The following is a 1,153,433-nucleotide window of genomic DNA, read 5'->3' as shown; positions in this document are numbered from 1 at the left end:
AAACCGGCCGTCAAGAATCCACCTCAGGAGAGTCAGGTGAGGAGAAAGGGGAGGTAGAATCAGATCCTGACAGAATACAACGCCTGTGCAATACCATGGCCTCCTTGGAACAATACCAAGAACTAGTGGCAGCTATGCAGAACCTAACTGCAGAAGTCCAAGCGCTGAGGACTGAGAATATCGCCCTCAGACAACAGGTGGTCTTACACCGTGACGACCGCGGGGATCTACCCGCTATGCCCCTTTCTTTTGGCAAGTACGATGGTCACCCAGGGGGATTAAAGGACTTCCTCGACGCTTGCAATGTTTATTTTGCCTTTCGCACCCATGCCTATGAAGCCGCCAAGTCCAGAGTCGGATTTATTATTGCCAACCTCATTGGCAACGCACTGGCTTGGGCTACTCCCCTGGTAGCCAGAAATGACCCCTCCCTGAACGATTATGATCGTTTTGTGGAAGCCTTTAAGGATAAGTTTGACAGACCAGAAGTATTCTACTCTTCACTGGAAGCTATATTGGAAGTCACTCAAGGGAACACAGACGTCCAGACCTACATATCCCGCTTCCAGAGATTGGCGGCTAAGGCAGATTGGCCGGACTCTGCTCAACAAACAATATTCCGAAGAGGGCTACACGATGAAATCAAGGATGAGTTAGCTCGTGTAGCTCGACCGGTGTCCTGCCAAGGATTGATGACTCTATCTCTACAGATCGAATTCCGTCTATCAGAACGGAGACAAGAAAGAAGACGAAACAGAGGCACCCCTCAGACTGTCGGCCTACCTGCTCCTTCTCCCTCATCCAGGTCAAACCTCACTCCTGAAGAACCTATGCAAATAGGAGCCACCCGAGGGCCTCTCACACCTGAGGAACGCAAACGAAGAAGAGAAGCCGGATTGTGCATGTACTGCGGTTCCTCTAAACATTTACCAAGAAACTTGTCGGAAGTTCCTCCTAGGCGGAAGGAAAACTACAGCCCCCGATCTGCCGCAAGGGAAGTCTCGGGGGAATTGCCAAGTACCCTTGCAACTCCTCAAGAACCATGAATAACCCCGAGGAGAACAGTCTGATGGTGTTCCGAGTCAAATTGTGGCTATCTGACTCGAGTCCCACCGAAGTTCTTGCTATGTTAGATTGCGGAGCAGCCGGAAACTTTATGGACTCCAATTGAGCTAAGGAACATCAGGTGTCCACTAGACCAAAGACAACTCCCATACCTGTAGAAGGTGTGGATGGGAGGCCTTTGTCCTCCGGACCTACTACTAAAGAGACTATACCCTTGAAGATGGAATTGAGTCACAATTCTGAATATTTGGTGTTCGATCAGATCCGAGCTGCGCACTTTCCATTGGTAATTGGTATCCCTTGGTTAAGACGACACAATCCTCAGATCAACTGGAAGGCCAATAGAGTGAGCTTTAATTCACACTTTTGTAAGTCCACTTGTATGAACCAGTCTATCGGCTTAACTCACCATGGAGGGAGGTCGGGTCCTGCTCTAAGTCCGGCTATCATCGTTTTGATTCCAACACATTACCAAGAGTATTCGGAGGTGTTTTTAGACATCCAACCACGTGAGTTACCTCCTCACAGGGCAGAAGACTGTGGTATCGACTTACTTCCGGATGCTGTAGTTCCGTTTGGACGGATGTATCCCTTGTCTCTCCCTGAAAGAAGAGCTCTATGGAATTACCTAGACTCCAATCTTCAAAACAGGCTTATCCAAGAGTCCAGATCCGCTTGTGGTGCCTCCTTGTTCTTTATTCCGAAGAAGGATAGTGCAGAATTACGTCCATGCATAGACTATAGAGGTTTGAACAAGGTGACGATTCGGGACAGGTATCCCATGCCTTTGATCCGAGATATTCTGGAGGCAGTACAGGGGGCTATTTACTTCACCAAACTGGATTTAAGGGGCGCTTACCACCTCCTAAGGATAAGAAAAGGGGACGAATGGAAGACGGCGTTCCGCACCCCATTTGGACTTTTCGAGTACAGGGTGATGACGTTTGGCCTTGTCAATGCCCCAGCCATTTTTCAAAGATACATGGACAAGGTATTCGCGGACATGTTGTTCGTATTGGTTGTAGTGTACTTGGACGACATCATGGTATTCTCCCAGACATTACCCGAGCATAGGATACTGGTTAAGAGAGTACTGCAACGTCTTCAAGAACACAAGCTATTAGTTAAACCGGAGAAGTGCCAATTCGAAACCACCTCAGTATCCTACCTAGGATTCCTTTTGTCAGGAAGAGGCATAGAGATGGATCCAGGTAAGATTAAGGCCAACAGGGAATGGAGAGAACCCAACACCGTCAAGGAGCTACAAAGCTTCTTAGGGTTAGCCAATTTTTACAGGAGGTTCATTCCCAACTTCTCCAACCTAGTGCTTCCTCTTACCTCCCTGCTAAAGAAGGGTGTCAAGTTTGCCTTCGGAGAGGAACAACAGAGGGCTATTCTAACCCTTAAGGAGTGTTTTTCTTCTGCTCCAGTTCTGGTACAACCAGACCAAACCAAGCCTTTCATTTTGGAGACTGATGCGTCGATAGGAGCGATAGGTGCTATCCTATCGCAGAAGGCCGCGGATGATTATGAACACCCAGTGGCATACTTTTCTAAGACCCTCACCAGCAGCGAACGCAATTACTCTGTTCTGGAAAGAGAGCTGTTGGCCATCAAATTAGCCTGTCAAGAATGGCGACATCTTCTACAGGGCGCTGCCCATTGTTTTGTGATCAGAACTGACCATCGTAACCTTCGGGTTCTCCAACAAATGGAGTGTACCAATGCCCGACATGCCCGGTGGGCTTATTTCTTTTTGCAATTCGATTTTGTGTTAACCTACATTCCCGGCTCTGAAAATAAGAAGTCGGATGCCTTGTCACGAAGCATCGGGGACAGCTCAGGGAATTACGAAGGGCATGACCGTATTTTCCCCAATCTTAAGGTTTTAGCAACTACTGTCTCCTTCCTCCAAGACCTGATACCTCAATATCAGGCTTGCACAGAACTCCCGTCTTCGGTCCGATTAGGTAGTGATGGGTTGTACTACCATGAAGACGCATTTTTCATTCCCACTAAAAGTCTGCAGAAACTCATTCTTTCCTGGTGTCATGATTCTCCCTTGACAGGACATCCCGGTATCCGAAAGACCTATGAATTGCTGCAACGAGGTTTCTGGTGGCCAAGGGTAAGAAAGGATGTGCACCAGTATGTCACTTCATGCTCTATATGTGCTTCTAATAAATACCGCACTGGCAGACCACTCGGTCTCTTGCAGCAGCATTTCTTACCATCACGACCATGGGAACACGTGTCTACAGACTTCATTGTTGATCTCCCTCCTTCTAACATCATGACAGTAATCATGGTCACAATAGACTCCTTCAGCAAGCTAGCCCACTTTTCTGCATTCAGGCAGATACCATCCGCTTCTGAGACCGCTGAGGTCTTTCTTCGAGACATTGTCCGACTGCATGGATTACCCCAGACTATAGTATCGGACAGGGGACCTCAGTTTACGTCCAAATTCTGGACTTCACTTTGTCAGACTTTGGGAATCCACTGCGCTCTTTCCTCGGGTTACCACCCTCAGAGTAACGGGCAGACAGAAAGGCTGAATGCCAGCCTAGAACAATACTTGCGGTGCTTCTGCAGTCCACAGCAGGAGAGGTGGTACCATTTCCTCCCGCAAGCAGAGTTTGCATACAATAACACTCTGCATACCTCTATCCAAATGAGCCCCTTTTTGTGCACATATGGGTATCATCCTCAACATCTACCGGGCCTTAGTTCTCCAGCCACAAAGATCCCTGCCTTGGTTGGTATCTTGCAGGAAATACATGAAATACATGGTCTTGCCAAGAAGGCACACCAGGCCAGTCTACAGACTCAAAAGAGATGGGCAGATAAGAACCGGGGATCTAATCCCAACTGGGGTGTGGGACAACTGGTCTGGTTGTCAACCAAATTCCTACCTAGATGGGTTCATGCTGGGAAGTTTTCCCCTCGATTTCTTGGGCCGTTTTCTATCCTTCAACAAATCAATCCGGTAGCCTACAGGCTCAGACTTCCGGACTACCTCAAGAGAGTTCATCCGGTTTTTCACATATCCTTGCTTAAGGAGTATAAGGAAGATCCGTTCCTTAGACCCATCCACAAGGGTCGCGCCCAAGTATGATGTATTCCGGAGGAATACGAAGTGGCTTACCTGGTGGATTCCAGATACCGCAAGGGCAGACTCCAATACCTGGTACACTGGAAGGGCTATCCAGTGGAAGAAAGGTCCTGGGAACCAGTTAGCCACATCCACGCACCCAGACTTCTCAGGAAGTTCCATTGTCTCCACCCGGGCAAGCCTGGGGGTCCCCCGAGAGGAAGGAGGTATACTGTCAGGAACCAGGATTGGAAATGCTGGAGTCGATGGAAGTTCCGACCCCGAGGATCTTTCTAGTCCTCATCCAGCATGGCGCGGTGCCTTTAAAGGCAGGCTCCGACCCCCGGCTAGGCGCGTTGTATCTGTTGCTGTTTCATTCAACGCTCCGAGCGCTGCTTACTCGTATCTTCGTTCCGTGCTTTCTGCTCCTTCTACAGCCCTCCCGTAGCGAGCCTGTACTACGCTTGTTTCCTTTCCTCTCTTACCTATCTATCCTTTTTTCTGTGTTTCCGTCTTCCTACTTTTGCCTCCCCAGTTAACTTTCACATTCTACCTTGTCGCTGTCGCTCTGTACTGTCAACAATACTTTCGTTTGCTTAGAGCGCCTTACTATCCGCCAGCAGTTTTGGTTCAACTTCCTACCTTTTGAACGCAGTGCCATTTCTTCGCACCGTGTTCTCTATTCTTTTCAGCTGCCTTTCGTCCACTGCCAGCTCGGCAGCTCCCTTCTTACTTGATTCTGTACCCCCAGTCATATCTGTGTTTCGCTCGCCTCTGCAAAGTTTAATCTAGTTTACCATTGGATTGTATTTCACCTCTCTGGATCCACAACAAGAGCTGCTGAGCATCTGTGCCATCTCTTCGACCCATCATTAAGACCATCTATGAACTAGGGTTTTTTCTGCCTCGTGCTTTTTCCCTAGATTGGAGGCTGGCCCCCTGGGGTTCCCCTAGGACAGGTCTTTGCCTCTGTCAAGGTGGCCTCCGGAGGGGCTAGACCTTACCTGCACGAAAAGAAGGTTCGAGCACCCAAGGGCAAGGGTGCAAGGATTAAAAAGAGACTCCAGAAGACAGAAACCGGCCATCAAGAATCCACCTCAGGAGAGTCAGGTGATGAGAAAGGGGAGGTAGAATCAGATCCTGACACCAAGATGGAACAGGAGCTGAAGGAGAGACTGAAGATTGGTCAAGGCCGTCTGTGGGCAAAGACTGCGCAGGAGGCAATCGTATGGATAAACATGAACCCTCTGCAGTTTGAGGAAAGCTGCAATGACCAACATCATCTTCGTAAAGACATGCAGCGCCGAGCTGAGACCAAAAGGGAGTGCACGAAACTGGAAGTGTTCCGCTCCCATGGAGAACCGCAGATATTTTCAATGCGTATTCCAAATTAGAATGTGCATGTATGCATCCTGGAGGTCTACGACACTGAGCCAGTCGCCCTCCCGAAGAGAGGACTTTATCTGGCAATGGGTGATCATCTTGAATTTATCTTGGGGCAGTGGTCGAAGTGTACGAAAGGAAGTAGTGGAACTATGTTCCCTGCTGGCCTGCCTCTGCTCCCCACAAACCCAACTGCCACAAGCCCTCCCACACACAATACACCTACCCCCAAACACTTGCACCTGCTGTTTAAGGGAACGCTAAGTGCAGTGCACTTAAAGTGAAGGTTTCAACTTCTTCCTACAGTTTTATTTTAAAACAAAACCATTCCGGAACGGTTTCTATTTAATATAAAAGTATAGGAGCTGTACAAGGTCATTTTAAAAAGTATAGGAGCACCGCTCCCGACCGCTCCCGCTCACTTCGACCACTGTTTTGGGGAAGAGAAAGATTGAACTGGGAAAGATCGAGGATAGTGCGGAGGCCAGCCTGGTTGGGTTTGGGCACTGTGAACAGATGGGAGTAGTAGCCCTCCCCTTGCTCCCCGAGGGGAACAGGCTCCACCGCTCTGAGGTCTAGAAGTTTCTGTACCTCGGCTCTGAGGGAGGGCAACCCAGTCTGCTGGAAGAGAGGGTTGAAGGGTGGAGTAGGGGGAGGGGCAAGCAGAAGCCCGCCCAAGCGATTGACCATTGGGTAATGGTCTGCCACGCCTCCAGATGAGACAAAATTCGTCCTCCCACCGGAGTCTTGTACGACCGACAATAAATATTATTTGGATAATTTGTCGGCAGGGAAACTACCTGTCCCTGGAGAGGAGGCTGATGCCCGAGAGAAAAACCAGCCACTTTGCCGCTGCTGCTTACGGCAGGGCCCGCCAGCTGGAGCCTCTGATTGGTACACACAGCGATCCTGAAAACCCCTGAATCCAGAGAAGGACCATGTTTGGGACCCTGATTTGTGTATAAGGAGCCTTTGCTGGAGTCATCGCCAGGACCGATAAAGACTTCGCTGTCTGAGTGCTCGCCTTAGTCTTTGTGAGGTCCTCATATGTGGAGGAGAGGAACAATTCCTTGTCATCAAAAGGAAGATCCAGCACCTTGTCCTGCACTTCCTTTGAGAACTTCGTAGCATGGAGCCATGCTTGGCGGAGATGTCGACCCTGGCCATGAGGCCTCGAGCAGAGGTATCCAGGTGGTGTGCTGCAGCCTCTAGTAGATCCTGTGCCAGCACTTTGGCATCCGACAAACCGGCTTTGAAATCCTCAAGCCTATCCGCAGGAATACATTCATGGAAATCGGCCAGCTCCCTCAACAACTTGACATTGGACGGCGCCAGGATAAGCTCGGCGTTAGCCTGACGAAGTTGCAGCGCCGAATTGGAAAATACTTTCTTGCCAATGGCATCAAGGAGCATGTCCTTGGAGAGGATTTGGGCTGCTGCTTTGGAAGATGTAGAGGGTGGCTTGGACTGCATGGTGGCTGCTGCCGACAAAGATATGTATTCTGAGTTATGAACCTTGTATCTAGCGTCAATCCTCTTGTTGCAATGCTGGCCGGAATGGGGTTTTTCCCAGACCTTGCGGGCCTCTGCCAAGACATCCGTCTGGAGGAACAGACCAGTGCGCTCCTTAGGCGGTAGAGTAAAGGCTCCAGAAAGCACCCCTTCATGTGAAGCGGGGGCCTCGGGTACTGGAATGCCAAGCAGGGCCTTCATATCCAGCACCCAGTCATGAAATGCTCTAATAGAGCGGGCGGGTCATTGCTGTCCTGGTCTGCCTGGTCCTCATCCAGCGAAGCGGGAGCAGAAGGCTGATCCGCTGCACGTGGTGCCCCAGTGTCAAAAGTGTTGTTTGGCAGACCACCCAACGTCTTTTCTATCAGGGACAGCGGAGGCAGAGGAGAAAGTGGTGGAGGTGGTCCTGCAGGCAGAGGTGGAGGAGGTGGCAATACAGGGGGCTGCGTTGGATCTGCCGGAACCGGCGGCAGTACAGGAGGCTTGGGATAAAACTACCTAAACAGATCATTAAAGGACACCTTCATGGTATTAGAATACATCAGCATCTGAAATCTCCCAAAAAACACACTCGCGAACCAGCATTTGCAGGATGAACAGGTGACAAATCCCAGACGCTCCGGCATAGACGGAGGACTAGATGACTGTGGAACCGGAGCAGGGAGGAAGGACAAAGGGAATAAAAAGAAAATATTCCCGGTGATGCTAGTGCGTCAGGCCCCGACCGCGCAGAGAAAAGGACTGAAGGGCGATGCGGAGGGCTGTGTTACGGCCACGTGTGGGGGCCCCTCATAAAAATAAAAGAAGGACAAACATTTCAATGTTTGAAGCTTTTTGACAAAAGTGCTCTGGTCCCGAAAGACGGAATGTCCCACAAGTATTGAGGAAGGGGACGGGACGTAGGAGTACTAAGGACATTAAATGCAACTACCACGTTAGACATAATGTTTTTCAATATCAGTAGCAGTATAGTCCATGTATCACAGTACTGTTAACTAAAAAAATACAGGACTCAATAATATGATGGGGAGCCTCTCAGCTGACTGCCAAAAGCTTGCTTAAAAAAATTGTGGCTTTGTTGCTTTAAATGTAAAATGGCATCATGGTGTAAAATGTGCACTTGCCACTAGCTAGTGACAATTCACTCTTGGCGAGTGAGAAATGGTGTGCTGTCTGCATGTATAGAATTAAGGTGGAATGATTTTTTCATGGCTGGTAGTGACTTGAAATTTTGCACCCTGGTGGGAATGGCTGCCAAACAAGAATGAGAATCATCCAATGTGTGTTTTCCATTTTTTGATATTGTGTACTATCGGCTGCTCCCTGGTTCCAGACATCAGTATTGGAATTTCACTGTTGCCTACAGCAGTAATTGCTCTAGGCATATCCCACAAACATAATTTCTTGAGACTACGCACCATCTCTCCAATTATATATTATACTTATAGATTTTATAAGGATACACAATATGTTACAGCGGCACAACTTTGGAATAAGATCATGGAAGGACAATAAATGCCATTTATTTTGGCTACTGTGAGGACATATTTTCTGATAGTATTAATTGACTCAGATCTTATGTCTCTAATCCATTGATATATTTTGAACAGAATCCTGAACCTATTCTTTCTCCTTTCCTATATCTGTTTTTGAACATATTAATGAAATAATAATGTAATTTTATTGCTGTGCTTATTAATGTTGAACAGAATTCTGAACCTGTTCTTTCTCATTTTCTGTAACTGTCCTATGTAAAGCGCTTTAGATTAAAGCGCTATATGAAAATCAAAGTATTATTATTAGTGAAGTAATAATGTAATTCTACTATTGTCTTTATAAATGCATTAATGGTGAAAGGTTTCATATTAAACCATATCACTGATAAAAGAAATGTTACAAAATTATATATATTTGGTAAACTCATACTGAGAGGCAGATCTAGGGTATACAGTACTTTGAGTGCAGGATTGGGATTATATTTCGCTCGCACATCACTCTTTGCTAACTGGAACTTTCTACATCTTTGGACAAGAGGAATTTACTTCTCACCAAAGGTAAGCATGGAAATGCAAACTGCAACGTCCCCACTGGGTAACTTCACAGTACAAAGCTGTTGCTTTACTGTACACGCTATGCATGGATACTATGCAGAGTGTGATTGGATGAGGTCAACCTACCACTCGAACAAAATAAGTGCCTGGGCACAAATCTGTTTTTTTCTGATGTGTATGTTTATCAAGACACAAAACAATTTGAAAAAATGTTGTTTTTCATTTGTCTGGCCAGTTTCATGAATTGACTGTCAAGAATAAATCACTCTGAGAAGATTGAAAGAATGTTATCCCATGCCACCCAGGCTTTGTTGAGGAGTACACATAAATTAAACACAAAATAATTTGAATAACAGGCAATAATAGACCTTCATGGTGAAACAATAAAGTGTATAGAGCCTTTTCACTTGTCTTTTTGATAAACTTGAGAGTATCCTCACTCCTACTAACCCTGGATCCTCTTCTAAGGTGGCCAGGGAAAGGCCACCACTTTTGGATCCTGACGCTAGGGTTGGAGAAGCGAGGGAGGATCAACTGGCTGGAGGGTCCTTGGGGATTGGGAGTGGGGTGCCCACAGACTGGACTTGGTATTCCCCTTTCCCTTCTGAAAACCAACTTAACCCTCCCCGGCCTTTGTAGACTATTGTAAAACAACTCCCCTAATTTTTCAACATTTTTCCTACAACAGTACTGGGACGAGGAAGAGGCAACTAGGAGTAGTGAACACTAGTAATTAATTTCACCACTCTAGTACTGTGACGAGGAAGATACCTGCAGAGTATTGTGAAGGTCAGGCAGGTCCATCTAACCACAGTCAGGCAAGCCCAATTGAGAGCTCACACCTACAGGTGTATAAGAGGAGAGTAGAAGAGCGACAAGAGGACGAACAACAGGGAGGCCTGTGGGGGAGAGACCTGCAGGCAGTCCTTTCTATGATGCAGCAACTGTGGTGGGTTCTGAAAGGAAGCCAGGACGCCGGCAGACGACTCAGATGACCTGTGGAGCCCGGGGCGAGTTGGGCAGCTAGAATTCCACAGGTGTGGGAGCCTCCGTGGTCAGAGAAGAGCAGCTGGAGCTGTGGACAAAGGAGAAGGAAGAAAACTCGCTGCAAGCGTCCACGGATGGAATGCAGAACAGCCAGCAAGTGCAGAGAAGCACCCAAAGTTCTAGGAGGGCTTGCAGTTATTGGCAAGCCAGCTGGAGAAGACATGGAGCAACGCAGCTGCTGGGAAGGAACGCCGAGGACCGGTGTGTGCAGGGGAATAACACTCGAAGCCGGGGCGCTCCTAAGGGGCTGCATGTAAATGAGAAATGGCGTATTAACCAAATAGAATATCGTATGAAATGATAAGCACAGATTGAAATAACACCTGAGCCACAGGCTGAATATGAATTAAATGGTGAGGTTAAATCACAACTACTGAAAACGAAACTGAATGACAACTTTGGGGGCAAAGCGGCTAAGTGGATGAAAGTTAAATATGAAAGTGCCCATTTGAAAGAAATATATGAAATAAAAGCGCAAGTGTGCAAGAGCATGACAGAAAGGTGGGGAATAGATAAGACCACCACAAAGTGAACTTTATGAATGAATACAGTGCGGCAAGGCCAAAGACTGGCAGAGCATGTATGACACATTGTGGCAATGCCAAGAGGATAACCAGGAGAAGCCAAGAGAGTGTGAATCTGCACATAAAGCCAAGAGGTCCATAAGAAGAGAAGCTAAGTGAATGTGAAGTTGTGCACAGGGGCAAATTCAGAAGAATCTGTGCTGGCTGAGGTGCCTAGGGTTCCTGGTTGCACAACCTGTGATGGGTGTACCGTGTGGTCTGACAACTGCACCTAGACCAGGGAAGCCTCAAATGTAAAACCCAAAGTCATTGTGAAACAAAGCAAGAAAGAGCACTGCAAATGAACTATTAATACAATCCAGAAGGAGTGTCAAGTTTACCTGGAATTATGGTGAACCTTAAAAGATTGAAAGCAAGTATAAGTTGATACGCTGGAGTCTTGGGGAAGGGAACGCTGAGGCTTGATAAACTGCAATTTATCAAGACCCTTTTGTGTGAAACTGTGTTGCCTTGGAATTGGGGAAGGAAACCCAGAGGTTTGTGTGGCACTGGGTTGCCTTGAACTTGGGGAAGTGAGCCCCAAGGATTTGTGGAACTGTTTAAACCTGGGAAAGGTAATCTCAAGACTTTTGTGGAACTTTCTTGAACTTGGGGAAGGGGAGCTGAAAAGGAAGTTAGGTTTATCACCATTTCTTTTATTATGGACATCCCTACACATTGAGCCTCGTTATAATGTTGCCGGTTTGGAAACAAGGGTTCCGGTAAGCTCACTGGCATCCTTGTTTCCAAACCGTCAAACTACAAGTCTGCCTGCCGGAGCCGCTGTGCCCGACAGGTCTGACCCTGCCCGGCGCAGCTGCCATGGTAGGTAGACTTGTCACAGGAGCACCGGCACCACTGCTAACGGTGCCGTTGCTCCCGTGTCCCCACTCCCATAGAGTCTTATAGAACTCTATGGGAATGGGGATTATCAAATGTCCTGACGCCTGACTTCCCGGCCGCCGGACTTGTAATAGCCCGGTGGCACCGGGAAGTCAGTTACCGGTGAATTATTACAGTCCGGCGCAACCCACAGGTAGCACCGGCAAGGTTACCGCCAGACCCGTAATGAGGCCAATTGTTTATCTTTAGTTGTGGGGGCAAGGATAGGTTTTGGACACAGACAGACTTTTAAGATGGACCATCCTTAGTTTCTTTCAGTAGAGAAAGCCCACATTAGCATAGGGCAAGTTAGTCCTTCAACCATCCTGACATTTGATTTAATAAACGATTGTAATGCTTCATGATGCCTTCACACTTCTTCATATTTAATATGACTTGATGTAGATGTCAATGGCTTCTGAATATATCTTTCTGTTGTGGTTATTCTTTTTGCGTACAAATATTTGACTGAGCCTAAATATCTGATTGTAGAGCCTTTATCGGTAGATTGCAGATCAGTATGTCCGATACCTTTTGCACAGAGAGCATGCTTTATTTGCTAAACGATTTTGTTGCTCTTTTAGTACTTGTTTTCTCATCAACAATTTTCAGCTTTGGTACTACTTAGCACTATCTCTTGGCCTTTTACCCTTTACTGTGGTACATTGCCTTGTGTTTGTTTGTGCACCTGTTGATAGTGTACGTTCGGTACAGTCATTTGATTTTGCTGCAAGCAACAGGTGCGGTATGCAGGAGAAAGTGCAGCAGCACCTGCCCCAAAAGGATGTTGAACGGTTGCTAATTTCTTTTCAGACAGGGCCTGAGATGGAGCTACTTAGGACAAGCCTTAGCACTCTTACACGCCACAGCGGGACCAACAACACATGCATAAGAAATATGCCAAATATGGCAAAATGACACGATTAAAGGAAGACAAACTATATGGAAGTGACACACTGGCACAAAGTAGAAAGGTGAGCAGATGTGCTAACTCTGACACCCTCCACCTGCACTTAGCTCAACCCACAGGAGTGATGATAGGTTGACTAGAGAAAAAAACAAGTCTGGAGAATTACATAGATTTAGCCTGCGCACACATGTACCACAAACCTTCGCTAACAGCCCAAAAGACCCTGACACAGAGCCCACCCCCGAGCAACGTGTACCTAGCCCAATCAAACAGCATACCTTAGACCAGACGTCCTCCACACACGCTTCCAATAATATACTTGGAATAAGAGAGCACACTTACTGGGAGGTTCAGGTGCACACACCTCCACAGAGATCTGGGGGTTGCTCTTGGAACAACAGTGGCTTTTCCAGAATAAGCAGGCCTCCCTCTTCATCCTTACTCATCCTTTCTTGATGGAAATCTAGTTAGTACGTCTTAAGCTTTGCGGTGAAGTTCCCACCAGACATTTCTCAGTGGACGCAGATGGGTGTGATCATTATATAATGGAGCTGCTCTCTTGAAAGGGATTCTGAATATTTGTCACTTAACCTGTGTTTCTATGTTTCATCTCATCCTTGTCCTCTGTGTCTTTGCTCCAACAGAAGTTAAGAAATCTCTATAAAGTCAAGGCAGGTTCTCTGGGTTTGGGATTTGTGGTGGGTGCTTGTTCTGCCCTCCACATTGTTGTGAGGAATTCGACCATCCACACGGCGGTTATGCACTTGCATCATGTGCTTTTTTGATGTTTTTTTAAGAAATGGAATGATGGGAGATCAACTTCGGAAAAAAATGTGGGTAGCTAATCCATGCACATTTTCCTATGCTCACCACACAACGAACAGTCATGTGTATTCTGGGGGGACACAGCCTACAGGCGCAGTCCTCCCTGTCACATTTAGTTGGAAAGTGACAGCCAGGAGTACATGAAAAGCATTAAGAGCAGGAAGGTAACACCTTCATCCTTCCATGGCCAGCCTAATTAAATATCAAAGGGTCCATGGAGCCGCCCTGCCCATAGTAGTTCTGTGTGGTGGCAGCACATACTGATGAGTTAATAGAAGCAGGCCTGCGAAGAGGCCTGGTCACAGAACTAACAAAGGGCAGGAAACCCCAACACCTCTTTGATATGCAATGTGTCAGCTTGAAGCTAGCTCCCACCCCTTTGTATGAAGGGCAGTGAATATCATGTCTGGGACAACTGTTTACAGTAGGCAACCCCTGTAAGGGGACCCCCTTTCAGAAGGAAGAAGGATGTGATTTGATGGAGACAGTCTGTTCTTGCCATAAACCTCTAGGGAGACATGTGCTTTGATCAGGAGCCACAGAGAGCTCAATTAACCAGAGAGACACTTTGATCCATAACAGACAAGAAAATGGGTGGGACTTAGTAGTACATGTTGTCACCCCTTACCTTTACTGTTGCAAAGCACTCTGGTTATGACCTCACACATAACGGAAGATTGTTGGTGGGGACCCAGAATTGGTTAATTAAGTTAGGCTTAGTCTGCACCAATCACTGGGGCCCATCTGGGTTTAAAAGAGGGTTGAGCCCCTCTTTTGGCAGATCATCCAACGACTTTGAAAGGAGTACGAAGAAGGACTCATTTGTTTATTTATTTTATTAATTGTTTATTTATACAGCGCTTATACACTGGTGAAGTGCTTCAAAACTCTTCAAGGTGGGACGGGAACAAGGGAATACAGTAATCATTCTTAGGCCTTGAAGATTCCAAATGATCTAAACAGAAAACCTAGAGTACTAGGCCTGACAACATTTCTCCTACTGCAAGTGCATGAAGTGTTATAGTTGCGATGAAGCTCGTTGGGGAGTGGGGGAGGCGTGAGGAGGTGGGTTGACAGGACAGACAACTAACTGGTCCTAATATATTTAGATAATGCATAAACAGACGGAGGGGCGGTGTATGGAAGGACAGGTCTATAGGACCCCCTCCCTGTCATACCCCTCCTCCGTGAGGCTCGTGGCTCGTCAGCGGCCCACTATGCACCTGTGCCCGGGAGGCAGGAGGGCTGCTGATCGACACACATGGCCAATCGATTTGTACTGTAACATACCATAGACACCATTTTGAAAGCATCAAAACTCCATTTTAGATATAAACGACCAAAGCCCAAATGAAACAGCCTGCCTGCGAAAGCTGCAACTTGGCCCCCGCTCACTGCGCGCAGGGAGCCATGCACTCCCCCTGCGCCTCCACCCCATGGCAGATCCGCTAAAGGCCCGTTCTCATGAGCAACCAGACACGAACGAGTATCAGAACAAACACTGTATCATTTACCTTCCGCAGTACATCACTGTCCCCGAAGTGACCTGACTCGTGGTTTGAGTCTGGAAAATAACAAGAACCATCCCAATTGAATAGGCCTCGAACCGGCATCTAACCCCTAACATTTAAAATATATGATGTCAATAACCTTCCTGTATGAACCCCTGCCCACAATCCCCCAGGTGAAATGTTAACTACATACCAAAGCCCAACGACTTACAGGGGTGTTCGTAAATTATAACACGGGTGTTGGAAAGGGGTAAAGCTTACAATGGTAATAGAGCAAGGATGACCCCCGCCAGCTGTAAGATACCATGTTCCTGAAGGCTTAATGAAAGGGCTTGATAGAGCCCACCTAATGCTAACTAATGACTGCTGCTAAAGTACAAAGGAAGGCGATAAAGCATTACTAAGAATACTTGTGTGTAATACAGAAGTTGTTATAAATGAGAATGCAAATGCACAATTATACATGAACGGATTGCTTCTATGCTCCTGAATAAATGACCCAACCTGATGCTACCTCATGTTGTTATTCATTTGTTGCCTTACGAATTACCAATATGTGTTCAACTAATGTTATGTAATGCATGTGCCACTGTTGGACCCTCATTGCTATGTATGAAGAAGTAAACACATTTATAAATGATAGTAATATGTAATCATCCGATTGCTGCTAACTTTACTAATTTTTCCCTCGTATGATATATTGTGCAGCCCAGGCACAGAGAATTGCTTAGAGCCATAAGGCCACCCCCCCTCCTCCCACCAAGGCCCGCCAGGGCTTGCTGGTGCTCGAGCAGCACAGCCTCACATCCCCTCATTCTGCTGGACCCACTTCAAGTATTCACCTCCCCCATGTCCGAGGCCGCCACAGTCGGCCAAAATAATTATTTACAACCCGGTCCTAAACCCCACCACCTTAAGGGGCCAGAGGTGTGCCCTCACTGATCCAATAGTACTCTAGTTCACCCCAAGTTAATGGGCCTTGGAGATAGGTATTGAACCCTGTACTAACATCTCATAAAGTAATCCCTCACCACATCTAACAGAACAACAATGCAGCTGACCTCGTGCCCTCTGACAAGACACCCAGACTTATGACACCTGGTCAATAGGTCAAAAGTAATTGTGTAATGATGTATTGGTGAAGTTTCACATTGCATATTGTTTCTCCTGTCTCCTAAATATTTCTAGAATAACATATTGTAGGATTTGCAGGACAACAAGAGTAATTTAAGGAATGAGTGTTTGTGTGTGTGTGGCCACAAGGGCAACGTGTTAGCACAGTCACCAATCAGCGACACAGACCACGCCTGGCATGGCTCCACCCCGACGAGCCCAGCTGACCCGTCCAAACCCACATTGGCACCATGCAGATGTCCACCAATCCCGCAGCGGCTCATCGTTGTATCACCTTAGTCAACGCCACCCAATCCCCGAGACAATGTGCCCCCTATAGCTCACAGGATTTATGACGTGGTTTTGTAATAAATATGAGTGTCTTTGCTATTGTCAGACAGAGCGCTCTCAGAGCTTGCAGAGTCCTTTGCATGCCCTACATTGATTATATAAAAACCCCTTTTACATCACCCGCACTTGGTCCTGGTCTCATTCCCTTCTTGGGTGTGTCATTATTGCCTCTCATTGTGGGGAGGTTACTGCCTTTTGGGGACGCTTGCTTTCAGTGGTGACCCCGAGGGCGTGATATATTTTTATTGTCCCCTCTGGCACGAGAAGTTCCAGGCGGCAGTGGAGATGCACGGTGAGCCCGCTCAAGAGAGCTGCCCGCCTACGGCAACTGGTACGCTTAGACGTGTGCATGCAGTAGGCCAAAGGGTACGGGTCCCGTTCCAAAAAACCCTTAAGTACCGCTCGCCGGAGCCAGAGTGGCCATTGAGTGTGAGGCAGCGCCGCCTGGACGGACCCAGTCCGGAGAATCTCGAATCAAGACGGGCACGTGAATATTAAGTGCGAGTGATCATAAAAGGAGAAGGGGAGGGAGCCAGATTATACGAGGTCAGTTAATGGGTACTTTCAACTATTAATGCTATTTTCTTTCTCTGCATATGGCCATTAGGACAATAAGGTGAAATAGGGGAAGATAAATACGGGAACGTAGCGCTGCAAGGGGGTAGAAGGCGGCGCCGCGTAGTGCTATCTTGACTAGTACTGGGAATAAGTTGAACAGTGGAGAATAAAATCAGGGTGTCTGAGAATAGGGAGACACAGTGTATACATTAGAAACTACTTTTTCTTCTTCTTTATTCTGGGTCCCTCAATACTAGAAAAAGTGGCATAAGTCATAAGGGCGGAGGGAGAAATATTGGGCGAGGGTCTGAAGGCCTGGTCAAAGAGAGAAGTACAGGGCAAGAAAATGGGGAATATTTGTTATGTGTTGTATGTTAAAAGTTTGTTAAATGTCAGCTCCATGTTGTCTGTGCTAAGCGCGTAGCATTTTAGAGAATTGTAGTGCACAGAAATGATGTTGAATTAGTGATACTGAATAGTTCTGTGGTATGGTCATTGTAAGTGTGACCCGGTAAAATTTTAAGATAGTAATATTGTGAACAAGTAAAAAATAAATTACAAAAAAATAAATAAATGACCAAGAATTGTTAGAGATAAGAGACACACACGTACACGAGTCACAGTGAGAGTTACAAGCAACACAGGAAAGTGAGCAATGAAAAGACAGTGTGGGGGCGGAAACACCCCTGGCCCACATTTGCAAAAATCTACCTGGGTATGCAGAACGAATAAACAAATACCATGACCAGTGGGTCACAGGATTAAAAGGAGAGCGACTACCCCAGGTATGGATTAAAAGGAGAGGGACTACCCCAGGTATGGCCACAAGGGGGATCATTTGATAAAAGTGTCTTGGATATGGTAGCCACATGCATATTCATAAAATGCAAGGGAAAGCAATTTCACAATAAAAGAGAGATATTAGATCTGTGGAGACTATTTGAAGAAGTGCCTCCACTCAAAAAGAGATAGCACCCGATCAGCCCACCACCACTAACACTCCCTTAGCAGCATGTTATGTTATGTTATGTGCGTGCTTATTATGCGCCGGTAGCCCGCAGGCATCAGGGCGCGGGAAACCAAGAAGATCAGAAACACGAAACACCTCATTAAGATAGGTAGAAAACCTAGGGAAACGAAGCTCTAATGCTCGTTGAAACAATGAGGTTTTTAGTGATTTCCTAAAACTCTGGTAATTAGCTTCAAGCTGTAATGCCATCGGCAACTTGTTCCAGAGGTCTACTGCTTTCGCTGGGAAAGATTTGCCTTGCCTAAATGCGGACTTAGCCCCAGGTCTGTTCAGCGTGCCCCTGTCGGCTGATCTTAGACATCTTCCAGGAGCATAGAAAGAGAAATGTTTTTTGAAGTAGCTAGGGGCCTCTCCATATAGGCATCTGTGAATTATAGTCATAGCCTTGATCCTGACTCTCTCCTCCACTCTTAGCCAGTGTAGTGCTCTTCTCCCTGTTGACACATGTTCTCTATTATTTATGTTTTTAACTATGCGAACTGCTTCGTTTTGTATGACTTGGCACTTTTGAATCTCCCTTTTTGTGGCTCCTAGCAGGAGAGCGTTGCCATAGTCAAGTCGCGACAGGATGATGGCCCTAGCGATTGTCGCAGCATTGACTTCATTAATGAAGGGTCTTATTGCTCTCATAAGTCGTAGATAGTAGGTGTTGTTTTTCTGCAGGTATCTTACCTGTACCTCTGCGCCCACTGAGGCCTCTACCATCATCCCGAGAGTTTTAACATGTGGCAACACCGGGATGTTAGCGTCCTTGATGGTAAAGGACTTATATTCATTCCCTAGTTTGCATCTGGCCTGTCGCGTGCCGAAAATCAGCAGCTCTGTTTTGGCATTATTTAAACACATCCAATGATGTTGCATCCAGTGGTCTATACTGTTATAAACCTCTGAGATTTTAGCACTATCAGTGGTGTAATCACCAGTGAGTTCAAAGCATATGAGAATGAAGGTGAAAGTACGGGGAAAGAAGGGTCGATTGAGGTAACTCGGTTGTACCCCCTCCTAAACAAACCAGTGCCAGCAGAAGGGTATAGCAATCCCACATATGTGCCCACCACTGCCCCTACAGCTACCCCACGACCAACTGCACCACCACCATATGAGTGCCCCAGACAGCGTGGACAGGTAAGTACTCCAGCGGTAGATATTGAAAAGTTAACAGAGGCCCTAGACTCTAGGCTCTCAATGGCCAGAGATGAGTTATCGAGAATAAGAGATATATGTGAGCAGAGTGGAACAAGCGTCGCAAGAACAGAGCAAACACCTATGGCACAGACGCTCGACAGGTCATCTGAAGAAGGATGGAAGAAAGGGGAGATACTATTTAGAATTCAGGAAGAACCAACTCGAATAATAGAACTGGGACCACATGAACTGGAAGAAAACACAGGTGAGGAGGGAATGGGCACTGGGGGGGTGGAAGAGCTGTGGTGTGACATCGAGGATGAAGAGCAGGAAAATGGAAGGTTGGGTGTGGCGGCAGGAGGGAGATCAGGTAGAGTAGATGAGAGAGGCACCCCTGGGAAGAACCATGGAAGAGGAGTGGATGGGGAGACTAAGGAATAGAATGGGAAGAATGGCCATGTTAGGGAGGAAAGGATTGAAGGTGAGTACAGGCAAAACAGCAAAGAGCAAACTGCAACTCCCATTGATACAAAGGAGGTGGGAGGCCGAATTACATACCCTGGGCTCAGATGGACAAAGCCAATTTGTTAAAGTCCTTGCCTCTGCTATTAGGGGGGGCAAGTAAGTGGATATATGCATTTGAGAAGCATACTGCAGGAGTGCCATTAGCGGTAGGTGATGTTAAAAGCTTACTGGTGTCGGCAGTAGGTGACCAGGCAGATAGAGTGTGGGCAAAAGCTGGTTTCCCGGGAGTAACATTGGATTGTGATCGCCATGATGGAGCTTCTTTTAACACACTGCGCGCGAGAGTATGGGATGCATTGAGTGAAACATTTCCAGACACACCAGATTTACAGTCAGTGATGCAGTGCACCATGAATGATGGGGAGGATGCTATGGATTTCATTTTTCGGGTGCAGATGTGGAGAGCTAAAACGGGTACGGCCTGGGACCAGTCAACGTCCCTATTCTACTTTATAATTAAGAGAGGGCTCCCAAAAGAAGTGCAAAAGGCACTTGTCAAAATACCGGGGATAGAAGCAAAAGGGTGGCCAGAAATTCAAAGCATAATAGTTCACCACTGCAAAAGAATAAAGGAAAGGGAGAAAGAAATTGCACAAAAAAGGTTGGCAGATTAGGCGAAGTTAGTACAAACGAAACTGGTGAAGGTCGCTGCAGCTGTAGCGGCACTCCCCCAAGACAGGGAGGGGGGGAGGAGGAGGGACTGGTAGCAATACAGGGGAGGATGGCAGAAAATTGGGCAGGCAACGGGCAGGCACAGTGGAATGGACAGGAGCAGTACGGAGGACCGCAGTGGCAAGTGTGGGCCCCCCGCAGAGGACGAGGTGGGTACAGAGGACACAGAGGGGGTGGTCAAGGGTATGGGGGAAATGGCAGGTACGAAGGGCAAGATCCTAGAGGGGGCAAGGGAACTGTTGGAATTGTGGAAGGTGGGGACACATCTCACGGGTATGTAGAAGCAGACCAAATAACATGTACCAAGAGGATCAACTCTATGGTCACCCACACCTGGGAAGCCCATACAGATTACCCATGGGAGGGGCACAAGCGCAACCAGAGCAAGGGTATGTACAGCAATGAAGGGAACAACCCCAGAACGTACAACAGCACCCACAAAGCTGCGAGCATATGCCATACACACAGGGCAAGACTTTCGCCACAACAGCTAACAGCCCACCTGCACCATACAGTGGAGTGGCAGTGGTATCAGATAATGTCTTCAGCCAAGGGGGGAACACAAGACACCCAGCATAGGACTGCCCACAGGGAGCACTTGCGTGTCCTGTACTATCTACGACCTACAATGCAGCAGAGGAACCATTGATAGGGGTGCAGATAGGGAATAAACAGTTCATATTTATGGTGGACTCGGGAGCTGAAAAATCATGTTTACGTGAAGGCTGGTTTCCGCTATCTAATCGTAAATTGGAGACGCAGGGGTTCTCTGGGGCTGTTGTCGAAGTTCCTTATACAGAAGATTTAGAAGTGACAGTGGGGGGAAAGACAGTAAGGGCACCCCTAGTGTACTATGAACCGTCCCCGATTAACTTACTGGGTAGGGACCTCCTCAGTAAGCTTAATATGACTATCTCCTTCACGGAAAGAGGGATAGTTTGTTCAACTCCAGGGATCTGCCTCATGCGCGTAATGCTGGTGGTGCATGCACGAGCAACAGCACTGGAAGTGCGCGGCATACCGGTGGACCTTGATGTGTTCATTCAAGGACTAAAAACATTGGCACGGGTGGTACCAGAGTTGAAAAATCTAGAATGGAGGGTACCCGCGGAGTTCATCTTTCGATCGATAGCACGCCCAGAGATTGTGCCTGGGACAGTGATGTCATTAGATCTGCATGCAGTTCAGATCTCAGCTAAAAGAATAGCCGTCATTGCAAAGGACATACACGGCTGTGAGTGGCGCACGGTATTGTGCATCAATGCCGATATTGCATTGCGAGATCTATCAGACGAAGACCTTTTCTCAGACTCAGAAAGTGATGGTGAGATATTCATGGAGATAGCCATACCTTGTGATATTATGATACAGGAAAGACAAGTGCCTGTACAACTGATGGCAGTGGTAGGAGCACTTCCTTCCTTTTTTGATGATGACATGAAGTCAGTGCCCAGTAACCTGTGGACCACAGGCCCCCACGATGTGGGACTGTTGCATGGGGTCACCGCAGTTAAAATAAAACTCAAACCTGGAGCTATATTACCCAGGGTAAAACAGTACCCCCTGTCCCGAGATGCAGAAGAAGGAACAAAAGAAACAATCAGTGCATTACTGGCCCAAGGTATAATAGTGCCCTCAAATTCGCCATGTAATACTTGCATTTACCCGATCAAAAAAGCAAAAGGTGGGGCGTGGAGGATGATCCAAGACCTACGCCCCCTCAATGACGTCATCCAAAAAGAATTCCCTTTGGTCCCTAACCCGGCATCCATCCTGTGCAGCATCCCAAAGAATGCGTCACCTTTCACAGTAGAGGATTTGAAAAATGCTTTCTTCTCCATTCAACTTGCAGAAGAGTGCAAATATCTAACAGCATTTACGTTGGGGGGAAAGAGATACGAGCATTGCAGGTTACCCAACGGGTACTGCGAAAGCCCCAGCATATTTAACTGCATCCTACATGAAGATCTAGGGAATATGACAGCAGAGAGCACGATTATTCAATACGTAGATGATCTACTCATCTGCGCAAAAAATGAGGATGAATGCAGAAAAGACTTCATTGCTCTCTTGACATTGCTGGCCCATATAGGCTACAAGGTCGACAGAGGAAAACTACAGTACTGCCAACGAGAAGTGTTGTATTTGGGACAACTAATCTCACAAGATGGAAGAAAATAATACCAGACAGAGTAGCTGCCATCACAGCAGTAAGAAGGCCAAACACAGTGAAGGAAATGCAAACATTTGTCTGCATGTGCAATTACTGCCGAGCATGGATATTAGATTATGCAGCATACACAAGGCCATTATTGCAAGCACTCAAGGAGGCCCAACGAGAAAATACAGAAATACAATGGTCTGTAGAACTCAGTGACGCATTTACGTCACTCAAGGAACTGATCTCGAGAGCGCCAGTGCTCGCGAACCCAGATTACGAACGCAAGTTTTACCTGTTATCCCACTGTAAGGGGATCCTCATGACAGCAGTGCTGACACAAAAAACGTCCCTAGGACACAAGCCTCTTGCCTACTACAGTGGCACACTAGACGCAGTAATTCAAGGACAATTGGCTTGTGAGCAATCTCTCGCAGCCTCAGCGTTCGCTATCAAAAAAGTACAACAATAGTGACACTATTTGTGGAACTCTCCCTGTTTGCTATCTTGGAAAGATCAAAAAGCACATTCACAACACAAAGAGCCACTGCCTATGAAATAATACTATCCAGTGCAAACATACACGTAGTGAGATGTAAAACAGTAAATCCTGCAAGATTCCTCACAGAACCATGCACATTAGAAGACATGCAGGCACACGACTGCACAACTTACAAGGGGGAAGAAGGAGAAAGCACTGTGGTGAGTGAAAATGCATTAAACGAAGGAGAATTTTCTTCATAGACAGATCAGCATCAATAAACCCAGACACAGGGGAAAAACACATAGGGATAGCCGTGGTGAGGATGGAAGAAGGTGATTATGAAGTGATAGTACAGCAGCGCCTGCCAGCCCATTACTCAGCCCAAGCAGCAGAACTCATAGCACTCATCGAAGCATTACATGCAGCAAAATGGTGCGCAGTCACCATCTACACAGACTCAGCCTATATGACCACTACAGTACACAGGGGATTAGCAAGGTGGGGGCGCAGGGGGTTCCACAGGGCCGATGGGTCCGGGGGCAGCGGGGGTGCAAACAGATAGGCCGCACCACGATAGGCACGGGAAGCGCTCGCTCGGCATTGGTGAGCAGCAAGCTGCGGCGAGAGGCGGCAGATGTCGGCGCGAGGGGCCGTGGGCAAGAATAAGAATAAACAACCCACAATGGATATTTTTGCCAAAACACAACATTCTCCTGCGGCCATCGCACCCAAAGGCCCGATGGTACCAGCCGAGGGCTCCACAGCGGCTGATAATCATCAGATTTTAGAGGCCATCACAGAGCTGAAAGACTCTTGGGGGGTTGCGATGTTGGACATGCGCACTTCCCTGGAGGCTAAAATTGAAGCAGTGGGCATTGAAGTCTCCCTGCTGAGGCAAGATGTCAGGGGGCTGGCGGAACGAACAAGCAGCCTGGAAGGTGCAGTGAAAACTAACACGGACACCAGCACTAACAATGCAAAGGAGATCCATGTCCTTAAACAACAGTTGGCTAACTTGGAGTCTCGAGCAGAAGAAGCAGAAGGGAGAGCGAGGAGAAATAATATTTGCGTGGTGGGCTTGCCGGAGGGTGAGGGCCAGGACCAGACAGACTACGTCAAGAACCTACTCCTACAAGGAATTGGGGTTGGCAAACTCTCGCAGGGATTTGCAGTGGAGCGTGCACATAGAGCCCTTATGAGGAAGCCGAGACCAGGGGCCCCTCCACGGGCGATAATCGCCAAAATATTGAACTACAAAGACCGCACGAAAATACTGGAGTACTTCCTAAAAGGTGGAACATTCGAAAGGGCCTCGAGCACCATCACGGCGTATCCGGACTATACTATGTTGGTCCAGAGGCAACGGTACAGCTATGTGACCATCAAAAGGAGGCTGCGTGCGGCTGGGATAAAATATATGCTTCTGTACCCTGCGAAATTGAAGGTGGTGCACAAGAGCAAAATGTAGTTTTTTGATACTCCGTAAGAAGCAACGACGTGGCTGGATCTGCAGGGCTGCCCGGAACAAGACACAGAAGAGACCCAAGATGGACGCGATAAGTGACTGGGATACGGTATGCATACTGTTAAGGCGGCGAGTGAGCATCCCAGGGGTGCCTAGACGAAGGCTAAGAACAATGGGCGCGGCTGTAGGAGGCTGATATTTTGATAAAATACCGCTGATTGTAATGGACTTGAAGGAGTGGAATATAGTGGCGTGTACATATATTCAAATTGTATAGCAATGTGTAGTCGATCCGATGTGCCATAGGAGCGGCAGGACCCTACCCCTTGAATTATAGTTGTAGTAGTAGTGGGTTGGCCACTAGGGCGGCCTCACCCTGCGGAGCTTCAAGTACAGGCGGGAGCCAGAAAGAGCTAGATGTGGGGGAGCCTGAGATCCAGGGATGGAGCTGGGCAACAGTTGGGGGGTGTGATGTTGGGGAAGGGACGGGAGGGGGAGCGGGAAGTTTGGTGTGTTTTTGGTTAAAGGGAATTGAGAATGGGATGCGAGCCTACACAGATTGGATTGGAATTCTAAGTCAAACTGCACCTGTGGGAGAGGGAAAGGAACTGTAACAGGCCATGGGGGACCTTAAGATACTTACATGGAACGTGCGGGGGCTCAATAGCTACATAAAAAGGAACAAAGTTATGTTGTACCTGCGCAGGCAGAAAATAGATATTGCATTGCTGCAGGAAACCCACCTTACACGAGAGAGGATGGACACAGTCGCAGGGAAGTGGAAAGGGGTGCCAGTGGGCTCATCGTACTCTGCCTATGCAAGAGGAGTGCTTATAAGGGTGGCGCCACATGTCCCTTTTCAGCGATTGCAAGTGGTGTTTGAGACAGATGGGATGATGGTTATGCTGAAGGGACTGGTGGAGAACAGGGAGATAAGCATTGTTAGCACGTATGCCCCGAACCAGAACACAGCGGCGTACATTAGGACATTGAGTGCGAACCTAAGCGCATGCGTAGGAAGCGCGGTGATCTGGGGAGGGGACTTCAACTGCGTATTGAACCCGAGGGTGGACAGATCGGATGGGAAGAGGGATAGACCGGCCCCTGCAGCTAGGGCGTTACAGACATTGCTGGATGACTTTGGATTGGAAGATGCATGGAGAGTGTGGCACCCCCAGAAAAGGCAATATTCACATTATTCTGCCCCACAGCAGTTATCAACGAGGCAGGATTATGTCTTCGCATCACCTGAAATGATAGCGGAGATTGTACATATAGAGTATAAGGCCAGGGTCCTCTCGGACCACTCTCCCCTGATTCTCGCATGGCAATACTGCCCCCCGAGAGCGAGGATCCCAGCATGGCGCCTACGAGCGGAGGCGTTGCGGGACCCCTTTTTTAGAGAGGACTTGAGGGAGGCAATCGTAAATTATTTTGAAACAAATACTGGAGTGTGGACTCTGCGGGAACACTATGGGAGGCCTTCAAAGTTGTCATGAGGGGAGTGGCCATAGCGAAATCCAAGGGCCTAAAAGGTGGGGTTTTGGCTGAACTGCAGGAGACGGAAGAAAAATTAGAAGAGGCCTTAAAGGGCGGAGACGATACAGCGGAGAAGCTAGAATTGATACTTAGGCTACAGCAAAAATGTGCGAAATATTGGGAGAGATTGTGTAACCTTAATTATAAAAAATAAATAGAGAGACAGCATGCGGGAGACAATAAACCGGGGAGATTTTTGGCGTGGTTATATAAGAGTGAGACCCCCAGAGTCACAATCAGAACTAAAGAGAGAGAAGACGGTAGCGTAGAGGACACCCAGGAGGGAGTTAATCAAGCGTTTGTGGATTATTATAAAGTATTATACGGAGATGATGGGGAAAGTAGCCGCGCTATGATGGAAGAAACGCTTGAGGATATGGGGTTGCCCAAGATAAGCGAGGAGGGGAGAGAGGAACTAGACACCCCGATCACCTTGGAAGAATTGGGGGAGGTGGTGAGGCAGCTGCCTACTAATAAAACCCCAGGGACAGATGGGCTCCCAAGTGAATTTTACAAAGTATATATAGAAGAGGTCCTCCGCCCACTGATAGAGATGATAAACGAAGCGTTCGAGATGGGACGCTTACCGGAGTCACTGAGAGAGGCTGTCATAATACCTCTCCCCAAACCTAATAAACCTGGGCACAGCTGTGGTTCCTTTAGACCCTTGTCAATGCTGAATCAAGACGGCAAGATATTAACTGCTGTCTTAGCAAATAGACTGAAGAGGGTTATTAGCAAATGAATACATCCGGATCAAACAGGCTACGTCCCTCATAGAAACATTACCAATAATCATAGGCGACTCCAGAGAATCATTGAGTTTTGCAGAGAAAGTGATGAGGAAATTGCAATCGTGTCCTTGGATGCGATCAAGGCCTTCGACTCTGTTAAATGGTCATGGCTGCTGGCGGCCCTGAAGCACTACGGGTTAGGGCCTGGATATGTAAGGTGGGCGAAAATGTTATATAGCGAACCGCTGGCTAGAGTTAAGACAGGATCTGTGATATCGGAAAGGTGGCAGCTCAGCAGGGGTACTAGACAGGGATGCCCGTGGTCTCCAATGCTCTACATACTGGCCCTGGAACCTCTAGCAATATATCTGAGGCAGCAATATGACAACATAGGCATTGAGGTGAAAGGGGAGCGGCATTTGATCTCCCTATATGCAGATGACATGTTGCTGTACGTGCGATTCCCAGAAGAAAACCTCCAGTACATTCTAGAAGTGCTGGGGAGATACGCTGTGCTGTCCGGCATAGCGGTGAACCCCCAGAAGTCTAGCTTGTTCCCATTAGGGGTGTACATGGGGATTCCAGTGGAGCGGTTACCTGTATTGCAGGTGCCGTGGGCGGTTAGCACATTTCGGTACCTGGGGATAGGCATATATCACACAGTGGAGGAAGAGCATAGGTGCAATACAGAAGTAGCCATCAAAAAAATCAAGAAGTGCATGCAGTTTTGGCAAAGCTGCCTTTGGTGATGATGGGGCGGGGAGCAATGCCAAAGATGGTGGTCCTGCCGAGGCTCCTACACTACTTCGGGAACATACCATACCTGATTCCTAAGAAGTTCTTCACCAAATTGAATAACATGTGTAGGGGTTTTTTGTGAGGAGGGGACCGAACCACAGGATGCAGAAACTGAAGGTTTAATGCAATAGACTCGTAAAGGGGGGTGGGTTAGAGCAAGTAGTGGTTAGAAGTTAGGAAAGTGTAATGAAACTGTTGGAACATGCACTGTGTGTTTGGTTTGTATTGTTTGGTTGTTTGTAAAATTCAATAAAATCTTTAAAAAAAAAATACCAAAACCAACAGGTCCCTTCAGAGAGCTGCATATTGATTATGCAGATATGGGAGAAAGATGTAATGGTTCACGTTACATGATAGTGGTAGTTTGTCCGTTTTCGAGATCGGTTGAAGCAGGGCCCTGTGCACGTCCAGATGCCAAATGCGCTGCAAAATTCTTAGTGAGGGAAGTATTCCCATGCTGGGGAATTTGTGACGTGATTCGCTCGGATAATGGCACACATTTTGTCAACAAACTCTTCAAAGAAGTTACGGCCTGTTAGGAATTAAACATAAACTGTGCTCAATTCATCATCTGAAAAGTAATGGGGTGGTTGAGAAGATCAACGGCCTCCTAAAGTGGAGGCTCTCAAAATTGTGCTTCTCCCTTAAAAGAAATTGGGTGCATTGCCTGCCTTTGGCCCTGTTCGAGCTGAGAAATCAGCACAGCAAGGACCATTATCTGTCACCCCATGAAATAGTGACTGGAAGGCACATGCACACCGCACACTCCCCACTTCGCAGACATTCAGATGCCCACAAAAGCGCAACAATATTAGAAGAAGAATTTAATGAATACCTCAGCAGAGCAGCCCACCTGATATCAAGACAGCTTGCGCCACCATTTACTCGTGAGGAAGTAAATGAGGCAGTAAACTTTATAGAGGAAAGCCCACAAGGCCAGTTAATGCCAGGTGAGATGATATATGTGAGGAGCTTCGTACGTAGGTGGAATGCCCCAAGATTTCATGGCCCATATGAGGTTGTGTATTGCCCACCAACGGCTGTAAAAGTGAAGGCCCTGAGATATTGGATACATTTGACAGACGTACGTAAAGCCTATGACAGTGTCAGAGAAGAACAAGAGGAAGAAGTACAAAGCACTGCAGAAGTGGCAAAATAACAAGAGAAAACTAAGGATAGATTTATCCTACCTGAGCACAGGATAATGCATGTTACAAGAGAATGTATTGCAAAAAATATTTTCCGAAAAATAAAAAATGTATATAATATTGAAATGTAAGCATTGAACTCTCTCTTTCTCTCTCTCTCTCTCTCTCTCTCTCTCTCTCTCTCTCTTCTTATGCCAATGATAAAAACACAAAGTATCTTTTGAAATGTTGTAAAACGAAAAAACCTGCTACTCAAGATCGAAAGGAGTGATATGCTTAATAGAACCTTTTTTTTGTGATTAAAGGGACATTGTTTTTGGACAATAAATGGAAAGATGAAGTAATATCATGCAAAGCTGAAGCACTATGAGAACTGACGAGAGAAAAACTACAATGGATCGAGAAAACCTGCACACCAGTTTGGAAGGAGCACATCACGAAACTGACCTGGGTGACTGCCATAGAAAAACCGTTCAAATTACAGAAAGAAATATCATATGATCTGTGCTTCCATGGCGAGGGGAAAAACATAATGGGTGCAAACAAGAACTGCAACAGGACACTCATTATCCCGGACATGAAGAAAGGAACAGCAGCACTCATGGACACTTACTGGGTCTGCGGTAAACAGGCGTACTTACACCTCCCACAATCCTGGAGGGGCACATGTTCTCTGGCAACGCTGCATTCAGCCTTGATGGTAATCCCGGAAAGCCACATTGATGGAGGAAAAGAAGTGCCAGCTGCCTATCGTGAACAAAATACACAGCCAACAGAAGAACCACAATTGTATGTCCTGTCCCCAGGCAATGTGCAAGATGTGTTATCAAGGCGGCGGAGATCATCCAACTACATATCCAAACCTCCTCAGACCTGTTGGCACAGATTCCAGACAAGTACCGGCTGTTCAATTCTGCAGAAACCTTCTTCGTCTCCCTTATCCCAAGTATCCAGGTCCGAGCAAAAGCAAAATGGCTCCAGATCATGCACTGGGCGCTGATCCAGCTGGCCAACAACACTGAAGAAGAGTTCAATGTGATCAAGGTGGAGCTAAGGGCCCTATGGTTGATGACCATGCAGAACAGGTATGTCCTAGACCTGTTAACAGCGATGGATGGAGGTGTTTGCTGACAAATCGGGGGCGCGTGCTGCACATTCGTACCTTCTGAAGATGCGGATAATGGGACGCTATCACACGTCATTGCTGCAGTGCACAACTTGGGGGAACGAATGAAGAACGAAGGCAGAGTAGACACAAGTACCTGGTTTGACAACATGTTTTCGTGGGTACCATCCTGACTGGGGCTGACCGTCAAAATGTTGATGCCCATCGTGGTATTTTTACACCTGACTTTTTGCGTGTGCCAGTTGGGTCTTCGATGCTGCGCAAACGCAGTACCTAATGGAGCAATGATGATGGTGACAATGGGCAGTGGGAGGGATTGGTACGGTTGGGACGGACTGTTGCATGACATAGGCCCCCCCCCCAAAGGTCCATGTCTCCATGGACTACCAGGGAATTCTTTGTGAAAGCGGGAAACCAGGAGAGGTGCATGAGCTTCGCTAGCGGGCTCCCAGGATCTCTCCTCCGGCCCATACCCCAACCAGTCCACCAAGTAGTACAGACATCCCTTACAAACACGAGACCCAAGGATAGCACTGACCTCATACTCTACATCCAAACCCTTAAGAACAGGAGATGAGGGAAGAACAATATGCATGTTAGCAGGACAGGGTTTAAGGAGGGATGTGTGGAATACCGGATGGATATCCCATGTATCAGGTATGGACAACCTATAGGCCACAGGATTGACAACTTTTGTGACACGGTAAGAGCCAACAAAACGGGGCAGTAATTTATGACAACCAGGTATGGGCAAATGTCTAGTAGAGAGCCAGACCCTGTCCCCCACAGAGTATGCTGGAGCAACTGCACATTTTTTGTCGGCTGTCTGCCGCATCAGGTATTGAGACTCTTTGAGGTGCATTATAGTCTGGGAGTGGATTGCCTTCATATCTTTGATGCAAGAGACGACAGCAGGCAGGTGAGTCGGTGATGGATCCGGGAACGATAGGACATGAGGGTGCTGCCCATATAGACAGTAAAAGGGAGAGAAACCTGTGGATGTTTGGGGTGCATTGTTATAGGCAAACTCGGCCACATGCAGGATCAAGTGCCAGGAACGCTGATGTTGCAACGAAAGACAACAGAGGTACTGCTCCATAGACTGATTGACCCGTTCAGTCTGCCCATCCGCTTCCGGATGGTACGATGAAGAATATCAGGAATCAATGCCCAGTAATCGTGTGAGGGATCTCCAGAACCGGGAAGTGAATCGTGTACCCCTGTCTGATATGATGATTGTAGGTAGACAAAAAAGACAAAATATATGGCAAAAGAACAAGTCTGCTAGGGTCGCTGCTGTAGGAATGCCAGCACAGGGGACAAAACGGACCATTTTTGTGAAAGAATCAACCACAACCCAAATGGTATTGAATCCAGCCACCTTGGGCATGTCTGTAACAAAATCCATGGTGATAGTGTGCCATGGTCTGGTTGGTGGTGGTAATGGTTGCAATAGGCCTGATAGGCGACTCTTTTAGTTTTTGCATTGAGCACACTCCGAACAAGAGGCCAAATACGAGACCGTGTCTTTGTGCATTGATGGCCACAAGCACCGGGTTTGTCCCGTGTGTCCTGTAAGATCAAGGTTAAGATCAAGGTTAAGGGAGCGATCTATTGCCTGACGGGACCGGAAACAAGGGGAGACCCATCCATTGCCTTTTTAGGGCTCGGGTGCATTTTGTCTGCAAAGGTAGATTCAAAGAAGCGGCCAAAGATATATCTATGTAATTCCCTGAGGCTCCGGAGTCAATAACAAAGTGAACCTGATGCTTGAGGTTCCCTACGGGGCACAGATGCGCTTGAAGGTTCCAGGGTCTAGAAGTCTCTGATAATGCTGGGGGAGTATATGAATGTACCAAATAGCTCGTCCACCCCCCGTGTCCTAGGGACGAGCCTTCTGAAAACCTGATGTCTTCAACTTGGGTCTTCTGGGACATTCCTTCACGAAGTGATCAAGGGTTCTGCAATAAAAACAAGCGTTGGCTTGTCTACAGCATTCCCGTTCTGCGGGTGATATGGGACTACATATACCCCCAATCTGCATGGGTTCACTGGTATCTAAGGTTGTTGGTGATGGGGTAAACAGAGGAGCAGTCTTCCTAGTTTCTGTCTTTCGTTCAGTGTGTCGGGCATCAACTTGGAGAGCAAGACCTACTAAATCGAGGTACTTAGTGGGTAGTGCTGGTATAACTGCAAGGGCATCTTTCATCTGGTCGCTAAGACCCCTGTAAAACACTACGGATTTCTTGTCCTTAAGCCATGCGGTCTCTACAGACAATTGATTAAAGCCTGTGATGTGCTCAATTAATGGGGATTTCCCTTGTATCAAACACCCGTGTCATTTCGGCTACTAGCTGATCAAAGTTGTAGAGGACGGGATTGTCATTTTCCAGAAGCGGGTTCACCCAGGTGGTGGCTATCACGCTCAGGTGAGATGGGGTAAAGGCAGCTTTGGTTGTGGAGTCGGGGAAGGCCTGCAGACGACATAGGAAGTGCATCTTGCACTGGTTTAAGAAGCTGCATAATTTGCGGGGGTCACCCTGTAATTTCTCAGGAGCTGCCAGAGGAAATGGGGTTGGTACATATAGTGGGGTTGGGGGCCACAGCCGCGACAGGAGGTTCTGGCTGGGCAGCAGCGTCTTCAAATTCTTCATCAAAGGGTAAAGTATGTCTCTCGTTTTGGATGGCGTCTAAATGCTGCTGTATAGCTGCTGTGGCAGCAGTCATATCAGCCCTAAGGACTGTGATAGCCTGTACTAGGGCAGCCACCGGATCCCCTGCAGAGGTATCCATAACTAAGCGGAAGAAGGCTTCTCAGTCTATCAAGATCTGAGCTCCACGAAGTTAGGTATACCTCAGTTTGCAATCACCAGTCAGAGAGATAAGAATAACTCGCTGACCGATTATTGAGACCACAAATGGTAGGGACAGGAACACCGGCTCCCGGGTGGCTGCAAGAAAAGAATAGGATTAGGCAAGAAAATGCAACAAGTACAAATGCTGTGGCACTAGAAAGGCTAAGGACACCTACCCGTGGGGAGACCGAAGTTAACTTTACACCTAGATGTCCCTCCTTGGGAATGGAAGATGTGGAATAACTCTACCAGGGCCCACCTGTGGGTTCTTTTCGTGGTTTGCAAGACTGGAGTATGAGGTAGACTCCGAACAAGTAATAGAAGGGGTCCTGTGGTTCATAAGAGTCCAGAAAAGTTCTTAGTTCACCAAAATCGAAGGGGCAAACAAAACAGTCCAAAATTCCAAGTCCAGAGTTCAAAACCGAGTAGAAAGACAAGCTAAGCATCCAAATCCAAAAGGGTAATCCAAAGCAGTCCAAGATAAAATAAAAAAACAGGTTCCAAAGTTCCAAAATACAAGAAGGCAGTTCGGGAGCAGTAAATGGCAATGCGCCGTGAAAACAGCTGAGAAGCGTTTGACTAAGTGTGGGCATTACATTTATGGTGTACTTCCTGGTCATGTGATTTGCTTAGACTTGCCCCTGATTGGCTCTGGCTCGCATAACATGACCCACAAGTAAGCGTAGTTTCTAAATACTACGCTCGTGGTCACGTGATCGGCCGGGATGCCGGAGGGTCCAACGGGACCACAAGCGCCATGGCTGCCCCCATCCGTGTCAGCGCCACGGACGCTGTGATGCCAGAGCCGCTGGAGCCGCCGCACGTCGCCGAGCCCTTGAAGGCAACAGCGAACCGCGGCCACTGTGGTCCAGCGCCGAAGGCAGATGGCACTCCTGCCGACGTTGGGCTGGATCACCTGTGCACCGCTGCCGCAAGGTAGGTGTGGGCGGGATCAGGACGTCGGACGGACTGTTGCATAACACCGTTCCACAAGGATGCATCTGCAGAGGATAAGGATCTACCCCCAAGTCTCTGTTTGTGAAAGAGGCTTACCAGTAGAGAGTTGGATGAGGACGATTAGTGGACTCTAGAGGGAGAGTATTTAGGAAGAGAGAGTTGTAGATAGTGCGGGTCCCAGCCCCAGAAAGCCTTGTGGATTATGCAGAGGATCTTGAACTTAATACTTGCAGCCATGGGGAGCCAGTGGAGGGATTTCAGCACTGGGGAGATGCGGTACCAGGGCTTGAGGCCAAGGATAAGTCTCACGGTTCTGTCCTGAATGAATTGTAGAGGACAGAGAGTAGAAGTAGGAAGATTGAGAAAGAGGCTATTGCAATAATCCAGCCTAGAGAGAACCAGTGCTCTTGAGGTGATGATCCTCTGGGGGAAAGTGAGAAAGGTAAAATACCTCTGAGGAGGTGCAGTTGGTAGATTAACTTTTTGGAGATGTCTGAGATGTTAGAAGAGAAGGAGAGAGCAGAGCCGAAGATGACCCCGAGATGTTTTGCCTCATTGGTTGGCGAGGGCGCAGGGCTAAGGGAGGCAGGACAGTGAGAAAGTGGAAAAGCGGGAGCAGGGGTCCCAATGAGTACGATCTCTGTCTTACTGGCATTCAGACAGAGATTGTTAGCAGCACACCAAGCCTGAATTGCGGATAAGCACTCAGGAATGAGCGAGGAGGGGGAGGAGGCCGAGGGGAGCCTGAAAGAGAGCTGTGTGCCATCCGTATAACACTGAAAGTTAGAGGTAAAGGTAAAGATCCTGCAGGCCAAGGAGGCCCTGTAGATATTGAAGAACCAGGGGGAAAGGTTAGATCCCTGGGGGACACCACAAGTAGAAAGAGTGGTAGAGGAGAGAAAGGGCCTGAGTTCCACCTGGGAGGGCCGGTCAGAGAGAAAGGAGGCGAGCCACGCCAGGGCCTGAACTGTGAGGCCCAGGGTATCACGGAGACGGGTGATCAGGATGTTGTGGTTTACTGTATCGAAAGCAGTAGAAAGGTCGAGAAGAATGAGGGCAGAGGGAGAGTTAGAGTCAAGATTTGAGAGCAGGTCTTCACAGGGGTTGAGAAGAGCAGTTTCCGTGCCTCTGGATGCTCTAAAGCCAGACTGATGGTCATGGAGAGAGCCAACAGATTCCGTATGGACGATAAATTGAGTGATTGTCATGACCACTGTGAGGGGGCACAAGTTGTGCCACAAGCAGGCTCCCACCGGAACCCTGAGGGCCTTAAAACCACTGGAAAAGGGCTCCATTGAGCCAGTCCTGGCGCCTTTGGCACCAGGCTCATATGTAGGAAGGAAGGGCTGTACAAACCATTTATGTACATGGGCCTTTAAATCCAACATGGAGGCACCCACACAGTCTAGTTCTAAGAACCAAGCCATGGGGTCTAGTGTTTTGGGTGTGGCAGGCCTGGAACTACTTTCCCTGGTACTACTTTACCTGGGCTATACCACACCCTGACTGCAGAACACGCTTCGTGTTATTCTGCAACCAGCAGCGTGACGCTCATCGTGTCCAGCTCCTGCTCTTCAGCATCTCCCTGTAATCCTGCAGGAACAAGAACAAGATTATTCTGTTTTACCTGAGAAAACACCATCCAGCACTCAGCATCTCAACTGGTCTGCAATCTGTGGAAACCGAGAGAAGAAGAAACATCATTCACCTGTGAGTACTAGCTTAAGGACTTCCGGCGAACCGCTACCACAGCTGCTGTTCGAACATTGCAACCTGCAATAACGAGAAAGGGAAAAACCATATTAGAACGCATGCTTCCAAAACATCGAATTCCATCAGTCTTACCTGAATTCCATCGCGCTACACCACGCTTCCATCTGGAGTACCACAGCAACATCTGCAAAGGAAAAGAGACATATTCAGGTTCGCTTTCAATATTAAACAACCGCACAGCGCTGTACTTACCTTAACGGATTCTGGGGGCCTGTTTTTCATCGCCCTCTCATCCACTCGCAGCAACACAGCGGCCTGTGAGGAGAAGAAGAAGAAAACATAGGTTAGCTTTAAAAGACAATAAAGGCACTGTGCTTCGCGTTTTCTCTTACGTAGAACACGTGCCTCATCCATCCGGCACGCCAGCATCAAGCATCAAGACTTTGCATCTGAAAAGAAGGAGATAAAGACATTAACGAATTCCCACCATAAACAGAGCAAAGACTTACAATTAACAAACCTACCTGCCTACCAGCATATCTGGGGTCACAGCAGGCCTGAGCCCACGGAAGGCGTGCTGCACCAGTGAAGCAACTCGGGCAGCTCGCCAATAAACATCAAGAGCCCTGCACAAGAAACGCAGGACGGAGAGCTCACCCAACAAATAACTAAAGTGAGAAAAGAACCCAGTGGGAAGGGAATCGGTCAGAGGGAGGTGGGAGATTCACCGATTAGAGACAGTTATCACAAATCCTCCCTTCTGTAATTACAGATTCATTATTCAGCACTGGGCAACTATGCATCCAGGGTTCCAGATCTCAGAGCCTTCCAGACGTCCCCGGGGATATCAGGTAAGCGTAACAGAACACAAAGCATTTAAACCTTATCCACATGTGCGTCATGGAGACATCTGAAACTGAGTTAACCCAGCTTTTGGGACAATTACGCGCCGAGGTACACGCAGCCCGGCAGGAAACCAATGCCTTAAGACGAGAGTTAATAGTCACAAAAGACCGTACTGACGAACTAAGCAAACAGCTACTACAAACACAGGCGTTGCAGGCTCTATTGCCCGGATTCGCCCCATCCGTCGCTACACCATCATCAGTCAATCCAGTACAGATAATGTTGCCTCGAGCAGTACCCCTGGCACCACCAGAACGCTTTAATGGAGACCCCAGAAGGTACGCAACATTAATGAACCAGTGCCGCCTAAATTTTCTTTGTAGGCCTGGGGCTTTCCCAAACGACCAGGCGAGAGTGGCCTTTGTGTTATCATATTTGAGTGGAAGTGCCGCAGACTGGTCGGTACCTTTAGTGAGCCGGGATGACCCATTAGTGCAGAACTTCAGGGGTTTTCAAGAGGAGTAGAAAAGTTATTTGCTCGACACTTGCATGGACAAGCTCTTGATAACAAACTCCTGCCCCTCCGCCAAGGGAATCAAGATTTGCTGACTTATATTGCCACCTTTAAAAGACTGGTTGTAGAAGCGGGGTGGCCAGAAGATAAAAGAACCACGTTGTTTCATCGGGGCCTACGAGGAGACCTGAAGGATGTCCTTGCTCAAGTGGTAGACCCACCTAAAGACTGTGCAGAGTTTATCAACCTGGTAGTTCAGTTGGACCACAGATTACAGGATCGAAGAACAGACCGAAGTAGACTCAAAAATCGTGCCATGTACGTATGTTCAAAAGATAATGTTCAACGTCCATCAGAAAATACCACAGAACCCATGCAGATTGTAGGAGTAAGACCCCCTTTAACCAAGGGTGAAAGAGACAAGAGGAGACAGCTACAGTTATGCCGATACTGCGTTAAATCGGGTCACTACCTCAAAGACTGCCCAGTGAAACCTCCAAGGAAGGTGGTAGGCACTACAGAGAAAGAAGATGATGGAAAGGAATTGGAAAACTACCAGGCCCGGCAAGCGTAGAGGTCCGCTTGTCAAGTGAGAAGGATGAGTCACAGACCTCACATTTCGCCCTACCAGTAACCTTGATCAATCACCAATGACCGTCACGGATACATGCCATAGAGGCATATAGAGACAGCGGAGCAGTTGGTAATTACATAGATTGAGATCTGGCAACAGAAATGGGACTTCCCTTATGCACAAAACCAACAACTGAAAAGGTAACTACTGTTGACGGTACAGAAATTGCTTCGGGACCAGTAACCCAAAGCACAACAGAATTAACCCTTCTGTGTCAGGATGGACATCAAGAAGCAATCACGTTTGACCTCATCAAAGCTCTTCAGTTCCGGTTGATCTTAGGGATGCCATGGTTAGTAACTCACAATCCCACAAAGACTGGCGTGCAAAGAGACTGACCTTTTCCGACGAATGTGCCCACGCTTGCTATCAGAAATCTATACCACAGCCAAACCTGAAATCTGTTCAAGGAATAGCATCGGGGATCGCGGAACCAATGAACACCTTACCAAAAGAATATCAGGATTATCAAAATGGTTTTCAGAAGGAACAGGCTAACACATTACCGCCACATAGGCGCTATGGCTGTCAGATCGACCTGATACCTGGCGCACAGGTTCCTTGTGGTCGAATTTATGCACTTACGGAAACAGAAAATCTCCACTTGAAGTCCTATCTGGATCAATACCTGGCTAATGGGTTTATCCGCCCATCAAAGTCACGGGCAGCCTCTCCCTTATTCTTCGTACCCAAGAAGGAAGGAGATTTGAGGACTTGCATTGATTACTGCGCACTTAATCAAATCACAGTAAAAAACACTACCCTTTGCCCCTTATCCCGGAATTGTTGGAGCAAGTCCAGGATGCCCGAATCTACACCAAACTAGACCTCAGAGGAGCATACCACCTTGTATGTGTTAAGAAAAGGGATGAATGGAAAACCACGTTTCGCACCAAGCATGGCCTGTACGAATATCAGGTAATGCCTTTCGGGCTGTGCAACGCTCCCGCAGCGTTCCAATACTTCATGAATGATGTATTTCAGGAATTAATCAATGTCTGTGCCCTGGTCTATATTGACAACATCCTGGTGTATTCCCCCTCTGAAAGAGATCATGTGGAACATGTTTGCTCAGTCCTTGCAAAACTTCGCCAGCACAAACTGTATGCTAAACTCGAGAAATGCTCCTTCCATGTCACTGAAGTTGAATTCCTCGGTTTTGTTCTCTCGCCAAAGGGAGTCAAGATGGATTTACACATCAGTAGATGTCATCCTTAACTGGCCCTCACCTTCTTCACTTAAAGGAACCCAAAGCATGCTCGGATTTGCAAATTTTTATCGCCGATTTATTCCAGATTTCTCACGGATAGTCCACCCAATCACCTCGTTACTGAGAGAAAAACAACAAAAAATTCCAATGGACTGAAGAGGCGGAACAGGCCTTTCAAGAACTCAAGAAAAGATTCACCTCTGTGCCAGTTTTACAACATCCATGCCCTGGTCTCCCCTATGTAGTGGAAACTGATGCTTCCAGCGTAGATATGGGAGCAGTTATCTCTCAAAGAGATCCAGAGACAGGCCAAATACACCCGTGGCCTTTTGGTCACGTAAATTCTCACTACCAGAACTTAACTATGCAATTACAGACAAAGAATTGTTGGCAATAAAATCAGCCTTCAAAGCCTGGCGACAGTATCTATTAGGTGCCAGACATACCATCACAGTAATCACAGATCACCGAAACCTTCAATACCTAAAGTCAGCAAAAGCCCAATCGTCACGACAGTTGAGGTGGGCTCTATTCTTCGCAGAATACGATTATGTAATAACATACCGACCAGGAGTTCGGAATGGGAAGGCCGATGCCTTGTCTTGTCCAGTGAAGCAACTCGGGCAGCTCTCCAACAAACGTCAAGCGCCCCTGCACAAGAAACACAGGACGGATAGCTCACCCTACAAATAACTAAGGTGAGAAAAGAACCCAGTGGGAAGGGAATCAGTCAGAGGGAGGTGGCGAGATTCACCCATTACAGATAGTTATCACAAATCCTCCCTTCTGTAATTGCAGATTCATTATTCAGCACTGGGCAACTACGCATCCGGGGTTTCAGTTCTCAGAGCCCTGCAGATGCCCCCGGGGATATCATGTGAGCGTAACAGTGATAGCCAGCTTCTCCAGGAGTTTTCCCAAGAAAGGGGTGATGGACATCAGACGATAGTTTGCCGGAAAAGACGGGTCGGCAGAAGGTTTTATTGAGCAGAGGGTGCACGAGAGAGTGCTTGAGAGGAGAGGGGAAAACTGCAGTGGCGAAAGAGAGGTTGCAGAGGTCACCAAAGCTGGAGCCAGGGTGTCAATATTGTCCTTGATGGTTTTAGAGGGGCGGGGGTCCACCTGTTTGGAAGAGGCTTTCATAGACCGGACCTGTCTAGCAACCTCATCATGTGTGACAAAGGGGAGGGAGGAGAGTAGAGGGCCCCACGGTGGTGCCGGCCGAGGTGCAAGATGTTGGTGCAGTGGAGGAGCAGAGGAGAGTGAGGACATGATATCCTGTGTTTTGGTGGTAAAATGTGTGGCATGGGTAGGTGTAGTAGAGGATGCAGCTGGAGTAGGGTTGACCAGTTCCTTGCAGGCTTTGAAAGGTTTGGCAGTGTTGTTATATGCTGTGGAGATATAGGCTTGAATGAAGACTCTTTTCTTGGAGAAGATGCAGAGTCTGGATTGCCTATGAAGAAGGAGGCAGGCCAGTTTGCCAGAGGGTACACCTGAAGATCCCCATTTCCGTTCCGCCGCTCTGCACTTGCAGTTAAGGACAGCCAGATCGGAGTCGTACCAAGAGTTTCTTTTTCTGGCAGGCTTCAGTCAGACCCTTATGACAGGGGCAAGGATGTCAAGACGGTTGGAGATGGAATGTTGAAAATTGGAGAGGGCTGTATCAGGGTGGGAGTCAGCCTCAGGAGTAGAAGGAGGAGAGTCGGTGGAGGCAAAGGCAGCCACTGACACTCTTATCATGGGTCGGATGACTGTGAAGGCAGGCGGTGGTGTAGGGTGTGCTATTGCCAAAGGAGAAGAGAGCTTCAAGTGAGAAGAGAGAAGAGAATGATCTGTCCATGAGAGTGAAGTAGTGAGAGGAGTAGATAGTGGGATGTCTGGGATGTATTTGGACTCTGGGTGAAGGTGTAGTCTGCCTTCTAGCTTCCGCCAGTGAAGGATGGCCAGGATTTCCAAGAGGGAAGCAGGATCCCTCCCCTAATCCTCTCCCAGGGACCAGAGGGAGATAGTGACCTCAGAGGACCCGTCCAGAAGCCCTAATACCAGTAACCAGCCAGCACACAGCATGCCCTGCTAAGTTCTGCCAGCAAGCTTCCTAGGTGGGAAGTGCCAGGGAGTCTCTGACCAAAGGACAAAGCCATTGCCTGCAAACACTCTCCTCAGCTCTGGGACGTCTGCCTTAGAGGATGCACAAGCCCTGCGAAGAAACTAGGAAGAGTGCCACGATAAGCATCAAGCACAGCAACAACAATTCTCAAACCCTAGCTGCTGTGTAGGTCAGCCTGCAGTAGTCGGTCCAGGCTTGCTTGCCAAACTGCCTGACGTCTCATATCCACAGCTGTCTCCCATCCTGAACTCTGTTGCTGGAGCGGCAAAGCATCCTGAAACCTACTCGACGCTGTCGAGCTTCTGTCCCCCCGGTCCTTCTCCGAAGGGCCCTAGTGACATTTACAACCCCTTGCTCCCTTGGTGCTGAAACCAAATGACCTTGAACAGTTAAGACTGGTTGCTTTACCGACTACCCTTAGAAGCCAGGGAGGTTAGGTAGAAGACCCCAGGGGACGGGCTGGGCACCATGTAATCAAATGAACAAGACCTTCCGGAGGGGTAAAATAACAAGGACGACCGCATGAGCAGTGTTTCTCACCAATCATCCCGCTGGGGGCAAGTGTGGTTTCTCAACACTCCAGAGTGTCAGTGAGGACAGCGTCTTGTGCGGCATCCCGCAGGTCCCAGGCCTCAGCACAGTCTCTGAGTGGCCCAGTAATTGTACCAGCTATTAATGAGGTAGCAGCTAGAAAGCTCCTGCTAGAGGAGAGAAAACTAGCGCTAGAGGAACAGAAACAATGGGACAACGTCACTATAGAGCTGCGCAAAGGAGGCCAACAGATCCACCTTTAGCGAAAGCAGCAGTAGTGGCTCAAACCAGAGTGCCTGGGATAAGCCCTGACGACACATCCCCAAAGACTTAGTGCAGGCTTATAAAGTGAGGAGGGATATTTTTGACTAGTTTGAAGCACTTGAGCCGCGGTGGATGAGGTACTGTGGGGTGCAGCCCTGATGAGTCGCTTACCGACACCAAGGACTGATGTAATTCTTCAGTTAACTCCTGAGGAAAGGCCCATTTATGAGAGCATGAATGCAGCCCTACTCAGGAAGTCCTGTAAAACGGCAGAATAGTATCTCAAGAGCTTCAGAGAGCTCAGAAAGAAAAGTGGGAAGACATCTGAAGCGTTCACACACTTGTCGTTGAAATATCTGGCCGGTGGGTGACTGATGACAAAGTTGACACATTTAAAGGGAAGTACAATTTGATTGCTTGTGAGCATGTATTGAAAATCTGTGAGGTTGACATACACCAGCACTTGTGGACAAGACTATCAAAGACCCTAGGGAGCTTGCAAAGGCTGCCGAGTGGTTTGTGAGTACTCAAGTCCAGAAAAAGGCTCAGGCAAACACACCCAAAGCCGAAGAGAAATCGGCGGACAAAAAAGTGAACAAGAATGGGAAGGACAAAGGTCTAATTCGAAGTCAGGTCCCCAAAAGAACAAAAGGAATTTCCAGGACTCTAGTTCAGCTGTTCACACCAAAAAGAAGAACGCAGGCACCTCCAACACTGGGACACCTGCTTTCTCACCACCCAAAGGCTGTTTTGTGTGTAAGGCCCTGGGCCATAGGAAAAGGGCCTTACACACAAAACTTGCAAGTGCTTGCCCAAACAAGCCACAGTGAATGTTGGACTCGTGGAAGAGGCCATTATTAGTATGGGTCTCTTATAGGAGGACTTCCTACTAGGCCAGGGAGTGGCCGGATGTGGATTGGTTACACTGAGTGGGAACGGTACCAGGTCTCCATTAGAGATCCCAGTACCCAATAATACTCAACTCTATCTAGAACATGTGTATATCAATGGACACAAAACTCCTGAGATACGAGACACTGCGGCTAGCATCACTGCTATCACCCAGCAGTGGGTACAGCCAGGTCAGTATATTGATGGGCCAGATTGTAGCATCAGTGGGTTTGACGGAAAGAGTAACCGCCGTTTGGCGATAGTAGAGGTCAGCAGGCAAGGTGAAATCACCCAGAGGCGTGTAGCGGTGAAAGACTACATCCCTATCCCATGTCTGTTGGGTAATGATCTTCCTGATCCCGAGATAGTCACAGCGGCTAGCCGATTGAGGGCCGAAGAGACTGCCAAATTGAAGACTCTCAAAGCATTAGGGTGTGGAGTGCTTCCAGAGGGCTTGGTGGAAGGACCGGCGTGGCAGGTAGCCCCTAGTTCAGTTCCACAGACAGCTGAGTCGCCTACCCCTCTGGAAGAGGGGCCAGTAGCCACTGAGGACCCCACTTTGGTAGCAGGGGACTTAGTGACTTCAGAGTTGCATGGTGCAGCGCAGGCACCTGAGGTGTCCCATTCTGGCGGCTCTGCGGAAGCAGATAGAGGAGCAGGCTAAGGGCGAGGCCCCTGGCCTGTTCAAAATGTACTGGGAGGATGTACCCCTGTAAAGTGAGCCAAAAGACACTGAGGGTGAGGGAACCAGGAGATTTGTGAATCCCCAATGCCACAGAAAGTTACATTTGGATTTGGCTCACCAAATTCCTTTAGCCGGTCACTTGGGAGCTCAGTGTAAAGGTTAAGGAATTTGTCTGGTCCTGTCCGACATGTCAAGCTTCTGGCAAGTCGGGTGGTGCCACAAAGGCCCCCTTAATTCCCCTAACCGTGGTTGGACTGCCGTTCGAGAGAATAGGCATGGATATTGTAGGTCCTTTGGATCCTCAAACCAGCTCAGGGAACAGATCCATCTTGGTGGTGGTACACCATGCCACAAGATACCCTGAGGTTGTCAATCTGAGGAGCATCAAATCCCCTGTGGTTGCAATGCCTTGGGCAAGTCTCCCATGTTGGATTCGGCAAGGAAGTTGTTTCTGACAGGGGATCAAACTTCATATCAGCGTATATGAAGGCCATGTGGGAAGAGTGTGGACTCAACTATAGGTTCTCTACATACTTACATCCACAAACAAATGGGCTTGTTGAGCGGTTCAACAAGACCCTGAAAGGCATGCTAGGTGGCTTGGAAGAGCACCGGAGGAGAAAATTGGGATATTCTCCTGCCATGCCTTCTGTTCTCCTACAGGGAGGTGCCACAGAACGGAGTAGGGCTTAGCCCCTTTGAGCTTCTGTTTGAACACCCTGTACAAGGTCCACTCAGTCAAGTGAAAGAGGGATGGGAAAGCACACTCTTATCCCCTACACGAGATGTGGTGGACTGTGCACTTGGCCTTCGGTCTAGAATGGCAAAGTACATGGAGCAGTCGACAAAGAACCTGAAGGCCCGTCAGTAGCGGATGAAGCACTGGCATGACCAGAAGGCCACATTGACAGTCTATTCTCCAGGGCAGTAGGGGTGGATTATGGAGGCTGTAAAACCCAGTGCCCTTCTGGACAAGTGGACTTGGCCTTGCTGTGTGCTGGAGAAAGTCAGTGAGGTGAATTACCTCACTGACGTGAAAGGACCAAAACAGATGTGCAGGGTCTTTTATGTCAACCGGCTAAAACCCCATCATAGCCGGGATGACTTGGTCATGGCATTAATGACTGACGGAGAGACTGAGGAGACCAATCCCCTCCCAGACCTCTTGCACACTGAAGCTACAGATGGGTCAGTTGAAGGGGTCCACCTTGCAACGGACAGGTCAGAACAGCAACTGACAGACTGTGGCCGTTTACTGGGACAGTTTGCCGGTATGTCTTCTGTGACTACAGGTCGCGCAGATTGGTGCACCCATGGTGTGGACACTGGAGACAGTAAGCTGTTCAAGAATAGGATTCACCGGATTTCCGATAATGTCAGGGACACCATCAAGGAGGAAGTTTCCAAGATGCTGTCCCTAGGAATGATAGAGCGATCCTGCAGCCCCTGGGCTAGCCCAGTAGTACTGGTCCCTAAAAAGACCAGTGGTGGGAAGACTGAAGTTTCCTTTTGTGTGGCCTACCGGGGGCTCAATTCTGTCACAATGAAAGATGCTCACCCCATTCGTCGGGCAGATGATCTCATTGACATGCTTGGCGCTGCCAAGTACATGAGTACCTTTGACCTGACAGCAGGGTATTGGCAGGTCAGCTTGACAGATGGAGCGAGAGAGAGGTCAGCATTCTCAACCCTGTAAGGACATTATCAGTTCACTGTGATGCTCTTCGGATTGAAGAATGCCCCTGCTACATTTCAGCGGCTGGTTAACCAGGTTTTGTTGGGTCTGGAAAACTTCAATGTCGCCTACTTATATTACATTCTGTCTTCAGCCACACCTGGGAGGATCGCTTATCCCACGTGAAACTGCTTCAGGAGCTGCATAATACAGGTCTGATTATCAAGGCCACAAAGTGCCAGTTAGCGCAGGGTACCATGACTTCCCTAGACCACCTGGTTGGTGGAGGTAAAAAACAACCTCTGGAAGCAAAGGTACAGGCTGTAAAGGATTGGGACATCCCCACCACACAGACACGGGTCCAAGCCTTTTTTGGTCTCACCAGGTACTACCGGTAGTTCAGCAGAGGGTATGGGACCATTGCCATGCCCCTGAATGATGTAACTTACAAGAAGATGGCAAAGAAGGTAACTTTGACCCCCGCCTGTGCAACCTCCTTTCAGGATTTAAATGATGGATTGTGCAGGGCCCCAGTTCTGAAAGTGCCAGACTATGGTCAGGAGTTCATTATCTAGGCAGATGCCAGTGATTTTGGGATTGGAGCAGTGTTAATTTGAACACTGAAGGGGTAGAATACCCTATCACATACATTAGCAAGTGGTTGACAAAAAGGGAAGGGATTGGGCTGTCATAGAATAAGAGACATACGTGGTTGTGTGGGCTGTAAAGAAGCTAAAACCCTACATCGTTGGGTCTCACTTTACGAACCTGCCAGACCACGGGCCTCTGCGATGGTTAATGGTTATGCAAGGGGATAACCCTAAGCTTCTGTGTCGGGCCATATCCCTACAGGGATTAGATACAGACATCCAGCACAAGTAAGGCTCCCAGCATGTAAATGCAGATGGCTTCAGCCAGTACTTTCGCCCTGATGACGAACTAGGTCCTCAGTAGGGTGGTGGTTCACATGTTGAGGCTGGGGGGCATGTGAGGAATTCAACCATCCGCACAGTGGGTGTTCACTCACCTGGGCTTTTTTGATGCTTTTTTAGGAAATGGAATGATGCAAAATCAACCTTGGAAAATACGTGGGGCTAATCCACACACATTTTCCTAGGCTCGCTGCACAACAAATGCATAGTCAATTGGGGGGGACACAACCTAAAGGAGCAGTCCTCCCTGTCACATTTAGTTCATATGTGACAGCCAGTAGTGCATGAAAAGCATCAAGAGGAGGAGGGCAATACCTTCCTCCTGCCATGGCCAGCCTAATTAAATAGTCTTGTGTGGTAGCAGCGCATACTGATGAGAGTTCATTGAAGCATGCCTGCGAAGAGTAGTCACAAAACCAACAAAAGTCAGGAAACCACAAAACCTCTTTGACATGCAATGTGTCAGCTTGAAGCTAGCTCCCACCCCTCTGTATGAAGGGCAGTGAATTTCATGTCTGGGACAAATGTTTACAGTAGGCAACCCCTGCAAGAGGAGCTCCTTTCAGAGGGAAGAAGTATGTGATTTGATGGAGACAGAAAGTCTGTTCTCGCCACAAACTTCAAGGGAGACCTGCGCTTTGATCAGGTGCGACAGAGAGCTCAATTAACCAGAGAGACACTTCAATCCACAACAGACAGGAAGACGTGTGGGTCTTAGTAGTACATGTTGTCACCCCTTACCATTCCTGTTGCAAAGCACTCCGGTTATGACCTCACACATAAAAGATTGTTGGTGAGAACCCAGGATTGGTTCATTAAGGTAGGCTTAGCCTGCACCAATCACTGGAGCCCATTTGGCTTTAAAAGAGGGTTCAGACCCTCTTTTGGCAGACAACCGACGACTTCAAAGGGAGTAAAAAGAAGGACTCATTTGGACCTTTGCTGAAGGTATAGTCTGCCTTACAGCTTCCGCCAGTGGAGGAAAGCCAGGAGTTCCAAGAGGGAAGCATGATCCCTCTCCTAACCATCTCCCAGGGAACAGAGGAAGATACCTCAGAGGACCCATCCAGCAGCTCCAGAACCGGTACCCAGCCAGCACACAGCGTACCCCACAAGCTTCTTAGGTGGGAAGTGCCAAAGAGTCTCTGGCTAAAGGACAATGCTGTTGCCTGCAAACACTCTCCTCAGCTTTGGACCGTCCATTTTAAAGGACGACGCAAGCCCTGCGAAGAAGCTAGGAGGAGTGCTACGACAAGCATCAACCAGCGTCCATCTTTTAAGGACTTTTTCGAGACAGTCGAGCCCTTGAACCATGACCGGCTGCACCACTGACTGTTGTAGCACTGCATTCACTAAAGCCGTACGAGACACCTCGACCAGAGTTCTAGGTCTGCCAACCAGCACAGTGACAACGATTCTTGACCCCGAGCCACCGTGTAGGCCAGCCTGCAGCCGTCCATCTGGCCTCACTTGCCAAACTGCCTGCTGCCTCATACTGCAGCTGTCTCCTGTCTTGAACTCTGTTGCAGGAGCTGCAAAGCATCCTGGTACCGACTCGATGCTGTTGAGCAACACGATCATCTCAAGCACTAGGTACATTGTGGTTCTGTCCCCTTGGTCCTTCCCCGAAGGCCCCTAGTGACATTTACATCCCCTTGCTCCCTTGGTGCTGAAACCAAATATACCTTAAACAGTTAAGACTCATTGCTTTACCAACTACTCTCCTGTCAGTATCAAGAGTGCATCCTTTTCCTTCATGAAACTGTCGGTCCTCTGTGTTCCTTTAAAGGGTGGGTTGTATTTTGTAGTGGGATAGAATTGTCTGTTGTAGTAAGAATAAAGTAGATATGTGTATACAGTCTTGACTGGACAGTCCCTTTTATAATTGGTTAATAATTATATTTTCGTTGTGTTACAACTAACCAACGTTCCACGAACTTGCAGAGATAAGTCTGCTTTTCTGTCCACGTTACCATGTTACCAAAATTGGACAAAGAGGGGGCGCTGTTGAGCAGCCTGCAAGATGGCTGCCTAGCTTTCAAGCTCCGTGCCCGACTGCTGTATATCCGCCCGCATCAGCGGTTCCCTGCACCATCTGACGCTGGGAGTGAGCACATCGTGTTTGCCGTCCTCGGAGCGACATATTGATCCATGTCGGGGTGAAAAACGTAACTTTATCACCGAGCAGGACCCTTCTTTCTCTTGACCCGGCCCCCCGCTCACTGAGGCCTACCGGGCCGCATGTTGTTGCTGCAGGCCCGGCCCCTGTATGCTGCTGCGATTTCGGCTTCCTAAACCTGGCGGAACGGCTGTATGCATCTGGTGCCCTGTAGAGCCGCACACTATCGCCGCGGGGTTGGCCCTCCGGAGGCCGCTGGAGCGGCTTTCTATATTTCCTCCTTGCCTGGCCGCCTGCGTACCTGACCCTCTGCCCGTCGCTTGGGCAGAGCTTCTCTCCCGGTCCTGTACCCCCTGGGGCGAGGGGCGCCTGAAGTTGTTCTCGAGCGGCTCCTCATTGTTGGCTCGCCCTGAGGACAGGCGGGCGCGGCGGATGCGACCGGTGGTGTGGTGGTGATTCCGACTGGTGGCTGCCCCATTGACTCATCCACTCATTCAGCCCCACTGGGGCTGCCAAGGCGATACCGCCGCCCCGGAGATAACACAGCCTCCCCCGCCTGCGCCCGGCCCGCCGTCCGCCCCCCCACGAGGTGCCTATGGTGCTGTGCTGACTGCTGCCACCGGCCATGAAATTGGACACTGCGGCCCACCCGCATATCTTCTCCTCGATCCCCTGAGAGCATTCCGGGGCGGCTGAGGCCTCGGCCGCGGCTGAAAGACTTGAACTGTGTGCCACCAGGTGAGGAGGTGGGGACTGCGGTTGGTGTGTGCTGAGCCCCTGTGTGCTTAACCCGCGCTGGGCTTGCCTGCACTGCAACGTGAGTCTCACCGGATCTGAGGTCCCTATACTTTTCAAACTGCTGCGGAACCGTAGGCCTGGGGCGATAAACTGGACTTTGTGGCCCCTCTGGCCTGTGATTTGGTGTGACGCGGCCCCCCTGCATGACCCTCGACTCCGCTGTGGATACAGCCCTCCTCCTATTGACCCAACGCCTTTGGCGCTGCTGGGGCTTCCCTAGACCAGGGGGTGCGACACCACCGGGGACCGACCCTGGCCGCATCCAGCCACCCAAACCCTGTGCCTGCCTGGCGGCCTCTGTCTACGCCCTCCTCCTGCAGCTGCTACTGAGGTCTGTGGTCCCGTTCTGGAACATTGTCGCCCAGTGAGCAGCTCAGCCCTACCCCTACACCGAATTTGAATTCCTGTAATGGGAGATTGAGGCACCCCTTTTTGTCCTGATACTGCTGTACCCAAGGGGCCCGAGGACCACGGACTTAATACCCTGCAAGGGCTGCCCTGTGGTGCTCCAGTGCACTCCCGTAGCATGCCAAGCAAATCACGCGGGACCAATAAGGCGGGAGCAATGGACAAATACACTAAGTCGCTTCCCAGACAGGAGCGAGGAGGGTCACCCCTGAACCAGGACGATTCTGAGCCACCTCGTGCCCCCCTGACCTCACCACCTTGATGGAAACCATGGCGAAAAACTTTGCGTCATTCCACGAGAAGCTGGATGACATTAATGCAAGTGTTGCATCTATGCGGGCCAAATTGGATCAGCATGGTACCAGGCTGGAGAAGGCCGAGACACGAATCGGAGCCTGCGAGGATGGAGTGCACACTCTCCAAAACACTGTCTCTGAACTGGTGCGTGACATGAAGCAAGTGAAGGCAAAATGTGATGATTTGGAGTCCAGGTCCCGTCGGAATAATCTCTGCATTGTGGGGGTCCCAGAGTCCGCCCTCAAGGGCAGGATGGAGCAGGCTGTTGAAAATCTGCTGAGAAACCTCCTGGGTAATCCCCAACTCTCCCCGTTCTTCACGATCGAGCGCGCTCATCGGGCGCTGACCCCCCGTCCCAAGCCAGGGGACTTCCCCAGGCCGATCATTGCCAAGGTATTGAGTTTTCGGGACAGAGACCATATACTACGCTTGGCCTGGGAGAAGGGGGAACTGAAATTCGAATCTCAAACTATTAGAATTTTTCCAGACTTCTCCATCAGTGCGCAAATGGAGCGCAGGCAGTTCAACAGGGTGAAAAAGTTGCTCAGGGAGAGGAAAATTGAGTATGCCATGCTGTTCCCGGCACGCTTGAAGCTTACTCATCGCAATAAGATATACTTTTTCACGGTGCCGGAGGAAGCAGTGAAATTCATCGAAGCCCACATTCCGCTTCCCGACTCGGTCGAGGAGCCAATAGCTGATGGCTGAAGAGGTGAACATCAACCCGCACAGGTGGTCCACCCTAGGCGCTGCTAACACATGCATCGTCTATATCTCCCTTGTTGTACTCATGAACCTTGCATTCTCTATATCCTCTGCTAATTCTAACCTGTTGTTATGGCTCCCTGAATTGCACTAATAGATACTGCTACATGATACATGGTGCGTTGCACCAATCCCACACTCAAGTTGGGTTAACGGCAACAGCGACCCCCGCTGCAGCTGCAATGCCGAGTTTGGCATGTTATGACCGCTGGATGCACCTCAGTTGGGCGCGCATGCATGTGTGCCCCTGTTCCGTTGAGCGCGCCTCCTTTGGGTCTTGGGGCAGGTTTTTGTGCACTGCTTGGTTGGGGAGGGCAGTGAGGGTGGGGGGTGGCAAGGTCGAGGGATGTTATCTCAAAAAATGGCAAGGAGAGTGTGGCTTGGAGGGTGGAAAGGTGTGTCACTGCACCGATAATCATCACATGGTCATCAATCAAAGCTATGCGATGCTGGGATGTCCCATACAGGTGTAACATGGCTATTAGGCTAATGTCTTGGAATGTTCGGGGGCTCAGTAATTTCACTAAGGCCTGCAGGATAACGGCATACGCTCAGAGGCATGGGGCCAATATTCTCCTTTTACAAGAAACCCAGGCACTTGCGCATCTCTCCTCCTCTCTGGCACCGGCATGGGGCGCCAATAAATTCTACACTGTATATTCCTCTCAGTCCAGGGGTGTTCTAACCTTGATTCACAAATCAGTGGAATTTTCCTTACGCACTAGCCACATAGATCGAGAGGGTAGATACGTGATCCTCCATTGTCTATTAGCTAACACGGAGTGCCTGCTGGTCAACAAATATGCCCCAAGCATAGACACCCCCAACTTCTTCGATGATATCAATGTCCTACTTCTGAGATACATCGGGATCCCGGCTATTTGGGGGAGGGACATGAATCTCATACTAAACACTGAGCTTGACAGATCAGGCACTGCACACAGGACGATGTCCAGAGCCGCTCGTCGGCTCCAGGCACACATGGGCCCAGCTGGCCTAATTGACGCCTGGAGAGCACTCAACCCACTGGCTAGGGAGTACACGTTTTACTCTTCTGCACACAACAGTCATTCCAGAATCGATCTCTTCCTCCTGTCGGCCGGGTTGATGGTGAAGAACCTCAGCATGCAGATATTACCATGCATACTTTCAGACCACTCCCCAGTGACACTCGACATTACCCTGCAGCCTGCACTGCCTCGTCACTCCAACTGGCGCTTTAAATCTGAGGCACTACATGACATAGTTTTTAAGGCCGACATCCTTGCGGATATCAATTCGTTTTTTGACTACAATAAACGTCATGACACAACTGATGGGGTCCGGTGGAAGGCTTTCAAGGTGTTCATCAGAGGGATGTGTATCTCTAGGGAAGCAGGGTTCCTGAAAGACATTAGGAACTCTTTACAATGCTCCGAGTCAAAACTCAAGGAACTAGAGCGTGAATACGCCTCTGCTCCCTCCCCGCCCAAATTGGCACAGATACATGCGGAATTGGAGACCTTTGAGGCACATGCCCTTAGGGAGATACAATATTATGCACAACCCATTGCGGCTCATAAGTATGGCAAGGGGGAAAGACCCGGTCGAACCCTGGCCAGGCTGGCCAGGATTGAGGGGGGCAGAACCCTTATTGACAGTATTAGGAGCAAGGACAGTGTCCGACATTTGGCTGACCAACCCATTCTTGAGACCTTTTTGGAATTTTATGCTGCCTTCTATGCCCCGCAGAGTGAGCATAGCCCTCAGGACCTGGATCGTCTCCTTGACAGTATCCCCATGTCCTATATATCCCATGCCACTAAAGAGCAGCTGGACGCTCCCATCTCTCTTGATGAGATCACTGAGGCTATTTCCGCCCTCCCCAAGGGCAAGGCCCCCGGTCCGGATGGCCTGACCGCTGAATTTTATCAAGAGCATGTTGCTCTACTGGCCCTGCGCCTGCATGAGGTGTGGGACGAGTCCCTCCGCCTTGCCACTCTCCCCCAATCCCTATGTGAGGCTATTATCACTGTACTCCCCAAGCCGGGCAAACCCCCGGAGGAGTGTGGCTACTGCAGACCTCTTTCTCTTATGAATACAGACACCAAAATATTCGCCAAGATCATTGCGAACAGGTTCCTCCCCATCATGACGTACCTAATCCACCCGGACCAAAGCGGCTTTGTCCCTGCCCGCTCCACTGTTTTAAATATCCGGCACCTATTCAATGTCATCTCTAGAATTGACCCTAAAGCTAACGCGGTTGCCGTGACATTAGATGCCCAAAAGGCGTTTGATATGGTTTCATAGCAGTACTTGTGGGCGGTGCTGGAGAAGATGGAAATCGGCCCACGCATGCTCGCCTACATCAAGCTGCTTTACACAAACCCAGTGGCCAGAGTCCTGGTTAATTCTCATCCCTCAGCACCCTTCACCCTCCACAGAGGGACGCGCCAGGGGTGCCCATTTTCCCCCCTACTATTTTCGATGGCTATCGAGCCAATGGCAGACAGTGTAAGAGACAGGCCCGAAATTATATCATTGTATGCGGACGACGTGCTTCTGTATATCAGGGACCCCTTGGTCCACTTAGACCCAATCATCCGTGAGATAATCAAAATAGGTACATTTTCGGGCTTCCCTATAAATTACACCAAATCAGATATCTTCCCTCTCACACCTGCAACCCCTCGAACATCATGAAAATTCCCACTCAGGTGGGCCCCAGAAGGTATTAAATATGTCGGGGTTCAGGTCTCTCTGTCTAGAGCCTCCGTACTGGCTGACAACTATGTTGCTGCTGCGCAGTACGCGGAAGCTAGAATGAAGAGGTGGAGTAGTCTCCCCCTATCCCTAGCGGGAAGACTGTCACTAATCAAAATGATTAGAGTTCCAAAGCTCCTATACATATTCGCCAATGTCCCACTCTAGCCCGGGAAGCACTATTTCACAGAATTACACGCGGGGTTTGCCAGGTTCCTGTGGTACTCCGCTGCCGTCCGCAGGAAATGGCAGCATATGACTTTACCATACGAGAAGGGGGGTTTCAACGTGCTGGATATAGCTCGATGCTGGATTGCTGCACAAGCCCAACACGCAACTCACTGGTATAAACACCAAGACCCACCTCCTCATGTCAAACTCGAGATCCTGGCAACCGAGGAGATAAATGTTATGTCCCTGATCCTCTTCCACTCGTATCAATCCGACGCCCCGGCTGACCCAGTGGCCACCACAATCAGGGCATGGAAACAGATGCTGCAAACCCACTCTGACCTCCGTCTGTACTATAAATGGCTGCCCATATGGTCATTCCCAGGCCTCGCCCCCACACAGGATAAACTCCTCATGCGACACTGGCTGGACCTGGGGTATCGGGCGCTTTCTGACCTGTTCCCCGAGGGGAAATTCATCATCCCGCAGACATGGAGGCCAGGACACACTGGCTCACCAATGGAGTTACTGCAATACTTTAGACTCAGAGCGGCAGTGCAGGACATGTGGCCCTCATACCCGGACGAACCCCCAGAGTCCACCGAAATCTGCTACTTTGCTAACTCTGCAGGGGGTAGGGGCATGATATCCGCCCTTAACAAAATGTTGATAGAACGTACTGCAGAACCATCCTATAAGATTCGGAATGCATGGAGCCAGGAACTGGGGTTGGCAATCATTGACGAGATGTGGGCGAAAATGTGTACACACACACGTAAGGTCTCCCTCAACTCTAGATTTAGATGTGTGCAATTCAAACTCCTTAATCGCCTGTATTATACTCCTCATGTGGTTCGGAGGTTCGCACGAAATCAGCCCCACGTTTGCCAGAGATGCAAATCCAACGAGGCGGATCACGCACACATGTTCTGGTCCTGTGGGGCGGTGGCCCCGTTTTGGGAGGCTGTGCTCGAGGCCCTGTCGGAGATGGTGGGGTTCCGGATTGATCCTGACGCCCTGGCTGTGTTGTTCAGGCGGTGGGAGGGAGAGGGGGCAAGACGGGTTGCTACATTTTTTAACGTGGGAGCCATAGTGGCCAAGAAATGCATTCTGCAGTGCTGGAAGCAGCGATCCCCCCCCTACGCTAGAAATGTGGCTAAAGGCTCTCACTTGGACACAGGTGTGTGAGGAGGACTATATCAATACATTGCCTGTGAATGCTCGCCCCAAAAACATGTGGACAGTGTTCTGTAGCTATTTGAACAGCAAAGCTGATCTGGAGCTCTTAACCTCACCCCCATCGCCAGATCAGACAAGGGTGTAGGCTGAACTGTGGGTCCCCTCACTGGACTTGACTTGTTTTTGTGAATGTGCCTGACCTGTTACTAATGCACTGATTGTTTGTCCGTACCCTTAAACATGTAACACTTTTTGTTGATGTAGTATGTAATGCACCTGCTACTGCTCCTTGCCAATAAAGAGAAGTTTTAAAAAAAAAAATGGACAAAGAGGTTTATAAATTACTTGAGTTTCCAATCTGTTTGGTTCCCTTCTGGTGTACTAGAGGTGTGAGGCTGATTGATGGTTTAGAAACCAATATTCATCCCTGGACCACTGGTCCCCCGGAAGTTGATTTGTCACAATTGTTTCCCTGAGACCATAGATGCAAACTTCAAGACCACATGACAGACAAGACATGGAATGAGCGAGAAGGAGTACTCCTCCTCCAATATCAACTTCACTGTCCACCTATAGGATTCTGTCTTTTCCTCTCTTGCCAGTCCCTCCTTGCTTCCATGTAGGACCACCTCTCCTTACACTAGGATCCGAACCTCAATACCTTTATTATGGCCCCACCATCCTCCCGTGATCCGTGTCACCTTCATTAAGACTGAAGATGTTGAAAGTAGTATAGCACCCTTGCAATGGGTAGTACTGTTATTACCCTGTTCTTCATGATCCATAGCCCCCCCAGACCTCATTATCTTTGAATCCTCTTCAGCTGAGTCGCACACTTAAATAGTCTATCTTACTCTCACAGTTCAGGTAAAGTTTTTTTTCATGCTTTTCGTACAAAGTATTATTGCTAGTGTTCGCGTAACATACCCCGATGCTCCAATCACAAGGATGTCAGACTATACCACACAGATGATCTCCAATTAGACCCTCCAGGATATTGCGGCACAAAAAAGCTACGTTTGCAGCAGAAAACTGTAATTTCTGCTGCATTTCTAATTTGAGGTTGGTGCTCGTTATGGGGGTGGGGGCACTGATTCTGTTGCCCAGGACAGTGGTGTTGGTGTACCAGTAGTACTGCTCAGGCCAAGGTTGGTAGTGGCACTGCCTTTTAGGCCCTGGTTATGTTGTTGGTTGCAGTGCCAGCAATGTCTGTGAAGATGGTGTTCGCCGTGGGGCTGGTGCTGCCTCTACTGCCAGGGGTTGTGGTGTTGGTTGTTAGTACCCTTAGGGAACACCACATACAATTAAGTCTACAAGTGATAGTACAATTTCACCTTTGGTACAAGCCTGAACTACACAGTTATAGTGGTAGCAGTAGTGGAGCAGCCAGACTTATCTAAAGAGCAAATGAGCAGTACTAGAGATTACACAAAGGTCTACAATTACTGTGACTCAAACAAACACTGACTCAAGGTTTCTGGTTAAAAAAATATAAGTACATTTATTTTTAACGATCTGTTCACAAAACACTTCACTTCTATTAAATAAAACTACACTCTAAATATACTACACACAAACAATTCCTCTTGTTCAGGTCAGTTCAAGGTAAGTACATTAGGATTTGACAGACCAGTGTTTCGAAAAAACGAAGTTACTGTGGGTTAATACGCGATCACTATTTGACAGTAATGACAGTTCGGTCTTACGAAAAGAAAGCGTACCCGCTGGAAGAAATACACCCGAAGTTAAACACACTTGGGACATAGAATTAAAACAAGGGAATCATGGATAAAAATCATAGGCAATACTTTTGTCAAGGCAATAGAATCAGAGGACGTTTTCTAAGAGGCAGATAAAAGTGAATAGGCCTGCGCCAGTGTCACAATGGAGCAGATTGCTCTGTTATCACACGGTTAGAATAGCTCACGATTAAAGTTTGCCAGGAGTACTGGATTTTGTCAAAGGGAAGCAAAAGTTATAAGAAGGAAGGAAGAAAGGACAAGCCTTCGGAAAGGAAAAGGGTTCACCCCGATTCCTCATGGTCGGACGGAGAGAACGACCAAATGGACACAGTACCTTATTCGAATGAAGAAAACTGGTGCTACGGCAGTTGTTCCTGGTAGTTCCTGCAGACTCACGGTTCCTAAAGCTTCAGTCGTGGGGACAAGAAGGAGGACGTCTGGAGTGATCTGCACTACTCAGGCATGAAGCCAGCAGCAGCAAAGCAACAATGAATAAAAGGTGCACTCCTTAAAAACAGGAGAGGGCTCTTCTGATGGCTATCCGGACCACTACAGCTCAGTGCAGAGATTTCGACCCAGAAGAGGATTCTCTGGCTGTTGGAGGTGAGCTGGTTGATCCCACCAGGCTCAAGGGAAGAAGACTCCAAACTGGATCTTCTCTGTCGTTGAAGGGTAGATAGCTCAGGAGTGCAGCAGGGCTTCACCGGGATCCAGGAGTTGCAGCAGCCGTCTTCTTCTCCGCCTCTCTTCGGTTCTTGTAGTTCCAGTGGTGACTCTGACTTCCAGCCCAAGAGTCCTGCCTTTTATGCTAAAATCCCCCATCCACACAGCCTGGCTGTCAATCACACAGCAGGGGGGGTTGTCCAGCCCGGACAATCACCTCAGCCAATCGACACAAAGTGCGACTTAGGTCCCCAAGGAGACCCTGTGCAGGGGGTTACTAAACCCCTCCCTCACATTCAGCCCACCTAGACACCCAGACGCCAAAGCAGGGCTTCTGTGCAGAAGCCCGCCAAAGGACGGCAAACAAGGAAACCAAACCTGGTTTGGTGCGAAAAGCAAACAACAAGAAAGACCTTTCCAACACGAAATGGCGAAAAACCACGCTAGGACCCAGGATAAAAACGATATGGGGTAGCAGGTTTTATGTTCACATCTGTCACCACAGCTAGAACATTAACACGGGAATCCACGTAAAAATGATAGTTACCACTGCCACCAGCCATGTCGAGTCGGGAAGGGGGACACAAAGTGCCCCTTGAGTTACAGAAGGACAGGGGAAAGATATTCCCCTCCAATACTCCATTGTAAGATGGTGTGTACTGGATCTGTATTTTAAAAGACTATTAAAGCCAATGGTGACTTTACATGTTTCTGGGGGACAGTAGTCATCCCCAGAAAATGGAGTTCACAAGAGAAGTCTAAAAGACATCCCTCTGTCACTGCACTAAAGGTGCTGTGTGACACATAAGTAACAAGATGATGCCTAGGGAGTTGGTGTCACTCCATAGCCCATGAGCACAAAAAAGTACAACACACACAAAAAGATACACTGTAAGAGTGGGGAAAAAGGCTCACACTCTTACTAGGTGGAAAAAATAAACCCCAGAAATCCAGCAAAGCTGCTGAGGGACTCACTAGGCAAGGGAAATTAGCCATAAATGAGAATTCTCCCTAACATTGGTTTGGTCAGTGCTTCTGCTGAGGGCATGGTTGGTGATGGTGGCACTGCCATTCAGGGCATGATTGATGGAAATGATGTGCCTGTTAGGCACCTGGCCCTGGGTGGTGGTGGCAACAGTGGGGACGGTGCTTCTGCTGAGGTCCTGCATGGTAGTGGCGCAGCTGTCTCTGCAGCCATGGGTGGTGTTATTGATGGGACAAGTGCTGACACTGTCGCCCATGGTGAGGTGCGCGAGGGAGGATGCATGTGAAAGTGTGTTGTATCATGCGTTAGAGGGTGCCTATGAGATGCCATATAATGTTGAGTGAGAGAAGGTATGTGCAAGGATATGAGTGTGAGAACATGAAAGAGTGTGTGTGAGTGCAAGTGTGAGAGCGAAAGTCCTCATTCACGACTGCCATATTTACGTTTTCCTAAAATAGGCATTTTTCTTGTAATACTATCTTTCATGGTAGCTAGAAAAGTAGCATTTGTATCAAGCAGTCTTCACGTTATCGAGGTCCTCTTTATAGAAGGTGCTTCTCATACCACTGGTTCAAAACCTATGTCCTGAGCAGTAGGGCTGGCAGAGAGGGTCAGACACATGCATACCTGGTACTCCCTACTCTTGTTTGTAGGGGTTATTCCCCAAATTATAAGGACTACAATAGACAGGTATGTCCCTTATAAAGTGCCCTGGATTACTCTCAGTAGGTTGTGTTGAAGATATTGGAGGTAGACACGGAGGCTTATTGGCCGTCTGCCCTGTATTTGGAATGGTAAATATTAAGAGCATGTAAACTGCTTTCAAAAACAATCAATTTGTTTCAAATGAATAATCCTTCACTGTTGACTCAGCGCTTAACACTAGCAGTCATTGCCCACACAGGACAACAGAAATTTGTAGGCAGTGAAACTCAAACTAAACCCCTAACTTCAAAGAAGGAACACAGTATCGCTAGATGCAAAGGTTTCTTTGTGCTGGGCGAAATGCCAATCAGGGCTCAGGAACTGCTTTTTTATTTGCTCTTCAATAATGAGCTATTTATCTTAGAGGACAAGATTTTGACCGGGGCAAAGTCCAATCCCAGAGAGTCCATCTACTTCTTCCCGTCATGTGCTGCAAGTAATGACATCCAACTAAATTTAAAAAAGATAAAAACTTTCCATTTGAATTATAAAGAGAGATTTTTCTATCAGATGAATTTTCTGCCCCACCGCTCTCTTCACATTTTGTCAAGATAGTGTTTTTTGAGAGTGAGAAATCACTGTCTTTTATCTAGGCTACTATTCAGGTGTCTCTAGAAAGTTGTCTCTTGGCTTACACTTATTTTAATGACACTAGCAATGATGCCTTTGAGCATCAAAAAATGATGACACTCTTGCAATGTTATTTTCTGTGACGTCCCTTCTCATGATGTCAACACATATGCAAATTAGTGATCTGCATGTCTTTTGCCACAAAGGGCTTTGGAAATCCCAAGCCAGACAACATAGGCCAATTATTGATCTGCATGACTTTTGGTGCACAGGGATTTGGAAAAACCAAGCAAGACTCTGAACAGAAATCTAACAAGTCATTAAAGTGCTACATTATAATGTTTTCTGTGTGTATGTGTTACAATGCCTTTTACCACAAAAGTACATTAGAGGGCAAGAGAGGCGCCAAGTATACCATACGAAGCCATGCATGCGACTCAAATAGCATCTACAGTCTCCCGAGAAACCATTTATAAAGTTGGCCACCTTAGTTCGGGAACCACCACTTTTACTAGCCCAATATCATTCAAAATACACTATTTCAAATGACGAAAATGGGGCTTCAGAGACCACGCCAATTAAAAACAATTTGGTGCAACATCACATACGGTGATTCAACAAGGCAAGCAAGCCATTTGAATTCTTATTCTCAGGCCTACTTTTTCTCACACTCCAACCTATGAAGTAGATCTGTTGTAAGCCAAGCTTTCTTTTGTCACTATTAGCATGGACAAATCTCGCCCCCCAGTGTTTTCCTAAACCTACCATGTGTCCCCCCTCTGCTCATCTAAGGATATCCTGTTAGGGAACCTGTCAGCGAGACGTTGAGGCCTGCTGGCGCCCCTGGAAGAGACGTAGGCCATTTCTCCCCTCTGCCCTGGCATTGGCCTACTAGAGCGCCGGTGACGCAGATGAAAATACAGCCCCACGTGCTTCCCTCCTTTATTCTCTGTCGCGCAGGCCATTTCTGACGACGTCACTAACGCGCCCGCCACTAGAGACCGAGGACAGAACACACCTTGGGCCTGTCAATAGATACGCCTAAGCGCTGCGTATGCCTGACTGCGGAGTGGGCCGCAAAGTGACGCCTGGCGCCGCAGCCAGAAAGCGCCTTCTGCGCATGCGTGCGTTACGGAATGTTTAACGTTGGGGCGTGTCTCCCCCCCCCCCCCCCGTGCCTTGCCTCTGTTGCTTGTGAGCGGTCTGTGTCACGTGGCTGGAGTGGTGCAACGGTAGCGACGCCATTTTGAAGCTGAGGCAAGTGCGACCCGCGATGTCCATGCTTCGGCCGTTTTCGCCAACCGTCACACCCGTACACCCGCCCTACAGCCACAGCATTCTTGGGAATTAACACCGAACAACCGTTTAAAACCGAATGTGTGGGGCCTGACAGCAGCCTACCCACACGCCAACATTGTTTAGCCCCCAAGATTTTACCACACAAATCTGAAAATGTAAATTTCCCCATTGGACACTGCATTTTGGTGGGCATGTATGGCTAAGGCATGCCATTCTAGCTGTCCCCAGTGCTTTAAGTGGGATTGGAAATCGGGAGGTAAAAGAGGTGAGCTGGGGCACACTGGCATTATTGGGGTGGGCAGGGGGGTAGCTGGTAAAAGAGGTGAGCTGGGGCACACTGGCATTATTGGGGGTGGCAGGGGAGTAGCTGATTAAAGAGGTGAGCTGGGGCACACTGGCATAATTGGGGGTGGGCAGGGGAGTAGCTGGTAAAAGAGGTGCGCTGGGGCACACTGGCATTATTGGGGGTCTGCAGGGGAGTAGCTGGTAAAAGAGGTGAGCTGGGGCACACTGGCATTATTGGGGTTCTGCAGGGGAGTAGCTGGTAAAAGAGGTGCGCTGGGACGTAGCTGGTAAAAGAGGTGCGCTGGGGCACACTGGCATTATCATACATGCCAACATTCAGAGCCACCTGAGAGGGAGATTTTCACAGGGAAATCGGGAGAACTACATCTCCCCAGAGGAATGCATTGGGGCTAAAGTAATTTTAGGCGGGAGAATGTGAAAAATAGCTATATTTTTCACTGAAAAATCGGGAGTCTCCCGCCTAAATCGGGAGGGTTGGCATGTATGCATTATTGGGGGTGGGCAAGGGAGTAGCTGGTAAAAGAGGTGAGCTGGAGCACACTGGCATGATTACCTTTGGGGGTGGGCAGGGGAGTAGCTGGTAAAAGAGGTGAGCTGGAGCACACTGGCATTATTACCTTTGATGCGTCTTCCAGCCCCTGCTTTTAAACAAAAGAAGAGGCTGGGCGCACCAACAGGTGTGCCCCAGCTCGCAGGCAGCCCTTTCATTCAAGGAGCCCGCATTAACCACAGGCTCCTTGAATGAAAAGTCTGCCTGATGCTGGTGTCTCTGTACTTGAAACAGGAGGAGGACGGGAGTGCCCAGTCTCTCCTTTTGCTTCTGAGTAACTAGTCATCACCCAGCTGAAGCCAAGTCTTCATGCTGGGTGATGACCAGTTACTTAGAAACAAAGGGATAGCTTGACCGTCCAGCCCTCCTCCTGGTTCGAGTACATAGCCATCAGGCAGCCCACACTGTGCAATTACACCTTCTGCTTGCAGGTGTCGGTACTTCGGGCTGCCTGAGGTGTCGGCTTGCTGGGGCTACTCGGGGGTGAGCCCCGGCAGGGCCCCTGCTCGGGAGCCCTTTCTGGAGACTGCTGGGGCTTGGCCCCAGCTGGCCGCGGCTCACTTAAAGCCCTAGCTGTGCCCTTTTACCGGTACCTCGATCATGCCGCTCCTCCACAAATAGTATACTTTATTATAAAATGCTCCTTAGTCAACATACTCACATGCTACATTTTCTGCCTCTAAAGCTGTATAGTTAAAACAATTGGCTCTTTTCTACTGTAACACTCCAAAGTAATCCACACAAATGAAGTACAGTTTTAAGTTCAAGGTGGGACAACGTTTCAGTACCAGAAACTCTGAGAAGTGTTGTGCTATGTGCCTCCTGAATTATGCACATTTGTGTTAGCTTCTGTGCATGCTACTTCTTCTCACGCATTGTCTCCCTTTCTCTGCACCTTCTTTTTACAGTGTTTGTCTCAGTATTTACCCACCATAGCTCTCAACTCGCCAGCAATTAGTGGCTGTGACCCACCTTGCACTCATTTCATCCTCAGGACACGACCCATACTCAGGGGTGGACTGGGAACAAAAAGAGGCCTTGAAAATCATTTTCAAAGTGGCTCTATAGAACACATTTTCAGCTAGCCCCACCCCTTTCCTATGAGAAAATGTGGAAATAACACACAAAAGATGCTCAGGGTGCAGAGGCCTACCAGCAAATTTGCAGAGTTCCCTATAGGCCAGTCCACCCCTGCCCATACTTCTCTGTGGAGGTAATTGGGCTCTCCTGTACTAAAAACTGAAAATGCTTGATTTCCCCCGGCAACTTCACCAGTCTCACAGGTATGAATTCCTTTACCACATTCCTCCGTCAATGCCCTACTCCACATCTCTTTATTACCTTTAAGTTTCTGAGTCTCTTGTGTCACTTTCTACTTTTCCGTTTCGGAGTCTCCTGCTACACCTTCTATGCACCCATATTCCCTTCTTCCCCAGTATTCTTCCCTTTTCTCTTCTATCAATATTTGACTCCATCACATTCACCTTCTCCCCATTTTCTATCCAACTCACTTTTTCTGGCTCCCTCAACATTGATCCATAACCCTCTTTCATTCATTTCTCTTTCATATTTCCTCTCCTCCTGCCTTGTTTTGGCATACCCTCTATTTTTACAACCCATATTTTTTTCTCATTGCCACTTCCCCTTTTCTATTATGTTTCTTCCCCCAGATCATCCTCTATTTCTTACCCACTTGTTCATTATTTCTCAACTTCCCCTTTCTTCCTTTTCTCAATAACTCAGTCTTCCTTTATGCTTTCCTGTCCTATACTTGTACTTTTCCTATTCACTTTTTTCTGCTCTCTTTTTCCTCTCTTTCGCCACCCTCAAGGCTTCATTTTTCACCCTTGTTTTTGGCTAGTTTTCTTTCTGATGGCCTATTTTGACCACCTCTCAACACTTTCCTTCTCCTCTTTTTGTGTCTATCACCTGACCCCCTTAGCCGCATCCAGTTCTTCCCGCTTCTATGGCCCTCCTCTTCTTATCCCTCTTTCTTCTGGACAAACCACTTCATTTTTGCATTTCCACTACCACCTTCTATACCCAGAAACCCTTGTTACACATTCTTTTAGTATCCTGTGCCACTCCTTTTCTTCCCTTTTATGCATTCCCATACTCTATACGTCTTCATTTGTTCCTCCTAGTCAGTTGCCATTCTTTTTTTCCTTTCTCATCTGGAAATCCCATTTCCCGCTTTCTTTGTGTCTTCTCTTTGCAGATTATTCATCATCACTGCAATTGTCTGTTTCTTTTATCTTTGAATTTCCTTTCCTTTTACATTTTTATTTCACAGACCATTTCTGTGCATGCCTGTCAGTGCTCAACGACAGTGCTGTCCACATTTTGCAATTGTCTGTTTTTGGAAAGGAATGATCATCCTTTGAACTCACGCGTGGGGAGAAGGACGGGGGAATATATCTTGCAAAGCTTGTTGTAGTGACCCTTTTGTTTTTCCACTACTAAATAATTCTATTTTTTTCCCTTCACTTTGGCAGAGTTTTACAATAAATCGTTTACACATCCGAACGTGATATTAATTTGTCAAGGATGGCACAAACCTCGCTGGCCTTTATGCCCGTCATTGTAAAACAAGGTTGTAAAACGATTGGCTTCTCCCTCTTGTCTGCTACCGCATTTAAACCAGGAGCGCGCCTGCAGACCCGCTTTGCTTGAGCAAATTGGGCAGGGCCCAGTGCCAAGGCAGGTCCTGGCACCGGAGACAAAAGGGGCATTACTTGTGAAACACAGCAACATTGATGAGAACAAGATGGATAGCTCTTTCTTGGAGGTTTCTGCCCAACCTTCACCAAGTCCTCACAAACAACTCTTTAAGTTTGAAGACCATGGCGCTCTGATCCATTGACATGGCGGCAACCTTTGAAGCTGAAATAAAGAAACAAGTTGCCAAGAGGAGTCCTTTGCGGAATGGAAGATGACACTTGGAGAATTCAGCAGAAGAATGTGCAACCCACCATCTTCTGGCCATCCAGTGATCTCCAATAATGTTACTCAGCGATGCCATGCCTTGCAGCCATTTCATATTGCATCTTGGCAACAGTACAATACTTAAGGAACGTCACTCCAGCTGGCTCGGTATGTATAACACATGACCATTCACTTTAAAAGTATCGAAACATAAACAAAACAATGCTATCTATTAATTAATTACGTGGATTTTGGGAAAGCCATGCTGTTCTACAATCTTAGACACAATAAACCGATGGGGTGACTTGGTGGAGTAAAGCTCCCATTTCTCCAAATCTGTATGTGAATTTAAGCATATTTTACTAGTAGTGAGACAAACTCAGACTTTCATCTGTCTGAAGTATCAATAGCGTGTGTACTGCTGGAAGTGTAATAAAAATAGCAACACCTGATATTAGCATTGTTAATAAAGTTCAGCAATTTATGTAACATGCAGTACTAGATATATACAAAGGTATAACTACATCTATTGTTGCTTTTACTTGAGCTAGATTTAGCAATAATTTAAAATGCTCCAAAATATTTGTTAATTTTCATTTTTGTTTCAAATGCCAAAGTTTTCCTGTGTATCCAAAACATCACCTGATGCTTGTTAAATCCTCCCTTAGGTGAATACCACCCTTCTTCGGGAAATAACGTGCTCCTTGTCACCCACCTTGTTTAATTTTCAAATCTCAACAGCTTGATGCTTTCTTTAGACTTGAATGGGATCACATTCTCAGAAAACCTTTATTGCCCTGCAAAAAATATTAATTCCAGACTTCAATGGTATCATCTTCAAGTGCTCTTGAAACATAGTACCTAGGAAAAGACCCACTCTCCGAGCTCATAGTACCTAGGAAAAGACCCATTCTCCGAGCTCAGGTTACATCCCTTTCTGCATGTATCCACTCAACAGAAAAGCATAGTAGCATTTTCCCTCTCCCCCCACTAACCTCACCATCTCCCCTCTTTCTGATCTGCCAGAACATCTACATACCATGCACATGGCAGCGTTGGGTGGTATAAATCCCAATAACATCCTCAAAAACATTGCACTCTACTTTCCTTGGAAACTCGGCGGGTTGTAAGTTATCCACACATGTGAATGTTTTGTGCTGATTCATGTTAGTTATCATCAAACCTTTTTTGTATATCTCGTTGCCTTAATTTTAGTATTCAGACTTTTCTGATATTATTTCAGTTGTTGCATTAACTTGCTGAGATTTTATTTAATGATGTTTTGAATGCATTCACTTCACATTTTCCTATTTGGATATTTTCTCAGGATTCCGAAATTGAAGTTGTAAAAATATCAAGCAAAGATACAACAGAGTTCGCAATTTGAGTTTAAAGCATCTTTATTTACTATATGTGGTTTTAGGTGTCCAGGTTGGACAAATGTTTACATGGCCCAGGGAAATGATGCATTCATATAAGAGAACAACTCGAGTGTCAAGGATTGGATAACAGAAACTGGGATCTCTGGGTGCTCCCAGGACCTCGGTATTTTCAGTTCTGTCAGCATAAAAGTGTAATGATATGATATGATATGATATGGCATTTGTAACGCGCCTATACACAAGTGTTTCAAGGCGCGACGAGGCAGGAAGGGGGGAACAAGGGGAAGACAGACAACAATCCTACTAGGCCAGGTGTCATTCAGATCGCGCAAGTGCAGGGGTAGGAGGAAGGGAGAAAGTGCAAGGGGAAGGGGAGGGGGGAAAGTGCAGTACAAGGTAAGTAGAGTAAAATAAAATAAATAAGTAAGGGGGCCAGCTGGTGGCAAGTGCAAGGTAAGTGCAGACAAGTGCTGGGAAGGGGGGGCTGTAGGGATACAGAGACAGTCCCGCAGTGCAGGGGTTGCCAGGGAGGCAGTGCAAGTGAAGAGTGGCTGGGCCCAGGACCGGGGTGAGAGTGAGAGTGGCCCAGTTGCAGATTCAGTGCAGTTTCAGCGAAGAATTAGCAGGAAGAGGGAGAGAGGGAGAGAGAAAGCAGAAGCAAAGAGGAAGGTTTTGAGGTGCTTCCGGAACCGGAGATGGTTCTCCTCAAGTTTCAGGGAGGCAGGAAGGCTGTTCCAGAGGGAGGCCCCTGCCCTGGAGAGAGATCTACCCCCAGCTTGTTGCTTCGAGAAGCGGCTGACCCTGAGGGAGTTGGAGACGGATGAGCGAAGGGCTCGGGAAGGAAGATATTTAGGAAGAGAGAGTTGAAGGTAGTTAGGCCCCAGGCCCCAGAAGGCCTTGTGGACAATGCAGAGGGTTTTGAACTTTATCCTCACAGCCACTGGGAGTCAGTGTAGAGATTTCAGTCCTGGAGAGATACAGGCGGAGAGTGGAGGCAGGCAGATTAAGATAGAGGCTGTTACGGTAGTCCAGCTTAGAGAGAACCAGGGCTCGGGAGACAGTGAGCTTCTGGGGGAAGGAGAGGAAGGGAAGAATATTCTAATGCGAATATGATGAGTTTCTACCCCTCCATTGTCACCCTATTCTAATCAATAAAGCCTGAAGATGATGGGCAACAGAAAAGTCGAATCCCATCACAAGTCCTTCAGCCACCTGGCTAATCCTATGCTTTCAAAGAAATGTTAACAATTCTGACCAAGAGACATTTTTTACAAATCTCTTCTATAAAGGTCTAACCCATGACTATAACAAAACACACAATGCTCCCCTGCACAGCCCCTTTGCAAAGTTACTCACAATTCTGGTCTTCCACATTGATTGCACTTCTGAACAACTACTTCCTCAGACCTCTCCACAGCCTCCGGCTCTCAGTATTGTTCTTCAAGGTCTCCACGAGCTCCAATTCTCAACTCGGCTCCCTCCACATTTATCTTAGGCCTCTCCTCAGCCTCTTGTTCAGTTCCCAAGTTTCTTATGCCTCTCCACAGCCTACGCTTCAGCATCAACAATTCTCCCGTGCCTCTTCACAGCCTCTTCTCTCGGTATGGTAGAAAGAGTATGTCACTACAAAGGTCTGGGTCGTTGCCAGGCAGCTGATATTCTCACTCTCCTTCCAGGGGTCTCTCCTTCTCAGTTTCTTTCTTGTTTAGGCTTCTTCTGGGAAGGTATGACCTCTGGCTACCCTTCTCCTCTGTGTCTATGGCAACACTGCCACACCGTCCCCAGCATGGATCCTAGTGGTGGCGATTCTTCTTTTCCTATGGCAGAGTTTTTGTTGGCCCAACTCAGTCTGTGTAACAGTTCTCTTGGGTGTGGTGAAAGCATGTCTGCTTTTCCAGCTTATCCCTTTAATGGTTCCTAACATCCCTTTTTATCCACCTCGGCCCCCTTTATTCTTTGTAAGCCGACATGGAAAGGTCTTTACCTTAGATGGCCCATTTCAAGTCTCTATATTATTCTCGCTGCAATGGATATTTAATTGATTTGGAAATGTCGAATTGTTAACACCTTCATACTAGGTAAATGTCAGTTGGCCTTTATTGTTCTCAATTATGTTTTCCAAATCTTTAAATGGGTGGCAATAACTCAGTGCTATCTTGGAATTCTTTGTATGTTTGTTCACAGCTTCACAGTAATAAGTATGTGTGGTCAGAATTGGTGTGGTGCTCCGGCTGGACTGCACAGTTAATCTTTTTGCTTCACTCTGATTCCACAGGTACATTCGATTCATCAAGCGTTCATAGGTCAGGGAACAAGTTAATTCCGCCGACTGCCCCCAGTTCTGTAGATATATTTGTTTCCGCGAACATGCCCAATTCAGGAAATATCTTTGTTTCACCGAAATTTCACTGTTTGGGAAATATTTTTGTTCTACCAAATGAACAGTAATATGTTTGTTGTACCGTATGCTCACTGCTTGGGATCTTCCCCAGCCTTCAAAGCCCACGGCTGAATGAACTTTAAGTTCCTTTTCAATGGTTGTGTTTGGGGTGTCTTCCAAGATTAAGTATACTTAGCGTGTTTCAGAGGTGGTGACTATACCAGGGAAGTCTTCTCTATGCACCCTCTGGGAGGCTCACAAAGTAGCAGCCAAACCATCCCAGTTCCCTGTGACTCTGACCCCTCATACCAAAGGATGGGAAATTCCTCAAACTCAACACAGAGTATTTTACTCCTTATTTTTTAAAGAAGAGAGTACAATGTTTTTTAGGGAGTAGAAAAGTAAGTCTCATTTCCAATGGTGGCATATGTTAGACGAGTAAAAGTATATTTTAACTTTAACGCAGGTATTTTGTAATGTTTGCTTTTTTGCACCTAATAATTTATGTGAAGGATGCATTTTTACTTTAAACTACCAATACCAAAGAGCTTCAAAACATATCTGTTTCTCCAAACATAATCCCGCCCTTGCAACTTCCTGCTACCACTTGTCAATTATAATCTTTCCAACATATCTTAAAAACATTTAGTAAATTCTGTTTCACCTCCCACCTTTTCGACCTTTGAACTGTGTAATCTCTGAGCCCCTCTAAGAAGAACCAACACTGAACACAAATTATAATAAATATACAAATCATAAAGTAATAACATTAGAGCTCCCTCCTGTGGTACTACTTCTCTGGTACCACTGACCCATTCCAAACATATCCCTAGAACGGTGTCGGTGAAAACAGGTGGCATGCTCCTAGATGGCCTTGTTTCCTATTTTCACTGGGAGTACTTTTACTCTATATTTTATTTTGTGGAGAATATTTACCTGTTTTTAGGAAGCAACAGCAGCTTGTACACCCCTTATCCATAGGGCTGATTCTAGGTGTTATTTGGAAGGCTTCCACCCCAGGTGTGCTAATTTCAGAGAAACAAAAGGCAAACAACATAAGACCAGTCAGGCGGGATGATGGCACCTCTGCATATGTACAATTTAGTTGGTCTTTCATCACTGAATACATATAGGCTGCACATTATCCTCATGTGCCTGTACCTCTGTGGGTTTCTCGTACTATCTTTCACTTAGGAGGAATGTGTGCTCCGTTTGCTTGATCTGTTTCAATTACTATACCCAAAATGTGATTCTGCATTGACCTAATTTGCCTGACCCCTGAAAAGTGGTGGACTAAATCCCGTTTGACCAGTTCCCTAAAATGACGTTTATTGATGTAACTCTAGAACTTGACGAATTCTGGCCTTGCTTTTACTGAATTTCCTTCCTTGGCCTTCAATTGATGTATTGCCTAGCCCAGCTCCCTATGCACACTATCTTGCTTAATCTTCCAAAGGATCTGAATTATCCAAGTCTATTTCTCCTGTTAGCATCATTAAGAAGTCACCACCAACCACTTATTTTTTCTCACTACTTCAGCTTCAGATGAGATGAGTATTACAACCATCCCACCCATCAATCCTTTTTTGTAGCACTTGCTCGCACCACCAGAGATAGGTTTAAATCCTCGCTCTGACAGACCTTGTGGGGAAAAAATCCCATATTTATGAAGGGGCATTTGGAATAGTGCTTGGATAATATTCTTGCATAGAAGATTAATGGATGGATGGTGGGAGAGATGGATGGATGGATGGATGGATGGATTGAAGGCTGGATAGACATAATTTTTTTCATGTGATTGGTTTAGATACAGAAATGGAATTCAAAGAAGGCACAGGTGAGTGTGAGCAGTTTCAACATAGGGTAAGTGGGAGCACTTGGATGATGTTTGCTATTACAGCAAATAGCGATAGGAGGAGTAAATAGGCAGGTCCTAAAATTACTATGTTTGACTGGTCGCAGGGTTAGAGTTTTGGGGAAATGACTTGCAGCAAAAGGAACAAGATGAGTGAATTAAAATCAAAACAATGCAGGTAGGCCAGCGAGCTGTCAGGTGTGTGAGGGGTCAGAAATGAAAGCCGGGCACAAAGTTGTCATGTTTTTGGTCAAGGATAATTATTAAATAATAATGTGTTGGGAAATGCCTCTCTGATCCTATTCTAAAGAGAACCCTCCCTACCTAAAACCAAAAACTAAGGATCTGTCTGTGTCAGTATGTCAATGACTGAAAAGTGTCCTTTTGTCCATAACGTCCTATCCCGACCATCACACTACAAACAAAACAATAACATGTGAAAGGAAATGTCTTCAACTTGCTATTGCCAAAAAAGTGTTCACAATTGAAAATAAGTATGGTTCCAAAAAAATGCTCTCCAAGGTGATAGTCCTTGGATCCAGAGAGTGGACCCCTTCCCCTGGATTCTTAAGTAGGATGGCGATTTTCTCTGTTACTAACACTTCCTTTATGTCTCTCCTTGATTCACATGGTTCCTGTTTAGGCAGCAAGTTCTCTAACAATCTTTAGCACACATTTCTCCTTTGTTCTAGAAAACGCTGTCTTTCTTTAGTATTTCTGGAAGATTTCCAAACCACCTGGCATACCACCCTGCTAGGACTCTTTATGCAATTCCGACTGCCTGCTGTACTATCCTGCCAGGACATCACTTTTGGTTTTCACTGCCTGGTATACTCCCCTGCCAGGACTTCTTATGTGATTTAATTGCCTGGTTTTCTTCCCTTGCCAGGACTTCTTATGCGTTTCAAAGCCTGGTGTCTTTTCCTTGCCAGTGCTTCTCATGTGATTCATAGTTCCTCTGTATCACCAACACTGTATATATAGCTCTTTGCTTGGTAAATATGTATACAGTAAGATTTGTTCAAGCTTTGCCCCACCCTTGCATCTCATGCATCCATGGCTCATTGTGGATTGTACTTTGCCTTTTTGGCATTCAAACAATCGTCTTGTAGTTTTAAAAATGATATCACATTTAAATTGTCTTTGGCGTGATCCCCTGAACTTCCCAGAGTCCCCACTGACTTCGGGTAGACTCCTGGTTCTCTCCAGCGTCTCCTATCTGGTTCGCACTTCTGCAGCATGACTTTTTCACTGGTTTTCCACACAGCAGTGTGCAGGCGTCCTTCTGACTTCCTTCGTGTTACTCTGCGGTCACACGCTTGCTTCTCTTCAGGCTGCGGAATGGAGAACGCTGCGTCTTCGAGCTGCCGAGTGCCCAGGACCTTTCTCGTGGCTTCCGGCATCTTCACAGCACTTCTTTTCTTTCGCACAGCCTTTCCCCTTCTGTCTTAGTTGCCTTCTGTGATCCGCCACACCAGTGTGTGTTTCTCACGTTCCTGAGCATCTGTGTAGGAACCAAAGTCTTCTCATGTACTGCCACACTCAGTATTGCGGTTTGCATCTTTAAATGACCTGCGCACAGGTGATTTGGAAAAACAACTAGACTGCATGTTGCGCTTCAAGCTCTTGTTACCTTATACAAAGCCCTTCATCCTCCTTATCTCAGTACTTGTGTGATTCTGTGAGTTGAAGTATTTGGGACATGGTGTTTAAATAGTTATTCTCAGTGATTTTACATAAGGGTACCTCAGAAGCAAAAAGTGTTGTGTTGAAGAAGAGGTTTCTTTACTTCCTCTTAATGTCTTGGGTATTAGAGGGTCTTCCGCATGGAAAAAGTTCTTGGGTATTAGAGGGTCTTCCCCGTGGGAACGGGAGAGATACTGCGTCTTGCCCAATGAAGTCATTACATCTGCCCGGTAGTTGTCTCCAGCCTGGTGATCCTCCCTCATAAAGCCGCCCAAGGGCCAGGATCAGGTAGCAGCTGCGGTCCCCTGGCCACATTGGAGGAAGTTACAGCCGGAGAATCCGTGATGATTCCCTTGGATTCATCACCAGTGGCAGTAACAAATTGTGTGTAAAACCACAGAAAAAAACATGTGAACTACTTGCCTGCCTCCCATTTTGTTCCTTTTTGCAATTTCTACATGAGGTTTGTGCATTCTGATCCACTTACATAGGCTCCACTCCTTGTGTCTGTAAAACACCTCTTGACACTTGTCCTTTCATGTCCTGTTTGATCTCATTTTAATCACGTTCTGATGCAAGAAATTCCCTCCATTTAACACCTGATATCAATTACTTCAAAAACAAAATAATAAAAACGAATCACCCATACGTTCCTTCTTGGAGTGAACAAAACAGGGAAATAACCTCTGTGGCTCCTAACAGCTGTTTTCTAATCACTATGGGCGAAGTGGGTTTTACATAGCAACATTGTACATCAAATGGTCGCTAGGAACATCACAGACCATGTGAAGGCTGTGTGGTGGACAATCTTTAAGTTTGTTTTCTGGAGGTCAGGTGATCGTGTTCTTTGCCAATTATTTGTATTTGTAGAATTGAGGGTTATGACGAATCACAGGTGTTTGTCCCTTGTCCCCTATGCAGAGACCCCCCCCCCCTGCAAGGCTAGGGAGGTGAGCCCGCTCCGCAACACCCTCCCTAGGGGTAGAGGCAAGTGAGAACTCACCGGGAGAGACTCCCCGTTTGGGGTCAAGGGCTCCCGTTCCTGTGAACAACTCCCTAAGACAATCTACCATAGCCACATATATGGGACTGTCTTCTATGAAAAATACTATGGCTACTTCATGTTTAGCTGAAGGCAATGTAAAAAGAAATCCATGTGGAGGAAATAAGGAAGATTTCTCTTTAAACAGAGAAATGTATTTAACTGCGACAAGTCTCATAAAATGGAGAGAAGGACAGTGCTATGAGCAACGGAATCCCCTTGCCCTCATGCCTTATGGAGGTGGAGCCCAAGCAGATTGGGGAGCCCGCAAATTTTGAGGAACCAGAGCAGCAGAGTGTGAGATGCCGGAGCCCCAGTGTGAAGGACTACAAAGGAAGTGGTACGAACAAGATGAAAAGAAAGAAGTGCCTGGTAGTGACGCGCTCCTGCATACAGAGTGGCGGGCAGGATACCCATAGAACAGCGCCAAGACTAATGTGACAGGAAGTCTGAACACCTTTCAAGCACCAGCGTCTGCAGATGTCTGGCGAGGGGAAACCGAAGAACAGCGAATAGAGCGACAAGTAGTACCCGAGCGAGAGCTGAGCCCTGCAACCATTCCCCGTATAACAAGACATACCGGGGGTATTGGGAACAACACGAGGCCGACAGGGAATCATTATCTACTGTGAAGGAACTTGTCCTAGTCCTAAGGATGAATGAATAACGAGAAAGTTGAATAATTGGAAATGGAAAAATCTACGAGAATGAATAACAAATTACCAACTAGGGAAAAACCCTATGCATTCAAAGTTGAAGCCTGGAGAAAGCGTAACCCTGAAATATATAATGAGAAAAAGGAAATGCGGCTCGCAATTGAACAGGATCAAAGAACAGTGAGCCTCAGAGAGAGTATCATTGGCAAAGAAAGCCTGAGAGGAAAATACAAGTACATATAATTTGAAATAGGTTAAGCAAATAGACTGTGAAGAGCATATATGTGGTGACAGGAGTGTGAGGAACTGTTATAAGGAAAAGTACTAAAAGGAAAGCACAAGATGCAAGAGTTATCTTCAGGAACTACAAAAGTTGACAAGAAAGATTATCAATGGAGTGTAAGGAACTCATGGTGGCAACAGAATAGACAGCCACAAGTGATAACAGTTCAAAGGTGTTTATTAAACTGTATAGATAGATTGGAAAAATGCCTAATCCAAACCTAAATGTAAGATGGGAGCAAGCTTTGACCATCAAACAATAATAAGGCAGTCCTAGTGGTGTCGTTGTCAAATAAAAGGGCCTATGCTAAAAAACGTATTGCCAGTCCTTACGCTAAATACAAAAAAAAGTGTGGGATAATGTTCTTAAGAAAGAAGGAAGTGTTCACAAATAATGAGTCAGGATGCAGTACTTGGGGTCTCCCTTCCCCACGTTTTCAGCATGGTACAAGGTAGGACTTTGGATCACAGTACATGCTCGAGCTTTCCCAGCACGAGCTATCAGTTCTGCTTTCATCAATCAGGGCTTTTGGTGGTTAAGTCTCTTTTTAACCAAAAAGTCTCTTGCCGCCGTGGGCCTGATGTATTCAAATAGCAAACAAAGAGTTCCTTTTCACATATACATTGGTTGATGCCTTTTCCATCCCCGAGTCACCCTCTTCCGGGTTGGGACCCTTCTCAATTGTTAGCCTCCCTCCGCCGGGTGCACTATAGCTCTCAACACAATCTGTTTTGTAACATTCATGAATCTTAATGTCTTTCTGTACAGTTCACTGTGGACATCCCTCAACCGCTTCACTCTTGCCAACACACTGTATTTCGGGACTTAAGACTTCACCCCCTCTTTATCGACATCCCTCGTTCGGGTTCACTCTTGCCAATCTTCTCAAACGCACCTTTTCCATTCAACCGCTACGATGTGGGATTCACTTCCCTTAGTTTCACAATCATCTGTCGGTCAAAGACTTTCGACTGTACAGAGGATTTTACAAGACCCCTGTATGACCACTTAAACCCACTTCTCGCCTTTCCCAAGGCCTTCTAGTTATGGTAGTTGCAACAATCGGGTAATCACCCAGAGTTTCGTGAGTGAGCACCCACGTGGTGCCAGACTATTCTGTTGCTGGTTTTCCCCCTCTTAGCATCAATAGTTCTTTTAACCCTTCACAGTTTGATTAGCCGTTTGCTACTTTTCTTTCAACACAGTTCGGTTTCTTATTGATTCTCCCCTCGACGCACTGGCTGTGATTTACGCTTGGCTTTCTTTCTCGGGGTCAAGATTGGTACCACAGAGATAAGCGTCTCTCCCTGGCTTGGTTATCAGTGGAGGAGGGTCTTGTGTACCGTTGACATCTGCTGCAACACAAGCTGGCTATTGTTTGGGAAGTTACAAATCCTTCTGCGGAAGTTTCACGGGCCTTGATAGGAAAGGGTGTAGGTGCCTTTCCCCGGCTTACTATGTGTGAGAGAAAATAAAATAACCAACACCACCCCTGTTAGGGAAGGAGGCACTGAGACCCGGCTGCAAGAGTTCAAAGGATGGTTTATTTCTCCAGCTAGGAAATAACCCAAAAAACCCTACCAAACATTTACATCATACTCGTATATATATCAATTAAAGTAACTCTAACAAAAAATACTAAACGGACCCGATTGGCCAGGAGGTGTGGTGCTGTAGGTGTGGGTGGCATCTCTTCCTTCTGGTTGGCTGAGTGGCTGACGAGATGACGGACGTCAAATATCTTGTGCTCCACGCAGGTCAGGGTCCGGTCACTGTGGTCACTACCTAAGCTAATATGTTGCATCCGAAAAACACTAAATAACAAATTATCTAAACATTTTATGTTACATTTCATATTTCTTACACAAATCACTCATAGTTTTTATTGTCAGTACAGTTGGGACATGTGTGGCTTTAATTGGAGGCCTTGACCTTTATTGTGCATGTAAAAAGAGTCAAACTGTGTTTCACATATCTCCTAAGCTTTAGAACTATTAGTATAAGTAAAAACATATATTGTGGTAAGATGCTTAAGGTTAGTAGTGGGTGTGTTGGGTGGGTTTCGCAGCACAGGCGAGGGTCTGGCGCTTGAAAGAAATACCTTACAGGGAGCGCAGGGTCAGGATGGCAATAAATTGCTCTAAATGGGGGTGGGTGGCTTGCACGTTTATGGGGACGAACGAGCAGAAAGTGCTTAGCTCATCCTGGTTCACATGCTGGTTCTCATGCTAGCAGTGATCTCAGAGGAAGAAAACTGTATCATATTGGTTGTTGCAACTTTCTCCGGCTTCAGCGTGAGAATGGGAGCGCAGAGCTTTCCTTCACAGGGGGAGTGCAAGGGTGGGGGCCAGCCAGCTGCCTGCGCGCCTTGTGTGTGTGTGACTCTGTCCTTGGCTGCTGCGGTGGAAGGGGAGCTGAGCATTGCTGTACTATCGCAGTGAGGCCTGTTTACCCAAGATGGAGTCGAAAGGGGGCACAAAAGATGGATGCCCCGTGTCCTGCTCAGTAGTCCCATCTATGTAGCAGTCAACCGTGGTTAACTTTACATAAGGGCAAGGGGCAATCCCACTACCGGAGGCACGTGGTCCAAGCCTTGTACTGAGGAGTGTACGGCGCGAGGGGGCCTGGGGGCCCCTCACTCCTATACATTCCCCCCTTTCGTTACATCTAAGGTAACAAACTACTTATCTCGTTCTTTCCGTTCTCCCTTCGGTAGAGCTCAGCTTCAGCCACAGCCTCATCCCAAGCGGGTGTACCCTTTATTGGCATCCATGCTTTGCACACACTTCTTAAGCTGTTACCTCTTCTTGCGTATTCTTCTGGGATGACCATTAAGTATATCCCACCATCCCCATCTAAATCTATCCAAACCTCGTTATACCACAGCAAGTCTCTTGGTTCTTTAATGGTAGTGTGATGTAGATTATCGACCACATCCCCATACTGCCTATAGATGGCAGTCATTCTATACTGCGTTGTGGTGTATTCTCCAGTTTGTACTTGGGCATCTATCATGGTAGCCACCGTTGTCTGTCGGCCCACTGTTACCATCATCATCGCTGAATTAGGCATATTATTTTCACAGCATCTTAGTCCCAGTTGGCACACACAGAATATTAGGAGAAGAAAGACAATAATGGGAATGAGTATCTTCGCTGCTAGGTTCACCCATGATGGTATCCAGCTGAACAGATTGTGGAACCACGTGTTGTTGTCTGCTCCACCTTCTGTTCTCATTCTTTCTCCTAAATTATGCACTGCTGTTATCACGTGTGACAGTGTCCCGTTATCAGCATCTGAAGTTGGTACGAACGTGCAGCACACCCCCCCAATTTTTTTGCAAACACCGCCGTCCATCGCCGTGATAAGATCTAAGACATATCTGTTTTGCATCGTCATCAGGCGCAGTGCACGGAGCTCTATTTTTATGATGATGAATCCTTCTTCAGTGTCGTTAGCCAGCTGGATGAGCTCCCAGCGTGTTATCTGCAGCCATTTCGCGTTTGTCCTTGCTTGAACGCCTGGTGCTAGAGATGATGCAAAAAATGTCTCTGCAGATGAGAAAAGCTTGTACTTCTGCGGGATTTCAGCAAGGAGTTCTGACGATTTGGACGAAATATAATTGGATCTTTTTCTGCGTGACAACTTGGTTCTCAATGTTTCTTCTGACAATAGTTCGTATGCTGGGGGCTCTGTGATTGTCTCATCGGGCGCTGTCGATGGTTCAGCCGATTGCCCTGCTGCCGATATGTCAGCCGATTGGCCTGCTGTCGAACTGTCAGCCGAAGGCCTTGCTGTAAACCGACCGTGGCTCTCTGGTATCACCATTAGTGCTGAGGGAAGTGTGGCTAGGGCACAAGTGCCCCTCCAGGATGCTGGGAGATGCAGGTAAGCTCGTTTGCCACAGATCCAATATATGTCCATTAATGCAGCAGTGCCTTTTTTCATATCTGGTATTATTAAAGTCTTATTGCACTGCTGTGCGTTTCCCATATTCACCTTCCCTTCTCCATGGAAGCAAAGTTTGTGCGGTATTTCCCTTTGAATCTTTATGGGTCTCTCCAGGGGTGTGACCCATGTCAGCTTGGTGACATGCTGTGACCAGATGGGGATGCACGTTTCTTTTGCCCACTCGTATGTTTCGTCTGGCAGCCCTCGAAGCCCCTCAGCTTTGCATTTAATCGTTTCATCATGCCACTTGTCGTCTGCATACCTTGTCCCTTTTATGATGAAAAATGGCTCTTGGAGGCAGATTACTCCTTGTCGTCTGCTGGTGCATGTTTGTTCGTTTTCCAATTTTTCCATGGTGACTGTGTGTGCCTGAAATGTCTTTTTTATTCTACACAGCATCAGATGAATCAAACATTGGGCCTCAGACAAGGGTACTTTCTGTGGAACTAACATTTTTGGGGTTCCAGTTGCATGAGGAATAAGTGAGCACACATAGCAACTTTCATTACTTGCTTGCTTTGCTGCGGCGCCCATGTCTGAATACCATTTATTTGATTGGTCAAGGTGTCGGGGGTCCTCTATTTCAACTAACACCAGGTTGTGATAAATATCATATCTGTTTCTTCCTGCCCCCCTTTTTCTCCTCCTTCTTTTGTTTTTTAATTGGGTACCAACTCGTTGATATTGCAGCGGGAATATTCTGGACCATGCATCATCAATGTTGTTCATGGTGACATGTGTGTATTCAGTAGTGGTTTCTGGTGCCATGTGTGTGTGTGCATGCTTGTATTTCTGGAGTTAGTCAACCAATAGTAATCGTCATTTACATTCCATCCAAGCTCTATTTCCTTGGCCATAGTATTACTCAACAATGGAATGGCAGTTTTGTTCACATGCAATTGTTCATAGGGTGGCGTTGCATTTATGCTATTTGATTCAACGTTATAAGTGTCCTTCAAAATGGTTGTTACTCCAGTCCATATTAGTTTAGACCCTGGTTTTGTCATATTAGCCCCGCTCCCCCCTTTCTTCATTTCATTTTCCACAAATAAAACAACGTTATACCAAATAAAATAAAACATCATTATTGCAAATAGTATGGCAGCATATTTTATAACGCATTCTACATTGCTCAGTCTACTGGCCCTAGTGGCATCCCTATTTCTATCTAACATTTCAGCCTGCTCAGCCGTTTCGTCGCATTGGCTCATGTTGAACCTATGTGGGCGAGACAAATTCATCATGAAAAGAAACATATTTGCAATTGTTCATTCTTTTTCATCTTTTTGCTCAATGCGGCATTTAACAATTTTTTTTCTTCTTTTTTTCTTTTTCATTTATCATAAAAACAATGAAGAAAAATAGAAAAAATAACACGATTCATATGAGATTTAAAAGGAAAAAAGAAAAAAGAGAGAGAGAGAGAAAGACAGAATATATAAAAAAAAAACATTTAGCTTTTTCACTATTCTTTCCCTGTCTTAGTTGCAGTTTTCATCGTGTCAGACTGTGTTAGAGATGCCATCCACACAGTCTGTTTCATTTTGGGGGAGTGCGACACTGTGCGCCCAGTATTTCAGTCCCTTCACTTTAACTGCGGTTGGGGTACTGTACACCACTGTGTACGGACCATGAAATCTTGGTGAATTCCACCTTCTTACAAAACTTCTAACATAGATGTGTTCCCCTGGCATTAAAGGCCCCTCCGGGCTATCTGCTGCCGGCATGGAGGTGTCTGTTGCTACATCTTCAGTAAATGGCAGAGCAATTTGTTTTGCTATGCTGCGTACTGCACGCGTTAGCTGTGCTAGGTATTCCTTAAACTCTTCCCCCAACACTGTGGCAGCCCTGTGTGCATCAGACGCCCTCCTAACAGGAGAGAGTGGCGTGTGCATTCTTCTCCCCGTCACGATTTCGTGCGGGCTCAAATGGTGATCCTTGCATGGTTGATTTCTGAGTTGGAACAGTGCTAGGGGCAGACAATATACCCAATTTTCCTTCAACGTGCTGCATAATTTCGATAAATTGCTTTTGAGCAGCCCGTTGATCCTCTCCACAACTCCATTGGCCATTGGATGATAAATCGAACATAGTTTATGTTTCTCCCCCAGAAGGGAGGTTACTTCTTCGAAGAGATCATTCACAAAGTGTGTGCCGTTGTCTGAACGGATCACGTCACAGATTCCCCACCGCGAGAATACTTCTCGCACAAGGAACTTGGCAGCACATTTTGCATCAGGATGGGGGCAGGGGCCCGCTTCCACCCATCGTGAAAAAGGGCATACCACCACAATCAAGTATCTCGCTCCATTACATCTTTCTCCCATATCAGCATAGTCGATATGTAGTTCTCTAAATGGACCTGTAGGGCGTGGCAAAGTTCCACGCAGAGTTCGTAATGTCATTCCTGAATTGTAAGTTTGGCATGTAGTACATTCAATCACAAATTTAGACAAGTATTCGTGCAGATTGGGAACAAACCAATCCTCCTGAATGTCTGAGGCGATGTGTTGTTTTGCAACGTGAGCTGGGAAGTGCAGTTGTTGGAACGCTACTTCTAATAATTCTACAGGTATCACTACCTTGCCTGTCATTTCCTGTCTCCAAATGAGATCTGTGGCTGATTGTTTACACCCTCGTTTGCCCTACAACTCCTGCTCTTCCGGAGGGGCCCTTCTCTGGAGTTCTATCAATTGTGCTATGGGCGTGTTACTGTATGTTTCTGCTGGTTGTTCTGCTGTGGCTGTTTTTACAACATACTCTGATGTTGGTGTCTTATTGAAGTACGAGGCTTCCTTCGCTGCTGTGTCGGCTGCCGCGTTCCCCAATGAGACAGCGTCTGCGTTATTGGTATGGGCTTGGCATTTAACCACTGCTACTACCGATGGCTCTGCTAAAGCTTCTATTAGTTCATTTAGCAACGTGACATGTTGTACGGGGGACCCGTCTGCTCTTCAGAACCCTCTCCTTCGCCAGCGTGATAGCACCTGTGGTGGTGGCGTAAGCTGAGTCTGAATATATTGTTACTGCACAATCTTTGGCTGTGTGTAATGCGCTGATTAGTGCAGTCAGTTCGGCTGCTTGTGCAGAGTAATGTGAGGGGAGGCGCTTTTGAACAATCACTTCGTATGTGTCTTCTTCCATGTGCACTACTGCCATCCCCACATGTTTCTTTCCTGTCTCTGAGTTTATTGATGCTGACCCGTCTATGAAATAGATTTCTCCTTCTGTAAGGGCATTTTCTCTTGCTTTGGGAATGTCATCGCCCTCTCCCTCATACATGCTACAATCGTGTTCCTGTAAATCTTCAGTTGTGCATGGCTCTGTAATGAATGTGGCTGGGTTCACTGTCTTGCATCTGACCACGTGTACATTTGGACTGGATATTATTATTTCATAAGCAGATGCTCTCTGTGTTGTGAGAGTAGATTTTGATCTTTCCAAGATAGCAAATAATGAGTGTTCCGCATATAGCGTCACTGAACATCCCATTACGATCGTGGCACTTTTCTCAATGGCGAAGGCCGCTGCAGCGAGGGCCTGTTCGCAAGCAAAATGTCCCTGCATTACTGGGGCTAATATTCCACTGTAATACGCTAATGGTTTGTGGCCTAACGATGTCTTTTGTGTCAATACTGCTGTCATCAATGTTTTATTGCTGTGTGAAAACAGGAAAAATTCCCTTTCATAATCTGGATTTGCAAGGACTGGGGCATCTGCAATAAGGTCTTTTAATCGGGAGAATTGGGCAATTGTCTCATGTGTCCATTTTATTGGGGCCCTGTTCTTCTGTACTTCCTTCAGTGCTTGTAGCATTGGCCGTGTGTATGCTGCATAATCGAGGATCAATGCTTGGCAATAGTTACATATGCCAAAAAATTTCTGCATATCCTTCACTGTTTTTGGTATGATAATGTGTCGAATGGCAGCAGCTCTGTCTGGTAGTATTCTTTTTCCATCTTTAGATATTTGCTGGCCGAAATATACAACGTCTGCAAGGCTGTATTGTAACTTTCCTTTGTCCACCTTGTATCCCTTGGCAGCCAATACGTGAGCAGTGTTATCGAGTCTTCTCTACACTCTTCTTCTGTTTTGCTGCAGACGAGTAAATCGTCTACGTACTGTATAATGGTGCTCCCTACATCTATGTTGCTGATGTCTTCTCGTAGTACGCTGTTAAAAATGCTTGGGCTCTCGCAATACCCCTGTGGGAGTCTGCGGTGTTCATATCTGCTGTTTCCTAATGTAAAGGCTGTAAGGTACTGCGATTCTGGTGCAAGTGGCACAGAGAAAAAAGCATTTTTCAAATCAATGACAGTGAAGCAAGTTGCCTCTTTTGGTATACTGCACAATATTGATGCCGGGTTAGGCACTAATGGGAACTCTTTTTGGATGATGTCATTGAGTGGGCGGAGGTCCTGGACCATTCTCCACGCCCCTCCTTTCGCTTTTTTAATCGGAAAAATCGCTGTGTTGCATGGGGAAGTTGATGGCACTAAGATACCTTGGCTTAGGAGTGCATTCACTGTTTCTCTAATACCTTCCTCTGCTTCTTTGGATATTGGGTATTGTTTCACTCTGGGTGGGAGGGCACCTGGTTTCAGTTTTATCTTTATGGGAGTCACCTCATGCAACAATCCCACATCGTGTGGCCCTGTAGTCCAAATTTCAGGTGCTATCCTGGCCATGTCTTCCTCAAATATTGTCAGTGGGGCCTTTATGTTAGCCATGAGTGGGTTGTGTATTTCTCTGTATTGGATCATAATGTCACATGGTATGCTTATTTCCATTATTATTTCTCCATCCACCTCGTAATCGGTAAACAGTTCTTCATCAGTTATATCTTTTAGCATTATGTTCGGCTCTATGCATAGCACACTTCTCCACTCGCGTCCCTGTGCGTCCAGGCCTATGACCACAATGCGTTTGTTGGAAACTTGAACTGCCTCAATGTCTATAGATATAATTGTGCCTGGCACTACATCTGTTGGTGTGATTGGGCGGAATATGAAGTCTGATGGTATTCTCCACTCTTTTTGTGTTATTTCAGGCACTACTCGGGCTAATACCTGTATTCCATAGACAAACATGTCCATGTCAATGGGGATCCCTCTTACTGCAACTTCCTTTGTAATCGTGCTTATTATCAGGAGTGCTCGTACGGAGCATACCCCTGGCGTCGAGCACACTATCCCTCTTTCAGTAAAGACTATGGTCATGTTTAACTTACTGAGCAAGTCTTGTCCCATCAAATTGATTGGAGCGTCTTCGTAATACAATAAGGGTGCGCGCACTGTTTTTCCCCCTACTGTTACATCAAGATCTTTTGTGTAAGGAACTTTTAAAATAGCCCCAGAGAACCCCTGCGTCTCCAAATTTCTTCCCGAGAGCTGAAACTGCCCTTCTGTGAGACATGATCTTTCTGCTCCAGAGTCTACCATAAAGATAAACTGCTTATTTCCTATCTCTGCCGCCACTAGTGGTTCCTCCTTTGCACTTTGTGTGGTGGATAGGACTGGACACGCAAGTACTCCCTGTGGGCTGTCCTAGTCTTGGTATCTTTGCTGACCTGGCACTGAAAAAACATTGTCACCTACGACCGTTACGCCACGGTTGGTGCAAGGGCACCGTTTGCGGCCGCTGCAAAAGGGTTATTGTTTATGTTCCCGACTGAGTTTTGTCTTGCCATGGGCTGTCGTGCGTTTTGCTGTTGTGGCTGCTGCTGTTGCTGCTACTGATATTGTTGTCCCCCCTTCCCCAATGGAGCTCCACAAGGACTACCTGGGTGTGGGCAGCCCCACCCCTGTTCATTGTTCATGGGCTGCTGCTGCCCCTGAAAATACCCTGATGGTCGCATTCTACAATCTCGTGAATAATGTCCCCACTTTCCACAATTCCAACATGACCCCTGTTGTCCTCCTCTTGGTCCTTGCCCACCATATCCTCTGTTTCCCATTCCTCCGTATCCTCCCCTCTGCCCACGGTACCCACCTGTTCCTTGGGCCGGCCTGTTCTGCCACTGTGATCCTTGGCATGGCTGTTCCTCTCCGTTCCACTGTCCTTGATTCCCTCCAATCCACTGCGCTGCTATCCCAATGGGTCTTCCTCCCGCGTTTTCCTCTCCTTCGTTTCCTCTGTCTGCAGTTACACTGGCAGTAATGGCGGTGACCTTCACTAATTTTGTCTGCACTAGTTTTGCTTCATCGGCCAGCCTCTATTGTGTGACCTCCCTTTCCTTCTCTTTGATCCTCCTCCAATGGTGTACAATTATGCTCTGAATTTCAGGCCACCATTTGGCTTCGATCCCAGCTATTTTGTCCAAGGCCTTCTGCACCTCTTTCGGCAACCCCTTTTTAATGATAAAATAAAATAAGGCTGTTGATTGATTCCATGGCGTACCAGTTTCACTTCTCCATAAGTCTTGCACTCGCAAAATGAATTGCGCAGGATCCTCGCTCTCCTCCATCGTGCAATGCATCACTGCATGTAAGTCTGGAACGTCTGGAAATGCACGCCGCGATGCATCCCACACTTGTGCTCGAACATTGTTGAATGGTGATCCATCGTGGCGATCACAGCTCATTGTTACTCCCGGGAACCCTGCCCTTTTCCAGATTGTGTCTGCTTGGTCCCCGATTGCTGATAATAATAAGCTTTTCACATCACCTATAGCTAACGGCACGCCTGCCGTGTTTTTCTCAAATACATGTATCCACTTACCTGCTCCTCCCGTCAGCGGGGGGAGGAGTTTTAACAGGTTGTTTTTGTCCATTTGGGCCCACGGAATATAGTTTGGCCTACCTGCTCCTTTATGTATCAGTGGCATTTGTAGTTTCTGTTTCTTTCCTGTTTTGCTCGTTCTCCCTTTTTTCGTTTTACCTACCAGTATGTTCCCTGTCTTCCCTGTTCGTTGTCTTAATCTACCCTGCCATAATGGTGGTGATAGTGTGTCTGGGTAACGGCAGTTTGGCAGTGGGGAACCCTCTGCGGCAGCTGCCTCTTCGTATTCATCTAAATCATCCCATACTTCTTCTATTTCTGAGTCTAGCTCGTTATTATCCTCCCAGTTTTCCTTAGGTTCACTTCCTTGTCTTTCACCCTGATCTCCACTTTGTTGACTCTCCGGTGTATCTGGGCGTATAATTCTCACTGGTTTGTTATTCAATTGGAACAGGAACTGGCCTGACTGCCACTCTTGTTCTTGTCTTTGCTGTGATGACGTCCCTTGTGATGCTATGGATTGCCCTGATACTGAGACTGCTGGGGTTGCATTTCTTACTGCCCCTATCGGGGGGGTGAGATCTGCCATTGACAGCGGGGGTACCGCCCCTCCCCCTGGCAGCATTTCCCCTTTGTCACATAGAGCTCTTAACCGTGTTATTTCCATTTGTGCGTGTGCTAGCTGGCGATTTAAATCGCCTGTTAAACGTGCTATGTTCACAGGAGGCGCACTCGTGGGGCCGTACAAGCCTCCTTTGTCATATGGTGGGAGTTTGGGGGCTGTTGCCCCGCACTGAGCAGTGGGGGTGGGTGGTATATACAGGGGCTCACTAAACCCTACTGCTGGCCTGGTCATTAAGGGATAGATTTTTGTTACTTCGTTCTCAGTTGTAGTTGTTGAGCGCTCCCCTTTTGGTGTCCCGCGTACTTCTTCAGGTATTTTCTGCTTTTCTATCATTCGGCTTGTACCTACCTCTGCCGTGGGGGTAACTTCCTCGAACATTCGCCATAAATCTAATACTTCTCTCCGGTTCTGTAACTGTTTCCCTTTGTATCATGCTAGCAAATGTGTTGATACTAGGTCCAACACTCTTTTGTCGAATGACCCTCCTTCTGGCCAAATTGGTATAACCCCATCTCCTTTTATTTCAGTGATCCACTGATCGTGATACTTCTGTATCCTGTCGCTATATAGTGGAAGGTGCTGGCGAATATGTGCCAGTGGCGTTACTCCCCCCATGGCAATGCTTTTATTCCTTTCTTGTGTGTTCTGGTACCCTTGAGTCCCTTCCCACCTCTCACTTGGTATGTCAGTTACAATATGTGAAAATACGTTGTTTATCAATGCTCGCAATTATGGTATGTCACATTAGCTGTTCTTTCTGAGAGGTGTTATCTGGTCACCTCTCACAATATATTTCTTTGCCTATTATTCATTAATCACAAGTTACTTGTACTGAAATACTTTGGCGTGTTCAACAGGACATATACACAAAGCAGACCGACATACATATAATCATGCAACATACACATGCACTGCCTGCGTGCATTTGTTCTTTCCCTATTCCCGTTACTGTCCCCGGTTTTTCTTCTTCCCTTTTCTACCTACTATTTCGCATTCACTCCCCACCTCTTTCACCTTTATTATGTCTCAAGATTTCTTACCTCCACGGAAAAAGAATATTCTAAAACTACTCCGAGTCTACTCAATATACAAGACCCCTACTATTTTCTCTTTATCTCTATTCTGCACTTGGTCGGGACAAATGCTACGCGGCGCCGCCTTCTACGCCGTACGGGCTAGGATACCACTTCTCTTCTTCTCACTTCTTACAACACCTAATGGCCATATAAAGGATAGATCAGAAAAGCCTCACCGTCACTCACACAGACCCTATTCTTAACTACCTTCCCTTTGTTTGTTAATTCCCTTCTTCCTGTATTTTCCCCTTACCTTCCTTTGGGGTCTTTGCAACCGGGACTCTGCGTGTTCAGTCAGGTACTCCGAGGATCACCGCTCACGGCCAGACCTCTCTCGGGTCCATCCCCCAACCAAGCCGTGGCCTGCCTTGGCGAGCAGCCTTTCCGATCGGGTATTCGTCAACTGGGAACCCTTGACCCTTTCTTCTTGGTGTGCAAAATTTGGTCAGCCGCGGAGGCGATGGTTTTGCTGGGGGTGTCCTGGATCTCGCTGCCGGGCGGTGCAGGCCTCGAGGCACCTCTCTAAATCACGTTGCGGGGGTCACCAAAAATGTAGGTGCCTTTCCGCGGCTTACTACGTGTGAGAGAAAATAAAATAACCAACACCACCCCTGTCAGGGAAGGAGGCACTGAGACCCGGCTGCAAGAGTTCAAAGGATAGTTTATTTCTCCAGCTAGGAAATAACCCAAAAAACCCCTACCAAACATTTACATCATACTCGTATATATATCAATTAAAGTAACTCTAACAAAAAATACTAAACGGACCCGATTGGCCAGGAGGTGTGGTGCTGTAGGTGTGGATGGCATCTCTTCCTTCTGGTTGGCTGAGTGGCTGACGAGATGACGGACGTCAAATATCTTGTGCTCCACGCAGGTTAGGGTCCGGTCACTGTGGTCACTACCTAAGCTAATATGTTGCATCCGAAAAACACTAAATAACAAATTATCTAAACATTTTATGTTACTTTTCATATTTCTTACACAAATCACTCATAGTTTTTATTGTCAGTACAGTTGGGTCATTCGTGGCTTTAATTGGAGGCCTTGACCTTTATTGTACATGTAAAAAGAGTCAAGCTGTGTTTCACATATCTCCTAAGCTTTAGACCTATTAGTATAAGTAAAAACATATATTGTGGTAAGATGCTTAAGGTTAGTAGTGGGTGGGTTTCGCAGCACAGGCGAGGGTCTGGCGCTTGAAAGAAATACCTTACAGGCAGCGCAGGGTCAGGATGGCAATAATTTGCTCTAAATGGGGGTGGGTGGCTTGCACGTTTATGGGGACGAACGAGCAGAAAGTGCTTAGCTCATCCTGGTTCACATGCTGGTTCTCATGCTAGCAGTGATCTCAGAGGAAGAAAACTGTATCATATTGGTTGTTGCAACTTTCTCCGGCTTCAGCGTGAGAATGGGAGCGCAGAGCTTTCCTTCGCAGTGGGAGTGCAAGGGTGGGGGCCAGCCAGCTGCCTGTGCGCCTTGTGTGTGTGTGTCTCTGTTCTTGGCTGCTGCAGTGGAAGGGGAGCTGAGCATTGCTGTACTATCGCAGTGAGGCCTGTTTACCCAAGATGGAGTCGAAAGGGGGCACAAAAGTTGGATGCCCCGTGTCCTGCTCAGTAGTCCCATCTATGTAGCAGTCAACCGTGGTTAACTTTACATAAGGGCAAGGGGCAATCCCACTACCGGAGGCACATGGTCCAAGCCTTGTACTGAGGAGTGTACGGCGCGAGGGGGCCTGGGGGCCCCTCACTCCCATACAAGGGCAAGGTCGCTTCTCTCCTTGTCACCCTCCGGTATCCCCCTGGAAGAAGGGGGATACCCCTTCTCACCCATCAGTGTCCCACTTCCACTTACCGAGGAACCCCCATTCAGGTGATCCTCCCTCACTGGTCCACCCCCAGGAACTGAATCCAATAGCGATGGCCCGTGTCCTGGCCACCTGGATGACAGACCCACTGGGACTAGTCAGGGAGACACCTTCAGGTTTCTCACAGGAGATTACGCTTAGAGGTATCTAATCCAAAATGAAACCTGTATATTAAAGGACTATCCAAAGCGAAGAGAACCAAGGGAAGAAGAGACATTCGCTTGGCCTATTTACTTCAAGTATATTTAGTGGTATGGTCAAATAGGGTTAGTTTGGACAGAGGACATATTTGCTGTATAATAAAACTCTCAATAATGCCATAGACTCCATTGCACCTTTAAAAATGCGCAAAAGCAAACCAAGCGCACACCTAAACACCTGGTTCACCCGAAACCCAAAGACCTCAGGAAAGAAAAAATAAACCATGAAGCCATATGGAAAAATAACCCATCTGCCACTAATAAAGAAACCCTTCTAAAAATCGCTGCCACCTACAAAAATGAAATCCTTACAGCAAAAAGTAACTCCTATAATGAAAGGATTAATAAAGCCAGTTCTAGCACCCGAGAACTCTTTACCATCCTCAGAGAACTTGAATCACCCACTCCACCCACAGATCTCTGTGTCAAGGACCAAACTTGGTGCACAAAATTTCAGGATGCATTGGCCAACAAAATCACACTGCTCCAAAAAGAAAATCACTAATAAAAAAACTCTCCTTGCCACTGCAAGACAATTCCCAAAAACAATGCCCTAAAATTCCCATTTCAACTCAACGATTTCAGTTCACTCGAGTAACAGCCCAAGAGGTGCTTAAAATCATAGCATCCCTCAAACCATCTAACTGCCAGAGAGACTCCTGTCCAGACACTGTCATCAAGGATGCTGTGAACCTCCTCGCTCCCTTTATTACATCACTCATCAATGCCTCTTTCCAAAGCTGCACTGTACCAACCAGAAGAACTCCTGGGTGCTACCTCTCCCAAAGAAACCCTCTCTCGACCCCAACATATCCATTAATTCAGATCCATTACTACCATCCCTTCCCTGGTGAAGATCTTAGACAAAGCCGCCAACAACCAAATACAAAAGTTCCTAGGATCTAATAATCTATTAGGCCTCCGTCGATGAGGCGTCAGGCCACAACATGGCACTGAAACTGCCCTGATTGACCTAAAAACGCAAATAGACGACCTCAAATAGACGACCTTGAAGATAAAGGAAACTCAGCCCTTCTGCTGTTGTTGGATCTATCTCCGGCCTTTGACTTGGTTGACCATGAGATCCTCTGTAACCACCTCTCCTCAACTTCACACTTCTCATCAGAAGCCACTTCTTAGATTAAATCTTTTCTAAGCAACAGATCGATGAGAGTGTTCTCGACATCAGCGGCTGCAATACCGATCCCCATCACATGTGGAGTCCCACAGGGATCGTGTGTATCACCGACTATGTACAAGGCATTTACCAAACCTTTGTTTGATGACTTGGATCATATGAGTGTCACCTACACAAACTATGCGGATGACATCCAAATCCTCTCCCATTGACAGGTGTCTACGCGAACGACCTAGCCCTGATTAACAAAATGTACCTTATCATTCAGGCATGGAAGGCCACACACAGTCTCTGCCTGAATGATGAAAAAACTGAACTCCTCCTCCCCATGCCCAGTAACATCTCCAAACTTGGCGATCAATACCAATCAATTAACTTTGATGGCAGCATCATTAAAGTTGCTAGCGAAGTAAAAACATTGGGTTTTTACTTAGACTCCTCCCTCAATCTGAAGAAACAGGTCAGCGCCACTGCCTCGGCAAATGCTTACACCTGCAAGCTCATTCGAGCATGTAAACCCTTCCTCTCGACAAAAAGCTGTATCACTCTGGCTAGAGCCCTAGCCCTCTCAAAAATCGACTATTGCAACAGATTATATCTTGGAGCCAACAAATACATCATAAAAAAATTGCAACTCCTGCAGAATAATGACCTCAGGACAGCTCTGAGTCTCTCGCAGACAACATATCTCTGCCATAAGAAGGGACCACAATTGGCTCTCCATCAAATAAATAACTCAACTTAAAACTGCATCCCTAACCTACAAATGCCTTAACAACACAGCCCCACAATACCTCTCTCATAAATTCACCTTGAAACAATACGCTCGCATTACTAGATCTGCTAACTCAGGCCATTTCCAAATTCCCAGACACAAACTCAAAAAAGTAGAACTCAATAGCTTCCCAGTCCTTGCTGCCCAACTCTGGAACTCACTCCCTCCCAATTTTAGAACTAACCAATCCTTCCACTGCTTCAGAAAAACGATGAAAGATTGGCTTATTACCAACGATGCCCCTCAGTAATACACCTGCCTCTCCTATGTATATATGTAAATATCACCTGCACCAGTGTAATAATGTGACACTCTTTATACCACTCTGCTTTTTATAACCACGAATAACTTCCTTAATATTTTTGGACATATGTTAGACATATATCTGCCTGCAACTGTGAACAGATGTGCTACCCTATATGTATTTATGTTAGATTCTGTGTGCCTTATCGAGCCTGTAACTGTGAATAACTTTCTTACCTGTATATGTACACATGTCAGATTTTGTGTGCCTTTTTTCCCTTGTATTCTGTGTAACCAAGAAACTGCATTATCTTGTACTGTGCCCAGATACCCCTGGGTGAGGCACGCATTATAAATAAATAAAATAAAATAAACTTTGGACTTCCTGTCATCTGACGAGCACCTTTAGTTTATTTGGATAGGTAGAGTATTTCCTTTAGTCATAGGGAGAGATAGGCATTATTCCTAAATTTTAAGAAAGGGAATACAGAATGTCCTCAAAGTGTCTGACTCCTTCTTCCAACCCACCACATATGGTGTTAGAAGTGGAATTTCATCCAGCTGATAGAAGTTGGGGACCTGTGCTGTTTATCAAAGTAAGCCCTAAAGCTAGATCAGCTACTGCAGCTACAGAAGATTGCATAGGCTTTATATTACAAAGCACTGTAGAAATAGTTATCCCACAAAATGAGAGACAATTGATACACACAGGACTTACTCTTGCCCCACCCCAGGGTACCTATATTTGGCTAGCCTGAAAGTGAGGGTTAGCCCGGCGATCTGAGATTAGATGTATGGCTGGAGTCATAGAACCTTACTTTAGGTGAGACATTAAAACTCTACTCCACAATCACGGTAATCATCCATATACCGTTAAAGAAGGTTGAAAAATAGACTAAGTTATTCAATAAAAAAACTTGTTTCCAGTTCTCCAGGAGACACGAGAGGTAGGAGAAACCGAAATGGGTTTGAGTGGTTTTGGAGGAGACAACATTCCCCCAGGGGAAACCTGTCGGGAGGAAATAGAGGAAGTTGCACCTCTATCAGACCTAGCCAATGCCCAATGGAATGACACGGTTCTTACCGAAGCCTTCGGCGAGTAATTACAGGGGAAGTGGGACGCAGCCAAGCAGGACTTTTCATCTACCTCGCGAAGGGCTTGTTATACAGGAGAGGGTTGACAAAAGATGGCTCTACTAGAACACAATTGGTGGTTCCCGAAGCCATAGAAGAGTGGTGTTAGAATTAGCACATGCACACTTGATGGCCGCCCCTCAGCGGAGTAGCTAAAACCTAGAGTCAAGTTAGTCCCGGTTCTGGTGGCCAGGAGTTTTTGCAGAAGTTAAAAACTATGTATTGGTGTGTGACAGCTTTCAGAAAACAGCAACCACTTCTGTCCTGATAGCACCCCTACCGATTATTGAGGCCCTTTTCTCGAGGATAACAATGGGCATAATAGTTCCGCTATAAACATCCACATTGGGCAACCGTTACATGCCGGTGATTGTGGACTATGCCGCCCAATATCCAGAGGCATTTCTACTTCGTAACAACACTAGCCAACAGACATTGAAACATCTGCTGCCCTTTTTGTCCAGGGTTGGGTTTCCAAAGGAGATCCTTATGAATCTAGGTACCACCTTTATGTCCCGTTTAATGAAAGATGTAAAGGAGTTGCTTAAAATCAAAATGCTCCCTTCCTCCTACTACCACCATCCCCATACTGGATTGGTAGAACGGTTTAACCAGACCCTAAAGAGTATCCTTCAAAAGTTGGTGGAAACCGACAGGAACAATTGTAATATAATGATAACCTGGGCCCTCTTTGCAGTCGGGAAGATCCCTCAGACTGCCCTGATATACTCCCCCTTGGAGTTACTATATAGGAGGGAACGTCGGGATGTTTGACATATTGTGACAGGTCAGAAGAAGGACGCAGACACTGATGACATTTCCACTAGTTATATATTAAATGATAAGAAGAAGGCCTATCTTTCCCTATTGCTATACAGGTGTTCCCTGTCTATATAAATAACAAAGGTGTTTGCCAGTCATCAGAAAGTCTCAAATGAATCAGTCTGCTATCCGAAACTAGTTCTAGCTGACCCTACCACTATCTAACCAACTTAAATAAGATCAGTAGGATGTCTCTCTCCTCCTGATGATGTTCTGGCAATGTCTTTCGTTTTCTACAGGACCCCTTGTTAGAAGGCTATTCTTAAATAGTTTCTTAGCACGTTCTGTATCAGTTCTCGCAACTCTTTCACAATGTCTTTGGGTCTGCCTCTCTCTTTAGAGATACTTTTCCAGTACCCTATATTTGGTCTCTTGCTTCGTCTCAGGTTCCGGTTGCTATACCCTTTTTAGTTCAGTAACATATAGCTTCTTAGCTAGGATATACTGTCTTGGAGCTTAGGGTTCCCGCTTTCCTCAGGCCGTTGACTCTGAGTATCTTTCCCTTAAGTGGTTCCCTTAACTTCTCTTGGTCTTCATATACGTCTCCCTCTGATATTCTCCACTCTTTACTTCACCCATGAGAGGGACCTGACAGGATAACGTAGATGGTAGTATTTGGATGTGATTCCTTACAGGATGCTTCAAGTAGCTATACTGTAAGTAGGAACTATAATGATCTGTAGCCTCTTCAGAATATCTGTTGAACTTGTTGAACTACTTATGGATACAAATGTACTAAGTGCTATATATGTGCTGACTTAGGTTATGTTCTGTCTATCTGATACGCAGGATAACGTATCAAGAATCTATTCGGTGAGTCCCCAACTAGGGCACATTTACTCTACTCGCCCACAACCAATATGGCATCCGTGCAGCATAATGCACAATTAGGGTGTTTTTAAATTACTATTTAAATATTATCACATTGGCTTTGATTACAGCACAATTCCCTCTGGGAGAATGGTCCACTTAAACCCACAATGTTACTCAATATGGCTATCTCTGATAATAACAGTCCATATATATATGCATGGCACCGCTAATGTTACAAGGCAAGCCTCAACTCACATTCTAGGGTGATTTATTAACCAAACCTAAATTGGCATCAAAATGTACTAATAGTAATACTGTGTCCATACATTTTTTCTTTCCTCTATCCGGAATCCTGCCTCTGTGGTGTATTTACATATTGTTTACATACACTTGCTTATGCTTTGTTACATATTATGTTTATTCTAGGATTGTATATATCCTTACCATGCAATTGATTGCTCTAATATGCAATATGATTTCAATGCCAATATTGCTATTCTTGCTTAAATTGTCAAAATGTGAACATACAGCCTTGAGAAAGACATTGCGTCGAAACACGTGTTGGCTAGTCTTTTGCATAAGAAAATAAATTGGACTAAACAGCCCACCCAAGACTCTGAGTCTTTAAACTTAAACTTTACCATATGATTTTGTCAAATACATTGTAGAGCTGCATTTACCATGCGCGAAGTGCGAGGGGTTTTTCTTTACTTAGTTTCAAGTGGCACAAGGGTTGCCATTTATCCCTCGCCTCACAGCTGATAGTCTATACATTTAGGAACCCAGGGTAATTGGAGACAGTTTACCCGTACTCTATATAGAAAGGGACAATATAGAACAAAGAGAACCAAGGGAAGAAGAGACATTCTCTTTGCGTATTTACTTTAGTTATATTTTGTTATAGGATCAAATGGGGTTAGTTTGGACAGAGGACTTATTTACTTTGGACTGCCTAACATCTAATGAGCACCTTTTGTTTCTTTAGACAGGTAGGGTATTCCCTTTAGCAGCAGGGTTAAATAGGCATTATTCTTTCACTTTAATAAAGAGAGTACAGAATGTCCTCAAGGTGTCCGACTCCTCCTTCCAACCCACCACAGGATCCTGGACTTCAAACTCTATGCAGACTTTCCAACTATTTTCTCCATCTCTGCTGCCTACTGTCTTGGGTTGCAGTAACAACACCTGTACACTTCTATTTATCTAAACCTCTGCCAATGTTGTTCATCATTATGGTGCCAAAACACAGGGTCCCAAGTACAGTTCAACAACACTACCAGCACCATTCAAAACACAACATTGTCTATCACCTTATGAATGCCATGTTACAAAGTACACACTGATGTTTACCTTTGGCCTAAATGCTCAGCAAAGTCATTAAGGGTAGTTCAATGCTATTAATTATGCATTGAGGCATTTTTCAGTTAAAAGTGTACATTAAAATGAGCACAACCATATTTATATCATGGCTTGAACTTCAGTTATATTAATACAAAAACCACCAATTTAATTGTTATGTTAATACAAAAAACACCAATTTAATTATGTTAATTGTGTTTTGGAACATAAAGTGTTTCTTTAAATCAATTTCATTGGTACTGAAGCAACCGGAGAAAGAATACACTTTACCATGCCATGAATAGTGTCGTGACTTGCCGCGTAGTGAAGAGTAATGGACCTCTGTCCACAAATCACCCACAGGGATGAGTGAATAAACTCCCTGTGCGAGCTTTGAGGCCACAGGTGGTTTGTTGGTTCGCCGGATCTGATGACGCCCAGGACCCCGGAGGCTAAACCCAACAGGGATGATACTGGGGTGTCGGGGATCTGGTGCGAGGGAGCGCCGTAGATCCGGACAGCCGTGTCAGCCGTGTCCCAGATGGTAGTTGCCGGCTGTACCTGTAGCCTGACGGTAACTTAATGGGCACTTGAGTTAACCACGTAGCGCCAGTGGCCGAAAATCGTAGAGTCAAGAAAGGGCAATCCGAAAACAATCCGTTAATCAAAGCCGAGTGTCCAATGTACCAATATCCGAGCAACAAGATCCGAGGAGTAAGCAAGCCAGTCCGTGATTCATAAGCCAAGGTCCAAATCCGAAGTATCAAGGTAACGTGAATGCTGCAATTGCCGAACAGAGTCGTGAAACAGCTGTGAAGCGGTGAGTAAACTCGAACTTCCCGGTTTTATGTGTGCCGGCTCCCGATCACGTGAGCGGAACTCTGGGCACGTGATCGGGAGAGCACTGCGGAACCAGGAAGTAACCGCAATCGGGTGTTCCAACCCGAACGCAGTCTCCATGGGAGTTGCCAATGGAAACGAGGCAACAAACCGGGTCGGACTTTCCGCACTGCCCGCCCTCGTTGACGATGGCGACTCCCTCGCACCCTAGGTAAGGAGATGTCTCGGGAGGTGGGCTGCAACCCGGGGACAGTAACCGTGTGTGCTGGTGTATCTGAAAAGGTGCATGGTGGCGGGACTGGTTTGTTGTGTATGACAGAGCCCCCCCTCAATGGCCCACGACCACGTGGGTAGGAAGGGTGATCCCGGTGGAAACGTGAAACAAGTCTCGGGGCATGGACGTCCCCAGCAGGAACCCAACAACGCTCCTCGGGGCCAAAACCCACCCAGTCAACAAGATACTGGAGCCCACCTCTGATAAAGCGAGAACCCAAGATAGCAGAAACCTCATATTCCACGGAGTCACCCACCGCCACAGGGCCAGGCGTAGACCGGAGACGAGTAGGGGCCGGACAAGGTTTCAACAAAGAGGTGTGGAAGACGGGGTGTATGCGCCAGGAAGCAGGGACTGAGAGGCGATAGGCTACAGGGTTGATCACAGCAGTAATTCTATACGGGCCCACAAAACGGGGTAAAAGCTTGCGACAACCAGGTAGCCTAAGGTGACGAGAAGAGAGCCAAACCCTGTCCCCCACAACATAGGAAGGTGCCACCGCCCTCCTTCGGTCCGCTGCGGCCTTCATGGATTCCCGGGCCTCCTGAAGATGAGTAAGGGTCCGAGCCTGAACAGCCGTCAAGTCGCGGGCACAGGCGACAGCAGCTGGGTTGTCAGAGGGTGCCAGGTCCGGGATAGGTAAGGTGCGGGGGTGCTGACCATACAAAACATAAAAGGGAGAAGAGCCAGTGGAGGAATGTGTGGAGTTATTGTACGAAAACTCAGCAAGATGCAGCAAGCCCAGCCAGGACTGCTGGTGTTGCAAAATCAAACAACGCAAATATTGTTCCATGGCCTGGTTCACCCTCTCAGTCTGGCCGTCCGTCTCCGGGTGGTAAGCGGAGGAAAAGCGAGAATCTATACCCAGGAGAGCCGTGAGAGCACGCCAGAACCGAGAAGTGAATTGGGGCCCCCTATCCGAAACAATAATCGTGGGCAACCCAAAGAAACAAAAGACCGATTTAAAGAAGAGATCGGCCAAAGCTGGGGCAGAAGGGATGCCAGAACAAGGTATGAAGCGAGCCATTTTGGAAAATGAATCGACCACCACCCATATGGTGTCGAATCCCTTTGTCCGGGGTAGGTCAGTTACAAAATCCATGGAAACCGTGTGCCAGGGTCTGGGGGGTACAGGTAACGGAAGCAGGAGCCCCACCGGACGCCCCCTACGGTGCTTACACTGGGCACATATAGCACAGGTGTTAACATACCCTTCTACGTCGCGTTTCATGGAGGGCCACCAACACCAACGTCTGAGAATGTCCAACGTGCGTTTCTGCCCCGGATGGCCATTGATGGCGCTATCGTGGGACCATTCCAGAGCAAGATTGCGAGTGTCGGTCGAAGGTAACCACAACCTGTTTTGGATATAGGGCAACCCTTCATGAAACACCGGATCCCACTCGGTGACCTGATCGGGATGTAGCGAAACCCATGTGCGAATTGAGTCTAACAGAGACAAAGGAGGGGTGCAAAGGCAAATAACATGTTGGTTTAACAGGTTTTCTGGGAACACAGGTAAGGATACCCCACCCGGAGAGCGAGATAATGCGTCCGCCTTCCCGTGGGACAGACCGGAACGATGTCTGATCAGGAAGTCAAAAGCCGCAAAAAATAAATGCCACCGCACCTGCCGACTGTTAATGCATTTGAGCGAGGCCAGATCCTGGAGGTTGCGGTGGTCGGTGAACACCGTGACCGTGTGCCTTGCCCCCAACAGGTGATGCCGCCAGACTAAGAAAGCATCTTTGATGGCGAGCAGTTCTTTCTCCGTGACGGTGTAATGTATTTCTGTAACAGAGAATTTCCGGGAATGAAATGCCACCGGATGCAACTGACCTGAATGAGGGCAACGTTGGGACAAGACCGCCCCGAGAGCGAAAGAGGACGCATCGGCCTCCACAATAAATGGGAGTTCTGGGTCGGGATGTTTCAGGACAGGAGCAGTAGTGAATGCAGACTTCAGGGCGTCAAAAGCCGCCTGGTGTTCTTCCAACCAGACAAAAGGCGATTTGGGGCTGGTTAGAGCAGTAAGGGGAGCTACCAGAGATGAGAAGTCCTGGATGAAGCGCCTATAGAAATTCGAGAACCCAAGGAATGATTGCAAGGACTTGAGATTGCTGGGTTTTGGCCAGTCCAAAACCGCACGGACCTTGGACTGGTTCATGGCCAAACATCCAGGTGTAATGTGGAAACCCAGGAATTCAACGCTTTCAGTGTGAAACTGGCACTTCTCGGGTTTGGCGTAGAGTGAGTGTTGGCGGAGGCGGGACAGTACTTTGCGGACGTGCACTATATGTTCTTTTATGTCCTGCGAGTATATGAGGATGTCGTCAAGGTATACTGCCACGCATACGTCCAACAAATCATGAAATACTTCGTTCATGAAACGTTGGAAGGTAGCAGGGGCATTACAAAGCCCGAAGGGCATGACCACGTATTCGAATAATCCGTAACGTGTACAGAAAGCCGTCTTCCACTCGTCTCCGGAGCGGATTCTGACCAGGTTATAGGCCCCGCGGAGATCGAGTTTTGTGAAAACGGTAGCATGGCTTAACCTGTCTAGTAAGGGGGTGATCAATGGTATTGGGTATCGATTCTTGATGGTGATGGAATTAAGTCGGCGGTAGTCCACACAAGGACGCAGATCGCCCTCCTTTTTCGGGACAAAGAATATGGGGCTAGCAGCCGGAGAGGTGGAGGGACGTATATGACCGACCTTCAATGCTACCTGGATATAATCCTTTAATGCCTGTTCTTCTGATGGAGATAAGGAGTAGATGCGGCCCGAGGGAATCACGGAATCAGGAATTAGGTCAATGGGGCAATCATAGGATCGGTGTGGTGGAAGCACCTCTGAGGAACCCTTGTCAAATACCTCATGGAAATCACTGTAATCAGTAGGAAAACCAACGGCAACAGCCCCCACTACATGAGGCTCGAGAGCCATAGGGATAACCTCGTGTAGTGTGAGCTGTGCTATGCCCCCTAGGGCCCGTGGGGGTGATTCTGCGTCGTCAGGTGCGGTGAGACAAAAATTCTGGCACGTCTCAGATTCAAAATGGACCTGCCCTGACTTCCAGTCAATCAAGGGGTTATGTAGATGTAACCAAGGAAGACCCAGGATGATTCCGAACTGTGGCATCGTAATCAGGTCGAATGTGATGATTTCCTGATGCGTGTTTTGTATAGTGAGGGTGATGGGGGCGGTTTGTTGCTTGATAGGGCCTGATATCAGTGCTGTACCATCCACTGCTTGTACTGGCTCAGGATGTTGCTTGGTGATCAGAGGTAGGTTTAAGGATCTGGCCAAAGTTATATCGATATAGTTGCCTGTGGCGCCTGAATCGATGTAAATCGAGACGACATGGGACATGTCGGGTGTAGGGTTAAGTGTGGCCTGTACCAACACTGGCCTGATCCTGCCAAAAGTGGGGTTCCTATCCGGGGAAATGGAAGTATTGCTCGATCCCGTCCCCGGATCTAGGGTCGAGCATTCGGAAAAACCGGATTCTTGAGCTTAGGGCGTCTGGGACATGATTTTACAAAATGACCATTTAGACCACAGTAAAAACAGGCATGGTCGGTTCTTCTGCGTTCCCTTTCTGATTGCGTGATGGGGCTGCGAATGCCACCTATTTGCATGGGTTCGATGCCTGTACCAGAGGAAGAGGAGGATGAAGTGGCAATGGGGATTCCTGTTTCAAACCGACGTTCGGAACGTCTTGCGTCGATTTGTAATGCGAGGTCCACTAACTCAGTGTGGGTCGTGGGCAAAGATGGAACCACAGCCATAGCATCCTTCATGGTGTTATTAAGCCCCCTATAGAAAACGACCGCCCTCTTTGGTTCAGGCCAGGATGTCTCAGCGGCTAGCTGATTAAAACGAGCAATGTATTCAAGGAGAGAACTCTTCCCTTGAGTCAGATCTAACAGCTCGAGGTCCCGAGATTGGGCTTTGTGACGCGTGTCGAACACACGGGACAATTCTGTGACTAGTAGTTCAAAGTTGTACAGGACGGGGTTGTCGTTTTCCAATAAAGGGTTGGCCCATTCTGCCGCGGTGCCGGCCAGGTGGGACAAGGTGAACGCCGCTTTAGTGGTGGCGTCAGGAAAAGCCTGAGGTCTACAGAGGAAATGCAGTTTACACTGGTTTACAAATGTGCGAAACTTTCTAGGGTCACCGTGGAACCTTTCTGGAGCAGCCAAGGGAAAAGGCGTGGACATGAGTATTGGAACCTGAGGTGCTGCAGGGGCAGGAGGAGGCTGGGGTATAATCGGCTGAGCAGTTGGGGGTTGCGCTGCGGCAGCAGCCTCCCCGAACTCAGCATCAGCGGGCAAGGGATGTTGTGTGCTCTGGATCAAGTCTAACCTCTGGTGTATTGTAGCAGTAGCGGCAACCATATCTGCTCTTAGCAGTGTGAGTGCCTGTACCAAGGCAGCCACGGGGTCCTCAGGTTCCATACTCTCCACGACGCAACGGCTTCACAGTCTGTCGTGACTTGCCGCGTAGTGAAGAGTAATGGACCTCTGTCCACAAATCACCCACAGGGATGAGTGAATAAACTCCCTGTGCGAGCTTTGAGGCCACAGGTGGTTTGTTGGTTCGCCGGATCTGATGACGCCCAGGACCCCGGAGGCTAAACCCAACAGGGATGATACTGGGGTGTCGGGGATCTGGTGCGAGGGAGCGCCGTAGATCCGGACAGCCGTGTCAGCCGTGTCCCAGATGGTAGTTGCCGGCTGTACCTGTAGCCTGACGTTAACTTAATGGGCACTTGAGTTAACCACGTAGCGCCAGTGGCCGAAAATCGTAGAGTCAAGAAAGGGCAATCCGAAAACAATCCGTTAATCAAAGCCGAGTGTCCAATGTACCAATATCCGAGCAACAAGATCCGAGGAGTAAGCAAGCCAGTCCGTGATTCATAAGCCAAGGTCCAAATCCGAAGTATCAAGGTAACGTGAATGCTGCAATTGCCGAACAGAGTCGTGAAACAGCTGTGAAGCGGTGAGTAAACTCGAACTTCCCGGTTTTATGTGTGCCGGCTCCCGATCACGTGAGCGGAACTCTGGGCACGTGATCGGGAGAGCACCGCGGAACCAGGAAGTAACCGCAATCGGGTGTTCCAACCCGAACGCAGTCTCCATGGGAGTTGCCAATGGAAACGAGGCAACAAACCGGGTCGGACTTTCCGCACTGCCCGCCCTCGTTGACGATGGCGACTCCCTCGCACCCTAGGTAAGGAGATGTCTCGGGAGGTGGGCTGCAACCCGGGGACAGTAACCGTGTGTGCTGGTGTATCTGAAAAGGTGCATGGTGGCGGGACTGGTTTGTTGTGTATGACAAATAGAATCTGTGGCCCGCACATTACCAACCAAGTAATCGCGAAGAAATAAACACCCTATTTTATTCCCTTCAAGTTGTCTCTCGCACAGTGTCACTCACTGTCACTTTCTCTACCATTCTCATCCTCAATCCATCCCTCTCCATGCTTCTCTGCCTATCATCTCTTTCTGTTATCTTTTCACTTTCCAACCATCGAGGAAAGGCAAAGAATTCATCTCCCACTTAACCTTTCCCAGGGACTGCATGTTTGTAGACACAGGGAATTACCCGCTCCGGAAACACAAAGGGAACGAGAACTGTGTTCACACCTGTGCCCAAGCAACTATTATCCCTGTGTTTGCAGCAAATATTTAGGCTCTCGAGAGAAAGAGACCTTATTGCCTTTTCCACAGTGGCCCTTTATTGATTTGTAATGAGCACTGATAAGAGACTTTCGCTAACACAGCTTCTAAATGTCTGAACGGGCCTGTTCAATGTGATGGTGGGCGGGAGAAAGAAAGGAAGTACTTTGAATCATATATACATCTGCCATAGAGATTAATGAATAGAAGCAGTGCAGACATGAATGATGTACAGTGTGGATTCAAGTGGAAAGTATTACTAAAGCTGCGTATCAAAACCATATACTTTTGTTATGAAATGTATATGTTTGCTAAACGTGAAAAAGTTCAAACAAAGGATTTTTCTACTGAGAGGAGCGCTGTGCCCAATCTCCTCATTCAAGCAACTCCCCATCAGTTCTTACTTTGTTGACCTCCCAAAGCGTACATATCCAATCATATTTTCAGAATGACTAATATAAATATGCAGGTAATATCCGCTCAATTCCATGGTATTTATATATTTCTCAGAATATTGATTCTGGATATTCCAAGCCTTGACACAATTTTACTATTCAGTGGATCGACACACCCTGGGCCACTCTAGTTTCAAACCTACATTCATTCTCCTTTGCTCACTCCTCTCCCCTCCAGATCTATACACCTCCTTTGCTCACTACTGTCCCTTGCAGCTCTATTCAGCCCTTTATCCATTCATCTGCTCTTGTTGCTTCTGGTGTGTGTACCAGCTCTGTTCAGCCATTTCCACTCACTAGCCTTCCTCAACTTTCTGCTGAGGGTCTCTTACCCTGCAGGTGAATTTCCTGATAGCCAGTCATCCCAGAAAAGCAACTTGCACTCTGCCTAGCTTGAAATCATTGTTGTTTGATTGTGGACCATAGATGGTGGGAACCCAAGGCAGGTTATCTTCTTGAGCCCTGCTGCCATGAATCAAGACTCTTGTGTATAAGGCCAGTGACCATCACACCTTGGCAATACATGTGAAAGACAAGCCTTTTGTGCCTTACGCATATGTAGCTCTTGCAAACATATCTGCACACAACAGCACTTTGGGCCTGTAGGGACTTTAGCATGCTTGGTGGATGATAGTTTTAAAGGAGAGGGTCAGGGTGATAAGTGAGCAAAGCTTTATTTGCTGTATGGCTGCTCCAAAGAAGTAGGTGAATTGTTTCTGGTCAGAGGGGCCATGGGTTTGTTGAAGTCTTTTATTGACTTTATAATTGCCTTTATAACTGATTATTTACAATGTGCTTAATACCCACAGGTTTCTAAGCGCGGACCTAGGGATCGAAAGTGTGCTGCTCTGTGAAGTCTTGCTTCCAAGACGAGTGTGTTGCCCCTGAGCTATCCTCCCGAGTGGTGGATTATGGGGTGTTCTGTATGTCCTCTTCCCAGCAGGCTATTCCCTTAGTTCCTGTCTCTTCTGGCTAAGGGTATCTTGAGTTTTGGTGGACACATATTATTTCTTAGGCTGCTGATGGACTGAGGAACATGGGCAACACGCACAACATTGCCCTATATCACTTAATGGGTTTTAGCACCCTTCTCCCATGGTTCTTCCAGCCTGATCGGTCAACCGAATACATGCCTTCATCAGTGATCCTAGATTGAAAGGGGTTGCAGAGCCTAGTGCTCTCAAGGTAGCAAGTAATTTGGTGAAAGACTATCCATTCTAGAATTTGGGTAAACACTATCCATTCTAGAATTTGTGGAAGTATGAGGGAGAGGGGTGATTGGTTGCTGGTTTGTTGGTTTCAGCAAAGGTTTTTAAGTATGGGTTAAACGGCACTGGTAGGGCATTCTGAAGCTGGTGGGGGACATTCCCATGGGCAGGGAGTGGTTGAAGAGAATGGAAAGTTTAGAGCAAGCGATGGGTGCTAGATTTGAAATCGTTTGAGATGTAAATGGATCGGCAGGACCACTTCATGGCATTACTATCTGAAAATTGGAGGGGTGAGATGAGGTTTCTGTAATGATTGGATTTAGCAGTATCTTGGGCAGGCACAAGAGAAGAGCGATGGGCCTTTAAGGCAACAAGGAGTGCAGGACCGGGGGATGGCACATTTGTGAGTGGCTAGATGGATCTGAAATGCTCGGGTGAAGGTGGGGGGACAATGGGGGCCAGGGACAAACATCAACTCCATGATGTAAGCCACAGAGGCAGTATATTGGGATCCCCAATGCTCCCCAGCGCATGCCTAGTCTTGTATGTATTATGGGATTCATAAAGGTTCTATCTGGCAGGCCTCAACATTTACAGTCACTGTTAGACAATGACTTGCAAAAATGTAATCTTGGTGAGTAAGAATTGATGGGCAGTGTGTAGGTGGAGAATTGTGGGGTAAAGTGGCTTTTTATTCCTGGCCAGGGGCTGTATCTTGAAATGTTTAGCCCTGTAGTTGGGCTCCAAGAGACTGCTATACATAGGTGACGCACCCAAGGTGTTACAATCAAGGGTGCAGGGATAGCAGAGGAGATGAGTTGCATCGTGGGACCAGGGGAGGGAAAGAACTTCAGGGGGGATTAGGATTGAGTGGAGAGATCAGAAATGTGCAAGATATTTTTGGAAGAGTAGAGTTTTTCTTGTCCTCCTGAAGTCTGGGACGGAGGGGGCAGTCTGACATGTTATGTTATAGGAATTTATGTAAGCGCACGTACACCCGGAGGCATCTTGGCGCTGAGGAGGCAGGCGAAAGCTGGAGCGCAGCTAGAAAAGCAAGGCGAAGTGATCAGAGATGTCACGCAGAGGAATGGGAAGGTTGTTCCACGAACTTGCAGCAGCAACTGAGAAAGCACAGCCACCCTTGCGGGCCAGCTGAAACTGGGATACGGTATCCCGCCGGGTGGTTTGAGTGCGAAGGGTACGAGTGGGTTGGTAGGGAGTGAATTTTCTTTGCAGATATTACGCTCCGGTTCCATGAAAGGCCGGTGTACAATACACATGGACTTGAACAAGATGCCCTGAGCAACAGGGAGCCAGTGAAGTTGTCTCAGTAGGGGAGTCATATGGGCTCCAAAAGGCGGGCGGATGATAGAACGGTCAGCAGCATTTTGAAGTAGCTGCAGACGACCAATCAGGTAGGCAGGTTGAGCCAGGTAAAGTGAGTTGCAGTAGTCCAGGACACTGAGGACCAGGGCACCCACCACCAATGCCTGACTAGCAGTGGGAATAAAAGGAAGGACTTTCCAGAGAACCCTAAGTTTAAAATGACCCAATTTGCAAACCCCTCCGACCTGCTCATCCATGGTCAGAGTGGCGGAGAAGCGAACTCCCAGGTTCCTAACTAATAGAACAGGTAAAAACATTAGCCTGATCCCAATTATACAGAGTTAGCATGGTGCTGCTGGGCCATGCTTGCCAAGGGCAGAGGATGTTCTGTGAAAAAGCTTTTTGTTAATGTAACCGACTAAATATTTCATGCCCTTTTCTGTACAAACGCTGTTGTTTAAATCCCTGTGGTGCTCATGAGTCTCATTTTTACAACAGGGTTTTAGGAAGATTTTCCCTCAGGCCCTGTGTTCATGATCCATGGGTACTTCTGCTTGACTCTGGTAGTACTAATGATTCCCACAAGCTCAATTGGTAGTCATGACAGAGCAGCCCATGCCTATCTGAAATGAGGTGCAGTGGGTTGGTTCACAGGTGCAGCACAGATACACTAACAATAGCAAGCAAGTCAACTTTTTAAAATAGAGGTCACAAAGTAGCAAGTCGATATCCGTTTTTAAATAATGGTTCTTTAAAGTCCTTCCTGAAAAGAAACAGTAGTGTGAGGGGTCAGAAATGCAAAACAGACACAAAGGTATTGTTTTCTTGTGTCTGGGGTTGCTGTCGGTACTCTTTTTCAGAGACGAATTGCCTGGTATTTCAGTGCTGGACTGCCCCAGGACAGGACAAAGACTGATATGTCATGGATATATCTCCTCTGTGAAATAGATAGTGAGCTAAAGAATCTGGGTAAGACTCTTGAAACCGGTACTCATTGGCCGGCAGAGGGACTCCCAGGACCCCCTTGTTTTTGCATAGCTTTCTCAATGCCATTTATTAAATGAAAAAAGGGTGAGAAAAACACCTATCTTTCCCTATCCTAACAATAATGTCCATGCCTAGCAAACTAAAAGTAGAGAAAATAGACCTAGTGTCCAAAATGTCACTGACCCTCACACTTATAAATACAACACAATCATATAAGGAATATTTGTCTTTCTTCAATGCAAAAAAAACAGTATAAAAGTTCAAAGTTATAGAATTTAGGAAGTGCCCCTTGTGGCCAGGGTTGGAACCCTCCCCTCTTTCCCTGGATCAATTCAGGAATATCCTTGGCAAAGTTCTGATTCAATAAAGTTCTGATCAGTGTAGCACAAAAGTATTTTCCATCCACCACATCCTACCACTTGATAAAGGAAAAATGTACCTTTCATAAACAATGACTCCAACTTCAAAACGGTTTTTGTTTCCCATAATATCCTTCATGGCAAAACAAATGTTTCTCTCTAAACACAAGTTCATAAACCAAGATAATTGTTCTCAGGATACAAAACAATTATTTGCATATTACAGTGTTTTCTTAATGCACTACTTTTGTCAGGATAGCACAGCAATAACTTTTGGTGATGCACTAGTTTGTAAAAATTATGATAGGTTTAACAAGTTCTTTCCACCACACCTTTTTGAAAAAACATACTTCTACAAATCATCTTCTTCTTTGTTATGTTAAGTTATGTTAATTATACTTGTACAGCGCACATTCGCCCAAGGGCATCTTGGCGCTAAGCAGCAGAGGTGAGGCAGTAGAGAAGAAGAGAAGTCCAAAAATAAAAGGGTCTTCAAAGAACAGCGAAAGGCTAAGTGGTCAGCAGTGGCTCGGAGAACCCAGGGCAGAGTGTTCCAGCCCCTTGCTGCAGCCACGGAGAAGGCACAGCCACCCATCCGCAGCAATCAGACCTTAGGAACGCAAAGCAGAAGAGCAGACTGGGGCCAAAGTGGTCGAGTAGGATCATAGTGGGAGAATTTTTCCTGTAGATATTCTGCCTCTATCTTGTAGAAAGCCCGATGCACAATGCACATAGATTTAAACAGGATCCGCTTCTCAATCGGGAGCCAGTGCAGTTGCCTTAGAAGCGGGGATATGTGCGCAGCCACCTGCTCTGCCATAGAGAGAGAGGATGTATTTTTACTGTAAGGTATGGCAGGGAAACGTGCCTAAAGAGATGGGCCAAAATACAGGGGTCCAAAAAGATAGGGGACAGGTCGTGCCAACAACAATAACCTCTGTTTTATTGCCATTAAGTTTCAACCAGTTGGCAGCCATCCAGGCACCCAAGACCTCCAAGCACCGCCTACTCCTAGACGCAGTGTCAGGACGAGAGAGGTCCAGGCGTACCAGGATCTGTGTGTCATTGGCATAGGAATAGTACCTGAACCCATGAGATAAAATAAGAAGGAGAAGAGGATGAATATAAATGTTGAACAAGATAGGTAAAAGAGCGGACCCCTGAGGGACCCCACAGGAGAGTAGCAGCACATCTGAGCAAAAAGGGGGTAGAGAGACTGACTGGGACTGATCAGCTAAGAAAGTGGAGAACCAGTCAAAAACTTGACCCCCCCCATGCCAGCGTCTGACAGCCGGGAAAGCAAGATGGAATGATCAGCTGTAATGAACGCTGCCAACAAGCCACCCTGGTTGACAAGGCGGGTCAGGTCATCTAACACGGAGATAAGCACAGATTCACTGCCTCTCCCTGGCCGAAAGCCAGACTGAAAGACATCCAGAAACCCTGAAGATTCAAGGAAAGACGACAGAAGAGGAGGTACAAGAGCTTCCAAGACTTTCATCAGGGCTGGAAGAAGAGAAATAGGCCGGTAATATGCAAATACTCCGGGATCAAGAGACGTTTTTTAAAATAATGGAAGCACACAAGCATGTTCCAGAGCACTAGGAATAGACCCCTCCTGAAAGGAGATGTTGACTGCTGACGTGATTTGGGAAATCAAATCAGCAGAGATGTCTTTAAATAGAGCGAGCGGGATGGCGTCAGCAGGGGAGGCAGATTTCAGGCCATGAATAGCCCTGAGTATGTCCTGATCAGAGAAGACAGGGAAGGAAAGCCATGAGCCTGTAGGAGCAGGCAGCTCAAGTGGGTCTGGACATCGGAAAGCTTACCAACTGCTTCACTTATATGATAGCGAATGGACTCAATCTTGGTATGGAACAATGAAGAGAGAGAATCATGAAGAGCCTGCGAGGGGGCTACGGAAGAGCCTACTTTGGAGGGTGTGTAGAGAGACTGACCCAGCTCGAATAAGGTTTTAGGCTTCTTAACCGCACTTTCTAACTTCTTGGCAAAAAAAGATTTCTTTGCCATAAGGATGGCTTTTTGGTAGGCAGTCAAAGCTAGTCGAAAGGCAAGCTTATCAGCAGACAGATAGCCGGCACGCCATTTCCTTTCGGCCTGTCTGCATCACAGATTCTGAGCTCTATGTTCGGCCGAAAACCATGGCTCTGATTGATGATTCCTTTCTTTACAGAGTCTAACAGTGCCAACAAGTCGGCAGCAGCGAGGAGAGACTCCTCCAAACCTGCTAAGGTGCATGGACTCTGCCTGACACAGTATGATTGAAGGGAGGCAACCAGCCCCAGGGTTTCCACCTTGCGCCAGTTATATTTAAGAGTGGAGTGTTTAAGGTGGCGAGAGACAGGGCCTGGCTGAGAAATAGAGAAGGAGATCAAAAAATGATCAGACCACAGCACAGGACAGGCCAATGAAACTGAGATAAGCAGCTCAGGTGCACAAATAAAATCCAGAGTATTCCCCAGTTGGTGGGTGGGTTCCCGAACCAGTTGGGGAGGCCAAGATCGGACATCAAAGAAAAGAAGTTGGCTACTTGGCCAGTATAGGTTGTACTCACAGGGAGATTAAAATCCCCAACCACCCACAGATTAGAATGTAAAATCTGAAGTGAGGATACGAATTCAAGGAATTCTACACAGAAAGCGGCATCAGCGCCAGGAGGAAGGTAAACTAATAATACAGTATGTGTCACCATAGAAGAGAGAGAGATACAGCCCATCATACATTCCATTTTAAGGGAATGAGGAGGGACAATGCAGACCAATTTATATGAGGATTTATGGATAATGGCCAATCCACCCCCTGGGTGACTCGAGGAGTGGTCTACGTGTGCTAGGTCAGAATTAGGGGGCAGAGCTGTACGATCGAGGGCCCAGAAGACTACTGCAGTCTGGTCTCCGTTAAAAACAGGAGATCTGGCTGGAAGTTAGCTACGAGGTCATAGTAATCCAGGATATGTGCCACTAGGGAGCGGGTGTTAAGTAGGCCGCTCTGAAAGGTTGCAGAGGCCGGTACAGTGGGCAATAGAGGAACATAGTCAAAGCCCACAGGTCACACGGTCTGAGCAGGTGCTAAGGATAGCAAGAGGCGTCTATCCAAGATGCCATTGAGTAGCCCATGCCCTGCCCTTGCACGGACGGGCACAGATGGGCTTGCTTTAAGCGCGCCTTTGGCACGCTGACGGCACGCCCGCTGCGCCCGTCCGCTGCGTGGGTGAATTAATCTGCACATAAATGCTGTGCAAAGAATGGAAGGCGGGAGGCTGCCGATAGACAACAAGAAAGAGGTCTGCCTGGGAAAGCGGCGTCCTAATCAGTTTCACTTTCACTAAATACACTGTATCACATCATAAAAATAAAACTCCTAAGAGTAAATGAGTCAAAGCAGTAATATTAAAATCCTAACAGAGCAACAAGCAAGTGGCTTTAAATGGAATTCCCTCAGGGCGACCTCACCTCTCGCCTTTGGTATAATTGCCTGCCAGGACAAACTACTCTAATCCCATTCCTGGTGTACTTGCCTGCCAGGAAGAAAACTACTACAACTACAGTATATTTCAGTGGCAGTATTTGTTCCGTTATTCTCCACACCAGTATCCCTTGTGAGGAGTGCTGGACAATGGTTGCCTCTCTTTACAGTCTCTTCACTCTTGGCAAAGTGAGTTCCAGGTTTCCCCAAGCTGGAAACTCAAGAAAGGAGAATTGCGCCCAAGTTGCTGCTAAACCACTTTGTTACCGTCTCTTGGCTGTTGGCAATGTGGGTTACAAGTTTCCCACATTTGGTGTCCCATATAAGGGGAGTTGTGCCCTTGTCACCTCTGTTTGTTTTCTCTACAGCCTCTTGGCTGTTGACAAATGGGTTACAGTTTTCCTCAGTTGGTGTCCCATATAAGGAAAGTTGTACCCTTGTTGCCTCTGTATGGTTTCTCTGCAGCCTATTCGCTGGTAACAATGCGGGTAACAGTTTCCCCTAGTTGGTGTCCCATGTAAGGGGAGTTGCACCCTGGTCGGCTATTTACTTTACTTGTTTTGTATTCAAAATGGTTATTTATCATCAATTGTCCTGCTTGCAGCGCCCCTGGGTCTACTCTAGCTTTAAGCCAACTCACTGTTCTTCTTTGTCATCTCTGCATTGCTGTTTGTTGCTGTGGTGGATCTCCGGTGTCCTGCCCGCTCTGCTGCCAGCTCCTGCGTGCCTTCAGAGGACTGCACAACTCTTCCTTGGACTCTGACAGCTCTGTTGATCATCCATGACTTCATTGTCACCAAAGCACCGCACGCTGGGTTGGGAGCATGTCTCCCACTTTTCTCTTCTCAGAGCCTCTCCCTGTTGCTCGTACTCTGCAATGTCGCACACTTTCACTTCTCGTGTCAGCATAAACTGGCGTTCTTCCTTCTGCGGCATTCACAGCTCTCCGGACTGCCTCTGCCTCTACTACTCCTCCTGCATCGCTTCTCCCCAGCTGAAACTCCTTCCAGAGTTTAAATGTCCTGCTCAGGTGTCTGGCTCTGCAGAAAGTAGACAGTACATTCTGGTCACTAGCACTTTCAATCCTCACTAACTCTGAGCCCTTCTTCCTTGTCCCAGTACCACAGGCATTATGGATTCTGAAGTCCATAGTGTTTCTGGTCCTTTTATATTTGGTTCGTTTTGACTGCTTTGTGAACTGAACGTTGTTAGAGTTGGGGGGATGTCATGAAAAGGGTTTGTGACTTAACATTGGAGTGAGGACCCCTGCCTACAGCAGAATCATGACAATTAGAGGATGTCATCTCTAATTCCTGAACTCCCAAGGTACAAACTTTACTCTCTTTAAAGGACTTTGCATAGTATGTTCTTTGGGTATTTTCATGGGAGGGGCTTGTGTAATGATAGCATGCCATTAGATATTCAGGAATTGTAGGACTCTCATCCCCATAAGAAGATGAATTCTGCATTTCTTCCAAAGGAGTCATCACTTCCCCTTGATAGCCATCTTCCCCCATGTGATCCTCCCTCATGCTACCACACCCAGGGTTACGATCAGGTAGCAGTTGCCTTCCTCGGGCCACATGGGAGGAGAGCTCAGGCTGGGGTCCAGTGATGATTCTACAAGAATCATCACAGGAGTAACAGTTATTAAAAGCTTTTCAGTTCAGGTAGGCACAGTCTCAAGAGGCCAAGAGGCATCAGCATAGCAAATAGGGGCAGTCTTTGGCTGGAGAGAGTTACTGCAGTTAGAAAGTGTGCCCAAGGAACAGTTTCTGGATTTCCACAGGAAGGAGACCCCAGGAGTCACTGCAGATGAAGCAGAGGCACAGGGATGTAGAAAACAACAAATAAAATGCCTGGCAGCAGTGGCGGCAGATCAGGTACCATGTAGGCAGTTCTGCAGAATAGGGTTGGCAGTTTCTGGAGGCGGCTGCTATGCACACTGTTAAGCAGCGCTGAAGGCTCAAGTAGTGGCACACCTATGCAGATGGGACCTGTAAGGGCAGCATGGTATAAAAACTAAGACAGACATAAAAGATAAGTTTGGAAAACCGTTATTGTTATCGAAAAAGGGGATTGAAGAATGCCTATCTTGCTCTACGACTAGGATTGGAGCATGCTCAACCATCAAATGATAAATAACACTGTCCTAGTGGAGTCTGTCAAAACAAGATGGCCTATACTAGCAAAACCTAATGCCAGCCCTTACTCTAATGTAACAAAATGTGGGTGGGAAAAATGTGTATGCAGAAGGAATAATGTGTAAAATTATAAAGAATCAATGTGGCTGAGTCAGCTCTCCTCCCAATGTTGAACAGCACAGGGGAATGTGACCCCCGCAGACAGGATGACACACTCTGGCTCAGGTTCTTCAAAATTAAAGGGTGTCCAAAAGTTCACGCTGGTCTAGCTCAGTCAGGCTTGGACCATTTTCAAAACACAAAGTTCAGGTAGGTCTCCCTCTATCGGGCTCGAACCTTTTAAAGCAAAAATGTTCACGTTGGTTCCCCTCTGTCGGGCTCAGACCTCAAAACGAAATTCACCTAGGATTACATCTGTCGGGCTCAGACCTCTTAAAAAAAAGTCAACAAGACTGGCAAGGGGGCTCCCTGCCCCAAGCTTATTACACTTCGGGTCTCACTCAGTCAGGCTCAGACCGCTTTCGGATGTCGATGGCTTGCTTTACAGACCTCTGAATGTCCACTTCGACTAACAGTTAATTCTTTTTCTCGTTACAAACAATGCACCTTTCACAGAGACTTTCAAGTGGGCTACTCCCTTTCACCGGACCACTGCGTTACTCAGTACTGCTGATTTCACAGCTATATTTTTGCTTCAAAGTTCATTCACAGGTCTGCCACTTCAATCTTTAACACACACCGGTCTCGCAGGTCGCTTGCAAACTCAACGGCTGTGTGCATTTCTTTCTTGGTTTTTAGAATAAAAGGAAGGACTTTCCAGAGAACCCCAAGTTTAAAATGACCCAATTTGCAAACCGCTCCGACCTGCTCATCCATGGTCAGAGTGGCGGAGAAGCGAACTCCCAGGTTCCTAACTAATAGAACAGGTAACATGCATTGGTAACTTGTTCCAGATAGAGGGTTTATAGCAGGAAAGGCCTGTTTGCTGCTTTTTCCTCTCTTACAGTTCTTTATTTTCTGCCAGCTCCTTTGTGGCTTTTGGTGGTGCACTAGCCTGCAGAGTTGTTTCTCCTTCAAGTAGAATGTGTGCAATGTCATATTTTGTAGTTGTAAGCTCCAAGCCCGCCATAAAAATCCACTCACCAGTTTAATTCTACACATACACAGCACATTATTTCTTACTCGTCCAGCGTCATTTTTCACTAGCAAATGGCTACTGGGGAGTGCACATTTTGCACCGTAGGTGGTTATGACTACTTTGTAGGTGTCAAAACAATAGCATTTTATATATTTCTTAGAGCGATGCTTTTGCATGTCTCAATGGCAGAGAAGCACAATGTAGTAGCATTATTGGCTGTCGAAGGTGATGAGAATGTAAGGCTTTGCGGCTGTGATGTTAAACTTTACCCGGGGTTCAAGCATGTTCAGTCTTGCATGACCCATCAACCATGAAGGCAAGGTACATTCACATGAGAACCGGAATAAGGGGTGACATGTGTGCCAGTCACACGACCAGGACCCGTTATGTATGATAGAAAGTTCTACTGCCGGTAGAGATACTGTCAAGTGGCTAGCCTGATCCCAATTATACAGAGTAAGCATGGTGCTGCTGGGCCATGCTTGCCAAGGGCAGAGGATGTTCTGTGAAAAAGCTTTTTGTTAATGTAACTGACTAAATATTTCATGCCCTTTTCTGTACAAACGCCGTTGTTTAAATCCCTGTGGTGCTCATGAGTCTCATTTTTGCAACAGGGTTTTAGGAAGATTTTCCCTCAGGCCCTGTGTTCATGATCCATGGGCACTTCTGCTTGACTCTGGTAGTACTAATGATTCCCACAAGCTCAATTGGTAGTCATGACAGAGCAGCCCATGCCTATCTGAAATGAGGTGCAGTGGGTTGGTTCACAGGTGCAGCACAGATACACTAACAATAGCAAGCAAGTCAACTTTTTAAAATAGAGGTCACAAAGTAGCAAGTCGGTATCAGTTTTTAAATAATGGTTCTTTAAAGTCCTTCCTAAAAAGAAACAGTAGTGTGAGGGGTCAGAAATGCAAAACAGACACAAAGGTATTGTTTTCTTGTGTCTGGGGTTGCTGTCGGTACTCTTTTTCGTAGACGAATTGCCTGGTATTTCAGTGCTGGACTGCCCCAGGACAGGACAAAGACTGATATGTCATGGATATATCTCCTCTGTGAAATAGATAGTGAGCTAAAGAATCTGGGTAAGACCCTTGAAACCGGTACTCATTGGCCGGCAGAGGGACTCCCAGGACCCCCTTGTTTTTGCATAGCTTTCTCAATGCCATTTATTAAATGAAAAAAGGGTGAGAAAAACACCTATCTTTCCCTATCCTAACAATAATGTCCATGCCTAGCAAACTAAAAGTAGAGAAAATAGACCTGGTGTCCAAAATGTCACTGACCCTCACACTTATAAATACAACACAATCATATAAGGAATATTTGTCTATCTTCAATGCAAAAAAAACAGTATAAAAGTTCAAAGTTATAGAATTTAGGAAGTGCCCCTTGTGGCCAGGGTTGGAACCCTCCCCTCTTTCCCTGGATCAATTCAGGAATATCCTTGGCAAAGTTCTGATTCAATAAAGTTCTGATCAGTGTAGCACAAAAGTATTTTCCATCCACCACATCCTACCACTTGATAAAGGAAAAATGTACCTTTCATAAACAATGACTCCAACTTCAAAACGGTTTTTGTTTCCCACAATATCCTTCATGGCAAAACAAATGTTTCTCTCTAAACACAAGTTCATAAACCAAGATAATTGTTCTCAGGATACAAAACAATTATTTGCATATTACACTGTTTTCTTAATGCACTACTTTTGTCAGGATAGCACAGCAATAACTTTTGGTGATGCACTAGTTTGTAAAAATTATGATAGGTTTAACAAGTTCTTTCCACCACACCTTTTTGAAAAAACATACTTCTACAAATCATCTTCTTCTTTGTTATGTTATGTTATGTTAATTATACTTGTACAGCGCACATTCGCCCAAGGGCATCTTGGCACTAAGCAGCAGAGGTGAGGCAGTAGAGAAGAAGAGAAGTCCAAAAATAAAAGGGTCTTCAAAGAACAGCAAAAGGCTAAGTGGTCAGCAGTGGCTCGGAGAACCCAGGGCAGAGTGTTCCAGCCCCTTGCTGCAGCCGCGGAGAAGGCACAGCCACCCATCCGCAGCAGTCAGATCTTAGGAACGCAAAGCAGAAGAGCAGACTGGGGCCAAAGTGGTCGAGTAGGATCATAGTGGGACAATTTTTCCTGTAGATATTCTGCCTCTATCTTGTAGAAAGCCCAATGCACAATGCACATAGATTTAAACAGGATCCGCTTCTCAATCGGGAGCCAGTGCAGTTGCCTTAGAAGCGGGGATATGTGCGCAGCCACCTGCTCTGCCATAGAGAGAGAGGATGTATTTTTACTGTAAGGGATTGCAGGGAAACGTGCCTAAAGAGATGGGCCAAAATACAGGGGTCCAAAAAGATAGGGGACAGGTCGTGCCAACAACAATAACCTCTGTTTTATTGCCATTAAGTTTCAACCAGTTGGCAGCCATCCAGGCACCCAAGTGCTCCAAGCACCGCCTACTCCTAGACGCAGTGTCAGGACGAGAGAGGTCCAGGCGTACCAGGATCTGTGTGTCATTGGCATAGGAATAGTACCTGAACCCATGAGATAAAATAAGAAGGAGAAGAGGATGAATATAAATGTTGAACAAGATAGGTGAAAGAGCGGACCCCTGAGGGACCCCACAGGAGAGTAGCAGCACATCTGAGCAAAAAGGGGGTAGAGAGACTGACTGAGACTGATCAGCCAAGAAAGTGGAGAACCAGTCAAAAACTTGACCCCCCCCATGCCAGCGTCTGACAGCCGGGAAAGCAAGATGGAATGATCAGCTGTGTTGAACGCTGCCAACAAGCCACCCTGGTTGACAAGGCGGGTCAGGTCATCTAACACGGAGATAAGCACAGATTCACTGCCTCTCCCCGGCCGAAAGCAGACTGAAAGACATCCAGAAACCCTGAAGATTCAAGGAAAGACGACAGAAGAGGAGATACAAGAGCTTCCAAGACTTTCATCAGGGCTGGAAGAAGAGAAATAGGCTGGTAATGTGCAAATACTCCGGGATCAAGAGACGTTTTTTAAAATAATGGAAGCACACAAGCATGTTCCAGAGCACTAGGAATAGACCCCTCCTGAAAGGAGATGTTGACTGCTGACGTGATTTGGGAAATCAAATCAGCAGAGATGTCTTTAAACAGAGCGAGCGGGATGGCGTCAGCAGGGGAGGCAGATTTCAGGCCATGAATAGCCCTGAGTATGTCCTGATCAGAGAAGACAGGGAAGGAAAGCCATGAGGCTGTAGGAGCAGGCAGCTCAAGTGGGTCTGGACATCGGAAAGCTTACCAACTGCTTCACTAATATGATTCCAAATGGACTCAATCTTGGTATGGAACAATGAAGAGAGAGAATCACGAAGAGCCTGCGAGGGGGGCTACGGAAGAGCCTACTTTGGAGGGTGTGGAGAGAGACTGACCCAGCTCGAATAAGGTTTTAGGCTTGTTAACCGCACTTTCTAACTTCTTGGCAAAAAAAGATTTCTTTGCCATAAGGATGGCTTTTTGGTAGGCAGTCAAAGCTAGTCGAAAGGCAAGCTTATCAGCAGACAGATAGCCGGCACGCCATTTCCTTTCGGCCTGTCTGCATCACAGATTCTGAGCTCTAAGTTCGGCCGAAAACCATGGCTCTGATTGATGATTCCTTTCTTTACAGAGTCTAACAGTGCCAACAAGTCGGCAGCAGCGAGGAGAGACTCCTCCAAACCTGCTAAGGTGCATGGACTCTGCCTGACACAGTATGATTGAAGGGAGGCAGCCAGCCCCAGGGTTTCAACCTTGCGCCAGTTATATTTAAGAGTGGAGTGTTTAAGGTGGCGAGAGGCAGGGCCTGGCTGAGAACTAGAGAAGGAGATCAAAAAATGATCAGACCACAGCACAGGACAGGCCAATGAAACTGAGATAAGCAGCTCAGGTGCACAAATAAAATCCAGAGTATTCCCCAGTTGGTGGGTGGGTTCCCGAACCAGTTGGGGAGGCCAAGATCGGACATCAAAGAAAAGAAGTTGGCTACTTGGCCAGTATAGGTTGTACTCACAGGGAGATTAAAATCCCCAACCACCCACAGATTAGAATGTAAAATCTGAAGTGAGGATACGAATTCAAGGAATTCTACACAGAAAGCGACATCAGCGCCAGGAGGAAGGTAAACTAATAATACAGTATGTGTCACCATAGAAGAGAGAGAGATACAGCCCATCATACATTCCATTTTAAGGGAATGAGGAGGGACAATGCAGACCAATTTATATGAGGATTTATGGATAATGGCCAATCCACCCCCTGGGTGACTCGAGGAGTGGTCTACGTGTGCTAGGTCAGAATTAGGGGGCAGAGCTGTACGATCGAGGGCCCAGAAGACTACTGCAGTCTGGTCTTCGTTAAAAACAGGTGATCTGGCTGGAAGTTAGCTACGAGGTCATAGTAATCCAGGATATGTGCCACTAGGGAGCGGGTGTTAAGTAGGCCGCTCTGAAAGGTTGCAGAGGCCGGTACAGTGGGCAATAGAGGAACATAGTCAAAGCCCACAGGTCACACGGTCTGAGCAGGTGCTAAGGATAGCAAGAGGCCTCTATCCAAGATGCCATTGAGTAGCCCATGCCCTGCCCTTGCACGGACGGGCACAGATGGGCTTGCTTTAAGCGCGCCTTTGGCACGCTGACGGCACGCCCGTTGCGCCCGTCCGCTGCGTGGGTGAATTAATCTGCACATAAATGCTGTGCAAAGAATGGAAGGCGGGAGGCTGCCGATAGACAACAAGAAAGAGGTCTGCCTGGGAAAGCGGCGTCCTAATCAGTTTCACTTTCACCAAATACACTGTATCACATCATAAAAATAAAACTCCTAAGAGTAAATGAGTCAAAGCAGTAATATCCTAACAGAGCAACAAGCAAGTGGCTTTAAATGGAATTCCCTCAGGGCGACCTCACCTCTCGCCTTTGGTATAATTGCCTGCCAGGATAAACTACTATAATCCCATTCCTGGTGTACGTGCCTGCCAGGAAGAAAACTCCTACAACTACAGTATATTTCAGTGGCAGTATTTGTTCCGTTATTCTCCACACCAGTATCCCTTGTGAGGAGTGCTGGACAATGGTTGCCTCTCTTTACAGTCTCTTGACTCTTGGCAAAGTGAGTTCCAGGTTTCCCCAAGCTGGAAACTCAAGAAAGGAGAATTGCGCCCAAGTTGCTGCTAAACCACTTTGTTACCGTCTCTTGGCTGTTGGCAATGTGGGTTACAAGTTTCCCACATTTGGTGTCCCATATAAGGGGAGTTGTGCACTTGTCACCTCTGTTTGTTTTCTCTACAGCCTCTTGGCTGTTGACAAATGGGTTACAGGTTTCCTCAGTTGGTGTCCCATATAAGGAAAGTTGTACCCTTGTTGCCTCTGTATGGTTTCGCTGCAGCCTATTGGCTGGTAACAATACGGGTAACAGTTTCCCCTAGTTGGTGTCCCATGTAAGGGGAGTTGCACCCTGGTCGGCTATTTACTTTACTTGTTCTGTATTCAAAATGGTTATTTATCATCAATTGTCCTGCTTGCAGCGCCCCCGGGTCTACTCTAACTTTAAGCCAACTCACTGTTCTTCTTTGTCATCTCTGCATTGCTGTTTGTTGCTGTGGTGGATCTCCGGTGTCCTGCCCGCTCTGCTGCCAGCTCCTGCGTGCCTTCAGAGGACTGCACAACTCTTCCTTGGACTCTGACAGCTCTGTTGATCATCCATGACTTCATTGTCACCAAAGCACCGCACGCTGGGTTGGGAGCATGTCTCCCACTTTTCTCTTCTCAGAGCCTCTCCCTGTTGCTCGTACTCTGCAATGTCGCACACTTTCACTTCTCGTGTCAGCATAAGCTGGCGTTCTTCCTTCTGCGGCATTCACAGCTCTCCGGACTGCCTCTGCCTCTACTACTCCTCCTGCATCGCTTCTCCCCAGCTGAAACTCCTTCCAGAGTTTAAATGTCCTGCTCAGGTGTTTGGCTCTGCAGCAAGTAGACGGTACATTCTGGTCACTAGCACTTTCAATCCTCACTAACTCTGAGCCCTTCTTCCTTGTCCCAGTACCACAAGCATTATGGATTCTGAAGTCCATAGTGTTTCTGGTCCTTTTATATTTGGTTCGTTTTGACTGCTTTGTGAACTGAAAGTTGTTAGAGTTGGGGGGATGTCATGAAAAGGGTTTGTGACTTAACATTGGAGTGAGGACCCCTGCCTACAGCAGAATCATGACAATTAGAGGATGTCCTCTCTAATTCCTGAACTCCCAAGGTACAAACTTTACTCTCTTTAAAGGACTTTGCATAGTATGTTCTTTGGGTATTTTCATGGGAGGGGCTTGTGTAATGATAGCATGCCATTAGATATTCAGGAATGGTAGGACTCTCATCCCCATAAGAAGATGAATTCTGCATTTCCTCCAAAGGAGTCATCACTTCCCCTTGATAGCCATCTCCCCCCATGTGATCCTCCCTCATGCTACCACACCCAGGGTTATGATCAGGTAGCAGTTGCCTTCCTCGGGCCACATGGGAAGAGATCTCAGGCTGGGGTCCATTGATGATTCTACAAGAATCATCACAGTAGTAACAGTTATTAAAAGCTTTTCAGTTCAGGTAGGCACAGTCTCAAGAGGCCAAGAGGCATCAGCATAGCAAATAGGGGCAGTCTTTGGCTGGAGAGAGTTACTGCAGTTAGAAAGTGTGCCCAAGGAACAGTTTCTGGATTTCCACAGGAAGGAGACCCCAGGAGTCACTGCAGATGAAGCAGAGGCACAGGGATGTAGAAAACAACAAATAAAATGCCTGGCAGCAGTGGCGGCAGATCAGGTACCATGTAGGCAGTTCTGCAGAATAGGGTTGGCAGTTTCTGGAGGCGGCTGCTATGCACACTGTTAAGCAGCGCTGAAGGCTCAAGTAGTGGCACACCTATGCAGATGGGACCTGTAAGGGAAGCATGGTATAAAAACTAAGACAGACACAAAAGATAAGTTTGGAAAACCGTTATTGTTATCGAAAAAGGAGTTTGAAGAATGCCTATCTTGCTCTACGACTAGGATTGGAGCATGCTCAACCATCAAATGATAAATAACACTGTCCTAGTGGAGTCTGTCAAAACAAGATGGCCTATGCTAGCAAAACCTAATGCCAGCCCTTACTCTAATGTAACAAAATGTGGGTGGGAAAAATGTGTATGCAGAAGGAATAATGTGTAAAATTATAAAAAATCAATGTGGCTGAGTCAGCTCTCCTCCCAATGTTGAACAGCACAGGGGAATGTGACCCCCGCAGACAGGATGACACACTCTGGCTCAGGTTCTTCAAAATTAAAGGGTGTCCAAAAGTTCACGCTGGTCTAGCTCAGTCGGGCTTGGACCATTTTCAAAACACAAAGTTCAGGTAGGTCTCCCTCTATCGGCTCGAACCTTTTAAAGCAAAAATGTTCACGTTGGTCGGGCTCAGACCTCAAAACGAAATTCACCTAGGATTACATCTGTCGGGCTCAGACCTCTTAAAAAAAAGTCAACAAGACTGGCAAGGGGGCTCCCTTCCCCAAGCTTATTACACTTCGGGTCTCACCCAGTCAGGTTCAGACCGCTTTCGAATGTCGATGGCTTGCTTTACAGACCTCTGAATGTCCGCTTCGACTAACAGTTAATTCTTTTTCTCGTTACAAACAATGCACCTTTCACAGAGACTTTCAAGTGGGCTACTTCCTTTCACCGGACCACTGCGTTACTCAGTACTGCTGATTTCACAGCTATATTTTTGTTTCAAAGTTCATTCACAGGTCTGCCACTTCAATCTTTAACACACACCGGTCTCGCAGGTCGCTTGCAAACTCAACGGCTGTGTGCATTTCTTTCTTGGTTTTCTTCATGGGTCTCCCACAGTCGGGCTTGGATCCCCTCCAAAGGTCACAGATGGGTTTCCCTCAGTCAGGCTCGGACCCCCTCCAAAGGTCACAGATGGGTCTCCCTCAGTCAGGCTCTGACCCCCTCCAAAGGTCACAGATGGGTCACCCTCAGTCGGGGTCGAACCCCTCTCAAAGTTAAAAAAATAAATGTCTTTGGACTTCCAGTCCCAGATCCTTCATTCAGATTTTGCTCCCACTTCCCTAGCTCCCCCTTTTGGCACTCTGGTAGTTTTGGGAGCTGCAGGAGTTTATGGGGATTCTTGTCGAGGTCAGGGTCTCCCCACCTGCCCCTCAAAGGCCTGGGCATGCCTGTTTTGTCCAAGGGAGGAGCTCTGGTGTGGGCACCGCCAGGTAACCCCAGCTGCTCCTGGTTTGGCTTCCTGGAGGTGCTGTTCCCTTTCAACACTGCAGCCTTCCCTGTACGCACAGGCCCAGCAATCAGGCAGTCCTTCTTCCTCCAGGCCTTCCATGGTCTCTCCAGCTCGCGTTTTCTCCCTCTGGCTTCCGTGCACCATTCAGCATCCCCAGCTCACTCAGAGTGTGCCTCTAAGCTCTGCCTTTTATAGTGAGGGGGAGGCTTAATAGGTTTTAGGTGAGACTGATTCTCAAGGGAGGCCTGACTTTGCCTGTCCTTGTTAAGGGGACAGTCTGTTGGTAAAAGGGAAGAGTCTGTCTTCTATGTCTGTGTGTGTTTGTTCTCAGCAATCTTCATTCTCTCAATCCCTCTCTTCTTCATCTCAGTGTTTATATAGAAAAGGGAGGGGGGTTGGGAAGTCATAGGGTTTTCTGGTAATTATGGGAAAACTGGCTTTAACATATCCTACGTAGACTGAGGGGGTGTCAGGTAGGGGTGTGTCAGAAAGCAGGGAATATTGCGTCCCTCCCGAAAGTATTCCTCCCGCAGTCCCCAAGGACACCCTTTCCAGGTGATCCTCCCACACTGGTCCACCCATAGCGTCTGGTTCCAAAGGCGATGGCCATGTCCTGGCCACTTGGACAAAAGATCGTCAGGCTCTATCCGTTTGAACACCCTTGGGTTTCTCACAGAAACCAGCACACTTTCAAAAGGATGATTAGGGAGATTTGGAGAATCCCAGGTCAGGGGCCAGAATAAGAGGAGCAGGAGGATAAGACGTCTGATGTTGGTGATACATGATGGACAGTTCTACTTATCACACATGCCTGCAGATATTTGTTGGTCACATGCACATGTCCCTGGTTGTATGCACACATCTTTCATTCCCTCAATGTGTGCTGTGCCATGGTCTTATGGTGTAGATTGCATCTTCAAGATGATACACGGTATACATTGCCTTGATGTTGCTCATGCATTGTGGACGCATACCGCTGTGTTTGTGATATATATGTGATGTCTGGTGTTCTGTATGATTTTCTAACTGGCAGCGTTGGCAGTAGTCTCTGCATTTTTTGGCAATCAGCGCTGATTATTCCCATGGTGACATGCTGCACTACTGTAGTGGTGGCCCTGTGCCAAGCAGTGGATTCCCTTGGGGGTTTTGTTTAGTGCAGTCTCATGGATGCTTGCCCTGTGTAGTGATTTTCTGCAGACATTTACATAGTGAATACTCACAACATGTTGCTGGATTGTTTTACGGAGGGTGAGGTCGGATGATGGGTGGTGCACGTGTTGTGGGGTGGTTTTAAGTTTTACATGTTGTGATAGGTGTGCAGCTTACTTCATTGCTATGGAAATTGGTTGTCATGTTCAGTTTGGGATGCTTCGGGGCACAGTGTTTTGGGATGGGCACATCGTGCTGTCACCACAACAATGACACCACGGTGGTGTGTGCATCTCTCCCCCCCATTTCACTGCCATATGCCTGTCATGCAACTTACCAAGGAGCCAGGCACGTCGTCCTGCATGTCGCTCCATGTAGCGTAGTAGCGTGGAGTTGCGCAGGACCATTCAGTCATGAGTTGATCCGGGAAATCGGGCACAACAATGTGTGATGATCTCGCTGGAGTCACGTACCATCTGTAGATTGATTGAGTGATATAGCTTACGATTGCGGTACACCAGCTCTGTTGCATGTGGGACCACTAATTCCACATGGGTGCAGTCAAGTGCGCCAATACAATTTGGCATGCCTGCCAGTGCATGGAAGCCAACTTTGGTGTCAAAGATCTCCTGGGGAGTCCGTGGTAGGGATAGGTAGTCCCTTGTGTGCTTCAATAGGGCATCCAGCACTTGGTTCAGCATGCGAGAAAATAAGGGTTGTGATATGCCATGCATGTGCCCCACTGTGTGCTGGTAGGTGCCTGTGACCAGGAAGTGGAGCACCAACACTACCTTCAGTAGAGGGGGGATGGCGGTGCGTATTTCAATAAGGCTGACAATGTTGTTGTGTATCATGCCCACAATGGTGGTGATGGTGTCCCGGTCCAGACGGTACAGGGTGTGGATCTGCTCAGGGATTAGGTTGAATGGACTGGCTCTGATGCGAGGGATTGGGGGCCGCCTGCGTGGTACCACTGGCTGCACTGGTGGGGCTTGTTGTGCCTGTCTCACCCTCCTTCTCCTCCTGCGTCTCCTCTGTGGTGCCTGCTGTTGTTGTTGTTGTTGCTGGTGTAGCAATGCAACCATGTCCTCCAGCCCCAGTATTGCTACTACTAGTGGAATCATTTTGGTGTGGAAAGGAGTATGGTGTGTGGGTGGGCTCCTTTTGTGCTGGCCCAGACTCCATTGCCTCCACCTGTGCTGATTGTGTGCACCTGTGGCAGTTGGGAACACTGCACATAGCAGTTTATGGGTGGTTCGCAATGCCGGTATTGCCGGCATGCCGGTATCCCGTATTAGCGCCTTCATGATGCCGGTATTTGCATGTACGCCTGACTTATAATCTCCTCCTGTTAGTGGCATCCCGGTATTGACGGCCCGCGCCCATACCGCTATTAGCGACAACGTTATTAGCGCGCCGCTAATACCGGGTTCTTGAGTCGGAATAGCCCAGAGCAGTATGCGGTGCCGGTAATCCTTTACCGGCATCGTTTTTCCATTACCGCCAACCTCGTAATGACCCCCATTGTGTCAGGATACTTATCCAGATGGTCAGCACTTTTCAATTTCTGGGCTAGGTCCATTCGACCTGCTCTGAGCATGGCTTCCCACATTCTCTGATAACTTTCCACTGTGATCAGAACACCACAAAGCTTCAATGGAATGCCCTTCTCATCTGGCCTAAGCATTATCCCATTTCTGGTCCGTGAGGACCCCCTTAAGCCAGAGGCAGTCAAATATCGAAATCGATTCCCTTCCCAATGTGGCACTGATCGAGTCATAGTCAAAAAAGCAACCCTCTCCAAACAACTGCCCTGCTCTTTCCAATCCCACATCCGACCAGGTCTACGCTCCCAGAAAACCTTGTTGCCCAAGTCCTACAAGGGGACCACACCGATGTGATGGGAGGTGGCAAGACGGACAGCCGTTCTGTGAACCCTCCATGCTTCCACAAGTGCTAAAGGACCCCCAGCATTGGGTGGTCCCACAGCCCCCCTGCAACTCCGCGCGGGGGGCCCACAACAAGTCATGCACATTTGCCGGATGAATAATTATATCTTCCAAATACATCCAGAAAGTACCCAGATCATCCCTCATGTGCTCTATAAGACTATAAGAACCCGCAATTGGGTCGCTAAGTAAAATAAGAAGAAATCGAGATATCCAAAACAAAACCTCTGCAAAACCTTTTGCAGTCCACGGATGGAATTAGGCACCACATACAATTGTTTATTGATTCTGTTGCCACTGGCAATTATGTAGACATCTCCTTAGCTACCTCTCTCAACCTGCCCCTGCAGAACAAAAAACACCGGAACCGGTACAAGTTGTAGATGGGTCGTCTTTAGTTTCCCGACCCATTAGACAGCAAACGGTCCCTTTGACCATTTATGATACCACAAAGAAACCATAGCTTTCAATCTAATCACCACGCCACAGTTCAGTCTGATTCTTGGGATACCCTGGCTCCGGGTACATAACCCAGTCATAGACTGGACTCAGGGTCAGGTGTTTTTCGAGTATTCCCATTGCCAGGCACTATGTCTCGTGTCCTCTGAAAACATGTGTGCACCCGCTCAGGCACTAGGAGCACTTGCACAGATGACGTTAGAAGATCCCCGGGAAATGGATCTTGATTCCCCAGGCCATGTTGTTGGTGCTGTCGCCTCTTGTATACCCACGGAATATCACAATTTTCTCAAGGTATTTGACATGGGGTGTGTGGAACATCGCCCGCCTCACCAAACCCTACGACTGCCCCATTGACTTGGTCCCTATGGCGGTCATCCCTTGTGGTCATATTTACTTGTTGTCCCCGATGGAAGACCTTGCATTGAAGGAGTATTTGCAAACCTCCCTCTGATTATGGCACATCTGACCCGAGAGGAAGGGCAACCTACGTCCCTGCGTGGACTACAGACGGTTGAATCAAGTGACGGTGAAGAATAGGTATCCCATACCCCTCATCACCCCCTTTCTTGATAGACTAACTCATGCCACTATTTTCACCAAACTCGATCTACGAGGGGCATGTAACCTGGTTCATATCAGAAGGGGTGATGAATGGAAAACAGCCTTTTGTACACGGCATGGCCTGTATGAGTATACAGTCATGCCATTTGGCCTATGCAAAGCTCCAGCCACGTTCCAGAGGTACATGAACGACCTGTTCGACAACATCATAGATGTCTAAGTAGTCATATACCTAGATGACATCTTGATATTCTCCCCATCCATGCAATAACATATCGTACGTCCAGGAAGTTTTGACACGGCTGAAGGATAACACCCTTTTTGCCAAACCTGAGAAATGTTTGTTCCATGCCACAGCTATGGACTTCCTGGGCTTCCATATAACTTCTGGGGGGCTTTCTATGAATGCTACCAAATTCTGAACAGTGCTTGATTTGCCCGCTCTAGCTAACTTTTATCGTCGATTCATTTCGGGTTTCTCAGCCATCGCCGCCCCATTAACCAGGCTTACCAGTCCTCGTATACCTATTGTTTGGTCCCAAGCACAACAAGAGGCGTTCGTGGCTTTGAAAACCGCCTTTACTACAGCCCCTACACTAAAACACCCAAACGAGGAGTTGCTGTTTGTGGTAGAGGCAGACGCCTCCTCCTACGCCTTGGGTGCCGTCCTGTCACAAACTTGCCCTGCCACCGGTCTCCTTCATCCCGTGACCTACCACTCCCGCAAATTCACAACCACCAAAGCCCATTATACAGTCACTGAGAAGGAGCTCCTGGCGGTTAAATATGCATTCCAGAACTGGAGACATCATTTACTGGGAGCCAAGCACCAGATCACAGTGTATACTGATCATCATAATCTGCAGGACCTCGCGGCTATGAAATGCGCCAATAGCCGTCAGGTCCAGTGGCACCTCTTCTTCTCCTTTTATGATTTTGTCATTAGGCATCGTCCCGGCTCCACCCATGGTAAAGCAGACACCCTCTCCCATCTGCCAGGTGGTGAATCACTTCCCGTTTTTCCTGAGACAGTTATCGACAAACAACACGTTATATGCCTGTGTACTCCTCTTGCTTGCATGCTAACTACTTTCCGTCAATGGGTTTCACTTCATCCCGAACAAGCACGTGAGTGGGATCCGATATTCGTGGATGGCCTACCCTTTGTACAAAACAAGCTATACCTACCAAGCCATGACGTCTGCAGACACGCCCTAGAGTGGTCACACGATTCCCCTATCAATGGGCACCCAGGTCAGGGACGCACACTAGCCCTGTTACAAAGATGGTGCTGGTGGCCTACTATGCATAAGGATGTGCAGGATTATGTTGGCAACTGCTCTATCTGTGCCCATTGCAAACACCACAAAGGGCGCCCTCTGGGCTTGTTGCAACCATTACCCCTACCACCCAGACCGTGGCATACAATAACCATGGACTTTATTACTGACATGCCCCGGGTACAGGGGTACAAATCCATATGGGTGGTAGTGGGCTCTTTCACTAAGATGGCTTGCTTTATTCTTTGCTCTGGCATTCCTTCTGCCCCTACATTAGGTAAACTGTTTTTCCGTTCAATCTTTTGCCTCTTTGGTCTTCCCATTGTCATAGTCACAGACCGTGGAACCCAGTTTACCTCCAGGTTCTGGCGGTCCCTCACGAAACACCTAGGTATTGATGCTCGGTTCTCCTCATCTTACCACCCGGAGACCGACAGCCAGAAAGAACGAGTCAATCAGACGCTCGAGCAATATCTCTGTTGCCTATACCGACAGCCCCAACAGTCATGGTACCACCTACTATACATAGCTGAGTTTGCCTACAACAATGCCCCACATACCGCCACAGGCTTTTCACCCTTGTATGTGTTATTTGGTCAGCACCCATGAGTTCTCCCTTTTTCAGATCTCCTTGCTTCCCCTACTCCCTCAGTGGATGCATGTCTTACAGATCTAACTGCTATCCAGGACCAGGCAATCCCGCATCTCCAAGAGGCTCAATCCGTTATGCGGCACGCAGCTGACATGAGACGTGCTCCCGCTCCTCTACGCGATCGGCGACAAGGTCATATCCCAGGTTGCAGGAAGCTCCTTCCTCGCTACATCGGACCCTACAGGGTCACCAGGATAATCAACCCTGTTGCCTACCGCGTTTCTTTGCCTGCTGCGTAGCGCATCCATCCTGTCTTCCACACCTCCCTTCTAAAGCGCTGCACGCCTTCCACACGTATTGTCCTACCTCCTGCACCCGTCCTTCCAGGCTCCTCTGATGAGTATGAAGTAAATGAGATCCTTGGTTCCCGCATCATAAGGGGTTGTTTGCATTACCTGGTAGACTGGGTGGGTTTTGGTCCCGAGGAGAGGTCTTGGGAACCTGCAGCGAACGTCCATGCCCCTGTCCTGGCAGCCCCGTTTCCAGAGGTCCAATCCCTTTTGCCCACTGGGTCGTGGACCTTTGGGGGGGTTCTGTCATGCACACACGAAGAGCGCAACAGCATACAGCTTTACGCTCACCATAGCAGGTCACTGGTGCCAGTTGCGCAGCACTCGATTCAGATCACGGGGCAGTGGCACGTCCTGTTGTTGTCCAGGGTTGCAGCATCTCCCCGGCGCTGGGATGGTTGCCCTGGCGGCTCTGGTCGCAGTGGAGGTTGCCATGGAGGCAATACGGCAATCACCATTTGCGGCGCTGTTCGGACGTGATGCAGGTCTGCTCACTTGACCCATCAACTCTGCAGACCCGCTCACGTCAACGTTCTTCCATGACAACGGCATAAAGGACCACTGGTTGCCATGCGCCGTGCTTTTCAGCTGTTATTCGTACCGGCAAGTGGCATTTCTAGATTTACGTGTTTCCTGGACTTCGACCCTCAGATTTCTGTTACTGTACTTTCTTCCGCTTGACCCTTGGCTACGGTGCTACTACTCTTTTGGATTTTGCTGAACTGCTTGACTTCTGCATTGTTTCATGGACTGCCTAACATTCTAATTTTGCCACGACTTGCTTCTGGAACACTTTTGTTTACAAACTTGGGCTCTACTTGCATTGGTGTCACAAAGGCCTTTTTCCCACCATTGGGGTTGTCCTTCTGGAACTCTACTTTTGGGTGACTTCCCAGCCAATCTCCATGGGACTTACAACATCTGCTCCCTTCTGGTGACTCTACATTCCATCACCTTGGCGACAATACTCGCATTGACTACAGGGGGGGCAGGCTCATATACTCCCCAGATATTCATCTCCCACTTAGAACACTGGTAGGTGCCCTGCAGTTTGTTCTTGTGTCACGTAATTGATTCTCCTTTACTGTACTGTTTAACCCATACCTTGCCTGTTTTCATTGCAGCTACCTTTGGACCCAGTGCACTTGTTCCAGTCACCTGTGGCCTCAATAACTGGCCAGCATGTATTTCTGTATTTTGCTGACCGGTGCTTGGGAACAGAGGTATACACAGTCTACATGGACCTCGAGTCTTGACAACCTGCTCCTCTCCTCCTACCCTTCCTAACCTCCTCTTGCATCCTCATTCTATTCCCCATCCTGCCCCCCTCCTCCTCCCCTTCTTCCCCCCTCCTTTTCTTATTTATCATTTTAGGCAAATTGTTCTACATACTGTTTTATTGGTTTGATTCATGATGTGTAAACTGCTTCTGCTGTTGTTATCTTCTATGTATCTTGTTATAATGTAAAGCGATTTGCTGTAAAGCGCTATATAAACATAATAAATACAAATACAATGGAGGGGAGATTCCTTTCGCTATTACTCCTCATTTGGAAAGGCGAGAAGGATGGCCGGTCAAAGGGGCTAACGTAAGTTTCCTTGTGGTGGGCGAGGTAGGAGTGCCAAAGCCGCTCAAGCAGCTTGCCTCTTTGCCATCAGGCACTGCCGCCGCCACTTCTAAACCGCTCGCAGGCCTTGAGTCATTGTTCACCGGTGGGGGGCAGACTGTCGCAGCATCTCAAAGAGTGGCGAGCCATTAGTTCAGATGCATGGGCTTTGGATACCATAGCCCACGGTTACTGCCTACCTTTTTTCAGCCGGCCTCATGAAAATACACTGGGGAAACACTGTTTGAAGGTTCCGGATCCGCTCCTTGTGCAGGAGATTTTAACTCTGCTGGAGAAAGGCACTATAGAACCACTGCCTGTGGCAGAGAGGAACAAGGGTTGGTATTCCCCTTATTTCTTGATTCCCAAGAAGGACGGGGGACTGCGACCCATCTTGGACTTAAGTTCTTGAACAAGTTCCTCTGGAAGGACAAGTTCAAGATGGTCACTCTTTCTCAGATCCTTCAGGTCCTCCAAATTCAGGATTGGTTGGTGTCATTGGACCTGCAGGATGCTTATTTTCATTTCCCGATCCATCTCAAGCACAGGAAATATCTGCGGTTCGCAGTGAGCTGCTCGCACTAACTGTTTCGAGTCCTGCTCTTCGGGCTCGCCTCCGCTCAAGGGTCTTCACCAAGCTCATGGTGGTGGTGGCAGTGTATCTCAGGAGAGAGGGGATTCACGTCTACCCCTACCTGAACGATTGGCTGACCAGGGCGCATTCTCCCGAACACGCCTTGGATCATCTCAGCGTCACCTGCCACTGCCTTCACAAGCTGGGCTTCTCCTTCAACTTCAAGAAGTCGCATATGGCACCTTCCCACAGCTCCAGTACATAGGAGCGTGTTGGACACGTTCCCACCGCCGCCGTTTAAGGTACTGGTCTGGGACTTTGGTTCTGAAATACTGGATGGGTGCTCTGTTTGAACCTTTGCACTCTTGCCCATTAAGATTGTTGACATTTAAAACAGTTTTCTTAGTTGCAGTTACTTCTGCTCGAAGAGTGAGCGAGTTGCAGGCACTTTCTTCTAAGCCACAAGGACCGGGTTGTATTGAAAGTACGTCTGTCCTTTCTATCTAAGGTAGAGTCAGAATTTCAATTGAGTCAGAAGGTGGTACTCCATGGTTTCTACCCTCCTCCTCATCCTAGTAAGGAAGAGGAACGGCTCCATCGGTTGGATCCTAGAAGAGTCTTGAGCTTTCAACTTTCTAGAATGGCCAAACTCAGAGTGGATGACCAGCTCTTTGTGGGGAATACGGATCACCGATTAGGACAGGCTGTTTCTAAGCAGACCTTGTTTTGGTGGATTATCCTCACTATTTTGGAATACTACCGGTTGGCTGGTAAGGATCCTCCTGAGGGTTTGCAGGCTCATTCCACGAGGGGCATTGCTACTTCGACAGACCTGCAGAGGGTTTTGGCGGTGAAAAGTATCTGTGATGCTGCAATGTGGTCTTCTATACACACGTTTGTTAAGCATTAGTCCCTGGATACTTCCCATGCTCAGGATGTTGCCTTTGGTAAGGCAGTGCTGTACTCTGCCATTTAATTGGGTATTTCTAAATTCTTTTCCCTCCAATCATGATTACTGCTTTGGGAGTCTGTCATAGATGAGGAATACATTGGAGGACATAATCCATTCGAAGAACAAGTTACTTACCAAACTGGTAATGTTCTTTCGACTGGATGGATGCTCCTCCAATGTATTCCTCATCGCCCTCCCAGCCTACCCCTCTCAAGAATTTCCCATGCCATTACAGCTTCCATCCGGCAAGGCTAAATGCAGTCGATGCTGTGTTCTGGGCATGTGTGCCACACTTTGTGAGGGGGAAAAAACATGAACCGAGGCTACGGGCGCTGTGCGTGCTACTTATAACGTCCGATGACGTCACGCTCAACGGAAGCCTTCGAGGGACATCGAACCGACGCCATCGCCGCAAAGGCGCCCTCTGCCAAAATGTTTCCGAAGTAGCACAGTTGTAGACATCATATGTCATAGATGAGGAATACATTGGAGGAACATCCAGTTAAAAGAATGTTACCAGTTTGGTATGTAACTTGTTCTTCTAGCTCAAGGGTTGACCCAGTGTCTTGGTCGGACCATGATTTGGTGAGGGTGGAGGTTGGGCATGGTTGGGGAGGGCCATGTAGGGAACAGTGGAAATGTAATAACTCACTACTTCATGATAAAGAGTGTGCCCAGACCCTGCTTGCCAAAATTATATAGTACTTTGAATTTAATGATAACGGGGAGGTGGGCCCGGCCATATTGTGGGAGGCCTTCAAGGCTACGATCAGGGGTGAGCTGAAAGGGATGGGGACTAACAAAAACCAAGCTATGCTGAGGGAGGAGGAGGCCCTGAGAAGTAAGATTGTGACGGTGCAGCCAGAGGGGTGCCCTCGGGGAGTTCTGAGTCCAGATCTGGTAAGGAAGCTTCTAGAATACAGGTCACATCTTGAGGAGTACATTTTGTATGATATAAAAAAGCAATTATAGATTTTTGGGGTGTTGCAGACATGATTCAAGCCTGTGGGGAACACCGTGATTTGAAATTTGCTGCTTGTTGTCGCTGGCCTACTACTCCAAGTGTTGTGTCTGCCCAATAGCTGTTTGTTAGGAGAAATATAGAGAAAGGAGCACAGTTATCGCGCCAACTGTAGATTATAACAGAGTTCGGGTATTCTGCCGGGTCAAAAAAAATAACAGTTGAGTCACCTGTTCTTGTGATTTACTTGTTTAATCGTGCTCTTGATAAAAATGAATACTTAAAGGAGAGAGGTAAAGTATAAATCTTTTATTTATGAATCCTCTACATGTGTTTCACCAACAAAAAGAATGATGGCTCATCAGGAGGAATTAGCAGGATGAGTTTGTATACAGCAAAGCAGTTCATTAAGCTTTTTTTTTTAATAAACAATCAATTTCCTTTGTAAGTATAATGATTCATGGATGTATCTGAGGTAAGTGGATAACAGAAAAGAAAGGAAAGGATAAGTAAAAATAAGTGAATCAACCGTGAGTTAAAATCTACAGCCTAATAAATTGTAATTCAAAATATGTCATATACGGAATTGAATGTCTTTGCAACAAATGGTACATTGGAAGCACAATACGAAATCTGAAAACAAGACTAATGGAACACTGCAGAGCAGTAGAAAACAAAGATATAAGATATCCTCTGGCATTACATTTAATTACAGAACATGCAAAATCACAAATCTTAAATTTTGTGGGTTTAGGAAAATTAGACATGCCGCCATGAGGAGGCAACAGAGAAAAACTACTCATACAGAAAGAAGCCAAGTGGATTACCACTATGGACACCTGTCTATCAGGCCTAAACCAAGACAATGAACTCTTCAATTACCTATAAAGCAACCTCTGTACTGGATATATCTGTATACTAGCTCTAAAGATTGTCGAACGCTCTTAAATCACTATAAAAAATTGTGTATTTATAACTGCATCTTTTTGTTTGTTTTCCTATGTGTACTACTGAGTATTATATAGTTATAACTGATTACTAGCTTAAGACAGTCACTTTCAAGACGCCCATTTTAAGGCAAGCACTCCCATCATTATTGTGTTTGGGAACCGCACCTCCCCTTTTAGGCAAATAAACCCCCACTTTTTATTCAAATTGTTTTAGCATTATGATATTCTTTGAACGCTATCTTGCCATCCTAGCGGCACATTCCTAGCTACCAAATTCCTTGTACCCACCTTCCCATTTTGTACCCTTATGGGCAACCTGCAAGATCACGTTCCTTATTTATGAAACAAAAACCATACTTTTTCAAGTACTCTCAAGAACCCCTATTGAGGGCAACCCCTCCCATCATATCGTGCTTGTAAACCCCCCCTTTATCACATTCAAATTATTGTAGCATTATGATTTTCTTTAAACGTGCACTTACCATCTTACCAGCACGTTATTACACGCTCATTCCCTTGTCCCTACCATTCCATAGGCACTCGCATGGGCAACCTGATTGATTGCCTTCCCTATTTTTGAAACAAAAATCATATTTTTTCATCAAGTCCATCTAATATGGGGGGGTGTCTATTTATTGGTAGTGTCAACTCACTTCACGCACCCACCACTGTATTGTACCCTTATTATTCAGACAACATCTTTGCTTTTTAAAGTCCTTTTATCAACATAAGGACACATTCCAACAATAAATTTGGACTAGCCATTATCATAAAATAGGCGGACTTTGGTCTCACATTTTACACTTTAGCATCTTATAAATTTGCTCTTGACATTACTTAATTATATTTGCTGACATCTACTGAACCATCGCGCTTTGATGCACCGGATGCGCTGTATGTATGACCAATTAGGCCAACAGTTCCCCACCAAACCTAGCCCATTAGGCTTGTTTACATTCGCGAACGCTATGTGTACCGACATCATCACGAATTTGTGGACCAATACGTGATGACATCACTATATACTCAACACAATGCCATTTTTTCAACATGCCAAATTAAACCGGCTCGCTGCACTTTCCTCTACCGCAAGGTCTTTGGAAGGATTCTTGTCGGACAGACAAATCCTCGATAGGTAAGCCCTTTTTTCCTTTTTACTCTGTAAGAACCCAATCTGTGATTAGTCAAGACATTTGACTGTATCTTTAGCATGAATAACTTGCTGTGCATCCCTGTCTCTTTACACTGCCTTCTAAAATGGAATCAAAAGCTGATTTTGAAAAACCTTATTTATCCTTTCAATAGGGCGCTCCAAATTATAGGAAGGATATGGAGCTCTTTGTTTAAATAAACAAATAAACTTAGCCTGCTAGTATGCCATTACTGCTATTGTTTGCAATATGCCTGCTGTATTGCTACCCATTACCTTAGCCTACTCTTTTAACAGATTTAGACTAAAACTTAAAGTGACCCACCCCACACTGTGACTCTTATTTCTGCACGATCTAACTGGGTCCTGGCATTCCCTGAACCCCGTCTGCCCTGGCAGGCCTGTCACCAATGCATATCTGACTGGAGGTGAACCTACTGACTTAAGCGCACACCCGTGCCTGTTCACTGTATTCTAGCCCATATGCTAGCAAATTGTATTCTATGTGTATGACTACTACTCTATAACTATTATTGCCATGTGTAGATACAACCCTGTTCCCACTGCATTTGCTGAAAGTTGATTCTAGATGTATTTACAACTAAATTATTAAGCTGTCTAGGATCACTCCAAGACACAACCTTGTCCAACCAGCTCACATTGCATATGCTGAAATTCGAACTTAGATATACTTACAACTAAACTAATAAGCTTAGTTCTGCCTCCAATGCGCAGCGCACACCCATGCCTGTACACTGTATTCTAGCCCATATGCTAGCAAATTGTATTCTATGTGTGTGACTACTACTCTATAACTATTATTGCCATGAGTAGATACAACCTGTTCCCAATGCACATGCTGAAATTCGAATCTAGGTGTACTTACAACTAAACTAATAAATTACTTATAACTGCTCTCATACCTATGACCGCCATAAACAGGCATTCCAGTGAATTTGGTTATACCTACTTAAAATGGAATCTAAGCATGTTCATAGTTCAGACTAGATACTAGTCTGATATTCGCCTAGATATCTGTGGATTACACCACACCGTTACGACCTAACCTAGGTATTCCCACAGCATTAGCCAAGTAACTGCTAAACACAGTATGGTGCTAATACTTCTGAGGTCCGCCACCACCTCCATCCAACACACTCAGTAGATTCAGAGTACTGCCCTAGACAGATCCACTCAACACATCATGCACGTGACACTGGCCAACCTAGTACTCCAGGGCACCCTACTTACATTAATAATACTCTATACAATGTCCTCCTCTGGATGTCTAATAAACATGGCCAAAAACCAACTACCTGCGCCTAAACTAATCAACTATCAACCTACGCCACTATACCAAACGACACTGTGCAATATACTTCTTAGAAACAATAGACTAAGGGCACAACTACCAAGAATTTCTGATCCTCTTATCAGATATGAGACCAATACCATCCGAACAAAAAAAGTATCTGAACCTACATCTAAATCTAAATACCATAACTATAATAGCCACAACAACCTACTGATAAAAAGTGATAGAACTATGAGCTGTCCAATAAATCCTCCTCCCCCAGTCAAACCCACACCTAAACTTAGAGGTGCCCTAATAAACGCCAGATCTCTAGTCGCCCATGCCATAGAAATATTTGAAGTCATCTCCACTGAAGATTATGATTTCTTAGCAATTACTGAATCCTGGCTCCATGAGGCATCAGGCCCAGCATTATCCCTAGCCATACCTAACAACTACACTATCCTCAGAATGGACAGACGTGAAGCTTGAGGCGGCGGCATCGCCATTATTGCCAAAACTGAGCTAGGCATGAGGCTCTCTCCATCACCTATCACTGAAGCGTGTGAAACACTGTCCATTAAATTACCAACAGCAAACTCCAAAACATTGAACAGTCTCTTGATATACAGACCCCCGGTCCCATCAAGACATTCATAGAAGAACTATCCACGATTCTTTCAGAAAACTTAAAAGACACATCCCAAACATTACTGTTGGGTGACCTAAATATTGGCTTCAATGACACCAATGACCAACATGCCATAGCAGCATCCAACATTCTGACAGAACTAGACTTCACCCAAAGAGTGAATGAGCCAACCCACGACAAAGGGAGAATTTTAGATTGGGTCGCAGACCATAATTGTAATATCTCTACCCTAACTATTTTGCCTCAAATCTGGACAGACCACCACTTTATATCCTTTACAATAGACACTAAAACTGCCACCCTCAACAACCCCTGGCACCACCTATACTTACCAGAAATAAGAAGAATATGACAGCAGACAAACTAATCCCAGGGATCCTGCCCACCCTTAACGCACTATCTGCCAACTTAGATCCCAACCTTCTAGTTGATGAATACAATAAAATTATGAACAAGACTCTTGATAACATCGTCCCTCTCAAACTCAGAAATAGTAAACCTCTTAATCATTTGAACAACTGGTTCACTCCTTACCTAAAAAAACCTTAGACTAGAAAAAAGAAAATGCACTAACATTTGGAAACTCTCCCCCACACCTGAAAATAAAATAAAACTACAAAACATTTCATCACAATATAAACAAGAGACCTATAACAATAGAATCACTAAAGCTAACTCCAGTATGAAGGAGCTATTTTCCATACTCAGAGAACTTGAAAGTCCCATAACTGCCCAAGACAATTGTATCAAAGACAAAACTTGGTGCTCTGAAATCCAGCATGCACTAGCGAATAAAGTCCTAAACCTCCAAAAGAAAATAGAATTAAAAAAAGAGCTACTGGCTACCACAGTTTCTCCTAAAACCATAGTACCGCCCAATACTAACCCCACACCCAATTTCACTTCTCTAAAGTTTCCATAATTGAGGTTGAAAAAGTAATACTTGGACTCAAACCATCCAACTGCAAAGGCGATCTATGACTAGCACAATTGATCAAAGACGCAGCTAGGGATCTAGCCCCATTTATTACTAAACTGATCAATGCCTCCTTCACCACTGGCACTATCCCTAGTAACTTAAAGGAATCATAGGTACTCCCACTTCTCAAAAAACAAACCTTCTCCAGCATGGGGTCTGGCATGGATTCACATGATCATGAATATTCCCCATCGTCAGGCTGGGAATCCTCGGTAAAGAAAAATCAGTATCAGTTTCGTTTCTGATCTGTCTTTCGTAGTAGTAACCAATCACTGATCTCTGCGTCATACTGACCACAGCCAATGACTGCCATCTCCCTAAGCCCCGCCTCTGGCAGCCATCTTCAGATTTTGACCGCACGTTCAAGTGTTGGGAGTCCTCGTGCTTAGCTCTCGAGCTTTTGCTGCGTGTTTCGTGCTTTTTCAGGTGAATTTTCAAATTTTTTCGGTTAATCGAGCCTCTAGCTCCACCGTTTCTACTCCCGTTAACGGGTACCCGTTGCAGGATTTTCCTACGCCCCTCAAGGGTGAAGATTACGTCGAATCAACCTCTTGGAGGATTCCAGAAGATTTGCGGCCTACTTCGAGATGGCCCAGGACGCGAGTTCGTCACCCGGACCCAAGCTGGATGCGGGCTGCAGAATGTGTTTAAGGAGGACGAACATTCGCGATGCCTCTACTGTCTTCATGGGGACAAGACTCATGTAGAGAAGAACTGCCAGTTCGGCAAGAACTTGTCGGAGCGGACCATGAGGGACCGTCGATCCCGTCTTGCCAGCTGGTTGGAGAAGGGCTCAACGGGTGAGAAGAAGAAGAAAGGGTCCGAGCGGGCTTCTAAGTCCTGTGCGGGTGCCCCGGCGACGGGGGCCCAACACCAGGCAGGCCAAGCGCCGCGAGTCCGCTGGCTCCGGGAGCGCCGAAAAGTCGGGCTCTTCGGTCGCCAGGCAGGGCGCACTTTCCCCGGCACGTCAACCACGAGCCAGCGCTCCGGTTCGGGGAAGAGGAAGTCCGAGACCCCGGGTAAACTTCGGGAGAAGCCCCGTCCGATCTCGGGAGAGGGGGAGCGAGGCGTCGCCCCTCCCCCTAAGGAGAAGGCCCAGGACGCACCTAAGGTGGTGAAGGCCCCTACCCAGCAGGCAAAGGCCTCTATCGAGGCGATCGCGGCGACTCTGGCCAAGCTGGCAGAGACCCCGCCAGCTGAGACTGCCTCCGGGACTAGAGTTTCCCTGCCGCCAAGGAGGGAATCCTCTTTTCAGCCCATCGTCATGGCCCCCGTGATGGAAAAAGGGGGGGCACGGTAGCCTCCTCGAGCTCGGAGTCAGCCTCGGAGGGGGAACTGACCGAGGTCGCGAGGAATCTCGAAGTCCAATTCGAGAAGGTTCGGTCCCGCAAGGAAGATCCTCGGGAGATAACCGAGGAAGACGACGATGGCGAGGAAGAGCAGCCTTCCCTTCCGGCGCAGCCGGAACCTAGGCCTCAGGATAGCTCGGCGGCCATTTTGTTTGTGATCCAGTCCTTATGCTCTGAGATAAGGACGAGATTACCACGGCCCAGGCCGGAGGACCCGCAACCTGGCCCGTCTGGAAATCCTCAGAACAAACGACAGAGGACCCAACCCTCTCCTCCGCTCGCCCCCGTAAGGCCTGCAGTTCCCTCCTCATCCTCCCACGAGTCGGGAGATGACGGTGCGGTGGGCTCGACGACGGGTTCTGAGGGCGACGGCGACGACGAAAGAACGGGTCTCCCGTTGCACGGGCATCTCCGCCCGACGAGATTGGCTCATTCCACCCCATGATCGCCAGGGCGTCCGAATTGTTCCAGCTCTGCCCGGAGGACCAGAAAAAGGAAGGTTTCCTCTATCAGCGCCGGGAGGCCAAGAGGAAGACTGTCATCGCGGTGCCTCTAATTAATGACATCTGGGAGGAGGGCCTGTCGGTACTCAAGAACCCCTCCACGGCACCAGCCAAACGGGACCGGTACGAGAAGAAGTACCGGGTCCCCGAGACCGCTCCCCTGTGCCTCAGGGCCCAGCCAATGCCAGACTCGGTCGTCTCGGCGGCGGCGAAGAAGAAAGCGGCGGGGTCAGGAGCCTCAACGTCGAATTCCCTTCCGGACGGCGAGGGAAGGAAGTTGGACGCCATGGGGCGACGGGTCATTTCGTCGGCGGCGACGACGATCAAAGCGCCCAACGCCCTGGCGATCGTGGCCCGTTACGACAGGGAGCTCTGGTTTAAGCTGGCCCCCATATTGGACTTCCTACCCGACGACAAGAGGTCCGAGGCCCTGGAAATACTTCAAGAAGGCGAGGTGGCATCTGACCACGCCATAACGGTGGCAACCGATATTGCCGATACCGGGTTCCGCCAGCTGGGCAACAGAGTTTGCCTACGACGACGGGGTTGGCTCCGGGCGACCGACTTCCGTCAGGACGTCCAGACCAGGGTGTTGGACATGCCGTTCGACGGCAGCAACTTGTTCGGGAAGGCGGTGGACGAATCCCTCCAAGCCATAAAGACGGACACGGAGATGGCCCGCGCACTAGGATCCCTTCAGCAACGACAGCCCTTCCGGAGCTCCGGAGGCAGACAGGGGGCCTCCAAGGGATCCAGCAGTGGCTCGTCGTCCTACCGCCAGGCGGCACGCTCCTCGTCTCAGGAGGCCTACAGGGGTCGCGGCAAGCAGGGAGCGCCTCGCTGCCGTCGGCAAGGTGGCCAGGGCGGCAAGGCCACCACCTCCAAGCAGGACTGAACCGGCCGTGGCCTCGGGCCCCCACCGAAGCACCCCGGTGGGAGGCCGGCTGACGAAGTTCGTCGGCGTGTGGAAGTCCATCTCCACCGATCGTTGGGTGCTGGATACCCTGGCAAGAGGACACTCTATCGAATTCCTGAAGAAGTGCCCTCAAAGTTCAGGATGGTCACCTTCCAGCACGTGCTGGGACAGCTGGAGGAAGGTGACTTTCTATCGTCGCTGGACCTGGAGGATGCTTCCACGTTCCCATCCTCAAAAGTCACCGAAAGTTCCTCAGGTTCGTCGTCCAGGGACGCCACTACCAATTCAGAGCACTGCCGTTCGGATTGAAGTCAGCCCCCAGGGTCTTTACCAAGTGCCTAGCACCTGTGGTGGCGCGGCTGCGCCTGCAGGGGATTCACGTCTACCCCTACCTGGACGACTGGCTCATCCGCTCAAGGACGAGGGAACTCGCCGTCGAACACACTGCGAGGACCGTCCAGCTACTCACAGACCTGGGATTCGCCATAAATTACCCAAAGTCTCACCTGGTGCCGTCGCAGGTGGCCCTGTTTCTGGGAGCGAAGCTCGATACAGTGAGGCGCCTGGCGGCACCGTCGGAAGAACGGACGAAGACCATTCTGGGCAAAGTGCAGCGCCTGCTAGCCACGGACGTGGCCAGGGTGAGGTCCATCAAGTCCCTCCTGGGGATGATGTCCTCTTGCATCTACCTGGTGCGCCTATGCAGACTACGGATGCGCCCTCTTCAAGAATTTCTCGACGCCCGTTGGATGCAGGCGACGGGCGCCTTCGAAGACAGGGTCCCCCTCAACGAGGTGTTCCGGCGGGCGATTCAGTGGTGGGGCGTTCGAGCGCACCTCACGGCGGGCAAGGACTTTCAGACGCCGGCGTACCAGGAGACGGTGACGACGGACGCTTCCCTGGAAGGTTGGGGCGCCCACACCGGAGATCTCCACACAAGAGGCCTCTGGCTCCCGGAGGAGAAGCTCCTGCACATCAACATCCTGGAACTCCGAGCCGTGTTCTGGGCTCTCAAATAGTTCCTCCCGTCGCTCAAGGGCAAGGTGGTGCGGATCTTCACGGACAACACCACGACAATGTTTTACATACGGAAGCAGGGAGGCACCAGATCCCCAGCCCTATCCAAGGAGGCACAGGATCTGTGGCACTGGGCGGTCGCCCAGGGGATGTTCCTGATTCCCTTCCACCTGGCAGGAGAAAGAAACACCATCGCCGACTCGCTCAGCAGGGAGCTAAGCGCTTGTCACGAGTGAGAGCTGCGCCAGGATCAGGTGGATCAACTCTTCCGACGATGGGGCAAACCCCAAATCGACCTGTTCGCAACAGCGACGAACTCGAAGTGCCAGAGGTTCGCCAGCAGGTTTCCCCAGCCGAGAAGCATGGGCGATGCGTTCTCGTTCCCCTGGGACAGCCTATACCTGTATGCGTTCCCTCTGTTGCCGTTGCTGCTTCGACTCATCAACCAGCTCAAGAGGTCCCGGTGCAGGATGATCCTCGTCGCACCGGCGTGGCCGAGGCAGATCTGGTTCCCGGACCTTCTGGACTTGTCAACGTCCTCATCCATCAAGGTGTCGGCGGACGCGGATCTTCTCTCCAGAGAAGGAGGCGCCATCTTCCACCACGACCCGGCGTCGCTGAACCTGCAGGCTTGGCTCCTGCAGCGCTAGAGTTTGGAGGGTACGATATACCGGCCGACTGCAGAGAGGTTCTTGCAAAGGCCAGGGCGTCCTCGACTCTCAAATGCTACGGTCACAAGTGGAAGAGGTTCTCTATCTGGTGCCGAGCACAGAAGATCAACCCCCTATGGATTACGGCCCCTCAAGTGCTGCCGTACCTGCTATCGCTGGCAAAGGCTGGGCTAGCCCATGCCTCCATTAAGATTCATCTGGCGGCGATCTCCAGATATACCAGAACCACAGGACTTACGTCCCTGTGGTCCCATCGACTGGTAAAAGAGTTTATGAAAGGACTGTTCAGGTCGTTCCCGCCGGTGAAGGCCTCGGCCCCGGCGTGGGAACTTAACGTGGTGCTGACCAGGCTCATGGGGCCCCCATTCGAGCCGATGCACTCCGCACCGATGAAGTTTGTGTCGTGGAAGACTGCATTCCTGGTGGCCATTACCTCCGCACGACGAGTGGGAGAGATCCAGGCCCTATCCTGCAAAGCACCGTACTTGACTTTCCATGCCTCGAGGGTGGTGCTTAGGACGCACCCCTCCTTTATGCCCAAGATGCCGTCGGACTTCCATCTTAATGAGCCCCTGGTGTTACCTGTTTTCTTCCCGTCTCCTTCGTCACTGGCTGAGAGGACTTTGCACTCGCTGGATGTGGCTAGAGCGCTGAAGTTCTACGTGGACCGCACGAAAAGTTTTCGGAGGACATCACAGCTGTTTGTGAACTTTGGACTTGTGAATCAAGCGAAGGCTCTCTCGAAGTCTTCTATTTCCAGATGGCTCTCCGGCTGCATCATGCACTGCCATCGGTTGGTTAACCGACTGCTGCCAGGCCGTCCGAGAGCCCATTCGACCAGAGCGATCGCTGCTACTACGGCGTTCCTATCTGGTGTGCCCCTGCTGGACATCTGCAGGGCTGCTACGTGGAGGTCGACGCACACCTTCACGAGATTCTACTGCGTTGATCGGGATTCCAGGGAGGAGTCCAGGGTCGGCAAAGCAGTGCTGTGCAACCTGTTCGCTTAAGGTGAGCCTGGTGAGGAGGTAAGAGATGCTTAATGTTGAGTCGTTGTATTGCTTAATGTTGAGCCTTTTGCCACCTCCCGTGGTTGTGCATGTGTGTACTGCTATGTATTCTTATATTCATGAGCATGTGAATCCATGCCAGACCCCATGCTGGAGAAGGAACAAGTTACTTACCTGTAACTGTTGTTCTCCAGCATGGGTCTGGCATTGATTCGCATGCGAACCCTCACGCCTACCCCTTTGCGGCTCGTCACTTGGTCATACTGCCACTTCACGTGCTACCAAATCTGAAGATGGCTGCCAGAGGCGGGGCTTAGGGAGATGGCAGTCATTGGCTGTGGTCAGTATGACGCAGAGATCAGTGATTGGTTACTACTACGAAAGACAGATCAGAAACGAAACTGATACTGATTTTTCTTTATCGAGGATTCCCAGCCTGACGACGGGGAATATTCATGAGCATGTTAATCCATGGAAGACCCATGCTGGAGAACAACAGTTACAGGTAAGTAACTTGTTCCTTAGACCCAACTGTACCCCCCAATTACACACCGATTACAACTGTGCCATTCTTGCTGAAGATTCTGGATAAGGTAGCCTACATACAAATCCAGAACTTCCTTGAAGCGAACCAGCTACTAGGCTCCCGTCAATCTGATTTCTGCCCTTTACATGGCACGGAAACTGCACTCATTGACCTCAAAGCACAAATAGATAAATTAAGAGACAATGGGAACCCTGCATTTGCTCCTCCTACTAGATCTATCTGCGGCATTTGACCTAGTAGATCACAAAGTCCTATGTAACCACTTGGATTCAGCAGCTCACTTTTCTAGGGAGGCAATAGCATGGATTCAATCATTCCTTAGTGACCGTACCATGAGGGTCTTCTCGCCCTCCGCGGCTGCTGACCCTATCCTCATCACCTGTGGAGTGCCACAAGGCTCCTGTGTATCACCAACACTATACAATATCTTCACCAAACCCCTGTTTGATGACTTGAACCATCTGGGTATCACCTACACTAACTGATTATACCCAGATCCTCCTGCCACTTACAGGGGACTACAGTGAGGACCTTGCAATGGTGAACAAAATCTACAGTATCGTTCAGGCATGGATGGCTACCCAAGGCCTCTGCATGAACAATGACAAGACAGAGCTTCTCGTCCTGGGCACTACAACCTTGCTCAACAAATTAGGCTCAAGTTACTCGGCCTTCATCATCGATGAGAACGTAATTCAAGTAGCTAAGGAAGTAAAAACGCTAGGCGTATACCTAGACTCCACACTATCATTCACCAAACAGTTAAATTCTCTAGCTTCATTAACAGCTTACACCTGTAAACTTATCAGAGCAGGCAAACAATTCTTATCATCGAATAGTTGCATGACACTAGCCAGAGCTTTGATTATCTCCAAACTAGATTATTGTAATGCCCTTTACATTGGAGCGACCAAATCCACTATCAATAAAATACAGATACAGCAAAACAATGCTCTCCGAGTTGCTCTGAAAATCCCCAAGAGAGAACACATCTCCGAAACAAGAAGGAAGCATAAATGGCTCTCCACACATGAGAAAATTAGTCTTAAAACTGCCGCCCTGACACACAAAAGTCTAAACAACAAAGCCTCTCAATACCTAACAGACAGATCCTCTATAATAGCATCCTCCAGACTGACTAAATCAGCAAACCCTAATCGCCTTCAGGTACCCCGATTCAAACTCTCCACCGTTGGAGGCTCCAGCTTCCCTGTCAAAGCCGCCTAACTATGGAACAATTTACCCAGCTCAATGAGAATGGAACAATCCTTCTCCAAATTTAGGCAAAACCTGATCAGTTGGTTAATAGAAACTAATAACAAATAAACCTACAAACGTATATACCTCCAATCATGCTTCAATTGTTTTATTTTGTCTAACCTAATTGCTGTATTGTTTAATCTTGTTTAATCTTGTTCATTACCGACACTTCTATACTCTGTATCCTGTCACTAAGCTGCACGTTTTCTTTGTAACCTGCCACTAAGCTGTACGTTTTCTTATTCTCTTGCGCCCATATACCCCCGGGTCTGGTGGGCACAATAAATTCTAAACAAACAAACAAATAAAGGAATAACCCCTCACATATATCCACCTAGCAAGCTAACTTAGGGTAAATTGGCAATATGCTCTATTTTTGCCAAAATCTCAACACAAAAATAAATAGAGTTCACAATTATTCACAACAGAATCTCTCTGTATTTTAACTCATGGTTGAGTTACTTATTTTCCCTATTCCCTCCCTTTCTTTTCTTTTATCCACTTACCTCAGATACGTCCATGAATCATTATACTTACAAAGGAAATACTTTGTTTATAAAAAAAAAAGCTCAATTAACTGCTTTGCTGTATACAAACTCATCCTCCTAATTGCTTCAGGTGAGCCATTATTCTTTTTGTTGGTGAAACACATGTAGAGGATTCAGAAATCATGGATTTATACTTTACCGCTCTCCTTTAAGGATTAATTGTATCAAGAACACGATTAAATCACAAGAAAAAGTGACTCAACTGTTATTTTTCTTTGACACAGCCAAATAACCGACTCTGTTATAATCTACAGCTGGCGCGAGAACTACGAAAAATAAATTAGTCTTCCTGAAGCAAAAATATGAGAAGGATGATCGAGCAGATAACATTTTGGCATGGAAATTGAGTTAGGGCCAGAAGAGTAAGATGCTGGATATTATTAAGACGGATGATGGGATGTCTCACTATGATGCAGAGGGTATTGGGGCTCATTTTAGGCAGTAGTACGAGGGATTATATACATCGGAATATGAGGGGGACGGGTCACTTATTTCCGAATTCCTTGATCTCTTGCCAATCTCAAAACTTTCAGGAGACTAGGGATTTCCACTGGACGAATTAATCAGCGAAGAGGAGGTGATTTGGACAATCAAGTCCATGAAAGTGGGAACCACTCCTGAGCAGGATGGGTTTTCTGTTAAGTTCTATAGATTATTCAGTTCCACTCTTTCTGCCTATTTGGTACGGGTGTTTAATGTGGTACTGGAGGGGGAGGCACTCCCAAGCGCGATGACGGGTGCAATCATTGTTGTGATTCCCAAAGAAGGTAAGAACCAAACGCAATGCTCCTCCTACCGACCCATTTCTTTGCTCAACCCCGATGTTAAGATATGACCCTACATCTGCTCAACACCCCCACACCCTACATCCGCTCAACACCCTACATCTGCTCAACACCCTACATCCGCTCCACGCTATCATCCACTCCACACCCTACATCCTGGCTGTCATTGCAGCGCTCCCCGCGGGGGTTACCCAGCAGAAAGGAAGCTTTCAGACGCCAACGGCATGGTGGAGCAACATAGGCTATGACATCAGAGGAAAAGCTACAGTTTATTTAACTTCCAAACACCCCACACCCGCACAGAAAAACAGCGTATTGAGCCCTGACCGTTCATCAACATTCTGCATGACTGAGGAGGTGCGGTCGGGGTCTAGGAAAACACACAGCTCATGCATTAATCAGCCGACCCCCCACCCAGCAAGGGTAGGCTGGAACACTCCACAAACGCCAGGGGAGTGGGGCAGGAAAGATGGGAATGTAAGCTTTGGAAAAGGAGGGCAGGGCCCACCTTATTCTCATGGATACCATGGATTGCCCCTAAGGAATGCTATGTCTTACTATTGCCATCTAGCATCCCTGCCTGCATCATGACATCCCTACCGGGACCACCCGGTCACTGCTTACCTTCGACTGCATCTATGTTTCAACCTATATCAACTGTTTCACTCCTTGTATGTACCTTCTTCTGTAACCACTTCTGTAATTCAGCTTCATAATGTATTCTGTAATGTACTGTTGTAACTAAGCTTTTAAGTATACTTGTAATGCTCGCGCCCAGCTACCTGAGGGTCTTGGTTTGTGCTATATTAAATAAACAAACAAACAAAAACAAACAAACAAAACGTGAAATGTGGCGCGGAAGCAGCTCTACAGACATGAAAACAGATGGTGCGGTGCTGCCATCATCGAGCAGGCTACACCGATGATCCAGCACATCACTCTCCTCTGCGTGAGCTACATCCCGCCGAGCATTCCTACCAGTAGAGTGTGGAGCGGGTGTAGAGTGTTTAGCGGGTGTAGAGTGTGGAGCGGATGGGTGATGTATGTGACGGAACGGGTGATGTATGTGACGGAACGGGTGATGTATGTGACAGAACGGGTGATGTAGGTGGAAGGAACAGGTGATGTATGTGATGGAACGGGTGATGTAGGTGGAAAGAACGGGTGATGTATGTGACGGAACGGGTGATGTAGGTGGAAGGAACAGGTGATGTAGGTGGACGGAACGGGTCAAGTATGTTGAATGGAACGGATGTGGAATGTGGAGCGAGTGTAGAGTGTGGAGCGAAAGGGTGATGTAGGTGGAAGGAACGGCTGATGTATCTGGAAGGAACGTCAAGTATGTTGAATGGAACGGACGAAGTATGGAGTTGGAACGGGTGAAGTATGTGAGTGGAACGGATGAACTGGGTGAGACGGGTGAAGTATGTGAGTGGAGCAGATGAACTGGGTGGAACGGATGAACTGGGTGGAACGGGTGAAGTGGGTGGAACGGATGAAGTATGTGGATGGAAAGGGCGAAATTGGTGGATGGAATCGGGGGAAGTGGGTGAATGGAACAGGTGAAGTATATGGATGGAACGGGTGAAGTATGTAGATGGATGGAATGGATGAAGTATGTGGAAGGAACGGGTGAAAAATGTGGAAGGAACAGAGAAAATGGGAGGATGGAACGGGTCAAGTATGTGGATGGAACGGGTCAAGCGGATGGATGGAACGGATGAAGTGGATGGATGGAACGGATGAAGTGGATGGATGGAACGGGTGAAGTATGGAAGGACGGGTGAAGTATGTGGATGGAATGGGTGAAGCATGTGGATGGAACGGGTGAAGTATGTGGATGGAACGGGTGAAGTATACGGATGGAGCGGGTGAAGTATGTGGATGGAACGGACACACTGGATGGAACGGGTGGAGTGGGTGGAATGGGTGGAGTGGATGAAACGAATGAAGTGTGTAGACGAAACTGATAAAGTAGGTGGATGAACGGATGAAGTAGGTGGATGAACGGATGAAGTATGTGGATGGAACCAGTGAAGTGGGTGGAACCGGTGAAGTGGGTGGAACAGGTGAAGTGGATGGGACGTGTGAAGTGGGTGGAACGGAAGAAGTGTGTGGATGAAACGAGTGAAGTGGGTGGAACGGATGAAGTAGTTGGATGAACGGATGACGTATGTGGATGAATGGATGACGTATGTGGATGGAACGGGTGAAACAGGGTGTACGGAACGGGTCAAGTATGTGGATGGATGATGCATGGAGAACGGCGGATAACGTGGAAATGAGCAGACCGGATGATGAAGGAATAACATGTATAGATCGGACGAAGTGCATTGATCAGAAGGTATACATAGAACTGATCGAACTGACACTGTGCATAGAACTGAGCGAGCACATGCAACGAATGGAATACACGGAATAGATAGAGGGCACGGAATGGACATTTAAAAAAATGATTCGAGTGCATGGAACGATCTGAAGTGCATAGAATGGTTGGAGTGCATAGAATGGTTGGAGTGCATAAAATGGTTGGAGTGCATAAAACAGAGTGAATGGAATGATCTGGAGTGCATGGAAATATTGGAGTGTGCTCGATCTCAAGCACCTAAGGTAAACCACCTTATCACCTCTCCACGCTTGCTCTGTTCCTTACACCACCACTCAACTAGAACACAGCGATACTATGACACCATTCGGTATAGCTGTTCTCATACGATCACTTGCCTCATACTCCCCATCATCCTAACTAAACACAGCTGGTTACACACCCTCCAGCCTAGGCATTCTCCTCAGGCCTAACGCAGCCAGAATCGGTCTGGATAACAACCTGCCAGAATGAACACATACTCTTGATCTCCCAACCACCACACCTACCGCTAAGAAGCAGCTATCACACGAATGGCACACCTGCTGCACACATATCTGGTGCTCACACGCACCTTATGACTCTCTCTCTCTCTCTCTCTCTCTCTCTGTCTCTCTCTCTACTGACTTGAACTTCGGTTCCCGAGGCCGTTCAACCTACCAGTGCCTTGAGATCATACCAGTGTTACATAAGGCGCTATATAAATGCAAAATAGCATAACATAACATAACATACTGGCGAAATTGCTTGGAAATAGGTTGGGAGGAACTCCACCGTTTCTTGGTTCATGGGAATCAGGTGGGGTTTGTTAGAGGTCAGCAGGGTTCAGGTAATATTCAGAAAACCATCGACCTGAACACTGATCATGAATCTAAATGCCTCGATGGACCAGATTGACTAATAGTGAGAATCCAGTTGTGCTGACGTCATTAGTGACACCACGACATAGTCACGATAGTCATGAAGCAAACTCTCACCCATGCACAAGGTTAGACGGACACACACATGCTCACACGAAGAACATGCTTACACAGTTATGTAGATAGAGGACAGATGCATATGCATACTGTCAAAAGCTTTTATTCTTTTGTCTCATTAGCCAAGTGCAGAGAGCGGGACGCAAGGCAAAATAAGAGATGCAGAGCAAGCCTGCAGATGCTTATCGCAACTAACCTTATGGAACCACAGGATCATATAGAAAACCTGGAAGAGCTGAATACTACTAACCTATAGGAAGCATAGCACACTATAGATGTATAAAAATCATAGTATACTATAATGAGGTTACTTGAGGCCACAAGCCACAGGATGAGAGATGAAGGAAAGCAGAACCAGGCTGCACAGAACAGCAGGCCAGGGCTTGCAGCCAAGGTCAGAGACAAACAACACATTCCTAAGCCAAGAGACAAAGAGCCATCTGCAGAAGAGCAGTATAAATCCTCATAAATTGCAGACCAGAGAGCTTGATTTCTCAGTCCTCAACCACGTGATGCAGCCGAACCAAACAATGGTTCGGCTGCATCACCCGCGGTGGAAAGACGAACGGTTCTCAGCAACATGACATGAAGTGAAACATGGATTCTGTAACAACGTTGCAACGCTGAGGGCACCCTTGCAGGCAAAAGTGGGTAGCACTAACAGTTACATTGGGAACACCTCACCTTGAGAAGGTGCACTGAGTGCTGAGAACAGAGCTGGGTCCCAGGCCTTGGGAGCTCAGCTCCAGCCAATGTGGAAATAGAAATCTTGGGGTGGATGGCAGGGGGCATGGGCCAATGGTAATCCTGCGACCCTGCAACAATGTAATAGATCCCAATCCCGTCTTCTCATATGTTTTTGGGGGAAGAGCCCACGTTGTGACGAAGGAATCAAACAAAATGGCTCGACACAGGCTTAGGAGTGGTGAGTCCGGGAGATTTCAAATGTCCTTTACGATCCCTGTCTGTTTATGTAATAAATGATAGTTCTAACTTGCCCTTGGCTGAGTCCTCCGTCTGTGCACTGGGGGAGGGTTTGTTGGGCCCTGAGAGCTGGAACAGTGAGCTTGTGGTGTGACCCCCAGTCCCTATGGTATACCTAAGCCAACAAGCCAGATTTAATGGCTTCTTCTAAGATTTTAGCTTTCTCAGCATAATAATAGCAACGGACCAGGACGGAACATGGTCCTCCAGTTCTGCCCCAAGCCCTATGTGCCCTGTCAATGGTCGGCTCATTTGTCGTATTGTTACCAAACATAACCGGACCACGTCTTTGACTGCACAGGCAATATTCATTTAGTCTTAGCATCTGTCTCCGGAAAGCCAAAGAAACAAAGATTGTTCCTTCTTTTCCTGTACTCAATGTCGTCAATCCTGAAAGCTCTCTCCTCATCCATCTTCTTCAGGGCCACCAATCTGGTGTCAATCTGCGCTTCTAATATGTCGACTGAGGACTGGTTGGACTCCAATTCTTGTATCCTATCTTCCATTGTGTCCACCCTGAAGGCAGTTTGTCTAATCAGTGGCCAATGTCGGACCTGATTCCCCTAATCTATTCCAGCAAGTCTGCAATGTCCCCCTTTGTCAACATTGTATCCTCCACCTCTTCGACCATGACCGGTGGAGCTGGTGCTCCCTGCTCTACGGAAGTCTCGCTAAAACGGTATCCTTGCAGGGCCTTCTTCCAGATCATCAAGGAAAGCCAACCACCCACACCGGACCAAGCACTACAAAGTGCCGCGCCCACGCCAAGATTTAAAGCCCAGGCCAATGTCAATGGCTGCAGGGAATCCCACCAGAACCGCCACACTCACCAATTCCTACTAGAGAGTCAGCGCCCGCCGGCTGAGCTTCCCAATCACCAAGGTCTCATTGACAGAGCTCAGCAGCTCCCACCTGTAGGAGCGATGGGGCTTCGGATACAACGTGAGTCAGGCCACATGCACCGTTAATCCACAGGGCTTCATCCCCCAGGGGTCTGTTGGGGAGCAGGGCTACCCCGTCCCGGATGCCCACAGCTGCGGGTGGGGTGCGAAAAACCACAAAGACCTCTCTACCTGCCAATTCCCCAGCACAGTGCCCTGGTGGGGGCCTCTGCCAAACCCCTCCAGAGGCAGCACCAGGTTTCCACTCCTCAGCAAGCCAAACTCCAGGCCCTAATTGCACAGACCATGAGTCGCCTCCCTGGGTAGGATGGGAGAGATGGGATCCAACCCCACTCACAAAGGCGTTGGAAGGTAAATTATGCAGTAGAGTCCTGTGGGTCACAATCACAGTAGTTCCATAGACTGTCTCAATAGGGCTTGTTCTGTTGTCACAGTCCTGTTGGTGAGCTTCAAGTACTTGGTGTCCAGGAGGTGTTAGGCAGTAGTGCTGAAAACGAGTAGTAAGGATGTGGTGTGGCGCTCTGTGCCTTTGTTGGGCCATAGGGCCCCCCGCTCCACCCTACCACTGCCACTGCCGGGGCCCTGGCTCATCTGGGGGAAATAGGCGGTCCCCAGACACGGTAGGGAACCTCCACCAAGTCCTCCGAGGTCCACAACCCTGTGCCACTTCGGGCCCAACGGGGCCCCTGAGCTCTCCAATGTGCAGCCAGTTCCTCTCCTCAGTACGGAAGGGGCTGGGGGAGGTTGAATGCTCTCCAGGTTAAATGTGCTCAGACTGCAGGTGCCGCCCACTGCCCCCCCACCCAGATGGCTGTGGCATTTGTGTCTGCAGCCTCCGTTCTCCATTGCAGGGGCCCTCCAGAGACCTCCTCCAAGCTCCACGTCCCTTTCCGCTCAGTGCATCGGATACCCCTGATATCATTGGCTTGGCGCAGCCCGAAGCAGATGTCATCAGCCCAGGCACTTCCTGGACCCAGGCAATGTTGCGTCCTCAGGAGAAACAGCAAACCCTCGCTGGTGCCACGCTTGCCCCTCATCGCCTCATCATGGGGGAAAATGATCAGCTCTGAGCTCCACACCCAAGAGCTTGGAGCAGGGAAGCCCCCGTCGGGCTGAGCGGCTCTGTGCAAGCCAGCCCTAGTGCTCCCTTCTTTCTTCGTTCTGGGAGCAGGCTGCCCCACAACCGGCAGGCCACGCTCCTGCCTCGGCTGCTAACCAAATGGAGCTTGTTCGTGGATCGGGGACCCAGTCTTTCCCGGTCCTCACTCCCACTATCAGCACGCCGTTATGTGAAGGGCTGCCACAACTTCAACTGCAGAAAGAATTGTAACTTTTCTTCAACCAGCTTTTACAATTCTTCCCCAAATGTCACAACTCAACATGTTGTTTTCTATTAGTACCACTCTTCAGCACTTGCACCTTCTACTACCCGGTTTATCCGCTCACCAGGTTTCTTCTGGGCAATCACTTCTTACCCTACAGGTATACTCGCCTGCCCGTCTACTTCATCAAAACCACAACAGAAAAGTGCTTGAATGGTAATTTTCAGATGAGAATAAGAACAACTTCAACAGTCTGCTTTGGTATCACACTGTTAGCAGCTTTCAGGGAACAGAACATTCATTCACATTGATCCATACCAAAACCTGTCTACAAATGATGCTCATCTCCCTCTGGATGGCTTCTTACTGAAGGGCAGCCTGTTTGCCACCTTTATTTCCCTTCTTGAATCAATACCAAAATAGCGGTTAGGTTAAAGTGTTTTCCCGCTTCTGCCTTGGCTGTGGCAATCTGTTTAAGTCAACCACAGTTATAAATGTCCCAGAACCTGAGTCATAACCTCGACATCCCTGGGCTTTTGTAACATTCCCTTCTTGTGTTTGGCAACATCTGTTAGACTGATATTGCCTGTTCTTTAATGTCTCTTGGCTTGGATATTGGTGGTATGCCTGATATTTTAATAAAGCCTCCCCACCCGGTTGCTAGTGTTTGTTCAGGCCTCCATATCCAGTTTTAGGGTTCTTTGGATTTAACTTAAGCATATTTTGTAAATGTTAGTTCGGTATTCGTAATGCTTATTAGCTTGCTTTTGTGAGTTTTCAACAGTTCAATATTTGTAAACGCTTGTTAACTTACTTACAACAACAGTTCGGTATTCGTGAAGCTTGTTACTTTGCTTTTCACTCGCTCTCGAGTGATCCTGCCTGCGCTGAACAAGTGGCCGGCACTGGAGCGCACCAAAGTCACTCGCTCGTCTCAAACTCACCAGATAAGTTGCTTCTAGGTGCTCCACTTCATGTTCACAGGACTGCTAGTCCAGTGGCTTCTCTTGACCAGGCGCACCCTCTCTCTTTGGTTGCTGCAGCTTGCGCCTCGCTGGTTTGGAGTCGCTCTGAATCCTGTGAGTCTCTGGTGCATCCCAGCCACCTGAGATCTCTCGACTGCTGCTACCACATCTGCTTCCCTCTGCGCAACCTATAAACAACGTAGTTTCACGGGGTAAGCTTTTCTTCTCCACGCTTCCCGCTGTGTGACTTATGCAGTTTGGAGTTTTAGAGGCACACTGTGAGGAATTTGAACACGCCACGGGGAGAGTGCGCTCACCTGGGATTTTTTGATAAATGAAAATGAATGATGGGAGATCAACCTCAAAGGACTGTGTGAGGCCTTTCCACACACAGTCCATCTGCTTCCCGCACAAAACGTATAGTCACGTGTACTGCAGGAAGACACAGCCTACAGGCAATGTCTTCCCCTGTCATATTCAGTTGGAATGTGACAGCCCCGGGTACATCAAAGCATCTCAAGGAGGGCAAAGGAACACCTTCCTCCAGCATGGGTAGCCTAATTTAAATATCAAAGGCTCCATGGCTCTGCTCTGGCTCTGCATGTCTTTTGTCCTAACGAGATAATTAAGGCAAGCCTTCTGAGAGGGCTTGGTTGCCGAAGAGACATCAGGAAGGCAGGACTGACACCCCTTTGGTATGCAATGTGTCAACTTAGAGCTAGGTCCCACCTCTCTGTATGAAAGGCAGTAAATGGCCTGTCTGGGTCCAGCAGTTACTGCAGGTGTCCCTGCAGAGCAGACACCTTTCACAGGGGAGAAGTTTGTGGTTTGGGGAGACAGGAAGTCTGCTCCCAGGACAAACTTCAAGGGAACCCTGCGCTTTAATCAAGAGTCACAGAGGGCTGTTATCCAGAGAGACACTTTGATCTACAACAGATAGGGAGATGGGTGGGACTTAGGTATATGTTGTCACCCCATTGTACTGTTGCAGAGCACTCTAGTCCTGACCTCATGCATAACAGAATATTGTTGGTGGTGACCCAGGATTGGTTCATTAAGGTGGGCTTAGCCTGCACCAATCACTGGGGCCCATTTGGCTTTAAAAGAGGGCTGAACCCCTCACTTAGCAGATCATCAGAAGACTTTGAAAGGAGTAAGAAGCACCCCTCACTTAGCAGATCATCTGAAGACTTCGAAAGGAGTAAGAAGAAGGACTCATTTGGACCTGAGCTGAAGGTACTGTCTACCTTACATCTTCCGCCAGTGAAGGAAGGCCAGGAGTTCCAAGAGGGAAGCAAGATCCCTCCCCTGAGTATCTCACAGGGAACAGAGGGAGATACCGGAATCAGAGGACCCGTCCAGCAGCTCCAGAACCGGTACCTAGCCAGCACACAGCGTGCCCTGCTAGGTTCTGCCATCAAGCTTCCCAGGTGGGAAGTGCCAGAGAGTCTCTCGACAAAGGACAAAGCTGTCGCGTGCAATCACTCTGCTGTGCTTTGGGCTGTCCACCTTGAAAGGACGATATGAGCCCTACGAGGAAGCTAAGAGGAGTGCCACACAAGCATCATCCAGCATCCATCTTTTAAGGACATTTTTTGAGACAGTCGAGTCCTCGAACCGCATCCGGCTACACCAGGGACTGTTGTCACGATGCAGTCACCAGAGCCGTCCGAGAGGCCTCGAACAGCATTCCAGATCCACCAACCAGCACTGAGACCACGATTCTTGGCCCCGAGCCGCCGCGTCGGACAGCCTGCAGACGTCCGTCAAGCCACGCTTGGCGAACTGCCTACAGCATGGTACCCGCACATGTCTCATTCCAGTAACTCTATCTCCAGGGCTGCAAAGCGCCCTGGAACCACCTTGACGCTGTCGAGCACCAAGAACTTTTTCAACACCAGGTACATTATGGTTCTATCCCTGCCCCTGGTCCTGCTCCGAAGGCCCCTAAAGTCAGTTACGACCCTTTGCCCCCTTGGTGCTGAAACCGAATAACCTTAAACTGTAAAACTAATTACTTTACCATCTACCCTCCTGTCAGTATCCAGAATGCATCCCTTTTCCTTTGTGAAACTGTCTGTCCTCTTTGTTCCTTTTGCAGGGTGGTCCTATTTGTAGTGTGCTGGAACTGTCTCTTGTAGTAATAATAAAGTAGATATATGTATACAACCTTGACTGGACAGTCCCTTTTATCATTGGGTATTAATTGTATTTTCGCTGTGTTGCAACTAACGAACGATCCACAACCTTGTGGAGATAAGCCTGCCGTTCTGTCCACGTTACCAAAATTGGACAAGGTGGTCTTATAACTCACTTGTATTCCAATCTGTTTGGATGCCTTCTGGTGTACTAGAGATGTGGGGTTGATTGATGATTTAGAAACCGATATTCATGCCTGGACCACTTGTGCCCCGGAAGTTGATTCGTCACACACAGAACCTCTCGGACCCGTCCTGGTCCGGTGTCTTCTTGCTCCTCTGAGAAACCTGAAAGTGTCTCACCCGCTAGCTCCCAGGGACCTGTCATCCAGGTGGCCAGAACACGTCCATTGCTTTTGGATCCAGTTCATAGCGGTGGACCAGTGCGGGAGGATCACCTGGATGAGGGGTCTTCAGGGAGTGGAAGTAGGACACCAGTTGGTGAGACGGTATCCCCTTCCCTGTAACACCTTTCCCCCATCCTACCAGGTATCCTAGGTGTTGTCCTACCCAACCCGCTCCTTCCCCCCCACCCTTTCCTGACACAAACACTTTCTCACGGTCGACTCACCGTGAGCGACAGCGGACTAACACCAGAGCCGTACACCTGACATGTCCCAATATAATGGTCAGGCAAGGTCAGGTAAAAACTGATCCTTATTCACACCTGACTTCCATCACGCTTCCCCACATGGATAAAAGGTAGAGCACAAAAGCACACTCTGAGCGAACCAAAGCACGCGAGGAGACAGCAGTTCCAAGATGACCGTTTACTACGGGGAAAAAGACGGCAAGACCATGGAGGGTTGCAAGGAGGGATGTGCCCTTGACCTTTTCAGAACGTTACTTTCGTGAAACTTGGAAAGTAAGAAACCTAAAACTAAAGCTGATCAAACATACACAGTGTTTCGGAGGTACTCGGGGCTTTCCTACACTGATAACCAAGGCGTGGAGGAGCAATTGCTGCCGCGGGACTGTCCTTGGCTCCTACAACAAAGCAGTGTCAGTATAGACAGCACAGCTGGTGAGTCGGAGAGACTGATACCAAACCAGCCTGTGTTTGAACCAAGGTTGCAAGCGGCAAAAATAGTATGAAGAAACCTAAAGAGAACAGTGTGTGAAACATATTTGACGAGCGACGCAAATATAATTAGAAACCAGGAGTGACTGAACTTTGGGAGGCCAAGAAAAGATACTGTAGATAGAGTGGTCCAGCGCCACATGGGGGCTCATTCGAAAGTCTCTGTTAGGCATCCCACTGATGCTAAGTGTGAGAAAAGGGAATCTTGAGATCGAAGTGGTCCTGCAACGGGTCAAGCTTAACCCTGTGCACATTCTAAAGTCTTCGATAGTTTAATATAAACTGCAATTGGTCTGTGCCTGGCTGTGGGAGACAAAATGGATAAAAGAAAAGTATCTGCACCCGGCTGAGGGGGATCCACGGTGAACCGTGAGCTACCGTAGAAAGAATATTCTCTGAACATTGTAATAAGGAGATCTGAGCCCGGAGGAGGGGGAACGTTTCATATTTATTTTTTAAAGGGATCTGAGCATGGCTGATCGGGATCCAGGGTGAACCACCATATTGAATACTTGTAAGAAGAAAATAACTTTTGTATATTGTTTTTGTATATCAGGCCCTCTGAATCAAGAGACTTTTAAGAAGGAAAGACACTTGGACACAGAAGGTCCTGATGCAGGTACTGGAACTGTATCCTCATGCCACAGAAGCCAGAGTGTGTGCTTTGCTCGAGTGAACTGACTTGCCCCAAGCTGAAAACGTGGGGAAGGGAGGCCAACAGCCCGAACATCCTGACATATAATTTTGTGAACACTTCTTTATTTTTCATGAAAACTACCCCACACTATTTGTAAATTAGTGGTAGGGATTGGTAATAGTATTTTGTAGGATAGGCCCTTTTATTTTGACGAGACTCCACTAGGACTGCATTTATATTATTTGATGGTCATAGCTTGCTCCCATCTGTAGATTTAGGTTTAGATAGGTGTTTATCACACCCTTGTGAAAGTTAAACAAACAACCCTTGAACTGTGGTCACTTGTGTCTGTCTTACCGTTGATAGCATGCCTTCCTTACACTCCTCTACTTCTTCCTTCCACTGCATGCACGGCCCACACTGGATTCTCCAGTTCTGCTTCTCTTCTGCCTGCACCCGAGGGGGCCTTTTTTTCTTTTCAGTCTCCCTCAGGTGTAGGTCATTTTAACTAATTAGATGACCACTCCTGCATCTTCGCTCCTCTGCATCCTTCTTCCTCATTCCAGTACTGAGGGAATTATGGGATTTGAAGTCCCTAACAAATATGTTTGTTTTCTTAATATCTTCTGCTTTACAATTTGGATTTCTACTTTCTAAGACATTCAACAAAGGAATATCACAAAAATCAGGCATAAGGCAGGTTTGAGAAGAGGAATATGACTCTTTGGTCTTAAGACTTCTATTACTGTTCAACTTCCTCTTATTATGCTTTTGGGAGCTAGGGGAATTTATAACCAGGTGCATTTCTTGAGTTATAATAGAATGTTTATTACTTTTAACACCACAGGGTTTATGGCTTAATTCATTCACATTCAAATGGCCCACTTGTGGAACAATTGACTAATTGTGGGAACAAGCCATTACATACAGTGGTATTTCTAGGATGTCTTCTTTTGAAGAGGTTGAATACCACATCTCATCCCACAAGTATCCTCGCTCCCCTGACCATTTTCTCCTTCAGGGTGATCCTCCCACAGTGCACTACCTCCAAGGTCAGGATCAGAAAGCGTATGCCTTTCCCTGGCCACCCGGTAGGATACTTTAGGCAGGGGCTCAATGAGGGATCTGTAGGATTAATCACATACCCTTGCTCTAAAGACCTGAACTCACGGATAAGTCCTTTTTCTCTCTTCTGTAACTTTAGCCTCCCCGCATTTTTAGTGGTTTCACATGGTTCCCAGTCCCAGACTGGGTCTTCCGTGAAAACCTCTTCTTGGGTCCAAGAAGTATGAGGAGAGTACTTTACTTGCTGATTAACTTGTTTAAATGACTTCCTTTTCATGTATGCTACTTGGAAGTCCCATTCATCAAAATGGGGAATTTTACTACCCAAGATCATAGGAGTAGGAAGGTCAGATATTACTGCCACTAATACTGACATAGATTTTCCCAAAATAGTAACGTCAAGTCTAGTTAAGGGGTGTCCTTCAGTTTGTCCATGAACACAATTTATAGCTATTTCTCCCTGCACTTTCCCAGTGTGGTGGAAGAATATTAGCTTCTTCTGCTGAACCACTGCTGCCTGTATCTAATTGGGCCCAGTTTGTATCAACTGATTCTGATCCCACCACTGACACCATATATGAGGGGTCAGAAATGTGATGCAGACAACTTTGTAACACGTTTTCAACTGTTGCCATTTTTATTAAATAAACAGATTGAATAAACGATTGAATAAACGCCTCCCTATCCCTACCCTGATGAGGATTTCCCTGCCTAAAATAAAGAAAATGGAACACTCTAACCAAGGGATGTCTAACCATCACACTTATAAACGTATACACCAATCAGAGAAAAAAGGAATTATATGGCCATTCAATTCGACAAACAATATATAACATATGACCTGCTTCACAATGTGATCAATGTCTCTTGTCATAGTCTGGGCGAACTTCCCTTCCCCAGATCCAAACAAGGGTTTTCTCCACAGTTCAAATGAAAAAAACAAGGAAATCTGTTTTAACACAAAGTTCCGATATAGTTCTCCACAGTTCAAATTCACAATGTTCTGTTGGTTAAATAGAGTATCTCGGAAAAAAGTCATAAGTTCTCACTCCTCCTAGAATAGAACTGTCTCCTTTATGTAGCAACAGCAAACAGTTTGATCAGGATGGTTCACACCAACTTCAACTACAGAAAGAATTGTAACTTTTCTTCAACCATCTTTCACAATTCTTCCCCAAATGTCACAACTCAACATGTTGTTTTCTATTAGCACCACTCTTCGGCACTTGCACCTTTTACTACATGGTTTATCCTCTCACCAGGTTTCTCTGGGCAATCACTTCTTGCCCTACAGGTATACTCGCCTGCCTGTCTACTTCTTCAACACCACAACAGAAAAATGCTTCAATGGTAACTTTCAGATGACAATAAGAACAATTTCAACAGTCTTCTTTGGTATCACAATGTTAGCAGCTTTCAGGGAACAGAACATTAATTCACATTGATCCATACGAGGACCCGCCTATAAACAATGCTCATCTGCCTCTGAATGGCTTCTTCCAGAAGAGCAGCATGTTTGCCACCTTTCGTTCCCTTCTGCATCAATCCCAAAATAGTGGTCAGGATAAAATATTTTCCTGCTTGTGCCTTGGTTGTGGCAATCTGTTTAAGTCATAGCAAAAATAAAGAGGTGATGGCTGGAAGGTTTAGAATTAATCTTAACCACTGGCAATGCTCTGGGCAACCCTCCAGACCACCGTTCTTCGCCTGCGAAGCCATTACAGAAGGGAAATACCATATGCAAATCAGGCTTGGCCCCACCCCAAAAGGGGCAGTCCAGCCCGAACTGCTAGGCCACATCCCTTCTGCACGAGACCACAAGCATCCCCAAACATGTTTCGCCCTTGTTGGGGCTCATCAGTGAGGAGTAGCTTGGGTCTCTAGGCCCAGCAGGCACGGGACCCACGTCTGGGCATACCCTTCCCACTCGGGGTGACATAGCAAAAACAAAGAGGTGATGGCTGGAAGGTTTAGAATTAATCTTAACCACTGGCAATGCTCTGGGCAACCCTCCAGACCACCGTTCTTCGCCTGCCAAGCCATTACAGAAGGGAAATACCATATGCAAATCAGGCTTGGCCCCACCCCAAAAGGGGCAGTCCAGCCCGAACTGCTAGGCCACATCCCTTCTGCACGAGACCACAAGCATCCCCAAACATGTTTCGCCCTTGTTGGGGCTCATCAGTGAGGAGTAGCTTGGGTCTCTAGGCCCAGCAGGCACGGGACCCACGTCTGGGCATACCCGTCCCACTCGGGGTGACATAGCAAAAACAAAGAGGTGATGGCTGGAAGGTTTAGAATTAATCTTTACCACTGGCAATGCTCTGGGCAACCCTCCAGACCACCGTTCTTCGCCTGCCAAGCCATTACAGAAGGGAAATACCATATGCAAATCAGGCTTGGCCCCACCCCAAAAGGGGCAGTCCAGCCCGAACTGCTAGGCCACATCCCTTCTGCACGAGACCACAAGCATCCCCAAACATGTTTCGCCCTTGTAAGCCTGATTTGCATATGGTTTTTCCCCTTCCCTTCTGTAATGGCTTGGCAGGCTGAAAAACGATGGTCTGGAGGGTTGCCCAGAGCTTTGCCCGTGGTTATGATTAATTCTAAACCTTCCAGCCATCAACTTTCTGTTTTGCTATCTGTTTAAGTCAGCCACAGTTATAAATGTCCCAGTACCTTAGTCGCAACCTTGACAACCCTGAGCTTTTTTAACATACCCTTTGAATAGATTGTGCCCTCCCATGTATTCCTCATCTTTTGATATTATCTTTTCCAGCTTCAGCTGCTTTGGAAAAAATGTCAGCATAGGGCGCTGTGGGTCAATTCCGTCAACTCGAAGTCCGTCGAGGGCCTCCGTTTCAAGGTCGACGTCATCACCAGTATATATAGCACACACAGCGTCCGTTGGCTTCAGTTCCATTTTTCCGATGCAGTTTTCGGTTTGAGGGAATTATGGGTATGCTGCTTCCGTTTTTTGGATAAAAACAACAACACTTCCGAAAAATGTCTTCATCATCAGCCCCATCGCCACCGAATACAGGTTTCAAGAAATGTCATAATTGCGGTTCCAAAATGTCGATTGCTGACCCTCATCGAGTGTGTCTGTGGTGTCTGGGCACAGAGCATCAAACAACTGACGGCGTCTCCCGTCAGGCGAGATCCGGTAAGGCGCTAAAAGAGTGTAAAGGGAAACTAGCAGCGGGTGGCACCCATTCGCAATCCCCTTCATCCAAATCTAAACCCGATCTTTTGACGAGCCGAGAGGAGACTCTCCTCAGAAGAAATCATCCAAAAAGTGATCCTGCTCCAGGAGTGGGTCTCACCATTCTTCGTCTTTGACTAAGAAGTTGAAAAAGAGTTGTCAAAGGTCTCCATCACCCTCTAGTGATTCCTCTTCTGAGAGACTTCCATGTCTGGCCAAATCCTCTACTCCTGCCCAATGGGAAGAGTTTCAGAGAGAAATGTTGAAAATATTTGAGCAGGAGGCCCGGCCCACTCGAAGGACAAGGAGAGAAGGTATGCTACGGTTGCACTGCATAAAGTGACAAGGTACAACCAAAGGCTAAATCCTGCACGCCCTCGAGCCCGGGACTTAAGCCATCGCCCCATCAAGAGCCGTCGAGACCTCGACCCAATGACATTTTGCCAAAGACTCTTTCGAGTCGAGGGTCTAGCCCTTCGAGAGCGTTGTCTGCAAAACGGCTTCATCAACACCATCAGTGTAGAGGCCATTGATGCTGTTTGCATCAAAGTCGTCGATGTCTCTAGTGTCAAAGACGTTGACGCCATTGATATCAAAGAAACTGTTGACATTAGGCTCGAAGCTTTCAACGTCTTTAGCAAAGCAGGTGGAGAAATCCTACGAACCTGTTCTGAGAAAAGATTTCTTCAAATCTTTATCTTCAATTTATGAAGAGCATGAACCTTCTGTTGCGGACACTCCACCCTTTGGCCTGGAGCTCAGTACCCTTAACGTGCCAGAGGCAATGGTGTCAGAAGAGTCCAGGTTGAAGGATTTATATGAGACCCTCCAGACAGCCAACAGCAGTGATGTGAATACATCACCTGAATTGGAATTTGCAAAACCAGACCCTTCAGACCATGCAGAAGCCTCCTATAGGCGACACACGACCAGGGTGGTTGACTTTCCAGGTTGGAGCACCCCCATGTGAGCAGGACGATTTAACAGATATCCTGGACAGGGTCCACAAAAGGATCAATCCTTCCCTTTCACATTGCCCTTCAGAAAAAGGTTAAGACAAATTGAGAGGCACCCGAGACAATTGCTGCAGTGAACAAGAACCTCACCAAAAAGTATAGGCCATCTAGCAGTGACTCTGAATATTTGGCAAAGCACCTCACGCCAGAAAGCCTGATGGTTCAGGCGGCAACGTCCTCGTCCAAACAGGACAGCATATATCACTATTCCTCCAGACAGTGGCGATAAAAGAGTGGATGATTTGGCAAGAAAGATATTTTTGAAATCGGCCAATGCCACTTGCGCCTTAGCAAAATTCACGTTCATCCTGTGGGATTGTATAGCAATGGCAGCTGGGCATATTCCTGAGGGGGGGGGGAGAGACGGCTTCCTGTCGATCATAGGTTACGGAAAAGAGGCTATGTGCTAGTCTCTACAGTCAGGACTGGACAGATTTGCGTGGTTGAAAAAGTCGGGATTTGCACCGGTCGTACAGTCACTCAATATGCCTTTTGACGGCTCTCACCTGTTTGGCAGCGAGGCTGACGAAAGCCTGGAGAAGCTGCAGACGGCAGCAGCAAGATCACTTTGCATCGCACTCAGACAGCCTCAACAATCTTACCCCAGTGGGTCTTCTTGGAGGGGTATTTGCTTTTGCTTCTATTGCTCAGTCCAAAGAAGATTCCCTCGTGGTGGACGAGGGAGAGGTTCTAAGTCTGTGGAAACAGAAAAATTGATATGAGGCCGGGAAGCCCAAAAGGAAACACACCAACACAGGTTTCAAAGGACATACAAAGCGCTTTATTTCAAAGTTACAAAGTTACCAAAAGTCAATTGACATACGGATAGCTATTCGGCCCTCAGACTAACAAAACGAACCATCAACGTAGTTCGCCGTGGAAGTGTGAGAGACCGAACATCGGGATACTTGGGTTTTTATACCTTTTGTCCAGCATTGGCCAGCCCTCTCGCAAGTTAACCATTCTTGAAACCAAACCTAGGGTTCGTAGCCAGGTCAATCCCATAATATATGCGATTTGATCAGTTCCGCTGATACAGTTGTTCATTTACACATGGGTCAGAGAGGGGACAAGGTCTTAGTTCGCGACCCTAACAAATGGCCTGCGGACATATTATTTATTCACGTGTGCGGAGGTCACAACGGCCAGAATCCCACTCGAAATGTCATTCGGCCTCCATTTTGTTGTTCAGGGTGACTTCCCCACTGCAAGAGTACCTAAAATGGTGTCTTAATCCAAGATGGCGGTTTGCACAATACATTAAGGTCAGGACCTTGCCGCGGAACCTATGTACATGATGTTCTTTAGACAGCTTGGCGTAGGCCAACATACATTTAAACAATGCAACTAGAGGTACAATATTATTTCGATTTCCACAGACCCTCCTTTTGGCCTATGCCAAGTGCTAAACATCATCTCTAATACTTTTGAAAACGACTCCAAGTATTATCATCCATAGGTTCCGCATCATTGTCTGTAATGTCAATAGCCATAAGGTCGTTCATAAGAACCTCTTGCAACATGAACTCTTTAGATGCTGTCTCTGGGGTATATATCTTATGCCCTATTGCGCTCACTACTTGAGCACAACACCCTCCCATCATTCCACATATACTTGGGAGGCATTGAAAACAACAACAAAGAAATAACAAGATCCCTAAAATAACTAGAATAAAGGAAAGCACTTTCCAACCCCAAGATCGCAAAGAATCCCAAAACCACGTACTAAGGTTCCAGTCTCCTACAGGGATATGGACTTCAGAACTGAGAGTATGCAAGTTCTGAATTGCTTTAAAAATTGTTGGCGAGGAGTCTGGTACGAAAACACAACAAGCGGACCCCACTAATTTACATACTCCACCTCGTTCTGCCAAGATGACATCTAATGCCATCCGATTTTGAAGCGCTACCAATCTTATCGCCTTTTGCTCTAAGGTCATATTGTAGAGTATGTCCGTGGTCCGGTTGATCGTTCTCTCCAATACCCTCGCTAATCCCCTAATATTTTCTGAATTTGCTATTTGTCCCCAAAAGGGCACAACTGATTTGGCTATGTCCCCGAACACTTGCCCAGGGGTATCTCCATTGTTGTCTCGTCGTGGGCGAGCCTTAGATACCTCCAAGGTACTGGCTATAAATACCCCGGGTAACAATATTCCTAAATAACAAGTCCCTTGCCAATCCTTGGGCAACCAGGGAAATGCTAAATTACCACAAACAAAATAAACGGGTCCACCTACATACAGAGGCCTATTTTCCCCAGTCAAATTTACAACATTTTTACAAATTTCAAAGTCTCCCATTGGCCTAGTGCCATTCCTCTGTACACAGAAGGGAACCAAGTCAGGACTATGATTCACAGAATAAGAAGGAGGCATGGCATCCTTATTGCCTATCAGAGCCATTTTAAAGGAAATCAGATTTTGAAAAGGAAGAGATAGTTTGTCAGACGGCCTAATAGAAGCAACGTTAGGTTTACTTCTATTTGCGAAAAGCGAGCATCCCAGGGGAGTCAATTCACGTCTCTCAAAATCATTTAAATTAGTCCCATCGAAGTTCCCTGAGATGCTATCATTCCATCGGCCAAAGAATAGTGCTCTAAGAAAGGCATAGCAAGAAGTCGTTAGAGGTAGAGGATGTATATACCATCCCAGTCCTTTGTTCCCATGTTGCGGTAAGTGAGTACAAATCCAACAATTGCTCTTATTAAAAATGGCATGAGTAGCATTCATCACTATCATCAGGGTGTTATTATAATACTTTTGTCTATGTTGGGAGTCTCTAGGGGACAGAGTGTGAAGGTGTACAGAGGGAGTCAAAACAGTTGGTACGATTTTGGTCGGTAATAAAGGTTTCAGAGGATAGATTTCTTCGAAATACCAAAGTCCTACAGCAGCAGTTGCAAAAATAACAATAATCAAAATTAAAGCACAACAGTACGTTTTCGGGGCCCAGGCACATTGTTCATTGTTCGATTTGGTCACCCCTTATCTAAAAGTCCAGTGCGGGGAGCAGCAGTGAAGGCGGCAGGCATCGTAGTTTCTCGATCGACGGCCCCAATGTTCGTTGCTGGCGACACTTCGGTCGCGTGATTTCTTAGTCCTTCCCAACCCTAGCCAGCAGAATCCCCTTTTTGTTTCAACGAAACAAAACAATTTTCTGATCACTTCTTTTTCCAGATGCACGACACTCGTGTCGTGGTTCTATTTCCGTGGGCGAAGGTTGTACCTGATGGTACCCAAATTTGTCTGATCTAAAAGCAAAGTGTCGTCACTTCCTGAGGGAAGCGACGTGTCGGTGGCGACGGAAGTCACGGAGCTCGAAACAGGGTTTTCCGGAACTGATTGATCAAAAGAGTGCGGAGATGAAATGGACTGTCCCCCAAGCTCCCCAGGCTCAGAGAACTTCTCCGACGCACTCACAGCGCTGTTTGCTACTCCAGGATCAGAGATTGTAGCATCAGCGAGGGGTTCTGCTTCTTATGTAGAGTGTGGCGTCGGGTGAGGAAGTTTCTTGACGTGCGTCGCATGAATCCAGCTCTTCTTTCCAGCCACCCGCACTGCTGTCCTGGTGACCAACAGCACCTGGTAGGGTCCACGCCAGCGAGGCGCAAGACAGGAAGACCTCTCGTAGGCCTTTATAAGGACCCAACTACCGGGCTGTATATCGTGTCCTGGGCCCGTGAACCGTACAGGTAAAGCAGCATTCACCTGGTGGTAAATGAAATACAGGTTTTTAGTTAACTGGTTACAGTAGTCTACAAGCAATACATTTTCCACCTCCCTCAGGGCTTTAGGTTTTGGGAGACCCCAAATATTAGCAGGTCTTCCCATTACCACCTCAAATGGAGAGAGCCCAGTTCTAGTCTGGGGTGTGGTGCGCATGGCTAACAACACAATAGGCAAAGCGTCTGGCCATTTTAGTTTAGTATCGGCACATGTTTTTGCGAGTTTATTCTTCAGAATACCGTTGTGTCTTTCCACCAACCCAGCACTTTGAGGATGTCTAGCTGAATGAAATCGTTTCTCAATGCCTAAGGCGGCACAAATTTGCAAAATTACTGCTGCGATAAAATGGGGACCATTATCCGACCAAATTATCCTCGGGAGCCCAAATCGAGGAAAGAACTCTTTTACCATAATCTTTGCAGTGGTCATGGCGGTAGCATCTTTGACGGGAAAAGCCTCGACCCATTTGCTAAAAGCACAAATAATGACAAGAACATATTTCAAATTATTACATCGCTCCATTTCAATAAAATCAAAGTGAATGGCTTCAAAAGGGACAGAGGGCGGCCCAAAACTTCCCCTTGGAGTCACTGTCCCTTTACCCACGTTATGCTGTAGGCAAATCATGCAGTTATGAACATGTCTCTTTGCAGTTTCCAGAATTTTGTCATTCACCCAAACCTGTTGCAATATCTTCGTAATTTGCTGGGCACACACATGCGTAGGACCGTGTGCCATTGTAACCATTGCCAATACATAATAGTCAGGAAGCAACCATTTCCCTTCGGATGTATCCACCCAACACCCTTCGTCATCCAACTTTCCCATTCCTTCAGCCCACTTTCTAGATTCTTCCATCGAGGCATCAGTCTGAATATCTCGTACAGACCCAATACCTTCGTCTATTATGCAAACATCTCTCACTTCCCTCGAGGTATACATGTCCGTGCTAAGGTCTGTGGACGTTTGTCTGGCTATCAAATCTGCAAAAGCATTCCCTCTGCCCACATCATCTATGACCTTGCGATGTGCTGCACATTTCATGATTGCTAATCGTTTAGGGAGTGAGAGCGCTGAAAGTAGTTGCACTATTAAAGGACCGTGCTGAATCTTGGTCCCATGTGAGGTCAGGAACCCTCTTTCCGACCAAAGTTTTCCGAAGTTGTGAGCCACCCCAAATGCGTACTGGCTATCAGTATATATATTTACTCTTCGCCCTTGGGAAAGTTCACAAGCACGGGTCAACGCTATAATCTCTGCGGCCTGCGCGGAGTTATGCGAAATTCTCTTAGTTTCAACAATTTTGCTCAATGTAGTAACTGCATAAGCAGCTGTAGATGTACCATTCGAAAGTCTGAAGCAGGAGCCATCACAAAACAGCTCCCCTTCTGCATTATCCAAAGGAGTATCTAAGAGATCTATCCTGCCCTTTGTTTCTTGCTCGGTGGTATACAGGCAGTCATGTGATCCTTCATCACCGCAAACAGTGTTTTGCGGGAAAGGTAAAAGTTCAGCCGGATTGAGAACACAACACCTCTTAATTTGGATATGAGGGGCAAACAGAATCAGTTCATACCTTGTTAACCGTGCAGAGGTGAGGTGTTGCGTTTGGGATTTATTCAATAGAATATCAACAGAGTGAGGTACCATCAAAATCAAGTCATGGCCTAGGACCATTCCCTCACTCTGTTTTACAGACGCGGCAGCAGCAGCAACAGCGCGCAAACAACTTGGCAAAGCGCATGCGACAGGATCAAGGGCGGAGGAGTAGTAGCCGCACGGCCTATTCTTCCCTCCGTGTTCCTGTGTTAACATAGCCAAAGCACATCCATCACATTCATGCACAAACAACACAAAGGCCTTGTCATAATTTGGAGTACCCAGAACCGGTGCCGAACATAGCGCGGTTTTGAGAAGCTCAAATGATCGTTGATGTTCCGATTCCCATGGCAGTGGCAGAGAAATGCCCTTCTTCGTCAAAGCCAACATCGGTTTTACCACTAGTGCGAAATTCGGGATCCACAACCTACAGTAGGACGCCATCCCTATCAGGGCTCTGACTTCCTTCTGCATCTTTGGGACAGACATGCCAGAAATGTGTTTTATTCTTTCAGGTGTCAATCTTCTCCCCTCCTTTGACAGGAGGTAGCCTAAATAGGCAACCTCCTGACAACAATATTGAAATTTTTTAAGCGAAGCTTTGTGACCATTTTTAGCTAGATGAACAAGCAACAATATAGTGCCTTCTTTACAGGCTTTCTCGGAGTCTGCAGCCAAAAGTAAATCGTCAACATATTGAAGCAGCGTGCAAGTAGGTGGCAATTCAAGGGTGTTGAGCTGCTCTTTTAAAGCTCTACTATAAATACTAGGGCTTTCAGTATACCCTTGAGGTGCCCTTGTAAATGTAAATGAGCGTCCCCCCAAGGTAAACGCAAACAGATATCTGCTTTCTTTATGTATAGGGATACTAAAGAAGGCGTTTTTTCAGATCCACAACGCTAAAGTGCGTAGCCGTAGCAGGGATCATTGTTAATATCGTCGTCACATCGGGCACAATTGGGAATTGTGGGGCGACTACTCGGTTAATAGCACGAAGATCTATTATAAACCGGTATGGAATTGCATTGTCGCCTTTCTTATATACTGGTAAGATCGGACTGTTACACAAACTACCTGTAATCTCTTCGATCACCCCACGATGTACAAAATCGGAGACAATGCATTTCAAAGCACGTTCACCCTCAGCTGATATTTTATACTGCGGAATGCGTGGCAGTTTTACCCCATGTTTCAGGACTATTTTAACAGGCTCAATGTGTAATACTCCGACATCATTGTCGTCCACTGCCCACAAACATTCCGGAACAATGCTAAACTCGGGAGGTAGGGGTCGGATCAAGAACTGGGAGTTAAAAGGTTGCTGTGGTGAAACCGTCAGCCTTATTCCATCCGAAGAACAATGAATGACTGCGTTCAATTTCTTTAACAAATTCAACCCCAGCAAATTCTCTCCACAGTTTGAAGTGAGAAGAAAAGGGCAATGGTCCGTGAAGGGACCCAAAGAAACAGGCACCGGCGCAGAAACCGGACAGACGGTTGGTATACCAGAAAACCCCACGGAAACATTTGTTTGCCCTGACAGTGGAATGTTTGGAACCCTGGAATGATCAATGGAGCACTTCTGTGCTCCAGTGTCGATCAAAAACTGGTGTTTCCTATTCCCCACTAATAGTTCAACGTAGGGGCCTTTTTGATTAACGGGAATAGGCAAAGGTCCCAAACCCTGCTTCGGGCAATCCTAATAAAACAGAACCTCGTCAGAAAGAAGTTCTTCAGAAAGGTAGGCAGCAGAAGGGTGATCAAATATGTTTCTCGAGTCCATACTCGAGGTCTGATTTTCCCGTGAAAAAGGTTGCTGGGGATCTTGCAAAAGCTGACCTCTGTCAGGGCCCCCTGCTCCAGGGCGGCCCCTAGGTCGCCTACCCATACCCCCAAACGTACCGCTTGACCTCTGGCGAAGGGCAGGGCACTGTGCTCGCCAATGACCTTCCTGGCGGCAATAAGCACATTGATTAATATTTATAGGACTTGGAGGAGCATTTCCTCTTGGAATGTACTGACCTCTAGTCTGTGTCGTACCTCCTCTGGGGTTTCTAACAATTTGCTGCAACAACACCTTGGTTTTCAAATCACCCTTTCTCTTTTCAATTTTCTCCTTTTCGTTATTCACACGGTTCTCATAATATTGAGCCATGTGCAAAACCTCAGATTGAGATTTTGCCTGCCAAGCGCTCTCAGAGGACATAATTTGTGACTGGATGTCAGGCAACAATCCACGTACAAATTTGTCCACAAACAACCTCTTCCCCGACTCTGTACCTAAATCCTGCCCACTGAAGTCAGAAAATACCTGCTCGAACCTATTGAAAAATTCGGTAGCACCTTCAGTTTTCCCTTCAACACAGGCCGTAAGCTTGTCCCAAATAATCCTTTTTTCTGGAATTATAGTCTTTAATTTAACGACAATCCTATCAGGTAAAGTAAGTATTACCTGGGGCGGTTTTTCACCAGCTGGTCTTTCTCCATCAATTCTAGTCAGATTTGCCCACGTAACTCCCAAGCCCGGCACATCGTCTATTGTCCGTACCTGTTTCCATACATCTACGGGTAGAAGCACAGGAAATAACAAGTCAATGTCACTCAAGGTGAACACGGAGGACTGTAAGACGGACTCTATTTCTTTATAAAACCCTGTCGGGTTTTTCCTAATATCAGGATTGTCTAATCGTGTTCACTTCCTGTCGCGAGAACGGGACGTGAAAGAACTGCGATACATAATGTGCAGGGATACCCACCGCGGGGGCACCAATCGCCGCGTTGGCGGGGATCTCAACTTTTGGGACAAAGGTCGGAGGAACCTCTCTCATAGGCAACTGAGATATAGGTGCCTCTGACCGCTTACTAAGCAATAGAGCCAGGTCGAGCGCTAAGGCAGCTGTAGAAGTGTCGGGCGAAAAAGCCCTTTTACAAATACCCAATAATTCTATGGGGCAACTAACCTTCTTCCTTACACATTCCTCTTGTAAGTGCTGTACCATCACTTGAATTACTTTCCTTTGCATTTCTACTGTGTACTGACTATATGTGTCATACACTTGGTCTGGCGGTTTCGATGAATCTGAGATCCATCGAACCGCATCTTTGGTACAAATTCGTACTTCCTCAGGTGCTGTTCTTCGGCACGGAAGGAACCGTTTCTGTACATATATTCTATCGTCCTCATCATCCTCATCTCGTGATTTTTCAAAGTCTCTCCTAAACTCGAACAATCTTTCAACATGTCCATATACTTTCTGTTCTGTATCCCTCGAAAGTGCCAAAGCATTCAGATCTCTCACCCCTTGTGGAAGATCCGAATTTTGCAATCTACCCCACATCACACACAATTGAATTCCCAAACCTTCGATAAAAACATTTTTCTCGGGAAAACTATGCAAATTAGATAATGTAGAAAAAACTTTAGTTTGATCACCTTTCTCCATGCAATGCTTAGCCCACGCAAATAATTCCTGTTTCCTGCCTGCAGGAACAGTACTACGAGTCACGATCTTTGACCCTGCACCAGGATCGACTCCAATCAATGCGGGGCCACTCGGGAGCAAAGGTGTAGGTAAATTTAGCAAAGGTGCAGGTGCAGGGGGAAGGGGAGGTGCGATAGGCGGAGGGAAGACAACCATAGAACTAGAAACAATAGGCTGCGCAGGGGGAGCAGGAATAGCAACGGGAACAACAGCAGGAACGGGCAGAGTGCCCGAGACAGGAGCATACGGAGGTGGCGCTGAGACATCAGGCCTGTGTTCATTCAATAATTTCTCGATAAATTCCTCAGAAACATGGAAATCTTTAGAGGGGTAAATTTTCTGGACCCCGAGGGAAAACGCTCTATCCATGTTCTTAACTAATTCTGACCGCTTTTCTTTATCATACAATAATGCCTTTTCAGCGTTTGTTTTGTGACGACGTGCATGTTTATCCCTACTTTTAAGCTGCTGCAATGCTTCTTTCTTCCAATTTTGTAACACATCAAAGGCCGCTGGCCTAGCCTTTTTCTTTAGCAAGATCGATTCTAAGTATTCAATACGGGGGATCTCAAAACTACCGTTGATTGGCCACTGAAATTCGGAGGCATGTCTGGTCTGTCTGTGCCAAATGTCATTAAATACAATACTACCAATGCCATACTTACAGTACATAGTACACGCCGGCGACCCCTCCTGTGGTGCCGGGCGGCTAAATTCCAAAGATTGTCGATCGCTGCGGAACAGAGCCCTAAAACAGCTAGACAATTTCCCAGGCATTTCTCAAAAAATTGGTGTTACCTGGTCCAATAATTGTGTCTGCAGATACAATACGCCAAATTCAAATTGTCAGGGTTAAATTAAGAGCCGGGTCACGACTGCACCTGACCAAACCTAAGGAGGACCGTACGGTTTACAAAGGACTTACCTAACAAATTTTACCTTGCGTTTGGTGGTTTCGGCAAATCTGCCCGCCTCAAAATTGGACCCTCGTCAAGATGCCGTGTCAGACCACACGACTATCGTCCAAGGATCGGATCGTGCAGCGCTGCCGAGGTATCGCGTCTCGATCGGTCGGGCCCACAGAATCACACCGTCCGATCCCGGTTCGATAGTCTGCGTCAACCTTCAATGATCCGGCATCAATCTTGAGGGTCCCTATTCGGGCGCCAACTGTGGAAACAGAAAAATTGATATGAGGCCGGGAAGCCCAAAAGGAAACACACCAACACAGGTTACAAAGGACATACAAAGCGCTTTATTTCAAAGTTACAAAGTTACCAAAAGTCAATTGACATACGGATAGCTATTCGGCCCTCAGACTAACAAAACGAACCATCAACGTAGTTCGCCGTGGAAGTGTGAGAGACCGAACATCGGGATACTTGGGTTTTTATACCTTTTGTCCAGCATTGGCCAGCCCTCTCGCAAGTTAACCATTCTTGAAACCAAACCTAGGGTTCGTAGCCAGGTCAATCCCATAATATATGCGATTTGATCAGTTCCGCTGATACAGTTGTTCATTTACACATGGGTCAGAGAGAGGACAAGGTCTTAGTTCACGACCCTAACAAATGGCCTGCGGACATATTATTTATTCACGTGTGCTGAGGTCACAACGGCCAGAATCCCACTCGAAATGTCATTCGGCCTCCATTTTGTTGTTCAGGGTGACTTCCCCACTGCAAGAGTACCTAAAATGGCGGCTTAATCCAAGATGGCGGTTTGCACAATACATTAAGGTCAGGACCTTGCCGCGGAACCTATGTACATGATGTTCTTTAGACAGCTTGGCGTAGGCCAACATACATTTATACAATGCAACTAGAGGTACAATATTATTTCGATTTCCAGAAGTCCACCCAAACAGCGGTTGCTTTACCATCAGCCACTGTTCCAGCAACCTCAAAACCTCTCTGAGGTATTAATCCACAAGACCCCAGTGAGAGGCAGACTGTCTCTGCATCTGCATCTGCAAGAATGGCAATACATTACTTCAGATGCTTGGGCATTAGAAACTAGCCCATGGTTACTGTCTCCCATTCATAACAATACCTCAGAATCATCCACCAGGGCACCACTCACTCAAAACTCCAGATCCGTTCCTTGTGCAGGAATTTTTGAGCCTGCTAGAGAAAGGTGCTATAGAACCAGTACCTGGAGTGAAATGGAACACAGGGTGGTATTCCCCATACTTTCTGATCCCCAAGAAGGACGGGGGTTTGAGACACATCTTGGACTTGAGATACTTAAAGAAGTTCCTCAGGAAGGACAAGTTCAGGGTGGTTACCCGTTCTCGGATCCTTCAGGCCGTCCAGCTTCAGGATTGGATGGTGTCATTGGACCTTCAGAATGCTTCCTTTCATGTGCCTATCCATCGCAAGCACAGAAAGTACCTGAGGTTCGCGGTTGGCGTTTCTCACTATCAGTTTTGAGTTCTGCTATTCGAGCTGACCTCCACCCCAAGGGATTTTCACCAAGTTAATGGCAGTTGTGACAGCAAGTCTCAGGAGAGGGGGGATTCACATCTACCCCTACCTGGACAATTGGCTGACCAGGGCCTGTTCTCCTGAACAAGCCCATGAACATCTAAGCATCACCTTCCACTCTCTCCATAGATGGGGCTTCTCCGTCAGTTTCAAGAAGTCCCACATGATGCCATCATAAAGACTCCAGTTCATCAGAGCAGTCCTGTATGCATCCTCTGGGAAAGCCTTGCCGTGCGAGGTAATGACTCAACACATTCTGGGCGGTTAAAGAAGTGAAGGTAAGTTCTAACCTATTATCGCTCCTGTAGGAATAATAATTGTTTTCTAATTATGGACGTTGAATAGTGGGATCAATGGTCTTACTATGCCATTCACTACAGGAGAGAGCTAACTCCATTGGTTCTTTTGGGGTATCGGGCGGGTTGAAGGTTTTAATTGGGCAGTAGCCGAGAGGGTCAAAGCCCCATAAAGAAAGGCTAGACCTGCTACCTTCTAGTGTACTCAGTCCGCTAGTAGTGAAAAGGCCTTGAGTCAGTCCTTTCTGAAAATTGGGCATAGTGGGGCTATTAAAGGTTCTGGTTAGGTTTGGGGTCCCCCAGCTTGTGTCAACTGGACAGCATCTAACTACTGACACCATATGTAAGGGTGCAGACGTAACGCTCAGACACAATGGTGGCATATTTTTGGGTACAGACTTTTATTAATCAAGAAAGGGATAAAAAATGCCTTTCTAGCCCTGAAGCTAAGAGGGGTTTCCCTGCCTCAAAGAAAACTAGTGAAATGATCAGGATGTCCAAACCCCAAAAGTCTGTTACTGTCGTGTCTCAAAAGCCTACTTCTGTCTCTAACACTAATAACTTAAACAAACTGTGCAAGGATGATCTCTTCCCAAAGCAAAGTGTTCATGGTGGTTCCAACCAAACAGAAAAGTACCCAGTATCTCGGGTAATGATTCACAGTTCTTTGTCCACCAACTTGGCACCCTTCCCTACCAAGCTTAGGAGTATATCCTTCTAATTAGTCCTTTTCAGTTCCAGGGTTCTTGACCCACTTGTTCCCAAACTCTCATATGGGTGCGTGTCCCAGACCCTTTAATATACTGAACGGCGCGGTTTACTATCCTGCCAAGCAGTTGTCCTCTCATGGACAGTCTCTCTTTCCAGTTCCAGGGTTCTCCACCCTTTTATTCTCAACCTCTCATGTGGGTGTGGGTCCCTGAATCACAATATTCTGAACGGATTGATGTACTCCCATGCCAAGCAATTGTCATCTCATGCACTGTCTCCCTTTCTCTCATGGGTCCCAGACCCTCTTATTCTTTGTTAATTTAGGCGTTAGCCTTTCACGTGGGTGTGGGTCCCTGACTCGCAATGTAGCGGGGTATGCACCTGGTTTACTCCCCTGCCTAGCATACAACTCTGCCTTGATTGCTTCTTTTGCATTCAGGGTTCCAGACCCTCTTATTCTCGGCTTCTCATATGGAAGCAGGTCCCAGACTTGCAATTTAGCGTTGTATCTGCTTGGTTTACTCCCCTGCCAAGCAGACAACTCTTCCTTGTTAGCTTCTTTTCCAAATCTGGGCTACAGACACTCTTATTTTTGGCTTCTCATATTGGTGTGGATCCCAGACTCGCAATCCGTTATTGTATCTGTTTGGTGCACTCTGCTGTCAAACATACGATTCCTCTTTTTCTGTCTTGACTGTTCTCTGGGTCCAAGACCCTCTTATACTTTGTCTTTCATATGGGTGTGAGTCCCAGACTAATAATCTCATCTCAGGGTCTCAGACCCCTTTGTTCCAGCATCTGCTCTTACCCCTTTGCTTCCCCGGACCTCAAACGCCTCTCGGGTAACCCGTTTACCTGTTCATTTCTTTGTTGCTGGTACCAGCATTTCCCCAGCATGCTGCGTTGCTTCTCAAGGCACTGGTAGCGTTCAAGTTGCCGGCGGGGTCTGCAGCGGCCTGCACATGTCGGATTCTGCCCAGCTGTGCATCCTCTTGCCGGGTCTTGGGACAGCCAGCGGTTCGTCTCGCCAGCGGCCGAGTAGTCCTTCCGTCTTGGACTATCTTCGGGTTCTCCATCTCCTCTGTTCACAGCTTTGTTTTGGCTCTCGTCTGCTCGCCCGGTTGCACGGCTCCCACAGTTCCTCCTTGGAGGACAGTTCTCTAGCGTCCCAGCTGAGTTCCTTTTGAACTCTTGTGCTGGATTGTTGTATTCGTTTGGGCCAACCACCTCCCATGAGAAGCTAGACCGATCACTCTGGTTGACTAGTTCTCTGTCATCTTCGCAGTTCTTATTTGAAAACCAAGTGCAACATACTTGGTATTCTTTAATATTTTAGTCTTGTCAAATATATTAGGTTGACTGTCTTGACAACAGAACACATTGGCTCTATAGAGGGGAGGAGGATTTGGAATTGGAGAATGGGTTGGGTGTATTGAAGCAGGGGCATATTGTGTTCTCAGATAATAGTCATCCCCAATCCCATAGGGGGCATCCTTCCTAATGTGATACTCCCTCTGTACACCACCATGGGGGGGACTATTATACTGTGGTCGCACCACCCTGGACTCATGGTAAAGGTCTCCCCCTATGGGAGAAGGGACAACATCCTCGGATTTGTTACAGCACTCATAGTTTGCATAAAGTCTCTTTCTGACATTGGTTAGTACAGGTTCTGGAGCATTTTGACCATTTATGAGAGAGACTTTTAGCATTTCCAAGACCGTGCAAGGAGAGAGTTGTTTTCCTGGGAAGAAACACTGGAGAATGCAGATTTGATGGTAACACAGACACCTGACTCTAGGCAAACCTATTTTCTGTGCCCAGTAGCCTCTGCAAAAGTAAATGTACAATTCATAGTGAATAGAACAGCAAGTCTCATTTGCTTAGATGCAATGCACTTGCACCGTCCAAGGACAGGCTTCTTCGCCAAATGGGAGGAGTGTATATTCAGTAAATTCCCTAACTGAATATTCATTTTTTTGTTTTTTACTAAATCAGACATGGAAATACATAGATTTTAGTGTAGAAAAACAGGGCTCAACCTGGTTGCTTAGGTCCATGTTTTCCTAGCAATAAAATGGTGCAGTAAGCACCTGTGTATTTTACGAGCTTCTGACAGGTCCTCTTGAATGTGTAATTAGCTACTGGAGCTGATAGTTGATCCTTACCACATCATCGGCTGATAAGGCACCTGTCGGCTTCTGGTGGCTGCTGGAATTGTGATTACCATCCATTTATCTTAATCTGCTTCCCACTTCAACCTTCAACACAGTAACACTTCGTATAATACACAGCACATTCAGAGAACTCTCTGCAAAGAGGAAGTTTATGATGAAAGCAGAAAAAAGCAATTTGGTTATGTTTGGAGTAAACAGCGGCCATGAGCGATAATGTTCTCTCTGTCACTTGCCGAAACAAGCAGTTATTGACATCAAGAAACAATGAAACCCACCCTCTTAGGGGTGATCTGTCATTAGAGCAGAAACAGTGAATTCATTATAGCTTTTGAAAAAGTAAAGACTGGCGCACATAATCATGTGTGGTTGGGCGCACAAAGTCAAGGCACAGTGTTATAATTCCTATTCATTCATCAACCTATGAATCCAACATTCTTGCTAGTTGTTTGAAACAGTCAAGTCATCCATCCCTCCATTCTTTATATATACCTGACGGACGATCAAAGAAGACACCTTGCTCTGGGTTGCTTTGAGAAATGTTTCCGCCTTCAGTAACACAAGGAATGTTTTGTATTTGTAGATGGAATGTTTAAATCTAGTGAGTGCTCCTGCCGTAGGCAAGAAGTAGCCACTTGCGACACATCTGATGAAAAGTGTCGTAAATCGCCCAATATTGTTAAGGTGTGCTAGCGCTATCATGGCCAATTCGTTTCATGTGGGAGGGGGCTCAGATAATAGCAGCAAGTGTAGTTTCAGTCTGTACTTTTCTGTGGCAATATTAACCTTACCTTGGGTCGCCACCTAATGGTCTTTTAAGATTGTAGCAGGGTGTGCATCCATGAACAAGTGCAAAGAAGGTTCACACTTGATCAGAAAAAAGTGTTGGTTAGTAGAGATGCGGCAGTGCTCAGCGGTGTAGAAAGGCAGAGTAATGGGGTAATGAGAAGCGGTGTAGAAAGGCAGAGTGATGGGGTAATGAGAAGCGGCGTAGAAAGGAGAGTGATGGGGTAATGAGAAGCAGCATAAAAAGGCAGAGTGATGGGGTAATGGGAAGCGGCGTAGAAAGGCAGAGTGAAGGGGTAAGAGGCAATGTAGAAAGGCAGAGCGATGGGGTAATGGGAAGCGGCGTAGAAAGGCAGAGTGATGTGGTAATGAGAAGCGCCGTAGAAAGGCAGAGTGATGGGGTAATGAGAAGCGGCGTAGAAAGGCAGAGTGATGGGGTAATGAGATGCGGCGTAGAAAGGCAGAGTGATGGGGTAATGAGATGCGTCGTAGAAAGGCAGAGTGATGGGGTCATGAGAAGCGGCGTAGAAAGGCAGAGTGATGGGGTAATGAGAAGCGGTGTAGAAAGGCAGAGTGATGGGCTAATGAGATGCGGCGTAGAAAGGCAGAGTGATGGGGTAATGAGAAGCGGCGTAGAAAGGCAGAGTGATGGGGTAATGAGAAGCGGTGTAGAAAGGCAGAGCGATGGGGTAGTGAGAAGCGGTGTAGAAAGGCAGATCGATGTGGTAAGAAGCAATGTAGAAAGGCAGATCGATAGGGTAATGGGAAGCGGCATAGGAAGGCAGAGCGATGGTGTAATGAGGAGCAGCGTAGAAAGGCAGAGCGATGGGGTAATGAGGAGTGGCTTAGAAAGGCAGAGCGATGGGGTAATGAGAAGCAGCGTAGAAAGGCAGAGTGATGGGGTAATGAGAAGCGGCGTAGAAAGGCAGAGTGATGGGGTAATTGTTAAGTATGAACATCCGGACAACCGCAAGTTAAAGGAACTGTTTATTTTAAGTTATATTTATAATGAAAGGACCTCCAGCTGCATAACACTACAACCAGGCACATAAGAAAGCAGCAACAGATTCACTTGGAATGCCAACAAATGTAAACAGCAGCATCATAGCAAAATAGAATGTTCTCTTACAGTATGACATCCCTCCATTCCAGGCTACATTGAGTAGACAGGGCTGTATTCTTTCCATGGCAATACTTGCTTTCCATTGTTATTGAACACAACATTTAACTTGCTTATATTTCTATATCTTGAACCTACATCTTAATTGACATATATATATGTCTCATAAAAGCTACACCATAACACATCTCCCTCCTTTTTTTTATTCCAAAAACATCATCCACCCCTTTTCACAAAAGCAACACGATTCAAGTTCCACACTTGTCCTCCCACTACCCGAATCGCTCCACGCAGCACAGCAATTACCTTTACAGGATCAGAATAAAGTGCTTCTCCTTTGTTCTTCAACACCCCTTTCTTTATCCTCACGATGTCTCCACATTCAAGTTTTCTTCCCTCTCCTTGCATTCTCATGCGCTACCCATTCCTTCTTTTTCTTTTTCAAATCTTTGCTCACACCATCTACCACATAATCACTTTCTCTGCTTCTTCCCAACCATGGGGGACTGACCACCGTGTTTGGTTTACGTCCTCTCATTAACTCGAAAGGGGTTATTCCCGTAAATGAATGAGCTGACATGCGCAGACCAAATATCCTGTCCTGGATTGCAACTTTTCTATCACATCCTGTTTCAGTTGCCATCCTAATACTTTCCATGATACATCTATTCATTCTTTCCACACACCCATTTGTCTCCGGGTGATATAACGCAGTCCTCTTGTGTTTGATTCCAGCCTCTTTAACATATTTTGCAAAACATTCACCAACAAATTTAGGACCATTGTCAGTCAGAATACTTTCAGGGACACCTTCCCTAGCAAATATCTGCTGTAACTCCTTTACTAAGGCCTCTCCGGTGGTCTCCCTTACTATACTAAAATCACACCAGAGCGAAAATAGATCAACTAGAACAAATATAAATGTTCCTCTTCCATACCCTAAATCAACTGGGCCCAGGATATCCACTGCCACATCTCTCCAAACTTCACCTGGTACTTCTACCTCTACAAGGGGTTGTTGTCTAGCCACTTCTCCTTTTCCAATCTTAGTACACATAGGACACTCAGCCAGTCTTCTTTCTATGTCCCTATCAAATCCAGGCCACCAATAATCATTACGTAAAACACTTTTTGTTCTGCTAATGCCAATGTGTCCTACATGAGCTAAATCAGTAATTCTGTTTCGTAACATTTTGGGAACCACAGCACGCTCCCATCTGAATAAAATACCACCTACCACACTTAGATCATTCCTGACCTCCCAAAATGGGACGGTATCTTCTTTCAATTCTGTTTTCTTGGGCCACTCACCCGAATCCACATATGTAATAACCAACTTTAAACACTTGTTCTTGTCCATTTCCTCCAACCATTCTTCCTTGGACACTATGCCCTCAGTATTAATGAAAACCATTTCCATTTCCATATTCTCACCATATGAATCATTTTCATTCTCTTGTTTCCTTAACCTTGACAAACTATCTGCTAGTATGTTTTCTTTACCCGGAATTACTTTAACCACGAAACTGTGACATTGCATGCAGGTAATCCATCCAGCAACCCTCCTGGACACCTTATATAGGCCTTTATTCTCTAAAATTTCTTTAAGTGGTTTATGATCAGTGCACAGCATAAAACATGTTCCCCATATAAAATTTCTGAATTTCTCCATGGCCCAATACCAGGCTAAAGCCTTTTTTTCAAGGATATAATATCTTAATTCAGCTCCTCTTAACCCTTGATATGCATGTGCTATAATCTCTTCCTTTCCCTGATCATTCACTTGAGACAACACTGCACCAATCCCCAATTCGGATGCATCAACAGTGACTTTACTCTGTCGGTACGTATCGAACTGTCCTAATGGTTGTGCTAAATCTATTTCCTTCTTCAATCTGACAAATTCACTCTCACATTTGGACGACGAGACAAACTCACTTCCTTTCTTCAGCAGTTTTCTCAATTCAGTCACCTTACTAGCATAGTTGTGTACAAACTTCTGATAAAATGCAGTCATCCCTAGGAATGATCTCAATTGTGCTTTGTCCTCTGGGCTTTTGATATCTTTTATGGCACTTACCAAACTCTCTTTTGGCTTTAAACCATCTGCCGATATTTCATGGCCTGAATATTCAACTTTAGAGACACCAAACTTACATTTTCCTTCCCTTAACACTATGTTATTCTTTTCAAATATCTCCAAAACTCTATGCAGTGTGTTATTGTGTTCCTCTTCACTCTTCCCACAAATCAAAACATCATTCTGAAAACAATATACACCTCTGATTTTTACAACTAATCTGTCCATAACCTTTTGAAAAACTGCAGCAGCAGATACAAGACCAAAAGGCATGCGTTTGAACTGGAAAACTCCCTCATGGGTGACAAATGCTGTGAGCTTTCTGCATCGTTCTTCCAATTCTACTTGATGGTAAGCAGAAGCCATGTCTAATTTCGAGAATACCTTTCCTTGCCCAATTCTCGAAAGCATCTCTGACAGAGTAGGTAGAGGATGGCAATCTACCAACACACACTTATTGAGTTGACGTTAGTCTACACTCAAGCAGAGCTCACCTCAGCTTTTCTTAACTACCACTAGTGGAGAAGTCCAGTCTACCCCTCCTGTTCTTTCAATAACAGCTAGTTTCAACAATTTCGCCAGCTCCTCTTTAACTCCTTCTCTAATTGCCAAAGGCACTGGCCTCAATTTTGCAACCACAGGGAGTATCCTCATTGCCAATGTTAAGTATGAACATCCGGACAACCGCAAGTTAAAGGAACTGTTTATTTTAAGTTATATTTATAATGAAGGGACCTCCAGCTGCATAACACTACAACCAGGCACATAAGAAAGCAGCAACAGATTCACTTGGAATGCCAACAAAAGTAAACAGCAGCATCATAGCAAAATGCAATGTTCTCTTACAGTATGACATCCCTCCATTCCAGGCTACATTGAGTAGACAGGGCTGTATTCTTTCCATGGCAATACTTGCTTTCCATTGTTATTGAACACAACATTTAACTTGCTTATATTTCTGTATCTTGAACCTACATCTTAATTGACATATATATATGTCTCATAAAAGCTACACCATAACAGTAATGAGATGCGGCGTAGAAAGGCAGAGTGATGGGGTAATGAGAAGCGGCATAGAAAGGCAGAGTGATGGGCTAATGAGAAGTGGCGTAGAAAGGCAGAGGGATGGGGTAATGAGATGCGGCGTAGAAAGGCAGAGTGATGGGCTAATGAGAAGTGGCGTAGAAAGGCAGAGTGATGGGGTAATGAGATGCGGCGTAGAAAGGCAGAGTGATGGGGTAATGAGATGCGGCGTAGAAAGGCAGAGCGTTGGGGTAATGAGAAGTGGTGTAGAAAGGCAGCGCGATGGGGTAATGAGAAGCGGCGTAGAAAGGCAAAGCGATGGGGTAATGAGAAGCGGCGTACAAAGGCAGAGCGATGGGGTAATGAGAAGCAGGGTAGAAAGGCAGAGAGATGGGGTAATGAGATGCGGCGTAGAAAGGCAGAGCGATGGGGTAATGAGAAGCGGCGTAGAAAGGCAGAGCGATGGGGTAATGAGAAGCAGGGTAGAAAGGCAGAGAGATGGGGTAATGAGATGCGGTGTAGAAAGGCAGAGTGATGGGGTAATGAGATACGGCGTAGAAAGGCAGAGCGTTGGGGTAATGAGAAGTGGTGTAGAAAGGCAGAGCGATGGGGTAATGAGAAGCGGCGTAGAAAGGCAGAGCGATGGGGTAATGAGAAGCGGCGTAGAAAGGCAGAGCAATGGGGTAATGAGAAGCGGCGTAGAAAGGCAGAGCGATGGGGTAATGAGAAGCGGCGTAGAAAGGCAGAGCGATGGGGTAATGAGAAGCAGGGTAGAAAGGCAGAGCGATGGGGTAATGAGATGTGGTGTAGAAAGGCAGAGCGATGGGGTAATGAGATACGGCGTAGAAAGGCAGAGCGTTGGGGTAATGAGAAGCGGTGTAGAAAGGCAGAGCGATGGGGTAATGAGAAGCGGCGTAGAAAGGCAGAGCGATGGGGTAATGAGAAGCGGCGTAGAAAGGAAGAGCGATGGGGTAATGAGAAGCAGGGTAGAAAGGCAGAGCGATGGGGTAATGAGATGCGGTGTAGAAAGGCAGAGCGATGGTGTAATGAGAAGCGGCGTAGAAAGGAGAGTGATGGGGTAATGAGAAGCAGCGTAGAAAGGAGAGTGATGGGGTAATGAGAAGCGGCGTAGAAAGGCAAAGCAATGGGGTAATGAGATCTGCAGGATCTGGTTTGTTGAAGTTGCAATGTGGGGTTTTACCAGTAATAAAAACAATTGGGTGTATATGGAGGCAAACCGAACATGTCTTTGGGTGTACCATAAATCTTCCATAATTCTGGCATAGTATTGTCAGCTCTTGCTAACTGGTAGAGTATGGTAAAGAGAAGCAAGCATCTAATGCTCTTTTCATAGACTATTGAAGCTTGTTAATATGATGCCAGTAACCATTGGGTTCATAAAGTAGGCCCTATCTAAGTGAGATGCTGTTGTGAAAATAGAAGAACGATGTAGCTCACTTATTTAAATTCTTGCTTCAAACTGAATTCGGGCATTAGCTCAGATGCAACTTAAAAGTCCCTATGCAACAGTGGCTTCACTTAGCTGTATTGCAACTTAAAAGTCCCTATGCAACAGTGGCTTCACTTAGCTGTATTGCAACTTTAAAGTCCCTATGCAACAGTGGCTTCACTTAGCTGTATTGCAACTTAAAAGTCCCTATGCAACAGTGGCTTCACTTAGCTGTATTGCAACTTAAAAGTCCCTATGCAACAGTGGCTTCACTTAGCTGCATTGCAACTTAAAAGTCTCTATGCAACAGTGGCTTCACTTAGCTGCATTGCAACTTAAAAGTCCCTATGCAACAGTGGCTTCACTTAGCTGTATTGCAACTTAAAAGTCCCTATGCAACAGTGGCTTCACTTAGCTGTATTGCAACTTAAAAGTCCCTATGCAACAGTGGCTTCACCTAGCTGTATTGCAACTTAAAAGTCCCTATGCAACAGAAGGGATTTAAACATATTTGAATGTACCGCATAATAATGGATAGAGATATGTTTGTCTTAGTCAACCAGCCTGCAGTGTTGGAGTTGCCATTGTGGAGAGTTAAGACGCAAGAGGCCCTGGGTACCCTTTCACTGGTTTGCCAGCATTGTGAGTGGCTAATAGGAAAAGAGGCACACATGCCGCCAACCCATCTGATCTCGCCTCAAGAGCGGGTTGTTTTTCTTCCCTTGTTTTTCAGCGCCCGCGCCTGTCTGGTGGATGCGTATGCTGCGGGATGGTGGCCAACATGACAGGAAAGGATTAGATGAAATCGGAGGATAAACCAGCAGGAGAACAAAACATGTCCTGTAAAGGGTTGCGCAGAGAATTCTCTGGAAAGTTTAGAGGAGTGGAGATTGAGAGGGATGAGACATTCCAAAGGCGTGCGCCGCTGAGCGTCTGCTGTCACGCCTGGCATTAATCCACTGGAAGGCACGGGATGAAGCGCTACATGACGGGAATGAGCCTGTCTTGTGCCAGGAGCTTTTTGCAGATCTATTGGGGTGTGCATTTTGGGGACTGGAACATGGTGTTGACAGGGGGCAATCGTCCACAGTCAGTGGCGTCGCTCGGGTGGGGTCAAGGGTGGCCCGGGCCCCGCCACTGAAATCCTGTGGGGGGGAGGGAGAGGGTAGGGAGGGCAAGACAGGGACATTTCTCAGTGGGACACCTCTCCCGTTAGGCACCTCAGTGAGGGTGCCCAACCAGAAAGGTTAGCAGGCTAGCAGGACAATGTGTGGTAAACAATACCTGCTCGGCACACTCATTTTCCTGGCAGCAGGACACCTTACCCTTTCAGAACGGGAGAGGTGTTCTGCTGCCAGGGCAATGTCTCAAGGAGCTCTGAGCAGCAGAGGGGCTCACACGTTGATCTGTGTCAACAGACCATTTCAATGTGAGCCATTAGGAACTGATGGAGGGGGCAGGTGGGGGGACTATTAGCAGGGACTTTTGTACCTTTAGAATGGGAAAGGACTGGAGTGAGCAGAAGTGAGAGGGTCCATATTGTTGCATGCTTTATGAAAGTATTATGGCTTTAAAACCCAAGGAGATTTTGTTAGGCTACATTAATCTACAGGATGCTATTGTGACTTTGCATGCAGGATGGGGGAATTAAAACTAAAGCCATGCTCTTATTGCTCAACGTACTTCTATGACAATGTATATAGTGTATAGTTAGTTTACTATGAAAGGATAGTTTATTATGTAATGTGGTTTGCATCCAAGGCATTGCTATAAATAAAGTATTATTTAAGAACATGGAATGCAAAGCAAAACCTTAATAAACTTCTACAAAATCTATATCAACTAAACCTGGGAAGATGTGCTCAGTTCCTTAAATTGCTGACATCCCAGTTTCACCATTTAACCAAAGTGTGTGATCCTGGGCAAAACATTTAATCACACTGGGCCTCATTACGAGTTTGGAGGTAGCCATGCTCTTAATGAGGGGCTCAATGGGAGAGGGGACGTTGTTAGCATGCTGGGCCGCCCCCAGGACCTGCTAAGGACGTCTGATAAAACCAGGCGCCCAGAGCGGGCCCCGCAGGCAGACCTCGTAATAGGGCGGTAAGGGGTTAACGGCTCCGGGACGTTTACGGATGCCGTTAACCCCTTAGCGCCCACCTCGTAATGAGGCCCACTGTGTCTTATCTGAAGGTCTGTAAGTGATTTATTTCATAGCTTATGTTACAATATCATGCTGTTATTAAAAAAAGGTTAATGACTATAGAGTTGCTCCATATATAATAATAGTGCAATTTAGGTATTTTGCACCATAAAGTTATTTGCCACTTGGCTTACTTATGGCAACTTATTCTAAAGTCACTTCCATGGTCCCTCCAAGTATCAAAGACTTCTTGCAATGTCCATTTCTGTTGGTGCAATCCATATGCAAATTAGGAGGTCTGTATGTATTTTTCCCCAGAGCGCCTGGACAGAGCTCTAATAGATGAGTTTCTGGGATCTGTTATTATTCTAGAGTTAAAATGCCATCTGCCACTAATGTTAACAAAAAAGTAAAATGAGGCAGGGGTGGGTGGTTTGAGGGCACGAATGAGACCTTATGAAATTGGGTGCACTGCATTTGAGGGGGAAAGTATCAGGACATTTTTCGTGGCTCTCACCCCACTCTTGCAATGCTGGAGACTCCTCAAACCCCCTACCTGGGCTACTCTGCAGTGCTGTCTGTGGACCGCCTGCACGGCACACACACAAGGCCGCAATACACATGGCCTCAATGCTGCAGCTGGGGCTGGGTATGGACACGGTACATGCAGTGAAGAACGCACCATAAAGGTGCCACAGAACAGCGGCACAGGTGTGATGGTCAGCAGTCGGACTACAGGGCTTGCCATTGCTACTGCATGCATGCGCACGCATGCGCAGCTAAATGAAAAGGCAAGCCCTGCCCCCTGCCCTGCCCGAGGAAGTGAGGGCACAGTGAGGGCACAGTGAAAAAAGACCCCAATTTGAATTTCAACCAAATGGCCGGCTCTGGTGTCAATTGCTGAAATTCAAAGTGGGGTCTTGGTGGGTATTTCGTCCCTGACAAGGGTTTCCCGGCTGAGCCCATTGCTTCGCTGAGGGAAGCAGGGGGCTTGGTGATCTAATCTGCTGTCTTCCTTCCCCCAGCCGTCACTTGCACGTTTGTGTCACTTGCACATTCGTTTCGCTTTTGCTCAGCCTGTACACCCGGGCCCACCCGGATGGGAGGCCCGGGGCCGTAAGCTGGGAGGTGGGGGGTTTGTGCTAAGTCCGGTGGGGCAGTGCCTTTTGGCGCTGCCCCACTTAGCATGCACATGGTGGGGTCGGGCTGCTGGGTCCCTTTACAATGGGAACCCAGACAGCGCGTCTCCAAGACAGGAGGGTGAGGTGAGAGGGGCAGGTGACAACCGGCAGTCGCTGCCCCCTGTCACCTCGCCCTCCATACTTCAAAGACCCCCCTTCCCATCCTGCGGATGCTGAGCGGGGGCCTTTTGAAGTTCAAAGAAGGGGCCGCCTTGCCCCCAGGCCGAATTTTGCCTTTATCTGGCGGGGGCAAGGTGGCCCTTCTCATGCTTCCTCCCCGTCAGCCACGAACAGCAGCAGGACGGCTGCAGGGAGACTGGAAGCAGGACGACACGAAGCACCGAACGAAGTAGCTCAGCAGACGTTTCTTTGCAGCAGAGGACACAATTGGGATCCGTCATCATAATACTGGCATCAAAGGGATCATGCGGTGCGCGCGTCGGCTCAGCCACGCAGGCATCATCAAAGCAGGCGAAGAACACTGCTGACGGAGGAAATAGGGAAAATTACTGCCATATCTAAGATTGGCAGGCCGATTTCCAGTGACCAGGCAGCGCTCTAGTAAAAGTTTCCAAAGGAGACGGGAGAAGAGATCGGCCGAGTGCGGCGCATTAACAGCTGGCATTCCTGACTTTGGCACTGGGTTTCTATGCATGCAGCAGTCACATTGCAGTGTCGTCATCATTCAGCATACTAATAGCAGTAAGGAGGCATTTGGCCCTTGTGTCTGCATGGAAAAGTGCTCTGGAAAGTCCGTTTTGGCAAAGCTGGAATTTAAGATCACAGGAAGGCCAGGTCTGGTGAAGATTGCTGCTGCCCAGTGTGAGGCACTCCGAGGGCACAACCGGTCACACGCATGACACGGACCGCAGCCGAGGCATCTCCCGCTGGACGGTAATCACTTTACATACACGGAAGCGAGCGGTAGGGCGGAATTCTCACCAGCCCCTCCAGCACCACTGAAAGCCTGCCAGCAGCGCAGGACAACCCACAGGGAACGCTGCTCGAACAGTTATAGAATCGGGCAGCCCGCGGACAGAGCAGAAGCTATAATGGCACCTGGTTGGAAGCAGGTCGACGCAGAGCACCCTCGAGGGGTCGGGGGGAGAGGAGCTGCATGGACAAATCCTCTTTACCTTAAGCAGGCCACACCATCACAGGGCAAGCACACAGGGGAGCAACCGGGGCCATTTTCTTTCACAAACCACGGTACCGGCAGGCGTTAATGAGAACCCCTACAGTGCGCAACGCTGCGAGAGCCGCAAATCTGTGTAAGCAGGAAGATACAGAGCAAGAAACTTACCTAACAGGTAACTGAAAGGAGAATAAAAGGTGCCATACAGCATTTTTGGCGCACACAGGAGCAAGGCACGCCGAGTGGGCAACACATGAACCACCTATTACAAACCAGCACACAGAGGCCCAAAGAGGAAAGGGATGGCTGACGCTTTATCCCTAAAAGAAACACTACTCCTGGAATGGACCAAAGCAGCAGAAGCTGTCCATGGCATGGATCTGGTGCAGGAAAGAATGGCGGAGCTCGCATCAACCAGTTTCAATGCTGACAACGCAGGCGCACTAGGTGATGAAGATGTCGGCGATGATGAGCCAGCAGGAATGGAGCAGCCGACCAGGAAGAAGCAGCGCCTCGATGTCCGCAGCATGCCCGCCTCTTCAGAAACCCACCCGACACCAAAAGAAAAGCAAAATCAGGTACTGTGAAAAGCAATGTTTTGGGGCCAATGCTAGAACAATTTTTAAAATGGCACAAGGATGGGGGTGCTGTAAGAAAGAAGAGACACAGGGATGACTCGAGCAGCTCCAACAGCAAGAGTGACAGCACGGATACAGAGTCTGATTCTGGGGGCGAGGATGTCCAGGGCCACCTTAAAGCGTGGGTTGGGCCTAGCAATGATGTTGTGTCCCCAAGCCCAGAAATGACTAAATATGGGAGGCGCACAGCCGGCAAAAGCGTGAATAGAAGTTTAAAAAAGACTATTGCATGGCACATTGAGCGCAAAAGTAAGAGAAAGATTTGGAAGAAGCCATTTATTGATATGTTTTGCCTATTGGAATAAGAAGAATTAGGTTTCGGTATTTCAAAAAAAGATAAGAAAGAAGAAGAGAAAGATAGGGCGAAGAGGCCTACTTTGGAAAAGAATATCCAGAAATGGGAGGCCTCTTTTCAAATCCTGTCAACAATCATTTTAGAAAAATTCCCAGAAGAGGGCACTGCACTGATTGCCTATCACCACAGAATTTTGGAGATTCACAATACCTTTTGGGGGGGAATCATGGCTGAACTACGATAGAGAGTTCAGGAAGGAGATGCAGAAATTCCCTGATCTGGGCTGGGAGGAGGAAGAGCCCAAACTGTATATTTTCCATGTATTAAATGAAATCTCGGCTAGGAGCGCTCAGAGAAATAAAGAACATGAGCATCAGTATAACAGAAGAGGTAGAAATAGGCAGCATAACCAGCGCAGGCACCAGCAAGACAGTGCACAGGCCAACAAAAACAAACCCCCTGTTTCGAAGATCGCCCCCAGGGGGGCAAAACCAAGGGCAGTTGGCCAACCGCAGCACCGGTGGGGCCAAAGGGAGCACCCCGGGGACCTGCTTGTATTTCAATAGAGGGTCCTGCAACAAGGGCTCTGAGTGCAGATACAAGCACCTATGCAGCACATTCAATGGAGGCCACAGCAGCAACAACTGCACAAAAGCCTCTCCCTCCAGGCCCAGCCCAAAAGTCTGAGGGTAAAACATGTACTAGTAATAAAATGGGAGCCTCACCAACAGAAATTGACCAACTAATAAAAATGTTAGAGAACTAGCCTGACCCTGCAGCTAGATAATTCTTGGGTCAGGGCTTCAAAGATGAGTTTCAGATCCCATTCAAGGGCCAGGGATCTCCCACTATACCCAAAACCAAAAATCTGCTTCTTCCCCAGCCAACATAATAAGAGAATAAAGTGGTAAAGAGCCAAACCTAGGGAGGATTGAGGGTCCCTTCCAACTCCCTCCTTTCATTGAGTTTTTATGCTTCCCCCTGGCCATTGTGCCCAAAAAACAGCAGGTGGAGTTTAGGACGATCCACCATTTATCTCACTCACCCGGAATCTCTTTCAATGTTGGCATCCTTGCCACTGAGGCTACTGTCTCTTACAGCGGCATGCAGGATGCGGTTGACCTAGTAAAACTGTCAGGTAGACACGCTCTCATGGCGAAAGCCGACACTAGGTCAGCATTCAGGCTGCCGCCTGTGCACAAGAACACCTTCCAGTGGCCGCGTTTCCATTTTTTGACAACATATTCTGTTTTGATAAACGCCCCCCCCCCCCTCCCCCAATGGGCTGCGCCATCGCATGTGCCTACTTTGAACAGTTCAGTTCTTTCCTACAAAGGGTACTCCAACAGGCCACGCCTAGAGCCAGAACGGTACACTATCTAGATGATTTCTTCTTCACTGGCCCAGCAGGGTCTCCCATAGGCAGCGCATCCATTAAGTTACTCAGTGAAACCAGGCAGGCATTAGGGGTTCCACTGGCGCCTGAGAAGACGGTAGGACCCTCCACCACCCTGCCATTCTTAGGCATAGAGATTGACTCTTCCAAGAGGGAATGCTGCCTACCCATAGACAAAATAGAGGACCTTCTAAAGACAATAAGGTTGATGACAGGCAGGGAATAGGCGACGCTGCGGGAAATACAGTCCCTTGCTGGGAAGCTCAATTTTGCTACCAGAATCATGTTCCTAGGCCGGATCTTTAACAAGAACGTGGAACTAAAAATGAGGGTGGGTTACTAAGCCACACCACCACATCAGATTGGGCAAAGAAATAACACTAGACATGGCCATATGGGAATCATTTCTTAACAATTTTAATGGCCAGGTGATATGGCGCAAAACCATGAATGGAGCAGACAAAAGGTCGTTGTTCACAGATGCGGCTGGCAGCAAATGATTTGGGGTATGTTTTGGTAACAAGTGGTGCGCTGAGCACTGGCCTCCCTGCTGGCAGAGGGGGGGCTGGTTCAGGAACATCACACTGCTAGAGATATTCCCCATAATGGATGGCACTCTATTTAAGGGGGGACTTGTTGGCCAGCACAGAATTGGTCACACGGTCAGACAACATGGCGGTTGTACACATGTTAAACAAGGGTGCTGCCTCCTGCCCTCTGGTGCTAAAAGTGTTGAGAGAAATGACAAAAAGCCACCCTGGAAAATAACATGGTAATAATTGGGCGGCACATTGCAGGCAAAGATAATAAGGCCGCTGACGCTCTGTCCCGTTTTTCAGTTCTCCACTTGCAAGGCACTAAACCCACAGGCAGAAGCCAGGAGGACAGCAGTTCCAGAAGAGGTTTGGGCCACCATGGACACATCCAAGGCAACCCCCGCCAGCCAGCCGGTCACAGCTCTCCCATCTGGCAGCAGTTTCATATTACACTAGATTAGCGGTGGCACCCGACCCCACCCACGGCGCACTAACCAGATATGCTCTCAACGGTTGGTCCAAAATGGAAGGGGTCAAGACAGACACCAGGCGCCCCCTGAATTTTGCTAAATTACAAAATTCTGCTAGACACCCTCCCTGCAGTATGCAACAATGCCTACGAGAGCTCTCTATTTAGAGCTGCCTTCACACTCAACTACTCTGGGGCGTTCAGGATCGGCGAGATAGCCTTCAAAAACACAGGATCAGAGGTAGGGCTGTGAAACTGTGTAGGCCCAAAACTGACCAATTAGGAAAAGGGAGGATAATCAACCTGTACCGCATTGAGGAAACAGAATATTGCCCTATCTGCAGCACCAGGGCCTTCACGAACAAGCGCCCCAGCCGGGGGGGGGGGGCAATTATTCACACACAAAATTGGGTCTGCCCTCAGTAGATTCCAGGTGAGGTCTGTCCTCAGGAAGACTATAATAGCTATAGGATGGAATCCTACTGAGTTTGGATCCCACTCCTTCAGGAAAGGAGCAGCCACTTCAGCCTGGATGGGGGGGTTGCAAGAGAAAGCCATAAAAGGGAGTGGGGGTTGGAATCGGGGGCTTACAAAAGATACATCAGGAAATACTTGATTTAATATTATCTGCCTCCCTCCCCCCCCCTGATTATCTCCTCATCATCCACCCATTTCGGGGGCAATGACTTGCCTCAGCTGGGCAGGACGTTTTTTCTGGCTCAAATCGGCACCTCCCTCAGATCCCTGGCACGCATGCTAAGACTTCGAACAGAAGTGAAGAGGTCAGAAATCATCCCTCGCCAACAGTGGCATGAGGCAGAGTGCAGCAAAGCCATGGAGATTTCTAAGCGCAAACTGAACAAAGCCGTGGCCAATTTCTGCCTTTTTTATCAGGCCTCAAATTTATTAAACATGGGATCTCGGTACACAACCAGGCCATGTTCTGCAATGACAGGGTTCACCTGTCCATTGAAGGTATGGACATTTCACCAGGAATATTTTCTGGTCCCTGGCAGCCAGAGGCTGTACTTAATTCATAAGCTCTTATTTTGGGGGGACCTGGGAGACGCCGGTCAGCATCCCCTCAGGGTGGCGGCGGGGATCAGCCTCGAGCGGGCCCCTAATTGGGATTAGGGCCCCCCGCTCACCTGTTCCCTCTGTCCCCAAAATATAGTATTGTTATCCTTATGTGATGTTATGGCTGGTTTTTCTTTTGCACCATGGCTTGTACTAAAATAAAGCTTGTGGCCAAAGTTTTTTCCACCTCACATCATGGTCGTCAGTCTCCTCATTTCTGCAACTGACATTCCGTATTGCCTGTCTTGTCACACTTGTCATCCATCCGTGTCACCCGCATGCCACTCCCCAGCACAAAAACACTTCCAGGCTTATACACCCGGGCCCACCCGGATGGGAGGCCCGGGGCCGTAAGCTGGGAGGTGGGGGGTTTGTGCTAAGTCCGGTGGGGCAGTGCCTTTTGGCGCTGCCCCACTTAGCATGCACATGGTGGGGTCGGGCTGCTGGGTCCCTTTACAATGGGAACCCAGACAGCGCGTCTCCAAGACAGGAGGGTGAGGTGAGAGGGGCAGGTGACAACCGGCAGTCGCTGCCCCCTGTCACCTCGCCCTCCATACTTCAAAGACCCCCCTTCCCATCCTGCGGATGCTGAGCGGGGGCCTTTTGAAGTTCAAAGAAGGGGCCGCCTTGCCCCCAGGCCGAATTTTGCCTTTATCTGGCGGGGGCAAGGTGGCCCTTCTCATGCTTCCTCCCCGTCAGCCACGAACAGCAGCAGGACGGCTGCAGGTCTAAAAAACCATCCCTCCCACCCTACAAATAACCGTAAGGAAAAGCTATAGCGAGGGCCAGGTAGAAAATGGAACACAATCATAGCATCAGGGGAGGCTAAAACGCCTCACTTCAAAAAATAATCATAAAAATTAAACTCCAAGAAGGGCCTTCTTAAAATACCGGGGGGTCTTTTTGTCTATTAGTTAATATTCCAGGAAAATACAGTTATAGAAGACCCAGGCGCTCAGAATCCACCAGAGAACATCAATACAGATGGGAGCCCTAGGGGTATAACAAAAGTGAAAAGGAGAGAGGAACTTGAGCAGAAACATGTACTAGTAAGCCTCAAGTATCCACCTCCATGCATGCAGAAGGGGGGGTCTCACCACAAGTGGATCAGGAGCAGGGTAAGTTCCTAGTAAGGCTCCGGAACCCACCCCCTCACAATTTTGTTTATGCAAGATAAGCGCACTGGGGTACGCAAGTGGATCGTGGGCGGGGGAAGTTCCCAGCTAAGCCCTTAGAACCCACCCCAGCAGCAAATTAGTACAACACAAGCACTGAAGGGGTCTCACAACACAAGTGGATCGGGAGCAAGGAACATTCTAGTAAGGCTCTCCTTTTGAACCCATTCCAGCTGTAAAAACAGGCAGCCTTAAGCGCTGAGGGGGTCTCACAACGCAAGTGGATCAGGAGCAGGGTAAAAACCCAGTAAGGCTCTTTGAACCCACCCCGGCTGTAAAAACAAGCAGCTTCAAGCGCTGAGGGGGTTTCATAATGCAAGTGGATCGGGAGCTGGGTAAAAACCCAGTAAGGCTCTTTGAACCCACCCCTGCTGTAAAAACAAGCAGCGCTAAGCGCTGAGGGGGTCTCACAAGGCAAGTGGATCGGGAGCAGGGTAAAAACCTAGTAAGGCTCTTTGAACCCACCCCGGCTGTAAAAACAAGCAGCTTCAAGTGCTGAGGGGGTTTCATAATGCAAGTGGATCGGGAGCTGGGTAAAAACCCAGTAAGGCTCTTTGAACCCACCCCTGCTGTTAAAAACAAGCAGCGCTAAGCGCTGAGGGGGTCTCACAAGGCAAGTGGATCGGGAGCAGGGTAAAAACCTAGTAAGGCTCCTTGAACCCACCCCGGCTGTAAAAACAAGCAGCTTTAAGCGCTGAGGGGTCTCACAATGCAAGTGGATTGGGAGCAGGGAAAAAACCCAGTAAGGCTCTTTAAACCCACCCCGGCTGTAAAAACAAGCAGCTTTAAGCGCTGAGGGGTCTCACAATGCAAGTGGATTGGGAGCAGGGAAAAAACCCAGTAAGGCTCGTTAAACCCACCCCGGCTGTAAAACAAGCAGCCTAATGCGCAGAAGGGGTCTCGTAGCACAAGTGGATCTGGAGCAGGGAAGACCCTAGTAAGGCTCCTAGAACCCACCCCCGAGGAAACAACTAGCCCGCAAACGGAGCGTGGGGGCTTCAAAAACTCAAGTGGATCATGTGTGGAGAAAGTGCCAAATTCATCTCCAAAGAGTGGACCAAGAGGCTAAAACGCCTCCATCCGTGGAAAAGTACAAAACACATGACCAAAAAATCAAAATGGCTCCAAGAACACATCCCGCGGAGGATAAGGTGAATGGCTTCACAATGCGGGGTTTTGTTTTATCAAGAAATACGGATCAAGAGCCATAACTTCAGCGAAAATCACCCTGTGAGCAAGAGAGGGCGCAAGTGCTAAACCTGGTCAGGTTGGACATCAGTAAAAGGCACACAAGCGCACACCTACCCACCTCACTTGGAAAGGACAAGAGAAAGCAGGATGAACCTGCTCCAAAGACAAGCAATTATGAACATGTCACAGCTCACACGCTGTGGCCAAACAATTGTCACAAGCTTTCATATGAATGGCGGCGGGGATCAGCCTCGAGCGGGCCCCTAATTGGGATTAGGGCCCCCCGCTCACCTGTTCCCTCTGTCCCCAAAATATAGTATTGTTATCCTTATGTGATGTTATGGCTGGTTTTTCTTTTGCACCATGGCTTGTACTAAAATAAAGCTTGTGGCCAAAGTTTTTTCCACCTCACATCATGGTCGTCAGTCTCCTCATTTCTGCAACTGACATTCCGTATTGCCTGTCTTGTCACACTTGTCATCCATCCGTGTCACCCGCATGCCACTCCCCAGCACAAAAACACTTCCAGGCTTATTTTCTTTCTTTTGAACTGAAAGGAAAACACTGCCCTCGAGACATTAGAGTGGCTCCATCTCTGCAGAAGACACTGCTTCAAAGGATCATGTTGTGTTGCTTGTTGACCGCTGTTATAGCGCGCACACTCACACACACTGTGCTCCTCTAGTTTATACGCCCGTCTGGATAGTCTCAGTGCTCTTGCTACATTTGCACTAAAAAATGTCCACACAAAGACACTGCTGAGAAAGGAACCCACGGCCCTAATTGCGATCTGCGCAGACCTTCCAGTAAAGCACCCGCAGCCGGATGCGAGATGCACAAAAAGGCATTGCAAACCATGGGTATTAATGGCACACTTGTGAAAGGCCCCCTACAGCAGTTGCGATCAGGACACAATATGGGCACTGTATCATTCCAATGCCAAAGTGCATAGATTGACAGGTGCCGATTACCAGCCAATGACCACAGGCAACATCTGAACAAATTGCCCATGAAGGCTCAAAATCAGGAGTGAGCTTAACTGGTGCAGGGCGATATACCGAATTTTGGAGATATACCAATATATATTTTCAATATCAATATAGGATGAGACAATATTGGTAACATCAAGATATATACATATATACAACAGAATTGCTTGCTGTATCAATGCACGATTTTTACCTCCCCCAGGCTACTTTGCCTACGTCAATTTGGGAAGAGCATACACATTACCCTTTTATTGGCGCCCCCCCCTACTTTTGGCTGTGGCCCCCTCTCTGTCCCCCCTAAATTTGATTCCTGGAGACGCCACTGTCCACAGTAACATGGAATGCAAGACTATGTCATGACTACTGAGTCTAATACAGTCTACATTTTGCTGCCTGTTAAACACATGAATTATTCAAGACCCTAACCTTTTTCATTGTTAGGTTAGGCCTACCAGTTTCCACTGTATGTCCAGACGCTGTATTGAGGCAGAGTGGGGACTAATGAGACACATAGACCAAAGTGCCTGTTTAGATGGGTTTCATTCAGAAAGCAACAGAAGTGAAAGTGGTTCAACTCAAATACCGGGATGGCTCCTCCTTGGGTTGAAAGGCAAAACCAACCTGAGAACAACTACTAAGACAGCTTCACCTTTAGAGTTGATACAACGAGTAACCCTGAAATCAACAGTCTGAAAGTGTGGGTCCCACTGCTAAGAATGACAGATATTCTGTTAGTCAGCTGTATTTCAAGTGCCCTCAACATTTCTTTTCCCAAGTCCTGTACTTTCCACCCTCTTCTTCTTTAGTGGCCCCATATTTGGTATTTTTATTAAATAAAATGTTTAGTGTGACCTCCAATCTTGGAAGCTTTTATTAAGGGTACCAACCAGAAAAGATAAATTACACCAGAAATATCAAATTGAGAAGAGGACCCAGTGACAAAATGGAAAGACATTAATTCATTAGTTCATTCATTTTGCCATTTGTATAATGCATTTCACCATCATCATGGTCTCAACGTGCTGTTGGTTGAACGCCTTTCGAGTGACCAGAGTCCAAGTTTGGGATAATTGGGAGGTGCTGTTATGCGTGTGTACATTTCAGCCATTTAAAGTTATGTGAGGGTGGCCAAGACCCTGCTAGTCACCAATATATGAATGGCATTTGGATGAGTGCAGCAAGGGAAAATATGAACTAAACAGGGGTGGATTTTATTTAAGGAGATAGGGAATTATGTGACAAGATATAGTTTGAATTCATTCTTATGGCAAAGGTGTTGTGCAATAGTGTTTGTGTTATATGTGAGTGCCGGGTGTGTGGAATGAGCCTGCGCCTTCCGCTAAATTACAAAGGTGCGGTGTGCGAGGGTAGTAAATGGGTTAGCTGTACAAACAACAATGTCTACATCCTGGGCTCAATCTAAGTACAAAGAGCAGTGCTATGTTTCACAGACGATGTAAGTGGTAAATGAATACATGATATTCACCCTTGGAGAGGATCTTTGAGTGATACATTGCCATCACTAGCTCCTGATGGTGCAAACAAGAAGTCCCCCCCTTTCACATTTTCTTACGGCGGCATGGCCGAGCCACATGTGCTTTAGAGTTACTTACAGTGCCAACTACAACAGAGTGATCCTATGTGCCTGATTGTCCTCCTGAAAGATCTGGGTGTTTTTCTTAAGGTGCATTTAATTGCAATGCATTGCTCACCCTTTAAGCACATATGAGTGCAATACCCGGCCCACTGTCAGGAATCTTAACGTGTGCAAGTTACTCAAATACCTTCTTGAGTCCTCCGTATGCGGTTGGCTTCGCCCCAGGCAGAGTTTCAGGAGGCAGAGCACAGAAAATGGAGGAGAGATGAGGCAGGTAGCTGACAGAGGGGCATGTTAGGGGGTGTGTGCAGGGAGGGGCGGCTGGGTGAAGCTAGTGTGGGAGTGGAGGCGGAGTGGGTGTGGGAAAGGGGGGATCAGTAGGTGGGAGGGAACAGCCAGGTTTTGAAGTCTTGCCTGAAAGCCAGATGATCCTCTATGTCATGGGTGCACAAAATACGGCCTGTGGGCCAAGTGCGGAACGGCATGTTATTTTTTGCCGCCCGCGGCAATTAAGGACTTTTCTAATGGAGAGCAGCCTGCAATCAGCAACGGCCGCCCTCCATTAGGAAAGTCTTTGTTTGACTTGCCTGGCTCATTTGAACTCAGCAGGGCTGCCAGAATGCAGGTTCTGCTCCCTGGAGCAAGGCTTTCAAGTTTGCTATAGATTGCCCAGGGCAGTTGGCTGCTGCCTCTTGTAAAGGAGGGGCAAAAGCCATAAACATGTAACTACCCAATAAAGTAGATTGGGGCGCCCATATGCGCCTGGGGTGATGGCTGCTTTCCTGCCTATAAAGCGCTCTGAGACTCAGAGAGTCAAAGTCACACCCCTGTGTGTGCCGAGAAAGGCGCATGCAGAATGGTTGTTCCATGCAGCGCCTGCTATGGTGTCTACATGTTGTGTGCAGATCACTCGGCCTCAAGAATACATAGCTAACAGCGGGACGGCTCCACTATTGAATAAATATTCCCCTGCAATAGACATGAAGCCCCAGCTTGGGTGTATTCCACACGATCTGCCCACACCCCTAAAAGCATTGTGCTTTCATTTTAAACGGCATGCATGCACATATATATAACTGGGATATCTACCCGATAGCAGACAGCTAGCATTATCACGCATGTTTTCTGCGTAACAGACAAACCTGCTGAACAATAGACAGTGAATCGCACCGACAGCGGATATATGTACAAAAAGTTAACATTGTCAGAGATCGAAGTGGGCGGGAACGGTGATCCCAAACTTTTTATTTTTAAACTTCACTGTTGCTATACTTTTGTTTTTAAAAAGAAACGTTTCTGGAATGGTTTAGTTTTAAAATATAAGTGTAGGAAGAAGTTGAAGCTTGCAATTCAGTGCACTGCACATTTCCATAAATAGCAGGTGTGTTTGTTTGGGGGTTTGGATTGTGTGTGGGAGGGGGCGCAGGGATGGGGTTTGTGCGGGGCGGACTAGCAGGGAACATAGTTCCACTTCTTTTCGTACACCTCGACCACTGAACAATGTAGGTTGCACAGTGCAGAGATATTTTGATGCCAATGCCATTTAGCAGACTCCCAAAGGAACAACCATCTCTGCTTTTCTTATCTGCGTCCTTGAATTGTTTTTGCCCTAATCCCCTCACCTCTCTTCTGTGTGCACAAATGGAAGAGTTCACGATTCTCATGAACTGTTTTATAGCAGACCTCTCATAATCCACACTTATGTGTGTTGAGAGCTGCCACCACGGCATTCTAAGCATCCTCCTCAGTAAGAACACTAACTACCAAAGGCATGGGGATGATGTTTGTTGTGGGGGTGAGGAGGCATGGGGATGGTGTTTTGTTTTTGGGTGCATAGTGTTTGGTTGGGGATGGTGGCCATGGGGCATATCGTGGGGGTGGGGCCATGGGGGCATAATATTTGGTTTTGCAGGGTGGTGGTCATGGGGCATAGTGTTTGGTTGGGAGTGGTGGCCATGGGGCTTAGTGTTTGGTTGGGGATGGTGGCCATGGGGCATAGCGTGGGGGTGGGGCCATGGGGCATAATATTTGGTTTTGCAGGGTGGTGGCCATGTGGCATAGTGTTTGGTTGGGAATGGTGGCCATGAGGCATAGCGTGGGGGTGGGGCCATGGGGCATAGTATTTGGGTCTGCGGGGTGATGGCCATGGGCATAGTGTTTGGTTGGGGTGGTGGCCATGGGGCATAGTTTTTTGTTGGGGATGGTGGCCATGGGGCATAGTCTGGGGTGGGGCAGTGAGGCATAGTATTTGGTTTTGCAGGGTGGTGGCCATGGGGCATAATATTTGGTTTTGCATGGTGGTGGTCATGGGGCATAGTGTTTGGTCGGGGGTGGTGGCCATGGGGCACAGTGTTTGGTTGGGGATGGTGGCCATGGGGCATAGCGTGGGGGTGGGGCCATGGGGCATAATATTTGGTTTTGCAGGGTGGTGGCCATGTGGCATAGTGTTTGGTTGGGGATGGTGGCCATGGGGCATAGCGTGGGGGTGGGGCCATGGGGCATAATATTTGGTTTTGCAAGGTGGTGGTCATGGGGCATAGTTTTTGGTTGGGAGTGGTGGCCATGGGGCTTAGTGTTTGGTTCGGGATGGTGGCCATGGGGCATAGCGTGGGGGTGGGGCCATGGGGCATAATATTTGGTTTTGCAGGGTGGTGGCCATGTGGCATAGTGTTTGGTTGGGAATGGTGGCCATGAGGCATAGCGTGGGGGTGGGGCCATGGGGCATAGTATTTGGGTCTGCGGGGTGATGGCCATGGGCATAGTGTTTGGTTGGGGTGGTGGCCATGGGGCATAGTGTTTTTTTGGAGATGGTGGCCATGGGGCATAGTGTGGGGTGGGGCACTGAGGCATAGTATTTGGTTTTGCGGGGTGGTGGCCATGGGACATAGTGTTTGGTTGGGGGTGGGGCCATGGGGCATAGTGTTTGGTTGGGGATGGTGGCCATGGGGCATAGCGTGGGGGTGGGGCCATAGGGCATAATATTTGGTTTTGCAGGGTGGTGGCCAAGGGGCATAGTGTTTGGTTGGGAGTGGTGGCCATGCGGCATAGTGTTTGGTTGGGGATGGTGGCCATGGGGCATAGTGTGGGGGTGGGGCCATGGGGCATAGTATTTGGTTTTGCGGGGCAGTGGCCATGGGCCAGAAGGTGGGTGCAAGGACGGAGAAACAGACACCTCCTAGTCTGGAGAACTTGTGGGGGGGCACCAGGAGGTGTGCAGAGCCTGATCTGAGGATTCGGGTGGGGCGGTAGCGTGTGAGCTTGTTTTGGAGGAATTCAGGGCCTTTCATTTGGATTGCGTGGTGGGTATTGCACATGGCTTTGAAAGAGACCCGTCAGCTGATGGGCAGTCATTGAAGTATCCTGAGTGCGGGGGAGATGTGTTCTCTGGGGGAGAGTGCAAGGAGCAGCCTTGCTGCATAGATTTGGGTCAGTTGGAGCTTTCTGAGTTGATATGTAGGCACGCCTAGGTAGAGGGAGTTAGAGTAGTCTAGGCAGGAATGGGGTTGGAAGCCTGTGGTGGAAATGTTCGAGGGAGAAAAGACTAAAAGTTATTTTTTCCGAAAATAACTTTCGGTCTTTTCTCCCTTGAACATTGAAACTTTTTCCCCACCCCCCCTACTTACCTTGCGGCTGCACATTTCACTATGTGCCACCGACTCACTGTCCCTGCGACACATGTTCCGTTTAACTTCTGTGATCAGGAACCGGCGCCACAGGGACCTTTCCTTTTTTTAATTTTTATTTGTTTGACTTCTTATGGGATCAGCTGCGGGGGACACCCCCACAACCCCTACTCACAGTATAGTGAATAAGGTTGCAGGGGATTCCCCCGTAGCCGCCACAGCCCTTGCCACTGAATGGGGGCTTTGGTCAAACTTTTCGGCCGTTTGGAATTTTCAAACGGCTGAAATTCGGCCAAATCTCCCATTCAGGATTATGAACTTGGTCTTTTTGGACGTTTCCGTCTAGGCACGAGAGGATGATGGCCATGATTGCAGAGACTTTATGAGGGTAGGAGAGATATGGAAAGATCCGCTTCAGAATGCAGATGTGGAAGGTGCATGATCTGGAGGCTGCATTTATGTGATGGCAGAGGGTCAAGTCTGAGCTAGAAGTGCATCCTAGGTTTTTTTTATTAAGGGGTATGCACAGGGCACAGGTCCTAATGAAGGCGGCCAATGGATAGGTTGGGGAAGGAGAGCTGTTTTGCCACAGATTAGTATTTTGGTTTTTCCGTGGTTGAGGAGCAGGTGGTTGTTCGTCATCCAGAGGGCAATGTCTGAGAGGCAGGATGCCAGGTTTGGGTGGGGTGCGGAGGGGGAGTTGGTAATCTTGAGGATGATCTGAGTGTCATCAGCATAGTTGTAACATGTGAGATTGTGGGAGCGGATTAGGAGGAATAAGAGGTACAGGTTGAAAAGGAGAGGGCAGAGGTAAGGTTCCCGAGGGTGTCCGTGAGGTACTGGGCAGGTGGCAGAGGAGAAAGGATGGATAAAGATGTTTTGGGAGTGGTCGGAGAGGAAAGAGGAGATCCTTCTGAGGGCGGAGTCCCTAATGCCTAGGTCAAAGAGTCTGTTTTTTGAGGATAGAGTGGTTGATCATGTTGAAGGCTGCTGAGAGGTCGAGTGCGGCACGGCCCTCAGAATCTGCTGTTCTTTTCAGGTCGTCCCAGATAGAGACAAGGGACGATTCAATTCCATGGAGGGGTCTGAAGCCAGACTAGGTAGGATATGATATGATATGGCATTTATAACGCACCTGTACACAAGTGTTTCTCTGTGTGAAAATCAAGAAGGCTGTGGGATTTGGCGAAGAGACCGAGCTGAAAGTATGCCGTGCGATCTAGTAGTTTGGCTATGAAGCGATTGTTAGAGATGGGGCAGAAATTGGAGGGGAGGAGGGGGTCAAGAAAGGGGATTTTTTTAGTAGAGGTTTGACGTGAGAGGTTTTGTAGGCTGTATAGAAGATCCCAGCTGTTAGTGAATGGTTGATAATTGATCTGGCGAGAGTGCCTGCACAGGTGAAGGAGATCATGTTTTTGAGGAGGGCCGGGAGGAAGGGTCTCCCGGGGATCCTGAGGGGTGGCTATTGGAGAGAAGCCTTGAGAACTCTGGGGTTGAAGCGCTTGATAGTTTAGCGTGGATGGCAAGGTTTCTTTCAATTGCTTTGTTAAAGTAATGGTCAGAAAGGGTGTCGCACAGTGCTTGGGACACGGGACAGAGAGGAAGAGCGGGGGGTTGAACTCAGAGATGATGTTGTGGAGTTATTTGCAGGCGTTGTTTGAAATGGAAATTATGTAGGTGTAGAAGGCTTGTTTGGCTTTTCTAATTTCAAATCTGTAGGCTCATTCAGCTTGGGCACATATTTACACTTGTGCAGCAGTTCATGGGGGACAAACATGTAATGGGCACCACAGGACAGGCAGCGTTGTTGCTCTCCTTCATGCAGCCAAAACCAGATGACACTTATGTTGTCCTCCTCACATATGCACCCTACGATCCTTTTCGTGTTGATAGAGAGAACGACATGAGGCTCATCCTTTGTCCCAGAATGTCTGGTGGTTTCAGTATACTGTACAGATCCTTTCCTTTCTCCGTAGCCTTCATGACCTTCCTCTCCAAACCAGTGGCCTGCTCCACATCTTTGGGAATGCCTTCTCCAGACATCACCCTAAATCAGAGGGGGCGCTGCACCACCCCGGTCACCGACTCAAGACCCGCAATGTGCTGCACACCAGTATCCTTAAGGCTATGTCTGCACCTCAGTGACCGGCCAAGCGACTGCTCGAACTGCAGGAAGACCCCCATATGGTTTTGGTCCAGGGTTTGCATACTAATGTAATTAAAATATGGGGTATCACTGCTGCAATTAAAATATGGGGTATCACTGTTAGGAAGGTGAGGGCCACCGTGTGCAGTAATTGTAGTTTATGCCTGGTATTTGGTAGGTTCTCTGGGGTCTCAGATGGCAAGAATTCTGACTTTAGCTGTGTACTCCCTAATTTCCCTTCTCCTCCCGGCTGTCCTCCTTGCGCTTCCCTAACAGTCTTGTTCCTTTGGGTTCTTTGTCTCCTTTTTTTCACCACTTCCTCCGTCCTTACTCTGAACTCCTATCTCATCCTCAATACTCTACTCTTTGCTTGTACCTCCCCCTGTCCCTACTGGTCCTCCAGATACTGGCCTACCAGAAATAGTGTATATGTGTGAGATCTTCCTGCTTTGCCTCTACCTGCCCATACTTTCCCTCTTGTCTCCTCTTTCTCCAGCCACTACTGCAGCTTCATCCTTGAGTTCCTTTTTGACTCTTTCGTCCTCCCTTCTCACCCTCTCCTTCGCGGGGTATCTCTTGCTTCACATTATTTTCTCCTGTACTCAAACATGTTCTTGAGGTTCTTTTCTCTCTCGCTCTACTGGGTCTTTCACTGCATCTCCCCTTTGCCATCCTCCCCATCCTTCTGAGTGTCTCTTCTTCTTCACCTCTTCATTCCTCCTCTCAAACCAACCTCTTTACTCTTCTCCAAGTCACCTTCTCCACTCTTCCATTCACCCTCTTTCCTTTCCTCCAACAGCCACTAAAATAATGTTCTGCACACTTCCTATCTCTTCAAACTCCCACAGTACCCATCCTTCCACTTCCAGTCCTGATGTGGTTGTTCTCTGGGCTTCAAATGTGTATATTCTGAACCCCGGAAAAATGATTGGCCTTTTTCTTCCCAGTTGGTCCTTCCTTCCTATTCATGTCTCCAGCCTCACTCCTTTCCACAGACGAAGATTCTTATGCGTAGTACGCCATCTTGGATTTTAAGCCCATGTGTGTGGACAGAGGGATTGTTTGTGATCTGCAGGCCATGAGCGTCATTCTCCTGTTTTCGTGATACGCAGCAGTAATGGGTGAGGGAGTGGGGTTTTCAGATTTTACTGGTCACTGCATACAGGTTGCAAACACGTTTGTTCAGATACAGGGCCTGCAAACGTCCGCTATGTAAACATGCACTTGTAGGGGTCTCTGCCCTGAGTTGTTCCTTTCTCTGTGAGTGTTGACTTTGAGTCTTTCTGAAGCTCTAAATGCTGATAAAGGCTTCTAATGAGTTCATGCTAATAGTTAAGCCCTCGGTAGAAGTCCCTTTAACTTTGTGGGAGGCGTTGGAGTCGACCAAGGGATCCCCCCCTCATACCCCCTGCAAGAAATAGTGGTACGCAGTACCTGGCCTCCTTGGCCATCCCATCTCCAATCCCTAGAGCGAGGCAGGGCCCTTTTGCCTTGAGAAAATAAATACCCTTGAATCATTCTTTGTAGTTTGGGAAATGTGTGGAGCCCCATTTGACACATAAAAACTGAGGATGTTGATACGTACCCATATGTTATGCTTCACATAGGGGAGGCTAAGGCTCTGCTGATGTAAATAACTGCCTATCCCTAATGTTCTAGCACTGTAGAATCTACAGTAGATAAGTTTCAACCTTTAGCAGTTTGTCAGTTTTCATGTGAACCCAGACACATGCTTATACATTTCAGCATTATCTATGCCTGTGATTTTTGTTTTATGTTGATTGAGTCACCCTTAAAACAGGTATGTACTCAACCCAAACAGATTATATTGGTTTGCTTCTCAATGGATTTTTCAGTTAATATGACAGAAGTATTTTTTTGTTATATTTTTTCTCTATAAAAGCTCAGATTCTTCAGGACGCAAAATAAGGGAAACCCAGAATTGAGGAGTGAGAGTCATGTTGACAGTGAAGGCGCACAAGACCATAGCATGGCATAGTGGGCCAGAGAGGTAGTGTGGACTAGCACAGCACTTCTTTCGAAGAGTATCACCACTATGGAAGCACCCTGCCTTGTGCTGATTAATTAATTTACTGTGTACATATCTCATTTGAAAATGAGTGTTAGTTTCTGCAGGGGTGGTGTTTTTTTTTGGAAGCGGCAGATATAATCCTGGAAGCCCAACAGCAGGTCAATCCATTCTGTAACGGCCCAGGGCTTACAAGCTATTCTATATATACATAATTCAATCAATGGTTGGGAAATATTAACCGCACAAGGAATCCTCTCAAACACAACTTAGATATAACACTGCTCCCACAGTTTGCATCGGTGAATTTGCCCTCGTGGAGAGTCCATGCAAGTAGGGTGTTTGTGGGGTGGTTATCACTTCTTGTTCCCTCTTGCCTTTCCCTTTTTGTGGCTCCTAGCATTCACTCACTTGCACAGCGAATCCTTGTCTCTATCACTTATGACAGCTGGTCTGGTTCTCCCAGATTACATCCCTGTGGTTTTGTAACTGGCACCTATAAAATGCTACCTGCCAATTTCTGTCCTCCACGCACTTCAAAGGTTTCTCGAGCAGATGTAGAGGTCATCACACATCCATGCTCCCACAAATTCTAGTACGGTCCCTGAAGATACTAGAACAGATACTAAAAAAATACGTGTCTTATATTCCTCTTTTCTTATTAGATTTCCCTTTGATACAATGACCATCTCTGCACATGCGCCTCGACCTACACCACCCCATTCCCTCTACTCTCAACCCTACTGTCTCTTCCCCTCCTGCTTAGTAGTGTTCGATACATTCCCATTCCTTCTTTCCGCTACCATCTGACTATTGTCCTGCTTTTCTTTCTCTTTACCCAACAGCCTACAATCTGGTTTACCCCAGGCATAGGCACTATATGCCAACATCTCAGACAAGGTGGCTGCGCCATAAGACCTCACACTGCTGATTGGAACAGTGTAAAAGCTTTATAACATCACATAACATAACGAGACTCCCATATCGAGTTTCTCAATGCAGGTACTTTGATAATGCAATCTCCTACTGAAGACACATCTTATGTTATCGGTTTCCACACGCTATAGCAGACTCTCCATCAACACATTTTTCCCAGTGAAAGGATTGTGCTATCATGAACAAAGACCGGCGTGTCTACTGTGATCTTCAATAAAGGAGACCCCAGTAGATTTTATGACAGCAGGAATACATATCTGGGAGTCACCTACATTCCCTAGGATTGAGGGGTGCAAGAGAGACCCTTAGTATTTTAATGGTACAGTGCTAGCAGTCTATGGAAAAGAGCCAATTCCACTCCTGCCACTGCCAGCACTTCCACACGTATCACACCGTACTAGAACATCAGGGAGAAGTAGCATCTTGCGGGGAAATCCAGAAGGACAGAGCTGGACCCCAAAACTAAATGTAGAACCATGTTGCAAAATTTAGAGATCTCAAAAACAAATGGAAACGAACAGACCCTGTGATATATTTCAACTAATGAAACAGGTAGAGATTTGTATATCACTGCACAAGGAGTTCAATAATGGGACCACAGCCATTCCAAATGGTGAATCATTGCCTTCAGTCTGATTGTGGTTTCTTTCTCAGCCAGGTCGGAAACAGCCCTGTGAACTGTAACCTCTTGGTCTCTGCATCCCAATTTGTAGATATCAATACTTGTGGGTGAGAATTGGTTACAGTAGCTACAATCAATATTTTACAGTTGTAGATTAGCTATAAATACCTGCCTGATTGCAGCCCATTTGTTTATTCATTGCCTGTAATTAGCGTTATTTGTATGCCATATATCTTCAAGTATCAGGCATTAACAGGACAGGATAAGCTGCCTGCACCCAAAGCGATGACTTGCATCCCTAAGGTTCCGCTTTCCTGTTAGCTCTGCATTCCCAAGTTCACAAGCAAGACCTGTAAAAAGGCATGCAGTATCCAAAACAGGCAGAATCAAAACAAAGGCACTAACCTTCAATTATGTAGAAGTCCAGATTTTCAAATATTGTTTGCTGTTTTCTGGATGTTCCCTTGCTTCTACAGTGCTAGCATCCCCACCCCCGAATGATGAATGGCTGGATTTCTTTCTATAAAAACATGACCATAACACAAGTATCTTTGAAACGTCACTAGTGCACTATCCCATAAAAGGAATTTCTAGTTCAGAACTGCCTGTCAGCTAATTTTGCAGCGGTCTGGAAAAACGAAATTCCATCAGACATTTATTTCATATTGTTAACTGCTTAAAAATGTAACCTCCTTCAAACATCAATTTTGTATTTAGGCCTCACAGACCTAACAAAATACTTGAGACTGCCAACAAAAACGTGCTCTCCATGCCATAACAGGTTTACAGGTTGGCACAACAGATGCTTTGCTGTACATTCTCACCTTTAGGAAAGCCTGCTCCCTAACCTGTTGCAGTATTCTCCCTGGCGAGCTCCTCTTTTTCTGACGTTGTTGTACATGTTTCTACAGACATATTAGTTCATAGGGTGCGGGATATAAGCCTAACATAAAGATAAATAGGTAATTCAGTCATTGTTTTGTTCCCCAATAATTCTTTCCACCACAGTCATCCCATTCACAGTGAGAGTGCACATTACAGCAAGGTGAAGCAACCCAAAAGTCATAGGGCAAGAATTTTAGACCAACTCTGCAGACTTCCTGCTAGGAAATCATTCCCACGCATGGAACTGTCTGCCATCGCGAGAAACATACCATGTTCCATTGCTGTGGTGGCTGAAACATAGCCAGACAATGTCATCTACTCAAAGAACAAAGGTGTGTAATCCGAGACACTGCTGTGGTGTACCGGTCCTCACCCTGCAGGAGTAATCATGAAACTTCTATTTCATCTGGCTGTGTCCAAGATCCCTTACTTAGTCCCAGGGCAAGTCTGTATGACACCTCAAGCAAAGTGTCATTTTGGCACCTTCCTTTCCTTGCAGTTATGCTACATTTGCCATATTTTTTATCAATGTGATGTCCTTTTGTTCCTGGTTGCTGGTTGTGCTCTAGACGGCCGACTAGAATACACTTTTTGTTGATCTGCCCCTGCGCCTTTTCCTTTGTCCTCCATGTTACTTGTAAAATTCTCTGCCATGCGTTTTTCTTTCAGTGAACTTGCTGGTATAGACTTGCACTATGAATTAAATCTACCGAGGACAAAGGCCAGTCTTGAACTAATCAAAAGATTCCAGAAGAGTGTCCAACACGTGACTGTTCATCAAAGGAAGTGTCTGTCCAACCTCGACCTCCGGACCTGCAAATCCTTTGCAATTCTCTGCACCCATTTATTATCTTTCTCCACTTGCCCCCCTTTCCATTCTTCCCTGACTATCTATCTTTCTCTTTTCACATTCCTCAAAGCTGTCCTGCCAAATTCACTGGCACTGCCTAGGCTTTCACTTTTTCGCTTTATCTTTTCATCACTTTATCTCTCTCCCTCCGCCTCTCCCACATCTTCTTTAACAAGCTGTTCTTGCCTTTCATTTTTGTTTCTCCAACTCTCTTCGCACACTTTGCACTGTTTCCCTTTCGTACTCCCTTTACACCTACACGTTTTCTCTATTCTTATTGTACCCTCTCCTACCCTCCCCCCTCTCCACCTTTTATTTGCTCAATCTGTCTTTTCACACATTAGTTCGCCCTTTTTACCCTAAAATTCGACCCTTTCTCACTACAAGTACATAACAATTAAGACCCTCAAAGTCGGTCAAGCTGGGTCAACCCCCTCTAATAACCCCAATTAAAGCAATTTTTCACAAATTCATAACTCTGCACAGTTTATTCGCTTATCCCATATCTTGCATTTTAAAATAAAGTCAAACAAAGGCACTGTACCATGTCTCAAACATATTTTTTTTACATGAAACATATTTAATTTGTCGTCTTTCTTTTCTTACTATCGTACTCCTTTTTCTCTGTGACATCAGAAGGATGGATGCAGAAGGCATGCTGTTGTCCTACTGCATTGCACCTTTCCGGTGACTGGATGGTTAAATAATGTGACAATATTGTTATTTATTGAGGTTGGAACTGATTTTAAATTTGGTCTCTACCTATTAGTAATTATTCCAAAAGTTAAATCTGCCAAGGAGAATTTCAAAACCTCTTTACGTATTTTAGATTGGAAATCATTGTTAAGTGCTTCTATTTGTTTATCCAGATTCAAAAATGTATTTAATTCATACCGCCATAAAGAGAAAAACTGGGTTTTTTCTCCGATCCAGTATTTCATTATTTGTTGTTATGCGACTATCATCAGGCCTAATCTTCTTCTGCAGCTCTTTGGAAAATCAAGGTTGCAGTTGGAAAGAGCTTTCTTGACGAGAAGTCCGAACAGAGCAATGTTTGGAAAGCCTGCTAAATTATGTTCTGCTTTATATATACATTTTATAATTTCATGTCTAAAATGACCTAATTCTCATTTGCATCTAAACAATAATTTGAAAAAACATTTTTGAAAGCACCCCTTTTTGAATGAGAAGAATAGAAATGTATGGAGCGACTGAAATTGGCGAATGAGACTTGCAGTCATTCAAGTGCATACAGAAGTAACTTTAGTCAAAGGGCACTTCAAATAAGACTTCAAGATATTATCCCGAAGGAAGGTACTGTCCACGTATGGGCAGAGGATCAGTGGCACACCATAAAATGCTGGGCCAGGGAATCAGAGGCATTGGATGGTGGCCAGAGAATGGGGGTCGGGAGCAAAAAGGAGCAAGGGTTACAGGTGGGCTCTCCTTTGAATAACGAAGAAGAGGATTCACTGAAGCCCCGGAAGGAAGGGAGGATGTGTGAGGCAGGTCAAGTGAAGTACAGGGAGCATGGTGTAGTGGATGGAAGTGAAGGTTTGAGGGAGGAAAATGTGATCACATAGGTGTGGGCCACTAGGGGGTAAAGGGGAGAGTGGAGGAACAGTAAAGCAAGGGTGGATGGGATTCGAAAATGGGAGAGGTCCGGAAGGCAGAAGTTGGGAAGAGAGTCGAACAGGTTAGTGTATGCCAAATTTGTGAGAGGATTTACTGGTCCTTTTCACAATGAAAACATCACACAAAAAAACATCCCAAATAGAACTGAAATAGAGCTGGTCGAAAATGTGACCAATAACCTATCTTCATGATTCAGTCATTACTAAACTAATTTGGAACTTAAAATGTAGAGTTCAAGAAAATATCTTTTTTTAAAACAAATCACAGGGTTAGGGTGGACTGATGAAAGAATAGGGAACCTTCAAAAGAAACTGAAAAGAAACAATTCACAACATTTTCACTTACTGGCAGTTAAACAAAAGTCACTCAATGTCAGTGGTATGTGAGACAGGCATGGTATCAAGAGAGACACAGACTCAAAGATGATCTTTAAAAACCTTTATTTACTACAGATTCTGGGTTGGTGTAATGCGTAACTGGCCATAACTCTAAAGGGATGGTTCCCTTAACTGATGTTTCTAAGGGCTGTTGAAGTCTGAAAGTCCAAAGTAAAAATCCGTCTTTGTCTACACCTATGCTTGCCCTCAGTCTTTGACAAAATGTGTTAGGAAGTCTCTTAAAAGAAAAATATAGTGATTCAACAGAAAATAGGAAACCAAGGTTGGTTTCAGGTGGTCTTCTCACCAGGTGTAGGTTGGTCAGTATCACAAAAATTAGTTCAATCAAAAAGAACTGTTCATAAGACCTTCTCCACAGTTCTTGTAGTAGTCTCAAACACATTCAATGACTTAAGTTCCTTGGGAATCCCTTTCCCAGGCTTTAATTCTTCCAAGTTCAAAACATAACATATATATATAATATACTACCATATCACATTGCCACGCTTACTCTCTTCATCACACCACCACACAACTAGAACACAGTGATACTATGACACCATTTGGTATAGCTGTTCTCATACCATCACTAGCCTCATACTCCACATCATCCTAATAAACACAGCTGGTTACACCCCAACCCAGCCTAGGCGTTCTCCTCAGGCCTAACACAGCCAGAATTGGTCTGGACAACAACCTGCCAGAACGAACACATACTCCTGATCTCCCAACCACCACACCTACCGGTAAGAAGCAGCCATCACACGAATGCCATACCTGCTGCACACATATCCGGTGCTCACATGCACCTTATGACTCTCTCTCTTTGCTGACCTGAACTTCGGTTCCCGAGGGCGTTCAACCTACCAGCGCCTTGAGATCATACCAATGGTACATAAGGAGCTATATAAATGCAAAATAACATAACATAACAAACAGAAATATACACAGTTCCTCTTCAAGCTCCTCTGGGTTCCCTTGCCCAAGCGTTTAACTTCTTTAGCATCCCAAACCAACAGGTTTCAACTTGGTTAGGCCTCTCAGGGTTCCCTTCCCCAAGCTTAGGCCCCTCTTGGATTTAAATACAAGTTCAGTTTGTCAGGATCTACCTTTTTCTCATATACAGTTCTATCACACATACTTCACTTGTGGGGTACAATCGGAGACTTTCGAATCTGCCAGGTTCTTTGTTCCTTCTAGACATGAGAACTCTGATCTGTAACCCTTCTCGTGATGCATTGCACTCTTTTGCACATTTGCACCTTCCTTGCTTTCTCGTGAACACTTATACTTTCTTTGCTTTCTCGTGCACACTTGCACCTTCTTAATGTCTTTACTTTCTATCTACGCTGCTAGCACCCTTTTCCTTTTTATTGTTTTCCTTATCTATATCTTGCGCGTTCGAAAGGACTGTGTCCTCCCACGCAAGGATGTTGGTCGACTTGATGTCCTTCCGAGGCCTCCGTCTCGATGTCGACATCATCAATGGTCCAAAGCGTGCGCAGCGACCGATGGCTTCAGTTCTGTTTTTATGCGAAAGTTATAGCTTCGGATATGGTAGACTTCGGTTCCCTATCGATAATCTTCAAGTATATTATTGAAAATGGCATCATCATCATCAGCATCTTCGACTCTGAGATCGGGGTTTAGGAAGTGCCAAGATTGTGGGGTAAATATGTCCCTTACGGACCCCCATCAGGTGTGTCTGTCATGGCTTAGTTAATCTCACGCTACCTTTGACTGTTAGGCCTGCCTATCGATGACGGCAAAAGCACTGAATGAGCGAAGAGGAAAATTAGCATCAGGCAGGTAGGGCAAAATCCCCTTCAACGACTATGTAAAAAAAAGTGGCTTCAGACGAGTCGAGGCATTTTTCTCCTCGTCGTAAAAAGACAAAGAGATCGCAATCACGCAGTGGTTCTCACCACTTGTCATCTTCACGGCAGTCGAGGAAAAGGCACCATAGGTCGCCGTCTTCGTCGTCGAGTTCCTCCCCAGAATGGGTTAAATGTCCGACAAAATCGGCCTCTCCAGCTGAGTGGGAGAAGTTCAGAATAAAAATGATGCACGTTTTTGAGAATGCGGCCTTCTCTTTCTAAAAAAGCTTCAGAGAGTCATCCACCGGGGAACAGCTCCTTCAAAGTTCCAGATCCACTCCTTATGCAGGAAATATTAACCCTGCTAGAGAAAGGTGCAATAGAATGAGGACCTGTAGCGAAGAGGAACAGGGATTGGTACTCCCTGTAATTTCTCATTCCGAAAAAGGACGGAGGATGGAGTCCCATCTTGGATTTAAGAGACTTGAACAAGTTCCTCAAGAAGGACAAGTTTAAGGTGGTTATCCTTTCTCAGATCCTTCAAGCCCTCCAGCTTCAGGAGTGGATGGTATCATTGGATCTTCAGGATGCTTACTTTAATGTGTCAATCCATCGCAAGCACAGAAGTTACCTGAGATTTGCCGTTGGCGGTTCTCATTATCAGTTTCGAGTTCTGCCATTTGGGCTGACCTCCAGCCAAGGGTTTTCACCAGGTTAATGGCAGTGGTGGCAGCGAGTCTCAGAAGATGGGGGATTCACGTCTACCCCTACCTGGATGATTGGCTGATCAGGACATGCTCGCTCAAACAGGCCCTGGAACATTGCAGCTCCACCTGTTACTCAATTCACAAACTGGGCTTCTGCCTCAACTTCAAGAAGTCTCACATGATACCTTCTCAAAAGCTCCTATTCATTGGCGCAGTCCTAGATGCATCCCTGGGAAAAGCCTCACCACCCGAGGTGAGGGCTCAAGACATTCTGCAGATGGTCACCACCAGTGCCCAGCGTCTACTGGCCTTCAACTTTCTGAGGTTGCTCGGCCTCATGGCATCCTGCATTTTTCTGGTACCAGAGTACGCGCCTGAGAATGAGATCTCTCCAATGGGCTCTCAGGACTCAATGGTCTCAATTCTCAGTCAGGATGTCAGATCTCCTTCAGGTACCAAATAGAGTCGCTGAGGATCTCCTGTGGTGGGCCTGCAAGGACAACATTTTGAAGGGAGAACCATTTTGGCAACCATGGCCAGAGATAAAGGTAGTAACGGACGCCTCACTCAACGGGTGGGAAGCACATACCAACGACCTGACAATCAGCGGTCACTGGTCTCCATCGGAGTCCAAACTATGACACAATGATCAACCTTTTGTAGGTTACACAGGCCACAAGTTGGGTATGGCAATTTCAAAACAAACCTTGTCAAAATTGATTATTTTGGCAATAACTGAATGCTACAGATTAGCTGGAAAGGATGCCTCTGAGGGTCTTCGAGCTCATTCAACCAGGGGCTTGGCTAGCTCCTCTGCATTACAGATGGGTGTTCCTATTAGGGATATTTGAGCGGCAGCCACATGGGCGTCGGTACACACCTTTACCAAACGTTATAATTATCTTGACTCTTCCACAAGCCGAGAAGGTTCATTTGGAAAGGCAGTGCTACATTCTGTGCACACAGACCTATGAAGGAACTACTAAATTATTATGGCCCTCATTACAAGTCCGGCGCTGGACCATGGTGCTATTAGCACCATGGTCCATGCCGGACTCCGGCGTGGTAGATGGCGGAATTACCGCCCCATTCTAAGGTGAGTGGGGCGGTAATTCCCCATTCACCATTTGCCCTTCCCCATTCCCATTTTTGCCCCATAGGGCATAATGGGAATGGGGAAAGGCGCTAAGTACGGTGCCGCAAATTGCGGCACCGTACTTAGCACCAAGGTCACTTTGCGGCATGGGTTTTAACGCCTGCAAAAAGCAGGCGTTAAAACCTGGGACCTCTTAATCAGGCGTTAAGGGTTAACGGCGCCGACGGCGCCGTTAAACCCTTAACGCCTGACTTGTAATGAGGGCCTATGAGTCTGAAAACTCTTACTCCCTCGTCCAGGAATACTTACACTGCTTTGGGAGTTTATCATAAGATGAGGAATATGTGGGAGGACACAATCCATTCGAAGAACAAGTTACTTACCCATGGTAACGTTCTTTCGACCATATGTTCCTCCCATGGATTCCTCATCGCTGCTCCCAACCTACCCCGCAGTAGAATTTTCCATGTGATTGTAGTCTTCGCTCTTTCAGGAAAAGTAACTGTCGAGTGTAGGTTATCCTATATGTGCTCTAAAAATGGAACTGAAGCCAAAGGTCGCTGCCCGTACTTTATACCATCGATGACACCGACATCGAGACGGAGGCCTGCGAGGGACATCGAGTCGAAAGACATCGACGCACAGGGCCCTCTGCTTGAAAAAATATCCAAAGCAGCTGAAGCTGGATATGGAAAATATCATAAAATGAGGAATACATGGGAGGAATATCCAGTCGAAAGAACGTTACCATGGATAAGTAACTTGTTCTTCTGTCTTTCTCATATTTCCTTTCACGTTTCCGCTCTGTGCCACTCTATAAGATTTCTCTCGCGTCTTTCCACTTTTCCACTGTATGCCGCTTAATAAGCTTTCTCTAGCTTTTTCACTTTTCTGCCCCATGCCGCTTTACAAGCTTTCTCTAGCTTCTTCAGTTTTCTGCTCCATGCCGCTTCACAAGCTTTCTCTCACTTCTTTCACTTTTCCGCTCTGTGCCGCTTTACAAACTGTATCCTTCTCCTGCTCTGCTCTAGTCAACCGCATGCTCCCGAATTTCTCTCTCTTTCACATGAAACTCTCTGGCAGCATCACGTTGATGAGCGGTTCCTTGGATACACAGGGTTGAGGTCAGGGTCTCACCACCTGCCCCTCAGACATCCTTGGACAGGCACAAGTCCCAAGGGAACACGCACTTTTCCAGCCGCCAACAGCACGATGCAGGGTGACTCACTCATGATCCTTGGAGACACAGCTCCCTAGCCACGCTGCAGCTCTTTTCACACACCGGGTCAGCGTCTCGGCCCGCCGTTCTCCTCCAGGCTTCAGGTCCTGCTGCTCTCTGGTCCAGACAACATCCCCAGCTTGCTCATTCTTTGGAAAAAGACCACATTGTTTATAGTAGAAAAAATAGTCAAGTAGATACAGGTGTGAATGATAATTAGTATATGCCTGACTCTGCCTGACTCTATTAGTGGGACAGTTTTAGTTCTTTCCGTAGTCGGTTTCCATTACATTCCCCATGTTGTTCCTATGGGGAATAGTCACTACTCCCGGTCGCCTCTTCTTCATCCCAGTATTGGTTGCAAATGGGGAGGGGGAGATGGAATGGGTTTGGAAGTACCCTATGAAAGCTGAGGGAGAGGGTTTTGAGGTGAAATGGGGAAGGGAGAATGCCAATTCTCGCCCATGGGCGTCCTCTTCCCAATCCACTGTGACACTCCACTCAGATGACCCTCCCTCACTTCTCCACCCGAAGGGTCGGGGTCAAAATGCAATGGCCCTTCCCAGGTCACCTGAATAGAGGATCCTGGGGGACTAGGTGGGAGAACACCGTCAGGTTTCTCACAGATTTTATAAGTGTCCCCTGTGTTCCTTTCGTGGTGGTTTGGGTCTTTCTGCAGTCAGGTTTCTGCCGATTTTGCTGTAGTCATAACGCTCAGCTTTCCTTAGGTAGTCCTCCCCACTTGCTGGAGTTATGGCGTCTGAACTTCGTTTAGGACTTGCGTGTCAGGGACACGCCCTCACGGCGCATCAAGCCAGGGAGAGGTGCCGCAGCTTGCTTGCTTGAATGTGGACATCTCTGCATAACACACATTAGACGCAAGCTGTTGCAGCTGTCTACTCTTTTCTCAGACTCCTTATGGCATTTAGCCCAAACACTGCACGTGGCAAAGCTGTGGGATGTCTGCTCTCCTGCAGCACACACTGTTCCCTCCATTTACACTTTCCCTGTTTCCTCCAATTTTCCTCATGCTCACACTTTCTTGTTTCATTCCTATTCCTCCGCCTCTCCCTTGCTCTACTCTCCTTCCTTCTTCATTTTCCCCGTTTTCTGCTGCTCACTTCCATCTCTAGCTTGATACTGCCCCGAACTGTGACCCAGCTGTTCGTGGACCTTTCCTGCAGTTTCCTGCTCCTGCAGCACTTTCTTGAGAAGTTTACCCCCCCCCCCCAATTCTGTGGTTTCCCTCATTAGGACATCTCCCCACATATATCCCTTCCTAGACATCAATTGTGGTGAGAGCCTGCTCACCGGTGTCGAGAGGCCATGGGGAGGGTTTTGCAACTGGCGTTCTCGCTGGACTTGACCATAAAATGGAAGTTGAGCCTCTTAGCGTACCAAAGCTAGGTTTCGATCGGCTACATGTGGGATATGCCTCTCTGGAAAGCTTTCCCTCCAGAGGACAGGATGAATGATCACGCCCATCCGTGCAACAGTTTAAGGAACTCTGTGTCCCTTCTAGCGCAGATGTTTCAGAGGCTCTTGACCCACAGTCAGCAGTGATGCCAATCTCGTCAGATGTTGTGGGCACTATCTTTTAAACCCGGACCCTTTTTGCTCAATCCCGACAAATATGTCTCTTTTGGGGTGGGGCGCAACTTCGGGTAATTTGCTACCTCATGACATTTGGTTAACTCAAGAAAAGTTACTACACATCAACATACTTGAGAGCAATTTGACTGGCTGTTCAGGTCTTTCCGTCCTCTCTACAGGGCTGCAGTGTGTTTGTCCTCTCTGACAATATGATGGCAGTTTTTTAGTTTCTGTTGGACAGGAGTATACTAAATTATGTTTGTTTTCCAGCAGGCCAGTCACTTAGTAGGAGCCCTCATCAATCAGGCAGAAGCCCGGAGCAGACTGAGAAACTCCTCTTACGAGCGGGAGCTGAACAGTGGCATTGTAGAAATGTTCCTTTCTCATGTCCAAACCCTCATAGATCTGTTTGCCATGGAGCTGAATGCCTTGTCCCCTCGCTATGCCTCACAAGGCCTACAGGGGTCTTACTCTTTAGTGGACCCCTTCTTGATACCATGGGATTCTCAATTTTTGTACACCTTTCCCTGATTCCTATGGTGAGCAAAGTCATCCACAAGTTCAAGAGGGTTCAGCATTGCAGGATGCTCCTGATAGCCCCATACTGTACTCAGGGGTCTTGGTTTCAGATCTTCTGGCGTTGATAGTCCATCAGATTCTTCCAATTACTCAAAATTGTATCATTCAACAGGAGGAACGATTTCTTCATCCCTTCCTTCACTCTCTTACATTAGCTTTCTGGTTCCAGAGGACATAGTCTAAGTGTAATATGTGGCTTTTGGAAGAGAATATGTTGATTCTTCAGGCAGCTTGCAAGGGATCCACTAGAAGGCAATATGCCAGCACATGGATAACGATTTGTCATTGGTACTGGGCAGGGGTACTAACCCTCTTTCAATATCCTTGGACGGTGTGTTGCCATTCATCATGGGTATAGCCTCTTCTGGAATAAACCTAGATTCATGCCATACTTACTTTTCCACTTTTGCTGCATATTTCATTTCGGGAACCACACATCTTGTACTCCAGAACTCAATTGTCAAGAGACATTTCAATAGTCTCACCAGGCTACGCCCCCTGGCGTGTCAATTTTGACCACAGTAGGATCTTAATTTAGAGCATGGCCTCTACAGAGTTAAAGATGATCTCTTGATAAACAGCACTTCTGGTGGCGCTTACTTCAGGGAGATGCATAAAGGAGATTCAATCCCTTAACTGTAAGGAGCCCTTCATTCAGTTCTTCATGGAGGAGGTTGTGTTGCATACCCAACATTCCTTCTTCCCTAAGGTTGTGGCTGAGTTCCACCTCAAATCAGGAAATTTCACTACGAGATTTTTCCCTGACCCTCTTGATGACTTAGAAAACATGTTGCATAACTTAGATGTGGTAAAGGAGCATGACATTTTATTTGGAATGCACTAAGACTTTCAAAACGTCTGACAGAGTTCTGGGCACCTTTGGGGATACTGGGTTGTGATCACAAGCAACAAGGGCCCATAATGGGTGGTTTCTTGCATCCTTGTCTTAGTGTAGACTCCCTCCAAAAGGCCTCCACAACACCTGTTCAGAGTCAAGTTGGAGGTGGTTGTATTCCAGGGATACATCACGCTCAAAGACATTTGAAAGGATGTCACCTTGGCAATGCCCCACGCTTTTTGTAGACACTACTCCCTGGGCTCTAGCTCTCAGCAGATGTCATGTATAGCCAGGACATTTGGAGGAACCTCTTCATTTGATTCTCTCTCAGTTAAATGTTGGATGCTTGTCATCATTCTGGGATCCCTTTGAGGCCATCCTCACATCATCAACTTGCTTTGGTAGTTCCCTAACGGTATCTAGGGAAGGGGACAGTACTTAAGTTCAAATTACTCACTGTAGTGACTACTGTACAGCTAATCCATTGTCATCTTTCTTCCATACGGCCTTCCGACTGTTCGTGCAAATAACACTTTCTGCAAAAATGACTGAAGATTGGGAGATGAGCAGTGTGCAAGGGAGGGTCTTGTGCATGGGAGTTGCCATGCATGCACCCTTGTTACCTTTGTCAATTATCTGATTTTCAGAGTGCTCAGGCCCCGTCCCCATACAGAGGACATCCCAAAGGTTTGGAGGAAAGGGGACTATAGACCAACAGTACAGTAGTCACAAAGGTGAGCAATTTGAACATACTATTCTCACTGTGAAAGTGCTAGCACTTCCACGAGTGGGGGGGAGGGGTCAGCCATTGGGGCACCCTTCAACTTGAAATTTGTGATTTTGATTTTGATTTTCAGACTGTAATTTTGGTGGAGGATACCCTCTTAGAGGATTTGAGCTATAAACAGAGCTGCTGGTTTATTAGGGCAGCCCTTTCAGCAAAAAAATACAATTCAAATGGATTGTGTCCTCCCATGTATTCCTCATCTTTGATATTCAATATCCAGCTTCAGCTGCTTCGGAAAAATGTTTACGCCAGAGGGCGCTGTGCGTTGATGCAGTCGACTCGATATCCCTCGAGGGCCTCCGTCTCGAGGATGATGTCATCGAAGATATATATATATATAGCACGCGCAGCGCCCGTTGGCTTCAGTTCCATTTTTCCGAGTGAGCATACGCTTCGAGAACTACAGTGCGTGTCAGTATTTCTTTTACGAAATATACCAAAATGTCTTTGTCACCGACGACCATGAAGACCAGGTTTAAGAAGTGTCAAGACTGCGATGCCAGGATGTTGCTGACCGATTCGCATCGAGTATGCTTGTGGTGTCTCGGTGTGGAACACAAGACCTTGCCCTGTTCAAAGTGTTAATCGATGACCGGAAAAGCTCTGAAGGAGCGTAATGGGAAATTGGTGGTAGGTAGATTCCCTAAGAAATCCCCATTGACTACCCCGTCGAAGAAACCTTCTGACAAAGCAAGATGCGACTCTCCTTGAAGAAAGAAGGTCAAGGAGTGGCTCCCATCACTTCTCGTCATTGTTGAGGAAGTCAAAGAAGAGGCACCATAAATCACCTACTTCGACGTCCTCCTGAGAGAGCTATATCCTGTCCCACTAAGACCTCCACTCCTGCCAAATTAGAAGCATTCAGGCAAGAAATGCTTAAAATATTCGAGAGCCAAAAACCCTCGACAAGCCATGCTCCTACTGTGCCTTCTAAAGCCGGTAAGGAAAGGGCTCAAGCCAAATCGTTCATGCCCTCAAGCTCGGAACGAAGGCCAGATCCACATCGAGGGCTGTCTAGGCCTCGGCACAGTGAGAAATCATCAAAGGATCCTTTGAGTCATAAGTTGAAAGACAGGTCAAGGTCGATGATGCCAGCTGCCCCATTGACGCCAGCTGCGCCATCAACGCCAGTGGGCCCATCAACACCAGTGGCGCCATTGACGCCATCGAAGCCTTTGATGCCATCAAAGTCAAAAATGTCTTCCTCAAAGACATCGACGACTCCATTGGGCACCAGGCTCGAAATATTCGAAGCCTTCAACGTCTTAACCCGAAAAATCCTTCACTTTACCAAGAAAGGATTTCTTTAACTCTCTGAACTCTATTTATGAGGACAATGAACCATCTGATAATGAGGTGCTGTTTGGTTTGCATTAAATGTCCCTGATAGCTTAATTTCAGAGGAGTCCAGACTGAAAGATCTACATGAAAATTTGCATACAGCCAGTGGAGTGGACACTTCACCGGAATTGGAATTTGGAAAGCCGGAGTCAGATGAGCATGCAGATGCCTCTTACAGGCAGTTAATGACCAGACAGTGGATTACCTGTGATGGAGCAGACCTGCCCTCCCTATCAAACAAGATGACCTTACAGACATCCTTGATAAAGGTCCCCAAAAGGATCCTATCTTTCTTTTTCATATTGCTCTTCAGACTGGAGTAAGTGCCTATTGGAATGCACTGGAGTCAAGTCCGGCAGTAAATAAAAACTTGACAAGAAAATACTGTCCATCAAGTAGTGACCCCAGCTACTTATCGAAACACCCTACCCCAGAAAGTCTGGTGGTGCAGGCAGCAACCGCTATCTCAAAACAGGCAGCCTATCCGACCATCTTGCTGGATAGGAATGATAAAAGGGTAGATTCCTGGTCAAGAAAGGTATTTTCTTCTGAGTACATGGCTCTTAAATTAGCCAATTCCATATGTGCCTTGTCAAAGTTTTCATACACTCTATTGGACTGCATTTGTATGGCGACTAAGCATATTCCCGAAGGGGATGAAGGAGAGGGTTTCTTGGCCATTGTTAAGGATGGCAAGGAAGCTATGTGCGAGTCTCTTCAATCAGGTCTGGATTCTGCTGACAGTATCGGCAGAGCCATGGCGGTAAGCACCGTAATTCGCAGATGTGTGTGTTTGAGCAAGTCTGGATTTGCACCGGATGTGCAATCTAGACTCCTTGACATGCCTTTTGATGGGTCTCACCTTTTTGGCAGCAAGGCTGACGAAAGCCTTGAGAAACTGCAGACCTCGAAGGCGGCAGCCAAATCTTTGTGTGCCACTATTAGGTATCCTCCGCCTTTTCACCCCAGTGGACCGACTTAGAGTGGTAGATCCTTTCGCTACTACTGCTCCTCAGTTGTTAGAGTGAGAGGAATGGCTGGTCCAAGAGGCCAAAGAAGATTCCCTTGTGGCGGACAAGGGAGAGGGGCAAAGCTCAAGCAGTAGCATTTTTATTAACAGCCACTGCTTCAGCTGCCTCAAAACCTCTCTGAGGTCTTGAGTCACGACACCCCAGTGAGAGACAGACTGTCACAGCATCTGAAAGAGTTTTGAGACATTACTTGGGATGCTTGATCATTAGAAACCATAGCCCAAGGTTACTGTCTTCCCTTCATTCAGAGACCTGAGAACCATCCAACAGGGAGCCATTCTTTTAAGGTTCCAGATCTGTTCCTTGTGCAGGAAATTCTGACCCTGCCAGAGAATGGTGCTATAGACGGGTACCTATAGCGGAGAGGAACAAAGGATGGTATTCTCCATATTTTATAATCCCCAAGAAGGACGGAGGACAGAGACCCATCTTGGACTTGAGATACTTGAAATACTTGAACAAGTTCCTCAGGAAGGACAAGTTCAAGATGGTCACACTTTCTCAAATCCTTCAGGCCCTCCAACTCCAGGACTGGTTGGTGCCATTGGACCTTCAGGAGCATCCTACCAATCCATCTCAAGCACAGAAAGTACCTGAGGTTCGCCGTTGGTGGTTCTCATTATCAGTTTCGAGTTCTGCCATTCGGACTGACCTCCGCCCCAAGGGTTTTCACCAAACTGATGGCGGTGGTGGCAGTGAGTCTCAGGAGAGGGCAGATTCACGTATATCCCTATTTGGACGATTGGCTGATCAGGGCGCATTCTCCCAAACAAGTCCTGGATCACCTTAATGTCGCCTGCCACTCTCTTCACAGACTGGGCTTCTCCCTCAATTACAAGAAGGCCTTATGACACCATCTCAAAAGCTCCAGTTCATTGGGGCGGTACTGGATACATCCTTGGGAAGAGCTCGCCACCTGAGGTGAGGGCCCAAGATATTCTGCAGATGGTTTCCAAGTTTCAGAGTGCTCAGCGTCTCCCAGCCTTCGACTTTTTGCAGTTGCTCAGCCTCATGGTGTCATGCATTTTTCTGGTGCCAGAGGCTCGCCTGAGAATGAGATCCCTTCAATGGGCTCTCAGGACACAATGGTCTCAATTCTTGGGCAACGTGTGAGACCTACTTCAGGTTGCAAGCAGAGTCGCACAGGATCACCTGTGGTGGGCCTGCGAGGACAACATTTTGAAGGGAGAATCCTTTTGGCAACCATGGCCAGAGATAACAGTAGTCACGGATTCCTTACTCAAGGGGTGGGGAGCCCACGCCAAAGATCTGACAATCAGTGGTCATTGGTCTCCATCCGAGTCCAAACTACACATCAATCTTTTGGAGCTGAGAACATTCAGACTTGCACTGAAGGCTTTTCTGCCCTCTGTACGGGGAAAGAATGTCCTGATAATGACTGACAACCCAGTGGCCATGTGCTACTTCAACAAGAGAGGAGGTGTATGGTCACTGCCACTGTACGGAGAGGCAATGCAGCTCTGGTACTGGCCAATTCAAGAAGCAATCTCCCTATCAGCAGTTCAGCTAGCCGGGGAGGAGAACACAGTGGCAGAGGTTATGAGCAGGTGGAGCGCAGTCGCCCACAAGTGGGAACTAGCTCAGGAAGTCCTTCAAAAGATCTACACCCTTTGGGGAACACCTCCATTGGATCTGTTAGTGACGAGTGTCAACTGGAAGTGCAAACTGTACTGCTCCAGGGAATTTCCCCCAAAAGGTGCTCTAGGAGACACGTTCGTGGTGGACTGGGAGTTTACACTCCTGTACGCATTTCTGCCAGTCCCTGTCATTCCTCATGTGATCAAGAGTTTGAGAAAGTTCAGGAAATCCATGATCCTAATTGTCCCGCATTGGGTCAGGAGGACGTGGGAACCGGACCTTCTGGGCATGTCCACCTGCCCTCCAATACATCTTCCACAAAGAGAGGACCATCTCTCGCGAGAGGAGGGTCGGGTTCCCCATCCAGAGGTGAAGATACTCAGCCTTCATGCATGGCTTCTGAGTGGCTGACACACAAGGATTGGGACCTCCCGGATGCTGTAATGGAGATTTTGCTTTTGGCCAGAAGTCCAGCAACAAAGTCTTTGTACCGCTGCCGTTGGAACAAATTCTGCAGCTAGTGCAGGGACAAGAATGTGGACCCTTTGCACTGTCACTTAGTCCAAATGTGAATGAACAAACCAACAATAGAAATTGGATACCCCTGTTGGGTGAGATTTAATTGAAAACATACGGGTCTTATTAGTTGCCCATTTAGAGACCAATTACACATAAGGATCTTATTTGTTGCCCTTGTAAAAGCCCATTAAGAAGCCTTGCTATGCAAAACTGCCAACCTGGGTCTCCAGGTTGGGACCATTAAAGGTTATTTGGCGGCGCTATCCATCTTCAATCGCTCGTCTGAGGAAACTTCATATTTTAAGTTCTGATGCTTGTGAATCTACTTAGAATCACATGCTATGCATATAGTCCGACATCTAGAGGTAACCGCAGAGTATTGCATCTTGTCTTTCGAGGATCTAAAGGGGACGTCGACATGGGCGTGCCTGTAACACTATCCCTAACGTGACGTGTAGTGTACCCAAAATCCCTCACACGTCGATGTCCCTCAGATTGTTTTCTTCCGCCCAGCTAGCTGGTCGCCTCATGCGGAGCTCTTACAAATTGCAAAATTATATTCTTTCCCGACCTCCAGTCATTTATATATTATTCGTCCCTTCTTCGACAATCACTTCTCAACCACCGTCGATGACAGCGTAAGAATAGACTTTGACGGCTGGTGCTACGGTCGATGCTGTCGACCGCATGGTTGGGTCTTCTGGCCGACCTATACACTAGAGAGAGTGGGGTCAGTAGGTCTTTTTCTTTATTAAGAATGTCTTTCCTTCTCCCCTCTCTTTGCCCCTGTGGTTTTGCTGTCACTTTAATACACCTGAGCTATGGACAGGACACCATTTAAATGTTGCCCTTCCTCTAAGGGCAAGTACCCCTGGAAGGATACGCACCGGAGATGCAATAAGTGTCTCCCTCATGATCACCACGAGGCGTCCTGTCGATCTTGTCAGCTATTGCGTCCTAAGATGATCAAGGAGAGTGGAGTCAGTGGGCGGCCTACGCCACGATGCAGGCTGAGGGTATCTCCCCCATCGCCGCAGGCATCGACAGTGGTGAGGAGGTAAGCGACGGCTGTGGCCTTGATACAGATGCAATTGACCTCTCATCGGAGCGATCGCACTCCGAACCATCCTTCCCCAGCCCCACCAGGTGGGACGATAGTTCTGCTATGCTGAATGTACACCCCGGCGACAGGGATGCACCGCTACTCATAAAAGCAAGCACACAACACCCAGTACCGCTTCAACGGATTTGTCGAAGCCGTCTAAGGCACCAACGGCAGTCCTCCCGGTAACCGCGTAAGCGCCATGCTTCCAGACACTCTGCAGATAAGGGCGGCCGCACCAAAAGTTAGAAGGCCGTCGAGACGCTTCCTAAGAGCGCGCCGAAGCATAAGGTTCAGGCTCTGTCGAAATCTACACAAGGCCACTTAAACAGCCTAAACACCTCCCGGAAACCCCGAACATCTGCTAGAGTCTCGCGAAGATCGTTTTGACGGCCAGTAAACCCAAGGACAAGTCGAGAGACACGTCCACATGCCGGGAAGCACAGGATGAATATTCTGAGAGTCCACAGCCCTTATCTAGTACTATATCAGAACAATCTCACTGCTCTAGGCAGGTAGATCCCCAGGAGGAGGCTTTTCACCCTCTGGACCCCTTTGGCTCCTCTTTATGGACCAGGGGAAAATTTGAAGACTGGGTGAATAGGCTTGCAACATTTGCAGACGTCTTTGAAAGGTTCATGCCCAAAAGGCCTAGTGAAGAAGACCTTTACCCCTCAGGGGCCAAATTCCAGAGAAACTCTGGCCCTCTTCATGAGGAAGTTCCTCTTGACCTCTATTTGCAAAGAGAGGATCCCTTTGAGGATCCCATTGACCTGGCCCAAGATTGGGGGGAGGAGCCACCGTGGACAACCCACCATGGCTGTCACCTACACAGACCCCGGATCCTGACACCATATGCATAGATCCCCCATCCTCCCCACCCCTGCGTCAGGCATCTCCTATAGATGATCAGATGGCGTTTAAAGCCATTCTGAAAAAAGCAGCCGTACTTCCAGATAGCCACGCAAGAGGTGGTGCAAGACTCAGATTTTGTCGAGGATATTCTAAAGGCTAGCCAGGCTATCCCTTTACTTAACTCAATAAAAAGCTGCAAGGAATGGAAAAAACTGTATGCCTTAGGGAAGCGAATTAATACTGCGGCAGCATACTCCACCTGGATTGCCAACAATACCACGCAGTCGGCCAGCTATTCGGATGTTTAATGGAACCTGCCACAAGAGGGCCAGCAGGAGGACCCCGAACCAGTGCGTTCTCTTCTGCTTACAAGAGTAAGCAAGTAAACCATAACATCCTTAAAACACCTTAGATGCTGCAGAGACAGCAGGGAGAACCCTGGCCAAGGGCCCTTTTGAAACCTCATGCCTTGTTGAAGAACTCAGGGTTCAAGCTGGAGACACAAGCGTCTCTCATCAATAAACCGGTGGAAGATTCTAACCTGTTTGGCAAGGCTGTTGATGAGGCGCTAGAAACTGCCAAAAAATAACACAAGATTTTGAAATCTTTGAATCAAATCACTCAAAAGCCCTTTCAAAAGAGAGGGGGATGTTCTCGCCACTCCTTTCGCGGACAGTCCTATTCTCATTCCCCGCATAACCAATACAATACGGGTAACACATGGTCCTTAGGACAAGGGTCTGCTTCCTCAAATCAGTATCCCCGTAGAGGACAATGCTGTGGGAAAAGAAGAGGTCGAAATGCCACCCCTAGAGGCTCCCCTGCCTCCAGTCAGAAATGACTCTCAGATCTGGGTCCCCTCCCATGCTTCCACAGTCAGGGAACATATAACATCTTTCTTACACGCACGGAGGGGATTATCACAGATCAGTGGGTGCTCAAAACCGTCACCCACGGTTATTGCATCGAGTTCAGCCAGCCACCTCGATTCAGACCACTGAAGTCCAGTTTCTAACACCGGAACACCTCAGTATCCTGCTGCAAGAGGTCGAGATCCTGCAGGAAAAGGGCACAATCAAAGTCGTCCCCGTTCTACAGGTGAACAAGGGTATTTATTCAGTGTACTTCTTTGTACCCAAAAAGGATCTCACCATGCATCCTGTGCTAGTACTGCGTCCAGAGAAATAATTTGTCAAACCACAAACGTTTTTGATGGTAACACTGCAAGAGGTAATCCCTTTGCTAACACAGGGGCATTACATGGCAACATTGCACATGAAAGATGCATACTTTCATATTTCAATGTTGCCAGTGCACTGGAAATACCTAAGATTCATGATAGAGGACAAACACTATCAATTCAAGGTCCTCCCCTCGGCATTGCCTCAGCCCCAAGAGTATTTACAAAGGTACTGGCAGTTGCAGCAGCTCACCTGCGCAGGTAATCCATCCCAGTATTCTTACCTCAACAACTTACTCATAACAGGGGATTCCTACAGAACATGCCTGTCAAACACCCAAAAGACGATAGACCTACTCTTCAGCTTGGGATTCTCCATAAGCGAGAAGAAATCCAGCCCAGACCCTAGCCAAGTCAAGCAGTTTATGGGGGCCTTAATTTGGACAGAAGACTGCCTTGTCTTCCCCTGCAATGAGAGGGTTCAAAACATGCTCTTTCATATCCCTCAGTATGTAGCCGGTTGAGAGGTGACGGTACGCAAGACCATGCGACTGTTAGGAATGATGGCGTCATGCATATACTTGGTCCCTCATGTACGTTTGCGCATGCACCCCATGCAAGAGTGGCTCAACAGCCAGTGGTGTCAGGCCAGCGGACAATGGGACGATTATTGGTTGTCTCGGCAGCCCTCGTTCTGTCTCTCCAGTGGTGGTCGAGGGAAAGCCTCTTGAATGGGAAAACCTTCACCAACCCGCAGTAGAAACCACTTTCACGACAGACGCATCTCTCACGGGGTTGGGGGCTCACCTCCTTCAGCAGACGGCACACTGCGTTTGCTCCCCAGCAGTAGCCTCCAACCACATAAACCTGTTGGAGCTGTTAGCAGTGTTCAAATCTCTGAAGGCTTTTCAGACACAGTTGCAGGGAAGGACGGTACTGGTCCTCACGGACAGCACCACGGCCATGTTCTACCTGAACAAGCAAGGGGTCACTCACTCTCCAGGGCTATCCAAACTGTCCCAGAACTTTTGGAATTGGGCTCTCAACCACAAGATGTTCCCACTGTCACAATATGTTCCAGGGGAACTCAATCTACTGGCAGACGTGCTCAGCAGAGACTTCCCACTACCCTTAGAGTACAAAGGCGACTACACGAAAGACATCGTCTCCAATGTTTTCGCAGAATGGGGCTTCCCAGGGATCGACTTGTTCACAACTCTTGAGAACTCACAATGCCCGGAGTACGCCTCCAGGTACCCTCATAACCGATCCAAGTGAAACGGTCTCTGGAGAACATGGTCAGGTAAACTTGTTACGCTTTTCCCCCGACTCCCCTACTCAACAATATTGTGCACAAGATGCACCAGGAACCAGTCACCATGATATTGGTGGCCCTGCTGTGGGCCCACCAGCCCTGGTTCTCCCATCTGATGTAGATGTCACTCTCTCCTCTGATGAAACTACCTTGCCCATACAACATGCTATCTCAGGACAAGGGGCAAACACTTAATCCATGCCCGCAGACTCTCAAGTTAGCGGCCGGGCTCCTGAGGTCATGGAGTTCAGGCATCTCCAACTTCCTTAGAGATGCATGGATATACTTAGAGAAGCAAGAAAGCCTAACACCAGACATTGCTACTCCAATAAATGGAAACTCTTCGTCATCTTGTGCAATTCCAAGAGCATCAATCCCATTGATTGCTCTCCTTCTCATATTGTACTATACCTGGCTCACCTACTAGACTCAGGTCTAGTTTTTAATTCCTTGAAGGTCCACTTAGCTGCACTTTCAGCCTATACCACGTCCCAGCATAAGGTGTCCTGGTGGAAGATCATAGTAATCAAAGCTTTCATGGAAGGGGTTAAAATAATGAATCCCCCTATTTCTAACCCGGCTCCCAGATGGGACCTAAATGTGGTATTAACCAGACTTTTGGGGTCTCCCTTTGAACCTATGCACAAGGCAAGCCTCAAAGCACTCACTTACAAAACCGCCTTCCTAGTGGCAGTCACTTCAATAAGGACAGTCAGTGAACTACAGGCACTTTCAGTTCTAGACCCCTTTGTCACAATTCACAGAGATAAGGTGGTTCTGCGCACTCACCCACGGTTTGCGCCCAAATTGATTTCAAAGTTCCATGTGAACCAGTCAATAGAACTACCCACATTCTTCCTGAACCCCACTAACATGGTGGAAAGAAGCCTACACACACTGGATGTGTGCAGGGCAGGCATGTACTATCTGGAAAGAACTAAACCATTAAGGAAAACAAACCAGTTTTTCGTTTCAGTGACAGCTGGTAAAGAAGGGGACCCTGTCTCTAAATCAGCCATCTCAAGGTGAATTGTTAATTGCATCACACTCTGCTACACTCTTGCCAAGAGAGATCTGCCCTTCAAGCCTAGAGCACACTCTACTCGGGGCACTGGGGCTTCCATAGCATTAATTGCAAATGTTCCTCTCAAGTCCATTTGCAAAGCGGCAACCTGGAGTTCTGTACACACCTTTACAAAACACTATTGCTTAGACACTCATTCTAGGTCGAAGTCTCAGGTGCGACAGGCAGTACTAAGACATCTTTTCACTACTGTTCCTTCTCACATCCTACCACCAACTCTGGGTACTGCTTGCTAGTCTATGCACAGCATGTGATTCTAAGCAGATTCACAAGCATCAGAAGACATGCATTACTTACCGTAATAGCATTTCTGATAATTGTATCTGCTTAGATTCACGTTAGCCCACCCTTCCTCCGCGCTCAGATGGAAGGAACATAGACATCTTACTACTTCTTCTTTCTTTCTTTACTCACGATAGTCATAAGGCTACCTCACGGCAGAAAAAATGCAATCAGAGGGACCTTGATGCGTGAGTGATTTTGGATACACTACATGTCAAGTTAGGGATAGTTTTACAGGCACGCCCATGTCGACGTCCCATTTCAATCCTCAAAAGAAAAGATGCAAGACTCTGTGGTTACCACTTGATGTCGGACTATATGCACAGCATGTGAATCTAAGCAGATACAATAATCAGAAATGCTATTAGGGTAAGTAATGAATGTCATAACTTTGGTGATACAATTTCTGAAAGGACTCACTAATGTGTTCCCTCCATCTCCCTTTCAGGTTCCCACTTGGGACCTCAATCCGGTGTTAACATTTCTTATGTGTGCACCATTTGAACCTCTCCATTCATGTCCCTTAAGGTTACTAACTTTCAAGAACATCTTGTTGGTAGCACTAACTTCAGCTAATAGAGTGAGTGAGTTGCAGGCACTATCTTCTAAACTACCATTTACAGTGTTTCACAAGGACAAGGTCATCCTGAGGGTTAAGCCTTAATTTTTACCTAAGGTCATTTCAGACTTTCATTTAGGACAAAAGATTGTGTTACCCACTTTCTAACCTCCTCCTCATCCTGGCAAGGAGGAAGAGAGGTTGCACAGGCTCGATCCACGTGAGGCTCTGAGCTTCTACATTTCAAGGTTGTCAACGTCTGCATGACCAACTATTAATAGGTTATACGAATCATAGAGTGGGTCAGGCTGTAACAAAGCAGACCTTATCCAGATGGATTATAATAGCTATTTCAGAATGTTACAGACTGGCAGGCAAGGATCCTCCAGAAGGCTTGAGGTCACATTCCGCTAGGGGCATGGATACTTCCACTGCTCTGCAAAGAGATGTTCCTATTAAAAACATTTGTGAGGCACGTACGTGGTCCACAGCACACACTTTTTCACTAAGCATTATTGCCTTGATGCTACCCTAAGTCAGGATGGAAGCTTTTCAAAATCTGTCCTCCATTCCGTTCATGGAAACCATTGATGACAAAATTCTTACTCCCTCACCAAAACTAACACTGCTTTGGGAGTCTATAAAAGATGAGGAATACGTGGGAAGGCACAATCAATTCGAAGAACATGTTACTTACCCCTAGATGTTCCTCCCCCGTATTCCTCATTGCTCTCCCAGCCTACCCATCAGTAACATTTCCCATGCTGTTACAGCTTTTGCTCCTTCAGAGGCTAGTACGGTCAAACCCGTGTTGATGCGGGTAGTTCTACTTCAGAATGACACCAAAAAACATAACTGAAACCAACGGGCGCTGCGCATGCTCTATATACCTTTGATGACATCATCCTCGAGACGTAGGCCCCTCAAGGGACATCGAGTCAACTGCATCGACGCACAGCGCCATCTGCTGAAAAGAAAATTATGAAGCAGCTGAAGCTGAATATTGAATATCAAAGGTGAGGAATACGTGGGAGGAACATCCAGTCGAAAGAACGTTACCAGGGCTAAGTAACTTGTTCTTCTGAGAGACTGGAAAAAGTCACTGTTCCTTGCAGGCCTGCCTGGATTGATGATTTACATAAGATGCCTTTGATGGAGAGGGTAATCTTGGGCAGTCAGAAGAAACTGAATCTGTATGTAGGTATTTGAGGGAGGTTCTTGGAGATGTTATAATTTATGGACTTGTGATTGGCCGCCCCGGACGGTATTCATGTACATTTTGATGTATTATTGTGTTATAGCCTAGAAACACTTGTGAACAGGCACATTATAAATATCATATCATATCATAATACATCTAATAAAAATGTAAATACAAAAACAAAAAGAAGTTTGTGATTAAAAAGAACAGCCGGCTTATTCTTCATTGTAATACAAGCCATTGACAAAGTTCCAGTTTTTGGGGTCTATTAAAGTACCCCCACTCTTGTGAAATAATCTCTACATGGATCTTGTCTTCTCCCAGGGTTTTTGCCAAGGCCATTCTTCTGACTTATCTTCTCTCCGGAATATTGCCCAAGTCACTCTTCCTACTTTTCTTCTGTCCAGGTTAGTGGACAGGTCACTCTCCCTGCTTGTATTCGATATTAGTGACCATCAAGTTAGCAGTCCACTTCCCCATATGCCATGCATCATCCTGCCGGTTGCAGGTTTTCCAATTTGTTAGAAGTGTCTGCCCAAGTTATTGGTGCTGAATTCTCCCCCGACCGACTATGGTGTTTTGTCTCCCTTCTGTTTTCTGCATTCATCCCCTCCTAGGTATATCTGTGACTTATATCTGATAAATTCAGGTAAAAGCCCTGATGCCAAAGATTTCAACGACTTCTGTCGCCCAGTTGTTCTCCAACATTCTCTCTTGGGTTTCACCTGGGGATGGTGGTCTTTTTTTCATCTCACTTCGCACTACCTCTCACGAGATTCCTTTCCATCAGGCTCCAATTTTGTGATTTGCTCCTTACCCTCATAAAGTCCTTCTTCTCCCCGTTGGAACACTCTTCTTTCTGATGGTGGGGTCTGCCACTTTCTTCTCTTGCTGTGTTCTTCTCCTGCAAGGGATTTAATATGACAGCTTTTCTGGCTCTCACTCCGCTTATTCCCAGCAGATACTGTAGCTCATCTTCTCTGATTTTTAGGCCTCACTCCTCCTCCTGAGGTTTCTTTGCAGGCTCTCTATCTCTCATGTCTCCCCCTTTATTGGCTGAGATTCTTTCTCTTCCTGCATTAGGCCATCCCAATATTTCCCAGGGTAAGGGTTCTCATCCTTCCTGGCCATTCCTTCTAATTCCTACACAAGTTCTTCCTGGCCTAGCAACTTTTTTTCTTTCAACTTTTCCTCTTCTCTTTCAGGTCCGCTTCTACTTTCTTTCCTTGAAAATGCAGAATTCCTCTTCTCCCCCTTCCCTCTAAGTCCTTTTCTTTTGTTTCCTTTCCACCCCTCCATGTCCCTTCCGTTTCTCCTCCTTTGTTCTTGTTTCTCACCTTCTCAGCTTTCACTCCTTTAGTTTCTCCTCCTCTCCTTTCTTAGACCTTGTCGCCTGTCGTGCATTTATTTTCCTTTGTTCCTTTATTCTTCCCTTCCCTAGTTGTGGACATGTCTCTCCAGCCTCATCATTTGGCAAGCTATTTCCTCACGTCTCTCTTCTTCCTCCTCCTAAATCTATCTGCCTCTAATATCCAACTGACCTGCAATGAATGTCTTCCCTCTCATGACTCCTCTACCCTTCTCTTTCTTCTGCACTGTTTTCCTTCTTGCCTCCAAACTACTATAAACTTGCCTCTGCCAGGTTCTGCCTCTCTTGTCCTATCTCCTTTCCCCCACTCTATTCTTCCTTGTGGGCTCATTCTCCCACCATGAACTTCTGCTGAATCCTTTTCTTCACATTTTCCTACTACTCTCGTCTTTGATTCTCCTCCCTGGCAGTTTCTCTCTTATCTCAGCAGAGGTTCCTGGTCTTTCTTCCTCAACCTCCTCTCCCACTGGCACAGCGCCTCTATCTCCCTGTCTTCCCATAACTCTCCCAGTTTGGTGTCAGGCTCCTTTTGTCTTACCTCTGATTGGCAGTTAAGTACACACATACTCCTCATTCAGCACACCTGTGTTGCGCTACTGGAGACATGGGGCCTCATTACGAGATTTGTGGTAAAAATACAGTCATTACCAGCATGGCGGTACTAGCGCGTCCGTGTTCCCTTGATGCCGCAAATAGCAGCTGATTACGGGAGTGCGTGCGCTCGCGTACCTCCATGATGGTAATGGCTGCACCGCCATGCCGTTAAAGACCCCCCAAATCCCTGATAGCGGCATCACGAAACCCGCTGATACCGCCTCCTCCCATGAGCAACTCCTAAATAACAGACCCGGCTATAACATCATGTTAATACCGGGTCTGTAATACCGGACCCGGAAGTAACGTCATCGCACCAGAACGGGAAATGCGCCAGCGGCCATCTTAAAAAACACAATCCATCGCAATCCTCCGAACACAGTACTGGTACCGACTCGAGAACAGCCCGAATCACCTGAGAATGTCGAAAGCTACCAGGAAATCCACCCCCGCCTCCGCAAGAAGAGGTGTTCTGATGAAGAGCTAAACATGTTGGCCGAAGCGTTGGTTGCTCACGCTGATGAAGTGTTCGCAACAGACCTAAGGCGCCCAGCCCAACTGCGCAAGAAAGACATTTGGGAGGAGGTGGCGAGGAAGGTCACTGCAGTCGGCACCACCACCCGCACTGTGAAGGACGTGAAGAAAAGGTGGGACGACCTACGTCCCCGCATCCGAAAGATCATGTCGGCCAACCGCAGGGAGGGCCTAGCAACAGGCGGCGGGGACCACTCTCCCACAAAACTGACAAGGTGGGAGGAAACTTGCAGCAGCACCATTAGCATGGAGTCAATCGAGGGATTTGGAGACGTGGAGTTGGGAGTGCTGTCATCGGCAGATGGAGGTGAGTGTCGCCACAAACCACAGATAACCAAAGCATGACGTAGCCCAACTAATGTGATAGTGATGTAAGGCAATGAATGTCCCATCATACACACATTAACATATCCATGTCCAGATGGTGGCCCAAACACTGGCACATTGATATGCATGCTGCATGCCAATCCCATAACCAATAGACACCCAACTCACAGCAAAACAGCACATGTCACACATCACGCAAACCGCAATACAACGGTAGGCCACACATTACACATCAGTGCTAAAATGTGAGTACCCGACGCATGCCAATATGCCCCCCCATGGCAAGCACCAAGTCTGCCACACCAACAAGTATGCAATGCATCAAATGGAAACAACTGAACAACACCAATGTATGCATCATGCACGTACTGCCATCACTGATGCCCTGCCTCTCTTGTCCCCCACAGGCACGGATGCTGACATTGACGGCCAGGAGGCTGCCGCACAGGCCGCGACACCCGCCAAGGCATCCAGGCCCAGCCAAGAAGGCACCAGACCATCAACCTCTAGGGCAATATCAATGCCCAGACTGCCACACAGAGCAGCACCACCAATACAGGGCAGGCCACAGGAGAGGCAAACACCATCCGAGACACCACCTGATGACACAGCTACACTGGACTTGTCCACTGTGGTGGAAGCAGAGGCGGATGGGACACAGTCTGCTGCCACCAGCTCAATCGGGGAGGTCGCTGCCTCAGCCCCCCATAGCGATGCAGAGGCAGAGGGCCACGGTGATGACCAATCAGACATGGACGGCAACCTCCATGGGGATGGCGCACATACGCCAAGCCCCAAACACACCACACAGGGCACCCCAGTCAGCACCCATCAACACCAGTGTGGAGGACTGGGGAGTCCACATCTTTGGTCGCCACCAGAGGACAGCCCTGCATTGGGCCCCCCTGCAAGTGCCCCGTCCACCTCCACGGCCACCTGTGACATGGAGGCCCGCATGACAAGGTTGGAGGCCTGCCAGGATCAGATGATTGAGCTGGTCAAGCAGTACGTTGTGGAGGGAGAATTGACCCGCCGCGAAATCCGTGAGACCAATGCTTCACACATTGTGGCCATGAACAAAAACACAATGCTGATACATGAGAGTCTAGAAGCAATGACCCAGGTCCTGGGCAGGATTGCCGATCACTTGCAGCAGCAGCGTCCTGCACCGACAGATGCACAAGCAGGCACGTCGACTTCATCCAGCACACCTGCCAGCTCGGCTCAAACCAGCCCTGTGCGATTGACCAGGCGCAGTGCACGCCACACTGATCCGCAGCCCCCAGAACATAAGAGAGACTGCCACTAGCAGGGCCACCCTGCATCTGCTGACTGCAGTTTGATGTAAAAACATTTATGGCACATCATATGTGGGATGTTAATGAGGGAGGTGGTATGGGGTGTTGGGGTTTTGGGGGGAGTGGGGAGGGTGTGTGTGAGGTGGAGGGTTCATTCACAATGATGTTGAATTTTCACACAGTGCCCAACTCCCCACACACCCTTTGTCCATATGCACACAATCCCAGTGCCCAGTGTAGTACTAACACAGAACCATCAGCATCCCAGTGTTTCAGAAGAAATCGTCAATCACTGATTGACGCACAGCACGGCCATCTTGTGCATCGCGACCTGACAGGGGTGGTGCTTCTCCTCCCTCATCATCTTCACCCTCATCCGGTGCATGCAGGTCAATGTCAGGTGACAGTGGTACGTTTCTCCGGATGCACATGTTGTGCAGCATGGCACAGACCATGGTGATCTTTTCCACCTTCTCAGGCCCTTAAAGGAGTGCTCCACCAGACCTGCTGAGGCAGCGGAACCATGCCTTCAACAGGCCAAAGGTCTGCTCGATCACAACACGGGTACGGGTATGAGCCCGATTGTAGTCCTCTTCGTGCCTGTTCTGTGGGTTCCGAACAGGGGTAAGGATCCACGGCTTCAAGGGAAAGCCAGCATCACCTGCATGGGAGCACAATGAGGTATGTGTGAGTCAATTTCTGACATGACACCTGTACTTATCACTCTCATGCCTGCAGCTATTTGGTGTTGACATGCACATGTCCATGGATGTCTGCACGCATGTTTATTTGTCACAATGCGTACTGTACTATGGTCTGCAGGTGTGGATTGCGTTATCCAGATGATGGAGGGTGTTCAATTGCATGCTGTAGCAGATGTACTGTGGATGCCTACCACTGTATTTGCATTTTAATAGGTGATGTATAGTACTCTGTATGTATTTCTACTAGCAGCATTGGCACAAGACTTATCATGATTTGTCATTCATCGTTTGGTATTTCCATGGTGGCATGCAGCATGACTGTGGTGGAGGGCCAGTGACAATCAGTGTATTCCCTTAGTGGGATTCATTTGTGGGCACTCATGGGTGCATGCCCTGTGTTGTGCTTTGCTGCAGTCATGCTTGTTATGCATACTCACTGCATGTTGCTGAATTGTGTGGCATATGGTACGCTCAGATGATGTGCAGTCAACGCGTTGAGGGATGTGGTCTGCTTGAAAGTCTGGCATATTGGCATTGGTGTGCAGCATTGATCTTTTGTTTGACATTGATGTGTCATGTTCAGGTTGGGATGTTTTGGGCCACAGTGTTTTGCTGTATGGGCATTGTCCAGTCACCACCCCAAATCGCCCAGGTGGAGTATGCATCCCCCCACCACAGTCTCACCCAGGTGGAGTATGTGGAGTATGCATCCCCCTCCAATGTCACCCCCCTCGATCTCACCCAGGTGGAGTATGCATCCCCCCCATTACACTGCCATGGGCCTGTATGGCGACTTACCGAGCAGCCATGCACGTCGTCCAGCATGTCGCTCCATGTAGCGTGTAGCAAGGAGTTCCGCAGCACCATCGCATCATGAGTAGATCCGGGAAATCGGGCACAACAATTTGTGATCATCTTGCTGGAGTCACATACATACATCTGCACATTGATGGAGTGGTATAGCTTACGATTGAGGTACACCACCTCCTTGGCATGAGGAGCCACCAATTCAATATGGGTGCAGTCGAGGGCACTGATGCAATTGGGCATGCCTGCCAGTGCATGGAGACCAACTTTAGTGTCAAAGAGCTCCTGGGCAGTCCGTGGTAGGGATATGTAGTTGCTTGCGTGCTTCAGGAGGGCATCCAGCACTTGGTTCAGCATGCGTGAAAAGAAAGGTTGTGATATGACATGCAGCTGCCCCACTGTGTGCTGGTAGGTGCCTGTGGCCAGGAAGTGGGGCACAGACACTACCTTCAGTAGAGGGGGGATGGCAGTGCGGATTTCAATCAGGCTGACAATGTCATCAGGTATCATGTCCACAATGGTAGTGATGGTGTCCCGGTCCAGGCGGTACAGGGTGTGGATCTGCACAGGGGTTAGGTTGTAAGGACTGGCTCTGATGCGAGGGATTGGTGGCTGCCTATGTGGTACCACTGGCTGCACTGGTGGAACTTGCTTGGCCTGTCTCACCCTCCTTCTCTTCCTGCGTCTCCTCTGTAGTGCCTGTTGTTGTTGCTGGTGTAGCAATGCAGGCATGTCCTCCAGCCCCAAGATTGCAACAGCAAGTGGGATCATTTTGGTGTGGGAATGGGTGTGGTGTGTGGGTGTGCTCCTTTTGTGCTGGGACAGACTCCATTGCCTCCACCTGTGGTGATTGTGTGCACCTTTGGCAGTTGGGAACACAGCAGATTGCTATTTACGGGTGATCCGCGATGCCTGTAATACCGGCATCGTGGTGACCCTATTTACCGCCTTCGGGATGCCGGTAGGTGCACCCCCCGCGTGACTTGTGATGTCCTCCTGTTAGCGGTGTCCCGGTATTGCCGCCACGAAGGGCGCGTGTACGCGCGCATGCCGGTACGAAGGGCCACGGTCTAGGTGGTGCTGGTAATGCCGGGTTGTCGACTCATAATGGCCCGGACCGGTAGTCGATGCCGATATTACCATTCTGCCTTCATTTTTGGCTTACCGCAAATCTCATAATGAGGCCCATTGTCACCTTCCACATGTCCTGCTTCGTCCCAGCAACCAACATCCTACCCGGTAAAATCTCATCCAAGTTGTTACAGTGTGCTCCAGCAATTTTAGTGTCAGGCACTTAGATACCACTCCTGAATCTCCAGGGAAAACAGTCCAACCCTGCACGATCTGTTGTCCAATTCCCTGGGGCACTGAGACCAGTGACAGGAGCCCTGTGTGTCCTCTACCTTAAAGTGGGCGCCCACCTCCCACTTTAAGGTATAGCTGTGATCAGCTATGGACATTCCCGAAACCAGGGTCCCTACTCCCAAAAAACTTAATAGGATATTTGTTCCATATAGACAGGACCCCCTTCTGTCTACATTTGCCCTAATATGTGGAGGCTAAAGGCTGTAGACCCTTCTCTCTCAGACATTACAGGTGACCTAAACGGGAGTAATCTGATCATCTTGTTGTACCATTCCTTTCTCCTGATGACCGATCAGTTCTTGTTCTCAATCTTCCCTTCACTACTCCTCTCTGCTCTGCCTCGTGCCTTGCGCCTTCTCGCTCTCCTCCTCCCCTCGATCATGGACCTCTGCTTCTATTTTTCTCATCCCTTTCAATCTTATTCCTTCTGTCCCTACACTCCTCCCTCCCGATCTTACTACTCCTTTCGCTCCTCACTTTCCTACTGTCCTCATCTCACCTGATCTTACTCTTACTAACACTCCATGTGTCTTTCTCTCCTCTTCCTCCTGATCATGCTCCTCCTCTCACTACTCTCCTTTCACTCCTGATCTCACTACTCCTCTCCCTGTCTCTACATTCCTCCCCCCTCCTGATCTTCCTCCTCCTCTCAATCATGTTGCTACGCTTTCCCTCCCAACTGATCTTAATCTTTCTCTCACTCCTATCTTTTCTCTCCTGTCTTTTCTCTCCACTTCCATTCTAATCTTTATCGGGTAGGTCGCAGTCTCCAATACACTTTTGGGAAGTTTTTTCTGGTCTCTCCTACTTCCATGCAGCTCCCTGCAGCTCAACCTCTGCCACTGCTTCTACACTGTTGCCTTATAGCAAGTATGTGGACTTTGTAGCTGGTTTTAAAGCTCTCTTTCGGTGCTGAAGTGGATTAGGATAGCCCATTTTCATCATGGCAACTATTTCTTTCCCTCTGTGCTGGGCCAGGTTTTGGCCTCTAGATGCAGGTGCATTATTGTACTCGTAGTCCTTGTTGTTGGTCTCTGGAAGGTGCTTCTGCCTGGGGTTCACTAGCCATACCATGGTATAAGGCGTGTGGTTCATGCTGGTAGCTGTAGTCTCTGGGTCTTGTCTGTAAACAAGGCTTCTCTGCTCCCTATTGCTCTAGGGCACAATCTGAAAGATGAAAGTAACCTAGCCAGGATAAAGGCTGCTAGGCACAGAGAGAAAGAGAAACCAATGCACATACATGAGAGCTTGAGACTGGGGTCTCTCTCAGCTTCCTCACACTTGCTCTGCGGTAGGTCTGGCTTTGGCATAGCTCTGGTAGGCCTCCCACCCCAGGTTGAGTGGGGTCATTGGCTCCCCCTGGTAGGCTTATACCAATGACCCTGTCACAGATGCCATTGGTTAGCCAAGGATTTGGCCTCTACCACCCACCATGCATGTCACAAATAGGGCTACCCTGTCATTGAAAAGGGATAGGGGACTTGAAATTGACATATACAATAGAGTTGTTCAAATGGAGGTAAATCCAAGGTGGTAGCGTATCTCATTACATGCAGCCCAATTCACAAAGCGCAACTCAATCCGTGCCCATTTTTCACGCATTTGCGTCAATCTGGGGTGTTTCTGCAGTTATAAAAGCACATCCTGAAGAAAACTGAGGCAACTACCTGCACCAGTTTGGAATGAACAGAGGGTGGTGTACATTGTGTGACAGGGTCCTGATCCTGCAATTTTTTAAAAGTGAGACAACTGAAGTATGAACCGTTGTGGGCTAAATCTCATTTCTGTCCCTCAAACAGGAATAGACTTCTTTTTAAATCACATTTTTCAGTGACCGACTCTTTAAGGGCCCATCATGGTGAAATGGGCTAGGAGCCTGTAGAACATTAGTGTAGAGACAGTGGCCCTCATTACGACCATGGCGGAAAGTAACTGACCTGACCGCCATAGCGTAAATAGCGTTTCCGCCATTGCACGACGGAGTAAAGTGCGGCTAATTCCGACCCATCGGGCACGAGCACTACGCCATGGCGGAAGTGCAAAGTCCGCGATGGCGGAAATGACCCCAAAACGCCCCTCACCGCCGTCGTACGGCGCCCTAGGTGCAATTCCGCCACCCATCATAGCGGTCACCGTAATGAGCGGCAATCGGAAAATACGGTGACCGTAAATATACGGAAACGGAAGTAAAAACATGGTCCCGGAACGGGAAACAGCACGCCGTACACCTATAAAATCAGAATTCCCACACAACCATTAAAAATACTACCCTGAGACACATCCCAACCCATCATCCACCCTAGTGAAAACAATAAAAATGGGAAAAGTAGCGAAAAAAGCGTGCGACCGCAAGCGGCAGGTCCACTTCTCCCGTGAGGAACTCACCGTGCTCACAGAGACCCTCCAGGAGAATGCTGCCGTCGTCTTCTCGACGCAAATGACCAGGACGGCACTTGCGAACAAGAAGGCCATATGGGCCCTGGTGGCACAGCGGGTAAGTGCGGTGGGGACCGCACCCCGCAACCCACAGCAATGCAGAAAGCGATGGGACGACTTGCGGATACGCGTACGGAGCATACTATCCGCCAACCGTAACATTGCCACAGCTACCGGGGGAGGATCGGAATCACCCATCAAGTTGACCCCCTGGGAAGAAATCTGTGCCTCCACCATTGGAATGGAGAGTATAGAGGGAGTCGGAGGGATGGAGAAAGGAGTGCAGACATCCGAAGAATCAGGTAGGTGGCCCAAATAAAACAATGCGAAATCCACAATGTCCAATCATGTGAAGTACCATGTGTCCACATAGTGCAACAGAAACACATGGCCAGGAGAACGTCCACATACATTGGCCTGATAGCGCACTTTAAAAGTCACATTAAATACATAAATAATTAAAAATCCTAAAAACACCCTCTACACGTGCAGCAGGCACACCCTAACTGCAGGCTGCAAAACAACTGCATCCTCAATCCACACAAAAATGAAACCACCTCCAAGGCCCTGACCCAAATCACCCTCAGGTACCACCCCAATGCATGTGATACATTGCCATTCCAATTTCCACAGACCCATTAATAACGCTCGCCCTCCTTTACTCCACCACAGGGTCCGATTCAAACGACGAGCTCCAGGACACCCCTACCAGCACACCTGCAAAGAGGGCCAAGACCAACGGCCTAAGACCCTCCACCTCAGCTGCACGGATCAAGACACAGCAGCAGCACAAATCAAGTGGCAGCACACAGGAGGGGACTTCAACAGGCACCCCAGCAGCCAGCATGCCCACAACAGCACCACCACAGGTCCCCCCAATGGATGCCACAGAAGGCACTGCTTCTGGTGGCAGCAGCACCATAGGTGACACTGCATTAATGGCAGCATGCTCCGACACAGAAAACGGTGATGTCGATGTAGGATCCATCCATGACCTGTCTCAATCCCCCTGTTTGTTTCATCCCGTACACCATGAGGACACCACGCAGGGGCACCCACAAGACGACGACTGGCCATCCCCCACAAGCCCTGTGGCAAGGCAACATGAGGTGATCAGCCCCTCTGTGACACCACCGCAAATGGCCATGGCACAGCAGAGGCAACAGTCCCTCGACCAGGTGATCGTGCAACAGCAGCAACTGGCCACGCTCCTCAAGGACCATGCTGATGAATGTGGGGGTACTAAGGCAGCCATAGAAACATCAACTGAGACACTTAGGGCAGAAATGGAGAGAAGTACAGAGACACTAAGGGCACAAATGGAGAGAAGCACCGAGAGCCTGAGAGTACAAATGGAGAGAAGCACCGAGAGCCTGAGGGGGGAACTGCATGCGACGTCCAAAGACGTATGTGCTGAACTTGCCGCTGTGCGCCGTGTGCTCACTGAGGTCTCACAAACCCTTAGGGACATGCATGGACGTGAGCAGGCAGAGACATCATCCGTTGCAAGTTCCGTCCAGGGCAGCCCCCAACGTAGATCTGGGAGGAACCTGCGCTCCACAGGCAGGGGTGCCCCTGATACCCGGAGAGGGGGCTTGCAATAGCGTCTGCCCACTGACAATGAGCATCTTTGGACACTGGTGTTCGGGGGGGAGGTAGGAGGGTGGAGGGGGTGTGTTGGGCTCACTTGGGTGGCGGGTCGATGGGGTGTGTAACATAATTTCACATATGCTATAAACATTGCACAATCATCCAATGAGATGTGTGGACATTGATCTTTGTGTACGAGGCCTTTATAGGCGTACAGTCCATATTGTGCATGTTCCAGACACACACAGTGCCACAAGTCCCGTGTCCATGTATCAGCCACCAGGCGTGAGTGCTAGAAGCATGAATCTATGAGAATCTGACGAATTTCACGGCCCTCCTGTGCCTCGCGGACTCCTTGAGGTGCTGCCACATCCCCACCCTCATCATGACCATCTTCAGGTGCTTGCAGTTCTGCGTCAGGGGGCATGGGCACATTTCTACATACGCACATGTTGTGTAGCATGACACATGCCATGACCATCTTTGCAACCTTCTCATGGCGGTACAGGAGTGCCCCGCCAGACCTGCTGAGGCAGCGGAAACGAGTCTTCAGTAGACCGAATGCCTGTTCTATGACTACACGGGTACGTGAGTGGGCATGGTTGTAGTCCTCCTCATGCTGGTTCTGTGGGTTCCGGAGTGGTGTAAGGAGCCATCTCTTCAGTGGATACCCGGCATCACCTGTATGTGGACAATAAAGGATGTTTGTGGAATGACATTGCTACGTACGCACCCCCCCCTTCCTGCCAGGTCATTGCCGCATCACATACCCCACATTATCATGCATGAAATGAGACTCACCAAGTAGCCAGGATCTGTTCCCTGCGTGTCGCTCCATGTAGCGTGGTATTGTAGAGTTCCTCAAGACCATAGAATCATGGGTTGATCCAGGAAATCGGGCACAACAATGTGTAATGATCCTGTTGGAGTCACACACCATTTGTACATTAAGAGAATGAAATTGTTTTCGGTTGCGGTACTGGGCCTCCATGGCATGTGGGATGACCAATTCCACATGGGTGCAGTCGATGGCACCAATGCAACCCGGTATGCCGGCAAGTGCATGGAATCCCACTTTTGTGTTCGTAATTTCCTGCTCCGAGCGTGGTAGAGAGATGTAGTCGTCTGCGTGCTTCAGGAGGGCATCGAGCACTTGCAATAGTGTCCGTGAGAACAGTGGCTGTGAAATGCCATGCAACTGTCCGACTGTGTGCTGGTAGGTGCCTGTGGCCAGGAAGTGGAGTACAGACACCACCTTCAGTAGGGGTGGGATGGCGGTTGGGCTATCTATCATGCTGACAAGGTCAGCGTGTGTCATGTCCACAATGGCGGTTATGGTGTCCCGGTCCAAACGGTAGAGGGTGTGGATCTGCTCATCAGTGAGGTTGAACGGATGAGCTCGGAGGCGTGGGATTGCGGGCTGCCTGCGTGGTGGTAGTGGCTGTGCTGGTGGGCCTTGCTGCCCCTGCCTTGCCCTCCTCCTCCTTCTGCGTCTCCTCTGTGCGGCCGGTTGTTGTAGTAGTTGGTGTTCGTCTTCTTCTTGAAGTTGGAGTACTTGCAGTGCTATCAGGTCCCCCAGGGCCAACATCGCTAGTCCTGCCAGTAGCATTTAGGAGTGGGTGTGGTTGTGGGAGGGGGTTGGGTGTGCAATTTATGTGTTTTCAGGCTGTATAGCCTCCACCTGTGGTGATTCATTCCACCTGTGCAAGCTGCAATCCCCTTTGGGCGAGCACGTCCCGCACACAACGCTGCAATTCGACGCATGGCATCTTGCTATTACAATCATGTATTTAATCCCGGTGGCAATGAAATATTGGTTCATATGTTCATTCTGCTATGGTCCCATTGTTTCACATACTATCTTTGCAGTCGCGAACAAACTTGTGAAGGGTCAGTGGAATGTAGTACTCGATTGACGGTGGACCCTCATGCAGCACTGTACCGAGGTTCACCGACGGGCGGGGCGTCCCATTTGTGAGTGAAGCCAGTTGCCATTTTCACACACTGCCGCACTACATGGATGGATTTGTGATTTCAAGCGGTCACAGATGCCTTTTCAACGTGATGTTGCAAATGAGGAATTCGAAGGACAGCGCTTTCGGTTTTCAGCTAGCGGCGAGGAGACGCCCACAGGTCTGACTGCAGATATGAAGTTCTATTGTTTAATGTCCTTCGGACAGGGGCCATGGCGAGAATGCAATGATTGATATGAATAGAATGGGATGCGCAATAGCGTAGTGGACGATAAGGCAGGACGTTCCCAAATACATGTTACTTCACAACACTGGAATTCCGGCCTGGAGCACAGTGGATTTTGCAGACTGCATTACGCACAGACTCAATGGAAATTTCACATGTTATGTGAGTAAATAATCAGGCGTTTTCATACCGGGATGAGGGAATGATGTATGGATGCATGGACAGATGATTTAATGGAGAGTTTGCCATGTACAGGGCTTTTTGGAATCTATCCACTTCCCCTGCGCTATGTGATGCAGGGCTGCCATAGTGGGACCATCGTCTATCTGCCCTTGTTGAACCCTCCCTGTCTCGACGCGCCTTCAAACACTTGTGTCTATGCACGTTACTAATCCCATCTAATGGATTCTGTTTTAACAGACGCATGCACACAAACACTCGTTTGTAATAGTGTTTTCACCTCGATTTATATAGTTATGATTCGCATGTGAATTTTGGGTGGGAATAATCCTTTGGAGTGGGCTAGCATGCATATGGCTGTGGATTTAGTGTGATCATTGAAGTGAGTAATTCAAATGAAGTTCTGATGCCCATACTATTCTTTTTCATTTCATTTGGGTGACAGGTATCTCCTCCCCTTTTGCCGCTGCCATCTGTATGCCACTCCTGCAGATGGCTTTTACTCCCGACACCTGCTGCTTCGTGTTAATCAGTGGAGCACCATTACGATCTTATGGGACACATATAACATATCTTATGGATACATGCCCTTACGCAGTACTAGTGGCTAGGAGCAACATATCGACCTTTCAGCTGAACTAGTGCCTACCTAATGGGACGGCCCTGCGGTTCTAGGCGCTTCCATGTTGCCTTTTTGAACGTGAATGTAGCCCCTGTGTACCATGAAGGAACAGGGCGTCACACAAGAAGAAGCTGGTCATTTATTGCGGATGCAGCCCACAATAATGAAATATATTTTGGAGTTCATGACCTAATAGCTGTATGGGCTTGGTGATTTTGTTGTGCATTAAATTTTGATTATGATATTGACCGTGTAGTGTTATTCTTTGCAAGTCATGTAGCATATTCCTATTTGTGGAGCGATGTATTGTGAGAAGATCTGCATTGGGTTCCGCCTTCTGAGTATAGTTGCGTGGTACTGTACTGGGCGCGTTTGCCTACGAAGCCCATTGAGGTCAGGGATAGGGGCTGCCATTATGACTGTTTTAATGATGTCATGCTCAGGGGCGGGGGATTAGCTTTTGTGTAACAGATGCCGGTCAGCCAGGTGGATTGGTGGAATGATGTGATTATCAGAATATGGCTGGTCACAGGTGCCTGTGTTTGCGTGCGTTTCTTGGAGGGAGACTGAGGTCATGTCCATTGGAATAGCTTCTGTATTCGTGCCATCTGTGCCCTGCAGCTCCCATTGGCCCCTCTTGAGATGAGCCTGGCTGCTCAGTCACTCTGCCAACTTGTGTGGTACATGCTTATGCTGATGGTTGGTTTGTTTACTGGCAGGAGTACAGGGCTGGTGCAGTCTCCCTCAGGATACTGCTTTGAATGTTGCCTTACACTGGTGTCAAGCGATGGGGGGCCTGTTTTTGTTTGTCTCATATTTCAGTTCATGTTGCTGGACTTGAACCTTCACATGCCTGTGCTGCATCAGTACGGCAATGGTGCCATGGCAAATATGGATGGCCACTCACAAGGCACTTGGAGCCCCTAGATTCATTTGTTCGTTGGCATGCATGGGTGACTTGTACATTTCACTGGTTGCATTGTGACTTCATTGCACCTACGAGGAGTTGTGCAATGTGGCCAGGGAGTGGTGTACAGGCACTCAGTAGGGCCTTCTACGGTTGGTTCGCGATGCCGTACTTCTCACCATGGCGGAATGGTACTTTCCGCCATGCTTGATGGAGTTAGGTATATGTCCGCTAGGGTCAGAATTCGCGTACCGTTGCGCCATGGTGGTAATTACGGTTTGGCATGGCGCGCGTGCGCGTACTTGGTGCAGTTAGCTTTGGCGTTCACTACGGTGTCGCTAATGGCATCGTACTTTACGGTGACGGGTCATAATCGCACCGAGCGCTATTCGATGGCGGTATTGCATTTCCGCCATCGTTTTTCGATTTCCGCCAGGGTCGTAATGAGGGCCAGTGTATTCAGGGGGACTGGCCAGCACATTATTAGCGCTACAGCTCAGCCTCCTAGAAATGTGCAGGTCGATGAACCGTTGTGGGCTAAATCTCATTTCTGTCACTCAAAAAGGAATAGATGTTTTTTAATCACATTTTTCAGCGACCCATCATGGTGGAATGGGCTAGGAGCCTGTGGAACATTAGTGTTGGGAGTGTGTATTTAAGGGGACTGGCCAGGACATTACTAGCACTACAGCTCAGCCCACTAGAAAAGTTCAGGTCGTCTTTGAGAATAAGGTGACCTGCTTATTTCCAAAAATAGGGCATGTAAAAACAGTGTATACTCCACACATTATTTTAGATGCGCCATTTTTGAGAATCTGGCACAAAATCTGCATTAACATTTTTTTATAGTCACAATATGGGGGTGAAAAGAGAGGGGGGGCAGCAGGTCAGAGTGGTAGCAATGGGCCAGATGGGGAGTGATGGGAAAGAAAGCTGAGGACAAGCAGTAGACTCGGGTGTTTTTGGTGGCAATGAAGCAGGGAGGGTGTGGTGAGTCCCCAGGGAGCAATGGGCAAGAAAGATGTGAGGGAGCGATGGTCAGAGGTGGGGGGTGAACCAGGGAGCATAGGGGGAGCGGCGTGCCAGAAAGCAGAGAGGGAGCAGCAGACTAGAGTGGGAGTGGTGGACTAGAAAGTAGAGAGGGAGTGTTGGGCCGGAAGGAGGGACCTGCAGATTGGGAGAAAGGATGGGGGAAGAGTGCAATAGATTGGTCGAAAGGATACAAGATGCAGAAGGCGCAAGAAAGAATGAAGGACTGCAGGAGGAATTTGGGAGTGTAAGCTGTAAGTTGGGAGCATGGTTGTGAGTGTGGCAGGGCCTTTTGAGCACGAGTTGTGATTTGACAGTATGTTACGTGAATATGCAATATGCACATCCCTGGCAGAGTGAGAAGTTTGGGTGGGTAAGTTGTAATGGAGAATTGTTAAGTGTGAGGGATGTTGGCGAGTGGGGGCTGTGTGGATGCTTGGGGGATTGAAAACATAGAAGTGCAATGTTTGTTTGTTTGTTTGTTTGTTTGTTTGTTTATTTGATAAAGCGCAACCAAGACCCCCAGGTAGGTGGGCGCGAGCATTATAAGGATACTTAAAAGCTTAGTTACAGGGTAGTAATATACATACATGAGTTGCAAAACATAGTTACATACAATGATAGACATAGTTATTATACAATAGTACCAGAAAGGTCCCAAAACATAGTTACATACAATGATAGACATAGTTACTATACAATAGTACCAGAAAGGTCCCATAGGATACACCGAAGAGTGGAGTCAGATGGTACAATGGAAGTATGTACAGAAGGAAAAGGAGGGCCTATCGATCATAATGAAATGAGATATGCAGTCTCGGAGTGGGATCAGCTAGGTGTTGAGGAGGTCAGCAAAATTAATTTCAGGCATCGTTGGTCCATAACCAGGATAGGACTTTTTGCATAAATCTAGGGTAGGGTTGGTCTGTTCTGAGCTCTAAGGGGAGTCCATTCCAAGATTGGGCAGCTATGACCGGGAAACTCGAACCACCTGCTGTAGTCCGTTTATATCTGGGGACCTCTAGGGTGTAGGCATTGGCCGACCTCGTGGGTCGGTTGGAAGTTCTCTTGTTTATTCTATCTACAAGGTACGGAGGCGCTATGTTATTTAGGCATTTAGAGGTGAGGGACAATGTTTTGAGGAGAATCATGTCCTTAATCTTGAGCCAATGGACATCTCTTCTGAAAGCAGAGATATGATCTCTGTTTGGAATGTTTAGCGCTGCTCTGAGGGCGTTATTTTGGAGTCTTTGCATTTTGTCCATAATGTACTTATTGGATCTCGCGTATAATGCGTTACAATAATCCATTCTAGATAATATAAGTGCATTGGCAAGGGTGAGGCGGCTAGTTTCAGAGATGCACCATTACAACTGATAATGATCAATGAAGTTGATAATATAATAAAGCATGCACATTAAACCAAAACAGTAGAGCAAAGCAAACACTGTTCTGTTAAATCAGGCACATTTTAGACTCTTTCTATTAAATTGTTAGCATACCCCACATACAAAAGGTGCAAATAATGACCACCTGATTCTCTTGCAGCCTCACACATACTGCCTCTTTCTAGCAATCTGCCACTCTTCCACCCTGGCTCCCTATCACTCTCCAGTCAATAATAAATGTGGTGCAAAAAGGCTGCAACAATATGATATTATTTTGCAAAATGTACTGTTTTTTTTTGCAAAATGTTAAATTGCATGCCGCAATATGCTCGAGGGTCTGATTACGATATAATTATACTGCTAAAAAGTTGTTGCTACATGATAATAAATCACTAGTCTAAATGCAAAGCATTTTCAAATGTCACCAGAAATACATAGCACTGTTCATGTAACTTTATATTACATCTAAAATAATCTAGCCATCCTATGAGTGGAAATCCATCATCTTCAGGTCCGGTACATCCTGTCCCCTTATGTGTACCCTGTACAGGAAATCAATATTTTCTTGCAAAGTTGAGGAATTATTTGGAATGTCGTAGGCAGACACTGCTCTTCGCGTGCAGATTCTGCACCCCCTATGCATCTACCGGCTTCCATACCGCTGTCTTTTCTCTATGTTCTGAACGACCAGACGCGTCGATCCATTTATCTATCCATTCATGCATATACCGACTGGCCTCCATGTGATGAATCAATTCCCAGGGCACCAGTGGTCCAGGGATGAATATCGGTTTTTAAACCATCAATCAACCCCACACTTCTAGTACACCAGAAGGGATCCGAACAGATTGGAATACAAGTGATTTATAAGATCTCCTTGTCCAATTTTGGTAATGTGGATGGAACGGCAGGCTTATCTCTGCAAGGTCGTGGATCATTGGTTAGTTGCAACACAGCGAAAATACAATTATTACCCAATGACAAAAGGAACTGTCCAGTCAATGTTTATACAAATATCTACTTTATTATTACTGCAACAGACCGTTCTAGAACTACAAAATACAACCCACCCTGTACAAGAACACAAAGGACAGACAGTTTCACGAGGGAAAGGGATGCACTCTGGATACTGACAGGAGGTTATTTGGTAAAGTAATCAGTCTTATTGTTCAAGATTACTTGGTTCCAACAACAATAGGGCAAAGGGTCATAACTGTCTCTAGGGGCTTTGGAGAATGACCAGGGGGGTAAAACAACAATGTACCTGGTGCTGAAGAGGTTCTTGGTGCTCGACAGCATCGAGGCGGTTCCAGGGCACTCCGCAGCCCTTGAGACAGAGTTAGTGGCGGGAGACAGCTGCGAATCCCACGCGGCAGGCAGTTCGGAAAGCGAGGCTGAATGGACATCTGCAGGCTGTCTGGCATGGTGGCTCAGGGCCAAGAATCGCTGTCTCTGTGCTGGTTAGCGGATCTGGAATGATGGTCGAGGCGGCTCGAACGGCTCTTGTGACTCCGGCGTGACAACAGTCAGCGGCGCACCCGGATTCGGTTCGAGGACTCCACTGTCTCAAAAATGTCCTTAAAAGATGGACGCTGGATTTGGCACTCCTCCTAGCTTCTTCGCCGGGCTCGTGTCCTTTCAGGAGAGTGATTGCAAGCAATGGCCTTGTCCTTTGTCCAGAGACTCTCTGGCACCTCCCACCTAGGAAGCTTGCTGGCATACCTTAGCAGGGCATGCTGCGTGCTGGCTGGGTACTGGTTCTGGAGCTGCTGGACAGGTCCTCTGAGTCTGGTATCTTCCTCTGTTCTCTGGGAGATATGTAGGGGAGGGATCTTGCTTCCCTCTTGGAATTCCTGGTCATCCCTCACTGGATGAGGATGTAAGGTATGCTGTACCTTCAGCCCGGGTCCAAATGAGTCCTTCTTCTTACTCGTTTCAAAGTCGTCTGATGATCTGCTAAGTGAGGGATTCAGCCCTCTTTTAAAGCCAAATGGGCCCCAGTGATTGTTGCAGGCTAAGCCCACCTTAATGAACCAATCCTGGGTCCCCACAAGCAATCTTCTGTTATGCATGAGGTCAGGACCAGAGTGCTCTGCAACAGGACACACAAGGGGTGACACCATATACCTAAGTCCCACCCATCTTCCTGTCTGTTGTAGATCAAAGTGTCGCTCTGGTTAACTGAGCCCTCTGTGACTCTTGATCAAAGAGTCACAGAGCACTTAACCCAGGGCCCTGCTGGACCAGACTCTTTGTCCCCCTAACCCTCCCCCATCTCTGCACCTCAGTGTGTACATATTCATGACCTAAATGTACTAGGACCAGTTAATTCGTGTGTCCTGTTCTCCCGCCCCCCACCATTTTCCACCCCCCCTCCCGAGCTTGGTCACCACTGTACCACTTCATGCACTTGCACTAGGAGAAATTGTTGTCAGGCCTAGTATGCTAATGTTTCTGTTTAGATCATTCGGAATCTTCAAGGCCTAAGAATGATTAATGTATTCCCTTGTTACCATCCCGCCTTGAAGCGCTTTGAAGCACTTCACCTGTGTATATGTGCTATATAGATAAACAATAAATAGATAAAAGCACAGGTTTCCCTTGAAGTGTGTGGTGGAAGCAGACTTCCTTTCTCCCCCAAATCACATACTTCTCCCCTCTGAAAGGGGTCTGCTCTGCAGGGACACCTGTGGTAACTGCTGGCCCCAGACAGGCCATTCGCTGGCTTTCATACACAGAGGTGGAAACTAGCTTCAGGTTGACACATTGCACACCAAAGGGGTGTTAGTCCCGCCTTCCTGTTGGCTTATTTGGCAACCAAGCCCCCTTCCGGCTTGCCTCAATTATCTCCTTAGTATGCACTTCCACCAACCAAATCAGACAAAAGGAATGCAGATCCATGGAGCCTTTGATATTTAAATTAGTCTGCTCATGGCTGAAGGAAGGTGAGCCTTCCCCCTTCTTGGAATGCTTTGATACATCTGGGGCTGTCACATTCCAGCTGGATATGACAGGGGAAGATGGTGCCTGTAGGCTGTGTCTTCCCGGAGTACATGTGACCATGCGTTTTGTGCGGGAAGCAGATGAAATGTGTCTCGGAATGGCCTTGCACATTTCTCAGAGGCTGATCTCCCATCACTCATTTTCATTATTAAAAAATCAAAAAATCCCAGGTGAGCGCACTGTTCCCATGCGGATGGTCGAATTCCTCACACTCCTTTCATCACCACTGCTCTTTTCTCTCACTTGATGCCTTTCTCCCTATGTCATCCATTTTCTATCTTTCTTACTACTCTTACATAATTCGATAATATTTTTTTCTAATTCCTCTTCTCTCTGCCACCTTGTACCCTCACATACTTGTTTCCATTTCCCTTGCCAGCTCTATAGTTGCATGTGTGTTACTCATCGTTTTCCTCCCATCTTTTCTACCCCTTCTTCATTCCTGTCTTCTTCTTCACATGCATCCTCCCTCTCTTCTTTCTCAGGTATGTCTTCTTCGTGTGTAGCCAACAGGGAGTGGCAGGTAGGTCTCTTTCCTCGGCTGGTGCCTCCCTTTGGAACAGCCTTCCTGACCCTCTCAGACTTGAGCCGGATCTCCTTAAGTTACGGAAACTGCTCAAAACCCTGCTCTTCTCTAGCCTTTCCCCCTCTTTCCCTTCCTTGCTAATCTCCCCACTGCCGCTGTGACCGGGGGCCTGATCCTCATGATCCTCACAGGATCTCAGGCCCTTCCTCCCAGTCAATACCAACACCCCTCACCCCCCCCTCCCACTGCACTGACCTGTAGGCCCCTGCCTGGTGACTCCACATACCACCCTTGAGAGTCGCCTGTGCACTTAGCCTGAGGCTCTCCTCCTGGCTCCCCTTAGCACTTCCCTCCCGAACCTTTTCCAGCACCTGTCCACTCATCTGCTCCCCCTTCCATCCCCTTCTCCTGCACTTCTCTTCAATGCTCTTGCAAGGCCGAATGCCAGAAGGTCTAGTAGGACCACGACTGTATATATATATTACTGTTGTTTTTTGTGTGTTTTTTTTTGCCACTGTTCGTATTTCCCCTGTTCCCTTCCCATTTACCCTTGTGGCACTTTGAAAAACAATTCTGTCGTATAAAGTGTCTTACTCTTTAAACAGCCCCACCCAATAGACTCTCTCCACCCTGCCGCCATTAGCTAACGTACTGCTTCCCAGCACAATTGTAATAATTCATCCCAACAGTTCCTGTTTCTGTTCTACCCTACTTGGGTATTTATCTTACTAATTAAATAATTAATGACATAATTATATTAGAAAATGTGCCTAACCCTGGCTCCTGGTTTATCAATAGAAACAAGAAGCCAACACTTCTGCTTTCTTTATGACAGCATTAGTTTTCGGTGGAGGAAAAATGGCTGTCGATACCAATTTTTCATTAATAATGTTCACGGCATATCAATGTTTATCTAAACCTTGGTCCTGAAAAGAAGAAGTCTGTTTTGTTTTCCACAAGATACAGAAATAGATGCGTGACCCGTGCAATCACCCGCGTTAAAAACATCAGCAAATGTTCTCCTTGACCCCCCAGTCTTCCCGATTATGATGTTGGGCACAATTTGCAAACATCAGCTGATGGCTCTCTTCTTTGACCCCCAGTCTACACGATTGTGATACTCGGCGCACGGAGCACCATTTGCAAGCGTCTGCGTGTGCAGAGACGTGAGTGCATGCCCTCTCAGCTATGCACCCTGTTGTGCCGCCTTGCTATTTTCCTGATTCTTTTGCCCCACTAGAGATGGTTGTTCTTTACCTTCTTGTTAGGTGCATGCAGGTCAACGGGACAGATATAAGGGCTTGGTGGCTCCAGGGATCAGAATGTTTGGTGAAATGAATAGAACCCACTTGTGAAGTTAGGTTCAGTGTACAATGTCCATGGGAACAGCCTCATTTCCCATCCTCAGGCTCAGTGGTCATGGTGGGTGGGGACTGAGGGGGCAGCAAGTATGAATTGGGAGACTCTCACCTAGTTTCCGTTGCTGCCCACGGAGGCACCAGTGGGCACTGGAATTTGTCATCGAGATTGTGGCACTGTCAGCCACAGGCTCCGTCCAGTCTTGCATATAAATAGACTATTTTCCCTTTCAATAGAGCAGTTGAAGTTCACAGCAATTTTCTTTTGTTTGTTGATATACATTTTCCTCCCATAACTGCTTCCACCAGTCGAACGGTACAAGCATAAACAAAGAGATGGTTGAAGGCACGGATTATATTGGTGACATATTGGTCAAAAGTATCACTGTAGTAAGTAAATCGAAGTAGAAGATACACAAACGATAGGAACGGCGTGTTTGGATCACAGTATCTTGCTTGGCTTGTGACAGAAGATGTTATGCGCAGCATCTATCCTACTCACTAGCACAGAAGGTGATGGCTCAAGTACCTGCGACTGAAGCAGCAGGTCCTCCTTTTGGCTTTGGGATCAACTGGCAGAGAAAGGCAACGTTTCCTTAGTGGTTCACCTACAGCTTTTTAAGGAGTGATAGGTTGTGTGGTGATCCTGGGAACATGAGGTTGCTGACTCCTAGGATGCATTCTATGTATTGTACGATGAGTAAATGACTGGCACAGTTGCCTTTTTTCCCTCCCAAACACAATACCCTTCCGTCACTCGTTCCAACCGCAATTTTTATAATTACGCTGCCACGATAGCTCAGTTGGCTAATGCATTTACTGCCACTATCTGTGTTATATGAAGGTCACAAGTCTAAGCCCAGTCAACCGCTCACATGTACAAGTTCAGGAAGATGAGTGCCATTGAGTAGGGTGATAATAATCCCTGTTATCAGTGCCTTATGAAGATTAATTTCATAAAGTGCCCTACATATGCTCTTTCCAGTTTGCCAATTGACTTTAAATCTACTGTGATGTTTTTGTTATATTTTGTTTTGTGTTATTTGTTTTAAAAACATTTTTAACGGATGTATTAAGATTTGTTTCTGGTTTATGCTTGTAAAACTGAGGTAAAACTAATAAGAATGTAAATACAAAAAAAGTGTCCTATAGAGGTGTATTATCAAGCCTCTATTATGAGGTCTTCACTGACCGCACTGTCGTTACCCCACAGGGAGTGGCAGTGAGCACTAAATGACTCCAACAGATGAGAGTGATTCCCATGCCTGCAGTGAACGCATGAGGTTTTGGTATTCTGCTCGATCAAACGTTGTTAATCGAGTCCCAGATCACACAGCTGGTCATGCAAAGTAACCTCATATCCCAAATCATAAGAAAGCTTTTGGGGTACCTTTTCAACTGAGCACGCATTTTTGATGTAAGAGCCTTCATTGTTCGGTCACGCTTGGATTATGGCAACAAGCTGTACCTGGCCCTTCCCGAGATTTTGCTGCATTGACTCCAAAATTCCAGAACAAGGCTGCTGAGCAGATATTTCCACTCAGTTCTGCGGAGCATATTAATCAAGCCTTTAAAAAACCTTCAGAGACACGATGTGAAGTACTGTATCAGTGTTAAAGTTCTCATTTTTACAAAGATTCTTAGGTGTGAACATCACTAACTACGAATCTGAGGGGCATGCTGCAAGCCAGTTAGATCCCCTTAGATTTAGCACTCAAATTGGTTCAGTGCTCCCGTAATTCAGAAAACTAAGGAGCTTGAGTATGTTGCTAAGAGCTGACAAATCACTGCTCTGGAACACTCTGCGACCATCTCGGCATGAATAGATCATACCACATTTAGAAATGGGTTGAAAACACCCCTCTGGAGTCTAGTGAGAAGCAGCATGCTCGGCCTGTTAGAAGGAACTCGCTTGATCTCAAGCAGTCTACGGGGACCTCTAAAGTGCTGCTAAAAAACGTTTGCTCATTGATCAGTGTTGTCGTTCCCCAATGCATAACTGATAGATCATCATTCCATGAGACCAGCAACTACCGCGCTCAGGCACTAGTAAAAGACATGTAGGCCTGGGTAGCACCTGCTTATTGCTGACAATATATTGCAAAACTACGCACTGCTCATGTTGCATACCCTGTCCACTTCATGGGACCCAACACATAAAACACACACAACTCATCCCTGCACCTTTCTTCATAGAGCTAAACAGAATAGATAGAGTCAGTTGTCTCTTTGTGGCATAAAAGGCTGCAGGTTTATTATATGGACACAGCAATCGGCTAATTCAAAACTACTACATGATTGTCATCACTGCAAAAATACACTTTGGCAAAAAATGTTATTCTTGTGCAGCGACCAGCTGACTAAATCACAAATTCCTTGCTTCCCCTTTATTTCCAACCAACTTCACTTCATTTGTTAAGCCAAAGCTCCCCCAACCTAATATTTCCTCAATCTGCCTGCCTTCGCAGGGATCATGGGCTGGAGTAGTGCCGTTCCTGATAGGGGAAGCTGAGCACTCATCCTTTCCTCATGCCCCCACCCCTCTGGACCTCAGAGGGGGGCTGGCCCAGCGAGGAGCGAAAAACCCCTCCTGATTACTACTAAGCTCACTTTATAGTCTTTACAGTCCAACTAGCCACTTACATACAGAAAAGATTGGCTGGTCAAATAGGCATAATAGCATTCGAACTTCTACCTTATGTGCCTTATCTAAAAAATCAGAATTATATGATTGGATTGAAAACTATGCACATTTGGAAGAATTGAAACAATATAAATTTGTCCAACATATGAGTTAAGAAACCGGTTCCCTATCTCTCTCTATGCCCCTCTCCGCGATTAAGACGTTTTATTATATTATTGCGGACGGACCAACTGCCGGTATTGGCCATCAGCGGAATTATGAGTAATCTCACCAATATAGAACGATCCTGTCGATTATGCATGAACAATATGGTGATTGAAACAGGAAAACATGTATTAACTAGATGCTCGGCCATGCAAAAAACCTATGTAACTTGCTATGGGGATTTTGTCCACCATTCGGATCATATTTGCAGCAAAGATTTTTGGCTTAGAGCGCTCAATGGCTCAGGAATGAAGCTCTATATTGCTGTATATAATGTATGGCTAACAATTGAAAAGTTATTAGAAATAGCTATATAGAGACATTTTACCTATTTTTATTATTGTAACTACAACTAGTCTTATGGCTGTCTGTACTAGTTAAGGTTTATACGAGCTATTGACATGCAAGTCTTATAATATAGCTTGAAGGTCTATTTTATAAGTTACATTATTATTACTATCAGATATGAATTAATGATATTATTTTTGTTTTATCTAAATAGAATTTTGTTCTACAAAATGTTTTATTGATTTATATGTGAAAAGCTTATGTTAAGCTGTTAACACATTAATAAATAAATAAATAAATAACATACAGCCACGCCCCAGAAGGGTCTACGCCCTTCTTTGGCTCTCTACGGGTGTGATATTTCATAATTCTATCAATTTCGTGCTTATGTTTCAAAAGAAAAGATCCATGCGGCTCTTTGATAGGTGCACCCCATCTCCTTCATAATATTTGGTGACTTTAAATTGATCAGCCCATGGTGGATCTGTGAGAACCCCATGCCTTTGCAAAGCTTTGCCATTGCTCCATTCAACTTTCTCCAAGACTCCTTGATCACCTGATGTGACTCAGCACCTCTCCATTTTCTCCATGGTATAATCTCTGACCACATAATTTCTGTGTCTCCCAAACGAGCACCTAAACTTTGCAAGGTTGCCATCATTTCTCTAAGCAACACTCCTCTCCCCAGGCTGGTAAGATCGTTTCCCCCCAGATGTACAAGCAAGACATCTGGTTTGGGCAACTCTGTAATTGCCTGTTCACTGATCCAGATGGCTCAAAAAAGTGCCAAGGAAAATGCTGCTCTAAACAAAGAGGCTTTAAAGCTGTCTCTGCATATTCTCCCTAACCATGCGAGCATGTCACATAGTTTTACAATATCTATGGGGCACCTTGTGTCTTCTTTCTTTCCTGTTTGTCTGGCCCACCCCTTCACTGCCACCCTAGCATAATGCTCCTTTGTTGGATCCGTCTTTCCCCCTAACTTGTGGTAATGGGTGATTGCTGCCAAATGATATTCTGCCCATGCCCTGGTCTTGTGATTGCGCCACGGCCACCCGATGAATGATCTCACCAGCGCCCTTCGCTGCTCCCCTTGAAGTCCTTCCTTGAAATTAGTAAATGTGTCCCAACAGGCCTTGTACCTCTTCACCGTGTTTGGAGAAAGGGCTATGCCGGCAAGGGAGGTCAGATCTTACCAATTCACCCCATAGTTCTCTGAATGGGGTCATCCTTTCACTCGCGTCTGGCCTCGTTTCTCTGAACATTCAGGTCTGCACATGTTCTTATACCCGGGGATGCGCCTCACATGGACCTCTGTGTTTAAACTGAGTCTCCCTGAGTAAGCGTAGCACTCTGACACTGCTTGTGCACCCTTTATTTATAACCTGTACTACTGCTAAGTTGTCAGACCATAAAATAACCCTTTTGTTCCTGAGCTGGTCCTCCCATAGTTGAAAGGCTACAATGATGGGGAACAACTCTAGAAGCATGATGCCTACTGCGAGGCCCTGCCTGTGCCTATTGTCTGGCTATGGTTGTGCACATCACTCAGTCCTCAACATTGCCCCAAAACCGCGCTTTCCAGATGCGTCAATGAAGAGTCTTATGCTGTCGCTGCTTGCCTACTAATCTCACCACAAAAGAATGCTGTTACATTTGTCCAAAAACATGGCCCACATTTTTAAGTCCTCTTTCATGTCTGAGCCCAGGCGTACGTACTGTTCTGCCTGTTGTAGCCCTGCTGTTCTGATAGATAGGCTCCTCTTCCGGCTAACACTGCCTGCAAAATTCAATTTTCCAGCTAGTGACTGTAGTTCTCTCAACGTTGCTTTGTTCCTTCCCAGCAACAAACCAATTGCTTCCTTTAAGTCTCTGACCTTCTCCCCCGGTAGTCTGGTCTTCCCCTCTACTGTATCTATTTCATCCCAAAAACTGTTAACCTGTTGAGGGGACCAATTGTTTTCCCTTCTGCTAGAGGCAGTCCCGGTTCCTTAGATAATAACACAAACTGTTCCTTTAGCTCTCTGGACTCCTCTGTCCCTTTTGTACCTGTGAATAAAAAGTCATCCAGGTAGTGCAAAATTCTTCCCACCTTTGTCCTCTGCTTCAGGACCCCTTCCAAGAAGGTGCTAAATTTTTCAAACAGATCGCAAGATATTGAACATCCTATTGGCAGGCATTTATCATAATAATACTTCCCCTTGAATTTGAAACCCAGCAGGTTATAACTCTCTTGGCTTATAGGCAAGAGCCTGAATGCTGACTCAATATCTGCTTTCCCCATGAGAGCCCCCTTGCCGCTGGCCCTGACCATTTCCAATGCATCGTCAAATGACCCATAGGTCACCCTGCACAACTCATCACCTAGGCTGTCATTTATTGACTTCCAAGCTGGGAAGAAGTGGTGGATGAGACGAAAATGCCCCTTCTCCTTCTTCGGTACTAAGCCAAGCAGAGAATGGACCCACTACTCTGCCCAGTAATAATTCCTTTTCAATTTCTTGTCTCACTGCCTTTGCTGACCTAAGATTCTCTGCCTCGCTGGGCCCAATGGTCCCTGAGTAAGGAATATTAAAACCCCTTGAAAAACCTTCCCATATTATCTTTGCATCTGTGAGGTTGTGGTACACATTTTGCAGCAGGAGTATTTTGTACAGATTTATCAGGGAAGGCAATACCGTGATATCTGCTAACCGGGTCTGCCCAATTCCTTTTGCTTTGCGCCGGAGGTCTTCCTTCATGCTCCACAAGAGCGTGTGCCCCTGAACACTTGGTACATGCGTGTTTAAATCTACTCATCTTGCCAAAAGGGCAAGATCCGTGTTCAATTTTCCAGCAAGTCGCTTGCTCCCCCTGCTGATAGCTGGACCTATTATTCCAAGAGAAACGCCCACAAAAGGGCCCCCTTCTTCTATCACCATATGCCCATTTCTCCTCCTTATAATAGGGCTTCTCAGAGTGCGTCCTGCTCCCAAACTCTTTAGCTGCCACCATTTTCTCTATAAACCCTGTGACTTCTACCTCATCCCAAGCCATAGTGGGCCAAATCCGCATTTTTAACCTGAACCCTCTGTCATACTTGAGCCATGTATCACCCCAGTAAGTTAAATAAGCATCATGTATGTATTGCTCATAAGCCCATAATGCTCCTGTGTCCCCAGGGTATTTTTCCAAAACTATGGATGCCAGCATCCTGAAATCCGCTAGCTGGTCATGTATGTTTTCATCCTTTACCCTGTCTCTCTCCTTTTTCTCCTCATCCTTCTCTGACAACTGGCTTATATCTAAGCCTGTTTGATCTAGTACCAGGAGGGTGAAAATGTCAATGCACTCTTTCTGACAAATCCTTTTCTTAATGTGAATGGGGATATGCCACACCAATGTGTTCCCTTTAGCCCTTATGGGTGCAAATCCAGGCATACCCATCCCATAAACTGTGCCGCTGTGGACGCTGCCTCCCTGACATTGGCTGTTGCCTGCCATCTTTTGACTTGCCTGTAGGAGTGGAACTTTCCCCAGAGAAATTGTATTTGCTTGCTGACTTAGTGTAGTGGTGCAGCCCACCAGCCCTGCCACGGCAGACAGCAGCAAAGCAGATATGTTGAAACCCCAGATGGTGGGTTCTTTTATGTCCATGGCAGGACAAAGCCATGTGTGGCAGGCCCCACCTCTTGCCCACACTTCTTTTCCCGGGCTTTTCTCATGGTTTCACGGTCTTATGGCCTCATTTTACGGGCTCCCGCCCTCACCATGTATGGATGGGCCAGGCACCGGTTATACTTGTGCCTCTCTGAGGAGGGTCTTTACCCAACCGTTGTCACTGCCATACTTGTTAACACATTCACAATCGCATGTGCGTTTTATCTATGACAGGATCTAGTGAACTGGATACCAGTTCATTTAGATACATTCAACCATTTTAGATATTCACTTTCCGAATCATGAAATTTCTTCTCTGTATTGTTTCTACTTTGTGATTGTCACTTTGCTCATGTGCCCTCAAGAATATGGGAGGTTTCTATGAAGTGAAATCAACCTCCTTGTTTTGCCTGCAGGTTATTCGGTTATATGTGATATTTCTGCTTTATAAAGGCTGCACATTAAAAAGACCGATTCATTTCAGCGGTTTGTGTGCAGTCCTTAAAAGCGGAAATAGCATACTACTGGAGGTGTGGGGAGGTTTCATCCCCCAAAACCCCTCAGGAAGCCATACCCCTGAAAACCCCCACACCAGACACACTGATCCATACACACAAACATGCATACACACTCACTTTTAACTGCTCCCCCTCCACCTCCCTTCCACACTCCACAAAAATTCCCCCTCCTCTGCCGCAGACACATGCAGACACTCACTCACACCAAAAACACTTACCTCGGGCTACTGATTCTCTGCACCTTTGGGTCAGCTGCGTCTGTCAGCTTCTGCGCGTACTCGTGTGTGTCACAGGAACTGACAGTTCGATTTGGAAAGACCACTCAGAGCGGTCGCCGAGCAGTTTAAAAAAAACAAATCAAGTTTTCCTCCATGAATTGAGATCTTAAAGGGGTTAAATATTTAAATAGTACATTGCCCTCCCCCTTTCTTGACACCCTTGGGCAAGCTGAAGGAGTGCCTCACCTTTGACCAGATGGGTGATGATGCCATCGCTGGGGATGTATTCTGACCCGAGTCCCCCGCTCCGGCCTGGAAGAAAGCCTAAGCCCACATCCATAAGGGCAGGCAATGCTTCAGTGTCTAAAGTCTCATCCTCCTGGCATATGTGCTGGGGGAGTCTCTGCGGCTCCTCCACCAGTTTTGCTTTAGTCTCTTGCAGCAACACCACCTCCTCTTCCCTCATCTGTCCTTTGTCCCATGTACCAAGTTACATGTCCTCCTTCTACAGGTACTCCTAGAGTGACATTGCAGCTATGACAACCTCTTCCAGATCAGTAGCCAAATCCTCCTGCTGATTCTCCACCTGGCCCTCTTCACTACTGTCTCCACTTCCTCAACCACCATCCCATACACTCCAATGGCTGACCACCTTAACCTCTAGCATTGATGTTGAGGAGTAGTTCAGCTCCTCATCTTCTCGCCTCAGCAATCCGTCCAAATAAAAAGACATGTTGCCTAAAGTGTCAATTGGCAAAACACAAATGTCTCTCTGGTTTCTAAGCAGGTGTACATGTACAAAACAAGTGACAATGACTTAGACATTGTTTGTTGCAAGACTCACAAACACACAAACAGTGGGGAAGGAGACTGACACCTCAGCACAGGAAGACTTTTCAGGTTCACACAAAACACACACACACACAGGTTTCTCTACAAACACAGAAAGGGAAAGGCGTAGAAAATATTTCTTTTTTTATTTTTCATTTTTACGGTGACACAAGGGGAATAGGTAAAAGTATAAAAGTGCAGTTTTTTAAAAGGAAGTCCACGGTAAAAGGGGATGTTTAGTAAAGGAGTCTATAGAACCGGTGTCAGAAACATTACTTCTCCAGCATTGGATCTTTCATGGATTCACATGCTTAGAATATTCCCCGTCGTCAGGCTGGGAATATTCTAAGCATGTGAATCCATGAAAGATACCAACGCGCGAGAAATGGAGTTACAGGTAAGAAACTACTCCCATACAACCAACAAGCTCCTGCAAACACTCCTAAACCCTCCTAAGTCAGCAAAAGCACTCTAGAAGTCCCCAGAACCACCATTCTGTGAGCATGTTCTGTCCACTGCTAACTCGAAAGTCAAAGGGAAGAAAGGAAGCAGGAAGCAAGATGGGCCTTTCAAAGGCACTCTAACCAGTTTTACAATGGCTCATGGTCTCTTATTGTCTGGTCAAAATCCCTCTCGAGTCTCAGGCCTCTTGTATTTAGATAACAGGCCTCAAACCCTGCCTTGAGACCCAAGACAGGGCTCGACTCTTAGGAAATCCCATGGCAATCCCAGACGGTGGGTCAAGGCTGCCCAGAAATGCTTGGCCTTCCCACAGGCACCTTTTGGGAAGTTTGAGCACCATAGTCGCCACCTAAACATCAGCAAAATGTATAACTTAAAAGTGCTTTGCAACATTAAAACCATTCTTGTCCCAAACGCCTACTATGTTCCTCCAGGAACACGAACCACACTAGACACCCAACAAATTTAAAATAAAAGAGGGGTCTTAGATGACAATATGTAAGCAAATGCTCATCAGTGGTGAATGCAGCATAAACATGCAGGATGTCCGTCCCAGAAGAGCATTCATGGACTCCTCAGTTGACTAAAGCATTCTTATTCACTATTGAAACAAGTGTGAGGAATTCGACCATCCGCACTGTGAGTGTGCGCTCGCCTTGACTTATTGGAATTTTTAAATGAAATTGAATGATGGTATAGCAACTTCCTGAAAATGTGTGGGGCTAATCCACACACATTTTCCTATGCTCACTGCACAACATAAACATAGACCTGCATACTCTGGGTGAACATAGCCTACAGATGCCACCCCCCCTGTCATATTTAGTTGAAATCAAGGCATCTCAGAAGGGAGAAGGCAAATCCTTCCTCCTGCCGTGGCCAGCCTATGTAACTAACAAAGGCTGCATGAATCCGCTCTGTCCTTTGTTAGCTGCCGGAGGCAGCTTTGCATAATAATCAGAGTTAATTCAAGCAGGCCTAGGGGAGGCCTGGTCGAAGGACTAACACAAGACCGGAAAACCCCAGCAACCTGTGATGTGCACTGTGTCACCCTGAAGCCAGCTCCCACCTCTTAGTATCAAGGACAGTGACCTGTCATGTCTGGGACTATGTATTTACAGTAGTCATCCCCGCCGGAGGACCCCATTCAGAAGGTATGAAGGTCTGGTATTGCCGCAGCTTCAAGGGAGACCTGCCGCTTTAATCAGGAACCACAGAGAGCTCAACTAACCAGAGACACCCTTTGATCCACAACAGACAGGAAAATGCATGGGACTTAGTAATAGATGTTTTTACTCCTTTACCTTTTCTGTTGCAAAGCACTCAGGTTATGACCTCATGCATACAGGAGATTGTTGGTGGGGACCCAGGTTTGGTTCATTAAAGTAGGCTTGGCCTACAACAATCACTGGGGCCCATTTGGCTTTAAAAGAGTTTCAAGCCTGCTTTTGGGCAGATCCTCTGAAGACTTCGCAAGGAGTAACTAGAAGAACTAATTTAGACCCTGGCTGAAGGTACAGTCTGACTTACAGCTTCCGTCAGTGAAGTGTATCAAGGTCGCTTCGTAAAGCTCACCAAAAAATTACAAAAGTTGTCAAAAAGGACTGTATGCCAGTGCAAGAAGTAACACCGTTTGTTTCAGGGCCACAGATGCAGCTGTGACAGCAAATTCAAAAAGATCGCGGAACAGAACTGCATGAAAAGGCGCTGTCAAAGAAACGCCCCTAAGGTTAGAACTTTTATACAATTCAAGTAATTAGTATTCGTGGTCGTGCGAAATGAAACAATCTCCCCACCAAATCTGATTGGACTTTGCACTTTGAACCCTTATAGATAAACATACATTGTGATCAATTATTGGCTCAACAAACCTTTCCACACTGCCCTCATTTACACCATGTGACATCACAATCCACCCCCAATTCCCACAACACAATGTTAAGTCATTAAACATTTGAGATGACCAGCAGAACTTGAATCAACTGCCTTGGTCGCCTCATCCTGATTCTCACGAGAAGCCTTGAACCACGGACGTAATGCTACACAAATGTTGCATATCGGGGAAACACCAACCCTTTTCCCAGGGTAAATGACCTATGGGGCAATTTGAAACCGCTGTAGTTCTTTTCGGCTCTATTAGAGAATCGTATTTCATAAATGATTTTGAATTATAAAATGGTCTTGTATTTATTATTTGTTGGCATAATCTGTGAACTCTAATCTGTGACCTCGAAACATAACAACCACTGTACATTTCTTTCAGCACTGACCTGGAATCTCAGACTCTGCACTAAATCACTAGCTACAGTTGCCTATGCCGCAAACAAAATGCTAACACACGTTTAGAGCAAAAGCAAGCTTTTAGGGCCTATCCACCATGTTGCATTCTAGCACTAAGTTTGATTATACTTACCTGTACCCTAATATTTATGGATTCATTTTATTAAGGATTTTATTTCACAGATATCAGGAAGAGCCCCAACCCCTTTTACCGTGCTACTCTCACAGCTGATAAGTGTGTTCGTTCATACTGCATTGGACTTGCATCTTTATTGCATTATTCCCCCCTTTTATTAATTCATTAATAACTAAATCTTTTTGGGCCTCCCGTTCCTTTTTAGCAACTTCATCTTTATGTATCCACATGTTTTCCAATCGTGTCATGTCTCCCCCAGTCTCCTCCCAACCATTCAGGTCCTACCCAACCCATATACACTGTGTCCCATCCTTTAGACATATAATCCAGAACTCTATATATAATGTTCAACATCTGCAGTCTGTGTAAAAACCCATCCATCAGGATGCTCCTCTTCATCTTTCCCTAATATTTTGTTTATACTCTTCATTTCAAAACCTTTTTTTGCAACACTCGAGGGTAACATCCAATGTCCTTTTTGCTTGTTAAGATATACTTTTGAAATGTTCTTAAATGTGCATAAGGTGATGAGAATCAGTACTAACACAGGGAAACTCACTCGATACAATACGGAAAGCCAGGGGGGTACCCATGTGAAGACGTTGTCCAGCCATTCTTTTGCTTGCATTCCAGTAACTGCGCTTGTCATCTTCCCCTGGAGTGCCCGTGGGCCTCATCACGAGTCGGGCGGTATCCCGGCTGCCGGGATACTGCGTAGGCTAATAGCGTTACTGCCAACCGGCCCAGCGCTATTAGCGCCGGATCAAGGGTTGGGCGGTAATGGGTATTCCCCATTCCCCATTCATTTTCAGAACAATGGGCGTTACATTGAACCATTTACCCCCAGCTTAGAGCTTGGCGTAAATGCTGCCAGACTCGAGAGTGGGCAGACCCTTAAATGTGGCAGTAATAGCGTTACCGCTGCATTTAAGGGCTACCACCCAACTTGTGATGAGGCCCCGTATCTCTTATATAGCTGCATTTAAAGTTCCATTTGAGGCCTCACCATCAGGTACGGCCATGCAGCAACTTGTCCCAAACTTGGTGCAGACACCTCCTTCCATGGCTTTTGGGAGGTCTAGAGCAAACCTATTTTGAAGTGCCACCAAGCGCAAGGCCCTCATCTCTTCTTTTATTGCATTCAAACCTTTTGCTGTTGAGTGGGCCAGTTGCAATAACTCATATCTAGTCAGCTGCAGCCATTTCAAATTTGCTGCAGCCTGTACTCCTGCAAGCAACAAAAAAGTGAAAAAGATGGCAGCCGTGGAAAATAAATGGTACTCATCCGGGATAGCAGCCAGGTTCTCTGCGCTCTTTCTTGAGAAATAATTGCTTTCTCGTTTTCTTCTCCTCATTATATTTTGCTGCTCATTTGGCTGTGCCATTTTTCCCTGCAGTGCAATCTTCATGGCAGTGCTATTTTGGGGCACCACTTGTGCGGGGCTGTGCAAGGTGAAGAGAGCAGATACTCCATTCCAGTCAGGCGGAAGCTGGGCATATGCTTTGGATCCACAGGCCCACCAATATTCCATAACTGCTGCTGTTCCCCGCGTCAGTGCTGCATTTTTCACCACCTTGGCGCAGCCCAAATTAGTCCCCACGAAAATGGACCCACTTGAGCTGAAACACAAAGGGAATCATGTAAAGCTCCTTATGTCAACTGGTTGATGTTTTTCATGTAGTCAAGTTAAAGCATGACCATTTTTCCCCCAGGTTGCTCGGCAGCTGTCATTAACATTGGCTGCCACGTTTCGCTCATAACCCGCCAATCCTTCAGCACAACATTGCATTATTCCCCCCTCCCATTTGTCCCCATACCAAACTGCTCCTTCTATCCTCATCAGTGAACTAGTGTGACACCAGGGGACACTGTTCCCTTCTTTGGTTGTGGATTGCAATCTGTGATGGTCTCTTGTTTGTAATACCCATTGTGTAGGACCATCAGTGACATACTCCAACACCTTATGCCGGGTTTCCCTATTTTGACGCATTTGTTAATTTTACAAAATTGTCTTCATACACATTTTCCCCTTCATCCACCCAGTGAACTGCAACTTTTTTTCCTTGGAATAAACTTCTAGTTCTACAGAGAGACAGGTGCATTAAGCATTCTGCCTCCTCATAGGACACTGCTTGGGGCAGGAAAAACTTGGACACTCCCACTGTGTGTGGAATAAGAGAACAGACATAGCAGGTGCCATTTTCTCTCCCTCTTCCCACACGTATCATCTTGTCATACCAAATGTTTCCCGTTAATTAATTATGCTCCTCTTCAGTGGGATGGTGGAAGCTCTCCCATTCATCATATTTCTTTTTCCCATCTTTCTTTTTTCACTCATTTGTGTTTCACTTTTTTCTTTAAACATCAAATAAAACAAAAGTATTAATACTATACTAAAATATGTGAACATCATTACGCTCCAAAAACCTAAAAAATGTCTTTTTCTTTGACACCCATTTAGCATTATAAACTTCTTCAGCACCCTGCTTCGCTACCTTTTTATAAATTCTAAGGTCTAGTAGAAAATGAAAAGAAAGTTCAGTTATACTTCCCATTATGTTGTGCTTTGCGAGGCAGTGCTTTTGTCTTTGCGAACGTCCATTATTTGGACCCATCCACGTCGTCTGTCGATTTTGACAGCAGTGAGTGTTGAACAGATGACGGTATGTGGGCCAGTGAAGAGCTCCTCTTCCACTTCTTAATTTGGTTTCGCACAAGGACATGGTCACCTGGATAAAGAGGTACTGCTGGTGGGAAATGATCACCTGATTGTCCAAATTGGTTTTTAGGCCTCCTCTGCAAGGAAATATATTTAGGGGACTTATAGTTATTTAAGCTATGAATTAAATTCCCCCCCAGAATAGCAGAGGTTCAGTGAGCATAAGAGATTGTACATGACGGCGACATTCACCACCCTGTAACAATCTTGTGAGGAGTCAGGTGATGATGTCCTCCAGGTGTATTTCTCAGCGCAAACAAAAAAAGAGACAAGCAGTGCACCCATGATTTTTCAAGCGTCTGCGTAATCTTAGTCATTCGCATTTTAAGTAGTCATTCATCTTCTCTACCAACCGTTGCCTTGAGGATGGTAAACCGTACATAGTTTATGCTCTATCCCCAGGAGTGCTGTCATCTATTTTATCAAATCATTGGCAAGTGCTGCCCATTATAAGAATGAATTTCATCTGGAATCTGCCACCTCGGGAACACCTCCCTCACAAGAAATGTTGCTGCAAAGCTGGCATCATTGTGGGCACAGGGAGCTGCCTCAATCCAATGTAAGAATGGACACACAGTACAAGCATGTACTTGTAAGAAGTACACCTCTCTTGCATATCAACGTAATCGGTATGCAAGTGCCGGAAGGGGCCTTCTGGTCGCTGCAATCTTCCCTGTACAACTCTCAATGTGTGACCTGGCAGAAACTTCTGGCAGGTCATGCAGTTGTTTACATACTCAGTGACATGTTCATACAGATTTGGCACAAACCAGTCTTCGCTTACCCCTGCAGCCACATGCTTGTTTGATACATGGGTAGGATAGTGAAGCTGTTCCAATGCCAGTTGTAACCATTTTTCAGCTTTACAACCTTTCCTGTGCTCCCATGTCACCAAACCAAGTCAGTTGGGGACAGAGAGCATACTCACCTTTTCCACAGCTCTTTTTCAGCATCTGATGCTTCTCCCTGCAATTCAATTATCTGCAATATTGGGTTTGCATTATAGTTTTCTGGCCATGCATCTTTTTCTTTGCTCACTTTTAATACTGCTATCGGAGTTATATGTTCTTCTTCACCAGGAAACAGCACATGTGATCCTTCTGGCATATATACTGCTTATTTTGCTGTTCTGTCCGCTCTTTCATTTCCAAACGATATACAATCTTGCTCTCCTGTATGGGCTTTACAGTTTATAAATGCTAACTCTACTGGGAACAGTAACGTTTCTAGTAGTTTACTCAGTAATGCTGCATGTTGAACGGGAGTACCATCACTTTATTTAAACCCCGTCCTTTCCCATCTTGCTAATCCTGAGTGCACTGTAGAGGTGACATAGGCAGAATCAGAGAAAATGTTCACTGCTTGGCCCTCTGACATCTTTCGTGCTTCAATCACGGCCCCTAGCTCTGCTGCTTGTGCAGAGGAATATTTTGGTAGTTGTGTCTGTGAGTATTGTAAAGAACTCATGGTGGCAACAGTAAAGAAAGACACAAGTGATCACAGTTCAGGGTTGTTTATTAAACTGTGAATGCAGGGAGGAAAAATGCCTAACCTAAACCTAAATCTAAGATGGGAGCAACCGTCGACCATCAAATGAAAATAAGGCAGTCCTCATGGTGTTGTGTCAAAATAAAAAGGCCTATACTAAAAAAAATAACTTGCCAATTCCTTACAACTAATTACAGAAAGAGTGTGGGATAGGGTTTTTAATGAAGAAAGAAGTATTGACAAATAATAAGTCAGGATATGATTGCCAGGGGTCTCCCTTCTCCACGTTTTCAGCAGGGGACAAGGTGGGACCTTGGAGTACAGCACACACTCGAGCCTTCTCAGCACGAGCCAACAGTTCCGTATCAGCTATCAGGTTATTCGACGGTTAAGTTTCCTTTCAATAAAGGTCTCTTGCCTACAAGGGCCTGATGCATTCCACAAACAAACACAAAGTTCTGTTCCACATATACTTTGGGTGACAGTTTCACCCCTGGGTCCCCCTCTTCTGGGCGCAGACTCCTCACTAGTCGTATTCCACAAAACAACTAAACAGTTCCTTTTCTCAATGAACTTTAGGTGATGACGTTTCACTCCTGGATCTCCCTCGGCCGGATTCGGACCCAACAGACAAACAGACAAGGGGGACACTTCCCTTTTCCTTGTCTTGCAATGCTCATTCTTTCATCTTAATGTTTTTTTTACACAGGTTTTCAGCTCTTGCCCCTGGTTGCTCTTTCCCCTGGTTGTCGGCTTCCCTCTGCCGGGTTCACTCTCGTTGACTTTACAAGAATTCCTCATGGGACTTTTGGAGGACCCCTGTATGACCACTTTGACCATTGTTTGTCTCTTCTCAAGGCCTTCTGGTACAGTAGTCTTTTACTGTTGGGTATCACCTAGAGATTCTCGAGTGAGCACCCACGTGGTGCCGGACTCCTCTACTGCTGGTTTTCAGTTCATTGTTTGTTCAAAGTTGAAATAGCCACTTGCTACTTTTCGTTCAACGCAGTTCCGTTTCTTATCGGTTCTCCCCTCGACACACCGGCTGTGATGTACCGCTTAGCTTTCTTTCTCCTTGGAGTCAAGGTTGGTACCTCCGATACAAACGTCTCTCCCAGGCTTGGCAATCAGCGGAGGAGGGTCTTGCGTACCGTAGACATCTGCTGCAACACGTGTTGGCTATTGTTCCCAGACTTATGATTCACTCTGTGGAAGCTTCACGGGCCTTGCTCGGAAAGGGCAAGGTCGACTCTCTCCTTGTCACTCTCTTGGTCTGCACCCTGTTTCTGCTACTCTTGAACTGCCGTGCTGAGTTAGCTCTTACGTTGTGCTGTCTGCCTTGCTCGTAGGGTGCTGTCGTGCTCCACCCTTTATCTCTGTTGGGAAGGGAAAGGGCCATCAGGTGTGTGTGATTCAGTTTATAGTGAGTATTTCAAATGTTATTTTTTCGAATGCCATTTTGTCGAAGCCAAAATGCCGGAAAAAAAAGTTGAAATTTTTTTTTTTTTTTTTTTTTTTTTAATGGGGGGATCCCCCCAACCCCCTGTTTTTTTATTTACACTTTTCTTTTTTTTACTAGCAAAACTAAAAAAAACATATAACACAAAAAAATACATTCAATATTTTTTTTAGGCACATTTTTTTACGATGAAATAGCATTCGAAAAAAATTATTTCGACATATTAACTGGATACTGTGTGATTCAGGTCAATTGCCTGACTTTGCCTGACCCTTGTATTGGGACATGTCAGGTAAATGGCTCTGGTGTTAGTCTGTTGTCTTTCATGTTGTGCGAAAGTGTTTGTGCTGGAAAAGCGGGGGGCAGTGTTTTGGAATATTCTATGGGGTAGGATGGGGAAAAGGTGTTAGGAGAAGGGGGATACTGTGTCTCAGTAGTCGGTTTACCACTCCCCAAGGACCGCCCATCCAGGTTATCCTCCCTCACTGTTCCACCCCCAGGAACTGGATCCAATTGCGATGGCTGTGTCCTGGCCACCTGGATGACAGATCCCCGGGGATAGTTAGGGAGACACCTTCAGGTTTCTCACAGTACACTATCAACTCCTCTCCTTTGTGTATTCCTTGTCTATGCCCCACCACTGTGCAACCTGAATGCCTTTGCCCCATGGTTTGGTCAATGCTTGAATTTCTGTCAATGAAAATCATGTCCTCCCTTCAGTCACTTCTTCCTTAACCAAGGGATTACCTTCACTCCTGTCTATGCATGCTATGCAGTCACGTACATAATCCCCTTCCTCGATTTTCTCTGCAATGAATTCGGCTTGGTTTATGGTCCTGCATCTCGCCATTCTATTGCTGGGTTGGTTAGTATCACCTCATACCTTGAAGATCTTTGAGTTGACAGTGTTCATTTTGTTTTCTCCAGCATTGCAAGTAACGCAAGTTCCATGAACAAAACTACTGGATACCCCATAGTTATTGTGCAAGCCTTCTCAATAGCAAATGCAGCAGCATCAAGTGTCTGCTATGTGGGCAATATTCCTGCATTACTGCACCCAGTGACCCACTGTAATATGCAAGTGGCTTGTGTCCTTGTCCCTTGTTCTGTGTCAGTACTGCTATCATTACTTTTTCATCTGAATGTGAGAACAGGTGAAACCTTTCTTTATAATTGGGAGTTTCTAACACTGGTGCATGTGCTAACTCGTGCTTTAGCTCATCAAATCATTCGCCCATATCAGCTGTCCATTTTATTTCTGTTTTATTTTTCTGTGCTTGCAACAATGGCCTGGTGTATGTGAAGTGATCATAAACCCAGGCTCCTCAATAGTTGCACAAACCCAAAAACTGCTGCCTTTCTTCACTGTTTTTGGTTGTGGCGTCGTGTGTATGGCCTCTACTCTTTCCGGTGTTATTTTCCTCCCATCTACTGACACAATCTGACCCAAGTATACCACCTCTTTTTGACAATATCACAACTTCTCTCTGTCCACTTTTTATACTTTGTCTGCTAGCAAAGTCAGTAGTGTCACTGAGTTCCGCCTGGACTCCTCTTCTGTTAGGCTACACATCAGTAAGTCATCAACGTACTGTATTACTGTGCTAGCAACCTGCAAATTGCTCAGGTCCAGTTGTATTACTCTGTTGAAGAGGCTAGGCCCTTCGCAGTACCCCTGAGGCATTCTAGTATGTTCGAACTGGGTCCCGCGATACGTAAAGGCGGTAAGATACCTGGAATCTGGATGTAGTGCAATGGAGGAAAGGGCATTTTTCAAGTCAACTACTGTGAAATAGTGTGCCTCTGCAGGAATGTTACAAAGAATTGTCGCGGGCTTAGGGTCCAGTGGATATTCTGCCTCAATAATTTCGTTTAGCAGGCGTAAATCCTGTATAAAATGCCACGCCCCCTCGCTTTGCTTTCTTGATCGGGTCTATTGCTGTGTTGCAAGGTGATGAACTCACTTGTATTATGCCTTGCTGCCATAGGGCATGCATTGTCTCGTATATGCCCGCATCTGCTTCTCGAGAAAGTGGGTACTGCTTTACTTGTGGCAACAGTGCTCCTTCCTTCAACTTGACGTGCGCTGCCCGAGCCCCTTTCAGAATTCCTGCGTCATGGGTCCTGATGTTCACACATTTGTGGGCACTTTTTCCAAATCTTTGTGCAGATATTGGGCTCTCTTTTTTGTTATCTGAACAATCTGGGGCACTGCCCTTTCTTTTATATGTACTGGGCAAGATATGCTCAGTTCGAAAACCATCTCCCTTTCTTCTTTGTCTTTTGTTGCAAATAACTCTGTGTCACTTACTCCTGTCAATGTCAGTGTGGAGTCAATACATAATATTGAGTGACCATTCCATGTTGTCTCTTCAGTGGCAACCAGTATAATCATGTCTTTTCGGGCCACTACTTCCTCCCAAGTACAGTACAGTGTGTGTGCCTGAGCTAACTGAGGAGGGATAGTGTGGCCTGAATTAAACTGTGTTGGACAGCCGGAACACCTTCCCTTCAACTCCTGGCAACCATCCCAACAACACGTGTACCGATACACAAACACCTCTATGTGTGTGGGTATCCATCCCATTGTGCTGTGTGCATAGTATGCCTGAATCAGTACTGCCACCTGTGAGAAATCTGAAGGTGTCTCACTCACAGTTCCCCAGGGATCGTTCATCCACGTGGGCAGGACATGGCCATCGCTATTGGATCCAGTTCCTGGGGGTGGACCAGTGCGGGAGGATCACCTGGAGGAGGAGTCTTCGGGGAGTGGAAGTGGACACCGAAGGGTGAGATGCAGTATCCCCTTCCTTATGACACCTTTTCCTAGCCCTGCCAAATAGGATATATAGAAACTCTACCCCCGCTTTTCCTACACGAACACTTTCTCACACTGTGAGTGACAACAGACTAATACCAGAGCCGTTTACCTGACATGTCCAAACACAAGGATCAGGCAGAGTCAGGCAATTACTGACAACTATACACACCTGACTGCCCTTTCCCTTCCCCATAGGGATAAAAGGTGGAGCACGAGAGCACACTCTGAGCAAGGCTGAATGCACGAGGAAGCAGCTATTCCAGGATGGCAGTTCAAACGGAGGAGAAAGGCAGCAAGACCTAAAAGGTTGTCAAGGAGGGAGTTGTGTTTGCCCTTTTCAACTCAGACCCGCAAAGCCTCCAACAAAGGAAACATAAGACCCTGAATCGCAGCTGGTGAATGGTGTGACGGTTGTCAGCAGTACGTGAAACCCTCCTGCACTGATAGCCAGTGCAGGGAGACGCGGTTGCCATCGAAGTACCATCCTTGATTCCAGCGGCCAAAAAAACGCCAACGAGTTCAGCACAGCCGGTGAGTCGGAAAATTCTGATAGTGGACCGGACTGCGTGAGGTTCAAGGTTGCAGTGACAACATTAAGAGAAATAGACAGAGGTCTTTTTGTGAACGAACTTGGCACCAGAGATAGAGTGGTCCAGCACCACGTGGGTGCTCAATCAAAGTTCTCTAGCTGGTACCCCTCTCCTGAAACTACAAGTACCAAGAGGCCATAGGGAAGGCCGGCGTGAAGTGACAAGGTGGTCATACAAGGGTTGAGCCAAAACCTTTGTACAATCGAAAGTCCTTGACACATTGCAGAAGTTATGAGTATTGTAAAATAGTGAACCTGACAGGGAATTGTAAAACAGGTGTTTGCACCCGGCTGAGGGGCATGCAGAGCGAACTATGAGTTTGTAAAATCCTGCACTTGCCATAGGCTAACAGAGTAACCCAGCGAGACGAGATCGCCCTTCGGAAGTCTCTGTTCAAATTGCCAAGTGCTCGTGGAGGTTGACACTGAGAGAAGGATCGGAGCCCGGCTGAGGGGGATCCTAGTGTGAACGATAATCACCCAACGTGAAGATTGATTGAAGGGACTTTTGTTTTGTTGTTTTGACATATCAGGCCCTCTGAAGCAAGAGACTTTACATGAGAAGAAACTTGGCCACAGAAGGCCCTGATATATAGAAAAGGAACTGTAAGCTTGTTATGTTATGTTATGTTATGTTACTTGGCATTTATATAGCGCCTTGTGTATCATTGGTATGATCTCAAAGCTCTGGTAGGTTGAACGCCCTTGGGAACCGTAGTTCAAGTCAGTAAAGAGAGAAAGAGTCATAAGGTGCGTGTGTGCACCGGATATGTGTGCAGCCTGTGTGGCAGTTGCATGGTAGCTGCTTCTTAGCGGTAGGTGTAGTGGTTGGGAGGTCAGGTATATGTGTTCATTCTAGAGGGATGACGCCCAGACTGATTTGTGGCTGCGTTAGGCCTGAGGAGATGCTTAAGCTAGCGTTGTGTGCTCAGCTTGCTGTGTTAATTAGGATGATGAGCAGTATGTGGCGGGGTTAGTATGAGAACAGCTATACCGAATGTGTCATAGTATCGCTGTGTTCTAGTTGAGTGTTGGTGTATAGGAGACAGTAAGCGTGGTAGTGTAATATGGTGGTTATCTGTTAGGCACTTGAGATCGAGCACTCCATCTATTCTATCTGTTTTGTTTACGCTGTCCGTTCATTCCACTTTGTCAGTTCATCCATTTCATCTGTTGCATCCATCTGGTTATCAGTAAGGCGTTTAAGATTGAGCACTCCATCTGTACCATCTATTCTATTCGTTTTTATTTACTCTGGCCATTCGTTCTACTTTTGTTCATCCATTCCATCCTTTTTATCCATTTAATCTATTAGTCCTTCCATCATTCCATCCAGCCAACACATCGTCCACATAGCTTATTCCATCCGTGCCAGAGAAGCCCAGTAAACTCTGTGCTCAAGAGTCCCGCCTTGCCCCGTGCTAAAATAAGTGGGGAAGGGAGACCCTGGCCATAACATCCTGACTTATAATTGTGTAAACACTTCTTTCTTTTCTTGTGAATATAGTACCACACTATTTTGTAGCATAGCAGTAAGGATTGGCAATAGGTTCTTCTTAGTATAGGCCCTTTTTATTTGACTAAACTCTACTGCGAGTGTATTATTATCATTTGATGGTTGAAGCTTGTTCCCATCTTAGATTTAGGTTTAGATTTAGACTGTTAGAACAGAACACACTTGCACTCCCTGTGGGCACCCCTATTGTGAAAATGTGTTTGCTGATGACGTAAATGGGTTACTGCCCACCACTATCACTCCTGTGTATTGGGGCATGGTATTCTGTCTCAATATTGTTACCCCTTCTGGTATTTGTGTCTGTACTGGTGCCTGAAGTATGGTCACTGTACCTTGAGTACCTGCCTTTTTTCCCCACCATGTACCTGTACTTGTCCCTGGGTAGCAATACCTTGTGTTTGTGCGGGCTGTATCTGTATTTGCTTTTGCTGTGGCATGACCTGCACCTGTTGAGGAGTCTGCTGCATGTATGTCTGCTGTTGCTGCCCTGCCTGTGCAATAAGTGGGCATGTTCATGCAAAATGTCCAAAGTTCCCACATGCAAACATTCCCCTTCCACGTGCATAGTATCCTCTACCTGTCTGATACTGTCCCATGTCCCTATTACTCGTGTCTGCCTGCATAACCACTGGCTGATGCTGCTGCACGTTTATTAATGCAATTGCTGCTGCATCTGTACCGTTCCCCACTGCTGGTTGTGTGGCACCTGAGTGTAACCTGCAGGCTGTATTACCGTGGCCATTGGGAGCCCTCCTTGCTGAATTTGGGGAACGACAACTGGCTCTGTGAGTATTGCTCCTTCGATATGTATTTTTGCCATTTTTTCTCAACCAATTTGTTTTCTGCTTTGGTTGCATTATCGAATGTCTCCTTATCCTTCTCCTGTTTGCTTTTGCAATAGTGTACAATTGTCACCTGTATCTCAGGCCACTCCTTTTCCTCATTTCTCACTATCTTTTCTAAAGAGACCTGTACATCTTCGTGGAGCCCCCTCACTAGAATGTGGTAAAACAAAGGTATTTTTTTCATCCCATCAATGTTTATTTTCCTGCGTCCACATTTCTACTCTGCGGGATCCTCATCAGGCTTCATTTCACAAGTCAATATAGAACCCATGTCTGACTTGTATGGATACAGCTTCCTTAGAGCCTTCCAAATGTGCTTGAAAGTTCTTAAAGGGTGCTCCAGCGTGTATGTTAAAGCTTAATGTTACCCCTGCGTATCCAGCCTGTTGCCATATTTGGCACTTCTCTCCCTGACCAATCCCTGACCAATACTGCCAATAAACCTTTTATGTCTCTTATGGCCAATCGGATTCCCGTTGTCTCTTTTCAAAAACATAAATCCACTTGCTCGCCCCACCATCAATGAAGGTAGACTATAAACTAAATTGCCCCTGTCCATTGTCTGCTATGGTATGTAATGAACCTCGCCTCTCGCTTTCTGTAAAAGGAGCATTTGTATGCGAGCTCTGCGTTTATTGTCACATTGTGGTCTCTTCGCTACCGCTATTCTGGTTTTCTTGCTCCAGAGTCTGTTTCCCCAGTCACCAGTGATTCTTCTCTTTCCTCCTCTTCTCTCTTGATTCTTCTCCCTTCCCTTCTCCCGTGTGTCTGTTTCGTCATCCCCATGATCGCTGTCACCACTGTCTTCCCTGTCTGTTATGGTGTGCCTTTCTTCTGCCCTATCAGTTTCACTATGGTCCGAGTCCTGTCCCCAATTGTTTATTGTAAACGTTATGCGTCCTACTGTGCACCCCTGTTCATTGGCGCCCTTCTCGTGTTCCTTTCCTTTCTCCTGTTTCCCTTTCCATTGATTTTTCTGCTTCCTTGAACACACTGTCAAGTTGCTGCTGTGCGCTCTTTTTTATGTCAAGTAAATTTTTCCTATTCCCTTTCTCGACCTTGCTGATAATGCTTATGTCGCCCTCTTCTTTCTTTTTATGTGTTCCTTCTTTGGCTTGAGACACTCGTGCAGGATTCGTATACCCTGCAGCTGGTTTTAATAACAGGTATAGCATTAGGAGGGGGTGGTGCACTACCTTGCTCCTCTTCCTCTTTCCCTTTCTGTCTCTTTTCCTTTTCTTCGTATAGTTTCCAGAGCCTGGGAATGTCCTGTCTCTTTTTAAGCTTTGCCCCTTTGCATGTAGCTGCTAAATATGAATACATACTTTCGAAGGGATTGTGTCCTCCAATGTATTCCTTATCTTTGATAATACGTTTCCAGCTTGCTGGCCTCGGAAATTTTTTCTGTAGAGGGCGCTGCGCGTCGACGTCCGCCGAGTCGATGTCCCTCGACGGCCACCGTATCGGCGCCGACGTCACCATGCCCATAAATAGCCACGCGCGGCGTCCGTTGCTCAGTTTCGTTTTTCCACGCTTAGTGGTGCCTCGGAACATCGTTGCTCAGTTCAGTCAGATAATCTAATCTACATCTACTCGAAATGTACCAACTCGTTCTCGATGGCATCTTCATCGGAACCGACAACGCTGCGATCCGGCTCCAAAAAATGTCGAGACTGCGGTAAAAAAATGTCGATAACGGATCTGCTTGTGGTGCTTGGAAGCCGAGCACCATTGATCGGAGTGTGAGGGCTGCATGTCCATGACGGCGAAAGCCTTGAAGGAGCGCAAGGGGAAGCTCGAGAGAGGTAAGTCAGTCAAAACCTCCTTAACAGTTTCTTCGGCCGAGTCGAGGCATTCGTCTCCTCGCCGTCGAAAACATTCCCATTCTAGATCTCGAAGTAGCTCCCACCATTCATCCAGAGCAAGACACTCAAAGAAGAGACGTCGAAGATCCCCTTCCTCGTCGTCTTCTGTTTCCCCAGAAAGGGTCTCCTGCCCCACAAAATACAGCTCTCAGGCTGAGTGGGAGGAATTCAAGAAGAAAATGTTAAGCGTCTTCGAGAAAGCGGCCTCGTCCCCCTCGAAGACAGCTGAGGGTGATACGCCGGGTGAAAAACCCAAAAAATAAAAATGCCGCGAGTCGCAGCACCCGGCGAAACATTCCACCTGAGAGCTCCACGGCCATCGGGTATGAAGGCACCGTCTTCAACGCCGTCGTCGAAGTTTCCTTCGACGCATGGATCGGCGCCATCGACGCTGTTGTCGAAGGGTTCTTCGACGCATCGGTCGATCGACTCGACGCCATCGTCGACGCCGACGTCGACGCCAATGAAAGAGAAGACCACGACTACTCCACAGCCAATGGTGATTCCAAGAGCCTCCGGCACGGCGCCGAGACCGTTGTCGATGTCCTTGAGTAGGATCCCGATCCTCTCGAGTTCTTCAAGGCCTCTTCCGGTTTTCTCGACGCCTTTTTCGGCGCCTTCGAAGCCTGTCACATCGGCGTCAACGACATCGACGTTTTCTCGCCCAATAATGACAAATTTGGCTCCTTCTGCCTTAGAAATGGGTTTTATACCATTTCAGACGTCAGAGTACCCTGGATTATCTTCAATTTATGAAGAAGAGGAAGATTCTGACCAGGAATCCTTCGAGTTGCAGAGGACCACACTACCTGTGTCAGAGGATTTCACCTCTGAGGAAAGAAGGTTGAAAGACCTACAGGAGTCATTACATGAGGCAAGTGGGCTGGACACTTCCCCAGAAGTGGATTTTGTTAAGCCAGACCCAGGGGAACATGCCGAAACACCCTATAGAACCCTGATGGCAAGAATGATTGAATTCATGGGTTGGTCTGCGCCTTCGCCTGTTTTTCAACAGGATGACCTGACAGACATATTAGACAAAGGTCCACAGGAGGATCCTGTGGTCCCCTTCCATACAGCCTTACAAAGAAAAATTGCATCTAACTGGGAAACTCCTGAAGTTATCCCTGCTGTCAACAAAAGATTATCAGTCAAGTATAGGGTAGCTGCTGCTGACCCTGAATACTTATCGAAACACCCGACTCCAGAGAGTCTGGTGGTCCAAGCGGCAACTTCATCAAGCAGCAGGACCGCTTACCCTACTGTCCCACAGGAAAGAGATGACAAGAGGTACGATTCTATGGCAAAGAAAGTCTTCTCTGCTTGTAGTATGGCGTTGAAGTCCATCAACGCCACCTGTACGCTCGCCAGGTTCAGTCACACACTGTGGGAGTGTGCTTCATCAGCGGCTGACTGCATACCCGAAGGAGAGGAGAAGGAAGCCTTCCTTAACATTATTAAAGATGGCAAGGATGCCATTTGCGAGTCACTTCAAACTGGCATCGATTCCGCTGACAGTATCAGCAGGGCCATGGCGGCAAGTACAACAATCCTCAGGCATGCGTGGTTGCGAAAGTCTGGCTTTGCTCCAGATGTACAGGCCAGACTTTTGAATATGCCCTTTGACGGTGTCACCAAGATTGGTGATATCCTCGTCAGAGAACGTATAATCCGATTCGCCAACCTCCCCTAACTCCTCACCTTCGTCTCTTCTTCCAGTACCCTTCTTCCCTTTACTTCTTGGTCGCTCCTTTTTTTTATGTAGGTAGGGGCGCCCACGGAAGGAAGCCACCGTGTACTCAAAAAGGGTTTCCGGTGCTTCCTCCCGGGAACGCCGGTAAGGGGAAAAAGCCGAAAGGCACAAAAAACCCCGAAGCGACCTGCGTGACTCTCCTTCGGAATTAGCTGGAAAGTGCTGGAATGCAGTCGGCTGAAGCAGATACTCCGAGGTATCAGGATGAAGCCCCGATGGAAGGTAGGCAGTCCTTAAACAGGCCGGGATCTGGTACACTGGGAATCACAGAGGAAGGTATCCGAATCAGAAGAAATCCGCAATCCAAGAAAACAGGCCTAGGTCTGGTACACAAAGAGGCTGGCAGGAGGAGAAAAAACAGGAAGGGCAGAAGGCAAGAACAAGGGGAATAGGAAAAAGGACCCGATAGAATTCGGGTATCCAGCAGTGAGTGAGAGCAGGCGAAAAGGCAGACAGCACTAACGGAGGAAACCGGAAGCGTTGCAACGCGTACACAACCCGGAAGGAGCTGTATTTATACTCCGGGCCGCGTAAGCGCGCATACGCACGGGCGGAACTGAAAGTGGGCGTGACAGGCTACCAGCGTGCACGGCCGGATAATGTCCGCGCCGCCAGCGGTTCCACAAGCGCCAAGTACCGCGTGGCATGACAGACGGCTCTTCATTATTCAGAAAAAAGGCTGATGACAGTCTGGAAAAGTTGCAGACATCTAAAGCAGCAGCAAAATCTTTAGGAGCTGCTATCCGCCAAACTCCTTTTCGCCCCTCAGGAACCTCTGGGAGAGGAAAATCCTTTCGCTATTATTCCGCATTCGGGAAAGGCAGAGGACAGCCGGCTCAAAGAGGCCAAAGAAGATCCACCCGAGGTGGACGGGTCAAAGGTACTAAGGCCGCAGCAGCAGCAGTTGCCTCTTTACCCTCGGCATCTGCATCAGCCGCCCCCAAACCACTCTGAGGTCTTTCCACACAAGACACCTGTAGGGGGCAGGTTAACTCACCATCTGACGGAATGGCAGGCTATAACGTCAGATACTTGGGCATTGGAGACAGTTGCCCAGGGTTACTGCCTACCCTTTCTACACATCCCTCAGAGTCATCCACCGGGGAACAGCTCTCTAAAAGTTCCAGATCCGCTCCTCTTGCAGGAAATTATAGACCTGCTAGAGAAAGGTGCCATAGAACCGGTACCTGTAGCAGACAGGAACAAGGGCTGGTACTCCCCCTACTTTCTCATACCAAAGAAGGACGGAGGACTGAGACCCCTCCTGGATTTACCAGAATTGAACAAGTTCCTCAGGAAGGACAAGTTCAAGATGGTAACTCTCAGATCCTTCAGGCCCTCCAGCTCCAGGACTGGCTGGTATCTCTGGACCTTTAGGATGCTTATTTCCATGTGCCAATCCATCCCAAACACAGGAAATACCTGAGGTTCGCAATTGGTGACTCTCATGATCAATTTCGAGTTCTGCCATTTGGGCTGACCTCCGCCCCGAGGGTCTTCACCAAGCTAATGTTGGTAGTGGCTGCGAGTCTAAGGAAGGAAGGGATCCACGTCTACCCCTACCTAGACGATTGGCTGATCAGGGCTGTATCTTCGGAACAAGCTCAGACCCAGCTAGATTATGTCTGCCACTTCCTTCACAAACTGGGCTTCTCCCTCAATTTAAAGAAGTCACAGATGATACCATCACAGAGACTCCAGTTCATTGGAGCGGTCCTGGACACTTCCCTGGGAAAAGCCTCGCCACCAGAGGTGAGGGCTCAAGATATTCTGCAGATGGTCAACAAGTTTCAAAATGCCCAACGTCTCCCAGCCTTCAACTTTTTGAGGTTGCTAGGCCTCATGGCATCCTGCATCTTCCTTGTGCCAGAGGCTCGCCTGAGAAAGAGATCTCTTCAGTGGGCACTGAGAACTCAGTGGTCGCAATTCTCAGGGAGAATGACAGATCTCCTCCGGATTCCGGACAAAGTAGCCCGCGACCTTCAATGGTGGGCCTATCCAGAGAACATCTTGAAAGGAGAACTGTTTTGGCAACCATGGCCGGAGATAACTGTAGTCACAGACGCCTCACTCACGGGGTGGGGAGCTCATGCCAACGACTTGACCATCAGCGGTCGTTGGTCTCCATCGGAGTCCAGACTACACATCATCCTATTGGAGCTGAGAGCGATCAGACTAGTGCTGAAAGCTTTCCTGCCATCAGTACAGGGGAGAAATGTCCTGATAATGACGGACAACACGGTGGTCATGCACTACCTCAACAAAAGAGGAGGCGTAGGGTCACTGCCACTGTGCAGAGAGACAATGCAGCTCTGGTTTTGGGTAATTCGAGAAGGAATTTCTCTATCGGCAGTCCACCTAGCGGAGAGAAGAACTTGACAGCGGACGCTTTGAGCAGGCAGAGCACAGTGTCCCACGAGCGGGAGCTAGCTCAGGAGGTCCTTCAAGAGATCTTCACCCTTTGGGGAACCCCTAAGGTGGATCTGTTCGCCACAAGCACCAACCAGAAGTGCAATCTGTTCTGTTCAAGGGAATTTCCCCCAAGAGGAGCTCTAGGAGACGCGTTCATAGTGGACTGGGAGTTTCCACTCCTCTACGCGTTTCCACCAGTCCCTGTTATTCCTCAAATGATCAGGAGGTTGAGAAGATTCCGGAAAACCATGATCCTAATTGCCCCGGACTGGGCCAGGAGAACGTGGTACCCGGACCTTCTAGATATGTCCATCTGCCCTCCAATCCGTCTTCCACTCAAAGAGACTCTTCTCTCGCAGAAGGGAGGTCAGGTTCTCCATCCAGATATCAGAACCCTCAACCTTCACGCTTGGCTTCTGAAAGGGTGAGGTACAAGGATTGGGATCTCCCTGATGACGTCATGGAGGTGTTGCTTTCGGCCAGAAGGCCAGCAACAAAGTTTTTATACCGCTGCCGTTGGAACAAATTTTGCAGCTCGTGTAAAGAAGGGAATATTGACCCTTTTTCATGTGGTACACCAACGGTGTTATCCTTTCTACTCTACTTGGCAAACTCAGGCCTTCAAGTTGGCACTGTAAAAGGCTATCTCGCAGCGCTTTCAATCTTCAAGCGCACTGCGGAGGAACCATCCTATTTCAAACTACCTCTAGTGATACAATTTCTCAAGGGATTAACTAATGTTTATCCTCCAAAACCATTCCAAGTTCCCTTATGGGACTTAAATTTAGTCTTAAACTTCCTAATGGGCACTCCATTCGAACCACTTCACTCTTGTTCGATGAGATTTCTCACGCTTAAAACTGTCCTATTGGTAGCACTAACATCTGCTAGGAGGGTGAGCGAGCTACAAGCTCTCTCCTGTAAACCCCCACATACAATTTTCCACAAGGACAAAGTTGTCCTACAGGTGAAGCCTAATTTCCTCCCAAAGGTGGTTTCTGAATTTCATATTACTCAGAAATGTACCTTACCTTCGTTCTACCCTCCTCCCCATCCGGGGAAAGAGGAAGAAAGGCTACATAGGTTGGACCCAAGGCGAGCTCTCAGCTTTTACATCAGCAGAATGGCTAGGATCAGGCAAGCAGACCAACTGGTTGTAGGATACTCAGGTCACAAGTTGGGACTACCCATAACAAAACAAACCATTTCCAGGTGGATTATTTTGGCCATTCTGGAATGTTACAAACTGGCAGGGAAAGAGCCACACCAAAATCTTAGGGCTCATTCAACCAGGGGTATCGCAGCCTCTTTGGCTCTCCAAAGAGGGTTACCGGTCAGAGACATATGTGCGGCTGCCACATGGTCGTCCGCACATACATTCACAAACTTTTACGACCTGGATTCCTCCACTAGTCAAGAGACCAGATTTGGCAAGGCCGTATTACATTCGGTCCATCCCTAAAGGTATACATAACATTCTTTCTCCCACCTCCAATTGCATGCCACTGCTATGGGAGTCTATCAAACATAAGGAATACGTCGGAGGACACAATCCCTTCAAAGAACAAGTTACTTCTTACCTTGTAACGTTCTTTCGACGGGATGTTCTTCCGACGTATTCCTTATCGCCCCTCCCATCCATCCCCGCAGTAATACTTCCCTTGTGGTTGCAGCTTGCACTCCTTCAAGGTCAATAACCAATTCAGGCATGACTTTTCTTATGCTACAAAACGGAACTGAGCAACGGACGCCGCGCGTGGCTATTTATGGGCATGGTGACGTTGGCGCCAATACGGTGGCCGTCGAGAGACATCGACTCGGCGGACGTCGACGCGCAGCGCCCGCTACAGAAAAAATTTCCGAGGCCAGCAATCTGGAAACGTATTATCAAAGATAAGGAATACGTTGGAGGAACATCCCGTCGAAAGAACGTTACAAGGTAAGAAGTAACTTGTTCTTCTATGATATCTTTATCGATTGTTCCCGCTCCAGCACATTCTTTATACCACTTCCCCAGTGAGTTGTGTACCCACTCAAAATGGTACTTTGCTATTTTATCACGATATTGGGGCAATTTTTTGCACATGTGATTAAACGGAGCACCCATCCAATAGGACAACATTGTCTTTGCCTTATTCCTTTCTTTTAAAATATTCTTCTCTCCATTTCCCTTCCTTCCCCTTATTATTTTAAAGCTTTAAACTCTCACACCCTCTTCAAACAGTCCCACTCGCTCAATTTTTATACTTACCAATTTGCTTGATCGCCCTAGTTTCACACGCTCCGGCCTTCTCCCCAGGCCCTGCCCTTTCACACCACGCACTCAATGCTTGCCTTCTCCACAGGTCTGACTTGTTATATAGTGTTAGTACAGAAATGGCCTTCTCCCCAGGCCCATCACCTTAAGAACGTAGCCCTATGTTAGTTAGCAAGGAAAAAGCGGCTACTCCTCTCGATCAACTGCATCAGTTACTCACACTACGCAGCTCTGCACTATTTACAAGTTATTTCGACTGTGGCTCGTCCGTTTTTGCCACAGCAACATAAAACGAATACTGCGATCACTTTCCACAACACTAAAATCAAACTGCCCTACTCATGAAAAACGTGCGCGCATGTACCCCAAAATAATTTTTCCCCAAAGAAATGAAAATGGTGCATCTTGCCTGCACTACGCGCAACTTTTGCCTAACAAGGTCCGCCACTTACTACGCATCCCTCTGCTCTAGCGCAGATGCGCCATTGTCTACCTGCTCCCTCTTGGAACGGCAGACTTAACATCTAATACTACTTCAGTCAATCGCCCTCCACCACTTATGAGGGTAGACCCTATACACCATGAAAATAGTTCCTCCCGCCCCTAGCGCTTTCATGCACAGGTGCACTCATTCTTTTAGGAGTTTCTTCACTTCTCTCGACCTCTGAGTCTCCCTTTAAAGGCCTGCACTTCAGTCGTAGTGAAGGCAGCGCCGGACCGGGCATACTTTTGGGAAGTGACGTCCATGGACCTCTTCTGGCACGAGCTCTTAGTACTGGCCAACGGACGCTGTCCTGCACTCCTCCGGGGGTACGGCTGGAATACCCACGCCTTGGTCAAATGGCAGAAATATCTTGCTGGGGCTTCCAAAAATGTATCGGGGTTGCCTCGTAAAACTCACCAAAAAATTACAAAAGTATTCAAAAAGGAGTGGACGCCGGTGCAAGAAGTAACACCGTTTTATTCAGGGGCCCAGAGGCAGCTGGGACAGCAATTTTAAACAGATCGCGGAACAGAACTGCATGAAAAGGCGTTGTACAAAAATCGACCAGGAAACAACCAAAAGTTAGAAATTTTACACAATGCAAGTGATTATTGTTCGTGGTCGTGCGACATGAAAAAATCTCCCCACACAAATCAGATTCGACAGCACACTTTTGAACCCTTACAGAAAAACATACATTGCGATCAAAAATTGGCTCCACGAACCTTCCCAAACTGCCCTAATTTAAACCCTATGACGTCACAATCCACCCCCAGTTCCCACAACACAAAGTTAGGTCATTTAAACATTTGAGACGACCAGGCGAACTTTAATCAACTGCCTTAGTTCTAATCCTGATTTTCACGAGAATAGCTGTCCACCATGTCACTTCCAGAGCCTTGAACCACAGATATACTGCTACACAAATGTTGCATATCGGGGACACTCTAACCCTTTTCACAGGGAAAATATTCTAAGGGGCAATTTGAAAGCGCCATGGTTCTTTTCAGTTCCATTAGAAAGTCATATTTCATAAATGATTTTGAATTATAAAATGGTCATGTATTTATTATTTGTTGGCGGTACCTGTGAGCTCTAATCTGTGACCTCGAAAAATAACAACCACTGTACATTTCTTTCAGCACTGGCCTGGCTTTCGCAGTCTCTGCACTAAATCACCAGCTACAGCTGCCTTTGCCATGAACAAAATGCTAACAAATGTTTAAAGCAAAAGCAAGCTTTTAGGGCGTATTTTCTGAGTTTCATGCTATCACTAAGTTTGATTATACTTACGTGTGCCCCAATATTAATGGATTCGTTTTATTAAGGATTTTATTTCACAGATATCAGAAAGTGCCCCTTCCCCTTTTACCTTGCTACTCTTGCAGCAGATAAGTGCGTACATTTTTACCGGGCTGGACTTGCATCTTTATTACAGAAGGAAGGCCAGGATTTCCAAAGAGGGAAGCAAGATGCCTCCCCTAAACATCTACCAGGGAACAGAGGGAGATATTGAATCCAGAGGACCCTCCAGCAGCTCCAGAACCGGTACCCAGGCAGCATACAGCATGCTCTGCAAGCAAAGCGTCCTAGGTGGGAAAAGCTTGAGAGTCTCTGAACCAAACCCAGAATAAGTCCTGTGCTTGCAACACTCGCCTCAGTTTTGGGCCCTCCTCCCTAAAGGACGACACAAGCCCATTGAAGAAGCTAGGAGGAGTGCCTCAACCAGCGTCTGCCTTAAAGGGCATTTGCAAGCCAGTTGAGCCCCTCAAGCTGCAACCGACTGCACCACTGACTGTTGTTACGCCACAGTCGTTCACGCCGTCTGAGATGTCTCGACCAGTGTTTCAGACCCACAAACCAGCACTGAGACAACGATTCCTGAGTGTAGGCCAACCTGCAGCCGTACGTCCAGCCTCGCTCGCCAAAATGCCTGCCACCTTATACCTGCAACTGTCTCCCATCCTGAACTCTATTGCAGAAGCTCCAAAGAGCCCTGAAACTGACTCAACCCTGTCGAGTACCAAGAGCTTCTCTACAAGCACAAGGTGCATTGTTCGTTCCGTCTCCCTTACCTTCTCCGAAGGCCCCTAGTGACATTTTACTGCCCATTGCTCCCTTTGTGTTGAAACCAAGTATCCTTGAACTATTTTGATTAATTACTTTGCAGAGTACCCTCTTGTCAGTATCTAGGGTGCATCCCTTTTCCTTCTTGAAACGGTCTGTTCTCTGCATTCCTTTACGGGGTGTGTTGTATTTTGTAGTGTGCTAGAACTGTCTGTTGAATAATAATAAAGTAGACATTTGCAGACAAACTTGACTGGACAGTCTCTTTTATCATTTAGTAATAATTGTATTTTTGCTGTGTTGTTACTAACCATTAATCCACGACCTTGTGGGGATAAGCCTGGCTTTCTGTCCACGTTTCCACGTTACCAAAATTGCACAAGGAAGTTTATAATGCTTGTTTTTTCTATCTGTGCAGATCACTTCTGGTGTACTAGAGGTGTGGGGCTAAATGATGGTTTGGAACCCCATATTCATCCCTGGACCACTGGTGCCCACGGAAGTTGATTTGTCACAAAAAGATACTTCTGAGCATAGACCTGTGGCTCTAGTGCATATGTGCCTGCTACCTAAACTGTTGGCCTAAGCAGCACCTTCAACATAAAGGACAATTGCTATAGCGCTGCCTGATCTAAAGACTTTCAATTTAGGAATTGCTCACTGTTAGGAATCTTTGCAGTTGAGGTCTTGCAGCCTAGCCCCATGATCTAAAAAAAACCTCTAAAAATGCATTGTATTCTTCACTTCCAAAAATTGGAAGTCAAATACTCTTTACCTGGAATTCTGGATTGGAATCCCGCATAGAACTCTAAATACTTCATTCCCCAATGACAGCCAATGAGACTTCGGAATGGGGAATAACGATAACCTTATAATTAGGCTAAGACGCCACTGTTGCCACCGGTGGTGACATTGGTTCAGTGGCATGCGTTCTACACAATGCACTGTATATAAAGCATTGATATGTTTCTGGTGCAAAGCCCCTTTGTTTCTGGTGCAAAGCCCCTGTTTCTGGAGCATTGATATGATTCTGGTGCAAAGCCCCTTAATACATGTGACTACAAGCAGGGGTCTGCATAATATGCCTGGATATTCTGGTGCTCCCGGCGCCCCCTCCGCTCTGCCGGGGTCGCTCGTCCATGTCACTTCCTCTGACCTGGAAATGAGAAGGCCCCAGCGCTCAAGTAAAACCACTGGGGCCACGACCCAATACAAAGAGTGCCTTTGTCTCCCCAGATCCCTAGACTGTCGCGACCGATGGAAAAGGGAGAACACTTAAAAGCCAACGGGCAAGATGGATTTCAGCCTGTAATTTGTACAAGCACCAGCTCCCCCCTCACTCCCCCCACACCCCCCCCCACCTCCCCCCGTACCCCCACTAGCAGGGATCGGAGCACCACCCACATGGCAGGACGAAAAGTATAAATGGCGGGGCCCTGCAATATAGGGCCGACGCAGAGTTAGCCGTCTTGTAATTGCTGCTCATTTTGTAAAGTAAGGGGTCTGAGGCACGGCGAGGTTCCATTTAAAGCATCTTTGGTAAAGAGGGCCACTTCATTTAGTACTGGAAATGGGGCTAGAGCACTAGAATATATATATAGATCACTGCGCTGGTCATGATGGTTATGAGTGGGTCCCGCTGCCAGTAATTGTAACGCAATACATGAGGAGTCTGTCACTTGTTTCTAGGGTATAACAGTGATTTATTACACACTTGAATCCGACACGTGTTTCGACCCGACATGGGTCTCTTTCAACGTGTGTGACACCTTGAAAGAGACCCATGTCGGGTCGAAACACGTGTCGGCTTCAAGTGTGTAATAAATCACTGTTACACCCTAGAAACAAGTGACAAGACTCCTCATTTATTCCGTGACAAGTTAAGTCATAACCCATATTGCCAGTATTGCTGTGCCCGGGAGAACAGGGTTCTTACCAAAAACGCACGGCACCTTGTTTTGCTTCCAGTTTTGTTGTGAGGATTTCCTCCCAAACACCCCAACATTTCCCTACCTATCCGCTTCACTTCCATAATTATATTTCTTATTTTAACCCGGTAACGCCTTCCTCTTGCGACACTGTTTTTAGGTCGTCCTTTCAAATAACCAATCATATCTTATCATACCAAAGACAATATTCAACAGAGGTCCAAGTGAACTAATAGGTACGATCCACCTGTACTTTTTGGTAAAAGCAGCCTGCGTTCCCTCACCTTTTGTCGTTCGCCATGGGAACCGTTCTCGGACGCCAGGCGAGGGCACGTTTGTTTTTCGCTGCCTCCTTACTGGGGATTCGAACCCCTGCACTGCTGGATCCACGTTCATGCCACATCCCGTTACGGTTAAAGCATTTAGTGTGCAGCCGCTGGCTTATTGTTTATTCCCTAGACTGAAAGCCATTTCACAGTCCCCCTCATTGTCCTGCTCTCGCGTTTGTCTATTCGCGTGAACTTGCTGCAGGCACATATGTGTGCGTGTGTGTGTAGAAAATTGGTGGGTTAAAGGTGGGTTGGTGGGTGGGAGGGGGGTGACTACGGGTTGGCCTGTCCCTTAGGTGTAGTGAATGGTGTATGATTGGACAGGGAAGTGTGTATGAAGTTGCACACTAGAGGGGGTGGGGCGTGGGCGAAAGGGGGGAGAGCGAAATTAATGGTGGTCGTTCAAGATGAATTTTCACGTTACCCATGGTGAATGCAAGCATCTTTGCAAAGTCAAATTTTCAACTATCTGATGCGGTAAGGGCAATGGCTGGGTGCCTTTACTGGTTTCTTACTACTTCTAAGCACTGTAATAAAAGGTTGTATTATTACCCTCTTTAATCGTACTCAGTGTTTGGACTTCAGTGGGGTGACGGGGCTGAGTTTGCCCTGCCACGGCGGTATCCTGAGCAACTGCCTAGCATAGCCCTAGATGCAAACCTGCCCAGGATCACACAGTGTACACACTAGGACGTCGGCGTTAAGAGTGAAGTCGCCTGGTTCCACATTGGACAACTTAGCCCCCACACCCCACTTCCTTCTCTTCGCAAAGGCTGTGAATGTGCGCTATTGTCCCGACGGCTCAGGTGTATATAGAACATTTCCGAGCAAGATGGAGGGGAGGAGGGGGAGAGGAGAGAGGGAACAAAAAAGGGGCTGTTCGATTTCCTCTCTCCTTATCAGCCGCTCCTATCTCCTTGCATCCCGCTGGCCGGGCCGCTCCTAATCACCTCCCCGCGAGCCAATGGGCGGCCGAGCCTCGCTTGCTTATAAATGCCCGACTCGTTAGATGCCACATTATGGAAGCAGCCGCCGACACCTCTACCTCGTTGTAACCCTCCGACTGCCTTGGGAACTGCAGGCCACTCCACGCACACCTGCTTTGCCATCCTGTGGGGCACAGGTAAGCACAGAGTGCCTGCGCTGCCCGCCCCGCCTCAGCCTGCTTATAGGACCTTTCCAGAAACCCGCTTACTCGGCGAACTGGAACCAATCTTTCTAGTATGTGTATGTATAGTGCTCTAGTGACTATCTGGGGGGGGGGGGGGGCGAGGCTTGTGTTATTAAAAAGAAGGGATTGCCTTTAAACATTAGACACATGCAAACATTCAAGAAACGGGCTTTTTATCTGGACTGAGATAAACTGCATTGAAAAGGGAAGCATAAATAAATGGGTAGCTCCGAGTTTAGGAGAGATGGCTGGGTTGCTGTGTAAAACGAGATATGTGTATCCACACGTTTTGGCTGCAGGGTGTGCATCCAAAGCTTCGGAAGTGTCTCCTCCAGGCGGTGTCAGGGGCCATGAATCGTGCGCAAGCCTGTGTGGTGATGCGCAAGCCCCTTTCACCCATTGCCAATCATAGCACACCCGTAGCGTGAAATGTACATGAACGCGAACAGCCGCCATGTACATAGGGGAAGGTGCATCAAAAACGATAAATGCAGCCTACAATCACGTATATATCGACTTGGAAACCAGATCACGTGGGTTGCAAGACCGACTGCACCGTTAGTCCAATTGTGTGATCTTGCCTACATCATTTTATCTCCTTGTACCTCTGGTCTCTTATCTGCCCATGTACAAGCATTCCAACACAGCCAACACACTTACTAATGAGTATTAAATAGCAAAGACTGGACACGTGCCTTCGAATAGTGTTTCCATTTTCCAATTGTGCAGTACAAGAAGCTTGATTCCTATTCTAGGTATGTTAGTGGCGTGAGAGCTCCACTGTCAGGAACCAGCAGAAGATCTGGATTTAGTAATTAGCGAGTAGTAAACGGCGCTGGACCCGGGGGTCCACCTTGTTCATTTGATACAACTGACCTCCCTCGCACCCTCAGTGTTTTCCTTGGGACCCTGCTCAAGCAGGGGGTGTACATAAAAACCCATTTACACTTTTGTAAGATAACGTCACTAAGCTGTAGGGAGAGGTGTTTAAAACGTGTTTCCTCCGCCAGACGCAGTTTAGGCAAGCTGGGACGAGAGCGCATGTGTACTTATGAAACAGCTGCGAAGGTAACTTCCAGATTCCCATTTTCTTCTTCACCAGTCCACGGCCGGAGGGGGGCGGGGGGTGGGGGAATGGGCGTGGCGTGAGGGAGTGAGGGCGTACTGAAACAGAGCAGATCTCCCCTTTTCTGATATAGATTTCAAGAACAAATTGGACTAGAATTTCTCCAGGAGATGAAGAAATGGTTGTTTAGCAAATGGAAGGAATGTGAAACAAACTTCGGGGGCAGATTCACATAAACTAGCACACATAAAAAAGATAAGTGCAGTAGCACAGGGGAGCACATTTCACAGTGTCAGCCCATTAAAGAGCCTGCCACTGAAATATGACGACTAAATGAAAGCATATGTCTCTATTTGGGGTTCATACCACTGCTGTAAGGGTAAAAAAAAATACATGACAAGGTTAGGAGTGAACATTTGCAAACAGGCGCAGCAGGATGTCTTTCTTTTCTGCACATTTCAATGTGCATTTCATTTCTTTCATTCGGCCTGAGCTTTCAAATGTATATAAAGGCCCCCACATGTGTGGATGGAAAAGAGGCACCTGCATGTGTGAACCAATGATGCTCTCAGTGCATCGCCCAAAAACATTTTGAGAATCCGGGCCTTAGTTTTTAGGTCATTTTTTTATGTGTTTATTGAGTTTCAGGGTTTTAGCAAAATCACTACATTGATACCAGATTTGTTTTTGGGGCAAGATTGATGACTCATATTTCTCCCCCATCCAAATCTATAACCCAGTTTAAGACAATCACGTAAACCTGTAATACATCCAAAATGTTACATCGTGCCCAGCAAATAAACAGGCTACTATGCAGTTAAAAGTACATCGTTTCCCAAACGACAATAGGTCATGTGACCAATATCTTAAAAAGACTATCTGTAACCTTCCACTACCCTTCCCGATCCATATGTCTACAAAGCTGGGCCTTCATTGATGCTAACACATATCTCGCTCCAATATGATCACAGATTGCACATTCTCAAAAGTCTTCAATAAGAAGGAAAGTTGAGTCCAAGAAGGTATTGGCTTTTTGGCAAATTTCAAATTAGCAGCATTTGACTTTCTGTGAGACGTGGGTTGACGTTGATTAACCAGGAACATTGGCAAAGGCTGATGCATAGATACTGGCCCACCACTGACACTGAGCAAACCTAAAACCCAAATGATGGATCGATTTCGAACAACGCTAGCATCTCTGAGAACGTTGCCTCTGCGCCTATACAGTGATCAATTTCCATACCCCACTGTAATTTTTGCATGTGCTCCCTGTTCTAGAGATGCAACTCCTTGAAAGATCTCCATATTTTACTTGGGTCTATGCACCAAAACTTTTATGCAGTCCTTTGGAAATGTCTACCTACTGGAACCTCTGACCACAGCACCGCATCTGGTTAAAAGTGCAGAGTTTCCAAAGCTTCGCAGAACGTCAGGTTCATTTGCATTCCTCCCAGAGACAATGACAGTGAATTCCGGAAATATGCGCCCGCACTAAGAAGGCCCAGCTAGGACTAGGAGTGTAGGACACATTTAACATCTCACCAACTTTAAAGCTTGTTTGTTTTATTTGCTTCTATAGCCCCTTACGCCAAGTCGCTTTAATTATGTTAAAAAATGAATGAATCGTCACAAATCATGATATGATGGCAACGAAATAACAGCGATCGAATGGAGAGAAAAAAGAACAAGAGTCACCAAAACGGAGGCGAAATGACATGACATACCAAAGAGAGTTAAGCAATATGGTGGCCGTTGCAGGACCCAAACATGCCAAACTGCACTAAAACAGGCGAAAATCACTCGACGTACCACGAGAGTTAAGCAACATAATGGCCATTGCAGGACCAAAGCATGCCAACACACACCAAAACAGAGGCCAAAATCACTCGACGTACCAAAGAGAGTTAAGCAACATAGTGACCACTGCAGGACCAAAGCATGCCAACACACACCAAAACAGAGGCCAAAATCACTCGACGTACCACGAGAGTTAAGCAACATAGTGACCACTGCAGGACCAAAGCATGCCAACACACACCAAAACAGAGGCCAAAATCACTCGACGTACCACGAGAGTTAAGCAATATAGTGGCCACTGCAGGACCAAAGCATGCCAAACCGAACCAAAAGAGACGAAAATGATATGACGAACCATGAGCGTTGAGTAACATAATGACCATTGCAGGACCAAAACATGTCATACTGCACCAAAAAATACTAGCAATATGGGGAGGGGACATCCTAAAATCTTCAATAAACTAATAGTCCAACACTTACCAAAAATAAGGAAGGCGTTGGCAGTCAACATCCACCACCTCCCTCCTATGGATAGTGTATCCTTGGTGCTGGAGTCCGTGCAGCACTTGTATTGCATGAGGGAGATAGCAGAGGGTGGTCTTCTCGGTAACCAGCCACCTCGTTACGGCTGTTTCACTGCATTTGGTGAAACGGCCATTTTGCAGCATTCCTTGTGGCATTTGTTTATTGGGGGTCTGCTTAGGGAACATTTACACATTATTTTTGGGTTATGGAGGGGTTAGAAGAGGGTCTGTGTTGGAGGTATGTATCGGGGGTTTGCCCCACATTTGCAGCACAAATGGCCATGTGGTGAGGTCGGCCAGGTGTGTTCCCTCTTCCCGGTGTTCGGTGCACTTGGTGATATGGCAATTGACCTCTGCTTGTCCTAGCTTTATCTGCGGGCCCCGATAACTCTCGAGGCATTCCCTGGCCTGCCCCCACTTTCCTGAAGCAGGGTTGCGATTTTAGCAGCCGTTCCTCAGACACGGCCGCTAGCAGGCCAGCACCAGCCAGGCCCCTGCTCCAGGTTACAGGGGCTCCCAGATTCCATTAGCCCGGGAGACAAGGGGTCGGCCATGGGATGCGGTGGAGCAGGCCCTGGGGTCCCCAGTGCCGCTAGTGGATTTAGCTCAGCGGAAGACGACTGCTCTCCAGTGAGGTTCCGCTCGGGGACCTCCAGCCAGCTTTAGTGGAGCCTGGAGTGTCCTGATGTACTACCTCCATTGTCTCCCCCTCCTCTTCCATTGTACAAAGCTATGATTTATGAGAACACATTTTTTAAAGCTAGAAAACCTCTCCCTTTCTATCCTTGACATTCATCTTTAAATGGCACTCTCGTGACAAGTCAACTTTATAAGTGCCCTTTATCCTGAAGGCCTTGGAGCTGCCCTCTGTGGCTGTCAACATAATGACCTACACAAAGGCGGCGAAAATATCTTATCTCGAACCAAACACAACTCGCAGAGCTTATTGATACCAGGTCTTTGTGTCAGGCTCAGACTTTGTCAAGGTGATATGGGCCTGGATTTTTCCAGGAAAGCCTGGAGGGCTGGTAGTGAACCTATCCAAGAGCTGCCAGGAACAGTCTTCTCACTCTATGAGTGGGTAGGTTTTTGGAAGGGTATAATCAGCACCTTGAATGTTCCTCCTGGAGAGTGAGAGATGCGAGAGTGAGAGATGCGCCAACCCTTCTTTGAATACACACGTCTAGACCATGTCATTCCAACTTGGAACCTCCATTCCATACACATTGGGACACATTGGGACAACGTGGGTGTTTCATTTAGATGTTTTGATGGAGCTCTGGCTTTTATACGAGTCAAAAATATATAGCGGCATGTGCCTCACAGGAGGAGGGGTTTCCTGAGCTTGCTCCGTCTTAAAGCTATTTTTTTGTACATATAGTGGTTTCACGCGAGCGTGTTATATGGGAGCATGCTACATAGCATAATATGTTACATTAAGGAAGAGGTTTTAAGGGCAATGGTTTGATGCATTGACCCGTTTTTTATATGAACAATATTTCATATGAGCAGATGTGTAATAAGGGACATGTTTCACAGGGCCTTTCCTTCATACAGAATTGTTTCAAGGCTTTCTAGGGTGGGTGTTTAATTTTGGTGAATGTTTTATTGTCCAAGTGTATGATAAGGTCAAGTGAAAACACAGGATCCATGTTGGACCTTCCCCGTCGCACCTTCTCAGTGATCCTGCTTATTCTTCATTCAGGGTTATTCCTAGCGTCTCACTCATCCTCAATGATCACTCAAGAATCCCACAGTCGAAGTCACAGAACACCTGTCCATCCTTGAACGTAGGCTGTTGTGAACAGTAAACACAAGTTTAACTCAAGAACTTCGGCGTATGTGAATTATATGAATCAAAAGACTTTGCATTGTTGCGGAAACACAGTAGATTACTTTGAAACACATTAGAAGGTAGCCAGATCAGTTCCAAAATGGACACTAGAGCATCCATTTTGGGACATCCTAATTTCTCTTCCCTGTGCCAGCTTCTCACTCTTCAGTGATCTTTCTCCCTCATCATTTTTAAAAATTATTTCCCACATCTTCCTCATCGTCAATCATTTTTATCCATTAGGCGTCAGCTGCAAGCAAAGCTGCTTTTTGGCACCACCCAAAGAACAGGTAAGGGGCACATACAGGACAGCTGATCTTTCACAGGCTAGTCGGATCAAGCACATGCAAGGGGAGGGCATGGGAAAAGAGCGTATTTCATCTTATAGAAGTGCACAGGATAAAACAACCCGATAGATACGTGCCATCAACTAGGAGTGAACACGTGCATAGCTGAGGAAGGATGGTTAGTAACAGTCATGAGGTACTAATGCGACATGTCCACTTATGATTTCACCAAAGGAGCCTCAGGAGGGGAGTGCAAAGGATTCTTGGAAGTGGAAAGTCTTATGGCTGAAAAGGTCTAAAAGCCAGAAAGAGTTCCTTCCATGCAGATGCTCCAGCGTTCTCTATTGTGCCTCCTCTGTGTCTCTGCTTCCTGAACATATCAGCAACAAGGGCTTTGGAAGTGACCCATCTGAGACATGCAGGAGGACAATTTATTTTGGTCTCCTGGGTGAGGTAGCCTTGACCGAAGTTCCAGAAGGATGTGTGAATGATGCATGGAGTCTTGTATTCTATGCTGTCTGAGAGACAGGAAGCCGATTCAATGCAGGGGTCTTGTGGTCATGATGTTTAGGGCCCATGGTAGCCACACAGTCTCATTATGAATTTCCTCCAGTTGATGCGTCAGGCGATTAAGAAGGCCCAAGTAGAAACGTTTACCATCACGACAGTAACTTGAACTTTCTGTGACATTTTCAGCAGTGGTAGAATGTGGTTCGCAACATGGGACTGGAAATGTGACTTCTTAGCGATCTCATGAGTCTGTTGGGAGAAAACCATGAGTCCATCAAAAAACACTTCCAAATGTTTGCCTGTGGAATAGAGGGAGGGAGCCTTCCTGAGAGCAATAGGGGAGGAAAAGGGAAGTGAAACAAATAGATGCCCTAGGTTTTAAAGAATTCAAAGAAATAATTCAAACAAATTCTGTTCAAGGCTCAACAATAATTTTGTTTATGCAAAGTTACTATCAGTACTATCGTGTAACTGCCATTTATTTGGGTTTCATAAGCAATTCCCAAATACAACAAGGCATCCAAAGGATAACTTTACAGGGCTATGACTTGTATAGGTTTATTGTCGTAGGTGTTCCAATGGGAAGCCTTTTTGTAGAGTTCTGCTAGGGGGAGCCTTTTGGGTAGGGGTTCACATCGTAGGCCACTCCTCCCACATGGATAACCAAGCAGACTGCCCAACCAATTGCATATACTGGTAATAAAATAAAGGGCAGGGATCATTTAGCTGCAGAGCAAGCATCTTGATCAGGTTGAGATTAACACTGACAATTTACTGTTGTGACTTGTAGTAGAAGTCCATCGAGGTTATTTATAAGAATAAGGCTGGCCAGATTGCAGCAAGTCGATCATGTCACCAGCGGCTTCACTAAGTTTCATCCTCTATTATTCAAAATATTTTGAGACTAACCTCCACTGCCACATTTTGCAGTTGTTGGGGTAATGGCACAACCCATTACAAATAATTTCTTTTGAAGAACAACTTTTAGTGTTTTCTCTAAGATAAGTAACTGGCTATTTGGCGATTTGAATCTACTCACAAATTATAATTTAATGTTTCCACAAAACGTGCAGACTTTTACAATGAAAAAAACCCATTCCTAAATTTGAATGGTCTATGACTCCATTCCCATCCTGAAAGCATGGAATCAGACTTTTACATGAGTTCTAAGAACGGTCACTCGACGGCAGATTCAACAAGTCTCTATAAATAACACGGATCCTTCCATCTTCTGCGGGAAATAGAACTGGACCACAAGCACCACAATCATTGACACTTTGGCTGGGCTGTTGGAACTGTCAGAATTCTAAGGGGGACGTGGGGTGTGCCAGCAAGCACTGGCTCAAAAGACAAAGCAAAAACACCACATTCTGACAGACAAGGGGATATAGGTAAGATTTCTCGAAAGAAAACAGGAACTGCATACAAGCAGAAATGCAAAAAAGATGGGGCATTGCTCACCTCTAGAGTGCGTCACTGCAAAGAGAGTGTCAGTCTAGATGGGTGTGTTAATCTACAAGTAGTACCAATGTATAGAAGAGTGTGACTCTAAACCATATGAGCGCTTGGGTCTGTAAGAGTGTTTGAATTTTGAGGTGTACCAAAAGTGATTGTGAAGCATAAAGTGATTGTGAAGCATAGGGCTTGTATATTAGAAGTGATATTTTAAGATTATTACCTGCTATTGCTCAGTGTTTTTAGTCCTACACAAATATTTTTCTCACTAGTGCACTTTTAGGCATGTTTGTAAAGTGATGACGTAACCACTAGCATAAAAGACGTTTTTCTGGCTGTTTTTACTAGTGGTCTGGATACAATTTGAAAAGATTACATCAATGTTATCGGTGCCGTCCATATTCAGCTTGGGGGCTGGCTACAGAAGGTGGGCCTGCCCAATTACAGGTGCATACAAAATGTGCCTTTTGACAAATCTCTCAAAGACTTGAGGCCTGGATTTTTAAGAATGGATTATCATTACAATTTGTTAAAATAAAGGATCGTGGTCATCAGCAAAGTAACCTCGGTCAGCAGAACACTCCCCTTGCTACGAGCGAAAAACCAATAGTCAAAAGACATTAACCTGGTGGTCAGCAAGTGGACTTTTATCCTGGTCGCTTCAAGATGTCTGAAAGGGTATGTGAACAGAGAGAAGGATATTGCTTCTCAATGCTAATATGTTGACAAGGCTGAACAGCCCAAATGCAGTGTTCACAACTGCTCGCTCACACTGATACATATGCTGCAAGAAATCGAGAGCAAAACATCTAGCCCGGGTCTGGATCTAAAGCAAAGACATAACTAAAAGCCCTCCACTGGTGTTGAGCTCTATCCAGGTTATCATTTAAGCCATTTATGCTGGAACTGAAGATCCATCCATGTACGTACACTCATACATTACAAAACCTTATCCCACCCACATATTATGATTTTCAACACCAGCTGGTGCCATCACGTACCTGAAAAAGGAACATTCTCGACATCCATTGGTACTACTAAGGCACATGAGAGGTATGATCGCCCTTACCCAGTATCCGACAAAAGCAAGCGACTAGAGAAACTTCTGGGGAACATTAAAGGTCTGTCAATTTCACATAGAGTGTAACTGAAGTGAATTTCCAAATCTGAAATCGGCCCCGAAATACTCATCAAACATAGGCTACCGTGTTCCAAGACCTGCACTGCGAAATGGCTTCAACGGCACATTGAACATTGTGTGTGCACTTTGTGTATGCAAAACTCTAGCATTTGAAGTAGGTCAGCACATTGTATTCTAAACGTTTCTGGGCAGAGTTATTCTGGTCAACTATTACCCACATTTCCAGGTGTTCCAAGTTCACACGAATTTTCAGTAATCTGCTTAAAAATATTGTTCTAGGAGGGCACACGTATGTGATTGTTTCTTATTTCTTTTCCATATATAGCATGAGCCCACGTGCCCAAGAAATCCCCAAAATGTTTTCTATTGATAGACATTAGAAATTGTATTTTTGAATAGTCTAGCACACAAAAAGCCGGTTGGCGGTGTGGTTCTAGAGCTCCAAAGCACAAACCAATATTCAGGGCAATCTCTGAATTTTATGTTGTACCCTTGAATATCTCAGGGCCTGTTTGTAAGTTAGCACATACTACCTGTTAGAAACCAAAGGGTGTCTCACCTGTTAGTCCCCGGGGATCTCCCTCTCAGGTGGCCAGGGCACAGCCATTGCCTTCGGATCCAGACCCTGGGGGTGGACCAGTGCGGGAGGGTCACCTGGCTGAGGGGTCTTCAGGGAGTGGGGGTAAGGCAACCAATGGTGAGATGCTGTATTCCCCCCTTTTCCGTACCCATGCCCTATCCTATTTTATAGGATTCTCCAATGTCCCAACTCCCACCCCCCCTTTCTGCACAAACACTGGGCTGAGCAAGAGGGTGACTGAGAGTAAAGAGGTAAAGAGGCTAACCCTTACATATCTGATTGGGCATGTCCTGCAAATCGGGTCAGGCAAAATCAGGCAATTGACTTTAATCACATACAATTGATACCCATTAGCTCTCTCCACACGGATAAAAGGCAGAACATAGAGACACTCTGAGCAAGGTGGAACACGACAAGGTGCAGATTTTCCATGGTTAAGGTGAACCCACTGGAGCAAAACGACCGATCAAGGGACGAGAGAAAAGGTTAGGGAAACCCAGGCGATCTCTGCAGGAGGTTGTTGCCTCCTAAGAGCTGTGAAAGATATGCAGAGAAGGCCAAATCCCAGACACGAAGACTGCATTGTGTTTCAAAGACGCCAGCGACCCACCCGGGTGAACGACAGAGTTGGGGAGGCGAGGCCAAGCCTGCGGTATTAACCTTGACTCATGAATTAAAGGCGCAAAGGCGAGAAAGGAATGCACACAGCCGGTGAGTTTGCGAACAACATGAAAGGCCGGTGTGTGTTAAGGAAAGATTGAAGCGTCAACAGTATATGTCACAATTGAAGGCTGCACGGGTGCTGAGTAGACGCAACGGAAGGCAGACCTGTGGTGAACTTTAAATTACTGATAACTGTGAAGCCAGTGATACAGAGTAGCAGAGTGGTCCAGCGACAGGAAATAGCCCACTCGAAAGTCTCAGCAAAAGATATTATATCTTCTTATAAAGCAGCAAAGTGAACAGATTACTTTAAGAGAACGATTTCTATGAACATTTGTGCTTTTGGTATTGAACTACCAGGACCAAGAGACAGTGGGGCAAATACCACAAGAGTGTGAGCTGAAGAGAAAGTCGAAGTGATCCTGCAGAGGTCTATAGTAAAAGCCTTGCACATTTGAAAGTCTTCGACATCTGTGAAAGGTCTGAGCCCGACTGAAGGAGACTGTAAGTGTGATAAGTTAGGGGACGGAAACCCCTGAACGAATGTGAATAAAGCTTGGGGAAGGGAATCCCTGCCAGTGCTGTGATTGCAAGGTCTGAGCCCGGCTGAGGGAAAGCTGCGTTGAATCAGGTACTTTTTGGTTGAACGGTCCGAACCCAACCAAGGGAGACCTACGTGAACTTTTTGCTTTGAGAGGTCCGAGCACAACTGGGGGAGACCTGCGTGAAATTTTGTTGAACTGTGAATTAACTTTTGAAAGCTGGAATAAGTGACTTTAACGTGGAAGGCCAAGCGGACCTCGATCCAGGTCTTGAACTGCCTTTGTTTTGAGGATCTGAGCCAGAGCGTGTCATCCTATTTACAGGGTACGCCTTACTCAGTGCTGTCCAACGTGGGAAGGAGAGTTGACTCAGCCACATTGATTCTTTATGAAATAACACTGACTTTCCTTTGCATACATGTTTCCCTTTACTCACCTTTTGTATAAGAGATTGGGCAGGCATTAGGTTTTGTTAGTATAGACCATTTTGAATTGACATAGACTGACTAGGACTGAATTTTCTTTATTATTGGATGGTAGAGACTACTCCCACCTTAGCTATAGGGCCGAGTAGGAGCTTCTCCAAACCCCAAAAAGATAATAACATTTTTGAAAGTTATAACTCTTGTGTCAGTGTCATACTTGTGATACCATGCCTCCCTTTCATACCCTAAACCTCCAGTGTAATCCCACCTGTCGTATCCACGTGCACTGGAAGAAAAAGCAGACACAGCGTAGAGCCGCTGTAGCAGAAATAATAGTGTGCAGATAGAAAACTACTTACTGCCTGAGATATGGCAGCAGTGGAAAGGTTTTGTATACATCGGAAACTGAATGAAACAATATTTGAGCAGTGAATGATGTCACAGTTTCTAGGCTCACAGGTGTGCTTCTAGTAAACATGATATAGACCCCAGTTAAAGGCACTGGCCACAATGTTTATGCACCGTTTAACAACAAGTTAGAAACCACAATTTCTTTAAAGTCAGAGGCAGTTATCCAAAAGAAAATCTTGAGCTGCTCCAATGGAAGCCTGGGGCATTCCCTGGTCACCTTAAAGTTTCAACTGGTACTTAATTCATTTTTATTTTTATTTATTTACTGTTTTATTCTGCGCAAGCCTGCAGAAAAAACACTTCTGGGCTAGGGGGTAGAGGGAAGGGGAACAGCTAAGGAGTACATCCTATTCAACCCAGGTCCATAGGCCAGAGATGTGAAAGATCCCTGCCTTCAAGGCATTTCAGCGCATCAGGTAAAGGCAGGGGACTCACTGTTCTCTGGTATCATAGTAGCGCTGGGAAGCAACTCAGAAGATATGCGTGGCTGAGAATGGGTGTGGAGGAAGGGATTCAGACCACAGGTTATACTAGGGTGTTGTGGCGGGCCCACTTAGAGAGGCAGTAGGGTCCACAGGGTACATGAGTGAATATGGGAGTTGGGTTCAATAGTAAACGAGTTGGCCATAGACCCAGATGGGATAGAGGGCAGCATGGTGGGAGACGAGGGAACGCATTTACAAACAGTGGAGATTGTAATTGCAGAGGCAGTGGTTTACCTAGAACATAAAGTCAAGGAGTAAGCTGGTCAAAATGCAAGGCCCAAACACTCTCATTCAGAGGCCTCCTTAACATCTCCTTTTGGATTTCGTGGGCACAAGGTACACCAGTATTAGAGGGCCTAAGGTTTCCTGATGGCCAGATCACTCCGTGCATTGCAGAGGGATTTGAATTCCGCTCTTTGATTCATCGGGAGGCAGTAAGTCCAGTGATATGTGATTTTTCCTTTTGAGGACCATAATCACCCTGCAGATCTAACTGAATGAGTAATAAGGGGCGCTCTTATGCAGGCTGTTAGAGTGATCTAGTCTGGACATGATGAGTACCTGGATTGGCCTGGGAAGGGGCAGATCTGACAGAGTGCTTGGAGGTGAGAGTGGGCACTGTGTTTATTTGGGAGCGAAATGATAGATCTATATGAAAGACCTCTCCCTGGTTAATGAAAGTGTTAGGACACCCCTACTTGAAAGAGCAGCAAAGAACTGTACAAAACCATAAGTACAGCAAAAAACACACAAAGTGACTACAAAATAGGGGCAATGCTGGAGCCCTTCAGAAAGTTGGGAGGGGGAGCCGGGCAGACCGTTACAAACCTGCCAAGCCGTTCTTAAGAAGGCACAGCTTGCTAGTGTTAGATGACGCAGTCTTGGCAGCGTGAGTTACGTTTATTAGTTTGCGCATGTCCGTCACATATAACATGTGACTGGTGACTGACACCTATCTCAATACCTCAGTCAGTAGAAGAGCTCTACTGCGAATGGTAAAGCGCTGTGCCGTATAATCAGACCAAGTGCGACCACACTGTGTTTCCTCAGTGCACATGTTGTCTCTTATTAGTGGGCACTGCACACATTATGTTTCAGTCTTCTGCACACCTCATTTTCCGACTAATCACACTCAATTGTTTCAAGGGACACACCGTACTTTCTGCTGTGTTTTTTTTATTGCACTTGCTCCGTTTACTGATAAACATCCTGGAATGTATTAGTGTACTTTTTTGTAGCGTGTCCGTATTGTGTTTTAACGGAAGCTCCACTAGAATGCAGTCTAGAAGTAGAGTGTAATGCTCTTCATTCCTTGTGTTATGCAGCCCGGACATGCTCCCTCTAGGCTGCCGCACTGGACTTTCAGCCTCAGTGGGCCAGATTCTCAAACCTTCCCTGGGCACAAGTCATGAGATGCACTAGCCCAACTCATCACTTGCGCCAAAGAGTTGCTCCCCAATTCACAAAGGGCATCTGAAGTGCACATCATAGGTGCACACATGCATATGCGCAAATAAAGCAGTGTGCTTTAAAATGGACACAAATCAAAGACATTTCCTGGCACCAGTTTGGAACAGGTGCCGGGTCAGGCCCAACGCCACCTGTTTGGAACAGGTGCCGGGTCAGGCCCAACGCATGGGAGGTTCGTTTCTGAGCCTTTCACGCATTTTCTTTGCAGAGGAAAAGCAGCAGTGTGAACCGCTACACTCTCACTTGAATTTCCGTTCCTCAAAGTAGGATAGAAATGCTTTTCTTTTTACAGCATTTCACTGTGACAGACCCTAGTTTAGTGCTGTCACTGTAGAATGCGTTCCACCCAGCACCCACAGAGGTAATGGGAACCGGTCATATATTAGAGTAAGGGTTAAGGGGCTGGCCAGCACATCTTTTGTGCTGCTGTCTAGGCCCCCTCGTTCCCGAAATGCGCAGGTGACCTTTGAGAATAAGGTGACGTGCACATTTATAAAACTAACGCAAAGAAGAAAAAACCTCAGAGGTTGTGTTAATATTCTACACAGTGAGAATGGCATCACAAAGATTAATAGCGGGATTCATCAAATAGGCTTATGTGTAGCAATCAAAGACTGCCTAAAGTAGGCTGGCATTTAATGCTCCACACACAGCCTTTTAAATCGAGTTGCATGGGAGCAAATGAGGAGAGGCTCATGACAATAACATGTAAGCACCTGCTTCCTTACGCCCGATTCACGAATCTAAAACTGGAGCAAATCATGCTCATATGCAGATGCCTGTTTGCAAAGATTTGCTCAAAGGCATCTGAGAGACGCTCCAAGATTTGTGAATCAGGTCTAACATAACAAGAGCAAATTGGTATCAGGTGATAATATCTCTATATATATGGTCGCCGGGAAAAGGTTGTGGCGACATTATATAGGTGACCATATATATATAGGAACAGGGGCAGCGGGGGTGTCCCCCGCTCCCCATATAAAATAAAAAAGCATTTGGGGTTGCAGGGGAGTCCCCCCGCATGTTCCATGTAATAATTTCCCCACAAAAAATGGCAATTTTTCAGCGATTATTTTGCATGGCGATATTTTTGAGGGGACATTAATAGATGGAACCCACAAATCATAGTTGCTCCAGGCATCTCCTGATGTGCTCCAGTTTTCGACTTTCTGACTCAAGTAAAGGGTAGGAGCACAAAGGTAACACGCTCAAGGGAATCCCCTGGTTCTGCATCAGTGCAGAGTTTTGTAAATCAAACCCATTGTTTCACATTTAACCTCTGGACATTTCCCACTGACCATTGGTAGGGAGAAAACAATCACAGAGAGGGGCATGCACTCCACGCCACTACACACTTCTGGGTGCCATTTAGTATTCCGGCAGAAGTCATTCCCTACATTGGTCTCTGCACCTGATCATGATGGTTCTGATCCAGAGTCTCTGTCAGTGGACAGCAGCCTCCTCCAACAACTCATCCCAGTTGCCAACTCCTCTGTCAGGGGTTTGCGCAAAGTCCAGAGTTTTCCTCTTCTCTTCATTTCACATGCAGGTAAATGCTTGTTCTGCTGTAACGTTTCCCATTGTCTTTTCTCCTTATACGTCAGAGGTATAACTGTAGCACGGACTGCTGAGTTCTGGTGTAGCTCTGCTACTCTCATGACAGGTTATTTTCCAAGACGCATTAGCCTCTCAGTTGCCCCAAACCTTGGGCATTGGACCTGTCCTTCTGATGGTAGAAGAAAATCATTTCAGGGGTCCGCATCCCTAACTTATGTAAGCCATAAAGCAATGGGCACAACTCGGAGGATAGCTCAGTGAACGCATTTGTCTTGGAAGCAAGACAACGCAAACCAACACAGGTTGGAGCTTAGAGACTGGTCTCCGATAATTAGCGCATTCCATAAGATTGATTAATAAACGGTTCGTCTGGATTGAACATGATGAAGAGGGCTTCTGCAGCTTCCCCCACCTCCAGAAACCTCTGAGCTCTGGCCCTAGTACCCTAGTAGGTCAGCTACTCTTGGTGGTAGAGACCCTCTTGGACTTGCAATAAAGGTGATGACTCAACTTTGTTGCGCCCGACAATATATGGGACTGTAGGGGCAGGATGCACAGACTATGCATGAAATCAACTTAGCATGTTCAGTAGGTTTGATTTTATTCCAGAATGGCTGGCTCCTCCTTGTATTGTGGCATGGTCAATAACATTAGTGCTACTGGGTTGGGTGCTTTTCAAATCAAGGGTCCAGCATCTTTATGCTGAGACATACTGTCCCACTTTGAGTCTAAAAATTCGGTCCATCAGAAATAGAAAACCTCAAGGACCAACATTTCGTTGGTACTTCAGTGTCTGGCTTCCAGGCAGTGCTGAACAGACTTTCATTGTTATCTGCACCATCTAAATTCACCAACCTTTGTTACTTTTATTGCACCACAATATGTAGCTCCATTATGAGTCCGGGTAACTTCTCTGCACCCTTAGATCCCCTACCACATGGACATTAAAAATAAATCTTGCCTACCATAAGTGGACCCTTGTAAGACCTGGTCAACACATTTTTCGACAGAGGCATCTATCCAGAATGCTTCAAAAGTAGGGGCTGCAGGGAAATCACTCCTTTTGAAAAAACCCTCGTCGGTAGAGTACTATTTGTCCATTTCCTAACTACCCATCATGGCACGCATGCCCCACGGGCTGTTAAATATCCTGCAGTCTGGTTTTAGACTCTGAAGAGGGATGGAAATCGCAATCCTGGACATTAGAGGGGCATTGTTAAGGCAGGGAGGTCTGGGTAAGTCAACAGCACTGCATTTGATACCTGTGACAATGGGATCCTCCTCGACTGTCTCACAACCCACTTAAGGCTTTCTGGACCGGCCTGATTTTGGGTCACGTTCATCGTGGTTGGGAGGTTGCAGCAGGATATGGCTTGGAGAGCACTGGGCAGAGGAGGCTTGTGTGGCCTGCCACAGGGCTCAGTATTTCCCCCCCCCGATTTTCAATGCTGACCTGCACCACTCGCTGGGCTGATAGAGGCATATCACATGAGCTTTAAGATGACAACCAACTGTTGTAGATTTGAATCTGACTAAGAGCAATGCGACAAAGATTACTATTATTATGCTATTTACTGAGCGCAGACATAGCTTCAAGAAGCAATAGAGCGCTTTACAGAGGTATACAGTACAAATACAGATCGGAGCGCTTTACAGAGATAACAAAAGAACTGATGTAGAGTGGGGGTAGGATACAGAGGGGCAAGGAGGAGGGGTACAGCTCTACCGGGTGGCGGGTGGAGAGGGGCGGGCTGCGTCTAGCAAGTCAGGTGGCGCAAGGGGCGACGTGATGGCCTTTGTGTTGAGGGGGAGAGACTTCTTGAAGAGGTGGGTCTTGAGTTCTTTTCTGAATTGTAGGAGCGTGGGGGCGAGTCTGATGTTGACAGGGAGGAGGTTCCATATTCTTGAGCCGTAGATGTAGAAGGCTTGTTTTCTGGTCCTTTCCTTTTTGTAGCATCATATTTCAAGTCTGCACGTGTCCTGGCTTCTGGTGGTGCATTGTCCACTGGAGATGCTGAGTTTCTCTGCGAGGTAGCTGGGTGACTTGAGGGTGACTGTCTTATAGATGATGCAGCAATACTTGAAGCTGATTTTTGCATGCAGTGGGAGCCAGTGAAGGTCGATGAGGGCCGGGGTGATGTGGTCGTATCTGCGTAGACCCTTGATGAGGTGTGCGTGTAACGAATTAACTTCCGGCGCACCAGTGGTCCAGGGATGAATATCGGTTTCCAAACCATCAACCAGCCTTACACCTCTAGTAACCAAAAGGGATCCGAACAGATGGGAAACACAAGCAAAGTTTAAACCTCCTTGCCCAATTTTGGTAACGTTGACGGAACGGCAGGCTTATCTCGAAAAGGTTGTGGATAGTTGGTTAGTTGCAACAAAACGAAAATACAATTATTATCCAATGAGAAAAGAGACTGTCCAGTCATGTTGTATACAAATATCCACTTTTTTATTATCACAACAAATAGTCAGACAGTTCTAGCAACACTACGAAATACAACCCTCCCTGTATAGGAATGCAGAGGACAGACACTTTCAAAGAGGGAAAATGGATGCATGCTGGATACTGACAGGAGGGTAGTCGGTATAGTAAATAATCGCAACAGTTAAATGATTCTTGGCTTCAGCACAAAGGGAGCAATGGCTCTTAAAATATCTCTAGATGGCCATCGGAGAAGGAACAGGGCGACAGAACCACAATTTACCTTGTGCTTGTAGGTGTTCTTAGAGCTTGACCGGGCCGAGTCGGTGTTAGGGCGCTTTGCAGCTTCTGTAACAGAGTTCATGATGGGAGACAGCTGCAGATATCAGGTGGCAACCAGTTCGGCGGACGAGGCTGGATGGATGGCTGCAGGCTGGCCTACACAGTGGCTCAGGGTCAGGAATCGTCTCAGTGCTGGTTGGCGATTGTGAAGCACTGGTCGAGGCGTCTCGCACGTCTTTAAGCGACTGCAGCGTGGCAGTCGGTTGCAGCTCGAGGGACTCGACTGGCTCGAAAATAGACAGAAGATTTGCTGTTTTCGGTCCAAAACTATGGAATTCACTCCCATTGGAAATAATGACTCTTCAATTACTGCGCCAATTTTGGGGGGCATTGAAGACTTTTATGTTAGATAGGCTCACCGGTTTGCCCCTTTTTAAAAAAAAATAATTTATTTTATTGCAGGCTGTTTCACTTTTTGGATTCAGATTTTGCCTCGTATCAATGATTGTTACATCTGTGCCTCTATACGGTTTATTCTGTCATGTGCATGTTACAAATGGAAAAAATCAACATCGAAAATGTCCTTAAATGCGGACGTCAGTAGATGCTTGTCGAGGCACTTCTCATAGCTTCTTCACTGGCTTGTGTCATCCTTTAAGGGGGAAGGTCCAAAGCTGAGGAGTGTGTTGAAGGCAGCTGCCTTGTCCTTGGTTTTTGGTTCAGAGACTCAGACACTTCCAACCTAGGAAGCTTTCTGCTGAGCCTAGCAGAGCACGCTGCGTGCTGGCTGGGTTCCAGTTCTGGAGCTGCTGGAGGGTCCTCTAGATTCAGAATCTCTCCTCTGTTCCCTTGGAGATGATTAGGGGAGTGATCTTGCTTCCCTCTTGGAGGTCCTGGCCTTCATTCACTGGCGGAAATTGTAAAGCAGACTGTACCTTCAGCCAGGATCCAATGCTGAGTTCTGTTTTCTGCTTAATGCGAAGCCTTCAGATGATCTGCCAAAAGAGGGGCTTGGCCCTCTTTTAAAGCCAAATGGACCACAGGATTGGTTCATTAAGGTAGGCTTAGCCTACACCAATCTCCTGTATGTGTCATAACCAGTGTGCTTTGCAACAGAAAAGGTAAAGGGGTGAAAACATGTAATACAACCCAGCAATCCTACTGTCTGTTGTGGGTCAAAGGGTCTGTCTGGTTAATGGAGCTCTCTGTGGTTCTTGATTTAAGCGATAGGTCTCCCTTGAAGCTTGAAGCTGCGACAAGACCAGACTTTCTGGCTCCAACAAACCTCATACTCGTACATTATGAATGGGTTCCCCCTGCGGGAGGAGTATTGTAAATACACAGTCTCACACTAGACAGTTCACTGTCTATCGATACTGAGGGCGGGAGCTGGCTCAGGTTGACACAGTTGCATATTAAAGGTTGTTGGGGTTTCCTGTCTCCTTTGTTAGCCTCTGCAGCCAAGCCCCATGTGGGCCTGTTTGAATGACTCTCTGATTAGTATGGAAATCGCGGCCACCAGCTACAAGGCCTAACAAAAGGACAGAGCGGATCCACAGAGCCTTTATTAGTTAATTAGGCTGGCCATGGCAGGGGCAAGGTTTGTCCCTCCCCCTTCTGGATATGCATTGTGGACTCCTCCTGTCATATGCCAACTAAATATGACAGGGGGGAATGTGCCTGTAGGCTGTGTCAATCCAGAGTACATGGTCTATGAGTATGTCATGCAGTGAGCATAGAAAAATGTGTGCAGATTAGCCCCATACATTTTCCGGAGGTTGATCTACCATCATTCAATTTCATTTAGAATTTCTAAAAAGCCCTGGTGAGCGCACCCCTACCGTGCTGATGGTTGAATTCCTCACAGTGCGGCCACGTGTAGGACACTTCTCTGGGGCACAAGGGAGGATGACGAGAGGCCTTTGAGGAGTACATTGCCACCAGATGGGATAGGACCAGTGCTTGAACGGTAGATCCAAAGATGTCCGGAGGCAGGCAGGGCTTGACTCTCTGCAGGAGGGTTTTGGTGAGGTCTGGTATGCCAAAGTTCAGGGGGTTACTACGAGCTCACCCATTCAGGTCCCAAGGGCCCATCAACCCTTCCCCCAGAACAAACGGAGGATTCAGCCAAGGGGAAGTTAGACTGTCGTTTATTTTAAAAAAAACGATAGGGATCATACAGGACATTCAAAAATCTCCAGAGCCACTGCTCCCAAACCCGTGTCAATCCTTTTTGATACAGAAGGTCGTCACAACCTGGGCCCTCCCCAAAAAACCTATCACACTTTCTGGTTGGGTGATCAGAGTGGTATACAATATGTATTGCCCCTATAGATCCCAATTAATTGGCCCTTTCATGACAGGTGACTGACCTGCCCCTTCCCCAAGAAACGACTTATTACATTATTGCAGGGTCGCAGGATAACCATTGGCCCTTGCCCCCTGCCATCCACCTGCGAATTACTGTCTCCTGATTGGCTGAAACTGGTCTTCCCAGACGGCCTTGGACCCAGCTCTCTTCTCAGCCTTCTGTGCACCTCTTCAAGGCAATGAGAATGACTATGTGTTCCGAATGTATCTGTTTGCAACACCACTTTTGCCTATGAGAGTGCTCTCCACATTGCAACTTTGTTATCTTGTTCATGTTTCCTTTCATGTCTGTGTTGCTGAGAACTTTTCCTCTTCCCACCGCGGGTGAATGACCATTGTCTAACTCTGCCGCATTACATGGTTGAGGACCACAAAATTGAGCTCTTCTGGTCTGCAATTATGAGGATTTATTCTGTTTTTCTGCAGATGGCGCCTTGTCGTTTTAGGTTTGGAATGTGCTTCTTGTCTCTGACCTTGGCTGTGAGCCCTGGCCCTTCTGCTCTGTGCAGCCTTGTTCCGCTCTCCCTAGTCTCTCGTCCTGCGGCTTGCGGCCTTATGTGATCTTCGTTATACTATGATATCTGCACATCTATTTCATGCTATGTTTTGTATAGGTTAGTCATATTTGGTCCCGCCAGGCTCCTTATATAGTCCTGTAGTTCCATAGGGTTAGTTGCCATAAGCATCTGCAAGCTTGCTCTGCATCTCTTTGTTGCCTTGCGTTCAACGTTTCTGCACTTGGCTAATGAGAAAAATAATAAAAGCTTTCGACAGTATGTATATGTATGTGTCCTATCTACAGAAATGTGAAAGCAGGTTCTTCGTGTATACTAGTGTGAGTTTGTTTAAAGTTGTGCATGGTTGCGAGTGTACTTAATGACTAACGTGGAATGGTATCAGCACAGTGGTTTCTTGGCATTAGTCAACGTCATCCATGGAGGCATTTGGGTCCACGGCCACTGTTGAAGCACCTGTACCCACAAAGACATTCACTGGATAAGGTTTGAATGGCTGTCTGAGAGACTATTTCTCTGCATGTGTCAGTCACTGGTGCTCCTGGGGCCTGTCCGAATAGTGAGTGACTTTGTGCGTTTTTGACTCTTTGGGCTGTCATGTTCATAGGGGTGAGGAGGGGCATTTCTGGCACCCTCTCTTCAAGGAAAGCTGATATCAAACTGTCTGAGTTTTCTTAGCTATGTGCGTCTTGATGGAGAGGTGTTTGTCGATGTGGAACCCAAGGGACTTGGCACAGGATGTGAGCTCAGGTGTGAAGCCCTCAGACTTTATGGTTGATAGCCAGGTCTGTATGTCTGGGTGTTCTGTGTTGTTGGTGAGGAGCAGGAATTCGGCCTTGGAAGGTTTGAGCTTCAACTATGCACTGGCTGGATCAGTGAGAGGCAGATTTTGAGCCATTGGATGTCCTTGATGGAGTTGATCTCTTGAGGTATAGCTGTGTGTCGTTGGCGTATTGGTGGATGTGGGTGTTGTGTGTCCCTTTGAGAGCTCCCAGCAGCTCCATGTGTAGATTGAAGATCACTCGGGAGAGGATAGAACCCTGCGGGACTCCACAGGTGAGGGACTGAAAGATACAAGATTCTCTTCTGCAAATCCAGAGCTGAATGTAAGAGAACTGGGTGTGTCTCAATGTAGGAACGTCTGAGGTCCTTCTCACAGGTTTGGGAGATCAGCAAAGACTGCACCCTGTCCAGCCCATCTGGGGACTTAGAAAGCACGAACATGTGTCCAAGAGGAAAACGTGGCTTTCTCCCATCTAACAGAGCAGATCAAGCTCAAGGCTCTGACTTCCTTTGGAAGGGTCACATGGGTAAGAGCCCGGTCTTTCTGAAGAATTGTGCAATACCATATACCAGCCCCTGTCTCTCTTCTACTGAAAATAAGTTAATTACCTTCAAAATGTGGACTGTCCGATGTGGAGGGACATTTTTACAGGCAGGAAGGCAGGAAGCGGGTTTGCCGGAGGAGTGGTAGTTTGGTATTTGGTAGTTTGGTATTTGTTGTCTTTGGATTATGTCACTATTTGCCTAAGACATGTTTCTAAAGCAGGTTGGAGCACACCTACTTGAATTGGGTTGTACTGTGGTATTGGTGGGCCTTCTTCTTATTCAATCCTGACCCATGATAGCATATTTGGACATTTTGGTGTCTGCCTTAGCTTTGCCCCAGTTATTTTATGTTCTTATGTTGAGAGCTTTGAAGTAGAATTGTTTTGGTTATTGTGCGCCTAAGAATTGATTTCTATGCAATAGCAAAACCTAGAATTTAAAATGTCAAGATGCATTTCGATGTAGTCATTATTAATTATAGGTTATTTAATCTTTGTCTTAATCCCGATGGAACTGATAGGGTCAGTAAACTAAAAGCATAACATAACTATCCTTACGATTTGGGGAGATCCTCTTTATTAAACCCAGCCAGTCTGCCAAGAAGAACGATCAGTGGAACACCTCAGAAAAAGCACTGGTAAGTCAAGGGAAGTTATAAAACCCAGGAGAAGGATTTGTTCCAAAGCAAACAACAGGAGCGTGCACCCACAAGTGTTGTGTACAGAGGAGATGAAGTGTTTGAGTACCTACTTCAAAAAATACAATGAATATATTTTCTCTGAAGTCATTGGCAGGTGCACCCTGTGCCTTCTGGTGCCAGGGAGCTGAGAGGCACTAACAAGCAATCTCATTGCTGCCAGCCCTCACACACTTGGCTCCTTCAGAAGGTGGAAGTCGTTGCACTGGTGTTTGCATTTGTACTACATATGACTGTGACAAAATCACAGGCCGAATGCAAGAGGGGTAACGGCTGTATGATCAACAAGCTCTGTTTGAGTTTCAACAACACCCTGTTTCAACTATTCACAAACTGAGGTAGAATTAAAGCCTTCCAAAGTACCTTAGACTCATCTAAAGGTAGCACAGGGTGAGCTCATCATCTAACATGACACAAAGATTACATTACAATATGCTACTAAATAAGTAACTTAGGGTCTACACAATATCATAAAGGAAAATGAATTAACAAACAGCGTTCAAAAGATTTGGGGTGAAACAGAACGGTTATTGTTACGCATTAGATTGTGTAACCAGGAATCCTAGGTTATAATCATGCGTTGAGGACTTCACTAAATTAAAAATCAGTTTATCTTCATATGTCCCATTGCCCTTTTTTTGCAACATCAAAATGTCACCTTATAGACGGGTTGAATCTATATCACTCCTACGTCCTGTCCCCTTTCCTCCATACCTATGGGACATTCTGTCCTTGGGGATGGGACCGAAGCACTTTTTTGTAGCACCAAAGATTACAAGTCCTTCTTTATTATTGCATGAGGGCCGGCAAATGTGCAGCCTTATCCCTGCCTTCCTCTGACCCTTCCCAAGCCTCTTTGCGATTCAGTCCTTTTCTACGCGCAGTCAGGATCGAACACGCAGTAGCACCTTTGGGTTTTTTCCACCTTTCTTTGGAGTCTGGGCAGATTTTCTTTTTTTCATGTCCAGCTCCTGAGGTCATCCTTCTTCCTCCACCTGTTCTGGAGTATAAATGGTTTGAGTCGTGTGTATCCTGTGGGAATCTCTATGTGGTGGTGGTTCTCCATAACTTATGCTTTGAGTGTCTTAGTCCTTACCATCTGTGGAGCTTGCATTATTATTGTGACTCATTAGGCTCCGAAGAAGCTAGCAGTGGGAGGAAGTTTTCCATAGCATCATCCTGCTCACCTGAAGGAGTTCATCGAAGAGAAGCACTATCGACCAATAAGCACTCTTCTATTCAGGGCATCCGGACCAGGGGACTCCTTTAGGGGTCCTTCTGGTACACGGATGGGTCACGCAGACCCATAATCTTAGCAGCACACTCATGCCGAGGTACCCCACTAGGGGACTAAGCTGGAGACCAAAGCTACTGGGGTGAGCCACTCTAGCCTTCTAGGGGCTCACATGTTTACCAGCAAGGCAGAGGCTCCCTGTCATGGGGAGAAACTCACCAGAGTGGTCTCAGAGGATCCCCTCCAAGGATCTAAAAAAATGACTGGCAACACAAAGGATCCTTGAAGGGCTAGAAGGCCAGAGGTTTGTCCGAAGGCACAAATGTGAGGAATTCTACCATCCACACATGGGTGTCCACTCACCTGGGCTTTTTGTTTTGAAATTGTATATGAAATTGAATGAGGGTAGGTCAACCTCTGGAAAATGTGTGGGGGTAATCTGCATACATTTATTTGTGCTCTCTGCACGACACACACACAGAGCTGTGTACTCTGGGTGGACGCAGCCTACAGGTGCAGTCCTCACTGTCACATTTATTTGGAATGTCACACCCAGGAATACATCAAGGCATCTCAAAAAGGGGAGGGCAAAACCTTCCTCCTGCCATGGCCAGCCTAATTAAATAACAAAGGCTCCATGGATCTGCCCTACCCTTTGTTGGCCCTGCTGGTGGCAGTGACGCATACTGTGAGAGTAAATGTAAGCAGGCCCATAAGAAACCTGGTCACAGGGCTAACAAAAGACAGGAAACCCCAACACCTTTGATGGGCATCTGTGTCAACCTGAAGCCAACTCCCGCTTCTTAGTATCAATGACAGTGAGCAGTCATGTCTGGTGCATGTGTTTACAGTAGGCAACCCCCGCAGGGGGACCCCATTCAGAGGGTAGGAGTATGTGATTTGATAGAGACAGAAATTCTGATCTTGTCACAACTTCAAGGGAGATGTGCTTTTAATCAGAAACCACAGAGAACTCAATTAACCAGAGAGACCATAAGTACATGTTTTCACCCCTTTACCTTTCCTGTTGCAAAGCACTCTGATTATGACCTCACACATAACAGAAGATTGTTGGTGGGGACCCAGGATTGGTTTAGTAAGGTAGGCTTGGCCTACAACAATCACAGGGGCCCATTTGGCTTTAAAAGAGGGTTGAGACCCTCTTTTTTGGCAGATCATCTGAAGACTTTGCAAGGAGTAACAAGAAGGACTCATTTGGACGCTGGCTGAAGGTACAGTCTGCCTTACAGCTTCCGCCAGTGAAGGAAGTCCAGGATTTCCAAGGAGGGAAGCAAGATCCCTCCCCTAAACATATCCCAGGGAACAGAGGGAGATACTGAATCCAGAGGACCCTCCAGCAGCTCCAGAACCGGTACCCAGCCAGCACACAGCATGCTCTGCTAGGCTCTGCAAGTAAGCTTCCTAGGTGGGAAGTGACAGAGAGTCTCTGAACCAAACCAAGGACAAAGCCGTTGCCTGCAACACTCTCCTCAGCTTTGGGCCGTCCGCCTTAAAGGATGACACCAGCCCTGCGAAGAAGCTAGGAGGAGTAGACCGACAAGCATCAGCCATTGTCCGCCTTAAGGACATTTTCGAGTCAATCGAGCCCCTCGAGCTGCAACCGACTGCACCGCTGACTGTTGTCAAGCTGCAGTTGCTCGCGCCTCCGAGACGCCTCAACCAGTGCTTCAGACCCACCGACCAGAACTGATACAACGATTCCTGACACCAAGCTGCTGTGTAGGCGCGCCGGCAGCCGTCGATCGAGCTTCGCTCGCCAATCTGCCTGCTGCCTGATACCTGCAGCTGTCTCCTGTCGGTGTCGGTGTCTCCTGTCTTGAACTCTGTCGCAGGAGCTGAAAAGCACCCTGAAACTGAGTCGACCCTGTCGAGCACCAGGATCTTCTACAAGCACAAAGTACATTGTGTTTCTGTCCCCTTGGTCCTTCTTCGAAAGGCCCCTAGTGACATTTTGCGCCTTTTGTGCTGAAACCAAGTACCCTTGAACTATTGCGATTAATTACTTTATCGAATACCCTCCTGTCAGTGTCCAGAGTGCATCCCCTTTCCTTCTTGAAAATGTCTGTCCTCTGCATTCCTTTACAGGGTGGGTTGTATTTTGTAGTGCTAGAACTGTCTGTTGAATAATATTAAAGTAGATATTTGTATACATCATTGATTGGACAGTCCCTTTTATCATTGGGTAATAAGTGTATTTCGAATGGATTGCGTCCTCCCACGTATTCCTTATCTTTTATAAATCCACTTCCAGCTTGCTGGCTTCATAAAAAAATTCACAGTAGAGGGCGCTGCGCGTCGACGTCCCTCGAGTCGGTGTCCCTCAAAGGCCTCCGTATCGGTGGCAACGTCACTGTAGCTATAAACAGTTTGCTCAGTTCTGTTTTTCCGCACTTAGTGAGCCTCGGAGACACAACGCTCGGTTCTACACTATTCTTCGAAAAATCTTCAAAATTACTCGAGAATCTAAAATATCTACGATGGCATCTTCGTCCGAACCATCGATGCCACGATCCGGCTTCAAAAAATGTCGAGATTCTGTAAAGAAGATGTCACTAACGGATCCTCACAGGATCTGTTTGTGGTGCCTAGGATCAGAGCACCAGTGTTCGGAATGTGAGGACTGCATGTCTATGAGGGCAAAAGCCTTGAAGGAGCGTAAGGGGAAGTTAGAAAGAGGTAAGGCTGTTAAATCTTCTACCCCTTCAAAATTGTCCTCGGCTGAGTCGAGACATTCATCTCCCCACCGTCAAAAGAAACATTGCTGATCGAGATCTCGAAGCGGTTCCCATCACTCTTCGAGATCGAGACACTCTACGAAGAGGCGTCATAGATATCCCTCTTCCACTTCCTCAAATTCCCCGGAAAGGGTCACCTGCCCTACTAAACACAGCTCTCCGACTAAGTGTGAAGAATTTTGTAAAAAGATGCTTAGGATCTTCGAGAAAGCAGCCTTGACCCCCTCGGAGATGCCTAGAGGTGATACCCTGGGTGAAAGACCCAAAAAACAAAAACACTCGAGAGCGTCATGAACCCTCGAGTAAAGGTAAAACATCATCGGATAAGGCTGCGTCATCGATGCGATCGTCAAAGGTACCTTCAACGCACAAATCTGAGTCATCAACGCCGTCTTCGACGCCATTGTCGACCCCGATGAAGGATACGTCCTAGAGGCCTCAAACCTCAACTACGCCACAGACAGCAGGGGTGTCGAAGGTTCTGGCCAAGGCGTCGAGAGTGGCGTCAACAACTTTGACGACACCGAGTAGGTTTCCGGTCCTCTCGAGTACATCGAGGCCCTTTTTTGATGTTTTTGACGTCTTTTACGGTTTTGTCGAGACCTACAACGTCTCCGTCGACAACCACAACGTTTTCACAAGCAGTAACCACCAATTTGGCTCCTTCTTCTCTGGAAATGGGTTGTACCCCTATCCAAGATGTGATTATTTCAGAGCTTTATCCTCTATATATGAGGAAGGGGAGGACTCTGACAATGAGAGACCTTTTGGGTTACAAAGAAAACAGTACCCATTTCAGAGGAACTAATTTCAGAAGAAAATAGATTGAAAGATTTACAAGAGTCTTTACAAGATGACAGTGGCATATATACCTCTCCAGAGGCAGAATTTGCTAGACCAGAACCTGGAGAACATGCAGAAATACCTTTCAGAGCCCTTATGGCTAGAATTATTCAATTTATGAGGTGGACTACACCTGCACCCTCTTTCCAGCAAGATTATCTTACTGATATCTTGGATAAAGGGCCCCAAGAGGACCCTATCGTCCCTTTTCATGCTGCATTGCAGAGGAAAATATGCGCAAATTGGGAGACACCTGAAGTTATCCCTGCAGTAAATAAAAAACTCTCTGCTAAATACAGAGTTTCCGCTTCAGACCCTGAATATCTAAGCAAGCACCCAACTCCAGAGAGTTTAGTAGTGCAGGCAGCGACGTCGTCAAGTAGTAATTCGGCATACCCCACTATACCACAAGACAGAGATGACAAAAGATTTGATGCCATATTAAAAAAGTCTTTTCAGCATGCAGTATGGCGCTTAAGTCTACCAACGCCACTTGCACGCTAGCAAGATTCAGTCACACCCTATGGGATTGTGCTTCATCAGTGGTTGACTGTCTCCCGGAAGGGGAGGAACGAGAAGCATTCTTGAACATCAAGGATGCAATGTGTGAGTCCCTCCAAACAGGCATTGACTCTGCTGACAGCATCCGCAGAGCCATGGCAGTGAGTACCACAATCCGCAGATTTGCATGATTGCAGAAGTCTGGTTTTGCTCCTGATGTGCAAGCCAGACTTCTGAATATGCACTTTGATGGCACTTCTCTATTTGGCAAAAAGGCTGATGACAATCTGGAGAAATTGCAGACATCTAAAGCAGCAGCAAAATCACTTGGGGCTGCGATCCGGCAAACTCCAAATCGCCCCACAGGTACATCCTGGAGGGGGAAGTCCTTTTGTTTTTACTCCGCATTTGGAAAAGGCAGAGGACAGCCAATTCAAAGGGGCCAGAGATGATTCACCCGTGGTGGACGGGTCAAAGGTACCAAACCCACATCAGCAGGTGCTACGTTACCCTCAGCATCTGTGTTAGTCGCTTCTAAACCCCTCTGAGGTCTCCCCTCACAAGACACCAGTAGGAAGCAGGTTAACTCAACATCTGACAGAATGGCAGGCTATTAAGTCAGATGCTTGGGCATTGGAGACAGTTGCCCAAGGTTACTGCCTGCCTTTTCTACAAACTCATCAGAGTCATCCACCAGGGAACAACTCTTTGAAGTTTCCAGACCCGCTCCTTATGCAGGAGATTTCAGACTTGCTAGAGAAAGGTGCCATAGAACCGGTACCTGTAGCGGAGAGGAACAAGGGTTGATATTCCCCCTATTTTCTAATACCGAAGAAGGTCAGAGGATTGAGACCCATCTTGGACTTGCGAGAATTGAACAAATTCCTCAGGAAATACACGTTCAAGATGGTAACCCTTTCTCAGATCCTTCAGGCCCTGCAGCTTCAGGACTGGTTGGTATCTCTAAACCTTCAGGATGCTTATTTCCATGTGCCAATCCATCTCAAGCACAGGAAGTACCTGAGGTTCGCAATTGGCAACTCTCATTATCAATTTCGAGTTCTGCCATTTGTGCTGACCTCCGCCTAGAGGGTCTTTACCAAGCTAATGACGGTTGTGGCTGCAAGCTTAAAGAGGGAAGGGATTCACATCTACCCCTACCTAGACGACTGGTTGATCAGAGCAGTGTCCCCGGAACAAGCTCAGATTCATCTAGATTATGTTTGCCATTCCCTCCACAAGCTGGGCTTCTCACTCAACTTAAAGAAGTCACAGATGATACCATCACAGAGACTCCAGTTCATTGGAGCAGTCCTGGACACATCCCTGGGAAAAGCCTTGCCACCAGAGGTGAGGGCTCAATATATTCTACAGATGGTCACCAGGTTTCAAAATGTCCAACGTCTACCAGCCTTCGACTTTTTGAGGTTGCTCAGTCTCATGGCATCCAGCATTTTCCTAGTGCCAGAGGCCCGCCTGAGGATGAGATCTCCCCAGTGGGCGTTAAGGACCCAGTGGTCACAATTCTCAGGAAAGATGTCAGATCTCCTACTAATCCCAGACAGAGTAGCTCAAGACCTCCAGTGGTGGGCCTGTCGGGAAAACATCTTGAAAGGAGAACAGTTTTGGCAACCATGGCCGGAGATAACAGTAGTCACGGATGCCTCACTCACGTGGTGGGGAGCCCATGCCAACGACTTGACCATAAGCGGTCGTTGGTCTCCATCAGAGTCCAGACTACACATCAACGTATTAGAGCTGAGAACGATCAGACTAGCGCTGAAGGCTTTCCTGACATCAGTGCAGGGAAAGAATGTCCTGATAATGACGGACAACACAGTGGCCATGCACTGCATCAACAAAAGAGGGGGCGTAGGGTCACTGCCGCTGTACAGAGAGGCTATGCATCTCTGGTTTTGTGCACATCAAGAAGGAATCTCTCTATCGGCAGTTCACCTAGCCGGAGAGAAGAACTTGACGGCGGACGCTCTGAGCAGGCAGAACACAGTCTCCCACGAGTGGGAACAAGCTCAGGAAGTCCTTCAAGAGATCTTTGCACTTTGGGGAACCCCTCAAGTGGATCTGTTCGCCACCAGTATCAACCGGAAGTGCGATCAATATTGCTCAAGCGAATTTCCTCCGAGAGGAGCTCTAGGGGATGCGTTCGTAGTGGATTGGGAGTTTCCACTTCTGTATGCGTTTCCTCCAGTCCCTGTCATTCCTCAAATGATCAGGAGCTTGAGAAGATTCTGGAAACCCATGATACTAATTGCCCCAGATTGGGCCAGGAGAACATGGTACCTGGATCTTCTAGACATCTCCATCTGTCCTCCGATTCGTCTTCCACAAAGAGAGGATCTTCTCTCGCAGAAGGGAGGTCGGGTTCTCCATCCTGATATCAGGACCCTCAACCTTCACGCCTGGTTTCTGGAAAGCTGAGATACAAGGATTGGGATCTCCCGGATGACGTAATGGAGGTGTTGCTTTCAGCCAGAAGGCCAGCAACAAAATCTTTATACCGCTGCCGTTGGAACACTTTTTTCAGCTGGTGTAGAGAAAAGAATATTGAACCCTTTTCATGTAGTACACCAATGGTGTTATCTTTTTTGCTATATTTGGCAAATTCAGGTCTTCAAGTTGGCACAATCAAGGGCTACCTTGCAACGCTGTCAATCTTCAAGCGCACTGCGGAGGAGCCTTCATACTTCAAATTGCCCACAGTGATTCAATTTCTGAAAGGATTAACTAATGTTTTTCCCCAACTCCTTTTCAAGTTCCAATGTGGGACCTAAACCTAGTCTTGAAATTTCTAATGGATACTCCATTCGAACCCCTTCATTCCTGTTCATTAAAGTTTCTCACTCTTAAAACAGTCTTTCTAGTGGCTTTAACTTCGGCGAGAAGTGTGAGCGAATTACAAGCTTTATCTTGCAAACCTCCACATACAATCTTTCAAAAAGATAAGGTTGTGCTCCAAGTGAAGCCGAATTTTCTCCCAAAGGTGGTCTCAGAATTCCACATCACACAAATGATAACATTACCCTCGTTTTATCCTCCTCCCCATCCAGGGAAAGAGGAAGAGAGATTGCACAGGCTGGATCCAAGGCGTGCCTTGAGTTTTTACATTAGCAGACTTGCAAGGATTAGGCAAGCAGACCAATTGTTTGTGGGGTATGCAGGGCACAAATTAGGTTTACCTATTACAAAACAAACTATCTCAAGATGGATTATATTAACCATTATAGAGTGCTATAAATTGGCAAGAAAAGAGCCCCCTCAACATCTCAGGGCTCATTCAACCAGGGGTATCACAGCCTCTTCAGCTCTCCAAAGAGGAGTTCCAATTAAGGACATATGTGCGGCTGCCACATGGTCGTCCGCTCACACTTTCACTAAATTCTACAGTCTTGATTCCTCCTCTAGCCAGGAGAAGGAATTTGGAAAAGCTGTGTTGCACTCTGTGCATCTTTAAAGGGAAACATTTCACTTTACTCCCGCCTCCTCTATATACTTCTGCTATGGGAGTCTATCAAAGATAAGGAATATGTGGGAGGACACAATCCATTTGAAGAACAAGTTACTTACCAACTGTAACGTTCTTTTGACTGGATGTTCCTCCCACGTATTCCTTACCGCCCCTCCCATCCTTTGCCATAGTAAAACTTCCCTTGTAGTTGCAGCCTACGCTCCTTCAAGGTTATTAACCATTTCATGCAAAGCAAAACAGCACCTGAAAACAGGACTGAGCAACGGACGCTGCGCAAGACTATTTATACCTATGGTGACGTCGGCACCAATACGGAGGCCTTCAAGGGACACCGACTCGAGGGACGTCATCGCGCAGTGCCCTCTACTGTGAACATTTTTTCCAAGGCCAGCAAGCTGGAAGTGGATTTATCAAAGATAAGGAATACGTGGGAGAAACACCAGTCGAAAGAACGTTACAGTTGGTAAGTAACTTGTTCTTTCGCTGTTTTGCAACTAACCAACGATTCATGACCTTGCAGAGATAAGCTTGCCGTTCTGTCCACATTACTAAAATTGGACTTGTGTTTCCAATCTGTTCAGATCCCTTCTGGTGTATTAGAGGTATGGGGCTGATTGATGGTTTAGAAACCGGTCTTTATCCCTGGACCACTGGTGCCCCGGAAGTTGATTTGTCACAACAAAAGACTGCATTTCAGAGCATCCCGCTCATAGGGCTCAAGAATTTTCACTAAAAAGGATTTCACACAAGTTTTGAATCCTCAGGGAAGTCAAGCAAAAGCTGCAAAGTCAACGGCTAAATCTCCGGTCTTCTCAGGTACAGCTATTATTCAGCTATGATTCACTTCACAACGCCAGCTTTCAAGATGGTGGCACCTCAGAGAGAATCTGTGACAGCCATTTTCTGGATGCCTTGAGCACCTATTCTTGTTGAAACCAAACCTAGATCAGTGCCATGTGCATCTCTAGGCAGAGATCCCTCTGGGCCTAGGATGAAGGGATCAACACACAAGGATGCTGTTGAAATCTACAAAATATCTTCCTCCTAGATCATACCCCTGAAATACATAGACCCGTGGTTAGGAGGGCTTTTGTAGTAACCAGTTTCTCTTGAATCTTGGAGGCAAAACCCCTTTACGAGGCCCATTCCTGTTCCTCAACTACAACCACAGTCTAGGCATTCCTCTCAGGAGGCCTTCCTCACAAGGTTACAGGCACTGATGCACTCAAAGCCCATGATGTTTTGTTTTCAACACCTTTTCAAGGATCTGATTCCACAGCCACAGGAGCTCACCAAACCTCCAGACATACCTCCTCCACCGGCCAAATGCAGCTCCACAGGAATGCCCACCTGAGCCAAAGGAGGCTGAGCCTCCACAGCCAATGGATCTAGGGGAATCACCTGCGGATAAAGGCGATACTAATACTCAGTGTGTGCATTTCATGACCGGGTGCTGAACCTCCTTTGAGGTGAGGGCGCTGTCTTGTGCCATGTCCCTTAAAGTGTCTCAATGCTTGAGACTTATTTTGCTGAACGATGTTCTGTCATAGGCCAAATAAATATTACAGGAACCACATTCCGGAGCTCACATCAATCACAATGCTGACGGAGGTTATAGAATGTTTTCTCTGAAAGATACTGTGCTAATGATCTGTCATCAGCCATCATCAACAGTTCCTGCTGCAGCCACTATCTATTCAAAGTCTTCTTCATTGTGATCTTCCTCTACCTCACAGCTGTTGAGTAAAGAGGCAAGATTTTAGAGGCAGTAGGTAGGAATGTCTATTTCAATTCAAACCTCCTTCTGAGGCAGGCGGCAAACACCGAAGCACTCTTAGTTGTGGCAAAGTTAAAACTCTGAAAGGAGGTGTTGAGTTGAAACAATTTATACTGCTGGAATAAAATTGAGCATTTTAAAAGTGGCCTATCAGTTGCAAAGGCACTAGCCCAGGGTCGATTGGAGTTTACGACCGAACATGTAGATACCTCAACGAGAGATCTTGCAATTGGGGTAGACATCTGCCGGCAACCATAGATACACAAACACAAAGTTTACTAAGAACATGGAGGACATGGCCTGAGATCTTCCCTTCGAGGGAAAGGATTTTTTCATTCTGCAACAAAAAATTAGCTCACGAAGAGGAACGCCAGTACTCTGATTGCTAAATCCATGTCAGTCCTCTTGAAACACACACAAGCCAGCCTTCTTCCAGCAGCCTGATTTTCGCTGGAAAGCCTTTGCAGGTTTTTTTGGCTTTCAAAATCGCAAATGCATGCAACCAGATCGGTCCCCAAGTGTCCAGAGGCGAAAGCAGCAAAGAACCGCGGGTACAGACTTTTTCTCTCATTTCTCGTCCTCCTTAGCGAAACGTCTGCTGCATACACTGAGAGAATTACAAAGTGATGGTCACGGCTGGTCCCATGGAATGCCATTGATGGGACGCATTCTAGGAGGACCATCACCTCAGATGAATGGGTCCTTTCAGTTGCCTTCAGAGGCTTCGCTCTGTCTCTCCCTCTTGTCCACTTCTTTCTCAGGATGGCTTACCAGCACTAATGAAAGAAGTAGAGAAATGTTCTCGCTAGGGAGAAATAGAGGATGTCCCACTGACAAGGAAGGGCAACAGATTTTACTCTCGTATTTTTATAATGCCAAAACCCAGCCAGGCTAGCCTGCGCACAATATTAGACCTGTCTGATTTCAAATCTTCACCAGGAGAAATTCAAGATGATCTCCCTGCAGATCTGATCTACTCTCCAACAGGGATATTGATACTGCCCAGTGGACCTGAAAGATGCATATCTCCACATCCCGATTTGGCCCATACATCGTTAATGTCTTCGCTTTTTAATCTGTAAAGCTCATTTTCAGTACAGAGTTCTCCCTTTTGGTTTGAGCTCGGCTCCACACATTTTATGTCGGCTTTGGCAGCCCACCTCAGACAACAAGGAGTCCATGGGTATCTACACTTGGACAATTGGCTGCTAAGGCCCCACTGCCCTCACCTAATGGCTTTCCACCTCGAAATCTTGGTTTACCTGCTTTACCGCCTAGGCCTATTTGTGAACTGGGTGAAATCCTCAATTACTGTCTCACAGGAACTGCATTTTTTAGCATTCTACTGGAATATGATGATGGCCAGGGTTTTTGTCATGCACAGCCAATATCAGACCTGCATGCAACTTTTCTCTTTTCCTACAACCTTCTCATATGACCGATTGGTGTTTTCAGATGGTGTTAGGGCTAATGGCACCCTATGTTGTAGTGGTACCTTTTAGCGATGCTCAAAATGAGAAGAACCTAAATGACATTGAGACAGGCCTGTGTCAAGCATCAGATCTTCAATCCAGGTTAATTCCAAATCCATCTGAACTGAGATGTGATCTTATCTGGTGGTTGTACCCAGCCAACATAGTGATGGGAGCTCTCTTCTTAGAACCTGTCCCTCAGGTTTCCATTACAACGGGCTCCTCTTCTCTACGATCAAGAGCAATTCTAGACCACCTGGAGGGTTTAATCTTTTGTCGCCTGCAGAGGGGAAGGAACATACACATTTTCTGGAGTAAAGAGCCATTTTCTTTGCCCTTAAAGCCTTTCAGCCAACCATAATGAACTAATGAACACAAAACTGTTTGAATTCAAACTGACAATGTGGTATCAATAGTTTTATGTGAACAAGGAAGAACCAAGTCTTACCCCATAGTACTGCTAGCGGTACAGATTTGGGAATGGTCGATACAGAGAGGCATATGACTGCAGGTAGTTCATATTCCTGGGAGTAGAAACTCCTATGCGGACTCACTCATATACGGGGTGATTGCGAACCACGAGTGATAATTCAACATTGATGTCTTAAATCTAGTTTTCAGAGTCTGGGCAACTCCCCAGATTGACTCCTTTGCGAGGACCGACAACAAGACATTTCAAACGTGTGTCGAGAGAGAGAGAGAGAGAGAGAGAGAGAGAGAGAGAGAGAGAGAGAGAGAGAGAGAGAGAGAGAGAGAGAGAGAGAGAGAGGGCCTCGGCCCAAATTCACTAGGAGATTCTCTGGAGATCTCATCAAACAACATGTATGCTTGGTGTTCCCTCCTCTATCTCTAATCCACAGATAATTGGCGAAGCTGAGAAAAGCAGGGACTGCAACCTATTTTTCATAGCCCCTGTGGGCAGCAAGATTCTGGTTTTCAGACCTGCTAAACCTTTAGTGTCTTCTCCTTTATCAGAACAACGTCCTAATATTACATTCTCCAGCATTGGATCTTTCATGGATTCACATGCTTAGAATATTCCCCGTCGTCAGGCTGGGAATCCTCGGTAAGTTATATAGACCTTTTCCATAGGAAAACTTCCGACACTTTTGTGTCCTATCTACATCGTTTTGGGCCGCGTGCGGCAGCGCCACTAGGACGTAGAGGTATAAGTAGCCCCGCCCCCGCGGCTCCCTCAGATTTCAACCGTCTTCCAAAGTAGTGGGATTACCTCGAGTATCTACTATTTTATTAGGTTGTGCGTTCTTCTTCTTCGACTGTTTCTTTTCGAAGAATGTCTGGAAAGGCGTTATTTCGTCCGTGTGCTACATCCGGTCTTAAGAAAGTAAATGAAGGAGACGGGCATATGGAATGTATTTACTGCCTTCACCCTCATCATACGGCGGACACGTGTGAGATCTGTCAGGGCTTCTCACAAGAGACCCTAAAAGACCGCAACAGACACCTGGTTACTTGGCTCAATGACGGAGCGGGGGCGTACCCGGCATCGGAGGTCGGCTCTACAGCCTCGAGATCTAAGTCTCCTGTCCCCCCTTGTCGATCAGTGTCGGCGGAGCCTCCGGAGAAGAAATCGCGCTCATCTGAAAAACGCGCCTCGGAGAAACATCCTGCAAAGTCCTCCTCTTCACATAAGGCTTCGTCTTCTCCCTCCGCATCTAAAAAGGAGAGAAAAGACTCATCGAAATCCTCCTCAGGAGACCATCATAAGTCTACCTCGAGTCGAGAGTCCTTGTCCCACAAGTTGAGGTCAAAAACAGCGGGAACGCCTCAAGACCCTGCTCCACAGACTTCATCGGCGACGATCCGGTCGTCGACGCCTGCTTTGTCTTCGGCGACGGCTCTTCCAACGGCTATTTCGTCAGGTCAAACAGCGCCTATGGAAAAGATGTCATCGTCGACGGTGGCCCCGTCGGTGGGTTGGCAACTGGAGGTTTTCGATCCGATCCCGCCTGAGGCCTTGCTGCAACCAGAAGCGGCTTTCTCCATCTCGTCAGCGGAGGATGACCGTGATCCGGTCGCACATCCAACCGATCTGGGATTACAACCAACTGGTTCGGGGTCGCTCTTTAGTGGAAGTGCCATTCTAGTTACCTCTTCCTTACTGAATCCCCAGGCTGTTCTGTCCCTGGAGGTGTTGAACACATTACAGAAGCTGTTGGAGCGGTTGGACACTCGGTTACCTCAGCTTGTCCCGACAGTGTTACAGGCCTCGCCAGTCGTCGACGAGCCAGGCCCGGCTCCTCGCCCTCCATCCAGAATTCCTACCGCTTACCCGGTTGAGGAATATCGTTCTCGTCCACAGGAAGAAGGAGAACTGTCAGAGTCGGAACGTGAAGGGTCGGGTTCAGACATCTCGTTATCCCCCTCAAGGGACCCTACATGGGACTCTGAAGCGGAGATGGAAACTCCAAAGAGTCCGGCGCAGCCATCACCACCTGATGATGTGGGTGCTTTCCATGCCATGATGGGTAAGGCATGTGCGAAGTTTGGCCTAGTCCCAGAAGAAGAGAAAAAAGATTGTTTTCTGTTCGATCATATGGGCAAGAGAAGAAAGGCGATATTTGCTATCCCCATTTTAGACCATGTCTGGCAGGAGGGACTAAAAACCATGCGTCAACCTTTTTCAGAACCGGCAGTAAAAGGTCAATTGGAAAAGAAATTCAAGGCTCCGGAATCGACTCCCAAGTGCTTGACGTCTCAACCTGCACCGGAATCAGTGGTATCCGCCTCGGCGGCCAGAAAGGCAAGGTTGCAACACAAATGCACGACCCCGCCAGACAACGAAGCCAGGAGACAAGATGCTTTTGGGAAGAAAGTGCTATCGGTTGGAGCGACTACAGTTAAAGCAGCCAACTCCCTGGCTATTATGACCAGGTATGATAGGGAGATGTGGCATTGGCTAGCTACTATCTTGGACCATCTGCCGGAGGAACACAGGCAGTCTGCCATGCTGCTCGTACGTGAGGGAGAAGAAGCTTCCAATCATTCCATTAACATTGCTGTCGACCTGGCAGAATCAGGCTTTAAGCAAATCAACAATGGCGTAGTGTTACGAAGGCAAGCCTGGCTTAAGTGCACGACGTTCAGACCAGAGGTACAATATAAGGTAATGGATATGCCGTGCGAAGGAGAACACCTGTTTGGGGAGAAAGTGGATGAAGCCTTGAAGGGCATGAAAGAAGATTCTGACACGGCTCGTTCCCTTGGAGCCCTCCAGAGTGGTAGGAATTTTCGTTCCTTTCGTCTCTTCAGAGGAGCATCAGGTAACTCCCGGTTTGGATCATCTAGAGACCGAGGTTTCAGCAGACCCTCCTACTTTTCCCAAGGCTACAGACATGCAACCCAAGCTACTCGTAAAGGCAGAGATTACCAAACCTCCAGACGACAAGGCGCCTACTCCTTGTCGACGAAGGATAAACAGGCCAAAAGCCAGCAATGACAACTTACAGAACGTCCTGGGGGGCAGAGTGTCTCGTCACGTCGACGAGTGGGCACGCGTAACAACAGACCAATGGGTTTTGGACACGATACATCTGGGCCATTCTTTACAGTTCAAGGGCAAGCCACCACGCATTCCACTGGTGTTCTCGACGCAGCCCAACCTTCAAATACTAATGCAAGAGGTGGCGCTTATGCTGCAGAAAGGGGCTATAGAACTGGTCCCGGTGGCAGAAAGAGGACAGGGAGTGTACTCCCGTTACTTTGTCGTCAAGAAACCCAATGGAAAATGGCATCCCATTCTAGATCTACGAGCTCTCAACAAACTGCTCAAGAATCTAAAATTCAAGATGCTTACACTCCAAGAAGTGATCCGTTCGATACAACCGGGAGATTATTTGTTGTCGCTAGACCTTCAGGACGCATACTTCCATATCCCGATGCGTCGACGACACAAAAGATTTCAACGGTTCGTCGTCGGACGAACCCACTATCAGTTCAAGGTCCTCCCATTCGGACTGAAATCGTCTCCCAGGACGTTCACGAAATGTCTGGCTCCAGTAGCAGCATGACTAAGGAAAGAAGGTCATCATGTGTACCCTTATCTGGACGATTGGCTAGTGAGGGGATTGTCTCCGGAAAGGGCACAGGAAAGTCTGAATGCCACCATGTGCCTCCTACAACTTTTGGGCTTCGCGATAAACTTCGAAAAGTCCTCCTTATCGCCATCAAGGACCTTGGTCTTTCTGGGGGTGGAGTTCCAGACGCAGCCACAACTGGTAAAGCCATCAGTCGAAAGGGTTCTGAAACTGCAGCAAAAAGCATCGGATTGGAAAGTCGACACCAGAGTGTCAGTGCGAAGGTACATGTCCCTACTGGGGAACATGTCGTCCTGCATACCCTTAATCAACAATTGTCGTCTCTTCATGAGACCGATTCAGGAATTCTTGGTGGATCGATGGGCACAGAGTCAAGGGTGTTGGTCGGACAAATTGACCATCAACAGCAAACTCGTGCAGGCGCTTCAATGGTGGAGAGTTTCCATAAATCTGACAAAGGGAATGCCCTTGCTGGAACCGGTGTTCCAGATGACAGTGGTGACGGATGCTTCTCTAACTGGATGGGGAGCTCATCTGGATTCCCTACAGGTTCAGGGTCGTTGGTCATCGGAGGAGTCCAGCCTTCATATCAATGTGCTGGAATTAAGGGCGGTGCGTTGGGCCCTGAAATCCTTTCTTCCACGGATAAAGGGATCAGCTGTACGGATTATGACAGACAACACAACAACAATGTTTTATCTAAGGAAACAGGGAGGAACTCGCTCCAGAACTCTGTCGACCGAAGCCCAGGAGATCTGGCATTGGGCCCTTCAGAAGAAGATATATCTATTGGCGTTCCACTTGCCAGGAGTCAAAAACGTGCAAGCAGACTCTCTCAGCAGGGAGATGAATCGACTACACGAATGGGAACTGAACGACCAACAACTACACCGTGTCTTCGAGAAATGGGGTCGTCCGGCCCTCGATCTCTTTGCGACGAGAGACAACAAGAAATGCCCACAATACGCGAGAAGGTGGCCACAGAAAAACTCACTAGGGGAAGCGTTCTCTTTCCCGTGGACGGACAAGTTTCTGTATGCCTTTTCCCCTTTTCCGCTCATACGTCGGACGCTGCAATGGATCCACAGATATCCATGTCGGTTGATCCTGGTGGCCCCGTACTGGGCCAGACAAGTGTGGTTCTCCGATCTACTCCATCTTTCAGCTGCAGAACCAATGAGGTTCCAGAAAATCCCGAACCTTCTGTCTCAGGAGAAAGGGGTTGTTTGGCATCACGACCCCGACAGCCTCAGTCTGACAGCCTGGGTCCTGATTTCTCCGAGTTTGGTACGTTAGAGATTCCAGCGGACTGTCGTCACATTTTGCAAGCGGCGAGGGCGCGGTCCACGAACGCTTCATATTCATACAAATGGAAGAGATTCTGCATATGGTGCGCAGGTCAACCAGGTTTGGTCCTGCTTAATATCACACCGGAACAGCTTCTACCATACTTGCTACTCCTAGCTCAAAAAGGCTTGTCTGTTTCATCCATAAAAGTGCATCTGGCTGCCATTTCGAGATTTACTCGGAAGAGACATTCAACTCCGTTATTTAGTGACCGGCTGATTAAACATTTCCTTAAAGGATTGTTCCGAACCTTTCCTCCCACAAAAAAGTTTCCTCCAAGCTGGAGTCTTAACCTGTTCTGGCAGCGCTGATGAAGGCCCCTTTTGAGCCGATGTCATCGTCATCATTGAAATTTTTGTCGTGGAAATTGGCTTTTCTGGTGGCTATTACTTCGGCTCGACGACTGTCAGAAATGCAAGCTTTAGTGATCGATCCACCGTACTTGAGGTTTTTCAATAATAAAGTTGTGTTGGCTACTAATCCTCATTTCATTCCTAAAGTACCTACCATGTTCCATAAGCATTCTTCTACAGTGCTGCCGACGTTTTTTCCAACACCTTCGTCGGTTGCGGAGAAGACTCTCCATACATTGGACATGAAAAGAGCTTTAAAATTTTACCTCCATCGCATTCAAAGCTTCAGAGACATGAGACAGCTATTTGTGGCTTATGGCCCTTCGGCTAAAGGTAAACCGATCTCAAAACAAGGACTAGCCCGATGGGTGTCGTCTACTATTTCCTTTTGTCACTCAAAAGCCGAAAAACCGCTGGAGAAGCGTCCAAAGGCCCATTCGACGAGATCCACTTCTTCGTCGATGGCATTGTGGTCCGGAATTCCGCTGGGAGATATCTGTCAGGCGGCTTCCTGGTCGGTACCACACACGTTTACCCGGCATTATTGCCTCGAACAGCAACATGCTGAGGATACACGGATGGGTCCTGGTTCAATAAGGTAAGCCCCAATTAAGGGGTCACATCCTTCGGCTAATGTACTTTGAAGTGTGATGTTTTCACTGTTAACATACTATAATGTGATGTTTTGCCATGATAAATATGCATTATGGTTATTGTGATATTGGTTTGCATACACACCTCCAATGTTGGGGGATACTGCTATACAATCTATTCTAAGCATGTGAATCCATGAAAGATCCAATGCTGGAGAAGGGAATCGTTTCTTACCTGTAACTCCATTTCTCCAGCATTGGTATCTTTCATGGATTCACATGCGCCCGCCAGCCTCCCCTACGCATGCAAACCAGATATCCCCCCATACTACTTTGGGGGTCGAAATCTGAGGGAGCCGCGGGGGTGGGGCTACTTGTACCTCTACGTCCTAGTGGCGCTGCCGTACGCGGCCCAAAACGACATAGATAGGACACAAAAGTGTCGGAAGTTTTCCTATGGAAAAGGTCTATATAACTTACCGAGGATTCCCAGCCTGACGACGGGGAATATTCTAAGCATGTGAATCCATGAAAGATACCAATGCTGGAGAAATGGAGTTACAGGTAAGAAACTATTCCCTTCCTCCCCACAGTCACTCAGCTTGGCGGTGAGTTTCCTGAAATCAGATGAATAGGTCATCTTGCGCTTTCAATAGAAAACCTTCATATCAATCAAATAAATCCACAGTCATCCACATTAGATTAAGGGGGTTAAATCCCCTGTCAGCCATATTAGATCAAGTTCTTTCCGTCATATTGGGTCTTGCAGCTACAGGGATTCAGATAGATTCCTGCAAGACCTATCTTTCAGCCTCTGGTGCATATCAGAGTTCAGTATCCTTCACATTTTCCTTGACAAATCCAGTAGTGAAACACTATTTTGCTTGGCTATGTAATCTTTATCCTCCTGTTAAGTCTCCGCACATTAAGTGGGATCTTAATGTGGGTCTTTACGCAATCTGCAAGAAACCCTTTCAGCCCATGGCTGCTACTGATATAAAACTGGTTTCTTGCAAGGTTGTGTTTTTTGTTGCTATGTCTCCTGCAAGAAGAGTGAGTTAATTACACGCTCTTTGCGCTGAAGACATTTTCGTAACCTTGCATCGGGACAAAGTCGTCCTTTGAACTCTTCCATCCTTTTTGCGGAAAGTAGTTACAGAATTTCATATGAACCAAGACATTTCCTTCATGGTTTTTTTCCCCGGAACTATCTTTGAATGCAGGGGGAGTCCTCCATAACTTAGATGTTAGAAGGACGCTCAAGGCATTCTTGACAAAACAAAGAACTTCAGGTCATCCTCAAGTCTTTTTTTCATGTTTGACAATTCCAAGAGAGGTGCACAAGCATCTAAGGCCACCATCTCCAGGTGGATATATTCCTGCATCTCTGAGGCTTACTCTTTTCAAGGTCCCCAACCACAGAAAGGTCTTCATGCCTTCATGATGACTAAAGCAGCTTCAGTAGCCTTCTAGAAATATTACCCCTGGGAGTCCATTGCAAGAGTTGCCACTTGAGCTACTCCATTGACCTTCTATAAACATTAGGACTTGACTTTAGTTCCAGAGCTGATGCTCATTTCGAGCAGGCAGTTCTCAAAAACCTCCTTAATTGATATTAAATAAGGGCCATCCACTCATTAATAATATTCCAGTGCTTGGGAATCTCTCAAAAGTATGTGGCTAATGTACACCTTGTCCATAGTCCCTTTTCCTTCATACGCCCGCCCAACTTTCGCTCTAAAAAGATCCTTAACTGTAAGTACATCACTGTCCTTTCGGAAAAAGGACTGAAGGGCAAGGCTCTGAGGGCATGGGTAGGGGGTTCTCAGGTTATCCTCCCTCTCTTACGACGACCTTTGCTTAAAAATACAAAAGGACTCATATTTCTTGGTTCTACAAAAAAGTATTCCCATCCTGAAAGATGGAATTCCCCCTAAATATGGAGGAAAAGGGACTCTGGAATAGGACTACCTTAGTCACTACAGTCAGTAACTTTGTGTTCACATTAGTTTATGGCACTGCAATTTCCAAGGACATAAGAGGCACAGAGACAGTGCTATTATCCCACCCAGTTGTTCTCAACTTCTATTCAACAATCTGGAGCTGGTTGCGCTGCGACTGAGGTTCAAAACCACCCATACCTGTAAGTCTGGGTCTGCCAGGAGATATGTAGCAACTTCAGGAGTTTTGATCACTGCTGAGAATGTGACTTTACCGGACTGCCCATTCCAAGAAGTTGCCTGGTACTCAATTTCTACGGCATGCCACTGCTTTTATCCTGATGCAAGCTGGCCTAAATTTGTTTCCAGGTCACCGTGGACAATGCTGCATTGTCGTGCTCTATAATAAATTGGTGATGGTGTGCCAGATGCCTCACAATGCTCATAACTTACACTTTTTGACTAGTTTTTCATTTATCCTGATATGTTTTGCTTCCTGTACTGATGCTGGTTCTATCATGTTCTCTTATCTTGTGCTCGCTTCAGCCTCTTTCCTTTATATCTGCAATCAGCATCTCCTTACCATTAAAATCAGAATATTCTGCATTTTACTGCAGTGGAAACTCCAAGACTATTCATTTTTCACTGAATAAAAACACCAGAATTCTTCAACTTCATCTAGGCTTCTACTTCCAATAAAAATGCCAGGATTCTTAATCTTCTTCCACCATCTTCCTATCAGTTTATCCTCCTGGAATCTGCATCTTTCTCTAGCATCCTTTTACCACTGAAAACTCCAGGAATCTCTGCCTTACTGTAGGAACTTCGTCAAGTGAAAAGTCAAGAATTCTTTATCTTTCTCCAGGATGTCACTACCGGGTAAAATTTCAGGATTTCTTCCTTTCCTCTAGTGAAAACTCTGAGATTCTTCATAGTTCTCCATGATCTTCCTACTACGGAAAATCCAGGTTTCTTTATAATTCTCCATCAGCTTACTACTAGGGAAATATCCAGGGTTCTTGCAAAATCCAGATTGTCCTAGATTCCGCATCTTCTATTGCTCCTTCATACCTGATTGCCCCAGTGTCATCATCTCGGCAACCAAGATTGAAGGTTTTCCCCCCGAAGGGTTTCTCCATCTAAGTCTACTCTGGAATTCTTTCTCTAAAGTACTCTCCTGACTGTTCGGTTTAGCGAGTGAACTGGCCTCAGGTAAGGGTAGCTCTTTCCCCTATCTACAAAAAAAGATGGCAAGCATTCGATTGTCATGCATCAGACGGCCTTGCATCAGAGACAAAAACAGCACTGCACAGGGAAAGCAGGCACTGTTAATTTAAAAAAAGGTGTGGGCATGGAGGCATTAAGCATGCAATCAGCACTGTACAGAGGAAGATGGCCCCTAACAGTCACAGAGAAGCACTGACCAGGTGAAGCAGGCCACAATTAATTGCGGAAAGGAGCACTCACAGCCAGCCTTATGTCACACAGGATAAGTAGGCCAGTGCCAAGCATTGGAATGAGTCAGCAGAGACCAGGCACTAAGAGCAAGGTGGCCACAATCAGTTATGGAAAGGTGCAGACATCAGGGCATATAGGTAGCACTGCACAGGGGGAACCAGGCCATCATGAATTATGGAATGAGCAGGCACAGACAGGTAGCAGGCCATTGCCAAGCCTTGGAAGGAGTGGACACAGCCCAGACACGAAGGTGAAGAAGGCCATTATTAGTTATGGGAGTGAGCAGGCAGAGCATGAGGTGGATCAGCAGCTCCTTTTTTAGTTTCCATCAGACATTTGTATAAAAATCCAACTCCTTTGATGAATTAGTAAATCAACCAAGAGCTATCTTCAAGGTCTTATGGCCAGTCTTGACATCCAAGAAGGTCTGTTGGTCATTTTGTATATGATTTTGGGCATGTTTTCCTGTTCACCGCTGCAGACACAAGCCTGGTTATGTCAGGTGTGGGCCAACTATTTAATCTGGACATGACTCAGCGCTAGGAGACTGTGTCCCGGTCCCAACAGGTCGTGAGCCTTCCTTTCATGCACTTTCATTTCGGAAGAAACGGGTGCCTCGTTTGCTCCGTTCTACAGCTTCTCCCTTCTGCCATCACTGGAGGTTGCCATGGTGATGCGCCATGCATAGACGCTCCTTACAATGCTGCGTTTCATTGCAGCCCCATGCTTTCGCCAGAGCTATCACGTGATTACTCCTGTCTGTTTCACTCTGTACGCTCCGCACATTGCATTAGCCTAAAACGTTCCCTACTAGTCGGAACTGTGCTTCTGATTGAAGTTAGTATCATTCATTCATTCTGACTCAACCCTTGAAGCTTTTTGATCTCGTGCTGTTTTCCGGACTCCCTTTTGCCTAGCGATTCTGCCTACATTGCGACCGCGTGTTACCAAACTCCTGCCTATCCCCTGGACTGTTTTCTGCCTGTCGGAAGATGGCTGTGTGTTCTTGCTCGCATGGTAACAAACTCTGCTTATCCCGCGATTTGCCTCTGCAGACTGAGTCTGTTTTGTTTACAACCACAGACTTGCTCATTCCCACTTACGTGATTTGGATTCCTTTATTCACTCGTGCATGAACTGACCTTTTGCATTGGACTGCCTACAAGGACAAGGAGTGCACTATTCCTGGACACTCTGCAGTGAGAACATACTGCACCACCCCGAATCTAGTGCATCGCTAGTGCGGTTCAGGTTTAGTCCCATACTAACATTCCCCTTTTTTCCTTACGTTTGTTTTCCTTGCGGAAATCTTCCACCTGTAACAAACTTGATACTGTTCACACATCCGTCGTCTGGGAAGACCCATGCTTTTGTCTGTTATGCTCGACATTAGGGGTTCCGATCACCTTGTGATCTAAAGTGGGAAGTAGTACAATTCTATTCTTTGTGTTCTTTAGTGGGAAAGAACCGGGTTGGAGAGCTTGCTTCACGTCGCCCAGGTTTAGGCAAGAAACCACTCTAAATTAAGTAGGTTATTCTTCCATTTCCTGTCCTACTTTTGATAACTGCTGTTTACCTTGACCTAAACTGTTTCTTTTTCCTTTACAGCCTGGCATCTTGGCAGTGTTGTTTGCCCGCTCTTTCATTTGATTTACCCCTCTGATCTGATGACTACTAATCAGCAGAGGGGCATATCAAGGGAAAGATCTCCCTCAGGGAGGAGACCTGGGCTAGTATTAGCACGGGTTACACAGCCTAGCGGTACCCATATTGAATATCTGGCCAGGAAGCTTGGTGAGTACTGACAGAATCATAAGCTATGGACGCATCTGATACTCTCGCTACCGTCATGCAAATGGTCGCTGATCTCTGGAGTGATATGTCCCTCGCTCATGACGCCTTACGTCATCAGATCGATTCTTTGCAGGATCTAGCGCACTCCACGACACGGGGTGACAAACCTATAGGTGCCAGAGCATCTAGATTGGTTTACCCTTTACCAAGACAGGAACCCATGCCGGTCCTCATGTCAACCCATTTTCCATTGGCACCACCAGAGAGGTTTACTGGTGACCCCAAATCTTATTGCACATTCATAAACCAGTGCAAGTTGCATTTTCTTTGTCGCCCGCATCATTTCCTGACTCCACCACCAAGACGGGGTTTGTTCTGTCCTACCTTGGGTACAACGGGTGCATGGGCTAACCCCTTAATGGAATCCAATAGCTATCTTCTTTACGACTGTGTTACATTAATCACAGCTATGAATAGGGTTTTAGACACAAGATACAGACCTAGAATTCCTAAACCTCCTCCGGGGGTCACCCCTTTACTCACCTACCTCGCCAAATTTAACCAGTTGGCGGCTGAGACTGGTTGGCCGAAGAGAAAAAGGCGGCCATATTCTACAAGGGCCTCACAGATGACCTAAAGGACACCTTATCAATGGTTTCGGTAGTTCCAATGGGTTTCCCAGAGTTGTTGGATTTAGTGCTACAGGTCGACGTGCGGCGAGGTAAAAATAGGTCTACACCTCAGACGGTATCATGTCTTGATGCTTCTCTCCCATCTCAAACAAGCTCCAAGCCCATGCAGATAGGAGTAGTTCACAGTCCATTGTCTTCCGCCAAGCGAAAACATCAGCGCAAGAACAATCTCTGCATGTACTGCGGTTCTTCAGAGCATTTCTTGCACAGCTGCCCTAAAAAGCCTCTCCGTAAACCGGGAAAATCCAGGGACCGGCAATAGAAGGGGTCCCTCTGCCAGGTGGGCTATTGTTGGACTCCCACACTCCCAATGTTTCTCTTCAGTTCTGTCTCTCGATCTCCCTGGTGGGGTCCACCGGCCCCGCTCTAGGGACCCACTTAGTTCTCGATTCAGATGCCACAGGTAATTACATGGATCATCAGTTTGCCTGTGAATCCGTGGTGCCCATCCTTTCCAAATCAAAACCGGAAGCAGTGAACGCTGTTGATGGCACTGCATTTGTTTCTGGCTTGGTGACCGAGCAGACCCTCTCACTGCGTATGTGCACCGACGACAGCCATTCAGAATGCACCATGTCAGCCATTTCTCGAATCGGCTCCATTGGTTGGTTCCATTTCCTCGAAACCCATCTCTTCGATTCCGTCTGAGTATAGTGCCTTTGTGGATGTCTTTGACAAAGGTGGGGCGGAACAGTTGCCACCACATGACCCCTATTATTGTCCCATTGACCTGCTCCCTGGCTCCAAGATTCCTTCCGGTCCGGTGCAATCCCTCACGTTAAAAGAGGATCAGGTGCTAAAGGAGTATATCGACAAGGCTCTTGTCTCAGGCTTCATACGTCCCGCCAAGTCTCCTGCCGCCTCTCCTCTGTTCTTTGTTCCTAAGAAGGAGAGAGACCTGAGACCATGCATTGATTACAGGGCCTTGAATGCCATCACGGTCAAGAATCAGTATCTTTTACCTCTCATTTCTGTCCTCTTGGACCAGCTGGGTTCTTTTGCAGTATTTACCTAACTTGACTTACGAGGGACCTATAATCTGGTCCGAATCCGAGAAGGAGATGAATGGAAAACAGCATTCAAGACCCGTTATGGGTTGTACGAGTATCTCATGATGTCGTTTGGTCTTTGCAATGCCCCTGCCACGTTTCAATATTTTATTAATGACTTTTTCCGTGACATGTTAGAACAATACGTCATTATCTATCTTGACGACATCCTGGTCTACTCTTCCACCTAGGAACAACATGTTGCACACGTTAGTTCAGTCCTTCTGCGGTTAAGGGAGCATCACCTCTTTGTCTAAGCTGTGTGGAATGTGTTTTCAATTCCACTGAGGTGGAATTTTTGGGATATGATCTGACTGACCATGGGGTTCGAATGAACTATTCAATAGACAAGGCTGTACTCCATTGGCCGATACCCACCTCAGTCAAAGCCTTACAGTCTTTTCTTGGTTTTTCCAACTTCTACCATCGGTTCATCCATTCCTACTCCTCCGTTGCTGCTCCTCTGACTGCTTTGACCAGCTCTAAAGTGCCTTTTCATTGGAAAATTGAAGCACAAACAGCCTTCGACACTCTGAAAGCAGCATTTACCACCGCTTCGGTCTTCCAGCCTCTTAATTCCGAACTCCCGTTTTTTGTTGAAACTGACGACTCCGACATTGCAGTAGGTGCCATCCTCTCCCAGCGGTGTGCCGGCACCGGTGACATCCACCCTGTTGCTTTTCATTCCCATAAGCTCACGCCTTATAAACAGAACTACACTGTCATGGAAAGAGAGTTATTGGCAGTCAAGGATGCTTTCACGGAATGGAAACATCATCTGCTGGGTGCGCATCATACTGTTACTGTCTTTTCTGATCATCGCAGTCTTTTGGCCTTTAAGACTATAAAGTGTGTGACTGCCAGACAGGCACATTGGCAACTCTTCTTCTCCCTATCCGACTTTGTCATCACCTATTGTCCAGGTCATCTACATGCCAAAGCAGATGCTCTCACTCACCTACATGCTGACCCTGCCCAAGCTACCTCAGAGGTCTCACTTGTTCTTCCTAACCAAGTCACTTACGGTTGTACTCCGAAACCCTCGCGTATGAAAGCGATTCAATACTGGGTTTCCCTTAATCCAGCCGAACTCCAGGAAATGAAACTGGATGTCTGCAATTGCCTGCCTTGCATCCAAGAAAGGATCTATATTCCCACTGACGAGACCCGTTCCCGTACCTTGCAGTGGTCCCACGACTCATTGTTTGCCGCACACCCTGATCGGCATAAATCCCTGGACCTATTGCAGAGATGGTGTTTGTGGCCTTCAATGGGCCGGGATTTAGCAGACTACATCTCCTCATGCGCTGTCTGCGCTCACAGTAAGCCAGTGGGGTTGTTGCAACCCCTTCCAGTGCCTTATAAGCCATGGAACATGATTTCCATGGACTTTGTTGTAGAACTGCCTCAAGTGCTAGGGTTTGATACCATCTGGGTGGTGGTCGACTTCTTTACTAAAATGGTACTTTTCATCCCTTGCAATGGCCTTCCTTCGGCTCCTACACTGGTTGATCTCTTTCTCAAACATGTCTTCTGTTTCTTTGGCTTACCCTCGATCATTGTCACAGATAGGGGCTCTCAATTCACTTCTCATTTCTGGAAAGTCCTGAGCTCCTCCTTTCACATCGAGGATAGATATTCCAGTGCATACCATCCACAGGCCGATGGACAGACCAAGAGGCTTAATGCTACTCTAGAACAGTACTTTAGTTGCTTGTGATTGCAGTATCAAAACACTTGGTTGATGGTTTTACACTGCGCTGAGTTTGTTTATAACAACTCTCTCCATTCCTCAACCGGTACGTCCCTTTCTACGCTTTGTATGGTCAAAACCCCAGAACCCTACCTCTGTACCAATCCGCTCCAACAGATAATTGAACTGCACAGGCCTGTGTAGGTGACCTGGTCTCCGTACAAAAAAAAAAAATCCTAATGCATCTCAACCTTGCACAGGAGCAGACTAAGCGATTTGCAGACGCTTGCGCCTCGGTGGGCCTATATTACCAGGTGGGCATGCATGTTTGGTTGTCCACCCGCAATCTAAAGATCCTCAGCAAGAAGTCTCTTATACCACGCTACGTTAGTCCCTATACCATCTCTTCCTTGATTAATCCGGTTGCGGTATTATTGGACTTATCTGAGGGTTGGCGTGCGCATCATGAATCATTGAAGTTAGTATCATTCATGAAGTTAGTATCATTCATTCCGACTCAACCCTTGAAGCTTTTTTATCTCGTGCTGTATTCCGGACTCCCTTTTGCCTAGCGATTCTGCCTACATTGTGACTGGACCGCGTGTTACCAAACTCTTGCCTGTCCCGCGGACTGTTTTCTGCCTGTCGGAAGACGGCTGTGTATTCTTGCTCGCACAGTAACGAATTCTGCTTATCCCTCAATTGGCCTCTGCATACTGATTATGGTTTATTTACTCTGACATTCTTTCTCACACGGTAACAAACTCTGCTTATCCTGCGATTTGCATCTGCAGTCTGATTCTGTTTTGTTTACAACCACGGACTTGCTCATTCTCACTTACGTGATTTGGGTTCCTTTATCCGCTCCTGCATGAACTGACCTTTTGCATTGTGAGGTATAAGTAACCCGGAAAGAGACTGCGCCAAATCTTTGCAGAAAAATGTTTATTATTCAAAAGAAATGCCCTTAAAAAAGATGACACGTGTTTCGGTCCTCCAAGGACCTTTTTCAAATCAGGGCTAATAGTTTGTCTATAACACCATATATTCATAAAACGAATGAAAACATAACAGAATAATCACATTATGGACATGTGCATATATCGAAATTAAAAATAGCAAAATAAGGTTAATTGTGCATCCAATAGCAAAGTGTAAATACATGAAACAAATATATACATGGATACCAAAAATAAAAAGACAGACAAAAATGGGGTGGGGAAAAGGGGGCAGAGAAAGCAGGGGTGATAAGTGGAGGGAGATAGATGCAAAATAAATATTAATTGCGATATATTTAAATAAACACTATTATATTCATTCATATATGCTCATGTCAAAAGGTGTGTAAAAAGGTTTACCTTGGAATCATGTGAATGCATCTGTCACTCAAAAACAAGCTTCCATATATTGAATGGGTTAATCCCTGTAAATTGTAAAATAATATCATATTCAAATTGCTGTCATACATGATTAGAGAATCTTGAAATTGAAAGTTTACACTTAGTACTTGGTTTCAGACTCAATTAAATCATAGTGCACGTTAACATATGCCAAATTACACGTATTCCTAAATTACATGGTCTAATAAGTGAAAATCGAGCGTTCGCGTGCGCGAAAATACACGTAAAGTTGGGTTTCCACGTCTAGCAAGTTGTAGTGCACTTTCACGTGTGTGGAGTATACATATTATTAGAATGAGCGGTCTGGTAAGTGAAAAATGCACTTACACGTGCATGAAATTGCACGTATTGGTGAGTTTACAGAATCTAAATGAGTGAAAGCAACTGGTAAGTATTTACGCACGTACGCGTGCGAGAAATTATATATATTAAAAGGGTTTCCAGTCTAGTGAGTGAAAGCGCACCTTCGCTGTGCGCGAAATTGCACGTATTGGCAAGATTACAGAATCTAAATGAGTGAAAGCAACTGGTAAGTATTTACGCACGTACGCGTGTGAGAAATTATATATATATTAAAGGGTTTCCAGTCTAGTGAGTGAGAGCGCACCTTCGTGTGCGCAAAAAAAGTCGTATTAGTAGTTTACACAGTTTAATGAGTGAAAACGCCTGTTCGCGTGCTCGAGAATTACGCATATTAGCGAGTTGCAGAATCTAAGAAAGAGACAGTGCACGTTCATGTGCGCAAATTTACACGTATCTTTGAATGTGGTGAGCCATGAATTGTCAGACGCTCTCTTACCTGCTCATCCCAATACAAGCGTCCGATCGCAAAGTTGCTAAGAATCTCGAGGGGGCGCCATTAGGCGTCCTCTCCGTGATTATATCTGTTGCTATTGTGATGAAAACCTTGGTCTGTCCTTCCTCCATGTCTAGTTGCGTGAAAAACTGCCGGCTAACCCTACAAAGGAGATTGTACAGAAATTGGAACTTAAAATTCTTGAATGGCATCGAAAAAAGGTCTTATCTCAGACAATGAAAAGAGCTTTCTCATAATCAAAGACCCAACTATACCAATAATGTATTTCTTACCTAAAGTTCACAAAGATTATGACTTGATACCAGAGGGCCGTCCTATTGTTAGCGGGATAGGTTGGTCAACTGAGAACATCTCACAATATTTGGATAACATTTTGAGACCCAGAGCCACAAAACTAAAGGCATATCTTAAGGACACAACAGATGTTATCATTAAGCTACAATCTTGGAACTGGGAGAAAGACTGCCTTTTAGCAACCATGGATGTGAAAGCTCTATACACATCGATTGAACATTCATGGGCTTTGAAAACTATTGACCATACCTTCAGGGAGGACTCAGCCTCGATGTACCATCAAATTGCAATGATTAAGGAAATGTTAGAACTATCCTTAGAATGTAATATCTTCAACTTCAACAATGTATATTTTAGGCAAACTAGAGGTGTTGCTATGGGCACAAAATATGCCCCAGCCCTAGCGAACCGCTTTATGGGCCTTTTTGAGGACACAGTTATCTACCAGGACAAAGCTTATCAGAAGGAACTTGTACATTGGTCAAGGTATATTGATGATGTGTTGATATTATGGAGAGGCACAGAATGGGAGTTTACAGCTTTCCTAAACAGAATCAATGTTAACGAAATGGGTATCCAATTCACTGGTGTCTGCGATGCAAAGAGTATAGACTTTCTAGATCTCACAATATATACTGAACAGAAGCAGATCAGAACATGCACTTTTCATAAACCTATGGAGGTCAACGCCACCTTACATGCCACCAGTTGCCATCACCGACCAACGATTCTCAACATACCATCGGGGGAATTTCTGAGAGCAAGAAGAAACTGTCAGACCAGAGAACATTTTGAGAAAGAATGTAAACTTTTACAATCAAGATTCCTAGCCAGAGGATACTCAAAGAAATGCGATACCAAAGCCTTGGATAAAAGTTTGCTAGTAACACAGGAACAAACTCTGGCTAAAAAGAACAAGACTTTGGAGTCACCAACCATTGGCTTCATTAACAAATTTGGCAACGATCATAAATATGTTAGAAACATTTTGGCCAAACACTGGCACCTTCTGAAATTGGATGATCACATTTCTAACTTTGTTGACGAAAAACCCAGAATTATTTTTAAGAAAGCACAGACACTTAAGAACAAACTAAATCCTTTGAACCTACCAGATCTTACGCAGGAAACACCCAACTGGTTAAAATCCACCAATGGATTTAGGAAATGCGGGACCTGCACCATGTGCAAATATGCACATGCAAAAACAGATTGTTTCTCGAGTGGCAGTAACACAACCCTGAAAATCAAACAACCCATAAACTGCAGGACGAAATATGTGGTATACGCAATTATATGTGTATGTAATCTGGTTTACATTGGGAGCACCATCAGGGAACTCAGGACCAGGGTACGTGAGCATCCTGCCAAAATTGGAAGTCAGGACCCTAGACTACCTCTTGCCTGTCGTCACTGGCAAGAAAAACACCAAATGGATAATAAAGCAGACATCCGGTTTATTGGTCTTCAAAAAGTGTCCCTCGGAAGACGTGGAGGTGACAGAGAAAAGAAACTCAGACAATCAGAGGGAAAAATAATTTGTAAATTTAATTCAACAGTATTTGGCCTCAACACAGACAATGAAATGGTGTCCTTTTTGTAAAAACTTGATTAACAATTATGCTGTGTTTACTGTGACTTACAATATGTTTACCATCTCACTCATATGATGCACTGGGGGCCTTTCCCTTGTAAATAAGAACGACATTATTTGATAGTTTTACGCTAAATAGATTACCTCACGTTCGTTTTTGCTTAGAAAAAGCTTAATGCATTAACATAATTACGTGCAGACCTTTAACCAGATTAACTACTTAACTTACCGTAAATTACTACACTTGTCAAGTTATCTCTTACTCCCTTTCAATAGGGCCACCTGTGAGTAGGTGACTAGACATGGAGGAAGGACAGGCCAAGGTTTTCATCACCATAGCAACAGATATAATCACAGAGAGGACGCCTAATGGCGCCCCCTCGAGATTTTTAGCAACTTTGCGATCGGACGCTTGTATTGGGATGAGCAGGTGAGAGAGCGTCTGACAATTCATGACTCGCCACATTCAAAGATACGTGTAAATTTGCGCACGTGAACGTGCGCTGTCTCTTTCTTAGATTCTGCAACTCGCTAATATGCGTAATTCTCGAGCACGCGAACAGGCATTTTCACTCATTAAACTGTGTAAACTACTAATACGCCTTTTCTCGCGCACGTGAAGGTGCGCTCTCACTCACTAGACTGGAAACCCTTTAATATATATAATTTCTTGCACGCGTACATGCGTAAATACTTACCAGTTGCTTTCACTCATTTAGATTCTGTAAACTTGCCAATACGTGCAATTTCGCGCACAGCGAAGGTGCGCTTTCACTCACTAGACTGGAAACCCTTTTAATATATATAATTTCTCGCACGCGTACGTGCGTAAATATTTACCAGTTGCTTTCACTCATTTAGATTCTGTAAATTCGCCAATACGTGCAATTTCACGCACGTGTAAGTGCATTTTTCACTTACCAGACCGCTCATTCTAATAATACGTGTACTCCACATACGCGAAAGTGCACTTCAACTTGCTAGACGTGGAAACCCAACTTTACGTGTATTTTCGCGCACGCGAACACGCGATTTTTACTTATTAAACCATGTAATTTAGGAATACGTGTAATTATGCACATGTTAACGTGCACTATGATTTAATTGAGTCTGAAACCAAGTACTAAGTGTAAACTTTCAATTTCAAGATTCTCTAATCATGTATGACAGCAATTTGAATATGATATTATTTTACAATTTACAGGGATTAACCCATTCAATATATGGAAGCTTGTTTTTCACATTGTGTGACAGGGGCATTCACATGATTCCAAGGTAAACCTTTTTACACACCTTTTGACATGAGCATATATGAATTAATATAATAGTGTTTATACAAAATATATCACAATTAATATTTATTTTGTATCTACCTCTCTCCAGTTATCACCCCTGCTTTCTCCGCCCCCTTTCCCCCACTCAATTTTTTGTCTGTCTTTTTATTTTTGGTATCCATGTATATATTTGTTTCATGTATTTACACTTTGCTTTTGGATGCACAATTAACCTTATTTTGCTATTTTTAATTTCGATATATGCACATGTCCATAATGTGATTATCCTGTTATGTTTTCATTCGTTTTATGAATATATGGTGTTATAGACAAACTATTAGCCCTGATTTGAAAAAGGTCCTTGGAGGACCGAAACACGTATCATCTTTTTTAAGGGCATTTCTTTTGAATAATAAACATTTTTCTGCAAAGATTTGGCGCAGTCTCTTTCCAGGTTACTCACAATATCTTTCAAGGGGTCTTTCACTTGGCTAAACCCTGCACCTGGTGAGACGCGACTCCATGGATTTTATGTACTGATTAAAGCAACTTTGATTTTCTTTCATCACTATCAGATGTCACCAAGTTAGACCAAACCTTTTAAGCCAAGACTTTTTGATGACCTTTTGCATTGGACTGCCTGCAAGGACAAGGAGTGCACTATTCCTGGACGCTCTGCAGTGAGAACATAGTGCACCACCCCAAATGTAGCGCGTCCCTCATGCGGTTCGGGTTTAGTCCCATACTAACATTCCCCTTTTTTCCTTACGTTTGTTTTCCTTGCGGAATTCTTCCACCTGTAACAAACTTGATACCGTTCACACATCCGTCGTCTGGGAAGACCCATGCTTTTGTCTGTTATGCTCGACATTAGGGGTTCTGATCACCTTGTGATCTAAAGTGGGAAGTAGTACAATTCTATTCTTTGTGTTCTTTAGTGGGAAAGAACCTCGTTGGAGAGCTTGCTTCACGTCGCCCAGGTTTAGGCAAGAAACCACTCTAGATTAAGTAGGTTATTCTTCCATGTCCTGTCCTACTCTTGATAACTGCTGTTCACCTTCACCTATACTGTTTCGTTTCCCTTTACAGCCTGACACCTTGGCGGTGTTGTTTGCCCGCTCTTTCATTTGATTTACCCCTCTGATCTGGTGACTACTAATCAGCATAGGGGCATATCAAGGGAAAGATCTCCCTCAGGGAGGAGACCTGGGCTAGGACTGGCCCCGGTTACACAGCCTAGCCGTACCCATATTGAATATCTGGCCAGGAAGCTTGGTGAGTACCGACAGACTGCTATGGTGGCCGCCGGTGCCATACAAATCGCAATTTTCTTTCAGCACAGAAGTAATCTGTGCTGTGGGTCTGGTGCTTGGAGTCTATTCTGAAGCTCGTGTAGGGAAAGAGGTGAACAGTGCCTGGAATCTGTTGAAATGTTCATCTTCTCCTATGTCTGATGGGAACTAATAAAGGAGCTGCTGCTTCACCTCATTGCCTGTGGTCAGGTATCTACCTTCTCCTTCCTATAACTCAGGGTTCACTGCAGAACCCTCCTAATCAGCCTGCATTTCTGTATGCACTCTCCTTCATATCGCAGAGGGCCCGGACCTGCCTCGTCATGTACAGCTTTAGACAAGTAGGTCTAGGACTCAAAAAATCCATCCACTGTAAATATTTCTGTTTATCAAGAAATGTGTAATCACTGCTGCGCACAGTAGACAGGGTCCTGGAAGAGAAAGCAAAAAGGTGTACATGTAAGGGATTGGTGTAATCTAAAGTGGCTACCTGTATGCACTTCTTTGCTGCCCCAGTAACGGGTATCCCACCCTATGAATTTGGATGACTACATTGGAATCCAGTGGGCGCCTCTGTCCATGGGAGATGAGAGCATTTGGCAGCGCCATAGAGCAGATTGTTTTCTGTGCCCTGCCGGGGCACCATGCCTCCCTGTCGATGTAATGTGCTATGACGACACCTTTAAGGCATCGAAGCGTGATTAAATGCCAGACTTCACCATTCTTCTCCAGCATTCCGTTTCGATGAAATAGAAGAGAGCCCTGCCCAGGTGTGGATAAGTGCCCATGGCAGGACTGGATTAATACCCAGTGCCGAAATCACAAGATCGGCATGGCGGAGAATAAAGGGGTGCGGTACCTGTAACACAAAGGACTCGATTAACAGTGCTTCATTCATTAGAGAGAGAGACGAGGCTATTGGTTCAAGGGGGTAAAGTTGTGTGCTACAATGTCCTGTTTTGTTCTTTCTTTTTCTCTATCTTTCTGCCTCGCGTACTATCACCCCCTGTATATCTTGCCATCTGTCTGCCCGTCCGCCCTTGCATTTCAAGACATACCAGTGGGAATAAACGTGGCACAATAAAACGTGCAATTGAGGACAGAAAATACCAATAAGCGCACATTCACCCAGGAATCCAGGCACATAATAGTGCTCTGCAAAGTTCGATTAGCAGCTTGTTGATCCATCTCAGCCTTCACGTGAAGAAAACAGGATGGCATCAAACATGTATTACCGCTCTTCTTTTCCTCATTGAGTAAAGAGGACCATAACCAACCTGGGGCTGTTAATACCGCCTATCACCAGAGAAACTGCACTGATGCCTGCAGTAGTCCCCACGCGACCCAGTGTGGGCAATGCATCCACTGGATTATTTCAGGTTTACCAGTCTTCACACGTAGTAGACAGTGGCCTCACTGAATGGGGTGCAATTTAGGGGCACAAATGAAACAAGGTCGGCGGTGGCGGCACAAACAAATAAGGGTCCACAGGCCACAGCGGTTTAAGAAAGCATATATTTTACCAATCAGTTTGTACTCACTACAATGTGAATTTTTGAAAGTTCGGAGTGGGTTTAATAAAATACAAGGTTTGCATCAAGTAATTACACAACATGGAGAGGTAACTTATGTTGTTTGGTTGCAAAAAGGGCCCAAAAAAAGCTTCTAGGGACATATGATCAAAAAAGAGTTTTACTGTGCGTCCTGCGTCTTAGACGGGGCTGGCTCTGACTTTTGACCTGGCGAACCTTAGACGGGGCTGGCTCTGACTTTTGACCTGGCGAACCTCCTGCCCCAGCGGAGGATTCAAAACTCTTTTTAAGTGATACATATACAAGTGCCAGGAGAGACAAAGAGGTATCTGTGTCCTGGGCACCTTTGCCATAGGTGAAACCTCTTCAGGAGATGTTGATGGTATTGGACCTGCTTCAATTGCCTTCTTTTGGTGATAACATACTGCAGTCCCTCATTGGTCTTCAGTCCTCTTTCCTAGTCATTGGTCATCAGTCCTAGTAAAAGTCCTAGTGCACAATCACCAGCCCTCAGACATCAGGCTCAGTAATCCGTTCCAGTCATCAGTCCTAATCCTCAGACGTCATTCCTGGTCATCAGTGCTACTCATCAGTCATCATTCCTAGTCTTTAGTTCTACTCATAATTGCTACGCCCTAATCATCACTCCTACACCACATTCATCACTCGGAGTCCTCAGTCCTAGTCTCAATCCTCATTACCTGTCTGCGCTATTTGTCTTCAGTCATCTGTCCCAGACATCAGCGATCAATCCTATTCTCCAGTCATCATTCCTAGTCGTCATTTATCAGTCCTCAGTCAGCATTGCTTCTCCCCAGACTCATTCCTTCTCCTCTGCCCATATAACTAGTCCTCAATCATTATATCTTGTCCTCAATTAACATTCCTACTCAAGTCATCATTCGAAATCATCAGCCACCAGTCCTAGTCCTCATTTGTCATCATCAGTCTTAGTCATTGGTCGTCATTCATTGCCCTTAGTCCTCAGTCCTACTCCACAGCCATTCTAGCTAGTCCTCAGTCATCATTCCAAGACCTCAGTCTCATCAGTCATCATTCCCAAATCTCGGACATTCATCAGTCCTAGTCCTCAATCATCAGTCCTAGTCCTCAGTCATTCATCCTGCTCCCCAGTCATCATTGCTAGTGCTCAGTTATCTGTCCTACTCCTTAATCCTAGTCTTGAGTCATCATTCCTTCTCCTCAGACCATATCCCTTCTCCTAAATCGTCATTCCCAGCCATCAAGCATTATTCCTTGTCGACAGTCACCAGCTTGTATCTTCAGACATCATTCAAAATCCTCAGTCCCCAGTCCAGTTATCGGTCATTAGACCTGGTCCAAAGTCACTAGTCCTCCTGCTCCTCTCTCATTGCCCATCCCAACTCCTTTCGTTTTCCCAGTTTAAAGCATACCCCCTCCACTCGAATTGGCTTGTATTGACCAAGGAGCACATTGCTTTCTTTTCTGTACTATGTTACAAAGCCCTATGAGGCGCACAGACCTTGCAGCACACAATTTAGAAGGTAAATCTGCACCAATACATTGAAATTGCGGTGTTCCAAGTCACAGGCTTTCGTGTTTTACGTCTGCTAAAACTCTACGCCATGGGAAAACCTATTTTCAGTGCCAGACTGGATGGTCTGCTGCTCACACATTACATGGGAACACTTGGCTCTTCTATCTCTTTTCTGTTTTTTCTGTACTTGCCAACACTTTCATTTCAAATAATGTATAACTAAGCTGTGCATGCAAGTCTAGAGTAAGCAGAATTATGTAGGGATGTACTGCCATACCACCCACTCAGCGTTATGCCTTGTATCTGGCAACTCTTGTGGGTTGAAATATGCACTCTGCACACCCCTGAAAACCTCCTCCGTGCAGGGGGATGTGTTCACCCGAACACAGAAAAAGAAATTAAACATTACCCTGTGTGCCCTCTACAGTTTGACACCCCTCCTCTTGTAGATGGATTCTCCCAGGAACTCCATTTTCTAGGACTCGTTTGGCTAAATCAGTTCCAGGGGCCCAGGAGCTGACAGCTAAAAGTCCATTGCCATCATCCTTTTCCCATGCTTAGTACCAACAGCTGAGAAGTACGAAGGGTGTTTCTTAGTGGTGGGGGCTTCTGAGGAGACACTTGAAGTTTGCAGGAAGGTATTCGAGCCTACAGAGTATTTTACCTTTAATCCTAACCTAATCTCTATAGATTTGCTCTTTTTTCTTTCAGAGGATGGATGTGTTTCTATTGATGTCTGATTGAAAAGATAACAGGGCAACAGGCCTTCTAACTCTGTTGTGGTGTCAAAGAGCTGTTTCACAAAACAAGGGGAATTCGAGAATCATGATGTATGCCTAGTTACTCTTCTCGTTGGAGATGCTCTTGAAAGATGTTTGTAAAATCTGACGTTTATCATGTTGTTTATGCCTGTAATTAATGATGCATTCTTATTTTTCATGAGACCTGTTTTAAAAATCAGTACTGTAAATGTTGTTTTTATATTACCGTATTTTAGTTACTCTGTCTACTCTAATCATGTTCAGGCATATAGAGGAACTGAGGCAATCAAATATAGATGCATATTTCAGTAAGATCACCTGAAGTGTTCACTTTTTTGTTTGGGCTATTAGCACCACCTATATGCCACAACTATTGCATTAGAGTACAGCTAGGGAGAAATGGCATACGAGGAGGTACACATAGCTAGTATGTGTGGTTTGGTTATTTACCCACCCATGATTTGTCCATAGCCATGCTAATCCTGATGGCCATTAACACCCAGTTCCTGCCCCTCCCATCCAAAACACCTCCTCATGGGATCACTTTGAGCTAGCTTTATCAAGCCTTACTATCAAGCGCAGAGCTCAAGTTGCCTGCCAGTGTTTTTTGAAAAAGCAGTCTTCTCAGAATAATGGCTTAAATGGAGCTGTACACCTGCTACTGGTGTAACAAAAATGTCTTAACCAGGCCTGCCTTCAGCCACTCGATTTAAAACATGATGTGTCCTTCACGGAAGTCCTGTTAAAAACAAGCATGTGTGTGTATAAGTATTAGGCATTTGCCAGGCACTGCTATTATATGTCCAGGTAGTCACACCCTTTTGCAGCTTCTTCCATCGATGGCCACTTACTACCACTACAGCAGTGCCAGGCCAATGACTTTCCCATGACTACACATCATTGTTTTAAACAAGTTATCCTCCTCTTGTAGCAATGGCTTTTTTTGCATGAATTCTAAACAAGTGTCAGTGTGTTAGATGATAAGAGCCAGGCAACCTCCCTCCTGTCCTCTGAAGGAAGCCTGGTCTTCTTTTTTGGGAATATGAATGACTCATTATGATGCATATTGCTTTTTCCAGTGAACATAATCTCTGCCCAGAGCTCTCAGGGGGAGTGAGGTTTCTTGAGTGTTTTTCTATTATATGAGGCACACTAAACCTAATTACAGGGCCCAGGCCTTCATAGGCCTTTGGACCTCCACGTAGAAACCTGATGGCGCCCCATTATTCCGTGTGTGCTGCTGGCAATGTTGACCAGGGTCCCGGCCCGGTATCCTGTGCATGTGTCCGTTTTCACTTATGTGGCTGACCAAATATATATCCTAGAAACTCCTCTGTTGCTCACAGGGATTCGCGGATGTGGCCCCATTTATTTCTTGTGCAGGTTTATTTCTTGCCGCAGTCCGCTATGTGTTTATAATTTGAAACATACTTGAAGTAGTTCCCAAGGATCACATGATATAGTAAAGCTATTCAAAAGTGCCTGTGGTCAAGTGAAACTATGCCCTGGTATGTTTCAGTGGAAAAACTTCATAACTCCATGGAAACTTTTCAAATGGTGCCGACATTTTGGTGGAGGTCACTTATCACTGGGGCTGATTTTGGCATTTCTTCCAGAACTTGGTAACGCTGCTGAAGTCACCTGTGTTGGACCTGGGAGCGAGACTTAACACGCTGCAGCGTTCAAGCTGCGCTTTTCATTTCTAGGTGAGTGCATTCCGTATGCATCTTTGCACTGACTGGATCTATCTTCAGCGTGCCTGGTATCTGGTAAGGATGGGAGCTCAGATAAAACAAAAAGGCAGCTATAATCTCTGAACTAGGAATACAACTAAAGGGGTGTAATTCTTCTTGCTCGGAACACCTGCTCACGAGACGCGAGACTCCTGGGCACAAGTATGGGCATAAGTACACAACGACCCCTAGATTCTCTCGGGCCAGAGCAGGAGGGAGATCTTTTTCGGTTCTCGTCCCCATGCTCTGGAACTCCTAACCTCCCGACCTTCCTAAGCCTCAAGAGTTTTTTCCATTCTGTAAGGCTTTAAAAACCCACTTATTTTCAGCCTAACCCCCGTTAGCTTCTCTCTCACCCTTCGCGCCTCCATACCTTCCGGTCTTTGTGCGCTCTACAAATACCCCATACAATACATACGTGATTCCCGATAGGAGTGACCCCGGCCAAGCACAAGTGCAAGGAGACTGAAAGTAACTACTGTAGTTGATTACAACTCCTTGCGCAATCTGTGATACACTCTGCAGAACGAGATTGCTGGTGGCCTGGGGGAGAGAGATTGGTGCCTGGGGCAGTGCTGGCGGTTCTTGGGGTCTCCCCCAGCAGGTCAGAGTCTGTAATCGCGGACCTACCTGGCAAAGAAGATGGTAAAACGGATGTTGCACCTTGTATAGGTAGACTTTCGGCCTCTCCTGTAATGTTTGCTGCAAGTCCCTGTGTGCACAATGTCCGCGAACGTTTGGAATGCATGGCAATTGATAGTGCTTCATTGGGTACTATGCAGTTTTCCCTCAAAGTTTTGCTAAAATTGTGCAGCAGGGTAAACGAGGAGCTGAAAGGCCACGGTGGACATGCTATATATGTTAGTCAAACAGCATGGCACTTCCGGATTTTACTTGCCCTGTGCCAGTCCCCAGATATAAGGATCTGCCCAGTGGTGCTGATGGAGCTATCAATAGCTCTAGGAGTTCAGCGACTGAATGTCAAATCATCTGTGTTGCCACTGAGCAATGTAACAGCACTGCTATCAAATCAGCTGAAGCTGATGGCTTACATATGACCCGCAAGGAGAAGCTATGTATAAAAAAGGCCAATTTAATCAAAGCCAAAGCTGGAAGAAAGAAATGCATTAATGTTGAGGAAACGGTTGTTGAGCATACTGATGACGACCCCCCCCCTAGAAGCAGACGAGAAATAAAAGGAAGATCATCAGTAGGAGACGGCGAAGATCTGTAGCCTGTAATGGGAAGTTAACGAGATGGGTAATTAAAGACTCACTCCCTCGCATATTGGAAGGGCAGACCGTCGAGGTCGCCGAGTGGCTGTTCAAAGACGTCAGCACCTAATTTAACAACAAAAATATTACTATAATGCCAGGGGAAAAAGCTATGAACACCCCCGATGTGGAGACAGTTAATGGGAGGACACTAATATCGATTTGATGGATTGACCTTGACTACCTGAGAATTAAATGAGGTCTATTGATGGTTCAAAGTCATTTGTAATCACTAATCTATTTCCCAAGAGTGAGGGCACTTGACTTAACAGGTCTCACATCCTCTGTATTTTTGTCCTTGTCCCATCGTTGCGTGTATTGCATTCTAGGGATGTTGATTATGTTGACCTTCTCAAATTTGAAGGGAAACTGATGACCAGGGTACATTGTTATTCTTGTGAAAGAGTTGAACTAGTAATGTCTTATATGAGCAGTATCCTGAGAACGGGGTTACGACATTCAGGTGGACTAAAGGATTGAAGGTTGGAAAGTCTGGCTCTCGGTTAAGCCACACTCAGAGGGTAACCGCAATTAACACAGAAAGGGTTGTTACCGGAGGGCTTGGAAATGCTGATCCTAATAAGGAAAAGTGGGACTGGTTAGCTTCACTTTTATTAGCTAAATCTGTGAACAACCCATGAATGTGCAAGATGTTAGTCTAGAATATGTGCTGTGGTTATATAGAGAGGTTCACTATATTCCAGAGGTATACGAGGCGAGGCCTACTAGGAAGACCTGCTGGTGGCCTAATGAATGGGTTGAGCAATCACTACAAAGTGGTCGAAGTATCTACTACAAGTGTGATATCAAATTTATTGGCAGTAGAAATCGACCAGGTGGGGGTCACTGCTATATATATGGGTATACAATCCTCCAGGATCAGCACATACAGAAACTATACTGGAGGATCTGTACAGCATTATGTTGGCATGGAGTATGGATCTCACTGATGGGATGAGAATAGTGGATGGAGACTTGCATGCTGGGTGTCATGATAACGCCTGCGTGACTGAGTCATCATGTGTCAATGCCAAGAGTTGTTTAGAAAAGCCCAAGTACAATCGTAAGGGCAAATGTTGGGTGGAATATTTTGAAGACTGGACCCTAGCGATGTTAAATGGTCGTATTAAGGGAGACATTCCGGTGAAATGTGCATGGTATAACGGCACCAAGTGTGGCACTCTTGATTACATATTGGTGAACAAGTCATTGCTAGGACTAATTAGGTTTCTGCATTTTATCAATACGCCATACAGCGATAATGCTATGCTACAAGTGAATATAGATATAGATATGACACTCATGATGTAAGATAGAAGTGATGATGTGGGCGTTAGGAATGAGAGGAAGAGAATGGTATGGTCAGAGAAGAACTTAGTGTGTTTTGGTAACTGTCTAGTGGGTCAGCAACAGAAATTGCTTTCTCAGCTACCCCACATGACTCTGGGGGAAATTGTGGCCTGGATCTCTCGATTAGTACAGTCTATACCTGTGACCGAAGGTAATTATAAGGTCCTTCAAAGTAGTAGTTATATAAATATGATGAAAATATCAAAATGAATAAAAGACAACTCAGACAGGAAATAAGACATATTAAAATATATTAGCCCAATGAGGGTGACATAATGAAAATTACAAGAGCCTCTGTAAATGGATACCACAATTGGGTGAAGAGAAGGAGATGGTCTATGCGTAATGCTAAATGGCAGGGATTCATCTTGACGCTATGTAGGGGTGGACCCAAGACAATCTGGAGAGCATTGCAACAAGTAAAAGGCAGTAAAGATCACTACTTGATGAATCCCATAAGTAAAGACAAGTGGGAGGAGTTCATAGATAACAAATATGGGGAAGGCTGTCAAAGGAGTACTTACAGAGAACAGTCCTTATAGAGGCCCTCAAGGCAATTTTTTAATCGACACGGAATGAATTAAAACAACTTAAAAAGTTGAGAGCTCCTGGTCCTGAAGCCCTCGCAAACGTTGTCTTAGCACAAGACCCTGAAACCTGGGCGGAAATCCTAACTGCTCTCTATAATAGAGTTGCAGTGGAAGGCGCAATACCTGACACTTGGCTCAAGGCCATTATAATACCTGACCAAAAAAGCAAAGCAGGGATGATCCCAAGAACTATCGACTCCTGTCCATGCTGGACGTTACTAGCAAGGTTTTGGCTAGTCTATTGCTGCTAGATTGGCAGAGTTAGAAAGATACCAATAGAGTCTTACTTGATTTCCAGATGGTTTCGTAAGGGCTCTGCCTGCACCCATTATCTGCTTACTTTGAATTCCCTTATTTGTCCTATTGCTACTGTGGGAATCCCTCCGTTATGTCTATTGTTCGTAGACTTTCGATCAGCATTTGATACCGTTAGGAGAAGCCTTCTATGGAACAAAGTGACAAGATTTAGTATAGACCCGGAGCTCCTACACTGTATCAAGATGCTGCATGCAAATGCCATGTCAGTGTGCAGTTGGGTAGCATGGGGTCCTGTACTGATGATATTAACACCCTTGGTGGTTTGAAGCAGGGGTTTATACTGGCTCCCATGCTCTTTAATTTGTGATTGTTACTGTTTTTTCATGTAAATTTAATGACCTATTGCTCAAAATAAAGTATTGATTGATTGATTGATTGAATTTGAATGTGACCCATCTGTCTCAGAGACTTGAGACTGTTAGTTGTAAACCACCCAAAATTGGTGGCCAATCTGTGAGATGGTTCTCCTATGCCAATGATGTCACGCTGATTGATTGTACTTTGGCTGGTCTAAGGAGAGCGGCAGGAGAACTGTTTGGGTACAGAAAATTGGCGAAAACTAAGTACATGATCATTTTAAAAACCAGAGACATTAGTAAGAAGATGATTTTAGACACTGGTGTTGTTGAGTGGGTGGCCACCCATAAGTACCTCGGCTATGCTATTGGAGAGACATCTGGCAACAGTGAATTATTTGTGGCCGGTAAGAAGGGGCGTGCCTTATCTCTGATGAAAATGACAAAAATGTGCAGAGTAATCAGCTGGGTATACGTTGAAAGGTGTGATTACAGTATATAAACAAGCAGTGGTTTTTGCTCTATGCATTGGATGCTAGCTATTTAAGAGATTTTAAATGGTTGGACACGCTGGAAGCAACAATATGGCGGCGCATACTGGGCTTAGCACAGTGCATCCCGATTGAGGCTATTAGGATCAAACTGGGCCTGATGTCTTTGGCGGGGATGCTGAGGCTAAGGAGAGGCACGCTGTAGGTTAAGGCCATCAAAAACCAAGTGTGCCCACTATTAAGGCTGCTTGGTGCCAACATGAAGCATCCTAGCATGCTTGCAATAGAACAGTTTAATAGTTAAAAACGTATCTATTTGAGGCCATTGATTGGAGCCCTGATTTGTCACTAGAAAACTACGAATTGTATGCTCAATTTATATATATACTGTGGATAGGGATTGGAATTTGAATAATCCCCATCTGGACACTTTATAATCTAATATTAGGCACGCTAGGCATACCTGCAGGTATAAAACTCCCCAACATTATCTGATTTTTAATCTTAGATTAAATATATTACCTGCGCTATTGTTTATTGGCATTGGAATAGGGATTGCCAGAGAGAACAGGAAATGTCGATTGTGTACATTGAATCTTTCTATGTAGAGAAATGGATATTAACTTGTGCAGCTATGAGTGATCTGTAAGGGATATATATCTTAAAAAATATGTGCACGATATTAACTGGCGAGGGGAAGATTCTTTCTGGGAAAGATGCATCAGGGACTTTCAATTTCCCTAAATATTGCTTTCTTTGGTATATGGCAGAGAGTGAAGAAGGTCTGCCTGAGCCATTTGAGTGATTTCTCACTGGGGAATATTTCCCTGCACATTACTTTGGCCCACACAGATGTACTGAATGTGTAACTGCACTATGGACAGCACTTTGATAATATTTTGTATATCATCATAATGATGATCAGGAGGTAATGGACGATTTTACTAGTGTTTAATGATTTAATGTAAAATGTCGAATGATTTTTTAGATTGGACATTGCAACGTTATGTTCATTTGCTGTTGCATAATGACGTTTTAAATTTTGTATAACGTTTTAGTTAATAGGGTATGATGTTCCATTTGTGTTTAAGGGCCTCATTACACGGAAGGCGGTAATGGTTAACGGCCACCGTTAATGGTAACGGTGACCGTTAACCATTACCGCCTTACTACGAGGTCCCTTAGCGGGTTGGTGCTTTAACGACTGCTTTTTGCAGGCGTTAAAAACCAACCCGCTAAGGGACCTCGGAGCTAATTACGGCACCGCAAAATTGCGGTGCCGTAATTAGCGCCTTCCCCATTCCCATAGAGCCCTATGGGGCAGAAATGGGAATGGGGAAGGGCAATGGCGGAAGGGGGATTTACCGCCCCACCAACCTTGGAATGGGGCGGTAAATCCCCTTTCCGCCAAGGCGGTGCCGGTAATTTACCGGCATGGTCCAGGGTGCTAATAGCACCCTGGATCACCGCCTTCCGTGTAATGAGGCCCTAAGTGTATGTGAAAAGTTCCATTTTTTAACTAAAAACATATTAAATGAAGAAAAAAAATTATTTGCAAACTGTTTATGAGCTTTCTGCAAGAAAGGGCCTTGGGCTGATAGCTTTTAAGGTATTTTCCAACCTGAGGTGGAGATTATTCATAGGTAGTGTCGATTGGACGGTCAGTAGATGTGCTCAATGGGAAAGATCCTAGAAGGTTAGAGATAATGGCCCTCATTACGACCCAGGCGTTGGACCATGGTGCTAATAGCACCATGGTCCATGCCGGTAACTTCCCGACTCCGCCATGGCGGAATGGGGAATTACCGCCCCATTCCGAGGTTGGTGGGGCGGTAATTCCCCATGCCACCATGGCCCTTCCCCATTCCCATTTTTGCCCCATAGGGGTCAATGGGAATGGGGAAGGCGCTAAGTATGGTGCCGCAAATTGCAGCACCGTACGTAGCACCAAGGTCCCTTTGCGGGTTGGTTTTTTAACGGCTGCTAAAAGCAGGCGTTAAAGTGCCACCCGCAAAGGGACCTCGTAATCAGGCGTTAAGGGTTTAACGCCGCCGCCACCTTTTACGGCGCCGTTAACCCCTTAACGCCTGGGTTGTAATGAGGGCCAATGTCCAGACACACAGCATTCCCCCAAGCTCTACCAAAAATGTAACAGGTTTCCTTTAAATCTACTTACACTTAGATACCTGCAAATACGTAAGGCTGAAATGTATTCCAAGAATAGTGGGGTACCTGTGGTTTCCATGTGAGTTTAACGATACATTTTATAATGCACTTTTTTCCATTTTGTTTCCGCAAAATGTAGTAGGAGATTCCCTGCATCACTCTTTCGCATCCAATTTTTCGCTCACCCAAACCTACCAACTACTTCTTGTGGCACAAGAACGGTAAACTGTCCCTTTAAGGGAAGTAGCATGCGGCGGAGTGACATTGCACTCCGCCGCATGCCGTATAAATAAACGGGGCGTGCCTGCTCGCAACAGTGCGACGGGGGAGCCAGAACCCAACGGATGTCTGATGCCTGAGTCTGCAAGGGGGTGTGGGGGTTTACGGGCATCGCAGAGGTGATCAGGATACACCTCCAACAGTGGCGACGAGTCCAGATGTCGGCCCAGGCCCGCGGTGATCATCTATGGAACTTTTGATTTTGTTCGAGCAACGGATCTCGTTCGTTCTATGCCGCGGGCCGGGTGCTCACCACTTGGCGGCGGCCATTTTGATTACTAGGATTGAGATATTCATGGAGCTCTGGTGAAAACCACGAGGACCATCCAAACATAATTTTTGGAGATATGAGTAGCAAACAGCTATATCTGCCCAGATTGATGTGGAATTCTGCGGAAGGCCTGCTGTTCTCCTGCATCTGTCCCGTGTCTGCCTGGCTCAATTTTTGGACCATCCTGCTGGACTTTGGCCCCATCATGGGCATCCTGGCTGCTGCCTACCCTGACATCTCTACAGGCTGCTGATCTGATCTGCGGTCAGGATCTTGGACTGGTACTTCTCACAAGGTGGGAGGCCTAATCTGGCTGGGTGAGTTGAGGCCCCTATTCCAGTCAAGTGGTGTGCTCGTGCGCTTGACTCATGAGTCATATTGATCAAGACTTGGGACAACCTGTTGACCAACAACTGCAGCTGGGTCAGCCTCCACCTGTGATTCCACCAGGCGTCCAACCTGCTCCTCAAGCCATGGCACAAATGAGGCACCCAGCGGCACTCCAACCTATTCCTGAATTTCGATGTCTCGGGCCCTCCATCCAGTCTGGGGCCCAGATGGAAGCGGTGGGTTGACCGCCTGGACATGTACTTCAGGGCTACTATGGAGACTAACGACGACAGTAAGTTGGCGACACTGTTGTATGCCGCAGGGCCTGCTGTGCAAGAAATATTTGAATCGCTGCAGCCTACTGATGGCTCCTACGATGCCGCAAAGCATAGCTCTCCGCAATCACTTCCTTCCATTAGCCAATGCAGACTATGAACATTTTGTAATGCTGTCGGCCCGCCAGAAGGAGGATGAGACGCTGGATACTTTTTATGGCCGTCTCAGGCGTCTGTCGCTGGCGTGTGCATGGGGCGACCCCAACGACATGATTAGAACCCTGCTCATTCAGGCGTTCCCATCGGGGAAGCAGCAAAGGCAGGTGCTGATGGAACCAGGGATCACCCTGGCTCGCATCCTATAGCTGGGTCGCTGCGAGGTCTCGGAGGCACACGCGTCCAGGATGGAGGCGGGCACACGTCCTGTGAAGGCGGAGGAGTTATGCGCAGTGAGGTGCAGCGGCAGAGGTGCCAGGAGACCCAGCGGCAACTTCCGCGAGAGGGGCGGAAGGCCCAGAGAAGCATGTCAGAGGTGTGGCTGGAACGACCTGTGGGAGATGTGGCCTCGCTGACCACTATGCACGAGTATGCAGAGGGTCTCTACCGTGATGGTGCCCAGAGGCCCCGTGGGGTCTGGCTTCCTCCAGCAATCCCGCCGCCCAATGTTGCCCAGGTCGATCAGGGTGAGGAAGACGCACAGCTCGATGAGGAAGAGGAGGAAGAGGAAGAGAACATCTTTGTTGTGTCGCGTGTGGAGGCACTCAAGTCGAGAAGCAGGCAACATCGTTGCAGTGAATAAATCTCCTGTCCCTGTGTTGGTGGACACGGGTGCGTCTGTCAACGTGATGGCCGAGGACATTATGATGCTATGGACAGCCCCTCAAAGCTGGCTACCTCCAGAGCTTGCATATTCACCTTCGGAGGGTCCCAGCTGATTCCCCTGGATGGGGCGTTTGTGGCCAAAGTAGAACCTGCTGGGTCGAAGATAACAGCACGATTCTATGTTACACTGGTCAGCACCAACACGCTGCTGAGTTGCGCAGCTGCGGAAGCCCTGGGTATCGTAAGCTTTGCTCATTCGATATACCTGGAGGACATTCATGACCTGTTAGACAAGTACTCTCGTCTGTTCCAGGGGATTGGTCAGATGGCGGGCGAGCCAGTATGATTTCACATCGATGAGTCAGTGCAGCCTATCGCTCTGAAGCACCGTAGAGTGCCCTTCCACCTGAGAGACCTAGTGGACCAGGAATTGGACAATCTAGTAAACTTGGATATCATCGAAAAGGTAGAAGGCCCCACTCCATGGGTGTCCCCCATCGTGGTGGCAAGAAAGCCCAAACAGCCCAACTCGGTGAGAATCTGCATCGATATGAGGCTCCCCAACAAGGCAATACGGAGAAAGCGACACCTAAAACCGACCATTGATGACATTATCACTGAACTGCAGGGGTTCCGATTTTTCTCAAAGCTCGATCTCAGGGCCGGAGACCATCAGGTCGTGTTACACCCTGAATCGAGATCTATCACAACGTTCACGACCCACAGAGGCCTGTACAGGTACAAAAGACTCAGCTTCGGGGTGTCATCGGGGGCCGAAGTATTCCAAAACATGATCAGAGGCGCTTTGGCAGATCTTGATGGCGTATTGAATATCAGCGATGATATCCTCGTATTCGCAAAGACTGAAGTAGACCATCTACTCAAGCTGGCCAAGACTTTTGAGCGGCTGCAGTCGCTGGGCCTGACTCTCCATCGGGAGAAATGCACATTTCTGAATCCAACCTTGAGTTCTTTGGGTTTGTGTTCAAGGAAGGTGGCGTGTCCCCGGACCCCAGGAAGGTGAAAGACATCAAAGACGCCCGCCCTCCTGAGAACTTGTCCGAGGTGAGGAGTTTCTTAGGGATGGTGACCTACTGCGGCCGCTTCATTAAGAACTTGGCGTCCAGATCAGAGCACCTGAGGGCCCTCAACAAGAAAGAAACGGTGTGGCAGTGGGGTCCGTTCGAGCAGGCGTCATTTGAAGACATCAAAGGTGCCCTCACGGCGGGGGACACAATGGCATTCTTTGGCCCCGCCCTCCAGTCGGAGATAATCGTGGATGCCAGCCCGTTCGGCCTGGGGGCCTTGTTGACGCAGATCAGCCCGGAGGAGAGCGTCCGCCCAGTGGCGTATGCCAGCAAGGCGTTATCGGAGACCGAGCAGCACTACTCCCAAATCGAGCGGGAGGCCCTTGCTCTTCTGTGGGGTTGCAGGCATTTCAGCTTGTATGTGCTGGGCAGACCCATGACTGTTGTGACAGACCACAACCCTCTGCTCCCTATCCTGGCTGGGTCGCCCTCGAAACCACCGGCGGGAATTGAAAGATGGATGCTCACCCTGCTTAAGTATGGGGTCTCGCTGGTGTACAGACCCGGCTCCAACAATGCAGCAGACTACCTGTCCCGCCATCCGGGGAGTGGAGACACCATGGAAGATTTTGTGGAGGAAACAGACGACCATGTGCAGATGGTGGTGGAGGCAGCAACCCCGAACGCCTTACCACTAGAGGAGCTGGAGGTAGCAGCTGCTCAGGATGAGGGTTTTTTCGCATCCTAAAGACTGCCATGCAACAGGGGTCGTGGAAGAGCGTGCTCGAATCCCTGGTGGGGCGCACGCAGGAGGCAAAAGCGATGCTCGAACAGCTGTGGAAGGTGAGGGAGGAACTATCTTTCTCTGCCACTGGTCTCCTGCTGCGAGGCGACCGGATTGTTGTCCCTCAGGCCAAGATCCAGGAAGTCTTAAGCCTGGCTCATCAGGGGCATCAAGGGGCTGCGAAAACCAAGGCCAGACTACACCTCAAGGTGTACTGAACTGGAGCGGCCGGTGGATGAGCATGTGGCCGCGTGTGTCTGGTGCCAGGCAGCCTCCTCCACCCAACGACAGCCTACCATCGAGGTGATGCCAAGAGGCACGTGCCCGTGGGAGGTGGTACATGCTGATTTTGGATCCACCATGCAGGGCACACACTTCCTGGTGGTGGTGGATGAATACTCCAGGTATCCGGAGGTTGAGTTTGTGGAGTCGGTGGCATTCGAGCATGTGGTGGTGGCCCTGGAGAAGATCTTCGCCTCTCACGGTTTTTCCTCATACCCTATGCTCAGACAATGGAGCGCCATTCCAGGGTGAGCGGTTCGCAGAACTGATGGACGGCTATGGGGTTCAACACCAGTAGATCACCCCTCTGTGGCCAAGAGTTAATGGGGAGGCGGAAAGACTGATGCGGACTCTGAACAAAACATTCTGCATAGCGCAAGGCCATGGCCGATGCCTGAGAGGGCACTCTACCAATTTCTGAGGGTCTACCGGTCTACGCCTCACACATCCACGGGAGTGGCCCCTGCAGAAGTGTGTTCAAGTGGTGCCCAAGGGGGCTGCTGCCAGAGGTCGGGGAAAATGAACCAGCGGTCAATGACGACCAGCAAGTGGAGCGAGATCGTCGGCTGAGGACCAACAGGAGAACGTCAGAAGAGGCCTACGGCCCCAATACCTGGTGCCCGGGGATGAGGTGCTAATCCGAAATAGACATCCCCACGGGAAGCTGTCCCTGCCCTATGAGCCAGAACCGTTGGACGTTGTGGCCGTAAAAGGCTCGATGGTGACAGCCTCCGATGGCAGATCATCAGCCATAAGGAATGTGAGTTTTTTCAAGAGACTGGGAGAAACGAGAACTGATATACCCCAGGGCCAGGACAATGTGGAGGTACCCGACGAGGGGGGGTGCTGGACCCCTCCCTCCGTCTCCAGCCGATGGGACGACTGCTGGTGGATCTCCCAGGCCGGAGGCGAGCAGGAGGTACCCCCTGAGGACAGGGCGAGGGAAACCTGTTTGCCTCAGTGACTACATGTTAGGACAGGTATCCTGAACGCCCGGACGGGCGTGGTAGTCAGAGGGGGACCCTGGGCGGCTGCCATTAAAGGGGTACCGTGGTGTGCTTTGTTATGGTTATCTTGGTTAATCTGTTTGGATGCTGTGTGAGTTTGGAAAGTGAATTTGTTGTCCTCATGAAAAAGGAGGAGTGTGGTGCTGTCCCTTTAAGGGAAGTAGCACACGGCGGAGTGACGTTGCACTCTGCCGCGTGCCGTATAAATAAACGGGGCGTGCCCGGCCGTGACAGTGCGACCGGGGAGCCCGAACCCAACGGATGTCTGATGCATGAGTCTGTAATGGGGTGTGGGGGCTTACGGGCATTGCAGAGGTGATCCGGATACACCTCCAACATGCCCTGCACTCTGCACTGAGTGAGACAAATTCAGCTGGTATAATACCCGTGAATGGCTTCCTGCAAACGAAAAGCCAAACCACTGCAGAGCAGAATGGAGAAGCATGGAGCAGAGAAGTGACAACAGGAAAGCTTGCACAGGGGAGACCAGCATGCAAGGGGTGGCGCCGGGACCAGCACAACCAAGACGGAGTGCATCAAGTGACACTGAAGACTGAAAGGACCAGTAGCACAACTGCTGTCCTATTTTTTTAAATGCTTGAACCCTGTTAATTTTGAAGATCTGAAAAATGGCTTACTCCCTTGCCTCAAGACCTCTCAGGTAAATAGGTTCTATCACACTATAAGGCCATCCAACAGTAAACGTAATCTGCCTTGTCTGCCCCGGGGCCAATACCTGCTCTTACTTGGCATCCTTGGAAATTGCTTGGAGTTTATTTCTTTTGACAGTCAAAATCATTCTTATCTGTAGCTTTTGAAATAAAAGCATATACTAGTTTTGGCAATATGGCTAAATATGTAGACAATAAAATAAATACATTCGTGAAACGTCTGCAAAAATAGCACTTAGCTTCAGTTAGCAAAATACAATCACCATATTGTTGCAATGCCTCCTATGGTTAGATGATGTTTTCAAACCAAAGTTTCAAAAATACCTTTTGCAAACAATATTTCTAACAATTACATGTGGGAAGCGATGTGTTCAAGTGCCTGAATTGCAGACTTGTGTCTCAAATCCTGGCTTCACCACTTAACCAAATTGCATGCTCCCGAGAATTCAGCTCACACTGTCGGCCACTCCAAAAAAAGCCTCAGTGCTGATATTGCCACACTGGTAAATATTAACACTGACACGCCATATACTGCACATCACTGTTTATTAATTTAACTTCTCATGATACCTTTGCGTATTAAGGACTCATTCTGTAATAGCATCGTCTGTAATATCACTGATATCACTATTTAAGCAAATAAAGGGGTCCACACATCCATTGCCACCCAGTGCCCGCAAATCCTAGGGCCGACCTTGAGGGCGAGTGCCAAACAGTTGTGCACCCACTGAGTGACTGCAGAACTCAGAGACTGGGATGTAGGCCATTCATATTCCCCACTCAACCCAAAGGACCCTCGAAAAGCAAATCCAGGCCATCTACTCAGGGCTTACCTGAGACCAGGACAAGGTTGAGGCTTACCTGAGACCAGGACAGGGTTCAAACCTGAAGGCACAGTGAGTCAAAGAATAGAGAGGGGTGGGCTCCCTAAGGGGGGCTGGGACATACAACACTCACAAAGGAAAGATCAGGGGGAGAGAAGCAACTCAAAGACATTCAATCAGAGATAAGAATGGCACTGCAGGGTGGAGTTGAATAAGAGGAGGACAGAACCTAAGCAGTCGCTGTCGAGAGCCCTGGACGGTTGCAAGCCAGAGAGCGTTCACCCAGATTTCATCCTTATCGCCACAGATCCCAGGAGGAGGACAGAACTTAAGCGGTCATTGTTGAGAGGCCAAGAAGGTTGCAAACCAGAGAACTGCCAACCATATACCATAGCTATCAATGCAGATCCCAAGGGGAGGGCAGAGCCTAAGCAGTGATTGCCGAGAGGCCAAGAAGGTTGCAAGCCAGAGAACGGCCACCCAGATACTATCCCTGTAATCGCAGTTCCCAAGAGGAGGGCATAGCTTAAGTGGTCGTTGTGGAGAGGCCAAGAAGGTAGCAAGCCAGAGAGCGTCCACCCAGATTTCATCCTTATCGCCACAGATCCCAGGAGGAGGACAGAACTTAAGCGGTCATTGTTGAGAGGCAGGAGGGTTGCAAGCTAGAGTACGGCCACCAGATACCATCCCTATCATCACAGATTACAAGAGGAGGACAGAACTTAAGCGGTTGTTGTTGAGAGGCCTAGAAGGATGCAAGCCAGAGAACGGCCACCCAGATACGATCCCTATCAGTGCATATACTAAGAGGAGGACAGAACCTAATCAGTCGTTGTTGAGAGACCAGGGAGGTTACAAGCCAGACAACGGCCCCCCAGATACCATCCCTATCATCGCAGACCCCAAGAGGAGGACAGAACCTAAGTGGTCGCTGCTGAGAGGCCAGGAAGGATGCAAGACAGAGAATGGCCACCCAGATACCATCCCTATAATCACAGTTCCCAAGAGGAGGGCAGAACTTAAGTAGTCGTTGTGGAGAGGCCAAGAAGGTAGCAAGCCAGAGAACGTCCACCCAGATTCCATCCCTATCACCGCAGATCCCAAGAGGAGGACAGAACCTAAGCGATCATTGTCGAGAGGCAAGGAAGGTTGCAAGCTAGAGAACGGCCAACCAGATACAATCCCTATCATCTAAGATCCCAAGAGGGGGACAGAACCTAAGCAGTTGTTGTTTCAAGGCCAAGAAGGATGCAAGCCAGAGCACGGCCACCCAGGTACCATCCCCATCATCACAAATCCCAAGAGCAGGACAGAACCTAAGCGGTCGTTGTTGAGAGACCAGGTAGGTTACAAGCCAGAGAACGCCCACTCAGCTACCATCCCTATCATTGCAGATTCCAAGAGGAGGATAGAACTTAAGTGGTCGTTGCTGAGAGGCCAGGAAGGTTGCAAGCCAGAGAACGGCCACCCAGATACCATCCCTATACTCGCAGGTCCCAAGAGGAGGGCAGAACTTAAGTGGTTGTTATGGAGAGGCCAAGAAGGTTGCAAGCCAGAGAACGGCCACCCAGATACCATCCCTATACTCGCAGTTCCCAAGAGGAGGGCAGAACTTAAGTGGTTGTTATGGAGAGGCCAAGAAGTTAGCAAGCTAGAGAAATTCAACCCAGATTCCATCCCTATCGCCGCAGATCCCAAGAGGAGGACAGAACTTAAGCGGTCATTGTCGGTAGGCTAGGAAGGTTGCAAGCCAGAGAACGGCCTCCCAAATACCATCCCTATCATCGCAGATCCCATTCAGTCCTAATGACCAGTCCCGTGGAAACGCTGCAAAAATACTTTAAAGGTCACCAGAAAAAGAACCCCAAGAAAGTTTGTATAAGAGAACAAGAGAAGGTACCTAATGGGGTTCCCAAATTGATAACTTACACCAATTGCAAAGGCACCATTAAAAAGGCGCACAGAAGTGGAAACAAAGCCTGAAACTGTCCCTGAAGATGGTTGTTAGGACCGAAATGCATTGGACACACACAAGAAGGCCTTTTGTTGCTGTAAAATAAACACTTTTGATATTTCTTATGTACACACCTATGTGTTTGTGAAAAGGAACTCTTTTTTGAAAAATATGGGAATATGCAAAACTGTATGAATGCAACAAATGTATGCAAATTATAAGTGATATCTCACGCAGGTCCTTCTAGTCCTTTGACTTAATCCACCCAAGCAAATATTTTCCGTAATCACTTTGCATTCCACTGTGCAAGTGGAGCTTTTTCTGGCAACAGGACCAAATCATTTACAGAAAAAGAATCTACACGGAAACAGATAACAAAATTATAGCAGTGCCACTCAAAACCGAGGCATTCATTAAGGCCTACTCAGCCCTTCCTTCTACTGAGGTCTGTTAATGGAGAATTATTACATTTGGTAATAACACTTATTATAGCAGCACTGCCAATGGACTGGCTCTGCCAAGCCCAAATGTCCCTTTTCCTGCAGCACCAAATTACAATATTTGTCGGATTTACCACTGATGGAATTACCAAGTGGTAAATCTGCCGATTCTTGGAGCTTTTTACTGGAGATAAATTCTTCGCTTTTTCTTATAAAAGCGGCAGATGTACCACTCAGTAATTCCATCAGTGCTAAATCCGCCAAAAGTCCACAATGGAGTCTTATGGACTCCAGATAAATGGGAATTTTCATGCCTACCACAACTTGTAATCCAGTGGTAAACCCATGGGACAAAGTGGCGCTAACAGTAAACCCATTTGGTGGTATTCTGGCAGATTTACCACCAGAATACTGCAAGACTCATAATAAGTGCTGATATAAAGATCTGAATGAGGCACAAGAAAGTGCATCAACCCATGCAAGTGCAGGGGATAAAGAGCACTTGCTAGGAGTCCTCAGAATTTGCAACTCAGGAAGGAGATCTGAAGCTGGGAGAGCTAAGTCACTGTTGCCCTCAGGAAGACGTTCAAAGCAGCAGCGGTCCCTAGGCTACCTGGCTAATCAGCCGGATATTATTGGAGTGTCTGGCAGAAGTGGTTTATATTGAGTGCTATCCTGAATATCAGATGAGTAGGCTGGAGTCTCAAGGAACCTCTGGCACATTTTATGGACGATGAAAGCATCCTACCACTGATGCATTTTTCGTTGTAGGTGCCAAAGTGGATATTAAACACAGACAAGTGGCTCTGCCCTTGACAGCCAATCACGCATGAAATCAATGTATCTCCTGAATGAATAGCTAAAACGTTAAGTCCTCGTCTCTAACATGGGCAAGCGTGCACTTCTGCATGTTTCAATCACAGCTCGGACGACTCAGCCCTTTAATCCTTTTAAGGTTCAAAAAGTGGAAACAGTGAAATTCGGTACCATTAGCAGCTATTTTTTCTACAGCACACAGAATCAGGATGAATCTGGAATGAAAAGCTATATAAAAAAATCAATATTTGTAATATGTTGGTGTAAAACTAAAGTTGGAATGGAAGGAAATGTGGTTGGCTGGCTAATTTTCAGACTGTAAAGACCGGTCACTTCGGCTCAAATTCTAGATTCTCCACTTGACCGGATTGTGTATTCCGTATCAAAATTTTCCCTGAAACGGCCAAATTTTGTAGCCGCTAAAATTGGAACTATGTCTAAATACCAGCAGAACAATGCCGGTCATCCTCAATACCAGCATCATTCTAACGGCATCATCATGCCGCTTTAGCCCCATCTTCGCTTGAACCCTGGCAGGTCTCTGCTGCCGGCATCTTCTGGCATGCTGCTTTTCCTTTTGAGGTCTGTACCTCTGTTTTTTCTTCTGCCCACACCCCACTGACAACCTTCTCTAGTCCACCCCTCCATCTTGTTTCCTCTCCTCCCACAAATATATACCTGTGTTTCAGCCCGATGCTCCACCAACTACTGCTATATGTCTTCTGGGGGTGCGGGGTCGATGCATGAGTGTGAGGAATTCGATCATCCGCACAGTGGGCTTTTTTGAAATTTTAAACGAGTTTGAACGATGGTAGATCAACCTCCGGAAAATGTGTGGGGCTAATCCACACACATTTCCCTATGCTTACCACACGACATACACATAGTCTTGTGTACTATGGTTGGACGCTGCCGCCCTGTCATCATTAGTTGGAATATGACATACAAGAGTACATCAAGGCATCTCAGAAGGGGGGAGGCAAAATCTTCCTCCTGCCATGGCCAGCCTAATTAACTAAAAAAAGCCTCCATGGATCCGTCCTTTCCTTTGTTAGTTGCTGGTGGGAGCTTTGCATACTAATCAGAGTTAATTCAAGCAGGCCCATGGGAGGCCTGGTCGCAGGACTGACAAAAGACAGGAACACCACAACAACCACTGATATGCACTGTGTCAACCTGAAGCCAACTCCCGCCTCTCAGTATCAAGGGCAGTGACCTGTCATGTCTGGGACAGCTGTTTACAGTAGTCATCCCAGCAGGGAAACCCCACTCAGAAGGTACGAGTATGTGGTTTGGTGGCGACCGAAAGTCTGTTCTCGCTGCAACTTGAAGGGAGACCTGCCACTTTAATCAGGAACCACAGAGACCTCCATTACCTAGAGAGATCCTTTGATCGACAACAGACAGGAAGATGAGTGGGACTTAGTATTACAGTTTTCACCCCTTTACCTTTTATGTTGCAAAGCACTCTGGTTTTGACCTCACACATACAGGAGATTGTTGGTGGGGACCCAAGATTGGTTCATTAAGGTAGACTTTTCCTACACCAATCACTGTGGCCTATTTGACTTTAAAAGAGAGAAGCAAGATCCCTCCCCTAAACATCCCCCAGGGAACAGAGGGAGATACTGAATCCAGAGTACCCTCCAGCAGCTCCAGAACCGGTACCTAGCCAGCACACAGCATGACCTGCCAGGCCCTGCATGCAAGCTTCCTAGGTGGGAAGGGCCCGAGAGCTCCCCAGCTTTGGACTGTCCGCCTTAAAGGACGACACAAGCCCAATGAAAAAGCTATGAGGAGCGCATTGACAAGAATCAACCAGCGTCCGCCTTAAAGGACATTTTCACGCCAGTGGAGCACATCGAACTGCAACTGACTGCACTGCAGACTGTTGTAATGCCACAGTCGCTAACGCAGTTTGAAAAAACTCGACTAGTGCTTCAGACCCGCCAACCAGCACTGAGACAACGATTCCTGACCCCGACCCACCGTGTAGGCCAGACTGCACCCATCCATCCAGCCTCAGTCATCGAACTGCCTGCCACCTGATAACTGCAGCTGTCTCCTATCTTGAACTCTGTTGCAGAAGCTGCAAAGCGCCCTGAAACCGACTCTACACTGTAGAGCACCAGGAACTTCTACAAGCACAAGGTATATTGTGGTTCTGTCCCCATGGTCCTTCCCCGAAGGCCCTTAGTGACATTTTACAACCCATTGCTCCCTCTCTGCTGAAACCAAGTATCCTTGAACTATTGCTATTAATTACTTTACCGACTACCCTCCTGTCACTATCCAGAGTGCTTCCCTTTTCCTTCTTGCAACTGTCTGTCGTATGCATTCCTTTACAGGGTGGGTTGTATTTTATAGTGTGCTAGAACCGTCTGTTGTGATAATAATAAAGTCGATATGTGCATACAACCTTGACTGGACAGTCCCTTTTATCATTGGGTAATAATTGTATTTTCGCTGTGTTGCAACTAACCAACGATCCACAACCTTGCAGAGATAAGCCTGCCATTCCGTTCACGTTACCAAAATTGGACAAGGAGGTTTATAATTTGCTTGTGTTTCCAATCTGTTCGGATCCTTTCTGGTGTACTAGAGGTGTGGGTCTGATTGTTGGTTTAGAAACTGATATTCATCCCTGGACCACTGGTGCGCCGGAAGTTGATTCGTCACAATGAGTGCACCTTGTGTCAGTCATGGAAGCGTTCAATGCCAGCACCTTCCAGCATCTTTCAGCCCACATACATTAACAGTAAATCACTGGGAGTGGTTCAGTTCAATTGCCAATATTAAAGCAAACACACTGACCCATTTATCTCTAAAAACATTATTGTCACACTCATGGCCAGCCAAAATCCACCAGTTGATATTCCAACCATATCACCTGCTCCATTTCAATCCCTGTCCATTCCAGGCCCTTTTTGACATTCTTGTCAAGGGGCACTTTATCTTAATTCTGTTTCTTGTTGGTGAGCCACTGCGCGCTCAGTGGCGTGTGGTTTGTTTCTTGGCAAACAAGATAACGCTAGGCATAGATTGATAGCACCTTTGCAAGAGAGGCTGGGCCAAGCTTCTGGTTATATTTAGCATATTATAGCCACACCTCGAATGCAAGGTTCTATCTTGCTTAAGATAGCAGTAACTGGTCATATGACAGTGGACTGGCATATAAAGGCAGGACCCCCAGTCTTCAACGGTTCTGCTAGGTGTGCTCTTGGCATATCAGGAATATATGGTTGAGAACTAAAATAACTTTTTGTTGGTTTTAGTGCTATTGATTATATTGGGTTTTGTTTACATTTGCAACCTAATCAGGACCGCAGGGTCTGTGACATCACTTTTTTGTTGTTGTCAATAGTGTGGGGCGCATTCAAAGGCCCCAAACAAACATCCCTTTCACATGAGCTTCAGGATTTTAAACACTGAACCCAAAACTGTTTGGCCTTTGTTTTCTTTTAAGTAAAATTGAAGAGCCATGTGGAAGAATGCTTTTCGTGTCATCACCAAAGGAAAAGCAGCATTTTAATTCACAAAAGATGGAGGAATCAAAGATCCCTTTTACATGGAAAACAGGATTTTTAAACAGTGACACAATAAACGGCTTGCATAGGTGTGTGCAAGTAAAAGCATTGTAAATATGAAAATGAATCACTGCTCACAGAAATATGTCAGGGAAAAGACATGATGTGCGGGTTGACAAAAAAGCAAAGTATATTATGTTTCACATTCAAAACACCAGTGACATTTGAAAAGCCACTTTGTTTTCATGGGAGAATGTCAGGTCAAGACAAATACGTTTTGTTGGCTGTGGGAAATTTCACAAGGAAATCTCCCATGTTACATCTCCCATCTAATTACCAACTGCAATAAAGTGTCCTGCCAAAGGTGCCAAAATTCAGTGTTCTACAGACCTGCTGGCTCTGAAGCCATTGACTGCAGGAGAAGTTACCCTAGGCTGGAGCATGACTAATATGTGTGAAAATGGGGGCAAAACATCAAAGAGAAAGCTTCCAACTCAAAGAGACTGATAAAAAAAACTCTGGGTACAGGCTGACTCATTAAAAACAAATGGCCGGAAGGCAGTAGAATGGCCAGTTGTCTCACATGAAGATTCACAATTAATTAAAAGGACTATTATAATTTAGGCCTTTTTCTCAGCAACCATAAGACGGATTTTCTTCATTTATGTACTCGTTTTTAGGATTTTTCTTGGGACTTTGGGAGATATAAAATTCCTCCACCTGTGACTCAGGAAACTGTAATGACCAGTTCAACTAGGCTTCTGGTTGATCTGAACATTTTCCAAATGTGAGAGTTGATGAGCGGGTGGAGAATAAAATTAGGGATATGAGTAATAACTTATATATTCATCCCTGTTATGCTTTTTATGAAAATGGCAGAAAGCTGCCACATGTCTGTTCTATATGGTATGAACCTGGTGGTCGGCTTATCTAATTCCCATGATTAGCTAAATCAGAAAATATGTACATTATAGCAGTTGCTGGTAAAATTATGAAGTTGTGATACATAAGTAGATTTGGCCAAACATTTAAAAGAACAAATGGTAATTAATAATGGGACTTACCATATGATGCTCCAGACACCTAAACCAATCCTGACATGGAGGCTGGGTTTGGGAGGAGATAGAAGAGTACCTGTCCAATCCTAGTTGTGGGAATTATTGCAGGGTGCATCAGGCCTCAATGTTGACTGGGTCCTATGGTGGAGAGCGGGAGGCCATCTTTGAGAGTGGAGTGACCAGACCCCTGCCCTATCTTGCAGGGTGTCCTGAGATGCAGCTGGCTTTCCTCAACTTTAAACAGAGGCTTTCTATGTAAGTAGAACTGAGCGCTATGAAACCAAAAGGTGGAGGAGTCTGCTTGCCTTGGAATCTTTTTCCTTTATAGTGGGTGGGCGGGGGCAAAACTGTTTAGATCCTTAGCCTATTTAACCAGAAATATTAATGTAATTAATTCCCCCTTTGACACAACACAACAAAGCTCACTTCCCAGTGTGTGCTGAAAACTATAGCTTGTAGATTAATTGGGTAATCCTTCTAGTCCTGCTGACGTCGACTTCTTTAAGGAAGAGGGGAGTCTTTTGTTCTTAAATCAGTCCAACCTTTTCATCGAGCTTCCTCAACACAGGCCTTTCAGTAGAGGGGGGTCTGAAATCCAAGAGCTCCCAAATCATTCCAATCTTTCTGTCTGACTTCCCCAACATAGGCCAAAGCGGGAGAGGGGGGGCTCTGAAAAACAAACCGCTAAATCACCCTGTGTTTATTTTAAACCAAAACTGTGGGTGAAATAATAATTGCCAAATGCATTTGTACCCATCTTTAATCCCTACTGCTAGCTTTTTAAGCCCACAGGAAAATCTAAATTGCATAGCACCACATTATTCTGGGTTATTGTTCAGTTTAATTATTTCTTGAAGTGAAATTTATAGCAAGTGAGGAATTGAGATTGTGTTCTTTTCAATTCACTTTTGTGATATATTCATGCTGAGAGAAGTTGATTGTGTTGCGCCCCGGATAAAGTGGTGTTTGACATTTTCGTGCTAATTTCTATTACATTTATTTAAATAAATACCAATATATTTCCTGTACACCGGCCTGGTTCTTGGCTCATTGTTAGCTCAGGGGGAGGCATCCAAGGGGCATGATATGCGTCTGAAGTAGGGCTGAAGAAGAGAATCTGTTAAATAGGTTGCTGTGTGACACCTTGAGTGGGGAGGGAAGGAACTCTCTTTGTTGAGGGTGGTATCTCAATAAACCGTTACAGTAGGTAAAGGGCATGTGATGACACACCATTGAATATTATCACGTGTGAGGTACCCCTCGTATTTTGGTGAACTGACATTCCTCCATGTCATGGGCAAGTCCTTTATTTCGCAGTCCTGCTTTTTTGTTTACACTTTCGGTGCCTGTAGTTTTGATTTCCCATTGGGTATTACAAAACTAGAATTAAATGGGGAAAAAAACAGGCCCTCCAACTGCAAAGGACTTTTTGAGATTTCGGTGTCAGAGCTTTTCCACCAGGAACAAGGACCTGATATATTTTCTTGGCAAGTGAGATTCCTCTGAGTGAGACTGGTACAGGGTTCCCTTAGACCAACTGACATTAGCCCTCTTCACAGTGTCACCGTCTTAGCTATTCAGGCCATGGCTCTTAGTCGCGCTCCATGCATCACGCCCACCTTGATGCCTCTAGTATGGCACAAATTTGGGCACACATTCCTCAATTGACGCTGCATGCGCCTGCCTTGTAATCAAGTGTACACCACATGTTGTTACTTAATAACTGTAATAAAACGATCATTGCTTTATTAGTGCAATACAAGACTTCTCACTATTGCAATCTGTTTGAACTTGAAACTGAAGCAGTCCTTATCACAACTCACACTGACATATTTCAGACTGGCTCCAGATTCTGTTTTCAGGGCACAGTGAGGTGCTCACCAGCAGTAACTTGTTGTTGGCCCATAGTTGCGTATAGAGGGAAGTAAAATGCCCCTGTGAAGGCGGCCATTTGACTTATACCTGACTTTTTAAAATGAGCCAATGTTCGCAGAAGGTTATTGTGCCCTCGCACATATGGAGACTCTTGTGCCCAAATATCGGAAGCATCGTTATTGGCTCTTGAGCCTAGAAATGGCTTCACGATGCTACAGAAGAAGATGATTTTATATTTGTATTATTATTTCCCAGGGCAGGGTCGTGTTCAGGGAAACTAAGATGACAGTCTTCTGAAATGTTGGGCACCTGGCCCTTTTGTGCTCGTAGAACTGGGCACCTTGATTTTGTTGGGTATGAAGAAGATTGTGGACAGGCAGTAAATGGCCAGATAAAGCGTTCTACGTCATTGCGCTGGTGCTTTGAGACCTTTTGTAAGAGACACCTTTACAGGTGCACATAAAAGTGAAGTTACTTGTGATATAATGTAAGGTAACTGGGTCTTCTGACGACGTGCAGCTGCCCTCATTTTTGGGGGGCCTCGTGTTGCTCGGTCCTGCAAGATGAGGGATGGGAATGTTAGTGCTGAAAGAGGCAGCGATGACTTTTATGTGCTGATGTGTTTGATGCGTTGATGTGAGCAGATCAGAAGAACCCAGTCTCGCCACGATTCAACTCCTAGGTATTTTGGTGGGTGCATGTCTCCAGAAAGACCCCAGTGTTATGAGGCCAGTTAATAGGATAGGATGATTTCTGTCCAAGACTGCACAGAATGTCAGATGGAACACAAGAGACGGGACGAGAGAGCGCGCCTTTTTGTCCCTCTAGCTGTTCGGCAAATAAAGGGCTTGAAACGCTGTCCTTTTATTGTAGGGACATTTATTTATAGGACAATCCCTGTCACACTCCGTCTAAAAATAGCATACATTTTAAGTACCCCGAGTCTTTAAGTGCCCAGCAGTCCCCAAAACCTGGTACCAAGCCAGGGCTTTCTATGTAACCCTTGAACACATTTCTCCCGTGCGTGTGTCCTTAACCTGAAGGCACACTCTACAGGAGACTCGCTGTAAGTGAGAACCCCTCTTAAGCATGTACTCATTCTACTCAGTACTCGGGCAGAGCAGCACAATCCCTTACTTGGGCCGTGGACTCATTATTATTCTTATTATGATGATGGTATTCATTGAGTACACGCCTAGCTTTGAGAAGTAACAGAGCGCTTTACAGGGGTAAACAGCAATGCAGATACACAACAGAGCGCTTTACAGGGGAATGCAACAGTACAGATGTACAACAGAGCGCTTTACAGGGGTGTGCAACAGTACAGATGCATAACATAGCGCTTTACAGGGGTGTGCAACAGTACAGATGCATAACATAGTGTAACATAGCGCTTTACAGGGGTGTGTGCAACAGTACAGATGCATAACATAGCGCTTTACAGGGGTGTGCAACAGTACAGATACACAACAGAGCGCTTTACAGGGGTAAACAGCAATGCAGATACACAACAGAGCGCTTTACGGGGGTGTGCAACAATGCAGATACACAACAGAGCACTTTACAGGGGTAAACAGCAATGCAGATACACAACAGAGCACTTTACAGGGGTAAACAGCAATGCAGATACACAACAGAGCGCTTTACAGGGGAATGCAACAGTACAGATGTATAACAGAGAGCTTTACAGGGGTGTGCAACAGTACAGATGCATAACATAGTGTAACATAGCGCTTTACAGGGGTGTGTGCAACAGTACAGATGCATAACATAGCGCTTTACAGGGGTGTGCAAGAGTACAGATGCATAACAGAGCGCTTTACAGGGGTGTGCAACAGTACAGATGCATAACATAGCACTTTACAGGGGTGTGCAACAGTACAGATGCATAACATAGCGCTTTACAGGGGTGTGCAACAGTACAGATGCATAACAGAGCACTTTACAGAGGTGTGCAACAATGCAGATACACAACAGAGCACTTTACAGGGGTAAACAGCAATGCAGATACACAACAGAGCGCTTTACAGAGGTGTACAGCAATGCAGATACACAACAGAACGCTTTACAGGGGTGTGCAACAGTACAGATGCATAACAGAGCACTTTACAGAGGTGTGCAACAATGCAGATACACAATAGAGCACTTTTCAGGGGTAAACAGCAATGCAGATACACAACAGAGCGCTTTACAGGGGTGTTCAACAATGCAGATACACAACAGAGCGCTTTACAGGGGTGTGCAACAATGCAGATACACAACAGAGCACTTTACAGGGGTAAACAGCAATGCAGATACACAACAGAGCGCTTTACAGAGGTATACAACAGTGCAGATACACAACAGAGCGCTTTACAGGAGTGTGCAACAATGCAGATACACAACAGAGCGCTTTACAGGGGTGTGCAACAATGCAGATACACAACAGAGCACTTTACAGGGGTAAACAGCAATGCAGATACACAACAGAGCGCTTTACAGGGCTGTGCAACAGTACACATGCATAACAGAGCGCTTTACAGGGGTGTGCAACAGTACAGATGCATAACAGAGCACTTTTCAAAGGTAACAACAGAACAGATATACAGCGGTGGGTAGGATACAGATGGGCACAAAGGAGGGGTACAGCTGTACAGGGTGGCGGGGAGGAGAGGGGCAGATGGTATCTAGCGAGTCAGGTGGCGCCGGGGGTGATGTGATGGCGTAGGTGTTGCGGAGAAGAGACTGCTGGGGTTCTGCCCCACTTAGGGCCCCCGAGGTGCCATTGATGTGGGCGATTACTAGGGACTGGACGATGCTTCTGAATTTCCTGGAAGGAAGGATTTTTCTTACGGAACAGGATTAGCTGGTACCAGGACCTTTTCGTTGATATGTTGTCAGAAGGAGAGAGTTCACAATATTGAATAGTCACGTGGCTTTTGCATCTTTGTGACAGAAGCAATCTTAGTCACCAGCAGGCTTGGGTGCCCATTCTTTCCACAGTTTGCCAATAAAAGGTGTTATTATTTTATTCACCTCTGAAGTATGAACGGCTAAGGTAGTCCTGGTATTTCAACCCTGTTATCTTGTGGTGACACAGGGCCTCATTACGACCCTGGCGGAGTGGGTTTACGCCAGCGTTATTCGCGGCGGACCCGTCCGCCCTACTACGAGTTCCCGTAGCGCCATGGAGCGTTTTCCGCCTGGTTTTTCCGGGCGGAGAAATCCATGGCGCTACGGGACCTTGTTGTTAATTACGCCACCGTATTTTACGGTGGCGTAATTAACGCCTTCCCCACTCCCATCATACCCTATGGGGCAAAAATGGGAATGGGGAAGGGTAAAATGGGGGATGGGGATTTACCGCCCCGCCAAGGTCGGAATGGGGCGGAAAATCCGCCAACCCCCATGGCGCTATCGGCAGCTTTCCGCCGTGCTCCATGGTGCATTTTGCACCGCGATTTCCGCCAGGGTCGTAATGAGGCCCACAGACTTTTGCAGCAAGCTACCACACTTAACATCTCAGTACAGCGGCTAAATGTCTTCCAAGCAGAAAGGGTTACACACATTGTTTTCTTTAAATGTTGAATATGGCTCGTGTTGCATGTACGCGTCCATAGGTGAAATCGTGAAATATGCAGTAAGTGTAACACTTACAGTAAGTGTAATAGAGATATCAGAGATGCAGAACTGATAATGTAGTGACGCTAATTAAGCAGAACACACACGCTTACGTCTTCCTCTCTGCCAAGTTTCCTTTCTGGAAATTGGGATAAAAGCATATGTTAGTGCAAGGATGTGGGGTCAATGTTTCACCCAGATTCTTTTAATATAGTGATTATAAGCATATGTGTTAATACATGCAGTATTTGTAGAGCGCACGTTCACCCCCAGAGGGACACCTTGGCGCTATTAACAGAGAACAGGTTTTATTATAACCCAACTTATGGCTACTCATTTTATCGACTGTGGAAGGATGAATGGCTGTGTGGACGTGGCGGGTTTGTGGACCTGGCGGGATTTCAACCTGTGACCATGAGGTCAAACACAGGGCCCTGTAGTGGATGCATTAGTCAACTGAGCCACAGACCCGGCAAATAACTATTTCCCTGTAAGATAGAGAGCAGCAGGGGACCCATACTATAAGTGCACTTATAGACATACTCTCTAATTTGAAGAAATCAAATCTGATTTTGATGAACTTTCCGCGTTGCCTTCCAGCAACTCCTTGCATCTACTTACTGTCAGTAGAAAATATGAGACTGTCCCTCTCCCGGACACACGCATCTATGTGTGCTGTTCCCTGACGTGACACAGAAGTGCATTTTAAAGACTGTATTACCCTTGTCATCATGCGGGTGAGGGAAACGGCTATAGTTTGTACGGGTTTTCTGCAACAATATGGTACATTCTTCTCCCAAAGCAGTCTAAACTAGTAGTGTTAGTGTGGGTTAAATTAATATCAGAGGTCTTCTATCTACTAGAGATACCAGTCTCTCTATGTACTGCACTGTCTCAGGGATACGGCCCACAGCATGTTTCCTGGCCATAATCACAGTCTCAGGGATATAGCACTCAATATGCTTCTTGGCTCTCAAAACACACTCTCAAGGAGCAAGACCTGAGCCCGCTATAGGTACTCATTGCAGGATTATAGTACCGGCTCGGCCGCTCCCTTTTGCTCCGAGGGCTATCCCGCCCAGACCACCTTTCAGGGATATAGCACCCAGCTCACTTTCAAGCCCCAGGAATTACGGATGCCCCTGTAACCTTAAAGGGATTTCGTGCTTAGCTCCATTGTAAGGGCTATAGTGCCCAGCTCACATCAAATGATATGTGACCAGAGCGCTGCTAAGCGATATAGTGCCCAGCTCACACCTTAGGGGCCCATGGATATAGTTCCCTGCTCACGTTGCCACTGCCCCAGGAATTGAAGGTCCAGGATTCGTTAACAGTTACAGGTAATACCACTCTCTGGCTGTTCACCCTCCTGGGCAATGTTCTTCTATTCAGCTTTATCTGGAGTCCAGGTCTCCAAGGTTCCTTTGCCTCTACAGCTTCTCCATGCTCCTTGGATCTCTCTCGGTCTCCTTCTTCTCTCAGCTTTCCTGGCCCTCTCAGATCTACTGTTCCCCTCCGCTCTCCCATGACTCTCACCTGCACCTGACCTCTCAGCTGACAACAGATTACTGCCACTTGTTTATCCCGCCACCAAACTCGTAATGAACACATAGTGCCCAGCTCACTCCCCTCATGTTTCAGGGATAGCCCCCTGCCCCACACCCCGCTTTCTCTGCCACATTCCTGGGATGTAGAGTCCAGCATGTTTTCATAGGTGAAGATGTCAGGTTCTTCGGTACTGCTCTATATCAGGAATCAAAGGACTCTTGGGTTCTTCTGCCTCTGCTGCTTTGCTAGGCCGTTTGACATCTTTGGGTCTCCTTCTTTCAGCTCTCCCAGCCCCATCTCTCTCTTCAGCCCCTCACACATCTCTGGCACCTTAGCTAGCACTGGTGCTTCAGTTCAACGTGATCTGAACACTCAGTGCTATCTAGCCCCTCAGCTCCTCTCGTGTTCGGATGGTTTCACCCTTGGTCCCCCAGGACCCACCTTCACTCCTGCTCCTCTTCTCCCTAAAAGAGGCAACAAAGTGCCTTTTATAATGCCATGGCCAGATATCGATTCGCTGATTGACTGAGGATGTTAGGTGTTTATGGCAATTATTTCTTTTGGCCATGAGGTATGTAGTTCCACACTGTGGGTGGAAGCCTTTAGTGGCCATTATGGATTTTGACTATGTGGCTTCTGTGTTTGTTTGGCTGGCAGTCTGTTTACTCCCAGCCTGGATTCCTGAGCTGTTTCTCAGTAAAAGGGATGTATAGTGTGGTGGTTTTGCATTTTTGTCTCTGTTTTCTGCCCCTTTCCCCTGTGAAGTTTGATTTGTTTCTCCCCATTGTTTTGGAGGGCACTCTTAATATGTAATTCAGCCCATGCTCTTGTTAGATTTTCTCTGATCAAAAGAGCAACACTTATTGTGGTGGCCCCAATGAGCACAAGACACTTGAGGTTGAGGCGTTATTGAGACACCTTACAAAAACAAGGAGTGGGGCTGGTATTCACAGTTCAGTCTCTGAAGCTCAGTCCACTTGGCTTCACTTCACTGGTAACCCAGTGTATTGTATTTACAACCTCTCACTTGCTAGAGCTCCCACGAGGCTTACTCTCAGCCATGGCAATACGCTCTGCAAGTGGAGGAACCTGCTTATGGTTGCAGGCTGGTGTTCAGGAGCTGTCTCCTTGCTTGACAGGAGGAGCTCTGGGGACACGACTATCCTCCTGATCCCTCACTCCGGGTCTGCCGTGCTTCCGGCTCGTTGCGCACTTCTCGCGAGATCTCGGGCTCCCGAAGATCTTGCTTGTCCTCACACTTATGGTTTACATAAGTGTTTGTTTCTTCTCCGACCCCAAACAGGAAATGTAAAAACTGCATTTGCAGTAATGGGCCCTTCTAATGTCATACACTGCAATAGCACTCACCGACCCCACCTGGGTGTGGGTCATCTTCTCTGATAGTCCCTGACAAGTCCCTCATGGCACCAGATAGATCCACAATTGTAAAACATATTTGTTGCTGGATAGGAGGGTTGTCACCTGGTGTCTAATGAAGGCATGCGTCCCCAACCAGCACGATCCTCCCCGCAATGAGAGACAATGATGGACTCTCCCAAAATGGGAATAAGGCCAAAACAAGTGCGGGTGAGCGTAAATGAGAGTTTATCAATCAGAATAGGGCATGCAAAGAACTCTGCAAACTCCGAGAGCGCTCTGTCTGACAATAGCAAAGACAGGCGTATATATTTACAAAAAACGTCATCAGAACTTACGTACTATAGGGGGCACAAGTTCAATGGGATTGGGTGGCGACGACTAGCTATAGGTGCTGCTGCGATGTGGTTGGCCTTGGCTGGAGGACGTCACTGGTCAGCCTCGTGGGTTGGGCTGGGCCTGGCAGGTCAGCTGGGTTCATCCGGGCGGGGTTGTTGTACCACTGTGGCCAGTGTCAGAGATGATTGTCTTTTCCTGACTTCTTTGCCCTAGGCCATGCACACCGCAGTCATTCAGTTATTGCAATATTATCTTCTTTAGTAAATCCTCCAATAGGTTATTCTACAGGTTAATGCAACACAGGAAGAATGCACCTTGAGAGGGGTTCGATGGCGATTCATCAGTACATGGTTACCAGTGTCCTGTTGACAGGGTACCATAGGTCGTGGGGCTGGGTCTCAGGGCATGGGACAGACGGTACATGTCCTCCTGTTTTGTTAGAAGTCGTTATGAATGTGTTGCTGTAATGTTGCCATAATATTGGGGGTCCTAATGTTACAGGGGCCATTAACCTAAGGTGATCCGGTGGGTTGTGGGGTTTAACAGGGGACGCCTCTGGATTTGTGTAATCAGGCGGAGGTTTACTGCTGGGCTGTAAATAATGCAGGTGGCGGGCCGTGGCCTTCGGTGCTGCAGAGGGAACTACAAATCTTTGAAGCGGCTCCAGCCTAGTTGGGGGAGGTGGAGCAGCGCAGCGCTGGCCTCTGCTCTCTCGTCTGGCAGGCTTCGCAGGGAGGGAGGGGGAATGGCCTTGCTCATATTCACAAAGGTATCTTCCTCGTGTGTTGCCGACCTTAGGTGAAAGCATCATAAACATTCGAATACTATACAATACTCATTGAATCATTCCAAAGCTTACATTTTAACTTTGCTAAATGCCTCTCAAATATAGCCAGTCCGAGCACATTATTTGTACACTATGTTTTAACAACTACAACATTTTGTTATATGCATATACATTTACAGTAAGTGAGGTAGTAGTGAGGTTGGTGGAGCACATAGAAAACGACTCGCCACCGTACGTGACGGTAGTGGCACATAAGGGGCTTGGACATACACACATGAAGGGTGCATTCTCGCACGTCCTTCACATGAGCCCTCAGTATGGTTGCGTTTGTCTTTCTTTGCACTCTAGCAGCATTAGTTCGGTTATGGCGCGGGACCGTGGGGTGTAAACATTTCAATGATACGCATAACAAATAACCCCCCGGGACGCTCTACTATTTGCACATAACTGCAGTGGTGTGGGTGCTTCATTGCTAATGCCATGTGAACATGTATTCTGCCATATTTGTACATTTTACAGGTTTTCTAATCAAAGAGGTTTGTGGAGAAAATGCGCCCATTGCAGGTAGTTTTGGCATTAGTATTTGGGAACTTCTACTTTTATCTGATTGCCATTTTACAGTTCTTTTTCCACCCGGCTCTGCTGGCCGGGTCATGTTGGGAGCAGTGATACACTGCGGAAGGTGAAATGTTACAGTGTTGGTATCTTACACTAGCTCATGTCCGTCTTGTTCGTGGGAACGGGCTCACAGCGGATCTGCCAGGGAGTTGCGGCCACAGGGATAATTGAAACTCTCCAAAGGTGGGGGCCGTGCTGCAGTGCGCCGAGCTCACACCATCTTCATTAGACAAAATGGTTTCTGAGGCCTAGCTAAATTTAATACGTTTGGGCAATGTCTTCAGCAGGTGAGCCATCCACCACCTGGGCCCTGGTGGTAAGGAGGGGACGCCTGATGAGCCATGGCCCTCACCTGGGGAGGGGATGTAGGCAAGGGGGGTCTTTTGGACCAATCCTCCCCTACATTTCCCCCCTTTCGTTACTTAAGTAACGAATTCTTTAAATCCTCCAATCTCCTGCACTCTTCTTCGTCAATTATTGCGTCATCCCATGCAGGTGTGCCTTTTATGGGCATCAACGCTCTGCACACCCCCCTTAAGCTCTCACCTCTCCTAGCATACTCATCTGGGGTACAAGTCAGGTATATACATCCGCTCTCTCCTTCCAAATCTACCCACACCTCCTTGTACCATTCTAGTACCCGGGGCTCTCTAATGGTGGTATGCCACAATTTATCTACGATATCCTTGTCGTGATACATAGGCACTAGCTGATATCTTGGTGTGTCATCTGTTCCTGTTTGTACCTGCACTTCCTGCATATTTTGTATTGTACCACGGGTGTTGCCCATTGTCACCATCATCATTGCACCATTCGGTACTGCGTTAGCACAACATCGAAGACCCACCTGGCACAGGCAAAAAATAAAGAGGAGGAACACCACAGCCGGCATCAAAAATTTCACAGTCATTCCCAGCCATGATGGAACCCAGGAGAAAATATTGTCGAACCAAGTGCTTTCTTCCGCACCACCTTCCATTCTCATTCTTTCTCCTAGGTTATGTACTGCTTCGATCACATGGGACAGGGAGCCGTTGTCTGCGTCTTCGGAAGGTACGAAAGTGCAGCAGGCACTTCCGATTTTTCGGCAAACACCTCCATCCATCGCTGTCAACAGGTCCAAGACATACCTGTTTTGCATGGTCATCAGCCGTAATGCTCTTAGTTCCACTTTTATTACGTTGAACCCTTCTTCAGTGTCATTTGCCAGCTGGATCAGCTCCCAACGTGTTATCTGGAGCCATTTTGCATTTGCTCTTGCCTGGATACTTGGGATGAGTGAGGCAAAGAATGTTTCTGCCGAGCTGAATAATCGATATCTGTCTGGGATCTGTGCCAGCAACTCTGACGATGCCTTTGATATGTAGTTTGATGCTCGTCTGTTTCGGGACAGCGCCTCTTCCTTGTTCCCGGAAGACAGGACATAGATTTGTGACTCTGCAGTGGGCTGGGCCGCACTCTGTTGGGTGTTTTCTTGCGTCCTTTTGCTCCCATCAATGTGGCTTTCTGGGATTACCATTAGTGCTGAGTGCAGAGTGGCCATTGAGCAGCTGCCACTCCATGATTGTGGGAGGTGCAGGTATGCCTGGTTGCCACATACCCAATACGTGTCCATCAGGGCCGCTGTCCCTTTTCTTAAATCTGGGATGGTGAGGGTCTTGTTACAGTTCTTGTTTGTCCCCATGGAGGCTTTCCCCTCTCCTTTAAAACACAGTTCATAGTCTATTTCCTTCTGCAGCTTGAAGGGTTTTTCAATGGCTGTTACCCAAGTTAGTTTTGAAATGTGTTCCTTCCATACTGGTGTGCACGTTTCTTCTATCCATTGCAATTTCTCTGGTGCCACACCCCTCAGCGCTTCAGCCTTACACATTACTTCTTCGTCCTTCCACAGTTCTTGTTTGTCCCCATGGAGGCTTTCCTCTCTCCTTTAAAACACAGTTCATAGTCTATTTCCTTCTGCAGCTTGAAGCGTTTTTCAATGGCTGTTACCCAAGTTAGTTTTGAAATGTGTTCCTTCCATACTGGTGTGCACGTTTCTTCTATCCATTGCAATTTCTCTGGTGCCACACCCCTCAGCGCTTCAGCCTTACACATTACTTCTTCGTCCTTCCACTTGTTGTCTGAAAAAAGTGTCCCTTGTATTATAAAAAATGGTTCTTCCAGACATACCACTCCTGCTGTCTTTGGATAGCAAGTTTTCTCGTTCTGCAGCATCCTAAAAGTAACCTCATGTGCCTGGAAGGTGTTCTTAATTCTGCACAACGTGAGATGAAGGAGACATTGGGCATCTACAATAGGCAACTCTTTGGGTAACAATACCTTGGGCGTGCCTGAAGCATGGGGAATGAGGGAGCAGACATAACAGCTTTCATTGTTTGTTTAGCTGTCGCACTCATGTCCGCATACCATTTATTTGTCTGGTGGGGGTGTCGCGGGTCTTCCATTTTATCTAGTCCTAACCCATAATACTCATCATACTTCCTCCTCCCCGCCTCCCTTTTTCGTCTGTTATTTTTGTTCCTCATGTACTTCCCAGCTTCATGGGCGATGGACAAAGTGGGCCCCCCTTTCTCCTTCCCGCCTCCCTTTGCCCAATCATCATATAATATTTCGTGTGTTGCTATCATTCTTTCATTTTCCTCCTTCACGTTGTCTGTCAGTGCGCTTTTTGCTATGGGGGCAGGCTGGCTGGTGGGGGTGTCATACAACCAAGATATGGCGGAGGGGTTTCAGTCATTTAAGCTGCGGGCATTGTAATTAGATATTTTTGGTGGAGACACTGTGTTATTTTGCATTTCTCCCTGTAGCCCTTCATTTTTCGAGATGACAGCATTGGATGGTGTGGTGTAATATCCCCATACAAGTTTAGTTCCGTCCCATACCAAAAAATCACCTTCTTTAGTATTTACACTTGCTGTTGCATTGGTCACAGTAGTGCTGTTAATCCCTCCCCACTCGTTCATCTCGATAGAGATGAACGCTATGAACCAATATGTAACCAGGCCAAACATTATTGTAAAAAACAATGTGATGCACACAGACAATCCACACTCATACGAGTATCTGCATCTCTCAGCTAACAATTCTCTAAATCTAATAAATCTATCCGTTGCAGGCTGCCCGTTAGATGCCATGGTAGCTCCTGTTTGAGATATAAAAGTGCATTAAGTGCATGAATGTAAACATTTTGTTGGCACTACCAGTGCCAGTATATATTGAAAGGGAATGGAAGCGGGTAGGGCTGTAGGGTTGGGGATGCACAGACAAGGGGGTAGACACTACATATTTTTATCACATCATTAATTACATATAAATTCACAAAAAGACATTTTTTTTAATGTTTTTTAAATACCCTTAAATGTAATTATACTTGTCAGCCACTTTCTCAATCAGGTGCATTTCTGCCACACACACAAGTTCATATTCACTCATTCTTTTCATTTGCATTGTTTGCTGTTGTCTGTGCCCCCTCATCCACCTCTTCCTGCACATTATTATATGCTCTTCGTACATCCGTCAAATGTATCCAATACTTAAGGCCCTTCACTTTTACAGCCGTAGGTGTGCAAAACACCACTTCGCCATGGAACCGTGGTGCATTCCACCGGCGCACAAAGCTCCGGACATAAATGAATTCACCCGGCGTCAGTTGTACCTGGGCTTCAGGCTCTGTAACTGACCCTGTTGTGTTCCCTTCTTCTCTCGTGAACGGTGGTGAGAGCTGCTTTGATATTGCGCGCGCTGCCCTTGTTAATTTTTTCAAGTAGTCCGTGAACTCATCTCCCAGTATCACAGCGCTTCTGTGTGCATCTGAGTGTTCGCGTAGTGAGGAGTGTGCTGTGTGCATTCGTCTCCCGGTCACTATTTCGTGCGGGGACAAATGGTGGTCCTCGCTTGGCTGATTTCTCAGCTCAAACAGTGCAAGGGGTAAACAGTAAATCCAGTTCTTTTTTAATGAAAAGCATAGTTTCGATAATCTTCCTTTTAACAGGCCGTTCATCTTTTCTACCATGCCATTACTTTGAGGATGATAAATAGAGCACAACTTGTGCTTTATTCCCAATAGCGTCGTTACTTCCTTGAAGAGTTCCTTTACAAAGTGGGTGCCGTTGTCTGAGCGAATCACGTCACAAATTCCCCAGCGCGGGAATACTTCTCTCACTAAGAATTTTGCAGCGCTTTTAGCATCAGGTCGTGCACATGGGCCTGCTTCCACCCATCTTGAAAATGGGCACACAACCACAATCATGTAACGTGCCCCATTACACCTCTCTCCCATGTCCCCGTAGTCAATATGTAGCTCTCTGAATGGCCCAATCGGTCTTGGAATTGTTCCCCTTAGTGTACGTAATGTCATTCCTGAACTGTATATCTGGCATGTTGTGCACTCCAATGCCAATCTTGACAAGTGCTCCTGAAGACAGGGCACGAACCACTCTTCCTGTATTTCTGCTGCAATGTGTTGTTTCGTGTTGTGCGCTGGGAAGTGTAATTGTTGAAACGCTAATAACTTTACTGGCATTACCACCTTTCCTGAGTTATTTTGTCGCCACAGTAAGTCTGTTGCTGATTGGCTGCACCCTTGTTTTACCCACATCGCCTTTTCATCTGCACTTGCTTCTTCCTGCAACTCTAGTGTTTGTGAGATAGGCATTGTATTGTATCCTTCTGGAAGCTCCTCGTTTGTCTTCTGCTGTAGCATGTACTCACCTGCTTCATATTTCTCAAAGTATGAGGCTTCTTTGGCAGCCGCGTCCGCTGCCGCGTTTCCCAAAGACACAATGTCTGTGTTGGACGTATGTGCTTGGCACTTCACTATTGCTACCATCGTGGGATCTCGTAGGGCTTCAATTAACTCCTTCAGTAATTCTGCATGTTGCACTGGAGTCCCATCTGCTCGTCTAAACCCCCTCCGTCCCCATCTTGCCAGACCCCCATGTACTGTTGTCGTCATATAAGCTGAATCCGCGTAAATTGTCACAGCGCACCCTTTAGCTGCGTGCAATGCTTCTATTAGGGCAATGAGTTCTGCTGCTTGTGCTGAGAAATGTGATGGAAGGCGTTACTGCACTAGTGCCTCATACTCACCGTCTTCTAATTTCACCACTGCCATACCCACATGTTTTTCTCCTGTGTCCACGTCAATTGATGCTGATCCGTCTACAAAGTACACTTCCCCCTCGGTCAGGGCATTCTCGCACACCACTGTGTCCTCCCCTCTTTCTCCTGTGTAAGTCGCACAATCGTGTTCCTGCATGTCCTCTAGTGTGCATGCTTCTGTAATTAATGTTGCCGGATTCACTGTCCTGCATCGCACTACATGGATATTGGCGCTGGACAATATTATTTCATAGGCGGTTGCTCGCTGTGTGGTCAGTGTGCTCTTTGACCTTTCCAGTATTGCAAATAATGAATGTTCCACATACAATGTCACAGGGCATCCCATTACTATTGTGGCACTTTTCTCAATTGCGAACGCGGCTGCAGCGAGCGATTGCTCGCACGCGAAATGTCCTTGCATCACAGCATCCAAAGTGCCACTATAGTAGGCCAAAGGTTTGTGTCGTAGGGACGTCTTTTGTGTCAGTACAGCTGTCATGAGTGTCCCCTTGCAGTGTGAGAACAGGTAAAATTTGCGTCCATAATCAGGATTTGCGAGCACTGGAGCGCTTGAAATCAACTCTTTTAATGATTTGAAGGTGGCGCTCATTTCTTCTGACCATTCTATTTTCTTGTTCTCCTGTTGGGCCTCCTTGAGCGCTTGCAGTAAGGGTCTGGTGTATGATGCATAATCTAATATCCATGCTCGGCAATAGTTGCACATTCCCAAGAATTTCTGCATCTCCTTCACTGTTGTGGGTTCTCTTACTGATCTTATTGCTTCTACCCTGTCGGGGATTATTCTTTTTCCATCTTTTGATATTAGCTGTCCCAAGTATAGCACTTCTGTCAGGCAATATTGTAACTTTTCCTTGTCTACTTTGTACCCCTTATTGGCCAACAGGGTCAGGAGTGTTATTGAATCTTTTCGGCATGTTTCTTCATCCTGTGCACAGACGAGTAAATCGTCTACGTATTGAATGATTATGCTCTCAACTGATAAGTTTCCCAAGTCTTCATGTAATATGCGGTTGAATATGCTCGGGCTCTCACAGTATCCCTGTGGTAATCTACAATGTTCATATCTCTTCCCTCCTCCTAGTGTAAATGCTGTCAGGTATCTGCTCTCTTCGGCCAAGGGGATGGAGAAAAATGCGTTTTTCAAATCGACCACCGTGAAATGTGATGCCGTTTTTGGGATGCTGCATAATATTGATGCAGGGTTCGGGACCAAAGGGAACTCTTTCTGTATTACATCATTTAGGGGGCGTAAATCCTGGATCATCCTCCAAGACCCTCCCTTTGCTTTTTTAATTGGGTAAATGCATGTGTTACATGGGGAGTTTGAAGGCACTATTATCCCTTGTGCTAGTAGTGCATTTATTGTCTCTTTTATACCTTCTTCAGCTTCACGGGACAATGGATATTGTTTCACCCGGGGTAGAATCGCTCCTTGTTTGAGCTTTATTGTCACTGGTTGTACTCCATGCAACAACCCTACGTCATGGGGGCCTGTTGTCCACAAATTATTTGGTACTAGCCTCATGTCATCATCGAAGAATGACGGTGGTGCTCCCACCACTGCCATCAGCTGGACAGGGATTTCTCTAGCCTGAATCAAAATGTCACAGGGCATTGCTATTTCCATTACTATTTCACCATCCCCTTCCAAATCTGAAAAGAGATCCTCATCAGTTAAGTCTCTCAGGGCAATATTGGCATTGGTACACAGTACTGTACGCCACCCACATCCTTCTATATCCATTCCAATCACAGAGATCCTTTTTGCAGATACCTGTACAGCGTGCAAGTCTAATGATACCACTGATCCTGGTGCTATGTCAGGGTGCACTTTTGGGCGGAAGAGGAACTCCGCCGGTATTCTCCAATCCATTCTTTTCAGCTCAGGAACTATAAGGGCCAGCGTCTTTAGTCCTTTAATAAACATTCTCTCGTCCACTGGCAAACCACGTATTTCTGGTGCAGTTGTGTGAGCCTGTACTACCAGCATCACACGCAATGGGCATATTCCTGGTGTTGAACACACTATACCTCTCTCAGTGAATGATATTGTCATATTGAGTTTGCTAAGAAGATCCCTCCCTAGTAAATTTATTGGCGAATGTTCATAATACAGTAAGGGCGTTTTTACAGTTTTACCCCCTAAGGGGTAATGCTTCTGTATAAGGAACTTCAATTACAGCCCCAGAGAACCCCTGCGTCTCTAACTTCCGGTTAGATAACGGGAACCGGCCCTCCCTAATACATGATTTCTCCGCTCCCGAATCCACCGTGAATATGAACTGCTTGTCTCCTATCTGCGCCCCTACCAATGGTTCCTCTGCTGCATCGTAGGTGGTAGATAGAACTGGACACGCAGGTGTTCTCTGTGGGCTGTCCTATGGGGGGTGTCTCATTGCCCCCCCTTGGTTGAATACGCTCCCTGAAACCACTGACACGCCATTATAGGGGGCTGGTGCTGGGGCTCCGTTGGCTGTTGTTGCGAAAGGGTTGCCTGGCGTGTAGTGCATAGTGTCATTGTTTTGTGGGTGATTCTGTGTTCTGTAGTGGTGTCCCTGTTGTGGCTCGTTGTACCCCTGGCCTGGGTTTCTTTGTTGTTGTCCCATCGGGAGACCATATGGGCTCCCCGGATGGGGATGGCCATAATGTTCTGCCTCTGGAAATCCGTTGTTTGGTCTGCTTCTGCACTCCCTAGAGTAATGTCCCCACCTCCCGCAGTTCCAACAACTCCCTTGCGCTCCTCTGGGACCCTGCCATCCATTTCCTCCCATTCCCCCGTACCCTGGTCCACCTCCTCTTCGGCCCCTGTACCCACCTCGTCTCCCTCGAGGGGCCCACTCTTGCCACTGCGGACCTCCGCCCTACTCCTGCTCGTTCCACTGCTGCTGTCCTGCTCCTGCCCAATTAGTTGCCATCCTTCCTTGTATTGCTACCAGCCCCTCCTCTTCCTCATCTCCCTCCCTGCTGTGTGGGAGCGCGGCTACTGCTGCTGCGACCTTCACCAACTTTGTCTGCACTAGTTTCGCTTCGTCTGCCAATCGTTTCTGCGCCACCTCCTTCTCCCTTTCTTTTATTCGCTTACAGTGGTGCACTATTATGCTCTGAATTTCAGGCCATCCCTTCGCCTCAATACCTGCTATCTTGTCGAGCGCCTTTTGCACTTCTTTTGGGAGCCCCCTCTTTATAATGAAGTAAAATAACGATGTCGATTGATACCAGGGCGTACCCGTTTCTGCTCTCCACATCTCTTGGACCCGAAAAATGTAATCCATAGCATCTTCCCCGTCATTCATTGTACACTGCATTACTGACTGTAAGTCTGGGGTATCTGGAAACGTTTCCCGCAAAGCATCCCACACCCTTGCGCGCACTGTGTTAAAGGAGGCCCCATCATGGCGATCGCAGTCTAATGTTACTCCTGGGAAACCAGCCTTGACCCATACTCTGTCGGCCTGATCCCCCACTGCTGATAAGAGCAAGCTCTTCACATCCCCTATTGCTAGAGGTACCCCGGCAGTGTGTTTCTCAAAGGCGTATATCCACTTACTCGCCCTTCCGGATAACGGGGGCAATAACTTTAGTAAATTGGCCTTATCCATTTGAGCCCAGGGTATGTAATTTGGCCTCCCTCCTCCCCTATGTATTAGCGGGAGCTGCAACTTTCCCTTCGTTGTCGTATCTGTACCTGCCTTCACTCCTGATTTTCCCAATGATGCCATTTTCCCCACCCGGTTCCTTAATCGCCCCGTCCACTCATCATCCAGTGTTCTCATTGAGCATGCACCATCCAACCCTTCGCTTCCCCCTCCCATTGCCATACGCAACCTGTCGCTTTCTTCCAAATCGTCCCTTATATCACATAGTAGCTCCTCCCTGTCCCCTATAGGCCTCTCTTCATTGTCAGTACATCCCTCTCTTGTCTCTAGTTCAATTATTCGTGTTGGTTCTTCCTGGATTCTGAACAGTATCTCGCCTTTTTTCCACCCTTCTTCAAATGTTCTACCCTCGCTCTGCGCTCTAGACGCGTGCTCTGATCTGGCTGCATTAAGTGCGGTCCGCTCACATATGCTTTTTATCCTCGAGAGCTCGTCTTTCGCTATGGAGAGCCTTGATTCTAGATCGTCTGTTAGTTTTTCTATGTCCACCCTCGGTGTGCTCACCTGAGCTCGCTCCCTATGACTCTCGTTTGGAGGGGGTGCTGTTGGCCCTTGGGTTGTGATAGTTGTCGGTGGGGGCACATAAGTAGGGTCACTGTATCCCTCTGCGGGCACTGGCTTGTTTAGTATTGGGTACAACCTTGTTACCTCTATCGGTGGCTCTTCTTCTGGCAATACTTTATCATCTTTTTGTATCATTAGTGGATTATCAGTGGTAGATGGTAGACTAAGATCTAATTCCCTTGCCTTAGGTGGCGGTATCTCTTCAAACAGCCTCCAGAGATGTAATATTTCTCTCCTATTATGCAACTGCTTCCCCTTGTATTTCAAACAAATGCATGTGGCTTCCATATCTAGGACACTCTTGTAAAATGAACCCCCTTCGGGCCATATCTGAGGCAACCCCTCTCCCTTCAACTCTGTGATCCATTGGTCATGATATTTCTTAATCCGTTCCGCGTACCCAGGTAGGTTCTTGCAAATATGTGATAAGGCTGTTTCTGCCCCCATACCTTGTGCCCACCTGGTACTTGTGTATCTCTATGTATCTCGATATCTCAATACAAACGTATCACCATGTGAGTTTGCGTATTTTATGTCTTACTGAATCGTGGGGACCTTCGTGTTCCTCCCTCCGCCTGCACACCATGAGATTGGCTGCGCACAGCCTCTATTCTATTCTTTTTGGGGGCACGTACAAGAGCAAACCATCAGTCATCTCAACAATGTTAACCCAAAAATCAGAAAGGTACACACTCACTTCACCGTATTACTCTTGTCTTTATGATGCTTTGTCTTGTCTCACTTACCATGACCACTCAATGGCTATACATTTCTGACCATTTGTACACAACCATTACACCAAATTGTCTCTTGACACATACAATGTTCACACACCCCTCTGTAACACTCTATTCACAGTTCAATTTGTCCTCCCTTTCCTCCCTGGCCGGCTGTCCCTGTCCGTCTTATTCAGATATATGTATATATATATATATATATATATATAAGTTTGATCTTCAATTTTAGGGTAAAACTCTCTGTCTCTTTACTCTATCTCTTTGGTTTTGTACTGACCCACTTTTATTTTTCCCGTAACCCTAAAGAAAAGAATAGAAAGAATAGCAGTCACTAATATATTCTCCGTGTCTCCCTTTGCCAGACACTTTTATCTTATTTTCCACTTCTTCATATATTCCCAGTACTAGTCAAGATAGCACTATGCGGCGCCGCCTTCCACCCCCTCTCGGAGCTAGGTTCCCGTCACTTTTATCTCGTAATCACCTCTTAATCCTAATGGCCATATGCAAAGAAAAGCAAAGAAAGTTTAAGATGGTCCTTAGTAGACCCAATGTGCCCCTTTTTACCCCGCCTCGTTCCCTGTCCTAAATTTCCTCCTCTACTCCCTTTATGATCGCTCGCACTCAATACTCACGTGCCCGTCTTGAACCGAGAGTCTCCGAAACTGGGTCCGTCCAGGCAGTGCTGCCGTACGCTCAACAGTCAGCCCCGGCTCCGGCGAGCGGTACTCAAAGGGGATTTTTCAACCGGGATCCCGTACCCTCTCTCTGTTGAGTGCGCACTTCTGAGCGTACCGGTCGCCGTTGGCGGGCAGCCTCCCGGTGCCGGCGCACCGTGCGTATCCCTTTTCGACCGGATATTTTCGTGCCAAAAGGTAGGGATATGTTGGGAAAAAATAATAATCATGCTTTCGGGGTCACCACTGAAGGCATGCGTCCCCAACCAGCACGATCCTCCCCGCAATGAGAGACAATGATGGACTCTCCCAAAATGGGAATAAGGCCAAAACAAGTGCGGGTGAGCGTAAATGAGAGTTTATCAATCAGAATAGGGCATGCAAAGAACTCTGCAAACTCCGAGAGCGCTCTGTCTGACAATAGCAAAGACAGGCGTATATATTTACAAAAAACGTCATCAGAACCTACGTACTATAGGGGGCACAAGTTCAATGGGATTGGGTGGCGACGACTAGCTATAGGTGCTGCTGCGATGTGGTTGGCCTTGGCTGGAGGACGTCACTGGTCAGCCTCGTGGGTTGGGCTGGGCCTGGCAGGTCAGCTGGGTTCATCCGGGCGGTGTTGTTGTACCACTGTGGCCAGTGTCAGAGATGAATGTCTTTTCCTGACTTCTTTGCCCTAGGCCATGCACACCGCAGTCATTCAGTCATTGCAATATTATCTTCTTTAGTAAATCTTCCAATAGGTTATTCTACAGGTTAATGCAACACAGGAGGAATGCACCTTGAGAGGGGTTCAATGGCGATTCATCAGTACATGGTTACCAGTGTCCTGTTGACCGGGTACCATAGGTCGTGGGGCTGGGTCTCAGGGCATGGGACAGACGGTACATGTCCTCCTGTTTTGTTAGAAGTCGTTATGAATGTGTTACTGTAATGTTGCCATAATATTGGGGGTCCTAATGTTACAGGGGCCATTAACCTAAGGTGATCCTTTGGGTTGTGGGGTTTAAGAGGGGGCGCCTCTGGATTTGTGTATTCAGGCGGAGGTTTACTGCTGGGCTGTAAATAATGCAGGTGGCGGGCCGTGGCCTTGGGTGCTGCAGAGGGAACTACAAATCTTTGAAGCGGCTCCAGCCTAGTTGGGGGAGGTGGAGCAGCCCAGCGCTGGCCTCTGCTCTCTCGTCTGGCAGGCTTCGCAGGGAGGGAGGGGGAATGGCCTTGCTCATATTCACAAAGGTATCTTCCTCGTGTGTTGCCGACCTTAGGTGAAAGCATCATAAACATTCGAATACTATACAATACTCATTGAATCATTCCAAAGCTTACATTTTAACTTTGCTAAATGCCTCTCAAATATAGCCAGTCCGAGCACATTATTTGTACACTATGTTTTAACAACTACAACATTTTGTTATATGCATATACATTTACAGTAAGTGAGGTAGTAGTGAGGTTGGTGGAGCACATAGAAAACGACTCGCCACCGTACGTGACGGTAGTGGCACATAAGGGGCTTGGACATACACACATGAAGGGTGCATTCTCGCGCGTCCTTCACATGAGCCCTCAGTATGGTTGCGTTTGTCTTTCTTTGCACTCTAGCAGCATTAGTTCGGTTATGGCGCGGGACCGTGGGGTGTAAACATTTCAATGATACGCAAAACAAATAACCCCCCGGGACGCTTCTACTATTTGCACATAACTGCAGTGGTGTGGGTGCTTCATTGCTAATGCCATGTGAACATGTATTCTGCCATATTTGTACATTTTACAGGTCTTCTAATCAAAGAGGTTTGTGGAGAAAATGCGCCCATTGCAGGTAGTTTTGGCATTAGTATTTGGGAACTTCTGCTTTTATCTGATGGCCATTTTACAGTTCTTTTTCCACCCGGCTCTGCTGGCCGGGTCATGTTGGGAGCAGTGATACACTGCAGAAGGTGAAATGTTACAGTGTTGGTATCTTACACTAGCTCATGTCCGTCTTGTTCATGGGAACGGGCTCACAGCGGATCTGCCAGGGAGCTGCGGCCACAGGGATAATTGAAACTCTCCAAAGGTGGGGGCCGTGCTGCAGTGCGCTGAGCTCATATCATCTTCATTAGACAAAAACGGTTTCTGAGGCCTAGCTAAATTTAATACGTTTGGGCAATGTCTTCAGCAGGTGATCCATCCACCACCTGGGCCCTGGTGGTAAGGAGGGGACGCCTGATGAGCCATGGCCCTCACCTGGGGAGGGGATGTAGGCAAGGGGGGTCTTTTGGACCAATCCTCCCCTACACTAATGACCGTGCAACATTTCTTCAGGCGACATAAAAATGCATGTCATTCTCTGTATGCCATCTGTACATCTGTTCATTTATTTGGTGTTTTTTACCTGGGACATTGCAAATAAAATCACTTCAAAATGTAGTTGGTGTGGCGCAAGACTTTTGCTGAATAGCCTGAAAGCACATTGCAGTTCTTGACAGACGGGGTGGGGGGCAGAAGGGGGCAGAAGAGCGAGAGTCAGAGCGACAGAAAGGGAGGAAGCTGGAGTAAGATGAGCCTAGAAGGCCACATTCCAGAACCTGATAAGGGGGAACAGAAAGTAAGAAAGTGGGTGGGGACGAGGCACAACGTCTTTATTTTCCAGATCCAGGTCAAGAGCAATATGGGGGGGAAAAGCAGGAGAGTGTGGCGAGGGTACAACCGAGGGGTTTGGGAGAGGATGCAATGAGGAATTCTGCATTACATTACCTGACTAGGGGCAGGAGAGCAAAAGACAGCAGAGGATCAATAGGGTAGGACCGAGACAGGGATGTTCATGGCTAAAGCCCAAAGGCTGCATTGCAGTTCCTGACCGGTGGGGTGCACCAGAGAAAAAATACCTGATAATAAGAGGAATGATTATGACTAAACCCAAGTTAGAGGAAGAACGAAGAGGAAAGGATAAATTAGGGGGGGAAGGACTAGCAGATCATACACATGATTAAACTTGATATCATAATTTGAGGTTAATGTGCTGGTGAATGAGCCTTTAAAATAAAGTCTTAGCTGTACGAATTCAATACAATGTGCAGTTAAACTGCATTATGCCGGAAGCCGATGAGACACCAGTGCCATCTGTATTCTAAGGCCCTAGTCTTCTTTCATGGTGAAGGAGGTTCTATGTGATAATTTCGCTTTTTGTAGGTCGCCCAACAAAAAGACCAAATTTATTTGCCCGATTGTGGGCAGCCTACAAAAAGCGAAAACATGCCTCCCACCGCCACCCCTCTCCCGCACCCTTCGCCACTCTCCCCAATGGGATTTAAATATCGTGGGTTTCACCCCGAACCCCTTCCCTCAGCACCCCTCACACTCCCCAACACTCACACAAACACGCAACACACACGCAACACACACACTTAACGATTCTCTGTCACAGGCGCTTCAGGTTCCTGGCTGCCTGTCAGCCCCTGCGCGGACAATTCGATCTAGAAAGACTGCTCTGTGCGGTCACAGAACGGTCTTTCAAAATCATTATCTTTTTTATTCAGTATTTTTTTAAAGGTCTATTGACCTAATACCAAATTGTTCTACATGTTATATAATCTAAGCATACAAATCAGCCAGCACATGTTTCCCCCATCTTGTGTCTCTATGAAGGCTGAGAGTAATATTTTGGATGAAGTAGGACCTCAAAACGTTGGAGCAAATTAAAACAGTTGCTATTCAGGCAACAGACCCACTACCCTAGGATAAGTCCTCTTAACCAACACAGAGAACACACCTTTCCAAAGATCACCCTTCCTTATAGTAAAAGTAGATATGTTGAGGTATTGAGTGACTCCCCAGAGTTTACAGCTTTTGTTAATGTTTATGAGCAGAGCAATCCATGTTGATTTGCTGCATGTGGGGCAATTGAGATAACAACGCTACCAAAATGCATCTTTCGAATGGATTGTTTCCTCCCACGTATTCCTTATCTTTGATAAATCCATTTCCAGCTTGCTGGCTTCGGACATTTTGTCACAGTACGGGGCGCTGCGCGTCGACGTCCCTCGAGTCGGTGTCCCTCGAAGGCATCCATATCGGTGCCGACGTCACCAAAGGTATACATAGTTTTGCGCAGCGTCGGTTGCTCAGTTCCATTTTTCTGCGCTTCGTAAGCCTCGGAGACGCAAAGCTCGGTTCTACTCATCGAAAATCTTCGAAAAATACTATATCCTATGATGGCATCTTCGTCCAAAACATTGACACCACGGTCCGGCTTAAAAAAATGTCGAGATTGTGGTAAAAAGATGTAATTAACGGATCCTAACAGGATCTGTTTGTGGCGCCTGGGATCCGAGCACCAGTGTTCGGAATGTGAGGACTGCATGTCTATGACGGCGAAAGCCTTGAAGAAGTGTAGGGGGAAGCTAGAAAGAGGTGAGACAGTTAAATCTTCTAGCCCTTGAAAATTGTCCTCGGATGAGTCGAGACATTAGTCTCCTCACCAGTGAAATAAACATTCCCGATCGAGATCTCGAAGTGGTTCCCACCACTCTTCGAGATCGAGACAATCTAAGAAGAGGTGTCTTAGATCTCGCTCCTCTTCATCCTCGAATTCCCCAGAAAGGGTCACCTGCCCCAGTAAACACAGCTTTCCAGTGGGAGGAATTTTGCAAGAAAATACTTAGGGTCTTCGAGAACGCGGCCTTGACCCCCTCGGAGATGCCTAGAGGTGATACCCCGGGTGAAAGACCCGAACAACAAAAACGCTGTGAGTCGTCGAACCCGGCGAACAAAAACCCTCGAGAGCGTCATGGACCCTCGAGTAAAGACAGAAAATCATTGGCTACAACTGCGTCATACCTTTGTTGCACAAATCTGTGTCATCGACGCCGTCATCGACACCGTCGTTGACCCCAATGAAGGATACGTCCTCGAGGCCTCAAACCTCAATTACGCTACCGGCAGCAGAGGTGTCGAAGGTGCTGGCCAAGGCGTCAAGAGTGGCATCGACAATATCGATGACAACGAGTAGGATTCCGGTCCTCTCGAGTACATTGAGGCCCTTTTCGAGTTTTTCTACCCCATTTGCGGGTTTGTCAAGACCTGTAACGTCTACATCGACAACAACCTTTTCCCAAGCAGTATCCACTAATTTGGCTCCTTCTTCTCTGGAAATGGGGTTTACCCCTTATCCAAGATTTGTTTATTTCAGAGCTTTATCCTCTATATATGAGGAAGGGGAGGACTCTGACAATGAGAGACCTTTTGGGTTGCAAAGAACAACAGTACCCATTCCAGAGGAACTAATTTCTGAGGACAATAGATTGAAAGATCTACAAGAATCTTTACAAGATGCCAGTGGCATAGATACCTCTCCAGAGGCAGAATTTGCTAGACCAGAACCTGTAGAACATGCAAAAATGCCTTACAGAGCACTTATGGCTAGAATTATGTAATTTATGGGGTGGACAACACCTGAACCCTCTTTCCAGCAAGATGATCTTACTGACATCTTAGACAAAGGGCCTCAAGAAGACCCCATAGTCCCTTTTCATGCTGCCTTGCAGATTTGCGTGGTTGCGTAAGTCTGGGTTTGCTCCTGATGTACAAGCCAGGCTTCTGAATATACCCTTTGACGGCACCTCTCTATTTGGCAAAAAAGCTGATGACAGCCTGGAGAAATTGCAAACCTCAAAGGCGGCAGCAAAATCACTTGGGGCTGTAATCCTCAAACTCCAAATCGCCCCACAGGTACGTCCTGGAGGGGGAAGCCCTATCGTTTTTACTCCACATTCGGAAAAGGCAGAGGGCAGCCAGCTCAAAATGGCCAGAGATGATTCACCCGTGGTGGACGGGTCAAAGGTACTAAACCCGCATCAGCAGGTGCCACTTTACCCTCAGCATCTGCGTCAGCCGCTTCTAAACCCCTCTTAGGGCTCCTCGCATAAAACACCAGTAGGAGGCAGGTTAACTCAACATCTGACAGAATGGCAGGCTATTTCGTCAGATGCTTGGCATTGGAAACAGTTGCCCAAGGTTACTGCCTGCCTTTCTTACACACTCCTCAGAGTGATCCACCAGGGAACAACTCTTTGAAGCTTCCAGACCTGCTCCTTATGCAGGAGATTTCAGACCTGCTAGAGAAAGGTGCCATAGAACCGGTACCTGTAGCGGAAAGGAACAAGGGTTGGTATTCTCCCTATTTTCTAATACCGAAGAAGGACGGAGGATTGAGACCCATCTTGGACTTGAGAGAACTAAACAAATTCCTCAGGAAAGACAAGTTCAAGATGGTAACGCTTTCTCAGATCCTTCAGGTCCTCTAGCTTCAGGACTGGTTGGTATCTCTAGACCTCCAGGATGCTTACTTTCATGTGCCAATCCATCACAAGCACAGGAAGTACCTGCGGTTCGCCATTAGCAACTCTCATTATCAATTTCGAGTTCTGCCATTTGGGCTGACCTCCGCCCCGAGGGTCTTCACCAAGCTAATGGCGGTTGTGGCTGCAAGTCTAAGGAGGGAAGGGATTCATGTCTATCCCTACCTGGACGACTGGTTGATCAGAGCAGTGTCCTCGGAACAAGCTCAGATTCATCTAGATTATGTTTGCCACTTCCTCCACAAGCTGAGCTTCTTCCTCAACTTAAAGAAGTCACAGATGATACCATCACAGAGACTCCAGTTCATTGGAGTAGTCCTGGACACATCCCTGGGAAAAGCCTCGCCACCAGAGGTGAGGGCTCAAGATATTCTACAGATGGTCATCAGGTTTCAAAATGCCCAACGTCTACCAGCCTTTGACTTTTTGAGGTTGCTCGGCCTCATGGCATCCTGCATTTTCCTAGTGCCAGAGGCTGGCCCGAGGATGAGATCTCTCCAGTGGGCGCTAAGGACCCAGTGGTCACAATTCTCGGGGAGGATGTCAGATCACCTACTAATCCCGGACAGAGTGGCTCGAGACCTTCAGTGGTGGGCCTGTCGGAAGAACATCTTGAAAGGAGAACAGTTTTGGCAACCATGGCCGGAGATAACAGTAGTCACGGATGCCTCACTCACGGGGTGGGAGCCTATGCCAATGACTTGACCATCAGCGGTCGCTGGTCTCCATCGAGTCCAGACTACACATCAACCTTTTAAAGCTGAGAGTGATCAGACTAGCACTGAAGGCTTTCCTGCCATCAGTACAGGAAAAGAATGTCCTGATAATGACGGACAACACAGTGGCCATGCACTACCTCAACAAAAGAGGAGGTGTAGGGTCACTGTGCAGAGAGGCAATGCAGCTCTGGTTTTGTCAATTCAAGAAGGAATCTCTCGATCGGCAGTTCACGTAGCTGGAGAGAAGAACTTGACGGCGGACGCTCTGAGCAGGCAGAACACAGTCTCCCATGAGTGGGAACTAGCTCAGGAAGTCCTTCAAGAGATCATCGCCCTTTGGGGAACCCCTCAAGTGGATCTGTTCGCCACCAGTATCAACCGGAAGTGCGATTAGTATTGCTCAAGGCGATTTCCTCCAAGAGGAGCTCTAGGCGACGTGTTCGTAGTGGACTGGGAGTTTCCACTTCTGTACGCGTTTCCTCCAGTGCCCGTCATTCCTCAAATGATCAAGAGGTTGAGAAGATTCCAGAAACCCATGATCCTAATTGCCCCGGATTAGGCCAGGAAAACGTGGTACCTGGATTTTCTAGACATGTCCATCTGTCCTCCGGTTCGTCTTCCGCAAAGAGAGGATCTTCTCTCGCAGAAGGGAGGTTGGGTTCTCCATCTGGATATCAGGACCCTCAACCTTCATGCCTGGTTTCTGAAAGGCTGAGATGCAAGGATTGGGATCTCCTGGATGACGTAATGGAGGTGTTGCTTTCAGCCAGAAGGCCAGCAACAAAATCTTTATACCGCTGCCGTTGGAACAAATTTTGCAGCTGGTGTAGAGAAAAGAATATTGAACCCTTTTCATGTAGTACACCAATGGTGTTATCTTTTTTGCTATATTTGGCAAATTCAGGTCTTCAAGTTGGCACAATCAAGGGCTACCTGGCAGCGCTGTCAATCTTCAAGCGCACTGTGGAGGAGCCTTCATACTTCAAATTGCCCATAGTGATTCAATTTCTGAAAGGGTTAACTAATGTTTTTCCCCCAACTCCTTTTCAGGTTCCAGTGTGGGACCTAAACCTAGTCTTGAAATTTCTAATGGGTACTCCATTCGAACCCCTTCATTCCTGTTCATTAAGGTTTCTCACTCTTTAAAGAGTCTTTCGAATGGATTGTGTCCTCCCACGTATTCCTCATCTTAGATATATATCCTTACCTTTAGTTTCGCCTCGGAAAATGTTTCCTCTCTCCAGCAGAGGGCGCTCCACTCGAGGCAGGGACGTTCATGTCCCTCGGCGGCCTCCATCGAACACCGACGTCATCTGTTGTATAAAGGCCTCGAGCGCGCCCGTTGGCTTCAGTTCCGTTTTTCCGTTAGCTTTGCTTCGGATCGAGATAAAACGGCTCTTCAGTCACAGCGAATTATGTCGTCTACTCCGAAAACGGGTATTAAGAAATGCCTAAGGTGTGGAAGAAAAATGTCGCTGACCGACCCTCATCGTAACTGTCTCTGGTGCCTCGGGTCTGTACATCGGATCGACGACTGCGGTTCTTGTCAATCTATGACCCATAAGGCCTTGAAAGAAAGACGACGTAAACTGGCGGTGGGGGAGGAATCCTCGAAGTTTTCTTCGAGAGGGAAGAAAGACTCGGCTGAGTCTTCGGCGAAATGCCATAAAAAATCCACATCGAGGAGTAGATCAAGGAAGTCCTCTTCTTCTTCGTCCAAAAAAGCGAAGAAAAGATGACACCGATCTCCCTCTTCTTCTTTCTCGACTACATCGGAGGAAGTTATTACTTGTCCAACAAAACATGACTCCCCTAAAAAGTGGGAAGCATTTAGAGCATCAATGATGAACATTTTTGAGAATGCGGCCCAGACCCTCTCAAAAATGTCTGTTGAAGATCATGCCTCTAGGCACATAAAAAGTGACAGGGGAAGGTCTAAAACTAGGAAATCGGACAAGAAATTGTCAAGGGTGTCTTCTAGGGACTCTTCCCAAACACCTAAAAAGAAAAGCCTTCCAGTGCATAAACAGGAGGCAGACCTTAACAAAAAGACTTTAGACGTTGATACGTCATTAAGAACCTCGACGAAAACATCTTTGAAGCCTCTGTCGAAGGCTGTCGAGTATAAGGGGTCGATGACCCACCCGAAAAAAGTTACGTCGAGTACTTTATCGACGACCTCAAAGACTCCTTCGATGGCGTCGATTGTTTCAAAGGCTCCTTCAACGACGTCGATTGCCTTGAAGATTCCTTAGTCAGCATTTGCAGCGCCTTTGAAAAAATTGAAGAATGCCTCGATAACAGCAAAGGTAACGGCCACGACTTCGACGCCATCGACGCTTCTGTCGACGTCGACACCAATTACAGGGGTGAAACCTATTCCTGAGAAAGTATTTCACCCAGAAAGCAGACATGATTTTTTCCAAACTATGTCACCTATATATGGAGAAATACATACAAGTACAACTAAGTGATATTCAAAACACCTTGAAATGGCTGGCTGACTCACTCCCTATGGTCCTCCAAAAGCAATGAACTTGATGATACTCGAGGCTTCACTCATCTTCTTACCTCTCAGGGTTCCTTTCCGCTTATTGGTACTCAAGATTTTTTCCTACTCCAGGAGACTTGGCTCATGTCACCACTTCTCATGGACGGTTATGCTATGCACTACTGTCCAGCTAAGAAAGGACCCAGGGGTCGCCCATATGGTGGATTATTGATTGGAGTGAAGAATACCATCTCTAGTGTCAGGCTAACCACAACCTATGAGGACTACATTTGTGCAATTGAAGCAGTATTAGGGATGGATGTCACAGCGATAAAAGTGCTCATAATCAATGTCTACAACCCCCCAGGTGCTAAGCATCGAGAACTAATACAAGAAGCACTTCACGATTTAATTGGCAAATGGAGAATGAACACCGGGTCTAACCACATTATTCTTGCCGGCGAATTGAATTGTCATATTATTGGGGACCGGGGATCTGTTCACAATAATGGCCTACACCAAGACAGCAGAATGGAGACTGTATTAGAGGATACCGAGGGTGAATGCTGGCGTCTATTCTTCAAATGTTGGGACTTGGAGATAATGAATGGTCGAACCCAGAGTGATAGACCAGGAAAGAGTACCTGGCATCAGGGACTGCACCAGAGTACAATCGACTATATTTACACCAGTACCGAAGTGGCAACTAAGGTCCTCGATATGTCAGTAACCCAGAGCCCTTGGAGTGATCATAATCCGCTTATTTTGACCATAGATACTATTCTCTCCATTCCTCAGAATACCCATAGCAGTGAATTAACTGTAAACTATCCAGCAAACCGAATTATCTGGTCTGACAATAATATTATCAAGGCCTCTAGGGTTACTGACCAGTGGAACTTAGATTATGCAACAAAACTAGGTGCCATGTCGCCCGATGAAATTGAAAACTGGATAACCAGTTTCTCGGGGGAACATGCGATATGCAGACGCCCATTGGCACTGAAGGAAATGTCCTCGAATCCCCCATTTGATAAGATAATTCGCAGTGCAAAACGTAAATTTAGGGGAGGTATAAGGAAACTCAGAACCACTAATCATTCTTTAAACCTTATTGTCCTCAATACCCGAAAACTAAAAAATAAATACCACACTTGGTTAAAACATTATTAAAAAAATCTGAAATTGGGCAACTGGTGTAAAACAGTAAGTGTGCTTTGCTCCAGAAATTCCCGTAACATTTGGGCAATCCTAGGGGGAGCAAAGAGTAAAGGGAGAATCCCAATGCTGAACCCAATAGGTGCCCAGGAATGGGTTTCCTTTGTTGAAATGCGTAATGGAAGTGGCGCTGGGTTTGAAGAGTCATCTGGTTATATCTCACTAATACCTTCCCCCTTTACAATCACTATTAATGATCTATTAAGTAGCATCAAGAACTTAAAAGCTTCTCGTGCCCCGGGACCCAATGGACTTTCCAACGCAGTCTTAAAGAGTAATCCTCTATTTTGGGCACACTTAATGAAGTTACTGTTCGAGAAAGTAATAGCTGACGGTAGAGTGCCGACCACATGGCAAAGGGCCATTCTGATACCAGTTTTTAAAAAGGGTAACAGACTGGACCCTTCTAATTACCGACTCCTCTCAATGGTAGATAGCACTGGAAAATTATTTGCTTCGTTCCTACTAAAAATGCTACAAGCATGGGTGGAAAAAACGGGGATTTTAGACCATTTTCAGAGTGGCTTTAGACCTGGTTACTCAACGTCACACAATTTGTTAGTCATGGATTAATTTAGGAACAAGGCATTACAGCCCAATAGTCCACCTTTATATGCTCTTTATGTCGACTTTAGGGCAGCTTTCGACACAGTCAATAGAGCTTTACTCTGGCACAAACTTAAAAGTTGGTCTTGTCCTCCAGCTCTCATTTACTATTTAGAGTTACTTCACACAAACACCTTGGTACAGCTACGCTTAGATAATGCAGGTAATTTAACACGCCCAGTTACACAGTTAAGGGGTGTAAAGCAGGGCTGCGTTACTGCTCCCCTGCTTTACAACCTCTTTGTCTCAGACATACCTGAATACCTTCGGGGCATACGGAATTGTCCCCCAAAAGTGGGTAAGACCCAGTGTACTAGCTTGGCCTACGCCGACGATGTTGTGATTTTTGATCACACATTCAGTGGACTTCAGAGATCAGCGGTTAGGCTGTGGCAATATGCAGAGGCGAATTAATTGACCATCAATCAGAATAAAACCAAAGTACTTCTATATACTGCAGGTAAAGTTGAACGCCCCACTATGTATGTTGGCATGCTTGAAATTAATTACACAAACTCCTATAAATATCTAAGAGTGGAGTTTGATAATAGAAGTAACTATACACTCTGTATCCAGGCAAGAAAGATAAAAGCAGCTCAACTTACAGCTTTAATATGTAGGTTTACCCAGGATCAGAGTGGCTATTCAATCTGGGGTGCAAGACAACTTTATGTGCAGTGTTTCATACCTATGGTCACCTATGGGCTAGAATCATTGACTAACATGAATCTAGACTGGCTTCAGCTCTTGGAGGGGAAATTCTGGAGACGTATACTTGGTCTCCCCCAATGTATCCCGGTGGCAATATTACGTTTAGAACTAGGGCTTCTTTCCCTTAAATCTATTGTATTGCGTAAGAGCTGAGCTTTACATTAAGATTAAGAACAATCCAACTAACCCCTTATTGAAATGCGTAAAAGATCATATGGGAGGCTGTAAACAGTCTAAATTGGAGCAAGATATGTTGGCGCTGAGTGAGGCAAGCGGCTGGTCCCCGTGTTGGGGCCAAGATAACCAAAAGATGTTTTACTGTCTGCAGAAGTCCATCGCACTTTGGGACTGGCAGGAGAATTATGTGCATTTGGCTACCTTGAAAAGTTATAGTTTTGTGACTTATGTCCTCTATACTTTCAAGAAGAGTCAACTATATCTCAATCTCTGTCCTTCCCTTGCGTTGAGACGTTTCATTTGGCTCCTGTGCATCAATTATCTACCCACATCAGTAAATAGACCTTGGGTTGATGTGTCTCGACAATCTATAAAAAATTGCAGAGTTTGTGGTATTTCATCTAACCCTGAAACAGCAAGGCATGTGTTAACACGGTGCTCATCGATGTGTCACCATTATTTCAAGTATGTCAGAACTTATGTACACAAAATGGATCATCTGGGATCTCATGAGTTCTGGAACTATTGTATTAACACACTTAACTCTAGGCTCCATATCGCACTATTCAACATCTGGTTAATTGCCGAAAAACTAATGAGTAGTTGTGATCAGTAAGAGGTATCATTCTTCGCTCTGATCTTAATGACCTGCCCTAAGATTTGGTTAATTTGTATACCCCCTTCTGGGAAATCTGCTTATTGAGTGTGTTACTAAGGTTCTCTTCTTTTAATGTACACATTAAGTATATGTATTTATACGAGAAAGTCCAATGAATTGATTGACATTTGATGTATTGATGTATTAATTATTAAGTAAGTATTCTAATTTCTTGTGTCTTTCTGTAAATCTGTGTTAAATGTGTAAAGTTTTAATTTCTTTAAAACTGTATCACATTACAATAAATAAATAAATAAATAAATATATGGAGAAATGTCTTCAGGAAATGAGGAGGATGAAGAAGAAGATGAACCTGAGGTTTCATCAGCAGGGGTAACATATGGTGCAAGGGAGGTCCCTGACTAATTAATTGATCCTCAATCAAAAATGCAAGACATGTATGAATGTTTACAGTCTGCAAGTGGACTAGATACGTCCCCTGAATACGAATTTGAAAAACCAGATCCAGCAGAACATGCTGATTTGTGCTATAGAAAACTTATGAACAAAGTAACAGAGTTTATGGGATGGGGTAGGAACTCACGTGTATACCAGGATGCTGATAGGACAGATATTTTGTCAGGAGGTCCTCAACCAGATCCCATACTTCCCTTTCATAATGCCCTGCAAAGGAGATTAAATGCTGCTTGGGAAAAACCTGAATCCATTCCAGCAGTGAATAAAAAATATGTGGCAAAATACAGACCTTGTAACTCTGATCCAGAGTATTTTAGTAAGCGTCCATCTCCTGAGAGTCTGGTAGTTCAGGCAGCCACATCAACAAAAAATGCTGCATACCCTACAATTCCCCCTGATAGGGATGACAAAAAGATTGATGCATGGTCGAAAAAGGTTTTTACATCAGGGAGCATGGCTCTAAAATCCACGAATGTATCTTGCACTCTGGCGAGATTCACTTATTCTCTGTGGGACTGCATGTCAGTGGCAGCTCACATCCCAGAAGGAGAGGAACGTGATGGTTTCCTGTCCATAATTAAGGATGGCAAGGAGGCTTCGGGAGAATATCTTCAAGCGGGTTTGGAAAACTGCTGACAGTATCAGCATGTCCATGGCGTCTAGCGCAGTGCTACGCAGATTTGCGTGGCTATGGAAGTCAGGTTTCGCACCAGATGTTCAATCTAGACTTCTTAATATGCCATTTGACGGCTCGAGGCTGTTTGGCAGCAATGCGGATGAAAGTTCGGAGAAGCTGCAGACCTCCAAGGCAGCGGCAAAGTCACTCAGTGCCGCTATAAAACAACCTCAACAACGCCCCTACACAGGCTCATCTTCCTGGAGGGGTCGTCCCTTTCGTTTTTACTCCTCATTTGGGAGAGGAAGGGGACAGGCCAGTCAAAGAGGGCAAAGGAAATTTCCTCGGGGGCGAGGAAGAAGTGCTAGATCTGCCCCAGCAGTGGCATCTGTCCCTTCAGCCGCTGCTGGAGCTGCCGCAAAACCACTCTGAGGTTTTGACTCACAAGACCCCAGTGGGAGGCAGGATCTCACAGCATCTGAAAGAATGGCGGGGCATTACTTCAGATGCTTGGGCGCTGGAAACAGTATCCCAAGGCTACTGCCTTCCCTTTCTAAAGAAACCTCAGAATCACCCACCGGAATACAACTCTACCAAAAATCCAGACCCGCTCCTGTTGCAGGAAGTTTTTACCCTGCTACTGAAAGGTGCAATAGAACATGTACCTGTAGCGGAAAGGAACAAGGGTTGGTATTCCCCATATTTCCTCATTCCAAAGAAGGACGGAGGACTGAGACCCATCTTGGACTTGAGAAACTTGAACAAGTTCCTCAGGAAGGACAAGTTCAAGATGGTCACTCTTTCTCAGATCCTTCAGGCTCTCCAAATTCAAAACTGGTTGGTATCATTGGACCTTCAGGATGCTTACTTTCATGTGGCAATCCATCTCGAGCACAGAAAGTACCTGAGGTTCGCGATTGGCAATTCTCACTATCAGTTTAGAGTTCTGCCATTCGGGTTGACCTCCGCCCCAAGAGTTTTCACCAAGTTGATGGCGGTAGTGGCAGTGAGTCTCTGAAGAAGGAGGATTCATGTCTACCCCTATTTGGACGACTGGATGATCAGGGCACATTCCCCAGAACAAGCCCGGGACCATCTATCCAAGACTTGCCACTTCCTTCACAAACTAGGGTTTTCTCTGAATTTAAAAAAGTCAAACATGATACCATCACAGAATCTCCAGTTCGTAGGAGCAGTCTTGGATACTTGTCCGGGCAACGCCTCGCCTCCCGAAGAGAGAGCTCACCACATTCTGCAAATGGTAACAAAATTCCAGAATGCCCAGTATCTATCGGCCTTCGACTTTCCCAGGTTGCTCGGTCTCATGGCATCCTGCATTGTGCTGGTGCCAGAGGCCAGATTGAGGATGAGATCTCTTCAATGGGCTCTCAAGACTCAATGGTCCCAGTTCTCAGGGGAAATGTCAGATCTTTTACAGGTTCCAACCAGGGTGGCACAGGATCTACAATGGTGGACTGGCAGACAGAACATCCTCAGAGGGGAATGTTTTTGGCAACCATGGCCAGAGATAACAGTAGTGACGGACGCCTCCCTTACGAGATGGGGAGCTCACACCAACAAGTTGATGATCAGCGGTCGTTGATCTCCATCGGAGTCCAAACTGCATATCAACCTATTGGAGCTGAGGGCAATCAGACTAGCACTGAAGGCCTTCCTGCCAGCTGTACGGGGAAAGAATGTCCTGATAATGACGGACAACACAGTGGCCATGTACTACCTCAACAAGAGAGGAGCTGTAGGGTCATTACCACTGTGCAGAGAGGAAATGCAGCTCTGGTTCTGGGAAATACAAGAAGGGATCTCTCTATCTGCCATTCACCTAGCAGGAGAGCAAAACACAGTGGCGGACGCTCTGAGCAGGCAGAGCACAGTCTCCCACGAGTGGGAGTTAGCTCAGGAAGTCCTTCTGGAGATCTTCACCCTTTGGGGAACCCCTCAAGTGGATCTGTTCGCGACCAGTGTCAATAGGAAATGCGAACTGTTTTGCTCAAGTGAATTTCTTCCGAGAGGAGCTCCAGGAGACGCATTCGTAGTGGACTGGGAGTTTCCACTGCTATACGCGTTTCCTCCAGTCCCTGTGATCCCTCAAGTAGCAGGAGGTTGAGGAAGTTCGGGAAAACCATGATCCTAATTGCAAATCAAGGGGGAGGGGTCTGGGAATCTCTCTACCAGCACGGACACAGCCCAATGACCTGTTCTTGAATGAGTAACCCCTGGGAGAGACTCTACCAAGTCTTTAGCTCACTGTCCCTTTCACAGAGAAGGAATTCCCCTGCATATCAGTCTTTGTCCTGCCCAGGGGCAGTCCAGTCCGAAATACTAGGCAATTCTCCTCTGAACAAGAGTACCAACAGCAACCCTATACACGTGTTTCAGCCTTGTTGGGCATCATCATTGAGGTGAAGCTGCACCTCTCTAAGAACAGTGAGCAAGGGGTCCACGTCTGGATTGCCCTTTTAACTTAGGGTGAGACCCAAAGTTAATTTATGCAAAACAGGGGGGGGGGTCTGGGAATCTATCTACCAGCACGAACACAGCTCAATGACCTGTTCTTGGGTGAGTAACCCCTGGGAGAGACTCTACCAAGTCTTTAGCTCGCTGTCCCTTTCACAGAGAAGAAATTTCCCTGCATATCAGTCTTTGTCCTGCCCAGGGTGTCATGACCCGGTGAAATTGCCCCTTCTGGACCTCATGGTCATTGTCACGAAGGGCTTGTACTCCTTGTTCCTCCCAACATGGCCGTACCAAGCTCCGTGCTACGCACTAGCTTTGACGTCATGGCACGTACTATAAATTGATCACGCCCCTGCGGGTCCGCGCGTCTCAACGCTATCTTCGGTAGTGACCCGACGTGTGTTTACTCTCTACATTGGCTTCCTTTGATCCTCTTACTTCCTTCCTTGCCTTTTATCCTGTTCCTGGATTTCCCTCCCTACTTACTCGTTCATCGCTATCCTGGATACCCTGGAACCACGAACTTCCCGGAACTCTGAACGTGTCCTGCAACCTGACGAGGCTCGGGCGAGCCTATTCAAGACCCGAACCATCCACAGGAAGAGTTCTGCGGCCGAACAAGGGAGATCCCGATCAAGGTGAGACGGGGGGAGATTTACGACAGTTTGAGACGCCAAACGATCAATACGGATTCTACCATGGAGAATGCTATTCAGGACCTAATGCGCGGAATGCAAGAACTTTCCACAGAGATGCAGAATTTAAAAGCCGAGAATGCGGCGCTAAAACAGCTTGTCTTGTCACGTGACTCCGCGAACAAGGACAGCGTATTATTGGGAGGAGTGGTTGATAAATACGACGGTTCAACAAAGACCTTACGTGGATTCCTGGATTCTTGTTTGGTACATTTTACCTTCAAGCCCTACTATTTCTCAACTCCTAGGGCTAAGGTGGGCTTCATAATATCGCATCTTTCTGGTAATGCCCTTACATGGGCCACTCCTTTACTCAATTCAGTGGATGCTCTCCTGGATGATTATGAAGGGTTCATCGCGGAACTCAAGACCATGTTCGAACGATCAGAGCTGGTCCACGGTGCTCAAGAGAAGTTACTTGACTTCCAACAAGGATCCCAAGACATGTTGACCTATGTTACCAGATTCATACAGCTAGCCAAAGAGGCGGACTGGCCCATGGAAGCCAGTTTTACCTTGTTTCGCAGAGGTCTAAATGAAGAGATCAAGGACGAGTTAGCCAGGGTGGCATGTCCTAGTTCATTCCAGGCCCTCCTGGACTTGTCTATGCAAATAGACTTCAGAATCCAAGAAAGAAAGGCCGAAAAGAAGAAGAATAAAGTCTCAATTCAAAGAAACTCCCCAGAGAATACTACAAGGACAGAATCTGCCAAGAATCCGAGCACTGATTCTGAACCCATGCAACTTGGAGCCTTTCGTGGACCAATTTCCCTGCAGGAAAGGTTAAGAAGGATACACACAGGCTTATGCATGTATTGTGCCTCAGATAAACATCTAGTTAAAGAGTGTCCTCTGGCTCCTCCCAGACGCTCGGGAAACGCCAGCTCCCGATCCTAAATGGAGCAAGGTTTCGGGAGAGCGATGTTTGCTCCACACCAATTCCATCCTTGAACTCTCCTGGACAAAACAAATTGGTGATATTACAGGCCTTTTTATCGCCATCCAAGGACAAGGTCTACCCCATACTGGCCTTGGTGGATTGCAGAGCAATGGGAGTCTTCATTGATCAAGATTGGGTCAGAAGTCATAACATTCCATATGAAGCAAGAAGTTTTTCACAGCCAGTGGAAGCAATTGACGGAAGACCTCTTTCCTCAGGACCCATAAGTCTGCAAACAAGGGAGATCCATCTTTCCATAAATCATCATCAAGAAAGAATTGTGTTTGACATTATAAAATCAGCCCATTACCCCTTTGTTCTGGGCATGCCCTGGTTACAAAGGCACAATCCATATATTAACTGGACGGCCGGATCCTTATTCCTGGGCTCGGAGTTCGGTATGAACCATTGTTTAAACCTGGATACCTCAGTCACAGCTCCTATAAGTCTACCAAGGTATCCAGAGACACCACTCATGGTTTCCAATATTGTACAAGTTCCAGAGATCTATCAAGGGTATGCTGATGTATTCTCTACTGCCATTGTTCAAGCCTTATCTCCAGAGAGGAAATTTCTTCTCTGTGAAAGGGACAGTGAGCTAAAGACTTGGTAGAGTCTCTCACAGGGATTATTCACCCAAGAACAGGTCATTGGGCTGTGTTTGTGCTCGTAGAGAGATTCCCAGACCCCCCTTTGTTTTGCATAAATTAACTTTGGGTTTCACCCTAAGTTAACAGGGCGATCCAGACATGGACCTCTTGCTCACTGTTCTTAGAGAGGCAACAGTTTCACCTTACTGATGATGCCCAACAAGGCTGAAACACGTGTATGGGGTTACTGTTGGTACTCTTGTTCAGAGGAGAATTGCCTAGCATGTTGGCGCTGGACTGCCCCTGGGCAGGACAAAGGCTGATATGCGGGGACATTTCTTCTCTGTGAAAGGGACAGTGAGCTAAAGACTTGGTAGAGTCTCTCCCAGGGTTTATTCACCCAAGAACAGGTCATTGGGCTGTGTTCGTGCTGGTAGAGAGATTCCCAGACCCCCCTATTTTTTGCATGATCCTAATTGCCCCGGATTCGGCCAGGAGAACATGGTACCCGGACCTTCTAGACATGTCCATCTGCCCTCCAATACGTCTTCCAAAAAGAGAGGATTTTCTCTCGTAAGAGGGAGGTCACGTTCTCTATCCAGAGGTCAAAATACTCATCCTTCACGCATGGCTTCTGAGAGGTTGAGATACAAGGATTAGGACCTTCCGGATGATGTTATGGAGATCTTGCTTTCGGCCAGAAGGCCAGCAACAAAATCTTTGTACCGGTGTCATTGGAACAAGTTAAGTAACTGGTGCAGGGATAAGAATGTGGATCCCTTTGAATGTGATATTCCAATGGTATTATCTTTTCTGTCACATTTAGCTAATCTGGGGCTCCAGGTTAGGACGATAAAATGATACGTAGCAGCGATATCTATCTTCAAGCGCTCGTCAGAAGAAAAATCTAATTTTAAGATACCTTTAATAATGCAATTTCTAAAAGGTTTAAACAATGTTTTTCCACCAATACCTTTCAAGTTCCTGTGTGGGATTTAAATTTGGTACGGAAATTTCTGACATGTGCACCCTTTGAGCCTTTACATTCTTGCCCGTTAAGGCTTCTTACTCTAAAAACGATACTTCTAATTGCATTGACATCAGCCCTCAGAGTAAGTGAGTTCCAGGCAATTTCGAGTGGTCGTCCTCACACCATCTTTCATAAAGATAAAGTTTTACTTCGAGTCAAGCCCTCTTTTCGGCCAAAAATAGTTTCAGACTTTCACCTGTCACAGAAAATAATTCTACCTACATTCTACCCTCCTCCTCACACAAGTAAGGAAGAGGAAAGACTACATAGGCTACATCCTAGAAGGGCTCTTAGCTTTTATATCTCAAGATTGTAAAAAATACATCAGTGTGACCAACTGTTTGTGGGATACACTGGTCGTAGGTTAGGACTACCTGTAACTAAACAAACATTATCAAGAAGGGTAATCTTAGGCATAACAGAGTGTTATAGGCTAGCTGTAAAAGATCCCCCTGAGGGTTTAAGAGCTCATTCAACTAGGGGCATGGCAACGTCAACAGCACTTAAAAGGGGTGTTCCTGGACAAGATATTTGTGCAGCAGCCACATGGTCATCCATGCATACTTTCATAAAACATTATGCTTTGGACTCAACTACCTCTCAAGGAGGTCTATTTGCCAAATCTGTGCTACATTCAGTACATGACTAAAAAGATATCTGTACTCCCGCCTCCAACAGAAAACTGCTTTGGGAGTCTATCTAAGATGAGGAATACGTGGGAGGACACAATCCATTCGAAGAACAAGTTACTTACCAACTGTAACGTTCTTTCGATTGGATGTTTCTCCCACTTATTCCTCATCGACCCTCTCAACCTACCCCACAGTACAGTTTACGTGGTTTACACTCTGATTTCTTTTGAGGCTGGGGTCAAAAGAGGCACGCTTTTAACAATGGTCATGGACTCTGATATACGGAAAAAACAGAACTGAAGCCAACGGGCGCGCTCAAGGCCTTTATACAACGGATGACGTTGGTGCTCGACGGAGGCCGCCGAGGGACAACAACGTCGCCGCCTCGAGTGGAGCGCCCTCTGCTGGAGAGAGGAAACATTTTCTGAGGAGAAACTAAAGGTAAGGATATATATCTAAGATGAGGAATACGTCGGAGGAACATCCAATCGAAAGAATGTTACAGTTGGTAAGTAACTTGTTCTTCTAGTGGCTTTAACTTACAAGCTTTGTCTTGCAAACCTCCACATACAATCTTTCACAAAGATAAGGTAGTTCCCCAAGTGAAGCTGAATTTTCTCCCAAAGGTGGTCTTAGAATTCCACATCACACAAAAATAACCTTACCCTCGCTTTATCCTCCTCCCCACCCAGGGAAAGAGGAAGAGAGATTGCACAGGCTGGATCCAAGGCGTTCCTTGAGTTTTTATATTAGCAGACTTGCTAGGATTAGGCAAGCAGGCCAGTTGTTTGTGGGGTATGGAGGGCACAAATAAAGTCTACCTATTACAAAACAAACCATCTCAAGATGGATTATATTAACTATTATAGAGTGCTATAAATTGGCAGGAAAAGAGCCCCCTCAACATCTCAGGGCTCATTCAACCAGGGGTATCACAGCCTCTTCAGCTCTCCAAAGAGGAGTTCCAATTAAAGACATATGTGCGGCTGCCACATGGTCGTTTGCACATTCTTTCACAAAATTCTACAGTCTTGATTCCTCCTCTAGCGAGGAGACAAAATTTGGAAAAGCTGTGTTGCACTCTGTGCATCTTTAAAGGGAAAAAATGTTTTTGTTACTCCCGCCTCCTCTACACATTACTGCTTTGGGAGTCTATCAAAAATAAGGAATACGTGGGAGGACAGAATCCATTTGAAGAACAAGTTACTTACCAACTGTAACGTTCTTTCGACTGGATGTTCCTCCCACGTATTCTACCCCTCCCATCATTCCCTGCAGTAAAACTTCCCTTGTAGTTGCAGCCTACGCTCCTTCAAGGGTATTAACCATCTCATACAAGGCAAAACAGCACCTCAAAACGGAACTGAGCAACGGACGCTGCGCGAGACTATTTATACCTATGGTGACGTCGGCGCCGATACGGAGGCCTTCGAGGGACACCGACTCAAGGGACGTCGACTCGCAGCGCCCTCTACTGTGAAAACATTTCCTTGGCCAGCAAGCTGGAAATTGATTTATCATAGATAAGGAATACGTGGGAGGAACATCCAGTCGGAAGAACATTACAGTTGGTAAGTAACTTGTTCTTCTGCCTCAGAATATGTATGCCCAGCAAGGTAGGCTCTGTGGCAGCCATTCTAGGAGACTATTGTAGGACTGCGCTATCTAGGTGGTTAGTCTAAACTAATCTCAGGAGCGCTGTCTGTGAATTCTCTGCAAGCTCTGATAGGGAGAATTCTCTCTTTAGGCTGAATTTCCTAACCTAGTGAGTCCCCCAGCAGCTTTGCTGGATTTCTCGAGTTTGTTTTTTCCTCCTGCCAAGAGTGAGACTCTTTTTCTCCCCCTCTTGGACATGATTTATGGTATTCCTTTGACTGGTAATGTGTTTGAATGGGCTATGGGGTCCTTTACTCCATAGGGTCTCATGCGTTTTTCCTATGTGTGTTACACAGCACCCTACGTGCAGTAACACAGGGGTGTCATAGTGCCACCCCACCATAGACTCCATACCCTGGGACTGACTACTGTCTCCCAGGGCATGTAAAGTCACCATTGGCTTTACTAGTCCCAAATTATTAACAGAAACCAGTACAAACCATCATATTGTGGATGTACTGGTCGGGGCAATTCGATTGCCCCGGGGTCTGTTAGTCGAGGGGGCACGTCTCCGTCCCCCCTGATCGAGTTTTGGCTGGTGGCAGTGGAAACTACTTTTTATATTCGACCGCGAATATTTCCCTATGGGATTTTCCCATTGTTCGAGGCTACCAACTTTAATTATTTAATTCTCATAGCCTCGAACATACCGCCGGTTTATTTAATTAATATTAATTCTCCGGTTGGTATTTTTTGCCAAGACTCGATTCTAAAATGGCGTTTGTGTTCTCTTCTGTGACTCCAACCCAAGTCGAGCCCTTTGTTCCACTTTTTGGCGGGCTTCTCCACAGAAGCCTCCAAACGTGGTGCCACTCTGTCTGGGTACCACATGGGGTGTGGGAGGGGGTTTAGGTAACTCAAGTCGCACTCTTGTGTGATTGGCCCAAGTAGTGAGCCGGCAGGCTCACCACTTAGCATGTTTGAGTGACAGCTAGGCTGAGTGTGAATGGGGGTTTTCTGCATAAAAGCAGGGCTTTGGGGACTGGAACTTCAGAAGTCGCCACAGGACCTGAGAATCCGACGAGGGAGAAGCTGAGCCGACCTACCACGACGACACCACCGGTGGAGCCCTGCAGAACCGACTCACCACTTCCCGACGACAGAGAAGATCTCCCGGCTGGAGAGGCTTCTTCCCCTGACTGGTGGGCACAATCAGTTTACCTTTCTTTCTTCGCACCCCAGCCCGGTTTGTGGTCGAACTGCCCGTGCCAAGCACCCCGGCAGCCGGATAGCCACTCACCACTGAACCGCGAATCAACGGACCGCTCCTTGTACCTGAGAAACTCTGCGGCTGGTTTCTTCCCTGGCAGTGCAATGGACTCCTGTCTTCCTCCACGACGAGATCCTCTCTTACCCCGGACGAGGCACAGACTTGCATCCGCTGCCAGGAACAACTGCCCCCGCTGGAGCGTTCTCACCACTTTAAGGTACCGTGTCCGACAGGCCTTCCTTTCTAAAGATTGCAACAAGGTAATAATAACTCCTTAACCTTCTGGACTGGGCTGGCCGCCTTGACCCTCTAACTGGTCCCTTTCTTTGATCCAACTCCTTTTTGAACCATTACAAGACTTTTGTGCACTGCAACCGTGTGACCTTGGACACATTTCGTTTCGATCCTCTTAAAGCGGATCCGGCCTACTGACTCTAAATTCACGGTTTTACTTTGCCTTCCCCTCTTGTTCTGTTCTTGTAAAAGTGTTGGGATCTGTTTCAAGTTGTTCTCTGCTTTTCTCTCCCTTTTTAAAAACGAATTATTAGAGTGCCATCGACGTTAAGCGCTCACCGCTGTCTGAAAATAAGTGGGGCTTTACTTAAGACTTGTCTAATATTCTTTTAAGGGAGTGTATATCTTTTAGTGACTGTGTTTTTGAATTGCTTACTATTAGTGCCTGTGTGTTTTTCTAGATGTGGTTTTAAATAAATATTTATCTCTCTTTTACACCAAGCCCTGGTCAGTGTTTACTTGTTCTATTGTGTGCTCTTGACCTATTGTGAATACTCTGTATACTGCGTAACTCTTCTTGAGGGAAGTCTGACTGCTCAGCCACAGCTATCAAAGTGAATCTGTGTGGTACAGACTGCTACCAAGTGGGTTTACTGCCAAACACCTGTAGTCTTAAATCTTTTGCAGTGGTCCCAGAGGGAACTGCACAGGTTTCTACCTAACAAGCTCACCTTGTAGATCTTTGTAGATCCATCCAGGAAGAGAGCTCAGCATTCTAGAGTCAAAAGAATAATGGATTGCTCTTTCCAATGTTTGCTTTAGTTAAAGCCATGTGGATTTCCGCCTTAGGTGTGTGAGAGAGAGAGAGAGACAGAGAGAGAGACAGAGAGAGAGACGAGAGAGAGAGAGAGAGAGAGAGAGAGAGAGAGAGAGAGAGAGAGAGAGAGAGAGAGAGAGAGAGAGAGGGAGATCACAGTCTGTCTTATTTAATACATGGGATAATGTGGACATTTTTCATCCGCTAGCATCCCTCATTTTTGGTTTGATTTAAAGGGTGTGATAAGGTGGCCTGATGGGTTGGTGTGTTACATGACTATGGGGATGTCAGGGGTATAACGGACACCCCTCAGCTCTTGCGCCACAGCCCACTCCACCACCACTTCTCAGGGGCCCCACATTTCTAGAAGGACAGTGCATATTTGTGAATGGTGGCCATCTGAGAAGTCCTTCGCTACATTTTTCAGGGCACCTCCCACCCCCTCGCCGCCACCTTCACTTTCTGTAACCATCACTGATGGATGCTGGAGCAAGACAGAAAACCTGTTGTTGCTCATGGGGTTGCTTCATTTGAAAAGCAAATTGATAAGGACATGTAAATTTTGTTTAGCCAAAAATATTTTTATGATCGCAAGATAAACTCTGATTTAAGGGAAAGAGCAGTGTGTTGTTTTCTAAATTTTGCTAATGCTCCTCAAAGCTAGTGGCTTTCTGACACCACCCTGAGTCATCCACATTGTCAAAAAACAGTAAGACTTTCTGCGACAACTGGACTAAGTGCTGAATTCCTCATATTGTTGGTTTATTTGGTCACATGAATTTCGTTCAAAGATAAAGAAAGCCGGCACCTCAGCCTGACAGTATTAATGTCACTGAAGTGTTTGCTCAACAAGGAATTTAATCAGGAGCCTTTATTTTTCCTGTTTGATTTGGCCAAGAGATCCTGCTTTAGAGGTGACGTTTTCATGGCAAAAGAATGACCTTCAGGCTGAAAGACACTTGGACCTCAAGAAGGAGATGGCAGGGCTTTGTAGTTTGACTCATTAGTTTGTCCGAGCTGTGTTATTTTGTAATGTGTAGAGCAGTTTCAGTAGAAGAGATGTCTGCTTCGTTATATGTCGACGAGCATTCGAACGAAGCGCACCAACAAGGTATTACAGCAGGAGCGGTCGCCCACCGCCATCACCCCCCTTTGTTTGCTCTTTAAATAGCGTGCTTGTGAAGTTGAGTCAGTGGTATTCCTGAAGCATAGTTACATGCAAACCAGAGTTTCTATACCTCGTGCAAACAAACCTTACTCTTAGCACAGTGCATGTTATTTTACTATTTTTGTATGCAATATTCCAGTGAGGCCAGTAGGTGCCCACGGGCCGTGGAGCAAGGTGTATAGTGAATCCTATTTTGCTCTTTTTGCATACCCCATGTGCAAGGGCAGCATTTAAGGGAGGCTACCTACCAGCTACCACCTAGGCCAGTGACTCCCACCTGCAGTCCTCAAGGCTGGCGCTGTCCTCTTGGGGACTTTCAAAGCGTCCTGGCGTTTGATGACTCCTGCCTCAAGCTCCTGGCAGGTGGTAGCAGGCCCATTTGAATGGTACAAGGAAGGTGTAGCGCGGGGATGAACTTTACTGTAAGATGGATCATGTCATATATCTTTCATATCATTTTCAAAAGATTTCTGTTTTGGGCACTGGGCACATACATCCTTGCCCTCAGGCATGCAGAGGGAGCGGTAGAGGCGGCACACAAAGTGGAAGCTAGAGTTGTAGAGGGACAAAGAGAGAGCAATAGGGAGATACAGAGGAACAGAAAGAGAGAGAGAGAGAGAGAGAGAGAGGGAGAGAGAGAGAGAGAGAGAGAGAGTGAGAGAGAGAGGGAAAGAGAGGAGTTCGAAGGAGAAGGAAAGAAACACTGAAAGAATAACGGGGTTAGTGAATGAGAAAAGGAGGCCGTACGGACCGAGAGGGTGCGCGTATACCAGCTTCTCCTGACACAGAGCCGGTGTGCACAGAGCCTGCAAGACCACACTCATATAGTTAGAGAGAAAGAGACAGACAGACCATATTGACAAAGATAAAGAGAAAAAAAATGCAAGAACACCTAGAGAGAGATAAAGCGACAGAGAGAGAGAGCATGCATGATAACGCGACTCTCGCCAAACAGACAGCAAGAACCTGAGAGAGAGCACTAGATTGGCGGGCAATACATTGTGTACAGCTACTTTATTTTGTTTTATTTTTTCTAGCACACCAAATTGCAGTACAACCACTTCAAAGCATGTGGGAGGGGCAGATTCCGAGGAACATGTAGCATAGGAGACAGGAGAAAGTGGACGCATCTGAATTTAGATTCAGTAGATTACTATGGGTAACAAAACAAGAATCAATTATATGAGTGACAGAGATGGGCAGGCAAGGAGTCAGCAGATAGTCTTCACTAATCGCAATACTTGGACGCAAATCGTAGTAAGAAAAATAAACAATACAGTGCTGGGAAGTACAAAATATGTTTGAAAGAGATCAGGGCCAAAAGTTATATCAGGTGGTGTGAGTTACACATAAGTTCGAGTAGTATCGTAAGCCTCACCACGAGTTTGGCGCTAACCCCAGCAGTATTACCGCCATGGCCATAAGCCCTACCGCCAAACCCCCGATGCTATTAGTTCCGGATCACTGGTTTGGCGGAATGGTAAGTCCCCATTCCCCATTGGGCCCATTGGGGAATGTTTGGCGCTATTACCGCCGGCGGTAATAGCACCGAAAATTGGCAAAATTGCAGTGGATTTGCCCCCAGCTCAGAGCTGGGGTAAATCCACCAAGCCCGTGATTTGGTGGACCCTTAAATGCGGTGGTAATAGCATTACCGGCACATTTAAGGGTTACCCCCAAACTCGTGATGAGGCCCTGTCTTTACAAAGAGATAGACAGCAAGGCATTGCCAAACCAGTGAGTAGACAAGGACAGCTAGCCGAGGTGTCTGACGGACCAGAAAAATATCGATCAAAAGGAGTTAGAAAGTCAGAATGTCTCAAGTCTTGAGGGAAGGGTGGCGTGGCGGGCGTTGGTGGGGTTGCGGTAGGATTGTTTCATTGGGTTAGTGCAAAGACAAGTCAGGGGGTGTGAGCTTCCTATGGAATGGGCCTCATTACGACCCAGGCGGAAAACCATGGTGCTAATAGCACCATGGTCCATGCCGGTAACTTACCGACTCCGCCATGGAGAAAGGGGGAATTACCACCCCATTACAAGGTTGGCGGGGCGGTAATTCCCCCTTCCTCCATGGACCTTCCCCATTCCCATTTTTGCCCCATAGGGCATAATGGGAATGGGGAAGGCGGTAAATACGGTACCGCAAATTGCGGTACCGTCATTAGCACCAAGGTCCCTTTGCGGGTCCATTCCTTAACGGCTGGTAAAACCAGCCGTTAAGGTAGGAACCCGCAAAGGGACCTCGTAATAAGGCGCTAAGGGATTACCGGTACGGGTACCCTTACCGGTACCGGTAATCCCTTAGCGCCAGGTTCGTAATGAGGCCCAATGTCTTGATGGATGGTTCAGGGAGAGTATGTTTCAATAATGGTAACGAGAAGCTGACAATGTGTACCCTCTAAGACTATTTATTTATTCTGAACTTGGTTGGGTGTGGGAGGCGGAGGGCGGCAACAACAGATACTTGGAAGCCTATCTCATATTCCTGCCAGTGATGTATTTACTGCTTCAGTGGCTTGACTGATAAGACTTGCAGCCTCCTTTTAGGCACATGTAGATGAGGAATTGAGACTTTATTTAAGCCCATGTAGAGGGAGTTGCATTTTTTTTTTATTAAGCATTTAGTGTATAAAAATACAAACTTTTTGCTTTTTCTTCAAGAATGTTCTTTTTGTGCCTTCTTTTAGGAGCCAAGCAGCGATTTCTCCTCCTTGTGCCATTGCTTTGATGATGGTGAACAGTCGCATCCAAGCGTTAAGTTGCTTGGCTATGTGTCAGTGTGGAGTCATACTTTCCTTCATCGTGGGATGTTGATAACTTGGTCAACATTATTTCTAAGAATACTCCCAGAGCTCTAATCACTTTTTGATTAGGATTTGTGTACAGAGCTTCCCACCATAAGTCAGAGTCCAGACCACAAGATGTTGGTAGGGCTTTACTCAAGATGGTTGTTCTTTCTGCCTCTAGCTTTCCACAGTGCATCAGTAAGTGTCGCAATGACTCTACTTGTTGATGACAGTCGACAGACATTATCATTCACCAAACCATATTTTTTGAGATTTTGCTTTGTTCTCAAGATATTCAATCTGAAGCGCAAAATCAAGTCTCTGTACTTCGGGCTGGCACTTTTTGCAAGATATTTGGGCAGAATCTTAGGATTGTTAATTATGGTTTTTGTTAAAGTGTGCCCGCATGAAGCTGCCCGCGTGACTTCTGATTGTGACCAGTCCAATGACATGATTAGGATTTTGACCCGCTGTGGATGGGTCCGTAAAGTCTCTTGATTTGTGCTCAGTTGTCTTAAGAGTTCATTACACTTGTGTCTCCACGCAGTCAGAATCCAGGAAGGTACTTTTTCTTTCTCCTTTTTTAGAATTTCATATTGTGGGGGACAATCAATGAGCTCTATTTTTCGAAACGTAGTTAATGTTTTCCAGATGATTTGCACGTGAAGAGAATATAAACCCAGTTCATGGCGTATCACGCCAATGGGAACATTATTTGGTAGTGTTAAAATTCGTCGCCAAAATGTTCCCTCTAGTTTGTCCCATGTTTGCCAAGGAATCCTTAGACCAGTGTCGCCTGTATATGTAATTGCAGGTACTATTTTCAGGTTGTAAAAGTCCACAAGTACTTTAACTGAAAATTTGCCATAACGCCTTTTCAGGATTAGGGCTTGAGCTGTTAGTTGGTTCATTTTTGACTCTAGGTGCTGAATCCAAGGTTTGTCTCCCCAATCACTGCTAATAATGGCTCCAAGATATTTTGTGCTTTTGTTGACAGGAATTGGTTGATTATCAAGGCACCATTTGAAGGGTTTTCTGATAATTGTTCGTGGATTTTTGATGATGACAATTTCAGATTTTGCAGCGTTTATTTTTTGATTGTTTTCATTCGCCAGCTGTTGTAAAGCATCTAGCTTTCGTTGTAGACCAATTGGTGTATTATCAAGCAGGATAAGATCGTCTGCGCATAATAAATGGCCTAGGCGCGGCGAGCATGATCTTTCGGGTTCCATTTTGTCTTTTATTTCAAGGATGAAGAAGTTATTTAAAATTGATGCGAGGGGGCACCCTTGCTTTAGGCCTCTTGTGGTATGGATGTCTTTGCTTAATGCCCCAGCTTGATTTAAACGCACCTGCAATGTCGTGTCGGTGTGTAAGCTGATGATGGCCGCTAAAAGATCTCGCGGGCAGCCTTTGGTCTCAAGTTTTTCCCATAGCATTTGTCTATCAACCCTGTCGAAAGCCATGGCCATGTCAATGCATGCTAGGAATAGTGTTTTCTTTTCCTTTAGAATCTGTATCTTTAGCAGGTTTAATATTAGTAGGTTTAATCCGCAATCCACTTTTTCGACAAAGCCAGCTTGTCTGGGATCGTAGTTTTTGCTGGCTAAGATCCACTCTTTCAATCTTTTGAGTAGGATGCCTGCGTATAGGTTGCCCAGAACGTCCAGCAATGATATTGGGTGATAATTTGCAGGTGAAGTTCGATCTCCTTTCTTAAAGATGGGCATAACCACTGCTCGCTTCCATGAGTGAGGGATCTGTTTGTTTAAATTTATGCGATGGAATAAGGTGTCGCACATCTTGGCCCAAAGTTCTGGCGCTTGTTTTAATAGATGATTTGTTATGATTTGTCCCATCGGGACCTGGGGCCCGAGACGTGCTACTTTTTTTGATCAAGGTTATTATTTAATTTTTGTTGAATTTGATTGCCCAACAATTTTCTTGCTCTTTTTGTGACCATGAAGATTTGATGTTGGGACTTTGTTTATAGACCTGTTTAAAGTGCTCAGCCCATTTGGATTCTATTATTGGATTCAGTTGGTTGAGACTTTGTGTATTTTGTTTTTTGTTTATTAGGGTCCAAAAGAAAGTTGCATTTTTAGTTTCTAGGGCCTTTAACATCTCTTCTGAATCCTGTTGGTACAGAGTCGCTCTGTGTGTTTTTACCCACTGGCAATATCTTGTCTTGAGTTTTTTTCCCAATTCGTTTTTCTCTGTTTTTGTCTTGTTTTCCTTTTTTATTGCTCGAAGATCCTTGGCTAGTTGTTTTTTCTTTATGTTCAGTGTGTTGTCATAGCAATGTAACCTTTTCATTCTGACTTTGTTTGTGTATGGACACTTGGTCTCTCAGAACATTGTTAGGCGCGTTTCGTATTCCACCTTGTTGTTTTCTTCTTCTTGCCATTTTTTGATTTCAGAAGTTAGGAGGGGGCGATTCTTGTCTGTTAATCTCAATCGATTTAATCCTTGGTTTACGTTGATTTTGTGTGGCCACATTTCCAAGTTATTGTTGTCACATTTATTGTTGTGGTCTCTAGTACATGCTAGAATTAGAGGTTTATGATACCTTTTGGTTGTTTCTAAAATCTTTAGTGATGTAATTTTGGCATATGTAGATTCGTCTACAAAAAAGTAGTCTAAAGTTGCTTTGGCGTTAAAAGATGTCCATGTAATGGCTCCTTGACGATCACCTTCTAGATTGCCATTTACCATGTGCAAGTTTCTTATTTTCATTTCTTTTAGCCATGTCTGTGTCCTGGAGTTTTTGAGGATATTGTGTGATGACAAATCTTGGGATTTTGATATTCTATGGCTGTCTATGTTGAAGTCTCCACAGATAAAAAGAGATGGATTATCGTATTCTGCTCGTAGATCATCTATATGTTTAATGACAGTAGGTACACATTTTGCTTCAGCTTTCACTTTACTTTTCCAGTACAAATTGATTATAATTTGTATAGTGTTTGATTCTGACTGATCACATTATAGGACTATTATTTGAATAAGTGGTGATGGTTGGATGATTTTTAGCAGTTTTCTGAGGTGAGTGTTTTTAATGATTATAAGTAACCCAGCTGAAGGGCTTCCTTTCACTCTTTTGACTGCTTCATTCAAGCAACAGGTGTGTCCATGAAATGTTGGGGCTTCTTGCAGCCAACATTCCTGAATGCAAATAACTTCAGCTGTCATTAAATCCAGGTCGATGTTTTCAAATAAGTGTTTGAATCCTCTCGAATTCCATGAAGCTATTCAGAACTCGTCAGCAGTTTCCTGATGTTCGGTCTAGGCTTGATCTGCTGAAGACAGAGTATTTGCAAGCCAGTTCCAAGATGTTTGTTTGTCGGGCCTTCTTTCCAGGCACGATTGATTCTCATCTGGAGATTTGTCATCTGTGTTGCCCTTTACCATGATCTTCAGGGCGCATGGACCTCTCGGGACTGTCGGAGAGAATCTAATTGGTCTGTGATCCATTTAATCGTCCTCATTGTTTTCTGCTTCACGTTCTTTGCATATTTGTTTGGTGTTGCTATAGTAGTCTTTGTGCTTGTCATGCTTTTCTGATGGTAATATGGGTTTTAGATCGAAGCCCAAGACACGCAACTCATCAATAGCTGATAAGAGTAGCTTTGAGGTGGATTTAGTTGTTAAATGTAGATGGATCAAATCTGTTTCTGCTTCATTCGGAAAAGACACAATTTTTATGTCTCTTGGTTCCACTACACAAAGTTGTGGGATGTTATGTATCAATCTCATTAGATTTGATCGATTCATAATAAGTCCATCCTTGGCCTTTAGGACTCGTTCTAAAGATAATTTGTGTATGTTTAGTTCTTCCTTTTTTATATCATCTTTCAAGTGTATATATTTTTTTTTGTTTGTACGTGAAGGGGGTGTGATTGGATCCCTCAAGTTCAATTTTCGTGATGTTACATATTTGGATTGTGTTAAGCGTTGCTGTTTGGAATGATCAATCAAAGAGTCAAGCACCTTAACTTGCTTAGGTAACGTTTTGTTGATTGTATTTAGTTGTTCTCGTTTTTGTTGCAAGGTCACAAAGCCACAGGTCTCCTTCTCTGGGAATTTTGATTCCTCTAATTGATCGTTGGACTCGTCACCTTCACAATCTGTGAAACTTTCGTCGTCATACACTGATATTATGGACAGCCTTTCTTGTTCATTTTCTTCTGGATCCTCATCCCTCTGGTCCAGTTCAATGATTTTTCGTTCGAATTGCCTTTGAGTTTTTAAATGTGATTGAGCTGCCTCTTCGTTCTGAGCATTTACAGTAAATTTTGATTGTTGTTGAGTTAATGTGGGAGTTTGCAAAGGTTTAAGGTTTCGAATAAAATTTCTTGTACCTGAAGTCGTTGTTTTTAGTTTTGGCAAGTTTTTGGTTTTTTTTTGGTTTCTCTACTATAGTTCTTTTTTTTTGCTCCTAGTTCTTTTTCATGTGTTCCAATTTGTACTTCCTGGTCAAAGATGGAAAACATGTCTTTGGGTTGCGTCAGTGATTTCGCTGTAATATCTTTTATGTTAGGTGTCTTTGTTCCAGAGTCCTTGATAAAGAGTATTTCGGGCTTTGTGTGTCCTGTTTTCAAAGGCTGATTTATTTGAACCTGATTAATCTTTGGGACTTCCTTTTCTGGATTTTTGGTTGTGGCAGCATTGTCAATAGTGGGATTGACTCTTAGTGGGTTTATTTCAGTAGAATTTACAGTTTGAATTGGGTCCGTCTCAGGTGTAGAGTATATGTCTCTATTTGTTTGTGATTTGAGCAAGTTGACTGTAACGCTGAAGCAACTTAAAAAGGATTGCTTATCATCACGAGCCTCTTCGATCAGGGCAATAAGTGTATACTAGTTTTGTTAGCATTAAGGCTAGTAGTGTTGCTTGATCTTTGTAGTTCTCGTGCAAAGTTTCATACAACTTGAAGTACGGTGCCAATGTTATGGTCATCATGGATCCAATCGCAGCTTGTAAATTAGCGTTCTGTTCTCTTTGTGTTTTGATAATGTCCGTCATTGAAACTGCTTGTTTGCATTTGTCCTCTTTGTATGGTTTGCGAGGTCTTGGAGCAGGTCCATCTTCTTGTGGTTCGGATCTGTTAGAAAATTCTTCAAGCAAGATTTCATTGTCGCTAATTATTGAGGTATTTGTGTATCTTGATTCATTGTACTTGTCAGTCCTTGAGCTCTCTGGCACTTGATTTCTTTCATTTACATATGTATTTCTTTGCGTGTCTTCTTGCTCTGCGAATCGCTCTTTGCTTAAAGTTGTTGATTTAGCTTTCTTTCCAGGAGCCATATTCAGAGTCGATTTGCTTAGGTCCACATCTGTTATTGTTCTTTTGTTTCTTCTTTGGTGTAAAGTCGAAATATTAATGGGACTATTTATCTTGGCTGGTAGACATTTTAGGTGTGGAGTTGAAAGATCTGTCTGCGAGTCTTTGTCTCCTTGATTTAAGATGTCCTTGACATGTATTTTAGTTCCATTTGTTGATTCAAAACGCGTCAGGTCACTTACTTTATAACTTGATGAGATTTTATTTTGTTCAAGATTTTTGTTTTCAGTCGTATTTTGTGGGTTATTCGAGCCCACAGTGAGGATTGTGTCATGTTGCCCTGAAGCCAGTAGTAAGTCTTTGTCCTTAATTTCTTCCCAAGCACATACACTTTCCTGTGTTTTTGTGGTTGGTTCTTTTGTTTTGGTTGGGCTTAACTGGATACATGGGGCTTCTTTAGCTTTAAAATGCCAACGTATTGATTTGACATCAGATGTGGAAAATGATTTGGCTCTGTTTTTTGAATGCAGGCCCTGTATTTTTTTTCATTGTATTTCTAGCCCTTTGTTTGACTCTGAGTGATGTTCTAATAATTGGGCACTTTGGATCGTATTTCCACTATTTGCAATGTTGGCCACTTGGCTTTTCTTATTTTCTTGGTCGAGTTTTTCTGGGTTTTTTCCAGTTGCATGAGTCATGTTATTTTCATTTTGAGGTCCTGCACATCTTGAAAGTGTTTTAGTAGGTGCATAGATTGCATGAGGCTGCACTATTTCTATTAAGTCACATTGAGCGTCCATGTAAATGGGAGAATCACAACTGCTTTCATTCTCCTCATGGGTTTGTTTATTTGTTGTGTCATTCTTTGGTATGGAAAGAGTGTTTTCGGGGACCACAGTTCGACCACGCTCTTGCATCAAAACTTCTCCGCATGCTGCCGTCGCTGTCTCGAATCGAGACAGCCCTCCCATGCTCCCCGCCCGGTCTGAGGCCCTGCACGCGCACGCAAGCTCCTCCGCGGGCGAACGCCCAGCTGCGGGAGCGGCTGCGTAGCTCCCCGGCAGCCCCGGTACCTCGCCCGTGGCGCCCCATAGCTCTCAGGGCCCCCCCCGAACGCAGTGTTAGTCTTTGTGTGTGTTGGGGGAGGGTATAGTAGAGGGGGGGAGGTACGGAAAAGGGGGCAAGGCATATTGCAAGATAAGTGGCACACGATTGACGTACCTTGAGTTTCTTCCTGATCATTTAAGACTCCATTTCCATTTCGTGGCTCTATAGTTACTTTTGATGTTTTGCCAGTGGATGCACGTGGGTTGGTGTCACCTAGCTTGGGAGTCGATTCAGCTAAATGTTCCATCGACGCGTCTAACATGCCGTGTGTGGGCAGATTGCTCTCATTAGTAATAATTTCAGTGCAATACTGGATTGGTACTCTACCAGTGTTAGCATCGAGTTCAGCGCCGTTTACATTCTCAGGATTTTCAGAGTACATACTCGAGTGTTTTGTTTGACTTCTTGTTCTCGGGGGTAATGGGTAAGCACCCTTTGACATCCCCTCGGCAAACACTCTGCCAACACTCTGCGCACGCTATGCGTGGAAGTGGAGGTTTTATAGGAAAAGAGTGGAAATGAAAAAAATGTTCAACACCAGCAAATGGTCACTCCTCTCTCCTCTGTGTTCCTACACTCTGCCAACATTCCGCGCATGCTCTGCGTGGAAGTGGAGGTTTTACAGGAAAAGAGTGGAAATGAAAAAAATATTCAGCAGCAAATGGTCACTCCTCTCTCCTCTGTGTTCCAACACTCTGCCAATACTCCGCGCACGCTCAGCGTGGAAGTGGAGGTTTTATAGGAAAAGAGTGGAAATGAAAAAATGTTCAGCAGCAGCAAATGGTCACTCCTCTCTCCTCTGTGTTCCAATACTCTGCCAACACTCCGCGCACACTCCGCGTGGAAGTGGAGATTTTATGGAAAAAGAGTGGAAATGAAAACATGTTCAGCAGCAGCAAATGGGCATACCTCTCTCCTCTGTGTTCCAACACTCTGCCGAGAGTTGCATTAGAGTCTTGTCAGAATCAGGTCTTGGACAGCTTCAATCTCTGGATGCATTATCAGATAAGTGATCATGTTCCTTATCATACGGAACAGGAGATGTCATTTTTGGCCAACCTGGTTGTTCTGGGAAGTGCATGGTAGTGAGCTGTTGAAAGGAATCCCTGGTTGCTCACTTTTTCAGAAGGCATTGGCGGTAAGACCCAAGACAGGGGCCATTTAAAGGGGAGGGTGAGTGGCTCACAGATTCCAAAGCGGAAGATTTCTCTTTTTCCAGGATTCAGGCAAAGGTTATTGTGTATTGTCCAACGTTGTAATCTTTGGAGGAAATTGGTGAAAGCGATTGGCATAATATACAAACATACCAAATAGCTATTGTAAGGGTGTCTAAGATGGAAGCTGACACAAGGATGGTATGTTTGTTGTTATAGACCTTTATTGATAGCAAAAGAACCCTCACTATCCCTATCTCTAAGAGGGATTTCCCTGCCTCAAACTCACAGTAAAGGGTCCGTCAGATTGTCAGTCCAAATGAAAGTCCACTGTCCTGTGACACAACCTACTTCTATCCCTTACACTACAACTAAAAACTAATATAATCCAACAGAAAGTTCTTTCCCCAGGAGAATGACTCCCTTCTCCTGACATATGGGTGGTGTTCCCAAAAGTTCCTCTTGTAAACAAATGCCAGAGGGAATGACTTCCTTTCTCTGGCTGGTAGTTGCAGCACTTTGTACAGTCAACTATCTGGAACAGGAGAATGGCTCCCTTCTCCTGGTACTGGTCTGCACTTTCCGATCTAGTTCACAACAAGTACAGGGGTAATGACTCCCTTCCCCTGGCGTCTCTTCAGTGTACTTCAGTTTTCTCACCAGGAGAATGACTCCCTTCTCGTGGTGTTTGAGAGTTATTTTTCAAATTGGGTTTTATCTTGACACTTAGTCCTACTTATATCGATGCCCCAAACCCTTCTCTGGTGGTCAGTGGGCTTATCTCTGCCACTGGTACGAGGAGGATTTCCTTGGGTGCTTGTCTCCTTTCTATTGGGGTCCCAGACTGTTCTCTGGTGGTCAGTGGGCTTATCTTTGCCACTGGTAGGAGGACGAATTCCTCAGATGTTTGGTTCTCTTCTGTTATGGTCCAAGACCCTTCTCTGGTGGTTAGTAGGCTTATCTCCGCCACTGGTACGAGGAAGAGTTCCTCAGATGCTTTGTTCTCTTCTGTTAGGTTCCCAGACCCATCTCTAATGGTCAGAGGGATTATCTCCACCACTGGTACGAGGAAGATTTACTCAGATGCTTTGTTCTCTTCTGTTAGGTTCCCAGACCCTTCTCTGGTGGTCAGTGGGATTATTTCCACCACTGGTAAGAGGAGGATTTCTTTTTACGCTTGGTTCTCTTCTGTTAGAGCTCCCAGACTCTTTTCTGGTGGCAAGTGGGCTTAACTCAACCACTGGTACGAGGAAGATTTCCTCAGATCCTCTCTACACCTTGTTTGGAGTCCCCAACACTCAATGACCCTCTGATAGTACTTACGCTTTCGCTGGCATGAAGCAGAGTCCTCTCTACTCCCCCCACGTCCCAATCGGTCTGCCCATGCTTCCTGTTACCTTCAGGGACTTGCATGCATGGCGTCGGTCTCCCCGGCAACCTGGCCAGTCACCTTCCTGCTTCCTGCAGCCTTCTTCTTTGGCACTGCTTCTGAGATGGCTCTGCAAGTTGTGGCTCCTTGCAGTCTTGGCTCCTGGAGCTCATGCCACTGCCTCGCCTGTTTCCCGCTGGGCTCGCTGCTGCCTATGCAGGACCAGTCGGAGACTCCCCCAGCCAATCGGCGATGTCCTCTGCAGAGCCCTCCCTTTGGGTCGAGTGTGGACTTTGAAACTCCCACGTATCCCAACGAGGAGGAAAGATGTGGAGTACTTCTTCTCTTTCCTTTTTATGGGGCTTGCTCCACGCCAGCGTAACGTCAACACCTGTTGTCAATGGCTCCATGGAATTCCTCAGGCCTCCTGTGAGCCACCTTGTATCAATACTAGCACAGTCATCATTCCTCATGTTTTCTGTGCTATTCTTTGTACTAGTATTTTCTGTCTTGGCTGTACCCCAGGTACTACAGGAATACCCCTAGGGGGAATATTTGGTATTGGCCACACCTCCCTAGCCTCTTGGGAAAGAGCTTCCCCCTCGAGATAAGTGACGATACCTGGCAAATCGTCACACTATTCTGTAGAGGACTTTCTCCTGTCTTTCCCAGCAGACCTCATCCCATTGGGAAACAGAAGCTCTATTTGTTCTCTAAAAAATGTGTACATTAGCAGAAATATCCTATTGAGCAAGCACTCCTTTGCCATAAGAGTTAAAGGCGGTCCCACAGTTTTAGTCTACTACAATATAACAATATAATCAATTCAATATCTGCTTTTATAGGCCTCCGGGTAATACTTTCTCATTCTGTCGGATATGGAGGTACTGTAGTTGGGAAGACCTGGCACAGGTCAATTGCAACATGCCTACATTTTATCCCAGTGCATTGATTTAACCCCTTCTGGCTAGGTACTAATACAGTGGCCTACAACAGGAGAGAAATAAGCAGGACATGGGGTAAACATGAAAAAACATAAGTGTTTTAATCATCATCAGAGGATCATCAGATCTTGCTGGACAGGCTTACATCTGAACTAAAGCTTTACTTTAGGACCAAGAAATGGTGACACTGCTTCCTTTGTGATACCCAGTCATCTTGACACCCCACATGGCTCTTGCCTCTCACCCACCTTACTCAATGCCTATATGAAACCACTCTGCGCCTTGTTATTCCAGAAATCAGATATTGTTCCGAACGGCATGCAGATCTGAATAAACTAGCAGGCAAGCCCTCTGACAATTGTGTGCACTTGCACCCTTTGACACTGTTGAGCCCTGGATGAGAGAAACATGGTTGAGCCTTATCCATAATAAAACGGAATGTATCTTGCTTTAACTGCATCACCTAAAGACACAGAGGAAAACCCTATCCCCGAAATCCCTATTGTGCATCCTAAGAATGACACAGTGGATAACGCCAAATCATTAGAGGCCACATTGGGCTCTAGCCTTTCTATGTCTTTACAAGCCAACAACACTATGAGCTTATCTTCTTATTATTTAATGCTACTTAGGCAGATCCGTCCCTTTCAGTCAGTAGACAAGTCGGCAACGTTTTCCCCTCAAAATAATCTGTGTGAGTGTAGAATTGTAACTAATAGACTAGCATACTCTCACATTGGCTGCCCTTAGAAGCCTCGCTCAAATTTAAATCACTTACCCTAATGCCCAAAGCTCTTTATGGCCATAACCTAATATAAAGGCAAGTTCAAATAGCACAATTCTAGCAGAAACCTTTGTTCTGTGTACAAATATATTATCTTTGTTCCCCACTTTAAATGAAAAAAAGCTATGGACAGCTCTTTCCACGCCATGGCTGTTGTGCGGTAGATTACACCACCTCTTGAGATCTTTAAGGTAGATACACTCTTGTCTGACCGCAAAAAACTGAAAACATTTGTATTACAGCAACACCATTTTATCTCTGCCTCACCTTTCTGAGGACATATATTTAACTAACTAAAAAGAACTGTGGTTCACACTTTAAAAAACTGTCTGCAACGTCCAGGAAATTGTTATGGAAAACAAATGCCTGACAATGTTACAACTCCGACTTAGCCTATCAGAGCTTTGCACTCATGATCAACTTCAAAAGAAACAAACATTTTTCATTGGCTGCTCCCCTCCTTCCCACAAGACTCCATTCCTGTCTTCATCCGTCTAATTCCTGAGCTATTGCTCTTTTTAAAGCTTTTCACATGTTTGTTACTACACGATTTCCTTTCCTCCAGCCTTACTATACTACTGACGCCTATCCATTTCGACCATACTTCTATATGGTCAACATGGAAAGGTGACTAAAAATGTCCAAAGAAAAGAAAAAGATAGAAAAGGTGGAGGTAAGGGGGTGCAACGAAAATGAATACTGTAGTGGAGGGGAGGACATGGAGATAGGGAGAAAGGAGGATGTGGCGGGGTGAAACCCTCATTAAGGACAAAAATGAAAAAAGGAATACAAAAAATGAACGTCTAAAATTGTGCTCATTTTTCATGTAGTCACTTAAATGGATAATTCACACTTCTGGTATACAAAAGGGGGCAAATAGCAACTGGTTGGGTTCCAGTCTGTTTTGCATAAAATCAAAGATAATGATGTGAGCAAAAGAGTTACTGGGCCTCATTACGATTTTGACGGTATAAAAACAACAATACCGGCATGCCGGTGCTACTGTGTCCGTGTAGCACTGCTGCCGGAATCTACGGTAGATTCCGAGTCAGCGTGTCCACACTCATATCGGCAAGGGAGAGCCTGGTCACAGCGGGTTCCTCATCGCTGCTTGTAATACTCCGGTCCAGTAAACAATATTGATATTGATATTTTATTTCTTTCGCGCTCGTACACAAGTGTTTCAGAGCGCGACAAGGCAAGGGAGGGGAACAGGGGAGAACAAAACAGCGATCTTACTAGGCCCAGTGACATTGAGAATGCGCAAGTGCATGGGAGAGGGGGAGGGGAAAAGTGCATGGAAGGTGGAGAAGTGGAAAGTGCGAAGCAGAGGAGAAAACAGATAAATAACAATAAATAAATAATAAAGGCAACAAACAGTGTTAGTGCAGCCAGCAATTTGCAAGTGCTAGGTTCAAGGCAGCAGACAGGGTAGGTCTGATAAGTGCAGGAAGAAAATGGGGGGGGGGCTGTATGGGTACAGATACAGACCCCAGTGCAAGGGGTGGCCCGGAGGCAGTCCGGAAGGGTGGCAGGGTGAGCAGGTACCTGGGCCCGGAGGACAGAGGGTGGCCAGGTGCACGGTGCCAAGAGAGAACAGATCAGCAGGGGAGAGGGGGAGCAAAGCCAGAAGAAAAGAGGAAAGTCTTGAGGTGCTTCCGGAACCGGAGATGGTTCTCCTCAAGTTTTAGAGTGACAGGGAGGCTGTTCCAGAGGGAGGCCCCAGCCGAAGACAGAGATATACCCCCAGCTTGTTTCTTTGAAAAACGACTGACCCTGAGGGAGTTGGAGGTAGAGGAGCGAAGAGCTTGAGAGGGGAGGTATTTGCGGAGGGATAGCTGAAGGTATTTTGGACCTATGCCCCAGAAAGCCTTGTGGACAATGCAGAGGGTTTTGAACTTAATCCTTGCATCCACTGGGAGCCAGTGGTGAGATTTCAGAGCTGGAGAGATACGATCCCAGGGCTTGAGGCCAAGGACAAGTCTTGCAGTCCTTTCTGGATTAGCTGCAGAGTGCAGAGAGTAGAGGCAGGTAGATTTAGAAAGAGGCTGTTACAATAGTCCAAGCTAGAGAGAACCAGAGCTTGGGATACCATGAGCTTCTGGGGGAAAGAGAGGAAAGGCAGAGTAGCTCTGAGGAGATGCAGTAGGAAATTTGACTTTTTAGAGACCTCAGAGATGTGGGCGGAGAATGCAAGGGTGGAGTCTAAGATGACCCCGAGGTTCTTAGCCTCGCAGGTCTCGGTAGGAGGAGGGCCAAAGGAGGCCGGACAGAGAGTGAGGGGAAAGGATTGTGATGGTGTGCCGATGAGGAGGATCTCCGTCTTGCTGGCATTCAGACAAAGACCATTAGCGGCACACCAATCTTGAATGGCAGTTAGGCAATCAGAGATGAGAGAGGGAGAGGAGGTGGCAGAGGGCAGCCTGAAAATGAGTTGAGTGTCGTCAGCGTAGCACTGGAAATTTGAGCAGAAAGTGGCAATGCAGTGGGCGAGAGTTGCCAGGTATTGGTTGAAAAGCCAGTGCGAGAGGTTAGACCCCTGGTGAACACCACAGGTAGAGAGGAAGATGGATGAAAGGTAGGACCCAAGTTGGATCTGAGAGGAATGAGGTCAGCCAGGCCAGAGCCTGATCAGTGATACCCAGGTTTTCACGGAGACGGTTGAGCAGGATGGTATGGTTGACTGTGTCGAAGGAAGAAGAGAGATCGAGGAGGATGAGGACAGATGGAAAGTTAGAGTCAAGGTTGAAGAGCAGATCTTCACGGATGTTCAAGAGAGCAGTTTCCGTGCTTCTGGCAGCTCTGAAGCCAGACTGGTGGTCATGGAGACAGCCAACAGAATTGGAATGAAGGTTAAGCTGAGAGATGGCCAACTTTTCCAGGAGTTTGCCCAGAAAGGGAGTTGTGGCTCCTTGCAGTCTTGGCTCCTGGAGCTCATGCCACTGCCTCGCCTGTTTCCCGCTGGGCTCGCTCCTGCCTATGCAGGACCAGTCGAGACTCCCCCAGCCAATCGGCGATGTCCTCTGCAGAGCCCTCCCTTTGGGTTGAGTGTGGACTTTGAAACTCCCAGGTATCCCAACAAGGAGGAAAGATGTGGAGTACTTCTTCTCTTTCCTTTTTATGGGGCTTGCTCCACGCCAGCGTAACGTCAACACCTGTTGTCAATGGCTCCATGGAATTCCTCAGGCCTCCTGTGAGCCACCTTGTCTCAATACTAGCACAGTCAGCATTCCTCATGTTTTCTGTGCTATTCTTCGTACTAGTATCTTCTGTCTTGGCTGTACCCCAGGTACTACAGGAATACCCCTAGGGGGAATATTTGGTATTGGCCACACCTCCCTAGCCTCTTGGGAAAGATCTCCCCCCTCGAGATAAGTGACGATACCTGGCAAATCGTCACACTATTCTGTAGAGGACTTTCTCCTGTCTTTCCCAGCAGACCTCATCCCATTGGGAAACAGAAGCTCTATTTGTTCTTTAAAAAATGTGTACATTAGCGGAAATATCCTTTTGAGCAAGCACTCCTTTGCCATAAGAGTTAAAGGCAGTCCCACAGTTTTAGTCTACTACAATATAACAATATAATCAATTCAATATCTGCTTTTATAGGCCTGCGGGTAATACTTTCTCATTCTGTTGCATATGGAGGTACTGTAGTTGGGAAGACCTGGCACAGGTCAATTGCAACATGCCTACATTTCATCCCAGTGCATTGATTTAACCCCTTCTGGCTAGGTACTAATACAGTGGCCTACAACAGGAGAGAAATAAGCAGGACATGGGGTAAACATGAAAAAACATAAGTGTTTTAATCATCATCAGAGGATCATCAGATCTTGCTGGACAGGCTTACATCTGAACTAAAGCTTTACTTTAGGACCAAGAAATGGTGACACTGCTTCCTTTGTGATACCCAGTCATCTTGACACCCCACATGTCTCTTGCCTCTCACCCACCTCATTCAATGCCTATATAAAATCACCCTGCGCCTTGTTATTCCAGAAAGCAGATATTGTTCCGAACGGCATGCAGTATCAGGACTGGCAATATTGGCTACGGGTTTTGCTAGGTGATCAGCTATATCTTCGTCTTCACTCGATTTATAACCCTCCCCAGTCTCTTCCTCCTCACCTGAATAGTCCAGTTTCTTCCGACGGGTAAGTCCTGTGTACGGCTTCTTCTTTTTTAGAAGATATGGTCTACCTCGGAAAGAAGCCACCGTGACTCTCAGACAAAGAAACCCCACGGTGACTCCCCTCCGCGACAGCCAGAGGGGAAAAAGCCACTGGAACGGCAAAAAACCCCTGGATCCAATACAGACGTGAAGATTGTGGGAGTCGTCAGCACAGTCGTAGGTTGAATGATCCTTCACCGAAAAACCCAGACAATAGGTAAGGTCGGCGATTCCGCTAATCGAGGGAATAGGAGATGGCAGTTTACAGGTAGGTACCCCTCGGGGTGGAGGACAAGAGTGAACGGAGAAATCTGAGAGCAGTATCTCTTAGAGCGAAGAAAATCTCAGCAGAGATTCAAACATGGGAACAGAAACACAGGAGAAGGCAAACAGGATACAGAGGAAAGGGGGGGGCCCGTAGGGAACGGGAGGTGATGAAATAACAGGAAGATAGCAAGTAGACTATCCGAAGGGAAAACTAGCGCAAGCAACAGGGCGTGGAAATAAACACAGTTGCAACGCGCCGAACCGCCGGCAGCCGAGTGATATATATACAAACGGCGGCGGCCATCTTGAAAACAACTAGACCGAGTCTGATAGACGAGGAGGAACGTAATGGAACATTTTAATGGCGTCCTCGCGTCCACCTTCGCCACAAACGCCAGTCGCTGGCGGCCGTGACATGCAGATCTGAATAAACTAGCAGGCAAGCCCTCTGACAATTGTGTGCACTTGCACCCTTTGACACTGTTGAGCCCTGGATGAGAGAAACATGGTTGAGCCTTATCCATAATAAAACAGAATGTATCTTGCTTTAACTGCATCACCTAAAGACACAGAGGAAAACCCTATCCCCGAAATCCCTATTGTGCATCCTAAGAATGACACAGTGGATAACGCCAAATCATTAGAGGCCACATTGGGCTCTAGCCTTTCTATGTCTTTACAAGCCAACAAAACTGTGAGCTTATCTTCTTATTATTTAATGCTACTTAGGCAGATCCGTCCCTTTCAGTCAGTAGACAAGTCGGCAACTTTTTCCCCTCAAAATAATCTGTGTGAGTGTAGAATTGTAACTAATAGACTAGCATGCTCTCACATTGGCTGCCCTTAGAAGCCTCGCTCAAATTTAAATCACTTACCCTAATGCCTAAAGCTCTTTATGGCCATAACCTAATATAAAGGCAAGTTCAAATAGCACAATTCTAGCAGAAACCTTTGTTCTGTGTACAAATATATTATCTTTGTTCCCCACTTTAAATGAAAAAAGCTATGGACAGCTCTTTCCACGCCATGGCTGTTGTGCGGTAGATTACACCACCTCTTGAGATCTTTAAGGTAGAAACACTCTTGTCTGACCGCAAAAAACTGAAAACATTTGTATTACAGCAACACCATTTTATCTCTGCCTCACCTTTCTGAGGACATATATTTAACTAACTAAAAAGAACTGTGGTTCACACTTTAAAAAACTGTCTGCAACGTCCAGGAAATTGTTATGGAAAACAAATGCCTGACAATGTTACAACTCCGACTTAGCCTATCAGAGCTTTGCACTCATGATCAACTTCAAAAGAAACAAACATTTTTCATTGGCTGCTCCCCTCCTTCCCACAAGACTCCATTCCTGTCTTCATCCGTCTAATTCCTGAGCTATTGCTCTTTTTAAAGCTTTTCACATGTTTGTTACTACACGATTTCCTTTCCTCCAGCCTTACTATACTACTGACGCCTATCCATTTCGACCATACTTCTATATGGTCAACATGGAAAGGTGACTAAAAATGTCCAAAGAAAAGAAAAAGATAGAAAAGGAGGAGGTAAGGGGGTGCAACGAAAATGAATACTGTAGTGGAGTGGAGGACATGGAGATAGGGAGAAAGGAGGATGTGGCGGGTGAAACCCTCATTAAGGACAAAAATGAAAAAACGAATACAAAAAAGGAACGTCTAAAATTTTGCTCATTTTTCATGTAGTCACTTAAATGGATAATTCACACTTCTGGTATACAAAAGGGGGCAAATAGCACCTGGTTGGGTTCCAGTCTGTTTTGCATAAAATCAAAGATAATGTTGTGAACAAAAGAGTTACTGGGCCTCATTACGATTTTGACGGTATAAAAACAACAATACCTGCATACCGTGTCCGTGTAGCACTGCTGCCAGAATCTACGGTAGATTTCGAGTCAGCGTGTCCGCACTCATATCGTCAAGGGAGAGCCCGGTCACAGCGGGTCCCTCATCGCTGCTTGTAATACTCCGGTCCAGTAAACGATATTGATATTGATATTTTATTTCTATCGCGCTCGTACACAAGTGTTTCAGAGCGCGACAAGGCAAGGGAGGGGAACAGGGGAGAACAAAACAGCGATCTTACTAGACCCAGTGACATTGAGAATGCGCAAGTGCATGGGAGAGGGGGAGGGGAAAAGTGCATGGAAGGTGGAGAAGTAGAAAATGCGAAGCAGAGGAGAAAACAGATAAATAACAATAAATAAATAATAAAGGCAACAAACAGTGTTAGTGCAGCCAGCAATTTGCAAGTGCTAGGTTTAAGGCAGCAGACAGGGTAGGCCTGATAAGTGCAGGAAGAAAATGGGGGGGGCTGCATGGGTACAGATACAGACCCCAGTGCAAGGGGTGGCCCGGAGGCAGTCCGGAAGGGTGGCAGGGTGAGCAGGTACCTGGGCCCGGAGGACAGAGGGTGGCCAGGTGCACGGTGCCAAGAGAGAACAGATCAGCAGGGGAGAGGGGGAGCAAAGCCAGAAGAAAAGAGGAAAGTCTTGAGGTGCTTCCGGAACCGGAGATGGTTCTCCTCAAGTTTTAGAGTGACAGGGAGGCTGTTCCAGAGAGAGGCCCCAGCCGAAGACAGAGATCTACCCCCAGCTCGTTTCTTTGAAAAACGACTGACCCTGAGGGAGTTGGAGGTAGAGGAGCGAAGAGCTTGAGTGGGGAGGTATTTGCGGAGGGATAGCTGAAGGTATTTTGGACCTATGTCCCAGAAAGCCTTGTGGACAATGCAGAGGATTTTGAATTTAAGCCTTGCACCCACTGGGAGCCAATGGTGAGATTTCAGAGCTGGAGAGATACGATCCCAGGGCTTGAGGCCAAGGACAAGTCTCGCAGTCCTGTTATGGATTAGCTGCAGAGGGCAGAGAGTAGAGGCAGGTAGATTTAGAAAGAGGCTGTTACAATAGTCCAAGCTAGAGAGAACCAGAGCTTGGGATACCATGAGCTTCTGGGGGAAAGAGAGGAAAGGCAGAGTACCTCTGAGGAGATGCAGTAGGAAATTTGACTTTTTAGAGACCTCAGAGATGTGGGCGGAGAAGGCAAGAGTGGAGTCTAAGATGACCCCGAGGTTCTTAGCCTCGCAGGTCTGGGTAGGAGGAGGCCGAAGGGAGGCCGGCCAGAGAGTAAGGGGAAAGGATTGTGAAGGTGTACCGATGAGGAGGATCTCCGTCTTGCTGGCATTCAGACAAAGACCATTGGCGGCACACCAATCTTGAATGGCAGTTAGGCAATCAGAGATGAGAGAGGGAGAGGAGGTGGCAGAGGGCAGCCTGAAAATGAGTCGAGTGTCGTCAGCGTAGCACTGGTAATTTGAGCAGAAAGTGGCAATGCAGTGGGCGAGAGTTGCCAGGTATTGGTTGAAAAGCCAGTGCGAGAGGTTAGACCCCTGGTGAACACCACAGGTAGATAGGAAGATGGATGAAAGGTAGGACCCAAGTTGGACCTGGGAGGGTCGATCTGAGAGGAATGAGGTCAGCCAGGCCAGAGCCTGATCAGCGATACCCAGGTTTTCACGGAGACGGTTGAGCAGGATGGTATGGTTGACCGTGTCGAAGGAAGAAGAGAGATCGAGGAGGATAAGGACAGATGGAAAGTTAGAGTCAAGGTTGAAGAGCAGATCTTCACGGATGTTCAGGAGAGCAGTTTCCGTGCTTCTGGCAGCTCTGAAGCCAGACTGGTGGTCATGGAGACAGCCAACAGAATTGGAATGAAGGTTAAGCTGAGAGATGGCCAACTTTTCCAGGAGTTTTCCCAGAAAGGGAGTTATGGAAATTGGGCGATAGTTAGCTGGACAGGAAGGATCAGCTGTGGGGTTCTTGGGAAGAGGATGCACAAGGGAGTGCTTCAGAGGGGAGGGGAAGGATCCCGAGGCAAAGGAGTGGTTGCAAAAATCAGCAAGGGTCGGTGCAAGGGTGTCAATGTGGGCCTTCATGGTTTTAGAAGAACAGGGATGAACCTGTTTTGACAAGGCTTTCATAGATTGGACTTGTCTAGTGAACTCGTCAGGAGAGAAAAGAGGAAAGGACGAGAAGGATGGTGGGGGGTGGCTAAAGGAGGGTCAGGAAGCACAGTTGGAGAGGGGAGAGGTGGGGTGTGGGTGGAGAGGGTGGACAGGATGTACTGGGTTTTTTAAATGAAGTGAGAGGCAAGGACATTGCAAAGAGCCTGGGAGGCAAGAGGAGGGGTAGAGACTGCAGCAGGGTTGGCCCGCTCCTTGCAGATTTTAAAGAGTTTGGCCGAGTTGTTAGATGCCGCAGAGACACGAGCATGAATGTGGACCCTCTTCTTGGTGAGGACAGACAGTCGGTATTGCCTTTGTAGCAGACGACAGGCCAGTTTGTCAGAGGGTGAACATGAAGTCCTCCATTTCCTCTCAGCCACCCTACACTTACGAGTATTTTGTACTTACGGTATTATCATACCGGCATCGATTTTACCGGACCGGCAACCTTGTAATGAGGCCCACTGTCTTTCTAGTTGATAAATATGGTTCTGATAAAAGGGTTGCATTCTTGAAACACTCATACATAATGCACGTTGGGTTTAGAGCGCATTTCATTTTTCAAAAACCTCACCCTATCATTAAAATGAAACATTGAAGCATATATTCTGATTTTGAAAGCCACAGGGTTTGAATGTAAGAATAAGTGGCTGCAGCATCAATTGCTCCATTGCAGTCTCCTTTGAGCATCCAGCCTTTGCAGAATTTTAGCTGGGTCTCAGGGTAAGTGTGGCTGTTAACATGCTCCATTCTCAGCCATCCTAAGAGAATTACCTATTCATGCAGGATGTTGTTATGCAGCACATTTTATCCTGAGGTTGGTGGATCTGACAGTGTCTGCCTTTGCTGCCCGGGTTGATTCCCTCCTCCTTGATTTCATTGAGGAAGGATTGTCGGAATCAGCTGTAAGCCTCAGTTGCAGTGCACATTGATGTCCTCATTCAGATGGTTGGGTCCTTTCCTCTACTCTACCCTCATGGTGTTGATGAAGAGCTAGCTGCAACTGCTGAAGCTGAAGTGTTCTGGCTGTCCAGTGTGCTCGCGCCGTGTTCGGTGGGTTGGTGCCCCTGGGCACCGGCGTGTTTTTACTCCGGTGGGGCAAACACTTCAGATAGCAGCTATATGAAACCAGAATTAATTGGTCCTTTGGGTATTTTCATCTGCGAGTAACTGAGTGCTATGCATTATTAATCTTACAATACTAAAGAGAGTACATCTCCCCCGGTATCATGTTGGCAACGAAAAAAAAGTTCTGCGCATAAAAAGTAATTGATTCATTCAACAATTAATAAATCTGTCCTGACCTCCCCAAGGCATGGTTCTGAAGCCACAGCAATCAATCCTTTGGCTGCTTCTCTAGTCTGTAACAGCAACAGTCTATCTTAGGTTCTTGCGTTGAGTTCACGTAGGAGGCAGAGACTTTATATCTCATTATGAGGGTGCCAGTCCCGAAACAACGGTGCCGGTAAGCCTACCGGCACCCTTGTTTCCAGACCAGCACACTATGGGCGGGTGCGGTCCTGGCCGCCAGGGTCAGAACTGGCGGGCGGAACGGCACCCACCTGCAGAGTTTCACGGAAGCAGCGGCACAAAATTACCTGCGCCTGACTTCCCGGCCGCAGGAGTCGTAATACCCTGGTGTTACCGGGAAGTCAAGCATCAGTAATTAATTACGGGTATGGCGGCAACCTGCCGGTTTTACCAGCACGGTTACCGCCAGACCCGTAATAAGGCCCTATGCCTTGGGAGAACTGATATGTTTCCTGATATTAGTGGTGTCCCTCGGGGTGTCTCTGATGTGAACAATGGAAGTAAGGAGTCGTCTTGCCAAGTAAATAACCTGGTAACTATAGGGGCCGCTAATGCCGAAAACTATCCTATGAATAATAAGGATCTAATGGCGTCCCCCCCATTGTAATACGCCCCTCTGGAGTAAAGGAGATTAAGGCTAATCCTGAGCCTTAGATACACGCCACATTACAGCCACTCAGGGATTTAGAGGGAAGCCTACAGAAGCATTTTTCCTCTGAACAATGGATGCAAGTTAAGGCTAATATTTTCAAGGAATTGAATATGTGTAACAACTTTTCTGACTTCTGTGCATGGCTGTATTTACTGGATAAGTGAGTTGAGAAATATCACCTGGTTAACACGGATAGATCTTTCCAAACTGATTATCCATCTTCACTACTGATATTCCAGCACTCGGGTAAAGTGGATAACTCCTGGCAGACAGATTGCCGACGTGAAAAAATGTATACGTTTTCACAAACTATACAGAAAATACCTGAATGTTTGGTTTTTGAACAACCCGCATACCCTTCGGTAGCAATACCCTTCCCATCCCCTGAAGTGCGTGAGCAATTGCTGACCTCTAAGATTCTTCTTCTGGTGGATGCAAGCAAATCTAAGTTAAGTCCCGTTTGTTGCTGCTGATTTGTGAGCACTGCCACCTCCAGAAAAGTCACAAATGCTGGCGCCTATGATTGAGACCACAAGAGATTTTGTTATGGATCACAGGAATTTAATTATTACTAGTATTGAGAAGCCATGTGGGAAAGAGCGGCGAGAGACCTTATGCAACAAAATATTGGCATGGCTTTGCCAAAGAACCGGGCCAGGAGTGCTTAGAAGCTCTGATTTGAAGATCCTACGTAGACTGGAGATAGACATTTGGTGTGCCTGGGAACATAGGGACTGTGTTTTGGTAGGGTGCGGGGACAGTAATCTGCCACAATTCTGAAGTATTTGTCGATACTTGCCTAAAATCTCTTCGAACTTAAGACTCATAGTTGATCAGACTTAGGTCTACATGTATTATTTAGAATGATTTTAATTATGACAACCTGTGACTTGATGTTATCTTTTCTCTCCTCTGCTCGAAGTCTTTGTGTATATGTAGCACCCTGATGCCTGCAGGCTTTGGCGCTTAAGAAATAAATAAAATAAAATCCTCATCAAGAATAAAGAGCAGTATATCTAATTTAAAAAAAATGTATAAATAATAATACTAATAACAATAATTCCTCTTGATTTCCCTGTAGCCGAATCTGCCTTTCAGTGAAAATAGTACTATTAGAAGCCTTTACATGCTCACTTCTCAGACAGAAATGATTGCTCAGCTAGCAGGTGCTACACCTTGAAGGCGTGTCATGATATTCTGCCTGCACTAGGGATTGATGAAGTAGCAGGCCTTATGTAGTCCACCGCGCTGAGTGCTTTTTCACTTTCCACTATATATATGCCAAAAGAGACCCATAAAAACACCCCTCAGAGAATAACAGCAGTTCCTGGGGGTGTTGCAGTAGTATCAATCAATTCTAGAAATAAGGATAGGTGGTCAGTATTCTCACGCCTGCTACCCATGTTTGTTACTTCTGTAGATTTAAATGAAGAGAAGATGAGCCAGACCAGACCTCGGTATGTCATAGACCGCACAGCATATTCTCTGGGCCTCTTTGATGAAGAATTTGAGAAGAAGCTCCGCAGTTACCCCATTGGCGGCAAAGCAAAGAAGCTGTTCAGGTAACTCATTTACTGTTTGTTTTTATAACAGACCAACAAGTACAGTTTGCTCATTGTTAAAGTTTTTTTTCAAGGTATGACCCTCTGTAGTCTAATAAATCTAGACCGCTGGCGAGTCATTGCTACATTATGGATTGAGATATAGGTCTCTGCCTTTTTCTACCCAGGAAGCAGCAGTTCACATCGCTACACTCATCAACACGTTAACACCAGCCGGAAGCATGGTTTGTAGTCTATGCAGACTCAGGAATGGCCGAGCACAAACCGCCTGTGCTCCTGGGTGGTATGTGCAACCTGCCCGCTATATTCATAATGAGGCAAAGGACACTTACTGATTCCCATGATAAACTGTGTTAAAACAGTGTTTCTCCGGCTCTGCAAGAACACAGCACACCCTCCTTACATAACCTAAAGGGGAAGAAAGGGTTTACTAACAAAAAAGGTTACTTACATTCTGTAGTGTTCTTTCTGATTGAAACAGTGTTCCTCCCACATATTCAATATACAAATGCAGAGGAACTGCAGAACTGCTATCTGAGTTAAAAGGTATTCTTATCTCAATGAATTGCTTTTCTCCCGCAGATTCCTCATCTTGATAGATATCCCTGCACAGCTCTGCTATTCAGAATCTTTTTCCACAGGGGGCGTAGTGGACCACAACTCGGCCGTCGATCATCGATCCATCTTGCACGGTGGTCGATTGTCGGCTCCGGAAGTGACATCAGGCGCCATACATATGCCACATCACTACGCCCCATGCCTCAGTTCCTTTTTTCCACGCGCTCACACGCTGCATCAGGTAATTGCTCGAGTTTGACTCTATGTTTTTCAGTACATTTTTTCAATTTACCTCAACAATGTCTTTGCACCGGATCGCAGTTTTCAAGCAATGCTTGGATTGTGAGGCCAAAATGTCAGTGACAGACCCACATGATGTTTGTTTGTGGTATCTGGGTTCCACTCTCAACACTGAGGCATGCGCGTCGTGCGCCAAGATGCAACCCAGGTCTTTGCGAGTCAGAGCCGGTAAGCTGACCCTGGGCTGACCGTCACTGAAGTCTGAGGCCGAGACTAAGGAGCCCACTTGTCCTGACGAGAGCCGGCACTGCAAGAAAACAAAAAAGAGGTCCCACTCCAGAAGCCATTTCTCATCCTCTTCCTCGCAGAAGAAGAAGCGACACCACCATCAGCGGGAACCAGTTTCTTCCTCGGAGCGAGGTAAGCCCTCTAATGGACCGACCACTCGGGAAGAGCGTGATTTGTTTAAAAAAGAAATACTTGACATGTTCCGTCAGCAAGCGCTGTTGGCGTGGCTCCCTCACCCGTCCAGCAGGCCTCAGCAGCAAAAGCGGTGCTCGGTATCCCCGACCCCACGATGACCAAAAAGTCAACGCCTTCGGTGCTGACTGAGCTTTCGAGCTGCATGGCCTACGGGGCTAGGAATTCACCCTCTAGAAGCCTCTCCCACGGCACTCATCACCCGTTGGAGCTACCGGCTCTGGTATCTACCCCTTAGCCTCTAGCCCCTTAGCCTCTAGGTTTCTGCTGCAGATACCAGTGGGTTGGACACATCTCCAAATCTTGAGATGCAACAGAAACAACACTATACTCACTCTCATGTCAAATTCAGGACATTGGTAGAGAAAGTGGTTGACACATTCCTCAATTCGTCCGTCATTCCCCATCAAGGGTATGACAAGACAGACATCCTGGATGAGGGCCCGGCTATTGAAAACAACATGTCCTTCAATCAGGTCATAGCTGACCCTTTGGCTTCCATCTGGCGGACCCCAAGCACTTTGCTCCCGCGAGTACCAATGTCACAGGGAAGTACAGGCCGGCAAGAGGGGATCCCTCTATCCTCTAAACACACCCTTCCCTGTAAGGTTTGGTAGTTACGGCTGCCACTATATACCGCCAAGCCCACATCATCCACGTTGAATCTCCCTACAGACAGGGAAGGGAAAAGGATTGGCACTTTGCCCAAAAAGATGCTTACCTCCGGCAGCATGGATCTTAAGGCCACAAACGTAGCTTGCGGTTTCGCAAAGTTTTCTTACGGTTTGTGGAAGGCAATAGAGCATGCAGCAGAATACGTCCAGGAAGGTCATATTCGGGACGGATTTATACAGCTGGTGGAGGATGGGATGGAAACTGCCAAGCAGTCCTTGCAAAGAGGCCTGGATATTGCTGTGTTTGCCGCTCCATTTAGTCAGCAGTAGTTATGAGAAGGTAGGCCTATTTGAAAAACTTCTGCCTTCTTGACATGCTTTTTGAGGGGGAGATGCTTTTCGGACAGAAGGCAGATGAACCTTAGTATAAGTTCAAGGAGTCTAAAGTTGCTGCTGAGTTGCTGGGTCTAGCTGCTCAGCCCACTAAGCCTGCTTTCAGCTTTGCCTCCAGAGGCAGAGGCTATAGGCACTATGTACCTTATGGCAGGAAAGCGCAGCCCCCACAAGCCAGGAATGGGCAGAGACGTTTCTCACGTCCCGGAAGGGGCAGAAGAGCTTCTAAGGGCCAGCAAACAGCAGCTGCGGCGGGAGCGACAGCGCTTAGATTTTTCCCTCCCACGACAGACCAGTTGGTGGACGTTTGGCAGGGCATTGGTCCCAGTGACAGGAGATAACCTCTGATGCCTGGTCCCTGCAGTTAATTTGGTGAGGTTATTGGCTCTCCTTTTTGAGAAAACCACCAGACAGACCCCTGTCTTCACCGATACAACCGGGACAGGAGGTCCAGGAAGAACTCAGAGCCCTCCGTACCGGGATGACTGGCTGTTCTGGGGGAAGTCAGCAGAGCAGGTTTTGACTCATCTAGATGAAACCTGTCGGCTATTGCACAGGGCTTCTCCCTGAACTTCAAGAAGTCCCACATGACACCGGTCCAAAGGCTCCAGTTCATCGGGGAAGTCCTAGACACTCGACTAGGGAAGGCCTTCCCTCCCAAGGAGAGAGCCAACAACATACAACATATAGTCCAGTTGTTCCGGAACCACGCCACCCTACCAGCAGCTTCCTTTTCTCTGCCTTTTGGACCTCATGGCCGCCTGCATTTTCCTGGTGCCAGAGTCCAGACTGCACATGAGATACCTTCAGTGGCTCCTATGGAAACAGTGGTTTCAGTTTCTGGTAGCTCTCTCGGATCCTCTCAGGGTGTCCAGCCAGGTAGTTCGTGGACTCGGCTGGTGAGACATGCACACGAATCTGATGGCGGGAGAACCCTTCTGGCCTCCTTGGCCTCAGGCCTGAGTGGTCACGGATGCCTCCCTGAAGGGTTGGGGCACTCACTGTGAGGACCTGCAGGTTGAGCAGCCCGTGGACTGTGTCGGAAGCCAGGTGGCATATCAACAGGATAGAGTTGGGAGCCATCAGGCTAGCTCTGAAGACTTTCACCCCATTGCTCAAGGGGAAGCATGTCCTGATTCTGACGGACAACACTGTGGCCGTGCATTACTTAAACAAGCAATGTGGAGTGGATTCCCAACCTCTCTGCACAGAAGCGATGTAACTGTGGTTCTGGTTGCTAGAGAATCAAATCTCAGTCTCTGGAGTACATCTGGTGGGGACAGAGAACAGATTGGCAGATGCTCTGAGCAGGCAGAGCACAGTCTCACATGAGTGGGAAGTGTGTGAGGAAGTCCTGGAGGAGGTCTTCGCTCTCTGGTGTACCCTAGCAGTGGATCTGTTTGGCACAGAAGCCAACAGGACGTGCAAACAGTTTTGCTTGAGGGAATTCCCAGCAAACGGTGCACTAGGGGATGCATTTCTGGTGGATTGTACCTTTCCTCTCCATTACGCGTTCCCTCCAACCCCCGTCATTTCGTGGATTCTCCGGAGGTTGAAGAGGTTTCGAACGACCATGCCCTTGATCGCCACGGATTGGGCAAGAAGGACGTGGTACTCCGACCTCTTGGATCTGTCCATCTGTTCGCCTCACCAGTCACCTCGGCGGCCAGATCTCCATACCCGATCCCGGATTCCCTCAACCTACATGCGTGGATCTTGAGCAGATGAGGTATGATGAATGGGACCTCTCAGAGCAAGTTCTTGTGGTGTTGATGGCTGCACTCAGACCATCTACGAGATCTCTGTATGCGTGCAGGTGGAAAAGATTTGAGGCATGGTGCAGGGAGTTGAGGTTGACCCATCTCTTTCCCTACCACAACAGTGATGGAGTTCCTGTTGTCACTAGCCTCTTCAGGCCTTCAGGTTGCAACAGTCAAGGGGTATTTGGCGGCCCTTTCTGTTTTTAAAAGGTCCCTAGATCAAGGTTCCTCTTTTACCATACTGGTCATAGCCCAATTCCTGAAAGGCCCGCTCAACAAATTTCCGCCAACTCCCTTTGTTGTTCCGGATTGGGACCTTAACCTGGTTCTCACCTTTCTGATGGCAGCTCCGTTTCAGTCTATGCATTCTTTTTCACTTAGACTGCTGTCCCTTAAGATTGCCTCTTTGATTGCCATCACATCGTCCAAGAGAGTTAGTGAGCTGCAGGCCTTATGCCGCAAGCCTGTTACGCTCACCTAGTATCCACGGGGACGCCACCCAGCCCTGGTTGGATGATACCCCTTGGTAAGGCCTCTGGTTAAAGATGGGTCTGCAATATAGGAGAGCTGGATTCAATACCAGATTGTCTTTATGTTTTCCCACCTCCCTTGGCCTCATCTCCTTCCTCCCCCTTGGGCCCTCTCGTCACCTTAATATTGTAAAAGGTGGATTCTCCGTCCTGCTCCTCGTGGCAGGGGCGCATAGATGTGGGGGGCGAGCAGCGACCAAGTTTCTTCACTGGTGCAAGTCCCCCTGTGGGAATCCAGGCTTGCTGCGACTCCGTAGGTTTGCTGCTTTACAGTCTTTATATGCAGCTCGTATGTTCCTCTTAGTTCGAATAATAATGTCTTGCTTCTTTCCTTTTAGGTATGGAAAGGTAATTTGGTGTTGTCATGCAGTTTGAAGATGAGCACGGGCCGGTAGGCGAAAGCGCGGTGTGCGCGATGCTGTCCGGTGAGTAATGTGCGATGCGTGGCGCTGTTTCGCCTTTTATATTGTTAACCTGTGTCTTTTCTTTCCTTGCAGGTTGCGATGTGCCTCGCCGAGCGCCGTAATGTTCCAGCAATGATACTGATACTGACCAGGAGATGACTACCCAGATAAGAATTGTGTGGCTTTCTTCATTGGGGAGGAAACATGAGTAAACGCTTACTATTGCTGTCTTTCTTTCTCCTCTTCAAACTGGAGGGTAAACACCTTGCACTCAGTATCTGCAATGAGAATTAGCTAAATGTAGCTCTCTATTGTAAAAAGAGAGTTGTACTTTGATTCCCTAAGTGGGTACTTTTTCTTGTCCTTATTTCTTTCTCCTCTTTCCAGGTAATGGTATTCCAGGATGCATGTGGTGCTAGATGATGGAGTTCGTACCTTCAGGTGAGTGGAACTGAAGTCGGCGATGGATTGAAGACATGATACTGTTCCAGGTAAGTTTCTTAGTGTTCTTTCTCTCTCTGCAGGTCCTTGGTTTCAGATAAGCTGGCATCAAAGAACTGGACACGGTGAGCGTTACGCTGCCCACAGCAGAATAACGCAAAGCATGTTCTGCTGTTTGGGTGCGGTTTAAATAGTCTCAGGTAAAGTAGTCCCAGGCCTGCCACACCCAAAAGACTAGACCGCATAGCTCAGTTCCTTGTAACTGAGCTATGTGTGTGCCTCCATGTTGGCTGAACCCCACCAAGTTAAATAGTCCCAAGTAAATAGTCCCATTCTAATGTTGGTATTCATGATGGTTATGAGCCTGGCGCCAAAGGCCCCAGGACTGACTCCAGGAGAGTCTGGGGTGAGGTTTTAAGGCCTTTGACCTGGCCCTAAGTGGAAGGCTGACTTGCCAGTGAGGGCCAGGGGCAAGGGTCATGACAGCACTCCCCCCCAAGGCCCCTCTCACGGTGGCACTTCTGCCTGGTCCTGGTTTGGCTGGGTAATTCTGATGGAACTTTTTAATTAAGCGAGGTGCATGGATGTATTCACTAGGTTCCCATGATCTGTCTTGATGGCCGTATCCTTTCCAATCAACTAAGTAGTATAGTTTGGATCTGGTGTATTTTGAGTCTAGGATATCCTTTACTTCAAACTCTGGTTCTCCGTCAACTAATACTGGTTTTGGTGGTGTTGTAACCCGAGTACCGGGTTGTACCGGTTTCAGGAGTGATCCGTGAAACACAGGATGAATCTGCATAGTGGGTGGTAGGGCTAATTTAACTGCCACTGGATTTATTATGGATTCAATAGAATAAGGTGCCAGATATCGGGGACGAAAGGTCTGAGTCCCTTTTATGGGCACATATTTTGATGCTAACCAGACCTTGGGGGTCATTTCGAGTTTGGAGGTAAGTAACGTCCCTTACCGGCATTGCGCAAATAGTGTGTCCGTGCTGTCACCAGTCCGCTAATAGAGGACTATTACGACTTTGCGCCGACCCATGCCGGTAAGGTATTTAGCGCCGTGCTGTAAAAGGCTCCCAAAATGCCCTCACCAGCATCAAGCATAGCGCAGGTTACACTACCAACATTGTTCAACGTGGCATTAGCGGTGACTGTAAATAGCGGTGACCGTAATTAGCGGTCACCGCTATTTACAGTCACCGCTAATAAGTGAAACCGGAAGTAGCGTCATCGCACAGGAACGGGAAGGAGCACAGCGGCAATCTTTAAAAACACAATCCACTCCCATCCACACCACACAGGACCTATGGGACACTGCTGATTGTTCAGAAACATCCAAATCCAAGAAAACTATGTGTATTGCCCTGAAGAAGCGAGCTGCCCGCCTGCGAAAAGAACGTTTCAATGAGGATGAGTGTCATGATGCATACCCCCGGGCATCCGGATCGAGTCCATCAGCCCCGGGAGCAGGCATCCAGATACTCATTAAAACCCCAACAGCCCCGGCTGGGGGCTGTTTGGATTCAGTCCTGGTGCCTTAGGCGCCAGGCTCATCATAGAAATCAGTCCTGGCGCCATAGGCGCCAGGCTCATAGACTTTACTTACCTTATGCAGACCATGCTGCAAATGAGTCCAAGCCAACGTGAGGCCTGGATGGGACTATTTTATTACAGGGACTATTTTTTACTCGGGTGTGGTTCTGGGGAACTTCTTACCTGGGACTACTTTGCAGGCTATTTAAACCAAGCCCGAACAGCAGCTCATGCTTCTTGTTATTCTGCATCCAGCAGCGTAACGCTCACCGTGTCTGCAAGTCAGCATCCAGTCTTCTGCCACGCCCGCCTCGAATCCGGAGCTCCTAGACAAAAGGAAAAGAAAGGAGAAGAGGTTAGATCACGAACATTATTTGATTCCTTACCTGATTCCGGACCCAGCACATCTCCGAGCCTGGAAAGGACATTATTTCAGCACGCGTCACTTCGCCAGCAGCAGCGCCGCGTTATACTCACCAGTCCATCTCATCTTTCAACTCGGCTCTGCCTCCATCATTTTCTTCGTCGAAACCCAGCACCTGGGGGGAAAACAAAAGGAATAACAAGGTGAGCCGAGAAAACCGACAAAGACAATCTCTTTGCCACCATAGGCTTACCTGCTTTACCACCAGAGGTATTATCCTTTAATTCGCCGCATCTTTCTATGCCGCACCTATAAAAGGGAGAGAAAACAGCAAGTTAAACTCATGCAACTTTTACCTGACAGTGTTTGGTAATACAGACTCTTACCTGAACGCCATCAGCTGCCTTCAAACCAGTGAAGTAACTGGTATCTACGCGCCCCTGCATGCCATGCAGGATGGAGAGCTCATCATTTAAGAACATAAGGTGAGGTTACCAAGAGGGGATCTCAGAGCTGATTAGTGGGGAGAACGAGAACAGTTGGGGGGGGCATCACTAATGTCCACGGGTGGCTAAATCCCTTTCTCCACTTGCAGGAGAATACTTCTACGAGTCCAGCAGACAAGATTAGGTGGGCCAGTCCAGACTGTCATCTCTTCACTACGCATCACGTTGGTGGAGACCGCAGCTGTCCGAGTCCGATCGACGCCCCTGTGGGAACCAGGTGAGCGTAACAGAACACAAAGCCTATCTACAAATCCCCACCCGGGCGTAATGGAGACCTCAGAAACCGACCAACTAGCCCAATTGTTAGGAGAACTTAGGGCAGAAGTGCACTCTGCGCGCCAAGAAACTAATGCCCTCAGGAGAGAACTGATTTTGTCAAAGGAGCGCACTGATGATCTTGCCAGACAACTGCTGCAAAACCAAGCCGGGCAAACACCACTACCTGGACTTGGGGGGAATTCAACCCCCGTTTCATCGAGCAGCCCTGTGCAAGTGGTTCTACCAGGGAGCATTCCTTTAGCTCCACCCGAACGCTTTGCTGGGGACCCGAAAAGGTTTGCCGTGTTCATGAACCAATACCGCTTGCACTTTTGATGCAGACCAGGAGCTTTTCCAAACGACCAAGCCAAAGTAGCCTTTGTACTGTCATACCTTAGTGGCAGCGCAGCGGATTGGTCAATTCCATTAGTCAACCAGGATGACCCTCTTCTTCTGGATTTTCAGGGTTTTCAATTGAGCATGGAAAGACTATTCACCAGACATTCACAGGGACAGGCCCTGGATAACGAACTTCTATCCCTACGACAAGGAAACCAGGGCCTGCTAACTTATATCGCAACCTTCAATAGGTTGGTGGTGGAAACTGGATGGCCATAGGTAAAGCGAATTACATTAGTTCATCGTGGACTTCGGGGTGAACTCAAAGATCTTTTGGCCCAAGTTGTGAAACCACCTCAGGATTGCGCAGAATATAGACTTAGTGGTCCAGCTAGACCACCGACTTCAGAATAGAAAAGCTGATCGAGCTAAGTTCGAGAATCGGGTATTGGTTAAACCCAATGTTACTCCCAAAGGAACAGATGCATCAGAACCAATGCAGATCGGGGGGGATTAAGGGACCCTTAACTCAAAAAGAAAGAGAAAGGAGACCACAGATGCAGTTGTGTCTGTAGTGTGGGGCCTCAGGAAACTTTCTACAGGATTGCCCTATAAAACCATCCAAGAAAGTAGTCGGAGTTGCTGATAGAAATCAAACAGAGCCTGATTCGGGAAACGACCACGCCCGACAAGCGTAGAGGTCCGCTTGCCGAGCTTAAAGGAGGACACTCAGACCTCGCACCTAATCATACCAATGGTCCTTATTGATCCAAGGCAGCCATCACGTATGCACGCATTTAGGGCATACATTGATAGCGGGCCGTAGGAAACTATGTGGACCACGAATTGGCTTCTAGGATGAATCTACCTCTCTGCAAAAAGACCACTTCGGATGTTATCACCACAGTCGATGGAACTGAAATTGCCTCTGGGCCTGTAACTCATTCCACCACAGAGATGACACTGTTGGATCAAGATGGGCATCGAGAGACTATTGTGTTTGGCTTAATAAAAGCCCCGCAGTTCCAAATAATACTGGGGATACCTTGGTGTGAAACACATAATCCTTGTATTGATTGGCGAGAGAAGAGAGTAACCTTCCCGGAGTGTGCACACACCTGTTACCCGGAAAAAACCTTGAACAAAAGCCTGGCCACAGTCGCTAATCCAGTCATGCAGTTACCTCAGGAATATCAAGAATTCCAGGATGTTTTCCAAAAAGAACAGGCAAACACCTTACCACCTCATAGATCATACGATTGTCAAATCGACCTCATACCCGGTGCACAACCTCCATGCAGTAGGATCTACGCCCTTACGGAACCCGAAAACCGTCACCTACGACAATACTTAGACCAATACCTTGCTAATGGCTTCATTCGTCCATCTAAGTCCCCCGCATCTTCAGCCTTATTCTTCGTGCCCAAAAAGGAAGGTGACCTCAGAACGTGCATAAACTACCGCGCATTAAACCAGATCACGGTGAAGAACCGATATCCATTGCCTCTGATCCCCGAACTACTAGACCAAGTAAAGGATGCTTGCATCTACACTAAATTAGATCTCCGAGGGGCATATCATCTGGTACGTGTAAAGAAGGGCGACGAATGGAAGACCGCTTTTCGCACCAAGTACGGATTATTCGATTATCAGGTTGATGCCCTTTGGGTTGTGCAATGCACCAGCAGCCTTCCAGTATTTTATGAACGATGTCCTTCGTGAACTCATTGACGTCTGTGTTGTCGTATACATAGACGATATTCTAGTGTACTCCTCCTCAGAATCAGACCATGTTAAGCACGTTTGTGCAGTCCTTGAGAAACTATGCCAGCACAAGTTATATGCAAAATTGGAAAAATGTGTTTTTCATGCTACAGAAGTTGAATTCCTTGGATTTATCCTGACTCCAAAAGGAGTCCGAATGGCCTCTCGAAAAGTGGACGCAATTCTCAAGTGGCCATCACCCAGTTCAGTTAAAGGGGTGCAAAGCATGCTTGGATTTGCTCATTTCTACCGCAGATTTATTCCTGACTTCTCATATGTTGTACACCCCATCACAGCACTTTTGCGAAAAAACAAACGCTTCTTGTGGACTGAAGAGGCTGAAAAAGCCTTCCAAGAACTGAAATTGAAATTCACATCGGCACCTGTCTTAAAGCATCCACGCCCCAAGCTCCCATACATAGTTGAAACCGATGCATCCAGTTTAGCCATGGGGGCTGTCCTGTCCCAGAAGGATCTGGAAACCGGTCAACTTCATCCAGTAGCATTTTGGTCCAGAAAATTCTCGGCCTCTGAATTAGACTATGCGGTTACCGATAAAGAGTTGTTAGCCATCAAATCCGCCTTCGAGGCTTGGCGGCATTATCTTCTCGGTGCCAGGCATACCATTACTGTAATCACCGATCACAGGAACTTGCAGTATTTAAAAACAGCCAAGGCCCAATCATTGCGTCAACTTCGATGGGCCTTATTCCTTGCCGAATTCGATTTCGTGATCACTTATCGACCAGGTTGTAAGAATGGTAAGGCAGATGGTTTATCCCGAATTGGGATGGGGGAAGCATATTCAAACCCGGAACCGGTGCCTATAATTCCTGAACAAAGAATTCTTGGGATAACTACTCTACAGACCTTAGAAGATATTCATTTAAAGATCCAACAACGTTTCGATTCAGCAGCCCTGCAGGACTGGGTTAAAAAGGGCCCAAATTATTCAGTTGTCAATGACCTACCTTACTATCAAGGGCGTCTATTTCTACCACACAAGGAACTACAAGAACAAGTCATCTCCAATTACCATGAAGCTCTGATGGAAGGGCACCCAGGTATTGCAAAAACTGAAGCTAAAATTAAAAGACAATTCTGGTGGTCCACCTGGCGAAAAGATGTAAAGTCATTTGTACTGTCTTGTGGCATCTGCGCCCAGAACAAAAGTCAAAAGAAGAAACCAGCTGGTCTTTTACAACCTTTAGATATTCCACCTACACCATGGCACACTTTGTCTTCAGACTTTATTACAGATCTACCGCCATGTAATGGATTCAACACCATTCTAGTTATTGTGGATCTTTTTTCCAAGATGGCCCACTTTATTCCTTTAAAAGGATTACCTTCTGCTTCAATCTTGGCCAAGGAATTTCTCGAAAATATTGATCGAATTCATGGATTTCCTTCCGTATTGATCTCTGACCGAGGTAGTCAGTTCATTTCGCAATTTTGGCAGAAGTGTTGTCAATTGGCACAAATCGACATAAGGTTATCAACCAGTCACCATCCCCAAACCGATGGTCAGACGGAGAGGACCAACCAGACTCTTGAACAATACCTACGTTGTATGCTCCACCAAACCGAAAGTAATTGGAAGGACATTTTATGGATTTCTGAATACGCATACAATAACTCTGTACATTCAGGAACCGGACAAAGCCCCTTTTATACCATATATGGACATCATCCTCGAACCTCAGAACTCGATTCGCCCCAGCATTTAGAAATGCTGGCAGTAACTCATCTGCATTCTACTATTACACAAGCTTTTAAAGAGGCAACAAAACATTTGAAACAAGCAAAAGAGAAATACAAGAAAAATGCTGATCAACATAGAAGTGAGACCCCACCATATCGAATCGGAGACCAAGTTTGGCTGGCTAAAAGACATATACCTCTGAAAGGAACTCGGACTTTTAATCCTAGATATTTGGGACCTTACACCATTAAGGCCATTATCAACCCAGTGGCCGTCAAATTAGAATTACCCTCTAATATGCGGATTCATCCTGTCTTTCATGTTTCACTTCTAAAACCATTTCAACCCGGGACAAGATTAACCAAACCACCTGACCCCATCCTAATAGATGGAGAACCTGAATTCGAGGTAAAAAACATCCCGGACTCTAAAATGGTTAAATCAAGACTTTTTTATTTAATCGACCTGAAGGGTTACGGACCACAAGAAAGGTCATGGGAACCTAGTGACCACGTTTATGCTCCTCGATTGGTGAATAAATTCCATCGGGGCTTCCCAGACAAGCCAGGGCCAAGGGGAAGAACAACTTTAGGAGGGGCCTTGTGGGGGAGTGCTGTCATGATGCCTACCCCCGGGCATCCGGATCGAGTCCATCAGCTCCGGGAGCAGGCATCCAGATACTCATTAAAACCCCAACAGCCCCGGCTGGGGGCTGTTTGGATTCAGTCCTGGCGCCTTGGGCGCCAGGCTCATTATAGAAATCAGTCCTGGCGCCATAGGCGCCAGGCTCATAGACTTTACTTACCTTATGCAGACCATGCTGCAAATGAGTCCAAGCCAACGTGAGGCCTGGATGGGACTATTTTATTACAGGGACTATTTTTTACTCGGGTGTGGTTCTGGGGAACTTCTTATATTACAAACACTATCTAGAGACTAGGAACCAATTTAATGACGTGGTGACCAGGTTCCTGAATACAAATTCGGGACAATCCTAACACAAAAGGTCAAACCACGTCACTCTGTTACTACCTCCTATATCCCACAGGTCACAACCAACCAAGTGCTTTTAACAAATAGGCACTTAGTCACAAACATAATTCATAGATCATAATTTTAATTTCATAAACACCACATAATTGGATTAAAATTTGCAAAAATACATAAAAACCTTTTTACGAAAAATTCAGATAAAACAATTCTCATATGTAAATCACCTCTAACATGTTCACCCTTACATCACCTGCCTATACAAAACTTAATAATGTGCAACATTTCGGGTAAAAACTCACTCTAAAGAGATCAAATGGTCAGTAGCTTGTTAGTTCCCTATAAATTAAGGATACTAATCTTCAAGACTTCTATCTTTAAGGTATGCTCCTAACCCCATCTGTGCTACCTTGGGGAGGATAGGTATCCGAATAAAATCGGAGATACTGTTTAACTTGTCACTCAATCACAATATACTCTATTGCCCAACATGTTTCGTTCAGAGCTTTTTACTTTGACCAAGTGTAAAAAAACTTCATCAGGAGGACCATCTGTACCCTTCGCCAAACTCTCTTCAAATGAGGTAGATCAAATCTTAAAAACAATGCTATTTTTTGTCTTTGTTGTGCACCACTAACTCTGTGCCACAAAATTCATGACCTGGGGAAACACAAGGAGGGAAGACAACAAAGAACAACAATCAGTATCAATAAATTCACTGTCATTCTTCCTAGCCAGTGCCTCAGTTTACTGTAACTAGGGCTTACCGTGTTATTCTTTATCAAAATTACTTCAACAACGGTTACGGTAGGGGAGTTCCCAAACACATATGTCTGACTGTTCAAATCCTGAAAAACACGAGAAATGCCAAACAACTCAAGCCGGTGCATAACGTCACATATGGACTAAGTCTCAAACACTTTCAATGCAGAATGTGTGTCACACATACTGCTCATTAGGAAGATCAAAAATACATTCATTTTACTTCCTCTTTCCATCGCTTTCCTATCATGTTGGTCATATCAAAACACTACCCTCTAATCAAGTTACTTTCTTTCCTAATTCAATCTAATCAAATGTTAGCAAACATTTCACTACATTGCTTTAAAACTGGCAAACTTACAGGCATAGTGCTCTGTTTTGTCGTTCCCTAGGTGTGACCTTAATAGTACAGTAATTACCTTTTTATAGGCGGCCAAAACAGAACAGAACTTCCGGCAATCACAATCTCAATTTTTGTGTTGTTAGTCCCGTGTAAAGTAGTTCTTCCGTCCGCGTGGTGGCGTTACACCACCCGCTGTTTTAAATCAGTCTACTCCGGGAAACCTGTGTAAAATGAAACCAACCATTACGTGAGTGGTTTCAAATGTCACCGTGACGGCATTCGCACACATCGTTAAAGGCAGTGGCAGTGCTACGCAACCCGCTGCTTTAAATCAGTCTACTCCGGGTGACCTATGCTAAATGAAACCAACCATTATGTGAGTGGTTTCGCATATCACTGTGCCGGCATTCACACACCTTGTTATTGACTACGCCACGTATCTGGAGTTACATACAGAAAAGCTTACCCCTTCTGCGATTCAAAAGTGTATCCGTTCATCATTTAGCATTTCGTGCAAAGAGGCTCTCCACATACTCAGTATTCGAGAGGTCTATTGGTCCTTCCGTACTAGTCACATGACCAATCTACTGTCACGTAAACACATCACGTGGTTTTATACGAATCCAACACTCGTTCTATGTACCTCAGGTATCATTTTGAGAACAAAGTATAATCTTGACGACACGTGACTACATCCGTTCTCACGCATCTTCAATTATAAAATTAACCCTATGACCAACTTGTGTCTAAATGCAGCACAAACCTTGCACGTTATACTGTCAGCAGCTGTCAGAGCAACGCCTGACAGTGGACAGCCATGTTGCACAACTGTGAGTACATATGCCCACGGAGGTGTCTGTCTTAATTAAATTAATGGCCTCACTCCTCTGTGAACGACACACCACTAGGACTACCAATAGTATGAGCCATCAAGATGATACCAAAAAGAGACTATAAATCAATACTAGATGCATTTGTCTGGGTATACGAACCTCTGGGCAAACAAAACACGAATGTAACTACCTGTACACGTAAATCTATGGGGCAGGCAAAATCAATGTCTCCAATTAATCTCTTCATTGAGTCCTGTAACCGTTGATTTTGTAAGAAAAATCAACCATTGTTCTTTATACTGCAATTTTTTTAGGTCTGCTTCAGCATTCTTAGTCCTATCTAGTCGCCACAAAATAGTCAATTTTAACTGATCTGGATCGTGATCCATTACCAAAAAATGACTAACCATCGGTGCCTGTACATTCCGGTTGCGAATGCAACTTCTATGTTCACCGATCCGTATGGTGCCCCTGCGTTCCGTCATTCCAACATACATTTTTTGGCACGGACACCATACTGCATACACAACATGTGATGTGTTACAATTAGTGAGACTGGTTTGTTGCCATAACTTTGTAAGTCCCAACTCCACTTCTTTTGTTCTACTAGTGTATTTACAACTAACACATTTACCACAGGGTGCGTGTCCTACTGCTGAAGGTAAGCCCCACGCTTTTTTGATGCTGATCTGCTCTTTCCCTTTTAGGGCAATATCATTTTTGGTCAATAGTTCTTTTAAATTAGACGCTCTTTTATAGGCACACATAGGGCTGTCTAACAGGCTCTCGCCTCCTGCCAGAACGTGCCAATTTTTCTTAATAATTTTAATGACTTTGTTGGTTTTCTCATTAAAAGTGCTCACAAACACGATGTTATTGCTGTCCTGATTTCTAGACCGATATTAAAGCAGTCCTTCACAATGGTTGTTAATTGATCTTTTAAATGCTCTTTTAACGATTTTCTTAGTATAGTGTCTGTTGATCAACTTCACTTTCAATTGAGCAGCTTCTGTGTGGACGGTAGAGTTCAGAGTACTATTTCTCTTAAGCCTTATAAACTGACCGAATGGTAAATTTTCGCGAGTGTGCCTCGGATGAAAACTATTAAAGCTCAACAAGGCATTCTTGTCAGTTTTCTTATGGAAGGGTTTAACTTGTAGTATGTTCTGATCTTTGTCCACCCAGATTGTTATATCTAGAAAATCAATTTGTTCAGAGCTATAAGTACATGTGAACTGTAAAAATCGATTCTGTTGATTAATCCACCCAAAGAACTCTAAAAATGAGTCGACTGTGCCATCCCATATTATCAGGATGTCATCAATAAATCAACGCCACAAAGCAATCTTCGAAAAGTAGGGATTCGTAGTTCGATAAATAAACTGCAACTCAAAATTTTCAACATAATGGTTCGCTGCTGTAGGTGCAACTGGGGAGCCCATGGCCGTACCATGAATCTGATGGTACAGTTCATTGTCAAACATAAAATAATTTTCGGTGAGGGCCATCTCCGCGCACCAGAGAATGAAACTATTCGGTGTGACTCCTGAGTTTCTTTTCGCTAGCAATACATTCTCCAGTACCTCCAATGTATCTTGTTGGGGTATACACGTATACAATGCCACAACATCCAGACTAACTAACAGTTGGGTTCTATGATCAAAGGACATATGTTCTACGCTATTAATCACCTCAGTGGTGTCCTGTAAGTACGAGAACATATTAAGGACAAACGGTTTAAAGAATTTGTCAGCAAATTTCGCAAGTGGTTCGAGCAATGACCCTGTGCCAGAGACTATTGGACGACCTGGAGGATTGAGTAATGACTTATGAATCCTAGGTAAGGTATAAAATTTCGAGACTGATGATCGGGGTACGTTAAGATAATTGTAATCCTGTCTACAAATCCAATCCCTTTCAAGTGCTTTCTCGATTTTATCTCTGATGAGCGCTGATAGTCTTGCGGTGGGATCGTTCTTCAATTTACGATAATAGGTACTGTCACCCAACTGTCGTTTACATTCATTAATATAGGCGGTTCTATCCTGAAGCACCACTGCCCCTCCTTTGTCAGCTTTACGAATAATAATGTTCTGGTTCTTAGCCAAAGATGTTATAGCTTTCCTTTCGATGTTACTTAAATTCTGAAATTTCCCTGTAATGTCCTTTTTCTCCAGAACACTCAAGTCGTGCCAAACTCTCTTTGCAAAAACTACTGCCTCCGGAGTATAACTGGCTACTGGTGGTTCAAAATTCGAATTCTTTTTTAATCCACTCTCGTTGACGGTCTTCTCAAACTCTTTGTCCATCAAGTACTGCTTACGATGGATCTTCCGAAGAAGCTGCTCAATCTCAATTCTGGTTTGGAACTTGTCATAATGTGTGGTGGGAACAAAGCCCAGACCAAGATTCAGAACTGTCATTTCAACAACGCTGGGATTGTAACCTGACAAGTTGACTAATAAGGGTAGTTGCTCCTGGTCCTTCGTTCCTCTGCTGCCCACTGATTCCCTTCCTCTCGCTCGTCCAAAAAAGAAACCCCGGATGTTGTGGTTTGTTGTTGTTGTGGTGGAGGGCCCGTGTTGTATTGGGTATTTCTACCTCCTCTTCTTGGTGCTCTCCTATTCCCAAAGTTTCCTCTTTGTTGTCTACCTCTACTCCTGTAGGGTCTTTGGCCTTGTGCACTGTGGAAGCTACCATCATTAGAATTGTCTGAACTATATGATGTATATCCACTCCTTTTTTGTTTCTGTTGTCGGTATGTCTTTTGTTGTTGTATTCCTGAGGGTGTGTAACCATCCTTAGTGTACGGATATGCTTCTTCATGTGAAAAATGTATTAAATCCTTTTTCATCCGTGCAATTCTATCCTTGGTACAAAAACTTTTGAACTCTGTCATTTTGCGTGTGATTTCTTCCAGACGCTTTTTGTATGTATCAAGCGGTACCAATTTCTTAATGGCTTCTCCCATTTTGTCAAGGTCACCTGTAATTTTTAAAGTCATTTCTCTCGCCGTGTCTATAATCAGAATTACCCAATCCCTACCACACTTATTAGCTATATAGCTCCATTGTATGATAAACTCTTTATTGTCCAGAAATAAACGTAGTTCATTCCGTACAATTAAACCGGTTGGGAGGGCACCTGACCGTAGGTACTCAATCATTATGGACCCATGTAATTCGGTACGAATTGGCCTTTTCTTCAATTGTACTAATTCGTCCCAATTACTAAGGTTAACCGACAATGGTCCTTCACCTTCCTCAGCAAAAAAGGAAGCTTGTGCCAGTAGTTCTTCAACATATTTCGCGTCGTAACTCTTCGTCTTGTCTGCTGCCATTTTGAAAAACAACACGTCTACTTGGATTAGATGTCACACTCGATCCGGGAATTCACACAATCAACTGTTGTAAATGGATTATCAACTTACTAAACACCGTTATTAGTTTGGTCCTGACTCGTGTTTTTCAATTTCTTAATACAATACCCTACTCACAAAACGTCTCACGGGATTACCCGCGCTTACAATACAAACACTATCTAGAGACTAGGAACCAACTTAATGACGTGGTGACCAGGTTCCTGAATACAAATTCGGGACAATCCTAACACAAAAGGTCAAACCACGTCACTCTGTTACTACCTCTTACCTGGGACTACTTTGCAGGCTATTTAAACCACGCCCGAACAGCAGCTCATGCTTCGTGTTATTCTGCATCCAGCAGTGTAACGCTCACCGTGTCTGCAAGTCAGCATCCAGTCTTCTGCCACGCCCGCCTCGAATCCGGAGCTCCTAGACAAAAGGAAAAGAAAGGAGAAGAGGTTAGATCACGGACATTATTTGATTCCTTACCTGATTCTGGACCCAGCACATCTCCGAGCCTGGAAAGGACATTATTTCAGCACGCGTCGCTTCGCCAGCAGCAGCGCCACGTTATACTCACCAGTCCACCTCATCTTTCAACTCAGCGCTGCCTCCATCATTTTCTTCATCGAAACCCAGCACCTGGGGGGAAAACAAAAGGAATAACGAGGTGAGCCGAGAAAACCGACAAAGACAATCTCTTTGCCACCATAGGCTTACCTGCTTTACCACCGGAGGTATTATCCTTTAATTCGCTGCATCTTTCTATGCCGCACCTATAAAGGGAGAGAAAACAGCAAGTTAAACTCATGCAACTTTTACCGGACAGTGTTTGGTAATACAGACTCTTACCTGAACGCCATCAGCTGCCTCCAGGCAATATTCTTTTGGACCCAGCTGCAACCTAACGAGGGAATGGAACAAGAGTGAACATCGGACATATTGAACTCTTTGAACTTTATAGAAACTGGAGTCAATATTCCTCCGGAACTCCTCCAGTACCTTCAAACCAGTGAAGTAACTGGTATCTACGCGCCCATGCATGCCATGCAGGATGGAGAGCTCATCATTTAAAAACATAAGGTGAGGTTACCAAGAGGGGATATCGTAGGTGATTAGTGGGGAGAACGAGAACAGTTGGGGGGGGGGCATCACTAAAGTCCATGGGTGGCTAAATCCCTTTCTCCACTTGCAGGAGAATACTTCTACGAGTCCAGCAGACAAGATTAGGTGGGCCAGTCCAGACTGTCATCTCTTCACTACGCATCACGTTGGTGGAGACCGCAGCTGTCCGGGTCCGATCGACGCCCCTGTGGGAACCAGGTGAGCGTAACAATGAGCTGCAGATGCTGGTGGACACACTGCAGGAGCATGCTGCCACAGTCTTCTCCAGCAACATGAAGAGAGAGGCAGTGCTAAGGAAGAAAGGCTGGGCACTTGTTGCCCAGAAGGTCAGTGCTGTGGGCAACACACCACGCACAGTAAATACTGTTGCAAGCGGTGGGGCGACCTGCGACTAAGGGTGCGCAACATCCTCTCTGTTCATCGCAGCCAGGCCATGGGAACAGGAGGAGGTCCCAGTTCCCCGATAAAGCTCACCCCATCGGAGGACATATGCGCAAGCATGATAGGGATGGAAGCCATGGAAGGTGTAGGCGAGATGGAGTGTGGCGCCACAACATCGGGCGATGGAGGTGAGTGTCCAAAGTAAACACTGCTATGCCAAATCTGATGAAAGTCAACCATAATGTCAGTTCGAAGAGTCAAGCTATAGTCGCCCACACACACACACTTCCACCAAAGTAGGCTGATGCATTACAGACACATGCAGATGCCTGGTACAAGGCAATATCGTACATGACACATACCACACAAACTTGGAAATGCCACAAGACACACAGCGTGCATGCCCAAAATACTATGCATGTCAGATATCACTACTCCTGGCCAACATGAGTGACTCCGATGTATTCCAGCATTAACCACCCATGTATGAAAGAATGTGCTCATCCAAACATAAATGCCCATTACCCCCAATTGTGTGGATGAGCAATTGTCCCAATGTATGTATGATGCCTATCAAAACATCACTCATGCGGTCCCTCTCTTCCACCCCCACAGACACTGACCATGACAGTGAGGGGCAGGATGCAACCCCTGCACAGGCCACAACCCGGAAGAGGTCCCGGGATGACACCAACCGGCCGTCAACCTCGACGGTACAACCCAGGGGGCGCCATGCTGGTGCATCCAAGCCACCCCAGGTACCCATTGCACCTGTGCCACCAAGGCCCGTGGAGGGCAAAGCACCACCACCACCTCCACCCACAGGTCAGCCTGATGACACATGCGAGGCACCACATTCGGAGGAGTCGAGTTTGGCTGGGGGGGGTGGCAGCCACGGCACCCCTGATTGTGGATGACACACAGGAGGACATCTGGGTCTCCATGGAGGACGATCTTACGGATGTGGTCCATAGCCCAACTCCACCGGCATCCCCCCAAGTATCGTGGTTTGATACAGAGAATGCCACCACCCCAGAGCAGTCCGGTCATGAGCACACAGAGGGACACTTCAGTCCAGTTTCCAGGGCTTGGGAGGATGAGCAGTCTGGGCATGACAGCCAGGGGCCCAATACCTCCACAGGTGCACCCGCAGGGCCGCAGCGGGCTGACCTGCTAACTGCCCTTGTGCGTGAGTTCGTCCAGGACAACAGGCTGGCCAGAGAGGAGTGGCGTCAGGACTTAGCCGCACTAAGAAGGTCCATCACGGACAACACTGCCTCCATGGTGAAATCTTTCTTGGACAACACCAGCCGCCTCTGCGAGGAGGTCTCGGCCCTCCGGCAGGTATAAGGCCGCATTGCGGATGCCATGGAGGCAGGGCATCCCGCCACACAACCACAGCAGGCGGCCACATCGTCGTCTTCCAATTCTACGCAAACAAGCCCACTCCGCAGGTCGGCCCGTACACAGCGCCAGCAAGACATGCCGCCCCCTGGGCCAGGGAGTGCCGAGTAATTGTCATGGCAGCCTCATGTAGGCTTTGGGGAGTCAATGAGACTTGTGTGGGGGAGGGGGAGGGGGTGACGGTGTGTGGGAGAGTTGTGGGGGAGGGGGAGGAGAGTGAGGGTGTGTGGGGAGTTGTGGGGGGAGGCGGAGGGGGGTGAGGCTGGTTGAGGGTTTTGTCACTTTTGGTTACTTGGTTACATTTAATACACCGGTTGTGTGAAAAACAAGACCTGAGTGGACATTCATCATTGCGCATGTGTCATTTATTCAGTTACAGTGCATGGTGTAGATGTACCGCCACACCCAGTGCCCTCTGTCCAACCATCATGTCACCCTCTACTGCCATGTGTGTCACAAATATTGTGCAATCACTGACTTGCGCACAGTATGGTCCTCCTGTGCATCGCCACCCCGATGATGTCCAGCCACATCTTCTTCCTCCCCTTCATCATCACCAGGTGGTAGCAGTTCTATGTCAGGGGGCAGGGGCACGTTCTGGCAGATTGCACATATTGTGCAGCTTAACACATGCCATGATGATCTTGGCCACCTTCTCATGCCTGTAACTGAGTGCCCCACCCGACCGGCTGAGGCAGTGAAATCGTGCCTTCAACAGGCCAAAGGGCTGCTCGATGTCCACACGGGTAAGGGTATGGGAACGATTGTAGTCCTCCTCGTGCCTGTTCTGTGGGTTTAGGACAGGGGTGAGGAGCCACGGCTTCAATGGATAGCCACTATCACCTGCATGAGAGGCAATTAAAGGTAAATGTCATGCAAAGAATGATGGACAGCTGTACTAGTCACACATGCCGGCAGATTATCGTTGGTTACATGCACATGTCCCTGGTTGTATGCTGGCTATTATTTGGCCCTCAATGTGTCCCGTGCCATGGAATAATGGTGTGGGTTGCACCTTCAAGATGATACACGGTGTGCTCTGCCGTATTGTAGCTCATGCATTGTGTGCGCATATTGCTGTGTTTGTGTGAATTTAGTGATTTGTTGTGTTGTGTAGGATTTTCTGATGGTGAGCGTTGGCAGTAGCCTCTGCAATTTTTGGCAGTCTGCGCTGATTTTTCCCATGGTGACATGCAGCATTCCTGTGGTTGATCCGGGATATTGGCCACCACAATGTGTGAAGTTCTTGCTTGCGTCACCTTCCATCTCCACCTGTTTGTGGTGGTATGGTTTGTGATTGCGTTAATAATGGGCATATAATCACCCGTAAGTATAGGGGTGCGTGGTGTATTTGACAATTCAGTTGCTACAGTCACCCTAGTAGCAGGTTTTAAATGCAGGGTAGACAATCAATAGGTACGTGATTTATTAGACACCTCCAAGAAACAAAGATTAGTGGTTGTTTGGAGTTGCTACCTACCAAAATGTTACTATACACTAGGGATACATTTTGTGTTTTGCTCCGTGTAGATTTGTATAGGCAGGAGCTTTTTTTTTAGTGTATAAGTGACACTTAGGCAGGTTGTTGTTGTTTTTTATCAGTTTTTTGTTTTAAAACTGGTTTGAGTATGTATTGTGTTTTTGTACTTGATGTTTTAGTAAAAGTGCACTATGTTTTACACTTTTTTACAATGTTTTTTTTATTTCATTTTATTGTATATTGTATTTGAATAAAATAGTATTTTGTTACATTTATCTTTTCAAAAAAAACTCCATGGACCGGGAGTGGGCGGATAGGTTGAGCTGTATGAGGAGAGAGACGGCTGGTTCCTTTTTTGTTTAATATTGTCCACAAGGCTTCCCTAGGAGTGCGGAACAGGCGTCTTTAAACCACTCCGCTAGTCTCTTGTTGTTGTTAGTTGTGATTGCGTTAAACCACCTCCATGGCATGGAGGCCACCTTTTGTTTCTATTATCTCCTGGAGAGTCCGTGGTAGAGATATGTACTCCGTTGTGTGCTTGAGGTAGGCGTACGCCACTTGCTTCAGGATGCAAGTGAATGGGGTGGGGATATGCCATGCATGTGCCACACTGTGTGCTGATAGGTGGCTGTGGAAAGGAGGTGGAGCACTGACACTACCTTCAGTAGTGGGGGCATGACGGTACATATTTAAATGAGTCTGACAGTCGTGTATCATGTCCACAATGGTGTTGATGGTGTCACGGAGGGACTGGCTCTGATGTTTGGGATTGGGGCTGCATGTGTGGTTAAGCTGGCTGCACTGGTGGGGCATGCAGGGCCTGTCTCACCCTCCTTCTCCTGCTGTGTCTCCTCTGTGGTACCTGCTGTTGTTGTTGGTGTAGTTGCTGGTGTTGCAATGCATGCATGTCCTCCATCTGAAGTGTTGATGCTGCTATTGTATTGATCTTGGTGTGGTAAGGGGTGTGGTGTGTGGGTGTGCTCATTTTGTAGTGGGGCAAACTCCATTCCTCCACCTGTGCTGATTGTATGCACCGGTGGCATTTGGGATCACTGCACATGGTATTTTACGGTAGGTCTGAGAGGCCAGTGTTTATGGCATGCCGGTAGCCACTTTTAACGCCTTCATAAAGCCGTTATTTGCATGTCCGCTTACCTTGTGATCTCCTCCAGTTTGCGGCATGCCGCTATTGCCGGCAAGGTGGGTTGCGTGCCCGCGCCTAGACCGCTATTAACGGCACTATACTTTACGATGCCGTTAATAGCGGTCGGGCTGGTCAGAAAAGCCCATAGCAGTATTCGATGCCGGTATTCCTTTACCGGCATCGTTGTTCCCTTAGCACCAACCTCGGAATTACCCCCCTTGTCTCCAATTTGATAGGCGGGTGCTTTACTATGATGTTGGTCAGCGAATTTCTTTTGTCTGTTCTTGGCTTGGAGTAAATGTTCTGCTGCTTCTTTGAAGGCCTGGGAAATAGTCGTATGTAGGGTTTTAACCGCTGGCATTTCCAATGGGGTTGGGAGATCCAATTCTGAAGTGCGTGGATGTCTACCATATATAGTGTAGAAAGGGGTTTGTCCAGTGCTGGTGTGTAATGAATTATTATAGGCATATTCAGCTAACCATAACAAGTCCTTCCAATTTCTTTCCACTTGATATAACATGCAACGTAAGTATTGCTCAAGGGTTTGGTTTGTTCTTTCTGTTTGGCCATCTGTTTGAGGATGGTGACTTGTGGATAGTCGAATGTCAATTTGGGCCATTTAACAGCATTTCCTCCAGAAGTTGGATACAAACTGATTACATCGATCTGAGATCAAGACCGATGGAAACCCATGTAGCTGTACTATTTCCTCCAGGAATACTTTTACTAAATTGGATGCATTTGGAAGACCCTTAAAAAAATAAAGTGTGCCATTTTAGAGAACAAGTCTACAACTACTAAGATGGTGTTAAATCCTTGACTGGGAGATAGATCTGTAATGAAATTCAAGGTACAGTGTGTGCCATGGTGCGGGAGGAATTTCCAATGGTTGGAGAAGACCAGCTGGTTTCTGCTTTTGGGACTTGTTTTGTGTACACACACCGCAAGATTGGATACATTGTATGATGTCTTTACGCCATGTGGGCCACCAATAGTTTCGTTTTACTTTAGCTAGAGTTTTGGCATTTCCAGGATGACCTTCAATCAGGGAGTCGTGATAAACCGAAATAACCTGCTCTTGTAAATCTTTACTTGGCAAGTATAGAAGGTTCCTAAAATGTGGTAACTGGTCTTCAATGGTGTAATGTTCTCCTTGAGTACACCACTCTTGTGAGAAAGTGGGATCCATTAAGAGTTGGATCTTGTTTTCGAGTTCACCCTGTGTCAATCTTGTCGTAAGACCCAGGAGTTTGTCTTAAAAAATGATGGCTACTGGATCTGGAGTTATGTATACCTTTTCATCAACACCCATGTGGGAAAAGGCAACAGCCTTTCCGTTTCGGACTCCTGGCCGGTAGGTGATCACATAGGCATATTCAGCAAAGAAAAGAGCCCACCGCAGTTGACGGGATGACTGAGCCTTTGCTGTTTTTAGGTATTGCAGGTTTCGATGATCAGATATGACTGTGACAATATGTCTAGCACCAAGGAGATAGTGTTGCCATGCTTTGAAAGCTGATTTTATAGCCAAGAGTTTTTTGTCTGTGATAGCATAGTTGAGTTTGGGAGGTGAGAATTTTCGTGACCAGAAGGCCACAGGTGTAACTGGCCAGTTCCTGGGTCCCTTTGTGAGAGAACAGCTCCCATAGCCATGCTAGAGGCATCTGTTTCAACTATATAAGGGAGGTCTGGGCATGGATGCCATAGAACTGGAGCAGAAGTGAATTTTTTCTTAAGTTCTTGAAAGGCCTTCTCTGCTTCTTCGGTCCAATGCAACTTTTTATTGTTTTTTCTCAATAGTGATGTAATTGGATGCACTATTTGGGAAAAATCTGGGATGAATCGGCGGTAAAAGTTTGCAAAGCCCAACATACTCTGGATTCCTTTAAATGAAGTTGGTGACGGCGAGTTAAGAATGGCATCTACCTTGTGCCTATCCATTCTGATACCTTTTGGTGTGAGGATAAAACCGAGGAACTCCACTTTGGTGACATGAAAAGAGCATTTTTCAAGTTTAGCATACAATTTATGTTGGCGGAGTATAGTAAGGATGGAGCGGACATGCCTGACATGGGCCCTCATTACGACCCTGGCGGAAAGTGACTGACCGGACCGCCACAGCGTAAATAGCGTTTCCGCCATTGCACGATGGAGCAAAGTGCGGCCCATTCCGACCCATCGGGCACGAGCACCACGGCATGGCGGAAGTGCAAAGTCCGCGATGGCGGAAATGACCCCAAAACGGCCCACACCGCCGCCGTACGGCGCCCTAGGTGCAATACCGCCACCCATCCTAGCGGACACCGCAGTGAGCGCCAACCGGAAAGTACGGTGACCGGAAATATACGGAAACGGAAGTAAAAACATGGGCCCGGAACGGGAAACAACACGCCGTACACCTATAAAACCACAAAATCCACACAACCACTAAAAACACTACCCTGAGACACATCCCAACCCGTCATCCACCCTAGCGAAACCAAGAAAAATGGGAAAAGTAGCGAAGAAAGCGTGCGACCGCAAGCGGCAGGTCCACTTCTCCCGTGAGGAACTCACCGTGCTTACAGAGACCCTCCAGGAGAATGCCGCCGCCGTCTTCTCCACGCAAATGACCAGGACGGCACTTGCGAACAAGAAGGCCATATGGGCCCTGGTGGCACAGCGGGTAAGTGCGGTGGGGACCGCACCCCGCAACCCACAGCAATGCAGAAAGCGATGGGACGACCTGCGGATACGCGTCCGTAGCATACTTTCTGCCAACCGCAACATTGCCACAGCCACCGGGGGAGGATCGGAATCACCCATCAAGTTGACCCCCTGGGAAGAAATCTGTGCCTCCACCATTGGAATGGAGAGCATAGAGGGAGTCGGAGGGATGGAGAAAGGAGTGCAGACATCCGAAGAATCAGGTAGGTGGCCCAAATGAAACAATGCTAAATCCACAATGTCCAATCATGTGAAGTACCATGTGTCCACATAGTGCAACAGAAACACATGTCCAGGAGAACGTCCACACACATTGGCCTGATAGCGCACTTTAAAACTCACAATAAATACATAAATAATTAAAAACCCCAAAAACACCCACTACACGTGCAGCAGGCACACCCTAACTGCAGGCTGCCAAACAACTGCACCCTCACTCCACACACAAATGAAAGCACCTCCAAGGCCCCGACCCAAATCACCCTCAGGTACCACCCCAATGCATGTGATACATTGCCATTCCAATTCCCACAGACCCATTAATAACGCTCGCCCTCCTTTACTCCACCACAGGGTCCGATCCAAACGACGAGCTTCAGGACACCCCTACCAGCACACCTGCAAAGAGGGCCAAGACCAACGGCCAAAGACCCTCCACCTCAGCTGCACGCATCAAGACACGGCAGCAGCACAAATCAGGTGGCAGCACAGAGGAGGGAACATCAACAGGCACCCCAGCAGCCAGCATGCCCACAACAGCAGCACCACAGGTCCCCCCAATGGATGCCACAGAAGGCACTGCCTCTGGTGGCAGCAGCACCATAGGTGACACCCCATTAATGGCAGCATGCTCCGACACAGAAGACGGGGATGTCGAAGTCAGATCCATCCATGACCTGTCCCAATCCCCCTGTCTGTCCCATCCCGTACACCATGAGGATACCACGCAGGGGCACCCACAAGACGACGACTGGCCATCCCCCACAAGCCCTGTGGCAGGGCAACATGAGGCGAACAGCCACTCTGTGACACCACCGCAAATGGCCATGGCCCAGCAGAGGCAACAGTCCCTCGACCAGTTAATCGTGCAACAGCAGCAACTGGCCACGCTCCTCAAGGACCATGCCGATGAATGTGGGGGCACTAAGGCAGACATAGAAACATCAACTGAGACACTTAGGGCAGAAATGGAGAGAAGTACAGAGACACTAAGGGCACAAATGGAGAGTAGCACCGAGTGCCTGAGAGTCCAAATGGAGAGTAGCACCGAGAGCCTGAGAGTCCAAATGGAGAGTAGCACCGAGAGCCTGAGAGTCCAAATGGAGAGAAGCACCGAGAGCCTGAGGGGGGAACTGCATGCGACGTCCAAAGACGTATGTGCCGAACTTGCCGCAGTGCGCCGTGTGCTCACTGAGCTCTCACAAACCCTTAGGGACATGCATGGACGTGAGCAGGCAGAGACATCATCCGTTGCAAGTTCCGTCCAGGGCAGCCCCCAACGTAGATCTGGGAGGAACCTGCGCTCCACAGGCAGGGGTGCCCCTGATACCCGCAGAGGGGGCTTGCAATAGCGACTGCCCACTGACAATGAGCATCTTTGGACACTGGTGTTCGGGGGGGAGGTAGGAGGGTGGAGGGGGTGTGTTGGGCTCACTTGGGTGGCGGGTCGATAGGGTGTTCAACATGATATCACATATGCCATAAACAATGCACGATCAACCAATGAGATGTGTGGACAATGATCTTTGTGAACTAGGCCATCATAGGCGTACAGTCCATATTGTGCATGTACCAGACACACACAGTGCCACGAGTCCCGTGTCCATGTATCAGCCACCAGGCGTGAGTGCTAGAAGCATGCATCAATGAGATGCTGACGAATGTCACGGCCCTCCTGTGCCTCGCGGACTCCTTGAGGTGCTGCCACATCCCCACCCTCATCATGACCATCTTCAGGTGCTTGCAGTTCTGCGTCAGGGGGCATGGGCACATTTCTACGTACGCACATGTTGTGTAGCATGACACATGCCATCACCATCTTTGCAACCTTCTCATGGCGGTACAGGAGTGCCCCGCCAGACCTGCTGAGGCACCGGAAACGAGTCTTCAGTAGGCCGAATGCCTGTTCAATGACTACACGGGTACGTGAGTGGGCATGGTTGTAGTCCTCCTCATGCTGGTCCCGTGGGTTCCGGACTGGTGTGAGGAGCCATCTCTTCAGTGGATATCCAGCATCACCTGTATGTGGACGATAAACGAATTATGTGGAATGCCATTGCTACGTACGCACCCCCCCCTTCCTGCCAGGTCATTGCCGCATCACATACCCCACATCATCATGCATGAAATGAGACTCACCGAGTAGCCAGGATCTGTACCCTGCGTGTCGCTCCATGTAGCGTGGTATTGTTGAGTTCCTCAAGACCATAGAATCATGGGTTGATCCAGGGAATCGGGCACAACAATGTGTAATGATCCTGTTGGAGTCACACACCATTTGTACATTCAGAGAATGAAATTGTTTTCGGTTGCGGTACTGGGCCTCCATGGCATGTGGGACGACCAATTCCACATGGGTGCAGTCGATGGCACCAAGGCAACCCGGTATGCCGCCAAGTGCATGGAATCCCACTTTTGTGTTGGTAATTTCCTGCTCCGAGCGTGGTAGAGAGATGTAGTCGTCTGCGTACTGCAGGAGGGCATCGAGCACTTGCAATAGTGTCCGTGAGAACAGTGGCTGAGAAATGCCATGCAACTGTCCGACTGTGTGCTGGTAGGTGCCTGTGGCCAGGAAGTGGAGTACAGACACCACCTTCAGTAGGGGTGGGATGGCGGTTGGGCTATCTATCATGCTGACAAGGTCAGCCTGTGTCATGTCCACAATGGCGGCTATGGTGTCCCGGTCCAAACGGTAGAGGGTGTGGATCTGCTCATCAGTGAGGTTGAACGGATGTGCTCGGAGGCGTGGGATTGCGGGCTGCCTGCGTGGTGGTAGTGGCTGTGCTGGCGGCCCTTGCTGGCCCTGGCTTGCCCTCCTCCTCCTCCTGCGTCTCCTCCGTGCGGCCGGTTGTAGTTGGTGTTCGTCTTCTTCTTGGAGTTGGAGTACTTGCAGTGCTATCAGGTCCCCCAGGGCCAACATCGCGAGTCCTGCCGGTAGCATTTCGGAGTGGGTGTGGTTGTGGGAGGAGACTGGGTGTGCAATTTATGTGTTTTCAGGCTGTATGGCCTCCACCTGTGGTGATTCATTCCACCTGTGCAAGCTGCTCTCCCCTTTGGCCGAGCACGTCCCGCACACAACGCTGCAATTCGAGGAATGGCATCTTGCTATTGCAATCATGTATTTGTACCCGATGGCCGTGTAACATTGGTTGATATGTTCATTCGGCTATGGTCCCATTGTTTCACATACAATCTTTGCAGTCGCGAACAGACTTGTGAAGGGTCAGTGGAACGTAGTACTCGAGTAACGGTGGACCCTCATGCATCACTGTACCGAGTTGCAACGACGGCCGGGGCGTCCCATTTGTGAGTGAAGGCAGTTGCCATTTTCACACACAGCCGCACTAGATGGATTAATTTGTGATTTCAAGCGGCCACAGATGCCTTTTCGACGTGATGTTGCAAATGAGGAATTCGAAGGGCGGCGCTTTCGGTTATCAGCTAGCGGCGAGGAGATGCCCACAGGTCTGACTGCAAATATAACGTTCTATTGTTCAATGTCCTTGGGACAGGGGCCATGGCGAGGATGCATGACTGATTTGAATAGTTTGGGATGCGCAATAGCGAAGTGGACGATGAGGCCGGACGTTCCCAAATACATGTTACTTCACAACACTGGAATTACGGGCTGGGGCACAGTGGATTTTGCAGGCTGCATAACGCACAGACTCAATGGAATTCTCACATGTTATGTGAGTATGGAAACAGGCGTTTTCATTACGGGATGAGGGAATGATGAATGGATGCATGGGCAGATGATTTGATACAGTGTTTGCCATGTACAGGGCTTCTTGGAATCTGTCCGCCTCCCCTGCGCTATGTGATGCAGGGCTGCCATAGTGGGACCATCGTCTATCTGGCCTTGTTGAGCCCTCCCTGTCTCGACGCGCCCTCAGACACTTGTGTCCATGCACGTTACCAATCCCATCTGATGGATTCTGTTTTCACAGACGCATGCACAGGTACACTCGTTTGTGATGGTGTTTACACCTCGATATAGATAGTTATGAGTCGCAAGTGGTTTTGGGGTGGTGATGATCCTTTGGAGTGGGCTAGCATGCATATGGCTGTGGATTTAGTGTGATCATTGAAGTGAGTTGTTCGAATGTAGTTCTGATGGCCATTCTGTTCTTTTTCTTTTCTTTTGGTTGACAGGTATCTCCTCCCCTTTTGCCACTGCCATCTGTATGCCACTCCTGCAGATGGCTTTTACTCCCGACACCTGCTGCTTCGTGTTAATCAGTGGAGCAGCATTACGATCTTATGGGACGATCGCCAATGGGCCACATGCCCTTACGCAGTACTAGTGGCTCGGAGCAACATTTCGGCCTTTCAGCTGGACTAGTGCCTCCCCATTGGGACGGCCCTGCGGTTCTGTGCGCTTCCATGTTGCCTTTTCGTACGAGAATGTGGCTCTGTGTACCATGAAGGAACAGGGCGTCACACAAGAAGTAGCTGGTCATTTCTTGCGGATGCAGCCCACAATGGTGAAATGTGTTTTGGAGTTCATGGCCTAATGGCTGTATGGGCTTAGTGAATTTGTTGTGCATTAAATTTCTATTCTGATATGGGCCGTGTAGCGTTCTTCTTTCCAAGTGATGTGGCATATTCCTATTTGGGGAGCGATGTATTGTGAGGAGATCTGCATTGGGTTCCAGCTTCGGAGTATAGTTGCGTGGTACTGTGCTGGGCGCGTTTGCCTACGAAGCCCAGTGAGGTCAGGGATGAGGGCTGCCAATATGACTGTTTGAATGATGTCATGCTCAGGGGCGGGGGATTAGGTTTTGTGTAACAGATGCCGGTCAGCCAGGTGGACTGGTGGAATGATGTGATTTTCGGAATATTGCTGGTCACAGGTGCCTGTGTTTGCGTGCGTTTCTTGGTGGGGGACTGTGGTCATGTCCATTGGAATGGCTTCTGTATTCGTGCCATCTGTGCCCTGCGGCTCCCATTGGCCCCTCTTGAGATTCTTTTGTTCGTTGGCATGCATGGGTGACTTGTACATTTCACTGGTTGCATTGTGACTTCATTGCACCTACGGGGAGTTGTACTATGTGGCCAGGGAGCGGTGTACAGGCACTCAGTGGGGCCGTTTACGGTTGATTCGCGATGCCGTACTTCTCACCATGGCGGAATGGTACTTTCCGCCGTGCTTGATGGCGTTAGGTACATGTCCGCTAGGGTCGGAATTCGCGTACCCTTGCGCCATGGTGGTATTTACGGTTTGGCATGGCGCGCGCGCGCGTACTTGGTGCAGTTAGCGTTGGCGTTCACTACGGTGTCGCTAATGGCATCGTACTTTGCGGTGACGGGTCATAGTCGCACCGAGCGCTATTCGATGGCGGTATTGCATTTCCGCCATCGTTTTTCGATTTCCGCCAGGGTCGTAATGAGGGCCATGGTCTTCTTTTGTAGCAGAATACACTAAGATGTCATCAATGTAAACCTTGGCGCAAACGTTGATTAACTCCTGCAAAACATCATTCATAAAGCACTGGAATGCAGCAGGAGCGTTGCAAAGTCCAAAAGGCATTACCTGGTATTCATACAAGCCGTATTTGGTACAAAAGTCGGTTTTCCATTCGTCTCCTTTCTTCACTCGAACAAGATGGTACGCCCCCCTAGATAGGTATAGATTTTGGCGTCTTTGACTTGATCCAATAATTCGGGAATAAGGGGCAGTGGATAACGTTTTTTCACTGTGATCTGGTTTAATTGCGCGATAGTCGATGCAAGTCCTCAAATCTCCTTCCTTCTTTGGTACGAAGAATAAGGGACCTCCTGCCGGTGATTTAGATGGGCGGATAAATCCATTTGCCAGGTACTGATCAAGATAAGATTTCAAATGGAGGTTTTCTGGTTCAGTAAGTGCATAGATTCGACCACAAGGAATTTGAGCACCAGGTATGAGGTCGATCTGACAATCGTAGGGCCTGTGCGCTGGTAGAGTATTGGCTTGTTCTTTCTGGAACACGTCTTGAAAATCTTGGTATTCATTTGGTAGAGTACTAGTCACACCTAGTACAATCGCCACCGTACTGGGGGTAGCAGATGTACATAACTCTGTTTTCCCCTTTTCTTGGTAATAAAAGGTGCGAGCACAATCATCAGAAAAGGCCAACTTCTTGGCACGCCAATCTATTAGAGGGTTGTGAGCTACCAACCATGGCATCCCTAAGATTAGTCGAAACTGAGGAGCTTTGATGAGATCGAATGCAATAGATTCTCGGTGTCCATCCTGGCACAGTAGGGTTAGTGCTGCTGTGCATTGGGTTACTGGTCCGGAAGCTATTTCTGTCCCATCAACAGTAGTAACTTTTTCAGTAGTCGACTTAGAGCATAAGGGAAGCCCCATCTCTGCTGCCAGATCTTGGTCTACATAATTCCCAACTGCTCCGCTGTCTATGTATGCTTTGACAGCATGCATCGGAGAGGTTGTTAGTGATTGATCAAAATTACTAGTAATGCAAAGAGTGAGGTCTGTGGCTCATCCTTCTCGCTCGACAAGCAGACCTCTACGCTTGCCGGGCTTGGTAGTTTTCCGACTCCTTGTTATTATCTTCCTTCTCTGTGGCTCCAACAGTTCTCCTTGGTGGTTTCACTGGACATTCTTTGAGGAAGTGGCCTGATTTTCCGCAATATAAGCATAATTGCTGTTGCCTTCTCTTGTCTCTTTCAGTTTTAGTTAAAGGGGGCAGTACACCTCCGATTTGCATGGGTTCTACCGTGTTTTCCAATGTACGTGGCACATTATCCTTTGATCAGACATACACAGCTCGAGTGTCTAACCTTATCCGGTCCCCTTTTCGGTCTTGTAATCTGTGATCTAATTGCACCACAAGGTTGATGAATTCTCCACAGTCTTTAGGTGGGTTAACCACTTGAGCAAGGACATCCTTTAGTTCCCCTCGTAGACCCCGATGAAATAGTGTGGTCCTTTTTTCCTCATGCCACCCAGCTTGAACGACTAGTCTGTTAAATGTTGCTATATATGTAAGCAAGTCTTGACTTCCTTGACGGAGTGACAAAAATTCATTGTCTAATGCTTGGCCTTGGGTATGACAAGCAAAGAGTTTTTCCATTTCCATCTGGAAACCCCCAAAGTCATGTAACAACGGGTTATCCTGACTTACCAATGGTACCGACCAATCCGCAGCACTGCCACTCAGATATGACAAGACAAAAGCAACCCACGCTTGGTCGTTGGGAAAAGCCCCAGGTCTGCAAAGGAAATGAAGATGACACTGGTTCATGAACGTTGCATACTTCTTGGGTCCCCTGTAAATCGTTCAGGTGGAGCTAAAGGAACTTTCCCAGGAAGGGTTATTTGTACTGGATTGGTGGAAGAAGTTGGTACAGGTGCTGGCGGAATGTTACCAGGCAATGGGGTCTGTCCTGCCTGTGATTGGAGCAATTGTCTACTTATTTAGTCAGTACGATCCTTAGTAACAATCAAATCCCTCCTAAGAGGTTTCTTGCCTGGCTGAATGTACTTCAGCACGTAATTGTCCCAATAACTGAACTAACTGGTCAGTCTCTGAAATCTCCATGACACCCAGGTGGATAATATTATTGAGTCTTTGGGTTCTGTTACGCTCACCTGCTATCCACGGGGACGCCACCCAGCCCTGGTTGGATGAAGTGCACTCTCGAACCCTCTCCCGGTCCCTTGGTAAGGCCTCTGGTTAAAGATGGGTTTGCAATATAGGAGAGCTGGATTCAATACCAGATCGTCTTTATGTTTTCCCACCTCCCTTGGCCTCAACTCCTTCCTCCCCCTTGGGCCCTCTCCTCACCTTAATATTGTAAAAAGTGGATTCTCCGTCCTGCTCCTCGTGGCAGGGGCGCATAGATGTGGGGGGCGAGCAGCGACCAAGTTACTTCACTGGTGCAAGCCCCCCTGTGGGAATCTAGGCCTGCTGCGACTCCGTTGGTTTGCTGCTTTACAGTCTTTATATGCAGTTCTTATGTTCTTCTTACTTCGAATAACAATGTCTTGCTTCTTTCCTTTTAGGTATGGAAAGGTATTTTGGTGTTGTCATGCAGTTTGAAGATGAGCATGGGCCAGTAGGCGAAAGCGCGGTGTGCGCGATGCTGTCCGGTGAGTAATGCGCGATCGGTGGCGCTGTTTCAACTTTTATATTGCTAACCTGTGTCTTTTCTCTCCTTGCCGGTTACGATGTTCCTCGCCGAGCGCCGTAATGTTCCAGCAATGATACTGACCAGGAGATGACTACCCAGGTAAGAATTGTGTGGCTTTCTTCATTCGGGAGGAAACGTGAGTAAACACTTACTAATGCTGTCTTTCTTCCTCCTCTTTCCGGGTTATGGTATTCCAGGATGCATGCGGTGCCGGATGATGGAGTTCGTAGCTTCAGGTTAGTGGAACTGAAGTTGGCAATGGATTGAAGACAGGATACTGTTACAGGTAAGTTTCGTAGTGTTCTTTCTCTCTCTGTAGGTCCTTGGTTTCAGGTAAGCTGGCATCAAAGAACTGGACACGGTGAGCGTTACGCTGCCGACAGCAGAATAACGCAAAGCATGTTCTGCTGTTTGGGTGCGGTTTAAATAGTCTCAGGTAAAGTTGTCCAGGTAAAATAGTTCCAGGCCTGCCACACCCAAAGTAGTCCAGGTAAAGTAGTCCCAGGCCTGCCACACCCAAAAGACTAGCACGCATAGCTCAGTTCCTTGTAACTGAGCTATGTGTGTGCCTCCATGTTGGCTGAACCTCACCAAGTTAAATAGTCCCAAGTTAATAGTCCCATTTTAATGTTGGTCTTCAAGACGGTTATGAGCCTGGCGCCAAAGGCGCCAGGACTGACTCCAAGAGAGTCTTGGATGAGGTTTTAAGGCCTTTGACCTGGCCCTAACTGGAAGGCTGACTTGCCAGTGAGGGCCAGGGGCAAGGGTCATGACAAGCCTCCCTTTTTGTGTTTCTTCAAAGAGAAGGTTTCTCTTAGGGTCTGACCAGGGTTTCTTCCGAAGGTTGCTTTGGAATTTTATCTTTCATAGTCTATTGACTTGCCAGTGTTCTTCCCTCCTCCCCACCCTTCTAAGGAAGAAGAGCGGTTCACTGCCTCCATCCTAATTTGATTTATTTAATTTATTTATTTTATTTATTGTCACTTGTTAGGCGCTTATACAATTAGCAAAACTGTTTCAAAGTGTCCACAGAGCAAACAGGGTTGGGACAGGGGAAGGTAAAATTAATAATACATACAAACAGTAATGAGAGTAAGAAGGGAGAGGAGACGAACCTACCATGCCTTGTGAGTGTTCAGAACATGCAAGTGCAGAGGGGGTGGGGGTGAGGGATAGGTGCTATGGCGCTCATGGAGAAGTGCGCAGGGGGTGGGGGTAGAGGGATAGGTGCTATGGTGCTCATGGAGAAGTGCTATGGGTAAGTGCTAAGAGATGAAGAACGTAAGTGCAACCACCAGTGGGTAGGGTGAGCCTAAGTAAGTGCTGTATAAAGACAGCGGCTCGGATAAGAGATGTGGGTGGTCAGGGCCCTGAGGGCACATAAGGGCCCTGCACATCAGTGACACTACTGTAAGATTAGCAGGGAAGAGAGGAGGAGAAGCAAGAGGTAAAGAGAAAGATCTTGAGACTTTTTTCAGAACTTGAGGAGATCAGCCTCAAGACGCAGAGAGAGAGGAAGTCTATTCCAAAGGAGGGAGCCAGCAGAGGAAAGTAATCGCCCACCAGCTCTATGTTTAGCAAATTGCTCAACACACAGATAATTGGTGCCAGAGGAATGGAGGAGTCTAGAAGTGGAGTATTTGGTCAGGAAGCCCTGAAGATAGAGTGGTCCCCGGCCCCAGATAGCCTTGTGGATGATACAGAGGTATTTTAATGTAATCTGTGCTGAGACTGGGAGCCAGTGAAGGCTTTGAAGGGCAGGGGAGATGCGGTCCCTGGGCTTGAGGCCAAGGATAAGTCTTGCTGCACTATTTTGGGTTAGCTGGAGGGGTCGCAGGGTGGACGAGGGAAGATTAAGGAGGAGGCTATTGCAGTAGTCTAGTCTGAAGAGAGCCAGAGCATGGGTAACATTGAGTCCCTGGGGGAAGGTGAGGAAGGGTAGAGTTCCATTGAGAAGGAAGAGCTGAAAGTGGGACTTCTTGGCAATGTCCTGAATATGAGGGATGAAGGAAAGGGAGGAGTCGATAGCACAGTCCGATAACACAGCGAACAGAGCGCTCGCTTTGACATCTGTGCAGAGCCTGCTGACGCAGGTTCAAATGCCGTCAGGGCCAAACTCAGCCTTTCATCCTTCCGAGGTCGTTAAATGAGCACCACACACCGTGGGTAATAAGCAGCGCTCAGATACCTGAGGGTTCGTAGCGCTATACAATAATAATAATAATTATTATTATTATAAATGCAAACATTATTATTATGACCCCGAGATGCCTGGCTTCAGAGGAGGGAAGGGGGGGGCATGGAGGAAGGCCAGAGAGCAGAAAAGAAGTAGGGTGCTGGGGACCCAATAGGGAGAATCTCCGTTTTGCTGGTATTGAGGCAGAGGTCATTAGCAGTGCACCAGGCCTGGATGGCAGAGAGGCAGTCAGGGATGAACGAGGGTGCAGGGTGTCAGTGGGAAGTTTGAAGAAGAGTTGATTATCGTCAGCGTAGCACTAGAAGTTGGGGGAGAAGGAGGGAATTAGTCATGCCAGCCGAGAAAGGTATATGTTAAAGAGCCAAGGCGAAAGAATGGATCCCTGGGGGGCGCCACAGGAGGAGGAGGAAGTAGGGGAGGAGAAAGGGCCTAGAATGGTTTTGGAGGAACGGTCAGTTAGGAAGGAGGTAAGCCAGTCTAGTGCCCACTCTTAGATGCCAAGGGTGTCATAGAGCCTTTTTATGAGGATGGGATGGTTCACTGTGTCAAATGCAGAAGGGAGATCAAGAAGGATGAGGACAGCAGGGGCGTTGGAGTCAAGCGAAGCGAGCAGTTCTTCACAGGTGTTCAGGAGAGCAGTTTCCGTGCCTCTGGATGCTTGGAATCCAGACTGATGGTCATGTAGGCCACCAACAAGTTCGGTATGAGAGTTGAGTTGGGGGAGGGCCATCTTCTTAAGCAGTTTTCCCAGGAAGGGGGTAACAGAAATGGGGCGGTAGTTGGCTGGGCAGGAAGGGTCTGCAGAGGGTTTTTTAAGGAGGGGGTGCACAATGGAGTGCTTGAGGGAGGATGGAAAAAAACAGTTGCAAAGGAGTGGTTGCAGAGATCAGCAAGTGCAGGGGCGAGAGAGGCGATATTTTCCTTGATGGTCTGGAGGAGCACGGGGCAACCTGCTTGGAAGAGACCTTCATGGCATTGACAACTCATTATGACTTCTTCAGGGGAGACAGGAGTGAAGGAGGGGAAGGAAGAAGGAGGAGGGAGAGTGGTAGGAGAGGGCAGAAGGGGGAGGGCTGGGTTAGAAGAGTGTGTGATAAGGCTGTTCAGTATGACCTGGGTTTTGGAAGTGAAGTGAGAGGCGAGTGCATTGCAGAGGGCCTTGGAGGGAGTAGGGGCAGAAGATACTGCTGATGGGTTGGCAAGTTTCCTGCAGATTTTGAAGAGTTCAGCCGGATTGTTGGATGCATTGGAGACTTGTGCCTGAACGTGGGCACTTTTTTTTACACAGATGGAGAGTGGGTAGTGTCTCTGGATCATGCGGCAAGCCAGTTTGTCAGAGGGTGAGCATGAAGTATGCCAGTTACATTCAGCAGCACTGCACTTACGTTTTAGGTCTGCGAGATCAGAGTCACACCAGGTGTTACGATTGAAGGCAGGTCTCATGACTGGGGCAGGGGTATTGGTGATGGACAGAAAGAAGTTGCTGAGAACAGAATCAGCGGTAGTGTTTGAGTTGGGTAGGCATAGGGGAATGAAGGTGGAAGAGAACACCGCAGCTGACCCTCGTTTCAACTGTCAAGTGTTCGTGAATGAGGTTGGCAGAGCTTTATGAGGAGTTGTTGCAGGGCCATAGGGACCCAAGTGGGAGGTCAGGAGAGAGTGGTCAGACCAGGAAAGAAGGGTGACCAGGAGAGAAGATAGAGTGAGGTTGAAGTTGATGATGGCATCTAGTGTGTGTCCAGCAGAGTGGGTAGGGATAGAGGGAAGTGGGAAAGGGAGGAGCAGAGGTCAGTGAAGAGTGAAGTTGTTGTGCAAGGGGAGTTTAGGTGGATGTTGAAGTCACCTAGTAGTAGTAGGTTGGAGGTGGTAGAGAGTAGGGAGGTACAGAAGTCCACTCACTCATATAGCAATAGAGAAGAAGTGCCAGGGGGCTGGTAGATCGTTGCAATGGTCAAGGCGGAGGGTGGAGAGATGACCAATTTGCACATTAGGCTCTCAAAGGACCAATAGTGCTGAGTGGGTAGGATGGTAGAAGGAATGCACTCTGGGAAGATTAGGGTAACTCTACCACCAGCACGGTGGGGCGAGGTTTAGAGGTGATCTTAAAGACATCCGGGAGGAGTGAGTCAAAGGAAATAACTGAGCTGGCATTGAACTAAGTTTCTGTGAGTGCGAGTATGTCCAGGTCAGTGTCTTCAAGGAGAAGGCAGATGTCAGCAGAATGTTTGAGAGTTGAGGGTTGCCAGATGGGGACTATTGCTGCCTTTGACGGTTTTTTGAGGCAGAGTGTCGAGACATGGGGCATCCGTCTGGAGTGGTAGAGTAGAGGGGATGGAAGGGGGAGAGGCAGGGTAAGGAAGGAAATTGATGAGAGAAGGCAGGAACCGGTCCGATAGGAGGAGGTTGGCCTCAGGGCCTTGAGACAGGACTGTGCCCGTGATGTAAACATTAATACAGCAGCAAGATGAGAAGAAGCCCGCAAGGAGGACTTCCCACTTGGTGCTGCCATTAATGGAAGTTGAAGAGTAAGGTGAGAGAGTGGCAGTGAGGTGAGAAGTCCATAGTTTGGGAGATGGGACGGAATAGAGGATGTCAGTGAAGATTTTGGTGTCTGCAATTGGGAGGCCAGGGTTAGCAGCAAGAATGTCTTTTTTATGCTTTTCCTGTCCAGATTTAATGAGAGGGGGAGCATAGGTGATGGCGTAGCAGTTGGAGTAGATAGGGGAGATGGAGAGTGCCATCTCAGAGCAAGGGAGGAAGACAGAGGCAGAGAGAGAGTGAGAGGTGAGGCGGGGGTGAGTATGCTGCAAAGCACAGTTCTGTACTTGTTCCACTTTCCACAGGTGGCCAAATTGGTATTAGGTATACAAAATAAACAAGTGGGGTAAAGGCACAGCTAAAAACGATTTTCACACAAACAGGCAGTTCAATGCAGGATAGAGGCACAGCTAAAAATTATTTTCACACAAACAGGCAGTTTCAAAGCAGGATGGAGGCCCAGCTAAAAACGACAAGCAGTTTCAAAGCAGGATGGAGGCACAGCTAAAAACGGTTTTCACACAAACGCGTAGTTTCAATTCAGGATAAAGGCACAGCTAAAAACGATTTTCACACGAACAGTCAGTTTCAATGCAGGATGGAGGCACATCTAAAAAGAATTGTCACACAAACGGTCACAGACTAGGAGGAATGGCACAGGAAATGCAGCACAGCAATACAGTAGGTAGTGTCAGTGAGACTGAGTCACAGTGAGTGAAGGCAGAGTAAAGAGTCACCGTAAAACATGGGGCAGCTGCAGGGTGGGTGACTGGAGAAGAAGAGGAAGTGAGTTTGGTGGACCCGAGGCAGCCACTAGGTAGCAGTACTCATGTAAAGGCACAAATACAGAAATCACAGTCAAGAGGTCAGCTGAATGAATATCCATCAATAAGGAGCATTTTTCTCTTTTTTTTTCTTTTTCTTCACTGTCGATGTCAGGAAATGGGGCCCGGGGCACAGCCAGGCACTGACAGGAACAGACAGGGCCTTAGATGTGGGCCTTTAAAGAGGGGGCAGCTAAAGCCTGCCTCTTCCCCAATAGGCCAAAAGTAGATTTGGACAGCCAATCAGGATGAGTGGAGTCGAGTGAGGATGACTCCAAGGGGCCTTCTAGGATGTGAAGAAGGTGGCGGCCATCTTGGAAATGCAGCGAGGTGCAGGTAACAAAGGCACACAATTGCAGAATTAACCCTCTGCCCTAGTGCACACTCATGAGAGGGCTGGTGGGCAGTGAAGTGAACATAAGAGGCATCTAGTGGTTAGCATAATTGAAAGGGATTTTGTTAAAGATAAAAGCACTTTTTTACAAATCCAAAATTTGGTAATTATTCTTTTTTCTTAAAGAACGCTCCTACTGCATGTGCTGATTAAATGGAGTGAAAGGCAGGCAGGCATCGAGGCCTCAGGGATGATCAGCAGGCAGGGAGTCCACATCCACTTAACTCTTGGTGCTGAGAGGAAGAGAGCCCTCAGCTTTTATATTGCCCGCACAGCGGAGTTCAGGAAGACGGACCAGTTGTTCGTCGCCCATTGTCTTTCACGCAAAGGTCTTGCGATTACCAAACAGACCATCTTGCGCTGAATCATTTTATGCATCGCTAAAATCTATCAGTGGGAATTAAGTCCTACTGGGTATCAGGGCCCATTCCACCAGGGGAGCCTCTGCTTCCACAGCCTTTTAGAGGGGGATCCCTGTTCGGGACATTTGCCATGCTGCCAAGTGGTCCTCTATATATACTTTCATGAAGCATTATGCTATGGACGTTGCACGTGGGGCTGATGTACGTTTTGGCAGAGTGGTTCTGCAGAACCGGCTTGTGTGATCCTTTCTGCCCTCCTCCTTTGCCTTACTGCTTGTGGAGCCTATCAAGTTGAGGAATCTACAGAATAAAATTATCCATTGAGGGAGAAATTAACTACAATCCTGTCTAGATGCGATATATGCCAAGGTTCATAGTTCTTACCAAGTGTGGCATTGCTAACAATCACAATCCTGTCTAGATGTGATGCATGCTAAGGTTCAAAGTTGCTACCAAGTGTGCATTGCTAACAAACACAATCCTATCTCGATGCGAAGTATGCAAGGATCAAATTCTTTTTTTACCAAGTGTGGCATTGCTAACAATCACAATCTTGTCTGGATGCAATGTATGCTAAGGTTCACCTTTTTAAACAAGTGTGGCATTGCTATCAGTCACAATCCTGTCTGGATGCAAAGTATGCTAAGGTTCACCTTTTTACCAAGTGTGGCATTGCTAACAATCACAATCCTGTCTGGGTCTGGCGCAGGCTAAGGATTCATACCTCTCACTAAATGTCAGGCTACTTAATAATCACATTCCTTAGCCTGCAGATTGTTGTGGGGATAGGGAAAGCCAATCAGGGTTGGTCCGCGGGTTGGAAGGCGGGAGGGTCGCCGGAGGAGGAAATGAATTATGGGAGAAGCGGCTGGGGGAGCGCGGTGTATGCGGTGCCTGGGGGAACCAACATTTTAAAATATGGGCTCACAAGATCGCGGGGCAGTGCGGCTCACCTGGATGCAGGAGCTGAATTATGGCAAGCACCTCCGTGTGCTCGTTGGCCTGCAGATTGTTGTGGGGATAGGGAAGGCCAATCAAGGGTGGTGGGCGAGTTGGAAGGCGGGAGGGACACGGGAGGAGGAAATGGAGCCTGGGAGAGGGGGCTGGGGGAGCACAGTGCACGCGGTGCCTGGTGGCACTAACATTTTTAAATATGGGCTCACGAGGTCGCGGGGCAGTGCGGCTCACTTGGATGCAGGAGCTGAATTATGGCAAGCACTTCTGTGTGCTCGTTGGCCCGCAGATTGTTGTGGGGATAGGGAAGGCCAATCAGGGGTGGTGAGCGGGTTGCAAAGTGTACTCTCTGCTTGTTTCACTCAATGTCAAATTGAACAGACCTGGTGTATTCTTCTTGCAGGAACTGTTACACCTAGCATATTTTGTAACGTTTATTCCCGCTTCTACATTCTGTTTGTTATCCCTTTCGGCCTCCTGGGATATTGGCATGTGTCTGTCTATCTTATTTGGTGCCCTCTGTGTCTCACCATCTGGCCCAACCCTTTCTCTACCTTTGGGAAATGTTGTTGTGGTCTCTGGTCTGTCCTGGGAGTAGAGTGGGGCTTCTGCTCTGCTTCTGCGTTCAGCGCCCTGCTCTCGACGGCTTTGCAGATGTACACTCTCTCTCGTGTCCTCGGCTGTGCGTATTTCTCTTGCTTTGGCTTTCCCATTCGAGTTTCCTCTCTCTCCGTGACCGGATAGGCTCCTGCTCCACGGAGCTGCTGGAGACACTCGTCCCTCCTCGGCATCGTCTTGTTCTCTTTCGAAGGGATTGTGTCCTCCGACGTATTCCTTATCTTAGATATCTCCTTCCAGCTTTGCTGGCCTCTGAACATTTTTCTCTAGAGGGCGCTGTGCGTCGACGTCCGCCGAGTCGATGTCCCTCGACAGCCGCCGTATCGACGTCGACGTCATCCTGCCTATAAAGGCCGCACGCAGAGTGAGTTGCTCAGATCCGTTTTTTCGCGCTTACTCAGTGCCTCGGAATATCGTTGCTCAGTTTCGTAGAGAATTTATCCTATTTACCTCGAGATATTCGATCCATACTCGATGGCTTCCTCGTCGGAACCGACGACCCCTCGGTCCGGCTTAAAAAAATGCCGAGACTGTGGGAAAAAGATGTCGCTGACTGACCCTCACAGAGTTTGTCTGTGGTGTTTGGGAGCTGAACACCATTGTTCGGAGTGCGAGGACTGTATGTCCATGACAGCTAAGGCCCTGAAGGAGCGTAGGGGGAAGCTGGAGAAAGGTAAGACTTCAAAAGCTTCTTCTTCCTCGACGAAGTCGAGACATTCGTCTCCTCGTCACCATTCGCGCTCCAGGTCTCGGAGTGGGTCCCATCACTCCTCGAGATCTAAGCACTCGAAGAGGAGACGTCGAAGATCCCCTTCTCCGTCTTCCTCTTCCTCTGTTTCTCCTAAGAGAATCCCTTGCCCCATGAAACATAGTTCCCGGGCTGAATGGGAGGAATTCCGCAAAAATATGATGAGCGCCTTCGAAAAAGCGGCCTCAACCCCCTCGAAGACTGCCGAGAGCGATGCTCTGGTCGAAAGACCCGAAGGTCAAAAACGCAGCGAGTCGCAGTACCCGGCGAAGGAAGCTTCTGGAGCGCGTCACGAACCCTCGAGTAAAGCTATGACCTCGAAACCTTCTTCGAAGGTTCCGTCGACGCCATCGACGAAGGTTCCGTCGACGCCGAGGTCGGTGTCTTCGACGCCGTTGTCGAAGGGACCTTCGACACACGGGTCTGTCGACTCGACGCCATCTTCGAAACCGGCGTCGACGCCAAGGAAAGTCACGGTTGCGGCGCACCCAGTGGCTATCCCCAGGTCGAGGCCTCCGCCTTTGTTTTCGACGCCACGCCCGAAGCCTTCGACATCGGCGTCGACGACATCGACGTTTTCGAGGCCGATTACAACAAGTTTGGCACCCTCTGCCTTGGAGATGGGTTTCATACCCTTTGTGAGTTCAGAACAATTGAGAACTATGTCCTCAATTATGGAAGAGGGAGAACTATCTGACCAAGAAGAGACATTTGAGTTGCAGGGACCTGCAACCCCAGTTCAAGAGGAGTTATCCTCAGAAGAACGCAGGTTAAAGGATCTCCATGATTCCTTACATGAGGCAAGTGGGTTAGACACTTCCCCTGAGGTGGAGTTCGCTAGACCAGACCCGGGGGAGCATGCTGAAACCCCCTATAGAGCCTTAATGGCCAGGATCACAGAATTTATGGGGTGGTCAACACCTTCACAGGCTTTCCAACAAGATGACCTTACGGATATTCTTGATAAAGGTCCACAGGAGGATCCTGTAGTGCCTTTTCATAAAGCTCTTCAGAGGAAAATCATGACGAACTGGGAAACCCCAGATGTCGTCCCAGCAGTAAATAAAAAATTGTCTACTAAATACAGGGTATCTTCTGCAGACCCAGAGTTTTTGTCAAAACACCCATCCCCAGAAAGTCTGGTGGTACAGGCAGCATCTTCTACTGACGTCAAGACTGCTTACCCTACCGTCCCACAGGACAGGGACGATAAGAAATATGATGCTATGGCAAAGAAAGTTTTTTCGGCATGTAGCATGGCGTTAAAATCTGTTAATGCTACTTGCACCCTTGCTAGATTCAGCCATACACTTTGGGAGTGTGCTTCTACAGCGGCTGACTGCATCCCGGAGGGAGAAGAAAGGGAGGCGTTCCTAAATATCATACAGGACGGTAAAGACGCTATGTGCGAATCCCTCCAGACGGGCATTGATTCATCTGACAGTATCAGCAGAGCAATGGCGGCAAGTACAACAACCAGGAGATTCGCTTGGTTGAGAAAGTCTGGTTTTGCCTCAGATGTGCAAGCCAGGCTCTTGAACATGCCATTCGATGGCTCTTCTTTGTTTGGGAAAAAGGCGGATGACAGTTTAGAAAAACTGCAAACATCAAAGGCAGCAGCAAAATCCCTAGGCGCTGCAATCCGTCAGACACCTTTTCGTCCCACAGGAACCTCTGCAAGGGGCAAGTCCTTTCGCTTCTACTCCGCATTCGGAAGAGGTAGAGGACGACCGGCTCAAAGGGGACAAAGAAGAACTACCCGAGGTGGACGGGGTAGATATTCAAAAGCCGCAGCAACAGCAGGTGCCTCTTTACCATCGGCATCTGCATCAGCCGCCCCAAAACCACTCTGAGGACTTCCCTCACATGACACCTGTAGGAGGCAGGTTAACTCAACATCTGGCGGAATGGCAGGCTATCACGTCAGATGCTTGGGCATTGGAAACAGTTGCCCAAGGTTACTGCCTGCATCTCCTACGCATACCTCAGAGTCATCCACCGGGGATCAGCTCTCAAAAAGCTCCAGATCCGCTCCTCTTGCAGGAAATTTTAGACCTGCTAGAGAAAGGTGCCATAGAACCGGTACCTGTAGCGGAGAGGAACAAGGGCTGGTACTCCCCTTACTTTCTCATTCCAAAGAAAGACGGAGGACTGAGACCCATCTTGGACTTGCGAGAATTGAAGAAATTCCTCAGGAAAGACAAATTCTAGATGGTAACTCTTTCTCAGATCCTTCAGGCCCTTCAGTTCCAGGACTGGTTGGTATCTCTGGACCTTCAGGACGCTTATTTCCATGTGCCTATCCATCTCAAACACAGGAAATACCTGAGGTTCGCAATTGGCAACTCTCATTATCAATTTCGAGTGCTGCCATTTGGGCTGACCTCCGCCCCGAGGGTCTTCACCAAGTTAATGTCGGTAGTGGCTGCAAGTCTAAGGAGGGAAGGGATTCACGTCTACCCCTACCTGGACGATTGGTTGATCAGGGCTGTATCTTCGGAACAAGCTCAGATCCAGCTAAATCACGTTTGCCACTCCCTTCACAGACTGGGCTTCTCCCTCAATTTAAAGAAGTCACAAATGATACCATCGCAGAGACTCCAGTTCATCAGAGTGATCCTGGACACTTCCCTGGGAAAAGCCTCGCCACCAGAGGTGAGGGCTCAAGATATTCTACAGATGGTTACCAAGTTCCAAAATGCCCAACGTCTCCCAGCCTTCGACTTTTTGAGGTTGCTAGGCCTCATGGCATCCTGCATTTTCCTAGTGCCAGAGGCTCGCCTGAGAATGAGATCCCTCCAGTGGGCACTGAGGACTCAGTGGTCACAATTCTCAGGAAGAATGACAGATCTTCTTCAGGTTCCCGACAGGGTGGCTCGAGACCGTCAGTGGTGGGCCTGTCAAGAGAACATTCTGAAAGGAGAACAGTTTTGGCAACCCTGGCCGGAGATAACAGTAGTCACGGATGCCTCACTCACGGGGTGGGGAGCCCACGCCAACGACTTGACCATCAGCGGTCGTTGGTCTAGATCTGAGTCCAGACTACATATCAACCTGTTAGAGCTGAGGGCCATCAGACTTGCGCTGAAGGCGTTCCTGCCAGCTGTACAAGGGAAGAATGTTCTGATAATGACGGACAACACAGTGGCCATGCATTACCTCAACAAAAGAGGAGGAGTAGGATCACTACCTCTGTGCAGAGAGGCGATGCAGCTCTGGTTTTGAGCAATCCAAGAAGGAATCTCTCTATCGACAGTTCACCTAGCCGGAGAGAAGAACTTGACAGCGGACGCTCTGAGCAGGCAGAGCACAGTCTCCCACGAGTGGGAACTGTCATGATCACTGCTTCCAAGGAGTCAGGACCAGCCCAACGTCCTTGGAAGCAGGCCCCTAACCCTGATCCTAGGCACCAGCCGGTCCCCACAGGGACCTTTTGGACCTTGTCCTGGCGCCGGTGGCACCAGCCTCATCAGAAGCATCGGTCCCGGCACTGGAAGCGCCGGGCTCATCATTGGTGTGAAGGTGCTTGGGTGGACTTACCTGTGGCAGACCATGCTGCTTACTTACCAGACTCTTAGAAGTCCTCGGTGAACTGGGACTACTTTCTTACCTGGGTGGGGCAGCTCCACTCCCTGGATACAGCACTGGAACTCTTCTGGAAGCAGGAACTCTTTTCTTACCTAGGCGGGGCCGTGGAAGGAGACGCCTCATCACTCCTAGGCTATTTAAACCACACCCGATTGATGAAACGTGCTTCGCGTTATTCTGCATCTGCAGCAGAACGCTCACCGAGTCTGTTCCAGCCTTTCTTCTTTGGATCCTGAACCTGCAAGAATTATACTTACCATTCCTGTACCCGATCAACATCAGCACCTGCAAAAGACCAGAAACAACAGGTTAGCAGAACGAACTTTAACACGCAGTGCTTACTTACCTGATCCATCGGCAGCGGCCGTGTCTCACGCTGCACCTTCGCCGGCAAAGATAAACAGCATTTCCATACTCACTGGCACGCTGTGCATTCCGGCTTCTTCACGCTGCATCTTCACCTGCAAAGATAAACAGCATTATCATACTTACTGGCACGCTGTGCATTCCGGCTTCTTCACGCTGCATCTTCACCTGCAAAGATAAACAGCATTATTCTACTTACCGGCACGCTGTGCATTCCGGATTCTTCACGCTGCATCTTCATAGACCACAGCAGTGTTACACTTACCGGCACGCGGCGAATTCCGGATTTCTTCATTCTGCATCGTCGCCTGCAAAGACAAGGAAAGAGACAGTAAGAGCGCTTGCCATACTTACGCAATTCCAGGCGCTTCACCGCCACGCATAAAAAGACTATAAAGAGTAAAGGTGTCCAGAAACTTACCGGTCGTGCAGACAACGACGGTACCCATCCTCTGAAGTCAAGAGGCCAACGTTTCACCAGTGAAGGAACTGGCAACGGCACCCTGCACTAGACGCAGATGGAGAGCCCAGCATTCACCTATCTAAGGTGAGCACGTTGACCTGGGAGGGGGGCTCAACAGTCAGGCTGAGAGGAGAGAGATAGGGACATTCACAACCCAGACCTTTAACCCCCATATTATTTCACCTGCAGAAACCTCACCCTTCGAGTCCGACACTCAGTGCGGAGAGGTTCGACCCCAGAAGCCAACCGAATCCTGCACATCACGTTTCGTGTTACAGACTCCTTCCTGCCAAGACCCGCGCCTCCGTGGGAATCAGGTGAGTGTTACAGGAACTAGCTCAGGAAGTCCTTCAAGAGATCTTAGCCCTTTGGGGAACCCCTCAGGTGGATCTGTTCGCCACCAGTGTCAACAGGAAGTGCAATCTGTTCTGTTCAAGGGAATTTCCCCCGAGAGGAGCTCTGGGAGACGTGTTCATAGTGGATTGGGAGTTTCCGCTTCTGTACGCGTTCCCACCGGTCCCTGTCATTCCTCAAATGATCAGGATGTTGAGAAGATTCCGGAAAACCATGATCCTAATTGCCCCGGATTGGGCCAGGAGAACGTGGTACCCGGACCTTCTAGACTTGTCCATCTGCCCTCCAATTCGACTTCCACTCAGAGAGAATCTACTCTCACAGAAGGGAGGTCAGGTTCTCCATCCAGACATCAAAACCCTCAACCTTCATGCTTGGCTTCTGAAAGGCTGAGGTACAAGGATTGGGACCTCCCTGATGATGTTATGGAGGTGTTGCTTTCGGCAAGGAGGCCAGCAACAAAGTCTTTATACCGCTGCCGTTGGAACAGGTTTTGCAGCTGGTGTAGAGAAAAGAATATCGACCCCTTTTCATGTGGTACACCAATGGTTTTGTCCTTCCTACTCTATTTGGCGAATTCAGGCCTTCAAGTTGGCACCATTAAGGGCTATCTCGCAGCGCTATCCATCTTTAAGCGCACTGCGGAAGAACCATCCTATTTCAAGTTACCCTTGGTAATACAGTTTCTAAAGGGGTTAACTAACGTTTATCCCCCAAGACCATTCCAGGTTCCCCTATGGGATTTAAACTTAGTCCTAACTTTCCTGATGGGCACACCTTTCGAACCACTCCATTCTTGTTCGTTAAGATTTCTTACCCTTAAAACTGTTTTATTAATAGCACTTACATCTGCTAGAAGGGTGAGCGAGTTACAGGCTCTTTCTTGTAAACCCCCTCATACAATCTTTCACAAAGACAAAGTTGTCCTGCAAGTGAAGCCTAATTTCCTCCCAAAGGTGGTTTCTGAATTCCATATCACTCAGAAGATTACCCTGCCATCTTTCTATCCTCCTCCTCATCCGGGGAAAGAGGAAGAGAGGTTACACAGGCTGGACCCAAGAAGGGCTTTAAGTTTTTACATCAGTAGACTGGCTAGGATAAGACAAGCAGACCAGCTGTTTGTAGGCTACGCAGGTCATAAGCTGGGGTTACCGATAACTAAGCAGACCATTTCCAGATGGATCATTCTAACCATTTTGGAATGTTATAAACTGGCAGGAAAAGAGCCCCCTCAAAATCTTAGGGCTCATTCGACCAGAGGTATTGCAGCTTCATCGGCCCTCAAAAGAGGAGTGCCGGTTAAAGACATATGTGCGGCTGCCACATGGTCGTCGTCCATACCTTTACACGATTTTACAACTTGGATTCCTCCTCCAGTCAAGAGACTAGGTTTGGAAGGGCAGTATTGCACTCTATTCATCAATAAAAGGAAGCATGAAGTCAGTACTCCCACCTCCAATAACAGAATACTGCTATGGGAGCCTATCTAAGATAAGGAATACGTCGGAGGACACAATCCCTTCGAAGAACAGGTTACTTCTTACCTTGTAAAGTTCTTTCGATGGGATGTTCCTCCGACGTATTCCTTATCGACCCTCCCATCCATCCCCGCAGTACTACTTCCCTTGTTGTTGCAGCTTACGCTCCTTCAGGGTGATTAGTCTAGTCCAGAAAGAAAAATTGTGGGCTACAAAACGGAACTGAACAAGGGACGCTGCGAGCGGCCTTTATAGGCAGGATGACGTCGACGTCGATATGGCGGCTGTCGAGGGACATCGACTCGGCGGACGTCGACGCGCAGCGCCCTCTAGAGAAAAATTTTCCGAGGCCAGCAAAGCTGGAAGGAGATATCTAAGATAAGGAATACGTCGGAGGAACATCCCATCGAAAGAACGTTACAAGGTAAGAAGTAACTTGTTCTTCCCTCTGGTCTCTCGACACTTAACCGGTATCTGGTATCTCGCTTCTTCAGGGCCGTCTTGACAAGGTACAAAGTCCTTCCTTTCTTTTTATCACCAGAACTGTCTTTATCAGACTATACCGTGTATGTTGGTTTTGCGATGAGCTTATGTCTCCTTGTCAGATTTTCTTCGTATCAGTTATTTTATGCCCTCCAACTCGGTAAAAACCTCCTTCTTCCTCGTCCCAGTATGATCTGCCTGAATGGAATCCTCTACTCTACAGAGATACATAGAGGTGTGGGGCACCACAGGAAATTGGGGACAGAGATGAAGGTGGCGAATACCACATTGTCCTGAGACTATCGTCACTGGTCCCATGAAGGGCTTCCCTCCCCATGACATTCACACGCTGAGTACCACCCCAGAGGGACTTTCAGGTAGCAGCCTCACCTCCCTGGCCCTATGTGAAAGGGCTTCCTCAATGGAAGAATTGACAATACTCTGGGATTTGTCACATACCCTTCCCATCATGCCGCTGGCATCTCCATCTGGTAAAGGAAATTGGGACAGGAAATCAATATTACCCTGTTCCTTACCTTTGCCATGTTCTATGCTAAAACAAAAGGGTTGCAGATCGAGAAACCCGCGCATGATGCATTTATTTGTGTCTTTTCTTAAACTCTGCCACGTAAGGGGCGACTGTTCTGTCATTAAAGAAAACATTCTTCCAGTGAGGTAATATTTTAGATGTCCCACGGAACACTTGATCGCCAGCACCTCAAGATCTATTGTGGCATAGTTTTGTTCCCTAGGAAACAATTTCTAACTAATATACATTACAGGATTTTCTATTCCCTCATATGTCTGTGACAAAACTGCTCCTATGCCTACCCTAGATGCATCAGTTTATGATTTGATATGATAAGTCATTTATAACGTGCCTGTACACAAGTGTTTCTAGGCATGACAAGACAAGGAGGGGGAAACACAAGGAGGACCAAACAACAATCATACTAGGCCTTGTGTCATTCAAATTGCACAAGTGTGGGGAAGAGGGAGGGGAGAGTGCAGGGGGTTGGGGGAAGAAGTGCAGGTAATTCAATAAGTGCTGCCGGAGAGTGACTCATAAGTGCAGAGAGAAGGGACTGTAGGGTTTCAGATACAGACGCTTAAGTGCTGGGGGAGCCCAGAGGCAGTGCAAGGGCAACTGGACATGCAGGGGCCTGGGCCCTGAGTTTAGTGGGTGGCCATGTGACCAGTGTGCAGAGCAGTCAGGGACATTAGCAGGGGAGAGGAAGAGAGAAAGCAGAAGCCAAAATGAAGGTCTTGAGTTGCTTCCGGAACCAGAGGTGGTTCTGCTCAAGTTTGAGAGAGGCAGGGAGGCTGTTCCAGAGGGAGGCCCCAGCCGAGGAAAGAGATCTGCCTCCCACTCTCTGCTTGGAGAAGCGTCTGACCCTCAGAGAGTTGGCGGTGGATGAGTGGAGAGCTTAAGAAGGAAGATGTTTAAGAAGAGAAAGTTGGAGGTAGTGCGGTCTCAGCCCCCAGAAAGCTTTGTGGACAATGCAAAGGGTCTTGTAATTTATCCTTGCAGCCACAGGGAGCCATTGGAGATATTTCAGAGCTGGAGAGATACGATCCCTGGGCTTGAGGCCAAAGACAAGTATCACAGTCCTCTTCTGGATAAGTTGTAAAGGTCGAAGCGAAGAGTAGAGACAGGCAGATTTAGAAAGAGGCTGTTGCAATAGTCCAGCCTAGAGAGGACCAGGGCTCTAGACACAGTGAGCTTCTGGGAGAAAGTGAGAAAAGGCAGAATACTTCTAAGGAGCTGCATTTGAAAGTGTGACTTCTTAGAGACGTCAGAGATGTGTGGAGAGAAGGAGAGGGTGGAGTTTAAGATGACACCACGGTTCTTAGCCTCACAGGAAGGAGCAGGAAGAGGGCCAGGGTGGGCGGCCAGAGAGAGAGAGGATAGAAGGGAGCTGGTGTACCTATGAGGAGGATCTCGGTCTTATTGGCAATAAGGCAGAGATCATTGGCGGTACACCATTCCTGAATTGCAGCCAGACAGTCTGGTATGAGAGAAGGAGCAGAGGTGGCTGAAGGGAGCCTGAGGGAGAGCTGGGTGTCATCCGCATAACACTGAAAGTTGGAGCAGAATGTAGCGTTGCAGAGGGCAAGAGGTGCCAGGTAGTGGTTGAAAAGCCAGGGAGAATGGTTAGACCCTGGGAAACACCACAAGTAGAGAGAGAGATAGAAGAAAGGAAAGACCCCAGTTGGACCTTTTGAAGAGTTTGAAGTATAAACTCTTTATTAAAGTTAGGGACCTTAAGAACTGGTTCACTGCAAACAATTGTTTTAAGGTTATCAAAAGTGTAGCCCACTTTATTTTTCTGATGTTTTGCATTTCTTAGTTTATTGGTTAAGCAGGCTTTGATAGATGAAAAATTGGGAATCAAGCGTCTGTTGTTTCCTACCAATTCCGAGAAATCCCTTAGATCTTGTTTGGTCTTTGGCACAGAGGTTTCCTTTACGGCTCTAAACTTTTCTACCGAGGGTTGGACCAACCCATTACCCACAAAGAATTCAAGATATTTCATGGAGGATTGGCCAATGACACTTCTTTATGTTGTCAGTTAGCCGGGTCTGTTGTTGGGCTTTAGTAATTTTATACAGGTGTGTCATAGGCGCCTCACAGGTTTTGCTGTGGAGGATGATATCATCTAAATAGGCTCCACAAAAACCAGAATAAGGTCTTAGTACATGACTTATTAGCCTTTGGAAGGTTGCTGGTGCACCATGAAGGTCAAATGGAAGTACTTTACATTGAAACAATCCTACAGGGATGGAAAATGCAGTCTTTTCATTGTCTTCAGGGTTCAGAGGGACCTACCAATAGCTTTTGGTGAGATCAATCGTGGAAATATAAATGGCTGCGCCCAGTCGATCAATCAAGCCATCTATCCTCTGCATGGTATAGTTGTCGAACTGGGAGACATCGTTTACTTTAAAAAAAATCAATGCAAAATCTCCACGATTGATCTGACTTAGCTACTAAGACTATCGCTGAGGCCCATGTACTCTGAAAGGGTTCTATAATGTGGGCTGTTAGCATCTTCACCATTTCCTAGAGGATTATTTCTTTTCTGGCTTCTGGGATGCTGTATGGTTTTAGAATCACCACTTTTCCAAGGGGAGAACGGATGCAGTGATAAATGCCCTTAACCCTTCCTGGTTCCTCGCTGAAAACATCTGGGAACTGGTGTAAGAGGTCTTGAACGTTATGCTGCTGGGCTAAGTGAAGGTCAGATGGGGTTAGATTATGTTTCTCCCCTTCCTCAGTGAATTGGCTCGCCATCACTACCGAAGAAGACTATACAGGATCTTCCTTTCATTCTTTTAAGATGTTAATATGGTAGATCTGAGGCTTGCATTTTCTATGCGTTTGGGACACTCTATAATTACATGGACCAGTCTGTTCTAAAACCTTGTATCAACCATGCCAGTGGGATAACATCTTGTTTTCGGATGTGGGGAGCAATGCCAATACCTTCTGTCCAATGGAAAAAGAGCAATCAACCATTTTCCGGTCGTACATGCCCTTTTCATATTCTTGAGTCTTGGAGTAGATCTCGAACAATGCTCATATGTTCATTTATTCTATGGGCGGTCTGGGATAAAGGTAATGCAGCTTCCTCCCTCTCTTCCCAGGACTCTGTAAACATATGTAATACATCCATCAGTTCGTGTCCATATAAAAGTTCAAGTCTCTCTTTCTGGGTATGATAAACTGACGTGCAAAGCATCTTAATCTAAAGGATCTCCTTCAGCTCGGCCCATCAGTTTGCTCATAAAATTGGTTCCTTGATCTGTGAGGATTTTCCTATGGAAACCGACACGGGATAGGAAGGCAATGAGGTGTTTAATAAATTTGGTGGGGTGAACTGTTCTGCATTGGCAAGGCTTCGCGGTAGCAGGTTGCATAGTCGAGAATGACTACGATGTATTTATTTCCAAGCCGGGATGGTTCAAAGGGACCTAAAATATCTACCCCTATGTGGGAGAAAGGGATATCTATAATGGGCAAAGGTTGTAGGGGGCATGGGGTGGTAGGTGCTGGGTTGTCTTCTGGCACAGTGAACAGTTTGCAGTAAACCCTGTTTGATGAAAAAGAAGGGAGTGTCTCTCGTCCTTCCTTCTTCTTCCAATATCCCCTCTGGAAGACCCCGGCTAAAATGAGATCATTGCGCTGAGCAAATGCGTGATCTGGCATGATTTCAATGTCCTTAGCCCGTGGGGTAGAAGTTTCTTGTTTGGGTTCCTTCCTTATGTCCGCTTCACCAAATCCTTTTTTTCCATCTATCAGTTTGATCTTGCTCATGGATTTCCAGAAGGTTTTGGAGTACAGCCTTTTCTAATGTCCCTTATGCAATTGTATCTCCAATTTTAATGTGGTAAGCCTGTTTTCCATTGTTTTGTATGATGATCTTAACATCTCCACTATGATCGGGGTCCACCATCCCAGCTAGTACATCCAAATCATATTTCCAAGCTAAACAAGCTTGGTAAAGAGTTTGAAGAATTCACTATCAAAGACTCAAGCATCAAGGTGGTCCCCCATGTGAAAACACTCGGGATGATGCTGGAGGCGTCCTTTGGATCTGAATCCCAAACCAATTATCTCCATAAAAATAACGCCTACTATATCAGGCTACTGAGATCCATATGTCCACTACTAACAGAAGACAATGCGGCCACAATTGCCAGGGCCATTATACTGGCACGCCTTGATTACGGCAACTCATTGCTACTGGGAGCATCAAAAAAGTGCATAAATAAATGCCAGATAATGGAGAACAATGCCGTTCGGATCATAAAAAAGATCGACAGAAGAAGCCATGTGACAGAGGCCAGAAGATCTCTCCATTGGCTCAGAGTAGAAGAGTGGCCCCATCCTATCTCAGAGCCAAATTCACCTGATATATGCCTAACCGGGCTCTAAGATCCCAAACACAAGGCAAGCTACAGATACCTCAGGCACTCCGAGCGACTGGCGCTGGGAAATCCTTTCCGACTCGTGCTGCTCAACAGTGGAACAACCTCCCAGTTTCCATGAGGGCATAGCCAAATCTGCAAATCTTCAGAAAAAATATGAAGACTTATCTTTTTAAATAATGTGCCATCCCTCAACTGTTCTTCTTCCCACGGCTTGACATGGACTGTCTCTCTGCGCCCTGATGCATGCGGGCTATCGACGCATTAAAAAATAAACAAATCAAATCAAATCAACCCTGACTTGGTTGTCAACTTAATGTAAGGTACCCTTGGGAGCTGAAAAGATTAAACCAGTAGATATAATTTGTCTTTCCCCATATTCTATAATACGATCTTCACTGCTGGATAAGTCAAACCCAATTGACTCCAAAGTGGCCACTGAGGGGTTGGAGGCCCTGTCACTAAGTTTGGTAAACTTTAGGGTTCCCTGGTTTGGGTCAGCCAAGTCAAATCCCTCTTCTGACACCATATTTAAGGGTGCAGAAGTACAAGTCTGACACAGTGGCGACATGCTTGGTGGCAAATACTTTTATTTTATAGAAAAGAAAATGAAAAACCTATCCTGCCCTATTTTTATGAGGGGTTGCCCTGCCTAAATAAAACACTAAGGACTCTGTCAGGATATCATGTAAAATAAAATGTCGACCGTTCTGTGTCCAAAAATATTTCTGTCTTGTCCCTTTAAAAGTGCACCGAAAATTTTTCACAGCCCCAGCACACAACATGAAGAAACCTTAAGTACTGGAGGGCACTTATATGCACAAACACTCAGCTAGACTGGAAAATGGCTTTTATATGGCCTCTTTATTCACCAAAAACTTACATACATGAATAAATGCAACACGAGTAATAATTAAATGAATGAATAAAAGTAGTTTAGATAAAATACATCATCATCAACACAGCTGCAAAGCACATAATCTCGCCAGAACTTCACTGAAAAGCTGCCAAAAAGGCAGGCAGAGAGACATCCTCGCGTCAACGTGCATGGAAGCAGTGCGGCCACTCTTCCAAAGAAGCTTTCTCTCTGTCTGACCTCTTCTGTGCCCCTAATTTTAAGCCATCCAAAAATGTCTCATGGCATTTTCCAGAACTTTCTGGCTTTCAAAGTCTCTACCTGTTGACAGTTCCTATGTACCCCCGGCTGGAGTGACCCATGGCAACCTCAAGAGGCAAAACACTTCCCTTTCTCATGAAAGCGTGAAAACAGCCACGTTGCATTTCTTCAGCTTTGTGTCACGGCCCGCTGCGCAAAGGGAAACTCGCGTGGCAGACGATTTTGGCTTCCTTGTTCTTTATTACATAGGTGGAAGTTGCCATGGCATTTACGGCAACGCTCTGAGCGTAGGCAGGCTCTCACTGCACCTGAACGCTTTCTTCGAGTAAAATACCTTGTAACCATGGTTACCCGACCCAACACCGAATGACCTCCGGAACACCATAAAGGGGAATCACTTCCGGGTATTGGCGCTTCTAATTGAAGTTGACGCCATCACGTTACGCTGCTTGTGTTCCCAGCATCCCTATTCAGTTCCTTGTTGAATTGATTCCCGAATTTCTGCATTCTTGTTGCCATCCTGCCCTTCATTGCGGCATACAAACTCTGAGTATCCCACAGATTGCTGTTTTCTGATTGCCGTACTGTCACACGGAACTCCAACCTTATCATTTTCAGGGACTACCATGATTCCTTATTATTGTTTGCCCTTCCCGCAGAATACCAATACCACATTGCCGTTTTCCCTTACGGCATATCAACGTAAAGACTATTAAGGACTTCTCTTCCGGGCCTCAACTGAATTGTTCGCGGACTGCCTTACATGATCGTGAATTCAAACGCATATTTTTTCCTTTTGTTTTGTTTGTTCTGCCTGCTTGAATCCCGACAGACCTCCATAACATTACAGATACTTGCTTCCTGGAATCAAAGATTCTCTGCTGTACCCAAGAGACGCTGAGAGTCGTTAGATCGTCCTTGTGCTGTTCGGGGTAGGTCCCTTCTGATATTCCCTTTTGTTGTTTTATGCTCTAAGTCCTCTTTGGATTCTATCTCATGTAATGGAGGACTCTTGTTATTTACTGCCAGATTTTTAGGATTCGGTTCTTCATTTAATTAAGGGAAGTGAAGGGAGAACCTTAACAACCACTGATAGGACAAAGGATTTACACCCTTGATCTCAGGTTTGTTCTATCCCTTTAGTAAGCTAAATTACCCTCATCCTTTTCTAATACTAAATCTCTTCCTTTATTCTTTACAGTTTGGTGCTACCAAGGTGTGGTATAAGATGCACTTTTGCCCTAATTATCATCCTGTCTGGAAGAACAGATAGGACGGTGCTTAGAGAAAAAGGTCACCCTGTATTCAGGAGACCCCGTCTTATGGGTTTAAAGTAGAAGAGCAGATTGTAAGAACCTTTATAGCTTTATATACTGTGAGTATAGCCGGTGGCGGTGGTGTCAACAGATTTAGAAGCCACACATGAACACTGCAGAGGCCCTGGCCGCCGTCACTCAGTTAGTGGTGGAGTTACATAATGACATAATCACTGCTCATGACAATCTCCATCACAGTATGGACACTTTTCAAGACCTACCACGTTCTAAAATCCAGGATGGCACCCAAGCCGGTACCTCAGCATGCGGGTCTTCCTACCCTGTTTCGGGTCAAAAGCCTGTTTCGGTCTTAATGTCCACTCAATTTCCCTTGGCAACTCCTGAAAGATTTCATGGCGATCCCAAAACCTATAGAAACTTTATAAACCAATCTAAGCTACATTTTCTATGTCGCTGTGCCCTGTTTCCTGACTCCTCTACCAAAGCGGCATTTGTACTGTCGTACCTCGGAGGTGTGGGAGCAGCCTGGGCTGACCCGTTAGAAAAGAACAGTGACATGTTATATGATTGTGATGCCTTGATCACAGCCATGAACCGCGTCTTTGATACCAGATACAAGACACAAGCCACTGATTTGGAGTTCCTTAGCCTCACTCAGGGTAGTTCTCTGTTGCTTACTTATTTGGCTAAATTCAATCAACTAGCTGCAGAAACGTGATGGCCGGAAGACAAGAAGGACGCTGTATTCCACAAAGGATTGTCTGAGAGTCGCAAAGATAATCTTGCTACTTGTCCGGTAGTGCCCATCGATTTCCCCCCAAATTGCTGGATCTGGTTTTACAGATCGATGCAAGACGGGCTGAAAGAACAGGGGAATGCAGAACCACAGTTCGAACGGTGGTAAAACCTCAGGACACAATCATTAGCCACACTGATTCTGAGCCCATGCAAAAAGGGGCAGTACGTGGGCCCTTATCCAGTGCCGAGAGAGAACACTGCTGCAAGGCTAATCTGTGCATGTACTGTGGCTCTTATGAACATTTATTACATGAATGTCCAAAAAAACAGTCAGGAAGTCGGGAAACTACAAAAGTCTGCGGTAAAAGGAGTCCCCCTGCCGAGTGGTTGTCCTTTGGACTCCCAATTAACCTCAGCTTTATCACTTGTGTACCTCCCGGAGACATTTCAGTATAGCCACGATACGCCTCTGCAGACCCGTGCTGTCATCGAGTCTGGTGCTACTGGCAATTACATGACTTGCGGTTTGCCAAACAATCAGGTATCCCTATACTGCCTAAAGACAAAGCAGAGGTTGTTAATACAGTGGATGGTACTACACTCATTTCTGGTCTGGTAACTGAACAAACTGCTTATATACAGATTTCCACTAATTCGCGACATAATGAAAAAATCGCGTTGACCTGGTAACAACGCATCAATATGGTGTTATCTTGGCTCTGCTCTGGTTACAAATTCATAGCCCACAGATCAATTGGGTAAAACAGGAAGTGTCCTTTCCTTCGGACATCTGTGATTCCCATTTTCTTTCTTGGGATGTGCCTCTTCTACGATCGCCTTGTTGTTGCATTCTGGACTCAGTCCCTTCTTTAGGGGCTGTTGTTAGGAAACCTGATATCCAGATCCCAGACATGTATCTGGAGTTCTCTGATCTGTTTGACAAAAAAAGGGCTGAAAGACTTCCGCCTCACCGGCCATATGACTGCCCTATTGAACCTGGTCCCTGGTTCTAAAGTCCCCACTGGACGGATATACTCCCTTACGCTCAAGGAGGATGAAGTCCTCAAAGCATACATTGAGGATTCATTGACACATGTGTTCATCCGTCCTTCGAAATCAACTGCTGTCTCTCCACTATTTTTTGTGCCCAAAAAAGGGGGTGATTTGAGAGCCTGCATCGATTACAGAGCATTAAATGCAATCACTATCAAGAACCAATAACTGCTGCCTCTCATCTCCATCTTACTAGACCAGTTGGGTTCCTCTGTGATATTTTCCAAACTGGATCTCAGGTAGGCTTCCAGCCTAGTACATTTACGTGACAGAGATGAGTTGAAAACTGCATTTAAGACCTGCCATGGTTTGTTTGAGTACGTGGTACTGCCCTCCGGGCTTTGTAATGCTCCTGCAACCTTCCAGTTCTTTATGAACAACGTTTTCTGGGACATGTTGGATCAATGCGGTGTCATTTACTTGGATTACATCCTGATTTACTCTCAGTCATACGAACAACATGTCGAACATGTCCATTCAGTGTTATGCAGATTATGAGACAACGATCTGTGTGCAAAGGCTAAAAAAATTGTTTTCAACACTAATGTGTTTGAGTGTTTGGGATATGGCCTAACTGATAAGGGGGTTAAGATGAACAAAGCTGAGGTTAATACAGTGTTGGACTGGCCTGTCCCAACTTCCGTTAAATTATTGCAATCATTTTTAGGCTTTGCTAATTTCTATAGGAGATTTGTCCATTCCTTTTCCACCATAGCATCTCCTTTGATAGCTCTTCCTAGCACTAAAGCTCCTTTTCACTGGACCCCGGCTGCCCAAGCAGCCTTTGATACATTTAAAATGGTCTTCACGACTTACAGGATCCAGATCCCTTACAGCCTTTTTTGTTGAAGCCGATGCTTCGAGCATTGCAATAGGTGCTGTCTTATCCCAGAAATGGCTGGGTACGGGCAGGGTGCACCTGGTCGCCTTTTTTCCCCGGAAGCTGAACTCTGCAGAAAAGAATTACACCATCACGGACGGTGAACTGTTAGACGTTAAGGCTGCTTTTGCTGAATGGAGACACCACCTGCTGGGAGCTCGGTATACCGTTACCATGTACACAGGCCACACAACCTTTTGGCCCTGAAGACCTTGAAGTGTTTGTCAGCTCGGCAAGCACGCTGGCATTCCTTCTTTTCGTTGTTTGATTTTGTTATCACCTATCGGCCAGCTGCTCTTCACTCAAAGGCTGATGCGCTTTCCTGTATAGGCGACTTCACTGCGGTTCCAAAGGAGGACCTGTACTTCTTGTTACCCCACCAGGTGACCTGTGGATGTACGCCACAGTCCTCGCTTAGGGAACAACTCCAGACATGGGTACTACAGTTGCCCAAAGAGCTCCTAGACCTGAATGCCAGTGTCTTAAATGGCCTACCGTATATTCAGCAGAAGATCTATATGACTACTGAAGAGACAAGAAGGAATGCTCTCCAGTGGTGTCATGATTCTTGGATAGAGGTATACCCAGGCAGACATAAAACACTGGATTTACTGAGAAGATGGTGTTGGTGGCCCTCCATGATACGTGATGTTATTTATTATATCGCCACATGCTCTATATGTGCCCAATGTAAGAACCAATGTACAAAGCCCATGGGTTTTTGCGCCCCCTTCCTGTTCCCCATAAACCCTGGTATATTGTGTCTATGGACTTCATTCTGGAACTCCCTCCCGTACAGGCTTGTGTTACTATTTGGGTTGTAGTTGGTTATTTTGTCAAAATGGCCATTTTTGTTCCCTGCCTGGGGATACCTTTAGCTCCAGTATTGGCAGATCTGTTTTCAAAGTACGCATTTCGGTATTTTGGATTGCCATCCGTTATCATTTCTGACAGGGGTTCCCAATGTACCTCGCAATTTTTGAAGGCTTTGACCGCCTCATTTGACTTTGAGGATCGCAATTCCAGCGTCTATCACCCGCAAACTGACGGGAAAAAAGGAGAGGTTGAATGCCACTTTAGAACAATATCTCTGTTGTCTGTGCCTCCAACATCAGGACAGCTGGTTGTCTGTTTTACAGACAGCTGAATTTGCATATAATAATTCTCTACGTTCCTCAACTAAATCTTCCCCTTTGTATGCTTTATATGGCCAGCATCCTTAATCCATTCCTCTGGATCCATCCCTTCCACTGGACAATCCTGCTGCTACTGATTGTGTCCGTAGCCTGTCTTCACTACACAGCGATGTCAGGGATCATCTGACATAGGCCCACCATCGGGCCAAGAAATTTGTGGATACTCGCTGCACCCCTGCTCCTTTATATAAGACAGGAATTAACATTTGCCTCTCTACTAAGAATCTGAAACTGCTGTGGAAAACAAAACTACTCCCCCGCTACATTGGTCCTTACATCATTGTCCGGGTCTTGAATCCTGTGGTGGTACGTTTTGACCTACCCAAGCACTGGTGTATCCATCCGGTGTTTCATGTGTCGCTGTTGAAGCCCTATCTGAGCAACACCAGGGTACTTGAACCTCCTGCGCCGATGCTAGTGGAGGGATCTGAGGTGTATGAAGTCAGTGCGATATTAGACACTAAATTGTATGAAGGGGTATGTTTCTACCTTATTGACTGGAAAGGTTATGCCCAGAGGCAAACACCTTGTGTGACCAATTCCTTTTGGAACAACCGAGTAATGGTATCAGAACCAGTGAATAATCTTTGAATCTTTGCAAACATCCCATTTGGGTTTTCTTCTTATCAAGTAAAGAAAAGGAGAATCAGATTATCTGAGACACATATGGATATGGAGACAAATCTACAGGACAGGAACATTGAAATTAGTTGATGTAGAAGAGAGGACACCGCAAGGAAACTAAGAGAATCAATACGCAGCTCGAGCTCAGTTTGGATAACCTTGCAGCTCAAACACACAACAGGGATGCCAACCGACAGATGAAGTTTTGTTCGACACCACAATCAAAAATATTTCTATAGCTAATTTATTGAGAATTGTACATCTTCTTGAAGACACAATTAAGTATATGAATGCAAAATGTTATGGCGCAATTTGTCAGCATTACCTTATTTTCTGTGTAACCAATTAGGAAGGTTAGGGGTTCATCCTCATGCTGATACTGCTGCAAATAACATACTTACAGTGTTGGGTCATAGCGCACCTTACCCTGGTTATACCCCATTCTCTAATTTAACTTGCTGTTACCAAGTGGTATAAAACGCTTTTTTGCCCTAATTGTCGTCCTGTCTGGAAGTAAGAACAGATAGGATGGTGCTTAGAGAAAAAGTCAGCCTGACTTCAGGAGACCCTGTCTCAGGGGTTTCAAGTAGAAGAGCAGGTCAGAACAACCTTTATACCCTATGAGTATAGCCTGTGGTAGTGGTCTCAAACCTTAGCAAGATGTCCTTGCAACATTATCAACTACCAGCTGGCACCTTCTTCAAAACAGTCCTTGAAGCAATGCAGAAGCAAGAAAACATGTTTGCCAGTGGAATAATACAAACCACGTTACGAGTTCACATCAAATTCAGCTTTAACTGAGGCCTGAAGAAAATGTACAGATTTCACTGGGGACTGAGGAGAATGCAATGCACGCAGACGCCATGTTTTAGTCAAGAGCATTACAATCCACCCTTGGACATTTGACTTCCATTACTCAGTGGCACTAAAGTCGGCTTCTAAAACTGACAAAACATCATAACTAAACAAAAAATACATTGAATACAACAAGAGAAAAGTATCATAACAATTATACAAATACAAGCAAAGACATAACGCAAAGTTCCTCCAACATCTGGAATCCAAGAAAACAGCCAATCCCACCAATTGCTGGTATTATATTGGCTTATCTGTTTCATTAAGTCCTTCAAACTTTCAATAGACTGGGAATGATCACTTAAATTTAAAATGCACATTCCTTCACCTGTGTTAGAGCCCTGGTTATGCAATAGATAATAAATAGCAGCTTGATTTTACAAGGTTGCTTTTCTAATAGCATGGCTATCTAAAAGCAGTGTCTCTAAGGCTTAGGAGGTATGATTCAACCCTTTCACTACTAAGCATGCTAACTTAATCAATCAAAGATTTATAGGCCCCAGCAGCTAATCCCCAAACTCCCACCAGTGAATATGCAAGAGCCAAAACCTCTGATTCTAATAACAAATGCACATTTGATTCACAGTCTGGGGATAGACCTATATATTCAAAAATTGATCTTCTCCTGCGATGTACTGCTGGATGCAAAGGAAACACCATTTAGCCAAGCTGTGTTAAAGCACATGGTTCTACAGCCTGTGTCATTGTTTCTTGTGCTTGTACTTGGTGTGTTCTCAACGCTTTGCGAATTCTATTTTTCATGCCTGCTGCGGCTGGTGTGTCAGCGTCCGCATCAGGCGACCTCCTAACATCATTCCTCAACATTGTCAGACTCACATTGGTTGGCTGCGCAAATACGACATCTTGTGTTTCTTGCAGTGTGTCGTTTGACCCTTCCAAATGGAGTACATTTAGTATCACAATTACACCAGCCAGACACAGGTTCTACAAGGCAAACCCAGAAAAGACAAATCAGTGTTGATAATCATTCTCTTAAATAGAATTTGTCTGCGGGTACATAGTCCTGTTTTTCCTTGCCAGGCTCCATTACTAAAACTACTGGGTCCCTGCTAGAAGCTATGACATCTGTGGGTACGGGTGTGCCTCTTGGTTTTTCTACCCACACCTTTGCACCCGATACCATGTGGTCCAATGAGGCAAAACCACGGTCCACACAAGTAGTTAACACTGTAGGGGTCTTCCCCTTGCTGATCATGGACACTTTGACAGGAATGACTATCAGCTGGGATATTCTGTCTCCTACATGGATAGGCAGTATTTGGTCTCCACTGTTCATTAAAATTACTTTAATTTCTCCTTGGTAATCAGCCTCTATCACTCCTCCCAGTACTTGGATGCCCTACAATACTAATCCAGATTTAAGGGCAATCAATCCCATGTGTCGTGGTGGAATCTGTACTCCAATCCCAGTTTGAATTACTATTATACCTCTGGGATCTAATCTGATTTCTTGATAAGAATGCAAGTCTAATCCTGCAGATTTTGGAGTTGTGCGTTATGGAGCTAAAGCACCTGGCACTATCTGAATTAGGTTGTATCTGTAATGCAGATTTCAAAATTTACATCAAGGGTGTCTCATTCTCAGTCAATGGTCTATTATTCAAAATGTGCACAGCATCAAACACACAATCACACCACCCTACCAGACTGCCATTACCTGATTTGCACAATTGTTCTTTCAACAAACCATTAATGCGTTCAATTAAAGCCACTGCTTGCGGGTGATACCGTAAATGGTAAGGCCACTCAATGTTCTTCTCCTGGCAATACTCCTGAATCAACTCGCCTTTGGAATGCGTGCCATTGTCACTCTGAATTTTCAAGGGCACACCGTAATGCAAAATTATTTGATCTAACAGCTTAATAGTGTTCAATTGTGTGGCCCTCTTTCATGGCAGCACCATAAAATATCCCGAAAAGGTATCCACAATCGTACATGCATATTGACAACTTTTGCTGATTGGCAAAGTTCCAATATAATTTATCTGCCAGATTTGACCCGTCACTTTACCTCTTTGTAAAGCGCCCTGGACAATATGAGAGATGGGTCTATGCTACTGATGTTGACACACAGGACATAGCAAAATGATTCTTTTCACTACCTCTAAAGGGATGTTAATCCCCCAAGTTTGTGCCACTTGCTCATGTAGTTTCGCATCCCCACCCTTTTCTGATTTTGCTCTGTCTTCAATATACCATTTCCACTTGATTATACTGGCTTCTTGAGCATGTCCTATCCTATGTGTCTTACGAGAGTTCAACACCCATTGCATAATCGGTATTTCGGGCCTGATCAATACATCATGACCCACTGTCTTGGATACATTCAATTCCACTTCTCCTGACTTCAAAGGCCACAAATTGAGCACACCTGGCACTGTGTCTTTTGCCAAATCAAATGCCCTCTGCTGCTCCTTGCCCCACTCAAACTCATACTTCCTTCGCATCATTATGTAAAGTGGGGCCAATATTTGCCCTATATGTGGTATATGATGTCTCCAAAATACAAACAGCCTTATAAACTGTTGACCTTGTCTCTTCTCCACTGAAGTGGTAAATTCAAGTACTTTTTGTCTGGTTTTCGGGAACCATTTCTCGATACCCCTTATGCCAGTGAATTCCCAAAAATACCACAGTCTCGGCTAGCCATTGAATTTTGTTAGGGTTAATCTCACAGCTTTCCTTCAACCCGTGAATGATCTTTCATGGATTCACATGCTGTGAATATTCCCTGTCGTCAGTCTGGGAATCCTTGGTTACTTTGATTTACTGCTTTTCCTATGGAAAATGTTGACACCTTGCGTGTCCCATCAACGTTGTTGTGATATGATATGATATGGGATTTGTAACGCGCCTATACACAAGTGTTTCAAGGCGCGACGAGGCAGGGAGGAGGGAACAGGGGGAAGACAGACAACGATCCTACTAGGCCAGGTGTCATTCAAATCGCGCAAGTGCAGGGGTAGGTGGAAGGGAAAAAGTGCAAGGGGAAAGGGGAGAGGGGGAAGTGCTGAACAGGGTAAGTAGAATAAAAAATAAATAATAAATAGGGCCAGCTGGTGGCAAGTGCAAGGTAAGTGCAGACAAGTGCTGGGAGGGGGGGGCTGTAAGGGATGCAGAGACAGTCCCGCAGTGCTGGGGTTGCCAGGGAGGCAGTGCAAGTGGAGAGTGGCTGGGCCAAGGACCGAAGTCGGTGAGAGTGGCCCAGGTGCAGGTTCAGTGCAGTTTCAGTGAAGAATTAGCAGGGGAGAGGGAGAGAGAAAGCAGAAGCAAAGAGGAAGGTTTTGAGGTGCTTCCGGAACCGAAGATGGTTCTCCTCAAGTTTCAGGGAGGCAGGAAGGCTGTTCCAGAGGGAGGCCCCTGCCGCAGAGAGAGATCTACCCCCAGCTCGTTGCTTCGAGAAGCGGCTGACCCTGAGGGAGTTGGAGACAGATGAGCGAAGGGCTCGGGAAGGAAGATATTTAGGAAGAGAGAGTTGAAGGTATCTAGGCCCCAGGCCCCAGAAGGCCTTGTGGACAATGCAGAGGGTTTTGAACTTAATCCTCGCAGCCACAGGGAGCCAGTGTAGAGATTTCAGTCCTGGAGAGATACGGTCCCTGGGCTTGAGGCCAAGGACAAGTCTCGCAGTCCTGTTCTGGATGAGTTGCAGAGGGCGGAGAGTAGAAGCAGGCAGATTAAGATAGAGGCTGTTACAGTAGTCCAGCTTCGAGAGAACCAGGGCTCTGGAGACCGTGAGCTTCTGGGGGAAGGAGAGGATGGGAAGAATACCTCTGAGGAGGTGCAGCTGGTAGTGAGACTTCTTAGAGACGTCAGTAATATGAGGAGAGAAGGAGAGTGTGGAGTCGAAGATGACCCCGAGGTTTTTTGCCTTGCAAGTAGGAGCAGGAAGCGGGCCAAGCGAGGCTGGCCAGAGCGCTGCAGGGAAGGAGGGAGTGGGTGTGCCGATGAGTAGAATCTCAGTCTTACTGGCATTAAGGCAGAGGTCATTGGCGGCACACCATTCCTGGATGGCAGACAGACAGTCGGAGATGAGGGAAGGAGAGGAGGAGGCCGAGGGTAGCCTGCAAATGAGCTGGGTATCATCCGCATAGCACTGAAAGTTGGGGCAGAGAGTGGCGATGCGGTGGGCAAGGAGTGCCAGATACTGGTTGAACAGCCAGGGAGAGAGATTAGATCCCTGGGGGACACCACAGGTAGAGAAGAAGATGTCAGATGGGAAGGACCCCAGTTGGACCTGGGAGGGTCGGTTGGAAAGGAAAGAGGTCAGCCACGCCAGAGCCTGACCAGTGATACCCAGGTTATCACGGAGACGGTTGAGCAGGATGGCATGGTTGACAGTGTCAAAGGCAGAAGAGAGATCAAGCAGAATGAGAACACACGGAGTGTTGGAGTCGAGGTTTGAGAGCAGGTCCTCACGGATGTTCAGGAGAGCAGTTTCCGTGCTTCTGGCAGCTCTGAAGCCAGATTGATGGTCATGAAGACTACCAACAGATTCAGCATGGAGGTTGAGCTGGGAGATGGCCAGTTTCTCCAGGAGCTTGCCCAGGAAGGGAGTGATGGAGATTGGGCGATAGTTAGCTGGGCAGGCGGGGTCGGAAGAGGGTTTCTTAAGAAGAGGATGCACAAGGGAGTGCTTAAGGGGGGATGGGAAGACTCCAGAGGCGAAGGGTGGGTGCCTTTAGTCCCCACCAATAGGATGTCGCGTGCACAGCCCTGCCCCAGCAGCTTCCCCTCAGATTTCAACCGTCTTTCTAGCTGGTGGGATTCCTCGAGTGTATCTCTTCAAGAGAAATGATCTTTTCAGGTGAAAAATATATTTTCCCACACTACTTTCAAGCGGAACAAAGCAGCAAATCTGGCGACTCTTCTACGGTGTCGCCTATGAACATGGAGACCACTGGTCCAAAGAAATCCTTATTCAGGCCCTGTGGGACGTGCAGCAGCCTAAAGAACATCTACGAAAGTGGCAGGCATGTAGATTGTACATACTGCCCTAACCATTACTCTGAAGATTGGGAGAATTGTCAGGGTTTTTCCAAAAATACCCTCAAAGACAGGAAGGATTGACTAATATGTTGGCTAACTGAAGGGGAATATCTGGCGTTGGAAGTGGGCTTGCCAAGGAGCAGGAGAGCTACCAATCCCTCTGACAAGCGTTCACCATCATGCCACAGGCTGAGGTCAGAAGAGCGACCTACGAAAAAACAAAAAACAGGTGAGCCAAAATCGCCGATCAGCCAAGATAGGGCTACCACACGACCCCAGTCTCCTTCTAAAAAGACACCGGTCAGCAGCGAAGGCTGTTGGTCCATGTCCAAACAGTGGGCGAAAATCCCGTCAATGAAAACATCATTGTCAAAGACGGATAAGGACTCATGCCCGTTAACAAAGTCGACCTACCATTCGTCGAAACCATCCTCCCCGACGAAGGAGAAACATAAAGCCAAGTCATCCACGAAAACCCCATCTTCGTAAACAAAAAAGAAACACTCCTTAGCATTACGAGTCCCGTAGACATAGGTCCTCCTCGGGACAAGAGCCGTCCACGAGACATCCCCCATTAACGAAACAAAATCATCCACGGGACATGCTGCGACGAAGAAATATGGCCATCTGTAACGCTCACCTGATTCCCGCAGAGGCGCCGGTCTTGACTGGGTGAATGCCGTATCTTCAAAGGTGATGTGTAACACACGGTTGGCTCTTTGGGCTGGACCTCTGTGCACTGTATGTCTGACTCGAAGAGTAAGATGTCTGCAGATAGAAAATATGGGATTAATGAACTGGGGTTATTGGGTGCCTCTCTCCTCTTCCCTTTCTCTTCTCCTGTAGAACCCCAAAGGTTAACGCCCTCACCTTAGGTAAGTGAACGCTGAGCTCTCCATCTGCCTCGGGGCAGGGTGCCGTAACCAGTTTCTTCACTGGATAAGGGTGCAGGCCTCTTGACCTCAGAGGACTGCTGTCCGTCGTTAACTGCACGAACGGTAAGTTCTGGGCACTTCAAATGTCTTAAAAGTCTTTTGTAATGATATCTCTTGTTTTGCAGGGTTCCGGCGATGGCGGATGGCGGGCTGATGAGAGTTGAGGATCGAACCCGCGTGAGGAATAGAAGCGCCTGGAAGCACGTAAGTAAGCGCTTGTAGCCTGCTTCACGATGCGCACTAACTGTCCCTTTTATCTTGCAGGTACAAGTTCGGAGCTTTAGAGAAGCTGAAGGGTGCTGGAATACCCACTGGATTTGGCGTGGGAAGGAGTAATGGCACGTGAGTAATAAAGTTGCCCAATGTCTTTAAACGCACCTTCTTTTGTCTTTCAGATGCGGGATGCAGCGCCGAAGGCCTCCGGAGCGTGCGAAGAGCTGGTAAGCTTTTGTCTTTCAGATGCCGGAATGCAGCGCGAGGCGTTGGTGACAGCCGATGGACCAGGTAAGAGATGCGCTGCCACTGAAGACCGTAGTGCTAACCTGTTCTTTCTTTGTCTTTACAGGTGCTGCTGAAGACTGGATTCCAGGATGGTAAGCCTTTGTTCCCTTAGGCCCAGGATCAGAAGCAGAAGACACGATGAGCGTTCTGCTGCAGAGAATGCAGAATAACGCAAAGCAAGATTCATCCATCGGGTGTGGTTTAAATAGCCTCCTGTAGTGCTTAGGTGTCTCCTTCCACAGCCACGCCTAGGTAAGAAAAGAGTTCCTGCTTTCCAGAAGAGTTCCAGTGTTCTGAACCTAGGGAGTGGCTCCTGCCCCACCCAACAGGAAAAGTAGTCCCAAACAGAAGAGGATCAGGGGTTCAACTGGCAGGTAAGTAAGCAGCATGGTCTGCTGCAGGTAAGTCCACCCAAGCATTATGAGCCCGGCGCTTCCAGCGCTGGGACTGGGCATCTTTATGAGCCTGGTGCCACTGGCGCCAGGACATGGTCCAAAAGGTCCCAATTGGGACTGGCTGGCACTCGGAACCGGGGTTATGGGTCTGCTTCCAAGGGAGTCGGGCAAGTCCTGATCTTTTGGAAGCAGAGATCATGACACCATCACTCGTCGACACCCCCGTCAATGACGAAAAAACGCAAATCTCCAGCGGGTGTCACTGTAGATCACCAAACCCTTCATTAACTTCGACCATGGCTCAAATTATAATTAATTCTGAAAAACCTAACCTCCTGCTACAAGTAAAGGAATATTGCAAACTCCAACAACTGAACCAACGGAAACCAAACATCTCCCTCTTGGTATGTCACCCATAAGCTTAACAGAAATCATGCCTGAAGAAATCATTCAGCATGAAATAACATCAGACTTTGAGCCGCCCAGAGAGGAATGCCCAAGGGTCACGGATTTTGATTCCGAGGAATGCAGGATCCAACCCCAGGCACAAGACAGATCTTCCAGTAGACCATAATCAAGAGGGGAAGGAACTCCAAAACACAAAGTGCAACCCTTGGTTTTTCCCCTATACCATCGGGAACAGGAGGTATGACTCCAACATACCCTCTTATTAATTCACAATCTTTGCTATCCCTGCAAGTTCTTTCGACTCTGCAAAGTCTACTTGGACAGCTCAATTCTAGACTTCCACCACCTCAACATCGGGGCATCCATTAATGCAGAGACCAGGTTCCTCCAGGTCTACATGCATTACAAGGAAGAGATCAAGGGCACTCATCCAGGGACCACACCAAGCATCCATGGTCGGCGAAAAGGTTACACTCTCAGCCCAGGCCTCCACCTCCACGAAGAAATAGCCAGCTAATAGTCGAGCAGGAAGAAGGGGAGCTTGTGAATACAGATCATGACACTGGTCCCTGGGACACAAGCTCCACCTCCTTGGCCATCTCCCCTTATCATGACACTGATAGCCCAGCCCAAACCTTTCCACCAGATGACATTGGTGCTTTCCACGCCATGGTATCAAAGGCATGCCAAGAATGTGGGCTAACTCCTGCAGAGGAAAAGGAAGGTTGCTTTCTTTTTCATTAAATGGGTAAGGGCAGGTAGGCTGTATTTTCAATACCAATCCTGGACCAATTTTGGCAAGAGGGGTTGTGGACCCTGAAGCATCCTTTCTCTGAACCCGCTGTAAAAAGAAGGCTAGACAATGCGACCCCAAAATGTCTAACCTCCCAACCTTGCCCAGAGATGGTCGTGTCAGCTGCGGAGACTTACAAGGCGTGTACCCGAAACAAATGCGCTACACCTCCCGATAATGAGGGCAGGAAAATCGATGGCATTGACAAGAAAGTGCTTACCATTGGGGCAACAACAGTTAAAGCGGCTCGCTACAACCGTCAAATATGGCACAGATTTGCCCTCATATTAGCGCACTTGCCAGAACAACAACGGAAGGAGGCCATGGCATTGGTACGTGAAGGGGAGGGAGCCGCAAACCACAGCATCAATATTGCAGTTGATCTCACGGAGACGGGATTCAAGCAAATCGGTAATGTTGTCGTCCTAAGAAGACAGGGATGGCTACGCTGCACTGACTTTAGACAGATGGTACAACATAAATTCGTTGATATGCCTTTTGAGGTAGTGAACATTTTTGGTGACAAAATCGGCAAAGCCCTTAAGGCAATGAAGGCAGACTCCACTGATACTGCTAGTTCATTAACCACTCTACAAGGCAGAAGGTTGTTTTGTACCTTTCGAGGAGCCTCAAGCCACATCAGATTGTCGCCCTCAAAGGACAACAAGACCTAGGGAAGATCCGGCTACTACTCTCAAGGATATACACAAAGCTACCAGTCCTCCCAACATAGCAGGAATTACCACAAAGGTCAACGCAAACGCAGATCGGCCACCTGGCAAAGAGGTAGGCAAAGCAAAACCCAACATTGACTGCCTCGGGGGCAGACCAGTGAGGGGAAAGATTTCGACAGATGATAGGCAATTACAAAGGACAGATGGGTGCTAGATGCCATCCAACATGGCCACCTGTTGGAGTTCAAACGCAGGCAGAAACCCTTTCCTCCTGTAAAGATGTCACACCTGCACCTTCGAGTTCTCAAGCAAGTAGTGCAGCAAATGTTACAAAAACGAGGAATAGAAAGAGTTTCTCCTTCATCTAGGGGAAAAGGAGTATACTCGAGATACTTTGTAGTAAAGAAGCCGGACGGGAAATGGCATCCAATCCTGGACCTAAGAAAATTAAACAAAAACATCAAAAAACAGAAGTTCAAAATGGTCAGACTTCAAAATGTCATAAAGGCAGTACAGCCTCACAAAGATATAGTGGTTTAGACCTAAAAGACGCTTACTTTCACATCCCAATACACCTGAGACATCGGCAGTTTCTCAGATTCAAAGTCGGCAAATCAGCCCCCAGGATGTTCACCAAATGCCTAGCACCAGTGGCAGCTTCTCTGAGAAAACCTTTCCACCATGTCTACCCTTACCTAGATGACTGGTTGGTCCGAGGCTCAACACATCAAGAAACTGTGGCTTCTCTGAGGGAAGCGGAAACTCTTCTACAACAGTTGGGATTTGCAATCAACTACACAAAATCCTGCATAATGCCATAGAAAACTTTGGTGTTTCTGGTTGCACAATTTTCCACGGAACAGATCCCCATCAGTCCCTCAGCTTGCAGAGTTTGTTTATTTGTTTGTTTATTACTTATATTGCGCTTCAGACCCATAGGTGTCAGGGTGCATTGCAGAAGAAGACTTACAGCTTAGTTACACAACGTCATCGTATTATCCAATTTACACTACACATCAATATTAAGGTGAAAATTACAATTGAATAGGTACAAAGAAGAGTGCTCTAATGAAAACACACTATGTATTTGATTGAGTTTGCATTACCTACACGACTGTTGTGTCAAACTATGTGACCCCATGTGTTTGTAAATATATCCTATAAGCCTGTACGGTTGGTTTCATTAAACCGTGTGATGTTATGCTGTTTGGAGAACTGTTCACTCTATGTTGATTTTTTCAACTGCATAGATAAACAAACTATTATTTTCTCCAAACAACAAAGAAAGTGAGTTTCTTTCTTTTTCTCCTTTAATGCAGAGGGTAATAAGAGGGGAAACAGTGTGTTTTCATTAGAGCACTCTTCTTTGTACCTATTCAATTGTAATTTTTGTCTTAAAGTAACCCTCCTGGGTAGAATAGGTCCATAACCAGGAGCCCATTTTTTGAATCAATATTAAGGTGACATAATATCATACAATTTACCTCTCATCTACACAGTAGACAAGATAGTGTGCTTATATACAGGTTAGTTACACATCAATATTACAGTATCATAGAATCATATATAATACAACTTAGCTACACTGTAGAGGTGATAATGTACACATTTTACAGAGTGGTTCATAAATCAGAGTGGTTAGTCCGGCAAGGAAGTGACGTTGGGCATTATTTGTCGGAATCTTTGAGCCATGTTATAAAATTCTGATGGAATTTCAGGTATGTTTGATCCACGTGCAGAGGCGGGGGTAGAGAATTCCAAAGTAACGTTGCTTTAAACTGGAAACATAGTCCCCCTACTCTAGACAGTTTGAATCTAGGGACTAAGAGACTGTTCAAGCTAGATGATCTGGTATGCCTAGTGGAGATGGTTTTGATGAATCTGTCTGCGAGGTACCAGGGTGCTGCATTGTTCAGGCATTTGAATGTGAGTGAGGCGACCTTTAACTGGATTGTTTCATAAGTAGAGAGCCAATTATTTAGTTTACTAACTTCGGATATGTGCTCTCTCCTGGAAATACCAAGAGCTGCTCTCAAGGCGTTGTTCTGGAGGAGCTGGATTCTTTTAATGGTTGCCTTGTTGGCTCCAATGTAGAGAACATTACAGTAATCCAACTTCGACAGAACAAGCGCTCTTCCCAAGGGAATACAACTGTTGTTGGAGAGGAAAGCTTTACCTGCTCTGATTAATTTACAGGTATATGCAGTGGAGGATGCCATTGAATTAACCTGTTTATTGGAAGTGAGGGTCGAGTCCAAGTAGACACCCAATGTTTTCACCTCTTTGGCGGTTTCGATGAGTTTATTGTCTATGTTGAAGGGTGAGTATCTAGGTTCTAGTTTTTTTAAGAGTGGAGGGGGTGCCCAGGATGATAATCTCTGTCTTGCTTGTCATCATTCAGGCATAGTCCATGAGTGGCCATCCATGCCTGGATGTTGAGATACACAATATTCACCAAGGCCAAATCCTTTTCATAATCACCAGTAAGAGGTAGGAGAATCAGGGTATCATCTGCGTAATTAGTGTAGGTGATACCAAGATGGTCCAGATCATCGAAAAGGGGCTTCGTGAAAATGTTTTATAGTGTGGGAGAGACACATGAACCTTGGGGAACTCCACAAGTAATGGGGATGGGGTCTGCGGAGGCTGTGGGGGAGAAGACTCTCATAGTCCTATTGTTAAGAAAGGATTTGATCCATACCACAGCTTTGTCAGAGAAGTGGGCAGCCGTGACTAAGTGGTTGCAGAGGACCTTGTGATCCACACAGCCGAATGCCGCTGACAGGTCCAATAGGAGGAGTAGGGCTGATTTACCCGTATCTCTTAGCTTATCGATTTGGTCCTTTAGGTCGATTAAGGCTGTTTCAGTTCCCTACTGAGGGCGAAAGCCAGACTGGCAAGCTCCTAGCAGGTGGTGAGATTCCAAATAGGTCTGTATTTGTGAGTATGCCATTTTGTCTATAATTTTTAGAAGAAATGGCACTGTAGTGATTGGGCAGTAGTTAGTAGCTTTAGCGGGGTCCAGCATCTGTTTTTTAAGTAAAGGTAGCACCCAAGAATCTTTGAGGTTACTTGGTATGGTGCCCGTGGAGAATGACGCATTAATAAGTTTGGTGATAAAGGGAGCCAAATCTCTGGCTGCATCCTTTATTAGTTGGACAGGGCATTGATCTCCCTTACAATTAGAGGGTTTGAGCAAAAGGATAATTTTTTCCGTTTCCTTGATAGAAACTTTAGAAAATTTGAAGCGCGTACGGCAAGGAGAGGTGTTGATGGAGGAGGGTAGCAGGGAACTGTTGTGGGAAGGGCTGGTAGTAAGTGATGCTTTTTTTTGGCAGTTTTGACTTGTAGGGTTGTAACTTTGTTGGCCAATACTTGCTGTATATTGGAACACCAGGATTTATCTTTTACACAATTGCCAGGTAATGGGGTAGGCGTTTCTAGTTCCTTCAAAATGATGAAAAGTTATTTAGAACTAGAGTTAGCTTTAGAAATTCTAGTATTATAAGTGTAACGTTTGGCCAGTATTATTTCCTTTTTGAATATAGTAGTTATATTACTTAGATTGGTTTTCTTTTCATCCGAGGGTAGTAATCTCCATGCTGCTTCGAATTGTCTTTTTTTTGTACGTAGGGTTTTTAATTGTGGCGTGTACCATGAGTTAAGGTGGGCTTTGGGTTTACCTTGCCTCAGTTTGATGGGTTCGATTAGGTCAAGGGAGGTGGACATAATTTTGTTATACTCATTCACCAAGGCTTCTGGGGCCAGGGTATCTGGTAGAGAGTTAAGTTTAGGGATAATAAGGGGGAGTAAATTATCTGTGGTAATGTTCTTTTTGTTTCTTGTGGGAATAGGCAGAGCCATTTGGATGAGGGTGGGGGGTCGGTCTTTGAGACATTAATGAAAAAAACACTAGGTAGTGGTCAGTCCAAATTTGGGGGGAGATCGACATCATGGAGGCATTACAAATATAGTCTGCCACCCTTTGTTATGTCTAGGGTGGAGTACTCTTTGGTTAAAGCCAAGTTTAGTCAGAATGTTGGCAATGACTTTGGAGGAATTATTTAGGTTCTTCGACAAGATATTAGATAGATCCTCAGCAAAGGTTCCCATGGGGCCTGGAGGTCGGTATATCAAGTGGATAGTGAGAGTCTGGGAGTTATTGATGAGCATCTTAGCTGTGAGGCTTTTGCAAGATGTGATGTCAGAGGTTGGAGCTAACCTAATGGAAAGGTAAGATTTGGCAATAAGGGCTATGCCACCTCCAAGTGCTTGACGTCTGTCAGATCTTAAGATAGTGTAGCCGCTGGGGATAGATAGCATAAGGGTAAGGCCTGCTGCATTGTGCAGCCAAGATTCAGTGTTAGCCAGAAAGTCAAAGTTGTCATTCTGGATAAGGTTGGCTATCTCTGTAGCATGTGCTACCATCGATCTACCATTTATTAGGGCTCCTTTAAGGAGAAAGCTGGTCGGTATTGGAGTAACAGAAGTTTCTGGTGCAGTGGTCTTAGGTTTGAAAGTAAAGTGGGTATTTGTCTCAAAAGCTTTGGGAGGGCTCAATGGTCTTTTGGTCCTATTATAGGCTATGTTGTTGGGCGGCGTAGGCTTCCTGTCATTAGTGGAGGAGAGTGTTCCAGCTGGAGGTTCGAAAAATTTAGATAGTCTAAAGCGTAGTCTTTTGTTCCTAGCAATTGTATCGCATGGTTGGGTGTCGTAGATAGAAGGCAAATGTGGGCTTGCCCAATTGTTGATAATGATAGGTAATTGGGTGTTAGTCTGGCTTGACTGGGCCATGGTGGTAAGATAAGGTGGGAAGAAGGGGGACAAGCACAAATCTGTCCAAGTATTGTGAGAGCAGGCTAAAGTTATGTTCAGTATTACTACAAGTGGGGGGAACTTTACAGCATACATTTTGTAGTGGCACAGTAGTTTGCTAGGCTTCTTGTAGTGTTATGTCTCATGCAAATGGGCTTGTAGCAGTTGTATGTGAATGCAAAATTATTTGTATGCAATTTTAAACAATATTAGGACATGAGGGATAAGGCTAAGTTAGTACAGGAGCAACCAGTGTCTAGATCAGAGTAGGGGATATACACTGCAGAAAGTTGGATTTGTACATAGAGATGGACTACATCAATGATGTGTGCTACATATAGTTTGATCAGAACCTCAAATTGTAGGCTGATTGGTTTTGATCAGCATAACGTGCAGAAGGGCACTTCAGGTCAAGCAGCATAACATCACAATTGGGCTGAATCGTTTGGGCATCATAACGTGCAAATGGGCACTTCAAGTCAGGCAGTTGGATTTGTTATTATATGCAAATATTTTAAGAATTGGCAAAAGTGCAGACACGCTGGGGGTTGTAAGAACTAGTTGTATCAACAGAATAGACTGGTTCATTTTATGCAGGGGCTTCGACTGTCAGCAATATAGGATAGTTCAGTTTGTCATAGGAGTGCAAGGTATGTCGTATCAAGAGAATGCAAACATTGTTCAAAATTGGCCACAATAGGCACACACTGAAGCGCTGAGGAGCCTGGTTACAGCAGCAAAGTAGGATAATTCGAGTACCGTAAGTGTGGTGTGTAACTTGGTTAGCCTCAGAAAGCAGATAGAAAGCAAAGCGCAACTATTTCTTCACAGTTATATGCGCAGCAAAGTCATTGTAAGGTGCAGAGAGGTGCAGTGATACAGTAATATGCAATCTGAAAGCTGCAACAATACACATGTAAGGAAGTGTTCATTCGCAAGTTCAGGAACTGAGTTTTACAAATCTGTGACAGTCTGGGGGTACAAAGCTAAGTACATAAGTTGGGCAACTTGCAGCATGTACATAAGCAGTATAGGTGAGCGCGGGTAACACTGTGCGAGTTTTACAGTTACTGAGTCAAGCGGTACACCTTGAAATGCACCTCATGTGAGCAGAGCAGGGACAAGGGTAGAAACACGCTAGTGGACAGGGCGAACTCACCAGTTCAAAGAGATAGTGTTTCTCGTTCTGGAAGTGTTAGTAGCCATATGATTATGGGCATGGGCGGATGGCCTTGAAAAGGACAAAGGTGTCTTACCTCAGTCAGAGGGACTTGGCTTGGGGCAGGTAACCGCGCAACCAGTGGCTAACAGGAGCTAACATGGCCTTATGCTGGCCTTAGCTGTGGCCGACTCCTCCGCCTGCCGGCGGATGCCCCTACAGTTTATTCTTATTGTTGCCTAGCAGTGAAAAAATGGATCACCATGGCACGCTGTTTCACCCCAAACAAACAAATCACGATGGGCAAATACATGGCTCTACTAGGGACTATGTCGTCCTGCATTCCACTAATACCTGATTGCAGGCTACACATACGACTGGTACAACACTACCACCAGATGATCTCAGACAAAAGGATCCTGGGGAGACAAGATAACCATCATCAAGGCACTCTCAAAATCACTGAAATGGTGGACAGTCCTCGACAACATATCGAAAAGGAATGCGACTTGTAGAACCAACTCACCATCTCACTATCGTGACAAATGTCTCCTTGGCGGGCTGAGGGAGCTCACCTAGGAGTACACCAGTACAGAGGCCTGTGGACTGCTGAAGAATCGACAAACGTCCTGGAGCTGCGAGCGGTCCATTGGGCCCTAAAATCCTTCCTTCCACTGATCAATAATTCAGTAGTGCGCTCCTCACAGACAATACCACCACAATGTTTTACCTGCGCAAGCAAGGTGGAACAAGGTGAAACACCTTGGGGGTCATTCCGAGTTGGGCGGTAAGGGGTTACTGGCACCGGTAAGGATGCCGGTGCCGGTAACCCCCTACCGCCCTATTCCGAGGTCCCTTAGCGGGTCCCGCCAGGAACGGCTGGTCTGACCAGCCGTTCTTAGCGGGACCCGTTAAGGGACCTTGGAGCTAAAAACGGGCCTGCAATTTGCGGGCCCGTTATTAGCACCTTCCCCATTCCCATTGAGCCCTATGGGTGCTCGAATGGGAATGGGGAATGGTATTTGGCATGGGGACTTACCGGGTCCGCATAGGTCGGAATGTCCCGGTAAGTCCCCATTCCGCCTACCCGGACCCGGGTTTGGAGGCAGCAATGGTGCTAATAGCACCATTGCTGCCTCCAAACTCGGAATGACCCCCTTGTCTCAGGAATCTCAAGCCACTGGTCACTGGGTCATTCCCAACAACATTGTGCTGTAAGCATTCCACCTTCCGGGAATACATAACCAGCAGACAGACTCCCTCAGCAGTCCTACAAATGGCACCTTCACTACAACCAAATAAGCAAAATCTTCTCAGCATGGGGCCAGCCTCCTCTGGACCTCTTCGCCACAAGTAGCAACGAAAATGCAAGGAATTTGCAAGGAGGTTATCACACCACAGCTCACAGGGGGACGTGTTCACATTCCCATGGATCGCCATTTTCGCATATGCATTCCCTCCATTTCCTCTGATCAGAAAAACAATCCAGATGATCCGCAGGTACCATTGCACGATAATCCTAGTGGCACTGTACTGGCCCAGACAAACCTGGTTCTTGGAGCTCCTTTGGCTATCGGTGGACAAAACAATACATCTGGGGTCCAACCTCCTGTCACAGAGCAACAGGACAATTCTACATCAAGACCCAGGCTCCCTCAAGCTGACAGTGTGGCTCCTGATCACGCCCAGTTCAGCCATCCCACAGGAATGTCAGCGCATACTAGCGGCAGCTAGGGCACCTTCCACTAACAAGCCCTACAACCAGAAGTGGAAAAGATTCTGCACATGGTGTTCGCAGCAGTCCAACCTTCACCCATCTGCCATACAACCACAACAGGTTTTGCCCTATCTGCTGAAACTAGCAATGGAAGCCCTGGCGATCTACTCTATAAGAGTACACCTTGCAGCAATCTCCAGGTTCACCAGGAAAAGAGGAAACACCACTCTTTACAGTAACAGGCTCCGCAAACACTTCCTAAAGGGGCATTTTCGCATTTTTCAACCGAAGAAAAGAATTACACTGGTGTGGAGCTTGAATCTAGACCTAGCCGGCCTCATGAAACCCCCTTTTGAACCTCTCTCTTCTGTGTACATCAAGTTTGTAACCTAGAAAGTGGATTTCCTAATCGCTATTCCATCCTCCAGACGAGTCTCTGAACTACAAGCCTTAGTGGTGGACCTCCGATTTGCAAAGGGCAAAGTTATCCTCTCCATCAATCCTCAGTTTATCCCAAAAGTACCATTGAATTCCATAAGAATGCAACTATCACCCTACCTCCATTCTTTCAGAGCGTCATCTCAACGGAGAGTATTACACTCCCTGGATGTAAAAAGGATGTTACAATACTAACTGGACCGGACAAAATCCTTTAGAGCGGTAAGACAGCTTTTTATCGCTTTTGGTCTCTCGAACAAAGGAAAAGCGATCACAAAACAAGGCATTGCAAGGTGGATATCCTCTGCTACTTGCTTCTACGACGCATAGGCCAACAGGTCACTGCAGACTACAGCCAGGGCACATTCTACTAGAGCAACAGCGGTCTCTGCAGCTCTCTGGTCAGGAGTGCCCATCAAAGACATTTGCCAGGCAGCAACATGGGTAGTGCCTCACACGTTCAATAGACACTACTGCCTGCAACAACAGCACGCAGAAGATGTGCAAAAGGGACTTCTGGCATGAGCATAAAAATACAAAGGTTTCATATCTTTGTTTGCCTGGTTTTTCTCCTCCACACATGCTATAAAATCTATTCACAGCATGTGAATCCTTGAAAGATCTAATGCTGGAGAACGGAGTCGTTTCTTACCTATAAATCCATTTCTCCAGCGTCAGTATCTTTCATGGATTCGCATGAGCCCTCCAGACTTCCCCTCCAGGCAAACGTCCCTACAAGGGGTTATCCTCCAGCTGGAGTCGTTAAAATCTGAGGGGAAGTTGCTGGGGTGGGGCTATGCACTCGACGTCCTATTGGTGGGGACCAAAAGCACCCACAACGACATCGATGGGACACTCAAGGTGTCAACATTTTACATAGGAAAAATACTGAATCAAAGTAACCAGAGATTCCTTGCCTGACAACGGCAGAATATTCACAGCATGTGAATCCATGAAAGATACCAACACTGAACAAATTGAGTTACAGGTAAGAAACTACTCCGTTCCAACTGATTTTGCACACTTCGCTCATCCTTGCCCTGAAATAGAATATCATAAATGTAATCTGAAATCTGTATGTCAAGCTTACATGGTATGTTATATAAATGTCATGTCACCAGCCGGTGGCAGAGGGCTATGCAAGTACCCAATAGGCAATCTTGTGACGGTATACTGTCGCAAACCCTAGGAATATGAAAACTGCTCTTGGCACTCTTCGGCAATTGGAATAGAGAAAAAAGAGAAAAAGACATTCGCCAAATCTAACAAAGCGTACCAGGTTCCCTCAAACATTTGTATGTTCTCAATCAAGGTGACGGTATCTGGGACTGCAGGAACTAAAAGGGCAGTGTACTTGTTCAATTCTCTATAATCCACTGTCATTCTCCAGCTCCCATACCCCTTTTTCACAGGCCAGACCTGATGAATCCAAGCAGTAGTGACTGGGCGTAATACTCCTGCCTCTACGTATTCTTTAATGGTGTCTGAAATGTCCTTAAGCATACAAGCCAATATTCCGACGCAGCTTGGAGGGAGATGTCATCAGGGAAATCGGGAGACCTACATTTTCCCATAAGAATGCATTGGGGCTACAGTTATTTAAGGCAGGAGAACATGAAAAATAGCAATATTTTTCACAGAATAATGGGGAGTCTCCCGCCTAAATCAGGAGGGTTGGCATGTATGCTTATGACCACGGGAATGCAGTATTGCTTCATGGACACATGCTTCATGGCCAAAGCCACATGCACCAGAGGGATTTTCAATTTGCCCACAATAACTGGTGTACAAGTTAATGCATTCACTCGGAACTGATACGTTTTAGAATGAGTGTATCCAAACATTCTAACATCACACTCACTGTTTTTCTTAACTCAGCATATGTTGGCTGATACGGGGAAGGGATCCACATGGACTCTTCTCTCGGCTCCTCCTCAGCAGGCGCTGAAAGTGAAGTGTCCCTTTTTTACTGGGTCACCACTTGTCGTTTAACTTGATTATAGTGCTCCTTCCCAGCAGGCTTCTCTTTTTGTATAACTCATACATCTCCCTGGTTTCAGTACCATCAATCTCCTCCAGTGGAAAAGCGCTGTACAATTGAACAACATAATAAATAAACAAACAATAACAGTTGAAGCAAATACATTATGAATCAATCGACAAAACAATGAAAAGAGCAATTAACTGAGGGAGTTAGGTTGGGAAGGGGAGAGGGAGTGGAGGGGAGTGGTGAAGATTGGTAGGAGGAGCGAAGGGGGAGGGTGAGAGGGGGGAGGTGGGGGATAGTTAGGGGAAAGAATAGGTAGGAGAGGGGGGAAGCAGGAGGGGGGAGATGATTCAGGGAGGAGAAGGGAGGAGGAGAGATTTAAGGGAAGAGCGGGATGAGGTGAAGGTGGGGGTAGAGCGGATAGCAAGAGGAAGGGAGTTTCAGTGTAGAGGTGCTAGGAGTTGGAAGGAGCGGAAGCGGGAGGAGGCACAGGGGGAGGGAGGTACAGTGAGAAGGAAGTGGTCAGCTGACCGAATGGAACGGGAGGGAGAGTAGAAGGAGAGAAGGGAGGAGAGATAAGGGGGGAGCGAGACCATAGAGAGATTTAACAAGGCAGAGAAATTGAAATTTAAGTTGGGAGTGAAAAGGAAGCCAGCCAACGGAAGAGAGAGAGGTAGAGATGGAATCACGGGTGGTAAGTAGACAGAGGGTACGAACAGCAGAGTGGTAGATGGATTTAAGAGGGGCAAGGTGAGAAGTAGGAAGCCCAAAGAGTAGGGAGGAGCAGTAGAAGAGGCGGGAGAAGATGAGGGAGAAGATTAAGAGTTTAGTAGCGTGGAAGGTGAGAGAAGGTCGGATTTTGCGGATATTGAAGAGGAGGTAGCAACAGGTGCGGGAAGTGAGGGAAATATTTTGGGAGAAGGAGAGAGAGGAGTCAAAGAGAACCCCTAAGTTACAAGCTTGAAGAGAGATAGGAAGATTGGAGGGAGGAAAGTGAATGAATGGGGGAGGAGAAGGAGGGGGAAGAGAGTTATAGGGAAAGAATACAACTTCGGTTTTGTCCGGGTTAAGAGAGAGAAATCAGGAAGACCTCCAGTTTTTAATGGCAGTAAGGCAGGAAGAGAGTTTTTGGTGAAGGTCAGATGAGCAGGAGGAGAAAGAGAGAAAGAGTTGAGTGTTGTCGGCATAAAAGTGGTGGGAGAAACCAAACGAGGAGATGACAGGGGCAATGAGGTGTAAAGAGAGAAGAGGAAAGGACCAAGTACCGACCCTTGGGGTACACCTTATTCAAGAGGATAGGTAGGAGAGGAGCGACCACCCCAGGAGACAGTAAAGGAGCGTGATGAGAGGTAAAAGGATAGCCAGTTGAGGACAGAGCCTTTGAAACCAAAGGAAGAAAGAGTGTGAATGAGGAGAGGACGATCGACAGTGTCAAAGGCTGCAGAGAGGTCGAGGAGAATAAGGATAGAGGATTGTTTGGCGTCGCGAGCAGAGAGAAGGGAGTTGAGAATAGAGGTGAGAGCAGTTTCCGTGGAATGTTTGGACGGAAGCCTGATTGGTAGGGTGGTAGGAGAGAGGAGTTAGTAACAAAGGATGAGAGGTGGGAGTAGGCAAGGCGCTCGAGAAGCTTGGAGAGGAATGGGAGAAGAGAGATGGGTCTAAAGTTAGAGGTGAGAAGAGGATCAGCAGAAGGTTTCTTCAGGATAGGGATGATCGTAACATGCTTGAAAGCAGAGGGAAAAGTTGCTGAGGAGAGACAGATGTTGAAGGAGGTGAGGTAGGGGATAAGAAGAGGGTAAATCTTAGGGATGAGAGGAAAAGGGTGAGGGTCAGAAGGGGCAGACGTGGGGTGGGCTTTGGATAGTAGGGTGGAGACTTCAGAAGGGCAGACGGGAGAGAAGATGGACATGTTGGATGAGGGGGGGAGTATTTTGAAAGATGGAGTATACCATCTTTCAATAATGCCAAAAACATGTCTTTTCTTGCCACTCGGTCATCACTGCTATCTTGTCTCATGCCCTCTGTTCTCTCACTGTGCCCCCTCTCGCTCTCTCGGCCTGTCCTCACATTTGTCCCATTCACCCAGATCTGACAATTGCTGAATCACAATCACCACCTCATCAGTTGGCTTCCCAGTTATACCCACTAACATAACCACTAACAAAGTCCTAATGACACTCTTATATGATGGTGGGGCAGTTCTTGTAACGATATTTCTGGTTGACACTGACAGTGGGACCACCCCCATATGTACTGGTTCATCTACATGAATTGCTTCCTTCATATCACGATCTCTGATTTTCTGAGTCACCTCTATCAAAGTATACCACTTCTTTACCTCACTGGGCCAATCCGTGGTAATAGGATATTTCCTGTTACACTCTTGGGCCGCTAGGTGCAACAGAGACAACTGCAAAGCGTGGCTATTCTCATCTGGAGGAGGCCCGGCCCGCAATGCTTGTATATTGGTGTCATTGGATAAAGGTAGGAAGCACAGGGAATCTGTGGAGTCTACCAACAGGCCCCCTGCACCCCATCAAACATGTGCACCATCCAGGTGAGTAGGGGTTCCCCGGACTTCTGCCTCAAGCGAGTAACAATTTCCCAAACTCCTGTTGTGTGTGATCTTCTAGTGTAGTCAAATCCACAACAACTGCTCCCCCGGGTTATGGGGATGGGGACCAGCCCTGCGCCTTGTTACTGGGTTAGCAGTGACTATCTTTTTGTTAGGTTTCAATCCAGATTCTACCTCCACCTCAGCGCTACACTCAGAGTCAGTGGAATTCCAAATATCACCATCCCATTTATCTGGGTCCCTATCTCAATTACAGCAGCAACTTTCTGCTTGTTTACATTGCCTCAACACTTTTTATACTTATATCGAGCAATCGAGCAACCCTGGCAGCTGCCCTTTCAGCAACTTCTTGGTATTTATTTGCTTCATAATGCCAATTTTCAATTGCAATTGCTGCATCAGTGAAATGTGTTTCTCAGCAGCTAACACTTTCGCTTAATTAAACATTTCTCTGATGCATTCTTCTATAAGTATGCAATAAAATCCACCCCATCTTCCTAACAAATCAAATTCTTTTCCTTTCCAACATGGACTTGCTGCAAACAAAACACTACCTCTGCGGGCCCTGCAATGCCTAAGCTTGCATCCAATGGCTCGCTCAGCCCAGCACTGCATGCCCATTCTTGTGCTAATTTATCATATGGGCTCTTTGCCCAGCCTGGAATCATAACACTAAGGCAATCAATCTCTGCCCGCGGAAGACCCCTTATCTTTTTTCTTAAACAAGGTATTCATATTTACAATAATTTGGAAATGATCTATTCACAGTAACTTATTCACAGCAACCTAAATGCAGTCACGCAATACACACGCTCAAGACACCTATAAAAGTAGCCTGGCTCACATTGCAAAGAGAGAGAAAAAAAAACTCACTTTCAACATAAATCTTGCCCACCAGCGTTTAAGCACAGATCCCTAAATGCCTGGAATTCCACATCACAAGGCAACCCAATGCTCAAAGCACCATATATTTTGCTTCAAAGGTGCACAGAAAATATTTCACAGCCCCAGCACACAACATGAAGAAATGTTAAGCAATGGAGGGCAATTATATACACGCACACCCAACTAGACTGTAAAATGGTTCTTATATGCCCTCTTTGTTCTCCAAATACACACATAAATGAATAAATGCAACAATAATAATAAGTAAATGAATGATAAAAGTAATTTAGATAAAATACATCACCTATGACATAGCTGCCAAGCATGTAATCTCACCAGAACTTCACTGGAAAGCTCCCAAATGTGTTATATAGCTTCTTTCTCTTGTGTGTGGGTCCTCAAGCCCTTTTTCTTATCTCAGGTTCTCCCCAACTTGCTCTGGGTCACAAGCCTATGCCTCTGTATTTCTACGTCTTGTATGGGTCCTTGACCCATATGTTTTGCTTCTGTGGTGGTTGCCCAATTTCACATGGGTACCAGACCCTAATGTGCTGTTTTTTGGGTTCTCTCCCCTTGCTTCACACTCAATGTCCAATTGAACAGACCTGGTGTACTCTCCTGCCAGGTACTGTTTCATGTAGGATATTTTGGAAAGTTTGTTCCAGCTTCTACAGTTTGTTTGGTATCCCTTTCTCCGTCCTGTGATATTGGTATGTGATTTTCTATCTTATTTGGTGCCCTCTATATCCCACCAGCCGGCCTGACCCTTTACCTACCATGGGGAAATATTGTTGTAGTCTCCAGTCTGATATTAGAGTAGAACAGGGCTTCTGCTCGGCTTCCAAATTCGGCATCCTGCTCTCGGCGGCTCTGTGGCGTTACACTCTCTCGTGTCCTTGGCTGCGTGTCTTTCTCTTGCTTTGGCTATGCCGGTCAGGTTTCCTCTCCCCCGTGACTGTATAGGCTCCTGCTCCACAGAGCTGCTGGTGACACTTGTCCCTTCTCTGCAACGTCTTGCTCTCTTTCCATCAGGTCTCTTGCCACAGAACCAGTGTCTGGTTCCTCGCTCATCCAGGGCTGTCTTGACAAGGTACACAGTCCTTACTTACTTTTTATCGCCTGAGCGGTCTTTAGCAGACTATACCACTGTAGGGGAGGACGGGCCGCGAGGCCCTCCTCACCTGCAGCCTTCTCCCCAGGTGAGGACCATGACTCGGTGGGCGTCCCCTCATGCCACCCGGGCCCAGGTGGAGGAGGGTTCACCCGCCGACGACATTGCCCACACGTATCCGTTCCCTGCATATACCAAAATTCAGTTAGGCCTAGAAGCCATCTTGTCTAGCAAAGATGGCATGAGTTCAGCGCACTGTAGCGCGGCCCCCACCTTTGGAGGGCCTTTCATGCATCTCTGCCGCCGCAGCACCATGGCAGCTCCGCTGCGAGCGCGTTCCCATGGGAAAGTTGGGTACGAGCTAACACCAGATATTAACACTGTAACAGTCTGTTATCCACAATGTAATACTGCACCCCGTGTGACCTGGTCCGCGAGGCCAGGGCGACGCAGAAATGAATTCAAGTAGTGGTATTAGTGAACTACTCTTCTTAAACAGAATCTGCAAACTATGAATTAGCCATGAAAGTGAAATGTTTATATGACTTCACATTGTGACTGTACTAATGCTGCTAGATCACAGAGAAAGTGTCTTTAAGTCATATGTAGACACATGAACCCCTATATGTCTTCTTAAGTCACCCATAGTGGCAACCGTCAATCTCTGTGGTCCATAATATAGTTCTACCTCATGTACCGTCGAATGTATATAAATACTTAAACACTGTAGTAGATATAATACCATGTAATGAGAAGGTACTCGGACCGAATGTATTAAAGAAATGTGTAACGAAATTGAAATATAGATGTGTGTTTAAATAAGATCAAAATAAGGCAAAACATTATAAAAGTTCTGCATTCAAAAGTCAGCAACGCACGAGGAAAAAACCTTTGTGAATATATGCAAGGCCATTCTCCCTCCCACCCTACGAAGCCTGCCAGATGAAGAAGCTAAGGCATGTGCCGCGCTCCCTCACCTCCCCCAACCAAGCTGGAGCCGCTTCAGAGAGTCAGAGGCCCCGGTACCGCACCCAAGGCCACAGCCCGCCACCTGTGTTATTTACAGCACGGTAATAAACCCACGTTTGAATCCACAGATCTACCAGCACCCTCTCGTAAATCCCACAACCCCCCTAGACCACCCCAAGAATCATGACCCCGTGCAAAGACGACCCCCAACGCTGGGACAAGACACAGAGACCCATTTATATAATAACTTCTAACGCAGCAGACAGACATGTATCATTCGGCTCAGGCCCCAGAGCCCAGCCCCTCGACCTAAAATACCGGTCAATAGGACACAGGTAAATCTCACCCCAACCGACAACCACCAGACCTCTCACGAGGTGCATTCCTCATGTGTTGCATTTATTTTATAAGATAAACTGCTGAGCGATTTATTGATGAACTTAAATGTCGTTTCTTGAATAACTGCAGTGTGCATGGCCTAGGGCAAACGAGTCAGGAAAGGTATTCATCTTTGTCACAGGCTGCCCCAGCATACCAACACCGCTCGGATGACCTCAAGCTGGCCTGCCAGGCCCAACCCAACCCACGAGGCTGACCAGTGACGTCCTCACGCCAAGACCAACCACGCTGCAGCAACACCTATAGTTAGTCGACGCCACCCAATCCCAATTAACTTGTGCCCCCTATAGTGTGTAGGTTCTGATGACGTTTTTTGTATTAGAAATACGCCTGTCTTTGCTATTGTCAGACAGAGCGCTCTCGGAGGTTGCAGAGTTCTTTGCATGCCCTATTCTTTGGATAAACTCCTACTTACGCTCACCCGCACTCTGTCTTGGCCTTATTCCCATTACGGGAGAGTCCCTTATTGTCTCTCATTGCGGGGAGGATCGTGCTGAAATTGGGGGCGCTTCCTTTCACCACACATGTTTGTTCGGTGGTGAGCTTTTGCCTCCTTATCTGATCTTCTTCGTGTCATTGATTGTATGCACTCCAACTGGGTAAACCTCCTTCTTCCACGTCCCAGTATGATCTACGTGAATGAAATCCTCAATTCTACAGAGATACATAGAGGTGTGGGCACCCCAGGGAATTGGGTGGAGTGAAAGAAAGGATGAGATAGAGATGAAGGTGATGAATACTGCATTCTCCCAAGGCTGTCATCACTGGTCCCATGGAGGGCTTCCCTCCCCATGAGATCCACCCTCTCAGTAACACCCTCGGTGGAACTTTCGGGTAGTGGCCTCATCTCCTGGCACCATGGGAAGGGGCTTTCCCCATGGAAGCAGTTGTTACTGAGTTCCCCCCTTCTCACCTGAGACCCATCCTTGCTGGACTCCGTGGGCAGTGTCTTCTTGCGGACAGACCTGGACTTGAAATAGGCTGAGTGAGTCTCTTCTGACTCCAGCGTGCGTTTAAGATTCCGGGCTGCAGCAATCCGGGGATCCGGGAAACGAAGAAGATGTGCTAATGGCGCACAAGTCCAGGAAGCAAGAGGAAAAGGGAAAGGGGCAAGGAATGGAAGTAGAAAGCTAGGAACCAGGAAAGCAATACTGCGAACTACGGAGCACACGTCTGATCGCTACTTGGCAATAGCATTGAGACGCGCAGAACCGCGGGGGTGCAGTCTATTAGTAGAATACGTTACGTCCAACGTATAGACCGCGGAAGGCATGTCACGCTGGACGGCCATGTTGGGAGTGTCAGGGAATGCAAGGCCCGTTGCGATAAGGACCAGGAAGACCAAAAGGGGCGCATCATGTGGGTCATGACAGCAGTGACAATTACCTGGGATTCCTCACACCATCCATGCTCCACAGTATGTATACATTTCACTCACCTAAAGTGCTGGAGATGGTGTAGGCATGTTACGTGTTATGGCACTACCCCAGATTGACATGACCTGGTCTCAAGTGTTCCAGGTTGTAGACAGGACAGTAATCTGTGAATGATACTTTGGACCCAATGATATTTTAGACTAAATGAGAGCAGATTCCTCAGCGATCCCCACTAAAGTGGGTGAAGGCAAAATAGAGCGGAAGCTGACAGCGATATGTATAAAGAATGGAGTGATTGATAGTAATAATGGCGACTCATGAGGACATTATTCTGGAAGCCTATTACTCAAATAGCAAAGTACCGCATGCCAGTATGATAAGACAAATTCAGGCGAATTGCATGTACAGATGGGGTCAGCGATGAGTGGAGTTGTGGGATAAAGGGATTGGATTTATTTAAATTCCTAGCTTCCTTTTTTTTGCTCTTCTCCTTTTTTGCTCTTTATATTTTTTTTATGTTGGAAAAGAAAGATTCGAAAAAAAGAATGCACTTCTACTTAAATGGTTCACTGACTGGTGAGAAGAGTGAAAAGCATGGCAGAAATAGATTGAAGGATCCATCCCTAACTATCTGCAAAGTGTGAATGAATATCTCGAACAACACCTTTTTCCTTTCGAGATCTTCATTGATATTCCCAACCAATGTCAAGGATCGGTAAACACTTTTTAACAATAGAGAGAAAATTGTTGCCTAAATAACTTTAAATGTTCCCACATTTAAAAATAAAAAGAATCTATGTATATTTGCAATGAAATGCACTAACATTCTTTTGCTAATAACCTTTGACTCACTGCATATTTTTAAATACAATATTCAAAACAAAATCCTTGGCCCGGGCCCCTCCTATCTAGCAAAATTCAGGATAATTTGTTAAACAGTTCAAAATGTATTAAGAAAAGGAAATAACACTGTTTTCGGCCTACCCGTACTCATCACCCAGAACAAAGGATGCTTCAGTGCAAGACGTGTCCTTAGCAATGGAAAACCATGCATGCAAACTGCATGCTTCTAGTTTTAAAAACAAACCTCTCCGCTCTTTCGATGGGGGATGAGGGTGTCGTGTCAACATAAATTGATGAAAATAGTGATGTTTTTCATTCGCTGAGCCAGCAAAACCATAACATCCCCAATCCTGATTCGCCTTCTAAAAGGACTTGTACTTATTGTGTTTATCCTGTCATTGTGTTTGCAGTTGTTCAGCATCAAAATTCAAAGCCTTGGTCTTTGCCATCTTCCCGATCCTCACCTGGCTCCCAAAATACAAGATTAAAGAATATGCTTTGCCAGACGTGCTCGGAGGTCTCAGCGCGGGCACCATCCAAGTGCCTCAAGGTGAGATCACCTCAGTAAGAAACTTGTAAGCGTGTGGTTGACCGATCGGCCTTAGCGTGGTCTTTGTGTATGCTCACACCATGTTGCTTTTAAAGGGGTTATATGCTAGATATGTGATAGTAAAGTAGACCAGAGGGTGTTTCTTGGCTGTAGTTAAAGCTGAACAGTTGCAGTATCAAACATAGTAATTCTATTAATTCTTGCTTATTTTTCAAGGATATGTTGCTTTTCGAACCTTTTTTTAAATTCCCTTGTTATAATTGTGGTCTTTCACATTTAACTTTCACTCATCAATATCAATGGACTTAATGAGCTCTTTTCTCAAGGACTCGATTTGTTTGACCTGTTCTTATTGGACCACCAGTCATTGCCACCCCACTCATTCTGCATGGCCTTTGCCGATCTCTCGAATTGGCCTGGCCAGGTGTCAGTAGTCCACCCATTCATTCCCAGTGTATCTGTTTATTGCTTTACTCATTATAAGGAAGAGTAAAACTGTTAGTACTGGATTGCAAAGTATAAAACCAGGTGGGCAACTCACACGTGAAATGGGGTAAGTTCACTTTGCTATTTCTGTTGCAGTGGAAAATACTGGCTGTGGTATTAACGTGTCAAATGATACTCGCCAAGTACTTCTAAAACCTGCTTGCATGCATGAGAGAATAATGGCTACTGAAGTGTGCTTCTGTTTTGCAGGGATGGCCTTTGCGTTGCTCGCCAACCTCCCCCCAGTGAACGGACTCTATTCTTCCTTTTTCCCTCTGGTGGTGTATTTCTTTCTGGGGGGGATCCCTCAGATGGTGCCAGGTGAGACCCTCTTATACCAAAACTTAGGCTCAATCTAAGATTCTGTGTCCACTTTAAATTCCCAATTTTGTCGGTGACACATTCTTTTAAATGGTACGCGATGAAATAAATATTTTCTGATTTGTTCTTTTGATTACCCCAAATAAACGACTTACAAATATTGGTGACTTTTCACTGAAAAGTAACAATAACATTGGTGGTAAACATTTTTTAATTAAAAAGTAAAGAAAATAATTTGAAGTTCACATTGCAAATTCTGGGCACCTCTCGGGAAACATTTGGATTCCTTCTAGGGTTCCAACAGATAGTAAATGAAATGTTCGGACGGGGCATAATGGCCACAGATGATACCTGGAGTAAACATGCTTCTGTGACTAATCCTGGCCAAGCGTGTAACACCTGCTACTTTTCTTCTCAAGGTACCTTTGCTGTTATCAGTATTATTGTCGGCACAGTTTGCCTCGACCTGGCGCCAGAGTCTGAATTTCAAACACATAATGCAACGACAAATGCAACAATCACTGACACAGAGGCAATGAACACGGCCAGACTTAAGATCTCGGCTACGCTGGCCTGCTTAACAGCAATCATACAAGTAAGTTCCCCATGCCTCTTAATTCCATCCGAAGCATGGCCATATAGAAGTCCAAAATGCAGTGGTTGGAGAAGTGGCCTGGTCTGCTTCATTTTCCGGCAGGACCTTTACCAGAGAAGGCTGTAACTCTGTCATGGAAGCTTTATTAATATTCTTAAAGTCTAGAGTATCTCGTACTATACAACATGGCAAGAACACATTTGCTTCCTTGCTTCCAATACTGACATTATTATTCTAAGATATGCTTTGTAAGTTATCTCGTTCTGTTCTATGTTATGTCATGTAAGATTGTTATGTCTTGTGTTGCTTTGTGCTAAGTTGGGTGTTGTTCATTATAATGTGTAGTGTTGTGGTGTTTTATGTTTTACAACTTTATTATTGCTATTAAAACATTAAATTCACTGCAGAAAAATGCCTGCAACACAAATGCAGGTACTAAATTATATTGAGTTATGCTATGTTGTTTCCTGTTGCACTAATGTTTTATTATTTTATGTTTGTGTGGCATCTCGTGATTTTGTTGTGTGTAGCATAGTGTAATGTGTCACTAAAATGTAAAGCTGCTCATCCCACATTTTGTGTTTATTTAAATAGTGGTACATGCTGCCAATCTGTCATGATAGGATCTGTATATTAGGTACCATCTACAAGACAGCAATGAGATGACTTGTTCAAAATAGCAGGCTTTGAAGAGCCTTCTGTGTATAAACAGTACCCCTCCTAGTACAGATTGTTAGTGTGTTTGCGGTTCAGAGATTAGGAAGAGTGTCAATGTTTGTCTTTCTGACGCGGGGTCCTGGTGTCAGAATGAACTATGCAAAAGCCACACTGATTTGGGCCATGTCCTCACTTGAATTGGCAGTGTGACAGGGGGGCCCGCCACAAAGCCACACTGACTCCGATAACAACCCTAAGGGTGTTTATTAAAATTCTTTACAGATGGGATAGCCATATCTCTTGTGGCAAATGTATCTGGTCCTAGCGAGGATTAGGATATTTGGCTCTAGTGGCGTCTTAAATCTCTGGGACTATCCCGGCCTTGTCCCCGCCTCCCTAAGCTGGACATCCCTATCGGGGATGTTAGGAGGACTGGGATTGGTAACCCCTAACTTTCTATCATTTCCTGGCCTTCATGTGTTTCCCCTAAATCGTTGGCTACCTGACTCCCTAGGCATCTTCTAACTTTCCCTCTTTTAGCCCATTCAGTAGTCTCAGGGAGTAGTGAAGGGTGCCTTCTTTCGCCCAGTGTGACGCTCACTCCTTTCACACCCTGTCATACCTGACCCTTCGAAGGGATTGTGTCCTCCGACGTATTCCTCATCTTAGATATCTCCTTCCAGCTCTGCTGGCCTCGGAAAATGTTTTCTCTCTAGAGGGCGCTGCGCGTCGACGTCCTCCGAGTCGATGTCCCTCGACAGCCGCCGTATCGACGTCGACGTCATCCTGCCTATAAAGGCCGCGCGCAGCGTCCGTTGCTCAGTTCCGTTTTGTAGCCCACAATAATACTTTCTGGACTAAACTAATCACCCTGAAGGAGCGTAAGCTGCAACAACAAGGGAAGTAGAACTGCGGGGATGGATGGGAGGGTCGATGAGGAATACGTCGGAGGAACATCCTGTCGAAAGAACATTACAAGGTAAGAAGTAACTTGTTCTTCGAATGGATTGTGTCCTCCGACGTATTCCTCATCTTAGATAGGCTCCCATAGCAGTATTCTATTATCGGAGGAGGGAGTACTGACTTCACGCTGTCTTCTATTGATGAATAGAATGCAGTACAGCCCTTCCAAACCTAGTCTCTTGACTGGAGGAGGAATCCAAATTGTAAAAACGTGTAAAGGTATGGACAGACGACCATGTAGCGGCCGCACATATGTCTTTAACCGGCACGCCTCTTTTGAGGGCTGATGAAGCTGCAATACCTCTGGTCGAATGAGCCCTAAGGTTTTGAGGGGGCTCTTTCCCTGCCAGTTTATAACATTCCAGAATGGCTAGAATGATCCATCTGGAAATGGTCTGCTTAGTTATTGGTAACCCCTCCTAGTACAGATTGTTAGTGTGTTTGCGGTTCAGAGATTAGGAAGAGTGTCAATGTTTGTCTTTCTGACGCGGGGTCCTGGTGTCAGAATGAACTATGCAAAAGCCACACTGATTTGGGCCATGTCCTCACTTGAATTGGCAGTGTGACAGGGGGGCCCGCCACAAAGCCACACTGACTCCGATAACAACCCTAAGGGTGTTTATTAAAATTCTTTACAGATGGGATAGCCATATCTCTTGTGGCAAATGTATCTGGTCCTAGCGAGGATTAGGATATTTGGCTCTAGTGGCGTCTTAAATCTCTGGGACTATCCCGGCCTTGTCCCCGCCTCCCTAAGATGGACATCCCTATCGGGGATGTTAGGAGGACTGGGATTGGTAACCCCTAACTTTCTATCATTTCCTGGCCTTCATGTGTTTCCCCTAAATCGTTGGCTACCTGACTCCCTAGGCATCTTCTAACTTTCCCTCTTTTAGCCCATTCAGTAGTCTCAGGGAGTAGTGAAGGGTGCCTTCTTTCGCCCAGTGTGACGCTCACTCCTTTCACACCCTGTCATACCTGACCCTTCGAAGGGATTGTGTCCTCCGAAGTATTCCTCATCTTAGATATCTCCTTCCAGCTCTGCTGGCCTCGGAAATTTTTTTCTCTCTAGAGGGCGCTGCGCATCGACGTCCTCCGAGTCGATGTCCCTCGACAGCCGCCGTATCGACGTCGACGTCATCCTGCCTATAAAGGCTGCGCGCAGCGTCCGTTGCTCAGTTCCGTTTTTCCGCGCTTACTCAGTGCCTCGGAATACCGTTGCTCAGTTTTTGTCAGATTAAACCTATTTACCTCGAGTCATTCGATCCGTACTCGATGGCTTCCTCGTCGGAACCGACAACTCCTCGATCCGGCTTCAAAAAATGCCGAGATTGTGGGAAAAAGATGTCGTTGACTGACCCTCACAGAGTTTGTCTGTGGTGTTTGGGAGCTGAACACCATTGTTCGGAATGCGAGGACTGTATGTCCATGACAGCTAAGGCCCTGAAGGAGCGTAGGGGGAAGCTGGAGAAAGGTAAGACTTTTAAAGCTTCTTCTTCGTCGACGAAGTCGAGACACTCGTCTCCTCGTCACCATTCGCGCTCCAGGTCTCGGAGTGGGTCTCATCACTCCTCGAGATCGAAGCACTCGAAGAGGAGACGTCGAAGATCCCCTTCTCCGTCTTCCTCTTCCTCTGTTTCGCCAAAAATAATCCCTTGCCCCACGAAACATAGTTCCCGGGCTGAATGGGAGGAATTCAGCAAAAATATGATGAGCGTCTTCGAGAAAGCGGTCTCGACCCCCTCGAAGACTGCCGAGAGCGATGCTCTGGTCGAAAGACCCGAAGGTCAAAAACGCTGCGAGTCGCAGTACCCTGCGAAGGAAACCTCTCGAGTGCGTCTCGAACCCTCGAGTAGGATTATGACCTCCAAACCTTCCTCGAAGGTTCCGTCGACGCCGTCGACGAGGGTTCCGTCGACGCCGAGGTCGATGTCTTCGACGCCGTTGTCGAAGGGACCTTCGACACACGGGTCTGTCGACTCGATGCCAGCTTCGACACCGGCGTCGACGCCAAAAAAAGTCACGGTTACGACACACCCAGTGACTATCCCCAGGTCCTCGACGTCGATGGCTTCGAGATTGTCGAGTAGAATTCCAATTCTGTCGAGGTCTTCGAGGCCTCCGCCTTTGTTTTCGACGCCACGCTCGAAGCCTTCGACGTCGGCGTCGACGACATCGACGTTTTCGAGACCGATAATGACAAGTTCGGCACCCTCTGCCTTGGAAATGGGATTTATTCCTTTTATGAGTTCAGAACAATTGAGAACTATGTCCTCAATTTTGGAAGAGGGTGAATTGTCTGAACAGGAAGACACATTTGAGTTGCAGGGACCTGTAACCCCAATTAGAGAGGAATTTTCCTCTGAAGAACGCAGGTTAAAGGATCTTCATGATTCCTTACAAGAGGCAAGTGGGTTAGACACTTCCCCTGAGGTGGAGTTTGCTAGGCCAGACCCGGGGGAGCATGCTGAAACCCCCTATAGAGCCTTAATGGCCAGGATCACAGAGTTCATGGGGTGGTCTGCACCTTCACAATCTTTCCAACAAGATGACCTCACGGATATTCTTGACAAAGGCCCACAGGAGGATCCTGTGGTGCCTTTTCATAAAGCTCTCCAGAGGAAGATCATGACAAACTGGGAAACCCCAGATGTAGTACCAGCAGTAAATAAAAAACTGTCTACAAAGTACAGGGTATCTTCTACAGACCCGGAGTTTTTGTCTAAACACCCATCCCCAGAAAGTCTGGTGGTACAGGCCGATGTCAAGACGGCTTATCCTACCGTCCCACAGGACAGGGACGATAAAAAATATGATGCTATGGCAAAGAAAGTCTTTTCAGCATGTACCATGGCGTTAAAATCTGTTAATGCTACTTGCACCCTTGCTAGGTTCAGCCATACACTTTGGGAGTGTGCTTCTACAGCGGCTGACTGCATCCCGAAGGGAGAGGAAAGGGATGCGTTCCTGAATATTATACAGGACGGTAAAGACGCTATGTGCGAATCCCTCCAGACGGGCATTGATTCGGCTGACAGTATCAGCAGAGCAATGGCGGCAAGTACATCAACCAGGAGATTCGCTTGGTTGAGAAAGTCTGGTTTTGCCCCAGATGTGCAAGCCAGGCTCTTGAACATGCCATTCGATGGCTCTTCTTTGTTCGGGAAAAAGGCGGATGACAGTTTAGAGAAACTGCAAACTTCAAAAGCAGCAGCAAAATCCCTAGGAGCTGCAATCCGTCAGACTCCTTTTCGTCCCACAGGAACCTCTGCGAGGGGCAAGTCCTTTCGCTTGTACTCCGCATTCGGAAGAGGTAGAGGACGACCGGCTCAAAGGGGACAAAGAAGAACTACCCGAGGTGGACGGGGTAGATATTCAAAAGCCGCAGCAACAGCAGGTGCCTCTTTACCATCGGCATCTGCATCAGCCGCCCCAAAACCACTCAGAGGACTTCCCTCACAGGACACCTGTAGGAGGCAGGTTGACTCAACATCTGGCGGTATGGCAGGCTATCACGTCAGATGCTTGGGCATTGGAAACAGTTGCCCAAGGTTACTGCCTGCCTTTCCTACGTATACCTCAGAGTCATCCACCGGGGATCAGCTCTCAGAAAGCTCCAGATCCGCTCTTCTTGCAGGAAATTTTGGACCTGCTAGAGAAAGGTGCGATAGAACCGGTACCTGTAGCGGAGAGGAACAAGGGCTGGTACTCCCCTTACTTTCTCATTCCAAAGAAAGACGGAGGACTGAGACCCATCTTGGACTTGAAAGAATTGAACAAATTCCTCAGAAAAGACAAATTCAAGATGGTCACTCTTTCTCAGATCCTCCAGGCCCTTCAGTTCCAGGACTGGTTGGTATCTCTGGACCTTCAGGACGCTTATTTCCATGTGCCTATCCATCTCAAACACAGGAAATACCTGAGGTTCGCAATTGGCAACTCTCACTATCAATTTCGAGTGCTGCCATTTGGGCTGACCTCCGCCCCGAGGGTCTTCACCAAGTTAATGTCGGTAGTGGCTGCAAGTCTAAGGAGGGAAGGGATTCACGTCTACCCCTACCTGGACGATTGGTTGATCAGGGCTGTTTCTCCGGAACAAGCTCAGATCCAGCTAAATCACGTGTGCCACTTCCTTCACAGACTGGGCTTCTCCCTCAATTTAAAGAAGTCACAAATGATACCATCGCAGAGACTCCAGTTCATAGGAGCGATCCTGGACACTTCACTGGGAAAAGCCTCGCCACCAGAGGTGAGGGCTCAAGATATTCTACAGATGGTTACCAAGTTCCAACATGCCCAACGTCTCCCAGCCTTCGACTTTTTGAGGTTGCTAGGCCTCATGGCATCCTGCATTTTCCTAGTGCCAGATGCTCGCCTGAGAATGAGATCCCTCCAGTGGGCACTGAGGACTCAGTGGTCACAATTCTCAGGGAGAATGACAGATCTTCTTCAGGTTCCCGGCAGGGTGGCTCGAGACCTTCAGTGGTGGGCCTGTCAGGAGAACATTCTGAAAGGAGAACAGTTTTGGCAACCCTGGCCGGAGATAACAGTAGTCACGGATGCCTCACTCACGGGGTGGGGAGCCCACGCCAATGACTTGACCATCAGCGGTCGTTGGTCTCCATCGGAGTCCAGACTACACATCAACCTGTTAGAGCTGAGAGCCATCAGACTTGCGCTGAAGGCGTTCCTGCCAGCTGTACAAGGGAAGAACGTCCTGATAATGACGGACAACACGGTGGCCATGCATTACCTCAACAAAAGAGGAGGCGTAGGATCACTACCCCTGTGCAGAGAGGCGATGCAGCTCTGGTTTTGGGCAATTCAAGAAGGAATCTCTCTATCGGCAGTTCACCTAGCCGGAGAGAAGAACTTGACAGCGGACGCTCTGAGCAGGCAGAACACAGTCTCCCACGAGTGGGAGCTAGCTCAGGAAGTCCTTCAAGAGATCTTCGCCCTTTGGGGAACCCCTCAGGTAGATCTGTTCGCCACCAGCCTAAACAGGAAATGCGACCTGTTCTGCTCAAGGGAATTCCCCCCGAGAGGAGCTCTGGGAGACGCGTTCATAGTGGACTGGGAGTTTCCGCTTCTGTACGCGTTCCCACCGGTCCCTGTCATTCCTCAAATGATCAGGAGGTTGAGAAGATTCCGGCGAACCATGATCCTAATTGCCCCGGATTCGGCCAGGAGAACGTGGTACCCGGACCTTCTAGACTTGTCCATCTGCCCTCCAATTCGACTTCCACTCAGAGAGAACCTACTCTCACAGAAGGGAGGTCAGGTTCTCCATCCAGACATCAAAACCCTCAACCTTCACGCTTGGCTTCTGAAAGGCTGAGGTACAAGGATTGGGACCTCCCTGATGATGTTATGGAGGTGTTGCTTTCGGCAAGGAGGCCAGCAACAAAGTCTTTATACCGCTGCCGTTGGAACAGATTTTGCAGCTGGTGTAGAGAACAGAATATCGACCCTTTTTCATGTGGTACACCAATGGTTTTGTCCTTCCTACTATATTTGTCAAATTCAGGCCTTCAAGTTGGCACCATTAAGGGCTATCTCGCAGCGCTATCCATCTTTAAGCGTACTGCGGAGGAACCATCCTATTTCAAATTACCCTTGGTAATACAGTTTCTAAAGGGGTTAACCAATGTTTATCCCCCAAGACCATTCCAAGTTCCGCTATGGGATTTAAACTTAGTACTAACTTTCCTGATGGGTACACCTTTCGAACCTCTCCATTCTTGTTCGTTAAGATTCCTTACCCTTAAAACTGTTTTATTAATAGCACTTACATCTGCTAGAAGGGTGAGCGAATTACAAGCTCTTTCTTCTAAACCCCCTCACACAATATTTCACAAAGACAAAGTTGTCCTGCAAGTGAAGCCTAATTTCCTCCCAAAGGTGGTTTCTGAATTCCATATCACTCAGAAGATTACCCTACCATCTTTCTATGCTCCTCCACACCCGGGGAAAGAGGAAGAGAGGTTACACAGGCTAGACCCTAGGAGGGCTTTAAGTTTTTACATCAGTAGACTAGCCAGGATAAGACAGGCAGACCAGCTGTTTGTAGGTTACACAGGTCACAAGCTGGGGTTACCAATAACTAAGCAGACCATTTCCAGATGGATCATTCTAGCCATTCTGGAATGTTATAAACTGGCAGGGAAAGAGCCCCCTCAAAACCTTAGGGCTCATTCGACCAGAGGTATTGCAGCTTCATCAGCCCTCAAAAGAGGCGTGCCGGTTAAAGACATATGTGCGGCCGCTACATGGTCGTCTGTCCATACCTTTACACGTTTTTACAATTTGGATTCCTCCTCCAGTCAAGAGACTAGGTTTGGAAGGGCTGTACTGCATTCTATTCATCAATAGAAGACAGCGTGAAGTCAGTACTCCCTCCTCCGATAATAGAATACTGCTATGGAGCCTATCTAAGATGAGGAATACGTCGGAGGACACAATCCCTTCGAAGAACAAGTTACTTCTTACCTTGTAACGTTCTTTCGACAGGATGTTCCTCCGACGTATTCCTCATCGACCCTCCCATCCATCCCCCCAGTTCTACTTCCCTTGTTGTTGCAGCTTACGCTCCTTCAGGGTGATTAGTTTAGTCCAGAAAGTATTATTGTGGGCTACAAAACGGAACTGAGCAACGGACGCGGCGCGCGGCCTTTATAGGCAGGATGACGTCGACGTCGATACGGCGGCTGTCGAGGGACATCGACTCGGAGGACGTCGACGCGCAGCGCCCTCTAGAGAGAAAAAATTTTCTGAGGCCAGCAGAGCTGGAAGGAGATATCTAAGATGAGGAATACGTCGGAGGAACATCCCGTCGAAAGAACGTTACAAGGTAAGAAGTAACTTGTTCTTCTCTTATACTGCTCTCTTTAAGAGATTCTCCTCCCGCGTCGTTACTGTCCCTTCGATCTCTCACAATGCCTTTCCGCCTCCACCCTTTAATCTTACTTCTTCTCTCCCTCCTGTTCTTACTATCGCTCTTACCTCTAACTACCCCTCTGCCTTCGTTACCTCCTTCCTCTCACTCTACTTCCCCGTCTCTTACTGTTCCTCTAGTTATAATCGCTGATTCACTTTATGCCAATAGCTACTGCTATTCTCCTACTCACTGTCACTCTTCCCACACTTTGTTTATTTTTGTTACTACTTCGGTGCCCTGCTCACCCTTTTCGCTATCACAGAACACAGGGATATGGTGCCCGGCTCACCCCTTCCACTATCAAATAACCCAGAGATATGGTGCCCTGCTCAACCCTTTTCCTTTTCTGCCAGTCCAACCACTACCTCTCTGCTGCTCCTACTCACACTCTACTTCCAACTCAAACACTCCACATACCCCCTCCTAATAACATACTCTGCACTCCTTTCACTCTAACCTCCACTGTTCTCTCAGACGTCCTACTGTCCTCACCCAACTAAGCCACACTAAAGCATTCACACAGGCTTAGTTAAATACCCCCGCACCCTCTCCCTCCTAAGATGGTCACCTACCTTAACAAACAGCTTACCTAGCCCCAGGGGGTGCGACAGGGGGAGGCCATGGCAGGGCTTAAAAAGCCAGCCCCTTTCCAACATGGATCCTGCTGGCGTCCAGGTGCATTGAGTTGCTAAAGGCCTGCATGACCATTTTAAAATAATATTATTCTCTGGTGGCATAGTGTATTCAAGGCCTTTCTGGGGCATTTATTTATTATTTAGAATAACCCCAGTGGGCTAGCAGGGCTCCTTTACTGTCATGACTCCAGTAGATACAGTCTGCTGGAGCCGGCCAGTGCTGTGAATAGCGTGGCACCCCTTAGTGCTGGGCATCCCCTTGTTGCATCCATTTTGCCACGATTCCCAGCGTCTCCTCAGTGCACGTCTTCCCCGGCTGCTGTGATGCTTCTGTGGCAAGGTGCCACCATCACTGAAGGGAAGAACGGTGGGCCTGCTTGTGTTCAGGCACCCGTGTTTGTTTGGGTTTCCACCCCACCAGACCCCTTCTTGACAGGGCCACAATGGTGGCGCTATCACAGTAGCCAGTATTAAGTGGACATGTTTCCAACACTGCTCTGGAATAGCTGGACGGGTGTGAGCAGGTCCACATACAAATCTGGAACTGCAATATTTGATATGATTGATATTATTGGTTATTTATAACACGCTTAATACCCTGAGGTTTCTGTGCAGGGACCCCGGGATCGAATCTGTACTGCTCAGGGGGCGCTGTTGCGCTCGACTAAGATGGCCGCCTGAGCACGTCGCTCCGAGACGGGGAGAATCCTTCAGTCCTTATTTGCCTCGATACCGCCACGGTTTATCCTAAAAACGTGTGGGCCGCTTACCGAGGACCTGCTGATCCCCTTGGCTGACCGGCATCTTCCGGAGAAGAACTGTTGGGGAGATCCCCGCGTTGCTGTGTTTCCCGGCCTGGAGGCGCATTATCACCCCGCCCCACGGGCCCGCGGAGGACGGATTCCCTGACACACGGGCACTGGGGATCGAGAGGCCTGCATGGGGAGGGGAGACCGCCACTTGGCGTGGCACGGTCAACCAAACTGCTTTCTGCGACCGCGACTGCGGTGCAGAGCCCCTCACAATCCCTCCGGCGGCAAGGCGGCCGCTGAAAACCCACCTACCTGCTTCCATCAGATCCCGCTCGGATCCCACCTGATTTTGCCTGCCGGCTGCGGCCGCTGTGGAGGCGCCGCCTAACTCTAATATCGTTCGGACGGGCGGTGGACTGCACGGGCCCCTGGCTGCAGACCCACTTACCCGCTTCCATCAGATCCCACTGGGATCCCACCTGATTTCGCCTTCCGGCTGCGGCCGCTGTGGAGGCGCCGCCTAGCCTTAGCATCTACAGACCGCCGACGGACTGCGCAAGCCCCTGGCTGCCAGCCAAAGCTACAGAGCAAGCACATGCGCCATTGCAATACTGGATTGACCCGCGCTGGGCTGTGCTTCATCCAGCACCCTAAATATCCACGCTGGCCTGCCCACTGCTCCCTATGTCATGGTGAGCCCACTGCTGCAACTCGCCCTGCATTACAAACTATTGATATCTATTAGGCCACCAGCCTGTTGAACTGGGTGCCCGGCACCTTGTGCTGTCTGGAACCTACCACCTCTTGGCGCTCACCTGGTGATAACCCCCCACATGGGCAGGGTCCCCAGCTGACCCACCGCTGCCTGGTGCAGGGGCACTGGGGCGGCGCACAGGGAGAGTTGTGACCACCCCTTCAGCAAGACTCAAGGTATGGAGACCCCCATGCGCACTTTTACCCTGCAAGCTGCCACCCGTGGGAACTAATACCACGCTACGCCTGCCATCACTTCCTTATAACACCAAAAAAGCTACAGAGCAAGCACATGCGACATTGCAATACTGGATTGACCCGCGCTGGGCTGTGCTTCATCCAGCAGCCTAAATATCCGCGCTGGTCTGCCCGCTACTCCCTATTTCACAGTGAGCCCACTGCTGTAACTCGCCCTGCATTTAACAAACTATTGATATTTATTAGGCCACCAGCCTGTTGAACTGAGCTCCCTGCACCTTGTACTGTCTGGAACCTACCACCTCTTGGCACTCACCTGGTGATACCCCCCACCCGGGCAGGGTCCACCTCATAGCTGACCCACTACTGCCCTGGGACTCATAACGACGATCCCACTGGTCCGCCGCGACAGTGGTATCACGTGGCCTGGGTCAGGGGCATTAGGCGCAGCTCCCTCACTCCCCACGGTACCGAAAACTCCCCGGGAGTAACTACCACGCTGACCCCACTGCTATGATCCTGGCATAATTAAAAAGCAGGTACCAGGATTGAACTCCAATACCACGCAACCGCTCCGTGGGGAGCCAACTACACGACACATTGCCTATCAGGGAGACACCGGTGAGGGGACGTGGACGACTACTTCTACCGGCCCACACCTCTAGAGACCTTCCCTTTCCATCACCATGACTAAAGGAGCAGGCGCGGGCAAGAAACAGAGCTCTTTGAATATGTTCGCCAGGACACCTGCCAAACCACCAGCGGATTCACCTGAGGAGACGCCCACAACGTCGGCCCGCTAGCCCCCGATGACTCACAAAAAATGTTGGAATATATTCACGAAGGGTTCACCACTATTCACACCAAGCTGGATGACCTGAACGGCACCATTTCATCTATAAAGGCGCATATAGAGAAAACAGATGGCCGAGTGGCGGAAATCGAAACTAGAATGGGGGCTGCCGAAGACGACCTGGGCTCCCTACGGGCCACAGTCTCCTCACTCTCCACTCGTATGCTGGCGGTGGAAAAAAAGAATGATGACTTGGAATCCCGCTAACGGCGTAATAACCTACGCATTATCGGTGTGCCCGAGGACAATATTAATGAACCCATGGAAGATTTCATGGAACACCTGCTGCTGTCAGTTCTTGATTCCCCAAAACTCGCCCCGCAGTTCGCGGTGGAAAGAGCCCACCTCTCTCTGACAGCGAAACCTAAACCCGTGCGCCTCCGTGCCCCATCATCGCCAGGATCTTAAATTTCCGTGACCGTGATGCTCTACTGAGAGCGGCAAGACTCAAGGGGGAGTTGCGGATGGGGGCAGTGAGGATCCACCTTTACCCTGATTTTTCTGTGACAGTGCAGCAGGAACGTAAAACCTTCATAGCGGTGAAGAAATGCTCTGAGACCATGGAGTCAAGTACTCCATGCTATTCCCTGCCAAATTGAGAATAGAACATTCTAACCAAACATTCTTCTTCATGATCCCGGAGGAAGCCTCAAAGTTTATAGACGAGCACTTCCAAGGCTGATGTGTAACCACCGTCCTAGCACCCACACGACTTAACCATCTTACACCGACTCCCTGCCGGGAAACGCGCCCTCGGTGGCACTCATACGCACTTAAAGACATAATGCAGGAAGCACATCGGCATCTGAATCTTGTTTATTCTCCGAACTGTTGACCACCCGCTTATGCAAGTTTCTACTAATATCATTTAAAGAAACTCTGGTATCGATAAATCTTTTTACAGACCCCCCGTCTATGGCGCCCCCGCCAGGCCAGCCAGCAGGCCCCCAGGCGCTGATGCCGACAAATTTGTTGTAATTGTGGTTCTACTGGTTTGTCATTCCTCCGATTGGGGGGGGGGTGGGGGGTGGGGGGGAACTGGGAGTTATGTTAAAAAAAGACTCGATGACTACAGGAGCTGCCACACACACCTCAGTTATATGGCGCGGAGGCGCTGATGGCACATCGTGCCTGCCCCCGTTGGGCTGGCTATGGCTACAGCCGTTCCGCGCCCCGGAGATCAACCGACACCTCCACACAAATGGCTAATAGTGACTTGGCATTCATGAGCTGGAACATAAGAGGCCTGGGTAACCATAAAAAGATGAGGCAGATACAATTGTACGCGGAACGCCACGACATTAAAGTCCTATGTTTGCAGGAGACCCATGCCCGTTCAGAACAATGTGAAAAATTTGCTAGACAATGGGGGCCTCAGAGATACTTTACCAACTATTCCACCCAAAGTAGAGGGGTCCTAACTTTGATACACAAAAGCCTAAAGTTCACATGCACCCGCTCATCAATTGACCAGCAAGGGAGGTATGTGCTGATCCAGGGGAAACTACAAAATCAGGAGATAATTATATTAAATATATATGGCCCGAACATCGATGACCCCGAATTCTACATAATTCTGGCATCAGTCCTGGAGAGCTACCCCCTGGTCCCGATCATATGGGGCGGCGATTTTAATACTATTCTTGATGTCGACCGGGACAGATCTGGCTGTAGACCCGGTCAACTGTCTAAAGCAGCCCATGCAATATTGACTACACTCCCCCGCTTGGCGCTCGTGGTTGCCTGGCGACTCATGTACCCTGACTCCCGCACATACTCCTACTATTCCACAGTACACGATTCCCACTCCAGGATAGATAGGTGTCTTTTATCGGACATACTGACCAGGTGCCTATCTCGCCTATCGATCCTCCCTAGAACCTTTTCCGATCACTCACCAGTGATTGTTTCGCTCAACTGGGGGCCTGATTATAATAAAACAAGACAGTGGAGAATTAGACCCCACGCTCTACTTGACCAAACCTTCGCATCTGAACTTGAATCCTCCATCGAGGACTTCTTTGAGATTAACACTAACTCTGTCGCAACACAGGCTAGCCTCTGGGAATCATTTAAAGTATACATTAGGGGTATTGCTATCTCCAAAGGGTGCGGTATCCTGAAGGGAATCCGCCGGGAAATCGGCAGTAGCGAATCAACCTTAACTACTTTCAAGGCCCAATATGCCCTGGATCACCCTCCTGAAACGCTGGCACGGCTGGGGTCGGAATTGGACACATTCCGCACTCTAGCAGAGCGGGAAGCCAAATTCTTAGACAGCCCGCAGGCAGTTAGGAAAATGGAGAAGGCGAACGACCAGGGCGACTGCTCGCTAGGTTGATTCATCGAGAATTTGGGGCCCCCAACATACCGGCGATAGAGCGACCGGACGGAACACTAGCTACATCCCCTCAAGACATCAACTCGGAATTTCTTTCATTCTACACCTCACTATACTCCAAAGTTGATGGCCCCCACGTATCCGAAATAGACTCTTATCTGGAAAGCTTCCCTCTCTCGGTCCTCTCCACTGATGCTAGTGCTCTCCTGGAGGAGCCGTTTACAACGGAGGAACTCACCGAGGCCATTGACTCGTTGGCGTCGGGGAAAGCCCCTGGCCCAGATGGACTCCCTATTGACCTGTATAAGCGCTTTAAGTCTCTTCTAGTGCCACACCTATTGACTCTATGGGAGGAGACGAGTGAGAATGGTATACTCCCGCCCTCTCTCCAAGAGGCAATGATAACGGTTCTTCTTAAACCGGGAAAAAACCCGGCCAATATGGCTCATACCGTCCTCTCTCATTAATCAACAGTGACGTTAAAATATATGCGAAAGTACTGGCTATTCAACTGTCCTCATTTATGTCTCACATCATTCACCCTGACCAGTCCGGGTTTGTCCCTGGTAGATCCACTGCCCTGAACTTAAGAAGAATCTTCAATGCGATCAGTAGGATCGGTCCGGAGGTACAAGCGGTGGCGGCCACCCTAGACATGCAAAAAGCGTTTGACTCGGTGTCATGGGAATATCTATGGCGAGTCCTCGAGAAGTGCAAGTTTGGCCCCAACTTGCGCGCCTGGGTTAAATTGCTTTACACTGGCCCATCGGCCAGGGTCCGCACAGAGGACAGGTGCTCTTCTCCCTTCCAGATAGCTCGGGGAGCACGGCAGAGCTGTCCCTTCTCACCACTTGTGTTTGCTATAGCCATAGAACCCTTTTCCGACATGCTATGCCAAACACACTCCCATAGGGGTCTGCGCACTGCTGGTCAGGCCGACATTGTTTCGCTGTATGCTGATGATGCCCTCCTTTATATCCGCTCTCCGGAAATCAACCTAGCCCCTATTCTAGAGGACGTGGTCCGCTTCGGACACGTTTCGGGTGTAAGAGTAAACCGCTCTAAATCTATCCTATTCCCACTCACAGACTCCACACTACCCCCCTCCGACCTGGGTGGATTCACATGGTCCCAGTCCAACATTACTTATCTAGGGGTGGTTGTATCCCGACATACGACGAGGCTACGTGAAGACAACTACTGCAACTACCTCACGCAACTGGACACTAAAACAAAGAGTTGGACTAGACTCCCTATCTCCTTAGCAGGTCGGATAGGCATACTCAAAATGGTGGTGCTGCCCCAGCACCTTTACCGTTTTACGAATATTCCCCTGTGGCCGGGCGATGATTTCTTTTGTTCGCTACGGCGCATAACTAACACCTTTCTATGGCACTCCGGTGCAGTTCGTCTGAAACTGACCACACTGACCACGCCCAAGGAACTGGGTGGATTTGGTGCCCCTGATTTCACCAAATATTGGTTGGTGGCTCAAGCACAATTTGCCTCCTACTGGTTTAACACCGCAGACCCCCCACCACACGTCCGGCTGGAGAAGCGCACAGTCAGTGATCAAGAAATTGGGTCCCTTATTCTTAAACCGGTCCCAGCTGATCCAGACTCGGGTGATCCTGTCGCCAGCACGTCCTTGGCTTTAACTAAACTCTGGAAGCTGGTTCCAACACCCTACCCCTTCACAGGGACCTCCCCCTCTGGAACTTCTTTCCCGATGTCCCCTATATCTCACAATCTGTAGTGTCCCGCTGGGCGGACTCAGGCCTCCTGGTTCTCAGGGATATTTATAAACAGGGCAAATTCCTTGAATGGACAGATCTCCAAACCCCCCTTAAACGGAAGCCGTCCGTATGGTTACAATACTCTTCCCTTCGGGAAAATCTCAAGGCCAGATACCCCAATTTTCCCACAATACCACCAGATGAACCCATAATCGAAGAGTTATGTAAATTTGACAGCTTTAGAGGCAAGATATCTAGGCTCTATACCTTAATGCAGACTGTGGCTGCTCCCTCCTTTGGTAAATTGAGAGGTAGGTGAGAGGAAGATCTTGGAGTAGAGATCACGCATGAACGCTGGTCCCGCATGTGTGCTCGCATCCACAATGTATCCTATAACTCCCAGTTTAAACTAATACAATTTAAAGTACTACACAGATACCATCACACTCTGGGCAGACTACACCACATGTTTAATGAACTTTCTTCTAGCTGCCCCAGGTGCGGTGCGGATCAGGCCCCCTACATCTATATGATCTGGAGCTGCCTGCGGCTCACACAATACTGGTCCGAAATATGCATCACATTGTCTGCTGTACTAGATTATACCATAGATCCATCCCCATTGCGATGTCTCTTCCATGACTTCCCTAAACTGGGCAGAGACTGCAGAAAACTGGCTGGACTGTGTATGATACTGGCAGTGAGCTACATCCTGATGAACTGGCTCCGGCCCAGGGCACCCACGTACACACAGTGGCTCAGGACGCTAACATGGGCACAGGACACCGAGGAGGCATGGGGAGCACTGCAACATCCGCACTCAAAACCAAAAGATATCTGGCGCAAATTTCGCGATTACATGTCCGCTGCAACCTCAAATTCGGACAATGACTCATCCATATCTGCCCTCTCCCCCGTACGATTGTCATCCCAAGAATAAGGATTCTTAAGCTTCACACCTTTGCCTCCACTCAGCACCCCAACCCTTTTTTGACTCAACCGGAAACCAGCAACGTATCGTGAAACTTGTATTGTGTAATGGTGTATACTGCTGTTGTGTTGTGGGGGTCTCCTTGTTTTGTATGTCGTCAAGCCAAATAAATAATAAACATTTTTTAAAAAAAAAAAGAATCTGTACTGCTCTGTGTAGTTTTGCTTCCAAGGCGAGCACGTTGCCTCTGAGCTATCCTCCCGAGAAAGATGTTTCCAGATGTTGCTCCAAAAGATATCCCGGCAGGGACTAAAGCAATTTTCTTGGGCAACAGAGAATGACCCTTATTGTAGAAAAAGTATACTGAGTTCACTGAATAAATGGATTGACTTGTAGGCTAAAGAACGAAAAAGTCCCATTAAACAACGTTCTTATATATCTGATTGTTATGAGGTCAGGGAGCAGAGTAACGCACTATTACAAGGTCAGGGAACGGAGTAATGTCCTGTTATGAGGTCAGGTAGCAGAGTAACACCTTGTTACACACTCAGGGCCCGGAATAACGCCCTGTTACGAGGTCAGGGTGTTGACTAGTGTCCTTTTAAGAGGTCAGGGAGCGGAGTAATGCCTTGTTACAAGCTCATGGCACAGAGTTACGCCCTGTTATGAGGTCAGGGAGCAAAGTAACTCCCTATTACGAGTTCAGGGAGCAGAGTAACACCCTGTTATGAGGTCTGGGAGCAGACTAACACCCTGTTACGAGGCTAGGTAGCGAACTAATGAACTTTTACGAGGCCAGGGAGTGGAGTAACGCCTTGTTACAAGGTCAGGGAATGGAGTAAAGTCCTGTTATGAGGTCAGGCCACAGAGTAACGCCCTGTTACAAGGCCAGGGCATGGAATAATACCCTGTTACAACATCAAGGCGTGGAGTAATGTCCCTTTAAGAGGTCAGGGAGCGGCATAATGCAGTGTTCCAAGCTTACGGCACAGAATTACACCATGTTACGAGGTCAGGGTGTGGATTAATGCCCTGTTATGAGGTCAAAGAGCGAAGTAACGCCCTGTTATGAGATCAGGGAACGGAGTAACACCCTATTACGAGTCAGGAAGCAGAATAGCACCCTGTTGCAGTGTCAGGACACAGAGTAATGCCCTGTTACGAGGTCAGGGCACGGAGTAACGAACTGTAATGTGGTTGAGCCATGGGGTAACGCCCTGATCTCGTGCAATGAATGTGCACATGGTGACATTACTCACATTACCACTTTAATATAATAAAGGGCGACACAGGACTCAAGGTGGCCAGTTCCAGTGTACATCACATAACGACTGTTGCTTTTACTGCTTTTTACTTTTGATCCTGTGAGGAACTTGATCATCTGCACGCAGAGTGTACGCTCGCCTGGTCTTTTTGATTTAAAAAAAAATGAAAATGAATGATGGGAGATCAACCTCAGAAAATGTGTGGGGCTAATCTGCACACATTTATCCTGCCCACCACACAAAACACAGAATCACTTGTACTCCGTGAGGACACAGCCTACAGGCGCCGTCCTCTCCTGTCATGTTCAGCTGGATTGTGAAAGCCACAAGTACATCAAAAGCATCTCAGAAGGGGGAAGGCGACACCTTCCTCCGGCCATGGGCAGGTAATTAAAATATCAAAAGCTCCATGGATCCGCCCTGTTCTTTTTCTGAGTTCTGTGTGGTAGCGGCGCAACTGATGAGAGTTGATTGAAGCAGGCCTGTGAATAGGCCTGGTCACAGAACTTAACAATGGGCAGGAATACGAACACCTCTGATATGCAATGTTTCACCTTAAAGCTAGCTCCCACCCCCCTGTACGAAGGGCAGTGAATGTCATGTCTGGGACAACTGTTTAGAGTAGACAAACTCCCTTTCAGAGGGACAAATTATGTGATTTGAGGGAGACAGAAGTCTGTTCTAACCACAAACTTCAAGGGAGAACTGCACGTTGATGAAGAGCCACAACGGGCTCAGTTAACCAGAGAGACACTTTGATCTACAACAGACAGGAAGATAGGTGGGACTTAGGAGTACATGTTGTTCTCCTCTTACCTATCCTGTTGCAAAGCACTCTGGTCCTGACCTCACATATAACAGAAGAGTGTTGGTGGGGACCCAGGATTGGTTCCCTAAGGTAGGTTTAGCCTTCACCAATCACTCAGGCCCATTTGGCTTTAAAAGAGGGCTGAGCCTCTCACTTAGCAGATCATCTGAAGGCTTCACCAGAAGCAGGAAAGAAGAACTCAGCATTGGACCATGGCTGAAGGTAAAGTCTACCTCACAGCTTTCGCCAAGGAAGGAAGGCCAGGATTTCCAAGAGGGAAGCAAAATCCCTCCCCTAAACACCTCACAGGGAACAAAGGGAGATGCCATACTCAGAGGACCCGTCCAGCAGCTCCAGAAACGGGACCCAGCCAGCACAAAGCATGCCCTGCTAGGTTCTGCTAGCAAACTTCTTAGGTGGGAAGTGCCAGAGAGTCTCTGAACCAACATGACCCCGTCGAGCATCAAGATCATCTCAAGCACCAGGTACATTGTGGTTCTGTCCCCATGGTCCTTCTCTGAATGCCCCTATTGACATTTACGACCCCTTGCTCCCTTGGTCCTGAAACCAAATAACCTTGAACAGTTAAGGCTGATTGCTTTACCGACCATCCGCCTGTCAATATCAAGAGTGCATCCCTTTCCTTCGTGAATCTGACTGTTCTTTACAGGGTGAGTTGTATTTTGTAGTGTGCTAGAACTGTCTGTTGTAATAATAATAAAGTAGATATTTTTATACAGCCTTGACTGGGCAGTCACTTTTATCATTGTGTAATAATTGTATGTTTGCTGTGTTGCAACTAGCCAATGATCCACTACCTTGCAGAGATAAGCGTGCTGTTTCATGTACGTTGGACAAGGAGGTTTATAATTGACTTGTGTTTCAATCTGTTCGGATCGCTTCTGGTGTACTAGAGGTGTGGGGCTGATCAATGGTTTAGAAACTGATATTCATCCCTGGACCACTGGTGCCCCGGAAGTTGATTCGTCACATTGGTGGCAAGAGGTTGGATCAGTTGGAGCCTTACACACAGCTTAGTACCCAACGATAAAAGTACTGTTGCAGGCAATGTTTAGCCACTGCTAGGTATTAGTAATAGTCATGAATCTTGACATGAAGACTGTAAAAGGCAGGACCAAGGATGTCCTGCATGTCTTATATCAAGAAAGGGGACTTCCCAAAAGCACTGAGGTTAATAAACCTGAGTTGCAGATTAGCCTCCATGCTTGGGTAGAAGCAAGGGCGGTTGGGGAGAAGACCCCAGGGGACGGGCGAGTGTAACGCTCACCTGATTCCCACCGAGGCGCAGGTCTGGCTTCGAATGCTGGTGCTTCTTCAATGGTGAAGCGCAGGACTCTGAAGATGGACAGGAGGGCCCTCTACTCTGGCTTCTCCGGCTCGCAGGAATATTCCCCTGTGCGTGAAAAGGGAGTATTACCTACTGACTGAGTTATGCTCAAGCCTCCCACTCTCTTCCAACCCTCCACGATACCCTTCCACGATTCCCCGTCTCACCTTAGGGTCTGAAAGGACGAGCTCTCCATCCTGCTTCTGACGCAGGGGCGCGTTGAACCCAGTTACTTCACTGGATTGAGGTTGGATGGGAGTTCAGGTAAGCTTGATTATACTGGTAAGGCGCTGTAAAAGTTTGGTTGCAAGTTCAAAAGTTCAAGCTTTAAATAATAATGTTCATTGTCTTTTTTTAGGTGATGAATGAAGATTCCTTTGGAGACTTCTTGCAACAAAGCGCTGATGTTGATGTCTTTTCCCCATAGGGGCCGGGGTTCGGAATGCCGGAGATATGGCGCCGACCCGAAGTGAAACGTGCAGTTCCAGTAAAGATCTGGTAAGTCCTAGATGAGCGCTCAGGTAATGTTTTTGCATTCGCTCATCTAATGTCTTTGGCCCTCATTACGACCCTGGCGGAAATCAACCGACCGGACCGCCATAGCGTAAATAGCGTTTCCGCCATTGCACGATGGAGCAAAGTGCGGCTCATTCCGACCCATCGGACACGAGCACCACGCCATGGCGGAAGTGCAAAGTCCGCGATGGCGGAAATGACCCCAAAACGGCCCACACCGCCGCCATACGGCGCCCTAGGTGCAATACCGCCACCCATCTCAGCGGACACCGCAGTGAGCGCCAACCGGAAAGTACGGTGACCGTAAATATACGGAAACGGAAGTAAAAGCATGGTCCCGGAACGGGAAACATCACGCCGTACACCTATAAAACCACAAATTCCACACAACCATTAAAAATACTACCCTGAGACACATCCCAACCCGTCATCCACCCTAGTGAAACCAAGAAAAATGGGAAAAGTAGCGAAGAAAGCGTGCGACCGCAAGCGGCAGGTCCACTTCTCCCGTGAGGAACTCACCGTGCTCACAGAGACCCTCCAGGAGAATGCTGCCGCCGTCTTCTCCACGCAAATGACCAGGACGGCACTTGCGAACAAGAAGGCCATATGGGCCCTGGTGGCACAGCGGGTAAGTGCGGTGGGGACCGCACCCCGCAACCCACAGCAATGCAGAAAGCGATGGGACGACCTGCGGATACGCGTCCGTAGCATACTTTCTGCCAACCGCAACATTGCCACAGCCACCGGGGGAGGATCGGAATCACCCATCAAGTTGACCCCCTGGGAAGAAATCTGTGCCTCCACCATTGGAATGGAGAGCATAGAGGGAGTCGGAGGGATGGAGAAAGGAATGCAGACATCCGAAGAATCAGGTAGGTGTCCCAAATAAAACAATGCCAAAACCACAATGTCCAATCATGTGAAGTACCACGTGCCCACATAGTGCAACAGTAACACATGTCCAGGAGAACGTCCACATACATAGGCCTGATAGCACACTTTAAAACTCACATCAAATACATAAATAATTAAAAATCCTAAAAACACCCTCTACACGTGCAGCAGGCACACCCTAACTGCAGGCTGCCAAACAACTGCACCCTCACTCCACACACAAATGAAACCACCTCCAAGGCCACGACCCAAATCACCCTCAGGTACCACCCCAATGCATGTGATACATTGCCATTCCAATTCCCACAGACCCATTAATAACGCTCGCCCTCGTTTACTCCACCACAGGGTCCGATCCAAACGACGAGCTCCAGGACACCCCTACCAGCACACCTGCAAAGAGGGCCAAGACCAACGGCCAAAGACCCTCCACCTCAGCTGCACGCATCAAGACACGGAAGCAGCACAAATCAAGTGGCAGCACAGAGGAGGGAACTCCAACAGGCACCCCAGCAGCCAGCATGCCCACAACACCACCACCACAGGTCCCCCCAATGGATGCCACAGTAGGCACTGCTTCTGGTGGCAGCAGCACCATAGGTGACACTGCATTAATGGCAGCATGCTCCGACACAGAAAACGGGGATGTCGAAGTCAGATCCATCCATGACCTGTCCCAATCCCCCTGTCTGTTCCATCCCATACACCATGAGGATACCACGCAGGGGCACCCACAAGACGACGACTGGCCATCCCCCACAAGCCCTGTGGCAAGGCAACATGAGGTGAACAGCCACTCTGTGACACCACCGCAAATGGCCATGGCCCAGCAGAGGCAACAGTCCCTCGACCAGTTAATCGTGCAACAGCAGCAACTGGCCACGCTCCTCAAGGACCATGCCGATGAATGTGGGGGCACTAAGGCAGACATAGAAACATCAACTGAGACACTTAGGGCAGAAATGGAGAGAAGTACAGAGACACTAAGGGCACAAATGGAGAGTAGCACCGAGAGCCTGAGAGTACAAATGGAGAGAAGCACCGAGAGCCTGAGGGGGGAACTGCATGCGACGTCCAAAGACGTATGTGCCGAACTTGCCGCAGTGCGCCGTGTGCTCACTGAGCTCTCACAAACCCTTAGGGACATGCATGGACGTGAGCAGGCAGAGACATCATCCGTTGCAAGTTCCGTCCAGGGCAGCCCCCAACGTAGATCTGGGAGGAACCTGCGCTCCACAGGCAGGGGTGCCCCTGATACCCGCAGAGGGGGCTTGCAATAGCGACAGCCCACTGACAATGAGCATCTTTGGACACTGGTGTTCGGGGGGGAGGTAGGAGGGTGGAGGGGGTGTGTTGGGCTCACTTGGGTGGCGGGTCGATAGGGTGTTTAACATGATATCACATATGCCATAAACAATGCACGATCATCCAATGAGATGTGTGGACATTGATCTTTGTGTACGAGGCCATTATAGGCGTACAGTCCATATTGTGCATGTTCCAGACACACACAGTGCCACGAGTCCCGTGTCCATGTATCAGCCACCAGGCGTGAGTGCTAGAAGCATGCATCTATGAGATGCTGACGAATGTCACGGCCCTCCTGTGCCTCGCAGACTCCTTGAGGTGCTGCCACATCCCCACCCTCATCATGACCATCTTCAGGTGCTTGCAGTTCTGCGTCAGGGGGCATGGGCACATTTCTACGTACGCACATGTTGTGTAGCATGACACATGCCATCACCATCTTTGCAACCTTCACATGGCGGTACAGGAGTGCCCCGCCAGACCTGCTGAGGCATCGGAAACGAGTCTTCAGTAGGCCGAATGCCTGTTCTATGACTACACGGGTACGTGAGTGGGCATGGTTGTAGTCCTCCTCATGCTGGTCCCGTGGGTTCCGGACTGGTGTGAGGAGCCATCTCTTCAGTGGATACCCGGCATCACCTGTATGTGGACAATAAAGGAATTTTGAGGAATGCCATTGCTACGTACGCACCCCCCCCCCCTTCCTGCCAGGTCATTGCCGCATCACATACCCCACATCATCATGCATGAAATGAGACTCACCGAGTAGCCAGGATCTGTTCCCTGCGTGTCGCTCCATGTAGCGTGGTATTGTAGAGTTCCTCAAGACCATAGAATCATGGGTTGATCCAGGGAATCGGGCACAACAATGTGTAATGATCCTGTTGGAGTCACACACCATTTGTACATTCAGAGAATTAAATTGTTTTCGGTTGCGGTACTGGGCCTCCATGGCATGTGGGACGACCAATTCCACATGGGTGCAGTCGATGGCACCAATGCAACCCGGTATGCCGGCAAGTGCATGGAATCCCACTTTTGTGTTGGTAATTTCCTGCTCCGAGCGTGGTAGAGAGATGTAGTCGTCTGCGTGCTGCAGGAGGGCATCGAGCACTTGCAATAGTGTCCGTGAGAACAGTGGCTGTGATTGCCATGCAACTGTCCGACTGTGTGCTGGTAGGTGCCTGTGGCCAGGAAGTGGAGTACAGACACCACCTTCAGTAGGGGTGGGATGGCGGTTGGGCTATCTATCATGCTGACAAGGTCAGCCTGTGTCATGTCCACAATGGCGGTTATGGTGTCCCGGTCCAAACGGTAGAGGGTGTGGATCTGCTCATCCGTGAGGTTGAACGGATGTGCTCGGAGGCGTGGGATTGCGGGCTGCCTGCGTGGTGGTAGTGGCTGTGCTGGCGGCCCTTGCTGGCCCTGCCTTGCCCTCCTCCTCCTACTGCGTCTCCTCCGTGCGGCCGGTTGTAGTTGGTGTTCGTCTTCTTCTTGAAGTTGGAGTACTTGCAGTGCTATCAGGTCCCCCAGGGCCAACATAGCTAGTCCTGCCGGTAGCATTTCGGAGTGGGTGTGGTTGTGGGAGGAGACTGGGTGTGCAATTTATGTGTTTTCAGGCTGTATGGCCTCCACCTGTGGTGATTCATTCCACCTGTGCAAGCTGCTCTCCCCTTTGGGCGAGCACGTCCCGCACACAACGCTGCAATTCGACGAATGGCATCTTGCTATTACAATCATGTATTTGTACCCGATGGCAGTGTAACATTGGTTGATATGTTCATTCGGCTATGGTCCCATTGTTTCACATACTATCTTTGCAGTCGCAAACAGACTTGTGAAGGGTCAGTGGAACGTAGTACTCGAGTAACGGTGGACCCTCATGCAACACTGTACCGAGGTTCACCGACGGGCGGGGCGTCCCATTTGTGAGTGAAGGCAGTTGCCATTTTCACACACAGCCGCACTAGATGGATTAATTTGTGATTTCAAGCGGCCACAGATGCCTTTTCGACGTGATGTTGCAAATGAGGAATTCGAAGGGCGGCGCTTTCGGTTTTCAGCTAGCGGCGAGGAGATGCCCACAGGTCTGACTGCAAATATAACGTTCTATTGTTCAATGTCCTTGGGACAGGGGCCATGGCGAGGATGCAATGATTGATATGAATAGTTTGGGATGCGCAATAGCGAAGTGGGCGATGAGGCCGGACGTTCCCAAATACATGTTACTTCACAACACTGGAATTACGGGCTGGGGCACAGTGGATTTTGCAGGCTGCATAACGCACAGACTCAATGGAAATTTCACATGTTATGTGAGTATGGAAACAGGCGTTTTCATTACGGGACGAGGGAATGATGTATGGATGCATGGACAGATGATTTGATAAAGAGTTTGCCATGTACAGGGTTTCTTGGTATCTATCCGCCTCCCCTGCGCTATGTGATGCAGGGCTGCCATAGTGGGACCATCGTCTATCTGGCCTTGTTGAGCCCTCCCTGTCTCGACGCGCCTTCAGACACTTGTGTCTATGCACGTTAGCAATCCCATCTGATGGATTCTGTTTTAACAGACGCATGCACAGGTACACTCGTTTGTGATGGTGTTTTCACCTCGATATAGATAGTTATGATTCGCAAGTGGTTTTTGGGTGGTGATGATCCTTTGGAGTGGGCTAGCATGCATATGGCTGTGGATTTGGTGTGATCATTGAAGTGAGTAATTCAAATGTAGTTCTGATGGCCATACTATTCTTTTTCATTTCATTTGGTTGACAGGTATCTCCTCCCCTTTTGCCACTGCCATCTGTATGCCACTCCTACAGATGGATTTTACTCCCGACACCTGCTGCTTCGTGTTAATCAGTGGAGCAGCATTACGATCTTATGGGACGATCGCCAATGGGCCACATGCCCTTACGCAGTACTAGTGGCTAGGAGCAACATTTCGGCCTTTCAGCTGGACTAGTGCCTCCCTATTGGGACGGCCCTGCGGGTCTAGGCGCTTCCATGTTGCCTTTTCGTACGAGAATGTAGCCCCTGTGTACCATGAAGGAACAGGGCGTCACACAAGAAGTAGCTGGTCATTTGTTGCGGATGCAGCCCACAATGGTGAAATGTGTTTTGGAGTTCATGGCCTAATGGCTGTATGGGCTTGGTGAATTTGTTGTGCATTAAATTTCTATTCTGATATGAACCGTGTAGCGTTCTTCTTTGCAAGTGATGTGGCATATTCCTATTTGGGGAGCGATGTATTGTGAGGAGATCTGCATTGGGTTCCAGCTTCGGAGTATAGTTGCGTGGTACTGTGCTGGGCGCGTTTGACTACGAAGCCCAGTGAGGTCAGGGATAAGGGCTGCCAATATGACTGTTTTGATGATGTCATGCTCAGGGGCGGGGGATTAGCTTTTGTGTAACAGATGCCGGTCAGCCAGTTGGATTGGTGGAATGATGTGATTATCGGAATATTGCTGGTCACAGGTGCCTGTGTTTGCGTGCGTTTCTTGGTGGGAGACTGAGGACATGTCCATTTGTATGGCTTCTGTATTCGTGCCATCTGTGCCCTGCAGCTCCCATTGGCCCCTCTTGAGATTCATTTGTTCGTTGGCAGGCATGGATGACTAGTACATTTCACTGGTTGCATTGTATGACTTCATTGCACCTACGGGGAGTTGTACAATGTGGCCAGGGAGCGGTGTACAGGCACTCAGTGGGGCCGTTTACGGTTGGTTCGCGATGCCGTACTTCTCACCATGGCGGAATGGTACTTTCCGCCGTGCTTGATGGCGTTAGGTGCATGTCCGCTAGGGTCAGAATTCGCGTACCGTTGCGCCATGGTGGTAATTACGGTTTGGCATGGCGCGCGCGCGCGTACTTGGTGCAGTTAGCGTTGGCGTTCACTACGGTGTCGCTAATGGCATCGTACTTTGCGGTGACGGGTCATAATCGCACCGAGCGCTATTCGATGGCGGTATTGCATTTCCGCCATCGTTTTTCGATTTCCGCCAGGGTCGTAATGAGGCCCTTTGTCTTTTTTCCTGCTTTTAAAAATGATGTCTTCCCTTTCAGGATCGTCGGTGATGTCTCCGTGGTGCAGATTAGCTGGTAGGTCTCTTGTCTCCCTTTGCAGGTGACCCAGGATGCTGACAGGCGTGGCTGAAGTCCAGATGCAGGAGCTGACACGGTGAGCGTCCAGCTGCGAGGAGCAGAACAACGCGAAGCGTGAGTTGCTGATCGGGTGTGGTTTAAACAGCTTTGGAAGAAGTTCCAAGTGTGTATCCTTCCTCCGATCAGGTATGTATCCTTCCCCGACCACACCCGGGTGGAAAGTAGTCCCACAGGTAAAGTAGTTCCTATTCAGGCCTCAAGAGGGCCTGGATGTGGCAGCATGGTCTGCATCAGGTAAGTGTACATTAAAACACTTGAACACATGTCTAGCTTTATGAGCCTGGCGCCTAAGGCGCCAGGACAGAGGTCCAACATGAGCCTGGCGCCTAAGGCGCCAGGACTGCGTCCAAAGGGCCCCAGCTTGGGCCCGCTGGCACTCCCCTAGGGGAAATGATGCCTGCCTCTGGGGTTGCTGGGTCGGACCTGGCTCCTTGGAGGTAGGCATCATGACAGCGAGGCCCCATGCACCCGAACTGACAAGACCTTCCGGAGGGTTAAATGACGAGGCAAACCGCATGAGCAGTGTTTCTCGCCAATCATCGTGCCGGGGGACAAGTGTGGTTTCTCAACACTCGAGAGTGTCAGTGAGGACAGGAGCTAGTGCGGCATCCCGCAGGTCCAAGGCCTGAGCACTGTCTCTAAGTAGCCCAGTAATTGTTCCGGCTGTTAATGAGGTAGCAACTGGAAAGCTCCTGCTCGAGGAGAGGAACTAGTGCTAGAGGTACAGATACAGCGGGTGAAGGTCACCATAGAGCTGCGCAAGCTGGCGCTTGAAGAGCGGAAGGAAGCCAACATATCCGCTTCTAGCAAAGCAGCAGTAGTGCCTAAGACCAGAGTGCCCAGGATAAGCCCCGGCGGCACATGCCCAAATACGTAGTGTCGGCTTGTGAAGTGGGAAAGGATTTTACTCCTACGTCCCGTCCCCTTGTTTATGTTTATGTTTATGTTTATTCATTTATATTGTGTGCCAGACCCGGGGGTATGAGGGCGCAGGAGCAGCAAGGTTATTCACAGCTTGGTTACAGTGCTGTACAGTAATTTACATTGTATGCATGAGTTGATACAGTCGCAAAGGATACAGTGGTACACAGTATGTGGGTAAATATATTTACATAGATAGCATCAATAAGTAGGTAAACATATTTACATAGATAGCAGCGACATGGTCCATTATTGGTCCTTATTCTTTAACCAATGAATGTAGCTGCGCCTAAAGTGGGGGTAGGTTTGAGGTGTTCTAAGGGAAGGTGGTAAGGAGTTCCAGTGTTGGGCAGCTTTCACCTGGAAACTGTTGCCGCCCATTTTGGTTCGGTTGAACCTGGGAACTGTAAGAAGGTTAGCGTTGGTAGATCTGGTAGGCCTGTTAGGGGAGTATCTCTTTATTCTGTCGGCAAGGTATGGGGGGGCTGCATTATTGAGGCATTTGTGTGTTAGGGAGGCTACCTTGAGCATGATTTTATCGGTGGTGGTGAGCCAATTGTGGGTTCTTCTGATGTTGGAGATGTGTTCTCTCTTGGGGATGCTGAGTGCTTCTCTGAGAGCATTATTTTGCAGGGTCTGGATTTTATTGGTAATCTGTTTGTTGGCTCCTAAATAGAGGGCGTTACAATAGTCCAGTTTTGAAAGTACAAGGGCTCTGGCTAGGGTGATGCAGTTCTGACTGGATAAGAAGGGTTTGGCTGCTCTTATTAGCTTACAGGTGTAGGCTGTGGAAGAGGCCATGGAGCTGACCTGCTTGTGGAAGGAGAGGGCGGAGTCTAGGTAGATTCCCAGGGTTTTCACTTCTTTGGCTACCTTGATGGGGTTGCCGTCTATAATGAAGCTGGAATAGTTAAGGTCCAGTTTGTTGAGATTAGGGGTGGAACCTAGGATGATAAGTTCCGTCTTGTCATCATTCAGGCATATAATGTGGGAGGCCATCCATGCCTGGATGATGAGGTATACCCTGTTCACCAAGGCCAAATCCTTGTTGTAATCTCCCGCCAACGGGATGAGAATCTGGGTATCATCGGCATAATTAGTGTAGGTGATACCCAGACCGTCAAGATCATCAAACAGGGGCTTCGTGAACATGTTATACAGTGTGGGGGGGACACAGGAACCCTGAGGGACTCCACATGTGATGGGGATAGGGTCGGCAGAAGCTGAGGTGGAAAAGACACGTATCGATCTGTTACTAAGGAACGACTTGATCCAGCCGATTGGCTTCTTGGATACTCCATACTTATGGGACATCTCTCCGTCCTGTGGGACGGGACCGGAGCACTTTGTAAAAAGCATCCAAAAAATGTTTTAAAAAATGTGTCCTTCCTCTCTTTCTTGCGCGGGGCTCGGCACACGGCCGTAACTCCGCCCACCTTGGCTCCACCCCGTGCATCGCCATCAGTCCTTTTCTCCGCTCGTTCGGGACTGGACGCACTTGCATCCTCAGAAGATTTTCTTCCCTTTTTTCCTCTCTGGCTCTGGCTAGCGATCGTGTACTAGTCTGTCTATGTCGTTCAAACTAGACTTTCCAGATTGTTCATCGTGTCACCGTCGCTTCGCGAGGGTGGATCCCCATCCCCTTTGTTTAGAGTGTTTGGGTCCGGATCACTGTTGGGACTCCTGTTTTTACTGTGACTCCCTTTCGGTCCGGGCACTTCAACGTCGGTTGGAGCGGTGGGAGGAGGTGTTCCGACGAACTCCTCCTTCACATTTTCAGGCGTTAATCGACGAGAAAAAAAACGCCCGGTAAGTTATTTACTTTTCAGAGCACCTTGGCCGGGGGATACCTTTCCAGGTTCCTCTCGGGCCGGGAGGAGCGTTGATCGCTCTGTCACCGGGGTTCGCCCTGAGGTGCCCGTTGGGCCCAATAATTGTACCAGAGTTTTCTCCGAGGGTCTTCGTAAGGAGCCTGTGGATACCGGAGCACGCTCCGAGGCCCCTCCTGTGGGGCTGTTTGTAGACCCGGTTCTGCTGAATCGTGGGATACCGGAGTTCGCTCTGAGGCCTCTCTGTCGGCTTCCCTCACAAATAAGACCGGGGTGTGCCCCGAGGCCTTGGTGGGGCTTGCTGTCACCGAATGGATGTTCGAGGCCCGTGCGAATAAGGCTGTCACTGGACGTGGGTCCAAGGTCCCTCTTTCAGTGGCTAAGGCTACCAACATTTCTGAGAGGCCTGACAAGGCCTTACCGATGAAAGCTGTATCTCACCGTTCCTGCTCTTGCGGCGACACCAGATCTGTTGAGGGGGCAAAGAAGGAAAGTTCTTCTTTTACCGGTAGTGCCGAGGTCCATCCTGGGAAGGCTAATTTGGCGGTTGGTATGTCGCAGAAACAATCCAGGCCTCATAGTACCGGCTCTGCCGAGGTTCCTTATGTTAAGGCTAAAGTTAAGACCCCTGATCCATCGACGGGGACCCCTGCCTCACTTCCTCACGTGCTGCAGTTCCCCTCAGGCGATGACAAAATGGTGCCTGTTCCCGCCACGACCGCGGCGGCCATTTTGGGTGCTACCCCTACAACTACGCCATCGGCCTCAGGTGTAGGGCTTGGTTCCTTGGGTGAACATAGAGTCACTTGTGCGCATCCTTATCGGCCAGTTTATGATTGGAACGCTCGGATGCCTCTTCCGCACAATGTTTCGTTGCCTGCGGGGTCAGCACCTTTGATTTATGTGGATACGTCGGTGGAGGGGCCAGTGTGGCACCCTTCCCCGTTACGTCCCTGGAATTGTCCACCTCATGAGAGGCCTCCTCACGTTCCAAAACAGTCCCCGGAGGACGCCTTTTTTGGTAAATTTCAAACGCTCATGCGTACCGACCCCATGAGGGAGTATTTCAAAGGGCTTTTTAGGGAGATATGTCCACCCGCGCTTCTGGCTCCACCCGTTCCTCTGGTGGTTCCGCCGGCGCCTCCCTTGCCTACGGTGCCTTCCCCGACTCGTCCGCCTTTGCTCCCATTGTCCCCTGTGGACAAGGCAGCGCCCGACACGGCTCAGCAGGATCCTGACCTGTCGGATGATGCGCAAGGCGATCAGGACAACGAGGACCTGCCCCGCTCTATTAGAGCTTTTCAAGACCGGGTACTGGACATGATGTGCTTCTTAGATGTCCCAGTACCCTAGGCACCCGTTCCATCCACAGGAGGGCATGCTTTCTGGGGCATTCGCCCTGTCTCCTCTGGAGTGTACCGGCCTGTTCTTGCAGAAGGACGTTCTGGCCGAGGTCCGCAGGGTCTGGGAAAAGCCACACTCTGGACTTTTCGTCAATAAGAAAATTGACGCGAGATACAGGCTACATTCTTCGGAAGAGGTGGCCCTGTCGTCTTGTCCACCCCCCTCCTCCACAGTGGTGACTGCGGCCACTTTGCAGTCCAGGCCTGCAGCATCCTCTTCCACGAAGGCTACTCAGGTTCTGGGAAAGGAGGACAAGCTCCTCGACTCCCTCGGGTGGAAAATCTTCGCCAACTCGGCCTTGCAGCTCAGGCAGGCCAATGCCGAACTGGTGTTAGCAGGGGCTAATATGCGGATGTGGAAAGGTCTGTCGGAGTTTGAGGAGTTCATCGCGGTAGAGAAGTTGGAAGACTTCAAGGGGGGTTTATCTGACACCAGGGTCTTGGCCCAGGATCTCCTGGAGGCTGCGGCTCATCACGTAGACAACTCGGCTCGGGACCTTATGCTGGGGGTTGACACCTCACTGCAGGCGTGGCTGCATGCCACTAAATTCTCAAAACAAGTGCAGGACAAGGTGTTGGACCTTCCGTTCGATGGTAAGGAGCTCTTTCATTCTACAACAGATGTAGAGCTCACCAAGACGAAGGATAGCACTCAGACAGCTAAATCCTTGTCGGTTCTTTTTAAGACCCCTTTCAAAACACAGAGACCGTTGTCCCAAAGTTGACCCTCCTCTGGCTTTAGGGGCTTCCTCGACCGGAAGTCTCTCAGAGTGGATACCCCTTCGGGGAATAACCGCCGTAGGCAACAACGGACTCAGTGTTTCTCCCGCTCCTCAGCCTCCTCCTCAGGTTCAGGTGGCAACACCACTGAAAAACCTGCTAAATGAGGGTTCTCCGCGCTCGCACGAGACTCCAGTGGGAGGACGCATTGCGTCTCATTGGGAGGCATGGCAGACCATCACTGAAGACAGATGGGTCTTGACAGTCGCTCGGGCGGGCTTCCGCTTACCCCTACCCCCTACCACACCCTTCAATCCTCCTTTTCAGCTGGCGGGCTCGCCCTCCCTCAAAGCCGAGGTTCAGAAGCTTCTGGACCTCAGAGCTGTGGAACCCGTTCCCCTTGGGGAACAAGGGGAGGGCTTCTACTCCCGGCTGTTTACGGTGCCCAAACCCAACCAGGCTGGCCTGCGCACCATCCTAGATCTTTCCCAGTTCAATATTTTCCTACCCCAAGAGAAATTCAAGATGATCACGCCTAGCCAGATACGGTCCTCCTGGCAGATGCGTACATGCATATTCTGATTTGGAATCCACACAGGAGATATCTCTGTTTCTCTTTGGGCGAGGAGCACTTCCAGTTTTGAGTGCTTCCTTTTGGCCTCAGCTCGGTGCTGCGTGTCTTCACGAAGATGATGTCGGTGATTGCGGCCTTTCTTCGTCTGCAGGGTATCCATGTGTATCCGTATTTGGACGACTGGCTCTTACGCAGCCCTTGTCCATTGGAAGCAGCGGGCAATCTTCAGTCTCTCCTTCAGCTCCTGTTCCATCTTGGACTGTCGGTGAACTGGCGGAAATCTTCCATGACGGTCTTGCAGGACTTGATTTTCCTGGGTTTTCGCTGGAACACGATCGACTGCAGAGTTTACCTGACCGGGGACAGGATGGCGGATCTGTTAGCCACGTGTCAGATGTTTGCGCAGTCAGAGAGCATGTCTGCCTGGTGGCTCCAGAGGCTTCTGGGCCTCATGGCCTCGTGCGTGTTGGCTCTTCCTCTTGCTCGTCTCAGGATGAGGCGGACCCAAATGGCTCTTCGGAGTTCTTGGCGTCAGGCTGTGGATCCGGTTTCCAAGCTGATAATGATTCCGGCTTCCATGAGAGTGGACCTGGAATGGTGGTCATCTCTCAGCAACCTGTCAGTGGGTGCAGGGTTTCAGGACCCAGCCCCTACGGTGACGATCACAACGGACACCTCCCTCCTGGGGTGGGGTGCGACGTTAGATCTTCTTCAGGTCTCGGATCTCTGGTCGCCTCAGGACAAGCTCTCCCACATAAATCATTTAGAGCTCCTGGCGATCTTCCTAGCGCTCAGGACGTTCAGACCGATCATAGCCAACAAGGTGGTCCGCATACGTACGGACAATGTGGTGTCGATGTATTACATCAACAAGCAAGGGGGAACCAAGTCTCCCCCCCCTCGTGGACCTGTCCATCCAGGTTTGGGAGTGGGCCATGCTTCATGGTGTTTGGCTGCTTGCAGTGCACATTCCGGGCCAACTGAATGTCACAGCAGATGCCCTCAGCCGGCGGACAGTGGTCAGCTACGAGTCGGAGTTGAAGGCAGAGGTTCTCTCATGGATTTTCTTGCGTTGGGGCACACCGGAGGTGGACCTCTTCGCTACAACGGTAAACAAGAAGCTTCCTCAGTATGCCTCCAGAAGGGGCTGGGAGCCTCCTCTCTGGGGGATGCTCTCGAGATTCCATGGCACAACATGAGAGCTTACGCCTTCCCGCCTCTGCCTCTAGTCCATCGGGCAATTTGGAAGCTGAAGAACTAGGTGAATTGTTCCCTTCTACTCATAGCCCCGTGGTGGCTGGACAGGTTTTGGTTCTCAGAACTTCAACACCTGTCGATGTGCCCGCCGATCAGGTTACCAGTGACCCCCGATCTTCTTCATCAGGGGGAACAGCAGATGTGGCACCCCTCCCCACAATCGCTCAGCTTAGCGGCAATGTGCCTGAGTTCAAGGCTTTAGAACATCTTAACTTGTCTGCGGATAACATGCGTATTATCCAGGCGGCCAGGAAACCCTCGACTAGATCCCAATACAGAAGTAAATGGCTCAGGTTCTCTCATTGGTGTTTGGAAAAGCAGTTGGACCCAAGGGAGGCTACGATTGACACGGTGCTGTCCTTCGTATCCTTCCTAGCAGAGTCGGGTGTTCACGTTCTGTCATGCAGAACTTATCTTTCAGCGGTCTCTGCTTATCTTTCTACGGACCAATGTTCTTACCCTATGTGTAATCCAGTGGTTAAGAGGCATTTGGCAGGCTTGACACGCCTCTACCCTCCAGTTCATAGTCCGCACCCGCCGTGGGATCTAAATGTAGTCTTGACGGCCTTGTGCCACAAGCCTTTCGAACCCATGGCCACGGTTGACCTCAAGTACCTATGCTGGAAAGTGTCCTTTTTGGTCGCCGTTACGTCAGCAAGGCGGGTGAGTGAGCTCCAGGCCTTGTCGGTGGAGCATCCCTTCTTGGTCTTTTACAAGGATAAGGTAGTCCTACGGACAAATCCTGCTTTCCTGCCGAAGGTGGTAACTGAATTCCATCAGAATCAGTCGATCTCCCTGATTGTCTTTTTTCTGAACCCTACCTCAGAGTCAGAAAGGGTCCTGCATTGTCTCGATGTCAAAAGGGCTCTTAAGTTCTATCTGGACAGGACTTCCAAGCTTAGGAGTTCTTCTCAACTATTTGTGACTTTTGGTAACCCTCAGGGTAAGCAGGCCTCTAAGGCGACTATTTCTCGGTGGATTGCTGCCTGCATTACGGAGTCTTTCACCGTCCAAGGCCTGAAACCTCCTAAGGGTATTCATGCACACCTGGTGCGGGGCAAGGCAGCCACGGTTGCTTTTCAGAAATATGTTCCCTGGGAGTCCATCGCTAGGGCAGCTACTTGGGCCTCCCCATCTGCTTTTTGTCTTGACATGAGCTCAAGAGCTGATGCTCAGTTTGGTCAGGCTGTGCTGAAGAACCTTTTCCAGTAAGGGTTTTTTCCATCCACCCGTAGTTCCTGTTAGGAGTGCTTGGGAATCTAGCATAAGTATGGAGGAAAGGGGACGGGACGTATGAGTATAACCAGGTTACTCACCGTAGTGACCACCTTACTCCTAGTCCATAGTCCCCTTTCCTCCATACGCCCGCCCGCCGTCCCCTCTAATAAGGGTCCTCTGTTATTGCTAATAGGTCTCTGACCTGGCGATAGAAAAGGACTGATGGGGGATGCGCGGGGCGGAGCCAAGGTGGGCGGGTTACGGCCGCGTACCGGGCCCCGCGCAAGAGAGGAAGGACACATTTTAGAAAAAAAAATGTGGATGCTTTTTACAAAGTGCTCCGGTCCCGTCCCACAGGACGGAGAGATGTCCCATAAGTATGGAGGAAAGGGGACTACGGACTAGGAGTAAGGTGGTCACTATGGTGAGTAACCTGGTTATTTTGACTGGTTTGAAGTGCTCAAGCTGGCTTTCCAGGTAGATGGAGGTAGATGAGGTACTGTAGGGAGCAGCCCTGATGAGTCACTTACCGACACCAGGGACTGATGCAATTCTTCAGTTAACTCCTGAGGAAAGGCTATTTATGAGAGCATGAAGGCAGCCCTCCTCAGGAAGTTCTGTAAAACCCCAGAACAGTATCTCAAGAGCTTCAGAGAGCTCGGAAAGAAAAGTGGGCAGACATTTGAAGCGTTCCCATACTTGTCGTAGAAATATCTGAGCGGGTGGGTGGCTGATAAAGTTGACACATTTAAAGGGATGTACAATTTGAGTGCGCGTGAGCATGTAGTGAAAGATTGTGAGGTTGGCCTACACCAGCATCTTGTGGACAAGACTATCACTGACCCTAGGGAGCTTGCAAAGGCTGCCAACAGGTTTATGAGTACTCAAGTCCAGAAAAAGGCTCAGACGAGCACACCCAAACCAGAAGAGAAATTGGAAGACAAAAAAGTAAACAAGGATGGGAAGAACAAAGGTCCAACCCAATCCTATTTGAAGGCAGGGCCCCAAAAGAACAAAGGGAAATCCCAAAACTCTAGTTCAGCTGTGCAGACCGAAAAGAAGAGCACAGGCACCCCTAACACTGGGACATCTGCATTCCCATCACCCAAAGGTTATTTTGTGTCTAAGGAGCTGGACCATAGGAAAGGGGATGGATCCTGCTTGCAAGGGCTTATCCAAGCAAGCCATAGTGAATGTTGGACTCATGTAAGAGGCCATCATTAGTGTGGGCCTTTTAGAGGAGGACTAGGCCAGGGAGCGACCAAGTGTGGATTGATTACACTGAGTGGGAACGTTACCTGGTCTCCAGAAGAGACCCCAGTTCCCAATAATACTCAACTCTATCTAGAACATGTGTATATCAATGACACAAAACTCCTGCGGTCTGAGACACTGCCGCTAGCGTCACTGCTGTCACCCGGTAGTGGGTACAGCCAGGCCAGTATATTGATGGGCCTGATTGTAGCGTAAGTGGATTTGATGGAAAGCGTAAGTGCCCATTGGCGATAGTAGAGTTCAGCTGGTGAGGTGAAACGACCCAGCGCCATGTAGCGGTGAAAGACTCCATCCCTGTCCCATGTTTGATGGGTAATGATCTTCCTGATCCCGAGATAGTCGCAGCGGCTACATGATCGAGGGCCAGAGATTGCCAGATTGAACAGTCTCAGAGCCTTAGGGCCTGGAGTGCTTCGAGAGGGCTGGTTATAAGGATCGGCGTGGCCGGTATCCCTAGTCCAGTTCCACAGACTACTGAGTCGCCTACTCCTGCAGGAGAGGGGACTCAGTGACTTCAGAGTTGCCTGTCGCAGCGCAGGAACCTGAGGTGGAGGGCGAGGTGGGCGCAGATCTGAAGGGCCTGCCCAAGCTGGATGAGTACGTATTAGCTGGGTGCCCAGGTCAGTGTCCCACACTGGCGAGTCTGCAGAAGCAGGTGGAGGAGCAGGCTAAGGGCAAGGCCCCTGAACTGTTCAAAGTGTACTGAGAGGATAGACTCCTGTACAGTGAGCCAAAAGACTCTGAGGGCGAGGGCACCAGAAGGTTGGTGATTCCCCAATGCCACAGAAAGTTCCTTTTGGATTTGGCTCACCAAATTCCTTTAGCGGGTCACTTGGGAGTGACTAAGACATCAGACCAGTTTTGCACTTTTACTGGCCGCAGTTTGGCGTAAAAGCTAAGGAATGTGTTCAGTCCTGCCCGATTTGACAAGCTTCTGGCAAGTCAAGTCAAGTGGTGCCACAAAGTCCCCTTTAATTCCACTACCTGTGCTTGGGCAGCCTTTCCAGAGAATAGGCATGGATATTGTGGGTCCTTTGGAACCTCAAACCAGCTCAGGGAACATATATATCTTGGTGGTGGTAGACCATGCCACAGATAGCCCGAGGCTAACCCTCTGAAGAGCATCAAAGCCGCTGTGGTTGCAAAGTCTCTGATTAGGATATTCTTCCGTGTTGGATTCCACAAGAAAGTAATTTCTGACAGGGGATCAATCTTCATATCTGCGTATATGAAGGCTATGTGGGAAGAGTGTGGAGTCACCTTCTGGTTCTCTACATCCTTCCATCCACAAACCAAGGGGCTTGTTGAGCGGTTCAACAAGACCCTGCAAGGCATTATAGGTGGCTTGGAAGAGCACCTGAGGAGAAAATGGGATATTCTCCTGCCATGCCTTCTATTTGCCTACAGGGAGGTGCCACAGAACGGAGTAGGGTTTAGCCCTTTTGAGCTTCTGTTTGGATACTCTGTACTTACGAAGTCCCCTCAGTCTAGTGAAAGAGGGATGGGAAAGAAGACCCTCATCCCCTACACAAGATGTGTTGGACTATGTACTTGGCCTTCAGTCTCGAATGTACATGGAACAGGCAACCAAGAACCTAAAAGCCAGTCAGGAGCTGATGAAGCACTGGCACGACCAGAAGGCCACAGTCTATTCTCCGGGCCACTGGGTGTGGATTATGGAGCCAAACCCATTATGGAGCCAAACGGTCAAACCCAGTGGTGCCCTTCAGGACAAGTGGACTGGGCCTTACTGTGTGCTGGAAAAGATCAGTGAGGTGAATTATTTCATTGACATGAAAGGACCTAAACAGATGTGCAGGGTCTTTTAGGTCAACTGGCTAAAACCCCATTATTTTTTATTTCGATTTTGATTTTGAGTAATTTATTACACGCACCAGACGGAGTCAACCATATTTGGGCGCAGATGGCAACTATAAGAATTCGCGGATTTCATAAGAGAAGAAAAAGAAGATATCTGAGGATTTGATTTAGTTTACCTGTGTACGTTTATCTAAATAGAAAGGTTTTCAATCTCTTTCTAAAGAGCTCCAGGCTTTCACACTTTCTAATTTCAAGAGGAAGTTGATTCCAAATTTTAGGTCCATAGACACCAAAGCTTCTATCTCCTCTTGAGGTGCATTTTGTTCGTGGAATGCAAAGTAAGAGTTTGTCCTCCGAACGAAGGTTCCTTCTCGGCTGATAAAATGTTATTTTATCAGCTAAATATGCGGGGGCCAGCCCTTTAGTACATTTAAACACTAGACATGCCATCTTAAATGTGATCCTATCTTCCACCATCAGCCAGTGGAGTGATTTCCGCATAGATGACACATGATCACTTTTCTTTAAGTTTCCAATGGCTCTCACTGCTGCATTTTGTGCTCTTTGGAGTCTCATCATTTGCTTCTGAGGAATCCCTGCTAGTAAACTGTTACAATAATCTAGGTGGGGGTTAGTCATTGCCCCCACCACCAATGCTCTATCTTCTATTGGGATATAGGAGAGTATGTTCCTTAATGATCGAAGTGCAAACTGAACTGTTTTCACTTTGGCCCCTACTTGGGCCTCACAGTTCAAATTTGCTTGCCACCAGCAACCAAGGTTTTTTACTTTTTTAGCATATTGCAGTTGTTCTCCAAGAATCATAGGGGGAGAGCTTTGAGTTTCTGCTGTTTTTTTGTTCTTTGAACTAAACAGTATGATTTCCGTTTTAGCAGCGTTTAATTGTAGATGGTTGTTATTCATTCATTCATTAAGTTCCTTAATACCTTGATTAATTCTTTCAAAGTCCTCTTCACTATTTTGTAGCTCAATATATAGTTGCGTATCATCCGCATATGAATGAAATAGCAAACCATATTTCCGAAAAATCCTAAAAACTGGCCGAAAATAAAGATTAAAAATAAGTGGGGACGTGCCCTGTGGAACCCCGCAATCAAGTTCCACCATTTGTGAGATGAAGCCATCGAGTATAACCCTTTGAGTTCTCTCTTTAAGAAATGATTCAAATCACTTCACAACTTGTTCAGAGGCTTTCTCCAACTGCTTAATCCGTTCTGCCATTACCTAATGATTCACAGTGTCGAAAGCCGCGGAGAGATCCAACATTAATAACACTGTGGATCCTCCCCTATCGGCTACCTCCATTAAATCATCATGCACGGCTAAAAGAGCCGATTCTGTGCCATGGTTTGGGTGAAAACCTGATTGAAGATCATCCAATAAGTTATCTTCGTCCACAAAGGCCTGGAACTGAGAACACACCACCTTTTCCAGAATTTTTGTTGGCCACATTAAATTAGCCACTGGTCGGTAGTTCTTCATTACTTCCGGGTCTAAAGTTTAATTAGTGCTTTTTTTAGAGCTACTGGTACCTGTGAATCTTGAAGTGACTTATTCACGAAGATCCCCATAAATGGCGTTAATTCCTTTGCTAACCGGTTGGCCGGGTATGCTGGCATTCTACAAGAGGAATCATTAGTGGGTTTCAATTGCCCTTACAGGGTAAAAAAATTATTATTCTTCACTTTTTGGAACTGAAAAGCAATTTCCCTTTGATTTTCCTTTTCACATTCCTCTTCTTCCTTTGTTTGACTTTCTATTTGAGGGTCCTTTCCCAGTTCAATATTATTTAATATGTGTCATGAACTTCAGATCACGCCCCTTTTGGATCTCCTGGTCCTTGTCTCAACGGGGCTTACATTCCGTATTACTTCCAACATGGCCGTCCAGAGCTGAAGCCCTTGCTCGCTCCATGCGCTGAACGCGGCGTGATCTATTTATAGACCACGCCTTCCGCGGCTCCGCGCGTCTCAATGCAATTGAAGAGTAGCCTCAGACGTGTTTTCGTAGCTCGCGGTATTGTTTCCTTTGTCCCAGTGCTATTACCCGATCCTGACCCTTTCCCCCTTCCTGATCCCGAGCATTACTAGCTTTTCCCAGACTCCTGGATTCCTGGACTCCGCGCTCCCGGAACTAAACGCAACCTGGAACCAGACGAGACTCGAGCAGCGCTGTTCAAGACCAGGAGCGTTCGCAAGAAGGCAGCGATCGAAGACACCGGCAAACACCGGAACCAGGTGAGAAGGGGGGAACTCCTTGACAGTTTGAGACGCCACCCGATCGAACCTAAAAACGAGATGGAAGCCGCCGTGCAGGACTTAATGCGACGCATGCAAGAATTATCAACCGAGGTCCAAAATCTTAAGGCGGAAAACGCCGCGCTCAAACAATTGGTCTTATCTTGGGATTCTGCTACAAAGGAGGATGCCCTGTTGGGCGGTATTGTTGACAAGTATGATGGTTAGGCAAAAACACTTCATGGATTCCAGGATTCATGCCTGGTTCACTTTACCTTTAAGCCCTATTATTTCTCGACTCCTAGGGCTAAGGTGGGTTTCATCATATCCCACCTTTCCGGCAACGCCTTAACTTGGGCAACACCCCTTGTTAACTCCGGCGATGCCCTCCTAGGCGACTATGATGGGTTCATACAGGCCCTTAAAGGCATGTTTGACCGTCCAGAGCAGGTCTATACTGCCCAAGAACGCTTGCTGGACTTTCAACAGGGTTCCCAAGATATGCTCACTTATGTGACCAGATTTAAACAATTGGCTAAGGGAGCAGACTGGTCCTCTGAGGCTAGTTTTACCCTGTTTAGGAGAGGCCTGAACGATGAGATCAAGGATGAACTGGCCAGAGTGGCCCGACCAAATTAATTCCAAGCACTAATGGACCTGGCCTTGCAAATAGACTTTCGCATCCAGGAAAGGAAGGCTGAAAGGAAGAAGTCCAAGGGAAACCCACCCAAGACGTCCTTTGAGAGCACAGCCAGAATGGACACAAACCCAAGTCCAGCCCCAGAACCTGAACCCATGCAAACTGGAGCCTTTCGTGGACCCATATCACCTCAAGAAAGGTTAAGAAGGATCCATACGGGTTTGTGTATGTATTGTGCTTCAGACAAACATTTGGTCAGGGAATGTCCTCTGGCACCTCCTCGGCGTTCGGGAAACGCCAGCTCCCGATCTTAAATGTAGCAGAGATTCGGGAGAGAGATGTTTGCTCCACATCAATTCCATCCTTGAACTCTCCTGGACCAAACAGACTGGTCGTTCTCCAGGCATTTCTTTCACCCTCGAAGAGTAAGATCTGCCCCATTCTGGCCTTGGTTGACTGTGGAGCTATGGGAACCTTCATAGATCAGGCATTGGTTGTCAGTCATCAAATCCCATATGAGGCACGAAGCACCATGCAGCCTGTGGAAGCCATCAATGGAAGACCCCTCAGTTCAGGGCCCATAAGCCTACAGACCAAGGAAATCCACCTGTCAATAAATCACCTTCAAGAGCTAATCAGATTCGATATCATTAAGTCCGCCCACTACCCCATGGTATTGGGTATGCCCTGGTTACAAAAACACAATCCGTATATAAACTGGACAGCAGGATCATTATTCCTAGGCTCTGAGTTTTGTATGTCTCATTGGCCCTCATTACGACCCTGGCGGAAAGCGACTGACCGGAGCGCCACAGCGTAAATAGCGTTTCCGCCATTGCACGAAGGAGCAAAGTGCGGCCCATTCCGACCCATCGGGCACGAGCACCACGCCACGGCGGAAGTGCAAAGTCCGCAATGGCGGAAATGACCCCAAAACGGCCCACACCGCCGCCGTACGGCGCCCTAGGTGCAATACCGCCACCCCTCTTAGCGGTCACCGCAGTGTGCGCCTACCGGAAAGTACGGTGACCGGAAATATACGGAAACGGAAGCTAAAACATGGGCCCGGAACGGGAAACATCCCGGCGTACACCTATAAAAACACTAAAACCACACAACCACTAAAATCACTACCCTGAAACACACCCCAACCCGTCAACCACCCTAGCGAAACCAAGAAAAATGGGAAAAGTAGCGAAGAAAGCGTGCGACCGCAAGCGGCAGGTCCACTTCTCCCGTGAGGAACTCACCGTGCTAACAGAGACCCTCCAGGAGAATGCTGCCGTCGTCTTCTGCACGCAAATGACCAGGACGGCACTTGCAAACAAGAAGGCCATATGGGCTCTGGTGGCACAGCGGGTAAGTGCGGTGGGGACCGCACCCCGCACCCCACAGCAATGCCGCAAGCGATGGGACGACCTGCGGATACGCATCCGCAGCATACTCTCTGCCAACCGCAACATTGCCACAGCCACCGGGGGAGGTCCTGAATCACCCATCAAGTTGACCCCCTGGGAAGAAATCTGTGCCTCCACCATCGGAATGGAGAGCATAGAGGGAGTCGGAGGGATGGAGAAAGGAGTGCAGACATCCGAAGATTCAGGTAGGTGGGCCAGATAAAACAATGCCAAATCCACACAGTCCATCCATGTGAAGTACCATGCGTCCACATAGTGCAACAGAAACACATGTCCAGGAGAACGTCCACACACATCGGCCTGATAGCGCACGTTAAAACCCACAATAAATACATAAATAATTAAAAACCCCTAATACACGCACTACACGTGCAGCAGGCACACCCTAACTGCAGGCTGCCAAACAACTGCACCCTCACTCCACACACAAATCAAAGCACCTCCAAGGCCCCGACCCAAATCACCCTCAGGTACGACCCCAAAGCATGTGATACAATGCCATTCCAATTCCCACTGACCCATCAATAACCCTCGCCCTCCTTTACTCCACCACAGGGTCCGATCCAAACGACGAGCTACAGGACACCCCTACCAGCACACCTGCAAAGAGGGCCAAGACCAACGGCCAGAGACCCTCCACCTCAGCTGCACGCATCAAGACACGGCAGCAGCACAAATCAGGTGGCAGCACAGAGGAGGGAACATCAACAGGCACCCCAGCAGCCAGCATGCCCACAACACCACCACCACAGGTCCCCCCAATGGATGCCACAGAAGGCACTGCCTCTGGTGGCAGCAGCACCATAGGTGACACCCCATTGATGGCAGCATGCTCGGACACAGAAAACGGGGATGCCGAAGTCAGATCCATCCATGACCTGTCCCAATCCCCCTGTCTGTCCCATCCCGTACAACATGAGGATACCACGCAGGGGCACCCACAAGACGACGACTGGCCATCCCCCACAAGCCCTGTGGCAAGGCAACATGAGGACAACAGCCCCTCTGTGACACCCCCGCAAATGGCCATGGCCCAGCAGAGGCAACAGTCCCTCGACCAGTTGATCGAACAACAGCAGCAACTGGCCACACTCCTCAAGGACCATGCCGATGAATGTGGGGGCACAAAGGCAGACATAGAAACATCAACTGAGACACTTAGGGCAGAAATGGAGAGAGGTACAGAGACGCTAAGGGCACAAATTGAGAGAAGCACCGAGAGCCTGAGGGGGGAACTGCATGCGACGTCCAAAGACGTATGTGCCGAACTTGCCGCAGTGCGCCGTGTGCTCACTGAGCTCTCGCAAACCCTTAGGGACATGCATGGACGTGAGCAGGCAGACACATCATCCGTTGCAAGTTCCGTCCAGGGCAGCCCCCAACGTAGATCTGGAAGGAACCTGCGCTCCACAGGCAGGGGTGCCCCTGATACCCGCAGAGGGGGCATGCAATAGCGACAGCCCACTGACAATGAGCATCTTTGGACACTGGTGTTCGGGGGGGAGGTAGGAGGGTGGAGGGGGTGTGTTGGGCTCACTTGGGTGGCGGGTCGATAGGGTGTTCAACATATCACATATGCCATAAAAAGTGCACGATCAACCAATGAGAAGTGTGGACATTGATCTTTGTGTACTAGGCCATCATAGGCGTACAGTCCATATTGTGCATGTCCCAGACACACACAGTGCCACGAGTCCCGTGTCCATGTATCAGCCACCAGGCGTGAGTGCTAGAAGCATACATCAATGAGATGCTGACGAATGTCACGGGCCTCCGGTGCCTCGCAGACTCCATGAGGTGCTGCCACATCCCCACCCTCATCATGACCATCATCAGGTGCTTGCAGTTCTGCGTCAGGGGGCATGGGCACATTTCTACGTACGCACATGTTGTGGAGCATGACACATGCCATGACCATCTTTGCAACCTTCTCATGGCGGTACAGGAGTGCCCCGCCAGACCTGCTGAGGCAGCGGAAACGGCCCTTCAGTAGGCCGAATGCCTGTTCTATGACTACACGGGTACGTGAGTGGGCATGGTTGTAGTCCTCCTCATGCTGGTCCCGTGGGTTCCGGACTGGTGTGAGGAGCCATCTCTTCAGTGGATATCCAGCATCACCTGTATGTGGACGAGAAACGTATGATGTGGAATGCCATTGATACGTACGCACACCCCCCCCCCTTCCTGGCAGGTCATTGCCAATTCACATACCCCACATCATCATGCATGTAATGAGACTCACCGAGTAGCCAGGATCTGTTCCCTGCGTGTCGCTCCATGTAGCGTGGTATTGTAGAGTTCCTCAAGACCATAGAATCATGGGTTGATCCAGGGAATCGGGCACAACAATGTGTAATGATCCTGTTGGAGTCACACACCATTTGTACATTCAGGGAATGAAATTGTTTTCGGTTGCGGTACTGGGCCTCCATGGCATGTGGGACGACCAATTCAACATGGGTGCAGTCGATGGCACCAATGCAACCCGGTATGCCGGCAAGTGCATGGAATCCCACTTTTGTGTTGGTTATTTCCTGCTCCGAGCGTGGTAGAGAGATGTAGTCGTCTGCGTGCTGCAGGAGGGCATCGAGCACTTGCAATAGTGTCCGTGAGAACAGTGGCTGAGAAATGCCATGCAACTGTCCGACTGTGTGCTGGTAGGTGCCTGTGGCCAGGAAGTGTAGTGCAGACACCACCTTCAGTAGGGGTGGGATGGCGGTTGGGCTATCTATCATGCTGACAAGGTCAGCCTGTGTCATGTCCACAATGGCGGCTATGGTGTCCCGGTCCAGACGGTAGAGGGTGTGGATCTGCTCATCAGTGAGGTTGAACGGATGTGCTCGGAGGCGTGGTATTGCGGGCTGCCTGCGTGGTGGTAGTGGCTGTGCTGGCGGGCCTTGCTGGCCCTGCCTTGGCCTCCTCCTCCTCCTGCGTCTCCTCCGTGCGGCTGGTTGTAGTTGGTGTTCGTCTTCTTCTTGGAGTCGGAGCACTTGCAGTGCTATCAGGTCCCCCAGGGCCAACATCGCGAGTCCTGCCGGTAGCATTTCGGTGTGGTTGTGGGAGGAGACTGGCTGTGCAATTTATGTGTTTTCAGGCTGTATGGCCTCCACCTGTGGTGATTGATTCCACCTGTGCAAACTGCTCTCCCCTTTGGCCGAGCACGTCCCGCGCACAACGCTGCAATTCGGGGAATTGTATCTTGCTATTGCAATCATGTATTTGTACCCGATGGCCGTGTAAGATTGGTTGATATGTTCATTCTGCTGTGGTCCCATTGTTTCCCATACTATCTGTGCAGTCGCGAACAGACTTGTGAAGGGTCAGTGGAACGTAGTACTCGAGTAACGGTGGGCCCTCATGCATCACTGTACCGAGTTGCAACGACGGGCGGGGCGTCCCATTCGTGGGTGAAGGCAGTTGCCATTTTCACACACAGCCGCACTCGATGGAATAATTAGTGATTTCAAACGGCCACAGATGCCTTTTCGACGTGATGTTGCAAATGAGGAATTCGAAGGGCGGCGCTTTCGGTTTCCAGCTAGCGGCGAAGAGATGCCCACAGGTCTGACTGCAAATATAACGTTCTATTGTTCTATGTCCTTGAGACAGGGCCCATGGCGAGGGAGCAATGATTGATATGAATAGTTTGGGATGCGCAATAGCTACGTGGGCGATGAAGCCGTCCGTTCCCAAATACATGTTACTTCACAACACTGGAATTACGGGCTGGGGCACTGTGGATTTAGCAGGCTGCATAACGCACAGACTCAATGGATGTTTCTAATGTTATGTGAGTAATTATTCAGGCGTTTTGATCCCGGGATGAGGGAATGATGGATGGATGCATGGGCAGGAGATTTGATACAGAGTTTGCCATGTACAGGGCTTCTTGGGATCTATCCGCCTCCCCTACGCTATGTGATGCAGGGCTGCCATAGTGGGACCATCGTCTATCTGGCCTTGTTGAGCCCTCCCTGTCTCGAGGCGCCCTCAGACACTTGTGTCCATGCACGTTAACATTCCCATCTGATGGAATCTGTTTTGACAGACGCATGCACAGGTACACTCGTTTGTGATGGTGTTTGCACCTCGATATAGATGGTTATGAGTCGCAAGTGGTTTTGGGGTGGTGATGATCCTTTTGAGTGGGCTAGCATGCATATGGCTGTGGATTTCGTGTGATCATTGAAGTGAGTTGTTGGAATGTAGTTCTGATGGCCATTCTGTTCTTTTTCTTTTCTTTTGGTTGACAGGTATCTCCTCCCCTTTTGCCACTGCCATCTGTATGCCACTCCTGCAGATGGATTTTACTCCCGACACCTGCTGCTTCGTGTTAATCAGTGGAGCAGCATTACGATCTTATGGGACGATCGCCAATGGGCCACATGCCCTTACGCAGTACTGGTGGCTCGGAGCAACATTTCGGCCTTTCAGCTGGACTAGTGCCTCCCCATTGGGACGGCCCTGCGGTTCTGTGCGCTTCCATGTTGCCTTTTCGTACGTGAATGTGGCTCTGTGTACCATGGGGGAACAGGGCGACACACAGGTAGTGGCTGGTCATTTCTTGCGGAAGCAGCCCACAATGGTGATTAGTGTTTTGGAGTTCATGGCCTGATGGCTGTATGGGCTTGGTGACTTTGATGTGCATAAATTTCTATTCTGATTTGGCCCGTGTAGCGTTTTTCTTTGCAAGTGATGTGGCATATGCCTATTTGGGGGGCGATGTATTGTGAGGAGATCTGCATTGGGTTCCAGCTTCGGGGTTTAGTTGCGTGGTACTGTGCTGGGCGCGTTTGCCTACGAAGCCCAGTGAGGTCAGGGATGGGGGCTGCCAATATGACTGTTTGAATGTTGTCATGCTCAGGGGCGGGGGATTGGGTTTTGTGTAACAGATGCCGGTCAGCCAGGTGGACTGGTGGAATGATGTGATTTTCGGAATATTGCTGGTCACAGGTGCCTGTGTTTGCGTGCGTTTCTTGGTGGGGGACTGTGGTCATGTCCATTGGGATGGCTTCTGTATTCGTGCCATCTGTGCCCTGCAGCTCCCATTGGCCCCTCTTGTGTTTCTTTTGTTCGTTGGCATGCATGGGTGACTTGTACATTTCAATGGTTGCATTGTGGCTTCATTGCACCTACGGGGAGTTGTACTTTGTGGGCAGGGAGCGGTGTACAGGCACTCAGTGGGGCCGTTTACGGTTGATTCGCGATGCCGTACTTCTCGCCATGGCGGAATGGTACATTACGCCATGCCTGATGGCGTTAGGTACATGTCCGCTAGGGTCGGAATTGGCGTACCCTTGCGCCATGGTGGTGTTTGCGGTTTGGCATGGCGCGCGCGCGCGTGCTTGGTGCAGTTAGCGTTGGCGTTCACTACGGTGTCGCTAATGGCTTCGTACTTTGCGGTGACGGGTCATAGTCGCACCGAGCGCTATTCGATGGCGGTATTGCATTTCCGCCATCGTTTTTCGATTTCCGCCAGGGTCGTAATGAGGGCCATTGTCTATCCCTGGAACTTCCTTTAACACCCCCTGAGGAACCACCTAAGGAGCAAGAAACCCCACTCATGGTTTCCAATATAGTACAGGTCCCGGAGGCCTACCAAGGATTTGCCGATGTCTTTTCCACTGCCATAGTCCAGGCTTTACCTCCACACAGACCCGAAGACTGCGCAATTGAAACGGAACCCTCGGCAGTGATCCCTTTCGGTAGGATGTTTATCCTTTCCGAACCTGAGAAAAAGGCCCTCAAAGAATATCTGGATACAAACCTTGAAAACGGTACCATAAGACCTTCGAAGTCACCAGCAGGCGCGTCTTTGTTCTTTGTTCCTAAGAAAGACACCCAGGAACTTAGACCTTGCCTCGATTATCGTGGCCTAAATCAATGCACACTTAAGGACCGATACCCACTACCCTTGATATTGGATATTCTGGAGGCAGTGAGGGGTGCAGTAATATTCACCAAATTGGATATCAGGGGTGCCTACCATTTGATCCGTATCCGGGAAGGAGACGAGTGGAAGACTGCCTTTAGAACACGCTTTGGCCACTACTAGTACCTGGTCATGCCCTTGGACTAGCCAATGCCCCACCGGTATTCCAACATTTTATGGATAGGGTGTTCTCTGATATGTTGTTTCTCTTCGTCATTGTCTATCTGGACGACATATTGATTTTTTCCAAGGACCCTCTGAAGCATGAAGGACATGTTAAGGCAGTTCAACAAAGACTCTGGGAACATCACCTCTTAGCCAAGCCTGAAAAATGTTTGTTTCACGTTACCTCTGTGCACTATCTGGGATTTATCCTTAGTCCAGAGAGGATTGGCATGGACCCTTCAAAAGTAAAGGCCATTCTCGCCTGGCCTACTCCCACGTCCATGAAACAAATCCAATCCTTCCTAGGACTAGCCAATTTCTACTGAAAGTTCATACCCACCTTTTCCGAGATTGTACAATCTATAGTGGCTCTGCTAAAGAAGGATACCCCATTTGTCTGGTCAACATTACAAGAAACTGCATTCCAGCGTTTGAAGACCGAGTTCACACAAGCTCCCATTTTGGCTCAACCCGATACAAGTCGACCCTTTTTAGTGGAAACGGATGCCTCTAATTACGCTATAGGAGCAGTGTTAAAGCAGAAAATGGAGGACGATTTGGAACACCCCATTGCTTATCTTTCAAGAACCTTAACTCCGAGTGAAACACACTACTCCGTCCTGGAAAAGGAACTCTTAGCCATTCGCCAAGTCTTCACTGAATGGCGACACCTACTTCTGGGAGCCAGACATCCTGTCCAAGTACGTACTGATCAACAAAACCTTCAGATTCTACAGTCACTGGAGTGCAGGAACAGTCGTCAGGCACGTTGGACCTACTTTTTTGCCCAGTATCAGTTCCACATCACTCATGTCCCTGGATCACAGAACCTGATCGCTGACGCCTTGTCTCGCTGTCCTGACTACGTGACCACTGAAGATAAGGCATTTCCTAAAATGTTTTCTCCCACGATCTTCGTAGCCCAAGCAGTTGATCTCCTGTAGGAAGTCCGATCACAAACCCAATCCTCAGAAATATAGAAGGACATTTCAACAAGAAATCACTGGAAATTAAGAGCCAAGGAAGGCTACTTATTCAAGGACAATGAACTACTCATTCCTACACGGAAGTTACAGCAAAAAATAATAAACCTTTGTCATGACACACTCCATTCCGGGCATCGAGGTATCACCAACACCCTCCGTCTTATACAGAGACAGTTCTGGTGGCCTAAAATGAAGTCTGACGTATAGCAATACATCCAGGCTTGTATAACCTGTGCCCAAAATAAACATGATAACAAAAGACCGGCGGGTCTTCTTCTGCAGCCCACTCTACCCTCTAAACCATGGGAAATCATTGCTACAGACTTCATAGTGGAGTTACCACCTTCCCGAGGATATACTACCATCATGGTCACCATGGATTTGCTTACTCATATGGCCCATTTTACGCCACTGATGAAACTACCCTCCTCTTCAGAGCTAGCTGGAATATTTCTGGAACACATATTCCGACTACATGGGCTTCCTTCCAAGATCATATCTGACCGGGTTCCCCAATACATTTCACAATTCTGGAAACACCTCTCTCGGGTACTAGGAATCCAACATGCCCTCTCTTCAGGATATCACCCCCAAACCAACGGAGCCACACAACGTGTAAATCAGACCCTGGAACAATATCTCCGATGTCTCACCACCAAGGTCCAGGATGACTGGTCTCTCCTGATACCCGTTGCGGAATTCGCTTACAACAACTCCGAACACTCAGCGCTACAGACCAGCCCTTTTTATTGTAGTCAGGGGTTCCATCCATTGGTTTCATCCTTGGTTCTTCCTTACCCTACACCAGTACCTACTGTTGACTCCTGGATCGAAACTCTTATCAACATTCACCTGGAGGCTAAAGAACACTTAGAGAAAGCCAGATTACAGACGAAGAGGTATGCAGATTCCAAGAGAAGACCAGGTCCTTCCTATACGGTCGGTGACCGAGTGTGGTTGTCATCAAAACTACTCCCCCGACACTTGCAACCAAACAAGCTGGCTCCCTGCTAATATGGTCCATTTCCCATCAAGGAGATTATCAATCCTGTCTCATATCGAATCAAGCTACCTGACTCCTGGAAAAGAATTCATCCAGTTTTTCACACATCCCTATTGAAGCCCTACATCCAATCCTCTCGAAAATCCAGTAGACCTCCTCCTCTACTGGTTGGCAACCAACTGGAATATGAGGTGTCCCGGATTTGTGACTCCAGGTATAAGCGGGGCCATCTTCAATACCTAGTGGAGTGGAAAGGATATCCTCCTAGCGAAAGGACCTGGGAACCTGTTTCAAATATCAAGGCTCCTCGGTTGCTCAGAAGATTTCACCTAATACACCCGGGCAAACCTGGAGGAAAAGGCCTTCGGAGGAGGCATGCTGTCATGAACTTCAGATCACGCCCCTTTTGGACCTCCTGGTCCTTGTCTCAATGGGGCTTACATTCCGTACTACTTCCAACATGGCCGTCCAGAGCTGAAGCCCTTGCTCGCTCCATGCGCTGAACACGGCGTGATCTATTTATTGACCACGCCTTCCGTGGCTCCACGCGTCTCAATGCTATTGCAGAGTAGCCTCAGACGTGTGTTCGTAGCTCGCAGTATTGTTTCCTTTGTCCCAGTGCTATTACCCGCTCCTGACCCTTTCCCCCTTCCTGATCCCGAGCATTACTAGCTTTTCCCAGACTCCCGGATTCCTGGACTCCGCGCTCCCGGAACTAAACGCAACCTGGAACCAGACAAGACTCGAGCAGCGCTGTTCAAGACTAGGAGCGTTCGCAAGAAGGCAGCGATCAAAGACACCAGCAAACACCGGACCCAGGTGAGAAGGGGGGAACTCCTTGACAATATGGTAACTATTTTATCTTTAAAAAAGGCATTGAATTTATCAGCCTGCTCCTGAGATGCTGTTGTAGTTGAGTCCATACATACTGGTTTACAAAATCTTTTGACCACATCAAATATGGCTTTAGACGGGATGACTTGGTCATGGCATTAGTGACAGAGAGACTAAGGAGGACACCAATCTCCTCCCAGACCTCCTGCACATAGAAGCCACAGGTGGGTCAGTTGAAGGTGTCAGCCATGCAACAGACCTGTCAGAAAAGCAACTGACAGACGGTCGCCGTTACCTGGACAGTTTGCCGGTCTGTTTTCTCTGACTCCCGGTCGTGCAGATTGGTGCACCCATGATGTGGACACTGGAGACAGTAAGTCAGTGAAGAGTAGGATTCGAATGTCTGATAAAGTATGGGACACCATCAAGGAGGAAGATTCCAAGATGCTGTCCCTAGGAGTGATAGAGCCATCCCACAGCCCCTGGACTAGCCTAGTGGTACTGGTCCCTAAAATGACCTGTGGTTATTGTCCCTAAAAAGACAAATGATGGGAAGACTGAAGTTCGCTTTTGTGTGGACCACAGGGGGCTCAATTCTGTTCAAGGCAGGCACCCTGCAAAAGCACCTGATATCTGATTGGTCAAAATAATTGACACACCCCAGTAGGGAATGAGACTGAGAGATAATTTGCAAGGATGAACAAAACTTTTATAAAATAAAGCAAGCAAAGAACTCTGCTGCCCGAGAGCGCTCTGCCAAACAATACATGGGCAGCACATTAAAAGAACACATAGCATCATCATCTGCCTATCTTCCAAAGTACAACTCCTAACATTTGATAGGAAAGGGCCCTCTGGAACAGTTGATACTATAAGGGAGGTAGAATGCCCATTGGGTGTTGCTTTTCCAGTTGCTTCATGCCCACGTGGGTCAGCTGGGCTCCTCTCCGCGGTGTGAAGGTCAGGGCAGAAATTACGCAGTCCTCTCTATCTAAGCTAAGCAATGAAAACTAACAATTGCAAGAGTAATGGCTCTCATACAAATTCTTACATGAACAGGGTTATTTAGAAAAATTGGCAATATACTGGTGTTGTGACTCTTCCACTTGTGGTCTTCTTTGATACCTTTGTCCCAGTACTGAGGTGCCCTCCCCAGATGCTGGGCCTGCCATCCTCCCCTCTTAGAACTCTCATGAAATAGGGAGACATATGTTTCTGTTGGGAGGATATACTGCTGACTGAGATTAGGCCTGTGGTGGGTGTTCTGGAATGGCCAACGTGAGGGGGTCTGATGGTTATCAACATGGAGGAGTGTGAGGGGTCAGGAACTGGAGGGGCCTGGCCTGGTGAGGAGGGAGTTCAAAGAGCACAGGCAGTTTAGTGGAAATGGAAGGACACTTGTGTTAGGTGTTTTGCTGTGATCGCATGCTCTGCGGAGAGCGCAGTCTGGGGAAGTGATGCAGGACAATTGCAACAAAAATGATTGTACGTCTGTAAGACCAAGGCTCGCGCTGAGCTGCCGAGGGAGGAAGAGGGTGGAGGCTCGTGCTCTCCATGCTGTGTGAGGCGCTGGGGATGGGGAGAGCTGGTTTTGCAGGGAGACGATTTCTGGGCCTAGTAAAAAGATGGCGTCTCTTTCGTCTATGACTAGGCAGTGTATTAGGTTTTGCAGATACATGTCTATATTACATTACACAATCAGGTACAGTGGAGGTGGGGGTCTTTCCTCCCTTGGTTCACACATGCTTCAGTCGCAGAGGGAATGGTAAGGCGAGTGGAATTGGAGCACCTCATCCCCAACGTTCCCCCTTTCGTTACTCCTAAAGTAACAAATACCCTCCCCCAGTTCGTCTGCGTTCCTCCGCATTTTTTACTGCTTCATCCCAGGCGGGGGTACGTTTTATGGGCATCCATGCTCTACACACCTTTCTTAAACTTTCCCCACGTTGTGTATATTCTTTAGGAGTGCATGTCATATGAATACATCTCCCTTCCCCGTCCAGGTCCACCCATACCTCCTTATAGTATTCAAGTTCTTGGGGTTGTTTGATAGTGGTGTGATATAAGTTGTCTACCACATCCCCTATGTTGTATATTTCTACCATTCTGTATATCGGTTTGTTGCTTTCACTCGTCTGTACTTGAGCCTCTTTAGTGTCAGGGAACACCTTATTATTTGCATTTTTACTGCCGATTGTCACCATCATCATCATACTGTTTGGCACTGTCTTAGTGCAGCACCGAAGGCCTAACTGACACACACAGAAAATCAGCTAGAAGAACACAATGATGGGCACCAACATCTTAATTATTGTTCCACGCCACGTAGGTACCCAGCTGAAGGCCATGCCGAACCAATCTTCTCCCTGTGTGCCCTCCTTCCTTCTTCATCTTCACGCCCAGTTCGTGCACTGCTTCAATTATGTGTGACAAAGTCCCATTCTCGGCCTCTGAAGAAGGTGCGAACGAGCAACATGAACTTCCGATATTTTCTTGCAAATACCACCTTCCATAGCGGTTAGAAGGTCTAGCACATAATGATTCTGCAACGTCATGAGTCGGAGTGCCTGAAGTACCACTTTGATGTTGTTGAACCCCTCTTCAGTGTCGTTCGCCAACTGGATGAGCTCCCACCTCACTATTTGGAGCCAGTTGGCATTTGTTCTTGTCTGGATGCTGGGGATGAGTGATGCAAAGAAGGTTTCTGCCAATCTAAATAGTTTGTATTCATCCGGTATTTGAGCCAGGAGATCAGAAGAGTCCTGAGATATGTAGTTGGAGTAGCACTTTTTTTCGGTATATTTGCTTTTGTTGTTCGTGCTCAGAAAATATTTGCTAGATGGGGGGTTGTGCTTCTGTTGGTTGAGGTGCTTTTGGAACTTTCTACAACACCTCTCACCCCTTGACGTGCTCTTCGGGTATCACTAACAGTGCCTTTCCGAAGATCAGGGATGACGAGGGTTCTGTTGCAATGTGCGTTTTGTTTGTTTGTTTGTTTTAATACTTGTAATGCGCACTAGACCCAAAGATGCCTATCGGTTAGAACCGATAGGCACCTTTGCTGCGCCTTAAAAACACAGTACATAACTTTCTTGTTGTCGGACCTTGATTTTTTTTTTGAGTGCTGTCACCCATGTTAGCTTTGCGACGTGGTCATTCCATGTGTGTGCGCAGGTTTTGTCCATCCATTCCAGTCTTTCATCCGACAAGCCACGCAGTTCTTCTACTTTGCACATGTGTGTTGACTGTAGTCTCTTGTCCGCATAATTGGTGCCGTCGATTGCAAAAAATGGTTCCTTGACGCAGTACGGACCTTGTGACCCTTCTTTGCAAGGTTTTTCATCAGGTGGGAGGATTTCCAATTTCACTGTGCGTGCCTGGAAGGAGTTTTTTATTCTACAAATTGTGAGCTGAAGGAGACATTGGGCTTCTGTTGAAGGGACTTCTTGTGGTACTAGAATCCTGGGTGTACCAGAGGCACGGGGTATTAATGAGCATACATAGCAACTGCTGTTGGTTGCTCTTTTCCCAGTTGCACTCATGTCAGAATACCAGCTGTTGGATTGCCGTGTGTGGCATAGATCTTCCACCGTGTCTAACCCTAACACATGATATGCATCATATCGGTGTTGGCTTATCTGCCTCTTCCGTCTGCTATTAGGCAAAAGAGATTTTGGCATTTTTGTAAACCTTCTTCACATTCTATCATTAGTACATGGTAGTCCCTGGCCGGTTATAGTCTGGTCAATGTATATGGAAAAAATGTCGCCATTCATCTTTACACTAGAGATAGCAGCAATTTGTCCATGGTAGGGGGAAAAGAGGACCCAGGTTTAACAATAGAAGTCAAGGTTGGAAGCGCACTCTTTATATTATTGAACGATGAGGTAGGCAGTATAGTGGGTTGTGAGGTAGTGTGTGTTTCTAAAAGCATGATAGGGTACAATGATGTGGCATTATTTACACTGGATGCATACTTCATTTCAGTAGTTAAAGAATCTTCATTTTGTACAATCACTTTTGTTCTGTTTTTGTGCAAAGTTGTAATGTTCAGGAACGTTTTGTTGTCCCACGTTAGTTTTACCCCCACCCCCCTTCCCTTATATGGACCCCAGATAAAAGAAGCAGACCAATATATTCCTAAAACAATAATTGTCTGAAAAACTGAGGGCCTGCAGGTGCTGAATCCATAATCAATGCACCTAAAAGTGTAAAGCTCACCTGGTATCCATGGAGACCTCACTCAGTCTGTTCTGACCTCTTACGACCTCGAACCCTTCCCTGGAGGCTATTCGACTGGAGACTGGGCCTGAAACACAGGATTGGTAGAGTTTAACTCCCTGTTGTCTCTGTGTGCTTGAACCCCTTCTTCCCCGGGGTCCAACCCTTCCCTTTGATCCACAGCTCACTTTGTTTTCTTGGATAGTGTGCTCTCCGTCCTGCCATCAGCGCAGGGGCGCGTTGATTGATGCAGGCTCGTTGCTGCCTAGTTACTTCACTGGCAAGAGTCCGACAGGTAAGTATAATGAGTCTTTTGAACAGTTCTCTAACTTCGTTCCTTTCCTTCCTTAGATGATGGCCGGCGTCCGGGGATGGCGGCGTGCTGCTGAGATGAGTAGCGCTGAAGGTGAGCAAAGATTTGCAGAATGCTTACTAATGCCTTTTTTCTGTTCTTTTCCCTTTTCCTTCGGAAGCGGCGTGCCGGGATGGGAATGACACCACCGAAGATGCCCGCAGAACAGAAGGAGCGATGACTGATGGGCAGAAGCGCCGCAAAGTAAGGCTGTTCCTAACGGTGTTCTTGTTCTTGCAGGAGCTGAGCGCAGAAGAAAGATACAGGCCTACTGGAGACCGATCCGAGCACGGTGAGTGTCACGCTGCAGGTGCAGAAAATGCAAAGCATGTTTCTCAGCCTGGGTGTGCCTTAAATAGTCTCTGTGGTGCCTCTGGGCTGAACCACACCCAAAAGACTAGACCGCACATGCAGTTCTGGGAACCGAAATATGTGGGGTCATCCATCTTGTCCCCATCAATGTACTACAAGTCCAATCCCCAATGTTATCTTATGGGAGTGAGTGAGTCTGGTGCCACAGGCGCCAAGTCTGACTCCAAGTGGGTCTTGGGAGGGATGGAGAGGCCCTTGAGGGCCATGTAGGTGATTGTGTCCTGGCTCCAGCCTGACATCTTGGAGGGCTGGGGACATGAGGGGCAGGAATCATGACAAAAAGTGATAAAATGAGGTGACAATATTATTGACTAAGAAATGGAACACTAGTACTGGTGAAAAAAGAAAAGCATTGGAATGCGGTACCTAATGAGAAAAGTAGGAAGAGAGATATGGAGAGAGAGAGAGAGAGAGAGAGAGAGAGAGAGAGAGAGAGAGAGAAACATTCACTGACATATCACGGTGCGTATATCACATATATATTTTACATTATTTAAATGTTGTGCTTCCTTCCTCTGCATATGTGCAATGTCGTTTTTACGGCGTTGCAGTGGTAGTTTGAATGTTCGCTAAGGTATCAGCTGCTATACTATCGTGTGCTTTTTGCACATCAGACAGGTGGATCCAGTACCGTAGCCCTTTCACTTTTACAGCGAGGGGTGTACAGTAGATCACCTCATACGGTCTGTGGAATCTGGGTGAGTTTCATTTTCGGACAAAGCTCCAAACATACACTAATTCCCCAGGCGTTAAGGGTTTTGAAGGGCTGTGTGTGGCTGCAGTTGTTGTGTCTGTTTCGCTTTCTCTCATGAATGGCAAATCGATTTGTTTGGCAATGCTACGTGCTGCGCTTGAGCTGTGTGAGGTACTCCTTAAATTCCTTTCCCAGCACTGCTGCTGTTGTATGTGCATCAGACATTCTCCGCACTGGTGACATAGGCGTTTGCATTCATCGGGTAGTCACTATTTCGTGGGGGGCAGGTGGTGGTCCTTGTTGGGATGAGTTTGCAGCTGGAAAAGGGCTAAAGGCAAGTAATGTACCCAATTCTTTTTGAGGGAGTGGCATCATTTTGACAATCTACTCTTCAGAAGGCCGTTGATTTTCTCTACCACTCCATTTGCTTGCAGGTGGTAAATTGAGCATATTTAACGTTTATGCCTAATAATGCTGTCACTTCTTTAAAGAGGTAATTTACATAGTGTGTCCTGTTATCGGATCTTATGACGTCACATATTTTCCAATGCAGGAACACTTCACCTACAAGAAATTTTGCTGTACACTTCGAGTCATGGTGGGCACAGGGCCCTGCTTCCACCCATCGCGGAAAAGGACAGACCACCACGATCAGATCACGTGCCCCATTGCATCACTCTCCCATGTCTGCATAATCAATGTGCATTTCACGGAATGGCCCAATTGGGCAGGGAAAAGTTCCTTTCAACATTCTAAGGGTCATTCCTGAGTTGAACACTTGACAGGTTGTGCATTCTATAATCATTTTATTCAGGTGTTCCTGGATGTTTGGTATGAACCAATCCTCCTGAAAATCGGCCGCTATAAGCTGTTTGGAAGTATGTGCTGGGAAGTGCAATTGTTCAAATGACACGACCAATAATTCTACCTTCTCTGTGTTGTTTTGTTGCCACAGTAAATCAGTGGGAGATTGGGTGCACCTTCTTTTAGTCCATAACTCTTGCTCTGTGGGTGGGGCTCTCTTCTGAAGCCAATTATTTGGGCGATGGATGAGTTGTATCCTTCCTATGTGGCTTCTTCCTGGTTGTTTATCATTATGCATTCTGCAGCCATTTGTATTGGTAAATATCCCGCTTCTGTGGCTGCCGCATCTGCTGCATCATTTCCTTAGGATATTTCGTCATTGTTATGAGCGTGTGCCTTGTAGTTCACTAATGCTACTACAGAGGGTTCTGCTAGTGCCTCTATTAGCTCGTTCAGTAGTTTTACATGTTGTACTGGGGACCCGCCTGCTTTTCTGAACCCCCTTCTTCTCCATCTGGACAGTCCGGCATGTACCGTAGTGGTTACATATGCCGAATCGGAGTAAATTGTTACTGCGTACCCCTTTGCAGCGTGGAGTGCTTCAGTCAGTCACACTAACTCTGCTGCTTGGGCAGAAGAAAAAATTGGCAACCTTTTCTTTACCAATACTTCATACTCCCCTTCTTCTAGTCGCACTACTGCTGCTCCCACATGTCTTTCTTCTGTTTCTGGGCATATTGATGCTGACCCATCCACAAAGTGCACTTCTGCCTCCTCTAGTGCTTTTTCGCATGCTATGGGTAGGTCATCTCCTTCACCCTCATATGTGGCACAATCATGTTGTTGCATATCTTTTACAGTACATGGCTCTGTTAAGAATGTGGCGGGGTTCACTGTTTTGCAGCGTACTACATGTATACTGGGACTTGAGATAATAATTTTGTAAGCTGTGGCTCTTTGTGTAGTTAAAGTGTATTTGCATCTTTCTAATATTGCAAATCGGGAGTGTTCAACAAACAAAGTGACACAGCACCCTATTACACTTATTGAGCTTTTTTCATACAGCAAAGGTAGCGGCTGCGAGGGCTTGTTCGCATGTGAAGTGCCCTTGCATTTCCAAATCGAGTGTGCGCTGTACTATGCTAATGGTTTGTGACCCAAGGATGTTTTTTGTGTTAGCACTGCTGTCATAAGTGTTCCGCTGGAGTGCGAGAAGAGGTAGAATTCCCGATCATAGTCGGGTGTGGCTAATACGTGGACTATGCTGATCAATTCTTTCAAACTCTCAAAGGCATCTTGAATTTCTTGTGTCAATATTATATGCGTTTTGTCTTTCTGTGACTCTTTTAGACCTTGCAGCAGGGGGCGTGTAAGTGGCATAGTCAAGTATCCACGCCCTGCAGTAATTACATATACCCAGGAACTTCTGCATATCCTTAACAGTGGGCACTGTTGCTGCCGTCTCAGGAATTATCCTTTTTCCATCTTTTGAAATCAATTGGCTCAAATACAGAACCTCAGCCAGACAGTACTGCAACTTCTTTTCGTCTACTTTGTACCCCTTGCAGGCTAACAGTTGGAACAGTGCAATAGAGTCCCTACGACAATTTTTGTCACTCTCACTGCTGACGAGGAGGTTGTCTACGTATTGTATGATTGTGCTCTGCACTTGAATGTTGCCTAAGTCTTCATGTAATATCCTGTTGAATATACTGGGGCTCTCGCAGTAGCCTTGCGGCAACCAACGGTGTTCGTGTCTCCTCCCACCCAGTGTGAAGGCTGTGAGATATTGGGAGTCAGTGTCAAGTGGCCATGAAAAGAATGCATTCTTGAGATCCACCACAGTAAAATGAGTGGCTTCTTTTGGAATGCTGCACAAAATGGAAGCAGGGTTAGGGACGAGAGGGAACTCTTTTTGCACAATGCCATTAAGTGGGCAGAGGTCCTAGACCATTCGCAACGCCCCCGCCCCGGTCGCTTTCTTCATCGGATACACTGCAGTGTTGCATGGTGATGTTGAGGGCACAATTGTACCTTGTTGGAGTAGGGCACATATTGTTTCTTGTATTCCTTCTTCCGCCTCTCGGGACAATGGGTGTTGCTTTATGCTGGGTAAAAGTGTTCCTGGTATTAGTTATTTTTATGGGTATTACCTCCCTTTGTAACCCTACATCATGGGGGTTTGTTGTCCAGAGGTGAGAGGGCACTTGTTGCATATCTTTTTTTATAATAAGGATGTGGTGCGCTGACGACGGCCATGAGGAGGCTTGGCATCTTTCTATATTGTACCACCTCACAAGGGATACTTATTTCCAAGAAGATCTCTCAGTCATTGTCGTCATCAGTGAACAGCTCCTCATCAGATAGCTTGCGTAATGGTATATTTGGGTCAATACACAATACTGTGCGCCACTCACATCCACGCGTGTCCATTCCTATTGCCATTATTAATCTTGCAGACACCTGTACCCCCTGCATGTCTAATGACAATAATGACAATATAGTTCCGGCAAATACTTTGGGCGCTGTTACTACCCGAAACAGAAAATCTGAGGGCACTTTCCATTCCTGTCTAGTCAGTTCAGGCACTGCCTTGGCTAAGACCCTGATCCCATACACAAACATATCAGGATCCACTGGCACCCCTCTCACCTTGAGTCTGTTAGCCATAGAATTTATCACCAGCATTGCTATGATAGGACACATTCCAGGGGTAGAACAAACAATTCCTCTTATCAGTGAAAGTTATGGTCATGTTTAACTTACTGAGCAGATCTCTGCCTAGTACATTGACAGATGAATGTTCATAAAATAGGAGGGGAGCTCCTACTTTTTTTACCCCTATCTTAACATCCAAATATTCTGTAAAAGGAACCGTTACTGCAGCCTCAGAGAATCCTTGCATCTCGAGATTTTTATCAGATAATGGAAAATCACCTTTGCGTATGCATGATTTCTCCACCCCCGAGTCTACCATAAAGATGAACTGTTTGTTTCCTATCTCTGTGCCCACCAGTGGTTCCTCTTCTGGATTATAGGTAGTGGATAGGACTGGACACACAAGTGCTCCCTGTAGGCTGTCCTAATCTGGGTGGGTGTCTGTTCTGGGGCACGAGAATTATTTTTCGCTGAGCACGCACGTTCACTGATAAGTGGATGGGGCTCCATTTGGGGTAGTGGCAAAAGGGTTGTTATGCCGATGGGTCATTTGGTTGGGGCGATTTGGTTGTTATTGCATACTGTGAGGCGGTTGTCGGAGTGTGTTATAGCCTGGGATTGGTCGGGTATTTGGTTGTTTGTCTTGCTCGTAATTTCCTTGGGGGAGGCCATAAGGGCTGCCTGGGTGAGGGTGCCCACATTTATGTTGATTAGGATACGCTTGATGGTACTGGTAATTTCCTCCTGGTTTACTGCAGCATTCCCGTGAGAAATTGCCCCACCTCCCGCATGACCAACACTGTCCTTGTCCTCAGCTCCTGGGTTCTTGCCCTCCATATCCCCCTCCCCTCTGTCCCCAAAACCCACCTCGTCCTCTTGTCTGTCTTCCTTGCCATTGGGGTCCAATGTACTGCTGCTCTCCTCCCCACTGTTCCTGTCTGTTCTCTGCCTACATTGCAGCCATTCTAGCTTGTGTGGCCACGATAATCCTCCCTCTTCCCCTGCCTTTTCTGAGGGCAGTGCAGTGGTTACTGCTGCGACCTTCACCAGTTTTGTCTGTACCAATTTTACTTCTTCAGCTAATCTTCTCTGGATTGTTTCTTTCTCCCTTTCTTTGATCCTCCTACAGTGGTGCACTATGATGCTTTGAATCTCTGGCCATCCTTTGGCTTCTATGCCAGCTATTTTATCATGGGCCTTCTGCACTTCCTTTGGCAGCTTTCCGTTAATTATGAAATAGAATAGGGAGGTCGACTGAGCCCATGCAGTGCCCATTTCCGCCCTCCGCATCTCGTGCACCCAAAGAATGAACTGTGCAGCATCTTCCTCATCCCCCATGGTGCATTGCATTATAGAATGTAAATCAAGGGTATCCGGGAAGGTTCTTCGCAGGGCATCCCACACTTGTGCTCTCAAATTATTGTATGAAACCCCATCGTGCGTGTCGTTGCCTGTTGTCACAGTTGGGAGCCCTGCTTTTGCCCACACCAAGTCTGCCTGATCACCTACTGCAGACACTAAGAGACTTTTAATATCGCTTGTTGCTGGGGGCACCCCTGCAGTGTTCTTTTCAAATGCACAGATCCATTTTGAACATCCGTGAAGACCTGCTCTCCAACTCCCTCTGTCCTCATCCTACTTGATCTCTCCTCTGCGTTCGACATGGTCAACCATACCACCCTGCTCAATCGTCTCCGTGACAACCTGGGTATCACTGATCAGGGTCTGGCCTGGCTGAACTCTTTTCTTTCTGATCGACCCCCCAGGTACAACTTGGGTCCTTCCTATCTTCTATCTCCCTCTCCACCTTTCGTGTCCCCCAGGGGTGTAACCTCTCGCCCCTAGCTTTTCAACCAATACCTGGCAACTCTCGCCTACTGCATCTCCGTTTTCTGCTCAACCGTCCAATGCTATGCTGATGACACCCAACTCATTTTCAGGCTTCCTTCTCCTCTCCTTCTCTCATCTCTGATTGTCTAATCGTCATTCTAAATTGGTGTGCCGCCAATGATCTTTGTATAAAGGCCAACAACACTGAGAGCCTCCTTATTGGTACACCATCTCCATCCTTTCCTCTCACTCTCTAGGCGGCTTCCTTTGGCCCTCCTCCTCCCTCCACCTGCGTTGCTAAGAACCTCTGGGTTATCTTTGACGCCACACTTTCCTTCTCCTCACTCATCTCGGACGTCTCCAAAAAGTCAAACTTTTTATTGCACATCCTTAGAGGTACTGTGCCTTTCCTCTCCTTCCCTCAAAGGCTCAACGTCTTCCAAGCTCTGGTTTTCTCCAGAATGGATTATTGTAACATCCTCTTTCTAAATCTACCTGCCTCCACTCTCCGCCCTTTGCAACTAATCCAGAACAGGACTGCAAGACTTGTCCTTGGGCTCAAGCCCTGGGATCGTATCTCTCCAGCCCTGAAATCCCTTCCTTAGCTCCCAGTGGATGCAAGGATTACATTTAAAACCCTCTGCATTGTCTACAAAGCTTTCTGGGGCCTGGGTCCAAAATACCTTCAACTATCCCTCCATAAATACATCCCCTCTCAAGTCCTTTGCTCCTCCTCTTCTAACTCCCTCAGGGTTAGTCGGTTTGCAAAGAAACTATCTGGGGGTAGATCTCTGTCTTCGGCTGGGGCCTCCCTTTGAACAGCCTCCCGGCCACCTTGAAACTTGTGGAAAACCATCTCTGGTTCCGGGAAGCACCTCAAGACCTTCCTCTTTGCCTCTGTGTTTGCCCCCCTTCTTCCCTGTTGATCTGTTTCTTCTCTTGGCAACGTGCGCCTGTCCATATTCTGTCATTCGGGCCCAGGTACCTGCTCACCCTGCCACTCTCCTGTACTGCCTCCAGGCCACCCCCTGCACTAGGGTTCTGTATCTGTACCCATACAATCCTCCTCCCACTTTTCTTCTGCACTTATCAAATATACCTTATCTGATGAACTTTCACCTGCTACTTGCTGGCTGCACTACCATGGTTTATCGCCTTTATTTATTTATTTATTTATTTATTTACTTATTTGGTATTTATTCTGTTCTCTCCTCTGTTCTGCACTTTCCACTCCCCCCCTTCTATGCAATTCAACCTTTTCCCTTTTCTGGGCCTAGTAAGATCAGTGATTTCTTTTTTTGTTCTCCCTTGTTCCCCTCCCTTTTGCCTGGTCGTGCTTTGAAACACTTTTGTATGAGCGCAATATAAATAAAATATAATTTAATTTCATTTAATTTCAATTTCCTGCCCTGCCATAAGCAGGGGGAGGGATTTAAGGAGGTTGTTTTTGTCCATCAGTGCCCAGGGCACATAGTGGGGCCGTCCTGCTCCCTTATGAATCAGGAACATCTGTAGTTTTGATTTCACCTTTCCACCACTTGCCTTTGTTCCCTTCTTTTTTGCTAACGCTATTCTTCCCATTCTATTTCAGAGCCTTCCTTCCCATCCTTCACTTACACTCGGGGATGCCCATTGCACTTGCTGTATCCCTCCTACAGCCCCCTCCTCTACTTAGTCAAAATCACTCCAAAACTCTTCATCCCATATTGAGGCTAATGGGTCGTACCCCACACTATCTGCCTCCCCCTCCCTTTCCACTCATACTGATTTTATGGGGGAACTGTCTACTCTGAAAAGGAAGTCCCCGGAATTCCATTCATCCTCTGGTAGAAGAGAGGAACTTTTTAATGGTGGTTGCCCTACCACCGACGGTTGTGTTGCTTCACATATCGCTCTTAGGCGGGCTAATTCCGTTCTATTGGCTGTCAATGCTATTTCTAGGTCCTGAGTACTTGGCCCTGTGGGGACCGGAGTGATGGCTAAAGGATCAAAAGGCGGAGGTGGGGCAGTGCTAGGTGTTACCGCTGTGCTGTTCCCAGGTACATATGCTGGGTCAGTGTACTGCTGTGCTGGCCTTGTGAGTAATGGATATATCTTTTTAGGTCCTTCCTCCCCTTTTTCATTTACACTCTCGTCACCTTTCACTTTTTTGGGAGGTGCTAATCCTTTCTCCCTCTTACTTAAGGTGGCCATTTCCTCGAATATGTTCCACAAATCTAGCACTTTGCATCTATTCTGAAGTTGTTTTCCCTTATACTTAGCTGTCAAGTATGTGGATAGGTGTTCTAGCATTCCCTTATCGAATGACCCTTCCTCTGGCCAGGCATGAGATAATCCCTCCCATTTCGTTTCCTTCACCAATTGCTCATGGTACTTCTTTATTCGTTCACTATAGAGGGGAAGATGCTTACTGATATGTGACAGCGGGGTGTCCATTCCCAGTACCCCAGTGACCTCCCTTTTTTCTTTTCAAAAGTCTCCCCGGTTCTGCTGTCTAAGACAGTCACTAATATGACAGATCCTTCCTCTTAAGGACCACAAGACTTTACGCACTGATTATACATTTAGAACACAAAACATTTCGACATTTCAACAAGAAACGAATCAACACAAATAAACAAGAAACATATACTAGAAAAAACCTTATTCCCCACCCTTTCCCCCTAGAGCATGTTCACGTTCTCTCTCACTCAACACTCACATCACCTCTGCCCCTCCTGGGCCTACCTCCACATATTATTTAAACGCTACAAATAACGAGCTAAAATAACAAGCCAAAACAACAACCACTACTTATTTCCGAGCCCACTATTTATATGGCGCTCTTACTTTTGTCTCTTTATTTATCCTCTGCACTGGTCGGGGCAGTGCACTGTGGCGCCACCTTCTACACCCTTTCAGAGCTAGGTTCCCGTATCTCCTCTATATTTTCACCTTGTTTCTTTCTTCATATATAAAAAAACTAATGACCATGAAAAAGAAAAAAACAATCAACCTCCTCATCTATTCATAATCTTGGTGTGTTCCTTTCAATTACTCTGCACTATATTTCCGCAAATGTACCCACGTTTTTAATTCCCTGCAATTTATACTCACCTGCCCTTGTTCTTCCAAGAGCCTCCGTTCGTAGTCTATGCACAACCTCTGGGCCTCTCCCTTGGGGCCGCACCTGGCTCAGGCGAGCAGCGGGGTATTCACAAAGCCGGAACCTTCTGCGTACGTGTTTTTGGGGACTGGTCAGCCGTAGGTGAAGGTGGCCCTGTCGGAGAAGCCCTGGATCTCGCCTCAAGTACGGGGTCTCAAAGACTATCAAGCAAGAGGGGTCACCAAATGAAGGCATGCACCCTGCAAAAGCATGTGATATCCAATTGGCCAGAAGAATTGACACACCCCAGTAGTGAATGAGACTAACAGAAAATTTGCAAGGATGAACAAAACTTTATTTCTCCAGCATGGGGTCTGGCATGGATTCACATGCTCATGAATATTCCCCGTCGTCAGGCTGGGAATCCTCGGTAAAGAAAAAATCAGTATCAGTTTCGTTTCTGATCTGTCTTTCGTAGTAGTAACCAATCACTGATCTCTGCGTCATACTGACCACAGCCAATGACTGCCCTCTACCTAAGCCCCGCCTCTGGCAGCCATCTTCAGATTTTTACTGCACGTTCAAGTGTTGGGAGTCCTCGTGCTTAGCTCTCGAGCTTTTACTGCGTGTTTCGCGCTTTTTCAGGTGAATTTTCACATTTTTTCGGTTAATCGAGCCTCAAGCTCCACCGTTTCTACTCCCGTTAACGGCTACCCGTTGCGGGATTTTCCTACGCCCCTCAAGGGTGAAGATTTCATCGAATCAACTTCTTGGAGGATTCCAGAAGATTTGCGGCCTACTTCGAGATGGCCCAGGATGCGAGTTCGTCGCCCGGACCCAAGCTGTTTCGCAGCTGCCCTGGATGCGGGCTGCAGAATGTGTTTAAGGAAGACGAACATTCGCGATGCCTCTACTGTCTTCATGGGGACAAGACTCATGTAGAGAAGGACTGCCAGTTCTGCAAGAACTTGTCGGAGCGGACCATGAGGGACCGTCGATCCCGTCTTGCCAGCTGGTTGGAGAAGGGCTCAACGGGTGAGAAGAAGAAGAAAGGGTCCGAGCGGGCTTCTAAGTCCTGTGCGGGCGCCCCGGCGACGGGGGCCCAACACCAGGCCAAGCGCCGTGAGTCCGCTGGCTCCGGGAGCGCCGAAAGGTCGGGCTCTTCGGTCTCCAGGCAGGGCGCACCTTCCCCGGCACCGTCAACCACGAGCCAGCGCTCCGGTTCGGGGAAGAGGAAGTCCGAGACCCCGGGTAAGCTTCGGGAGAAGCCCCGTCCGATCTCGGAAGAGGGGGAGCGAGGCGTCACCCCTCCCCCGAAGGAGAAGGCCCGGGACGCACCTAAGGTGGTGAAGGCCCCTACCCAGCAGGTAAAGGCCTCTATCGAGGCGATCGTGGCGACTCTGGCCAAGCCGGCAGAGACCCCGCCAGCGGAGACTGCCTCCGGCACTAGAGTTTCCCTGCCGCCAAGGAGGGAATCCTCTTTTCAGCCCATCGTCGTGGCCGCCATGATGGAAGAAGCGAGGGGGGGCACAGTAGCCTCCTCGAGCTCGGAGTCAGCCTCGGAGGAGGAACTGACCAAGGCCGTGAGGAACCTGGAAGTCCAATTTGAGACGGTTCGATCCCGTAAGGAAGATCCTCGGGAGATAACCGAGGAAGACGACGATGGCGAGGAAGAGCAGCCTTCCCTTCCGGCGCGGCCGGAACCTAGGCCTCAGGATGGCTCGGCGGCCATTTTGTCTGCGATCCAGTCCTTATGCTCTGAGATAAGGACGAGGTTCCCACGGCCCAGGCCGGACGACCCGCAGCCTGGCCCGTCGGGAAGTCCTCAGAACAAACAACGGAGGACCCAACCCTCTCCTCCGCTCGCCCCCGTAAGGACTACAGTTCCCTCCTCATCCTCCCACGAGTCGGGAGATGACGGTGCGTTGGGCTCGACGATGGGTTCTGAGGGCGACGACGACGGAACGGGTCTCCCGTCTCCCGTCGCACGGGCCTCGCCGCCTGACGAGATTGGCTCATTCCACGCCATGATCGCCAGGGCGTCTGAATTGTTCCAGCTCTGCCCGGAGGAGCAGAAAAAGGAAGGTTTCCTCTATCAGCGCCGGGAGACCAAGAGGAAGACTGTCATCGGTGCCTCTAATCGATGACATCTGGGAGGAGGGCCTGTCGGTTCTCAAAAACCCCTCCACTGCACCAGCCAAACGGGACCGGTACGAGAAGAAGTACCGGGTCCCCGAAACCGCTCCCCTGTGCCTCAGTGCCCAGCCAACACCAGACTCGGTCGTCTCGGCGGCGGCGAAGAAGAAAGCGGCGGGGTCAGGAGCCTCGACGTCGAATTCCCCGCCGGACGGTGAGGGAAAGAAGTTGGACGCCATGGGGCGGCGGGTCATTTCGTCGGCGGCGACGACGATCAAAGCGGCCAACGCCCTGGCGATCGTGGCCCGTTACGACAGGGAGCTCTGGTTTAAGCTGGCCCCCATATTGGACTTCCTGCCGGACGACAAGAGGTCCGAGGCCCTGGAAATACTGCAAGAGGGCGAGGTGGCGTCGGACCACGCCATAACGGTGGCAACCGATATTGCCGATACCGGGTTCCGCCAGCTGGGCAACGGTGTTTGCCTACGATGACGGGGTTGGCTCCGGGCGACCGACTTCCGTCAGGACGTCCAGACCAGGGTGTTGGACATGCCGTTTGACGGCAGCAACTTGTTCGGGAAGGCGGTGGACGAATCCCTCCAAGCCATAAAAACGGACACGGAGACGGCCCGTGCCCTAGGATCCCTTCAGCAACGACGGCCCTTTCGGAGCTCCGGAGGCAGACAGGGTGCCTCCAAGGGATCCAGCGGTGGCTCGTCGTCCTACCGCCAGGCGGCACGCTCCTCGTCTCAGGAGGCCTACAGGGGTCGCGGCAAGCAGGGAGCGCCTCGCCGCCGTCGGCAAGGTGGCCAGGGCGGCAAGGCCACCACCTCCAAGCAGGACTGAACCGGCCGTGGTCTCGGGCCCCCCCCGAAGCACCCCGGTGGGAGGCCGGCTGACGAATTTCGTCGGCATGTGGAAGTCCATCTCCACTGACCGTTGGGTGCTGGATACCCTGGCAAGAGGACACTCTATCGAATTCCTGAAGAAGTGCCCTCACGTTCCCCCTGTGGCCAGGAAGGAAAATCACGTCCCGCAACTGCTGTTGGAAGTACGGGTGATGCTCAGGAAAGGCACCATCGAGCTTGTCCCGAAGAGGCTCCGGGGCTCCGGGGTGTACTCAAGGTACTTCCTCGTCAGGAAGAAGACGGGCGGCTGGCGCCCCATCCTGGACCTTCGTCGTTTGAACAAATACATCAGATCACAAAGGTTCAGGATGGTCACCCTCCAGCACGTACTGGGACAGCTGGAGGAAGGCGATTTTCTATCGTCGTTGGACCTGGAGGATGCATACTTCCACGATCCCATCCTCAAAAGCCACCGAAAGTTCCTCAGGTTCGTTGTCCAGGGACGCCACTACCAATTCAGAGCACTGCCGTTCGGATTGAAGTCGGCCCCCAGGGTCTTTACCAAGTGCCTAGCACCAGTGGCGGCGCGGCTGCGCCGGCAGGGGATTCACGTCTACCCCTACCTGGACGACTGGCTCATCCGCTCAAGGATGAGGGAACTTGCCGTCGAACACACTGCGAGGACCGTCCAGCTACTCACAGACCTGGGATTCGCCATAAACTACCCAAAGTCCCACCTGGTGCCGTCGCAGGTGGCCCTGTTTCTGGGAGCGAAGCTCGATACAGTGAGGCGCCTGGCTGCCCCGTCGGAAGAACGGACGAAGACCATTCTAGGCAAAGTGCAGCGCCTGCTAGCCACGGACGTGGCCAGGGTGAGGTCCATCAAGTCCCTCCTGGGGATGATGTCCCTCCTGCATCTACCTGGTGCACCTCTGCAGACTACGGATGCGCCCTCTTCAAGAATTTCTCGACGCCCGTTGGATGCAGGCGACGCGCACCTTCGAAGACAGGGTCCCCCTCAACGAGGTGTTCCAGCGGGCGATTCAGTGGTGGGGCGTTCGAGCACACCTCACGGCGGACAAGGACTTTCAGACGCCGGCGTACCAGGAGACGGTGACGACAGACGCCTCCCTGGAAGTTTGGGGCGCCCACACCGGAGATCTCCACGCAAGAGGCCTCTGGCTCCCGGAGGAGAGGCTCCTGCACATCAACGTCCTGGAAATCCGAGCCGTGTTCTGGGCTCTCAAATCGTTCCTCCCGTCGCTCAAGGGCAAGGTGGTGCGGATCTTCACGGACAACACCACGACAATGTTTTACATACGGAAGCAGGGAGGCACCAGATCCCCAGCCCTATCCAAGGAGGCACAGGATCTGTGGCACTGGGCGGTCGCCCAGGGGATGTTCCTGGTTCCCTTCCACCTGGCAGGAGAAAGCAACACCATCGCCAACTCGCTCAGCAGGGAGCTGCGCGCGTGTCACGAGTGGGAACTGCGCCAGGATCAGGTGGATCAACTCTTCCGACGATAGGGAAAACCCCAAATTGACCAGTTCGCAACAGCGACGAACTCGAAGTGCAAGAGGTTCGCCAGCAGGTTTCCCCAGCCGAGAAGCATGGGCGATGCGTTCTCGTTCCCCTGGGACGGCCTATACCTCTATGCATTCCCTCCACTGCCGTTGCTGCTTCGACTCATCAGCCAGCTCAAGAGGTCCCGGTGCAGGATGATCCTCGTCGCACCGGCGTGGCCGAGGCAGATCTGGTTCCCGGACCTTCTGAACTTGTCAACGTCCCCTCCCATCAAGCTGTCGGCAGACGCGGACCTTCTCTCCAGAGAAGGAGGCGCCATCTTCCACCACGACCCGGCGTCGCTGAACCTGCAGGCTTGGCTCCTGCAGCGCTAGAGTTTGAGGCTACGATATACCGGCCGATTGCAGAGAGGTTCTTGCAAAGGCCAGGGCGTCCTCGACTCTCAAATGCTACGGTCATAAGTGGAAGAGGTTCTCTATCTGGTGCCGAGCACAGAAGATCAACCCCCTACGGATTACGGCCCCTCAAGTGCTGCCGTACCTGCTATCGCTGGCAAAGGCTGGGCTAGCCCATGCCTCCATTAAGATTCATCTGGCGGCGATCTCCAGATATACCAGAACCACAGGACGGACGTCCCTGTGGTCCCACCGACTGGTAAAAGAGTTTATGAAAGGACTGTTCCGGTCGTTCCCGCCGGTGAAGGCCCCGGCGTGGGAACTTAACGTGGTGCTGACCAGGCTCATGGGGCCCCCATTCGAGCCGATGCACTCCGCACCGATGAAGTTTGTGTCGTGGAAGACTGCATTCCTGGTGGCCATTACCTCCGCACGACGAGTGGGAGAGATCCAGGCCCTATCCTGCAAAGCACCGTACTTGACTTTCCATGCCTCGAGCGTGGTGCTTAGGACGCATCCCTCCTTTATGCCTAAGGTGCCGTCGGACTTCCATCTTAACGAGCCCTTGGTGTTACCTGTTTTCTTCCCGTCTCCTTCGTCGCTCGGTGGCCCGAGAGGACTTTGCACTCGCTGGATGTGGCTAGAGCGCTGAAGTTCTACGTGGACCGCACGAAGAGTTTCCGGAGGACATCACAGCTGTTTGTGAACTTTGGACCTGTGAATCAAGGGAAGGCTCTTTCGAAGTCTTCTATTTCCAGATGGCTCTCCGGCTGCATCACGCACTGCCACCGGTTGGCTAACCGACCGCTGCCAGGCCGTCCGAGAGCCCATTCGACCAGAGCGATCGCTGCTACTACGGCGTTCTTATCTGGTGTGCCCCTGCTGGACATCTGCAGGGCTGCTACGTGGAGGTCGACGCACACCTTCACGAGATTCTATTGCGTCAATCGGGATTCCAGGGAGGAGTCCAGGGTCGGCCAAGCAGTGCTGCGCAACCTGTTCGTCTAAGGTGAGCCTGGTGAGGAAGTAAGAGATGCTTAATGTTGAGTTTTTTGTACTGCTTAATGTTGAGCCTTTTGCCACCTCCCGTGGTTGTGCATGTGTGTACTGCTATTTATTCTTATATCCATGAGCATGTGAATCCATGCCAGACCCCATGCTGGGGAAGGAACAAGTTACTTACCGTAACTGTTGTTCTCCAACATGGGTCTGGCATGGATTCACATGCAAACCCTCCCGCCTACCCCTCTGCGGCTCTTCACTTGGTCATACTGCCTCTTCACGTGCTACCAAATCTGAAGATGGCTGCCAGAGGCGGGGCTTAGGTAGAGGGCAGTCATTGGCTGTGGTCAGTATGACGCAGAGATCAGTGATTGGTTACTACTACGAAAGACAGATCAGAAACAAAACTGATACTGATTTACCGAGGATTCCCAGCCTGACGACGGGGAATATTCATGAGCATGTGAATCCATGCCAGACCCATGCTGGAGAACAACAGTTACAGGTAAGTAACTTGTTCCATAAAATAAAGCAAGCAAAGAACTCTGCTGTCCGAGAGCACTCTGCCAAACAATACACGGGCAGCACATTAAAAGGACACACAGCGTCATCATCTACTTATCATATAAGGTACATATCCTAACATTTTATTGGAAATGGCCCTATAGAACAGTTGATACTATAAGGGAGGTAGAATGCTCATTGTGTGTTGCTTTTCCAGTTGCTTCATGCCCACCTGGGTCAGCTGGGCTCCTTTCTACGGTGTGAAGGTCAGGGAAGAAATGACACAGTCCTCTTTATCTAAGCTAAGCAATGAAAACTAACAATTATAAGAGTAATGGCTGTCATACAAATTCTTACATGAACAGGTTGTTTTAAGAAAAATGGGCAATATACTGTTGTTGTGACCCTTCCACTTGGGGTCCTCTTGATACCTTTGTCCCAGTACCCAAGTGCCCTCCCCAGATGCTGGGCCTGCCATCCTCCCCTCTTAGAACTCTCATGAAATAAGGAGACAGGTGTTTCTGTTGGGAGGAGATACTGCTGACTGGGATTAGACCTGTGGTGGGTGTTCTAGAATGGCCAACGTGAGGGGGTCTGATGGTTATCAACATGAAGGAGGGTGAGGGGTCAGGAACTGGAGGGGCTTGGCCTGGTGAAGAGGGAGTTGAAAGGGCACAGGCAGTTTAGTGGAGATCGAAGGGCACTTGATGTAGGAGTTTTGCTGTGATCTCATGCTCTGCTGAGAGCGCAGCCTAGGGAAGTGATGCGGGACAATTGCAACAATAAATGATTGGACTTCCATGAGAACAAGGCTTGCGCAGAGCTGCAGAGGAAGGGAGAGGGTGGGGGCTCGTGTTCTCCGTGCTGTGTGAGGCGCTGGGGATGGGGAGAGCTGGTTTTGCAGGGAGACGATTTCTGGGCCTAGTAAAAAGATGGCGTCTCTTTCGTCTATGACTAGGCAGTGGATTAGGTTTTGCAGATACATTTCTATATTACATTACACAATCAGGTACAGTGGGGGTCTTTCCTCCCTTGGTTCAAACGTGTTTCAGTCGCAGCAGGAATGGTAAGGCGGGTGGAATTGGACCACCTCATCCCCAAAACTGTTATGAAGACAGATGCTCACCCCATTCTTCGGGCAGATTAGCTCATTGACAAGCTCAGCACTGCCAAGTACATGAGTACCTTTGATCTCACAACGGGGTATTGGCAAGTCGGCTTGACAGATGGAGCAAGAGAGAGGTCAGCATTCTCAACCCCGGAAGGTCATTATCAGTTCACTGTTATGCCCTTTGGATTGAAGAAAACCCGAGCCACTTTTCAGCGGATGGTTGACCTGTTTTTGTCGGGTCGGAAAACTTCAGTGTCGCCTATATAGATGACATTGCTGTCTTCAGCCACACCTGGGAAGATCACTTATCCCACCTGAAACAGATGCTTCCGGCGCTGCAGAATGCAGGTGTGACTATCAAGGCCATGAAGTCCCGGATAGCGCAGGTTACCGTCACTTACCTAAGCCACCTGGTCAGTGGAGGTAAGAAACAACCTCTCGAAGAAAAGGTACAAGCTGTGAACGAGTGGGACATCCCCACCACACAGACGCAGGTGAGAGCCTTTCTAGATCTCACCGGGTACTACCAGTCATTCATCAGAGGATATGGAACCATTGCCATGCCCCTGAATGATGTAACTTCCAAGAAGATGCAAAGAATGTAACTTGGACCCCCGCCTGACAAACCTCCTTTCAGGATTCAGAGGATGGCTTGTGCAGGGCCCAACCTCTGAAAGTACCAGACTATGGTCAGGAGTTCATTATCCAGACAGACACCTGTAATTTTGGGATTGGAGCAGTGTTAGCGCAGCTGAACTGTGAAGGGGTAGAGCAACATGTTGCCTTCATTAGCAGGCGGTTGACAAAAAGGGAAAGGAACTGGGCTGTTGTAAAAAAGGTGTACGCGGTCGTGTGGGCTGTAAAGAAGCTGAAACCCTACATTTTTGGGTCGCACTTTACGATCCAGACAGACCACCGGCCTCTGCGATGGTTCATGGCCATGCAAGGGGAGAACCCTAAGCTTTTGCGTTGGGCCATATCCCTACAGGGATTAGATATGGACATCCAGCACAAGCCAGGCTCCCAGCATGGAAATGCACATGGCCTCAGCCAGTACTTTTGTCTTGATGACGAACCAGACCCTCAGTAGGGTGTTGGTTCATATGTTGAGGCTGATGGGCATGTGAGGAATTCGACTAGCCGCACAGGGAGTATGCGCTCGACTAGGCTTTTTGATTTTTAAAAAAATGAAAATGAATGATGGGAGATCAACCCCCGAAAATGTGTGGGTCTAATTCACACACATTTTCCCTGCTCAGCGCATGAAATGCAGAGTCACGTGTACTCCGGCAGGACACAGCCTACAGGCGCCGTCCTCTCCTGTCATGTTCAGCTGGAATGTGACAGCCAAGGGTACATCAAAAGCATCTCAGAAGGGGGAAGGCAACACCTTCCTCTGGCCATGGGCAGCCTAATTAAAATATCAAAGGCTCCATGGATCCGCCCTGTTCTATTTCCTGAGTTCTGTGGGGTGACGGTGCATACTAATGAGAGTTAATTGAAGCAGACCTGCAAATAGGCCCGGTCACAATGGGCAGGAAAACAAACACTTCGTTGATATTCAATATGTCACCTTGAAGCTAGCTCCCACCACTCTGTACGAAGTGCAGTGAATGTCATGTCAGGAACAGCTGTTTACAGTAGGCAAACTGCCTTTCAGAGGGATGAAGTATGTAATTTGAGGGAGACAGAAGTCTGTTCTCACCACAAACTTTAATGGAGACCTAGGCTTTGATCAAGAGCCACAGAGGTCTCAGTTAAGTAGAGAGACACTTTGATCTACAACAGATAGGAAGATGAGTGGGACTTATGAGTACATGTTGTCACCTCTTACCTTTCCTGTTGCAAAGCACTCTGGTCCTGACCTCAAGCATAACAGAAGATTGTTGGTGGGGACCACGGATTGGTTCCCATAAGGTAGGTTTAGTCTGCACCAATTACTGGGGCCCATTTGGCTTTAAAAGAGGGCTGAGCCCCTCACTTACAAGATCATCTGAAGGCTTCACCAGAAGCAGGAAAGAAGAACTCAGCATTAGACCCTGGCTGAAGGTACATTCTACCTTACAGCTTCCGCCAGTGATGGAGGGCCAGGATTTCCAAGAGGAAAGCAAGATCCCTCCCCTAAACATCTCCCAGGGAACAGAGGGAGATACCGGACTCAGAGGACACATCCAGCAGCTCTAGAATCAGTATGCAGTCAGCACACAGCGTGCCCTGCTATGTTCTGCCAGAAAACGTCCTAGTTGGCAAGTGCCTGAGAGTCTCTGAAGAAAGGACAAGGCTGTTGCCTGCAAGCACTCTCCTCAGCTTTGGGTCGTCCGCCTTGAAAGGACAACACAAACCCTGCCAAGAAGCTAGGAGTAGTGCCACACATCATCAACCAGCATCCATCTGTAAGGACATTTTCGAGGCAGTCGGGCACTCGAACCACGACTGGCTGCACAACTGACTGTTGTCAGGCTGCATTCACTAAAGTCGTCCGAGATGGCTCAACCAGCGTTCCAGATCCACCAACCAGCACAGAGAGACACGATTCTGGACCCTGAGCTGCCGTGTAGACCAGCCTACAGCCTACCGTCCAGCCTCGCTTACCGAACTGCATGCCGCCTGATACCTGCAGCTGTCTCCCGTCTTGAACTCTGTCGAAGAAGCTGCAAAGCGTCCTGGAACCAACTCTACACTGTCGAGCATCAAGATCATCTCAAGCACCAGGTACATTGTGGGTCTGTCCTCCTGGTCCTTCTCCGAAGGCCCCTAGTGACATTTACGACCAGTTTCTCCATTGGTGCTGAAACCAAATAACCTTGAACAGTGAAGACTGATTGCTTTACCGACCACACTCCTGTCAGTATCCAGAGTGCATCCCTTTCCTTCGTGAAACTGTCTGTCCTCTGTGTTCTTTTACAGGGTGGATTGTATTTTGTAGTGTGCTAGAACTGTCTATTGTAATAATAATAAAGTCGATATTTGTATGCAACCGTGATTGGACAGTCCATAAGCCTGCCATTCTGTCCACGTTACTAAAATTGGACAAGGAGGTTTATAATTGACTTGTTTTCCAATCTGTTCGGATCCCTTCTGGTGTACTAGAGAGGTTTGGGGCTGATTGATGGTTTAGAAACTGATATTCATCCCTGGACCACTGGTGTCCCGGGCAATACCAACTGACTATGAGGAGGCAACATACCTGCCTCTCGTGTTGTAGTCCAGCTGAGAGGGAGAAGTCAGCGCACCAGCCCACCAGCAACCGGGCATTCGCAGTATCATCACAAACTCTGCCTGATGGGCACAAGGGATACTCTGGCACCTCCTAGGACATCCCTCAGCCTGGATCAACAGAACTGCTACATCAGCGCTACCTCCCACTTTCAATCACGCGAGGCTCTGGAGGAGACCCACCATTAGCCAAATTGGTCCCATGTAAGGGACCTGCCCGCCAGAACTTCTTTCATGGACAACACCAGGTAACATGCTGAGCCGGAGAGTACGTCTGTGCCCTCACTACATCCATCAACACAGGAAGGTGCTGGCTCATCCTCCGGCGCTTCTCGCAAAACATCAACCAAATAGCGCATTTCTGTCCTTCCAGTAAATTCAACACTCTAGGTGCGCCTTCAACTCGCGGCTCCTGCTGGTCCCTATGGCTCGAAACTTGATAACTATTTCACAGCCGCTATAGAAGATGATGACACAACCAGAAAAAAAACCAGAGGAAGATACCACCCATAGATTGTTGAAGACGCCCGAGGCGAGGGATGACTCTTGATGAAGTACATACAGCACTATCACACAAATTAATCCATTGGTGAATGTGGACTATGAATGATTTAAACTCTGTCAGGCAGTGTAAAGTGCTTAGAAGAAACATTAATCCAGCTGCAAACACCATAAACAAATCAGCCATTATTATCATAAGCGGACTAAGAGGATGTCAGTTATGTTATACTAACTACCGGTGCGCCTAACTTACTGCCAAAAATGCACAGCCAATTGTCTGCCATGCATACATGGCGGAAGCAGAGAAAGACCCCCTCAACTTCATTGTTCACCTACATTTACATGTGACAATTATCCTCATACGACTAAAAATATTTCTTAAGGTCAGCCAGTGCTGTGCAGAATTTGTCTCTTGAAATAAGTAGAAAATGAGTTGAGCTGGGTCCAGCTGCTAGTCTTAGGGTGAATAGGCATTTCCTATACTAGTAAGGCTGCTCCTGTGTCTGTGTTGCTCGTAGACAGTTTCTAAACACCCATGTGCCCCTTCTGGATCAAATGGAAGCCATTTGGAACTCACCACACATTTCCAGAAAATAACTGCTACATAAGGTCATGGACCGCATTACAAATACAACAGTGCACTAAAAAATGGTGGTAACGTGGCAGTAATTCCGTTACCGCTGCATAACCACACCACCGTACTACAGGTATAGCAGTGAGGTGGAGGATTTTCCTCCAGCTTTAAATCTGCCACCCTACTGCCAAAAATCGGCCGTAATTCCACTCCAACTCCCCTTGGAATCCCATAAACTCCACAGAATGGGGACACAATCCCGCTGTACATCTGTGGGGCTAAGTGGTGGTTACAGTAAATCCGTTTGGCAGTGTTTTGTTGGATTAACTGCCAAAATACAGCCACACCTGTAGTGAGGCCCATGGTTTCTTGTATTACCCCACATGAAATTGGAACTTTGACCCAGAGACAAGTCTGGCTGTGGCCCAATAAACAGATTGGCCAATTAATACCAAGGCTGCTGTTTCCCTCTCTTATGATATCCTCGAACATGTGCTAATGTTCCTATGGCAAGCATTTGTGGGACGAAACTAGAATGAGGGTCATCAAGTTTATTTAAGGGCCTTGAGGGATTCAATACCTGACCTTTGTCCATGTATAATCCTTGTAACCAGAAGAAGCAATATGGTGAGGAGGGCTGAATCTGCCTGGGTGGTAGAATATGCAGGGTTGCTTGGTGCTGGGCTTACCACAGCCGGATTTAGATAAACATAGACCATATTGAGGGAGAAGCATCGGTCACTTCAATTACAAAACCTGGTACCACAGTTGTAACCTAGATTTTCTATCACCGTAGCTGGACAGAAGTCTATTGGTGAAGAGGCCATAATTATACTTTTGATAATGGTGCAGCCAAGGATGTAAGACGCATACTCCTGCGTCCCGTCCCCTTTCTCCATACTTTTGGGACATTCCGTCCAGAGGGACGGGACCGGAGCACTTTTGTAAAAAAGCAGCAAATTGAAAAATGTGGCCTTCTTCTCTTTTTACGCGGGATACTGCACATGGCCAAAACCCCACCCTCTTTATCTCTGCCGCATGCATCGCCCTTCAATCCTTTTCGTCACGCGGTCGCGGCTGTACGCACTTGCATCACTGGGAAGACATTTTTTCTTTCCTGTTATCCTTTTCTCCTGCTCCGGTTCTGCGGTCGCATAGTCCTCCGTCTATGCCGGATCGTTTGGGATTTGTCTGTTGTTCCTCTTGCGAACGTCGCTTTGCTAGGGCGGATCCCCATTCTTTTGTTTAGAGTGTCTGGGACCGGATCATCGTTGGGACTCGTGTTTCTACTGCGACTCCATTTCGGTCCAGGCACTTCAGCGTCGTCTTCGTCGGTGGGAGGAGATCTTCCAGCGAGTTCCTCCACTGCATTTTCAGCTCTTCATCGACGAAAAGAAAAGATGCCCGATAAGTTCCTTACTTTTTAGGGCACCCCGGGCCGGGGGACTCCTTCCCGGGGTCCTCCAGGTCTGGGAGGGGCTTCAAAAGCTCTGCTACCAGAGTTTCCCCTGAGGTGCCTCGCAGGCCTAATAGGCATACCAGGGTTTTCTCTGAGGTTTCCCGCGAGGGCCTGTCGACAACGGATCACGTTCCGAGGTTCACCAACCAGGTGCTAATAGCCAGCCCAGTCGTCTTGAGGCTTTGGGTACCAGAGTTTGCTCCGAGGTCTCCTTGTTTGGAGCTTCCCATACAGACACCGGGGTGCGGCCAAAGGCCTCCATTGAGGCTTTCTTTACCGAACCACGGTTTGAGGCCCCTCTCGGGGGAGCTATACATACCGGACTCGGTTCCGAGGTTCCTCTCATCGAGGCTAAGGTGTGTATCGACAGAACTGAGAGACCCGTTAAGGTCTTGTCTGTGAGGTGGATTCCTCAACATACCGGTTCTGTTGAGGGGGCACAGGGAGAGGTCGCTGACCGTTTCTCCTCTGTTACCGGCTTGGTCGAGGTTCCTCTCTTGGAGGCTTATTCAAAGGGTCACGACAGTATGTCCCGTAAACATCCCAGCCCCCAGAGTACCGGCTCTGCTGATGATCCTTGTGTCAAGGCTAAAGTTTCGATCAAGTCCCCTGAGCAGTCTGTGGAGTTACCTGCCTCATCTACACATGTGACGCAGTTCTCCTCAAATGCTCACAAAATGGCGGGCCTTCCCGTGTGGTCTACGGCGGCCATTTTGGATTCTTCCCTCACACCCACGCTATCGACAGCGGGTGCTGAGAACCTTCTTTATGGTGGACCAACTTGTCCACGGGACAGTGTGAATCCATTCCGCCCTTCTTATGACTGGCGCCACTACCGCATACAGTCTCGCTTCCTCCGACTTCTGCCCCATTGGTCTATGTAGACCCGGTTAGTGGCAGGCCCTCTTGGCAGCCTTCCTCACTACGTTCATGGGGGTATGCCCCTCATGAGCGGCCTTTGCCCATTCCAGTGCCTACAGTTTCGGCAGAGGATGCCTTTTTCGGGACGTTTCAGAGTTTTATGAACACTGATGCCATGAGGAAGTACTTTAAAGGTCTTTTTAGGGTGAACTGCCCTCTGGTGCCGCATCCTGCCCCGGCAGTTCCAGTCACGGCACCTGTCGCCCTGGCAGCGGTACCACCTCTACCTCTTCCGTCTCTACCTCCTGTGTCTCCAGTTGACAAGACTCTAGCAGAGCGAGACGTCAATTTGACGCCGGTCGCATCGCAACCGGCGGATCCTGACGTATTGGACGCCCCTCGGCAGATCAGGATAGTGAGGACCAGCCCCGCTCTGTACAAGCATTCCATGACCGGGTCCTGGACACAATGTCACTCCTTGACATACCAGTACCTGAGGCACCTGCTCTGCAGGAAGGGGTGCTTTCGGGGGCACTCACCTTGTCTCCACAGGAGCGCACCGGCCTGTTCCTTCAGAGGGACGTTCTGGCCCACAAAGTCTGGGATAAACCCCACACTGGGCTACATATCAATAAGAGAATTAACGCCTGTTACAGGCTTCACACCTCCGAGGAAGTAGCCTTCGCGTCATGTCCGCTCCCTTCCTCAAAGGTGGTAGCTGCCACCACTCTGCAATCTAAGCCGACCTCTGCTGCGGGGGCTCAAGTTCTGGCCAGAGAAGACAAGTTGCTTGATTCCTTGGCCAAGAAGGTTTTTGCCAACTGAGTGTTTCAACTGCGTCAGGCTAACACAGAGCTCATTTTGGCGGCAGCGAATATGAAACCGTGGAGGGATTTGGCAGACTTGCAGGAGTTCATTCCTGGCGACAGGCTGGAAGACTTTAAAGGCAGTTTGTCAGACGCCAGGGTATTGGCGCAAAATATTCTTGAGGCTGCTGCGCACCATGTCGATACCTCAGCTCGAGGCCTCATGTTGGGGGTGGACACCTTTCATCAAGCTTGGCTTCATGCAACAAAGTTTTCGAAGGAGGTCCAAGATAAAGTTCTGGACGTGCCTTTTGACGGCAAAGAGTTGTTTCATTCTTCAACGGATGATGAGCTTACAAAGACTGAGGCGAGCACACAAACTGCCAAGTCTCTGTCGATGCTTGTGAAGCCCCCAGTCAAAGCTCAGAGATCTGGATCCCAGTTTCGGTCCTCCCCAAGCTTCAGAGGGTTTCAGGACCGCAGGTCACGCAGAGCGGATCCTCCGACAGGTAGCTCCCGTCGCAGACAGCAGCAGGGTTGATTTTCCTCTCGGTCTTCAGCCTCCTCTTCAGGGACAGGTAGTCTCTCCGCCACAAAATCTACAAAATGTTATTTTTTGGCGCTTGCACGAGACTGGTGGGAGGACGATTCTCTTCTCATCTGGAGGGGTGGCATACCATCACCGAAGACCGGTTGGATTTTGTCCATCGCTCGGGCAGGCTTTCGATTGCCCCTCCCCCTTATGCCACCCTTCGATCCTCCATTTCAGTAGTCGGGGACGGCCTCCCTCAGCGCCGAGGTCCAGAAGCTTCTAGACCTGAAGACGGTGGAACCCGTTCCCCTTGTGGAACGAGGTGAGGGTTTTTACTCTCGTCTGTTCACAGTGCCCAAACCCAACCAGGCTGGCCTGCACACCATCCTAGACCTTTCCCAGTTCAACCTTTCTCTCCCTCAGGAGAAATTCTATATGATCACGCCCTGCCAAATAAAGTCCTCTCTTCAGAAGGGCGACTGGATCAGCATTGTGGACCTCCAGGACGCGTATATGCATATCCTGATTTGGAGCACGCATCAGAAATATCTGCGGTTCTCCCTGGGAGAGGAGCACTTCCAATTCCGAGTGCTCCCTTTTGGTCTCAGCTCAGCACCGCGTGTCTTCAAGAAAATGATGTCGGTCATCGCTGCTTTTCTGCGGCTACAGGGTGTTCATGTGTATCCATATTTGCATGACTGTCTTCTGCGCAGTCCTTGTCCAGTGAAAGCCTCGAGCAACCTTCAGTCTCTCCTCCAGCTCCTGTTCTGCCTTGGGATGTCAGTGAACTGGTGGAAATCCTCCATGACGATCTCTCAGGATCTGATATTCCTGGGTTTCCGTTGGAACACGATCGACTGCAGAGAGTAAATGACTGTGGACCCGATGGCGGATCTGTTGACCACGTGTCAGGTTTTCATTGAGTCAGAGAGCATGTTGGCCTGGTGGTTCCAGAGGCTTCTAGGCATCATGGCCTTGAGCGTGATATGATATGATATGATATGTTATTTATAACGCGCTTAATACCCAGAGGTTTTTAAGCATGGACCCGGGGATCGAACCTATGTTGCTCTGTGTCATCTTGCTTCCAAAGTGAGCACATTGCAGCTGAGCTATCCTCCCGAGACATATCTTCCCCTTGCTTGTGCCAAGATGCGACTCACGCAGATGGTTCTTCAGAGCTCCTGACTTCAGGCAGTGGACCTAGACACCAAAATGATTCTGGTTCCACCCTGCATGATGACAGATCTCCTATGGTGGTCATCTTCCAGCAATCTGTCAGTGGGTGCTCCTTTTCAGGAGCCCTGCCCTCAAACGACAATTTCGACAGACTCCTCCCTTATTGGGTGGGGCGCAACGTTGGATCATCTTCAGGTTTTTGACCTATGGTCGCCACAGGACAGACAATTTCACATAAATTATCTGGAGCTTCTGGTGATTTTCCTGGTACTCAAAGCTTTGAAGCCAGTGATTGTGAACAAAGTGGTCCGCATCCGACAGACAATGCGGTAACTATGTTTTACATCAACAAGCAGGTGGGTACCAGGTCACCTCCCCTTGTGGATCTAGCCATTCAGATTTGGGAATGGGCCATCCAGCACAGTGTTTGGCTGCTGGCAGTGCACATTCCGGGCCAACAGAATGTGACTGCAGACTCTCTCAGCTGACGAACAGTGACCAGCTACGAGTGGGAACTGAAACAACACAGAGATCCTCTTCAACTTTTTTCGCCATTCGGGCACTCCAGAAGTGGACCTCATTGAGACCTCATCAAATAGGAAACTTCCTCTTTATGCTTCCAGGAACGGACTCAGAGCCTCTTCCCTGGGGGATGCTCTCGAGATTCCGTGGCACAACATGAGGGCCTGCGCCTTCCTGCCTCTTCCTCTGATTCACTGGGCGCTATGCAAGCTCAGGAACACAACTAATTGCTCTCTCCTGTTCATAGCCCCTTGGTGGCCAGCCAGATTCTGGTTTTCGCAGCTTCAGCATCTATCAGTGTGCTCACCGATCAGGCTTCCGCTGATTCCCGACCTGCTTCACCAGAGCGATCAGCAGATGTGGCACCCGTCCCCACAATCATTCAGCTTGGCGTCCTGGTGCCTGAGTTCAAATCCTTAGAAAGTTTCAACTTGTCTGCGGATAATAGGCATATTATCCAGGCGGCTAGAAAACCTTCGACAAGGTCTCAGTATAGGAGCAAGTGGCTCCGGTTCTATCACTAGTGTTTAGCTAAGCAGCTGGACCCCAGAGATGCTACAATAAACATGGTCCCTGTCTTTCGTTTCTCATCTGGCAACTTCAGGCATACATGTCTTGTCCTGTAGGACTTATTTGTGGGTTGTCGCTGCTTACCTGTCCACGGACACTTGCTCTTTTTCACTGACAAACCCTGATATTAAAGACACTTTGTAGGTCTATTGCATCTTTACCCACCTGTGCGCAACCCACATACTAAGTGGGAATTGAATGTGGTCCTCACTGCCTTATGTCATAAACCTTTTGAGCCCATGGCTACGGTGGACTTGAAGTTCCTTTCATGGAAAATGGCTTTTCTGATTGCGGTGACTTTGTCTCAGGCCTTGTCTGTAGAACATCCATTCCTCACCTTTCATAAGGATAAGGTTGTCCTCCGGACTAATCCTTCTTTCCTTCCAAAGGTGGTATCTGATTTTCATCTGAACCAGTCTATTTCTTTACCCGTCTCCTTTCCAGACCCGGCCTCAGATGCGAAGAGGGTATTGCACATACTCCTACGTCCCGTCCCCTTTCCTCCATACTTATGGGACATCTCTCCGTCCTGTGGGACGGGACCGGAGCACTTCGAAAAAGCATCAACATTTTTCAAACATTTTAGTCCTTCCTTTCTTTCTGCGCAGGGCACAGCACGCGGCCGTAACCCCGCCCATCTTGGCTCCGCCCCGCGCATCGCCCATCAGTCCTTTTCTCCACTCGTTCCGGACTGGACGCACTTGCATCTGCAGAAGTTTTTCTTCCTCTTTTCCTCCTCTCTGGCTCTCGCTAGCGACCGGGTAATAGTCTGTCTATGTCGTTTAAATTAGACTTTCCAGATTGTTCCTCCTGTCATCGATGCTTTGCGAGGGCGGATCCCAATCCTCTTTTTTTAGAGTGTTTGTTTCCAGATCACCATTGGGACTCCTGTTTTTATTGTGATTCCCTTTCGGTCCGGGAACTTCAACGTCGGTTAGAGCGTTGGGAGGAGGTGTTCCGACGTACTCCTCCTTTGCATTTTCAATCTTTCATCGAGGAAAAGAAGAAACGCCCGGTAAGTTCTTTACTTTTGAGAGCACCGCAGCCGGGAGACACCTTCCCGGGTTCTACCCGAGCCGGGAGGAGCGTCGACCGCTTTATCACTGGGGCTTGCCCCGAGGTGCCTTCTGGGCCTAATAATTATACCAGAGTTTTCTCCGAGGGTCTCCGTAAGGGGCCTGTGGATACCAGAGTACGATCCGAGGCCCCTCCTGTGGGGGCTGCTTGTAGACCTAGTTCTACTGAATCGTGGGGTACCGGAGCTCGCTCTGAGGCCTCTTGGTCGGCTTCCCTCAAAAGTACCAGGGTGCGCCCCGAGGCCTTGGTTGGGCTTGGTGTTACCGAACGCATGTTCGAGGCCTGCACTGGAAAGGCTACTACCAGACTTGGGTCTGAGGTCCCTCGTACAGAGGCTAAGGTGAAAGCTGTTTCTCACCGTTCCCTCTCTTGTGGCGACGCCAGAACTGTTGAGGGGGTAAGGAGTCGAAGTTCCTCCTTTACCTGCAGTGCCGAGGTGCTTCCTGTGAAGGCTAGTTTGGCTATTGGCTATTGGTATGTCGTGAAAACATTCCAGGCCGCTTAGTACCGGCTCAGCCGAGGTTCCTTGCGTAAAGGCTAAAATGAAAACCCCTGATTCACCGACGGGGACCCCTGCGTCACTTCCACACGTGCCACAGTTCCCCTCAGGAGACGGCAAAATGGCGCCCGTTCCCGGCACAACCGCGGCAGCCATTTTGGGCACTTCTACCACAACTACGCCATCAGCCTCAGGTGTGGGGAGCGGTTCTGTAGGTGAACATAAGGTTCCGTATGCGCACCCGTTCCGTCCAGTTTACGACTGGAATGTTCGGATGACTCTTCCGCATAATAACATCTCGCTGCCTGTGGGTTCCACGCCCTTGATTTATGTGGACAATTCAGGGGATGGGCCGGCTTGGCAACCCTCTCCTCTGCGTCCGTGGAATTATCCCCCTCATGAGAGGCCTTCTCTGGCAGCTCCAAAGCTTTCTCCGCAGGACGCCTTTTTCGGCAAATTTCAGATACTCATGCGTACTGACCCCACGAGGGAGTATTTCAAGGGTCTTTTTAGGGAGATATGCCCGCCTGCGCCTCCGGCGCCACCCTTGCCTATGGTGCCTCCCCCAACCCTTCCGCCCTTGCCTCCATTGTCCCCCGTGGACAAAGCAGTGCCTGACACGGTTCAGCAGGACCCTGACCTGTCGGATGATGCGCAGGGCGATCAGGACAGCGAAGACCAGCCCCGCTTTCTTAGAGCTTTTCACGACCGGGTACTGGACATGATGTGCCTATTGGATGTTCCAGTGCCTGTGGCACCCGCTCCGCAGGAGGGTGTGCTTTTGGGGGTGTTCACCTTGTCTCCTTCAGAGCGTACCGGTCTGTTCTTGCAGAAGGAAGTTTTGGCCCAGGTCCATAGGGTCTGGGAAAAATCACACTCTGGACTTTTCGTTAATAAGAAAATTGGCAGGCTGCATTCTTCGGAAGAGGTGGCCCTATCATCTTGTCTGCCCCCCTCCTCCACAGTAGTGGCTGTGGCCACTTTACAGTCCAGGCCTGCAGCATCCTCTTCTACGACGGCTACTCAGGTCCTAGCGAAAGAGGACAAGCTCCTCGACTCCCTTGGGAGGAAGATTTTTGCTAACTCGGCCCTGCAGCTCCGGCAGGCCAATGCAGAACTGGTGTTAGCGGGGGCGAATATGAAGATGTGGAAAGGTCTGTCGGAGTTCGAGGAGTTCATTCCGGTCGAGAAGCTGGAAGACTTTAAGGCGGGATTGTCCGATGCCAGGGTCTTGGCCTAGGATCTTCTGGAGGCCGCGGCTCATCACGTCGACACTTCGGCTCGGGGCCTGATGCTGGGAGTTGATACCTCTCGACAGGCGTGGTGCATGCCACCAAATTCTCAAAGAAGGTGCAGGACAAGGTGTTGGACCTGCCGTTTGACGGCAAGGAGCTTTTCCATTCCACAACGGATGTGGAGCTGAATAAAACAAAGGACAGCACACAGACACTTAAGTGCTTGTCCGTCCTGGTTAAGACTCCTTTTAGAACCCAGAGACCGTTGTCGCAAAGCCGGCCTTCCTCTGGTTTCAGAGGGTTTCTAGATCGGAAATCCCACAGAGTGGATACCCCTTCGGTTAATAACCGCCGGAAGCAGCAACGGACTCGGTTTTTCTCCCGTTCCTCAGCCTGCTCCTCAGGTTCTGGTGGTAACACCACTGAAAAGCGTGCCAAATGAGGATTCTCAGCGCTCGCACGAGACCCCGGTGGGAGGACGCATAGCGTCTCATTGGGAGGCGTGGCAGACCATCACTGAGGAAAGGTGGGTCTTGTCAGTTGCTCGCGCGGGCTTCTGCTTGCCCTTACCCCCTTCCCCACCCTTCAACCCTCCTTTCCAGCAGGCGGGATCGTCCTCCCTAAAAGCCGAGGTTCAGAAACTGTTGGACCTCAGAGCTGTGGAACCCGTTCCCCTTGGGGAGCGAGGGGAGGGCTTCTACTCCTGGCTGTTTACGGTGCCCAAACCCAACCAGGCTGGCCTGCGCATCATCCTAGACCTTTCCCAGTTCAATCCTTTCCTACCCCAAGAGAAATTCAAGATGATCACGCCCGGCCAGATACGGTCCTCCTTGCAGATGGGTGATTGGCTCAGCGTGGTGGACCTTCAGGATTCGTACATGCATATTCTGATGTGGAGTCCAAACAGGAGATATCTCCGTTTCTCTGTGGGAGAGGAGCACTTCCAGTTTCGAGTGCTTCCTTTTGGCCTCAGCCGGCGCCGCGTGTCTTCACGAAGATGATGTTACGCTCACCTGGTATCCACAGGGACGCCACCCAGCCGGGTTACTCGCTGGTTTGCTTCTCAGCTTTGCCCTGATGTGGTCTGCGGGGAAGGTTCTGCCTTGTTGTAGAATTAGGCGTGCTCTCCGTCCTGCCTTCTTTGCAGGGGTGCGTTGTCTTTCATGGGCGAGTGCGGTCCAGTTACTTCACTGACGCCGGCCCGTTTGATATTGTTCAGGTAGGTCTTCTTGCTGTTCTTTAGTTTTGTTGCTATCCTGCATGCCTTTCTTTGTTTAAAATGTCTCTTTTTTTCTCCCTTAGGTATGCGGAGCTTCAGCACGGCAAACTGGCTTGGTTGAGCCCCGCTCGTAAATGATGGCGCATTAAGAGCACTATGATGCGGTAAGTAAGCGCTATGCGCAGCGCTGCAAAGTCTTGCCTTTGGTAACCTGTGTTTTCCTTCCTTGTAGGTCGCGGTGTTCTCCAGCGTGAGTGGAATGCCCGGAGTGGTGCCAGCCAAGAGGCAACCAGCCAGGTAAGCCTTTTGAGCAGTTCGTAATTTGTAAATGTCTCTACTGCTTTCTTTAATGTTGCCTCTATCTTCCTCTTTCAGGTCGTTCTGTCCGGAGGCGTGCAGATTCGAGGAAGCTGTTCTCAGTAGCTGCGAGTGTTTAAAGATGAAGACTGCAGGTAAGATGCTGCTGCTAATGATGTTCCTTTTGTCTCCTTGCAGGTTCTGCTTCTCCGAGGTTCGAGGGAATAGCTGGACACGGTGAACGTCACGTTGCAAGCTGCAAAGTAACGCGAAGCGTGTTGTCTTGCTCGGGTGTGGTTTAAATAGCCCAAACAAAATAGTCCAGGTAAAGTAGTCCCTAGGCTACCACACCCAAAACACTAGACCGCATAGCTTGGTTCTTAGGAACCAAGCTATGTGGATGCCTCCATGTTGGCTGACAATACAATAAAGTAGTTCCCAAGCACATTGTTTTTCATGGTGTATGAGCCTGGCACCATAGGCGCCAGGACTGGCCCCATGAGGGCTTTTGAAGAGGATGCCAGGCTCTAGAGGCCCGAGTCCTGACTCCACCTGGCCAATGGGTTTGCCAGAGGGGGTTTTGGGAGATGGTCGTGACAGATGATGTCGGTGATTGCGGCCTATCTTCGTCTGCAGGGTATCCATGTGTATCCGTATTTGGACGACTGGCTCTTACGCAGCCCTTGCCCGTTGAAAGCCGCGTGCAATCTTCAGTCTCTCCTTCAGCTCCTGTTCCTTCTTGGGCTGTCGGTGAACTGGCGGAAATATTCCATGACGGTCTCACAGGACTTGATTTTCCTGGGTTTTCGCTAGGAACACGATCGACTGCAGAGTGTACCTGGCCGGGGACAGAATGGCGGATCTGTTGGCCACCTGTCAGATGTTTGCGCAGTCAGAGAGCATGTCAGCCTGGTGGTTCCAGAAGCTTCTGTGCCTCATACCACGTGCGTGTTGGCTCTTCCTCTTGCTCGTCTCAAGATGAGGCGGACTCAGATGGCTCTTCGGAGTTCTTGGCGTCAGGCTGTGGATCCGGACTCCAAGTTTATAATGATTCAGGATTCCATGAGAGCAGACCTGGAGTGGTGGTCGTCTCTCAGCAACCTGTCGGTGGGGGTGGGTTTTTTGGACCCAGCCCCTATGGTGATGGTCACGACGGACTCCTCTCTTCTAGGGTGGGGTGCGACGTTGGATCTTCTACAGGTCTCGAATCTTTGGTTGCCTCAGGACAAGCTCCTCCACATAAATCTGGATCTTCTGGCGATTTTCCTAGCACTCAAGGCGTTCAGACCGATCATTGCCAACAAAGTGGTCCGTATCTGCCCGGACAATGTGGTGTCAATGTATTACATCAACAAGCAAGGGGGCACAAAGTCTCCTCCTCTTGTGAACCTGTCCGTCCAGATTTGGGAGTGGGCGGTTCGTCATGGTGTCTGGCTAGTTGCAGTACACATTCCGGGCCAGCTGATACCCTCAGTCGGTGGACGATGTTCAGCTACGAGTGGGAATTGAAGGCAGAGATCCTCTCAGAGATTTTCCTGCGCTGGGGCACTCCAGAAGTGGACCTCTTCGCGACAGCATATTTCAAAAAAAGGTAGCAGCCGCTCCTCTCCAGAATGAACATGGCATGATAACCTGTTCTGAGATGAGAGTTTGCAGCACACGCTTTTTGCTCACTGTACCTTTCACAGATGGGAAATATCCATTTGCATATCAGTCTTTGTCCCGCCCACATGGGCAGTCCAGCACCGAAATGCTATGGCAATTCCTCTCTGAACAAGAATACCGACAGCAACCCCATACACGTGTTTCAGCCTTGTTGGGCCTCATCAGTGAGGTGAAGCTGTGCCTCTCTGAGCACAGTGAGCAGGGAGTCCACGTCTGGTTGCCCCCAGGTAACTCAGGGTGACCAACCCCAAGTTCCTTGCACATATTTCAAAAAAAGGTAGCAGGCGCTCCTCTCCAGAATGAACATGGCATGATGTGGTGTCAATGTATTACATCAACAAGCAAGGGGGCACAAAGTCTCCCCCTCTTGTGAACCTGTCCGTCTAGATTTGGGAGTGGGCTGTTCATCATGGTGTCTGGCTAGTTGCAGTACGCATTCCGGGCCAGCTGATGCCCTCAGTCGGCAGACGATGTTCAGCTACGAGTGGGAATTGAAGGCAGAGATCCTCTCAGAGATTTTCCTGCGTTGGGGCACTCCAGAAGTGGACCTCTTCGCGACAGCAGCAAACAAGAAGCTTCCTCTGTATGCCTCCAGAAATGGGCTGGGAGCCTCCTCTCTGGGGAATGCTCTCGAGATTCCATGCCACAACATGAGGGCTTATGCTTTCCCGCCTCTGCCTCTGATTCACCGGACGATTTGCAAGCTGAAGAACACAGTGAACTGTTCTCTCCTGCTCATAGCCCCGTGGTGGCTGGCCAGGTTTTGGTTCTCAGAACTTCAACACCTGTCGGTGTGTCCACCGATCAGGTTGCTGTTGAGTCCTGATCTTCTTCACAAGGGGGATCAACAGCTGTGGCACCCCTCCCCACAATCGTTCAACTTGGCGGCATGGTGCCTGAGTTTAAGTCTTTCGAACATCTCAACCTCTCTGCGGATAACATGCGCATTATTCAGGCAGCCAGGAAACCCTCGACTATGTCTCAGTACAGGAGCAAATGGCTCAGGTTCTGTCATTGGTGTTTACACAAACAACTGGACCCAAAGGCGGCTACAATTGACACTGTACTGTCTGTTTATCCCACCTAGCAGAGTCGGGAGTTCACGTTCTGTCATGCAGAATTTATCTTTCGGCGGTATCCGCCTACCTATTTACGGACCAATGTTCTTACTCTCTGTCTAATCCAGTGGTTAAGAGATATTTCACAGGTTTGACACGCCTTTATCCCCCGGTTCGTAATCCGCACCCGTCGTGGGATCTGAATGCGGTCCTTACAGTGTTGTGCCATAAACCTTTCAAACCAATGGCCACTGTGGACCTCAAGCACCTGTCGTGGAAGGTGTCCTTTTTGGTTGCCGTTACCTCAGCGAGGCGTGTGAGTGAGCTCCAGGCTTTGTCGGTGGAGCATCCCTTCTTGCTTTTTCACAAGGATAAGGTGGTCCTACGGACAAACCCTTCTTTCCTGCCGAAGGTGGTCTCTGACTTCTATCTGATTCAATCAATCAATCTCCCTGCCGGTCTTCTTCCCGAACCCTGCTTCAGAAGTGGAAAGGGTTCTGCACTGCTTGGATGTCAGAAGGGCTCTTAAATTCTATCTAGACAGAACTTCCGAATTTAGGAGCTCTTCTCAACTGTTGGTGACCTTTGGTAATCCACAAGGTAAGCAGGCCTCTAAGGCGACTATTTCCAGATGGATCGCTGCCTGTATTACGGAGTCTTACACTGTCCAAGGGCTGCAGCCTCCTAAAGGTATTCATGCACACCTGGTGCGGGGCAAGGCAGCCGCAGTTTCCTTTCAGAAATATGTCCCCTGGGAGACCATCGCAAAGGCGACTACTTGGGCCTCCCCATCGGCTTTTTGTAAGCATTATTGCCTAGACCTGAGCTCCAGATCTGATACTTAGTTTGGCCAAGCCGTGCTGAAGAACCTTTTTCAGTAAGGGGTTTTCCATCCACCTGTAGTTCCTGTGAGGAGTGCTTGGGAATCTCCCATAAGTATGGAGGAAAGGGGACGGGACATAGGAGTATAACCAGGTTACTCACCATAGTGACCACCTTACTCCTAGTCCATAGTCCCCTTTCCTCCATACGCCCGCCCGCAGTCCCCTCTAATAAGGTTCCTCTGTTATTGCTTAAAGATCTCTGTCCTGGCGATAGAAAAGGACTGATGGGCGATGCGCAGGGCGAAGCCAAGATGGGCGGGGTTACGGCCGCGTGCTGTGCCCCACACCGAAAGAGAGGAAGGACTAAAATGTTTGCAAAATTTTGATGCTTTTTTCAAAGTTCTCCGGTCCCGTTCCACAGGACAGAGAGATGTCCCATAAGTATGGAGGAAAGGGGACTATGGACTAGGTGTAAGATGGTCACTACAGTGAGTAACCTGGTTAATTTGGATGTCAGACAAGCTATTAAGTTTTATTTGGACAGAACATCTAAACTTAAGAACTCTTCCCAGATTTTTGTGACCTTCGGAGATCCTAAAGGAAAGCTAGCCTCGAAAGCAACTATTTCCCGATGGATTGCTTCCTGTATATCAGAGGCGTATACCGTTCTGGGCCTTCAGCCTCCAAAAGGAATTCATGCCCATCTTGTGCGGGGCAAGGCATCTGCCATTGCCTTCCAGACATATGATCCCTGGGAAACCTTTGCCAGAGCAGCTACGTGGGCTTCCCCATCAGTTTTTTGTAAGCATTACTGCTTAGACCTGAGGTCCAGAGCCGATGCTCAATTCGGTGAGGCTGTTCTTAAGAACCTCTTTTAGTAAGAGAGTTCCAGCCACCTGTTTTCCTGTGAGGAGTGCTTGGTAATCTCCCAAAAGTATGGAGGAAAGGGGACGGGACATACGAGTATAACAAAGTTACTCACCGTAGTGACTATCTTACTCCTAGTCCATAGACCCCTTTCCTCCATACACGCACCCACTGTCCCCTCTCATAAGTATCCTCTATTATTGCTTAAAGGTGTCAGACCTGGCGATAGAAAAGGACTGAAGGGCGATGCACGGGGCGGAGCTAAGGAGGGCGGCGTTACGGCCGCGTGCAGCACCCCGCGTAAAAAGAGAAGAAGGAAATGTTTCAATTTGATGCTTTTTTACAAAAGTGCTCCGGTCCCATCCCACTGGACGGAATGTCCCAAAAGTATGGAGGGAAGGGGACTATGGACTAGGAGTAAGATAGTCACTATGGTGAGTAACTTTATTATTCAGCCACTAAGTCTCTAATTCATTGCAGGTGAGTTTGGATGCCGTAGTTATTTGGGATGAGACTCTGCTCAGTTAATCTCATTTTGTCAAAATTGCAATCATTATTCCATGGTTTTTAAATAGTATTTCATGCCAGATTCCTTATGATTCCAAGCACTACAATGTGTTGTTATTATTAGTCTGTTTTATGATTTTCAATTTATCAACACCAACATTAATTTATTATTATTATTTATTTCTTGTAAAGCGTCACATGCCCATGGGCCTCAGGGCACACAAATAAAAATAGAGACGTAGACAGGACAATCACATGCAAGAGACCAGAGAAGTAGGTGGGGGAAAACAGCGGCAAATGCATTTCAGCCTGTAGTAGTAAATATGTAGTAGGTTTTGTATGAAGCAAACCTAGCTCTAAAGTAACAGAGTGGTATTTAGCAAGGGGCATGGTATTAGGATACATAAATGAGGACACAATTAGAAGCATATACGATTAAGGGTATTGTGAGAAGGCTTTGCAAGAAGGTTGTCTAGTGGGCATACCTTTAAAGATGGGGCAATTGGGCTTCAGGAACGAGCTAGACGCTAACCTGTTAGTGGATATTGAGGAGGATTGAGGGTATGTTATGGCACAAAAACAGAAAATATGGAGAAAGACCTGGAGTCTGTGTAGGATATCCTAATACAATATGTAGTAAGACCATGCAGATGCCAGGGGTTACAGATGACAGTTTGCCAGGGAATATTGAAAAGGTTTCATCTCTTGCTTCTTCCTTCGCTACCTCACGTGCGCACTTACTCTTGTTTCTTCCTTTGCTCCCACCTAATCATGTGTCTTCCTTTCCAGATCGCTCTAGCTTTTGTACAGTTTGGCTTCGTGGCTATTTACCTGTCAGAATCCTTTATCCGCGGCTTCATGACAGCAGCTGGCTTGCAGATCCTCATCTCTGTGCTGAAGTATATCTTTGGCGTGACAGTCCCACCATACAGTGGGCCACTGGCCATCGTTTATGTGAGTACAATACAATGGAAAGTCACACTACGATCATCAAATTGCAAGCTTTACTGCCCCTGAGGTACCCTGACCTTGATGTGTAATGTCTCTTTGATACTAATATGGTTACAATGTTTTTGAACATGAATATATTTGTCTTAGTTAGCTATTGTCCGAGAGATCATGTCTTTACGTTTTACTTGTAAGGTACGCTCTGATTTTTACCTAACAGAGGTCTGTATCACAGCAGGAACTAACACAATATATATCAACTTCTTGTTAATTTTGTTTAGCCATAAATGGACAAAGCAGTTTTGTTTAAGGTGCAAAAGGCTTGGCTCCTCCTCAGTGGTGGGTCTGAAAGAGGTTTCAGTCTATTGTCGGTGGGACCAAGTAGAGGTATTTATGGTAAATCATTGATGCAGTGTGTGCTGACCTCGAAGAGAGCAGAGCAAGGGCCAGTAGCAAAGCAGGGACCCTGATCCAGAAATGTGCGAGCCCAAGTCCGAACCGCTTACTACACATGAACCACATAGACTACCTGGAGACCTCTGTCATAGTACCAACCCAAGCAGTTACAGAAGCTCTGGATAAGTGGGTTCACTACATACAACATGTCATTCTTTAGTCGAAAAGGCCTCTTTATACTGCTTTGTTCAGGTGCTGAACATCCCAGATAGAAGAAAGCAAATTAATGTTTATCTTTTCTCTAGACATTTGTTGATATTTGCAAGAACCTCCCTCAAACCAACGTGGCCTCCCTGATCTTCGCCATCGTCAGCATGGTTCTGCTGATCATCGTGAAAGAGCTCAATCTGAAATACATGCACAAGATCCGCTTCCCCATCCCTATGGAGATCATCGTGGTAAGTGGTAGGGCCCAGCATCATCATGCATCCCTCCTGCGTTCTCTTTCTTTTCATCTTCACTTCTCTCTCTCTCCTATTGCCACTGGCATATGAACTGCCCTAGAGCCTCATTCAAGAACGCAAGAGTGAATATCAGGTACTGTTACAGAGTTTTTCAACATTTTATGAATTCGTATATTTTAATGATTCCCTGAAAAACCTGATTTGTGATTTTCGACTGACTGCGCATTCCACGGTTTAGCTGCCTGAAAGCCAAATGCTTTTCCTCTAAATCAGGATCTCTTATAGTCTGCAACATCAAAACCATCTTATAAACATCTCTCTCTTGAATAGATATTTAGTGCAGTACTTTGTAATGGCTTGTGTGTGTCACTGTTAAAGGTTTACACTGAGCCTTCTGTCTTACTAATATATTGTATAGGTGGTGTTTCATTGGAGGAATGGTCTGTCTGATGTTGGGGCTCTTAATGGTCCTAGCTGCATTATCAGATGCACCTGCAGGCAATAGAGCGTGATAGTCATGGGTGCGTTGGATTACGAAGTTTGAGTTATCTATATATAGTGGAAATATTCAAGAATTCTGACAACACAAAACAAATCTTAATGGTCAATATTTATGCGCTGAGGGCTCTGACAATAGCAGTACAGCGGTTCTCTAAGACAAATTGGCCTATTCGCTGTTATGTTTTCAAACCATACCAATAGAATCTGGATACTTTGTTAATTGTTGCTCCATTGATGTAGTGGAATCCAGAATCTATTCTAAGTACTAGACTTTAAAAAGTGTTAAGGCTTTCATACCCTTCTCTTGAATTCCCTGGGTGATTTCTGACTCCAACGTGACTTACATGTTTCGGTTTCCACTGACAAAAGCTTTCTGAACACTTTGTTAACATTAGAATTATACGTTGTTGCTTTTATTGTTTAGACATGCATAACCTTAAGGGTTCATACAAGGCCCTTTTACTTGTTATTAATTTGGCTTCCACGTGTTGCAGTTAGAAGTGAATCAAATAATCCCCCACACCTCACAGCACCAGACTCCTGTTTGTAACTTCCATTCCCATGTTCCTATCTCCTTACCTTCCCCTTGCTCACTCTCTTTCCTTCAACAGACCAAGGTATAGTTTCCTGTGGTGGGTTATAATACGCCACTCTATGGATATGAACATATCCTAACAATGAATGTCCTTGGCAGATTCCAATGAACAAGGGTGAGCTGGACAGCCCTATGACTCAATGAGATATGCCCCCTTGCAGGTGGTCCCTAAGCACTCAGGTTCCTTTTCTCTTGCGTTTTAGGGCATAGACAGAGTTTGTGGAAATGCCTATATGGTGCAGGTCCAAGCCAGAAAGGGGAGACTCTGGGAAAACACTGGTTGGGAGAAGGCATAAAGAAAGGAATCAACTTTCAATCGCCAAACTTTCTGCCCAGGAGACAAGGGCTCTAGTCACTCGCAGACACAGGAGGCTTTAAGTGCCCCCGGAACACTTCTTTGTCAATGTTTTGGTCATAGTCTTTCGGTCTGTCCCCTTGAATTGGTCTTTGTGTTCCTGCTGGCTATGGCCTTTGGCCTTGCCTTGTCTGTGAAACTGCTACCAGGGCAATCCCTGTATCTGACCCATTGTTTACAATCAGGGTTAGAAATGACTCCCCACCCCTACCTAGGTACTTTCTGGGTAGGATGCTTTCCTCCTCCACTAGGGTTCTCAAATGATGCAAGACTCTTTGTGTTGGGCTGGTGACCCTGACACTGCCACCAGGGTCTGGTCTAGAGCCCCGGGTGGCTTCTTTGCACTCTTTTCTAAAGGCATGGCTCCTGCCGTCTTCTTAGGCTGTCTCTCCTAGCTTTTCCTTGGCTCTGGACTGATTTAGGATGTGAGATAATTAGCACAGCCACCTCCTGTTTGGCCGGCCTCTGTCAATTGTCCTATTTGGATTGCCCAAAACAGGTTCTGGCTTTTCTGCACTCCTCCTTCTCCTTCTTTTTCTCTGGAACACTGTCCTAACTCCCAACATGCCAGTGGGCATATGTCTCTTTTAATGCACGTGCTGATTGAATGATGAGTATTCCGATTCGTGAATTTGTATTTCCATTCCTGTCCTTGGCCGTGATATGTCATCTTCTTTTTTTTAACTTGTTTATTTTCAGTCGGCATACAGGAGAAAGCATTGACATCTCAGTTTAACACTTTATATCGGAGTTATAATCCGCTTATTTACATCCCCCCCACCCAACCCCACTTCTTGGTCTCGGGGGTCTACCGTGGACTGTCTATTTCCCTCCCCATAAGGTCCGATTTCTGATTCATTCGCTCCTGTCTCTTCCCACCTCGGTTCTCCTTTCTCCTTCCCCTCCCAGCTTACTTCCTCAAGTCCTGGATTTGGCTATCCTCTGGGGCCTGCTCCTCCATCAGCTGGGACCGTTCCCTGTCCGCCGCCTGCTGGGCCAATTGCACTAGGCGCGGTTTGTATGTCATGGCCGGGAAGCGTAAGTCATAGTCAATCACAGGCGACCAAATGTTTGTGAACTGATGGAGGCGGCCTCTGTTTGCTGCCATCACTTTCTCAGCAATGAAGATGTCCCAGATTTTCAGCCACCATAGCACCGGTAAGGGGCCCTCCGGGGTCTTCCATGTCCGGGCTATTGTGATTTTAGCGGCTAGGAGTAATTGCGTGATGAGGGCCGCGGGAGCACCCGTTTTCGGGTAGGTGTCCGGGATCGGGGTCCCCAGCAGTAGCGGCTCCGGTTCCAGTGGCAGTGGAATTTGGGTTATGTCTGTGATGGTCCCTATACATTGGGTCCAGAAGCTCTTCACCACCGGGCATGACCACCACATGTGTAGATAGGAGCCTGGCGCGCCGCATCGACGCCAGCATTGTGGGTCCAGTGACTGGTTGAAGTGGTGTAGTTGTAGTGGTGGGAAATACCATCTCATGAGCAGTTTGTATGCACATTCCCGGTTGGTGATGCAGAAGGATGAGGAGTGTGTGCGGGCCCATATATTGATCCAGTCTTGATCTTGGATTGCGTGTCCTAGGTCCTTTTCCCACTGCGCCATATATGTCGCTCTCTTGGACAGGAGGTTCTCTTGGAATAGTCGGTGTAGTGTCGAGATCCGTCCTCGGGAGGGGGGGCCCGCTACTGTTAGTTCCAGGGCATCCAGGGTCCGGGTGGCCGCCTCTCGCGTCTGGGGGTGTGTGCACCAGTGTCTAATTTGGCAGTACGTGAATCTGTCTGACTCAGTGAGGTTGAACGCACTTTTGCATTGGGCGAATGTCAGCGGCTGGGTTCCCTCAAATAGTTGGCTTAGGGAAGAGAGTCCCCCGGCGATCCATTTCTTAAAGTTAGTGGGGTGAGCTCCCGGGGAGAACGCCGGGTTGTGGAAGACTGGGGCTGAGGGGCCCAGCGCTCTCGGGATACCTCTGGCTTTGCGGGCCCAATCCCATGCCTTCAACGTTTGCTTGGTTGAGGATAATATAGCTGGCCATGTCCGGCGCAGTGCGGTTGGCAAGTGTAGAAGGAAGCGTAATGGGAGGGGTAATCTGGACTGCTCTATGTCCATCCATTTGGGGCGCCCTGACGTTATAGTCCAAGCCCTAGTATGCGCTATCTGCGCCGCCATTTGGTATTTTTGGAGGTCAGGGACCCCTAGACCTCCCTGGTCTGAAGCACATAGCATTGTCCTCCGGGGAATGCAGGCCTTCTTCCTCCTCCATATGAATCCAAATATCTTCCTTTGCAGTCTCTGTAGTTGTGGGCGAGGGACTATGATGGGGAGAGCCGAGCAGGCGTACAGGAATCGTGGCAGCAGGTTCATCTTACAGGCTGTGATACGGCCTATTAAGGATATTTCCTGCTTGTGCCAGGAGTCTAGGTCTTTTTCCAGGGCTTTCATCAGGGGGGGGAAGTTTATCCGATAGATGTCTCCTGGATTAGCGGGGATCTGCACCCCGAGGTAGGGGATGGATGTGTCATTTAACGGGACCGCACATTGAGCTCTGAAGGATGCCTTCTCTCTCTGGCTCAACCCTATCCCCAGGGCTGTCGATTTCATAAAGTTAATGGCGAATCCGGATACTCTCCCAAATCTGTGGATTTCCGCTAGGGCGGCTTTTAAGGATTGCGAGGTGTCTGTGATGGTTATCATCACGTCGTCAGCGTAGAGCGCTATCTTGTGCTGGGTAGGGCCCACTTGGAGGCCTTTGATTCTAGGGTAAAGTCGAATCCGCTGGGCCAGTGATTCCATTACCATAGCGAATAGCAGGGGGGAGAGGGGGCAGCCCTGTCTGGTGCCGCATGTCAGGGAGATCGGGTGAGTCAGGAGGCCGTTCACTCGGAGCAGGGTGGTCGGGGCTTGGTAGTTCGCTAGGGTGAGCTTTAGGAAGGAGGGCCCAATGCCGAATGACTCCAGCGTGAGGCGGAGGAACGACCAGTCCACTTTGTCGAAAGCCTTGGTCGCATCTAAGGCTAGCAGGGTGAGTTTTTCCGAATCTTGTCTGGCGATTTCGATCAGGTTGAGGACTCTGCGTGTATTATCTGTGGTGGCTCTGTTTAAGATGAATCCCGTCTGGTCTGGGTTTATGATGTCCGGGAGAAGCCTCGCTAATCGGTTTGCCAAGACCTTCGAGTAGATATTCGCATCTAGGTTTAGTAGTGAGATGGGTCGATAGGCTGCTATGTCGCTTGGGTCCTTTCCTGGTTTCAGAGCTAATACTGTTATTGACTCTCTCATTGACGGGGTTGTTGATCCAGAGGTGGCGAAGGAGTTGAAGAGGGTCGTCATTGCGGCTAGTAGCTGAGGCCGGAAGAGTTTGTAGAATCGGGACGAGAAACCGTCCGGGCCCGGGGCTCTTGTTCTTAAGCTTTTAACGGCTTCGTCGATCTCCTCGCTGGTAATCGGGGCCTCCAATTCTTCTCTGCTCGTAGCTGAGAGCTTAGGCAAGGCGACTTCCCGTAGGTAGGACTGCTGCTCTTCCTGGGGCTTTTGGGTAGCTGTCATGGTTTCGGTGACGTGAGCTTCTGCAATTCTCAGCTTATCTCGATCCGCGAATTGGGCTGCACCCTGGGGGTCTCGGAGGCTTAGAATAGTGTTCCTTTTCTTGGTTCTTGCGAGTTTTTCCACCAGGAATTTATTAGCTTTGTTTCCCCTGGCGTAGTAGCTCTGCTTCGTCTTGGTTAATAGCTGGGCTGTGTCCTCCGCGTAATGAGCCTCTAGTTTCCTCCGTGCCGTCTGCAGGATTCGGTAGGTTCTCGGGGACCAGTTCTTAGCTTTACATGCTGTTTCTGCCTCTAGAACCTTGTCTTCTAGGATGCGGCGGGTCTGTTGCTTTTGCCTGTGGTAGGCTGCCCCTCGAGAGATCAGCACCCCTCGTACTACGGCCTTCATTGCATCCCATGTCGTTGCTGGGGAGGTGTCTTCGTTTTTATTGTCTTCGAAGTACTGTTTGATGGTTTTAGCTACTACGTCCCTCGTCGCCATGTCGTTTAGAATCGGGTCATAAAGAGACCATCTGCGTCTTGGGGGCGGGTCCGGGTTATAGGCTCTTAGCGTTAGCATCCCGGGTGCATGATCTGAATGGATTCTGGGGCCTATGAGGACATCGTCTGTGTATGACAGGATCTGGGGGGATGCCAGTAGGAGGTCGATACGTGAGTAAGTCCTATGCACGTAAGAATAGCATGAGTAGTCTCGTTCCTCTGGATGGAGGATCCTCCAGGTATCCACCACTTCGAAGGTTCGGAACAATTTAAGTAGGGCGATCGCCAAGCCAAAGTCTCCGCGGGTAGGGGGGTGTGATCTATCTACCAGTGGGTTGGGGACTCCGTTGAAATCTCCCCCGATGATGGTCTGACCTTCAACAAACGGAAGCAGGGAGTTTTCCAGGGTCGAGTAGAATGCCTCTTGTTCTTGGTTTGGTGCGTACACTGAAATCAATGTGTATACTTGGCCGAGGATTCGGGATTTCACCGCTACGAAGCGGCCGTTTGGGTCCCGTTTAGAGTCCAGGATTTGAGGCTTCAAATCTTTGGCGATTAAAATAGCCGTGCCACCCTTCTTCATTCCGTTCGAAGCCAAGAACTGCGTTGGGAATTGCCGGTCTCTGAGCCTTGCGAAGTCCGCTGGGATCAAGTGTGTCTCCTGAAGGAAGACAACGGAGGCTTTCTCATTCTGGATGCGTTGTAGGATTGTTTTCCTCTTCTGTGGGGCGTTGAGGCCTCTAACGTTCAGTGTTAGGAACCTTAGCTTCTGGATCAGCGGGGGGGCCTCTTGGGTGCCTTCTGGGGTGGGATACTGTTCCTCGTGGGTGGGTTGGGGGTATTCAGTCTTCATATCGAGATTCCGAGTTAGCTAGGTTCTCCTGCAGCCGGGTTTTCTGTGTCCTCCAACGGGAGGGCAATATTTTGTCTGAGTGGGGCCACCAACGGGTGGGCAAACTTAAACGGGTGGGAGAGCTCCCAACTGTACGGGGGGCTGGAGGTTTCTGCGCAGCCGCCCTTACGGCCAACGTGGCCCAAACAGTTTTCCTCGCCAACGGGGCGGGGGACGAACCATTGAGATCCGCTCGGCTCCAAGGGTTGGTAGGTGGCATACTCCTTGGAGAGGGGGGACTGGACCGTTCGGGGCCCGCGGCGTTGCCATGCTTCGTTTTGGCTTCAGCGTCGGACCAAATATCGTGGCCGCTGGCCTCTAGATCATTTCACCTTTCGGCGTCTTTGCGATTTAGACCAGGGTTGTTGCTGTCCTTGAGGTGATTGATCTGGTTCCTCTGGCGGGAGGAGTGGACTAGGGGTGGGCGAGGTTTCTGGAGAGTTTGGGCGGAGGATCGATTTAGCATCCTCTAGATGGCTAATTTTGCGTAGAGTTCCCTGGAACGAGAATTGTAGAGTAGCGGGGAAGAGCCAACGGTAACGGATTTGCTGGCTCTGGAGGAATAGGGTCAAGGGCTTGAGAGCTCTCCTCTTCTGTACGGTGATCGGGGAGAGATCTTGATATATCTGTAGGGGGGTGCTCATGAACGACAGTTCATCTTTGGAGCGGCTTATTGCCGAGATGGCTTCTTTGATCGCGTAGAAGTGTATTCTCGTGATCACATCCGGAGGGCCGTCTGAATCTACACCTCGTCTCGGGCGTAGTCTGTGGGTTCGGTCCAGGATGAGTTGGGCTTTGTCCATTGATGGAAGGAGAGGCTGGAAGAAGTTGCCTATATACTCCGGGAGCTCTTTATCTTGGATCATTGCTGGGACCCCACGGATGCGCAAGTTATTCCGTCGGGCCCTGTTTTCTAAGTCTTCTTGCTTGAATGCGAGAATCTCATTGCTGGACTGAAGCGCTCGGATCTCACGACGCATTTCTATTATGGCCGCATCGTGGTTCTGGGTCAGGTCTTCGGTTTCTCCTATCCTCTGTTCTGCTTCTGTGAGTCGCTGGTCGGTTTGTTCCAGTCGTGTGGTGAGCTCGGTCATGCAGGACCGAATTTCGGCCTTAATATCTCTTATGAAGGCCATTAGGTCATCTCTGGTGGCGAGGTTACCTTGTTCTTCTGAGGGCTTTTGCGGGGTAAGCTTAGGTGAGGGGTCCGGTTTTCTTGGCTTGTCTGTTGCTAGGAGCATGGTGGAAATGTCCGTGGTTTTGGCTGGCTTGGTGAGTCTCGACATTTTGCCGGGGCTGGGATTCAGGGGATCTTCTTCTAGCTGGACGCTCCTGGTGGGGGGCGCTTTGGGGAGGATGATTAGTTTCGGAGGAATCTGCTATGCATGGCGAGTGATCCGTCTACCGTGTTAGGTGTCAGCTTTGCGGTGGTTATGCTTGGGTCTTTCCACTCCTGGATGTAGTGGAGGGGGGGGTCGGCTCCGCCCGCGGTAGGTATTCACCCAGCCAAGAGGCCGGAGCTATCCAGGATGATAGGCCTGGTGGATGAGGTGGGCAGGAGCGCCCCAGGATGTTCAGATGGTCGGAGACGTGGGGGGTCTGGGAAGGCTGAGTGGTCAGGGGGGGGACCACCCGAACACTCTCCTGGCTGGCGTGGTATTTGGTGGGCCGGGGCGCCCCAGGAAGCTGGAAGGGGGGACTCCGGGTCCAGGCTGGGGGGGGGACCACGGGGGGACGGCGGGCACTCACCCAGTCAGACCCCCGACACCGCCTCCAGGGTGCTGGGCTGTAGGGAGAAGCCGCGGCCCCCTCCGCCGTCCGGGTAGATCGTTGGCAGGATAAGAGGCGGGGGGGGCGGTGAAAGGGCCCCCTCCGCAGGTTTCGAAGCTAGGGGGCCTCGGGGGTCTGGTCGTCCTCTCCGCGATCTGGTCCGCTGCACGGGGTCCCTCCTCCAGGAGGGACCACCTCTGAGGCCGGAGAGTCTACTGGACTGGGGGGTATAGCTGGCGGTGAAGGCTGACGCCGATCCCGGCCTCCGATCCAATGGAGGAGGGAGACGGCTGGGAGGAGCACCCGAGCCCCCGCCGAGGCCTCAGGAGGAAGGGCTCTGGGGGCCGGAGCGACCTCTCCTCCGGCGAAGCTTAGGATCGGGGCAGAGGGCGAGAGCAGGGGGCCCTACGGACGTCTCGTCACTGGGTGTCGGCGGGGAGGAGGGGCCTGGGCCGCGGCCGCCATCTTGGTTCGGCATGGAGAGGCACCCGCGTCGCGCTCCGTCGCCGTGTTTTCGGTGTTCTCGCTGCGATCGCTCTCCTAGGTTGAAGCGGTGGATGCCTCAGAGATTCCGCCGGCTTCTCCCGCCATAGGAACAGCGGCGGCGGCGCTGGAGCCGGCTAGATTTCAGCTGGAGCCGCGGGTCCTTACGGAGGCCATTAACAGAGCAGCCTCATCAGTGGCGCTCCAGGCCACGCCCGATATGTCATCTTCTGACGGTCCGCCTCCGCCCATGTGTTTGGCTTAACTTTGAGGGGTTCTGTTTGTTTCAGTAATGGTGATGAGCACATGCCCATCAATTTCAGCCTACACACTCCTGGTTGCCATGTTGGGATCAGGCACCAAGCCCTTGACTCTGGCTCCCTCACTCATCGGTTAGTGTGTCCCTGCATTCTCTACGCCTTTAACAAGGTGAACACTTTCCTCTGTTCCAAAGGTTTCCTCTGCAGCTCCAGTCAGTTCATGTTAGAGCTCACAGACTGTTTCACTACCTTTGTAACATGCACACTTGAAAACAAAGTGTCTTTCGGACTATATTTAATGCTGTTTTCGGCATTATTGTGATGGATGATATTTTTAATGGAATCTCTATTTCAAGTTACTACTTTTTAATGTTTCTCTTTGCATCATTCCTTTCTTTTCTCCTAGCTAAAATGTTCACACTATTCTGCAATTTCAGGTTATTGTTTCCACTGCAATATCAGGAGGTTTGGGTTTGCCGAAAAAGTACAACATTAATGTTGTGGGTGAAATCCCCCTTGGGTAAGTAATGCACAGAAGTATTAACTAGTTAATGCAACTCTCAACAAATGCTGAGGCTGACGTGTAAATAGATATGTTTAGCGGTGTGTTGTGTGTTTCTCTTTATTTGTTCACATGTAAAGAAGCAGCCTTTTTTGTAATGGTGACCTCAATACAAAATATTTTGTGATCTCCAAATAAAATGAATTGCTTAAGTGTCAGCATTATGTTTGAAACTCAAATCTTGAAATTTGGAGTGGTTGATTTGTGCACCAAGATTTTGGTAAACGCTCATACTTAAAAGCGAGTAATCCCACCAAAAGCATACTAAGATACCAGACTATGTGTCATTAAAGCAATGGAACGTTCGGCTCATGTAAAAGCCATACCTTTTACAATGGGACGTCAATGGTAAGAAATCCTCCCACTATTTCATTGGGAAGCTGGAGCAGATGCCTTTTCTCAATTCCCAAGACCTTTCTTTGGGAAATTGTAGACATTCCGTCTTTTGACCTCAAATTCAGGGTTCAGTTGGAGTGGTCCTACATTGTGACCAGGACTTAACATCTTTACATCCCCTTCCCTTTATCCTGTCCCAATTTCCTTCTCCCCTATTCCACTTAAAGTTTGTGCCTCAACGCCACTATACAAACAACCAGCATTGCATGGGGCCATGACAGTACATTTCTCTTGACATCTAGCACTGTTGTTACCAAATTGGCAGAGAGACATTAATTCTGTATGACCTCTGCATTTGTATGGATAGTTGCAGAAGGAGAATATTTGTATTAAAGATGTCGCTGTTTTAACTGCTCACCATCGCCCTTGCTAATTTCTGTCTCTTGGTTACAGCTTCCCAACTCCTGTGATTCCCCAGGTCAGCAAGTGGGGGCACATGGTGGGCACAGCCTTCTCCCTGGCCGTTGTTGGCTATGTGATAAACTTGGCTATGGGCCGAACCCTGGGAGCTAAACATGGCTATGACGTAGACCCAAATCAGGTAACAAAAAGGTCATGTGAAGTGTCTTTAGAACATTGCACTGCAATACTTAAATGCACATTGCTGATGGTAAGGAGCGCAGAACATATGCCACAATTACTGCAGCTTCATGGTGCTCACGTGAATCTAATAGTCAACTACAATTCAAGGCAAAAGTAAAAATGCATAAATTAAGAACAACATTACATTACACAGCACATACATTATAAAACATGAATTTGGATGTCAATAGCATGTTATGTTCCACACAGCTCTCTCTCTCCCTCTTCCCCTGAACTCTTCCCGAATCACCTACTCCCTCTTGGAATGAGTTTTCTTCCCGCATTTATTATTGCTGTAGTTGTTTCACGGAGACTCGAGAGCATCCAAGCCACTATCCAACAGGTAAAAGAAACCAAGAGATGGCTTTGCGGTGCTAGAAAAGGAGCGCTTTTCCTTTTTTAATGAAATTGTAAGAGGTCCTCGATGGCTTCAAGTTCATCAGAGAGGGAGTTCCATTTTTTCACAGACAAACTAGGAAACAATCTGCCTAGTGCCCTAGTCCGCCCATAGCATGGAATCATATTATGTTTCGCAATTTTGCTCTTTGAAGACGAGCAAAGGAGAACCTTTTGGGATGATTTTCCAGGTTGGGGGGGCTACACCGTAAATATTTTTGTGTTATATGGTGACTTCTTTAAAGTCATTCCTTGACTTTAATAGGGGGAGCCCATGCAGCCTCTTGAGTGTGATGTGATGCGATCCCTTCTAGGGGCAGCCTAGCCGCTGCATTTTGTTAAATCTGTAAGCCATATATTGTGTCTTATGCAACACCCACTAAGAAAGAATTGCAATAATCAAGCCTTAACTCTGTAATAGCGTGTGCAATGAGTCTCCAATAGAATAGGTCTCAGTTGAGGCAGCAGCAGGAGATAATAATGACTCTCTTGAGGGAAGCTTCTACGTGGCCAGGTAAAGGCAGAAGCTACCTGATCCCGCCCCGACCTTGGGGGTGGCTATCTGCGGGAGGACCACATATGGGAAGACCAACGCCAGAGCGGTAGGAAAACCATGGCCCAAAATAACCTGGCAGTCCTAATTCCCCATGACACCCATGCACCTATACAACATACTTATATGGTCTATTGTGATATATATATGAAGAGTATCTAGGTATTAATCACAAAATATATAGAATGCCTCTAGTTATGCACACCTGATGCATCAGTTGTCAATAATATATATCTGATTTATCAAGAGCGAAAATTAGTAGTACAGAATTCAAATTTCTTCAATTCAGAAATTTACAATTCAAAAAACATAATACAGTCCATTTTTTTATCAATTTCATATCTCAGTAATCAGTAAATGTCTTGGTATAGTAAATTACCTGGATTTGGTTATCAAAGATCCAAAAAGTCTAGCAATGCTAGTTCCCAGAGGTATTAGGGGTTAGAAAGAGTCCTCATGAGCATTCCCCAATCAGTAGGTACTGTAGAGTTAAGATGAATGATCAGTAAGTAGTTGTAGAGTTAAGATAAATGATCAAAGGTCAGGGACATCTAATGTGTATGCAATATTGTAATTAATAACCTAATTAGTAGAGAACACACCTCTCACATTAGTATGTAGTGTTTGAACAACAGGGTTGAAATAGTTTGTCCCTTGTAGTCATCAGTGTTCTCTCTCTTGCTCTAGTAGGTTGTTACCAAAGAATCTAGAGTCAAAAGTATTGTGTAGAGAGAGGTTAAGACAATGGCCTTTGTGTCCATAGGTGTGACACGTGAGAATTAAAGTGAATATAAATAATCTGCCAAGGAGCAATGTCTGTGCTGAAAAGATGGTCTGCTGTCAGGGTTGTGTCTCCAGCTTGACCGTGATGAATGTTCAGTCCCATTGCCTCAGATTTTCTCTATGGAAACATTGCATGTGATTACCCCAGTTTTCCGAAAGGTGTGATATTGCTACTAGGTTTTTCCAGTTTATTCAAGATTTTAAACAGTTTCTTAGTAGAGTTTGAGGCTTTGACAATCTTTTTGCTGTTCTATATTTACTTAAGGCTTGTTTCAGCAGACAATAATTTGCAGGTTTTGGATCTTTCCTCCATCATCTTTACGTTCTTAAGTTGTAATTTGAATGATTGTAAATGTGTGCATACCATGTCCTAGCTGTGAATTTATAGTTGACAAGTGTTATTCAGAGAGGAACCACTGTATCAATAATCTTAGCTACTGCACAGTTATAAAATATTCCAACTTCAATGCAAGACATAAGAATAGTGAACCTCAGGTTTAAGTAAAGGGTCGTAAGGTTGTGTTCATTCCTATATAATAGGTATCTACTGCAATGTTGTAGACAGAAAAGGCAGATCGATGGGCTCTTCAAATGGGACAGCTGAGTGATCGCAGCAGTCTAAAAAGATTACTGATGAGTGTCCTATCTCAGTATTCTATGAGATCACTTGATCGAGTGTGTCGACTTTTTTTAGGGTGTGTCCATGAAATGAAACCCACGCCCCTTGAAAGCATTTCCAACAATCGCTGCTTGCAGATAGTTTGAATCTTTAAAATATAAATTCAAGTCTCCAACTGTTGTAAGTGGTGTGGACAGTCTTATTAGTGGGAGGATGGCATCTAGACAATCTTGTAAAGTGGCGAGTCACAATTTGGCGTCCAATAAATTACCAATGCTGCTATGTGAAGCCACTTGGATGCCTAAAACTTCATGAACGATGTCGGTGGCAGATAGGGTCAGATTGGCCCCTCGGCCGTTCGGCCCGTGGCCGAGCCGAAATCGTCCCTGGGGAGTGGGGGCCGGTTTCTGGTCATGCCTGGGTCGGTTTGGAGAAAAAAATAATCCATTTTTTTTTCTTCCAAAAAACCTTTCATCCTTCTTAGGTCGATAAGTGAGTACCAGCACAGGTTGGGTGATATTGTATGTATATTTATTCTATAAAAAAGAGCTTAAGCGTAAGTGCTATAGAATAACATATCATCATTTGGCCTTGGACGTCTGCTTGGATTCACAGTGGATTTAGTGTATTTAGGAATAATGCTATTTGATGCCACTTCCTGTTTTGTCAAGGGGTGAAAGGTCGTGTTTCATCGCTTCCCGGGATGTCACTTTGGGGTGGGGTCAAATGACATCACTTCTGGTGATGTCATCAGAGGTCAAGGGTCGTGAGGCGAGGGGTAGGACACTATTTTGAGGCAAGGGGTGGGCCACTTTTTGGGTGACTGAGCCTATTTCTTGTCCCAGTCCGACCCTGGTGGCAGAAACTTTATATACATTCCGTTTACTATTAAAAAGGTGACAAGGCCCGTAGCCTAGCCTTGTCAAGAGAGGACCAGGAACTCTCTGCTGGCTCAGAAAGAAACCTGAGCCAGAAGAAAAGACCCCAATCCATATCCCCTTCCTCAGTGCTTGTTTGCTTTGTTCTAGATTTCTGCCTCCAGCCTCACCTTCGAAGAATGATACATACTCCTTGCTTCGGTCCCAACCAGAGAACCCCAACACAGCGTGGAAAACCAGGGAGGAACAACGGGGCAGAAGGATGGAAGAAGGAAGGCAAGGCCCCAAGAAGTAATGAGGGGAGCACTTCCCAGCGATCGAACTTCCCAGCGATCGAACGCTGCCCTGTGGATGTGTGGCAGCCATGGTGCCGCCAGAGAAAAGAGAGAGACACAGTCTGCAGCAGCGCACCATTATCATACCATGGCCTATGCATGGAAAATCCCTTCATCGGCCCTGCATTATGGGAGACACTCACTAGACAACCAGGGACAAAAGGGTCTGAGGGATCCACCCACCCCATGGCTCTTAACCAAAACAAGGCTTCAAGCCAAGGGCATGAACGTTGGATTTTTCCATCTGGCAGCAGTGACATTTGGGAAGCCTAGAGGGAGGAAATGAGCAGAGCTTAGACTCCTAATTATGCCCTTGCCCCATGCATGCACGCCCTGGGAGGGGAAAACAGCATATGATTGGCCAGGGGTAGCTGCTGAGAAGAGGAGGAGGATAAGAAGAAGAAGCAGGAAGTGCAAGTTATCCGGGTGAGGTCCGTGGAGTTGGGGGTGGAGGACGAAGAGACCAACCGGAGGTAGGAAGGAAGGAGTTAAGGATTTTGGAGCTGTGGCGTGGAGAAAGTGAGGGATTGGCATTAAGAAGATAGTGGTTCTGTGGTGTGAATGAGCGTGTTTGGGTGGTAAGTGGATAGAATTTGTATTTGTGAAGCAAATGGTTACAGAGTAAAAGGAGGGTGTGTGAGTGGTGGTAGTGGGAGAAGAGAAGTGGTGGTACTAGTAGTGGCAGGAGACTAGTGATAGTAGTGGCAGGAGGGTACTTGTAGGGGTAGGAGATTAGTAGTAGCCGTGGGATGAGAGTTAACATTGAAGGTTGGAGGCAGGAGGAAGGCAGAGTAAAACATCGGAGGGACAGAAGGTTGGTGGTAATATGTGTGAAAAACCTAGGTGTATTCTCATATTTTGAATCCTCTATTCAGGTGGCCAGGTGAGGGCCATTGCTCCTGGATCCCAAACCTGTGGGTGGACAAACGAGGGAGGATCACCTAGGTTGGGCAGCCTGGGGTTGTTCTCGTGGGAGTACACCAGGTGAGGTGCGGTATTCCAACAGGATGGCAGGCAAAGAGGCGGAAGTCCCAGAAGCATTTGTGGGGTATTCAGGTACCAGGGTCCCTAATCCAAGCAAGAGGTGGAAGTGTTGCAGTTGAACAAAAACAGACAAGGAGGATGGTCAGATAACACAAACACATAGGGCCTCATTATGAGTTTGGAGGTAGCCATGCCGTTTTTTACCGGCATGGCTACCCCCAAACCAAGGTCCGGGTCCTGCAAAATGGGAATAAACGGGCCATTCCGACCTTTTCGGGCCCGGTAATTCCCATTCGCGGGACCCGGACCCGGTACGTCCCCATTCCCATTTGAGCCCCCATAGGGCTCAATGGGAATGGGGAGGATGGTAACAACGAACTTCGTAACGGGTCCGTTGCTACCATCCTATTCTGCTAGTGGGTGCCACTCTGCACGTCTGGTCTGACCAGGTGTGAAGAGCGGTCCCGCAAGCAGAACTTGTAATGTGGCGGGAGAGTGATAACGGTGCCGGCAGCACTACCGGTGCCGTTATCACTCTACCGCTAGGGTTGTAATGAGGCCCATAGTGTTACCTCTAACACCTAATTGTCTTCCCCTGGCTTAGACCAGGGAGAAAGTAAATCACCCCAGGCATATACAGACTGAGCCAGGGGACTCCCCTCTTTCTTCTATCAATCACCTTTTAACGATTTGGCCCCTGAATATCAATTTCCATCTTGCTCTGTCTCCCCCTCCCCATTTCCAGCAAGTACTGGGACGAGGAAGAGGCGAACGAGAATAATGAAGATTACCCATAGCAACAACATAAGGATACATGGTGAGGCCTACCATCTAACACCTTTGAATTGTCCCACTAATAGAGTCAGGCAAGGTCAGGCACATTTCCACAACTGCTCACACCTGACTCCCATTGACTCTCACTGCAGTATATAAAGGGTGATTCTTCCAGGATCATTGAGCGAGGTGGGATTGCTGGATGGAACAAAGAGGCCAAGGAGCAGCAGGCTGCGAGCAGAGGAGTCCAGAAGGACCGGTGGAGTGCGGGAGGCCGAGACGCTGGCCCTATGTGTGTGAGGGGCTGCAGCTTGGCGAATGAGCCATTTCTCTGGGGAGCTGGAGCCGGAAGAAAGATAGAGCAAGTGCGCTGGTGGTGCGAAAGCAGCTAAGAGGGGGTGCGAATTACCCAAAAACAAGGAGACGGGCATAAGCGACCCAAAAAAGAGAGACAGCAAAGCAGCTAAGATGGGATCTGAGTGACCCAAAAATAAGGAGAGGGGCACAAGCGATCCAAAACGGAGAGAGAGAGAGACAGCAAAGGAGAATGGACAATGAAGAGAGGGTGAAAGGGACCTGCACATGAGGAAAGGGTGCAAGAGACCCATAGGAAACACAGAGGGTGCAAGAGAGCATGGTAAAAAGTAAAAAGAAGTGTGAACATAGGGTCCTTAATCAGTAACATGTCATGCAAAGGATGGGATGCAGAGTAACTCTTACACCAAATAATCAGACCGACTCAGGAAGTTGGCAAAGTCCAATTTGACTGTTTTAAAATCAGTTGTCTAAAACAGGGTGTTACGACAGACGTTCGCTCGAGCTCTCAATACATTTTGCATAAAAACACACTGACATCATACTACATGGCAAATGAGAAAAACCTACGAGGGATTGTGGTTGGCTCAAGGGGAACATCTAAGTATACTTTCTATACGGGGTTGGATTGTGATAGGACATCTACTGTCAGGCGGACAACTTAAGCCTGCCTCTAGTGCAAGTCATCCTCAACACTTATTAGGTACACAAACTACTATTAGCACTTAAACTCTAAGGCCCTTATGATCATCTTCCTCTCTATCTTTATCTTTATCTTTCAACAATATCTTTTCATATTTAGACAGAATCTGAAATTCCACCAACCAGTCCTCCACAATAGGTTTCTTCCTAGTCTTCCAGACTCTAAGGATCAGCTTTGTCAAGGAGTTCCCCCCCTTCTCACCTGAGTACGTTCTTTACTGGTGTCCTTGGTCGATGCCTTCTTGTGGATGGACCGGGTCTTGAAGAAGGCTGCCCGATTCTCTTCCGAATCCAGAAAGCGTTCAGTTTCCGGGACGCCGAATCCAGGATTCCAGGAGGCAGTGGAAGCACGCTAGCCAGGAATCCAGGAGGTAAGTAGAAGGGGGAGGACTAGGAAGGGATAGCGGGATTGGAAAAAGGAGAAGAACCACGAGCTATGGAGCACACGTCTGGTCGCTACTTCGCAATAGCATTGAGACGCGCGGAGCTGCGGAAGGCGTGGTCTATTAGTAGAAAAGGCTACGTCCAGCGCATGGAGCGAGAAGGGATTACGCTGGACGGCCATGTTGGGAGTATTAATGAGTGCAAGCCTGCTGTGACAGCAACCAAGAAGCCCAAAAGGGGCGCATTCTGTGATTCATGACAGCATGCCTCCTCCGAAGACCTTTCCCTCCAGGTTTTCCTGGGTGAATGAGATGAAATCTTCTGAGCAGTCGAGGGGCCTTGATGTTTGACATAGGCTCCCAGGTTCTTTCACTAGGGGGATATCCTTTCCATTCAACCAGATATTGAAGCTGACCCCTTCTATACCTGGAATCACAAATCCGGGACACCTCGTATTCCAGTTGGTTGTCGACCAGTATAGGAGGAGGTTTGCAGGGTTTCCGGGAGGATGGATAGTAGGGTTTCAGCAAAGATGTGTGAAAGACTGGGTGTATTTTCTTCCAGGAGTCTGGCAATTTGATCCCATAAGAAACAGGATTTATAACTTCTTTGATGGGAAATGGTCCATAGTATCGAGGGGCCAATTTACTCGGCCGTAGATGTCGGGGTAGTAATTTAGAGGACAACCAGACCTTGTCACCGATTGCATGAGAAGGGCCTGGTCTTCTTTTGGAATCTGCATATTTCTTAGTCTGTTTTCTGGCCTTCTCCAAGAATTCCTTGGCCTCCTTATGTATAGTGACAAGGGTTTCGATCCAGGAGTCAACTGTAGGTACTGGTGTAGGTTGAGGAAGAACAGAAGGCAGGACCGATGGATGGAAACCTTGACTGCAATAAAAGGGGCTGGTCTTAAGTGCCGAATGGTCGGAATTGTTGTAGGCAAATTCAGCCACGGGTATCAGGAGGGACCAGTCATCCTGAACCTTGGTGGCGAAGCATCGAAGATACTGTTCCAGGGTTTGATTGACACGTTCTGTGGCTCCGTTGGTTTGTGGGTGATATCCTGAAGAAAGGGCGCGTTGGATTCCTAAGCATTGACAGAGACTTTTCCAGAATTGTGAGATGTATTAAGGTCCACGATCCGATATGATCTTGGAAGGGAGTCCATGCAAACGGAATATGTGTTCCAGGAAGATTCCTGCTAGTTCAGAGGAGGATGGCAGTTTATGCAGGGGTGTAAAATGAGCCATATGAGTGAACAAGTCTATGGTAACCATAATGGTAGTGTATCCACGGGAAGGTGGTAGTTCCAGAATGAAGTCCGTAGCGATAATCTCCCATGGCCTGGTTGGCAGTGTAGGTTGCAGTAGAAGGCCCGCCGGTCTCTTGTTATCATGTTTATTTTGACTGCAGACAATACAGGATTGAATGTACTGCTGTACGTCGATTCTCATCCTAGGCCCCCATAATTGACTTTGTATAAGACGCAGGGTATTGGTGATGCCACGATGTCCGGAGTGTACGGTATCATGACAGAGATTTATTATTCTTTGTTGTAGCCTTTTTGTAGGGATGACCAATACATTGTCCTTGAACAGATATCCTTCCCGGACCCTTAGATTCCATTGATTTTTCTTAGATATATCCTTCCACAGATCAGAGGATTGGGTCTGAGCTTGGATTTCTTCAAGGAGGTTGACTGCTCGGGCTACAAAGATCTTGGGGGAAAACATCTGAGGATATGCCTTGTCTTCAATGGGCTCGTAGTCTGGTCGTCGAGATAAGGCGTCAGCAATTAGGTTTTGTGATCCAGGAACATGAGTGATGTGGAACTGGTACTGGGCAAAGAAGTAGGCCCATCGCGCCTGACGACTATTCCTACACTCCAAAGACTGTAGAATCTGGAGGTTCCGGTGGTCCGTACGGACCTGAACTGGATGTTTAGCTCCCAGAAGTAAATGTCGCCACTCAGTGAAGGCTCGACGGATGGCTAACAATTCCTTTTCCAGGACTGAATAGTGTGTTTCACTAGGAGTCAGGGTTTGTGAAAGATAAGCAATTGGGTGTTCCAGTTTGTCTCCTAATTCTTGCTTCAGGACCGCACCTATGGCGTAATTAGAGGCGTCCGTTTCTACTAGGAAGGGTCGACTAGTATCGGGTTGGGCCAAGATAGGAGCTTGTGTAAACTCTGTCTTCAGACGCTGGAACGCCGTTTCTTGTGGTGTAGACCAGAGGAAGGGAGTGTCTTTCTTCAGGAGAGCAACAATCGGTTGTACTATCTCGGAGAAGTTAGATATGAACTTGCGATAGAAATTGGCAAGGCCCAGGAATGATTGAACTTGTTTCACGGAAGCAGGAGCAGGCCAGGTCAGTATGGCCTTTACCTTTGAAGGATCCATACCGATTGCTTCTGGGCTAAGGATAAATCTTAGGTAATGAACGGAGGTTAAATGGAACAAACATTTTTCGGGTTTGGCTAGGAGTTTGTGTTCTCTAAGTCTCTGCAAGACTGCCTTCACGTGCTCTTCATGTTGTATAGGGTCCTTGGAGAAGATAAATATGTCATCCAGATATACAATGACGAGGAGAAACAACATGTCAGAAAACACCCTGTCCATAAAGCGTTGGAAAATTGCCGGGGCATTAGCTAGTCCAAAGGGCATGACTAGATATTCATAATGGCCAAAGGGTGTTCTGAAGGCGGTTTTCCATTCGTCCCCTTCCCGGACACGAATCAAATGATAGGCGCCCCTGATATCCAGCCTCTCACGGCTTCCAAGATGTCCGAAATCAAGGGTAACGGGTACCGGTCCTTGAGGGTGCATTGATTTAGGCCGCGATAATCGAGGCAGGGTCTGAGTTCCTTGGTATCCTTCTTGGGAACAAAGAATAGGGAAGCACCAGCAGGCGATTTTGAAGGTCTTATGATGCCATTTTCAAGGTTGCTATCCAGGTATTCTCTTAGGGCCTTTTTCTTGGGTTCGGAAAGGATGAACATCCTGCCGAAGGGAATCCCTGCGGAGGGTTCTGTATCTATTGCGCAGTCTTCAGGTCTGTGTGGGGTTAAGGCCTGGACTATGTCAGTTGAAAACACATCAGCATATCCTTGATAGGCCTCAGGAACGTGTATGACATTAGACACCATGAGTGATGTCTGTTGTTCCCTTGTTGGTTTCTTTGGGTGTGTTAACAGAGGTTCCAGGGATAGGCAGTGAGACATGCAAAACTCTGAGCCTAGGAATAGAGAACCCGCTGTCCAGTTGATATATGGATTGTGTTTCTGTAGCCAGGGCATACCCAAAACCATGGGGTAATGAGCTGACTTAATGATGTCAAACCTAATCAGCTTGTCTGATGGTGATTTATTGAAAGCTGGATCTCTTTGGTCTGCAGGCTTATAGGCCCTGATGCGAGGGGTCTTCCGTCAATAGCTTCCACAGGTTGCATGGTGCTTTGTGTCTCGTACGGAATTTGATGGTTAGTAACCCATTCTTGATCGATGAATATCCCCATAGCTACGCAGTCTACCAGGGCCAAAATGGAATAGGTCTTATTCTTGGAGGGTGATAGAAAGGCCTGTAATATCACCAAATTGTTTTGTCCAGGAGAGTTCAAGGATGGAATTGATGTGGAGCAAACATCTCTCTCCCGAAGCTCTGCTCCATCTAGGATCGGGAGATGGCATTTCCCGAACGCTGAGGGGGTGCTAGAGGGCATTCCCTAACCAAGTGCTTATCCGAGGCACAATAAATGCACAAGCCCGTATGAATTCTTCTCATTCTCTCTTGCGGGGATATGGGTCCACGAAAGGCCCCAATCTGCATGGGCTCTGGTTCCGTGACTAGGCTTGGGTTGGTGTCCGTTCTGACGGTACTCTCAAATGATACCTTGGGAGGAATTCCCCTGTTTTTTTTCTTTTCTCTCTTCCTTTCCTGGATACGGAGTTCAATTTGCATGGCAAGATCCATTGGTGCCTGGAACGAGCTTGGTCGTGCCACTCTGGCCAGCTCATCCTTAATCTCTTCGTTCAATCCTCTCCTGAACAGGGTAAAGCTCGCCTCAGCGGACCAGTCAGCTTCCTTAGCCAACTGTTTAAATCGGGTCACATACGTGAGCATATCCTAGGAACCTTGCTGAAAGTCTGACAGGCGTTCCTGGGCGCTGTAAACCTGCTCAGGGCAGTCAAACATGTTTTTAAGGGCCTGTATAAACCCATCATAGTCGTCCAAGAGGGCATCACTAGAGTTAACGAGGGGAGTAGCCTAAGTTAAGGCATTCCCAGAAAGATGAGAGATTATAAAACCCACCTTGGCCATGGGGGTCGAAAAGTAATAGGGCTTGAAGGTAAAGTGGACCAAGCATGAATCCAGGAATGCACAAAGGGTCTTTGCTCAGCCGTCGTATTTGTCCACGATGCCGCCCAGTAAGATACTTTCTTTTCTAGCAGAATCCCGGGATAGGACCAACTGTTTGAGAGCGGCGTTCTCCGCCTTTAAATTCTGTACCTCGGTTAATAATTCCTGCATACTACGCATCAGGTCCTGCACGGCAGCCTCCATATCAATATCAAGTTCGGTCGGGTGGCGTCTCAAACAGTCAAGGAGTTCCCCCCTTCTCACCTGAGACCGTTCTTTACTGGTGTCCTTGGTCGATGCCTTCTTGCGGATGGACCGGGTCTTGAAGAAGGCTGCCCGATTCTCTTCTGAATCCAGAATGCGTTCAGTTTCCGGGACGCCGAATCCAGGAATCCAGGAGGCAGTGGAAGCACGCTAGCCAGGAATCCAGGAGGTAGGTAGAAGGGGGAGGACTAGGAAGGGATAGCAGGATTGGAAAAAGGAGAAGAACCGCGAGCTACGGAGCACACGTTTGGTCGCTACTTCGCAATAGCATTGAGACGCGCGGAGCTGCGGGAGGCGTGGTCTATTAGTAGAAAAGGCTACGCCCAGCGCATGGAGCGAGAAGGGATTACGCTGGACGGCCATGTTGGGAGTATTAATGAGTGCAAACCCACTGTGACAGGGACCAAGAAGCCCAAAAGGGGCGCACTCTGTGATTCATGACAAGCTTAATCACTGCCATCAAAGCTTTATCTATCCGATATAATGTTTCGTAGTGTTTACACACCTCCCTTTATGTAGAAGCAAGATCACATTCACAGCTGATTTTTGAATGACTATGCCAAAAGTCATATCAATTCTATCAATAACTTCCTTCCAAAACTCCTGTACTCTTGGGAAATCCCAAAGTAAATGTAATAAGGTACCTCTATCCCTCCCACAACTCCAGCATATCTCATCCATCCTCAGATTCAATTTAAACATCTTTACTGATGTCGAATAAATCCTACCTACTACCTTCTGCCTAATCAGACATAGACTCATATCTAAACCTGAATTTGTACCCACTCTAAGAACATCTCTCCATTCCTCGTCCGATATGACTACATTAACATCATTCGACCATGTATTCCTTAGCTTACTCCATGCATCTATGTAGCCTACCTCCATAGGCATGAAACGCATATATGTACGTACATTGTATTCCTGTCCAATCAACAGCTTACAAATCTCTGTTCTCTTTTTCAGTGTATTACCAATCATACTCCTCCTCTGATTAATTAACAAAATCAAATATATGTACCAACTCTGCTCTCTTCTCCCCAAGTTATACTTATCCTGCAGTTCCTCAAATTGCAGTAGCCTACATCCATCTAGTAAATCACTTAGTTTCAATATACCTTTCCCAATCCAACTCTGCCAATGCAAACATCTATTATTGAGTTGTAATGTCTCATTAAGCCATATAGATGCATCACAACTGAAACCAAAATGTTGACCATTTTCCCTGAACCATGACCAGAGAGCCTGTCTAGTCGCAACTATCGATTGTAATTTCAACCTCTTATTCAAGACATTTCCCATAGTGTATAGATTATCCATGTGATAAGGAGCACATATCTCCCTTACATGCGTACCCAAATCGGGCCTTTAGCATTCTCTTCATCAAAATAGTGCAAACTCTTCTTGAGTAAAAAGGCCTTATAGTATTTTACCAAATCCGGGTAACCAAATCCACCCTCCTTAACATCCTGCATTGATATATATTTTGCGATACAGGGTCTTTTACAAATTCCCACAAAAAAGTTTGAAACATTTTATCAATCCTCAGTAATTGTTTCTTTGAAACCAATAAAGGTATTGACTGTATAATGTATAATGTACAATACCTTCGGCAACAGAACCATTTTAATCGCGTTCATTTTTGCCCATAGATTCAAATTCAATCTTTCCCATCTTTTAGTAGAAATCGCAGTTTTGTCCATTACCTTATCAATTTTATATTGAACAATTTTATTGAGATCACCAATTATATGTATACCTAAATATTTAACACCTTAAGAGACCATTTACAGTTGCAGGATTTCATAACACTACTATCACACGCTCTAGATAAAGGAAACATTTCAGTTTTGTTCTAATTTACTTTATGTCCCGACAATTTTCCCACTTCCTCAAACATTTGCTTCAATAGGGATCCACATATTTCTGGATTCGAAAAGAGCATCATCATATCATCTGCATAAGACAGAACCTTAACTTCTGTATTCCCAACACATAGTCTCCTTACATTGTCTGATGTATGCTGCTAACGATTCCAATGCCAAGTTGAAGAAACATGGCGACAGGGGGCACCCTTGCCTTGTACCCTTAGACAGGGGAAAGGATCTGGAAATCAATCCATTAACAAATACTTTTGCCTTAACATCGTAATAAATACAGTCAATCATCCGCATGAACACTGGACCAACCCCATTTCAACAAGGTGAATTCCAGGAACTTCCAATTAACTCTATAACAGGCTTTTTCAGCGTCAAAGAAACCTATGATCCCACTCGATTCTCTACCATAATGTACTAATGTACGGCCATAACATTTAATACAGTCCTGATATTATCATAACCAAATATATCTGGAGTAAAACCCGCGTGTGATTCATTAATCAAATCTCCTATACAATTCATAAACCGATTCGCCCATATTTTTGTAAAAAATCTTTAGATCCATATTCAACAAAGAGATTGGTGTATAGTTTCCGCACTTTTTATGATACTTGTCTGGCTTTGGAATTATAATAATCAGTGCATCCTTCATCGACTCACACATTATCCCTGGCGACAGAAAATCATTTAAAATTGTGGATAAAGTTGGTGACAACTGAGTCACAGACATCTTATAAAATTCTGAAACCAGACCATCCGGCCCCGGTGACTTTCCATCCTTCAACTGTAATATTGCATTATGAACTTTAGGGACATCAATCATAGATTCAAGTTTAATTTTCTTTTCACTGGTTAACTCCGGGATATTCATTTTATCAAGGACGTTATTCAGATCTTCATCACTAGGAGAGAGTTCCTCCCTCTATAATCGCAAATAGAAATCACGAAAATACTCACAAATTTCTATATTTCTGTCCCCTTCATCAGTTTGTATGGAAGTGATACACGTGTCAGTCATTAGCCCCTTAAGTTTATTGGCCAAACTTGCCATTCTTATCACCTAATTCCGAGAATCTTTGGTATAAAACAACCCTTTTCCCACCAGTGTTTGCACATGATTCTTAATCTCACCCTCTATCTTCCTCAATTTCATTTTATTTGATTCTGTATCTACAATTGCACAAATCTTCTGTAGCTTCATAACCTCCTCCTCCATCTTTTTAATTATCTCCAGATTTTTCCTCTTAACATGCGTCAATCTACTTATCAGTTCTCCTCTTAACACTGCTTTAAAGCTGTCCCAAACAATTTTAATATCTACTGAACCTTCATTCTCTTCAAAATAGTTCTTAATAAAGGCCTCTAATCCTGTGATTACCAATGGATCTTTGAGTATACCCACCTGCATCCTCCATCTGTTGGATTTCTCCCTCGTACCCCTCATATCAAGTTGCATGTCAAGTAGTGCATGATCCGAAATACCTCTCTCCTTAATACTTAAGCCCATTGTCTGGCTAACCAGTCTACTACTAATAAGGCAATAATCAATCCTCGAATATGAATTGTGAACTGGAGAATAAAAAGAGTATTCCTCTTCTCCCTGATTCAGTTCCCGCCAAATATCAACTAATCCATATTTAAATACAAAGGCACATAACTCCTCACTAACCTTTTCATTACTGTACCTACAATTCGATCTTTGGTCTAGCTTGCTATTCATTACCACATTAAAATCTCCTCCCAAAATTATATCTTCCCCTTCCATTTCATTCAGCAGATCACTCAACAATGGAAAAAAATGCACATTTGGCGAGCACAGAGCACACACCGTCTCAACCGTCACTTTCCTACCATCACAGATTACATCAAGTAATAGAATCCCACCTTCATAATCCTTCATTATTTTCTCTATTTTAATCGGCAGCCCTTTTCTAAACAAGATGCTCACCCCTCTCGACCTGGAATCATAACAGTTAGAAACTATCTGCGAATATCTGGAACTAGACAAACAACATTCAGACTGCTCATTTAAGTGGGTCGCTTGTAACAAAATTATATCCCCCTCACATCTCCAAATCCTTGCCATAACCTTCCTTCATTTAATAGCGCAACCAACACCCTTCACATTCCATGAAATAACAGTTAACAGATTCATACTTCAGTGCTCTACACTAACCTGCCTACAATATAATCTAAACAAATATGCCACTTTAGATCTATCAAGCTAACCAAAATTGCAACATAGAAAGTGAGAGGAAAGAAGAAAACAAAACAAAAAAACAAAAAACGACACAACAACACAATATAAACAGACAGACTAACATTTAGAAACCAAGAATGATAACATACATCATGTAAAGTCTGATAACCATCAGACCATAGATGAGCTAATACATTTACAACCAACACCTTGCCCCGAACCATACTCACCAGTAAACCTATGCCTAAATAAAATTAAAATATAACCATCACTATATTTCCCAACTTATTGTCTCAATATCCAAACTCCCGCTTCTTAATCACCATCAATCTGATTTAATATAATCAAAACCAAACTATTGTCCCCAATCAAGTGACAACTACCTGCACCTAATGAGGTCCCATAAAGCCATTCCCCATCCAAATAGATATATATTCACAAGAAATCAATGAGATAACATCTCAGTTCGAAATCCCAACACCCCAACCCTTCCACATATCGTATTCCTATGTCCACCATATATAACTTAGCATGGTCGCATCAACCCTTGTATATATACGCCTCCCAAACCAATTCAGTTATAATAACCCCAACTTCCCATAATACCCTCCCCCAACCTCAGTAACCTTATCATGCCTCTCGGGTTAACACTTATATCACATAGCAAATAAAAAAAATATGAAATGACTATACCCACCTCCTATTGCTACCAACGCAATGAATCGCCTCAATGTCAATATTATCCAAATACATCAGGGAAATCAGGCACACCCTCCATCTGTAGGCTAAATGAAGGCTTTGCATCAACGCCAGCAACACATGCAATGTCATTGCTTAAGGGTAAACAAAAAAGTCTAACTATTCCTTCTGAGGATATATCCATTCAAGAAGTTCATGACATTCCGATAAGCACCATACATGACTGCAGTACATAAAACATGAAGTAGTCCATACATTTCTCTGTTTAGCCTCCATACTCTTCTGCACTAGATAATTCTTCCAAATTAGGCCATTACATTCATTCCACTATATGTGTTCAGTTTCACCCTTGGCACCAATAACAGTGAGTGTGGCTCCCACAAAAACAGACAGTCGATTGGTAGATGCAGGAGTGACATGCAGCAACCCAGAGGTATACAAACTCCATTCACTTAGTAGGTGACATAAACATGACCCCACTCATCCAGTACGGCCATAAAATAAGTAGAGTCTCCAATCAGACCCAGCATTTCACTGAGCCCAAATATGAATATTGGGTACAATGACAGGTATGTCACAAATACAGAATAGGCAGCTGTAGCTTCAGTAAACCTAAACATGTGCAGGTACCACATTAGCTCCTGTTTGCCCGTCTTAGTCAAAATGTGTGGCAGCATCTGCCAGACGTATTTCCATTATCAGATGCTGCCCACCAATCCACGTTACGGCTGACATGAGAATCGCCATACCTATCCATGGTAAATAGCAAATTTAGGTCTACAGCATTAGCACGTGAAATACTATATCACCATCTGTTTATCCTCTTGCTCTGCCGCAAACCCCAGATTATTGTAGCGTTCAGCATATAGTTCTCATAATGCTGTCCTCATGCAAGGAAACGCACTGGATAAAAGTAGCCTCGGTACGCTTTGCAGGACTGTATATGCACCGTAAGGATCCATGAGTATCCAATAGCAAGCGAAGGCCAGGGGAGCCAAAGTCACAACAACACGAAGAGGGATAGAACTACCCAGCAATGAAAAAAAAAAAGGAAATATGAAAGTACCTGCGAGTGCCGTCACAGCAACATGTTGATACGTACTGCCACTACCGCGGGTAAACAGAACAACAAAAGCATCAGCCCGCATACGAACACACGTCTCCATTCACTGCCGCTCTCCGTTCCATTTTCACTCCCGGAGCCTCCTCATACAGGCGCACATCACATCATGTGTTTTCCATCAAGCAACGTAAGGAAAGACGTATAAAGGTGCTTTCCTTGGTTCCAATGCTGGGGCTTACCCTCAAGTTGACGTTGTACACTTCTAACAGGAATCATAACATTCTAAGTGGTTTAAAAAAACAGCATTTCCACGGCAGCCCTTTTAAAACTAAGAGTTAAGGCAAAAATTGATTTAAAAATATAATATAAAAGTAGGAATGTTCAAAAATAAGGGAAGTAAACCACAACAAAATTAAGGTAAAGTCCAGATCCAGCTCCTGTATCCATGAAGCACTCGTTTAAAGCAGTTCAGACCTTCCTTTTTTTGTTGACATTTTTGTAGTTACCACATCAGAAGACATGCCCTCCATGGGATCTTAATCCGGGTCCGATAAAAAAGCCTCTGCAGATTTGTTGTCAGTGCAGGAATGCAGTCAGCCATCAATCACAACTCTGTAGATGGCAGGGTAAATCATATAATATTTTCAATGTTTCTCACAAGCTTTTATCTTAGCTTTATCAAAGGCATGTCTCCTCTCCAATATATCTCTAATGAGGTCCACAAATACCATTATTTTATTGCCTCCCCATGCAAGATACGTCAGTTCATAAGCCCTTCTCAAAATACATTCCTTTACTGCAAATCTAAAAATTGTAACAATAAGATGCCTTGGTTTCTCTCCTAGCGACGGTTTAAGTCCCAGAGACTGATGTGCTCTCTCTATCTCCAAGGCAATTGTTGAATCTAAATTCAGTAACTTTGGCAGAGTTTTTTGTAGAAAGTCAATTGCATTACCTCTCTCTGCATTCTCAGGAAACCGAAGGTTATCTCTCCGGGAAAAACTCTCTTGCTCAGACAGCTACAAAGTGATCTTCTCATTCACCTTTTTTAGCTCTCTTACTTGATCCATCAATTTCACAGTGCTCAAATGCGCCTCCGTTGAATCCACTCTCTTGACCACCTCTTCAAATTTTTCTTCTGATTTGAAGAGAGCTGCCTTTATTTCTGCAACATCCAATTTCCCTTTGATCAGCAATTGCATTAGTCTATCCTCTCTACTTTCCCCTTTGTCTTCTCGCTCAACTCCTTTTTGTCTTTCTGCTGGCCGAGCCGCCTCTGGGGTGTTTGGCACAGACATATTAATGTTAAAAACAGGGAATTAGCATAGGGCACAGGAGCACAGCTGTTATGCTGCCATCCCTGGAGCTGACAGTTCTAGAATGTTCACTGTTCTTTGAGGATAGATAACCAGTTCCTGTCTGCCTTCAGTCTTGACACCAGACCAGACAGCCCTTCTCGCTTCTTCCATGCTCCCAGCTAGTTCTTTGCTGCAACACAGTTTTCGATCCTTCTTTCCCCTTGGGTATGAGTTTACTAAAATTGTGACACCGATGTCCAGTTTCTACATATATAATGGCGGCTTCGCCTGCAGTCTATTCACTACGTATAGCTAGCTTCTATGATCAGTTATTCTACTTGGGTTGCTGCATCTGTTCATTCATTAAACTGCTTGCATTTTCTGCATTGCATCAAACACAAATGCAATCCTTTTTCTCCTTAGGAACGTTTACTCAATTCCTTATTTCGTATTCAGTTTCTATAAGGTCCATACATTTTCTTCTTCTTATCTTCTTAGTACGTCATTCTCACTTCTTGTGATGTCACCAGATTCTCTTTCTCTTGTTTTCATATTCCTTCGGGGACCTCTTCCAATCTCTTAGGGCATACATCTGGTATGGCTTTCTTAATGGATACCTTTTTTCGAACACTCGTCGCGGTATGGTCACAACTACTGGTGTCAAGCATGGTGCAGTTTCAGGCTTCCAACATACAGGCAGTAGGGGGCGGGACTTCCTGCAGAGGCATTCAGCTGCTCCTCTACAAGTGTACAAGAGGCGCTGAAAGGTGGAAAGAAGGTGCAAGTGTGCACGACAGAAAAAGACGGCGTGCAGGGTGCACAACAAAGTAAAGCAAGGACAGAGAGAAAGGCACAGAAGAGGAAAAAGTGCCAGCGAATAAGGAGGGGTGTTAGAAGTCAGAGTGGTCGCGCCTGGGAAAAGCAAAGATCCTGGCGTCCTCGAAAGTCTTTGATACTATTCCCCCTGAAAGAACTGTACAGTGAAAGGTACATCCTGACAAGAGGAACTGTTTGTTTATGTGAAACCATAGGGGCCTACGCTTGGGGAAGGGAACCCTAAGAGGCCCACCAAAGACATTGGTGAACTTCGTAAGAAAGGACCTACACTTGGGGAAGGTAACCCTGGGAGGCCTGAATGGAAATGTGAATCCTAAGATGAGTTGTAAAGTAAGTAACTGTGAATCTTCTGATCCAGAGGGGCGAGGGGGGGGGTCGCTAAGCTTGGGGAAGGGAACCCTAAGAGGCCAACTAACGACATTGTTTAACTTTGTGAGGAGAGGCCTATTTTTATTTTGAAAAGGAAGCATCAAAACATGGGCAAGGGAACCTCAAGAGACCCAGAAACCTTGTGAACATTATTGATTTGCTTTTTAAAAACAACCTAAAAATGATTTCAACTGATGCAACGTGATTAAGAAACATAAAAGAAGTGTATTTATGTAACAATCATAAGTATACATTGAATAATCTGAAAAATATTGTAAAACTAAACTTTGTAACTAAATATTGTACCATTTTAAAACTGAAAAATTGCCATTTTCAGACTAGTTCTAACTTTCAATAAATCTGATATACCTTTCAGAACTGTTTAACTGTAAATCAAACTTCAAAGGAAAACTCAAACAATAATTGTGAAATTATTACAACCTTTTAAAAAAATGGAAAATGTTCAAAACTTTTTTGTACAATTTCATTTTTTGAGGTTCCAACATTGTTCAAATGTGCTCTAGCTTTAAAAAAAAAAAGATTTGAATTGGTAGTGTTGAACCAAACATTCCAGCTTTGAAAAAAAAATGACAACCACATTTACATTCCGAATCCTCAAAAAAGGTTTTGGGTACAATTTACCAAACAGCTCCCAAGTTCTTTTTACAATCTGAAATTATTGTAAATTCATGTTATATTTGTACATTTATTTTATATCTAAGGATACAGTTTTATCATATTTATTTGGCCTAATTTCTCTAGCTTATGTAGCGATATTTATGTTTATATAATTTTGTTAGTATTTATCCACATTCATCTTTTTCTTTGTAACAACATTTTGATGCTGTTTTTTTCCACAATTATTGAAATGAAGAATATATGATGCTTCGATGCCTATAAAAGGGCACTGACACAGCTGGTTTCTTGCAGATCAAGCCAAGATGCCTTTCACTTAAAAAATAAACATCAACACCTGCTGTTGCCACTGACGTGAGCAGCATCCTTGCAGCCTTTTAAACAACTTCAAAGGGAAATTAATTACATTTTTGAGCCTCTCCATTTAGTTACCTTTCACACCCATTAGTCTGCAAAGTGTGACTGGCAACATAAATACCCAAGCAAGACACAAGCATGTACACTTTTTTCTTTTTGTTCTTAATGAATAAATACTGAATGAAACCAAGGTGTTCCTGCTTCTATTCATCAGAACAAACTAGAAACAGGGATCCTTATTCATACAGCACCAGCATGTCACATTCTAGCCTTCTTGCATTGCTTGTTAAACTGGACGATTGGAGACAGGCGAAATGAGCTCCTGTTCTGAAAATATGTGCAATGATCGTCTTCACTTCTGAAAGCGATTTATCTGGACTGTGCACAAAAGGCTAAAGGGTACTTCTGTGAAGTAAGAGATACAAGGGAGTGGTCCCAACGAATGAAAGTTGAAATGCTTCCTTAAACAAGATGGCTTCCTCGAATTCTTGAGTTGTAAATACAGGACATTCCAGAGTCTTGAGCTAGCACGTTAGTGGATTTGCCGCCATGTTTTTTGCAGTTGAGGTTAGAGTGGCTGTTTAATTTAGCACTACCTGTTATTAAGGTTCAATTGGGGCCATAGAGACAACCAGTGTTCACAGGTAGGGCTTTTTCCCTCAATGACGTTTTGCACGCTACACAGATATTTGAATTTAATTATTTGTGGCACCAATGTAACTCTTTATGGACTAGTTGGTGTGATCTATAGTCTTTATGTTTAGTCATAATATTGGTGCTCGATTTTGTTTCCACTGTAGGTGTTGTGTTCTTTGTGACATGCAAGTGTAAATAAAATTAGGATTTACTTCTGGGATAAGGGGAGAACCCAGGAGATTTGAATTCTTAGCTTTGTGTGGAGTTGTGAATACCCTTCTCAGCAGCATGGGCGTTGTTTCTGTTGGAGGAACTGTGGTATGGTGGGCGAAGACCAAATCCCAATAATGTTCACTTTTTGGCAAGGCTAAGAAATTCACAAATTGTGTCAAAATTCATTAAAAATATTACATTTCAGAAGAAAGATGCATTCAGATTGCTGTCAAGGTTTTATGTGGGAAGAAAGAATATTGAATTGGAGCCATTCAAAAAGAAATAACGAGAACTACTTCTGACCCCTGTCATCCCAAATAAAATAGCAGGAAAAAAGAATGTATGGGAGATTTTTTTCCCATCTCCAAATTACCTGCCCACCACCTCTCTCCCGTCAAGGGGATCAGGGAGGGCAGCACTCACCGTACCTCAGATTACAAACCCCTCCTTATAACACTCTTGTCACCTCTGCACCACACTTAGGCTTCTTTGTAAATGGCATGGTTTAGCCTCCCACTTCTCCCCCTGTATAGACACATCCTTGGCTTTGCTGCAGTGTTCGAAAACTAGGCCTTTTCCCCTCTTTTTAGGAAAGTTGAATCTGGGTGTTCTGCATTGCTGCTGTGTTGAATACTAGCTTTCCCCCTCTTTTGGGGAAAGTTGAATCGGGGTGTTCTGCATTGCTGCTGTGTTGAATACTAGCTTTCCCCCTCTTTTTAGGAAAGTTGAATCTGGGTGTTCTGCATTGCTGCTTTGTTGAATGCTAGGCTTTTCCACTCATTTTAGGAAAGTTGAATCTGGTTTGCCTTGTGATAACTGTGGCACTGCTAAATGTGCATCATTAGGTTTCTCCCACTCCTCTGCTCCCCCTCCCTGTTGGAAGTTCCTCCATACTGTGTACCTACCTGCCCGTCTGTGTGTTCCGTACTGTGTGACCCCCCCTGCACATCCTGTGCGACATTGTCTGTGCGTCCCTCCTCTCTCTTCACGCCATCCTCCTCCTACGCCTCCTTGCACCCTCCATGGTGCTTTCCGTTTCCCCTATCTTCTCCAACTGCTACTCTAACCCCTATCCTGTCTCCTGACCCTCTAACTAAGTCTGGAAGGAAGATGTTCAAGAGGGACATCCTGGTCTCAAGCCCAGACCTCCCTATCGCTGATAACCATATCAATGCTTCCTCCAAACAGACTCTTACCAACATCCTTTGTGTCCTTCCCTCTCCAGACCTATGCACCCCTCATCTGGTTTCTGTTCTCTCTCCTGTATCCTCCTCTCCATTAATGTTGGCACTCATTGGGAGGTCCTTTTTGTTCCCCTAACCCTCCTCTAAGACCATCATTAATGTCTATCTGAATGGTACCATCTTGGACCAGGGCCCTGAGCCCAATATCCTCCTTTTTGATTGGCCTCTCCCACATCTTATCAACTTCCTTCCTTCTCCTGCAACTTCTACCAGCATCTCTCTGGCTCCTCCGCCATCTCCTTCTTCCTCCTCTGCCCACTCTTAGGCTTCTGTACCGCTTCCGCAGGAATGTACCTCATGCCTGTACACCTCCTCAGAAGACTTTCAAATGTGGCAACCTGCTCCACGTTGCTACTCTCAACTCTCGCTCTGCTGTCAAACACTCCTTCAACATCTGCCTCCCTGCTTCTGTCATTCATACACAGGCCTACTCCTTTGAATGCCAGGTCTGCAGGCTTTCTATCTCTCCTGGCCTCTTTCTGACTGTAGCCACCATTTACAGGCCACTTGGCCAGGCCGCCCTCTTCCTCTCAGAGTGGGCTGACCTCTCCTCTTCCCTCCTTGCCTCTACATCTCAACATCTCCTCCTCAGAGACCTCAACATCCACCTGGATGCTTCTAATCCCTTCTCAGGGCTCTTCCGCAATCTCTGCGACACTCTCTCTCTTTCTATTCTCCCCTCTGGCCCAACACACTCTGCCAGGCACACCTTAGATGTTCTCATCTCCTCAGACATCCCCGTCTCTAATCGTCTCACCACTCCTCTCTCTTGGACTGACCACGTTCTGCGCTCCTCCTACCTGAAGCTCTCTGTCCCCCACGTGAAGCCGACCCAAGCACTGCCACCTACCTTCGAATGGATTGTATCCTCCCACGTATTCCTCATCTTGTGATATTCGTATCTCGCCAGCTTTGCTGCTTCGGAAAAGGTTTTCTCGGCAGAGGGCGCTGTGCACAAGGTTGTGGCGTCGATGTCCCTCGACGGTCTCCGTACCGTGTCGACATCACCATCAGTATAAGTAGCTTGTGCCGCGCCCATTGGCTTCAGTTCCGTTTTAACGGCGAGCTTCGAATTTTCTTCGAGAAAATGTCTTCTTCTACCCCTTCTACTCCCAAGACGGGGGTTCAAAAAATGTGTCGACTGTGGATATAAAATGTTGATCACTGACCCTCACCGCATTTGTCTTTGGTGCCTGGGTTCGGACCATTGGACCGGCAACTGTGGCTCCTGTCAGTCGATGACAGAGAAAGCTCTTCGTGAGAGAAAACGTAAACTGGCGGTGGGACGGGAAGCTTCCAAGGCCTCTTCGAAGGTCTTGTTAAAAAAACATAGAAAGTCAGGAAAATCGAAGGATTCGGATTGGCGTAAACATTCAAAGAGGTCTCGATCACGTAGTAGATCGAGACGTTCTTCATCTTCTTCTTCAAAGAAGATGAAGAGGAGACACAGATCTCCCTCCTTTTCCTCTGACACATCTACCGAATTGGTCAGATGTCCGACTAAGTCGGATTCCCCAAGGAAATGCAATGAATTTAGAAAGAAGATGATGAAGGTCTTTGAGAATGCAGCCTCAAACCCTTCAAAGAAACCTCAAAAGAGCCAGACCCTGGTCGCTTTGTTGGACAATGCAGGAGAGTCAGAAACTACTGTGCGCAGAACCAGTAGTAAGGGTGAAGCTCAAAAATCTCGACCCAATGTCAAATCGTCGAAGGTTCCTCAAGAATCGAGTAATTCCCCGACAACGACGAAGAAACATAAGTCATCGAAACTCTCGACGACTTTGTTGACACCATCGGCGCCGACGGCTTCGACACCAAAGCCGAAGGAGGTTTTGACACCTTCTTCGAAGACGTCATCGATGCCTTCGTAGACTCCTTCGATTCCCTTGAGGCAAACTCAGACACAGGAAAGGAGGTTTACTCCCTTACCTAAATCAGACTTTTTTTAAGTCCTTGTCCTCTGTCTTTGAAGAGGAGAGTGCCTCAGAGGAAGAGGTTTTTCCTTTTGGGGTACAGTTTGGTACCAGAGGGGTGCTAGAGGAGTTAATCGATACAGAATCGAAAATGAGAGACTTGTGTGACACCCATCACTCTGCTAGTGGCATTAATACGTCACCAGAGCTAGAATTTACAAGACCTGACCCTGCAGAACATGCAGATTCAGGGTACAGGAGTTTGATGAATAGGGTCGTTGAATACATGGGCTGGGGTAGATCCTCACCCACATTTGATCAGGATGATATGACTGATATCCTGGACCAGTGCCCCCAGAAGGACCCAGTTCTCCCCTTCCATAGGGCACTTCAGAGGACAGTGGAAAAAAACTGGGAGGCTCCTGAGACTGCTTCTGCGGTTAACAGTAATTTTCCTAAGAAATACAGAGCTTCTAGTTGTGACCCTGATTACTTAAAGAGGCATCCCACGCCTGAGAGTCTGGTGATTCAGGCAGACAAACAGCCTATCCATCTATCCCCCCGGATAGAGAGGATAAGAAAGTGGATGCTTGGGCCCGTAAGGTCTTTACCTCGGGTAGCATGGCTCTCAAGTCAGCAAATGTCACCTGTATCCTGGCCAGGTTAACCCATACCCTGTGGGAATGCATCACGGGATGGCTGATCATATTCTGGAAGGCGAGGAAAGGGAAGGCTTCCTGAATATTATAAAAGATGGCAAGGAGGCAATGGGGAATGTCTCCAATCTGGACTGGATACTGCTGATAGCATCAGCAGATCCATAGCTGCAAGCACAGTGCTATGCAGATTTGCGTGGTTGGGGAAGTCGGGGTTTGCACCTGATGTGCAGGCCAGGCTACTCAACATGCCTTTTGATGGCTTGAGGCTGTTTGGCAATAAAGCTGATGAAAGCTTAGAAAAGCTGAAGACCTCCAAAGCGGCGGCTAAATATCTTAGCGCCTCTATGCGACAGCCTCAGAAACCTTATTTGGGCTCATCTTCCTGGAGAGGTCGTTCTTTTCGATACTACTCCTCTTTTGGTAGAGGAAGAGGACAGTCCATACAAAGAGGTAAAAGAAATGTCCCTTGTGGTGGACGGGGAAGAGGTGCGAAACCGGCCTCAGGAACGGCATCTTTGCCCTCCGCCGCTCCTGCAGCCGCCTCCAAGTCACTCTGAGGCCTTATCACACAAGACCCCGGTGGGAGACAGAATATCATAGCATCTGAAAGAATGGCGGGGCATTACTTCAGATGCTTGGGTACTGGAGACAGTAGCTCAAGGTTACTGCCTCCCCTTCCTAAAAAGACCTCAGGACAATCCACTGGGAGCCAATTCTACCAAGATTCCAGATCCGCTCATTCTGCAGGAAATAATAACTCTGCAAGAGAAAAGTGTAATAGAACATGTACCTGTAGCGGAGAGGAACAATGGTTGGTACTCCCCTTACTTTCTCATTCCAAAGTAGGACGGAGGTTTGAGACCCTTCTTGGACTTAAGAAATTTGAACAAGTTCCTCAGGAAGGACAAGTTCAAGATGGTAACCCTTTCACAGATCCTTCAGGCTCTCCAACTCCAAGACTGGTTGGTATCATTGGACCTTCAGGATGCTTACTTTCATGTGCCAATCCATGACAAGCACAGAAAGTACCTGAGGTTCGCGGTTGGCGGTTCTTTCTATCAGTTTCGAGTTCTGCCATTTGGGCTGACCTCCGCCCAAGGGTTTTCACCAAATTGATGGCGGTTGTGGCAGCGAGTCTCAGGAGAGGGGGGGTTCACGTCTACCCCTACCTGGACGATTGGTTGATCAGAGCGCGTTCTCCTGAACAAGCTCAAGATCATCTGTCAATCACCTGTCACTCCCTTCACAGACTGGGCTTCTCCCTCAATTACAAGAAGTCCCACATGATACCATTCCAAAAGCTCCAGTTTGTCGGATCTTCTGCAAGTTCCAAGCACAGTTGGCTTGCAACAACAACATTCTCAAGGGAGAATCTTTTTGGCAACCATGGCTGGAGAAAACTGTAGTGACGGATGCCTCACTCACGGGGTGGGGAGCCCACACCAACGATCTGGTAATAAGCGGTTGTTGGTCTCCATAGGAGTCCAAACTACACATCAAGATGTTGGAGCTGAGGGCAATCAGACTAGCGCTGAAGCCCTTCCTGCCCTCTGTACATGGAAAGAATGTCTTGATAATGACGGACAACACTGTGGCCATGTACTACCTCAACAAGTGAGGAGGAGTAGGTGCGCAGAGAGGCAATGCAGCTCTGGTTCTGGGCAATACGAGAAGGAATCTCTCCGTCAGCAGTTCACCTAGCCGGAGAGCAGAACCCGGCGGCAGACTCTATGAACAGGCAGAGCACAGTGTCCTACGAGTGGGAACTAGCGCAGGAAGTCCTTCAAGAGATCTTCACCCTTTGGGGAACCCCTCAAGTGGATCTGTTCGCGACCAGGGTGTGTGAACAGTACTGCTCAAGGGAATTTCCTCCGAGAGGAGCTCTAGGAGACGCGTTCATGGTGGACTGGGAGTTTCCACTTCTGTACGGGTTTCCGCCAGTCGCCATGATTCCTCACATAATCAGGAAGTTGAGAAAGTTCAGGAGAACCATGATCCTAATTGCCCCGGATTGGGCCAGGAGGACATGGTACCCGGGCCGTCTGGACATGCCCATCTACCCTCCAATACGTCTTCCACAGAGAGAGGATCTTCTCTCGCAATAGGAAGGTCGGGTTCTCCATCCAGAGGTCAAGACACTCAACCTTCACGCATGGTTGCTGAGAGGTTGAGATTCAAGGATTTTGATCTCCCACGTGACGTACTTGAGATTTTGCTTTCAGCCAGAAGGCCAGCAATTAAATCCCTCTACCGGTGTTGTTGGAATAAATTCAGTAACTGGTGCAGGGATAAGGATGTGGACCCTTTTCAATGTGGCACCCCAATGGTGCTTTCTTTCCTATTGCATCTAGCCTATCTGGGGCTCCAGATCGGAACAATTAAAGGATATCTGGCTGCGCTGTCCATTTTCAAGCGCTCCTCGGAAGAGGTTTACTACTTCAAAATTCCATTAATCATTCAATTCCTGAAAGGGCTCACTAATGTGTACCCTCTAGTCCCTTTCCATGTCCCGACTTGGGATTTAAATCTTGTACTTAAGTTTCTAACTTGTATACCTTTGAGCCTCTGAATTCCTGTCCCTTGAGGCTTCTAACATTAAAAACTGTCCTTCTTGTGGCCTTTACATCAGCCCGCAGGGTTAGCGAGTTGCAGGCTCTCTCATCCAAACCACTGTACACTACCTTTCACAAAGACAAAGTGGTACTTGTCACAAAAAATCATACTACCAACATTCTAGCCTCCTCCTCATTTGGGCAAAGAAGAGGAGAGGTTTCATAGACTGGACCCAAAAAGGGCTCTCAGTTTTTATGTATCAAGAATGTCAAAATTGCGCCAGGATGACCAACGTTTTGTGGGTTATACTGGCCATAAATTGGGATTAGCGGTGACAAAACAGATCATATCCTGCTGAATCATATTGGCTATGGTCGAGTGCTACAGATTGGCGGGAAATTACCCGCCGATGGGCTTTGAGCCCATTCCACTAGGGGTATGGCTACTTCCGCGGCTCTGAAGAGGAGAGTCCCTGTAGCGGATATTTGTTCAGCCCTAACATGGGCATCAATGCATACCTTGATCAAGCATTGCTGCTTAGATACTTCTTTTTCCAATGAAGGATTACTTGCTATGGCGGTGCTCCATTCCGTCCATGAGAAAAATAATTAGTACTCGCACCTCCAAAATTACCACTGCTATGGGAGTCTATCATAAGATGAGGAATACGTGGGAGGACACAATCCATTCGAAGAACAAGTTACTTACCAACTGTAAGGTTCTTTCGACTGGATGTTCCTCCCACGTATTCCTCATCGCCCTTCCCATCCTACCCCGGAGTACAGTTTACGTTATTTACACTTCTCTCTCACAAAGAGTTTTTTCAGACATGAGGCACGCCTGGGTGTTCCTCAAATATTTCCTTGAAAAAACAGAACTGAAGCCAACGGGCGCGGCACGAGCTACTTATACTGATGGTGACGTTGACACGGTACGGAGCCCGTCGAGGGACATCAACGCCACAACCTCGTGCACAGCGCCCTCTGCTGAGAATTTCTTTTCCTAAGCAGCGAAGCTGGCGACATACGAATATCATAAGATGAGGAATACGTAGGAGGAACATCCAGTCGAAAGAACGTTACAGTTGGTAAGTAACTTGTTCTTCGAGTGGATTGTGTCCTCCAACGTATTGCTCATCTTAGATGTATTGCATCCAGCTTCAGCTGCTTCGGAAAAAGATTTCGGCAGAGGGGGCGCTGTGCATCGATGTCATCAAGTCGATGGTGCCTTGAAGGCCTCTGTCGATGGTGACGTCATCGGGTGTATAAGTAGCATGCGCGGCGCCCGTTGGCCTCAGTTCAGTTTTCTGCAGTATACGTTGCTTCGGAGATACGGCACGCCTCGAGGTCTGTGAGAAAATAGCAATATATTGAATATGTCCTCGTCATCCGTACCGACTACGACCCCGAGGTTGGGTTTCAAGAAGTGCAAATCGTGCGGTTCAAAAATGTCTATCATAGACCCGCACCGAGAGTGTTTGTGGTGCCTCGGGGAAGGCCACGACATGGAGGCTTGTACAAAGTGTCAGGCCTTACGAGAGAGGAGGGGAAAACTACAGGTAGGTCGTAAATCCGATCATGAAGCCTCTAGCGTTGAGTCGAGGTCCAGTGAGGAGAAGTCTCCTCGATGTGAAAGGCATCGGTCCAGGTCCCGAAGCGATTCCTATCGCTCGTCGTCTTCGACAAAAAAATCGAAGAAATAACACCACAGGTCCCCCTCCACCTCGTCCTCGGACGAATCCCCAAAAAGGATGAAATGTCTAACTAAACATTCATCATCCGAAGAATGGGAAGCAATCAGGGTCAAAATTATTGAGTTGTTCGAGAAAGCGAAGCCTCGGTCCGCGCCTTCTTCGGAAGCCGGCCGGGAGCGTCATCACTCCGACACTCGTGTGCCCTCAAGCCCGGGTGATCGAAAAAGGAAGGATAGAGAACCTTCTAGGATGCCGAGCGAGAAAAGCCGCTCGAGTCGAGTCGACCGTTCGAGGTCCCCGACACTTTCCGAGACGAACGCACCTCGAAGGGCAAGTCTTCGAAGAGCGCCTCGACGCCTTCGACCCCGAAGCCCTTGGCGCCAAAGGCTCCGATCCGGCCAAATCAGCCAGAAAAAGGGAAAGAGAAGGCTACAATATCTGTATTGCCATCAGGACCCATTAATACTCCTCCTCCACCTCTCCCAGAAAAGGTTTTCAAACCTCTTCCTAGGAAAGAATTTTTCAAGTCCCTGACCTCAATCTTTGAGGAAAAGGAGAAATCTGATGAGGAGAATGTACCCTTTGGGCTGGAATATGGCACCCCAAATGTCCCAGAATGTCTGATTTCAGAATAAAGCAGGATGAGGGATCTGGTTGAATCACTACACAATGCAAGTTGCATTGATACATCTCCTGAAAATGACTTTGGTAGGCCAGCACCAGGAGAGCATGCCAGTCCATCATACCGTCAGCTAATGACAAAGGTGGTAGATTACTTAGGATGGACCAGACCACCAACCCAATTCATCCAAGATGATTTGACAGACATATTGGATCATGGTCCTACTGAAGACCCAATACTACCCTTTCACATAGCCTTGCAAAATAGGGTGGCCAAAAATTGGGAGACTCCGGATTCTATTCCACCAGTGAATAAATCTCTCACTTCAAAATACCGCCCTGCCAGTAGCGACCCCGGCTATCTGTCTAAACATCCCACTCCCGAGAGTTTGGTTATACAGGCAGACACAGCTTCTAACAAACTGGCGTACCCTTCTATCCCTCCGAACAGGGACGATAAGCGTGTGGATGGCTGGGCACGGAAGGTATTTTCAGCTTGGAGTATGGCGTTAAAATCAGCCAACTCCACATTTGCCTTGGCAAAGTTTTCGTGCACTCTGTGGGGGTGCATTGCAATGGTGGCGGAGCACATACCAGAAGGGGACGAATGGGAAGGATTTCTAGCCATCATTAGAGATGGGAAGGAGGCCATGCAGGAATCCCTTGAATCTGGATTGGACACTGTAGATAGTGTGAGCAGGTCCATGGGCACTAGCACGGTAATGCGCAGATTTGTGTGGCTACGGAAGTCGGGTTTCGCACCCGACATACAGAACCGCCTTCTGAACATGCCCTTTGACGGGTCTCACCTTTTTGGCAGCAAGGCTGGCGAGAGCCTTGACAGGTTGCAGACCTCAAAAGCAGCTGCCAAGTCTTTGTGGGCTGCTATTAGGCAACATCAGTCTTTTCATGCGCCATGTCAATCTTGGAGGGGACAATCCTATCGTTGCTACTCCTCATATGGAAAGGCGAGAGGAATGGCCATTCAAAGGGGCCAGAGAAAGGCCACTTGCAGTGGACGAGCAAAATGTGCAAAGCTAGCTCCAGCTACAGCCTCTTTGCCATCAGCGGCTGCAGCAACCGCCACACAACCACTTTGAGGACTTGCATCACAAGACACCTGTAGGAGGCAGGCTGTCACAGCATCTGCAAGAATGGCGAGCCATTACTTCAGAAGTTTGTGCTCTAGAAATAATAGCCCAAGGTTACTGCCTTCCTTTTCTAACGCAACCTCAAAGCAATCCACTATGGAGACACCCTTTGAAGTTTTCAGACACACTCCTATAGCAGGAAGTTATAACCCTGCTGGAGAAAGGTGGTATAGAGCCAGTACCTGTAGCGGAGAGGAACAAGGGATGGTACTCCCTGTATTTTTTGATCCCCAAAAAGGACAGAGGACTGAGACCCATCTTGGACTTAAGAAACTTGAACAAGTTCCTCAGGAAGGACAAGTCCCTTTCTCAGATCCTTCAGGCCCTTCAACTTCAGGATTGCTTGGTGTCATTGGACCTCCAGGATGCTTATTTTCATGTGCCGATTCATCTCAAGCACAGAAAATACCTGAGGTTCGTAGTTGGCGACTCACACTATCAGTTTTGAGTCCTGCCATTCGGACTGACCTCGCCCGAGGGTCTTCACCAAACTGATGGTAGTAGTGGCAGCGCACCTCAGGAGAGAGGGGATTCACGTCTACCCCTACCTGGACGATTGGTTGATCAGAGCACGTTCTGCCGATCAGGCACTGGATCGCCTGAAAGTCACCTGCCAATTCCTCCGCAGACTGGGCTTCTCCCTCAATTTCAAGAAGTCACAAATGACACCTTCTCAACAGCTCCAGTACATAGGAGCTGTATTAGACACATCCTTGGGAAAGAGCTCGCCTCCCAGGTCGAGGGGTCAAGACATTCTTCAGATGGTTTCCAAATTCCAAAATGCCCAAAATCTCCAGGCCTTTTGACTTCTTAAGTTTACTCAGCCTCATGGCATCCTGCATCTTCCTGGTTGCGGAGGCATGCCTGAGGATGAGATCCCTTCAATGGGCTCTAAAGACTCAATGGTCCCAGTTCTCAGGTCAAATGACGGATCTTCTCCAGATTCCGAACAAGGTTCGACAAGATCTTCTATGGTGGACTTGTACAGAGAATGGTCCTCATTCCGAGGTTGGTGCTAGTCATGGCGCTATTAGCGCCATGACTAGCACCAATACCGGTACCGCCACTGACGTGGTGGAATGGGGACTTACCGGTCCATTCCACCCTTTGCGGGACCGGTAAGTCCCCATTTGAAATGCCATTCCCCATTCCCATTTGAGCCCCCATAGGGCTCAATGGGAAGGCGGCAATAACGGTACCGCAAATTACGGTACCGTTATTGACCCCGGTATCCCTTTGCAGGTCCCGTCCGTAACGCATGCTAAAACCGGGCGTTAAGGAAGGACCCGCAAAGGGACATCGGAATTGGGCGCAAAGGGATTACCGGCACCAGTGTCATTACCGGTGCCCGGTATCCCTTTCCGCCCGGGTCGTAATGACCACCAATATCCTGAAAGGAGAACTTTTTTGGCAACCATGGCCGGAGATCACAGTAGGGACGGACGCCTCACTCATGGGGTGGGGAGCTCATGCCAACGATATGGTCGTTGGTCTCCATCGGAGTCCAAACTACACATCAACCTTTTAGAGCTGAGGGCAATCAGACTAGCGCTGAAAGCTTTCCTGCCATCTGTCAGGGGAAATAATTTTCTGATAATGATGGACAACACGGTGGCCATGCATTATCTAAACAAAAGAGGAGGTGTAGGGTCACCACCTCAGTGCAGAGAGGATATGCAGCTCTGGTACTGGCGATTCAGGGAGGAATCTCCTTAACGGCAGTTCATCTAGCCGGGGAGGAGAATATGATGGCAGATGCTCTGAGCAGGCAGTGCACTGTGTCCCACAAATGGGAACTGGCTCAGGAAGTCAATCAATAGATCTTTGCCCTTTGGGGAACCCCTCAAGTAGACCTATTTGCGACCGGAATCAACTGGAAGTGTGAAAGATATTGCTCAAGGGAATTTCCCCCGAGAGGAGCCCTGGGGGACGTGTTCGTGGTGGAGTGGAATTTCCCACTATTGTACGCGTTCCCCCCAATTCCCGTCATTCCTCAGGTCATCAGGTGACTGAGACAGTTCGGGAACCGCATGATCCTAATTGCCTCGGATTGGGCCAGGAGAACGTGGTACCCGGACCTTCTAGACATGTCCATCTGTCCCCCAGTACGTCTTCCTCAGAGAGAAGACCTTCTCTCACAAATGGAGGGTCAGGTTCTCCATCCAGAGGTCAAAACACTCAACTTTCACGCTTGGCATCTGAAAGGCTGAGATACAAGGATTGGGACCTTCCAGATGACGTCATGGAGGTGTTGCTTTCGGCAAGAAGGCCAGCAACAAAGTCTCTATACCGTTGCCGTTGGAAAAAGTTTTGCAACTGGTGCAGAGAAAAGAATGTCGATCTTTTCTATGTTCTATTCCGGAAGTACTGTCCTTCATCCTGTCCCTAGCACATAAAGGTCTAAATGTTGGAATCATTAAAGGTTATCTTTTAATATGTGCTGCTTTTGAGCCTTTGCACACTTGTCGATTAAGATTACTGACATGGAAAACTGCTTTCCTAGTTGCTTTAACATCTGCAAGAAGAGTGAGCGAATTGCAGGCACTGTCTTCTGGGCCATCCTATACTGTGTTCCACAGGGACATAGTGGTATTGTGGGTTAAACCCTCATTTTTACCTAAAGTGGTGTCTGATTTTCATTTAAGTCAGAACATTGTTTTACCCGCATTCTATCCTCCACCTCATCCTAGTAAGGAGGAGGAAAGATTACACAGGTTGGATCCAAGAAGAGCTTTAAGCTTTTACATCTCTAGGCTTTCCCAGCTTAGAGTGGACAATCAACTGTTTATCGGCTACACAGGAAGGAAATTGGGTCAGTCAGTGACAAAGCAAACAATATCACGGTGGATTGTGCTTTGCATTTCAGAATGCTACTGATTAGCGCAAAAAGACCCACCAGAAGGTCTAAGGGCTCATTCCACCAGAGGCATCGCCTCTTCGACAGCCCTACAAAGAGGTGTTCCTATAAGGTCCATTTGTGAAACAGCAACTTGGTCTTCACTGCATACCTTTTCAAAATTCTATAGTCTGGATGCTTCCCAGTCTAAGGAGATGAATTTAGGTAAAGCAGTACTATATTCAGCCATCTAAGGGCATCGAAAAATCTTAACTCCTCCTCCAGAGAAATTGTCCATACTGCTTTGGGAGTCTATCTAAGATGAGGAATACGTTGGAGGGCACAATCCACTCGAAGAACAAGTTACTTACCAACTGGTAACGTTCTTTCGATTGGATGTTCCTCCAACGTATTCCTCATCGCCCTCCCAACCTACCCCTCCGTAGATCTTTCCGTATTATTGCCACTTCAACTCTCGCAAGGCTGTCTGCCGGCACAATCTACACAGTGCAAAATCAATAGTGAAGGGGGAAAAACAGAACTGAGGCCAACAGGCGCCGCACGTGCTACTTATACACCGGAGGCCTTCGAGGGACCATCGACTCGATGGCATCGACGCACGGTGCCCTCTGCTGAATTTCTTTTCCAAAGCAGCTAAAGCTGGATGGAATACATCTAAGATGAGGAATACAATGGAGGAACATCCAATCGAAAGAACGTTACCAGTTGGTAAGTAACTTGTTCTTCTCGGTCATCCGGTCCATGAAGCGTGTCTCAGTGGAGGCCTTTGCCACTACATTCTCTCCTCCTTCTACGCCTGACTCACACTCTGAAACCACCTGAAGCCTAAGTCCAAGTGCAAATCTTGGTATGACACTACCTTGCCACCACAAACCGCAAGTGTAGGGTGGCTGAGATGAAGTGGAGGGCATCAGGCACCTCCTCTGACAAATTGGCCTGCTGCCTGCTCCAAAGGCAATACAGACTTTGTCCAGTCCATGAAGAGAGCCCACATCCAAGCCTTAGTCTCTACGGCCTCTAACAACGAACGGCCAAACTCTTCAAAATCCGCATGAATCTGGCCAATCCTACTGCAGTACCCACCTCTCCTGTTCCCTCCCAGGCCCTCTGCACAGCTCTGGCTTCTCCCTTCAACACTACTGCTCTGGTCCTGTCCTTTCCTCTCCCTCTCTCTCTACCTCGCTCTGCCCCCCTCTTGCTGCCCTCCCTCTCCTCCTCCTTTCTCCTCTTTCTCTGCATTTAAACCTGACAATGTTTCTAGACAAGTCCTTCAAGTCCTAGACAGAACCTTCAAGGACCACATCCTCACCCTCGCTCCAGCCTTGGCCGATTTCTGCAATCACCTTTTCCTCTCCCCCTAAAGCAATCCCTTGTGCACCCCCTCTTGAAGAAAACTTCAGCCGATCCTTCCTGTCTGGCAAGCTACCGCCCGATCTCTATCACTCCTTTCCTGGGCAAACTCCTGGAAAAGCTGGCCATCTCCCAGCTTACTCTCCACACTGAATCTTTTGGTTGTCTCAGAGGCACGGAAACTGCTCTCATGAACACCTGTGAAGATTTGTTCACCAATCTCGATTCTAGCCTTCCCTCTGTCCTCGTCCTCCTTGATCTTTCCTCTGCTTTTTACACAGTTAATTATGCCATCCTGATCAATCGTCTGCGTGAAAACCTGGGCATCATGGATCAGGCCCTGGCTTGGTTAACCTCCTTCCTCCTGGACCGACCCTCCCAGGTCCAACTTGGGTCTTTTCATCTCTCCACATGTGGTGTTCCCCAGGTCTCTAACCTCTCACCCTTGTTTTTCAACATCTACTTGGCCCCTTTCGCCCACCTCATCTCTACCTTCTACTCAGTGTTACGCGGTTGACAGCTCTCCTTCAGGCTCCCCCCAGCCTCTTCTCCTCTCTCGGTCATTCCTGACTGTCTATCCGTGATTCAGGAGTGTAGCACCTCCAACGATCTATGCCTTAATACCAGTAAGACTGCAATCCTTCTCATTGGGACCTCTGCTCCCGCTTTCACTCCAGCCGCCCTCCTTGGGCCCTCTTCCTGCACCTTCCTGTGATGCAAAAATCCTTGGTGTCATCTTCAACTCCACTGTCTCCTTCTTTCCTCACATCACAGACCTCACTAAGAAGCCCCATTACCAGCTGAACCTCCTCAGAGGCATACTTTCTTTTCTCACTTTCCCCAGAAGCTCACTGTGTTCTCACTAGGCTGGACTACTGCAACAGCCTCCTCAGTCTGCCTTCCTCTACTCTCCACCCTCTGCAACTAATGCAGAATAGGACTGCGAGACCTGTCCTGGTCCTTAAGCCCAGGGATCGTATCTCTCCAGCCCTGAAATCTCTCTACTGGCTCCCAGTGTCTGCAAGGATCAAGTTCAAGACCCTCTGCCTCGTCCACAAGGCTTTCTGGGGCCAGGGCCGGCACTACATTCAACTCTCTCTTCCAAATATCTTCCTTCTCGAGCCCTACGCTCAGCCACCTCCAACTCTCTGAGAGTCAGATGCTTCTCCGGGCAGAGAGTGGGTGGTAGATCTGTCTCACTCTGGAATGACCTCCGTGCCCCTCTTAAACTTGAGCCGGATCACCTGAGGTTCAGAAGCAGCGCAAGACATTCCTTATCGCTTCTGCTTTCTCCCTCTCTCTCTCCTGTTGAGATACCTGTCTGCTGCGCTGACTAGTGGCCTGACTACCGTCAGAATCTCAGTAGGCACCAGGCGCCTCGACTACCAGTAGTCCCTGCAATTTCTCAGGGCCTACCGAGCACTTGGGGCTGTATCTGTAACCCTACAGGCCCCTGCCCCCTTCCACTTATCCAGAGCTGTGCTGTACTGGGATCACTTATGTATGGCATTGCTGCGCCAATTGCACTTCTGCCTTCCCTCCCCCAGCACTTCTGCCTTCCCTCTCCCCCCTGCACTTGCACGATCTGAATGACACAAGGCCTAGTAAGATCATTTGCTTTGCCCTCCCTCTGTCTTCCCTATCTTGTCTTGTCGCGCCTAGAGACACTTGTGTATAGGCGCTTTTTAAATGATTCATCATATCATCATATCACATCATATCATATCTTATCCTCCTGTTGCATTGACTTTACATTTTTAGATAAATAAGTGAAAGGAGTCTTTTATTTGGAGGTTCCTCTGAAAGAAGCCCCACTCTGCACTTTCAAATAAGTGCAGGTATCATGATATCACAATCCATGTGTGAAAATGGTTTTAGTAGGAACAGCTCAAAGTACCTTGATGGTGTATTCCCTGCATTGGTTTTAAGGGGCCAAACGGAGCGTCGGGAGAATATCTAGTAATTGAGAAACCTGACTCATCATCATTCCACATCCTTTTATGCACTATACACATAATTACTATTTTATCAGTATTTCAGTGAGTGCTGCCCCAGCCTATGTCCCTCTAGGTCACACCACCCCTGATACAGCCTGTCGGCTTACATTTGATCTGTCTCCCTCCCTCTCATAGGAGATGTTGGCGCTTGGCTGTGGAAACTTCTTCGGCTCCTTCTTCTTGATCCATGTGATATCCTGTGCCTTGTCTGTGACTCTAGCCGTGGATGGTGCTGGTGGGAAGTCCCAGGTAAGCAATAGCAAGACCAGCTCATTGCCCCTTTCTTTATTTTAATTTGCAGATTTATACAGGTCTACTAGTATACACTTGTCCTTTACATGGCAGTCCAACTGCTAGTACCTGTCTTGACCCTTTTAACGTTGTCACTGCTTGCAATGGATTTCTTATCCTTTGATGATACTGATGATGTTTATTGTAATGTTTTATTCTGATGAAAGATTTGTAGAATTAGATGTAGTACTTTTCATTTACTTTCTTTATTTCCTCTTTGTCTTCTTTTTATGATGTTTTGATGCAATGTGTAAGGTTTTGTTAACTAAATCACATAATAAAATAAGTGACTAAATTAATAATTTCCAGATGTTGGGCAAAAATGGCCATTAACTCAAATGTATTCAGTTGTAGGTGGAGAACTGGGCATGCTCCAATGAAGAGCACAAAACCGGTCAAATCAGATTGAGCGAGACACCATTGGCGTGTTTGGGTCAGTGCTATGGGACTGAGAGAGACTTGTTAAAAGATATGTGGCCCAAGGTATATCAGTGAGCTGTCCCTATTGAAATGTATGCAGCCAATTGTGTGGGACTAAGTAAAACTCTAAAGAATTGAATGAGGTGAATGTTGTGGCCTTTGTTGAGACTTCACTGGCGTGTATGAACACAGCGATGTCCTATCGGCTAATGCTGCATTAAACTATACGATGCGAGTGATGTCAACCTAGGCCATCCTCCAGTGAGGCCAGAAATATGGACTTGAGTGGCACCCCATTCACGTGTAGGAGCAAAGGATTTGGAGTGAGAGAGACTCACTTGGTTCATTTGAGGTCAGGGAAAACATATTGCATGAGACACCATTAAAATGTATGATGTCAGTGTTGTGGGTCCGAGGGAGACTCATTGCACCATATGTGACTCAGGGTATAGGTGTGAGCGAGCCGTCTTTGAATAGTATGCAGCCAGTGATATGGGAGTGCGTTAAACTCCAATCAAGTTTGTTGCCACTTGTTGATTTGTTGTATAACCCCAGTGATGTCAAATCGTACCATTCAACAAGTGATTGAATGGTACGAGATTGCTGATGATATGATATGATATGATATGATATTTTATTTATATCGCGCTCATACACAAGTGTTTCAGAGCGCGACCAAGCAAAGGGAGAGGAACAAGGAAGGACAAAAACAATGATCTTACTAGGCCCAGTGACATTAAGAATGTGCAAGTGCATGGAAAAGGGGAAAAGGGGGGAAAGTGCGAGGAAGGGGGAAAAGTGGAAAGTGCAGAACAGAGGGAGAGAACAGAATACATAATAAGTGAAATAAAATAAATAAATACAAGCAATGAAAGTGGTAGTGCAGCCAGCAAGTGGCAAGTGCATGATTAGTCAGATAAGGTATATCTGATAAGTGCAGAAGAAAAGTGGGGGACTGTATGTGTACAGATTCAGATCCCAGTGCAAGGGGTGGCCCAGAGGCAGTGCAGGAGGGAGGCAGAGCAGTGGTCGAAGTGTATGAAAAGAAGTAGTGGAACTATGTTCCCTGCTGGCTTGCACAAGCTCCCCACAAACCCCATCACCACACCCCCGCCCACACACAATACAACCCCCCAAACACAAGCACCTGCTGTTTAAGGGAACGTTCAGTGTAGTGCACTAAAAGTGCAAGTTTCAACTTCTTCCTACACTTTTATTTTAAAACAAAACCATTACCGAACCATTTCTTTTTAAAATAAAAGTACAGGAACAGTAAAACTTATTTTAAAAATGTAGAGGAGCACCGCTCCCAACCACTCCCGCTCACTTTCGACATCTGCGGCAGGGTGAGCAGGTACCTGGGCCCGAAGGACAATGTATGGCCAGGTGCACAGTGCCAAAAGAGAAAACAGATCAGCAGAGGAGAAGAGGGGCAAAGGCAGAAGCGAAGAGGAAGGTCTTGAGGTGCTTTCAGAACCGGAGATGGTTCTCTTCAAGTTTCAAGGTGGCCGGGTGGCTGTTCCAAAGGGAGACCCCAGTCGAAGAAAGAGATATACCCCCAGCTCGTTTCTTTGAGAAATGACTGACCCTAAGGGAGATAGAAGTAGAGGAGCGAAGGTATCGAGAGAGGAGGTATTTACGGAGGGATAGTTGAAGGTATTTTGGACCCAGGCCCCAGAAAGCCTTGTGGACAATGCAGAGGGTTTTAAATGTAATCCTTGCATCCACTGGGAGCCAATGAAGGGATTTCAGAGCTGAAGAGATACGATCCCAACGCTGAGGCCAAGGACAAGTCTCGCAGTTCTGTTCTGGATTAGTTCTAAAGGGCAAAGAGTGAAGGCAGGTATATTAAGAAAGAGGCTGTTACAGTAGTCCAACCTAGAGAGAACCAGAGCTTGGGCGACAGTGAGCTTTTGAGGGAAGAGAGGAAAGGCAGAGTTCCGCTAAGTGCAGTAAGAGGTTTGACTTTTTAGAGACGTCAGAGATGTGTGCGCAGAAGGAAAGTGTAGAGTCAAAGATGACCCCATGATTCTTAGCCTCGCAGGTAGGGATAGGAGGGGGGCCAAGGGAGGCCAGCCAGAGAGTGAGGGGAAAGGATGGTGAAGCTGTATCAATGAGGAGGATCTCAGTCTTGTTGGAATTTAGACAAAGATTGTTGGTGGAACACCAATTTTGAATAGCGATTAGGCAATCAGAGATGAGGGAAAGAGTGGAGGTGTCTCAGGGAAGCCTGGAAATGGGTTGGGTGTCATCAGCATAGCACTGGATATTTGAGCAGAAAATGGAAATGCAGTAGGCGAGATTTGCCAGGTATTGGTTGAAAAGCGAGGGCGAGAGGTTAGACCCCTGGGGAACACCACAGGTAGAGAGGGAGATAGAGGATAAGAAGGGCCCATGTTGTACCTGGGAGGGTCGATCAGAAAGTAGAAAATGCACATGATGCAGAAAATACACAGAATATGTTTGAATGCAGACAAAGCAAAGTACAAATTCAACACCCAATAAGAAGAATGTTCGAATTCAGAGAAGGCAAAGTACTAAGGCAACGTTTGTGTGAACTCAGACAAGGCACAGTAGAAAGGCAAAACCCAATTCGAGCACAGATGCATGCATAGCCAGTTTTGGGGAGATGGGACGAAGTTTGAGCAAATACGTTTGAATAAATATTACCATGGAGGTATTTCAAAGAACTGTGAAACGCATAAGAAGTCCTGGCAGGTGAATACCCCAGGCAGCTGAAGTTGAATCAAAGAATTGTGAAACACATAAGAAGTCCTGGCAGGCAAATATCCCAGGGAGCTGAAGTTTTATTTAAGAACTGTGAAACACATAAGAATTTCTGGCAGACGAGTGCACCAGGGAGCTGAAACTGTATAAAGATACCTGGCAGGGGAGTATATCAGGTGATCTGAAAAATCCTAAAGAGAAGTGCCGGCAGGTGAGTATACCAGGCAGTTCAAATTGGTATAAGATTCCTGGCAAGGGAGTTTACTAGGTGATCTGCAAAGTTACAAGAATGTCTAGACTGTTACAGAATATTTTAGTTGAACAAGAACTTTGTGAGTCCAGTGATGAAACAAAGCAACTGTTGGTTAAAGAAACATTTTTGCCATCCTGTTTAATCCAGGGCAAAGGGACCAATCTCTGGATCCAAGAGTCTTTACGCTGCAGAACATTTTCGTTGGAGCCATTCTTATACTTTTGGTTTTGAACACTTTTTCTAACATCAAGTTAAAGACATTACTGTGTACCCTTTGTTGTTTTGTTTGTAGTGTGAGGGTCAGGATAGAACCTTTTGGACATTAGAACGGCTTTTCAGTTACTGACATCCTGACCCAGACAGATCCTTAATTTAGTTTATAGGGAGGGAATTCCTCTTTAGACTAGAGCAAGAGAGGCGTTTTCCCAACCCATTTTTATTAATAAAGTGTCTTTACCCACAATTGTGACAACCTTGTGTCCAGCTTTCAGTTTTGACCCCTCACAACACTTGCAAGGGCTAGATACCGAAAGAAAGGCAAAGGTGTCCTATGCTCCGACATCCTTATTGAAGAGTGCCGTGTCTTTGCTGTCTCCGTCAACCGGGTCGACTATGACCACATAGGCAATCCTTTAATTTGAGGGCTGGTGATCGTCAACATCGTCACTGTCGACTGGTCATGTCCGTCGAACGGCAAGACTCTGTTGATGAAACTTAAGTCTTTGTCCCCCAAATCCTCTTCTACGACTTCGTCAACAGCCAAACCATTGTCAACTTCAGCCACAAAGACTCCATCGACAACATCAACCACCAGAACATCTTTGCCAGTTTTCCTCTGGAAGACGGCCCTATCAGCTACGGCTGTTACCGTCTCCCCTCTGACTACGGCCGCTTCCAAGGTGACCCTGCCTCCTACATCAGCCACAACTGTGGCTGTGCTTCCCACGCTTACTTCACCAGGATCCCCAGTGATTGACTTCTTCCCTATGGGATCCATAATGGGGAAAGATTTGCCTTCAGCACTCAATATTCTCTGTAGGCCTACTAGCACAGTGCCGGCCCGCACTGTGTCACTGGTGAGGCCTCCCAGGTTTTCACCCCCTGATCTGTTAGTTCAGGCATCCACTGTGATGAATCCCGATTCCCTGGTGGTTGTCTCCTCCCCCATGGCCAAGGTAAGGCACTTGCTAACTGATCCTGACACTGGGGGTGGTGTCAGGAAGGAGGATCATGGGGGAGGAGATGAATGCCGGGGAGAAGTGGTGACTCCGACGGGAGGGACGCAGTTTTCTTCCCCTTTTTGTGAAGAGGAAAACCTAATTCCAGTGTCTTTGATGGCATACTGTTATGTAACATCTAATGTTTATGATGTTTGTACTTTAAATGCTACTGTTCAGCATTGTAACTTAGAATCAGTTGAAACTTCCACGGACTCCAAGTCCCAGAAAGCATCAGGTACTGAGACAAGGAAGAGGAGAAGGAGTCCTTGTGGAGGAATTATGACATCAAGGGTAACATGCAGTCTAGTTGTCAAGATCCTAGTCAGCTGCGCGGTACATTTAAACCTCAAAATCACCTGCAGCTGACAGAGAAGGGGAGAGGAGGAAGGCTGCAGGGTGCGCAGAGCGAGTCCAGAGGCAGAGGCAAACTTATGGAAAAGAGCTGTGTGGAGAGCAGGAAACGTTGGCCAGTAACAGACTGGTGGTGTTTGGGGACCGGAGAAGGGGAACTCCGGTGAAGTTAAGGTTGAACGGTGCGCCGTGGGGCCAGGGAAGATTTGGTCCTGCAGAGCTGTGCTAGTTCTGTCAGCGAAGGACTCAGGAGCCGATGCGGAAACCAAATGAGACTCTGCCAATGAGCTGAAGCTTGCCCAGAGAAAACTCCTAACAGCAGCCGCACAGTGAACCGGTGAGTCAACCTAGACTAGTACGGGGCCCTGGGATGTGCAAATACATTAAAGAGTATTTGGGAAGCATTTTTGAATACCAACCAAATAGAACTGAAAAGAGAAGGCGAATATGGTACAATTCTCCTGATATGAGATGTCTGTAGAGGAGCAGGTGGATAAGTCATCCATAGGTCCCACCCCCTTCACCCCATCATACCACCCTGTCATACTGGAATAGCAGAAGAAGAGCTCTATGTGCGACGCCAGGTATCATCCCAATACCACATAAAGTGTATGAGAGACGATATGCACTCAGACAACTGTATCGAACATACCCACGCACTGAAAGGGTGGAAGGACGTCCGCACACACCATTGGACATCATAGAGCTATAAGTGAAATCTGACGAGGGCAGGGTGACGTCATGAAGGAAAGATACTGACACATACTGAAACAATATGAAAATACTTAAGAAATAAACATGTAACTGAAGTATCAAGAGAAAAATGTAGTAAAATATATGACAAAATCATACATGTAAAGAAGATAAAGTAACCTGCTGACTAATAAGTGTATATACGAAGAAACGCAAGGTAGACGAGACCTATAGAAGCTTGCTGTAGAGGAAAGCATAGCGTGTCTAGTGCGGCCATAATGGAAAGATGGATGCCGGACTCGTATTAAAACCAGTCAAACTACCTCAGAGACAGACCAGGGCTGCAGACTCAAGAGACGCTGGAAGAAAAGCTTTGTGTGAGGAACAAAGAAGAGTCTATTGGCCTGGGATCAAGGATGCTATTTCAAGGAATAATTGCAAGGCACAAGGGGAGTCAAAAGGATAAACCATGTACGTAAGACATATTTCACTTCGATTAAGTAAATATGAACACATCTGCAAGAGCCAAGTATTGGGCAAATTAAAGAAGCAAAAGCCTATACAAGGTAGAGTGAGCAAGTCTCTAGAGGCTGAGAGGAGTAATCACAGCCAGAAGAATTGAATTAAATAGCAGTAAATAGAAGTTCGAAATGGACAAATTCGTGGTCTCCTCACACATGATTCAGAATTAAAAAACCAAGGGCTATTCATTAAGCTCCAGGAGAAGATAATGGTGTACCTGCACTCTCTTAAAAATACCAGAAAAGAGAACAAGCTGCAAGGTCAACTACAAAGGAGAAGTCTTAGCTTAGGGCCGGACCGATGAGCGATGATGGACTAATTTGGAAAGTGGGGGAGTAGTTTGACTTTACTCTTGGCACCTGGGTCCATTTTGTCTGTGCTGCTAACGATCTGAAAGTCCAAGGTTGGGAAAGCATGCCAACCAATCAGGGGGTCTATGTAGCAACATGCTATATATACAATGTTGCAAAAACCAACCTGCTGCAATGTTTCCGCCATAATCAGTATTATATGTATTTGGAGGTAGTTTGAAGCAGGCCTAACAGAAAAGGGGGCAGCCAATAATGTTACTAACATGTATACATCCTATAGGTACATATGTTCACTTAACCAATCCCCCCTTCCATAGGTCTGACAGTTTGCCACATAGGATGACGTCATAGGTGACTTCCATTGAGGTATAAAACCTTTGTATAATCAGGTTTGCGGGTGAGTGTGTGGACTACAGCTTGTTGTTCGCAAGATTGCCCTACTTTATTTTATGCTGATAATAAAGTAGTACTTTTCCTTATTCATTCAGTCTGTCTGGTTATTTGGGTCCAAGATCATTATTGGTCATTGCATCTAGCACATGAGACACTTCAGGGTGCTAGAGCACATTTTGGTAACAGTGTGGATGGTTCTGGTCTAATCTTATGCCCGGATCTAGACTCTCGGACTCTTGATTGCTTTTGCCATTAGCCAGAAGACAGTGGAGCTTTCTGTGGAGATTGGCGCGTAAAACACACCCGTGAGAAGGATCAGTATCAGTTGGAAGGTGCCCCTTTGAAGGAATTCCTGTCTGGTCCCTGCAGATGCCCTGCAGACTAAAGGCGAACTGGTCGACTGGGGAAGATTTAATGCCGAGGGACTGGAGCCGAGCCACAGATGTAAGTACAATATCGAAGGTGGCAAAAAAGGGGGAGGGACTGTATTGTAAATATATGTATAGAAGTAACTGGATTTTTGGGGATTAGAAAGACGAGAAATCGATAGCTAATTTTCCTGGTTCCAAGAGTGGTGAAGGTTATGCACCAAAACTCCAAGTAGGAGTATTAAGGATTCCTGAGGCAACGCCAAAAGAAGAGCGTGTTTCAAACTCCAAAATGGGGTAAAAATTGAGATGAGATACATTTTCTAGAGATAGTAAAGGAATGCATACACAGAAAATTAAAAAGTGCACATGTGTATGGCGTTATAAAAATGAAGCACATGTGAAACAAAGACTACCCGCTTCTCCTGTATTTTACCAATATTCAGACCATATACAGTAACTTACAGATGACCTATGTCATCAGATAGCTAAACAACTCAGAGCCTTTTCAATTGTGTGAGGAGAACTTTGAATTTATTTCACAACAATAGTTTCCTCATTACATAATCTTTTCTCTAAACACATAATTGACAGCATATTTATCACACATGTAAATACAAAAATTGTTCTTCATGTGTGAGTATACAAAAAAACACAGACTGGCTTTCTCATCGTTCCATCTGGTCATGAATTCTACAACAAAAAAGTTTTCTTCCCAAACATATATGGCTTGTTATTAAACACCTTTGTGAAGAGCGATTGAAAAACTCAGAGAAAAATCGGATATTTACGCACTGTATGATCTTACTAAACCAGGACATTTAACATCAATGGTCACTTTCTGGTTTATACACCATTTATCTATTTTTATACAGAGAAAAATGTATCTATAACTATCCTATATCACCATCTCTTCATTGCTATTGTACGTCTCTTTGAAGTAATGAATGTCTGTTACTTCTATATATTTGTGGCTCAGATTGGATGTATTTCAAAATAATGTTTCGACGCACTGCGTTTTGGCCTATTATCATAGGATAAACCCCATCCTCAAGATGGTTTTCCTGATGTTTTTGGAAGGCCTTCGTCAGGACAGATGATGGTTGCTTGGATGGAGTTTTAATCTTCGAACCCTTTGTTTGACGTACTCTACAAATATTAAAACAGGATCATGAGTTAAATTAGCTGGTAAACTTCATTGATTAAATACAATTAGTCACTGATGAATCTGGTTTACTGACCTTATTTGCTAGACAGGCACAGGGACAGTATTCTTGTGGGTGTCTCATTTAATGGGACCACGATTTTATACTGTTGAGGAAAACATACAGGGTATATTTTTATGACCTTAGGGAACTTATTGTATAGATCCTGTTTTTGTACCTGCATGACTCGTTTTTTTAGTTCTCTTCTTAAAATTGCTGTACTTTCTGTTATACTCCTACGTCCCGTCCCCATTCCTCCATACTTATGGGACATCTCTCCGTCCTGTGGGACGGGACCAGAGCACTTTGTAAAAAGCATCCACATTTTTTTTCAAAAATGTGTCCCTCCTCTCTTTCCTGCGCGGGGCCCGGCACGCGGCCGTAACCCGCCCATCTTGGCTCCGTCCCGTGCATCACCCATCAGTCCTTTTCTCCGCACGATCGGGTCCGGACACACTTGCATCCTCGGAAGACTTTCTTCCCTGTTTTCCTCTCTGGCTCTCGCTAGCGTTCGTTTACTAGTCTGTCTATGTCTTTTAAACTAGATTTTCCAGACTGTTCATCGTGTCACCGTCGCTTCGCGAGGGCGGATCCCCATCCTCTTTGTTTAGAGTGTTTGGGTCCGGAACACCGTTGGGACTTCTGTTTTTACTGTGACTCCCTTTCGGTCCGGGCACTTCAACGTCGGTTGGATCGGTGGGAGGAGGTGTTCGGACGACTCCTCCTCATTTTCAGGCGTTCATCGACGAGAAGAAAAAACGCCCGGTAAGTTCTTTACTTTTCGGGGCATCCTGGCCGGGGGATACCTTTCCGGGTTCCTCTCGGGCCGGGAGGGGCGTTGATCGCTCTGTTACCGGGGTTCGCCCCGAGGTGCCTATTGGGCCTAATAATTCTACCGGGGTTTTCTCCGAGGGTCTCCGTAAGGGGCCTGTGTTCACCGGAGTACGCTCCCAGGCCCCTCCTGTGGGGGCTGTTTGTAGACCCAGTTCTACTGAGTCGTGGGGTACCGGAGCTTGCTCTGAGGCAGCTCTTTTGGCTTCCCTCAAAAACAAAACCGGGTGCGCCTGAGGCCTTGGCTGGGCTTGAGGTTACCGAACGGATGTTCGAGGCCCGTGCCGATAAGGCTTCTACCGGGCCTAGGTCCAAGGTCCCTCGTACAGAGGCTAAGGCTACCAACAGTTCTGAGGGGCCGAGCAAGGCCCTGTCGGTGAAAGCGGTTGCTCACCGTTCCCGCTCTTGTGGTGACACCAGATCTGTTGAGGGGGCAAAGAAGAAAGTTTCTTCTTTTACCGGCAGTGCCGAGGCCCTTCCTTCGAAGGCTCAGTTGGCGGTTGGTATGTCGCAGAAACATTCCAGGCCTCATAGTACCGGCTCTGCCGAGGTTCCTTACCTTAAGGCGAAAATTAAGACCCCTGACCCATCGACAGGGACCCCTGCCTCACTTCCTCACGTGCCGCAGTTCCCCTCAGATGCGGACAAAATGGCGGCCGTTCCCGCCACAACCACGGTGGCCATTTTAGGTACTACCCCTACAACTACGCCATCGGCCCCTGGTGTAGGGTTCGGTCCTTTGGGTGAACCTAAAGTCCCTTGTGCGCATCCTTACAGGCCGGTTTATGATTGGAACGCCCGGATGCCTCTTCCGCACAATGTTTTGTTGCCCGCGGGAGCGGCTCCCTTGATTTATGTGGATACGTCGGTGGAGGGGCCGGTGTGGCACCCTTCCCCGTTACGTTCCTGGATTTGTCCACCTCATGAGAGGCCTCTTCAGGTTCTGAAACAATCTCCTGAGGACGCCTTTTTCGGTAAATTTCAAGCGCTTATGCGCACCGACCCCATGAGGGAATATCTCAAAGGGCTTTTCAAGGAGATATGTCCACCTGCGGCTCCGGCTCCACCCGTTCCGCCGGTGGTCCTGCCAGCGCCTCCCTCCCCAGTGGACAAGGCAGTGCCTGACACGGCTCAGCAGGATCCTGACCTGTCAGATGACCCTCAAGGCGAACAGGACAACAAGGACCTTCCCCGCTCTATCAGAGCTTTCCATGACCGGTTGCTGGACATGATGAGTTTCTTAGATGTTCCGGTGCCCGAGGCACCCGCTCCGCAGGAGGGCGTGCTTTCTGGGGCATTCACCTTGTCTCCTTTGGAGCGTACCGGCGTGTTCTTGCAGAAGGACGTTCTGGCCGAGGTCCGAAGAGTTTAGGAAAAGCCACACTCTGGACTTTTTGTCAATAAAAAGATTGACGCGAGGTACAGGCTGCATTCATCGGAAGAAGTGGCCTTGTCGTCTTGTCCGCCTCCCTCCTCCACAGTGGTGGCTGCAGCTACGTTGCAATCCAGGCCTGCAGCATCCTCCTCCGCAACGGCTACTCAGGTCTTGGGAAAGGAGGACAAGCTCCTGGACTCCCTAGGGATGAACATCTTTGCCAATTCGCCTTACAGCTCAAGCAGGCCAATGCAGAATTGATTTTGGCGGGAGCTAACATGCGGATGTGGAGAGGTCTGTCGGAGTTTGAGGAGCGCATTCCGGTCGAGAAGTTGGAAGATTTCAGAGGGGGCCTTTCCGATGCCTGGGTCTTGGCCTAGGATCTCCTGGAGGCTGCGGCTCATCACTTAGACACCTCGGCTCGGGGCCTGATGCTTGGGGTTGATACCTCGCGGCAAGCGTGGCTGCATGCCACTAAGTTTTCAAAGGAAGCGCAAGACAAGGTTCTGGACCTTCCATTCGATGGTAAGGAGCTTTTTCACTCTTCTACTGATGTAGAGCTCACCAAAACCAAAGATAGCACTCAGACGGCTAAATCATTGTCTGTTCTGGTTAAAGCTCCTTTCAAGTCCCAAAGACCGTTGTCGCAAAGTCGACCTTCCTCTGGTTTTAGGGGCTTCCTCGACTGCAAATCTCGCAGAGTGGATACTCCTGCGGGGAATAACCGCCGTAGACAACAGCGTATGCGGTTTTTCTCCCACTCCTCAGCCTCCTTATCAGGTTCAGGTGGCACCGCCACCGATAAGCCTGCCAAATGAGGGTTTTCGGCGCTCGCACGAGACCCCGGTGGGAGGACGCATTGCCTCTCATTGGGAGGCGTGGCAGACCATCACAGAAGACAGATGGGTCTTGTCAGTCGCTCGAGCGGGCTTCCGCTTACCTTTACCTCCTACCCCACCCCTCAACCCTCCTTTTCAGCTGTCGGGCTCACCCTCCCTTAAGGCCGAGGTTCAGAAACTTCTGCACCTCAGAGCTGTGGAACCCGTTCCCCTTGGGGAGCAAGGTTTTTTTTTTTACTCCGGCTGTTTACAGTGCCCAAACCCAACCAGGCTGGCCTGCGCACCATCCTAGACCTTTCCCAGTTCAATCTTTTCCTACCCCAAGAGAAATTCAAGATGATCACGCCCGGCCAGATTCGCTCCTCTTTGCAGATGGGCAATTGGCTCAGCGTGGTGGATCTTCAGGATGCGTACATGCATATCCTGATTTGGAATCCACACAGGAGATACCTCCGCTTCTCTTTGGGAGAGGAGCACTTCCAGTTTCGGGTGCTTCCTTTTGGCCTGAGCTCGGCGCCGCGTGTCTTCACAAAGATGATGTCGGTGATTGCAGCCTATCTTCGTCTCCAGGGTATCCATGTGTATGGACGACTGTCTCCTATGCAGCCCTTGTCCGTTGGCAGCAGCGGGCAACCTCCAGTCTCTCCTTCAGCTCCTGTTCCATCTTGGGCTGTCTGTGAACTGGCGGAAATCCTCCATGACGGTCTCACAGGACCTGACTTTCCTGGGTTTTCGTTGGAACACGATCGACTGCCGAGTGTATCTGACCGGGGGCAGAATGGCGGATCTGTTGGCCACGCGTCAGATGTTTGCGCAGTCGGAGAGCATGTCAGCCTGGTGGTTCCAGAGGCTTCTGAGCCTCATGGCTTCGTGTGTACTGGCTCTTCCTCTTGTTCGTCTCAAAATGAGACGGACCCAGATGACTCTTCGGAGTTCCTGGCGTCAGGCTGTCGACCCGGATTCCAAGCGGATAATGATTCCGGATTCCATGAGAGTGGACCTGGACTGGTGGTCATCTCTCAGCAACCTGTCAGTGAGCGCAGGGTTTCAGGACCCAGCCCCCATGGTGACGATCACGATGGACTCCTCCCTTTTGGGGTGGGGTGCGACGTTAGATCTTCTTCAGGTCTCGGACCTCTGGTCGCCTCAGGACAAGCCCCTGCACATAAATCATTTGGAGCTTCTGGCAATCTTTCTGGCGCTCAAGGCGTTCAGACCGCTCATTGTCAACAAGGTGGTCCGCATAAGAACGGGCAATGTGGTATCAATGTATTACATAAACAAGCAAAGGGGAACAAAGTCTCCCCCTCTCGTGGACCTGTCCATCCTGATTTGGGAGTGGGCCGTGCTTCACGGGGTCTGGCTGCTTGCAGTGCCCATCCCGGGCCAGCTGAATATCCGTGCGGATGCCCTCAGCTGGCGGATAGTGGTCAGCTACGAGTGGGAGTTGAAGGCGGAGATCCTCTCATGGATTTTCTCGCGTTGGGGCACACCGGTGGTGGACCTCTTCGCCACGTCGGTAAACAAGAAGCTTCCTTAGTAATGCCTCCAGAGGGGGGCTGGGAACCTCCTCTCTCTTGGGGACGCTCTCGAGATTCCATGGCACAACATGAGAGTTTACGCCTTCCCGCCTCTCCCCCTAGTTCATCGAGCAATTTGGAAGTTGAAGAACTCTGTCAACTGTTCTCTTCTACTGATAGCTCCGTGGTGGCCGGCCAGGTTTTGGTTTTCAGAACTTCAACACCTGTCGGTGTGTCCGCCGATCAGGTTACCAGTAACTCCCGATCTTCTTCACCAAGGGGAACAACTGATGTGGCACCCCTCCCCACAATCGCTCAACTTGGCGGCATGGTGCCTGAGTTCAAGTCTCTAGAGTGTTTGGGCTTGTCTGCGGATAAAATGCGCATTATCCAGGCAGCCAGGAAACCCTCGACCAGATCCCAATACAAGAGTAAATGGCTCAGGTTCTGTCATTGGTGTTTGGAGAAAGAATTGGACCCGAGGGTGGCAACGATTGACACGGTGCTGTCCTTCGGATCCTCCCTAGCAGAGTCAGGGGTTCATGTTCTGTCTTGCAGGACTTATCTCTCAGCGGTTTCCGCTTACCTCTCTACAGACCGGTGTTCTTATTCTCTAACTAACCCGGTGGTGAAGAGACATTTTGCTGGCTTGACACACATCTACCCTCCGGTTCGTAGTCCGCACCCGCCTTGGGACCTAAATGTAGTTCTGACGGCGCTGTGCCATAAACCCTTTGAGCCAATGGCTACGGTTGACCTCAGGTACGTGTCCTGGAAAGTGTCCTTTCTGGTCGCCGTTACGTCAGCGAGGAGAGTGAGTGAGCTCCAGGCATTGTCGATGGAGCATCCTTTCTTGATCTTTCACAAGGACAAGGTAGTCCTTTGGACAAACCCAGCTTTCCTACCAAAGGTAGTGACCGAATTCCATCTGAATCAGTCGATTTCCCTTCCGGTCTTTTTTCCGAACCCTGCCTCGGAGGCGGAAAGGGTTCTACACTGTCTGGATGTCCGAAGAGCTCTTAAGTTCTACCTGGACAGGACTTCCGAGCTTCGGAGTTCTTCCCAACTTTTTGTGACCTTCGGTAACCCTCAGGGCAGGCCGCCGTCTAAGGCATCTATTTCCAGATGGATTGCCGCCTGTATCACGGAGTTTTTAACCGACCAAAAGCTGAAACCTCCTAAAGGTATCCATGCACACCTGGCGCGGGGCAAGGCAGCCGCGGTTGCTTTTCAGAAGTATGTTCCCTGGGAGTCCATCGCTAAAGCGGCTACTTGGGCCTCCCCATCTGCTTTCTGTAAGCATTACTGCCTCGATATGAGCTCTAGAGCTGACGCTCAGTTTGGCCAGGCTGTGCTGAAGAACCTGCTTCAGTAAGGGGTATTTCCATCCACCCATAGTTCCTGTAAGGAGTGCTTGGGAATCTCCCATAAGTATGGAGGAAAGGGGACGGGACGTAGGAGTATTACCAGGTTACTCACCGTAGTGACCACCTTACTCCTAGTCCATTGTCCCCTTTCCTCCATATGCCCGCCCGCCGTCCCCTCTAATAAGGTTCCTCTGTTATTGCTAATGGGTCTTTGACCCTGCGATAGAAAAGGATTGATGGGCGATGCGCAGGAAAGAGAGGAGGGACACATTTTTGAAAAAAATGTGGATGCTTTTTACAAAGTGCTCCGGTCCCTTCCCACAGGATGGAGAGATGTCCCATAAGTATGGAGGAAAGGGGACTATGGACTAGGAGTAAGGTGGTCACTACGGTGAGTAACCTGGTAATAATTCTTGATTTGAAATTGGTCCAATGTTTGTCACATAAGTGAAGGCCACCACAGAGACACTGAGTTCCTCTTCTCCATCTGTAAACTGTGAGAAAAAATGCGCCTGTACCTGCACTCTTTTGCGCCAGATTAGATGGATGGCAAAATTTGAAAAGAGCCGTTATATCTCCAACAGAAATTTTTATTAGTTTGATTTGTTTAATTTTTAGCCCCTCTCAGATGACACGTTTTTCGGCCTATATACTGTGCCTTTTTCAAATCCGGGCCTTTTTGTGAAGTTCCAATTCACCCAATGGTGAGTATGATTCTTGGGACGATTGGAGCAAGAGCATTAGAATTTGTAGAGGTGGGATTGAACCCAGGAATTTAAAGCTCTACTCATCACCAACGGATGCTGATAAATTTATATTTACACTTAAGCTACTGGATAAGACCAGAATCATACTCACCATTGGGTGATTTGGAACTTCACAAAAAGGATGTGGATCTCTATGTTGTTAAGGCATAAACTTGCCTGCAGATCTATACGGCTAGCAGCTCAGGCATTATATTCAAGGTTTACATTTCCATGCCGTGTGCATGATGTACATGCTATTATTTAACACAACAATGATATGTTCATCGCAGATTTTACACCACTCCTGCATGGGAGTGTGTATTTCCTCGTTCTGCGCTGCAAATCATGGCTTAAATAATGTTGTTTCATATGGTTTCATTTTCGTTTTCGTATATTTTTAAGAATATTTTTATTTATATTTTTAGCAACTTCGTAGTAGGCTATGCCGGTACTTATACCAGACATTTGCGCCTGACATCGCAAACTTATATATCGATATCTTTGAAGATATGTTTATCTTCAATGATACAAATCCATTTAGACATCGTATGAAGAACTGGAATCGCTACATTGACGATGTCTTCACAATCTGGATGGGACTAAGACATGAACTGGACCAATTCAAGGACTGGCTGGACACGCGAGACCCTTTTCTTAAATTCACCATGGTGGCAGATGAATGTGCTCTTCCATTCCTGGACCTAATGATAAAAAAGAGGGTTCCAGATCCTTACAAACTACGCTATATCGAAAACCAACCAATAAGAACTCTTTACTTCATTTTGGTAGCTACCATCCACATCATCTGAAATTTAATTTACCGTACGGCCAGTTCCTCCGTATTAGAGGAAACTGCTCAAATATCCAACAATTTGAAGAATATGAAACTTACCTGACTGTCTGTCTAAAACAACGAGGGTACCCACAAAAGAAATGCGAAAAAAAGAGCGGAAAACAACTTGTGAGAGACCTGCTTAACAAAACACACTAGGGTCCCAGATGAAAAACTGACATGTGTTACAACATACAGCCCAAATAGCACTGCACTTAAAAAGAGCATATTGAAACATTGGCCACTTGTCAAAACTCCCGTCTTTAACCCTTCCAAACTGGGATTTGCATTTAAAAACACCAACAATTTCAAGCAAATGTCAGTTCATACTTAAAAAGATTAACAGAAACCTAATAATAATCAACCCACATTGTGGGCACTTCCGCCTGTAATAGGTCATTATAAATGTGGACAATGTTTTGTATGTGATTTGACAGCTAACACCAACTGTATTGACCTTTATAAGATCAAATTGAACTTAAATGAATTTACAAATTGTAAAACCCCATGGGCAGTTTACGGAATAAGATGCCCATGCAATCTTTGGTACATAGGCAAAACAATAAGACCTGTGCAACAACGCATATGTGAGCACTGCTCCTGTTTGAAAGACTAGGTACCAGATAAACCTTTAGTAGATCATTTTGCACATAAGAAACATACACACACAGATTTCAAATGGTTTGTGATTCAAACTGTCAAAACAAAGGCCCTCATTACGACCCTGGCGGATTTTTTCCGCCATCGGCGGACTTTTCCGCCATGGCGTAAAGTCCGTTTACGCCATGGCGGATGGCGGACTTACCGCCCCATTCCGAGGTCGGCGGGGCGGTAAGTCCCCATTGACCCATTTACCCTTCCCCATTCCCATTTCGGCCCCATAGGGCTCAATGGGAGTGGGGAAGGCGTTAATTACGCCACAGTACATTACGGTGGCGTAATTAACACCAAGGTCCCATAGCGCCATGGATTTTTACGCCCGCAAAAAGCGGGCGGAAAAGTGACCATGGCGCTATGGGAACTCGTAGTTGGCGGTAAGGGGTCGGCGCAGCTAACGCTGGCGCAAACCCCTTACCGCCAGGGTCGTAATGAGGGCCAAAGACTTGAGGAGGTGACAGAGATTTGGAACGCAAAAGGCGGGAACAAAAATGTATCCAGAAACTGGACACTGTAAAATCGGCCTAAACGCAGTCGTAGAATAGAGCCTGTTCTTTTAAATATACCATCTCCAAATGAAGGGCAGAAGAAAAGATCTCTGCACTTAGATAAGAACACCGACAGAACAGAGTAGACACAGGCTCTTTTAATCGACCAGTTTGACGTATATCAAAAGATCGATTGTATTCAAAAGAAAAATATCTGAAAGTGAACAGCTACTTAGTACATGTAGTGGTTGCACTCTTAACTAAGTTGTGAACTTAGCATAGCTGGAATTAGAAATGGTTTGGCTAAAGTGTTTATGCGGATACCCCGATGGGTGACACCAGAAGTGGAAAACATAAGCACTTGTAAATTAAATGAATAATCGTGTTTGGGTACGTCAGAAGTAGATCACGTAAAGATTGTTAACCATAATGAACAATGGGGAAGAGGACAAGAACTATTGTGTTGATGTACACAGATGAACACTATGTAAGACACATATTTCAGAGAAAAATGCTAACTAATGATGTTATATTTCTTATAGGGGGGGCACAAAAAATGGTCTGCTTTTGTTGTAAGAAATTATGATGGTTTTGTAAGAAGGAAATAATGTAAACATTAGTCTGTGAAATGTATCACCATCAATGTCCAATGTATTATAAAGTCAAATGTTCACACCGATATAATGCAAGTGTCCTCAGAAATACCATAGACATCAAGTATATAAAATAGGACTTTGTGACGTTTGTATAGGGAACGTTAGAAATATGTGCAGTTTGAAGTGAAAGACATGATAATTAAAGTTACACATTCTGTAAGCTTTAATAATATTCATTTCACTGATCTAAAAACAAGAGATACCATCGCTATAATTAGAATAGTGCGTGAGTCCATATGACAGCCTTTACAATAGAAGTATAGTACACACAAGACGTGAATGATCGGCTGAATTGCCTCCAAGATGGCGTTCTAGCCGAGTCCTCTTTCTAGCTCGAGCACCTTCACAATGAACTACTACTGGGTGGCCCCTTTAAAGGGACGCTCCTGTAGCAAAGCGCGAGAGATGTGCTGGCACACAGCGCATGGAGCGAACCAGTTTTTTTAACAAAGGTAACGCACATCTCGGGTATGCTTAAATGCGATGGAAAGGGAACTGTGTTACCCAAGTACCGGCAAAGCATACTACGAAGTTGCTAAAAATATAAATAAAAATATTCATTGTTGTGTTAAATAATACCGTGTACATCATGCACATGGCGAGGAAATGTAAACCTTGACTATAACGCCTGAGCTGCTAGCCGTATAGATCTGCTGGCAAGTTTATGCCTTAACAACATAGAGGTCCACATCTCTGATGAAATTGGCCGAAGTACAATATGCTACCTTTATTTAATTTGAAAACACGAATTGTACAATTGAAATGCAGCAGCATTGTATGGATAAGCAAGTGTTTAGCTAGCTTATTGACGTTGCCACAGAAAATTGCACCTGTTGTATTGAGTCAAATAAGGACTTATAGAGCCATTGCTGCTATATCCGATGCACAATGCCAATCAGGGAAATAAAAGCCCCGCCCCCTTTCCTTTTTTCATCTATAGGAAATTAACCTGAGGACAAGTACACCGACGAAAATATCTGTGACAGGTGAATCCTCACCAACTTTAGAAGGTATGCTCTAACGCCCTGAAAGGGGGTATAATAAACGGACATAATAGCAAACCTTAACTCTGGTATTTAACTCTGAGATCAAGTGTATCTATGTTAAAACCAAAAAGATACCCTGTATGTTTTCCTCAACAGTATAAAATCATGGTCCCTTTAAATGAGACTCCCACAAGAATACTGTCCCTGTGCCTGTCTACCAAATAAGGTCAATAGACCAGATTCATCAGTTACTAATTGTATTTCATCAATCAAGTTTACCAGCTAATTTAACTCATGATCCTGTTTTAATATTTGTAGAGTACGTCAAACAAAGGGTTAGAAGATTAAAACTCCATCAAAGCAACGATCATTTGTCCAGACGAAGGCCTAACAAAAACATCAGGAAAACCTTCTTGAGGATGGGGTTTATCCTATGATAATAGGCCGAAACGCAGTGCGTCGACACATTATTTTGAAATACATCTAATCTGAACCAAAAATATATAGAAGTAACAGACATTCAGTACTTCAAAGAGACGTAGAATAGCAATGAAGAGATGGGGGTATAAGATCATTATAGATACATTTTCCTCTGTATAAAAAAAGATAAATGGTGTATAAACTAGAAAGTGACCATTGATGTTAAATCTCCTGGTTTAGTAAGATCGTACAGTGCCAATACCTGATTTTTCTCAGAGATTTTCAGTCACTCTTCACAAAGGTGTTTAATAACAATCCATATATGTTTGGTAAGAAAACTTTTTTGTTGTAGAATTCATGACCAGATGGAACGATGAGAAAGCCAGACTGTGTTTTTTTGTATACTCACCCATGAAGAACAATTTCTGGATTTACATGAGTGATAAATATGTGGTCAATTATGTTTTTAGAGAAAAGATTTTGGAATGAGGAAACTATTGTTGTGAAATAAATTCAAAGTTCTCCTCACACAATCGAAAAAGCTCTGAGTTGTTTAGCTATCTGATGACATAGGTCATCTGTAAATTACTCTATATGGTTTGAATATTGGTAAAATACAGGAGATGGGGTAGTCTGTTTTTCATATGTGCTTAATTTTGCGTTCACCCTATTATAACACAGTCTCCTCGAAAACCAAAAACATTGGATTCTACACATATCCCAGGGGTTATAAATATGTCAGTATAAAACTTTTATTGTGTCTGGATTAGGAGATAATTAACCATAGTAAACAATGAAGGTGATCATCAGATTTTTAAATCAAGAGATTGACGTCAATCAGAAGGGTAAAATCAAAGGAGAAAATCAAAGGAGAAAAAGAAACAAATAAAGAAGTGATTTATAAAATATCAATAATAAAACAAGACGGTTAAAACTGATAGAAAGTGTAAATGAAGGAATAAAAAGAACATGAATGCATAGATTTTTAAAGTGGCTACAAAATATATTTTTTTTGTAATATGCAGCGATTGATGTTACCTGCCCAAATTAATCAGTGTGGTATAATAGATCAAATAAATAAAAGAATGAAAGATCGGGAAAGTATTGACAGTCGAGATTGACTTGTCATCATGGGGGACACTCCCCTTTTATACCTATGCAGGACATCGCTGAGATATACACCCCGAAGATAAGGCAGTATCACGCGGAGTGGGTCAGAGGCACGACTAATAAAACACGTATGCCCTGGCCTCAAGAGGGTTTGTTGTCAAAAACAGTATTGTGACATATGACAACATATTTACATGCTACATATAAGGGGAAGAAGTTACAGAAAAGGTTGGCCGTTTTAGAGTTGTGCAAGATGTGAGTGAGAAAGAAGATCCGCCTGAGAAGCAATGGATTTTAATCACCATAAAGAGGATGATATAACGCTTTGGCTCCTCTTTCCTCTTCTGAAAACAAGAGCGCAGATACTGACGAGCAGGGTTTTTGTCTTTTAAAGGAATTGAAAGCAGCATCATGGTGTCTTAATCCGACATATGAGCTCCCCGCTTATAACAGTGAGGATAATGGTGAAGAGAGCAAAAATAGAGAAGGCAAATATATATCAACACGTGACGAAAGTAAACAGCTTGATCAGAGAAACGACAGGCACGATAGACAGCTGGAGATAGAGGAAGAAGCAAGGAGAAAAAGGCAAGTGAAAGACAAGACTAAAGGAGTAACGATAGTACAGAATGAAGGGATTGGAGGGCAAATATTACACAAGCTAGATGATAAGGGCATTGATGGGGTCCGAAAATTAGAAGAAAGAGAAGAGCAGTAAAAGAAAGAAAGAGAACATGAGAGAGTGCACAAAGAAGAGAATAAAAAGAGAGGAAGTTAAAGGAAGAACAAAGAAGGTATGAGGCATGGAAAGAGTAGGAGAGACTAGAAGAGAAGAAACGAGAGGAGATAGAAATTCAAATTTGAAAGTACGTAGGTTGTATGAGGAAGGCATGGCATCAAGCAGTAGACAGCCACAATGGATACAAGTTTTCAAAAACCTTTATTTACACTTTCGATTGGGACATTAGAATTCCTAACTGGCCCTAACTCCAAAATGTGAGTAATCTCGACCATTAAACAATAACAAATTTGTCAAAGTCAGTCTGGTCACAATAAAAAGGCCTGTACTAAGAAAATCTAACCTTGCCCTCCTTCTTAGAATAACAAATGTGTTAAGGGCAATACAAAATAAAAATAATGTCTCAAAAGAAAATGTCAGAATGGCTTCAGCACCAACTCCCTTCCCCAGGTTCAACCTCATGGGGTCTAGAGAGTCTCTAAAAAAAAACAAACGATGGGTGAATAGTACAGTTCTGTCAGTCTTGCACACTTTGGCTTCTTGGTACTTGTGATTCTCACTCTCTTTCGTTTGCCCTCATGGCCTTTTCAAAAGTTCATGTGTAATATCAATGCCTTGGTATTTGTAGTTCTTATTCTCTTTTAGTTTCAAAGTTCATATTCAACACCAGTTGCCTCTAGGTACTTGTAGTTCCTATTTGTAGTTTCTTATTGTTTTTCACTTGCCTTCTTAGCCTTTTTTCCAAAGTTGTTATATTTTGCTTTTGCTCTCTTGGCATATTTCACAGTTCACAAATGTCACTGTTATTCAACTTTCTTTCTTAATCACGGTTCCCTTTGATCTCTGCTTGTAATATCTTTCAAAATTCATAACAATTCACAGAGACTTTGGAATGTGCGACTTCATCTCGCAGAACCACTCTGCTACTTTGCATCCTTGTCTTTCAACAATTGTTCTCTTCATCCGCGTTTTATTGGCGCACGTGCAACCTTCAACTTTCAATTTACAGTCACTCTCTCTTTAACATCAACCAGACTTTTGTTTCCCGCGATAACTCACCAGCTATGTTAATTGGATTTCTTTCTGCTCTTTCCTGCAGCTCAAGGCCGTTTTCCTCTGCTTGCTCGGCCTCCTGAAAGCATGGAATTCTTGCCTAGCTTTCTTTTGATCCTCTCAACTGTCGATCAGCCCGATGGCCTTGCCCCTTCCACAGCCTGGTTTGCATCAGCCTCAGAAGAGCTGTTCCTTCTCGTACCCTGCCTCGTCAAAGTGTGCCTGTGGGCACCACTTTTTATCTTCACAGGGAGTGTTAATAAGTGGCAGGTGTACATTGTTAGAGCTACGTGCCTGACTCTGCCGGCCCCAATACAGGGACAGGGCCAATGCAAGTCAGGGGAGGTAATCCTTCTGACCTCATTCCTCATCTTCCTTGGTGCAGTCCTTTTATCATGACAAAGTGGGGAGGAATTATGGGAGTTCTAGTTTCCCATACAATAAGCAGGGATAGGGGTTAAACAGGTTTTGGAAAAAGGGGGATACCATGTCTCATCATTGGGTGCTTCTCCCCCGCTCCCCAAGGACCATATACCCAGGTGATGCTCCCTCGCTTGTCCACCCCCAGGGTCGGGATCCAACAGAGATAGCCTTTCCCTGGCCACCTTAGTACAGGATACCTGGGGACTAGGTTTTGAAAAACCCGCTCCGGTTTTTCACAGTTGCAAAGAAGGCAAGAGGGAGAAGAGTTGATAGAGATGAGGAGAAGCGAAGAGGAGATGAACATAAGTAGGCAACTAAAGGTTGACAAGATAGATAATCTATTTAATAGAAGCATAGTGCCTGATCAAAGCACAAGAACGATATGAGGAAGAGTGAGGGTCACAACAGCCCCGTAGGGAGCTGCAAGGAATACCAAGAATACAAACATGGGCTGACGAGCATGAAGCAGAAGACATAGGGAAACGGTTTGGGGATTTATATAGGCTAATGAGGGATAAAGATGGGTGTAAGACCAAAGAGAATGTTGAAGGAACTTTTTTGAGGGAAACAGGAGGTACGTCAGATGACGTTATAACAGATGAGCACAGAACGCTGTCGTTAGGTAGACTAGATCTTGATGTTGTGAAAAGGGATGAAAGCCATACAAGCTGGGCCATAATGATGTCAGACGAAGAAAGGGAAGAAAACGAGAAAGTGAGACGAGAGGGCTCAGGTGGTGTTTCGAAAGAAAAAGTGGTAAAATGGTCAGACCTAGAGGACCCTAAAGAAAATACATCAGAACCAACACCATATACTGAGCGACCACAACAAGCAGGGGATGCATCTATGCCTTATGTGAGCAGATTAAGGTCACTACAGGGACAGAGACAAATGGGTGAGACTAGTCCCACCTGGGAAACAAGAAGTGTAGGTGGGTATGCTTATGGATCAGGGTTTTCACAATTCCAATTATTAGAGATAGGAGGAGGGTGTCCACAATATATTCCATGGCTACAAATGGATAAGAATAATTTGAAATGTAAATTACCTAGTTTGACTTCAGGAGCAGGAACATTTATTCATGAGTTAGAAAGAATGACAGCAGGAATGACATTAGCAATAGGTGACATAAAAGGCCTGCTGGCAGCTATTCTAGAAGTGAGGGCTGACGACATTTGGAAACAAGTAGGGTATGCAGGTGTGACTGCACAAAACACAACACATGATGGAGCGCCATTTAATAATTACAGAGCAGATGTGTGGCGGGCGTTCAGAGTACAATATCCTGATACATCAGATATGGTTGTGATTATGACTAGGAAAATGGGAAAGGATGAAGATCCTGTTGCCTTTATTCAAGATATTCAAGAGAGATTGTGTCTTGAGAAGAAAGAACCGTGGGACAAAACACTGCCATTATTTGACCACATTTTATGCCAGGGCCTGCCTGGGCAAGTGAAAAGGCAGATGAAGAAACAGGTAGCGATGGAAGCTAAGCCATGGCCAGAAATACAATTGACTATCGTGCACCAATGCCGATTGTTGCAGGAAAAGAATAGGAAGGAAGCTGAGAGTAGAAAGCAGAAGGAAGCAAAGTTAATTCAGAAGAAATTGTCAAAACTAGCCATAGAGTGAGTGGTATAGACGAATGGTGAAGGTGTGGCGACACAAGAGATGGGACCAGGGCAGCAGAGTAATGTAGTATACTCAGGATCAGAGTGGTTATAGTTTTTGGCCAAGAGGAAGAGGGAATGGACCTAGGGGAGGATGAGGTGGATTTCAGAACCCTCATGGAGGAGGAGGATTTAATGGACAGCAGCTGCAACAATGTTGGAATTGCGGAAGGATAGGACATGTAGCCAGAACATGTAGAAGTAGAGGGCGCATGCAGGAAAATTGGCAAGCTCCAAGAGAGGGGATGGGCTATGTTCCACAATATAATACAGAACCACAGGAGTATTATGCCCAGGATCACAGTCAGAATCAGACGTGTGCGCGGCAACCACAGCAAACACAGCAAGTTCCATTACAAATGCACTCGTCACAAGGGCAATTACAGCAAGCGCCTATGCAAACACAACAGATACAAACTCAGCAGGCGCAGACACAACATGCCATGGTACCACAATGCAACATGAATACAGGTGTCCCACAAGCACCCGCACCTAGATTAGGGAGTGTGACCGCGGTAGGCTGAAATCCTTTCACAGGTACAGGGATGAATTGATATGCACAATAGGACAGCCCACAAAGCGACATTATGTGTTCCGTACTGTCAGTGAAACCGGACCCCCAAGAGGAACCAAGGGTCAACGTAAAGATAGAAGGTAACACATTTTCAATCCTCGTAGACACTGGAGCAACTTGTTCCTTTGTCCGTGAGAGAAAATACCCAATGTCAGGTGTTGCCATGAATGCGCAGGGATTCTCTGGGGCGATGAGTTTATTTCCTTTTACAGACGAATTTCCAATCTCTATAGGAGAACATGACATGTCAGTGCCATTGTTATATTCTCGGCAAACACCAGTTAACATATTAGGGTGAGACTTGCTGACAAAACTTAACATGAAGATATCTTTAACTGATGAAGGAATAGTGTGCTCTACTCCAGGGATACATTACATGAATGTGAAAGAATTCATATTAGCCTTTACAGGCCAGAAGGTATTACGTGGAGTTCTTGTAGATACAGAAGTATTTTTGTATTGAGTGACTGTTTTATTATCGTGGTTACCCAAATTGATAGGTAGAATATTGAGAATACCTGAAGGGTTTTTGTTAAGACCAGAAATACCTATGGATGATGAAGAAGGACAAGTTATCCCTTTAGAGCTAGAAGCAGTGGTCATAGAGGAAAGGGTGGTTGTCCATGGAACATATGATGAGGGAAGAGGATGGAGAGTAGTGTTAGCCCTCAGTGAAGGATATAGATTGACAGACTTGACAGACAAAGAGCTTTTAGGGATGATTATTCAGATGATGAATTAGTATTTTTCATAAGTCTCACTTATTGGATTAAAGTGAAGGATAGAGAAATATTGCAGAGAATGGAGATGGTAAAAAAGAAACTGTCATTTTTCCAGGAAGACTTGAAAGTGCCAAATATTTTATGGACTGCAAGTCCATGTGACGTCGGTTTATTGACAAAAGTAGGAGCAGTTAAAATCAAGCTTAAAACAGGAGCAATTTTTTCATGAGTAAAACAATATCCCATGTCCAGAGCAGCGTATGAAGGTATATTTGAGACCGTTTATGCTTCAATGAAGCAAGGAATATTAGTGCCCTCTGAGTTCCCATGTGACACAGTTGTGTACTCAGTGAAGAAATAAACTGGAGGGTCATGGAGATTTATTCTGGATCTCCGCCCCCTAGACAATATTGTTGAAGCAGAATTTCCTTTAGTTCCAACTCCTGCTACAGTATTATCTATAATCCCATCCAAGGCAAAATATTTTACAGTTGTAGATTTAAAAAACGCGTTCTTCTCAATTCCCCTCCACGAGGACTCATAAGATTTTACTTCATTTTAATGGAGAAATATCTGCAGGAAACTTACTTGTTTGCCCCTACGGTACTGGGAGTTCCCCTCAATCTTTAACCAGGTCCTCCAGATGGATTTCGGTAATGTTCAGCTCGAAAGTGCAATAATTCAGTATGCAGATGACATTTTAAACAGAAGAAAGATGCAGAGAAGACTTGGTTCGACTCATGACCATACTAGCAGAGAAAGGATACAACGTAGACAAGGAAAAGCTACAATATTGTCAGGAAGAAGTACTGTACATAGGACAGTTAATCTCTCAAGAATGGAGAAAAGTGAGACCATAAAGAGCAGAAGCAATCATGAAGATTTCAGAACCTAGAACAGTGATGGATATGCAACAGTTTTTAGGCCTATGTAATTATTTCTGGTCCTGGGTTTTCTATTATAGCAAATGTATTCAACTACTAAAGGGCTCAAAGAAGCACAGGTAGACAAAAGTAAAATAATGTAGACAGGTGTAATGACTGAAGGATTTGAGGGATTAAAAATGGCAATCAGTACATCCCCTGTGTTAGGAATTCCAGATTATCATGAAGAATTCTATCTATTTTCCCATTCAAATGGAGACATGACAGCAGTCCTTACACAGAAAAAAACATTAGGACAGGGACATAAACCATTGGCTTACTACCTTGGGATGTTAGATCCAGTTATGAAAGGGCATTACCCTTGCGACCAAGCTTTTGCTGCGGCTGCATTTGCCATTGAAAAGGCTTCAAGTATTACAATGGGGTGTTCAGTAACATTATTTGTTGAGCATGCAGTATATGCTGTTCTAGAAAAACCCAAAAGTACATGGACCACACAAAGAGCATCAGGGCACAAGCTATTTTGTCTCAAACCCTGCTATCAAAATTGTTAGATGCAGAATAGTGAATCCAGCAACATTCATAGCAGAACCAATAGGGGAGGATGATTATGTACATGACTGCACAACGTATACTGAATTTTATGATAACATTCTCTGTGTTAGAGAAAATGCTCTCTGGGGGGGCATTTTCTTTATTGATGGTTCTTCAAAAATGTATCAAACAACTGACGAAAGGCATACTGGATCAGCAGTAGTGAAGCTGAACCGAGAGGGTGAATTTGAAGCATTAATGAGTGCAAGGCTGCCCTCACATTGCTCCGTGCAGGCAGCAGAATTAGTGGCGCTTATTGCTGCACTCCAAAGATGCGAGGATGAGGAAGTGACAGTGTACTCTGACTCCACCTATGTAACGTCAACTGTACACGCAGGATTGTCACACTGGAAAAGGAAAGGCTTCTTCAGGCTGACAGCACTCCAGTGCAACATGCGGCCCTATTGGATAAGCTTATTAGACATTAAGGCTCCCATTGACATTGCAGTCATAAAATGCGCAGCGCATACTAAAAGAACAGACATGCCTTCTCGTGGGATCGAAGCCGCAGTTTTAGAAGGCAAAAAGGCGGCATATTTCCGAAATATTTCTGATTTCGAACTAAGAAGTGTTAAACAAATTACAGGGTGGTGCATGTTGGTAAAGGAGGGCTTAAACATGCTATCTATTTTTCAGTTAATTGTGATACAAGGGCGAGCCTCACAAGAGGAGCAAGACATATAGAGAAAACAGGGGTGTTATTTATCCCCCACTGAGGAAATCTGGAGGCAGGATAGCACTGGAATACCAGTAATGCCTCTAGCATTATTGAGGGCAGCGCTCGAGCAGCTTCACTACCCCACACATATGATTCGAGAGTGTCTTGCTGCTACAATTACAGAAGATTGGTTTTCACCAAATGTTAGGACATGTGGCACAGTTTATTGTAAATTGCATCGTGTGCCACAAAAGCACTGCAGGGCACACTTTGCAAACAGTGAGAGGAGCAATCCCAAGACCCAATGGCCCATTTCAGCATCTACATATAGATTATGTAGATTTGCTGCAGACAAGCAACGGTTATAGGTACATTCTGGTAGTGGTATGTCCCTTTTTCAGAGGGATCGAGGAAGGTCAATGTACATACCCCAATGCCACATGCTCTGCCAAGTTTCTCATGCATGAGGTCTTTCCAAGATGGGGTGTGTGCGTGGTCTTGCGGTCTGACAATGGACTGCATTTTGTAAATGAAATATTTGTGAGGAATTCGACCATCTGCACAGTGGTTGTGCACTTGCCTCAGCTTTTTTGAAATTTTAAATGAAAGTGAAGGATGGTAGATCAACCTCTGGAAAATGTATGGGGCTAATGTCATGACCCTTGCTCCTGGCCCTCACTGGCAAGTCAGCCTTCCAGTTAGGGCCAGGTCAAAGGCCTTAAAACCTCATCCAAGACTCTCTTGGAGTCAGTCCTGGCATAACCATCATGAAGACCAACATTAGAATGGGACTATTTACTTTCGACTATTTAACTTTGTGGGGTTCAGACAACATGGAGCCACACACATAGCTCAGTTACAAGGAACTGAGCTATGCGGTCTAGTCTTTTGGGTGTGGCAGAGATAAGCCTGATGTTTCTTCCACGTTACCAAAATTGGACAAGGAGTTTAATAATTTGCTTGTGTGTCCAATCTGTTTGGATCCCTTCTGGTGTACTTGTTGTGACTTGACTGTCGTGTAGTCAGGAGAGACCTCTGTCCACAAGTGCCGCACAGGGATGAGCAAAAAGACTCCTTGTGCAACCCTTGAGGCCACAGGTGGGAGATGTTCTTCCTCTGGAACCGCAGACCCTCAGAAACCCCGGACCACTGCAAAGAAAGCACCGGTTAAGTTATGCGCCCAACAACCACCACTAGTCAATACAATAACAAGTTGGAACAGTCTTACCCAGAGGAGCGGTGAGGTACTCCGGTATACCTATGGGGTTTTTCCGGGATTCTCCAGAACCCTCCCTATCAGAGAAGTATTGCCAGAAGGTCCAACGTACTTGAGATGGAACGGGCCCACCCGTTGTCAAAGTTCAGAACAAGGACCAGTGATCGTAGTGCCAGGGATAAAGAAGACAAAGTCCAAAAGCAGTCCGTGGTTCATGGCCGGTAGTTCAAGAAAGACAAAGCCAAGGAGATCCAAAAGCAATTCCGTGAAGCAGTCCAAGGTCGGTATCCGGGAATTCAAGAGATCAGGTACGTAGTGCCGAACAGTGTCCAAGGATTTAAACAGCTGTGAAGCGCCGGTTGCACTGACGCGGCCGTTTAAATACTGGCGCTTCGCTCCCCAACTGGACACGTGACCCGCAGCCTCCGGTCACGTGATCTGCTGCCGCACGCGTGCGTACCTTCCGGGTCACGTGACCAATAGCCATGTCTTGGGAACGTGAAGCATTCCTGGAATGCGGAAGTGCGGCTGCACGGAGTCGATCCCTCAATCTCCATGGGAGACGCCAGTGAAGCGGGCGCCGTAGCGGGTGGGTTGCAAAACGCTGGGGACCATGTGGTGGCAACCTAAACGAGGATGCTGGTAAATCCCGGAGCTGGGCATGAGATCGGGAGGGTTTAGGCACCGTAGAGGGGGGACTGGGAAACCTGTTGTGATCCCTGCGAGTCGTGACAGAGCCCCCCCCCAAAGGCCCACGACCCCGTGGGCAGGCAGGATTGTCCCGATGGAACCGGGCAACCAGACGGGGGGCTTGGACGTCCACGGCAGGAACCCAAGACCGCTCCTCAGGGCCATAGCCTGACCAGTCCACCAGATACTGAAGGGAACCCCTAAAGACCCGGGAACCCAGGATCGCAGAGACCTCATACACGTCAGGGGAAACCAGGGAGACCGGGGCCGGGGGGCACGAAGCCGCGTGGGAGCAGGACAGGGCTTCAGAAGGGAGACATGGAAAACAGGGTGAATCCGCCAGGACCTCGGGAGAGCCAGCTGATAAGCTACAGGATTGAGAACGCGGGACACCAGATAAGGACCAACAAACCGAGGCAGGAGTTTCCTACACCCCACCAACCGCAGGTGTCGAGTGGACAGCCAGACGCGTGACCCCACGGCATACGGCGGGGCCAACATCCGCCGCTTATCGGCCTGCGCCTTCATGGATGCCTGGGCCTCGAGGAGATGGGTCGAGGTCAGGGCATGGACGGAAGCCAGGTCCCTGACACAGGCACCCGCGGCCGGGCTAGCAGCGGAGGGCAAATCAGGGATGGGTAGGACACGGGGATGCTGACCGTAGAGTACATAAAAAGGGGAGAAACCAGTGGAAGAGTGGACAGAATTGTTATATGCAAATTCCGCAAGATGCACCACTCGCAACCAAGACGCCTGTTGCTGCAGGGTCAAACAACGCAAGTACTGCTCGAGGGTCTGATTAAGCCTCTCGGTTTGACCATCCGTTTCAGGGTGGTAAGCCGACGAGAAGCGTACGTCTATACCGAGCAGTTTGGCCATTGAACACCAAAAACGAGACGTGAACTGAGAACCCCTATCCGAGACGATGACTGACAGAAGCCCAAAGAGACAAAAGACGTGAACAAAGAAGAGCTTGGCCATGGCAGGGGCAGTGGGTATTCCCCTACAGGGAACAAAGCGGGCCATCTTGGAAAACGAATCAATAACCACCCATAGAGTGTCAAAGCCCTGGACCCGAGGTAGATCCGTGATGAAGTCCAGGGTCACGGTGTGCCAGGGCCTGGGGGGAACGGGCAACGGGAGAAGGAGACCCACAGCGCGACCCCTACGATGTTTGCAACGGGCACAGATGGCGCATGTGTTAATGTAGCGCTCAACATCTTTCCTCATGGAAGGCCACCAACACCATCGTTTGAGTAATGCCAAGGTACGGGATTGTCCGGGGTGTCCGTGCAAAGGGGCATCGTGGGACCATTCGAGCGCCATGTTGCGAGTATCTGTAGTGGGCAGGAACAACCTATCCGATACAAAGGGCAGGCCGTCATGGTACACGGGATCCCATTCGGATAGCTGATCGGGGTGTAAGATAACCCATTTTCGTATAGCATCGAGCAAGGGCAAGGATGGGGTGCATAGACACACTACCTTGCCGCAGTCCAGGAGAGTGTCGGGGTAAACAGGTAAGGCCACGCCCCCAGGGGAACGAGACAGGGCGTCAGCCTTTCCGTGAGCTGAGCCAGAACGGCGCTTGATAATGAAATCGAAGACAACAAAGAACAAGTGCCACCGGACCTGCCTGCTCTTGACACATTTCAGGGAGGCCAGATCTTGCAAGTTTTGATGGTCGGAGTACACAGTGACCTGGTGCTTAGCACCCAATAGATGATGCCTCCAAACACGAAAAGCGTCCATTACTGCTAAGAGCTCCTTTTCAGTCACTGTATAGTGGGATTCGGCATCAGTGAACGTGCGGGAGTGAAAGGCCACAGGGTGAAGTCGGCCAGAGGAGGGGCATGTCTGTGACAAAACCGCGCATAGAGCAAAGGAGGAAGCGTCAGCCTCCACGATGAAAGGCAACTCCGGGTCTTGATGCTGCAGAACGGGTGCGGTGGTAAATGCTGTTTTCAAGGCCTCGAAGGCATGTTGATGTGTGTCCGCCCATGAGAAAGGAGTGCGGGGGCTGGTCAAAGAGGTGAGAGGAGCCACCAGAGAAGAAAACCCCAAAATAAAGCGCCTATAAAAGTTAGCGAAGCCAAGAAAAGATTGCAGTGCTTTCAGGTTTTTTGGAACAGGCCAATCCAACACGGCCCGTACCTTGGAAACTTCATGGCCAGCCCCCCAGGAGTGATAGAGAATCCAAGGAATTCCACGGAGTCAGTATGGAACAGACACTTTTCTTGTTTGGCGAAGAGAGAGTGTGCCTGCAAGCAAGAGAGCACTTCACGTACGTGCTGTACATGTTCACTCAGGTTTCGAGAAAAGATCAGTATGTCGTCTAAATACACCACAACGAACACGTCCAGGATATTGGAGAAAATGTCGTTCATGAACCTCTGGAACGTGGCCGGAGCGTTGCATATACCGAAGGGCATTACTGTGTATTCATACAACCCGTAGTGAGTGCAAAAGGCGGTCTTCCACTCATCGCCCGGGCGTACACGAACCAGGTTGTAAGCCCCACGCAGGTCCAATTTGGTGAAGATGGAGGCATGGGAGAGACATCGAGCAGGGGCGTGATCAAGGGTATGGGATACCTATTTTTCACTGTGATAGCATTAATCCGTCTGTAGTCTACGCATGGACATAGATCGCCCTCTTTTTTGGGGACAAAAAAAATGGGACTAGCAGCTGCAGAAGTGGAGGGGCGGATATGACCTAAACGGAGGGCCTTTTGGATATATTCTTTCAAAACCACAACTTCAGCGGGGGAAAGGGAGTAGATCCGACCCGTGGGAATGATGCTGTTGGGTAGCAGATCTATCGGGCGATCATATGGGCGATGAGGCGGGAGTGCTTCTGATGACCCCTGATCGAACACTCCCGCATAATCTTGTTACTGGGCCGGTACAGATGTGGAAACCAGGCCGACTGTGTGGTGCTCTCCCGGGGAACCCGAGGCTGTGGCGCGCCTGATGGTCAAGTGAGCAATGGAACCCAGAGCTTGAGCGGGTGTAGCGTCCCCGATGTTGGCGGGAAGGCAGAAATGCTGACATAGATCGGACTCGAAGTATACTAATCCAGCCTTCCAGTCTATCAACGGGTTGTGCTCCTGGAGCCAGGGTATCCCCAATATAAGACCGAACTGGGTCATCGTGATGAGATCGAAGCTCAAGGTTTCGGTGTGGGTTGACTGGATTGTCACGAGCATCGGGGGCGTTTGTTGTTTAATATGTCCGGATATCAAGACGGTGCTGTCAACCGCATGTACCGGTTCAGGTAAGGGTTTGGCCAGGAGCGGTAGGTTGAGGGAATGCGCAAGGGTGATGTCGATGTAGTTACCCGTGGCCCCAGAGTCTATGATGATGGTAACAGGGTGTTAGATACCGGGCGTGGGCTGGATAACTGCTTGTACATGGATTGGCCTGATGCGACCGAAAGCAGGTGTGGCGTTCGGGGTAAGACCAGAGGTGCTCGACCCAGCCCCCGTGTCTAGGGTCGAGCGGTCCGAAAACCCGAGAACTTGAGTTTGGGTCTACGGGGACATTCCTTGACATAGTGCCCTGTGAGCCCGCAATAAAAACAGGCGTTGTCTGTTCTTCTACGCTCTCGTTCTGCTGGTGTGATTGGGCTCCGTATGCCCCCTAGCTGCATGGGTTCAGGAGTGGTATTGGGGTTAGCTGAGACACCGGGCAGTGGAGGAAAACCTGCCTCGGCTCTTCGTTCTGAACGCGGGGTGTCTACCTGTAAGGCTAAGTCCACTATGTCTTGGAATGCGGTGGGTAGCGAAGGAACAACAGCAAGAGCATCCTTCATGGCGTTGCTCAGGCCCCTATAGAACACAACGGACCTCTTGTTTTCGGGCCAAGAGGTCTCTGCTACCAACTGATTGAATCTAGTAATATACTCGATCAAGGAGCCCTTCCCTTGCCCCAGGTCCAGGAGTTCTAAATCACGGGACTGTACTTTATAACGAGTGTCGAACACCCTTGACATTTCCGTAATCAATAGGTCAAAATCATAAAGGGCAGGGTTGTCCTCCTCCAGGAGGGGATTGGCCCAAGCGGCAGCTGTACCAGCTAAGTGGGAGAGTGTAAAGGCAGCCTTAGTGGTGGAGTCTGGAAAAGCCCGGGGTCTGCACAGGAAGTGTAGCTTACACTGGTTCAAGAAGGTCCTGAACTTACTGGGGTCCCCATGAAACCTTTCGGGAGCTGCCAAGGGGAAGGGGGACGGTAGTAACACTGGTATGGGACTCTGGGATGGCGGGACAGGAGGTGGCGTGGGCTGTGAAGTCGATGGGATGTCCCCAAATTCAGTATCGGGAGGCAAGGGGTATCTGGTGCTTTGGATATTGTTCAGGCGCTGGTGTATGGCAGTGGTTGCTGCGGCCATATCAGTACGTAACACGGTTATGGCTTGTACCATAGCAGCCAGGGATTCATCTGCGGCCCCCTGCATGACTACACGACAGTTTGGCTTCACAGTCTGTTGTGACTTGACTGTCGTGTAGTCAGGAGAGACCTCTGTCCACAAGTGCCGCACAGGGAGGAGAAAAAAGACTCCTTGTGCAACCCTTGAGGCCACAGGTGGGAGATCTTCTTCCTCCGGAACCACAGACCCACAGAAACCCCGGACCACTGCAAAGAAAGCACTGGTTAAGTTATGCGCCCAACAACCACCACTAGTCAATACAATAACAAGTTGGAACAGTCTTACCCAGTGGAGCGGTGAGGTACTCCGGTATACCTATGGGGTTTTTCCGGGATTCTCCAGAACCCTCCCTATCAGGGAAGTATTGCCAGAAGGTCCAACGTACTTGAGATGGAACGGGCCCATCCATTGTCAAAGTTCAGAACAAGGACCAGTGATCGTAGTGCCAGGGATAAAGAAGACAAAGTCCAAAAGCAGTCCGTGGTTTGTGGCCGGTAGTTCAAGAAAGACAAAGCCAAGGAGATCCAAAAGCAATTGCGTGAAGCAGTCCAAGGTCGGTATCCGGGAATTCAAGAGATCAGGTACGTAGCGCCGAACAGTGTCCAAGGATTTAAACAGCTGTGAAGCGCCGGTTGCACCGACGCGGCCGTTTAAATACTGGCGCTTCGCTCCCCAACTGGACACGTGACCCGCAGCCTCCGGTCACGTGATCTGCTGCCGCACGCGTGCGTACCTTCCGGGTCACGTGACCAACAGCCATGTCTTGGGAACGTGAAGCATTCCTGGAATGCGGAAGTGCGGCTGCACGGAGTCGATCCCTCAATCTCCATGGGAGACGCCAGTGAAGCGGGCGCTGTAGCGGGCGGGTTGCAAAACGCTGGGGACCATGTGGTGGCAACCTAAACGAGGAGGATGCTGGTAAATCCCAGAGCTGGGCATGAGATCGGGAGGGGTTAGGCACCGTAGAGGGGGGACTGGGAAACCTGTTGTTATCCCTGCGAGTCGTGACAGTACTAGAGGTGTAGGGCTGATTGATTGTTTAGAAACTGATATTCATCCCTGGACCACTGGTCTCCCAGAAGTTGATTTGTCACACTATTTGAACAGGTCACTCTTTAGTTAGGCATAAAATACAAGTTCTGTTCTGCCTGTCACCCACGGGCGAATGGGATTTGTGAACTTTTAAATGGACTTATTAAGGAGAGGATAGCTAATATTAAAATCATTTTAAAGAAGGGGTGGCTACACTGCCTACCCCATGCACTATATGCACTGCAAAACCAGCTTGACTCAGATCACCACTTAACTCCTCATGAGTTGGTGAATGTATGCCGAATGAGTACACTTCTTGCTCCTCTAACTGGTTCGAAACTGATGCCCACAGTTTAGCAAAGACATTAGGTAATGAGATGCATGATTATTTGGCAACTATGACCGCTAGTGTTTCTCTTATTTATCAACAGATTAAGAACCGGATGGAGGGGTCAAAAAGGATTGAATAGGAAAGCCAGCCAACTGATCCAGATAGCCTGGTAAAACAACCTTGCTTATATCCAGGGAACCAGGTGCTGGTATGTAAATGTGTCCGCACTTGTAATAAACCCTGCTTACAGGGACCCCACGAGGTGGAAGACGTTACTCCCACAGCTGTCAAGCTATAAGGAAGGAGAGCTTGGCTGCATCTGCATGACATCAAACCATACGAAGGAGAAACCCTGACCCCTCCTGCATCTACTGATGGTGAAGCAAGAGAAGAAAGAAGTTCCGTGCATGCAGACAAGATCACCAACCAAGAGCAAAGAATAATAGTTATAGGAATAACAAAACGCCTTTGAAATTAAACCGGTATTTCTTAAATCTGATAAGGAATGAATAGACCGGAGCTGAAAGACGAGGAGCACACTGCATCTCCTATGCTACCCATCATAATAACATTGCACGCGTTCTTGTATTCTGTTTTCACCTACACATGTTACTGTTTTACCCAGCTCTGATAAGTCAACATGTGGATGTTATACCATTTCTTGGCAATCCTAAAAAGAATCATATTATTTTCAGAATCATAGTGGCAGTTATTTTACAGTTTTTTTAATTTATAAGAAATAACAAAATTACATATTGAATGAAAACAAGATGGGAAGGTTCCAGAATATAAGAAATGCTTTGCCATCAAGAAAATCAATGGGTTTTTCTGGAATAGTAATTGTGATGTAATTTTGTATTATGATTTGTCTATTCTTTCTTATTATTACAGAATTTAAACACATAATTATTAAAAATGCAGATAGAGTAGATGACAATGGGCCTCATTAGGACCCAGGCGGTAAGGGGTTTACGGCGGCGTAAACAGCGCCGACCCTTACCGCCTGATTCCGAGGTCCCTTAGCGCCATGGAGGATTTAACACCTGCTTTTAGCAGGTGTTAAAATCCATGGCGCTAAGGGACCTTGTTGTTAATTACGCCGCCGTAATTTACGGTGGCGTAATTAACGCCTTCCCCACTCCCATTATGCCCTATGGGGCAAAAATGGGAATGGGGAAGGGTAAATGGGGATTGGGGACTTACCGCCCCGCCAACCTCGGAATGGGGCGGTAAGTCCGCCAACCACCATGGCGTAAACGTAGTTTACGCCATGGTGGTAAAGGTACGACCCAGGCGGTAACTTACCGCCTGGGTCGTAATGAGGCCCAATGACATTGTTTTTATAATTCCTAATAAAAGCATGAGCAGCATCTTTCCTGACTTTACTAAACAAATTGTTTGACTTAAAATAGATGCTGGGTAGGATCATGAAGATATAAATACATTTCTTGGCAATTTGGCTAATTTAAAACATAACCTATGGTACCAGCACATGAAGGACGTGGGAGTGAGAATGTCAAATGAAGGCTGCTATGCATACTCCCTCATCCCTTATGTCATGAATTCAGCCAGAACATTTATTGCAAAAGAAACACCTGCACATGATGTGAAGTGCCTTAGTCATCTAGCAGCATGCACAACCAGATGACAATTCAAAGGAAAATGGGCAACCCTATGATGGTGATCAAGGAGAACATTTCCATATGAAGATGCTTATGTGAAAACACAAAGGATGGAAATGTTAAGGTGGGAGTCGCGGGATAGTTGCGTACCTGAACACCTGGTTGATCTCGACGGGGCAGCCAGACTGACGAGAAGAATTGGTGACACAAGAAACCAGCCTCTCCTCCACCCAGAATGGGTACTGGGTAAAAGATGGACCAATTTCCAACGCCACTAGCTGCTCTCTCCTGGTTTAAGTGACGTCGGGATTGTGCGAGCACAGACAGGAGAGGTTGAAGGAACGAATCCTTGAGATGGCGAGGCTCCAAAGTCCAAAGAAGTCAGGGGCGAACTCCTGGAGAATAGCACTGGATGCTGTGGTGCTTGAGAGTCCAAAGGAGCCGTACTCCAGAAGCTGACACAGAATGCTGTGGAGATTGAGAGTCCAAAGAAGAGGGAGCCGTACTCCCGAAGCTGACACTGGATGCTGTGGTGATTGAGAGTCCAAAGAAGAGGGAGCCGTACTCCCGAAGCTGACACTGGATGCTGTGGTGATTGAGAGTCCAAAGAAGAGGGAGCCGTACTCCCGAAGCTGACACTGGATGCTGTGGTGATTGAGAGTCCAAAGAAGTGGGAGCCGTACTCCCGAAGCTGACACTGGATGCTGTGGTGCTTGAGAATCCAAAGAGAAGGGAAGCAAGCACCAAGAAAGGCACTGGCAGAATACCACAGGGCACAGGCTGGGACCAGAGAGGAGAGAAGAGGCTAAGGCAGGCAGGGAGCACTGGTCAGGCAGAGGGAGAGGGAACCTGGGAAAAGAAGGGGAACCAAACAGGGACCAGGCAGGGAAGGAGAACTGCAGGCTGGGAACCACAACCAAACCCAAAGGGAGAAAAATTGGAGGCAGCTGGGGAGAAAGGGAAGGGAATCCCCAGGCAGGAGAAAAGGGCAAGGCAAGCGCTGGAAAACAAGGGAGAGCGAGTACATGATCCGGAACAGAACGCGTTGAGACGCGATCTGCTCCCGATCCTCACTCTCCCTTTATCGAGGCTTGAGCAGCAAGCCGCTCCAATCCCGGGCAACCGCTCCACGGCGCACGCGCGGAACCGTGACTGAGGTCTCCTGCGCATGCACCGAGGGGCTGCAGCCCAGGTCCCCGGAGCTCTCCCTCTGGCGCCTCCCCAAGCGCGAAAGCGTGAATAGAGGCGCCAGGAAGGAAGAGCGTGAGTGGCGAACCCCGGTCTCCCGGTAAGCGTGACAGGAAAAAGGGATGGGTTGGACAAGCAAAAAATATATGTATCCATCTCTGATTGGAGAACGAATAAAGGTTATCAAAACGAAGAGGATGGAATGTTCAGACATAGTGGAAAGATCAGGAGTACCAGGATGCTGGTAGAGGCCTCAGCTATTGGTGTATGGACAAGTTGCCATCAGTACAGGATGGGAAGAAGGAATGTTATCTTGCCCATATGAAGATACTCATGTGGAAACACAAAGGATGGAAAAAGGGATGGGATGGACAAGCAAAAAACATATGTATCTATTCCTGATTGGAGAACAAATAAAGGATATGAAAATGAAGAGGATGGAATGTTCTGACATAGTGTAAGGATCAGGAGTACCAGGATGCTGGGAGAGGCCTCAGCTTTTGGTGTATGGACGAGTATGCCACCAGTACAGGATGGGAAGAAGGAATGTTATCCTGACCCGCTCATTTATTGAAGAAGGAACCAGTAAGAGTAGTGCAAATAGTGAATGACATGTGTTTAGAGTCATGGGCCAAGTACTCTAAGCTACTAACATGGTTTGACAATGAGGCAGGACCAGTATCTATAATTTCACTAAAGAATGTGATAACATGCTTCGGGAATGAAGGTTTGGTTCTGGTTGGAGCAGGTGCTCGAAGTACCATGAATGAATGGAGGAACGGCAGTGCTGATGGATCGATATTGGGCCTGTGGGTCCAGAGCCTTCATGCAACTGCCTAAAAATCAGGTAGGGGTATGCACCATTGTGGTCATACACGTTCCTGCATTAGTGATTCCTCAAAGTGACCTCCATATTGACAAATTTCCAAAAATTGATGAACACCAGAGAAAGACGAGGTCGCTCGACCTCCACCGGCTGAAAAGGGAGAACTATTTCTCATTAAAGTCAATAGAAGCCTATAACAATATACCAGATGAGCATACATTATTCAGTAAGATGGAAATCATAATGACATTCATATTTATGGCAGGACTTCAGACTGCAGTGAATGCTAAGTAGCTGCAGATTACCAGATTGGAGCTGCTACAGATGATCAATGCAACAATAAAAGGATTTCATGCAATCAGAGAAGAACTTGAGGCCATTAGATTTAAGACCCTCCAGGACAGGTATGTCCTGTACTTAATTACAGCAATGGAAGGAGGCGTGTGCGCCAAGGTCGGGCTTTCTTGCTGTACCTTCACACCTTCCCGTGACAGAGAAAATGGAACCCGGACAGAAGCAATAACTATGCTGCTGACAACCCTGCATACGATACAAAGATGGAGGATGAAGTTGATGAGACAGCCGAAGATGACTGGTTTTCATCTCAGTTTTCGTGAATTCCAACTTGAATGGCAAACGCCTTCAAGCTACTTGGAGCAATACTAGTGCTGGTGTTGCTAGGATTCTGTCTGATAAGGATCATTTTCGGGCAATGTCAGAAGACGGCCAAGAATGCTATTGGGATATAGATAATGATTGATAAAGATGCTGAAATTGGTGAACACATGCATAATGAAGACAGTACCCATGGGAATATAAAGAAGAGCCCCCTGGCACCCCCAGGAATTAAGTTCTATTTCCCTAAGGATCACAAGAAATATGTAGGACGTTGGATATTCTGTCCACCATCTGGGGAGTGCTTGCATAGGACCTAGAGTCTGGATGAACATATAAAAAATGCAGGTCACATGAGGGGGGTGATAAAGATATGGATCCCTAAGACACCGCAGTATGGAGAGAAGATGAAAAAAATTGAAGAGGAGAAGGTGTTTGGGGACTCGAACAGAGGATGGCATGTAGAGGAGCATGTCAATATGTCATCCCTAGCTCCCACCCCCTCACCTCTGTTATACTGCAAGAGCAGGAGAAGGGCCCTATGTGGGACACCAGGTATCAGCCCAAAACCACACTGAGTGTATGAGAGATGATGTGCACTCAGACAATCATATTGAATGTACCCTCGCACTGAAACGGTGGAAGGATATCGGCACACACCATTGGACATCATAGAGCTATAAGTGAAATCTCACAAGGGCAGAGTGACTTCATGAAGGAAAGATACTGAGACGTACTGAAAAAATATGAAAATACCAGAGAAATAAAAATGGAACTGAAGTAACAAGAGAAACATTTAATTGAATATGAAGAAATCATATATGTAAAGAAGATAAAGTAACCTGCTGACTAATAAGTGTGTACATGCAGAAACGCAAGGTAGACGAGACATATAGAAGCTTGCTGTAGAGGAAAACATAACGTGATGGAAAGATAGATGCCAGACTCATATTAAAACCAATCAAGCTACCTCAGAGACAGACTAGGGCTGCAGAGTCAGAAGACACTGGAAAAACAGATTTGTGTGAGGAACAAAGAGGAGTCTATTAGCCTGGAATCAAAGATGCTACTTGAAGGAATAATTGCAAGGCACAAGGGGAGTCAAAAGGATAGGCTGTGTACGTAAGACATGTTTCGAAGGGATTGTGTCCTCCGACGTATTCCTCATCTTAGATATCTCCTTCCAGCTCTGCTGGCCTCGGAAAATGTTTTCTCTAGAGGGCGCTGCGCGTCGACGATCTCCGAGTCGATGTCCCTCGACAGCCGCCGTATCGACGTCGACGTCATCCTGCCTATAAAGGCCGCGCGCAGCGTCCGTTGCTCAGTTCCGTTTTTCCGCGCTTACTCAGTGCCTCGGAATACCGTTGCTCAGTTTTTGTCAGGTTAAATCTATTTACCTCGAGTTATTCAAATCCGTACTCGATGGCTTCTTCGTCGGAACCGACAACTCCTCCATCCGGCTTCAAAAAATGCCGAGATTGTGGGAAAAAGATGTCGCTGACTGACCCTCACAGAGTTTGTCTGTGGTGTTTGGGAGCTGAACACCATTGTTCGGAGTGCGAGGACTGTATGTCCATGACAGCTAAGGCCCTGAAGGAGCGTAGGGAGAAGCTGGAGAAAGGTAAGACTTTTAAAGCTTCTTCTTCGTCGACGAAGTCGAGACATTCGTCTCCTCGTCATCATTCGCGTTCCAGGTCTCGGAGTGGCTCCCATCACTCCTCGAGATCGAAGCACTCGAAGAGGAGACGTCGAAGATCCCCTTCTCCGTCTTCCTCTTCCTCTGTTTCACCAAAAAGAATCCCTTGCCCCACGAAACATAGTTCCCGGGCTGAATGGGAGGAATTCCGCAAAAATATGATGAGCGTCTTCGAGAAAGCGGCCTCGACCCCCTCGAACACTGCCGAGAGCGATGCTCTGGTCGAAAGACCCGAAGGTCAAAAACGCATCGAGTCGCAGTACCCGGCGAAGGAAACCTCTCGAGCGTGTCTCGAACCCTCGAGTAGGACTATGACCTCCAAACCTTCCTCGAAGGTTCCGTCAACGCTGTCGACGAAGGTTCCGTCGACGCCGAGGTCGGTGTCTTCGACGCCGTTGTCGAAGGGACCTTCGACACACGGGTCTGTCGACTCGACGCCAGCTTCGACACCGGCGTCGACGCCAAGAAAAGTCACGGTCACGACACACCCAGTGACTATCCCCAGGTCCTCGATGACGATGGCTTCGAGATTGTCGAGTAGAATCCCAATTCTGTCCAGGTCATCGAGGCCTCTGCCTTTGTTTTCGACGCCACGCTCGAAGCCTTCGACGTCGGCGTCAACGACATCGACGTTTTCGAGGCCGATTATGACAAGTTCGGCACCCTCTGCCTTGGAAATGGGATTGACACCCTTTATGAGTTCAGAACAATTGAGAACTATGTCCTCAATTATGGAAGAGGGTGAATTGTCTGAACAGGAAGACACATTTGAGTTGCAGTGACCTGTAACCCCAATTAGAGAGGAATTTTCCTCTGAAGAACGCAGGTTAAAAGATCTTCATGATTCCTTACATGAGGCAAGTGGGTTAGACATTTCCCCTGAGGTGGAGTTTGCTAGGCCAGACCCGGGGGAGCATGCTGAAACCCCCTATAGAGCCTTAATGGCCAGGATCACAGAGTTTATGGGGTGGTCTGCACCTTCACAATCTTTCCAACAAGATGACCTCACGGATATTCTTGACAAAGGCCCACAGGAGGATCCTGTGGTGCCTTTTCATAAAGCTCTTCAGAGGAAGATTATGACGAACTGGGAAACCCCAGATGTCGTCCCGGCAGTAAATAAAAAACTGTCTACAAAATATAGGGTATCCTCTAAAGACCCGGAGTTTTTGTCAAAACACTCATCCCCAGAAAGTCTGGTGGTACAGGCAGCATCTTCTACCGATGTCAAGACGGCTTATCCTACCGTCCCACAGGACAGGGACGATAAAAAATATGATCCTATGGCAAAGCAAGTTTTTTCGGCATGTAGCATGGCGTTAAAATCTGTTAATGCTACTTGCACCCTTGCTAGGTTCAGCCATACACTTTGGGAGTGTGCTTCTACAGCGGCTGACTGCATCCCAGAGGGAGAAGAAAGGGAGGCGTTCCTGAATATCATACAGGACGGTAAAGACGCTATGTGCGAATCCCTCCAGACGGGCATTGATTCGGCTGACAGTATCAGCAGAGCAATGGCGGCAAGTACAACAACCAGGAGATTCGCTTGGTTGAGAAAGTCTGGTTTTGCCCCTGATGTGCAAGCCAGGCTCTTGAACATGCCATTTGATGGCTCTTCTTTGTTCGGAAAAAAGGCGGATGACAGTTTAGAGAAACTGCAAACTTCAAAAGCAGCAGCAAAATCCCTAGGCGCTGCAATCCGTCAGACACCTTTTCGTCCCACAGGAACCTCTGCGAGGGGCAAGTCCTTTCGCTTCTACTCCGCATTCGGAAGAGGTAGAGGACGTCCGGCTCAAAGGGGACAAAGAAGAACTACCCGAGGTGGACGGGGTAGATATTCAAAAGCCGCAGCAACAGCAGGTGCCTCTTTACCATCGGCATCTGCATCAGCCGCCCCAAAACCACTCTGAGGACTTCCCTCACAGGACACCTGTAGGAGGCAGGTTGACTCAACATCTGGCGGAATGGCAGGCTATCACGTCAGATGCTTGGGCATTGGAAACAATTGCCCAAGGTTACTGCCTGCCTCTCCTACGCATACCTCAGAGTCATCCACCGGGGATCAGCTCTCAGAAAGCTCCAGATCCGCTCCTCTTGCAGGAAATTTTCGACCTGCTAGAGAAAGGTGCCATAGAACCGGTACCTGTAGCGGAGAGGAACAAGGGCTGGTACTCCCCTTATTTTCTCATTCCAAAGAAAGACGGAGGACTGAGACCCATCTTGGACTTGCGAGAATTGAACAAATTCCTCAGGAAAGACAAATTCAAGATGGTCACTCTTTCTCAGATCCTCCAGGCCCTTCAGTTCCAGGACTGGTTGGTATCTTTGGACCTTCAGGATGCTTATTTCCATGTGCCTATCCATCTCAAACACAGGAAATACCTGAGGTTCGCAATTGGCAACTCTCACTATCAATTTCGAGTGCTGCCATTTGGGCTGACCTCCGCCCCGAGGGTCTTCACCAAGTTAATGTCGGTAGTGGCGGCAAGTCTAAGGAGGGAAGGGATTCACGTCTACCCCTACCTGGACGATTGGTTGATCAGGGCTGTCTCTTCGGAACAAGCTCAGATCCAGCTAAATCACATGTGGCACTCTCTTCACAAACTGGGCTTCTCCCTCAATTTAAAGAAGTCACAAATGATACCATCACAGAGACTCCAGTTCATAGGAGCGATCCTGGACACTTCCCTGGGAAAAGCCTCGCCACCAGAGGTGAGGGCTCAAGATATTCTACAGATGGTTACCAAGTTCCAAGATGCCCAACGTGTCCCAGCCTTCGACTTTTTGAGGTTGCTAGGCCTCATGGCATCCTGCATTTTCCTAGTGCCAGAGGCTCGCCTGAGAATGAGATCCCTCCAGTGGGCACTGAGGACTCAGTGGTCACAATTCTCAGGGAGAATGACAGATCTTCTTCAGGTTCCCGACAGGGTGGCTCGAGACCTTCAGTGGTGGGCCTGTCAGGAGAACATTCTGAAAGGAGAACAGTTTTGGCAACCCTGGCCGGAGATAACAGTAGTCACGGATGCCTCACTCACGGGGTGGGGAGCCCACGCCAACGACTTGACCATCAGTGGTCGTTGGTCTCCATCGGAGTCCAGACTACATATCAACCTGTTAGAGCTGAGAGCCATCAGACTTGCGCTGAAGGCGTTCCTGCCAGCTGTACAAGGGAAAAACGTCCTGATAATGACAGACAACACAGTGGCCATGCATTACCTCAACAAAAGAGGAGGCGTAGGATCACTACCCCTGTGCAGAGAGGCGATGCAGCTCTGGTTTTGGGCAATCCAAGAAGGAATCTCTCTATCGGCAGTTCACCTAGCCGGAGAGAAGAACTTGACAGTGGACGCTCTGAGCAGGCAGAGTTACAGTCTCCCACGAGTGGGAACTAGCTCAGGAAGTCCTTCAAGAGATCTTCGCCCTTTGGGGAACCCCTCAGGTGGATCTGTTCGCCACCAGCGTCAACAGGAAATGCGATCTGTTCTGCTCAAGGGAATTTCCCCCGAGAGGAGCTCTGGGAGACGCGTTCATAGTGGACTGGGAGTTTCCGCTTCTGTACGCGTTCCCACCGGTCCCTGTCATTCCTCAAATGATCAGGAGGTTGAGAAGATTCCGGAGAACCATGATCCTAATTGCCCCGGATTGGGCCAGGAGAACGTGGTACCCGGACCTTCTAGACTTGTCCATCTGCCCTCCAATTAGACTTCCACTCAGAGAGAACCTACTCTCACAGAAGGGAGGTCAGGTTCTCCATCCAGACATCAAAACCCTCAACCTTCAAGCTTGGCTTCTGCAAGGTTGTGGTACAAGGATTGGGACCTCCCTGATGATGTTATGGAGGTGTTTCTTTCGGCAAGGAGGCCAGCAACAAAGTCTTTATACCGCTGCCGTTGGAACAGATTTTGCAGCTGGTGTAGAGAACAGAATATCGACCCGTTTTCATGTGGTACACCAATGGTTTTGTCCTTCCTTCTATATTTGGCGAATTCAGGCCTTCAAGTTGGCACCATTAAGGGCTATCTCGCAGCGCTATCCATCTTTAAGCGCACTGCGGAAGAACCATCCTATTTCAAGTTACCCTTGGTAATACAGTTTCTAAAGGGGTTAACCAATGTTTATCCCCCAAGACCATTCCAAGTTCCCCTATGGGATTTAAACTTAGTACTAACTTTCCTGATGGGCACACCCTTCGAACCACTCCATTCTTGTTCGCTAAGATTCCTTACCCTTAAAACTGTTTTATTAATAGCACTTACATCTGCTAGAAGGGTGAGCGAATAACAAGCTCTTTCTTCTAAACCCCCTCACACAATATTTCACAAAGACAATGTTATCCTGCAAGTGAAGCCTAATTTCCTCCCAAAGGTGGTTTCTGAATTCCATATCACTCAGAAGATTACCCTACCATCTTTCTATCCTCCTCCTCATCCGGGGAAAGAGGAAGAGAGGTTACACAGGCTAGACCCTAGAAGGGCTTTAAGTTTTTACATCAGTAGACTAGCCAGGATAAGACAGGCAGACCATCTGTTTGTAGGTGTTCTGACTTGAGTGTCGTGTAGACCGATGAGACCTCCGTCCCCAAGTGACGTACAGGGGAACTAAATAGAAACCCACTGTACGACCCTTGAGGCCACAGGTGAGAGATGTCTTCTCGGATCCACGGAGCCTCTTGGAACACCGATGCTGCTGTCAAGGGGGGAATGAGGTTAAGTACCAGGCAAGCACAATACAATGAAGAAGACAAGTAACTAAAGTGTCTTACCTATCTGGTGTAATGTAGACCCAGGTGACCTAGTATGGAGGTTCGAGGCTCATTAGATGCGGCGATCCTTGGAGTGGTAGAACCGCAGGTTCAGCGTGGATGAAGAGTAGCCACCTGTGGGAGTTAGGGCTTGACTTGAATCCCCAGTGGGGAAGAAGGCGTAGAAGATCAGCAAGGTACCAAGGGATGATCCAAAGACAAGTCGAGGTGTAGTCCAAAAATCCGGCAACGGGTAAACAGTTCCAAGCAAAAGTACCAAGGGGTGTCCGAGGGAGTCCGAGATAGAGTTCCGTGATCAGGGTAACAAGGAGCAAGTTGTAACGCCAAACAGTGTCCGAAGCCAGCTGAGAAGCAATGAGCGTTCTGTCTCTCAGACCTTTATACTGATCGCCCCTGGGTCATGTGACGTCCACCAAGATCACATGGGGAACGCCGCAGTGTATCACGTGACTGGCGGGAAGACGTAAGGCCGCCCTTACTGCTATACGTTCTCCAAGGCAGTTGCCAATGCAGAAAGGGTTGCAATCGAGCCCGTACACTGGTACGGAGTCTTCGGTTCTGTGGGTTCACCGAATCACTTGAGCCTCGAAGCTTGGGAGGAGATGTTGGGGGAATGTGGGCAGTGTTCTGATGTGTCGTGGCCTGGTGTGCAGAGGATCGCCTAACATAGCCCCCCCCAACGGCCCACGACCCCGTGGGCAGGACGGATGATCCCTATGGAAGCGGGCTACCAACCGCGGGGCGTTCACATCAGATGCGGAAACCCACGAACGCTCCTCCGGGCCGTAACCCGTCCAATCCACCAGATACTGGAGCCTACCCCTAAACCACCTGGAACCCAAAATGGCCGACACCTCAAAAACATCAGGAGAGGTCAAGGACACCGGCGCAACAGGTGTACGAAGACGGACTGAGTCAGGACAGGGTTTGAGGAGGGAGACATGAAACACAGGATGGATACGCCAAGAGCTGGGGAGAACTAGACGAAAAGCCACCGGATTAACAACCTGCGAGATCACATACGGCCCGACAAAGCGAGGCAGCAATTTCCGGCAACCCACCAGGCGAAGATGTCGGGAAGACAACCAGACCCTAGAACCCACCACCAGGGGGGGAGCAGCACGACGCTTGCCATCCACACGGGCCTTCATAGAGGCCTTTGCTTCAGTGAGATGAACCACTGTACTCGCATGAATAGCAGAAAGATCCCTAAGACACGTCGTGGCCGCAGGATTCAAAGAACCAGAGGCATCAGGGACCGGCAAGACCTTGGGATGTTGACCATGGAGGGCGTAAAAAGGAGAATAACCAGTAGCCGAATGAGCCGCGTTGTTATACGCGAACTCCGCAAGCCGCAAAACGGCCAACCAAGAGGATTGATGTTGCAATATGAGGCAACGAAGGTATTGTTCCATCGATTGATTCGTCCTTTCGGTCTGACCATCGGTCTCCGGATGATAGGCCGAAGAATACCTCGTATCGATGCCCAATAGTTTCGTCAAGGCCCTCCAAAACCGAGAGGTGAACTGTGAACCTCGATCGGAAACTATGACCGAAGGGAGGCCGAATAGCATAAACACATGTTCAAAAAACAAGTCCGCCAAGACAGGGGCCGAAGGGATACCCCTACAAGGAACAAAACGGGCCATTTTAGTGAATGTGTCCACCACTACCCAGACGGTATCAAAGCCTTTTGACTTGGGGAGATCGGTAACGAAATCCATTGTTAACGTATGCCAGGGCCTGGGAGGTACCGGAAGTGGAAGCAACAATCCAACCGGTCGACCCCTTTGATGTTTAGCCTGAGCACATACCGCACAAGACCTGACATAACACTCCACATCGCGCTTCATAGAAGGCCACCAACACCAACGCTTGAGTAGATCTAAAGTGCGCTCTTGTCCAGGATGGGCATTGAAGGGAGCGTCATGAGACCACTCAAGAGCTAGGTTACGTGTATCAGGTGTAGGAAGAAACAGGCGTTCATGTACGAAGGGTAAACCATCAGAATATACAGGATCCCATTCTCGCAACTGGTCAGAATGAACGCTAGTCCAGGACCGGACCGAATCCAATAGTGACAATGAGGGTGTACAGAGACAAATCACATGGCTCTTACCGAGGACAGTGTCGGGGAATGTAGGCAACTGGACCCCTCCCGGAGAACGTGACAAGGCATCCGCCTTCCCATGTGAAGTGCCAGGACGGTGCATGATATGGAAATCAAAGGCGGAAAAGAAAAGATGCCATCGGACCTGTCTGCTATTAATGCATTTCAAAGAAGCCAGATCCTGTAAGTTCCGATGATCGGAGTATACCGTGATGGGATGCCTAGCCCCCAGAAGATGATGACGCCAGACACGGAAAGCATCCATGACGGCCAAGAGTTCCTTCTCCGTAACGGTATAATGAGACTCAGTACTGGAAAACTTACGGGAATGATATGCAACTGGATGTAATTTGCCTGTATTTGGACATGTTTGTGATAATACCGCACCGAGGGCAAAGGAAGAGGCATCCGCCTCTACTATGAACAGAAGATCAGGATTTGGATGTTGGAGTACCGGTGCGGTAGTAAAGGCGGTTTTCAAAGCCTCAAAAGCCTCCTGCTGTTCTCTCTGCCATTGATAAGATACCTGAGGACTAGTCAGGGCCGTAAGCGGAGCTACAATCGTGGAGAAGGAAGAAATGAAACGTCTGTAAAAGTTGGCAAATCCTAAAAAAGCCTGCAAGGATTTGAGTGTTCGAGGTACTGGCCAATCTAATACTGCTTTGACCTTAGATTCATTCATGGATAACGCCCCAGGGGTGATGTGAAAACCCAAAAACTCAACAGTTGTCTTATGGAACTGACATTTCTCAGGTTTGGCAAACAAGGAGTGTTCTCTCAAACGGGTCAATATTTCTCGGACATGGTTCACGTGTTCGTCAAGATCACGAGAAAAGATTAAGATATCGTCCAAGTACACAACCATATATACATCCAGTATATCCCTGAATATGTCGTTCATGAATCGTTGGAAAGTGGCCGGGGCGTTACATAGGCCAAAGGGCATGACCAGATATTCGTACAGGCCATACCGAGTGCAAAAGGCGGTCTTCCACTCGTCTCCCTCGCGGACGCGTACTAAGTTGTATGCGCCGCGTAGGTCGAGCTTAGTGAAAATGGAAGCGTGTGTTAAATGGTCTAGTAGTGGAGTGATTAACGGGATGGGATACCTATCCTTTTTTGTGATAGCGTTAAGACGCCGATAATCTACACAAGGGCGTAAATCCCCCTCCTTCTTGGGTACAAAGAAGATAGGACTTGCCGCGGGTGAAGTGGAGGGGCGGATGTGTCCTAATCGTAGGGCGTTCTGTACATAGTCTTTTAGCGCCAGTTCCTCCGAAGGAGACAAAGAATAGATCCTGCCCGAAGGAATATTGGAATCGGGAAGCAGTTCGATTGGGCAGTCATATGGTCTGTGTGGAGGGAGTACCTCAGACGAGCCCCGGTCGAACACTGTCTCAAATTCTCTGTATTCTGGCGGAATCCCAGATACCAACCCCCCAACAGTATGTGTATGCACAAACTCTGGATCGTCGACAGTCAGTGTGAGTTGGGCTAAGGCCCCCAAGGCCCGAGAAGGTGTGTCAGGGGCTTGATGGACCGGAAGACAATAGTTCTGACAAATATCAGACTCAAAGACTACAGTACCTGACTGCCAATTGATCAATGGATTATGTTCATGTAACCATGGAATCCCTAGTATGATGCCGAATTGGGGTGTGGTGATCAAATCAAAACTCAGGGTTTCGGTGTGTACTTCTTGTATGGTTAACAGGAGGGGTGCGGTTTGAGGTCTGACAGGACCAGAAACCAGTGCAGAGCCGTCTACGGCTTGGACATGTTCCGGACGTGTTTTCACCACTAAAGGTAGGTTGAGGGAATGGGCCAAATCAATATCTATGTAGTTACCAGTGGCACCCGAATCGATAATGATATTGACTGCATGAAGAAGGCCTGTAGAGGGACATAGGGTAGCCTTTACAGAAATGGGTTGCACACGAGTAAAGGCAAGAGAGGTACCCGGAGAAGATGACGGAACACTCGACCTGTTCTCCGGTTCTAAGGTCGAGCCGTCCGAAAAACCTGACTCTTCCGGGGCCGTCGAGGACACTCTTTCACGAAATGGCCAGTGGTACCACAATAAAAGCATGCATTATCCACCCTTCTACGTTCTCTCTCAGATGTTGTAATGGGACTACGTAACCCTCCCACTTGCATAGGTTCTTCGGTACTGGAAGCAGGTGTGCCAACAAGAGTGGGAGAGGAAGAGGCCCCTATTTCAGCTCTACGCTCCGATCGTCGCGCATCTACCTGCAAGACCAGATCAACCAATTCCTGATACTGAGTAGGCATAGAAGGGATCACTGCTAAAGCATCTTTCATGGTGTTGCTCAACCCCCTATAGAAAACCACCGCCCTCTTGTTTTCTGGCCATGATGTTTCCGCAACTAGTTGATTGAATCGGGTGATGTAATCTATCAGAGACCTTTTACCCTGAGTCAATTCCAACAACTCCAAATCCCTAGACTGTACCTTGTGTCGGGTATCGAATACTCGGGCCATTTCTAGGACCAACAAATCAAAGTCATAAAGAAGTGGGCTGTTGTTCTCTAACAGGGGATTAGCCCAAGCAGCTGCTGTTCCGGCCAAATGGGAAAGGGCTAAGGCAGCTTTAGCAGTGGTGGTGGGAAAAGCCAAAGGTCTGCATAGGAAATGTAACTTGCACTGATTAATAAAGGTTCTGAACTTCTTGGGATCCCCTTGATAGCGTTCAGGAGCAGCTAAGGGGGAAGGAGTTGGGAGTATCATCGGAGTCGGGACTACAGGAGCAGTAACGGGAGAGGGTGTAGTGGAGGAGCCGGTATCGCCAAACTCAGGGTCTGCAGGAAGGGAATGTTGAACACTTTGTATGGAATCCAACCTTTGATGGATCACAGTGTTTGCGGCGGCCATATCTGCCCTTAATATTGTAATTGCCTGAACTAAAGCAGCTATGGGTTCATCCGTGGATCCCTGCATCGTCTAACACGACTATACGGCTTCTCAGTCTGTTCTGACTTGAGTGTCGTGTAGACCGATGAGACCTCCGTCCCCAAGTGACGTACAGGGGAACTAAATAGAAACCCACTGTACGACCCTTGAGGCCACAGGTGAGAGATGTCTTCTCGGATCCACGGAGCCTCTTGGAACACCGATGCTGCTGTCAAGGGGGGAATGAGGTTAAGTACCAGGCAAGCACAATACAATGAAGAAGACAAGTAACTAAAGTGTCTTACCTATCTGGTGTAATGTAGACCCAGGTGACCTAGTATGGAGGTTCGAGGCTCATTAGATGCGGCGATCCTTGGAGTGGTAGAACCGCAGGTTCAGCGTGGATGAAGAGTAGCCACCTGTGGGAGTTAGGGCTTGACTTGAATCCCCAGTGGGGAAGAAGGCGTAGAAGATCAGCAAGGTACCAAGGGATGATCCAAAGACAAGTCGAGGTGTAGTCCAAAAATCCGGCAACGGGTAAACAGTTCCAAGCAAAAGTACCAAGGGGTGTCCGAGGGAGTCCGAGATAGAGTTCCGTGATCAGGGTAACAAGGAGCAAGTTGTAACGCCAAACAGTGTCCGAAGCCAGCTGAGAAGCAATGAGCGTTCTGTCTCTCAGACCTTTATACTGATCGCCCCTGGGTCATGTGACGTCCACCAAGATCACATGGGGAACGCCGCAGTGTATCACGTGACTGGCGGGAAGACGTAAGGCCGCCCTTACTGCTATACGTTCTCCAAGGCAGTTGCCAATGCAGAAAGGGTTGCAATCGAGCCCGTACACTGGTACGGAGTCTTCGGTTCTGTGGGTTCACCGAATCACTTGAGCCTCGAAGCTTGGGAGGAGATGTTGGGGGAATGTGGGCAGTGTTCTGATGTGTCGTGGCCTGGTGTGCAGAGGATCGCCTAACAGTAGGTTACACAGGTCACAAGCTGGGGTTACCAATAACTAAGCAGACCATTTCCAGATGGATCATTCTAGCCATTCTGGAATGTTATAAACTGGCAGGGAAAGAGCCCCCTCAAAACCTTAGGGCTCATTCGACCAGAGGTATTGCAGCTTCATCGGCCCTCAAAAGAGGCGTGCCGGTTAAAGACATCTGTGCGGCCGCTACATGGTCGTCTGTCCATACCTTTACACGATTTTACAATTTGGATTCCTCCTCCAGTCAAGAGACTAGGTTTGGAAGGGCTGTACTGCATTCTATTCATCAATAGAAGACAGCGTGAAGTCAGTACTCCCTCCTCCAATAATAGAATACTGTTATGGGAGCCTATCTAAGATGAGGAATACGTCGGAGGACACAATCCCTTCGAAGAACAAGTTACTTCTTACCTTGTAACGTTCTTTCTACGGTATGTTCCTCCGACGTATTCCTCATCGACCCTCCCATCCATCCCCGCAGTTCTACTTCTCTTGTTGTTGCAGCTTACGCTCCTTCAGGGTGATTAGTCTAGTCCAGAAAGTATTATTGTGGGCTACAAAACGGAACTGAGCAACGGACGCTGCGCGCGGCCTTTATAGACAGGATGACGTCGACGTCGATACGGCGGCTGTCGAGGGACATCGACTCGGAGGACGTCGACGCGCAGCGCCCTCTAGAGAAAAAATTTTCCGAGGCCAGAAGAGCTGGAAGGAGATATCTAAGATGAGGAATACGTCGGAGGAACATCCCGTCGAAAGAACGTTACAAGGTAAGAAGTAACTTGTTCTTCTCTTAGATTAAGCAAAGAGGAAAACATCTGCAAGCGCCAAGTATTGGACAAATTAAAGATGTGAAAATCCTATATAAGGTGGAGTGAGCAAGTCTCTAGAGGCCCAGAGGAGTAATGACACTCAGCACAATTAAATCAAATAGCAGTGAATAGAAGGTTGAAATGGACAAATTTGTGGTTTCCTCACACATGATTCAGAAGTTGAAAACAAGCCAGACGAAGATAATGTTGTACCTGCACTCCTTTAACAATCCCAGAAAAGAGAACAGGCTGCAGGTTCACTACAAAGGAGAAGCCTTGGCTTAGGGCCGGACCAATGAGATGTTGGACTAATTGGGAAAGTGGGGAGTAGTCTGACGTTACTCTCGGCACCTGGGGTCCATTTTGTCTACGTGTTGCTAATGAGCCGAGAAAGTCGAAGGTTGGGAAAGCATGCCATCCAATTAGAGGGTCTATTTAGCAACATGATATACAATGTTGTAAAGACCAACCCGCTGACATTTTTCCTCCATAATCTGTATTCTATACATATTTAGAGGCAGTTTGAGGCGTGCCTAACAGATAAGGGGCAGCCAATAATGTTATTAACATTTATACATGCTATAGGTATATATGTTCCCTTAATGAATCACTCATTGCAATCGGTTTTACAGTTTTCCATGTAGGTAGTGTACATTGAGGTATAAAACCTTTATGAAGTTTGAGTGTGAGTGTGTGGACTACAGCTTGTTTGCCAGATTGCCCTACTTTATTTTATGCTGATAATAAAGTAGTACTTTGCCATATTCTTTGAGTTTGTCCGATTATTTGGGTCTGAGATCATTATTGGTAGTTCTGTCTAGCAAATGAGATGCTTCAAGGTGCTAGAGCACTTGTCAGTTGGGGAAACCTGGAACCAGCATTGCCATCAGCCACAAGACATTGTAAGACAAACAAAGAGGCAAAAGTTGTACAAATCTGATCTGAGATGTTAGTTGGGGGAAACCTGGAACAAGCATTGCCAAGAGCCAAGAGACATTGCATGAAAGGTTGACAGACAGAGCTTGAGAACATCCTCATATATGGGATGTCAGTATCAGAGAAATTGGTACAAGTAATAACTTAAGTCAACAAAGTTGTACCGTTGAAGTAGTACAATTGTGTGATACCTAAGAGGAATGTGAAGGTTGCAGAGAGACCTGATAAGAGCATTGAGTATTGAACCTTTTTGGAAAGAGATACCTGGTAGTAAAGTACACAAGGGGATCTGTGTGAGCCAAAAGGGGGATATTCCTGGTAGGAAGGTAAACCAGGATATCAAGAGTTTTGACCCACTTTGAAGAGAAAACTTGTCATGTTAAGTTGTTTTTTTAAATGAACATTGTGTCACCCAGATACTTTAAAAAGACTTGCCTTTTGCCATACTTTAATCAGTATTATTATTATTATTATTATTATTATTATTATTACAATTATTATTACTATTATTATTAATATTGGAGAGAAGACCTGTTTTGAACCATCCTGAAAAGTAGGAAAGACATTCCTTTGCCATATTCCAACCAAAGACATTCTGTTTTGCCACCCTGAAAGACTAGGAAAGACTTCCTCTTTTGTTATATTCCAACCAGTGTTGTGCAAAAGGCATTTATTTTGCCATCCTGGGGAAAGTATTAGTTAAAAGAGACATTTGCATTGTCTTTAAGAGACTGGTCTTGAAACAGAACATTTTGAACAATTTTCCTGAAAAATCCAGGGGAAGGGAACCAACCCCTGGACACAAGGATTGTTTTGGTTGAAGTTATCTGTTCACATATTTTGCACATTTTTGGTGAATTGAAATTTGAAAGATTTACCTTGCACCTTTAGATTGTGTATGTTAGAGTGGGGGTCAGATTTAGTTTGGACACAAGGTCAGCCTGTTCTAGTTTTAGTTTCATGGGAAGGGACATTTGCTTTAGAAAAGGGAAAGTTAGGCCTTTATTCAAACCCCCTTCTGTTAATAAAATGGGTAATGTTGGGAATATTACCACTTTGTGTCTACCTCTCATTTCTGACCCCTCAAGCCACTCTGTCGGATGACATCTTCCTGGAAGGTGATTTAAAGCCTCATGTCCAAATACTGGAACCTACAGGCCCCAAGGATGTGTCAATGGACATTTTGACCAGTCTCCATAGTTTGGTCTCTGAGATTCAGCAGCATCTTCTACCTGTGGTTCCAAGCTCTCCAGTGGGTCCAAGCCCAGCGCTGGCAAAGTGTCCTCCAAGACCTCCCTGGCATCACCAGACGCCATCCCATCCAGCTCCTGCTGTTCCTCAGCAGCCACCCGTTCCACGCCCCACAATCCTTGGGGAGCCTTATCTTACAGGCATGGATACAAATACTGATACCAACCCTGACATGGATGTTACTCAGGGAACAGATGAGTACGACGACTACATCCCCACGGATGCCGAGCTCCTGGGCTCAAACTTGCTGACCGGAGACTTTCCTCCGGATGAGATTGGATCCTTTCAAGTTTGGCCTTGCCCATGCATCTATCAAGGTACAACAGGTCGCCATATCCCGGATCACCCATGCTCCGGGCAAGCTCTCCCTGTGGTCGCACAGACTCGTTAAGCAGTTTCCCAAGGGCCTCCTCAGAACGTTCCCTCCGATGAACGCTCCTGCCCCTGCATGGGAATTGAATGTGATAATGTGGAAACTGATGGGTCACCCATTTGAACCTGTGCATCGGACCTCTTTGAAGTTTCTGTCTTGGAAGACCACCTTCACAGTGGCTATCATCCCTGCCAGGCGGGTTGGGGAAATACAGGCTCTCTGATGTAAGCCTCCATATTTGTTGTTCCACTCAGCTAAGCTGGTTCTACAAACTCATCCTTCCTTAATGCCAAAGTTCCCATCAGCAGACTTTCCCTAAAATGAGCCTTTGGTTCTACCAGTTTTCTTTGCAAACTCTTCTTCAACTGCTGAAATATCTTTGCATTCACTGGACGTTGTGTGTGCCTTAAAGTTCTATGTTGCACGCACAAAGGACGTTTGAAAGATTTCTCAGCTTTTCGTCAATTTTGGACCAGTGGGACATGGCAAGGCGCTGTCCAAGGCTTCCATCTCCAGGTGGCTCTGCGGCTATATCATGCATTGCTATAAGCTAGCCAACAGGCCACTACCAAATCGGTCAAGAGCCCACTCCAACACAGCCATCCCGTTGACGACAGCGCTCATCTCTGGTATTCCCCTGCTGGATATCTGCAGGGGGCTACGTGGAGGTCTACCCACTGTGATGACTCATGCAGACTCCTCACAGAAACCCTACCTAAAGTTGTTACGAGCGGTCGCGGTTTTGGGCCGCGGACCTGGTCACTATGGCAACAGTGGCGGCGGCGATCTCCTGTTGGTTTATCTTCACTCAAGATGGCGCCGATAGAGGTATCCAGGCTGATTCCCAGGTAGACACTCCTCCTTCCTTCCCGGAAGAAGTACTTCAGACTCTGTCTCCTGCATTTTCGTTGGACGACAGATACACAAGATGCCTTTGATAAGCTTAAAACACTTTTTACAAAAGCACCCATTTTGGCCATGCCAGTGCAGATTTATCATTGAATCAGATGCTTCTGAACGGGCATTGGGCACAGTTCTTCTTCAACCAGACTCACAGAACTTCGAACAACCAGTGGCACATCTATCTAAAACCCTCTCTCCCGCGGAAATTAATTATACTGTTCTGGAAAAAGAACTGCTAACCATTAAGCGAACCTTCGAGGAATGGCATCACCTACTCCTCGGAGCCCAATTCCCGATTGAAGTTAGAACCGACCATCATAACCTACGTTCTCTTCAAAATGCCCAGACAAATAACAGTAGACAAGCCAGATGGGCTCATTTCTTTCCCCCTTTCGGATAACATTTACATTAATTCCCGGTAAATCTAACCACAAAGCGGATGCCTTGTCCAGAAGGGATTCGAGAGCACGTTCACCTTTTCAGTTGGAACAAATCTTCCCCAAGGCAGTATTTGTGTCAGTGGTTCACCACTTTCTACAACAATTAGAGGTTAAGACCAAGGATTGGGAAACCTCACAGCCCACATTAATCTCAAAGTACGGGCTGATCCGAGACAGTGGCCTATTATTCAAAGACGCATTAGTGTTCATTCCTGAAGGCACTCAATGCCAGGAGGTATTGAGACTATGGGCCTCATTACAACCCAGGCGTTAAGGGTTTAACGGCGCCGTCGGTGCCGTTAACCCTTCACGCCTGATTACCATCTTAACGCCTGCTTTTAGCAGGCATTAAAATGCAAGGCGCTAACCCGCCTTGGTGCTAATTACGGCACTGTAATTTACGGTGCCGTAATTAGCGCCTTCCCCACTCCCATTATGCCCTATGGGGCAAAAATGGGGAAGGGTAAATGGGGAATGGTGATTTACCGCCCCACTCACCTTGGAATGGGGCGGTAAATCCGCCATCCACCATGGTGTAAACGGAGTTTACACCATGGTGGTAAAGTAGGGAACTTACCGCCTGGGTTGTAATGAGGCCCTATGTCACGATTCTAGAGCGGCAGGACAGAGGAGTGACTAATACCATCGATTTAATACAGAGACATTTCTGGTGGCCCAATCTCCGCCAAGACGTCCTGGAGTACGTCTCCTTGTGTCCTAGCTGCCTCCAGGCCAAAACTCCTCGACAACATCCAGTAGGGCAATTGGTTCAAATGCCAATACCAACAAGGCCCTGGCAGATAATTTCTACAGATTTTATAGTTGATTTGCCAGTATCAGAAGGGTGTAATAACATAATGGTTACCATTGACACATTGACTAAGATGGCACATTTCATTCCTCTTCCTGCTATCCCCTCAGCGTCCCTCATGGCAAGAGTTTTTCTGGATCGAATCTTTTCCCTCCATGGCTTACCTGATACCATCATCTCGGGTAGGGGCCCCCAATACACCTCAAAATACTGGAAACATCTTTGCGACATCCTGGGAGTTTCCTGAGCCTTTATGCTCAGGCTATCTTCCACAAGCCAACAGCCAGATGGAACGTCTTAATCAGACTTTAGAAGGCTATCTTAGATGTTACATATCAGCAACCCAAGACAAATGGAAAAGCCAATTACCTCTAGCTGAATATGCTTATAACAAAGCTGCACATTCATCTATCAGATCTAATCCTTTTTATTGCACCTATGGGTTTCACCCTTCAGTGTTTCCCACTGCATTCCCACGTTCTACTCCCTTGCTACATCTTGACAATATGGTGGATTCTATTCAACAGGGTCATAGGAAGGCCCAGGAAGCCCTACAAGAGGCTCAGGTCAGGTCTAAGAGACTGGCCGATCGGCATCGGTCTCCAGCCCCCTCAATCCACATAGGAGACAGGGTGTGGTTGGCAAGTAAATACCTTCACAGAAGACTGGTCCCTTCCAAACTGTCCCCGGGATTCTTTGATCCATTTCCAGTAATAGCTTTGAGGGGTACAGCTGCTTTTAAATTGCAGCTGCCTGAATCCTGGAAGCGCATCCATCCTACCTTCCATGTTTCACAATTAAAGCCTGACGTCAGAAGCCGTTTTCATCCTTCTCATGCTGGATTGCCTCCTCCAGTAATGAGAGCCGCAGGACCTGAATATGAGGTATCGGCCATCTGCGATTCCAGATATCGGAGGGGGGTCCTTCAATTCCTTGTTGATTGGAAGGATTATTCGCAGGTGGAGAGGTCCTGGGAGCCGGCCTCTGCGGTTCATGCTCCTCGCCTGATACGCTCTTTTTACCGATGCCACCCGGGTAAACCGGGTTTTGCCTCCCTTTGGAGGGGGCATACTGTTACGAGCGGTCGCGGCTATGGGCCGCGGACCTGGCCACTATGGCAACGGTGGCGGCGTCGCTCTCCTGTTGGTTTATCCTCACTCAAGATGGCGGCGATAGAGCGAGGCACCGCTCTAGGTATCCAGGCTGATTCCCAGGTAGACACTCCTCCTTCCTTCCCAGAAGAAGTACTTCAGACTTTGGCCCTCATTACAACACCGGCGCTAAACCATGGCGCTATTAGCACCATGGTTGGTGCCGGTGTTGAAACGGGTCCGCCATGGTTCAATGGGGAATTACCACCCCATTCCAAGGTTGGCGGGGCGGTAATTTCCCATTGAACCATGGCCCTTCCCCATTCCCATTTTCACCCCATAGGGCTCTATGGGATTGGGGAAGGTGCTAAGTACGGTACCGCAAATAGACCAGCCGTTAAGGTCGGGTCCCGCAAAGGGACCTCGTAGTAAGGCGCTAAGTGTTTAACGGCGCCGCAGCCTTTTACGGCGCCGTTAAACACTTAGCGCCAGGGTCGTAATGAGGCCCTTTGTCTCCTGCATCGCCGCGCATTGCTACTGTTTATTGCAGCTATGGTCCGTAAGTTCGGACTTAGGTTTCCTTTTCACTAACTACTAATATTACTAACCTTACCTTCCTTGTCAACTTCTCTTGTCCATTTCAGGATCTCTCACTTCCCTCGCGGATTCCCTGCGGAGGTTTCTTCCAACCAAATCAGTTCGGGCGATCGATGTGTCTGTGCTCATGTAGGTTTTCTTTCTTGGCGTGTCTTTCTGACTGCTTAGCGCGGTGTGATTCGGAAAGTAACTTCTTGCTCTTACAGCAGCCAACCAACTATCCGCTTGCCACAGAACTACAGTTCCCATTTTGCCCCGCGAATTCCACAAAGAGCATTTGCCCAGAGAGAGCTGCAATTCTTGGGTTATATCAGTACATTTAGAACAGAACCCTTTCCCTTCTCATTCTCCTTTCTACCATCCTCTTACTTATCTCTCATCCTTCTGTCTTTCATGAAAGGCCACTCACTTAACAGACGGAGCAGGTCTTCTACTCCTTCCTTCTGTCTTCAAGGATCTTTAAGAGGTACGCCTTCTGATCTAAAAGCCCATCTCTCTTCTGTAGAGAATTGCTCTAACTGCCGTTTCTCTTCTACAGCCTCCTGCCATCCCCAGAGTCAGCGCTCTTTGCGTCCTTCCACGCTCCATCTACACTCCAGCTTCAATCTGGTCACCAGTAACAGTGCTCTCTAGCTACACAGGGTTTTTTCCCCCACAAGGTTTTCCCTGGGTCTTTCACTCTGTGCCTGTCATTCTAGGCACAGCGAGGGAGACTCAGGTGAGCTTTCCACTCACCTTATCGCACCGAAGAACAGGTCAGTGATTTTTATTTCGGTTGTATTCGGGTTGCAACTGTGTGGGCTTGATAGCTTCAAAGGTGCTCCTAAACTATAATATTCGAAGAATTTGTATTGGAAACTTATTACAGTCATAACAAAAGTCTCCTCCTAGGTGGCCAGGGAAAGACAGACACTCCCTGATCCTGACCCTGGGGATAGTATTAGCCGGGTGGATCACCTTGGAGGAAAAGGACCCAAGAGGAATCAGAGGACATTGTAGGATGCGACACAGTATGTATCTTTCTCATGGAAGGAAGTATCTCTAATACCAGAATATGTAATGGCTTGTTGTCAGCAAGAACCTTTATTCTATCATATCAGTCTCACTGTCAAACTGTGGGAGAAAACCCTGGCAATCAGTCAGGTGTTAGAAATAAGAAACATCCTTTAAGGATTACTGACATTCATAGAAGTATGAGCTTTTATAAATCCCAGAGAAATAAGGGGCCTCATTACACGGATGGCAGAGAACCATGGCGCTATTAGCGCCATGGTTCATGCCGGTAAAATACCGGCACCGCCTTGGCGGAAAGAGGAATTACCGCCCCATTCCAAGGTTGGCGGGGCGGTAATTCCCCCTTCCACCATTGCCCTTCCCCATTCCCATTTTTGGCCCATAGGGCTCAATGGGAATGGGGAAGGCGCTAATTACGGTACCGCAAATTGCGGTACCGTAATTAGTTCCCTGGGTCCCTTTGCAGGTTGGTTTTTAACGCCTGCAAAAAGCAGGCGTTAAATCCCCCAACCCGCAAAGGGACCTCGTATTAAGGCGGTAAGGATTTACCGGTACCGGTATTTTACCGTTACCGGTAAATCCTTACCGCCATCCGTGTAATGAGGCCCACGGTGTCTGGAATGGCCACCAATGTAAATCCTGAGAAAGCTCATTCTTTAATAATACCACAAACCTTGTGTAACCATTATGGGATTCCATGTGTTAATATATGTGAGAAGAGTAGTGAACATAATAAGGTTAATTTCACTGTAAAAAACAAATTTGACTATGGGGACTTCAAGTCCCACAATTCACAGAGTACTGGGACGAGGCAGAGGACTGCAGAGGCACAATCCAGGTTTCCCCCAGACTTCATGCTAGAAAAATACTCTGGGTGCACAAGTTCTGCAGGAAGCATGGTAGGAGTGCAGGAAACACAAGCAGGATGTGATTACTCTTTCTAGGGGGGAATCATGCTTACCTTAAATGTCACTGAGCAGCCATTGTGAGGTAGTTTGGAATTCCGATAAGGATTGTAACCTGCCTTTTATTCAGAACATGGTCAGAGAAGGTCCTAGTTTTCCAGAGCTCCAAAGATTTATGTTTGAAATACTCAAGAAAAGCTTCAAGAGTGAATCCTGAGACAGTGTGTTCAGAAGAAGAAAGAAAGAGCGTGCTTCAGCAAATGAACAAATCTAAGTGCAATTCACAAGAATGTATATAGTTGCCTATTAGATAAGAAATCCAAAGACAAAAGGCCTCATTACGACTTTGGCAGTAGCCGTGCCGGTAAAAACGGCACGGCTGCAGCCGGAGTTGTGTTTTTTTCCGGCGCCTGGCTTTGCAGAATTACCGGGGCATTACAGCCCTGGCAGTCCCAGAAGCCAGGCACTGGAAAAAGTTACTCCCCATTCCCATTCGAGTCCCACCGGACTCAACAGGAATGGGGAGGACGGAAGCACTTGCACCGTGTGCAACAGTGCCGGTGCTTCCATCAAAATCTTCGAGCGGGTGCTGTTCCGCCCGCCAGGTCATACCTGGCGGGCGAAAAGGCATCCGGCTCGCAGACTTGTATTCTGCCGGTCTGGTAACAACCGTGCGGGTGAGCCTACCAGCATCATTGTTACCAGAGTGGCAGGGTCGTAATGAGGCCCAATGTATGTTTTAGTTTAGATGAACGCAGATTCAAAAAGGGAACTGTTTTAGCCATATCTATTTTAAGGAAATTCCATGCGAATAAAGGTTCAAAGCTTTTAATGTACTAACACTTTCACGTGTGTAATCTTTTTCACTTCTTTGTTTAGCTCAGAGTTTGAAGTTCTGAGTAAGGGACCCTAACACGTGCATATGCGTCTCTCAGTATTCAGCCTGAAGGGTACCACACTCGTCAGGGGATCTCAGCTACGCAGTGCTTTTTTCGGTGAGCACAGCAAATAAACAGCTGAAGCACAGGAGTTTAAGAGCGGCGCTTGCCCCTTCATAATTCTTCTGATGCTTTCCCAGTCAGCACAGTGAATAAACAGCTGAAGCTCGGGAGTTTAAGAGCAGCGCTTGCCTCTTCATAATGCTTCTGATGCATTCCCAGTCACAGCGGCATCATAAGAGTAGCGCAGAAACTAGTGAAGCAGCGCAAACGTAATTGAAGGTCAGCGTGCGTGAAGGACATGCAGAAAGGGCATGTTGAGACTTCTCTATTGATTTCAAAGGTTCAAAAAGACTGTGATTTGCGACGTCCAGTTAACAGAAAGCTGAAGAAAGTTGAACAGATCAAACTCAGCTCTTGTTAATAGGTTATCAGGAAAAGAAAGGAAAACGAGAAGCCTCAAGTAGTTGCTAAGTGTGAGACAGTGAACGGTAGGAGTTTGAGGTGCATCAGAGTTTCAATTTCTTCTCTGTTCATTTGCTCAGAAGGGCAGCAAGTTTAATTGCCTCAGGTTTGACAAGGACACAAGGTGAAGAAGGTAACAAGGCGAATCTTGAGGTTGAAATTCTCTACTTGAGTGCAGTATAACTTTAAAGAAGCCTTTAGCTTTATGCAAGGGCTTTACGGTATTTCAAGCTGTTACATGTTAAAACGAGTTCAACAGTCGACATTGGTGGTAGTGAGGTGAAATGTAGTAATTTCAATTACATGTCAGCACTTCAGCTCAATCTACAGACGGAAGCCGTGAGTGCATAGAGTCTTCAACAGTGGACTGATTTTTTCATTTTATCCACTTCCCCTTTCCCCTGGGGGTTGTCAGTCCAGTCATTCTTAGATTTAGAGATTGCTGAATTGGTGAGTCAAGGTTGCCTGCTGGGTTTGTCTTCCACTACTGCAGAAATTAAGAATTGGAACCTTACAGATCAAGCAGGTTGCAGTCAATCAGGAGGAATGACCCACAACTGAGGAGGACTGAGAGGCATAAAAAGCCCACTCAGATGCAGGCCATTAGAGAGGGAGCTCAAGGAGAAGGAGACAACAGTAGTAGCAAGTGGAGCAGTTTGGTATTCTCCATGTGACAGCATAAGCTGAAAGCAAACAGGAGCAAAGACGCCGGGACCTCAGCAGGGTGTAATTGTGATACTGGTCCAGAGCAGGTCTCAGAGGCTCCAGTTTTCAGTTGCAGAGTTCACGCAGCGGAAGGTATACCATTTTGCTACTTTTCCCACTGTCAGAGGAGCACAGGAGTCAGAGGAGTTCTGTGTTGCTGTGGGAGCCGGCCGACCTCTGAAACTGACAGACCAGAGCTGTAGGAAGCCATGCAGAGGAGATTGGTGGGCCGTGTTGGAAAACCTAAGAAGAAGATCTGGAGGCAGCGAGGTGAACAGATGCGCACGCCAGACCTGGTAAGTTCACTGTTACATTGTTACCATGGAGTGCTCCGTAACTGCCCACTTGCCACGTCCAGGCAATTGAATCTCACAGTTGAAATTAACAAAGTAGCATTAAAGCGGAAAAAGTTATCTTTTGAATATCGAACAAATACAAAGCAGAATTTTACTCTAAATGCGAATCACGCTGATGTCAGAAGGCGCAGAGGGCTAATTAAGAACTTGGCAATCATACCCGAGAAGTGATATTGTGACATTGTGGGGCAATGTGAGAGTCAACTATCAGAGGGGGCAATACTTGAATGTCGAACAAGGGACATTGTAGAAGAAAAGAGAAACCATCATTGTCAAAGCCAAAAGAAGGTGGGTAAGATATTGAGAATTAATACAGACTGTTTCCCCTCTAGAAAAGTGATCTCGAAGGAGAATGGTTTAAGCCCACATTGCCAAAGCCAAAGAAGTGTGAAAGTTGAACAGAATTCTTATCACCAGTTGGTTGACAAAAAAGGAGAGAAACAAGAATGGCAGTCTGGCTGCCCTTCTGAGAGAGAATATTGAGAGGGAGAGGAGCACAACCTGCAAAGAGTGTGGCAGATACTCTGTCATAATAAATAGCACCAGTGTGATTCTTATTTCACCTAAAACATGGCAAATACCCAAAATTGTGAAGCAAAAGACATTGCTAACATGTTTAACCTTTACCACTGAAGTACCTATAAGTTGGTTCTGGCCTGGCAGGAGAGCATGCCAGGTCTGGAAGTGTTGTAGTACTTTTGGTTTATGCTGGTAGAGGAGGATACCAGTATAGAGAACATTGTTGTAACAGTCCTGGCAGATGAGTGGACGAGGTGGAAGGCATTGAAGTACTGTGGTGTGGTTTATAATCTTGAAGCTGTTGAATAATCACTAAATAGCTTTGGTGAATTAAAGCAGAAGCATCCTGACAAGTTGATAATATTGAAACAAGAGTTGTATGAACAGCAGCAGAAGTGTTTAACATTGTCAACCAAGTGGTTTTTTTGTACTGTGCCTGAAATATGATAACAAAGACCTTTTTCTTTTTTTAACCAATGAAGCAAAGAATTATTATTAGCTTAGGAGAAGATGTTGATTAAAGGTTTTGCTACAAAGAGAAGCAGAAGGAGGGAATTTTGTTGAACTTTTGGTTGAATACTATCTTGGAACTTTTGCTATCAAAGTGCAACAAAGAGACTTGAACTAGAACTGTGTTAATAGACAGGATTTCTTGAATGTTTGTCTGGACCATTTGCACAGAATCTTGATTAAATCTGGGAAAGGGGAATTCACCCAGATTGGAAGAAAAAATATTGTCTGTGATCGGAAAATAACTATTACATTGGTTATTATTGAACTGCCATATATCGCCTTGTTAAGTTGTGTATGTTTAAGTGTGAGGGACTGAATCCATATGTTAGAGTATTTCCTTTAGTGTATTTGAGGCAGGGAAATCCTCGTCAGGGTAGAGATAGTGAGGCGTTTATAAACCTTTCAAGTTAATAAAATGGCATCTTTTGAAAAACCTTCACAAAGTTGTCTGCCTCACATTTCTGACCCTTCACACCTTCACAAGATTCTACTGCGTCGACAGGGATTCCAGGTAGGAGTCTTGTATCGGTCCAGGGGTGCTTCACAACCTGTTTGTATGAGGTGAGTTTGTTCCAAGGGTAACTGTATTGCTTCTGTTGAGCCTTGCCACCTCTTGTGGTTGTATACGTGTACTGCTGTTTAATCGTATGCATGAGCATGTGAATCCATGTAAGACCCACCACGCTGGAAAAGGAGCAAGTTACTTACCTGTAACTCCTGTTCTCTAGCATGGTTCTTTCATGGATGCTCATGCAAACCCTCCCTCCTTCTCTCTTGGCTCTTCTTGGTTCTTACTGCCACTTTAGGTGCGCAAGCAAATCTGTAGATGGCCACCAGGGGTGGAGCTAAGGAGGATGGATGTCATCGGCTGGGGAAATATGACACAAGGTGACAGCAATAGGCCATACAAGCGACATGCAGGTTTTAGCTTAAAGCTAAACTGTTTGTTGTTACCGAGGATTCCCAACCTGACGACAGGAGAGATTCATGAGCATGTGAATCCATGTAAGACCCATGCTGGAGAACAGTAGTTACAGGTAAGTAACTTGCTCCTTCGCTCATGCTCCACTGAAGTGTACGGACCAGTGGTGTCTGATCCAGTCATGCTGCATTGAAGTTGAAGAGGGTAGTGTTCTGGCTATAAGGGGGAATGCATTGATGCATATGAGGCATGGGGTGGAGAATTAGTGAGATGAAAGTGAGGTCTATCAGGTCAATGAGGTAGGGATGAGTGAGTCCATTCAATTGTATGAAATGAACAGTGAATATAAATGGTGCACAGAAGTGAAGTGCATGTGTACAGTCACATGTGACAAACATGGGATTTAAACAATTTTTCTAATCAATATTGTGGCTATGATCCCATTTGTTGAACTGTTATGCCTTTTTCTTGCGTTGGCAGATTTCCTCTCTGGTTTCCCATTGTTATTGTGTAAACCAAGTTACTTTTTGTAAGATGTCCTGATTGTTAAGCACCAAGCCCTTGAATCAGCAACATGACTTTATATTCCTATTCAGAAGATCCACCAATAACACATTGCCTTCCGTGAAACCACAAACACTGATTATTGGGGCTCCTTCAGGACACACTCAACACCTGGACTTCTCCCAGGCACAGACATTACCTGGGTTACTCCTGAACACACTCACTTACCCAGGCTATACGAAAACACACTGCTCTACAACCTTGATTCTAATCTCCCCTATGTCCTCATCCAACTCGATCTCTCCTCTGTCTTTGACACAGTCAACCATGCCATCCTGCTGAACCGCCTCCGTGACCACCTGGGTATCACTGATCAGGCCCTGACCTGGCTGACATCTTTCCTCTCCAACCGAACCTCCCAGGGCCAACTTGGGTCCTTCCTCTCCTCTATCTCATTCTCCACTTGTGGTGTTCCCCATGGGTCTAACCCCTCTCCTTGGCTTTTCAACCAATACCTGGCATCCCTCGCCCACCGCATTGCTGCTCTCTGCTCCATCTTTTAGTGCTATGCTGATGACACTCAGCTTGTTTTCAGGATCCCCTCTGCCACCTCTTCTCCCTCTCTCCTCTCTGACTGTCTATCTGGTATCCAGGATTGTTGTGCCGCCAATGACCTCTGCCTCAATGCCAGTAAGACAGAGATCCTGTTCATCAGCACTCCTGCACCTTCCTTTCCTGTCACTCTCTGGCTGGCCTCCCTTGGCCCTCTTCCTACTCCCACCTGTGAGGCTAGGAACTTCGGGGTCATCTTCAACTCCAAGCTTTCCTTTTCCCCACACATCTCTGATGTCTCTAAAAAGTCAAACTTCCAACTGCATCTCCTTAGGGGTATTCTTCCTTTCCTCTCCTTCCCACAGAAGCTCACTGTCTCTAGAGCTCTGGTTCTCTCTAGGCTGGACTACTGCAACAGCCTCTTTCTAAATCTGCCTGCTACTATTTTCCGCCCCGCAGCAACTCATCCAGAACAGGACTGCAAGACTTGTCCTTGGCCTCAAGCCAAGGGATCGTATCCCTCCAGCCCTGAAATCTCTTCAGAGGCTCCCTGTGACTGCAAGGATTACATTCAAGACCCTCTGCATTGTCCACAAGGCCTTGTAGGGCCTGGGTCCACAATACTTTAAACTCTCCCTTCAGAAATACCTTCCTACTCTAGCTCTTCGCTCCTCTACCTCCTTCAGGGTCAGTTGCATCTCCAAGCAACGAGTTGGTGGCAGATCTCTTTCTTTGGCTGGGTCCTCCCTCTGGAACAGCCTCCCTGCCTCTCTGAAACTTGAGGAGAACCATCTTCGGTTCAGGAAGCACCACAAGACCTTCTTCTTTGCTTCTACCTTCTCTCTTCCTCTCCCTTGCTGATCTGCCTGTTTTTGCAGTGGGCACCTGGCTGCCCTCTGAATTCTGGCCCAGTTCCCTTCCCACCCAGCTGCATACCAGCACTGCCTCCTGCCAACCCTTTCACTTGGGTCTGTATCTGCAACCATACAGTCCCCTTAACTACACTTATCAGACACCCGTTGTCTGAGCTTAATTCTTGCACTTGCCACCTGGCAGCAGTATCTGTTGTTGTTTTTGATCACTTGTTCAGTGCTTTCCACTCCTGCCCTCCCACTTGCACTTTCCCCTTCCCTCTCCCCTCCACTTGCTCGTTCTCAATGTCACTGGGCCTAGTAAGATCGTTGTTTTGTCTTCCCTTGTACCCCTCCCTTGCCTCATTGCGCTCTGAAACACTTGTGCATCGGCGCGATATAAATAAAATATCATATCATATCACATCACTACCTGGGATACTCACAAACATATTTGTTACCTGGATGATTTCCAAATACACCAGTTACCTGGAGTACCGTGAGGAACCTTATTTAGTCAGGGTACGTATAGCCATAATCACATGAAAGGTCAATTCCCCACAGTTCTATAATAGGTGCTGTCACGTATGACATCTGGGATCAAGGAGGATGCCATGGCCACTCAATGTTGGTTCACTGTGTTCATTTTAGGAATTATGTCAGAGTAAGAGCCTACTAAAATGGAAATAGGAAGAAAAAGAAACATAATAACATGTCTTCTCATGTAATTGTCTCATCCGCTGGGTGCGAGTATCCAGGCCCACAGGCTTCTCAAGCCAATATCAAAGTATTTAGATTTCCTCACCTCTCAAGTCTCTGTCCTTGCATACTCACAGGGGTTACAAACTCTCTTCTTTTGATTGATTTAGATACATGCGTTCCGGAATCCCATACCCCTTGACTAGCTCAAGCACGGGTCTTGTGGTCTGATGGGCCATCCAACCTAGTCAGCAGGCAGAGGATTCCTAAAGTGGACTGATTGATCCTTTGACTTCTCTTTAGCCTCTCTGAGCTGCTGGTATACTCCTTGAACCCATCTCAATTATCCTGCCTCTATAGGTCATGGTTAGTGCTGACCTGGATTGTCTTAACCTGTCTACTGTGCTGACTAGGCCATCTTCTTGTCTCTCTTGTACACTTTTTGAACTTTTCCACTTTCCTCCAACCTCCTCTGAACCTATCTCTTCCTCCACTGAGTGCTTCCGTGTCAACACCGGCCCCAATGTTGGCTCCTCTTTCTCAGACTGGGATTCTGCTGAAGCTGTCTTTCTGATCCCAGCACTTTCTTGGATCTTATCTCTTCCTCTTTTGTTCTGATGTCCTCTCTCAACTCTTTCCTTCCTCTTTCCTCCTCCTGACCACTCTCAACTTCACCCACTACAACTCCCTTCACTATCACCAACTCCAGCTGTCCGCGGTTATCTCAAGATGTTACTGGCTTCTTTTCCCCATCTACCTGATATTGACATGTCCTTCAACTATTCACCACTTGCTCCTGGTGTTAGCACATCCTTCAACTCTTCACCGCTTCTTCCTGATGTTGCCACCTATATTAATCTCTCATTACGTACACCTGGTGTAACCACTTACTTCAACTTTCCCTAACTCCTCCAGGTGCTACTCCCTCCTTTAACACTTTACTGGCTCCTTCTAATGCTACAATCTAGTCAACCCTTTACTGCTTTCTTCTAATTTTACTATCTCCTTCAACACCTTACAACCTCCTCCCGCTATAACCAGCTCTTCACAACAACATGCTGTTACCATCTCATTTTGCTCTCCACTTCCATCACTTCTCAAGCTTCCTCCAGTCCTCCACTCTTCCCTTCCCCAACTCCTACCGCTTCAGTCTCCAGATTGCTCCAAACAAAAGTCTCCAGTTCTCGCCAATCACGCCATCTGAATTAAAGTCCTGTTAGGGCAGTAACCCCTCTCCCTGGGTAGGCCATTCCTGAGTGTCTGCACCTGTGTAGTGTGGGCTATGCTGAGCAGTATTTGGACAACATAACTGTAGTCATGTGGGCTGATGGGGGCTGGCCTAAGGCTATATCAAGTCCATCCGACATCTTCTTAAGGAACTGGTTTGGTTATGTGGTAGTTTCTCTTCCAATCCCCTTTCAAATCCCTGCCCTAATATGGGTCTCTCTGCCTCCCCTTCTTGCAACTCAGAAAGTCAGGGAAATGCTCAGCAAGCAAGTTATTGGATGCGTGGGTAAATAATAACATTGCATTTGCGGTGGGCAGAATGGGGTTTACAGCACAATGGTTGTTTGGTAAGAACCTCTGTGGTCAATGCGGCTGAATACAATTCCATGAATCATGTTCCCTGATGGTAACTGTATATCTGCAGGACTGCTTGGTTCGGAATGTTGTGTGTGACTTCATATCAGATAGTGGTAGTGAGTGAGGAAATGTATCAAAACTCTCAACGGCACCTCAGGCAAAATAAACTATTTTCCTTTAAAGGATAATATATCGTTTATTTCCCTGAAGTATGGGTCTAGCTAGGAGTTTAGAACAGTTCTCCCTGAGGACTACTGCTGTGAGTTAACAAGCAGGGAATAGAGCTTTCATTATTAAGTTGCCCGAGTATACTGATATATTGATGAGAGACCGAATACATAGGTCTGGGTAGATGAATGTGACAGGCCTGCCAAGCGACTGGGCCCACGGGAAAGAAGAGTCAAAACTGGTCTGTCGCCTTCTTCTGACCTACCACACAATCTTACATATGAAATCTAAGAGTTGTCTTTATATTCTCACTTAAGCTCTTCCAGGATCATCTGTGATGGCCATGTGTCTGTCTTTCAGATCGCAAGTTTTTTAGTCATGATTGTTGTGATGATCACGATGCTAACTTTAGGAACCTACCTGAACCCTCTGCCCAAGGTAAGGCCACAGAACCTTATAAACATTTACATTTACATTTCAATGACTGTGTAAAAGGCAATTTAAAAAATCATGTAGGTTGCAAGGGAATTGGGAAGTACCTGTCATGGGTAATACTTATATGACCATCTTTTTTTGCATGCATACCCTTAATCTGAAACAGTCAGTGTTGGGAGCCCTGATTGCTGTTAACCTAAAGAACTCCTTGAAGCAGCTGGCCGACCCCTTCTACCTGTGGAAGAAAAGCCGGATGGATTGTGTGAGTACAATCTGTGACTTAAGTGGAAGGGCTGATGAAAGTGAATGAGGGAAATCTTAAAGAGAGGATGGGATGATTGCCTAGGAGGTTGGGATTGGCCTCTCACTGTCTTTGATGTATCACAACTCTCACAGCTGAAAGCAATTAAACTTGGTCATTTGTAGATGGGGTGGAATACCCTCACTGTCATAAGATGTTGGAGGCTGGAAGCAGATAGGTTGCCTAGGTGCAAATGATATCCTCTCTCAGTGATGTAAGAACTGGAATCTATAATAGATGTCAGTGAAAGCTGCCAGGAATGCATGTCGGAAGGTGTTTGTAGCCTGGAGCCCTGGAAGATGGTTTAGAGAAAGCATAGCTACAAATACACTCTGCAATACTTCCACATGACCACAAATGGCACATACCTTTTGACGTAGAACAGTACTTCTAGACAGAACGTCTTTGCATATTTTTCACCACGCCTCAACTAAGGGTCTGAGGATAGATTTACATTGATAGTCTCACCATCAACACATTTTACACACAAAAGGAACTGCTGCAGCATATTTTGCACTGTTAAAAGAAGCACAGCAGATGAGCTAATAGCTGCCTTTTAGTACATAACATTTTCTTTAGGTGATCTTAACTGCGAGGCAAGCCCGGAACAGATACATGCTACAGAGAGGTCCAAAATGCAGATGCATGGCAAAACAAACCCTTATGGCTGCAGTCCTTTCTTGACAGCAATCACTGATATTCCAACAGAGACAACAAAGCCCAAAACAAAGATTAAATATCCAGTTTACAGGATGGTGTGAGAAACCAAACAGTGTCTCACCCGCTAGTCCTCATGGACTTGTCATCCAGTTGGCCAGGACACGGCCATAGCTTGTGGATCCAGTTCCTGGGGTTGGACGAGTGCGGGAGGTTCAGCTGGTTGAGGGGTCTTCGGGAAGTGGGGTTGAGGCAGCTTATGGTGGGACGCAGTATTCCCCCTTTCCCGTACACCTAGCCCATCCTTTTTTTTAGGATTCTCTGATTATCCCAACCACCCCCCTTTCCACACAAACACTGGGCCGAGGAAGAGAGCGGCTGAGAGTAACAAGGCTAATTCTTACACATCGCATTGGACATGTACTGCTAATCGGGTCAGGCAAAGTCAGACACTTGACTTTAAGTGCATACATCTGATACCAATTAGCTCTCCTCACACGGATAAAAGACGGAATATAGAGACACACTCTGGGCAAGGTGGAACATGAGTAACAACAGAACTTCCAGGGTGAAGGCGAACCTACTGGAGCTGAGCGACGGACCAAGGGACGAGAGCAGAGGGTCGAGGACCCCTCGAGTTCCCTACAGGAGGTTGTTGCCACCAAAAGGCTGCAAAAGGCATGTGGAGAAGGCCAAATCCCAGCCAAGAAGGCTCCAATGTGTTTCAAGGACGCCAGCTACCCTCCCGGGTGAACGGAAGAGTTGGGGAGGCGAGGCCAAGCCTGTGGTACTAACCTCGACTTGCCAATTGGAAAATTGTAAAGACAAGAAAGAAATGCACACAGCCAGTGACTTGGCAAGCAATATGAAAGACCAGTGTGCAAGTTATGAAAGACCAGTGTGTGTTAAGGAAAGATTGAAGTTGCAACATTATATCGCACAAGTGAAGGCTGCACGCAGCTGGATGAGACACAAAGAAAGGCAGACCTGTGAATGAACTTTGAAGTAAGGATAGTTGTGGAGCCAGCAATACTGAATAATGGAGTGGTCCGTGAAAGGAAGTAGCCTACTCGAGGTCTCTGTGAATGGTAAAATGTTTGTACTGATAAAGTGTATGAACTGTAAAAGCGAAGTGATAAAAATAAACCCAGAGTAAAGAAGTGAACATTGAACTTCGAGTCAAAGTGGTCCTCGGAGGCCTGTAGAGAAAGCCATGCACATCTCTGTCTTCGGATGGTGCCTCCCTCTGGAACAGCTTCCCAGCCTCTCTGAAACTTCAGCAGAACCATCTCCGGTTCCGTAAGCCACTCAACAATTTCCTCTTTGCTTCTGCCTTCTCTCTTCCTCTTCCCTGCTGATCTCCTGTCTGATACTGCACGGTTACCTGCCTGCCCTCCCAGTTGCACACCTGCTCTGCCTCTTGGCAACCCTGCACTTGGGGCTGTATCTGCAACCCTACAGTCCCCCTACCTACACTTATCTAACTGTATCTAACACAAGTTAACTCTTCTGACACCTTCCTGCAACCCACACCACGAGGACCAAACTCCTACCACTGTAAGCGAACTACTCCGTGTGTAGCCACTTGCATGCCATCCATTGCCTCATTCCTGTTGTGCTGCCAACGCAGTTATCATGCTCTGTACATGAGGGAATCACCCACACTACCACATGCTCACCGCCAAATAACAGTGTCCTCCGTGATTGTATTTCTATTAATGAGTAAAGCCTAATTCACATGCCTTAGATAATTCAAATTACCTAGCCTTACATGCCTTACCTCAGCTCTGTGTTGTATGTGGTACTGCCTAATGCCTGCCTCAATAGTGTCCGGCACCTAGCCCTGCACAGGCCTACACACCAGATGAACCACAATGCTGAAATTCATGTGCACCGGCTGCATATTACATCCTCAGCATTACTGTGATCTTTGAACAATTGTGAACTCCCCAATGCAGTAATTGCACCTCTATGTTTGCACACAGCATTTGTAGCCTTATTGTGACCTTAATGTGATTCTTGAACTTACTGTGCCTTTCGAATTTGTGCGATTTTAATGCTGAAACTGCACCTTACGTTTGCACATTTTACTATTAGCCCTATTGTGATCTTAATGTGATTCTTGAACTTACTGTGCCTTTCGAATTTATGCGATTTTAATGCTGAAAATGCACCTTACGTTTGCTTACTGCATTCCTAGCCTCACTGTGACCTTACCGTGATTTCTGAACTTGCTATGACTTTTGAACTTGCTATGATCTTTGAATCTTGCTATGATCTTTGAATCTTGCTGTGATCTTGAATCTTGCTGTGACTTTTGAACCTAAGCGAACTTCCAATGTTGAAACTGTGTATACCTGCTACACGTCCCTATTAGCCTACACTATGATCTATGATCCTAGGTGAACCCCATTGCCATAACTAGCCACCCACATATCGCATATTCAGCCCAAATTGTGACACCTGATTTAGATAACCTCTAGCGAAGTAATTGAAGTAATTTATACCTACAACTACCCTAACTACCATGAGTAGAAACCAGAACACCCAGACCTTCCTACTTACATTTGGCCTCCTTACAATCATGGCCTCTGCTACCTATAACACTAGCCCACCTATAGACAGAAACATGAGACTTAGAGCGAGACTACCTTGCATATATGAACCCAATAGAAATAACGCAAACAATACCGTTGGACTCCCAACTACACAGACTCACCTGGCTAAGCAAACTCAGGCAACGAAAACCTCCACCCTGAACTTGGTGCCCACTTACTCTCACAAAAAGAAACACCTGAGCCAAAACAAACATACAGTCAAACCTGTAATCAATCCCAATCCTAAGAGCACCTTGACATTAACTTGATCCCTCATTAACGTCAGATCCATGGTAGCCCACGCCACTGAAATTGCAGACACTCTAAACAATGGCAACTTTGACCTTCTTGCCATAACAGAGACCTGGCTCCACGAGGCAGCAGGACCTACTCTGATGTTAGCCGTACCTGACAGTTACCAGATACACAGAGTAGACAGAGCCCAGGCTAAAGGTGGTGGCCTAGCCATCATCTCCAAAACAACCTCCCTGCACATCGTGTGAAATACTCTCAGCAAAACTGTCACTTTCCAACAACCGCACTCTGACTAATTGATCTACAGGCCCCCAGGACCCTTAGGAACCTTCGAAGATTACCTTACTAGCCTTATAGCCAACAATACCCAAATCCACTCTCAAACACTGCTGCTGGGCGACTTTAACATTGGCTTTAACGAGCCAGATAACAAAAATACCCATTCTATAACTGCCTTACTCAATGACCATGGGCTCACCCAAAAAGTCCTCACCCCTACTCATGCTAAAGGTAGAACCCTTTACTGGGTATCTGAACTTAACTGCAACATTGCCATTACCAACATCATCCCTCAACCTCGGACGGACCACTGTTTAATAAACTTCACTGCCACACTTGATTTCCTCAGTCCCAAAACTATCAGAATGATACCACCACTCCCCACTAGAAGTAAAAAAGACATTACAACAGAAAAACTCATCCCCCTCCTCCTGCCCATTATTAATGGCCTGGAGAATAATACTGACCCAGATACCTTAGTGGACACTTTCAACAAAGCTATGACGTGTGCACTAGATACTATTGCACCACCCAAACTACGCAAAGGCAAGCAAGAAGCCCACCTGAGCGCCTGGTTCACACCCCAATTTAAGGACCTATGAAGGCAGAAAAGAAAGCTCCAAGCTATTTGGCGCAACTCGCCCACCGACAATAATAAAGCCAATTTAACCTAATTCTCCAAATCCTACAAGAAAGAAATTATCAACACAAAAAAGATCTATTCAACGACAGAATCACTAATGCCAAATCAAATACTAAGGGACTCTTTTCCATCCTCTGTGAAATGGAATCCCCCATTCAACCAGCCGACACTGTCCCCAAGGACAAGATATGGTGTACTAACATACAAAATGCCCTATCGAAGAAAATCTCTACCCTTCAACACAAAATAACCAATAAAAAGGACTCTCTACCCCCCGCTGATCAACAAATCCCATTGACCACTGAGCCTAACACCATCCCGCCCTTTAGCTTCAAAACTATCTCTATTATCGAGATAGGTCATCCTCTCCCTGAAGCCATCCAACTGTAAGGGCGACAGTTGCCCAGCACAAATAATAAAGGATGCAGCCAGAGACTTAGCCCCGTTTATCTCGAAGCTCATTAACTCCTCCTTCAAATCAAACACAGTACCGGCCAACCTGAAAGAATCCTGGGTCCTCCCCCTACTTAAAAAACAAACCCTTGATCCATCTATCCCAACTAACTATAGGCCCATTACCACCGTACCTTTCCTACTTAAAATTATCGAAAGAGTAGCCTACCTCCAAATTCAAGACTACTTGGAAGCCAACGATCTACTAGGCTCTCGGCAATCAGGCTTCCGTCCCCTCCATGGCACTGAAACAGCCTTGTTAGATCTTAAGACTAAAATTGAGGAGTTAAAGGATAGTGGAAAAACAGCTTTGCTACTTTTACTGGACTTGTCAGCAGCCTTTGACTTGGTGGATCACGCAGTTTTATGCAACCACCTCAGGCTCACTGCCAATTTCTCAGGGTAAGCTATAGCCTGGGTCCAATCCTTTCTAGCCAACCGGACTATGAGAGTTTTCTCTACATCCACCTGCGCTGATCCTATACAAATAACATCTGGAGTCCCACAGGGCTCCTGTGTCTCACCCACCATGTATAACATTTTCACCAAGCCATTGTTTGACAAGTTGGACAGATTGGGTGTCACCTACACAAATTATGCAGATGACACTCAGATCCTCATACCCCTTTCGGGCAACTATGAAGCGGACTTGGCCTTGGTGAATAAGATATACATCCTCATTCAGGCATGGATGGCCACCCATGGCCTCTGCCTGAACGACGATAAAACTGAAATCTTGCTCCTCGGATCTGATCATAACCTAAAAACTCACCCCGAACTATGCATCCTTTAATATTGACAACAACATCATTAAGGTTATGCCAGAGGTTAAAACTCTAGGATTCTACTTGGACTCCTCCTCACCCTTAAAAAGCAAGTGAACTCCCTCTTCTCCTCAACAACCTACTCTTGCAAACTCATCTGAGCTGCCAGACTGTTCCTGTCCAGCACCAGCTGCCTCCCTTTGGCCAATGCTCTTATCATGTCTAGACTAGACTATTGCAACGCCCTTTACTCAGGAGCCAACAAGTCTGTCACTGACAAACTCCAGAGATTGCAAAATAACGCCCTAAGAGCAGCACTGAACATCCCACGCAGAGAGCATATCACTAAATACCGGACAGAGGCCCACTGGCTAAAAATCAAGGACAGAATCCTCCTTAAAACTATATCTCTCACTTCTAAATGCCTAAATAATCTAGCACCTCCGTACCTATCTGAAAAAATCAACAGGAGATCCTCAACCCGACCTACGAGATCTGCTAACACATTCATTCTTGAAATCCCTAGATATAAACTGACTACGACGGGAGGATCTAGCTTCCCTGTCAAAGCTGCACAATCATGGAACACACTCCCATTTGACCTCAGACACCCACTACCCTACACCAGATTTAGAAATAACTCTCTCAGATGGCTTCACACTAACGACATGTAACTTCCCCCGCCCGCCCAGCTTGATTCTGTTATGCATATGTTAAAATCTCCTATTGCTGACCCTGGCAACTGTCTGTACTGTATTATATATTGTAATTTACTCTGTACTTACATGTATGTACTAGCCTGTGGTAGGCATTGTAACTAAGCTTTGAGACTTCTTGTACTGTTGTGCCCAGCTGCCCAAGGGCTTGGTGCGCATTATCAAATAAATAAACAAACAAACAAACAAACTTTTCCGTACTTAACCCCTGCCCTGCCATCTGCTGGCCACACTTCTTGATGTTTGATCCTTTGTCTTGCACTTGCTCCTCCTCCCCTTCCCCTGGCACTTTTCCCCTTCACTCTCCCCTGCACTTGCACAATCTCAATGTCACTTTACCTAGTAAGATTGCTGTCTTGATCCCCTCTCTTGCCTCGTCATGCCTTGAAACACTTGTGTATAGGTGCGCTATAAATATCATATCATATCATTGGAAAGTCTTCAACATCAGGAAACGGTCCGAGCCCAACTGAAGGAGACAAAAAATGTAATAAGTTAGGGGAAGGGAACCCCTAAACAATGTGAATTATGTTTGTTGAAGGGAGCCCCTGCAAGTGTTGTTGAACTTGTCTTGAAAGATCTGAGCCCGACTGAGGGAGACCGACGAAACCTTTTGCTTTGAAGAGGTCTGAGCCCGACAGAGGGGGACTGGCATGAACCTTTTGTTGAATGTTGTTTTGGAAGCTGGAAAGAGGGACTTTAACGTGGAAGGCCAGTCGGGCCTCGATCCACGTATTGAACTGCCTTTGTGTTAAGAACCTGATCCAGAGTGTGTCATCCTGCCTATGGGGACCGCCTTACTCTGTGCTGTCTAACGTGGGGAGGAGTGCTGACTCAGCCACATTTATTCTTTATATTTGAACACTGATTTTCCTTTACATACATATCTCCTTTACACACTTATTTGTACAAGAGATAGGGCAGGCATTAGGTTTCAAGAAACTTTAATAATGGTTTTACAAATTGTACTTTTTGTGTCAGTGTCATACTTGTGATACCATGCCTCCCCTAAAATGGGAACAGGCAGTCATGTTCTATGTCAACGTGGTAGAGAATTTCCGAACAAAGGTCCATCATCGTGAGCCATGGTCATCAGACCACCAGCATGTGCGAGGCACATGACCTGGTGCTTAGAACTGCTTCACCTGCACCAGATTTACATCAGCAGACCTTCAATGTTGTTTGGAGAAGTACATGTGTTGTTATCCAAGGAACATACAATCTAAGCTGAGCAACGTGTACATTGTAAAATCTTACTTTTCATCTTTCTCCAAATCAGATGCATGATTAAAAGAAATCAGGTGTGCAATAGTTTGTTGTGAAATTCTGCACCTGATTGCAAGTTTGACGGTAGCGGTGAAATATTCAGTATTTTATATTTGTCATGGTTTTAGAAAGGACGAGTGTAATACACTCACATCTGTTTTTCCAGAAGCATAGGAGCCGTTGGACACAACCCCTCTCACTGTGGTTGGCGCGGGTGCAGGGATTGATAGAACAGGTGGCCAAGAGGCAGGTAGTGTGGGTAAGAGAGCTAGGGTGAAGTTGTGAATAGCGAGCAGTTAGAAAGACCAGATAGAGGGTTAGGAAGAGGTTCTAAAGGGGATATGGTGTGTTCTAAGGTAACATATACACAAATGGAGCTTCCACTAAATGCTATGGCAATAAATAGGTCAACTCTTAGGTTGTCAAGGCTAATTCCTGGAACAGGTTATATTGAATACAAGTACATGAGTCAAACCGTATTTTATTTAATTAAGACATCTGCACAAGCTGAGTACAGCATGAGCACACCATTACAAATTGTAACCACAAACATTCTAAAGGAAATGGTAGAGACAATCAAAAGTATTTGTTCATGAAAACACATAAGAGAACCTTGTTACTTCACAATGGACATCCCTGTTCTGGCGGCACGCAAGCAGTAGACAAGAGCCCTTAATCCTTAATTTGGATGGAAGCACTATAGGCAGGAGGGTTCAATCCTAATACGCTGTCCTTGAAGTTGATATAAGCACTATGAGTAGGCGAGCTCAGTCCTTGAGTTGATGCAAGAGCTATAGGCAGTAACGCTTACTAGTGACCATGTTTGTAAAGCGCTGTGAGGAGGAGGGTTTATTGTAGCCTCGTTTAAAAGTGCTACTGGTAGGAGCGCTTTGTAAGATCCTAGTCGTAAGACTATTGAAACTAGTAACACAACAAAGATTTAAGCCAACTATTCATGTTCTTCCCAGAGAGTATTTGAATGAGAGAAAACCAGAATGTTGTCAATGCAAACCATTACAAAGACATGAATGAGTCACTTAAACACCTACTGCATGAAATGTTTGAAGGCTGCGGGAGCATTTCAAAGGCCAAAAGGCAAGACTTGGTATTCACATATGCCAAATATGGTGCAGCATACAGTATTCTATTCATCCCCCCTCTATGACCTTGATCAGAAGATATGTCCTTCATAGATCCACCTTCGTTTTGGCTTTGACCTGATATAGGAGGACTGAAATTAAGGGTAATGGAAATGATCTTTTTGTAGTAACTTTATTCAATGCACGAGAGTCGGTGCAAGTCCGCAGACTGCCTTCTTGTTTGGGCAGTGTGGAGGCATCATGAAGCAAGACACAGACAACAGATTCTGAATTCAAATAAAATACTTTATTAACTTAAATGTCAGGATGGAAAAAGGCCTAACTTGCCCTATGCTAAGGTGGGATTTGCCAATCGAAATGAAACTTAAGAATGCCCGAGTCAAAGAGTTCAACTTAGGAATATGTCTGTGTCCAAAACCTATACTTGCCCTCACAACTAATCTATGCAATGTGTACGGGTGTCAGCAACCAAATGAAACAGTGTCCAACACAAAGTTCTGAGCTTCTTCCAGCTCGCAGCTTCCTTTCAGCTCCCTTTCCTAAGTATAAAACAGTTCCAACAAAAAGTCTCAAAATTACTTCTCTCAAGTTCAGGATTATACAGTTTTAACCAATACTTTGGTTCCCTTCCCCAAGTGCCAAGCAACTCAGTTCCAAAAACAAACGCACATTAAGAATCCGTCCTCAAGGCAATCAATGGTCCAAGTCTCAGGGTTCCCTTATCCAAGATTTAGTTTCAATACCACAAAATATCCTTTGTCTTCTTAGGGCTCTTTGCCACAATTGAACCCTCTTTTTATATATTTTTTTTCATGTAAATATCTTGACTGAGTTAGATTAAACTTCAGGGTTTCCAAGGTATATATCTGTTATGGGTAGTTTTCACACAAGTTGGTATTCAATATGCCTCTCTTCGATTCCATGTAAAAGTTCCATTCACTTTTAGAGTATAGCATACTTTGGTTTTGCCTGGATTTAAAGTTAATTGTTAAAGTTCCATTTTAGAATTAATCTCATTTGTAAAGTTTTCATTCAGTTTGGTGTTCAATAAGTATGGGTTGTACTCGTAACACACTTTTGACTCAAACTGATGTTTAAAATTCTGTAAGTTTGCTCATTTGTAAAGTTTTCATTTAGTTTGTTATTCAGTAAGCATGGATTGTACTTGTAACTCACTTTTAGCTCAACCCACTGTTTAATATTCTTAAGGTTTGCTTCAAATGAAATGCCCAGTACTCAGAGACTTTCAAAAACGTGTTTTCCTTCTACATGCGACTACTCTGATACAAAGTATTACTGAAAGTTCAATAGTTGACAAGGGTTTAACTTAGAGTCCTTCGAAAACAAGTTTCCTCAAACACGCGACCACTCCGATACAAATTATTCCTATAGAAAAGTTCAAACGCTCGCGCACCAGATTCCTCACTTATTAGAAACTCACCGGTCACGTTTTCAGCTCTCCCATCAGCGTGGAACACACAGCTTTCCGTCTTTCAAGCCAGGGGTCCACCTCCTGCCCCTCAAGCACTCCTGTGTCGACCTCAGGACACAGGGGAACGAGCATCTTGAACACAAGGGAAATACAGCCTCTCCACACTGCTTCCTTCACACCTTTCAGTCTGCTCCACTGAGCATCCGCTCCTACGATTCCCTGATGCTTGCACCGGCCTTCCTGCTGCTTTTCCTGCAGCTGTCGTACAATTTGGTCACCCAGCTGCTCTCATGGCTCTCCCAATGGTTCTCTTTGCTGTTGGGCTGGGCTCCTTTTATACACCTGCAGCTCCTTGACAGGCTGCAGGTGTCGAAGTCCAATTAGCCCTGCCTGATCACAATCAACGGGACATGCCTGACCCTCAAAGCTCTTAGCAGGCATCTTCCTCGTCCCAGTATGAGAGTGGTAAAAGAGTGTGGTCTTCATTGCTCTTAGTTGCCTCTTCTTCACCCCAGTATTGTCAAATGTCATATGTGGAAAAAGGAGGGGAACTTGCTTATAACGGCCCATGAAGGTTGGGGAAGGGTTGGGTTGGTTGTCAATTGGAAAAGGGGGATACCATATCTCGCCCAAGAGCACCCCAGTTCCCAAGAACCTTCCACCCCAGCGATCCTCCCTCGCTTCTCTGCCCCCACGGTCAGGATCCAATAGTGATGGCCTTTCCCTGGCCACCTGCACAGAGGATCCAAGGAGTTTAGGAGGGAGAATACCCCCAGGTTTCTCACAGCACAAAATAATAGCATTGAGTAAATGGGGGCTTTGGAATGTGAAATGAAACCACTTTCTAACATCTGATGCAGATACTCCCTTACATTTTCATTTTGCGGTTCAGTGACTGCATAAAGGCGACTGCTTGACAGATGACCACTGGTTTCAAGATCCATGGTGCAGTCATATGGTCTTTGCAGGTGTAATTCATCATGCCTTCTTTTTCAAATACCTGTCTGAGATCTTAGAAAAATAGGAGGAGGGGTTTGATGGCCCTAATGATGTGTTCTTCCCAGAGACGTCCTGCTAAATAAATTACTGGTTCTCCTTCAGCAGTGAGGTGGTTTATACGTTGTGTGGCATCAAGGAGGATTGAACATTGCTCCCAATCTATTGTGGGGTTATGCTTGGTCAGCCACCACGTTCCCAAAGTGAGTCCAAGTTGGAGAGTAGCTGTTAGATCAAAGGTTACCTCCGCTTCATGTTTTGGGTAAATTATCCTCTTGAACAGCCCAGGTCTAGCAGAAATAGGCTCAGAAATTAAGAAGGAGCAATTCACTGAACATACTGGTTCCTTGACTTGCTTTTTCAAAAACGGGTATTTCCAACTTCTCAGCGAGAGCTGGTCAATAAAGTTACCTGTTGCCTCTGGGTCAATCACGGCTGATACTGTAGTCTTGGTGTTCCGAAAACAAATCTACCAATATCTCAATGAAGAATTACACTTTAGTTTGTGTTAGCTGTGGCATTGGGGGTCTCAACTGTATTTAGATTTGGTAGTAAATCACCCATTACTGTTGGGCCATCTCTTTTCCCCCCTCTGCTTTTCTCTTCTCTATGAACCCTGAACGTTTTGGTTTGTGTGGACATTCCTACACTAAGTGTCCATGTTTCCCACAGTGCAGACAATGGGGGTCATTATGAGTTTGACCGTATACGGTAAAAGGGGCTGTAACGGAATTACTGCCACATTTAATTCTGCCGAATTATGAATGAATTATGACAATGGCAGAATTACCATCAAAGGAATAACCCCCGAGAACAAAAAAGCTGTATTACCTTCGTATTACAAGTTGGGACATGGCGGTAATACAGCTGAAAACACAGTGCAGTTACCTCCACCTTATAGGTGGAGGTAAATGCAGACAGGTGCCACAAGTGAAGGCACAGGTGCACCTAATCCACTCAAGAGGGCTACATAAGGCACACTCCTTTGCCAAACACACATTTCAACACCATACTGCCACTAGCCATTGAGACCTTGATTATGCAGCTGCTCGTGGACCTACAGAGGCAGGAAAATCAGCCCAGGGCACAGGGTGCAGAGAGGAGGAGGAGGAGGAATAGAGGCCATGGAAGGTGATACCCATGGTCAGGCCCTCACCCTGGACCCTCACGGACATCCAGCTAGTAACCCTGTACTGGCTGAACAGGCCAACCATAGATGAGCTGCGCACCATAATCAAGGGGGATATTGAGAGCAGGATTAACATCAGTGCAGCTGTGCCCACACTGCTAAAGCTAGTGTGGGTCCAGCAATTCCTGGGAACTGGAAACTTTCAGCACTCTGTGGCCAAGCTGCACGGCATGTCGCAGCCAACATTTCCAATCATGCTTAGACAGGTGCTGGAAGCCCTCCTTTGCCATTTGTCATGGTATATTTCTCTGCCCACCACCCCCGCACAGGAGCATTCCATAAAGGCACTGTTTTATGCTGTGGCACACATGCCAAACGTCATTGCAGCCCCGGACTATACCCATGTGGCGTTGGTGGCCCCCAGGCACATGAATCGGTGTACCACAACAGGAAGTACTACCTGCGATCCAGACCTCTATGTCACACACTGCTGTGCCTGCTTCCCTGGTTCCACCCACAATGCCATGGCCCTACACAATAGTGTGCTGCCTGGATACATGGAGAGGCACAGAGGACAACAGATGTGGATAGTGGGTGAGTACAAATGCCATCACACAATTTTAATGTGCTGCATTACAGGAAAGCATAGTGAAGGGGGGGGGGTGCATAGGCACAACAGCAGAATGCGTGCCCTGACAAAGCCATCTACATGCAGGACCTGACCTCTCACCGCACAGAAGACAGCCTACAACTCACAGGACTAGGACATGATGGACAATGATGTATCAATACGCACATGTACATTGGCATAACAGCCAAGCAACACAAACACTTGAATACAGCTACTGCAATGCAACATAATACATCCCTAATCTCTGAACCAGAAAGTGCAACACAGCACCAAAGAACAGTATCACTGGCAGTTGTTCAGCCAGTACATGACGCCAGCATGGAAGAGACGCAGACACCAGAGACACCAACCATCAGGGCACATGCATGAGAGCAACATACAGGCCCAAAACAGGCACCATGGCATCTTGCCATAACAATCATAGACCCTGAAATTGGCAACTGCTGCCAGTGAGCTGAGTGCGTGGGATGACACAACACAAATACTGCTGGATTCCACATGCATATACTGTGATAGCAAGACATGTGGTACGATGAACCTCATAATGCATGCACACAAAGGGCCTCATTACACGGTAGGCGGTAACCATGGCGCTATTACCGAGTCCGCCTTGGTGGATGGTGGAATTACCGCCCTACTCCAAGGTGAGCGGGGGCGGTAATTCCCCATTCACCAAGGCCCTTCCCCATTCCCATTTTTGCCCCCATAGGGCATAATAGGAATGGGGAAGGTGCTAATTACGGTACCGCAAATTGCGGTACCGTAATTAGCTCCGAGGTCCCTTCGCGGGTCCCGTCCTTAACGCCTGGAAAACGTCTGGAAAAACCAGGCGTTAAGAGAGGACCCGCAAAGGGACCTCGTAGTAAGGCGGTAAGGGTTTACCGGTACCGGTGCCCTTACCGGTACCGGTAAACCCTTACCGCCTACCGTGTAATGAGGCCCAATGTCCATCAACATGCTGTGGGAAATGGAAACACATACACGATGCACTGTGACTGACACCCTTGATCTTACTCCTTGCAGGTGACTCTGGATACTCCCATCTGCCGTGGCTCATGACACCTGATCGGGATCCACAGATGCCACAGTAGGTGGCCTACAGTGCCGCACACAGCAGTGCCAGGCTCTGTATTGAGCGGACCTTCGGCCTTCTGAAGGTCCGTTTCCTCTGCCTGGAGCGTACTGGAGGGTCATTCAGGTAGTGAGATGGGCAGGCACTACTGAGCAGTTGTACACAGGGGCACTCCTGTGCCGTGTCAACGTGTTAGAAAATAACACTCCCCGTCTCCGAACACAGTGAAATTGATCCAGTACCGACTGCCCAACAACCATAGAAGTAACACTTACTTTTACCACTTGGACTAAGCGTGTACAAGCACCACTAGGGCCACCTTTCTGCTCACGTGTTACACGGCAGTACTAGGAAGGAGGGGCGAAGAATTCAGAGACCCATCCTTTCCATTCCCGATGCAAAAACGTATATTCATCCGGGGATGAAGACCATCCTGGAGAAAGTGGGTAAATAACTCATAAACCACTGAAACCGGTAGACTTAGAACTGTCAGAGGCTACACAGTTTTACTTCTCCACTGGCTGGGCACCCCCTGATATTCCGAGGGGCCTTTCACAGTGAGAGATAGCTCTTTTTGGTCTTCTTAAACACATTAATGACAGTCAAGTCATAGTGAACAATCTGAATGTTCTTTAAATGTTGTTTTAATCTCGTTAACTGAACTGATAGATAACGTTATATCTTTCAGAATAATGGTACACATTAGATTGGGTCTACAGGTCATTACATCTGAACTCTTACCACAAATAGACTGTCCAAGTGTGTGTTTTAATACTGCCTGTTACGTCACACACTGTGTTAACCACGCAGTGTGCTTGACGTTGTTTTTAGGCAGGAGGCTGCCCCAGATTGCGTATCTTGCCAGCAGCTGCACATTAGGACTTATTTATTTCCATTCCTTATCCTGTTTGCTATTAGATAAGCAGGGCTTTAAGTGGGCCGGGGCCGAAATTTCGTTTTGAGGCGGGGCCCTGCCGGGGCCCACTAATCTCCCCTGGCAGCCCCGGCCACTACACAAAAAGGCATTTTTTTCTACAGCCTGAAGCTCTCGCTCGTGAGCGAGAGCTTCAGGCTTCAGAAAAAAATGCCTTTTAGCCATAATGGTGGCGCCGCACCTGCGAGGCATCCCTTTAACCAAGTGATGCACGTGGGCCGGCGCCACCATTATGGAGAAAACGTGAGGCCGCTGGAAGCAGAGGCCTTGCATTCTAAATACTGAAGCTCCCGCGGATTCGCGGGAGTTTCAGTCTTTAGGAAAAAGGCCTCTGCTTCCAGTGGCCTCACCCTTTCAGCCATAATGGTGACGCTGCCCCTCCCCAGCTGGCGAGGGGCAGCGCCACCATTAAGGCTGAATAGGCGAGGCGCTGTCCCCTGCCAGGCAAGCCTATACAAAATAAATGCAGAGATCAGCACCCTCTCCTCCATTGGGGAGAGGGTGCTAATCTCTACAAAAGGCTGCCTGGCAGGGGTGCCAGTAGCCCATTGAGCCGGGGCTCGTCAAGGGGGTGTGGCCTAACAGGCCCTGAAGACCCCCGTTGTTAGGCCACGCCCCCTCGATGAGCCCTGGCTCGATTTGTAGTGCCACTTAAGGCACTGTAGATAAGCGACACAACAGCGCAATCTAGCATTAGAGGGACCTTAGGTAGTTGTAGTTAGAACTTCACCCTATCCTTCTGTCTTCTGTCAATGCATATTGCAAGTTGGGGCACCTCCTGTTGTGTTCCATAATGGTCCTTTCATGAGGATCCTTTTTTGGAACAGTGTAACAATTGTTGCATTTGTTAATAAGTTCCTGGTGCATTGTTCCCTTTTTGTGCAATAATACTATCTGTCAGGACCTACCACGCATATTTAGCCTATAGGCACCCTTTTGTGACTTTCTGGGCATTCGCAGGTGCCAGGGGTGCAGTTCCAGTGGAACCGTCCCTATCACTGCCCATGGGTGCAGTGCTTGCGCTGGCACTGGTAGGGGTGTTGCTGCTGAACCCTGGTGCCTCTCACCGTCCCTTTCGCCTGCCCTTCCCGTCGCTGGCCGGTGCTGTGGTGGTGGCTGATTATGTGGACCTTGAGGCCCGGCCATGGGAGGAAGATGGCCTTTCCCCCTCCTCCTCCTGAGTTGGCTACGATCATGTTGGGTGAACAATGGCATGCTGTCTGTGAACATGCATACTGGTACGTTGGCCTGCTAGTCACACGTGCTACATGGTTGAGGGTCATTCCACACATGTGGATGTAGTGCATGGTCATTTGCAGGCCATTGCCTATGACCACAGCAAGGTGGGAGTAGTGGCTGCTGAGAGTGTACACCCCATTGACAGGTGCACTTTTCCACTCATGCTGCCAAGGTGGCAATTCCATGGGGTGGGCTGGGGGGTTCCAGTATGGCACTTGGTCTTTCTCAGCACACATGGGTGCTGCACAAGGCTGGCCATAACTGTGATGCTGCCCGGGTGAAGTAACAGTGATTTTGCGCCAACCCTGGGGTCAGCGAGAGGGGGGATGACTGTGTCTAGCATCAGCGCTCCATTTCAGTGTTTGACTCCCTGTTCCCGTGCTGGAACGCGGAATACAACACTTCAATAGGGTGCTGTTGTTACACCAGCATGGGGCAGCTGTCCCATACTGGTCTGGCATCAGCACCCTATTGTAATGACATGCGCCCTGCTTCCGTGCTTGAATGCCCGGTGCCAGCATGAGAGCAGAGCACATTTCCTTTCAACAGGCCACATTCACCCACTATGGCCACTATGCTTGCAGAAGCACTTCACTGATTCCCCTGAGCTGCCGTGGCAGGGGGTTTATGGGGGCTAATGTCATGCCCTGGTCCGGAAGCCAGCCCGGTTGTGCTCATGGTTGCATGTGCACCCATGCACGTTTATACTGCTGTGCATGGTTACATGCACAGTTGCCCACCTACCGCTGCATGCAGTGACGGCATTGACCCTGATAGTGGACTGGGAATATTAATTTACAGCGCACCCCCCATCTTCTCTCCAAGTGCATTGTCAGGGGAAGGGGTAGTGCTCAGTCTCAACAGATTGGTCTTGGCTGCACATTCGGCCTCAGCTCCACCGACTCCCTCGACTCCCTCGATGTCCAGGGTGGAGTTGCCCTTCTTCTCCCACGGGGTCAGGACGAGGCGCTCCATGGTGCCACCTCCAGTGGCTAGTGACTCCTGCTGGTGTTGTACAGTAGACTGCGTACCCTGACCTTGATGTTGTCCTACCTCTTTCGACAGTCCTCCCCATCCCGGGGACTGTGCCCACAGCTGACACTTTCTAGGAGATGGATGCACAGATGGCTGAGGTGTGCTGGCCTGAGATTTGCCTGTGGCAGCTGCCAGACAGTTCATCTGCATGTGCCACCACTTCATCAGTGAGGACCTCCAGCTCCCGCTCACTGAACTTGGGCTTTCAGAGCCTGTGTTCTGGTGCATTGGCTTTGGCTTTTTCCCGGGACATGGTTCCTGTGTCATGTTGCTGTGGATGGCTAAAGGAAATGGTGGATTGAGATTGGATTGAGTTTTCAAAATGGCCGCTGCTGTGCTTCCCATTCTGGTGATAATGCTAGTTAGTGCTGATTGCACAGCATTAATGGTAATTCTGACAAATGCCGGCGGATTTACCATTGGGGAGACCTGTTATGTCTGATTTCTGTTAAAGATTGTTAAGTAAGTGTTCATGTTTAGACGACCTGTGCCTGCTTGGGAACACAATGTTCTTGTGAAGCATATGAGACGTAACAGTGATTCCATCACAAAAGTGATATGAAATACGTTTCCAGGAAGGTAGCTTTCATTGTACATATGTGGATGTTAGAAGAGTTAAAGAAACGGTAGCTCTGTCCATTTATACAGCGTTTACAGTTTTGCATAGAGAACATTAAGCTCGTTGAGCTTATATAGTGTTTCTGTCTAAAACTAGCATATCAATGAGCATTCCTTTCTTTCAGTTTCTTTCAGTAACTGTTCTGCTCCTGCAGAGCAAACGTCTCACAGATGGAATGCACCTAGCACTCCTAGGTATTACTTAAACATAACCCGCAGATTTGAAAAGTCAAGACAGGTCAGTTTTGGTACAATTCTAGCCTTGGGGGACAAGATGTTTTCAAGCAAGACATTGCCGCTTCTTGCAATGTCTAAAGCAGGTACGTGTAATTCACTCCACGCACTCTCTAAACACCATCGTGTATTTCCAAGTTCTTCAGCTGATGCTATTGTCCATCGGTCATAAGGCACCTGTCTGAGTCACTCCCACCCTTTAAATCACTGTCCAGGATTTGTGAAATATTTTTAAAATATTTTCTACAGACAATTTGTTTATATGGGCCATTCCATTCAAGAAGAAAAAAAGATGTATTTATAGCACCATTTCTGTAATGTTCTTGTCCTGTGTTAAGGCACTTGTGGGCAACCTCAAACCCAAATGCTCAGGAGGAGTGAGGCTTTTTTCTTCTTTGGAAATGAAAGTTATAATCTAAGATGGAATGACTGAAAATTGTATTTTGAACTGTTTCACACGATGCATACAAGATGTCCCTGGTGTAAAAACCATTAAAAAAATAATCGAGAAATACTGTTGCTAGATCTCTGCCCTGACGATGAGAGTGTTTTACGAGGCAAGTGTCTCCTTATAGACCAAGGGTGGCAAACCTTTGCTAGTGTAAGTGAATGTTTGCGGTATTAAGAAATCGCAAAAAATAACATCGGAAGGAGAAATACAAAAATATATCATGCAAGTTATGCAAAGAACACAGACATGGAAAAGCCGGACTAAGAACTAAACCCTGTTCTCACGATGAAAGTATTCTATAGGAAACCTGTCTAAAGACAAGTGATGATATAGGTTACAAAATGCACTGCAGAAGCGCTGTCAGTGTTGCCAGATCATTAACAAATGGCAGATGACTAAATAGGCTGAAGGCTACGCAGAAAAGACCATAGGAAGCAAGTATAGATGGGAAGTATTATTGCTACTTGGCCCCGGCCACTCTTCTCCATTGTACCATCGTATGCTTTTCTTATGTGACATCTTAGGCGAGAGGGTAACCGCTTTACCCTTAATTACGATATCAGCCTATGCCATGATCTCACTTCTACTGAACATGTGGGTCCATCATCAGATCCTTCATCGTTTTGCTATTTTTATCATTCTTGGCAGATTTCCATGTGCCCCTAATCATAAGGGTCCCCTTGCCTGAAGGCACTGCCGCTAATTCAAGCTCCCCTTCTCCAGCCAGCAAAACCATTCCAGCAAATAAAAGCGAGCTTATTGGAAGCCATTACAAAATGCAACACAACAGCGCAGACTTAGGTATCATTTAAGGTAGATTTGTCATGGCCATAAACAAAAGTATACTTTGGCCCAGTTTCCAGCCTGATGTTTATTAATTGCACATTGAAAGATCAGGGATACTGGTCAAAGCGTGATGATTGTGAACCACACAACTGCCCCATGTAGGCAGAATGTCCTCCTTGTTGTCCATTTTACAGTTATATTAGGTCTCAATTCTTCACAACACAAATGTGAGGGAGGTGAAAATGGCTACCTTTATAATAGTGGTATTTTGGGGGCTGACAGGTGGCCATGCTGGTACCAATAAGGAGAGGGCAGAGCAGTCCATCCTACCAGTAATGGAGGGCAGAGGTGAAACCAGGAGTGAACAGTAGAAAGCCTATCACACAATGCAGGTCTTCTTACATTTAACCAACTGTCTAGTAAACAAAATGTGAAATGAATGAAATAAGTATTGTCTTACACACAAACTTGCATAATCTTATAATACTCCTCAGTACTGTTCCCCCTCCTCCTCAATACTCTTAGAGATCTATTCACAGGACGTACGACTGAATCCAGTTTTCCAGAAGGAAGAAAAAATGTCCCTCAAAAGATTGACATGGGGATCACATGCATGTGCACACACGTGTACCCGGCCACAGCCCGCCCCCAGCCATGAGTACTTTTTCCCGTTTTGGGTTGGACAGGCATACAGACTTCTTTTGCGCATATTTTCTTTTCCCGGTTTTATTTCTTCATTTAAACTCGAGTACCCATGCTAAGGGACTCGATCTGCAGATTGTCCCTCCCAAGGATCCCCACCTTGGAGCTAAAACCTTGAACATTTGCATCATAGCTTCATCAGGGCAGGAACACTGCCTAGGGACAGCCCTGAAACCTGAGCCTGTGGTGGGCTGTTGCTCGGTCTGAGCAGGTGACTACGTCAGAACTCTGCACAACGCTGTTGGCCATAGAGCACGACAACAATGACTGTAGACTGAAAATCCACTTGTGAGAGTCAGGGAAGAAATCGTCCCGCTTCCAAGCCCTGCAGGGTAAGCTTTTGCCATTGACCACAGAAGGGCCCTAGACCCCTGGAACCATTAGCGAACTACAAATGACTTTGTGTGAACCACCCAGGAACACAGAGTATATGTGTGCGAACCGCCCAGCAACTGTGTATGACTTTGGACCTTATTATGAGTTTGGTGCTATCTCAGCGGTAAATCTGCCGAGATACCACAAAATGGATTTACCGTTACAGCCACTTGGTCCAGCTGTCAGGATTACTTCCCGACCCTGACCCTGTGGAGCAGATGAAAACGTATGGGAGTTGCATGGCAATCACCAAAGGCTCTTCCACTGTGCATTGAGTCCCCAATCATAACACAGCATCCTGAAAATGTACACAGGAGGGTCGAACGCTGTTTCTCTTGTCTTCTGAGCCCTTTCATTCTTCAGTTCCTCCCTTTCTTCCCCTCTCTTGTTGCCTTCGCCTCTCCTCCTTCGCTCTTGTGCCTTTACGGAGGTACAACCTTCTTGTGCATTCTCAGACCTCATACTGGATGTTGTTATTTCCTGGAAATTCTACACATCGCCTCACACCCTGAATTTTGGAATACCTCGGAATACGACCAAAGGGTTTTCCCTGCAAGGTTTTTTTTCCTGTGCTTGGCCTCTTGGGCAGCCTGAGCACTCCGGTTTGGGAAACTCTGGCTTCTCGAGAGGACCGGCCTTTTCTCCTCGATTTCTGGACTTCACGCAAAACCCAGGTAAGGGCTCGCCTGAAACCAGCAGAATTACTGCCAGATTACAAGTGGCAGTATGGCGATGTTAGTTCCCATTTATGGAGTCCATAGTAATTCCGCTGGTGGTAATAACACCAAAATTGCCATTGTTTGGCGGTAATGTGGCTGAATTACCTCCAGTATTTTGTTGGCGTTTTTTTCTCCACCTTACCTCCAAACCCATAGGTCGATGGTGCAGTAATGCAGCGGTAATGCAGTGGTTACCACTGCATTACCACTGTTTTTGGCCACACCGCCGAACCACTCAGGAACACAGAGTACATTTGTGTGAACCACGCAGGAACTGTAAACGACTTTGGCTATAAAACTCTGATCACAAAATGTTGTAGAATAGGACTTGGTCACTGAACCACCGGACCTCCAATATACTAAGTGTTTGAAAATAAGTCTCACTGAATGTTTTTTTCCTTGAAACTCTGCCCTGTTATATTGAGTTGAATCTGAGATTTGGTTGGAGCATCTCCATATTAGACCTTAAAGACATAGCCTGACACCAATACATTACAGTTGCATGCAACCCATTAGTCTCACGTTTTCTGTTCCTCCCTTGCCCTGAGACAGCACCCAAAAGGTTCCCTCAATCTTAAAACTCTTGTCGGGTCAAGTAAGTCATAATTTTAAACACTGTGCAAAGTGTTTTCTTTCAGCTGATTCCGGTGAATTGTGTAACTTTAAGCTAAATGTATATAGCCATATTTTCATTTCGAGCTTAATACTTGGTATGTTTCTAAGCACTGTACATTTTGGCCTTGAACTGTGTGATAGGGCAATTATGTGATTTAGATCTCACAATGTGGTGAAAAAAGACAAGCTAAACAGCTTAGCAACTAGACCACGACTCCCACTTCCACCTCTGAATGCAACTTAACATTTTGTGTGGTGTGACGAATCATGAGATTTAGTCACTTCTCCGCAGGGGGAGCCATTCCCTGCGAGGCTAGGGAGGTGAGCCTGCTACGCGTTACCCTCCCTTGAGGTAGAGGCAAGCAGGACCTCACCTGGAGAGAAGCCCCCCTTTGGGGCAATGACTCCCACTTCGATGAGGGTCTCCTTAAGTTACTCGCCCACAAACCACCACTAACAACTCCTACCAAAGAAGATATGAAAACAAGTTAATGTTTGTTATTGTGGGGCGGGGGACCTTAAGTCAACCTGAGAAAGAATATTTTTTGCCATACTGAGAAGAAGATTGTGCGAGTAATACAGAGTGATCACACGACAGAGAATAATAAAGTTACTCACTGTAGTGACTACCTTACTCCTAGTCCATAGTCCCCTTTCCTCCATACTTTCTGGGACCGGAGCACTTTTTGTAAAAAAGCATCAAATTGAAAAATGTGTCCTTCTTCTCTTTTTATGTGGGGTACTGCACGTGGCCGTAACCCGGCTCTCCTTAGCTCCGTCCCACGCATCGCCCTTCAGTCCTTTTCTATCGTCAGGTCTGAGACCATTTAAGCAATAATAGAGGATACTTATTAGAGGGGACGGCGGGCGGGCGTCTGGAGGAAAGGGGACTATGGACTAGGAGTACGGTAGTCACTACGATGAGTAACTTTATTATACTCCTATGTCCTACGTCCCATCCCCTTTCCTCCATATTTTTGGGAGATTACCAAGCACTCCTTACAGGATTACGGGTGGATGGAACTCCTTTACTGAAAGAGGTTTTTAAGAACAGCTTGCCCGAACTGAGCATCAGCCTTGGAGCTCAGGTCTAAGCAGTAATGTTTCACAAAAGCTGATGGGGAAGCCCACATGGCTGCTCTGGCAATGGTTACCCAGGGACCATATTTTTGGAAGTCAATGGCAGCTGCCTTACCCCGCACAAGATGGGCATGAATTTCCTTTGGAGTCTGAAGGCTCTGAATGGAATACGCTTCAGAGATACAGGAAGCAATCCATCGGGAGATAGTTGCCTTCGAAGCCGGCTTTCCTTTTGGGTCCCCGAAGGTCACCAAGAGCTGGGAGAGCTCTGAAGATTAGATGTTCTGTCCAAATAAAATTTAAGAGCTTGCCTTACATCCAAATTATGCAGAACCCTTTCGGCATCTGAAGCCGGGTCTGGGAAGAAAACTGATAAGGAAATAGACTGGTTCAGATGAAAATCAGATACCACCTTTGGAAGGAAAGAGGGTTTGGTCCGGGGGACAACCTTATCCTTGTGAAAGGTGAGGAATGGATGTTCTACCGACAAGGCCTGAAGCTCGCTTACACGCCTTGCCGAAGTTACCGCAATCAGAAAGGCCATTTTCCATTAAAGGAATTTCAAGTCTGCCGTAGCCATGGGCTCGAAGGGTTTATGACATAAAGCAGTAAGGACCACATTCAGATCCCACTTTGGATGCGTGCTGCGCACAGGTGGATACAGATGCAACAAACCTGCAAAGTGTCTTTTATAATGACAGGGTTTGTCAAAGAAAAAGAGCAAGAGTCTGTGGACAGATAGGTGGCAATAGCCAACAAATAAGTCCTACAAGATGAAACATGCATGCCTGAAGCTGCCAAACGAGAAATGAAAGACAGCACTGTGTTGATAGCAGCTTCTCTGGGGTCCAGCTTTTTTGCTAAACACCAGTGACAGAAACAAAGCCATTTGCTCCTATACTGAGACCTGGTTGAAGATTTTCTAGCCGCTTGGATAATACACATATGATCCGCTGACAAATTGAAACACTCTAAAGATTTGAACTCAGGCACCAGGCCGCCAAGCTGGATGATTGTGAGGAGGGGTGCCACAACTGCTGATCGCTCTGGTGAAGCAGGTCGGGAATCAGTGGAAGCCTGATCGTTGAGCAGACTGACAGATGCTGAAGCTCCGAGTCTGGCTGGCCACCACGGGGCTATGAATAGGATAGTGCAATTCGACGTGTTCCTGAGCTTGCATAGCGCCCGGTGAATCAGAGGAAGAGGCGGAAAGGCGTAGGCCCTCATGTTGTGCCGTGGATTCTTGAGAGCATCCCCAGGGAAGAGGCTCCGAGCCCATTCCTGGAAGCATAAAGAGGAAGTTTCCTGTTCAATGACGTCACAAAGAGATCCACTTCTGGAGGGCCCCAATGGCGAAAACGTTCAGAGAGGATCTCCGTGTTCAGCTCCCACTCATAGCTGACCACCGCTCGCTGGCTGAGAGAGTCTGCCGTTACATCCAGCTGGCCTGGAATGTGTACTGACAACAGCCAAACACTGTGCTGAATGGCCCATTCCCAAATGTGAATGGCTAGATCTACAAGGGGAGGTGACCTGGTACCCCCCTGCTTGTCGATGTAAAACATGGATACCGCATTGTCCGTGCGGGTGCGGACCACCTTGTTCACAATCCCTGGCTTGAAAGCTTTGAGCACCAGGAAAATTGCCAGAAGTTCCAGATAGTTTATGTGATATTGTCTGTCCTGCGGCGACCACAGGTCGAAAACCTGAAGATGATCCATCGTCGCCTCCCACCCGATAAGGGTGGAGTCCGTCGTAATGGTCAACTGAGGGGAGGGCTCCTGAAAGGGCGCACCTACCGACAGATTGCTGGAAGAAGACCACCAAAGGAGATCTGTCATCATGTAGGGTGGAACCGGGATCATTCTGGTGTCTGGGTCCACTGCCTGAAGCCAGGATCTCCGAAGAGCCATCTGCGTAACTCGCATCTTGAGACGCGTCAGGGGAAGAGCAAGCATGCACGAGGCCATGAGGCCCAGAAGCCTCTGGAACCACCAGGCGGGCATGCTCTCTGACTGAATGAAGACTTGACACGTGGCTAACAGATCCGCCATCCTGTCCCCCATCAAGTACACTCTGCAGTCGATCGTGTTCCAATGGAAACCCAGGAATATCAGGTCATGAGAGATTGTGATGGAGGATTTATGCCAGTTCACCGACAGCCCATGACTGTACAGGAGCTGAAGGAGAGACTGAAGATTGCTCAAGGCTTTCACCGGACAGGGACTGCGCAGAAGCCAGTCGTCCAAATATGGATACACATGAATACCCTGTAGCCTAAAAAAAGCAGCAATAACTGACATCATCTTTGTGAAGACACACGGCGCAGGGCTGAGACCAAAAGGGAGCACTCGAAACTGATAGTGCTCCTCTCCCAGGGAGAACCGCAGATATCTCGGATGCAGGCTCCAGATCGGGATATGCATATAAGTATCCTGAAGGTCCACAATGCTGAGCCATTCACCCTTCTGAAGAGAGGACTTTATTTGGCAGGGCGTAATCATCTTGAATTTCACTTGACGAAGAGAGAGGTTGAACTGGGAAAGGTCTAGAATGGTGCGCAGACCAGCCAAGTTGGGCTTTGGCACCGTAAAGAGACGAGAGTAGAAGCCCTCCCCTCGTTCCACTCGGGGAACAGGTTCTATAGCCCTGAGATCTAGAAGCTTCTGGACATCGGCTCTGAGGGAGGGTGTCCCCGACTGCTGAAAGGGAGGATTGAAGCGTGGGGCATGGGGAAGCGGCAAGCGCAAGCCCGTCCCAGCGATGGACAAAACCCACTGGTCGTTGGTGGCGGTTTGCCACGCCTCCAGATGAGACGAGATTCGTCCTCCCACCGGAGTCTCGTGCGAGTGCCAAAAAATATAATTTTGCAGACTTTTCGGCTGAGAGACTACCTGTCCCTGAAGAAGAGGCTGACGACTGAGAGAAAAACTGGCCACGTGGCTGTCTCCAGCGGGTGTTACCTGGCAGCGGATCAGTCCTGCGTGATCTGCGATCTTGGAACCCTCTAAAGCCTGAAGACGATCGAGATAGGGACCCAGATCTCTGACCTTTGACTGGGGCCTTCACGAGCAGCGACAGCGACTTGGCAGTTTGCGTGCTCGCCTAAGTCTTGGTGAGCTTGTCATCTGTTGAAGAATGAAACAACTCTTTGCCATCAAAAGGCAGGTCCAGAACCTTATCTTGGACCTCCTTCGAAAACTTTGTTGCATGAAGCCAAGCCTGACGAGAGGTGTCCATCCCCAGCATGAGGCCACGAGCCGAGGTGTTAGCATGATGTGCAGCAGCTTCCAGCATATCCTGCGCCAACACTCTAGCGTCTGGCAAGCCACCTTTAAAGTCTTCTAACCTGTCTACCAGAATGAACCCCTGGAAGTCATCCAAATCTCTCCAAAGTTTCATATTCGCCACCGCCAAGATGAGCTCTGCATTGACCTGACGCAATTGCAGCACCGAATTGGCAAAAATCTTCTTGCCCAAGGAATCGAGCAATTTGTCCTCCTTGGACAGGACTTGAGGCGCAGCTGGCGAAGTCGCAGAGGCCGCCTTAGATTGCAGAGTGGCGGCCGCTACCACCGTCGAGGACGGGAGCGGGCATGATGCCAAGGCTACTTCCTCAGAGGTGTGAAGCCTGTAACAGGGGTCAATTCTTTTATTTATGTGCAGCCCGGTGTGGGGTTTATCCCAGACCTTGCAGGCGTTGGCCAGGACGTCCCTCTGAAGGAACAGGCCTGTGCGCTCCTGTGGAGACAAGGTCAGCGCCCCCAAAAGCACCCCTTCCTGCAGTGCGGGTGCCTCAGGCACTGGTATGTCAAGGAGTGACATCATGTCCAGTACCCGGTCGTGAAATGCTCGTACAGAGCCGGGCCGGCCCTCACTGTCCTGATCTGCCAAAGAGCATCCGGATCCCCCGACTGCGACGCGACAGGCGTCAGATTGACATCATGCTCTGCTGAAGACTTGTCCACCAGTGACAAGGGAGGCAGAGGCTGAAAAGCCGGAGGAGGGCCGGGCGGCAGAGGAGGTGCTACCGCTGGGGCGCCAGGTGCCGTGTGTCATGATCTCTGCTTCCAAAAGGTCAGGGTTTTCCCAACTCCCTTGGAAGCAGATCCATAACCCAGGTTCCGAGTGCCAACCAGTCCCAATTGGGACCTTTTGGACCCAGTCCTGGCGCCAGTGGCACCAGGCTCATAAATATGCCCAGTCCCAGCGCTGGAAGCGCCGGGCTCATAATGCTTGGGTGGACTTACCTGCAGCAGACCATGCTGCTTACTTGCCTGCCAGTTGAGCCTCTGATCCTCTTCTGTTTGGAACTACTTTTCCTGTTGGGTGGGGCAGGAGCCACTCCCTAGATTCAGAACACTGTAACTCTTCTGGAAAGCAGGAACTCTTTTCTTACCTAGGCGTGGCTGTGGAAGGAGACACCTAAGCACTACAGGAGGCTATTTAAACCACACCCGATGGATGAATCTTGCTTTGCGTTATTCTGCATCCTCTGCAGCAGAACGCTCATCGTGTCTTCTGCATCTGATCCTGGGCCTAAGGAAAAAGGCTTACCATCCTGAATCCAGTCTTCAGCAACACCTATAAAGACAAGAAAGAACAGGTTAACATTACGGTCTTCAGTGACAGCTCTTCACTTACCTGGTCCATCGGCTGTCACCAATGCCTCGCGCTGCATTCCGGCATCTGAAAGACAAAGGCTTACCTACTCTTCGTGCGCTCCGGAGGTCTTCACACTGCATTCCGGCATCTGAAAGACAAAAGCTTACCAACTCTTTGCACGCTCCGGAGGCCTTCGGCGCTGCATCCCGTATCTGAAAGACAAAACAAGGTGCGTTTAAAGACATTGGGGAACTTTAATACTCACGTGCCATTACTCCTTTCCACATCTAACCCAGTGGGTATTCCGGCACCCTGCAGCCGCTCCGAACTTGTACCTGCAAAATAAAAAGACAGAGCGCATCGTGAAGCAGGCAACAAGCGCTTACTTACGTGCTTCCAGGTGCTTCTATTCATCACACGGGCTCCATCTTCAACTCACTTCAGCCCGTCATCCGCCATCGCCGGAACCCTGCAAAACAAGAAACATCATTACTAAAGACTTTAAAGACATTAGAATTACTCGAAACTTACCGTTCGTGCAGTAAACGACGGACAGCAGTCCTCTGAAGTCAAGAGGCCTGCTCCCCTTATCCAGTGAAGAAACTGGTTACAGCACCCTGCCCCGAGGCAGATGGAGAGCACAGCGTTCACTTACCTAAGACATCTTACCCTTCAAGTCAGACATACAGTGCACAGAGGTCCAGCCCAAAGAGCCAGCCGTGTGTTACACATCACCTTTGCAGATACGGTATACGCCCAGTCAAGACCGGCGCCTCTACGGGAATCAGGTGAGCGTTACAGAACGCAAAGCCTACCACAAAACTCCCGTCCAGGCGCTATGGAAACCTCGGATACCGACCAGCTAGCCCAGTTACTTGGGGAACTAAGGGCAGAAGTGCATGCAGCCCGTCAGGAAACGAACGCTCTAAGAAGGGAACTGATTATTTCCAAGGAGCGAACAGATGATCTCGCTAGACAATTGCTACAGTCACAAGCCGGACAGACCCCGTTACCCGCATCTGGGGGAAATCTTCCTTCTACATCCTCTATGAATCCAGTGCAGATCAACCTACCTGGGAATGTACCTCTGGCTCCGCCCGAACGATTTTCTGGTGACCCAAAGAGGTTTGCAGTATTTATCAATCAGTGCCGGTTGCATTTCTTATGCCGGCCAGCAGCCTTTCCAACTGATCAAGCTAAAGTAGCTTTCGTGCTTTCGTACCTTAGTGGCAATGCGGCAGACTGGTCGATCCCTCTAGTAAATCAAGATGATCCGGTCCTCCATGATTTTCAAGCTTTTCAGCTCAGTATGGAAAAACTGTTCGCAAGACATTCACAGGGGCAGGCCTTGGACAATGAGCTTCTTTCGTTGCGACAAGGTAATCAAGACCTTTTGGCTTATATTGCGTCTTTCAACAGACTGATAGTGGAAACTCAATGGCCTGAGGACAAAAGGATTACGCTGTTTTATAGAGGTCTACGTGGAGAGCTCAAAGATGTGTTAGCCCAAGTAGTGAATCCCCCACAAGATTGTTCGGACTATATAGACTTAGTCGTTCAAATAGATCACAGACTGCAGAACAGGAAGGCCGATCGTTCCAAGTTTGATGCTCGAGTATTTTCCAAACCGCCAACTCCTTGCAAAGGAGTAGACCCCGGGGAACCCATGCAAATAGGGGGTCCGAAAGGTCCTCTAACACAAAAGGAGCGGGAAAGGAGAAAACAGTTGCAATTATGCCTCTATTGCGGAAACTCAGGGCACTTTCTTCGAGACTGTCCGGTGAAACCTGCCAAGAAGGCAGTAGGAGCTGCAGTTACCAAAGTTACAAACTCTGAGCAGGGAAACGACCTTGCCCGACAAGAATAGAGGTCCTCTTGCCGAGCGTGAAAACCAGTTCCGTGACCTCGCATTTCGTGATACCTATGGTCCTCATTAGCCCTGATAATCCGGATCGATTACATGCAATTGAAGCTTACGTCGACAGCGGTGCCATCGGCAATTATGTGGATCATGAAATGGTTTTGAGGATGAATCTAACTCTTTGTCCCAAGGCTGTAAAGGACGTCATTACTACGGTGGATGGTACGGAGATAGCCTCCGGGCCAGTAACGCATACCACTCAAGAGGTGACGCTAGTAAGTCAAGATGGACACCATGAGAAGATCGTGTTCGATGTGATCAAGGCCCTCAGTTTCAGATTATTCTAGGAATACCTTGGTTAGAGAAACACAATCCTCTGATCGATTGGCGAGCAAGAACGGTCCAGTTTCCAGAATGTGTCTCTACTTGTCACCCTCCACCTGGTGTTGCACTGGCAGCAATTTCTTCAGAGACTCCCCAGTTACCTCCCGAATACCTAGAATACCAAGATGTTTTCCGGAAGGATCAGGCTAACTCTCTACCTCCTCATAGGTCTTATGACTGCCAGATAGACCTGATACCTGGATCTACTCCTCCTTGTAGTAGAATTTATGCCCTCACCGAGCCTGAGAACCTTCACCTTCGACAATACCTGGATCAATACCTGGCAAATGTGTTTATTCGTCCTTCCAAGTCCCCTGCTTCTTCAGCTTTGTTCTTCGTTCCAAAAAAGGAAGGAGACCTTAGAACTTGTATAGATTATCGCTCCCTGAACCAGATCACCGTTAAGAATAGATATCCGTTACCTTTGATCCCTGAACTCCTGGACCAAGTCAGAAAAGCATGCATATATACAAAGCTGGATCTTAGAGGAGCTTACCACTTGGTACGAGTAAAAGAGGGCGATGAATGGAAGACGGCCTTCCGCACCAAGTATGGACTATTTGAATATCAGGTCATGCCCTTCGGACTTTGCAATGCCCCGGCCGCCTTTCAATATTTTATGAACGATGTCCTCAGAGAGCTCATAGATGTGTGTGTTGTTGTTTACATTGACGACATCCTCGTTTATTCTTCATCGGAATCTGAACATCGGAAACACGTGAAAATGGTCCTCGAAAGATTGCGTCAACACAAACTTTTCGCTAAGTTGGAAAAATGTGTTTTCAACGTGACTGAAGTTGAATTCTTGGGATTCATATTATCACCTGGCGGAGTGCGTATGGATTCAAAGAAGGTCGATGCAGTTCTCAAATGGCCATCACCATCCTCCGTAAAAGGTGTGCAAAGCATGTTAGGCTTCGCTAACTTTTACCGCAGGTTTATCCCCGAATTCTCTCGAATAGTCCAGCCCATCACTGCCTTGTTAAAGAAAAACAAACGTTTTGAGTGGTCTACCGAGGCGGAACAAGCTTTCCAGGATTTGAAGACTAAATTTATCTCTGCACCAATCTTAAAACACCCTCGCCCCGAACTCCCCTACATCGTGGAAACTGATGCTTCAAGCCTTGCCATGGGGGCAGTTCTATCATAAAAGGACCCGGTAACCAATCAGTTGCATCCCGTGGCATTTTGGTCCCGCAAATTCTCGCCTCCTGAAATCAATTACACGATTACTGACAAGGAACTTCTGGCTATCAAGTCTGCCTTTAAGGCTTGGCGGCATTATCTGCTGGGGGCCCGACACACCGTTACTGTGATTACGGATCACCGAAACCTGCAATATTTGAAAACCGCAAAAGCCCAATCCTCTAGACAACTCCGTTGGGCATTATTCTTTGCCGAGTTTGACTTCATAATTACCTATCGACCTGGTACACAGAACGGTAAAGCTGATGCCCTTTCTCGGATGGGAGTGGAAGAACACTTGATCAACCCTAAACCTGTACCAATCATTCCCGAACAAAGAATTCTGGGTGTAATCGCCACAGAATCCATAGAGGAAGTTAAGGATAAGGCCAGGCAACTTGTAACTCCAGCAGACATACAGAATTGGCATCTGCAGGGAAAGGACTTTGCAGTAAAGGACAACTTATTGTATTTCCAAGAACGATTATACCTACCCAGCACAGATTTACAGAAAAAAGTAATCTCTTGTAATCACGATTCTTTAATGGAAGGACATCCCGGTATGGCCAAGACCTCAGAAAAGATCAAGCGCTACTTCTGGTGGCCGTCTTGGAAAAAAGATATCAGAGACTTTATAATGTCCTGTGGAGTATGCGCCCAAAACAAGAGTCAAAAGGAAAGACCAGCAGGCCTCTTACGCCCTATTGACATCCCACCTCGCCCTTGGCATACGCTTTCTATGGACTTCATCACCGATCTACCTCCATGCTCCGGATACAATACGATTCTAGTAATCGTGGACTTATTCTCCAAGATGGCGCATTTCATTCCGCTCAAAGGCTTGCCAACAGCAGCAACTCTGGCCCGAGAATTTCTCGAAAACATCGTCCGACTGCACGGTTTTCCTTCGGTTCTAATTTCGGATCGAGGTAGTCAATTTATTTCTCATTTTTGGCGAAGTTGCTGTCGGTCGGCTCAAATTGATGTGAGACTATCGACCAGTCACCACCCTCAGACCGACGGACAAACCGAGAGGACCAATCAAACTCTGGAACAGTATTTACGCTGCATGCTGCAACAAACTGAAAAAACTTGGAAAGACATCCTTTGGATAGCCGAATATGCCTACAATAACTCTGTCCATTCGGGAACTGGGAAAACCCCGTTTTTTCTTTTGTACGGCAGTCACCCTCGAACCTCGGAGTTGGATCCCCTCCAAGATCTTGAAACACCAGCAGTAGACTACCTGCATTCTACAATCACCCAAGCCTTTAAGGAAGCTGTTTCTCTCCTTCAAAGGGCTAAAGAACAATACAAGAAAGGAGCAGATCAACATCGAAAGGAAGCCCCTCAATATCAAGTAGGGGATCAAGTCTGGTTATCCACCAAATATCTACCTCTAAAAGGGCCACGCACATTCAACCCAAGATACCTTGGTCCCTATTCCATCACTACCATAGTAAACCCAGTAGCGGTCAAGTTGGACTTGCCCCCGCACATGAAGATACATCCGGTCTTCCACGTCTCTCTATTAAAACCCGTGCAACCTCAAACCCGACTAACTAAATCTCCAAAACCTATCCTAGTTGATGGAGAACTCGAGTTTGAAGTCAAAAGCATTCTGGACTCCAAGATCTCCAAATCTAAACTATTTTACCTAATTGACTGGAAAGGCTACGGCCCCCAAGAGAGATCCTGGGAACCTGCTGAATATGTCCACGCTCCTCGCCTAATCAAAAGATTTCACCGAACATTTCCTGACAAGCCAAAACCCCCGGAGAAGCCCGGTTTGGGAGGGGCCTTGAGGGGGGGTACTGTCATGATCTCTGCTTCCAAAAGGTCAGGGTTTTCCCAACTCCCTTGGAAGCAGATCCATAACCCAGGTTCCGAGTGCCAACCAGTCCCAATTGGGACCTTTTGGACCCAGTCCTGGCGCCAGTGGCACCAGGCTCATAAATATGCCCAGTCCCAGCGCTGGAAGCGCCGGGCTAATAATGCTTGGGTGGACTTACCTGCAGCAGACCATGCTGCTTACTTGCCTGCCAGTTGAGCCTCTGATCCTCTTCTGTTTGGAACTACTTTTCCTGTTGGGTGGGGCAGGAGCCACTCCTTAGATTCAGAACACTGGAACTCTTCTGGAAAGCAGGAACTCTTTTCTTACCTAGGCGTGGCTGTGGAAGGAGAGACCTAAGCACTACAGGAGGCTATTTAAACCACACCCGATGGATGAATCTTGCTTTGCGTTATTCTGCATCCTCTGCAGCAGAACGCTCATCGTGTCTTCTGCATCTGATCCTGGGCCTAAGGAAAAAGGCTTACCATCCTGAATCCAGTCTTCAGCAACACCTATAAAGACAAGAAAGAACAGGTTAGCATTACGGTCTTCAGTGACAGCTCTTCACTTACCTGGTCCATCGGCTGTCACCAATGCCTCGCGCTGCATTCCGGCATCTGAAAGACAAAGGCTTACCTACTCTTCGTGCGCTCCGGAGGTCTTCACACTGCATTCCATCATCTGAAAGACAAAAGCTTACCAAATCTTCGCACGCTCCGGAGGCCTTCGGCGCTGCATCCCGTATCTGAAAGACAAAACAAGGTGCGTTTAAAGACATTGGGGAACTTTAATACTCACGTGCCATTACTCCTTTCCACATCTAACCCAGTGGGTATTCCGGCACCCTGCAGCCGCTCCGAACTTGTACCTGCAAAATAAAAAGACAGTTAGAGCGCATCGTGAAGCAGGCAACAAGCGCTTACTTACGTGCTTCCAGGCGCTTCTATTCATCACACGGGCTCCATCTTCAACTCACTTCAGCCCGTCATCCGCCATCGCCGGAACCCTGCAAAACAAGAAACATCATTACTAAAGACTTTAAAGACATTAGAATTACTCGAAACTTACCGTTCGTGCAGTAAACGACGGACAGCAGTCCTCTGAAGTCAAGAGGCCTGCTCCCCTTATCCAGTGAAGAAACTGGTTACAGCACCCTGCCCCGAGGCAGATGGAGAGCACGGCGTTCACTTACCTAAGACATCTTACCCTTCAAGTCAGACATACAGTGCACAGAGGTCCAGCCCAAAGAGCCAGCCGTGTGTTACACATCACCTTTGCAGATACGGTATACGCCCAGTCAAGACCGGCGCCTCTACGGGAATCAGGTGAGCGTTACACCGTGACAGGAACTGTCGGGGCAGGCAACGGAGTCTGAGGGCAGATTTCCCCAAAGAGGCCCTTAAAGTACTCCCTCATGGGATTAGAGTTCATTAGACTATGAAATTTTGCAAAAAAGGCATCCTCTGCTGAGGCCTTAGGCGCTGGAGTGAGCAGAGGCCTCTCATGAGGAACATAACCCCACGAACGTAGTGAGGAGAGCTGCCAAGAGGGCCCGCCACCAATGGGGCAGATGTAGGAGGAAGCAAGACCGAATGTGGTAGTGGCATCCGAGCACGCCAGTCATAGGAAGGGCGGAACAGATTCACACTGTCGCGTGGATAAGGTTGTCCACCAAAAAGAAGGTTCCCAGCACCCGCCGACGATAGGGTGGGTCTGAGGGAAAAATCTATAATGGCTGCCGTAGACCACGGAGGAATGTCCGGCATTTTGTGAACATCTGAGGAGAACTGCGTCACATGTGTAAATGAGGCAGTTCACTCCACAGATTGGTCAGGGGACTTGACTGAAATTTTAGCCTTGACACAAGGATCCTCGGCAGAGCCGGTACTATGGGATCTTGGATGTTTACTGGACATCCTGTCCCTTGAATTAGCCGTTACCTGTACAAAGGTAATCTCCCTCAATTTTTGTTTTCGGGGGGCCAGTATCTCAGAACGGGAGACACACTGTCAGGAAAAATACTAAAGCGAGACAACTGGCTACCTCACTCTCTGTCCAACCAGGGCAGGCGTGGTGATCTACAGAGTTATTGTGGCGCGGGTTTACACCTTCGTATTTGGTAAGCCCAGTTCATACAAGACATATCTCATACTTTGTGGAAAAAGGAGTTAGCCTCCAAATGAGGAACCTCGGCAACGCAGGTAACAGAGGAGGTACGGTCAACAACCTCTCCCTGGGCCCCCTCAACAGAACCGGTACCTCCACGAGCACAGGAAAGTTGAGGAATCCACCTCACAGACAAGACCTTTACAGGCCTCTCAGTTCTGTTGGTACACACCTTAGCCTCGTTAAGGGGAACCTCAGAACTGAGTCCGGTCTTAATGGCTCCCTCGAGAGGGGCCTCGAACCGTGGCTCGGTACAGAAAGCCTCAACAGAGGCCTCAGGGCGCACCCCGGTGTCTGTGTGGGAAGCTCCAGACAAGGAGACCTCGGAGCGAACCCCGGTACCCAACGCCTTAGCACGACTATGCTGGCTATTAGCACCTGATAGGTGAACCTCGGATCGTGATCCGGTATAGGCAGGCCCCTCACGGAAATCCTTGGAGAAAACCCTGGTACACCTATTAGGCCTGCGAGGCCTGCGAGGCACCTCAGGGAGAACCCCTGGTAGCAGAGCTTTTGAAGCCCCTCCTGGACCTGGAGGACCCCGGGAAGGAGTCCCCTGGCCAGAGTGCCCTGAAAAGTAAAGAACTTACCGGGCATCTCTTCTTTCCGTCAATGAAGAGTTGGAAATGCGATGGAGGAACCTTCTGGAAGATTTCCTCCCACTTACGAAGACAACGTTGAAGTGCCCGGACCGAAAGGAAGTCACAGAAGAAACACGAGTCCCAACGGTGATCCGGTCCCAGACACTCCAAGCAGAGAGAATGGGGATCCGCCCTAGCGAAGCGACGCTCGCAAGAAGAACAAGTGGCAAATCCCAGACGCTCTGGCATCGACAGAGGACTGCGCGACTGTAGAACCGGAGCAGGCGGGAAGGACAACGGGAAAGAAAAAAGGTCTTCCCGGTGATGCTAGTGCGTCCAGCCCCGACCACGCAGAGAAAAGGACTAAAGGGTGATGCGCAGGCGGAGATAAGGAGGGCAGGTTTATTTGATGCTTTTTTACAAAAAGTGCTCCGGTCCCGTCCCACAGGACGGAATATTCCAAAATTCTGGAGGAAAGGGGACGGGACGTAGGAGTAAATTAACTTTGATGCTCCCCCGGGGAATACCCAGCAATGCGTAATAAATGAACGAGGGGGAGTGCTGCAAGAGAAGAGATATCCAGGAGTTTCTAATAAGTTGTGCCGAGAGAGCTGAAGGAGACTGAGATGCACAGCTTTTCAGCGTGGAAGAAAGCTGTCGTGTAAAGGCTTTACGAGAGAAGCCTATAGTGAGAAAAGCTGAGGGAAGAAAAGCTAAACACGAGTTGGCAAGTCTTGGGTGATGGTGTGACCGAGAGTCGGTTGACTGCTAAGTGCAAGAACGACGCTGAGACCACAGACTCATTTGAAGTACAGAGCAGGTGCAGAGATAGTAAGACAGAGAAGCCAAAAGCCAAACAGATTCGCCAGAAGAAGGACCCCATCCTCATCTCAGGCCCGGTGACGCTGACCCCTGGTGAAAGATGTAACCGGGAAGGCGGGATACTCTGGAGGGATAGCAGATATAACGAGTGTAAGAATCCTACTCGTCCCAATAAGGGCTTAAAGTTAATGTTCCACAAGAAGAGTGAGAAGTAATATGGGAATACTCCTACTCATCTCAGAAATGGCAAAATAACCAAGAACACTAAGAATTATTATTTGAACTCTGATGCTAGTGCAAAGAAAGAACAGTAAAGAACCAAGAGAATCATTACTATTGCATTCATACTTGTCCGAGTAAAATGAAAGAGGTGGCGAGAAGCAAGAATCATTACTGGTACACTCATAATCGTTCCAGTAAAACCAAAGAGGTGGAGATAAGTGCATATCATTACTGAAACACTCCTACTCGTCCCAGTAAGAATAAAGAGATGGAGACAAGCGAAAATCGTTATTGTAACACTAATACTAATCCCAATAACTATCAAGTAGAAAAGAAAAACGAGAACCCTTCTGGAAAAAGCGCTATCTAGCACAATCAGAGAAAAGAGAAGAATATACTCTGAAGGAGAAACAAAGGGGTCAAAGACCTGATAGATACATTGAAGAACCCAATCTCTGAACTGTGTGAACTGATCAAAGTAGTTACAAAGAACTACCTGCAAATAAGTTACTAAAGTGACTGCTGAGAAGTAGATCACAGGAGAAGTGAGTCATTATCCTGTGCCTTAGTTGGATTTGATAGTGGTAGGGACAGAATAGATTAGCTTTGGACAGAGGACAGATCTTCCTTTTGGACTCACTGATGACTGAGGAGCACCCTGCTCTGAGCACTATATCAATCCGTGTTGAATGTGGGGGGCAATTAAGTCATTATTGCATGTGCTTTACATTTATGAAGGCAACACTGTAACAACTACCTCCCTAACTGGCCCTGACTGGCAATGGCTGAGGGCCGCTGGCTTGTGTAGCCCCTGCACCATAGGGTGAGGCTTTCCATTGTTGCATTTTACCTACTTGCACATGCATATGTGATGTAGCCCGCTGCACCAAAGGGTGAGGCTTTCCATTGTTGCATTTTACCTACTTTCACCTGCATATGTGATGTAGGCACCTGCACCATAGGGTGGGGCTTTCCATTGTTGTTTTTTACCTACTTGCACCTGCATAGTTGATGTAGTCCCCTGCATCATAGGGTGAGGCTTTCCTTTGTTGCATTTTGCCTACTTGTACCTACATACTTGATGTAGCACCCTGCACCATAGGGCGAGGCTTTCCATTGTTGTTTTTACCTATTGTATCTGCACACTTGATGTAGCCCGCCACACCATAGCTCAGGTGGGAGGGAGTAAAGCTCCTTCCCATCTGAGCTTTACCCCTTCCCCCTGTCCTGCACTTTTCCTCCTCTCCCCTCTTTTGTGTTACTGCAATTGCACAATCCAAATGTCTCAAGACCTAGTAGGATCATTATTGCTTTGTTTTTTTTTCTTCCCTGTACCTCCCCTCCCTTCTCTTGATGCGCCTTGAAACACCATTTTGCTTTATAGGTGCATTATGAATACCCAATAAATTAAATACAAATAAATAGGGAAAAACATTATTTGGGGGACAATCAGGAGTTTAAACCTTCTTATTTGTTCAATAAATTCTTTAGAATGGAAGATACACGTTTCTGTCCTTATTCTGACCCTCCACACTGTCCATAATAATAGAACGAGAAAGGTTAAACTCCCTATAAGTATGCGATTAGAGGAAAGTTACACTACTTTCTGAAACAATTTGAAAACTACTCTGTTCGAATAAATCAGTCCGTCTCTGCCTTTTAGTTTTATGTTGTCTGTTTTGCGCCCTGATGCCTGCGGGCTATCGCGTGGTAGAAATAAATAAATAATGTGTCCAGACATAGGTGATTTACAAATGTGCCCACAGAAAAAGGGGGGGAGACAGGGGGGTGGTGTGTGTGTGTGTGTGTGACACACATTCAGCTTGAGGGAAAATACACATCTTTAGATGTAATGGCCACAAATATCAACACATCGTGTGAGAAGTAATCCATTTCTAGTGGCACTGAAGTCTTTTTAGTCGGATAATCTCATTTTCACTGTGCATTGGGAAAGATGTGATCTGGGTGTTAAGGAGCCGTACAAGCTGATTGTGGAACCAGAAGACTGCGGTTCCAATCCCAGATCTTTTATACGGCCACTTTTTCTCCCTTTTACTCAGTTCCTTTATCAGGAGCTAAATACTAGCATTACATGTTATAAAGCAACTGGAAGCAGATATTTACATCTAGCCACTTTACCTATCCTAATCCTGTTTTCTTTGTCTCCTTTAGTGTGTCTGGGTCGTCAGCTTCCTTTCCACCTTTTTCCTGGGTCTTCCCTATGGACTTGCTGTTGGTGTGGCCTTTTCAATCCTTGTTGTCATCTTCAACACACAGTTGTAAGTATCTAATACCTATCCTATGCACAATCCATGGTCTGGGGGAACAATACTGGAGTCATTCCAACTCTTTCACTGTAACAGGTTTTAAATGAGAACAAAGTTCTTACAGTCGACACCCAAACCCACACATGGTATTGAGACTCCGGTGGTGGTCCATGGGACAGTCTGTGACGTGCTGAGGCACAATGGGGGTCATTACATGGTTGGGGGTAATGGGGTTAACGCTGCCGGTGCCGTTAACCCCTTATCGCCGCATTACGAGGTCCTTTAGCTGGTCCCGCTAAGGGCGGCTGGTTTTACCAGGCGCCCTTAGTGGGAGCCGCTAAAGGACCAGCATGCTAACAGGCCCGTTATTAACGGGCCCGTTGTTAGAATGGTCCCCATTCCCATTGAGCCCTATGGGGGCTCGAATGGGAATGGGAATGGGTTCCCTAATGGGGAAATACCTGGTCCTCCAAGGTTGGAATGGCCCAGTAATTGCCCATTCAGGGAACCCGGACCCGGTATGCGGTAAGGGGGTTGCCATGGCGCTATTCACTGTCACTATTCACTCTCCTTTGCCTTTTTTTCAGTGTGCACAAGCATCATCAATTGGTGTACACCTTCTCTCACATAGTTCTTTTAAATATCACGAACATGTAAAGCACCCAGGCTGTGAATTACATGTCTTGTGGCCCGTATGGTAGATGCATCTATTGACCAACTGAAGGGTACAGGTTGAATAGGTGAATCAGCAAAATGAATCCTAAGAAATTAGCACTTTATTTGATAGCTGCTGTGAGCCAGACCACAGCTTGAGTTTTAAGCAAGGTCTGAATGGTGAGTTGTGCCCATAAAGGGGGTATTGGCAGATCACCAGTCTGCTATGGGGTCAAACATCCCACTTGTGATGTTGCAACCAGTGGCAGCTGCTGAATTTCTAAAAAAAGAGAGAGCAACTAAACGTATGAAGGAGCCCCGAATAAGGGAGAGTTTTTGGTTAAAATGGTGCACTTTACAGCACATTGGGCCTCATTACGACCCAGGCGGTAAGTTACCGCCTGGGTCGTACCCTTACCACCATGGTGTAAACTATGTTTACACCATGGTGGATGGCAGATTTACCGCCCTATTCCAAGGTGAGTGGGGCGGTAAATCCCCATTTCCCATTTTACCCTTCCCCATTCCCATTTTTGCCCCATAGGGCATAATGGGAGTGGGGAAGGCGCTAATTACGCCACCGTAAATTACGGTGGCGTAATTAGCACCATGGTCCCTTAGCGCCATGGATTTTAACGCCTGCAAAAAGCAGGCGTTAAAATCACCATGGCGCTAAGGGACCTTGTAATCAGGCGTTAAGGGTCGGCGCCGTTTACGGCGCCGTTAACCCCTTAACGCCTGACTCGTAATGAGGCCCATTGTTTGTTAAAAATTACGTAAAAAACATGTAATTTACAAATTGTTCTCTGGGATAACGAATGAAAAAATTCAACAGATGCCAGATTACCAACAGGAAAACAGGCCCACAATACATGACAACATTGTCACTGCAAAACTCATTTCATGATGCCTGTGCCTAGTATATGCCAATATTTTACCACTCTAAGAGGACTACTATAATTAGAATCCCAATGTCTATATAAACTCAGCGCATACTTGTCTGTAGAAGATAGTCCATACACGGATCCACACTAATAACAAAGCATTTTTCCTCTACCTGACCTCACCCCTAAATCTGAAACGTCCTTCCCTGCTTTCTGTTCCTCTTGCTCTCCTTTCCAGCAGACTACAGTCTGCTTTCCTTACAGTGGTGATGAAAAGCATAGTGGCATACACATGCCGGTATTGCCACTGTAACAACATTCTCATGTTGGCTATGCCAAATACTGCCAACATTATTTCTGTAAGAAAACAATTTCATTCTGGCTATGCCAATATATATGCCAATATTGCCACTGTATCAACACACTTATGTTGGCTGTGTCCAATAATGCTAGTATTGCCACTGTAAGAACACACTGTAAGAACACGTGTGCATGCGGTGTCTAGTAATGCCAGTATGTGCCTCTATGAGAACACTTGTGTTGGCTGTGCTCAGTAATGGCAGTGTTTGCCACCATAAGAACACTTGTGTTGGCTATGCTGAATAATGCCAGCATTTGCAACGTTATGAACCGTCACATTGGCCAAGCCCAGCCATGGCAATTTTGGCCTTTTAAGAACACTCCAGTTGGCTGTGCCTGGTAAGGTCCCTATTGCCCTTTTAAGTGCAATTTCATGGTGCAGGGCAGGCTCCCCTCCCTGTCATAAACATGATGGAAGAGGGGGCGTGCCGCATGCCATAGAAAACACAGACACATTCACTCATTCACACACTCCTTCCAGGTCCCTCACACACACATACATGCTACATACATGCACACATAGGTCTATCTCTCACTAACACTTGCATGCTCATGCACTCTAACAAACTCTCTCGCACATATACATTCACACAAACATGCAGGCACACACACACACACACATTTTTCAAACACTTACCTGGCCGTGGTGGTGATCTTCCATCTCCCCAGGCACTGTCAGTAGCATGCAGCAAGTAGGGGGTCAAGAGAGCTTCATTGTATAATCCATTAAGGGAGCTGAGCAGCAGATATCCCAACCCTGGTCCATGCACGATACTGTGCAGGCCCTTGCAAAGACATGCCTTGGAGTGTGCAAGGAGGTTCTGCAAATGCAAAGATTGCATTTCAATTACTGAGCAAGTTTAAAGTGCTCGCTTCATAACGCACGTGGAAAAAAAACTTTTTTCTATGGTTTACAAGTCTCTTTTGGTCCCAAGAATGAAGCAGCAGTGGCGGAATGGCCACTGTCGAGGAGCAGCTCATGGTTGGGACTTCCACTTACTGAGTCATCCTCTTCTCTGTTTTCTCTTACCAGCAGGCTGTTATGCTTTTGGTGAAGGGGAGCCTTTATTATTTCCATGTCATTTTGGCACTGATGGCGTTCACAGACTCGAGGGGTGTTTCACCCCGGGAGGAATTGGTCCTCAGTGAGGGAACGCAGCTGTCCTTCCTCTAAAACCTAGATTATGATCGGAGTTTGACTTTTGACTTGTGCCTTCTACAACGCCTGGGTGTTGAAATAATACACAAGAGGCATGAGAGAAAATTCCCTTTTGTTTACCCCTATGCCCAGAGCGACCCCGAATGGCCAGGTCCTGTAGGATGGAAAGTTGAGTGGAACTACGTGGCCTCTTAAGCGAGGGTGAGCTTTGAAATGTGGCTCTTGGGGGAGCAATGTCGTGAACAGGCCTGCCTGGCACATATTGTGAACAGGCCTGCCTGGAGCTTTTTGGGATTGGCTACAGTGGTGTGGGAGGCTGGTTCCCTCTTGCGTGGGGTTGAGCTCTTCTGGCACCTATCTTTATAATCCAGCCACTCTCTGTGTGTTAGATCATACCTTGTCCTAGCTCTGGAGGATTTTAGGACTAGGAAGGGATTGTAGATACAGCAACCAGCTTATACTTTCCAGTATACTTTGGACATCAAGGCCCATTTGATGGACTGAGTGCCCCTTTACGTGTAATATTTATTTATTTGTGAGTTGTATAGTGCCACCTTTCTTAGGCTGAAATGTTGATGCTCAGCTCAGTGTCGTCAGCTCACTGAGAAATTGTTATGGCTGTGTTTATGGTCAGGCTTCAAGTCGTTTCGTAGGAGAAGATGAAATCTTGTGCAATGATGCAAGCCATAAGTAAAGTTCGAGAAATGGGATTTTCAAGTCTGAAGATCTGAGCTCTGCATGGGAGTAAATCTACGCATTGGAGGCCTGGTCATCAGCACCCAGCCATGTTTCCCTTTTCATAAGACAGTTATATGCTCCTGAGCGTTCTGCATCTCGAGATGTGACAGCAAGAGCGCCATGACTTGTTTTTCTCCTGTAAAAGAAGAACGTCATCCACTGCTTGCCCCGTGGCCTATGCGTGATAACTTACACCAGCCACACTTGATGCCTGAATAATATTCTCCTAGCAGATTGATTTTGGCGATGTGTTGGTTCGTTGTATCGATATACAACTTTCATTATGAATGGGAAGGCTCAGCATCACTGTCACCCTTACTAGGAAAAGTTCCGAAGTTTTAACACGAGGGATAATATATATCATTTAAAGGCGTGTTACTCTGTCTATAAAGGAGCCATGGGTTCAGTTGTCTAGAGAGGAGACACAGATTTTTGTTCCATCAAGAGATTTGTAAGAGCACCCATCAATTCTGCTCTCTCAAACATTAACGTTTAACTAGCCAGACTTGCTTCTGGTAACGACTCATAAAGAGCTGCACATTCTGTTGTGCAAGATCCTGTTGAAATAGTATTTGGGGTAGCGGTGTCCAGGACACAGCATCCTGAAATTCCTGAACATCTACTCTTTAGGAAAAAGATCAAGTCATTACTGTTGACAGGGTATTTTCTGAGTTTGCTAGGTCCTCGTGGTAAACCTGAGCTTTGAGTAACCTGTTTTGGGTAGTAGCGCCAACAAATCTCCATAAATAGAAATAGAAATCCTCCTAATCAGTGAGCAGGGTCTGCAATGTCCTGTGCAGTGCACAGGTGGCCCATACCATGTATCACTCCTGTTTACCGCCAAATAAATAAGGCTCAACAGGGCAATATCGTCAGATCCATGAGCTACCTGGAAGTGGTTGATGGTGGAGCTGCAGAGGTCATTTCGGGATCCCAAGCCCAAAGATAGTCCTACAGCCAGAACACTCAGAGTGTGATACGGTACTGCTGTTTTCTTATAAAAGTCGAGCATAACTGTAATAAGATCAGATCATAGTAAAGTCTTATATCAAGGGGCACAGCAAGCAACCCAAGACACAATGGGCCTCATTACGCGGTAGGAGGTAGCCATGGTGCTTTTAGCACCATGGCTACCCCCTTACCGCATACCGGGTCCGGGTTTTCAGAATGGGTACTTACCGGGTCATTCCAACCTTGGAGGACCCGGTAAGTCCCCATTCGCCAGCATTGGATCTTTCATGGATTCACATGCTTAGAATATTCCCCGTCGACAGACTGGGAACCCTCGGTACGCTTATAAAGCCGTTTCCCATAGGAAAACTGCCGACACTTTTGTGTCCTATCTATGTTGTTTTTAGGGCCGCCCACGCACCCCCCACTAGGACGTAGTGGTATAAATGCCCCGCCCCCGCGGCTCCCTTCAGATTTCAACCATCTCCAAAGTAGTGGGAGCACCTTGTGTAGTCTACTATTTTGTCTAGGTTGTGCTGTTGGAGTTTTGTCCTGATGTCAGGAAAAGCACTGTTCCGCCCGTGCGCTACGTGCGGGTTGAAGAAGGTGTACGAGGGGGACGGACATATGGATTGCATATATTGTCTACACCCTCATCATTCGGCAGACAAGTGCGACATATGTAAGGGCTTCTCCCAGAAGACTCTTAAAGATCGAAGTTGACGACTAGTGGCATGGTTAAACGATGGAGCGGGGGCATACCCGCCTTTGGAGGTAGGCTGCACGCGCAGCGTGGCCTCAGCGTGTTAATCTTCAGGGGCCCTGCACCGCTTGACATAATCGGAAACCCCCGGTGAAGAAATCACGACCGGCGGAAAAGGAATCATTGAGAAGCCATTCTAAGGAGTCTTTGTCGAAGAAAGCCTTGTCATCCTCATCTTCAACAAAGAAAAACAGAAAAGAAAAGTTGAAATCCTCCTCGGGCGATCATCATAGATCGACCTCGAGTTGAAAAGCAGAGAAGCGTAGGTCAAGTTCAGAAAAGGCGGGAACGCCTCAGGGACCTACACGACCACCACCGTCGTCGATGGAAGGCCAGTCGTCGACCACTTCTCTGCCACTGACACAATTGGTCTCAACTGTTCTTGGGCCGCAGACGGTGACGGCGATGACGACGACGGGGCCAGCTTTAGCCTCGTCGACGGAGATCCCGCAAGAGTCCTGGCGACCAGAAGTATTCGACCCGGTTTTGCCGGAGACCCTACTGCAGCAAGAGGCCTTGTCAGTGTCCTCAGGAGATGAGGATGTGAGAGTAGCTGGCCCTGCAGACCTCGGGTTACGAGGGATTACCAGGCCTCTCTCCGGGAGCATTCCGGGGTCTACCCCTCTTCTCAATCCGCAGTCACTCTTGTCGCTGGAGGTTTTATCCACGTTACAAACATTGCTGAAGACACTGGACGAGAAGCTGCCTCAAGCAAGGTCAGCCATCGACGAACCGGGCCCGTCTCGTCGGCCACCTCCGTCAACCCCCACGGCAGTGCCAGCGGGTGGAGACCTCTCAGCTCCACGCCACGAGGAAGGAGAACTGATAGATTCGGACTCGGACAGAACCTTATCGAATGTCTCACTTTCCTCCTCCAGGGATCCAACCTGGGAGTCTGAGGTGGAATTAGAAACCCAGAGAAGCCCTGCTCAGCCGTCTCCCCCGGACGACATTGGGTCATTTCATGCCATGATGGCCAAAGCGTGTACAGAATTCGGGTTGGCCCAGGAAGAGGAGAAAAAGGACTGCTTTCTTTTCGACCACATGGGAAAGAGAAGAAGGTCAGTGTTTTCGGTACCCATCCTGGATCATGTGTGGCAGGAGGGGTTACAGACCATGCGTCACCCTTTCTCGTAACCGGCAATAAAAGGTCGCCTGGAGAAAGCCCGCCTGGAGAAAAAATGTAAGGCCCCAGAAGCTACCCCCAAGTGTCTGTCCTCCCAACCAACCCCTGACTCGGTGGTGTCGGCGGCGGCGGCGAGAAAGGCGAGGGCCCGGCACAAGTGCCCGACCCCCCCGGAAAATGAGGCCAGAAGACAGGATGCCTTTGGCTAAAAAGTGCTGTCGGTAGGAGCAACCACAGTGAAAGCGGCCAACTCTCTGGCTATAGTAGCCATATATGAAAGAGAGATGTGGCACCGACTGGCACCTATGCTGGAGCATCTTCCAGAAGAACATCGGAGATGTTACTCGTCCGGGAAGGTGACAAGGCTTCCAATCATGCTATTAACATCGCTGTGGACCTCGCAGAATTGGGGTTTCAAACAAGTGAACAATGGGGTGGTTCTACGGAGGCAAGCATGGCTTAAATGCACCAACTTTAGACCAGAGGTGCAATACAAGGTGCTGGATATTCCCTTTGAGGGAGACCTTCTGTTCGGCGAGAAGGTGGACAAGGCCCTGAAGGGTATGAAGGAGGACTCTGACAAGGTGCGTTCCTTGGGTGCCCTCCAGAGTGGTCGGAGTTTCAGATCTTTTTGTCCCTTTAGGGTAGCATCAGGAAACTCCAGATTCTCAGCATCGAGAGACAGATCCTTCAGTAGGCCGGCGTACCCCTCCCAGGGATACAGACGGGCTTCTCAAGTGGCAAAACGACACCGGGACTACCAGATCTCCAGGAAGAGAACAGGTTACTCGTCGTCGACGAGGGATAAGCAAACCAAGGACCAGCAATGACGGGCATCGGAATGTTCTGGGAGGCAGAGTATCGTGCTACATCGACGAATGGGAGCAAATAACAACGGATCAGTGGGTGTTGGACACAGTAAGATACGGACATTACCTGCAATTCAAAAGCAACCCTCCGCACATTCCACTGGCGTTTGTAGCTCAACCCCATCTGAGCGTGTTGCAGCAGGAAGTAGCACTTATGCTACAAAAAGGTGCTATAGAATTGGTTCCGTCGTCACAGAGGAGTCAAGGGGTTTATTCCTGATACTTTGTGGTGAGAAAAACCAAACGGAAAGTGGCGTCCCATTCTAGACCTGTGTGATCTCAACAAGACATTGAAAAGCCTAAAATTCAAGATGCTCACGCTCCAGGAAGTGATCCGGTCAGTTCAGGAAGGGGACTTTCTGGCGTCTCTGGACCTGCAGGATGCGTACTTCCACATTCCAATGTGTCGGCGACACAGAAAGTTCCTAAGGTTTGTGGTAGGACGAACTCACTACCAGTTCACAGTACTTCCTTTTGGGCTAAAATCCTTTCCCAGAACGTTCCCGAAATGTTTGGCCCCGGTGGCGGCCTGGCTGAGAAGGTAAGGCCATCATGTGTACCCGTATCTCGATGACTGGTTGGTGAGGGGGTCATCCCCTATGTCGACTCACACAAGTTTGCAGGCCACCATGCAACTCTTACAACGGCTGGGGTTTGCGGTAAACTTCGAGAAATCTTCATTGACGCCGTCAAGAAGCTTGGTATTCCTGGGCGCGCAATTTGAGACTAAGTCAGGGTTAGTGAAGCCATCCCTCGACAGAATCACCAAACTCAATCGATTGGCAGGTCGGCCGAGAATCAATACCAGACTATCAGTGAGAAAATATGTGTCGATTCTGGGTGCTATGGCCTCCTGCATTCCTCTGGTGGGCAACTGCCGCCTGTTCATGAGGCTGGTTCAAGAGTTTCTGGCGGACCGGTGGACGCAGGCCCAAGGACTCTGGTCGGACAAACTGACCGTCGACGACGACGAGCTCCTACTAGCTCTTCAGTGGTGGCAGAGCTTTCAGAATCTATCCAGAGGGGTACCTCTACAGGAGCCGGAGTTTCGGCTAACCATAGTGACGGACGCATCCCTGACAGGCTGGGGTGCGCACATGGGCACCCTACAAACGCAAGGTTGTTGGTCTCGAAGGGAGTCACTCCTGCACATCAACGTTCTGGAACTGAGAGCAGTGCGCTGGGCCTTGAAGTCTTTCCTGCCGCACATCAGAGGGTCCATAGTGAGAATATTGACAGACAACACGACAGCAATGTTTTACTTAAGGAAGCAAGGAGGCACGCGGTCCAGAACCCTTTTCACCGAGGCTCAGAAGGTGTGGCATTGGGCTCTGAAACACGATATATCCATCGTAGCTCATCATCTCCCGGGAGTAAGGAACGAGCAAGCGGACTCACTCAGCAGAAAAATGGACCAAATACACGAATGGGAGATAAACAGCGTTCAGTTATCGAAGGTCTTCGAGAAATGGGGACGGCCTCCGCTGGATCTCTTCGCAATGAAGAGGAACAAGAAGTTCCCTCTTATAAGGAGAGCTCTGCAGTGGATACGCAGGTACAGGTGCCGGGTCATCCTAGTGGCACAGTGTTGGCCGAGGCAGCCGTGGTTTTCCGACCTGCTTCACCTGTCAGTAGCTCAACCGATATCATTCCCGAAGGTTCCCAATCTCCTGTCCCGGGACGAAGGAACAGTGTGGCATCACAATCCGGACAGTCTCAACCTCACAGCTTGGCTCCTGACTTTTCGGAATTTGGTGCCTTGAGCATTTCGTCGGATTGTCGGAGAATCCTGCAAGCAGCACGGGCCCCTTCCACCAACAAGTCGTACGTGTGTAAGTGGAGAAGATTCTGTATGTGGTGTCAAGGACAGCCGGGAGTGCAACCTCTAAGGGTAACTCCGGAGCAACTTCTACTGTATCTGCTACACCTGGTCGAAGAGCGGATTATCCTTTTCATCAATAAAGGTACACCGGGCAGCCATCTCTAGGTTCACGAGGAGGAGGCTGTCGTCTCCCTTGTTTAGTGACAGGCTGGTGAAACACTTCATGAGGGGTCTGTTACGAACATTCCCGCCGGTTAAACGGTTTCCACCAACGTGGAGTCTGAATGTGGTGCTAGCAGGGTTAATGAAAGCACCCTTTGAACCAATGGCCACATCGTCGATGAAGTTCTTGTCATGGAAATTGGCCTTTCTAATAGCTATAACATCAGCTAGGTGGCTATCAGAATTGCAAGCGTTGGTCATGGACCCGCCGTACCTAAGGTTCTTTAAGGACAAAGTTGTTCCGTCAACTAATCCTCGTTTCATTCCAAAAGTTCCTACGGCTTATCATAAACACTCATCCATTGTCCTGCCTACCTTTTTCGTGACCCCCTCATCGGCTGCGGAAAAAGTCCTCCATACCTTGGACGTGAAGAGAGCTCTGAAATTTTACCTTCATCGGACTCAGCAACTTAGATCTACGCAGCAACTCTTCATTGCATATGGTCCGTCGACGAGAGGAAAAGCAATTTCAAAGCAGGGACTGGCCTGATGGGTCTCGTCGACGATTGCCTTCTGTCATTCCAAAGCGGGAAAACCGCTACAAGGGCGTCCGAGAGCTCATTCCACAAGGGCAACTTCGTCTTCAACGGCGTTGTGGGCAGGAATCCCGTTGGCAGACATTTGCCAGGCGGCGGCATGGTCAGTGCCTCACACGTTTACCCGACATTACTGCCTCGAACGGCAGCATGCAGACGAGATACAAATGGGAAGAGCAGTCTTACGCCATCTGTTTCAATAAGGTAAGCCTTTTTCAAGAAGGGTCTGTACTTGTTTTAACATATGTATATATGGACGTATATATGTATATGTATGTATATATATATATATAGATATTGATATGTGCATGTACTTTTGAGTATTTATAAATTGGCAGTTTATGTATGCATAGTTCGGTATACGTATGCTTAGGGGGGTGCCGGATTGCATTCACACCTCCCCTTTTCAGGATCACTGCTGTGTATTGTATTCTAAGCATGTGAATCCAAGAAAGATCCAATTCTGGAGAAGGGAATAGTTTCTTACCTGTAACTCCATTTCTCCAGCATTGGTATCTTTCATGGATTCACATGCGCCCGCCGGCCTCCCCGGAATGCAATCTACTTGTATAACTAAGTTTCACCCCATTCTGCTTTGGAGGGGTCGAAATCTGAAGGGAGCCGCGGGGGCGGGCATTTATACCGCTACATCCTAGTGGGGCGTGCGTGGGCGGACCCAAAAACGACATAGATAGGACACAAAAGTGTCGGAAGTTTTCCTATGGGAAACGGCTTTATAAGCGTACCGAGGGTTCCCAATCTGTCGACGGGGAATATTCTAAGCATGTGAATCCATGAAAGATACCAATGCTGGAGAAATGGAGTTACAGGTAAGAAACTATTCCCTTCTGAGAACTATTCCCCATTCCCATTTCAGCCCCCATAGGGCTCAAAAGGAATGGGGAAGTAGCTAATAACGGTACCGCAATTTGCAGCACCGTTATTAGCTCTGAAGTCCCTTAGCGGGTCCGGTCCTTAACACCTGGTCAGACCAGGTGCCGGTAATTCCTTACCTCCTACCACGTAATGAGGCCCAATGTCATATTCTGTTCATGGTCCTCTGAATTGTCACCCACATCCATGATCCTGCAGACTCTCGTAATGCCCCACGCACAGACATCAATACTGAAAGCTGAACTGCTGTAAGAGATGAGGAGCCGTAAGGTAGAGAGCAAAGGCAGTACTTCTGCCTCGAGCCAAGACGGCCACAGATCCATATCTTTTCTCCGGAACCTGCAGGCCCTTAAGCAGCTGAGGCACATCACACAATCAGGAAGCCAGATCAATTTGAGCGCCCCAGACAGTGCAGGAAGAACCAATCGGGGAAGCCCTTAGATAGAGAATGGTAAGTAGAGACCTATAAAAGTTCTGAGCAAAGCAGTCAGGGCAGCAGATGTCCAGGTGCAAGGGGACCAGCAGGGGTGGGACAGTCAGCATCGTAGAACTCAGCAGGGAAGTTGAAGCACAGTGTAAGCCGGAGAGTCCTAGGTCGGCTTGGCAGACTGGCCAACTTGCTGATGCTGAAAGAGCTATAGAGTTGTAGGAGCTGGAAATCCTGATGGGAGTGGGGCTGATTAATGATGAGACTGGCACTATATGCCTTGATAGTGATAAGGGCACAATATACCTTGGTAGTGTGACCAGCTCTCTGGGCCTTGTTACGAGTGTGGCTGTTTTTTCTATATTACTATAGCAAGTGGGCACTTTATACCTGTTGCTGGTAATTGAGCCAAGAAGTAGCTATGCAATATATAGGGCCTCATTAGGAGTGCAGCAGTTCTGTAAAAACGGCAGTAATGCAGTGGTAACTCCATTACCACTTCATTACTGGCACGCTATCGTACCGCCGTACTACAACTTTGGTGGTGAGGGGGAGGAAAAACCTCCAGCAAAATTCTGGTGGTAAATCGGCTGCCTTAATGCTAATAAACGGCCAAATCGGCTGACAAAATCCCCATGTAGTTGTATGGGCTCAATAAATGGGGAGTAACACCGCAATACCACCACTTGAAATCCAGCTGTAATTCTGCCGGACAAAGTGGTGGTAACGGTAATTCCATTTGTCAGTATTCTGCCGGATTTACCACTGCAATACTGCCAAACTTGTAATGAGGCCCTCCTTGGGACTGTGTTTGGGAACCAAAGAAGCAGCTAGGCGCTCTATCCCCATGACTGTGCTGAGAAGGAGGCGCCTGGATGCTAGATTGGTGAGACTTTGTTGAGATTATAGAACTCGAGGGAGAGCAGAGGTCCGTGCCAGTTAATAGAGTGGCCCTCCTGACACCTTTTACTTTGATGGTTCCTGGACAGGAAGGAATATGTCCAGTTGTAAATACACGCACAGCCCCTATAGGCATTTATCCCACCCACCTTCTGATTACCAAATAAGCCAATGGTAGAACATTATTTCTTGGGTCATGACTTTTGTCGGTCCCCCATAGACGGCACATTCGATCATTTATTAGTTTACAATTGTGGACTAGATCCAGAGGCGGATTTAGCAGTCGGACAAGGGAAAAATGCCTACGGGTCCCCTACTCTGCCTCTGTCGCATCAAAGGCAAAGAGCCTGGGCTGCACAGGGCCTCCCAATGAGATCTTATTTTAACAGTCTCAGCAGCAGACCATTTACAATGGGATAATATTAGTGATGTTAACGGGTAAATGACAGTGACCATTACTGTGGCACTTAAAATTCTGCATGGGTTTAATATAGCTTTCACACCCCTGCTGGGGGGCGGGCATGGGATTAAAGGCCCATTAGCTCGGGCTGTGATCAATAAACCCCATGTCTGACCTCAGCCAGAGCATGAAAGCTATTCACACCCTCGGATTTACCGTGGTTTCGGATATTTATTTTTTTCATCTGACTGCAGATGAGCTCTGTGCGAGCCCATCTCCCATCGGAGAAAAAAATAAAATGCAAAAAATAATGGCCACCGCAATTGAAATGGAAAAGGGACTATGTCCCTTTTCGGATGACAGCATCCATTGAAACATGTTCCAAAATGGCCACCTTCATCCAAAAAGGGAGCTAGTCCCTTTTCTATTTTCGATGGGGACCAGAGCACAAATCTCCATCCTGCAGGTGGGATGGGGTGGTGGAAAGGGGAATTGGGGTTTTCTAACGTGGGAGGCAACAGGGTTAGGCTCCCTGTTGCCTCCCCCATGTTAAAAAAAGCAAAATAAAGCACGACCCGGGGAAGAGCCTCGGGTGGCTGGGACAGCGGACGGGGATTGTGTTTTCTCACCCGCTGTCCAGCCACCTGATTGGGTGAGCGGCCTTCCCCGGGTGCGAATAAGCTATAATTGTTGGGTAATTAGACAGTATGGGCATACAGAGGGAACTTAAAATACATGGAACATTTGTCCCTAAAGGTCAACAATGTCACCCTTGTGACAGCCGTTAACTCCTTCCACCCTAAACTCTACCTACCCAGGGCCCTCGGTAAATCTTGCCCACAGGGCCCTTCGCCTTAAATCTGCCACTGACTAGATCCCTTCTGCCAATTCATAACCCCCCCAATCAACCCTCCTTAACGTCTGTTAGAGAATTACACCTAGCATGTACCTTCTCATGTCACAGACTAACACAGGGCATGTAACTTATGTTAGCGAGTTACACCTAACATGTACCTTCTCATGTCACAGAATAACATTGTGTATGCAACCACTCTTCTCACAGAATAATACACGGTAAGTATCCTTACGCGTCTGAGGGCATGTCCCTTGCGTTAGAGAGTTACACCTAACGTGTACCTTCTCATGTCACAGAGTAACACGGGTAATGTCCTCTCTGTTAGAGAGTTACACCTAACGTGTAACTTCTCATGTCACAGAGTAATACAGGAAATGTCCTCTTTGTTAGCGAGTTGAACCTAATATGTACCTTCTCATGTCACAGAATAATACAGCAAAAAACAAGGGGGGGGGTCTAGGGAGTCCCTATGCCGCACATTAGTTGCGGTTGAGAGCCTTGTACTTTCTCATGTCACAGAGTAACACATGGAATGCCCTCTCTGTTAGAGATTTAAACCTAATGTGTACCTTCTCATGTTACATAGTAACACAGGTCATGTAACTTCTATTAGAAACTTAAACTTAACATACACCTTCTCATGTCCCCCTCCATTCACCTGCTCTACGCCTTACCCATACACTGAGGTGGGCCACTACCACATTTCTCCTTCAAACATCATGTGCTCATTTTCAGGCTGCCCTCGGCCACCTCCTCTCGCTCTCTCATCTCAGCTGCCATTCAAGATTGGTGTGCCACCAATGTTCTTTGTCTGAATGCCAGCAAGACAGAGATCCTCCTCATCGGCACACCTTCACCCTCCTTTCCCCTCATTCTCTGGCCAGCCTCCTTTGGCCCTCCTCCTACCCCCAACTGCGAGGCTAAGAACCCCGGGGTCATCTTTAACACCACATTTTCCTTCTCTGCCCACATCTGTGAGGTCTCTAAAAAGTCAAACTTCCTACTGCACCTCCTCAGAGGTACTCTGCGTTTCCTCTCCTTCCCCCAGAAGCTCATGGTATCCCAAGCTCTGGTTCTCTCTAGCTTGGACTATTGTAACAGCCTCTTTCTAAATCTATCGGCCTCTACTCTCTGCCCTCTGCAGCTAATCCAGAACAGGACTCTGAGACTTGTCCTTGGCCTCAAGCCCTGGGATCGTATCTCTCCAGCCCTGAAATTCCTTCATTGGCTCCCAGTGGATGCAAGGATTACATTTAAACCCCTCCGCATTGTCCACAAGGCCCTCTGGGGCCTCAGTCCAAAATACCTTCAGCTATGCCTCTGCAAATACCTCCCCTCTCGAGCTCTTCATTCCTCTACCTCTAACTCCCTCAGGGTCTGTCGTTTTTCAAAGAAACGAGCTGGGGGTAGATCTCTGTCTTCGGCTGGGGCCTCCCTCTGGAACAACCTCACTGCTACTCTAAAACTTGAGGAGAACCATCTCCAGTTCTGGAAGCACCTCAAGACCTTCCTCTTTTCTTCTGCCTTTGCTCCCCTTCTCCCCTGCTGATCTGCTCTCTCTTGGCACTGTGCACCTGGCCACCCTCTGTCCCCTGGGTCCAGGTACCTGCCCACCCTGGCACCCTCCTGCACTGCCTCCTGGCCACCCCTTGCACTGGGGACTGTATCTATACCCATACAGTCCCCACACCCCCATTTCCTTCTTTTTCTGCACTTATCAGACTTACCCAGGCTGCTGTGGTAAATACAGCACTTGCCACTTGCTGGCTGCGCTACCACTGTTTATTCCCTGTATTATCTATTTATTTTTATTTATTATTATTTATCTGTTCCTTCTCTGCCTGCACTGTCCACTCTCCACCTCCCATGCACTTTTCCCCTCCCCCTCTCCCATGCACTTGCGAGGTCTCGATGTCACTGGGCCTAGTAAGATCGTTGTTCTGTTCTCCCTTGTTCCCCTCCCTTGCCTTGTCGCGCTCTGAAACACTTGTGTATGAGCACAATACAAATAAAATATCATAATATCGTAAACAGAAAACCTAATCCTAATGATTATAAATAATTTGCAGTGTTTTCTGAGATGGCTACCACAGGCTTTCGCCTACCAATCAAGCCGCCTTCTTAACAAGCTTGTGGCCTCGCATGCCAGAGAGCAAGCGTTGCAGCTAAGTCTTGCTTGCTCACTTAATGCAGGTGTCCTGTGGATGTCTGCCTTTGCTGCCATCAGAGGTATTTATTTAGAGTGGTATACGGCGCTCCAGGCTTACAACGTGATGTGAGATTCTAGCTACCAGCAGAGAGGCCATGAATGTTATCCCCTTGTGCACTTAATAAACATGACTTTTCTCTCTCTATTGTTCTTTCCTCTTAGTCGAAACGGCTCCGCTCTTGGACAGATAGCGTCGACCGATATTTATAAAAATCCAAAGGTCTACAACAAGGTGGGTATCAGACTGGAATGTGTGACGCCCCCCCCCCCCCCCGCCCCCCTTTCTATACGTTCTTCTCCGCTGCACCTTCTTGTCCAAGCCTACTTGTGTTATGTTGTGGTGTGTGTGTGCCGTGTTATGTTGTTCAGCTTGTAAAGCACCACCATAGCACCTTAGGTGACCGAGGGGAAGGGGCTGGGGGTGATCCGGGGGTAGGCATCAGTCCTTTTGGGGAGAGATGCTTAAGTTTTTGAATGATTGCAGATCTCTCCTTGTCTCCCTGCCAAAAAAGCAACATGAGGCCCACACACAGCAGGCTGTCTTATCTCATGCCACTAAGACAGGCCTGCTCACTGTTTGCTTTCTAAAGAGATCTGTGTGCAATCAGCAGTTGCAGGTTCCAGTCCCACAGGAGGCAGGTTAGACGGCAGCCGATTAGTGCCATCAATTCGTGCAGCCAGACCTTCTATTGTTACCGCACCTACACGCAGGAGGAATGCGACACGAAGCGCTATATGAACACATGGCATAATAATACTGCTTACATCTATGCTCTCCAAGCTGGGGCTTTTCTGTGCCATCTCTTCGAAATCGAAGCTGTTTGAACTGAGCCTTGCTGCTCAGTCTCTGAACCTCGACATTGAGTCTCTATGCTGGCATATGGGTGGAAACACTGCAATGTACTTTCCCGAATGAGTTGGACTGGGTCTCCAAAATTAAATGGATTGAATGTCTGCCCATTTCCCTGGTGGAACATGTTACCACGAGGACGTGTTCCCCACCGACTCCCGCTCACTGGTCTCAGCCACTTGCAATAGCGCTTCATGACGGATTTCTTCAGCTTCAAAGCACTATCATATTATGTGTTATGGGATTTGAAGTTGCAGATTGCTAACTGCTTGTGTGCCAGAGGCGAGTGCTGTACTTGCGAGCTATCCACCAGAGGCCCATGGCGGGCTAGCACCGGACGGGCAGTGGTGTGAGCAGGCTCTTGCCCAGGCCCTTCCGGTCCAGCACGCCCTGGCCTGAGCCTGCGTCCACGCGTGCTGCCCAAAGCCTTCGCAGCTACAGTAGCTCGCCCATGTTTCCCATCCCCCCACCCCTCCTACCCCGGCCTCTCGCCCGCTGCTACGATAATCCCCTCTCCAAGATGATGACCCTTGAGCTCTCTTACAGGTGGAGCCGGTGGAAGGGATTAAGATTGTGACGTACTGCTCACCGCTTTACTTTGCCAACTCGGAGATCTTCCGCCAGAAAGTCATTAAGAAGGTAAGAAGCCGCAGTGTGTCTCCTGCCTCGCTGGCACGTCACCATGAAAGGATGGCTTTATATCAGAGCTAGACTCGTGTTACAATAAAAAGAGGATTGCAGGGCAGCATATTAAAAACACCTTCATCTGAAACCTGCTCATTTTTGCAAACGTCTCCCTAGTCAGAGGCCATATTTGCTGGTGGGATCTGAAATATTGAATAATGAGCCCTGACATTCTTTTCAAGTTATTGAGCTCAGAACACTGAGACTGGTCCATGAGAGACATGCTGGCAAGTGCTCCCCTGCACCAGCATGGACCGATCCCTGAGTCATGCCATACCATAAAACGCGTAATTTCCAATAAGCTACACATGATTAAAGTTCCTCTGTCAGAAATATAACTCTGCGCCTTCACTTGCAGACTAAGATGCCTGTCATCAGGGGTGTGTAGGGCATTTTTGAGATCAGTGCGGTGCATGCGCCCCCTTCAGGCAGAAATATGGAAGCCTTTGGCTTTAAAACGCGCCTATTATTGGGCTAGGGATTGATTGTATTGTAAACCATTTCTGGGCTGCAGACCAAGCCTGTCGTTTCTTCTCAGACAGGAGTGGACCCTGGAAAAGTGTACCTGGCCAAGAGGAAATACGTCAAGAATCAGGAAAAAGCTGCTTCACCCCCACCACCACAAAAGCAGCGGGGATCCCTCTTCCTGAAGGCCAAGGTGAGAAAACATCTACATCGACTTCCCTTGGCAGGGAGTCACCAGGGCTCACCCGACCTAGGCATGGTCCTGGCACAGAGCAGACGCTGCAGGTGTACTGCTTCGGGCACACATTTCTCATCTTGGCATAAAACCATATGTGAATGTCATTTTTTTACCTTATAAAAAGATTACGGCGAAAGCGCAGTACGGCACTATAAACAGAGCAGTGACAACGAATACAGGAGCAAGAAAAGGGGCAACCAGCAATGTTATGATATGTTGATTTCTTCCTTGCACCGCTACCACCCAAGGGCAGTCTCCAGGTGCTCACGTGGCTCGGCAAGTGAAGAGGGAGGGGTGTGTTCGTGGGGATAGGATGAAAGGAAAGGTTCAGAACCAGGAGGAACTGGTGTTTGTGAGCGTTCTCTTGCATGTGGGAGTAGGTTCGGGAGGCCCAGTGTTTTGTAACCATATGGGTAGGACTCAGTGCCTCGGATGTGTGCTCGTGTTTGTGTTGGGTGTGTGTGCTGTGTGATGTTAGGGTGAGGTTTGTGGTCGTGCTAAGTGTTTGAGAGTATTGTGTTGGTGTGCGTTTGTGTAGTGTCGATGGATTTATGGACAATGTGCAAGGGTGTTCTCTCTAATGTTGTTTCCAAAGTCTCCGAGAGTATGTAGGGTGCGAGCATTAGATTAGTTCTTGGTGTGTCTATGTTAGGTGTGGCTAGCTCCTAGTCATGTATAGTTGCATTGGTTGTGTTGGAGGAGCAGGAAGGGGGGACGTGGGTTAGTAAATCGGTTAGTTTGACGATGCTTCTGACATGAGTCTTTGGTTGCCGCTCAATGGTATCTTCCAAAGTTCTTGGTTGTGGTACATCGGCCAATCTCGCTTCCTCTCTAGGCCTGGAGGTTGACTTCCCCTATGGGTTTGGGGCCAGAGGGTTGGTTGTACCTAGTGTGTTTCTGGTTACTTGTCCGGGTTAGTCGTGGCAGTTGGGTGTGGATCAGTTGTGCGGTCGACTGCTGAAATGGGTGCGCAACTGGTGTTATAATAAATTGAGGAAGCAGTGTTTGACCGGGCGGCCCTAGTTTTGTGGGTGGGCAAGTTAGGGTGATGCTTAGGCTGTAATGCTTTACCTGTCTGAGTTTTCCTTGGGGCATAGATTGCGCATGGGTGTTGTCCCCGAGTCTGCCTGTTGATTGGGCGGCATTCTCTTCATTGATCACTCTAGTTGTTGGGCATGGAGAGAGGTTGAGCAGGGTTGGGCGGTGCAGTGTTCTGGTCCTCTTTGATTTTGCTTATGTTATCTGTGACTGCGTCCCTTAGTATATTTCTTTTGGTCAGCAAAGTCTTTGCTGTTGATGTCACTTTGTGCTTGTCATTGTCTGTTGAATATCCAGGTTTTGAGTTGTTTCCTGAAGGTGATGCAGTCTTCTGTGGTTCTAATTTCTATGGGCATGGTGTTCTATAGGTTAGCAATTAGGCGTGAGAATGGGAGGTGGCAAAATGCTACGCTTGAGAAGGGATTGGAAAGAGGCAATCGCGGAAGCTGAGCATACAGAGTAAGGTTGAGCATTCCAAAGTTTTATAGCAGGTAGGGATAAGGAGCAAAGATGAGATTGGGCACAAAGAGGTCAAGGGACAGCTTGCAGAATGGCGAAGAGGACAGAAGGGGAGGGCAACATAAAGAAGAGAAGTACGGAGGAGAAAGGCCATTTGCACATTTAAAGACAGTGCAAGAGTAGCGAAACTGAAGACGGTCAGGGAAAGGAAGCCAATAGAGAGCAGCCTAACAAGGGAGACACATGACAGCAAAGCAAAAAGGTAAATAGCAGAGTGAACAATAGTATTAAGTGGAGCGAGAGCGCAGTCCAGCACGCCAAGAAGAAGTGGGGGCAACTGCCAACGTGAGAAAAGCTCATTCTCAGAACTAGAGTCTTGCTGGCACAAGGGGCAATTAAAAAAAGTATTCAGCAGCGTGATAAAGTTTAAAACAGCAGGAACAAGCAAGAGAAGGGAGGTGATAGGTGGAAGAGAGTGAAGGATTGAAAAGAATGCCTAGATCATAAGCAGGAGGGCAGAGGAAGCGAGAATAAGGGAGAATGACCAAAATGAGGTCCATTAATGTCACAGAAAACGCTGGGCTTGAATCTTCTGTTACAGAGTTACACCTAACATGTACCTTCTCATGTCACAGAATACCGCTGGGCATGGAACATCTGTTACACCTAACATGTACTTTCTCATGTCACAGAGTAACACAGGGCATGTAACTTCTGTTAGATAGTTACACCCAAGAAGTACTTTCGCATGTCACAAAGTAACACAGGGCCTTTAACTTCTGTTAGAGAGTTACACCTAAAATGAACCTTCTCATGGCACAGAATAAAACTGGGCATGTAACGTCCGTTAGAGAGTTACACCTAAAATGTACCTTCTCATGTCCCAGAGTAACACAGGGCATGTAACTTCTGTTAGAGAGTTAACCTAAATTGTACCTTCCTATGGATTGTGTCCTCCCACGTAGTCCTCATCTTTGATATATTCAAGTCTGCTTGCAGCTTGCTTTGTAATTTTTTTTCAAACGGCCGAGCATCATGCAGCATCGAATCTTGGTCCTTGACGGCCTCCGTAGCGTCCTTTGTGATGTCGACGCTGATTATATATTGGCACACGCGCTGACCGTTACCTCAGTTCCGTTTTTTCCACATTGCTGCATGCTTCAGAGCTACTTGCTTCAGCAATATAATGTCTTCTTACTTCGAGAAATGGCTTCCAACCGAAGACGGGCTTCAAGCGGTGTTCGGCCAAGATGTCGATTACAGACCTGCACAGTGTTCGTCTCTGGTGCTTGGGAATGGGCCACAAGGTCAATGACTTTGGCTCATGTCAGTCGATGACGGTTAAGGCCTTGCGGGAAAAGAAGGGGGAACTCAACTCCCAAATCCCCGGCCCTTACCCCTTCAAAGAGGAAATCTTCCTCTGATTCAAGACATGTCTCTCCTGTTAAAAAACGTTTGAAACATAGGCGTTTGAGGTCCGGTTCACAACGCTTGTCATCCTCTTCCCATGAAAAGGGTAAGAAAAGGCATCACAGGTCCTCGTCATCGTCTTCCTCTTCTGAAAGAGTTAGTTGCCCAAAAAAGAACTTGACTACAGCAGAGTTAGAAAAATTCTACTTAAAAATGTTAGATGTTTTTAAAAGACATGCTCCTCCGAATGTACCTCTAAAGGGGCCCGGGAAAAGTGGCCACCCCTCTGCGTCTATTGAGACCGATAGGGAGTCCCGTGTGTCCCCATTTCTCCTGCGCCTCAAGCCCGAGAAGAGAGGTTCCCTGACATAAATCGAAGGAATCTTCTTCGACGCACAAGAAAAAGCTGGTGTCTGTTACCTCGAAACATTCACTATCGGTATCAAAGCCTTCTTCAAAGGATTCAAAATGTTTGTCACCTGAAGCTTCAAGGCATATAATTCATATTGAGCCTTCGAAGCAAAATAATGTTTAGACACATTTGTCAACAGCTTCGAAGAAACCGTTGAAACCTTTGATACCTTCAACCTCATCGGAGTATTCTTCGCTCTCAAAAATTGTAAAATCTATTCCTGAGACTAAATTGTTCCAACCCATTCCAAGACCGGATATCTTTAGGCAAATGGGTTCTATCTTTGAAGATGATGAGGAGGAAGAGGATCAGCTCCCTTTTGGGTTTGAATATGGAACCCCAAATGTTCCAGAAGAATTAATATCAGAGGAATCCAATATGCAGAATCTTGTAGATACATTAAAGGAAACCAGTAGTTGGGAAACATCACCAGAAACATAATTTTTGTAATGCTGAGATAGCTGGTTACACCGCTCCTTCATAAAGAATGGTTATTGGTAAAGTAGCTGAGTATCTGCGGTGGTTCAGACCTGCAGCCACGGTGGAAAGTGATGATCTCACTGACATATTAGACAGTGGAACAATTAGGAAAGCTTTACTGCCATTCCATGAAGCCCTGAGAGTAAAGGTAATGGAGAACTTGTTGAAACCAGCTTCTATACCATATCTTAATAAGTTATTGACAAAGAAATACAAGACTGCTTCAGTGGATCCTCCATTTCTGAACAGGCATACAACACCTGCAGCAACATCAGCTTCAAAGGCTGCAGCCTATACTTCTGCTCCAGTAGATAAGGAGAATAGGAGAATTGACTCTTTGGCTAAAAGAGTTTTTATTGCAGGAAGTACGACATTAAAATTTGCCAATGCTACCAGTGCATTGGCAAAATACACCCTTACCTTTTGGGGTGTGGATGCTCAAGCAACAGAGCACATACTAGAGGGAGAAGAGAGAGAATGCTTTTTAAGCCTGACACAAGATGGAAAAGATCCCATGAGACAATCCCTGCAATCTAGTTCAGATACAGTGGACTCGACTAGTAGAGCCATGGCTGCCACCACAATACTTAGACACATATCCCGGCTCGGCTAAGAAAGTCCGGATTTTTGGCAGATGTCCAGGCATGTCTGTTAGACATGCAGTTTCACAGCACTTGTCTTTTTGGGGAGAAGGTTGATAGCAGTATAGAAAAAAAACTGCAAACATCTAGAGCTGCAGCAAAATCTTTGGGGGCGGCGATAAAACAGCCTCAATCTACAGGTCAAGGGTGAAGAGGTCGTACTTTTTGTTTCTATTCTTTCATATCTAGAGGAAGAGGCCAGTTTTCACAAAGATGTCAAAGAAGACCTTATCGTGGAAGAGGTAGAGGAGAAAGGACTCCCTGTTCAGAACCTGAAGAGTTACCCTCAGCTGCAGGTGGAACAGCAAAATGACTCCTTCAACCACAAAACTGTGGTAGGGGGCAGACTGTCTTACCATGTCCAGAGTTGGCAAAGCATAACTTCGGATGCATGGGTCCTACAAACAGTAGCAGACGGATACTGCCTACCATTCCTGAAAAGACCTCCCAATTGCACCTCAAGAGCAAGATCAACTTTGGTTCCAGATTCGCTCCTCCAACAGACGATTTTCAACCTTTTGGAGAAAGGTGCGATAAAATTGGTGCCTGTAGCAGAGAGTAAACAAGATTGGTACTCTCTTTACTTTCTAATCCCAAAGAAGAACATAGGAGTGCGACCCATCTTGGACTTGATATGCTTGAACAAGTTCCTCAGGAAGGACAGGTTGAAGATAGTAACTCTTTAGCAGATCCTTCAGGCCCTTCGACTCCAGGATTGTTTGGTGTCACTGGAACTTCAGGATGCGTACTTTCATGTGCCGATACATCAGAGGCCCAGAAAATACCAGAGGTTCGTAGTTGGCGGTTCTCATTATCAGTTTCGAGTTCTGCCATTCTGGCTCACCTCCACCCCAAGAGTTGTCACCAAGCTTATTGCAGTGGTAACAGGAAATCTAAGGAGTAGTGTTCTGATAATGACAGACAACACAGTGGCCATGCATTACCTCAACAAGAGAGGAGGTGTAGGGTCACTGCCCCAGTGCAGAGAGGGAATGCAGCTCTGGTTCTGGGCACTAACAGAAGGAATAACTCTTCTGGCAGTACATCTAGCCGGAGAAAAGAACACGGCGGTGGACGCTACGAGCAGGCAGAGCACGATCTCCCACGAGTGGAAACTAGCTCAGGAAGTCTTTCAAGAGATCTTTGCCCTTTGTGGAACCCCTCAAGTGGATCTGTTTGTGACCAGTGTCAACTGTTAGTACAAGCTGTTCTGCTCCAGGGAATTTCCCCAAAGAGGAGCTCTAGGAGATGCGTTCGTAGTGGACTGGAAATTTCCACTCCTGTACGTGTTTCCACCAGTCCCTGTCATTCCTCACGTAATATGGAGGTTTAGGAAGTTCGGGAAAGCCATGATCCTCATTGCCCGGATTAGGCCAGGAGAATGTGGTACCTGGACCTTGTGGAAATGCAATCTGCCCACCAATTCATCTTCCCCAAAGAGAGGACCTACTCTCGCAAGAGGGAGGTCTCATTCTTCACCCAGAGGTCAGGAGTGGTACAGAAGGAGAACCTTCACGCCTGGTATCTTAAAGGGTGAGATATAAGGATTGGAACCTTCCGGAAAATGTAATGAAAGTGTTGCTTTTGGCGAGAAGACCAGCAACCAAATCCCTGTACCACTGCCGTTGGAATAGATTTCTCAGCTGGTGCAGGGAAAAGAAAGTAGATCCTTTCTTATGTAAACTTCCCCAGGTTTTCTCTTTCTTACTTCACTTGACCCATTCTGTGTTGCAAGTAGCCACAGTGAAGGGCTATTTAGCGGCCGTTTCAATTTTCAAAAGATCTCCCGATGAAGGATCATATTTCAAAGTACCAATTGTGACACAATTTCTGAATGGGTGGAAAAAAGTGTTCCCACCTACTCCCTTCATTGTGCCATCATAGGATCTAAACCTGGTACTAAGAGGTCTTTTGGGAGCTCCCTTTGCGCCCTTACAGTCGGGCCCTATAAGGATGCTCAACATAAAAACGGTCCTTTTAGTGGCTCTCACATCTGCTTGTACGGTAAGTGAGCTTCAGACTCTACCTTCCAAACAACCTTTCACAACCTTCTCCAAGGATAAGGTAGTTTTGAGGGTTAAGTCATCTTTCTTGCCAGAGGTTGTGTCAGAATTTCATTTGGCACAACGTATTGCACTACCATCTTTTTATCCTCCTCCTCATCCATCTAAGGAGGAAGCGAGACTGCATCATTTAGACCCAGAGGGGTCTAAGTTTCTATATCACAAGAACTGCAAACATTCACCAAGATAATTCGCTTTTTGTTGGTTATGCTGGTCATAGGTTAGGATTAGCTGTCACAAAACAAACCATCTCTAGTTAGACTGTGATGTGCATAAATTAGTGTTACTCATTGGCTGGCAAGGATTCACCTGAAGGTCTAAGAGGGCATTCTACTAGAGGAGTGGCTGCTTGATCGGCTCTTGAAAGAAGTGTACCACTGAGGGACATTTGCAGAGCGGCAACATGGAAGTCCCTGCATACATTTAGTAGATTCTACTGTGTAGATTCTTTTTCAGGAGAGGAAGCCAAATTTGGCAGAGCTGTCCTCCACAACATTAACAAGTAAAGTAAATTATTGGCTTCCTCCGCCAAACTCAAACTGCTTTTGGAGTCTATCAAAGATGAGGAATACGTGGGAGGACACAATCCATTCAAAGAATAAGTTCATTTCTCCTGGTAACATTCTTTCGATGGGATGTTCCTCCACCTCCCATCCATCCCCTCTTGCCTAATATTTCCATGTTTTACACCTTCCTTTCTCGCAACGCCAAGACTATCTCCTCCTGGAACACAGCATGCTACTTAAGGAGTGGAAAAAACTAAGAACTGAGGTAACGGTCAGCACGCGTGCTAATATATATTTAGCGTGAACGTCATGACGGATGCAACAGAGACCATTGACGACCAAGATTCAAGTCTGTACAACATTCAACCCTATGAAAAATGTTTCAGAAGGAAACTGTAAGTGGAACGTGAATATATCAAAGATAAGGAATACGTGGGAGGAACATCCAGTCCAAAGAACGTTACCAGGGGTAAGTAACTTGTTCTTCTCATGTCACAGAGTAACACAGGCTGTGTCCATTCTGTTAGAGAGTTACACCTAATATGTGCCTTCTTGTGTCACAAATTAACACTGGACATGTAACATCTGTTATAGAGTTACACCTAAAATGTACTTTCTCATTTCAAAGAGTAACACAGGGCATGTCCCTCCTGTTAGAGAGTTGCACCAAATGTGTAGGTTCTCATGTTAAAGAGTAACACAGGCCATGTCCATTCTGTTAAGAGAGTTACACCTAACATGTGCATTCTCATGTCACAGAGTAGCACAATGCATGCCCCTACTGTTAGCAAGTTACACATAACATGTACCTTCACATGTCCCAGAATAACACTGGACATGCTCCCACACTCTTCTCAGTAGCATAGGACGTGTTCATTCTTTTAGAGAGTTACACCTAATGTGTACCTTCTCATGTCACAGTGTAAAACAGGGCATGTTTATTCTTCTGTTAGAGAGTGGCACCTAACATGTACCTTCTCATGTCACAGAGTAGCACAACACATGTCCCTTCTGTTAGCGAGTTACACATAACATGTATCTTCACATGTTCTAGAATAAAACTGGGCATGCTTCCACACTATTCTCAGTAGCATAGGCCGTGTTCATTCTTTTAGAGGGTTACACCTAATGAGCATCTTCTCATGTCACAGAGTAACACAGGGCATTTCCTTCTGTTAGGGAGTTACACCTAACATATAGCTTCTTGTGTCACAGAGTAAAACGGGGCATGTTTCTTCTTTTGTTAGAGAGTGGCACCTAACATGTACCTTCTCATGTCACAGAGTAACAAAGACCGTGTCTATTCCATTAGCGAGTTACACCTAATGTGTACCTTCTCTTGTCACAGAGTAATACAAGGCATGTCCCTTCTGTTAGAGAGTTACACCTAACATGTACCTTCTCATGTCACTGTGTATGCGACCACTCTTTTCACACAGTAATACATTATAAGTATCCTTACTCGTCTAATGGCATGTCCCTTGCATGAGAGAGTTACACCTAACATGTACCTTCTCATGTCACAGAGTAGCACAGGGAATGTCCTCTCTGTTAGAGAGTTACACCTAACGTGTACCTTCTCATGTGACCGAGTAGCACAGGGAATGTCCTCTCTGTTAGAGAGTTACACCTCACGTGTACCTTCTCATGTGACAGAGTAGCACAGGGAATGTCCTCTCTGTTAGAGAGTTACACCAAATGTGTAGGTTCTCATGTCACAGAGTAACACAGGCTGTGTCCATTCTATTAGAGAGTTACACCTAACATGTGCCTTCTCATGTCAAAGAGTAGCACAACACATGTCCCTTCTGTTAGCGAGTTACACATAACATGTATCTTCTCATGTCCCAGAACAACACTGGGCATGCTCCCACACCCTTCTCACAGAGTAATAAACAAGTATCCTTTCTGGTCAAAGAGTAGCATAGGATGTGTCCTTTCTGTTAGTGAGTTACACCTAACATGTACCTTCTCATGTACCTTCTCATGTCACAGAGTAACACAGGCCGTGTCTATTCCGTTAGAGAGTGGTACCTAATGTGTACCTTCTCATGTCACATACCAACGCTGTGTATGCTACCATTCTTCTCACAGAGTAATACACAATAAGTATCCTTGCTCATCTAAGAGCATGTCCCTTGCGTGAGAGAGTTGCACCTAATGTGTACCTTCTCATGTCACTGAGCACCACAGGGAATGTCCTCTCTGTTAGAGAGTTACACCTAACATGTACCTTCTCATGTCACACAGTAACACTGGGAATGTCCTCTCTGTTAGAGAGTTGCACCTAATGTGTACCTTCTCATGTCACAGAGTAGCACAGGGAATGTCCTCTCTGTTAGAGAGTTACACCTAATGTGTACCTTCTCATGTCACAGAGTAGCACAGGGAATGTCCTCTCTGTTAGAGAGTTGCACCTAACGTGTACCTTCTCATGTCACACAGTAACACTGGGAATGTCCTCTCTGTTAGAGAGTTACACCTAACGTGTACCTTCTCATGTCACAGAGTAACACAGGGAATGTACTCTCTGTTATAGGATTACACTTAACGTGTACCTTCTCATGTCACCCGAGTAACACAGGGCATTTAACTTCTTTTAGAAAGTTACACCTAACATGTACCTTCTCATGTCCCAGAATAACAACAGGCATGCTGCCACACTCTTCTCACAGAGTAATACACAAGTATTCTTTCTGGTGAAAGAGTAGCATAGGATGTGTCCATTCTGTTAGTGAGTTACAGCTAACATGTACCTTCTCATATACCTTCTCATGTCACAGAGTAACACAGGCTGCGTCTATTCCGTTAGAGAGTGGTACACGATAAGTATCCTTGCTCATCTAAGAGCATATCCCTTGCGTGAGAGAGTTGCACCTAAAGTGTACCTTCTCATGTCACTGAGCATCACAGGGAATGTCCCTTGCGTTAGAGAGTTACACCTAATGTGTACCTTCTCATGTCACAGAGTAACACAGGGAATGTCCTCTCTGTTAGAGAGTTACACCTAATGTGTACCTTCTCATGTCACAGAGTAGCACAGGGAATGTCCTCTCTGTTAGAGAGTTACACCTAACGTGTACCTTCTCATGTCACAGAGGAACACAGGGAATGTACTCTCTGTTATAGGATTACACTTAACGTGTACCTTCTCATGTCACCCGAGTAACACATGGCATTTAACGTCTTTTAGAAAGTTACACCTAACATGTACCTTCTCATGTCCCAGAATAACAATAGCCATGCTACCACACTCTTCTCACAGAGTAATACACAAGTATCCTTTCTGGTGAAAGAGTAGCATAGGATGTGTCCATTCTGTTAGTGAGTTACACCTAACATGTACCTTCTCATGTACCTTCTCGTGTCACAGAGTAACACAGGCTGTGTCTCTTCCGTTAGAGAGTGGTACCTAATGTGTACCTTCTCAAGTCACATACCAACGCTGTGTATGCTACCATTCTTCTCACAGAGTAATACACAATAAGTATCCTTGCTCGTCTAAGAGCATGTCCCTTGCGTGATAGAGTTGCACCTAATGTGTACCTTCTCATGTCACTGAGCACCACAGGGAATGTCCCTTGTGTGAGAGAGTTACACCTAACGTGTACCTTCTCATGTCACAGAGAACCCCGGGAATGTCCTCTTATTTAGAGAGTTACACCTAAAGTGTACCTTCTCATGTCACAGAGCAACACAGGGAATGTCCTCTCTGTTAGAGAGTTATACCTAACGTGTACCTTCTCACATCACAGAGTAACACAGGGTGTGTAACTTCTGTTAGAAAGTTACACCTAACATGTACCTTCTCATGTCACAAAGTAACACTTGGCATATTCCCTTCTTCAAATGGATTGTGTCCTCCCACGTATTCCTCATCGTTGATATTTGATATCCAGCTGCTTCAGAATTCTTTTTTTGGCAAAGGGCGCTGTGCGTCGATGGAGTCGACTCGATGTCCCTCAAGGGCCTCTGCCTCGATGATGGTGTCTTCGAAGGTGTATATGGCACGCGCAGTGCCCGTTGGCTTCAGTTCTGTTTTTCCGAGTAAGCTCATGCTTCAAGAAACTACGGCGCGCCTCTTTTGTTCTTTGCGATAATTTCTTCTTCCTCGACACCTACTATCACGAAGACCGGGTTCAAGAAGTGTGATTCTAAGATGTCGTTAACCAACCCACACCGAGTTTGTCTGTTGTGTCTTGGGTGGAGCATAAGACCTCGGCCTGCTCCAAGTGCCAGTTAGTGACCGGAAAGGCTCTGAAGGAGCGAAAGGGGAAATTGGCGGTAGGTAAAAATTCCCAAAAATCCCCAACGACTACCCCGTCAAAGAAACCTTTGCCCGACGAGCCGAGAGACGACTCCCCTTGAGGGAAGAAGGTTAAAAGATCAAGGTCGAGGAGTGGCTCACACCACTCCTCATCGTGGTTGAGGAAGTCGAAAAAGAGGCACCACAGGTCGCCTTCTTCAACTTAGTCGTCAGACAACTCCCCTGAGAGGGTATCTTGTCCCACAAAAAGCTCCACACCTGGCGAATGGGAAGCATTCAGATCTGAAATGCTAAAAATATTTCAAAAACAAAAAGCCTCTGCAAGCCATGCTCCTACCACGCCTTTCAAAGAATCTGGTAAGGAAAGGGCTCCAGCCAAATCCTGCGCGCCCTCAAGCCCGGGACGAAGGCCAGATCCTCATCGAGAGCCATCGAGGCCTCGACACAATGACAAGTTATCGAAGGATCCTTTGAGCTGTAAATCCAAACATAAGTCGCAGTCCTTGACACCATCAACGCCATCAATGCCAGCTGCGCCCTCGACGCCAGCTACACCCTCGACATCAGTGGCACCATCGGCGCCAGCTGCGCCATCGACACTAGTTGCGCCCTCGATACCAGCCGTACCGTCAATGCCAACCGCGCCATCTAAACCAATGGCGCCATCGAAGCCGAACAACATTCCGACGACTCATCGAGCGTCGAGTTCAGAGATTCTTAAGCCTTCGATGCCAGTGCCAGACAACTTCCAAGCAGGCAGCTTATCCAACTATCCCTCCAAATAGGGATGACAAGAGAGTAGATGCATGGGCAAGAAAAGTATTTTCTGCAGGAAGCTTAGCTCTGCAATCAGCCAACTCCACTTGTGCCCTAGCAACATTCTCATTAACTCTATGGGACTGTATTTCCATGGTGGCAGAGCACATTCCCGACGGGAAGGAAAGAGCGTGATTCTTGGCTATTGTTAGAGACGGCAAGGAAGCCATGTGTGAGTCTCTTCAATCAGGTCTCGATTATGCTGACAGCATCAGCAGAGCCATGGCAACAAGACCCGTAATACGCAGATTTGCGTGGTTGAGGAAGTCAGGATTTGCGCTGGATGTGCAATCCAGACTCCTAAACATGCCTTTTTACGGGTCTCACCTTTTTGGCAACAAGGCTGAGGAAAGCCGTGAGAAGTTGCAGACCTCAAAGGCGGCAGCCAAATCCTTAGGTGCCGCTATTAGGCAGCCTCAGCCTTTTTGCCCCAGTGGACAGCCTTGGAGGGGTAGATCCTTTTGCTACTACTCCTCAGTTGGAAGAGCGAGAGGAGTGGCTAGTCACAGAGGCCAAAGAAGATTCCCTCGTGGTGGATGAGGGAGAGGTGCAAAGGCCGCTCAAGCAGGGGCATCCTTACCACCAGCCACTGCATCATCCACCTCAAAACCTCTCTGAGGTCTTGAGTCACAAAACACCAGTGGGAGGCAGACTGTCTCAGCATCTGAAAGCATGGCGAGACATTACTTCGGATGCTTGGGCATTGGAAACCATAGCCCACGGTTACTGCCTTCCTTTCATTCAGAGACCTCAGAACCATCCACTGGTAAGCCACTCTTTGAGGGTTCCAGATCCGCTCCTTGTGCAGGAAATGTGGGCCCTGCTAGGGAAAGGCGCAATATAACTGGTGCCTGTAGCGGAGAGGAACAAGGGATGGTACTCGAAAGAAGGACGGAGGACCGAGACCCATCTTGGACTTGAGATACTTTAACAAGTTCCTCAGAAAGGACACGTTCAAGATGGTCACACTTTCTCAGATCCTTCAGGCCCTCCAACTCCAGGACTGAATGGTGTCATTGGACCTTCAGGATGCTTACTTTCATGTGCCAATCCATCTCAAGCACAGAAAATACCTGAGGTTCGCAGTTGGCGGTTCTTATTATCAGTTTCGAGTTCTGCCATTTGGGCTAACCTCCGCCCTGAGGGTTTTCACCAAACTGATGGCGGTAGTGGCAGCGAGTCTCAGGAGAGAAGGGATTCACGTCTTCCCCTACCTGGACGATTGGCTGATCGTGGCACGTTCTCCCGAACAAGTCCTGGATCATCTCAACGTCACCTGCCACTCTCTTCACAGACTGGGCTTCTCCCTCAATTACAAGAAGTCCCATATGACACCTTCTCAAAAGCTCCAGTTTATCTGAGCTGTACTGGATACATCCTTGGGAAAGAGCTCGCCACCCGAGTTGAGGGTTCAAGACATTCTACAGATGGTCTCCAAATGTGAGAGCGCCCAGCATCTCCCGGCCTTTGATTTTTTGAGGCTGCACTGCCTCATGGCATCCTGCATTTTTCTGGTGCCAGAGGCTCGACTGAGAATGAGATCCCTTCAATGGGCCCTCGGGACACAATGGTCCCAGTTCTCAGGAAACATGGCAGACCTACTTCCGGTTCCAAGCAATGTCGCAGAGGATCTCCTGAAGTGGGCCTGCGAGGACAACATTCTGAAGGCAGAACCCTTTTGGCAACCATGGCCGGAGATAACAGTAGTGAAGGACGCTTCACTCATGGGATGGGGAGCCCACACCAACGATCTGACAATCAGCGTTCATTGGTCTCCATCAGAGTCCAAACTACACATCAATCCTTTGGAGCTAAGGGCAATCAGACTTGCGCTGAAGACTCCTCTGCCCCTGTACGGGGAAAGAATGTCCTGATAATGACGGACAACACAGTGGCCATATACTACCTCAACAAGAGAGGAGGTGTAGGGTCACTACCACTGTGCAGAGAGACAATGCAGCTCTGGTACTGGGCAATTCAAGAAGAAATTTCTCTATCGGCTGTTCACCTAGCCAGAGAAGAGAACACGGCGGCGGACACTCTGAGCAGACAGAGCACTCTCTCCCACAAGTGGGAACTAGCTCAGGAAGTCCTTCAAGAGATCTTCACCCTTTGGGGAACCCATCAAGTGGATTGGTACGCAACCAGTGAGAACCGGAAGTGCAAACTGTACTGCTGTGGGGAATTTCCTCCAACAGGGGCTCTAGTGCACGCGTTCGTAGTGGACTGGGAGTTCCACTCCTGTACGCGTTTCCTCCCATCCCCGTCATTCCTCGTGTTATCAGGATGTTGAGAAAGTTCAGGAAACACATGATCCTAATTGCCCTCGATTGGTCCTGGAGGACGTGGTACCCGAACATCTGGACATGTCCATCTGCCCTCCAATACATCTTCCACTTAGAGAGGGCCTTCTCTTGCGAGAGGAGGGTCACGTTCTCCATCCAGTGGTCAAGACACTCAGCCTTCACGCAAGGTTTCTGAAAGGCTGAGATACAAGGATTGGGACTTCCCGGGTGATGTAATGGAGATTTTGCTTTCAGCCAGAAGGCCAGCAACAAAGTCCTTGTACCGTTGCCGTTGGAGCAAATTCTGCAGCTGGTGCAAAGACAAGAATGTAGACCCATTTCTAGGCAAAACACTGGAGGTGTTATCTTTTCTACTATCCTTAGCCAATCTGGGGCTCCAGGTTGTAACTATTAAGGGCTACTTGGCGGCGCTACCCATTCACCAGTGGGATTTTGAAATATGAACATTCTTCTGATGTTCATATTTAAATGCTCATCAGAAGAATGTTCATATTTCAAAATCCCACTGGTGACACAATTTCTAAAGGCACTCACGAATGTGTTCCCCCCATCTCCTTTCCAGGTTCCAGTTTGGGACCTTAATCTGGTACTAAAATGTCTAATGTGTGCGCCCTTTGAACCCTTACATTCATGTCTGTTAAGGTTGTTAACATTTAAAACCATTCTCTTGGTAGCATTAACCTCAGCCTGTAGAGTGAGTGAATTGCAGGCACTATCATCCAAGCCACCCTTTACTATCTTCCACAAGGATAGGGTTGTTCTGAGGGTTAAGCTTTCATTTTTACCCAAAATCATTTCTGATTTTCATGTAGAGCAGAAAATTACTTTACCAACTTTCTATCCTCCACCTCATTCTCGGAAAGACGAGAAGAGAGTACATAGATTGAATCCACACAGAGCTTTGAGATTTTACATATCTAGACTATCCAAACTTCGTATTGGCAATCAGCTTTTTATAGGCTATACAGGGCACAAACTGGGCCAGGCTGTGACAAAACAGACCTTATCCATGTGGATCATTCTGGCAATTTTGGAATGCTACAGGCTGGTGGGCAAGGATCCTCCAGAAGGATTAAGGGCCCATTCCAACAGGGGCATGGTTACCTCTATAGCCCTGTAAAGGGGTGTACCGATCAAAAACATTTGTGAGGCAGCTACGTAACCTACTATTCACACGTTCATAAAGCATTACTGCCTTGAGTCTTCCCTCAGTCAGGATGGAAGTTTTGGAAAAGCTGCCCTCCATTCGGTTCATGAAAACCATTGAAAACTAAATTCTTACTCCCCCCACCAAAACAAACACTGCTTTGGGGGTATATCAAAGATGAGGAATACGTGAGACGACACAATCCCTTTGAAGAACAAGTTGCTTACCCCTAGTAACTTTTTTTCGACTGGATGTTCCTCCCACGTATTCCTCATCGCCCTCCCAGGCTACCTCACAGTAGAATTTCCCATGCTATTACAGCTTTCGCTCCTTCAAAGTTTAGTACGGTCAAACCCGTGGTTTTGCAGGTAGTTTCTACTGTAAGAAAAACAGAACTGAAGCCAACGGGCACGGTGCGTGCCATGTATACCTTCGATGACATCATCCTCGAGAAGGAGGCCCTTGAGATACATCGAGTTGACTGCATCGACGCACAGCGCCCTCTGCCGAAAAAAGGTTTCTGAAGCAGCTGGATATCGAATATCAAAGATGAGGAATACGTGGGAGGAACATCCAGTCGAAAGAACGTTACCAGGGGTAAGTAACTTGTTCTTCTGTCACAGCCTAGACAGGTAGATTATCTTGTCATAGAGTGAGACCATATAGATACATTCTCTTGTCACAGAGTAACACAGGGCATGTGCCTTCTTCTGCCATAGCCTGAACAGGTACATTCTTCTGATAGAGAGACCATATAGATACACTCCCTTGTGGCAGAGTAGCATCCGGGATGTACTTTCTTCTGTCACATTCTCTTATCAGACAGTAAAAGGATATAGATATATTCTCTTGTCACAGAGTAACATTAGACATGTGCCTTCTTATGTCACAGTCCGGACAGGTACACTCTCTCGTCATAAAGTAAGACCGTATATAAAGACCTTCCACAGATTACCACATGCATGCACCTTCCTCTGTGCAAGTGCATTCTCTTGTGACAAAGTAAGACCATCAGGTTACATTCTGCTGACACAGAGTAACACCGGGCGTGCATCTTCTCCTGATCAAAATTACATACACCTTATGGACAAACTCCTGACCTTCTAAAGGCAAACAAAAGTAAATGCCACCAAAGTGCAAGCAGTCGGGATCCATCCACCTTACACACACACCCCCCTCCACCATCTGAAGCATCACCATCTCTATACCCACTAAGGCCTGCATCCAGACTTCAAGCAAAGCCACGGAAGTGAGAGGTTTGTGAAGGGCTTTTAAAGGTTTCCCAGAAATACGTGAACACCAATGGAACGAAAGGTGACCTCCACGTCAGGTCCAGGGTGGGGTTTTTATCATCGTGAAAGGGACAGGCTAACTTGACTGAGGCAGTGGGTTTGCATCTTCGAGATATCATGAGAGGCAAGGTTTTTACACAGGATCCGCACAAGAGAGGTCAGTGAAGTCCTTATAAAGAGGAAGAGACATGGGTTGGAAAGCAGCTAGCAGAAGGGACTCTGACATGTGTCTCACTTAGGATACTTTACCTCTTATCAGAAAAACATTGATTATTTTTACAAATTTCTATGTAGCATTGAGGAATATTTGACACTTGATGCCAATTACCAAAGAGTAGTTCCGACATCAGTACAGAGGCAATCTCGCTGTGCTGTCTGCTACTAAGACTGTTATAACTGCAAATGATATTTCTTATATTTTTAAGGGTTATCTTATAAGAGCTAAATAGGATACGGGCCCATTTCACTTGCTTATAAATGAAGTTTTAAGAGTATAGTTACGGTGTGATTGATTTAATATTTTTAACAGTCCCACTTTGTGAATTTATAGGGGTTTCGACATTATTGCTATGTTGTAAAAATGTATATAGACTTTTTACGTGCGTCTTGCCTTTAGTTGGACTAATTATACTGCGATTTTTATTGTAATGTGTTTGAATATTTATTTGTATAAATTGTTTGAGCTTTTGTGATTGCTGTTATTTACATGCCTTGCTTTTATGCAACAGCCGATAGTAAAGCTGCTCAACAAGAAAACAAAACCATTCTACAGAATAATACAGGCCCAAGCAGGACGCAGAGGAAGGGCTCTTTACCAGGAATGAAAGTTCATTAGCAGAGTTGTGAGCTTGTGTGGAACAGCAAGCAGCTGGTGTAAGGACTTTGATTGTAAAGGCAGTTCTAGGTCAAGGGTCGAGGTGCGTAAGCAGATTCCGTTCCTTGTAGAGGTTTTAAGGAAGGGCTGGGGAGAATATGTATTGTTGGGTATGGTAATAGTGCACAAGTTATGCAGTTAACTCTAGTGCAGAAAAATCAGCAGGCCCTGCACTTTGTTGAGCGAGATGGTCTAATTCAATGTCCTTTCCTGACTTTCTGGTGCCACTCTCTCTGTCTCTCCCGCTTCAGACTGTGTCTTTACAGGAACTCCAGCAGGACTTTGAGAGGCCGCCCCCAACCGACTCTAACAACAACGCAACAGCAGCCAATGGAACTGGAGTTTGCTACATCACCTTCAACCAGAATGCAGCGACCCCGGCAATGGGCAACAGGCACGACAGGCTTCCGGCTGCGGACAAAGCTGACCCCATCTTTAGTGCCCCGCCGCACATCAGCTTCCACACTGTCATCGTTGACATGAGCGGCGTGTGCTTTGCGGATCTGATGGGCGTCAAGGCCCTAGGAAAGGTAACAATCCTCTTGGAAAACAACATTGCGGGTGACCCGGAGTTTTGTGAATAGTAGCTTCCAGACCTGCATTTGATGTCAGTATAATGGGCGTACGGGGGAGTTTTGAGTGATGCCTGGAGGCCGCTGGGATGTGTTATTTGATGGGTGCTTTGGGGAGTCTCTTCCCACACGTGCTAGAAAGAGAGAATCCCCTGTGGATTATTCTGGAAAGCAAGGTTTCTAAGGGAATTTCTGGGCAATGGAGCATGGCTGTTTTTGGAATTTGACAGAGGGTTGGCGTTTCAGCGTGCATGACTTTTGCTGTTTGAATTTGAGTCTGGATGTTGAGTCTTTGGTGTTTGTTGGCAGATGGATTGGATGTTGGCATGCCATTTTTGTTGATGGAAGTTTAGTTCCATGTTGTAGTGATAGTTTTTTGATATTCAAAGAAGTGATTGGGTAAGAGTAGTTAGACTGTCGGGATGTGAAGAATGGGCTTAGTGTTATAGTTTATGTTCATTGTTAGTAAACAGATGATGTTGTAAGTTTGGGAGTTTTGGTACTTGAGATCTTAGGGTGTATGAAGGGTAATTGATTGGGGATTTGGGAGTTCAGGCATGAGTACATTTCAGGGATCCATTTAAAGACATTTGGCTGTTGGCGCATAGGTTGTTTTTCATGTGTACAGATATGTTCTGTCTGCATTGCAGTCTAGGTTATTGTTTATGTGCATAGATATGTTCTGCCCGCATTGCAGTGTACGGCCATGCTTATATGTGAGAAGTCAAGGAGCAGTTTGAAGTGGATCTGTGCGTAGACTGTGAGTGAAGTCAGAGTTGAATGGAAGAATGTGTTTGAGGCTCTTTCTTTGCTCTGTGGGGTGGCCTTGGCTGCGCCAGTTTATATTTCATCAAGGGAGGTCATCTGTTTCTTTTGTAGGCTCGCTGGTAGCATGTTGCAGTAGTCACCTTTTGTTCTGACATATGCACAGTCCACTCTGACTGAAAACTTGAAAACCACGACATTTATGAATTTTGGAAAGGGGACACTTCTGTGTAGGATGGCCCTGCTTATCCATTTCTCTGTATATTTTTCACTTGAGTTCAATTCATATACTTCTTTTTAACTGATACTGGTGTTCAAACACTAGCACTGTTTTTATGAAACATGTGTTGCTAAATGTGAAAATGCAATCTAGAAATATTTCATTGTGTTTGTGCAAAGTGAACAACGTCTAGTTTCTTTTTGTACCTCGTGAGTTAAATGTCTCTTAACCACTAGGTGGCAAATTAGCCATGCACAGTACACATATGTTATAGGAGTATAATGCACAGTAACACTAATTGGTTGTGTTCAAACTGCTCTGCCACAATTTTGAGTGCATCCACTGGGTGACCCTATCAAGTGAACAGTTTCTGACAATTCCCCAATCCAAATATGAATGCAGCGGAGAGATCCCGTTCCTGAGACGAGCTGCACCGTGGAAATTCGAGGTCCAACCTATTTCATTACTTTTTCTAAGCCATTAAGAACCTTTCAGTTCCATTGAGACCAGTCTCTGTTTAATGCCAGTTAGCGTCTGCATGCCATTGTGCCTAGACGCAATTCAATTCTTGAACGCGGATTACAAATTTCACATGTTTGGCGGATTTCCATTTATCTGCTAGGCGAGTCGCCCAGATTTTAGGAGTGCTAATAAATTGATACTTCCATGAAAGAGAGATGCTCTGGTTTTTCAAACCGGTGTTGGTGGGTTTGTACCCAGATGGGTTGGCCGGCCATTAGGTGTGTAATTGAATTTACCACCATCCATATATATAACATTGCCTGTATACTTGTTGCTGGGCATCAGTATTGGGCATGCCAGCAACATGTTAGCACGTTTTAGAACGTGCCCCAGCCTCTTTGTTCACTAATAAGTCCAACCCCCATTTTGGTTGCCAAATCTGCTACAAAAGTGTTACCAGTTTAAAAATTGGGGTACATGAATTACTACTTCAACACTATGCCCTCCAAATGATTTCTCACGATAAAACCACAGTTATTTTAAAATATGCGTTGACCTTTTGGGAATAAATACAGGAATACCTATGAAAGTAAACAAGCAGTTTTCATGTATGCTTAATGGTACTTACCCTGAGCTATATCCATTTTAGTGAATTATGGATAGATGCAGTTATGAATTACCAAAACCCATTTCTTTTTTATTTTGTATTGTATTGGTTTGTAAAAACCTTATACAAGAAAAGCACATCATAAAACCATTACTGTAGAATCATAACATCAAACAAATGTACAATTTCAAGGGATAAACATCAACAATACAGTAAAATTACAAGGAGTGTAAAGAGAGAATAAAAAGTTTGATAAAACTGAATCACAATGTTAATATCAATACAAATTAATCAGTTTACTTCAAGATGTTTAAAAAAAGAACCATAATCAACAAGGATATTGATCGACCACTAACTATCCCATACCAAAAGGAGATTTAATTTAAATAAGCAACAGCATAAGCAAAGCAAATGTAATTAAAATGCCCTCTTAGAGCCTGAATAGAAGAGCATTGGATAAAGATGTGCATCAATGTGTGTGTGTGTGTGTGTGTGTGTGTGTATATATATATATATACGATTTAACAGATTTTATGTTTATCCAAGTGGTATCCAGTGACCTCTGCCAGCTGTCAGAGGTTTCATTATCAGCCTGCCTGCGGTCCTTTCACAACAGGATGTTAGGCACAGCTGCAGAGACTACTGGATCTGCCCTAGGGGGCCAGGTGGGAATCACTGATCCAAAAGGGAACTCTGCTAGCAAAATAGGACGGTCACAACAGGAAAATAACAACTGGATTGTCTTTGATGTAAGCAGTGTGCAAAATCTGTATTCGCATCTAGCCACTGGCAAGTAATATTTGAATTTTGGCGAGTAAGAAATGGTGTGCTGTGTGTATGTATAGAATTGAGGTGGCAAATGGCTTTTTATGGCTGGCTAGTAGCTTGCAGTTTTAATTTTTGCCACATGATGTATGTCAGACAGACTAGAGGGCAGAGGAAAGTGACCCTTGAAAGAAGCTACCAACAAAATAGGGGTTCAGCCATCTTGGCAATTCTTAGGACAATTTTACCTGAGTCCCTCCCAACTCTCTGCAGACAAGCACAGTGTGTGTATAGTATGAGAAGGCAAAGAGTTGTGTTAGAGCTGGTTGGATTGGCCCCTTACAGAAGGCTTGAAATTGACAAATCCACTGTGGCTAATTGACCTTATAAGTGGGTGAAACCCCTTAATTTGGACAATAAAAGAAACTTAATTTCACTGGAGCTTTGTTGGGGTATTAGTCTGACCAAAGCTCTCAGCCAATGAGATTAGCAAAAGGACTTCCCAGGAAGGAGCAAGACCTTCACCTCACCCACATCACAGGGCCATGTAGGTTTTCTTCTATTTGAACAAGAGCTGCCTGCTGCCTGAATACTGGTTGTTAGGCAGAATCCTGTGCAGTGCCCTTAGGGACCACTACACACAATTAAGACTACAGGTGGCAATACAAGTTTTACCTTTGGTACAAGCCTGTACTACTATGTCAGAGTGGTAGCAGTGGCGGAGCAGCCAGGCTTATCTCAAGAGTATATGAGCAGTAGCAGAGATTACACAAAGGGACCACAATTACTGTGACTCAAGCAAACACTGGGCCTCATTACACGGTAGGCGGTGGACCAAGGTGCTATTAGCACCTTGGTCCATGCCGGTAAAATACCGGCACCGCCTTGGAGGAAAGGGGAATTACCGCCCTATTCCAAGGTTGGCGGGGTGGTAATTCCCCCTTCCCCCATTGCCCTTACCCATTCCCATTTTTGCCCCATAGGGCATAATGGGAATGGGGAAGGTGCTAATTACGGTACCGCAAATTGCGGTACCGTAATTAGCACCCTGGTCAAAAGGAGGGGTTAAAGTACCAACCCGCAAAGGGACCTCGTAATCAGGCGGTAAGGGTTAACGGTCACCGGTACCATTACCGGTGAGCGTTAACCCTTACCGCCTTCCGTGTAATGAGGCCCACTAACTCAAGGTTTCAGGTAGAAATATATAAGTACATTTATTTTTAAACCATTTGTTGTAAACACAATACTTTTATTAGATTTAAAACTACACGAAAAATATACTACAACTAACCAATTCACTTTGTACAGTAAGTCTCAAGGTAAGTACCCTGTGTTTGAATGGACCGGTGTTACGAACAAAACATGTTACCGTGAATACGATTGCGATCACTTTTTGACAGTTCGGTCTAATAACTAAACGCGTATCCGTGACATGAAATGCTACCGGGCAAAAACACACTTAGCACCTGAGATACCCAGAGGGAGTTGGAGACAAAAACCACAGGCAATACTTTGGTTAGGCAGACAGAATCGAGAAACACTCAGAGACAGGAGTTCAAGAGTCAAAGGGCCAGTGCCAGGGTTAAGTGACACCGGAGACCTGTTGCCAAAGATCACACAGTCAGACAGTTCACAATTCAAAGTAGCCAAGAGTACTTTGATATTGTCAATGTTCTGAAGCAAAAGTTAAGTGAAGGAGGGAAGACAAGGGCAAGCCTTGGAGATGAAGAAAAGGGATTCACCCTAATTCCTCGAGCAGAACACAGTACCTTATTCAGTGGAGAAGCTAGTGCCCTGGCAGTTGTTCCTGTTGGTTTCCCGCAGTCCCACGGTTCCTGGAGCTTCGATGTGAAGGAGGACGTCTGAAGGGGTCTGCACCACACAGGGATGAAGCCGGCAGCTGTGACGATGAATAAAAGGTGCGCTCCTTAAAAACAGGACAGGCTCTTCAGGTGTCAATCCGGACCACTACAGCAGCGTGCAGCGATTTTGACCACGAAGGTGACCTCTGGCTGAAGAAGATGAGCTGGTTATCCCCACCAGGCTCAAGGGAAGAAGACTCCGGACTGGATCTTCTCTTAGTCGTTGAAGGGTAGATAGCTCAGGACTGCAGCAGGGCTTCACCGGGACGGGGTAGTTGCAACAGTCGTCACTCTCTCTGCTTCTCTTTGGTTCCTTGTAGTTCCAGTGGCGACTCTCTGACTTCTAGCCCAAGAGACCTGCCTTTTATGCGCAAACCCCCCCCTTCACACAGCCTGGCTGTCAATCACCCAGCAGGGTGGTTGTCCAGCCTGGACAACCACCTCAGCTAATCATGGCAAAGTGCGAATTGGGTTTCCTAGGATACCCTGTGCAGGGGGTGACTACACCCCTCCCTCACATTCAGCCCACCTAAACACCCAGGCGCCTGGTGTAGGGCTTCTGAGCAGAAGCCTGCCAAAAGACGGTGAACCAAGAAGGTGAACCTAGTTTGCAGCGCAAAGTAAAACACAAGAAGGACTTTAACAAAAAGAAATAGCAAATAAACCCACCCGGAGCCAAAAGAAAGACAATTTGGTCAAGCGGGTTTATGTTCGAGGCTAATATAATAGCCAAGACAATACCACGTTTATCTAATATAATCGCGGTAGAAAAGTTAGGGTAGATACCACTGCCACCAGCCAAGTCTAAATGTTAAAAGAGCGAAACAATGCTCTAGGAGGTACAGATAAAAAGGGATACAAATTAACCCTTTCCAGTACTCCATGGAAGATGGGGTGTACTGGATCTGTAGTAGATTGACTAGGTAAAGTTAATGTTAACTTTACCCTTTTCTGGGGGACTGTAGTCAGCCTCAGAAATGGAGTTGGGGGGAAGTCTCAAAGACAACCCTGTGCCACGGCACTGAAGGTGCTGTGTGACACACAAAAGAAGAGGGCTACTGAAGTGGTGTACTCCAGAGCCCACAATCACAAATACAGAGAAATACACATGACAAAACAAAGGTAAGAGTGGGGGAAAAGCTCAAACTCTTACCAAGTGGAAATACATAAACTCCAGAAGTCCAGCAAAGCTGCTGGGGGACTCACTAGGTGAGGGAAATTAGCCATAAATGAGAATTCTCTCTAACACTGCTAACCAGGACTCGACCCACTGGAAGTGGCAGCACCTGCAATTGCACTCTGGAAACCTTCCTACCGGGGAAGAACAGAAGAAGATCTCACCTTATTCTTTTGAGACCCTAGACTGGGTCTCACTGCAACCCAGGCACAAAGAAATAACCCTGGGTTCTGATTCCCCCTCGAAACACTTGTGAATTTCGCCAAAACACAGACATTGCTTGCCTGTCCAAACCTTTTTTTGTGGCAAGTTCTGTTGCGACTTGTTGAACCAGACCGCCTGTTGGGTTGGACACAGCCAACCCGCTCAACACCTTAACACTGAAACACTGCCTCACAAATCTCTCAGATTGATGCTGTCGAGCCCAAAGAAAAAGACTGAACGGTATCTGCGGTGGTTGTGTTCCCCGGGCCTGGTTCTAAGGGCCCTAGTGGAATTGTATTATACATACACTTTGAACTTGAACATTGCTGCAGAGCCTTAAGCCTGTCCTCCCCTGCCTTCAGGTTCCTAGTGTCCCTGTTCATTCACAAGTCAGCATATTCTGTGCCTTCCGGGCTGGGTTATTCGTTTTTTCATTATTTTATTAGTTACTTGTATTTTTAGCTTGAATAATAAAGACTTCTATTGTTTTTATAGATCCTTGTTCAGACATTCTTTTATTTTGGGATCACAGTACTATTGTTTGGGTGCTTCTGTGCTAGCTCACTTGCCTCTGAAGAGTATACCCTGCCGTCGACCCATGCCACCTCAAAGAGATTATTCATGATGTGCCCGTTCCACCTTTATGAGTGAGACCACAGCTGCTTTAGTTGTGGCGTGGGACTGAGTAGGAGCTACATCCACTCTTCATTCCTGTACTCCTGCAGAGCAGTAGTAATTTCCTCACATCATGAGCCAATGTTTTTCTTACCTTTATCCTTAAAATAATATAAAGAGGTGCAACACATGTGGGTGAGATGGCTAAAGCAGCCTGTCTCTCCTCACCCCACGGCGCATATTGCCTATTTAGAGGTGTGCGTTTTAGAGTAGATCGAAGTTCGTATATGCAATGCACAGCGGGTCGCCTTTTTTCTATTGACATGCAGAATAAGCAAGTGCTATGACTGGTGGCCACATTTCTTTATTAATTGCTGGGTGCAAGTCGCTTATGGTTAAATTGTTTTCTTTTAGGTCTGCCTCAATGCCACTCCACTTGGGTCTCAGCCACTGTCACTGTTGCACAGGTCGTCTTCTCTGCTCACTGTATGGCACACTGTCATTGCATTCCCTTTCTTCCAGGCTTTCGATGTAGGAGGACCTGTTTCAAGCGCCAGATCCTCAGCATTTTAAGGATTTCGTGAGAGGTAGTACCCAGCGTGTATTTAGCCAAGCTACCCACAAGGATGGCATTTCCCCACAAGCATTCATAGTCTGAACCTGCTGGGAGTCTCCCCAAGGTGCTGCCTTCACTGTTCACTGCTAGCTCTGCAAGGGATATCCACAGGCTTTCCTGGGTGGGGCCATGACTGAATTTACGACCAAGGGCCGAAAAAGGCTGTCACCTTCACGTCATCCTCCAAGAGTACCTACACAGCGGATGCAGGATGCTATGTATCAGATCATGTTCAACCCTTGCATATCAGAGTACACAAGATGCAGCCAAATACCCGCCCCAGATAACTCCACAGAGGCATCTGAAACCACGCCGACTTCGCACTGTGTGGACTCTCAAAGTTTTGAGAGCACTACCAACACAGGAGTCTCTTTGGAGGAAGCATCTTTGGATCATTCCCACATGCAATATTCTGTGGGGAGGTTTTTGAGGGTCCGCATTCCCTGCACCATTTGGTTGTACCACTTTGGTAGACCAGGCAACCTAAATCTTCCCGAGACAAAGAGGCAGCCTTTGCATCTAAGTTCCTGCATCTCACAGGTACTCCGACCATGTAGGAATTTTTCAGAGGTACAATTAGGCTCCCTCAACCCTATTTCTGCAGCCCGACATCAGGCACTCCCCACGATGTCTATGATGGTCCTTAAACCCACTGTAACTCCAGGGCCCCAACCACCATTGCAATTAATGACTTTGTTTCTTAATGTGATACAGTTGGAACCATTCCATCTTGAGATAAAGGGCTAGCAGATACTGCCTCCATTCAGGATGAGGAGGAACGAACCCTTCATTTTTCCGTGCCTACTGTGAAGAGAACTGAGGGGATAAAGAAATATTTATTGTTGCCAGTACCTGCCCTGGCCCCTGGCCCCTTTCGAGACAGATATGCACCCCTCTATTCCTCAAGCCAAACCACTGAAAACGAGGGTCCCCGCCCAGTAGCATGTATCAAGGAGGCAAAGAGGGTGAGGGATAAAACACATGACATAGAGGCCAAATATAGACTGCTGTACAATCAGAAATCGTGTTTTGCATCACATTCTTCAGCTCGTTCATTAGTGGTCATCACTAACTTATCTCAGCCCAAGCATGCTTCAACAGACTCATCCTTAGCTCCACTATGAAACATTTCAACAACGTGTGTATGAACACCTCACCGTACCACCGCCAAGCTACAGTAGATGGGATGCTAGTAAGCATGCATTATTAGGCTTTAGCACAAGATGGCGTCATTCCCAGAATAGCTTCCTGAAGACAAGCAAGACAAATTCTTGGCAGGCGTTGTAGAAGCGAAGTTGGTGCCAATGGCTTATAAGTGGTTATAGCTAACCACGTGGACATAGCTTCCAGGGGCATGTACAAGGCATAGGATATAAGATGGGATAAGGGATACGTTATAAGAGGCTACGCATGGCTGGAAAACCCAAAACATTTCCCTGAGGAGCAAGACATAGTGCTCGGACTGCCTTTCAGGGGCATTCAGCTATTTCACTTAACCACTATCTACCTTGTATTTGTAAAGCGCAACTTTCACCGGTGGCATCATGGCGGAAAAATAAAAATTGCGACAGACATCAGCAGAGAATTAATTGAACAGGTACATTTTCAAAAAGGACCTGAATAAGATCTACAATTCCACGAAGTGACAGCGGAGGGAGCTCCAGAGCTTCGGGCCTGACACAGAAAACGCCCGACCACTGCACCATTCCAGACGGTATCGGGGAAATGACAAAACAAACGCAGAACCAGACCGCAGCGGGCGAGAGGTTCAATAGGGTGCAATTTTCCCCCTGTAAGTACAGGCAACGCCTTTGATGATAAGTATGATGGATAATGCAAAGGGATTTAAATTGAACCCGAGCCACGACAGGACGCCAATGAAGGTCCTGTCTTGCCCCAGAGACGGACCACCCAAAGGGAATACCCTTAGCTAGACGTACTGCAACATTCTGCAGTACCTGCAATCGATTGAGTAAAGAGGTTGAGACAATAAAATAGCGTTGCAGCAGTCAAGGCTACCGTTGATAGCGGCTGCGATGACCGGAGCATGAAAGCAGGCCGGAATACAGGGTATAACTTTCTTCAACTGCTTTAACTTGAAGGAACCAGCGCTGCAGAGAGAGCTAACCTTGCCTTCAAGCAACAGACAATCTTCGATATTAATGCCCAGGTTTTTTACTGATTTGACGGGAACCAGTAAAGGGCCTAAAGTGAATGGCCAAAAATCAGCAGTCCATAGAGGTGAAGCTGAAGGGGGACCCACAATCAGTATTTCAGTTTTGTTGCCCTTAGTTTGAGCCAATTTGAGCTCATCCAACCCTCCACAGCCTCAAGAGAAGTTCTAACCCGGCCATCAGTACTCTCCCGTTCGTGATCGCGCTGTGGGAGTGGATGAGGTGGGCCAAAGGTTGGACATAGATATTAAAAAGCAGAAGGGAGAGGACAGGACCTTGAGGAATCCTGCATGGAACAGTCACCAGGTAGGATTTAAAAGAGGCTAACAAAACCGATTGAGAGCATGAATGCAAGGAGCCACTCCAGCACCGATCCTGAGATCCCCAAATCCTACAGTCTGTCCAGGAGAATGGCATGGTCAATGGTATCACCGGCGGCAGACAGGTCGAATAAAATAAGACCAGCTATGCCGCCTTGACCCTGAATAAGAGTGAGTTCATCCAACACTGATACCAGAATAGACTCAGTGCCCATCTGAAGGCGAACGTCTAGCTGAAAAGGGTCAAATATGTAGTTAATTTCAAGAAAGTACCTAAGCTGAGGGGTCACTACCTCCTCAAGTCATTTCATAAAAAGAGGGAGCAAAGAGATAGGCCATGTAATTTGAAAAGTGTGAGGCATCTCACAATTGCTTTTTATTACCAAAGCATGCTTCAGAGTAGTCGGGATCTGACCCGAGTTTATTATCTCGACCAGGATGTCATCCATGGTGCTAGCTATATATATATTTTTTAAATGTGTTTATTTTAAACATGCAGGTTATGGCAATACAAAGCTTAATCACTTGTGACATGTAGCATACAGTAATACCATTTGACGCTCCTCCCACCTCACCCTTCGGTCTCAAGTTCCTTCTTCACTTCCCTGTAGGGGGTCTCCATCTTGAATAGTTCTCCTGGCCAGTTGGGGCTTAAAAGTCAGGGCTGGGAACCTTTGGTCAAACTCCAATACCGGACCCCAGATGTTGCGAAAGCGATGCAAGATGCCTGCTCCGGCAGCCGTCACCTTCTCGGCGATCAGGATGTCCCAGACTTTCATCCACCAGAAAGGCATGAGAGGGCCTTCCGTCGTTTTCCTGGTGCGGGCTATCACGTTCCTACCCGCAAGTAGGCATTGTGACAATAGTTTGGCCTTGGGGCCAGACCTGGGGTAGATCCCGGGGATCGGTGCTCCAAGGAGGATAGGTTCGGGGGCCAAGGGCAGTCGCACCTGAGTGATGTCCGCTATCGTCGCCAGGCATTGTTTCCAAAAGGCTTTGGCCTTGGGACAGGACCACCGCATGTGGAAGAAGGAGCCTATTTGGCCGCATTGCCTCCAGCATTGAGGGTTGATCGTGGAGTTCATCTGGTGGAGTCTTAGGGGAGGGTAGTACCACCGGAGGAGGATCTTGTAGGCGCACCCTCTATTCGTGATGCATGATGAGGAGGTGTGAGCCCGGGACCAGATGTCAACCCACTGTTGGTCTTCAATCGGATGGCCCAGGTCCGCCTCCCATAGGGCCATATACCGGGTCTTGGCGGTTAGGAAGTCCATTTGGAGGCGCTTGTATAGAGTGGAGATTCTTCCTCGGGACGGGAGCTCCTTAAGGGTCAATTCGATGGCTGTGGGGGGACGAGTAGCCGCCTGGCGAGTCTGTGGAGAAGTGCACCAGTGGCGTAGCTGGGTATATGTTCCTGGATCCCAAAGAGTTCTTTGCATCGCTCAAAGGTGCAGGGTTGGCCCCCTTCAAAAAGCTGACCCATGGTCTCTAGGCCTCCTGCAATCCAAGCCTTAAAATTCCGGGGAGACAGACCAGGAGAGAAGGTCGGGTTCATGAACACTGGGGAGAGGGGGCTGAGCCCCGTCGGGATCCTCTTCTGTTTCAACGCCTTGTCCTACACCGAAATGGTGTGTTTGGTGGATGCCAGGAGATTCCGCCACTGTCGCCGTTCCGGAGGGGGGACATGTGGGAGAAAGCGTAGCGGGAGGGGCAACTGCGCTTGTTCGAGGTCTACCCATCTAGGGCGGTTGGTGAGGACTTGCCATGATTGGATACAAGACAGGTGAGCCGCCATTTGGTATTTCTGCAAGTCAGGGACCCTGAGCCTACCCAATTTCGCGTTGCCCAGCATCGTGGATTTAGGGATCCTGGGCTTTTCCCCCCTCCAAATAAACTGCAGCATTTTCTTCTGTAAGCGTTGAAGGGCTGGCGCCGGGACCGGCACCGGGAGTGTGGAGCATGCATACAGAAATCTTGGTAGTAAGTTCATTTTACAGGCTGTAATATGGCCCATCAGCGATATCTCCTGTGTCGCCCAGCGTCTCAAATCTGCCTCCAAGTTTGTAAATAATGGGGGAAACTTAGCCCGATAAGTCTTGCTTGGACTGGCCGGGATCTGAACTCCCAAGTAGCTAATTCCTTTGGTCGATCATTGTATTGGGCACAGCGGAACCAGGGCTTCTCGGGTCAAGCCCACTCCCATGGCAACTGATTTCCGGTAGTTGACTGTGAAGCCTGTGACCCTGCCATAGCTCGTTATCTCAGCTAAGGCTTGAGGGCGGGAGGAGCGGGGTTTCGTGATAGTCAGGTGGACATCATCTGCATAGAGGGCCAGCTTGTGGTGCGCCGGGCCTGATTGAAAGCCTTCGACTGCAGGATTCAACCTGATCCGCTGGGCAAACGGTTCCATAATTAAAGCGAAAAGAAGTGGCGACAGCGGGCGTCCCTGTCGGGTTTCGCAAGTTAGGCTGATGGGGGAGGAGAGGGTGCCGTTAACTCTAAGAAGGGTTTTGGGGGCTTTGTAATTTGCCAGTGTCATGGCGCAGAACTCCGGCCAAATCCAAAAGCCTCCAGGGTGAGCCTCATGAAAGTCCAATCCACTTTGTCAAACGCCTAGGTCGCGTCCAGGGCCAAGAGCACCAACTCCCGGGAACCCCGGGAGGCGAGCTCCACCAGATCCAGGGCTCTTCGAATGTTGTCGGCAGTGGAGCGATGTCTAGGAAGCCACTCTGATCCGCACTGATTATCTCCGGCAAGAATCGAGACAGATGAGACGCCAGGATTTTAGAGTAAATATTGGCATCTATGTTGAGCAGGGCAATGGGTCTATATGAGGCAGGGTTATTCGGATCGCCCCCCAGGTTTAGGTAGTAGGACCGTAATTGACTCCTGCATGGACGGGGTTACTGTGCCCGTGGTCCTGAACAAGTTGAACAACTGTACCAAAGGTGCTAATAGTTTGGGTTTGAACATCTTTTAGAACCTGGTTGTATAGCCATGACGGCCAGGGGCTCGGGATTTAAGAGCATTTTTTGCCTCGTCCACTTCTTCGTCAGTAATCGGCACCTCCAGAGAGTCACGGGCTGTTCTTTTTAGCCGGGGAAGCGCTGCACCCCGTAAGTATTCCTTCTGTTCCTCTATGTCCCGCGCCGGAGCGGTCATCACCTGAGTCAGGTGGGCCGCACCGAGCTGCAGTTCGTCTTGGTCAGCGTAATGGACCTTGCCTCGTTGGTCCCGCAGGCCCTCAATTGTATTGTTCCTCTTCGCCTTGGCAAGTTTGGCCACTAGTAGCTTATTTGCTTTGTTGTTTTTAGCATAATAAAACTGTTTTGCTTTTGCCATTTGGTGGGCAGTGAGTTCAGCATAGCGGGCCTCAATCTTTTTCTGTGCTAGCCGGATGGCCCGCTGGGTTTTAGGAGTCCACCCCTTCTCCTTATGGGTCCTTTCTGCATTTTTAAGGTCTTCCTCAAGGCCCTGGCGTGTTTGACGCTTGTGTCTACGATAGGCTGCTCCTTGCGCAAGCAGTTCACCCCGCACCACTGCCTTCATTGTGTCCCAAGTGTTGGCGGTAGAGGTGTCCTCACCTGGGTTCTCCTTAAAGAAGTTGGTGATTGTGGTTGCGATCGCGTCCCTGAGTGGCATCTCATTGAGAATCGCATCATATAGAGTCCATCTGCGCTGTTGGGGGTTAGCTGGTTCCTGCACTCGGATTTCCAGGGTCACCGGAGCATGATCAGACAAGATTCTGGAGCCAATTGTCACATTGTTAGTAAACGTAAAGATTTGTGGGGACACTAGGAGAAGATCTATCCTGGAGAAGGTTCGGTGGACATAAGAATAGAAGGAAAAGTCTCTTTCGGATGGGTGGAGTACTCTCCATGAATCCACCACCCCTAAGGCTAGCTATATTTTTAAACAAATCAATGGGAATAGAATCTAAGGGAGAGACGGATTTAAGCTGCATTGTAGCCTGAACGATTTCCAAACCGTTAGTAAGTTGGGAAGAATTAAACGAGGGTGGGGCTGCATTCTGTACAGGTAACACCTGCACAGCCCGGATAGTATTGTCAGGACATGCTGCACACACAATATTGGATCTAATAACCACTGGCGAAGTATTCACTAAGGAGAAGGAGGATCCTCTCAATGGAAACATCTAAGCCATCAAAGAAGCAATCTTTTTCCCCCACTCCCTGAAATCGGGCCAGAGAAGATGTTTCCAAGGATTTGGGGCAACCAGCAGCACACGTAAGATAGAAGAGAATGACAGGACCATTCATCCACTGGATCCGCATGCAAATACTTGAGTATTAAGGGCTTCTACTCCTCCCCTACAGAAGGTGATTCTAAGCACAAACAATGAAGAATGTTTGCAGATGAATAACTCCACCCTACAGGGGGCTGGGTGACAATGCACCAGGCTTACTGGAGCAGATCACTCATGAATACTGGACTTTTTCAGTATGCAGGCTACCCCTAGCTCCTACTCCTCCTCCCCCCTCCACAAGTCTGTCTCTCACTTCGGTTGGAGTCAGAGATCGGAAAGCTGAGAACTGACCTGAGAGGTTATGAGAGAATTCCCAAATCAGAGAAAGGCCTAGGCCCTAGGACTCTATCAACTTTTATTTAGAATCGAGAAAGGACAAGGCCGGATGCAGACCGACCTTTATTGATCTCTTTCTCCCTCCCAGAAAAATGTAAGGTGATAATGTCCTCGCTTCAGGAGGATGATTGGATCCTTGTGGTAACATTGCAGCATGCTTGCCTTCACATCCTCATCTTGCCCCCCAGCCCCATTGAACATTCTTGAGGTTTTCACTGGGGGCTCTGCATCTCTAATAGCAAGCCTTTCTTTTTGGTCTAAGCATGGTCTCCAAGGTTTTCTTGAAAGTAGTTGCGACAGTAACTACCAGACTCTGGAGAGCGCACACCCACATATATCCTTAGCTGGGCTACTGGCTGCTTAGTGCTCCCTTCCCAGGTTTTTCCGGGCTATGGCGAGCGTTCTGGACTTGGCCTTCTCCCTGTGATTTTCGATCAATTGTAGTAAGTCTCGAATCTCGAGCCAACTCAACATCTATTGTTTATATGCTGTGTATGGGATACCCGGATAGGAAAGGCTTTTCCACCTAGAGGACAGGATGATGGCTATTGTCAAACTACGCACCTGGTTCCAGATCTTCGCGGTCTTACAGGCCTTGACTTTTCAGAGTTATCAGGTCCCTCTGCGTGTTAGTGGTGCCTCATGCAGATTTTACATGAGTGTCAAGATTCAGAGAACAGAAAATAAGCAGGGGGAGAATAGGATGATAAAAGTACTACAAAGGAGAGTAAAGTCTGGCATTGGGTAGGCACAACAGTCCGGAGGGCCAAAGGGTAACAGATCCTGTTAGTTTCCAGAATTGCATGTTTTTTGCTAATTCCACTCCAAGATTGATTGATGTATTGAGTTATTTATAACGTGTTCCTTGTAAAGAACCCCATCTAGGCACCTATGGAAAAGGAAAGAATACCATACAGAAACAGACTGCGGCTAGTGGATAAATGGAGAGAAAATCCAACAAAAGAAGTAAGATTCAACTCTCCATAAGTCAGAGAGATTCTGAATAGTCCGAAGCTCTGATGGCAAAGCATTTCAAAGACTTAGCCCAGCAAGAGAGAATGTACTCTTACCTCTAAATCGAAATCTACGAGTGGGAATAACCAAGGGATTCTGACAGGAAGATTGCAACTAGCCATTTTGGGAGTAGCAATGGACAAACCATGCAGACATTTGAAGACCATGCGCAATATTTTGAGTTGAATACGTTTATGCACTGGCAGCCATTGTAAAAGATGGCAATGATCTTACTCGTCCTTACTCGATTTAGAAAATAAATATTCTGATAGCTGCATTTTGGACTGTCTTCGGTAGTGAATTTGGTTTGCAGGAAGGCCTATCAATAGACTCTTTGCATTATCCAGTTTTGAATTAATGAGGTCCTAACTTGCCCTGCATGTTGATTTGAAGGGATAAATGGAAAGACAATTTTTAAAAGAAGCTTTCTGTGGAAGACTGACTAAACTGTCCTGCTAATATGAGAGTTTAATCCCATATCAGCTTGCCACATCAGGTGACAACTGGATTAGACCTTGTGAGGAAAACATAAATGATGGACTAACCACTATGGATTTCTGGACATCCTTTCTGCTTCTCCCTGCTATGTTCTTGGTTGGACATTTGGTTTGCCTTTGTTCTTAAGCTTCTTGCCCATTCTGCGCTCACCAGAGGACTTCTTCCCCACCTTCCTCTTACATGCTGCTTCCCTCTTCTTGCTGTTCCATCCCTTTTGGGGGGCTTCTGTCCCCCAACTTCCTCTTAAGCACTCCCTTCGGCACTCTCGCCCACAGTGCCAAGCTCTCCAGCCCTCTTTCTCCTGGCACACTCATCCCTATGGCTCCAGTAATCCTCTAAGCTTATGGCTTCACTGTGCCATTTTCCTGGCAGACTTCTTCCTGTGCTTACTCTTGCTCTGCTATGGAGCCAATGCCTGACACCTACGAGCTCCAGGAAAAACAGCCTGTTTCCCCTGATTTATTGTGAGCATGTTTGCATCAGTTTTCCCAGAAGCTTCAGGGTTTTTTCTGCCTTCTCTCTTCTGGTCCATGGGGGATGGGAAAGGGGCTCAGAGATGTCGCCGGGGCACGGGGACCAAACACCCTCTCCCAGGTAAAACCTCAAGATCCTTGGCCTGTGTTAGAATCAATTCTTATTTCCTGCTCTTGTCTAATGTGTGTTCTTATGCCTTCACCTGGGATGTTGTGGAAACCCTTCTCCTGGCCTTCCCTTGTTAGTCTCCCTCTTTCCCCCAGACCATTGAACTCCTGGGTGTAGCATTCACAGGGGAGCTCTAGGATTCAGTAGGAAGGAAGAAGTTGGTGCCCTCCTAGTTTTCAAGAGTCTCCTTCAGACTGTGATAATGAGGCAGACACAGCTACAATTGGCCCGTCTTTGGAAGCAAGGCTCCCAAGCTCAGTCCTCTCTACCTCCAATAGCTAGAGGTTTTTGTTTTTGGACCTCCTCATATAGCTGAGTTCACCCCCTCATATTCTTCCACAGTTATTAAAACTGGTCAGCAAGCAAGATGGTCAGATTCTTCTTCATCCCTCCCCAAAATACTTTTCTTGAGTGTTTAGGCAACTCAGGCTTTCAGCCAAAAATGTGTCAATCCTTCAAACAGCTGGTAAATCGTCTACCAGACAGCAATACTGCAGTTAGTGGGGGACGTTCTCCCACTGGTCACTAGAGCAAGGCTTGACTTCACTACAAGCTTCTATGGATGATGTGCTCTCCTCAGAGAACCAGCTCCTGCACAGGCTTTCGCTCGACACAGCAATCTACCGATTTCACGTCTGCCCAATGTGCAGATGGCCTTGGATTTTTAAATAATCCGCCAAGCAACTGGTGATCTAATAAGAATCGCTGCACCTGCAGCACCCTCCGGTATTCACTTCAATGATCTAGAGACAACCCAATACTCCTTTGCAACTAACAGCTTTGAGACCATCGTGTGTAACAAATCTCTTACTGTACGAGTGGTCCCTCAACCCCAGGACCATTCCAACCAGTGGACCTCAAAAGCCACACCCCTTTGCCTTGACAAAGACCCTTCCTTTGGTCAAAACACATGTTCGCTTTTCTGTCCTTTAATGTTGCTGATTCCTTGTAATAATTGTTAAATATAATCTGTCAGAAGCACACGCATAACTATCTGGATGGCATAATAAAATTGAAGGTGTGGATTATACCAGCTCCAATTGGCAAATAAAAAACACTGCAGGCGGAAAAAGGTGCCTCTGGTCTTTCTTTACCCAATATACCGTTTTGGGGCATTTTGGGTGTTGCCCGTTACAAGGCAGAAGGCGTAGCAAAGACAATACCATTAGACTAAATGTAAGCCCAGCGCACGTGTTAAACCAGTTCATCACCGGACCTTCTTGCTCCATGAGGTTGGATTAGTGTTCCTCATATCTCTCAGCTATCAGTGCTTAACTAACCTCAGTGAAAGGGGCCCCTAGGGGTCCCTCGCGTTATGGAAACAAGGCAAGTCACCACACACGATAGATACGCCAGACACGAGGTTGTATTCCCAAAGCTAGGGTTTATTGCAAAGCAAATAGTCTCAGTTGGCCAACTACTCCTCACGCCACTCGTTGTGTATCTCTAGACCTCGAGGGACGCAAGGGAGCGAATTACGTACATCAGTTACACATATACAAAATGCATATCATACAATCAGCTGTGAAATGTTTAACACTCTCCTTTATTGGGTTTCTTTGAACTCGGTTTGATGATGGACAATTTCGACGAATATGACACCTTCAAATATCTATTCTAGCAACAATATGCAACCTTGCAAGTGTGGAGATATCTTTTCTTTGTTGAACAGAACACAGTGCTTCTGTTCTTGAAAGCGAGCTACATACGGGGGAAGAGTCACATTTCAGACTTTGCTATCTATGAGGTGCTATTCGTGTCCTGGGAGCCGACACGCTCTACAGGGCTTGGAAAAGGGGGGGGCGTAAGAAGAGCATAATTCAAGCCTTTAGTTGCTTAATTCTAACATATTCTACCATATAACGAGACTGGCTGGCAGCTGTGAAATGATTAAATGCCCTGCGGCTCGCCTTCAAGGCTACATTCGGGAGGGAGCCGGGCATTCCTCTCCGGAGCTGCCTACGTTGTGTTTCAACGAACTCCTTATTAGCCTCGCGGCCTTGCGGCCTTGTCCTTTCACGTTCAGACAACAATGTTAACAGTCGAGCAGAGTAAGCAGAAATGTGCTGCGAAGCAATTTGAACAGAAAACAATGAGCAATTGTTAGAAAACAAAATGGCGATCCTTGTTACATCAAAATGGCTGCTCATTGGTCAAACACGGAAACCTGTATTTCTATCGTTATGTACATGAGACGGTTGGCCTTCGGCCACCAAAATATGTTTGCCATCAATCGTGAGAGGTGTCAATTTTTCTAGACCGACAAACCCTACTTTTGGCCGTATGCCAAACGTCTCATTCATTCATTGTATCCTCCTCTGATGACGATAAGTCTGAAGTACCTATGTCTGAATTTTGCATGCTATTATAAGCATCATTATCGTCATTAATATCTATAGCCATTCATTCTTTCACTGTTTTCATTTCATTCGCGTCTCTGTCATCCCGGCCATAAGTTTGTTTTCTTTTTGTTATCATATGCATACATCCCTTAGTAATCTCAGTGCAAACTATCGGTAGGCAGTGTATGCAACAACAGCACGTTATGAATATTCCAAACACTACTACTAATATCGCAATCAACTTCCATCCCCAAGAACGCAGTATTCCCCAAAACCAGGACCCTATTCCCCAGCCCCCTTCTCCAGTAGGGAGTTCGGAGCTTAGGACATGCATTTTTTTTATTGCTTCAAAAATCGTAGGATAGTAATCATCTACGAATACGCAGCACGCTGATCCCACAATCTTGCAAATTCCCCCACGATCAACCAGGATTACATCGAGAGCCATTCTATTTTGCAGCGTCATTAACCTAATTTCCTTTTCTTCCAACGTCATGTTAAATAATATATCTGTCGTTGTGTTTATCGTATCTTTTAGTATTCTGGACAGCTGCCTTATGTTATAGGAGTTCACTATCTGGGACAAGAATGGTATGAATGATTTTGCTACGTCCTTCGCTATCAAAACAGCTTCGCTACTCCTTCGGTTTCTAGATCTGGATAGCCAGGCCATGTCTGCTGTTTCTAAGAGGAACACTCCCGGTAACAGTAGACCTAGGTAACATGTACCGCCCCAGTTTCTGGGCAACCAAGGATATGCTTTTTCTCCACATATAAAATAGACAGGATCTCCCACATATACTGGTTCTATTTTCCATTTTAGTACTGCTGTATTCATGCATCCAGTAAATGTTCCTACTGAATAGGAGCCTTTCTTTTTTAGACAAAAAGGGATAGTTCTCAGGTTGTAATTCACCGTGTAAGAAGGGGGGATTGCATCTTTGTTCCCGTCTGTTCTTACACGAAACGTCATCACAGATGTTTTAACTGGCGGGGACAATCTATCTTGTCTATTTTGTCGTGTTATTTTTCGCGTACTTTTAGACGTAGGTTCTGGGATCATCACTTGCGCTTCATGGAATATGAAACAACCCACAGGCCTCATAATTATTTCCTCAAACTCATTCATGTTTGTTCTATCTAATTGACCCGTACTACTCTTATTCCACTTCCCATAAAACATTGCACTTAAAGATGCATTGCATGCAGAACTTAATGGTAATGGTTGTACATACCAGCCTATTCCTTTCCCTGCATGCTGCGGTAAATGGGCACATACCCAGCAATTATTTTTCTTTAGAATTGCATGCGTCACGTTCATGATGAGTAATAGCGTATTGTTACCATACCCTTCTCTGTGTCTCTCTTCCATTGGGGACAAGGTATAAGTAATCACCTGAACCGGGCTTTCAGTAGTGGACATATTAACTATTGGTAAGAACATTCCCAATGGGTGTATAGACTCCACATACCATAACACAAAGGCTCTCGTTATTGGTGCTACCACACTCATGAAGCACATGATTATTGTCAAAGCCAGCATACAATTTTTTTTACCATGCATTTTCCCTAAGTTTACAGTCTTTATAACTAACGCATTCTCAGCAGTGGTGCAGGAGGAGGCTGAAACCGTTCCCGACATCTTTCTCACCGTCCTTCTTCTTCCTGACAAAGTTCGTCGTGGATATCTCTCTTCGTCGCGCTTGTCCAGATGTCAATAAGTTCAAAGGAATTGTCAACAGTTTAGTCTGCCAGCCTTTTGCAGCCTGGATTGCTTATTCGTTCTAGGCAAGATCACTTGTCCTCTCGCACACTGCTCAGAGGACTTCTGAACAGTTCTCTATTGCCTTTGCACCATGTGCGCCCAGCTTGTCCGCTCTGGTTCAGGACACATGTACTTTTTATGATCGCACCGAGGAGCCGCGAGTCTTGAATTGTCCGACTTGCAGAATTCTCACACTTCTCTCCTCTTCACCTCTAGTTCCTTCTCCGTTCATGAGCGGAACCAGAGGTTAGCATAAACACCAAAGAACTGTGGATCACTCTGTCTTTCGAGGCCGCAAATCATATCGCCTCACTCCTGGTGTTGTGTGATCCGTGAACAGTGCCGGTGCACTTCCAGATCCAGGTTCAGAGTCAGCCTGTGGCACAATGGCAGATGCTGGTGTGCGCCGCGATAGTGATGCGGATTCGGTCTTTGGCTCTGGCGCAATGGCAAGTGCTGGTGGGCGCCAAAGGGGTACATCTTTAGTGTCTGCCGTTATTTGCAATGCAGATTTTGTGTCGGCCAACAGTGATGTAGGTTCTGCTGGGCAACGTTGGGGCACTCTTTGCCCTTCCCCCTTTTTGGCAATCTTTTCAGGCTTTGTTTCGAGTTTCACTTCTCGCTCGGACAGATTTAGCGGTGGTGGACTGGCAGCAGTTTCTTTAGTTTCTGGGACCACTGTCTCTTTCCGGTCGTCCGGATTGGGCAAGTCTTTCAGTGAAGATGGGATCTTTTTGGCATGGGTGGCATGGATCCACGACTTCCTCCCATCCACCCGTATTGCCGTCTGCATTGCCAGAAGTACTTGATAGGGGCCGCGCCACCTGGGTGCTAACGATGATTTTCTCTCAAAGTTCTTAAACAGCATCCAGTCTCCTGGCTCCAGCGCGTGCCCGGACCAGTATATCTTACGGGTAGAGCCTCCTGCACCTGCTGATGAATCAAACGCAATTTCTGCATTAAAAGGCCACAATAAGTGCTAAGAACAGGATGCTCTACTTCACTCAGTCGCTTTGGCTGAGGTGCGCACCAAACATTCGCCGGCCTCCCCATCACAATCTCATACGGGGAGAGCCCAGTTCTAGCCTGTACAGACGTACGCATGCACAATAGCGCTATCGATAATGCATCCGCCCAACTCAACTTGCTCCCTGCACATATCTTGCTAATTTTTGACTTGAGGATTCCGTTGTGCCTCTCAACAAGACCGGCCGAACTCGGATGCCTCGAACTATGAAATCTCTTATCAATCTGAAGACCTGCACATATCTGTAATACGACTGCACCAACAAAATGTGGACCGTTATCTGACCATATGACAGGGGGCAAGCCAAAACGGGAAAAGTATTCTTTAAGCATTACTTTTGCCGTACTCATTGCTGTGCAGTCTTTTAAGGGATATGCCTCCACTCACTTGCTGAATGCACAGATCACCACTAAGACATATTTCAAGTTTTGGCACCTCCCCATCTCTATGAAATCAAAATGGATTACCTCAAAAGGCATAGAGGGCAGGCCAAAACTGCCTATTGGAGTCACCGTTCCCTTTCCTACATTGGGCCTCATTCCGAGTATGGCGGTAAGGGATAGCGGCCACCGCTAACGAGAGCGGTGGCGGTAATCCCTTACCGCCATACTCCGAGTTCCCTTAGCGCCATGGTGCTTTTAACACCTGCTTTTAGCAGGCGTTAAATACCATGGCGCTAAGGGACCTTGATGTTAATTACGCCACCGTAATTTACGGTGGCGTAATTGACGCCTTCCCCACTCCCATTATGCCCTATGGGGCAAGAATGGGAATGGGGAAGGGTAAATGGGGATTGGGGAATTACCGCCCCGCCAACCTTGGAATGGGGCGGTAATTCCGCCAACCACCAAGGCGCTGCCGGTCCGGGTACGGCGTCAACCAAGGCGTTAATAGCGCCATTGGTTAGCGCCGTACTCGGAATGAGGCCCATTGTGTTGTAAACACGTAATGCAGTTCTGCACCAACCTCTCTGCATTCTTTTTTATGTTTACATTCTTCCATACCGTAGATAGGTGCTGTATTATTTTCTTGGCACAGATGTGGGTAGGGCTGTCAGCCATTGTGACCATTGCAGTTACATAGGAATTTGGCAACATTCAGTTTTTAGTTCCCTTGTCCACCCAACAACCCTCTAAATCTAACTCAGCAGAGCCCTCTGCCCACCCTTGTATCTCATCGGCCGTTGCTTCGGCCTGCATTTCTTTGTCAGTGGCAAGTCCATCTTCTATCATACAGGGTACTTCCTCAGTCTGGACTGTCATCATTTTATTATTCAAATCAGTGGCAGTTTGTTTCGCAATTCTGTTTGCAAATGCGTTTTCCTCTCCCACTTTGCATGTTACCTTTTTATGTGCCTCGCATTTCACTATTGCTAGGCGCTTTGGAAACGTGAGTGCAGACAGCAATCGTACAATCGAAGGGCCATGTTGAATTCTGGCCCCACGCGATGTCAAGAAACCCCTCTCAGCCCAGAGTCGACCAAAGTTATGAACCACCCCAAAAGCATACTGACTATCAGTATAGATATTCACATTCAAATTTTCAGAAATCTCACCGGCTCTGGTCAATGCTATTATTTCTGCGGCTTGTGCCAAGTTGTAGGGGATACTTTTGCTCTCTACAACGCTCTCTAGTGTAGTGATAGCGTAAGCGGCAGTTGACGTGCCATCAGGTAGCTTAAAACAAGAGCCGTCACAAAATAACTCTCCATCTGGCGCCTTTTGTGGGGTGTCACTTAAATCAGCTCTCCCCTTCGTTTCTTCCTCAGTGACCATTAAGCAATCATGGGATGGTGATTCGTTGTCACCAATTTCTTCTGTGGGCAGTGGCATTAATTCTGCAGGATTCAAAGCGCTACACCTCATAATTTGGAAATGGGGCGCGAATAAGATAATTTCATATCTTGTCAGTCTAGCAGAGGTGAGGTGTTGCGTCTGTGTCCTATTTAATAGGACATCTATGGCATGTGGCACCATCAGAATTAAAGTATGCCCCAATACCATCCCTTCCGTTTGTTTCACCGACGCAGCAGCCGCTGCGACAGATCGCAAACATCGTGGTAGTGTGCGCGCTACAGGGTCCAGTACAGAAGAAAAATAGCCGCACGGCCTATTTCTTCCACCTTGTTCCTGTGTCAAAATGGCCAATGCACATCCTTCATTCTCGCATACAAACAATCTAAAAACGTATTCATAATTCGGTGTGCCCAAAACTGGAGCAGAACATAATGCAGTTTTAAATTGATGAAATGCTCTCTGACATTCTTCATTCCACTGCAAAGGTATCACCGCATCCTTCTTAGTTAATAGCACCATTGGCTTCACAATCAACGCAAAATTACCGATCCACTGCCGGCAATAAGAAGCCATGCCTATTATGGCTCTGACTCCTTTCTGTGTCTTTGGAATAGGCATACAAGAAATACTTTCTATGCGTTCTGGCGTTAGCCTTCTCCCTTCTTTCGAAAGTAGGTAGCCCAAATAAGCTACCTCCTTTCGATTATATTGAAACTTCTTCAAACTAGCTTTATGGCCATGTGCCACTAGGTGTGACAGTAGTAATACGGTGCTCTTTTTACAAATCTCTTCTGTATCAGCAGCGATAAGCAGATCATCTATGTATTGCAATAGTACACACCCCACTGGTAACTCTAGCATGTCTAGCTGCTCTTTTAACGCTCTACTGTAAATACTCGGACTTTCCGTATATCCTTGTGGAATGCGCCTGAATGTAAATGATCGTCCCCCTAATGTGAACGCGAACAAATATCTACTGTCCTTGTCCACCAGAATGCCAAAGAAAGCATTTTTTAGATCAATTACACTAAAGTATTCTGCTGAGGCAGGTATCATTGTCAATATTGTAGTGACGTCTGGGACCAAAGGAAATTGTGGATCTACTACTTTGTTTAGCGCGCGCAAATCAATTATGAAACGATATGGTACTTCATTGCCTCCTTTCTTATACACTGGAAGAATCGGGCTGTTACATGTACTGCCTGTAATTTCTTCAATTACCCCTAATTTCAGCAAATCTGAAACAATACTTTTCAATCCTCTCTCTCCGTTAGCCGAAATGTTATACTGGGGCATTTGCGGCAGTGTAACTCATTCTTTCAAAATGATCCTCACTGGCTCTATCTTCAAGCATCCTACATCGTTATCATGCATCGCCCATATACAGGTTGTCAGTTTTCTTAACTCTCCTGGCAAAGTGTCAGACATGAATTCTGACACAGGAGCATCTTGTGGCCAAATCGTCAGAAACACCCCATCTGACGTGCAATGTATAATCGCACCTAGCTTTTTCAACAAGCTTAATCCCAACAAGTTCTCCCCACAATTTTCTGTTAGGAGAAATGGACAATGTTCAGTGAATAGTCCTATGGTAACTGGGACTGGTTGGGACAATGGGTTTATGACTGGTGTACCTGCGAACCCTACGGAAACATTCTTTTGCCCTGACAGTGGTATATCCGGAACCAAGTGATGGTCTGTTGAACACTTTTGCGCTCCTGTATCTACAAGGAAGCGGTGCTCCTCATTCCCAACTCTCATTTCTACGTAGGGCCTCTCTGATTCACGGGAATAGACACTGGTTCCGACCCCTGCCCTGGGCTGTCCTATTGGGGAAATAACACATCATCCGATGTGTAGTCACTACTATTACTGTAATACGTATTTGGCTGCGTATTGAAAATGTTCCCATTCTTTCATCTATTTCCCCCACTCTGATTCCCATACTGTTGGTTTTGCTGACCCTGACTCTGGTTAGGAGCACTTTGGTTTTGGGCTTGGTTTTGATTACCTTCATTATTGTGGTGCTGCTGCATACTATTCTTATTTGGTCCATTCGCTCCTTGGTGCCCACTGTGCTGTCTTCTCTGGCCAGTTCAATTTCTATTCTGTAGATGTGGACATTGCGCTCGCCAGTGTCCTTCCTCCTTACAGTATGCACACTGATTTGGTTCCAATGGCCCCCCATGCATATTCAAATTACTCCTCCCTTGTGCGTTAGCTCTTCCTCTATTATGTCCTGCTACTTGCTGCAGTAACACCCTTGTTTTCAAATTTACTCTATCTTTCTCCTCCTGGTCTTTTCCCGCATTCACTCTCGTCTCATAATATTGGGCCATGTGCAATACTTCACCCAGCGTTTTTGCTTGCCATGCACTTTCTGATGTCATTATTAGGTTCTGAATTGGAAGTCTCAACCCCCTAACATATTTATCAACAAATAGCCTCTTCCCCGCTTCTGAGCTCATATCCTGCCCACTGAAGTCTGCGAATACTTCCTCAAACCTATTGAAATAATCTGTTGCTAACTCATCGTTGCCTTGCACACATGCAGTCAACTTGTCCCATTGAATTCTTTTCTCTGGGACAATTTCTTTTAATTTCTGCATTTGCGTGCTGGTAATGCTACCATGTTCGCTCCCGGTGTCCCTCCAACCGCTTTATTCCTGTCTTCTATTACCAAGGCCGCCCATGTGGCGCCATAGGCCGTTACGTCATCCACCTTTCTTATTTGCTTCCATATGTCTGTTGGCAGGATCACTGGGAATATTAGGTCTGTGTCACCCATGGTAAGCATGGATGATTGCAGGCAGGACTCTTCTTCCTTGTAAAATCCTGCAGGATTCTTTTTTATATCGGGAATCGTCTGTTTTATGTTATTCACCTCTTGTCTGGAAAAGGGAACATGTACATACTGGGCGGTATAATGGGCTGGCGTTACCTGCGCCGCTACATTGCCCGTTGCGGGAACCTCTGTTTTTGGCATAAAGGTAGGTGGGACCTCCCTCATAGGGAATGCCCCACTTACTGTCCCTCCCCCTTCTCTCATGTGTAACAATATTCCCAGATCTAGCGATAGGGCTGTTTCTCCTGTCTCTCTTATATACTGCCATTATTTCGAGTGGGCTGGCCTTGTTGTTTTTATATCTTTATCTATTTAATGTTCAGCCATCGACTGCAGTGCTTTTCTTTTCATGGGCATGGAATATTCATCAAATATCTCATGTATCTCCATTGTGGGGATACTGGGATCCAACATCCATCTTAACGGCTCTCGTATACATACTTTCAATTTGTCGCCCCTCTGTACTGACGACATTGAATGTCGTCGCTGTATATATGGCTCTACCGCTTCCTTCCTATCTCTCCTGATATCCTTACCCCTGTACCCAGGTGCAGTAAACATTTCAGCATAATCATTATCCAATTCATTTTTAAGCTCAAAAAGTCCATACACATGTTCCCTTACTTCTTCATCTCTCTCTCTACAGCGTGCTAATGGATTCAAATCTAACAATTGCTGCAGTGGTAATTTCCCAATCCCAGTTTCCATCTCTCCACCAAATATTCACCCATGCATTCCAACACTACCTGTCTTTCGTTGCTTCTTCGGAAGTCATACATCGAAGCCAATGCTGCCGTCCCATCATTCCCGTCTATATACATCTCTGCCTGTTGCTGCAATTCCACCTTCCTTTCTTTGCTGGTCGCACTGTGAGTTACCCTTGTGCATCTACTTTGTTCAGTCCCGCCTCTCGCTCCCGTGGTTTCAACTTCAACCCCTGGAGGGACGGACGGTACCGAGTCGGTATCTAGGGCGGGAGGTGCGGATGGGACAATAGGAACGGGGATTGTCTGCTGTGGGCCTGGTTGGCTAATAGGAAGTGCTACGTGCGCGGTCTGTGGCTGTGGGAAGGCTTGAGCTATGGGAGGGAGAGTTTGAGCTACGGGAGGGGCTTGAGCAATAGTTTCTGGTGTGTTTGGCTTCGCTTCTGATCTCGGGCCTTGTTTTGTATGGATCAATATGTTTTCCATCACTTCATCTGCTACGTGCAATTCCCGTTGTGGGTATATTTTTTCTATATTCAACTGGTCACGTCTACCTGACCTCCTTAGACTCTCCGTCCACTCCTCCTTCTCCTTTTCTTCTGCTACTTCACCTTTCGATTTATGCCTGCGCGCATGCTTCGCTCTACTTCTAAATCGGAGCATTGCTTCCCTTCTCCAGTGCTTAACGATATCAAATGCTGCGGGACGCGCTTTCTTTCTTATCAACACCCTTTCCAGGTTATCTATTCTCGCTATCTCAAAACTACCATTTATCGGCCACTGATGGTCTTGTTGCTTTCTGGTTTGCCTATGCCAAGCATCACAGAATATTATCGCTCCCACACGATACTTCACATACATCTCATACGCCGGCATTCCCCCAGGTTGTGCAATTTGGCCATCGTCCAAAGATTGTCTACCGCAGCGGAAAAACCCCGCTAGGGTGGACAATACCCCAGGCATATTTCAAACTCCCCTTGGTTAATCAAGCTTACCTAGAGCGTTTGATTTTGCAACGTCAACTCTCAACCAATATCAGGGTTATTTTGAATCGGGGTGTGACTCACCTGATAAATCAAATTGTCCTGCAGGTCACAATTCGTCTGTATACTGACGCAACCAATGATGTTGTGCCTGCGTTTCTTGGCTTCTGCCTCGTTTCGGGACCCTCGCCTCCTTGTTCTCTGGCCAGATATGTCGATCAGGGATCAGATGTGTGCAGATCTGCAAAGGAATCTCTCATCACTTCTACAGGGCGCCCCGAACACCTCTTGATCCCGGCTCGATCGTCCTGTCCTCGTCGTTCTCCGCCTTTACTCAATTACAACGTACACGATGGAACAAGTGGGGGAGGGTCCCTGTTCGGGCACCATCTAGAAAGGGGCCCCTAGGGGTCCCTCGCGTTATGGAAACAAGGCAAGTCACCACACACAATAGATACGCCAGACACGAGGTTGTATTCCCAAAGCTAGGGTTTATTGCAAAGCAAATAGTCTCAGTTGGCCAACTCGGTCTCACGCCCCGCGACGTGTATCTCTAGACCTCGAGGGACGCAAGAGAGCGAATTACGTACATCAGTTACATATATACAAAATGCATTTCATACAATCAGCTGTGACATGTTTAACACCCTCCTTTATTGGGTTTCTTTGAACTCGGTTTGATGATGGACAATTTTGAGGAATATGACACATTCAAATATCTATTCTAGCAACAATATGCAACCTTGCAAGTGTGGAGACATCTTTTCTTTGTTGAACAGAACACAGTGCTACTGTTCTTGTAAGCTAGCTACATACGGGGGAAGAGTCACATTCCAGACTTTGCTATATATGAGGTGCTATTCGTGTCCTGGGAGCCAACACGCCTTCAGGGCTCGGAAAAGGGGGGGCCGTAAGAAGAGCATAATTCAAGCCTTTAGTTGCTTTATTCTAACATATTCTACCATATAACGAGACTGGCTGGCAGCTGTGAAATGATTAAATGCCCTGCGGCTCTCCTTCAAGGCTACATTCGGGAGGGAGCCGGGCATTCCTCTCCGGAGCTGCCTACGTTGTGTTTCAACAAACTCCTTATTAGCCTTGCGGCCTTGAGGCCTTGTCCTTTCACGTTCAGACAACAATGTTAACAGCCGAGCAGAGTAAGCAGAAATGTGCTGCGAAGCAATTTGAACAGAAAGCAATGAGCAATTGTTAGAAAACAAAATGGCGATCCTTGTTACATCAAAATGGCCACTCATTGGTCAAACTCGGAAACCTGTATTTCTGTCGTTATGTACATGAGACGGTTGGCCTTCGGCCACCAAAATACATTTGCCATCAATCGTGAGAGGTGTCCATTTTTCTAGTTAGACAACCTACGCCTTAATGGGATCTCAATGAGGTGTTGTCATCGCTCATGAACAAGCCGCTTGAGTCAGTGGCCTCTACAGATTTAAACCCTATCTATTGGAAGACAGCATTTTTGCTTGCCCTTACTTCAGCCTGGCACGTTGGAGAGCTTCAGAGTCTCAATTGGAAAGAGTCCTTTATGCAATTTCACAGGGAATAGGTTGTTTTATTCACACATGGCCTTCCCAAAGTGGTGACAGAATTTCACCTAAATCAAGAAATATGTCTTCCTGTCTTTTTCCTAGACCCTTTAGTGGAATGAGAAATGGCTCTGCAGAATCTCGATGTTTTAGAGCCCTGAAGCTTTACCTTGTACATACCAGACAATCCAGATATTTGAACAGACTCTTAGTCACATGTGAGGGTATCTCCCCTGGTTCACTGGCTGCTAATGCTACTGTTGTCAAAGGGGTGGTCAGATATATTCTGTAACCTTACAGCACTGAGCAGTTCTCAAGGGTTCTCATGCCCACTTAGTTAGGACTGATGTGACCTCTGTCGCATTTCAGGTACATGTTCCCTTTGAGAATAAAGCAAAAAAAAAGAGGTGATGGCTGGAAGGTTTAGAATATTTACAGGCCAGCAAGCTCTTCTACTCTCCACACGTTCTGCGAACACTATTCCTTACACTCCAGCTCTAGTGCGGATGCTGGGTTCTGGAGAACATCTTTGGAGAAACTGGTTTCCTCTGGAGGTATTATTTTCTTCAGCCATCCATCGTTCTTCATGCTGCTTAGTAGTCACCCATGATTATGGAGATAAGGAGATGGGACATAGGAGTAAGTTAAGGTGAGCTACTGTAGTGATTCCGCCATACAATCCTGTTAGGGTTGGCTCTTATACGTGCATGTGTGCTGAGCCAGGATTGATGTCACCATCAGAATGTAGGCTGTGAGTCTGGAGTGTGAGATTAGAATGTTTGGAGTTCAATGGGTTTTAACCCAGGCAGTTAGATTAAGTGAGCCTGGGTGGTGGGAGCCAGTGGGCTCCTGTCCCTTTCCTCTTTATCTCCTAATAACTATGATGACATCTGATCCTTGTAACAGAAGAACCCTAATAAAGTAACCACTGTGCGTACCTGGCCTGTGTATCCTGAGTGTCCCTTGGAGTGTCCCTTGGAGTGAACCCTACGACCAAGAGCCGGTCATAACAATTGGCGACGAGGATGGTCCAAGGTATGGTAAAGGAGGACCTTGGAGTGGACACCAAGTGAAGCAAAAGGAGATACAGGTACCTGTGTGATGTCATGTGAGAGAGGAGAAGAGACTCTGCTGCGGGGGGTGCAGGCAAGAGGACAAGTGAATGAAAGGAGAGAGGGAGAGCCCACTGCCCCCCATAGACTGTTTGCGCCCACCACCCAGGGCTGTTTGAGCTAGTCCACCAGGGCTGGAAGGGACAGCCTGTCAGAGGAGACCCCTGGGAAGAAGGGAGAGTGCCCTGTTTGAGGCCAGGAGTCATTAGAGGCTGTCCAAGAGTCTGGGGAAATGGAAAGCACCCAGGGCTGGAAGGGACAGCCTGTAAAGGAGGGAGGTGTGTAGTATTGTGCCTGTCTCTGGTGATGTAGCTGGTGATGTCATGTGGAATGTTTGTGTGTGGATGATAGAATATTCTTGGTGAGTGTTCTATTCAGTGACAGTTACTGCTGGCTGGCCCTGGGTGATGGGAGCCGGTGTCTGTCCACTGCTAATGTCCTTAATGTCTTCATGTGGAACTGTAACCATTAAGCTGGAAATAAACTCACATGAAGTGAACTTAAAGTCAACATAAAAGCTTCACTAAGCTTCACGTGAACTCCTCAGAGCCACCAATCATCACAACAACACAGCTTCGCAAAGCTTATGGTACTAGTCTCCCACTAGATACCTCTGGACCCCACAGAGTCACTAACCAATTCATCAAAGCTCCAACAAGCTTCTATACTAGCCTACCACTAGTAACATCACTTACCCCGCAAGGCCTCAAAACACCAAACACCTCCAACTCCGCAGAGTCCCCTGTCCAACCCTGGTCATGTACATCAATTAAAACACATTCCAAAAAGCCCCAAAAGATTTCAAAACCAAACACTGGTCATGCACCAAAACTAAAACATTCACATACTACTCCAACACACACATGAAACACAAGATGCTCAAAAATAGCATAAGCTTTGCGAAGCTGTGTTGTTGTGATGATTGGTGGCTCTGAGGAGTTCACGTGAAGCTTAGTGAAGCTTTTATGTTGTTTTGGGTTGTGGCTCTGCTGAGCAGTCCAGAGGCATCTAGGAGGGGACTAGTGCCTGAAGCTGTGTGAAGCTTCTATGTTGTTTTTGATGGTGTGTAGCTCAGCAGAGTTTACTTGAAGCTGTGTGAAGCTTTGATGTTTTTGGTGACCCTATGACCAAGAGCCGGTCATAACAAATCCGCACTCTTCTGTAGTAAGTAGAGCCCCTTTGTATCGCTATAGCCTGCTGCAAAATGGATGGACTGGAGGGTGGGAATCGAGGACCATTTGAAGCGAGGGGCCAGGGCGCTGGTGATCCCATGCATGTGCCCTCTGCTTTTTTTGAAATCTGCTGTACAGACAGCTCTGTCATGTTCCCATGGGAGGACATCCCACAAATATGGCAGAAAGGGGGCTATGGTCTTGAGTACTGAGGATCACTCTGGTGAGTAGCCTTAACATTTTGAAACCACTATTAAATGTGAAATGAAATAGATGGATGCGCTGATTTATATAAATATACAATACTATGAAGGAATCCTGCCACTTTTGGCTACTGCCTGAAGGGTGGTTCATCTTCCTTTCTCTTGCTTGGTTCTCAGCCTTTTCACAGGTCTGTAAATGTCTGTGATCGGCCTGGCAACCCTGCCTCCTGTCCTTTCCAAACTGAGCGGTGCTGTCCTACAAACTGCATGAAGTTGCTTAGATATCAAAGCTCCCAATAGAAACATCCTCCCAATCCCTGTCTTGAAACTGAAACAGGGCCTTGCTTGTAATGCAAACCTGAGCAAGGAAGTTCTTTGTGTGGAAACGGATATGGGGCAATGTGGCCAGCCATTTATTGCCAATTATGAGAAATGATTTTCTACGGGGTGACAGATTCCTGTAAGGGTTATACTACCCTCTTAGATACCAGTGGCTTTCTTATGGACACTGCACTCCAGGTCGGACTCGACAAGAATCTAAAAATAGATCTTCCTTAAGCCAAATAAGTGCCACTCCTCAGAGAAAACCTCCATGGATTACAGAAACAAGTGTACCCTTCTTTATAACCCCATTGAATAAAGCACAATTCAGTCCAAATACTTCACCCAAGCATGTTGGGTAAAGTCAAAGATCCTAGACAGGCTGTAAAGCTTCTTTATTCTTGACTCGAACATGAATTTGCATTGATCAACAGGCAGAGAACCATCCAACAAGCCCCCTGCTCAGCCAGAGGGACAACCAAAAATATGGAATTTGTATGGCCAAAGAGTGTTTCACCCTTGAGGTCTTGCTGTAGTGGGGCCCATTGTTTTCATGTGCAAATCAGAAATGTACATGAGTTGAATAGTTGTCCCCCTCTCTCTGTTGCCCGCAGAAATTGCCCGCAGCTCACGCACCACTCAAATAAAACTCTAATTTCGAATGGATTCTGTTCTCCCACGTATTGACATGTATTGTCCAGCTTCAGCTGCTTTGGATTTATTTTTTCAGCAGAGCGCTGTGCGTCGATGCCGTCGACTCGATGTCTCTTGATGGCCTCCGTCGAGGGTGATGTCATTGAAGGCATATATAGACCGTGCAGCGCCCGTTGGCTTCAGTTCTGTTTTTCTGTGATAGCGATAGCTTCGAAGAAATACAGCACGCTTCTTCACTCTTGTGACAACTTTGCTATTTCGAGATTGAGATGTCTTCATCATCGATACTGACGACCCCGAAGTTCGGTTTCAAAAAGTGTCGGGATTGTGGTTCGAAAATGTCTCTGACCGATCCCCAGTGAATTTGTTTGTGGTGCCTCGGAGCGGACCATGACACCTCCGACTGGTCCAAGTGCCAGTCTATGACTGGAAAGGCCTTGAAGGAACGTAAGGGGAAGTTGAAGGTAGGCTGAATTCCTAAATCCCCTACCTAGACCATGAAACCTTCGACTGGCGAGTCGAGAGGCGACTCTCCTCGGAGGAAGAAGGCCAAGCGGTCTAGGTCGCAGAGTCACTCACACCACTCTTCTTCATCCACGAAGAAATTCAAGAGAAGGCCCCGCCGTCGGACGCTTCCCCCGAGAGACAAAACATCCACTACAGCCGAGTGGGAGGCTTTCCGAGCAGAGATGCTCAAAATATTTGAAAAACAAAAGCCTTCAAGCCATGCTCCTACCGCGCCTTCAAAAGAAGCTGAGAAGGAAAGGGCACGACCTAAATCCTGTGCACCTTCGAGCCCGGCACGAAGGCCAGATCCGCATCATGAGTCCTCGAGGCCACGATCCGATGAAGTTTAATCGAAGGATCTGTCGAAGCACAAACACAAGTCGAGGTTGTTAACGCCATCGATACCTTCGACGCCGGTTGTGCTTTCGACCCCAGCCAAATCCTTGACATCGACGCCAAAGGCATTGACGCAGCTGCACCATCATTGCCAGCTGCATCATCAACACCAAGCGCCCCAGTCAAACCAATGGCTCTGATAAAGAAAGTTTTGATTACTACTGCAGTGTCGTACCCATTACTGACAAAATAAAAAACATTATTCCTGAGAAAACAAAACATATACTCCTCTACACAGGAAAGGCTATTTTAAGTCTCTTTCTTCCATCTATGAAGAGGCAGAACAGTCTGATGAAGAGGCCCCATTTGGCCTACAATACGGTACGCCTAATGTACCTGAGAGTTTCATTGCAGAGGAGTCCAGGATGAAGAACCTCTGTGACAATTTGCAGACTGCAAGTGGGGGGATATCTCACCTGATTTGGAGTTTGGGAAACCAGAGGCTGGGGAGCATGCCGATGCACCCTACAGGCAACTCATGTCAAAGGTAGTGAACTACATGCGTTGCAGTAGACCTCCATTGCCGTATGAACAAGATGACCTTACTGGCATCTTAGACAAGGGTCCACAGTTGGATCCCATTCTACCATTCCACATTGCCTTGCAGAAAAGGGTGGCAAAGATTTGGGAGACACCGGAGACCAATCTGGCTGTAAATAAGAACTTGACCAAGAAGTACTGCCCTTCCAGTAGTGACCCTTGCTACCTGTCGAAACACCCCACTACAGAGAGTCCGGTGGTGCAGGCAGCTACTGCGACATCTAAACAAGCGGCATACCCTACCTTCGAAGGGATTGTGTCCTCCGACGTATTCCTTATCTTAGATATCTCTTTCCAGTTCCAACTTTGCTGGCCTCGGAAATTTTTTCTCTCTAGAGGGCGGTGCACGTCGACGTCCGCCGAGTCGATGTCCCTTGACAGCCGCTGTATCAACGTCGACGTCCTCCTGCCTATAAAGGCCACGCGCAGCGTCCGTTGCTCAGTTCTGTTTTTCCGCGCTTACTCAGTGCCTCGGAATATCGTTGCTCAGTTTCATAGAGATTTATTCCAATTTCCTTGAGATATTCGATCCATACTCGATGGCTTCCTCGTCTGAACCGACGACTCCTCGGTCCGGCTTTAAAAAATGCTGAGACTGTGGAAAAAAGATGTCGCTGACTGACCCTCACAGGGTCTGTCTGTGGTGTTTGGGAGCTGAACACCATTGTTCGGAGTGCGAGGACTGTATGTCCATGACAACTAAGGCCCTGAAGGAGCGTATGGGGAAGCTGGAAAAAGGTAAGACTTCTAAAGCTTCTTCTTCCTCGACGAAGTCGAGACATTCGTCTCCTCGTCACCATTCGCGCTCCAGGTCTCGAAGCGGGTCCCATCACTCCTCGAGATCGAAGCACTCGAAAAGGAGACGCCGAAGATCCCCTTCTTCGTCCTCCTCTTCCTCTGTTTCACCCAAGAGAATCCCTTGCCCCACGAAACATAGTTCCCGGGCTGAATGGGAGGAATTCCAAAAAAATATGATGAGCGTCTTCGAGAAAGCGGCCTCGACCCCCTCGAAGACTGCCGAGAGCGATGCTCTGGTCGGAAGACCCGAAGGTCTAAAACGCCGCGAGTCGCAGTACCCGGCGAAGGAAGCTTCTCGAGCGCGTCACGAACCCTCGAGTAAAGCAAAGACCTCGAATCCTTCTTCGAAGGTTCTGTCGATGCCGTCGACGAAGGTTCCGTCGACGCCGAGGTCGGTGTCTTCGACGCCGTTGTCGAAGGGACCTTCGACACACGGGTCTGTCGACTCGACGCCATCCTTGACACCGGCGTCGACGCCAAGGAAAGTCACGGTTGCGGCGCACCCAGTGGCTATTCCCAGGTCTTCGATGACGATGTCGTCGAGATTGTCGACATCCTCGAGCAGAATTCCAATTCTATCGAGGACCTCAAGGCCACCACCTTTGTTTTCGACGCCACGTTCGAAGCCTTCGACGTCGGCGTCGACGACATCGACGTTTTTGAGGCCGATTACAACAAGTTTGGCACCCTCTGCCTTGGAGATGGGTTTCACACCCTTTGTGAGTTCAGACCAATCGAGAACAATGTCCTCAATTATGGAAGAGGCAGAAATATCTGACCAAGAAGAGACATTTGAGTTGCAGGGATCTGCAACCCCAGTTCAAGAGGAGTTATCCTCAGAGGAACGCAGATGAAAGGAACTCCATGAATCCTTACATGAGGCAAGTGGTTTAGACACTTCCCCAGAGGTGGAGTTCGCTAGGCCAGACCCGGGGGAGCATGCTGAAACCCCTTATAGAGCCTTAATGGCCAGGATCACAGAATTTATGGGGTGGTCAACACCTTCACAGGCTTTCCAACAGGATGACCTCACGGATATTCTTGATAAAGGTCCACAGCAGGATCCTGTAGTACCTTTTCATAAAGCTCTTCAAAGAAAAATCATGACGAACTGGGAAACCCCAGATGTCATCCCGGCAGTAAATAAAAAACTGTCTACTAAATACAGGGTATCTTCTGCAGACCCAGAGTTTTTGTCCAAACACCCATCCCCAGAAAGTCTGGTGGTACAGGCAGCATCTTCTACTGACATCAAGACTGCTTACCCTACCGTCCCACAGGACAGGGACGATAAAAAATACGATGCTATGGCTAAGAAAGTCTTTTCGGCATGTAGCATGGCGTTAAAATCTATTAATGCTACTTGCACCCTTGCTAGATTTAGACATACACTTTGGGAGGGTGCTTCTACAGCGGCTGACTGCATCCCGGAGGGAGAAGAAAGGGAGGCGTTCCTAAATATCATAAAGGACGGTAAAGACGCTATGTGCGAATCCCTCCAGACGGGCATTGATTCGGCTGACAGTATCAGCAGAGCAATGGCGTTAAGTACAACAACCAGGAGATTTGCTTGGTTGAGAAAGTCTGGTTTTGCCCCAGATGTGCAAGCCAGGCTCTTGAATATGCCATTTGATGGCTCTTCTTTGTTTGGGAAAAAGGCGGATGACAGTTTAGAAAAACTGCAAACATCAAAGGCAGCAGCAAAATCCCTAGGCGCTGCAATCCGTCAGACACCTTTTCGTCCCACAGGAACCTCTGCGAGAGGCAAGTCCTTTCGCTTCTACTCCGCATTCGGAAGAGGTAGAGGACGACCGGCTCAAAGGGGACAAAGAAGAACTACCCGAGGTGGACGGGGTAGATATTCAAAAGCCGCAGCAACAGCAGGTGCCTCTTTACCATCAGCATCTGCATCAGCCGCCCCAAAACCACTCTGAGGACTTCCCTCACAAGACACCTGTAGGAGGCAGGTTAACTCAACATCTGGCGGAATGGCAGGCTATCACGTCAGATGCTTGGGCATTGGAGACAGTTGCACAAGGTTACTGCCTGCCTCTCCTACGCATACCTCAGAGTCATCCACCGGGGATCAGCTCTCAAAAAGCTCCAGATCCGCTCCTCTTGCAGGAAATTTTATACCTGCTAGAGAAAGGTGCCATAGAACCGGTACCTGTAGCGGAGAGGAACAAGGGCTGGTACTCCCCTTACTTTCTCATTCCAAAGAAAGACGGAGGACTGAGACCCATCTTGGACTTGCGAGAATTGAACAAATTCCTCAGGAAAGACAAATTCAAGATGGTAACTCTTTCTCAGATCCTTCAGGCCCTTCAGTTCCAGGACTGGTTGGTATCTCTGGACCTTCAGGACGCTTATTTCCATGTGCCAATCCATCTCAAACACAGGAAATACCTGAGGTTCGCAATTGGCAACTCTCATTATCAATTTCGAGTGCTGCCATTTGGGCTGACCTCCGCCCCGAGGGTCTTCACCAAGTTAATGTCGGTAGTGGCTGCAAGTCTAAGGAGGGAAGGGATTCACGGCTACCCCTACCTGGACGATTGGTTGATCAGAGCTGTATCTTCGGAACAAGCTCAGATCCAGCTAGATCATGTTTGCCACTCCCTTCACAGACTGGGCTTCTCCCTCAATTTAAAGAAGTCACAAATGATACCATCGCAGAGACTCCAGTTCATCGGAGCGATCCTGAACACTTCCCTGGGAAAAGCCTCACCACCAGAGGTGAGGGCTCAAGATATTCTACAGATGGTCACCAAGTTTCAAAATGCCCAACGTCTCCCAGCCTTCGACTTTTTGAGGTTGCTAGGCCTCATGGCATCGTGCATTTTCCTAGTGCCAGAGGCTCGCCTGAGAATGAGATCCCTCCAGTGGGCACTGAGAACTCAGTGGTCACAATTCTCAGGGAGAATGACAGATCTTCTTCAGGTTCCCGACAGGGTGGCTCGAGACCTTCAGTGGTGGGCCTGTCAGGAGAACATTCTGAAAGGAGAGCAGTTTTGGCAACCCTGGCGGCAGATAACAGTAGTCATGGATGCCTCACTCATGGGGTGGGGAGCCCACGTCAAGGACTTGACCATCAGTGGTCGTTGGTCTCCATCGGAGTCCAGACTACATATCAACCTGTTAGAGCTGAGGGCCACCAGACTTGCGCTGAAGGCTTTTCTGCCATCTGTACAAGGAAAGAATGTCCTGATAATGACGGACAACACAGTGGCCATGCATTACCTCAACAAAAGAGGAGGCATAAGATCACTACCTCTGTGCAGAGAGGCGATGCAGCTCTGGTTTTGGGCAATCCAAGAAGGAATCTCTCTATCGGCAGTTCACCTAGCCGGAGAGAAGAACTTGACAGCGGACGCTCTGAGCAGGCAGAGCACAGTCTCCCGCGAGTGGTAACTAGCTCAGGAAGTCCTTCAAGAGATCTTCGCCCTTTGGGGAACCCCTCAGGTGGATCTGTTCGCCACCAGTGTCCACAGGAAGTGCGATCTGTTCTGTTCAAGGGAATTTCCCCCGAGAGGAGCTCTGGGAGACGCGTTCATAGTGGACTGGGAGTTTCCGCTCCTGTCCATCTGCCCTCCAATTAGACTTCCACTCAGAGAGAATCTGCTCTCACAGAAGGAAGGTCAGGTTCTCCATCCAGACATCAAAACCCTCAACCTTCACGCTTGGCTTCTGAAAGGCTGAGGTACAAGGATTGGGACCTCCCTGATGACGTTATGGAGGTGTTGCTTTCGGCAAGAAGGCCAGCAACAAAATCTTTATACCGCTGCCGTTGGAACAGATTTTGCAGCTGGTGTAGGGAAAAGAATATCGATCCCTTTTCATGTGGTACACCAATGGTTTTGTCCTTCCTACTTTATTTAGCAAATTCAGGCCTTCAAGTTGGCACCATCAAGGGCTATCTCGCAGCGCTATCCATCTTTAAGCGCACTGCGGAAGAACCATCCTATTTCAAGTTACCCTTGGTTATACAGTTTCTAAAGGGGTTAACTAACGTTTATCCCCCAAGACCATTTCAGGTTCCCCTATGGGATTTAAATTTAGTCCTAATTTTCCTGATGGGCACACCTTTTGAACCACTCCACTCTTGTTCGTTAAGATTTCTTACCCTTAAGACTGTTTTATTAGTAGCACTTAAATCTGCTAGAAGGGTGAGCGAGTTACAAGCTCTTTCTTGTAAACCCCCTCATACAATCTTTCACAAAGACAAAGTTGTTCTGCAAGAGAAGCCTAATTTCCTCCCAAAGGTGGTTTCTGAATTTCATATTACACAGAAGATTACCCTTCCATCTTTCTATCCTCCTCCCCATCCGGGGAAAGAGGAAGAGAGGTTACACAGGCTGGACCCAAGAAGGGCTTTAAGTTTTTACATTAGTAGACTGGCTAGGATAAGACAAGCAGACCAGCTGTTTGTAGGCTACGCAGGTCACAAGATGGGGTTACCGATAACTAAGCAGACCATTTCCAGATGGATCATTTTAGCCATTTTGGAATGTTATAAACTGGCAGGAAAAGAGCCCCCTCAAAATCTTACGGCTCATTCGACCAAAGGTATTGCAGCTTCATCGGCCCTCAAAAGAGGAGTGCCGGTTAGAGACATATGTGCGGCTGCCACATCGTCGTCCGCCAATACCTTTGCACGGTTTTACAACTTGGATTCCTCCTCCAGTCAGGAGACTAGGTTTGGAAGGGCAGTATTGCACTCTATTCATCAATAAGAGGAAGCATGAAGTCAGTACTCCCACCTCCAATAACAGAATACTGCTATGGGAGCCTATCTAAGATAAGGAATACGTCGGAGGACACAATCCCTTCGAAGAACAAGTTACTACTTACCTTGTAACGTTCTTTCGGTGGGATGTTCCTCCGACGTATTCCTTATCGACCCTCCCATCCATCCCCGCAGTACTACTTCCCCTGTTGTTGCAGCTTACGCTCCTTCAGGGTGATTAGTCTAGTCCAGAAATAATTATTGTGGGCTACAAAACGGAACTGAGCAACGGACGCTGCGCGCGGCCTTTATAAGCAGGATGACGTCGACGTCGATACGGCGGCTGTCGAGGGACATCAACTCGGCGGACGTCGACGCGCAGCGCCCTCTAGAGAGAAAAAATTTCCGAGGCCAGCAAAGCTGGAAAGAGATACCTAAGATAAGGAATACGTCGGAGGAACATCCCATCGAAAGAACGTTACAAGGTAAGAAGTAACTTGTTCATCCCTCCTGATAAGAACGATAAACGAGTAGATGGATGGGCAAGGAAAGTATTCCGAAATGGAAGGATTCTCGAACAGAAATGAGGGCCATTGGGCAGCTCTTCGACAGTAGGGACCTAATCAGTTTCTCTACTAAGGCTGGGATTATAACATGTATACTGGGCCTTCATAGCCTATGGTCAGCAAAAGCTTTGATTGTGACATTTCTGGACACTAATCTGTTTACAGAGTTTATACCTCAAAGGCAGAAAGCACTGTAAGTGTTCCTTATTACAAATGGATCACCTGCCCTACATGCAGCAATTACCTAAGGCGGCCCTTCCGAGGGATGCCTTCTTGAAGATCTACTCCCTATAGGAGATCCAGAGAGTCAGTCCTAAAATGGTTCCACAGACATTGAAAGCTTCCCAGAGAGACATGTACGAATCAGTTAAAATGTAAACAATGACTGTGTAGAGTGGTTCATGTGATGGTATGTTTTGGGAAGTAGAGTTGTGGGAGCCAGAGCCGAGCCAAGGAGTCTGGTTTGGCCCAAGAACCAAACACAAGTAGAGTTGGCCAACTAGGCGTAACTGGCCTCCTGCCTCTCCAGTTTCTTTATTATGCTTTATTATTTGTAGAAAGGTTCATATCATAACCATGAAAAACCCCTCTGCTTGTTGTACATTATGAATAGGCAGGTACGGTTTGTTTGATGGTTGCGGGATGAGTGAATGATTGCATGCAGTTCTTTTAAATGTCACCCCGTGGCGCTGCCACTTCAATTCACCCGGTTTTAAATGAGGGTGATGCTTTGCTTGGCTGGAGTTGGACTTGACTTTCACATGGGCTCTCGAGTTGAGCCAGAGCCAGGCATTTGGCTCAAGCCTGCACTGGCTACCTCGCCTCTGCTTGAAGAAGACCCTTCCTACTTCTTCTTGAGAATGACAGTGTTCTCAGCATCATAGGATGAAACTGGGGGACTGGCCCTCCTAGGGGGCCCGAAGGATGGCGGGGGGTGGGGTGACTCTTTAAAAAGAGATTAAGATGGCTGTTTTTAACATAAAATATAAGCGATGTTCTACTGCTTAAATTTCTATTGAAAGCAGTCACGACAATTCCTTTTTAAAGAGCCTGGGCCCCTCGGATATCCTTAGTTTGGGGTGAGCCAGAAACAATAGATTTACTCCTCAAGAGGGGCTCAGTATGAAAACCTTTGAATAGCACTGCTCTCGGCATTCTGCAACAGAGTCCTTCTCTTCGGGCTAAGTGACCGTAGAGAAGACAGTGCGCGGCTGCTTGTCCGTGACATTTGGGGAGTATGCTGGGCAGCACGTGGAGTTACGCTTTTGTATGTGTGGGGTGTTGCCACCGATGCCTTATTTGAATATGTGAAGGGAGTCATTTGTTAGTGTACGGGTTAAACTTGGATGGAGATATAGGAAATTCCTGGCGATTCAACTCATGGTAAGGGGGAAAAGGGGGACGTTCATTAAGACTAGCTATCTCCAAACTGATTTTGATTTCAATAGGCTGAAAGATTTAGCATATTCTATGTCTTGACTTCGATATTAGGTTGAACTTCTAACTTTGATTTAAAGAAATTATTTTATTCCAAACAGCAACACAATATAAGAATGATCTTGCAAAATAAATAGAATTTAATGCACTTTCTGATTTCCTGCCTCCGACAGTGATACATTTCAATCATGGGTTTCTATAGATGCACACACGTGAAGCACTAATTGCAACGAAATACATTTTCTTATGAACAAATGTTATATGTTGGGTGAGTTATATAGCGCTTTACACTGTTGTTAGACAGTCTCATACACAAGAACTACCTAGGCTGCTGGTGCTTTGAGGCTTAGGTGGGTTGATGCGGAGAAGTGCACAGTTGAGTGTGTCCATGCACATTGCATCGTACTATCTACTGTGGTAATCGGGTCCAGTATAAAAGAGGTTCTGCCATTTTGGGGTCCTCTTGGCACTCGTTCTGTATGCGGGAAGGGGGAAGGAAAGAGAGAGAGAGGCATGGTGCGAAAGCAGGATCCTTCATGCCTGCAGGTCGAAGTACCCGTGAGCTGGTAAGATTCAGTGCCTGCGTGCTTACCAGATCTGCCCTCCAAAAATGGGGTTTCTGCGGAGGGCAATACTGCGGTGGGATGTTTGGCGAGGGGAAGCTTGGTGGGTCTGAGTGTGGTGCTTTTCTCAAGCCAGGCCTGCGTTTGTATGTTGTTTCTTTCTTTTCTTGTTGCTTGGTGCCTGCGGTGGGAAGGTGGGAAGATGGGAAGATGAAGGGAGAGTTGCTTAGTGTTGTGGTGCAGCACTGCAGGGCTATGGATATAGTAGTTTTACATATAGAATAAGGAAATTTAATTATGCATTCATTATTGAAAGTGAGAGTGCTGTATAATTCCGAGAGCAGTCTAGAACACATGCATGCCACATTGCCATTCTGTGTGTCCCATGCAAAGCAGTAAGAGTGCTGTATGATTCCGAGAGCAGTCCAGAACACATTCATGCCTCCATGTGCCCTGCGCAAAGCAATGAGTGCTGTATGATTCCGAGAGTAGTCCAGAACACATTCATGCCACTTTGCCTTTCCATGTGCCCAGTGCAAAGCAATAAGAGTGCTGTATGATTCCGAGAGCAGTCCAGAACACATGCATGCCTCCATGTGCCCTGCGCAAAGCAATGAGTGCTGTATGATTCAGAGAGCAGTCCCGAACATATTCATGCCACATTGCCTTTCCATGTGCCCCGTGCAAAGCAATAAGAGTGCTGTATGATTCCGAGAGCAGTCCAGAACACATTCATGCCACATTGCCTTTCCGTGTGCCCTGTGCAAAGCAATGAGTGTTGTATGATTCCGAGAGCAGTCCAGAACACATTCATGCCACATTGCCGTTTCATCTGCCCTGCGCAAAGCAATGAGTGCTGTATGATTCAGAGAGCAGTCCAGAACATATTCATGCCACATTGCCTTTCCATGTGCCCCATGCAAAGCAATTAGTGTTGTATGATTCCGAGAGCAGCCTAGAACACATGCATGCCACTTTGCCTTTCCGTGTGCCCCGTGCAAAGCAATAAGAGTGCTGTATGATTCAGAGAGCAGTCCACGACACATTCATACCACATTGCCTTTCCGTGTGCCCTGTGCAAAGCAATGAGTTCTGTATGATTCCGAGAGCAGTCCAGAACACATTCATGCCACATTGCCTTTCCGTGTACCCTGTGCAAAGCAATAAGAGTGCTGTATGATTCAGAAAGCAGTCCAGGACACATTCATACCACATTGCCTTTCCGTGTGCCCTGTGCAAAGCAATGAGTTCTGTATGATTCCGAGAGCAGTCCAGAACACATTCATGCCACATTGCCTTTCCGTGTACCCTGTGCAAAGCAATAAAGTGCTGTATGATTCAGAGAGCAGTCCAGAACACATTCATGCCACATTGGCTTTCCGTGTGCCCCGTGCAAAGCAATAAGAGTGCTGTATGATTCAGAGAGCAGTCCAGAACACATTCATGCCACATTGCCTTTCCATGTGCCCCATGCAAAGCAATGAGTGCTGTATGATTCAGAGAGCAGTCCAGAACACATTCATACCACATTGCCTTTCCGTGTGCCCTGTGCAAAGCAATGAGTTCTGTATGATTCCGAGAGCAGTCCAGAACACATTCATACCACATTGCCTTTCCGTGTGCCCTGTGCAAAGCAATGAGTTCTGTATGATTCCGAGAGCAGTCCAGAACACATTCATGCCACATTGGCTTTCCGTGTGCCCCGTGCAAAGCAATAAGAGTGCTGTATGATTCAGAGAGCAGTCCAGAACATATTCATGCCACATTGCCTTTCCGTGTGCCCTGTGCAAAGCAATGAGTGCTGTATGATTCCGAGAGCAGTCTAGAACACATTCATGCCACATTGCCATTCTCTGTGTCCCATGCAAAGCAGTAAGAGTACTGTATGATTCAGAGAGCAGTCCAGAACACATTCATGCCACATTGCCGTTCCATGTGCCCTGTGCAAAACAATGAGTGCTGTATGATTGAGACCAGTCCAGAACACATTCATGCCACATTGGCTTTCTGTGTGCCCCGTGCAAAGCAGTAAGAGTGCTGTATGATTTAGAGTGCAGTTTAGAATACATTCATGCCACATTGCCATTACATGTGCCCTGTGCAAAGCAATAAGAGTGCCTTATGATTCAGAGAGCAGTCTAGAACACATGCATGCCACATTGCCTTTCCATGTGTGCCCCATGCAAAGCAGTAAGAGTGCTGTATGATTCAGAGAGCAGTCCAGAACACATTCATGCCACATTGCCGTTCCATGTGCCCTCTGCAAAACAATGAGTGCTGTATGATTGAGACCAGTCCAGAACACATTCATGCCACATTGGCTTTCTGTGTGCCCCGTGCAAAGCAGTAAGAGTGCTGTATGATTTAGAGTGCAGTTTAGAATACATTCATGCCACATTGCCATTACATGTGCCCTGTGCAAATCAATAAGAGTGCTGTATAGTTCAGAGAGCAGTCCAGAAAACAGCTGTGCCACATTGCGTTTCCGTGTGCCCCGTGCAAAGCAATAAGAGTGCTGTATGATTCTGAGACCAATCCAGAACACATTCTCGTCACATTGCCTTTCCATGTGCCCTGTGCAAAGCAGTAAGAGTGCTGTATGATTCAGAGAGCAGTCCAGAACACATTCATGCCTCCATGTGCCCCGTGCAGAGCAATAAGAATGCTGTATGATTCTGAGAGTAGTCCAGAACACATTCATGCCACACTGCCTTTCCGTTTGCCATGTGCAAAGCAATACGAGTGCTGTATGATTCAGAGAGCAGTCCAGAACACATTCATGTCACATTGCTTTCTATTTGCCCTGTGCAAAGCAATGAGTGCTGTATGATTCCGAGAGTAGTCCAGAATACATTCATGCAGCATTGCCTTTCCATGTGCCCTGTGCAAAGCAATAAGAGTGCTGTATGATTTAGAGCGAAGTTTAGAACACATTCATGCCACATTGCCATTACATGTGCCCTGTGCAAAGCAATAAGAGTGCTGTATGATTCAGAGAGCAGTCTAGAACACATGCATGCCACATTGCCTTTCCATGTGTGCCCCGTGCAAAGCAATAAGAGTGCTGTATGATTCAGAGAGCAGTCCAGAACACATGCATGCCACATTGCCTTTCCATGTGTGCCGTGCAGCCTTTTTGTGTGCACTAAATTGGTTTTGTCTTTCTCCATACAGCTCGGTTCCAGTTATCAGAAGATTGGTGTTAATTTTTACCTCGCTAATGTGCAAGGTAAGTTATTCTCCGTAAAGCGCGCGTGTTCATGCTCATGTATGCACTTACAGGGTGCACAATTATTGCACAAAGTCTATGTTCTATGAGAATAGACACAGAGAAGGTGTGCTGTCATTGAGCGATGCCATTGGAAGAGACCACGAGAAGCTATTTAACTAAGACCCTCCAACTCAGCCCTACAGTCCTACCTGACGCTCCTTTGTATGTAACTGGTTGTAACAGCGCCTCGATGCCAGAGGGCTTTTGCGCACCTTATAAATGTAAAAATAAATAAGTGACTACTCAAGCCTTTTGACGGCACTCTCTCCTCACTCACCGCACACTGGGGTCCTAACCCACCATTACTGAAGAGCCTCATCACCAAAGTGTGGCATCCGTGAGCAAGCACATCCCAATAATGAGGGACACCTCCAAAGTGTTCAGTCATCAAAGTCCCCACAGTATATCTTGAGGGAGAAATGATACTCTATCTTTACGATGTGAGTACTGATAAGGAATACAAAATGTACCCTGGCATCAGTAGCGATGTGTGAGAAACTAGAAGTGCCAGCAGCGGGCAAAGCAGTGTTCGGGTACAGCTGAGGAATTCAGGCGTAGGGGAATGAAGTAGTATAACCCAAGACCATACTAGGTGTCAACTGCCACATATGACTCCATCACAAAACGACATCGATCTGCCTCCCCTGGCCCAAGCATTAGCATAGCACATACCCAGGGCTTCCTCAAAGTATTTCCGAGTTAACAGGAATATTTGATTTCTGTCTCCCCACTCTCACCCACCCCACCTTTTCCAGCTCAGGTCTACCATGACATCGAGACCGGGGGAGTCTTTGCTGAGGGAGGTCTGAATCGTAATCACCTGTTCATCACCATCCATGACGCCGTGCTCTATGCGATGGAAAATGTCAGAAGTGTGTCGCAAGGATCCATGTCGGACAAGGTAAAATACGTCAAGGAGCAGTGCTTTTGATAACATAGGGGCCAAACGGATCAGACGCCATGTAGGGAACTCCAAGTTGTGGCTCGCAGATGATTTGGCCTACAACTCCCATCAGCCCAAGTCAATAGTGAGGGATCCTTTATTTATTCATACAAATCACAGGAAAGCAATGCACTTTTAGCTTAAAAACGCTTACAAAATGTATCATTGATAACAGAGTGGGGGACATGGGTCCCTGCCAATGGGGCGATTGAATGTGACTTAAAGACCAGATGTTGCAGAGAAAGGGGGACACATAAACCAGGTACGTGGACAGGACAGAATGACATAGGAACGGAATGGTGGAGGAAGTGCTGAATTAAGGAAGGGGCTGACAGAAAAGTGTTGTAGGGTTGTCCGTCTGCTAGGGAGAGATGGAAGCAGGGTGATGGACTAACATAGAGTTCTAGCAAACAGGTTCTTCAGAAAGGAGGAGGGCTTTTAGTTTGGATTGCGGAAGTCATATAGTCACAAGCTTTATTCTGGAACCCACTCCTTTATAATCCTCAAAACCCTCCTCCAAAAATCGGAGATCGCACCCTTCCCCCATTGACCTGATGGCTCTTCCCATCTCGGTTCTGAGGCTCAGCATCACCATGTGGTTCATAGAGGGAGGCCAAAAGATTCCTGAACAGGCTCAAAGCCTCTCTACCTCTCCGGTCAGAATGCCACTCCTCCCCCCACCGGCCCCAAATACAACACCCTGTGCTATAATGGTTGTAAAAAGTGCACTTATTAGAGTTGACACAGGATGAAAACATTTTTAGTTTGGGCAATCAATTCATGTAAGCCAAAACTATTTGATTGGAGTACAGTTAGGGAGAGATGCAATGTGAGGCGGGACACACAGCGGGTAGGTGTTGTTTGGTTATTCCAACCCACTGACTGCCCATTGCCATGCTAATCCCTTTTGCTATTCCAACCTTTCCCTCCCTGCCGAAAAACACATTCACCTGGGATCTCTTTAAGCTAGGTTTGTCAAGCAGTAATATCAAATTATGTGCTCCAAGTGCCTGCCAGTTTTATTTCAAAGCAGTGTTCTGAGAGTTAATGACATCATTGCATCTGTAAACCAGCTCTGCCTCTAATGCCTTGACAAGTTGACCTTCAGCCACTTAATTTAAAAGCAGTATGTGTGTCCTTCCCTGAAGTCCTGTTAAAAACAAGCATTGGCAAAGCCAACAATTGTGGCTTGTTTATAGGTGTTAAATTGGCATTTGCCAGGTACTGTTGTTATACTGGCAAATGCCTATCCCATGCCTACACAAAAGCCAACATTGTTGGTCTTTCCAATGCTTGTTTAGTTTGGGCCAAGAAGTGCTTTGCACAGCGGGACGCCATAATAAAAGCACATAAGATTTCTGAAAGTACAGTGCATTTAATGGTTCCTATACACACCTTCACAAATCACTGGTTTGAAAAACACCAACAAGAATTACCGTGACAAGTTCAAAAAATTCATGCACATTTATGCAGATCGAATCAATAGAGAACAACCACAAAATACACATTTTTAAATTAAATATCAACTTTACTTTTATACAAAAATCTCTCAAAATAGAACCCATATAGCAAACAGTGTACATTTTATTGTATAAAAAAATCTGGGTGTTGAGCATTCAGACTCTTCACTCTGAGATCCTGGAATGGAGGTACTTGTAGCACCACTCATTCGCTGTCCTTTCAGTACAAGGTTACCATCTGAACTGGTATAGCACTCTACACAAGTACAGTGTGTTTCGACATTCAACATTCACTGTCTTCTTCAGGCACAATAATGGTTAAGATCTCAAACAGTATTATTTAATCACTTGATTTATAATTGTCCTAACAATGGCATCAACTCCAACACCTCTTTTACATAGAACTCTAGGAAAAATAGATAAAGGGGGTAAACCGATCTAAAAGCTCATAATTCTTACAAGTAAAAGTTACCTTCTTCACATAGCATGTGTACAGTATTATAAGGGAATAGAACGTAGAAAGACCGCTCCCAGGTTCGAGCTAACTCGCCAGTCAATAAAGGTAACTAGGCTGCAGGGACAGAGACTGGTGGTGACATGACTCTAGCTCAACGTCACCTAAGATTGGAAAGTAGTGATTTGTGTCTCTACCCACGCTCCAGACTCCCTATTATTTGGATTGATCCAATGGGTATTTGGATTAATTAGAGATCAATAAAGGATCACAAATAGTCCATTTCGGTCCATAAAGTCATTATTGAGTATTTATTCAATGGAACTTTGGGCATAACCAACACGTGTTTCGATCACTAAAGGTCCTCATCGGGGCTGTTACAGTCATATCAAGTGATAACATTATTGAAATGGAATCCATGAACACATCCATAAAGGATGACACAAATCCCACCAAGATATACAGACCCAGAATGACATAACCCCAGATTGTACGTACCCGTTGCAGACGCAACAATGAACAGCAAAATATATTGAAATATAAATCCCAATAACATTGCCAAACAACAATGGACAAAGTTAGTAAAGTAATTAAAAGCAAACAAGATATGTTTACAAACAGAAATTTAAGAAAATATAAAAAATATTGAACAATGAAAAACAGAAACAAGGAAAACAAATGGATTAGTCTCTAAATAGATACGCCTCCAAACATTAAATGCAATATAGAACTCCCTAGTGGCATGCAAACATGTAAATCTGAAACATGGTCAGTGTACAATCCAACCAGAAAATGTCCCATTAAAGAAAGGTTTAAAAACACCAGTCTGGACACCAAGTTGAAACAACTCAAAAGTGCTAGATGCAATAGTGAGAATAAATCAACATCATAACAGGCCAAACCATCTTCGCACTGCTGTTTATATACTCAATCCAATCAAATACCCCATAGAAAAGTTAAAAACAACAGTCTCAACACCAAGGTGAATAAATTAAAAGGCGCATAAGTAAGTCACTATAACAACAGTCAATCAACCTCATTGTTGCAGTATCCATTGGGTACAATTTGGGGTTTTGCCATTCTGGGTCTCTATATCTTGATGGGATTTGTGTCATTGTTTATTGATGTGTTCCATTTCAATAATGTTATCGCTTGATATGACTGTAACAGCCCTGAGGAGGACCTCTAGTGGTCAAAAGACGTGTTGGTTATGACTGATTTTCCATTTAATAAATACCCAATAATTACTTTATGTACCGAAACAGACTATTTGTGATCCTTTATTGATCTCTAATTAATCCAAATACCCTTGGATCAATCCAAATAATAGGCAGTCCGGTGCACGGGTAGATAGAAACAAAAATGACTCCTTTCCAGTATTATAAGGGAGTTGAGTAGCAGAGTTCTTGCCATTGATATGACTACCATAAATAATGGGATTCAATAGTAGTGTCTTTAGATCTGAACCACTATTGCTTATGGAGAAGGCAGTGAAATTTGAATGCCGAAACTCATTGCACTTGTTTAGAGTGTTATAACGGTTTAGTTTGTAACCTGGCCTTCAAGGGGTGGTGATTGAGTGGGGCTGTGGTTCCCTCCTTTCTAGATACATAGAAAACCCAGCCCCTTAGAATCTACCTTTTAATCAGACGGGGAGATGAGTAGATTAATAATGCTTCTGGATTTAGGAAGTGTTTATTCAAATATGTGCTTCATATATATAAAATAGATATTTTGACACAGTAACAATCCAAAGGTTTGTTGTAAGGGCTGTATTTTGAAATATTTTTGTCATGAATGAAAAGTTAATATTTAATTAAAAAGTGTGAATCTTCTGCTAGCTCTTGATTGATACTGTTTACCTAAGCCAAACATACACAGGTAGACCTGAGAATATTACTTTAACTGGTATGCAAATTGTTTTGTTTTATTGAAAGCTTTTACAGAGGTGTCTTTACACTCATAGTGGACATATTTACATGAACATTAGCACTTGCCTGGTGCCTGTTTGCACTTAGAAATCCTAGAAAGCAGGCTGCTTCTTCTGACACAAACCTGCTTCCTGAGTTGTATGTCAGCTACTCCAACCTGCACCTCCTGTTCACTACACGCTCGCCTATACTTTAAGCAAAATATATCCACCAGCAGGCAGATACATTTTTTCCCTTCATCTCCTCTGTGCCACTCTTTTTCCACAATGTTTCCATTATTGAGAAAGAAAGGAGCTCTTCCTGTTTTGCATGTGCTTGCTTTTTGTTTGCGGTGGTGGCCATTTTGTTAATTAGTGATGAGCTGATCCTGAGTAACCTGTTTTTGTTGCACAAAGCAAAGTAGTTCTTCAAAACGAATACTCTCCTTCATCATTAGCACCCCATGACTTTATGCCGGGGAACTAATGTTGATAATTACCAGGACAATTGGCTGAGCCATTGGTAATGGTGTGACAGCCCTTGTTAGAAACGCTTGCTTGGCATAGACCTATAGTAGCTGGTAGTGCCCGCCATCCTGAAATTGTGACACTGGACTGTAAACAATAGGTCAGAAGAGGACCTTCATTGCTATTACAAGGATTGCTGTTGCTTCCATCCCAATATTCTTCATCAATTCCCCGTGCCTCCCTTTACCAAAATTAGAGCTTGAGAACATGGAATGTATGTATGTATGAATGAATGTGGCGTTTACCCCCCCCCCCCCCGTTCCAAGGGCTGAAACAGGGGTAACAGCCTGGCAGCCCAAGTTATGAGCCAGAGCGAAGCAAGGGCCTTTATCGAGGGCAACAGGACATTACCCCCGTTCCAGCAGCCCTTGGAACGGCGGGTTAATGCTATTAGCACCTGTCCCAAGATCTGGGATGGGGCTAATTAAAAGTATGTTCCTTCTGCGTACGGGAGACTTCGCAGTGTCCTGATCGTGGGAGGTAAATACTATTCTAAGATGACCACCATGGAAAGGGAAGACGGGACTCTGTACGAGCCCCTCTTCCCTTTCCTTGGCGGCCTTCGGGACCCAGAAGGAAGGAGCGACTGCGACGGCGGCACTCGCTGCAGCTGAAATTAGGTAAGTGAAGGGGTGGGTGGGGAGGAAAATAAATTAAATAAACGGGGACGGAGGGTGGGGGGGAGATGCTGGCAGGGGGAACCGGCTGTCAGACAGCATGGAACGCAGGCAGACATCGCCCTTTTGGACCTGCGTTCCTAGCCACCTGATTGGCTGGTTACCTGATCAGGGTACTAATGAGATTTATAATGCGCAAACCTGGATGGGAGGAATTGAAGCGCTGTACATAGGGAACTCAACCACAGGATTACAAGTAGGGTAGCAGAGAAAGTGGGCTCGGTAGGGGGAGCATAGGACAGGACATACCAGACTGAGGCTGGTAGGCCAAGCATAGCAAGGGCATCTGCAAGCGCTCTGGGCCATTACTGGCAGTGAAGCCCCAGAATGCAGGCTTAACGCTATAAGGACCCAACTGGGAGTGGCACTGCGAGGCAACAAACACCACAAAAGACAGTACCATGGGGGTGCGCCGCACAATGCAGAGATGCACAATGCAGAGATGTACATGAGTCACAAGGAGTGTTGTGTTGGTTAACAAGAGGAATGGTGCAGACAGAGGCCCAATATACCTGTACAAAGTGGGGAAGAATCCCCGCTGTTTAGTGGCGAATGGGATGCGGGGCAAAAAGAGAGCTGGGCACTGTCAGATTGTACTTCGCCTGCTCCATGGACCACTCGAGTAAGGAGGCCCACAATATTCAAATAATACGAGCACACGACGGCTGGTGAAAACTTGCCTCTTTATTACATACCGTCATGGCGATAACTGCCGTTCTCTGCCTAGCCCAACGTAACTTTCTTTGTGCCGGCCCAAATATGGGCCTTTCCACACACCGATGTGGGAGGGCGCGTAGCCCGGATTCACAACATGACATCTCCTTTTTAACATACCAGTTCATCTCGTGGTTTACCCCATTTCTTCGATCAGTGTCTGAGGCTTGATGCAACATCACTGAGGTCGCATCGGACAGTTGTGCGTGTTGAGGTGCAGTAGTTCCTCTGCCTCTCCACTGCTGGCTTCTTCCTCTGACAGCTCGCCGTCCCGCAGCTATGAGTCATCCGAGAGAAAGTGATTTTGACCGCTGCCACAAAGGTTCCCGGGCAGTGGGAAGTGGACCTGTGACTTGCTTGAAGTGGGAGGAGTTTTGCGTTATGGACTGCTACTGGTCCCCGCTGGCCGTTATCATGGTGCCCTTTTTGCTGGTTGCAACCAAACGCTCAGGTGCAAACATGGGATCTTCTTTTCTTACATTCGACTGTTGCACTAGCACGTGGTATTCCAGTTCTATGTCGTACTCTTTTGCTCCTCGACAGGAGTCTGCTCTGTCTTTCATCTTTCATTTTTCTTTTCTCTTCTTGGTCTCAAGTCCTGGCCTGTTGTTCTGGTCAAGTCCATTGTGAATCTTCCTGCAGGATTGATGCTGGCCCACCAGACCCCCTAAGTCGGCCTGCCCAACAGTCTCAGTACTGAAATAACTTACCAAGCTGGCAAACCCAAGGTGAAAGGGGAAGTGGAGAAAAAAAAACGCAGATCTTCTCTGGCAATCTCTGACGCCCTCTTGGACTGAACTGGATGACTCTGTGTCTGTGAAGATCTAAAAGATAATGACAAATGGTTACTATCTGCTCTGCCTTAAATTCCAAAGAATTAAAATTGATTTGCCACCCACTTCCCTCTATACCTGTTGCCTATGCTCTTTAGCTGATAGGCTCTTAATATTTTGTTGCTGCTGAATACTGAAAAGGCTTTAGTCTTTGCTTTCATGTGAATTCAAAAGTTTTGAGGTTCTTCCTTCAGTACTATGACTTGACTTGTATGTCTTGAATGCTTTCTGCCTCATGTAGATTCCCTCTCCTAATTATTAAGAGAAGTCACAGCTGCATGCTTGACTTAAGCTCTGCAACGACTCCTTTTGAAAATGATAGTTCCACACGCTTGTTTCCTTGCAAGCGTAGATACAGAAACTAACCTGCTGACACGGCTCCCTCAGCGCCGATATGGATCAGCGAGATCATGCTAGTGAAAGCATTTCTCCTTTAATCATTTTCTCAGTGCCGTAACCTTATCGATCTATCTTTGCTTCACGTTGACTCTCCGCAACTCAGAACCTGCTAATGACTTCAGATTTGAAGTTTTAGTTTTCCTCAGTAACGACACGGCACGACGCGCACGGCACGTATGTTACGTTAGTAGGTCCTTTTCTCTTACATTGACCAACGAGGTTCGCGTAGGAAATGAAACGACGACAAAAATGTAAACGGAAGCTTACAAATTGTTATTTATTACTTCGGTTAGTTCTATAGTTAATGTCCCGTCATGCGACCGCGTGCGTGGTTAATTCATTACTTTGCGAACTGCAACTCAGACGAAACTCCATCACACACGCGCACACAAACGCCAGCTGACTGTAGCCATTTCTTAAAACCTTTTCTTATAAACTTTAAAATGTATGTTTACTTTACAATTACTCAAATTATTTTAACTGTAGGCTTAGCTTGCTTCATCTGTCTTTTCTCCTACTTTTAGTTGCCCTTGCATCTCAGTAGCTTATTGCAGGATCACTGTAGATCTTCCTGTAGATCTTCCACTGACTTTTCCTCTAGAAAATTGTATTTTTAGGGAAGTTAATTAACTTATTTACAGAACTAAAGTAACTGCAACCTGTCCCTTGGGAAACCAGAAGGAAAGGCAGTTTAGAACTCCTTGAAGAATTCCAAGCTACCTCACCACCAGGCTCAGCCAATCACTGCTGCAGAGCCAAGCCTCCATCTTGCCCTGGGGAAACAAAGGCTTCCTGAAGGCCACATTAAGGAAGAATTCCATAACCCAATCAGTGAACATCAGAAACTAGACCCATTCCCAAACACTAGCTAAAAGGTACTACAGATCATAACTCCTACACTTCCAGTTAAAATGTTTAAGTAATGTACTGCAATGTGGAAACCTAAATGAGCCTTTAAAGTGTGGACTGTAATAAGTGAACCTGACAATGCTCCATGGGACCCTGACAGTTCTAGAGGTACTGTGGGCTCTTGCTTGTTGCCTTCAGGTAGTCGTGTTCTTACGGTTCTGCAGAACATGAGGTCTGATGGTCAGACTCCTGTGGTGCTATGTGGAGTGTGCTGATATTCGATATACTAAGAGAGCTCTATCTGCTTGCGTCGGAAGCGGCCAGTTCTGTGCTCTGTGCTCCGTTACGCGAGCGAGCGCTGGAACGTGGTGCGGCTTGACGCGTATCGATACGGCAACGGGTCCGTTACTCTAACCGCAAAGGCTACGGGAGAGAACAGCTTTGCCGAAGCTCACGACCCCTTGCTACCCCCGTATACTGAACGCCTACAGCAGCGACCGTAGCCTACATCAGCGGCCGTAGCCCAGGGACTGGGGTCGCGGTGGGCAAGCGGCTGTGGGCACTCGGCTGTTACACGCGAGATCGCGGCCTGGGATTACGGCGGTCCTGCGCCTTGAGCAGTGGCTGCAGAGGGCTACGCGGGTGGCCCACGGACTTGCAGGGAAGGGGAGGAAAGCGGAGGGCGGCCCGGAGCTGTGAAACCTGCCTACCAGCAGAAGCGCCCACGCGAGGGCTGGGCACTTGGTAAGATCCATTTTAAGAAAACCCGGCTACTTTTTTTCTTTTCGTTTCCGGGCCGTTTGACTTGGCCCTTGCTAGGTCCTATTTTGGAAGGACCTAACTTGCACTTTGCTCTGGGTCTGGAGGCCTTAGTGCCATACGCCGACCTCAGTAGGAGACTGTAGGTCACCCTTGGATCCGGCCTTCACACTTTATATACAATCAGCTCCCTGTGACTACTTGAACTCCATTTGGACAAGTCTATAGCCTATAGACTGTGATCGGTTGCTTGCAACCGAGCTTATAGGCATACTTAGCCCAGGGAACTGCTAATACACTGCTCTAAACAGTGTCTCTATACAAGCGACACTGAGTTTTCAGAGATTATTAAAGAAGCATTTCAAGACTTAACATGCTATCAGTTAGGAAATGCTCTGTGACGAGATATAATCTACGTAATCAGAAGAGCAGAACCCCGACAATAAAAGCAAACAGAAGTAAAGGATCCAAAGAAGCACCTGTGGAGAAAGGAGCAATCACTGATTTTTTCTCGCTCCCTGATACCGCTAATATTACAACACCAACACTCCTGATGGATAAATCTACGGGGGGCTCTGGTATGAATACCTCTATGGAGGCACTTGGTGAAAGTGTAATAGATAACAATTCGTTATTGGACTTGTGTTTATCTATGCAGCGATCTATGACTCCTTACCCAGGAAGCAATTCGGCTATCCAGAATGATAGCTACCAACGCCTGCCTACTCACACACAGCGGGAAACATACAACAGTCTATCTGCTTCTCCAAATTTGGATGTACATTTGGAATCTTCAGAACCTGATTGCGGTAGGGATCAAGGAGAAAGTCAGATAACCTTGGGTGACTTGCAATCTTCAGTTGCATCTCTGCAATTTGCTCTGAACATCCTTTTAAAGATGTGTGCGAGGATATTGGAAGTCATCCTTACCCTACCATCAGCAAATAACGGTAACAGTGATCTGCCTCACAAGGAAGAGAAGACCATCCCGCCAGACTGCCCGGAGATCGAAGACATCGATTCTAACACCACAACGAATGTGGACGTCTTCTACTCACGTAAACAGCGACGACTGGTGAAAAGAGCCCTTGCGAGGAAAAAGCGCCAAATGGCAACCTTAAGACCACCGGACACAGTGGAGCAGGAAGAAGAAATATCTACTCCTACCAAAGGCAGCACCCCTAAACAAGACAAGAAAAAACCCAAACGCAAGGTACCTCGAGAGAATAAAGGCACTGCTAGCAGGGAGAATAAACTGACTAGTTGGCTTATTCTTGAGAAGAGCTCTATCAACAATACAGTTGAGGAGATTGTGTCTAATAAGAGTATTATTGTACCTCAAGCAGATGAGAGAGATTCAGATCATTCAACATGTCTTGATGAGCTGAAGGACAACCCCGCAGTTGACACTACAAATGCCGTACCAACCAATCCAGCTCGAACAGATATAGTATCTGTTCCATTAGGGGAACTTCAAAACAACGACAAAGGCAATAATATACCATATCAAGGTGGAAGGATATGTATTATTAAAAACCTGTACCAAAACAGCGATCATGATTGGCTCTCTAGATCGGCGCTGTTGACTAGACTGTATTCTATACCACAGCTTAGGGTGCTGAGATCAGAAGACTTCGAATATGTGGAGCCCTTGAAAGCAAAGAACTCTAATACCTCGGCACTACACTGTAAATTTTTAGCGACTTCCAATCTGATTCGCAGCTATAAAGCAAGCTTGTGGGAAGTGGATATTGAAGTAGATGCTGATCCAAATATAATCGATCCACAATGGGCAATACATATACCAAGCACCAAAGCGGTTGAAATTATAGCACCAAAATTACCTAAAGGCAACGCAGTACAACTAGCAGATGTGCAAAATGTGCTTTAATGGCTTGCCGAATCCCTGTCGTCGCTTTCCTTATCCCAATGAGATCAAAGTTTAATCACATGGAATTGTCGGGGATTTAGCCACTTATTATCGGCAGTGGGCTCCTCTTCTCTGCTAGTGGTGAAAACATGTATTTGTCTACAGGAGACGTGGATCACCACTCAGGCACTTCTCAATGGCTATTCAATTCATCAGGAATTAGCCAAAAAGGGTCCCAAGGGAAGACCGTATGGGGGCCTTATAACTGGAATCATACACCCACTAAAATCTTTGAGGATCCACTCGAACTTTGACGAATTTGTACTAGCAGTTGAGATTGAACTCACTGGTAAAGATAAAATGGAGAAGATGTTAGTGATTAATCTCTACAATCCACCTGAATCTCCACACAGAGACCTCATTCAGGATGCTTGCCATTCGTTACTGATTGATTGGATGGTAGATTCTGACCACAATCTAGTAACAATTGTAGGTGACTTCAACTGTCATATTGTGGGTCCAATGAGTAAGACCAATAACCCATTGCTGAAGAATACAGGCACGATGTGGCATAAGGAGGCGAATGCGGAGGGACTTCTGTGGTTCAATTTTTTTAATGCTTGGGATTTTGAAATCTTGAATGGTAGAACTCCCAGTGACTATCCAGGTCAAACTACTTGGAGAAATACCAGAGCCCGCAGTACTCTAGATTATATCTTTGTAAGTCCATCAATGGCTAATCTGACTGCGGATATGAAGGTCAGTGACAACGATTGGAGCGACCATTCCTCCCTATTGTTAACATTTAATTTTGTTCTTCAACATATTTGCCCTCGATCGATTGGCGATTTGAGAACGAACCACACCTCTTCAAATATTCGCTGGTCAGACAAAAATATCACAAAAGCTGTAGAACCTATGAATAAAATGCCAGATATTGGCCATGCTGCTCTTCTCAGAATGTCCGGCAACGATATTGAAAAGTGGATAACTTCCTTCTCACACAAGCATGCAGCTGTGAATATTAACATAATTGCTCCTGATGCTAAAATAACTAATACATTTGATGTTGAAATCAGAGACGCTAAAAGAATCTTAAGAGCAGAACTTAAGATGCTACAGAAAAACTCTACCACCTGGGATAGTTACCTGATTTCCAGTAAGAAACACAAGAACGCCTTTAGATCTTAGCTTAGACAAAAACGCTATGCGTCCAAATTAGCTAAATGGCAAAAGACAGTTCAAATATTATGCACAAGAAATTCCCGCTCCATATGGAGTCTATTGAGACAGGCCAGAGGCAAAACGAATAGTAGTCTTAACAATCCTATTGACAAGGGCCACTGGGAGGAATTTTTGAGAAGTCGCAATAACCAGTTATCTGATCTGTCTATGGTGCCGACAGTCTGGAACAGCCCTGCCCCTCCTTTCAAGGTGTCGATCGATTCATTGATAATCATGATTAAAAAACTCAAATCATCGAGAGCGCCCGGGCCCAATGGCCTAGCGAATGTTATATTAAAAAGCAACCCTGAATATTGGGCAGAGGTCCTGAAAATACTGTTTGAAAAAACTTTGAAAAACGGCCTTATACCGGACTCCTGGCGAACTGCAACCTTGGACCCCATATATAAGAGGGGAAGTCGTACTGACCCCTTAAACTATCGATTATTATCTATGTTGGATTCCACTGGCAAATTATTTTCGACATATTTACTTCAAGAGCTCCATATGTGGATGGACAGAGAAAAGATCTTGGACCAATTCCAATGTGGTTTCAGGAGTGGATACTCTACGGTGCACAACCTTATTACAATGGATATACTCCGGAATAAGGCCAGATCTCCCGGTAGTCCTCCATTATACATATTATTAATTGATTTTAAGGCTGCCTTTGATCTAGTGCCGAGAGACTTGCTGTGGACCAAATTAGAAAATCTAGGATGCCCGAAGGGAATATTATATTACCTCAAACAGCTACATTGGGATACCACAGTCTCTCTAAAATTAGATGCAAAGGGTAACAGGACCAATAAGATCGGCCAATTACGAGGCGTCAAGCAAGGCTGTGTGACAGCACCAACATTGTATAATCTCTTTGTTCATGACATTCCAAAAGCCTTATCTGAAGTCCATAACTGTCCACCTAAGATTGGCCCAGCTCACTGTGCAGTTCTAGCCTATGCGGATGACATAGTTATTATGGACCATACTATCAAAGGTCTTCGAAATTCTGCAGAGGCATTATGGAGCTATGCCAATAGGAATGGCCTTACTATCAACCTAGACAAAACCCAGATGATGGTCATCAGCAATAAGAAAATCGCCAGAGTGAGTCTACAAATACAAGGGTCCAGAATTCAATATACTCCCTTTTATAGATACTTGGGAATTGAAATAGAGCCAAAGGGTCAATATGCGATGTGTAAGCAAGTCCGAATCACGAGAGCGGCACAAATCAGTGCTCTAATATATCGTTTTTCTACTTCTCACTGTGGATACACAGTCTGGGCTGCACGACAATTGTATCTACAGGTACTAACTCCTATGATTACTTATGGATTAGAAGCCCTGCAGCTCATGGATTTGGGGTGGCTCCAGATATTAGAAGGAAAATTCTGGAAGAAATTACTTGGCCTCCCAAATTGTATACCAATGGCTATCCTAAGACTTGAATTGGGCCTGATATCTTTAAAAGCACAAGTTCTCAGAAAAAGAGCTGAACTATATTTAAAGATGTCACTAGTTACAGAAAATCCTCTCCTGAACACATTGCATAATGAAATAAATAAATCGTCTTCATTCCCTCTCATGAAAAAACAAATGGAGGAATATCTGGAAAAGATTGGTTGGTCAAATAGGCATAACGGCATTCGAACTTCTACCTTGTGTGCCTTATCTGAAAAATCAGAATTATATGATTGGATTGAAAACTATGCACACTTGGAAGAATTGAAACGATATAAATTTGTCCAACATATGAGTTACATTTTTAAGAAACCGGTTCCCTATCTCTCTATGTGCCCCTCCCCGCGATTAAGACGTTTTATTATATTATTGCGGATGGACCAACTGCCGGTATTGGCTATCAGCGGGATTATGAGTAATCTCACCAATATAGAACGATCCTGTCGATTATGCATGAATAATATGGTGATTGAAACAGGAAAACATGTATTAACTAGATGTTCGGCCATGCAAAAAACCTATGCAACTTGTTATGGGGACTTTGTCCACCATTTGGACCACATTTGCAGCGAAGATTTTTGGCTTAGAGCGCTCAATGGCTCAGGAATGAAGCTCTATATTGCTGTATATAATGTATGGCTAACAATTGAAAAATTGTTAGAAATAGCTATATAGAGATGCTTTACCTACTTTTATTATTGTGACTACAACCAGTCTTATGGCTGTTCGTATTAGTTAAGGTTTATACGAGCTATCGACATGCAAGTATTATAATATAGCTTGAATGCCTATTTTATAAGTTACATTATTATTATTATTAGATACGAATTAATGATATTATCTTTGTTTTATCTAAATAGAATTTTATTCTATAAAATGTTTTATTGATTTATATGTGAAAAGCTTATGTTAAGCTGTTAACACATTAATAAATAAATAAATAAACTATAGTTAATGTCCCGTCATGCGACCGCGTGCGTGGTTAATTCATTACTTTGCGAACTGCAACTCAAACGAAACTCCATCATACACGCGCACACAAACGCCAGCTGACTGTAGCCATTTCTTAAAACCTTTTCTTATAAACTTTAAAATGTATGTTTACTTTACAATTACTCAAATTATTTTAACTGTAGGCTTAGCTTGCTTCATCTGTCTTTTCTCCTACTTTTAGTTGCCCTTGCATCTCAGTAGCTTATTGCAGGATCACTGTAGATCTTCCTGTAGATCTTCCACTGACTTTTCCACTGGAAAATTGTATTTTTAGGGAAGTTAATTAACTTATTTACAGAACTAAAGTAACTGCAACCTGTCCCTTGGGAAACCAGAAGGAAAGGCAGTTTAGAACTCCTTGAAGAATTCCAAGCTACCTCACCACCAGGCTCAGCCAATCACTGCTGCAGAGCCAAGCCTCCATCTTGCCCTGGGGAAACAAAGGCTTCCTGAAGGCCACATTAAGGAAGAATTCCATAACCCAATCAGTGAACATCAGAAACTAGACCCATTCCCAAACACTAGCTAAAAGGTACTACAGATCATAACTCCTACACTTCCAGTTAAAATGTGTAAGTAATGTACTGCAATGTGGAAACCTAAATGAGCCTTTAAAGTGTGGACTGTAATAAGTGAACCTGACAATGCTCCATGGGACCCTGACAGTTCTAGAGGTACTGTGGGCTCTTGCTTGTTGCCTTCAGGTAGTCGTGTTCTTACGGTTCTGCAGAACATGAGGTCTGATGGTCAGACTCCTGTGGTGTTATGTGGAGTGTGCTGATATTCGTGCAGGAGTTCATATAACGCTTGCTCAAATGGTTTGTTGATGAGGTTGGCTATTTGTAGTGTTCTTTTGATATTGGTCATGAATCTTTCAATGGTGCCGTTAGCTTGGGACCATTGTGGCGTTATCTTCCTGTGTTGGAACCCCATGTAGCGTGCGTAATTCTCAAAGTCATGGCCGTTGAACGGTGGGCGGTTGTCTGACTTTATAATCTTTGGTATTCCATATGTTGATAGCATGCCATCTAGTGCGGGGATGACGCAGGTAGCTGCTGTAGATTCTATGTACTGGGCATCTGGAAAGCATGAGTACTCGTCAATTAGTACGAGAACATATGCTCTGTTTCGTAGTGGTCCAAAGAAGTCTACGGGCAATTCTTCCCAGACACTTTCTGGCAGCGGGGACGTCTGCAGGATGCAGGATGAGAGGGCGGAGGGACTTGAGAGCAGATGGTGCGTTTGCCTATTATTTCTTCTACTATGGCGTCCAGTTAGGGCAACCATACTTTCTGTCGTAGTAGGCGTTTTGGATATACTACCCCCCGTGGCCTTCATGCGCCAGCATGACTGTCTTTTCTCTCGGTGATTCTGGTATTATCACTTTGCAGCCCTTTGTGATGATCTGGTCACCCACAATTGTAAGTTCGTCCTTCACCTGTTCCATGCATCTTACGTCGTCCTTTACTGATTCCAGTTTGCTTCTGGCCTGGTTCTGTAAGTGGGTTGTCATTCCGGTTTTGATGCAGTGGGCTAAGATCACAAGCGCCGGGTCCCGTTGCAATTCATTCGCTAGGGTTGTCCAGTCGACTAGCAGAGGCTATAGGTGATGAATTACATGTTTGATGAATGCATCTGCAATAGATGAGCGCGCTTGAGCCGGCCCTGTGGGGTGTCTTGACAGGTAGTCGGCTGGGTTATTTTCCTTGCCTGGACGGTGTATGATGTCAAACTTGTAGTCTTGCAGTCTTAGTCCCCACAAGCGATTCTCAGTGGCATCCTTGCTTTCGGGTCTCCATAGATTGTCAGGAGGGCCTGGTGGTCTGTAATGACGGTGAATGCCTTTCCTTATAGGAATAGATGGAAATACTTGCAGGCCCACACTACTGCCATGCTTTCCTTTTCTGCCTGGGAGTACGCTTGTTCCGATGCTGTGAGACTCCTGCTTGTGTAGCCCACGATGAATTGGTTAAATTGGTCCATTGGGTCTCGTTGTGTCAGTATTGCTCCCAGACCCAAGGGACTGGCGTCGACGATGACTTCAGTCTTCCTTTCTGCGTTGAAGTAGGCCATGTCTTCTGCCTTGGATATGTTGTTTCGTAGAGACTCAAAGGCTTGCTGGCAGTCCGTTGTCCATTCAAAGGATTGGTCCTTCCGTGTGAGTAGGCGAAGCGGGTTGCTGACCGTTGCGTAGTCCTGGAAGTACCTTGAGCAGTAGCTCGTGAGTCTGAGGAATGAGCGGAGTTCCGAGACATTATGAGGTGGCTGTGCAGTGTTCAATGCCGCTACCTTGTCCGGGTCGGGTCGCAAATTTTTTCTCTGAAAATATGTGTCCGAAAAACCTGAGAGAACCCTTCCTGAATTCACATTTGCTCTTGTTGCAAGTCAGACCCGCAGCTTTGAGAGCCGGGCACACTCGGTCCAGGACAGCATAGGAATAGTTGAGGCAGTTGGGGACATGGCGAATGACTTTGTGGATCTCCTCTTGAAAGATTTCTGCCGCGGACGAGATGCCGAAACTGAGACATTTGTTTTGGATAGACCCATGTGGGTTACGAAGGTTGTGATGTACCGAGATTCAGTAGCAATCTCGAGCTGATGAGAACCTTTTGTAAGGTCCGATTTGGAGAAAACCTTTGCGCCATGTAGTAGGTAGATCATGTCAGTTATCCTGAGCGCATGGTGTCTTTCCTGCTCAATTGCTTTGGTCGCTCTCCTCATGCCCATGCATAGCCTGATGGAGCCGTCTGGTGATTTTCTGAGGACAGGGACTATGGGTGACACCCCGGGGGTGGGCCTTGTCAACAGCTCGATGTCCTGCTGCTTCAGAAGTTTGCTGATCTCCTCCTCAACTTGCCATTGTATATTAATGGGTATGCCCCTGTAGTGTTAGGCGACTGGCTTGATATCTGGGTTGATATACAGCTGAATTTTCTGGGTTCTTCAGTTTTCCGAGTCCTTTGAATAGGTTTGGGAATGCTGCTTCAATGTCTTCTGGCCTTGCAAAGTATTTATGGGCCATTAGTTGGTATGATATGTGTACAAGGCCCATTTCCACTGCTGTTTTGAAGCTGAGGATGCATCCGCTATTCACTTCAGTTTTGAGGACATGTAGCAGTACCTTTGCTGTGTGGGCCTTATGGATGCACATGGCGTTGATGACCCCTTTGCACAGAAGTGGAGAGGTGGATCCATACGGAAAAATGTCAATGGTGGATGTCTTGAGTTTTGGGACTCTGGAAAGTGTGTTATAAGCTTCTTCACTGATTATGTTGACCGTCGCCCTCGTGTCAATCAGGAACTCTAAGGGTGTGTCATTGACTTCGAGCATGAGGACTGGACTGTGTTGCATCGCTATGTTGTTTTCTAAAGACCACACGTATCCTTTTTTTTGTTGATCTTCGCCGGATGAGGGCAAGTCACTACTGGAGGGTGATCTCATCTCGATGTACCGGACATAGCGTCTGTGACCACTCCGTCTGGAGCTTTCGGGTGGTCTATGGTCTTCTCGTGCGTATTATCTGCCGTATTAGCTCTTGCCTCGTCTTAGCCTTCAGGATTCACTGTCAGGCCCAGGTTCGTGGGGCGCTGTCAGTGTCGTCCTCCGTTGTTTCCTGAGCAATCTTCTGCTGGCTGGAGGTAATGGCGCATTTTTACACATGGCCCTGAAATGGTCGTCACCTCCACATTCATTTCTGACCGAGTGCCGGGCACTCTCCGGTGTGAGTATGTTCGTATCCAGATCTGAAGCACGTGGCTTGCGAGTGCCAGGCTGTCAGATTGGGTGTGGGGTACAATTTGTTGACAGTGTCGGATTCATTTCATTTGGGTTGTATTGTGACCTTGCCTAAATTGTCTAGCTGGGATTCGACAGCAGCTTCCATGCGAGCCAAGGCTAGAATTTCCTTTAGTGATCTTTTCTGTTTTTGCAGGACTTTCTTCCTGAATACTTGAGAGTCACATCCGGCTATGACTTAAGATCTCAATGCCTCTTTGTTGGAGTATCTGTGGAATTCAGTGTTTCAATTTTATTCTCAGACTCATGACAAAGTTGTCAAGAGATTCCCCTTTGACTTGGCGCGTCGTGTGAAAGATGTGTCTGTGTGGCGCAAAGTACTCTGACAATTTTTCGTGTAGGTCTTGGAACGATGCCGTCTCCAAGTTGAGTAGTTCACCTGTGATGTCTGTGACCGCTGGCCCGACTGCCATGGAAAGTGTATTCTTTTATCTCTCGCCATCATTGAACGCTATGGCTCCTGCATAGAATTAAAAGTATTTTAGCCAGATTCTCCATCGTGGCCCCAGGTTACTGGTGTCATGCAGGTCAATGCATGTGGTAGATGTAGTATTTGGGATCCTCCGCCCGAAGGAAGGGTGGGTCCCACTGTGCCTACGCCTGGCGTGGATGCTACGTCGTCTCTTGACATGATGTGGTGTCAGTGGTGCTCTGGTAGCACTGTTCCTCTTTAATGACTGGGGTCTATTCTCCTTCTGATTTTTCTTGTTGCCTGAGTGTGATGCACCACCTTTTGACAGGGTGTGGTGTTTCTCTCTGTTCCTGCTGTGCTTGTTGGGGTTCCTGCACCACTCACTGATGGGCTGTGGTGGACCTCTCTAGTCTTGCAGCGCTTGCTGGGGTGGGGGATTCTTTGTGGGCTGAGCTCCTGCTGACCCTCACTGGGTCCTGGCAGCCGCTCAACCCGTGAGCTCTGCCCTGCCTGTGGGAGCGCATTGCTTCCCCCACCCCCTCCGTAGCTTGTTTGTTTGTTTGTTTTATTATTCATAATGTGCAGCATACCCTAAGGTAACAGGGCGCAGCAGATACATGAATATGCGAAACTTTGTTAAACAAAAAAGTCAAGATTTACATACAGGTATTAATTACATAGGGTTTTATACAAATGGTACCACATCATACTTATTATACATATCAGGTGGACAATCTCACAAAAACTAATAAACTAGGCTCAATACAAAAGAAATTTCGTCCCTCCATATTATATTCAATCATGACTCACACATACCATTCTCATACTCGCATACGTTCTGACAGTTGGGTAAAATAATGTTCCCATCTCATGTTCTAGTCAAATAAATGTCACTTTAAAACTCTAATAATAATCGATGTGACCCTCTGTACATCTCCAGGGGTTGAAAATCTATCGTCGACACATGTTTCGGTTGAATTTTCAAACAAGGGTAGGATCCCCTTGCCCTGTTATTTGGATCAACCTTCCTCAGGACGGAGCACAAACGTCAAGTGCACGTTGCCTCTTCACAAACAAAAGGGGGGGTGAATGGGTAGAGCCTCAATTCTAGAAAAAATGAAATGGACTCGATTTGTCTCGTCAAACAGATCTGTAATCTTCGCTTGACTTTGAACCAATCAATGGTATATGATACAACCATTCTATTAAGTTTCATAAAACCAACTCACTTCTGGGCTACCAGGGGCCGGTGGCTTGGCAATGTGGAAAAAATCCTAATGTACGTTCTGCCAATAGGGGTGTACATCAAAGTGGTACCTAACCTGCAGAGTGGAGAAAGAGAGAACAGGTGCAGAGAACAAAGTTGAGGGCCTTGTGATTCTCTATATTTATTCAAAAAGAAGAGAATGTAAACCAGAATTACGGTACTCACTCCTGTAGTTAAGGTCCTTGGTGTTGGACCATTATCCGGCTCGGCATTAGTAGTGTCAGGCGCCAGGTCATTAAATGGCGGCAGCAACCGCTATGCAGTGCTGAGGAGCGCACAAGGTCTGGCTATCACTGATCCTGTCCACCTACAATGGAAAAGGTAAAATAATAGAACCTGAGGGCCCATGGCTTACTTGTGGCATCTACTCGTGTGCCCGGTGAATGCAGCTCTAGGCGGGCGTGTTTTTCTATATTCTTGCACTGTGTGGCTGTATAGCTGTAAAGACAAGGATGGACAGTATCACTTGTTGTCCAAATGCGAGCAAATCGCCGAACGTGAAGTGCCTACTGGGAGGCTATCTAAGTTAAGGGTGCAATCGTCTCGTTCAGGTCAAAAGCTTACCTGCTTGGATGAATTCTGGAGTTGGTGCGGATGCGTTCCGCGTCTGTGGACTAAAAGTAGTCCTATGCGTGTGCCGTTGTCAAGGCGAAGCAAGTAAACACTGCTTTCCCTGTGTGAGAACCGGACTGGTTGCTTGTCGCATGTCAAGTGAGGTCCCGGAATGCTGGGAAACGTAGTCTTCAGAGTCTCGGGCAGAGCCAATGTTAGATCTGTGTCTAAATTAGACTGGATTTAGCGATATTCCATGCATTCCAAATCATTCCAAATCACTGCGTTATTGTTGAAGTACTGTGGGTGCTGCTACCCTCGGGTGACATGTCACGTGGGGACCGGGCATGCTGGGAATTGTAGTCCCCAGGGTCTCGGTCCATGCCTGTGTCAGATGTGACATTCCACTGAAATATTTAATCCGTGAAGTACTGTATTCAGGGAATAAATCCACTGCTGTTCTAGACGGTGAAGGGCTGTTGCCATATCACCACCTCTTGTTTGTGTTCTGATGGTTTGTAGTACGAAACATTTAAGATCGGTGTCTTTGTGATTATTTTTGGTAAAGTGATCTACCAGGGGTTTGTCCAGTGTGTGATTCCGTATACATGAACGGTGTTCTCCTATTCTCATTTTGACCTCTCTTGTGGTTTTTCCCACATAGAGTAGGTGGCATGGACACGAGATGACATAAATGGCATTCTTAGTGCAGCAGTTGGTGTGATTTCTCAGTGTCCATGTCTTGGCCCCATATTGGAATGTATATTTTGTTTCTGTGAGGGGACATACGCTGCAATTCCTGCATTTGTGATGTCCAATGATGGGGTATAGCCCCCATTTATTCAGAATAGTTTGTTCCTTGGATTTTTCCCGATATGTATGTACCAGTTGTTGTCGTAAATTGCTATTGCGCTTGAAGGGAAACATGGGTTGTTTAAACAAGGAGCCTGGGTTTTTGACAAGGCCCCAATTGCGGTTGATGATTTTTTTTATTTAATTGTTGACCGGATTGTATGTGGTGACACACACCAGTCTGTCATTGGGTTTTTTTTCTTTACTTAGTAGGCTTATTTCCCTATTGGTGTTCGCAGCTCTCTTGAGATTATTCTTTATCAGCTGTTTCGGATAGCCACGTTTGCATAACCGTTCTTTCAATTGAGTAGCATGTACATTGTAATCTTCTCTGGCCGTACAGTTCCGTCGGATCCGTAAATATTGTCCGTACGGTAGATTGTATTTCAGGCCATCGGGATGAAAGCTTGAGTAGTGTAGTAGAGTGTTTTTATCTGTGGTTTTACGATATAGGGAGGTAGCTAATGTGCAGCCTCTTTTCTTGATCATCAAGTCAAGGAAACTGATCTGATCTCGGCTCCAGTCGATGGTAAATGTAATGTTGGTATCACAGGTATTGAGCCACTTGTGAAAGGTGAGCATGGATGTATTGTCCCCTCTCCAAATGATAAACAGGTTGTTAATGTAACGTCGCCATATTTTTAGCTGTCCATGTGCATGGTTGTGTAGAACTTCAGCTATTTGCTTGGATTCAAAATTGGCCATGTACAAGTTGGCTACATGGGGAACAAATGTCGCCCCAATGCTCATGCCTTTTTGTTGTTTGTAGATTTGGTTTTTAAAAAGGAAAAAGTTCTCCGTCTTGGCAATTCTGGAGCTTTCTAGTATGAACCCTGTAGGGTCTGTTTATGGGGTCTCTTGCGCGTGTCCAGCAATTCTGCTAGAGCTTCCAAACATTCCATTTGGAGAATCGACGTATACAGTGACTCGACGTCCATGGTTACTAACAAGTCCCCCTCTTCGACGTTGAGCCTCTGTAGGATCTTGATCATATCCGTTGTATCTTTAATGTAGGATGGCATCGCTAGAACAAAGGGTTTGAGGAAGAACTCACTGTAGATAAGTGGTTCCAGTAGGGAGTCTATCGCGGACACAATTGGTCTGCCTGGTGGATTGTCAAGACTCTTGTGCACTTTGGGTAGTATATAAAATGCTGCCTTTTTGGGGTGTTGTTTGTTAAGAAAATGTGCTTCATCTGGGCATATCCACTCTTCTTGTAGTGCATGGGCTGTGAGGCTTTTAATCTCATCTTGTAATCTTTCAGTAGGATCACGATCCAGTTTCTTGTATGATTTTACATCACTCAGGAGTCTGAGGCATTCAATGTCGTATTTGGGTGTGTCCATCACGACAATCCCCCCTCCTTTGTCTGCCGGCTTGATGGTCAGGAAATCCATCATGCTTAGATTTTTAAGGCAGATCCTTTCCCCTCTGCTGAGATTATCAGTATGATAGTTCTTCTTTTTCATGCTTGTAAGCACTTGTTTCGTAACTATGTTCTCAAAGGTAATGATTTCTTGGGGACATGCATGTGGTGGGGGTTTGAAATTCGATTTTGTCTTCAAGCCTGTGATGTTGATCTCTACTGGGTCACTTGTGGTTCCTCCTTTGCGGGCCTGGTTCTGACTTGGCAGATATATTTCAAAGAAATGTTTCAGCCTTATTTTTCTAAAGAAATGATGTAGTCCTAACTCTATATTAAAGGGGTCTGCTTTGGTGACGGGTACGTAGGACAGCCCTTTGGAGAGGAGATCCATCTCCACAGAGCTAAGGACATGTGAGGATAGATTGAATATCGGTAGAGTATCGGAAGTTATTGGTTCAAGTACCATTGCCTGGTTCTGACCCTTGTTGTTGGGACGCTCGTTGCCGTGGTCGTCCCCTGGGGCCTCCTCTGTAAAAAAACCCTTGTTGTGCAGGTTAGGTGCCACTTTGATGTACACCCCTACTGGCAGAACGTACATTAGGATTTTTTCCACATTGCCAAGCCACCGGCCCCTGTAACCCAGAGGAGGTGAGTTGGTTTTATGCAATTTAATAGAATAGGTTCAAAATTAAGTGAAGATGACAGCTCTGTTTGACGAGATGAATCGGGTCCATTTAATTTTTTCTAGAATTGAGGCTCTACCCATTCACCCCCCTTTTGTTTGTGAAGAGGCAACGTGCACTCCATCCTGAGGAAGGTTGATCCAAATAACGGGGCAAGGGGACCCTACCATTGTTTGAAAATTCAACCGAAACATGTGTCGACGATAGATTTTCAATCCCTGACGATGTACAGAGGGTCACATCGATTATTATTAGAGTGTTAAAGTGACATTTATGTGATTAGAACATGAGATGGGAACATTATTTTACCCAATTGTCAGAACGTATGCGAGTATGAGAATGGTATCTGTGAGTCATGATTGAATAGAATATGGAGGGATGAAATTTCTCTTGTATTGAGCCTAGTTTATTAGTTCTTGTGAGATTGTCTACCTGATATGTATAATAAATATGATGTTTTATAATGAGTCGATAAACAGTATCATGTCATCTTTGGTCTAGTTGGTCCAAATCCCCCTTTTTATCATTGTGTACTTACCTGCAGGACCATAGACATAATACCAGGTATCCCTTATCTTTACCATTCCTACGCAGGCCTACTTCTCTTTCGGATGCCTCGTGTGCAGGCTCTCTCTCTCTCCTAGCCACTCCCTTACTGTGACGACCATCTATCGGCCACCTGGTCAGATCTCCCCCTTCCTCTCTGAGTGGGCGGACCTCTCCTCTTCCATCCTGGTCTCGACCACTCAACTCCTCCTTCTTGGAGACTTTAACATCCACCTGTATGCTTCCTGTCCTTACTCTGGACTCTTCAGCGACCTCTGCGACTCTCTCTCACTCTCTATTCTCCCCTCTCGCCCGACTCACTCTGCATGTTCTGATCTCTTCAGACCTTCCCCTTTCTATCCCTCTCACTACTCCTCTCTCCTGGAGTGATCACTTTCTCCTTTCCTCCCAGCTCACCCTCTCTACCCCTCAGGCCAAGCCACTTCCAGCACTGCTACCCACCTTCCCGGTTATCCGACCCATGAAGCGCGTGTCAGTTGAGGCCTTTGCTGCCACTTTCTCACCCCCACTCCCCCGTTGGCTGACTCACACCCTGACACAGCCCTTTCCATGCTCCACTCTGCTATATCTGATACTCTTGATGTTCTTGCCCCTGTCATGAGGATCCACTTGAAGCCCAAAGCCAAGTGCAACTCCTGGTGCGATTCAGACTTCGTCACCCTCAAATGCAAGTGCAGGGTGGCTGAGAGGAAATGGCATGCTTCCAGTTCATCCTCTGACAAACTGGCCTGCCTTCTTCTCCAAAGGCAATACCGGCTCTCTGTCCGCACCAAGAAAAGAGCACACATCCAAACCTGCATCTCTGGGGCATCTAACAACTCGGCCAAACTCTTTCAAATCTGCAAGGAACTGACCAATCCTGCTGCAGTCTCTACCTCTCCTGTCCCCTCCCAGACCTTCTACACGGCTCTGGCTTCTCATTTCATCTCTAAAACTCAGGACCTCTCTCTCTCTTCCTCTCCTCCTCCCCACTCTACTCCCTGCTCTTCCTCTGGCCTTTCTTCGGCCACCTCTCCACCCTCCTTCTATGCCTTTCCCCTGTTCTCCCTAGACAAGGTTTCTAGACAAGTCTGATCTATAAAAGTCTTGTCAAAACAAGTTCACCTCTGTTCCTCCAAAACCATCAAGTACCACATTGACACCCTGGCTCCTGCTCTGGCTGACTTCTGCAACCACTCCTTCACCACTGGAGTCTTCCCTTCCCCTCTGAAGCACTCCCATGTGCACCCTCTTCTTAAGAAACCCTCTGCCGACCCGTCCTGCCCGGCTAACTATCGCGCACTCTCCATCACTCCTTTCCTGGGCAAACGCCTGGAAAAGCTGGCATCTCCCAACTTAATCTTCACACTGAATTGGTTGGTTGTCTCCATGACCATCTGTCTGGCTTCAGAGCTGCCAGAAGCACGGAATCTGCTCTCCTGAACATCCGTGAAGACCTGCTCTCCAACCTCGATTCCAGCACCCCCTGTGTCCTCATCATACTTGATCTCTCTTCTGCCTTTGACACGGTCAACCATGCCATCCTGCTCAACCACCTCCATGACAACCTGGGTATCACTGATCATGCCCTGGCTTGGCTGACTTCTTTCCTCCCTGATCGACCCTCCCAGGTCCAACTTGGGTCCTTCCTCTCCTCTATCTCCATCTCTACCTCTGGTGTTCCCCATGGATCTACCACTCTCCCTGGCTGTTCCACCAATACTTGGCACTTCTTGCCCACCGCATTGCCGCTCTCTGCCCCAACTTGCAGTGCAATGCGAATGACACTCCGCTCATTTTAAGGCTCCCTTCAGCCACCTCTTCTCCTTCTCTCATCTCAGACTTTGTCTGCTATTGAGGAGTGGTGTGCCATCAATGATCTCTGCCTTAATGCCAGTAAGACAGAGACTCTCCTCATTGGCACACCCGCTCCCTCCTTTCCTGCCTCTCTCTGGCCAGCCTCTCTTGGCCCTGTTCCTGCTCCCACCTATGAGGTTAAAAACCTTGGGGTCATCCTCAGGGCCGGTCTTTGTGTCAGGCAGTGCAGACGGCTGCCTGACGTGTGAGCCTCTAGGGGGGCGCCGGCGCCGCACCTGAAAGTCCGAGAGACCACATCTCATACAGAAATTATGAGCATACAACTTCAAATCGACAGTGTCTGCAGTGCATTCCATTTCGGTGCTCCTGCAAAGACAGGCCGCACCACGTTGATTTTAATGTATTACTAGCAGTGCACTGAGCATTCTCAGCTCAGGGCAGCAATAGCAACAGTGTTTCTTTCACTTCCCCGTGCCGGTGGCGCCAGCCAGCCAGACCCCAGGCCTGGCCGCACGTGTTCTCCTTCAGCATATGTGCTGACAGTCACACAGGGGTTAATTGATTGGGAGCAGCCAGCCTGCCCTGCTGCGACCCTGTGTCAGTTGGTGTGAAAATTGATGAGGAATCATCAAGGGAGGCCCAGCCAGCCAGGCAGGACGTAGGTAGTCAGGTGCACAGGCCAGCCAGGAGGAGCATGAGCCCAGGGAAGCTACCCTTGTTGTGCCAACTGCCGTGCCACTGCCAAGATTGAACGGTGTTGTTGGTAAGTAACTGTAACTCTATAAGAGTGTAAAACCAAATGTATATATAATCGAGCAATGCATTATCGACCGTTACCTTGAAGAGGTGGTTGTCATGCTACTTTTCGAAGTATAATAATTAATGTTCGAAGGCGCATTTGGTGTGTTGCATGGTTTGTGACTGTAAGATCAAGGGATCTGCATCTGCGAGAAGATAGCTCGATGGGCTAAAGCGCCTGCTGAAGAAATGTGTGTGCATGCCTCACGTGCGCAATCTGAAGATTATAGGTTACAACTAATCCCTGCAGCGGCTGCTCTTTTCAGCTTTCCGCAGTCCAAGTCAAGAGGCAAACGCGCTCCCCCTAACCCCGATAATGGCGACTTGGGCATGCCGCAAGCAGGTTCCGGTGGGGGGGGGTAAGTTACTGTCATGTTTGAGCCTGGGATTGGTGCACAGGTCCTGAGGGCAGCACAGTAGAGCGCTAGGGTGGGCACTATTGTGTCGGTGGGGTTTGGTAGAAGGTTTTGTTTGGCGGGTCCCCATCTAATCGAAACCAGCAAAAAGGAATTGTTTCGATGTTCTGTGACCTCTCATCTATGTGCAAAGAGCATGGGCTCAGCCAGGTGATTAACAGGAGAAGACATGCAGTCCCATAGAGGCACTGTGTGGGCCATCTTGGTCAATGTTTGGAGGGGAAACTAAGATGACAAAACCAACCAGCTAAGTGTAAGAAAACTTGTATGTATTGTGATTGTATGTATATCTGCACTTGAGGGGTTGTATGCGAGGGCCCCTGTGAGCGTGTGTGCATGTAAATGAGTGAGGGCATGTATGTGCATGTGAGTGTTTTAGTAAGGTGTGCACTCGTGATGTGTGCATGTGAGAGGGTGGGGAAGTCTAGTAGTTCTGACGGAGTGTGGGAAGGGGAACAAGGCGCCAGCAGTTGAACTTGCATTCTAGCAAAAACAACATTAGTGAGATGTGACTACTGTCATGTATTGGCACAGCCATCTTGGACATGTTTTGTTACACCTGCATTACTACTTCATTATGGGCAAAGACAATATGAGCGATTTCTTATGTCGAGATATCGGAATATATTGGCAGAGCCAGCATGGACATGTTTTTTAACTGTTACATAAGTGCATTATGAACAAAAACAATGTCAGTGAATGTGCTTTTAGGTGGGCCTACTGGCATGTTATCGGTTCAGACGTGCTGGACAGTTTTGCAACATTGGTATAGTAACTGCATTAGGAGCGTAGTATGGGGATACTGGTGCTGCCTGCAGTCAAATGTTTTCCTACGCTGGGATTAGTGCATTATGGGCAAAGGCATTATGCGTGTGTTCTGATGTGCAATACTGGCATGTGCTCGCACAACCAGAATTAACATGTTTTCTTACAGTGGCATTACTAGTATCTTGGGGGGAAAACAAACATGACTTTTGGTTTTTAGGTGGTATTACTGTCATATATTGCCACAGCCAGCATGAAAATATCTTCTTACACTGGAATATATTGTGGGGAAATGCATGAACAAAATGTGTTGGAAAATGCTCCTGCGTTCTGCTGGCAACTTGGCATCTATTGTTTTTCATGTGTTACTCTCACGTGCATATATCAGGACCCTCCAATGAAAATAATCCCCAGCTGCCACTGGCTGCCAGACAATTGCCTTTCAGTTGGTCCTACCATTTGGTTCTACCAATCGTTCCCTCAGTGGCCACCAAAAGGGATGCAGCAGCGACCGACTTGTAAAGTGTTTTATTTGAACACATGTTACTTCTTGTGCTTTTTTGGATTGCAACGTTGCTGAAAAGTACAAATCTGTGTTCCCGCATTAGCACACTTTGTCATTCTCACTTTGGTGCCAGTATGTGGGGTGGGGTGGGGTGATGCAGGGGGTGTGACAGCGTTTTAGCCAATCAAGGTTTTCCTAAACTGTCACGCTAGCGAGGGGGAATGTGGGGGTGAACTGTAGAGCAGTGGTCTTTGGACTTTTGCATGCCAAGCACCCTTAGGAAATGAAGTAATGAAATGGAGCCCCCAAACCCCCCATTCATTGGGGTCACGGGAGAGGTACTGGGTAGAGGGGACATCATAGGGAGAGCTGGGAGCAAGGAGCTTGCCAAGAGACAAACCACTCACATTCTATTCTACCTGTTCAGTCTCCCGGGAGAGTAAATGCGATATCATGTTTTTAAAAGTGGTCCCGCTGAAGCCATTATTGGTCATTTAGTTTGTTGGTAGATCAGACAGAGTCGTAGAAGAGTAGCACTTTCAAAGGAGCAAGAGTGAGTGGGTTGCTTGCGTGGCAGTAGGGTTGGGTCAGAGACTGTGCGAGAAACCTCATGCCCCAGGTTGTTTCATTATGGAACTATGGAGTGGGGGTTAGCAGAGGCCAGTCTAAACCAGAGAGCATCAAAAACTTAGTTACTAAGCATGTGATTTACAGTGTAATGTGCACACCATTATCTTGGCAATTTACTTTTAATTCATTGCCTCGTCTGTTTCTCCCCTTTGCCTCTCCCTCGTCCTTCTGCAGTCGTTCTATCTGTTACACTGGCACCCCTTCATTCTCTTACACCTGTTCTACCTCCCTCCTTTGCTCTTTCTCTTGTTTACTCATGGTCCCTCTTACACTCTTGCCTTTCTCATCCTCTCAAATGCTGCCGTTTCATTCTCCTTGTTACACGCGCACATTTGTGTCTCCTTTGTCCCTCTCGGCTTGCCTCCCTTCTTCCTCCTGTTCTTTCCTTGGCCTCCTGTTGTTTCTCCTCCCCATCCCTCTTGTTCTGTCTCGTGTCTGTCCCCATTTTTTCTCCTTTTTATTTTGCCCCTCTCTTGCATTCCATCTCTTGCCTTTCTTCAACTCTTGTTCTTTCACTTGGCTCTCTACCACTCTTCAAATTCTGTCACGTTTGTGCATCTCTCTGGCCTTTTGCAGGCACGTAAGTTTCCTCCCCGCAATGCATCAGGCAAGATGTTAAACAACACACTATTGTTACTGCCCATCAACCATAGGCAACTTCGGCCTTCTAATTCATCCTGAGCTTTAGTTTACGCACACCAGACACAGGGAGAAACACACATTCGAAGGGATTGTGTCCTCCGACGTATTCCTTATCTTTGATAATTTGTCTCCAGCTTGCTGGCCTCGGAAATTTTTTCTCTGTAGAGGGTGCTGCGCGTCGATGTCCGCCGAGTCGATGTCCCTCGACAGCCACCGTATCGGCGCTGACGTCACCATGCCCATAAATAGCCACGCGCGGCGTCTGTTGCTCAGTTCTGTTTTTCCGCGCTTCGTGGGGCCTCGGAATATCGTTGCTCAGTTCAGTCAGCTAAAACTTTTATATTATCCTCGATAAAACCAACTCGTTCTTGATGGCTTCTTCATCCGAACCGACGACTCCGCGGTCCGGCTTCAAAAAATGTCGAGACTGCGGAAAGAAAATGTCGATAACGGATCCTCACAGGATCTGTTTGTGGTGCTTGGGAGTCGAGCACCATTGTTTGGCGTGTGAGGACTACATGTCCATGACGGCAAAAGCCTTGAAGGAGCGCAAGTGGAAGCTCGAGAGAGGTAAGTCAGTCAAAACCTCCTTGAAAGTTTCTTTGGCCAAGTCGAGGCATTCGTCTCCTCGCCGTCAAAAGCATTCCCATTCTAGGTCTCGAAGGACCTCCCACCACTCGTCGAGATCTAGACACTCAAAGAAGAGACGTCGAAGATCCCCTTCCTCGTCATCTTCTGTTTCCCCAGAAAGGGTCTCCTGCCCCACAAAACACAGCTCTCAGGCTGAGTGGGAGGAATTCAGGAAGAAAATGCCAAGCGTCTTCGAGAAAGCGGCCTCGACCCCCTCGAAGACAGCTGAGGGTGATACCCTGTGTGAAAAACCCAAAAAATCGAAACGCCGCGAGTCGTTGCACCCGGCGAAAGAGTCCACCTGAGAGCGCCACGGGCCATCGGGTAGGAAGGCACCTTCTTCGACACATCGGTCGATCGAATCGACGCCATCGTCGACGCCGATAAAAGAGAAAACCATGGCTACTTCACAGCCAACGGTTATACCCAGAGCCTCCAGCATGACGCCGAGAACGTCGTCGACATCCTCGAGTAGGATCCCGATCCTCTCGAGTTCTTCGAGGCCTCTTCCAGTTTCCTCAGCGCCTTCGAAGCCTTTCACATCGGCGTCGACGACATCGACGTTTTCTCGGCCAATAATGACGAGTTTGGCTCCTTCTACCTTAGAAATGGGTTTTACACCATTTCCGAGGTCAGAGTACCCCAGATTATCTTCAATCTATGAAGAAGAGGAGGATTCTGACCAAGAAAGACCATTCGGGCTGCAGAGGACCACACCACCTGTTTCAGAGGATTTTACCTCTGAGGAAAGAAGGTTGAAAGACCTACAGGAATCATTACATGAGGCAAGTGGGCTGGACACATCCCCATAAGTGAAATTTGTCAAACCAGACCCAGGGGAACATGCCGAAACCCCCTATACAACCCTGATGGCAAGAATTATTGAATTCATGGGTTGGTCTGCGCCTTCACCTGTTTTTCAACAGGATGACCTTACAGACATACTAGACAAAGGTCCACAGGAGGATCCTGTGGTCCCCTTCCATACAGCCTTACAAAGGAAGATTTCATCAAATTGGGAAACTCCTGAGGTTATCCCTGCAGTCAATAAAAGATTATCAGCCAAGTATAGGGTAGCTGCGGCTGACCCTGAATATTTATCAAAACACCCGACTCCAGAGAGCCTGGTGGTTCAAGCGGCAACTTCATCAAGCAGCAGATCCGCTTACCCTACTGTGTCAAGTTTAAGAACTTCCTCCCCCTCCTCCTCACCTGGCTCTTCAGAGGTATACTCTATTGGGATGGTCTTGGTCTTCTTTCGTTCCTTCCGTGTTGTGGGAGTCTCTTTCTTGGGTGTCCTGATCTTCTTTTCGTGCAAGTAGGGTCTGGCCCCTCCGGAGGCCACCTTGGCAGAGAAAGAACCCTAACCGCGGGGAACCCTGGGGGGCCATCCCTAAATCCAGGGAAAAAGCACAAAGGCGGAAAAAACCCTGTAAGTTCAGATGGGTTCAATTGGCTGTAATTCTCTTCCTTGATGACCGGAAGGCAGCCAGCGTAGGTAGAATTCAAGGGAATGTTTGTTTGTGGCAATATAAATCCTTAGAGTTAGGACAGGAGTTTGATGAATTGCTGGAAATGGAGGCTCCAAAAAATAGAAAGGAGCCAAAGAAAAATCCGATAGAGAAGGTGACAAGGATGTGGTATAGAGAGAGACAGTCAGAGCTTGTAGTAAGTACAGAACTAGAAGCAATAAGGTAAGACGACAGGAAGATGCTTACGGAGCGGAAGACTGCTCAGTAAACGAAATTGAGGTGCCGGGACCGGCTGCAGAAATAGCAAGGGCGTTGTAAAACAAAGTAACCCTTTAGCAAAATATAAGGCAATAAGAGAGAAAACCTGGAAGAGTGTCCAAACAAACGTAGGAATAGAACCGGACAGAAAAGGAGGATGCGAGGAAGTAGAAAAGTAGGAAGTAAGAAACAATAACAAGGCAGGAAAGTCAGGAGGCGGCAAGGATAGCAACAGAAGAGGACTAGGGAGAAGCAGGGAATGGAGGCTACAAAAGGCAGCGGGGAAGTAGACGTTCCGACGAAGAAGGAACAGGAGGGCTCAAAAGGCAAAAGAAGGGAAGAGGCAAGAGAAATTCACATACGAAGTTTCCTCACGAACCGTAGCGTTGGTAAACAGATACAACGCGTAGGTTGGTGGGAGGAGTCAGCATATAAGGACTCGTCCGCCATCTTGGGTGAGGACTAAAACGCGCGTATGGCGATCAATGCCTCCAGCGTTTCCAAACCCTCCAATCCGAGTTCCTGACATACTGTCTCACAGGATAGAGATGACAAAAGGTACGATTCTATGGCAAAAAAAGTCTTTTCTGCTTGTAGTATGGCGTTGAAGTCCATCAACGCCACTTGTACGTTCGCCAGGTTCAGTCACACACTGTTGGAGTGTGCTTCATCAGCGGCTGACTGCATACCGGAAGGAGAGGAAAGGGAAGCCTTCCTTAACATCATTAAAGAGGGCAAAGATGCCATGTGCGAATCTCTTCAAACTGGCATCGATTCCGCTGACAGTATCAGCAGGGCCATGGCGGCAAGTACTACAATCCGCAGGCATGCGTGGTTGCGAAAGTCTGGCTTTGCTCCAGATGTACAGGCCAGACCTTTGAATATGCCCTTTGACGGCTCTTCTTTATTCGGTAAAAAGGCTGATGACAGTCTGGAAAAGTTGAAAACGTCTAAAGCAGCAGCAAAATCTTTAGGAGCTGCAATCCGCCAAACTCCTTTTCGCACCTCAGGAACCTCTGGGAGAGGTAAGTCCTTTCGCTATTATTCAGCATTCGGGAAAGGCAGAGGACAGCCGCCTCAAAGAGGCCAAAGGAGACCCACCCGAGGTGGACGGGTCAAAAGTACTAAGGCCGCAGCAGGTGCCCCTTTACCCTCGGCATCTGCATCAGCCGCCCCCAAACCACTCTGAGGTCTTTCCAGACAAAACACCTGTAGGGGGCAGGTTAACTCACCATCTGACGGAATGGCAGGCTATTACGTTAGATGCTTGGGCATTGGAGACAGTTGCCCAGGGTTACTGCCTACCCTTTCTACACATCCCTCAGAGTCATCCACCCGGGCACAGCTCTCTAAAAGTTCCAGATCCACTCCTCTTGCAGGAAATTGTAGACCTGCTAGAGAAAGGTGCCATAGAACCGGTACCTGTAGCGGAGAGGAACAAGGGCTGTTGCTCCCCCTACTTTCTCATACCGAAGAAGGACGGAGGACTGAGACCCATCTTGGACTTACGAGAATTGAACAAGTTCCTCAGGAAGGACAAGTTCAAGATGGTAACTCTCTCTCAGATTCTTCAGGCCCTCCAGATCCCGGACTGGCTGGTATCTCTGGACCTCCAGGAGGCTTATTTCCATGTGCCAATCCATCTCAAACACAGGAAATACCTGAGGTTCGCAATTGGCGGCTCTCATTATCAATTTCGATTTCTGCCATTTGGGCTGACCTCCGCCCCGAGGGTCTTCACCAAGCTAATGTCGGTAGTGGCTGCAAGTCTAAGGAGGGAAGGGATCCACGTCTACCCCTACCTGGATGATTGGCTGATCAGAGCCGTATCTTCGGAACAAGCTCAGATCCAGCTAGATTATGTCTGCCACTTCCTTCACAAACTGGGCTTCTCCCTCAATTTAAAGAAGTCACAGATGATACCATCACAGAGACTCCAGTTCATCGGAGCGGTCCTGGACACTTCCCTGGGAAAAGCCTCGCCACCAGAGATGAGGGCTCAAGATATTCTGCAGATGCTCAACAAGTTTCAAAATGCCCAACATCTCCCAGCCTTCGACCTATTGAGATTTCTAGGCCTCATGGCATCCTGCATCTTCCTTGTGCCAGAGGCTCGCCTGAGAATGAGATCTCTCCAATGGGCATTAAGGACCCAGTGGTCACATACTCAGGAAGAATGACAGATCTCCACCGGATTCCGGACAAGGTAGCCCACAACCTTCAATGGTGGGCCTATCCAGAGAACATCTTGAAAGGAGAACTGTTTTGGCAACCATGGCCGGAGATAACTGTAGTCACAGACGCCTCACTCACAGGGTGGGGAGCCCATGCCAACGACTTGACCATCAGCAGTCGTTGGTCTCCATCGGAGTCCAGACTACACATCAACCTATTAGAGCTGAGAGCGATCAGACTAGTGCTGAAAGCTTTCCTGCCATCAGTACAGGGGAGAAATGTCCTGATAATGACAGACAACACAGTGTCCATGCACTACCTCAGCAAAAGAGGAGGCGTAGGGTCACCTCCACTGTGCAGAGAGGCAAATCAGCTCTGGTTTTGGGCAATTCAGGAAGGAATCTCTCTATCGGCAGTCCACCTAGCCGGAGAGAAGAATTGACAGCGGACGCTCTGAGCAGCCAGAGCACAGTCTCCCACGAGTGGGAGCTAGCTCAGGAAGTCCTTCAAGAGATCTTCTCCCTTTGGGGAACCCCTCAGGTGGATCTGTTCGCCACCAGCACCAACAGGAAGTGTGATCTGTTCTGTTCAAGGGAATTTCCCCCGAGAGGAGCTCTAGGGTACGCGGGGAGTTCCCACTCCTTTACGCGTTTCCACCAGTCCCTGTTATTCCTCAAATGATCAGGAGGTTGAGAAGATTCCGGAAAACCATGATCCTAATTGCCCCGGACTGGGCCAGGAGAACTTGGTACCCGGACCTTCTAGATATGTCCATCTGCCCTCCAATCCGTCTTCCACTCAAAGAGAATATTCTCTCGCAGAAGGGAGGTCAGGTTCTCCATCCAGACATCAGAACCCTCAACCTTCACGCTTTGCTTCTGAAAGGGTGAGGTACAAGAATTGGGACCTCCCTGATGACGTCATGGAGGTGTTGCTTTCAGCCAGAAGGCCAGCAACAAAGTCTTTATACCGCTGCCGTTGGAACAAATTTTGCAGCTGTTGTAGAGAAGAGAATATCGACCCTTTTTCATGTGGTACACCAACGGTGTTATCGTTTCTGCTCTACTTGGCAAACTCAGGCCTTCAAGTTGGCACTGTAAAAGGCTATCAATCTTCAAGCGCACTGCGGAGGAACCATCGTATTTCAAACTACCCCTAATAATACAATTTCTCAAGGGATTAACTAATGTTTATCCTCCAAGACCATTCCAAGTTCCCTTATGGGACTTAAATTTAGTCTTAAATTTCCTAATGGGTACTCCCTTCGAACCACTCCACTCTTGTTCACTGAGATTTCTCACTCTTAAAACTGTCCTATTAGTAGCACTAACATCTGCTAGGGGGGTGAGCGAATTACAAGCTCTATCTTGTAAACCCCCCATACAATTTTCCATAAGGACAAAGTTGTCCTACAGGTGAAGCCTAATTTCCTCCCAAAGGTGGTTTCTGAATTTCACATCACTCAGAAAATTACCTTACCTTCGTTCTACCCTCCTCCCCATCCGGGGAAAGAGGAAGAAAGGCTGCATAGGCTGGACCCAAGGCGAGCTCTAAGCTTTTACATCAGCAGACTGGCTAGGATTAGGCAAGCAGGCCAACTGTTTGTAGGATACTCAGGTCACAAGTTGGGACTACCCATAACAAAACAGACCATTTCCAGGTGGATTATTTTGGCCATTCTGGAATGTTACAAACTGGCACGGAAAGAGCCACCCCATAATCTTAGGGCTCATTCAACCAGGGGTATGGCAGCCTCTTCGGCCCTCCAAAGAGGGGTACCGGTCCGAGACGTATGTGCAGCTGCCACATGGTCGTCCGCACATACATTCACAAGATTTTACAACCTGGATTCCTCCACTAGTCAAGAGACCAGATTTGCCAAAGCCGTATTACATTCGGTTCATTCCTAAAAGGGATACATGACATCATTACTCCCACCTCAAATTACATACCACTGCTATGGGAGTCTATCAAAGATAAGGAATACGTTGGAGGACACAATCCCTTCGAAGAACAAGTTTCTTCTTACCTTGTAACGTTCTTTCAATGGGATGTTCATCCGGCGTATTCCTTATCGCCCCTTCCATCCATCTCCGCAGTAATACTTCCCTAGTGGTTGCAGTTTACGCTCCTTCAAGGTCAATAACCAATTCAGGCATGATTTATCTTATGATACAAAACGGAACTGAGCAACGGACGCCGCGCGTGGCTATTTACGGGCATGGTGACGTCGGCGCCGATACGGCGGCTGTCGAGGGACATCGACTCGGCGGACGTCGACGCACAGCGCCCTCTACAGAGAAAGAATTTCTGAGGCCAGCAAGCTGGAGACGAATTATCAAAGATAAGGAATTCGTCGGAGGAACATCCCATCGAAAGAACGTTACAAGGTAAGAAGTAACTTGTTCTTTCACTTCAGAATCGTACGACTGCAGAGCCTGATCAATGGAGTTTACTTATGAATATTCCGTAAGAACAAAGCATGCTAATACAGAAACGGCAAACGGCAATTCCAAACAGGTATGTTTAGGAAATGGATAGCATAGCAACCAGTGAAAATGAAACTCCGCCCAGAACGACCTGCAGAGTGCACTTTAGTCATAGGTTAAAAGCAAGCTAGGTGGGAATAGCTGAGTTGATTAAGCTCATGCGACCCACAGCAATCTTCACATCAGTGGGTTCAATCAGGCTTGTACTTGTGTGCAGGGCATTGTCAGAAGTGCAGGCTCAACATTCAGCTAGAGGTTTCGACCAGTGTTATGGATCAAATATACTTTAAAATACACAATGTGCAACACTACAACAGTCTCTCAAAAAAGGATCAAAATGACTTTATTGATTAGCAGAAACTTTTTCATTGTGGTCCAGACCAAGGCTCCAGTCTGATCCTGGGTTCAATCCTTCTTTTTAGGAGAGCTCAGCATTTTCTCATGTTGAGATTGGTATGCGTTCAAATCCCAGAGAAGTCAATTTGTCCTTTCATCCCTCTGGTGGGGGCAACATGGAGATGGGGAAAGTAAACACACGTGGGATCAAATTACAGAACTTTTGCCCCAGTGCATGTGCAATTGTGCATGGTGTTAGCACTAGGGCAAACATGGCTCTAGAGCAAAACAAGTATTCATTCAATGAATCTTTGCACCAGGGCAAAGTTTGTACACGTTCTAATAAGCAATGTTATTGTCTTAATGAAAAAATGTATTCTTTCAGTGCCTTTTTGCACCAGGACAAAGCTTGCCATAGTATTAGCACTAGGGCAAACTTTGCCCTGGTGCAAAAATGCTTTGAAAGAATACTTTTTTTGCAGATGGCCAATTTTTGACTGAGTGCTAATATTGTGCAAAATTGCACTTGCATCGGTGCACCATTTCTGTAATGTGGGCCTGGGATTTACACCAAAACGAGGCTGTAATCAATCGTGTGATAGAACGTAAATAGTATATGCTCACAGTTGTGCCATTTTGTTTCAGAAGCTCTTTACAGGAATTGCCTTGGGACTAATGGAGGAACACAGGCACATCTGGTGCCCTTTTACTGAAATTGGAAATGTTATTAACTCTTTAGTTTTTGAGCCCAAGCCGTCTATAAACTCTTTAACAACATTGGTTTAGAACGGAACATTGCAGCATTCACTTACTGAACAATGCAAAACGGAACTATGCAAAGCGCGTGAGTGCAAACACTGCTGACTGCTGTGGTCCGAAGAGCAGGTGTGCACTGAGCTCAGGTCTGGCCATTTGTTAGTTTTGTAAATATGGTGTCCCAAAGGTAAGCTCCTTCAGCATGCTGTGCAGTTCTTTATCTCACTTATGAGAAAATGTGATAATTTATATGATTTTTGATAACTTCATGAAGACCTCTTTGTCATATGCTAACTGCGCACGCATTGCAGTGTGTCACCACATAGCACTCAAGGAATGCTTTTAAAGTTCAGAATGGGTGTTAACGCCTGCCCTCATTTCCGAAGAGTAACAATGAGGAGACGAGTCCAGAGCGGGGGTCGATCACACTCGCAGGAGACATGTCCCATGCCAGCCTAGGACAACTTGAACAAGGATTGGCAATGCCAACAGTTTGGGCTTTTGTGTGGTCATGGGAAAGGCACTTACCATTCACAGCCATAGTGGTATTAACTACCCATTGTTGGTAGCAGGTGCAAAATTGTGTGAGTACCTGGGCTTCTAATAGCAGTGCTTGGCAAATGTTTAAAACATATGCAAAAGCCATAAATGTTGTCTTTTGCCAATGCTACTTTTTACCAGGATCTCAGTGAAGGACACGCAGAGTGCTTATAAATTGAGTGGCTTTATTTCCATCTCATTCTTTATTTAGTGCCCCTATTTACAACATTTGTAATATCAAATGTGTGTTGTCATTTTTGAGGGAGGGGGGCACCAATGATGCTTCCTGCCTGGGGTGCAATCTGGACTAAGACTGGCCCTGGTCATCCTCGACTGCACCCTCTCCTTCTCTCTTCACATGTATGACGTCTCTAAGAAGTCACACTACCAGCTGCACCTCCTCAGAGGTATTCTTCCTTTCCTCTCCTTCCCCCAGAAGCTCACTGTCTCCAGAGCTCTGGTTCTCTCTAGGCTGGACTACTGCAACAGCCTTTTTTCTAAATCTGCCTGCCTCTACTCTCCGTCCTCTACAACTCATCCAGAACAGGACTGCAAGACTTGTCCTTGGCCTCAAACCCAGGGATCGTATCTCTCCAGGACTGAAATCTCTGCACTGGCTCCCAGTGGCTACGAGGATTAAGTTCAAAACCCTCTGCATTGTCCACAAGACCTTCTGGGGCCTGGGGCCTCAATACCTTGAACTCTCTCTTCCTAAATATCTTCCCTCTTGAGCTCTTCGCTCATCCGCCTCCAACTCCCTCAGGTTCAGTCGCTTCTCCAAGCAACGAGTTGGTGGTAGATCTCTTTCTTCGGCTGGGGCCTCCCTTTGGAACAGCCTCCCTGCCTCTCTGAAAATTCAGGAGAACCATCTATGCTTCCGAAGCACCTCAAGACCTTCCTCTTTACCTCGGCTTTCTCTCCTCCTCTCCCCTGCTGAACTCCTGGCTGAAACGTATACTACACTGGTCACCTAGCTACCCTCTGTTCTCAAGCCCAGGTCCCCTCCCCGCCAGTTGCACACCTGCACTGCCCCCCTGGCAACCCTTGCACTCTGGAGCTGTTTCTGTATCCCTACAGCCCCCTACCAGGACTTGACACTTGATTTGATTACCATGGGAGACTTCAATCTGCCCATCAATTCCACTAGCGCTAAACTGGTTGCCAACTTCTCCCTGTTGATGGCTGATCTCGGCCTCCTCCAGGGGGTCCATTCTCCCACCCACAAAGGTGGTAATATTCTGGACCTTATCTTTGCTCCTTCTTCCTTTGCTGACATTGACACTCCCATCCCACTTATTTGGTCGGACCACTTCTTGGTGCACTTTTTTATTCCACTTAAAGCTCCTGCTGTTGCTGCAGCCAGGCCTGCGGCTCACAGGCATAGCTGGAAAGCTGTCCCTAAAGCTAAAATTATCAATATGTTACACTCCCACTGCAACTCTACCAATAGCTGCTCCCTCACCACACTACAGGCTGCTTTTTCTGCTACAGCAGATGCGCTGGCACCTTATAAACTATGTAAACAGCGTAGTCGACCCCCAGAGCCCTGGTTCTCTCCTAAGCTCAAGGACAGCATACTCCTGTGTAGACAGACAGAAAGAAAGTGGCGTTGAAGCTACTCTCCCAACTCTAAAACCCTTAACAGGAATACACTAGCTGCCTACCATAGTGAAGTGGTAAATGCCAAAAGAGGTTACTTTGCTCAAACTGTAGAGGAGGCCATTAACAAACCTAAGGCCCTATTTGACCTAGTGCAATCTCTCTCTACGCCAAAATTAGCACAAGATGCAGTCCCTCCTTCCCAGGAGCTCTGTGACTCCATTTCCACTTTCTTCCTCTCTGAAATAACCACCATTCGAGATACTATCATGATGGAGGCTGCAGCAATTGCTGACGCCCCAGTCTTTTCGCTACCCCCTCTACGGGAGGATGCTGGTCATCTTTCCCCCTTTTCTCTAATACTGAAGTTCTTTCTACTATCCAAAAGCTTTAATCTGCATCCCCTACAGGCGCTCTACCACTCACCCTTCTGCAGGAGATGTCTGTGGACCTGATTAATCATATCACGTCAGCAGTTATTAACTCCTTCACCACGGGAGTGATCCCGGACTCACTTAAACATGCTTTAGTGATCCCCTTGCTTAAGAAGCCTTCTCTGGAGCCTGAAGTGATGGCCAACTATCGCCCTGTTTCACTCCTGCCTTTCCTGATGAAGGTTTTGGAGGCACTAGTATCTCCATTACTATCTACATTTCTGGAATCTACAGTTTCTTGACTCTTTTCAATCTGGCTTTCGGCCTGGCAGAGGTACCGAATCCGTTCTTAACTCGGTGATGGGTGACCTTATGTGTCTTGTTGATCAGGGCAGTGTCGGAGCAGTCCTGCTCTTAGGCCTGTCGGCTGCAATCGACACTGTCGATCATGCTCTTTTAATCTCATGGCTCTCCGAAAGCCGGAATTTCTGGCCAAGTCCTCAAATGGTTTATAACTTTTCTCACTAATCGCTCTCAGTCAGTTTCGCTTCCCCCTTTTTGCTCTGCCCCTGTCTCTCTCTCTCTTGTGGTGTCCCTCAGGGCTCGGCGCTTTCCCCTATTCTGTTCAACATCTACATAAGATATTTACTGTTTCTTATTGAATCTCATGGGTTCTGCTTCTATTCATATGCCCATGATACCCAGATACTGGTCCGTCTCGACCTAACAAAACCTGAAACAGCCTATAGGCTAAAAAAGTGTCTGGAGGAACTGGGTCTATGGATGACGTTGAACTGGCTCATGCTCAACGGTACAAAAACTGATGTCCTGGTTGTGGGCACTTCACCCCTCATGTGTTCTGGACGGTTGATTTTTGGCCCCTGTCACTAGGCCCTCTTCCTATACCCGTCCCATCAGTTAGGAACCTGGGAGTGCGTTTCTCGGCCACTCTGACCATGGACGAGCAGGTCGGAGCACTCTGCAAATCAGGTCATTTTAAACTCAGGGTTCTCTGCAAAGCTCTCCCTTTTATCCCTTCTGGCAGTCAGGCACCGGTTGTGGGAGCCCTGGTCCTTAGCGTCCTGGACTACTGCAACTCACTTTACCTGGCTCAACCTACCTACCTGATTGGTCAGCTGCAGCTGCTTCAAAACGCTACAGCCCGGTCCATCCTCTGTCCACCCTTTGGAGCCCATATGACTCCCTACTGAGACAACTTCACTGGCTCCCTGTTGCTCAGCGCATCCTGTTTAAGTCTATGTGTATAGAACACCAGGCTTTTCATGGATCTGGAGCGGAATATCTGCAAATAAAATGTGCTCCCTACCAACCCACCCGCACCCTTCGCTCTCTAACCACCCGGCGGGTGGTTGTACCTCGGTTCAAGCTGGCCCATAAGGGTGGCCGTGCTTTTTCAGTCGCTGCTGCGAGAATGTGGAATGACCTTTACATTCCCCTACGTGACATTTCTAATCACCTCGCCTTTCGTCGAGGATTAAAAACCCTGCTTTTCTAGCTATGCTCCGTTCTGCCTTGCCTACTCAGCGCCAAGATGCCTCCGGGTGTACGTGCACTTTAGAAGTTCCGATAACATAACATAACATTGACACCTGATGTCTGCACTTACCCTTGCACCTGTCACCAGCTGCCTGCACTTCTTATATATTGTTCATATTAATTGTTTCCAGTGGTCAAAGTGGGTGGGAGCAGTGCTCTGCTACTTCTTTTAATTAAGGTTTACCGTTCCTATACTTTTATTTTAAAAAGAAACCGTTCCGCAATGGTTTGTTTTAAAATAAAAGTGTAGGAAGAAGTTGAAACTTGCACTTTCAGTGCACTACACTGAACGTTCCCCTAAACAGCAGGCACATGTTTTTTGGGGTTTGTATTGTGCGTGGGAGGGGGTGTGGCCATGGGGTTTGTGGGGAGCGGAGCAGGCCAGTAGGGAACATAGTTCCACTACTTCTTTTCGTACACTTCGACCACTGGTTGTTTCTATTTATTTACTGTTATCCTATGTGCTGCACTTCCCCTCCCCCTGCCCCTCACACTTTTCTCCTCCCCCACCTCCCCTGCACTTGCACGATCTCAATGTCACCTGGCGTAGTAAGCTTGTTGTCTGTCTTCCCTCTGTTCTCCTCCCTTACCTCCTCGCGCCTTGAAACACTTGTGTATAGCTGCGTTATAAATGCCATATATCATAACATACCTTTTATGCCTACCTACAAGATGCTAATTGGCTCTTCATACACTACTGCTCCCTATTCAGGTTCTGTCTCCAAAGCTATCAATGATCTTGCTCCTCAGTACAACTCTGATTGTACCACTCTTTACTCACCATATTGTTCCCTCCGCTCCTCCTCTCCACTCAACCTCACTGGGCCATAACTCCAGTGCCTCCTCTAGCTACCACTTTCTCCCTACCCTCGCTCTCCACTGAAACCCGCTTCCCATTACAATCAAAGCCAAAGCTCGGCTTAAACTTCACTTAGAGAGCTCTCACTGCCCCATCTGCATTCTGCTTACCTGACCACACCACTCCCTCCAAAAATGCTTAACAATGTAATTTTGTATATTTATATAATATTTTTCTTTAGTTTGATGCACTTGCCCCCTTAGGTTTATGATACCGATGTAGGTCACCTATTGACATCCCCGTTCTTCAAATTAATACAAATACTTTTGAAACTGAGTAAATTAGTTAATAAGTTCATGCCCTTGAGTGTGAAAGTCTGATCTATTATTATTCAGTATTGTTATTATTATTATTAGAGTATGTATTGAGTGCAGACCTAGCTTCAGGAAGCAACAGAATACTTTACAAGTCACAGGGGGAAGTATACAGTGAGAAAAGCAAGCAAAGATACAAGGGTGCGAGGCACTAACAACTAGAGAGGACAAATTGGCAGCAAGGGATCTACAAGAAACAAAGGGAGAAAACAAGGAGAAAATCATCTAAGTTTTAGATTAGGTGGGGAGTGTGTCTGTGGACCTAGGTATTAGGGACCTTCTATTCCTTGAGGAGGGGTCGAAAAATAGAAACATTCCAGGCTTTGATCATTTTTATTAGACCCCTGGAAATCATTATTGTATTAATACAGAGTGCACCATGCCAGATTCATCCTGCTTCAAAGTAATTTAATGGTATGCGTGTGCATCAAAAAAACAGGCTCGAGAACAGTCAGGGACTTCCAAAGTCCTGTGGTGCTGCTATCGGCCACTACGTCCCAACTCACTCGAGGGTTATCACTATTAGCACTCCGACTCAAATGTGCAGTGTGCTAATATACACATAGTGTTAACTTCAGATCTGCTTCGGGCTTTTGATGGTTATGGCCTGGGTTCAGGTCCTTTGCCACTGAAGCCTCGGCTCAAACTGGGGAATTAAGGCCATTAACACCCACGGCTGACACCTGCTGTGCCAATTGTTTTTTTTAATATGAAACCGGCTTTGTGCAAGCTGATTTCCTGTTAGAAAAACTAGAAACAAAAATGGCTGCCTGGTAAACAGAAATGGGATATTTTCCCTTTTCTGTTTCCATGGTGGCCGGTTAGCGTACTGAACGAGGAGGCACAACGGGGGGCAGCAGCAATCAGGTAAAGGGCTGGTGATGGATATTGGAAGGTGGGGGAGGTTGCAGGGGGACACTGTAAGTGCTGTAGGGTGGAAACCAATCTATACCTATGCCTGCATATATACCGCATTCCTCACCTCCTGATTGGTTGTCGCTACTCTCCGTGGTTCTAATGGGATAGTGTGCTCAATTTTTGAAGAACTAATTTGTGTGCTGTGCCTTGCACACTCGGAGCACAAACATATCTTCAAAAATTCAAAGAAAATGGGCCCCATGTTAATTAAGTCCTAATTTTATATTCATTGAGGTCCAGGCATGGCAGAAGATGAGCAGCATAGAAGAGAACTAGGAGCGAAAAAAGTGTAAAGGAAAGTTTCTGTTAAAAATAAGCAGAGGCGGGAGGTGATCTGGAGGTGCGTGAGCCCCCAGTTAATGAGGCGCACTGCCCCAAGGCGGCAGCTGACCCTGTCGGTAACGGCCCATCGCTCAAGTTAAGGGCCCAAGCAAAGCAAGTGTCTCTAAAAAAGGGCGGTGCATACCTGCCTACATTTGACAATCAAAAATCCTGAGATCTATGCCCCACCCACAGCCAAACAAGACACTGCCAGTTTGCACACGGCTCCGCCCACACGCCCCGCCCATCTGTCAAAAAGGTAAACTCGGTTGTTGTAGCTGTCATTAGAAACATTTTTGCAGTTTGCCCTTTACAGTGGAATGCAATAAATGAAATTAATGATGTACCACAGTATTACTGTGTTCTTTTGTTCTGAAATGGTTACTTAATCCTGGGTTTCTGAGGTACAGACGTGTTGCACACTGAAACATATCTGCTGACACGGAAATGTTTCAGTATGCGACAGTGCGACACGTCTGTACCCCAGAAACCCAGGATTAAGTAACAATTTCAGAAAAAAGAACTCGGTAATAGGTAATAGCGCTTGCAATCCCGTGTCATGATTGACATGACTTGACTGGATTACAAGCAGTATTCACTTGCGGTCGCATTGGGTGACAAAAACAATGTAAACTGGACAAAGGGAAGGGGAATGATTCATTCAATTCTATCGTGAGCAAAATAAAGGCGGCCCTCTGCATAGCTCTCAACTCACACGCTTTTGGTGGGTGTCACCCGCCTTGTAAAGGGCTCATTCACCCGCGAAGCCTCCTGCATGCCCATTAATTGCAATGGGCGTCTCACCCGCCAAAAACAAAATCGGGTGATTTCACCCGCCATTGCGACACAAATGGTTGAGAGCTATGCCTCTGCCCTTCTGCTGTGTTCCTGATGATCTGGAACTCGGGATCGAATCAGGCACGTCGGCGTCGCTCTTACACTTCGGCCGGGTCACACTGAGCCTGGGAGTCCGCCAGCGCTGCGCACTGAAAGGTCAGTAAAAGCTGCCCCGCCAGCAACGGCCTCATATAGTGTGCAGGCCAGGGTTGGACTGGCCCTTTCGGTCTTTCGGCCCGTGGCCGAACAACTTTGGGGTCCCCTGGGGCCGGTTTTCCGGCAGCCACCTCTGGGCCGTTTTTTAAAAAAAAATTACAATGTAATTTATTGGCAGGCCTAGTGTGTGTGTGTGCACGCGGCAGCGCCATGGAGCAGCAGCTTGAGAGTCGCGAGTACTGTGGTTCACAGCAGGCCACCGGCTGGAAAGTCAGATGGGGGAGTGGGGGGGGTACGGGGTTGGCTGGGCCGCCTGCGCCGCCTGGGCTGGGCAGCAGGGCAGGGAGCCAGGAGGGAGGCGCCGCCGGCTGCACTGTCTGCAGTCTACTCTGCACACAATCATCATAGCAAGGTAACATTAGATTTTGTTACGTTACCCTGCTTTGATGATTGCATCTGCATCATGCATGCATCATAATTTATGATGCATGCAGATGCTGGGCATAGCATAATTAAATTCATCACGGTCATTGGGCCACGGCCGGCCGCCGTGCTGGCCGCCCCGGCCGCCACTGCAGGGGCCGGTGCCGTGCCGCCTTTGATCTATGGGAGGGAGGCAGGCTGAAGCAATTGCAAACAACACTAAAGCAATTGTAACACCTGCCTCCCTCCGAGTCCTGACCGGGCTGACCCTGTGGGGGGCAGGGCAGCCTGCCTGCAGGGCTGAGAGCTGGGGCCGGCACTGCCAGAACAGACACATTTCACACTAGTTGCTTCAACTTTGCAGGAAGTGACAACACATTGCACTTCTTTGCAAAGTTGAATCAACTTCAGTTGTGCCTGGGGGCTGAGGCCCTGGGCCGCCAGCATCGCGGAACAAACAAGCCAATGAAAATTCGGCTGGGCCCGCCCAATAGACTGTGCCGGCCGCCAATTGACAGTATGCTGCTATTTCTTTGCTAATTGCCTTGGCCCTGGGCCTCTGACCCACCCTGGCCCTGGGCTTGGCATGATTTATTTGGGCACAACGCAGTCACACTGACACAGCACTCGCCGGGCAGAGACTGAGAGAGAGCCACCAGTGCCACCAGGCACCACCTGAGCTGAGCCCCAGTGCAACTCAAGCACACCAGTGGACCTCACCAACTTGGAGGCTGCCAGCCCAGTGCCACTAGTGCCCAGTGCCCACACACACAGCCACAGGAGGTCCGGACCACCACCACCAGGCAGCAGGTGAGGCAGCCAGCAGACAGTGCCCAGTGCCACCCAGGCCACAGACAGCACAGCAGCCAGCCAGCCAACAGCCAGCCAGTATGCCACTGAGGTAAGGACTCGTACTATTCTCGTAGGGGTTTGGCAAATGCAGGATGAGGCAGGGTCCACAGGGGGTCAAAGAACCCATTTGCGGCGAGTGACTGTGAATACCGTTTGTAAGCAAACAATAGAAATGCCTCTGTCGAGCCCGAGCGCTTCTATTTTCAGCAGGTCAAAACTGCCGGGGTTATTTCCTGGCCCCGGCCCTCACAGCAATACCCTTTCCATGTGTGCACTTGCACGCTCTGAATTTTTTTTTAATGTATGTAATGTGTTTATATAGAGCACAAAAATGTGCTGGGCCTCCTGCGACAGGGTCAGTGGGTGACACTCAGATCCGACTGCATGGCACAGTGAAACCTGTGTTTTGAATTAATGTGCACATTTGCAGCAAGTGCGTACAGAAAGATGGTGAGTTTTGGTGAGGCAATATTGGATGGGTGGAGCGCGGTAATCGCGTTGCCCCCTAAATTTTGCAGCAAAAAACAGCAAAAGAAGCACTGTAAAAATGGTTTGGTAAAAACACAGAAGAGACGCAACAAAAAAGTGAGTCTAGACTCTTTATACTTTCCCGTGCCCTCTCTGGATGCAGCTCACAGCCTCACCACTAGTCACTCGAGGCGCTGAGTTTGCTACTGCGCTCCGCGAGGATCCTGGGGGCTCCCTTTGAACACGTCCTATGCAGGAGTTCACTGCAGCAAGCCTTTTTCCTCACAGGCTTCAGGAACTGTCGCAACATGAGCCATTTCTTAGTTTTGGCTATTAGATGGTGCTTAAGTCAGTGTCACTTATAAACCCAAAATGTCACATGAGAGTACAGCTATGAGGGAGATGGCATGTGAGAAGGCGTTTAGTTATTTACCCACCCATTGACTGCCCGGTGCCATGCTAACACTATAGCCGTTCACACCCGCCACCTGCTCCTCCCCAGGGCATCCATTTGAGCTTGCTCTTTCAAGCAGTAACATAAAACTCTAGTCCACACAAGTGCTATTGCTAAGCAGTCGTCTGAAAGTTATTGGCTTAATTTCAGTTTTAAATGTGCTCCTGATGCCAAAAAACTCTTAACCAGTTATGTCTTCAGCCGCTTCATTTGCAAGTAATGTGTGTCCTCTCATCCATTCCATGCACTGAATTACTGTTAAAAACAAACATTGGCACATTCAACAGTTTGGACTTGTGTACAGATGGGCCTTAGCTGTGTCCTGCTGTCGCATGCCAGGTATTTGCACCATTTAACCTGCAGTCCGGACCTCCAATTCCTGGTGAGCTGCAGGGGTACCCAGTGGCACCACCAGCTAGCTCAGTAAGTTTTCGCGGACGCGGCGGGGTTAGTTCTGATGGTGGACGTTCCTGAACTCCTGATGGTAGGTCGCTTTTGCCAAGTGTGCTGTGTCGCAGCCCAATGTGCACTTTTTTTTAGTCCGGACCGCTCTGGTGATTCGGGTTCCCCCCATGGATGTCACCCCCCCCCCTTTCACGTGGCATGCATGGTCTTAGCCAGCACTGACAGAAACCCAAAACCCATCTTTTTAACTAATGCCCTATCCCTCTGGCTCATTCCATCTTTATCTGAGTCATTTGGCGCCTAGATGCCCATGGGCTTTGTGCGCTTGCAAAAATTGTCACATAAATAAATAAATAAATAACCAAGCGATAGATGGGAGTACTTTTGCTATGATCTCAGATCAGAGCCCAAGTAAGGAGTGAGTAGCTTCTGTAGTACCAATTCTTTTTTTTTTAAATGTTGTCTTGTGTTTGTAGTTCTCTAGTCCAGGTACTTTCAAAATAGAAAATGCAAACTCAGTGGGTTACAGGGGCCTCTAAACACTAGCTTGGGCCCTGCTGGTTTGCATAGATTACGTTTTATACTGTATATACACTGTCCCTTGTCCTTGGTCTATGTGCCTCATTTTACATGTGCCCCAAGATCACCCGGCTCACTTTATTCATCCGGCCATTGCATCTTGAAAAGGCACTATGCAAAGCCCCTCCCCCCACCTGCACTGTATCCTTTCATGTCTGTTGGAAATGACATCCCTGGGTTTAATAAATGATATCCACACACACCACGCTGGTAAAAACATGAGATGACTTGGCAATGCATTTTATGAACTGGGATTGACTAAACATTGGTGAAGAAAAAAATCCATTGTTACGTTTGGTTGCAAGTTCCTGTGAAACAGTGATAGAAGGTGTGTGTCTGTCCACTAGGTCCGCGTAAACGTGGCTTCTGTAGAGAAGATGTCACTTGTGTGTCTTGTGTATTGCCTTTTCCTGTTAGTTGATGTAATGTAATCGGGAAAGTTTGCCTCCCCCAACCTCCACTTCAACTTCAACTTCCCACCCACCGTCTGCACCTAACCAATTCAATGACCACAAAACACACACGGAGGAGCAACAGCGTCCGTTAAAAGCCATTTGCAAGTTGCAACCGATGGGCAGGACGCCATGATGTGTTGGTTTAAATTACTTTAGACTGCCTGGGTGACTGGGGCGATTGTAGATTGGGAAGCATTTCACCCAGGCCTAGTAAAACATGAACAGGCAGTTGCCTGCCTCGTGTCAGAAGTGCATTTGCCACAGTCCAGTTAACATCCTTATCTCTGGACGGGGGCAACTGGTAAACTAACACAAACGGGCCCAAAGTTTCTAAAATAGAACGAAAGTCACCCCCCCCTTCTGTGGCCATTGCCATTTTGTTTGTTGGAAGTGTCCCCCCAGCACAGGTAAACACGGTGGCTTCTACCTGTACCTGGCACATGGGGAGGGGAGCTATGCAAATGGCCGTGGTACGCAAGTGCATAAACGCTCACCCAGCAGATGTTCTGTTGGGCACAGCGCTCTGTTGCCATTCGTACGGTCTCCAGGCGCTCTGGCAGGTTTGGAATTAGGGGTGCTTGAGGTTAGACCATACCCACTCACACTCTCCATGAGCTTTCTTTTTTCTTTTCTTCTCATTTCAGCCACAACATTGTGGCCTTTAATTGTGATCAGGTCCTTCTAGGTTGGCTGCACTGTCTGATAACAGTGTGCCAACGGTTGTTACCTAACGTCACTCGCTGGGCCATTACGAGATTGTACAGCCCACCTGGAATGCCATTATCAGTTAATTACCACCTGGGGAGTTGCAGAATCCCATTAGCAGGCAAGTAATGCGGGATGTATCAGTCAGTATAAACCCACATCCATTCCTGTTTCCTGTGCCTCTCCTGCAGTCTTCCATGTGTTTTGTTTTGGCTGGTGCCGTGGACACCGAATTCGCCCATCACAGTCCCTGCCCCCACACCACCTCCACCAGTCCCTCACACCCCTGCAGATCATTCCCTCAGACACATACGCTCACTTACCTGCCACAGGTGTCTCTCTCTTCGCGCTACATCTTGGCCGCAGCTTCATGATTTAGAAATAGTAAAAAGACTGCCGCCCTATTCCTAACAACGGCTTTATTCGTTCATAGATTTTTTAGACGATAATTGGCCATGTGCGAAATGCACAAAGCTGATTCCGTGGCATAACACAGAACATGCTTCCTATTATGATAATGATGTGTTATTTATATAGCGCCTTAATCCAAAGTGCTTTACAGAGCACATATTTACATACAATATCACCCAACCTGGGAGCAGCATCGGACTGGCCTGTAGGACAATAGGTCCAGGGCCAACCAAAAACACAAAATGCTGGTGTGGGCCTGTTTTTTGGCCAAAGTGGGACCCTTATTGGCCCATGTGGGCCAGTTTGATGAGTTAATTCACACTGCGACTAGTAGTTTTGACCAGTGTTGCTGAATAAATATTCTTTAAAATGTACAATTTGCATGTCACTTTATCAAAAAGTTCCCCCTTGGTACTATTCAAACAGTATCACAAAAGGAATGAAAAGCCATTTGCAACTGCGGGCCACTTTTTCTTTGGTGCCTGAGACAATTGCATGGCCCAGTCTGACCCCGAATGATAGCTAGCCTTTGTTGCTGACTGTGTGCAGTTCGGAAGCACCCCACAGTGTCTTTGTCGAGGGCATAGGGGCATTGGTATCCCGAAAGGGGCCAGGGACAGGCAGTGATGTGTACGTTGGCTGTATAGTCGTTGTCTGGAGGGAGGGGTCTGACGTTACTCTGTGAGATGCAGTAGTTGTTCTTCGAAGAGTGTGATTGGACGTGAAGTGTTGGGGCACACAATTAAAATAGGGTGCCAAGGGCAAAAACCAGTGGCACAACCATTACACCAGGGCAACGAATTCATACAAGCCCACATCAGTAGCCCACAGTTTGGGATCCATCCGGATTCCTTCTGCCGCTACAGCCCTCTCGGTCTTGCCCGGCCGACACAGCACCAAACTTTCTGCTACTGCAGGAAATGTGGAACACAGCGAAGGCGTCTTTTGGTGCAGTACCTCATGCTTTATTTATTATTTTTTGTATTTATTTTGCATTTTTAAAGCGCTCACAACTGGCAATTAATTCAAATCCCTACCCAGATCCTTAGTGCATGTGTACTCTTGGTGCAAATAATGCTGTGCCTCCAAGCGGAAGCAAATAAGCGTGCGTCATGCGCAGTGCAAGCAGAAGGTAAACGCAGAACTGATGAAATGCTGACCCTTCCAGCTGGGATGGAGTGGGGGAGCTGGGACACGTTGGTATTTGACAAAGGTTTGGCAGAGGGCGTGCCAAACAGAACTTAACTGGTCTGCTGTTTAATCTCAGTTACCAGTTTAATGGTATCCACTAGGTAATAATTGCTCATTTTACTATAGCTGATAGGATAGCTCAGTGGGTTGAGTGCTCGCTGCTGTGATGTGTGTGCGATGTTGTGTACGTAGTACACAGAATGCGCATGCGCGGCCTACAAGCCGGCGCATGCGCAGTTAGTAATAAAGGCGGCGCCCGGCAGTTGGAGCCGGAGCGCCGGAGCAAGCAGACGTCTCCGTGTCTGTTCCTGCGCGGCGTTGCAGCGCGCAGGGCCCATACGCCGGAGGGGCCCGCATTACACCAGCGGCCCCCCCCCGATCACCACACTGGCGACGAGGAGGAGCCACGGCCCACTCCCGTGCCCGGCTGCAACGCTGTGATTAAGTCCGCCGCGTCACGGACTGACGACGCACCGGCGGCCATTTTTGTTTCTTCGACCCGCTCCCCGTCACGCGTGGCGACCGTGGTTGCGGCCCAACAGGGTGCTCGTGCGCCACTCGCCGACGGCGTCAGGAAAAAAAAAAATAAACACAACAACAATTCAATTTTTGGAACACCCACAGTCTTGCTGGTGCAAGACTGTGGCACCTAAGAAGAAAGAAGGGGATTTCGCTCCCACCACTACCACAAGGCCGCATCTACCACCTGTGAGTACCAAGCGAAAAAATGGGTGACGGCGCAGACGATGAGGGTGCCGCAGCCCCGATTCCCCGCAGAGCCTGCAGCTCCCTAGCCCCCATGCCAGAGTTTGATGCCACTGGACCCCCTTCCAAGCTAGGACCGAAGTGGCTGCTGTGGGTCAAAAGACTGGACATGTTCTTCAGGGCAGCAGGGGTTAACGACGATGATGAAAAGATTGCGACCATGATCTATTCAGCAGGCGCAGAAGTCCACAAGATCTACGACTCCCTGACCATCCCCGTGGTCACTTACGACGCAGTCAAGCAGGCACTCAAAGACCACTTCTTACCCATGGCCAACGTGGATTTTGACAGGTTCGTCATGGGCGCTGAGAAACAATTGGACGATGAGCCCCTAGACAAATTCTGCGCCCGCCTGAGACACCTGGCGACCTCTTGCAGATGGGCCGACGAAGAGGAAATGGTCCGCAACCAACTACTGCAGGGGTGCAGCTCCGGTAAACTTCGGAGGCAAGTGTTGAGGGAGCCTGGCCTAACCCTCCAGCAGATTCTAGACCTGGGCAGAGCACATGAACTAGCAGAGGCCAGAGGCGCGAAAATGGACGCTGCCTCGCGACCAGGACACAACGAAGACGCATTTGCAGTGGGACGGTCGGCTGCGAATAGGTCGAGATGGGCGCCGAGAAAGCCCGACACCGCGCCCACTCCAAGCACCGCCCCATCGTGCTCGAACTGTGGGTATGACCTCCCCCACAGCGGTGACTGCCCAGCCAAGTCAAGAACATGCGCCCGGTGCGGCATACCGGGTCACTTTGCCAGAACGTGCCGTGCGGCTGCCCCTGTTACAACGGCGAGAGGACCAGAGATAGTGGGGCGAGGCAGTTCTCGCAGAGTGAGAGGCATCTCCTCCATTGATCAAGGCCTGCAAGACCTAGACCTCGCAGAAGAAGAAGAGGAGGAGGAGGAAGAAGTCTTCTTCATCTCCAGCATCGCGAGATGTTCCAGCACGAAACGCCAACCCAAGTGCACCGTCAACATCAAGGGCACTCCCACCCCCATCCTCATCGACACCGGGGCTTCAGTCTGCGTGCTAGCCACCAAACACTACGTAGCCCTGCCAGGCCCACCAGAACTGTCGACATCAACGGCGAGGATATATGCATTCGGTGGCGACACCCCCTTACCCATCCAAGGTGCATTTGTTGCCCCAGTATCTCATGGACAGAACTCCATCAAGGCAAGATTCTTCGTCACCGACGTCAGCCCCCATTCGCTGCTGAGCTGTGCTGCGTCAGAAGCGCTTGACATTGTGCATTTCACATTTGGGGTATACCAGGCAGATCTAAAGAGCATGCTACACAAGTTCGCGAGTCTCTTCAAGGGTATCGGCAAACTGAACGCAGACCCCATTCGCTTGCACATCGACAAATCCGTAAGGCCGACAGCCCTCAAACACCGCCGAATTCCATTTCACCTGAGGGCACAAGTAGAAGCAGAATTGCAACAGCTAATGGACCGAGACATCATCGAACGGGTAGAAGGGCCCACCCCGTGGGTTTCACCCATCGTAGTGGCCCCGAAGCCGAAGCAACCAGGGGCTGTGCGCATCTGCGTAGATATGAGGCTACCAAATGCTGCCATCAAAAGAGAGCGCCACCTCACACCCACCCTGGACGATATCGTCGGCGAACTCCAAGGCGCCAAGGTCTTCTCCAAACTAGACCTCAGATCTGGCTATCATCAACTGGAACTGCACCCCGAGTCGAGGTACATTACTACGTTCACGACGCACGAAGGATTGTACCAATACAAGAGACTCAACTTCGGGATCTCATCCGCGGCTGAGGTCTTCCAGAACGCCATAAGAGGAGCGTTGTCCGGCCTGAGGGGTGTCATTAACATGTCCGACGACATTCTGGTCTTCGCCAAGTCAGAGAGCGAACACCTTAAAAGGCTAGAACGCACGTTTGAGAGACTCCAGGCGGTAGGTCTTACACTGCACCAAGAAAAGTGCGAATTCCTAAAAGATCGGCTGGAATTCTTCGAGTTCACCTTCCATGCGAACGGCATTTCACCTGATCCCGGCAAGGTAAAAGACATAAGAGACGCACCTCCGCCCACATCTCCTGCAGAAGTTCGGAGCTTCTTAGGGATGGTCAATTACTGCGGCAGATTCATCAAAGACCTAGCCTCCCTATCAGAACCATTGAGAGCACTCACCAGGAATGACGTACCGTGGCAATGGACAGCGGCGGAACAAAGATCATTCAATGCCATCAAAGAGGCCCTGTCAGAGCAGGAGACAATGGCCTACTTCCACCCCAGCCGAGAATCAGAGATCGTAGTTGACGCCAGCCCCGTAGGACTAGGGGCAGTCCTCATGCAGGCCGATGAACTGGGAGCGAATCGAGAGAGAGGCCCTTGCCATCCTGTGGGGATGCAAACACTTCAGGATATACATCCTCGGCAAACCCGTCGTCGTGGTCACTGACCATAAACCCCTGATTCCCATCCTGTCCGGCACTTCCTCCAAGCCACCTCCCCGGATCGAAAGATGGATGCTATCGCTCATCGAATATAGCGTCAAGTTGGTGTACCGCCCATGCACCCACAACCCCGCAGACTACCTGTCCCGCCACCCCGGCACGAGGGACGCCCAGAATCCGGTAGAGTTATCTGACGCGGGGGACGCTGTGCATCTCGTCGTTGAATCAGCCCTGCCAGTAGCCCTGTCGAGGGAGAACATTGCAGATGACTCGAACTCTGACGAGGCATTCTTGCGAGTGAAAAGAGCGGTTGCCACAGGGGAATGGCGAGACGTCCTCCTGAACAACGCCAGAAGAAACCCAGAGGTGCAGAGAGACCTGCAACTGTTGTGGAAGGCTCGACACGAGCTCTCGGTGTCCACGGACGGCCTACTACTGCGGGGAGACCAGATCGTGATCCCCAGGTCCCTGGTCACAAGAGTTCTCCAGCTAGCCCACACAGGACATCAAGGCATGGCTAAGATGAAGGCGCGCCTGAGGCTGAAAGTCTGGTTCCCCGACCTGGAACACCGGGTGACCGAGTTCGTAAAGGCCTGCATCCCTTGCCAAGCCGCGAGTCCAGCAGAAAAGAGCCCGCCCATCCAAGCCATGCCACGGAGCGACGTGCCGTGGGGTACCGTCCACGCAGACTTCGGCTCGACCGGCAGAGGCCTACACTTCGTAGTGGTAACGGACCAGTGGTCAAGGTACCCGGAGGTGGAACTCGTAGAATCCACCGCCAGCGATCACACCATCCTGGCCATGGACAAAATTTTCGCCACCCACGGCTTCCCGCTCGAGATCTGTTCGGACAACGGCGCTCCATTCCAAGGGCAGCGTTTTGCCAGATACTGCGCAGAACGAGGCATCAAGCACCGTAAAGTGACCCCACTGTGGCCGAGAGCCAATGGAGAGGTTGAACGGTTCATGCGGACACTTAACAAAATTTTTCGCATCTCCGTCAATGGAGGGGAAGACCTGCGCCATAATCTGATCGAATTCCTCCGTGAGTACCGGTCCACCCCACATCAGTCCACCGGAATCGCGCCCGCCGAGGCACTATTTAAGCGCATACCCAGAGGGTTGATACCGGAAGCGGGAGAGTGACGCCGGGGGTGATTGATGACACACAAGTGGCAGCGGACAGGGCCGCGAGGAACGAGAAGGAGACAATGAGGCGAAGGCTGCCGGGAAAAGAGATAGCGGTAGGGGACACCGTCCTGGTCCGGAACAGGAAACCAGAGGGGAAACTCTCAATGACATATGAACCACACCCGATGGGAGTTACCCACGTCAAGGGATCCATGGTCACGGCGGCGAACGCGCGTCGGACAGTGACCAGAAATGTGTCTTTCTTCAAACGCATAGGACCAGCAACCTCTGAAGAAGAACCGGATCCTGGCCAAAGGCAGGCGGCAGAAGCACCACCGGAGAACGTCGACACGCCCGGAGACCCTGCGGAGCCAGAGAATGTCGAAAGGGGACCGCCCAGGTACCCCCGCAGAGAGGGGCGCCGCCCTCCACAAAGGTTCCAAGACTTTATTATGGACTCAGCGACCTGAGCAACAAAAGTCTGTTAAGTATATAATGTTTGAGCCACGTTGGCCCCATGTTTAATGGTTTTGTTGTTTGAGGGGAAAAGGAGGGATGTTGTGTACGTAGTACACAGAATGCGCATGCGCGGCCTACAAGCCGGCGCATGCGCAGTTAGTAATAAAGGCGGCGCCCGGCAGTTGGAGCCGGAGCGCCGGAGCAAGCAGACGTCTCCGTGTCTGTTCCTGCGCGGCGTTGCAGCGCGCAGGGCCCATACGCCGGAGGGGCCCGCATTACACCAGCGGCCCCCCCCCGATCACCACATGCGTGATCTGCAGGTTGCAGCTTCAAATCCCCAGCAAGGCCATCTCAGCCTTTCATCCTTCTGAGGTCGATAAATGAGTACCAACACAGGTTGGGTGATATTGTATGCATATTTGTTCTATAAAAAAGATCTTAAGTGTAAGTGTTATACAATAACATATTATCATTTGGCCTTGGATGTCTGCCTGCATTCACAGTAATTTGACAAAATGGATATATACACACAGATATTAATGATACATATGGTGATCCATTCTTGCATGCAAAGTTATGTTATTTTATGAGTTGTGTTGTAATGTAACAGACACATGAACCCTCCATAAGTAGCATTTTCTGTAGAGTCGTCAATTGACGCGATTCACAGGTGATGGTTTGAGGGCCACTATTTTTGATGCGAGGGGTGGGCCACTTTTTTGAGGCGAGGGGCGGGCCACTTTTTTGAGGCGAGGGATGGGACACTTTTTTTGGGGTGTCCGGGCCTGTTTCTTGTCCCAGTCCGACCCTGGTGCAGGCACGAACATTTTGCGCCGTTTCCGAGTCCCGCCCACACCTCCACCCGATTGGCTACCGGCAGCAGTCTTTGGCAGCCAATCGGGTGGAGGATCTGACGGACAGGAAAGAACACCAAAATTCCAGAGATTCCAGGGACTTCCCCAGAGTCCCGGAGAAATGGTTAAAAATCCAGAGTCTCTGGGAAAAATCCGGAGGATAGGCAGGTATGGTGCGGTGGTGCCGTTTCTGCGAGGGTCGATAGCTCTCAACCATTTGTCTCGCAAAGGCGGGCGAAATCACCCGATTTTGTTTTTGGCGGGTGAGACACCCATTGGAATGAATGGGCGTGCAGGAGGCTTGGCGGGTGAGTCAGCCCTTTGCAAGGCGGGTGACACCCGCCAAAAGCGGGTGAGTTGAGAGCTATGGAGTGTCAGCCGGCCACCTAGCGGCATATCGCTATTAGCACCCGTGTAGTTTTCTACATGGGTGCTAATGGTGGCCTTTTTTAAAGAAAGGAAAATAAACTTACCTCGCGCAGTGCTGGTGTCCTGGAAGCCCGTTTTCACTGTTAATGACTGTGATTTCATCAACATGAAAACGGACTTCAGGGAAAGTAGCACAGTGCTATTCTTTTTTTTTTCTTTACCCAAATAAAATACACCATTAGCACCCTTGCAGGAACCTAGACAGTTGCTAAGGTGAAGGGAGAAGGGGGTCTGGCTTCCCAGGCTGATCGGAACGTGGGCTTTTACCAAACAGTACAGCATAAGCATCCTGATTGTCTAGCGCCCCCTATCAGGGTACTAATCGTGTTTAGTACTGCAGTAAATGAGCAGGCCATGTCTATGGCCCGAGGTTAGGTCAGCGCCTGTTACTCCCAACAGTCAGGACAGGGCGTGTGTGTGTTTGCGTGTACGGAAGGAGTGTGTGTTGCGCACATGCATCTAATTTTAAATCATGCAGGCTAGTCTTGAAGTTACCGACCGCTATCCATCAGTTTTGGTAACAAACGCAAGCACTCCACCAGGGTTCGACGGGAATTGTAGCAAAGCAATCCTGCACCCCAACAAAACTGAATGGCTTATCAGATCATGAAAGAAGACCCCAGAATAACCGCCAGGTACCAATGCATGAGATTCCTGTGAGAAATGCTTAACTCCACATTAGAAACTGTAAAGAAAATACTGTTTACTGGCTGTAAAAGGCTCTTCCATAGTGAGGCTAGCAGAAGCCTGACGGAATATGCATTCCAGACCATTGGAATATAGAATAGGAAAAGAAACTTGCGGCAACATATTTGAGAGATAACTTCCACAACAATCAGTAGACTAATTATAGGGCAACACTAACCTCCATTTCGTAGACTTGAGATCAGTGCTTTGAATGGAAAAAAAGAAGTGCTGGTACTCATCTACCTATGCTTTAAGTGGGCCAGGGCTCAGACAAGGTAAGGTCCAAAAACTGCTTTTGTGCCGGGGCCGGACTGTGCCTTCCTGGCTCAGTTCTATTGAATGCACCATTTCTACACATCCAGTCACATAGTTCTCCATTTGTCAACACTTTCTATGTGTGTCATGCTCTTTTTGTTTCATTATTGTGATGTTATGATCACGAACGACGCATGCGTGAGCCTCGTTTTGGTTCGCACATGCGCGTTCGGAATAAACTACGTCCGTGCGGCAGTTGCCGCCGGGACTCCGGAAGGCACACACGCGTGTAATTGTATCACGTTCTGTTTGCCTCTCTCACATTTACCCCACTCCAGTCGTGTTTTCACTCTCTCTTCCACAATGTGTAAGTCCCTTGGGACACTGGAGAACTGAAACATTACAATCAGGCATTACAACCAAAAGCTCAATATAATGGTCAACTTTTGAGGTACTTGCTTGAACTTTGATTATATCAGCCTAATGCCGTCCTCTCTCAAAGACATCCATCCATCCATCACAGACTGATTTTGCCCTGTTTTGGAATTATGGTTGGGAGGCTTGGAAGGAAAGGGGAATTAGAAAGACAAGTCATACAATATGGATAACTATGATCAAAGGATGAATTGATATGCTTAAAGAGAAACGGTGCTAATGAACTCCCACAGTCCCCACATATACAGGGTGGCTGGCTGAATAAATGAAACCATGAGCAGAAACGTGTAACTTTAAACTTGATCATCCTAATTAGTTAGCCTGAAGACTTGAGTTTTGTAACCTCGTCATCCAAAAGTAGCTCTGTGGATTTGACTGAGGACACCACAGCATGCATACTCTTTGCTTGGAAGGGGGGCCTTTTCTTCTCTCTGCTAATTGCAGAAAGAGGACGTCTCTCCCTAACACTGCCGGGTTAGTAGTCCACCATTGACATTTTGATTATTGCGCAACGAAGTGCAAATGCATGAAAATTCAGGCGAGCCAGAAGTTCAGTGCAGTGTTTGAACACATGTATGTGCATGGCGTGAGGCGTTTACATGACTTCCGCCAGCTTTTACCAGTTGCTAAAAGCTGGCGGATTCCATGGGAATCGAACGCATATCCGCCATCATCAGATTAGATGATGGCGCATATGCACTTCTTTCAGAAAGGTGGAGCGGATGGGTGGTTGGAACGCACTGTTTGTTCTGGAACTCCACCCGAGCCAGTCAAAACCATGAGAAGACCCGGAAGATGGGAAAGTGACCACCTACATCTGCCTAATTGTTAGGATTTTTTTTATCAGGACTCCCACTGAGATTAATTGATTTGCCCAAAATCGCACACACTTAGCTTATGTTGTGAAAGCAGGATTTGGGCCCACACGGTGATTCAAGCACGTATCTTCCCATCCATAGTGTATATAACTATTTCTTAAGGGTCGGGCTTGAAAAGATAAACTAATAGTTTATAGAAATGTATTTAAAAAATACAGAAATGAGGTAAAACAGTAACCTGGTATTATATAAATCGTTTTACAAACAAGTCATGCAGCAAAAATAGGGTTACATCTTTATGTTATCCATCCTGACTAGGAGATCATGTTAAAAGCCTACAAGTGTGTGAGTTTTTAAAACTGTTTTCCCAGTGAAAGAAAATGCAACACCGTGTAATGCCATCGGCCAGAGTCGTTATGTTATACAACATGCAGCATTATACACCCCATCCCATTTATTTTCACCCACCATCCACCCTCTTAAACGTCAATAGTCCTTCCCTAGATACCCCTCTGCCCCAGCTAACGACGTCGGAGTGCCCTTCGTGTAATGCTTTGTTAACACAAAGCAGAGCGAGGAAAGTTGTACTTTCCTTCGCTTTGGCGTTTCACAGGGCAAAGTGTGAACACAGAGCTGGGAAGGCTTTGGACAGTTGATGTGTGTGGGACTTTTGGCAGCGTTATTGAGTAACGGTACTCCTCTCAAGCTTGAAGAAGTCCCGGCCCTCACGGCCACAAAAAACAAGTGCAGGCACTGTTGGCCCATTTAAAGCACCGCTTGAGATCCCGACCCACCAGCCCATGGTCTTTCGTTCTTCAGCACTCAGAAGGCGCCCCAGAGCTCAGCTAAAAGCTGACATTATTACTAGGCAGAACTTCCGGGGTCTGAGGAGGGACTTCCTGTCACAACCTGGAAAGTGTTCTTTTGCACAGGATCAGCCTGCACTTAAGTTGCACTCTTTTTTTTTTTTTAATGAATTTAGTTGAATTTAATCAACTTTTTTCAATTTAAGACAACCATTTATCAAAAGGTTTACATATAAAACACAGTGAATTATAAAACATGCAATCATAAAACCTTACAGATCACCTCAAATGTCACACCATCACTTCTAATGCTAATAGTTACATTTGGGTTTTGCATTATTAAACTATTGATAAGGCAATGTTGCACTCTTACATGACATAATCTTCTAAACCCTTCTTCTCTTTCTCCATTTAGGAAGCAGTTGACACTGACTTCTACATAAGCGACTCACTGGAGGAAAGCAGTGGGGAATTTCAGAATTTGGAAGAGGTGAGTCCCTCCATGTTGCCCTTCTGTAAGGGATTCTTCCTTCTAGTCTTTTCAGATAACTATGAAAGTGTCTTTATATGTCGGTATAGTCCTGATTAAGAGAGTTCATCCAGGGACCTTTCTGCCCAAAAAAACAGGAAAGAGAGGAGACAACGTAATGCCCATTAATAGATTTCATTTTTAATGCTCTTCTCCCACTCTAAATAATACAATTTAAAAAAGGTCTGTTTATTATAAGTACTCCGTAGAGGGACTCAACCAGTCTCCTTCCTCCCTAACGCCTGTCAAAAAGGGGTTTTGCTTCTGCTGAGACTGGTTCTGTTCTCTCTCTGCTAACTCCGGGACTTTCCATGTCTGTCCACTGCCTATTCAGTGCTGTGTCTGATCCTCTTCACACATATGTGAACAATATGCATATTATTTGGCTCGTGCCTATTTCTAAGCTTCTCCTGTCCCTCCCGAAGGAACCTGGCTCCCGATGAACCATAATAAAATCGAAGACAAAAGAGAAACAGAAAGCTAATCCTCCTTTACTGGTCTGGTAAATATTTCAATGGGCTACTTCTGGACGAGTTCAACTACTAACCAGTTGTCGAGATGCTCCTGAATATGACGATTGAATGTTTGCCCAGCTCCTGAAGAAAGTGACATAAGTAATTGTCAGTCACTGAAACCGGTCGAACCACCAATATCAATCTCCTTTTGAATAATTGGGGACAGATGTAGAAAGTCTTGATTGTTTTATTTACTTCCCTTCCAGATTTTGGGCCTTCTGGGGGAGGGGGGCTTCTTTTAGGAGATGGAATATTAGGTTGATTAGTACATACTCAGGCATGGGTCTAATAAATTGATGAAAATCCCAGCCTGACTGCCCTGGATCAATCATTTACTTTAATCCGTAGTAGTCTCGTTGACTCTTTGGTTTTGAGTAATTGTAACATTTAGTTAAGTTTAGTCCTGGCTATCCCTATTAGATAAGCGGCACACTGCCGGTGACTATGGATCGCAGAGATACAGGACAAGTCATTCCTTCCTGAGGGATAGGAGGAGCTTCGAAATATGTACTCGTCAAATAATATGTATACTCTCCACCCTTGTGTGATAGCATATTATTCTTCCTTGGTGGAATATGTCCATAGGTACGGAGAACTAGGTTACTAGTTGATCTTTTGTGTACCTTTTCAACATTACCTGTATAGTACAGGAGACTTTGAAATAGCTAAGGTTAGGCCTTGTTTTTGTTGCATTCGATCCTTGAAATTGAGGTTTATCCACACTCCTCATGTAGACTTTCAACTAAAGTGCAGCAAATGGACTGACTACCCCTGCCCAGTTCTCTGTTTGAACTCTATGAATCTTCTCCCAGTGTAGAGTTCCAGGTCCTGAAGTCTAAGAGTGGTCGGCAGCAGCTACTGTGCGCAACATTCATAAACGTAGCCTTAACAACTGTGGGTGCACTATGGTCTATTGAATTACAAAGTGCCTCTCATTGGCTCTCTTTCTGGGATTGTCCAGTGGGTGAGGAGGAACGTCTAAGCGCTTTGGTAAATGATTCTGTTTTTTAGCTCCACCACCTGTGGCTTCTCCGTGGTTAAGTGGAGAGACTTAGTTCATGGTACTGAAAACAGAACATTGACAACAACAGAGCAAGGGTTGACCTGGCTCTTCTGGACTTCCGCTGTATCAGGACCAGAGAGTGACAGTGCATGTCTGCACTTACATTAGACACACAAAGTGAGTGGAGGGCCAGCGAGCAGCATGGGGGTCATATTGCAGGTGGACACGTAATAAGGGACACCAGCTCCTAGCTCTAGCTAGCAGGGTGGTACTGCAGAGCCTGCCTTCTAGTAGACCGCACCATTTAGTAGTGCCTGCTAGCAGCAGTGTGGCTTGCAGCTGAGGCTAGCTAGCGAGGGTGCTAACTAGCAGCAGGTGCCAGCAGGCAGGATGTTCCATTGACCAGAGGTTTGTTTTTAGTAGCCCAGGCAATTTCCGATCTTTCAAAAGTACCTCTCTCCCTCTCTCTATTGTTCAACAGCTATGAACCGTAGCTTAGGGGAGGGGGGGCTCCTTCTTACCACTGGGTTCATGGACAGGGGTATTGCTAGGTCTGGAAAAGATCTGGGGTTACGCTAATGTCAGGACTGTCAGGACTCGGGGCTAGCTAGCCTTTTGGTTGTAGGCCCTGAGCTTCTATACAGGGCTACAAACAATAGACCCAGGGCGATAGCCCCCTCTGCCCCGCCATCCCCTAGCAACGCCTCTGTTCCTGGATCCTGAGAGCCCCGCAGTCCTGTCCTCACAAGATTGCTTTAAACATGCAGGTCCTGGATGCAGGCCCAGTGGTCCTGAGATTGGTTTGCTAGTGTTCGTGGGGAATCCGCTGACAAAACAGTTTAGTACTTCTGTAGCTTGCCTAACATCTCTGCTAATCACCCTCCTGCATACCAATAGGCCATACATTGCCCTGTCCTAGCTAGCCCCCAGCCAGAGCCAGAGCCAGCGCACGCTGCCTCCGCTTCCAGTGAAGCCAGGGCGCAGAAAGACATTTGCTCAGGCCCTGCATTCCACTTTCCAGCCACAGCACTCCACTGCCACCTGCTGCACATGGGTGAAAGTGCACGCTTGCATTTTCATGAATTTAACTGTCTGTGTGTGCAGCCATCTTTTCTTATCTTGAAACTTGCGGAGCGTCTGTGCCCTCTTCCGCTGCTCAGCGGGGAATGGGCATGACCTCCTGCCCCATGTAGAGTGCACTCACAGTATCCTGCGATATGTGTCTTGGCCTATATCCTGGCCAAACGGAGGATTGCAATGTGCTGGAAAGCAGCCAACGGCCTAGAATTGAGATGTGGTGGGTGGACCTCAAGAAGTGGGTAGAGGCAGAAACAGCTGCCTGGTATGAGGCAGTCAGCAAGGGGGGAGAGGAGGTGGGACCCCTAATAGCATGGAGACAATTGGTGGCCTCGATGGTGTGACCCTCCCAAGCTGATCATAGTGATAATGATACGGAAGAGGTAATGGCAGTAAACACGCCTGAAGATAAGCAGGATGATGACATGGAAGCAGGGGCTCGAGTTAAAGAGGTGGGAGGGGGGAGGACCGAAATGCGTACTTTGTAATGTAATGTGGCAAAGCTTAAACACAGAAGTCCTCATTGTTTGTAATGTTTGGAGTGTTGTTTATAAAATAATTGAAAAAAATAAAATAAATAAAAAATCCTGCGATATGTGTCTCCTTTTCCAATGCACTGCTTTGCACACAGAAGAATGCGCAGTGCCTTGTGGGCCGATATGTGGAAAAGGTGCCTGTGTTAAAGCTGCTGACATGCCTTCTCTGTCTTCCCCAGGCCATGTTCGGAAGCATGTTCCAGACCGAGATGCAGACAGCGCTGTGAGGCCCACGCGAGTTCATGCCCAGGGACTGAGAGTCTGCACGTGGGACAGGTGGATGCCACTCCCCCACCTCTTGCACCCACGCCTTGTCCTGGAAAGCCACTCGTGGGATGTCTGGACAGAATAGGAGTTTCCTGGAATCCTTGCTTGTTCTTCAGGAAAAGGCGCTGCCATGCTGCGTTCAGCTTCCCGCAAAAAGGTCCTGTAATCAGAGGGACCAGCTAAGACCTTTAGTCCTGACACGTTGCCCCAGTCTCTTCACGACAATGAATCTGTAAAGACTCTGTGTGTTTATAGCATGCCTTATCTCCTATATCACGGCTTCATATACTGTAACAGGCCCCCAATCATTCCTGATCCCTTCCTACATGAACTTCAATGGGCCAACTCATTCCCCAGCAGTAGCCTGCACATCAATGCACCCATCTCATTCTCCATCGATAGCCTCATGCACTTCAATGCACCCAACTCATTCTCCATCGATAGCCTCATGCACTTCAATGCACCCAACTCATTCTACATCGATAGCCTCTTGCACGTCAATGCACCCAACTCATGCTCCATCGATAGCCTCATGCACGTCAATGCACCCAACTTATTCTCCATCGATAGCCTCATGCAAATCAATGCCCCAAACTCATTCGCCATCGATAGCCTCATGCACGTCAATGCACCCAACTCATTCCACATCAATGGCCTCTTGCACTTCAACGCACCCAACTCATTCTCCATCGATAGCCTCATGCACTTCAACGCACCCAACTCATTCTCCATCGATAGCCTCATGCACTTCAATGCACCCAACTCATTCTACATCGATAGCCTCATGCACTTCAACGCACCCAACTCATTCTCCATCGATAGCCTCATGCACTTCAATGCACCCAACTCATTCTACATCAAGGGCCTCTTGCACTTCAGTGAAATAAACTAATTCGCAATAGGTAGCGTCATGCACTTCAATTGACCAACTCATTCTCCAACAATTGCCTATTGCACTTCAATGCACCTAACTCATTCTCTATCGATAGCCTCAAGCACTTCAATGCACCCAACTCATTCTACATCAAGGGCCTCTTGCACTTCAGTGAAATAAACTAATTCGCAATAGGTAGCGTCATGCACTTCAATGGACCAACTCATTCTTCAACAATTGCCTATTGCACGTCAATGCACCTAACTCATTCTCTATCGATAGCCTCAAGCACTTCAATGCACCCAACTCATTCTACATCAATTGCCTCTTGCACTTCAATTAAATCAACTAAGTCTCAATAGGTAGCCTCATGCACTTCAATTGTAATTTTTGTAATTGGTTATTTATAACGCGCGTAATACTCTGAGGTTTCGAAGCACGGACCATGGGATCGAACCTGTGTTGCTCCATGTCGTCTTGCTTCCAAGGCAAGAACGTTGCCCCTGCGCTATCCTCCCGAGACGAGGACCAACTCATTCCCCATCAATAGCCTCAGGCACGTTAATGCCCCCAACTCATTCTACATCAATGGCCTCTTGCACTCAGCATATCCTCTGTCTACGACCTCATGCACTGCAATCTATACAATGCATTCAATATCCATGGCCTCTTGCACTTTAATTAAATCAACTAATTCTCAATAGATAGCCTCATGCACTCCAATGGATCCAACGTATTCCCCATTGATAGCCTCATGCACTTCAATGCACCCAACTCCTTCCCCACAATAGCCTTGTGCACTTCAATGGCCCAATCTCATTCTACATCAATGGCCTCATGCACTTCAATGAAATCAACGAATTTGCAAGAGGTACCCTCATGCACTTCAATGGAACAGCTCATTCTCTGATAGCCTCATGCACTTCAATGCACTCAACTCATCCTACATCAATGGCCTCATGCACTTCAGTGAAATCAACTAACTCGCAATAGGTATCCTTATGCACTTTAATGCACTCAACTCATTCTACATCAATGGCCTCATGCACTTCAGTGAAATCAACTAATTCTCAATAGGTGTCCTTATGCACTTCAATGCACTCAACTCATTCTATATCAGTGGCCTCATGCACTTCAGTAGAATCAACTAATTCTCCATAGCTACCTTCATTCACGTCAATGTAATCATCTCATTATGCATCAGTAGTTACATGCATTTGAATGGAACCAACTCCTTCCCCACAATAGCCTTGTACACTTCAATAGCCCAATCTCATTCTACATCAATGGCCTTGTGCACTTCAATGAAATCAACTAATTTGCAAGAGGTACCCTCATGCACCTCAATGGAACAGCTCATTCTCTGATAGCCTCATGCACTTCAATGCACTAAATTCATCCTACATCAATGGCCTCATGCACTTCATTGAAATCAACTATCTCGCAATAGGTGTCTTTATGCACTTCAATGCACTCAACTAATTCTACATCAATGACCTCATGCACTTCAGTGCACTTAACTCATTCTACATCAATGGCCTCATGCACTTCAGTGCACTCAACTCATTCTACATCAATGGCCTCATGCACTTCAGTGGAATCAATTAATTCTCAATAGGTGCCTTCATTCACGCCAATGTAATCATCTCATTATGTATCAGTAGTTACATGCATTTGAATGGAACCAACTAATTCTCCATCAATAGCCTCATGCACTTCAAAGGACTCGGATCATTCTACATCAATAGCCTCATGCACTTCAATGGACTCGGATCATTCTACATCAATGGCCTTGTGCACGTCAATGGACTCGGCTCATTCTACATCAATGGCCTCGTGCACTTCAATGGACTCGGCTCATTCTACATCAATGGCCTCGTGCACTTCAATGGACTCGGCTCATTCTACATCAATGGCCTCGTGCACTTCAATGGACTCGGCTCATTCTACATCAATGGCCTCGTGCACTTCAATGGACTCGGCTCATTCTACATCAATGGCCTCGTGCACTTCAGTGTAATCAACTCGTTCTTCATAGGTAGCCTCATGCATTGCAGTGGAATCCACACATTTTACATCAATGTTGCATGGACTTCAATGGAATTTTAAAAAATCCCCATTGATAGCTTTGTGCATTTAAATGGGCTCAGCATATTCTCCATCAATGGTCTCATTCAACTCAGTGGAATGAACACATTACCAATAGAAAGCCTTTTTCACTTCAATGTAGTCAACTAGTTATCCATTGATGGCCTCATGCACTTCAATGAAATCAACTCATTTACATTGATGTTGCATGGACTTTAGTGGAATTAACACATTTTCCATCAATAGCCTCATGCACTTCAATGGACTAAACTCATTCTCCATCGATGGCCTCATGCACTTCAATGGTATCAACTCATCCATTGATGGTTGGATGCACTACAATGCAATAAACAAATGCTCCATTAATAGCTGTAAACCCTTCTATAGCAACAACTCATTTGCATTGATGGTGTAATGCACTTCAGTGGAATCGTGTCAATTCCCATTGACGTTTGCATGCACTTCAATGCTATCACCTCATTCCCTGTGGAACGCCTCAACTCATCCTCAATCGATGGCCTCGGGCACTTCAATGGAATCCACTCATTCCCTGTCAATGGCCATATGCACTTCAATGGAATCTACTCATTCTGCACTGGTGGTTGCATGCAGTTTATTGGAATTAACTCATTCTTCATCAGTGGTTGCATTGTCTTCACTGTCACCAACTCATCCCCCTTGATAGCCTCATTCAGTTCAATGGAGCCAACACACACTCCATCGATGGCCACATGTTCTTCAATAGAACCAACTCACTCCTCATCAAAGGCTGCATGCACTTCAGTGAACTAAATCCTTCTCCATTTATGGCTCAGTACACTTCAGTGGAATCTCTCTGTTTCCACACCAGTAACTTCATAAAACTCAAGAGATGTTCTCTCCTTCGTGCACTTGAACAGACTCTTATTCATTCCTCACCACTGCCTTCCTAAACGTCAATGGCGTGACAATCATTACTGTTATGTTATGGAATTTATAGAGCGCACAAACGCCCAAAGGCACCCTGGCGCTATAAAAGTGAACAGAAAAGCCTAACAACTGATTTTAAAACACAAATGTCTTTAGCAGGCGACGAAAGGCGAGGTGGTCACTGGTCTTGCACAGCGGCAGATGAAGGGCATTCCATGCCTTAGCGGCAGCAACTGAAAAGGCACGTCCACTGGTGCGCATCAATTGGAAACGGGGAACTACAACAGGAAATGCAGATTGGGAGCGGAGGCACCTAGTTAGAGTATAATTGCGGAATTTATCCTGGATTTATTCAGGTCCCACACTGTTAAAGGCCAGGTGCACCATACACAAGGAGTTAAACAAAATCTGCTTTTCCACCGGGAGCCAGTGCAGCTGCCTCAGTAAAGGAGTCATGTAGGTGCTAAAAGGGGGACGGCTGCTCTTACATACTGGCGCGACCTGACCGTCCATAGTAAGAGAGGAAGAAATAGTAACCCCCAAATTATCCACTGATGGAACAGGAACCGGACGAGGACCAAGGGTGGCGGGCCAGCAATGATTGGTCCAGTACAGAAGAGGTGAGGTGGTACCTACCACCATCACCTCAGTCCTACTGCCATTGAGTTTCAAGCAATTGGATGTCATCCATTCCCCTACTTCCTGCAGACAACACCTAAAGCGGCTGGCCGTATCGGCCTAATTTAAGTCAGAAACGACCAGGATTTGTGTGTCGTCGGCGTAGGAATAGTAGCGGAAGCCGCGGGACAAGATGAGAGACAAGAGATGGCTAATATAGAGATTGAACAAGATTGGGGAAAGAACAGACCCCTGCGGAACCCCGCATGAGAGAGGAACCGGGCTAGACTGAAAAGGCATGAGGGAGACCGATTGAGAGCGGTCAGCCAAAAAGGAAATGTACCAGTCGAGTACCCTACCAGACAGCCCCGCTTTAGACAGCCTGGAGATCAGGGTAGGCTGGTCTACTGTGTCGAACGCGGCCGACAGGTCTAATAGAACAACCGCGCCGACACCACCCTGATCCACCAAGCAGGCCAGATTGTCCAGTACTGAGTTAAGGACAGATGCAGTTCCCCAACTGTGCCGAAAACCAGATTGAAAAGAATCGAAATAAGAAGAGGATTCGAGAAATGTGGACAGGAGAGGAGAGACCAGGGCTTCCAACAATTTCATGAGGAAGGGCAGTAATGATATGGGGCGATAGTTGGCCAACACCTCAGGATCTAGCGAAGGTTTTTTCAATAGCGGGATCACAAGAGCATGTTTAAGAGTGGGGGGAATCACTCCATCCACAAAAGAGGCATTAACCGCTACCGTGATATGCGAGATGATGGCCCTAGAATTTTCTTTCAATAGAGCCAGGGGAATGGCATCAGTCGGGAGGCAGATTTCAGACATTGGATAGCCGCCAGGATGTCAGGTTCTGAGAAGGTAGGAAATGACGACCAAGACCCCGGAGCCGGAGGGGGCTCAGTAGTTACATATGCACCAGAAGTAGGAGTTGTTGCATTATTAATATTAGCACGAATGTAAGAGATCTTAGACACAAAAAAGGTAGAGAGGGAATAACAAAGAGCTTGAGATGGCATAGGTTGTTTGCTAGACATAACGGGGTGGAAAGCGATTGAACAAGCTGGAATAGGGCCCTAGGCTGATTTATGGCACCTTCGACCTTGGAGGCAAAGAAAGCCTTCTTCGCATCGATAACTAACTTATGATAAGCAGTAAGCGAGCGGCAAAAATCAGCCTTAGTCTCTGCAGACTAGTCATCCCTCCATTTCCTTTCCACATGTCTACATCGTAGCTTCTCAGCTCTAAGCTGATCGGTATACCACGGTTCAGAGAGATAAGCTTTCTGCTTGCACATCCTTAAAGGAGTTAGTTGGTCTGCGGTGGCAGAAAAGGCAGACTCATACTGTGGTCACACTATGTCTCTATTACTGGCTGCATACACTTCAAGATAGTCACTTTCGTTTCTCATGCCTGTCTGCCTACAGTTTTATTTTAACCTGAATGCGAAAAGGATTTTCTATAGCCCGAGATTTCCTAAAATGGAAGCTTTAGACCAAAGATGTGGTTCAACAATTGTATGTACAAAGAGGCGGGACAGGTGGTGCAGAACTCTATACCTTATCTCCCGGACTTCGAGAGTTCTGCCTTTCTCTTTATTTTCTGGCATTGTGGCAGATGTGTGTAGTTCAAGTTGCAGCAAATCATGCCACGTTCCTCACATTTGTTAAGTTGCAGCATATAGTGTTTCTCAAATTAAACACTTCTCTAAGGGCTCAAGCAACTTTATTTTCAAATCCAGCATGGAGTGTGCCACTTCCCAGTCCCTTTCTCAATGGCTGAAGGAACGTTGTCTCCCAATTCCAGCATTGAGTGCATCACTTTCTCAATGGCTGAAGGAATCTTGCCTTTAAGTTCTTGCATGCAGTGTGTCACTTTCCCGTGACTTTCTCAATGGCTCAAGGAACTTTGCCTAAAGGTTCCTGCATGGAGTGTGTCACTTTCTCAATGGCTCAAGGAACTTTGCCTTTAGGTTCTTGCATGGAGTGTGTCACGTTCACAATGCTGAAGGAACTTTGCCTTTAGGTTCTTGCATGCAGTGTGTCACTTTTCAGTCACTTTCGCAATGGCTCAAGGAGCTTTGCCTAAATGTTCCTGCATGAAGTGTGTCACTTTTCTCAATGGCTGAAGGAACTTTGCCTTTAAGTTCTTGCATGGAATGTGTCACTTTCCAGTCACTTTCTCAATGGCTCAAGGAACTTTGCCATTAAGTTCTTGCATGGAGTGTGTCACTTTCCAGTCACCTTTTCAATGGCTCAAGGAACGTTGCCTACAAGTTCCTGTGTGGAGTGTGTTACTTTCTCAATGGCTGAAGGAACTTTGTATCAAAATTCCATCATTGAGTGTGTCACTTCCCAGTCACTTTCTCCATGGCTGAAGAAACATTGCCTGTAAATTCTTGGATGGAGTGTGTCACTTTCCAGTCACTTTCTCAGTCGCTTAAGGGACTTTGCCTACAAGTTCCCGCATGAAGTGTGCCACTTCCCCGTCACATTCTCAGTGCCTCGAGTTACTTTGCCTACACATTCCTGTATGGAGTGTGTCACTTTCTCAATGGCTGAAGGAACTTTGTATCCAAATTACATCATTGAGTGTCACTTCCCCGTATCTTTCTCAATGGCTGAAGGAACTTTCCCTGTAAGTTCTTGCATGCAGTGTGCCACTTTCCAGTCACGTTCTCAATAGCTCAAAGAACTTTGCCTACAAGTTCCTGCAAGGAGTGTGTCTCTTTCTCAATGGATAAACGATTTTGTCCCCAAATTCCAGCATTCAGTGTGTCACTTCCCAGTCACTTTCTCAATCGCTCAAGGGACTTTGCCTACAGTTCCTGCATGGAGTGTGTCACTTTCTCAATGGCTCTAGTAACATTGCCTTTAAGTTCTTGCATGGAGCGTGTCACTTTTCAGTCGCTGTTCCAATGGCTCAATGGACTTTGCCTACACATTCCTGCATGGAGTGTGCCACTTTCCAGTCATTTTTCCAATGGCTCAAGGAACTTTGCGTACAAGTTTGTGCATGCAGTGTATCAAACTCCCCATCACATTATCAATGGGTCAAGGAACTTTGCCTTCAGGTTTCTGCATGGAGTGTTTCTCTTTGCCATCAGTGACTCTAAGAACGTGGTCTTCCAGTTTCCGCATGCAGAACTTCTCTAGGCAACTAGATTGTCCATGGCTTTAGGAGTGTACTATTCAAGTGACAGCATTCAGTGTTTCTATTGTTGCACAGTTGTCATTGGATTTCAGAACTGTACATTACTTTCATGTTCCACAGGCTCACTATTCTTGCCCCAAACATGTGGAACAGGCACCTGTTTCACCTTTGGAATTAAGAAAATCTACTGCAAAACTTAAGGAATTTTCTTTTCCACTCACCTTACTTTACTTTTCCCCAATTTCCACGTCTGTTTAGTCTCTGTTTTGCTCTCAAGTGAACATGTTTTCAATGCGCACACAATAAATGCCAATGAGCGAATCCCTCGTTTCTCTGGTTACTCAATTTCCCTCAAGCTTTGGGATCTCTGCGCACAGGTTCCAACTTGTAAAGTTTCTCCATTTGTCAGTGGACTCTAGGAACTTTCCCTCCAGGTTCCAGGCAGCAGCCTCTGTCCACTTTGTCCGTTTCCTAAGTGGCTTCAGGGACTTTCTCAGCAGGTCCCAGACAGCAACTTCTCTCATCTATCAGTTTCCTAAATGGCTCCATGAACTTTCCCTCCTGGTTCCACCCAGCAGGCAGTGTCTTTATCATTTTCCTAAAGGGCGCCATTAACTTTTCTAGCAGTCCCAGCAAGCAGATGCTCTCCTCTCAATCACATAATAATAATAATAATAATTTGGCATTTATATAGCGCTACAAACCCTCAGTTATCTGAGCGCTGCTTATTATTACCCACGGTGTGTGGTGCTCATTTTATCGACCTCGGAAGGATGAAAGGCTGAGTTTGGCCCCGCCGGGATTCGAACCTGTATTACCAGGCTCTGCACAGATGTCAAAGCGAGCGCTCTACTCGCTGTGCCACTTAACCGGCTGATAATGAAACTGCTTTACCAGGTTTAGCCTCAGACCTGTTTTCACTGTCCTGTGGCTGTTGTTTTGGTACTACCTCTTCATCAAATATGGTGAAGAGGTAGTGCTGCGCTCCGCGCATATATGTCTTTCATTCTCCTAGTCATCTCACTCCTGGAAACCTCGCAGTCAGGAAGTCCTCTCGCAGCTTTACGTGATCAAAGTATCAACCATTGTACTTCTTCTATGGCCTTGCACTCTCCTACATTCTAGGGGCTTTGCTATACTCGTCCTTGCTACTGTATAGAGCCAGGCTCTGTGTCCCGGATCTGCTGCTTCTCTTCCACACAGGTGACCTTCTGTTACTCTTCACTCCTTTCCCTGTGTTTGAAACAGAACGTCGCAATCAGGATTTCCTCCTTCAGCTCCACTTACCCTCTGTCTGGTTTCTCAGTACTTTTGGTTATGCTGCGCATCATGTCACATGAACACTGCCACAGAGGAATACTCACTGTTCTGTATTTTCCATGGTCTCTAAGTGAGGACGTCCAAATACTAGTTAGGCTGCTATGGCACCCATTCCTAAAACACTGAAGTTGTACACTGCAATGGGGTTTAACCTGACCCTCATCAATAGCGTCATACTCTTCAAATGAGTCCCATTTCACCACAGTGCCTCATAATCTTCACTGGGTCTCATTAATTCAACATTAATTATGGCATACACTTCCACAGAGTCTCATTCATTCCCCTTCATTGATGGCATAGGCTTCCACAGGGACTTATTCATTCCCCATCAATGACGGCATACACTTCAATTTAGTCTCGCTCATTCCCCATCAATGGTGGCATATTCTGCAATAAAATCTCACTCATTCCCAATCAATGGTGGGAGAAACTTCAATAAGTCTTACTCATTCCCCAATAATAATGGCATACACTTCAATAAAGTCTCACTCTTTCCAAATTGCTGGCCTTGTGAACCTCTGAGGAGTCTCACTCTTTTCCCATCGATGATAGCATACACTTCCATGGAGTCGCCCTTCAATGTAGATATACTCTTTTATTCTTCAGCACTGATCGCACCCACTTTGTTTAAATGATAATCTTTCCGACGTGAGTCTCCAATTATACATTAAAAAATAGTTAGCCACTTTTACTTTTATAGGATTTTCACACAAGACAGCAGGCTACTGGTAGCCTGTCAAATGTCAGACAATCTGCATTGCCAGCTGGAAACTCTAACAATTGTAACATTAGAAATTAGGCTTATAGGAAATTGAGATACATGGTTTGTGGTACAATGCTGTTAGTCAAAGGAAGATTCACAAATTTGAATCCGTAAATTTCAGTTCTACAAATTCTACAAATAATTCAGAGCATACCATTTTTGAGCTGCTACCAAGCTGTATTATTCGACTTGACTGGAACATTAATAGAATACCTGGGATCTGTAACCTAGCCGACTTCGAAAAGGGTACCAGCCCTCAAGAACTTTCCATGTCAGTACAACTGTCATCAAATCACACAGATAGGACAATAGATAAATGCAAATTCACCTTCTGAGGAAATTCTGCTCACTAGCCCCGGTTGCTGCTGGCTGGCATCTACCCTGTGCCACCTTCTCAACCAGACTCTGTAGAGGCCACTTCTGGAATCCATCAAGGTACTATCGACCCACTTGTTTATACAACTCACAAGGAGGTAACTGACTGCAATCTGGTATTGGGTCCTCCCTCTGGGAGAGAGAAGTTAACAAGCTGCTGACGTATTTATTGTTTGGCATTCACTAAAGGAACATAGTCAGAATTCAAGTTGGTTACAGATGTATCTCAGAGCTGCTTATTAGTGTATAATGTCAGTTGGTATTGTCTGTTCTTTTTCCATTGAACATGTACTATGCAGCACCCACAGGCACAAATGCAGCCGCTGCATCAAGTGGTAACCATTTGTGAAGGGTAGACTGGAATTCCTGCACAGATAATATTACTGTTCCCTCTCTCCCTTTCCCTCAATGATGACTGTGATTTTAATATAACTAAGGCAACCGTCAATCTTATGTAACTAGCGCCTAGATGCCTCCGGGTAAGGTGCGCTTAACAAATGCCAAAATAAATAAATAAATAAAATGGCATACAGTATGTTTTCCCTATTGTGTAGGGATTTATCAATTTAAGATTAATTCTATTGTACAGGGTTTGAGATCCCTCTTAATTGAGGGAAACATGTGTGTTAAATAAATAAAGTATTATGTATTTGAGCCACATTGGTACTGTGTCTCTGTTTTTTCCCCCTCCACGTCATTGGACTCACTAATTTGCTCATCAAGGCCTTGCATTCACTTGCTTGCAATCACATTTCTTTTCACGTCACTGGCATGTCTTACTAGCACTGGGGAAGTGTGTCTTGGCCAATCATATGGCTTGGAAAGCAAGTATTAGCCGCTTGTATAGGTGACAACCCTGAGGCAGCTCAGAGGTGGCTCAATACACCTACTAGCAGTATTTGCCCCATGCCAAGCACTGCGCCCCCCACACTGCCACCTTCGAAGGGATTGTGTCCTCCGACGTATTCCTTATCTTTGATAATACGTTTCCAGCTTGCTGGCCTCGGAAATTTTTTCTGTAGAGGGCGCTGCGCGTCGACCTCCGCCAAGTCGATGTCCCTCGACGGCCACCGTATCGGCGCTGACGTCACCATGCCCATAAATAGCCATGCGCTGCGTCCGTTGCTCAGTTCCATTTTTCCGTGCTTCGTGGGGCCTCAGAACGTCGTTGCTCAGTTCAGTCCGGTTAACTATCTAATTCGACTTGAATATTCCTTATCGTTCTCGATGGCTTCTTCATCAGAACCGACGACGCCACGATCCTGCTTCAAGAAATGTCGAGACTGCGATAAAAAAATGTCAATAACGGATCCACACAGAGTCTGTTTATGGTGCTTGGGGTCCGAGCACCATTGTTCGGAGTGTGAGGACTGCATGTCCATGACGGCGAAAGCCTTGAAGGAGCGAAAGGGGAAGCTCGAGAGAGGTAAGTCAGCCAAATCCTCCTCGAAAGTTTCGTCGGCTGAGTCGAGGCATTCGTCTCCTCGCCGTCGAAAACATTCCCATTCTAGATCTCGAAGCAGCTCCCACCATTCGTCGAGATCTAGACACTCAAAAAAGAGACGTCGAAGGTCCCATTCCTCGTCGTCTTCTGTGTCCCCAGAAAGAGTCTCCTGTCCCACCAAACACAGTTCTCAAGCTGAGTGGGAGGAATTCAGAAGGAAAATGTTAAGCGTCTTCGAGAACGCGGCCTCGACCCCCTCGAAGACAGCTGAGGGTGATACCCCGGGTGAAAAACCCAAAAAATCAAAACGCCGTGAGTCGCAGCACCCGGCGAAACATTCCAACCGAGAGCGCCATGAGCCATCGGGTAAGAAGGCACCGTCTTCGACGCCACCGTCGAGGATTCCTTCGACGCTGTCGTGGAAGATTCCTTCGACACACGGATCGGCGCCATCGACGCCATTGTCGAAGGGTTCCTCGACGCATCGGTCGATCGACTCAACGCCATCATCGACGCCGACGTCGACGCCGATGAAAGAGAGGACCAAGGTCAACCCACAGCCAACGGTGATTTCAAGGGCCTCCGGCACGACGCTGAGACCGTCGTCGATGCCCTCGAGTAGGATCCCGATCCTCTCGAGTTCTTTGAGACCCCTTCCAGTTTTTTCGACGCCGTTTTCGGCACCTTCGAAGCCTGTTACATCGGCGTCGACGACATCGACGTTTTCTCGTCCAATAACGACAAGTTTGGCTCCTTCTGCCTTAGAAATGGGTTTTACTCCATTTCAGAGGTCAGAATACTTACAATTGACTTTCTTCAATTTATGAAGAAGGGGAAGATTCTGACCAGGAAACATTCGGATTACAGAGAACCACACTGCCTACTGCAGAGGATTTCACCTCTGAGGAAAGAAGGCTGAAGGAACTACAGGAGTCACTACTTGAGGCAAGTGGGCTGGACACTTCCCCAGAAGTGGAATTTGTTAAGCCAGACCCAGGGGAACATGCCGAAACACCACATAGAACCCTGATGGCAAGAATAATTGAGTTTATGGGTTGGTCTGCGCCTTCACCTGTTTTCCAACAGGATGACCTAACAGATTTATTGGACAAAGGCCCACAGGAGGACCCGGTGGTCCATGTCCATTCAGCCCTACAAAGAAAAATTGCATCTAATTGGGAAACTCCCGAAGTTATCCCTGCAGTCAATAAAAGATTGTCAACCAAGTATAGGGTAGCGGCTGCTGACCCTGAATACCTGTCAAAACACCCGACCCCAGAGAGCCTGGTGGTTCAAGCGGCAACTTCATCCAGCAGTAGGACTGCTTACCCTACTGTCCCACAGGATAGGGATGACAAGAGGTACGACTCTATGGCAAAGAAAGTCTTCTCTGCCTGTAGTATGGCGTTGAAGTCCATCAACGCCACCTGTACGCTCGCCAGTTCAGTCACACACTATGGGAGCGTGCTTCATCAGCGGCTGACTGCATACCCGAAGGAGAGGAAAAGGAAGCCTTCCTTAACATTATTAAAGATGGCAAGGATGCCATGTGCGAATCACTTTCAACTGGCATCAATTCCACTGACAGTATCAGCAGGGCCATGGCGGCAAGTACAACAATCCGCAGGCATGCGTGGTTGCGAAAGTCGGGCTTTGCCCCTGATGTACAGGCCAGACTTTTGAATATGCCCTTTGACGGCTCTTCATTATTCGGGAAAAAGGCTGATGACAGTCTGGAAAAGTTGCAGACTTCTAAAGCAGCAGCAAAATCCTTAGGAGCTGCTATCCGCCAAACTCCTTTTCGCCCCTCAGGAACCTCTGGGAGAGGAAAGTCCTTTCGCTATTATTCCGCATTCGGGAAAGGCAGAGGACAGCCGGCTCAAAGAGGCCAAAGGAGATCCACCCGAGGTGGACGGGTCAAAAGTACTAAGACCGCAGCAGCAGCAGGTGCCTCTTTACCCTCGGCATCTGCATCAGCCGCCCCCAAACCACTCTGAGGCCTTCCCACACAATACACCTGTAGGGGGCAGGTTAACTCACCATCTGACGGAATGGCAGGCTATAACGTCAGATGCTTGGGCATTGGAGACAGTTGCCCAAGGTTACTGCCTACCCTTTCTACACATCCCTCAGAGTCATCCACCGGGGAACAGCTCTCTAAAAGTTCCAGATCCGCTCCTCTTGCAGGAAATTATAGACCTGCTAGAGAAAGGTGCCATAGAACCGGTACCTGTAGTGGACAGGAACAAGGGCGGGTACTCCCCCTACTTTCTCATACCAAAGAAGGACTGAGACCCATCCTGGACTTACGAGAATTGAACAAGTTCCTCAGGAAGGACAAGTTCAAGATGGTAACTCTCTCTCAGATCCTTCAGGCCCTCCAGCTCCAGGACTGGTTGGTATCTCTGGACCTTCAGGATGCTTATTTCCATGTGCCAATCCATCTCAGACACAGGAAATACCTGAGGTTCGCAATTGGCGACTCTCATTATCAATTTCGAGTTCTGCCATTTGGGCTGACCTCCGCCCCGAGGGTCTTCAGCAAGCTGATGTCGGTAGTGGCGGCGAGCCTAAGGAGGGAAGGGATTCACGCCTACCCCTACCTGGACTATTGGCTGATAAGGGCCGTATCTTTGGAACAGGCCCAGACCCAGCTAGATTATGTCTGCCTCTTCCTTCACAGACTGGGCTTCTCCCTCAATTTAAAGAAGTCACAGATGATACCATCACAGAGACTCCAGTTCATTTGAGCGGTCCTGGACACATCCCTGGGAAAAGCCTCGCCACCAGAGGTGAGGGCTCAAGATATTCTACAGATGGTCACCAAGTTTCAAAATGCCCAACGTCTCCCAGCCTTCGTTTTTTTGAGGTTGCTAGGCCTCATGGCATCCTGCATCTTCCTTGTGCCAGAGGCTCGCCTGAGAATGAGATCTCTTCAGTGGGCACTGAGAAGTCAGTGGTCACAATTCTCAGGGAGAATGACAGATCTCCTCCGGATTCCGGACAAGGTAGCCCACGACCTTCAATGGTGGGCCTATTCAGAGAACATCTTGAAAGGAGAACTGTTTTGGCAACCATGGCCGGAGATAACAGTAGTCACAGACGCCTCGCTCACAGGGTGGGGAGCCCATGCCAACGACTTGACCATCAGCGGTCGTTGGTCTCCATCGGAGTCCAGACTACACATCAACCTATTAGAGCTGAGAGCGATCAGACTAGCGCTGAAAGCTTTCCTGCCATCAGTACAAGGGAGAAATGTCCTGATAATGACGGACAACACGGTGGCCATGCACTACCTCAACAAAAGAGGAGGCGTAGGATCACTGGCACTGTGCAGAGAGGCGATGCAGCTCTGGTTTTGGGCAATTCGGGAAGGAATCTCTCTATCGGCAGTCCACCTAGCCGGAGAGAAGAACTTGACAGCGGACGCTCTGAGCAGGCGGAGCACAGTCTCCCACGAGTGGGAACTAGCTCAGGAAGTCCTTCAAGAGATCTTCGCCCTTTGGGGAACCCCTCAGGTGGATCTGTTCGCCACAAGCACCAACAGGAAGTGCGATCTGTTCTGTTCAAGGGAATTTCCCCCGAGAGGAGCTCTAGGAGATGCGTTCGTAGTGGACTGGGAGTTTCCACTCCTTTACGCGTTCCCACCAGTGCCTGTTATTCCTCAAACGATCAGGAGGTTGAGAAGATTCCGTAAAACCATGATCCTAATTGCCCCGGACTGGGCCAGGAGAACGTGGTACCCGGACATTCTAGATTTGTCCATCTGCCCTCCAATCCGTATTCCACTCAAAGAGAATCTTCTCTCGCAGAAGGGAGGTCAGGTTCTCCATCCAGACACCAGAACCCTCAACCTTCACGCTTGGCTTCTGAAAGGTTGAGGGACAAGGATTGGGATCTTCCTGATGACGTCATGGAGGTGCTGCTTTCGGCCAGAAGACCAGCAACAAAGTCTTTATACCGCTGCCATTGGAACAAGTTTTGCAGCTGGTGTAGGGAAGAGAATATCGATCCTTTTTCATGTGGTACACCAACGGTGTTATCGTTTCTACTCTACTTGGCAAACTCAGGCCTTCAAGTTGGCACTGTAAAAGGCTATCTCGCAGCGCTTTCTATCTTCAAGCGCACTGCGGAGGAACCATCGTATTTCAAAATTCCTCTAGTGGTACAATTTCTCAAGGGTCTAACTAATGTTTACCCTACAAAACCATTCCAGGTTCCCTTATGGGACTTAAATTTAGTCTTAAACTTCTTAATGGGCACTCCATTCGAACCTCTTCACTCTTGCGCGTTGAGATTTCTCACGCTTAAAACTGTCCTATTGGTAGCACTAACATCTGCTAGGAGGGTGAGTGAGCTACAAGCTCTCTCCTGTAAACCCCCACATACAATCTTCCACAAGGACAAAGTTGTCCTACAGGTGAAGCCTAATTTCCTCCCAAAGGTGGTTTCTGAATTTCATATTACTCAGAAAATTACCTTGCCTTCATTCTACCCTCCTCCCCATCCGGGGAAAGAGGAGGAAAGGCTACATAGGCTGGACCCTAGGCGAGCTCTCAGCTTTTACATCAGCAGAATGGCTAGGATCAGGCAAGCAGACCAACTATTTGTAGGATACTCAGGTCACAAGTTGAGACTACCCATAACAAAAGAAACCATCTCCAGGTGGATTATTTTGGCCATCCTGGAATGTTATAGACTAGCAGGGAAAGAGCCACTCCAAAATCTCAGGACTCATTCAACCAGGGGTATCGCAGCCTCTTCGGCTCTCCAGAGAGGGTTACCGGTCCGGGACATATGTGCGGCTGCCACATGGTCCTCCGCACATGCATTCACAAAATTTTACAATCTGGATTCCTCCACTGCTCAAGAGACCAGATTTGTCAAGGCCGTATTACATTTGGTCCATCCCTAAAGGGATACATAACACTATCACTCCCTCCTCCAATTGCATGCCACTGCTATGGGAGTCTATCAAAGATAAGGAATACGTCAGAGGACACAATCCCTTCGAAGAACAAGTTACTTCTTACCTGGTAACGTTCTTTCGACAGGATGTTCCTCCGACGTATTCCTTATCGCCCCTCCCATCAGTCAATGCTAAAATTCACCATGCGGAGGTCTCCATCAATAAACACACTAGTAAGTGAGTTCAACAATCATTTATTGCAATGCAAAACTTCCGCGGAAGGGCTGACTGCAAGATAAACCATAGGGATGCTATCTAGAGTGAGCTACTAACATTACAGTGAGCAGGCTCTTTATAGGAAAACGTTTACATTGAGTCTTATGACTGGCGCGAAGCCCAGGCACTTCCTGACATACAGTTTCCTTCCAAAACACTTTTGGCTGTTATTCCAGCCCTTGCGGTGACATTTTACAAAGGCCGAACATTTGCAAATGGTCATTACTCATATAGCTTATCTAAGCAAGTCAAAATATCCTTCAGGATGCACGTGTAATCTTTAACATGCGTGGTCGTAAAAACAAGCTAATTCATCACATTTGACACAGTGGGGAATTTGCAAACTACACATATCTTGCCGCGGTAGTGATAATAATATCCATTCATGGGCTGCTGGACAATAGGCAGGACATATCTTTTACAGAATGACGCACGAGCTCTGACACAAGTTCCCCTTCCAACATATCCCAGAGAATAACAACTCCGAATATAGATACGCTTTATGCTTATGTTTCGGGAAAGAGTGCGGATGCTAGCAATCATCATTCATAGAGGAGACCCCAGGGTCAATGAATGCATGCTGACTCGCACGGCAGCTTTAGACAGGACGGGAAGTGCAAGAGCGTTAACAGACATTATTTATGTAGTCTTTACAGGAAAGGAGAACAGAGGGAACATTCCTAAACCTGTGAGTAATATCTGTTCCAGGCGAAAACCCTGGGCCTCGTGTGCGGACACAAAAGCAGTTGGTTTAACATGGACATAATGCTATAACATGGGCAATGGGTTTAAGTCTTGCTGAGGCAAAGAAACATGGCAATTACATGAATTTGGTATTTACACATCCATCCCCGCAGTGATAACTTCCCTTGTGGTTGCAGCTTACGCTCCTTCAAGGTCACTAACCAATTCAGGCATGTCTTTTCTTATGCTACAAAACGGAACTGAGCAACGGACGCAGCGCGTGGCTATTTATGGGCCAGGTGACGTCGGCGCCGATACGGTGGCCGTCGAGGGACATCGACTCGGCGGACGTCGACGCGCAGCGCCCTCTACAGAAAAAATTTCCGAGGCCAGCAAGCTGGAAACGTATTATCAAAGATAAGGAATATGTCGGAGGAACATCCCGTCGAAAGAACGTTACCAGGTAAGAAGTAACTTGTTCTTCTGGAATAGATGTGCTCTTCTCCTATCGGCTTCATCTGACATTATTCCTTGCTCCGCAATGGCCATCCACAAATGGGTTAATCCTCAGATCGCTATGAGCTCCCAACGCACCCTTTGATGGGCTTAAGCCTGCATTAATGTCCTTGCTTCGATCGGGCATTCATTTGGGCTTTTCAGGCCAGTAACAGACAGTACAGCCTGCTGAAGCTGGCTATTGTCAGATTCCTCAAACTGGATAAGTACAATTTGGTGCCAGCCTTTATGTGCCGGTGGATTCAGCGCGGCGCATTGCCCACAATGGTCCTTTTGACACACTCTGTTGGACATGGCAACGCCGTATCTTTCCATAAATATGCGATCATTGTAAACACTAATACATCTAGTGGTTAGGATGAGCGTATATTTAAGGAATACACAGTGCTCACTAAAAAAGAAAAAGTGGGACTTTAACATGTAGGTAGCTTGCTGTGTCCCACACGTCATATATGCTGCATACATAACGTGCAGGAATACATGGCACGCGAGACACAGTAACCTTCAGTTAAAGTGCAGCTTCATTTACTGAGCACCATGTATTCATAAAATATTCTGTCAGGCAATCCAAATGGATATGGCAAGTTTGTGAATCAGAATTCGGTCCATTGCCTTTGTCGACAAACCCCCTTTCTGGATTCCATTGCAAAAACAGCCTTGGCTCTTCCCTATCTTGAAGGTTGGGCAACCACCAATGCTACTCCACTTCTCGTCTCTCGAGGCCAATGATTCTGTCCTGTATGCTTATGATGCCTTCTTTACCATTATGAACCGGGTCAGTGATCAGGATCTCTTAGAATTTGCCCACGAGGTGAAGGAGGAACTAAAGGCCCGGGTTTGCCCAAGACAAGCCGGGGAGGCAGAAGGAAAAACTACAGTCAGGCAAGGAGGCCAAAAAAGGAATAGTCAGTATAACCGGGGGATGGGAGGTTGCACGTTTTGTGGAAGGAAGAGGATAAGAAGGGTGGTAGGAAGCAAATGTAGCAACACCTGGTTTCATCTCACCATGACAGAGAAATTGCACCCAATTCATCAGTGGGTCGAGGAGACGAATAGACATAACCAGCGAGTTTGTGGAACCAGGACTGACAGCAGGGCAAGGAGGTGTATGTGATTTCTTCAAAAATATTTCACCTAATGGAGATTTCCCGGAATCCATTTCCCCCAAAAAACGAAATTACTTTTAAACTTTTTTTTATAATGCAGGGGGATACCCCCACAGTCTCCCCTCACCCTCCCCACCCTAGCTTATACCCTTACCCCACACCCCACCTATTATGCATTACACATATACCATTTCCCCTACCATTTTCGGTGAAATAAATTCGGTGAAATCTCATTAGGTGAAATGGTATTCGAAAGAAATCTACAGTAACTGGGCAAGGGAGCTCCTGAGAAACCTGCCAAGCACTGCTCTGAGACTTTTGTGATGAAACTAGTGATGTTCTCACTTCTTTCCCTAAGGAAATCTCCCCCTAGTTGGCCAGGGGACGGCAGCGGCTACCTGATCCTGAGCCTGGGGGGTGGCTATATGAGGGAGGACCATTGGGGGAGGTACACCTCGGCGAGATGACATTGTTAGAGGAAACCACATAGCCCCTTCCCTTTCATGGATGTTTCCTCTATTCCCCATACCTTAATGGCATATTGTCACACTCTTCCCAAAGTCTTGGTAAATCTACTTTGGGTACTCCCCAAACTCCCTTTAGGGGTGCTGTATTGACAACTGGGACAAGGAAGAGGGAGGGAGCAGTGAGGATCACTCCCAATGAAGTTCAGTGTCTACTTCCTCAACACCATTCAAGAAATGGTCCCATAACCAGTGACACAAGAAAGAACAACAGAGTAATGAAGACCACTAGGACGGGCGACCAACGCAGCGGTCTAGTGTTGGAAAAGGTATAATTAAACCGGGAAGTATAAATACCACCCGGCTACAGCTGACGAGGAGGAGAGGGGAGGACTGCAGACACCCGTCTGCCTCACGATCTGTAACAAAGCCAAACACCACGCTGAAAGGAAACACGCAACGCCAGGCGACATGAAAGCAGACCCGAATCCAGGAAGAAGAAGCTGAGATGCAGACGGTTCACCACTCAAGGGGAGACAGCAGCGGGAACCGCGCACAAAGAAAGATGGCACAGTGAAAGTGCAGCACCTAACAGGGCGCAGAAGGAAGACAAGGAACACTGGAGGCAACTGGTAATCCCAGGGAACACAAGAGGGTTACGGGCAAGCGTATGTCGTGCTGTAGAAATAACACAGAATGAAGGAAACCAAAATGAAGGGAAACCAGCAAATACTGGCAAACCCAAAGCACACAAATGGGTTGTCGGGGTCTCTAACAGAGTGTATTGCATCAAAACAAACGCTGTGAGAGACTAAAGAACAAGCCATTAAAGAAGTGAGAGTATTTGTAAAACCAATCACGAATGGGTTGTTGAACCCCTACCTAAAAGAGAAAGTGTTGTGCTCAATAACGTCCTGGCAGAAAAGTATACCAGGTTAAATTAAGTATTTGGGTATAAAGTCCTGGCATGGAAGTCTACCAGGTGACGTTAAGTGTTTGTGTAATGGGGGGGGCGTGGCTACAGGGCCATGTAAACGGACGTGTTCCCGGAGGAGCTCCTGCTGATCCTCCATTGATCCGGAATAAAAGCTCACAAGAAACTACAGGCAACACATGAAAATCATGGTGCACAAGTGTGAAACTGCGAGGCTCGCCCGGAGCGTGTTTTTGCCTCATTGGATATCGTAACTCCGAAGTTCTGAGCTCTGGAAGATCGAGACGCCTCGCCGAGGGATAATCCAAGATGGCGAGGTGCCAAGAACAAAGGAGTAGGGCAAGGCAGTAAATGGTCGGTGAAATCGGAGCGCACATAGGCGCCGCGGACGGACCGTGAATGCCGGAAAGGCTCTGAAGCAGGACTGGCGTGCAGTGCCTGTGAGGGCACGGGCGGACCGCACTGTGAGCTGGGGGAGAGTCACAGCCAGGACTGCGAACCCGACAACAACTGCGGGGAAAGCGGTCTGTCCATCAGCGGCTGAACCCAGCCTCTGTATAGGTTGTTCGTCAGCACACAGGACATTATCCAAGCGCAGGGCCCCCAACATGGCTCCAATTACTTATACGGAAGCGAGCGGATGCAGGAAGGGCGGAGAACCGGAGCACCAGGCACCCAGGAGATACAGTGCGGCGGACGGACCCACAGCAACACAATATTTCATGTGGATCTGACCGCACGGGTAGACCAACATAGCGGACACAGAAGAAGAACACTTGGCACAGCCGCAGATTGGATGGAACTGCGAGCGGAACGCTCATGTAGGCAAGATGCGGGTGAAGATGAACGCGCAGCGCCCGCAGGAAACACGGCTACGAGCGCGATGCTAGCCCAGGGCAATGCCTAATAAAAAGCAACGAGGACGCCTATAAGATCGTAGTGTAACGCTCACCTGATTCCCGCAGAGGCGCCGGTCTTGACTGGGCGAATACCGTATCTTCAAAGGTGATGTGTAACACACGGTTGGCTCTTTGGGCTGGACCTCTGTGCACTGTATGTCTGACTCGAAGAGTAAGATGTCTGCAGATAGAAAATATGGGATTAATGAACTGGGTTATTGGGTGTCTCTCTCTTCTTCCCTTTCTCTTCTCCTGTAGAACCCCAAAGGTTAACGCTCTCACCTTAGGTAAGTGAACGCCGTGCTCTCCATCTGCCTCGGGGCAGGGTGCCGTAACCAGTTTCTTCACTGGATAAGGGTGCAGGCCTCTTGACTTCAGAGGACTGCTGTCCGTCGTTTACTGCACGAACGGTGAGTTCCGAGCATTTCAAATGTCTTTAAAAGTCTTTTGTAATGATGTCTCTTGTTTTGCAGGGTTCCGGCGATGGCGGATGACGGGCCGAAGTGAGTTGAGGATGGAACCCGTGTGAGGAATAGAAGCGCCTGGAAGCACGTAAGTAAGCGCTTGTTGCCTGCTTCACGATGCGCACTAACTGTCCTTTTATCTTGCAGGTACAAGTTCGGAGCTGCTGAAGGGTGCCGGAATACCCACTGGGTTCGGCGTGGGAAGGAGTAATGGCACGTGAGTATTAAAGTTACCCAATGTCTTTAAACGCACCTTCTTTTGTCTTTCAGATGCGGGATGCAGCGCCTAAGGCCTCCGGAGCGTGCGAAGAGTTGGTAAGCTTTTGTCTTTCAGATGCCGGAATGCAGTGCGAAGACCTCCGGAGCACGCGAAGAGTAGGTAAGCCTTTGTCTTTCAGATGCCGGAATGCAGCGCGAGGCGTTGGTGACAGCCAATGGACCAGGTAAGAGATGCGCTGTCACTGAAGACCGTAGTGCTAACCTGTTCTTTCTTGTCTTTATAGGTGTTGCTGAAGACTGGATTCAGGATGGTAAGCCTTTTTCCCTTAGGCCCAGGATCAGATGCAGAAGACACGATGAGCGTTCTGCTGCAGAGGATGCAGAATAACGCAAAGCAAGATTCATCCATCGGGTGTGGGTTAAATAGCCTCCTGTAGTGCTTAGGTCCTCCTTCCACAGCCTCGCCTAGAAGAAAAAGAGTTCCTGCTTTCCAGAAGAGTTCCAGTGTTCTGAACCTAGGGAGTGGCTCCTGCCCCACCCAACAGGAAAAGTAGTCCCAAACAGAAGAGGATCAGAGGCTCAACTGGCAGGTAAGTAAGCAGCATGGTCTGCTGCAGGTAAGTCCACCCAAGCATTATGAGCCCGGCGCTTCCAGCGCTGGGACTGGGCATATTTATGAGCCTGGTGCCACTGGCGCCAGGACAGGGTCCAAAAGGTCCCAATTGGGACTGATTGGCACTCGGAACCTGGGTTATGGGTCTGCTTCCAAGGGAGTTGGGTAAGTCCTGACCTTTTGGAAGCAGAGATCATGACACGTAGTGGGCACAGAAGACTGGTGCATGACTGGGCAGGCATAATAGACATACTGCCTGGGCAGAGGCATGAACAGCAAACAAATCGGTCACGGCTATAGATAAGTCGGAGGTTGGCCTGGAGGCACAAAGAACAACGGCGCACTGCACCACCCCCAAGTCATCTGGGAGAGCGCTCGCCGCGCCCTCAGAAGTATGCATACGAAATCCCACTGTGCCGGCACCGGAGAGGGCCAGAGAAACAAACCATGGTCCGGTGGGCTCCCACTGGGAATGGACTGGTTCCCTTTCCGCCACAGTGGGGAGCCCAAGGTATAAAGCAGTGTGGGCCGGGCAGTGAGCTGAGGAGGGTCGCCAGAGGTAACAGGAGGAGGCAGAGTGTAGCTGGGAACAGAACCCCTGACAGCATAACAAAGGAATCGCACAAGACCATAACCTGTGGAGTGGGGACCTGTAAGACCCAGACCGAAGGTTGGAAGTGTGGAGCCCTGCTGAGGCCTCAGGCGATGTTATTTCGGCACCAGGAAGTTGCAATGCCCTGCAGCAAAACTCAAGTGGGACCAGAAGAAGAACAGAGGCAACTAGAGACCCGCATTAGGTAACGAGGTATGGACAGGGGGTCATATGTTTGCCTATCATGCCTAACACATGCGCAGCGCAAGTGCATGATACGTACAAACAGTAGATAGCGGGCACAGAACTTGCCGACAGAAACAGAAGAGCTGGCAACCAAATCCGGTGCCGGGCAAAGCGAGACTGCCCCACGGAGATCCACAAATACAATTGGCTTGGGCAAGACAGAGGTGCACTATAAGTGCCACACAAGGGTGCACCTGCGTGGCGAACCACGGCACAGTGCACAACCGAGAGGAAAATGCAATTATTACCTGGAAGAATATAGCAGCGAAGGAGGGGCCCGACAGAGCTTTCAAGAAGTGGGACAAGGCCAAGGCACCCACTCAGAGTGGAATACCGCAATCACAAACAGGAACTGTCGGGTCCAACACAGGGCCGGCACAGGACCACGAACGCTCGAGAGTGCAGGCAGTGACATGGCCCAACAAGGGCTGGCATACAAAGACAATAGAAGTAGCATTGGATAGGGACGTGGGAGAGCACAACCCACTCGAGAGACAATACAAATAGCACACGCAGACCTAAACCGCAGCCTCCCTTGTGAACCACAGTTGACTACAAAACAGTCTCGAAGAACTGGAAACCACACTCTCGATAGCCCAAATTGAGGTATACGATAACATCAAGATGCCGAGCAAACAGACCAAGACAAAAGCGAAACAACCCACGCTGGAGGAATACGCAAGAACACCGCAGTCGACAGATGGAGCAAGTAGTAAGGAGAAGACCCCTCCACGGACACTGCCACGGCATGCAAAGATCAGCAGATCCTGGAAGCAATTGCCGACCTGAAACTAGCGTGGGAAACTAAATTGTAGTTAGCCATGGTCAAACTGAAGGCAGCACTCGAACTCAGAGTTGGTGCAGTCCAGGAGGAAGTGAATCTACTCAGACAAGACGTCAGAGTGCTAGCAGAATGCACAGGTGAATTGGAAAAAGAAGTGACCCCAAACACAGCTGCATGTGCGTCCCATACATCGGAGATCCACATCCTGAAACAACGCATGAGCAACCTGGAAAATAGAGCGGAAAAAGCAGAGGGACGTGCCCAGAGAAACAACATACGTATCGTGGGACTACCGGAAGGAGCAGAGGGATCAAACTCAACGGACTATGTCGAGACTATGTTGCTGCAAGAAATAGGAGGAGGGGTGCTCTCTCAAGGATTTGCAGTGGAAAGAGCACACAGAGCCTTAACAAGGAGGCCATTGCCAGGAGCCCCCCAAGACCAATAATCTCCAAAATCCTGAACTATCGAGACAGGGAAAAGATCCTAGAACATTTCCGGAAAGGAGGCATGATACAAAGGGCATGCCAGGCTGAGAGGTCCTGTGTCCGCGGAAGCTGCTGAATCCCCGACAATCCCCCTGAAGTGTAATTCTCAGAACCAGAAATACAACTCAGCTCTGTTAACTACACCCCTAAGGGAAAGGGGGAAGTGGATAACATAAAAACACCAGGCTGACTGCGTCAAGACTAACCGAAACTGAACCTGCAGAGAATACAAGAAAACAGATGCAAATCCTCTCATTACTTACTTAACTTCAAGGATTAGAATTGACTTTAAATCCATAACTAATTAGTTAAGAATCATACCTGGTTCTTCTCCTAAAATTTCTTAGAGAAGTTTTGCAGAAGTAGCTAAAAATCTTTCTTACTTGAGTCTCTTGAAATTTACAGCAACTTCTTATTTATGGCAAACCTGAGAAGTCTTGCTTTTTGCCTTTTCAAAGTTGACAAATTGTTCCAGTAAGATTGTCTTTAGTAAATGCCTTTGTTTTATTCTTTTCTTAAGTTCCAAACTATTTACAATACAATTGAGTACGTAGATTCTTGAAGAAACGCGCGCAAAGATGCACATGCGCTGATGAACAAACGCGCTAAAATCACACGCGCTCAAGAGTCCACGTGTTGAGGCGCACCCGCGCTGTAGAATACCCGCGCTAAAATCACACGCGCTGAAAAGTCCACATGTTGAGGCGCACCCGCGCTGAAGAATACCCGCGCTGAAAAGTCCACGTGTTGAGGTACACCCGCGGTGAAGAATACCCGCGCTAAAATCACACGCGCTGAAAAGTCCACGTGTTGAAGGGCACCTGCGCAGAAGAACACACGCACTAAAATCCCACGTGCTGAAGAGTCCACGCACTGCAGAGTTCACGCGCTAAAACACACGTGCTCGAAAACACACGCACAGCAGAGTACATGCTCAGAAACACACGCGCTTGAAAACGCAAACACAGCAGAGTTCACGCGCAGAAGAATTCTCACGCTAGGAAACACACGCGCTGGTAAACACACGCGCAGTACAGTTCTCGCGCGTACAAGTTCTCGCGCCGATGAATTCTCGCGATAGGAATCTCGCGCGCATAACACACTTGTGCTTTTTATGTTCACGCGCAGACGAATTCTTGCGCTAAGAAACACACGCGCAGGTAACACACGAGCAGTAGAGTTCTCGCGCAGACAAGTTCTCGCGCCAAGGAATTCTCGCGATAGAAAGCTCACGCGCATAACACACATTAAACCTCGCGCTTACTTTCAAACGAACACCAAAGTTCACGCACTTCAACAATTCAAAGATAAAGGCTCCAAGAAAACATTTTACGAATTCTCTCTCAAACGACTTCAAGATGAAGGCAAAGCAGTAGAATTAAAATCTCAAAAGATAGTCACTTATCTCCAAAATGATTTCTAAATATCTTCAGGGTTTCCTGTCTTCAGATCACTTCCCTGGCAAACAAAGATCTTCTCCTGACACCCTCTAGAGAGTAGCCGCTCAACTGCTAGCGCCTGAAGGGTAAAATCCACCAGGCCCAAGACTAAGGCAGGAGCAGCCACTACACACGTCCTCTCAGCTGGGTGTTAGATGTTGAAAGGCAAAGAGTGACAGTTTAGAATGTTCATTGTTGTTCTGCAGGGTTCTCTAGCCAATCAGAGCAGTCACTGAGAAACTCCATCTTGCCTTGGGTCAGAATCAGGATTCTGTATTAAGAAGTTAAGGCCAAACCAACTACAATAGAAATTTTCCCACCCACATAAGGCAAATCTAAAAGGGATAATAATAATAAAGAGATAAAGGAAAAGAAACCTGACAGGGCATCAGCGAATATTACAGCGTACCCGGACTACACACTCTTGGTGCAGGGACGACGAATGAACTATGGGTTGGTAAAGAAAAGACTGCGAGAGGCGGGCTATAAATATATGCTGATGTACCCGGCGAAACTGAAGGTGTACCACAAAAACAGAGCTCTGTTTTTTGACACCCCCGAGGACGCGACAGAGTGGTTAGATACCCAGAACTGCCCATCGGAAACAGACAACCAAAAAGAAGACGGAGCAGATAAGTAAAATAGCGACTGCAGTATTCAAGGTGCTGTACAATCAGACACTGGGACTTGAATATGATACAGGGCGAAGCCAGCTGGGATGGTATCAGGTAACATTATCCCCATATATATGGTCGCCGTAAATAATATCGCTGGGAAAAGGTTGTGGCGATATTATATGGGTGACCATATATATGGGGACAGGGACAAATAAATAAATACATTTTTAAAAAAATAAAGAATTTGGGGATTGCGAGGTGTCCCCTGCATGTTCCATGCAATAATGTCGCCACAAAAAACGGCAATTTTTTCGGGTATATTTTTGCATGGCAAGATTTTTGTGGCGACATTATTACATGGAACCGCTGGGATGGACACGAGACGGGTTGCATAAATATAAGTGAGCAGGTATGGCGAAATAGTGCAAAATTGCAGGAGACTTGAGGGACTTGCTCTCACACCCACATAGACAGCTTAGTTAGGTTACCGATAGATCGGTAACTCCCTGCTGGGTTCCTGATATCGGTAATACCGAGAAAGGACCAAATGCGGGATAGCGTGAGATCCAGGGATGGAGCTGGGCAACAGTTGGGGACGGGAAAGGAGGGGAGAGGTGAGGGAATTTGTGCTGTGAATTTAGTTGGGGAGAGCTGGGGGCGGGGGCGCCAGTTGGGGGGTTTATGTTGTAATTGGACAGGGAACAAGCTGACATTCACGCCAAGCAAAATCGAAGAGAAGGACAAGGAGAGGGGGAGAAGGGATAAGATATGGATGACAATGGGAGATCTTAGAATAGTAACTTGGAATGTCAGCGGCCTCAACAGCTACCTGAAGAGAAATAAGGTAATGATGTACCTGAGAAGCCAAAAAGTGGATATAGCATTACTGAAAGAAACCCACCTCACCAAACAGAAACAAGAGGTGGTTAAGAAAAAGTGGAGAGGGACCACCATAGGAGCAACGCACTCAGCATATACCAGAGGGGTAATCATTTGTGTGGCGCCACATCTGCCCTTCCAGATGCTTCAGGCCACGGTGAAGCCAGATGGGAGGATGGTAGTGATGCGGGGGCTGTTAGAGAATAGAGAACTGTGCATCATAAACACATCTGCCCCCAACCAAGACACAGCGGCCTACTTTAGGACACTATATAGTAAAATCAGCCCCCACATAGGAGGCATGGTCATATAGGGAGTGGACTTTAATTGCACGCTAAACCCCAAAATGGACAGGTCAGACACAAAATTAGATAAACCCACCCCTGCAGCAAAAACGCTACAAGCCCTGCTGAGAGACTTCGGGCTGGAAGACATATGGAGGCAGCAACACCCGAATGATAAGCACTACTCGCACTTGCCGCCCCACATAACCTGTACATGAGACTGGACTACATGTTCGCCACCCCGGAACTTGCTGGGGAAATGACAGGCTCAGAATATAAGGCGAGAATATTATCGGACCACTCCCCTCTGATCCTGGTGTGGTGACATCAGCCCCCCAGAGCTAGAATCCCAACATTGAGGCTTAGGGCCGAGGCACTGAAGGATACTGCATTTCGAGAGGACCTAAGGGAGGAGATAATCAGGTATTTTGACAATAACACAGGGTGCATGGAGTCAGAGGGAACCCTATGCGAGGCCTTTAAGGCGGTAGTGAGGGGAGCGGCCATATCTAAATCTAAACAGAAACAAGATTTGGCAGAGAAAGTCACAAATCCGCAGCGCTTGCGTGTCTCAAAATGAGGTGAAGCTAAGCCTCAGGTGAAGAGCTGCCTTAGGCTTGAAAACTTGTCAGGCATATCTAAATCTAGTGGGCTCAAAGGAGGAATAGAGCGAGAGTTACAGGAGACAGAAAAGAAACGAGAAGAAATTATGAGGACGCCGAAAAGGTGTCCCAACTACAACAAGCTAGTGGGGGGCTCTGGGAGAGGCTCTGTAATCTGAATTATGAAAAATACATTGAAAGTCAACATGCGGGGGGGACAAACTGGGGAGGCTGCTCGCATGGCTATACAGAAACGAGACACCAAGATCAGCAATTAGGGAGATAACGGGAGAAGAAGGCCCAGCCTGGAACACCCAGGAGAGAGTGAACGAGGGATTCCTTGGATTCTACAAACACCTCTATGAAGACGCAGGGGAAACTGCAGAGCAGGAGACTCAGGAGATGCTGGAAGACACAGGATTACCTAAATTAAATGAGGAAGAAAGGGAGAACCTGGATGCTCCAATAACAATAGAGGAATTAGAGACAGTGGTATTACATCTGCCCACGAACTAAGCCCTGGGGACAGATGGGCTCCCCAGTGAATTCTATAAAACGTATAGACAAGAAGTGATCCCCCCGCTACGGGCGATGCTAAATGAGGCCTTTGAGAAAGGGAGACTGCCGGAATCCCTGAGGGAGGCGGTAATTATTCCGCTCCTCAAACCCGATAAGCCAAGCACGGAATGTGGGTCGTACAGACCCCTATCCATGTTAAACCAGGACAGCAAAATTCTCATGGCTGTGCTAGTGAACCGACTGAAAAGGGTAATAAACAAACTCATACACCCCAATCAAATCGGTGTTGTCCCAGGCAGAAGTATATCCGATAACCACAGGAAGCTCCACCATATCATAGAACAGGCGAAAGGTGACCCAAGTGAAATAGCAATAGACTCGTTAGATGCAGTGAAAGCTTTCGACTCCGTAAGGTGGCCTTGGATGATGGCGGCCTTGAAAGAATATGGGATGGTACCAGGGTACCTGCGGTGGGTGAAAATGGTGTATAGCTCTCCAACAGCCAGGGTCAAAACGGGAGCTATAATTTCAGATAAATGGCAACTTGGTAGAGGCACGAGACAGGGCTGTCCATGGTTCCCGATGCTGTATATCCTTGCACTAGAACCACTAGTGATCTGTCTAAGACAGCAGTATGAAGAAATTGGGGTCCACACTGAGGGGGAACTGCACTTGATATCATTGTATGCGGATGATATGCTGCTATACTTGCGTTTCCCAGATGAAAACCTGCAATATATCTTGGATGTGATGGAGCACTATGCAACTCTTTCAGTCATAGCGGTGAACCCCAAAAAATCATGCATGTTTCCCCTGGCGAGGTACATGGGAGTCCCACAAGAGAACTTTCCTATCCTGCAGACACCCTGGCAGACCAGAACATTCAGATACCTGGGGATTAAGATATACCACACGATCGTAGACCAATGCAAATACAACACAGAGAGGGAAGTGGAAGGTATCAAGAACAGTATTGGGTTCTGGGCGAAGCTCCCCCTAGCCATGGTGGGAAGGGCGGCCTTACTCAAGATGGTGGTCCTGCCTAGGCTACTACACTTCTTCGCAAATATCCCATATTTATTGCCCATACGCTTCTTTACTAAACTCCAGAACTTATGCAGGGGTTTCCTATGGCAAAACTCTAGAAACAGAGTAGCCCTATGGAAATTGCAGAACATGTATGACAGAGGGGGCATAAACCTGCTGTACTTCGAGATATACCACTTGGCAGGGCAGCTACAATATGTCACTAGGTGGCTGTCAGAAGACGAGACAGCCGAATATAGACTGCTGAGGAGTGAATGTGACCCTTACTTCTTAAAAGAACTGATATGGCTACCCAAACCAGAGCTGCATGGGCGATCGAGATTGCTGGAACTGGGCTGGAAGACATGGCGCAAAGCGTGCCGAGTCGTGGGAAACCTGACCCCATGCTCCCCGCAGGTGCCACTCGTGGGCCTATGCGGAGTGGACGAGCAACTGAAGAAAGGGATCCACAAATACTGGGAGCCGGTAGGCCTAGCGACCCTAGGAGATATATGGCAAGAGGGGAAGGCACTGGTCTTTCAAATGATAGTGGATGAAATCGGGGTACATACGGGGCAATATATCACATATACTAGAATAATCAAACGAGTGAGGGAAACATGGTCTGAGGCAGCACTAGCAGAACAACCTGACACTGCCATAGAAATAATATATTATATCTCGGAGGGAGGGAGGGCATGGGATATCCCGGATCTATGAACTGTTGATGTCTAGAGTGGGTAAGGAGTTGCTCCAATTGAGACGGGACTGGGAGGAGGAAGCGGGAGAACCTATGCAAGACGAGAGGTGGGAAAGAGCCCAGAGATATCATAAAAAGGTGTCCAGGAATGCGAGGCTGCAGCAGATTCAGTTATATGTCACCCATAGGGCATGCTGGGATGATCCATATGTTCTGGGTGTGCCCGGAGGTGGGAACATTCTGGGAGGAAGTCAAACTACGACTGTCCGAAAAGGGAATTAAGCTAGATGTGGAATCTGTATGGGCATGCATGATGTGGGGATTTACCAGAACATGCAACCTAAAACATATCTGTAAACTCAAGGCTCAAGGACCTGGCCTACATTCTAGCCAAAAGGAGAATAGCTATGGGCTGGAAAGCAGCCCACTGACCCAGATTAGAGGTATGGTGGAGCGATCTCCTGAAATGGGCAGATGCTGAGACAGTAGCATGGTATGAGGCAGCTAGAAGAGGGGGCGATGAGGAAGTGGGACCTCAAATAGCATGGAGGCAAATGGTAGCCACACTGTCGGGATCCTCCCATGTTGAATCCAGTGAACATGACACATCCGAGAACGGTGAAGGGGATTAACCCCAAGAGAAATGAAATCCGAGGAACTGAGGTGGAAGCTCGAGTTAAAGTGGAGTGTGGGGGGAAGACAGTAATGAATAATATGTAAATGTATGCTAAGAAGCTTGTAACCGGAAAATGTTGGTGTGTTGGTTATGTTTTGTGTGTTGTAAAAATCAATAAACATGTTTTTTTTTAAGTGTTTGTGTAATAAAGTCCTGGCAGCAGAATATACCAGGTGAAGATAAATAAGGATGAATATTGCAGTGTGTCACAAGGAAGGATCATGCCCTTGAGAGAATGAACTATTTTGTAAACTATTGAAAGAAGGATCTCAAGGAAGGCCATGGCCTTGAGCTAGTGAACTGTTATAAAAGTGCATGAAGGAAAAGTCCATAGGCAGAAAGATACCCTTAGGATTTTGAAGTGAAGAGAAAGCCTGGGGAAGGGAGTGATTTCCCCTAAAGAAGTGAATACAGCAAAGGGAGAGAGTAATGCTCTGGAAAATATGATTATTCCTTTTAAACTTGTTTGCTTTGATAGAAGGAGTCTGGGGAAGGAAGCTATTCCCTATAACTGTGAACATTGTCCATTTGGAAACCTTTTCGTTGGATTTGAACTTCTGTGTTGAATCCTGATCCTCTCAACATTTTTGAGAAATCAAGAGACAATACTATTTACACTTTGGAGGGCCAGAATAAGATTACGGACACAGAACATACTTTTGTTTGGACATCTTGACACAGGACAGACCCATTCGTTTTGGTTGAGGTAGGGAAGTTCCTCCTAGATTAGGGATAGTGAGGCATGTTCAACCCCCCATTTTCTCTAATAAAAGTTTGTAACCACAAACATGTGTGATGAATCCTGCGGAATCATCACCAAACCGCAGCCTAAAGTCTCCTCCCATGTGGCCAGGGAAAGGCAGTCACTACTTGATCCTAACCCTGAGGGTGGTATCCGGGGGGAGGATCACATAGGAGGAGACGGCTATCAAGGAGAAGTGTTGACTCCACTAGGAGAGACGCAGTATTGATATTCTTCTGAGGATGAAAGTCAAACCATTCCCAGATAACTAATGGCATAGTATCAATGTACAAGTCCCTCCCATATAACGCCCAAGAACCTGTTGAAAAGGGGGTCCCTTAAATGGCCCTTAAGACCCCTATGCAAATGTCTACTCGCAGGGGAGGAATGAAAGGTGTAACGCGCTGTTTGGCCTGTCACCGGCAGCACCAATATATAACAGATATGACAAGAGATATTCTCTCAGACAGCCGTTCAAACCGTATCCAGGTGATGATACGATATGATCAGATCGACTGACAATGAAGCCAGGTATCGATGACATCATTAGTGACATCACGACATAGCCGCATTAGCCATGAACAAAATATACATCCATGCATGAAATTACACAGACATACACCAGACTGACATTAAAAACATGTTTATAACTCTTGTAGGTAGAGGACGTATACATTTACATAATGCTAAGAATCATTTCTTTCTTTCTTTCTTTCTTTCTTTCTTTTTTCCTTTCTTTCTTTCTTCCTTTCTTTCTCCAAAGCAATAACGCAAGTTGCAGAATAAACATGGACCAAGCTTGAATATGCTTTATTGCAACTAACTACAAGAAGCCCTGAAAACACATAGGGAACCTATAGAGTGACTGTAGTGCATTAGGTAGGAAAATTCAGGTCTCAAATACATGGAAGGGGAGAGATGATTCCTACAGCACAAGGCACATAGTTGGTGTTCACAGCCAAGGACAAGGGCGGGTGGAAAATTCTTGGTTCCAGAGGCAGCAAGCTACCTGCAATAATTCAGCATAAAACCCTCATAATTGGGGAAGTGCTGTTGCACACGGCTATGGTGGCTGCCTGATCAGTGAGCTCCACGGCCCGGCGCCTTCGGCACATCTGTAAAGCTTGCATTAGAGGTGTAATCTCCCTCGACACAGCAGATTCCGGTTACAGAACGGCAGTGCAATTAATTACTGCCCTCAGAGTGCTTGGCCTGTTCACTGACCACACTTTGTTGAGGCTCACTGCGGCTGGCATGGCGGACCACTGTGGTGTGGCCAGACCGCATCGCTTGCAACATCTGCCTGGTTCGACCTGTCCTTACAGAGCTAGAGGCTGCTGCTGACGGGTGCTCTAGTGATCGGGGGATGTACGCACTGCCCGGAAGGAAGAGACCAGCACTACCACTGCGTGCTGCTCCCTGGGCCTCCTTCTGGGTCCGCCTGGGGATTGCCGACATGCAGATAACTTAACGGCTGGGCCAGAGGAGGAGCTCGGCCACGGGCGGTCAACGGCGCCTTCGACTACCGGCTGTGGAATCGCCAGCAATGCAGACTTTAGTAAGGCCCTATCCTGTGTTTCACTGCCCTGCTAGTCTAGTGAACTGAGCCCCCTTTGAAGTTTGAAGACTTGCAGTTACATTTGAAGTATTTACACCACGCCCGCCCAAGTGCATTGCCTGGCTGGCCCTGGCATGACGTGCTGTGCCACATATTTTAAAAAACTTATTTTTATTGAATTTACAACATATTAAACAATCCCCTAAACTGTCCCCGATCCTCCCTCCCTCCCCCCCGGAAGGCAATCTCAAGTCTTTCCCTAATCCACTCGATATATGCGATACAATGTTATTCACTGCAAGTCTAGGAGTTTGAGGCACTGGGGGCACCAGACGGCCAGAAAATCATCTTTGAGAAAAGCCAAAGTCTCTCCCCAGTCTTTTGTGAAGGTATGCACATTACCATTCATGGCATACGTGGCCTATTCCAGAGCTACAATTTCCCATCCTTTGCGTAGCCAGTCCTGTACCGTTGGTATATTCAAGCTCTTCCACCTCTGTGCAATTATAGTCATTGCTGCCAATGTTAGTACCTCTCTTGCGTTTTCTTGGGTTTTGGGTTCCCCTGCCGCCTCCCCTTCCTTAATGCCCAACAAAATCTGTTCCGGTGGTCTATTTCACCCTGTCCTGTAGGCCTGCTCCTGTGCCAGATGGACTTCCATCCAGAAGGGCTCGATTTTCGGCATCTCCACCAGATATGTTCCGCCCTGCCCTCTTTCCCGCATCCCCTCCAACACTTCCCTGACACACTCAGGTATATTCTATGGAGGCGTGCAGGCATGTAGTGCCAACCATAAAGTATTTTTTACCACGTGTCTTGCAGCTGGGTGTGTAGACAGTTCCCCATTTGTGGCCCTATTATCTCTGTGGTGTGAAGACAGTTCCCCATTTGCGGCCCTATTATCTCCAGGGTGTGTAGACAGTTCCCCATTTGCAGACCTATTATCTCTGTGGTGTGAAGACAGTTCCCCATTTGCGGCCCTATTATCTCCAGGGTGTGTAGACAGTTCCCCATTTGCAGACCTATTATCTCCAGGGTGTGTACACAGTTCCCCATTCGTGACCCTATTAGCTCAAGGGTGTGTGGACAGTTCGCTTTCGCTGCCCTATTATCTCCAGGGTGTGTAGACAGTTCCCCATTCACGGCCCTATTATCTCCAGGGTGTGTGGACAGTTCCCCATTTGCTGCCCTTTTATCTCCAGGGTGTGTGGACAGTTCCCCATTTGCGGCCCTATTATCTCCACGGTGTGTGGACAGTTCCCCATTTGCGGCCCTATTATCTCCAGGCGTGTAGACAGTTCCCCATTCACGGCCCTATTATCTTCAGGGTGTGTGGACAGTTCCCTTTCGTGGCCCTATTATCTCCAGGGTGTGTAGACAGTTCCCCATTCACATCCCTGTTATCTCCAGCGTGTGTAGGCAGTTCCCCATTTGCAGCCCTATTATCTCCAGGGTGTGTAGACAGTTCCCCATTCGCGGCCCTTCCTATTATCTCCAGGCGTGTAGGCAGTTCCCCATTTGCGGCCCTATTATCTCCAGGGTGTGTGGACAGTTCCCCATTTGCAGCCCTATTATCTCCAGGGTGTGTGGACAGTGCCCCATTCGCTGCCCTATTATCTCCAGGAGCGTGTAGACAATTCCCTTTTGCGGCCCTATTTTCTCCGGGGTGTGTAGACAGTTCCCCATTCACGACCCTATTATCTCTAAGCTGTGTATAGACAGTTCCCCATTCACGGCCCTATTATCTCCAGGTGTGTAGACAGTTCCCCATTCGCAGCCCTATTATATCCGGGCTGTGTATAGACAGTTCCCTATTCGCGGCCCTATTATCTCCAGGACGTGTGGTCAGTTCGCCATTCGCTGCCCTATTATCTCCAGGAGCGTGTAGACAGTTCCCTTTCACGGCCCTATTATCTCCGGGGTGTGTACACAGTTCCTAATTCACAGCTCTATTATCTCCAGGACGTGTAGATAGTTCCCCATTCGCATCCCTATTATCTCCAGGGTGTGTACACAGTTCCCCATTTGCGGCCCTATTATCTGCAGGGTGTGTAGACAGTTCCCCATTCACGGCCCTATTATCTCCAGGCGTGTAGGCAGTTCCCCATTCGCTGCCCTATTATCTCCAGCACGTGTAGACAGTTCCCCATTCGCGGCCCTATTATCTCCAGGGTGTGTGGACAGTTCCCCATTCGCAGCCCTATTATCTCCAGGGTGTGTGGACAGTTCCCCATTTGCGGCCATATTATCTCCAGGGTGTGTGGACAGTTCCCCATTCGCGGCCATATTATCTCCGGGGTGTGTGGACAGTTCCCCATTCGCGGCCCTATTATCTCCAGGGTTTGTGGACAGTTCCCCATTCGTGGCCCTATTATCTCTAGGGTGTGTGGACAGTTCTCCATTTGCGGCCATATTATCTCCGGGGTGTGTGGACAGTTCCCCATTCGCGGCCCTATTATCTCCAGGGTGTGTGGACAGTTCCCCATTCGCTCCCCTTTTATCTCCAGGGCGTGTAGACAGTTCCCCATTCGCTGCCCTATTATCTCCAGGACGTGTAGACAGTTGCCCATTCGCGGCCCTATTATCTCCAGGACGTGTGGACAGTTCATCATTCGCTGCCCTGTTATCGCCAGGGTGTGTAGACAGTGCCCCATTCGCGGCCCTATTATCTCCAGGGTGTGTGGACAGTTCCCCATTCGCAGCCCTATTATCTCCAGGGTGTGTGGACAGTTCCCCATTTGCGGCCATATTATCTCCAGGGTGTGTGGACAGTTCCCCATTCGCGGCCATATTATCTCCGGGGTGTGTGGACAGTTCCCCATTCGCGGCCCTATTATCTCCAGGGTGTTTGGACAGTTCCCCATTTGTGGCCATATTATCTCAGGGTGTGTGGACAGTTCCCCATTCGCGGCCCTATTATCTCCAGGGTGTGTGGACAGTTCCCCATTTGCGGCTATATTATCTCCGCGGTGTGTGGACAGTTCCCCATTCGCGGCCCTATTATCTCCAGGGTTTGTGGACAGTTCCCCATTCGTGGCCCTATTATCTCCAGGGTGTGTGGACAGTTCTCCATTTGCGGCCATATTATCTCCGGGGTGTGTGGACAGTTCCCCATTCGCGGCCCTATTATCTCCAGGGTGTGTGGACAGTTCCCCATTCGCTCCCCTTTTATCTCCAGGGCGTGTAGACAGTTCCCCATTCGCTGCCCTATTATCTCCAGGACGTGTAGACAGTTGCCCATTCGCGGCCCTATTATCTCCAGGACGTGTGGACAGTTCATCATTCGCTGCCCTGTTATCGCCAGGGTGTGTAGACAGTGCCCCATTCCCTGCCCTATTATCTCTAGGGTGTGTGGACAGTTCCCCATTCGCTTCCCTATTATCTCCAGGGTGTGTGGACAGTTCCCCATTCACGACTCTATTATCTCCAGGGTGTGTAGACAGTTCCCCATTCACGGCCCTTCCTATTATCTCCAGGGTGTGTAGACAGTTCCCCATTCGCGGCCCTTCCTATTATCTCCAGGGTGTGTAGACAGTTCCCCATTCGCGGCCCTCCCTATTATCTCCAGGGTGTGTGGACAGTTCCCCATTCACGACTCTATTATCTCCAGGGTGTGTAGACAGTTCCCCATTCGCGGCCCTTCCTATTATCTCCAGGGTGTGTAGACAGTTCCCCATTCGCAGCCCTTCCTATTATCTCCAGGGTGTGTAGACAGTTCCCCATTCGCGGCCCTCACTATTATCTCCAGGGTGTGTAGACAGTTCCCCATTCACGACTCTATTATCTCCAGGGTGTGTAGACAGTTCCCCATTCGCGGCCCTTACTATTATCTCCAGGCGTGTAGGCAGTTCCCCATTCACGACTCTATTATCTCCAGGGTGTGTGGACAGTTCCCCATTCGCGGCCCTCCCTATTATCTCCAGGGTGTGTGGACAGTTCCCCATTTGCGGCCCTCCCTATTATCTCCAGGGTGTGTGGACAGTTCCCCATTCACGACTCTATTATCTCCAGGGTGTGTAGACAGTTCCCCATTTGCGGCCCTATTATCTCCAGGGTGTGTGGACAGTTCCCCATTCGCAGCCCTATTATCTCCAGGGTGTGTGGACAGTTCCCCATTTGCGACCATATTATCTCCAGGGTGTGTGGACAGTTCCCCATTCGCGGCCATATTACCTCCGGGGTGTGTGGACAGTTCCCCATTCGCGGCCCTATTATCTCCAGGGTGTTTGGACAGTTCCCCATTTGTGGCCATATTATCTCCAGGGTGTGTGGACAGTTCCCCATTCGCGGCCCTATTATCTCCAGGGTGTGTGGACAGTTCCCCATTTGCGGCCATATTATCTCCGCGGTGTGTGGACAGTTCCCCATTCGCGGCCCTATTATCTCCAGGGTTTGTGGACAGTTCCCCATTCGTGGCCCTATTATCTCCAGGGTGTGTGGACAGTTCTCCATTTGCGGCCATATTATCTCCAGGGTGTGTGGACAGTTCCCCATTCGCTCCCCTATTATCTCCAGGGCGTGTAGACAGTTCCCCATTCGCTGCCCTATTATCTCCAGGACGTGTAGACAGTTCCCCATTTGCGGCCCTATTATCTCCAGGACGTGTGGACAGTTCATCATTCGCTGCCCTGTTATCGCCAGGGTGTGTAGACAGTGCCCCATTCCCTGCCCTATTATCTCCAGGGTGTGTAGACAGTTCCCCATTCGCTTCCCTATTATCTCCAGGGTGTGTGGACAGTTCCCCATTCACGACTCTATTATCTCCAGGGTGTGTAGACAGTTCCCCATTTGCGGCCCTTCCTATTATCTCCAGGGTGTGTAGACAGTTCCCCATTCGCGGCCCTTCCTATTATCTCCAGGGTGTGTAGACAGTTTCCCATTCGCGGCCCTCCCTATTATCTCTAGGGTGTGTGGACAGTTCCCCATTCACGACTCTATTATCTCCAGGGTGTGTAGACAGTTCCCCATTTGCGGCCCTTCCTATTATCTCCAGGGTGTGTAGACAGTTCCCCATTCGCAGCCCTTCCTATTATCTCCAGGGTGTGTAGACAGTTCCCCATTCGCGGCCCTCCCTATTATCTCCAGGGTGTGTAGACAGTTCCCCATTCACGACTCTATTATCTCCAGGGTGTGTAGACAGTTCACCATTCGCGGCCCTTCCTATTATCTCCAGGCGTGTAGGCAGTTCCCCATTCACGACTCTATTATCTCCAGGGTGTGTGGACAGTTCCCCATTCGCGGCCCTCCCTATTATCTCCAGGGTGTGTGGACAGTTCCCCATTCGCGGCCCTCCCTATTATCTCCAGGGTGTGTGGACAGTTCCCCATTCAAGACTCTATTATCTCCAGGGTGTGTAGACAGTTCCCCATTCGCGGCCCTTCCTATTATCTCCAGGGTGTGTAGACAGTTCCCCATTCACGACTCTATTATCTCCAGGGTGTGTGGACAGTTCCCCATTCACGGCCCTGCCTATTATCTCTAAGGTGTGTAGACAGTTCCCCATTCGCGGCCCTATTATCTCCAGGTGTGTAGACAGTGCCCCATTTGCGGACCTGCCTATTATCTCCAGGGTGTGTAGACAGTTCCCCATTCGCGGCCCTTCCTATTATCTCCAGGGTGTGTAGACAGTTCCCCATTCACGACTCTATTATCTCCAGGGTGTGTGGACAGTTCCCCATTCACGACTCTATTATCTCCAGGGTGTGTAGACAGTTCCCCATTCGCGGCCCTTCCTATTATCTCCAGGGTGTGTAGACAGTTCCCCATTCACGACTCTATTATCTCCAGGGTGTGTGGACAGTTCCCCATTCACGACTCTATTATCTCCAGGGTGTGTAGACAGTTCCCCATTCGCGGCCCTTCCTATTATCTCCAGGGTGTGTAGACAGTTCCCCATTCACGACTCTATTATCTCCAGGGTGTGTGGACAGTTCCCCATTCGTTCCCCTATTATCTCCAGGGCGTGTAGAAAGTTCCTCATTCGCTGCCCTATTATCTCCAGGATTTGTAGACAGTTCCCCATTCGCTGCCCTATTATCTCCAGGACGTGTGGACAGTTCCCCATTCGCTTCCCTATTATCTCCAGGGTGTGTAGACAGTTCCCCATTCGCTTCCCTATTATCTCCAGGGTGTGTAGACAGTTCCCCATTCGCGGCCCTGCCTATTATCTCCAGGGTGTGTAGACAGTTCCCCATTCACGGCCCTGCCTATTATCTCCAGGGTGTGTAGACAGTTCCCCATTCGCGTCCCTCCCTATTATCTTCAGGGTGTGTGGACAGTTCCCCATTCACGACTCTATTATCTCCAGGGTGTGTAGACAGTTCCCCATTCGCGGCCCTATTATCTCCAGGACGTGTGGACAGTTCCCCATTCGCTTCCCTATTATCTCCAGGGTGTGTAGACAGTTCCCCATTCGCGTCCCTCCCTATTATCTCCAGGGTGTGTGGACAGCTCCCCATTCACGACTCTATTATCTCCAGGGTGTGTAGACAGTTCCCCATTTGCGGCCCTCCCTGTTATCTCCAGGGTGTGTAGACAGTTCCCCATTCGCGGCCCTCCCTATTATCTCCAGGGTGTGTAGGCAGTTTCCCATTTGCGGCCCTATTATCTCCAGGTGTGTAGACATTTCCCCATTCGCTGCCATATTATCTCCAGGGTGTGTAGACAGTTCCCCATTTGCGGCCCTCCCTATTATCTCCAGGGTGTGTAGACAGTTCCCCATTCGCGGCCCTCCCTATTATCTCCAGGGTGTGTAGACAGTTTCCCATTTGCGGCCCTATTATCTCCAGGTGTGTAGACAGTGCCCCATTCGCGGCCCTATTATCTCCAGGGTGTGTGGACAGTTCCCCATTCGTTCCCCTATTATCTCCAGGGCGTGTAGAAAGTTCCTCATTCGCTGCCCTATTATCTCCAGGAAGTGTAGACAGTTCCCCATTCGCTGCCCTATTATCTCCAGGACGTGTGGACAGTTCCCCATTCGCCTCCCTATTATCTCCAGGGTGTGTAGACAGTTCCCCATTCACGACTCTATTATCTCCAGGGTGTGTAGACAGTTCCCCATTCGCGGCCCTATTATCTCCAGGTGTGTAGACAGTGCCCCATTCGCGGCCCTGCATATTATCTCCAGGTGTGTAGACAGTTCCCCATTCGCGGCCCTATTATCTCCAGGTGTGTAGACAGTGCCCCATTGGCGGCCCTATTATCTCCAGGGTGTGTGGACAGTTCCCCATTCGCTTCCCTATTATCTCCAGGGTGTGTAGACAGTTCCCCATTCGCGGCCCTATTATCTCCAGGGTGTGTAGACAGTTCCCCATTCGTGGCCCTGTCTATTATCTCCAGGGTGTGTAGACAGTTCCCCATTCGCGGCCCTATTATCTCCAGGTGTGTAGACAGTCCCCCATTTGCGGACCTGTCTATTATCTTCAGGGTGTGTAGACAGTTCCCCATTCACGGCCCTGCCTATTATTTCCCGGGTGTGTAGACAGTTCCCCATTCGCGGCCCTGCCTATTATCTCCAGGGCGTGTAGACAGTTCCCCATTCACGGCCCTGCCTATTATCTCCAGGGTGTGTAGACAGTTCCCCATTCGCGGCCCTGCCTATTATCTCCAGGGTGTGTAGACAGTTCCCCATTCGCGGCACTGCCTATTATCTCCAGGGTGTGTGGACAGTTCCCCATTCACGACTCTATTATCTCCAGGGTGTGTGGACAGTTCCCCATTCGCTCCCCTATTATCTCGAGGGCGTGTAGACAGTTCCCCATTCGCTGCCCTATTATCTCCAGGACGTGTAGACAGTTCCCAATTTGCTGCCCTATTATCTCCAGGACGTGTGGACATTTCCTCATTCGCTGCCCTGTTATCTCCAGGGTGTGTAGACAGTTCCCCATTCGCGGCCCTGCCTATTATCTCCAGGGTGTGTAGACAGTCCCCATTCGCGGCCCTACCTATTATCTCCAGGGTGTGTGGACAGTTCCCCATTCACAACTCTATTATCTCCAGGGTGTGAGGACGGTTCCCCATTCGCTCCCCTATTATCTCCAGGGCGTGTAGACAGTTCCCCATTCGCTGCCCTATTATCTCCAGGACGTGTAGACAGTTCCCAATTTGCTGCCCTATTATCTCCAGGACGTGTAGACAGTTCCCAATTTGCTGCCCTATTATCTCCAGGACGTGTGGACATTTCCCCATTCGCTTCCCTATTATCTCCAGGGTGTGTAGACAGTTCCCCATTCGCGGCCCTCCCTATTATCTCCAGGGTGTGTGGACAGTTCCCCATTCGCTTCCCTATTATCTCCAGGGTGTGTGGACAGTTCCCCATTCGCGGCCCTAGTATCTCCAGGGTGTGTAGACAGTTCCCCATTCGCGGCCCTGCCTATTATTATCTCCAGGGTGTGTAGACAGTTCCCCATTCGCGGCCCTGCCTATTATCTCCAGGGTGTGTGGACAGTTCCCCATTCACGACTCTATTATCTCCAGGGTGTGTGGACAGTTCCCCATTCGCTCCCCTATTATCTCCAAGGCGTGCAGACAGTTCCCCATTCGCTGCCCTATTATCTCCAGGACGTGTAGACAGTTCCCAATTTGCTGCCCTATTATCTCCAGGACGTGTGGTCATTTCCTCATTCGCTGCCCTGTTATCTCCAGGGTGTGTAGACAGTTCCCCATTCGCGGCCCTCCCTATTATCTCCAGGGTGTGTAGACAGTTCCCCATTCGCGCCCTGCCTATTATCTCCAGGGTGTGTGGACAGTTCCCCATTCACGACTCTATTATCTCCAGGGTGTGTGGACAGTTCCCCATTCGCTCCCCTATTATCTCCAGGGCGTGTAGACAGTTCCCTATTTGCTGCCCTATTATCTCCAGGACGTGTAGACAGTTCCCAATTTGCTGCCCTATTATCTCCAGGACGTGTAGACAGTTCCCAATTTGCTGCCCTATTATCTCCAGGACGTGTGGACATTTCCCCATTCGCTTCCCTATTATCTCCAGGGTGTGTAGACAGTTCCCCATTCGCGGCCCTCCCTATTATTTCCAGGGTGTGTAGACAGTTCCCCATTCGCGGCCCTGCCTATTATCTCCAGGGTGTGTAGACAGTTCCCCATTCGCGGCCCTGCCTATTATCTCCAGGGTGTGTGGACAGTTCCCCATTCACGACTCTATTATCTCCAGGGTGTGTGGACAGTTCCCCATTCGCTCCCCTATTATCTCCAGGGCGTGTAGACAGTTCCCCATTCGCTGCCCTATTATCTCCAGGACGTGTAGACAGTTCCCAATTTGCTGCCCTATTATCTCCAGGACGTGTGGACATTTCCCCAGTCGCTTCCCTATTATCTCCAGGGTGTGTAGACAGTTCCCCATTCACGGCCCTCCCTATTATCTCCAGGGTGTGTGGACAGTTCCCCATTCGCTTCCCTATTATCTCCAGGGTGTGTGGACAGTTCCCCATTCGCGGCCCTATTATCTCCAGGGTGTGTGGACAGTTCCCCATTCGCGGCCCTGCCTATTATCTCCAGGGTGTGTAGACAGTTCCCCATTCGCGGCCCTGCCTATTATCTCCAGGGTGTGTAGACAGTGCCCCATTTGCGGACCTGCCTATTATCTCCAGGTGTGTAGACAGTGCCCCATTTGCGGACCTGCCTATTATCTCCAGGGTATGTAGACAGTTTATCCAGAACCTCAGGAATTCTCCCCTAATTTTCTCAGACGGGAATTGGATCACATAGGGTCGTAATTGTGTCCTATTTGTATACTAGGTGGGCATTGCTCAATATAGAGATCATCTCTGAATGTGCATCTCATCGCAAATTCTGTACCGTTGTCGCACCTTTTTTTATCAATATAAGCCAAGAGAAGTCACCCTGGACATTGGACTCGCCCAGATATTGTTCACATTCACCTTTCAATTTCAAGAACACCCTGCTCCAATTTTCAAACCCCCAAACAGGGTATTACCAGTGCCTTCCATTATTTTATTGCGGAGGCCCAACCGTCTGCACTGATACATGGTCCACCAGGACTCTAAACCCAACTCAAGGTGTATGATACTTCTGTGAGCAGGCCCTGGCAAGCCCAGAACTTCACGCCAAATAATCCCCTCCTGATGATCCAACCATTCCCTGTTCATAAAGGAGAGCAGATCCGTAGCATAGAAATAGTTATTTCGCATAGGATAATGCTCGGAGCGCTTTGACTTAAGAGGCTAACCGGAAGCAATGCACGCTTGCTAACTCGTTGGAACATTCTGGGCTAGCCATGAGGCTTTTCAAGCAGAATAAGCAAATGGCCTTTTGAAATGTTCCTCCAACTCTCTCTCTCACCCCATCCGAAATCACCAATGAAAACAGTTGCCCGTGCGGGCATCGTGTACACACAGAGAGCAGTTCAATGAGACCTTGCTGCCTGGGTTCCATGTGATAATCTCCATTCAAAAATGGTGTCTGGCAAAAATGGCACCAAAGAATGGCCTTGGTTTGCAGGGACATTATCACATTGAACATGCGGGGGACACCCCTGCAACTCCCAAAACTTATATTTATTTTCAAGGGGAGCGGGGTACACCCCCGCGACCCCGCTCCCTTTGATGCCATATATATGGTCACCATATATAAAGTCGCCACAGCCTTTTCCCGGCGACCATATGTATGGGGATAATATTACCGGATACCGCTGCCGGCAAACTCCTTGGTTTCGCAACAGCTCAGGGTGCACCGTGTGCATTGGCGCCGCTTTCTGTTAATCAGATACAAGATACACGTTAAGACGCATGAATTCGAGCGAAATATGCATTCTCTCACTTCATGCCCCAAGCATGCAGCAAGACACTTTGCACCACCACAGTTCGGCGTGAAAACCTCTCCACTATGCACATCTGTTTTATTTCACCCACTTTTGATAAGGCCAGGGGGGGGACCCGACAAAGTGGGTGCTTTAATAGAGCAATAATTGCATCCCCAAGCCCCCTGACCTTTGCGGAGAGGCCCTTCCTACACAACACTGCAGGACACACTGATTTGGAATGGCTAATCCCTCTCACTGTCGTGAGTGGGGGGTTTAGATTGTATTATAGACAGAGGCGAGTATTATGCATTAATCTTCTTTACTCGTCCAGCAGCAAACAAAAATGTACATTTAAAGCAAGCTTATTCAAAAACAAAATCAAACAGTTTTGATAACATAAAACGCGGCTCCATAAGTTGCTGGGTTCATGACCTCTGACCCAGCCAATCATAGCCAGACCGAATACATAAAAGGCTGTCTCATTAGTCTCTCGTCGTTCTTTACCACTCAGAACAATAGCCTTTACTTGAAAGAGTTCCCACATTAAGGATCCAAGCAAAGAGGTAACCCAGCAGCCTGGTCACTTCTCATCAGCCACTGTCCTTCATACGCTGCGAGGTATTGAGGTATTGAGGTATTGAGGTTCAAGGACTCCCCCACATTGCCCTCCACAACTCGTTTGCCACTGATCCACCAAGAGGGGCCTTTAAAGCATGACGTCCCTTCCTCCCTTGGAACCTGCGAGGAAAGAAAGAAACCAGTGGGCAGCGTGTACAGATGAGAAGCACAAGCTTTAATAACCCGACTTCCAAACTACAGTAGGTAACCATTGCTACTATCTATATATATAGTTATACCCCAGGGGCTCTGTTATGGAGGGAAACAGTAATACTAAAATGGCACATTGGCGGGACTACACATGAATAGCTAGGCACCAATACCAACTGGAGTGAACAGAAGAGGCTCAGAGATCCGCAAGGATGCTGTGGAGTCTGGCATCTTATGTCAAGGAGAAAAATAATTTCCAGCCGCTCTTGACCAGAGAGATGCCAAACCTGCTTGAGAGGAAAACGTATTCCAAGTAAAATGCACGCCATTGCCCTGAGGCTAACATTATGACAGGATGTCTTGCTCCCTGCTGCCTTTGGTATTCCTTGAATGCTTTATAGAACAGATCAAAGGCCCTTTCTCTGAATATGGGAAGTTATTCTCCTCAGTGGAAACCATTTTAGACGTAGGCTATTAGCAGACTCCATCTCAACGGGAGCAAGTGCACCTCCTCAAAGGCACTGGTCTCCGAGAACGAGTCAAAAAGGCAACCATTAGGCCACAGCTCACAGGGGTTAGAATGTGTATTACCATATACCTTGAAGGATCAGTCAAACCAAATGGGGGGTGCACCAGAAACCACCCAAAAAACAGACGCCTGTAAAGCTGGTTTCCTATAAGAAATTAACTGCTTTAATCCGAAAGGAAACTGGTGACTCCCATATGAATGTTGAGCAAAACACATTCCAAGCAAAGGGAAAGTGGAAATTAGACCCAAGTGGCCCTTTGCATATCTCCCATAGATGACGTATTAAACTGAAACCAAGTATTTCAATGTTTCGCAGAAGAGGGTCCTCTGCGTCAGGATAATAAACCTAAAGCAGAAGGCAACTTACCATTAGGAATATTCCTGGCAAAATTCTACAAAAAGGGTACCTACCATCCAAAAACGAACCATTAAGAGACATAACATACTTTCTGTGAACCATAAAAGGAGACGGAGTTCATTAAGACTGAGTCATGTTGCTATGGTACCATGAGGAACAAGAACTCTCGCATGGACTCATCTGCGACCCACCCCTTCGCCATTACCGTGTCTCTTTTTGCCCATATACATACTACGAGACATTCCATGTAATCCTCGACATGGGATAGGTCACATTCATCCTGCTATACCCAATAGAGTCCCAATAGTCAGGGCCAGCTGATGTCACGAGAACATTCTGAGAAAATAGAAAAATGAAAAACACTACCCATTGTAGTTACTGTAAGATAAGTGTTTTGCACTGAACAATGGGAGGGCCAAAACTGACAAACATGTGGAACTGCCTCTTAGGGATATGGGGTGAGAAATCAAACCTCTGGAGCAATGGGAAAGAAACTTCCTGACACCAATGATGTTGACCCAGACAAGTGGAGAGAAGCTTGCAAGAGGCACAACAGAGAGAAGGAATAAAGGACATTGCAAGTGTCAAACATTGCTCATTGGAAGGCGAATGCCCCACAGCAATTACAGGAGGGCAGGATTCAGGCCTTGTTCGCAGTGAGCGGCGAGTGAGGCCTGGCGTAGACGCCACATTTGTTGGTGGGGAGGGAGTGGCGATGAGATAGCGGCTGGGAGGAAGGTTGTGTCGGGAACGGCATTGTCTTGCGCCAGTACAGAAGGGACAAATAGTCGAAACTGATCATAGGAGGCCATACATGCAGTGAGAAGCGTTGCGCGGTGTCCTTCCACGGCCTGACAGGGCCAGACAGGAGATGAAAATGGCCTTAGCAAGTGTGCACGGAAAAGGGAAAGGAACACCTGAATGTGGTCCAGGAAGCACCTGAAGATGAAAAGTGCGAAGGAAAGCAAGAGTAAGAAACAAAGAGAAGGGCAAAGGGTCAGAGAGGTCGCGCAGAGGAATAGCAAAGTACCTGGCGTTTTCGAAAGCCCCTGATTCTACCCCATGAGAGAATTGTATGCAAGATAGACTGCATATAAAAAAAAGGCACATCCTGACCAGCTGCATTTGTGTTTGGACCTACAGGTGCCTAAGCTTGGGGAAGGGCACCCTGAGAAACCAAATAGGAACTGTGATATATTTTGTTTTGTGTTGGAAGCTGGAAGAGGCCTGAGCTTTGGGGAGGGAACTCTGAGAGGCCTATGAGTAAAGCAAAGTGAATCCTGACAAAACCAACTTTGTGTTTGAAAGTTGGAATGGGCCGGCGCTTGGGGAAGGGAGCCCAAACAAGTTGAAGTCTTATTGGTTTTCTTTATAGTGTTGAAAGGATTGAAGCTTGGGAAAGGGAACCCCGAGAAGCTGCAAGCAGAACTGTGTTATATTTCTTTTGTGGTGTCTGAAACTTGAATAAGTTGAAGCTTGCGGAAGGGAACCAATGGAGGTATGTGAAATCACTGTAAGGGCCCGTGGAGAAGGTCTTACGAACAGCCATTTTGATTGAACTAATTTTTGTGAAACCAACTTTGGTTTCCCACTTTTTGTTGAACCACTATTTTTCCTTTTTAAAAGACTTCCAATCACATTTTTATAAAGAGTGAAGGCAAGCATAGGTTTAGACACAGACAGACATTTATTTTGGACTATCAGACAATGACGGCCATTAGAAACACCAGTTAAGGGAACTATCCCTTTAGAGTTAGGGCCAGTCAGGCATTACACCAACCCAGGAACGTTAGTAAATAAAGGTTTTAAATCGAACACTTTGGGCCTCATTACGACCCTGGCGTTAAGGGTTTAACGGCGCAGTAAAAGGTGTCGGTGCCATTAAACCCTTAACGCCTGATTACGAGGTCCCTTTGCGGGCCCCGACCTTAACGCTGGTTTTACCAGCCGTTAAAGTAGGGTGCCGCAAAGGGACCTTGGTGCTAAGTACGGTGCCGCAATTTGCGGCACCGTACTTAGCGCCTTCCCCATTCCCATTGAGCCCTATGGGGCAAAAATGGGAATGGGGAAGGGCCATGGCGGCATGGGGAATTACCGGCATGGACCATGGTGCTGTTAGCACCATGGTCCAACGCCAGGGTTGTAATGAGGGCCTTTGAGTCTGTGCCTCTCTTGATAGCATGCCTTTCTCACAATACATATACATACCAACTAGTATCCCAGGAACAAATGCATCCAAGCAGGATAAAGACCTGATTGCTCCTCAGACCACATTACCATTGTCAAGGCTATAGCTTGTATTGTGCATGAGTCGCGCATGTATGGAATCATGGGACACAGAACTCTACTTCTTTTCCGGGAGCATCTGAAAGTGCAGAGTCTGACCAATATAGCTAGCACATTGTCCCTTCTGCCCATAACAATCCACTGCCCAGCAGGCAGTAAGCGTAACAACACCCATACCAATTCCATAGTAATCCACTGCCGAGCAGGCAGAAAGCGTAACAACACCCATACCAGTTCCATAGTAATCCACTGCCGAGCAGGCAGAAGGTTTAACAACACCCATACCAGTTCCATAGTTATCCACTGCTGAGCAGGCAGTAAGCGTAACAACACCCATACCAGTTCCATAGTAATCCACTGCCGAGCAGGCAGAAAGCGTAACAACACCCATACCAGTTCCATAGTAATCCACTGCCGAGCAGGCAGAAGGTTTAACAACACCCATACCAGTTCCATAGTAATCCACTGCCGAGCAGGCAGAAGGTTTAACAACACCCACACCAGTTCCATAGTAATCCACTGCCGAGCAGGCAGAATGTTTAACAACGCCCACACCAGTTCCATAGTAATCCACTGCCGAGCAGGCAGAAGGTTTAACAACGCCCACACCAGTTCCATAGTAATCCACTGCTGAGCAGGCAGAAGGTTTAACGACGCCCATACCAGTTCCGTAGTAATCCACTGCTGAGCAGGCAGAAGGTTTAACGACGCCCATACCAGTTCCGTAGTAATCCACTACTGAGCAGGCAGAAGGTTTAACAACGCCCATACCAGTTCCATAGTAATCCACTGCTGAGCAGGCAGAAGGTTTAACAACACCCATACCAGTTCCATAGTAATCCACTGCTGAGCAGGCATAAAGTGTAACAACACCCATACCAGTTTCATAGTAATCCACTGCCTAGCAGGCAGAAAGTGTAACAACGTCCATACCAGTTCCATAGTAATCCACTGCCGAGCAGGCAGAAGGTGTAACAGCACCAATAACAGGTCCATAGTAATCCACTGCCGAGCAGGCAGAAAGTGTAAACTCACCAATAACAGATCCACAATAATCCACTGCCGAGCAGGCAGACACTGCGGAGCAGGCAGAGGGTGTAACACCACCAATACCAGGATCATATCACTCCACTGCTGAGCAAGCAGTAAGCGTAACAACACCCATACCAGTTCCATAGTAATCCACTGCTGAGCAGGCAGAAAGTGTAAACTCACCAATAACAGATCCACAATAATCCACTGCCGAGCAGGCAGACACTGCGGAGCAGGCAGAGGGTGTAACACCACCAATACTAGGATCATATCACTCCACTGCTGAGCAAGCAGTAAGCGTAACAACACCCATACCAGTTCCATAGTAATCCACTGCTGAGCAGGCAGTCACTGAAGGCAGGCAGACGATGTAACAACACCAATGGCCTTTCTCCCCTTTTTAGGATTCTCAAACTTAGGTGTTTTTCCCTGTGTTGTTATAATATGCACTGTATCAGTATTTAAACATTGCATTGTGAAAATCAGGCCTTTCTCTCCTATTTTAGATTCCCAAATTTAGGTGTGCCCTCCCACCTGTCTCAATCCAGCGCATTGTGAATACTCTCATCCAGAGTGTTGCCGTCTGTCCTATTGCTCAACTCACTTGCCTCTCGCCGTCTTGTCTGACCTTCTCTAGTGTCTTCCCCTTTCCTTTCCACCTCCCTCATCTCCCGCCTACTCTATGGTGCTCTCTGTCTCTCCTATCTTTTATAACTGCTTCTCTGTTGACTATCCTGCTCTCCTCACTAAATCTGGTATTAAGAAATTTAAAAAGGACATCCTGGTCTCTAACCCAGGCTTCCCTATCGCCGACACCTACACTAGTGCCTCCTCCAAGGAAACTCTCACCGACATCCTCTTTGTCGTGCCTTCGCCAGACCTACGGACCCTTCATATGGTCTTTGTGCTCCCCCCCTTCTCCTCCTCTCCCATTAATGTTGGCACCTGCTGAGACGCCCTCCTGGCATCCTTCCATTCCTCTAAGGTCATCATTAATGTTTATTCTAATGGGATTGTCCTTGTCCAAGAAGAACTTGACATTGATGTCCTTGGTCTCACTGAGACATGGTTCATGGCCAGCTCTGTCACGAACTTTGATACGTTCCTACCTGAAGGCTACAAGATCCTCTCTGTACCCAGGGCCAACCGCTCTGGTGGGGGGTAGCCCTGATCTTCCCCAAGTGGATTCCTGCCTCTGTCACTCCTAGGCGGCCCTACTCCTCTTTTGAAAACCTCATCTGCAGGCTCACTCTCTCCCACAGCCATTCACTCACAGTGGCTACTATCTATCATCCACCTGATCAGATTTCATCCTTCCACTCTGAGTGGACTGACTTCTCCGCCTCACTCCTGGCCTCCACTACTCAACTCCCCCTTCTTGGAGACTTCATCATCCACCTTGACGCCTCCTGTCCTCCCTCTGGACTCTTTCGCGACCTCTGCGACTCTCTCTCTCTCTCCATTCTCCCCTCTGGCCCAACGCACTCTGCAGGGCACACTCTGGATGTTCTGATCTCTACAGACCTTCCCCTCTCTGTCCCTCTCACCACTCCTCTCTTCTGGAGTGATCAGTTTCTCCTCTCCTCCCACCTTACCCTCCGTACTCCTCAGGCCAAGCAACTTCCATCACTGCCACCCACCTTCTCGGTCATCTGACCAATGAAGCTTGTGTCAGCTGAGGCTTTCGCTGCCACCTTCTCGCCCCCTTCCCCTCGGGCTGACTCTCATCCTGACACAGCCCTCTCCACGCTGCACACTGCTATATCTGATACTCTTGATATCCTTGCCCCTGTCATGAGAATTCGCCTGAAGCCCAAAGCCAAGTGCAACTCCTAGTTCGACTCAGACCTCGCCACCCTTAAACGCAAGTGTAGGGTGGCCAAGAGGAAATGGCGTGCTTCATGTACATCTTCTGACAAGCTGGCTTGCCGCCTGCTGCAAAGGCAATACCGGCTCTCTGTCATAACCAAGAAGAGAGCGCATATCCAAGCACGCGTCTATGCAGCATCTAACAACTCGACTGAACTCTTTAAAATCGGCAAGGAACTGGCCAATCCTGCCGCAGTCTCTACCTCTCCTGTCCCCTCCCAGACCCTCTGTACGGCACTGCCTTCTCACTTCATCTCTAAAACTCTCATCCTGTCCTCTCTCTTCTCCTATCCCCTCTGACCCCCCACTCCCTGTTCTTCCTTTGGCCTTTCTGCAGCGTCCTCTCCTCCCTCCTTCTCTACCTTTCCCCTTTTCTCCGCTGATGAGGTTTCTAGACAAGTCCGATTTATGAAAGTCTCATCAAAACAGGTTCACCCCTGTTCCTCCAAAACCATAAAAGACCACAATGACTCCCTGGCTCCTGCCCTGGCTGATTTCTGCAATCACTCCTTTGCCACTGGAGTCTTCCCATCTGCCCAGAACCACTCCCTTGTGCACCCCCTTCTTAAGAAACCCTCTGCCGACCCCTCCTGGCCAGCTAACTTCGCCCCATCTCCACCACTCCCTTCCTGGGTAAGCTCCTGGAGAAACTGGCCTTCTCCCAGCTCAATCTCCGCACTGAATCTGTTGGTTGTCTTCATGACCATCAGTCTGGCTTCAGAGCTGCCAGAAGCATGGAAACTGCTCTCCTGAACATCTGTGACGACCTGCTCTCCAACCTTGACTCTAACACCGCTTGCGTCCTCATCCTGCTTGCTCTCTCTTCTGCCTTTGATACTGTCAACCATGCCATCCTGCTCAACCGTCTCCGTGATAACCTGGGTATCACTGGACAGGCGCTGGCGTGGGGCTTTAACCTCTCTCCCTGGCGGTTCAACCAATACCTGGCACTCCTGGCCTAACGCATAGCTGCTCTCTGCCCCAACTTTCAGTGCTACGCGGATGACACTCAGTTCATTTTCAGGCTACCCTCGGCCTCCTCTTCTCCTTCCCTCATCTCTGACTGTCTTTCTGCTATCCAGGAATGGTGTGCCGCCAATGACCTCTGCCTTAATGCCAGTAAGACTGAGATTCTACTCATCGGCACACCCGCTCCCTCCTTTCCTGTAGCTCTCTGGCCGGCCTCTCTTGGCCCCCTTCCTGCTCCCACCTGCAAGGCAAAAAATCTCGGGGTCATCTTCGACTCTACACTCTCCTTCTCTCCTCACAACTCTGATGTCTCTAAGAAGTCACACTACCAGCTGCACCTCCTCTGAGGTATTCGTCCTTTCCTCTCCTTCCCCCAGAAGCTCACTGTCTCCAGAGTTCTGGTTCTCTCCAGGCTGGACTATTGCAACAGCCTCTTTCTAAATCTGCCTGCTTCTACTGTTCGCCCTCTGCAACCTATCCAGAACAGGACTGCGAGACTTGTCCTTGGCCTCAAACCCAGGGATCTTATCTCTTCAGGACTGAAATCTCTGCACTGGCTCCTAGTGGCTGCGAGGATTAAGTTCAAAACCCTCTGCATCGTTCACAAGGCCTTCTGGGGCCTGGGGCCTCAATACCTTCAACCCTCTTCCTAAATACCTTCCTTCTCGAGCTCTTCACTCCTCTGCCTCCAACTCCCTCGGGGTCAGTCCCCTCTCCAAGCAACGAGTTGGTGGTAGATCTCTTTCTTCGGCTGGGGCCTCCCTCTGGAATTGCCTCCCTGTCTCCCTGAAACTTGAGGAGAATCATCTTCGGTTCCGGAAGCACCTCAAAACCTTTCTCTTTGCGTCTGCTTTTTCTCCTCCTCCCCCTTGCTGATTTCCTGGCTGACACTGAAATTGCACTGGTTACCTGGCCACCCTCTGATCTCGGGGCCAGGTCCCCTCCCCTGCCAGTTGCACTCCTGCACTGCCTTCCTGGCAACCCCTGCACTTGGTGACTGTTTTCTGTATCCCTACAGTCCCACTTCTAGCACTTGACAACGGACGTCTGCACTTACCCTTGCACTTGCCACCTGCTGGCCGCACTTTTACTTATTGTTTATTATTGTCTTATCCCATGTACTGCACTGTCCTCTCCCCCACCCCCTCGCACTTCTCCTACGCCCTCTGCCCATGCACTTGCGCAATCTGAATGATACCTGGCCTAGTAGGATCCTTGTCTGTCTTCCCTCTGTTCCCCCTCCATTGCCTCGTCGCGCCTTGAAACACTTGTGTATAGGCACGTTATAAATGCCATATCATATCATATCAATACCAGGTCAATAGTAATCCACTGCTGAGCAGGCAGAAGGTGTGACACCGCCAATACCAGGACCATATCACTCCACTGCTGAGCAGGCAGAAGGTGTGACACCGCCAATACCAGGACCATATCACTCCACTGCTGAGCAGGCAGAAGGTGTGACACCGCCAATACCAGGACCATATCACTCCACTGCTGAGCAGGCAGAAGGTTTAACACCAACACCAGGTCCATAGCAATCCACTGCTGAGCAGGCAGACACTGCTGAGCAGGCAGAAAGGGAAACCCCAGTACCAGGTACCTGGTCGGATTATTAAAGTAGGGGAATCTGACAATCAGGCATGAGGGTAATCTAGCCCACATCAGTCGAGCGTTTTGGGTGGCAGTATGTGAGTGAAAATATTACTCAGACAGAGCAGGGATGCAAAATAAGTTTAGTAAATACCATTCATGCATATATAAACACGCGTATGCAGAAGGGCATATGAGCATAGGGCCTTTTGCCCCAACTTCCTTGTTGTAGAATAAGAGAATCCAGACCCCACATTAAAAATAGAAACGCATGTATGCAGCGAAGGGCCCCCAAGCAGAGGGCTTATTCCCCCCACCACCCTTCCTTGCTATGGAACCTGACAGGCGGGGTCAGCCCCTTTTTTGCCCCTTAAGCTAAAATGATGGGTTAAGCACCATTATTCAATAAGGAGCCAGTGCACGTGCCCAGGGCGCATAAAACCCTTTTATGAAAATAAATGTTTAAATAGACAAACAGCTAAAAAATAAACGAAAACAAAGGCACTGGATGAACAGAGGCTTGAACCCACAATGTGCAGGAGCACCACGTGTCCAAGACAGGGGCATTGCTCTTGAACTACCAGCCAACCTCTGTCTGCAGGCAACATTATAAAGTAGAACGTCACAGTTTTCGCTATTGGTAGGGCTGGTCTGTTTGGCGACACGTATTCACTTCTGATTATTTGAGTCTTTCTGCTTTTGGTTATTTCCAAAAGAATACTTGGTCGTTTTTACTTTTTAATTTCTTAAACTTTACTGTCGCGTCTTGCTGAGTGAGATGGTTAAGCCAAAGAACCACCGAAAATATCAGGCAAACAAAACACACTCACATCGAACTGCGCCAGTTTTGTTTTTTCACATGGGTTTAATATAAAGGGAAAAGAGTCATGTGATTGTCCTTTACAATGACACGTGTTTCGGCTCTCGCCGCCTTTTTCAAATCAGGGCTTGTGCATTGTTTTCTTGGGTTGATCTATTTGCTTCACATGTATTTACGTGTTCTGTAGTTTCTTGCGTCGCTGTTGTTAGGACCTAGGTAAGGGCAATCACATGACTTTTTTTCCTTTATATTAAACCCATGTGAAAAAACAAAACTGGCTCAGTTCTATGTGAGTGTGTTTTGTTTGTCTAACATTATAAAGTATGTAGAGCCTCTGCTCTCTGCTGTGACACAGAGAAATGGAGCTAAGCAGTTCCCAATCAGGCAGGAGTTTGCGTTGCGTAAAGAGAAAGCCTGATTTAAGTGACGAGCAAAACAGCAAGTCCGTCACATGCTTTAATTTGGCACGACCTGCAACTGTGCGGCAGGAGCCCCACATGGACCCGGGTCAGTGAGTTCCGAAGAAAACCAGGGGATGGGCCGAGTGCAGGGAGGTGTCATGATGCCCGCTCCCGGGGAGCCGGTTCAAGCCCTGCGTCCCCGAAAGCGGACATCCAGTCCCCAAGGAAGGACCCAGCAATCCCATATAGGGGCCCTTTGGACAGTGTCCTGGCGCCTATGGCGCCAGGCTCATAAAAGACATCAGTCCTGGAGCCATAGGCGCCAGGCTCATTATGGGAGTGCTTGGGTGCACTTACCTGATGCAGACCATGCTGCAGGATCCCGGCCTCCTTGAGGCCTGAAAGGAACTACTTTACCTGTGGGACTAATTTACCATCCAGGCGTGGTCGGGGAAGGATACATCCCTGATTGGAGGAAGGATACATACCTGGAACTTCTTCCAAGGCTATTTAAACCCCACCCGAACAGCCACACGTGCTTCGCGTTGTTCTGCATCTAGCAGCTGGATGCTCACCGTGTCTGCTCCTGCATCCTGACTTCTGCCACGCCTGCCAGCATCCTGGATCACCTGCAAAGGAAGAGAAGAAGAGAACAGAAGAAGGAAAAGTCCTTACCTGCTAAATCTGCATCCCGGAGACATCTCGCCGACAATCCTGAAAAGGAAGACTTTTATTTAAAAGCTCATCGCGTCGATCGCTGCAGCACCGCATTCCACTCACCTTTACAGGGCGCCTCCATGTTCAGCAGCGATAATCCGGATTCACAGTCACGCCCCAGCGCCTAGGGAGAAAAAGACCAGAACAAAAGGTGAGAGAGAGAAGGGAATAAGGAAAGCTAAATCTCCATGTTAAGACTTACCTGTTGATTAATTCCCTCTCCATTTCGGGTCCGCGCCGCATCCTGGCATTTCCGGACCCCGGCCCCTAAGGGGAAAAAGAGACATCAGCGTTAATGAGCGAATGAAAAGAAATTACCAAAAAACGCTCATTAAAGACTTACCTGATTTCTACAAGGATTTCACCTCTCATCTCGGGTCGGTGCCTGTTCCCCGGCATTCCGTACCCTGGCCCCTATGGGGAAAAAGACGCTAGCATTAGTACATTAATGCATGGACACAAGGGGAACCTCTTATCAAAAAACGTACCTGGAAGCCAAGCAAGTTTGGTTCTCACCAATCCGAAAATCCAGTGAAGTAACTGGATACCAACGCGCCCCTGCATCAGAAGCAGGATGGAGAGCTCGTCCTTCCAGACCCTAAGAAGGATACCTCTGCGAGCCAGACAAGCCAGATTTGGGGGCCCGGTCCAGTCCGTCTTCCGAACCCTGCGCATCACCTTAGAAGAGGTCACAGCAGCGCGAACCAGGCCAGCGCCTCTGTGGGAGTCAGGTGAGCGTTACAGAACGCGAAGCCTTCCTACAAATTCCCACCCAGGCGCTATGGAAAGTTCTGAGACTGATCAGTTGGCCCAATTACTGGGGGAATTACGGGCTGAAGTACATGCCGCTCGTCAAGAGACTAATGCCCTCAAGAGGGAATTGATAATACCAAAGGAAAGAACTGATGACCTGGCCAGACAGCTTTTGCAAGGTCAAGCTGGGCAAACTCCTCTACCCGGTTCCGGAGGGAACCCCGCTCCTGTGGTTTCCAGTAACCCTGTGCAGATTAATCTACCTGGAAACATGCTGCTGGCCCCACCCGAACGCTTTGCTGGGGACCCCAAACGATTCGCCGTATTCATGAATCAGTGTCGTTTGCACTTCCTATGCAGACCTGGGGCCTTCCCTAATGATCAGACCAAGGTAGCCTTTGTATTGTCATATCTCAGCGGCTGCGCTGCCGATTGGTCAGTTCCACTGGTTACTCAAGATGACCCGATTCTCCGTGATTTTCAAAGGTTTCAAGCAAGCATGGAAAGGTTATTTTCTCGACACTCTCAGGGGCAGGCTCTGGATGACGAACTTCTATCCCTGCGACAGGGCAATCAGGACCTCCTATCCTATATTGCAACCTTTAATAGACTAATTGTGGAAACGGGATGGCCAGAGGATAAAAGAGTCACGTTGTTTTATCGAGGCCTACGCGGAGAACTTAAAGATGTCTTGGCCCAAGTTGTAAATCCGCCCCAAGAATGCACAGAGTATATAGACTTAGTGGTCCAATTGGATCACAGACTTCAAAACAGAAAAGCAGATCGGTCCAGGTTTGAGACCCGGGTGTTGGTCAAGACCCATGCTAATCCCAAGGGAGTTGATGTCTCTGAGCCTATGCAAATTGGAGGGGTTAAAGGACCCTTAACTCAAAAGGAACGTGAAAGGAGGCGGCAGTTAAAATTATGTCTTTATTGTGGGAATTCTGGACACTTTCTACGAGATTGCCCGGCAAAACCGCCCCGAAAGGCGGTAGGAGCCGCTGATAAAAACCATGAAGACTCTGTTTCGGGAAACGACTCCGCCCGACAAGTGTAAGGGTCCGCTTGCCGAGCTTGAAAACTAACTCTCAGACCTCGCATTTCATTGTGCCAATGGTTCTCGTAGATCCAGAACAGCCTAAGCGGTTGCATGCAATAAAGGCATACATCGATAGTGGGGCTATTGGAAACTATGTGGATCGTGAATTGGTCTCTAGGATTAACCTCCCTCTCTGTCCTAAAACCAGCAAAGATGTCATCACCACAGTCGATGGAACTGAAATTGCCTCTGGACCGGTAACACATTCCACTACTGAGGTGACTCTTATTGGTCCCGACGGCCATCGGGAGGGTGTTGTGTTTGATGTAATCAAGGCTCCACAGTTTCAGGTTATTCTTGGAATCCCTTGGTTAGAGACACATAATCCTCGAATTGATTGGCGAGCTAAGAGAATAACCTTCCTGGATTGTACACAGACCTGCTACCCAGAAAACCTGAAGATTAATCTAGCATCTGTAACCTCTGCCTCCATGCAACTACCTCCGGAATACCAAGACTTTCAGGACGTCTTCCAAAAGGAACAGGCCAACACGTTACCTCCTCACAGATCGTACGATTGCCAAATCGATCTGGTGCCCGGTGCACAACCCCCTTGTAGCAGGATTCATGCCCTTACCGAACCTGAGAATCTGCATTTGAGACAATATTTGGATCAATACCTAGCTAATGGTTTTATTCGCCCGTCAAAGTCCCCGGCATCCTCGGCTTTGTTCTTCGTGCCCAAAAAAGAAGGCGACCTTAGAACTTGTATCGATTACCGCGCATTGAACCAGATAACGGTTAAAAAACGTTATCCTCTGCCTCTGATCCCTGAACTCCTTGACTAGGTGAAGGACGCTTGCATATACACCAAGTTAGATCTCCGGGGGGCTTATCATCTGGTACGAGTTAAAGAAGGCGACGAATGGAAAACTGCCTTCCGTACTAAATACGGATTATTCGAGTACCAGGTGATGCCTTTCGGATTGTGTAACGCGCCGGCTGCCTTCCAATACTTCATGAATGATGTCCTTCGGGAACTCATCGATGTTTGTGTTGTCGTATATATCGATGACATTCTGGTGTACTCCTCTTCGGAATCTGATCACAGAAAACACGTCAGGGCAGTACTTGAAAAACTGCGCCAACATAAACTATTTGCTAAATTGGAGAAATGTGTTTTCCATACCACAGAAGTCGAGTTTCTAGGTTTCATCCTCACACCCAAAGGAGTCCGAATGGACTCAAGAAAAGTGGATGCCATCCTCATGGCCATCACCTAGCTCTGTAAAAGGGGTTCAAAGCATGCTCGGCTTTGCCAATTTCTATCGCAGGTTTATCCCGGAATTTTCACGCGTGGTACAACCCATTACTGCACTCTTGAGGAAAAATAAACGTTTTGAATGGTCTGAAGAAGCCGAGCAGGCCTTTCAGGATTTAAAAGCTAAGTTTACCTCCGCACCTATATTGAAACACCCGCGTCCAGATCTCCCTTATGTCGTCGAGACTGACGCATCCAGCCTAGCCATGGGAGCTGTCCTGTCCCAAAGAGATCCCGAAACCAACCAACTGCATCCCGTAGCATTTTGGTCCAGAAAATTCTCGGCACCCGAGGTTAATTATGCAATCACGGACAAAGAACTGTTAGCCATTAAGTCCGCTTTTAAAGCCTGGCGGCATTATCTGCTTGGCGCTCGACATACCATCACAGTGATCACTGATCACCGGAATTTACAGTATTTGAAAACCGCCAAGGCTCAGTCATCACGGCAGCTCCGATGGGCTTTGCTTTTCGCTGAATTTGATTTCGTGATTACCTATCGACCTGGCTGCAAGAATGGCAAAGCAGACGCCTTATCCCGAATTGGAATGGGAGAATCTGATACAAACTCAGAACCAGTACCAATAATTCCCGAACAGAGGATTCTAGGCATGACTTTGTTACAGACGCTTGAAGACATTCAAGCCAGAGTGAAACAACTCCTGGACCCTACAACCTTACAGGATTGGATACAAAAGGGATCAGACTTTACCATAGATAATGGTTTACCTTATTTCCAAGGACGCTTATTCCTGCCACATAAGGAATTACACAAACTAGTTATTTCCGGTTATCATGATACATTAATAGAGGGACACCCCGGTATTGCCAAGACAGAGGAAAAGGTGAAACGACAATTTTGGTGGCCCTCTTGGCGAAAAGATCTTTTGTGATGTCCTGTGGTGTTTGCGCCCAAAATAAAAGTCAAAAGAAAAGACCAGCCGGTCTCCTTCAACCTCTAGACATACCGCCAGCACCCTGGCACACCCTATCAATGGATTTTATTACGGACCTGCCTCCTTGTTCGGGGTACAATACTATTCTGGTAATTGTGGATTTGTTTTCCAAAATGGCCCACTTTATTCCTTTGAAAGGTTTACCTTCAGCTTCTGTCCTAGCCAAAGAATTCCTCGAAAATATTGTTCGGCTACATGGATTCCCATCTATACTAATCTCTGACCGGGGAAGCCAATTAATTTCCCACTTCTGGCGCAAATGTTATCAAATGGCGCAGACCGACGTAAGATTATTGACCAGTCACCACCCTCAGACCGATAGTCAGACCGAGAGGACAAATCAGACCCTTGAGCAGTACTTACGGTGTATGTTACAGCAATCTGAAAGCAACTGGAAAGACATTCTTTGGATAGCCCAATACGCATATAATAATTCGGTACACTCTGGAACTGGCCACAGTCCTTTTTATACTTTGTTTGGGCATCACCCTCGAACCTCAAACCTTGACTCACCTCAGAACCTCGGAATGCCTGCAGTAGAACATCTGCATTCTACAATTACCCAAGCCTTTAAAGAAGCAACTACGCATTTACAACAAGCCAAGAGAAAATACAAGGAGAATGCTGATCTACATCGGAGTGAAGCACCTCCGTATCAGATTGGGGATCAAGTGTGGTTAGCTACCAGACATTTACCACTCAAAGGGCCTCGAACTTTTAACCCAAAATATCTGGGACCTTATTCTATTATGGCAATAATTAACCCAGCGGCTGTTAAACTTGATTTACCAGCTAGTATGCGAATTCACCCTGTTTTTCATGTGTCACTTCTGAAACCAGTGGTATCCGGAACCCGACTACTCAAACCTCCAGAACCTATTCTAATAGATGGGGAGCCCGAATTCGAAGTGAAGAACATTTTAGACTCAAAAATGTTTAGGTCAAAACTGTTCTACCTAATTGATTGGAAGGGGTACGGACCTCAGGAGAGGTCGTGGGAACCCAGCGACCATGTGCATGCACCTCGATTAGTCAGGAAATTCCACCGACTCTTCCCAGACAAACCAAAACCCCCAGAGGGAACAACCTTGGGAGGGGCCTTGGGGGGGAGTGCTGTCATGATGCCTGCTCCCGGGGAGCCGGTTCAAGCCCTGCGTCCCCGAAAGCGGACATCCAGTCCCCAAGGAAGGACCCAGCAACCCCATATAGGGGCCCTTTGGACAGTATCCTGGCGCCTATGGCGCCAGGCTCATAAAAGACATCAGTCCTGGCGCCATAGGTGCCAGGCTCATTATGGGAGTGCTTGGGTGCACTTACCTGATGCAGACCATGCTGCAGGATCCCGGCCTCCTTGAGGCCTGAAAGGAACTACTTTACCTGTGGGACTAATTTACCATCCGGGCGTGGTCGGGGAAGGATACATACCTGATTGGAGGAAGGATACATACCTGGAACTTCTTCCAAGGCTATTTAAACCCCACCCGAACAGCCACACGTGCTTCGCGTTGTTCTGCATCTAGCAGCTGGACGCTCACTGTGTCTGCTCCTGCATCCTGACTCCTGCCACGCCTGCCAGCATCCTGGATCACCTGCAAAGGAAGAGAAGAAGAGAACAGAAGAAGGAAAAGTCCTTACCTGCTAAATTCCGCATCCCGGAGACATCTCGCCGACAATCCTGAAAAGGAAGACTTTTATTTAAAAGCTCATCGCGTCGATCGCTGCAGCGCCGCATTCCATTCACCTTTACAGGGCGCCTCCATGTTCAGTAGCGATCATCCGGATTCGCAGTCACGCCCCAGCGCCTAGGGAGAAAAAGACCAGAACAAAAGGTGAGAGAGAGAAGGGAATAAGGAAAGCTAAATCTCCATGTTAAGACTTACCTGTTGATTCATTCCCTCTCCATTTCGGGTCCGCGCCGCATCCTGGCATTTCCGGACCCCGGCCCCTAAGGGGAAAAAGAGACATCAGCGTTAATGAGCGAATGAAAAGACATTACCAAAAAACGCTCATTAAAGACTTACCTGATTTCTACAAGGATTTCACCTCTCATCTCGGGTCGGTGCCTGTTCCCCGGCATTCCGTACCCCGGCCCCTATGGGGAAAAAGACACTAGCATTAGTACATTAATGCATGGACACAAGGGGAACTTATTATCAAAAAACGTACCTGGAAGCCAAGCAAGTTTGGTTCTCACCAATCCGAAAATCCAGTGAAGTAACTGGATACCAACGCGCCCCTGCATCAGAAGCAGGATGGAGAGCTCGTCCTTCCAGACCCTAAGAAGGATACTTCTGCGAGCCAGACAAGCCAGATTTGGGGGCCCGGTCCAGTCCGTCTTCCGAACCCTGCGCATCACCTTAGAAGAGGTCACAGCAGCGCGAACCAGGCCAGCGCCTCCGTGCGAGTCAGGTGAGCGTTACAGGAGAACTGCCGTAGCCGCTACCCGCAGCAGGCCACCCTTGGGGCCTATGTACCCCATCCTCCTCCAACAACACGATCCTGCTGGGGTCGGGGCGGGGGGCCCTCCTCAGGTTAGATGGCACCAGGAAACAGGAAGAAGGGAGGGAACAACAAGTTGCAAAGAGGGGCGTGTGGGCGAGGGGGTGAGCTAGACCATCTCCTGTATCAGGCTTATGAGCACAGTGAGGTGGGGGAAACAGCCTCATTTCCCTACAACTCAGAAGGAAGAAGGAACGGCCCGCCCACCCAAACTATATAAGCACAAAATGTAAAATTGTTGAATGTATTAATCTGTGTTTGAATTTTACAGCAGGATTGTCGCAGTGGAGGTACAGAGTGCTCCAGGCTGGTAGGCCTGCTGGTATTCACAAGGGACTGGCACTGTCTGAGTTTGTCGGCAGCGGAGTACTTAACTCAGCAAGCCACAGGGAACGGGGGAGGGTATGTGCGGGTGGTGGGATGGAATGGAAGGTGGATAGGTGCAAGGATCAAGGCTGGCGATGGACTAAGCAACTGGGCTGGCAGGCACAAGGTAACAGGGCGCAGAGGAATCCAGTTTGTCGGGAAAGGGGGAAGGGGACACATGTACGGAAAGCGGCACAGCTACTTGGGGAGTTGGCAGAAAACTAGTGGTCGGGTACCAGGCGGGAGCAAAGGGGGAGGAGAGTGGGGGGGACAACCCCATGGGAATGAGGGACAGGCAATGGGGGTAAGGGAGGGGGGCAAGTGCAACAGAGAATGAAGGAGAACAGAAACCTGATGGGGGAACAACAAGGGGGGAGTCACACAAGCAACGGGGAGTGAGTAGTAGGCCAGGATACCGGGTGGAAGGGGCAGAGGTCAGGTACCTAGGGAGGCAGGGGTGAGGAGGCGAGAGAGCGGGAGGACCCTGTGGGCGAGGAATAAGATAGGGACCTGGAAGCAGGGGGCCGGGGTTAGGAAGAGGTTGGGTGAAGAGAAAGTTTAGAGCACATTCACCTGGTCAACCGGGAGCAAGGGGGTGAAAAGGTTTAACGATCTTGCACCTGGGAAAGTAGTAGAAGTGGAACCGGCTGCAAAATAAAGCCAGTGCTGAAAGGGGGAGTGTTCAAAGTACAAGTTAACAAGTTAATGAAGTGAAAAAGTTGTTGGTGTCAGCTCCGCACAAACGGGGTCTGCCCGCCATCAAGTTTGAGTTCATGCTAAGTTAAAGTGGAAAAGTTACGGCATCAGTTCCTCTTAACAGATGCTGCTCGCCGTCAAGTTTCAGTGCATGCTAAGTTGAAGTGGAAAAGTAACAGCGTCAGTTTCGCTCAACGGACGCTTCTCGCCATCAAGTTTTTACCACGTAACAAGTAACGGAGCACCTGTAAGCTACCTCCTGCTTAATAAAGCAACTGCGGCCTGTACATCCACAACCGAGTCAGTGTATTATTTCCGTGGAGGGCATGGAAAAAGGGAAATGTGTGGAGGGCCGCAGGGTAAACATAGTGGAATTGGAAACCAGGTAAACCAAATGGGGGCCCCGGGGAAGGCCAGTGTGGGGTGTTTCGGCTACATGAGCAGGAAATAAACATGCCACATTGTGAAAATACCAATGAACTGAAGAAGTTCCTCCAATTAACTCTGGTGTGTCTCCCGTGAGCGCCGAGTAAAAAAACAGCGCTGCGGCACCAGTAAGACCATTTCTACACCGCAAGCCACCTTGCAATACAACAACATATGGAAACATACATATTGCAGTAACATGGAAATCCAAAGTAAACGTGTAAGCAAACCGTAGCTAGAGTTGGGGTAGTCAGGGAACTCTGCGGTAGGGAACTCTGGGGTAGAGCCGAGCCTGGTGGTCTGGCCTGGCTCTAGGGGCCCAAAGTGGGCCGAGCCCAAGAAATGGCTGCACAAAATGAGAAGGAGGGGGGCAGTGTCAGGGTCACAAAAGGGGCTGTGGGGAAGCAAAGGGATATAAAAAGCACAATAGAAAGCATGCATTTACCGCCATGTTGAAACACTGCTCCTCGGCGCGCCAGCCTCGTTTTCTTCCCAGGTCTGTTTCTTCGGCCGACAACACTTCCTGACTTCCTGGCCTGCCGTCTGACTTCCTGTCATGCCACAGCCAATCAATGAATGCCTGGGAAGACAGGCAGACGCACTCCTGTAAGTGTTCCGGCAATACTTGCATAAGTGTGTTTTATTTTCCTTTTTCCAAGGGAGTGGGTGGGCACCCAGTGCAGCGCGTGGCTGGCCCCTGCTCTGGGCAGGCACTGGCCCGAAGTGGGGGCCCGCCAGAGCCCTGGGTGGAGCCACACCGGGCTCGCCCAGCTCTAAAAGTAGCTAAACTACACACGAGTGATCAGAATGCACAGGAATGGAGAGTACTTATCTGCTGTGACGGGTAGCAAAGAAGAAGGACGGGAGACTAATGAGACAGCCTTTTATGTATACGGTCTGGCAGTGATTGGCTGAGTCAGATGTCATGAACCCAGCAAGTTATGGTGCCACGTTTTATGTTATCAAAACTGTTATATTTTGTTTTTGAAAAAGTTCACTTTAAATGTACATTTTTCTCTGCTGCTGGACACATAGATAAAGAAGGTTCATGCATAATATGAAGCCTCCAGTCTTGACATAGAATTACACAAACTGCATACTGATCCACATGCCCAGATGAGATACGTATTGTTTCAAAGACTTTCTGTTCGGGGGAATCTGCATAGTGCAAAATGTCGCTCCACTGGTGTAAAGTTAAAGAGATAGTTGCCCCGGTGCTCCAGTTCTGTCATCGTTCATCACAGAAGCCACCAATCCCATCCACAGGTCTCTAGGATCCACTTTTTGTCTAACAGAAAACTATCATTACAAAAGCAGCAAAACCAAAATGGCCCAATTCCTCCCTGTGTGGGCAGCGCGCATCACCTGGAGGACTCGCGCACGTCACCTGGAAGCCTTGTACGCACAAGGCGTTCTCCAGCTGACCTTCCCAGTGTGCAGTCATAAAATTGAAAAAAAATGTCAAAAGTCAAAAAAATTGAAAACATAATGTCGAGAAAAAAAAAAGTCGAATGATTTCTTTTTTTATTTATATTTATTTTTTGGCGCTCGCATGTAAAAAAAAGTTAAAAACAAAAAAAAGGGGGGGTTTGGGGGGGAGCCTCCCCCATTTTGAATAAAAAACGTAATAAAAAAGAAATTTGACTTTTTTTTCCACATTTTTTCTTCGTTTTTTATCTTTCGACTTTTTTGTTTTCGATTTTATGTCTATAAACCGACCTTCCCAGCCTGCTTGTGCGCACCTTGTCGCTTAATTACACCCCTGGAAAAGGAACAGGGGGTAAATCTGGTGTCCTGGCTCACATTCCGGCTTTAATGAAGCCGCACGATTAATTGGTTGGCATAGGGCTGGCACCTCATAGCTGCACCGGGAACATGCAGCTAACCGCTCCCAACTTCAGAAGATACCCCATATGAAAATATAGCAAACGTGACTGGACAAAGCATGTAAGTGGACCCGTGGGTGCAGTTGGGACAGACCCAGGACGTTCTTTCTTTGAGCTGATAAAACAGAAACTGGAGGGGGTTGGAATGCATGCATGTGTATATGGGTGCCCTTAGAGGGATTGTTGGGGGTAGAAAATGCACCGCACGTCGATGGATTGTTGGGGTAGGAAATGTACCACGCGTAGATGGTTTGTTGGGTAGAAATGTACCACATTTAGATGGATTGCTGGGGGTAGGAAATACCCACACTTAGATGGATTGTTGGGAGTAGTAAATTTACTGCACTTAGATGGTTTGTTAGGTAGGAAATGTACTACATTTAGATGGATTGCTGGGGGTAGGAAATGTACCACATTTAGATGGATTGCTGGGGGTAGGAAATGTACCCCGCTTAGCTGGATTTTTGGTGGTAGGAAATGTACCACAATTAGATGGATTGTTGGGGGAAGAAATGCACAACACTTAGATAAATTGTTGGGGGTAGGAAATGTACCGAACTTTGATAGATTGTTGTGAACACTAATGTGTCACACTTGGGTGGATTGTTGGGGGGTAGGAAATGTATTGCTAGTAACTAACCACACTACAAACTCACTATTCTGCATACTCGACCTCAAACTCTGAATTAAACACATCCATACTTCTACTGCACTACAAACCAAATCACTTCACAACACCCAACATGAAACCAAACCATAAACAGTCTTATTTATTTATGGCATTTGTATAACGCCCAAACCAGGGGGTATCACAGCGTTCATTAATAGCAGAATACAGTTACAGAATGGACTTAGTTATTAGCACAATTGGAAAAGCCATGTTAGCAGGACGTTTGCAAGTGCAGGATAAGTGTTGCTTTGTTACAGACGGCAATGGTTATCCGTACTTGTTGGAAAGCCACGTTTTTTGAATACATGATGGGATTGCTAATTTCTGATGTTGTTGGGGAGGGAGTTCCAGAGTGTGGGTGAGGTGACCCTGAAGGTGCTGCCACCGGCCCTTATGCTTTTGAAGCGGGGGGTGACCAAGGAAATACTGGCGTTAGATCTGATGGACTAGTCCTCCTTGTTTTATGGTCGGTGAGGTAAGTGGGTGCTACTTTATAAATGCATTTGTGTGTGAGGGAGAGAGATTTGAATTCAATACATGCTTTTACTGGAAGCCAGTGGGCCTCTCTTCTGGTGTTAGAGATGTGGTCGATACGCTTGAGTCCCAGTGCGGCTCTAGGTGCTTTGTTCTGGAGCAATTGTAGTTATGCCAGGTTAGTGGCTGAGGTGCCCATTAGGAGCATGCTGCAGTAATCTAATTTGGATAAGATTAGCGCACGTGCTAGTGTTGGTAAATTGGAGTCAAAAATGGTCTGCTTTGTGAGATGAGGCGTGAGGTGTAGGCTGTGTTGGAGGCTATAAAGACCGGAGGGAGGTGTCTGTACTCCTGCTTTCTATATGATAGTGGAGAGGCACAGAAGACGCCAGCCAGGATTCTCTATATTGGTAAAAAGTGGCAAGCAATCAAGGCCTAGCTTCTCAGGAGGTGATGCAGGGTGGTTCTTAAGTACAGTGTAGTCCCAAAGCACCCAAAAAGGAATGTCCACACACTAGATTAGTTAAAATACAGTCTTTATATAATTAAGGTTCAAGGTTATATACACAATCACTGTTAATCTACAATGGCAAATATATACACAGTCTACGTGGTACCACAATTACTTTGATTCCTTTAAATTACATGAACTAGACCTAGTTTAAATGTCACACAAATCAATAAATCCATTGAAGCAATGATGGACTTAGGAGGAAACAGTTGGTTAGGACAGTACTTTAGCTACCAAGTCACGGTTCTGTATGGGGGTCCCCCCACCTGGGCAACCTGTAAATAAAGATAAGAGCACTGAGATCCTACAACCAGCAGCTACTTGAGATTCCTCCCTACAAAAATAGTAAAGCGGGTGGCAGTAGCTTCAAATACTTAGCCCCAAAACATTGGAATGCCCTTCCTAACAGCATCAAAGAAGAGGGATCCTTCACAGGTTTCAAAAAATCTCTCAATACATGGCTTTTCAAATAATATGAAGGGCAATAACCCTCAGAGTTTGTAAACATAACTATAACTTTCCTCCTCATGTTTATAGTTGTAACTAGGTTTTGATTGCCGTTTTGCTTGACTGACTGCCAAATGAAGTAACTCAACCCCACTGTGTAACTATGTTAATATTGTTTGTAATCGTGAACATTGCTGGTGCAACCTCGCTGTGATACCTGAGGGTCTGGGCGTGTAACAAATGTAATAAATAAATAAATATTGTACAATCCCAGTCCATGTATTGTTCACAAGAGTCTTATTTCCTTCTAAACAGTTCTACAACCCCAATGTACCTGGAATAGCGGAGTTCGACGTTGGGTCGTCAACGGATCCTTCTTGAGCAGCCCCCTTTAAAGCAGGAGCCACGGATCGTCGAGATCCCACAAGGAAAAAGGGTGAACACTGTAGTTACGGCAGCAGCAGCTTCAGTTCTTGCAGTGCTCGTTGACGATCGGTCGAAAACGTCCTGCAAGCTGAGGCGTGCAGTGCACCTCGACAACGAGTGTTTGTTGCTGCAAAGAGTTAATGAAGAGTTTTGGCCCAGCAAGGGCGTCAAGTCGTCTGGCATCTCTACGGTCGTCGGGTGGCGGGAAACCCACCGGCGGATTCTCCTCTGTTGTCGACGGCTTTGACTTTCTCTGGCAGGACGAAAGAGGTCAACAATGATGAACAAGGGAGTCCTTGGATCAAAATGTTCTTAGGCAAAGGGAGCACTGCGTCTCTGGTCGGCGACGGCGGTCGTTGATGGTGGACGGCTGTCCGATGTTTCTCTTCGTTCTCCTTGACGGTGCCCTTCTGAACAATTCCTAGCAGTGAGAGGCCCCCAGATATACTATTGATCTCCCATTCACTCTGCTGGGTCACACTCAGGAAACCAATCACTCAGAAGGGCATTCAGGCAGTCAGGCAGCCAATCAGGTGCACAGTGCATTCAGGCCATTCTTCTTCATCCAGACACTCACAACACAGAATGTGGATTTGGACAAGCACTATGCCATTCAGCACTACAAACTCCATTCATACCAGTTTCGGGCAGGGCTGTCTCAGTCATTGTGTCAACCACCAGATACTAGACACCCATAACACAGAATGCATATTCGTCACACACTCCATTCACCCAGGTCCCACCCCAAGGGCGTACCCACAACATACAGTCATTAGGAAGGCTCCAGCCAGTCTGGCCTGGACTTCCCAACAACACCATATATGGAACTTCCACCCAACAGCCAGTCAGGGGGAAGGGACAGAGTCAGGGCTTCCCCGGACTTCGGGAAAGTTAAGGTAACAGGTAATAGAAAGCAAGAGGCCTCAGGGGCCATCTTGTTCCCTATCAGAAATCCACTGATTCCAATGACAGGACCTGGGCATCCCAAAATGGAGGACGCTCAGGGCACCTGGCAGTTCAGCACGTAGCTGCCACGAGCCCGTACCCTGCTCTGTGGGCCACACACAGGTGCCCAAAAAACATACACTAGGAGTACAGGGTCGTACTCCCACCCATGGGTGCCATAAGGGTATCCCATGGGTCTGTTCACAAAACCAAATATAGGGAGAGCCGCACCGCCAGGAGTCCCACATGAACTCCTGCACGGAAAACAAGACAGAACACATGATAAAAAGCAATAAAGGACAAAGGTTCAGAGGCCCTGTCCCTCAGAGGTCAGCACATTTATATGTTTTGTCATGGTCAAATCAGCTTTGAGATGTACGCAGAGGGTCTTTTTTTGAAGACAGGGATGGAGGTGCCATCAATGCAGATGGAGGAGTCAAGGTTTTTTAGGCGGTGGGGGGAGCCGACAATGAGGAACTCTGTTTTCTCATCGTTTAGGCACACGATATGTGTGACCATCCAATTTTGCATGGTCCTGTAGTTCAAGTTTGTGGTGTTAATGTCATGCGAGAAGTTGCTTGAGATGGGAATAAGTATTTGGGTGTCATCTGCAAAGTTGGTTTAGATAACAACTAAGGAGTCCAGGAGATCCAATAGAGGTTTGTTATAGGAGTTGTATAGTGTAGGTGAGAGACAGGAACCCTGCGGTACCCCAAGGGGGGATGGAATGGGGTCAGCAGCAGCTTCCCCTATGAATGAGGAAAGAGGGGGGTATTCGCACTAGTTGTTAAGGGCAGGTTCTTACCTTGGGTGAGGGGGCAAGTCAGGCATCCATTGGCGATGCCCTAGTAGTGAGTTGCAATGCAGCTTTGAAGAGTGGCGGGCGACTCTCCACGTCCGTCATGTCCAAACAGGCCCAGACAGGCAGAGGCCTTTTATGTGGGCCTTCTGTGGGGGGTTGCCGGGAAAGCCTGCCAGCTATCTGGCTCGGGAAGCATTTATTTGGCTTCCTGCCAATCGGAGTGGGTCAAAGCAGCCATAGAGACTGCATTGGTCGGGAGAATGTCGCAGGTGCACCCTGGTAATGTTTGTAGCCCAGGGCGGCGGCTATCTTCAAGAGGAGCTTGGGCTCCGAGATCGGTAGTGAAGGTGCAGCATCAGCCTCCTCCTGGAGGGTGGGGGTCATCAGGAGGGGCACTGAGTCAGGCATCTGTGCCCATCCTTAACAATCCCACCTCAACACCACATGACAGCTACCGACTGAAAATGCACCAATGCTCAGTGACCGGTTTCTCCAAACTGAAGCTGTCAACAGCACATCAAAGCTATCTTGCTCTTCTCCTGCTCAATCCGACTAACAAACCCTGCAACCCTCCTTGCATTGTAGATACGCCAGAGCACCAAGAGACCACACAGGTGGCAACAGCATGCGGTACAAGCACCTTTAACATAACATAACATTGTCTCTGCACTGTACACTGCTGCTCGGCTGGAGTTCTGCAGCACCTGCCTGCTGAAGATGCCGGTTCCATTGTGCACAGTTTGCGATCGGTGTAGGGCACACCCATCGCTCCGTCCCTTCATCCATGACCGAGATCAGTAAAAACATATCCCCATGACAGTTCATCTACTGAAATACGAACTTAATAGGGTGAAAGTCCAGCTGTCCCCCCACCCTATTCTCTGGGGGCACTTAATTGGGGAGTGTGTTTGGGAGCAGATCAAGATCAACTGGGTCCGGAGCCGGATGAGGAACAGGAGTCTCTGAGGGCTCAGTGCCCAAATGCCCTAAGCGTGGACCAGTATGGACCGTCAGTCTAGGCATCTGCTACTTCCTGCTCATGTCTGCATCTAGCGTGTCCTTGCACTATGCTGCCTGCGCCAGTCGCTAATATAGCGAAATATGGACCCCTCTCGCACCAAGAAATTAAGGCAGCGACCGCAACCACAAAGGAGCCATTCCCCCGCTGCTTGTCGTTACTTACAGCCCCCTTGCAATCACACTGCTCACCTCATGAGCATAACAGTGTGAAAACAGCCATGATCGAGCGCATTCCGGGTGGAAACCTCTCACTTCTCTGCTATCTTGCGCAGCTGCGCTGCAAATCCCTCTTGTGTTCCCCACCCTCAGTCATGCTGGTGCAGCCCTCAGACTCTCTACTTGATGCAGCCTCATCACTGCACCATGCAATTTCTCTTCGCCGGGCCTGGAGTAGCAGCTCCTTGCCATCGCCCAGCGAGTCCTCCCACCACGAAACCCAAGGCAAATGGACAGTGTGAGAAACCTAGGGGTGTTCTCCCATTTATACACAGGAAGTCCTCTATTCAGGTGGCCTCGGGAGGGCCATCACATTTGGATCCCAACCCTGGAGATGGACAAGCGAGGGAGGATCACCTGGGTAGAGGAACCCGGGGTTGTCTGAACCGGAATACCCCAGGTGAGATGCTGTAGGTGCAATATTGGAGGAAAAGAAAATCCTGGACGCCCTCGTGTGCTATGCTGAATCCTACAACTTTTATTCAGTAGTCGTGGCCTTTGATTCCTATCCTGTCATTTGTGACCTAAAGGGGAGAAAGAGGGAAGGCGGTTTCCCGAGAAAGGGGAGGAAGAAGACCCAAGTGACACAAGGGCAGAGTTCCTATATTGAGTTGCCTTCATCGTTTACCTGTCTGAGCCATGAACCTCCTCAAGGCTCCTGTCCCTATAATCATTATGCAGACAAGATTAAAAGATTGGGAACACAATCCCCCCTACAATCCCATTCTACCTCAAAACTTTTTTCCTCAGCTTTCAGGGGTCATTTCCAAACCCATACCTTCAACCCCTCCACATTTCCAACATACTGGGACGAGGAAGAGGTAGCCAGGAGTAGTGAAGATTTCCCATAGGAATAACATGGGGAGTGTAGGGGCAACCGGCTGTAAAAAGAACTTGAGTTGCCCCATTGAAAGAGTCAGGCAGAGTCAGGCATTTACTAATTATCATTCACACCTGATTCCACTTGACTGACTGCTTTTCCAACTATAAAAAGGTGTGGTTTTGCACAGCTGAATGAGCGAGCTGGGGACGTGGTTTGGATCAGAGAAGCCACGCAGCAGAGAGCAGCAGGATCGATGGCTCAGAGGAGAACTGCGTGCCGAGATGCTGGCCGGTGTTTCTGAGGAGCTGCAGCGTGGCTAAGGAGCTGTGTCTCCAGAGAGCCGTAGCGAAGCATCTTGCATGCTGCTGTTGGCAGGTTAAACATGGCTCGTTCCCTTGGGACCTGTGCCGGTCCCAGGGGTATTTGAGGGGCAGGTGGTGAGACCCTGACCTCCGGGCCACACAATCAGGAGGGACAGCTTGTCACTGCGCTGCTGCCCGTGTGAGTCTCGTGAAGAGAGAGAGAGAGAGAGAGAGAGGGGAGAGAAAGCGAGAAAGAGAGAAAGAGAGTGAGAGAGTGAAAGAGAGAGAGAGAGAAAGAGAGTGAGAGAGACAGAGGGAGAGATATTCTGAAGCATGCAACTGACTGAAGCTGAGCAGTCAGAAGAAAATTTGTTAAACGGCACAAAGCAGAAAAGAGGAAAGAAAAGGAAACTAGTGAAGAAATAGATCGAAAGAAAGTAAGAGAAAGTCAGAAAGGAGAGTACGCAAGGGACATGAAGGAAAAGGACTATATTGAAAAGTGCATGAGTGACCAGAAAAGAGAGAGAAGGGCCCGGCAGAGTGCAAGTGTGCACGGGAAAGCAAGTAGGAAGGTGACAGTGGGCAGGAAAAGGTAAAGAAAGTGCAAGTGTGTAGGAGAAGGAAAGCAAGGTGCCAGTGGGCAGGAACAGGAAAGAGCAAATGTGCAGGAGAATGAGAGAAAGGTGCCAGTGGGCACAAGAAGGAAAGTCAAGAAAACAGAGGAGAACAAGAAGGAGCACAGAAAGCCTCTGAAGGAAAAAGCCAAGATCAGGAAATCAAAGAGAGGGGTTAAAGGTCACAGTGGTCGCGCCTAGGAGAAGCAAATAAACTGGCGTATTTTAAAGTCTCTGATGCCAACCCTTTGAAATAACTGTGTATGAAAATTAAGGTACAAACTGAACTTGTGTTTTCTTTTAAGCTCAAGAGGGGCCTAAGCTTGGGGAAGGGAACCCTGAGAGGCCCAAGAAGTCTGTTTGTGTTTAAACGGGAAAGAGGCCTGAGCTTGGGGAAGGGACCCTAAGAGGCCTATCAAAGTGGAATCTTGGTTATTTTATGTTACTGAAGGAACTGAAGCTTGGGGGAGGGAACCCCAAGGCGTTAAAGACATTGGGTGTCATTATAAGGTTGCCGGTCTGGAAACAACGGTACCAGTAAGTTTGCCGGTACCGTTGTTTCCAGACCGGCAAACTAACTAAACCAGGTCTGACCTGGCGGGCCGAAAGGCACCCACTTGTAGATTTTGACGGATGCACCGGCACCAATTAATGAATGGTGCCGGTGCATCCGTCCTCCCCATTCCCATTGAATCCAATGGGACTCAAATGGGAATGGGGAGTAATATTTTCCAGTGCCCGGGAATGGGCAATTACCGGGTCCGCCGGGGCTGTAATGCCCCGGTAATTGCCCATTCGTGGGCGCTGGAAAATTCATGACTCCGACGGCAGACGTACTGGTATTTACCAGCACGGCTACCTCCAGAGTCAGAATGAAGCCCATTGACATTGTTTGAACTATGGAGAAGGTCCTATGAACAGACCCTTTTGATTGAACTCTCCTTTTGAAGCTGTCCAACCTATATCTGGGGAGAAGACCTCCTGAAACCAGTCCTGGTTTCCTATTTTTGCTGAACCAATACCTTTTGCTTTTGAAAGACTTCCGAGAACACATTTTTGTCAGAGAGTGAGGGCAAGCATAGGTTTAGACACAGAGAGATTTTTATTTTGGAATTCTAGACTTCAACGGCCCTTAGAAACATCAGTTAAGGGGGGCAGAACAACCTTGCCGCCATGTAAAAAGCATCATCTGGCCCTTTAAGCGGGGCCTGGCGAGGGCCAGGCACATAGCGTGCCTAACCCTATCACTCCAGTATACCCGAAAAACCTTTAATCCGCCAAGATCTGGGTCCAAGGCAATCCTTCTACTACTGCTGCTGGGCTGCAAGGAGGGTGAACTCCTGCAGCCCGGTCCATGTTATGGCCTCTCCAAGGCCAGCTGGTTCCAGCCAGACCCTGGGGGCACGCCCCATTCTGCCTCCCCTCAGGAGAGGGGCGGCGAGTCAGAAGCAGGGGACCAGAGAGCAGTCAGCTATGACGCCTTTCCCTCTACCACACTGTGCGAGGGCTGGACCATCCACTGAGTGCTGCGCTTTACAGAAGCTATGCAAAAAACATCAAGATGGCGCCTCTCCTGCTCCAACACACCAACACCCCATCTCCCCCTCTTGTAGGGCCGCATTACTGCATGCATACTGATTTGGAGCACCTAGGGTTTATATAGTCCCATCACGTATTACCGAATCACATGAGTTGCAGGGTATGGGACCCCCGCTGAGGTTAATGCTACAGTCACAATGGCAGCGGTGGACCCACTGGACTACACAGAGGCCCAGGAATTTTGGCAGGGGGTAGAAGTCAGGAGTTGGAGGTGTAGAGACAGAACAGTATGTGGTGGTGTAGCAAGGAGGTTAGAGAGTGAGAGGTGGTGGTGGAGAATGAGTGGAGTGATGTTGAGGTAAAATGGGGATAGAGAGGGGGGCGTGGCCAAGCGGCAACAGAGAAGGTCGCTTAGGTGGAGAGCTCCGAGAGCCGGATTGTTATACTTACAATGAACGCCTAAATGTACAGCTTCTCTTTTACCATCGCTTTTGTGTAAGCTGTTCCAGCAGCGGAGCGAAGTTCTGGATGCATGTGATACGTTTTCTTTATTCGAGGATGTTACTCACCTGTGACGCTCGACGAGTCTGCGTCTATGAATAAGCTCAGTAACACCCAGTGATGGCTTCATTTCTTCGTGGGCATTTCTGAAGAAAAGAAAATTACTATTGCAACTTTCCGGCACCTCGTCCAGTGGTCCCCTCAGGATTCCGAGTATCCGAGTTGGTTAATTGCCTGTCCTCAACGTGAGGGCTGTGAGGGGCGAGGCCTCAAGCATCGGCGCTGATCGTTCTGTCAGCTGAGACGGCCTGCACTCAGCGATATTCCGCTCGCACAAGGATACAGCATTTATCCACAACAAGGAACGTAAGCAAATGTTTAACAACCGTGTCGAAATACAGTTTCATTTACACTAGCCGGTTGTTAGATAATTTTATTGCCTACAATTCATACATCTTTAAAACTTAATTCTTGATTTTCTTCACCTGACTAAACTAACAAAACCTGCTGGATACATAGCAACAGTTCATTACTATACAAACTTTCTTTAATGTTAAGCTCCTCTTGCATACTTAAAGCTCAATCTCCACTCTTGACTACTCTTAATGACTTTTTACTTAGTTCTTGATGCTTTAATCTTGTCACTTCATTCTTCGGCTCTTGTACACCTTTGCCTGTGCTCACTACTTCTCCGTACTTTGGTATCCATAATTGTATTTATGCTCGCTTATTTGTAAAATATTCTTTTTTGTACCTTTAACTCAATACCTACTAATACTCATTCCTTTAAATACTCCATTATCACATCTCTCTCTTACTTTCTCTATTGTTGTCTTCCCTCCCTGAGGTTCTTCCCTGCACTTCCTAAATTTAATGTTAGATTGAGATATTTTAACTGCACTGAGGTTGTCAGTTTTTAATAAACATATTTTTGGCTGCTTGTTAACTTTTTCTCTCTCCTTGCCACATATCATTTAATTGTTAGCATTTTATATCTCGAATACTCGGGTGGTGTTAAAACTTTTTACTTGGAATGTTAAAGGAGTGAGCCACCCGATCAAACATTCTAAAATGATAACGCAACTTGCCAAACAGAAACCAGACATTATTTGCCTTCAGAAAACTCATTTAAGCAATGACTCTGAAAACTGCAAAATTAGAGCTCCGTGGATAAGCCACACACTTTACTCCAATGTGCTAGAAAAGAAAGGAGGAGTATCTATTTTAATGAATAAAAGACTGAAATTCATTTTGGTTAATGAAGAAAAGGACCCAGGAGGCAGATAGATTATTGTATATGCGATCATAAATAATCTACCTGCCACCATTGTCAATTTTTATGGTCCAAATGCCCCTTACCTAATGCTTTGGTCCAACTTACTATATAAACTCTCTCACACAAACTTGGATAAACTCATATTCTGTGGAGATATGAACCAAAGTTATGATTTTACTCTTGATGGAAAATCCACATAGAATTTCATCAATTCACAATCTCGAAATAATTTCCTAAACATGCTACAAAATCTCAGACTAATTGATTCCTGGCGCTTTTGTCATCCTGATATTAAGGATTACACATTTTCAGGCCGATTCATGGAAATACAGTCAAAAGTATCGCACGCGGCTGGCGCAGAGGTTACCCGTGCGAATGTCTGCGGCAGCCGCGTGCGATAAAATCCATTTCAGCGCACATCGTATTCATGGATTAATCCTCCAAAACAAGCCGTGGCGCAGAGTATCGCAGCGACCCTGCAGCAGCGCCAGTTACGCCCCCAAGAACGCCCTTGCGCAAGGAAAAGCCATCAAGATCGCAAAACCATCGCAAAGGGCTGCGCCAACCCTGTACCAGTGCGAGAAGCAACACACGTGAACTGGGGGAGCGTGTGCGTGTAATACAGGGGTGCGCGAGAAGTTCCACACGCGATTGGCCTGGGCGCGTGTATTTCAGGGGCTCGCGGGTGCTACCACACGCGATCGGGCCTGGGGGGAGCGTGTGCGTGTAATTCAGGGGTGCGCGAGAAGTTCCACACGCGATTGGCCTGGGCGTGTGTATTCCAGGGGCTCGCGGGTGCTTCCACACGCGATCGGGCCTGGGGGGAGCGTGTGCGTGTAATTCAGGGGTGGGCGAGAAGTTCCACACGCGATTGGCCTGGGCGCGTGTAATACAGGGGCTCGCGGGTGCTTCCACACGCGATCGGGCCTGGGGGAGCGTGTGCGTGTAATTCAGGGGTGCGCGAGAAGTTCCACACGCGATTGGCCTGGGCGCGTGTATATCAGAGGTGCGCGAGAAGTTCCACACGCGATTGGCCTGGGCGCGTGTATATCAGAGGTGCGTGAGAAGTTCCACACGCGATTGGCCTGGGCGCGTGTACTACAGGGGCTCGCGGGTGGATTCACATGCTATCGGGCCTGGGGGAGCGTGTGCGTGTAAATCAGGGGTGCGCAAGAATTTCCACACGCGATTGGCCTGGGCGCGTGTATTTCAGGGGCTCGCGGGTGGGTTCACACGCGATTGGGCTGCGTGCGTGTACATCAGGGGTGCGCGAGAAGTTCCACACGCGATTGGCCTGGGCGCGTGTATTTCAGGGGCTCGCGGGTGGGTTCACACGCAATTGGGCTGCGTGCGTGTATTTCAGGGGTGCGGGAGAAGTTCCACACGCGATTGGCCTGGGCGCGTGTATTTCAGGGGCTCGCGGGTGGGTTCACACGCGATTGGGCTGTGCGCGTGTACATCAGGGGTGCGCGAGAAGTTCCACACGCGATTGGCCTGGGCGCGTGTATTTCAGGGGTGCGCAGAAAGTTTTACACGCGATTTCAGCAGGGCACGCGTATTGCAGGGGTGCCGGGGAGTCCTACATGTGATTTGCCAGTGTGGGTCCACCCAGGTGTTCCCTGTACACCCTCCACGGCCCCTGCAGGCAGCCCACACCACAGGGGACTACCCTGCATCCCTGGTCATGTCCCGCAGGCAGCCCACCCAACATGGACATGCCCCCCAGCAAAGGCACATGTCTCCTTGCACAAATAATCACCAACTCATGTTCCCCACCACCCCCACCCCCCAGCACTGTGGGGCACCTGCCAGCAGGCCCCCACCCATGTCCAACTCATGTTCCCCACCACCCCCACCCCCCAGCACTGTGGGGCACCTGCCAGCAGGCCCCCACCCATGTCCAACTCATGTTCCCAACCACCCCACCCCCCAGCACTGTGGGGCACCTGCCAGCAGGCCCCCACCCATGTCCAACTCATGTTCCCCACCACCCCCCAGCACTGTGGGGCACCTGCCAGCAGGCCCCCACCCATGTCCAACTCATGTTCCCCACCACCCCCCAGCACTGTGGGGCACCTGCCAGCAGGCCCCCACCCATGTCCAACTCATGTTCCCCACCACCCCCACCCCCCAGCAGTGCAGGGCACCTGCCAGCAGGCCCCCACTCATGTCCCCTTGCACCCCCACACCTCATGACCATCCATAATCATGGCCAACAAGGCCACACAATTCACCCCCCACGCCACCCCAGTCCGAACACACCATCAGGTATTACACCCACCCCCCAAAGCAATACCCAGCACATGATGCATCCCAAATGTCAAGTAAGTACATCAACATAATCTGGTAACACCCACCCAATGGGTGCATTTGATTGATAAAACACACATCATGACATGCATGAATTCAAACTGAGAAAACGACACATAGAAATATCAACCAAAAATGTATTGAACAGAAGAACAATGGAATGAAAACAAGCAACAAAAGAATGCAATAGAACAACCAAAATCATCACGGAATAAATGAAGAGCCAAAATAACATTACAAGAAAACCAAGAGCAATCAAAAATAAATGTATCCCAAAACGCAGTCTGTGATAAATGAATCCAAGGTGTCCAAATGAAAAAAAACCATTGATCCATGGGAAAATAAAAAATATCAAAATCCATAGTCCAACTATATACAAGAAACAAATCCTGGGTTCATGTGCCCTAACCAAGAAATGAAACCTATCTAGATAAAGCCTACCTAAAGAAGAACTATATACAAGAAGTTGGGGCAAATTCCATGCGCCCCAAAAAATAAAAACAAACGGAAAGGAAACTTAACACTAAAGAACTATATACATTGGCAGCGGGCAAGTCCTGCGGCTCACTCCGTGATGTTGTGGGCCGGGGCATCCTCGAACTCCATGTCGATGTCCCGGAGGCGGGTCTCTGTCCTGGCCCCGAGGTCTCGCAGGGACAACGCCATGTCCACCTCCAACTCCCTGCGAGATGCCTCAAGGCACTCAGCCCGCCTCAACGCCCGACGCATGGAGAACTCCGACCTGACCATGGCGAGCCGCGCCTCTTCCGCCCGCTGCCGCTCCGCATCTATGCGCTGGCCCAACCGCTGCCACACGGAAGACACATCCCGTCCTGGGTCCTCCTGCCCTCCGGCCGATGCCTGCCCCTCCGATGACGATGGCCCCGAGACTTGATGCCTCCCACGTAGAGCCTGCTGCTGCCTCCGACTCAACTGCCGCCTCTGCCAGCACAACGGCATCCAGGCTGATGGTATCCACCGACGCCGTCGTGCACGTGCCCTGCCAGATGATGCCGGCACATCCTCCATCTGCTGGGGTGCAGTTGCTGGGGTGTCCCCCCCTGCTGGACCTCCGACTCCCGACTGTGGCAGGGATGGGATCCCCACCGAGCTGGCTGCGTTGGTCGGGGCAGGTCCACAGGGGGCCCTGGTGGCATCTGGGCCGGAAGACGGCATGGAGCACGACTGGCGCATAGTCTCCACAGAGGAGGAGAGGTTCGCCAGAGAGGCCGACACATGCACAAAACCCCCGACCATGGCCACTCCCAACTGAGCCACGTCGGCACGCTGCTCTTTGTGAAGAGATGCGTGCTCCAACCGGGAAGCACGCACCTCATCACAAATGACACCCGTGCGCAACGCGACCCCAATCAGGACCTTGGCCATACGGTCAGGGGTCCCATCGTCCGCAGGTAGAGGAGTGTCAGATGACATGGACGACCCCCCTACCTGCGGACGGGCCTGGGATGGGGCATCCCTGCTGGTGCATGGTGGTGCAGTCACAGTGTCAGGGAGAGTGACATGCACAGGCACCTCCACGGCGACCTGTGCTGCCTCCTGCCCCTGGCCCAGGACTGCACCACTTGCACCAGCAGGGATGACCCCACCAGGCCCCATGTGCGGCTCAGTGACGGCCCCCTCCTCCTCTGTGGAAACCACCAACCTGGATGTCTCCACGCCGTGTTCCGCCGTTGCAAGCCCCTGTGGGAGCTCACCCACCCCTTCCGATGCAGCCGTGGGGGCATCCCCGCCGCTTGGCTCCACAGCGCCGTCTCCGCCCTCTTCTTCACCTTGCGCTGTGTAGAGGGAGACATAGAACACAAGCATCAGGGTACTGTACAATGGTTCCCTAGACAGGAAGCAATAGCACATGAGTGGCACTGTCAAACATCACTTCCATCATGTCCCTCCACAACACATGGGTCAGTGCAGGCAAAACACATGCAGCAACAGGCATGGCGCATGCTATGGACATTACCATACATGTCTGAGGGACTCTTGAAACATACAATGTCGTTATGAGACTCACATGCATCATGGGTCATGCCTATCACATGCACACACCTCACCGTAGTTTCATCCATCTGGCATCGTACACCCCAGACACAGTGGATACAAGGATGACTAGGCTGCATCAGTGAATCTGAACGTTGTCACAGACATGTGTCATGCATCCATGCCATTTACAAGTCCCAGACACGCAGGTCAGACACACAGACATGGACACCATACATGTACATGGCATCAGCACCCATCCCTCACCCCCACCCATGTCCCGGTACAGAGACTGGCATGCTTTCATGTGTCCATTCTGCATAGAGCTCCCCATGTTGCTTTTGAACACATGCACCAACCATGTGGTTCACACATCACTGGTCTCACATGCATGACCATCATGTCCCAGCATACACACATTCGTACATGGGCTATGTCACACATACATGCAAGTATCAGACAACCAGCACACTGCAACATGCCCTGTCTCACACATCAATGCTTGACCACTTACCGCTCAACTCCAGACGGGTCTGCCTCCGAAGGATCCGGGCGTGGAGCGCTGGGTCTATACGTTCCAGGACCCTCAGCTGGATGGGACTGATGCTGCCCCGGCCCCCCTCCACGAGGCGCCGGGCCTTCATGAGGGTCCTGGACCTCAAATCCTCCCAGCGCTTCTTCACATGATGGAATTTGCGGACTGCCACCTCCTCCGCGTTGATGGCAGTCACGATGTCTGCCCAGATCCGATCCCGTCCTTCCCTGTTGGCGCGTCTTGGTCTGAAGAGGGCATCATACTGCCCCAGGACATGCTCCACCAGGACACCAACTTCGGTGGCCGTGAAGCTGGTGGCCCTCTGCCTCTCTGGCTGGGGGTTGCCAGTGCTGCCAGATGGTGGTGGGCTCGACATGGCAACCCCAGAGGCAGGCGTGGGTGGGCAACTGGGTCCTGGGGCTGGGCTGTGGAGCGATGGTATCCCAGTCAGGGGTCTTCTGTTCCAGCAGGGGTGGACACAGCAACTGGAACCCTGCAGATGGCTGATGTGCAGGCACCAAATGGCAGGGCACGGTGGCAGCAGGCAGGCAGGCAGGCAGGCAGCAGCAGATGGCTCGTGGGAGGCTGCTCGGGGCTCTGGGGGGCAGTAATTCGGCCTTTCGGGCAGGAGCGTGGTCTTCCGTGTGCTTACGCGTGGCCAGCTTGATACGGAGTGATTTTGCACGTGAAAATGCAGCACGTCTGCGTGCAATTCGAGGAAAGGCCCTTAGCGCGTATGCGCGTCAGCACGCGTACGCGATTTAATTGGACCAAAGGCCCTTACAGCGTAAGCGTGTCTGTGACGTATCGCGCACGGGCGTTGCCCTGGCAGGGCTTGGTGATCCCACGTGGATTTCCATTTCTCTGTACGTGCCTTTCGGGGGGTGCGGTGCGTGTGTTTTCCAGCCGTTGGGGCACGCACGCTATTGCTTCACAGCGGGTGGGTGTTGGCTACGCGTTCTTAAGGCAGACGGTGAGTGGTACCCCGCTCCCCCAGGCCCGGGCCCGATCGCGTGTGGAACCACACGCGAGCCCCTGAAATACACGCACCCGCTCCCCCAGGCCCCATCGCGTGTGAAACCACCCGCAGGCCCCTGAAATACACGCACCCCGCTCCCCCACAGGCCCGATCGCGTGTAGAAACACCCGTGAGCCCCTGGAATACACGTACCCCGCTCCCCCAGGCCCCATCGCGTGTGAAACCACCCGCAGGCCCCTGAAATACACGCACCCCGCTCCCCCAGGCCCCATCGCGTGTGAAACCACCCGCAGGCCCCTGGAATACACGCACCCCGCTCCCCTAGGCCCCATCGCGTGTGAAACTTCTTGCGCACCCCTGATGTACACGCACCCAGCCAAAACGCGTGTGAAACTTATTGCGCACCCCTGATGTACACGCACCCAGCCAATACGCGTGTGAAACTTCTCGCGCAACCGATATACACGCACCCAGCCAAAACGCGTGTGAAACTTCTCGCGCACCCCTGATATACACGCACCCAGCCAAAACGCGTGTGACATTCTTGCGCACCCAGCCAAAACGCGTGTGAAACTTCTTGCGCACCCCTGGAATACACGCACCCAGCCAAAACGCGTGTTAAACTTCGCGCGCACCCCTGGAATACATGCACCCAGCCAAAACGCGTGTAGAACGTCGCGCGCACCCCTGAAATACACGCGCCCAGGACAATCGCGTGTGAAAACACCCGCGAGCCCCTGAAATACACGCACACGCTCCCCCAGGCCTGATCGCGTGTGAATCTTCTCGCGCACCCCTGAAATACACGCGCCCAGGACATTCGCGTGTGAGAACACCCGCGAGCCCCTGGAATACACGCACACGCTCCCCCAGGCCCGATCGCGTGTGAATCTTCTCGCGCACCCCTGAAATACACGCGCCCAGGACAATCGCGTGTGAGAACACCCGCGAGCCCCTGAAATACACGCACACGCTCCCCCAGGCCCGATCGCGTGTGAATCTTCTCGCGCAACCCTGAAATACACGCGCCCAGGACAATCGCGTGTGAATACACCCGCGAGCCCCTGAAATACACGCGCCCAGGACAATCGTGTGTGAGAACACCCGCGCACCCCTGAAATACACGCACACGCTCCCCCAGGCCCGATCGCGTGTGGGCCTTCTCGCGCGTGTAGGACTTTGGCGCACATTTTTTTCCTGCGCAGGGACGCTACCGCCTGCTTTCATGTGGCGGACATGTATGGGCCTGTGCGCGTTTTTGGCCGTGCGCTGTTTTTCCCTATTCGATTCCATGAATACGTGTTGTAGGCGAGCGTGTGGGCGTTCTGCGCACTTGCCTCCTGTACTTCCCCCGTGACGCCCACATTTTCACGAGTTGTTCCCCATTCTGCGTGTGACGCCCCGTGTTACGCCTACTTTTGTTCTGTGCGCCTCGCTATGTGCGAATTCACTGTGGCCTTATCGCACGGCGTTCGATGACCTGTGCGCCAGCGTGCACCAGCGTGCGCCACGCACTTTCTCAGCGCACATCCCACATTTCGCGCGTGCCCGTGCTTCCATGAATGGATGTGCGCTGTTTTCTGTGCGATTTTCTGCGATTTTTTCTGTGCCACTGCGAATCGCAGGTTTTCGCACGCGTGCGCCGGTTTTTCCGCGCACATTATTTCCATGAATCGGCCTGTTTATTCCTCATCAAATCAATCTTTTTCTAGATTGGATTACATTTTTGTTAATTCCTCCTCAACAGCTTCTATTTTGCACTCAGAAATTGGCCCAATAACTCTATCAGATCATGCACATCTCCACCACTATTGAATAGTCCCCCTCCTCCAATCTCTTCCCTAGATGGAAATTCAATACTTACCTTCTTAAAGATCAATCCTATATTGACAAAACTAATTAGTTTATCAAAGAATTTTTCTTTAATAATTGTCCCAAACACACCTCCATACATAATAACTGGGACGCCTTCAAAGCCTCCTTTCAGGGTTTTAGAATTCAATTTGTAGCTATCAAAAAAAGACAAGCTGAATCCATACATAATACTCTTTTAACTTCTATCAAAATCCCTGAACAAGCTTATTACTCTAACCCTGATCCCAACATTATGAAAGAACTTTTAATTAAACATATTGAATTTAATAAAATCTACACTGACAAAGCTGCCAACTCCATCCTTAGATCTAGAACCAAACTACACTATGGATCCAACAAAGCGGGCAAAATGTTAGCTTCATATTTTAAAAAAAAGAAAGAAAAATCCCTTATTACTCATATCACTTCACCCGAAGGTAACAGATTAACTAAACCTAATGACATCAATGACGCCTTTCTTGATTTCTATTCTAAATTATACTCTTCTGATCCCTCCCTTAAGTCCAAAGATATTCATTCCTTTTTCATATCCAATACTAAAGAAACCCTGATTAGTCAGTCAGAATTGTCTCATCTTAATAATCATTACCCTTGAAGAAATTAAAAAAGCTATTTCAGACCTCAAACCCAATAAAGCTCCCAGCCCTGATGGTTTCACTTCTGATTTTTATAAAGCATTTATAGATTCTTTAGCTCCCAAACTTTTAGAACTATATGCTCATTTTAATTAAATTGAACCAAGCCCCGGATCTTTTAGTGAAGCCCTCCTAATCTTATTTCCCAAGCCTGATAAAGACCCTTCCTTGATTAAAAATGACAGGCCCATCCCCCTCATCAGTTTGGATTCTAAAATTCTAGCCAATTTGGCCAAACTTTTAGAATTACTTCTCCACAAGCTTATCCACCCTGATCAATCCGGATTTATTAAAGGTTGCTTTCCCTCGTCCAACTCCAGACTCTTATTTAACACTCTTGCATACTCCCAAAACTCTCACAAATCCCTTGCCCTTCTTGCCCTCGATGCTGAAAAAGCTTTTGATCGGGTATCGTGACCTTTTATGTTCTACTCTTTAGCGTGGCACGGCATTCCTTCTTCCTTCATTACTTTAATTAAAGTTCTTTACTCTTCACCTACTACTCGCATTCTTGTCAATAATTCCCTTTCCTCTTCTTTTCGGATTGAAAGAGGTCCCCGACAAGGTTGCCCCCTATGTCCCTTATTATTCAATTTAGCCTTAGAACCTCTTCTCCAAAGCATTAGAATGAATGTTAATATCAAAGGTATTTTTTATTAATAACGTTGAAATTAAATTATCAGCATACGCTGATGATATTCTCTTATGTCTCTCAGAACCCACTATATCTATTCACCATGTACTTAACATGGTAAATAACTTTTCTTCGGTTTCTGGGTACAAATTGAATTTAGATAAATCAGAATGCATGCCTTTAACCAACTCTTGCAATCCTACCAATATTCCTCTATCCAGTTTTTCTTGTCATGTTGTTACTTTTGATTGTTTACATAAATTCGATAAAAAATGGAATGTTTTAATGGAATATCTCAATGCATGTGAGTTACCCTTTTCCGCACCCTCTCCTTTTGTCTTGTGTCCTGTCTTGTCTTGTTCTTTAACCCACTTTTGAACTTGTGTAGTGACATTTTGCTTCATCTTATTCATTATCAACATGGTCATATTTGCTATATACATTTTGGTACATGATACAGTTACGGTTTAAAATAGTTAAAACGTAGGTTCTTGTACTATTTGCTTCTTAAATATCTTAATAAAAAATGGTAAACAAGAAAATGGGGATAGAGAGAGACCATAAGGAGGAGGAGAGAACTGAAGTGAAGGAGGTGGATGAGTGAGGCAGAGATTAAGAGAGACTATCATGATGGAAGCGGAAGAACAACTAAAGAGAAGGAGTTTGAGCAGATGAAGATGTGAACTTCGTGTGAGGGGTGATACAAGAAGGAGGAATTAATGGCAAAGGTTAAAGAGGTGGTGGTGTTGGCAAGAACCCGAAGGAGGACAAGTGGGGAGTATGAGTTGGAGTGACTAAAATAGGTAAGAGGGAAAGAGGAGAATAGCTCAGTGTGGTGAGACATTGAGGGCAGAAGAAGGAGAACGAGAGAGTACTTAGGAAGCAGTGACTAGGTAAACAGACAAGAAAATAACAGTGTTTGAGTCCCAAGTGCTGGTAGAAACTGTGGCAGAGTCTGCTACCCGCACCCAGGGGGTTAGGTCAGAAAACCCAAGGGCACAGAGACCTCTATCTGGCCCACGTCCAAACACCCCAGATCACCAGTGCTAGTGGTTTACGTCCTGTGAAGAGCAACATCCTGACAGCTTCAACGAAAGCCATGCATCCAACCGCAAGAGCCAAGAATTTTTGGGCACTTAAACCCCAAAAGAGTGTGAGTGACATTTTGACCACCAGTTGGCAGAGGCTAAGAGAAAGAGGGGGAAGAACTGGCAGTCTATAGCCCTCCAGAGAGCCGGCTTTATTTCTATTGCTTTGAGTTTCCCACCTTGTTATCACAGGTCTACCTAATTCCTTTGCATTTCTATCGTATAATAAAGATTCTTTAATATTAGGACCGTAGCTATGGTGTTAGAAAATGTGATCACTATACCGGGGGAAAGGATCATATTGGCATGTGTGGGTCCCACCTCTAGAAAGTATAGGTGGCTCGTAGGAACGCATCAGGATCAGAAAGTGAATCTGACTTCACTGAGTCCCTCTGCTTCCCAGTTAAACCCACATGTCAGCCTTTCATCCAAGAATCAGAACTGGTTCAGGAAGATGACAAGGAAGCTGCAACCCAAAAACAACCCCACTGAGATATTGTGGTTGGATAAAGTCAGCCTTGGCTGCAGAACGATCGGGAATGAGCAAGGTTGGCCCATCCCAAAACCTTGAAAAGTTCCCAAGATTCAATACACTTTTATAGTGTTTTTAGTTCCACGATAACTGCTGCTGGATACATTGGTGGGGTTTCATAGTCCATCACAGTCAAATACAATTGTCACTTTATTTCACCCTTGAAGTTGTTGCCATTTTAGTATCATCCAGTCCCCACTTGTGCCTTTCTATCTAACCTAGTCACATGGCATTCTGTCCATCAATTTGATTCTCTGCATCCCCGTACTAGGACTTTGCATGGTTTATTATGGAAACCCTGGCCTGCTTACATACCATATGTCACATACAATACCTTTCTCATGCTTTCAGAAACAGAGCCTCGCTAGAGAGGCCTGCCACTTTCTAATCGCACTGTCTCGTGGGTTTTGTTGCTTCTGAATGCCAACTAATGAAAGAGCAACAGCGCCCTGACACTTATGATAGTGCAGTCACACAGCTACCTGTGTTTGTGTCGTGTCTCGCTGGCGCCGCGGCTCCCTTTGGCGGCGCTGGAGATTGCGGACTATGTCTTTGTTTCCCTCTCCCAGCATGGCTCCTGTTACTATGGGTAGCGGTGCAGTGTTTCCGTGTTCAGTCAGACGTCCTCTGACGTCACCACGCTGTTCCAGGGATCCCGGATATGGTGCAGCGGAACCACAGCTCAGCGCGTCGCTTCTCCCCCCAGACGCTCCGTAAGTTCGCAGCTAGGGTGCATGATACCTACATCCCCGCCTTTAACTTACTCTCTCTCTCTCTCTACCTACCTACAGACTTGTGTCCTTATCCAGCCTCCCACTTCCGACATCCGAGACTCTTCGTTAGTCACTCCCTTCCAACACGCTGGGTAATGCTCTTTTTCACTTCTGTCTGATTTTTCCGAATGACTATCCTTCAGCTCATACCCTGTTTGTTTAATTAGAGTACAAAAGCAGTCAGAGTCCCGCGAATAGAATCCTTCCTGCGTTGAAGAGCGGCATACCGAGGACGACTGGATCTTTCCTGCTACATCTTCGTTCCGGCAGGGTTTTCTCCCCCAGGAGGGTTTCCCTGGGATCCCTCACACAACCCCCTTTTCCCTTTCTAGGAGAGGGGAAGTGTCAGGGTTCTTAGGGGGCTCCCCAAGTGCCTCGTTGATTGCTGCACCATCAGGTTAGTGATTGAAATTCTTACAGCTTGCTCCTAATACCAGACATGACATTTTATTTGTTCAAAATTAAAGCTCATTAAAATTACTTTCCATAAGGGGAAAACGGAAATGCAAGTTCGATAGACAGGACCTGTGAGAAAAGTTGCCGATATTCTTGCAGGAGACACAGGTGTGAATTAGTGAAATGTCCCTGTCACCCACTGTGATGCTGGAAATGCATTGGAGGGACGGGGCCTCCGTGTCCTTGTCCTGTACTCCCTTATCATGTGTATTCTGTGTTGTTTTCTGCACAGGAGTCCAGTTGGGACTCCTGGCAGTGCAGCTCTTCCTCTGTTTGGTTTGGTGAACAGAGACCCTTATGATACCCTTATGGCACCCATGGGTGGTGGTACAAGCCTGTACCCCTAGTGTATGTTGTTGGGCACCTGTGTGTTGCCCACAGAGCAGGGTATGGGCTGATGGCAGCTTCATGATGACATGACCGGAGCTCTGAGTATCCTCCATTTTGGGATACCCAGGCCCTGCCATAGGAATCAGTGGATTCCTGATAGACGGTAAAATGGCCCCTGGGGCCTCTTGGTTTTTATTGCATGTTACCTTGTTTTCCCAAAGTCCTGGGAAGCCCTGACTCTTTCCCTTCCCCTGATTGGCTGTTGGGTGGAAGAATCATATATAGTGGGGGTGGGGTGAAGTCCAGGCCAGACTGGTTAGAGCCTTCACAATGACTGTATGTTGTGAGTACACCCTTGGGGTGGGACCTGTGTGAATAGAATGTGTGACCAATATGCATTCTATGTTATGGGTGTCTGGTTTCTGTTTGTGTGACACAATGAATGAGACAGCCCAGCCTGAAACTGACATGACTGCAGTGTGCTGCAGTCATGATGTGCTGATGGTCATGGTATGCTGAAAGGCTGGGTGCTTGCCCCAATCCAAATTCCTTGTTATGGGTATATGGGTGGAAGTGAATGGCCTGAATGCCTGTGAGCCTGATTGGCTGCCTGCCTGCATGAATGCCCTTCTGTGTAATTGGCTGACTGAGCCTGGCTCAGCCAGAGTGAATGAGGGACAAATGTGTATATTTGGGGACCTCTCACTTACTAATTTGTTCAGAAGCTGAAGTCGAAACTTGAAGCTCATCCTTAAAGCCCAGCTGAAAGAAGATTGCTGCTGCATAGTAATCTAAAAGCTGTTGAGCCTGTCGAGGACTGATCCAAGAAAGCACCTGGCTAGGAGACCTCTCCACAAGCTACAAGGGACCATTATGCAAAACTTGCTGTTCTTCATCGAAGTACCCTGGAAGCGAGTTCTGTGGGTCTGATGTCCAGAGAAGGGGTCCACCAAGAATCCTGAAGAGAGCGCCTGAACAGCAAGGCCATTGAAGTCCATTGATATCGCCCAGGGATCGGAAGATTTCTGTGACCACTGGAAGCCAGTCTAATTGTGTCACCCAGAAGCGGCGACACCTTGATGCTGTGCTGCTTGATGCACAGAGCCAAGAAAGTTCCACTTGCCTAAGAACATTTGTCAGAGGTCTCCCTTGCCATCACTGTCGACCACTTTGTACCCGCCAGAGAAAGTCGAGGTCGCCGGTTACCGAGGAAAGTCCGCCGGTGGGTTTCCCGCCACCAGAAGCCAACAAAGATGTCTCGAGGACACTGACGGAGTAAAGATCTGAGGTCCAGCTCGTGGTCGAGTCCTGATTGCCAAAACTATCCCGGGATATGTGCTGGGGCTACAGCACTGACAGGGTAGAGGACCGCCAAACGCGACACCCACTGCCGGGCCTGCATCCACCACTGAGTCTTATTTGCGGCACCAAACACTTTGCATCGAGATTTACTGCACGCCTCACCTTTCCAGTACTTCCATGATCGATCGTCGAAGACCACTGTGAAGATCAAAGCTGCAGCATCACCGCAAGTGTTCCACTTTTCTTCTCAATGCCCCGTGGCTCCTGCTTGAAAGGGAGTACACACGTGAAAGATCCCATTGACGAACTGTCGAAGCAACTCTTCCACTTCAGGTACATTGAGGTGGTTGAATTCTTTAACCAGGAAGCAAGGCTTATTGAGCATTTATGGGCTGGGCTTGTAAACTCTTTATTACAGGTTGCCCAGGTGGGGGGATCCTCACACAGAATTGGGCATCTATATCCAAAGAAAGCATTCTGCCATTGCTTAACCTTAACTTGCCATCCTTCCTTATTATCTATGCTGATACACCTTACTGAATGATTTGTATGCTCTGTTATAACTGTTAGCAGTTGATGCATTTTAAAGGCACCTAAAGTATAAGTGTGGTACCACATAGCATTGTATAGATTTGCCATTATAGAATTACCAGAGTACAAAGTGTGTTATCGAATTGTGTATATATGTCTGAACCTTATTTTTATATAAAGGACTGTGTTAGCACATAACGTAGTGTGTGGACATTCCTTTGTGGGGGGGTTGGGGACTCACTGTACTTAAGAACCAGCCCGCATCACCTCCTGAGAGCTTAAGCCTTGGTTGCTCGTCCGTATCTACCAAATATAGAACCTTGGCTGGGGTGCTCTGTGCCTCTACTCTGCCATATAGCGGGCAGAAGTGCAGATACTACCCTCCAGTCTTTACACTGACATACTCCAACCAGTCCTGAGTCTGTAAGGCCAGAAGTCATTAGTGTGGCACAGGCCCACGCTATGAAGTCTCTGAAGGGAGTCTTGGAGGCAACAGTCTTACATCTATTTGTTATTGAAAGATTGAAAGAAGCAGTATGCAACAGGCACCCCACCGCCCACTACTCAGCTGAGATTCTCTAAGGTTGAAATAAGATCCAGGAGTTTTCCTTACAAACTTTGAACGGATCTCAGAAACCGCCATATTGGAAGGAAGAAAACTGGAGGTATATTCATTGTTTTGCTACCAACTGGAGGACTACAGATTGCCTATTAAGTCCTGAACTTTGATGGAGAAACAGGATACAACCTTCTGAACCAACACGATCTGATAAGACTAGAGTATTACAGTCCACAGCACAGAGATCTCGGTGTGCAGCCAGTGGAGTCTCTGTGACAGCTCTGTTACAGAAAGGAGAATCCCCTGGCAAAGGGAATTGAAGGCTTGATCCTGGATGAAGTGAAAGACTTGTTAGTCTTGGAAAAATGTTGCATTTCGCTGCCCTTTGCTCTCCGCATACCCGTCAACTACAACAGCCGACACTGGAACAGGTAGTGCAAACCATAATCGTGTATCGCGACAGACCTACACCCAACCTGCATGAGCCAGCAGTTAAGAAGGTTGTCACTGCTAATGCGAAGAAGGACCTGGGCCCTAACCTTTTTCTTTCAAGAATCCCGATTGCGTTAAAAGATCAGTGTATTGTTTACACCTCCATACGTTTCAAAATGTGTGTGTATGGCGCTTGTCCGCGTTTAGGTTTTGAACCTATTCATATGTCTCATACATTTTGGCAGTACCGGTGCAACGTGGTCGAGAGCATCTTTCAACTCTAAGTAAAAGTCTGTCAATAAGTTATTAAGATCACCAGTATTCGCCCTATTAGCTCTGAGAGTTGTAAAACTGTTTTTCGTACTGCATTGGTTTACCTAACCTACAAAACAATTGGCCTCATTATGACCCTGCCGGTCCGTAAACAACTGTGGCGGTAAATCCGCCGCCAATGCTGTTTCCGGACCGGCTGATTCCGAGTTCTGCAGGCGGGAGGTGACACTCCCGCCAGGTCTGACCTGGCGGGAGTAACGCCACCCGCCTGCAGGCGGAAATGGAAACACCGGCTCCGTCATAGACGGAACCAGTGTTTCCATTGTCCCCATCCCCATGGAGTCCTACTGGACTCCATGGGAATGGGGATTTATGTAATTCTGCCTCCGAAATTACCGGGTCACCGGGGTTGTAATGCCCCGGTGATTCCGGCAATCACGGAGGCGGAATGGTATTTCGGGTCCAGCGGCAGCCTGCCGGTTTTTCCGGCACGGCTACCGCCGGACTGGTAATGAGGCCCAATGTGGTTATAAGCTACAATCCTATGTGTCATAATACTGCCTCCCTTCTCATCTTCCAAAGTGGCGTCTTTTTCCTGAAGAGGACATCTTCACAATTTCCTCACATTTCACTTCATTTACCATTCCTCGGGCTACTGCTCCTTGTTCCTATATCATTCATATCTTTCTCTCTTTCTCTCTTTCTTTCTTTCTTTCTTTCTTTCTTTCTTTCTTTCTTTCTTTCTTTCTCTTATTTATTGAACACATTTGTCAGGGATTTCAATCTATCCAACTGCAAAAAATGTCACATCACTCTGTTCAAAAAATCCTAGCTCCTCTTCCTATTTATACTCAACTATGCTTTGTCTTTCAAACTTGGAAACAAGGTAATATTCTTCTTTACCTCATCACCAGTAAAGAGCTGTGATATATCTTCATAGACTGGACGGGTCATTTTCGGGATCTATGTCTATAGGCCGCGTACAAAAGGTTGTAGCTGCTGATTCCACCACAAAAGGACACATCCTGCGTGTGCGGACAGGCTCTTTCGGGGTCCATTCTGCCCTCCCCCTGCACTGCTGCGCATCCACTTCTGGCCCCCCACTTCCTTCCCCGCCCCTTTTACCTGTTAGAGGCTCCTGCCTTCAGCTGCCTCCTTCTGCACCTGTGTGCAGTCCAGATACTACGGCCCACCGGAAGCCCGGCGCACAGCACACAGCGCTATCTACACTGCAAACTGCTTTTCCTTATCTTATTTCAAATTCTAGATCATGCATCATCTTTTCAAGGCCAGTAAAACAAATGCATTTCGGGGAAAAAAAGGTGTGACGTTGTGTCGCAGAAAATTAGGGTGAGGCCAGGCCACATAATGAGTAATGGTCATTCAGGTGCCACTATGCCAACAGGACACCACTTCTCTCACTATCCTACTCCCTCTTCACTTTACTAACCCCACGCCGCCTTCTTGTTTGCAGCTCCGCCTGAGCGCCTGGGGTCCAATTCCGTTGGTGACGGTGCGCGGTACAAATACCTTTAACATCAACATTAACTATTCGACTAGTCAAAGCAGAAAGCTACACTGGGAGTGAACCAGTGTCAGAAAGGTAGAGGTCAACTTTATATGGTTTGGAGTAGTTAGGAGGCCTCCTCTACTTTTTATTTTATTAAACTTAAAGCAATGAATGCAACGAAAATAAAAAAGGGCTATAACCATTAGCTGCAAAATATCTTTACACTAAACCCAACAACAGAGCTCTCTTGGGGGTGATTGGAGTTTACATCAATTCACAATTGACCTCTGTAACAAGTTGTTCAGGGGAGTCGGCTCGTCAGCTGCCCTTCCTCTGACCTGCAGCACCCCTTGGGCTTAGTGTTGTAGTTCTTTAACTGAAACATGGTGGGCGTTTAGAACTACAACTCCCATGACCACGCCTGTTCCGACGCCGACGTTCGATCAGCGGCTCCTGTCACCCAATGTCTCTTCACCGTGGGCGGGTCCTCTCCCCAGTAGGCTAGTTTCTTCTCTCTGTGGGCGGGTCCTCCCGTGTGGGCGTGTTATTCGCTAAGAGATCGTTTTTCCAATCTGTGGGCGTTTCTACCCGTGTGGGCGTGTCCTTCGCGATGCCTTTAGACTTGTTTTTTGTGTCTATGGCCGTTCCCTCCCTGTGGGCGTGTTCTTCGCTTTGCAATTGTTTCTATGGCCGTTCCCTCCCCTGTGGGCGTGTTCTTCCCTTTGAACTTGTTTCTACGGCTGTTTCCTCCCCTGTGGGCGTGTTTTTCGCTTTGCGCTTGTTTCTATGGCCGTTCCCTCCCCTGTGGGCGTGTTCTTCGCTTTGCGCTTGTTTCTATGGCCGTTCCCTCCCTGTGGGCGTGTTCTTCGCTTTGAACTTGTTTCTATGGCCGTTCCCTCCCCTGTGGGCGTGTTCTTCCCTTTGCGCTTGTTTCTATGGCCGTTCCCTCGCGTGTGGGCGTGTTCTTCACTATGCCTCCAGGCTTGTTTCATGTTACTGTGGGCGGATCCTTCTGTGTGGGCGTGTTCTGCCCTATGGGCGGTTCGTCTGCCTGTGGGCGGGGTCTCTACCGAGCGTGCCAAGCATGGTTCCGGTCTCTGTTGGGCGTGTTTTACAGTGTGGGCGTGGCCCGGGGCTCAGTGGCCGTGCTTCTAGCGCCCGTGGGCGTGGTTTCGCTTACCGTGGGCGTGTACTGTAAGTGCCCGGGCCACGCCCCTTCTGCGAGCTGTCACTGCCCGCCTTTGCCCGGGTCTCGATGGGTCGCTGCTCCCGGTGCGCTCGCGGGCTCCTGCCGCTGCCCCTGGCCGGCCTGGGGCTGCTGGTCGCCGTGCTGCTTCTCCGGACTTACAGCTCTCCGGGACCCCCAGACTGGGCACCAGGGGAAGGGGAGCAGAGGGAGGAGGCCAGCGCAGAGGAGAGAGCGAGGTGGAAGGAGGTCCTCAAGGGTGAGTGCTGCAAGGGAACCCTCAGGGAGCAGGGTCTGCAACCTGGGCACTGCAGACCTTATGGACTGCAAATCCCATGATCCCTCACATTGACAAAACTGGCTAGGGTTGATGGGTGTTGTAGTTCAAAATAGCCGGAGTGTCAAAGGTTGCAGATCCCTGTTCTAGTGTGAGAATGTGGGGCGGGGGGGACTGGGAGGGGTACAGGGGTGAGTACAGAGGGCGGGAAGGGTGGCGTAGGGGGTTGCTGGAAGGGGACCCTCTAGGGTGAGTATGCCCAAGGGTCAGTATTTGGGGGGCTAGAAAATGACACTCAATGGTGAGAACAGGGGTGTGGGCTGGAAGAGGGCCGATAGGGGGTATGGAAAGGGATCCCCTGCGCTGAGTACAGGGGGCTGCTGGACGGGGACTCACTAGGGTGAGCATGGGACAGCCGGAATGGATGGGTGGAAGGGGGTCCTTAAGTGTGCGGGTGGGGTAGATTAGCCTGAGCTTTTCCTCATTGTTTGCAAATAAAAATGAACCCAGCAGCTCTGTCTCTGAAAGTAAGGTCTGCTAATCCGACCCTGTTTGATAATGCTTCTTGCTGCAAAAGCATAGTGCACACATGTGACTTTACTGAGCCTGCCAAGAAACGCTTCCCAGCAACTGCCTTGAGGTTCGGCAACAGTCACGAGATTTTTTTTTTTAAAGCTCCAAGTCCAAATATGCTTGAATAAACAGAGTTTGAAAAAAAAAATCTCCAAGTCCCAGCATGTACGGAGAAAAAGCAGGCGTGGCTTCAGGTGTCGCGCATGGAACTGGGCAACTTGACATGCGCGTTCCTGCCAGCAGCTGTTGGGATCAAAAGCTAGACAGATTCTAGGCTATCACGGAACTAAAAGATTCATGGGGGTTGGCGATGGCGGACTTGCGCACTTCCCTGGAAGCCAAGATAGATGCAGTGGGCATCGATGTCGCCTTGCTGAGACAGGATGTTAGAGCGTTGGCTGAGAGGACGAGTAGCTTGGAAAGTGCGGTGAAAATCAACACGGACACTAGTAGCAGCAATGCGAAGGAGGTTCACGTGCTAAAGCAACAGGTAGCTAACCTGGAGAATCGGGCAGAGGAGGCATAAGGAAGAGCGAGGAGAAACAACATTCGCGTGGTCGGCCTTCCAGAGGGGGAGGAAGGCCGAGACCCCACTGACTACGTCGAGAATTTACTCTTGCAGGAAATAGGGGCCGAAAATCTCTCGCAAGGTTTTGCTGTGGAGCGGGCGCATAGAGCCCTCATGAGGAGGCCACAACCGGGGGCTCCTCCCCGGCCAATAATAGCGAAAATACTGAACTATAAGGATCGCGAGAAGATTTTAGAATACTTCCGTAAAGGAGGAACCATTAAGAGGGCGTCATGCACTGTCACGGCGTATCCAGATTACACAGTGTTGGTCCAAAGGCAGCTGTACAGCTACGTGGAGATCAAAAGAAGGCTACGTGCGACAGGGATTAAATATATGCTGCTGTATCCCGCAAAGCTAAAAGTGATACATAAGAGCAAGATGTTTTTTTTCCACACGCCCGAAGAAGCGACGACCTGGCTAGACCTTCAGGGCTGTTCGGAACAAGAAGCGGATCAAGCGCAAGAGTAATACGATAAGTGGCTGAGACATTACATGTAGCGGGACATGATGTGCAGTGGGTATCCATTTCAAATGTGGGTGGTGGCTCTGGTTAAGGGACATCACTGGGAATGGGTGGCACTTGAAGTAGATCTCATGGACTGGAGCGGACACAAGGACTTGAATATAGCAAAACGTAAATATATGGGGTATTTGTACAGTTAAGTGTGTTGAGTTTATAGCAAATAGGAGCGGCAGGATGTGAGCACCCTATCCCCCCATAACAGTCCTAGCAGGCTAGCCAGTAGGGTGGCCTTACCCCGCGGAGCAGTGAGTACAGGCGGGAGCCAGGAAAGTGCTAGATGCGGGAGAGCCTGAGATCCAGGGATGGAGCTGGGCAACAGTTGGGGAGGGAGTTGGGGGGGTTGGGAGGGAAAATGGGGGGTGGGAGGCGTGGGGAGTTGGGTGTGGTTGGGTGGGATGAGGGGAAGGGAGGGGTGTTTAGGGTGTGTGCAGTTAAGGGAAGTTTGAACTGGGATACGAGCCTACGTAGACGAGAACAGGTACGAACAGTGGATTGCGCGGCTGGGGTGGGGGTGGAAAATGTAACAAGCCATGGGGGACCTTAAAATAATCACGTGGAATGTTAGGGGTCTAAACAGTTATCTGAAGAGAAATAAGGTTATGTTATACTTGCGAAGACAAAAGATAGACATTGCGCTATTACAAGAGACCCACTTGACAAAAGAGAGACTGGGAATGATCAAGAAGAAATGGAAAGGAGTGGTGGTGGGCTCAACATACTCAGCCTATGCTAGAGGGGTCCTTATCTGGGTGGCCCCGCATGTCCCCTTTCATGGGTTAAAGGAAACTGCTGAAGGGGACGGGAGGATGGTCATACTCAGGGGCCTGGTAGAGAACAGCGAAATAAGCATAATCAATACATACGCTCCCAATCAGAATACAGCGATGTACTTTAGAACCCTGAGTGCTAACCTTGGTATGTGCATGGGAAGTGCGGTAATCTGGGGTGGGGATTTCAACTGTGTACTAGACCCAAGGGTGGATAGATCGGACCAGAAGTTGGAAAAACCAGCCCCGGCGGCACGGGTGTTGCGAGCGTTACTCAATGATTTTGACTTGACTGATGTATGGAAAGTGAAGCACCCCCAAGAGAGACAGTACTCTCACTACTCGGCCCCACAACAGCTGTCCACCAGACTAGACTATGTCTTTGCTACGTCGGACATAATAATGGAAATGGGGCGGGCGGAATATAAAGCGAGAGTCCTGTCGGACCACTCGCCCTTGATTGTTAGCTGGCAATACTGCCCTCCAAGAGCAAGGATCCCGACGTGGCGTCTCCGAGCGGAGGCGCTTAAGGATCCTGTGTTTAAAGAAGAGGTAAGGGAGGAGATCATAAATTACTTTGAGGAGAATACGGGTAGTGTAGATTCGGCATGCACGTTATGGGAGGCCTTTAAAGTAGTGTTGAGAGGCGTGGCCATAGCAAAGTCCAAAAGTCTGCAAGGCGGTATCCTGGCTGATTTGCAGGAGGCGGAGGGGGATTTGGAAAAAGCACAAAGAGAGGATGGCGATATTGGTTCAAATGCGGAGCGGATACTTCAACTTCAACAGAAATGTGAGGAGCATTGGGATAGGTTGTGCAAATTGAATTATAAGAAATACATAGAGAGACAGCACGCGGGAGGTGATAAGACAGGACGGCTTCTGGCATGGTTATACAAGAGCGAAACCCCCAGATCCACCATCAGAGCAATAACAAGAGATGATGGCAGTGTAGCGGACACCCAGGAGGGAGTTAATCAGGAATTTGCCATGTATTACAGAGAACTGTATGGGGACGTTGAGGAGGATAATCTAGGGAGGATAAAAGAAACATTTGAAGACATAGGTCTGCCCAGGATAAGTGCTGAAGAGAGGGAAGAGCTGGATCCACCAATCACTTTAGAAGAGCTGGAAGCAGTGGTGAGACAATTGCCTACTAGTAAAACCCCGGGGGCGGATGGGTTTCCGAGCGAGTTTTATAAAGCATACATGGCAGAGGTGCTCCCTCCGATGCTGAATATGTGTTATGACTATTATGGTTGTTTAAGAATCGACAACAAATTTGTTCCAAAATACTCTGGAAAAGAAGCAAAGACCACCTACCTGGGATCTTGCAGGATGAACAGGTACCCGAAGAACCCCTGGTGTTTCTACGAATAGGTGTGATCCTTTGAAGAATAAGAGAAATTCTCCTGAGGATTTCTCAAAGGACCTGCAAGAGCTTGTCCTCAGTGAAACCCTGAGGGAAACCCTCGTGGGGAATAAAACCCTTGAAGAGCTGCTGGGGTACGTTGTTTCCCTGTGAAGACCAGGCGAGGAAAGTTGATCTGGGTATTCTTCTGGCTGATTTCCTGCTGATTTAGGCGAGTTGTTTTAGTTACTGGGCTACATGTAGTAAGTAAAAGAAACACAGTTAATCCTGATAGTCTGGTGAAAAAAGGAATACCTATAGAAAGGTTTTAGAAGCTTACCATGCGTCTAACAGGAAGAGTGCGGAGAGGTAAAGGATCTCCGTTGGAAAGTAAAAGGTAAGTGATTCTATAATGGTAGAAAGAGAGAACCCATAAGATTAGGATAAATGAATATAGTCCTGAAATAGCGGGATGGATAAGGAGGTAACCCTACCCTTTCTCTTTCAAGTCTTTTTTGAGCCAGCCTGAGTAGAAAAGAAGCGTCCAAAGAATTCCAACAGGATATCGCTAGAAAGGAAGGATGAAGAATGAAGATCCGAAGTCTGATCACCGAAAACAAGATGGACCACAGATTGTACCTAGGAACTCACTAGAAGGAGGTATACAGGAAGTTAAGGTGGAAGATTGAGAGGCTTCCTGGGAGAGAACAACTAGCCTGTGCTGTGCGTTTGCGATGGTTACCGCTGCGGCGGCCATCTTGGAATTGGTTTCCTCAGGATCACGGAGTGGGCGATTTCTGGCTACAGAATCGGCGGCCATGTTGGATGTCGGGTGGAGGATGAGAAACACATTTGGAATCATCACAGTATGCCCCTTTTTAGACCTGCTTCCTCCCGGTTTAGACGGGTGTTTGAGGTGAAATTTCTTAACGAGGCGAGGAGCATGAATTGCAGCTTCAGGTTCCCATGTGCGGTCGGCAGGAGAATATCCCTTCCAGTCCACAAGGTACTGTAGCCGACCCCGATGATATCTGGAGTCACAAATTTCTTTAACTTCATATTCTGGTCCGGTTTTACACATTTCTGGGGGAGGGCGAACCGAGACCACAGGATGAAAAGTACTTCGATTGTCAGGTTTTAATTGTGAGACGTGAAAGACCGGATGAATCCGGAACCAGGAGACCGGAAGTCGGAGTTTAAAGGCAGCTGTACCAATAGTTGAAATGACCCGAAATGGACCAAAGAATCGTGGAGAGAGTTTGGATGGTACTAGATGGCGAGGAAGGAACCTAGAGGATAGCCATACCCAATCTCCTTTTTTAATCACTGGAGCTGGGGTTCTGTGTCGATCTGCAAAATACTTTCTTTTGTTTTGAGAATTTTGTAGTGCTGTCAAGGCTGAACTATGCCCGTGACGTATCTGAAGCATTAGAGAGTCCACATCTGGAAATTTGGTTTCAGATTTCTTCATAGTGGGGAAAGATGTGGGGTTGAATCCATAAGTACAATTAAAAGGAGTTGTTTTAATGGCAGAATGGTATGAGTTATTATATGTGAACTCGGCCATGGGTAGAAGTTCTTTCCAGTTGTCTTGAGCTGCTGATACATAACTTCGGAGATATCCTTCCAGTGTTTGATTAAGTCTCTCGGTCTGGCCATTGGATTGGGGGTGATAGCCGGAACTGAGAGCCCGAGAAATACCAAGATGGGAACAGATAAGCTTCCAATATCGTGAGGTATACTGTGACCCTCTGTCAGAGATGATAGTTTCGGGTAAACCATGTAACGTGAAGATGTTACTGATAAAGATGCGAGCCATCCGTGCTGCCGATGGTAATCCTACAAGTGGAGTGAAGTGAGCCATCTTAGTCAGGGTATCGATGGTTACCATTATAGTGGAGCAACCCCCGGAAGGTGGGAGGTCAACGATAAAATCCGTTGATATTATCTGCCAAGGGCGAGAGGGTAATGGCATCTTTACCAATTCTCCAAGAGGTGCTTTTCGAGGAACCTTGGTTTGTAAGCAGACAGGGCAGGATCCAACATATTCTTTGACATCCTTCCGGAATGTCGGCCACCAGAAATAACGTGACATCAATTCCAGAGTTGATAGGAACCCACGGTGTCCCGCTGTCAATGAAGAGTGACACATGTCCAAGACTTCTTTTTGGAGGGGTCGAGTGGGGATGAAAGCTTTATTTCCATGAAAATAGCAATCATCAACCTTGGTCAAGGTCATTCTATTGGCACGTGATAATTGGTCCTTGGTAATGTGTCTAGATTGAATCTTGAGTCGTGACAAAAAATCTGATGTGGTTTGTAGCCCTGAAGCCGTAAGGGGAAAGATGGGTTCTGCTTTAAATGGTTCGTTGGGAAGGTGTTCCTTGCGTGAAAGAGCATCAGCTTTTGAATTGTCCCTTCCAGGGATAAATGAAAAAGTAATTCTGTATGGAGAAAAGAAATGAGCCCAACGAGCCTGGCGGCTATTGCAGGTTTGTGCATATTGAAGGATCCGAAGGTTATGATGATCCGTCCTGACTTCAACTGGATGTTTGGCCCCTAAGAGTAAATGGCGCCATTCTTCAAAGGCTCGCTTGATGGCAAGGAGTTCTTTTTCCAGAACTGTATAGTTCAGTTCAGCAGGGGCAAGTGTCTTGGATAAATACGCTACAGGGCGTTCTTGATTAGAATTATCAAGTTGAAGCAGAACAGCACCTAGGGCGTACTGAGAGGCATCAGTTTCAACAATGAACCTGCGGGATTGATCCGGTGTCAACAGGATAGGGGCTGAAGTAAACAACTCCTTAAGTTTGTTGAATGCTTGATCTGTAGTAGGGGACCATGAAAACTTTATTCCCTTTTTGAGCAGATTTGTCAAAGGTTGGGTGAGCCTTGAAAATTCGGGAATAAACCTTCGATAAAAATTTGCGAATCCAACAAAGCGTTGGATGTCTTTGCCGGAAGAGGGAGTGGGCCAGTTTTGAACTGCAGAAACCTTTTCAGGGTCCATTTCCATTCCTCTGGCCGAAAGAACATATCCTAGGTAGGTAACCTGAGTTTGATGGAAGGAGCATTTCTCTATCTTGCAATACAAATGATTTTGTTGGAGCCGCCGTAACACCTCTTCAACATGTTTCTGATGTTCTTGGACATTGAAAGAGAATATCAAGATATCATCTAGATAGACGACCATATTGTGGAGTAACAGGTCTGCAAAGATATGATCCATAAACCTCTGGAAAATAGCCGGGGCGTTGGACAAACCAAAAGGCATTACTCTGTATTGAAAATGTCCAAACGGAGTTCGAAATGCCGTCTTCCATTCGTCACCCGGTTTTATCCGGATGAGATGATATGCACCCTTGAGATCTAATTTGGTATAGATGTTGGCCCCTTTGACTGCTTCAAGGATGTCGGGTATTAATGGCATAGGGTATTTATCTGGAACTGTGATTTTGTTCAGTCCACGGAAATCTATGCACGGACGGAGTTCCTTGGAGTTTCTTTTAGAAACGAAAAACAGAGAGGCAGCAGCAGGTGAAGTGGATTCGGTAATCAGTCCATTTTTTAGATGGGTTCTGAGATATTCACGAAGAACCTCCTTTTCGTTCTCAGACAAGATGTACATTCGTCCAAAAGGTAATGGCTGGTCAGGAACCAGCTCAATTGAACAGTCATCCCTACGGTGAGGGGGTAGTTGAGTGTATTCTGAGACAGAGAAAACTTCCTGGAATTTATGATAACATTCTGGAAGACCAGAAACCTGGTTAAGAGAGGTTACCCATTGGTTGTTCAAGGGTACTGGAGCCGAATCAACCCTCACCGTTTGCTGATTCTTGACACAATGGGTGATACAGTATTCAGATCCCAGAAAGAAAGATCCAGCTGTCCAGTTAATAAACGGGTTATGTTTCTTTAACCACGGTAATCCTAGAATTACCGGATGATGGGCTGTTCGAATAATGTCCAATGTAAGAATCTCTTGATGAGTTGAGATGATCATCATGAAGGGGTTGGTATGATCCTTGATGGGCCCGGAAATCAAGGGACTACCATCCACACTTTCCACTGGAATGGGCTCTACCTTTGAGGACCTAGGAATACCGTGTGAAATGGCCCATTGATCATCAATAAAATTTCCGGCTGCTCCACTGTCCACTAGAGCTGGTATGTTTTGAAGCAGACGATTACCAAAAGAGAAGGATACCATGAGTACCACCATCTGAGAATTACTCTGACTGGTACAGAAGGATGAGAAGGATGTTGGAGAGGAACCTTGTTTACATGCTGGTTCCCGTACCGTGGTTCCTCTTACGGCCGGGAGCTGGCGTTTCCCGAACGCCTAGATGGTGTAATTGGGCAATCCTGTACCATGTGGTTATTCGAACCGCAGTACATACATAAACCCAAGGTCCTCCTACGGTTTCTTTCTTCGGGAGTCAAAGGACCTCGAGCTGTTGTACCCAATTGCATAGGTTCATCGTTAGACTGTGAACGGGAAGAAGGAGCGAACGTAATTCGTGTATTCCTTCCCTTCTTTCTCTCTAGTACTCTTTCCTTCATGCGGTAATCAATTTGCATTACCAATGCAATGAATTCAGATAGTGTAGTGGGGCGTGGGACCCGAGACACCTCGTCTTTGAGGTCTTCAGATAATCCCCTTCTGAAGAGTGTGACTTGAGCGTCATCTGACCATGTGGTTTCACTTGCCATCTGCTTGAATTTGGTTATATAAGCCAAAATGTCTAAACTTCCTTGTTTTAGATCTAGGAGGTGTTCCTGTGAAGCCACACGAATCTCTTGACGGCCAAACATGGTACGGATGCTATTGCAAAATGCAGTATGAGAATCTAAAATGGGATTATTGTTAGTGATTAATGGTGTGGCCCAAGCCAGTGCTGGTCCAGTCATTTGTGCGACCATATATCCCACACGATCTCTATCGGTATGAAAATACGCTGCTTTAAAGGCAAATTGCACAGTACAGGAGTCTAAGAACTCCTTAACCTTATGCGGGTTACCATCAAACTGTCCTCCAGGTAAGGGTCCTGGAGGAACTTCTGAGCAGTGTGGGGTACGAGGGGCTGCAGCCTGTTGGGCCGTTTGCTGTTGGAGTTGTCTTAAGGAATTATTCTCATGTTTTAACTGCTGTACTTCAGTAGTTAAGGATTGAACGGCAGCAATCAGCTGTTGGATTTGCTGTTGCTGTTGCTGCTGTTGTGAATCCATGATTTGTGATTCTTATGCCTCTTGCCCAGCGTAAAAGGAACAAATGTACACTCGGGCGTTGCTAACTGTTATGACTATTATGGTTGTTTAAGAATCGACAACAAATTTGTTCCAAAATACTCTGGAAAAGAAGCAAAGACCACCTACCTGGGATCTTGCAGGATGAACAGGTACCCGAAGAACCCCTGGTGTTTCTACGAATAGGTGTGATCCTTTGAAGAATAAGAGAAATTCTCCTGAGGATTTCTCAAAGGACCTGCAAGAGCTTGTCCTCAGTGAAACCCTGAGGGAAACCCTCGTGGGGAATAAAACCCTTGAAGAGCTGCTGGGGTACGTTGTTTCCCTGTGAAGACCAGGCGAGGAAAGTTGATCTGGGTATTCTTCTGGCTGATTTCCTGCTGATTTAGGCGAGTTGTTTTAGTTACTGGGCTACATGTAGTAAGTAAAAGAAACACAGTTAATCCTGATAGTCTGGTGAAAAAAGGAATACCTATAGAAAGGTTTTAGAAGCTTACCATGCGTCTAACAGGAAGAGTGCGGAGAGGTAAAGGATCTCCGTTGGAAAGTAAAAGGTAAGTGATTCTATAATGGTAGAAAGAGAGAACCCATAAGATTAGGATAAATGAATATAGTCCTGAAATAGCGGGATGGATAAGGAGGTAACCCTACCCTTTCTCTTTCAAGTCTTTTTTGAGCCAGCCTGAGTAGAAAAGAAGCGTCCAAAGAATTCCAACAGGATATCGCTAGAAAGGAAGGATGAAGAATGAAGATCCGAAGTCTGATCACCGAAAACAAGATGGACCACAGATTGTACCTAGGAACTCACTAGAAGGAGGTATACAGGAAGTTAAGGTGGAAGATTGAGAGGCTTCCTGGGAGAGAACAACTAGCCTGTGCTGTGCGTTTGCGATGGTTACCGCTGCGGCGGCCATCTTGGAATTGGTTTCCTCAGGATCACGGAGTGGGCGATTTCTGGCTACAGAATCGGCGGCCATGTTGGATGTCGGGTGGAGGATGAGAAACACATTTGGAATCATCACAATATGTTGAATGAAGCGTTTGAGACGGGACAGCTGCCGGAGTCGCTAAGGGAAGCAATTATAATCCCGCTCCCTAAACCGAATAAGCCTGGGGACAGTTGTGGCTCCTACAGGCCACTATCAATGCTGAATCAAGACAGCAAGATTTTAACAGCTGTTTTGGTGAGCAGACTGCGAAGAGTCATAGACAAACTTATACACCCGGATCAGACGGGGTATGTTCCAAACAGGAACATAACTCACAATCACAGGCGACTCCACCGAGTCATCGAATGGGCGGGGGGAAATGAGGGCGACTTGGCAGTAGTGTCCTTGGATGCGGTAAAGGCTTTTGACTCTGTTAAGTGGCCATGGCTGCTGTCTACTCTGGCGGAATATGGGATGGGGCCCGGATATGTACGATGGGCAAGGATGTTATACAGTGCGCCGCTCGCTAGAGTTAAGACGGGAGCTGTTATTTCAGAGAGATGGCAGTTAGGCAGAGGTACTAGACAGGGATGCCCGTGGTCCCCTATGTTATACATATTGGCATTGGAGCCTTTGGCTATATACCTCAGACAGCAGTATGACACCATAGGCATCGAAGTGGGTGGGGAGCGACATTTTATCTCTTTATATGCAGACGATATGTTATTGTATCTGAAGTATCCGGAGGAGAATCTCCAGTATATTTTGGAGGTTATGGATCGGTATGCAGGGCTGTCTGGAATAGCTGTGAATCCACAGAAGTCTGTGATTTTCCCGCTGGGTAAATATAGGGGTCTCCCTGTGGAACAGCTGCCGGTGTTGCAAGCCCCTTGGGCAGTTGATACCTTCCGGTACCTTGGGATAGACGTGTATCATACAGTTGAACAAGAACATAAGCACAGCACAGAGGTAGCCGTGGGGAAAATAGAGAAAAGTATGCAATTCTGGGGGAAGCTGCCGCTAGCTATGATGGGACGTAGTGCAATGCTTAAGATGGTGGTTTTGCCCAGACTCCTGCATTATTTCGGGAACATTCCATACCTCATGCCTGGGAAGTTTTTTGTCAAGCTTAATAGTATATGCAGGGACTTTTTGTGGCAGGGAACTAGATGCAGGATGGCATTGTGGAAACTGCAAAACCCTTACGAAAAAGGGGGGATACGGCTCCCCAATTATGAGGCCTACTATGTAGCAGGCCAACTGCAATACGTTGCTAAATGGCTCTCGGATGAAAGTACCCCCGAATCCAGATTGTTTAGTGCAGACTGTGCCCCATTTTACCTAAAAGAGATGATCTGGCTATCCGAAACAGAAATGCAGGGGCGCCCCAAAATGATGTTGCTTGGGTGGAGGATTTGGCGCCGCGCGTGCAGGATGATGGAAATCCCGGCTCCGTGCTCCCCGCAAGTGCCACTGGTGGCACTGGCTAAAGGAGATGTGCAACTGCGGAGGAGGATTAGAAACCACTGGGAATCAGTGGGGGTGGCAACGGTGGGAGATGTTTGGCGGGAGGGAGCCATCATAAGTTTTGAGGAGTTGGGCGAGGACACAGGGCTGCACGTAGGTCAATATATTACATATCATAGACTGGCGCTGGAAATCAAGAAGACTTGGCCCGAAACTATTCTAGAAGCAGAGCCGGATGGTATTATAGACACTATATATGACGTAACAGAGGGAGGGCACGAGATTTCAAGATTGTATGACATGCTGATGCTTAGGATTGGTAAAGAACCAACGCAACTCAGATTAGAGTGGGAAACTGAGGTGGGTGGCCCGATGGAGGATGGGATGTGGGAGAGGGCTCTGTGGTATCATCAGAAGGTGTTGAGAAATGCTAGGCTGAAACAGATACAATTATATATTACGCATAGGGCGTACATGACGCCCCTGAGGATATCAAAGTTTAAAAACGCAGGTAGACAAGCATGTCCCAAGTGCGATGAAGAACGGGCTGACATGTTACACATGTTTTGGTCCTGCCCGGTGGTTGGGCGATTCTGGAGGGAGATATCGGCGAAACTGGCGGATAGAGGAGTCACGCTGGTCGTAGAGTCAGCTTGGGCCTGCCTATTGGGGGGGTTCCCTAGATCGCAGAAACTGAAGCATGTGAACAAATTGAGGGACTTGGCGTATGTGCTGGCTAAGAGGAGGATTGCCATGGGGTGGAAGGCTTGTCATAAACCACAGGGGGAGATATGGTGGAAGGAATTGCAGAAGTGGGCGGAAGCAGAGCCCATGGTATGGCAGGAGTCCAATATGATGGGAGGGGAAGAAGAGGTGGGAACCCTGCTGGCTTGGAAATCACTGATAGCGGAATTGTTTGGAACGATGCCAGATCTGGCAGATTCTAATGGAGAACAGACCGCACCGCGTGGCGTGAACACAAAGTGAACAGACAGGATGGGCTCGTAGGGGGGTGGGTTTTGGGGAGTAGAGATCAAATTGTATGGTATATACACTCGAAACTATATTATGGCGTCTTGTACTGTATATTTGGTCTGTATTGTTTTGTTGGTTGAACCTTAATAAAAAACGTTTAAAAAAAAAAAAAAACTGATACTCCTTCTAAGGCTGCTGAGTTTGACAGTTTGCAACGCCAACAGTTAAGAGCTATGGCCTCTCCCGAGCAGGTGCAAGAACTGCTCACAGCTGTGCATACTCTCACACAGGATTTACAGGCAGTCAAAACGGAAAATACTACCCTCAGACAGAGGTTAGACCGTTTCGAGCAGTCTCGCAGTGACCTTCCTCCTATGCCTTTATCCTGCGGTAAATACGACGGATCACACAACAAATTCAAGGAATTCATGGAGGCTTGTGTGATCTATTACACATTCAGACCCCATACTTACTCTGCAGACCAAGCCCGCATAGGGTTTCTGATTTCTAATCTAACCGGGAATGCCCTGTCATGGGCAGCCCCTTTGGTAACTAGTGCAAGTCCTCTCCTTCAGGATTATGCTGGGTTCACAGCCCAGTTCAAACTGGCGTTTGAACGACAAGAGACTACTCTAGTAGCCAATGAACAGCTACTAGACATTCGTCAGGGGAACTTGGACCTTTTGTCCTACATATCCCGCTTTAAGAGGGTGGCCGCTGATGCAGGTTGGCAGGAGAATGCTCACTATAGTATCTTTCATCGAGGTCTGAGAGAAGACCTTAAGGATGAACTAGCCAGGGTTAATCGTCCTTCCACACTCTCGGAACTCTGGGCTACTGTCATCCAGCTCGACTTCCGGCTATCTGAAAGACGGTCTGAGCGTCGGAGGCAACCTGGGTCTCCAATTTTTGCTGATCCAGCTCCGTCTTGCCCCACTCCTACGGGTTCAACGAAAGAAGAGCCCATGCAGATTGGAACCACTGGAGGACCAATTACGGCCGAAGAACGAAAGCGGCGCAGAGACCTCAATCTCTGCATGTACTGTGGTTTCAACACCCATGTCTTAAGGGATTGCCCACATGTACCACCCCGCAGGTCGGGAAACATCGTCATGACTCGGAACTAGTGGGGAGCAGTTACTGAGGGGGATATTCCGGTCCCTACGTCTCTTTGTCTATCACACCAACAGTCAGCGCCACCGATGACAACCGTCTCATGGTTATCGCAGTCCAGTTGAACCACTCACATCAGACATTCGAAGTCCTAGCGCTACTGGACTGCGGGGCGGCAGGATGCTTCATGGACGTTGTCTGGGCAGACAAGACAGGTATTAGCCGCCTGGAGAAGGAAGAAGACCAAAAGGTTGAGGGTGTTGATGGTACGCCTTTAAGCTCCGGTCTCATCACTCACGCCACCTCTCCCATGATAATGAAGGTGCTCCATCATACCGAGACCATCCAATTTGACTTGATCCAAGCAGCTCATTTCCCCGTCATTCTGGGGGTTTCCTGGCTCCGGAAACATAATCCTACAATTGATTGGACCAAGAACCAATTGTCTTTCTCTTCAAGTTTTTGTAAAAGATCCTGCTCAGTACAACCCTTGGCTGCTACAGTCCACACACTTCCTGATCCTCATACCCTGACAGATGTGTTATCTGTGAACAACATTCCCAAGGAGTGTCCTCTCTATCAGGAAGTTTTTCATGATGAGGGTCCTCAAGAACTACCTCCGCATCGGCCTGAGGATTGCCATATCACCCTGGTACCCAATGCGGTGGTACCATTTGGACATATGTTCTCTCTTTCCCTCAAGGAGAAGAAAGTACTTAAGGACTACCTTGACTCCAACCTACAACACGGTCTCATACAACACTCCCACTCTCCTGCAGGGGCATCCCTGTTTTTTGTTCCGAAGAAAGGCTCTGATGAATTACGACCTTGCATTGACTACCAGGGCCTCAATCAAGTGACGATAAGAGACCGTTATCCCATGCCTCTCATAAGGGATATCCTGGAGGCAGTCCATGGAGCACGGATCTTTTCCAAAATCGACCTCCGAAGAGCCTACCATCTTCTGCACATCCATTCAGGAGATGAATGGAAGACTGCGTTCCGCACTCCGTTTGGACATTATGAGTACTGTGTCATGCCTTTCGGCTTGGTCAATGCGCCATCAATTTTCCAGCGCTTTATGGATCAAACCTTCTCGGATCTTCTCTTTCATTGTGTTATTGTCTACCTCGATGATATTCTGATATACTCGAAGACCGTCCAGATCCATAATGCTCATCTCCTCCAAGTTCTAAAAAGGTTACAAGACAACCACCTCAAAGCCAATGCAGAAAAGTGTGTCTTTGGAGTCCCTCAAGTATCTTACCTTGGTTTCATACTGTCCTCAGAAGGCATTCGCATGGATCCAGCCAAGACCGAAGCTATCTTGCGTTGGCCTCCTCCGGGATCAGTGAAGGAAATTCAAAAGTTCCTTGGTCTTGCAAACTTTTATTGCAAATTTATTCAGGGATTCTCGGAAACGGTTCTTCCCATTACTAGACTACTTAAGAAAACTTCCAACCCTTTTTCCTGGACTCAAGAAGCTGACCAAGCCTTCTTACTGTTAAAGGAGAAGTTTTGCTCTGCTCCCATCCTCCGGCAACCGGACCAAGGGTTAAGGTTCATAGTGGAAACCGATGCCTCTTCAGCTGCCTTGGGGGCAGTTCTCTTACAGGAACATGCTGGTCTCGAATACCCTGTAGCCTACCTTTCCAAGACAGACTCATTACTCCGTCATCGAGAAGGAACTACTGGCCATGAAGATTGCTTGTGAAGAATGGCAACACCTTCTGCAGGGGGCTATTCATCCATTCGAGATCAGAACAGACCACAAAAATCTCAAAGTCCTGCAGAATATGAAGTGCGTCAACTCACGCCAGGCCCGATGGGCCCCTTTTGTTTTCACAATATGACTTTCTTCTGACCTACCTGCCGGGATCCAAGAATATTCTAGCAGATGCCCTTTTCCAGGAGACCATGTTCCGGTTGTCCTGCCAGGGAACTTCCCAGTTTGTTGCTTTCTGACGTCAAATTCATATGTACCGTCGATGCTTTCTTGGAGAAGGTACGTCACAGTCACTCAGTCTGATGGTCTTCCTCTTCCCACTCTACGCTCGGAAGACATAACAATCCAGGATGGTTTGGGATTCAAACAACAACGTCTTTACCTACCCGATTCACAGACTCGGCGCACTGCGCTAAAATGGTGTCATGACAATCTTGTGGCCGGGCACAGGGGGGTAAAGAACACCCTGGAACTGCTTCGACAAAGCTTTTGGTGGCCTAACATGTCTAAAGAGGTGGTCTCATATGTTCGCTCCTGTCCGATATGCTGTAGATCTAAGTATTCAACTCAATGATCCATTGGGTTCCTACAGCAAGGTGAGGTACCAAAAAGACCCTGGAGTATTATCTCGACAGATTTCATCGTGGATCTGCCAGCTTCCGAAGGATGTTCCTGCATCATGGTTACAGTTGACTGTTTTTCTAAAATGGCCCATTTCACACCTCTGGCTGGGTTACCCACCGCTGCTGAGATGGCGACTGTGATCGCCAGAGAGATTTTCCGCCTGCATGGCACTACGGACACGATAATATCGGACAGGGGTTCGCAGTATATATCACGCTTCTGGAGGGAACTATGTGAGAGGCTGGGCATCGACCGTGCCTTATCGTCCGGCTTCCATCCCCAAACCAAAGGACAGACGGAAAGAACTAATGCCACCCTTGAGCAATATCTACGCTGTTTCACCAACAACCAGCAGGACAATTGGGTTAGCCTTCTCCCTACTGCTGAGTTTGCCTACAATAACTCTGTACACAGTGCCACTGGTCTTAGTCCTTTTGACTGTTCCTATGGGTATCATCCAAGTTTTACTCCTTCCCTGTCTCTTGCTCCTTCTATTGTTCCTTCTGTGGATTCTCTTCTCACTACTTTGACAGAGGCCCATAAAACTGCTGTCAATAGTCTACGGGCTAGTAGCCAGCGCTATTGCGATCAGAGTAACCCCAAGCGCTTGCCCTCCCCCGCTTGGCAAAAGGGGGCTAAGGTATGGTTATCCACCAAATACCTTCCGCGTTGGCTGCATCCCTCTAAATTGTCTCCCAGGTTCTTGGGACCTTTCCCCATACTGCGCAGGATCAATCCTGTTGCCTATCGGCTTTCATTACCCAAACATATGCACCGCCTTCACCCTGTCTTTCATTCCTCTCTCTTAAGGGAGTATAGGCCGGACCCCTATCATCGCTCCATACCAGCTGTGCCGTCCCTGTTGCTTTACCCCCGGAGGAGTATGAGGTGGCCTCTGTGTTGGACTCCCTCTATCGGGGAGGTCGCCTGGAATATCTCATACATTGGAAGGGGTACCCCCATTCTGAGGACTCCTGGGAACCGGTCTCTCATGTCCATGCCCCATCTTTGGTTCAGAGGTTTCACCATCTCTTTCCGGGCAAGCCTGGGGGGTCTCCATGGGGAGGGGGCATGCTGTCATGCTGCCGGTTTCTAGTCGCCGGTGGGGGCTATGGAACGCCTGGCGCTGGCGGCGCCATTAGTATGTTCCGGGTTCTCTGTCCACTTCCGGGTTTCCCGCTCTAGTCTTTGCTCTGTCTTCCTGGCTTTCTCTACTTAAACTCCGCCCACTTCCGGGTTCGGCACGTTGCAACTTTGTTTTTCTGCTTCGTTGCTTGCTCAGTGTGTTTTTTCCTCCGTGCTTCTCGCTCTGCCCCTTGGCCCTCTGACGGCGTCCCTTGGCCGTCTCTTCTCTCCTGTTTCTACCTCGCGGCATCCCCTCGCCGCTCCGTCTTCCTTACCTTTTTCCCGTGGCGTTCCTTCGCCGTCCTGGTCCTCCTGTCTTCCCGCCTGCTCCCTTTTTTTTTTCTCTTCCCTTCCTGCTTGTACCTGTGGACGCTCCTGTTCCAACGTTCGGATTGTTTCCATTATCTGTCTCTCCCGGAACCTTTTGAAGGACTTGCTTCACCTTCGGTCTTCAGTCCAGAAAAGCTCCATCAGGCATCCTCCATCTGTCACTGGGTCTGCAGGGTTTCATCGCTTCACCTCCCGGACCTGTTGAACTGCCTTCCTACTCACAGAGGTTTTTTTTGAGCGTCTGCTTTTTTCCCTCTTCTATTCGGTCCCTGCGGGAAGGAAGCCTCTTGCTTCCCTGCCTGGCAGGGAACCGGGGTGGCTTCCCACCGCAGACGGCCCTACCTCTTCTCAAAAAAGAAGAAGACCAGGAAGAAGTCTATCCGCCATTTAACTTCTTCTGAGGATTCAGGTGAGGAGGAAGGGGAGGAGGTTGTGGATATTACTGATACTCCTTCTAAGGCTGCTGAGTTTGACAGGATTATCTGTATTGTACTCCTTCCAAACGTCCGAAGTTGCAGTCTCTTCACAAATCATTTCTAAGAGAGAGGAAGCCTGTGCTATGAACACTTTGTCGGGAAACATCTTGGGAAGGAGTGGTACATCCTCTTTTATGTAATCCGATCTTCAGGAAAGAGCATCCGCTACTACATTGGATGAACCAGGAATGGGTTGATTGTTGAATTGATATTGGGCAAAAAAGTAGGCCCATCTTGCCTGGTGACTGTTTCGGCATTACATGGTCTGTAGAACCTGGAGATTCCGATGGTCGGTCCTTACCATGACCAGATATCTAGCGCCCAAAAGGAGATGACGCCAATCTGTGAAGGCTTGTCTGATGGCGAGTAGTTGTTTCTCCTGCACTGATTAATGAGTTTCACTAGGTTGTAACGTGCGTGATAAATGAGCAATTGGGTGTTCCAATCCGTCTTCAGTAGCTTGCTTAAGGACGGCCCCGATAGCATGTTCGGAAGCATCAGTTTCTACCAGGAAGGGTTTGGTAGTGTCTGGTTGAGCCAGGATAGGTTTGCTGGTAAACAGATGTTTGAGTTTCTGAAAGGCTGTTTCTTGGCTGGCAGTCCATTGGAAGAGAGTATCTTTCCTTAGCAGACGGACGATGGGTTGAACAATAGCTGAAAATGAAGGAATTAATTTCCGATAGAAATTTGCAAGTCCTAGGAACGACTGCACCTGTTTCACTGTGGTTGGGGCTGGCCAAGAAAGGATTGCTTCCACTTTAGACGGATCCATGGCTACTCCTTGGGGACTCAAAACAAACCCTAAGTATTTGACTGTGGACACATGGAAAATACACTTCTCAGGTTTGGCCAACAGATGGTGTTGGCGCAATCTTTGTAGGACCATAGAGATGTGTTTCTGATGCAAGGCCAAGTCTTGAGAATAGATCAAAATATCATCTAGGTAGACGATGACGAAAAGAAACAGCATGTCAGAAAAGACCCGGTCCATGAAGCACTGGAACACGGCAGGAGCATTTGCTAAGCCGAATTGCATCACCAGATATTCATAGTGACCGAAGGGGGTCCGAAAGGCCATCTTCCATTTGTCGCCCTCCTTTATGCAAATCAGATGGTAAGCCCCTCTTAAATCCAACTTGGTGAAAATCAAGGCTCCACGTAGGACCTCCAGGATATCCGAAATAAGAGGCAAGGGGTATCTGTCTTTCAAGGTACATTTATTCAAACCCTGGTAGTCCAAGCATGGACGGAGTTCCTTAGTATCCTTTTTAGGTACAAAAAATAGAGATGCTCCGGCTGGGGACTTGGATGGACGAATGGTTCCATTGGAAAGGTTGGTGTCTAGATACTCTCGCAAGGCAACTTTCTCGGGTTCTTATAGAATGAACATCCTTCCAAATGGAATAACTGCATTCTCTTCTGTGTCGATTGCACAATCTTCAGGACGATGAGGAGGGAGTGATTGAACAATGGCAGAAGAAAATACATCTGAGAATTGACGGTACACCTCGGGTACCTGGGTAATGGCAGAGACCGTGAGGTGTTGTGGTTGAGGAAGCTTGACTCCGGCGGACTGTTTGGGTTTCCCAGATAGACAATGAGTGAGACAGAAATCGGAACCCAGGAACATGGATCCAGATGTCCAGTTGATATACGGATTGTGTTTCCGCAACCATGGCATGCCAAGCACTATCGGATAGTGAGCTGCTCTGATAATGTCAAAACGCAATATTTCTTGGTGATTGTGAAAAGAAAGCACAAGCTCAGATGTTGGTTGAGTTATGGGACCGGAGGACAAAGGTTTTCCGCCGATTCCTTCCACTGCCTGGAAAACCTCCTTGATCTCTCTGGGAATGTGTTGTGTCTGTGCCCATTCGTCATCCAAAAAAAGACCCATGGCACCACAATCCACCAGGGCTAGTATAGAATGTATTTCTTGGTTGTGTGTTGAAAGGTTTACCTGGAGTAGCACCAAGGTATTGGTTAAAGGACAATCTCGTGAAGGTGAAATGTCGGAGCAAGATTCCTTTTCCCGAAACTGGGCTCCGTTCAGGATCAGGAGCTGGCGTTTCCCGAGCGAGGAGGAGGGGCAATCGGGCAATTACGCACTAAGTGTTTATCCGATGTGCAGTACATGCAGAGACTTTTGATCCTTTGTGTTCTTTCCTGGGTAGAAATGGGGCCTCTCAGGGACCCGAGCTGCATGGGTTCAGATTCAGATTGAGCTTGGAATGAAGGTTCCTGTTCCCCGGGACTATTGTATTCAGGCAGAGGTTTGGGGGACAGGTTCTGTGTCTTCTTTTTCTCTGCTTTTCTCTCTTGTATACTGAAATCTATCTGTAAGGATAGATCTGAGAGGGCCTGATAGGAGGCTGGGCAGGCTACTCTGGCTAATTCATCCTTGACTTCTTCGCATAATTCGCGCCTGAACAAGGTAAAACAGGCTTCTGGGGTCCAGTTAGCGTCCTTAGCCAATTGTTTGAAACGGGTAACATATGTCAACATATCCTGATTTCCCTGCCGGAACTCTAACAATTTTTCCTGGGCGGAGTACACCTGATCTGGGTAGTCAAACATGGTCCTGATGGCAGAAACAAATTCATCGTATTTATCAAGTACCAAATCCCCAGCGGAGACTAAAGGAGTAGCCCAGGCCAGTGCGCTGCCGGATAGATGAGAGATCATGAACCCCACCTTAGCTCTGGGGGTAGAGAAGTAGTATGGTTTAAAGGTGAAATGAAACAAACAAGAGTCCAGGAAGGAGCGCAAGGTTTTTGGATTCCCATCATACTTGTCCACAATGCCTCCTACCGATGTACTTTCCTGATATGCTGAGTCTCTGGATAAAACAAGCTGTTTTAGGGCAGCATTTTCAGCCTTAAGATTCTGCACTTCAGTAGTGAGTTCCTGCATGCCTCTCATTAGGTCTTGAACGGCTGCCTCCATGGCGGAAACAGTTGTAGTCTGTTGGTGTCTCAAACTGTCAGAATCCGAGTCCTCGGATTCGTGACTCACCTGTTTGCTTCTTGTGGATTTCTTCTTTGAGTGCGTGGGTTTCTTTTTCCTGGATGAGCGTGCCTTGTAAAGTTAAGCTCTGGAGTCTTCTGAATCCAGTCTTTTGGGCTTCGCAGAACGCGTAAATCCGCAACTCCCAGTCGCGCTGGCGCCGTGGCTCAGGTATGTTCAATTGTTCCAGGAAGAGTTCAGGACGGAACCAGGATAAGGGTACAGGGTAAATTAGGTTCCGAATAGAGCACTAGGAAAGATGGGGGAACCAGGAAGGATGGAAGATGGATACCAAGCTTTACGAGGGAAAAGGGGCTAAACACTAGAACACAACTTGTCGGGCAAGAAGCAGCCAAGCAGAGCGTTGAGTCGCACAGAAGCGCGGGGGCGTGTCTGTTTTCAAGGGAGCATGAGGTCCGCACGGATGACTAGACCGCACTGGAACATAGCATCGGCCATGTTGAAGGTGAACGGTGTGATGTCTATTGACTGAGGGACCAGGCAGACCATAAGGGTCGATATCGTCGATACATGACAGCAGGAGAGGCAGCATGTGGTTGGATATTGGTTTGCAGGAGTTGCAGCATGTGGTTAGATATTGGGTTGCAGGAGAGGCAGCATGTGGTTGGATATTGGGTTGCAGGAGTGGCAGCATGTGGGTGATTATTGGTTTGCAGGAGAGGCAGCATGTGGTTGGATATTGGGTTGCAGGAGTGGCAGCATGTGGTTGATTATTGGTTTGCAGGAGAGGAAGCATGTGGTTGGATACTGGGTTGCAGGAGTGACAGCATGTGGTTGAATATTGGTTTGCAGGAGAGGCAGCATGTGGTTGGATATTGGTTTGCAGGAGTTGCAGCATGTGGTTAGATATTGGGTTGCAGGAGAGGCAGCATGTGGTTGGATATTAGTTTGCAGGAGTTGCAGCATGTGGTTAGATATTGGGTTGCAGGAGAGGCAGCATGTGGTTGTATATTGGTTTGCAGGAGAGGCAGCATGTGGTTGGATATTGGGTTGCAGGAGTTACAGCATGTGGGAGGCAGCATGTGGTTAGATATTGGTTTGCAGGAGTTAAAGCATGTGGTTGGATATTGGGTTGCAGGAGAGGCAGCATGTGGTTGGATATTGGTTTGCAGGAGTTGCAGCATGTGGTTAGATATTGGGTTGCAGGAGGGGTAGCATGTGGTTGGATATTGGTTTGCAGGAGTTGTTGCATGTGGTTAGATACTGGATTGCAGGAGAGGCAGCATGTGGTTGATTATTGGTTTACAGGAGAGGCAGCATGTGGTTGGATATTGGGTTGCAGGAGTGGCAGCATGTGGTTGATTATTGTTTTGCAGGAGAGGCAGCATGTGATTGGATATTGGTTTGCAGGACTTGCAGCATGTGGTTAGATATTGGGTTGCAGGAGAGGCAGCATGTGGTTGGATATTGGGTTGCAGGAGTTGCAGCATGTGGTTAGATATTGGGATACCGGAGAGGCAGCATGTGGTTGGATATTGGTTTGCAGGAGTGGCAGTATGTGATTGGATATTGGTTTTCAGGAGTTGCAGCATGTGGTTCGATATTGGGTTGCAGGCGAGGAACCACATGTGGTTAGGTATTGGTTTCTAGGAGAGGCATCATGTGATTGGATATTGGTTTGCAGGAGTTGCAGCATGTGGTTGGATATTGGTTTGCAGGAGAGGCAGCATGTGGTTGAATATTTAGTTGTAGGAGAGGCGGCATGTGGTTGGATATTGGGTTGCAGGAGAGGCAGCATGTGGTTGGATAGTGGGTTGCAGGAGAGGCAGCATGTTGTTGGAAAGTGGGTTGTTGGAGAGGCAGCATGAGGTTGGAAATCGGTTTGCGGGAGAGGCAGCATGTAGTTGGATATTTGCAGGAGAGGCAGCATGTGGATGGATATTGGTTTGCAGGAGAGGCAGAATGTGGTTGGATATTGGGTTGCAGGAGTGGCAGCGCATGTGGTTGTATATTGGGGTCCACGAGAAACAGCATGTGGTTGGATATCGGTTTGCAGGAGTGGCAGCATGTGGTTAGATATCGGTTTGCAGGAGAGGCAGCATGTGGTTGGATATTGGTGTCCAGGAGAGGCAGCATGTGGTTGGATATTGGTTTGCAAGAGAGGCAGCATGTGGTTGGATATTGGTTTTCAGGAGAGGCAGCATGTGGTTGGATATCGGTTTGCAGGAGAGGCAGCATGTGGTTGGATATTGGTACGCACGAGTGGATGCATGTGGTTGGATATTGGGATTCAGGAGAGGCAGCATGTGGTTGGAAATTAGTTTCCAGGAGAGGCAGCATGTGGTTGGATAACAGTTTGCAGGAGAGGCAGCATGTGTTGGATATTGGGTTGCAGGCGAGGCAACGCATGTGGTTAGGTATTGGTTTCTAGGAGTGTCAGCATGTGATTGGATATTGGTTTGCAGGCGTGGCAGCATTTGGTTGGATATTGGGTTGCAGGAGAGGCAGCCTGTGGTTGCATATTGGTTTGCAGGTGTGGCAGCATGTGGTTGCATATAGTTTTGCAGGAGAGGCAGCATGTGGTTGGATATTTGGTTGCAGGAGAGGCAGCATGTGGTTGGATATTGGGTTGCAGGAGATGTGGCAAGTGGTTGATTATTGGTTTGCAGGAGAGGCAGCATGTGGTTGATTATTGGTTTGCAGGAGAGGCAGCATGTGGTTGGATAGTGGGTTGCAGGAGAGGCAGCATGTTGTTGGATATTGGGCTGCAGGAGAGGCAGCACATGTGACTGGATATTTGGTTGCAGGAGAGGCAGCATGTGGTTGGATATTGGGTTGCAGGAGAGGCAGTGCATTTGGTTGGATATTGGGCTGCAGGAGAGGCAGCACATGTGACTGGATATTTGGTTGCAGGAGAGGCAGCATGTGGTTGGATATTGGATTGCAGGAGAGGCAGTGCATGTGGTTGCAGGAGAGGCAGTGCATTTGGTTGGATATTGGGTTGCAGGAGATGCAGCACATGTGGCTGGATATTTAGTTGCAGGAGAGGCAGCGTGTGGTTGGATATTGGATTGCAGGAGAGGCAGCACATGTGGCTGGATATTTAGTTGCAGGAGAGGCAGCGTGTGGTTGGATATCGGCTTGTAAGAGAGGCAGCATGTGGTTGGATATTGGGTTGCAACATTGGCAGTATGTGGTTGGATATTGCCTTGCAGGAGAGGCAGCATGTGGATGGATATTGGTTTGCAGGAGAGGCAGCGCATTTGGTTGGATATTGGGTTGCAGGAGAGCAGCGCATGTGGTTGGATATTGGGTTGCAGGAGTGGCAACATGTGGTTGGGTATTGGTTTCTAGGAGAGGCAGCATGTGGTTGGATATTGATTTGCAGGAGAGGCAGCATGTGATTGGATATTGGTTTGCAGGAGAGGCAGCATGTGGTTGGATATTGGTTTGCAGGAGAGGCAGCATGTGGATGGATATTGGTTTGGAGGAGAGGCAGCATGTGGTTGGATATTGTGTTGCAGGAGTAGCAGCATGTTGTTGGATAGTGGGTTGCAGGAGAGGCAGCATGTGGTTGGATATTGGGTTGCAGGAGAGGCAGCATGTTGTTGAATATCGGTTTGCAGGAGATGCAACATGTGGTTGGGTATTGGTTTGCCGGAGTGGTAGCATGTGGTTGGATATTGGGTAGCAAAAGAGGCAGCATGTGGTTGGATAATGGGTTGCAGGAGAGGCAGCATGTGGTTGGATATTGGATTGCAGGAGAGGCAGTATGTGGTTGGATATTGGTTTGCAGGAGAGGCAGTATGTGGTTGGATATTGGTTTGCAGGAGAGGCAGCATGTGGTTGGATATTGGTTTTCAGGAGTTGCAGCATGTGGTTAGATATTGGGTTACCGGAGAGGCAGCATGTGGTTGGATATTGGTTTGCAGGAGTGGCAGTATGTGATTGGATATTGGTTTTCAGGAGTTGCAGCATGTGGTTGGATATTGGGTTACCGGAGAGGCAGCATGTGGTTGGATATTGGGTTGCAGGCGAGGCACCGCAAGTGGTTAGGTATTGGTTTCTAGGAGAGGCAGCATGCGATTGGATATTGGTTTGCAGGAGTTGCAGCATGTGGTTTGATATTGGGTTGCAGGAGAGGCAGCATGTGGTTAGATATTGGTTTGCAGGTGTGGCAGCATGTGGTTGGATATTGGTGTCCAGGAGAGGCAGCATGTGGTTGGGATATTGGCTTGCAGGAGTGGCAGCATGTGATTGGATATTGGGTTGCAGGAGAGGCAGCATGTTGTTGAATATCGGTTTGCAGGAGATGCAACGTGGTTGGGTATTGGTTTGCCGGAGTGGTAGCATGTGGTTGGATATTGGGTTGCAAAAGAGACAGAATGTGGTTGGATAATGGGTTGCAGGAGAGGCAGCATGTGGTTGGATATTGGATTGCAGAAGAGAGGCAGTATGTGGTTGGATATTGGTTTGCAGGAGAGGCAGCATGTGGTTGGATATTGGTTTTCAGGAGTTGCAGCATGTGGTTAGATATTGGGTTACCGGAGAGGCAGCATGTGGTTGGATATTGGTTTGCAGGAGTGGCAGTATGTGATTGGATATTGGTTTTCAGGAGTTGCAGCATGTGGTTGGATATTGGGTTCCCGGAGAGGCAGCATGTGGTTGGATATTGGTTTGCAGGAGTGGCAGTATGTAATTGGATATTGGTTTTCAGGAGTTGCAGCATGTGGTTGGATATTGGGTTGCAGGCGAGGCACCGCAAGTGGTTAGGTATTGGTTTCTAGGAGAGGCAGCATGCGATTGGATATTGGTTTGCAGGAGTTGCAGCATGTGGTTTGATATTGGGTTGCAGGAGAGGCAGCATGTGGTTAGATATTAGTTTGCAGGTGTGGCAGCATGTGGTTGGATATTGGTTTGCAGGAGAGGCAGCATGTGGTTGAATATCTGGTTTTAGGAGAGGCGGCATGTGGTTGGATATTGGGTTGCAGGAGATGTGGCAAGTGGTTGATTATTGGTTTGCAGGAGAGGCAGCATGTGGTTGATTATTGGTTTGCAGGAGAGGCAGCATGTGGTTGGATAGTGGGTTGCAGGAGAGGCAGCATGTGGTTGGATAGTGGGTTGCAGGAGAGGCAGCATGAGGTTGGAAATCGGTTTGCGGGAGAGGCTGCATGTGGTTGGATATTTGCAGGAGAGGCAGCATGTGGATGGATATTGGTTTTCAGGAGAGGCAGCATGTGGGGGGATATTGGGTTGCAGGAGTGGCAGCGCATGTGGTTGTATATTGGGGTCCACGAGAAAACAGCATGTGGTTGGATATCGGTTTGCAGGAGTGGCAGCATGTCGTTGGATATTGGGTTGCAGGAGAGGCAGCACATTTGGTTGGATGTTGGTGTCCAGGAGAGGCAGCATGTGGTTGGATATTGGTTTGCAAGAGAGGCAGCATGTGGTTGGATATCGGTTTGCAGGAGAGGCAGCATGTGGTTGGATATTGGTTTGCAGGAGTGGATGCATGTGGTTGGATATTGGGATTCAGGAGAGGCAACATGTGGTTGCAAATTAGTTTCCAGGAGAGGCAGCATGTGGTTGGACATTGGGTTGCTGGAGAGGCAGCAAATGTGGTTGGATAACAGTTTGCAGGAGAGGCAGCATGTGGTTGGATATTGGGTTGCAGGAGAAGCAGCATGTGGTTGGATATTGGTTTGCAGGAGTGGCAGCATGTGTTGGATATTGGGTTGCAGGCGAGGCAGCGCATGTGGTTAGGTATTGGTTTCTAGGAGTGGCAGCATGTGATTGGATATTGGTTTGCAGGAGTGGCAGCATTTGGTTGGATATTGGGTTGCAGGAGAGGCAGCCTGTGGTTGCATATTGGTTTTCAGGTGTGGCAGCATGTGGTTGGATATTTTATTGCAGGAGAGGCAGTGCATGTGGTTGCAGGAGAGGCAGCGCATTTGGTTGGATATTGGGCTGCAGGAGAGGCAGCACATGTGGCTGGATATTTGGTTGCAGGAGAGGCAGCATGTGGTTGGATATTGGATTGCAGGGGAGGCAGGGCATGTGGTTGCAGGAGAGGCAGCGCATTTGGTTGGATATTGGGTTGCAGGAGAGGCAGCATGTGGTTGGATATTGGATTGCGGGAGTGGCAGCATATGTGGTTGCAGGAGAGGCAGTGCATTTGGTTGGATATTGGTTTGGGGGAGAGGCAGCATGTGGGTGGATATTGGTTTGCAGGAGAGGCAGCATGTGGTTGGATATTGGTTTGCAAGAGAGGCAGCATGTGGTTGGATATTGGGTTGCAACAGTGGCAGCATGTGGTTGGATATTGGTTTGCCGGAGAGGCAGCATGTGGATGGATATTGGTTTGCAGGAGAGGCAGCGCATGTGGTTGGTTACTTGTTTTGTAGGAGAGGCAGCATGTGGTTGGATATTGATTTGCAGGAGAGGCAGCATGTGATTGGATATTGGTTTGCAGGAGTGGCAGCATGTGGTTGGATATTGGTTTGCAGGAGAGGCAGCATGTGGATGGATATTGGTTTGGAAGAGAGGCAGAACGTGGTTGGATATTGTGTTGCAGGAGTGGCAGCATGTTTTTGGATAGTGGGTTGCAGGAGAGGCAGCATGTGGTTGGGATTTTGGTTTGCAGGAGTGGCGGCACGTGGTTGGATATTGAGTTGCAGGAGAGGCAGCATGTAGTTGGATATTGGGTTGCAGGAGAGGCAGCATGTTGTTGGATATCGGTTTGCAGGAGATGCAACATGTGGTTGGGTATTGGTTTGCTGGAGTGGTAGTATGTGGTTGGATATTGGGTTGCAGGAGAGGCAGCATGTAGTTGGATAATGGGTTGCAGGAGAGGCAGCATGTGGTTGGATATTGGTTTGCAGGAGAGGCAGTATGTGGTTGGAAATTGGGTTGCAGGAGAGGTAGCATGTGGTTGGATATTGGTTTGCAGGAGTGGCGGCACGTGGTTGGATATTGGGTTGCAGGAGAGGCAGCATGTAGTTGGGTATTGGTTTGCAGGAGAGGCAGCACGTGGTTGGATATTGGTTTGCAGGAGTGGCAGCACGGGATTGGATTTTGGTTTGCAGGAGAGGCAGCATGCGGTTGGATATTGGTTTGCAGGAGTGGCAGCACGTGGTTGGATATTGGGTTGCAGGAGAGGCAGCATGTGTTGGATATTGGTTTACAGGAGTGGCAGCACGTGGTTGGATATTGGTTTGCAGGAGAGGCAGCATGTGGTTGCATATTGGGTTGCAGGAATTGCAGCCTGTGGTTGGATATTGTTTTGCAGGCGTGGCAGCATGTGGTTGGATATTGGTTTTCAGGAGAGGCAGCATGTGGTTAGATATTGGTTTGCAGGAGTGGCAGCATGTGGTTGGATATTGGTTTGCAGGAGTGGCAGCACATGGTTGCATATTGGGTTGCAGGAGAGGCAGCATGTGGTTAGATATTGGTTTGCAGGAGTTGCAGCATGTGGTTGGATATTGGTTTGCAGGATTGGCAGCACGTGGTTGCATATTGGGTTGCAGGAGAGGCAGCATGTGGTTGGATATCGGTTTGCAAGAGAGGCAGCACGTGGTTGCATATTGGTTTGCAGGAGTGGCAGCACGTGGTTGCATATTGGGTTGCAGGAGAGGCAGCACATGTGGTGGGTTCTTGTGTTGACATATGGGTCTCCTTCCCTTTTAAGGTGCCATCCGGATTCCGACCGTCTCCTTCTCTGAAGACGAACAGAACACAACAGCCCTGGGAGAGTTCACGGAGTACATCAGAAAAGGTACTGTGCCTCCTGGGACCGGGGTATGTTATGTTTCTATGGGATGGCCGGTGCAATGGTCCAACCCACTGGACGAGACCTGCCAGGGCTAACAGACAGCGACCAAGAGGGGAAGGGCACACGGGAACGATGGAGGGGCAGGTGGTGCTGACAACTGGCCGTGTTTTAAGTGGGATAGGAAATTTAGCAGTGGCCCAACGAGTAACTCAGCAAAATGTGTTGTCAGGTCTTAAGAATTGTTTCTTACAGCCCTACAAGCAACTAAGGGACCTTTAAAAGACACGTGTCTTATGTTATGAAGGCAGCAGTCTAAGTCGCGGCTTCATTCCAGCAATGGAAAGGAACAAGATCAGGTTAAAGGTGCTTTCCATTTTGTATAGTTAATCAACAGTCAAAAAGTTCACTAGAATGAAAATATATGCAAATCTAAAAATGAAATCAAATTAAAGTAGGCCAATGCAGGTTCCATTGCCGCGGTCCTATTAAGGAAATCCGTGAATCTTACTATACAGCCATTCCAATGGCAATCATTCTAATATGGTACAAAATCCAAGAATGTATTCTCTATTTTTAGCTTCAGAGTGTTATAAAAACAGATCATATAATTCCAGCTGTTTGAAACTGATCGGATTCTAAACATGGGTTGATCGTGGCCTCTTGTTGCCCAGAGCAGTATCGCTCCTCATCCTCTTGTCATTGACTCTTGGTGCCGAGGGACAGGAGGTCGGGCAGACTCGGCAAGGCCTCAACTAAAGAGCAATTTTTGGGCCCTGTCGAGGCTGAGAGTAGGATAGTCCCGTCCCACTTAAAGCCCTGATAATCTCGTAAATAAACATAAGGGACTAGGTGTAACCTGGTTAATACAGTGCCTATATCCTCTGAACTTCGGGGTCCTTCTGAGGCACCCACTAATCTCTCCTGTTTTCCTTGCAGTGTTCCCTGGTATATTTTCCTGCAGCTTCATCCAGCATGAGATCATCGCAGACTACAGCCACCTCTTCACCGTGCAGGGTTCGAACCCCCAGCTTGAGCCCTACATGATGCTGGCCCACCTGGATGTGGTGCCTGCCTCAGATGAGGGCTGGGACCACCCGCCGTTCTCAGCCCAGGAAGTGGGTGGCTATATCTATGGACGAGGGACTTTGGACAACAAAGGGTCGGCCATCGTACGTATTCGCAGGCACCCTCCACACTTAAGCACACATGCATGGCCATTGCAGAATTTCTCAGACATATGCACACATATAATGTGCAGGGCCATTCTGTGTTGAAGCATCTTTAGAGAGGATATTCTGAAACCCATAACTTTCCTGTGCTTGGGATTCCTTGTGTTCAAAGCATTCCCCTTCTTGAGTTATCTTGGCTGTTGGAAGCTGCCCTTTTCTTCTCTGCGTCTCCCAATGCATGCTCCACTCCACTCCACTCCACCTCAAGCCGTGCGTACCACAGCACCCCTGCTCCCCACCATCCTCCATGCCCCCACAGTTGGCCCATAATCCTCCTCCGCTGTTGATACTCGAGGTCTGCCACGGCCCCTCTGTGCTTTGCCCTAAAGCTCGTCTCTTTGTATCTGTTGAACAGGGCCTTCTGCAGGCACTGGAGCTCCTGCTGAAGAGAAAGCACAGGCCTCGCCGGTCCTTCTACGTGGGCCTCGGGCATGATGAAGAGGTAAGGCCCTTTCTTTCTTTCTTTCTGTGTCCTTTAGTCACATTATCTCCTTCCCTCGGTTCCATGTGATAATGTCACCTGCAAAAAGTTGCCAGGTAGGGGACTTTTTTTCCCTGACCCCTAAAATACTTCCCACTAATATTCTAGGAGGGGTATAATTTTATATTATAAACTCCAATAGTACAATATTTGGGGGAAAGTGTTTGATTTTACTGAGGGTGCATTTTTTGGGGAAATGTCACACCCTGGTGGCCATTTCCCAAGTGACTTTATCATTGGATGCCATTTCCTCCGCCTAGTACCCCGCAGCTCTGGCGTTCTCACCCTCAGCCCTTTATCCGCCTGAAGCTGTCTGCGTTTAAGTATTTCTCTCGCTCTCAATCTACCACTAAATGTTTAGCTTTCTAGAGCTTCTCCTGTCCTTACTTATCTAAGCATGTGTTGGGGGCTTTTTTCAGAAGCAACACCGGTGGGTGATTCTGGCCCGACACCCTGGCGGATCCACAAAGGTTTTTCAAACCTGGCCTAAGCTACTGGTGACAATGTAGCGCACTGAAGCTTTGACATATGCGATCAGGGGGGTTGGGTATGACGTGCAATTGACATTAAGAGCGCTTGGAAATGCTCAGAATATCCACGCAGCTGGAAGGGTATTTATGAAGAACGCACTTGCATTAAAGTAAAAAACACCACAATGTATGCATAGCAAAATATACAGATATCCAAATATAGTTTTCCTAACCCAAAATGAATTGCACGCCATTTTAATGTCGACACAGTTAAATAGGCAATTGTATTGTTACAGTACCGCAGGGGTGAAGTCCTAAAAATTAGAGTGCGGGGCTCATTAACATACCAATTGAATGTGGCGTCACCAGAAATTAGCATATCGATGTGACCTCTGAAAAAAAGTGGGGGGATTCCGTCCTCCCGCGTGTACTCTCGACTTGAGCCCTGCTAAAGTGGGGTCACCCAAAATGCAGTCTGTATAACTTTATATGGCAGCCCCCACATTTACGCCATCGCTCAAGAAGTGAACTCGTAGCCTATCCAATGTCTATCCAAGGTGTGTTAAAACAAAGTCACCCTCGCTGTGTAGGTGGGGCGGTTCAAACCGACAAGGAAAAGTCTATAGTGTTAGAGTGCAGTTCATATTATAAGTTCAGTATTCATTAATCAAGATTTATGTAAAGAAAAAGGAAGACAACTCGTCCTTAGTACACCCTACACAGAGATCTCTTATAACCAGAAAAAACACCTTGGGTAAGTCAAGGGAAGCTAAAGTAATCACGCCCCCTCAGCTCCGAGCTCCAAAAGTAATATGAACGGAGGATAGCACAGGGGCAACGCGCTGGTCTTGGAAGCAAGACCGCGCAGAGCAACAGTGGTTCGAATCCTAGATCCGCGCTTAGAAACCGAACTCAGGTACGGTATTAGGCGCGTTATAAAAAAACAATAAAAAAGATATATATCCCACATTACAGAGCATCGTTGGGGGTAACTGGGCCTACTGTGGAGCTCTAGCAGAGGGCTCCAGGACACAGGTCTGAGACATGGTTTGATGGTCAGGTCAGATACCCTTGGCACCCCCTGATAGATAGGTGAGGATACAGCTTTGAACCCCACGAGATAGGAGGACCCCTGCAGAGCTGTAGTTTCCATGACCCAGACAGGGTGTTTGGGCACGAGGAAGCACTTTGAGAGACTATGGTGCAAGGCCAGCCCTGCTACAGGACGAACAGCAGCAGCAAAGTGAGGAGGCCTTTGCAATGCAGGGAAAATGTCCACAACTAGAAGGCGGCCATGCGACGAGGCAGCCGAGCTGGAGGGGATGCAGGTGGAAGGCAGCACTGCACCTCTTCCTCCCTTTAGGGCTCGGTTGTGTCCTGTGATTGTCCTGCTGGTCATGTTGAAGGTTGACTGTTGATAAATGGGGTGTGCATTTGCAGCTCAGAGAGAGTTGAGAGAGGTTCCTCCTGATTTCTTCGCCATAAATTGCACAGTAGTAAGTTACTTTGTGGTAGATTTCATTATGGATTTTTACCTTTTTTTAATTGCAGGGGTCCCTACTACTCACACTACCACCCCACCACGCCCACTACTCCTCTCAATGTATCTATTTCCTTTCCACAAAGAAATCCACCATGATCAATGTATGTGGGTGAAACCACGGTACACGGTTGATAGTGCATGAATGAGTGTTCTGTAGTGCATGAATGAGTGTTCTGTAGTGCATGAATGAGTGTTCTGTAGTACATGAATGAGTGTTCTGTAGTGCATGGATGAGTGTTCTGTGGTGCATGAATGAGTGTTCTGTAGTACATGAATGAGTGTTCTGTAGTGCATGAATGAGTGTTCTGTGGTGCATGAATGAGTGTTCTGTGAATGAATGAGTGTTCTGTGCATGAATGAGTGTTCTGTGCATGAATGAGTGTTATGTAGTGCATGAATGAGTGTTCTGTGCATGAATGAGTGTTCTGTGGTGCATTAATGAGTGTTCTGTAGTGCATGAATGAGTGTTCTGTGATGCATTAATGAGTGTTCTGTAGTACATGAATGAGTGTTCTGTAGTACATGAATGAGTGTTCTGTAGTACATGAATGAGTGTTCTGTAGTACATGAATGAGTGTTCTGTAGTGCATGAATGAGTGTTCTGTGCATGGATGAGTGTTCTGTGCATGGATGAGTGTTCTGTGGTGCATGAATGAGTGTTCTGTAGTACATGAATGAGTGTTCTGCGGTGCATGAATGAGTGTTCTGTGGTGCATGAATGAGTGTTCTGTGGTGCATGAATGAGTGTTCTGTGCATGAATGAGTGTTTTGTAGTGCATGAATGAGTGTTCTGTGCATGAATGAGTTTTATGTGGTGCTTAAATGAGTGTTCTGTAGTGCATTAATGAGTGTTCTGCAGTGCATGAATGAGTGTTCTGCGGTGCATGAATGAGTGTTCTGTGGTGCATGAATGAGTGTTCTGTGGTGCATGAATGAGTGTTCTGTGCATGAATGAGTGTTTTGTAGTGCATGAATGAGTGTTCTGTGCATGAATGAGTTTTATGTGGTGCTTAAATGAGTGTTCTGTAGTGCATGAATGAGTGTTCTGCGGTGCATGAATGAGTGTTCTGCGGTGCATGAATGAGTGTTCTGTAGTGCATGAATGAGTGTTCTGTGGTGCATGAATGAGTGTTCTGTGGTGCATTAATGCGTGTTCTGTAGTACATGAATGAGTGTTCTGTGGTGCATGAATGAGTGTTCTGTGGTGCATTAATGAGTGTTCTGTAGTACATGAATGAGTGTTCTGCGGTGCATGAATGAGTGTTCTGTGGTGCATGAATGAGTGTTCTGTGCATGAATGAGTGTTTTGTAGTGCATGAATGAGTGTTTTGTAGTGCATGAATGAGTGTTCTGTGCATGAATGAGTGTTATGTGGTGCTTAAATGAGTGTTCTGCAGTGCATGAATGAGTGTTCTGCGGTGCATGAATGAGTGTTCTGCGGTGCATGAATGAGTGTTCTGTGGTGCATGAATGAGTGTTCTGTAGTGCATGAATGAGTGTTCTGTAGTGCATGAATGAGTGTTCTGCGGTGCATGAATGAGTGTTCTATAGTGCATGAATGAGTGTTCTATAGTGCATGAATGAGTGCTCTGTTGGAGTGTCAGTTGGGGCTGAGCTGTGACTGGGTGAGCTTGCAGGTGGACCTTTCCAGTCTTGTATGTGACTTGGAGGCTTAAGAGACTGCCTGACATTGAAACTGGTGCATAAACCCCAGTTCCAACTCGCCTGCAGCCTCCCGGCTCCTCATTGGAAGTGTCTGTGCATTCTAAGATATAATGACTGCCCAATTACCTGCCGGCAGTGGACTGCCAGGTACCAAGGACGCTCCTGGTTTCTGTAAGATTTCTGCGATGACTGTGATAAAGTTCCCAGTCATAAAACACATTAAGACGTTTTCAGTTTTTAGTACAAAACTGTTTTATTTTTTATTTTTTTATACAAAAACAGACAATTCGGCTCGCAAGCTGGGTGGTTTCCTTGTACATCAATCCCTCGGCCTTTGGAAGGTTCCCACCACCCAAACCCAATCTCCCCCCTCCAGCATGTCTTATTGCAGCGCCAATTCGCTACACTGTCTGGACTATCGCTATCCGAGGCAGGGCCTGAAAGCCATGGACTTATCTCAGTGACCTCCTAAGTGACGTACCAGGGAGGGGCCCCGAAGCCCTTTTCCCCCGGACGACTGTCTCCCAACCCCTCACTTTCTCTTACTTTTTCTCCCCACTCCGTGTCTTATCACTCTCTCCCCCATTCTCCTGTCTCCACCCACCGGCTTCTTCCTGATCTCTCCCTTCTCTATGCACTCCATTTCTTGGGTTTATTGCTCCCTCTCTTCCCCTGTTGTCGTGTCTCTACTCTCCAGCTCCCACCAAATCTCGGCTCTACACTAATTGACCTTTTCACAATTGACCTCGGGAGAATTGACCCAATTTAGAAGGTCAATTAGGACATATATGCGGGGGAAACCCCCTGCAAACCCTCCACCCAATCCAAAAACCCCTGCAACCCCCCACCCAATCCCCTTATATTATTTATAATCCAAAACCCACCCCACACATATATAAAATAACTAAAATAATATAAAGGTCAATTGTGCAGAAGGTCAATTAGGAGCACTATAATTAGGTCAATTGTGCAAAAGGTCAATTGTAAAAGGTCAATTTGGGTAATACCCCAAATTTCACTCTGCCCTACACTACCCCTGCCAATACTCGCCTATACCCTCCTGCCTCTCTCATTCTTCTCTCTATTTCTCATTACTACTCTCAACCCCACCCTCCTGATCTCCCTAAAACATGAGCTTTGATCGCGCCCTCACAAACTGCCACTCACTCAGTCCCAACACCATACTTTTACCTTCTCCAAAATACTCCAACGGTCTCCTCTAAGTCTGTCTTCACTGCAACACCATCCTCTCTGGCCTCCTGGTCTTCCCCCAGCTCTGCCAACCTCACCCATACACCTTTTACCTTGTCCCTCGTCGTCTTCTTCTTGCTGATAAATTTTATGCATCAGCTGTGATTTTTGGATAGCGAGGCTTGAACCTCATTACTCCATCTTCTCGGGTTGAGTGTGTAGTCGTGGGTTGCGTTTCTTCTTGGTCTGTGTGGTCCTGTCACAGTAGGGCTGGTTTCACAGGGTCTTCGCCGTGATGGGCCACGGGTAGCGGACGAAGGGGTTTGCAGTGGTGGCAGTGAGTGTATTGACTCTGCTGCCTTATATAGCCCTCCCCTTCCTGCCTAAAAGCTTCCTGCTGCTCCCATTGGTTACCCAAGACAGCTGCTTCACTGGGCAAATCTCGGTCTGAGCTACCTTCCTGTGGGCTGGGATTTCCCCCTGAAAGTGTACATAAGGACCTTCAGCCCTGCCCCCTTTTCAGCCGCCATCTTTGCCGTGTGGCCCTGTGGTTGTTGGTTCTGTGCCCCCCCCTTCAGTTGGTAAGGCAGTCGTCCTACAGGATTTGCAGAGTGTTCCCGGGACTCGCCTATGCTTGGGCGGTCTCTTGCTAGTTCCTGCTCAGCCGCAGCTGCCCCCTTATTCCTGTGCAGCGAGGCTGTGGTTTTTGGGGTAAGCATTGTATTTCATCCGGCTCCAGCATGGGGAAGCCCAGTCCATTTCTTTCGTGCACCTAGTTTGTTCCTCCTGTACCAGGCTGGGTCTTGACGAACAGTGCTGCTTCCCAGGAACTAGTATCCACCCCAGGGGTCTGTGGTGTCCGCTGCATGCTGGTCTCTGCAGTCTTTCAGGAACCATCTGAAAAAAGTACAAGAAGAGACTTGGCCAGGACAGAGAAGGGAGCAACATTGTGCATTCACGACTCCAGAACACCACTCGACTCCCACATACAACCCCTGGAGTTCGTCTTGCTCTGGTTTTGCCCTGTTAGGTCGTCTACCCCAGGTTGAGAGGGTTCCTGGCCGAGGGACGGGGGGGCTCTTAAGACAGTCATACACATGAGACATACCTTTGCAAGACTCTCTTTGAGCTGAGCGGGCAGAAATGAAGCAATCAAAAAATCCAAGGACCGGGGTTACACCATGAGGTCCGGCCATTTGGAGTAAATGGTCCTCAAAAATGCATTATTGGGGCTAAGTCGGGTGCAGGGTAGTGCACCTGAAAAAAAGAGTAGACATGGGTTTGCTGCCACCAGGGTTTGCTGGACACTTTTTTATAAAGGAACGAAACTTAAAGCAAATTCGACACAATGCATAAATGCAACACTTAATGTGTTGCCATTCAAAGAGGGGGTGGAGAAGGAAATGGGGGAGTCCTCTCCGCTTGGATAACCTCAGGAGCTGCTCGGAGCACCCCAAATGAGAAGAAGGGAGCACATAAGTGGGGCTAAAAGAGACCTCCCTCACCCCAAAAGTCACTCTCTCAAACCATAGCAGAAATGTTGGGGGGTCCCATTGAAGTTAATGGGGAATGGGGGAGTTGCAGAAAGAAAAACTCTCTCCTTAGAGCGTGCTTTTGACTGCGTGTTTACATTTCCCATTCTGACTTCGTCTACATTGTCAAAGCCTGTGCCTCTCACTGTTTCCTCCTCTCTCCCTCACCCCGTTACCCCACACCACATCTTCTGGTGTCTCTCTCCCTTCCACTGCAACATTCCACCTTTCCTTCCTGGACTCTAAATCCGCACTCCTCACTGCGCATGCGTAGCAGGGCCCCGTGCATCTGCACATCCCTCGAATAAATATCTGGGTGTCCTGTACTGCCGCCCTCATTGACCTCAGCTGAGGGAGTAGGCTATGGGCTGTGCTCCATGACCTTCGGTGACCTGGAAGTGCCCCATTGAGGACTGGCCTGCCTTGACTACAGAGTCCCGCGCCTAGACCGGTCGCACTGCATTCCAGCAGTGTTCTGGGTCTCACACTACTACTGCAGTGCCAGAAAAGCAACGAGTTAAATGAAATGTTGCGTCTGTGCTGCCCTGCCTTATTGTAACACCCATAAGGCACGGCGAGGGCACTGAACGCCACGTTTTCCTAACTCTGTGACTGGTGTTATATGAGAGCGGTGCACTTTCTACCTGCTCTACTCACGTCACTTGAAAAAGGTCATTAAAGGGACAGCCAATCAGGCACCGTGTAGCAGCAGCATGCGCCAATCTATATGTGTTTAAACTTCTCTAGCTCAGTGGCAACGTGCACGCCTTTGAAGCAAGACGACTCGAAGCAACACAAGTTCGATCCCCGGGTCCGCGCATAGAAACCTCTGGGTGTTTAAGCGCATTATAAATACGCAAATAAGACCAAAAAAAATCAATTACGCAACTAAAGAACAAAAATAATTCCCGTAACAGCGCCTCGATGCCTGCGGGCTGTGTGAGCGCTTTAAAAATGCAAATAAATAAATAAATATATAATTGGTGAAGTATGCCGGTACCCGAGGACTCCTTCACACTATGATCTACATACTCCACCACTCTTAACAGCAAGCTTCAGAAGGGCCAGAGCAGGCAGCGCCAGCTTCCCCATCTTGGCAGCGACACATTGGAACTCACTACCTCCAGCCCTGAGAGCTGAGCAATCCTACTGGGCCTTCCGCAGACCATTGAGAACACGGCTCTTTACACAGAGTGCCCGGAACGCGCCAGATACACCCACATCTGATTGGCTTGAATACGCTGACTATGTCTACGGTAATGCAACTAGCGCCTAGAAGCCCGCGGGCTGGGAGCACTGCTGCACATGGGAAAATAAATAAATATATGCAGTATTTATTGTGTGCTTAGAGAGCCACAGCTCCACCTCACTGATGAGGCCCGACTAGGCCGAAACACGTGTCTGGGGTTGCTGTTGGTACTCTTGTTCAGAGGAGAATTGCCCAGCATTTCAGTGCTGGACTGCCTAAGTGGGTAGGACCAGACAGATATGCAAATGGGTATTTCTCCTCTGTGAAAGGTACATTGATCCAAAACATGGTTGCTGACCCTGCCAAGTGGGAACCTACCCACAGAACAGGTTATTTAGCATTGTTTATTCTCAGTAGAGGGGCTCTCAGAACTTCAGTATATATTGTGCGGCCCTCTGAAAAAGTCCACTAACTGTCCCCAAGGCGTCTAGGCACCTCGTAGCCCAGGCCTTCTAGGCACCTCGTAGCCCAGGCCTCCTTGAGTCTTTCATGGGAGCTTGGGCTGTCAGCCACCATAGACCAGTGGGAACATGAAGACTATCGTGAGAGCTGAAGGTAGTGGCGGGACAGGGCACCTGCTAGCTCTTAAACCCCAGGAGGGAGGTAGCACACCAACTAAGTGTGATGAGGAGGAGGAGAGTGTGATGTGGACATCCATTCAAGCACAAAGACCTTCAGGCACACTTTGAGTTTTGTAGTATTGGACAAGCTGAAGTTGAGCACTTGCCGGGTGTACCTTGTCTCGGGAGGATAGCTCAGGGGCAACACGCTCGCCTTGGAAGCAAGACAACGCGCAGCACCACAGGTTTGATCCCCGGGTCCGCGCTTAGAAACCTCTGGGTATTAAGCGCATTATAAATAACCAATCATGTCATATCATACCCTGTTTCGGATTGGGAGCCAGGATTTAATCCTGGTGAACCCGTCAATCTATTGAGCACCAGGTTTCGATCTGGTTTATCAAATGTTTTTTGTTGTTGCAGTCAACACGAATCAGTGTGTGTGTTTTTATATACTGAAATGTATTTTTGTTTTTATGAGCTAATGTAGTGTACAGCCATTTCTGTATGCAGTACTCTAGTCCAGTGTCCGCCAGCTCCCGGAAATCTTGTAATGTACGAGTTTTGACTTATACTGTCAATGGGACCAAGAGAAATGCAGTGAATTCCCCAGAGGCTCCTCCCCCAGGAAAGAGGTCTTGCATCGCGGCGAAGGGCGCATTGTGTGTCTGACAATATTACAAAAGTCATGATTATCGTACAATAGGTACATACGATAGACCCCCGCTCTCCTTGACCCCATACATATGGTCACCATATATAATGTCGCCACAACCTTTTCCTTGCCACATTATGCATGGGGACAATATTTCCTGATACTTCATAATCACTGTGAAGCTGAAACAACCCTCCCCTGCCATCAGAACTATCAAGGCTACCTAATACCACATAATTGCAGTGCCTTCCCTGGGAAGTGCTTCTGGCTGCCTCCTGGTTCCCGGCCTCTTATCAGACAATAGGATGGTATTTTCATTATAAGGCTTCTGTCGATGGGGTCGCGGTCTGTGCCGCACTTCAACCTGATGGAGAATTGCTCAGTGCAGCTTGACTGCTGGTTCAGTTCGGCGCCTGTTTGCAAAGATCTGATCCTGTCCAAAGTCGCTGAACTCTACATGGAGGCCACGAGGGTCTCCAGGAGAAGCAAGCCATGCTGTGCCGAGAGCTCTCCTGCATCGACCGCCCACCGTTGAGACATCAGAAGCCTGCCATGAAATGGAAGGGTCCTCCGGATGCGAAAGAAACTGTAACTTTGCAGAAAATGTTAGGGGGTGAGGGGGGGCATGATATCTAAATGAAAGGGGACCCTGACAAATGAGTGGGACAAAATTGTGTGGCACAAAAGTTAGGGGGGGCAAACACCCTTGTCCCCCCCTCCTAAAATTACGCCCATTCCAGTCAAGTGCCAGGTCCTGGTTACTGCACTCCATATGCTGTGCCTCTTTCCTGTCTCTTCCCAAGGGTTTGATAGCGCGTGGGGGTTCAGTACTCTCATCTGACTTTGCATTCCTCAAATTACAGCCCTTCTCAATCCCAGTGTCTCATTGATCCATTGATCAAGTTTCCACAAAACCAAAAAAGGCGCGACTATCAAGCTTTCTGCCACTCCCAAAACCATTTTCCATTGGGGGTCGGTTGTGCACCAGTCCAGGCTGTGTATTTTTCCTGTATAAAAACGAATGCAAAAAGTAAAACACAAACCGTTTGTAGTGTTTTATAACTTTGGAACATTTGGATGAATTTTCACCAAAGCTTTTTTTATGTTGCCGCCCTCTCCATTCTGCTGTCTTTCAGGATTCTTTTTCTGTTTGTTGCCTTCCATGCCCCTCTTTCTTAATCCTCCAGCCCCCTCCCCCCCCCCGGTACCTTCAGCAGCGATTGCTAAAGGAACACCAAGAAATACCCAATACACTGCAAAGGGTCTAGTGTGAAACCTCTTGGGTCCATATTAGTTCCCTACCCATATCCACACTGGAGAGCCGATACTCCTTGGACTTCTTTCTTGTTTTAATCCCGGGGAGGCACTCCACTTGCTCCTCCTTACCCTGTGCTCTTTTTGCCCCATCTTTTGTCTTCACCTTGATTTTTGGGTTTCTCCTCCTGTAGATTTCTGGCCAAAAAGGAGCTCGGCGAATAGCAGCAAAGCTTGAGTCTCGAGGTGCCCGCCTGTCCTTCCTCACCGATGAAGGACTCGCCATCCTGGATGGGGTGATCCAGGGTTTGAGCCGCCCCATCGCCATGTAAGTAAAGTGCCATCAAGACTTCACCCAGTGGATCAGCCAAGGTTCTACCCTCAGCCGCACTCCACTCCTGTTGATTAGGCTCCTCGATCAGGGTGCCCCCCCCTCCTACGCTGTCCCTGAAAGTACTGTGCAAGTCGATTTGTTTTGTGCTATCCTCTCTAGTCTGTTTATTCTCTTATTCTCTTAGTACAGGAGCGTGCGCAAATGGCCGCCTTGGTCACATTCGGTTTGCGCCCAGGACGTGGCTCCGATGATCACATGAGCCGTGCACCTGGGTCTGCCTAGCCTATCTCTCCACTCTACACCCATGCCCTCCTCTGGTCCCTGTCTCTGCTTTGCTCCTTCTGTGCAATGGTTTCCCGCCCTTATTGACAACGCACGGAGGCCATCTTGGACATCCCTGTCTCTGCTTTGCTCCTTCTGGGCAATGGTTTCCCGCCCTTACTGACAACGCATGGAGGCCATCTTGGACATCCCTGTCTCTACTTTGCGCCTTCTGGGCAATGGTTTCCCGCCCTCATTGGCAACGCACGGATGCCCATCTTGGACATGTTTTGACGCCCAACTGGCTTAGGTATCAAAGCAGGTCGCGTTCGTGCCCCAACAGCAGTCAGGGTATTGCTTTGATGTCCTCGCTAGGACTTCACAATGCTATCCATCCCCTAATACCCTCTAGCCTGCACCTTGGGGGCACCGAAATAATGAAACGGAGGAATCTAAGAAGGGAGCAAGGGTGGGTGAGTCCTGGACTCGCAACGCTTGCCTAGATCGCTTCGAAACTTCCATAGCACGGTTTGTACATCTCCTGGAACAGGAACACCTCACATCCCACCTTTCTCCCAGTATAATTACACCAGGGTTCGCTCCTTGCCCCACTACTCTGTACCCTCTGCACCTGTTCTCTTGGTAAGCTGTTCTCCTACCGCCTCTTCGCTGATCATACAAGATCGCCTTCTCTCTTTCCACATTTACCATCTCGGATTTCCAATTGACCCCCATTGAGCCTCTACTCGGGGGCACTTGTAGTTTTGTGCTAAGCTCCTTGAAGACCAGAGTAATTTCTCTCAAGGCACCTCATGCTCCAGCCCTCCCCCTTATACTTTACCTCTTACCACCTAAAGGTTCACAGCTTTGGGACCCTCTAACCACGATCTGGGGAAAAATGTAGTGTTCACAAAAATATTCAGAAGAAAATGAGCGTGTGCTCCCTGATAATGAAATTGGATTTCGAAGTCCAGTTCCAAGAGTGCCCAAAACGTACATGGCTGGGGTGGAGGGGGGTAGCTTAATAAAAGGGGAGTGAAACGTTGGGGGCAGGGGGCAGTGGTTTGGGGATGGAACACCACGATAAAGGAAAAGAGAAGGGTTTCAAAATGAATGCACATTTCATACCTCAGTTTCACAGTCACCAGAATTTGAAAACTATTCACAGATCCGCGTGTTTTAAAAGTATGCACCAAAGTACAACTGCTTCAAGTCTCAACCAACTAAACCTCTCATATAATACACCCCCCGCCTCACCTGCCATGCCACACAAATGTTCACCCCTTTTCTCTGACCAAAACACTATTTACGGTTTTCAGGGAGCCTAGATAATTTTGTAGACTTTTTGGGGGTGTTAATAGTCATGTGTGCAAGTCTCAGACTGCAGTCCCCGCAGGCAGCACACACGCAGAGCTTGGCCCAGTAATCCTCTGAATGGTGACATGTGGTTAGTTTACCTACAAAAAAAATGTGCATGAAAAAAAAAGAGCTAGAATGAATCTGCGTGGACACGAATAACTTATTAATAGGCAACTCGACTTTCAGCCATAGGCACCCTAGTCTGGGGGCCTCAGCAGCTCAATGGCACAAGGCGCCATGTGCAACGACGTTTACTGGACGCTGGCTGGGGCCACGCCCAAGAGCACAGTCATGTTACCTCTTCCCACCTGATGGTCACCTGGAGAAGATGGATTTATGGGGCAGCCTTTGCAGAGTCCACTTCAGTCGAAATCCTGCCCACCCTTCCCCGCATGCACCTATAGAAGCCTGGGATTTTCAAGCACAAAGGCCTTTGAAGATAATGTTTACATTCTTTCCTGTTTAAAATTATTTTTTAAATGGAGTGAAAAGGAGTGCAGGTGTGCAGCTGGTGGGCGAGGGGACCTGGGCCTGAGATCAGAGGGTGGCCAGGTGACCAGTGCAGTTTCAGTCAGGAGTTCAGCAGGGGAGAGGAGGAGAGAAGGCAGAAGCAAAGAGGAAGGTCTTGAGGTGCTCCTGGAGCCAGAGATGGTTCTCCTCAAGTTTCAGGGAGGCAGGGAGGCTGTTCCAGAGGGAGGCCCCTGCCGAAGAGAGTGATCTGCCACCAACTCGTTAGGTTGCACAAGTGAGCTAGGCAGGGCAGGGGAGAAGCCGGCCTTTTAATGGTGATTATGGTCAACACGTAGCTCCTGGGGATGTCACTGGGTGCTGCGGTCATTATGGCTCTGTCTCCCTGCACTGCCAGTGAGGAACACAGGCCGCTTCCGGGTTTAAAGGCAGAAGGGCAGTGCTCTTTTTGCACACTATGTGGCAGCGGGCAGAGCAAAGATTGCTGCCTGTGATGGGGGCCAAAGTCCTCCCGGAGCTCTCTGCCTGCTGAGCGGGGCAGCTCTGCTCAAAGGCGTGCCTACCGCCTCCGCACCCTCATTAAGGAGAGTCACCATGGGTCACTGGAATGCAGCTTCCGCGCTGCAAAGAAAGCTTATCTTATGTGTGTTTCAAGAAACAATTCTGGAAATGTGTAACAAAGTAAAGCGGTCACAAGGGACATTTCCTGCACTTTGCTCGACTAGCAAAGTCTGCCAGGGAGCGCTGACCCGGGCTGCTATTGACCCCTAAAGGCTCGCTGCTACCCCAAGCCGTGTCAGAGCTGCAAACCAGTGGGCACAGCGAGGCCTGTTGACTGTGTATTATCTAAGCTAAAGTCTAGATAAAAATGGGGACCAAAGGTATGTGCTGCAAAGGGAATCGGCGGTCAGAGAGCCAAAGTATACACCTACACGACAAGGGGGTGTCCCATAAGAGCCATTATTCTACAGGCTCCCCAGCACAGAATCGGTCACAGCCTGTCTACAGAGGTGCAAGAGAAGATGTGGGGTGTCCGCGGCCATAGCCTGTCTACAGAGGTGCAAGAGAAGATGTGGGGTGTCCGCGGCCATAGCCTGTCTACAGAGGTTCAAGATGTGGGGTGTCCCATAGGACCTTTTACCACTTTATTTGAAATTATCCCAACATTGCGGCCTTGACCAGTTGCCATTTTGGAGCTAAAAAGGTTTGCTGGGAGGGCGTATCTGGGATCTCCTAAGAACCTGCTTCCTTGGACGACCTCTGCTCCCTGTAAGTTTGCCCACTTCGGCTTTCTTCTTGCAAGGCTGCTCATGGCAATAAAAGGATTGGTGATAGGGTCTTCTTCTTATCGGCCTGCACAGGGTTGGTTCGGTCATTGTAGACCATGAAGTCCCCTTGTGGATGGGAGAGTGAGAGAAGAGTTTGGAAGTTCTTCAATGGGACAGAGCATAATGCTTAATGGGCTACTCTTCTCCACAGACACATATGGACCTAGATGCCGGCTGTTGGGTATGCATTACGCTTGCATGATTGCTGTTCCGTGGTTTACGTTAAATGGTCGCCATTTGTGGCGTCACTGTGATGGGTAGCTACCGACCAGTGATTCAATCCCATGATCATGGTGTAATGCGCTTCACCTTTTGAGACTGATGGCTATCACTCTCTAGGCTGGGGTCTTCAAACTTTTTTGGCCAGGGCCCCCCCATAACAAAATGTGAACAGGCCAGGCCCCCACCAAAAATGCCAAATGGACAGTAATTCCAAATGTCTGCTATTCATCGCGCGCTGTTACCACACCCTACTCCCAGTATAGTCCATGGGCTGCCCCACCTGTTCGAATCTCAGGCTCTGGACTCCCTCATCCCTCTCCCAGCACAGTCCCTGGGCTCTCACCATCCTGCTCCTGCCACTATCCCACGGCTCCCCATCCTGCTTCCACCACAGTCCCTGACCTCCCCCTACCCTGCTCCCAGCACAGTCTCTGGGCTCCCTCATACCACTCCTAGTCCAGTCCCTGGACTCTCCCCACCCCACCACAGACCCTGGGCTCTCCCCATCCTGCTCCCGCCACTATCCCATGGCTCCCCCATCCTGCTCCCACCAAAGTCCCTTGGCACTCCCCATCCGGCTACTGCCTCTATCCCATGGTTCCCCATCCTGTTCCCACAACAGTCCCTGAGCTCCCGCCACCCCTCTCCCAGCACAGTTCCTGGGCTCCCTCATACCACACCTAGTCCAGTCTCTGGACTCTCCCCACCCCACCACAGACCCTGGGCTCCCCCCATCCTGCTCCCGCCACTATCCCATGGCTCCCCCATCCTGCTCCCACCACAGACCCTGGGCTCTCCCCGCCCTGCTCCCAGCACAGTTCCTGGGCTCTCCCCACCCCACCACAGACCCTGGGCTCTCCCAATCTTACCCCCGACACTATCCCATGGCTCCCCCTATCCTGCTCCCACCACAGTCCCTGAGCTCCCCCCACCCCGCTCCCAGCACAGTCTCTGGGTTCCCACATTCCACCCCTAGCCCAGTCCCTGGGCTCTCCCCACCCCACCCCACTACAGACCCTGTGCTCGCCCCACCCTGCTCCTGCCACTATCCTATGGCTCCCCATCCTGCTCCCACCACAGTCCCTGGGCTCCCTCATCCCACTCCTAGCCCAGTCCCTCGGCTCTCCCCACCCCATCACAGACCCTGGGCTCTCCCCATCCTGCTCCCACCACTATCCCATGGCTCCCCCATCGTGCTCCTGCCACAGTCCATGAGCGCCCCCACCCCTCTCCCAGCACAGTTCCTGGGCTCCCTCATACCACTCCTAGTCCAGTCTCTGGACTCTCCCCACCCCACCACAGACCCTGGGCTCCCCCCATCCTGCTCCCGCCACTATCCCATGGCTCCCCCATCCTGCTCCCACCACAGACCCTGGGCTCTCCCCGCCCTGCTCCCAGCACAGTTCCTGGGCTCTCCCCACCCCACCACAGACCCTGGGCTCTCCCAATCTTACCCCCGACACTATCCCATGGCTCCCCCTATCCTGCTCCCACCACAGTCCCTGAGCTCCCCCCACCCCGCTCCCAGCACAGTCTCTGGGTTCCCTCATCCCACTCCTAGCCCAGTCCCTGGCCTCTCCCCACCCCACCTCACCTCACCACAGACCCTGGGCTCTCCCCACCCTGCTCCAACCACTATCCCATGGCTCCCCCCACCCTGTTACCACCACAGTCCCTGAGCTCCCCCCACCCCTCTCACAGCACAGTCCCAGGGCCAGTGGCGGGCAGCAAATTTTAAGTGGAGGGGCATAAATATTTCCCCCAGATATGCCATAGCGACTGAGCGTAGCGAGGAAACCCGAACCAATCAAGGGAGATTTGGGGGGGCTCTTCCCCCAGGAAATGTTTTTAAATAATGGGTTAAAATGTTGGATTTTAGAGTATACTTTAAAACACATTGGGTAAAAAGCCAATCAGCTTGCAATTGGTGCTGGGGGGCACAGGGGGCAGGCATGGTATTTTTTACTGGACACCTATGATAGATATCCAGTAAAAAGATACCATCCATGTCCCCTGGGTCCCACAGTGCCTAACACAAGCACACAGCCAACATGATTATGTGTGTATGCAAGGTGCTGGGGGGCACAGGGGCAGGCATGATATTTTTTACTGGACATCTATGATAGATATCCAGTAAAAAGATGCCATCCATGTCCCCTGGGCTCCACAGCGCCTAAGAAGGAGAGCTGGTTTTGGCAGGTGGGTAGGGGGATTGTGCAAAAAAGGCATTTTAAAAATGCCTTTGTTGTACAAGCCTCCCCCTCCCCACTCGCCAAAATCAGTTCCACAGACTAACACAAAAACACACACATTCACACAGCAAGCACGCTATCATTCTCACACACACACACACACCCATCACCATACAATAACTCATAACACAAGCATACACAGATCCATACACATATTTAAATAAAAAATAAATGAACACAAAAGTACCTTCTGTCCCGGTCCTGAAGTTTTATCCCCTGCGCACTACCTCCTGCATGGAATCGGGAAGTGAGAGCTTCCTGGTTCCTGAGCGTGGGTGCTGAAACGCCCCGCTCCAGCCTGCTTTGTCTTTATGTGCCTGGAGGCGCAGGAGCTCCCACTCGCCCATACAGACATGGAGTTCCCCAGCCAGCATTTCCAATGAACTATGCAAGGCTGGAGAAGCAAAAACGCCCTCATCCTTGCATGGCTCATTGGGCATTTACGACAGGGGAACTGAACTATCAAAGGGAAACAGTGTTTCCCATTGACAGTTGAACCAGCACAGTAGCACTCCCTTAAATGGAAAAAGCAGATGAGGGAGCGCTCAGTGTTTCACTGGGCTGGCTCCTTCATAATAGGTGACGCCCCCTCGCCCAATATGGATGAGCCGCCCCGGCCCAGGGCTCCGTCCACCTCCTGAGAATGAGGCTGTGGCCATCCTGGGGGGCGCGCCACACAGTTTGAATATCTCTCGGTGTTGTCAGCTGAAATACCAGTGTATCATTAGAGTTCCATTGCACTCCCTTTGTTGTAAAGTCTTTGATTAGAGATTGTCAATGGATTTATGTTTCACTTGTTTCTGATTACATCTATCCTGTATTGGGGGACATTCAAACAATATGACAAAAACACTAGTGTTACCTTCTGAGCCAGGGGTCTACAGCGTGTGGTCATCCAGGTATTTTGCAATGCATCTCCCATGATCAGATCACTTATCATTGACTGTGCTGGCTAGGACTGATGCGAGTTGTGGAGGATAGCCCAGCAGCAACGTGCTCGCTTTGGAAGCAAGACGGAACCGCACAGCAACACAGGTTCGATCCCCGGTCCGCGCTTAGGAACCTCTGGGTATTAAGCGCGTTATAAATAGCCAATTACAATCTGCAGACCCCACCCTGATCTGGGAACACAGAAGTGATTTTGGCTTGTGTGGTACAAAACCCCATTTATTTTACACAGTTGTGCTCCAGTGCACGTAACTGTCACTGTGCATGCATGTTTTACTGAACAGCTACCAAGCGACCCCTGGAGCTAGGCAGGTTTTGTAGGAAGCAGTTCATGCAATTATGAGACTTGTAGGAGTACATTTGCAACGGTGGAAAAAATGCCAGTCCCGGATCCCCAACTGCTGCTGGCTGAGAAGCTAATCTAGCTCAAGGTGTCCAGAATTCATGAAGCCACTTGGCAGCCATGCGACTGTGTTTTTCTAATGTTTTTATATTGGTGTTCACATTGTCCTCTTGACTTTTTAAATTTCTGAACTGCACAACGACAAACAGGCAATTATGTGCTATTAAAAATCGTAATTATTTGGGGTATTCTTAGCTATCGCTTTGATTAGCAGAAAATGTCTGTCGACAAGCTCCTAAATTGGTTCATTGTCCGCATTGGGTCTAATTAAGATTTGTTTTTTTGAGTTTGATTGTGTTGGGTGGCCGACGATGGCACTGCTGTCAACAATTACACTGTCGTAGATGAGAAGTAGATGACATTTAAAAAATGACAGTCAAAGAAGAGCTTTACTCTTCATGAAATTAATAGTATGTAGTATGTTATATCAAAACGAGTTTTTAAAAAAACTTCTGTTACTAGAAAGATACAGATCGCTAACATTTGAACCAAAAACCTAAATAAATCAATTTAAAAATCCAGCAAAAATCTGCTGGTAACATCATGCAGTGTAATCGAAGGAAGAACTCTTCGATTAAAAAAATAAACCAGTTAGTGGAGTGTACTTTTAAATGAACGAAATATTGATATGTTTAAATAATTATAATTTGTCCCGGGAGAATAGCTCAGCGGCAATGTGCTCACCTTTTAAGCAAGACGACACGAAGCAACAAAGGTTCGATCCCCGGGTCCGCGCTTAGAAACCGCTGGGTATTTAAGCGCGTTATAAATACGCAACTAAGACAAAAAAAACAATTATGCAACTAAAAAACAAACAATTCCTGTAACAGCGCCTCGATGCCCGCGTGCTGTGTGAGCGCTTAAAAAATGCTAATTAAATAAAAAATAAATAATTCGTAGGAAAAGGTAATATATAAAATTATATGATTTGTGACGAATCGAGGGATTCAGTTACGTTGCCCATGGGGGGGAGCCCCTTCCTGTGAAGCTATGGAGGTGAGCCAGCTACACAACATTCCACCTAGGGATGGGGGCAAGCAGGACTTCACAGGGGGAGACCCTGTTCTTGGGGATAAGTACTCCCTTTCCAGTGAGGAACTCCCTTTTTATTATCCTCATGCACCCAATACCGGCTTATCAGTTGACGGACAATCAGACTCTGCTTACATATGTTATTGTGATCTAATACCTGAAGAAAAGTATGAGCCTGGAACTGTGAAGACTAAGAGCACAGGAGTGATAAAGAACACCTGTCTGTCAATTACTGAGACTAAGAAATCTAGAGGAGTTATAAAAAATTAAACTCCAACACAAAGGAAGGACTGTGCTGAGAGGCTGAGGACGCTCCAGTGTTGCGTGATAGTGGGCAGACCAATAGAACCAGGAAGAGAGACCCGGGAGTTTCAAAAGGGCATGCAGGAAGACGCTGGTACCTGAGGGAGAACGCTGTCTGCACAGAGGCAAACCAGAACCGAGACAAGGTGCCGAGGTTCAGCGCCTGGAGAGCAGAGTGGTGAAAGCCTGCCCAGTGGCTAATAGTCCCTGGAGGGACCTTCAAAACGGGCTGACAAGGAATCCCAACCCTGACTTCCCTGAAGAAAAAGGACGCCAAGGAGAGACTGCGACAGGTCTACCAATTTGAATTGAATCTCAGGAGGGAACTGAGCGAGAGAGGTGTGTCATGAAAGGGGAGAGGCGAACCAATGCTGATGTTGCTGATACCACACACAGACACGGAAGCGCGTCTCTGTAGAGAACAGAAGAAGGCAGAGAAGCTGTCCTGATGAACAACAAAAGAGAAGCAAAGAGGCACAACGACCCAGTGATACAGCTCCACAACACCCAAGGTAAAGGTCAGAACGGAAGGCCCGGGGAAAGGGGCGTGAGGGCTAAATGAGACAGTCATATCCATGAAAAATGGAAAAATGAATATAGAGATTGGACTAATGATACTCGTTCCAGTGTATTGTAAAGAGATAAGAAGAGTGAGAATCATACTGGGCCGTATCATACTCGTCCCAGTGAATGGCAAAGTCATAAGAAGAGTGAGAATCCTACAGGGGCTAACCATACTCGTACCAGTCAATGGAAAAGTCACAAGAAGAGTGAGAATCCCACAGGGGCTAACTATACTCGTCCCAGTGAATGGAAAAGTCACAAGAAGAGTGAGAATCATACAGGGGCTAATCGTACTGGTCCCAGTGAATGGCAAAGTTCTAAGAAGAGTGAGAATCACATAGGAACTAATCATTCTCATCCCAGTGAATGACAAAGTCGTAAGAAGATTGAGACTCAAGTCCAGTGAAGGGTAAGATCATAAGAAGAGTAAGAGTCTAACAAGGGCCCAACCTGCCTGGTTCAGTAAGAAGGTGAATAGGGAAAGGAGAGAGAGAGTTGTTACCAGAATAAGTGTCTTTTTCCTAAAGAAGAGAGAAGGATTATACATTTAAGAATTAGAGAAAGACCAGAGAAGAAACAAAACGCAAGGGTCTGGAAGAGCCCCTTGAAAGAACTGGAGGACGTACTGCAAGAGATGGCGAAGGACTAGCTGAAGAGCCTGTATTGAGGAGAACTGTGCTGAAAAGCATTACAGGAGAAAGGAGTCATTCTACTGGACTGTCTTTTGTTTAGTAATAGTGGTAGGGTCAGCCTAGATCAGTTTTGGGACAGAGTACAGACTTTTGATTACGGACTTCACTATTGACAACAAGCACCCTAGTTTAGTTCTGTTCAGCAGGGCAACCCTTAGGATAGGGAAAGTTGGCCATTTTCGTTATTACTTTCTAATAAACCTTGCTGAATATGGCACCCATTGTTCTGTCTCCTCCTAATGTTACAATACAAGTTTTACATTTCATCACACTTTTTATAACCATTGCACAAGGTTTTACAATACAGAGAATTATTAATACAGGAAATCTTCTCAGCAAATTAGACTTAAGTATAACTTCTCCAAAGCATTCCTGATATATATAATCATTCTTCAAAGGGCAGTCTTATGTTGCTTTCTTCTCGAAATACTTGCATTCTCAGTATTTCCAAATACCATCTAAGTAAAGAACTCTCATCCCATTTATCCATTCCTCTTAAAACTTACTAACCTGGTATCTTCCACAGTAATTTCATGTCATATTTTAGGTGGTCAGATTCCAGAAAGGATATTCAAATATCTGTCTATATATTATATACAAATCACTAATTTTGTAAGGATTTCAGTAAACTGATATATTCAACTATCCTAAATGATGGTAAACCTCTTCCTTTCCTCGTTATAAAAAATGTGTGACATTGTTTTACTTTAAGTGACTTCTTTATGTGTGTGCAGTTATATCTCCTCATACTTTGATAGAAAAATAACATATATCAACCAATTAGAAATAAATCAATGTTCTGGATACCTTTAATTAATTGAATGATGTTGAAATCTGTTCTGCAGTTCTAATACAGTGGAACACTGTACTTGAAAAGACACTTCACAATCTGCTTGTTACTTTCACCGAACAAGAAAACCTGAGTCCTACCCACAGTGCAAAAATATTTTCCAAAAAGACTGCGAATGGTTGCATCCTCATCAGAAATTACGAATTAGTGTCTGGAACTAACATGTGCAGCTGGCTTTACTCATAGATGTTGGCTTTGCCAACAATGGTGTTAATAAGTGCCATATTCTTTCGACGTCGAGGCAGTCCTGTGCCTCTGGTCGATGAAGGTGTCTTGGATGGCGAGCATCGACTACAGGAATATTTCTGTTGCATCTCTTGAAAGCATGCCAGTACCTGAGGCTTTTTATATTGAGACAGAAAAGGACAATTTGCTTGTTTGAGTCTAGGTTAGGTGTTTGTCTTTTGTTTTTGTTTAGTTTTTTTGGTTTTCACTTCCTGAGTGGTTAAATGAAGGTGCTCTTTTTCATGATATGTGATGTCTTTTCGTTCAGTGTGCTCCGGTCTGGAGCACCAGAAGCTGTCTGTGCCCTTTCACAGAGGAAGATTGGTGTTGCTGCCTATCTTTCAGGGCCTTTGACAAACAATCCAGAAATGTTGCAGTTAACGCTTTGGCAACCAGGATGAAGGCAATAGGGACAATCTTTGTGTTGATCATCTCGTTCATGGACTTGGTGGACGGGGTGCAGGCTATGGGGACAATGCTTGTCTGGATCATCGCATTCGTTGACTTGAAGATCAGGATTCAGGCCATATGAGCAGTCCTAGTGAGGTTCATCGCATTCTGTGGCATGGCGGTCAGGATATTGGCCATACTGACAGTCCTTGTCTGGATCATTGCATTCATCGACATGGCAGCCAGGGCACACGCCATATCGACAGTCTTGTGGGATCAGCACATTGATCATAATCACACTCAGGATACAGGCCATATGGGCAGCCCTTGTGTGGATCATCGCATTAATTGGCATAGCGGTCAGGATTCATGCAATAGGGACAATCCCCGTCTGGATCATCGCGTTCATCGGCACAGAGGGCAGGAAACAGACCATACAGACAGTCGTTGTGTAGATTGTTTACATTACTTTTTCAGTATAATACGCTTTTCATCCCACTGACTTACCGTGCACCGTTAAAGGTGCAATTATCGCTATGGAAAAAAGTGCACTGGTCCAAAAAATGATTCTTTCAATGCATTTTAGCACCAGGGCAATATTTGCCCTAATCCTAAATCCTTTCCCCATTTCCAAAAATCAATTTTCATTTGAGAGCTTCCACATGCCATTCCAGGTTTTTGTAGCTGTTGCCTTAGGGTTGGTGTTGGACATCTTTGAGGCAAAGATTTGGAGATGCAAATCAATTGTTAGTTATCCCTGAGACACTTTGAGGTAGGGTCCATCCAGATCTTTTTAGTGGGCTCTTCTGCTTTCTCGGGTTTAAAACATTTTCTTTGGGGCAAGGCTAAACTGTTTTGAAATAGTAAAGGCATCAGAAGAAAGGTATCTACTTCTGGAGTTCTGGTGACGATCCTGGACATGGGTTGGTCCTCATGCTGTTAAGAGAGGGTTTGTGTTCTACTCTTGGTTGCATTATAATCTTATTTTAAGCTACCTGTTGGAGCAGGCCATCAGTGAAGGCCTCCACCAAAGGGTTTAAAGTTCCCTTCTACATGTAGGAATTAAAAATGCCTGGGAACCATATTTAGTGTGTATCCTTTCATCTGCCAGTACCTGATAAACCAGTAGTGGCCCACTTCAAATTAGCTAAACACACTCACGAGGATACCCATTGGTTCATTATCCAAACGATTGGGCCCCACCGAAGAGGGGGAGCTAGGGACCTAAAATTGAGAAAAATAAAACAAAAATTGATTTTTGACCTCAATACAGTGAAAGACGGCCTAAACAGTGCCATAGAGTGGGGGTTATTTATTCATTAAGAGAGTACCCTTTCAAGATGCAGATCTATATGAGAAACAATATATGCTGTGGTATCAGAGAGGGATTAACATTGGTTGATTCATTGTGGTTTCGAGTCCATTATTGACAACAGATATTAGCCCACACCACATTAACATGAAGGTTTGTCATCTATGATAGCGTCCGCCATTTTGGAAAAGTAAGATTCAAAGAAAAATAATGCGAAGAGCATGTATATATGGGCGATTTATATGCAGCATAATTAGCTACTTTGCCGTGAAGTTTTCCACGCCGGCCCATGTTTCGTTTAATTTTTAATTTTTGTTTCATTTTAGATATTCATAGTATGCTCGTAGTAAATACCGAATTCTGTTTGAATCAGACTGCCCAAGATGGCGCTTTGCTGTCATAAATTTCCCTGTACACAGCATCCCTGAACCTACGAGTCTCTTGAGGTCAGGTGAGCCATTTGCGAATGACCATTAAGAAGACAACACAGTTATGTCATTCCGTATATGTGATTTATACCGATCACGTGACTAACTCACACACAGCAATCCGACTCGAGAAGACTAATGCACTAGCGCAAGGTGAATAAAACGGTGCCGTATTACGGACCCATTAAGGTAAATCTTGTAGGTAAGGGCGGGTTATTGGATCAGGCAATTGGGAGCGTTATTGATCCACGATACCCTGTATCCACAGGTCTGCCGGTACGTTTGTACACGGTTTCCTTGAGACATACTAGCAGAACCGATTGGTGCGGACAGAATGCCGTAAGAAGAAGACGTCAATATTTCTGTGTTCCGGTAAACACAATTAGACCATCACTAAAACGGATGGGTCTTTTTGGTAATAATTGGCCAACCATATCGTGCCCACTTCTGTTTTGACATTAGGAATGTTGATGTCCCTATCGGTCCAATGAATAGTGGCCATACACCATATTGGGTATTCGCATTTCTTCAGATGGTACAGACAAGCTTGACAAAAAAGAATCTGAAGATAATCAGTCAACTTTACTGGTTTAACTGAGATGGTTTATGACAAAACTGTCCTATGTAAGATAGCAATGGAAATATGGAGATGACTGTAAGAAACAGTATAGCACTTACAGACAATGGTAAATCCAATACCTTTGTAGATTACAATATGAAAGCAAAGGCTATTTTCTGAAATGATATGGAAGTGGCCAAAAGGTACATTGGTGTGTGTTTTAGTGGACAAGTAGCCCTGATTCTGCCTTTACTAGACTGTTACTTAGAAGCAGCCCTTAAGCTTCAAAGAAATAGTAGGATATATTCTCCGTATACCCGCAAATTCTGACACAATAAACAAAATTACACATGGCACTAATAAGGTTTTATGTTTGTTTTAATTTTAAGATTGTTTGAAACGCTTCATGTTCCTAGTATGCAACACGTTAAATGTCACTATGTGATGAAAAAAAAGAGTGCCCTGAAGACAGAACCAATGGGAAATGCAAAGAAACATTAACCTGACTGTATTTCAAAAATATATATGGGTTCTAGAAACACATATTAAGTGTTGACACATCCACTGTCCCTTAAAAGGGAACTTCATAAAAGACACATGACTAACTGTTGGCATATTTTACCCATTTGTTGATAATATGGCAATATGTGTCTTGATACATATACACCAAAATGAAATGGTGTTTCAGACAAATGATTTAGATTTGTGAACCATTAAGGTCGATTTAAATATATATATTTTTTTGTCTATTATGATTGTGTTTTACAAATTTATAAACATTAAAATATGTATATTTGTCTGAAAACCATGTGTTCTCACCTGAATTCATGTTGAACAGGTTGTTTGTGTACTTGCCAGGTGGATACGAAGAAGAACCTTATAGTTTAAAGGGAGGAAGCTGATTTGTGGGATTTACCTTTGGTACACTTAAATCTGCCAGTAATAAACATGCAACAATGCTCTTCTCTGTGCTTCCCAGGGTCGGCACTACAGAGAAGGGTGCCATAACGCTCGCGCTGAGTGTGGAGACGCAACCAGGCCACTCCTCTATGCCGCCCCGCGAAACCAGCATAGGCATCCTCGCTGCAGCAGTATCCAGGTGAGCGAGCGAGTGAGTGACCACTTGGTGACTGTGGGGTGGTTCCATTAGACCAAAACTAGATTTGATGTTGCACTGGAGGTCAATATCGAAATGTCAAATGTGACTTTGGGTACGCACCGCCAGACACATCCCGTCTGCATTTGTTTGTCCTTTTACATACCATACATAGATGGACTCTGGCTTGACCCAGGCTTTTGAAATGTTCTTCCTCAACTGCATCTGTCCCAAGCCTTTTGTTTGGTTTTCTGGCTCATCCGTTTCTGCTGGGAGGGTGGTCTATACTGTACTTCTCCTGTAAATAATGATCACTGTTACTTTTGGGTCTGCTCCCCCACATTCTGTCAGATAGTGTGACCTCAAAAGATGAGCAGCCTTCTTTTGTAAATGCACCCTCTTGCCCCATGTTAATTCCACATATGACCATGAATGTATTGCTTTTATCTGCTTGTCCCCTTCTCTGCCATGTACTCCTGTTTCACTTTTTGAACTTGCGCTTTATTCTTTTTGCCTGTCTCTCCATGTGCAGTGTTTTGCTTTTCAAATGTGCACAGTAATCTTCTTTACAGCCCAGGTACACAATGATAAGAAAAACGTTTACATGTTGAAAGGCCATTATTCACACAACACACTTGTTATGACGGTTTATTATCAAATCAGCATACATAAAGAAATAAACTACATAATACTTAACTGTTAAAGCACCAGCCAGATAACTCCTCATCTCTGCCAGAGCTGCACTGGGTAACTCCAAACCAGGCGAACAGAGAGATTAGTGCTTAACGGGCAATAGAAAGCGGCGCGTCCACCCTTTATCTGAAGCTTCTTCCATCTCCCTAATCTGGTGCTCTCCAATTTAAACCTCCCACAAATGCAGGATGTTATTTTTCCAGAAAGCTCTGACTTTCCAAGTCCACCTGTTGCTGGCATACATGGACATTCGGCCGAAATACCACATCGAAACTGCAAGATGCAAACACTTCCCTTTCTCATGGGAGCGCGAATGACAGCATCGGCACTACCATGTCATCAAACAGCTGCTGGCACCTTTATTCAAAACAATCCTTGAAGCACTGCAAACTAGCATAGGCGAGAGAAACATGTTTTCTAATGGAAGAATACAGACAGTGTTTAGACTTCGCATTAAAATGCAGATCTCACTGAGGAATAAAAATGCCATGTCTGCGCTGGGCTCACCCAGGCTGCATTTCACACAGACTCCATGTTTTAGTCAAAAATGTTACATTTCAAAAGCATTACATGCGGTACAACCCTTCAACGACCTCTGTGGTACTGTGACTGAAAACTACAATGAGCCCAGGATCTTCTTGTGTTTGCTTCCCTGGAATAGGATCCAGATAGTGCATTTTATAGCCACTGGTTCAGTGCAATTGGTAATTTCTGGACAGGGTGTAAAGATAACTTTAGAGAGGGGGTGGTTCACCCGCACACCTTTTTGATCAAATGTGGATAACATGATCGTTTTAATATGTGCTGGCCCAGTAACCTAGATCACAGCTCCACGAGTTGTGGGATAACAGTACGTGTAGGGTGAAGGTTGGGAGGGGGTAAAAACATAATACAAATTTAGGAGGGTGTTTATATGGGAGGGAGGTCTCGCTGGGGCAATCCCTTGAAATGAATCGCCCTTCTCAAGTGCAGTTGAATAGTAACTTTGAGCAGATTGTTAATTATTGTTTGCATTGTTTTACTTTAAAGGGAACATTTTTAGATTTATGGTAGAGAAAGAAATGACGTACAAATACAGCATGCAAGTAACTGAATCAAAGAAGTGGATTTGTGAATTCAGAGCGTGCTTAATGCAGTTGGTTGTGGGGGTGGGGGATTATATGCGTTGTGCTTATTGAATAGATACCAGCATCTACAAGCATTTCATGATACAGGCAATAAGGATGAAGGATTTACACTTGACAAGGGCCCAGTGGCAAATGTATTATGAACTGTTGTGCGCAATATGACGATTCTAAGAACCGCGTCACTTTTCTCCATGGGGAACCCTCGTCTGTTAGGCCAGGGTGGTGCGACCGCTAATCAATATTTCCCCTGGGGGGCGTTGCAACACGGGAGGATCTGTCCTGGGGAGGATTTCCCTTGTGGGGATAGGGACACTCACTCCATATAATAAGACCCTTTTCCCATTACACACCCCATACCGGACTCGCACAGCACATCACTGACTTTCCATATATTGTATTGTAACTCCAGTCCAGTTCCAACTACTGAGACGAGTAAGAGTCAAGGAGTTATGAAGTTTAAAAGTGAGAAACCAACAAAAGACTCTGGGCCTCGTTTTCAACCCGCGGACCCTATAAACACTGAAAACAGACCAACATGGCTGTCAACCTGGGCCAGCCAGAAGTCGAAAGACAGTGGAAGGAGTGCTGGTTGAGACTGCGGAGAGAAAGGCCAAAGTGATTGGAGGGTGGCTGACCCTCTCTGGAGACTGGAAGAGTAGAAGCTGGGCTCGGCATCCGCCAAACCAAACCGAGAGGTACCAAGGCAAGGCAGTGGTACAACCTCAAACCGGAGGTGGACTGAGTGGTCTGGTGCTGAGACTGCAAGGAGCCTGGGGAAAGACCTTTTGGCGGGGCAGCAGTAAGCCTTCAAGCTGAAGGTGGGCCAAAAGTCCCTTTACCAAGACTGCAAGTAGCCAACACCAAATCACTGGCGAGGCAGTGGCGTGACCTCAGAGCCAGGGTGTACCGTTCGGTCATCTAATTATGCAGAGAATGCAGGGAGCCTTGAGACACGGAATCGCTGCGGAAGTAATGAGCTAGAAAGAGCTCAAGATAAGCCGGGCCACCACACTTACCGACTCGAGACAGAGAGAAAGCCGTACACGGAGGTCCCCAGAAGTCCCGAGGAGAACAGGCTGTGCAATCAGGACTGGAGTTTGAGAGAAGTGGTCCAGGCCCAATCGAACCTGAAGGCAGACATAAGACCTTGGGCTGTAACCAACAGGTAGTTGGTTAATAAAGAAATAGCTTTGGGAGGGAGAGACCTTCCCCTCAGTGGTGGGCATAAGTCCAATGAACTGCACATTTAATAATGGAATAACTACAGGAGTGAGAGACCTTCCCCTCCGTGGCAGGCATAAGTCCACTGAACTGTGTAAAACCACGAACTGTCCCTTGAGAGGAGGAAGAAAGTACAAAGCTCCCTTAGAGGAAACCAAGAAGAAACTATACCAGTTGATACAGAAAGTGAATACGAACTGGGAGAAAGGAGGCATTCTCCCAGTTCAGCTACACCATCTCAATAGGAGTCTTTGTATTTAAGTTATCTAAGCTAGGAGGAGGAAGGCACGCTCCTAGTGGAAAACACTGTTTATTTTGTTTGACTTTTCCTTTGAGTCAAATTAAAGGCAGGAGTCATCCTCCTACACCTAGCAATAACTCGTGATAAGAAGCCTTGATGAGGACATTGAACCTGTAAGGAAGGCATTGTATTAATAGTAGACAGTGTGAGAAACCAGAAGGTGTCTTACCCACTAGTCCCCAGGGATCTGTCATACGGGTGGCCAGGACACAGCCATCGCTTTTGAATCCAGTTCCTGGGGGTGGACCAGCGCAGGAGGATCACCTGTGTGAGGGATGTTTGGGGAGTCCGAGTCCGGATAGTGAGATGCGGTATCCCCTTCTCTATAACACCTTTACCCCATTATACCAGGTAGGATGTTTAGGAACTCTACCCCCCTTTACAACACGAACAATTTCACACGGACAGCCCGCCTATGAGAGAAAACAGACTAACACCCGAACAGTATACCTGAGGTGTCCCAATACAATGGCCAAGCGACGTCAGACAATTACTGACCAACACACACACCTGACTTCCATTAAGCTTCTCCATATGGATAAAAAGTGGAGCACGAGAGCATACTCAGAGTGAGTCAAAGCACACAAGGAGATAGCAGTTTCAAGACGGCAGTTTAAAGAGAGACGAAACACGGCAAAACAGAAGGGGATCACAAGATGGGAAGCTCCCTTGACCTTTTCGACAACGACCCATTACTTTCCAGAAACCTCAAGAATAGAACGTGTAAGACCAAGAAACCAGAATGAAGAATCCTGCAGTGTGTGTCGGAGATACCTGGGGCCCTCCTGTGTATGGCTTTCTATAATAAAGGCACAGAGAAGCCCCAGCCGGCGTGGTACCATCCTTGGCTCCAAGATCAAAGCACCGTCAGTGAAAACAGCACAGCCGGTGAGTGGGGAGACTGATACAAAACTGGTCTGTGTTGAAGCCAAGGTTGCAAGCAGCAACATTGTATGGTGAGCGCTGGAATGAACATTGTTAAAACGCTTGTGATAAGAGACGCAAATAAAGTTGAACTGCTGATGAGAGATTGAACTTTCAAAGCAAGATGCAATACCTTTGACAGAGTGGTCCGTCACCGCGTGGGTGCTCAATCGAAGGTTGCTGTAAGGTATCCAGCTGAGAAGTGGCAAAAGTACAAGTGAGTAAAAGGTTATATCAAGGAGAGAACGAGTAACTGAATTGAAGTGGTCCTGTGACAGGTCAAGCAAAATCCTGCACAGAGTCGAAAGTCTTCAATTTTGATGAATATGGAAAGTTTGGAAAACTAGATACATTTGGTCTGAGCATGGCAGAGTGGGGCCCGTGGTGAACAGTAAATCACCTGAGAAGGTTTTGGGTTAAAGTGGGTCTGAGCCAGGCAGAGGCGGACAGAAAATTACTGGAGAAGTTGTATATGTAAAATCCTAAAGAAGAAAGCAACTTTGATGTTTGTCATATTGCATCAGTACCTCTGAAACAAGAGACTTTGAATGGCAAAGAGACTTTGGCACAGAAGGCCCTGATGTTGAGGTTTTGAACTGCATCCTCGTGCTAGAGAAGCCAGAGAGTTTGCTAAGCTCGAGTGCGCTCGAGTGCGCCGCCTTGTCCCGTGCTGAAAATGTGGGCAAGAGAAGCCAACGGCTTGAATATGCCTACTTATCATTTCTTGAACACTTTTATTTTGCTTAACATTGTTTCCAACACTATTTGCATTTAGAAGTACGGATTGGCAATAGGTTTATTAGCATAGGCCCTTATATTTTGACAGACTCCACTAGGACTGTGCTATTATTATTTGATGGTTGTAGCTTGCTCCCATCTTTAGTTTTAGGATTAAATAGGTGTTTTTCAAATCCAATTGAAGTTCAATAAACGGCCTTGAACTGTGATCACTTGTAAAATATGTTGAGCAAGGGCTGCAAATTGAGGCAAGGGTTGAAGGCAACCTGCCAGCGTTGCCGACAGTATGTGAGTGAGACAGAGGATTGTTACCTGCTATCTGCGCACAAAGACACAATTCAGCTAAAATTGGCGTAAAGTTTAATTGAAGAAATCTTGAACAGCCTTTGGAAAATTCATAAAGCAGCCTGACACGTGTTTCGAGCTAAAATTTCTTAGCCATTTCCTAGGCACATCAGATTATGTTGGCTGGGCTACCCTAATAGCCCATTGCAGTGGGCCAGTCTTGGTCCTTCCCCCTGTTCTTCTCTACTAAAGTCTTTTATTTTTCCCCTTCTGGGCTATATATACACGGCTCTGGTTTTGTGTTCAACCAAACTTGCACTAATTAATTGCACCATTATGACTTATGGGTTCTCACTTAATTTTCAATCCTCATTTATTATTACGTGTCTCATCATGTGCAATTTTCAGTGCCTTTCCCTCTAATTTACATATCACAACATTGAGACTTAATGGTTTCAAGTGATCGGAGTATACGTTTGATTCAACCATTGGTCTTTAATGTGCCGTTCGACCTCTGGTATTATATAACATCTAGAATAATTGAGCGCGGTATGCGCGAATCAACATACTACAATATGGCGGCTATCAAGTTGTCAGCCACGCGTACGACCGCGTACGCTTCAGTTCCTGACGTGAGCGCCGCAGTGTTTATCTGTGGCGGCGTCGGCCACGGAGCTTCGGCTCCAGTTCACATCGGCGGAGACGCTGGTGAGTGTGGGTCTTTCGCATATGCCCCTAGACTTACTATCAGTCTGAGAGGCTACGTATGTGACCAATTGATCCCCATTATATACTACATTGTTAGCTAATTAGCCTTTCTCCTTGTTTTTTCTTCCTTTCTGCCCCATTCAATCGTCTCTGTGCTAATTGCTTACTCACGCGGCTTGCAGAATTCTCACGCATCGGAAGCGTTTAATTTAGGTACGCATTGTTTTACCTATTCTTTATATGTTTGCATCATCAACTTCACAGTGCTTAGTTGTATGTAATGACGAATAGTCAGAGTGAATAGGATCTATTTACATTTCTCCAACAGTTGAGCCCACGTTATTTATATATCTGGAAGACTAATCATTTACCGGTAAGCACTTTTAACCTCAGTAATGCCTTTTCAGATAGCACCATTTTATGAGTGGTTTACCCTTTATTGACCTTCTCTAACTATACGTTATATTCTCCAATAAATTTCTCAGTCCGGGCTGATTCACAAGGATAATAAGGTAACTCCTTCCCTTTTTCAGTTAATTGATCCTTTGGGTTTGCCCATTGAGTGGGAGAGACATTACCTCTCATGCTTTTGTCAAAACATGTTTTTGGACCACTAATTGATGTCAATTCGTATTTATTTTTGTTTCTCTTCCAAACTATTTATCATGCAACGACTCTGGTAACTATGGATGCAATTACTATATCCTTTATTTTAAAAAAATATGCAATCCGATTAATTGTTCATAATTTTTATTCATGCAACCATATGCTGGTATATTATTCTTATCCGTTGTCTTTGTTGATCCTTTGATTTAACATTGCGGGCGCGGCCACACATGTACCCTTTTCTTGGAACCGTAACTGTTGGTATAACAATGCCAACCCTCTATGTTTATTTTCTGTTTACCTCTGCTTTGGTTTGATGTTTTGGATCTTTATAGAATTACCAGCCTCTGATGACGAGCATTTTAGCTTGAAACACGTGTCAGGCTGCTTTATGAATTTTCCAAAGGCTGTTCAAGATTTCTTCAATTAAACTTTACGCCAATTTTAGCTGAATTGTGTCTTTGTGCGCAGATAGCAGACAACAACCCTCTGTCTCACTTGGTAGAATTCCTAACTGGCCCTAACTCTAGAATGGGTGTAATCTCCACCATTAAGTAAATAACAAACGAGTCCAAATCAGTCTAGTCAAAATAAAAAGGTCTAGGCTATAAAGAAAACTAACCTTGCCCTCCTTCTCAAATGACAAATGTGATAAGGGAATTCAAAAGGAAAATACTGTCTCAAAAGAAATGTCAGAATGGCTTAAATAACAAATCCCTTCCCCACGTTCAGCACCACAGGGTCTACGGAGTTAAAAGGGATGGGTGGATGGTACCGTTATTTCAGTCCTGCACGCTTTGGCCGACTGGTACAATTTAACAGTTCAGGTTTGGGTGCAAGCTTCTGGTAGTTCAATCACTTCCTTAGGCATCTTCCTCCTTGTCATAAATATACAACACAAGCTTCCGTCTGCCGGGCTCGAGCTGTCTACTCACTTTTCACTTTATCACACAGTTCTCCACAGGCCTCCCTCTGCAGGTCTCGAGCCGGTCTACTCACTTCGTGGGAGTTCCCTTCCCCAAGCTTTGTCTCAGGAGTCTTTTCACTGTCAAGACTTTCAAAACTGCAAGGATTTTACATAGACCTCTGCATGACCATTTTGACCTCTCTTTCAAAAATTCCTCAATCCACAATCTTCCTCCTCTTACAACAACAATGCCTCTTGGCACTTGTAGGTTCCTTATTCTCTTTAGTTGGCCTTCTTAACCTCTTTCACAGTTCATATATTTTGCCCTTTTGGCATATTCAGAGTTCACATGCTTTGCCTTTCACTCATTCAACTTTCTTTCTTTATCGTTGTTACTTTCTTGCCTTTGGTTCTTCTTCAAATAAGAACTTTTCAGAGAGACTTTCGAATGTGTGATTTCACCTCGCAGGAACCCTCTGTTACTTTGCATCCATTCCTTTTACAATTCAGCCATTGTCCTTTCCATTACGCGTTTTATCGGCACACACGCAACCTTCAACTTTTGAGTTACGGTTACGTTTGCTTTGAACACAAACTGGGCTTTTCTTGCCTTCGATAACTCACTGGTCGTGTTAATTAGTCTTCTTTCATCAATGCTCTTCATGCAGCAGTCAAGTCTGTTTCCAACGCCTCCTCTGCTCCTCCCGAATTCCGTCGTTGACCCCAGAGGGTCGCAGGCCGCTTTCAAGTACCTTGAATTTTCCCTCCATTAATGGACCCCCCAAACTTTTTGCTTTTGTTTGTCTAACCTAACTGACTTTTTCCAGTGGAGCACAGCCTTCAGCTGCACTCCCCTGGGCTTTTGCTCATCTGTTATGGAGAACCTGGCACATCCTTCAGGTTGTCAGTACTGGGAAACTATGTTTCCCTTAGTCTTTTGATATGTTGCCATTTATTGGTAAGTTTTTAATCTATGTGCCAAGTGCGTTACCGTACTGCGCACAGGGGTACTATTTGTTTTATGGCCCTAAACACCCTCTGAACATGTTATGGTGATTGTACAAGTGTGCCTAGAATGAGCTGTTGGCAGCAGTTTACTTTTATAGTGTTTTTACTTCTTTTTATTGAACCATATCGCGTTTACACATTTGCCTCCAGACTGTGGCCAGTGCCGAAAATGGCCATGCCACAAAGACCTTTGTTCTGTCCTTTGGCCATTTTGTCCTTTTGCCTTCCCCCAGGCCGAGCAGACCCAGGCTTTCCTTATTTGGGCATGTAGCCTCCCACACAAAACCGTAGTTTTCGTGGACTTCTACATGCTGTATGTATTCATGCCGAGGAAGATGGTTGGGACTGTCTGGTCCCAATCCACACTACTGGTGCCAGGATGTACGGTGTGCCTGAATGACTGGGACCACCATGGACCATGATTGGTCCACACCTGGCGTGCATACAAGAGAGCAGATCTTTCATTGGTTATCCCAGATTTTGGCGCAAAGCTAGTCTTGGTTAAGAGAAGGGGCTCTGCATTTTATTTATTTATTCATTGTTTGCTTGTTAGGCGCTTATACAGAAAATAAATTCTGTTTCAAAGCGCCCACAGGGCAAGGGAGGGAACTTGGGATTGCAGTACAATTAAATACAAAAAATACAGCAAGGCAAGGGACAGCCAAACCTACTATGGCTTGTGAATATTCAGAACGTGCAAGTGCAGGAGGGAAGAGGGCAGTGGGGTAGGTGCTGTGGTGTTCGTGCACGAGGGTGAGCCGCAGATGAAGTGCAAGGTATGGTAAGTGCTATGCGGCTAGGAGCTGCGTTGGGTGAAAAGTGTGATTCCCCGGTGCGGTGTGCCGAGGCAAGTGCTGAGGTAGACAGAAGCTGGGGAGACTGGGTGTGACTGGTCAGTGGACCTGAGGATGCATACGTGTCCAAGACACCAATCGCAGCGACTGTGAGATTAGCCGAGGCGGGAAGTAGGGAAGGAGGAGGGAAAGAGAAGAGTCTTGAGATGCTTTCGGAACTTAAGAAGGTCCTGCTCAAGACCCAGAGGGAGGGAGAGGCTGTTCTAAAGAACTGCCCCTAGTAATAAAGAGCTCGACTCCCTGAAATTCACAGTGGCAAATCAAAGAAAGAAAATGGAAGATCTGAAAAAGGTGGCAAATCTTGGGAAAATTGATGAATCCTCTTGGTCTTGGCTGGCCGGAGCCCTGAGTCGACGTGGAGAGTGCTACATTCTAAGGGAAGACTGTTCGGCTTTTTTGAGGATTGGATGCTGAAACACTAGAGGTTTTCGAACTTTATTTTGTGAAAATGTCCCCAACCTTGAACTGTTTGATATTCTGTTTTTCCAGGAGGCGTGGCTAAGGAATCCTCCACAATGCGATGGTTATCTAGCCTTCTTAAATCCTGCCCCAAAGGGGCCGATGGGGCTGCCCTTCTCAGGCCTCCTTATGTTAGTGAAAAATGGTCTGGGATGGTCGATGGTAGAAACTAAATGTCCAAACCCAGATGTAGAGATACTTTATCTAAAACATGATAAGGATCCCAGTGATGTTTCCCTGATTGTGATGAACATTTATTGGCGGGTGAATATAAACTTTATGAGGTCCATCACAAATGTGATTGATGAAGCCATATGTGAAGTGGAAAGGGTGAAGACTGTGATCTGTGGAGACCTAAATATTAGGCTCCTTGATAATGGGGGGCGAGTGCTGGAAAAGAACAAATAGAAAGAAAGCAAAGTGGTATGGATGTGGAATATGGAAGCTAGAGCCAAATCTATGGTCCACGGCCAAACTGAAGGGGATATCCCGGGGTATCCAACGTGGCGCAGTGGGGACATAGGGCCTCATTACACGGACGGCGGTAACCATGGCGCTATTAGCGCCATGGTTGCCGCCGGTATTTTACCGAGTCCGCCATGGTGAATGGTGGAATTACCGCCGTATTCCAAGGTGTGTGGGGGCAGTAATTCGCCATTCACCATGGCCCTTCCCCATTCCTATTTTTTCCCCCATAGGGCTCAATGGGAATTGGGAAGGCGGTAATTACGGTACTGCAAATTGCGGTACCATAATGACCTCCTAGGTCCCTTTGCGGATCCCGTCCTTAACGGCTGGTAAAACCAGCCGTTCAGGTAGGGTCCCACAAAGGGACCTTGTAGTAAGGCGGTAAGGGTTTACCGGCACTGGTACCCTTACCGGTACCGGTTAACCCTTACCACCGTCCGTGTAATGAGGTCCATAGTCTCTTGTATTAATTATTGTTTCGTCTCAGAGAACTTGAAGGAGAAGATTGAGAGCTTCTCTGTTATGCCTCAGCAGTTTAGCGATCACAACCATGGCATGGTCATGAACCTAGGTGAGCATGACACCACCCCAATGATTGGCAACCTGAATGCCTCCCGTGCTGCTCGCCCCAATGGTCTCTCCAATCAGGAGTTGAAAAAAAATAGAGATCACTGGGGCAAAATGTTGGTGACCATCTTGGACCAAATTATGATGAATAAGATGATTCCGACCATCATGGAAGGAGGCGCATATTGTGCCTATCTTTAAAAAGGGCGATAGGGCAGATCCAGAAAACTACCGCCCTATTGCCCTTTTGGGTTCAATAGGAAAAGTGTTTGCAACTGACCTGCTGCAGGATTTAAGAAATTGGGCGGAGGAGAGTGGAATCTTGGATCCCAGACAGACAGGATTTGTGAAAGGGGTGGGTACGGCCCTAAATCTTTTTATTGTAAACCTGTTGAAGGAGAACGTTTTTGAAGATGGATCCAACCTGTTCATGGCCTTTATGGACCTTGAACAGGCCTTTGATGGCGTCATTAGAGGACATCTTTGGTCGAAATTACGAAATTGGGGTTTCCCGGCTGATTTGGTTGAGGCTATGGAAGCACTATACGCTGGTACTTCGGTCAGAATTAGGCTCTCTGCCAAGGGAAATTTATCCCACAAGATTTATACCTATCAGGGCTTAAAGCAGGGATGCGCCTTAGCGCCCCTGTTATTCTGCTTGTATTTAGCAGATCTAGCATTATCACAGGCTGGGATTCAAGCTTTTCCGCCTAAGATAAATGGAATTGAGGTCCCTTCGGTCCTTTTTGCTGACGATTTGGTTTTTCTGGATTGAACTCCAATAGGGCGTCAGCGCCGTCTAGAAGCTTTTGAACTATACTTAAATTCAAATGGCATGAAAATCAACTCCAAAAAATCAAAAATACTCCCTATGAAGAGAGCGGGAAAACGAAAGAAGGAAAAGTTTACGTGGAGGGTGGGGGGTATTCCCCTGGAGACGGTGGACTCCATAGTTTATTTGGGAGTCACACTCAACAAGAATAGTAATGAGGCAACGAAACTAGAGTATCTACGGTCAAGACTGATCCCTCTAATCAATCAAGGCAGAGTCTTCCAGCGTAAATTTGGTAAATTTACATTGGCACCTATTATATCCTTCTATAAACAGAAGGTGGCGCAAATATTAGCTTATGGAGCTGAGTCCACACTTCGCTTATTCTGGCAGTGGTGGGATAAATTGGAGGGTCAATTTTGGCGATCAGTGCTTCAACTGCCTAGTAGCCTGTCGCCTTGTGCAATTAGGTTTGAACTTGGGCTCCAATCCTTAGAATCAATGGCGGTTTGGAAGACCGTCTCTTTCTATAGTAAATGTGCCATGACTGGAGTGAAGAAGCCCTTTGAAATCTTGGGCCCTGAAAAATGAACGGTAGAGGTGTCACAAGAGCTCTGGAAATTAAAGATTGAAGCCTTCCTACGAGAAAAGGATATCCAGGTGAAAAATCCCCCTTTTGTTTAAATAGAAATTAATGCTGCGGGATTGGATCTCTACGGTTGATCAATGTGCCAGCATGATAGCTAGACAGTCTCTAACCCTGGAAGGTGGGAGGGTTAGTGTCTTGCCAAAATTCCTACTAAAGATCCCCTCATATAAATACATAGATCTTCTCCTTAGGTGTAGGCTAAATATCTTAAATACAAGAGAGGTTCTGTTTATGAGGAAAACATTGGGGGTGGAAAATGCTGCTTGTCGTTATTGTATGAACAGGATGTCGGTGGAAACCCAAGAGCATCTGGTAATGACTTGTGATGGTCTACAGGAAACAAGACTTTTTGTTTGATGAATTTAAATCTATGGGAGCCACTCTCTCTTTGAGGGAACGTTGGAATTGGGTGTTAATATGGGATCAAACTAAACTTGTAATAGCTACTATGAAAATGCTAGAAGCAGTGTTACCAGCAACGTTGGAAGGAGAAATGCCTCCGAAGTAGATTTAGACGTGGATTGTCTGAGAGAACTGGACTCAAGAGGATGATAATGTTAAAGGTTTTTCCTTTATGTTGATATTGAAAGAGAGTGAATTGAGGAAATGAATGAATTGTTTAACTTGTTTTTACATGTTTCTTTCCGATCTTCGTTCTCCTTCTTTTATGTTTCACTTCTGAAACCAATAAAATATTTTATTTTTTTTAAAAAGGAGCGATCCAGCTGAGGAAAGCGAACATCCTCCTGGTGTCAGAGGAGGGCAGAGGTCTAGAAGGAGAGTATTTGGTAAGAGAGAGTTGCAGATAGTGTGGTCCCCGGCCCCCAGCATTGTGGATGATGCAGAGGGATTTGAATTTGATCTGTGCAGCAACCGGAAGCCAGGAGCCAAGAGACTTTTTAGGGCACGAGAGATGCGGTCCCTGTGCTTAAGGCCAATGATAAGTCTTGCTGCTCTATTCTGGATTAGCTGAAGGGGTCGCAGAGTGGAAGAAGGTAGATCGAGGAGGAGGCTGTTGCAATGGTCAAGCGTAGAGAGAACCTGAGCTCGGGAAACATTGAGCTTCCAGCTCGATCAACTGAAGTTCTCTCCGAACTACAGAAGGAGTGAAGTATCCTGAAAAGCTGAAGTAGACCCATGGAACCACCAAAGACGTGCAGGAAGGTTTGGCACCCTGAGCCCTCTTTTGTCCCTTCCGACCCCTGCTTTTGCATCGATCAAAGAAGGCCTGCAAGGGCGCTTCAACCCTTTGGAGTAGTGGGAACAACTACTCTCGGCACCTTCTGATTACCCTCCAAAAGAGCCTCATCAAAAGTGTTCCTGGGCTCACCAGCAAACTGACCAGCTCGAACCCGGGTATCGCACAGGAGCCCAGTTGTCCTGAGTTGACAGTCGAGACTTCGGGAATTTCTAGCTTGTGGTCCTGGGTCCTCTCCCGCCAAATTTCGTAGTCCTAGCTCCTCTAGGTCGTGATTTAGGAGAGTGCGTCACACCGCAAGCATTTGCGGCCCCTGTTTCGCCCTACTGTGGTGACGGTTGTGGTAGGAGCCTTGCCTGCCTGACCCACTGTGCCCAGAGATGTGCTGCACTAGAACTGTCCTCTTTTCTTCATCGTGAGCTGAGAAAAGGCTACTATCCCACCACGGATGATCGTTCCGTCCCGCTGCCGCTGAGAGCCGGAGTGACGTGCAACTGCAGGGGTTGAACCTACATGCGACCGGGACTAGACTGGTAAAGTTTGGTCCGGACTGTGTTAAGGGTTGGTGAGTACTTGCATCACTTACTGGTGGCCCCCTGGCACACCCATTGTTCTTTACGCACGAGAATCCCAAAAAAGATACTCGCCTTAGCTGGGCTAGCCTGCGCTCCCTAGCTATTCCCGAAACTCGAAAGGTCGATCTGCTTGCAAGTGTGGACCTTCCTCGAATAGTGGGACACTGTTCTTCATCACCTCAAGCCCCTTCCTGAACTGCTTCAGCTCCCTGAAGAGAGCCCGCTTTCTCTCATTACGCACGACTGCACGTTTTTTAACGCACTGCTGTACTTTTGAGCACAAGGCTCCCCACTTCGTAGGGCTGGACTGCTCAAGTTAGGGATCGATTCTGAAGAGCTGCCTAATGCTATAGCTGTGTTAACCCATCCTTCTGTTACAGGTTGTGGCTGTGTTTTCCCCTTTATCAAATTAGGCGATTTGTAACTGTATATATGTTAAATAGTGAAAGGAGTGTGTTGTAACTGTTTCATATTACTGTGGTTTATTTGTCTTTATGCCTATAATCTACCATAGATTGGTCTGGCTTGTCCAGAAGGTTCCTCTGTTCCACTAAACTAGGGTGGCCTCCTAAACATCTGCCCACCAGGTCAGAGTTTAGAAATCCATCTTAACACCTGGTCTATAGAATAACGAACAGAATAAAAACGTTACAAATAAACAGCGCTAGTACACGCTGAATTCAGAAGTGAAGGTAATTTTAAATTCAAGTAAAACCACTTTCATGCTGAGTTCTGAAATGAATGGAACTTTAAAAAATAAGCTAAAACAAAGGTATTCTGAAGCTTGATTTAAATGGAACTTTTACATTAAGCCAAAGAGAGGTGTACTGAGTACCAAATTGTGTGTAAGTTACAAACAGCATTAATATACTTTGAAATCAGACGTAACTGAAACCCTGAAGTTAAATCCAATACAGTCAAGATATTCACATGAAAACAAATTCTAAAGAGAGGGGGCGCAAGTGTTCCAAAGAATCCTTAGAAGACAAGGATATTTTTGTGATGGGGAAGGGAACCCTAAGACACGTATTGACTTGAGGACAAAGTCTCAAGGTTCTTTTGTGTTGGAACTGTGTTACTTGGAACCTGGGGACGGGAACCCCGAGTATTGGTTAAAACGGTATCATCTTGAACCTACGAAAAGGTCATTTTGAGACTTTTGTTGGAACTGTTTTTATACTTGTGGAAGGGAGCTGAAAAGAAGCTGCAAGCTGGAAGAAGCTCAGAACTTTATGTTGAACACCGTTTCTTTTGGTTGCTGACACCCACACATTGTATAGATCAGTTGTGAGGGCAAGGATAGGTTTTGGACACCGACAGATTTTTAAGTTGAGCTCTTTGGCTCAGACTTTCCTTAGTTTCATTTAGGTAGGGAAATCCCACCTTAGTATAGGAGAAGTTGGGCCTTTTTCCATCCTGACATTTAAGTTAAGAAAGTGTTTATTTTATTTTTTAACATTGAATCTGTCATCTGTGTCTTGTTTTATGATGCCTTCACAGTATATGTAGGGACCAACTTGAATGAAAAACAGGTTCTTCCCAAACTAAACTATCAGGATAGTCTTGTTGCAGCCTTTGCAAATCCGTTTCCCAGTTTGTACAGATTCAAGTGGGGTTCCGTAACCCCCTACATTTGGCATTGGGGGCTTTTGGGTGGCCAGACCCTTCTTCTCAGTCTGAACTAGTTGCAGTCTTTCCAGGTTCCTGCATCACACAACTGATACTAGTGCAAGGTTCTGTAAGCAGACTGGCCAGCGGTCAGGTAGACTGGGGTGGGGGTCCTAGGAGTCTGCCTGAGCATTCTCTTGAGTCCTCGGCCTTTGACACTCTCATCAGACCATAGTTCCCATTTTGTTCTAATTCCCACCATCTGGTCCTGCCAAGGACCTGGCCTGCCGGAACCTTCCTGCTCTGGATGTTTACATCCCTATGTACATAGCTACCTTCCTGGGTCTCTCCTAAACATCCTGCTTGCGTTAACATTCTGGCAAGTGGAAGGAAAGCTGTCTTCTCTGGGTTATCACCTGCTCGCCCGGATGTGATACCCCTGATCTCCTTACCACTTCCACCTCTAGCTTGTGGGGCTCCTCGTTCCACCTCGCCATACTACTCTCTTGCCCTGATCTTACCTCTGCATTGTCAATTCTGGCCTCTAACATTATACCCTCCTCCGTTCCCTTGGGTACCACGACCACTTCCTGCACCCTGTCTCCTACTGCCCTCTTTTCATGCCTGGGTCCTGCTGTTATTCCCGCCCCCAATCCCAGATCTGACCTTCTTGCAATGGTGCTACATCTTCTGTCACCCCCTTAACTCTCCCCAACTCGTCCTGCTCGTTCTACTTCTCAGTTATGGCTGCCTCCTCTTTCAGCGTCCTAGTTGGCACCACTTTCTTCTGTCTTTTCTCCCTCTATTAATACCTGCTCCTTCAGCTACTTTCTTCCAACCTCGTCCTCTGATCTTCACGACCTCTTCAATCTCTACACTAATGCAACCTCTCCAACCTCATCCAAATGTGAGCCTTCTGCTTCTTCCACCCACACCAGCAACTGGGCCTGGGTGCCCCTCTACTGTGTTCCCTCATCCCCTGGACGGGTATCTCAGTGAGGGTGTGCATCTGTGGCTTGAAAGTAGATGAGGAATGGTATTTGTTACTGTCCCAAAGAGCACATGTAGCTGCTTTGGGCTTAAAGAGTGGGACAAAGGGCCTCATCACGAGTTGGGCTGTATCCCGGCTGGAATGTATTACCGCCAGATCACGGGTTGGGTGTTTACGGTAAATCCCCATTCCCCATTGGATCCATTGGATTCAATGGGGCCTTTTCAGCGCTAATTATGTGGGCTAATAAAGCTGGCGGTAATACAGCCGAAAAGAGGGGATTTTCACATCCAGAGAAAGGCTGCAGGTAAAACAGCCCATTTAGCGCCCAACTCGTGATAGGGCCAACCCTTAAATGCGGCGGTAAAACTGTTACCACCGCATTTAAGGGCTACAGCCCAACTCAAGATGAGGCCCAAAGTCTAAATAGCACATTGCCATCTTGGAAGCCAGTAATTTCTCTGTGCTCTTTCCTGTGCTGAAATCTGCTTTCACAGTGTGGGGATTCAATACTTGAAACACACCGGGTAAGCCTTTCACACCCTTCATTTTACTAAATAGCCTGTGTTCTGAAGAAAACCGGAACATTGTTCCCTTGACAGAGAAACTCTCCACTCTGCCGGTAGACCGTGTCAGGAAACGTGGGGCTTGACAACAGCGCTCAGTGTTTGCAATACAGCGGTTACTGTGGAGACTCACGGGAAGGACTACAGTTCCCAGGCGACTCCACACCGGAATAGTAGGATACTGCGTGGTGCCGCACACAAAGCATCTTCTTAGCGCCAGCGGGGCAGAGAACAAAGACCAATTCATAAGAAGCCTGCCCAGATGCCAAGACCCCGCTCGACAACACCAGTAAGTTCTGTTTGATTATCTGGCGTTTATGTTGTGCCTTGTGTTATTGCCCGTTTTCTATCTCCTGGCAGCTTGCATACTGGACTTCCCATATGACCAAGTGATTTGGATGTTTGCTAACCTTGAACCTGGCCTGTTTCTGACGCTGTATTGCCTGGCTCCCTGGTGATTTGGATGTTTGCTAACCTTGACCCCGGCCTGTTTCTGACGCTGTATTGCCTGGCTCCCATGTGATTTGGATGTTTGCTAACCTTGACCCCGGCCTGTTTCTGACGCTGTATTGCCTGGCTCCCATGTGATTTGAATGTTTGCTAACCTTGACCCTGGCCTGTTTCTAACGCTGTATTGCCTGGCTCCCCGGTGATTTGGATGTTTGCCAACTTTGACCCTGGCCTGTTTCTGACGCTGTATTGCCTGGCTCCCTGGTGATTTGGATGTTTGCTAACCTTGAACCTGGCCTGTTTCTGACGCTGTATTGCCTGGCTCCCTGGTGATTTGGACGTTTGCTAACCTTGAACCTGGCCTGTTTCTGACGCTGTATTGCCTGGCTCCCTGGTGATTTGGATGTTTGCTAACCTTGACCCTGGCCTGTTTCTGAGGCTGTATTGCCTGGCTCCCTGGTGATTTGAATGTTTGCTAACCTTGACCCTGGCCTGTTTCTGAGGCTGTATTGCCTGGCTCCCTGGTGATTTGGATGTTTGCTAACCTTGAACCTGGCCTGTTTCTGACGCTGTATTGCCTGGCTCCCTGGTGATTTGGATGTTTGCTAACCTTGACCCCGGCCTGTTTCTGACGCTGTATTGCCTGGCTCCCATGTGATTTGAATGTTTGCTAACCTTGACCCTGGCCTGTTTCTAACGCTGTATTGCCTGGCTCCCCGGTGATTTGGATGTTTGCCAACTTTGACCCTGGCCTGTTTCTGACGCTGTATTGCCTGGCTCCCTGGTGATTTGGATGTTTGCTAACCTTGAACCTGGCCTGTTTCTGAGGCTGTATTGCCTGGCTCCCTGGTGATTTGGATGTTTGCTAACCTTGAACCTGGCCTGTTTCTGACGCTGTATTGCCTGGCTCCCTGGTGATTTGGATGTTTGCTAACCTTGAACCTGGCCTGTTTCTGACGCTGTATTGCCTGGCTCCCTGGTGATTTGGATGTTTGCTAACCTTGAACCTGGCCTGTTTCTGAGGCTGTATTGCCCTTGCTCCCTGGTGATTTGGATGTTTGCTAACCTTGACCCTGGCCTGTTTCTGACGCTGTATAGCCTGGCTCCCATGTGATTTGGATGTTTGCTAACCTTGACCCTGGCCTGTTTCTGACGCTGTATTGCCTGGCTCCCTGGTGATTTGGATGTTTGCTAACCTTGACCCTGGCCTGTTTCTGAGGCTGTATTGCCTGGCTCCCTGGTGATTTGGATGTTTGCTAACCTTGACCCTGGCCTGTTTCTGACACTGTATTGCCTGGCTCCCTGGTGATTTGGATGTTTGCTAACCTTGACCCTGGCCTGTTTCTGACGCTGTATTGCCTGGCTCCCTGGTGATTTGGATACACTGCTTGTGCGTGGCCCCTTGCTGGCCATTTCCTTGTATTTGTTAGGACACTGTCCTCATTTAATATAGCTGCAACGCAGTTTCTTCAGCTCTTATCTCCAGGGACCTTGCTCCCTCTCAGATTGTGCCCTTGTGCCGTTCAGGGAGGTCTTCTTCCTGTATGACTCCTTCAGGTCATCATCCTACAGGTATGGGTATCCTGTAAACTGGTACAGGTCTGTATAGTGCTTATCAGTATTGCGGGGAATTCTCTGCAAGTGTCCTTACTTCGGGGCCTGTAGCACAATGCTTCTATGACTTTGCTTTCCCTCTGGCACAATCACAAGGGAACAGCACTCTTGCAACATTGGATCCACTGGACTCCCTGGTTCATCAAATGCCTCTTTTAAAGTTTTGAGATGACTTCCCTGACGGTCTGGATGCAGTTTCAGCCAGTGCTTAATTTGTAAAAAAAAATAAGTGCCAGGGCCAAATATTTGTGAGCACACCTGTTACACATAGAGGCGGAGAGTTCCCAGCCCCCTCTTGCTACCACCCACAGCAGCTCACCACAGTGTGGGCATATTTAGAATTAAAGCCGCTACCCCCTGCGGCTCATTATAGGTGCAATAAGCACAAGCAATGTGTGTGTTTTACACATATCAAGCAACATATCGCAACACATCATAACATACTAGTCGTGACTTGAAATAAGAGAACTATTTAACTACTTCTTTAAATGCATCATCATCGTTAGCATTTGACATGCTGACCATCTATCCAGAGAAAAAGACTAACCATGCTGACATGCTGACTATCTATCCAGAGAAAAAGACTAACCATGGCGACTAACCATACTGAAATCTATCCAGAGAAAAAAACTAACCATGCTGACCATCTATCCAGAGAAAAAGACTAACCATGCTGACATGCTGACCATCTATCCAGAGAAAAAGACTAACCATGCTGACCATCTATCCAGAGAAAAAGACTAACCATGCTGACCATCTATCCAGAGAAATAGACTAACCATGCTGACATGCTGACCATCTATCCAGAGAAAAAGACTAACCATGCTGACATGCTGACCATCTATCCAGAGAAAAAGACTAACCATGCTGACATGCTGACCATCTATCCAGAGAAAAAGACTAACCATGCTGACATGCTGACCATCTATCCCGAGAAAAAGACTAACCATGCTAACCAGCTATCCAGATAAATAGATTAACCATGCTGACATGCTGACCATCTATCCAGAGAAAAAGACTAACCATGCTGACATGCTGACCATCTATCCAGAGAAAAAGACTAACCATGCTGACCATCTATCCAGAGAAAAAGACTAACCATGCCGACTAACCATGCTGACATGCTGACCATCTATCGAGAGAAAAAGACCTACCATGCCGACTAACCATGCTGACCATCTATCCAGAGAAAACGACTAACCATGCCGACTAACCATACTCACCATCTATCCAGAGAAAAAGACTAACCATGCTGACTAACCATGCTGACATGCTGACCATCGAGAGAAAAAGACCAACCATGGCAACTAACCATGCTGACCATCTATCCAGAGAAATAGACTAACCACGCTGACATGCTGACCATCTATCCAGAGAAAAATACTAACCATGCCGACTAACCATGCTCACCATCTATCCAGAGAAAAGACTAACCATGCTGACATGCTGACCATCTATCCAGAGAAAAAGACTAACCATGCTGACTAACCATGCAGACATGCTGACCATCTATCCAGAGAAAAAGACTAACCATGCCGACTAACCATGCTGACATGCTGACCATCTATCCAGAGAAAAAGACTAACCATGCGGACATGCTGACCATCTATCCAGAGAAAAAGACTAACCATGCTGACATGCTGACCATCTATCCAGAGAAAAAGACTAACCATGCCGACTAACCATGCTGACATCTATCCAGAGAAAAAGACTAACCATGCCCACTAACCGTGTTGACATGCTGACCATCTATCCAGAGAAAAAGACCAACCATGCCAACTAACCATGCTGCCCATCTATCCAGAGAAATAGACTAACCATGCTGACATGCTGACCATCTATCCAGAGAAAAAGACTAACCATGGCGACTAACCATGCTGACATGCTGACCATCTATCCAGAGAAAAAGACTAACCATGCCGACTAACCATGCTGACATGCTGGCCATCTATCGAGAGAAAAAGACCAACCATGCCAACTAACCATGCTGACCATCTATCCAGAGAAATAGACTAACCATGCTGACCATCTATCCAGAGAAAAACACTAACCACGGCGACTAACCATGCTGACATGCTGACCATCTATCCAGAGAAAAAGACTAACCATGCTGACTAACCATGCTGACCATCTATCCAGAGAAAAAGACTAACCATGCTGACTAACCATGCTGACATGCTGACCATCTATCCAGAGAAAAAGACCAACCATGCCGACTAACCATGCTGACCATCTATCCAGAGAAAAAGACTAACCATGCTGACATGCTGACCATCTATCCCGAGAAAAATACTAACCATGCCGACTAACCATGCTCACCATCTATCCAGAGAAAAAGACTAACCATGCCCACTAACCGTGTTGACATGCTGACCATCTATCCAGAGAAAAAGACCAACCATGCCAACTAACCATGCTGCCCATCTATCCAGAGAAATAGACTAACCATGCTGACATGCTGACCATCTATCCAGAGAAAAAGACTAACCATGGCGACTAACCATGCTGACATGCTGACCATCTATCCAGAGAAAAAGACTAACCATGCCGACTAACCATGCTGACATGCTGGCCATCTATCGAGAGAAAAAGACCAACCATGCCAACTAACCATGCTGACCATCTATCCAGAGAAATAGACTAACCATGCTGACATGCTGACCATCTATCCAGAGAAAAACACTAACCACGGCGACTAACCATGCTGACATGCTGACCATCTATCCAGAGAAAAAGACTAACCATGCTGACTAACCATGCTGACCATCTATCCAGAGAAAAAGACTAACCATGCTGACTAACCATGCTGACATGCTGACCATCTATCCAGAGAAAAAGACCAACCATGCCGACTAACCATGCTGACCATCTATCCAGAGAAAAAGACTAACCATGCTGACATGCTGACCATCTATCCCGAGAAAAATACTAACCATGCCGACTAACCATGCTCACCATCTATCCAGAGAAAAAGACTAACCATGCTGACATGCTGACCATCTATCCAGAGAAAAAGACTAACCATGCTGACTAACCATGCTGACATGCTGACCATCTATCCAGAGAAAAAGACTAACCATGCCGACTAACCATGCTGACCATCTATCGAGAGAAAAAGACCAACCATGCCGACTAACCATGCTGACCATCTATCCAGAGAAAAAGACTAACCATGCTGACTAACCATGCTGTCCATCTATCCAGAGAAAAAGACTAACCATGCTCACATGCTGACCATCTATCCAGAGAAAATGACTAACCATGCTGACTAACCATGCTGACATGCTGACCATCTATCGAGAGAAAAAGACCAACCATGCCAACTAACCATGCTGACCATCTATCCCGAGAAATAGACTAACCATGCTGACATGCTGACCATCTTTCCAGAGAAAAAGACTACCCATGCCGACTAACCATGCTGACCATCTATCCAGAGAAAAAGACTTACCATGCAGACTAACCATGCGGACATGCTGACCATCTATCCAGAGAAAAAGACTAACCATGCCAACTAACCATGCTGACATGCTGACCATCTATCCAGAGAACAAAGACTAACCATGCCGACTAACCATGCGGACATGCTGACCATCTATCCAGAGAAAAAGACTAACCATGCTGACCATCTATCCAGAGAAAAAAAAACTAACCATGCTGACATGCTGACCGTCTATCCAGAGAAAAAGACCAACCATACTGACTAACCATGCTGACCATCTATCCAGAGAAAAAGACTAACCATGCTGACATGCTGACCATCTAGCCAGAGAAAAAGACCAACCATGCCGACTAACCATGCTGACCATCTATCCAGAGAAAAAGACTAACCATACCGACTAACCATGCTGACATCTATCCAGAGAAAAAGACTAACCATGCCGACTAACCATGCTGACATGCTGACCATCTATCCAGACAAAAAGACTAACCATGCTGACCATCTATCCAGGGAAAAAGACTAACCATGCTGACCATCTATCCAGAGAAATAGACTAACCATGCTGACATGCTGACCATCTATCCAGAGAAAAAGACTAACCATGCTGACATGCTGACCATCTATCCAGAGAAAAAGACTAACCATGCCAACTAACCATGCTGACATGCTGACCATCTATCCAGAGAAAAAAGACTAACCATGCCGACTAACCATGCGGACATGCTGACCATCTATCCAGAGAAAAAGACTAACCATGCTGACCATCTATCCAGAGAAAAAAAACTAACCATGCTGACATGCTGACCGTCTATCCAGAGAAAAAGACCAACCATGCTGACTAACCATGCTGACCATCTATCCAGAGAAAAAGACTAACCATGCTGACATGCTGACCATCTAGCCAGAGAAAAAGACCAACCATGCCGACTAACCATGCTGACCATCTATCCAGAGAAAAAGACTAACCATACCGACTAACCATGCTGACATCTATCCAGAGAAAAAGACTAACCATGCCGACTAACCATGCTGACATGCTGACCATCTATCCAGACAAAAAGACTAACCATGCTGACCATCTATCCAGGGAAAAAGACTAACCATGCTGACCACCTATCCAGAGAAATAGACTAACCATGCTGACATGCTGACCATCTATCCAGAGAAAAAGACTAACCATGCTGACATGCTGACCATCTATCCAGAGAAAAAGACTAACCATGCCAACTAACCATGCTGACATGCTGACCATCTATCCAGAGAAAAAAGACTAACCATGCCGACTAACCATGCGGACATGCTGACCATCTATCCAGAGAAAAAGACTAACCATGCTGACCGTCTATCCAGAGAAAAAGACCAACCATGCCGACTAACCATGCTGACCATCTATCCAGGGAAAGAGACTAACCATGCTGACCATCTATCCACAGAAAAATACTAACCACGCCTTTCCTGCTATAGAAAATTGATGAAAACATTTGGAAAAAATCTTTACTGTCCTGATGAACTTCCTGTCAAACACTGCAGCTAAATCCTCCTGCAGAGTTTGGTTCTTATGACAAGCAATTCTCTTTGGCATTGGACTTTGCCCTGGCCTTGGCCACTGGATTGGTGCTGCTGGCTGTTAACTCTCCTCTTTGTCAACCCACAGTCGCAGTCCTGCTGTTATTACAGTAGCTGAGCTGCACCAGTGTCCTGCAGGCTCCTATAGTGGCATGGCCTGCAAAGGCACCCAGCATTGCCTGCCACCTTCCAATTCCCCCGCCCTGCCCAACTGGATCATCTGGTTCATGAATAAGAATGACCCGGCCCATGATGATGTTGTTGCTTGTTGTGACGCTACGATCGACTGACAGCTAAAATAATAAAGTTGCCAAAACACTGCATCATAATCAAACTGAGTCTGAGACAATATGTGCCAGGGCTCAGAAATAAGTGCCAGGGCTGAGCCCTGGCAAACACCCCCACAAATGAAGCACCGGTTTCAGCAATGTTGCAATACACAAATAAAATGTTTCCTACATTTGGGCTGAAGGCCCGTTCAGTTGGGAGGGGATGGGTAATGTATTACCCTACAGAGCCCCACCAGAGTTTTGGGCAGGGGTAGGGCTTGGGGACTAACTAGCCCTAGTGGGCGGGTGGGTTAGGGATGATCCCCAGGATTGGCCTGCAGTGAAGCACTTTGACTGACCTTTGCCATGTGGCAGTGCCCAGGGAAACCTCCCCATGCCACTGCCGGGTCCAACATTCATGGGTATAGGGTGGCACCTAGTCCCCCTGATTCACCACCTTGGTCGTCCCAGAACCAGGCAGGGAACTTTGTCACAGTGGCATGCACTGCTGAGTGACTGGTCCTTCTGGTCAAGACACATCGAAGTAGCAGTCTATCGAAGGGGCCATGCATGTTGTTTCGTCCCTGTGCCAACTTGTAACATAGTCCTGTGGAAATGATATGGTATGATAGGTTATTTATAATGCGCTTAATACCCAGAGGTTTCTAAGCGCGGACCCGGGGATCGAACCTGTGTTGCTCCGTGTCGTCTTGCTTCCACGGTGAGCTCGTTGCCCCTGAGCTATCCTGCCGAGACAAGGGTGGGGTGGACCTGGGAATCCTGCCCACAATACCCGTCCGGCATCACTTGGTCGGTGGTGGTACACGTGGCCCCCTTGATCATCCCACACGTGGCCCCCTTGATCATCCCACACGTGGCCCCCTTGATCATCCCACCCGCTCCTCTCAAGTGCAGGCAAGGGACTTATTCGCACTTTTTTTAAGCCGAATATTGCCGCAAATATATGTGACGACGGTGTGGGTAAAAGTAATAATTAAGGCGGAGGGAGTAGAGGGAGGCTGCGGGGGTCTCCCCCCCCCCGCATATATTTGCGGCCAAATTCAAAAAAAGAAATAATACATTCGAGGAAATCGAATTTGACGAAATACACTTGACAAAATCACATAGAAGCAAAATAACATAGTGTTCTACACTCTTTTAATGATTGTATGAGATCAAATAAATGACTGTGAAATTTTTCAATCAGAATTTGTATGACGCAATGTTTTTTAGGAGACAAAATTAGTGTTGAGGTTGCCCCAGGAATTTGCACACTCCCCCATTTCCTAAAACGCTTCAGTAATATACCACACATATGCCCACAACCATACCCAGAGGAGGGTGCACGTGCACACGTGCGTAAACGCGTACACGCTGACCCTCAGGCACCCAGGCCCACAAGCAGACCAACAAGGTCACGCCCATGTACGTCTGTTTGCCAGTGCGTGTTTGGTGGTGGCGCCGAGGATCAGGAATCCTGACTTGGACGGGATGGGTTCAAGGCTGGCAGTGGACGTCCAGGTCTGCATTGGGACAATGTCTTTGATATTATCAGATCGTGGTTTGTAGCTCTTGTGTGTTGTTGGATGTAATGTTGTGGCTGATGGGGCAGGCTGCATGTTGATGTTGGAGATTTTAGTGGAGGCGAGCCATCCCTGGGCGACTCTACCAGCGACTGGCAGAGATGGGGAGTATAAAGTTGTCGGACCACACAAAGTCGCTGAGTCTGTACAAACAAAACTTTTATTCTTCTCCTTAAAGCAGCCCAACCTCTTCAGAGGGGCAAACAGTTCAGCAGTTTCAAAAGCTAACTTTCTTCTTCTTCTCATTAGATTCTCATTCCTTACTGGAATGCTACCACTGCACTGAACTCTAAATAACCATGTACACATAAATACCACAGCTGTTACACGTGCATGTATCATGGACGTGTTGGTAACATACATAACAGGGAGCTGTAGTTATCCATAGAAACTGATGGCAGACTTCTTGATAGGATGTGAGCCAATGGAGGAGGACCCTACAGTGATGTGGCCTCTTTATGATGTTATTCTGAAAATAAAAATAAAAAAAACACTGGCCCGGGCCCCGCATGCGTCAGCGTTCGTTTTTGGGAGGGCAGCTTAACAACTTCATTTTGGACTGAAAAACGTGAGGAAAAAGGAAACATAAACATTTTATATTCCAGCAACATGTGGCAAATATGATTTCCCTCTGCACTCTCGTCTGCATCTGTCTCCCACCCTTGCTTCTGTCTCCCACCCTTGCTTCTGTCTCCTATCCCTGCTTCTGTCTCCCACCCTTGCTTCTGTCTCCCACCCTTGCTTCTGTCTCCTATCCCTGCTTCTGTCTCCCACCTTTGCTTTTGTCTCCCACCCTTGCTTCTGTCTCCTATCCTTGCTTCTGTCTCCCACCCTTGCTTCTGTCTCCCACCCTTGCTTCTGCCTCCCACCCTTGCTTCTGTCTCCCACCCTTGCTTCTGTCTCCCACCCTTGCTTCTGTCTCATATCCTTGCTTCTGTCATCCCATCAGCACCTTTTTCATGTGTTCAGAGCCCCCTCTCTTAAACACCATGTTTGGTCATGCAGGGAGTTCAGTTTGCTGTATTTCTTTCCAGGCTGGAGCAGAATCCAATGCCTAACCTTTTTGGCAGTGGACCAGAGAAGGCCTCCTTTGAGCAGCTGGCATCAGAGGTAAGCACACTGGGACTGCACGTGTGTGTGCACAGAACTGTGGGGGGTGTTTGTGCAGGGAACCATGTTCAGTGAGAGACCTGGGTGATTGGGCAGCCTAGATTGGACCCGGGGTGGGATGGCACCCATGCTTTCATCCTGTAGTGGCAGCAGGGCAGATGAAGACTTGTCTGTGTTGGGCCACTGGAGAATTTGTGACAGACCTGCACCCCTTAAAAGCTGGTAGTGGTGTTTGTGTGAGAGTGGGTGTACATCAGGAGTCTGCATGAGCCTCCAGATGTTAGTGCCTGCAGGCGCCCGACTGGTTTTTGGTCTGGGCCTTTCAGGGCAATATTACCTTACCATGACTCCCTCCTATCTTTCTTTCAGTTCAGCTTTCCCATCAATGTCATAATGAGCAACCTGTGGCTGTTCTCTCCCCTTGTCAGCAGGTAAGGAAACCGCCTTATCCATTCCTCATAACCTCCTGGCGCAGTCCTCTGTGGGCTGAAAACTCTGGCTTTCCTTCTGAGACCTGCTCTGTACTTCACCAAAACACTTGGGACTTCATTAAGAGTTCTGTGCAATGTCACCACACTAGTTTACTGTGTCCGTACGTGGTAACCTAGCGGTAACAGGATGGGCCAACATTATTCCGAGGGATGTACGTTTTCCTCTACTGTGCAAATTGGTTGTTGAAAAACAGATCTGTGGTGCTCACTAAAAGACATTAGCACTTAAAATGTGAAATGTCCTAGTCTTGGTCACCTTCTGGTCAAAATATAGAGTGGCTGTCAAAAGCACGGAGAAGACTGACATTAGCAATTAACATGTGAAACGCTTAACAGCATGTCATGGGCCTCATCACGACTTGGGCCGTAACGGTAACGCTATTAGCGCGGGCGGTATTAGCCCTACCGCCGGATTTAAGGGTTACCGCCGAAGTCCTGATGAGGCAGTCCGAACCACTCTTTTTGACCCACAAATTCCCTGAAGCACACATGTTTGTGGTTAAAAATATATATAATTTCCTTCTGTGCAATCCCGCCCCCTTGCTCCTGAACCACCCTTCCTAGTCCTACCTTCACCCACTACACACGTATTTCCTTTTCTATTTTTCTTCTTCAACTTCCCCCCAACTCCCCCTTTCTGATCCGCTTAAATCCTTACGCACACAAATCTTCCCCCATACTATATTTTACTCATGTGTGTTGTTTTTTTAAATCTCCCCACTTTCCTCATAGTCTACAATCCCTACTGCCAAACCCCGGCACATTGGTTCCTACATACAGCGGCATAGCCTCCCGCAATGCCATTTATCCCCGACCTTAGCAGCCTCAGTCTGGCACACACTATGGGGGTCCTTACAGTAAAATTGCCTCCAAGAGCTGGATGTAAATCAGGCCTCCACTGGCAAATAAATGCCGGAATTACCGGCACCCATATTACCAGTGCTGATCATTCCGACAATCCCCTCCATGGAGCCATGCAACAGGGATTTACAGCCATTGCTGGCACCTGGAATATTCTGGTAATACCAGGATATCATGCACTGGTAACGGTAGGGTAAGTTTCCCGGTATCCCGCCGGGTAATGACCCTGAATGCCTTGCATGCTTTCTCATCCTACTACAGGGGTCTGACACCTGCGTCTCTCCAGATGTTTTGGACCTCACCACTGACTTTGCTGTCTAGGGCTAATGGGAGTTGTGGTCAGAAATGTCCACAGCCCAAAGGTTGCAGACCCCTGTCCTAGCATATCTTTTGCGAAGGTTCCCTCACAAGGCACACTTTTGCCTGCTTCCACAGTATCTGCTCACGACTCAGTTTCGCGTTTATGATTTGGAGCAAAGCACGCCACTGGATGTATGCTAGTGTTTGTGACATATGGTGTTAAGCAAAAACCTACCCGGGTCAAGCATGCTTTATTATTGAGGCAACCCTCACAGTTCCTGCTCTTGCCATTTTGTGCCCCCATTTGTTTGCTGCTTTTAAAATTTTGAGAGGAAAATCAAACACTTTTACACTCAAGACATGTTGCAAAACATGACATGGCAAAATAAAGTTTCAATTTCAAAACACATCTTACATTTTAGAGGTCCAAAAGTAGACACTTACTATAAGTGAAGTATGTCGATGAGCGAAGGCACCTTACGTGTGATTCGGTGAAGTTCAAAGGTCATTATAAAAGCTGATTGTTGTAAAGCAACATAACCATTAGTACATGAAACTCTATAAGGTGACATTTGAGGAGGCCTTGAAATCAGCAAAGTATACTTAAGAGAAAGCACACCTTAAAAGTGATATGATATGATTGGATATTTATTAGGCGCTTAATACCCAGAGGTTTCTAAACGCGGACCCGGAGATTGAACCTGTGCTGCTCTGTGTCGTCTTGCTTCCAAGGCAATCACGTTGCCGTTGAGCTATCCTCCCGAGACAAGGTAAGTTTCGGTAATGATAAAAATGTTCATTAAAAGCCTAGCAACATAACGAGTACCTAAAAGTTAAAAAGAATACATCGGGATGAGTTGCTGGGGGGGCTCTTGCCCCGGGTCTCTTGGTCGTAACCCCGGATAGAAGCTCAGTGGCTACAACCGAAAGGCTAGCTAGCCCCGAGTCTCGACAGTCCCGACATTAGCGTAGCCCCGGATCTTTTCCAGACCTAGCAACACCCCTGAATACATTCTAGAGGTCCAAAAGTAGTCACTTAGGCTCCGCAAAGTATACTGAAGAGGATGTTGCAGCCACAATGGGATATAGTGAAATTTGCAGAATCAACCAGGAGACAGATTTATTTTATAAATAAATCGGCTACCTCCAGTCGGGTCAGACCATGCAGACTATATTCTTATAGGGCAGGGGTCAGCAACCTTCCGCTCTCCAGTTGTTAAGTTGCAGAGCCCGAAAATACTGACCATACTCACGCCATGCATCAGGGGCATAGGGAAAATTGTGTAGGTTTACTCGTCATTTACTGAAGTTCTTAAATGCACCCTCTTATGGAGACCTTTTGTGTTTACTATCGAACAGTCCCCAATACCTACTAATTTAGGGGAGAACTGTTGGCTTAACTGGTACGTGCCCAGCTTCGTGTGATCAAGTCTCATGCCAGCTCTTAAATCTACGCGAGGGCCATGGGATCTTTTTCGTATAGCATAACCCATTTTTCTGTTGTACTTGTCATGTTCCATGACTTATTTGTGCTCCGCACGCCACTGCCCGTTGGCCCCTGCATGTCCGTTAGTGTTGCATCATTCACATGTGGCCCACTTGTCTGCATCGGGCATTCGGCCTATGGTTGTGGAGTTGAGTTTGCACGGCGGTTAAATGATGCAAATTGATCGGCAGCATGTCTCCCACGAGCTTGCATCAGTGAATTCTCCCCCATGGGGTGGGTTCTTATTCCTTCTTCCCTAATCCCTTTTCTCCCACCAGGGTTCCCAGCAATCATCTTTTTTGCGCAGGCTATCTGTGGCTCTGTCACTTCGGGCGGTTGCCTTGGCATTCCCAAAATGAAAATCCTGGATTTGCAGGGGTCGCCAAAAGTTACCTTACAATTCTGGCTCCACACTGCAAAGACTTGGAAGCACATCTGTGAGTCATGTTCCCACTAATTCATGTACTTCCTCTATGGTTCCAGAAAACGCCACCACTGGAAAATGCCTGCTCCCACAAGTTGCTCTGACTTTTCCTCTTTTTAGAACCTCCTTCTGCCTAATCCACTGCCTCCCTTTACACATGAGTCCCTACTTATACAATCCTATTCCCTCTACCACAATCCCATTATGCCTTCCCAATTTGTCAGTTATGTGCATCCCTGTCCTATACCTGTTTATTTCCGACCCCATACTTTTTTTTACCTGTTTTCCTTCCTTCATCGTACACTGAATGCGGACTGGTTATGCCGACCTAGGGCGCAATACTCCATTTTCTCAGGCAAGATGTTGGTGCTGTAAGTCCACTGGGTTGTGATTGGCACAGTAGAATAACTTTATAACATATATGCTAATGGCAAGGTTCCACATATCATCTCAGGGACATTTTGGGAACCGGTTTTTGATGGCTACATAGCAAACTCCACCAGTTGACTGTCTACAAGTAGATCCAATACTGATTTCGAGTCACGAAACCCTGGTGTGATTTCCCCATTGTGAAGTCCCATTGATTTCCACGGAGGAAATACAATATTACGTCACGCTCTGATACCGCATGTGCAATGGTGCATGTGGTGACTCTTTTGTGAGGAGTACATTTCTTCCACACAAACACAGGTCGTATTGAACAGTTTCAGTTCTGAAACTCAGAATTTCACAGAAGTATTCCAAAATACTGTATGTTTTACCAGGTTTGTCAAACTATCCAGTAGGCCCCAAATGTCCCATATTATGAGTCTATAGGTTCTGTGACAAATCACAGGGTATTGTCACTGCTTCCATGGGGGAAGCCGATCCCCGTGAGGCCAGGTAGGTGATGGCGATACCCAATAGTCCCACTGGGGGTGGTACTCAGCGGGTGGATCTCATGGGCAGGGATGCCCGCCATGCAAACAGTGACGATCACCTTGGGAGAGCACAGTGTTCCCCTCCTTCATTTCACTCCCCTCCTTCCTTTCACCCACTCGGTGCCCTGCAGTCCCCCACACATCTATCTATGTAGAGTTGAGGAATACAAGTCACCTAAAATTACTGAGATGAGGAAGAATAATACTGAACTCTTTGGTGATCATCAGTTCAGTACTGAGACGAGGATGAAGGATGGAGTAATGAGGAATGCTTATAAGACACAAAACATGCACTCTAGTTGTGGGAGGCTGCCCATTGGTTACCCGAAGTATATGTTAGAGGAAGAACTAGACCATTTGTAAAGCCCTGCCCTGAGGAACTGAGAGCGAAGTTTGTATGCCAGAGACCAAGATGCACGGGGAGAAGCTGTAGGCCGGCGTGATGGTGAAACAGAGGCACCGTCCTTAGAAGTGCTGCACAGAACCGACCAACCTGGAGAAACAACAGAACATCCAGGTGTGCAAAATACTGGGGTTGACTCCTGCAGAGAAGCCTGGTAGCCTGACCCGCCGAAACCGAAGCAGGGATGCGGACGACAGTGGGAGCTGGGATAAGAGGTCCGGAATATCACCCAGAGAGTCACAGAGCCCAAGCAGGACGCCACGCAGCGGGAACCCAAAAGCAAGGTACGGGTGTTGCCTGGGTCTTTAGATGGGCTGGGAACCGAAAGAGGGCAATCTAAGGAGGGTTTGGGACCCAAGTAAAGAGGCTGATGAAACGTGGGTCAAGGACCCTAACAGGAATATACAGACACAAATATACTTAGCATCCATAGACACTTGGCAGCAGAGTAAACCAAGTGTCATGGAAGACCGGCACAAGAGGGTGTGGGGCCCTGAGAATATCAAACAGAGAGAGCAATATCCTGGGAGAAGGAAAGGGGAAAGAAACCCATCAGAAAACGTGCCGTGAACATTATAATGCATCCTATGTGGTTCAGTGCCTGCTAGGAGGGTTCACCAGGTCTGTTCAGTAGGATACGGAGTGGAGAAAGGGGTAGAAAACACCAGCATCAGCAAAACCCCAGTGTCAGGGACGCATATGAAGTTGGCCCACAAAAGCAAAGCACACAGGTCTTGCATCCAAATAAGAGTGAAGAAACATATCATCAAAGGGCCGAGGCCCAGAGCAAGTCAGGGACAGCCAAGAAGGTTCTGGAAGCTGTGTGCAAAAAAGAAAAATAAATTTAAAAGCTGAAACCAACTAGTAGAACCTTTATTTAGATATACGATCCATTAAAATACATATAGAAACAGATGATATAAATCACAATTAAACATCCTCAACAGGCAATACAATACCAAGTAACAAAAGATAAGATACGTTAAAACACCTTAACAAAAACATTAAAAACCGCCACCTATCACTGGTAACAACACACAACGCATTCTTAATAAAAATGAGCAAAATCTGTTAAAAAATTCACATCATCACATTTTAAAATATAATTCATGGTATCCCTACGTGCCCGTAATTGATTTTTGGTAAGAGAAGGCCTTAACCACTGCTTCCTAAACATAGTAAAAGCTTCACAATCTAATAGAAAATGCCATAAATCTTCTAATGTTTGAACACAAACAGCCTCAAAGTCAAACCGGGCAAGTCGAAAATCATGATTATATCCAAAAACCATGGAATCAACCAATATATCCCATATCCCGCAAAACTAGGAACAGCGCCCACGCCATCCAAAATTGTCAAAAACCTTGGAATCCTAATGGACAACGAGCTAAGGCTAGAACGACAAGCAAACACAATAATCAAGAAATGCTTCTTCTACCTGCGCACAATCAAAAACATCCTTCCATTCCTTTCGTTCACTCACAAAACCCTAGCCACCATTCCTTCATCATGTCCAGGATAGACTACCCCAACAGCTTAAACCTCGGAATGCTGGATTATTTACTGAAGAACTGCAACATATAGACAACGCAGCAGTCAGAGTTCTCCTCAAACTCTCACGAAGGGACCACATCACTTGCAGCACTAAGGATGCTACATTGGCTCCCAGTTCAAAACGATTTGCCTTCAAAACAATGTGCATAACACACAGAGCAATCTACTGGCAAGGAGCGGAATTCTTACCAAAGAAAATCACCATTTACCAGCCGACCAGAACACTTAAATCCAGCGACGACATCCGCCTGGAACCTAAGCCATACAGAAGGAAAAAACCTGGTGGATCTGCATTCTCTTGCCTAGCCGCTAAACTTTGGAACTCCCTCCCGAGAGAAATACGAACCATGAAAGACCATCTAAAATTCAGAACACTTGTAAAAACCTGGTTCTTCAACTCAGAACTGGACGAAAACAAATAAGCAACAACCACACCCCACAGAATGAACACATAAATGGCAAGATGGGGACTGGGCCAGACCACGACGAAGTGCAAGGAAGTAGAGAGACCTCTGAATGGGAGGGAGACATAGGTGCACCCGTTCCCATAGAGGGCCCTACCAGAATCTAAGGAGAGAGATGGGAACAACCTAAGTTGAACCACAGGTACAGGGCATTAGAATTTAAGCGGAAACAGTGGCGACTGAACAGATAAACCACAAGGCCCGGGTAGCTCAAGGGCACAGGGTAGAGCCCCCTTCAAGGGGCCCAGGGAGGCAATGGTGGCTGCACACCAGGATATGCCTAGGAAGAAAGCGGTGTAGAAAGCCATCAGTCTGAACACTGGGGCGTGGCAGTGCAGGAGGTGTCACCACTAAATAGCCCTACTAACAAACCAAAACTCTGCACAGAATATAGGAGGGAGACCCCTAGCACACCACAATGCACGGCACAGACAGGAATATGTGCCACAGGTGGGCAAAACTGAGAGAGTACAATAAAGGATCACCACTAACCAACCCTACTAAAAATCCAATCCCTCTACTTACACCTTTCAAAGTCTAAACAAAACACAACCATACCTCTAGAGCACAACAAACCGCATGCACTTCACTACTCTGCAAAAACGAAATAAACCACACATAGCCTCGCACAACAGCACATGACAACTACCAACCGAATATTCACACCTACTACGCTCAGTGAACGGTTTAAACCGAACTGAAGCTGCCAACAGCACATCAAAGCTCTCTTGCGCTTTTTTCCTACTCAGCCCTACTAACTTACCTTACCCTCTTGCTTTTCAGATTCGCCAGGGGACCACTCCGTTTGGTGCTAGTGCGCAGTATAAACATCCTTTAACATCCTTTAACATACCATAACATAATATACCTGCCCCCAAATTACAGGGTACGACTGGGGAAACTCCTGGTCATTTGTGTAATGGAGTATAATGTTTCAATGAGCTTAAATGTACACTTCTCTCATGAAGAGCATTATACTCCATCTCTACTGCTCACTCCTTAAGAAGAGAGCTGCGCTGGGTGCGAGATAATTCACCCAAAGCTTTGCATCCCCCTGCTTCCACACCTTCATTAGACGGGATTCCAACATTGTACCAGCTCTTAGGGCCTTTACCAGGGCTGAGCGAGGAGCCATGCTGGGCAAACGTCCCATTCAGTGGAGGATTCAGCTGCACATTCAAGAAAAATTCTAAAAAACCTCCTCTGGCTTTGGAGAGATGAATTTACTATACTTAATTCATTTCTTAGGGCGTCCCCAGGGGTTCGAGTGGGGAAAACTGTCATCTTCTGCAACCTGCTGTTCATCATTAAATCTAAACTCCCGCATTGAGCTGCACCCCAAATCCCTGCGTCCTACAGAACAGCTGCATTGATTTTAGATCCTAACAACTGGAGGCACTTATCCAAACGTTTCCCTCCGAAATGACAGTAAAAGCAAAGAAGACCCTTTATATCCCTTGATGCCCACTTGGATACCACTTTTATATGATTGCTCCATCCCCCACTTTCCGAGAACAGAAGACCCAGGTACTTATATTCATTCACCACCTCAAGTGGTTTATTGGTCAGTCACCATATAAAGGCTGGTTTCGTCTTTCCAAACACTAATATTTTAGATTTAGTAAGGTTTAGCTGATGACTGAGGCCTTTAAATTATTGATAAGCATAATCTAAATTCTGCTGTAGGCCACCTGGCGAAAGGTCAAACAGGACCGTATCGTCTGCATATAATTAGGCGCTAAACTTCAATCAATTTCAAAGAGAGGGAATCAAACCCTGGGTTTCTGCAATGTGGATTAAAGTCATGCAGAAAAAGAGCAACCAATAAGCCATGGGTCAAGGACCCAATGCCAAAGGAAGAGACATGTTCAGAGTGCGGCAGCCAAACCCAGAAGGATAGTGCAGCAGATTCGGCGCTACAAGCTTGTGTTGGAGGAACAAATCAGTGGAAGAGACTCCCACCAATTTTTTAAAGAAACATTTATTGTGTTTTCACACTATGAACTGAATTTTAAAGGTCCATATCCAGAATGGGAGAAGCCTCCTCTTGATCAAAAAGGCACCCAGTTTTTCCTTAGTTTAGTTTAAGGGATGGAAATAGGTTCAGAGACAGGACGGTGGACTTTATATGTTACAAGACATTCTGACAGAGTCTTGGCGTTTTTGTTGAGGCAGGGCAACCCCTCATAGAAATAAAGCAGGATAGGTTTTTCCTTTTCTTTACCTTTTATAATAAAAGTCTTTGCCAACAAGCATGCCACCCCTGTGTCCCACTGGCACTTCTGCACACTTACAGTTCCCAAGGCACATAATGGGATGCTGATTAAGAGAAGAAAAAAATCAGTCTTCAGCTGATTCCGGCGCTACATAATGGGATGCATAGTATCCTCTCCGAGGAGCCTGTAGCACCCAGAGGCACATACTGTTTTGAGGTCATGTTGTACCATGAGACTGCCACTGCCACCTCTGGGAAGTCTTGGTACCTTGAAATGATGCCCTCTCTATGAACCTTGTAGTACCCTGAGACTGTGTTCAGTCCTACACATAGTTTCCCCTTTTGGGAGCCTTTAGTACCAAGAGACAGTGTCACTTCTTGGTAGCCCGCTTTACTTTGCGTCCCATCAAGTCACCTTCTGGAGCTTTGTGTGTTCCTGTGATGTACCCCTTGGGAATGGCTTTGTATTTCCCAGAGCGACCCAAAATGCGTCACTGCTTGTTACTGTGCCTCCATCACGGGTCTCCAGAGCTGTGTTTGTAGCTGGTCACAGTTTTGTAAGTTGTTTTGTGCATCGCTTTACCCCAGTCCCTCTCTTTGTACAGGATTCTGGAGCGTAAAGCATCCAGCAATGCCATTGTGCGCACCACCACAGCCGTCGCCATGTTTCACGCAGGGGTAAAGGTAAGGCACTCTTCTGACTTCTTTCTGAGGGATGCTTACACCCAGCAATGCTCTGTTAGAATGATGTAAAGAGTAGGAGTAAGGGCTGCCGAGGGGCTTGGACAAGCTATGAATTGTCGGGTAAACTGCAAGCTATACCACATGGCAGACCTCACTGCTAATCCCAGCTTCCCCTTTAACCACTTCGGGTGATTCTGATGTCCCCCCTCTGTACTCTGAACACGGTGAAGAGTCCAGTGCCAGAGAAGCTTTACCTCTGCAAGAGGCCCTGCTTCAACTCAACTCAAGGCAGTGACCAGAATCTTATCATTTATTCGTTCATATGCAGAGACCAGATGGGTCTGTTGGATTGCTTTGTGTTCAGTTTGCTATGTATGCAGCAAACATATGATGACTGGTCAGGGAACATGTTCTCCAGCCAAGTCTGATTCTTTTTGTCCTGTCTAAAATGCCATTTTGTCTTCTTGGCCTTTCATATTCCTTTCCCCAGTCGAACATAATCCCGCCTTCTGCCGGTGCCACAGTGAACTTCCGGATCCATCCTGCCCAGACTGTGGACGAGGTAGGGGCTGCTAAGATTTATTTGTTTCTTTCACACAATGTTGCCCTCTTCCACCCTTCACACTTTTCCCCATTTCCCCCTCTCCTTTGTCCCTCCCCGTTACTCCTCCCCTTGCCCCTCGTTGCACCACCTCTTCCCTTTGTCTGCTCCCCACCCCCACTCTTTCTCCCTCTTCTTTGTCAACCTTTCCTCCTTTTTCCTCCCCTTTCTTCCCTTCGCTGTCTTTTCTCCTTTCTCTTCCTCTCTCACAGCCACCTCACGCGTCCACCCCCTCTCTCTCATGCGCCACCTCCTGTTTCTCAAATGCCCAATCTCTCACTCACCTTCACTCATGACACCCTCGCTCACCCTTCCTCTTTCTCTCGCCCCTTCTCTCCTTCCTCTCTGACCTGCCCTCCCTATCATTCCACTCTCTCACCATCCCTTGCCCCTTCTTTCCTGCCCGCCCTTAAATGCTCTCTCTCGGTCTCACCACCCCCTCTCTCTTTCTCTTGCTTTTGCCCCCTCTCTCTTTCCACTTCGATCTCACTTGTTCCTTCACTCCATGTTCTCTCTCTTGCTGTTCCTCTTACCCCTTCCTGTTTCTCTTACCAGGTAATGGACATTGTGACGCACACCATCGGTGACAAGAGAGTGCAACTTACTGTTGGGAACGCCTTCAATCCCTTGCCCGTCAGCCCCTACGATGAGAAGTCCTTTGGATACCAGATTGTTGGACGCACCATTCGTGATGTCTTCTCTGACATTCCTGTTGCTCCGGGTAAGCTCAAATACAACCTCTACCCCCATATTGTGACCACATCTTACCCATGGTCCATCATCTGGCTAGATGGACCCACCCCCTTGCACCTAGCAACCTATCCCACCTCAGCTGAGCATGATCTAATTGTGCCATTCTTCCCTTGTCCACTCCCACCATTCATCAGGCCAGAGGTCTGTTGTTATTGAGCTCCTGTGCCCAGTGCCAACACTGTGGCAGGCCTGTGCAGCTATACCATGCGAGTGCTGCATTGTTAGATCAATCCTGTTCAATGCTGCCTTTATAGCTTGCTGTTCTGGCCCATTGTAGAGCATCATCAAACATCCTTTGTAGGTATGGCTAGTCATGCACAAGTTCTCTCTAAAGGTTTTTGTTTTAAATTATTCTATACATGTTCATTCTTTATAAAATATTCGACCTAAAGACTGCATACCGCACAAGTAATGGTTGCTCATGTTCATTAACGAGTTATATCGTATAGACAATCGAATAGACAATCGTATGTGTCAATAGCAAGTAAGCGTCTTTTTAATTGTCTACGCACCACCGCGTAATTCCAAAATATGTAAATGGAGGCAAATTGTATGGCTGGGATTGCTGCCGAAGTTCTGTAGTAGTACGTCCTACAGTGGGGACCAATAGGACAAATTCCCTTCCGATTGATTGCAAGAAAACATCATGGTGTAATAAACTGCCCTGTTCCTACTCTTTGGACACCCCAATGAATTTAATAATGCCCATGACAGGATGGGGTTGGTCCCAGATATCCAAGGTTCTTAAAGAAGATTTGTCTGAAGCGTAAAGAATGATTCTCAAAATGGGGCCGCAATGCAGGGTTGTTTTCCTATTCCCAGATTACATTATGATACTGACTCTGGTCTTACCTAGGCCTCCCCAGCATCTTTCAAGATGAGGGAAGTCCAAATGAGTTCCTGCACTGAGTTGCTGGCGGGGGCCAGGTCTTTGAAATGGGGCAATTTTGCTCCTATTTGAACATCTGAGAAGACATGTATTTTTAAAATATTTGCAAACAACGGATTTCCTGAAGCTATAGGATGTGCCTTGGCCACCAGCTATTCGGCATATGATATTTATTATAGCGGCGTCAGTACAGGGATCAATATTATTTTTCTATTCAGGGATATTTACAGTAAATCTTCGATGCCTTATTAAAGCGGGCCTCAAATGTAACCATAGATTCTCAGAACTAGATAATGCTTTGTCTTAAAGTCTGCCTATGGGTCCTTTAATCTCTGTAAGGGCGCAGAAGGAGGCGACTGGAACAGAGGTGGCATGACTGTTGGCAAATACTTGTTTTGGTTCAAAATAAAGAGGAAACCCATCTACCCCTAACTCTAAGAGGGGTTTGCCTGCCTCTACAAAGGAACTAAGGAATCTGTCAGAATGTCCAAGTGAATGAAAAAGAGTCGACCGTCGTGTGTCAAAATGCCTAACTCTATCCCTTACACTGGCAACTAAACAAAAGAGATAACTCCCTTCTTCTGGACACTGGGTTATAGTTCCAGTTGGCAGGTGGTAACTGCGCCTGTGAGAATGACTCCCTTCACGAGGTCTTGGTTCCTTTCCAGGACACAACACAGAATTCTAGCTTAAGATGCTGTAAAGTTCTCAGTTGAAACTCAAAAGTTCCAACTCAAGCATCATTCCTTACTGCCCATAGTTTTCCTCACTACTGGATTCCTGGAGAATGTCTTCCTTCTCCAGGTAGCTTGTTCTTAACACGTTCATAGTGCCAGGGGAATGACTCTCTTCTCCTGCTTGGTTTCACAATATACAACAGCAGGTGGTTTGGCTTCCCTCCCCTTTCTCTCTAGACTTCATGGTACACAACACCAGGGCGTTATGGCTTCCTTCCCCTGGCCCTTTGCTTTAGCTTGCAAATCTCCCACTGGTTTCTCAATTCTATGGGTGTGGGTCCCAGATCCGTATGTCTTTCTCTTGCTGCTGTGGGCAGTCTTGGTTCACTACCCTGCCAGGCACTGCGAGGAAGAAGATGATTTAAGAGATTCCTCTTCTTTGGGTGCGGGTCCCAGACACGTCTTTCCTCTTGTCAGGGTTTCGGCAGACCTGGTTCACTACCCTGTCAGGTACTGCCATGAGGAAGCTAGCTTAGGAGGCTGGTCATTATGGGTTGTGGGTCCCTGACCTGTCTTTTCTTTAATCTTCTGCCCTTCGGGGGGCCCACCAACTGTCCCGGCCACCCTGAGGTCTACATGGTGCTAACTGGCGTCCAACGGTCGTTTGTGGACTTCTGCTCATTCCTGTTCGGGATTCCCTTGGCTTCTTCAGAGGCTGCAGCAGATCCACAGCGGTCCCCTGTTCTTGGGTTATGCACCTCCTCCTGACCGCCCGTACCAGTATCCTCGATCAGCCAGTTGCCTGTTGTTTCTCCTCTTTCGCTGGTCCATCCATGGTAGTACTTTCAGGGACACTTCTGCCTGCGGGTAAGCGTCCCAGTCTCCTCTCTCCTGACTTCTCTCGTCTGTCCAGCTTCGAATCTACTGGTTCCTCCAGGACAGATCTGACAACATTGGTTGTTTTTTTTCTCTTTTATTGACAGGTTGCTTTGTACTTTGCTGCTTACAGCTAGAATGCTTGCATTGGTTCTGCAGGGCCATCTGCGCAGCTCTACGCCTCTTCTTCATCTCAGTACTCATAGGATACTCTCCCGTTGTGGAGTCTACACTCTTCCTCGTCCCAGTATTTCCTATACTGATAGATCTACACAAATGTATAGGCGCATTAGGGATAGTGTTCGTGTGATGGGGGTAGGAAAGTGTGCCAGGGTAAGCTGGGTTATAGAGGATATCATGTTTTCCACTGGTCTTTACTAGTCCCATAGGGGGTTTACCTTCCCATGAGATCCACCAGCTGAGTAAAACCCCAGGGGGGGCTATCGGGTAGCAGCCTTACCTCCCTGGTATCATGAGAAGGGGCTCCCCCTAGGGGAGAAGTGACGACAGTGGAGCATTCGTCACAATTCCCTAAAAGTGTTGCAGTCTTGTTCACCTCAACGTTTAGACTGCAGGTTGCGAAGCAATCCACATGTATGTTCCTGGTGTGAGCTTTTACGTGTAATCGTATGTATGTGTTTTTGCATTGTCCCAAACTGCAACTCTAGGAGATTTGTATGCAGGAAAAAGGTTGGTACGATCCTTGGGTCGGCCGATAGCTGAGCAGCTTTTTTAACTGTTGTAACCTTTCTTTGATTAAATGTTTTAATTGATTAAGCTAATTTGCCACTGTTTTCTACTCTATTATTGATTGTTTTATATTTTATAGTTCACCAGCTTCTTCCTTGAGATGTTTAAGAATTATTACTTGGAAATAACAACAAAATGTGAAAGCATAGGCTCTGGGGCCTTTCCTCGAATTTTTAGAAGAGCACACTGCTTTCCTGCTAACTATAGGATGGTGACTATTTTAATGTTATCTTTTGGATATTTTAATTAATTTGTGCAAAAGGAACATGGCCTTTTTCAGCTTTTTTATAATTTATTTTCCCACGCCAGTTTTTTGTGCAATGCCTACTGTTCAGGTGGAGGATAAAATAATTAAATATAAAGCAATATTTGAGCATGACCTTTGAGATGGCCAGTTCGAATCTGTGTCGCAGTTGATGTCAGGCGGGTAGGGTTGCCATGCTATGATCAGCTGAGAGGTTGAGAAGCAAGGCCAAAAGCATTGTAGCCATAATACTATAGCCGGTGTGAAAATTCCAGCTGGATATGGCCAGAGTCACAATCGGTGGCGTTGCTAGGGAGGTGGGGGACTGTGGGGGCTATAGCCCCAGGTCTTTTGGCTGTAGCCCCAGATAGAAGCTCAGAGGCAACAAACCAAAAGGCTAGCTAGCCCCGGGTCCCAACAGTCCCGACATTGGTGTAGCCCCAGATCTTTTCCAGATCTAGCAACACCTCTGGTCGCAATACGCCCGAATCTGTTTCCGACCTCATGATCTTGACTCCATTCCTGTGTCAATGAAAAGTAAAACACTCTTGGAGAAATCTACAGAGAAGGTCACCAACCTGCCGTCAACAGCACACACCTGCTCCACTGTGGACGCAAGATACCACGCTAGTGAGCAGAAGTGGACTTCAGACAGCCCAATCCTGCTGCCAGGGAGACGAAAGACAGAGAAACCCCTGCAGAGAACCAGAGGAATGGAAGATCTGGGATACTCTGACCATGTTGACTGAGGAGGAGGTGTAAGGTAGCGCGACCAGCACCAAGAGCACCCGACAAGGAGCTAAAGTGTCAAGAAAAGGAATTCTGAAAGAGGAGTTGCCTCACAAGAACTGTCATTGGCTGGGTGGCAAAACCAACTTGTGATCAGATTGGACACTTTTGGCGCAGTTGGGAACTGTGCTGTATGGGCGTCACCCATAATGCTCTGGTATATTTGCAATAAAAGGAATACTGTGTTTAATGCAATTCTTCGTCAGCTGCTTTCTACCACCAATGAACAGCAAATGTATATTTCTTTTGCACATTTCTTAGTTTATAATTTTTCTCCACCCACAGGTGTTTGCGTTGGGAACACAGACAGCCGCCACTATCTGAATCTGACCCGAAACATTTACAGGTTTAGCCCCATCTGGCTGAAACCCGAGGATCTGAGCAGGTGTGTATAGAGCAGTCACATGGGAGACCCGTAGTGGCGGTCCTTATCTGTTTGTGGAGCGCATGGTCTTGAACACTTTTAAGGGTTCCGGACAGATTAGTGATTGGTTGGTTTCATGTTTATAGCGCTGGTCTGTAAAATGAAAGTTCTTTAGGTGCTTAATGAACCTGCTCACAGTAGGATGAGTGGTTGGTAGTTCTGCTTTCTATGCATTGTGATAGGCTAGTAACCCAACACCACCATGGAAGGCCCATGCCTCCTTTCCTGAGCATTCCTCATTAAAAGTAAAAGAGGACTCAGCTTGCATTGCCGGGGGACATCTTGGAATGGACTGCTCCTCTATGCCTGACCTTAACTCTAATAAAAAGATCTGTCTGCACATTAAAATAACTGTTTTGCACAGCACAGCGCCTCTCCTATTCTGATAGCCTCTCTTGAACCAATTATCTGATCCTGATAGCACGGCATCTCTGAGGGCAACTCTCCGATTCTAAAAGCACAGCATCTTTTGAAGCAACTCTCTGATCCTGATGGCAAAACATCTCTCGGAACAACTCTCCGATTTGTGATAGCACAGCATCTCTCGGGCAACTCTGTGATCCTGATGGCAAAGCATCTCTTGGAACAACTCTCTGACCCTGATTCTTGATAGGACAACCTCTCTCGGGCAATTCTGTGATCCTGAAGGCAAAGCATCTCTTGGAACAACTCTCTGATCCTGATTCTTGATAGCGCAGCATCTCTCAAGCAACTCTCTGATCCTGATTCGTGATATCGCAGCATCTCTCGGGCAACTCTCTGATCCTGATTCGTGTGATTTGTGATAGCGCAGGATCTCTCGGGCAACTCTCTGATCCTGATTCGTGATAGCACAGCATCTCTCGGGCATCTCTGTGATCCTGATAGGATCCTGCAGACCCGGTTAGCATCTCTCAGGGGAGAGGTGAATATCTCCTTGGAATTGACCCAACCTCCTTTGGTAGATCCCAACAAATGAAAGCTAGACCATTTCTAATGAATTGCACCAACCTAGAGCACAGAGGTCTGCAATGCTCATTGCTTATTCCCCAGCCCCCATTTTTACAATACAAGGCCATTTGGCAGATGTCTTTTTAACAGTATTAGCCTGAACTAAAACATTTGACCTAATGACCAAAATTACCTTTTTTTAATGCTACGAATTGACCTTTTTTCAATATGGTCCAATTGACCTTTTTTTTATTCGGTCCCTTACCTGGATTTATTTGTACTTACCTTTACTTTTAATTTTTCCTGACTTTTTCTTTCTCTCAAAATGAGTGACCTCTGAAACTGTGCATTGCCTTTACACACTGTTGGCAGTTCAGTATTGCGAATTTTTAAATTGCTAATATTCCAAATGCCTTTTCCTTTCCTTTCTTATTACAATGCTTAGTAGTGGTAAATGTAGCATAATTGTAAACATTGAGTCCCTATGTTCTATTAAAGAAACCAGATCATTTGAAATTCAGCTGAGTTACATTGCTTACACTCAATGGTCCTCTACCAACAAGAGACATAATACATTTATGTGTGTAATCTAATTCCAGTTATTTAAGTTTCCTTGTTTGAAAATGTATGTGGCAGATCTCTGCCAAATATATGTTTTTTTGTGTTAAATTTTACACTTACCTTAGGGGTTTCTCTGCTAATCGGCTATTTTTCCATCGAGCACACGCAACGACAGTGGAAGCAAAAGTTATATTATAATGAAATGCGTTCAATCTCTTGTTAGCTGTGTTTTCGTTTGCTTCGAATATGAACGCCAATGATCCTTTTGATGTTACACAAATTTTCGCAATAAGGCTGCAATATGGCCTTTCTTCTAATGTTGTGTTTACTTCCTGCTTTCTGAACGCGTAATGAAATTTAGTTCTTTTATTTCCTCCGCAACCGATTCCATGATCATGCATAGCAAGGAGCATATTTCTAAAAGAAAGGGCTGTTTATGATTTCTTCCAAAGTTTACAGTCTCTGAATGGCGCACAACATTTACTTTGTAATTGCTGAATCTTGCAAACTTTAACATGCGGTCTGATCGTTCATTCACGCAATTTATTTTCAGCCAAATTGCCGCAAACTATTTGGATACGGTCTATTATACCTAAACGACGGTTTAGGTATAATAGGCCGTATGCAAATAGTTTGCAGCAATTTAACCGCAAATGAATTGCACGAATGAATGATCAGACCACACTTCACTTTCACTTGCCTGACTGTACTGGCTTCCCATTATCTCCAGAATGAAAATCAAGCGTTCATGCCTCGGCTATGGAGCTTTCCCCATCCAAAGCCCTAATTCCATCAAGAAACTATCAGCCAACAAGAGTCATTTGATCTTCAAACTCTATCCACGCCCTAAATAAAATGAGCCTCAAAACAACCTCTGTGAGGTTTCTGTTTTTTCAGTTCAGGCTTAGGCCATCTAGAACTCCCATCTTCTCCATGAGTACTTCTGTGACCGCTTCCGGCAATCCCTCAAGAACCTTCTTTTTTCGCAGGCCTTTTAATATCCAGCTTCCCAGTCTCCATTTCCCCGTCTTACGACCATCAGGTTGCATCGTTGTGCTATAAGAAACCAAAACAAATCACACAATGCATGGTCTCCGTGGGCAATTGTCAAATGGCTTGATCCGGAGCATGCCCGACTCGTTCTCCTTCTGCCTTGTTTTACCAAATTAGAACCTTCTCTAGAATGCAGCAGGTGAATGGTCATGTGATAAAAATGTTCTGGACCTGCGGCTCATCCCCACTCAGATCGCCCCACCGGCTTCCTAGGCACAATCAAAACTCCACTGTTCAAAACACCACCCTATGCCACCTTCTGGTCATTGTGCCACTAACAACTGAAGCGTGCACTTCCCAGGAGGTGGTTCTATTTACCTTGCTTTTCTACACTAGGGGCAGGGCACAGAAATAAACAATTATCCACCATGATAAATCTTAAAATGTGAATGTGCTGTCCGGCCAGCTATACCGGAGACCACAGGAGTTTTTTGGAGGCTGAAAGTTCACTTCAGGTTTGCGTGCAGCTGTATAACATGCCCCATCAATAGAATTCTAAAAAACTAGCCCAGGCTTTCGTGGGCACGTACAAAATAAGGGATGACCTCTAAGTTGTCTGTTGAGCATGATTGTCTCCCACATGTGTCAACCAAGTGCCTTCCCTTTTCATCTTGCTCCTCGGGAAAATTTGGAGGTGGGGAGATACTAGAATGAAAGTCTGTTCGATTTTAGAAACTCCTTTGCACAGTGAATGGACAAATGGCTGAGGGCCCTGCATGAGGCTGCTAGGGCCCGAGGGGCCTGCCCGAAGCTGCCGGGGTCCTAGAAGGCCCTGCCTAAGGTTTTTGGGGTATGGGGGCAGATGGTTTTGCCTAACGCTGCTGGGGCTACTGAAGGTCAATCCTGAAGCTGCTGGAGCAGAAGGTCCTGCCCGAAGCTGCTGGGGCTACTGAAGGTCAATCCTGAAGCTGTGGAAGATCCTGCCTGAAACTGCTGGGGCTACTGAAGGTCAATCCTGAAACTGCTGAAGCGGAAGGTCCTACCTGAAGCTGCTGGGGCTACTGAAGGTCAATCCTGAAACTGCTCGAGCGGATTGTCCTGCCTGAAGCTGCTGGGGCTACTGAAGGTCAATCCTGAAGCTGCTGGAGCGGAAGGTCCTGCCTGAAGCTGCTGGGGCTACTGAAGGTCAATCCTGAAACTGCTTGAGCGGATTGTCCTGCCTGAAGCTGCTGGGGCTACTGAAGGGCAATCCTGAAGCTGCTGGAGCGGAAGGTCCTGCCTGAAGCTGCCAGGGCTACTGAAGGTCAATCCTGAAACTGCTCGAGCGGATTGTCCTGCCTGAAGCTGCTGGGGCTACTGAAGGTCAATCCTGAAACTGCTGGAGCGGAAGGTCAATCCTGAAGCTGCTGGAGCAGAAGGTCCTGCCTGAAACAGCTGGGGCTACTGAAGGTCAATCCTGAAGCTGTGGAAGATCCTTCCTGAAGCTGCTGGGGCTACTGAAGGTCAATCCTGAAGCTGCTGGAGCAGGAGGTCCTGCCTGAAGCTGCTGGGGCTACTGAAGGTCAATCCTGAAGCTTTGGAAGATCCTGCCTGAAGCTGCTGGGGCTACTGAAGGTCAATCCTGAAGCTGTGGAAGATCCCGCCTGAAGCTGCTGGGGCTACTGAAGGTCAATCCTGAAGCTGTGGAAGATCCTTCCTGAAGCTGCTGGGGCTACTGAAGGTCAATCCTGAAGCTGCTGGAGCAGGAGGTCCTGCCTGAAGCTGCTGGGGCTACTGAAGGTCAATCCTGAAGCTTTGGAAGATCCTGCCTGAAGCTGCTGGGGCTACTGAAGGTCAATCCTGAAGCTGTGGAAGATCCCGCCTGAAGCTGCTGGGGCTACTGAAGGTCAATCCTGAAACTGCTCGAGCGGAAGGTCCTGCCTGAAGCTGCTGGGGCTACTGAAGGTCAATCCTGAAGCTGCTGGAGTGGAAGGTCCTGCCTGAAGCTGGTAGGGCTGGGAGCCCTACATGGGGCTGCTGGTGTTGGGGGGGGGGATATGGCAGGTGCTACTCTTAGTGAGGGCACAGCCTGGCCCTGTACAAGGTAGGGACCAGCTTTTCCTGCTGTAGACGAGTGTCGGGCACTTCTCTGGCCAAGTGCCCTAACTTTGGTGGCCAATGTCTAGTGTCCTGCCCATCACTCCTCTGACTTAGGGCTGCCGCAGTCACCGGTCTGGCTGAGAGGACTACCTGGTGCTGCTCCAGCTGAGAGCCCCACCTCAGGCCACATTAGTGGGAGCTTTGCCAGGCAGTGCTCTTTTGAGAAGACCACTTGGCACTGCTCTGTGCGATAGCCCTGCTTTGCGCTGCTCTGGATGAATGCTCGGCCTGACTCTGCACTGTCGTTGGTGTTGCTCTTTTATAATGTACTGCTCTAATTCTGTCACTTAATGTCCGTTCTCTTACAGGATTCATGGGCTTAATGAGAGGATATCTGTGCAAAGCTATGAGCTGCTGGTACAGTTCTACCTGCGGCTGATCCAGAATGCCGACGTGGAAGCACTGCCGATGCCGCACAGTGAAGTGCACGAGCTCTAAACTGGATGACCGAGACCCTTCAACCCAAACACTCAACCCTAGTTAACCCTCAGAGAAATTCAGTAGACCAAATGAGGGCAGCAACAGGATCATTCTCCCCTTATCAAAACATTGTATTGTCCTAAAGGTTTGCTGAAAACTAAGGGGAGAATAAGGGAGGTTAAGTGATCAAAAGGCAGCAGAATTGATGGTACCCCAGTGTTCTAGCAGTGTTCAGTACCATATGCCTCCATATGTATTGTGGTCTTGTATAGCACAACTTCTGACATTTTTATGGCCTCTTGGTGCTAAGTTCTCTATATTTGGGATGGTAACTCGCAGGTCGCCTAAAACATTGGGCCAGCCAGTATTTGCTTAGTAAGTTGGAATCCCCTAGTAGGGCCGACTCAGCCATTCAATCCTCTGAGGTCAGTAAATTGAGTACTGTTAAATTGGGTTATAATGACACTGGTTGTTAAAGCACCTAGAAGTGGGAGGATCCAACAAGAGGTGCTGTACAAGAATACACAGATTTTGGAAGAGAAGGGAGGAAAGCAGAACTTAGTGGGAGAGCACAGCAAGATCCTAAACCTGAGGGGTTGATGAGTGCAGTGCAAATTGAAAGCACAAGTTGTCTGTGTGTTTCTAGGCACGTTGTGGTGAGTGCACGTGGATTACATGCAACCTGAACGCGACCCCAGGTACGGATACCATGGTTCACTAACCGAGTCTGCACTAACGGGAATAGGTAAAGGGGGGGAGTTCTGAATGTGGTGCGTTACTGGGAGTTGTGTAGAAAGAGGAATGGTGAGCAGGTTATTGAGGTGTGCAATAGTGAGAGACGAGTCCTGGTCTGTGTGGGGTTGCTAGGCTGGACAGTCATAGCTATCACCTGATCAGGTTCCTTTATAATTAAAGAAAGTGGGGTGTTTGCTTAAAACCAGACAAATGCCCCTTGTACCGAGTTTGAGCCATGTGTGGTGTTTAAAGTTCTGGACAGTGTCTGATGTCCTTGTAAAAGAGAACACTGCTGTAGCGTTCCACTTGCAAATCAAGTATTTCTTGTCCTAATCAGTTTAATTAAAAGGGACCAAGGTTACAAATCACAGAAAGCATTAGTGGTGGGGTGGACGGGAGTCAATATTAACAGCAGTGGATAATCTGATGCCCCCAAAACCGAATGTGCCAAATGAAGAGGTAACTAAGGAATTTTGAGGACGAGACTGTTCCAAGAGGTTGGGATGGTGGGTATTCTCAGAAAGCAAATAAGCCTGAGGGATGGCTCTGGTGCATTGCGCTCACCTTGGGAACAGGATGATACCATGCAACATGGGTTCGATTCCCCGGTCTGGTGCTTAGAAGCTGCAGCAGTCTGGCTTAAGGTGCAAAGTGAATAACAAATAATAAAAGAAACATGTGGAGGGAAACGGAAGGTGAAACAGGAGAACTAAAGGCAATTGTCCACATTTGGCAGAGATCCATTTTATCCCAAAATAGATGTCACAACTTTCACCTATTTGTGTCAATTTGTGCCTTTTCAGGGATAAACTGTGTAAATATATTAACAGGGGCTATTTGTGTTCAAAGTGATTGTAAACCACTAGCAGAGAGTACCTGGAGTTCAGGTTTGTAAAGATGTATGAAATAAAGGCATTGAGTAAATCGAGGCCATGTGTTTTAAGAAGGGATGGCATCCAGACCCCCACCTTCTTTTTTTAATTGGTTTCTAATTTAATGTGCTTGTGTTATGTATTTAATAAAAATGAATTAAAAATTGGTTTTAAATACCCTATCTGCATAGTCCTGTGTGGGAGAGGGTGCCAAGCACCGGGCCCGAAGTGGAGCGGTTGGGCACTGGCACTGCCAGATAATGGGCTTATTCTGCATACATTGTTGACATGCCAACATTTTCTCATGGGGTGGAGGCAGCATTATAAAGTTGAAGAGAATAATGGTTCCCACTATAGGTCTGTGAGTAGTCCTGGCTTTGGGAATTAATTGACTAGAGATCAGACTCTTTTGCCAGCATCATCATCACCATCGTTAAGTATACCTGTGAGCTGTTGACACCCTTAATAAGATATCTTGATGGATCTAGATGGAACTCACTGAATCCTGTTCCTGCCTTATGAACAGCATATGACTCTAAAAGAGATATCGGGCTGCAAAAATGGGACTCTAGACTGGATAGTGCTCCCGCCAATTTTGTAATCTCTGTTTTAGCAGGATTACCTGTTATTGACCATAAGGAGAACTGACCATGTTTATTCACACCTTAGGCACATCAGAAAATCTGTTAGTGGGGCTTACACCTTTCTCGCTCTCTACCACGCACTGTTTGCTTCCCATGTTGTGGTTTATAGCCTTTAATTCATCTGCTAGACCTGCACCTATATCTTGGGACATGTAATTTCACCTTTGCACACCTTTAACCAGAGTCGTGCTAGAGCTTGTTCGGATCTTCCTCCCTCTTTGGCTCTACCTTATCCTTTCCCAATGTAGATAGCACCCGGATGTTACAGAAATACTTAGCAACAACATTTGATCACATGAGATAAATCTTTAATCCTTCAATTCTAGAATTAATCTACATTTAATTGTGCAAAGAGTCTGTGATAACACTTAATTTATTTAATATAATAAACATCTAGCCGCTTAAAAAACAACTTCTAATACAATACATTCCTCGATGCAATGAGTAGCATTTCATATTGAAAAACATCAAATATATTCATACCATACAATGGGCCACATTAGGAGTTGGGTGGTATACAGTAAAAGTGGCAGTAACGGAATTACTGCCACTATTACTGTACAACCGAATCAGGAGTCAGTGGTAATACCACAGACGGAATTAGCACTTGGGCAAATACCGCCAGCATAATTACTGCCCAAACCCTAAACAGTATTGCTGGTGTGTATTGCACTCAATCCACTTAAAGCTACATACAACACACGCCTTCCCCAAACACACTTTCCAACAACATGATTCCACTAGCCATTGGGACATGCAGCTGCTCATGCACACAGAGGCAGGAAGAACAGCAGAGGTGCACGGAGGAGGAGGAGAAGACGCCTTGTAAGGCGAGCGTCCATACCTGGGCCAGACCCACACCCTGGATCTTGGCTGAAAACCAGCTGGTTACCCTGTTCAACCATTAGTGGGATATGTACCGGTTGAACAGGGAGACCATAGCTGCTCACCTTAATCCAGGATGACCTAGAGAGCAGGATAGACATAAGAACAGCTGTACCCCCACTGCAGGGATTTCAGGACAGCCACAAGCTTCAGCAAACATTGATCAAAAGGTGAAGTCACAATAGCATTCCTGTGCTCTGTATGGCTTTAGAATCCATCACCCATATGTTCAGGTCGCGCTTCGTTCCGCATGTGACCCAGCGCGACCTGAACATATGGGTGATGGACTTGATCAACTTGTACAATACGTGGATTATATTCGTATTAATAACGCATGAAGAGAACGTTTGCTCTTTTGGATTGGACCTGCTGATTCAGTTACTAGGGAGCATCTGGAACTCCCTTATCACAAGTGCAAGCTTTATGGCATATATATATACAGGAGTTTGTGTTAGACACCTACTGTCACAACCTTAGGTGTCCCAAGTGGATCCTGCATAGGCCACGAAGTATAGAGATAAGAAATCCCTGAGGAAGACCTATATGCTTATGGGTCAAAACACGTGTTGGCTGAACATTAAAAACTGAAGTGGATTAACACCCCTAAGAATTTTGCTGAACTTTGATTAATAGAGATGAACTAATGCTTAATATATTAGGTGTAGCGCTTTGCTTGAATAACACCTTATAGTTTGTGTTACCTTTGGTGACTGTGGGCGAATGTCACAGGTTAGGACCACTGCAGGCTGAAACACCACCTGGAATAAGAGAGAGTTTTTCTTTTCCACCCAAGTCCTGAGCTCATTGGAGTATTAGCCCCAATTCATTTAACGTCTATACAAACTAGCCGACTCGTTGTGACTATAGCCTACTTCTTCATTGGCCACGTCTACGTTTTCATAACTAGTTTCAACAACATTAGTTTCTAGTCAAAATTCACAACTTCTTCAGTGCTTGTACTCTGTCAAGAACTAGAAAAAAGGAAATAAGATCTTACTCAGAATCTTTGCATCACATGGTGCGTGACAACTATATTAATAACACAGTGTGTTCCATATCTCATAAACAAATTGCTGTCTATATATAATAGACCCAGCATGCATTGCCATGTGATAACTCTAGGGATGCTTGCTTTTTGTGCACCCTGACAAAGTAGGCTCTCGGCCAAACACAACTTACCCTGGTGGCCACCACACGCATGTGATCAAATACCTTTTGTGCTCATAGTGTGTAACCCCATTCGTTATAATACCTTTGGGACATTTCTTTGGAACAATTCGCATATAGTTAGTATCTATTCATGCCAGTTGGAGCGAACATAGTAAATAAAGTAGAATTAACCGTATGGCCCATTGTTTAGAAGATCACTGTAAAAAGATAATGTAAAATACCTATCTCAATTTGCCAAATTAAGATAATAAAGCTCATTATGCGACCGGCACATACATCTCAACCTGTAGTTGATACTGCAAACGACAGACCACATATTATAGCATCTCTCGTTGTGTACCATTTTGCAGTCATTGCTAATGAGAATCCCTGACCAGAACTTACTTGGTTATACTACGGTGCTTTGCATGTTCAATCCATAACCGTCACGGACTGTGCGCGGCTTCTTGCAGTTTGCTTACTGTCTACCTTGGCGTGTAGGAGGCAACAATGCGTCCTACGTGTCACGTACAAATACAATGAAAAATAAACGTAGAACTCAAGGGTTAAACTATTTCAGTCTGATCGATAATGCAGGGGCCATATTTAACAATGCCAAGTGTAAGGGTTGCCGAAGTAAGACTGGCACAGAGTGGTCCTGGTGGTTGGCATAAACTTTTATTCAAGTGAAAATGAAAAGAGAACCCTATCTTGCCCTAACTCTAAGAGGGGTTTCCCTGGCTCAAACAAAAAAAACGAATGTCCCAGTCAGGATGTCCAAAGGGAAAGGTCCAATGCCAGAATCCTAGCAGCTCTGTCCCTCACACTCTAAACTAAATAAAAGGTTCTTACTAGCCCAGAGGATTGCCTCACTTCCCCTGGGCAAAAAGACAATTCTGGACTTATTAGTTCATCAACTGCTGGGTGATGTCTCCCTTCCCCGGCCTCGTTCAGGCTTCATTCAACTCAGTTCAACAATTGGTGGGATATGACTGGCACTTCTTAGGCTTCTTCTCGGTCTCCAGGGTCCCCAACCCTGGTTGACAGACCTGGTTCTTCCTAACAGACACTGCTACAAAGAAGAGTGGTTTGGAGGCTCCTCCAAGCTGTAGTGGGTCCCTGACCCTGCTTGGCAGACCTGGTGTCCTCCTACCAGGCACTGTGATGAAGAAGAGGAGTTTGGATGCTTCTCCAAACTCTGATGGGTCCTTGACCCTGATGGGCAGACCTGGTTTCTTGCTCTATCAGGTCTCTTAGTTCCCAGTCCCAAACTCTATTCCCCTTGTTACCATATTTTGATAAAGTCTCTCTTAGTATTGCATAGGGGTTACTTTCTCTCCCTCATTTATTATGCTTCTCCGGGTTTCCTGCACCCTCTGGGGACCCCCAACCCATAGGCTCAGCCACCCAAATACCTTTAGTCTCTTAGCTGCAGCCCTCTGGTCGGACCCAGGCTTCCCTGTGTCCTTGTTTGCTTCGCTAGCGGTATAGGGGATCTTTTCAGCTGGCTGCAACGGCTCTGCAACTTCAGACCCTCTTCGACCTCTCCCTTCTCTCCAGACGGAGTATTCCTGCAGGGCTGCGCTGCTGGCCAGAGGCATTGCTAGGGGGGGCTACGAGGGCTATTGCCCCTGGTCTTTTGGTTGTAGCCCCAGATAGAATCTCAGGAGCTACAACCAAAAGGCTAGCTAGCCCCCAGTCCCAACAGTTCTGGCATTAGCATAGCCCCGGGTCTTTTCCAGACCTAGCAACACCCCTGCTGCTGGCGCTTCCCACAGCCAGCTCCTCAGTTTTCTCAGCGGGTCTGGTGAAGACCGCCCCTACAGCATCTCTGCACCTGGGTCGACTCTTGCTGTCCCCATCTGCGAGCCTTGGTCCCTCTCTTGCTTCCTCTCCGGAGCATCTGACATTCAGGTAAGTCCTTTGTCAGTGTTTATGTATGTTCCCATTGTGAGAAACCAAAGGGTGTCCCACCCGTTTGTCCTCAGGGACTTGTCATCCAGGTGGCCAGGACTATCAAAACTAGCGCTATGGGCTACGGGATCAGCTAGAAGGTCAGCAATATCTTCGTCTTCACTAGAATTACTGCGTTCCCCGGTCACCTCCTCCTCACCTGAATAGTCCAGTTTCTTTTGGCGGGTAAGTCCAATGTATGGTTTCTTCTTTTTTTGAAGATAGGGTCTACCTCGGAAGGAAGCCACCGTGACTTCAAGACAGAGAAAACCCTCGGTGACTCCCCTCCGCGACAGCCAGAGGGGAAAAAGCCGTTGGACGGCAAAAAAACCCTGGATCCGGAGTGGTTGCAAGGGCGATGGAAGCCGCCGGATCCGTAGCAAGTTGGTTCAGTCCTCTGCCGAGAACTCGGGGACCGTGAGGCCAGCGTGTCAGTGCTGACCGACAGTAGAAGGTTGCTGGATGCAGGTGAGTACCACACTGCCTGGATGGCAAGCGTGACGGGAGATCAGAGATGTCTGAGGGAACCCAAGAGAGCAAGGAAGAGCAGCGGGGGAAGGCAGCACGGGAAGCAAACGGGGAAGGGAAGAGGAAACAAGGAGAGAGAGAGAGCAAACGGGAACGGGAGGAGAAGGATCACAGATGCCAAAAATGGCGAACGTAGAACAAACTGTCAAAGGGAACTAGCGCAAGCAACGGGGGCAAGAAATAAACTCAGTTGCAACGCGCAGAGCTGCCGGCAGCCGAGTGAGATATACAAACGGCGGCGGCCATCTTGGAAACAACTAGACCGTGGCTAGTAGAAGGAGAAAAACGTAACGGAACACTTTAATGGCGTCCCTGTTTCCACCTTCGCCACAAACGCCACTCGCCAGCGGCTGTGACAAGGACACAGACATCGCTTTTGGAACCAGTTCCTGGGGGTGGATCTGTGCGGTGGATCACCTGGGTGTGGGGTCTTCAGGGACTGGGGGTGAGATAGCTGATGGTGAGATGCATTATTCCCCCCTCTTCCCTCTTTTGTTCATCTACCCCATCCTATTTTTTAGGATTTACCGAATTCCCAACTCCCCTCTCCTTTTTACACAAACACTGGGCAGAGGAAGAGGGTGACTAAGAGTAACCAGACTAACTCTCTCACATCGTACTGGACATGTCCTGTTAATCGGATCAGGCAAAGTCATGCACTTCACCCTAAGTGCATACACCTGACACCAGTTAGCTCTCCTCACACGAATAAAAGGCAACACCTAAATAGACACTCTGAGCAAGGTGGAACACGAGAACGAGCAGAACTTCCGGGACAAAGGCACACCAACTGGAGAAGAGCAATGGACCGAAAACCCCAAGGCTTCCCTACTGGAGGTCGCCTTAGTCAGACCGTGGAAGGCATGTGCAGAAGGCCAGATCCCACAAGTGAAGATTGCATTGTGTTTCAAGGACGCCAGCAGCCCTCCCAGGTGAACAGCAGAGTCGGGGAGGCGAGGCCAAGCCTGTGGTACTAACCTTGACTCAAAAATTGGAAACCGCAAAACAAGAAAGAAGCATACACACCTGGTGAGTTGACAAGCGACCTGAAAGACCGGTGTGTGTTAAAGTGAATGAAGTAGCAAAATCATATCACAAGTGAAGGCTGCACGCGTGTGGATGAGACGCAAGGTAAGGCAGACCTGTGAATGAACTTTGAAGTAAAATGCAGCTGCAAGATCAGGGCTACTAAGTTGCGGAGTTGTCCGGTCAAGAGAAGTAACCCATTTGAAAGTCTCTGTGAAAGTTACATTGAAGCAAAAAGGCGAATAAACGGCAAGAGCGAAAGTAATATAGTGAACGTTGAGTCAAAGTGGTCCTGCGGTGGTCTGTAAGAAAACCAGGTACATTTGAAAGTCTTCGACATCCGAAAGAGGTCTGAACCCCATTGAGGGAGACCCAAAGTACACTAAACTTGGGGAAGGGAGCCACCCCCCTCACCCTTGCAACTTTCTCGTGAGAGGTCAGAGCCCGGAAGAGGGGGACCTTTGTGAACATTTTGATTAAAACATACATTTTGAAGTAAGAGAATTAGATATTCAGGCCAGGTGAGTCTCGATCCACGGCTTTTGAACTGTGCACTGTGTTGGAAACTGAGCCTGAGTGTGTCATCCTGCCTGCAAGGATCACCTTACCCTGAGAGGCCAACCTGGGGAGAAGAGCTGGTTTAGCCACATTATCATTTGAACACTGATTTTTCCTTTTACATAAATTTCTCCTTTTTACACTTTTGTACAAGAGATAGGGCAGGCATTCATTTTTTGTTAGACAGGTACAGGGAAGTATGTGGATGGTACAGGTGAAATACGTGGATGGAGTGCATAAAACAACTTAGTCATTCATGGAACTGATCGGAGTACATGGAACAGATTCAAATGCGTGGAACGGATTGGAGTGCGTGGAACGGACTGGAGTGCATGGAACGGATTGGAGCGCATAGAATTGCGCGACTTTCATGGAATGGTTTGGAATGCATGGAACGTTTGAAAGAGCATGTAACCCATCATATCACATCACCACGCTTACTCTCTTCTCTACACCACCATTCAACTAGAACACAGAGATACTATGACACCATGCGCTATAGCTGTTCTCATACCAACATCTGCCTCATACTCCCCATCACCCTAACTAAACACTGCTGGTTGCACACCCCCCAGCCAGGCGTTCTCCTCAGGCCTAACGCAGCCACAATCGGTCTGGATAAATCCTGCCAGAACAAACACATACTCTTGATCTCTCAACCACCACACCTACCGCTAAGAAGCAGCTATTACACGAATGCCACACCAGCTGCACACATAACCGGTGCTCACACGCACCTTTGACTCTCTCTACTCTCTCTACTGACTTGAACTTCGGTTCCCAAGGGCGTTCAACCTACCAGCGCCTTCAGACCATACCAATGGCACATAAGGCGCTATATAAATGCAAAGTAACATAACTTAACATAACAGAATAGGCCATTCTGATTTTGCAGACTTCACTCAGACTGTTTTGTTTATCGTTTGATGGTCGAGACTACTCCCATCTTAGTTATAGGGCAAGTTAGGAGTTTCACAACCCCAACATTTTCAATAAAGGTTTTACAAATTGGATCCATTGTGTCAGTGTCAATACTTGTGATTCCATGCTTTCCCTACACCATCAAGGTCTGCAGTTGGAAGCCTGACTGTTCAGGTAAGTTCTCCTGAGGGATCCCTCTGGACCCGCGCCTCTTCCTTGCCTCAGTCCTTTCCTGTGTTGGGTCCTCATGATATTTACTCCCTGTTCTTCCTCGTCTCAATCCTGTCTACTTCCTGTATGTTACAGAAGCATATGGGATAGGAGCACAGGGGTAGAGAGAGTGAGGTTGCAGGAAAGGTGTAAGGATCAGGGCTCAAGTTGAAGGGACATGAGGGTGGGCGCAGTCCACCCACTTTTTTCAGAGGGTGGACTCAGTCCCCCAGCTAAAATGAGAAACATTGAATGTTCTCTTTCAATTTATGATTTAAAGCCGATCTCAGGGACCGAACCACAGCCATCAGTTTTGCAGGCCGGACACTTCACCACTGCACGATATAACCTGATGAAAAATAACAACTGAAGGTGAAATGTCCCATTTCGATACTGCAAGTTCCAGGGAAAGCATTTGGATTGGTTCTTGGAGTTTAAAACATGCATACCGTTTAACGTTTTCAAAAACACTATTAGAAGAAAATATCCTCTTTTGTTTTTGGGTAGGTGTTGACTTTATGAAAGGCAATGCCATTTCGTCCTGTGCAATTTGGGTGGTTATGCACATCCAATTTAATTAAATGTGCATATTGCACCTTGATATGCTCATTTCTGGCAAAGTCACATCCCATTGCGTTTGTTGATGGGTTCCCCCCACTTTTATTTTTAGGACTTGACCCCTGGTAGGGATTAGGTGAATACCCCGTTCTCCCTCAATTGTCGTCACTGGTCCCACAGGGGGCTTCCCCTCCCATGTGATCCACCCACTGAGTACCACCCCCAGGGGGACTATCAGGCAGCCCCCCACCTTCCTGGCCTCATGGTAAGGGGTTCCTTGGGATTCATCACACAAGTCTTCATGTTCATGTACCTTCACATATTAGGAATAATTGCCAAAAGTCGTAAACACCCTGTATTCTTTTGTTCTAAAAATAATAGCTCCCTCTTTTTCTACTAGTGCATGACACTTCTGCCCCTAAATGTCCTTTTTAAGAATCATAAGTAATTGTTGACAATTATATTGATGATTACACAAACCTAGTTGTGTCATCAGCCTAACATTTGCAAACTCATACCTATATGCCATCTTGCAATTCAAATATAATTACTTGAATGATAGTTACTTCTGAGTGCAACATACACCCATTACATGGTTGCTCATATTGTGTAAACTATATTATTGCAACATCTATTTTTGCACACTGGTTGATCATTTCTGCTCACTGTAAATCCTCAATCGTTATTGCGGGCAAACTCCAGAATGACATGAAATATGCCAAAATGTTATAGAATATTTGTCTGTATATGTATTCAAGGTCCTCCTTTACATACAACCCCATCTGTGCAATTCTTCTTGATCATTCAAGCCTGTGGCAAATTATTGTAGCTGATGCATCCTGTGATGATTCACTAGATGTCGTCACTTCACCCAGAGGGGAGCCCTTTCCCATGGCGCCAGGGAGGTGAGGCCGCTATCTGATAATCCCTCTGGGGGTGGTATAATGCAGGATGATCTCATGGGAAGGGATTTCCCCCACTCTGGGGATAAGGACGACCATCCAGCGCACAGCCCTTATGAGACCATCAAACCCCTGCATACTGTAGCCTCTCCTTCCTCTGCTAGTTGACCTATGTACTGTTATAAAGCAGAGTGCCACAAGGTTCTTGAAAGTAGTGCGATGAAGAGGAACAACAGGAACCTAGGTAATCCAAGTACTGGGACGAGTTGGCCCCACGGAGCAATGAAAATGAAACCTGTAAAAAAGACAAGGGACGTATACAGTGGGCCCAGACACAACTGCCACCAAGGTATAAAGATCGACAATGGACTAAACACTTGGTCTCGGGCAGCCACAGAAAACCACAGGTGTGCTGCACACCATACGTGGGAGATTCAAACATGTGTCGCTGATCCAGAGGGAGAGAGCTCCGGGGATGCCAGCAGTCAGCCACGTCGGATGACTGGAAGGTCCCCAGGAGCTGACCTCTGCCCAGCAGTGTTGAGAGGAGGAAAGAAGGCAGACGGCAGCCGGGAACGCCATCACACAGTCGCAGGGGAAGCAAGACGCTGGAGGAACTGAACCGAATGCCCGACATCCCAGGAAGCCCCTGCAACGTGCCGAAAACCCCAACAAATAAAAGGGTGGCATGGGAGAACCAGAGGGGACACTGGGCGGCTCACCAAGCGGGCTCATGCTGTTGTCCCTAACACACCTTCTCCTCCCCACTGCAGTGGTGGAATGAAGCCTGTTGACAAGCAGGGAAGGGGCACGGACCCCAAGCACCATAAATAGAACTTGCGAGGGAGAGTCCCTGACAACAGAGGCAGAGATAAGCCCGCTGACAGCCAAAGGAGTGTCAGGGACCCTAAACAAAATACGAGTCAACCGTCTCATGGCAATACTTGGCAGGGAAGTGAGCCAACTCAAAGAAGAGGAGAAACCAGGGTCTGGGACCCAAAGCAAGAAAGCGATATGGGTCATCATCCTCGTGACAGTACTTAGCAGGGAAGTGGGCCAAGTAGGCCAGATCAAAGAATAGAAGCCAGGGTTGTGGCTCCTAACACTTTAAATTGGGTGTTGTGGAAGTGTAGTATAATGAAAAGAAGACTTGGAGAAGGATGCCATTGTCCTGGTAACCTGGACCGGCAGTAAGGTCCTAAATGGCCTGGGTAAGGGAGTCTTTCACTCAGGCTATCTGAGACCGGATATCAGGAGAAAGGAGACATTCTCCTAGCCCACCAAGAAATTATTGTTTGGAACTTTACCATCAGGGAACAGAGCCATTCCCTCTGACGTGTGAGAAAGTATTGTTTGGAACTTTACCATCAGGGGAAGGGAACAATTCCCTCTGACGTGTAAGAAAGTATTGTTTGGAACTTTACCATCAGGGGAACAGAGCCATTCCTTATTTGTTAGTTTCTGGTATAAGGGACAGAGGTAAGGTGACAAAGGACAGTGGATACTTTAGAGTTGACAGACAATCTGACAGTTCCCATATCTCTCTAGTTGAGGCAGGGGAACCCCTCCTAGGAATAGGGATTGATAGGTTTTCTTTTTTCTTTCCTATTCAATAAAAGTCTTTAGCCCCAAATATGCCACCTTTGTGTCAATGTCGTTCTTCTGGACCCTTATATATCGGGTCAGGAGTGGGTGCTGACCTAGTGGATATAAACTGGTGGGGCATCGTAAAATTTGCCACGCTCAGTAACCGAGCCTCCAACACCTCTGTAGCTACCAGTGAGTCCATAGGGTTCGACCTCTCCAGTAGCCACAATTTTACGATCGAGTCTGGAGAAAGACAGCTCATACCAACTGACTTAGTCCTAGCACCCCCCCAAAGGGTGCGTACATCCCGTTGGTCTCTGTTAGGAAAGATTTCGTAATTGTGGGTAATTTTCCTTCCATGTGGCAACCCCTAAACTTTTTGCTGTTGTTTTTCACCATGATCTAGACTTTGCCAGAGAAGTGCAGCCTTCTGCCGCACTCCTCTGGGCTTTCGCTCCATTCTTACGGGGAAACTGACATGCCCTTAAGACAGTCAGTACCGGGAAACGCTGTTTTCCGTAGTTTCTTTATCATGTTGCGGCTTTCGTGCAACATGACACAAGAGGGCACTGTAAGCTAAGTTACTGCTCTCTTGGGTCTCTAGCCTTCTACAGGCCCCAGATACTCTTTTTGGATTGTAACTGATCGGTGCAAGTGAATCACGGACGGGAATGGTGGCAGCAATCGTTTCTTGTGTTTTTGAGCTCCTTTTGGCGTTTTAAGCGCGTTTCTCGCGATTAGCCCAAAATGGTGGCCTGGCTCCCAAAATGGCCAGACCACGAGGCTCCTTTGTCCTGTCCGCTGACCGTCTTGCTCCCTTCACCTTCCCCAGGTCTAGCCGACCCGGGGCCTTCCTTATTTGGGCATGTACTTTCCCACGAAACACAGATGCTTTTGCGGGCTTCTACAGGCCTTGTGTGTGCCTCCAGGATGTGGGCTGGGATGTCTGGTCCCAATACACATCCTGGGTGCCAGAGAGTCTAGGGTGGTGTGAATGCCTGGGACCACCGTGGTCCGTGATAGGTCCACGTATGGTGTGAGTGTTGATGAGCGGATCTCCCATTGGGTCCCCTCCATTTTGGCGCAAAGGGAACCGTGGATAAGAGGGGGCTGGAAACGCCACTACCATGTCGATCTCCTGAGTTCTTACAACCACGAGGCTGAACCGAGGAATCGCTGGTGACCCGCTGAAGGACTGCTCCTCTGCACTGCTGTCGCCTGGTGAAACCCTTTTTACCTCTGATCGAACCAGAAGGCCTGTACTGGTACTTCGACCCTTGGAATAGCGGGAACAGCTATTATCCGCATCTTCACCATCTCCTGCACGTCAGCATTCGGAAGTGTCTCTGGGCCATCCAGCAGACTGACCAGCCTACACGGGAGTCTTGCTCTGTAACCGCTGCCAGGTTGTGTTGTATTTCTAGTCCTTGTCACTCTCACACGATTCATACACTTGGCGTTCCCAGGTCTGAAGTGAGTAGTGTACATTTGGCTGAGATACACACGGCCGCTCCGTTGCCCTGCTGTGGTAACAAACTGTGCGGGTTCACTTCGTTTGGGACATCTTTTACTCAACTCTGCTGCTGCAGAATCTACACGACGACGAGACGTCCCCTGCTCTCCTGAACCTGCCAGCGACTGAAACTGACGCGGAGAAGCCTGGGTCTGCTTGCATCGGGGACCGGTGAGTAGCATAGCTAGGAACTGGTCGCCCTCCTGCAGGAGCCCATAGCTTTTCCCCGCTGTGTCAAGACAGCACGCCTCTCCGTACTCGCGCTCTGCTTCTGCCCACAGTGGAGGCTGCGCTTGAGTCGTGGAACTCTGTTCTCCTTCATTTGTGCACTAAACTGAACTGCCTAATTCCCTCGAAGAGACTCCCCCTTTTGCCCGTTGGCACCAGCGTGTGCAGGTACTTTTGAGCACAAGGCTTCACTCTTCGTAGGGCTCGGACTTCCTTTTTAGTTAGGTGCCTCTGAAGGCGGACTGGGTCTAAGCATTGTTTCGCACTGCCTGTTTTCCTTCCCTTCTAGGTGGACTACACATTTCGTGCATCTCACGCTTGAGACCCGTTTGTATTTGTATATATATTGTATTGGTTTGGTATGTGTTGGCTCACTAGAGTTGTATTGTGATTTCTCGCTACGGTCATTGTTTTAAAGGCCTTGGAATAAATGTGTATATATTTTTAATATAACACCTGTTTGGAGTAGTTTGTAAGTGTCCTTGCTTTGTGTGCTCATTGCGGGCTTTCAGTCACCCTCACCCCTCTTGAGACCTAGTCTTGACCGCCGCGATCGCTACCCTGATTGGTCTGGCTTGTCCAGTGGTTACCCTGTTCCAAGTAATTAGGTTGGCCTTCTGAACTTCTGCGCCGCCAGGACAGAGTTCAGAAATCCGTCTTAACAGTCTCCCAAGTTGTTCTGACTTGAGTGTCGTGTAGACCGATGAGTCCTCTGTCCCCAAGTGACGCACAGGGGAACTTAATAGAAACCCGCTGTGCGACCTTTGAGGCCACAGGTGGGAGATCTCTTCCCAGATCCACGGAGCCTCTGGAACACCGATGCTGCTGTCGAGAAGGAACGGGGTTAAGTACCAGGCAATCACAATACAGTCAGATAAACAAAAGGATCTAAAATGTCTTACCTATCTGGAGTAAGGGTAACCCAGGTAACCTAGTAGAGAGGTTCGAGACTCAGATGATGCGGCGGTCCCTGGAATGGTAGAACCGCAGGTTAGCGTGGATGAAGGGTTAGCCACCTGTAGGAGAGAGGGCTTGACTTGAATCCCAAGAAGGGAAAGGGCGTAGAAGTTCAGCAAGGTAACCAGGGATGATCCAAAGACAAGTCGAGGTGAAGTCCAAAATCCGGCAACAGGTCAACAGTTCCAAGCAAAGGTACAAAAGGGGTGTCCGAGGGAGTCCGAGGTAGAGTTCCGTGATCAAGATAGCAAGGAGCAAGTAGTAACGCCAAACAGGGTCTGAAGCCAGCTGAGAAGCAATGAGTGTTCTGTCTCTCAGACCTTTATACTGTGTGTCTGGGAGTCATGTGACGTCTCTGGATCATGTGACGTCCAACAAGGTCACGTGACTCTGGATCACATGACCGACGTGGTGACGTAACACCGCCCCTTCTGCTATACGCTCTCCAAGGCAATTGCCAATGCAGAAAGGGTTGCAATCGAGCCCGTACCCCAAAGCTGGTACGGGGTTTTCTGTTCTTTGGGTTAACCGAATCACCTGAGCCTGGAACCGTGGGAGGGGATGGTGGAGAAATGTGAGCAGTGTTCTGATGTGTAGTGAACTGGTGTGCAGAGGACTGGCGTGCAGAGGATCGTCTAACACAAGTCAGGTCTCACTTGGAAAAACGACTGCATGTGATGGCCAGTGTAGTGGACCAAGACTACTGGGGTGATGTCAAAGTTCTACTCCAGAACAACAGTGAATATTCTTACCATGTAAAGACAGGGGAGACAAATCGCCATGCGTAATTTTAGAAAATGCTCTATTTCCCGAACCTATAGCAATCCTAGAGCAAGACCTAATGGAAAGAGAGACCATAGGCTTTGGAGAAGCTGATCAAGATCCATCCCCTGAAGTAGAAATACCAAACCCCCGTACAAAAGAAAGTGAACCGGAGATAATTCCAGACCTAGCCTTTGCACAACGCAATGACCCTGTTTTGGCAAAAGCCTTCCTCAAAGTAATTCCTGGGGATGAAGACCGAACCAAAGATGGTCCAATCTTTTTCATAAAACAACGGTTGTTATACCAGGAAGATACCACCAATGATTGGACCCCTTGAATCCAGATAGTGGTCCGGAGAAGCCATCGAAGTGTAGTCCTAGAAATCGCACATGCAAACTGACTTTGGGACATTTGGGGATGGCAAAAACACAGGGACAGGTTTTGAGCAGGTTTTACTGGTCAGGCGTTTATTGTGAAGAATCCTACAGATCCCTCTCTGAACCACTGCCTAAAATCTCCTCCCAGATGGCCAGGGAAAGGCAGGCGCTTCCTGATCCTGACTTTGGGGGTGGTGTACTGCATCAGCTCACCTGGGAGGAGACGAGGCCCAGGGAGGTGAGGAGATCCCGTGGAATGAGACGCGGTATGTGTCCTTAAAGGGAACATCTTTCTAAATTGCCAAAGCAGGTAATGTCTTATTGCCTTTATAATATATCTGAACCACACATAACATCTGTGACTCTTAGCACAAGTACTATAAAACCTGAACAAACCTTACCCACAGAAAGACAGTTCAAAGTATTTCAGCATAAACACCCTCCTTACTCCCAAAGGTATAATGGAAAGGAATCTAGAGGTATTGCCTTAAACCACCTTCCTCTGTAACTATACATTCTAATGATCTGTCCATGAATAACTTTAAGGGACTAAATCTATCCTTAACATTAAAAGTTATTTAAGAAAACTAACTTTGGTGTTGGGGACTACAAGTCCCATAATCCCATAAGTACTGGGGTGAGGAGGAGGGCTGAAGAGGTAGTTTGTAGCAGTAGTCAGGCAATTAAACCTAACAGCCCACACCTGAAGGAACCTGTGAGGCATAAAAGGCCCCTTCAGGTGCAGGCATTTAGAAGGAGCTGGAACTATGACTGAAGTGCGTGATGTTTCCTATTCAATCGCGTATATTATGAAGCGAGTTGAAGTTATTAGTTCAAGCTTTAATAAGGGAACAATGGAAATGTAGCACTCGCGTGCATCAGGTAATTCCCATTTGTTCACGTGAAGCGCAAACGCTGCGAAAGACCTTTGTTAAACCCTTAAAAGACTGTAAACCTTATGAAGAAGTGGTTGTGTGTCGCTTATTATGAGGGGTAAATGTTGCGAAGGCCTTTGCTGAACATTTAACGTCACTAAGAACATTGTTAAACCTTTAACCTTTTTGAAAACTACATGAAGAAGTGGCTGTGTGTACCTGATTGCGCTTTCCAAAAGGAAGACTGAACTCTATCCTTCATTTCACCCAGGCCTTCATCTCTTATAAAATAAGTTGAGCAGTTAATCACGGTATCTACAATTGAAGAGAAGAGCAAGCATTTCCCAAGCCAAGCGTCTCCCCATACTAAGATTGAAAGTAAAAGTAGCCTTTCTCAGAGCCAAAAAGCAATCTAACTATAACAGTGAACCCAATAGCAGTTCAACGTTGCCTAAGATACAAGTGTGCAAGAATTACCTAGAGCCAAGAGAGTGGTACCAAGGCTTCTGGGTAATTACTTGGGCTAACAGTTAGCAGCGGGGTGAAGGCAAAGTTGGGTACGGGAAACTTGCTGTTGATTAACATCATTTGAAGTTGTTGTCAGGCAAATGGTTGGGGCATGCATGGGGTGAGTTGGGGGTGTCATTTGTGGCCACCGCCATCAGACTTCAGGCAAGAAACTGCATTGCGGCAGTCTGGGGCTGCGGAACACATTTTCCAGGAGGCTCGGGTCCAGAAGTCATGCGTGCCCAGCTTCGGGGCTGCGCACTTAAGACTGTTGTCCACCCATGCCAGGTGTGGATTATTGAAGATCACAGCACGGGCGGATGCAGTGACACGAGTACTCCTCGTTTTGCAGTTTCTCAGAGGCATTTTCCAGTAGTAAATATAGCAGGCCATGTGGCGGTGACTAGCGTTGCAGCAGTCTTCTGCAATGCGACATTGGCTTCGTCCGGGGCGTCTCACGGGGCCCCCGGACCAGAGATAAGTAGACATAATACTGGATGGATCAATCATGTTGATACTCTAACTGCATGTGTAGCCATTAGCACAGCGCACGTGGGATGGTGTTACGTTAGTTGAACTACTTTAAACTCTAGCTTGGTAACGCGAAAATTAACTGGGGCATGGTGACTAATGTTGGGAGCTACCAAACGCTGCAATGCTGAAAATAAGGTGCAAGGAAACGTACACGTGTTGTAATTAACACAACGCACGTGTGAAGGGCTCAGTAGTTGAACTTTGCAAAACTCTATTTTGGGCAATACAAAACTGTCTGGGAGTGGACCTTGGAAGAATCTCCGCGTGAGAGCTATGTTTGTTTTGTGTTCCCTTTCATGCTTTGCCAACAGGCCATGTGTATGGTTACTTCAGTAGAGAAACCAATGTTTGTTTGTTTCATTATGCCATCATGCTCTTGTTTTTGTCTGCTTGAAACCCATTGTCATATGTTGTCACATGATTCAGATCTCTAGAGAGCTACTATGGGCATAGATGTCAATGTTAAACTGGTCCTGCTTCTTAGGCATGCCTTTGAAAGTGATGAATGTTCATGATTCAGGTTAAAGGTGTAGGATGTTGGGAGTGTGTTCTCTCAAATGATATGTTTTCCTGTGCGCCAATTGCTATATTGATTATAGGGTGGTTACTTCCATTTTTGACAAAATCACAATGTCCAGTCGATAGGTTTTCTCATTATTATTAATTTATTTCTTATATTTGGTTTTCCAAAATTAAGGATATATTTGTTACCCTACACGATTCTCTCCTGAAGATCCATGTTAAGGTCTTTAACCAGATGTGCTAATTAGCAGAAAGGGATAATGAGACTTTAACGAGTTACTCCAGATGAACAAAATGTACAAAATGTTGTGATACGTGTAGGCTAACAAATATATCCTTAATTTTGGAAAACCAAATATAAGAAATAAATTAATAATAATGAGAAAACCTATCGACTGGACATTGTGATTTTGTCAAAAATGGAAGTAACCACCCTATAATAAATACAGTAATTGACGCACAGGAAAATATATCATTTGAGAGAACACAGAATCTAATTATATATTGCAACGGTCACGATATAGGTATCTATTATGTTGACAATTACGCATAATAAAAAGATACAGATTCGCCCAGGACTAAAGCCTATCTCTTGACCGACTTCTTTGAAAATAAAGATGTTGGCAGTGTGTTAAAGTGAGGCAGGTTTTCCTTGATAGGAGCAGGTCAGGGCACGTAGTAGGACTATATTTGGCAAAGTATTAAGGTATGTTTTTCCCTAAACTCCTCCTACATATACAATCTTGCTACCCCAACCCTCTTTCCTGATTCCCTCATTCCCCCTTTCCCATCCACAACCTCTCCCTAATCCCTATTCTCCACATTGGCTGCCTCATGGTTACCTGTACTTCTAAAATCCAGGAATCCGTTCCAACCACGGTGGGAGGGTCGATTCCATTCGGCTTCTGTGGTTCGGGAGAGGGTGTTGATACCCTTCCATTTGCTGGTTGTGCCAGACAGACAAGTGAGGCAAAGAGGCAGCCACTTTTGAATAGAGATATTGAGAGGCCTTGCCTACTTGAAGGTGTTGAAGTAGTTGAAATTGAATCTTGTTAAAACCTGTCTTGAATCACACATTACTGAAGCTGTGGTGGTATATCTGGTTGTCAAAGTCTGGTGACCCTTCCGTCAGTTCCTCCTCACCTGGGTCTTCGGATGAGCCTTCTGAGACCTCTGTCTTCTTCTTTCTCCTGCTGGTTTTGGGTCTTCAGGTCTTTCTTTCCTTCTTGTCGAAGAAAATGGGGCGAGCTCCCCCAGAGGCCACCTTGCCCAGTTGACAAACACCACCGGCAGAGGGAGACTCCAGGGATGCAACCCCAACCATGGAAAAAACCCAAAGGCTGAAAAAACGCTGAAGTGTGCAGCAGCAGACGAAAGTGTCCTTGAGATGATGATAGATGATCAGTCCAAAGTACTACAGACATTCTGTAGTCAATAGCCCGAGAACTCCCCCTATACATGTAGGAGCACCCAGGCAGAATGCTAAGTTGTGCTTACACAAAGGAGGGCAGGTAAGGAATACCAGGAGAGGGGACAACCTTGCCACCTTTGCTGCAATGGCAATAACGGGTCCCGGAGGAGCCGCAACGGTAAGCAAGGACAGAAGGAAGGGGTGAATCCAGCAGGAACAGTAAACCCAACGAGGGAAGAGGCAAAGACATTTGAGAACAGAGAGGACCCACCAGCCACAAGCGATCGGGCGAAGAGAGCCAGCAAACCCAGAATGAACGCTGCGCGAAAGGCAGGGAGGGATAGCCAAAGCTAGAGGAGTCAAGGAATGTAAACGAACTACGAGCATGCTCACAAGTCTGATACAAGTTGCAACACTCCGAGCTCCGTACTGAGGGACAGTGAATAGTGGCAGTGGCCATCTTGGATGTGGACTAGACTGCTCAATGATGAAATGTAAGGGCACAATCAATGGAGCTGCCAGCGTTTCCAGTACTGCCAAGGGGGAAACATGACACTAAGTGTCAGTAGATGCAACATTTCAGTAGCCTAAACAAAGTGGAGTACTTTGAGGCAAAAGAGGCTGTTCTCATTTTAAACCTGAGTAGAAGTGAAGTTGTTGAAGTAGAAGCAGCAGCAGAGTGAGGTCATCCTGGCACATATACCTACTGGGAATCCTAATCTTGGAACTAATGACGTACTGACTGTTAACCAAGAACTGTGTTTCACTGACAGTTGTAGAAGTTGCATTTCGTTTGAACTGTGGCATGTCCTCTTGGATTACTGAAAGTGGTGACAAAGCATTGTGGCTAGGAATACCATTGGTGCTGTTTTGAGGAAGTGGAAAGTCCATATTTCACCAAGGAGAAATGAATTGCTAGTGTTGGAACTTTGGCTAACAAAACTTTATTTGGACATTGAAACATCAATAACTAATTTGAGACTATCTTACATACAAGGATTTCCTTATTTGAACATTGGAGTAGAGGTCTCTTTGAATCCTGGGGAAGGGAACACACCCAGGATATTGAGAGATTAACAAACCACTGTGAATGTTGTTGATGCTGTTTGAATTGCCATATATGTTATTTGTACTTAATGGTTAGTGTGAGTGTCAAACATCTTGTGTTAGAGTGTTCCCTTTCGTTTTGTTTAGGAAGGGAAGTCTTTGGCAGAGTAGGGATAGTGAGGCATTCCGGCTCCATTACAACCTTTGCCTATAATAGAAGTGCCTTTTCCAGCATAGAGATGGATATAATAGGCCCATTGGAACCATCTAAACTTGGGAATAGGTATATTTAGGTCATACTTGACTATGCCACATGTGTTTCCCTGAGGCCTTCCCTTTGGGGAGTAATACATCTCAGCAAATCTTAAAACACTTGATCCCTTTTCTATCATGGATGGGCTTCCCAAAAGAAATTTGAAAAGACCACAGGACCACATTTATGAGTTCGATCATGGCAGAAGTACAACAGATTCTGCAGATTAAAGCCTTAAGAACCTCCGTCTATCACCCCCAGACAGATGGGTTAGTTGGACGCTTCAATAAAACATTGAAAAGCATTTTGAAGAAATTAGTAGAGGTTGACGGCCGCAACAGATAGGATGCTTCCTTGGGCGCTATTTGCCATCAGGAAGGCTCTCCGAGCTTCCTTGGGATTCTCCCCGTTCGAGCTCCTCTATGGATGTGATCCAAGAGACGTCCTAGACATGTTCAGGGAAACATGTAAAGAAAGGGAAGAAGACATCTTACCTCTGTCTCAAACCAAAGAGCGGATTAAAGAACATTGGCCATGGTGAGAGATATAGTTCTTTCCCACCTAGTGAAAGTACAGAAAAATAAAAAAAAAGCCCAATATGTTAAAAAGACAATACCCCGTTCCTTTTCTATTGGAAAGAAGGTATTGGTACTTCTACCCACTTCAGAACACAAAATGCTGTCCCGCTGGCAGGGCCCATATAACATCTTAGAGAGAACTGGCCCCTTTAACTATCGAGTTGCCCAACCGCATAGATGAAATAAGACCCACATATACCACGTTAACCTTTTTAAAGAGTGGAAAGAGGACCCAGTGGAAACTTCCTCTCTGACACTATAATCCCCCCACCTCCTTCTGACATGAACACTTTTCTGCAACATGGAA

The 1,153,433-nt window shown here is 47.4% G+C and overlaps 2 protein-coding genes across 2 annotated transcripts; both read left to right on the top strand.

Moving 5' to 3' along the window:
- The first annotated feature begins 442,465 nt into the window (after window positions 1–442,465).
- Window positions 442,466–943,641, top strand: SLC26A9 (solute carrier family 26 member 9). Its single transcript, XM_069633170.1, has 20 exons — window positions 442,466–442,597; window positions 532,825–532,964; window positions 533,661–533,771; window positions 534,191–534,366; window positions 627,480–627,644; window positions 628,340–628,492; window positions 637,821–637,903; window positions 638,735–638,882; window positions 676,627–676,740; window positions 747,073–747,150; window positions 747,314–747,409; window positions 786,059–786,165; window positions 802,086–802,155; window positions 803,320–803,412; window positions 803,996–804,115; window positions 822,123–822,401; window positions 868,166–868,220; window positions 869,018–869,163; window positions 929,398–929,472; window positions 932,822–943,641. The coding sequence occupies exons 1-20, from the start codon at window positions 442,473–442,475 to the stop codon at window positions 932,867–932,869; spliced, it is 2,382 nt and encodes a 793-aa protein (XP_069489271.1). The 5' UTR covers window positions 442,466–442,472; the 3' UTR covers window positions 932,870–943,641.
- An 83,633-nt stretch (window positions 943,642–1,027,274) lies between these two features.
- PM20D1 (peptidase M20 domain containing 1) lies at window positions 1,027,275–1,132,820 on the top strand. The gene is made up of 13 exons (XM_069633169.1): window positions 1,027,275–1,027,519; window positions 1,055,986–1,056,072; window positions 1,057,006–1,057,238; window positions 1,057,654–1,057,740; window positions 1,068,093–1,068,226; window positions 1,082,808–1,082,927; window positions 1,110,108–1,110,183; window positions 1,110,553–1,110,614; window positions 1,119,907–1,119,985; window positions 1,120,476–1,120,547; window positions 1,121,142–1,121,307; window positions 1,125,850–1,125,949; window positions 1,130,920–1,132,820. Exons 1-13 carry the CDS (start codon window positions 1,027,330–1,027,332, stop codon window positions 1,131,047–1,131,049), a joined length of 1,536 nt encoding a protein of 511 aa, XP_069489270.1. The 5' UTR covers window positions 1,027,275–1,027,329; the 3' UTR covers window positions 1,131,050–1,132,820.
- The last annotated feature ends 20,613 nt before the right edge of the window (window positions 1,132,821–1,153,433 follow it).

This window comes from Ambystoma mexicanum, chromosome 13 (assembly GCF_040938575.1).
Source record: "Ambystoma mexicanum isolate Mex_15411 chromosome 13, UKY_AmexF1_1, whole genome shotgun sequence".
In the NCBI taxonomy this organism is placed as follows: domain Eukaryota; kingdom Metazoa; phylum Chordata; class Amphibia; order Caudata; family Ambystomatidae; genus Ambystoma; species Ambystoma mexicanum.
This window is presented reverse-complemented; position numbering and strand designations above follow the sequence as displayed.

Coding starts and splice junctions, on each gene's coding strand:
- SLC26A9 (XM_069633170.1), top strand. CDS start 442,473: ATGAGCCAGACCAGACCTCGGTATGTCATAGACCGCACAGCATATTCT. Junction 747,151..747,313: donor ACCTGAACCCTCTGCCCAAG/GTAAGGCCACAG, acceptor AATCTGAAACAG/TCAGTGTTGGGAGCCCTGAT. Junction 868,221..869,017: donor TTACCTCGCTAATGTGCAAG/GTAAGTTATTCT, acceptor CACCTTTTCCAG/CTCAGGTCTACCATGACATC.
- PM20D1 (XM_069633169.1), top strand. CDS start 1,027,330: ATGGGTCGCTGCTCCCGGTGCGCTCGCGGGCTCCTGCCGCTGCCCCTG. Junction 1,120,548..1,121,141: donor CTGCCCAGACTGTGGACGAG/GTAGGGGCTGCT, acceptor TTCTCTTACCAG/GTAATGGACATTGTGACGCA. Junction 1,121,308..1,125,849: donor TGACATTCCTGTTGCTCCGG/GTAAGCTCAAAT, acceptor CTCCACCCACAG/GTGTTTGCGTTGGGAACACA.